The 1,075,000-nt window shown below is 38.8% G+C and overlaps 10 protein-coding genes across 20 annotated transcripts in view; 4 read left to right on the top strand and 6 right to left on the bottom strand.

Annotated features, from left to right (window-relative positions):
- The window catches only part of RSPO3 (R-spondin 3), a 64,320-nt gene extending 60,804 nt beyond the window's left edge, over positions 1-3,516 (top strand). For both annotated transcript variants that reach the window (XM_082047180.1, XM_082047181.1), the window contains one exon: positions 2,472-3,516. In XM_082047180.1, the coding sequence (XP_081903306.1) occupies positions 2,472-2,665 (194 nt within the window). In that variant the 3' untranslated portion in view covers positions 2,666-3,516. The remainder of the gene's footprint in view (positions 1-2,471) is intronic.
- Positions 3,517-27,328: 23,812 nt separating this feature from the next.
- Positions 27,329-37,866, top strand: RNF146 (ring finger protein 146). Of its 5 annotated transcripts, none has more exons than XM_082048339.1 (3): positions 27,329-27,461; positions 32,916-33,072; positions 36,097-37,866. In XM_082048339.1, exon 3 carries the CDS (start codon positions 36,098-36,100, stop codon positions 37,154-37,156), a length of 1,059 nt encoding a protein of 352 aa, XP_081904465.1. In that variant the 5' UTR covers positions 27,329-27,461; positions 32,916-33,072; position 36,097; the 3' UTR covers positions 37,157-37,866. The 5 variants fall into 5 exon arrangements, with proteins under 5 accessions (XP_081904465.1, XP_081904468.1, XP_081904467.1 ...); XM_082048341.1 differs by lacking the exon at positions 27,329-27,461 and adding an exon at positions 27,888-28,423; XM_082048340.1 differs by lacking the exon at positions 27,329-27,461 and adding an exon at positions 29,946-31,356.
- A 4,760-nt stretch (positions 37,867-42,626) lies between these two features.
- On the bottom strand, positions 42,627-81,711 carry ECHDC1 (ethylmalonyl-CoA decarboxylase 1). Its single transcript, XM_082048345.1, has 6 exons — positions 81,575-81,711; positions 74,420-74,641; positions 69,250-69,392; positions 64,440-64,492; positions 62,895-62,975; positions 42,627-43,287 (listed from the first exon to the last, which is right to left on the bottom strand). The coding sequence occupies exons 2-6, from the start codon at positions 74,637-74,639 to the stop codon at positions 42,882-42,884; spliced, it is 903 nt and encodes a 300-aa protein (XP_081904471.1). The 5' UTR covers positions 74,640-74,641; positions 81,575-81,711; the 3' UTR covers positions 42,627-42,881.
- A 52,065-nt stretch (positions 81,712-133,776) lies between these two features.
- On the bottom strand, positions 133,777-147,319 carry KIAA0408. The gene is made up of 6 exons (XM_082050083.1): positions 146,803-147,319; positions 142,562-142,760; positions 139,426-139,767; positions 138,996-139,075; positions 136,320-137,694; positions 133,777-134,405 (listed from the first exon to the last, which is right to left on the bottom strand). The coding sequence occupies exons 2-6, from the start codon at positions 142,694-142,696 to the stop codon at positions 134,232-134,234; spliced, it is 2,106 nt and encodes a 701-aa protein (XP_081906209.1). The 5' UTR covers positions 142,697-142,760; positions 146,803-147,319; the 3' UTR covers positions 133,777-134,231.
- A 6,634-nt stretch (positions 147,320-153,953) lies between these two features.
- On the bottom strand, positions 153,954-180,596 carry MTCL3 (MTCL family member 3; the record flags this gene model as incomplete). 2 transcript variants are annotated; one of them, XM_082050082.1, is made up of 6 exons in its annotated part: positions 153,954-154,174; positions 155,467-156,642; positions 157,283-157,354; positions 175,497-175,655; positions 179,085-179,309; positions 179,673-180,596. In XM_082050082.1, the coding sequence occupies 6 exons, from the start codon at positions 180,594-180,596 to the stop codon at positions 154,064-154,066; spliced, it is 2,667 nt and encodes an 888-aa protein (XP_081906208.1). In that variant the 3' UTR covers positions 153,954-154,063. The 2 variants fall into 2 exon arrangements, with proteins under 2 accessions (XP_081906208.1, XP_081906207.1); XM_082050081.1 differs by lacking the exon at positions 153,954-154,174 and having other exon boundaries at positions 154,743-156,642.
- A 26,629-nt stretch (positions 180,597-207,225) lies between these two features.
- On the top strand, positions 207,226-221,403 carry LOC309438045 (protein LEG1 homolog; the record flags this gene model as incomplete). The annotated part of the gene is made up of 6 exons (XM_082048953.1): positions 207,226-207,547; positions 211,846-211,932; positions 216,423-216,607; positions 217,781-217,914; positions 218,357-218,595; positions 221,216-221,403. The coding sequence occupies 6 exons, from the start codon at positions 207,226-207,228 to the stop codon at positions 221,401-221,403; spliced, it is 1,155 nt and encodes a 384-aa protein (XP_081905079.1).
- Positions 221,404-228,941: 7,538 nt separating this feature from the next.
- THEMIS (thymocyte selection associated) lies at positions 228,942-311,280 on the bottom strand (the record flags this gene model as incomplete). 3 transcript variants are annotated; one of them, XM_082048693.1, is made up of 7 exons in its annotated part: positions 228,942-231,090; positions 235,518-235,671; positions 245,022-245,175; positions 283,588-284,630; positions 287,591-288,049; positions 295,992-296,150; positions 311,190-311,280. In XM_082048693.1, 7 exons carry the CDS (start codon positions 311,278-311,280, stop codon positions 231,081-231,083), a joined length of 2,070 nt encoding a protein of 689 aa, XP_081904819.1. In that variant the 3' UTR covers positions 228,942-231,080. The 3 variants fall into 3 exon arrangements, with proteins under 3 accessions (XP_081904819.1, XP_081904818.1, XP_081904820.1); XM_082048692.1 differs by lacking the exon at positions 228,942-231,090 and adding an exon at positions 231,430-231,590; XM_082048694.1 differs by lacking the exons at positions 228,942-231,090; positions 295,992-296,150 and adding an exon at positions 231,430-231,590.
- Positions 311,281-328,948: 17,668 nt separating this feature from the next.
- Positions 328,949-732,890, bottom strand: PTPRK (protein tyrosine phosphatase receptor type K). Of its 2 annotated transcripts, XM_082047252.1 has the most exons (31): positions 732,574-732,890; positions 645,241-645,363; positions 598,103-598,374; positions 552,299-552,380; positions 549,849-549,964; positions 535,541-535,715; positions 497,453-497,746; positions 423,914-424,216; positions 413,731-413,840; positions 412,303-412,504; positions 409,226-409,331; positions 401,852-402,125; positions 398,991-399,027; positions 365,948-366,086; positions 359,044-359,204; positions 356,900-356,935; positions 352,773-352,957; positions 350,837-350,924; positions 349,970-350,046; positions 347,331-347,367; positions 345,529-345,626; positions 344,695-344,811; positions 343,777-343,931; positions 342,540-342,675; positions 340,306-340,455; positions 339,564-339,737; positions 336,440-336,571; positions 336,082-336,207; positions 333,977-334,140; positions 332,640-332,775; positions 328,949-330,227 (listed from the first exon to the last, which is right to left on the bottom strand). In XM_082047252.1, exons 1-31 carry the CDS (start codon positions 732,683-732,685, stop codon positions 330,174-330,176), a joined length of 4,371 nt encoding a protein of 1,456 aa, XP_081903378.1. In that variant the 5' UTR covers positions 732,686-732,890; the 3' UTR covers positions 328,949-330,173. The 2 variants fall into 2 exon arrangements, with proteins under 2 accessions (XP_081903378.1, XP_081903379.1); XM_082047253.1 differs by lacking the exon at positions 356,900-356,935.
- A 54,072-nt stretch (positions 732,891-786,962) lies between these two features.
- On the bottom strand, positions 786,963-810,593 carry LOC309438044 (vesicular inhibitory amino acid transporter-like; the record flags this gene model as incomplete). Its single annotated transcript, XM_082048952.1, has 2 exons — positions 786,963-788,114; positions 810,285-810,593. 2 exons carry the CDS (start codon positions 810,591-810,593, stop codon positions 786,963-786,965), a joined length of 1,461 nt encoding a protein of 486 aa, XP_081905078.1.
- Positions 810,594-835,985: 25,392 nt separating this feature from the next.
- Positions 835,986-1,075,000, top strand: part of LAMA2 (laminin subunit alpha 2) — a 359,087-nt gene continuing 120,072 nt past the window's right edge. For both annotated transcript variants that reach the window (XM_082048323.1, XM_082048322.1), the window contains exons 1-23: positions 835,986-836,104; positions 925,045-925,215; positions 930,535-930,647; positions 949,171-949,413; positions 972,472-972,651; positions 974,515-974,604; positions 976,824-976,941; positions 978,625-978,803; positions 980,225-980,324; positions 986,584-986,744; positions 989,857-989,997; positions 991,385-991,558; positions 1,029,472-1,029,573; positions 1,030,146-1,030,357; positions 1,036,146-1,036,257; positions 1,040,144-1,040,257; positions 1,045,409-1,045,536; positions 1,051,148-1,051,234; positions 1,057,405-1,057,616; positions 1,062,032-1,062,138; positions 1,066,308-1,066,488; positions 1,069,837-1,069,973; positions 1,072,381-1,072,617. In XM_082048323.1, coding sequence (XP_081904449.1) covers positions 836,023-836,104; positions 925,045-925,215; positions 930,535-930,647; positions 949,171-949,413; positions 972,472-972,651; positions 974,515-974,604; positions 976,824-976,941; positions 978,625-978,803; positions 980,225-980,324; positions 986,584-986,744; positions 989,857-989,997; positions 991,385-991,558; positions 1,029,472-1,029,573; positions 1,030,146-1,030,357; positions 1,036,146-1,036,257; positions 1,040,144-1,040,257; positions 1,045,409-1,045,536; positions 1,051,148-1,051,234; positions 1,057,405-1,057,616; positions 1,062,032-1,062,138; positions 1,066,308-1,066,488; positions 1,069,837-1,069,973; positions 1,072,381-1,072,617 — 3,381 coding nt within the window. In that variant the 5' untranslated portion in view covers positions 835,986-836,022. The remainder of the gene's footprint in view (positions 836,105-925,044; positions 925,216-930,534; positions 930,648-949,170; positions 949,414-972,471; positions 972,652-974,514; positions 974,605-976,823; positions 976,942-978,624; positions 978,804-980,224; positions 980,325-986,583; positions 986,745-989,856; positions 989,998-991,384; positions 991,559-1,029,471; positions 1,029,574-1,030,145; positions 1,030,358-1,036,145; positions 1,036,258-1,040,143; positions 1,040,258-1,045,408; positions 1,045,537-1,051,147; positions 1,051,235-1,057,404; positions 1,057,617-1,062,031; positions 1,062,139-1,066,307; positions 1,066,489-1,069,836; positions 1,069,974-1,072,380; positions 1,072,618-1,075,000) is intronic.

Raw genomic sequence — 1,075,000 nt, 5'->3', positions numbered from 1 at the left:
TAGAAGAGAATTAGGACTGAGTTTTAAGTACTTCCAGAGAACAGTTTTGCTTGTCCTTTATAACGATATCAGTCTGATTAAAACAGAAACAGTAAAGCCATGCCTAGATAAGTCTCTAGCTAGACAGTGTATTCTTAGTATATTCACACAGATACATATAAATGCATACATCTTGATCCGTGACTGAAAGGGAAACCATTAAATGTCATTCTAGCATACTTAAAGAATTGTGGCTAGGAAGTCACAGCTGAAGGATTTTGGCTAATCACCAAGTGAACAATGTCAAACACTGAATGTCTGGACAGTTTCCATTCAAATAACATTTCATCTTGGGCCAACTGTATTTACAAACCACTGGAAGGAAATTCTATACTGTCATTTACCCATTAGTAAGAGACAGCATTACAGCTGGGTAAGATGCAGGCTCACTTTTGCATGGAGCTCTCCCAGCTGTGGTTGCTCTTGTTGAGCCTCACATGTCCATTCTGAAGGTCTCCCCTGCTCAACTCTGTGCATCTCAGATGCCATTGCCAAATTCATAGATGGATTCTGCAGCTTTGTGGGCATATATCAGGGTAATCTCTGACTGGTTATTTAAAATTTGAGAAGTCATTTTACATTTAAAGCCTTATTGCATGTTTCAGAAACAGCAGATGAGGAAGGCAGATGTTTGCTCCTGCTTGACTTAATGTGTATCTAAAGCTTCCCTTGCTCTCTGATCCCAGACAGTGATGGTGAGGAATAGAGCAGCTGTAAAATAAGCCCATAGAGCTACAGAACAAGAAGAGGATACAGCATATCCTCTCATCCTAGTCTTACTCCTCACTTTCTGCCTTCTTTTCACCTCCTCTGAATCTCTCTCTCTTTATCTGGCCTACTCTCCTTGGATGGTTGCCTGTTCTCAGAACAAAGGCACTGTCCCTGCACCTACACGCCCACTGTGAACTACCCCCACAGAGCCCATCGAGGCACCAAAAAACTCCCAGCTCTGGTTTTGTGTCCAGAATGGGCACAATTCCCTGCATTCAGCACCCTCAACAGCAAGAGCTATTGCCAGGTTTGTGTAATTCCCCCAGAACTGGTGTAGGAAAGCCTGGATTATCCCTGCTGATATTTAAAAGCAAAAAGTGTTTTTGCTGTAACAAAGAAGGACAGATTACTTTCAGCAATATTGTTACGAGGACATCATAAAACAGAATTTGGCCAGATGTTTTTCGATACTTGTCCATACATTTCTCTGAGTGAGGAGGCATACAGGTCATTATGACATTGTACCACGGAAGTCTCAAGCAAGGCTGCTTTTGAAGACATCATTGTGATTCATCTAAGCACAGGTGAATTTCAGCTGCATAGCTCAGCAGATGAACCAGTTTCACACAGAAAAAATCTAATCTGTTTTAGGCTTGTGTGTACATACATGTCATACTGCACTGGCTTGTAAAGCAAATAGAATGAACAGAATCCTAGAATTGTTTGGGTTGGAAGGGACCTTTGAAAACCATCTAGTCCAGCTGTCCCATGCCATGGGCAGGGACATCTTTCACTAGATCAGGTTGCTCAAAGCCCCATTCAGCCTGACCTTGAACACCTCCAGTGATGAGGAATCCACAACTTCTCTGGGCAGCCTGTTTCATCGTCTCACCAAGATCAGAATAAAAAATTTCTTCCTTATGTTCAAGCATAAATGCATTATACCATATTATCCACAGGCAATACACAAAGTTTTAATGATCCTAAGGAGACAGGAAGCTTTATGGGAGAGGTCTGTAGCAGCAACAAAATCAACATCTTACCTTCAGAAGTATTTAAAGCAATAAAGCACTTGAATACCTAATTTTATAACAATGGTCCAAAGCTGGACTTGAGACTTGGAACACCACCTTTTAGTCTGTAAAGGGTCACACACCTATGCTGGAGCTGACACTTGGTGGTGGGATTCATGTTGTAATACCAAGAATTCTCTGGGATGTGGGTGTGGTGGGGTTAAGGGAGGGGAGGAGGATTTTTAAAAGACGTAGATGCTGAGCATTGGCAGTGAAGGGGAGTGACAGGACGGCTAATATCCTCTCACTATATGCTCTGGGTCCTCACTCAAGATAAATTTAGACCAGTCAATAGCTAATGCTACCTGGCTTCAGCCATAGATGTCCCCAAACCAGCTGTGTTTTAGTGGAGTACATGGAGCTGTCCCCCTGGCTGAGGGAGAGAGGCTATGAGTATGTGAGATATTTATACCAGCTCTAAAGCACTGGGACTCCCCAGGGAGTTCTCAGCTCTTTGCTTAGAGTCAGACTGATGGGAGGTGCTAGTCCAGTGGCCGAATTTAGTAGTTTGATGAAGAGCTGGAGACGTCCAAACACTAGAATTAGTGTCCAGCTTCTAATGGGAGGTGCAAATCCAGAATTGGCTTTACAGTCACAAATTGCATCAGCCTGAGTAAGTCTTCTAATGTGCCATCATTTTTATTTCAGGGAAAAAAAATAGGGAGGAGAAAAGAAAAAAGTCCAACAAAGACGAAAGCAAGGAGACAAGACAGGAAAACAAAGGGCGAGCAGCCCGAAGACAAAACCGAGAACAGAGGGAAAACAACAACAAAACGCAGCTGAAGAAAAGAAAAGCCCCAAATAAAGAACAGAACCTGGCACCCATCGACACTGCACATTAACAGCTCTCCATAATTGTTTAAGTCTTATGATGCTGCTATCTCTACCAGATCGCCCTGACAGGTGCTCCAACCGTTCAGGCCGCAAATGGACAATGCTACCAGTTATTATTAAACTTTAAACAACATTCCACATACTTCCTATATTCTCCAAGCAACCATAGTTTATTAAAGAGATTGACATGAGCCAAGAAAAAGAAATCTAAAAATGGGATCCTTTAAAACTGTTATATTATATGCTTCCATGCATCTGTAAAAGGCAATTAAGAAATTTTGTATATATTAATAATAGGGTATAAAATATAGCAATATAATAATGAATGACATTCAGATGAACAATGTTCTTTTTTCTTTGTAAAATATTTTTCAAGTTATTGTTTGAGGCAAGAGATATGTCTAAATCAAAGACACAAATTGTATCCCTTCATATATTGTACATAAATATTAACAGAAGGAGGAAAACGTTTCTGAAGAGCCAGTAGGAATCCCAGGTTTTATAACCTTTGATGGAGCAGGATGGGATTGCCATGTGGTTCCGTGGTCTGTGCAACAGAGGCAGGTGAGAAACACCAGAGAAAAGCCGGCAGGGCTTCACAAGCTGAGAGGAAAGAAGCAGAAGCATCTGCAGCTTTGAAGACTGGATCCCTGCGGCAGAAGGCGACAGAGCTGAGCTTGAATAGCGCTCTTATCTGTGGGACAACACAATGTTTTCTGGTCTAAACAGTGGTACCGTGTGTGCTGTTTTATGCTTTTTATAACTATGTGTAACTTAAGTCTACATTTCAAATCTTCTGGTGAACGACAAATCGTATTTGTAGGAGACAATGTTGAGTTAATAAAAACCAGAAAAAATAGATCATGTAACTATGTGTTTTTCACAGTGATCATGTCACCTTTTCTACTGGGGGAGAGAATAATTTCAGTTTCACAGACAGAAGAGGATACAATTTACATCTACAACGTGCATCTAGTGAAAGAGTATCCCTGTTGCTAAATTTATTGAAGCATAGAAATGACAGATTCCTTTCCAATTTTACTTAAATTCTTGTTCTAGTTCTTCTATGACACAGCAGAGATGAAAATCTCCACTGCTCGGAGGACAAACCAAACCCCTGAGTACCATTCTGGCTGTATTTATGGCCACGAGTGAAGCACAGGTTATGAAATACGCTGTCTCTGCTCAGGAAACACATTGAGGAAACAACATGCTTCACAGTATGTGTTCTGTTGCTGTGCTTTCCCCAAGGGCAGTTGCCACAGGTGTAACAACCTGCCCAGGGTGTTGCATGGACTAGAAAATGGGGCAGGCAAGACTTCCCAGCCAGTTTCCATTCTCACAGTGAGTTTCACCTTAAAAAAGATTCTTCCCAGCACTGAAGCCTGGCTCTCCAGCTGAGGAAGCCTCAACGACAGGCTTCAGTGACTTTTGGAGGAATATCATGATCATCCAGACAGTGATGTAGGATGGTTTCCTACGTTTTGCTTTGTAAGAGCTTTATCTCTTAATGACAGGCGTATAGATGCAGTAGTCTAATAAGAGGGGTGTTTGAGTGTCCCACAGCTTGCCTCCAAATTTCATGAGAATTAGCCAAAACTTTCTGTAACCAGTCCCTGATTATATGCACATCATATTTTTGCTGGTAAGGAGACCTACATGCTAAAGGCTGAATTTTGCAGAGATGAGTATTACACATGGATATCACCCATCAGATACAATTAAGTCTGAAGGGGTCAGAGGGAAAAGCAGGGTGTGCTGAATGTCTGTGAGAGGCACCTAACAGTGGGAAACTGGAGTGGGGGTGGTGATCTGTGGGCTCCCAGCTCCATCATATAACTTGTCTACACCCTTCTTCAGAGTGAGCTGGTCCCAGTTTCCCACTACTAATCCTGGCAGCAGCAGTCATCTTTCTCCAGCAGCATCTTCCCACATTCTTGACAGCAGCAACCGAGGGCAAGCAACCAAGGACGAGGTGCAGGGCACAGGACCTGTGCTCAGGGCTAAGGCTCTGGGTGATGCTGAAGGGAGACAGAGAGAAGAAGGGAGAAATCCTGCTGCTGCCAGACTCAGAGGCTGGCACCAAATATGAAGTGCAACCAGCAGTTGGGGGCTGAGGTGTTGGTACCACCACAGAAAGCAGCATTCAGTGCTTCAAACCCTCTCCTGCAGCTGCAGTCACCCATCTCTCTAAGGTGCTGGAGAGCAGATGGGGATGTTCAGCTGCTCGGGAAGAATTTAGTGCTCCATTGACTTTCTCCAGTGACAGGTTGTTGGCCAGTTGAAGTATTCATCATTGGATTCAGCAAACTAGACCACCAGCTGGACCACACGGATAACTGAACCCAGGGGAGCTTTGTTAACAATTCTTAAAACTAACCAGTAGGATTGTGTCTTTTCCCTGCCTTAATTAAATATAGGAGTTAAATAGCAAGGGGTTTTCAGATGGGAGATTGTTCTTGATAAAAGCACAGGCAAAAACTATAAAAATGAACAAGAGCATTCAGAGGAGAATTCAAAAGAGGAAAAAGCAAAACAAGGAGCTAAATCCAGAATGTCCCTGATGTCAGTTATTCTTCACTACAACACTTGGAGGAGTCAAAGGAATGCCATTTATTTGGCAAAGACAGACAGAAGGCTGGAAAAGCAGTATGAAGTAGTTCAAGAGCTACAGATTGAAGGAAAATCAAGAGGGTGAAAGGAAAATAAGATTTTAGGATACAAATGTGAGCTTTGTTATGCACTTTCACATAAACCTTTATTGCAAACTCCAGTGTGCCTCTCCCTGCCTACACAAGTGGCAGTGACAAGAGAGACGGTTTGTCTTACCAAGAGCAGGACTTGGAATACTATCACCTTTTAGCAAGGGATAAAAATGTAAAAGGAATTTGGCTTGTGGCAGTAATAATTCACAGCAATAATACCTGAGAAATCACAATACAACTTTTCCTGGAAACGAACAAGAAAGCTGCCACCATGTTTTTCCTTCCCACACAGGATAATATTTAATATTTCCTGTAGCCATGGTGAAGCACTACAAAGTCCAGTCAACTCATCTGGACAACTAAAATTGTCCTCAGTCCTGGCATTGAATGTAGACTGCCCTGATGGCAGGTGACCTACTCCATTGGGACTCCCAAGAAACTGAAGAAGGATATGGACATTTGTAGGTCAAATATAAAGTATTTAGTAATAAATGTGTAAAATTAGGAGTCAATGATCTCACAATGGGGACTCATATGACCTTATTGGAGAAGATCTTATTTCGCACTGCAAGTAGCTGTGACTAAAGTTGTGTGAAACTTCTTTCCTGACAATTGCTTCCCAGCTACAAAATACCTCAAAACCTTAAGAGTCAATTCAAGTAATTTCCAGAGGATTATGAGCAGAGTAGGATTATGAACAACTTTTCTTAAAATGGGAGCTAAATTGAATGGACGTTAATTGTCAGCCAAATTCATCTTGTGTTAAAGAACACGTCTGGACTAAATATCAGTTATAGTCAGTAAATAAACACAAATGATGTGCTATTCCTGACCATTAAGCTGCTCAGGGAATTATGACCGGTAACAAAGAGGTAGAAAAATGCAAAAAAAAGCAATTGTTATGGCCCAGGCTTCAGATCTGTCTGACAAAGCTGTAGCTTTTTCTCTCACCTGGCTTCATGTCAGTGAAGACCTGAACAAGGGAATCCAGTGTCGAGGATCAGTTTAAGCTCTAACTGCTGAACACTCAATTGAAATTGTCCCAGCAGTCTTATTCTGAGCCACCAGAGCAGAATTGTCAGGCTGATCATTGCACTAAATAAATGACAGGTTTTGCTGTACTCTGGGGCAAAATGGCTGCAGAAGGACCCATCAGCAGAAGGGGACCATCATCATCACCAGTCATTCCCAAGAGTGAAGGTCTTGTGTTATGCCCTCTACCAGCTGCCTCTGGATACTTGTGGTTGATATGCTGATGGGAAAGCAGCACACGAACATTGCTATGAATTCAGAAGTATTCCTCTGTAGCCCTCATGAGTCACTGACAATTATTTTTTTGTTTCTATGGTTTTAGGCTCTGAAACTTATTGAAGGCTTAACTTTATGGTGCAGTGTGAATGTACCATGACTCTTGCACTTAATTGCTATGCACTGCTGTTTTCAGAGGCAGCACTGGGTTTCGTTCATGTGGTTCACATGAAGTTTTAAGAATTTAAATGAAAAAATCTGCACAGCACGATAGAACAGCTGATCATGGGAGCCACTCCTCACAGCAACATTCTGCAAGTGTCAGCTGAAGCTGGGGTTTCAGGCTTGCCTAAGTCCAGCAGGGAGGGCTTCGACAGTACAGTCACATTTCCAGGCCCAAATCTGCTACTTCATTGCCTTTATTTAGCACAAAACTTACACAGTAAATATCTTGCACTCTTATGTGGCAGCTGGACTCTGCAGTTACACAGCCCTAAATAATTCTTCCATACTGCCTCTTGTTAGGAGGGAATTAGATTTTTCCTACTATTTTGTAATAAACTGGCATAATTTAAAGAGAAGTCAGCATGCTTGTTCACCATTATAATAACCCATTTGTCCCTTATATCTTCATCTCCTAACTTAGCTTTGAATCCTAGTGGATTTAGGCTTGCTATTTCAGACTCAGAATGCTAATTGCATTTGCCTTGGAGAAAGAGGAGTACCCCTTGATTGGTTTGGCACAGAAATTTCTCATTTTTCATGGGTGGACAAAATTTTTGCTGATACTGTTCTCTAGAGCATATCAGAGTACTAATAATGTCCATACCAATCCGTCATACACAAGACAGTCTTTCACTTTCTTAAAATCTACTCTCCGCACTCCTGCAGAAGGCCGGTTGGAAGTGCATCTTTCCTAAAGAACATTTGTTAAACATCATTTTGGATATAAAGCTGTCTGAGAATTATCATGTATGTGTCAGCAAGAAAACAGACTTTAAGGATCTCTGAAATTGGCCATGTGGTGCTGCTAGTTAGAATTTACTAAGTAGTGTCCAGGAGTAGTCTTAAGACATATTTCAACACCTTTTGGTTCTGTTTCCATCTCAAACTTACCTCATCCAGTCTGGGCTGTTCACGGAAAGGTGAATAACAGATACAGCACTCTCTACCTTCCTCTTAATGCGCATGAATGTCTGCACTTAAAACTGTGTATACATCTAAATTATTCTGTCCTCCTTAGCTCACATAGATGCTGTAGATGGATTTGGTTTTGAGCCATTAGTCATTCTCCTTTCTGACTGGCTTTTCTTCAGTTAGGTACACATATCTTCTGAATTTCCTGCCCTCAGCTGAACTTTTGCAGCTCTGGTCATTGCCGTCACACATAGAAGGAAAGAGTGGTCTCACATTCACCTCTGTTCTTGCTTCTTCCTCCTGTCCTCTCCACTTTCCATCTAAGACATGCTTGTAATCACGGAGGCTCAGCCTGGGGAAAGGATGGTGGGATAAGCAGCTTCTCTTGGATGAAATTGCCAGCACAACTTTTTTTCTGTAATCAGTGCTATGGAGGCAGAAGAAAATCTGCAGGTATCACAAAAAGTAGGATGCAATGGACACGGATATGGACAGGAGGGAAAAAGTTTCTTAGCTGGTCTGCCACCTTTAAAAGGGTGACGCGAATAACATTAAACTAGCAACAGCAACTGCTTTTTCTTGTATAAAGGGAATAAAGCACTAATGATCCCAGATTGAAACCAACGGGTTTCAACGTATTTAGTTCTTGATGTGCCTATAGGAGGAAACCAGAGATGAGACAGATTAATGCAAAGATGGAAACAGACAGATGGTTGGCTGCAGCTAAGCAAGAAGCTGAAAAACCTACTGTCACTATTATTTAATCTGTGCACAAAATAATCTCTATACTCATTCATAGTCTACTCCAGTGCACCTCTGGCTAAACAGCTTAACAAAGTTCTACAGATGTTTGTTAAGACATTACCCAGGGGCAGCCAGTACAGCAACCAATACCTTGCGCTAGTGAAACACGTATTTTCCCAGAGCATGAGAATAAGGAATTTTTGTGAGTTTTTGGTTTGGGTTGGGTTTTTTTTGTGACTGAAAAACAGGAGGGCAGCTCCCCTTTCTACTTCACGCTATAGAACAAAATACCGGTTCCACAAATGGTTTGATCCTCATTATATTATCAATGCACCGTATAAATATGCATCAGTCCATAAAATAGGCTTCTATGAAAAAGGAAAATGTGGATAAAACTTCTTAGGCAAATCAATATAACCTGCTCACGAGCACGTTCCTTTTTTATAAAAATGACATATTGTTTAAATCTGCTGCCAAAGTTGAACAATGGTTGAGACTTGGAAAAACATCTTACAGCAAAAGTGTAATTCAAAATTATAAAGTTATTTTTCATGGTGATGCTTTGTTCATAAAAGGAACCTCCAGTGAGTAAATGACAACAAAATTTGTCATATAGTTACCCTAATAATTCTGTTCTCTGGAAACAGGATTTATGGTTTCAGAGAGCAGGAAGGCATTAAAAATGGGTAAGTTATCTCCACATGACACTGACAGATATCAGTGTACCACTGCTAGTTATTGGAAAAGTAATGTTCAAAATAACAAATAAACCCAAGGTCATCCTTTTACTACCCCCTTCTTCCCAGTGTAAATCCCCAACTAGCTGATAGGAGAGCATCTGGTTTTGCAAGTCAGAGACTGAATAGCTGAGCAAGGAGCTGTCACTCACTCTGTTTTCTTGAACAGTAGGCAAAGTGCACAATTCTGTCAGTTTGGGTGATGATGCCTCTATGTCCGATGCTTAAGTCTTGCTGTCACGCTACTCTCTAACAGTACCTGAGATATTACTGCTCTTCCAGTGTTTTCCTTCCACTGAAGAGTGACTTTGACTGTTCCCGGAGTGTGATGAACTTCTGTTTTTTTCCAGATTCTAGTTACTTCTTTCTGAAACACATTTCAACTCCCCAGCCCCTGCCTCCTGTTCCGTAGATGGGCCGTATGTAGGATACCTAACCCAGTTCTGCTGAGAACAAGATTGTGAGATTTGAACATTCCACGTGCTGAGGGAGACTGGATTTAGGATCAAACCCCTCTAAAAGGGGGAGGAAATTATATGAGTCACCATTTTAGTTTTAAGCACCTTGAAATCTTGGGAGAGAGCATTCACACATCTTAGTCTCATAGCCATCCCTGAAATGAATCCCAAGTGCACAGTCTCACCCCTCAGACTACAGGTTTGACCCATTTCTATGTTCGCAACATGCCATGTTATTTCTGTATCATTCTCCTCACCATGGAAGCTCATCTCATTTCCTAATGGGATTTGTAATAAATGAACAGTCTTCCTGAATGTTAATTAAGTTGTTTGCATTGTTGTTAATGAATAGCGAGAGCTGAGTCACTCACTGTTCTCCATCTTGACAAATCCTCTTTGGAGCATCTTTTGGTGAGAGCTCTTCAGATCATCTTAAGTACAAGTATATATTCTACTTTACATGAGCCCTTTTACCTTGCTAGTGTTATGTGAGCTCCAGTAGTGCATCAAATGATGTAATTAGCATCTCTCATCTGTGGTTTCTTTTCACATCTTGTTCCCTATGGCCTTACATGTGCATTACTATTATTCAGTAATGCATGAGAGTGGAATTCTCATGGGAGTGGAAATAATACTCGAGAGATCAATTTCTTGTTTTGGTTTGTTTTACTTTTTCATACAAGGGAGAAATGTCAACATAAGAGAATTTCTTAAGCTCAGGCACCCCGAGACATTTTCAAAATTAATCCCAGGGGAAAGAAAAGAATGATAATTAAAAGTATTTGAAAGTCAGCTGGGAACCTTAAGCTGAGATTCTAGTACACCATTAGGGGGCCGTCTCAATATAAGAGCTTAAGAATGAAGCTTTTAGAAAGACTTAGAAGTTTTATTCAGCTGAGAAACACTTGCTCAGGGATAACTAAGAATTCTTTGCAATTTTCTCAAGGGTCCTGCAGAATCCTAGGAGCAATTTCATACATTAGGAAATGCAGGTCCACTGCACTTTAGTGAATGTCAGTGGGTGGCTAAAAAGCACAATGTCTGCATTGTACCTAAGCTGTAATTAAAGAGGTATCAACTATTTTTCAATATAGAAAGCTTTGTCTTCTGACTACAAGAATAAATAAGTCATTGCTCAGGAATGCTGGATAGTCATAATTTCAGGCCTATAAATCATACTTAGTGTGTTTTGTAACCAGCTTCTACTGAAATGTTTCTTCATAAAAAAATCACACTGGCAGCACCATGCACTTTACTATTTATTACTACAAGTGGGAGCTGCAGAAGCATCTTCTTTATCCCTCATCTGTCTCCCCGTGGGGGAGAGCGCAATAACTGCCATGTTTTGAAAAATAGTTGACAGTATATATGAGGAATTTCAGTATTAATTTGAAAAGTGGACATTCTTGGCTTGCTATAAGGCAACAGGCAATACAAAGCATCTAGATAAAGTGGCTTATTTGGAGGCTGCATTGACACCACTGTGCATATTCTTAAACAGTTTTTAACTTGATTTTTTAATACAGTGACACAGATTTGTAGTCAAGGTGTCTTTGCATTTCATTTTTTGTGTAAGCAAGAGCAGTGACTCATAATTCCATACAAAGCTGTCAGCACGAACACGTGTTCCCTTGCATGAGTGCTGCTGAAGTTGGTCTGAAGCTCACGCAGTCTCTTTGCTCAGCTGAGCACAAGAATGAGTCTCTCAGAAGGCTGAAGCCAAAGACTGAGAAGGTTCCTATGGGCTTCAGTGAAGCAGCAAGATGAAATTCAAAGGAGAGAATGGAGAGCACTGCACAAAGTCAGGAATATACGAATTCACAGAGTAATAAGAAAAAGCCCCTTAGGCAGCAGTGGTAATTCGCAGCTGAATGCAAACAGTGTCATGATATCACAAAGAAAGCAAACATCATACTGGGACACACAAGCAGGAATATAGCCTGTAATATATATGAAGCAATTCTTCTGTTCTACTCAGTACTGCTAGAAGTCTCAGCTGAAGTACAGCGTCCTCTTAAGGTACTGCAGTTAACAAAAGAGGTGGCCTAACTAGGAATAGTTCAGCCAAAAATATGGAGAATGGTCAAAGTTGCAGAAAAATGAGATCCGGGAAAATGTTCCCACACTTAACTGCATCTACAAAGAACGTAACAGGTGTACAGCAACACTGCCAAGGGTGAGAGGGATATGGCCATAAATGGGAATCAGCTGAAGGAAACAGAATTAAGGAATTCTTTATATGTATAAATTTTCCCTTTTCCAGATATAATAAGCAAGAACACTCACTGAGGGAAGGTAGCAAAAAAAAACCAACCAATCAACCAAACACAACAAAAAACCCACCAGCAGCATATGGCAAACACACTGATAAATCTAGGTAGGTAAAACTAAAATATGACCTCCATCCCATCTGTAGCCGGTTCATAATTTTAGCCTTTCTCAGGACATGCAGTGCTTGCATTCCTACCTCCCATTTAGACAAGAATAACACCCTACCTATTATCTTCTAAACAAAATTTACCCTTCTCATTTCCCAGTGACTCAAACAAACACTGAAGCCTCCAAATTCAGAAGAAAAATACAAAACCTAAACTTCATAATCTCCTTTCTTAAAGGAATAAAACATATGCTGCCATATTAGCCACCTGGCAGCTGGCTGTCCCAGCAACTGCTCAGCTTGCTGGCCAGTCTCACTCTGATTTGGAAAAAAAAAAAATCCAAGAAAATTAAATTAGTACAAAGTAGGCATTTGACAGACATCCTGGACTGCCATTCAGCAGGTATGGACTTCCAGACCTGCCTGCAAGGGTGCTGTGGGGAACATGCGGCAGAGGCAGGGCCACTGGGGGAAAAAAGGAAGGGCTGGGGCCAGAAGACACAAATCCAAAGGAAAAATGACTTCTTTATTTTTGCTGTTCACTGAGTGACTTGTTTTCTTTTCTAAACTTAAAAGTTTTAATTCATCTTCATGATTTTGGGGGGAAGAAGGGCACAGGCAAAGAACTTATGATTTCTCAAATCCTCGGTAGGACAGCACTCTTCCTGTACAGAAGATGTTCCAGTGGTACCTGTTAGCAGCCAGGACTGAAGCTTGACATCGCACCTGAAGGATGACACTTGGAAGAGCAGAGCTCCCTCTAACATTACACACGAGCCTATCCCCATGTTCAGCAACAGGGAACAATCTCTGGAGGACCCCACTAATGGCCAAAGCAGGTGAACTGTACATACCACATGTGTTGCCACCTTGTATAGCTCAGGGAAAGCTTCTCTAGCATGGACTTGTGCCCAGAAAGCTGGGCACTGCAGGTCACTCCAGCCAGCATGTGAGGGAAGAGACAAGAGAGGGAGGACACTCACATTACCGCTCCCCTGGATGCCCACCTTGATGCACAGTCCCCAGTGCTGCTTGGTGGAGGAGCTGATGGGGTACGACAATGTGGAGCCACCCCAGTAGTCCCCCTTTAGGCAAACAGGTGAGATTTTGAGAACTGTTGATTCTGCCACCTTAAGATATACATACATAAAATAAACCTAAAATTAATGAAAATGAAGGACTGTCTTCCATTTCTTGAAAGCCTCGGAGCTAGATTAGAAATCTAACTCCTTCTTTCCCTGTCACATATGGCACTTCTCAATATTGAGATCATTTCCCCTGTCACAGTTTATCCTGAAAGCAAATTTCCTACAGGGATCATCAGAAACCGAAAAGCTGTCTAACACAGTCAGAATTAAAAAGCAAATTTGGGGATGGAATCCCCAGCTGGGTGCATCAATAGCTATGTCTGCCCAAGCAAGTGTGTCATTTCATGCATATGTTGTGGTCTGGAAGTCAAATAAACCCATGCAAAGGGACAGGGAGAGACCTCTACTCCAAATACCAACATTCAGAAGAGTGGCATTTCCCTGGACCAGCAGACAGCTGGGTTCATAGCTGAGTGGCCCAGTTTGGAGCGGAGATGGGAGAGAGCGGCATTCCTACTGTGCAGCTGTCCCAGTTTAGGCCATGCAAGCTAAAGCAAGCAGGATCACACAGCCAGGAAGTAAAGGAACATCCTAAAAAATAAAATCTGTTTCAAGATCTTTTGTACACGTGGGTGGCCCCAGTGCCTGAGCAGCGTTACCTGTGCTCACTGGCAAAACACGGGTGTGCAGGGCAGAGAGCGATGTACCTGGACAACTGATCAGGGCACAAGTAAGGGGCAGTTTTTGAGGAAGGCAGTGTTTAAAGGAGACACTTGAGAGGTGCTACAGGAGGTAAAAAAGAGCCCAGTTACTGGTTTCAAGGCTGTGTTGTTCACAACTCACCACGAAAGCTTCTAAATGTTGGCAATGCACAGTGTTAATCTGAGGCAGCGGAGCTGAGGGACGGACGTGTTTATGCACTTGAGCAATCACTGAATTTCCACAGCACTCTTGAAAGTGTTGTGCTTCTCTAGCACAACAAACTTGCCTGTAATACACCCTCTGCCAAAAGACATTTCCTGACATCATAACTGAAGGATATGAATCACAGGAGAGAGCCAGTGTCCCAGATCAACACTTACCAGCTCTTTGGCTGGAGGAATTATCAAGGAAGAATGAAGCCACATGAATAACAGACAGGATAGAAAATTTTGTAACGATAATATGCCAGTAAAACATATTTTACCTGGAATTTCTTTACTGCTTGCTCTGGATCATGTTTTCTCCTCAAAGTTTCTATTTCAAAACCAAAAAAACCTTAGTCATCTTGCTTTTCTTTTGATCCTTCCCATGCAGGGTATTCCACACTCTTTGCTCATTCAGTTTCAGCCTTAAACCTGGAGATGGGATGCGAGTGAGTCATGTTAACCATGTTCTCTATTTTTTCTGACTCACTGCATTTTTGCATTTTAAAATTTGAAGTTGTTTTTGCACCATCAGCCATCTTAGATAATGTAGCAAATTCCTTACCTACAGCATTCTCACTCATTTATTTTCTGTAGAAGCTTAGGTGATACCAAAGACCTATCAAAGGACTTCTTGCTAACTTTTACTATTTGTCACTATGTCCAGATGATCTGAACAATGTATTTTTTTTAAATGCAGTGATGCATTAATAACACGCATGAAACATAAGATTTATTAAGATGTTGGCCTTAACACCTGGTGAGAATAAGGCTGTGGACAAATACATCTATACACACACACACACCTGTATATTCTCAATTGTAATTTTGAGGCCCTGCTTTGTAGTAGAAACATTGGAAGATCATCTTTGTCTTTTTTTACTCTGTTTTCCATGATTCCATTTAGACACAATGACCAAGACCAAGATTCCCAGCTGCACCCAAAGGAAAGTACAATGCGACCCTGAAGAAGGGCATGAGAAGTGATTCCAGCCCTATTTTATTATCTCAAAAAAAATCCTGTGACCACTGTTTACCAGTCAGAGGGCTCCTGTACAGTTTTCAGTTGTTTCCAGTAACTAACAGAGCCTATGTCACACCTCACAGGGTATTTGAAGCACATCCCAAGGAGTCTTTGTCTTTCCTGGCAATATCCTGCTTGGCAGGTGGGTGATGAGAGAAGCGTTACAGTGACTGAGCCGGCCCATGGGCTGATGCCTCCATAACCAACAGAGAGCCAGGCGAAGCAATCCTGATGTGGGAAAAATTTGAAGCACTTACTTATGGGTTGCTAATCGGGGATGTGAGACTCAGAGGGGCCTAACAGTATCATTTTCTTCATTGTTGTGTTGTGGACTCATAATAATAGCTTAATTGTGGTTTTAATTTTGAAAATATAGATTATTGTTTTTCCAACGCACGGGCCAGACAGATGATTTCTTTGTTGCAAGTCTGGCAGAACACAATGCTTCTTGCTTATAACAGCAACTGGATAATTTATTTGCATGCAGGAGGTAGTTTGTTCCACTGGATACCCTCTAGCCTTTACTTCTCTATTGTTCAGAAATAACACAGTGTATTACAATTACAATTATATTACAATAAGCCTTCAATCATTGGATAAACCAATTTAATCAAAGAAGAGCTCATACATAGTTGCAATTACCTGTAAAGGTATGGGTACTGACAGTTAACAATACTGTCTTTCACTGTATTGTGAGAAATGGCATGTCCTAATTTAAATATGCTCAACTATCAGCAAGACTCCCATTGTTAAAGAATATTATGGTAATTATTCTATTATGGTGCTATTCTACCTTACTTCCCACAGAGGGGCAGTAGAAAGACAAAAACTTTATCATCCCTTGTATATGCTGTACAGTTCCCTCACTGTCAACATACAGCAGAAATGTTTATGTATAGCTCACAATATACAAAAAAAGATGACAAGCGTAAGCTCATGTGATGCAATACTTCAGCATCTGCTGTCAGGGCAAAAAAGCCTTGGCAGCCTTGACCAGGGCAGCAGCTGCAATCAGCCCCGTTAGCAACAGCCTCTCTTGCCCTCACAGCTGTCCTGAAGAACTTTGGTTTCTACCAGGCATGCAATGCTCAGGTATGGGCAAGTGTAGCTGCCAGCAAGAAAGGACAGTCCCAGGAACAGGAGTTGGTGACTTACCAGGGCACAACCCGCTGGCCTCTGTGCAGGACCTGTCTGGTTCAGTGCTGAGGGAAAGGATGAAGCTCAGTCTGAGATGGAAATGCGTAATTTTCACCATCTCCATGGAGATGTCTGCACAGATGAAGTGTCTAAACTCCTGTTACTGTGAAGGGAGAACCGATGAATACAGCCAGTGTAGCCTGGAGGGTGATTCAGTTGCCCAAAGGCAGATGCCCAGGGCCATTTTACATTCCCTTTCATATCCCATCTGACTTCCAGACAGCACTCCAGAAAGGACATGGGTCTCCTCTAAGGTTTGTGTCATATCTGCAACGATGCATGGTTCTCACATACCCTCTGTAATGCCATTAGATATCACAGCAACTCTTTCCACCTTTGGTGTCTACAGTAAACTGAACTGATTCAAATACTCTTTGGACTGTACCACTCAGGAGCTCAGTGCAGCCAAACACCACATGGAATGCTAACTCCGATGCCCTGGGACAGCCTGCCTGGAGTCCAGCTACCACTGCAGAGGGATAAAGGCCCAAAGGCCCTGTGCCATACCTGTCAGCTGCCAGTGGGTGTCTCAGAAACCCTACAGCATCTCCAAAGCCACAAGACATCTGTACATGGGCATCTGAATCCTACATCTCCACAGACTTTAATGGGTGGCTAGATACGCAGTGTATCTATAGACACATACGCATAAATGCTGAAGTGTGTTTAAGACTCATATTGAATCTCATCTGGTGTCATTTAGCTTTGACCTACTTCCTTCTTACACAAAGACAGTTCTGGGCACCCAAATGACAGCATCAGCTCTTAGGCTGTCATAACCGAACTGTGTGTCTAATGAGTTTAAACCAAATTAACAATTTTAAATGAGTTTAAAAGAAAAGTCTTCACTGTCCTACCCTTCTCACTCTACTGTTGCCACAGGTGCTTCTGCAATATGAGCTTTTATATTTTCCAGAGAGATCTTGACTGTTATTGCATCTTAGCTGGGTGACCAGGTAAAGAATGTTCCCTTATGAATTCTTGCTCTATGTAAAGCTGGCTCTCTCACACTCTTACTTTAGCTACAAGAGTTTTCCATCCCATTGTTGGAGATGATAATCAAAAAGCAGCAGAAATATCCACTTTCCACACTTATCAAGCAATCCCAAACTGTCCACCACATCTGTCCAGATACCTTGAGTCTCCAATACTCCTCTGCAGAGCTGACATAGGTTTCTGCTTCTCCTGCAGATTCCTGTAATTTATCTTTCCTGACACTATTTTACAGTAAACTAGAAACTGAAGTGGGAGTAATGAGGTATAGTAAGCTAGATACTGCAAAGAATTGCTTCATCAACATAATTATTCAACATCACATCAAGCTGAACCAAAACCACTAGTGCTAATTTACCTGAACCTACACAGAATGTCTGCTTTGCTGGGCCTGAGCATCACAGAAACTTTGCCACAGAAAACAAAGCATGAAGTATCCACAGCTGTATACGTGAGGATTTATACAACTGCACATACTATAGAAAAGCAAATGAAAGTGCAGGTCCGTTCATCATCTTCTCTCAAAACAACTACACTATGTCTCCTATAAAATGTACTGCTTAATCTCTGAAATCTATAGCCTTGCAGAGTCTGTAATATGAATCAGAAGTAAGTTAACTCATCCATCCATGTCTGATTACTTCTTCTATAGCCTTACTGCTCACTCTTAAGACATTATAGTCTGATTCAACTTTGGTTTACTACATAATTGTGTTGGAGTCTTGGAATTAATCTGTGGCAGGTGTAACCCAGTGTCACTTCACTGGAACTCAAAGAATTACATGTCCTTACAACAACAATTACTTTAATCCATGCTCAGTGGAACAACATACTTGCAGCATACTGCTCAAAATGAATAATGGGGGCAGCTTTGAGCCCCCAGGCAAACAGATGTAATAAATTCAGCCCTTGTGTAAATCCAGGCATTTATACCAGGAATGGATGCAACCTAGTCATCTTGCTGTTCACATGCTCTGTAGTTTAAAGGCTACACATTATTAATTGCTGATGTGAGTAGCTGAAGCTTGCTAAACTCCACGGAATTACAGTGAGTTATGCTAGCTCTCAGTGTGTCCCTACGGCATGATTCAACACACAGCTAAGTCAGCAGTGCCAAACAGTGACACAAAATGGAGACATGCAAAATGAGACTTTTCAGAGCTCTTTTCAAAGTTAATGGAAATTGCATAGCCATTTCCTTTACCTGAATTTAAAGAAGCCCATCACAACTCCCCTGGAGAGAGGACAACAGCAGTGGAAGAAGTGATCACTGTAAGTCTGAACGAATTAAGTGAAATTGGTGAAACTAATTCTAGAGTAAGTGCTATCCAGCAAGAACAAGGGCCAGAACTGAGCCCAGAGTAACATCTTACTCAAAATCAGGAACGGTGGTGAACTGAGACTCCTCATCTGTTTCTAATAGAAAGCCTTCATGGCTTTTGTCAGCACTGCTGGAAGTCAAGAAGCAAGAGCACCTTATTTTATTGCTCTTTCCCTCAGCTTTCAATGCTCCACATCACTGGAACACTCCTAAAAATGTAGCTCATGTGAGAACAAAATGCCTAATCTATTTACTTACCCCTTCAAAAGCATACACATTCTTGCATGTTAATGACGCACTGACACATCAGAAGCTTTCTAGGATTACTCAAACGGACCTAAAACCACAAAAAAACCCCACAAAAAACATCAAAAACCCCCTCCAAGCTAACATTACAGATCGACTAAGAGACCTAATTCACACAAGAAGCCCTGGAATAGCACTCTTTATCTCACTTCAATTCCAGCAAGATCAGTAATTATGAACTGATGCACTCAAAGGCCCAGGGTTGGGAGTAGCAATCCCCAGGGCAGCCTCACCACAAACTGAACAAATGAATTTCATCCTCTCAACACAACTGAAAAAAAAAAAAGCAGTAAAGATAATCCAAGCAGATATAAACTCCAGCAAATATAATAGACAATAAATGGTAAGTAGCTGCAGTTCAGAAACAACTGCTTTCGTCAGAGGGTCCCCTGATGACATTTAGGAATACAGAGAGGATTATGGTGCCAGTAGAATACTACCACTTTGCACTCTCCATCTTCAAAGGATTGTAACTAATGAATAATCCTCACAAAGCCCCTGTGAGACAGGTAAGTATGGCAATCCATCTCACAGGTAGATAAACTGACTACTGACTTGGTAAAACTTATGACAAAGCAGAGATTAGAAATCTGTGCTTCCTGAGTTTGGAATCCCAAAGGCACAGTCACCCTTCTCTGAATTTTCCTCCTCTGCCTTCTGCTTTCTTTTGCCTGCCCTTTTCTCTGGGTCCAGAGAGAGAATTCAGCCTTGATGCAGCTAATTTTTGTCATCTTGTGAAATCCACTAAACTGATGTGAACTCCATCAGAACAATTAAGACCACTAGAGCAAAAACAATGAGCAGGAAATAGCCAAAGTTAAGGCGTTAAGCTTACAGAAGAAAAGGGTATTGCACTCTAGGCTGCAGAAAACACATCCCTTCCCTTGAGATTACAAGTAATTTATCTTCTACTGGGGTACCTCTTCCTGATAAATGGTGCCTGCTCATGCCATTTTTAAACCAGTTCGACAGAAAACTCAACCAGGATATAGATTTGTCCCTCTCTTCCCCTTGGGGAAGATCTACAAAGGCTTTAATTGCACCCATGTTTTCTAACCCTTCTGTAGGAGAAGGCACAAAACTCTTCATATGTGTCTTGGGCCAACCCAAGCAGCTTGCGAGGCAGCAGGCAGTTAAACACGCACAGATATTCACTTGGGCAGTCTGTCCTGCTGGATCTAATGAAACTACTCACAAGCGTAAATGTCAGCTTGTGTGCAAGTAAGTACTGGCTTGGGGGTTGTATGAGTAATCAGAAATCTTAACATTCGACTTTATTCTTTTTAACATTCATATGGTTATTTTGCAAGCTATGCTGAACATCCTGTTATCACTGTTTATGGATGCTATTTCCCTTCACTGAATTCGCTAATTAAAGTCTAACATATAACAGGCAGTGCAGCATTACTGTTCAATGTGTACCTCAAATCTTCAATGAACTCCTGTTAGCCCAGAGTTCATACCACTGAGAAATGCACTTTTCTGTGCTATGATGTCATACTGTCTGAGATAATTTTATAAAATAGATGTGAAAGTAATACTGTGCTATTTCTATCTGCAGCATCATCTTTGTGTTAACTGTTCCATCCTGTGTGGATCTTTGAGGTGATAGTCATTAAAACTCCAACCATAATATTGAAGATGGTCTGATTATTGGAAGCATTAATTGACATGAATTTCCTTCTAAGATTTTGTCATAACAACTCCATATTCCTTTCCTTCTCTAATGGAGAAAAGGCTGGTAAAGCCATAGGAAGAAACACCTCACAGACATTTATTTAGTCCACATTATTGGCAGTTAAAGATTCAAATAATGTTAAGAAATGTTTCTCCACAGCAGCACTACTTTAAGTGCATTACGAGTCTGATCTACTCCTGCATTCTTTGTAATATCAGCCATGATAGGTATCTCACTGGGAGATGTGAATGCACAAAGAAACAAAGATGAGACTTCAAACAGGAACATTTACCCTAGTTATTTCCTTAACATCATGTTTTTATTCCTTTCTTAAGAATCAAAGAGATGCTGTCACACTACATGGCTACCTGTCACAGCCCAGATGAAGGCTTCTTTTGGGTGGCACAGCTATTTACTCTTTTGTACCATGGCTCTATACATCTTCAGAAAACATACTCTCTTGCTGATCTTAACTACTGCAAAAATGGATCTGTTCCCTGTGCCTGGAAACTGAAACTCGCTTTTGGGGGGACTCCTGTTCTGCCGTGGAGATTGTAATGGATAGTGCTGCGTGTCTGAGACTTCTCCTCATTCACTGCTTTGGTGCGATGCTGGGGGAGCACACAGCTCGGTTCCAGTTCTCCCTCCCTCAATCCACTTTGTCCTACTCTTTCTCTCCACTACGGGGGCAGAAAGGACACACCATCCTCTGCCAAACTTTGGGGAGGAGACTGGAGGAAGCAAAGGCAGGGAGGCCTTAGGTTGTGCAGAACAGAGCCCTGCACGCAGAGTCCTACACAATGTTTCATGGTACTGTGGAAACTGATGACACTGTGAGAGCAGTCACGAAAGCTTCAGATGAAGCAGCAGCCCACCATAATGAAAGGGTCTCTCACCCAAAAATCCACAAGAGTCTAAGCATAGGAGAGACCTAGGCAATGCAAAAAGCACAAACCACCAAACTAGCTTCTGAAAACTGGGTGCTTTTTTTTTTTCTAAAATGCACTAAGAAAATTTTGGCTCCTACATGGAACGGGAGAAATAAGATGGAACTGTGGAATTGTGTCCATAAATCTTGCTCATGTGAGTAAAGCCTAGAGGACAGAGTAACTCAAGATGTTCTAATTTTGAATTGAAAACTTTCAAACTAAAATGTTGTTACTGTAATCGGAAAGTGGAAATAGCTCCATTTAAGTTGTTGAACTGTTCACGCAAATGGAACAGCACAAAATGCTCTTGCCTCTTTTATAAAATAAAACTATCTCACTTGTTAATCAAAATACTGGAGTGCTTGTTCGTTCGTGTCTTGTCTGTTAGAAGACTTTTACATCCTAAGGCTGCAGTGTTATCAGGTCCTAACAAGAGCTCAGGCAAAGCAGCTTTCTTGAATCATGTCAGCTTTTTAATGGATTCAGCAGGAAATTTTTCTCAGATGCTAAAATTCATGTTGACCTTCTTGCAATTTCAGGAAAAATATCTTAATGGAGTTCGTTTTGGTTTGTCCTTTGCTTGTTTGTCCTATTATTTTCTTTCTTTATTTATTTCCTTGTTTCCTTTTCTAATTGCTATAGGAGATGCCGTTGATTGTGCATTTGCAGTGTTAAAAAAATATTACCTGCAAAAATAATAATGTGTGTGTAAAAGTATCTGTTTGCATGGCAACTGTATGATACTTCATAGGGGCCTAAGTAAAATTAAAAGCCAAAATTTCCATTTGTTCTTTCTCTATAAGGACTTTTACGCCTTTCAAGAGCTCACCCCCGGGTAGCTCAGAGGGTCTGACACATGGAGTTTGAAGACTTTTCTAACTTTCCAATAACGCATGGGTGTTTTCATGCATTTCAATCCAGAGTTCCACTGTTTTAAACACAACCCTGAGTTAGAGGTCTAACTACTGTGCAGTCTCCCAGAAAACAGAAGCACTCATCGAGTTTTGCCACTGACTGCAACAGGACCAGGAGTTTGGTACAAAAAGCAGCAGTTTTGGTTGTCAGGAAGAGCTTTGCGTGTATTTCCTCTGTGAGCTGGGAGTATGGTCAGTGCAAGAGCTGGACGAGGAGTGACAGCAGTACCTATACTTTGTCAAAACTTTTTTTAAGAGCTAGGTTTCCCTACAGTTATCATATACCATCTAGTGATACAAAAGGAAATTGCAATTTCTAGTTCATTATTTTTTAAATGAAAGATGAAGATGGCAAGGCAACGTATTTTTGATACTTGGCTTTCCTTGCACTAAAATAAAATGTAGTCCTGAGTGCACTATCTCCTCTTTGCAGTTAAGTTTTTCCATCTATCAAGAATCTTCTGACTCCAGCTAGTTTTCAAGATTTCATTTCCATATGATTATACAAGAATTTCAGCTCTAACACAGTTAAAATAAAGTTTGCCTTATATGTACAGACCTACATTTTGTATGTAATTATAAGTTATTTTAAGTCCTACAGATGTAAAACTTGGGGCCAAACTTAAAAGAAACCCAAAATCTAACCTTGTAATTTTTGTAAACTTCATGATTTTGAAGATTTTAAATATACATATATATATATTTAACATGAGGTTAATATTCCCTTTGATGGGAAGTAAGTCAAAGAGAAAAATATCCTAGTGGTTTTGAGACTAAGGCACAATACTCACTATTGGGAAAAGAAGGTTTTATTCCTGGGAACTCTCTGCCTGGAAAATTAAAAAATTTAAACACACTGTATTGTAAGGCAGAAACTGTTTTGTAGGGTGATTTTTTTCTGCTTGTCTGCATCACCATATGGATGACTTCAATTCAACAGTAACATACACTATGATATGATTCTGACAGCTGGGATAATGGAAAAAGTCAATGTTTACTTATTGGCAAAAGAAAATTCTACCTTGCTTGCCAACTGGGACAATAAAATAAATTTGTTTTGTATGCTGTGTGGAATTTTTTACTGCCAGTAAGTGAAAGCAAAACAATTAGGATCCCTCCCTGAGAGTTCACAGACAGAATGGGTACAGATCCACTGAAAGTAACAGATTGAGAAAGTGAGAAAGTGAACTTGCCCTCGGTGCCTCTTCTCAGCATCATTCAGCTTTCTGGTTTTGAAGCAAAATGGGATTGTTCTCATGACTAACCAGCACAATCCTTCCTAAATTGTTAAATAACAGCATTTCTGGCAGAGCACGCTACATATCTAGATTATGTAAGCAAAATACAGATATTATATGAGGTACAGCAGTTGCATTTTCATACACCAATTCAAGCCTTAACTTTTTGTTCTGAATCTACAAATAGTGACCGGAAATCAGTTTAGCTCCAGCGCAGCAGGACTGTAAGTGTAGACTGCCAAGACAGACACGAACCTCAACAGTCACGAACCTCAACAGTCACCACAAAGTCAAAATGAAAAACCACTTGCAAACCCAAGACTTGGCCTTGGACTTCTGTCAATCAACTTACTTTTTGTACATCACCGGAACTGCAACTGCATTTCAAGGGAGTCAGAGCAAATGTCATTTTGTCTCGGTGATACCGTTTTGGGCACTGCTCTTATAGTTGAGAGCCAGGACAGCCAGGTGCCAGGGCCAGAGCACAGGGGAGGCAGCGTGATGTTGGCTGCAGGCTGCCAGAGCTGTCCCCGGCCAGCCCAGCTGGCTGCTGGGCCATGCTGTGCTGTTAGCTTGCTTAAAACACTTGTAGCACAAGGGACAAGCTTGTGTCATGGACTGTAAGAACTACATACACCATTTAAAAAAAAAAATAATAAATTATGTATCTTAGTCTTCAATTATGGTAAAAAACTTATCACTTTAATGAAAATGGTAAAGTAAGGTGAGGAACACATGTTCTACAACAGCTTAGAGGAAAGGAAGGCATCAAGCGATAGGCAACAGACATTCATACCACAAATGTGTCACTGAAACAAAATCAACATGTGTGTTTAATACATTTATACAATACATTTACACTTTGGAGCTCTGCCCTCAGCCCCTCCTTTGGCTGTCAGCACAGAAGAGCCAGGGGTATGCTTCCACTTGAGGGGCACATTGCTGACTTCACATGTTCTGTGTTTGGTACAGAGGGTTGTTGAAGGTGCAGGAGTGTGGAAAGTGGGGGCATCACACCAGAGACCACCCACTCCTTTACTGCAGAGTAACTTGCAGCAATTCTGAGGGTCTCCACACTGACTCCCCAAACTGCTTTGATATAAACTGACTCAAAACCAGTGCAGAAGGAAACCGGTTGTCTCCCCTTTCTCTTTAACTGTGCCAAGTGCAGCACAGATTGAGCTGCTGGTGAATATAAGACATCAGTATATCCACAAAGGTTTATATAATATCACATACGTTTGAAGAAGAAAAACATGCTTTATAAATCAAAACACCAAAATATGGATTAATATTGTCAAAGCATCAGCAAAATATTAATGGTGGGAATGCAGACATGTCATAGGGGAAGTGGCATCTTTTAAGCATTAGTCTGGTGAATCTTTACTTTCCAATCCACTGTATTAATAATTTAGTGGCAAGCACCAGACATAAATTCCAGACTGGCAACATTATAGACAACAGTAAAAACAAACAAGGAGAAAACTAGGAGAAAACAGGGCTGTGAAGAAAGCAGAGGTAGGAAAGATAATTGAGATGGTTCCTATTGGTATAAACTAATATGTGTAAAGGAAGCCATCACTGGAATAGATGGGATGTGTTCATGTCAAAACCAGAAACACAAAAAAATATGCAAAGATCCATTCTGACTGACATTTTAGAAGGTATAATCTTATTAGAACTTAAGCAGATAGATCACTTCTGGTCCCCTTATTCTAATTATTCAAGGAAATACTTTTTTGCTCCTATTTCTTTAGTCCAGTAAGGTGTAATACATTTAATTATTTGGTTAGTATGATAGCTCTGGCACTACCTGATATTCCTTTTAACTGCCATGCTTGCTCCATAACTCATGGAGTGTAAAATAAAATCTTGCATTCACTAGCGCATTTTCTCGACTTGCAGCTGCAGTGAACAGTCAGAAATCTATCCAAACACAGCCACGGCCTCCTTTTTTACCAAGTTTTCCAAGGTACTGCTTCTCTTACGAAGTCACATACACTGAGAGTAACTTTGATTGAGCTCTTTAGATTCCTTAAGACCCCAGGTCTCCTCTCCTTTTTTAGGTCAGGTTCTAACCAAAACTGACAAGAAGCTGGCCTCAATAGCTTCCACAGGATCAAGGTCGCGTTCAGAAAAGGACTAAGCCCATTGTTGCTGAACACGCACTGCCAGTAAGGGACCTTTCCTTTTCTCTATTCTTTGATTCAGTTTCACACAAACCTCTTTAAATAGCAGCACAGGTTGCCATGTAGATGCTTGTCCTTGGATGCAATCATGTCGCATTTGTCAAAACAGTGCTATAAATAATTATGGGTAGACTCTTCTAAAAAATTCAGTGGTTTAACTAAATACATTTGTTTTAGAATTTAGTATTGTTTTATTTAGATCTTTTATGTTCTCTGCTACTTGTGATTTCTGAGTGTTAAAACCTAAAAAGGAGCAGCCAACAGTACCTCTAAGATTATCAAGCCCTTAGCTGGACAGTTTGCACGCTTAGTCATGTTGAAACATTTAGTTTTCCATTGAAGTGCAATGAATAGCTGGACACAGCCCCTCATCCCCCATCTAAATGATTATCATTCCAGCTTAAATGTTGTGTGGATTATTGTTTCCTACGCCAGTTTATTCAAGAATTAATGCAGCAGACTTTTCAATTGTTTCGGACGACAGTAGGCAACACAACCCTCCTCCATGCACCCCTCTGGGACACTCTGGCCCCCTGCACTTACATGTGGGTCACGCTCAGGTCCATCTCCACCTGTGGGAGCCCACCAAAGCAGGCAGATGTCCACCAGCCACTCAAATATGGCTGGGCAGTGCACAGTAGCACAAGTCACTGGCCTAGTTAAGCTAGAACAGTGCCCAACTTTGCCCAACTACCAAGCCGTTTAAATTTCCAGGCAAACAAGCTGCAGAACGTGCTCCTGGAAAGACCAACAACCCTACACACCTCCTGCTGAACTTCCTCCCCAGCCTCAGAAGTGGGGACAGGTGCAACTGCAATCTGCCCTCACGCTGATGAACCATGACAGAGCTGTGTTAGTTCATTTTACCTCAGTGCTGTCACCAGCCTGTGTCACTGATGTTGTGACACTTCAGCAATGAACCCCAAGGCAGCACGCCTCTCTGCCTTCTGGGCAGAATGCTCCAGGAACTACACACATGGAGGCTGCCAGCACTTAGAATCTTCAAATCATTTTGGTTGGAAGAGACCCCTATAATCGAGTCCAAGCACAACCTAACTCTAGCAGTAAATCATGCCCCTAAGAACTTCGTCTAAATGCTTTTTAAACACCTCTAGGGATGGTAACTCCACCACTTCCCTGGGCAGCCTGATGCACTTCCAGACCTTTGCTCTCTGAGGAGGCTCCTATCGGGGTAGAGGCCCCGGGAATGGAAGGCCAGACCAAGCCAGGCCAGGCCAGGCGCCTCCACCTTCCGACACGCCCAGCCGTGTGGCGAGGCGCTCCCGCGCACCCCGCAGGCCGTCCAAAGTGGCCGCGACCCCCGGGCACCGCCCCATCCCCGCTGGCCGGGAAGCGGCCTAGCCACAGAACTCGCAGGCCGCGGACAACCGGCGTCACGCAGTGGCGTCACACGCGCGCGCGCGGCCATCCCCCAGCGAAGAGCTCACCCCGCCCCCTCCCGCTGCCCCTCCTCCTCCGTGGCGTCACAGTGGCGCGTTCGCCCCCGCCTCCTCCCCCCCATCCCGCGCGTGACGTCGGCGCGTCCCGCTGTCCCGGCGGCGGGGCCGGAGGAGGCGGCAGGTGACGGCGGCGGGCTGAGCCGGCCGGCCCGGCGGGTGAGTGGCTGCGTCCCTGGCGCCGCCGCGGAGGTGGGAAGGAGGAGGTCGAGGAAGGAGCGGCCGCCACCGATGGTCACTCCAACAGGGCCCCTCTTCCGCCGCGGCCGCTGCTGCCCGCGGCGGGGAGCGGGCGGGCTGGGGCTGGCGCCGCCGCCGCGCGAGTGGGCACCCTGAACAAAGGAGCGGCGCGGTGCAGGCCAGCCGCGCTCCGGGGCGGGGAGCCATGCCCGTTATTGTTTTGGGCGGCGGGGGGGGGATCACCCGCCCCGCCCGCGGCGTCACGTGACGGGTGCCGGGGCCGCCCCCGCTGCCCCGCTGGGGAGGCCGCTGCCCGCCCCGCCGCCCCGGGAGAGCCGGGCCCGGCGCCCGAGAGCTTGCCGGTACTTCCCGTAGGCCCGGTGCCCTCTGCCGGGCCCGCCTCCTGCCGCTGAGGGAGGCGGCGTCCCGCTGCCTTTGCCGGGTGACGTGCGCGCCCCGTGCCGGGTCGGGGCCCCGGTTTCCAGGTTTCGCGTCGGTCGGTAGTAAAATAGGTCAGGAGCATTAGCGGTGGCGTCGTCACGCGTGGCAGAATCCCCTGACCCAGCGAGCGCAGCGCTTTAATTCTTAGACCGATGTGCAGCGCTTTAAATAATTCTGCGTGTTGTCACTCGCCTTTCAAAATGTCATTGCTGGAGCTGGTCTGCTTTGGTTGCCGTAATGAGCTCTCTGAACCCGGAACGGGAGTCGCGCACTCAGAGGAGCGGAGTACAAAGCGTGTGGAAAGTAACCGGTGTTTCTGATGGAAGCGCTTTTGTGTCTCTGTGCTGGGTGATTTCGCCTCAAGTGTTTGGATCGCGTCCCCCTTCAGAACGGGAAAATGGGACGTGAAAATAGGTCCGGCTTTTGGTGCAATACGGGGCTGCCACCACTGAAAAATTAATACAAAGTATTAGTCAATACGAGTTTTTGATACAAAGAAGGTAATCAGAATGGTGTAATCGTTAAAAGTGTGGGGATTTAAATCTTAGTGTAACTTTTCTGTGATATGAACTAGAAATACTCTAGGTTTTGTTACTGGTTGTGTAATGTGCCAGTATACATTGAACAAATAGAAGGAGGAGTAGGGAGCAGAGCTTTAAAACATTTTGTTTTTGTCAGATTTGTAATACTAAAAATACAGTCCTGTTACTTTGTTAGCTGCTGCCTCTGGACAGTGGGCTCCTTAAAAGTAGTCCCTAAAGCATCTCTAAAAAGGCACTACCAAAAATTACAGTTTGTAATAGTATTGAAAACACAGCGAAATCTGCATATTGATGTGGTCATTTGGAGTAAATCTTATATATTGAATGTTTGTAAGAACTTGCTTTATAGTCTTGTGTGCTTAATACTGTGGTTTCTTTCCAAGTGGATCGAAGTACCAGTTGTTTAAACTGCTATAGTGCAGAATCTGTACTGAATGAAAGAAAAAGTTCTATTCTTGTTTCCTTCAAAATATACTGCATCAATTTAGAGGAGATTGAACTACCATTTATTTAGAGAGCAGTATTTTTAAAGGCTATTGAACAGTGGACTCAGGGAATTGGTGGTGAAAGTCTTTTTGTTGAAATAGATTTTTTTTTCTCTCTTCTGTACATGTTAGTCAAGTCTATATATATATATATATATGAAGAGATATTCCTGTACTTACTTTCTCTTTCTGAAGCATTGGTACCTTCAGATGAATCGGTTTCTGCTTTGTTTTCCACACAATATCATTTGAGTGAGAAATTATCATTTTGCTATGTTAAATACATTGAAATATGATATATGCTCAAAATTCGAATTAAGTGCTCCAATTGTAGCATAGAAGAACCTCATTTTGAATAAATATGTAGCTGTTTAATACCAAAATGGTTGACTGTTCTGCACTTGACTATTCTTGACTATTCGTTTCCAAATGTACATACAAGGGTTGTTTTGTATTAAAGTGTAATAGCAAAGGATAAGGAATGACAGTAAACTTGAAGCCTCATCACAATCAGCAATTCCAGAAGATAATTCTGTATTTAAGAAACAGATACGGAAAAGTAGGTAAGGACAGGAGAGAGTTAAGTTAGTGATCTGTTGCGCTATCCAGTGCTCAGGGATGGTTTAAAAAATACCTGACAGGCTCATTACATTGAGATGATACTATCTTGACAGTAGCAGACCTTCAGATAGGACAGTGATTTTTTCATATTTAAAAAGAAATGGCCACCTTCCTTTTTTCTTCCCCCAGTGTGTGGCTCATAGTGAATTGTAGGGAAGGGCAGAATTCTGGGGTTCTTTTTCCCCTACTTCCCCCTCAATAATTGAGTAATGAGTTAGGGATCTGGATGGGAAAATTGAAGTATTTAATTACAGAAGAGCATTTACTCTCTTGAAGTAATGCTGCAGCTGCTGAGTTTTCAACCTGGGCTGGGGGGGGGGGGGGGGGGGGGGGGAAGAAAATGATGAATTTGTGATGGCTATTTTAGAATAATCTGTACAGAGTTGAATAATTTGTGAGATTATCTGTCATTTGAGGTGGGACTCAAATAGTAGTCTTCAGCTGGTTTGGTTAGAAGCCGATGTTCATTTAATTTACTGATGGTTTGTGCTCATTTGTTTTCAAAAAGCTAAGCTTTTACTTACAGAGAAAATTTCTTAAGACTGTAGGCAACACTTCATTGACATTTAGGAGCTGGCTTCTTAAATATGTATGTTTCTGCGATATTTTTTTTTTTTTTAATTGTTGCTGTTTTTTCCAAAGAAATAGAAAAGTGGAAAAAAAATGTGTCTGATAGTTTACTGGGAATCCAATAGGCACAGTTGATTGAACTGACAATAAATTGTTTCATTCCATCTTAGTCTAGTAAAACCCTAACGTTTTTCTTTAAGGAGACCCTGAAGTCATTTTAGGACATGAATCTGATAGGAAGTTCACCAACTTCAAAATCCTAAAGTTGCATGGAAGAAGCAGATGTGACTTCTCCCAGCAAGCATCCTCAGAGTGTCAAGTGGACAAAGAGAGCAGTTAAATGTTGTCTGAGCCTGAGTTTAGGAGGGGATGTCGCCCACTTCAAATTCTTGTTCCTGATCAGTGGGAATGTGCTTAATCTGTTGCATCTTGAATGAAAGTTTCAAAACCAGTGTGTGGTAGGATGCGTGGATTTGGTGAGTGTGCGCACAAGGAAGGGGTACTTGCAGGTTGCTGCAGATAATGTAACTCCTCATACTACATGCTTTTGTAGTGTAGAAAATTAATTGCTAAGTATAGAACATGGCTCTTACCCACTTGACTTCAAAGGAGGAGTCATCATCCGGGAAGGGGCGTGTGTGTGTAACCACAAGTGTCTTTTATCCCATTTAGTAAAATTTTCAAGACTGGCTTTTTAAATAAATAATGATGTCATGAAATGTAGAGGTTACCTGAAGTCAGTTTGTAAACTAGTTCTTTTTAAGAGCTATACAGCAATTAGAAAGTTGCCTTACCATAACCCTATAATTATGCCCTAATTGGATTCTTCTAGGTATGATTACATACCTTGAATAAGTGTATGCATTTTTATGTCCTAAGAAATCTACCAGAACTGACCCAACCTTTTTCTCCCATTTGGTTTTATCATATGCTACCTCTAGTAGTGGATTGCAAGAGATAGTAGATAAAAGGCTGCCAGTGATACCTACAGGACTAACAGAAAGCCAGCTCCTACCATGAAGGACTGAACACCACACCCACAGCATCAAGCTTGTGGCAAGTCTCTCTTTGGTCATCACAAACACAGTATCTTGTCTGAGTGGATTAGGAGAGCCAAAATTGTAACATGATTGCAGCTCTTGGTTTCAGAGTGATGTGTGGAGAAAGAGGAACCTGCTAGAACAATGAGGGGAGAACCTTCTGCCTTTTGAAAAGGTGTGAATAAGCTTGCTAATTTTTGCATTTTTCCATAGCAGCTCTCTCTAAAAATAGCTGCACAGAATGCTCCATGGAGCTCAGCTATAAAGAAAACAACGTATTTGGGTAATGTGTCTTATACTGAAGTCATCTGAACATTTCACTTGTATGTCATTAATGATAAATGTTCAATCACTTGATGAAGGTCTAGAGCACAGAACACTATAATACTAAATACTCCATGATGTCTCAGGGACTTATCAGTCCTTGACTTTGCTTGACTCTGTACATGTCTGATCTGCACTGTATTTATTCTGAAATTATTCTTTCCTTGAGCAAATTGAGATCTGAAATGTGACATTCTCAGGTGTGCTTCAAATCATTCCTATATGTAACATTTGGCAGCAACTTCAAATTGTGGATGAAAATGCTGAAGAGTCATCTTGAAACCTACAGCCCAGAAGGAAGATATAACTCTATAGCTCATCAGTCTTTTTACAGAAGATTCCCAAATACCTTCTGTAAACAAGGGTGGCTCTTTTAGGTCAAGACCTTCCTGTTTAGGGTGTGAGAATGCGACAGTGAAATCTTGATGGTCCCCCTGCCCTCTCCGAGTTCTCAGATTCCTACTTCCTTACTGTATTTAGGTATTTGTTAGACACTTAATGGTTTCCAATGATTACTATGTATTTGTGAAATGAATTAGCTCAGATTCTGGTTGGTGATATACGCAAAATGTATTGTGACTGACATGACCTGCTAGCCTGAAGAGGGGTATATTACCTCAGAGGTGTAGAGGCTGAGTTGCATCCTTGTCCTCCTTTTCAGAGATCACATGCATTCATTCCATGAATGAACCTTGGAGCCCTTCAGTACTTCATAAAGAAATAAATAAAGATCCTAATTAATCCTTTTTTTGTTTACCTTGTTAAGTATCAAATCTAGGTCATTGAGTTTGTTTATAAGCTAGTATGAGGCCATACATATGTGGATTTATAAAAAAAAAGGTGCTGAAGGGTTCTGAAGTTGATTTATGAAATGAATGCATGTGATCTCTGAAAAAAAGGACAAGGATGCAAGGCTCTGAGCAACAGACTGCTTGAAATATGGAGAGGACCTTGGGGAAATTAGCTGTTTGCATGCACTGTTTTCTTCTCAAGCATCTGATACTGGTCCCTGTGAAGAGACAAGCCTAGGCAGTCCTTTGGAAAGATATGATATCGATAGTTTTATATAGCTTTAGCCATGCAGCCATTATGAGTTTTTAAACTCTCAGAATATAAGGACTCATGTATTAGAGGTTAAATTTGCATAAACATAATGTGCACCTAACTTTGCTCTTGTTTCTGCTTTTGTGTACATTGTCACTTTATGGAAATGAGCCATTAACTTATTAGAGTTAAAAATAATTATCTTTTGTAATACTTCAGAAAAAGATAAAAAATAAAACAGAAGCCTGCATCAGGTAAATGAAAGGATAGTATTTTATTTTCTGTAACAGGACCATGGCGTTGTATTTCGCTTGCTCATACCTCTGTACAACATTGTAATGGTGACTATTGTTTGCTTTCCATTAGTTTGCAGAGAAGCTGAAACACTGTAGTGTACCATTGAGCAGGACAAGTAAGGAATGAGCCAGCCTTGGAAAAGAGGACCTGCCATCATAGCTGGAGACATCTGAAAAGAGGACATTTTAGTCTTGTGGCATGCTTCAGTAAAAATTATTCAGAAAAAGTAAGCTGTTGTTTTGTTGATGAATTTATGTGTGTTAGCTCCTTGACAGACTGCTTAGTTGCAGTTAGAATTTTACCTGGAGTTTAAAAAATTACTCAGTTTTGAGATGGTTTTGTGGGATTTTACTTTTTCTTCCAGTAGACTCCTAGAAGGCCTGGGGTCTCTTAATTTAGTTTTTATATGTCACCTCTCCCATGCTTTGTGTATTTATGGAGGTGCTCTTCCTTTAAAAACAAAAAGTGAGACAGCATCATTTTAGTTGATATGAATCTTCAAGTGCATAATGGTCCTGCATTCTGAGCACATGCAACTGCAGTTGTGCTTATCTTTTAAGAGTTTTATGTTGCTGGGCAGTGCTTGCTTATAGATAAGGCTTTATTCCTCCAGCTGTATTCATTTTACACATAACATTTTCCTCTGAGTCACTAAAAATCACATGGGAATTTCAAGATAAGGCATTCACTCATTTCTTTTAATATCCTGCATTATTGTCTTGATCTAGTAAGTAATCAAAGAACCCTCTAATAGCTAACCTATTGAACACAGTTCAAATGTTAGCATTTGTGCTTTCAGTGAACAGGTGGGAACTTTCACTGTGCTTTTATTTTACTAACATGTTAGTTTTTTGTTTTGTTTTGTTTTCCAAAATCCATTGTATTTTTAATCCCAACAGTCTCCAAAATCTTAATTATGATACATGACTTGTAGAGAAGTCACAGGTTGTTTTAATATTTTCTGAAAAGAATAACCTTATCAAGTGTATTCAGGTAGAAGCAGCCTTTTGCAAAACTGTAGCATGGAAGTACAAATCTCTGCTGCTGTGCCTTTTTGCACAGTAGTATCTCATTATGGGAGCACTTGAAAATTCAGATCCTTTACCTCAGCCATGGTTAACGCAAATTCATCAACACATGGATTTATCTTTCAGGTCTTCTGTTGTGAGATACTGGTTGGGTTGTATTCATGGGTATTCTGAAATTTCAATAGCTTTTCTTCCCTCCTTTTTAGAAAAAGATTTTTATTATAAAACCCTAGTTTTGGTGTAAAAAATCTGTTGCAAAATATAACCTCAAAAGTGTGAGGCTCCCAGAAAAGAACTTTTTCACAACGTCGTTAGCATGGATTTCACAGATAAATGTGTACTGTACAGTAAAAAAGACAGTTACCAGGTGGTAGGTAATGCCGTGTCTGTATTTGGCATGCTGATTTAAGAACTAGTATGCAGATTTGTCTTTAATCTCAGAGAAAGAAATTCAGATATGAAACTGAAACATAGGTGAATACAGTTATGTGCTACTTCAGGAAAAATATTTGATCTGTAGAGCTTTTAAAAGAATGATTTGATAAAAAAAGGATTAAAGAGGCATTGGTCTTTCAAAAGGAAATTATAGTGATAGAAGGGAACAGACAGCATACAGAAGTACATTTTAAGTAAATAGCACTTAATACATTATTGTAGAGATAAATACTGAAGCATAAATCTTTTTTTTTTTTTTTAATCCCAGCTTGTATTCACAAGATGTTCAGAGCAGTGGAGGCTTTCACCATAACGCTAGGTATTTTCTCTTGAGGTAACATGTTTTTCTAGAACTGTGTATAACACTAGAATAGGTTGTCCAGGGAGGCTGTGGTATCTCCATCCTTGCAGGTTTCAAAAAAACTCAGCTAGACAAAGCCATGGCTGATCTGATCTAGTCCTGGTGGTAGTGCCATGTGGAACATGAGGCTGGACTACATGTCCTCAAAAGGACACTTTTGGCCCCCGTGTCTGTGATAATTTTGTATGAAGTATTCCTAGGTGCTTGTAAGACAAAGACCAGTTCACTGAAAAGCTGTGTGGCTGAATGTATCAGCCCTATGCCTCAAAGTTCCTTGTGGACTTAAGTGAAAAAAGGCACCATTTTAGGCCCCATCCCCCAAAGGCTATTCTTCTCCCTCATTTGATATCTGTTGTTTGGGTTTGATTGCTAATAAATAAGAACATAAAAGGAAAATTACCATGAAACAGACCGTGAAAGATTGCCATGGCAAAAATATAGTTGAGAAGGCATTTGCATATTTAGGCTAGAATTTTTCAGCTACTGAAATCCTACACAATGTCAAAGTGACACAGTTTTGCATTCCCTGCCTTCTTACAGGTGGTTACAAAAATCATCTTTAATGACATAAATAGGATATGGCCAGAGAAGGTAGAGGCAATGACTTCACAAACCAATCAAATCATGGTTATGTGTCTGCTGGGTTATACTGCTGCTTCTACTAGACTGCAGCTATTCCTTTTGAGGTACATTCAGCCAAATAATTTTTCAAATCTGGTTCTTTCTGCAGCCTGCTAGTTGTTCTGAGCGCAGTTTGAGGGATTGTGTCCTGTGGTACATGGGGACTAAGAATCAGAGTGGGGAACGCTTGAGCCGGGTGCTGCTGCCAGGCGTATTTTCCACTGTGGGAGCTTAGCCTGAGGTACTGTTCAGGCAATCCCTTAATCAAACAGATGATCACCAGTACTGTGCAGAGAGATTTTTTTTAAGTTCAGTGTTTGCAGCTAGATCACCTCTTGAGGAAAGAATTGTAGCTTCTTTAAATTTCCTGAGGAGGCTCTAAAGTAACTGGCTGGCTGGAGGTTCATTAATCAACACTACTTCAGAGGAAGAACAGAAGAAATTCCAAAATTTGTTTTCTATCTTGGCATGATAATGTGCTGAAAATGAAATAGCTGAACGTTGGTGATCAGCAAAAGAAATTCTCCCAGTACTCAATTTAGTCTGTCAGAATGTTAACCTGTCAGTTTATTTGAGTTAAGCTTTGTAAGTGATACCTTACCTTAATTTAAGGTAAGCAGCTCATTCTGTGGATGTTGTTGTGGACGTGTGATGTGATGTTATGGTTGGACTAGATGATCTTGAGGGTGTCTTCCAGACAAAATGATTCTATGATTCTCTTTTATGTTGAGGTCAAAGGTCATGTAAGGTGCCAGTTTAGGTTGACACAATAAACTGATTTAAATCTATCTTTGGTCTTCTGCAGGATGGCTGGCTGTGGTGAAATAGATCATTCGATCAACATGCTTCCCACAAACAGGAAGACAAATGAGTCATGTGCTAATGCAGCACCTTCTCTGACAGTCCCTGAATGTGCTATCTGTCTGCAAACATGTGTCCACCCAGTAAGTCTTCCTTGTAAGCACGTTTTCTGCTATCTGTGTGTGAAGGGAGCTTCTTGGCTTGGGAAACGATGTGCACTCTGCCGGCAGGAGATTCCAGAGGATTTTCTTGACAAGCCAACCTTATTGTCACCGGAAGAACTCAAAGCAGCAAGCAGAGGCAATGGAGAATATGCTTGGTACTATGAAGGTAGAAATGGTTGGTGGCAGTATGATGAACGTACCAGCAGGGAGCTAGAAGATGCCTTTTCCAAGGGTAAAAAGAGCACTGAAATGCTAATTGCTGGGTTTTTATACGTAGCAGATCTTGAAAATATGGTTCAGTATAGGAGAAATGAGCATGGACGCCGCAGAAAAATAAAACGGGACATAATAGACATACCAAAGAAGGGAGTGGCTGGGCTGAGGTTGGACTGTGACACTAACACTGTCAACCTGGCAAGAGAGAGCTCTGCTGATGGTGCAGACAGCACACCGGCTCCGGGGGCTGCAGCCGTGCAGCCTCTGGCATCCCTTTCTGCTAGGCCCCTGCCCTCCCTAGATGGTCAGCTGATGAGTCCTTCAACACCGTCACCTGATGCAAGCAACTCTTTAGAGAACTCTTTTGCCCACTTACAAATAAGTGGAGACACTATGGCTGAAAGGAGTCACAGGGGAGAGGGAGAAGAAGACCACGAATCATCATCTTCTGGTCGGGTGCCAGCCCCTGACACCTCTGTTGAGGAGACCGAATCAGATGCCAGCAGTGACAGCGAGGATGTGTCTGCCCACCTTCAGCAACACCCATCCTCCATCCAGCAGAGACACTTGAACGCAAACACAAGCCAGTCAGGAGCGGAGAGACCAGTGGGAGGTGGGGGGGTGGTAAACACAAGTGCAAGGTCTAGAAGGCCAGATGGACAGTGCACAGTCACTGAAGTTTAAAATTAGAGCCATGCGATTGAAACCTCGGTTCTGTATTTGTAATTTTTCTGTCCACATTGGCATCACACTCAAACCTAGTGGTATGTTTGGTGGGAGGGCGGGGTGAAGGGGAGAAAAGGATCTGGACTGTTTAACTTAAGTCTCTTAACATGTCTCAGCTGGAAGACTCTAACTGTAGGAAACTGGGTTGTCTTGTTAGTGGTTTGAAAGCTGCTTAGCAATACCCAGCTTTCTTGAAAATGTCTTGTGTTTATTTTGTAGCGTTTTCCCCTTGGAGATACTCGATCCCTTTTTGGCCAATGTATATCTACTGTACAACTTGAATTGTCTTCATTATCTGACTGTTGCATTAAGTGTCTTACTACTTTCTGCATGGATTGATGTATGAAAAGAACACTACAGCAATGTGGGAGCAGGCAAGATGTTGGATGTGAGCAGGATGCTTAATTTAATGTGAGAAAATAGATGTGAGTTTGGAGTTAAAATGTGTTTTTACTAGACAAGAGCAATCATTTACCTTTCTTCAATGGAAATGTAAAAATGCTGTTAACTTTTGTTGCAAATTCTTACCTATACACTCTTCATGGCATTTTCACTGGCTTTGCCATCTAGTCCTTGTAGTTTTGTTTTTGAGGTCTTTCTTGATCTGTCTTGTTTTTGTTACGGAATTTATAATTTAATAAAACTACATTTTATCAGTAACAATCTTGGATATGTCTCCAGTTTAATTGAACTTCACTGGAGGAACTTTAAAGAAAACTATCATAAAACAGCTTCCTTGTTTGCCAAAAAAGGAGGATGGGCTCCAAGTGATATCCTGAAGCTCTTGCATCCCTGACTGTCTCTCAAACAAAACACTGTAGCAGGCTGTCTTTCTTTCTATTGAAAAATCATGAGTTGCAGGCTTAACACTCGTCATCTTGAAGAGTTGATCAACTTGATTCACTGTTATGATAGGTAGAAGTATCACACAGCTTTATTTTAACAGCAGAAATGTTGAAATTAAAGCGCGTAAGTTATCAAACTTCACCATATAACAAAGAACAAGGGTGTTAAGGACTGTATTGCTGTTTATCTGTTCATCATAGCAAAAACAGTGGCAGCACAGAGAAGGCAGTTTTGTGCTTGAATTAGAAATGCATCTCCTAGATTGCTACAAACTGATTTCTGTGTATTAGAGAATGTTAGAAGCCAGATCCTGAAAAGCACACTTTATTTTTTCTGTCTGTGGCAGTTATTTTACATTTTTTCAAACTGAGTTGATTCTGGACTCAGTCTTTAAAATAAAGCTAATTGAACTCCAATTCTTAGTACATCTATCTCTGAATAGAGACAGTAGCTGATACCTAGGTACTATACATCTTCAGACAGAAGTTGCTGCAGGCAAACAATCATTTGAAGGGAATTAAAAGGGCTGAGTTTTGAAAATGGTAGATTTAGACTTCTAAAATCTTCTCCAGCCTGTAATGATGGCTGATGTGTCTAATCTTGGGCAAAGCTGTGCCAGCCTCCAGTTTGTTTCCTCTGCCCACAGGTGAGGAAAATGGAGAGGAGACTCAGATGGAATAAGGAAGATTTCCTTTCTCATCTAGGAGTGGATGACAGAACCTCTCCAGCAGCTTCCCTTCCAGTTCTGTCAGGAAAAAAGCCAGTAACATGGACTTCAGAAGGAAAGAGGATGGAATGTTTCTTCTATCTGATAGCTGCCAGCTGTCTTATTTCTCTGTTTTGCATTAGCACACAGTGGCTCTAATCAAAGTCTGACTTTGTGCCTCAAAAACCTTCAGTAAGTACACTTCTGCTATGTGCACACGTTTTACTACATACTGTTGAAGAAAGCAAGAAGCAAAATGCAAGAACTTGATGCCCTGTATACTTAATTTCAGGGTCTTCAGCCCAAACAGTCTACAAATAATTTTATCAGTGATTATTCTGGGGGCTTGTGACCGAAGCAGAGAGGCAGACCTCTCTTCAGCCAAACACCTGTGATGCTGCTTTTGTCTCCTGCTGGCTGACTGCAGCTCTGAAGTACTAAAATTAGTTAAAATAAGGCTGGTGAAAGCTTAATTGCCAATCATCAGAGTGGCAAATGCACTCCCCAGATCAAGCTAGAAAAGAGTAACAGGTACTTCCCAGCTTGCATTTAAAGCATTACCTTCAGTAGGCGATGTATTCTCTGTCAATTTTAGCTAAGCCACAGCCACACTGCATTATGTGGTTTTCTGTAACTCCATACATTAAGTGATTTTCAACTTGTACAGCATAGCTACAGAAATGCACAGTGGAGCAGAAGGGAAAGGAAAAAGGAAATTAAAATACTATAAAATGTACTGCATCTCTTCAATTCCAGGAGAACAGATAACCACAGATACAGAAATCCTACGCTATGGTAAAAAAAAAAAAAAAATATATCACATAGTGAACCAAGCATTCAGCAAGAACACCTTGCTTACCTAGGTTACCCATTTGGTAAGTAAATCTGCATCAGCAGCAAAGATGATAAATTATCTGTATTGCTAGAAGTGGTCTCCCCTATCCAACCTTTAAACACTTGGTGCAGAATCCACACCCCCATTAAGCACTTGGGCTGTCCCAGTACACAGAAGCAAGGGAACAAGACAAGCATTTCACAACTTAATAGGAAACCTAGTTTGCTGAGGAGGGAGTTGGCAAACTAGCCCCTAGGAAATAAAAAAAACTAGTGCTCCATTTAATTTGGAGACTGGGAGTATCAGTTTTGAGGTTTCTAATTTATTCTGTGCATTTAGTGCTTGTTTGTTTTTAGGCCATTTCTGAAGGGGAACAAAAACAGATGAAGCATGTAGTCCTTAATAACTGTAAAGAAAATATAAGTGCTTATCAGCTGCTGGTTGTTGCTTTAAGATGATAAGTATTCTATGAAATAAAGCATAAAAGTTTGAAATTGGTAGAATGGGATTCCATTTCATCTCAGTCTGGGGCTCTCATGCAGGCACTCATGGTAATTTAGTTAGGCTGCTTTTCATGTGAAGGGTTGTACTTGCCTTTAAAACAGAAAAGAAACCAGAGAATATGGTATTAGGCTGCTCACAAAATCCTTAATCAAAACAAACACCTATAATTATCTTCAGAATCTCCTGTAGACATGTTTGGTATGTTTGTAATTCCAACAGACCAGAGGACAAAGTGAGTTTGTGTAACCTTTTCTGAAAGTGTCTTACTCAGTACTAGTTAATTATTTGTCCTGTTCTTAGAAGCAAACTTTGGCCTTTGAGACAAATTGGAGAGGATGGCTAGGAAAATGCATTTGCTGGAATGAGAAGTAAGCTCATTGTCTACAGATCAAAATGGAAAGAGGTCCCCAAGAGGTGTACGTACCGAATTTCACTTGCTGGCAGCACGGGTCTAGTTCAAAACATGCAAGTAAAACAGATTCTGCTTTTCTGCTACAACTTCCTCTCTTTAAAATTTGTATCACCCGGTGTACAGAATACACTAATAAGCCTTACAGCTTGGCACTTGTAAAAAAAAACCCAAACCCACCATGATTTAAGGGTCTTGCTTGGGTTCCAAGCAATTTTCACATCCATTTTTAAAACATAATGACAGTATTAGTAAGGGCAAATTTATTCTTGTTACTAGCCAAGACATAATAAGTTGCCCTCACCACAGTTTTTCTGACTCACGACAACGTGTTTTTCTTCAAAATGTTGAGTAATTATGGACAGGAGTAAGTATGAACTCTGAAGGTTCAGTGATGTTGGCAGTCTGGAATCCCTCCTAAGTCTTGAGGAACTTCATGAAAAGCAGAACAGCTTCATGACTAAACAGTCAAGTACTGCCTGACTGTATTACAACATCCACACTTCAGAAGTCCTGGGTTTGAAGTCCTTTAGAGCAGGGGAAAGAATCCAGCTGCACCAGGGACTAACAACTGAGCTATGAGATAACAAGGGGCAAAGAGGGGAAAGCGGCACAAACTAAAACACTGCTCACTCTCCATGTTCCTATTCCTGTCTCTTCTCTAACCTGGAAGTAAAAATTGAACTTTATTTTGGGAAAAAAGAGATTTGAAATCTTCCTCCAGCAGCAGCTTCAGGTGTGAAGGCAAACAGGCAGGATCAATAGGGCCAAGGCCCCTCTGAGGTGCCAGCTCAAAACACATCCCTTTCTTCAGCATTTCTTTTGGTTGCTTCAAGCTGTACACACTCCCCATTGTGAAAGCCATATAGTAAAACATCTCCAGCAGAGTGGAGCATCTGCTTGGAAGCTGCAGAATCTTGACAGCCAATACAGGTCTAAGTCCTGTCATGGATCTGTCCCAAGATCCCCAAACATATGTACAGTTACCTCACTGTCTGAAACTCAGGAATCTTGCCATACTGTAGAAATCAGAACATGGATTTCCATCCAAGGAACTTCCTTCTAAGAGAGCTTGTTTCATGTATCTAGAGTTAGTTATGCCTGGTTAGAGTGAGAATGGATGTCAGTGGCACATAGCCCAAAGTTTCCTCCTTAACATCCTCCCCTGGAGTACTTGGGTCCTGGGCTCAGATCACACTCCCTGCTAGACTTAGAGACAAGTGCATCCTAACCAACAATACAGGAAACTATCAGTCATGGATACACATGCTTGGTTTTGCTCTCACAGATGTTTCATTTTAAGAATCATCTGCCAAAGAAGGGACTCAGTGTCAGTTTATAATTTCTAAAGGGAAGACCCTCTCCACTCACTTGCCTAACTACCTGCACAGTCACTGGTATAAAGGGGAGACAGAGTTCCAAATCTTCCAGTTAGGAGTTGAACTTGATGATCTTTGAAGGTCCCTTCCAACTCAAACTATTGTATGATTCTGGTCAGCCCAAATATGCCCTACCAGTAAAAATCCTCAGAAGAAGATGTAGACAGATCCACACACAAGTCTTCCTGGAATGCTGAAGTACTCAGACCACCCAGTCAGTCAAGAACATCCCATCTGCAGACACGATGCATCATAGCCTTCCAAGATTTCAACTAGATTCTATGTAAAGAATCAGATCAGCAGCTCTGCACATGCTCAGCAGCACAGGTTCAGGCTATGGGAATGTACAAATGCATATGTAGGTAGTTGGTTCCTCGAGCAGTCAGAAGACACCTAAATGCACTTAAAGACCTGAATTAGTGTCAGTGAACGAGGGCTATAAATAGGCTCCTCAGAGAGTTAGAGCTTCTCCTGTAAAAAAAACATCATTAAAACTGAAGTATCCTTGGATACTTTCTCAACAGTTATACAAAGAACTGACTGGAGATGAAAAAATAAAAAATGTCATCTCACCAGTTATCATCCCTTCAAAGCTGCTTAAAGACACCAGTCTCATGTTGGGGAACTCATATTTTGCAGCTTTAGATGCACCTGTTCTGCAAATAAATAAAACTCATCTTTCAAGCAATTCATTTTCATACCAGTTAGAAAAACAAAATTAACTCCAAAGGAAATAATCTTCAACCTCATTCCAAAAGAATTATAGTTCTATTCTCAGCACAGTATTTACCTTTACATACTAATTTCACTAATCTCCATTCAGTGGGTGATTAGGACAGTAAAGAATCTTCTGGGGATTTCTCTGTGGTTACACACCAAATGTGAATGACAGGAATGTTAATGCCAGTTTAAATGAACAAGTCCTTAAATGTTTCAGTTTAATGCCTGCTTTAGTGAAAGCTTTGTTTGCAAAAAGGTAAAGAACATTTCTTATGCATTGACTGTCAGTTATGTTTTGGTCTTCTAACCAATGCCTGCAAATTGGCAGGCCCACCCCATACAGTTCCGAAAATGTCCTTCTCTGTCCTTAGGGCATCTTCCAGTGGGAGCTCTCTTCCCACTGTCACCACCTTTTTCACAGCCTGAATCACGCTGGCTGGGCCCTCTGTGTACTGACTCAGCCAAACTTGGGCTTCTTCCAACGCTTTGGTTCCATCTGAAGAGGACAAGGTCTCCTCTGAGAGCCCAAGGCACAAAGCTCTTTGGGGATCCACCCTGGCAGCCCCGCTCAGCAGCTGGAGGGCGGCCCTGCTGCCGACCATGCGCACCAGCCGGGCAGCTCCTCCCCAGCCCGGCACCAGACCCATGTGCTTGTGGACAAACCGAATTTCACTCCCGGGCGCCATCAACCTGTCGGTGAAGAAAAAACACACAGAGGTCAATCTGGGCATCGACTTCTGTGTTCAGCTTGTCTGCACTCGATTTTATATCTCCTCCTCCCCTCTGTTTCCAAAGGCTGATACAACTCAACAGCATCCTGGTTACAGCCACAGCTGGAGTATCTTAGTTTTTACATTGCATACTGCCTTAAACTGCAGCTTTTTGGCCCTTCTCAAAATGAGATGCGTTGGCTGCCATAAATAAAGATGCTTAGTGCCCACACTGATACCTGTAGCCAGAAGTCAGTTCTAAAAAGTGTTCAAAAACAAAATTGCAAAGACGGAGTGCACATTACACTTAGTCACAGTGCCAATACTGCTTTGCTACTTCATGCCTGAAACAACAGGGTTTGGGGTAAAAAACAAGTAAACTAATGAACAAAACTTATTTCTCAAGTGGCTGGATCGTGGTCTTAATACTAAGATGTGCTGGAGAGGTTCTTTCAGCACCCTGGTGCTTCATTATAGCAGCTTCTTCCCCCCTTCCCTCTCCCTGCCCCACTTTAGAGGGTCCATCTGAGTGTGATTTTCTAACCGCTCAATATAGCAAGAGAAGTCAGGATGGATGCTCTGCTTATGGCTCACAACCTATAATAGCATTTCTTTCTATTTATGCTTTGCAGTAAGTAATAGAATTGCTCCCTTCCAGAAGATAGAGTCACATTCCTCTTTTCAAAGATTTCACACGTTCGCTTCTTTTCTACAGTCTGTCACCTCCCTTATTTAAGAACTCACCCTAGGGCCTATTAAGCTGTCTCCTTGGAGGAGCTCTGCTGCAGTCGATTGTACTGTCTCCACACAGTGTTCACACTGACACACATTTGGTTAGTGGAAAAAGCCACTAGAAAGATATAGAAAAGATGTGTAGAAGCAAAACAGCACTTGCTCTTTCTTAAGGTGATGTTCTGCAGTGTGGCTGCTTGCTACTGCATATAAGACAAGGGATGTAATCTATACTTGTGAAGTAGATTAGCTTTTGCTTCAACCACTAATTGGCTTTCTGAAGATAAATCATGTAATACTAAGATCTACACACAAGTCTGTTTCCTAACAATGCAGTTTTCTGTGATGAAAATACCAAGGTGAACAGCTTAAAGAGGAAAGAAAAAGAAAACATTTAAAAATGCAAGTACTTCTAGGAACTCAGTGCTCCCAAATCTGCTTAGTTATTGTTAATTGTAAGTTTGCTTGATTACTTTCTTCTTAACCAGAGCCCCATCAGCATTCATGACATGCTACAAAGCACCAGGGCTGAAGAGCTTATGCTTTATCCCAGACCCAACACAATGAACAAAGGCAACAGCTGACACGCCAGATTGCATGAAAGCCTTTTTGTAGAGATAGTGGAGGAAGGTTGTGTGACAAAAGGAAGAGAGCAGAATATTGCAGGGGAGGAAAGGCTTTTAGCTAACATCAGCATGTGCTCCCCAAACCCAGCAAATCCTAGGGAGCTCAGGTCTCTCCACAAGGAAGACTCTGCAAGTATTCCAGAACATCTTTACAGGCTCAGCTTACTTTGCAAACTGCTAACACCCAGTGTCCCACTGGGAAAGCAATAATGAAAACATTATTAAGGGTTTAATTCTAGCTGTGCTGGGCGATATGAAGTATTAAAACAGTAGCCATACACAGCTAGGCATCTGATGCTAGACAATCTGTAGGCAGTCTCCTAAAAGCCACCACAGGTCAGCAAGACAATGCTGTGTTTCTTGAACCCAAGACTGTCCTAAGCACCTGGGTTCAGGCCTTAAGGACAGTTCCAGACACCCTGAGGGCAGTGTATGGACTCAGCTGGGAAGCTGGGTCAACCCACTCGGAAGTTCACATGGGAAGTCAAATTTTATATTAGCACAGCTGATCCATGAGTATCAACAAGAAAAAAAGTTGAAAACATTTAGTGTGTGGGAAAGGCTCTGTTGCCCTGCACACTTTCCACCTCCCTCTGAGATAATGGAACCAAACACGACAAAAGGAAAACAAATGATTGACAGCTACAGCCATAGAAAGACTGTGAGGCTGCAACTTTCACGATCTCTTTGGGATTCACCTCTCCTTACAACGCTCTTTTGAACAAGCTCCGCAGAAAGAGAGATAAGTGGTGATCAGGAGAAGGTGTAAAGGTAGTCTTGGATTTCCTTCAGGCTTAAGAAAGGTATCTATGTTTTTTCAGCCCTTTCAACTATGAATACTCTCCTGAAGTCACATCATTTCTTACAGAAACCACCCATCACACTCTCCATTAGGTACAACACTCACTTCAAGTCTCCATGTTCAGGGAAGCAACTGAGACCTGAGCTCAGATCTGAAGAGGCATATACTGCTGCCAAGCCAGGCTGGGATCAGCCTCTGAACATCACCAGCTGTGGCCTCACATAAATATTTTCCTTTTTATTTTATGAAAGGAATTGACTCGGCCTTCCGAGATATGACAGATGTGATGTCCCATTAGATGAATTAGTGTAGGGAAAGTACATTAAGTATTATTAAACACAAGGAAGCAGACATAAAAAAGCTGAAAAGACAGAAGTACCATTCTATTCCTGAGCTGTTTACACCTTATTCACCTACTACTGGCCCCACCTGAGCCAGAATAGTAGATCAATACAAAGTAAACCTCGATTTGACTCAGTATGCCTGTTCTTGTCTCCCAGGTCAAGAGAATTAAAAACTGGGTCTCATGTAGCCCAGGGGAAGGTCATACCATTAAGCTCCTGGATACATGCCTTCCCTGTCCTAAAAAAAGAAGAAAATTGACATGACAATGCTGAAACAATATTAAATGTAATTAATGTAACAAAGTAGCTAAAGACCTTAACAAGCAGAGAAACATCCTTCAGAAATATGAAGGTTAGCAAAATCTTCGTAACTTAAATTGGAAGAAAGAGAGTAAGGTAATACAAGCACCAAAGCGCAGCTGAAAACACCTTTAAGGACATTATTTTTCCATGTTACAAGCACTACAACACCCCTAGGAAGAAAGCACAGCCACCATGGGCCACATCCGATTTTGGGTTAGTTATCTAAAGCAAACGAGAGCTACAGCAAATGTTCCTGCTCTACATTCTAAAGTGTTCTCAGATCTGCTAAATGTTACAAACCCCCACCTTTGATCGGAGGATTCCTTCACGCCGTGACATCTCACTGCGCCCACAAACTACTGACTGTCATGTCACATCACCAGCAACGCACACCTTGTTTGCCATTAACAAGGCAACCTAACAAATCCCATCCTTAAACAGGTACACTTGCTTCCTCAAACGCGACGCGTGCTGTGAGCTAACAGCTATGCTTGCCTTTGCTAAACTATTTCCCAGCTACTTGAAGCTAGAGCATATACAATGAAAGATCAAAATGCAAACAAAAATGTATTTTCTCAGTTTTTCATACCTGCTTTTTATAGTACTCCTGTTACTGAACTGTTTCAATATATATAATCAGTTCCTTGGGCAGAATTAAGATTATATTAAGGTTTGTGCTGGCCCTTACCTCATCATTTCCTGGACTTTGGGGTTTGAATTATATTCAACATTCTGACAAGGTAAAGGCACTAATTAAGTTTACTGGAGATGGACAAATACCATCCTCTATTTTATACATTTTAAAAGTTCCTCCTACTATGCTTCTGAAACCCATGGTGGAAAAAAAAGGATGCCTGAAATGTTAAATGTGTCATCAGCAATCTGGATTTTGTTCTCATCCCTGTTTGACTCCCAGTGTCAGGTAAGGACACAGCTCCTGATTTCCAATCTTCTCCGTGTAGCTGGCGTGAGACTGGCACACCATGGGGACAGCCACCGGCACCACCGGCCTGCAGCACCTGGTTCTCAGCTATGGCCATGCTGAGAGGGCAGCCAGAGCTGCAGGAGATGACTTTCATCTCCCCTCACAGATACTTTGGCCTCTCAAACCACTAGTCAACATAAGTAACAAGCAAAGCTTATGCCTTGCATCATAGGAAGTTCCCTCAGCAAATCTGCTAACTCCTATACATTTTAGTAAAACTATCTATGAGGCGACCGAACCAACAGAAAGTGGAAAAATACGCAAAAAGTAAAGTTTTTTTAAAAGACATCAATAATTTTAATATGCTGTAGAGCAAGAGTTATAGAAATAATAAGAAAATTTCATATACAACTAGATGATTTTTCAAAACAGAGATGCAAAACATCCAGATACATGAAACCAACAGTCACAGCCACACCTGCATCTTTGGCTGACTCATTACTCAAGAACACAGTATTGGTGACAAAGGCTTTCCACCAGCCATCCAAACCACACACGCAACTATTTTACACAAAGAGAAACATTAAAGAAAAAAGAAAAACACCATGAAAATGGTAACAGAAAGAAAGCTACCAAGGGCCAAACATTTGTTTCAACCAGCAAACAACAGAAGAACAAAGTTGATGTACAATCCAGTCATACACTTTCTCCAGCATGTATGTTTTTCTAATGCACTCATCAACATGATATCAGCTTAATTAAGTCTTGCCAAATTAAGCAGTAGCCATGCTATGCTGACATGTGGCTAAAACAGTTTTTTTAAATACATGCTGCTGGGGAGTACAAATTAAAGAATTTGTTACAGGTCAGGTATGACATTATCTGTGGATAGTGTTCACCATGCAAATGGAATGTGTTTTGCGAGGTGGGCATGAAAATTTGATGACTTTTCTGGCAAGTGACACAAGCTCAGGTGTAACTAATTTAGAATTCTGTACCTTTGCTTGACAAGTGCTATCAGGATCATCTACCACACCAGCAGCTCTCAAATCCATGCTGGACCTGAAGTGAGCAAGAAAGCCAGAGTCTGTTGTCCATTTCTTCCCTGTCCTCTTTCTGCACCTTCTCAACACTCAAAATACAGTCCCTGACCCATCACTTCACCTGCACACTGCACCTCATAGTCTCACTCCATCTTCCTTACACTTCTTCAGCATCCCAAGGGGCACAGAAGTTCCCAGTGTTGGTGGTGGGTTCTTGCAGCAAGTGACTATGACTTGGGCAGCAGATAGAGACTTATACAGGTCATCTAATCTCCCTTCTCCTTGTGCTGATGCATGTAAAACCCACCAAAAAAATAAAAATGCTGCTCTTACATAGAAAGTGCTCCTGAACACATGCAGTAGATGGGATATTTTTAGTCAGCTGGGGTGTTAGAATAAGTTAAAACAAATCAGGGTAGAGTTTGGTTGTTGAATTTGTATCATCAGAGTAAGAACTAAACTACCTGTTCCTTTATCTGTACCACAAAAGCCCTGATTTATGATTAAACAGAAGTCCTTTATTTCAGGTTGGTCCAGTGCATCACACAAATCAAGTAATATCTTCTAGGCAGCACACCACATCTCTGGCTTTGGGAAAAAAAAAAGAAAAAAGCTTTAAAATGGGCATCTGAAACACAGATGAGGTAGAAGTGGGTAGTTAAATGAAAATGCATTTCCGTAACAGAGAGAAGTCACCTTGAATCTTTCATTGGAGGCAAAAGCCTTACTATAGGCATCTAGGGTTCAGTACAACTATAGGATCTGAATAGCTGTGATCTCTTGTACTGTCCATCATGGCACACAAATGTCGAAGTCCATCTGTGCCTGAGGAGATGGAAGCTTGTGAAAGGGTCTTCAGCCAACAAAAGGGCTGAGCAGACTGATGATCGATCAGTGGCTGCAGCACGTGCTGGGAGCACCTGCCATGCCCAAAAGCACAAGTCCTGGTGGTCTCCTCTGATGCCTTCAGCCCCTTTGCTGCAAACACAGCCAGCCAGTTCCTTGGCTCAGGCAGGGGCACCAGGGGGTCTTGCCCTGGCAAGTGGCAGCCCTGCAAGCCGGACTGTTGCTCCTTGGCAATTTGCTACAAAACTCATCCCTGCCTTCTCAATAATCTTTTAACAACCAAAGTAATTTCTAAGTATAGCCTTTAAAACGTGACCTGAATATGAACCACTGCCTTGACATCTTCACAAAGACACAGAAAACCTAAAATTAAGAGTACTGACTAACGTTAAGACTGCAGTTTGTGCCTGCAGAGACTTTGCGTGGAAACCTCAATACTGACAGTTTCTTGCGTGACAACGTTGTGTTCTAATAGTGACAACTTGCATAAGTATTCAGTCTCTCAAAATATTCTTAGGACCATAAATCTTACTGGAAAGGCTAGGAGTACTTTCAGTAGTATTTAATTGCAAAGTGTACAGGGTTTTATTTTTAATTAAAAAACCCCTAGTTCTAGCCTTGTTCAATATTCCAACACACAAGCCTTCCCTGGTTATTACAGAAACTCACTTTAAAATAACAAGTGCATTAACCAGTCATTTTTGCAATAAAAAAAATGAATTTTGAAGCAGCAAGGTACTGTGGGAAGAATATTCTGCAGAAGAAATACGCAGTACTATGCTAAAATAATTTAGCTAGTCAGCAATGCTGCTGATGAGCAGTTTTCAGGCCTTACTTCAATTTTCATGACAGATGCTGTTAGAAATAGGCCCTTAAGAATAAGACAGTCTCCTCCAAAAAGCAAGTTGGGACTAATTAATCTGTCTATGCAGTGCAGTGTTTCATCAGTCTCTTTATCACTACACCATCAACTAATTACCTAGGTACTCTGTAAATGGATTATCTAGACAAAACAGCTAAAGATTTTTCTGAAATTCAGCTATCTTATTACACCCTCTATCACCCAAAAAAAACCCACCCTAATTCTCTGAAAATATTAAGAAGTGGATTCATCCTGAGAAGTGTTAGTCATAATTTCACTTATCTTTCAATCTCATTTGATTAATTGGGTATGCTTTAAAAAATCAAAAAGTCTCAATTATATATTTAATAAATAACTCCTTGCTAATTATATTAATATTTAGCAGATTCTCAAACTATAACAATGCAGTGGATAACGGCCAGCCATGACTGCCCTGTGCTTTCCCAGCACAGCTTGCTAGTATTAATTCCCCTGCTCCTCTCTCATGAAGAGCTTCTTATGTTTCTGCCCTATGCAAAGAAAGAATAAAACCATTAGTCATCACAGCAATTGCTGCTTCAGAGCTCTGGCAACACGAAGCGAGACTTCCGAAGTGAAAATACAGTAAAACCGATAAAACTAAGGATTTGTCCTACATGCTTTTAGAGAGAGTTTGTGCAGACCAGCATCATAAAAACAACCCCCAAAACCTTTGTTCTTTCTGAAAATCCTTTAGTCACAAATATTCACCTGAGAGATGCCTAAATAAAACAATTAAAGAATATAAAAACGAAGACAAAATGGTTTAAGAGAATCTGGGGGAACCAACCTTGCGCATGTCTTCGATACAATTGCATGAAGCGGCTCTGCAATCTTAAATTTCAATAGGGTAAGAGACGACTGTGCACATTAATGATCTCTCCTCTTTATGAGCTTTAATCTGTAACCTTTACTACACGAATGCAACGGAAAGAAGTAGGTCCATCTACTATCAACCCATCGGAAAGTAGCCCTCTGAAAGGCTTTCAGTGACTAAATCAAACCAAAAGAATACACCTTCTTCACTTGAGGTTTAAATAAATCAAAATTATACCAAAGAAACAAAATAAAATAAACCTACTGAGCCTCCCAAGTACAGTGTGTTCGAGGCATGCTTTAAAACTCTGTGTCAAAGGAGTAGGTTTGAGGCCAGCCTAAGAAATCTCACCAACATGAGAGCTCTCTTTTCTCACAGCTCTTTTCAAATTGCCTTAGAGATTATATGGAATTTCATTTATAGTTACTGAATTATTCTGTAACACTCTCAGTGCATCCATTTTCCCCCCACTCACAACAAAATAAGAATCAAGGTTTACATAAAGTACTCTAGGAAAAAAATACCTCAAGTCTCCCCAGCCTGTTGCCTTTACCACCTGACTTTCTGCCTTCCTGTCAGATTTTCCAATGCATTTTATGGAGCCCTAAGAATCAGGGTCAAAATCCGATCCAAAACCAGACCCTAATTACAGATGTATTTTCTTGAACAAGAGTTACTGTTCTTCTGGGCTGGCTAGGAAATCCCAGGCCACTCCTCAGAGGGGACCTAAACAATGAGAGATGCACTTTTCAAATGAAACCTTAAAATAACCATTCATAATGTGGCTCTGTCCTGCTTTTTCATATTGCCCAGAGTCAAATGAAATGCAGAACAAAGAATGATAAAGTCATATTTTCACCTAACGACACGAAACATTTGTTTGATGCTAAAATTCTGGAAATTTGAGTCCTAAATCAAAAAAGGGGAAGATGAAGTAACAAGAGAAGAGTTGGAGGCAGAGATGGAACACAGGCACATAAGAGCAGAAACTGCTAAACAGACATCAGCTGAAATTTCCTGATGAAATTTAACAAGGGAAAGTGTAAAGTCCTGCATCTGGGCAGGAACAACCCCAGGTTCCAGTATAGGTTGGGAAATTACATATTAGAGAGCAGTGTAGGGGAAAGGGACCTGGGGGTCCTGGTGGACAACAGGATGACCATGAGCCAGCACTGTGCCCTTGTGGCCAGGAAGGCCAATGGCATCCTGGGGTGTATTACAAGGGGGGTGGTTAGTAGATCGAGAGAGGTCCTCCTTCCCCTCTACTCTGCCCTGGTGAGACCCCACTGGAATATTGTGTCCAGTTCTGGGCCCCTCAGTTCAAGAAGGACAGGGAACTGCTGCAGAGGGTCCAGCGTAGGGCAACAAAGATGATTAAGGGAGTGGAGCATCTCCCTTATGAAGAAAGGCTGAGGGAGCTGGGTCTCTATAGCTTGGAGGAGACTGAGGGGTGACCTTATTAATGTTTATAAATATAAAGGGTGAGTGCCACGAGGACGGAGCCAGGCTCTTCTCGGTGGCAAACAATGATAGGACAAGGGGTAATGGGATCAAGCTGGAACACAAGAGGTTCCACTTAAATTTGAGAAAAAACTTCTTCTCAGTGAGGGTGACAGAGCACTGGAACAGGCTGCCCCGGGGGGTTGTGGAGTCTCCTTCTCTGGAGACATTCAAACCTGCCTGGACATGTTCCTGTGCGACCTCACCTAGGTGTTCCTGCTCCAGTGGGGGGATTGGACTAGATGATCTTTTGAGGTCCCTTCCAATCCCAAACATACTGTGATACTGTGTGGACAGCTCCACAATTTATTGCCCAAACCTTCAAACATTCAATGGAAGATGAGCCTCTGAAAGGAACAGGGTCAACTCCAAGAGTCTGCAAGACTACCGGTTTCAAAGGAAGCCACTCAGGAGAAGAAACACAAAACCAATATTGCTATCAGAAAAAGACCTGGTGGATAACAGGAGTTAAATTATAACAGGCAGATACAGAAATCTGCATGCCCCAAAAAAACAGCATCTCATCCATAGCAAAACCTGCACTGAGAAAAATTAAGAAAATGTCTGCGAGCAGCAAAAAGGAATATGGTAAAGCAGCAGAACACTCTCTGGTACAGCAAGACCCAGACATGATTGTTTAAGAATGACCAGAGAAGTGAAAAAAGGTTTATGTCTTAAGAACTTCCCTGATCAAAAGAGAGTAGCTAAAAGAAGGTCAAGCAAGACTGTTAATTTGAAGGAGGGATTACAAAAGGAAAGAAACACGAGGAAAGAAACTGGTGCTAAGACCCTGCAAGGGGAGCAGGGCAGCTTCAAATGAGACAAGGGAAGTAGGGCTCTCCAAAAGTCTCCTGCAGGTGATGCTGGCTGCCATCCGCACACACAGCTCCTCCAATCTCTTGCTGGACCAGAATCTCCCACAAGTCATCTAGGGATAAAGACTCACCCAGCAGACCTGGATTAGGGATTTTAAATCTAATTTTTTACCTCAGGCTTGACACTTTCTCGCCTGTGGCTTCACAGAAGCCAGAGAGAGAAAAGCATGCTATAAAAAGCTACATTTCTTCTAAAAGGGACAAATTAAGCTGAATATTGGAAGTTAAAAAATACTTTTTCTGTAACAGGAATGAAAAATTGAATTAGATGACAGATCACAGGCCCAAAAAAGCATGACTGATTAAAACTCCACAAGCAGTATTAAAGGAAGACAAGCCTTTTTTTCTCTCTTTTTTTTTTTTTTCCCCCACAGTCATTTTTCAACAAAGTGACAGGAAAGAAAATTATTTGGCCAGACTACAAAATGAATCCACCGCATTTCCCAGGCTGATACTTCTTGAGGTCCATATATGATGCCCACAGGGGTGTCCTGCAGCCCAGGGTACCACCCCAGCATGGGGGGCTGGGGGTGCTGGGAGGTGGGCAGCACTGCACAGGGGGCTGGGAGAGGGCTGGCCAGGGGGCTTGTGCAGCCCCCCCACTGCTGTCATGCAAGGCATCGTGTGGCCCCTTTGTACCCTGTGATACCAGGTAAGAGCTGTGTGAGCCACACAATGTTCCCCCGCCTCCACTCCAAGCATTCAGGTGAGCTGAGGAGACCCAGAAAACAGCAGAAAAAGTTAAAAGGCCTTTTCTAAGTGGGAAAGACATGGATTTTTTACAATTACACAGTTACCGATAAAGAGTCCCCAGTCCATGGGTGCTGCCTTGGATCTGACAACATCCCCTGTGCGCACACGGGCAAGGAGCAGCACGGCTTTACAAAGGCTTACGAATGCACACAAAGCTCATCCAACAATTTAAGAGCACACAGAATAAAAGGAACAAAACAGATATTAATAGCTACACTGGGGAGCTGTAATTCCCCTGAAGTGTGTGGTATAAACTCTGAAAATGCCATGAATCACCAGAACCATGACGTGGGACTGACGCCCCATCATTCCAAATGTATAACAGTGCCTGATTCCTTTCTCCCCACAGTTGTACGACAGCGACCCATGGAGCACCACCCCCTTTTCCTCCCCTGCCAACAGCCCACGTCTTACTAACACTTTCCTCCTCTTTTAATTCCCAGCTATTAATTCATTCATATTACCCTGGTGTCAATGGGTCCCAGTCACGGGCCCACAGCAACCTCCACTCCCACACATTTATTTCCAGTGCAGTTCTCATCTTGCCACAGGACTTGGGTCTTACCAACGAAGCAGATTTCAGCTGTTCCTTACAGCCTGCCAAAGTCTAAATACAAAAGTGAGTGAATGCCAAAATAATGCTCACATAAAAATTACTCATGCTGGGAATCTAAAACGTTACATGCGTCTTTCCTACCAAAAAAGGAACTACAGCTATTTGGATTTCATTCAAGTAAACATTTTCAACAACAGATATGTCTTTTAGACTAAAGCAAAAATTTCCATCAGAAAAGATCCAAGGATATTTTACCAGATTCTTCAATGAAAAAAGACCACTTGGAGGTAAAGATGGTCGATAATTGGAATTTTTAGTCAAAACTGAATGCCAGTACTCATCTAGAAATCAAAAAAGTACACTGGAGCTTGCTTTCAAATTGAAAATATGGTATTTTTTAAATTACGTGCACACTTTTGTGCAGCATGTGCACCAGTGTTTAAAACTCCAGTTTCCTACAGCTTTATTTTCATCATATATGTTCATCAAGACCAAATAAAACAGAACAAAATTCCCTTGGACTGAATTCCAGAGTTTCTTAAAGCAGGAGCATTTCAGTCACATTCCTTGCTCATCTCTGCTGTTGATACAGAAAGGGGAGGGGGAGCTTCCCAACACTTTGGCTTGGAGTTTGGCATCTAAGATGTCAAAGATCACCTCATTTGCCTGAACTCAGCTGACTGGAAAGCAAAAACATTTCTTGACATTGGCCCTAAGAGATGCCAGGTTTGAGGTGCTCTAATACTTTATGAGGGATTTGATATATCACATTTCTGCAATGTGCAGCATTAAAGGATTTAAAATACATGGTAACATTATGTTAACAATCCTTTGCAAGACCTTGGGTAACAAGACATACTTTGAAATTCAGCTGTTTCTGTGTGCAGTGCTACTGATGCTGCATCTGCACAACCTACACAACAATTTCTGACTAAAGCTAAGAGAGATCATACACTTATTTGAAAGCATTGGTGATGAGACGATAATAAAATGTTGCCATTTTGTCAGAATACCGGGTTAATGATCTCAAGCAAAAAATGCCGAGGGTTTCTTTGGTTGGTTGGTTGGTTTTGTTGCTGTGTTGTGGGAGATGGTGCGGGAAGACAAAGGGGAGGAAGGCCCACAATGACATACCTCAAAAAGAGGCATAAATGGGAAGGAAAATTTAACATTAAAATTCTACATTAAAACGATAACTTAGCTGCTTCACCCCTTTTTAAATATAACACACTAGTTATGTTGATGGGGAACTGAAGCCAGCTTCAGATCACTAACTAATGGTATGTTCAGACCAGCTGTACAAGAAACAGACACATTTTCAGCAAACTGTAACAGATCCTCTACAAACATGCTTAAGAGTGTGACCAATTCTCTTATCATCACAAGTATCATTTCCCCTGTATCTTTTTATTTACAATCTTTCTCTGTTTCACATAGGCAATTGTAACTATTGATTTTTCTCAGTCTCTATATTTGCCTTTTATTTATGAACACATCAGCACACAAAACAAAACTGGAGGATAATACCTAGTAACAGACCATGGATACTCTAGAAGTGCTTAAACATACAACAGTTTAGGCACAATAGGAATTTGTTTAACATAAGAATTTATAATTTGATTTATTCTTACTGTGACTATTGAGTTACAGCAGTAGCAATTCATTTCTTACTAACTACAGAATGCAGGAAGATGTAGGAAGCTGAAGTAACCGAGGTTTACAGGTTCAAACAGTCTGCAGTCTTTTTTTTTCACCCAATTTTGGATAAGCCTGGTAGGAACAGAAATACAGAGGTCCAGCCAGTAGGGCTCCAAATCTTCACCAGGATACTTGGTTGCTTTGGATTAAAGGCGGAGTGAGAAACAGGGGGTGAAGGGGAAGACTTGAAGTTGTAATTGTGAAGGCAATGTTTACAATCAAAGCCGGCTGAGATCCACACAGCAACACATACTTATACCAGGGAAACCGAGTCATTTGGGAAACATTTGGTCATTTCAATGATCAGTAACTCCAGTGTGAATGATTACCCTTCCAATATCTACAGTGTTAACTATATTGCTACCTGGATAGCTAAACAGAAGATGAGTTCTTGTTTTTGTAGCCCTTCAATAGCATGTGACAAGGCTGAAAAATGAGATAAATAACAGGGACTCTGGCAAACATTCTCTGGAAACTGATCCAATGCAGTTAGGCAGTTTAAAGCTGTGGCTTTCTAACTGCGCTCTAGAGCCAAAAGGAGAAGATTGTATTCCCATCCCCTCCTGTTCTTTGTCATTGTCTCCAAGAGGCTGAGTTCCTCCTCTGCCTTAGCTGTAGCCACTACTACATCCTTTTACAAACTACTTTATCTCACTGTAAGAACATGAAATATCCAGCCCTTCTGTTGCTTTTTCATGAAATAATTGACTCACACAAGCGTCTTCACTTGTCCTTGGCAAACCAGAGATAAGCAGTGAGCTGGGAATGGGCAGCAGGGACATTCTTCTCCCGTATCAAGGTGAGCTGCTCAGGCAGCCTGTCCTTCTCAGGAAACCACAGCTCAACATAATCCCACCTCAGAATTAGCAGACTGGAATACATAAGTGCTTCTCAGACTTCACATTAACCAACTTGCAAAGCTATCAGAATATGTATTTACAAAAAGAAAAATAATATTACTTTGGTAGGGAAGATCAGGACTGGAGTGTCAAATACCTGCAGGCAGTTTATCTAAAGTAGGGATTAGTCACTTCACAGATGCAAGTATAATGGACAATTTCAGTGCATTTATACTCCTCTGAAACTAATTCCCCTTGAACCTCAAATGCTTCCCTGCAGTGTATTGACAGCCAACTGTCCCAGCAACAATCAGCATGGGTCCAGCTCTGTCTTCCCTAAAATCTAAGTTCTCAATTTTCTAGGCTACCGCTGTTTATTATTACTCTGCAGCAACAAATCAGCTGCAGATAGGTATGTTCAACAGAAAGGATATAAGATTGCATGGTAGAAGTGGTCTAAAATGTACCCCGTTAGCTGATAACAAAAATCTCATTCACCTAGGATAAGATAGCTTGGCCTCCCAAGGAGAGAAAAAAAAAAACAACAAAAAGAAACAAAACACAAACAAAAACCACACACCAAACAAAACAAACAGCAGGATGACCATGAGCCAGCACTGTGCCCTTGTGGCCAGGAAAGCCAATGGCATCCTGGGGTGTATTAGAAGGGGGGTGGTTAGTAGGTCAAGAGAGGTTCTCCTTCCTCTCTACTCTGCCCTGGTGAGACCACATCTGGAATATTGTGTTCAGTTTCGGGCCCCTCAGGTCAAGGACAGGGAACTGTTGGAGAGAGTCCAGCGGAGGGCAACAAAGATGATTAAGGGAGTGGAGCATCTCCCTTATGAGGAAAGGCTGAGGGAGCTGGGTCTCTTCAGCTTGGAGGAGACTGAGGGGTGACCTCATTAATGTTTACAAATATATAAAGGGTGAGTGTCACGAGGATGAAGCCAGGCTCTTCTCGGTGACAACCAATGATAGGACAAGGGGTAATGGGTTTAAACTGGAACACAAGAAGTTCCACTTAAATTTGAGAAGAAACTTCTTCAGTGGAACAGAACACTGGAACAGGCTGCCCATGGAGGTTGTGGAGTCTCCTCCTCTGGAGACATTCAAAACCCGCCTGGACACATTCCCGTGTAACCTCATCTAGGTGTTCCTGCTCCGGTGGGGGGATTGGACTAGATGATCTTTTGAGGTCCCTTCCAATCACTAACATTCTGTGATTCTGTGAAACCCCAGAAAAATAAAATCCCACAAAAGCACACCAAACTCAGAATGAAGTAAATCCCTACAAAAAGACAACCTCAGAAAGAAAACTTCCACTTAAATTCACACTTTGCTGCTGTCTTTTACATTTTCAGTAAAAATCAAACAGTGGTAAATTTGAACTGAAGATTATGCAAAAAATCCTCTCCCTGGAAGGTTTTACACATATGAAATTCAAACCCAAATGAAAACTGGTAATAAGACAAAAATCTATATTGGTCCATTAATACAAGCTCTCAAGTCCATTTCTAGCAGTGCTGTCAAGTGTGCCAGGTCAAAAATAAGAACAGCCTTCTTAAAGGCAGGCAATGTGAAACTTCTAAAAATTCATCAGAAAATCGTACTAACAAACCTTCCAGGGCTCTAAAAACATGAAATGATGCATGACTGCAATGGAATTCTAAAATTGCCACTGATTTACAGGAGATTTTACATATATATACATACACGCACACACACATTTAGAGAGGAAAACTGTATATAGTTTAAAAAAAAAAAAAAGGTGACCTACAGCATATAGCAGGCACCTGAAGCTGTGAGAACCCACTCTCAGATCTGGCTATTGATTCTTCTCCTGATGATGTTCAGCAACGTTAGAGTCAGATCTAATGAAAAGTGCTTTGTCAGCCTGGACTTTGCAAGAACTCATGAATATGTGATGTGAGCCGCATCCCGTTACATTCATATCATGCTCTGCCCAGTGAAGAGGGCTACTGTGTACTGAGACACCTTCATTTCAAACAGCAGCACCTTGTGTACCTAAAATCTCCTCCTGAGAAAACGAAATCCTTACATACAGCAAAATATTTCCAAGGGAACTAGTGTGTTGTGCTCTGATGTTCTGAAATCTATTATTGAAAAAGCTTGCTGTAGAACACTAATGTCTTTACAGCTTCCCCCTCACCTCCTCTTTTTTTAAAAGAGCAACAACCGAAAAGTCAATCACAGTGAGCCTACATCTACGTAGTGGTTATGTTACCTTTTGCTCCTTTCATTTTGTATAAATTACATTTCATGCAGTGAACTCATGCTTGTAAAAGTAAATAAACACAAGTCATCACAAGAACACACACAACAAAAGCTATTTAATAACAGTGCATTTCATTGTATCTCTTATTAGGCTTTTTATGGAACATGCCTAATAACTTAAAATGTAATATTAAGCATGTCTACATATTTCAGAAAAATATAGAAAACATTCAACTAAAATGCAGCCAGGCAAATTTTATATCAATGAAGAATTACAAGTATAAACTTCTGCCCTTGTTAAAAGCTTGATTCTGCCGTTCCTACAGGGCAGAAGTCTGCTCAGAAAGCAAATATCTCTTTAGATCAATACTGCTTTTTATGAAGTAGGATACTGCTCAGCACTAACAAGAGTAATGAAACTAGCCCTTTGTGATTTAACTGTGCAACATCAACTACAGCTAAAGAAACTATAGTTGATTCATTTATTTTCTAAAAAAGAAAAGGAGAACACTGCTGCCTCTACCCATGAGCCCTCTTGGAGGTCAATGGCAAGAGAAGTGCGTAGCTTTCCATCTTTGCACACTCATCCTCTGCCTGAAGACATCACCTTTTAAACGGGATTCCCATGGCAGGGGCACACCCCTATTCTGACCACAGTAGCATTATAGAGGAAAAAGGAGGTGGGGTGGAAGAGACTATACTTTTCAAAAGCACCTGGATCCAATGGAAGTCCATTCACCACGTGATGTAGGACCAAATTTTCAAAGTTGTAAATGTGTCTAAAAGACATTGGCTCAGAAAGACTCCTCAAAGGCACCAACATGAAACAGAAAATGACAGTTCAGAATTCAAAGTTCGTTATTCTGGCTATTGCCTAGCAGGGCAGCTACTGTGCTCAAAGATTCCTGTGTTCATGACAATTGCACAAACAGATTAATCACCAAACTGTCTCTGCCCCATTTCTGTTAGCTTATTGTCCAACAACCCACTACAGTTCTGGTCCAAATTTCTTAACCAACCCTGCCAAATTAGTTCTCCTCAACTTCACGTATTGTGTAAACACAAAACACACTTCAAGTTTCTGCATACAGGGGACTCAGAACACATACTTCATTTCAATTGCTTGTAAAATGGCATAACTGAATCCAACGCCGCAGTCATTTGTGCACTTCACTGAAACGGCTGCAGCGACATGAAGAATTGCAACATACACTGACATTTGGCAGCAGAACCAATGAACCATGTTCACAGGCTCAGAGAGAATACTCAGCTGTGGCACCTCAAAAAAAGTCTGGGTTTCTTGAAACTGTAGTAGAAAGCTCAGCTGTCCAAACACATTTCACACCTGCATGGTTTTACATCACTCAGTTTTACAGAAATATAATTGGGAAAAATAATTAGAGTGTCAGAATCCTTCGCTTCTCAATTTTCATATAAGAAAAAGTCTGAAAGGATTTTAATTACCTTGCACTTGTCTGGACAATGATTTTTTTTTTTTTTTTTCTAATCACATGTTTATGATATTTGTAAGGATGTTGCTTCTTATGGAGAGTCATATTGCAACAATCCATAAAGCATGTAAGACTGAAGACGATTTGAGAAGACCTCTTCCTCCAGATCAAAATTGGAGAGATCTAAGATGCTTTCACTTCTCATCACTGCCCTTACATCATCAATAAATATGCCAGAGTTCATACAAGCACTCTGTAATCCTATATTAATTGAGTTGGCTTAAAAGAGAGTAAGACACAACACAAGAACTGCCACTGGAAGATGGTTTAAGATATTACTAATAACTTCGACCACCTCAGCTACCTTAAAATTGGATTTGTCCACACCTCTGCTTCAGTAGAGATGTGCATCATACTGCCAGAGCACATTTCAGAGAAGGTACGCAAGTCGTTTTGGTTCAAGCAAATTGCTTCAACAATATGAGTGTAGTTAACATAGTACAAACTGGCAGAGATCAAAATAAGAAAATATTTCCGGTCAGTACCAAGCACTTTGGTAGTTTATCCAGTAACTGTGAAAAACACAAGTAGATTTGAAAATTTATAATTAAAAGTGGCCACAATTCACTCATTCTGTTCTTAGAAAAAATTAATTAAAAAAAAAAAAATCCAAACAGCTTATTCAAGGAAGAAAACAAACCTCTTTGATTTCTGTTCCTAACTTCCTCTTTTGGCATCTAGTGACTCAGGACAGAACACCTGTTCCACTAATATCTACTCATAGTCCTCAAAAAAACCCCAGCTTTTGTCCTCCAGTATCAAAATTCTCAAATTCAGGAGCAATAGCAGCACAGAGTATGTTTCTCTATCTTGTTGTTGTTATTAATTAAGTCCCATTTGCTGCTCCTGAATTGCTATTATTTAGTTGCACTGGATGGGTGTGTTACAAAGTAATGGAAGATGGATCAACAGCTGTAGTTATTATGAAAATTATGGCAGTACATCAGAGGAATTGCAGCTGCTCAATTCATGCAAATAAGAGCTACTTGACAGTGACTATAATTACACAGCATGTCGAACAACATAGCTGAAGTAGAGAGTACATATTTTAGAAAGCCAAAAGATTTCTATTTCATTATGTTCACATTCCCTAAACTCCTCTTCAGGGATAACAGGATTCACTGTCAACGGACTCACAGATAGAGGAAGGTCTGTTACGTGTCCCTGGTGCATCCTCCTGTCAGCGCTGCAGCTGTCAGACACAGCACCTCTGTGCACGTTTACTTGGCATTTACAACACAGCCTGTGCTCAGAGGCCTCAGTCAGAGCTGGGGTTCCAGTTCACCGCCTGCTGTGCAGAGATGAAGAAAGCTCCCCATCTGGTTTCAAAGCCAAGGAGGATGGCTTCCCAGTGGCTCAGACAACACAGGTGCCATCTCCCCTCCCCAAAGCCTGTTCCCGATACCTGGAACACCAGTGTAATGCTCTAGTTTGCTTTGCTTAATATTACTTCTGAATATATTCTATACTGAATATATTTTGAATATCGAATAAGTACTTTCAGCATGTTCTGGACAAGCCCTTTCCCACTTCAGGCACTGAGGTCCACTTAAAGAGCACATTTCCTTCTCTTGGATAAAAACTCCACTAAAAGCTCTTCATTTTCAGAGAGGCTGTGTGCAGCGCTTGTCCTGTTACATCTGGAGGCTGTTTGCACATTAGCAACTGTTTAAATAAAGTGACATTTTATTATTTTAGTTTCTCCCAGTTCCTGTTCTGCATTCGGCCTGTTTAATTAAAGCCTTCTGGTTTTCACTAGTTGTTTCATGCTGGCAAATCCCTGCACCCGCATGGAAAAAAACAAGGACAGAACCTCATTTTCTTTCCTCTGCATCTCAAACTCATTTCAAAAACCACACAGCACAAAGTTGTGTTATAAATAATAAACACAGAACACAAAATACCAGACTAATGGAGTTTTATTTATTTATTTTTACTTGTGACAGCTGCATAAAGAGATATAAGGAGGCATACAATTTTGCAGTCCTCCTACCTCTCACTCAGGGGTGAGAACTCTAATCCATTGGGTCCATGACACAGTCAGTTGCTAATGCTCCTCACTGCTTTTGTTTTATACAGTGATCAAAACTGTATAATTGACAGTAAATAATCTTTCCTCTGTACTACCAGGAAACCCAAACCTTTTTCCTGTGATGTCTGCTGACAAAGCCTAGTTCCAAGTGCCTTTGAATTTGGGGCCCTGACTCCTGGTAGAAGTGGTACCTCAAGCTCCCCACATTTCATAGGTGCAGGCATTAAATCATCAGCCCAACATGACAGCTAATCAAATTGTCAATCTCACCTGAAATCACATGCTGTGGTAAGTTCTGCTCCTCCTCCAATCGCTTTTCCTTGGACTAGCGCAACACTGATCAAAGGCAATCTACATAAGAGAGTTTTGTAACCGAAATTCATGCTTTTAGTCTTCTAGAAATTACAAAAGGAGTCAAGCAAACCATATCTATAGTAAAGGATCGGAAGAATATAGTGTTCCAACTCATTCAAATAACTACATATCTGTGGATAAATAGCACAATACCAATTCCACTTATGCTAAAAATTATTATTCCTTAATTCATATGGAATCCCAAAATGCAACAGGAAGACAGATGTATCAAATGGAATCAAAGACCATGTACTATGTATGAAAAATACATGCTACAGATTATAGCTAAAAAGACTATCTGCAAAAAGGAGTGACAGGACAGCAACACAAGACCCTACACTGAGCTGGTAAACTACAGAAAGCAGTAGAAAGGGACACAAAGAACTGCATGGCTGGGTTTTACTTCTATTTTAACAAAAGCAACAACAGTTTCTCAGGGCCCAAGTTCACTCATCAGCTGCAGCATGCTTCATACAACACACAGCACAAGTGAACCCACTGGAAGAGGGTGACATCTTTTTCCTGTCATCTATAGGGAACCAAGTCCCCTACATCCGCACTCTGATCCATTTGAGGCACCTCCTTCAGGATCACAGTCAGCCTCAGCTCCCTCTGAGGGAGATTGATCCCATCTACAACAGATGTCCCCCTGAACCACAGCTTCAACATACTCTTATCAAGACACTTGAGGTGAGAACGTAATCTTCATACATCTTCCTCCTCTTTGCTTTGCCCCAACAATTTTGATTATATGGAGACCAATGGATTCTAATTCTGATCCTGAGGATTCCTTACAGTACTGCTAACTAAGTCTCCAATGTCCTGGGCAGTTTTACAGAATAATGTTAACTCATAACACTTTCTCATATAGATTATTTGAAAGTGAAGAATATTTATCTTAAAAGAGCTCTGAGCAGAAAAAAGACAGGCTCTACCACACAAGGACTTAATAGAAATGTGATTTCTTAAGGGAAGCTAAATCTAAAGGAAAGAGAAAAATGTTTTTCAGAAGTACCAGATGGTAGAACTGAATACATTCCACTTATGAAGTGGGAAGATTAAATAAATATATTAAATAAATGTTACCTGCGTAGGCTGCATAAGCTGGCCCTGCTTGTTTTTTAAGAGCTACCAATTTCTACAGAGTTACAGAAATCAGTTTCAAAAACTCTGAAGGCCTTGATTTCCTTAACTCTAGGTATCTCCTGGCCCTCCACATTTTAGCCTATAGGGTTTTTTTCTCTTCCGATCTCTGGAAAGGCTAATAGTTGAAAAATGTCAAGGTCTAATTTAAATCCATAAATACCTACCTGATTCACATCTACAAATACAAGGTCTGCAATTCAGAATTACATACTTAAAACTACATATTTAACTTTAAACATCTTGTTAAAGACTTAGACAAAACATATTCTGATCCTTATAATTATTTCATAAGGAAGGGTAAATAAAATATATTACCTCATAAGCCTGGTTAAGGTGTTTTGCATAAACATGCACATATTCATCCCATCCTACAAAAAATAGGAAATTAAAAAATGTTAAGTGATCCTAATGTGAAGCAATTAAACACACAAATGGAGTAGAGAGAAGTATTCATTATACTTACTCTAGCTGGGTTTTTTCTCTTTGGTTAATCTTGCCTGAACTCCAGCCTAACCCCACTATGCACCAATAGAAATTCTAGTATAAATCAGGTTTAAAAAAAAAAAAAAAAAAATCAGAACTCAATCAATTTATATGAATTTCAGTTATAACGAAGCCACTGTTGAAGTAACTGCAAAACTGAATTTCTATGATGTGAAATTTTACATCCCTTCCTCTTAATTTCCTCTTCTCACTGCCAGTTAAACACCCATAAAGTTGAGCTGTAGAAGTCTGTATAGGACCACACAGCACTGCATGCTTTTTACTGTTCCAAATTCATAAAGTTTTAGAGATGATACAATTTACCAAGTACTTTTTTTTAATTGTTTGGGCCAAAAGCATTTCAGAAAACAAACAAACCAACCAACCAACCCAAACAACAACAACAAAAACCACACACACAAAACAAACAAAAACCCCACAACCCACAGAAAGAGGATGATTCTTCTTTCCCTCCTCTATGTTTTACATCAGCTTGCAAACAATAGTGAATAAGGACCATTGTTCCATTCTCTTCAGAACAAGAACTAATGGGGTTCAAATAAAAGCAGTTGTTGCTAGGTTCAAAACAAGTATTTCTCCCTACAACATGCAGTTAAACTGTGGAACACTTCACAGCAGGGCATTGCAACTTCTAAAAGACTACACTAATTCAAGAACTAGATAAATGCATGACAGAAAAATCAACGCAAGGTTGTTTAATACAAGGTAAACACCTAAAGCTCTAGAAGTCTTAGTCACAAATTGCTGAGGACTAAGAGAATATTTGAAAGCAAAATAATTATCTATATACCTTCCCTGTCCCTATATTATTTCTCAGGCATTCAGTACCAACCAAGAATTTAACAAATGACTGGGCTAAATGACCCAGTATGACCATGTTCATTAACACACCAAACTGTCTACATCGAACTATACATGTGCCATTTAATCCAGATTTAAAAAAAAAAAAAAAAAAAAAAAAATGTTTGGACACTGTAGAAGTAAAAAACCCATCCATAACAATTTCAGCGTGTACTAAAAGAAAACCAAAAAACAAAACTAAGCAAATAAACTCCAATAAAACCAAATGGTAGGAATGAAAAGAACAAACAAACATCTCTTCATTGGCATTCACTAATTCTTAAAGCACAGTTTTACAGGGGCTGGCAAGCTAAAGAATCTGCCTTAATTAGAAGCTTCTGACTCATACCTCAGGGAAAGAAAAGATATGCAGTAAGTCTTCAGTACATCTTGGAATAGGACCTTGAAATAGTAGTAGGTCAACTTCACTTGATTTATTGTCCATTTATTCAAGTGTTCTCAAGACCTACTCTGGCCAACACCAACCAGCATTAAGGTGTTTAGGGACAGATCTCTGTCTGCCACAGCAATCGCTACACAGGAACCAGTGAATTCAGTTTCATTACATTAACAGCCTGCTTGAAAATTTCAGCACATGTTGATTTATGAAGAGGCTTTCATTTATCACTGTAGCAACCTCCTACATCTATTAAGACCAGCAGCAACATTTCCATTTCAAATTAAAGAACAATCGAATCCTCCATAATATCTGTCTTAGCACTTCTAATCAGGAGGAAAATTTCAAAACCACACAAACATACAAGGTACCAGTTCTCAGGCGTGGACTTCCAAAGTTTTCACACTACAACCATCAGGATGAAGCTGCAAAAAAGCTCTTCAGAAAAAATAATTTTTCACTTCATCACAGCAGAGTCCTGGCATTCAAACTGCCCATCTGAACTCATACCAAAATGGTAATTAAAGATTAAAGCCACAACAGACTAGCTTGATAAACGCAGTTGTGACAGAGCAGGCAAAAAGAAAGGTCTTCATATTCTCAGGTGGTAAAGAGATTACTGGTATCACATTGAAGAAATGCCTGCACAGAAAATACCTTAAAAAAAAAAAAAAAAAATCACAATTACGTGAGCCTTGGCTAGCATACCCTTCAAACCTTCCTGATAAGAAACATAAAGCTACTGTCAGAGTATTTTATCTGAATAAGAGAGGTGCTCACTGGAGTCTAGTGGAATAATCACATTTTCAGTCTTAATACTGTCCTTGGAGTAAGAAGAAAACTAACAACCAGAAAGTGAGGTAAAATACAGTGTGCACTAAATACAGAAGAAAAGGATTAATAGTTTGTGGTGGGGCTGGGGGAGGCGGGGAAGAAGAAAGTCACCTTCATGAAATAGGAAACTGTACTCCTGGCTCTTCTTGCTCCAAGAGTTGAGAGTCAACTTTCAGTACAGTCAGAATAGTATTTCCAGACCATCTCTAACTGCTCCAAAGTCCTCCCTGCATAGCTTACAGCTTGGGAACTTCTGTCCTAGGGTTTCAAAACAGGGACTGCAGCAAGTGAAAATCTTCTTCGTGCCTCCTTCCTCTCAGCTGTCCTTTCAAGAGCTTCTCCTGCTTTTGGGCTAGCCAGCTCTCCAAGCCTCACTCTAGAATGAGGTTCCTGGTCTTGGGAACCAGGCTTACAAGGACAGGAAAAAAAAAAAAAAAGAACAAAACCAACTGTTTTGGGTTTTTTATTTATTTTAGATTCCATTCTTCATTTGCTTTCTGTGGTTTGGTCACGTAATGTTAGCACTTGTCAAAGAACAGGCAAGGGGCCTAGGTTTGTTTCAGGGTTAGGAAAAACTGAACATGGGAGGAGGAGGAGGAAGAGGAGGAAGAAGAGCCACTAGAGGGCATGAAAATCCTTCACCATTCTTGGTCATTATTCTGCTTTTTCTGCACCACAGGGAAAGGCAAAGTGTATCGTAGATTTTGAAAAATATGATCTTCCCTCAATCAACTGGTTGAATAAAAGTGTTTTCTATAATTACTAAAAGCTATGGGCTAAAGTAGCCTTGCAAAAAATAAAGGAAAAACATACTGGTTCAGGCACAAAGCTATTCACTTCTTTTTGCCTTAGGGATCCCTGTGGACAAAAAACTTAACCTAATGTGCTTTTAACCTGAAACCAGACAAAACTCTATCATCTGCAGTGAGTTAGAGAGCAGGGTTCTGCAACACTAAAGAACACCAAATGCTATTCCTTATTCTATTAAAGTTTTATTTAATAAAGACTATTAAATCCCACCAAACAGATGGTTTAGGAGTTGGCTATTACAAAGAAACTCTCAGTTCAGGATAAATAGTTTGAACTCTCCCAAGAAACAGAAAGCAACCATATTATTCTTGGAGCATTTCTGGTCACTCAGACTTAAATTTCAGTACTAGCATGAAATTAGATCCTCTGCAGAGAATTTTCAACAAAGTTATAATTAATACCCACACAGTGCCTTCTGCCCAGTATCTGTTATGGACCCTAATCCTTAAAAGAGCCCACTCTGCCACTGCAGTGGCTCCAAGTAATTTGTATGGAAGCAGAATCACTGAGATTTACTGAATGCAGAACTCTGAAGCAAGGTCTTGACTACAGACAAGAAAATAATTGGCCCATGCTTAGTTTCAGCTCCTTTTCTATTGCTGCAATGCTGAAATAAGATGAAAATTTCAGATTTAAAAAAAAAAAAAATAAAATCACAGATACATCTATATTTTTAAATTACCAGTGCTAATAAATTGTCCAAATGAAAACTCACTAAAAAGCATTTATATTTATAAAGCATGGTGTCCCCATACTACAAAAAGCATACTGCTCATGGTGTTCCACAAAGGAAACAAAACCACCTGTACGTTTTGAAAACTGGACCATCCTATTTATTTGATCAGGCCAGAAATATTCAAGATATTGTGGTCTTTTATGGTAGTTAGTTTCATCAACAGAAACAAATCATCACTAAAGACAAATATCAAATTAATCAGTTCGTGAGTTGGTGTTTTTACTGGAATGTTGATTTCAATGTTTAATTTGTGTGGTTAAATCTTGAAACCTGAAGTGGCCTCAAAAAAATACCATAATGCCTGTTACCACAATTACAAAGCAGGACATAAAAGAAGCACAGGAAAGCCCCTTCCCCTGTAATTGACAAAGTCCTATTTCACACATTGCCAAGAATGACATAATAACCCACAAAAAGAATTGCAGCACATGTGAAAGTTGTAAAGACTGCGTGGCATGGGTGAAAAACTGCCAAACCCTGACCCCCGGCCCCATAGTTACACATGACTCATCTGACTGCACTACAAGATCAACGTCAAAGCTCTACAGCAAAAGAATTGCATCTGTTCTTCCATTTTACGTAGGTCCAAGCACTGTTTTGACAATATTGAAACCTTTCTGTAATAGCAGCCATGATGCTTATATTGGGTTTTCACTTCATAATATATGAGAAATCCTGCTTTTAAAGGTCAAACTACTGAAGTACCAGTTATTTGATGTGTAAATTCACCATATACTGCTCTGAGAAACTGAAATGACATTTTTAAAAGAAAAGGCTAAAAAGAAAATGTTATGTAGGAATTCAGAGTTATGAATCAATTACAATAACACTTAAGCCATGGCTTCAAGGGTCTGCCAGCATTTTTTGAACCATTAAAAGCTCTATTCTGTGACTTGCATGTAAAATTGCAGCAGGGGGACAGTGCAACACCTCTGTCTGAAAGGGATCTCAGAATATCAGAAAGCTGATTTTTCTTCAAAAAAATCACTTGTATCACTACTGACCTGAGAGTTGGACATTGCTTTAACAGCATTCAAATCAGACCCTGAGCAAAAGGTGTTTCCTGCACCATAGATGATAAGGCCTTTGCCATCCTTCCAGTTTTCCAGCTCGGTTACCCTCTCCTGCAGTTCTAGCATCATTGTGCCTGTCACAAGAAGGGAGAAGCAAAATTTTAAACAGAAATTGATTATTACCGCTATGTTTTACATTATATTTTTCAGCACCAAAACCAAGTTATTATTAAGTGATGGGCATCACCTTAAATCCCACACATAAGCACTGACATGTTTTTTCCTTAAAGATGCACTTCCTGAAATTCTGAAGCATATTCTGCAATTTGTTACACTCACCGAACAAAACCAACCAAACAAAAAAACAAACAGCAACAAAACAAACAAAAAAAAACCCCACACAAGGAGGCAAACATAAACTTCACCTGATTCACTCTTGTTCACATACATTCAGGACACACAAACTTATCCATGTATCTATCCAGATATGTCCACCTAGTCATTTTGATGTTACTGTCATTTCACCCTGACGAAAGAGCTGGCAAAGTACAGAAATCAATCATGCGCAAGCTGGGTTCAAGGTACCATCAGTCAATGTTTAAATAAAGATTTCTAAAAAAAGGCTGAAGAGCAAACTATGTTGGAGGCCAAAGACATTCAACCAAAAGAAAATAAAGATATATTTGAAAACACAAGCAAAGTGCCTTTTATCTTTTGAAAGGATGAGAATAAAAAAAGATCATTCTAAAACACCTCTGATTCCCTCCCTGGTACCTTTCTAGAAAGGCCCTCTTTACAAAGCATATCCTGGGCTCCAAATGTACGGATTGTACAGTAGTAGCTTTCTGCTTCTAGCTTAAACACAGTATTCTCATATGTTCACAGAAGTACCCTTCCTGATGCAGAACTCTACAAAGTCCTGTTTGTGGAGCTTGTCCTAGACTGAAGCATCTTCCACACCAGCTGAGCTTACCCCGCATTAACTTAAAGCTCTTTCTCTCTGAATGCCTATGACTCTCATTCAGTTATATTCCTAAGAGAAAACATTTACAGAAACTAATTTCAGAAAGCAGCCCACATACAGGCTGATGATACTCTCAGCTTTATCCTCCTTTGACAAGAATTTAGATGGATAGGCCTACCTTCTTCAGATAGAAATGTGCTTCAGATTAATACCCTCAAGGACTCTTCCTTTTCTGCCCCTACACCTGTATGCAGAGACGACATCTTGCTCTGAAATTGCCTGTTAGCAACCATCCTCAGGTAGATTCTTTTTTCCTTCCTGCCTGTTTTCCTTGCAGTTCCTTATGAAGTAAGCTTCCCAACACCAGGTCAAAATTCTCAGTCAAGCACTTCCACCTTAGGCTTTATCTCAGCCACTGAAATAGCATATTTTGATAACGTTCCTGAGGAGAGCAATAATTAAATGGAGATTACATATTATATACCAGAATGACACCGTGTTGTTTTTTCCCACTGTCAGGTCCAGACTATGATCCTCTAAGAAATCCCAGCACTCTTACCATTCCTTTCCCTTCTGTGTTTGTAATTGGGTCATGCTTTTTGTGTGTTCCACATTACATTTGCTTTCATTGAATTTCACCTTGTTCATCTTGAGCTCTTTGTAGAAGTTAAATCAAGATCACTTTGAATTCTACTCCAAATAATCTTCTTGCAAGCTCTCCTAATCTGGGGTCATTTGACAATTTCAGTAGCTCACCTTCTATTCCCTCATCCCAGCCATGAATGAAAATACTGAGCAGAACTAGGCCTAGATGAGATTTTTGTGGGTCTTCACTTGAAATGTTTTCCCAGCCTGACAACGCACCCAACAACATTTCTGCAAATGCCGCTGTTTCAAGGGGTGTGCATCAACCCCATGGATTTCATTTTTTGCATATTTGCCAAGCTTTCTTACAGTAAAAGTATTCCAGCTGGCATCTAAGATTTGCCAGAGTAAAAATACAGCACAACCACTGTTTGTGGTGCTTTTAATAGTCAAAGCAGTGAGGTACTGAAGAGTCCTTCTGCAGAATATTATGAGCCAAAAGTCTAGTTAATCAGAAAACTGAGTTTACAAAAATGAACCATATGAGCCAGTTATATGCAACAGCAGGGGACAAAAGACATTGGCCAGAGCCTGTCCTGTCCACCTGGGAGAGGATCCCTTCCATTACTGACAACATTGAACTATTATTTTACCAACAGATATAGTCCATGATGTTTGATATAATGATGAGGACCCAATACTAATGCAAATCCTCATTCTGCCAGTCTTGGTCCTTCAGTATTTGATACCAGTAGGTTCATGCTCTTCAAATAACTAACTCTACTTATAATAGTAATTTGTTTGCATATTAATTATAATCTGCAGATAAGCGCTTTAATGTCAATTCCAGAACATAAAATTATCACCATTATTATCTAATTTCTGCAGGCTGACTTCCTTCTCTTTTAAATTAAGTTCAACTTCAGTTCAGGAAGAGGTTGGACTGCTGAAATTGGTTCCACCAGGCTTAAACTGACATTATTAGCATTTGTTTCCAAAGAAACCATTTCAAACAGGTGGCTATCAGATTCCAATTAAGAAGAGAAAAAGGCATAACAACCTCCACATTGCTCATTAGCCATTTGCCAACAATTTTGTTCTGCTTTTGGTTACATGAGTTGCTCAAGCTTAGAATAAACATAATTCCTTCGAGATAAAAAGCTGCTGTGTAAAGTAAATGCCTGGCAAATAGGATTTCTCTCAACAGTTTAATGATGTTTTGCAGCTTTCTAAAGGAAGCATACATGTTTGTATAAATTCACATCTGCCACTATCCAGAAGCTCTGAGACACAGAATCAACAGAATTTATTTGAGGGGGGTTATCTACAGGCTCTGGCTGATGAAATCAACCAGGTCCTGCTGGGGCAATTTAGGGGTTGTGCACCCCATCACTTTTCATTCTTCTCCTGAAGGGTATTACTTGATACACAACAAAAAGAAAAAGATCAAGTGCTTGCTAGCTCCTCAGCAACTGCAGTTCATGGACAGTAATTTTAGAACAAAATTAAGAGTAGTATAAATTAACATGCCATACCATCCACTGCAGCAGCCAAAGGGCCAGCATGATTTTGCTCCTACTCTCCCTCCTGTAACAACAGAAGTCTCTGGCAGAGGTGCATAGTAGAAAGAAGCAGTAATCTCTTGAATTGCAATAGTAAGATTTTCCAGAGCAAATGTTTGTGCCTGTTACATTGAAAAATGGAGTACTGCTCTCTACAGGGCTCTACACACTACCATAAAACAGAACTGCCTGATCTCATGGCTCATTTGCTACATGCTAATCAGGGTCTGCAACAGACAGAACTATAAATTTACTCACGGGTTTTTGTAGCTCCTCTTTGCTACCAGAGCATTTAATTCATATACACTAATAATTTATTTTCACAGCAGTCCTATAAGGAAAGAAGAGATTATTTTACAGATGACTAACCGAGCTAGAGAGAAAATACCTGCTACTTTTGGATGCTCAACTTGAGATGTGTGATATGAGTTCAGTACATTAACATTATATAGCACAGCTACCAGTGGCTTAAATAGCAGCTGCAACTGCTCAGCATTTCAACAAATCAGTTCTGAGCTCCTTTTGCCAAGCATCTAGGAAACAGAGAACACAGTTGTTTCTATGAAAGTTTAGTTTAAGCAATTTGACTTGTATTACATCTAATCTCCACGGCAGACTAGGCTTTACCTGTCCTTTCTGCTTTTGCTGCTACATCTCATTACTCATGCCTCTTTCAGCTTCCACAACAAACAAGCTAAGAGCACACAGTCTACAAGCTGTACCTTGCACAGAACTATTTTGAGTCAAAAATAAAAAAACAATCTGTAGACAAAGAAGAAACGAGTAATTATGATTGTATAATAACACGTATGCTGACAGGGAGACATTCAGAAGGACACCCTCCACACTAACATCTTTTAGCTACAACTTCTTGAGTCAGGTAATGATTTTATACATGAGCTTTTAAAGGGAAACAAAAGAGAAACTGCAGAGACTACTAGGTGCATTACCATTAACTCTGTTGCTCTGTCAGGTTCTCTTCCTTTCAGCTAACAATCATTAGTGGAAGGAGCAAATTGATGTCCTCCATATAAACAGCTCTACGCTTTGCTAGTGGGTTGCAAACAAATTTGCTGACAGCAAAGGAACGGTGAAAACCAGGCAGGAAAATAGAACAGCAAAAAAAGGAATTAGCAAGATGACATAAATGTATTGGTTTCAAAATATTAAGAGATAAAGACATTCTTACAGTAAAGGCTTATGCACAGCTTAAGCTCAGACAGATGCAGACCCGGAACCTGTGCCACTTATGTCTGAAGAGAACAGCATAAATTGGAATATTCTAGACAGTTAAGGAGAGACAGCAAATACACCTATCTTGAGGAATGAAAGCCTCTCTCATAATAGAAGATTAATCAAACAGGACACTTGGTTTTGATAGCTAAGTATTGTCCAGTGTAAAAGCATATTAAGAAGATTCCTGATCTGCAACAGCTAAAAATACACAGCTCATTTGATCTTTCATTAACCAGTCACTGATATTTAAGATATAAGGCAAAAGAAGAAGCCAGTTTGGGTGATGAAAAGACCAGATTACAGAATCTTAAGTTACACAAAGGCTTTAGGTAAAGAACAAAGAAGTAAACTCACCCTTTCTACACTACCTACAAAACAAAGATGGCATTTTCCCAACCGCACAAAAACACCCTATACATTTCCAGAGCAGTAGAGGCAAAATAAAAGCATATACAAGGAAGAGCACAGTAACAGCATTGTGCTGACTGGAGGAAAAACAAAAAAAAAAAAAGGGGAGAGGCACATTCTCCCAGACGGTCCTTGTGTCATTGAGAATTTCTTATATTCTCATAACATCTATGGCAAAGCCACTATTCAGAGCAGTGAGCATTTGATGCACATCCGAATAAAACTTACATTTTTATTTTAACTAAGGAATGGTAAGGCACAGGTTTTCATTTTATTTAGGCAAAATGATAAAAGGGGTAACTGAAGGAGAAAAAGAAAAAAAAAACACAACACAACAAACCAAAACCAAACAAACCAACCAACCACAAACAAACAACAACCAGTAAACCCATCACCTAATTAATACCTGTAAAGGCATTCATTAGCTTCGGGTTGTTCAAAATAAGTATTCCAATGCCATTGTCGTCTTTGGAAAGGTTGATGGATCCCCCAGGAAACTGCTGAAGTTTCTTCTTTATCAGTTCTTCCTCATAACCATGAGCACCAACATACAATGATGTCCTTGTCTGTTGTAGTATCCTTTCCTTCGTAGTCTGAAGTAAGTTCTTCCACACAGAAGCTGCCATTTCTGTAAAGAAACAGGAAAAAAAAAATCAGTAAATTTCCTTCAAGATCCACCTCAGTCCTCTGACAGAGGGAAGCAGGACAGCAGAAACTACTATAAAGGTGATGCAATCACGGAAGACTACAGAAATCACAGTAGACAGCATTTGCAAAATTCTTAGTTTGAATCTACTTCCACAAAGTTAATAAAAGGAGTTTTATGAAGTTATTTTAGTAGTTAAGACAGATACGGGCATATTTTAAAATATTTTCTTCTAAAAGTTACCCTAAAGTATTTGGATGCAGAATATCAAAGAGGCAAAAGAACTGTAGTCAGATGCTTACATATTGCATTAGACCAACTTACTCTGTACTAATCTTTGGGCGCACCCTCCCACCCCCAAAAAACTAAACACACAAACAAAACCAAACTAACAAAACAAACTAACCAACCAGCAAAAAAAAAAAAAACCACAAAAAAGGCCCACACCTGTGTTGGAGGAGAAGTGCTATTAAAACCCCTGCTTTTCAGAGTCTGGATGTTTTCAGAATCTCCTGTTTTTCTGTAAACAACTACTACACCACAAGACCTTTCTAAAAGAAATACTTGAGGAACGCAGAAATTAGGAACCAAAGACCATTCCTATATTGCTGTCCATTCCCTGTTACCTAATTCCATTAACACATTTATCACACTCCATCTTAACATTAGTTAGACTTCCTAGCTGCTGGTAGCTATATATGCTTTTTCCAGTCATTCCAGTTCCACTTTAAATTAATATCACTTTGGCACTGAGCACCGGAACCTGTGCAGTGCTCCAAAGGAGGAAAAGTGTATGACAGTATTATATAGAGAGCATTGCACTTGCCTTTTATACAGCTACGCAATGTTGTTAGTTTGTTTCTATGTACCTGAAATTTTTAACATATTATATACACATGAACAAACAAAGACACATTAGAAAAGCACACACCACTAGTTTATAATGAAAGAAGTGAACAATCCTGTCAGGTGTACACTTATCTTGTCTCCAGCTGCACCGTCACTCACTGGATTGGAAAATGCTTCTGTTGCGGCAGAAAAAATCCTCATTGAAATGGAGGAGTTTGCACACCAATGACATTATGGGATATGGAGGAGTATGCATCGTGCCAATAGATTCATACCTGTCCCGCCACATCACAAATACAGCACTGTCTCACAAGTTCAACACACAGAAAGTAGTGAGGCCTACAGGAATCTATGCATTGTAAGGTCATATACACTGGAATAGGTAAAAGGATAATTCTCAACATCTGGTAAGACACTTTAGAGGGTCTCCCAAGTTCCTTACTAAATTCAAGGTTGTAATCTGTCATGATCAACTTTTCTACACTCAAGTGTAAACTAATAAAACTCATTAAAATTTAATCAAGCTAAAAATCTAACTGAATACAAGATTCATTGCTTCATTAAATAATACCGCCCAGCTGCTGCTGCTGCATCCCAACACTCTGCCTCTATGCATATTCTAATATTGTCTGCAACATTTCAGCCAGCACCTTTTAGAGCTTTTAAACTGGCTTCTCTTTGTAAAATTTTATTTAAGAGTGAAAGCAGTTTTCCAAAGCTAATTTCTTAGCTAAATGTTTCTTTTTACATTCAGGCTCTCAGAAGAGAAGCAGCCTTCCATTTTCTCTAAGAACGCAGTAGTGATTCCCTAACATACATTCATGCAATAAACTTCCCATACATCTACTAGTTTTTGCTCAATAGAGAATAAACATTAAAAACATGGATAGTGCAGGTTCTCGTTGCAAAGTACAGCTTGAACAATTAGCTCACAATTTTTAACGAATACTAAGCCTCCCCAGCCCTCGTAAGAAGAAAGACTGGATTTAATTCTCTAGGAAGCCACAACGATTGGCTTGAAAGCAAAGAAGAAAAATAAATTTTAAAAGTCTGTTCTGCTAACCTAGCTCCCTGTCAAGTTGTACTTGTTTGATCATGTTTATACTACCTAGATTTCTCCTGTCAAAAAATGTACAGAGCAAAACAGACTTAAGATATGGAAATTTTATTCCACCAAAAAAAGTCTGTCATTTTCAACTGCGTGGTTATATGCATTAACAGCTCTTTAATATTATCACTATGGTAATAAAGAACATTAGCAAGTGCGGGATTAGAAAACAAATTGGACATCATTGCCTGCTGATCATGACTCATGATTAATGACTCATGCAAGGTATTATCATTGAATTATTTTCTTTAAAACCGTCTCTTCTAGTACCGGTCAGTACCTAGTACTTTTTTAATAAAAACAAGACTATTTTAACAGCTCAGTTGGAGGAAGCTAGCCACTCAGGAAAAGCATGATATTTAAGCCCCAGCTCTCTCTAACTAAAGGGATTTCTGCTGATCTCTGACAAACAACATTCAAAATTTCAATCAGTATGGAGCACTTGCAATCTATGGCATGACAGAAAATGATTTTTTTGTACTGCAAGTGAAAGCAGTGCAAGACAGAGATGTTGCAGCAACCTGCACCATGTTGTAGTACAAGCCAAAAGACATTTATTACACTAAAATGTTCATATTTTTCTATTTAACATAATTACATCTATTTAGAGACACAGAAATGAAGTCTCTGTCTAATGTAAAAAAATCAGACATGCTCTACCCATTAACATCTGCAGCACACATAGTTTATGCATTTTTTATAGTGAAAAAAAATTCTGACAGTACAGGAATAACAAATACTGTGGGTAATTAGCATCTTCCAAATGTTTTTAGAAGTGCTACAGCTTTACATATCACTGGTGACAACTAAAAGATAAGCCCATAGTATGGACATCAGTAGCTGTTCATTCCACAGTTATTGTACCTCTCACATAGAACAACAATTTAAAACCCACTTGGCACTTAAGTGATTTTTTAACGCCCTTGCCTGTAGACTAGCCGACTGTGGGTTAATATGAACACGTATTCAATGTCACCACTTCAGTATCAAAGGAATGATACATTATGCAAGAAGAATATATGCATCTACATGCAGACACACACAACATACATATTTTTGTGTATGTCTCAGAGGCCTTCTGAAAGCCTCTGGTAACTGCCTAGTTAAAATTCAGCTCTCGTAATGTTAATTAAAAAAATAATAATAGGGATAACACCAGCACCAATACTTCCTAACCAAGCAGATTCTTTTGTAAACCAATAAACCCCAACTCTTGAACAAGCACATCAGCCATTGCCATTCACCAACACTCTGTTGCAACCCCAGTTTGTCTCTTAAAACACGCTGTATCTAACGGTGACCTCCAGCAATGTTGTCAGCTGCAATTAGTAGTGAGCACAAAGACAGCTAACCAGAGCAATGGGTAAGAGATGCAGGTAGCAACTTCTTGGACAGGTAGAACAACTGAGGCAAATCAGAGAGATGGACACTGGGAGCCCAAACAAGCATCTGAGTAGCATGCACTAACAATAAATGCCACACAACAGAGCAGCTACACAGAAATAATCAGCACATTAAAATACACGAGCAGGGAAAATTCCAGATCAAAGATAGTGCCTGAATTATTGACGCAAGTCAGAGAAAAATAAAACAGGGAGAAGAGATACAGGGATGTGTTTTCAAGGCATCAGGGAAATAAGGATGCCCTTGGACATAGGGCAGGACGTGACAGGTATGATGGGCTGATACAGACCTGCCAGTCACCTGCAGAAAAACACCAGCTGCATTTACATTTCTGGTTTCAGATTAAGACATCCTGAGATAAAGTGTAGCAGAAATAAAGGGATCCAACATACAAAATCCACCGAAGAAATCACAGGGAGAAGAAAATATTCAAATGACAAAAAAAAAAAAAAAAAAATTAGAAAGGCACTTTTGTCACACCGCCAAACGCATCAAAGGCATCTGACAGGTCAAGAAGCTCAGAAGAACCTGACTTGATGAAGACCTTCAGCAGCTGCAGTTTCAGTGACAAGCACAAAAGTGCAAACACAGGGCATGTGAACTGAAGACGATGATGAGATGATTCACAGTTCAGCCCTGCGTGTGTGTCCTTACCAGTCACTGCAGAAGGCGTTCATCTGTACTAGAGAGCAGTGTGCATGACCGTTGGATGCTTCACTGGGTTCCTACAGTGACTGACTAACGAATGGAAAGTAAGTGGTGACCCAGTACTGAGGACTAGCACAACTGACCCTACAATGTGAAGGCAGATGAAAAAGCAGAGAGTGGAAGAGAAATATAACCAAAGCATGCAAATAGTCCATCTGCAGAGGAAAAAAAAGTAGGTTGAAAATGAATGAAAATCATTAACACCAACTGACTGGAATCTAGGATAGTGGGCTGGTAGGTGACTGTGGGGGATAGAAAAAAAAAAATCCAGCATTGGACAGAGAGAAGGTATTCAGAAACAGCAAGATCAAAGAGGGCCAGCGTGGACACAAATCAAGACATGTCTCACAGTGTAGAGAAGTCACTGGACCCTGCCTTCAGACACAAGAAAAGCATAGGAAGGAGGTCTCACCTGCAGGATTCCTCCCCAGCACTGGCTCAACAGGCCACTGTTGCCAGCTGCTTGTCACCACCCCTCACTTGAAGGCTACTGAGGCCTCCACCTACCTCACCCACTTAGACATCTCACTCCCTTCCTTCAGTGATGTTAGGGTTAGGTTAACTTAAACACCTGACCCGACAGGTTCTTTCCACTCTAATAATAACCAGCTGATGCAAGCTGAGGGCAGTCACCTCTCCAGCTGACTTTCCCTCAGTTGGAAGAATGCAGCGAGCAGGTCTTAAACATGCTAAGCGGCCCACAGCAGAAAACCTGCTGACAAAATGTAATTTACAAACGCAGAAACTAAACAAACCTTGGGAAATTCTGCCTCCCTGAGACGGGAAAAGCACCTCCTCTGTGACATTTCTACCAAGTTCAACAGTAGCCACCTCAAGCTCACGCCTTTCTCCAGAGGCCGTGGCTCTCACATTTGCTGAAACCTGTTCAAAGTTTTAGTACATGGTCTGTGGCAGCCACATTGTAGACAAATCAGGTGGGATCACTAGTCCCTCCAGTTCAGTGTGACTTCTCTATACACAGGCTTTAGATGTAGCTGGTATTATAAAGGACAGGGTTTTTCAGCTTCTCATTTTCTCTTAAGAAAAGAACAAAAAGTTTGGTCCTCCTAGTTTCTAGATGTCAGCATTAGAAACAATGTTTACCTGTCCAGAAGCTGTAAACAAGAAGTGAGAAGATGTCCACATTAACTAAATAAAATGGCTTAAATTCATGCACATGTTAAATAAATTATGAAAAAAAAAAAAAAAAGGCCTTTAAACATTGCAGGTAAAAAAGTCTCTTTGGTTTCAGTTTTTTGCTGGCCTATCCTTTAAACCTCTTTTCTGCTTCTACCTCTCTTTTTTTCCGTGTTTTTTTCCATTGTTTCTAAGCAGCTCAATTCCAGGGATAGAAAGCTATGTGTTTCCCAAATTATTTGCTCTTTGTTTAGTTTTGTATTTTCTAATGGTCCCTGCAGGCTAAGGTTTAGACATGAACTGTCTCTCTGTTCCTAACCAAATATATATTCTTTTAAACACATTTTAATTACTTTGAAGACCTAGTAAAAAAAAATCACAAAGAAACAGCCCCAAGTCCAGTGAAAAATAATGGCATTCAAGGATGCAAAACAGATTACAAAATAAGTCCATTTAGGTAGTGTCCTGTGTATTTATGGAAACATTTGGTTTTGGACACACAGTGAGTACAAGATCTTGAGTTTCACAGCAGAGAATGAGAGTAGGAATCTGTTATCTTCTGCAGAAAGCACGTAGGCCCTTTATCTTTTAATGCTTTAATCTAACGTGGTTTTCTTTGCTTCTGTCAGTGAAGGAGACTGTAACAGTGACAGAAAACACTTTTTAATTTCACATAAAGCTCACTGCCCACTAGTTGTATTTTGGACACCTTTAAAATGAACAGATATGCTCCTTCACAGGAAGAGAAATGACCACAACCGATTGGTTGCTTTTTGATCACCAAATTCTAAACCACAAAAAGTGTAAGGATGAATTCATTCTAGCTGCAACTGCAAATACCAATGCTTTCCCAGTTTTGCAGTTGTGTAGTGCTCTGAATTCCACCTAGTACACTGTTCTTTACCACTGGTCTCCCTACCATCACCACCAGTAAATGCTCTTGCTCACAGCAACAGCAAAACCGCATCCTGAGCTCAGGACTGGCCACACAACGTGATTCTTGGGGGCTCCCCTATAACGGCACAGGGAACCAGCAGCAGCACCCCAGGACAGCCTGTGCCTCCTTCACTCTACACACTAAATTTTGGGACTCAAAGGCAACCTGCATGGCAGCACCCTAGAAATAAAGAGAAGACTAGAGGGTGAGAGGGGGGAAACTCCTTTCCCAGCAGAGGTTTCTTGCTGATGACCTTACACGATGCCCAGTCCCAACAAGTGCCTGCAGCACTTGGTCTGACTGAGGCAAGCATTCCTGGCACGGGCCATTTTTTATTTATTTATCTACTTTAAATCAAGAGCCAAGGGAGGGTTCCGTGCCGAGCGGGACCGAAGGGGGAAATAACCTGCTGTTCCCAAAATAAGACCCGAGGCCTCCAGGCCGAGCAAGAGCCAAGGCAGAAGCATGAAGCTCCGCTCCAGCAGCGGCGAGGCCGCCTCGCCTTTGCTCCGGGCACCCAGCGGCCCCGCGGGGACCGGGCCGCACCGCGCCTCCCACCCGCCCCCGCCAGGCCCGGGCCCGCTCCTCGGCCCGAAGCCCCGGCCCTTCCCCTTCGCCACCGCAAGCCCCAGGGCCCCGCAGCAGCCCTGGCCCCCCGCACAGGCCCTGCTCTCCCCCCGCCGCGGTCCCGGCCAGCCGCCAGGAACAGCCCCCGAGCGCCGCAGGCCCCGGGCTGGCGGTGGGAAGCGGAGGACCGCGGGCGGGCACTGACCTGGCCCCACCGCTCCCCTCCCCGTCGCCGGTCGGGCAGTGGCGGGCGGTGCCACGGGGAAAGCGGCCCCGCCGGGAACCGCCGCCGCGCCGGGTCGGGCCGATGGCGCCCGGCTGCAGGTCGGTGAAGGGCCGGGCGCAGGCCTTTGCCGCGGGGAGCAGCGGATGCCGGGAAAGCCCCGGGGCAAAGCAAAGTAAGAATATCGAGCCCCTACGAGTCCGAGGCTGACTTGGGGCCGGCAGCTTGAACAACAGTGGGGAAGCGGTGTCCTTTCCACCATGCCACACCCTCTTACAGGTGACCCCGGGCACTGAAAACTCAGTCTAAGTTTAAGCAGTGTTGCTACAGAAGATGCTGGTTAGCTCCAAGGTTGCTACGTCCAACATAAGCAGGTCATTATTATTTTTGTTTCCTGCTCCAATAGCCTGCATTGCTAGAAAGCCCCTCACCTGCACCCATACTCTGGCAGCTGGGCCGAAGTGTCAAGCCAGCTGCAGGCTACCCCGGCATCAGAAGGCAGTAATCCTCAAACTGTGATTTTGTGTACATTTACAGCTGGCATAAACTGGCACTGTTACAGCCCTGCTCTCTCTGCCCTTCCCCTGGCAGTTGGTTTCCTCCATTGCAAAAATGGGCTGCCATGCCAGGAGCCAGATCAAGGGAAATAAATGCTTGTTTCAAGGCAGATTACTTTGTGTATTCAAAGCAATATGCAAATACAAGCCAGTCCTTTTTACTAGTTTCTTGTTAATACACATACATAAGATGACTCAGTTTTAAGTATCTGTAGCATGGCTGAAAGATTTATCTGGAAATACATCTTCTCCACCTTTATTAAAGCTGTTTTTCAACCCAACTGTCAATACAGATGTCCTGAAGTTGGTCTAGTTGATTAAATATTATGATTGAACATGCAGAGGATTTCAATTAATCATACATTTGGAAAAACAAAATCTTTGCACTCTGAACAGATATTTTTGATTTTATGTGGTTAAAAGAATCCTCTGAGAATACAAAATAATCTAGTTCCAGGTGACAGCATCTTTATACAACAGAAGGGTTCATTCCCTTATTACAACACTCCCAGTATAAACAGAAATATTGCAAATCGGCAGGCTTGTCTTGGGTTCACAGAGGAGAGATTTTACTAGTAGGATTCTGTCCTGGAAAACCTGTTTTTGGAAAACCTCAGCACCAAGTTCGAAATCTGTGTAACTGAAGCAGCTCTCATCAGGTCGTGCTCCAAGGCCTTGTCCCCTTCTGAGCAGAGCAATGCTCAGACACATCTCAGCTACCTCCAAAATTCAGGAGAGTGATGCTCGTTTTCTAGGTAACATATTGCCACCTAGCAGCACTTAGTGAAAGTAGCACAAACCTGACGCTCAGTTCTATAAACAACAGTTTGCCTCACTTCTGTTTTTATTGTGCTGTATTATACACCTCTCCAGGGAGGCAGACATAGCCCAAAACCTGACAGTGTTCAAGAAGAGACTGGACAAGCCCTCAGACACATGGTGTGAACTGTGGGGTTGTCATATGCAGGGACGGGAGTTGAACTCAATGATCCTTGTGGGTCCCTTCCAACTCAGGACATTATATGATTCTATGATTCTACTGTATGATGAATAGCATAGGATATACTAAGAGTGCAGAATGAGGACTGTAGGAAATCAAACAGGTGAGGGGATCTTCTTTGAAAAGAGACACTACAGACCCCTTACGGGTTGTAACTTCCAGCAGGATGGTGACGCTGGTCCCTACATGTTCGACTGTACAATAAGAAGGAAAAAAAAAAAAAAAAAGAAAAAAGAAAAAAAAAAGTTTCTCGTTCATACAAACAGTCTCACTGATTTCAATCACACTTTCTCCTTGCATTGCTAAAGCAGTACCACCCTAGGAGAGCCAGGTCACCACCTGAATTATTTAGCATGTTCCCATTCCTCATCACTGACCCAGAAGCTGGCGATGGTGTACTGGCTAAAAGAGCAATGCCTCACTCTGGGATCCAAGACTGCCAGACTGAAATATTGAATTCCAATAGATGCAGAGCTCCCTAGTGCTATTTTTACAAACTCCTTTCAGAGCCATGGAACAAACCGATGACAGATCCGGGCTTAGATCTCAGGAATTATTGGATAATAAATTACATATGACCCCGCAGAGAAGGTCCATTGACTGCAATTTTTAGGAGGCAAATATAATCAGCTCTGTGTGGAAGTGTAATGAGCTAAAGGATGGCCTAATGCATATTCCAAATATTAGATCCACAAAAATAATGTGGATACCTGCATTCTTTTTCTAGATTTCTGAAATATTTCTAAATTTTAGATTTCTGGATCCAAAATCATGGCACACTCACTACCTAGCCATGGAGGTTTCCAAATCTCATTGGTGCCTGGCAGCTGTGATTCATGGGAAGAGGCAATTTATATCAGGCTATCTAACAAGGCTGCTACCCCAGCTGTCTCTCCTGGCCCCACTGCAGATGTCTGAAATAGCCATGAGCTGCTGCAGCTTTCTAAACACAGCCCTGCACACCAAGTTAAGTGCTGTTTGATTTCATTAGGCAGGGGCTGGCTGGGGACAGGGCAGTCACCATGCAACCTTATCAGGCACCTATATGTCAGCCTGTCCACCTCATGAGTTAAAGCCACCAGCATGCGAGACTGAGGTTATTTCCCACACAAGATTGGGTCACTGGTTACATCCGCAAAGGGCTCAGATCTTCCCAGGTAGGTCCATACCTGTCCTACCATGACATATTGATTATACATTCCCTGCCCACGTTGTTTAAGGGGCCCATCCTGTGTGCTCTGTGAGAACCAGCAGAGCTGACCCCAGTGTCCAGCTAGACATGGCTGGAAGAAGAGGCCAAGAAACACCCACCTCTGGTGGTGGGAAGGCATGGGAAGTGGCACCCAGCTGGGCTGAACACTCTCTTCAGCCCAGGCAAACCACCTCATTTTTCTGGGGAATGTGCCATGATCAGCAGGTTGGGCTGTGTTGTGTTGTGGGACAGTTGGGGAAAGAAGCCCAGGCCTCCGTGATGAAAGCTGTTTCACTTGATGTAGCATAATGAAATATTCATCAGGCCAGAGAGCAGGAGTGAGGTTCAGCATGGCCACAGCTTGGTGTTTGCTCACTCTCTCAGTGACCCAGCAAATATTGATGCATTTAAACATTAATAGCTACTTAAGTTATTGCATGCAATATGGAACAATTTGAACTGGTAGGGTAAAGCATGTTCTTGTTCAGCAAAGTCCTCTGTCTTGTTACAGCTCACCAGTGGAAGAGTGGGCTCAGTCCAGCTGCTGCCAAAAGTGTCAGCAGGCCCCTAACACATGGTCCCACCTTTCACATTACCACAGTGCTATTTAATTAGACATCAATTTTCTATCAGGAAATGAATACAGTACAAAAATATGCTGGTGTGTGGTTTACCTTCCTACACAAGATAAGATCTTATTTCACAAGATTGATCAATTTACAGTACAGCTTAAAAGAACAGCCCAGCTCTGCTTAGGGTTGGTGGTCCCACACTCCTTCTCTCTCCTTCCTGAGAACAAGTACCAAGGGTGACTGCACAGAAAGCCAGTTGAGCTCACTGAACTAGCAGAAAACTGCTTTAAGCACATTTCATTCCAGGGCTAAGAAACTGAATGAGCCTGGCTTGCTACCAGGTGAGACACAGGGACACAAAACAAGGGAAAGAAGATGGAGGAAAGCATAATAAGAAGGCCACCTTTTTTTTTTCTTGCCTTTTTTTTTTTTTAAGTGCTGTTTTAGCAACACTGAGCTATCAAATGGGCTCAGTTGTATTATTATTCCTGACTTTCCCCTTGGCAAAATTTGAGGAGAGGGTGTGGGTTAGAAATACGTGGCCTAGGACAAAGCTAAGAGATGTGTGAGCAGGTGCCCCCCTTTTGAGGGGGCAGCCAGTCGCTGGGTCAGGCTAATTATACTGGGAAACTCCACTGTAAATCCCTTTGAAGATCCATCTTTCCTCCCTCTTCCTCAGTTCTCTCTTGCCACGTTCTGTAAAAGTTTCTCTCTGTTCTGTAAAAGTTTCAGGAAAAAAAAGGCATAGTGCCTTTTTCTCCAAGAGCATTTGAATTACACAGAAGTAGGCCAGGTGATAATTGCACAGCACATTGTAGTGCTGCTTAAATGTCAGCTGTTAATTAAAAGATGCTCCTGAAAATGGGCCATTAATTAGGGCAAATGCAACCATTTTGTATAGGTTCTGACTAGCCAGTGAGTAAAAGCATTATTCCAACATTGGTATTGGAATTGTTTATTTTTATTTGTCTGAGGTGTGTTTACTATTTAAAGAAAAACAGCTGACAAAATATAACTCCCTGAGCTTATTGTACTTTCTTTTGAAGAGAGTTTAAAACAGATATTCTGGCACAGGAATATTCACATGCACACAGATTGCAGTAGGGAACATTTCAGTATTAGGTCCAGATGTCTCTAGCAGTTGTATAACCTTGGTAGGAATGCTTAAATGCTTTAGATGTTAAAAATACAGATCTGACCTGAGAAAACTGCCTGTTGTCGCGCTCCACTTGTGTCTTTCTGTTCTTAAGAAAATGGCACTATCTGCATGAATAATGTTACACAGACACCAAAATGTTTGCTACATCAGGGCCAGAAAAGTAAGGCCTGTGCTTCCTTTGAAACTTTTCTAAACCACCATGAATTATTAGGGAGAATCATGATATTGAAAAAGGATCTAAGTGTTCCAGACTAAAGATATATATGTCCAGGCCTTGCAGCTTAACCATCTTGCTTTTTGTTTCTTTGGACTGGGTTCAGCAAAGCAATTAAGCCCCTAAATAGTCCCACTGATTTCAGTGACACATAAGCACTTTGCTGAACCAGGTCTGCTCTGCCTGCCAAACCACATTCCCTCTTGCCTCATAGTGCATTAAAGATTTTGGGAGAGCACTTCCAGTTGCTATTAGTTGCTGTAACATGAAATCATGGTAGATGTTGGCACTTTTGTGCCTAGATACCTGTGCAGAACATCCATCTACGAGAAACTATGCAGAGATCTGCTTGAAGATTTCAGATTTTCACTATTGCAGCGGTTCCACAAAGCGTGGTTACATACGCTGCCACCAACACCAATAACTGCATTTGTGGCCAGATCTTTATCTATGGAGCAGCCAAATCTCCACAGCTAAAGCAAAGACAACCCCTCGATTCCGGTCTGAGCTCTTGAAATCTTGCCATGGAGGATAAGCCCCCGTTCCTGCCATGCTGGAGAGGCACCCGTTGTGAGGGATACAGTGTTTCTGGGTGAAACGGAAAATGCTCTGATGCGATGTGAAGATTGTTGATAAACAGGCAGAACTCAAATATTTTTAGGTACCTTTTTTAAGGTAGCATTAATCCCTGCTTTCACCTGCCTTTTCATCGATTTCTTCTTTTCTGGTCATCGTTGGTTTTTGCTCATACTATTTTTTCTGGTTGACATGTTACAGAGAGAGTAAATTGTGAGAACTAAATGGCAGCAGGAGCTGCAGAGCATTTATCTTTAAAAGCAGAGCTGCTGTTATTTGTCCGAAGTGGACATTATGTAAGTGTATGCCTTCCACAGCTGAATTATTTCAAAAGGTGGATAATGAGGTTCTCGGCTGGGTCGAGGCAGAGCAGCCTGCTCAAACCTATGACCTTGATTTCACCAGGGCTACTTGCACTTGACATGGGAAATCTGATCAGCTTAGAGCTTATATTGTAATACACCACATTAAATAGAAATACGAAGCATGTAAAAATACTATAATAGCAGAAGAGGTAATTAATAAAAATAGACGTCTGACTATCATCAGAAATTTCATTATATTAAATGCTTTAATAGTGTTAAAGAACTGTCAATGTCTGTGATCCTGTCTCTGAAACAGTTAATTTAAGAATAAATTAATTTATATCTACATGTTAGTATTCTTTAATATTGTAAAACACTGGGTTTGTTTTTTGTTTGTTTGTTTTTCACATAAAAATATCTTGAATATTTACTGTTTCTTAAAGCCTTTAAAGATTAACTAGGCCCGTCACTTTTCCTCTATTTAAAGCATAATCCTGTTTAGGTCTAATGTTCTAACACATCACTCTTTTTACAGTGTCAAAATTTACCACTTTTGTGGTTTAATTCAACGCTAAAACCACATGCAGAAAGATTTGGAAACAAACTAGACCTCTCAAGATTACTGTTATGTTACTGATGCTTCCTGTGCTGACCCATTTCCCCTGTCAACAGGTGACAACTGGATAAACAACATACAAAATCTCAAATAACTGTTTGGTTTTCACTAAATAATTTAAGCCTAATGTAACACTTGAATATGAATATCTGTGAATTAGCTCATAATTCTTCCCATGTTTTCACTAGCAGCGCAGTCAAACCTTATTTTGCTTAAGTTAATCTAGATAGGTACGTGTTGCCAGCTGGCCTGAAGTAGCAGGAGTGCAAAATCCCTGGACTATCAAAAGCAACCAGGGGACGGCAGGCTGGAGTCAGCCTGAGCACAAATTTATGTGATCTGTGTCCCTGAGAAAGGGCTGCTCCTGCTTGCACTGGTTGTACATTATCTGGTTGTACATTCAGACAGCTTTATTTCAGGATGCTGCTGCAGAGTCCATCTCAAAATATGACCCACCTCCCCTGACAAGAAATATCATAAAGAAATGAAAAGAACATTTTGTTGATTTTATCATCTCTATCTCCTTTCAGGTACATGTGAATACAATAGGTTTTAAAATATTAACAAAAAGCCTGACTCTTCACAGAATGTCTTTCTGTCTTTCCAGTGCTTAAACAACATGTACTTCCTAGTAATATACCAAGAAAACAATTTTACAAGTTTGTAACTGTTGAATCAAGTGAATAAATCACAGTAAGTTATTTAATGGAGACGTATTTATTTTTCTGTTCCTATAAAGTTGGTGATGAGGTATCATGTAATCATTTCCAAAGGATTTGTGTTGGTTTTCCCTCCACACAATGATGGGCACAGACCTTGCTGCCATTCCGAAGGAAGGCAGGGAAGCTATGTGAACTGGCAGCAGGGGATGTTCTGTCCATGAGGTTGAGCTGACATCTCTGCCGAGACCAAGCAAACATTCCCCACCAATGAAGACAATGGACAGTGGCAAAGGGAACCTCCTGCCTTTCCATTTATCTTCCCTTCCCCTTCTGTTGAATGATAGATGGATGGCTAGACAGACATCCTTTAGAGGGTGTTTTGTAACACTATGTATTGGTATTTTATTCATTAAATGTGATCAAACATTTGTGGCCATATATATCTTAGCAGCTTGAGACAGGCAGTCTGTCATGTGCCAGGTCACACAGCAAGGGCAAAGACCCCCATAAGTAGCATCAGCACTCCCATATATTTATTCTACTGCCACAGTGCTTGAGTCTCTTCCTCTATTGCTCTCTGGTGTATCACACCCATTTGTCGAACAGCTACAACACCACATCCTTACCAACTAGAAGAGAGGACAAAATACTGCCTGAAATGCATGTGATACAGGTCTCTGAGAGGAAGGTGGAAAAAGTGTTCTGCCAAAAATGCAGTGGTAGCTCCCTGATCCCATCTCTTGTTGGGCTCTGGTGCAGCTGACATGTGGTTCAGCTGTGGTGTCTGGCTCCTGCTGCAGCCCAGACTCTTTCAGAACCAGGAGCTGAGCCACTGCTTCTCACAAAGGTTTCTCAGAAGACATAAAGGATTTTTCCATGCTATAGTTAAAAATCTGTCTTGCTACAACTTGTAAAGGCTTTGTCAATACAAATTATTAGTGCAAATGAGCTCTTCAATACTAGAAGGTGGAAGGAGTCCTTATTGGCCTAGGAACATTTCTTTCAAGAGACACCTTTCAGGATTCTTTTTTGTCAAACATGACAAATAAAAAGCAGAAAACACTAGAAGTGATTCTCCAAAATTTTCTCTGTATTAGCTACCATGTGAGCTCATTCCTCTTCCTACCACATAACAACCTGGGACTTTTCGGGTCCCTTATATACTACCATGCTTCTACTCTGCCACATGGCTTCTGAGGTGGAATCAATACTGTTTCAAACAACATTGAAATTTCCTCTTAATTTACCAAATCATAATGTATATTTAAGGCTTTAGAGTAAGAGAAGACAACGGACCACAGCAACACCAGCATTCATTATCCCCTGCACTCCAAGCCCAAGAGACTCAGTATTGGAACTGACCTGTGAGTGAGAAAAATAAGAAGTGCTTTCCTATGGATTTGTGCCTGCCTGGTGGCTCTTCTAACTCCTTTGTAACAACCCAGTGTTCCCCATAGGGTACCCCAAGGCAAAGGCAACACACCTCAGCATGTGTGCTGCCTGGCTGCCAGTGCAGTGAAACACCACTGACAGGAAGAGGGTGTCCAAGCACCATCATCCCCATTTTACAGGTAAGGATTTTCACTGGGAGAGGTTTGGTTTGGGCTGACGTCCTTGCTGGCAGCCTCTGCAGCTGCTGTCATGCAGTCTGGTAGAGGGACAAACGCCCACAGCCTTTGGGGCTTCCTGCCTGCACTGTCTGGCACTGTGAGAGCAGGTCAGCAGCAAGGATGGACCAGGCAACCTGTAAAGAAGGAGAATCCAGATCACCTGGAGCAGAATTTTACTTTATATGGTTTTGCCCCACTTCCATCCCTTCCTTTCTTGATAACTGATTTAATAATGGCACTAGCTTTTCTTCTGGCTCCTGTAGTAAAGGAGGTTTGTCTATCTTTGCTTCCACTTTGAAGCATAAAGATGTTTTCGTAAGGCCCCGCCTGGCCAGATGGCTGCTGCTAGTCTTAGTGCTTTAGCATGTGAACACAAATTGTCAGATAACCTGATTACATCACCCTCTGAGAATACATGGATTTGAATACATTACTAGTTTACAGCATAATAACTTCAGAGTTAATCATGATGCAGCAAGAGAAGCAAGACCAGAGAATGGGGCCCATTAACATCTTTCAGTAAGCATTGGATTGAACTACAGACTTGTGGTCTTGAGGTGCTGGCCTGAAGTGACCACTAAGTATGGCTGAGGCACTCAGGACATTGCATTAGTAGAGTTTCCCCGCATTTGGTAGCAGTGCTGCTACAGTGTTTGTAGCAACCTACCTTCCTCTAGGAGCTCATTCCTAACCTAAGCCTCTTCCATCATGTTGACACAGGGGTTTGTATTTCCAGATCATCAACTGAATCGATCTTTTGGTTTGTTTGAAAAGTAGCACAGCCAAGGAAATGCAAGCTGACTTTCAGAGAAGTTCTCTGATCTAGTTCATGGTGTGACTATACAAGCAGCTCTGCCAGGCACAACAAAGGAGGGAAGTGCAGTGTAGGAACAAGATGCCAAGGTGAGAAGGAACAAGCGGGTACTTCAGCAGGCATTGCTTAAAGGTTGATGCAGCCATAACACAGGCTGCTTTAGCAGAAACTAGTAATTCTGATCACTCCTGCACCAAGTATTATCTCCTGTTACAATGAAGTATAGACACTAGCCCACATTGGCAGGTTTCCTGTCCTTTTAAAAATGAAATAAGTTTCAACAGAAAAGTAATATGTCTATTACAATAACACAACACAGCCAAGACATATATCTGAGCTGTCATAACAGCTTTTTCGACAGAATAAATATTAAATTTCCTGCTTTCTCCATTCCCCAGTATGTTAATGTCTTTTTGACATTTGGTCTGTATTGCCCAGTTCTCTGAGCTCCCTTTCCGGATCAAGTCAGTCTGATACATGGAGCCTCATGTACCTTACAGCAGTTCACATCAGGGAAACCTTTGCTTTTTCCTACGCAAGGCAATCAAATACCACCAGATACTAGCACCATTTCTGGTAAATATAGCTTTCCTCTGACACCAGACTTAGACACATAAGGCCTGTGCTAAATCCTAGGATTACACATGTATCTGTCACCTGCAAGCAGAATGAGCTCAGAGAATAAATTTATTGTTGTAACAGTATTGTCTGCCCAAGACGTTCAAGGCTCCCTGGCACACTTTCTCAAGTTTTATAGCTCATGTGATATGGGTAGTTTAAGGACTTTAGCTGCTTTTTTCTGGCTCTCCCAGAAACACAATGGCAATGTGGGAGCCTACAGCCCTGGAGTAGTGCAGTTTTCATCCCCTCATAGTAATAACATTTATTTCTTTCCAAGGGGGCTGCTTCTCTGTTCTTCCCTTATAAAGTCAAGGCAGGAAGGAACAAGGAGCAAGGTATTAATAACAATGGCAAGTTTATACAGTGAAGGCAGAAGGGAAATGTAGGACAGTAACAAAAAAGAGGAGGAGGGAAAGAAGATGGGTGAGGCGTTGTGCACATAGAGCTTACTTGGCCTCACCAAGACAGGAGACAATCAAATCTATTTGCAAAAATGGTGTTGGCTGGTCAGCACTTTTGACATGAAGCAGAAGGATCCCTTGCCATGGCAATGCTTTTTGAGCTTCGCAGCTGCAGGGCTTGAGCTGATAGGTAAACACTGTCTGTGTTGTTTAGCAACACCCAGGTGTCATCCTGTCTGGGATGGCTGTATGACAGAGGTCATAATCTGTTTACTGAGGCTTAGGAGAGAAAACCAAGATGAATTTCTCTAGCATGTAACACTTTATGGTGACCCAGCTGGGGAAGAAAGCAGGAAGCAATCTGTGTTACAGATAGCTAGATAGATAGATAGAGGTGTGTGCGTACACAAATGATATTGGCCCAGTTTGACCTCACCATGCTCTTTGAAATATTGGCATATTTTTATAATCTCGAGGTATCTACTCTGCATAGCCTTGTCTCAGCACAAAACAAGAATGACACTTTTAGCAGCAGGACCACCCTAGTCTGAGACCTCCCTTTTGAGTTAAGGATGGATGCTGAGGGCAGACACAGAATTACTGTCCTTCAGCCTCAGGTTCTGGTGCTGCACTGAGTTTCTAGAGGAAAACGTAATGAGGGGCTCCATTTAGTCCCAGGGAAAATAATAGAAACAGTGAGATTCATAGCAGTTTGCAGCATGTGTCTCAGTCTCAGACACAGCCTATGTTTGCTCCAGCACAGGGGTGGAATCGCCCCTTCCTTTCCCAACAAGAGTCACTGCAGCCATGGCAGATGGGGAGAGCTGCCAGTGCAGCTGCCCTCAGGTCCCTGAGGTCAGAAGCAGAGGCGGGAAGCTCTGCTGCTCCTGCTGCTATCGGGACAACCTGGGATCTGGGTCTGGGATAATCACAGGGTTTGCTTTAAAACAAATAGTGGAGGAGCTGCTGGTTGTCTCAGCTTTTCTTCCAAATTAAACAATGTTATTTATAATTAATAGCAGTTATATGCACTCCTGAAGTAACTGAGCGATACTTTAACAAAACTAAATGGAAATACATTTTTCCTACAATAATAAGCCAATTTATATTCCCTGTAGGGTTAGACAAATAGGGAAAACCAATGTTTGGAGCAAGACAGAGGAGTATAGGATATCGTAGCAGGCACTTTGATTATGTTATTGATACAACCCCAGGGAAGGCAACACAGCAATCAATATGCAGTTTAGTTTGGCCTGGTATTCACAAGACAGGCTCCACTTCAAGACAGAAATAAAACAAAGCCTTGCACCTGAGGCTTACCTCAGAGTGGAGACTTCAGGAGTTGCAGCTTCTTGATAGGAAAACACTTCAGCTCCTCATTTACTGCCATCTTCACCGGGCTGTGAGGAATGGCCATGCTTTCTGCCATGGAGATGCCAGAGTAACTGCAGTGAGAGGCAAACCCTCAGGTGCTGGTGAGGATGAGGAGGTGATGCCGGCAGCCCACGCATGCAGCACTCATCTGCACCAGGGAAGGCTCACAGGAGCCACGTCGAGGCTTGTGCATCACCTACGACTTGGCTCAATTTTCATATCCTCCTGCCCACACCAGGAGGAGGCACCAGCTCCTACACCAGCCTTTGTGGTAGCAGAGAAAAGGTTATAATGTGAACCAATGTGAACCAGTTAATACCGACTAAGAAACCTTTCATATTTTCAAGTGAGAAAATAGACACCCATTTTTTAAGTGCAGGGGCAGAGTGGGGAATCGACCATGGGAACAAATGCCAAAGGAACTAGTGAGGGTTTTAGCTCTTGGTGTGCATTTGACTCAAGTGTCTTCAATCAAATTCCCCAAAAACTATGCTTAATGTAAGAATAAATGGGTGAAATCCAATGCTCTGTTTTGTTCAAGCGGTCAGATGAGATGGTTCCCAGTCTATCCTGGCCTCAGAGTTTCTAAATCGGTGTCCAGCACTGAGCACCATCTTGAGTACACTGTGTTACAGAAGGCCAAATGCTCCCTGGGGGAAAAAACCCAAGCATTTAAATATATCAGTGTAGACAGGGAATGTATGTTGATATAACCTAAACTTCAGTCAGTCGTGTCCCAAACTATAAAAGGTGACAGTCTTACAAAGCTGACCTACAGCTGCGGCAGCCAGAGCAAGAACTGCCAGCTGTTTCTCTGTAATCCAATAATCCAGTATCACACCCCACAGCTGGCCTGCCTGCACTCCTGCCCTCACAGGCAGTCAGGAGAACTTACACCACCGTAATTATTAAATGGCCCAGACACACTCATTAGACAGAAGCAGATATGTGCCCATGTCGCTGTGCTATAGTCCAACACATGCTCTAGGAAACATGTTTTCAGTTGTCTTGCAGGAGATTGTTTCCTGGTCCTGTTGTGGGAAGGAACCACCTGCCTGCTGGCAGTGAGCTGCTTTTCCAAGGTGCTATATGAAGAAGGTGACTAGCCCTGATTGACGGCACAGGGAAACTGGTGCTGTATAACCTTGCTGAAGCTGGCTTTTATTAGTCATTTGCAAAATGACCATGGTTTGATGAGCTTGTTCTGCCACCCTAGGCTGAACTATCTCAGCCCAGTCTTGGCTTTTTCCTTAGTGATCCAGCTCTTTGTGGTGCCTAATTGTTTTGATCAGAAAAGGTGACTAAAGAGCCAATTTTCTAACATTTTGTGCAGAACACATATATCTGTCATTTTTAGCTGAGTTTTTCCAAGCTGCCATGTTAGAACTAGATCCCAGTCCCTCTGTGTCTACAGCTGTTATTCAGTTAATGACATGAGATTTCCACTAATGCACAGCAGCCACAAAGCACATTTCAGCTTTGTGTGTACCTGTGGTGCCACAAAACAGCTGCAGCTGAACAATGGATCTGACCACTTTGGTAATCAAATGTTTGGGAACCCGTGTGGGAACAAATAGGAGAACTGAGGAAAAAATATCCTGCAGTGGCAAATACTGATGATATTTTGAAATTGCTCATCATGCAGTTCAGTTATTGATCTGCATATCTATGGCAGGGAATACTCTGTTCTCTTCCATAAACTTACCAGGGACATTAAATAAGAGGTTACTACTATTTCAAAACTCAGAATGAAAGATAGAATGATAGTTTGCAGCAGCAGAGTGAATTTACAGAGTCTCTGGGCCAGGCTGTAGAAACTGACTGGAAAGTGCACATGGGTTTTTATTTTTCATGTCAAAAGCAGCCCTAGGCTCTGATTTTCCAAGCTGGAAAAATTGTATTGGAAGTGCGTGCCCCTTATTTGCCTGCAGTACAGAGTAAAGAAATTAAATGTGCAGATGCTATTCAGTGAAGCACAGCTCTGCATTAGTTAAAGGTGGTGCAAAAACTTGAAGGTGAGGAGTGCTTTTCTGCTGTTAAATTACTGATGTGCCTCATTTATAACACTGACAACTTCACACTGATACAAGAAGGTCTCCAAGAGAGGCTGAATGCTGATTGCAGGCAGGCCTTGAAGATGGGGCTGAAGTAAGGACCAGAGCTTCAAATGGGAATTTCTGTGATGTGACTTGAGAGTGTTCCCTTCCCTTTCCAGGAGGTCTAGTTTCCTATTCGTCACAAGCTCAGGCATGTATTGATGCAGGTATCAGGTATTATAAAATAAAGATAAATGTAGAGAAGCAGAGTTATTTGCTATGCAGATTTATTACACCAGGTCACTAGAGGAAGAGCAGTGGCAAGCAAAGTCCTCCTCTAGGTTATATTTTGATAACTTCATCAAATTAATAACATGGTATTACACCCTGAAATTCACTTGCAGTTCCTCTGAAACTTCCTCTGTGGTCTGCAATGGTACATGAAAAATGCATCCCCTGTCACTACTGCTCCGAGACAGAGGAATGAGTGATCTCCTATGAGGAACCATAACTTCACTGTATTGACAGCATATCAAATGCCTGGAATCCTTTCTGACCTCCAGAGCATCTATTTAAATGAATGGTGGGGGACCAGGGTAAAGAAGAACAGGATGCTAATCAGATACTGCCCAGAAGTGTCTCTTTGCTGCAGAGACACACTACCTTTGCTGACTCCCGTGGTCGCTGCGACAGTGGGGAGTTAAATAGTGTCACTGAAGGAGTGTGAGACCTCTGAAAACAGAACAGCCTCTCAGCAGAGCCCAACACTGTCCTATCAGGCCATGCACCCCACGGCAGCCAGTGTCACAGCCCTACCTTGACGTGCAGCACTGCTGTGCCCTGAACTCATGTCAGAAGTGACAGAAGTCATCTTCAGATGTTGCTTCAAACCTCTGCTTTCATCGTCCCTCTCCCTGCCTGCAGCTACAAATGAGATACAAGGGTTTGTGTCTGTCAGATTTGCAAAGTATTTACTGTAAACATCACAAATTGTGATTTCTGCTGGAAGTGCCACAAGGGGGAAGAATCGTGTCATTTACAGGGCAGCATTCCTTTGAAACATTTGGTTTGTTCAGTCAAATTAAGACAGAATCTGCTCTGCAAACCCTTTGCTACATGGAAGAGGGAGGGACAGAGGAGAAAGGATGGTCAAACAAAGCTCTAAGACCCAAGGAAACCTCGGTCAAACTCTTCAAACAACTCTGGTTTTGTATCCAGACTGGGAAAACTGAAGTTTTGCATGATGCCCATGTACAACCAATGCCTTCCAAAAGCAGGTGTAGTTTTGCTCTTAGGCAAAGTGCTTTTGCTTAAGTTTTTCATTCATCTGTTCTACAAAAGATTGTAAGGGTTCAGTTTAACAGATTGTCCAGCACCACAACTGACAGTATTTACTCTGTTTTTATTAATAAATCACTGAAACCAGCTCCAACAATGTTGACAGAAGCACCACATGGCAGCATGGCTAGTCAAAGTGCCTGTAGGCTCATGTAGGCTCACTTGATATGATTCTAATTTCAAAAGTTTTTTTTTTCCTCAGCACTCTTAATGATGTCTAAGAACCTTGGTGGAAAATTAAAATCCCAGCCACACATTTCAGATCTGTTTCAAGGCAGCAGCCGTTGCTTAGCCAGCAGAGATGCATGTTGTGCTAACATTGCGCTCCAGAGCACATCTGTATGAGGAAGTGGTGCTGGGTTTTTACAGACAAGAAACAGAGGCCAAAACAACCTACTGCTTCAGATTAGAGCATCAGCTTTACAACCTATGAGCTGTAACTGCTAGAAATGTATGTATTCATACACAAGCATCGTTATGCTCATGGATTGACATAATTAAGACATGCTTGCATGATGTTGTCATTGGGACGCTCTGAGATGCTGAGCAGTTCAATGAGAGAGTGTAATGAAATATGGAGTGTGAATTTATTTAAAATAATATTTGATGTTCCCATAATTTTGCCTGAGCGGCTTGACTGTGAGAAGAAAGAGACCCACTGAATTAGCTTTCTTGGGAAATGAATAAACAGTTGCAGGCCCATCAGGAAGGCAGACAAAGTTTTTTCTCCTCAGGAAGTAATGAAAGCTGAGTTCATACCGCAAAACATAACGAGGGGTGTGTGTCATAAGTTAACATCAATGAACTGCAGCTGTTCTTGTGGTCCTGGAAGGTTCATTTTCAAAAAAGAAATATTTCTTCTGCAGGAGAATTCCAGAAGAAAGACTTAATCCTCAGTGGCAGTGTTGAAAATCAAATTGGATGGGACATAGGTTTACAAGTTAGTAGAGACGCTCTCTGATGCACTCTTAAAATACAAAATTTAACATGCCAAATTAGGATTTTAGCCCAATTTCTACAATTAGAAGATCAGGAGAATGAGACTTGCCTCTTCTTTTGAACAGAGACTCAGCCTCTGTTTCAAAAATAGTCTCCGGCCTCGCCAAGGAGGACTTTCTGTTAACAGCCCAACAAGCCAAAGTTATTCAGGAGAAAAACCAACTTCTGGCACAAACCTGACTATCCTTAGGGTGTCTATTTAGTCAAACATTGACTCATCTAACCATGGAAGTATCTCACTAAACAGAACAGAGATGAGATTTTGGCTCCTCCATCTGCTTCCTCTTTATCATTCAAGAAAGTCTCATGGTTAAGTGTCTTGCCTCCACACAGGGATTAAAGATTTTTACAGGCCTCTTTGAATAGAAGGAGTTGCCTCAGTGGTAGAAGGTGCATTGAGGATCTGAATCTCCGATTCTGCTGATTATTTCATATGGACATGGCAGTAAACCCATGTGATGGTGAGGAGGGAAAATTAAATGCAAACTGTGCAGCCAGGCAATAAATCTGACAGAACCCTCTTTATTGTTGGAAAAATGTCCCACATACAGCCTGTTTGGGTGGAAAAGAAATTATTTCATAGTTTCTGGAGTTCCTCATTCCTATTTATGTCAGTGTCTCCCAGGAAAAAAGAAAATCTAGTGGGATTTTTAAGCGGGAGTTGGAGCCAGCCAGCCATCAGAAGCGATCATGTCACTTCTGAGAGCAAGCACAGCAAGAAGTAGTGTCAGAGGGAATGGCCTCTGTGTCCAGTTTGCAAGCTCTAATAATGTCACCACATGGGTGAATACAGCCAAGAAAAACACTGGAAGAAACCCACCTGCACTGCAGGCAAATAAAGATCAAATTCACAGAGCTGTTTGGTTGCTAGCGATTATTCACACATGTTTAGTAAATAACTGTCAACAGGAAAGAAGAAAAGGGAAGTTACAGTTAAATCTTCATTTCACATCCTTCTTTTAAGAAATGTAAAAACAGAATAATGTCTTAGGGAAAGTGAGAATTCTCCTGAAATTTCCTGAAATATTGCTGAAATTTCTTTCTATCCAGCACTTATTCAAAGGATCCTCAAATAAGAATTGGAACTGTGACTTCCCAGGAGCACAAGGCCCATAATTACAATGCAATGTTTCACACATTTTATCATCTCCTAATGGTGGTGAAACCAAAGGATTACATGGTCTTACCTACAGTGCTGAATTTAGGTACTGCAGTATCTATAGTAAATGGTAAGTGTAAATTAAGTGCATTGATTTGCATGGTAAAGCTATTAAAAATGCACCTTTTTTGTCAAGCTAATCCTTGCCACCAGCTGCATTAATAAGCAGTACTCACCCACAAATACATTTCTTTGTTGTCATGGATTTGGATTCAGAAATACTGCTTTGGAATGTGTTACTTTAAGTTCATTCAATTTACCTAAGCTGATGAAAAGGACATTTTTTAAACTGCAATCAGCTCTCCTTAAAAAAGCCCACACAATTTTGCAATCAACATACACACAAAATGTTGCAGAAAATAGTGTATTTTTCTTAAAAAGATTTAAGTAGAATTTTTTGAAATCTGAACATGCAATACAGCCTGAATCTTGATGACTTTCACCTGTCATGGAAAAATAAGCTAAAAAGATCAATGACCTTCTGTCATTATTTCTGATAAACCTTAGTATACTTGAAAAAATCCCAAATTTGGAAGTATTTAAACAAAGACTCAAACAATTACAGGCCATCTACCCTGATATCACATTCAACATAGTATGTGTGGGCAGTGTCGAGACCCATAGTTTATAGACAATGTTTAGAGTAAGGCAGGTCTCATTTCACCCATTGGAGAGTTTAGTTGATAAAAGTAGCTTGCACATATGTAACTTTTCATCATTTAGGATATTCTAATAAGAGATAGGACCTTAACCTCAAACTTTGTCTAATTGTGTAATGCAATCATCTTTGAAATGCACAGTGTTCCTATTTTAAAAATGAGTACTCTCCAGCACTCCAGTACAAAGAGACATGTGACCCCATATCTGAAAACTGATTGTTAGCAATGAGTCAACATTGGAAGAGGTTGTATCTGGGGAGCTTCTGCAGACCTCAGCTCCAGTCTAGCAGTAGTCACAGGTTTTGTGTAGACCGAGACGTAAATATAAAAACACTGGTGGCAAAGACAAGATGAAAGAAATAGATAAGATCAGACTAAGACTGTCAACCATAATGATCTGGTTCACTTGATAAACTGGAACTACCCTGTTTCCATGAAAATTAGACCTACCCCAAAAATAAACCCTAGCATGATTTTTCAGGATTTTTGAGGATGTTTGAAATATAAGCCCTACTCCAAAATTAAGCCCTAGTTACAGTTCATAAAAAAAGTCAATTTAAATACTGTCCAGGCAGCTATACATGTAAAAAAGTAATAAGTTTTGGAGCAAAAGTTAATATAAGACCCTGTCTTATTTTTGGGGAAACAGGGTATTCAATAAAAATGGCCTCAACACAAAGCTGCTAAATTTCATGCCAAGGAAGGAGATGCAAGCCAGGCTGTCAGACTGGAAGGCACTGTCCTAGGAACAAACAAACAAAATGACCTAAAGCATTCAATCGTGAAGAAAAAAAAACAAGGTGACATGGTTACATGATGACATTTGATGAGGAAATACAGAGGAAATACATATGGTTTAAAATATCTCTAGTTGTATAGACATGATGTTACAATAATTTTCCACACAGTGGAAAATGAAGCCAAACTAATTAATATGAGGAGTCAGACATATACCTATAACCTCCCTTTGTGTATGTGCGCATGTGTGTATGCATATATAAACCCAGTAATGCAGAACATACTGAGTGATATGACAGATTCTCCATCAATGTTGCCTTTAGTCTCTTTCCAGAAGCCTTAGCTAAACACATCACTTTTGAGTCAGAAATGAATTATTGCAGTAATACGGGAAAAGCTGGATGAAGTGTAATGGCCTGTTGTTTTACAGGAAGCCAGATTTGATGATCTAACTGTTCCTTTAAATCACTGAAGCAACAAACTAGCATCATTAGCAAAAGCATTAGCAACAATTATTCAAAAAGCCAGTCCCAAGGACAAATGTTCATCTTTCACACATATTGTCCTGAAATTATACTCTGGAAACACCATGATATGGGCTATTGTGGCCATGTGTTCAGAGATCCTTGGTTCCTCTGCACCCAGCAAGGGGTTAACTCACAGAGCTGCCATCCTCCTTTTGGCAGTGTGTTTTTTTTTATTGCGACTTATGAAGCAGCCTGCGAGGCAGCATGGACTGAGCAGGACAAGGCTCTGATCGCTACATGGCAGAAGGCTGCACACAACCTTTCACAAGAGTTTATTTCACATAGATTTTATTCATACATACAGATTCAATAAAATAAAGTGATATGTGAAAAGCAGATCCCCAATGCATTTTGTACAATCTAAACAGATTTCTTATTTAGATGGCTGAGGCGCACAGACATGGAGACATGGAGATAGATTAGAAACTATATAATCTTCAGTATGCTATTAATACTAAAAAATTCTGCTGGGACTCTTCATGCCTATTAGTTTCATGACTTGCAATAGCAACAATAACCCTCAAGAACAGAATTCTTTATTATACCTATATAAGGACTGATTTTTAACTCGCATGTTTTAGATGCAAAACAATATATCCTAAGACAGTGTGTTGAAACTTTTTTTGACTTGATGATCCTTAATTTAATTTTTTTAAGCATCTGTCCTGCCACTGAATTTAAACGCAGTGACAACAGGCTTGCCTCCCTTAGTTCCTTCTCCCAGACTTTTTAGAAATAGTCTACAAATCTTAGATAAAAACATGGCTTAAGGCAGTATGAGCATGTTGAGTGGTCAGGGCTGGGTGACTTTTATCTTCCTAATATATAATACACCACAGTGGGAGCACCCAGAAATGCTCATGCCTATTAGAATCAGGGAGCTCCCCAGAATTCAGGGGAGCTCTTGCTCCATCAACCATACCCAGTTGCAAGTAGTAAATACTGGGTGTTTCCTATTTGTTGCACTGTGAGTAGAAGGCTAGGACAAGCGGGGCACACAGAGATGATAAACCCAAAAAGGCTGAAATGTAGGTTCTAGGAAAATCCCAGGTGCAGAGAGAGACCAGAGTCTTGCTTCACGTAGGCAACACAATTGCAACTACATCTGCTGGCATCATCTAGAAATCCAGGCCATCAAGTAGTCCAATACCAGCCAGTGTCTTCAAAGATTGTTTTAGCACTGCTTTAGATTTGGCAGGGCTAGAGGGGTCTGGTTTGAAGGGCGTACCCAGCATATGATATCAGCATTATAAAGAAGACTTTAGCAGGGTGGGAAATGAATGAACGGGGAAAGCCCAGGGTCGAAGCTGGGCTTCAGAGACAGACAGTAAAACCCAACAGCCATGAGACAGACCAAATTCAGAGTGTGCTTCTGCATGCCTTCATTTTCCTGGCTGCTGGCTGCAATAGTAATGCTAGTGAGGAAACTAATCTAGCTGTTAAAGGCAGAAAGGAGCAATTTGGGTTGTGATGAAGCACAGACACGTAGTAAAACTGTCAAACTTCACTTGAGCTATTCCACCACCTTCACCAGGTCCCACCTATTTTTATATTTTACTTTGCAGAACACACAAGTTCACTATCATTTTATAAACTTCACATGTCAGGGGGCCTCTCTCCTTTGAGGTCATTTTCTTTAGACAAAGTAAATGTCAGCTGCAAGTTGTAAATATTATTATTTATAGGGAGCTGTCAAGGAGTGAGGGGAAAATGATGCAGGCAGCTCACTTCTGTCTTGTAGCTCTAAGGAAAGGTCAGCAGAGCCTTTCAAAAAGGACACGCTGTCAAAGTCAGACCATCTTCCAAAATCCACTCTGCAGAAATGGTAAAGAGAGCATGTGCTTTAAAGCTAACCAAGGTAGCACTAAAGTGTCTTTTATTTTTCTGTTGCCAAAAACCTCCATTAGTGACTACTTGTGGTGTAAGAACCCAAAGTGGCCAGATAGTGGACAGACCTCACGCTAGTAATTGTATCCAGCTGCATTTTGTTTGCTTTGAGGATTATTTTTGTTAGCCTTCTGTTTGACCTAACGTACATCTGAGCAAATTTCATTCTCTGATGAACATCCCCACATATCCCCATTTCATCCTCCCTGAGCTGCCAGCACACCCAAGTGTCTCTTCACTCCATGGCTCAAATGGGAGCAGAGGAAGGTCCTTCTACCCATGCATCATTTCTTACCAAGCTGCACAGCTCACAGCTCTCAAAGTGAGGGTAGATTTTGTGCTTGCAAACTTGGCAAAGGAATATGGGCCATATGGCTGAGAACGGTAAGATTCAAGGCAGATTATGGCACTTTGCTGTGGATAGACTGACCAAAAATATTTTAAGTGCAAAAAGGAAATCTCTTCACGGAGGTTTGGCCCAAATCCCCAAAATACTTAGGTGCCTAATTCACAAGGAAATCAACAGCAATCCAATGGCTAAATGTCCTACCTTTTACATAAAAGAAGCAGAAAGAAATTACTTTAGCTCTTCTATCAGAATTTATGATGCAATTCTGTGAGAATCTCCCCAAAGGGAACAAGATTAAAGAAGGAAAGATAAACTCCAGATGAACAGTAAGAACAAATTATTGGTATCTAGAGGTGCTCTCCCAAGAAGATCCCAGCCCAGAAATGCTCTGGAATAGTTTCAAGCATGTTGAGTTTCAGACCATTGAATCCACCTTCCAGTTTTTGGCTCCACACAGTTAAAAAAAAAAAAAAGAAAAAAAAGAAAAGCTTCACATTTCCCTTGAAGGCATCAAAAAGAGGAGAAAGACTCACTATTGCTCCTACATAATCCTTCAAGAAAACGAAAATGAGCAGGACTTTATGAACTCTGCCCACATCAATATTTACTGTTCTGGCTCCTCCTTAGCCAGATCCATGTTATTAAAAGAAATGTGATCTTTCTCCAGCAGGATGTGGGTGAAGCCATGTAGGAAAAGTGATTCCCTCCCTCCCTTCCACTCCTAGTTCTCTGATCCGAGGTCAATGCTGAGCTGGGCTGAGTGGTTGCAGAGCCTTGTCCCTCTCGGCGTGGCTACCATGTCTATTTTTACTTTATTGGTGTGCTCAGCTGTTCTTTTTCCCCTTGGCCTGCGCCATGCTGGGATCTCAGCTTCTGAGCCCTGCCTACAGAATTCACAGACAGAAAGCACTGAGACAGAGAAGCATTAAAATGAACAGTAGTTTCATGTGCACTTAAGCCTACTGTTACTGTGGGGCCAAGTCCTTTAAGAAAACATCATGGTGCAGTTAAATCAGAGACTGAGGAGGTTGTTTTCACTGCTGTTTCTGATTCTGCCGTAGGAGGTCCTCAGGAGTAGAAGCATGTGAAGAAAGACAAAAGCCCACTGCTAGACCACATTATGGATGAGATTATCCTGGTTTGAGAAATACACTGCTTGTTTACCTGTGAGGCTGTTCTTCCTTTGACACGGAGTTTTTAATTGCTAGCAGATACTGAAAGTTCACAGTGAAGACTTGCCAGAAGTTGTGCTCATGAGGGAGAGCGAAATACTGATTCTTCAGTTCCTCCAACTCTCCATCCTCAGCTGTACCCCCTCCAGCCACCCCAGCAAGATGGACACCTTCCAGCGGGAAACAGAGACCATTCACGGTAGCTTCTCAGCTCCCAGCTGGAGAGGGGGGACCATCTGCTGCTGAGGCCCAAGAAAGCTGCCTGGGGTTTGCCAAGGTTTTCTGTGAGATGCCAGACAACCATACCACACACTTATGACAATCTTCAGCTCCCCAGCTATAAAATGGGAGGACGACTATTTACCCATCTCCTACGCTGCCTCTTTTTAGGTCAGCGATGACTGGAAAGTGGCTTGGATGAAGGGTTCATTAAACTATCAGGCCTTATCCTTTCCCCTCACCATGCCTAGTTTGGCTACTTATCCCCAAAGAGTTTATTATTTCTCTGCTTTTACTTATTCTCTGGAGATTTCCATTACCCCCACCTGCCTTTTATTCCTTCATAGTCTCTTTTAATTATCTTGTGCTCTTACATTCCAATCACTTCTGGTGCCTTCACTCAAGACTGGTTTCATGATAATTAGTACCAGACCTGGGCACTACCTGTCCTAACAGGATAAATGAGATGAAACAACCACATTCCTGCCAAATTAACCGAAGCCCTTAGCAGTGGTTTCTGGCAGCCTGAAGCTTTCACACAAGCTGCGGGAGAATCAGCAGCACCTGATGTGTGAACTTAAAATGGTGATATAAAGCCAGCTGATAAAAGCTGAACTTTTCTTTCAACAAGTGGGAACTGGCAGAGTTTATTGGTGTCAAATTCGTTTCAGGAGCTGAGGAGGTTTTGATCCAGTACTATGAGCCCTAACTTTCCTAGTCTTAAAGGTCTTGTATTACCAAACTACAACCTTCTGTGTGTAAACACACCAGCTCCTCCAGCTCCTCTCCCTGTGGGGCTCCTACTTCCACCTGGAGGGCTGTGTGAGGAAAGGGCAAACTCAACTCCCCCCTCGTTGTCCCTCTGGAAAGTCTGGCATTGAGAAGCCTATTATTCCCATGCATAGAAAGCATTTTGTCTTTTCTGATGGCAGCGTAGCTCTGGGACTAATATTGTCACTCAAACATTGCAGAAGGAGAGTTCATACCCGCTGCTGTTCTGTAAGTCCTGAAAACCTATTTGTAGTTTAAAGGAAAACCAAAATTGCACAACCACACAGCTCAGATTTATTGTAAAGATGGATTTTTAGAATTAAGAATGATAGAATTTAAGAGAAAGAGCTGTTACCAAGAGAACAATTTTCATATAGATTAGCTCTGTGGGGAATTCTGTAGGTTTATGTAAGAAGTGAAATTAATCCATTCAAGATGCACATTCAACCCTTTCCCACGAATAAGATAATGCATCCAATCACAGTTTGACAATAGGAAACAATATGTCTGTTGCAAGCTGATCTGACTGGGACTGAGTTAAATTTTAAGTTATTCCCATCTGTTTCAGATATCTTGATACATTTATCACAGTGAAAATACTGAAGACCACCATTTCATGATAACCCAAGGGAACAAGTCACCGCTTTACCTGGTTCTATACACTCCCTCTCCCCATTTTCTTGTCCTGGAAAAGTCACTTTACAATTTTTATGAAAAGAAGCCAAAGCTAGCAAAAATGTGGGTTGCCTTGGTAGAGGAACTGCAGTGTGCAAGTGGGTGTGTGCTTGTACACAGCCAGTCCTGAGCAGAGAGTTTTTCATGTCCCTCTGGCTCTGCTTGTGCTCTGACAGCACTGATGGATTAAATGCAATACCAGTCTGAACAAAGGTCTTGTCTAAACCTTGTGCAGGACCATGCTTTCTACAGGCTTTCTACAGGAGAGACCCTTCTGGCAACTATTTTCTGTAGAGGGCAAACCAACATGGACAGGACTACCCTGGAGTAGGATGTTTGATGCAAAGGTGTGGTGGACACGAAAGAAAATACTGTGAGGAGAAAGGGAAAACCAGTTGGCAATAGTGAGTAAGACAAGAAAGGGTTTAAAACGAAGTGCAACAACAAATGTCCTGTTCAGCCTTTGGAGAAAGCTCTCCCAACATCAAGGATAATGAGGTATGGAAAGGGACCTCTCTGAGGCAGTTCAAGTCTGTCTGATCCTGCCTTGATATTTGGGACTCTTCCTGAAGCTGCCTCCATCCCTATTTCCTGTCACTTTATGAACTATTCTAGAAAACAAATACCTTTTCCTAGGATTAAACTAGCCTGACCAGTGAAGCTGTCCTCTGTCCAGGCCTTGCATCATACAAACAGAACTTTTCTTTTATTAAATCTCAGAGCATCTGGGAGTTTCCCAGGCTATTCTGTGTGCTAATAGTTTTCATGTCATTTGCTTATGTGCAGAAATGCCTGTAATTCCCTGGGAATTCATGCCTTAGCAGGTGGTCCTGCATCAACCAATAAGCAAAAGTCCACAGAAAGTATAGCTAATGTCCATGTCAACTATATATGGCCATATAACTAATAAAGAATTTTAAAAAAAAAAAAAGAAAGAAAGAAAGAAAAAGGAGAGGGAAACAATGGCAGCTCTATAGCACAGTCTGGCAAAACCACAAGCATGTAAACTCACAGGCAGCCCTTGCCAAAGAGAAGCTAAGCTAACCCAGTGCTTTCCCACTTTTATTGTTTTCAGAGCACCAGGCATTTCCCAGAGGAGAAAGAGACCTTTTTTCTTGTTCTTCTTGGCTTGCATTTCCTTCTGTGAACCCCTCAAGAATCAGCCCATGCACGCAGTTGACCACAGGTACTGCTATGGGAGGCAGCTTGTTCAGACTACATTTCTGAGCTGATTGGAAATGCCAGGATGCAGAAGGGGAAGAAATGGACTGGCAGTTTCCATGGCAATTCACTACCCTATTAAAAAAAATTGATATAATGACAGTAACGAGTAGCAATTTATTATCACAGAGCAGGGAAGCAGGGAGCAGGTTCACATTGTCTAAACCATACCAACATTATGTTCTTAAGATGCTGAAGTGGAAGCAGCAAAACGGAAAACTTCATTTGACCTGATTTTTAAAAGGTTGGTGCATCCAGAAACGTTCCTGCCATGAGCAGGAGATGCAAATGTCAGCTTCTCTGAAAAACAGGACTCTAACAAGCATATACATGAATGCAGTACCAGAATATGGAGTGTGGCAAGAAACAGGCTGTTTGCATGCAGGTTTATTTACAGTCTGTCTCAGTCAATACAATTCTATTTCTAACGAGATGCCAGAACCCAGACCATTTCCCAAGAGCACTTATATCAGGAAAGACCTATAAAACCAAATGAAGATCTCATGAGGCTTGTTTTAAGACATTATAACATCGACAGCTATGAAGTAAACAAAACTGTTTATACATCTGTAAGCAGAGATTTTGAAGAGTCAAATATGCTGAGAAATTTTAGTCTTAGTGCCATGGATTCTTCCTATTTTTTCTTGTTCAATGGAGTTCATCAAATGCATGCTCTGTTTTTATGTTGCTAAGTGATTCTTATTACATCTTCATGGAACAAATGCCATTTCTTCCAGCTAGGTTTCCAGAAGAGGTTGCTGCTCGAGCACATCTGATTTTTACAGAATTTTACTTTACTGTTGTCTTTAATGGAGTCACTGCCATCAGCAAATGCCTCCCCAGGCAGCGTGGCCAGCAGGCTTCTCACCACTCCTCTACTATGTTTACAAGGCTACAGCAGTTCCCTCAGTGCACACTGACATATACACCTCTTTGAACATGACATTAAAATGTAGCGCTCTCATGTCACAGGCAGTAAACAAGATATTTAAAATGCAGGAGAGTACCTAACCATTATATTTGCTAATGTTTTTTAAAGCTTTCAACACACTTTAATGCAGAAAAATTCCTTAGGAGGAGAGCTCCAGTGTGTGGTGTCAGCCTGTGCCATCTGCTGAACTCATTTGTCAGTGGCCTCTGCTCTGGGATGCTAAAACACAGTGGCTTTTGTTCGGGGTGTGTATCTCTGCAGGTGTGAGGAGAAAGGCACTGGTGCAGCTGGGGGGTGGCTTTCCATACAGTCGGTGGTAGCAGAAGGGGGAGGGTTTTTCCCCCCTGTGATCAGTTATACCTACCCTCTGTCCTCGGTGCATGTATCAGGGTAAACATTCTGCTGGTGATGGGGTGGGGGCATGGAGAGGAGGGGGTGCAGGGCACGGGGTAGGAGCACATGTGGCACCGGCTGGTGACAGTGGTAGAGTCCCCACAGCCACCTGGCTAACCCTCCTCTGCGCACCCCGGCACGGCTGCAGCCCCCTGCCGCCAGCCTCTCCCCTCCAGGCTTCAGCCAAGAGCTTCCAGGGACAGCGGCTGCAGAAATGAGCCCAGTCTCCACAGACAATGCCACATGCATCTCTTGGTTTTGTGTGTGTGTGGCCCTTCCTTCCCTGTGCCAGCAAGGGGATAAGCTATGAACTGGGTAGCCAAAACGCAGATGTTCAGGGTTGAGAAGGGTGCTAGAGATTAAAAGCAGCATGGCTGTATCAGCTGAGCAACTTGTGAAGCTCACGACAGCAAGACATCTGATGGAAAACCCACCCTCCAGTCTCAGCCTTGCTCTCACGGCACTGCTTACATGCAATTCAAGTCTCTGCTCTTAGGATTTGGCAGTACTGGAGGACGTGGAGTGTTGGCTGCTTCTGAGGCTGAATTCCCTTGGGTTTGCTCAGCTTTTGAGGTGGAAGGAGCCAAGCCACGGGAACTGGCTGGAAATCAGCCCCTCTCCGGCTGGCCTGTGCCCGGCAGGGATGCGGGGTCCCCCAGGCAGACCGAAAGGCATCACTCCCCTGCCAGAAGAGGGCCTCCTCCTCCCCCCAGATTCCCCTCCAGGATCACAGTCCATCCAGCAGCACAGCAACACCAGGCTGGCTAAAACCCCTGGTGAAACTGCACCTCAGCTCCCCACCAGCTGCTGAATGATGTGGAGCATAGGCGTATATCCTACAGCATATATGTGCGCGTCTATCCAGCAGCAGGCAGTGCTGCAAACACAGGTTGATTAATTCCTTTACAACACTATGGTGCTTTTCCATCCCAGTGACAGTTAATAAAAATACTAGAATATTAGTCTAAAATAGTTCTACTATAAGAGCATGTGGTTGTAATTACTGTCTTTATGGACAAGTCTATTATTTTTCTTTCCTTCCATCTCCTCTGTGTTATAGGAAACATGCCAGTTTTCAAGCATCTTGTTTCATTACTATTGGAAGGAAATTTCCAAAAAACAAGTTTGTGTAACACAGGCTCCTGAGCGCCTCTGAAGAGTCACCCCAAAAACTTGGGCTGGAACAAGTGTGAATGAACTGAAGTTTCTAAGAGTTGCAAGCACTGCCTTGCTGCTTCACTTTCACTCTTTATTTTTCTCCATTACATTAACCTCTTGCATGTTCTCTTTCCTTCTTTCTTCTTCTGATTCTTCTTACCTCAAGTCCAGCCTCCCTTTGCCTACTCCCTGTTAGCTTTTCTCTGTCCTGTCTCTCTTTTGCCCACAGCTTCCTCTCCAGTCCTCATGCCATCCCTGATGTTAGTCTGCTCCCTGTATCCCTCTGTCCCCCCCCAGACAGTTCCTCCCATTTCCTTGCGTCTGATTTCCCTCCTGGGGGTCCGAAATCACTCTGTCTCCTTATTTTCCCTCTTCTGCCCTCCTTTCCATGGTTTCCTGTGTCACTATCTTTTCCCCTTCCTAGCCCACTGTCCTTACCCTGTCTTCTAGCTCTCCATCCCTCTGCTTAGCCACCCTCCATCATCCCTCTCTACCTTCATTTATCGTCCCAGGGGCTTTCCATGCAGGGCTCCCACTCCCCATTGCCTCCATCCACCACCTCCAGCCCTCTCCTGTGCCTTCTTCAGTTGCTGCCAGAGCTGGGGTGTCCCTCCAGCAGTGCTCCATCTCTCTCTCCCTGTATTAGTTCATGCTCTGGTGGGGCTGGCACTGATGTGGCACAGGATTTACACAGGGTCAGAGGATGCAGACGGGCTGCTGGGGAGCTGCCCTCATGCTGAAGCAAGCGCCGGTGGCCAGAGGCGTTGGAACGCTCTGTCCATGTCCATGCCACCCCAGGGAACCGCTGCCAGAGCCAACAGGCACAAAGCAGAGCAGGCTCCAGCCCCACTGTGAGACATTTGTTGATAATTAAAACAGTCCTGCTGGATTAGGGGAAGCGGCCTCTTCCAAAAAACACATCAGATTTCAATATGAGATGGGAAGAAGTGGTCAATGTAACATGATCCATGAAATAACTTTGAACTTCGCATTTTTTTTGGCGTGATAGTAGCGGGCACGGTATTGCATCCAGCTACCAAACCAGTCCTGCCTGCATGGCTAAAACCACTCCTGCTACTACTACTAAGGGTAATCACAGAGTCCTGCCTCCACCAGAGAATTTGGGAGTGCAGTACAAATGCTAATTAATGAATTATCAGAACACCTAGGGCAGATAAATATTTTTATTATTCTTTCACAGACCAGGATTCAAGTCAGGTGTAGAATGGCAACCTAATGTTTCCAGTGCCGCTTGCCATCTTCAGTCTCGTTTGCTTTTGGTACAAGAGAGATAGTCTGGTAGGCTGGTGTGAGACTTGATAATCCAGGAAAGTGGGACACTGGGCATTCACTGGAGCATTAAAGTGCATTTTCTATAACAGTATTTTTGATTTAGAGATTTGGGGATTTTTTTTGGAAGCATGAACACTGACCAAACCTGAAAATGCAAAGTCTGTATTTAGGATATTTCTGTGTTCAAAACAGAAGCCCTTTTTAGAGAAAATCTGCTCTATTACAATGCAAGTCTTGCATCTGCCACCTTTGGTGAAACCACATTGTCACATTCTTGTCACATACCTGTCACATACATAGGCACATGTGCACACTCAGTCAGAGTACTCCTCCTGGATAAGGCACTCAACACACCCCAAAGCATTAGTTCCCAATCTTTGTAAGGCCAGAACTGATCATTAATCTATAGATTTGTCTTTCTAGAAGAGAACAGAAAAAAATGGAAGTAAATGAAAAATATTGGAAAAGTAAATGTAAATGCTTTTAAATTTCCAATATTATTTTATTTCTTGATGTAATTTATTATCAAAAACTACTGGCTCAAGGTTGCTTTGAGTTTCAGGGAAGTCCTCTAGCCACTGAATGCTCATTACTGGCAATCTCAAGTCTGTGCATGTAACGACATTTCCAGTCTGTACAGAGTGTTTCGCTGCACTGCAAAACAGCTCCCAGAAACTGGGTGACAACAGTGGGTCAAGCCAGTAGTAAATCGATGGATGTTTGGGGAGACGGAAGTGCAGAGCTGCACATGGAATTAGGGAAAGGGGCAACTGGAAACAACACGTTCCTGGTAGACAAAAACATAATGGAAAGAAACACAGTGTAGTGTAAAGAGAAAAGAATTAAACCAGGCATGAACAAATGAAAGGGAGAACCAGAACATAAAAGCTGATGAGCAGAAACAAATACACTATTAGAAATACAAGTACTAACCTCAGTGTTGCCTGGTGCAGACATGAGATATCTGCAGGACTAAGCCTTCTGCGGGCCATGAATGGGTTTGTTGTATCAGAGAGAATTGCTACTCTATGGGTGATAGGGAGAAGGGGGCTGCATAGGGCTGTTCCCCCTCCCACTACACAACGCTTGTGCAGAGAAAAGACATCAGGAAATTAACCTCTTGAAGATCTGTCTTCAAGTCCTGACAGTCTTACCTGTCCTAAAACAAGATTGTGTTCCCTTTAAAAGATATGAGAGACATGACTGCATGAGACATGACTGCAAACCAGAGATGTGGTGTCACTTCTTCTGACTCAATGGGAGCAGCCACTGGCTGCCATTAGCAAAATCTCATGAAAACAAGAGGAGCAGCTCTTGAAGGCTGCACAGCCTGTTGCAGTGCTGAAGTTTGCTGAGTCACAAGCCTGGGATGAGCATATAAACTAAAGATAAACATGTGTTGACAACGAGAACCAAAGTGAAAGCATCATGGGTCTTTCTGGGAGGCAACAGAAACTGGGCTTCATGGGCACAGAGCTCGCTGGTGTGGCAAACTGGAGGGTACTGAGCATGGAAAATGCCCACTCCTAACTGTGCTCAGGAGATCAAAGCTTTGTGCTTTTAGGTTAAATAAGTTCACACTGAAGGACACATGACTCATGTAATTGATTATTCCTCACAATGGAAATGATATCAAATATCAAATGACTGCTCCAGCTGGACAAGACGTCTCTTATTTCAACACCTCCTGTCTTCTGGCCACCAAGGGAAAGCAAGCTGGGAAAGCAAGCCAAAAAGCAAATCACTACATTTTTAAGTTGTGATTGTTTCACTCAGAACTAACTGAAAAGTGCTATTAAGATCAAAGACTAGACTTTAACCTGCAAAACACTATTAAGATCAAAGAGTAGACTTTAACTTGCCTTTCACTATTTTTGCCATTCACAAAACAGGTGAGGAAATGCACTGTTTCAGTCCAAAAGATAACTTGTCTTCTGGGACTGTCGTCCCAAAAGGTGACCCTGTTCTGGTTTACCCACAGACTGCCAGCCTTGCTGCTCTTGCCCCCATGTTTCCACCCCTTTCTGGTGGCTGTCAGAGGGTGTACAAAAAGGTGTGCCAGTACCCTGGCCTACAAGGGAAGAATTTGTCTTCCTGTGATGGGTTTGTGTGCTGAGGATTTAACATGCCAAACTGCTCAGTGTGGGGTTCAACAGATCCCACAGCCATTGCAGCAAGGGGGCAGGACACAGTTGGGAATGGGCGGGTGAAGTGAAAAAGTGAGAGAAGCCAGGTCAGCCAGCAACTGGGCTCTCAAGCAGCCTAAATTCATCTAAATACCTAGGAGGATAAAATTCTTCATGGTTAATGCTTATTTCTATTTTAATTTAAAAGGACAGGCCAAATAAACAAACAGTCTCCTTGAAACAAACCCTTGAATGCTCCTCCAAGTCTGACCTGCAGGAACCAGGCTGGGGTTTCATGTGGAATTACATAGATCTGATTTCACACTGTCATCAAAAGGGTCAAGACTGGACCTACTGCACATGTCCAAAGCCTCCCTTGCACTGTCACCAGCAGAAGTGGGGACACGCAGCAAACTGAGTCAGACTCAGTCTGACTGCACATGAGTCAGACTGAACATGAGTCTTTATTTTTCCTCTGGGTTGCTTTTCAGCTGGGCCCCTCCCCAGATTGCGGGTGCCAGGTGGGGGCACAAGTATTAACACTGGGAATATGTGGCTCGGGGTAGAGAGCCGTTGGGCAGCAGCAGCTCACACCAGGGTCTGCACAAGCAGCCCCATCTGACACCAATGGCATCATAGGGTGATGCTATATGAGCCAACTGGGGCTGTGTGTGCCAGAGCTGAGCGTGTCCGTATGTGTGCATGACCATGTCCAAGTGTAGGTCCTTTCCCATAGACATAACAGAGCTGCCTTCACAGGCGTGGAAACTGGTACACATATGATTTTTGTCCTGACTTGGCAAAACTTCCCCATCTTGCTGCCATTAGTGCATTTTTTCCTTTCAGTGGTCCAGCCCTGGAGACCACCCTGAGCTCTTCTTGGGATATGTTTGGCAACTACAAGGGTTTGCATGCCAATTGGATTGTATTTTGTATATCAGAGCCATGCCTGGAACAGCGCCTGATCTTTTGGCTTCCTTTCATGGTGACCCTCTCTTTCGTTCAACCACTGCATGCTCTGATGCCTGTCAGTCTGTCAGGTGCCAGGGAAGCAGCAGCAGGACAGAAATCCTCCAAGGATGTGTTTGCCCTTTCCACGAGTTCAGGAACTACAAGGAGGTTCATGAGGAGCAATTCATGAACAATTCAGTTTTTGTTGCACAATGTCGTCTGTGTCAAGCAGTGGGCCAGCAGGAGCTTCTGGGTTTGACAGCTTTGGCTTGTCTGAGTTAACAGCCATGCAGTCAATCCAGCTCTGGCCCATGAAAAACAATCAGAGCTCTTGTCATTCCTTGGAGATGATATATGGCCTTTGGCTGGTGGCCCTGGGAAAGTTTGTGTGTTTGTACACATCCTGCCCCTGCTGTACAGCAATTTGCTAGAAAGCACACCCTCATGCTGCTATAGGTCACCTCTTGACACAGTATAGTGCTTAAGGTCAAACTCATATTCCACAATTCATGGTCCAAAAGATAATGCCTACCTTTTCACAGACAACAGGACACTGCAAGCGTCAAACCATTCACTGCAGATGCAACAGCTCTTTCACACAGGTCTGCAGATTGCTCAGCATAGCCTCATGGACCACATGCAGTGAGGAGTGGGATCTGCATGTTCTCCTGGGACACACAGGAATCTGACATGAGATGATCCAGCCAGACATTACCCACTCCTGCAGTTCCTCCTACACTTTGTCCTGTGCATTGGGAACTATATTCATCATTTCATCTGGATATATAGTTTGCTTTTGCCTTGGAGACACTTTGTCAGCTAAAGCTCATGATGGACCATGGTCACTGAAGGTGTGGGATGAAAGCTCCTGCAGAGAGGAGGCAGGAGCACAGCTCCATGGTCCTGCTCACAGGTGCCACTGAGGCCACAGGGAACAAAGAGCACAACAAGCACGTCAGTGAGGAACGTGGCTTCATTTGGCACATTTTACACCATGCAGAAAGTGTGAAAGACCTTGAAATAGACATAAATTCTGTATTAACTTGATTGGTGCTTTTACTGCCTATTTTGCCCTAAATGACAGCTAGGCCCAAAATATCCAAGCCAATATATCATCGCAATATAATTTCATGTGTCATACCATGAAGGACAAATGAAAGATCTAGTCCTGCAAAAATATTTAGTACCTTCAGAAGACTCTCAAACAGCCCTTGGTGGCTATTTATAGCAGGTGCACATTGCTCTGTGGTGCTCTGAGGTCCAGGGTCTGCTGTAGCAGAAGGATGCACAATCTGGAGCAAGCTGTATTTGCTTATGGCTAGTAAACAGCAGAGTTTATTGTAGGTCTTCTTCCACTGCTGTTTGCTACTTACTTTTAAATACTACTCAATTTCTCTGCCAGAAAAGTAGACAATCACTACTAACAATCAGAATAAATTACACTCCTAAAGTAATTTCCACTGAAATAGAGACCCCTTCCAGGGTGAATCACTCCAGATTAGCTCTGCATAGCTGAGACAAAATAAAGACTATATTGCAGTACAGGAACTTGAAAGAATTATCATGAGTGTTTCTGGTAAAACGCTTCTTTGCTTCTTTTTCAGTTGAATGTCCCCTTTGCTAACACCTTTTCCATCCTTTGGCTCCAGCCTGGTGAACTACTTGGGGTCATGTTTAACTTCAGCAGTTAATCATGTGCTTACATGCTTTGCTCAGTTGGGATCCTGGTTATTAACTACCTGCTTCCTATCACAAAGGAGGGCTCTGTAAGCATCTAACCTCACCTCTGGGGCTCTGTGGGCTTACTCCAAACATTAGACAAGGTAGACTTATTCGAGAGCATTACAGTTGCTGTTTCCCCTGGGAACGCATCATGCTGTCATAGTGTCAGTTCCAGCCTGTGTACACTGCATTCTTGAGATGGCAACTTTCTGTGTCCTCTGCAGAAAGCAGACTCTAAATTAGAGGCCTTGTGTGACACTGGTCTATTACCACCCTGCAGTAAAAGTTCTGAAGACAGCAGTCTCAAAGCTGAACTCTTCATGGCATTGAAAGCAAGGGGTAGGAAGAGTATTTTGGCAGTACATCAGTTTCTCTCCAGTTGTGCATGCAGTTGCTCTGCATTAGCCTAAAGATACTTTCCTGCTTACGTGCCTGTATAACACGTACCTCATTCAGCTGATCACAGTTTAAAGTGAATTGGGTCTGGCTGAATACAACTCTTGCTTACCACTGCAAACCTCTTTGAGAAAGGCTCTCCTGGGACTGCAGCTTCATGGAGGGAGTGGAGAGAAAGCCGCAGAACCAGCCACAGAGCTGCTTTTGCAGGAAGAAGAGACTTACGTAGTTCCATTTGTCCTGTAAATGTTTTGGCAGTGTAAACATACATATTATGTCTTCAAAGTGTAACGTGCCCCATAAGAAGAAAGCTAACATCCCTTGCTAAATCACACCTCTTTTCCTTGGATTTCACTCTGCTTGGATAGATTCTTACAGGAATGTTGAACGCTAACTTCTCTGATTGGCTTTATTCCCCACAATTTTTGACAGGCCTGAGTTAGTGTGCTAGCAGGAATGCGTGTTTAATGCTTTGTTCATGATTGTGCAATGAGGGTGGAAAAGCTGTAATGACTGTTCCGTGATGCAGACACTATAAATAGAGTGTATGGAAAAGGATGGTGTCTAACGCATTATGTTCTAATCAATAACAACAAGCTTACTCTGATTATATTTTATTGTCTCTGATTGAGAAAAGTATTTACGTTGCAGAACTGCTGTGACTCACAGCAGTGCTTTAGTTAGGAGTCAGCTTCAATTAGGAATATTTCACACTAATGGCTATTGTTTTCTGCACTCAGGCATTGTACCATTCACTGGTCTTGCTGCAGTTAATATGGAATATGTAATCCCCTCATTGAACTCACTCCATATATGGCTGTCTTCACAAAAGTGCTCTCTAAAGTCATATGAACCAAAAGGCTCATATCCTAGCTGGATGCAAACCCCAACAAACATGAGAATTATTTGTATGGGGAAGTTTTAAGATCCTGGGGGCATATGATCCTTCAAGGTCTTTCAACCTAAGTAAACGAGAGAGAAGAAAAGTAAAAAAAGAGGGGAAGATGACAAGTCAAAGTGATTTGCCCAAAGTTGCACAGCAGGTGAGTGGCAGAGAGAGGGAAAAACTCCAAGTTTCCTAACCTCTACATTGTTAGGTCTGACTGCAGTCCTTGGGTACCGTGTTTTATTTTCACAACAGTCTGAGCTATCTTGCATTACCTTGTATCTATGGCAACCCAGCAGCTGGTACACAGAGGATTACAAGTAATATCCAGGTCTTAGGTGGCACATGGCAATTAACCAACAATTTGGTCAAGTGGCAGAGATCTCATATGTCCGTATGAGCTTGAGGAAAACCTTCACAGAACATGATCAACTTGTAGACTTCAAATACTCAGAATACGAGTAAATAAAACCCAAATACTATCTACTAACACTTAACGAGAACTGGACCTGGGAGAAGCACACGGTTTTGACTTTTAGCCATTTTCTCTCTTCAGAAATGAGGTTATGAGAAACACTGAGAAAAGTGCATGTTTTATCTTTCTTTCCTAACAGATCTAAAAGCTTGGCTAATGCTTTTTTAAAAAAAAAACCAACAACCTTCAATTATATGCTGCAATATGGTAAGTACAATGGTAATTATTATAATTTCATATATCTGTTTTCCATAGCAGCTTTTATATCTGGTTTCTCCAGAGCTCTTAACATTTTCTGACAACTGGTGAGGATGACTTGTTAGGAGGTGGAAAGCAGGGAGGCAGAACATATTTGATGTTCCAGGAGAGAATTTGCATCTACATGGAGGTTGCCTACAGAAACTAATAATATAAAGTTTCTTTTGCCTCCTGAAAGTGGCAAATTTAAAGACACTGCTCATGCTTTTCTGCTTTTTTCAACTTCCAAACAGGGAGAGAAACATGGAGAGAGAGATTGAGAGTCAGGAAGAGAAACAGGTAGCAGTCAAGACCAAAATATAAGGTAGCCTCAGAAATAAAGCAAACAGATTCATCTCTTGGACACAATCATCCTTTGGTGAGAGGAAACTCCCTAGTGTCAATGAATTACAGATGTCAGAAGCCAAGACCTGAAAATATCCATTAGTACATTATTGGCAGGCTGCATGCCAAGATAGTTTTGCCTTTGAGAAAGATGAGGTTGGCTTGCTCTTAATCTGTACCTGTTGACTGTTGAGCTCATGGACTGTGACTGTGTCCTTGGGACTTTCTAATGTCTGAAGCCTGATTTCCAGGAAAACTGTCCATTATTACGATGTACATTTTGCCAAAAGCTGTTTTTCTCCCCCTTTGTAAAGTCTTGGTAGTACTCAAATACCCAAAGCATACAAAGGTACTAAGTTAACATTTTTAATAGGGATGCCCAATGGTTATTCTGACATAAAATGTGAATTCACATTACTAAATCACTGCTTGCCCAGTGCTTTGGGGATCTAACATGTCGTATAAGCATCAGGTGTGCTAAATTATCACGGTCAATTGGTGACATTCTCCTCCTTCTTCATTGCTGGCAGCACTATCCAGGTTCACAGGCAGTACTGAGGCCCATAGGGACAGAATGACCACAGCTATGTAAATAGCATAACAGGGGTAAATATGTAAATACAATGTTAGGAGGTAGTCACACCTGGCACCTTCAATACCAGACAATAGTTAGTACCTCTGCTATGACCTGTTCATTCAGAAATTAATCATTGCTGATCTCTTGAATTTGTTGAGCCTATGAGTTCATGCAGGTTTATCTCATTTTACAGTAAAGCATCTTTTAATGTTTGTCTACACAGTTATGAGAAATGTAGGCTGTAGGATGCCTCTTGGTGTGCTAAATTATACTAGAGTATTTGGAGATGTGGTAGCCACAAATATTTCAGTTATAACATTGCTAGTGATAGTTTCCATCTAATTCTTCCTACTGTCGGAACTTTCAGCACAAGGACAAACAATTATTTTTGTCTCTCCATCTCATCCATTTAATGCTGTGTACTGATCATGCCCACAAGTTCTGATCAACGTGTGTTTGTATGTGTCTGGCACAATGCAGTCCAAATCTGCCCTGGTGCCTTTAAAAAGTACTTAACTAGATTTGTGTTTCTCACATTAATATGCATGTCTCTTAGTATTCTGATGTTCTTAATCAATCAGCCAGCATATGACTACCCTCCTGCTTTATTTTGTTTGCGCTGTTTTAAAAGGCACCTTTTTCTGAACCCTAACTTGGCAGACCACTAAATAGTCTCTGGCAATCTAAGATAACAGTTCACTTACTGAAACAAAATTATCCACTTAAACACTTCTTTAATGAAGCCAGGGATCAGAAGCACTAAACAGGATCAAGGTCTAAGCAACAGGATTCTATGTACTGCATTTGCATGCCTTAATTATAATCTTCTTAAAAGAGGGAGAGGGTTGTGTTTTACCAAACAAGAAAGCTAGAAACTTTAAATGAGACTGTGAACCCAAAATTTCCTAACAGCATGTTTCAGAGCAGGGGCTAATCTACTTTGTACCTGTGTAGGCTGAACTTGCATCACTGCTTTTATCCTGAACTTAGGCTCCTTTCAACCATTACTTGACCTGTGGCAGGTGACTCTTCTAGGAAGAGCTAAGCAGGTTATTCCAAGGCAGGATTTAGGATCAACTTCTTTCCACCTGTGGTTTTCCACTGGCAGAGGCGATGGGGCCATGGGATGCTTTGCACAGCAGGGGGATGTGCCAGGGAAGCTGCCATAGCTGAGGGCTCGCATCAGGGAGCACCATCTGGCTCTCCGTGGAGCCACATCCATGTAGCTTCCATGACAAGTGGTCTTGGCAGGGTGAACTCAGCCCCATGGTTGGTCCAGGGGCTGCTCCTGAGCAGCTGTGCAAGCCCAGCCAATGAACTTCTTACAAACAGGAATAACTTTTACATATATATTTAAAACACATCTTTCAGCTAGATTTTTCCCTATATAGTTTTACTGTTCGTCTGACCCTGAGGAACAAAGTATTTCCACTAGTCATTGGCAAAACTCCCATGGAGTGCAAGTTAAATTTGGCTGCAGGAAGAGACACGTCATTTAGTCTGTGTGATGGTTTTTAGTCTCTCATTAGCATTTGCTGCCCGTTGCTATACAAAACAAAATTACAAGTTTCTAAAAGGAAAGATTATTCTTCTGTATGTGTGTTTTCTAACCACATGAGTAACAAATAGTCATGGTAATTTCACTGCCTGCAAGTGAATGTCTGGAGCTTCTTGAAAATCATCTTTCAGAGGCACCATATGAACTTGCAGAGCTCACTAACTGGGAGCCAGGTGCTGATTCCATGACCAAGCTGTGTTGAAGTGACTCAGAGACAACCACAAAGTGGCATTCAGTGGCTTAGCATCTTTCAGGTCAGTGGGTACTCCAGCTCTATTTCCTTGTGTAGATGTGCCCCAAGGCATCTGTTATCCATGTTAGGAATTAACTTGGTGTCAGCATAGAGAACCACAAAAAACCCTCTGCCTAGTTTGCAGCAGTGGTGAAAAGAGCGGATGAATACAGAAAGAAGGGGATGGAGAACAATATGAAATATGCTATGTGTCACTTGATAATCCAGGGGGAGTTTCTTATTCAAAACACATTATTTACTCCTGCTTATTTTGAGAGGACAGAATAATACTGGAGGCAATTTCAAACCGTAGTTAGAGGCAAGGTTAGAGGCAAAATTCCCCTTAAAGGATGCTTGAAAAGTTTGAGACCATTTTCTTAGGCTGATTTTAGAAGTTTGAATAAAAAGAAACAAGACTAAAATGACATAAAATGACCCAGAGAATGTGAATCAGGAAGTTGCACTCATTCTCTGCCTCATAAGAGCAGGGGGAGGAATGAAAGAAAAGCAGGTTAAAAAATGTATATTTTCACTATGTGCACAGCTAACCTATGTTGCCATTAAAGCAGAAATGTAAGTTATGTATGCCTACAGCTTAAAGCAATTTACAGAATTGGAACAGTACAAATAAGCAGGGCCCAAATAGCAGTCTTAGTTGGTGGGGATGTAGCTATAATAGTGGATGTGAGAGGTGTGGGTTCAATTTCCTTCTCAACCCTGTAATCTCAGTTTGACCAGGGAGGGAGGAAAGACAATAGCTGGCCACATCATAATGGTTTGGAAACTCAACTCAACTCCCAGGAGAAGTCTCTGGAATTAGACAGTTCAGTGACTTTAAAAATTGAGCTTCTCTGTGCCTCTGCTCTCCAGCTACAAAGCAGGAACATTGTACTCCATCCAAAAAATATGAAAGGGTCAATCCATCCATGTGCACAGATAGATATTCTTGTGACCAAGAACAGGAGAAACTTTATCTTCAGAAAAAAATTAGCTCATGTTCCTACTTCTGGGGTTTTTTTTTTTGTTGTGTGGTTGGGCTTTGTTTTGTTTTGTTTTCTCCTTCCCCCAAAGTACACAATACTGCTGACTGCTACTAAGGTCTGTCAGGGCTTGTACTGCAGCAGCAGTCCTGCTCTTGGAGGAGGTTATTCAAGCAGTCTTGCCTGTAGCTCAGCATTCCTCTCCCCTTCTGTATTCTTTAAACTTCAGTGACTGAACCATACTTCTACTCCAGCATGGACCTTTGATAACAAAGCATCAGAAAGGGCAGCAAAAGTGACCAGGAATCAACTGTTGTCAGCAATTTGCTGATCCTTTACCTACCTTCTACATACTCGTACAGTGCGAAAACTACAAGTCCCAGCATGCAATATCACATCTTCATCAAAATGGAATATTGGTTACATAAGAATTAAGAATCTTTGTAAAAAAAATATATATTTATGACTGTGTAAGCAAACATTATGACATTTTGTATTGCTGCCCCCTGCAAAGTTTAGAAGTCAGCAGGTTCGGTGCACCAAACAGCTACTAGATTCACACCAGAGGAGAAAAAAGGGGATGAAGCACTTTTTGACTGCACTCTGCAGTATTTACTGGTATATAAGCCACACAGCAAGTATCAGAAGATGAAGGTTGGTATTATTTCTGGCCATGCTTGAATAATCAGGTCAGTCTTATTTGTTGCTGTTCCAATCTCTCCTGGAAATACTAGCTTCCTTGTTTTATTCTGGTTCATGCAGGCCCCACAACCATCTGTGATTTGGCAGCTTCTACTGAGTTAGAAAATGTCAGCAGGAGAGGGGAGGGATGATTAAAGAGAAGAGAGAGAAACTTTTCCAGCCATTGGCTTGCCCGTCTTTTCAGTGTGCTTTGTGTGAGCTCTGCTGGCAACACCTACAACTTCTTTCTTTCATTAAAACATCTGATTGTGCTAACTGTGGCTGCCCAGCACTTGATTGAAGATGTGTTTTTAACTGAGTAGAGAGCAATTAAATGTGGGAGTTGCATGGATCCAAGACCTTCATCGGGGCAGGAGAATAAAGTATTGCAGATTTGGAACCCGGTGCAGGGAATCTGTTAACTCATACTGACAGTCACAGACCAATTTGGTTTTGAATCCAGTATGCCTTGTATGGTAACTTCAGCAATATTTTAAGAATTTTATCCACTACCTTGATAATAGTGGATGATGACAGTCATCAATCTTTTGATGACAGTCTGCAAGACTGTCAGCTAGCCTTTGGGGTATCCACATTTTTCTAGAACTAGGACTAACACTCAGCAAATTTTGCCAAAGTGTAATTGGGAAGTATTTGTTAATTGAAAAAAAGTATTATCTTTGCATCTGTTCAGATTTTTCTTTCATGGTTCCTTTATTTAGTATTCTCACAAATTCAATGACAGGAAATATTAACTGAAAATTGATCTTAAAAACACAGGGCATGATCCAAGATAGAAAAGACTTCTAATGATTTCAGTGGAGTTTGGATTTGTTACCATTCCTTTGCACTGAAAGGGAGTTCTTGTTGTTTCTCTGCTATGTCTGCAGAGTGACTAACACAATCTAAACAGACCAATCAGTGGAAGAAAGTATTATTATAACTGTTACTTTGTACATGGGGAAGGAAAGCCAAGGGCTGCAGAGCTATGTAGGTGCCTCACTCGCTTCTGTAGGAATGAAGAAGCACTAGGTCCCTACTTGAGAATCTCTCCCAGTGATTTGAGCTAAGATCAGCTACGGCATGTCCTGGTAAATAAAAAAAAACATAAGCACAGATCTCCAAAGTCCCAGTCCCATGATCCATCTTGCTGCTGTTTCTGTTCTTTGGATTAAGCTCCTTCAGATGAACAAGAACAGAAAACTAATAGTAAAGGTGCGGTTGCTAGATCAGAGGTGTACATACAAGGATGAACCTCTGTAGAACATACATCCATTTCAAAAGAAACCAAACAAATAAACAAACAAAAACCTTTAGATTGTGAATGTAGATTTACAGGATTACTTACCAAATGTTACCCAGTTCGCTGGGTAGAACAAGCTTGACAGTTATCAAATTACTTGAGAAAACAACCAAATCTCTAAATAAATCTTTCCTTGCTAATCTATGAAAGTAACCAAAGGCTGTACCCAACCAGTAAGTTACCGTGAGCTGAGTCTAAAAAACAAATGGTACATTCTTCAATGAGAGATGTATATATAGCTCTGAACTACTTAATAGGTTGATATTTCATGTCAGGGGGAGGGGAGAAGAGAAAGGGCTGAGAGACCGAAGCCCCACATGGAGAAGCAGAGTGCAAAGCTCAGGAAACAGATCTGCCTTCTCGTCTTTTCAGCATTCTAACCAGAGACCTACGACTTACCCTTGGGCAGCCTTGTACCAATCGCCAGGGATTGATTTCTGCCCCCCCACTTGGCTGTTCTGCCTTTGGCTATAACAAACCAACACATTCCCAGACTCACTGCAGGGTGCATAGAGGAATACCTTATATGCTGCTTCAGCCCAGGCTAATGCATTATTGGATTTGACTGATTCTACTGGGGCAGTGGTGACAGAAAATCTGCTGTATCATGACAAGAGTGTATTAATGGCACAGTAACACAGTTGGGCTGGAGCAGCTCTCGGGGTGCAGAAATTCTGCTTAGGCTGTGGTGAGCAGTGACAGCAAGCTGAACAAGGCTGGCTCCATAGCAGGTGCCTCCTCTTACCAGCTGCTTCACTCCTTCTGCAGGAGGCACCCACCTTCCCAGGAAGAGCTACTGAAATGAATCCTGCAAGTCCCTCACCCACTCCAATGCCAAATCAGCTAGGTTTTCCATTCCCCAGCATGAGGTGAGCCGACATCAATCTGAGCATTTGGCTTGTAACATGGTGGAGGTTTCACTCTTTCCCTTGTGAAAGGGCAGTAAAAAAGTGCATGGCACATCTTATATTGCTACAGCTGCTTTTGCTCCAGTCTTCTGCTTTGTTTCCTTCATCCTGCTTCATTTTTCTTCACTTCAACAATAGGAATGTTAATGCTTGCTCCACAGGGCTACAGAAAACACAGCTATAAGATAAACATGTACCAATACAGTGTTTTAAGATTTAACATCTCATATCTAACATTGTCTCACACTGTAAGCTGCCTGTGGGGAGATGAGTGGTCTTCCTAATCCCCAAATTTATGACTTATCTGGACGACAGTCATTTCTCCTACCTCCAAACAAAGTCTAGTGATCAGAAGTTCTTGTGTGATAGCATTTAAGAATTTTGCAGATCAAGACCTGCCTGAAATGATGAAGATGTACAAATGCTCTCTCCTCTTGATCCAACTGAAAGGTGAAAGCTCTGTGTGTAGTGAAAACAAAATTCTCTGTGTCTCTGCCAAATAAATAAGGAATTAAAGAATTGCATTTCCTTATTCCTGGCCTGCTGCAACTGGCCTTTTCTGTAATACTCAATTAGTCGACAGCGAGTTGACTACAGAGAGGAGAAGTGGAAATTCAGCTTCTCCGGGTGGACATTCCTTGTAATGAAAAACTGGTTTAGTCAACAGTGACCAGTTGTGTGCACATACCGTTTCAGAAAGAGTAGAAGTTTAGTTTAGTCCAGTTTAGTACTGGAAAAGAAATGCTGTAAGAGTCACCCTTTGGCAATCCTAAACTTGCTATGGGTGGCAAGAAGACCCTTCTTTTCTCCTGCCTTTCTTGATCAGTAGGAACAGCAAGGAGTTTCAGAACAAAGATGATGACTAATGACATCGGTATCCACTCCTTGCACAAGACCTCATTTAAATTCAGCTCTGCCAGTTGTTGCTCTTTCAAGAAAGTCGATGCAAACCTAGGAATCCAGTGGTGAACATGGGGAAGTCCTTCTAATGCTGCTCTGTACAGGAGGAAGAGACCACTCCATTTCTGCCATGCATCTTTGGCAACAAGTCATCGATGCTGAAACCCAGGCAGCAAAGCTGATGTCTCCTTCCTTGTTTTAGTAGAGATGTCCCAAGTGTGGCTGGAGTTTCACATTTTTTTTTTTCCCTGTGGGTTTTTTGGTGGTTTTGTTGTCGTTCTTTTTCCTGTGGGTGTTGGGGTTCATGGCTTTTATACAGTTGGTATTACAGGCTAGAGTGGAGAACACCAGTGTGAAATATTAGCATAAAATTTTGAGCTGCATGAAGTGCCTTGAGATTCATTATAGTCTCTGCATGCTGGTAATACTTACACATGCCTGTAAAATTTGAAGTTTCTCTCTGAAGTCATTCAAAATTCAAAGTCTGTGGGAGGTACCAGAACTAGCAGATTAATTTGAGATTTGCTTCTGGATTTCAGGGTGGTTCAAGCAGCAATTAAACTAAACCAAAGGTCTGAATTTGGAGACTCAGTTCCTCTCCAACTTTTGATAAATTCTGGTCAGACACAGTTTACATTTGACCCCTGTGTGCCAAGTGAATGGACTGAATCCAATCATCCTGAATTTGGGAAATATTCAATCTTATTCAAAGTCCTTTCTCTATAGCCTGTCTTTCTCCAAATCACAGGAAAATGTAGGTAGGGAAAAATATGAATATACTCAAACTGGCCCTGTAAAGAAGCTGCAAACCTATAATGTCTGAACAGAATAGCATGAGGAGGAGTTAAGACTACTTTAGCTGAAATGAATGATAAATGACTTGAACTCCCTACCCTAAAATGTCTCAACATTTCCTTTCACTATGATTTTGGTTGGGATCCCAAGTCCAGTGTAACGCCACTGTTCGTTCCAGTTAAGCTAAGACTGACTGTAACTGTGTACAGGTGACAGAGATGGTGCCTTCAGCATTACATCAGCCTCATTCGCCAAGACATATTTAAATGTGCACCTCCTATGAAACACAATAGTCTGGACCAAAAGACATATGGGCTGATACTGAATGGCATCCTAGGATAAACAGAATAATAGAAAACTACTCATAGGAGGCTGTACAATACTTAAATCACGAGACTGCTGTTATCTTCATTTCTGAATGTTGCAAATTACTTTCATCATCCACTTTCCACTCACTACAACAGAAACAAGTTGGTTTATGTCCCAGCACCAAGCTTAAACAGACAGTTCAGTTCTAAAAACCCTGGTGGGCTGACTGCAGATCACTTCGGCTGGATATTTTTAAACAGTTTTAAATTCTCCTTGGACTTTTGTACATCTAGTTCACTTTTTGGCTAACTTCCAACAGAGAATGAGGAATTCTTCACTTTCTGTCCAAACTGCTGTGAAATTTTGCTGTAAAATGAATTAAAATTGCAGAAACCCATCCAACCAAGAGGTGGTTGAGATGGAGGCAGACTCCAGCACAGAAAAAGGCAAAAGCTTTCTCCACACTACAAAAATAAAGCAAAACCAAAAAACAACCAACCAACCAACCAAAAAAGACAACAAACAAACCAAAATACCAGAAAACTAATCAGCCCCAAACTGGCTGCTTTAGTGCTTACTGGAGAAAAACCACAAAAAGCATTTTTCTCTGGCTTCTCAGAGCTGGTCCATGAAAACATCATGTGTTTTGCAGGTCTGGAGGCCTGCAGAAGAGACACCAGAGTGAAAAGAGGCTTCCAGGCAACTATTTTTACCAGACCTATTTGTCTTCTCCTTGGGTGGTTGCATCTTCACCTCCCAATGGAAGGAGAGGGAAGGAAGAAGTAAAACTACAGAAAGGAGAAATGGAAATTCAGCTTCTCCACATGGACAATACTGCTTAATCTGAAATTGTCAGTCTCATACGCATGTACTGGGAGACCAGTAACAGTCATTTTGAAGGGCCTAAGCTAGAGGATTTTTCTGATTATCTCTATTTCCACCTTTATTTCCCCCCTCCAGCACAAAATCAGGATCAGAGCTGCAAGGTAGGCTTACAAAATAAGGAAGGAAAAGGTGACATGCATAAGCACATTTGGTTTAATTAACAAATAATATATATATGATTGCATTTACTTATATGAAAATAGGCTTTCAAAAAGTGCTGTATCCCATTAAGCTGCATTCTGGTTTTAACGTAAAGCATTTCAGTACCATTCTTTGGGAAGAGTCTGTTTACATACAGTATTAGACATAGTTTATCTGTATGTATTACTTATCTAACTGTGGTACTCCTATATGCAGTAAATGCTGTCTTACAGAAAAAACAGCTGCACAGGACACTGTGGGACTTCCTGGAAGAAAAGTTGCTAAGATGTGTCAATGTCTCATATATATATGTATAGATGTATAGATGTATATGTACATTTACAGAAGAGATGTGACAGTGTATGAGCTAGCTTGTGAACATCTTACCTCCTTTGGTAGCCATTTTCTTCTCTGAGCAGACATTCTGGGTTCAGTAAAACTCCCTGTGTAACTTCTTCCCAGCAATAGCTTTGGTAGTTTGGGTAGCTCAGCTGCCTTCAAGTGATTTTGAAAAAAGAAAATCCCAAACTCCCCAAACAATCAGAATATCTCTGTGGAAACTAGGAGTCTGCAAAGAAACAAGCAGGCCATAGGTGCACATGTAACCATTTGTGGTGCACTTCCATCAATAATTTCTTAAGCAGCGATGTAACATATATAGTACCAGAGTAGCTGATCTGCTGCTGCTATCTTGTGATACAGAAATGATAGAGAAGTAAACCAGTCTGATTTTCTGTGTCACCATGCCAGCTGTCAGTGTCATGTTTGCAGAGTTCACATAGGAGTGCAATTTTCTTTAACAAAAGTCCTTTTCTACATTGAATATGACTTGGTGATGCCAGAAATTTTTCCAACTGCAGTAAACTACTTTAGGAAAACTGGAGGGCCACTGGAAAATGATTTCACAGGGACGTCTGCCACAGGCAGTTATATGCCACCAGTTGGAGAGGCAATCAAAACCTCAACATTAATATCCCTGTGACACATTAGCAAGTTAGTATAAGTCTACACATACACTGCAACTGAATATTAAAGAACATCTGGCTTTCCTGGAGTGACTAGTCAAGGGATTTTAGCTCATCCGTTAATATCAGCCAGTACAGCTTGCCTACCTGTATTACTGCCTTAGAGACACCTGTTCAGTGACTACTCTCTTCCCCACAATTCATATTGGGATCACATCTGCCCTGTAGCAAAAGAAAACATAATCTCATGCAACAGAGCAGTATATTTGGGGTTCACACATTAGATAAACTGATTTAAAAGTGTAAGATGTATGGGCTTACCCTTACAGTGTCATTTTTCAGTGAATCTTGCCCATACACACAAACATACACCGCTAGAAAGAATCAAACCCTGGACCCTTAAACAGAAACATTGTAGACTGTGGTTACCAGAGAAAATGTGTAAAACAGCAGCCCCTGGATAGGCTCTAGGAAAAGGATAAGAATAAACACTAATTGGTATATTGCACTCAATTTTTCCCCCTGCCACTTTTCCCTCAAAAGCAGTATGGTATTTAACACTATGTGAAATGGGTCTGATCCAAATTCAGGAGACATACCCCCATAGGACAGGTTCTACTCTTTGTTCCCCACATGTCCCTAGAGAAGGCCATCCCTCTCCAAAAGAGCATAAGACTGTATTTTTTGTGCCAGTGTGGTAAAAAACATCCTGTACTGAGGATGGAAATTGCTTGTAGTCTAGTCTTGCTGCCTGGTACAATCAGTGGAGGTGAGGTAGAGTGTTGCTCTTGTACTGAAGCACAAGGTTGGTTCACATTTTTCTTCCAGGAATCTCCCGGTTTGAGCAGCCTGACGGAGTATGCCCTTGTGCAGTGCTGGGAATACAGCGTGGGTGGAAGACACATGTTGTGCATTCCACAATGTTCATGCAGTGAGCACCATCACGGACCTACTTATAAAACCACCTGCTGCCACAGAAAGGAATAACAAATGAAACTTGAGCATTCTTCAATAACCACCACACCATCAAATATGGGAAGTGGAAGGACTGGTGTTAGTCTGACATTACTAACATCAGCCCATCAGTACCTCTTGCTATTACAGGCTCACAGAGCAGTAAAATTGTACATGCTGATTGAAAAAAGACAGTACATTACTGGAAGTTTCAGGTGGTATGAAGTAGGCAGCAGAGGGATCTTCCATCAGAAGCAAAGAACTGGCCACAACATTTACTACAAGTGTTGCACCCTCCTCTTGTTCTTTTTTCTTTCTGACTTTTATTTGCAGACTTTCACTTTGATCATATTGAGGGTTTGAGTTCTCTTACCCCATAGAAATTCTGATACAATTCTTTTTAGAGTAACATAGTTAGCAAGGCACCCTTAGGTAAAAGCTCCCATAGCTGCACAGCAACTGTATCAACCGTACACATCAGAAACATGTTTCTGCTGATGCACGTACTTTGCAAAACAGAAAGGTGAGAGGGAGAGCGATAGAACCAAACCTCAAAAGCAGATTAATCATAGTTTCAAAGAACAAGAGCACAAGTTTTGTATAATGTATGCCACTAACAGTTGATGAAGAAAGTGCATTTTCAGTGATGCAAAACAATAGATCACAATCTAATATATTTGTGAATGGAAATAGTAGTATCAGCACTTTTTAGAATAGGCTGTCCAAAAAATATCTTGACTGAGGTACAAATAGAAAGTCCTATGGTATGGCATATACATATAGACCAAGGGCAATAAATCACATAAAAATACACATCCACTGGAAGCTGAGGAGCGGTGAAAAGGCCAGAAGCAACAGGGGGCTTTGATTTAGTGTGTTTAGAGCAAACGCATTCTGCCTTCCAGTTTAAAGACCATGTATGCAACCAAAGACACCATTACAGATTAGTCCAATAGAGACTATCAGCAGTATAATGGCTAGAGTTGTATATTACAGATCTCAAAGCCAAAGAAGTTATTTGCATAGCAGCACTGTGAGAACTGCATAAGTTTTGCATGCTAGGAAATTTAGTCTTGGTCCAGAAATAACAAAACTGTAAGGGAAATAGCCTGCCTGCTGGGGTGCTGTAGATCTTTGCTAAAATGCTGTTGAAGCCATTTGGATGCAAAATCCTTATTTACAGAAACATTTTTTAAAATAGACAACTGGAGAAATAAATTGGTGCTCTGAATACTCTGGAAAATTATATTACGTTGTTTGGCAATTCTTTGCTATATATAGCAGCTAACTCCCTTACACTATGTGTAGTAGTGAAAGATAATTGTGTTGCTGCTGGAGAACAAACAAACTTCATCCCTTCAGTAACATTTTAAAGATACGTAAGAAGTCAATGAAAAACACTGGAAAGAAAAAACATGTAGTGGAACTGTACTCTGAGTTTGAGGAATAATATCCAGAGGTTTTAAAGTAATTTTTTTTCCCTTTATTCCTTCTGCCTCTGGCAGAGGCTCTGAGTCAGGCTGGTTTTCCAGCCTTCAGGTGGCCCGCTCTGTTGCACTTGTAGATAAGGCCCAACTGACTCTTTTCTGTGGTTTTTAGCCTGCCACCCTCCACCCTTAAAAGGCCTCAGGGAAAGATTATGGCTCTATCTCCCAGCATGAGAGAGAATGATGTTTTCTGTCTAGTGAGTACCAGCCAGCTGATTCCTAGTGAACAATCCCATTTCAATGGGCAGCTGACTCCGTGTGTGCCAGGAGTTTGAAAACTCCCCACTGTATTTATTTCAGTATTAAAGCCCAAACATGCAATAAAGAGAGTCTTCAACTAGTTCAGAGCACAGTTAAGAAGAACCTATATCTGCATTAAGAATTTAGATAGCATGTGGAAGGATAATATTAAAAATCTATTTTAAAAACAGGCTTACAAAAATCACCACTTCCATAGGTGACACTAGGATTAATAGAAAGGTCAAGTTATACTTAGATCATTTGTGGTTCTTACATTAAGTGTGTATGTGTGAGTGAGTGCATGTATAGAGAGACTCCTGTTTCAGAGTTTCCAAGGCAACTCTATTTCCTTGTCAGAGATAACACGGGAGGAACCTCAAAGTCCAACGGAGCTCTTCCTCCTATAGCAAATAAGTGCAATAAAGGCTTTTCTATGACTCAGTAATCACAGTTCTGGCAGCTAAAAAAGCTACCACAGTGCACTGGCCCTGTTCCAGGTGCAGCTGAAGAGAATATTTAAACAGTGTTAGTGGCAACTTTCTAAAATTGGTATGTCTAACTAGCCACCTACAGACCAAAATCATCAGTGTTGATACTTTTGGGCAGCAAAACCAATGTCTGTAATTAGATGGACACAGAAAATCTTGACAAAAAGGACTTGTCCTTGACCTATTAGTTTATTTCAAAAACCTTCTGTTCATTAAACTTACATACATCAGGGAATGTTGTAGGTATTTGATCCTTTCTGTGTTATTCAACAATGTGATATCCGTCAAAGGTGATCAAAGAAACTGAAGGGAACTAAAGAAACACCTTCACTGACTAACGAAGGGAGACACTTTAATAGTTACATACTTCAAACAGAAGTGCACCACCATTTTTTCAAAGCAAAACTTCTTAACTTACCATGAAGGCAATTTGAAGAAGTTTTGTTGCAGTCAACACTGACTGAAATTAAGAACCATTTTTTTACAGTTCTCTCATATTACCCTTTCCTCAGCCTTAGGCATTTAAAGCTGCTCAGCTACTTAGGCATTTAAAAGGTCAATTTGGAAGGCATTTTGGTTTGCTAATTTCCACAGTAAGCTAGAATCTTAAGCCATTTTCCAAATCCACTATGAATCATCCCTAATTTTTCTAGTTCTAAGGAAGTTAATGGAGTGCAATCTCTAAATTGGGGCAAACAGGCTAATTTATATTACTCTTGATTTTTCAGTCAAGCACACAGATTTTTTCTCTATCCAAGCTGTATAAATTTTCTTCAGGTTTTCTGTCCTTGTATCTTTTCCAATAAGAACTTTGCAATAATGTCTCAGTAAATTTTGATGAACTGTTGATCTGTTTGAAGCCTTCATATATTGGTATGTCCAACCACTCATGTCTGGAAAGGACCAGAAGTCTAGATTGGGCAAATTACTCAGAGCTTGTTTTTGCCATGCAGGCAGCCACAATTGTGTGATAAATTTGGATTTATAGCTCCAGTGCCCACTAGCTCTGAAACTGCTATGCCTGAGCAGTTACTGGTACTACCATACAGGCTATATTGCTCAGAACATATGGCCTCCTGTTTTCTCTCTCTGCAAAACCAAAGTTGTGCAGAGGAATGAAGAATAAGGCCCTAAAGGAAGGGAAAAGGCATGGATTCTCAACATGACTGGAGTAGGACAACAGATCACTATCAAATTAAGCACAACTACTTTTCCCTATATTGCCATACATACAATTCACTAGGACAAAAGCCTACACTCTGTCCAAAATCCTTTTTACATTCACATAGGAAGATGTGCACATTAATGGATCGTGGGATGATTTTTGAAATTCCTTGGAACCCACCAGGTTTCTCCAGGAGAAGAAGAAAAGTTGCAAGACAAGGTCAGGCTGATGTTGAAGAAGTGCCTCTTTACTCCTTTTAACCTAGACATGCTGTTTAAAGGTAACATTTGTCATCATTATCGCACTACGCATCCAGCAACAGCCTAGAAAAGGGTGCAAAAATTCCAGGATGAAGGACACTGTCTTTCTGAAGGTTCAGCAAGAGTCTGGGTAGCATCCATATTTCTTTCATGCTGCGGGAAGGAACAAGCCAGACTCTGTGTACATCATTCAGATGGCCCATAATAGCAAGTCAGGTGATGGCAGAAACATACTTCCAACGCCATGTGTCTAGGATTTTGGGCACCATTGTGATCATACCTCGATGCAATTTTTCCATACTAGATGCAGCTTGTTGCTAGAGTGCAAGTAAACTTCGCAACTGACTGCCACGAGTCAGTCCGGGAGCAGTAAGTGAGCAAGTGGCTCAGGCACTCTATAGTCTAGGAGAAGAGTAAAAAAGGAGTGTGGCTGCAGCCCTGGGAACAACGGTCCTTGTTCTCCTGCCTTGGGTGAAAGTAAACAAGTCCATTGTTATCTGCCTTTGCCAAACCTCAAAGTTATAATGCTAGAAGGAAAAATAAGTTTTACAGAATTGAGTGTATACAACCCTTTTCTTCCCTTCATAAATTGTATGTTACTCTAGTTGAAACTACCGAAGTGTTTACAGTATGCTATATATATAATGGCACATTTAAGCTTTTTAAAGGGATTGGAACATTTTGGGAATGTCTCTGGTGCTGAAAAAGGCTGATGTATTACAAATTGTACAATATTTTAATTCAGAAAAAATATGTTTGGGTATTTTGACCTAACATCATAAGGGTTAGGAAACTGAACGAGGATGTCATGAAGCATGACTGATGAATCAGTCAAGCTAGTCTGCTTCAGATACATATTGTGCAAGGCATCATCGCTGCAATCAGTCACAAAAATGCAATATTTAGTTTTTGTTCATTAAATACTACACCTGTGAACCTATGTAAAAGATATATAAAATATAAATGTCATCAGGACTGTATATTTCAAACTTTTTAAAATAAACACAAAGTATATATAGGTAGGCATATAGGTTGTAATTTCAATGTCAACACTAGCACAGTTTGTCTCTTCTAAATACAGACCTGTATACTTCCTAGTCCAACACATGCACCTACAAACACATGATCATGCATACAGCTTTACGTTCTGCTGTTTGCAGAAGAGTCAGAATATACAGCACTATACATTGTTTCAACTCAAAATTGATTGGCAAATTAAGGAAGATGCCATTCAAAAGAAATTCCATGTGAGCTATTACCAAAAAAACAGAGAAAACCAGGGGTATTTAATCTCAATAAAAACACTGAAGACCTTGGTGATGATGACCTAAGATTCAAAACGCTTTGTCCGGCGGGTGGTAGGGGTCACTCGTGGGTAAGACACAACAGTGTAGAACTGGTTGCTCTACCACATACCCAACACAGTTACAATGAGACGTAGAGCTTTCACACCACCATCCAACCCAACTCTGGGTTCAGATGACTGAGGTCTCTGACCGAAAGGAGACAGAGCAGTTGTACGCCGTTCTTCTTACAGCTGGCGGTGCTGATGGTGACCTGGATGCCCATCTGGAAGGTAAGCGTCGATTCGCTGGCCGAGCAGGCCGGGAGAAACCCTTCCCACTTGAACATTTAGCTGGCACAGATATCTAGAACACAAAGGCAATTCCTTGCTTTAACAAGTGATGGCTTTTGTGAAATGCAGCAGGAATGCAGGAACACATTTGGGGTGACCTCAGAACAGGTGGTCTGAAGATATTAAAAGGAGCACAGTAATGTGCAGAATGCAGGAGAACAGCTATTTCTATGTATAGGGATTCTCCCATCAGTTGTGGTTTAAAATATATAGCGACAAGTGTCAGACACAAGGAAAGGTACAAAATGTTAATGCAAGCCAAAACTGACATTCACTTCTCATTTCTCTTCATTTTTGGAATTTTTGTGAGCTAACTCTGTTTACTGTTCCACACGTAGAACTCAGAATACCATCATACTTTACTGGAGTATGATATACATATTTTTTGTGTATTTTTTGATAGATCCTATTTCAGCAGTCACATCTTGCTATGAACTCTGTTTTTGTTAGTGCAACGTGGAGCTGTTTACACTTGGGAACTAATTCAGAATGGCCGTGTATTCATGCAGTGCCATGTCTGCATACAGAGCCTCATATACACAGGAAAACCAACAGATTTTGATTGTGGCTACAGTGGAGTAAATTGGAAATAATTAAAATAAACCAAATGCCTCATGCCCACTGTAGTTCTTTATGTCATTGTGACATGAATGCTGCTGGACCTAAAATGGTTTTCCTTTACCAGGCAGTATTCCACACTCAGTTTGTACAGATAGAAATGACAACATAAAGGCTGAGCCTATGAAGAAAATCCAGTTGGCTTAGTAAAGTTATTTTGGACTTACATCTATGTAAATTCAGTCATTATCTGGTCGTTATTTTTTTGTCTACATATTTATTGATAAAAATTCGTTTTCCTATCAAACATTCACTGGATGAAAAAGAAATCAGAAGTTTCATGGTTCTTCTTGCTACACAGTAGCAAAGATGTTTCAGCTAAGCAAGATATTGCGTCACTGCAAGGCTGTCAGAAAGACATGCAGAAGAAAATCTGCATGGTCAGATTCTCAGCTGTTTAAATCCACATAGCTCCACTGCAGTCTGCCAGTTTGTGACAGTTTAAGGCGTACCAGCTGACAGGCTGAACTGATGTAAGTTCCTCAGCTCTGAATACATTTGCCTTCTCTTTTCTGAGATGCTAAGGTGCATGTCTCTTTGCGTTCACTGACCAAGGAGCTCTTCAGGAAAACGGATTTTTTTTTTCTTTGTGGCTTTTTACAGAACCTGCAACTTATAGTATATTTTCAAAAACATCTGTTTCTCTTTTCATTAAGAAAAAATGTTGGCAAAGGTAATATTTCTAAACTTCTGCAAATAAAATTCAGCCAAATACAAATTAATTAGTTATGCCATACTCTTCTGTTTCTGTGAGCCTATGTTTGAATATATAGGACAAGCCTGAAACTGAGACATGAGTAAGAGAAGGCCACTTTATTACTGAAAACTTTATGGAGCTATAATACCCTTTTTCACAGGCACTTCCAAGGAAATCTTGAACCAAGCAGCACTCAGGACACTGAAGGATGCTTAGCTAAGCCCTCTAGGATTTCGACAAGGCCTATCCTTAAGCCTTTTGGGAAGGCTTATTAAATAGCTTGTCAACTAATGAAGGAGGGAGTGAGTTAAAACCTGATTGCAGTTTTCTCTAGTTCGATGCTTGAATAACCGCACTGCAGTTAAAATCTAGATTCACACAACCGCAGCAGAGATCTGGCACACATCTTCACTGGTCATGCTTACTAATGTGCTTCTGCCCTCCCACAACACTGTTATCTTCTAAGGAAACACTCCTGATTTATCCAGACCCTGGCCTAAAGTGTCTATTTTAATGTAATTGTTTACAATATCACATTAGCCTGCCTCTTCAGAATCTGCAGCTTGGTACAAAACGGAATGATTTTGCTCTTGCCATTCTTATGAACCTTACCTCTGGTAACTTTTGCCTCTCTTTTCCTTGCTTGAGTTGCTGCCCAATATGCCTGGCTGAATTCCTTGGAAATTCTTGCTTTCCTTGCTCAATCTGGACCATTTCTAAATACTGACTCAATGTCTCACAACCCCCATCAGCGAATTCAGAATTTGCCCATGTCCACTTATCTTTGCAGCACTTTGCATTACACGGAGAAGTCACTGTTGATTTTTCGTAGTTTTTCAAAAGCTTTTCAACAACACCATAGTTCGACCTTGAGTCAGCTGAACGCGGGCGACCGGATAAATTACTTGGTCGCCAGTCATGCTCGTGAAGCATGTGCCTATAACCACTAGTATTTGGAAGTCCATTTATTTGCTTTTGCTGCCCTGCTATTGTGACAGCTTTGCTGGAGTTGCTAGTTTCTTGTTCCTTTGCTGCACAGAATTTGGGATTTGAAACACAAGATGTATTTACGGTTTCTGTCCTGCTAATAGCAGAGTCACACAGTGGGCCACAGGGTTTGTGGTCTTCTGGTGCTGCTCGAGGCACCTGGTTATCTTGCAAAGCATTGTTACGTTTATCTGTGTGAAATACAGTCCTGTTAAACTCATCAATCTTTGCTGCTAAAGTTTCATTTCTTTGGGTCTTTTCCAAAGTATACCTAGAGTTTCCCAAAAGATCCTTGTGCAGGGTAGCAGGGGCATAAAAGTCATTACTGAAATAAGGACTGCTGTGAGACTTGGGATTTTGTTTCTGGTGCATCTTGTTGCTTTGGGCCATATTTCCATCTGAACAACTCTTTTGGGGTGACAGTGGGGAAGGTTCACTTCTACCATCTTTTCCAAGTTTGCCCACATCATATGCCCACGTGTTGTGGCAGAAACTTGATGGTACGTTGCACTCATTTTTGGTTACAGGTATTGCAGAAGTTACCATCACAGGACCTTGCACAGCCTGCCCTTCATTTGCACAGGCTGCTGCAGTTTCATTCTGGTTTATAGGTGAAGGATTCATCAGTTTCCTTCCACTCCTACAGTCCTGAGCCTTGCAATTGCTTTTGATGCCTAGATCTCTTATTGGTGCTTCAGAAAGCTGAACAACTGCAGAAAGTGAGTTTGTTAGATGACGAGAAGTGCTCCGTGGAGGAACTGGTGGAGCTTCTTTCTTTTGCCAAGGTCTGAAGTCTGATCCTCTGTCACCAATAAGAGCACCATAAGATATGTCTTTCAAAGCGTTGGTGGAGCTCATCAGATTCTTCCTATTGTTATGTTCCTCTGTTTCAAAAGCTGTTGAAGTCTGTGATTCATTGCTGGGCACATGGTTCATCTCAGGCAGAATAACTGTAGTTTGGGTTTCCTCAGATTTCCCCAGGAAAGGAAGTGACTTCATTCTGGAAATTAGAGGTATTTTAGGGATGAACAATAAGGGTATTTCCCCAGGGGACCTCAGCATGGATTCATTCTCCCCATGAGCCGGTGTTTTAATACCAGCTGCTTGAAAGGACTTGGGAGCAGTCTTGCTGCAGCTGATACACTAAACATATTTGAAACATACATGAAGAATTTTAAGAAAGCTCAGTAAAGGAAATAATATCTCTTATTCCTTTCACTTGCCACTAAAATTCTGAGGTTTTGTAGATGGTTGCTTGTTTTCTTAACTATCCTGCAGTAAGGACAGTGGGATCTTGTGAGCTCTAATGACTCCAGTGAGAAGCTACCTGACTATGAACTGAATGAAGAAAGTTTTAGGACATAGTGCATCCCTCATGCAGGTTTTCTAACATTCCACACAACAGTACAAATGTGTCTTTTGAGATCTATTCAGAAGTCACCTTTCTCAGCCTGGGTTTAGAAACTATGCATCAGCTATGGATCTGTTTGCTTTAAAGATACAAATGCTAACCCAGATGCAGCAATGAGTTAGTGACAGACTGCCAACTGGTTGCATGGGGGAGCATAATAAGTCCTTCTGTTCTTTGGGAGCATCTGAGAAGAGCTTGCCATGCTGTGGACTTCCACGGGGTCTCAGCAGGCATAACTGAGCCACAGCCTTTCTCAGTCTCTTTCATGGTGTGTACCCTGTCACACCATGGGTACAATCTTACCTTGTGAGCATTTCTGCATACGTCGATAGGAAGACTGGTGTTTGTCTCACTAAAGGAGACCACAAACATTGAATTTTTAACAGACACTGGAATATTCATTTACTGTACTTTTCAGGGTTTGGCTTATTAGTACAAATGTATGGTTGTTCTTCCTTCTCTTGTTGTCTTTGGACTGTCAGTCCCATATTTAAGGCTAGATCTGGGCTTAAAGTAAGGAATCTCACAGCCTAAGAAACCCATACAATACTGCATAGAACTGCATAAAATTGGGACCAGGGCAGACAGAAATATCAGTTCATTTTCCCAATCCTCTGTATAGCCACTAGAAGCAAGTTTGATTTTATTTAGTATAAATACTGATTTCATTTTATAGATAAACTCTCTTTTGCTAGTAAAGTGTGTCCTTGTATCCTGTTTCAGTATACTTCATTTGAGTGTTTTTATGCTGAGCACTGAAACATTAGGAGGACAGGAACTGCCCAACTCTTAGTAAATTCAACAGCAAACACTCCTTCAAAGTGAAAAAGGAGCACAGTTACATTATTCATTTTCTTCTTCTAATATAAAAAGTTAAAATATGTTTTTACCTTCTGTGGTTGGACTTCTTCCGAATTTCCTCTTGATAGCTGCATAATTCTTCACTGACTCTGGCAAGTTCTTTAAGAGCCTTTGTAAACATAAAACCAGTTCTTTAACATCAGCCTTTTCAATGGTATCTCCAGAATTATTTTGAAACTTGTGGTGACTTGCATTTAAGACTCACAGCAGAGGAAAGTAGCACAAGGGAAGATAGATACAAAAATTCCCCCAGGTTACTAATGGAGGTAAAGAGCATGCTGTTAACACATTTAAACAGTGAGAAGACACTCATCAACAGCAAACCAAGGAGGAACGAGAGACAATGTCTTTCTGGAAAACTAAGATCAGGCAGACTAGTTCTTCAGGTTAACCTGGCAGGCCATAGCCCTCAGTATTTTCCTCACCCTTGTAACTGAAACATGCTTATACTTTACTTACTACATTGAGGTCACCAATATAATTCTTGGCATTTTTTGTGGAAGTTTTGATGCTGAGGCTGTCTTCAGGTTCCTCACAGTTCTCAAAGGCCACATTATCTGTTAACAGAACATTGTTTCTGCTTTTGGCTCTGGTTTCTTTACATTCGTGCCCTGTTTTACTGAGTAAACTCTGTTTTTTCATCCTGTCATTTGCCACATGGTGTTGATAGTTCAGCTCCACTGTGTCAGTCTCTTCTGAAGTAGGGGAATGCATGGACAGCTGCAGCATCTTGCTCTGAATGGCCTTGTTATCATGGACATTCATATTGCTCTCCCTTCTAAGTTTTACCTCCTGGTAAAGCTGAAAAAAACAACAGAACCTTATATTAAATCATGCTACTGTGATGGATTTTATGGTAAAAGAACAGATTTGTCTTCTGTTTTCAATGATGTTTCACTCAGTAGCACCAAGTAGAAAGATTTTATACGTGTTGGTAGAAAAGCGTTGAGTCACACAGCATGATAGTTCACAGACCGTTATTGCCAAAGGATGAGGAAAGGGCTGTTACCAGTAACAAACTCCTTGCCATGGTTTTAATGTATGGCTTCCACCCATAGGACGGGTTTGGAAGAGATCTCGTGAGGTCAATGGCCCTGCCTGGAGCCAGAAGCTGTATTGTTCTCTTCCAAGTAATATCAATGCACTATGTGGTGGATACAGCCCTGATTTGTTGGATGGGGAATGTGACAGAACAGGAGGGAGGGAGAGTGTTCTGGCTATGTCACAGCCTGTTAACGTGTATTAACTTAAGAAAAGGAAGTTAATTCTTATCACGCGCAGCAACATGTGCACTAGAGCAGACTCTTCTACTTCTCAGGCAAGTGGAATTCTTCCCTATGACTGTAGTGATAAATCAGTACTGCAGAATGGTATTATTTCACAATGTGCTGTCACCCTCTTATCTTCTTTCATGCTATCTGCTGAGATGCGGTGGCTTCATTAGTAAAAGAAAAAGTGTTAATTCCTGTCACCTGGCACATTAAAACTAGAAAACTGTGATAAATTATAAATTAGAAAAAACAGCAACATCATAAAAACCCTCTTCTGCTTACAGTATCATTTCCAGTGCCAAGAATCCCATGGCTCTTTATAAACATTCATTCTTAACTTGTTTTTATGTAGAAAGCACAGAGCAGGCACCTCTGAACTGCCATCTGCCTGCTCCCTTGCAGTGCACAAGGCCATCACAACAGCTTTTGGAAGGATAGTGAAAAAGAATAACAACATGAAGAACATAGGGCCATTTCGTGGGCAGTGCTGTGGATTAGAAGCATTCTTACATTCAGAGATGTGACACTTGACCTCATCCTGGGCTTTCAGATTTCCCTCCCAAAGCCCAGCTGTTCATGGAACCCGAGGGCTTAACTTAGTTGTTTCCAAGAAATAAGGGCCTAATATAAACTCAGCATAGCACTAAGAAGGAAGGATACCACTTCATAGCTCAACAATATAATTTCCTAAACCACAAAATTCTTAGGGAAGGAATCCAGGAATTATGTTAGGTTTTGGTGGGCTAGAGAAAACTATCAAACAAAAATACAAGCTGATATGGTAGCACGAGTTTTATTGAGGAAATCCCTTTACACATGATGGCATTTGAAATGTATCTCCCTTTTTCTCCAGCCATGTGTCTTTTGGCAAAGAAATGTCAGTCAACTGAAATCAAGAGCAGCTTTAGACAGAGGTTAAGAGGGGGACCTTAGGATACTGGTAGCCTTGGAGTATCATCTGCAGTTTTGTCTGGTCCTGCAGTACCCAGTGATTTGCTTTATTCCCTTCCTCTCAGCCCCATTCCATTCTTTATTTCTGTCTCTGTCATGTTTTTCTAATCCATATACTACTAAACAACATAAGAAAAACATGGTCTTAGCTGCCATTGTCAGGACTACTAGTTGCCAGAATACCTTTTCATGACAAATTATCTTCATTCCAAAACAGCTCATGTAACTAACAAACTGAATTTCAACCACACACAGAGATCACATTACTAATTTTTTAAGCACTCCCACTTTGGCAGTGAAATTTGGTAAGACTGCACAGAAACATCCTAACACAAAAGACAAAATGTGGAAAAGACTATTATACCAAAGTCTGTAAGAACTGCAGGTAAAATACAAGAGAGCTGACATTATGGAATTATGCTGCAGGCTGGTTCAATGAGCAGCGTATGGCTACGATTCACTTGGCTCTGATAATTTTCCTTCTCATACTTTCATGTGAGCAATCTCTGCCATGCATTCCTGTGTTGCTCAGCCACAGGACGGTGTTGGCAGAAAGCAAGAAAAAAATACTCCATGTGTATATTAGAATGAAAAATGTGGAAACCTCAGTGGTGAAAAGCTTGCTTCTATATGTTGCCAAGGTAGATTCAATTGACGCATTACAGAGTGCCAGAGGGTTTTGTTGCAGGGACAATTTGGAGATAAAAGAAAAATTAATAATTACTTCAACTATTTCTGGAAGGAGATGCATTAGAATTGGCAGGGAGTGAGTGTTTGTTAGTACGTGTAAACACAAGGGGTGTCAGGACTTTCATACTATTATATTTACTGTAGCCGTTTTGTCTGCTAAAAGCTGTCCATAAATGGAGCAGGTTCTAGTCAGAATTATTCTGCATCATGCAGCATTTAATGTATGATGTTCTTTTTAATATTACCATTTACCCCCACTGATCTGTACCATCTAATTCTTTTTTTGCCAGGGAATTATGATACCTAGATTTTTGTTACTAAATATGCATTTTCCTAAACCACATATATGGAGTTGTTCAGCATGTACATGAAAAAAACATGTATAATATCAGCAGCATGGCTCATGTCCAGCAGAACTGGCAGCAGTATATGCAGCCAGCAATATCATTGCAAACTTCACATAAAGTGACATTTAACCTCGTGCTTCATATTCATGACTATTAAATGTACAATTGCAAATACTGCTTAACCCCGTTTTTTGCGTTCTACAATCAGCTATTAGAAACTTCCAGCGACAGACAGGAAATAGCATGTAATTCAGAAAAATATAAATTGAAGCAACCACTAGTCACTGATAAGACTCAACTGAAAATGTCAGTGTTCAGAGTTTTGTTTAAAAGTACCTCTTCTATTTTCTTCTGCATGACCTTCCATTGACATTCCCATTCTTTCCTTTCATTGTCAAATCTCTCCAGCAATTCCATCTTCTCTTTATTCCAGTTCCTCTCAGTATTTTCCAGTTGTTTATGCAGGTCCATGGTTACGGTCTATGTAACAGCAAGAAGATAGCTCTGCTTTTTTTCTTTCTTCCCTGAATGTTTCCTGGAAGTTTATCAGAATAAGTCTTACTTGTGTTTGATTCTAGCATTCAGAGGAAAAAAAAAAACAACCTAGCAAAACCCCAGAGTAATTAACTGAAATGTGTTGCGGGAGACAACATCACATAATTGCACAATATATATCTGGAGTGTGAGTATATATCTGGCATATGGATGAACTGAGTGTTATGGGACACAAACCCGAGGGCAGACAGGCCAAATCTGGAAAGGGAAGGAGGACGCACACCCAGCATCATAGAATTCAGGAATGTCTGCCACAGAGGGCTCTGTACCATGGCCACTTCACATCCTTGTCATTATTCTTCACTATAAACCTGTTTTCAATGAAATTCAAGTCTGTATAATATTGAATGGCAACGTCTGCCCTTGAGGGTGAAAGCTATTTTTATGTTTGTTCAGAAGACAACTGCAAGTGTAAAGGTATCATGTTTGCTCACACAGTCCTTTCACACATGCATGTAGCACAACAAAGACTGTCACATTCTTTTGGCAATTGAAGATTGTAAAACTGATACATGCAGAAAATTCTCATGGTTACATGAATGCTTTAGAATAAATACATGAAGGAAAACAGGAGAGGAAAGCTAATAACAGATAATAAACATGCAGAAAGCGTCATTCTACTATATAAAGTACTATAGGTCACTATAAAGAGTTAATATATTTTGGATTTACAAATCTAAATCTATACATTTTAGTTCCAGAACCAGCATAGGGAAAAGTAGGAAGTACCCTCCAATAGAAATAACTCAAATTTAGTTCAAAACCATGCTCAGAATATTTAACTAATTTGTGCTTCAGTTTCTCCTTCCCCTTCAGAAGTCCTTGGTACCTTAGTATTTGTGGATGGAAAACTATTATTTGAACCACTAAATATGTATATTTTAAGGGAAATATTTTGGATCTGCTCATCTGACTTTTGAACAAAACAGCTACAGATTTTATGGACCTGGTGTTCCTCTTGCTTTTTTGGGCTTTACAATAGAAACTCCATTACCATCAGCATGTTTATTACGCCAGCAGGGCTGAAGTAACACTCATTCATTCCATTACCACGGCTCATGTGGTATAATGGCTGGTACACACAAATTGACACTTGACTTTGTTAACTTTGGCTCTCAGAGCCAACTGTTGTGTTACTTAGGTGGACATGGAATCTAGTTCTAGTCACAAAATGCCTCTGCATTGCTTTGGTCTCCTGCCAGAAATCGAGCCTATGGGCAGGCAAATGAATTGTCAGAGAGTTAACTACGGGTAAGCCCAGATTACCTTCTTGTAATTTGTTCATTTGCCTGAGTGATGGTCAGTGAATTTCAACTCACGGGAACTGCCCATTTTATCACCCACATTTTCTTTGATAAAGTGAAAATTCGTTCTTAAGCTTCACACAAAGTCCTTCCCCATCCTGTATTTTATTAGACAAGTCTTGTTGATTCAGCTGTGGCTACTGAGTAATCACTGCTTACCAGTGTCTGCGTTATTTCAGCTGACTGGGAAGGTGATGCCAAACTTGGAGTCAGCTCCTTTCATGAACAAATAAGCAGAAGAGTTCAGTTGAACTACTGAGTAACTCAGGTTACTCAGGTCTTCACGTCACAAAGTCCTGCTACAGGATCTCTCAACTGACAGCCGCCATGGGCCTCGTCCTAGCTCAGGTGTTGCAAAACCATTTACCCCAAGCAGTTTTAGACTGAGGACTTAGAGAACAAGCTGACTATTCTTCAAACACCTCTATCAGCCTGTTTCACAACAGTGTACCATGTCACCATGTAATGTAGCATTGGAGATTACTCTTTCAAACTCTGAATCACCCCTGCCTTGAAGCTCTGAAATGGCAATCTATCCCTCAGTTACTTACAAACAGGTTTCAGACACTTCTTCTACCTGCCTAAAATCATCTGGGACAGCTTTACAAAAAAACAAAACTCCCTGAGACTATGAGCTGCTGGAAGACAGTACAACATTCTCAGCAGTGACTGAAAACAACTTACAAAAAAACACCAACCACTGCACTTAAGCTCTGTTGCAATCTAGACATCTATTGCTAATGAACTTTAAAATATTTTCAATACTTTCTCAGTTTGCTAATTCAAAAGTTACAATTTTTAGTATGGTCATTTCCTGTTGTTTTGGGGTGGGTTTTTTTTGCTATCCTCATGTCTTTACAAACTTTCAAGACATCTCTGAGGAGTAAACAAAAGTCAATTCTCTGCTCCAATACAATGCCTCAGATAAATGTCAAATAGAAACAGAAGGACACGTAAATGCAGGGTAAACTATCTACAACTTGCACAAGTGGTGAATTTGGTAGTGAAGTACTAGTAACAATGGCAATGCTTCACTCAGTACCATATTACTAGAAAGTCAATACTACATAGCTTTTTTTCTTTACACTTATTAGAATGAATATATAATATGTACTCCTTCCAAGCATGCATATAGCATTGAAAAGACCCCTGCTGGTTTCTTAGTGCTGGGAACTACTATTGCCATGTTTGCATTCCTCTTAATAATTTCCAAGTTGTTTCGCTTGGGACTCTTATGATAAAAAGAGATTAGAGACTATCAAAATGAAATCAAGTCTTGGAAGAGGTTAATTACAGAGGTTACAAATAGGCACTTGCAGCTCTAAGATCCACAAAAAGCTTGTATTGCTTCTTATGCTTCTCCGATTTCTTCTTGATGTAAATTCTGAGAAGAAAACTCATGTTTATTAATGTTAGCAGCTGGATGACTATACAGTTTTGCTGCTATTGTACAGTGGATAAATTCCTCAGAGAGTTTTGACTCCTATTTCTATGACTCCTCGTTTATTCTTTGGTGGTTGGTTTTTGGGGTGGTTTGTTTTGTTTTGTTTTGGGGTTTTTGTTTGTTTGTTTTGTTAGTTTGGTTTGGGTTGGGTTTTTTTGAGAGAGGGTGGGGTGGTTTGCTTGTTTTTTGGCAGGTTTTTTTTGGTTTGTTGTTGTTGTTTCCCCCCCCTAGCAATTAAATGCAATTTGTAGTCCTGGTAACATACTCTCTGTCTGCATAGTGCACCAAGATGTCCCCATGGGTATTGCACATGGTTTAAGCAACCCAAAGGGATGTAAAATGCCACATTATAATTTGCTGTGTGGATTGGAACAGTGTCTGTGCTCTTGCAGTATTGGCACTTTCTGCATGTCCTAGACAAGGTCAGAAGCTCATTACAGAAATCAAATTCAAGCAAATAATCAATTCTGTCTACATCAGCTGCATTTTCCCTTAACTTTTCCTTTAGCCCTCCCTCCTCTCAAGCAAAAAATGTTTATAAGCAACTATTTGGTGCTAATGTTATTATTCCCCCATGTATTACTCATGCCCTTTCTATCCACATATTATAAATGCAAAATAGTTTGCAACCAACCTCTATCAACTTCTGAAAATAATCTGCAGTGACATCAGCTGAGATGTTATTTGTCAACAGAGATTAATTAGATTGAATATGCACAACCATTCAGATATCCAAATCTTCCCTGGATTTTACAGAAAAAAAAGCTACTAAATTATATTTCCAACAGAGTGCTGTATTTTGGATGACTAACAAAATTGCAAATTTATGTATTCATTCAATTATAGAAGTGTGTCATGTGTCACAATACTGTGCACTTTATACATAAAAAGAAACTACAGTTGAGAGAGTGAAAGAGAGAGAAGAGAAAGAAAAAAGATAAATGAGAGTGTGAAAGAAGGAAAGAAAATGAAAGAAAAAAGGAGGGAAGAACAAAGGATAAAAGGAAGTAAAAGAAAGAAGAAAAGACACGAGTGCTCCCAATGCTACCTGTCATCCCTGTCCTGTTGATTTATCTGTGCTTGCTCTGAAGAGGCTGAACTAATGAATAGTCTTTCTCTAAGAATAAAGACCATATATAACGTACATAAACACCACACTACCTATAAATAACACTAGAGAGATGTTTAAATAAGTGTTTGCCACATTAGCAATTTGCTCCCTTTTAAATCTTAACTGTTCAAAACAACTGATTTAAAAGAAACTGTAACCATACCTTTCATGGAATAAGAAATCCTTTAGAAGTTTTTCAGTCCATTTCTAAACAGCAGTGAAAGCAATGAAATGCACAGCTAGCTGGGATCCAGTTCTGCGAATCTTGATCTTTAAAAGAAACAAGAACGCTAAGCAAGACACAGCCTTTCAACGGGGGCAGCATTTGCAACTCTATTTGAATAACTCCGCAACTTTTGCAAACTGAAAAACAGTTCCGTTCAGCATCATCCCAGCAGCTGGCTTCCATGTGACGTCAGTGCACGGAGGATGGTTTTAAAGTCATCTCTTCCAACCCCCAGCTCTGTAACTTTATATCTCCTCATATTTTGTGTAAACAACTCCAAGTCCAGGACATTTTTAGGTTTTATAGTGCAGTCCAGTCTTTAAAGTTTGCCAAGGCAGCCAGTGTTAATATTAAAGCTATGACAATAGGCAATTTTAGGTTTCTTTTATTAGCGTCCGTGTTGTCCAGCAAGATTCTTAGCTCCCTTCCAGATCCAGTTTTCACGTTATATTTTTCAGTATGACAATTTTGAATTTTACAACTTGATCCTCATAAAGTGCTTTGAAAAGGGAGTTTGCTTAAAGCAGCAGTTTTGTTGGTTAACAGTTATCTTAAAGAGTTAAAAACAAACCACTCCCTCCTAAAATATTTTTCTATATTCTAAATACACTATAACTTATGAAGTGCAGAATTATTGGGCACTGTGTAATCTTACTGTCTTGCATTCCAGGAATGGTGACAATGGTTTCTTTGGGATACACCTAAATATTTCTGCTACTTTATAAGGTTTCTGGATCAGATTCTCCAGTCTGTTAAGATACTTTGTGTCTCGGCAAAGTGCTTGAAGTTGGATAGAGAATCTCCCTTGCATAGGGAAACTCATCCCTGTCATAAAACTAGCAAGGAAGGTCGAAAAAACACCTCAGCCTGGATTTAAAGCACTGAGCGTGCCACAGCAAGTGCCAGTGTGGGGTGAGAGGAGAGAACACATGTGGCAAAAGTGATCCAGCAAATGAAAGTCCACAGGAGACCCTGAAGCCAGCGTAGGGAAATTGAGCTGCTCCCCCTGCTGAGCCGCAGGCAGGAGGAGCTCAGCCTGCTTCTTGAGTCCCTGCCCACCGCAGTGTCTCTCCTTTTGCATCGTGTGTCAGATAACTTTCGTTTGGTACACTGAGAGAGATCCCCAGCAGAAGCTTCACGCACCTACCACTGCCCTGCCAGCTACTTGCACTCAGATGTGTCTGTGAACAGTGAGCAAGACCACCCATAGTCAGAAAATACGCATTTCAGGGAACGTTTGTTCCCACGTGTACCTGGAGAAGGGCCACAAAGTCCTTGACTCATGCAGCATAAAACTATACAAATTCTGCTACCAGACGGGTGTCTTCGAATGCACTAAGCAGGACTGACATACATTTTTGTAGGCAGAGCAGCTGATGACAAGAGGATCAGTGAGACGAAGGACACGATATGAGGATTCACACATCCTCTGCTTAGTCAGCACTCCCCTCTTTAGAACAACAAGGCTCTATCTGTGATAAAATCCATGCACAGCATAAAGATTTTAGCCCTGGGTGCATTTTATAGTAAATATCAAAGCAGGTTTCAGGGAAAACACATTTTTTCTCCTTATATGGTCTAGCTGTAAGTCTCAGTGAATACATTATTTGGGTGCTTATTCTGCTCCCATGCAACATAAATAATGGGACTCAGGCTATTTATGAAAATTTCAGTGATCTAGAAAGTGAACAAAGATGCCCAAGTACATGACTGAATGCTCCTGAAGAAAATCCTCAGCCTCTGATCTCTAAGGACTTAAAATTTCCCTGTTCATAAAGCAGCAGTGTGACTTTATTTTAGGAGGTTATGTCCCAATCTGCCACCTGACATGGCCTGTGTGCCTGGGAACAGAACCGAGCCCACAGCTGGAGGCCAGGAACCACAGTGCTGCCTCCTGCTTGAAGCCAGCACAGCTGCACCACTGCAGATGAAAACTGACTCTGAAGATGTATTTTTTCATTCCTATCCATCATCATAGGCTACTATTTTTGTGTATTTAACATTGCTGACTCAATGCCCCTCATCTTGCTACATGAACTCTTTGAAATAGAACACAGTAAAATTAAAGAAAATAATGGACTAAATCCCAGACTCGAGATTTCAGTCAGGCAAAATCCTACATTTCTGTCACTATGAGGAATTAGAAACATGTGAGATCAAGGGGCTCATTAGGAGGCAAGTGTTGGACATCACTCATAAGTCACAGGGCCATGTTAAACTTGTCCTAAAATACGGGAAAGGCAGAGCAAAGTTGGGACAAAAAACCCACGAAGCAAGCTCTAAAAACATGAGCTCATTGCTCCTGGCACCCTTAAGTGTAGCAGTAGTGACTTTTGCTTTTGGGGAAAAAGTTATGCAACCCAGCAGAAGCAGACAAAGCAACAAACATGGCTTTCTGGCCTCTGGCACAGGCGAAATACGCAGGAAGGCTATTCTAGGTCTATTACATCTAACATGCTGCTTCCACAGGGAAAGTGTCCTTTGTTTATACCTTGTATCAGCCCTGCTTATGTTAAAAGCCAGCACCTCAACAAAAAAAGTTGCAAAGGCATTTTAAACAAGCCCTCTGCTAAATTTCTCTTCATCACAGAAGACTGAAGTCAAAGGAGCCTAAGTTTCTGCATGGGGTATAATCTGATTCCATTCTCAGAGCAGTGTGTATTCAGGTTAATAGTCTATGCTCAAGATCATTGTAGAGCCTCTCCGGTTCTGCTGTACTCACTTGGCTATGGCACATCTGTTTTGCTGTGTCCACATAAGTTTGGTAAGAAGAAGGAAGAACAGCACTGCTGCCACTGTAATCAACCTAATCACAATGTCAGATTCCTGAATTATGTTACTTTTTACCCCTCAATATTCCTGGCATATACATCTCAAGAGTGGATATATAAATCAGGAAATGGGCAGATGGAATACAAATTCTGTCTCCTCTTATTATTGTGCACTTCTGCCATAGTATATAACTTAATGGAGAAACAGAGCCAACAAAGTGTTATGTCATGTCACTTCTCCAAGGTTACATTGGAAATCGGTGGCAGATACTTTAGATGTTTACTTTAAATAGAGCCACTGTAATTTTCCCCATAGGCAACTGCATGTGTAATGGCAAAAGTTGGGTTTGAATATCACTTCCCCTGGCATTAAATCAGAGACAGAAATGTAAGCCAATGGGAATTACATCCCTGATACTGATGCCTTTAGAAGTCTCCTACTCACCTATCAAATTCTGGGGTGAATAAGGGGAAGGGCATCTAATATCCTAAAGCTCTGCTTGTTTTCGTAAACAACTCCCAAAGTTCATGTGCAGTTCATATCTTTTTATAACACATATTTAGACAGCCACGTTTTTGGCAATTTTCTATTTTCCGACTGCCAGGCATATTTCTGCACTATAGCACCTGCTCTCGTCTAGTTTTGATTCTGAAGCACTGGTGACGCGTGTCAGCAGACACTTACTCTGTCGCTAACAGGAGCTTCAGGCAAGGATATTTTTGGTTGAAAGAAATATTTCTGATCCTGAGAAGACGATCATTCTAGTGTCATGGGAATTTTTCAGTAACAGGAAAGAAAATATTTCTAGAGGTATTTCATCAGGACATTCACAGACAACTCTAAATATGAAACGAATTTAATTGAATGTAGGTGGTTGCATTAAAGAAAAAAAAATGCATCTGTTTTCTAAACAACATAAAAATTCATTGGAGTAGCTGCAAATTTACTCAAGTGTAAAAATGCCAGAATTAAATCTATAGATATAGATGCAAGTTTTCTTTCTGAAAGAACATACAATTAATTCCCTGGGAACACAGGAAACTGAAATTTAATCTTTCAGAGAAATGCAAAATTAAGGCAATCTCAGGGTTCAAATTCAATCATGATTTTTCCAGAATATTAATATTTTGCCAGAATATTCCAAAATGGGGACTGTGAATCTGCAATTGGTATAACTGAGATTTGAACTGGTGGGTAACCTGGCATATCCAGCTTGTTGCTACATGAAAGCAAAATCTTATCTTCTTCTTATTATTGCTCTTCAGAATTAGATGCTATGCAGCAGGCAGAATCTGAGTAATCAGCAGTGTTCTGCCTGGCTCTGCCCTACCCGACTCCCACGCACTCCTGCTGGAGGCTGTGGACGTGTTCAGCTGCATTTATTATACTCACTTCCCTGGGAGGTGGACTTTGCCCACCAGCCCAGTGACCGAGTGGGGAGAGTCTGCTTCCTTTCTTGGCAAGAATAATTATTGCGTTTCTCTGTGAGACCAAGTTATTTCAACTTAGCAAGACACAGAACACATTTCTTTGGCTAGATGTTATCTTCTGGCTACAGACGCATATCCATACCAATTTTATTAGCTTTCTCAGCAGCTTTTAAAATAGTGAAAAATTGAGAGCTGTGAGCTTTTCTGTGATATCTGATGTGAAACAGATAAGCAGTTCAAATCACTCCCTTCAAGCTAAATGCAGAGGGACATGAAAAACACATCTAATTTCTCATTGAGATTCCTCTGTACTGAGGTTTGCAGAGGTCCTCATGGTTCTCCTTGTTCATCACAGATTCAAAGACTGTGGGGAGTTTCTCAAAATGATTTTGTATGCTTCAGTATGCTTTGATTTCAGACTGAAGCCTGTGTAATAGCTCCCTAAATGTCCCAAAAGATCTCAGCTTTGATTTGCTTTGTTGATGCCTGACAGAATTAGGATGAGGGAAGCTCCAGCTATATGCAAGAAAAAACACTGTGAGAAATCAATGGGGAAATCAATTGCCAGTCCTGTGCAGAGGTTATCTCCACCCTTTGCCTCAAGAGGTTCATTCTCACCTTTTCTGATTTCTAAGAAAGAAGCAAATTTTTTCCAATTACTTCCAAGATGTATTCAATGTATGAATTCAGTGTATTAAACTTTCCTACTGCTTTACAGTAGTACCGTTACTGATATGCTCAGTGTAAATCAAGCCCTCTCTAAACATCTTTCTTACATGCAAGGCTGAGAAAGGTATAAACAAGTGTGGGTTGAAATCTGAAAGCCCAGAAGTTCAGATCAGATTTAAGTACTATTTTTTTTTTCTTGTATGGGATTGAGCCAGTAACATTTAAGAAAACCCAAATGATCTTTTCTTCCCCCAAGGGAAACAGTAAAACAGAAAGAAACTCAAAAAGTTTAAGCCTCAAATTATTATACTTTTAATGTCCAAATTGCAGATCTATGGGGGGAAAAAAGTAATTTCTCAAGCAGCTGTAAAATTTCTTACAACAGTTCCTGATAGAAAAGCAGCAAAACGGCTTTTTCCCCAGTGATTTGAGAATTATCTTTACAGTTACAGAAATTCACATTGAAGGTATGATATGCTTGACTATATCTTGCCAAAAGAGTTTCTAATATGTAGAACTAACTAAACTTTTAGGAACATGAGAATAAATTACAACAGTTTAGAAAATCCTCAAAATTACTTGGGGCCTGACTTTCTCTTTAGTCAGGAAAGTAGGCAGGGTTACCTATTAATCTCACATATTAATTATCATTTCCTTTAGACATATCTTGATGACTACAAAATAAATAATGACAACATCCCCTGGTAGGAATAAATACTTGTATTAAATTGAGGCTTAGTGACTTAAGTGATCAAGGTTAATACACCTGCAGAATATGCTGAGGGAAAGCTTGACAAACAAGGAGAAAACCACAGGCTTTGTTTAATACTGAATATTGTGAGTTTACTATTCTTTTCATTCTCATAAAATAAATTTTCTTGCCCCACCTCTGCTTCCCTCTGAGGGGTTTCCCTCAAAATGGTGTCTCTATTATTTCATGTAGCAGATCACAACCCTGGCATGGAGATGGACTGTTTGCCCCAAGGAATGGGTTAAGTGAAGAGAGCACTACCATTCAAAGGGAAATCTTATTACCAGCTAGAAAAACAGCTGCTTTATTTACTACCACTATTACTAGATTTTTTTATCATGGCATCTGCATTCACAAATATTTCATTAATACACGTACTTGTAAATGATCACCTTGGAGAATTCACATTTGTGGGACTCAGTAATTTCAACATGGGATGAATAAAACAGAAAACTGAGCTCCACTGGGCATTTCAGACGAGGTTTTCACAGTGCAAGACCTATTGTTTGTAGGACCTGCCTGTGTTCAGTGTGATAGAAAGATCATGAGTTGCCTGCACTCTCAGTGCAGCCTTCCATAGGCAAGACAGGAATATTCAATGCCTATTGATGCACAATCTATGGACACAAGCTTCCCTCACCTGTGGTCACTTGTTACCAATGACATGGTTTGATGGGGATCACTCAGCAAGCCAAGAGTTACCATGCTCATTCAAAACTCGTTCTGAGACCTGGAGGGAGAATCCAGAGCCCTGGCAGCTACAGACTGGAAAATGATAAACTAGGTTGTCAGGAATAGTTATTTGACATCGGACAAGGTGACTCACATGACTCTCTTCTGTTCAAGTCAGACTGCACTGTGGCCATTTTTCTAGAGCACAGAGAGAATGCAGCAGCCTACATCTCTCAGAAGACTCCTTGCCTACTCTGATACCTCCTCCTCGTGCATCCCTTTCTCAGGGGATCCTGCTCCTTGCCACATTTCCAGATATAGTGCTGAATATACCAACCAGTATGATTTTGTCCCCTCCATGGTGTCTAATCCACGTAATACAGGGCTGAAAAACATCATCATCACAATTATGCAACATATATAGAAGCTGTGATGTACAATTGCAGAATACACATCAAATGTAATTTTGCTATTTGTATGTGGCTAGAATAAAAACTAGTTTTCTGGGAGTAGGAAGAGGAAAGAAATAGACTCCTCAGAGTCATTCTGCATATTTTTGCTTTGTTTCTGATTTGGTGTAAATAAATTAATATTAAATTGCTTCCAGCCACTCAGGATATTTTTATTCAAAAATTATAAAACCAGACAAAGTGAAAAATATCATTTTCTGTTTGCTTACCTGGAACACTGTGGTGAGCGGGTTTCCTATTCAACTGGGTGACTTTTTGGTACAATTTTTTTAGTTTTTTTGGTTTTGTTTTGGTTTTGGCAAACAAGTAGTCTTCAGTGTTTTTACAGCAGTGGCTATAACAGAAACTATGTCTCTTGCACTTCTTATCTTGGAGGGTGGACAAAATAAACAAACTGAAAAGAATACTACAATGAACAGTAAATGAGGAATGGCTTACAGTACAAAAAACAGTGTAAAAAGGAAGACAAGTTTAAATATTGTTGTGTATGAAAGGGATGAAAATAATACAAGGATGAGAATAAGTAAAATGATAGGCTGGAACATCTGGGAAAGTAAATACAAAGACAAAGAGAACAGTCAATTAATGGAATAGCAAGTCCAAAGTTTAAACAAAATAAATAGTGAATCAGACTATGCTCGTGGAGGGACCAAGTGCCCATCTCCCATTGACTCCATTAGGAGTTCTGCATGGTCAAGCCACAAAATGCCAAAATTAATGATTGCTGTTATTTTTTTTTAGAGAAAATACTAATTAGTTTGCTTTAAATTTGTATAAGCCCATGCAGTGCTCTGCCTTCAAGTTAATGGGAGCTCTACAAGCTCGAAGCTATTGCTAGATCAGAAAGTGAGCATGCTAAATACCATTTCTGTTTGGTTTCATGCAATACATGTATAGTAATTGATTAACTTTAAACTCACTGCGTCTGTGACTTTCTGATACAAGGAAACAAAAGACTAATTAGTGAGCATAGGAACAAGAAATAATAGCTTTCAGCTTCACCCGGCAACTACTTTGACTGTAAACTAGCAGGATAGCACAAAGTAAATTAACATAGCAAGAGACTTACTAAAACATTAGATAATACCATGAGCAATAACAAGATTTGCCAACTATAGGATTTAATGATAAGATAAGGGTAGGTAATATTCATTTTTCATGGCAAAATATCTTGAGTCAGCAGGGCATTTGCTCCCCAAAACCTCTCTGGAACAATTCTGCATACAAATGTACTACAGAAAATATGCTAGTCACTACTGCATGTAAGCAGTGACCCATAGGCCTTCAACAAGATACAATCCATTACAGGAATTCCAATATTCACACTACCATGTGGCTCTGTGACTCTGTAGAGTAGATTTGCATGGTTTATTTTGATCTGTAGTTTGTCATATTGTCTATATTTTTGGAAATGTAATGTTTCCTCCTGTTAAATTTAATAAGATTTTCTTTTTATTTATTTAATTGGAACTCAACCACTAAGAAAACAATCATATTCATTTATGTACCAAAAAAGCATTCTGCACTGCCTTTACTGTTGATGAAGGCACCGCTCTGGCAAATGCAGTTGCAAAGCCAGAAAGGAATAAAATCTTATACCCTCTAGAGTGCATTTTTTTAAATTTCCAGGAGACTAGACTTATTCACTGTTCACAAACAGCCCCATTGGTAGAACAAGGTTTCAGATGGCCAAATGAGTATTTAAAATAATTTAAGAAATGGCAATTTTCATCCACCGTCTAGAATAAAGACTTTTCATGTGCCATACATCAAATTTGAGGATTAATTCATTTGGCAGAGCCTTGTTACCTGTAGGCTGTAATAAGTAAAAGTCTACCTGACTCACTGACAAAGGTTCATCTGCACTTCGATCATCCGAAGACTTTGGAACTTCGAGTCTGTCGATGAAAGCCTGGAGCTCTTTCCTGAAGGCCTTCATCTGCGCGTTGATCCTGTAAAGAAGCTCATGCTCGCGTATTCTGCTGCCATCGTCTTCCTCATCCATCAGTCCAAAAAGGTCCCCATTAGCTACATAAATTCTCGCCTCTGTTATGATGGTGCTCGTGTCAGAAATTAGGCGATCTATTGTCTTGCCCAGCCGCTCAGCTTCTGAGCGAATGTCCTTCATCTGCTGCCTGTCAGTGAAGCTTTTCTGCCACCCAGATGTTGTCGGATAAAAAGACCTTGTGGGTGTCAGGCATCGAATGTTGCGTACCTCCTCCGAGTCGCTTTCTCCACCGATGGGGCCTTCCCTTTTGCGGTGAGGGGGACGGGAATCATCATCGCTCTCCTTTTTTCCTGCATCACTTTCCGCATCACTGTCTCTGGGACTTCCACGGATCCCAAGATGAGAGGCCAAGTCGTAGCGTTGCATGTTGGACATTAAGACTCTGTTCTCATACTGGAGCTGCATGACTTTGCCACTCAGCTCATTGATCTGCATTCGTGCAGCTTTTAACTCCTCCTGTAACGCTTCTGTCTTGGCATTATCATGGTGTCTAGAACTCTCGTGGGCTCCAGACTTGTACTTGTATTTGTTCAGCTCAGCTGTTATGCGCTTGTTTTGTTCTTCCAAGTCAGCTAAATTTCTCCTCAGCAATTCTGTTTCATCTTCTACTAGCTGCAAATGCTGTCGTAATTCTGACAGGGATTCACTCTGCTCTCCCAGGAGTGGGTTAGTGGTCCCTGAGAAATCATCTCCTCTTAAATCATCAAGTTCTGCTTTCAGTCCTCTATTTTCCACCTCTAGTTCCACTATTTTCCTCCCAAGAATATTAGCTTCCTCCTCCACAAGTCTCAATCGAAGCTTGAGTTCAGCTTCTCTTGTGGTAGGTGGACCACCTGCTTCACCCTTTGGCAAGGGACTGTCCAAATCCCCATAAAACGATCTATATTTTTGCAGCTCATGTTCAAATCTGTCCTTCTCTTTATCAATCTTAGCCATTTTCTTCCTCATCAAGGCTGCTTCTTCTTTGACAAACTGTAGCTGGCATTTCAAGTCTTCATTGTCCTCCTTAGAATAAAGAAAAAAGAAGTATTTGAAGAAACTTGATGTAAAACAGGAGACCTCCAGTGGATGGTCTTAAATTACAAGATTAACAAGCACAGGTACATAGCTTTACATACTCAAAGATTTTCCTGCAATCATTTTTTTCACTGATCAATAAATTAAAGAGAGGGAAATAAATACTTATGTTTAAAAGAGGGGAAAGACTATTTTACGCACAACTGAAGTTTGCACAGTCCCCAGAAAATACACGGCGGGAGGGGGGGCTTGTAAAAAAATCCGTATCATTTCTAGGCTTGCAACACTATAATAGATCTTACAGGGTTCAAAAATCATGAAGTCAGCACACAAAGGGCCTATAGTGTTGTTTCCCTGATGCTCCTATTTACTTATTTTCCCTAAAATATAGAGTACATGAAAACTGGTGGGTTCTTTTGCAGGACCAGATGTTTGTTTAGATGATCTTTGACATGGTGTTGTCTGACTGCAGATCTGGGGTAAAGGCTCTCCATTTCACATGATAGAGGAAAACAAAGAGGAAAGCAAACAAGCAAGCAAAGTGCAAATCTACAAATCATGTATATCATTCCCATAGTGTCTCTGAAGCATTCACATGAGAAACCAGGCTACTGTTATTACAAAATACCTCTGTTGGTGTCTGCTGTGACTTTTTTTCTGATTTTGGTAGGTCTTTGCTCCCTCTTCTTTTCAGTGATTGCTGCAACAACAACAAAACGAGAAGCACTGAATATTTCACTAAAGATGTATATAATTCAGTCACTCTTTTAAAACATAGCAAGTCAAATGCAACTATCAATGAATTAATTTATTGTAATCCTTGATACAAAATGCAGATGGAAGAAGAGGGTTTAACCAGTCTCTTACATTTTTTAATTCAACACATATTACGACTAGTGCATAATGAATGCTAAACACATGACAAGAGAGGTAAGAAAGCAGGTATGCCAAGTGGTAACTTACGGGTAGGGAAACTGAGGCAAGCAGTGAAACCCAGATTCAGTCTTGCCCATTTTATATTAACTCTAATGAGGCCAAGGCACATTATGATGCATATAGCTAGACATGTGGCCTTACCCTTTGTGATAGGCAAGCTACATAAAACAGTGTCACTGAGATCCATCAGCTGACTTTGGTGTACATCTACAAGGAAACCTCTCTCTGTGTCCCATCCACGGGCTTCAAGCTTGCAGTGTATTGTGGTCACACCTCCGTAGCTGAACACTACAGACAAACTCCGTGCAAACTCACACATTGACCTTGTCACTAGATTGGTTCTGTTTTCAGAACATATTCAAGTAAATAAAATTTAAAACCGCTTGGACTATGAAGTCCTAGTGAGAAACAAAGCATATTAGCTTAAGAACAGCACCACACAAATGCACCACTGTGCGAGCAAACTTCTTTGGTGTCTTCTCATCTGCTATGTAGCCAAAGTGAGTGGAAAAGAAACTCCTGCTTTTAGATCAGGAGGGACTGGAATTGAAGCCTACTAGCACATCCAGCAAAAATCTCGTAATTGCTGATGGTAGAAGGTTCGTTAGTGGGCAAGTAGAAAACAACTGCAATCATCCCACTGTCAGTAGTCAGTACAGATCAGCAGGAGAGAGGAAAGTGAGTGAGAGAATATGTTCATACATAACATGCCACATGCAGCTGTTTCCAGTTTTTATGTTTCCCAGGTAAAATGAAGACCCTAAGGCAGACCAGTGATATAACCAACACCATCTCCCTCTGAGATCATTCTCTGATAGAAGAATCATTTGTGCCTCTGAGAAACACGCATTTGCCTGCACCAGCCAGGGAATCCAGCTGTATCTAAAAGCCACCCAGTTCTATATACTGGGAATTAAAACATGTTCATAATCCCCAAGGAACAGAGTACAGCAAGTAAGTATGTTGTACATAATGATCCTGTGCCCTATTTGCCTGCTGGTACCAATTGTTTTCTTTTCTCTGCAGATCGTCCCCATAAGAAACACTAAGCTCATGGACTGCTCACTCCAAAGGAAAAGTCAATGCCCTAGAAAGGACTCACATATAAATGTGAGCAACCACAAGAGATTATTTCTCATTAAGCTTTCTGCTTAAATTAACTATAGTGTTATCCAAGAATTTAGAAAAATTACCTCAGATTCAGAATCAGAACTAAAATTCACAGATGGATCCACCAAGAACCAGAATTAAAATTTTTATGCCTCTTGCAGAAACACTGAATGCTCAAAAGACAAAACAACAAAACCAAACAAAAGATCATTATCATTTTAACTGTGATACCTGGATAGATGTGAAACAAGGAATTCTAAAATAATCCAGAAAAGACACAAAAATGGTTGAATTAATTTTCCTTTAAAAATAAACCAAAAAACTTTGGGATCCAGTCTACAAACAAAATTATTCTTCTCCATGGTCACCCATCAGTTATCCTATCACAGAAATGGCATGTGCATGTGGAAGGTTTTTTCATTGTTTTTCTTTTTGAATGGGCAAATTTATAGAGCGTTAAACTTTCAGCAGTGCAGCTTCCTCATATGTATCACCACTGATTATACTACGATGTATTATCACTTTGAAAAGCCCCTTTTCAAACCACTTAGCCCTTCAAACTTCTTGCACCAGATTCTTGCCAATGCCACTCACTGATAAAATAACTAAGAGATAGTTAAACTATATTTTGCTTGATTATCTAAATGCCTTCTAGTAGCCCTGCCAAGCTCAGCATCTTTCCAGATATAATGAGGTTCTGAAATGCTGAGCTGCAACTTATTGTGTTCCCTACAACTTTTCAGAAGATAAGAGATACATACAAAAGTTTCCTATGACCAAAAAACAGCGAAACTACAGAGGACAAAAAATATTTTTATGGGTGTGACACAAGAGGAAAAATCTAGCTTTCTCCTTTTCCTCCATATCTTTTGTGGTAAAGTTCCTTCTTGTAGTCAGGATAGTACATTTTAATTACAGCAATAGTTGTCAGTATCTAATGATTAGACACTAATAATACTTCGTATTCTGCTCTACTTGAATTACAACAAACCATCCACAGAGTTTGTATTATTCACCAACAAACGATGGTATTTAGCAACACAATTTTATTGCAGAAAGCAGTGAAGAACATGAACGATTCAATTAGCAGGATGATTTGGGTAAGTGGATTAGACCCAGCTGGAAGTGACATGATCTCTTTTCTTGTGAAAAATACCATCAGACAATTTCTGATCACTAGAGATTAAGACGTCATCTGCAAAATCACAGTATACTGAATAAAGAATGCCACATATCCTGCTATAAATAATGAATTTTTGACAGCTACTTCAGAGGTACATTTCACAGTTTACTGTGGCTACTCTTTCTATGATGTCTCTCAAGTCCTGTACTAATCCACTCTTCCAATTCAACTGTCATTAAACAATATATTGCTGCTAATGAAAAGGAGTATCAAAGCAAAACAGAAAAAGGAAAAAAAACAAGGTTCAAATAAGCATATGTCAAAACCAAAACCAGCAACCCAGACTCTCAAAAGTGAATCTTCATATCATGCCTGCAACTGGACAGTACTAAACCAGTCTGCATGCTGCTTGTTTTGCTATACTAACAAGTGTTAGACAAGGCCAGTGAGTGAATCAGTCACCTTCATGTACAACATTTTTGTTCAAAAGTTTTAGTGTTTGTTCACCTTTTAATATAATTATTGTCTTGTTGATCCTTTTCCCATGTCACAGTGTACCACAAAACACACCGTAGTGCCACTAACAGCCACCTCTGCTGTTTTCTCAAACTATAGCAAAACAAAATCTGCTCCTCATATTCTAGAAGTGGTTTTGAATTTGATTTTTTTTGTGGAAGATAATTTTGGGGCTCAGATAATTTTTCTTCTATATAATTCAAAAAATCATATTAAGTTTATTCAAAGATTATGTGTAAACAAATATAAAGGTAAAAGTAACAAACATAAGACTGCTTTTGCACAATCTGATCAGTAATGCTCACCAGACAGCTTTATGGTTTTAATAACTTCAAACCAAGTTACCCATCTGCAGGAGAAAACAAGCAAAAAATGCATATAATGCTGTTTCTACAATGGGGAGTTTGCTAAACTGCTTGAGTACTAATGAAATATTTAGACAGCACTAGGGATAATAAGACCAGTAACTGGGGCATTTATCATTACTTTGTATAATCTCTGCTTACATCTGAAAGTCTAGGAGGTAAAACTGGGTTTGACCTGACTATTCCAGCATCCACTGCAGACAGCACACATGGGGCTGCATGTGTGTTCTGGCAATGCTGAGGAGTTTCCACAATCTAGATAAGACCATAGATAATGCTTGTATTATATACATATGGGACAACACACAATGGGCAATTCTGTTGCGATGTTCAGCAGCATCAATTCTCAGGTAATCTCCACTGGAGTTTATCCAATGTCTTGCTGGAGATGCTAAGCACTTCTGAAGACCAGATGGTATAATCCTTCTCTTGCCAGACCTAAACTGCAAGCCAAATGTGTGGTCCTAACACCACCTGTGATGCTCAGTTCTTCTCAGGTGTAAAAAGAACTGAAATCTACTCTGAGAATAACACAATGCAGAAATAATAGCATCACACTCCACTGAGTAGGAAAGCTGTAACATGAACTCTGGTTCTTGTTACCTGATCTTAAGCTACAGTAAATCTCTCAGCAATTAATAAAGAAGACCTAAGCAAAACATGCCAAGATTTTTCAAGGCACTTATGTTTGATTATTTCAAGCCTCATCTGGGTGTATATGATCCAAGACCTAATGCAGGCAACCACAGGAGGAATTCCTGATATATAAAGGGATTTATGGCTGCACAGGGCCCCCAAAATAGCCCTCATTCCTCCTCACAGAGCAAGATAAGGCACAGGGTGTGCACCTTTTTGAACATCTACATCTGCAACTGAACCTTCTCATCTGCACACAACTCTACTGTACACGGTTGCGGTTACCTGCCTCCGAACTCCTGTGACAGGTCTGCAGAACTTGCAAAAATCAGAGCAAACCTACCATCATCTTTACAGTTTTGAAAAGTCACTGAATATTGAACAACTTTTGGGATGCGCCAACTTGCGTCTGTTTGGCACAGAGTGACTATGACCAGGGAAATGGAAATTTGCCCTAAGACTCTCTCTGCATTTTCCCTTCAGTCAATAAGGTCAGTTAGCTCATGGAGCTGGATCAAATCAGATGCAAGACAGATTTTTTAGTTTACTGCCACTGACTCTAATTCAGTGTATCAGAATATGTAGAAAAAGCTAAATGGATGCTACCTATTTTGACAAATCAAAAATATATATTATCCTCAAAAAAAAAAAAAAAATCCTTGTGTCTAAAATATCTCCCTTATTCTGCAACTCTAAAAGTGCAATTTGCCAGCAACAAACTCAAGACACTGCCTCATTGACACAATTGCGGAGAATCATACAATCCTTTAGTCCTTCTAGCCCCTTCAAGAGCAGGAAGAGTCCTGAGTATTTCAGTATTGTGCTTGTTTGCAAGATTAAGGCAGGAAAGGAAAAGCAGAGGATAAGTGAAAAGCAAAGAAACACAGCACCCCGTCCATGAAGCCAACACTAAGCATATCCCTACTAGCTCTAGCAATGATTTCTTCATATTAAAACCGGCATATTTGAAAACACTGTTGAGGAATGATAGAAAACAAAAGAAATATTTACTACTTCACCCTAGAGAGAAAAATAATTCTTATGTAGTCTTTTGAATGTCTTCATATTGCAGAAAAGAGGACCTGCTCTCCAATATTTTTATTATTTCATTTGCATTTACTTATGAGATATTTTGGTTATCATCTTCAGATCCTTTGCCAATTAAATACAAACAATAAAAGAAGGTAAGAGATACACAACATTTGCACTTTACCTAGAGAAACCCTTTGCATTTTGAACTGAAACCACAGTGCTAGAGTAAATAATGAAAACCCTGTGGTATAACCAGGTAAAAACATCCTTTGCAAGGCATAAAATGAAGCAGCACATTTATGCTTTTACTACATTTCTGTTCTTTTTTTTCTTATTTGAAAGAAAACCTTAGCAGTAGAAGATGAAAGCTGCCTTTTCAAAGCTCTCCATATGACCTGGTCAAATAGCTGGCTAATCTCCGATACTTTACTTTCTGGGATTGCACACTCTCTCATCTAGCAGGATATCATAAAACAGTAGAGGCAACTTCTCTGAAGGGCAAGAGGTCTCCTGCCATTTGAACCTGACAGAAGATGGAAGAGCTAGATGTGCTTAGTTCCCCAGTACTACCCAACTGGGCCTCATTAAAGAGGCAGAGATCACAATCAGCTTACACTCAGCTCCTAATCCTGAAATGCAAAAGCAAATCTCAGAATGGTATGCATCCTTTGGAGGCAAAGTGCAGGAATAAGGTATTTTGCTGCAAAGTGATGCAAGTTAAACCTATTTCCTAGGTCCTCCTAAGTTGCTGTTTATTTCTCACCTCAGCTATCTGTCTTTTTCGGGGAAAATAGAGTCAGTCTTTTTGTCAGGGTGTACACAATGCCTAGAACAATGCACTGTCCCAGCCTTTATCCAGGACTCCCTGTATGACAAACAGTGTGTTAACATAGTCCAAAACACCACCACATAACAATACCAGTAATCACAGTCACAGACATGAATATGGCAATTATATATTAAATACACATGAGATTTTGCCAAATCTAAAGAGTTTTCTTTCTCACACCTATTATCGCCTTCAGAGGTTTTCAGTTGTCTTAGAAGAATATCTCAGAAAAGATTCCAAATAAATTTTCAGAAGAATGGGAAAGTGCAAGCAACCAGATTAGGTTCATTGCCTTGGTTACAAAAATGCATATATATAAATCAGTGTAGCTCCCATATACTGACAAAAAAAATGTTAGTCTGAAAATTAAAAGTAATGAGAAGGAAATGAAGAATTATTCTGCACACAATGTGCACCTCTACAATGCTTGCTGGAAATGTATACAGCAGCCAGTTTGGCAAAGTTGCAGGCTGATCACGTGTACATTTGCATTCAAGCTCGTTTCATATTAAAGAGTTGTATTAAATGTACAGACACCTCTTACAGTCCCTCCCCTGTATTCACAGGGTAGGATGGCATCAAGAAAATGTACATCTCTCTGTAGGTTTGTAGGCACACAGCAGAGAAAGGAGCTTTGCATCTCACCCTATGAGGCAGTGCACCTTGGTCGACACCTCCAGTTACAGGGATGTCTCACCAAAAAATCAGATTTTAGAGTTAGAGAAAATGCAAAAATTTAAGAATAATTCAGGCAGGAGAAATTTTGATCTGCACTTGGTCTAGAAGCCTGAGCAGTGAGAAGATTTTCTGTTAACAGAGGAAAGAAATCCATTCAGCAATCACCTCTCCATCCTGTGACTATGACAGGGTCTTCTGTTACTCATTGTCTCTTCTTTTGTCTGTGTTCACTGGGGAAGTTCTATTGTAAAGCTAGCCATTTGTAAACTGGCTGAAAAATATTTTCCATAATACAACATATGGGCAAGTTTCAAGGGTGTTTGGGAACTTAGGTTATTGAAAACAGAGGATCAGACTCTGCAGTGCTCTTAAATTATGCCAGTGTGACCCTGCCAAAAACCAAATCCAAGTTTTGGTCTAAGTTTTGTTGAGCAGCTCATCTAAAGAAGGTGCTCTGAAAAAATAAACCATGGAGGCTATGAGAAGTTTGGACTTCCCCACACCCGCCTTTCTCATACTGTCTGGTACCAATCTGCTCTACCATAAGCCTGCACCCCATACTTTTCCTGGTGTTTCTGTCATGCAAAGATGGAGATGAGGGGAGGGAGAATATTGCAGTGCTGTCTGGAGCAGAGTGTCTAGAGGCTGCACAGACTACAAAAGGCTCAGAAGACCCATGACTGGCCCCATGCCTCTTCCTTCCAAATTACCTCTTTCTCCTAAATGAAACTTGCTCAACTTCTTAAGGGAAATGCTTATTGCTAGCAAGGGGAGGGGCTGTGGCTCTTAGACTGGCTTAAAACCTTGTGGAGGTTGACTTAAGTCTCTTACTTAGGAGGTTCCCTTTGCTAAGAATGTGAAAATCTCATTCCCATATGAAGATTGACAGTTTTCAGCTCATTATAAATATTTGATCACTGGGACGCATTTTTAATTAGTTGTCATGGACAAACATCTGATTCTTCAGTATTTATTGTAAATGTCACTGAACCAGTAGATCACCTGCAGATTAATGACACAGCCATCCGAATGGGGTCACACAAGAATCAATTCTTGGTTCTACATTAATTAGCATTTTTTGCCGCTGCCTGGAAAAAATATAAAATAATATTGGATAAAGACTGTAGGTAGAGTAAAGGCTGGAGAAATGTTAAATACTGAAAAGGATGGTCATTGATACAAACCTTGGTGCAATCAAATAATATCTGTTTTAATATGACTAAATATGAAGATACATATGTAAGAAAATGGAGTGAAAGCTATGGTAAGACAATAGGAAAACAGCCTAGAGAATAGAGATCTCTTGAAAAGCCACATCTCTGAAAAAGACTGTGGAGCTATAGAGGATAATTAACTGAAATAATGTTCAAATGTAATTTTGGTACCAAAAGGCTTAATTTAGTCTTAAGGTGTACAAGGTGTTTAAAAAAGATGGACCTAATTTCAAAAGGCAGTGATTTCAAATTGAGTCAATCTTCTTGAAACACACTATAGATGTCAAAACTGAGGTTCCCTGTGCAATAGCTAGAAAGGGATGTGCCTCTCCATAGAGCCAAACCACCCTCAGACAAGTGGAATAAATCACTTCCAAGAAGTACCCATCTTTCTCCTTTGAGGGAAGCCAAATGCCTAACTGAAGTTAAATGCTTGATTTTCAGATGGCTAAATGATATTAACCCTAAGCCTGAAGATTTAAAAATAAATAAATAAATAAAAACAACAAAACAAAACAAAAAACCAAAGCAACCAACCAACCAAATAACACAAACCAACAAAACAACAACAAAAAAATCAAGGCATTGATGCTGGACTCATGAATTTAGTGTGGTAGTAAGAACATACATCTCCTGGCTAGTAATTAGCTTTGAGCAAATTCAGATGAGAAGGAAGGTGCAAAATTGTAACTATTCCTGTGACAGTTCAGGAAGAGATGTGTTAGACTGTCTCAGCTGTCAATTTGTAACACAGACCAACACCCTTTTCTGTAAAGTAGGTATCAGTTTAAATAAAATAGTTCAGAGTATTTTATGACCCATGTTATTCATCAAGCCAGACTGGTTGGTCATATTATACAATTCTGGCCTCATAATTTCTGAATGCATGAAACCTGACCAAAGTTTGGGAGCTCAGCAACAATACGCCTAGAAGCACGCCACAAGGAAAGTGAACCTCAGAGTGTACCCACGTGTATCATCAAGGCAATGTTTCAGTTCAAAACTCTTCCTAGGGTACTGTTACTGGTGCTTCCAATTAATCACTTTGTCAAAGATCTAAACTGATAGCATCTGTAAAAATTAAAATTATTCAGCCAAGTCTGTAATATAAAACACGTTTGGTAATTAGACTAGTTGGATGTCATCATCAGTCATGCTTTACAGAGCCTCTCATTACACACAACGCATACAGAAACAGATGCATGGCAAATACCTTCTAAGTGCAAGTACTCGTCTGTGACCTAAACAAAGAGTTCAGTTATTATCCTAACCTGGATTCATCGCTGAGATAGCCAAAGTTAATTAACACAATCATACAACTAGGGTCAGACAAAGCAAAATAGAATTGATATCCACAAGTCTAATTCTATGCATCTTGATTTATGCTGTTGTTAATACTAGCGGGGGGGGGGGGGGGGGGGGGGGGGGGGAAATCATATAATATGTGAAAACATCTCAGCAAAACCAAACACTTCAGAAAAGCACACCTGCATATCTAAAATGTTAATACACTGCCCTTTACTTCAAAATAAGAAAGGCAGTTCTAGAACTCCAAACTATGTAGTGTTATCAAAACCTAAGATGGCAGAGATTTGCTTTTCTGAATAGTATGAAAACTGTGGTAAGTGAAAAATAAACCTCTGGGTTGTAGTGAACAAACATCTAAATCCTGGTTAGTATTGATTGCACATGCCCCCCCAGCCATGTTGTCCCCCAGAACTGCCCATCCTGCAAGGAGCTGCCAGTCCTTGCTGCTCCCCAACATCTCCAGGCTGAACAGTCCCAGATCTCTCAGCCCCTCTTCATTTGACACGTGCTCCAGGTCCTTAATCATCTTCACAGCCCTTGTTTGCTCCAGTATGTCCATGTCTCTCTTCTGCTAAGGAGCCCAGCGCTCCAGGTGTGGTGTCACCAGAGCTGAGCAGAGGGGAAGGATCACATCCCTTGTCCTGCTGACCTCATCCAGGTCAGTAATGAAGATGTTAAACACAATTGGCCAAGTGTTGACCCCTGGGGTCTTGACAGAGACCTGAGTGTTAATAAGCTTTGGATACCCTGCTGAGCTTCATGTGGGGCTTTCACCCACAGCCCTACTCACGGTCTGGTTGTGCCCAGAGGTACACTGCTGTTGATTACTTCTTGCCAATAATTCTCAGCAGCGGGAATTCACATGGCAGCAATGGACTGGACTTGTTATTCTGGGTCTCATTTGCCATCTCATCCGGCTCCATACCAAGCCAGAGGCCCTTTGCCTAGTTTTTACACTAACAAATGAAAGGGTCAGGGACTGTTCTCAGGACTCAATGCCAACTGGCACTGCACAACTTGGTCTCCTTTCAGCTAAAGTGACAATACAGCTATACTTCCCTACAGCTTATTCCCAAGCAAGCCAGACAGCATCCAAACTGTGAATCAGGAATGAGCTCTCCCCCAGGCTAGACCCCAAATCTTACCCAAGCCCTGAGGCAGTGGTAGCTGATCCAGGCCAAAAACCATCCGAGGGATGTGCTAGCAATCTCTCGTCAGTGTGTGGACCTATTCCTTAGCTCAACCTACTTTACAAATCTAGTTTTTTACTAACAGAAGCAATTCTGTAGCAAAGAACAACTTTGAGAAGAATGCTCTAAGCAAAAAAAAGGTCACAAGTGCTGACTTAAGACCAGGATGTAGGGACTCATGTCCTTTCTCTAACACATAGATTCCATATATACGGAAGCTCAGCTCTTATTCTGTGCCTCCATTCGGGTTAGGTTGTTTTTTGTTTGGTTGGTTTTTTTTTTGTTTTGTTTGGGCTTTTTGTTTTTTAGTTGGTTTGTTGGGTTTTTGTTTGTTGCTGGTTGTGTTTTTTTCTTTGTTTGGGGTTTTTCTGTTTTCTTTTGTTGTTGTTTTGTTTGGGTTTTTTTGTTTAAGATGGTATTTTTTTTTTTCTCTTTAAAATAGATCTTACTGCAATGAGACTCTGATTTTACCTGGAGACTGTATGTAGTATCCATAACAACTCTGAAGGAGAACTTGCAAATCAAAGGCCACTGATACCCATCACAGAAAGCAAGGAAAACAAAGTAACATTTTGCCACAAGGAAGAAAATCTTATGCCCCCATCAAACCAGACTAGCAGCATTATGTTTACAGGTTTGAAAGAACTGATTAAACTTTATTTTGTGATGGCTAAATTATTTTCTGTTTCAAACATATTCCAAATACCCTCTTTTTCACTACAGTTGCCACTCTTTTATTATTACTTCTCCATTAACAAGCAATCCTCTCACTCCTTTTACATGTCATTGTAAATTTTAAGACAATTCAATGGGAATCCACAAAGCAGCACACCAGCTTCAATGACTCTCTGAAAAAACTACCCCCCAGGCATCTTTACTCACAAAACCTCTTCACAATAAGATATTTATGAAGCTTTATTCTTTTGAAATCATTCACTATTTATTACATATCTTTTTGAACTGCATTATTATTGACCATCAGGCTGTTTATTTTCAGTTTTGATAAACTCTCTTTAAGCAAATGGCTCATGTGAATTTCTGATGGCTGATACATAATTAAAATGTCATTTTATGAGGTTTAAGTGTAAACTGTTTCTCAAATACACATAATATTTTTTCCTGTTTATGACATGACATTTTTAGAGTATTACTATAAGAGATTTTGTAACTGAGATCAATTTCTTTCTGCATTATGATTGTTTTCTCATATTCAAAGAACCAAACTGAAGCAAACTCTGCTTATCCTGCTCACTGTGAAATCACAGTGTGCTCTGAGCAAAGATGCCAGAATCACACCCTCACAGATGATGAATAGCATCCCTGCTGAGTACTGTTTTTAAAGGAACAAAATATTTGGGCAGGATACCAAAGGTAACAGAATTTCACACAAGCAAGTCTGACAGAAGTAACTGGGGTTTGTGCATCTGCAGGGATGTGGCACTTAAAGAATCCCTGAGCCTTTCTTGAAGACAGAGGAATTTCTTGCTTTTTTCTTGTATAACACAGGCAGAGACTTGTTTCTCATCTCCTTTTTTAAAAAAAGCCTCCTCATTAACCTGTTGTTCTTTCCACCAGAGCATACTGAATTTTCATGAGGCAGCAAAGTGAGATTCCAGATCACAAAAGACTATCTGCTTAAGGGTACTTTTAGTAGAAGTGTTGCTGATACACTTGGTATTTGGATCCTCCAAAAGACCCAGGAAGGAACCAGGCTTGTGAGAGACTTATTAAATCCTCCCTTGCTGCCATCTGGTGCCAGGAGCAAGTAAATTACTGTACTTACTTGAAGAGTATCACTTACTACACTGATCCTGTGAAGCTGATGAGCTACATTGGCAGGCATACTAGCATCTCATCTCTCTATCTGCCTTGTCCCTGCCCCCTCCATTACCAGCTATTTGAATTGAGGCTTAAACTCTGAAGCAGAATGGAAGCCTAAGGTGCAATTAGGAAGCACTGAGGAGACAGTATGATGGAAGAGACTTAAACTTCCCCTTTCAAAGCAGTACAACCAAGTATCCATCTCCAGTGACTTGTATGCATGCAGCATGGGCAACAGACAGAAGCTAGAAAGAAAACCATGGACATTTACAGAGCTATGACTTCACTGGGATCACAGAGATATGACAGGATAGCTTACAATGTCTGTAGTGTAGCCATGGATTGATAAAAACTCTAAAGGTGAGGAAGAAGGGTTGTGTATTACAAAAAAGAGCAGTTCAACTGCATGTAGCACTGCCTTGTAACAGGTGACGGGCCAGCCGTGAGCTATAGGTAAGAGGCACAGGACAGAGAAGCATGGGTGGCATCATTTGGGGTATCTTCTACAGACCATCAGATGAATAAGAGGGAATAGATGAAGTGGTTTTTAGACAACTGGAAGTCACATGATTTATGCAATGGACTTATAACAATTTTTTTCTCAGGTGATAAACAAGTCAGCTGTGGGAATCACTTTAATGGACTCTTGCAAATAAGGAAGCACTGATCAGGTGTCCAATGGCCAATGGTAACACTGGCAGCCCTTACTGTGAACTGAAGCTTAAGGTCCTCAGAGAAGGGACTAAGACAAATAGCAGTCAATAAAGTTTTGATTCTGAAGGCATCCAAAACTGTAATGCTGCTGTTGGATATGGTTGCCTTGCCTAATGGAAATGCTGCACACCACCACTCATTGTGAGACTTGTTTCCAGTTTCTTACAACCTCACATTTTAGATGTTGCAGATATTCCACACCAATCATCTCTCTAAGTCATCAACTTGCCAAACCTTAACCTTTCAGAAATCTTCCATTCCTACTCATTACCATGTAATATTTTCTTGGAGTTTACCAGTTTAAATTGGTGAAAATTCTGTATTTACAAATTATCACATCCTCTCTAACCCCAGCCACCAACCTACACATTTTCTCCAGCTGACAGATTATGTTCCAGCCCCAGCCCAGAAGGCAAATTGTTGCTTCATGCAGGTCTAGATAAAGTTGAGGCTAGGCATTAGAACCAGAAACATTTTCTCCAGTGTTCATAGTGACATAGCTGCTGTTTCCTAGCATAGTGGGTGATCCTTCATGTCTCTGAGTCCAGATGCAAAAGTGAAGACCTGAGGCTCAAAAACAAGGAAAGGAACAGAACAAACCAAGGACATGTACACATTTATATAAGGGAGTGGAAAAATCAGGGGAAAATGATTAATTTTGCAGAAGACAGAAGCAGTAACTAAGAAATGGGGTAGAATAAGCTGGGGTAGAATAAGAGGGAAATGAACTGGAAAAGACTCGAAATCCAGGAAGGAGACTGGACACTCAAGAAGTGTTGGAAGGATGCAGGGAAGGAGAGGATGGTATGGAGAAGGACAAGACTGCAATTTAAAAGACAGAAGACTGCAAAAAAAACAAACACCAAACAAACAAACAAACACAAAACAAAAACAGGATCAAGACAAAGAGAGAATCTGGAGAATCTGAGATTTTGTGAGTTACAGGAGAAACAGAGAGAGTGGATTTTTGTTTATGAGACGTAGCAGGCAAGCTGGTATTAGTGATCAAGGAGACTGGGACAGGATCTCCCTTACCAGTTCTTTTCACAGCCTCCATTTTGTTTTGTTTTGATTGTTTGGGGTTTTTTTTTTTTTGTGTTTTGTTTTGGGTTTTCTTGTTGCTGTTGGGGTTTTTTGGGGGAGGTGTTTTGCTGTTGTGAGTTCTTTGGGTGGTTTGTGGGGGTTTGGTTGGTTGGTTGGTTTTGATTTGGTTTGGGTTTTAGGGGGGTGGTTTTAGCAGGTTTTGTTGTGAAATTTCCAGCTACCCTCCTGATTTCTGTGCAGTCTGAGCACTCAGAGGTGTATGGAGAGCTAATCTGTGCATAAACGGGGCAGGCAAAGGTTGCAAGAGTAAGCAGAAAAGTGCAATTACTTTCCTGTGGTCACACAGCAGGTTAGTATCAAAATCAGGAACAGAATTCAGATTCCTCTCCCAGCTCCAGTGCCCAGTTTCCCATTCCCTGCTGGCTTCTCCCATTTCCATGCAGTGTACAAACCAGACTGACTGACAAGACGGGCACCAGTCCAGCAGAACACAGGCCAGCATACAGAGGCACAAACTCCTCTGCCTGCAGCCTGAACTGACAGGACAAAAGACATCTCTGATTGTCACAAGCTCCATACTGGGCTAATAACTTATGCTTAGAAGAAGAAAATGGTGGCTTGACACCCTAATACAGCTGTAAGAACAGAGCTGTCTTGCATCTGCCCAGTTTGGAGCACTAAGGGAGCAATCTATTTCTATCCATAAAGACATATGTTTCTGAAAAACAGTGTGCCTCCTGCAATTACATATTTGCATTGCAGTGAAGATTTGTAAAGCCTGGGGTCCAACACACCTATCATGTTTTCCTCCTACTTCATTTGTCTCACAACATACCATCTAAAGCATGACTAACTGGGTGTTTCCTATGTCACTATAGCAAATGAATAAATTCTTAGTTCATATTATTAACATTAAAAGCTCTAAAAGAGTTATCTAGGCTTTAACAAATGTTTACCAACAAATTAATGAACACATTAAAGACTCCAGCTATTTAACAAATCTTTTACATCTGAAAAAAATACATCTAGCTACAGTTGTTTTATCTTTCTCTCAGGAAACAATTTCTCTAATTTGTTTTCAGATTCCCAAAAAGCATTACAATTAATAATAACAAATAATCAAGAGGCAATGAGCAGCAGTTGCTACAAACAAATTCCAAGAATTGACAAGGCACATTAAAAATCTTGTGTTTCCATGTGGACATATGCAGGACTAACATTAAATGAAATAGATGCAAGTTGGAGGACTGAAAGTAAGTGTAACTGATAGAAAATGTATGCTTTGCTGGAACACCCTTCCAGATCCCTGATGTTTGCAAGCTTCTGCTGCCATCAACAACAACTTCCATTTGTCATGGAATATATCTTGATTGTTTTTTTCAAAAGCTCCAAACCAAGAAAGAAAACAGCAACTATGTCCCTATATTAATGGACAAATACATTCACAAGAGTATATTGACCCAAATATTCACTGGAGAACTCTAGATTTGTCTCTGCACAAACATCTGCTAGCATTTATCTTTTATATATGTTTGTACTCAAGTCTACGGTGTTTTTTAAAACAATATAGAATCTACACGAAGAAGTGTTTGGCGTTGGTCCTGCTCTAGGGACTACCTGACACAAAATTATGCTTCTGCCTCCAACATTTTCTATTAAGTCTTTTAACCATTCTCTATCTCACACTGTTCATTATAAAAGGAGAACAAATTTCCCATGGCAGTTGTACTTACATAGTTATTAAGAAAAATTGGAAGGTTTGTGTTTTTGCAGTATATTTGATGTCATGAAAGCACAGAAATCAGACATTACATACTCTGAGGACTGTTATTATACTGCAAAATAAAAATTCTTCATTGTCTTTGGAGATTAACTGTCTCATTAATTCTAAGCTCAATAAAGTGAAAATCACAATCCAGACAAAAGGTCTTGACTTTGCATTCCTATTTATGCTGAGTAGAACTTCTTAAGCAAGAGGTTCCATTGTTTATAATGGCTGTATTGAAATGAGAAAAGGTTGTAAACTCATGAAACTGAAGGAAATAACTCACAAGCACACAGAAAATTAACATTATGACTATCTGACAATGACATTTAAGATGCATGAAACCTCCAATTGCCAGAGAAGAAGAGAAGGCATTTGTCACAGAAAAATTCTAAAGCACTTCAGAGTGCTTTGGATTGTTTTCATGGTTGTTTCATGTTAACATTTTCATAGCTTCTTCACAAATTCTAAGTTTAAAATTTGTAAGAATTAGTATTCTTCATCAGGATCCTTCCCTTGGTCCCCCAAGTCATGGCATGCTTGCAAAGTGCATAATAATTTGGCTGCACTTCAAACTTGCTTTTCTCTGACTTGCACCTCCACAACCATCCTCCAACTTGCCCCATGCTGTGATGAAAGTCCTAGCCTGAAAATCATCCTTCTCCTACTGAAAGGCACTCAGCAGCCTGTTTGAAATATGTAAATGAAAGCTTTTGCCTAACTATGACGACACATAAAATGACTGGGCATTGCACTTCTCTCCAGTTCAGTATACGGACATATTTCTGACTTTTTGTCCACTCCATCTCTACTCTGGCATAAAGTCTTACTTCATTTTTCCATCCTGGCTCAGTGACCCCATTCTGTGCCAATGGGAATCATCCATCTGTTTCCGCTTCATTAAAATAGTATCGCGTAGAGGAACCCCTAGTTTCAACAGGACACTTTCTTCTGAAGTCTCAAGTATCCTTCCATTGATACTAAGAGCAAAGACAGAAAGCTCCAAACACTTAAGCTAAAGAAAGAAGTGGAAAAAGCAGTAAGAGAGCAGCAGAACCCCTAGTTCAGCATAGTGAGCCAAAGCGAAGAATCAGGATAACGAGAAAGTGACTACTGCTGACAGAGATGAAGCAGCCTACTTACTGCATTAATTTCCTGCAGATACATAGCTCCTAAAGAGCATAAGCTATCAAATTGCCACTACAGCTCATTGTAATCTGAAGATCCACAAGAAGCAGCAAGGCAAAAGAAGCTTACTCTGGTACAACCTATCACAGAGCAGGAGGAAAGGATGCAACATGGGAAGCTACAAGAGTCTGAATGGACAAGAATAATGGAATATTTGGAGAAAAGCCAAGCTTAACAAGAAGTCATAAGGATAACTACAGAAAGATCATGCTCTCATAAAGAAGATGGTCCTAGAAACTGAGTCATATTTGATGGCAGAAACCAGAGTGAAAACAGAATAAGAAAGTATCAGGCATAGGAAAAGGAAGCTAAATAAGTCTTAGATTTCATGCTCTTTTCAAATGTGCAATTATCTGGGAAAGCAGCAGAAGGTGGAAAAAAAACACGTTTATCCTCTACTAACATATTTGAAATTCAGTTCCTGCAAAGAAAACATAAGAATATTTTTCATACTACATCACTTAAAGTGAGCATGTGCCATTCCTAAAAATACTGTAAGTTACATACAATTGAAAATTCCCTGCCTTTCTTAACAACTGAAATACATTTCTCCTGCTTCATACAGGATCAAAGTACACAATGGCATTCCTAGTAGGGAATATTACCAAAAGTGAAAATCAGTGGCATTCATTGAATTTTAAACAATGAAGTGGATAGCTGCTTCTAAAATCTGTTCTAAGAAGTCATTCTTTGTCAACAGTTTCTCTTTTTACTGTGTGCTTTGTTATCTCTGTCAGCCAGGCTATTACGGCTGTAACACAATTTTCTGCTTACTTAATGGCACAATATCTTGTATCTATATAATGATGAATGGAGTAATTCTGAAGATGAATTAGGTATAATGTAAAATTATGCTTAGAGTGAAAGGCCAGGTAGAATCTCTCACTCTCCGATACTCCCAAAAGAGCCAACAGGATGGGGAGGTGGCTCGACCCCCAGTCTCAGTTTGCCTGCTGCTCCCTAGTAGTACTTAGCAAGGGAAAAATTCTGATCTCTGTAAAACCTTGTGGGGAACATCATCTGCAAAGTTAGATTCCTCCCACTCCCTTCAGTGCTCTTCTTGTGTATCTTAATGCAAGTACAATGTCTCAAAGCCTCTGAACTCCATTACTCAGCTCCATATTTCCCTCCTTGTACAGGAAAAAACAAAGCCACAGTTTGGTTTCTGTTTTGCCTAGGGAACACTGAGTATTTTAGTTTGTTCTCAGCTTCCCAATCCTCAAGCTGTACTTCAGCACCCTTTGCAACTTTCAACTTTTGCCTGCCATATTTTGTGCCCCCCAGAATAAGTTATAGGAATAAAACCAGTTAGTTCAGCAATAAGAATTTGAGAAATTCAACTACTTTGTGTAGCAATAAATAACAACACTAACCTCTTTCATTTTTTCCAGTTCATTCTGTAGTGCTTGTTTGGCAATTTCAACTTCTATAAGCTGCTGTCTTAATTTTTCATTTTCATCTTCTGTTACAGTACGTTTTTCTTCCACATTTTCTAACTCATGGTGAAGTCTCACAGATACATCTTTTGCAACCTAAATGAAATGATATTTCAGAAGAAAGATTAAAAAAAATTACTGCTGCAGTGCTTAGTGCCTAAGCAACCATTTACATGTTAATTATGGAAGTGGTATGAAAGGAAACTTGTAGACAAGGATATCCACAGACAGAATTCTAAATGATGCAAAATTCAAGCTGATTCCTTCCAAAAATGGTATAATCTTCCCATGGCCTGCACTGAAAACCACATTAGATACTAAACCCCAACTCCTTCTTAGGTTCTGTTATGTCAACAGTGAAACAGAACCCTCATTATTCCTGTAGACAGAGCAGCATCTGTTTTCTCACAACCACTGCTAGCTTGTGTTTTTCAATGCGCTAAGTCATATGCACTTCAAATTCTTGACACGCAGAAGCATCTAAAATCAGGGCCCACCTTCTTCAGACCTACCCTACCTGTGCCTTGTAGAGGACCGCAAACAGACACATCTTTATTTCGACCCTTCTAGTTCTCTCTCCTGCATGGACAGTTAACCTAAATATCTAGTATTTACTACTATTGGTTAATTTAAAGAGTAAAGTATGAACAAATGACATTTTTACTGACCTTATGTTCACTCAAATGATGTTCAATATTTTAAATGAAAATGAACGCTAAGGTTTTTGCTTTTTGCTTTTAAAAAAAAATCCTTTTTCACAGGAATAGACTTAAAAGTCAAGATCCAATTCCTCTTCTTCATGTAAAGTAATACGAATTTTGCCATTCAAGCAACTCTCATTGGATTTTGTGAAACCACTAGAAACTATAATCATGCACCAAAAATATTTAAATGTACACTAATCACTGTTATGATGGTGATTTTGACACACAGTTTGAAAAGCCTGATTTCCTGCTTTTTTTAGAACATTGGAAAGTATAATTAATCCTTCTTAGCATTAGCTAGAGCAGCTCAGAGCAGCTCAGAGCAGCTCCTTTATGGCTTTCACTAGAACAATCTTTATGTTTATATGTCAAGGAGCTCTCTTTGACATAATAAAACTCTAGAGAAAAAACTAATAATTGTAAGCAAGCAGTCCAGAAGAATCTGATTTATCAGAAAACAGCAGCAGCTAGTGACTCAGCCTTCCCTGACAAGAAAGCCAGTGTGTGTGAATTACAGATACAACACTGCAGTGTAGCGCCAGATCATTCAATAACCTCTCCCACTGCACGCACACTCAAGACACACAATGCCCAACAGAAGGAGAGTGGAGGGGAATTTCAGTTATAACCATACTCCAGAAAGACTGCAGGATGAGCTGTGAATCACATGACAGGGCTACATCTTCATGTCTTCTCCTACACTCAGTATTGAACTGTTCATCTGATTGTCCAACAAAAGTAAATGGAAAATCTTGTGGGACATTTTTAACAGCATCCTATCAGAATCTGTCTTCGGTCCATAGATACAGTCTGAGTCAGTAAATACAACAAAATAACAAGATCATTACTGGTAGTGATCTTTTGAAATAAGATTTGGTGGAGTGTCAGTTAATGCAGAAAAATCCTACAGAGCATTCTAGATCATTTGGGAAACAGGTCTCACTTATGCAAGATGCATTTTAATAGAGCTAAATGCAAGACTGCATCTCTGAAGGATTAAGTCCCCTAATATATTACTTGTGCAAAATAGACATTATTTTGGATATAAATTCTTCAGAAAAGGACTTGGGAACACCAAGGATTTGCCCATGAGTTACAGTTATGGTCAGCCAGCATGCAGAATTCAATTAGGCAAAAATTTGGCATTAGACGTTCATCCCTACTCCAAAGCAGAACACATGAATGATCTGTGGGAACACTTTGCAAAAACACTATTTCTTTCCAAATACTCAGTTGTGTTGTTATTGGGAAAGACATGGGAGAAATCCTAACTGAAGTGAGCCCTTTGTCCAGCTTAACCTAAGGCCTTAGCAGATACCTTGTTTGCTGCAAGTGAGCACCTCACCAGAAGTGCCTTTACCATTTCTCTCCCAGATCCTGTGCATGTGTTACTTGTTAATACAAAATAACATTGAGTCAACAAATAAATCCGTTCCATAAGCTGAAATCACAATATTCACTTGGGACATGAAGGCTCACGTTCAAATTCTGTCTGCAAATGTGCGTGTCTCAACTGTTCACCTAAGCATCATTCTGAGTGTGCAAAATGTCCCTTGCTTTGATCAGCAATTCCATCTGACCCCTGACAAAGGGGTCATTTTGCTTCTGACCAGGAAGACTCTGCTTTGTCAAGAGCCACATGAACAGCTGTATGTACAGAACTGTCATGGCCACAACAGCAAATGTGGGTTTTGAATATGTACAGGAAAGGAATATCAAACAGAAATATAGAGAAATATATTGGAATTTTAAATGGCATTAGTGAGAAAAATGCTGAAACATATCTTAGACTGGTGTCTACATTTTAATAAGAATGATAACAAGCTGGAAAATTTTCAGAAAAAAATGATCCAAGTCTGCAAACCAGGCTTGGGAATAACAGACTCTCAATCCATCATACTTATCAGAAAGAAGTTTAAGAATGACCTTCTTCCTGTTCATGTATTAAATTAGTATTTTCAACTGCAGCCCACTGAATGGACATAGGTACATAGTTACTAGTTACATAGGTAACTAGTCCTAAACAGAGGTCTGTACTTCCATCAGTAATGTAGGAAGAGCTATCAAGTGAAAAAAATTCAGGAGTCCCGATTAAGTACCAGCCTTAACAAAGTTCAGTAGATGGAAGCAGAAATTAAACAACTTTCAACTAGTGCAAGAAACGTTTTTTCTTCTGTGATTGAACCAATCTAGAATGGAGATAATGGATATTTTACCAACAACAACCTTTAAACAAGGACTGAAACTTTTTCCTCAACAATGGGCTGTGGTTCATTCAGATGTTATGGATTAAATAGAGTTGATTACACATTGAAATTTGATGTGTATGGTTTCAGGTGGATGTGGAAAATCCTACCTTCACTGAATATAACAGCAGTTTTTCCACTGACACCAAAGAGTCAGGATTTCATGTTGCTGCTCTGCAATTATTCAATCTATCAGTCCTCTGAAATCTTTAGTAAAGAATACAGTAAATCCCTCAAAGTCAATGGAAAAACTCAGTGAGGTTGGTTTTATTTTGCAGTAATAGGGTATGTTTTGCATTCATCATCAAAGATCCAAAACTTCCAGGTCCTAATTTGTATTTGAGTCACTTCTCGCACATTATCATTACAAAAAATGATTGGGCTAAAGCTGAAAATAGCCTGCCTACATACTGAAGGGCTTCCATCACCAAGCTTGGCCATTGCTATCCTATGAGCTGCACTGGGCGCACAGTGTACAACAGAACGGATGGAAATGCCTGAGTCATGAGGATGGAGAGCATGCTTGTGTCTCCATCTGAGCGCTCCCTCCCCGTGACATCTGCTCACATCTGTACCTTGAGGTCTTGCTCCATGCTGCGCAAGAGCTCGCCGTCGATCTCGCCGGTCTGGGCGTAGCGGAGCCTCTTGCGCTCAGCCTTGCGCAGCCGGTACTGAAGGATCCGGCAGTTCTTGTTGGCTCGCTCCAGTTCATGGCGCATTTCTTGAAGCTGACAAGCGTCCTCTTCAAAGAAACTGTCCCTCATCTCATCCATCTCCGTCCTCAGCTCATCTATCTCATTCTTGCACCAGGGCAAGAAGGGGACAGGGACACAACAGGTGGGTTAAAAGCACAAATGTCAGAATGTATACGGGAAGGTGGTCAAAATGGAGCTCCTCCCCGCAGGAACACCACCTAAATACAACCTTGCTCATTAAAAGCACCGCAACGAAGCAGGGAAGTGCCAGCGCCCACACACATCGACAGGGCCAACAGGGCCATCTTAACTGTGCTTCCAGCGCTAGCGCCGCGGGAGACAGCAGCGGGGAAGCCGTCTGCTGGTGCGGGCGTGGGGAGGCCGCCTGCCCCGTATCGCCCGGCCCCAGCCCCCTCTTCGCCCTCAGCTTCGGTCCCCCCTGCTGCCACCGCCACCCCAGCCCCTCACCTTGAGGCTCTCGTTCTCCTCCCGCAGCTTCTCCATCTCTTCCTGCATCTCCTCCTGCAGCTGCGGGCTCAGGGCGCCTTCGGGGGCGCCGCTCCTGCCACCTCCCGCTTCGCCCTGCGGCAGCCCCTCCGCCCCGGCCGCCGCCATGGCAGAGGGCGAGGAGGCGGAGGCGGCCGGGGGAGGCTCGGCCGGGGCGGCGGCCGCGGAGGAGGAGGAGGAGGAAGCGTTGCCGCTGCTGCTGTGGTTGCTGCCCTTGGTTTGCATCTGGGCGGCCGCCGCCAGCCCCTTCCTGAGGTGGAACTGGATGAGCTCACTTTGCAGGCATCCCTCCTTCCAGTACCCCCCGCCGCCCGCCGCGCCGCGGCCCTTCCCCGCGCCCGAGGAAGATGGAGGCGCCGGGGCCGCCTCCCCCGCGCCCTTCAGCGGAGACCGCCCCGCTTTCCCCCGCCAGTGCTTGGGCGGCGGCGGCTGCGGCGCCGCCGCCCCCTCCCGCTCTCCCACGCCGCCGCCGCCTCCTGCAGGGGGCGCCTCCTCGGCGGCCCGCGGCGCGGCGGGCTCAGCGGTGCGCGGCCCCGGCTCCTCGGCGGCGGCTCTCCCGGCGGCGGCGGGCGGAGGTTCAGCACCGGCGCCGGGCTGGACAGCTCCCGCAGGGCCCGCGCCTCGCTGCGGCTTGTCGGCGGCGCGGCCGCGGGAGGCTCTGGGGGCCTGGCCCGGTGGCGGCCGCGCCGAGGCGGCCTTGGCGGCGGCGGCCTGGACGCGGGAGGCGGCGGCGGCAGCGGCGGCGGCGGCGGTGGGCGGCGGGCGCGGGGGGTTATCGCGGGCCCTGGCCGGAGAGGAGGCTCGCGGCTGCTTCCTGCCGCTGCTGCCCTCGGGATGCAGGCGAGGCTCGGCGGCGGGGGCGCCCCCTGCAGGCGGCTGGCTCATGGCGGCGGCTATCTCGGGAAGACGTCCATCACCGGCGGCGTCCTCCGCCTCCTCCTCCGCCCTGAGAACTAGGGGAGGAGAAGCGGAGAAGACGGTCGGGTGGTGACGGGGAGGACAGCCCGGTGGCGGCGGGGATGCGGGCTCGGTGGCCACGCCGACGGCCTGCGTCCCCGCCCCCTGCCGCCGCAGTGCCCCGCTTGCTCCCGGGCTCTGCCCCGCGGGCACCTGCCGGCAGAGGCTAAAGCCTGGCGTCACTCCGGAGTGGTTTTCGGGAGAGAATCCACACTGCAGGGCTGAGGCTGAGATCAGCTCCCGCTCCACCTGCGTTAAGGGACGTTTTCCCCCCTGATGCCGAGCCCTTCCCCTACGGGCTGCCAACTCACAGTTAAATGTCCATCCACACACAACCTTCCCTCTCGCTCATCTGCATTACCAAACCGAGTACCAGTCTGGGCTACTACTGCACCTGTTTGTTTCCTCAGAGGGCTCTTCCAGGTGTCTGTCACAGCCAAGTGGGGAAAGGCTGCTATACAAAGGGCTGCACACGTGGATGCAGATTTCCCTTCAGCTTTGAGAGGGACTCTTCCAGGACAAGTATAGGACTCCAAAACACAGGAATAAAGAGTCATAAAGGAAAAGGGGCCCTTCAATCATCTTCTAAACCAATATTTGTCCCAGTTTGTTTTCCAGAGGATTTGTCAGGACTTACGATGATTATGATTCAGGTTTGCTACTGGCTATACTGACATATGACTGAGGAATAACGACCCCAGCAGATTTTCAAAACAGCCTCACCCAGTACAAGATACTATGTGGTATTCACTGACCGGTGCTCAGATGGCAATTTCCCCCTATAGTGACAAAAGTAGAGTTTTCATGGTCACAAAAGATCCTTAAAAAGGGCTGTTAAAAGGCATATCATGCCTATCATTCCTTAACATATTCTGAAAATAATGGCTATGATACACAAGCTGTTTTCACATAGCCTTTATTTAACCAGCCTTAAAGGGAAAACATGGCCAAAGTAGAAATGACAGCATTCCTAACACGGCCTAAGATTTCCTCCTAGAATATGGCCTAACCATTCCCTACTAGAACAAAGAATAAAGATAGAAACCAAACTTGACAAAGTCGATGTAGACATTACACCACATTCTGACAATTGGTTTACTCCCTGGAACATACTAGATAATAAAACTGTGTTTGCTCTGCTCTCACTGGCAGGGACACTAGGTTTCCTCTCAAATGCACTGTCATTACCGCCTTGATTTTAAACAATATGCTGAAAAGTAATGCTCAAAAGAACACAATTTGGCAGAAACTTCCCAAGTATTAATTAGTAAAAAGGAAACATGGGACTAACTTGTATCACACCACCATAAAATGTTTGCTTTGCATCTCTATTAGCTGTCACAACCAGAATTCCCAAACTGCTGTTGTTCAGAGCTGTACAGGTACAAAATGTCGTTCTTGAAATCCAAACCAAAAGAAACTGCAAAAATCCAAGACTCAGCTCAGATCCTGTATCTTGCTCATTACTCTTCCTTTTACCTGAGGTTCAAAATTAAATTAAATATGATAATCGGGAGACTACACTATACCTGTATTTCTTAGGGATGTTTCCATGCAGCAAAGTCATCAGGCTCAGCTGCGATCTGCTGGGAGCACAACCCGCACCGTGCCTGCCCCCAATTCCAGGACCGGCTACCGCCTACGGTTCAGTTGGCTGATTTTTTTTTTTCTTCTAACTGGCACAGCTAAAGCCCTGTTTGAGCCCAAATCCGAAATCCTTTTCCTCACAGAACTCTGCCACACGACCTCATCTCCAGAAGCAAACCCACGTGGCGCCAGGACGTGGCGTCTCCGCAGGTTTTCCAGTCGGGAACAGCTGCCCAGGCGGAAAAACTAATAAATAAACGGCAGCAACAAAAGAGAAAGGTCCGGTGGCTCCACCCGCCAGCGTGGGGATCTCCGCTGCCTGGGGCTTCAGGCAGGGCTTCCCCCGGCCCCCTTCCCCTCGCCGGCCGCCCTCCTCTCCCTCTCCGACATCCCAATTCGCAACCGCGCCTTCAGTCTGGGGAGGGCGTTTGCCTTTTGTCCGGGTTTTAAAGGCGTTAGAGGATTTTCGCATGTCCCCCTTTCATACCTGGTGGATTTGTTGTGTCTGAATCCAGAATATCATTCCGTTTTGGAGAAAAAAAAAAAAACAGAAAGAGAGAAAGAAAAGGGCTTGAATCTAAACCAGCCGCATTACTCACCACCACTTTGTCTGCCGCGGGGCTGGCGAAATGCATGCACGGAGAGACGGGCACTCGCGCACGAGGTACCCGGCGCTGCCAGAGCCTCTCAGGAAAATGAAGCAATATTCATGAGCTGACCTCACTGGGCCTGGGAGATGGAAAGCGGGGGGGCGGGAGGGGAGGGAGGAAAGCAGCGAAGGGAAGAGAAAAGAAAAGATTAAACGGCAAGAACCCCGCCCAGGCCTGAAGGCTGAGTTGCGTCCCTTTATCTGCACATGGTAGAATAGGATTACAGAGCAAACGGGAAGAAACAGGCTGCATGCAAGGGATGCGTCCTGTTTGCCTTCCCAATCCACGCTGGCAATCGATTCTCATCAATTATTTAGTGTCTCTTTCAGGGGAACCTGCCCTGACCAGGCAGGGATGCCGGGCGCTTGCTGCACCAGCAGCGGGACGATAACAGGATTTTCCTTTGTTCGCTGGGAGGGTGGCAGGTCCCCCACCGCGTCCCATTGACTGGGACTCGCCACGGCCGGGACGGGGCGAAACAAAAGCAACCCGCTCTACTCTATTGAAAATCATCCCCTGGTGTTAGTTATTCGCGTGAACACAAGGACTAACGGGCCAACGCATATTTACTCGTACCGTGGGCAAACCGCATCTGTTTCACCTCTTTATCATGAGCTGAATTTGTCTTTGCTCTGAAACACCTTAGGCGGCTCTTAATACTTCGTACTTGAAGTCTCTCTCAATTACAAAGACAAGGAAAAAACAAAGGCTTTATTTCCCTTTCCCTGCCCTCCGAGAAGGGGGTATTTGCCTCTGATGGCTGTGCGTGGGAGTGTCCTGGACCCACCTGTGTCTGTGTGTCTGCCTGTCTGCCCACTGGTATGCCAGCATATACATATATGTATATGTCTATATACAAAATATACATATACATATATGTATATATCTATATACAAAATATATATACACAAATACACTGCACATATGTATATACATAAACAGGTGTGCATACACACATGTGAACACATATAAAATATACATATATATATCAGTGGGTTTCTATATTGTATATACATATATATGCATAGTTTTATATATTGTATGTACATATATATATGTATCTGTGAGATCCTTGTGCAGCCATTGGAGGATGGCAAGCCCAGAGGAGAGCAGCTGCCCCTTTCCAGCTGCCCCTGCCCCACACTCCTCTTCACCTCTTCTTATATGACAAACAAGATCCAACACACCTGAAACAGCATATCCTGGGATGTGAAAAGGTACTCCACCCCCCCATGCAAAGGCATGCTCTCCAGCCTGGACCCCAGGGACTGTGTGAACCAGATATATATAAATGTGATGAGTTGAGGACAATCAGAAAATAGGAAATGGAACAATTATGCTGAAAAACAAAAACACGGGGATGGCAAAAAGCTACTTTTAAAATTCATAATATTTAATGATTTGTTAGGCCTTTGAAGCTCATAAATATTGATTGCAGTCATACCAACTAAACAGAACAATTTGTTGAAAATATAAGGAATGAAAATACAAAACATTTCTGGGGCTGGAGTTAAGAAATTTTCCTATGAAAGTGGTGGATAGATTCTACTAGAACACCCATGCTCCTTGTCTCAGTGAATATACAGAGTAACAATGATGAGGTCAGCATAATGACATTATGTTTTGTCTACACAATATCATCTAGAAGGACAAGCACAGCAGTCCTTACCTTTAAGCACTAGACAGCAATTAGCGTCCTTTCTGCTCCCTCAGTGGATGAGACCCCTGGATGGACTTTCCACAGTAAAACAAAAATGGCATGTGGTGACATCTCATACCACCTACAACATGTTTTACTGTGCTTTTGGACAGATACAGATTCTTATTTTCTCATAGTAGTGTCCAAATGAAAAACAGGTCATCAGATTTTCTACATCCACATTGTCAGGCCATATGGCTGATAGTAGAGACAAATCCTATGGCAGAAAAATTTGCCCATCTCTCAATGTCATTTGGGATTGTTGACTTTATTTTCAAAATTTCTATTCTGGCTAAAACTTCAGTGCTGACACAGTTCTAAAAATTGACACGGGTGCAAAAATATTTCTACTCATATCATTTACTCTTCTGAGAGGAATAGGTATAATCTACACAAGCTAAACCACTCTTTTGCTAATAAAATCTGTATTTCCATTAGGAAATTTGCTGTGAGATCTCTGTAGGCATTTTACATCATGAGCAGGTCATGATATAATAAATACAATAATTATATCTACCCTAGAATAAGTTTCATATTAAGAGACCTATACAGGAAAGTTCATGCAGTAAAAGTTCCATTTATTATCAGAATTTGTTGTAGAGTCTCTAAAAACCTGAGGATGGAAATAATATGCAGAAAAAAATGCCTTAACTTCACATAGGAAAAAGGGGGCTCTCAGTTGACTATTACCATTCAGGAAGGAAGCACTGACATGCTGCTGAACAGTTACATAAATACACTTGCTCAAATGTCAGTGGCAAACAAAAGAATGGAAACCAAATATTAGAAATTATTTTAAAAGTAGAGAACACACCAGAAAATAAATTATTGGTCCAGTATAATTCGATGGTACAGGCAGATTTTGATTACCAAGGGACCCCCATTTAAACCAGGCATGGTGAAAGGGGGAGAGGTACAGAGAGGGGTGTCCGGTGTCTGAAGTGGCTCTGCTCACAGAGTGACTAAGCATGGCAGGAGTCTTCAGGCTGGCAATGAGGTGACTGAGCAGAAACATGACTCAGGTCTTTACAGCCTTTAGTGACAAAACTGAATGTGGGTAAAATGTTCACTGTTACAGCCTCTTTCCATACAAGCAGTGCAAAAGTGCAAATGTGAATGGAAGAGCCAAACAGCTAATGGATTACAAAAAAGAAAACAAACAACAAATGAAAACAGAAAATAAAATTGTCCTTGTGGTTATGCTATTCAACTCCTTACCAGAGAGTGCTGTGAATGTAAGGGTCTACATGGGTTTAAAAAGTGATTGAATGAGATAATGAAAAAAAAAATTAGTTTGGGACAACAAAGGCAGACCATGTAACTCTAAAAGCTCTTCACAGATTTATTTTATTTTTTTTTCTTTTTCTGGGAAATTGTCTGGGAGAGATACCAGTATGTGGTTTTGTGTTCTTTTCTGGCATCCACTATTGAACACAATCAAATACCCATCAACAAGCTAAAATATCTTTGATCTGGCTCCATATGAAAATTCTTATCCTATTAGTATCACCCTCTAGTTTTGCCTCTCTCTTTCCCACCTTCTTTTATTTTCTTCATTTATTTTTCGTTCTTCCTGCTTAGATTTCTTGTCATGCATTGGTGACTTAGGCACCCTGGTAAAGCATACCTTTGAGTTTTTCAGTCATCTTTTGCCTTCAAGTAGCTTAAAGCATTTTGACTCAAATTAGAGCTGTGAATACCTTTTTTTTTTAGTCCCCATTATAGCTTTCTCACGTAGAGACATATTTTTTTATTCAGCTTATGATTGCATTTAGTTGTACATAGTTATGCAAGAGATGAAAGGACACTAGTTTGAAAGAGAAGGAGAGGAAGAGAAGGGGGAAAAAGAATTTCTCCTCTAAGCAGAGTTTCAGTTTAAGTCATATAAGTTTATTTTCCTAAGTTAAGATGAGAATCCCTTTACATAACACCCTAAAAGCATGACCCAAGCTCGACCTCCTAGCTTTCAGTAGAGAATACCTTAATAAGAGATTTCAGAAGTGGGTTGGAGAGGATGCTTTTCCATGAGGATGCCTGGCTGGCACTCAGCTCCTGCACTTTGGCCACTTTGCTTACTCACCTCTTCTGCCCTCCTGGGAATATGCTGGGCTGTGCTGGGCAGAAAGAGTTGCTGCTGGACCATGCTGTGCTCATTCATGGTACTGGCACTGCCCCAGCTGGCACAAGCTGCAGCTTATCTCCCTGCCCAAGGAGATGTGCTGGACATGACTACTTATTCACCAGGCCAGAGCCCTTTTTCTCTATCCATGGAAAACTGAAAGTTCAAGACTTTAACTCAACCAGTTTCTAATATGTTGACTAAATGGCCCTGACATTTATTGTACCAAGCAGTAATCTGAGCATAAACAATGAATACTTTATAAGTTCTCCTTTCTTATTTACTTGGAAATGGAAAATCTTTCCAGACACACTGCATAGCAAAATTGCACAGCACCAAGCAATGATATTTCAAAAAGAAGAAAACTTTATTTTGAAGAGGAATAATACCTGGGTGAAAAAGCAAAGCTAAGAAACAACATTTTAAGTTCATGTAATTCATCAAATAAAAACATGTTAACAGCATCAAATAGTTTGTTAAAACAGGAGTATTTGGCATGTGTGTTTGACCAGATCATTGTAAAAATCATGGTGGTCCTGTTTGTTGTATGTCTCTCCTTTTTCTTCCTCCTCTTCTTTAATGGCTACGTCTCAGCCAAAGACAGCTATAGCACGACACATTGAGGCTGCACCTTCTTTTCATCTATGTACTCATAGCCACAGACCCCACCAAGGGGATGGGGTGTCCCACCAAAGGCATAGCAATACCCTCTCTGCACCCTCTCTGACAATCCACCCCAACGGGAGAAGGAGATCATGCTGCTTTTCACTGCTATGTAAAGGAAACCTCTTCAGCCTTCGTATTTGTAAAGTATCTCCTATATCCCAGTTCAGCAAGTCTGTCTGTGTGCCATACACTGTGTCAAACTTGTCTTTGTTTAACCCATGCGTTCCAACACTTGGCTGGTTTCTTTGCCTTACGGGGGGTGACAAGGCACCAAAAAATTAAAATTGTAATGAAAAGTAAAGCAATCTTTGGCTCTGTCAATGGAGAATAAAACTAGGTGAAATTAGATCTCTTGCTTATTAGAATCAATCCTTATCAAACAAAGGCTTGTTTCTGTTTTTACTGTCACACATTTCATTCAGCCTTTCTGAAGGCCACAGGAAGTTTCATACTGCTTTTTATTCCTACAGCAATCAATTGTACTTATTGTTCAGAGAGTGATAGAACTGAGCATGCCTTGAAACAGGCCAGTGCTGCTCAACCATTTCTATTAAAAAAAATACCTCTACTCCTCTCTCTCTCTCTCTCCGGGACTTGCTATATCTTCTGTTACTAGGATGATTAAAAAATAATAATAATTAAAAAAAAATTGGAACTTCAGACATTATTTACACTAAAAAAAATTTACATATATATATATATAGCTGTTTCTCTGTGTTTCCTTCAACTCTACTTTCTCGTATTCAGAGGATAGGATTATACTAAATGTGCATAAATCCTGTCATATAAGCATATATCTGCATAGTCTATATGTTGCATTAGCATCTAAAGCTCATTGGTTACTTAACAAGGCTAATGAGAGAGGAATGGTACAGAAAATTTTATAGGAAGTGTGTAGGAATGAAAATAAAAATATGGAATTTCTCTGGATTAATCAGCCTTGTACCTTGTCTCATTGTGTTTGATGTAGCATACTCATTGGCTGCTAAAGAAAACCATTATTCCTGTTTGGCCACTAGCACAGTAGCAGCACATTCAAACAGCCCTTTCCAGGGAGGGATTTCATATGTAAAAGAAAATGACTGAAGGAAACCTCAGAGCTCTTCTCTAGCACTAGATGGATGGTTAAACAAGCTACTCATGAACAGGCTCCGAGGTGGTCTGTCTGCTTCCTTCTGCAAACGAGGGTGTGCCACAGCCTTTGCATCGCACCGAGCGGTGGCCCATGGTCAGTACAAGGGTTTTGTTACTCATATTAATCCTTAAAATCCTCCTCGTGACTTGCTCAAGCAGCTGGCAGAACTCCTCACCCCATTGTGCTCCACCACAGCTTTAAGTGACGACAACAACAATGTCTGCATCTGCAGGGGTTTAGAGACTATTTCTTCTGTGCCTAAAGGGAGTTTGGGAGAAGCAGGACCATCCCAATCTCATACACTTAGTGACTAATAAGGTCACCTTTCTAGACCTTTCTAGAGCTTTTCTCCACAGTGGGTGATTTTTCTTCAATGATCCTTTACAGCCCAGCAGTTGGATATTGCATTAGCAGGCAAGCGTAAAATGAAGCTAGACAACTTTAAAGGCGCTGAAGTGCCCAATTCCCTTTGATTGGTAGGGTATTTAGACCCTTACCTTTTAAAAATGGGCTGAAGCAAGGAAATGGGTGACGAAACACTTCATTTTGTCAGCTGAGAGGCTCTGGAGTGTTTTATTTTTTAATTTATTCCTCTTTTACTATTAATTTAATTTTAATTTCATCCGTGTTAATTTGGCATGCTTGTTTTGATAGCTTATGAATATGTATAATTGTTTAGACTGGAACTGTATCTTGCTACACTGACTTCCAGGTGACATCCCATTACCATACATACACGTTTCCAGATGCAAAATTCATAGAATCATATATCACAGTATCACAGTATGTTTGGGATTGGAAGGGACCTCAAAAGATCATCTAGTCTAATCCCCCTGCTGGAGCAGGAATGCCTAGGTGAGGTCGCACAGGAACATGTCCAGGCGGGTTTTGAATGTCTCCAGAGAACGAGACTCCACAACCCCCGTGGGCAGCCTGTTCCAGTGCTCTGTCACCCTCACTGAGAAGAAGTTTCTTCTCAAATTTAAGTGGAACCTCTTGTGTTCCAGCTTGACCCCATTACCCCTTGTCCTATCATTGCCACCAAGAAGAGCCTGTCTCCATCCTCGTGGCACTCACCCTTTATATATTTATAAACATTAATATAATAATAGAATCATTTCAGTTGGAAGAGACCATCAGGATCACCAAGACCAAGCATAACCTAACCTACCTCTAGCACTAAACCATGTCCCTAAGAACCTTGTCTAAACACCTTTTAAACACCTCCAGGGATGGTGACTCTACCACTTCCCTGAGCAGCCTATTTCAATGATTCACAACCCTTTCTGTGAAGAATTTTTTCCTAATATCCAATCTAAACTTCCCCTGGCACAACTTGAGGCCATTTCCTCTTGTCCTATCACTTGCTACTTGTGAGAAGAGACCTCCATGCTACAACCTCCTTTCAGGTAGTTGCAGAGAGCGATAAGGTCTCCCCTCAGCCTCCTTTTCTCCAGGCTAAACAGCCCCAGTTCCCTCAACTGCTCCTCATCAGACTTGTGCTCCAAGCCCCTCATCAGCTTCATTGCCCCACTCTGCACTCTCTGTAGTATTTCAATGTCCTTCTTATGATGAGGGCCCCAAAACAAAACACAGGATTCAAGGTGGGGACTCACCAGTGCCAAGTACAGAGGAACAATCACTTCCTTAGTCCTGGTGGCAACGCTATTCCTGATACAAGCCAGGATGCTGTTGGCCTTTTTGGCCACCTGGGCACACTGCTGGCTCATGTTCAGCCGCTGTCAATCACAGAATCACAGAATCACAGAATGTTAGGGATTGGAAGGGACCTCGAAAGATCATCTAGTCCAATCCCCCTGCCGGAGCAGGAACACCTAGATGAGGTTACACAGGAAGGCATCCAGGCAGGTCTTGAATGTCTCCAGAGAAGGAGACTCCACAACCTCCCTGGGCAGCCTGTTCCAGTGTCCTGTTACCCTCACTGAGAAGAAGTTTCTTCTCAAATTTAAGTGGAACCTTTTGTGTTCCTGTTTGTGCCCATTACCCCTTGTCCTATAATTGGTTGTCACTGAGAAGAGCCTGGCTCCATCCTCGTGACACTCACCCTTTATATATCTGTAAACATTAATGAGGTCACCCCTCAGTCTCCTCCAAACTAAAGAGACCCGGCTCCCTCAGCCTTTCCTCATAAGGGAGATGCTCCACTCCCTTAATCATCTTTGTTGCCCTGCACTGGACTCTCTCAAGCAGTTCCCTGTCCTTCTTGAACTGAGGGGCCCAGAACTGGACACAACATTCCAGATGTGGTCTCACCAGGGCAGAGTAGAGGGGAAGGAGAACCTCTCTCGACCTACTAACCATCCCTCTTCTAATACACTCCAGGATGCCATTGGCCTTCCTGGCCACAAGGGCAATCAATACCCCCAGATCCTTTTCCCCCAGGCAGCTTTCCAACCACACTTCTCCAAGGCTGTAGCACTGCCCGGGGTTGTTATGATACAAGTGCAGGATTCAGCACTTGGCTTTGGTAAACCTCGTACAACTGGTCTCAGCCCAACGATCCCTTTATATGGCCTTCCTACCCTCCAGCAGATCAACAGTCCCACCCGATTTGGTGTCATCTGCAAATTTACTGAGGGTGCACTCAATCCCCTCATCCAGATCATTGATAAAGAGACTAAACAGAACTGGCACCAATACTGAGTCCTGGGGAACACCACTCGTGACTGGCCACCAACTGGATTTGGCTCCGTTCATCACAACTCTTTGGGCCTGGCCCCCCAGCCTGTTCTTTATCCATCACAGAGTACACCCATCCAGGCCATGAGCTGTCAACTTCTCCAAGAGAATGCTGTGGGATATGGTGTCAAAGGCTTTACTGAAGTCTAAGTACATAAAATCCACAGCCTTTCCCTCATCTAAACAGGTTTTCCAAGAGTTGGTGTTAAACAATTTTTTCCCTTTCACCAGTGGTGCCTCTTGAATTACTCTGTGCCTTACTGTCATCTTATTACTGATAACCCATCTTCTTATTTTGTCTTTAGTCTCTCTGGTAATTACTCATTATGATTTGTATTTTAGCATCAGTGGATTTCTGTACATATCTAAGTTTGTGAGCTTAATGCCATTTTCATAGATAACTCTTGGACTAGGAACTTTTGAAAATGTTGGCAAATTTATCTCTGTTTTTTATTCTCCCACACACCTGTGAGAGCTCAACATAAGTAATTTTGAAAATAAGTTTTTTCATTCCTGTGTTTTAATGGATTTTGAATATGATAAGTTGACATTTTATTTGTTAATTTACATTTGCAAAGGCTAGGGAAAAATCACTGTGCTAATGCAAGCTGAAGATTAATAAATCAATAGTGAATCAGATCCTTTGTTTACCAATTTGTTGGACTTTCTATCATGCCTGTTATGCTCTTATCTACACCCTGAATCACATCCAAGCTTCTTACATAATGCCCTAGTGCTTTTGGAGAAATTAGATGACTTCTGGCACACACCAAAATAGTAAAATCAGGATATCAGGTTTTCTGCCTGGTACATGCGCATGGAAAAAGCTCCATAGGTATACTGAGAAGTACATGTAACAGGTTTATTGTAGGGCTTTCGATTCAGGGGCTGTATATGAGAAGAGCAATTGAGAAAATTATTTGCCCAAATATCCTTCCTCGTGTACACTGATATTGCTTTATATGGTTTTGAACAACAGGCAGTGTCAATGAGCTGTGATTATCCCTACGACAGCTTCTGTGTTCCCTCCAGGCTGCCGGGGAGCAGCTCAGTGTGTAAATGAGGCCAGAATCCCTGTTTCTATGGTGACTTCACCCTCACATCACCTCATCAAGCAGCCCCTCTTCAAGCCATCATGCTGGCAGGGGGTGGGAGAGGAGATGGAGGCAAAAAAGGAGCATCTCCAAGGAGGAGCCTGGGAAGTTACAGTCAGTGCATTACCTGAGTAGCCTTTATGGTAGCCTCCAAAGATTGGAGAATGGAAGTAAGAGCAATATCATTCCTGTGGGGCCAGCTCCAGGGCGTGCTAGGCTTCTCCAGCTTCACTCCCTCCTGCACACTTTGCATCTCACAGAAGCATAGCAGAGAGAAGGTGCTGATAGCCTGATCTTATCTGGAGTCCCAGTGGAGTCGTGTTATTCAGCACAGCACATCTACTCTGGTGTAATTCTATTACATGTGAAATAACTATCAGGCTCAGGAGAGTAAGGGCAAGGCAGGTGACATTGGAGTTCAGTGACAAGGCTCTGGGTCACATTGACATAGCATAACATAAAACCTGGACAGCCAATGCTGCTGCCTACAGAAAATCAGAATGTTGCAGGAGAGATCTGAGATAACCCTTTATTGATCTGAGGTGCCAGAGACCATCATTAGTGGGTAATCTTAAGCTTAAGGTAATGGCTTTGGGTTGAAGAGGGTGCTGCTGAGTGAGTCTTGCTCTTTTCCTCTCCTCTGAGTTTGAATCTGGGGAATCTGGGGTTAATTTTGTATCTACCCCAGCAGAGTCAGCAGTGAATCCAAGCGTTTCTGTTTGGCCTAAATAATTGCTTATTAATGGAACATATATATAGGAGAGGATGCCCCACAGGATTCATTCATTACTGAGGGAGAAGGTCCAAGGAAGGCACATGAACTTATCCTGATGTAAACCCATAGTTACTCAAAAGAGCTGTGTTCCGCTCTTTCCAAACTTACCCTCTTTTCCCATACTCTGAGTTGTCCTGTAATTGCAGAAAAGGCATGTGTAGGAAGCAACAAATCCTCATGTTGCAGGGATATCCCTTAAAAGCTTCTGGGACTAAATTTTGGCTTCACAGAGATCAATAGCAAATCTCAATTTGTCCTAAAAATGGCCAGCCCCAAATGTTAGGATTTCTTGCCCATTTTACTGTCTCCTCTGAGCTGACACAGAATTATTCACGGTGATTTGAATACTGACAGACTTAGTTTAGAAGTTTTACTAAATAATCCCCTATAAAGCTAATAAATCTTTTCAAATCACTGATTATTTCTGCCATGATTAGAAAAGCACAATGTTTTGTTCATTTGAAATGCTTCATATAACCTGAGAAATTCTGTGAAACATAATAATGAATTGTACTACAAAGAGATTTTGGGAATGGACCTCACTAAAACAGCAGTTGTCTTTGCATGTAACTGATTTTTGTATTACAGAACAAGAAAAAAATAAAAATAAAACTAAATGCAACAGAACAGATGTTCCCAATTTTATAATTGAGTTTTTCTTTTGAAACTACTGTAGTTACTGGAAATGAAGGTTCTCTGTGCTCAGTTGTTGTTGCTGAAACTCACGTGCAGAGCAGAGCTGTGCACTCTGATCTCCTGTTTGATAGTGGCCAGGTACCACATCACTTTCAGTGTCACAGTATCCTAAAGTCATTACAATATTTACTGCCTTCTCTTCCTCTCCTGCCCCTCAGATCTAATCCTGGAACCAGCTATGAGACATAGATTAACTCAGGGAAGTTAAGTCACTTCTCTCAGAGACGACTGAATTCTGTTTTTTGGGAAAAAAAAAAGGGGGAAAAAGATGTGTGTGTGTGTGTGTGTATGTGTGTGTAAGAAGCATTTGTGCTAGCTTTTCATTTGTATATACTTTGCATTAATCCATAATAATTAAAATAATAAAAAAAAAATCTAATGAGTCAAAGCACAATTCTGGGTTTCTTTTCATTTACCGTATTTTTAATAGCTAAAATGCTGAAAATTCCAGTGCTGAAAGCTTCATTATCATTAAATCCCACAAAAAGACACATGTGAAAACTTTCTTTAAGCCCAGAATCTCCCTCCTTTGGCAAAAGTACATGACTTCTTCAGCAACTGCTGTGGTGAAGTTCTCTCTCCTTGTTCTCTTCTCTCTTTTGTGAGCCATTTGCAGTTTGAGCACTGAAGTATGAATCTGGTTTGATTATGTTTATTTTTATAGCCTTTCAGCCTTATTTTCTAGGCCATATGTGAGAATTTCATAACTATAATAAAGCAGTTGATTCCATTGCACATACACTGTCTGCATAATGCAGTGGAGACTTGTACAAAAAAACGTTGTTCTCCTGCTAAGATGAGAAACTGAGGAACTGTATCATTTTACGACATTCCAGCGTAAGGAATGTTCCTTTTAACACCTTTCTTGGCATACTAGAAAAATCAAATAGTTTCCCCACATGCACAAAGGAAGATGTTGATCTCTCCATAAAGCACTTGGAGACATATAGAGGAAACCGTAAGACAGGTGTTCAATGTATACTGCTGTTGAAGTAATGTGGATGAAACAGAAAACAATAGGCCCTAGTGCAGAGAAGCTTTATTTCTTATCACAGGAAGATGTAGGTGCTCATGGGGAGTAAGTACAAAAGTTCAGTTGTATATTAAAATATTGTTGATGAGGACATGAGCTTCATATACAACAGTTAGAAAAATCTTGCTGAGAATGAAAGCGTCTGGTCAGAACTTCTCTAGTTTGTAAGTAAGAGGTAACAGCTTCTCTTCCTCACACTTATCATCATATTTGTAATCATATTCACTTAACAGTGACCAGAGTTGCTCTCCAGCTCAAGCAGAACATTATAAAACCTGTGCTCTACTTCTGATAATGCTAAAATTCAAGCAAGCTAAGCTCTTACCACTGCAGATCTCTCTTTCTTCTCTTCTACAGCAGCAACAGCCTTCACAGCTGCTCTTCTGTGTCTTCTCTGAGAACATAATCTTTGCTACAGTGGTGGTTGCCTTGGACAGGATTTCTCAGTGATGGTTTACTGGGTCCACTCAGTGATTTCCCTGAAACCCACTCATTTCTGCAGAAGCCTGCTGGGTAATTTTAACCTCATTTTTTTTCTGTGCTCTACTCCGTCGTCTTGCCACAGTCTGCTCCATGCCTCTTGGGACACTGAGGAGCCAAACACCTTTGCTGGCAGCAGCATGACAATTCTGAGGCCCTGTAGGCGGGGACCACACAAATTTCCCAAAACAGGAATCAGGACTGGACTCTGCTGAGAGTCCAGCTGTGAAGGATTACTAAACCTCACCCTGTGTCTTACGTTTTTCATATGCATTCTCATGTCTTTTCTTCTTCAACATAGACAGCAAAGGAAAAGGAGCTGCAAGAAGAACAGAGTATAAATATGGATAGAAATTACATCTTAGAAGAAACAAGTAAGTTGCATACAAGTGGAATTCCTGTACCTTTTACTCCACTGTATTAATTACAGGATGTATTCAATTATATATATATATTGTCAGACACTACAAATATTTGCTACATTTTGTCTCTTTCGTGATTTTAGATCAGAATTAAGTGAGCACTGTGATTACTAGGTCTCAAATTAGTGAAATGTCACAAAACATTTCTCATTTGCAAAAGACAGGCACAAGTGTTTTCCCACATGCAAAGCAACAGAAAAAATGCAGATGTATATTACACGTCTTAATGACTAGATAGTGGAAACACTTTCTGTAATTTCACTGTAAAATATCAGTGGTGTTAATTAATGTTTTAATTAATATTAAACTGTAATTAATAATATTAATACATTGGGTAGCATTTCTAATTGATACAGCAACAGTAGACTCAAGATATCTGTTAGATGTCATCCTCATATAGGAATGGAGGACATGTGGCTGTTATTCAGCACCAACCCTCTTAGCTAAGTCAAGAAATAAGCATAGCCACGCAATTCCCCCCGGTATCTTGGTGGGCAAAACTTACTTTGTAAGGTCAGAGCAGCGATGGTAAACCAGAGCCTGCCAGAGCCAGAGGAAGAAAATCCTGCCTGGTATGGGCAAGGCAAAGCCTAGCACAGCTTTTCACTCTTCCATGTGTGTTTCCCTCAGTTGCTGGGGGAATTTAGGATCTGAATTCTTCCTGAGCCTCCTCCTGTTCAAGGCTGGGGAAGAAACAACATGGAAAGCCAGAGACACTAGAGAGATGTTGTCTCTTGCCTCTGTCACACAGGGGCAACACTGAACAGGGACAGCGGAGGCTGTCAGAAGCGGACACTCCTAGCTCTCCTTTGAGGATGAGGAGCAGGAGCAGGGGGATGGAGTAGTTCATTCCAGGAATTATGTATGACAGGCAGGGTGTAGGGATACCACTAACCTTGGCATGTTATCTAGTGTCACTTGAGAGCAAGTATTGGATAAATTATGCTGAGCAAAATGTACACAACCCAAGTACATTAGTACATTTCAACCATAAGCAAATGAGCAGATTGACTAAATATATTTATGTATAAGGAAACAGGTAATTTTATCCACTGAGATTTCTAATACTTAATCTGCAGTTTATACAACTTGGATCAGTCACATTCCTGAAAATTCAGAATTTATTGTGCATCCATGTAGTGGCTAGTTTGCCTCTGAGTTATGGCTTGTAACTAGAAAAGACCTTAAGAAAGTATGAGATGGCTTTTCACCACTGCAACACCAAACAAACAAAGAAGAAAAAAAAAAAAAAAACAAAAACACAAAAAGAAGAAAAGCAGTTAAATTGACCAGACAACTCACCTTTTGGAAGTGTTTTGCCGCTTTTGGTCAAGAACCTACATCTTGTAATCTCTACCAAAGCTTTGTCAAAAGATCTAACTAACTCTTCATGCAGATTTATAGCATAATTCAAGCCTATGTGCCCTCAGCAATTACCCTTTCAACTAGTTTGATTCAGGCCATTCACATAATGGTGACCTGCACCAGTGATGTGAAATGAGTACAGATGTATGACAGCAGAGTTATTTCCATGACTGCACATTAGCGCGTAGGCAGTTTCCCCTGGCCAGGGAGCTCTGGAAACCACATAGACTGATACCTCCCTGGGGTAAGAGTAGCTGCTAATCTGCTTCCCAGACAGTAAAATTTGGGCTTCTCCCCTTCAGTTTTTCTTCATGATGAAAAACTCATGACAGGGACTTGTCTGTATCTACAGCAATAACCATCCTGATACTCATATTCACTGGCTGGTTGAACAGTGACACGAAGATGCAAAATATGTAAAAGATATCACACATACTAAGGTCATAGAGATCAGAGCAGCTATTTCTTATACAAAAGATAAAGTCAGAATGACTCCAAAGCCTTTTTCTGAGCCATAGCCTTTTTTTGTGCACTATCAAACTACCTGGCAGTACAAGTTTCATCTGGATCAAAATCAAGCTGATTTAGCCCAAGTATGGCATTAATATTTATGCCAGTTTAAGGCATTATCCTGACTCCAGGAAAAGAACTGATACCTGATCCAGTATAAAAACTGCTGGGCAAAGTTCCTTTTTTTACCAGTTTTTGAAATAACCTTTGTTGTTAAAGGTTTTTTAAAAATCATTCTGTAGTACATTGCCACAATTTTTTAGGTCTGGCATAAGGAGCCCTCAAATTAGATATATCCGTCTGTCAACAATTGCTGACTAGGAGAGGAATGTAGTTTTTTTATTTAAGTACTACAATTTGGCTTTTATGCATATTTGCATTTTCAGTTATGTATGAAAGTAACAGAGATTTTAAAGTTATATAGCAACATCTAGTGGTCGTATACAAATTTACAGTCTCACCATCCTTATTCAGATTACTTGGCACCAGTGCTGACTCCAAAGGAAAATGTGAGGTAAAGTCCTTATTTCCAGCTGTCAGCCTGTGGACTCTAACAACAACAAAATAGAGCATTGGGTTTGAAGTTGTATTATGCCCACACTGTTAGGGTTCACAGCTGTGGAACAAGAATGTCAAATATTTTATTTCAAGTTTTTTTGCAGATGAGGTTAAGCCAGAGAATATTGGTGTGCGATTCTCATATAAGGATGGTGAAAGACCAAGATCAAAGCCTGATGTACTCACTCAGATTTGACAAAATAAACTACAATACTTTACTTTTAAATTACTTGTACAGAGGAAGAGAATCAGAATAAGAATACAAATCTTCTGGCTCCAAAGCTGAGCTTCTAAAATTAGATTAATTAGAAGAAAAACCAGCAGAAATTCAGGACAAAGTCACAGACTTCAGAAGCGTGCCTTCTGCTTGGCTGTCTACATTCACTGTTCTGGAGGATTTCTGTCTTCTGCCTCCTTCTTGAAAGCTTAAGATTTCAAGATTTAAGATTGGCTTCGCTTAACAGTGTGCTATGTTAATATGTGTAAATCAGCCCATGACAAAGTCTATGTAAAGGCAAAAAAGTTACCTCTGGTCTTTCATTGAAATGTAAGCTGTAGTGTAAGGTTTTCGTATACCTGTGTCAATGACACTCCTAGTCATCTCTGACAGGTCTCATCACTCTCCAGGGGAGCCAGCCTTTATTCCTAGGGAGAACAGCAGCTTCTTTCATCACCCAAATGGCATAAAAAACTCACATCATAGACCCCCAGCCTGTTCTGCTGAATGGGTTCCCATGGTCTGCCATTCACTGTGGGTAAGCACCATGTTGTGACTTCCTTACAAAGACCACAGAGCATGACCCAAATGATGGTGCAGGCAAGGAGAGGATGAATGCAGGTTATATTGGAAATCAAGGTGGCAACAGGACAGAGAGCTGTATGGGAAGCTGAGAGAGGCATACGTTTTTTCAACAGACTATTCTTATCTTCCTGATAAGAATAAAATATTGCAATTAAAAATAACTGGAGCTGTGTAAGGTTATGTGCCACATTCATTTGAAGAAATGGCTCTTTGGAGGAAGCCAGGAATATTTGGGAATCTGGACATTTTTTCCAGTGAAATCACAGAGTTCTCAGAGGTTCTTGTTTGGTGGTAATTCCTGAGGACTAAAATTAATTCCTTTCAAACCCACTTAAAACAAAATACCTCTTTCTCTTGCATTCTTTTGCTAACCCAAAGCCTACTTTTTTTTGTGACATGGGACAATGGACTAGAAAACACTGTTCCTCAACAGCTATCTGGTTATGCACTGCAGGGTTTTCATTATGGGCCCAACCTTGGGGGCCTTTGTGACACTTAGTCATGATTATGTTTGTTGTGTAATATCAGGAGATATCTGTCAGCTACAGGTAATATATTCCACATTAGTCTTTTTGCACTGGACACTTGTACTATGGAACTGATATTAGTGTGTACAAAATCATGTCATGTGAGAAGTCTCAGAAGTAAGGTCCTCAGCTGCATCCAGGTATTGGAGTTTGGGGTGTGATCTAAAAAGAAATAAAAGTGAAGTAAAACAAAAGCATGAAAAACAGGCAAGAGAAATATTTATCATGTTTTTCAGAAAATATATATTTTTTTAAAACGTGCTTTCTGCCATCTCTTGACTTAGTGACGTGACATCTCTCCATATATTATCATTAGATCTCATTTCAAAATCATGCTAGCAATGTTGTACAAGTATCTGTCAATACACAGTAATTTCTCTCTTTTAATATCTGTCCATGGATATGTTTGCTCCTTACATACCTTTCCTAATTCTAGAGTACCATGATTATGTTTCAGAAATAACTGATTTGATGCAGGAACTATATGTTAAATATGCATCTTAATTTAAACAAATAGATTTGGAATTTGTTTCTAGCAAGTTATTCACACTTCTCTAAACAAGACTGGAATATGTTTTTCTTGAAAATCACCCTTATTTCCTCTGTCATTGCAAATGAAACAGTAGAACCAAATTGCTGTGTTGTATACCAACACAGAATATCAATTAGAAACAAGAGTGTTATTCTGTTCCATGACAGAAGCAAGACTAGGCAATAAATGTAAGGATGATTTATACCTCCTGTCTTTTTATTTTACCACATTTCTTTCAAGCTGTCTTGTACCAAAGTTTATTTGTCCTGCTTACACAATAAAGCTAAGTATATTTCTTTGAGAATCATTTTTGTAAGCTCTCCTTCCTTTCTTGGAAGGAAGCTTCTCCCCTCCCCCTCCCTTTTATTTTTTTAGTCTAAGGAAAATGGCTGCAGCTGGAAGAAGATGGATCGCAGTGCTCTGAAAATTTTCTCTGCAGTCTCTGAGTTTCAAGAGGTGAAAATATCTCCTGATTTAAATTTCTGAATTAATTGTTTACTCCTTCCAAATGGCAAAAAAAGCTGTTTTGGTCCAAGTTTCTAATTGATACGGTCATTTTACATGCTTCATATCAGTTAACCTGGGCGCTAGCATCTGGCTACAGATTTGCAGCTTTGGATGTTTGTGCTTTTCTTTTAATGAAACTTTGCCATTATGCTGATTTTTTCTAATTAGTTTTTCCCACTTATTCTCATTTTCATCTAATTAAAATGCCATGCTAAAAATATAAGTGAAGATTCAGTTAATTTGTCTTATAACTGGGTGCATAATTAATGAAAGATTGAAAAAAAAAGCCAACTCACAATGTGATTCTCTTTCTTCTTTTTCTGCAGTTTGCTCTTTCCCGAGTGTTATACAAACAAATAGCCAAAAGATTTCCTTGAATTTACAAGCAAACTTGTAGCTGTATTTGAGTGACTATTTCTGAGACAAAATTGACATAATTACATTAAAAATTTACTGTCATCTTTCTACATCAGACAATTGCTCTCAGGAATATATCTTATCTATTTTTGTTTCACCAGATTTTAAATACATGTTTCAATGAGTGGGGTCTTTGTGTGGTCAGCCTCAAAGGAATAGATTCCATCACATTATGAAAATAAGGCTGATGTCTTCTAAAACAAGTGTTGAAGAGGTGATGATGAAGACCATATATCTGTAGATAGTAAGAACTTCAGATACCTAACTCCATGATCAGTTTGACCTTCACCTTCTGAGCTGAAGATAACAAAAAAGACGTGAAGGTTATGATACCATCTGAACTAACTCATAAGATAAATACACCTCCATAACATCATTGTGGAAATGAAAAATATGTGTTAATTCAAATTTCCCTGTTTCCGTTCTGATAGAGGTGAGTTTGTTCGTTTGTTTGTTTGTTTTATATATATACCTTAACATTGGTACTGCAAGCAAGCCTGCTCAGTAAATTTGAGTATTGCCTGTACTCCTCCTCTGGAGCACTCCGATCTGAGACCAAAGAGTACGTCTGGGACAGCATCAGGTACCCATTACACATCTTGTTTGTAGGCTCGACCTGAAATTAGTATTTTTACCTTCCTGGAAGTTCATCTTCTTTTAATGTTAGTAATTGGAACTCTGGAAATATTAGATATACACTTGGCTCTGTAGCCATTTATTGAGCCAGTTGTTCACCCAGCCAGAATAACGTAAAAATGACTGCGTCATCTGGGAAAGAAAAGTTGCATATAGTAAATATCCCACGACAGCTATGAATCTGGTATTTCCTAAAATATAAGTGTTTGGATTTGATTTGGATCATTATTTATTATCAGTTTATTGAAATTTAATTTTTGGTTCTGTGCTACTCTGTATGCCCAATTCAGTAGATAGCTTCTATTAAAAAGAAGAGGGAAGGGAAGGGAAGGGAAGGGAAGGGAAGGGAAGGGAAGGGAAGGGAAGGGAAGGGAAGGGAAGGGAAGGGAAGGGAAGGAGAAAGGAAAAGGAAGGGGAAAGGGAAGGGAAGGGAAGGGAAGGGAAGGGAAGGGAAGGGAAGGGAAGGGAAGGGAAGGGAAGGGAAGGGAAGGGAAGGGAAGGGAAGGGAAGGGAAGGGAAGGGAAGGGAAGGGGAGGGAAGGGGAAAGGAAAGGGAAGGGGAAAGGAAAGGGAAGGGGAAAGGAAAGGGAAGGGGAAGGGAAGGGGAAAGGAAGGGAAGGGAAGGGAAGGGAAGGGAAGGGAAGGGAAGGGAAGGGAAGGGAAGGGAAGGGAAGGGAAGGGAAGGGAAGGGAAGGGAAGGGAAGGGAAGGGAAGGGAAGGGAAGGGGAAGGAAGGGAAGGGAAGGGAAGGGAAGGGAAGGGAAGGGAAGGGAAGGGAAGGGAAGGGAAGGGAAGGGAAGGGAAGGGAAGGGAAGGGAAGGGAAGGGAAGGGAAGGGAAGGGAAGGGGAGGGAAGGGAAGGGGAGGGAGGGAAGGGGAGGGAAGGGAAGGGGAGGGAAGGGAAGGGAAGGGAAGGGAAGGGAAGGGAAGGGAAGGGAAGGGAAGGGAAGGGAAGGAAGGGAAGGGAAGGGAAGGGAAGGGAAGGGAAGGGAAGGGAAGGGAAGGGAAGGGAAGGGAAGGGAAGGGAAGGGAAGGGAAGGGAAGGGAAGGGAAGGGAAGGGAAGGGAAGGGAAGGGAAGGGAAGGGAAGGGAAGGGAAGGGAAGGGAAGGGAAGGGAAGGGAAGGGAAGGGAAGGGAAGGGAAGGGAAGGGAAGGAAGGGAAGAGGAGAGGAGAGGAGAGGAGAGGAGAGGAGAGGAGAGGAGAGGAGAGGAGAGGAGAGGAGAGGAGAGGAGAGGAGAGGAGAGGAGAGGAGAGGAGAGGAGAGGAGAGGAGAGGAGAGGAGAGGAGAGGAGAGGAGAGGAGAAGAGAGAAGAGAAGAGAAGAGAAGAGAAGAGAAGAGAAGAGAAGAGAAGAGAAGAGAAGAGAAGAGAAGAGAAGAGAAGAGGAAAGGAAAGGAAAGGAAAGGAAAGGAAAGGAAAGGAAAGGAAAGAAAAGAAAAGAAAAGAAAAGAAAAGAAAAGAAAAGAAAAGAAAAGAAAAGAAAAGAAAAGAAAAGAAAAGAAAAGAAAAGAAAAGAAAAGAAAAGAAAAGAAAAGAAAAGAAAAGAAAAGAAAAGAAAAGAAAGAAAAGGTGAATATTTTGTTGTGGCCATCCTTCATCAAAAGGAATTATCAGCACCTTTTAAAGCATGAATTGTCAGGACGTGTCACACAGGTTACTCCTCCTGGTGAGGCAAGGCCATCAGATAACATGGGAAGGCCTTTGCAGTGAGCAGGATTGATAGATAACACAAAAATAACGTTTTCTAAAGGAGAAATTTTAAGTCCAAGGATGTGTGGAGGAGTCAGAATATAAGGACACAGTACCTCCTGCTAGCTCCACCATATACACAATGTAACTTCTCCTTGGGTTCCTGATGCTCTTACCACAGCTTGTGTTGCTGTATTAGTGGCAAGAGTCCACTCACGTGGCTGTGTGCTTTGGCGGATGACCTTTACTCGCAACCACACCTAAGAGAAGTAAAGTAGCAATTTAAAATCCCTTTTATAGCCCTGTCATGGGGTTTTGCTGGCAGACATGGAGCCAGAGAGATCCTCTCTATCAAATACCAAAGGCCTGTGACAAAAAGAAAGTCCATTCAAAGCAATAGCTGCAGACCATAGCAACAGAGGTTGGTAACCAACCTAAGTATGTTCACTGCTACAAGCTTTTCCAGGGAAATACATGAAAAATACCTTTAGCTACAGTGTTGTCTTGCTTTTCCTGGAATGGCTTGCTGTCAAGCAGCACTCCCAATCACTGGTGGAAGTGCCGGGCATGAAAAAGGTGTGACAGATGACAGGAAGACTCAGCCAGACCAATATCCTATCTAAATGAAAATTCATTCTTTTTCCTCTTAGGACATTTGCCTTAAATGAAAGTGGGTGAACCCTTCCTTTCAGTGTTTTTTCATGTGACTGAAAGATAGTGACATCTCCAGGTTACCCGAAGGTTTTCTTACCTGCAATGCTCTCCATCGGTTCTGAATTCATTCCAGTGAGGATACCAATGCCTCTTCTTCACTGGTTTGACAGTTCCTTCCTTTCTGTCTCTCATCAGGACTAAGGAACTTTAAGTTTTGATAGCTTTGGGACCAAACATGAGCCACCATTTCTACTTATAGTCACCTCAATTAATATGATTTAGTATCGATGCTTATCAACACATCTGCAGTTATCTTGAATCGAACTCTGCAGCCCAGGTAAAAACTACAGTGTTTTCTCTTGCAACTTGATAACAATTACATACCAGACCTAAGTTTACCATCTATCAGTATCTATAAGCTTTTCCAGGTCTTGCTTATCTTTCAATGTCTGTAACAGCACAGCCGTACTGAGTAACGTGCTGAGTACTTACTAAGAGAGTGAGTGGTGAATAAAATAGTGATGCTAACATTACTAATAGTCTTCTTTAATCTTCCACTTTTCTGAAATGCTGACATCCCCAAAGGGATGTTATGACTCAAGACCCAACACTGACACCACTCAAGTCCAGTTGACATCACATGGGCAACAAGCCAACAGGACTGGATTTCAAGGTGGAAATGCCAGCACAGAGATTTCTCAAAGGAGAGCTGTTGTCTTTAAAGTCTTAAAAAAACTTTAACAACTTCTTTGCCCCCACAGACAAGCAGGAAAGTGGTGTAAGGTCTATAAAATTCATTATAATAATTTGCAGAAAGAATATTTTTATTATATGAATTTTTGAAAAATATTTTTGACTCATTAACTGTTAACTGGGTTGTTGAAGACCTTTTAAATCATAATGAGGCAAAAGCTTCAAACTCCAAAAGGTGAAGGAAATCAGCAGTCTGTCTAGTAGGTATGTTCTTGTTTTACCTTACCTAACATTTAGTATATGGCACACAGCTCTTTTTATTTTTTTTTAAACAAATACCCCAAAACCTGATATAAGGCAGGCATTATGCTATTAATTTATCTTAACACCTTCTTACAAGTGTTTTGAGAGAGAATATTTTTGCATCCAGACTAGTAATTTCTATTTGTATGCCTGCTCAGTCTGTGGTTAATCAGGTCTGCCTTTGTAGGTGTCAGAGAAGGAGGTCAGGTTTTTATGCACAATAAAGCTCCACACTAATGTGGAACCAGTCAATTTGCTACATTTAATCTGCCATGAGGATGCAAATATATGGTATCTCTGTGAAAAATTAAGGTGTTTATTCACAATTTCTTTACCTTAGGCACCTCAAGTGAAATCAGTCATGTAATACGAATGACTAGTATCTCTCACTAGGAGAATTCAAACTCTCCTACTTGACTACAGAAAGGCAGAGAGAGTTTAAACTCTCAGATCAGGCATTTCTTAGAGTGATGGTAAAAATACCCACCTCCCCCCACTACTAAATCCTTTGTGTTCCAACTAAAATTTCTGCCCTAGTATGATTATGCCTATCATACCCTTTATTTCATAGAATCAAAGGTTTCCTCCATTATCTTGTGCCCTAGCTAATGACTTTCAACATTCTTGCTTTTCATATGAGCCCCACTGCTCACTATCTCAATTAGAGCCTAACACATATATAAATATAAACAATACAGTTCTTGGCATTTATCCTCAGGATTATTTTATAGAATGGTTTCTTTTAAGGAAAAAAAAAGCATCTTTTAAAACATTTCTGAAATTGTTATATAAAAGTAGATAAAGGTTTTCTGTAATATTGATTTTATTTAATCTAAAAGCATTTTTTATGTCTTAAGCTAAACTTGTAATTTCAACTCCCTCTGCAATCAGTCAAGAGCAATACATCTCTTACAAGTGTGTTTTAAATGAGCTTCATTCTCAACATATCTGATTCTCTACTTTGGTTATCAAGGGAATCTTCATAGCCAGGTTAATGTTTAGATGTCCATGGTTATCTTAGATAAATCCCATCCGTAGAAATGTAATGAAAGAACAACTTGATTATTTGAAACCTCTGTGAAGCAGCATGGTTAGGAAAAGTGTTCTCAGATCTGTGCTAATCTCTGTTGAACAGCAAGTGCCTTTCAAAAGCCTTTGGGCTTCTTTCTCATTAATGGAGCCAAAAATAAGAAGTGACCATTGAAAAATTATTCTATTTACTATGAAGTCTCCTTAATAAATAGAGAAGATGGGAAAAAATGAATTGAAATATACATTTCTTTTAAATTCACTATCAAAAGTTTGCAGCAAATTTTGACTTGCTTCATCCAGGATTTAAAGTACTTTAAACACACAAAGCCCAACCAAAACTCAAATAATTACTTCAGAGAAAATGGGCATTTGCAATTTTTCTCATGCAAAAGAAAGACTACAGAGATAAGAACTGATATGTTTGTTTGCTGTGTGCTCTTTTGTAACCATTGCTTATCTGAGAAAAAGCAGCTGAACGTTATCAGGTCCTAGAAGTAGGTGAGGTGAAGGTAGCTGAACAGTTTCATTTTTGCTGGAGTGTAACTTAATCAGACACCAATTATATCAGTAGAGGAATATCCTTTGTATTCCCTTTAGAGTCTGCAATATCATGGAGGTTTAGTAGGAGGCAATGGGTCTTTATAATGACCATTTCCACACAAGACAAACAAATACTAAAAATACAGCTAGCCAGCTACTGCATGGCCTGCAACTGGGCAACCGCACAGCTGCAGGTCATTGTCCCAAGGCCAAACGACAAAGGTGCCAATGGCAGGACCTGCTGTATGTCACTGCTGCTCCTTGGTCAGTGCCTGGAGCCCTCCTCAGAGCACCTCAGCCCTGATCTAACCCTGCCCATGCCTGTTTTGAGGTGAGCTCTGTGGTATTGCTGTCCCTTCTTTACCTGAAGGAACTAGGCAGGGAAAGAGAATGTGACAGCTAGTAAGAAACATGGAGACAAAAATGATAACGGGACTGTATCATGAGTACTGTAGCACCTCAGCCTTTAGGAAGGTAGGAATACATCACAGGCAGTACAGATTTAGACACTTTCTGGTCAAGCTGATCACCCTTAAACATCTGGTGCTGCTCCCCAGATTCCACAGGGAGGACAGAGCTTTAATCATGGCTTGCTAATCTGGTAATGCCACTTCAAGGTTGCTGGAAAGGGGGAAGGGAGATGGAGATGCCTGCATCTGAGTCACCCTTTTTTGCCCAGCCCTCACCTTTCATTATAAAAGCTCTGTAGCCACAAACACCTGGGTCACATACCTTCACAATGCTGCCCTACTTTAGCATATGTGCTCTTCTTATAGTCACTATTACCCTGAGCCCTGCAACTGCTGCACCATGGAATGAAAAATATGCTACCGGAGAATATGTCTATCCTCCTCTGTGGGAACTTGCCCCTGAAAATCTGTCGGATTTCCCAGCAAAGGGCAACAAAATTGTCATCAATGCTTGGAACTATCAAGAACGGCTGGGAATGTATAAGAACTTGCTAAAATCTTCAGCCAAATATTTTACTGCTTTTGGATCACAAGATATTGGCAATATTCTCTGGGGATTACCGTCGCAGCATGGGTGGCAGTTTCATACAGGTATGAGTTATGTCCTTAAACTGGGTGAGCTAAGTGTTTACCAGACTCACTTTGGACCATCTTTTCCAATGCTTCTGCCTTACAAGTCAGCAGAGCTTCAGATGGTGTACATTTTGACATACTGAGCTTAGCTGACAATTTGAAAAATAAATCCTGCATGAAGGGTACACTCTTTCCTTGTTGAGCAATAGCTATTAAACTTCCTAATAGGGAAAGGGATTGCTAAACACAGGACTGGACAGAATGCAGAAGATCTGTGATTTAGATGGGCAATATTTCAGTTAGTAGAAAATCTTTGAAAAGATATTTCAAATTGCTCCAGTTTACAGAGGTAGATTTTAGGGCCTGCACTCTACAGTGCTGTTCTTAAATTGTTAACTGATAGGGTTTTTTTGGTTGTTAACGTTACAATCTTTTATTGGTGGTTTGAGCTTCACTTCTAATAAAGAAATTTGAAAGTCCAACTCTCCCTTTAAGAATTTGTTTCTGGTTTTGCCATTTTTGATCAGTTTAGAAGTAGCCTTGTTATTTTCAAAATATTATTTCTTTCAAAAATTAAAGTTTGTTTTGTTTGTTGAATGGTGGCGGTTGTGGTTTGGTTGTATCATTGTTTTGTTTTCTTGTTTGCATTTTTTTTTTCCTATTTTTAATTATGTCCAAATTTTAATGGCTCATCCCCCAAAAGCTGGGTGTTACTGGGGGCAATTTCTCCTGTTTGCTTGTTGGCCATGCCAGGGAAGCAGACACAGAAATTGGTGTGAGGTTAAGGCTGCAATACCTCATCAAGGTCTTTATCAGAGAATGTGTTCTCCCACACACTGTTTCACACATAGCAGGCAATAAAGCTGGCATTGACTTGTCTTGTTCTAGCTACTAGGAGAAGTGGGGAAAAGGGAACCATAGTCAGTGATGTTTGGAGAAACTTGTGCTTGGTGATAACCAGGCATAAGCAACTGCATCTGTCTGCCTGTTGTTTGTTTTATTGGTCACAATTTGTAGTTTGATGAGGTGGTGGTTTGGCTGAAGCTGTATGTTTGGAAGAAGACAGAGGTGCTGCAGCTGGTGATGAAAGCAGGCTGGCAGCATTTAGTCACACCTAACAGGGAACGAACTGCTAAGTCAAAATGAGAAAAAGGAAGAAAAGGAGGTAGAGTAAGAAAAATCCAAGCAGGCAACTAGCTCACAGACAAACATCAGCAAGAAGAACTTGGTTGGAGCTTAGGCAAGCTTTTTCCTCTTTCTGTTTTTTTATGTATAGGGGAAAAGAAGAGAAGATGAGGGTTAGTGCAGCAGGAGAGTTGACTCAATGTGTGTCAGAGGCAAAGATGCCTGAATGCAGAAGCTATGTTTGAGACGTGGCCTGCTGAAAATGATCCAGATATGTAGGGTGGCCTTATCTACAAAGCAAAGGTGTGCCTGTTTGCAGTGACAGCTCCCAAATACAGATGAGGGACACAGTGGACGAGAGGAAGATTCGCACCTGGTTGCTTGGACAGGTAAAGATCTACTGTCACCTGCCAAAGAGCCACAGGACTGGTCCTTAGACAAGAAGCTACATTTTTGAAACTATGTGATCAGAAGGTTGAAAAAATAGTAGAAAGACAAATATCATACGGCTGGGAAGAGCTTAACAGTAAAAAAATGTGAGAAGTTGAAGGAGAAATACGTAAGGTGGAAATAAAGATGCAATTTTGGTGTGTACATCAGTGAAGTTAGCAACTAGCTAAACTAGCTAATCCAGATAGGCAGCTGGGCTAGATTGGTGCGCAATGACTGAAGCACTTATGTATTGACATAATAAGCTTGAGCAAGCAAGAACAGGATTTGAGTTCATGGTGCAGGACATTAGATCCTTGAAAATACTACAAAAATTGTTGAATTAACAATTCTGTCTGGTCATGGAAGTTATGTTGCCAATAAAATATTTTTACAGGTGTGGGCCTGTATAAACCATAAAGAGCAAGTGAGGCTGCTACTTAATACCAGTGGTACAGAGATTTGCAATAATCTACTCGTCGACATAAAATGCGATCAACTGTTTCCCTAAATTTACAGTAGAGACAATGTTGTAGAGATGGTATGGTTGATAAGAATGGGATCGTGGAAATAGAAATTGTCTTGGGAGATGGAGCTAAACTGAGAGTGCTGCCTACTCAGACTGAAGAAACTGGATAGTCTATACCCCCACTTGGGAGAACTGGCATATAGAGGTACAAATGCAGGAGCAGGAACTTCAGGAAATATTCAGGTGTTATTGTATGTCTGAAAAGTAGGGTAGGTTATACATATATTGAAGAAGGAAAAATGGGATAAGGTCACAAAAAGATCTATTTCTCTTATATCAGCAGTAGATAAGACATTAAAATAAGTGTAGAGGAAACAATCTTTAGAGACCTGGAGCTAAACAGAAAAGGGGATAGAGCATAGCTTATGTGAATCAAAGGTAGATCATGTTAGACTAACTCGATATTTTCTGTTATGATACAACTGTTGTTTTACTGAAGTCCAGAAATGCATTTCCTCCTTTTGTAAAATCAAAGCTTTAAATGAAAGTTTTTTATGATACTTCACAGAAGAAGAATGAAAAGGGGAATTAAAAATCTGCTAAAGGCACCCCTAAAGGAGAGTTTAATGACAAGTGTTGCTAAGGGAAGTTTACAGCTAAATGGAGGATATGCTCAGAGTTATTCAATTATCATTCTTGTGAACAACTGGAGTTAGATTTTTCATTAACAACCTTGCCACAAAAAATAGCAGAAAAAGCTTGCTGATGAGGTTGCACATAGTTTCTAATGACACACAGCTGGGAGACACTGTCAATGCAGAGAGACAGATATAATAGTTTGGCTAGACCTGAAGACTGAAATAACAAGCATGTTAAGTGCAGGGAATAGAAGGGAATGGAGAACATGAACCTAGAGTTTAAACCTGGAAATGGAGTTAACTCTTCCAGCTCCAAGATATTTATACATATCCTGTAATTATCATTGATACTGCCCAGGACTCTCTATTTTCCCAAAACACTTAGACTAACAATCTGCAGTAAATCTCATGTGCAATTCTTCTGCAACATTTTGTCTTCTTTTTCTTAATTTCATTTATGCTTCCCATTCATCCTCTTTACACACCAGTGAATTACTGCTGCCTATTTCTGATGACCTGTGTCAAAGTAGAATCTTGAAAAAATAAATATTTCTGTAAATATTTAAAAATATAATTTTTCATTTAAAAAATCTGTTGAACTGCATTCCTTACCACTGAAAATTCATGCTCTTAGTGCTCTGCTAGTGAAAGATACAGCCTTGAGCAGCCAGCATGCCCCAAAGTACAAGCTCTGTCTGGTCAGCTAGAGAGGTTAGGATAATCTATGCACATGGTTCATGGTCATCTCTTCTTCTCAAGTACCAGAAAATTTGGTTTGTTTTTTAAATGTAATGAGGTTTGGTTCTAATCTGACAGAAATGACAATGTTGACATTCAGCTGACTTGTCAGAGAGTGAGTGCTCTGCATGGCACAATTTGGGAGCTTCTGGAATAGCTCCAGTCACTGGAACTGACCATGGTAATTTCATGCCCTACACTTCAAGCAGATTTCCTGACATGAGTACTTCTCACATGATGGACATATGCTTTCAGGAATTAGGCTATTTCTCCACGTCATGTTCTTAAAATAAAATATGCCTTACATGCTGTTGCGAGTAATTGTGAAATGTCTTGCATGTTTGCTACAGCATAGTTGCTTGAAATCTCTGCTAATCATATACAACAACGTTCACACGCTTAGCTTCACAGTATGGCCATGTTTGTATGCATCATTAAACTGGGAGAGATTCTGTATCACACAACCCATTTAGGTGAGACAATTACTAGCACACTTAATTTGTGCTATTCTGCTCATTAAGGAGGTCTCCTACACTAGAAGCCCTGCATCTATTGAAAATGATGCATCAGCTATGCATGTATTTATGTCTGTATGTGCATGTGTATTTATAACTCCATAAAAATATCACTGTGATGTCCTAATTTCAGACAGTTCCATAAATTCTCAGAATACATTTACAGTGAAGGCAAAATCGAACTCGAAAACACGATCAAATTACTATGTACTGTATGAAGTATCGACTGAGAAATTCAACTTCTCTAGAAACAGAAATTTATGAAACAAAACAACAGTAATTGTTCTGCTTCTCTGAGCAAAATTTTGCATGCTTTAGCCCTATACATTTTTTTCATCTCAGTGGGATTTCTTGTGTGAAAAAGATTGAGAAATATTTGGTGTATTATTTCATTTGATTCAGGCAGATTAGCAGATCCTTCCAGAGCAACTTCCTGTGGCTATGAAGATGGAGACCTCCTGTGCATATCTGTAAGAAGTTGGTGGTCCAGTAAGTATATGCTATTACACTATTCTTCTCCAAAATATGATTAATGTCCTAGAAGGCAATTTAGAATCATTCTTCCCTTAGACTTCTATATCACAAAGTAATTTCAGTGCTACATAATTGTCAATTGAAAACTTGCAGCAGCAAAACACCTAAGTGTGAGTGAGAAAGTGAAAGTTAATTGGCTTTGATAACTTAGTTGAGGAAGGAAAAAAAAATGCAAATTTGCAGCCTTAAAAAGGCTTACACTGAAAAAAAATGCATGTAACAGTGTGTGGGAAATATCATGATGGGTATCCATATTTGTAGACGTTTGTAGAAATTATAGTTTTCAATTACTCCAGAGCAGATTTGTTCAGTTTAGATGCTAATACTTCAAAATAAAACTTAGTGTGGGAATGTCAAGGAGGACTCTTTGTGTTCCTTACATCACCCTCAGTAACACAAACCTGACAGGACCTCTTCTGCCTTCACTTGCACCTCTGTAACTACACTGTGGTCAGTAGGCTACATAGAATGAAATAAAGGGAGACTTTGTGCCCATGATATCTAAAGAACCACTTTATCTTCATTACACAGACATTTATCCAGCAGTCTTTCAAGTATTCAGCTAGGACTTAGTTAATACTTTGACCTAGTGTACATGAGCTACAAGGTAATTTCTGGTCACTTTAATATTGGCTTAAGAGTTCTAGTAGCTTTAAATTCTGTTCTTTCTTTTTTCATTATTCCAGTAAGTAGCAACAAACTGAAGACAGTGACAGAAAAGTGTAAAGGTCTGAATTTCCAGTGTCAATGTCCCTGACATTTTCAATGTTTTTCTCAGTATCTCTAAAAATACACATCCAAATATTTCAGTCCTCCCAAAACCAGAAACATCCAAAATTCCTGGTTGCTTTTGACAAGTCAGGCCATTCATGTGTTGCCCTGTTGAACTGGAGGGATCAAGTTGATACATGGTGTCTCTCAGCCTGAGAGACAGAATAATTTCATTTGTAAAAATGCACATCATAGGTGTAACAGGAGAATGGGTCTATCCATTATAGCTAAGCAAATACACATCACTGAAAGCAGTGTCATCTCAACGATGGTAGCATCAAATTTGGAAATACCACGTTTAACTCAGGGGTATCCATTTATTGTTGCACAGGGCATCCCAATGAATAACAATAGAAATTGTTAATAACAATCGAAATGAATAACAATAGAAATTGGCAGCAATAGAAAAAGCACTGATACTATAATGCTCCCTGTCTCAAGTGCGAGAACAAGTGTAGCTTATTTTCCTCTGTTATTTTTACAGCCAGTGTCTAGATGGAAACAGACTCCTCAAGCAACAATGCATACCTAGATGTCCACAGAATTCATCTTACAAGACAATTTTTTCCTGAGCCCATGAAAAAAACCAAAAAAACAAAAAACCAACTGTTAAATTTTCTCACTTCATTAATAAAAAATATTTAGTTAATTTGCCTACACAGGCTGAATAATTTATCCCAACCAGTCTGAACAGAATCCCTCAAACGATGTTTTTGTTTCTATTTTTCAAAAGATGAATGATTATTAAAAAAAAAAACAAACAAAAAACTGCCCCCCCCCAAACCAAAACACCCTTTTCTCTGATCTGAGTCAAAGTCAATATTTTTAGAGACTCATTTTTTTTCTGCAACTGCAAATCAGACTCTTTTTAAAAGTTTAATTTCTATTTTTAAAGACATGGAACTAACAGTTGAGTGGAAGAAAGACAAGATCAACCATAAATTACAATCACTACTTGTATCTAAAGGCAAGAAAATTATGAAAATCTATTTTTTACTATTATTATTATTATTAAAAAAGAGGCAAAAGGCCTTGTAAGTCCTCCAGTTTAAATACTCTTTCCCTTTTGGGGAAGGGAAAACCTCAAGTTCTTTTTCCTGTATCACGTTTGCCCTCCATCACTTCTGTCCCTGGTTCCCCCAGCTTCCCTGCTGTCCTGTCGCAAGTTCCCCTTTCCACTAGACCTGCTGGCAGGTTTTGGTGAATATCTCTGCACCTTCACTGCCACACAACAGCATTGTTGTAGAGGCCTTTTGAATGAAGCTTCTGGTTGTGAGCCAGCAATTAAATGTATCTACCTTCAAGTGAACAAAGGCGTATGCATGGAGTAAATTTAAAATGTTAATTTAGAGTAAAACCAAAGCCCACTGTGATATTCACTCCAAATTCAGCTTCCTGTCTGTGTGGGTGGCCAGTGCTAGGTCCTCCATGGGAAGGCATTCCATGTAGTGTGAAGTAACAAGGATCATAGCATAGCCCTGGGCAAGCAGGCAACCTTTCTGGAATAGAAACCACCACCTTTACTTTCTTGGTGTTTGCATTCCTGTTCTTCAGTTGCTTCTAAACACTGCACGTTCGCTTGATACCAATTTTGTTGCATATAGAACGTGTATAAACTTAATCTTGGCTTACCCTAGTGCAGCAGGAACATGCAAAAAGTCTTTCAGAGTGCACACAAATGTCTCTTACTATTCAGAGGATGTGAGTGGTTTCAGCTGGCCTTCAGGGCAGCCCTGTCTGGCATGAGTAGTCATATGAAGCCAGGAATGAGCTTAAATCAGAAAGTCAGGCTTAATACACCCCTAGGTGTATGAGACACTCCCTACTTATGAACTTCAGTCTTTTTTGCCTAGAATAATATTCAATATAGTCCTCTCCTGCATTGTTTTCTGCCCTCTGAGTTACCCAAGCAGGTACAAGAAGTAATACATGCCAGCCCACTTAAAATATAGAAGTACTTTCTGATGTGAAATCCAAGTATTCACACTTCTCATGAAAATAGCGGACAAGAAGCCAGATTCAGCTTACCAATGACTTCCAGTGTGGCACTGTCTTCTCATCATTTCGAACTTTTCCTTTGCTCTGCTGACTGGCCACACTTTTCCTCCTGAATTCCCTGCCAGGTCCACATACAGGAAGTAAAACAACAGCTTCCCATAAGCAGGACTAGGATACAAGATAGGTGGTCTGGTTTGGAAGATGTTGGTCCTCACTGTTGGGACAGTGTACAAAATACCTAGGCAGTCCTGTGGCCCTGAGACCCAGCATGAGCAAATGAATTCTCAGGCCAATGGCTCAGGAGTCACCCACCCAGGAGTGAGAACAGCTGGTCTCCAGGCTCTTCTTCATTCAAAGTTATTAAATGTTATTTCTACAATGAGGACACAATTAAGAGGAGAACCACAGAATCACAGAATTGTTAGAGTTGGAAGGGACATCTGGAGATCATCTAGTCCAACCCACCTGATAAAGCAGGTTCATCTAGAACAGATCGCATAGAAATGTGTCCAGGCGGGTTTTGAATGTCTCCAGAGAAGGAGACTCCACAATGCCTCTGGGCAGCCTGTTCCAGTGCTCTGGCACCCTCAAAGTAAAGAAGTTTCTCCTCATATTCAGATGGAACCTCCTATGCTTCAGTCTGTACCTGTTGCCCCTCATCCTATCGCTGGGCACCACTGAAAGGAGTCTGGTCCCATCCTCTTGACAACCACCCTTGAGATATTTATAAACATTGATGAGATCCCCTCTCAGCTTTCTCTTCTCCAGGCTGAAGAGACCCAGTACTCTCTGTCTCTCCTCATAAGAAAGGTGCTCTAGGCCCCTAGTCATCTTTGTAGCTCTCCACTGGACTCCCTCCAGTAATTCGTTATCCTTCTTAAACTGGGGAGCCCAGAAGTGGACACAGTACTCCGGATGCAGCCTCACTGGGGCAGAGTAGAGAACTTATAATCCTCCTTTTAAATGAGGAATATAAAATAGCACTATGGGTACTCTTACTGGAGATGTGATCTGGCACAGGTGAGAACTGGACCTGGTGTTTCCTACATGCTGGGTCTGACTGCCTCAGCTTACAGATCAGATAAAAGGAAGCCATCATCCTAAAATAAATCTAAACAAACAAACCGAGGTAATTTCCAAGCTGTCTTCAGTGAGCAAAATCTTTTTAAAAGGGAAATTATTATTTTCAAGTAAAATATTAAATCACCAGTATTTGCCTTTTCCTTTCTTATATACCTACAGTGCATGGAAGGGTTGTTTGTTTTGGTTTGGTTTGTTCTGTTTTGCTTTGTTTTTAATGAAAACAATACTCATGCAGTAACCCTTAGTCTTTCTGTACTTAGTTTGTAACTAATATTTAAGAGGCTTTTCATGTCCTCTTCATGACAAACTATAAAGATCTAATTTTTTTCATTTGTTGTCCTTTCATGCAAAGTGTAGCACACTGTCAGCTCATGCAAAGATATTAAAGGAAAAATATAAATGAATATTACGAATCATATCTAAATAAGTACAGATATAATCACCATTGTGTTCCAGTATGTATGCCCAGTTGCTGAACACAGTTGTATCTGTGGCAATCTGAAACAGTTACACTTGGTATGGTTCATTTTTCTCTGTGGGAATATTTTATTTGCTTGTGGTTAACACCTCCCCCTTTTAAATTATTGTTACAGATGTAAATTACTACCTGGCTGTCATACCCTTTCTGGCAGCAGTGGAGGCTGGCCTCTTTGGGCAGCTGCAGTACGAGATAGAAATATTGCCACCAGAGGAGCAAAGAGCTGATTTCTGTTACAGTGTTGCCGACTGCCGGTCTCAGGTTCCCAACCTCATGGATGAATGGAAGGCCTACTTTGAAGTAAATAATTTCACTTTGTTTTTCTTTTCTTCGTATTTTCTAGGAAATATTACCTTTATAAACTGTTATTGCTGTTATTTGTAAGATTCAAAGAGCTTAGTTTGTTTTCAATAACAGCTTGAAATAAAAGTAACAAGCAGGAAAAATGAAAACCATAATATAAAGTGATTCAAAGATAAGAAGACCAATATTTTTGCAGGTTATGGATTATTTTATTTTCTTTAAGATAATTCTGTATTTCGCAGACTGTTCCAAGAGACTGTTTTGCTAAAAGTTATATTTGTATTCTTCCTGTACTGCTCATGTTAGCAAAGCAAAATAAGCATGCGAGGTAGAACATTACCCTTGAGAAATGGCCTTGTGTTAGTTTTATAGGGTTCATTTTTCCTTTGACCATTTAAAAAACTGAAAATGCTGATATTTTATTCAGAAGGATACCTATTAATGCAAGTAGATATTATCTTTCCTCCTCATTCAGCTGTTCCCTAATCCCAAAGTTGACAGTATTTGTTACTTCATAGGTACAATAACTATTTTTATAGACTTCTATATTCAACATTTTTGTTGGTAGTCAAATAATTGATAATGATCAGAAAATTTAAACCATAAGTCTCTCTTGGCAACTGTGAGTGAAGGTAGAGGTTTTAGGAGCAAGACTGGATTTGTTTTCTTAAGATTATTTTTCCCAAGCAGTATGTTTCAGAAGTTATTATAAAGGTTCTGCTCCCCAAATAGCCATAATGATAACCATTAAAGATAATTTTCTTATTTTCTGAAAATCTTCAGAAAATTGTGGCCAAAAAGTGTAAACAAGTTTTCAAGGAATCCAGCATGGAAGCTTCCATGGCACTCAAATACAAAAGTCCACTGAATTATTGTGACAGAATACCTAAACTATATGGATAAAACACTCGCTCTGTTGAAGTCAAAGAACAGCAGCTCCTGCTAACTTCAGTGGGGATATGTATTCACTTTATAAATCTCTATTAATAAGCTTTTTCTCCCTGTGTCAGACACTATGGTTTCTTACAAAGCAGCACATTCTAACTACTCAAAAGCAATTTCCCTTAGCTTGTAAACTTAACTGTTTTTTGACATATGTAAGTCTGAAAAATTAATTGAGTTCAAACCTCCCCTCTGTTTCTGTGCCTTTTTTCCTCCCTGTTGTTGTAGTATCTATTATCAACTGAACACAAAGCCGTGAGGCCTGCAACCTTCTCCTCCTTCCAACTGGATGATGCCCTTGGTCTCATGTGGAAGGCGCACATCACCTCCAATGCTTATGCGGTGCCCAAGTTCCAGGACAAGTATGGGGACAAGAGGGGTGGCCAAGAGGGGTCTTCCCACCTGCATGCCTCTTTGCAAAGACAGTATCCCAACAAAGTCTGCATGAGCTTTCTTACTTTAAGCGTCTCTTCTTTAGGTTCTGCTCTTCCTTCTGCTCTCTCGGAGCATTGGATGAGCAGTGAGTGACAGCTGCCCAGGCTGTGATGGGCAGGCAGGCTGTGGGCTTAACATGACATGCTGATTCCTTCCTAGGAGCCAGGGCCCAAGTCAGGAACTGTGTTTGGGCAGAGGCAGCTATGCCAGGAGAAATTAGGTATTAAGTGCTGAAGGAGGCTTTAAGTCACTGTGGCACTAAGACCACTCAGGATTTTATATGGAACAAAACACATTTGGGATAAATGACAGACTAATGTGTTCTACAGGATTTCAATTATCTGTTACATTTATTTTTATCTTTTTCAGCTTAAAATATCTCTCTGTTCCAGAAGAAAATTTCGGTATAGACTGGGCTACCGGTGTGGATTTCATTGCAGCCACATACTTCTCTACAGATTTACCAACCATGAACAGCTTCCAGGCTTTCCTGCCCCAGAGGATGCTCGTTGAAGGGGATGTCCCCCCATTCATTAGTGACTTCAGTCCACAGCAAAATAGAGTCCTGCTTTCACTGAAAGCTCTTTCCAAAGCAAATGAATTAACAGGTAGGAGCCTGACCTACAAATGTCTGTAGTCCATAGATATTCAATATCTTCTTCTCTCTTTCTATACCTTTCACCATATGAACACAGTGATTTTTGATATTATATAGTATAAACACTTCCTAGAGACTAACAATAAAATAGTACACTTAAAACTGCAACCGTAAGTAAACAATACATCAGAGAGCAAATGCAGCAATGGGATAACACTGACAATATGTGGTGAGGATTTCACATGAGACAAATGCATCATTTTTAAGACCAAACTATCTTTTTTTTTTTTTTTTTCCCTCCTTCATTTTTCACAGGAACTTTAAAAACACAATAACTAGTTTGTGTTTCACTAGTTATATCTGAAATCATTAAAGCTGTAAAATTATTAAATTAGTTGCAGTCATTACAAAAAATGGACAAATGATCATGAACGACAGTTTGTGTGTCCACAAGTGTTCCGGCTTTCAGTTTTGGTTTTGTCTCAATCTTCGGTCTAACAGAGAATATTCAGGCTGTTCCAGTAAAAAACTATCTGTCCCAGCAAAACTGTATTCTTAGGCAATGAGGGACTTTCACTAAAATAAGTTTTGCATCACCATCCAGCGGCGAGACAGAGAATTACAGTCCTCTGAGATTCCAGTTCCTTCATAGGTATTGCTGGGTTGTTCTTTGTGTTTTGCTTTGTGGTTTTTTGTTGTTGCTGTTGCTGTGTTTGTTGGTTTGTTCTGTTTTTTTTGTTGTCCTTTACAAAGGAAAGTTATTATAAATCTTTACATGAAAACACAATACAAAAATACACTGTAAAACTAATATCCAGAGCTATGGTATCTGTTTTGTGATCCTCTTTTTCTGTCCCTGCATTTCAGTGAAAATTATCCCACTAGTTGTATTTGTAGCCAAAAAAAAAGGTCTGTAATGAAGCTATTCAGTGTTACAAAAGAGCATCTTCACATCACAGAGCGCTTCCCTCACACCTTCCACATAACATTATTCCTCGAATGCTGAATAAAGGTGTTAACAGGTCTACTCTGTGCATGGTAGCCTGTGCCACAGGTCAAGGTTTCTTGATCTACCTCTTAGGGGAGAGGGGGACACAGCAAGGAAAAGCACAATCAGTGGGGCAGCAAGGAGGGAGCAGAGCAACAGGACAGCAGAGCAGATGAGGGCATCATTGGAGGAAGAGAGAAAAAGAGGCATGGATGCTGAACACAGTAGGGGGAAGGAAAGAGAGGGATGAAGAAGTTTCATGCAGGTGCAGCCATAAAGAAGTCCGTAGCTGATATCCTTTGCTTTGCAGGTGGGAGATTTCCCTGATCCTGTTTTGACAGAATGAGCTTTGCATTCAGCTGAAAGTTAAATGCCAGATAACTCAAACTGGTGACTGCTTTGCAGATCGGAAAAGGAGCTTTAAACTAAATTTGACTTGGGCCTGGATTCACAGCCTCAGTGAGGACCTCAGTTTGCTACAAAACTCAGTTGACAAAATGTGCCGTGCTGTTTTTGTAGAGTTGGAATCCTCAAACTTTTAAGCACATCCTGTGAGATGTGGAGTCCTCTTTTGGTGCTGCAAACTTCAACAGCAGATAGAGTATCTCAGCACTTCTTAGGACAGGACAGTGTCCAATCCAGGGTGAGATCTGATTCCTTGATTCAGCATTTGATTACTCTTTATTTTCCTCTGGCTGCTTCTGCCAGTCCAGCAAGGACATGTACTGAGGGAGGAGTGCTGTGCTACCTGTAAAGCTTCTCAACACATGGACAGTCAGAGCTTTACCTTTTATGCTCTGCCCCCCACTGATGTCCAAAGGCAAAACAGCAGATACCTTGTTATTTGAGACTTTTCCTGCTGTCCTCACCTTTCCTGTAGTCCTCCTGGGCAAGAGGACTCTTTGCTGCCTTTTCCTCTTAACTCCTCATCTCCCCAGTACAATAATGTACAAATTGTTCTTCAGTGCTGCCAGTTCTATACAAAAGCATGTTTTGTAGGATAATAATCTCATTTTGGTTTTCTAGTAGACTTTTTTTCACCCCCAGATTTCTTCTGTGGACCCTTCATCCACCATAAAGATCAGCACTGAGAGGAATGGGGAGCAGGCAAGGACTATTCTGCAAACTGGTGCTAATGCTGGACTGGTCAGGCACACCTCTTAGAGAGCCACTGCTTATCACCTGGGTGAAAGCACCAGGATAATTTGATTCTTTAGCTTGAGACCTTAGCTGGCAAAAAGTGCAAATTCTTGGCTGCTTTAGAGTGAAAACAGAGACATGTATGATTATAACTACCAGGCTACTGCTTCATAAGCCATGAAGCTATGTGCAATTGCAGACCAAGACCTTAACATGCATCTTCAATAATTTTGGCTTGCAACACTAACACTGGTGGCAAAAGAACAAGCCCCATTGTCTGTGAATACAAAGGATCCTGAGCTGAATGAATGGCCTGTGTCTCCCTATGCAGTTTTAGGCAACTATTGCCTCACTGGCACGCTCCAGCTTTGTCTACATTTCACTGTCCACAGGAGAGTGGTGGATGTTTGTTGCCAGATGTTCGCTTCATCCCTTGTGTGCTGCAAGCTGCGTGTGTTCCATGTTAATTTGACAATGATGTCATGTTGTGTTTCTTTCCAAGGAGGATTGCTGTTGAAGCTCTGGGAAAAGTCTATGTCTACTGAAGCAGGAAGAGAAATGGGGAGAAAACTGATTGAAGGCTTGGTTTCAGGCCAGAAGTTTGACTTGGTGGGAATATATAATTATTTGAAAGGAGCAGATTTGAAAGCATCCAGTTTCTTGAGAAAAAGCAGTTCCGGTATTCTTTGATTTAATGTTTTAGCAGGTATGTGTCTGGTAATCTGGTCTTGGTAATGCCTTACATCAGAATTTCCTGAGTAGCCATGTGTACATCTCTCTCATATTGAATCAATATTTTTGTCTTTAATTTTCCTAATTAGCTCATTTGTTTAACTCAATTCCTTACAAATAAAAGGCCTCACAGAAAATCTTACTTTATTACTTTTTTTTGACTTCAAATATAATGTATCATTATTGGAGACAAAATTAAATAAAAGCAAATTATATTCTGTTTCAGACTGCTTTTTTTCCCCTGTATACAGGGATCCCACCAGATATGTAATTACTCAGGTCCTTGATGGTCTAACAGATGATCATCAGAAACTTTTCTTTGAAGTTCTGATCCAGAACCAATGCCTCAGCTGTTTCCCAACAAAGCTGTTATTTTGCAGACCAGCTGCAATCAACTTTGAAGCTTTCAGGCTTTTCAGATTAAACAGTTGAGTACAGATTAATTCCCTCGGTATGCTGCTTTGCAACAAATGCGTGCCTCATGTGGTACTGTGGAGCCAGTCCTGAGAAGTCCTGAAGCAAATTAACTTATTCTGTAGCAGCTCTTACATGACCAACAGAGATTTCTGGTATTTGACTTCTTTTACTTACCTCAATAAAACATTGATCTATCTATTGATTTATGTGATTACAGAGTCTGTATAGCCATAGGCTGCTTTTCCATTCCCCCATGTCTAATCATTCTTGTTGCAGTGTGTCATGTGTTACATTTGATTACTGAGGAAGAGATACATTCACACTGTTTGCACTCGAAGCACCTGGCACACTCAGAACCAAGTGGTGATCCCAGTCTTCTGTGTGATAATATCTCTTGGGAATTGATTATAATAACTTGACATGAAAGGTTGTGCGGAAGTGGGACAGGGGTCCTGGAGGCAGACTGGGCCTGAAGTTTATCAGGAAAACTGCTGACTTGGATCCTTCATCCTTATGAAAACTTCCCCAAGAGAGCAGTCATGGTTGGACCTGCTTTTATGTGGTGGACGACAGAGGATGGAGATACAGCCAGTGCCTGCTGCACCTTGTCAGATGGTAGCTTGTAGTACAATGTATTTAAACATGAAACAAGCCTTAGATTCATAAGTCAAAACAAGGGAAAGCAGCTTTGCTTTGCCACCATTTTAGGTTTGTCCCACAATTTTCATTGTACCTAGCATCTCAGTTGGTCCTATACCACTCCCTCAGAAGGAGAAAAGCATGTGCCACTCTCTTCTGCTGGAGCACATGGATGTACTTTGTTGTGCTTACATACTGCATTTCACTTGTAGCCATAGTAGTGATAGTCTTTCTGACACACCTGCAACAGTAAAAGGTTTTCTGCGGACATTAAAGGTGAGATTTGGACTTTGCCCCAGCAGCAAAGTGGCTGAGAAAAGCTCTGGCAGTCTCAGTAGCAGCTGAGCAAGAGCCCTTCCAGCAGGGACCCTCCAGCAGGCTCATTCTGAGGCTGCCCTCAAGCCCTCGTTCCCTCCAAGGCCAGAGCACAGTGCTGGGAAGCAGGGAGCAGGTGTCCCCAGGCTGGCTGGAGCTGTGCCAGGAGCCCAGCAGTGGCCTGAGAGGTGATGCAGCACCTAGCAGAGCTTGCCATGTGAGGTGGCCAGTGCATGTCTCTTTGTAGTGCTGGTCCAGCTGCAGGCAGCCGGAAAAACATCAGCTCCTTGGGACTCTCCATGCCCCCTGAAATATGAGCAGGATACCAAGCAAATGAAGGAAAAGAAAATTATTTGTGTCTTTCCAGGCCAATTTGCCAGTTTGATTGGTCCTTTTTCCCCAAAGTTGCACAATATTTGCACTTCAAATTAAGAGATAATAATCAAGACGTTGAGCACTTAAACACTCTTTTGTCCTTTGATATCCCAGGACAAAGGTTTTAATTATTCATTGTCATTTTATGGATAAACTCTTAATGTACCATCATTAGCCAACAATTTTCAAAGGAAATACATTAATGAGGTCTAAGAAAATGTGGGAGTTTTTACCTTAATTACCTGGTTCACAGATCAGAGTAATTAGATTCCAACAGACTTTAGGTATAATCTAAAAGTAATTACCACAGCTGCCAGCTGTTAAAATATTAAGTTAATTGTGCTCCAGGAAAGTTTGGGGGAAAAAAGATGACCTTTTCTGTGATTAGCTTAAATTTAAGCCAACATGTGCTTTGAGAAACAAAAAGAGCAATTAATACAATAGGGAAAACAAACTTAAAAATTGCAAATGACTGTAATCGAGATATTTGTAACACATTTTCAAAAAGCAAATATCACCTTACCTTAATTTATTATAACATTAGGCAATACTTCAGTAGTTTGAAAAAGAAACATCTTTCTCAGTACAGCATCAAGCATTTATGTATTCTTTGTCCCAATCCAGCACGCCAGTCAGTCAGGCAAAGGCTATAGAATCTGGTCAGCAATTGCAATTTGGAGGTTGATGCATGTATAAAAGTTTTAACAAAACACAGGATGGTGGATTCTTACAAGTAGAGCAGATCCAGACATTTTGAAACAGGAAAGATGCATCCTGGTAAGAAAATATACGGGTATCAGAAACTAAACAGAGAGAAAAGCGTCAAGAGAAGGCAGTACGGCTATGGTAGGATGTGTCTGGAGAAGGACAGGAGAGCACTGGAGGAGGCTGCTTGCTACTTAGAGCCACTGAAAGCTGACAATGACCAAAGCAGAGCTATACCCAGCAAGGAGAACTCACAAAGCAGAAGGGATTTTCTTACTCAGCCTTAGTCTGGGGTTTTCAGTCCTGTTCTCATGCCTTTTACACATGTAATCTCTTTGCTGAGGTCTGCTTGGTATTAGGCAAGACCTGTTTCTGTTTGACAGAGGTGCTGTTAGAGAAAAGCACCAACACAGCTGGCTGCAGCTCCAGAAAGTCAGAAATTTAAACTTCTCTACATGCTTGCCAATAGTGAGCCTAATGGGACTGAAACAAACAATGTTTGGGAAGGAAGAGGGAAGGTTAGACATAGATACAGGATTAAAAATACAACTTCAGAGAATAAGAATCCACCAGGAAAGAGCCTGACCTTCCTCAGAGGTTGGGCACTAGTGCTGAACTCTGCTCCCCTCCCACAGCTCTGCAGGGCTGATGAGGAACCTTCCTCTTTGAGTCTACCCTACTCACACACAGGCTCATCCAGGCTCAATTTAGGCAGGTTAGCTCCTGATTTCTAAGAGATGCACAGTTTTCCATGCCTTTCCTACAGGAGCAGGATTTCTGAGGAATGGTCAGAAGTGAGGTCCTTTGTCCTTTTCTGCATGTTTGCAACTGGGAGCAAAGCCACTGCAAATTGGACCTGTGCTTTACCAAATATTCTCCTCAAGTGTTCATAATACATGTATGTAAGGGCTGACCCCTTCAGTAGTCACCCTTTTTATTCCATCACGGGAATGGCACCCTTCCTGTTCTCTAGGAAAAGTACATCTCTACAGAGCTGTCGGCAGGTATCAGCAGTCACTTTTTCAGCTTTTTCAGTTACTGAGATATAGAACTTCACAGGTAAAGAAATTATTAGCAAAAATGCAGAAAAACTTTTTTCTTTATTTTTTTTTTTTTTTAAACAGGAATTGGATTCTTGGGTTTCCCCCTTCCTATGATCTGTAATCTGTGCAGAATTGGTTGGGCTCTCTTCCTTTCAAGCCTTTGTTCCCTGATCATAATAAAGTGCTGTTTGATGGTGGGAAAAGCACCCTCCTCTACACCTGCCAGGTATGAAGGAAGGGCAAAGGCGTTCTTGCCCAGGACAGACTTTAACCTGGCAGCTAGATGGTTCTGCTGGAAAGTAGAAGATATAGATTCAGACCCTCCCAGAAAGAAAACAAAACTGAACCTAGTATAAATACTTTAATTGTTGGTACACAACATTTAAAAAGATCCACATTTCCTAAAAGTTAACTGTCCAGCTATGTTTCCAGATCAGGTCATGTTGCCTGACACTCCTCAGGAGGGTGTTGTGAGCTGTGAACTTCCAGCTCCTGCTATGGAAGGCAGTGAGATTCGAAGTGATAGCATCTTTTTACAACATTTCCCTCATCCTTGGTAACTCCAGGAGGAGCATGTTATCTGTTTCTGATCCTATGCTGAACCTTCATATACAGACTGCAAATAGCTGGCACCTGAAAAAGGTTTGAAATTTACTTCAGTTTAATTTTCAAAGAAAAATCCCAGCTTGATACCACCTTTCCCACTGCCATTTCATTTTTGCAGTGATGCTGGACATCAAATCACTTGCTGGGCTCTGTTCAATTTAAGTTTGAAGTGCTTACAACAGCCCATAGCCACAGAGGCATTTGGTCTCCTGACACTAGGATGTTTTTTATATTTATATTTTTAAGAATTTGAATTTGCTTGGAGATCTGAACCTAAGCTCTTTTTGGATCTGATCTTCCGTACTACAGATGAGAAAAATTGACCATGAGGCACCGTAAGAACAACTTGCATGGCATGAAGTACAGAACTGGCCCAGGCAGGGGCTGATAAGGAACTCTAGGAGAGTCCAAGGGCTGCCGATCTGTCAGACTACACCAGCTAGAAAAGCCTGTTCCAGCTGGGAAGCACAGACAGTCATTCAAAATGGGGCTCAGCAGGCAAGAAATGGAGGCAGAATCACTAAAGATTTGTTGCATTTATACCTACTTAAAATATGACCCAATTTATGTAACAAGGTTATCTAGAAAAAACTTGATAATTTTTTAATGTTTTTTAACTGATTCATGCCTAACCAAACTCCCAGGACAGAAAATACAATGAAATAAAGTCCTTAATGTCTCTCACTTCCTTCAGCAAACCATTTATAGCTGTGGAAAAGAGTGGCAAAACTATTTGTGTGTAAGTTTGTGCGAAAGGACTGCAGCAGTTATGGTGTAGTATAAACCAGTCTTGCAGACTGGAGAAAAGCTTAATTTTAGAAAGTCTGGTTCCACCTCTCATGCAGTGTTATCCTCCAAAATACTAACAGATGTGATCACTAAATATAAGAAGAACAGGCAACTGGATTAAGGCAAAAAAAGAAGATACTTTTTGCTGGCAACATCGCTGCAGCACCACGTGGGTCTGAGCCCCACTCAGACCTTTCCTCTGCACTCTGAGGTCCAGGTGGACTATGTGGTCGCTTGTGCTTTTGCAGGAACAAAAGCCTGTAACTTCCGAGGCTGCCCTAGGAAGAGACAGGCAAGCTCTGCCACTTTCCAAGGCTGACCTGAGCTGCTGGCTGCCACCAGTGCTGCACCCGGGGCCGCAGGAACAGTGTCACAGAGAGCACTGGGACAAGGCACTTGTACCTACAGGCAGTTCTTAAATCCTGGTGGGATCAGGCCCATGAGACATCATGTAGCGGTTTCCACGTGCTCCGAAATCTTAACTCACATGAGGAATTTAAAGTTACTTGAGAACATAAAAATAACTGGACTGAGCCACTCATCCCGGTCCCCTCCTCTGGTGGTGGCCAGCAGCAGAGGACTGTGGCAAGAGCATCAGCAACCAGGCAAAGGCTGGGCAATCCCTCCTGCTGCCCAGCCTGCAGGCAGCTGGCAGTCTGCACTTAGACCAGACCCACATGTTTTATCAGTCCCAGAGAAAGAGTCATAAAAGGCTACCTGAGGAAATCCAAAAACCCAAGAAAAGAGACAAGGAAGGCTCATCAAAGAGATGTATGATTGCAAAGCACAAGAACGTTCCCCGCACACAGCTGCATTAAAAAACAGGAGGGAGGAAAATTAAAAAAAAAAAAAAAAAAAAAGGCAACAACCTGCAACTAATACATGAAGCAGAAGCAAGAAAACTCTCTTCAGACTATCAGTTTTAAGGCAGTGTCAAGGAACCAAAAGTTAACATGATACAGACACATCAAAGTGAAAATATGTTAGGGGAACACATGGGCAGTCTTGAGGTAGGAAAAGTATAAATCATGTTAAATGAAGAGATAGCAAGAATAAACAGCAGCTTCTCTTTGGAAGAGTGTGGTAGATAAGCATTTGTTTGGCAGGTTGCATTTAAACAAAAGAGCTCTTGGCATTTAAAGAAGAATGCAGGGAGAAGATTCTTCTTATCTTCTCAAGCACAAAGACTGGATTTATAAAAAATGTGCATGTTTATCATTCAAACAGAAAATGCCATCTCACTAAGGGCTTATGCACACATGGAGTGCTGCAGAAACAGCTGCTGCTGAGCAGGCCTTCAGTGAGAACACACTGGAAATACTTCTTAGCATCAAAAAAGATAAGCCTTTAAGCTAACAAGTCTGTGCAAAAGCTTATGCCAATCTTTTCCCAAGCAAATATCTTATGATTTAAATACACTTGTATTCTCTTCAGGCATAGTGATCATGGTCTATGTTCAGCTGCAAATGGCTTTCCCATCTTGAGTGTGCTCTTCTTGAGCAGTAATGTGTGGGAATGATAATGAGGTCCTTCAAGGACCGCTTTGTCAAACACCTATTAACAAAACATACAAAATCATTGTGGTCATCTGTACAGCATCAGGGAATCACAATACTTATTAGTTCTTAAACATCGAACATGAACCTTTTCCTGGGATTTTTCTTCATGCCTTCTCCCTTCTCTCTGCTTTCCCCAGCAAGACTGGATGCCCTTTCCTTGCAGCGCAGCAGCACAGCCTGTCTTCCATGCCAAGAACTGAATACAAATGCCACTGTCTCTCTGCATCATGTAAATAGAGCAGTCAAGCTAGTTCTCATTTCTGTCATGAGATACAATGTTGGCTTATATGTCTGAGGAAAAGATACTGGAGACATCTCTGCAACTAATATATTTACAAGGTTCATAAAATCTGCCACCTCTACTCGAATAAAACTTATTGAACTCAATGAGGCTGAATACACAAGACAGATTGTTGCACATCATAAGAGTGGCAGAACTAAACTTCTGATGTGACAGGACCTATGCAAAGAAGAAGAAATGCTTCTTTGGAAGTATTTTAAAGGGAAGAAGTTACAAAAAGAGCTGATAAGTCTAAGTTTTTTTCACAAACTAGATCCCAAATGCTTTTATAGAAAGTGTGAAATAAGTTTAGGTTTGGTGGGAAAGCAACTGCATCCCACCCTGTTCACACCCATCCTAACACCCAGAGCAACTAATGAGTACCCTGTTTTTTCTAGGCTCTCTCATCCTCTCCTTGTAAGTCAGATGCTCCAAGTCCTCAGTCATCTTTGTGGCCCTTTGTTGGACTTGCTTCAATATGTCCACGTCCTTCCTGTACTGGGGAGCCCAGAACAGGACACAGCAGTCCAGATGTGGCCTTGCCAGTACTGAGAAAAAGGGAAAGGTCACCTCCCCTGACCTACTGGCACTGCTCTGGCAATGTAGCCCAGGAGGCTGTTGGCTTTCCTTTGCTCCCTTCTAGCTGCAGAAGTCAGGCTTCTGGTACTTTAATGAAGGAAAATTGAGTTAGTAATGTATCTTTCAGACATCCAGCAGAGGACAGCATCACATTCAGCAGAAAGAAAAAGAAAAAAAAAGTCAGTAAAATACACAACAAATTCTTTTTATTCAAATACCAGATTGCATATGCTGGCATAACAAACCAGGCCATTTTGAGTTGTTACAAAGAGAAATACAAAATTTTGTGAAAAAAGCTTAAAATATATTTTAAATACACACAAGTGATGTGTCAGCCAGTTACAAGTTTTGTACACACCCGCAATCCTCCATGTTAACTAGTGATATGCAAAACTCTGTATGCTACATATGCATGAAATCAAGGTACTCTGAGCAGTATTCTTAATATCTAATTTGTAACCAATTTGAATAGGAATGAACCTTTATCTTGAATAAATTAATGTGAGACAATATTGAGAAATTCTAAATTATTTTGCATGAATGAAAATTAATTATTCAGTAGAATTTTAATAGGCCAGTCTGAAGATACTATACTGTCTGTTTGAAAATACTTTTTCTTTAAAGTGTATTAAGGCATTTCTGTGAGCATTTGCTTTTTAACTTCCCAGTAGGACTAAAAATACAGTATGTCTAGGCTTTCTAAACATGTTTTCTTTCTCCACTCTGCTGTCTGGGATTTCTGGATATGCCACTCTGATCAAGCTGCTGCTAAGCCTCGAAACTCTTGGCACATCAACTGTGTATTTACACATTGGTTCTCAATAATTTGAGAGTCAAAGCACTGCCAGAGGGATGTGCACTTGCCCTAGATTTAACTCTTCCAGATACACAGCACTTGCTATGAAAGTGCCACCCACTTATTCTTGCATGCCATAAACGATGGATATCAGACTCACTCTGCCAGAATATGAGGATTAGATCCAGTGCCACCCAAAGATGTTAAACTCTACCTGTGCAGCTCATGTGATTGCACACAGCGATCCCAGACAGGAATACAACAGCTCTAATATCAGCACCAATTACATGCTCGCTGAGAAACCCACTGAGATGCTCATCTCTTTAAGCAGGGGCTCTCTCTGCCACTGCTCGGCACCCACAGGGCAGGGGCAGGGCACAAAGGGAGGTCCCTCCTGGGCTAAGGAGCTCTTGTATGCTTTCAGATGCCACGTAGCTATTTGGGTCTTATTTTTCACTCTCAGAACTACAAAGTAAAAGGAAATTCTTCAAAGCAAACACTTGTGTTGTTTTATAAAGGAGTAGAGATTTTGCTGCTCCTTCCATTCCCTCTCTCCAGTGGGGCAGTGTTGGCTATTCACACATGAAGCCTGGAGGCACCTGGGTCTGCCTCCTCTCCCAGATGCTTGTGTGGGAATACAAAGTACCACAAGGTGCAAGTGAAGTTCTTTAGCACTGCTTTTTCAGACCTCTTAAAGAGGGTAGCACGTGCCTCTTTCTCAGTTGGGAGGGCTGGCACAAACACTGCTCTTTCATCTCCAACTTCTGTCCTTCCTTCCTGGCTGTGCTTCCAGCAAATTACTGAACACAATAGCAAAATATGCAACTCTTGTGTGAATCCAGATAATTTAAGCTGTGCAAGGAGCTATGGAGACGACAATGGTATCTAATTTAGGCACCCACGGTTGTTCTGAGTAGCACTTCCCTCTGGGAGGAGTGGCGGTGTTTTCCAGGGTGAATTACTTGCTGTACAACAGTACTACTTGTGTGATAAAGCATTGCTCATTGTCTGACAGATTGTCAGAATCTGGCTGTTTCTAATTTTGAGCCTTAACCTGAAGCACATGAAACTGGCTTAAGAAATGGATGTTCACCTCAGACGATGCTTTATTACCCTTTCTACCCTTCCCTTTTCCCAAAACCAAAGGAAACAACCACGCAGCTGTTTCAGTAAAGGATGTTCCTTTTGTATATGCCCTACAGTGGTTCATAAAATCAACTGGATTTTCAGGTACAATAAGAATGAAGGATTGGACTTGGTATAATTATCTGAATTCATTAATAAATACGTACAGAAGAACTTTATGTCTTCAAAGGGTCATGATACATTAGCTGGTTTGACTTCTTATTTAGGACAAGTAAGCAGTTTAGCCTCTCAGGGGTTTATCATAGTTAAAATACAGCCTCATATGCTCTTCATGAGACAAGAAGGACACTTTCATGAGCTGCTTTTTCTTACAGTTGCGGACAATCTTCATGTGTGAAGGACACCGTTTCCTGTTTGTTTCCAGGTAATTTCACAATTATTTTGCTTCAGATGTCTCTGAAAACAAATGAAACAAAATGACAGGGTAAAATAGGAAACCTTAACTTTTAGATTTAAAAATTACACAGAGAGTGTAGGTGAACGAGCTCTTGAGTCAAATTAATGTCTGCGAGTTAGGGCTCATCTGTGCCATAAAATGGTTTGTCAGTGAAATTACACCAGTAATTCCAAGACTACAGCAAAAATAAAGCTAATATATGACTCTGACACAGCTATGCCAGCAACTTTGCCTAAATGTGTGGAACTCATACCAGTAAATTTTTCTTTTACTAGTATTGCTTATATAGTTTATGGAAATGTTTGACCTATACAGGGCAAAAGTGCTCATTTAGTCAGTGTAAGATGTGGCTCCAGCAAAAGTTTTCCCAGTGTTTCTCCATTGTGATTACATCCATGATGCCTGTGTTATGTTGCTGGTCTGGCAAACATGGGAAAAGAGATATCTCCTCTTGCAGAGTCTTCCAACAGGTCGTACCTGGGGGACCACAGGTGCAGGCCTAGAGGGAAGTTAATTAATAATTTAATTAATACTTAATGCTAATATGCCAGGATGCTAAAATTTCACCAGTGCATTCTATTCCCAGGTCTGCCATGCTACAAAAATGCATGTTTGAATCTGCCCTCTGTGGCGATGGCAAGACCCATGCATGGAAGAAGAACATCTAAATAATCATGGTATTCTCTTAGTCCCCACTGCCCTTAGGGTCTCTGAAACTACAACTGCTTTGGGACAGGCTGCTGGAAGTCCTGACTGTGTCAAAGCTAAGAACTGAATTGCAGCTCTCAGAGCAGCAGACTATTTGCTTCCTCTGGACTCTTCCTTCCTTCTGTAATCAGCTTTGATTGCATCCTGGAAAAAAGCTTCAGTTTGCATGTTAGGGAAAAGTGAAAATACCAGGCAAAAGAAAAATTAACTAACAATGAAACTTAGCAAAGCAGGTGATGCCCCCACATCTGCAATGGAAATTACTTAAAAGGAGAGGGACTTCTAAAAGTGCTGGGAACATATTACTCTAGTAATGGATTTGGGTTCCTCACTTCAGTATCCCTGAGCCTGCAAAGTTTGACTCAGCCTTTCACCAGAGCTAAAGGGAGCTGCAGAAGAAACAGCTAACTTAGAGTGTCATTGGTATGAAAGCTCCAGGTAAATGTTGTGGAAAAACATTACCAAAGGATTAATGAAACAGCTGTGGGGTCAGAAAGGTTGTTTTTAATTATAAATGAACTGTCTGTAGTCTCTGTTATGTAGGAACCTACATCTCAGCATGAGGTAAAAAAAAATAAAAGTTCCACCTCAGTCTGTTTCATACAATTACTTTTTTTTAAAAGTCAACACAAATAAAAAATAGAAGCACTTTGTTCAAACAAAACTGCATCAACTTTTGAATTCACGACAAGAGGAAAACACAGCTGTGTCATTTTTCCATTCCCTGTTGCACTTCTCTCTCTTTTTTACTTTTCCTTTTTTTGGCTCCTACTTAATAAGCTCTTGGGCTTAGTCAGCTGAGGCCATTCCTTTTCCAGCACTTGTGCGAAGTTCAAGTCCAGAAAGCAATGTCCTGAAACAGCTTGACACCAGTAGATGTTTTCAGCTCTCCAGGTGGCTGGACCATGTTGTTTCTGTCCTTATCCACCCATGAGGTTACAAGCAGTTGTCAGCACTGGAGACAGAAGCTGTCTTCTCTGGTTTTGTTGTTGGGTTTTTGTTGTTGTTGCTGCTACTGCCTGCCTCCATCTCATTTTTGTTTGCAGGGACATGGGATGGGACATTATAACAGCACCAGAGCTGCTCTTGTTCATTGCAATGAACTTTCTCTGTGCTCCTTTTTCTCAGACCCGAGAAAAAATGGTATTGACAACTTCTAAAAGACTGTCAGACTGAGGGCTTTCTTTTTTTTTAAAAAAAAAAAAAAAAAAAAAAAAAAAAACAAAACCAAAACAACCCTCTCCAAAACCTGCTCATGGCAGTAAAAGGAAAGAAGCTTGTGTTGTTAGAATGAAAGCCACACATTTGAAATGGTTTCAGGGTTTCTTTCTGCTTTCTCTTGAATCTTTAATGAAAGGTTAAAATATGTTAATGGTGGTTGTTGCTATAGCAAGCTCAGGCATCTGTAGTCAAGTCCCTTGCTTAATTGCTTATTGTTCTGGAGTGATGAGGTCATGTTAACACCATTGACCCTCTGGCTACGTTTATTATGTCAAAATTAACATAGCAATGACCTGAGGCAAATCTCTGTTCTTTCTTTCTCTCTCCTGCTTAGAGTGAGGACTGGTTCTTTCTAGTATCACCCTGGCATGCTTTGGCCCTGACTGTGTAAAGATTTTTTGGGGGCACTGGTGAAACACTGCAAATAATAAATACTGATTTTCTCAAAATATACCTGACTGTTGAGGTTTGACTCTGTATTTCATTAAAACTTTTTTTTTCCCCCTAATGACTCTATTTTGAAGTAATTTGGATCAATAGATTTAATTTTGATAGATCTTCTATATCAAATAATTAAAACCTGATATTAATAAGTATCATAACGGTTATTTGCAGAGGGACAATGGGTGGGAAATGGTTGACTGATGATGAGTTCTTGAAGTAGAACTAACATGATCGAATGCTAGGCATTTGGCACCAATACAAGAGACAACACATTTTGTGCATTATTTGCCTGTAAGTAAGCCTAGAACGGCTAATTTTGTTATTTTAATAGCCCCTTCAACTAGATGTGTAGCATACCTACTCAAAAGCTTCATCAGTCCTTTTACCTGACTAGAGGCTTTATAGGGCTTTTCCCCACTTTAAAGGTTAATTTTATATGCCCACATCAAATCTTTATTTGTCAAAATGCTCAAAAGTGCAAGCACTGAAGCCTCATAGAAATTTTAAGTGTTAGATAAAAGCCATAATGGAGGATTTCTGATAGTTGGGGGGAGATCAGCAGGCAGAAGGAGCTATGTGCTCCTTGGCTGGCTAATGATTTCAGAAGGTGGATACTTCTGTCATCTACAGAGGATGATAATTTATGGGATTGCTTCATAATCCAAGACAGACAGTGATATCCTTGGAAGTGGCAAAGGTCCTTTCTTTTATATTTTACTAGTGCCCTCAAAGAAGACAAACAACAAAGTGAAACCTTGCCTCTATTGGCAGGGAGTTTAAAGGGTAGGTGGATAAAAACGTAAAGAAGCTGGTGCCATAACAGCAAGTAGTATAATTAGAGAAAGATCCTCTGAGCTGATATTGCTTCTTGAAACTGTGCTTTTCCCTTAATGCCTTTAGTCAAAAGAGGGTTTCATTCTCTCTTTCTTGACTTCTTTAAGAGATAGAACAAGTCTCCATCCTCAGCAGTATGTGGACTGTGAAAATAATGCATTATGTGACATACCCTATTTTGTTTCATTTTTCAGTCTTTCCTGTAACTTTGGAGTTTCTGTGGCTGTGAGAAGGGCAAGAGATAGCCACATGGATACTGCACACTGCTCTGGATGTCATGTTTCTAAGGAGTTTGAGAACTTCAGAAAAAAATTAGAACTTATTTCACATTCAGTATGCTGCTTAACTCAAATAGAATAGAAACGTTGCATACCATTTTCAAATAAAATACATATTACATTTTGAAATAAAATATCACTTCATAATAAAACCATTTTATTTAATCTCTGAAACACAATATTTCAAGTTTTGCTGGGATATCAGGGGTTTCTCTTAACAAGAGAATCAACTCAGCCAAATCAAGTGAAGTCCATAGAAGGCTCACTCATGAGTGAAAAAAAAACTAGGACTACATAGTTTCATTCAGACCTAGAAAAAAAAAAACCTCTAAACTGTGTTTAGCTGGAAATGATGCTTGAAGCTTTTAGAAGCAAAGGCAAACTTCACTAACACTTTAAGTCTCTTCAGACTGCCAGAGCAAAACCTCAAAGATTTAGTGAAAACACAGATAATTCCTGAAAGCTTTTGAAGAGACAAACCTTAATGATGCACAACAAGGCATCCACATCTAAAAAGAAGGAAAGGACTGCATTTAGAGTACAATGATTTGTTTCAGCAAACTGGCACAAATCAGAAAAATCAGACAGACTTTCCGAGGCAAAGCCTTTCTCTGGGTTTCTGTGCGTTTTTGTTAGGATAACTGTTGTTCTAATTCAGGCTTTGCTTCCACCTGCAAACCTGGTCTTGCATGTGCACTTCTGTCACCAGAACAATCATAGGTGTCACTTTGACAAAGGTGATATCACCAAGAATGACAGGGGGTCACAGGTATCAGCTCAGAGGTGCCTTTCCCATGTTACTCACAGAACATCTGGAGCAACAGTGGCATCTCCCCAGGGAAAATCTCCCTCATTTTAAGGAGTGAAGGTCACCGGCCAGTCTGAAAAATCACTCTGCCCACACTTGTTTGCATTTGTAAATGATCACAGGTCACACTCACCTTCTTCCTTCGGAGGATGCATGCTTATTTCTAACTGTGGTGCCTTGAAATATTTGTCTTAAGTTTTCAATCGTGTTTTCATCCACATAGTCGTAGTTGTGTTCTTCCTCTTCCTTTTCTGCCTCACAGTTTCCAAGTCCCTTATTTGTTAGATCTGAGTAATTGGCAAAATTAACTGTAAGGAAATTGAAGACTCTGTCCTTGTCCCCAAAAATGTACAATTCATACAGACAACCACAAAAGCAAAATACAAAGAAGCAAAGTTCTCCTCATTTTTCTGATTTTCACAGAGGTCTTAAATGACTTGCTCAAGGTCCTGAACAATATGTGTCAGATCAAGAATGAAACCCCACTGAGTAGTTTTTGAGTGAATCTTCACTCTTAAGAATTCCTCTTTCAGTCTTTGCATAATACTTGTAACTCCAAGTCTGTGGTCAAAATAAATAATCTGTTGTCCATTCCCTATTAGTTGTTCACAGATAACTCTAAGGTTTAACAAAATGGTTCACATGATTGCTGACAGTGTAAATTAGGCAGTTAAAATTGTCTGACCATATCAGGAGCAGAGCAGCCCACCTGGTCTGTGCAGCACCTACAATTTCTTTTGTAGATTTGCTCCCATTATCTTGTGTTTCATTGCCTGAAAAGATGAGCTTCTGCAGCTAGGAAACTGCATTGTTATTTTGGGATTTCCTAGAGCCATAACCCCCAGCTACTTCTTATTCAGAAGACATTATAGCAGAGATGTAGTCATGAAAGTGGTTTGAAGTTAAACTGAAAAGTTTTGAAGTACATTTCTTCATGTCACCCTAGACCAACCTTGGCAATGATGAGGACAAACCTTCCAAAAAGCAGTGGCCTCTTCCCACTAGAGCAGAGACCCTCATGGGAGGCTTCTTTGCAGCTCTAGAGCCAGGATGGGCTCTACTCCAAATTTAGGCAGAGAACAACTTCACCTTGCAGCTTCACACCACAAGCTACAGACCCCAGGGTCTCCTCCCCTGTCTGTGTGGTTCTACTGCTCCCTTGAGGCTAGAGGTAGCTCCACAAGATACATGGGACTACTGGTCACATAGAACAGGACCTACAAGAGTCAGTCACTGAGTGCTTCATATCTCCAGAGCCACCACACCACTCGACCCAGGTGGTGGTGGGGGACACCTAGGCAGCTGTAGGACAGAAACTCCCGCACCATTTGCAGCTCACCCGCAAGGTTAATCAGGAAGTATCAAATTAAATGGAGCTGAGAGGATACTGTGTTTCTGAAGTAAACAGTTTCACCTGAAATAGCAAAACAGTGTGAAATATTGCTTTTGGTACAGCTGTTACTGTTTGGTTAATTTGCTACTATATAACCTGAAACAACCTGCAAATATGCACAAGGCCTCACAGCTTATCTGACCTCCCAACAAGGCCAAACTTGTCAAATAGATCCTTCTTTATGAGACTGAGCTGCTCAAAAAAGTATCCTCCCTCTTGTGACTACCATGCGCCCTTTCACTGAGAAAATAGCTGTATACTTTCTTGGTGGTCTCCAAACCTCACTTGTGTTCCTTGTGAGTCTCTCTATGTCTGAGGTGTCTCTCCCTGAAAAATTTGTAGGACTCATTTCTTTCTGAAGTTGTGCTCCTCTCCTTTATAGACTTTTCAGGCCAGAAATAACCATTAAGTTACTCAAGCAGCTGTCTGGCCACACCAGCACAGAATTTATCATAAATCAATTTACCTACAAGTCCTCTTGGCACTTTTTAGGAATGAGTAAATTAGTGAAGTATTTCCAGATCTAGGCATCAAAAGGGGAAAAAATAAAATACAAACAAACAACAGAAACCAAAACCTCAAACCTATGATGAGAAATTTAATGAAGATCTCACTCACACACGTGGCCACTATCTTTTTAATATGCATTTCCAGGTTTGTAGTTCATTTGCAAGTTGGCTGTGTTTGATATCAGGAAAAGTAAACTAATGAATAAAACAGGCACTGAAAGAATAACCTAATCCTTGTGATTCAGCAAGGGAAATATTGTTTGTGCACTTAGACTTGCTAATATGGATCTAAAGTACAGATTGCTAACGGATGGCATAGCTAGACTTTCTTCTTTCCCAAACACACACAAACAAAATGAAATGCTTCTAAGTGAGACAGCTCAAGGAGAAAGGAAATTAATGTCATCATGCAAGACTAAATTACAGCTGTCCTCAGTCCCAAACCTGTGTAGTATGTCTTCTGAAATGTATATATTTACACTTTAATAAAGCATTAAGCAATGAATAGGACAAGCTGAACAATCCCAAGGGGATTCTGAATGGTGAAATCGATGCAATTTGCTTCCCTGATTGAAAAAATGTCTATTAGCCTGAACACTGAATTACCAAATCAGATATGCCATCTCACCCTGCTAAGAAAACGAGGCTCATGACATCATGCTGTCTATCCATCCATATGTCAATCTCTTCAAAACTTCATAAGGTTTTTTTTTTTTTTTGCCAATTTCAGTCATATTTGAAGAGGGGGCAGAAGTCTCAATGTGGTTACAAAAGGGAGAGTTGAATTAGTTCCTCTATTGAAAGAAAAGCATGCAGAACACAGCTGTTATGCACTCCATTTGGCAGCAGGCAGGAGGATAAATCAGCATGTACATATCGGTTGGCTATTCAACACACACATAGCTCCAGACCTGCTTTTTTTCCTTTGATAGGAGTGCCATAAGGGGAGTTTTGGTTATTATCAGGGAAGGGGAAGAGAAGCAGTAGGGCACCACAGACCTGGAAACTTATTAAACCAAATTTCATTAATTCTGCTCTTCCTGGAACAATTTGTATAATTACGTTTGTCTATAGTGGAAGGGTAGTGCTCTGCAGACTAAAAATTTCCATTTATCTTACTTGCATCCTCAAGTGGGTAGGACTTTTTTTTCCCTTGGAATGTATTTGTTGATTTTTCACAAATTTCAAGGGCACAAACAGTTGTCATAACTCTTCATTCCACCCTCCTTCAAAAGGCAGGCAAAAGGATTTACCCATCCCATCAGGACCATTGCCTGAATACAACTAGTGCTAGAAACCCCAACTCATGTAAATAAAAGGCTACACACCTACATGCCTCTGGCCATGACCATAACAGTTCTATAGCTGTGGTAAATATCTCAGTTCAGGATTTATGTTGCATAAATTAACATTCAGCCACATTAATAACAGTGTTTATATCCATGCCTAACTTGAAAACAGTATTTGTGAGTTATTATGTGCAATAATATTGTGAACTAAACATGGTAGAACCACATCCTTATTTCTGAACATCACTTAAGTGAAAATGCACAGAACTGAAGGCATATGCATAAGCCAATGTAGTTTTACGAACAGTAGTATTTTGTATGCTGTGAGCCTGGTTCCAATGCTTTTCAGTGCTAATGAGAGCTAATACCTTAGGGAGTTCTACTGAAAACTGTTGAGTGACAGCAGAATCAGAGCCCATAAAACTGATGGACTCTTCCTTGAGATGGTATCTATCAACCATTCCTTTGCATGATGATGTACCATATCTTTAAAAACTATTAAGTGCCACAATCAAAATATTTCATATGCTCTGTAGGTTTTCAGATAGTGTTTATTTAATGCTTATTTCTGCCCAGAATCTACTAAGCCATTATGTGGAAAATCATAGAATGGTTTGGGTTGGAACAGACATTAGAGATCATCTAGTTCCAATCCCCCTGCCATGGGCAGGTACACCTTCCACTAGACCAGCTTGCTCAAAACCCCATCCAGCCTGGCCTTGAACATTTCCAGGGATGGGGCATCCACAACTTCTCTGAGCAGCCTGTTCCAGTGCCTCACCACCCTCTTTGTAAAGAACTTCCTCCTAATATCTAATCTAAATCTACCCTCTTTCAGTTTAAAACCATTACCCCTCATCCTATCACTACACTCCCTGGTAAAGAGTCCCTCCACATCTTTAGGTCCTCTTTAGGTACTGGAAGGCTGCTATAAGGTCTCCCTGGACCCTTCTCTCTCTAGTGTTAGGGAACAGACTGCCTTAGCTTGTTAAACTAATTGGTATACTGCTTCTTATAGCACTCAGTTAGAAACTACTTATATACAATTTGATTAGGATAAGTAAATTTGCTTAGCATAACTTCTGCAGGCTGTGAACCTTTGAACTTTCTGCTTTGTTATGTAAAAAAGGCCTCAGAGTCCTCAAGCTAGAAGATAAGGGGAGCTGCATCCCTGGAGATAAGTAAAGGAACAGAATAACGTCTAACAGAAGAATGTTTTGGCTATTGCCAAGAACATACTTTCTCCAGCTGCAGGTATAAAATATCAACTGAAGCTCAGAACTTTGATTGACAGCCTGTCTGACAAAAAATAAGAGATCCAATGAAGAACAGGGAGGCCCAGACTTGAATTTTGCATTTGGCCCAGAGTGACACACGGAGAATGAGGGCTTGGATTGTGGGGGTGTAATTGTCCAAGTTTTTGTCTGCTGAGGGTGCCTCTTCAGGAGGCAAACATCTCAAGCTGCTCTACACTGTACCTTGAGAAAAAATTATTCATTTTAGCAGAATTTCTGGAACCCATGTCTGAGCCTCTGCTGCGGGAAACCTAGGGAAAAGCAACTTCCCTAACACTAAACCCCAACTCTCTCAGCCTGTCCTCACATGGGAGGTGTTCCAGCTCCCATTCATCTTAATGCGTTTAAGTTTAACCTAATATTTAATTTCTTCAAAAATCTTACATTTCTTGAAAGAGACTTCTGCTGACATCTTTCAGCATCCTTTTATTTGTGAATTTTCTTCTTTGTCTCTTCTAGTCAATGCTGCAGGTTTTACTGAATTCTAACATTCAGTGATTTCCACTGTTGTGCCCCTCTTTCTGTAAAATAAATCCTCAGTGTATCGACAGCTCTTGGAGATGGGAAATGGTTGCCACAAGTTTTAAAGGATCACATATTTCAGGCCACATCGTACCTTCCTGCAAGTGAGTAAAGAGAAGGGTGCAGGGCACCATCATGCGCCCCCTGGACTCCCAGTTGCTTCTCTGTGCTGGGCTGGTGGAGTTGGGGAAGCACCACAAGGCGGGATAGCACTGCCAGAGGGAGGGAGAGGTGATAGATGCAAAGTCCCATTTAGTTACCTTGCACGTAACTGTGAGATGCCTCCTCCTTGCAACCACTTCTACAAGCTCTTGTCTAGAACCTCTGCATATTATTGCCATTAAAATCAGTCATATCTAATAAACGAGGGAAGTCTGTAAGGATTCAGAGTCTATGCTTTCTTTCCCCTGTTTTACAACAAGAGTTTGGTGAAGAAGAAAGCTTTTTGACATGTTTAAATATAATTTACCAGAGTGTACTCATCACCCTCTGAAGTTATGTGATCTTATTTTAAGTAATTTTCTTACCTTTTTAAAAACTTATCATAGAAGATGTGTCAGCCAAGAATAAGTTTTGTGTTCACAGCCCAAAAAGCAGGAAAAGGTGTCCAATTATTTTTTTAGAGATAGTTACAGGACCGTAGGAGCCAGAGGATCTAGTAAAAGCTTTGCTCTAATCAAAGACTGACCTAAAGTGTGGAAGCTGGAGAGAATTGTCATACATGTGTACAGTAAAGGATTCCCAAATCATACTGTTTATGCCTATGTGTCTAATTCTGAATTCTAGTGGGAAAACCCTATGATTTCACCAAAGAAAGAAGAACTTTTTCAAAATAATTCCAAATTCTGTGCTTTTCTCTTTTTTTGGGATATTATGTTTAATTTGTTTTAATATTTTGCTTAAAGCACAGTAACCAAATGTATTGCCCTAAGTGATGGGACAGCAAGGTACAGCACAAGGGCAGAAATTTCCTAAACCATATTCATTGCCAAATTTAGCAGATGTTGTATGTGCACCCTAAACTGCAATCAGAGGCCCCCTCCTTTTTTTCTTTCTCCAGCCTACTGGCCTCCTAAATAAAGTGCCTGAAGTCAGAATATATAAATATCTTCCCTAAAATGTCTTGACGTCAATAAAAAAAATAAACATAAACACTTTTTTATTGCAGACTGCAACAATTCCAGAAACCTAAGCAATGAGCAAGAAGATTAGGTAATGTTTTAGAAATGCTACTTAGAATAAATTTCAAGGTTAAAGAAAACTGATACAGCAGATTTCTGTCGAGGGTTATTATCCTGCAGATATGGCTACTATTTCTAATGCATTCAAACTCAATCAAATATAAGAAAATAATATCTTTAGTGGACAATTCAGGTTTAATTGCAGCAGAGGAAAATGGTTCAATTTCATAGAAACAAAGATAATAAATCCTATCTTTATTAACAAGAACTCTACAAGGAACAATAATAGAGAACTTAAAACTAAAAGAAAAAACATGTTTCTTTTCTTTTTGGAACTATCTGGCCTTAGTGAGAAATGGTAATTGTCTCTGTAACTGTTTCTTTTTTGAGAGCACAGATTCAACATCCTTATTAGGAATTTGAAACAGGTTGGTGTTTTGGAGGGTGACTTAACACTCACCAGTAGAAGTTTAAAGATTAGTCAGTGAATGGTGCATTTCCTCCCACTCAAAACCCACAGGAGTGTGTCTGTGTTATTAGTCTTGACATATTTTCTAATCCATTATCTTGTGAATTAGCAGAGCAGAGTACACTCGCTGGAACAGGCAAGCCTCCTGCACGCAACAGCGGACTCATGGGGATCCCTTGGCTGGCCAGGAAGAACTGCTATATCATCTGATCCAATATCCTGTATAATTCTGCAGTTATCTTTGAATTAAGCCAAATAATCTTGGACTATACTAGCACACGTCTTTCAGAAAAACCTTCAGCTTTGATTTGGGTGTGTCAGCCTACAATCCATCCCTGCTCTTTGGTCTAGGTTAAATCTGCCTAGCTCAAATTCATACTATACTCAAATGTAGATAAAGTTTATATAGGGAAATACTCCAAAGAAATTAAAGAAGTAGCAATTTCTTAGTCTTGCAAAATATACTACCACTTGATTTTCTATTTATGTACTAAACAGAGGTACTAAGAGTTTATTTGAAAACCCTCAGTAACAAAGACTATCTGATCTTCTGCGAGTAGTCTAAACTAAGACAGCATACAGGATGAAGTAAAAATTAATTAATTGCAGCTTTCATGAGGAATAAGGCAGGAAGCATACAACTGACGAGCTTTGAAATCAGAAACATGGCTAAGAACTGGACCAGCTGGGAAGAGTTAGTGCTATGGATCTTTGCAGGACAAGAGGCAAGCAAACCTTCAGCAACCCTAACACATGAAGTTCAGTAAAGGAAAACGCAAGCTCCATGCACCAGTACAGGCTGGGACTGACTGGCTGGAAAGCAGCTTTGCAGAGGAAAATGTGGGATCCTGGTAAACAAGCTGACCACGAGCCAGCAATGTGTTCTTGTGGCACAGAAATGCAACAGCCTCCTGGGCTACATTAGGCAAGGCAGTAACCAGCAGAGATCTTTAGCTCTCTTGTCAGCACTGATGAGAGCACACCTATAGTGATGGGTTGAGATCTGGGCTCCCCAATACAAAAGGAACATGGACATTCTAGAGTGGATCAAGCAAAGGGCCATGAAGATGATTAAGGGACTGCAGCAGGTAAAACAGGAGGGGAGGGTGAGAGGGCTTGGACTGTTCAGCCTGGTGAAGAGAAGGCTCGGGGAGCATCTCATCTCTGGGTATAAATACCTGATGGGAAGATATGATGAAGAAGGAGACAGACTCGGTGATACCCAGTGACAAAAGAAACACAAGCAATAATAAATACTCTCACAATAGGAAGATGGTTCCAATACAAAGAATGGAAAGTCTTGGCCACTTTCCAGTCCTGTTATTGAGCTGAAGCCTTAGTAATGGTAGCTCCCAACATATTTTCTCAGCCAAGAGATCTCAGTTCAGAATCTACTGCACAGTTCCTGTAAGAGGCACAGGAAGGGACTGTATGACTCCTTGCTGAACAAACTGATATGCTGTGTTCAGAAAAATCTTTGAAAAATCTTGACTGTAAAACCGTTATGTGACTTTAGCCTGTGGGGGAGTCTGAACTCATCAAGTAACATCTACATGAGCACTGAGTCCTGTGCTTGTGAATAAGACAGTCCTCAGCACAAACTTTAAGCCTGGCTTACTTCAGTGAGGATGCTTTGGGCATGTTTTCTTCAGGTGTGTCCCCCTCCAGCTTCCCATAGCTGCCTTGCCCCACAAGAGACAAATATGTGTGAATGATCCAGCTCACCCCTGTAGCATGGACAGCTGTTTTCAAAGTCAAACCCCAGTAATTTGCAGGTAGTTCCCTTGGCACAGAAGACTACAACATTAACACATCTTCGTATTCTATTTTTTCTGAGGTTTAAATAGACAACACTGTCTTTTGTAGCTGCCAATATGGGAGCTTCAACATTTACCCCTATAAAATCTAATCAAATCATTAAGCAGTGACAAAATGGAGCCTGCAGGGAGATTTTTCAAAGCCACAAAATAACAAATTTGGGATTATCTTTCAAAACAAACAGATACCAAAACGCCTTTCAAAAAACAGTCCTCAAATAATCGACTTCCACAGCAATAAGGACTAGTGAATATTCAACAGGTGACAGCAATTCTTCACTATAAAATTGGTTTATGTTACATTTGGAAGTTTCAACGCATGTAGTTTCCAATAGGCAATTCTTTTCAGGAGTCTCACACACTAAACGACAAGACAAGAAAGAGAAACTCCATGGCTAGTTCTTGTATTGATAACAATAATCAGTTAACAAATGCAGTTAGGATGAGTATTTGTGCTTTTGCCTTCCAAATGTTGCAGTGTTGTAATCAATGTGATATGCTCATATTTCAGATATAACCTGTGACTGACAGATTAATGAAATAAATTCAATTTTTAAAATTAACTGCAAAGCCTTTTGGATTTGCCCTTTTATAATTTAGCATCTCAACTTCAATATGATTCCTTTCTGAAAAAAGAAAAACTTGGAAGGTAAGTAGAAAAACTAACCACCTATCAAAAATGCTTGCAAAATCCAAGCAAATGATGACATTTAAAAAATAGTCAGTCAAGTAATTTGATTAATATCTTTTTTCTTCAAAATACAAAAATGTGAGTTGAAGACGTCTTCATATATTTAATGCAAATTGCTTGCTTGTCTTTAATACCTGTTGGAATCAGTGTTTTTTGTAACACATGATGTGTAAGCATCATTCTAAAGCAAAAGGAAAGCACATCTTTTCCACATGTCTGTTCCTAAAAACTACTGAATATTCATGCTGCAGTGTCTAACAGAGTTTAATACCATGCTGCTGTTGAGAGCTTCGATGAATTTGCCTTATGGCATATATGGAGGAAGAACAGAAATATTCACTTTCCATCTCTTTCGACTAAGCCACAGATTTCAAGTGAAATCACGGAAGATAATCCTGTATGTAAATTATTTTTCAGGGTTAGGGTTAAGCTTTGTTATATTAATAACTCAAACCATAAAGCTTAACTGACCTTTAATCACACTGGTTTCCACTAATGTAGCTTTCCCAGTCATGTCCTTCTTATTCTCACGATGCACCAAATCATTCTGACAACTAACTTGTAATTCCGAAACACTGGCAGCTTGATTTGAGCACAATTTCTTGGTGGTGTCTACATCGAAATTCTGAAATTACATAGAAGAGCACATTGACTTTACATGTAAATTGTTACTCCAAACTGGATGCATTCAGAGATGTGACACATGAGAGCAACATCCTTTGGGTTACTTCTGTGAATTTTAACTACAAATCTTCTGTTTGTCAAAGTAAGTCATCAATCACGTTTACCATAATTCTTGTCTTTGAGGCATGTACATCACAAAATAACATGATCAGAAGTCACTCTAGGTGAAGAAATTACCTTCAAAACTTTTCTACAGTCTTTTTTTTAGGGGGGGAGGGGAAGGAGGAAGGGGGCATATGGAGTCATGCAAACACAAGGAGATTAATATATATCCCTTTTGGTTGATACATATTTCTTTCTGATTAACTTTTTTATTGTATCATTCATTCATTTAATGATTTCTGTTACATATTATATCACAAACTCATATAAAGTCTGACATTTCAATTACATTTGTCCAGTAGCATTCATAGCATAGTTAGATGATAGGAACAGGCAGTTACGGAGTAATTAATTACAGTGTTATTACATTGCAGAAAGTAAGTTACATGGCTGCAATACTTGTACCCCTTGAAATTCAGGCTTGATACATACGTTTTCATAATTCTGGGCGTTTTCTATGTGTGTGTTTTACTCTTGTGGGGTTTTGTTTGTTTGTTTGTTTGCTTGCTTGCTTTTAATTCTGAGGTATTTATGTCATAAATACTTTCAGTCAAATAGGTATTTTTCATCTGGGTCAAAAAATATATGTTCAGTGAAGCTATACAATAGCTGCTGTGTAGGTACAGTCCAATTGCAATCATTATACCAGAGAACATATATTTTAAAGAATAATCAGCATAGATTTTCCGTTCAAAATCAAGCATCGGTTTTCCTCAGCAATAAAAAAGTCCATCTTATTCAGAGAGAGAAGGTCATGTTGGTAAAACTGACAGTAGCTACACAGTAATAGTGTTGGATATTTTCAGAATCAACCCACACTTTGCAAAAGGACAACATAAGCCTACATTTTATGACAATCTGCCCCTTTTGAAAAAAAAAAAAAAAAAAAGATATCAGCTAGAAAGTCACTGGTAATTGAAACAGAAAATTTGAGAGAAGATATTAAGAAGAACAGATGAAGATGAAGTCTGTAAAACATATGGACAACTTTCCTCAGTGGGTGGGTCCCACTCTGACATAAGTGGAAGACCCTCATTTTTCCGTTAGAAGAATCTATGTCAGTTTTCTCCGTTTTCTTAAATAAACATTGCAAGCTCAATCTGCAGGGACTGACTGAGTTGCAGTGTTCAATGCAACTCTGTGTGGTACGGGGTATACAATGCTGGCTAGTGCTCTTCTTGGTTGCAAAGGAGCCTCTGAGGTCAAGCAAAGCTTTAAGCAGTGATGTGATACACAAAAACCTCAGGAATTTGAACAAAAAGAAACACAGCTGAGAAATATTTTGCAAAGAAGACAGGAATGTCAGAAGAGGTTATCAACAGCAGAGAATTAAAATAACCCAATGGAAAAGACAGTGTTCAAACTAGGATGATGCTCAGCTGGTGTGTTGTGGAACAGCTTCACTGAGGTTACAGGACCTTTGTCTTTCACCAACAGAGCATGGCCTTTCTTTGATTTCCAGTTCTTTTCTCAGTCATCTGCACCTAAACATGTCGATATGCACCACCTGTTTGTTGCCAGTCAGGGTTGGCAATATGAACACGCACTTTGCAGGTAGTTATTGAGAAATGCCCATCTTCTCCTTGCTTAAATAACATTTTTTCAAAGCTGTCACTAAACTTATCCTATCCCCAGTATGAGTCATACCTCTTTATCACAAATGAAGGGTCTTGGGAAGGGTAGGGAAACATTCATTGTCAGATTCTTCCTGTATTCTTTTGGGATACTTAGCACACAGAAAGCTTTCACTTAAAAGTCAGATTTCAGATAACTAGGGAACCTTAATTTAAATAGTAGACATTAAAATATATATTATTCTTTAAAATAATTAATTCCCTTATTTTCTAGTCAGCTCATTATTATTTTTTTAAATAATGAATTCTCTTATTTTCTAGTCATCTCCTAATTCAACATATTAATCCTAGCAATCACTATCATGAATGAGTATGCTCAGATTTACCTATTTTGTATTGCCTTAACTAACTAAAAACATGCCTTGACATCAAAACAGAAAGATCCCCTCATTTAGAAGAGCGTGACTGAAGTTTGTGTTAATCTTATCAGTCACCAGCAAAACCACACACTGTGATACAATGGTTACCTAGGGCACCCTGCAAACAAATTCAAATATGCAGAACTCGAGTATTTAAAAATAAATAGGATTACACAAACTAGATTGTCACTTTACTATATGCTGAAACCTGATATCACTTTAACATTCTTAATAGCACTATAGATAACAATTACACTAGAGACCAACAGAGATAAGACACTTTTTTAAACTATACAAGAGTGAAGTCTTACAGTTGTCTTTCAAATTAACAGCACAGGGTTTCCATCTATGTGGAGTCATTGTTCTGCTAATTGAAAGAAGTCAGGATATCAGGCATGGTTTTCAGTACTGTTACTGCCAGAAGAAACACTAATTCAGTTACAAACTCATGATCTGAATCACAGTCATTTGTTATGTCTACTCATGAGGAAACCCTGTATCGCAGCATTTGGAAAATCCAACCAACAGCGACAGGTACGGGAACTAAAAATTTTACCCCAATGGCTAAGCATTGCCCGTTACATCTCTAGGTTCATTCATTGTCCAGAAATAACTCAGAAGACGAAACAGAAAGCTGTAAAGGTAAGGTGGCGTGAGACTGCACAGTCCCTCTGAGGAAACAGGAGGTGTTACATCAAAGAAGATACGAAAAAGTGTGAGAGCTAAGGTGAGAACTGAAGGGCTGAAGATGCATCAGTTTAGTAAGAACAGAAGTTTCAGCATCCTGCAGAAGTTGTGAGTGCGTGTAGAGTTTACCTAAGATGCAGGAACTGAAAACACTCAAATAGCAAATGGAGTTTCAGAGTGAACGGTTTGAATTAATTTCCATCGATTCCCTGAAGAACATAAAGCACTGCACTGCTGTGCACGTGTGTGTGTGAGCCACTTCCAGCCAGCAAGGCTGCCCTCCCCCTGCCCACACCAGAAACAGTGAAGTCTGAAGCGGTTCCTATTCTTACGAACGACACCACACAAATAGTAAGGCTTTGCCTACCTACAGGCCCAGTCACACAAACCATGTTCCAAAAATGCCCATTTTCCATGCAATTTAAGGGTATTCTAGCACCCCCTTCTCACAGCTCCGAGGTGCATTCTCCTCTGACTTAAAAAATTCAGGCTATTGACAGTTGTCGCCCTCTGAGTATATCTTTCATTGCTGTGTCTAATTGCTCTTTGAACTCATTTACATTTCTGATACCAACATCATGTGGCAATGAGTTCCAGAGTTTACTCCTGTATTGTGTAAAATTTCCTTCGGTTTGGTTTTCCTATTTTTAATTTATTTTTTCACTGTCCTACCACACAATTCCATGCTGCTGCTGTGATCCCTCTCTATTCATTTTCTCTCTGCATTCAGGTTTTTACTTTTTCCTGAGTCACCTCTTCTTCAGGCTGAAGAGGTTGTAGTCCATTTAATCTTTCCTCTTACAGGAGTCAAACTGTAATCCATGATGCACCAGCTCCTGAAGTTCCTACTGCTTTGCAAGATACTATCAAAAACTACTGAAGTTAGTCCATCTGCCACACATACTTCAGGCAGCAGTATTTGGTCACAACTACTCAGTAAGTCAAGAAAATAGCACAAGAGTTCTCACAGTTAAAAAAACAATTTTGGAGGGGCCCAGCAAAATTAGCGTAACCTCTGAGATAGAATAGCTGAAAGTGACACTCTTAGAGCAAGTAAGGAAAAAAAAGGCTGTTAAATCTGTTTGCAAAAAAAGAAAATAATACATGTGTTCATAACACACATTATTGTTTTGGTTGCTTTTATTTTTTTTATTTTTTTTTTTAAAGCCTCAACGGTATCTAGAACATTCAGAGTAAAGGACAAACAACATTTGTTTAAAGTAGAGAAAAATGTGGGAGTAAATATGAAACCAACAGCTGTCATAGTCTCTGAAAAGGCTGTGAGATATGTAGTGGCATAAACCAATCTGACAAAACTACGCTTTTCCAGACAGAAAGTCAAGCTGTTATATGATTACAAATGACTCCGGCGAAGAGGAGTACTCATTTGTCGGAGCAATCAGTGCTGGACATGGCACTACACCTTTAGAGTACATTTATTATGAGTCACCCATGCTAGTAGATACAGATCATAAACCTTTTACTGCAATCTTCAAAGACAGCTTGGAGTGGCACTCTTTGCTACCTTCAGAATCTCAAGCCAGAGTTCGAGATATATGTCTTTACTTTGGCATATACTGCACAGGTATACCTGTTAAATGCTTAATTGCTGCATGCACCTTTCCAACAGAAAAAAAAAAAAAGCTGTGTAAAAGTGAAAGTGTAATTAATGATTTTGCAGTCCAAACACATTTCACTGTTTCCAGACAAAAAAAAAAAAAAAAAAAAAAGGCAATATATCCACACAAGGTACAAACATAGATTCTGTAAGAAAATCATACAGCATTGTATTTATGTGGAAGAACAAATGAGGTTGAAGGAGGCTTCAGCTCTTAATATTTCAAAGCAATTATGAGAAAGGGGTAGAGCAAGATATATTGGTCTAAGTGAGACAGGGTATTCATAATTGCTGATTTATAGAGAAGACTTCATGAGTTTCAGAGCAACCTACAGAATGGCAACCTGTCTATATGTTTTTGCTCCAACCTTCATTATATCTGCATGACTTTCTGCAGGGACAGTTTGGAACTGCAGTGAATCAGAGAAGAATCACAGGTTTTGATTCCCATATTGTATCAATACAGAACCGAGGTAAGTGCTGTCACAACCAGAACCCTAGACCATCCTGAAACACAGATCTGAGTTATTTTTTGGTTTGCAAGAGCATAAGCTGGAATAACTACATTCTGGAGTAACTACAGCAGTCAGATTTAAACCAATGTCAGTCAAAATAAAATTTCACCAACTATATGACTAGATGTAGGAACGGATACTTCCACCTAAGAGATGGGAAGCACAAATTCAAATAATGGGAATATGCCCCTGGAAACTGCTGAACCTCTCAGGAAATTTGCATTATTATGGCAGACAGTTAGGACTGATTTATTCCACTTGAAAGGAAACAATTACCTTTAGATTATTACTCATTTGTATCCCAAGGTAGCCTTCTTGCTTGATCTATTGGCAAGCCAACTTATCTTTCACATCAAGGTAATTTTTACAAGGGCACAGTGTACCCATAGTTAAGGGTATTGACAAAGGTCTATGATTTTGTAGTAAAGAATTTTAACAGTCTTCCCTATTGCACTTATTCCAGTACATGATATCAAGCCTTCATTTTCCACAGTTCATTGGAGTGTAGAAAAGGAGAGGAGCTAGTTGGAAGATGCTTCAGAAAGGCCATGGGCAATAAAGAGGATCCTCATTTAGCCTCATTAACATACAGGACAGGAGCACTTTGGAGAATTATTATTTGCCTGCAGAACTCATGAAGTACTATAACTACAGATGAACTATTTTTGCCAAAGAAAGGGTCAAGGTTATATCGTTGCAAAGACAGGAACAAAATTACATTAGTTCATGAGTTCTTCTCTGCCTGAAAGGGACATGAAACATCTGATCAAATTACTTTTTTTTTAGTCAGGGTTCAAGCTCTTAGCAGGTTTCTCCTTCTGAAGGTACTTTCTGTACATGCCAACAATATCACAACTAATTTGACTTTCATTGTCTGTAGTTCGGGTTTTCCCAAGGATTTAAATGGGAAGGCTATGCAATAAAGTCATGATATATTGCAGACAGATGCCACTGTAGGCTCATTCTTAGTGTTCAAACCATGTATTTAAAAAGCAGTATTTTCCTGAAAGTAGGGGCAGAATTAGTTTATCCTTCTTCAGAGCTTGAATAAGAATATTTAAATTAAAAAAAAAAAAAAAAAAAGAAACAAACAAGCCACGCACATACACAAAGCACACACTAACATGTAAGGAACGTTTAACAAAGGAATGTTGTTTTTACAAAACTAAGGAGCTGGTGCCTGACCCCGGTGGGGAGAGGCATCAGACTATGAATCCTTAATGTAAAATAAAGTCTCTTCTAACTAATCCCAGAATGCAAACTGATACCTGTATTTACAAGTTAATCTAGGGGATAGGGTAGCCAAAGAGCCAGGAACCCATATTTTAAATAGATTGATAAGAGGAAGGGTATTGTTCAAATTAGATTAATGAAATATGTAAACTGAGGCAGGCGTCGGGCAGTCTGTAAATCCTGAAGTACCCAGCCAATGGGGAACAGGGTACGGAAATTGCTGCCAGGATTTGGGGGGGATATAAGCAGGGGCTTTTTGCCCTGTTATGTGTGCCTACCTTTAGGTAGAACACCCGGTGTTGCAGTTTCGTTATTAAAAAAATGGCTTTGCTGAGAGATCCTGCCTGAGCCTATTATATTAGCAAAATAGTTGTTTCTTACAAACACTAACACAAAAACCCAGAGCAGAAAGTCACACCCTAACTATACCCATTTCTACAAAAATAAAAGCGAATAAATAAAATATCAAACTGAACGGTCGTGGAGAAAATCACCGCCACGTGTTCCGTTCCCTGTGACTATCTGTGAGCTTTAACAAATATTCCGACGACATAACTGACGAAAAGAAAACAAACCAAAAAGGTGAGAGCAGGAGCTGGCCACAGGCAGAACGCACAGGGGCCAGGGAGGCGCCGCCGCGCCGCTAGATGGCGCCCTCCCCCGCCTCATCCCCGCCGTGCGCTGTCCGCGCTGCCTGTTAAAACCTGATAATTAAACAGGCTGAGGTTTAGTAATTTGGAGGGAGCAGTAAACAGCGGGAAAAAAGGGATCCAGACACCAGGATAACCTTTAGAGAAAGGCTGTTGTATATGCACAGTGCATGCTTATCAAGGAAATTTCACGAGGGCTTTAAAAAGGTAATTAAATACTGCCATTCTTCACCGAGAGTTCCCACAGTTCAGGTAAATTTTCTACAGCTGATGGAGACAAAATAACTTGCACTATGCTATCAATAAAAAAAAACATGCAAGAATGTACTATTGCATTCTACTAAAATTCTTTACTTGCTCCAGAAATTCAGAGCCCCAAGCTTTTTGTTCTTGATCCAATGACTTTCATGTGCTCATTCACTGCTCACAGTACTCATTCAATCATTTATTGTTGAATGAGATCTTTTTCTTTTCCAAAATCTGTCCTAGAATAGTACAGAGCATGTCTCAAGAGACTGTAAAATGAAGGTTTGCTACCAAAGGGTCTTTTATGTCAATGGGTAACTAGAGCCGTCAGCCTCTTTTCCCAGACATTTTTCTCCTGCTCTGTGTGTGTACAAGCAAAAGAGAACAGAAAATTATGTTGGGCACCCTTGAGTGACCTGGGACGAAACAATGCTGTATTAGCCAGCACTAAATCATGAGGCTTACACCTTCAGCTATTAATACTAGTGTTACAAAGCAAAAAGGATATTTTAAAAATCTTTTTAGTGATAGTTCAAATGCAAAATACAGAACTGCATAATGCCCTCCCAGATCCATCGCTGCTTCTCCTCTCCCTGCTAAGTATATAAATGTAGGAGCACTTGATCCCCATAGCTTCAGAGCAGAGAACAGTATTTTCCTCTTTACTGTAATGTATATGATGTTAACATTACATTTATTTTTTGCAGATATGTCTTTATCTTAAGGCCTGTTTTTTTCTGAGTACTTAGTCTTAAACAGCACTTTATTCAACACACTGTGCAGTGAAAGTTAAATATTGTCTTCTGCATTTTTAAATGCTGTTAAATTGAAATGTGCTATTTTCCACAGAGCTTCAAAAAGTGGGTAGGGACTGGTGAGGTTTCCCCCAGCTGTCACCTTTCCATACACCCTCTGCCTTTTCACCACCTTGCTCTGCCTGCTCACCCTGCCTCACGATTACAACCACACTCATGAGCGCTCAGCTACAGAAATTAGGCATGAGGCTCAGATGGGGCAATGAAATGCAGTTAGTAGCCACTTGTGAAAACCCTTGGTTTCCATGGCACTCATGGCATAAGAAGGCATCTGTGAAGGGAAGTGAGAAGAGGACCTCGCTGTTTGATGGAGAGACCCATGCCTTAACCCCAAGGCAGGCTTGGCTCTTCTCTGGGCTCCTCAATCCCTAAGCACTGAAGTTCTTGGAAGAAAAAAAAGTGTACATCTGAGGATATAAATTATTAAGATCTGCTTCTGTATTGCAAATACATCTCACCTCAGCAAATGGAAGTGCTTGTTTGTTCAAAGACTATGAAATGTTGCATTTTGTGAAATCACCACTTAAGCAGAAGATGCAAATTCTTCTCATTTGTCTTAATGGGACATTAACTGGAAATTTAATTACAAGGGAGAGCTAATTACCTGCAGGTTTGCCAAACTGCAGATGGAAACTACTCAACAGAATGAAATCTGAACGCTGCAGACGATGTGAACATAAGTGCAGTTTAGCATGGGGAAAATTTGAATTGAAACCAAATTAAAAGAACGAAATTTCCTGTAACTGTTGACACAGAACCTCAAACAAGGCATCTCTTGCTGCACTGTTCCCCCAGCTGTTTCCCCCTCAGTCTTCAGATCTTCTCTGCCTCTAAAAAACAAAATAACAGCCACATTGGTTCAGGGCAAAATGCGTTTCAGTCAGTACTTTTTATTCACTGTTCCCCTAGTAGACACCAAGGAAAAGCAAGGACAGAGCAAGGCGATCCACTACCTCCAAATACACTCTTGGTGTCTTACTATTTTCAGCTCAGGGAATTTCCTGGCTTTGATGTGGTTTATCTATTAGTAACCCTCAAAGGGTCTCTCTTCCAAGTATTTGTCCAGTCTCTCCTTGAACTCCTGATCCGCTTCCAGGCTTGTTCTGGTCCCCCTTGGTCTGAATGTATCCTGCACCATTTCCTCTAATTGTGGCCTTGTAGACAGTGGGGAGGGGGAAAAAGGAGAGGACAACATTTTTAAAAAGAAATTGTTTTCAAGTTCTTACTGCTGTGCTGCCCTTCCTAGCATGAGTCTGCAAGTCCAGCTGCAGAGCTCACACTGTGCTTCCTCTTACGGCATGACAGAAAACGCTGTGCATGGCAGACAGCAGCCTCAGGAAAGCAGCAGGACACCACGTTGGTAGGAAACAAATACTTCAGATTGGATTCAGATCTCAGAAACTGGGTGTAAATCTGGAGTAACTCCCTGCAGTTCAGAAGCTTTATTCTGGATTTACTCAGTCATGGTTGAATTCAGCATCAGGCTTCTTGTTTTTCAAAATCATCTGTTTTCCAGGCCATAGTGGGGAATGTAACAGCAGGAGTGAAAGGAAAAATGGGTTATTTTATTAGTAAAAGGCATTCCTATTCTAACAGGTATTTCTGCAATGTTTGGATCCCTTCAAGGATTTTGCCTTCTCACACACATACACACGTATGAATGTACACAGAGGTATGAGTACATAAATATTTCATCTTGCCCACTAGAAGCTATTCTGTTTTGTCAGAAAGGAACTATTCTGCCCCATTTTTCATTTCCCTCTTTGTTCTTGATTCTCTGACATAATTTCAAAACTCTGGCACTGAATTCACTCACGGCTGCATTAAACTGCACACAGGCAGTTAGCAAACCTGGCCAAGTCACAGGGGGGCGGGAGGGGGTTGGTTTGCTGAAAATACTGAGAAATATCCTGGGGAGGAGTTGGGTTATTTTTCATCAGAAAGGACAATCACATACTGGCAAATTGGGAAGTGCCTACCCGACTCCCCACCACCACCACCAAAAAAAGTTTCACTTCTAATTACAAGTACGTTTTAAAAGGAGACTTTTCAGTCTGTTTCTGTCTGTTGGCATTTAGAGTTTGAATTTCCTTAGTTCAGTGAGGGGAACAAAAAGCAACGGGAGGGAAGGCTTGCAAGGGCATTTGCACCACAATATCAAAATACAATGTGTAATACAATGTGTCCACTTCTGTCTCCTGCCTCTCTGCCTGAATCACCCTCCCTCTGGGGCCCTGGAGCTGGCTGGAGCTATGGGAGCTCTGAGAACTCTCTCTGGATTATCTCCATGGGAAATGGCAGGCCCTGGTCACCAGCCACTTCAGACCCAGCCTGTAGAATCAAACCCCAAGCTGCCTCAATACCAAGCTGTCAGGGTGAGAGTTAAACGTCCTTCTCTGATCGTAACTTTTCCAGTGCTTTTGTTGCATCCACTTTGTTTCTAGCTTCTCTCCAGAGAGCTGGGTTTATAGGCAAGACTTGGCACTCTTCTGAGCTCTACCTCTGTGGCATTTATGAGGCCTTTTAAGCCCATTTGAAGAGAAATAGGTGAGAAGAGAGGATCTGTAGAAATCCCAACCTGTTATTTTTTGGTTTGCACAAAAAAACCTGGAAAGTCATCCTAGTAATCAACATGAAAAACAGTGATGGTGGTATTTCTCTCATACACTAAGAAACGTCAAATAGCAGAATAAAGTTCATATTCGGTCATTTTACATTGTATTGTGGAAGTCAAGGCCTGCAACACACATGTTCATATTAATGCATAATGGTTTAGGCCTAAGGACACAGATGGTTATGCCATACCACAGGCCTCTTCCAACACAGCACCACTGTGCTTTGCTTCATATATCTTCTTCCCAGTGGTTACATGGCAATTATGTGTTTTCTTCCCTTGTGGTGACTATGATAGTATCCTTGACACTCATTACTGTTGCTCCTAAAGGAATTATTTTCGAGACAGTAGTTACTCATTTCCAATTTATTCTGTTTATTTAGTATACTGTTAAAAAGATGAGCATAAAAATGTACCTACCATCTCTACTGCAGAACTAAGGCTTAACTTACAACTAAAGTAAAATACAGGTAAACTGAAATTCTCTCAGTATTACCTGTTAAAATCATACTGGTTTTCACAGTGAAACTGGAGCTAAATCAGATGAGAAGGATTAAGCACAATCTAAATCTAAAATTGTTTCACAACTAGAAAATATGTAAAACAGTAGAAAAACTGCATATGAGAGAGAAGAAAGAGGAAGTCAGTTAGGAAAGAGAAGATATTTCTTTTACACTTTTCCCCAAAGCAATTCCAACTGGGAAATAAATCACATAGCATTTTTGTGAATGTGAACATTCTTGTGCAAACCAAACACACATACTATTTCATGTTTGGAATTGAACACTTCAGAAAGGAAGGGAAAAATGGACCTCCAGACTGTTCACCATCTCCTCCTCCTCTTCTTTCCATCCCTTTCAAATACTACATATTTGTATTGTGTAATAAGTAAACAGCACACCTAAGAAGGAAAAAACATGGAGTCTCGTCAGATACTCCAGACTCCCTTCCCCAGCTCATGGTGAAAAGCAATGTCTGTGATCGCTGCAAGGGACTGCCAACATGGGATCTCAGAGTAAACAAGGTCTCTTCAGCAGGTCTGTGAGGACGTACACCAGCATCTCAGGTGGTCTGGCTAAAGCGGTGTGGTGTGTTGTCATTTTTGGCCTCTTACTCCAAGCCATTGTGCCATTATTCTTGAAGAGGATCAGGGACCTTTGGTTTAAGCACTTAGGGGAGCCATCAGAACCAGGGTGTGGAAGCATCCATTCATGAATGTTGAGCAATGCCACCTTGGGCCTTCATGGCTATTGCTGAACCTCAGTTCAAACTCCTGCAGCAGCAGTTTGGAGGGGATCAGTAATGGCACAGTCCTTTGCAAGTAGGTAACAAACTCTTTGAGGAGTTTTGAGCTGTAGCCAGTCTTCAGCCTGGGTCACTTGATTTTTCAAGACTGCCTGGCTCAAGATAGCATGCCCACTGGTGAGACATGAGAGGGTACCCCTGACTACTGATCAGCTGAAACAAGTCAGCTCCTACAGATCACCAAGGAGGTTATGATAGACTTGAAGGTATAAGTGATTTGTCTTCATTGCTCTGATCTTTCAGATGTATCATATAGGGCAGGCAAGTACTTCCGGTTGAGACAAAAGACCATGGTGTATCACGTGGTGAATATAAGGTGTGTATTTCGTGATCTTGTTAATGTCTCACACAGCCCTTGGGTGATATCAGTCTTCAAGCTTACAAGAAGTATCAAAAGATCTTTTTCATTCTCAGTCCTAGTGCAATCTCTTGCTTGTATTCTCTGTGCATGGCATTATCAGAATCCACCTTCTCTTCTGGTGAGCTCCCCTGGTACTGATGATGAAGGCTGACAAAACTGTGTTCAAATTAAACAGATTTCAGCAAACTGGGTACCACAGCCTGTTTTACATGCGCAGTCATGCTCCTAGTCACCTAGAAGAAAATGTTTTGAGGTGATGGTTTCTTTGTAGTCCACCTACTAGTGACAATGTTTTTACCACAGCTATGGTAGATTGGATGCAAACAGTCCATTAAGTAAATATTGATGCCCTGCAAGTATAATTAGGAGAATCATGCTTTTGGAGGAGCCAATACCTGTTGCTTATTGTTGGACACAGAAATGCCTGTGATCATATCTTTTAAGGTATTTAAATATTTAGGTCATTTTTAGACTTTTGAGGCAAATTTTATTCTCAGTCAGACAGCATGCTTGACAAATAGGTCTCCTTTCACTGCTTGTCTCATTCTGATATGGGACAATTTCTGCTTTATAGCAGCTATAAAAGTGGTTGCCTTGCTTGGGTTAAAAATAGGAGCAGTGGGATTTCATTAATCTCACTGAAGGGTTTTTCTCACATCTCTTCACCAAGTGTAGTACCTCAAAAGGAGAGCATGAAATTTCAGCCATGTTAATGCACTAAACAGCTGTTGACATGGATATTTCTGCTGTGTCCATGTCTAGGCACAGGTACAGCTGTCAAATTCTGAGTTGTCAGGGAAAACACATATATCTTCAGAGGGCTTTGCCAAAATGACCACAAATATAAACAAGATAGAAGTTTCTTTGAGCAAATAAATAATTGCTTGATGGCAATGCTTCAAACCATAGATAAGAAAGCGCTTTTCAGTTTTCTCTGAGGACAAAGAGCCACATAACTCTCATGAGTTTGATCATATAGGACTGCTTTGGTTTCCTAAGTCCACTGAGTTACCTTGGGAATTTAGAGAAGGCTTTATTTCTGCAGCCTAAGATTTGATCTCATTCAGTCTTTGAACCAAGCTTAATTGTTCATTTGCTTTTCACTTCAGCAGCCAGCCTTTAAAAATACAATGCTGTGTTCTACTGAGACTTCAAGTTCAACATTCAGATGGTCAGCTGGGGTTTTTAATCTGGTGTGAATACTTTCTTCTCAGGATACGGAAACTGAGATAACCCCAAGCAAGCTCACAGGAAGTTTTAAAAGAAATTATTATAACATCAATCTTGTGCCGGTCTTGAGAGGATATATTTGTAGTCCTGTTACCTGAACAAGACAACTTTCTCACTCTTGCAAAGAAGTTCAAACAGGAAGACTAGACCTCCTCTCAGTTGTATGTGTCATATATCAGATTGTTAGTAGATCTTCCATGCATCATGCTGCAGAAGAGTTTGTAAATAGTGTCACTGGCTGGCATCCCAGGTCTACTAACTCAGCTCCTGTGCTTCAGTTTCAGGACCAAAAAGGACACCATGTCTGATTGAACTGGCAGTGCCAGCAGCAGGACTTTTTTTTTTTTTCTCAGCTGAAATGACTGCTGATGTCCAGCCTCCCCTCATTTCCTTCATCTGTTTTACAAAATGGTGGCAAGCAGGAGAGGAGGATGTTGGTCTATTGGTTAAAGTGGCAGGAGTTAATAATCATTGCTGCCTCAGGAAACTGCCCAATGCAGCCAGCCAGAAACACAGATTTTGGGGAAGAAAGACTCACCACAGCCAGCTGTGAGAAGACATTTCTCTCTCCAGAGCTGTTATCTTCTGTGTCTTTCACCAAAAAACACCGATTGTGGAAGTAAATGCTGTAGAGGGGCTCAGCATTGAGCAGATGCAAAAATGTTCTAGCAGCTGAGAAACTGGGCTGTCTCCAAGATGTGCCTTTGGCCAGATACCGTGAGCAGATCAGGACTGCTGTAGATCATGCAAATAAAGAGGCATGTGGCAGAACTGAAGTTATCTGAACTAAATCAAAATGGCAAACCTGAAATGACCCTGGCCAGGTTGCAGAAGGATGAGATGGCTGATGCTTGTTTCAAGCTGGTTGAAAAACATCTTGCTGAGAGTTTAATGAAAGCAACACAAATTTCAAAAGCACTTCGCTGGTGTTGGCTATTGTTGTATTCTTGCCCCAGTGAGAAAAAGATTAATGCAAGAAAAATATCTAATCAGCTGAAGTAAATTAGTCTATTAAAATCAGTGTGCATCCTCATGTGGGTGCAGCTATGCACTTGTGTAAGTGCTTACAGGAGCAGAGCCTTAGAGGCTTTGACCCTGCCACACGTTCATACATACTAAAGTTTACTGCGGTGAACCATCCCATTTGGCAAATGGAAAATCTCACCGTGGTATTGTACAAGCTTGAGAGCTGGCACAATCAGGACCTTGGACTCAATGTTTTCTACAGCAAAACTTATTTTTGGCACTAAGGAAATCAAAGAATGTAGTTGAATAACCTATCAGATACACAAATCCTGTATGTCTTAAACCAAAAAGTATTCAGGGAAGGAACTGTATTTTTCCAAAGAGAGGGTCAGTATCTAACGTATTATGGGTGCTATCAAAATTCAAATAATAAATGGAGAAAATAACTTCACATCATTTATTTGCTTCTTTGTGGATTTATAAGACTAACAAGAATAAAAGAAAAATGGAGAGCTTTTTATCATTAAGTCTGTAGTTTAATAGTCTTTTATATACTTAGGTGTAGAAAATTTCAAAACCAACAAAGCCATCTATGTTTTCTGGGTGCCAGACACTATTTGAAAGCTTATATACATAATGCAGATCTCAGGTTAGCCTTACCTTCCAACACTTATTTAAGCTTCTTGCGTAACTAATTAGCTCAACAGCGGGCAACTCTGCATGTGAAAATGTCTCGGGAGAAAATTCTATCATCTACCTGGAGCTTGACTAAAATCTCTCATTAATTTCACGTGGCTCATCAGCAAGCACCTGTGAGACAGGAACAGTTTGTGGATGACACAACCCCACTTGCCAGAAGAAGCCTTCCCTTCGGCACTAATTGTTCCCTAAGACACAGTCCAAAGTCAGCATTCTTGACTGAAATCGTGGAAACAAAATGCCATGAATTAAAAAGCTGTGTCATAGGCAACCTGAGGATACCCCCAATGCCACCTTCTGAGCCAGAATTCATTGGTTCAGCAACTTCTAACTCCTCCTAACCCATTTGGACATGTCTATAACCAGCATGTTAACAACAGGGGAACCTATCCCTCTGTGACAGTCACTGGCTCTCATTTTGAGGCCCCATTTTACGTTGGCACAGCAAAAAGATACCTCAATGCAAGTGTGAGATAGATCCAGGGACACGTAAGAAGCCACACTTTCAATGTATTACTCTTTGAAGCCAGTGAGTTCCACTGTGCTCTTGTTTTAGCACACCTTCACAGATGGTGATCTGTGTGGTTTCGTGACCCTGAAGTTTCATTTTGTGTTTGGCAGTTGGGTGAAATGAGACACTTCGAAAGAAGTTTGGCGAAAGATTTATGCATATCTTTGTAAGCCTCAGGAGGTCTTTGCTCAACTGCCTGGTTTCTAGTCCAAAGTAGGATTTCACTGTAATTTTCCAGCAAAATTTCTGAGAACTTTAATTTCAATCCATCACGCATATGTTTGTGATTAAAAAAAAACCCAAACACATAAGGAAAAGATCTTGTATTTTAAACCTGTTGATTTCAATATTTTTAGAAATCTACCAGTTCTGCAGATTAATTTAGTAGATGTTGCATGAACGTTTTCCAATGTCTTAGAACTCAGTATTAGTAAGACTGCAGTTACAAAGTTTCTTTTTCTTGTCAGAAAAAAAAAATGGTTTGCAGCATTCACACAGCGAGAGGAAGAAAGCAGAGACTATAAAATACTCTGCTGATAAAAGCAGTATTACTGATAGAAATTTCTAAGTTTAAATAGTCCTCATCACACTTCTCTTACAAATGTAAGAATATTCTTTATAGCAATTTCATAATGTAGCTATCTAAAACTTCTATATTAAGCCCTGGATTCAAGCAGGTATTCATTTTTTTGTGACTTTACAGGTACAATTGGTACATTGCTCCTTGCAGAATGTCAAGATAGCACACAGGAATTATCTCATTTAACTGTAGATCAATGCCATGACTGCAACTATAAAATTGTAGGCAAATTGTACAGTAACTACAAGGTTATTATCAATCACTTTTAGCTCTGCAGTGGCACAGGAGAGAGGACAGATACTGTAATAGGCTCTCTGCTGGATACATTTCATTAATATACTCTGTTTTCTTCCAGAGTCTTGCACATTTCTTGCTACTTTTGTCTTGCTACTCATAAAAGTAGGGAAATCAGCCCAGGTCCAAGTAAATGCATCGGAATCGGTGGTGTTTTTCTTCTTACAAACAAAAAGGTTTATTTAATTACTTATTACTTGTTAGAAATGTATCACATGGGCATTTAATAACGTCAACAAGTGTCTTTCTGCTTTCACTTGGTAATTTTTAGGTCAAAGCCCTAAGTGGAAGATAAAGCAAAATGAAAGGGCTGTTGTGGATTTCCAGTGTAGAGAGGTGTTATTTTACTCTACATGACAATGTTACTGAGGCATAAAATCAAGAGGCTGATCAAGCCCAATACTGTTGCTCCTCAACAACTAATCAGATTTTAACAGACAGAGGGGCAAAAATAACAGACACAGGTAACGTAATGGAGTCACATGCTCCATGGAGCCATGGAGTCCATGGCTGTTTGTTATCAATGGCTGCAAAGCCATTTAAAGATTTAAATCAGTAGTACAGGAGAGTAGACTTTACCCTTCGCCTTTTTATCTCATCTTAAATATTGCATTTTAAATTCATACTTTTAAAAATACTTAATGCATTCTTGACCAAAATCCTTAATTTCAGGTAGTCTTCTGACTTCAGCTCTCTTATGGACATGGTGGAATTTAATGTTCTGGGCCAGGGAAACAGTTGTAAGACACATTGTCACAAAAGAGTCTCTTGAGGATTTTACTCCAGAGGACAGCTGAGTACATTAGTCACTTCCTCCAGGATTTCTTCTTATCTGCCTATATTTCATCTTTCTACCATAAACAGAGGAGGAGGAGGGGCTTCCAGGAGAGTAAGGCAGCAAATGACTTCCTGCTATGTGTACAAATGTGGGCATAATCCAATAAAGAGCTGTCTGGTGATGGTCTCTAATTACTTCAGAATAATTTTGCAAAAATAATACCTAACAGTATTTCAAAAGGCTAGTGTAACACAGAACTTCTTGCTAGGCTTTGATGTAGATGTATAGGGCCACATTAAACCCTTCTGACAAATGCATCCTTCCAGGGACAACATTGATTCAATGTGAACAACAAACTGTTAACTTAAAATAATACTATGGTTGTTGTGAATGCAGTTTGTAGGCTGATGGTTCAACAAACTTTGTCTCTGGGACCTGAATTTATTCTTTTCCCCCAAAACTGCAGAGAAAAATTCCTGCCCAGAGATTTAGTTCAGGACAAAACAGGTCTGCTGGCCAAGAAATTTAGCCACTAACCTGCTAAGTGACTGCAGGCAAGTCATCTGCTGTCTGTTCCCTCTGCCATACATTCTCCATCTATTTAGAGCATGAGGATGTCTGAGGGGACTGCAGCTCACTGTGTGTTTCTGCAGGACTCAAAAACCCCAAGACCCTCCCTCCACACAGGCCTGTAGGTATTACAGTAACTGTCAATATCTGTGCAAGGGGTCTTTACCATCACACCATTTCCTAGAGGAATTTCATTTTGTCCAAATATCCCACTCTTATTTTCCAGTGATTGGTGAAGGCAAGTCCCCAGGTGTAAGAGCCCTCCAGCTGCCTAGAAACTGAAGCTACAGACAGCTGCAATAGTATTAAATATCTCCCCAGGATCCTTATAGCAAGCAGTAGTCTTTCATTTTCTTCCCTTTTTTAATTATTATTTTTTTAATCGTCATTGTACAGTCAACGCAAAACCAATGTGGAAAAAAAAGACCCCTTGCTTTTAGCTTGTTTGTCTTGGTAAAAGACACACACACACGTGCACAAATATTTGTATGCTTATAAAATGTATGTGTTCTGAATATGGAATGCTGGAAACCTACTAAATTAAGCAGAGGTCAGTAAACTTTCACTAAGTTATGGCTAAGGGTGCAAAGATGAGTTGTTTTAAATATTGTCTGCCAATAAAGAAAACAGTTTTCATCTCCATGCATACTATTAAAAGAGTCCCGTTCCCAGCAACTGACTTGTCCATTATCAAAAAGCTGTATCCTTGCAGAAGTGTGTTTATCTGAACCCTAATATATTAAAACCTCTGAGAAAATGTAAAACTGATTCCTCAAGACAAAGAGTAGCCTTTTGTGAGGCTTCACCCTATATTCTGGTCACCGCGACAATAATTACCAGCTGGCTCATGATACTATCTGAGACACTGTGGGGAATCTGACTTACAAAAGAGAAAGCAGAATGGCAATACCCTGTATTCCACTGGGCTGTAAGGCAGGTAAGCATTGATGAATATCGAGATTAAATGACAGGCACAGAATCGAATACTAGTAAGCAATAGGATCACTTCATAGCTTCCCTTACTGGCCATAATGTCTTTACAGGTCACGTAAGCTTTTTATTTCAGTTACATCAACTATAACACCAGCCTTAACCATGGTACACTTTTTTCCTGCAGATTTTTTTTTTTCAGATGGCAAGGTATTTCAGCAAGAATCATCTCTTCTTCACCATTTGCAAACAAGGCAGGCCTCTCTCATGTTTAGCAGTATTTATATACATACATGGCATACAAATGAATTTTGTCAGAAGGAAGGTTAATGTGCAAGAATGGCAGCATCAGAGCTGGACCACAACTACACAGAAGTATGCCTCAGGTACAACTAAAGCAAATAAGCCAGCATTAATACTGAGGAGAAAACTGACCACCGAAAACAGAACACAGCCTTTATGACATTATTAATATGATACCTGAAAAGTAGAAGCACATCAGCTGGCTTAATTGCTTGGTTCCTCTGAAACCAAGTGCCCCATTAATGGTTACATGTACAGTGTGCAGGTGAGACCAATGTCAAATCCATCACTGTTTAGCCAAAAGCCCTAGGGTGAAATTCTGTGCTGTGCAACAAAAAACTTATAGCTGAGAAAGAGGGAGCTTTGATGGCTTAAAACAGTCTTCTCATATCCAACTTTTAGCTGCCCCAGGAGCTATAGATGACATCGACCACTTTTATGCCCTACTACCTCATTTTTTACCAAGGTCTTTCAGAGCAGAGGGAACATTGCAATGAAGAACATGAGCTACCATCCAAGGATGTATTTATTTCAGTCGGATGTAGCAAAGAAGGCATGTTCAGCAGAGGAGAGACAGGAGATAGGAGAGAGAACAAAATTAGGGAGGTGAAGAAGAGCTGTTCAAATTAACTCATTGCTTCTGTCTTAAGTCATACAAAAAGATATAATTTCACTCAAGCGCAAGCCTTCCAAATGGCAATTTATTTTCTAGAAATAATTTAATGACACGCCACTACTTGAGTGCCTGGTACTTTACACACAAATAAAAATGGCAAGTCCCTGCACTTCAGCGTTATCATCTAAATTAGACTTTTGAGACCAAGTCCTCTGTGGGTATAAATTAGCATAGCTTGGCTGATGCTGGAGGAATTATTTATGCACTAGAAGTGGAAATAGTATGGGGAAAAGACATTTTGTGACTGTCAATGGTATGGGAAAAAGACATCTCTTGACTGTAAAACACCAACTTAGTCCTGATTGGTTTTATTTAAATTATTAATCCTCTGGGCTTCTCCAGTGACTCAACAATTTTACAACATTTGTAGATCTGGAGAATCCATATATAGATTCATAAAGCAACAGGAACAGGCCTTTCAGCTCTCACAAAGAGGAAACAGAGGGATGAGACAGGTAGAATGCAGTTCTATAACCAAGGCTCCTAGGCTGTTTATGTGAAATTCCTGCAAATGGGGCTTTAAAGGCCACAAATGCCAGAAGGGAAAATGGTCATAAAAATTAGATATGCTCACATTTAAAGCAAAAAAAATCCTTTACTATTAATTATTGTCAGAGTCAATATACCCTCTGAGCTTCCAGGTCCCTTGATGGAGAACATAAATCTTTGAAAAGAGAAGTAACAACCAGTAGAGTAGGCATGAGCACACTCATGCCACTGGCATGTACTGTTACTAGCCACAAACGGAATGTAACTCCTGCCTAAAAGGGCATCAGTCACAAAAGAGTGGTAAAAAATTAACTTTTGCTGTAATGGGATAAAGCCCTGTACAAAAAAAAAAAAAAAAAAAAAAAAAAGGGTACAAATTACAGCCAGAAAGTATCATGCCTCTGAATGGCAGAGCGGTGGGTGTGGTCTACCTGGATTTCAGTAAAGCATTTGACACAGTCTCCCACAGCATCCTCACAGCTAAACTGAGGAAGTGTGGTCTGGATGATCAGGTAGTGAGGTGGACTGCAAACTGGCTGAAGGGAAGAAGCCAGAGAGTTGTGGTCAATGGGATAGAGTGCAGTTGGAGGCCTGTATCTAGTGGAGTGCCTCAAGGGTCAGTACTGGGACCAGTATTATTCAATATATTCATCAATGATTTGGATGAGGGAATAGAGTGCACTGTCAGCAAGTCTGCTGATGACACCAAGCTGGGAGGAGTGGCTGACACACCAGAAGGCTGTGCTGCCATCCAGCGAGACCTGGACAGGCTGGAGAGTTGGGCAGGGAAAAATTTAATTAAATATAACCAGGGCAAGTGTAGAGTCTTGTATCTGGGCAGGAACAACCCCAGGTTCCAGTATAGGTTGGGGAATGACCTATTAGAGAGCAGTGTAGGGGAAAGGGACCCGGGGGTCCTGGTGGACAGCAGGATGACCATGAGCCAGCACTGTGCCCTTATGGCCAGGAAGGCCAATGGCATCCTGGGGTGCATTAGAAGGGGGGTGGTTAGTAGATCGAGAGAGGTTCTCCTTCCCCTCTACTCTGCCCTGGTGAGACCACATCTGGAATGTTGTGTCCAGTTCTGGGCCCCTCAGTTCAAGAAGGACAGGGAACTGCTTGAGAGAGTCCAGCGCAGGGCAACAAAGATGATTAAGGGAGTGGAGCATCTCCCTTATGAGGAAAGGTTGAGGGAGCCGGGTCTCTTTAGTTTGGAGAAGAGGAGACTGAGGAGTGACATCATTAATGTTTATAAATATATAAAGGATGAGTGTCACGAGGATGGAGCCAGGCTCTTCTCGGTGACAACCAGTGATAGGACAAGGGGTAATGGGTTCAAACTGGAACACAAGAGGTTCCACTTTAATTTGAGAAGAAACTTCTTCTCAGTGAGGGTGACAGAGCACTGGAACAGGTTGCCCAGGGGAGTTGTGGAGTCTCCTTCTCTGGAGACATTCAAAACCCACCTGGACACATTCCTGTGTAACCTCATCTAGGTGTTCTTGCTCCGGCAGGGGAATTGCACCAGATGATCTTTTGATGTCCCTGCCAATCCCTAACATTCTGTGATTCTGTGATTTTATGAACTCTTAAAGAAGAGAATCTGAGATGCTATCCATCAAGATTACTGGACACAATGAGGTGGCTGCATTCAACATCGCCTTGGAGCCACAACACAGGTACTTTATTGAAACCGGTTCTGATCCCTTTGCACAGAGGGACTATGACTGGGCTATTAATCTTGCAATGATACATTGATGGTCCTTCAAAGGTGATACAATATTGCTTTTTTCCTTTGCTTCTCAGGAGACATTAAGTAATGGTACTTTTACCTGCTGACATGCATCAAGACAGTTCACTTGTGAAATATTCCTTGGGAATGTTGGGAAGCCAACAGCTATGCTCCTATTTTCTTACTGCTGATTCCATTTATTTCAAAATACTGCTGATGCATTCTTTCTTCTCAAACAATATATCCAAATGGCCCCACAAAAAGCAAATTAAAAAAGCAAGAAGTATCTGATGTTAAAAATATACATTTAATTATTTAAAGAGAAAAAGATTTGTGATAGTAGGAGACTAGGTAGTGCTCTGAACAGAGGCATTAGTAAGTGCTTTGTCCTCTGGACTTCTACCGAATGTGTTTTGCTAAGAACATTTTACTGACCAGTCATGTTATGCAGACTGAATGACAGTTATGTTTTCCCAGATTGATCAATTTATTAAATGGGGGTTTTATATCCCTCCATTTATTGTAAATTGTAAAACATGGTCTAAGCGGCTGAAAAACTTTTCTTGCAGATGAATGTTGCATTTGTTATTAGACCAGGCAGAAGTGAATCAAATTCTGACATGGAAAAGTGTGCTTTTTATGAGTTTGATTTCTTTCTCCACAAAATTCTTGTTTAAAACAATAGAGATGACATCTCTCCTTAACCGAACAAGCTTTTAAATGTAATGCTCTCAGACTTGAAAAAAAAGCCTCATCCAGTGTCTCTATCTGTGAATTATGACCATTTCAGGTAAATTAATAGAAAAATCTAACCTGCTAGGCTTTAAGAGAGACTTCTCAATGTGGTGTAGTGTTTTGTAAATCCTAATTCTCTATAAATTAAGCCTGTTCACATACATCTTCCAGATGAAAGAGAAATTTTTGTGAAATAAAGATCAGAAGATAACACGAAAGAGAAATAAATTTACTTTATTGCATCTATTAATGAAAATATGGACCCTGAGATATTAGTAGCTGGAGACACATTTATTAAACGCTGAAGAAAAAAAAATCAAAACAAAATTATTCTGTGGATGATTTCTTTTATCTACCATTGAAAATTATCTAGGACACAAGTTCAATACAATGAGGTGCTTGTGTAATAAGCATGAATGAAATGGATTGATAGTATTTAAAAAGAAAAGGAATGCTAATAAATTTTGTACTTCTATTGTGCTACATTTGGCAATATAGAGTGAAGAAGGAGAAGAAGAGGGAGATGGAGAGGAAGAGAGAGAGAAGGAGAAAGACAGGGACAGGACCTATTCAGTTATACAACCCTATATGTGTGGGGCAGAATTTTACCAAATTGTTACAATTTATATACCAATAAGGAATAGAAAACCATGGCACATGGATACTCTCTTGTACCTGAAATGGAAGCAGAACAGACACATAGACATGTGTAATGTTTCAGTATATAGAAATCAAAATGTATGGAAGGACTACAAACCATACACATTTCTTCCAATGTAAATGTATTCTTCAAATGTAAACTCATGTCATTAAAGTTTTCTTTGTCACAACAAAGATACTAAAAGCCTATTGGCATTTTTTTAAATTAAAACTGTACTTTACATCTTCACCAGGAGCAAAGATGAAGGTTTCAGAAATCCCCATTGTTCACCTTGTTGTAAGAAAAGTATGGGGCATGTTATGAGGTTAGACTGTCAAACACTTTTCATCTTTTCCAACTTATTGTGTATGTGCATGTTTGTGTAGGGCAAAGGACACTCTTCAAGAATTTCAAGACTTCAAAGATTCAACCACTAAGCAAACATAACCTGTTTAAATAAGAGTTTTAAAAAAAAATGGGCCACAGCTGTCACTTGCAAGTAGCTGATGTTTCTTATGCCTTTGAAAAACGCATGCGTGTTCTCATCCGTGCTCTCATTCCTGCTGTAAACAGACCCCTATCATTCAGTCTGGGTTAATTACTACACCATGGGTGAAGTTCGGCTCCAGATCAAGGCACAAAAATGTACATAGCTACATGTACCTACCTAGATGCTCCACATGTCCTTGCTCTGACTACAATCAGGAAACCTCATCAATACAGTTAAAAAGTGATTCAGCTAACCGCAAAGTGTCTGTGTAGCTCTCTAAGTGTCACTGACAATACAGGCCATAACAGGAGCTTAGAGACATAGCACGCACATGGCCACCTAAGCAGAGATGCCTCTGCCAGGAACTGGGCTGTCCCAGACCCTCAGTCACTGCAACCTGCCAGCCCGGCTCTGAAAAAACATATGTGTCATCTTCCTCTCCAAAGACAGATCTTCCAAATTTGCACTTCTCGGAAGAAGTTTCAATTCCACTGAAGTGAATGGAGTTGTATTTCCTTAAATCAAGTCTCCACATGTCCCGGGAGGTCCATCTATCTGAGTACAGACAGCCTGAGACAGCACATGGGCATCAAAATGTGGTCACAGCTGAGCAGCTAGACAAAGAGTAGAGCAGTCACAAGAGCACTTCCTTTTCAGAAAGGAAGCCATTTGGCACTGCCTAATGAATGGTGTCAGCGAGAAAAACCAAATGCTCTCACAGGCATTTTTATACCAGAGCAGAGGTTTCTTTGTGGTTACATCTAAACGACATCACAATTTGAGAGAAACCCAAGCATGACATTTTGGTTAGGGGTGCATACAGTGTATAAGCACATAGAACACTTGTAAAGGATTTTTTAAATCAATAAATTAGTGTTGCAGGCTGTCATGTTATTACAACTGTGCTGACCTGCAATCAGAGTGAAAAGTTCTATTTACATTTGAAAATTGTAAATACAACCTATATTTGTACATTTGAAAATTTATTTACATTTGAAAAAGTTATGAAACATATGATGACAGTGCTTAGCAATATGTCTTTTGAAATAAGCTGCAGGTTCCAATTAATTTGAAAGTGTTAGCATAATATTTTACACCATTAGGTATCAAATCTCTTTTTGTAATTCCATAAGAGATGACTACCAACAAAATGTGTCTAGGTGCTCAGAAAAAAAAAAAAGTTTAATCTACAGCCCATAGACATTTTAGAACCATATATTATTGTTGCTGTTGTTACTTTTGAAAGCTGCTATGATTTATTACTCTAAACATATAACCACAAATTGAAAACATGGATTAAAGTATCTCCTACTTGACCTTTTCACAGATATCCCATGAATATAAATACTAATTTTGTACATTCAACAGCTGCTGATAAAGGCATATATCACGAAAAGTATAGTTTGAAATATTATTCTACCATATAATTTACATAGTTCCATAGCATTTTTTTAATGCTAATAGGCACTTTACAAACCATTGCAGGACTTCCACAAATTTATACTATGTGAGTGGTTGTAGAGGCATATGATGACTTTTGGTCTATGACTGGACGATCTTTACCCTTTATCAATACAATCAAAACAAATCTTGACCTCTATTTATTCATTCAGAGATGAGACATCAGTCAGCCACTCAAGCATAAAACTTTAAAAATGAATGCACAACAAGAAAAATGAAACAAGCACTTTCCACTTTTGATTGGAATGTTATTCCTGTTCACATTTTCCGCACTTTCACTCTTAGTCTTGTCCTTATTTCTTTCAAGCACTGCAATTTCAGTGAAGACTAAGTTGCCTCTTCTTGGCACAAAACACAGTAAAAGATAATGCTGAGCTGCAATGATTGAAGGCAAATAACAGAAGAAAGCTTTCTGTCTTACCACAGCTACTAAATTCTGGTATGGGTTGCAGCCTATTCTCTGTTCTGTGCCTCATCTTGTTGAGCCACTGAGAGAGAAAAGATTGCTTACTCTCTTCTCCCCAGTGTGTATATCTGCTGTAGGATCAAGCACACGAACTGTAAGCCCTTACAATCATGAAATGAATTCCATTAAATTAAACTCACAAAAGCCCTACAAGATACAGTTCATGTGTACTCTTCATTACTGCACATGAAGCTCCAAGAATGGTGTATTACTTCACAAAATACGAAATATTCCTGATTTTTGGCATGCAAACTCCATTTTTCACTAGGTTTTCAGTGAAAGCTGAGAACTAAATAATTAAAATAATTTTATGACTTATTTTTCATACCCAAAGCCTACTATATGTTAACAGCATTATTGAATGTTTAATTTATCACAAAATCATTCTCATCTTGCATCAGGATACTACTTCTATAATACTGTTTCTTAGGCAGACCTTTCTCTACATGTACATTGAGGAAGACTGGCTTTGTTGCAGTTAGGACTACTTACTTTCTGGCCACACTGCACTTGTAGGTCATGTCATGAATAAAAATCTCTTGGGACATTATAAGGAAATATTCACTGACACTGCTACAAATACTCTGATGTCTCTGATATCCCAGTATGTTGTTGACCCTAAGCTGTGTGTTTCAAAGAAGGGTCAGGGACTTCTTGAAGCTAATGTAAATTTGCTTGCCCGACAGTTAATCAATCAGGCATGTTCATGCCCAAGACGAAAGCTGCAAAAGGACTTGCCACACCCTCTACACCATCTGCAACAGCTTCCCATCAGGTACTTTACCTCTCTTTTTCTTCTGCCAGAGCAGACTGGAGAATTTTTTCCAGCTTTTGTTTTCCTCAAAATAAGTTGCATCAAAAATTACCTATTCAAGTCCCGCTATGATTTCTTGTAGGGGGTGCTTACTATTCATGTCTATAAACCATAGACTTCTTTTATAGTTCTTGAGCATTTTCTGATGTGTACATAGCCCTGATCGCATCAGATTAATGTTTGCTCTTTGTCCTAGAAGGTAGCGAAAACAATTTGATGTCTCCCTGTTTGTTGGCATTGTAATATTATACTAATGAGAAAGCAACTTTAAGTTCCCGTTTAGTGTAAGCACATTGGTTTATCTGTGAACAAGAATACTTTCTCCGAATTACCATTCAGCTGCCCTACTAAAATTCTTTCTGTATGAACTTTATTGAGTCTAAGTTAAACTTATCCTGTGGCTTCTGTGTCTTTCATGAACTGTGGCCTGCATGTAAATACACCACCTCCCTTTGCTACACCCTGGAATTGGGGCCTTTGATAAGCAATTCATAGATTTTGCCTGCAGAGTCTCTTCTAAATGGCATGTATTTGAGTTGCTTTTCCAAGTTCATTCAGTCTCAGTCTAAACATTTGTTTGTCTTCTCAGCCGCTTGTCCTGTCTCTGGCCTTGTTTATAAAGCTAGTTCTCAGTAAGGTAGAGTATGAATTTACAGCTCCTTGCCACTATCTTTCTTTGTAAACACTTCCATAGCACAAATAAATTGCCCTGGTTTGAAGCAACTTAATCCTCTCTCAATGCCACGTGAAATATCTAATATTTTCTGCATATTGAGTGACCACAAAAGAGGCCATGCAGAAAACCAAATTAACTGTGAATTCACAGCTTAGCACACTTCTTTATGTAGACAAGCCATCTATTTCAATTATTACCTTGCAACTAGGTCGTAGTGATGATATACCAGCATCCCCACAAAAAATTTTCATTTGCTGTTCCTGCTTTTGCTTTCACTGTCATGACTCTAGAGCTGGTGTCTAGCCAGTGAGAGAATCTTATTATAGCACCCTCCAAATGTGACACACAGCAAGGATTAAAGTGTTATCCAACTTGTACATGCATAAGCAGGCTCCCTGGAAACAGAATTCAGAGTGATGTTTTCATTTTCAAACCTGTATTTTCCTCCATCTGAGCAGTCAATGGAGCATCTTCCTTTCTAAGTGAGATCCAATTATAATGAGAGCTTGGATTGACAGGAAACATTATTATAACTGAATGAGCTGTCAAATCCATGATTAATAAGGTTTTTCATTTAGGTTCAACAATAGCAGCATTAGACCACTGGTATATTATTATTCAATAACTCATAATGTGCATAAGAAGGTTTATTTTCTATTTCAGAGGCTAGAGGGAGATATCTCACATTCAGATGTTCATATGGGGTAGAAACGGCTTCAATATTTCATGAGAGAATTTTATTTCTGTGTTTTCTGAAGATGTGAACTAACAAAAAGGCTTATGCAAAATCTAACCCTGCTGTTTAAGGACTTAGTTTCTGTTTTCCTCCTAGCTTCCATATTTTTCATCCACATTCTTGTTGCTCGATCCATGAGAACAGAGAGGAAACATTAGTAGTGTTGGTAGATGGGCAGAATGGAGTGTAAGTAGGAGGCAAACCAAGACCTACAGTCTGTCTCTATTCAGCAAGGTGCAAAACAGCAGATAAGCAGCAGATATTTCATGTTAACTTCTGTGCATGTAAACATTTTAAAATCATTGTGTGTGTGGTTCAAGCAGAGCAGATTTTCTTTTTACAGTGCACTACTTTTCATTTTTATGTGAGAGACAATGAGGGCAGGATAGTAATGAATTAGGATATTCACAAGGGGAAAAGAACATATTTAGAAAGAACAATCCTCTCCCTCAAGAAAAAGACTTTTTATAATAAAAATGCAATTCCCTTCACCCTGCATAAATTCTACTTTCCCGTCCCATTTCACAGTTTGATAAAAGATAACTGGATAGCCCATTTGTCTGTTTCGCTGGTTATCAATTTCAGTTTCTGAGCCCACCTCCTTAATCCACTCTTCCATCTGAATGGTGGTGATGCTCCACCACTGCAAGTAGGAAAAATGATTTGGCTGTAAAAGCAGTGTGCTAGGATTGACTTCAAAAAATGGCTTTTCAGCCCAGCATTCATTTATACATCATCAGTGACATCCCACTACTTTTTATGCAAATATGATCTATCAATAAAAAATATACATAACCCATATTGCAGCAGGGTTTTTTTTCTCATTTTTTTCCCTTACTGACACCTTGCATGCTTGCACAAACTAACCTTTAACATGTAACTTTTAGTTTAACGTTATGATCTGTCAAAGTCCCACAAACTGGGGAAATTTATGGAGGTATGCTGAGAACTATCTGAGTTTTCATCCATAACACTTCCTGTCTTGAAACTAACTTCTAGCTTCTATAAGCCACGAGGTGAAGGCAAGGCTTGAGACACTGGATATACCACAGCAGGTGCAGATGAGCACAAAGGCTTATGTCTACTATAAGACTAAACTACAAAGTGGTTAACAAGAGATCAAGCTTACAAAAGTGTTAGTGAGCCTCAAGGTTAACACTTTGCAATGTTAAATGGGACAAGTTCACACATCTCTTTTTTCTTGTTCCTTCCTCTTTCAACTATTCACACTTCAGAATCCAGCTGTCCTAGACAAGAGTCACTTGCTTTTTTGCACCTCTTCTGCAAATTAACATTCAGTTGAAAATTTTAAGCAAGGTTAAAATGCACTAGTGTCCAGGAATCTCATTGTTGTTATTATTTTTATGTTGTTACTATTGTTCCTACTGCAGTAGCCAATGCACAGAATACTGCATACAGGCAAAACTGATGCATGTCTGTATAAATATCTAAGATGGAAAAACGAAGAATTGTGTCCCGTTTCATAGACAGAAGAGACAGCTACATGAACAAGTTGCCACCAAGTAAATGAGCGTGGATTTACAGCTCATTAACTACTCCATGGCAACTGTCTGTGTGGTTATTGCTCCAGAGTAAATGTGAAGTAGGTTTGACCCTCACTGAAAGTGAGGCAATATTTCTTGCATTTACCTGAGATTTAAGCATCCATATAAAGTAACTAATGAGCTGTAAATCCACACTCTCACTTCACACCCCGCAGTTTCTTCATGTATCTTGAGGCAATAATGCTTATGTGATTTGTCTGGTGTCACTAAAGCAACATGTGACAGAAGTGGGAATGTAAACCAGACCAGCTGAGCTCCTGCAAACCCCACTCCTTGCACGGCCAGCATTTTCTTGTAGAGTTGCTGGTCAGTTTCTTGGCACATCTCTCTTCAAATGAAAGCAATTCACAAGCAAACTCAGCCACTCTTTTACTCATTAATACTGCAGAACATGCATATACCACTTATGCAAAACAGATGGATTGGGAAAATAGCTTCCAGATACAGTTTCTTCATTTCACACATAAAATATTATTTACTTTTTCAAAGAGTCTTAAATTTAAAATAAAGTGATGCTTTGGGAATAGTTTTACCCTGCTTTATTAATCAGATTTCAACTCTAGCTAATCTAGAGTTCCATTTACTGCAGAGTCTAAGCGGCCTTTAGTCACCGTGTTGTCCATGAGGGTGGTGTGTAGCATGCAAAACTACCAAAGAAGCTTCTTTCTTTTCCTTTTTTTTTTTCGTCCAGTGATTTCTATCAAGTGATACTCTACTAAGACTCTGTTACACTATTTCAGGTGGACCATTGATACAAGACACTAAGACACTGCCTACAGTCATTTCAAGCCTGGGGTCATTGCTATGATTTTTCAATGGCACCATAGGAATCACAACAGAAGGCACCCTGTGCCTCCTCAAGTCCTCTGTTATTTTCTGATTTTTTTAAAAAATGAAACAAAACAAAAACAAAACCAAAAACAAACAAACAAACAAACAAAAACAACAAAACAAAACCCCCGAAACTTGTGGGACAAAAATATGGACCACATCAGGGCATAATTCCATCTAAAATATTTACCGGTAAAATTACTTAATGTCCTAAGGTAGAACATGAACATAATGCTGTTAAATACCTTGACAAAATTCAGTATAAATTATACACCTCTATCCATTAAGAAGGGAAAATAATTTTCTTAGTACAGGTGTTAAATGCATTGTTTTTTAACCCTTAAAAGCTCCCTCACATAATAATTGTCCTTCATACAATAATTGATATATCTCACAATTAATTTATCACCATATTTTTTATTTCATGTCTATGGACTAACACACTCAAAAAGCGGAGAGGGAAAGTCCATGACTCAGACTGCCTTTACGGGTTTTAATGGATTTGATGAGTGTCTCCACAGCACTATCTGTTTCCTGACAATCACTCAATTCCTCACTGCAAGGACTCTCTGGAGAATGGGAGTTGTGCCTACAGGTCCCTTGGGATTTGACTCTGCTGTCACACTGACAGCAACTTTCTCATTTCATTTCATGGGGCAATAAATTTCAAAGCATAATCCCAGCCTTCTGGGATGTTTTCAGCTCTGGGATGCCTGGCTCTGACAGTACTGCCAAAGCTTGGATTTCGTGAAGGAAGGCATAATATAAATGATAAATATCAGTGCTTTCTTTTACATTGACTGCATGGAACACATTATTGTCTCTGATGATCATCTTCCTTTTTTATCTTTTTTAGCAGAGGTTATGTCAACACAGTTGACTACACAGCACCTGTAAAGATCTCTGGGCTCAGTTTTAATCTGTGCAATTTAGTACTTTCCCAAACAGTCCCTGGGCATGATCTGGGGGTTAGAGCACCCCAGGGCCCACTCTCAGTATGCAGTTTGCAAGCAGCCCCACAAATAAGGAGACTGAAAGGGTTATTAACAGGCACCTCAGCTACCTCAGGCCAGTTGGCCTTCAGAGTCCAGAAAAGTCCCTGAAGGTGTCTAAGCAGGGGTGGAATTCCAGCACACGGTTCTGCGGGAGCCCTGGGAGCCAACAAGCATTGCAGGAAAACGGGGACTGTGTTTCCTGCTAGAAATTCATTGTGGTGTAGATTATCTCTGGCCAGTTTAAACCAGAAAACTCTTTGGTAACTTCCAAACAGACCAAGATATAGGCCATAACAGGTAGCACTTCAATAACCATGTATTCACAAACTTAATTTTCCAGCCTTCTTGCTGTGAGGAGAAGGGTAAATGAAAGCATGCAGCCTGGAGAACAGCCTTGTGGGAAATCAGGCTGCTTGGAATCCCAGCTGACAAAAAAATTATTCAGATCACCTCATATTATATTTTTGGAGAGTTATTCTGCTGCAGTGCTTCCTAGAATTTTGGATTTATCTTTTCTAGTTTTTTGTCCTGCTTCATAATTATACATAATTATGTGATTTTGTTATGTTATGTGTTTTATTATGTTTTGTGCTTTCTGCAAAAGAGAAAAAAAATGTGCCAGCTAATTCTCGCCTTATTGACATCAATGTCTTTTGGCTAAAATAGTCTGTGCAGGATTTTCCTTCTTCTTATCAAGGCTTCCATATTTTCATGTGGTCCAATTTTTTATTTCTTCTGGGCACCCTCTTTATTTTGATATTTCTTTTCTCTTTGTTCTCCAAGTAATTAATTTGTAGCTCTAAATTAAGCAATTTGCTTTTAACCAGTTGGCATTTTCATCAGTCAGCATATCCACATGTTCATCTGTACCTTCCTTAATTTCATGTACTATATCAGCATTTCCTGTAGCAGTAATGGGTTTCTGCAATGAGACTTACACCTCAGATTGCCCTGCTAGTTTTTCAGGCAATTATCTACCGCTTGTCCTTCTGGCAGGCTCATTGCTATCTTCCCCACTGTATTTTTGGTTTTGGGAGTAACATCAATCCACAGTAAGTGCCTACTACAGACTTGATGTTTCTCTGTGGAAATTTTAAGCTGTTAGTATTTTTTAAAAGAGAAAGTGGCCTTAATGCCAGCTCTATGCTGAGAGTAGAAGGATAACTCCAGTCATTTATTAGCTGGAGCTTTAGGGTTTCCTACTCCTCTAACTCGTTTCTCTTGGTTCAGAGTCCATAGGGTACCCAGTAGTCCTGGACTCCCATCATCCAGATTAGAGTGCTTCTCCAGACAGCATTGCTTGGTTTCTTTTGCTGAAAAGTCCAGGACATGAGGTGGGGTGGTACGCATGCAAGCTTCAACCCAGCATATTATCAGAATGCAGAAAAGTGGTCATGGACCCCAGGTATGAACATAGCTACAGGGATCTCTTCAACAGAGTGCCAATACAAAGTCATTCAGCTTGGGCTGTCCAGCATACAATAGAATTGAATGGCTTGACGCTTGTCAGCACCTACAGGCTGCTCCAGTTTTGGTCCTAAAAACATAGCTGAAGATCAACGCTTTGCTGAGGTTTGGAACAGATGCTGCTAGGGAAGGCAACCAAAACCCACATGTAACTTGGGATGTCCCTGCAGCTCCTACCCAATAATGCCTGTGCCCTTGGCGTCAGCTCACTGCATGAAAGAAAAGCAATTGGGAGCAGTGCTGGGAAGAAACAAGAAAGAAGAAAATACAAACCTGTCTGAAAGTAGTAGAAAGGACTGGCTAACCAAGGTCATATAAGTTGAGCAAGGTTGAAGGGCACATGACAAACATAGTGCTGGAGGACCTGAGACATGTGGGTCTGGGGGAAATCAGGCACATGTGGCAAGGATGAAAGGTAGGAGGAAAAGGACCCTGTCACATGCTGAAGATGTGGTACTCGGAGGAGCGATAAAGTGCAGCCCAAAGGAGTGGGTGGGATGTGGGGCCTAACTTACTGGGGGAGGTTGCAATAGAGATGGGATTTTGAGAGACTTCAAGAACTTCACCACAATGACAATATGGGGTGGTCATTAAGATGTAAGGGCTATGCTTCCAGCCTTCCCGTGTTATTTATTAGGCATTTAGAAAGTGACATGGAGAAACAGCACATGGGATGTGGGGAAGGAGAGGGAGAAAGACGGTGGATGGTGAGAGTCCAGGGAGAGGGAAACCTCTTCTTTACTGGGGACAAGGGAGGAAGAGGAAGCATAGCTGCAGCCTCAGCAGCTACAATGCTGCACATGTCAGAGAGAAATCCTCTCTCTTACATTTGTATATACACATTTTTGCATCTGCTAATGAGCCATAGTTTCCTCCCTCATTTCCAGTGCCAAAAGGTTATTAATTCCTGAAGTCTTACCTATTCCTTCCTGGCTGTCCTGCATGTGTTTTCTAATTTGTATTTATTTAGAAAGGTTAGTTTCTTGCTACACAGCAGAAATGTTTGTGTTAAATCTACTCTATAAAGGCCCTAAAAACACGAAAAAATCCTTTGGAAGCAGAAAAGAAATAGTTAGAATGAAAGAAAGGAGGTGCTGCAGGAAAACTCATTTGCTGAAAAATGTAGCTTATGTCTTATCAATTTAGTTCCAGATAAGTCTTCATTTTGCTGTGAAGACAGATGCGATAAATATGTTAATGGCAGATTTCGATAGTTCAGTTTGGAGAACTGCGAAGCCAGATGGAAGTGATAATTTTTCTTTCATTTTAATTTTGAAATGAAAAGCGAGAAGGCAAGAAAGTTCCTGATATCGTAACACCATAATGACTTTTTGAAGGATAATGGACCTTAGCACAGAATTATGAGAAACTATCATGCCCTGATACTTACTATTTTATTAAATTCCAGTTTCCCCAGCTGGAATTCTCTCAGCTTTCTTACAAGAGCCAAGCAGATTACTGCCTGTGACTAACTTTTCCAGTTCCACATTCACAAAGGTATTTAGCAGCAAACCTAACTTGAAGCTGCTAAGTATTTTACTGATTCTACTGTTGCTCAGGCTAGATACATGCCTAAGCAGACCACTGAAAACTAGAAAAGTTTTGCTGTTTGAATCCCCTGGAAGGGAAAGAAACAATAGGTAGCAGGTAAAAAGCCTAAGGAAATTTTAGGAAAGAATTTTCAAGTCTCTTTTGTTCAGGATCCCAACTGAAACCTTACTCTGGAGTTATTAAGTTAAAACTTGGTTTGTTATATTCACTGTGGTAGTTCTAATTGTGGAGAGAACAGGCACATGTAGCTTGTTCTTTTCAAATTAATTTTAATTTCAAGAAGGTGAGGGCCTGACTGGTTCCTCCCACTGTAACTTCTCTCCAGGAGCAACTTGGCAAGAGAGTGAGGTGCTCCATTCTCAAATCAGTAGCATTAACTTCTAGGGTTTTATTAGGTCATTCTCATTTTCTAGCTAAGCTCACAAATAAGAAAATGAGTGCCTTAAACTCTTTAATTCAACATGGCAGTTAGACCCCCACTGAGGACTTTATTCCAATGATTCCTGGGAGGAAAATATGGATTTCTTGTAAATGACTGCTTGTATCTTATGTTCTACAGCTAGACAAAGGGTATAATCATTGTTTTGTTATCACTGTTAGTTAGGGGTGCTTGTGAGTAGAGGTGATATTGGTTATTAGGTATTTTACATCGATGTCACATAGAAGTCTGATATCTGAAGTATGAGATTAATTTCATCATTCCATACTTGTTATTTTGCTTCATTTGTTTAGTTTGCACATATTTTCTTGGGGTTTGTCTTTGTTTATTCAATTATCACATAATACAAAATTGCAAACATATGTGGTCTGGATGTTCTTTACCCAAACGAAATGATCAGATGAGAGTGAAATGGCAAGTCTGCTCTGTGCTGTGGAGGGGAGAGATCTCCAGGCTCTGGAAGTGAAAGCTGTGTCAGCAGGAGCCAAGCCAACTTAATTAGCCCTGTGAAGAGACTTGGCAGAGTGCTCAGTTAATGCAGCTATATTATGTTTGAGAATTCATCTGTTGTCTCTGGACTTTGCTGAACTGTTCAAACACCCACGTCTCTGCAGCATTGCACCTTGCACAGAAGCAGAGGCAGTTCTTGCTCTCATCTGAGGTTCCAGTCCATACTGGCTGCTAATCTCACACCATTCAATGACTAACATGACCAAAATACAGTGAAACTGTACAGTCCTGCTCCTGACCCTAGCGTTCCTTTACCAAGGTCAGGGAACAGCAGGCAGAGACAGCTGGAGCCTCTCTGCCCTCACAGCCTTGCTGTGAGCTAAGAGGCGATCAAAGCACAAGATGTAGCTAGAGGTGACCCACTCTTGCAGAGTGTCCTCAGGTATTGGCATAAAACAGCTGGATTTTAGTCCTCTGTGGACTCATGTATTTAATACTGGAGCACCAAGCCAAGCAGAGCTTCTCAGCTAGTGGGCAAGGAAGCCATTCACCACCCTCCAGCAAGCATTCAGAGGTCCCTCAATACCAGGCAGGGAGCTGCCTGCAGGAGTACCATGACAATTCATGCAGTACTAAAGCTTATTCCAGGCTGCCACCTTGTCAGGCTTAACTTCGGCTCATTGGGACGTTCGTCTGTTATTTATGCAAATAAGTCTATGCATAGTCACAAAATATGCAAAGAGGGCCATTTATCAGTTTGGCATAATCTCCAACTTTCTGAACCCTCAGACATCCCTGATACATGTAGAAGAAAATGCAGTCTGCCCCATGCTGCCACTGGCAGAGACTGTATGCTACAATCCACGTCCTCTCAGAGGATTTTTGGTACTTGAGATAGAAGAGATAATGCATTCTGTGCCACTTTAAACCTATTATGTTGCAGCTCAGGATGCTTCATCTTATGAATAAAGGATCTCTACTTGTTTCACCTTTCCAGGGAGGGAGATTTATGAATCTGCATAACTCCAAGCATCCTGACTGCAGTTTATTATTTATTTATAACAACGATGTGACAAAAAATGTCCTCTGGAACAGCCTGCTTAAATGAGTTCCTTTGTCTGGACAGCTACAGTCAAAGGTCACTCTCACATGAATGTGCAAAGGAACCTCAGCTCATCCCTCTCCTGGGTTTATTGCTCTCTCTCCTCACTTCAGGAAAATATTATCTTCTGTGTGAGTTTAATCTACAATCAACATCTACCTGTTGTCATCCACACACAGCCATCAGTAACTGCAGGAGGTCTGAGTCCTCCTAATAAGGGTATGGGTTTACCAGAAACACAACTTTAGACAATTCTTCCCCAGTTCTGGATGCCAAGCCAGTACCAGGCTTATGGCTTCCCTGTTAGATCCATGTATCTACCCTAGCCTAACAGGATGGCTTATTTAAGCTGCTAGAAGGTTCACTGTACAAACTAGCAGAAAAGAAGTTTCTGTAGTAGAAGTAAAGACAGAAGAAAATGACACAGCTTTTTGCTGTATTACACTTATCTGAGGCACTCATTTTACCTATTCACTTCTTCTACAGTCTGTTGTAACGATCTCCCAGAACCTAAGTGGAGCTGTGGACCTGTGTGTGGTCTTAGAATTGGCACTGAGGGGAGAAACATCTCCAGCAAGCAAGGAGAGGTACTCACAAAACCTCTCCTTCCAGGGCGGCTACAATGAGACTTTAATTTGATAGCAACATAAAAATAACTTTCCTCTACCCCCCCCAAATTATAGTTGCATGAGTTATAACATTGAGTTTAAAATGCTGCCCAATCACAATGCAGAGGCCTGAAAGTGTTTCCAATGTTTTTCGTTCTTCATCTGTAGGGAATTTGTATTTGCACATGAGAGCAACTGCAACCTAAGTTAAATACATCCTGGACAGTCTGTTTTGTTAAAGTCCAACAAAGTGCCTTCCTTCGACTCTTTCGATGGAAGAGAATTGTGGTAAGTTGATCCCAGCCAGCAGCTAAGCACCCACCCAGCTGCTCACTCACTCCCCCCTCACATCAAGATGATGATCTCATCATGAGAGGGAATAGTAAGACCAAAAACAAGAAAACTCATGTGCTGAGACAAAGACAGTTTAATAAGTGAAAGAAAGTGAAAACCAAAGGAACAAACAAACAATCAAACAAAAACACCACCAGTGATACAAAGGCAGTCACTCACTACCTCCCACAAGCAGACTGATGTCCAGCCAGTCTCTGAGCTACGGTTGCCTTCCCAGACTAACTACCCCTCCAGTTTTTATTGCTGAGCATGTTGTTATATGCCATGGAATATCCCTTTGGTCACTTGGGGTCAACTGTCCCATCTGTGTCCCCTCCCAAGCTCCTGCCCAACCCTAGCCTACTTGCTAGGCAGCGGGCAGCCTGGGAAAAAGAGGCGGCCTTGACACTGTGGGTGCGCTGCTCCCCAATGGCCAAAACACTGTTATATTATTGATGCTGTTTTCCAAAACACCATATCTTACAGGCTGCTGTGAAGAAAATTAACTCCATCTCATCCAGACCAAATACAAAAACTAATGAACAAATGCATTGTCTTAGGTTAGCCATGAAGAAAATTGTCCCAGAAGTTGCACTTCCTTCTTAACATCAAGCGAGATTCTAAAATGGCTGCCCTTTTTGTTTCAAATCTATTTGCTACTTGCGTAAGTGCAAAAAACACGCAGTCAAAAATATCTCCACAACCTGACTTCCTGTGAATTTAATTGTGTCATTTCCAGCTGAGCAAAATTATCTTTACATCATTAAAACATATGCTTCCCCTTAATAAAGATTTAAATACAGCCACTTCAAGTCTCTCCCTTCACTTTTGTGTTGGTGCAGTAAAGGATTATCCATGCAATATTATACAGCCAAGCTTTCTGCTGTGAAGTCAGGTGGTTTCATTGTTTTTCATGGCTCAATTAACACACACTGGAGATTTTAGCCATTGTTGTCTCTAATGCTTAATTTGCCTATCACAGGGAACTCAGAACCATCTGTGTACATGCCATAAGGATACACCAGTGAAATGGAGACTAACCAACAGAACACGATCTATGATTATAAGAGATTCAAAGATGAGGTGGGATACCTTACCTGTGGAGCCTGTAGTACATGAGACACATCTTGCTTAGGTACTGCAAAACTAGGGTTTGGTGCAAGTGTTGGCTTTTTGGGAGGCCTGGGTGGTGGATGAAGTGTTTGGGTTTCATATCGTCGCACCATATAATATTGCTCTTCGCTGATCTCTTCCACTGTTGTCTTGGTCACAGGAGGCACAATCGTCTGGATGTCTTTGCTGAGCAAATGAACCAACATGTTTAAGCGATACACAGGAATCTCCCAGCTCTCCATTGGACTGCTGGTGCTACTGACCAACAAATAAGAGTCTGTGATTTCTTCTTCTAACTGTAGACCAGGCACAGCAGCCAAGACATCTTCCTCAACAGAAAGGTCCCTCACGGACACTTTGACATTAAAAGGCAAATGAAATTCTTTGCAAATCTCAGAAAGTTGGTACTGTTTCTTGTCATGAATCACTTCCACAAAGCCACCTTCCATGTACATAGGGAGGAGTACTTTCTTATATGTATCACTTAGTATTTGTTCACAGGCTAAAACGTCTATGACTTTCTTTCTTCCCTCATAGAGTACTTCACTAGTCTGGCATTGCTGAACTAGAAACTGGTCTCCAACTGAAACAGAAAAAAGCTCTTCATGAGGGGAATCAAAAGCTTTAGTTGCTACAACATGAAGCTGTTCCTTTTCACTTCTTGCTATGTCTAAGTCATAGGCAGTTGGAAACTCCCGAGGTCTTCTCTTGAACTTTCCTTTGTAGCTTATGGGAATTAAAAAATGTCTTTTTGGGGAATCACTTCTGATCTCAGAGGCTAGGACTCTTGTTGCCTGGTACTTTTTGTAGATGATGATCTCTTTTCCCGCATACAATAAGTTATAAGGTTTTTGACCTCCTGAAGGCCCTTCCATTATCTCAGCAACCATAGGAAATTCCTTGCTTGTTCTCTCAAATACATCTTCCAAAGACAGTGGTTGAAGGAAAGAGCTAATATCATAGCAGTCTGTTATATCCTTGACCTCGACATCTAGATCTGAGAGGATATGAACGATGTCCTTTCGAACTGAAAAGGAAAAGAAACACATTGATTTTTGGTTTCGAAATGACATTGGAATGAAATGTACATGTCCTGTTCATCAGATACTAAAAGCACATTCCCTGAGGTGTGCATCTCTATATGTTAACGTGCACTATTACTAGGGTCAGTCAGGTTTTAACTGTATGTATGAGATGTATGGCTATCAGATACACAAGAGACCTCACAAACAGAGAAAAAAGAGGAGATGAGAATAAGGTGTGGAAGAGAGCAAAAGTTTAATAAAAAAGAAAGGGAAAAGAAATGTAGCTCACTATCTTTTTTCACAGCACTATCTGTTCATCTTATTAAACTCTTTTTCTTGAGTACAAGATGTGTTTCTTTTATTTCATAGTAACTTACAGTTTCTCAAAAGAAATGGGTGGGGAAACATTTTTAATTAATAAATAGAATTTGAACCCATTAACACACATTGTTGCTGTGGCCAGTATGGGAGAAATATTATATTTTGATATTTATAAGAATAATGAAAACATCTATAATTATTAGAAAATAATAGGACTTTGAAAAAAAAAAAAGAAAGCAAAAGCTTTCTATTACAAAGTCTAAATTTATTGTTAATGAATGAATAAATTTCTACTAGAATAGTCCTCTGTGGAACTCTTGCATATTTTTCTGCTGCATTTGGTTTTATTCACTATCAGAACTGAGCCATTTCATTTAACAGTCTGACAGTGAACAACTCCTCTTTTATCACAACTGAACTTGAAAAATTTTGGATTCAAAACTTCCAAGCACAAAGCTGACTATGCATTCAAGGCTTGTTTAAGAATTTGGCTCCAGATCAGTGACACCACAGATCACTGACCAGGGCAGTAAAATTTAATGAGCAAATAATATTTAATGACTCTTTTCAGTAAGACTTATTCTGTATAGAGCTGCACACAAGATAGTGTATCCTGGCTTCACACTTCCTCATAGCAGGACATACCAGTATTTCACACTCAAAATTTGGTATCAGATGTGTTTTATGACAGTGATCCAGGATCTGTTTATTCCAACTCTGCTTTTGCCACATTGACACCTTCAGGTGACAAGCATCTTAAGAACCACAAGGTAAGGTCAAAGAAGGAGGGATGACTAGAGAAAATGGAAGTTTTCTATGAGCAATTGGGGGACTTCCACACACAAAATTTGTTCTTTATTAAGAATGAGAAGTATAGGAAATTCCTGCCCACAGCTTCTGAAAATGTAATCTGCTATTCCTCTTATCAGGAATCTTTTTTCTTGAATTGTGGATAGCATTTCTCATACTTTATCTTTTGTCTATTTATAGTTCTTCTAAAAATGGTGAAAAATCATTTTTCATGGTCCACAAGAAAGTAGTTAATCATGCACCATGAAGCCTACTTTTCAAGTTTGTATTAAATAGTTATTTAGGACAAATTTAATGTTTCTTAAATGTTATGGATGCTATGAAAAAAACCTGGCCTGAAATAAAATCAACAAAGGCAACTCGCTCTGTAATGTCTGATTGGAAGACAAGTGAACACCAAACCTTCCTGAATCTTCTGAAAGCTTTTTATAAACATTAAATTCTTGTTCATTCTGCAGGTATAACTAAGTGAGTATAGGAATACATCTAGGTGAATCCAGCTTCAGGAGATGGGCTAGATTCCTGGATCTAGCTAGAGTTGTAGAAAACAAAGTATTTTATCTCATGAAGACATACTCTCCAAAGTCACGGATCAAATCACATAGCAAGCACAGCTGAATCTCTCATGATAAGCATTTAACAACTGTAGTATATTCTGCTAACAGTCTCTGCTCATTTTATTTCTTTCTCATTCATTTACTTACATCCTTCATCAGAAAAGAACTACATTGTGAAATGATTTCCTGCTTAATATCCCCATGAATTAAGTATTTTTATTAGGATTTCATTGCTATGGATCTCACTGGTTTGATCCTGGTAAATGTAACAGGCAGCAAAACCTTCCCAAAAGCCAGGCTCCTATCCTGCAAACTTTGCCAGGATGAGCGCATCAACAAGTTGGAATTGCAGCAAGTTCCCATCTACTGCCTGAATTGTGCTCAAGCAAGGTCAAACATTTTAGCTTAAGTTGTTTTTTTGCTTAGGTAGGTATCTCTATCTCAATTCAGAGAGGGTACACTCTGTATTCACACACAGGTCGTTACTGCAGCTTGGCTATTCAAGGCACCATAACTCAGGAGCATTTCACTATGTGCTTATACCCTCGCACACCTTCTAATTTTATTTCCGTGACTAATTTCACTAACGGATTTAAAGTAAGGCGTAGATATAGGCAATGGTAAGAACAGAACCCAGCAGTTTCAATGTTTTGGTGGAACAACTAGAACACTAACAGTGTGCCATGGACAAATTAGATATATATTTTTAATAAAAACTCACAACATAAATCATAGCTTTTAAATATACTCGTTTTCTAATATCTTCCTGTTTCCTCAAAATGGTTTCAGAAACTGTCCGTCAGTCTTTTCTGTTTATACTCTATTGATATTTTTTTCTGCAATAGAGTAAAATAATATGGTTTTGCTTTCTGCAGTATTCTTATTCTGAAAAATGGTAGAGTGTATTATAGCATGCCTATCTATATTCTTTCTGCATCTCCTAGCCATAACCATAAATAATAGGTGGTTTCTCCATGGCCAAAGTCTGAGACACAGAGAAAGAGAATCTGAGAACTGAAAAGAACTCCTAAGTTCCACTTTTTCACTACGGAATATGTTTTGGCTTGTAATGATTATTTAATTGTAGTGATTAATAAAATGGCAACAGAAGGAAATGTAAGGTAACTATCTGAATTAACAGCTGATAAACTAATATCAGTGGCAAATTCTTGACCAAATTGAAACCCTCATGCTTATTTTAAGCAAATTTTGTGTATTTAAGGGAACTTTACTATACCAAGATGCACAGAACGTTGACTTTGACTCCTACTTACATTTCATTACTGCCTGCACTTCATAGACAGGTGTGAGAATCAAGCTACCATCAAAATTCTCTGGAAGTGGATTAGAGGTGTCCCACATTTGTAAAGTATTGGAAAGTTTGACAATCCGGTTCCTGCACTTAGGGATTTTCCATTCTGCAATCTCTTTTAGGGTGTATATCTGGTCTTCTTCACACTCATAGAATTTTCCTTCTTGTGAAAGAGGCAAAGTAAAGGAATGAGACTGATTATTTCTGACCACACCACAGTTCACAGCCATTGTTCCATTGACTTCTTCCACTGAGTTGAAAGTGATCTGTTCACCATGTTTGATAGTCAAGTTTGCCAACTTTATATCCTCAGAGCTGTAGAAACATGGATGGCCGAATCTTGTTGGTCCAATCGAGACTTTTCTTGTAATTTCTTCAATGCTGACATATGGAGTTTTATCTGCCACAACCTTATAAAGCCCTAAGAGCAGAAAACTTGTGTTATAAAAAGGGAAATACGCAAAGCAGGCCATGCCAAATTTTAGACTATGAATGTAATAAAAATGGGGAATGAAGCACATCAAATGATTCATAGCTGATATTTGGTTGCTAGAACTGAAACTCTACAAAGACAATATCAACTATATGATACAAAGTATAGGCAGCTGGAATTGGCCCTTTCTACTCTGCATTTGATATCTGACATCCAACAGTTTTACATACAGGATAAAAATTTTTCCTTGTCACAGAAAAAAGAAGAAAAATTGTCTTAAAGGATGATTTCCTGAGAACACAGATAAGAATTAAAGCAATAAATGCAGACATGGTATAAGGGAGAGCAACACTAATGTGATCAGTGAAACGCAGGATAAGGCTCTGCCTGAACATCAGTACTGCATATTCTTCCACATGCAAATTGGGGATTCCTGGACCAAGTATGTTTGAAGACACATCACAAATGAAAAGGTAGCACCTACAGACAAGAACGAGCAAAGGAATTTGATTTTAGCATATCTGATATACAGATGGAGTAATTAAAATTTTGGGTGCTGGAGCACTGTGGCCATCACAAGGCAATTAAAGTGCTGAAGTACTGCAAGGCAGAAGCTGCATCTGAGCTTCCCTGTCCCCTAGGGACATTATTATTTCATGTTAATCATGCCCCTTGGAGCTGTCTCATTAGGAGTCTACATAGCAAGAAAAATGTGTACATTTCTATATTTGTGTGAATGTTTTCACAGAGGAAGATGAAGTGGATGGTTTAGAGGACTAAACAGCAGAGTTTAGCTGAACTGTGTGATTTGGCTGTCTTATTCCCCAGGGGAGACAGTGGGAATGCTGCCTCGCAGAGTTACATTGCAGTTTCCTGGGACAGGCATCGACTAAGGCTCTCTTCTGAGTGAATATAACTGAACACAGAGGTTATTCCTAGGCCAAGTTTGCAAGCTAGGGGACCCATACAAATTAACTGGTAGCTACAGCTACAGTGACGAAGCAGCCCTTGGAGGTGCAGTGTCCTTTCTTCTTCCTTCCCCCAAAGCCAACTAGCAGAAAACCTATGGCCCCCACTGTTCCATGCTTTTGTCTCCTCTGGACCTCCCAGAGGACACTATGTCTTTGTGGTAAAGCAATATTCCCACCTTGGCAGTTACAGAGCATGGGATGGGGATTCAAGGATTGCTGCTTGTCAACACTAGAGACTCTTTCATGGCAGCTCAACATTTCACAAGTGATTTCTGTCATGTCTACAAGGGTTTAAGTGTCCCATCCAACTGCTGCCCATTGACTAGCACGGGAACTGGGTCCACATGGGCTATGCCTCCCTTCTCATGGGAACCAGAGTGTGGGAAAATGTCAGGATGCCCCAGCAGATACCTGGGTCTCAGCAAGCTGGGATGCTGCCAGAACACAGTTCCTGTTGGATGTTGGGAAGACACTCACTTCCTCCTCTAGACCTCCTCTAATAGTGTGATTGTTTAACAAATTAGATTGGGGGATCACTTCAGTTAAAAATAGCCTCCAAATTTCCTATTTTCTCCCACACCTTTTCCCTGATTTTCATCTGCTGACCACGATCAACATAACTGAGGGGCTTGCATGAACTCAGAGGCTTCTTAAGATTGTATTCTTTAAAAAGGGTATATCTAACTATTCCCTCATACCACGACTGCCTTTTTTTTTTTTTTTTTTTTTTTTTTTTACTTTTTGGCCACAGAATTGCTGTGATTCTTGTTTCATTGTAACAAAACCCACTACTTTGACTTCATAGCTTTAGCACCCTTCTTGTTAAAGGAGCTGTTGTCAAGATTCTGTCTGTTGAGTAGCTTCTAACTGAATTTATCACCAGATCAAGTGTTTTGGTTCTAGGTATCCCATAAGACCACTTGAATCTGTGGCACCTAACAGCTGAGGACTTGTCAGCAGCCTGAACAGCAATAGCCTATTTGATCTACTCCAGAGATAGTCACTACTTATAGCTATGTAACTGCTTTCTGTGATTCTCTGCCTTCAAAATTGTCTGTATGACAGTTAGCTTTTCCCGTGTGAAATTAGGACCCTTGTGCAAATACAACCTCTACACATATGTTCTCACTGCAGCACTATGGGAAAGCCTTCAGGCCTTTTTCTGGGCTGCAAAGAAGCCACATCCATGAATGTAGCTGCACAAGTACAAAGTAAAACTTAAACATACTTTTCTTTCTCTCCGATATTTTTGATGTTTCTCACAGCTGTTTTTAACACAAGTATTACAAAGCAAGTTAACTACCCCAGTCCTAACCACTACTGGAGCTGTCAGTGCAGATCAGGACAAACTGGTTCATGAACATTTAGAAAATATCACAGTGACAAGGCACCAATGACAAATCGAATTGTGGAAAAAATAGCATCCCCCAAACAGTGTTCCAGTGTCATGCTTTGCAAGCACAAGATGGGCATTGTCTCCTGGCAGTGCTGGGAGAAAGCGAATAGGAATATTCTTCAGTAAAGAATGTATTCAAAGTACATATGATGTATCCCAAAGGCAGCAACTATGTTTACTCATCTGAGATATAGAAGCACACACATTGCCCCTAGAAAACCTCTAGAATTGCATTAAAAAGCCTTCATAAACTATGTTAAAAAACCATTCCCAGTTGAAAATATTTGGCAATGTGCAGGTATGAGAAACATTCTTCTCTATGAGTTTGACAGCAGACTCAGACTCTACTAATTTTGCTGGGACTATAGAGCCATTTGGAAGCCAACTATTTCAGCAGCAAACTGATGAGCATCCTGGCTTGAAAAGTAGGTTTCATGTGGAAGCATAATTACCAGATCTCATACAAAACTAGACAACTGATTATCCCCTCAGGCCCAGGCAGACTGATTTTTTCAGGGTTGGGAACAGAAAAAATCTTCACCTTCCATTCTGCTGGCTTTCTTAATTTTGGTAATAGAATACTTTCATAGTCAACTAAAGAGCCATGTGGCCTTGCATGCTTAGCTTCTGTATTGATGAGACCTACGAAGTAGAGGCACCTAATAGCAATGTGTTTATGCTTATGAGTATGTAAAGTTCCATATGTTTCTCTCTCTATAGAAAAGTGGTGAATATATAAAAAAGTTATTTTGGTATGATGTGTGAAAGGCACAGTGTCTCCTATGTAAGTACCATAATCTGCCATGGTATCTTCTCATAAATGCTCTCCTTGCTATGATATGTATTAAAAAAAAAATCCAAAAAACCCAAACAACATTATCTGGAACCATTTGGAACCTTATTAAAATCATTATGAATCAAATTACAAACCCAAATGTTTTCTAAAGCTAAGACAGAAAGAAAATCTCCAGAGTAGGAGACATATGGTAAGTTTGAAGTGCTGAAGCTTGGACATTTTGAGGTCAAACAAAAATATTTTTGTACTTTTTCATAAATGATAAAATGACTGAATCAAATTCACTTAGACTTTCCTAAGAGAGCTTAGTGGACTGTTGGGGGAAAACCCAGATGGAACTAGGAATCCTGGAAAAAAGTCCATCTGGTTTATTGAGAGCTGGCATTATTGCTTTTACAGATCTACTTTCTAAATGTAATCTAGTCTATAACCAAAGTGCACTGATACCAAATATTTTTGGGGAAAATTGCAGATAGAGACAACAATAACTACACATACACCATAACTACAGGAATGTATGACCATTGTCACCCTACATGGATCCTCTGCATTTAGTGGCATTTCACTAGGTAAAGTGCTTGCATAGCCATAATAAGCCTCAAACCTAATCAGCCCATCACTTTCAAGAAACGTTTTAGGCATTAAAGTACACATTGGTAGAGAGAGAGTGTCTGAGAATCTGAAAAAAACATATTTTCACTGTTGTGGGAGAGAAAACATAGCCCAAGGATCACCCATTTAGTACTGTGGGAAAGCATGTTTTGATAGAAGGATGTTTTTACCAGCTTTTTACAGAACAGTACATGCAGCTGTCTTTTACTGGTTATAGACTGATAAAGTGTACCGGCTTGTAGCTTTATAGACCCCATTTTCAGTCTTAATTAGAGTCCTGAAGGAACACAGTATCCTTTCTATTCTTTCTTTTTCTTTCTTTCTTCCCCCCCCACCCCCCCGCCAGAAAACAGAAAACCAGTAGTTAGGCTTACCTAGTAGAGAAGCAAGTAGCCTTCAAGGAAAAATTGCAGAAAGACCTTCTGCCCCAGACTAGCAGTTTCTGTTGCCCAAGGGAATGCAGAAGACTGGGAAGGGTTCAGTTCCCAAGTTCTCTGGAGCTGGCTTGATTTCTACTCCTGTTTTCCTCCACCTCGACCACCCACTCTGCTACCTCTGCTGCTCCAGCATCCTCCTCTCCCCATCTTGCCACAAAGGCCATCTTTCCTCTCTTTCCACCATCTCCTATCAAGATGAGCCTTCTAGTGCCTAATCCCTCTATCTCTATGTGTGTGCTGTGTGGCCACAGACAAGTCTCCTGTCTTGTGGCTCACCGAGGCTGAGAGTTCAAAGGGACAGTCGTGCCCAGCTACGTGTCTGTCAAACCATTTAGGAATGAGCAGCAGCAACTGTCAGGACCTCCTGAGAATGGGGACAGCCCAGCAATACTTTTGCAGAATAAGGAATGTAACAGAACAAAATGAAAACATTTGTGCTAGCACACAGTTCAGGTGTTGTGCGAATGACCTGTCTCAGTGCTAACTTGGGAAAACTGTAGTTCAAAATGCTGTTAGATATAGTCATTAAAATGTCTAGAGTAACAGCAGGCTCCTTTTCTTTTACCCTGTGTATGAGAATAGGAAGAATTGCCTGGCCCTCTGAGGCATGAAAAAGAACAAATTAGAATGAGGATAAAATGAAATAACACAGATAGTGAACTTGCGGTTGCAGCGGTTTCTCTCATGCAAAGGGCAGATTAGGCCTTTATCAAGGATCTGATTTGCCAGAGCAGAAAAAAGGAATTCTGTAGACTGCAAATACATTCAGAAAGACAAAGAGTAAGGCTTGTTTAAAGCCAATGAGCCCAGCTCTTCACTCACAGAGATGCTGCCCCCAGAGTAACCTGAATAGAAGACTTGCTTACTTATGCCAGCATGCACACAGTGAAAGGATACATGAGCCCATCACATGCAAATGAGAACTCATGACAGAGAAAATGGAAAATAACATCAAAGCAAAATATTTCTATGCATCAACACTGGCAAGAGAGCACTATACATACTATGTAAATACAGTGACAGACTCCTAGAGACCCACAGATATTTTTGCTGAAGTGAGTCAATGGCAGTATAAAAAAGATCATCTGCAATTCGGTTCTGTGCATTGTTCTGGCGACAGGATCAAGAGAGAAACGCTGTTTCATTCAGAGCTTAGCATGTGAATGTAATAAAGTTAAAAGGTCAAGAAAAAGCATAGACTAGGACATCTTGACTGTGTAAAGCAGAATCATTCTTTAGCTAAGAACTAAATTAGACAAGTGACAAATTTACATCGTAACAAAAAGCTCTTGAGTGCTTAAGAGTACATATACTGAGAGAAACAAGAGCGGTGCTCCCTGTTGGGCTAATAAGAAGTGTCATTATGCCCCTCTTCAGTGCCGCTGTTCAGTAATACCCGTCATGTGGAGGATAATAATGATAAATTTCAGCAAAATGAATTCTGAATTTATTTTTCTAGTGAAATAACCCAGTTTTCTAGAACACTGTTAGGGAGAGTTCATAAGTATGCATGCAAATTGTAGTGATTAGACTGAATTTGAAAATGTGCTCAATAGGGCAACAGCATCCAAATGCCAAGTTGTTAAATAGATCACTTGAATGCAAAAAAATCCAGATTCACCAGGTTCAAGCACTTGAAATCACAAGTCATTCTGTTCTGAAAATCAGGGGATTCAACATTAATAAATGTAGGATTACTTTTATCACTCAGTTGTATTGGATATTTTAGGACTCAAATGTTCAAACTCATCTGCCAATCAAGATTTAGAATATGACTTCCTATATGTATATATATTTTAGAGATAGAAGAAATTTTAATAACAGCAAAGAAGCTTGGATTTCAAGAAAAATACCAAATATCTTGAGAGTTCACAGTACAGCAGTACTTCAGATAGCCACAGATAATTAAAATGTCTTTGATCACTATATTTGGGCCCTATGAGTGCTTGAAAATGGCATTCCAAAAAAGTCTTTTAATAAATGGTCATATAAATGATTCTGATTCACCAAGTAAGAAAAACACAAAAGTAAATTAAGGATCTACTGAGAAAAAGAGAATTATATATAGAACTATTTCGGAAAGAAAGCTGTATTTTGGAGATGGAAAATGAAGGCACAGCAGAAGATATTTTTCTGTGGAGTTCAGATGAAATATTACATTCCCATGCACTTTTACATTTTATTTGCTTCAAGAAGTATGTTTTTTCTCCCTCTGCAGAAAAAGGACATACCAGTTTGAGCAGTGGCATAACCTAAACCATATGTTATATATCCGTGTGCACACAGTCTCACTTGCTCAGCAATACATTATAAGAACATCACTGAGGTTACTAACTCAAACGATAGAAAATACCCATACTATGTTTCCCCATGCAGTATCAGTTTCACCACGCATGTACTTGCAGTACAATACAGTGTTAATTAAATGTTTGCATTCCTTTTTTTTTTTTCCCTACAAAATTGTAGTCTCATTCTTTGTGTTAGCTAGACCAAAGTAAGTCCTGCGTGTGATCTCAGGCTCTTGAGGGCTACTGAGTCCTTGCGTGTGCTCTGTCCCAGTGTTTCCTACATGCAGGTGTTCTGTAAGTTCTCTCCCAGACATCCACAGGCTGCCTCCCACATCCCACTGGCCTCCTCATGCTGTTTTCCAACCCACTCATCTCCTCTTTGCCAGGGGCTCCCATTACCTTTGCTGCCTGCAAGACTCCCAGCATCAGAAATGCCCTGCATCTGTATTTCTGTGTGAGTGCAGGCCTCCTCTGATGCTGGAAACCACCTTCACCAGTCTTCAGTCCCTGATCTTTGCATATCAAGTTTTCATCCTTCTGCCCTTCTCCAAGGTCCAACCTTTTTCTGTCATCATTTTCAAAACTTCATTTGCCTCCTCCACTTCCCACACATGGATACTCACAGTCCAGTACTTCTCCCTCTGCACTTCAGTCACTTCCCTATGTAAAACAGCCGGGCTCTAACAGTAGAAGAATTGAGATGAGAGCAGAATTGAAAACTGAATAAATATGATGTGATGACTAGATACCTTGGTACAGTATTTGGCCAGTTCTCCCTCACAAGGCAACATGAATAGAGGCAGATATGTTTCAAATAACAAGTCAGTACCACATGCCAAATTTCAAGTCCATCCTCCAAAATATGGCTATTTTGAGATTATAGAACAAATAAAGTGGTTTTGAAGCAGAAAAACACATTCATTTTCCTCTAATTGTGTTTGCAGGCATGAGGTAGACACTTTGGCTACTGAAATTAAAATAAGTCATTAAACCAAAACCAAAATGTAATGAAGGATTCAAAATATTTTTTTTTTCCAAAATAAAAGAATAAAAGTATAGTAATAGTAAATAAATTATAGTCTGAGAATACAGCAAGGAAGATTTCAGCTCAGACAAAGTTTGGCAAAGTTGTAAGTAACTGAAAAGAACATTTTTGCAATAATTCTCACACTGAGTGACCTCAAGTATAGAAAGCATTACTACCAAACATTATGACATTAATAATTTCTATCGAGGCTTGAAAAAGAACTGTAAGAATTGAAATTTAAAAATGAGTTGGTTGTGTCTTGTGCCATCTGATAAAATTGCACCCTTGACAGTGGAGTTGTAACCTCAAACAAATATCAGTCAAGACAGTAAATCAATAAAATGAACAAAGATGATTATTCAGGGTTATAATTCCTCAAAAATGTATTCATGAAATACTATACCAGGAAAATTTAGTGGTAATTCCACTTTGGCTGAAATTCGGCTGATTTCATTATTCTCACAGATACTTGCTATGAGCTTATTAATTTTGAAGCCAATAACTTTAATGACTTCTCCTGTTGACAGGCAGCATTCATTTCCAAACATTTCATAGATGGAGCCTGAAAAAAATACAAAAGGAAAGAAAAGCATTATTCAGCTTTTTCTCACTTTGTCAAGTGTCTTTACATCTTTGTATGAAAGTAAAAATACTTAAAATACGTTATATGAAATAATACTTATCCTGATTTAACTAATCTATTTTTTTCCTTAGTGTTATGAAAAAATCTGTCTTGTGCCTTCAGTGACCTCTAGGTCAGTTTTTGTGTACACTGTGTTGAGATGCATGTAAGGAGAACAAGGTCTGTATTTCCAGGTTATTAGACCAAAGCACAACAAGGTAGAGTATAGGACCACCTGGGCCATCATGAACTGTCTCCTGAAGTCAGCACGCAATAATGATGCTCAAGCAGGAAAGGTGCCTCTGCACAGCACAGCGCACAGTATATCCCATAGGAAACAGCAGACTGCAGCAGAAGGCAAAAAAATACAGACCCTAGAAGGTGCCCAGGGAGACACCAGGGAATATCAAAGTGCAACCAGCATTTGAGCTTTCTGTAGTAACAGAAAAACTGAAGAACGTACAAGCAACTGGAAAACTGGCTAATTAACAGTGGTAATCCCTGCCCCTTGCAGAAACAAACCTACTGATTCTGATCTGGCAGGAAAAAATTCCTTTTTTGTCTGTGATGTTCAGAAGTTTGAGCACCGGAACAAGGCAATCCGACCAAGTTTTCCAGAGCTTCCTCAGCAAAACCTGGACCTGCAGCTTGCCCTGCCAAAATCACCCTCCCTTCTCCATTCTTACAATGGTCAATATCTGCTCTTTCAGAAGTGGGAGCAGTGGGGAAGAATAAAGCAAAACCAAAACAAAAGCCAAGTTATGCAGAAGAAGGAAAATTCTTCCTGGTCCCGGCAGGAGACTAGTAGAAGCTTTGAGGCATGGGTTTAATTAATTGTGTATGTTTAAAGGCAATGCAGCAAACATGCTGATGAAACCTTCTTTCAGTTCCATTTGTAGACAGAAGTATACTGAGCACAGAACACCAGAAATGTTGACTTTAGTGCTAGCATCTGTTCTTCTGATACTGTGCAGTTCCTTCCAAGAACTTATCAAGTTCTGTCCTGAAGTGACGTGGAAGTACCCTTTCTGGAATCCCACCTCAGAATTTCATTTCCCTTATGGTGAGAAACCTTATTCTTATTTCCACTCCCAATGCATTGGTGAGTGTATTCATTTGCTCAGCTACTAACGATGCTCTTCTACTTAAAATACTTTTTTTCTCATTTCCATTTCTCCCTTCCCCAAAGGGTTTGCAAGGTTAATTTTGCCCTCCTCTGGTTACATTTTTGACAGAAATCTAGAAGAAGCAAACTCTCCTTATCTCTTTTGAGAAGACAGATTTATTTATTTTTTTTTTTTTCCGTCAATGAGAGATATTTAAAGTCTGACCTCTGGTTATATAGCAGCAATCAATAATTGAGATGGCCTGTACCGAAATATTGTCATTGCCTGCAGAACTCACTTCCCACAATAAGGAACACTCTGTAGTCCACAGGTGTTCTTGTAGCTGCTGAAGAGACAAAAAAAAAGCTGCACTTTTTCCTTCATATCAGAAGCATAATTATTAGCCAACTGATTTTCCTAATGCTCACTCAAGGTCAATTCTAATCACAACCATAGCCTGGGCTAGTAAGCATTTCTTACTGAGTTTGGGACTTATTTAATAATTCTACTGCAGCACTGGCTGGTGACAAGTGTTTGGTTACCACCTTGGCCTCACTGGCAGTCACCAGGATATAAACCTGAGCAAAACTTGCTCTGGTTTTGTCCTAAACCCAAAGCTTCAGTAGACTATCACAGAACAATGAGTTTGTGTCAGGACAGGAGGATGAATGAGAGTAACGCTGAGCAGCTAAGTTTGCCCTGTTGTGAAGACGTGTCCAGGCAAAACAGTCTGTTGCTTGAGCAATGCTCTTACAATTGAGATGGACACCAGGAAATCACCAGCTGTTCCCCTGAGAAAGACAGGTTCTAATGTACATTTTTAATCCTATGTAGAAGAATCTAGGTTAAGAAAAATAATTAAAAAATCATGTGGCAGATGCTTTCAGCAGGCTAGACTTGGCAATATTGCCTGGCTTCCATTGCAGTGAATCCTACATAGGATCAAGGGGACTATTGCACTTGGGCTCTAAACTCCTTTAACAGGCTGCTGCCTTTCTGTTGCACACCAGGATGATGATTAGCTCAGAGATATTCTGGATTATAGTGCCACACAATTATCAGCCACAGTCAGGTGAAAGAACATGCAGTTTATGCATCCTTTCAACCAATCTGGTACTATGCAAAAGAACAAGAGAGCTGCTGCCCTTGAACTGGCAAAGAACAATCTGTTTTTCTTATTGTAAATATAGTGCATCATTGTTTGCTCTCCCTTTAGTCCCTGAGCAATTCAGCATTGACTAACTCAGATGTCTCCACTGGATATTGCTACAGCTCCCATCAGTAGGCTGGCTGCTGCTCTAATAAACACTTGAGGAATTATCATAGCTCTCATTGCTTTAGCTGAGCTCCATAGGATATTTTATGACAGTCAGAAAAGTGTGTGTGCAATACTTATTTCATATTAGAGTGAGAGGGAGAGAAAGATTGAGCAGCTGTGAAGAGAGTAATATTCCTTTTGTGCTGAACCACCTCACTCCTCACATCAGACATACTAGCGATCACAAGTAACCATGATATTATTAGATACAGGGAATCTCAGAGGACCCAGCATGATGAGCTCTGCATTACAGAAACATGGAAAGATGAGTGAAGAATTCCAATATTCTCACCCTCAAACAAATATTTGTGAAAACCTACTCAAAATGGGAGATCATGGCTTCTAGAGGCTTTTATCTTCAGTGCAGATTTAGATCCAGATTCTCCAGATTACCCCACTTGAAAACAGACCCTGAGAAACCATTTAACATATGAAAGTAACTACATTGACTAATTACGGGCTTTGGGCACATTTGCTTTCATCTCTGCTAGACAGCCTTTGCCAGCATGCCCCTTGGTGCAGCCAGCACCCCCCGTGCACCCACAGGCAGGCAGTGCTGCTCCATTGGAGCACAGGCACTGAGCCATGCAGCTTTGGTGGCCTTGCTGGCCACATGCCTTTTCCAAATAACATGGTAGCTGGAGTAGGGCAAACCAAGCAATAGCCCTGAGGGGAAGAATGGAGCAATCAGGAGGCTGAACCTCTCGAAAAACTGCTGACCATTGAAGATTATTTAACCACTACTTTGGTTTATACCCGCAGCAGAGCAGTGCCACCGAGAAATAAAGAGAGGAGGTCCCTGTTTCTGATCATGGTTGGCTCTGAAGAACTCACTGCTTTTATCAGGTTTGCTTTTCCATAGGCACAATAGCTTCACCACAAATTGTGCAGTGGAGAGTTTGAGAAAGTCCTGTCCTCCATCACAAAATAAATGGAGCTTGAAAAAAGTGAAAACACTTATCAGGTAGTGACAGGTCCAAGGCTGAAGATCCTGTCTGGTGATATCCACAAGAAGAGACTAAATTTGCCAAACTCTCAAAAATATGTTATTGAATGACACCAAAATTAGCCTTTGACAAAGCAAACAAAATTTGCAAAACATAAGAAATGCAAATAGCAACCTATACAAGGTAAACAGTGGTCTGGCACCACAGAGATGGCAGGGAATTCTAAAACACTACAAGAAAAGGGTAAAATACACAAGAAAAGAAAATCTGCACTCATAAGAGAGAGAAAGTACCTGAGGCAGACAAGCATATGGAGTTCAAACTGGAGTCTACAAAAAGCATTACATGGAGCTGCAGGCTCTGTTTGAAACATCAAGGGCCAAGATAATGCATTCAGAAGAAAGATGGATTATAAATGCCAGACTGCAAGCCACAAAGGAATGTGCACAGAATAGATGCACAGGACTGTCACAGCACCTTAACTCCCAGGGTCTTTCATCAGAACAAAACATAACATTGTTGTGGAAAACAAACAGATTATTCATCTAAAAGCATCAGTTCTAGGAAAAAGTGAGATGAAAATGAAAACTAAAAAAAAAAATTTATACTTTTAATTAAAATAAAAAAAAAAAAAAGGAAAATCAGACAAGCTAGTTGTCCTACCATCAAAAAATAAACCATTACATGGGTACATAATCCTGTAGCAAAGATAATGCATCATAATAATACCAAGGAAACTGAACCTATTCTTGAAAAAAAAAAATAATAAAAAAAAAAGAGTATTTTTTTGGCATTATCAACAAGGGAAAGGGTATTAAGCATCTGGGGAGGATACTTTAAGTCTTCTAGAAGATAGGAAAGTTCTTAGCAGAATAGAAGCGGAGAGTGCCCAAGTATCCCAGAACTCGTGGCCATAGGACAATACCTTTCATCCCAGAAGAGAAGATGCATAAATTGCTCATATAACCACTGAATAACGAGGGTGTGCCATCACATTTTCCATCTGATTACAGAAGTCAGAGACAAACCTTCAACATCTTATCAGTAGTAAAACATATATATTAGTGGATAGACAGATGGATATATGTGTACACAGGTATATAGACAGATATCTACCTGAATGACAGTTTTCACAGGCAACTTGTAGGACTTTAAGTACCATCTCCTTTATCAGATTCAATTGGAAGAGGCCAAAAGGCTGAAAGATTATGAGGGTAAGAGGTTGGAAGGAAGGTGGTTAGCAGACCGAGACAATGATTGCAGAAGGCTCATTTTTACTGATAGCAGGGGAAAAAAAAAAAAAAAACAACAAAAAACCACATTAAAAAATGAAACTCTGCTGCCATAGAAGAACAGGTTCATTTTGGTGGGTGCAATTGCACATACAGTATTGATTCTAATTACATATTTGTCTGCGACTAGATTGCCTTAGCCCTGATTTTAGCCTTAGCTTGGCCGTTTGCCTAGAATAGTACAATGAAGATTACATTCAGACAAGAAAAATGTTACTTGTGTGATTTGTCATCTAGGATTTTGCAGCAAATATTTGTGCTGATACAAGGGAGGGAGGGAAATTGTGTAGTTTTCAAAAGGGACAATAAGAATGTTTTTTCCTTTAAAAGCCATGATAACTAGTCTTAAAACATTTTGAAAATATCTGCTGTGTGACAATGGGACCCTGAAAGATTTTATTTTAGCTGAGTGATGCAGGCCCCCACACACAACATATTGAAAAATAAAATTAAAGTTAAAATGAGCCTTTTAGTACCTTTATTTGTTGTTGCACAACAAATGTATTTTTCCCACTCAAGCCACAAAGAAAGTGTAAGACATTGAAAACATAGATCAAGTAATCTTAAGGACTGAATCTTTTTTATTTGAGAAAGAGGTATGCAATATAATGCAAAATAACATTTTTGCAGAAACCAGAATAAAGCAGCTTATTTACAGTGATCAAACAATGCCCCTGAAGGCTGTAATTAAAGAGCTTGTTGCTTTTGAAACCACCTTTTCTGGATTGTTACTTTATTCAATAAAAACCACATTTATATCCTTTCATAAGCTCATCTCTAGTTTGACAATCCATATTAGCAACTGCTGTGATCACATCAAAGCAACCATAAGAATTAGTTAAATATCTTTTTCCTCCATCTTCCCTAAAATGCTAAGCAGCCACACAACCATCATCCCTAACAGGAGCCTTTATTTGATTTATTTCTCATTACTTGTACAAAAAGAGTCTTTTTCTATTAAAAACAACAACATAAAATATAAATACAATGAATGCCTGAGACAGAGAATGTCATTCTTCATGTCAGGCCATATGAGAGCACCACTGACAGAAATATTTTATAATACAAGGTAGAACAGGAAATATCTCAGTAATATTTCCCTTTTTCTTCTCAAGTACCTTGGAGCCCCATTGGGTGACTGCTCTTGGAGCAAATGCTTCGCTGATGCTGACACAAAGCATGGCTCAAAATCAGGTCCATGACTAAACAGCAATAATACATCATGTACATAATTCTTTTTTATCACACGGCCCTGGTCAGTTTAGCAAGGAGGCCTAGGTAAAGTAACGCAAACAAAGCAAAAGGCTTGACTAAGGTTGCACAGATTACCATTCAACAGTGCTGGAGCTCAAGCCCAGGCTGGCTGACTCCCAGTCTAACAGTCTGTCTGCTACACAGGGTGCTGCTAAGCACTTCCAAATATCCCTCATTCTTTTTTTTTTTTTTTTTAACAAAGACCAAGCCTTTCTCCTAACAAAAACAAGTGACTTTGCAGGACAGACCCTAGGCATTGACTCTCTATCCCCATGAGTTTGAATCCTTGAAGGAAAAAATTGTCCCTTTCATCTCTCAGTAGCACCCACTGAATTCATTGCAGCTGGCAGGCTGAGCAGTCTTTGAAAGAAGATCCGAAGAACCGTGAACCTGGCTGCTTTGCAGGGAGATGAAAGATCTCCTGACATGTCCTGAAACAGTAGAACTTTGTCCCAATATCCTTTTCCCAGTGCTGCTTTCTCCACCATTATGTTGTCATCAGTTGCTCATATGGGTGCTGTCTTCCCAAATCAGAGTCAACTCTGTTTCAGAGGCTGGTGAAATGGTTCTGCTTTCACATCAAGGCACCTGCCCCTGGTGCAGCCATTCAGCCAGAATTACATCCCACTTTCCCCAGTGACATAGCTCCGCTGAAATCATAGGTTTATTAAGGCTGCTACAGTCTCCCAAAGGAATATGAAGGGCATAATGTATCTATAATTAGTATCAATAAAAAAGATATCATTCTTTATGGGCATTATTTGGGAGTTAGCCAATTGTTCAGAGTTTATGCTCTTTGGCAAGAAGAGAGATCTGTTTTAAGTTGTGGGGAGGAGAGTTTTGCTTAATAACTTTAATCATATTACCCTCTGATTAAGCAGTAGAAAAAAAGCAAACAGTTTATGATAGTGAGAAGTTAGGTGTCTTTTTTTTTTTTTTCAGATACCTCCTGAGCACTGAAGAGGCTGATCAGAATGCTGGGCTTTCCCCACTGATCTCAAATAAACTAACATCTCACAGAAAAAAAACAAAGCAGCTGAAAATCATGTTCTCAGTGGCAGGAAAAGAATGTATGTGCCAGCTTCTCTCTGCAACCCCAGGCTGTGGGAGTGGCTGCAGATAGCATAAAGCACCTGTATGGCTTTTATCCACCTCTTCCTTCCACCCCCAGAAGGTGCACCCATAGAGAGGGGGTGAGCCCAGCTCCCCTGTGTCCATATGGTGTTCCAGAGACTCAGGGGCAGCATTGGTCACGAAAGTGGCATGAGTTTGTGTAGAAGGTCCTCTATCAAGTGACAGAGCAACTTACTCTGTTTTGTAACAGCTCTTCTCTCTTTTAACATGTGTCCTAAGCAACAAAAATCTCCAGGTTTGGTCAGTCTGGGACACGAATAGTCCAAGGACATCAGCTGCTGAATTGCCACAGAGGTAAACTCCCTCCAAAAGTCTCTGTGCAAAGAAAGCATCTTATCTTGATCATACCTAATTAAGCTGCAGAGGGTCTGGTTTTTGGCAGCACAAAACCACCAAAAAACAAAAGCTGTAAGATTCATCTTTTGCTATATAAAGTCAAACTTCAAATGTCAAGTGCTTTAAGCCATTTCAATCATAATGGAATTTAAAAAAAAAAAATTACTTCGGCAGCAGTTTCTGATTTATTCCTTTCCTGATAGGTTTATGGCCTTTTTTTTTTTTAATACTTTCTTCTGATTCTCATCTATCTGGAGGGCTCACACTCTACATGTGGCGGCAGAGTTTTGTGCATGCAGCACCCACTACAATGGAAAGAGCAGGTGAAACCACAGTTCCAAACGCAACATCTTTGACCTTTTGTTTGGGCTTACGCACGTAAGCTGGAATTAACTGTAGCAATGAAGAGAATGCCAAAAGCTGCTTTATAACAGCATTAGTCACTGTTTCAGCTGTTTGCAATTTATTCAGTTTTATTCATTTTCTTTGCAGCGTTAATTACTTTGACTTAAGGTATGGTTTTTGAAGTGTATGTTTAACAGCAAATATGTGCTTTGTTGGACTGGGTTTAAGAAGGCTGCTTAAATTAAGTTGCAGGATCAAGTCAGAGTGTTGAGCACTTCACAGGTAAAGCCCAGAATTGGAAACCTATTTAAGCATCTTCCCCCACTGCAATCACAGCACACTGCCTTGTGTGCCATGACCGTGTGTCCAATGGACCTAACCAGAATCCATGAACCTGGATTGATGCCATGTCTCCTCACGCATAAATCACCAGCTAATGGAAGAAAAAATACTTCACAAGAGCCCTGTAACTCAGCAATGGTCATGGGCTTATATAGCACAAGAAGTTTATCTCAGGATCTTCCCTCCCCCGTCATTTGCTTTAGTTGTACCCCTTATCTCCCTGAAGCCTGAGTTTGCGAAAATAGTCTTGGTATTTTTATAGGATGGCAGGTTCATTTGTAGGGAAAAATGGCTTGTCCTGCTACAGACCTCCTTCTCACATCTCTGGAAGCCCCAGTGTAACACCAGTCAGGGGCCCCTCTCCACTGCAGGAAACCAGCGTGTTGAGGGCAGCTTCAGCCAGCTAAGGCAGGCGGCTGACCCTTGCATCGAGACAAGCCTGGGAATTTGGGTATTTTGCCCATCTCTTGTGCCATCCACAGAGAGGCTTGGAGCTGAACCTCACAGAAAGAAAATCGCCAAAAGGAGATCCTTGAAACAGCTTTGCCCTCAATGCCAGCTACCCAGGGTCAGATTTTTCTCACTCTATCTCTGTGAGTCATCCCATTGAGGGCAGTAGCTTGAAGAAAATGAGCAATATCTGAGCCATAAAAATCAGGTTTTGTTCTCATAGTGCATTCACTGAAGGGCACTTTCCTTCTTGTTCAGAATAAAACATGTTTTTGAAGCCATCTGAGCAAGTGCAGGAGAGTGTCAGTAGTATATATTAATAGGGAAAATTTACTATTAATAACATGTTCTGACTACTGACCACAAAAGAGAACTCAAACAATCTGTTACTCCAGCTATACCTAGGACTCTTGCTCCTGACTGTTCAAGCAAGAGTAAGGGAAACAACTGTGTTCAAGAGGGAAAAGCCTTTCAGTTTTTTATGGACAGATTTGGCTTCTATCTCTGTAAAAAAAATGAGGCAAATTAGCAAGTGCAAACACCGTACTACAAATTTCTACCATTTCATGTACAATTCTCCTTTGGCATGTACTCAAACCCAGTATATGCACAGGTCATTGATCTTCCACCTCTAAGAAACACAACCCTAATTATCTTCATCAAAGCTGTTGAAAGCTGTCCATGCTTTAGCGTCCGTTTAAATTGTGTTGTTTCTTTTTATAAGAAAAAAAGTGCCTTTATTAATCCTGAAAGGGCAGCTTGCTTGTTTTATTCATATGAATTACAGACCATATATCCTAGTTTTCATTGATTCACTGGTTTTTCACACTGATAAGGGAGCAGGACTTCTTCCCTCCGGGCTGACTTTAAAACAGTAAAAAAATAATTCCATTCTACATGATTGTTTTTTAACTATTAGCATTGAGAGCAATTTCTTGCAGCTGAGACTATACATAAGGATTCTTGTTCTATTCAGTTTGCCTAGCTGCAGTTACAGGGTTAACAGGACTTTTCATAAGTGGTTAAGCCAAACCCATCGCTCCCGTGAAAGGCTCACAGAAGCCACTTTGGAAAGATGCTCTTTCCCAGTAACAGAAGTAGAAAGGCTGAAACTGCGGAGAGGGTGAGCAGGCTTGGATACACAACCAGCAAGGAGAGCCAAGAGGAACCGCGAGCCTAAGCATATTCATGTTCTTTATGATTCACCAAGGAGAGTTTTGCAATGGAGCTATGCACATGCACCAATGAAGGAGCAAATCACAAAGGGTTTTTGCTTGGCATCACCCGTCATGCAGCTGTCAGAGAGAACCAAGCAGCCACCCAGAGAGGGCATCCCCACCTGGCAATACTGAGCATCTTTATTCTTTAGATCTGGAAGGTTATTAACCAGGGCTATATATGTGACCCTATTGTTGTCTCTTCCCACCATTTCCTCCCTGTGAGACTTTCCAGACCCCCAGGAGAGGGAGCAGAGCATAGAGCACTGCATTTACAACCTGCTGCTCGCTGCACTCCCAGCCTGCGGAGATGGAGGCTGCCAGCTTACAGATCCATTCTCTTCAGAGAAAGAGAACACAGCATAAATGTTCCCAAGGAGTTACACAGGTCCATTGTAAAAAGGAGATGTCCTGGCAGTGCGATTTGCACAACACATGTGCTGCTTTTGCAGAGCAGAAATGCAGAGAAGACCTAAAAACTCTCCCTGTACTGTGGCAAGTCCCAACCCTTGGGGTCCTAATCCCATCACTGATGTGTGCGTTTAGCTTTAGGGGAATAAAAAAAAAGGCAATGTGGGATTTCTGTTTAGGCAGAGCAAAAATGGGAAGGCTGCGAGTAAAGAACATGGCTAGTGCCAAGAAACACCAACAGAATAGGTGCTTTGAGCAGTTCTACATTTATCACAATTAAAGTTTGACACTTTTTACTGTCCTGCCACTGGTTAAATTAAGCCTGCAGAATATTAAATTCAATTACCCATAAAGTAATTATATCAGTATTAAAACAGACATAATTTTTGTAACATAAAGATGAAAGCCCTTACTTGCATGCTATCTGTAAAACTCAGCCTCAGAGGTCATACGGTATTTAGCTCACTAAGCATCAATATTTACTAAAATGTTCAAAGAAAAACCGTCAATCAATCAAATCAGTTTCCAATGAAGTTTCAGTAGCTTAATTTTTTAATAACATATTTCAATGAGCTATTAAATTGTCATGTACTTCAGTCTGCACTGTAGTTCCTTTCTGATCAGTGCTGATTAGCAAGATGTCTGTATCTGGCAAGCTTGCTCTCAATTTATAATCAGCTTTACTAATCCCTTCAGAGATTCAACAGTCCAGTTTCTGTAGCAATGATATTATGACTAGCAGAGTCCAAAGCAACTGCCCCAAGAGGCATCCCAGGGGGTTGAAGAACCACCCTCTCCTTTCATCTATATTTCTGTGTTTAAACCAGGAATAACAATAATTTCTCTGCTTCTGTATGGTCCTTTGAGTGCAATGTATTGAAAGTACTTTAGAAGAACTCAGAGCTATTACTAAAACCCCATGTTGTTGAGCCTGCACAGTGTCAGACTGCCATAGGTGGTGACTGCAGGTTGGGGCTTTGGGAACATGAGAGTATGAACAAATTCCTCAAACCTTGACTCTCCTGCCTGTGGCAAAGTGGGTAAGGCTTCAACCAACCCCAAAGTCCAGGCGTAGCATGAGAAACACTGATATCACCCTAGGGAAACCTTTCCCTCTGCTTCAAGCCAGGAACAGAGAGGCGAACAGGCGTGTAACTTCAGAAAGGTGTCCAGGTCATAGTATTCACTACCAACAGCAAAAGTTCAATTGCCTGTAGCTTCGCTAGCTGAAAGTATTCTGAATGGAAACAGGGTCTATATAGTCCTGTCCATTTTCAGTTTGGAGAGCTACAGTTAAATACATTACTATTCCATTAATAGCAGCAGGAACATAACTTTTAATAGGCCAGTAGAGATACTAATGGTGGAATGGATACACACAGCATGTTTTCTACTTACTTTCCACCAGGAACTGCAGCAGGCAGGCTTGGGTCTGAAAACAGAGACCGAGATTGTACTCGGTGCTACAAGGGTACGAAGGTAAAATGAGATCTTTTAGAGCTTTTACCTTGCCCAGGGGGAAGCAAATTCCCACTCTCCCTGGAGCCTGACTTTGCAGCTTCTAATAAAAATACCTCACCACATGGAAAAAAATACTTCTATCCTTACAAAGACTTACGGCATTACACTTTCTTTATGCTTCCAGAGGTACTGAAAAACAGATCTATCAAGAACAGTAATGTTAATTTACAAGTCCTATATTTGTAAGATCATTTAAACCTAAGTGCAGTGTGTGAAAAATGTTGCTTCCAGAATAGAGTAAATGAAAGTTTCATCCCCACAGCACACAGTTCACCAGAGAAGACGAGTGAGTGAATTACACTCCATTGTCTTCTTACCACATAGATAGTCTTCTTTGGTTGGCTGCTGCAACTTTGACATGACAGCTCCAATGGATTTAGTATACCATTTACTCTATTAGCCTTTCTATTAATATGTACCTGGTTAACCTGACATTAAGAAGACTTGCACTTTTTTCTGGGGCTGTGGAGAGGGGAATAAACATAAGGTTTTTATATGTACAAATTCTTGCTATTTTAAATTCTTACACCAGAAAATTAATCATCTCTTGTGAACGACCAGTTTCAAACAATCCCATGTAATGCTTTAAAAATAAATCTTCTCTCTTACTATCTGCATGTTGTGCTGAGCATCGTTACAGTTTCCTATGAAATCCAACTCCATGAAACGGCTAATCCAAGTAGGACTCAGCTGACCAGTCTGACTTTGTAGCCAGTTGGGAGCTACTACAATCAGTGCACGAATGCTCTGATTTGGTCCCTGCAACCATAGCAATAAACCCATGTTCCCTGTAAATAGACATGCCATTACCCATAATGTGATTGCTGGTGTACTGCACGTGGGAAGAGAAATGAAAAGGGTTGTTGAGGGGGCAGCGGATCTGCCTGAGGAAGGACTGAAGAATGGTTGTCCTAATGGACACTCAAAGTGCACAAAGTGGTCCACTTGCCTGTTTAGCAATATAACAGGACTTACTTCAGACTCTCTTGGAAGCACTACTTTATCTTCAGAAAATGCAATATAAATCACAATGCAATCACAGAACAGTGTGTTCATCCCTGCTGCGAGGTACAGAGGGAAGCAAAATGTTCAGGAGAGATCCAATGTGGACAGATCGCTTGGGGAGGGAGGGAGGAAGAGAAAGGGAGAATCTGGCCAAGAAGGTGTTTTGTAGTCCTAGATCCTGCAAACCCATCAGGCACAGAGTGTGTCAAGCAGCTCTAGCTTCCTCTGAAGAAAGCAAGAAGAAAATAACTAACACAAGCCTCCTAGTGGACATTGTGATTTCTAGGTATTTGCAAGTGGTCTGGGGATGTGCCAACTGTGAGGGGAAGGATCCAAGTAGCACATCTGTATCAGCCTTGTTTCTTGTGTAAGCAAGAAACACCTGCATGTATGTTAGTGCTGCATCTAGCCTGGTGGTGGAAATATTAGTGAGCACAGCTGAGAGGAAGCCACCAGTAGCAGAGGACAGGAAGAGGTGGTGCAGCTGAAGACTAATGAAGCATCACCGCAACACAAGGGCTCTCACTTTTAGTGCAATAGTTCCTGGATCTTGGCAAAAACCAGCCCCTCCCATGGCTTTGCAGGCTCTTTTATTATAGACAGTAATCAGCTAATAGCCTTTTTCTCCCATATGCAGTGACAATGCTATGCCTCCACTGCTTTTTTTTTTTTTTCTCATGTAGAAAGGTCTACACAGTAAATGGAAGCACACACAAAAATACTTCTGTTCCAAAGACGTAGTGTTATGAGTTTTACCATCCACTAACAGCAGGATGCAGAATATAGGGACTCAGAAGCCTGCTGACAGCTGGGCTACCATAATTTTCTCGTAGCATTTTGTATATACCTATATGTATCTTACAGTACTTTGTATATACGTACATATATGTACACACATGCATATCTACATAGGCATACAACTTGTATTTGTATAACCTCTGCTTCCTAGGTGTGTGGAAAGAGGCAAATATGGTGGCTACTCAAATCTTCCCTTTTTTATTTTAAATTCTGCTCCTCACCACTTAGGTGCCAGACTCCTTATCAAGCACTTAATCCAGTTCAAGTTCTTGGGCCATTTTAAAATGTAAAGTTGAACAGCCCAATTGTCAAATCATACTTTCAAACATTTCTGGTAATTTTGGCCAAGTTTGTTTCCCAGAATGCCTTTTTATGGATCAGTAATATTCATGTGTCCTAGGCAGTCTCCAGAGCAGCCACTTTGGGCCACCAGTAGAACATGGACAATTGACTACCATCACAGCTTGAGTATGCCCTTTCCCATTTTCTTTCTGCCCCAAGAGGCTGTTTTTGTGGAGAGAAGAATCACTCACTCTGGCCACAGCACCAGGATTGCAGCTCAGACTTTCCATGGCCATAGCCGATGGTGGCCACCTCCTCTCCCCTCCTGCTATGGAGCAGCATGGGGATTTTTATATTAATGTAAAGATAGATATTGTGCATCCTGAAGCAGGTATTTGGCTGAAGCTGAGGCTTCAACTTATTTCATAAATTCCCCTCTGTTTTACCTGGTGTAACCCCAAGTTTTCCCTTGCAGTGGCAGGAGGTAACTTTCTTTTCCTAGACTAATACATGGGCCTGACATGGTGTTTTCACTGTCAATTAAGTCCATACCCTGAATGAACACAGAACTGTTCCCTCCAGTACAAGTATCTTTACTACCCTTCCACTGTGTTTTGTGCACAAGCAGAGCTCAGCAACAGAAGCACCATAAAAAGATCTACTGCAGAAAAACCCAGCAAAATATCACCCCTGTGATACTCCTGTCTGACTTATACCCATCCCTTTGTATTGTTGAGGACCTGAAGTACCCTCAAATGCAGGGCAGAACTTCAAGAAAACCTTATGGTCCCACATGGTCACTTTCCAGGTGCTCTGGTTCTTTATTTCTGAAACTGAGAGCACCTCTTCATGCCAAGCCTGGAAGAACAGAGCTAAGTTTAATCAGCTAACCCCTGTGAGATGATTGGCAGTTGCTGCATTGACAGTTCTGTGTAAGTGCAAAGCAAATTCCAGTACCTGTTCCAGGATACTACCAGGACTAACTACAGCTCCTTCCTCACTGCCTCCGAGAAGACCAGATGCACACAATACCAAAGACATCTCCAAAGTCATTGATCATTACACTGTTTTTTCAAAGGAAAAATTGCAGCTGGTGGGAAACTGCTAGGAGACAACTCTGTCAGCATCCTCCCTCTGCCTCCCCCACACCCCAGTCCCAAGGGGGGACCCAATGTCAAAGGTGGACTTGCAAAGCCCTGCCAGAAAGCACCCAATGCTCACCTTGACAATAGATGCCTGACTGGATTTGGAGGACCCTGGGAAGGGCTTTGGGGTCCAGAGAATGAATGAACTTCTCCAGGGTAGATGCCATGGTCCACAGAAAGGCAGCATGTGGGTTTGGTATGCAAAGACCAGTGAAGATCTTTCAAGGTGGCAACATTCGCAGCCTGGTTCATGCTGTGCCTGGGACAGCCATGGGGCTCTGTGGCAGAGGGGAGGAGCAGCATGGGGAGGTATTTCTGCTTCCTCCCCTCTGTGGCTGCTTCCTCCCACGGCTGCAGCTGGAGTGGGGTGAGGTGGGGGGATACTGAGCTGGTGGCCCTGTGCCAGGCTGGGGTACCAATGCCCAGTGATGGGCTGTGCCAGGATGGGACAGGTGCAGGGGGTGCTGTGAATAACGGTCTTTGGAGGGGGCAGGGGAATCTGCCACAAAACTCCATCTCATCGGTGGTGGTTGTTGACCCTGTGAAGAGAAGGTACTGAATATCAGCCCTTCCTAAAGTAGGGAAAAAAACATCATGTCTGTGTGGTTTTGCTGTTGTTGTCATGTTTTGTTTTGGTTTGTTTTCCTTGGAGCATAACAAAATAGTTTGGTTTTTTGTTATCTTCAAAACCACAACAAACTTTGAAGAAAATAACTTAAAACCATTCTGTTCTGATGCTTTTTGCTGCCTTAAATATTGTAGCCGGATTTAAGATACCAAATAGGATACACATTACTTTGTACTATAAATGGAGATTAAAACACAATGCTGTTACCAAAATGACCAAGACTTTTTAAAGTCACCAGTGACTTGTGAGGTTTTGAATTTGAGATGCTGAAACTGGGAATGAATTTTAAGAGGCTACTGCCGAATACCACATGAAAATCAGACTGCTCTCAGGCCAAATCCCTAGTGTTGATCCCAACTCTGCTTCTCTGAGCCTTATCAAGCACAGTTATTTCAGCAGCTCTCCTCTGAAGAGCAAGACCATGTAGCAAATGAGTGGCAGACTCGGATCACCAGGAAAAACTGAAGTGACTGTGATTTCATGTTCCCTTACACCACTCTCCTGTCTCCTTGAGATGTCAGCAAAAGTATGATGTTATGACAAAATGGTGAGTGAAATAACCATTTAAAAAAAATATTAGTAACTTCATTTCATCTATACGTAATAATTTACAAGACACAATGTTAATCACATATTAAAAAACTTATATTAAAATCCCAAAATGCTTGTAGTTGGTGCCCAGGCCTTTGAGGTACCAGGCTATCTACAGAGTTTGAAGAGTTTGTTAACTTGGTCATAACAAATATTGCTCCAGAGAGTGTGAAATAGGTTTGGTAAGCGGGGAGCCTGCAGGTGCAGAGCTCACTATTGGCAGCTGTTAATGCTGCAGGTGCTGCAGGCAAGATGAATAACAGGACTTTGGGTCTAGAAGTGAGAGGTATTCATAAAAGCCAAACTAGAGAACATGCACAGCCAACCACGCAACAACTATTTTAACAAAAGATCCCTCATTCTCTCCTCCCAACAACATACACTCAAAATTAAACAAATATAATTGGTCTGGGAGAGAGCTGGGGAAATCACAGACATTCAGTGGTAATCAAAATACCCATATTGTAAAAAGCTGGTTCTCACCGGGTAAAGAGCATGGAATTTTGTGAGTGGTTTCAGCTATTTCTGTGGGACATCTTTATATGTTTAAAAATTACATATGTGCAACTCGTATAAATCGAAGCCCATTTTCTTGATATACTGGTTCCCAAGGCTGTCAGGTATTGTGTCAGTGCCAGCAGTTGAGCTTTACCTGTCCACATTGTTTTGGTCTGTGGATAAAGAGCCCCTAAAGCAATTTCTACTGTTCCTGAATTCACTTGTATTTGGCTCTTCACTCTGATAAGACTGCCAGGAACAACACCACAAAAACCATGTAACATCGATTGCAAACGCACATAAAAATTAATAACTGGTTTCAAAATCACTTGAATCCAACAAAGTAAATGTACAAACAAGCATGGATGTCATGCAGGAAAAATCAGAACAAAACCTGGTTTGTGTTACTGAATCCAGCAGCCCAACAACATGGAGAAGGTGGCTGCAGCTCCATACTCCCAGGGCCAACCAGCAGCATGTGCTTCCAATAGGGACGCACACACACACACATATAGAGCACCTATGCTCATAAATACACTGCCAGATAGACAGCTCAACCTAGGCAGAATCCACCGTATTTACACAAGCACCAATGGCCTCCTCCTGCTCCTGTCTCTGGCTGATCCAGATAAAGGTCTGTTAGTTTGAAATATATATGTATATATGTAGTGTGGATCCTTCCAGGAGCTGGGCTTCGGCACAGTCCACCCAGTAACCGGCCTCTGGTCCTGCTGGCATATGGACATGTGAGAAGCCCTCAAGGCACACAGTCCCATGCCAGTGGCTGGTACAGACCCTTCTAATATACATGAGCAAATACGGACGCCTTGCCTCTGACTCCCAAGCCCTGCTGTCGCACAGACAGTTCTGTGACCCCTAGTCCCACTGCAGCTGCTGGCACTTAGATCCCCATACACACACATGCGCACGCACACACACACACACACACAGGAGAACAATCAGAAATGGAGCTGAATGAGAAGCCAGGATGGGCTGTGCTGATGCAGCACAAGGCAAGGTCAGACAAGCAGCCTGCTTGTGTGTGACCAGCCACTTTTATTCACTTAAGCCTTGTATTCTCCTAACCTTTTTCCTCCCAAAATCACCTTTATCCCTCCCTTTCCCCACCTTTGGTTACCCACTGAACATCTTATAAGTCTTGTACTTGGCTATTGCCCTGCACCCCACAGTGAGCCCCATACCTCTAAGTATAAGCCCCCTCAGTGCTCTGAGAACCTCAAGAGCCTCTCCACTCCACTCGTGTGGAGAGTGTCATCCCAGCTCATGGGGTGATCACCCTTCTGTGATGCCCTCGGGGAGGCTTTAGTCAGGGCCCCATTTTTCTGATGTGTTATTGGGGTACCCTGTTGGTGCAATGCCTCTGTGCTTCCTCAGTGGGCAGATGAGCTGTTAGTGGGCTGACGGCTTTCTTGTAATGTGCCTGGAAATGCTCTGGGCCAAACACCTCTGCGGTTCTCCCATATGCATTTGTTCCACTGTGCTTCTCTGCGTGTGCAGAGACCAGCTTTTTGATACACCGCCTAACAAAACCAGCCATTTCAGGTGCAATGAAGGAACTATATATGCACTCATCTGAAACTGAAATCCAAATCAGGACTGCTATCCACTGCTCACATGTTATCAGAGGAGTCTTCATCTCTGCTAGCACCTACACTGGTAAATGAGAACCACTGATCTGTTCTCCCAAATGCTCTGCAGGAGCTTTTCCCAGTTTGATGTGCAATGCCAGGTTCAGAGAAAAATAATTTGCCATCTCCAAACCATCTTTGATCCCAGAGTGGAAGATTATCGCACCATGATCATGGACTGCTGTAATAAGGGACCATTTTGAGTGATTATCCTGCTGGAGATTAAATCCTCAGGAGGATCTTGACTCAGAAAAATTCATTTTGTTTCATTCAAGTTTCAATATTGAAGGTTAAGACATTCTGCTGAAAAATGTGTGTATACTGTAATGAAAGCAGGCATAATCTGAGCCCATTCTTCCCACACTGAAAGAACAGACATCATAATCCTCTCCTTACCACACTTCCATTTCTAAGTTATTGAGTTCTTCACAAAGAGCCTATCAGGACCTCCATGTTACCTGTGTCCTGTGGGAGTCTGCAGGTAGCATTCAGTTTGGCAACTCCATCTCCCACCAGTGACAACAGGGTGAGGGTCTAGGAAAGCACGGAAACCTGCCAGAGCCAAAGTGGCCACAAGTCCTTGAGGAGCCACGGTGTCAGCAGCTCTGGCTGCTCTGAAAGTTGTGCACAAACAGGGACCCACGTCTGTCCATATGGAGAAGCCCCTGCACATTCCCCTGGAGGGTGGCCAGGAACCAGCTGTAGTGAAATGTGCCTGAGAAGCAGTGGTTAGCTAATTCGGATGAATGGCCAAATCAGCAAAAGACAGAATTTTGAAAATTATTTTCAAATACGTTTTTCTAAAATGCTGATGAACACTTATGTGTTTACTTACTGGTTTTCAAGAACCCAATAAAGTGTTTCAAGTTTCCAAATAAAACCAATTCCAAGCCTGTGAAGGTTTGTGATATTTTTTTTTTAAAGCTCAGACTATTCTCCAGGTAAATGCAGCCATTAGTTGAGCTGGTTGAAGGGAATCTTTAAAATGATCCTGTAACCAGGGATTGCATCTACAGGAAGACAGCTTTGTTAGCCTAACATTTACATAATTTATCCTCCAGCACCTACAATTGCTTTGAACTTCACCTGAAAATATAAAGCGCTTATTGCACAGCATATTTCAATCACCCCCTTTTTTTAAAAAAAACCCACATTCCTACTTGCACATGCAGCCTCTGCTCATACACCTTCTAGGATGAGTCAGCTGGGTAGAGGACTTTTTAATCCTGCAAAGGCACAGCAAGATCCTGCTGAAATTTAAAATAAGGACCTGTGTTAAAAAGCAAGGATGATTACCCACAGAAATGTGTTCTGTTTCATCATCAGTTGAAGCCCATAGATAAAATCTGTCCTTCTAAAGATATTATCTTGTTATGCTCCAAGTTTTTGCGTTTGTTACAAAAATGATTGGGTTGGAAATCCTAACGCCTTCACAAAGCAAGGGGTCACCCCGATGAATTGTGGTGGCTTCTGGCTTTAAAAATCTTGGACCATTTTAATGCCCTGTGACTGTATTGCGAAATTTCCTTTATGTTTTCAGGAATTACGTTTTGGGTTCTATGACATTTCCTTACAGCTCGGCAAAGAGATCTTAGGTGTGCTCTTCATATGAACTTTAAATGGCTTAGCAGGTGTGAACAAAAGTCTGTTAGTAAAAGCTCCTGAGCCCTGAGGGTTGTTTGCCAATGTTTGACTCCAGTGAACAGTCTATTGAAGAACCAGGATCCCTCAGTGCTTTTAAAAGAAACTAAGCACATGTACATACATTACATTTTGAAAAACAGTAAGCTTTTGTCTGACTGTTTTTAGGGAATGAACAATAATAACCTGTGGGTATTTTCTACATTTTATTGAGCAATTCAGTACCTCCTGGAGTCAGAAAGGTTTTTCCATTGATTTTAATAGAGCTTGGAGTAGATTCTTAATAAGGAAGACTTACGGGTTGCAGTGGGTTGTGGCTTCCCATAGAAATGCCTTGCTGATAATGACATTTTAAGTTATAGTCTTGTAAAGAATATTGACATGCCTTTTTCCAAAGTTTCTTCAACAAAGAGTAATTGCTTTGCATACAGCAGTAAACTATAGGAAATACAGGACTCTCTCCAGAACTCTCTCTCCAACTGTTAGTAAGTGTGATTAGCACCATGGTCTTAATACATACTTTTAAAGTTTTAGCACTGTGTATGAATTGGACACAAAACCCCCTGAAAGGTTCATGTGCTGAATAGGCAGGCAGCTCTACTAATGTTTTTTTTAACCACAGAGAGAAGGACATAATCTGAGATTTCTAAGCTCTGCACTACTCTGAACTCAAAATCATGAGCAAAAAATTCCTCCATTTATTGACAGGTATTAATTAATGGTACCTGTCTTTATAAATGTATTAAGATGATTGATTCTTAAGAGTTTAAAAGTATTTTGAAGATAAAGTAGAACACAAATGTTTAATACAGTAGAAGTTTCAGACCTTTCAAATACAAAGAGGAATGTGTCAAAATGGTTGTTTACACAAGATGGGCCGTACAAGTGACCTCCAACTAGTGTTACCACTTTTTATTTAACAGCACAGAACGTGAACTCAGTGTTGCCATGAGAATACTAATATCTCTGTGCATGGCATCACACCCTAAAGTCTAGCCGGCACTTGACTGATCCTCAGCATTCCAATAGCTAGGCAACTCTTAAGCATTTTTGGTCTCTGTCTTCCATACTCAGTTTGAGACCCAAAGCAGAGAAATTACAACTTATCCAGGGCTACATGGAAAATCTATGGCAAAGTCATGGATTGTGTGCAGATCTCCAAAGCTCAACCTGAACAATGTCACCACAGAACTAATTTTCTACTCTGTCTCTAAACAAAGAAGGAAAAGAAGAAGAAAAAAGGGAGAGGAAAAGGAAAAGGAAAAGGAAAAGGAAAAGGAAAAGGAAAAGGAAAAGGAAAAGGAAAAGGAAAAGGAAAAGGAAAAGGAAAAGGAAAAGGAAAAGGAAAAGGAAAAGGAAAAAGTCAAACCCAATGAACTCCGCAGATTTCATTAAATATCTGGTTTCTCTGTGTGTTATGGGTTTTGTGTGTTTGTTTTTTGTTTATGTGTTTTTGTTTGTTTGTGGGGTTTGGTTTTTTTTTGTTTTGGTTTTGGTTTTTGTTTTTTGTGTTTTTTTTGTGTGTGTGGAGGGGGCCAGAGGCCAGGGAAGAAAGGAATGACTTACGCTGTTTCCCCAAAAATAAGACAGGGTCTTACATAAATTTTTGCTCCAAAAGATGCTTACTTTTTTACATATATAGCTGCCTGAACACTATTTAAATAGAATTTTTAAATTAACTATAACTAGGGCTTATTTTTGGAGTAGGGCTTATATTTCAGGAATCCTCAAAAATCCTGAAAAATTACGCTAGGGCTTATTTTCAGGGTAGGTCCTATTTTTGGGGAAACAAGGTAGGAAAAAAAAAACATCCCACAGTTTTAGGTAGTCATACAGGTCCATTAAAGATTTACTTTGGGAGGAAAAATTACTTGAGATATCTTCAAATTACAAAAAGTGTTTTGAAATGTATTTGGCATATCTTCAATGCATTTTTGACAGCTGGAGACATGTTGGAGAAATTTTTTGAATTAATTTTAAATATCACTCTTTCCCTTTGTGATTTCTTGAGTGGGATGTGCTGTAATTTATTTTTAAAGAGGCAATGTAGGTTTCTAGATGTTGTTAAAGGAATCCAAAATAATTTTTTGCACCCTGCCACTGTTCAAAGAAAAGGACACTGAATTAATTTAAATATATTTGTGAAAGATTGATTCCCCCAATGGAATTTACACATCTACTTTCACTAATTATTCCTGAAGTTTCACCTATCAAGTGACAATTTGCTACAGAAGGGAAGCAAAACAGTTTGACTTTTCCTGACAGCAAAGAGCTTTAACAGAACTAGAACGAAAACTGGCATCTCGCACTCCTTACCTTTCTAATGTCTACATTACCAGAAGAAAGAGCACTAATAGCCCTTATTTATGCAAGCATTAGAATCCAGAGTTTAGTCTAAGCAGCTGCGAAAAGAAATCAACAAAACCTTTGTTTTAATAACAGTTACCTTGATTTTTTTGGTGATCCTCAATATTTATCTTAAGTGACAGACTTGCTGTCTGACTTTCAAATTAATGATGAAGTGATGGCACTGAATATGTTTGCCCATTTTTATTGGAACCGAAATATCAGCTGTCATTTTAAAATACATACAAAGCCAAGCATTTCTCCTTTTTTTTTTCTTAACCATTAACAAGAACCTTTCTAAAAAGATAGATACATAGAAAGATACAGTCTGTCAAGCACAAAATTTTATCAACCTGATTTTTGAAACAGCTTCAGAAAGTTGGAGAAAAAACTTAATTGCAATTACTTCCACTCTGTGTATGAGTTGAGTCTAAATGCAAATTGTTTCTGCAGCAAATTTAGGTCTTCATCAGAGAACAAGGGCTCCATATGAAATGTTGTTAACGCTTGCCGACATATCAGTTTAATTGATTCTAATGTCCTACTTTTTTTGAAGCATTGATATTACCTTGCTGCAGGGCATTTTGATTATGATTATTATTTTACCAGATGAAAGCTTAGATGCATTTGCTGCTTAAGAGATCTGCAACTCCGGCCTTGTTCCAGGTGTTCCTTGTTCTTTCTTAAGGAGCAGCAGTATAAAGACTTCAGTGATTCGTGGACATCTGTTTTGGAGGGTTTTGCGATCTTTTTTCTTTTTTTTTTTTTTTTTTGAAATGCACAGGAGACTTCAACATAGATGAAGGGATTTGAAAAAGCCTAAGCAAGCTGTGGGAAATCTAAGATCTGAAATAAAGAAAGGCTAAAGGGTCATTTTATTGGAAGAGGCAGCCAGACTCCTGGGCTGGCATCTGCCAGAGTTTCAGCCTGTAGGATAAGAGGATGCCCAGGGAGGTCTCAGTCTGTACTCACTATTCCTTATCCTCAGGGATGGTGGAATTTGAGGCAGGACCCATCTGCATTTTGTCACAGGCACAGATACAACCAGTGCTCTATTCTGTTGTTTGTGTCATATAAGGGTTTTTGACTTATCAGCCATAAAGTTACCTGGTTTCAGGAAAGGTTCCCAGTGCAAGTAAATAGAGATTTAAAAAAAAAAAATATATATATATGCAGAATCCAGTGTATTTGGCCATAAAAAAATCTGGGACCAGAGTAAGCAATATTATATTATATTATATTATATTATATTATATTATATTATATTATATTATATTATATTATATTATATTATATTATATTATATTATATTATATTATATTATATTATATTATATTATATTATATTATATTATATTATATATTTAACATTAACATATTATGTTCTAACTTGTTATAATACAACTGCTTCATATCAAGCAAAGATAAGCAGCCCTCCAGCCCTATTTATCCCTTTCAAAGAGCAGAGTGTTGTCTTTTCCACCATGCCTGGTAGCATTAACACAAACTAGGTGGTCACCAAAACCACTCTAATGTCCTCAATGGTGGTACACATCCCATCCTCTACCTCACACAAGAGAGAAACACACTGCTTTCAATAGCTGCTGGAGAACATCTTTTTCCAATCCTGCACTGCCTTCACCATCTTTGCAACAAACTGGCAAACAGGGAGATCACTACCAGCATGCAGCACCATGAGAAGCTGTGCCTTTAGAGACTCATTTGGGAAGAAGAAAAGTGCTGGAAAACAAATCTATTTCCTTATCAAATTGGTCAATAAGCCTGTCTTCCCAGCTGTGGAGGAGGAAAGAACACAGGGGGCTCTTCTCCAGGACAACCTGGAAAGACTGCAGAACCCCATTTTTTCTTGAAGAAACCACATGTAGCATGTGTTTGAACTCTTTTGGTATATATTTTAGCTCTTTCATATTAAAATACTCAAGCCAGAAACTTCACCATGTGTTTTCTTATCTATTTTATCTGCTTTTTAAAAACTAAATAAATATATCTCATTACTTCTCACGTAGAGTGGTAAGCTACTGAGCAGCAAACACTGCCTCCATTTCTTCTTGTAGGCAGCCTTGCAATATGGAACATATGTTACAATCCAGACAAAGCTCTTTCACCTTGTCCTTCTCAACAAACTTCATTTAAATGATCTAAGATTTCAAACAGTCTGTAAGGAAACATCCTAGGGCTCTCACTTTGGAGTTTAAGTCTTTCTGCCAGCCTTTCATCTTGTTTTCAGTTTGTTGCATCTAGATTTATTTGACATCCAAGAGCATTTGTGACCCTTGGGCATCTCCTTCAATGTGTTCCTAGCACATGTTCTCCTGGGTGAAGCATATAGCATGGCAGTTGGACCCTTCTCCTTCTTTCGCCTCACCATACTGTGAGAGACCCCAGGCCAGGGGGTACCGAGAGCCTGTGGGGAACTACAGCACCGCGGACCTTCTGGTGCTGAGCATGTTGTGAGATCTAACAAACAGCCGGCATGAATAGATGGATACGTTTTGAAAAATGAAAGTCTACAGCTCCCTTCACATCTCTCTGAGGAATGTATTTGTAAGTGTTCTTGCAGAATTATGTCAACAAATTAATTCAAACAGACTTCCCATGGCTAGAGGATGAAATCTGAAATCTGCAAAGCCATCACTTACCCCAAAGTCCATTTTACAAGCAACATATTTTGCTCATTTCTTTTTCTATGTCCTTCTCTCTGTTCTCCTACAAAATCCACCAACACAGTATGGCTGAAGGAACTTGCCAAGGAAGATTTAGTACATCATATAAGGGAAGGTACTTTAAAAAATGGGGAAAAAGCATTCAACACAAACACTCAAACTGCTTACAGAAGGCAGAATAAAATAAAATCAAGGCAAGCAAGGTTACAGAAAAAAACAAAAAACCAAAAAAAACCAAAAAAACCAACCAACCAAACAAAAAATCCAACAAGCCAAAGATTGATCAAAAATCTTGAAGAAAATTTGCTGATTCCTGTTTTAACACACAGCTGAGGATGCCATACAGCTTCCTAAAATTAGCAGTTAACCAGAGCTCCTTGCTCATTTGAGCTTGGCCTATGATAGGTACTCATCACAATGCTGCTCCTTGGGTTTGTCCTCTCTTCTTGCTTGGATTGTAGTGAAAACAGCAACCATCTCAAGAGATGCTTGTACCTTGGGGTGCCTTACCTCATTTTGGGCAGTTCTGGTCTTCCCAGAACATTGCATTTGTGAATTCTGTCACCAAGATGTGTGTTTTAACCCAGCACCACAGCAAACAGGCAAGATCACACCACTTCACTCCCACATGGACACCAGCGACGGTAATGTTATTGGAAACTGGATGTGGAAAAACTAATTTTCGCCACACTCCCTTTACTAGTTAATGTTAAAATTTCATTTAAAAAATCACTTCACTGTAACATTTCAGAAACTGCCACAACAGAAAGTCAGTTACGCTGTACACACTGGAGTACATATGCCCAGATATTCCTGTTTCCCTTTCCTTAGCACCCAAAACCTTCTGTTGAGTTAACCAATATCTCCCTTATATTGTCAAGTTAATCTCTTTCTTCAAATCAAACACACTAAACACATCACTAACCAAACCTCTTCCTGTGCTGTTTCACATTACTTTTAAAGCCCATAGACTTTTAAAGAACTGGAAAAGACAAACCTCCAAAGGAAGGGAGTAGGCTTTTTCACCTCCTCACCACGCCAAAGAAGCACTGGAAGGAACAGAAGAGCAGTTGCAGTTTCTTCGCGTTGTAATTAAGTTATTGTCATCTTGCTTAACACACAACAGACTTTGAATGACAAACAGCAAGAAGCTTACTTTCAGAAATGTCAGCTGATCCTGGCTCAGGTGAGATGGGAGGGAGGGATGTGAAATCTTTTCTGCTGAGAAGTAGAAATGTGTTACAGAGATAATACCATGTCCCATCCCTGCCTAATTAGCTTCAGCCTGTGATAAAATGTGGAATATAAAAGAGTAGAGGAGAGAAAGAACATCACTGAAAACAAGAATTAAAAATAGAAACAAGAAAATTGAGCAACCTAAACTACGTTTTGGAAAGGGATACATTTGTTGGATCCCAGTCATGTACAAAGACCACTGGAAGAAGAAAAACAATCAGCTAAGAGTTTAGAGTCTACCCTGAAAAACACAGTATTGAAAATATATGAGTATCTGTCTTCCTTCAATGGTTGTGTGGTCTGTGCCAAGCCCAGAACAGACACCTCACTGGGAAACTCAAGGTAATGAGCAAAATCAGAATATCATGATACTGTGATGATTCTTTGAATGACTAAACAGGTGTGTTACTTAAAGACTTCAAAGACACGGAAAATGCAGGCTTGTGTGTGCATATCATCAAAGTAATTGTCACGTTTTATTATCTTCTTTTCCAGGGCCATCTGCTAATTAAATTTTTATTTTGGCATGCTGGACTGTAAACACAGATAACAACTTGCAGGGCATGTGTTCCTCCCCCACTCAATTTTTGCAGTTTTCCCCAAACACTAAATGGCATAGGACTCTGAAGCTATTTAATTTAGCAAGCTGGCTTTTGTTTTCAAGACAGTCAGAATTCTTCTCAGTCTTCAAAAACTTCCTTTACAGTGGCTCGCCTGAGGCCATAGTCAAGCAGCTGTCTTAGAGTGCTCTCTCCAAATGTTTCCTCTCTCAACCCCCAGTCTCTAACGTTGCTTTTCTCAGTATAATTTTTCTTCTTCTAAGAAAGGAAAAACCCAACCAAACCATAACTATGTTAAAAACAAGCATCGGAAACAAGCCTGTGAAGTAGCATTTGGCTCTGGTTTAACAGTAGAGAAGGTGCTGAGGTCAATCCTGCCTCTGCTTAGATCCAAAGCCAGTGCTTTCCATGTTGCTGCCCAAATAACCAGTGAACAAGATTCCTATCTTCATGCTGGTTGCGATCAGTTCACTGACTATTTTATTCTCTTTCTCTTGCACAAGGTTTATAAATCCCGCTCTGCAACAGCAAAAGGCCTGTTCCTTGGGCCCATTGCAGTTCGCCCTTGAATGCACTACAGCATCCATCATACCTTCTAATCCACATACCAACAATTTACTTGCCTTTAAGGACAGAGGCTGCTGCAGGCTGTGACTCTGACTACTTAAAGGACTATGGTAGAAAGGGTTTGTGTTAAGCAAGGCTATTACTTGAAGTAAACAAGTGCCTGAAAGGATGGCACACTGAAGTAGAAACAAAGCCTACACTTCTTCCCTGTTTTTTAAAGAAGTTGCTAAAAGCCTTGGCCACAGACAAAACCACACAGCTATTTTCTCACAGCTGTAATTACAGCTCACTGTCACACTAGCTGAACCAGCTCAACTCACTGGAGGAGAACTATTAAAAGAACTTATACTACGCCTAGTGCTTTTATGCTCCATTTTTACCCTCATCCCTGAAGTTATCTGACCTGTGAGAACTGCTGCTCAAACACTGCTGTATTTCTTGATGCAAGGTAAGCTGGAAACCTTGATCATTTCAGAAGATAAAACTAAGCAGCAACCTATTTATACAGTTTAAACAGCATCAACTGAAGCTTCAATGATATGATTTTGTGCAACAGAAAAGGTCACAGCAGTGTCGCAGCTTCCTAAGTCTATAATTTCTGCCTAACTCAAAATGAATGCATACACCTCTTCAGCAGGCAGTTTCAAGCATTTTTTGTTCCTAATCTGTATAGTTCACAAGTTTCGTAACAACTTCATCCTGAAACTGGGGAAAAAGGCTACAGAACCAGTTTCTGTGCTGAAGATAGTTTGGACTGTGGGTCCAGACAGGCTTTCTATTTTGCCTGCTCAGGGATATAGCAAGTGGATCAGAAAGGTTAATAAAACATGAGAAATGACTCTTAAAGTCCTTCACCACAAATGAACTGGGATTTCACCAGGTATAACTTAAGTCTACACATAGAATTTGTAGCAAATCAAATTTCTGTTGAAACTTATAATAGTTTGGCTTTATGAGCTCTACAAAGAACAACTCACTCTGGTTACCTCAAGAGTAAAGATACTATAACCTCTGCTTTCACGTTTGCTATTGGAGTGCAAAAAGACAGTAACTTTCTTCAGAATTTCAGGACTTGGCAAAATACTGTGTAATTTCAGTTATTATTCTACAGAATATCAGATACACAAAAGAAAGACAAAAGTTTTCCACCATGAAATGGAAAGAGCTCACACCGGTTTGCACCTGGCAGGAAAATGCACACATATTATCACAATCTGCTGGTACTGTGGTTTGCCAGATGCCATTTTGTGCTCATTACCAAAAAGCTCCAGGGTATTCCAAGGCTTGCAGAAAGATCATGCTTTGGTTTCATGTCCAGAAGGTGAGGTTTTGTTGCTTTTTTTTTTATTTAACATAGTCTTCAGTTTTTGTTGTTGCTTAGTGACGATGTGAAAAATCCCTGAGCACATGGGGATTTCAAATTTATCTTGGTATGATTTGTGAAGTCAGGACTGTTTTCTGATCCAGATGGAAGCTAGAAGGGTTACAAAAGACCACTGTAATCAAGCTTTTGTATCTCAACAAGGCACAGAAACATCTGTTCTTTGTTGGCCAAGACACAGTTAATAAACATTATTATTAGGTAAGCACCCTATTGTGCCTTTCATCACACATGTCAATCTCTGCATAAATTAGGAGTCTAAACCCAACAGCAGGGAAAGAACTAATTTCTGAGAAGCGTGGGCCAAAATAACATTTATGCCTGTCAACCACCAATACCATTCCACATCATTCTTTTACTCAGGCTTGAAGAAAAAGCATCCAGCAAACTTAAAATAATTCAGAAATATTTCTTCTATATTGTCAGCATCTCAAATGTTGTTCAAACACAGCTTCCAGTTAAAAAAAAAAATAACAAAGACAAGGAAAATGTATGGGACTAAACCTCTGTATATTCTGGAAGTCTCATCCCCAGTATATACAATCTGTTACTAGCTGATTAGTCAACCTCAGAAGATAAAGACATAGGTGAATATGCAGAGATACCCTTGACTATCCTGGATCTGCAGAGGTTACAAGACCTTTGACAGTTTAACAAAATAAGAGCACTAGCAATAAATCACCACAAAGGTTCTTTTGTGAGATTAGGATCACTCAATTCAGTTCTCTACGTGACACAGGAAAGTACAGCAGAAAATGAGTTACTTTTCTTTTCAGTAGAGAGCAGGGCACTATAAAAGCAGCTCTTACACTTATTTCAAGATCTCAGGGTTTCTTCTGACGCAGCAGCAGAAGGAAGCTTAAAAGAGGCCCTTTATACTGTCATTTGTCAGTCCAGGTGGCCTGGCCATGCAATGATTCTGCAACATTTTTTCTCAGGCTTCCCCTTCCTTGTCCTTTAACATTTCAATTCACGTTGAAGGCCCAGTGACATAGCACTTGCCTGCCCTTGCTTCCCCAGTTTGCTTTTTTTTAGACCTTTGATTTTGGAAACTGTTCACTCATTGGAAATAGCACACTGCTGCAGTAGCATTTGCTTTTGTGTCTCTCTAAAGAATACTGTGTTTCTTAACGTACTACCTTGGGCAAGGCAAGGATGTACCATAAACTACTTAATTCTATTACATGAGTGACTTTCTGAATGAAATAAATTCCAGTAACTGCTTGCATATACTGAGAATACTAAACTTTAAGCTTCAAACTTTTGCCTGTGACCATTTTCCAGGAAGGCAATGCCTATTTCAAAGCTGTTGTTTCTTGATGGCAGCATTTACCCAGGAAGCAGGAAATGTAAATTCTAGGATCTCTTCAACCAGCTGGGGCCTGATCTCTGAGGACCCAGATAAAAGTTCAAAAGCTGGGTCTCTTCACACCTGTTTCTGCTGGAACTGCATCACTATGAACTGGGAAGACAGACTCAGAGGGCTTAAAAAAAAAAGGGGGCGGGGAGCCTCTCTCCATACAGGGTGCTGAGATTTTGTGGCTCTTGTTTCAGCAATCTTTGATCTCTGTGACATTGCTTTAAACACTTCGAAGGATTTAAGGTACTCAAGGCATGATATGGTCCTTCAGTGTTGGATCCTAAAATCCAGTTATTTGGGAAAATTCAGACAGATTGAACACATCCTTAAGTTACCTCTTCGGTTACTGTTCTACAGAAAATGAACTAAAGCCATCATCAATCAAGGCGGCACTCAGAACTCCGTCCACTAGCAGCTACAGAGACTAGGACACTGGATTCATCACTTCTCAGTTTTAGAGCAGAGTATCTTCTTGCACAGAGCAATCATGTTTTTATGGCTTTTACACTCCTTTCATTCCTTTTGTTGTGTGACTTTGGATCAGCTTCAACTTCATTCATTTCAAATTTGAACCATCTCGCACTCCGCCACAGATGAGTGCCTCTTTCGTGCCTCTTCTTTGTACTCTAACTTGATGCCCATTTGCTCTCTCCATGTTCACTGCTTGTTGGCTTCATTTCATGCTGCTGAGGAAAGCAAAGCCCATGTACCTTGACACTGTAGCCACTTGACTGAGTCTGTGCTAATATTTCAGCAAGGGCAGTAGCCAGCAGTAAGATTTTGAGTCTGGAAACCTATGGACTTCCTCAGGGCAGGAGTTGCTGACACATTGTGATAGTGGTGCTGGCAGCTTTTCTCTGCCTCAGGGAGTAAAATGCTTCCTTCTTCAAGTGCCCAAGGTCAGGAATATTTCTCTTCCTCCACTACACAGTCCCTTTATGAGCAACACCTGATCATCTGCTGGGGTAGGTTTTCATAGTCATCCCACTTCTCTTTCTTGTCTCATACAGGTGTAAGAGAAGGACACTAGAGCAGTACCTATCTGGGAAAACAGAGCTGCCACAACAAAAGCAAACTCTCTTCCTGATTTTATACTGAAAAGCTGATCCTAATATTGTCTTTAGCCTAAGAGACCCCCAACATATACCATGACTGGAGAATATTTCTGGTCAGCTTCGCACACACCATGTTCCCCGTGTATACTTTTCCCTGGCCTTGCAAGGAAGAACGTCCCATTCAATTACATTATTGCAAAAGCTCATTAGGTCACCACAGTCAGCTACAGTTACAGAAATTACGTGACTGTCAGAGTACTTGACCACAGGCAGAGTTCCCATTTGCAGAATATCCACTGGTAGCTATAAAACTTTCTAGCTGAGGGAGATGCTCCCATGGCGGACTCCCATGCAAGCACAGTGCACTGTGGTGCCAGCATACCTACTGGCATTCGTGCCAGTCATGCTTAATGTACAGGGGAATCTGGACACAAACATCTTAACAGTATTGCGAAATACTGATGGGGTTGGAGCCCACTGTCCCCAACACAGCAGCTCTCCCTGAAAATAGCTATTCATTCAGCCTAATGGTAAAGCCATGTTTTTTATTAGGAAAGAAAACAAAACCAAACCACCCAAAAAAACCCAACAACCTAAACCCTCCACCAAACAAAACCCAAAACAACCAACCAACACCAAAAAAAAAATCTCACAACCATATAAATCACTCTGGTCAGTATGGAATGTGGCTTTTGCCTTCCACAACCCTAAGAACTACTTATCTGTCAAAAAATTAATCTAGATTTCTAGACTAATTTTCTCACACCCAGCAGAAGGTTCTTCCAGAGTCCAATTCATTTAGTCCCAGACACATGTCTAACAGGCAGGATGCATCAGTTTATGGAGACGGTGTGTTGTTTCCACAAAATGTGGTGATGATACAGCTAGCTTTAGATTATACATTCAGTACTTTGCCAAAGCAAGCTGAGCGCCATGGCCTCACAGAGAAAGCTGGGAATGTTGCAGTTCTGTTGCCTGCACCTTCTAATCCCCTTTCCAATGTTGCAAAAATAAAAAAAAAAAAGAACAATTTTGAGTATTAAGAACCAAGACCCAGAGAACTTTTTTCAAAACCTGATTTGTTTACCTTGCTGTTCACAGGTATGAACTACCAATGGGTGACAAAAGAAAAAGACATTTTTTTAGATCTGGAAGAGGTGGAACTATGCAATACTGATGGAGGCACTGAAAAAAATCTGAGAAGTAGCGTTTCTGTAAATATATATCTGCCATTTATAGTGTTGCATGGATAATTCCACGTCTGAAATGAAGGAAGAAACTTAGGGCATACAGATGACATGGAGTCTTCTGAAATACTCCCTGAAACACTGGGATGAAAAATAATATCATTTCCTTTTGAGATTTTCCTTGTCTTTCAGACAAGAATGACTCCTTAACAAGGACAGTAAGTGAGAGGGTATCAAAATAGGAAATAATATAAAATAATTTTAAATAAAAGTTTAATTCACTCTTACTTTACAGAATATTTAAAAGCACCTTATCATTTTACTGTCAGTTCTAAAAAAGACCAACAAGAGACTGGAATGATTTTAGCTGGTAAAATATAGGAAACCCTGTGAACAAATGGATACAAGCTAAGTGAAAGCACAGTAATATTTTGTACACCACAACTATAATCAGAATCTGGCATTAGTTTATTCAAATTTTGCTTTCTTGGAAGCAAAGCTTACATGTTCGTAAACAGCAAAATAAACATTGCTTAATTTTACAATTTGCTAAACAAATACTTTTTTACCCTGGAGGGCATGTGCAGAGCCATCCATTTGTCTCGCAGTTCTCCTGTTGACCTGTGCTTCAATGCTTTCTTAAACAATTGGTTCCTTTACAATTTTAATGGTGCTTAAAAATTTCATCCAATGTTGTGCAAGTCATAGGCAAGGCCATTTTGATGTGCGCCCTTCCTTACATAGTTTTTTGATCAGTGCTTAGCTAATGCAACTGTGAAAAACTATACATTTTCAGGAAAATGTTTTGATTTTGGTCCTGTAGTTAAAGACCTTCTATATAAGCGAGTTGTTTACATGGATCTGAATCACAAGCATGTACACAACAAAACCACTATACCAATGTTTCTTGGTCTATGCATAAAAAGTATGTCTTCTACTTACACTAAAACATACAAAAAATAAACTACAAAAATTGTTTACACTTGATTTCAGCAAAAAAAGCTTTCTTCAAGAAAAATGATTCTTCTTTTTTCAGCCATCAAAAAAGGAATGCAAGTAAACAATAAATACATGTGCTTTCTCCATATAGACATATTTACACTTGAGTCTTTGGCTTATGTTTAAGTTTCTTTATAAAGATCTTTATGTGATCCAGCCATCATTGCACATTAAAACAAAATAAGCCAGTTTTTTTTTTTTTACTATATATAATATATATATGCAACACTTGAAACGTATAAAGAATGAATCCTACTATCAATTTGCACTGTTATTGTACTTGAACAACGTATCAAAAGGAAAAAAAAAAAAGAAAAATTAATACCATGTAGAAAATATTGATACATGCAACAGATGGTCGCTCTACTGTAACTGAGAGACGGCTGCATATACAAACACTGAAAAGTCCTAATTTGGGCAAATCTCTTCTGACTCTGGTTTTCATTACATAGTATTTACGTGGCACTAAATGTTGATACTGTATACAAGCATAGAAACAGATTGAGTTCTTTTATTATTAAGATACACAACTTCATAAGAAAAATACTTTGCATTTAAAATTTAAAATCCCTCCCACCCCCCTCTTCCCCTAAAATCTTTCTTCACAGGATCAAGAACTGTTGTCAAAACAGCTTATTGAGATTCATGTATTTGGTGAACTTTGTCACATCCATTTCGATTAAGAGGATTCCAGGTACTCCAGCGCAACATCGTAGCAGAAGCGATATTGTTCCTTTAAGGGGAAAGATGAATAAAAAGAGAAGTTGTTAAATTAAGCTTCCGAAGTCTGAGCAGCAATACCTACAAACAAGAATAGTCTTTGCTAACTACTATGCAATCTTCCCTTCAAGCCTAACATGCCTCCCCCCCAAACACTACACAAGCGTATTACCAGCTCTGATTTAAAAAATGACCCTAAGCAACCAGCTGGAAAAAAAAACTGACCCTGAAATGCAATGATTTGCTTCCCTGTTTTTTTTCAGCTTCTAAACTGGTTTATCAAACATGAGAAGTTCTCCTTCCAGTCAGAGCATTCTTGCAGTGAAAGCACCTCGACTCTGATACAACATTTGTATTTAAGTCAGCTGATACTGAGCAATTGACGAGTGCCTGCCGCTTGGAAAGCCAGGGAATGGTTCAGGAATACTGAACTCTGACATGAAGCTGTGCTGGGCCCACAGCCCATTTGTACGGTCACGTCGATGTAACGTCCGGGAGATCAGATGCATGTTTAAAAGAGGAGCTGAAGCTCAAAACTTCACCGTGGTTAGTATTTCTCCTGAACAAGGCTGCTATTCAGAGCTGATACTGGGGCAGAGGGAGGAGGATGGAGAGAGGAGAGAGCAAGGAGGAGAAAAACCACGGAAATGAATTCGATCTGTATTGTCCTTGCAATCTCAAGAAACAAATCTGCTCTTGTGATTTATTTTTGTTTGCAAAGGAAGTCAGTGTGATCCACTAGCAGGAAGTGGTGGGGATATCATAAAGGCTTTATTGCACTGCTCACTTCTGTTATCTGATCGTGTTGCTGAATGTAGGGCACATGACAGTGTCATACATTGGCTTTCCTGGTTTGTTTTCTAGCTAACAACTCAATAGCTGTTGCTGCTCAAGAGTTCTGAATAAAAACCCATACATCAGACACACGGAACTACAGAAATTCAGCAACTGCAGATTAAAGCTACAATGGAATTCAGGCCTATTTTGAAACTAAATACAACTTTACAGACCATTTATCAGAAACACACACAATCTACCTTGATCTCCCTTTACAGTGACACGAGTAATTTTCCATGTGATCTGACCTGTTTTCTTCACAGCAGTGAACTGAAATCCAGGCAGCAATTCAACATGTTGTGTCTCAGATGTCTATGGCATAGCAGACTGCGAAGTGTTTGCAGCAAACCCAGCAACACCTAGCCCAGTGTCACTGCTGCTACAGATGCTCTATCTGTTCACATTTTAACCATCTTCTTAATTTATGTAGTGGCAAGGGATGGAAGTGATGCACAATAATTAAGCAAATCATGCCACAGAAACTACTTGATACTAAGCAAACACTGACACCTGGAAAAAAGGGCATATATGGGAAGAGGCAGCTACAGCCATTTTGCTCAATATGCAAGTTCACAAGGTCAGAAGCAATTTTCACTACGCATAAACTGCAAAATGTTTTTAATTTCAATTGGCATCCCTGATTTTTATGCTGCAGGCAGCCATCTGGCTGAAAAGTGACACTGGCTGCTGGCAGTGTGAGAGTCAAATGGCAGAAACTCTCAAACACTGTCTAACCTGCTTTCACATTTACCTACAGGAAGGAAAAGAAAACACTTGGGCAAATTTTTTAATGACTTTTTACAGTGTTCAGTTTTCGTGACTGAAGTGATCACATAGAATCATTTTGGTTGGAAGAGAGTCTTGGATGAATACACACTCATAGTGTACACATAAAGACTAACCAGAACAATGACGGTTATTTTGAGTTCTGGCATTGTACAAACAAGTCTTTAGTCTTGTGGTTTTGGTAATTTAGATTTATATTTTTTATTATTTATATTAACTGTCAGACTCAACAATAATAAGGGTCTTTTCCAACCTAAATAATTCTATATATTCATTTGCAACATGCTAGATTCAAGTATTTGATTGTAGAGTTCTGAGGTATCACTTTGACTACTACAAATCTGAGTAACAGACATTACAATTACTCAATACAGCTTCCAAAGTAGCAGTTGTTACTAAGAAGCAAAATATTCACATCTCTAGCTAATCTGGACTTTACAGCTTACTCCTACCAAGAAGAAATGCCTTGCTCTGTAAAATTTCAAGACAGTTTGTATGAGCACAACCCGCTGCAACTTCTCTTCAAATAGACCAGGTTATTTTGGAAGACTAAAGTGCATTCTGTTAACTCAGGATGTTTTCTGTGAAAAGCACAGTACCACTACAAAAAGTAGCGTAAAATGCTTAGCCTGGCCCCTCATGATGCTGACTTGTGTGTATTCTCAATAAATGTCGCTTTCTTCTTGTGCCCAATAGAGGTTTGCTCTGTTTTGTGGGCCCAGGACCAAGAACACAGCTCACACAACAAGAGAGCCTCAGGCTCGCTGGCTGTTTGCTGTTACCCCCAAGGGCTGGTGCTTACCGGAGTTTCTACCATGTTGGGTTTACTGTTCCGCAAAGTCTTCACCGCGTGGAAAACATCCACCACGTTCTGCCTTTTCACCATCTCAACCACAATGCCGATGGCACAGAACATCCCGCTCCGGCCACCGCCATTTCTGTAGACAAGGAAAAGAGCTAGTTAAATGTCACTATGGCATAAGAGAACATCAAAACATATTTCTGTTCTTTCACTCTAAGTATCATGGATTTGTGAGACCCACAGGGAGACCAGGCTTTAGCAATCTCCTTGCAGCTCCAGCCAGTTTGGTCTGAGACATTTGCTGTTTCTGACCTTCCTTTTAATTACTTGTTTTGAATTTTTCTGTTACAGCCTACCACGCTGCTGAGCTATGCTATAGCATAATTTATATAGGCATTAGAAATACACTAATTTCAATGGCAAGTACAACATTTTCCACTTAGTTCTGGAAAGAGACTCACTTAAATTAACCTATGGTATAAGGATTATCTAGCTAGAGTAATGCCAAGGCATCACTGATTTGATATCTTGTTGACCTTTGGGGACACTTCTGAACTATTTTAATTTTAATTTTCACGAAATTAAGGTAGGTACTTCTTATTAAGTTTGAATTAGCCAGAAGGTTCCACAGATAATCAGGAAGGGTGGGCAGAAAGGGGCCGCAAGTTAACTGTGAACGTTTAAACATAAGCCTTTTTTTTTTAAGTAAGGAGAAATGCATAACTCAATTTCTAAGTTTTAAATCTTAAATAAGCTAGGAGGGAGATTAGTCATTCTCTGCTTACGGAGAAGAAGATGCCACCTTTTCAAAATTCTCAGACCGGCTCCCATTTAAATATCAGGGTCAGATAAGCAGTCAGCATTTACCAGCAATAGTTTTAGGGTCATGTACTGTATTACAGAACTTTTCAACTTTTCTCTGATTTCACATATCCATAGTTTTCAGTCTAAAACTCTCAAAATATAGTAGACCTTCTGGAAAAAAATGCACCACATGCTATGCAAGAAATACACAAAAAATAACTATCTGGCACTCAGCATAAAAGACTTTCTTATGGAAACTGCACAGAATAAATCGATCGATACATTTTGAACCTAAAAACATGCTATTATGTACTGTAGTATCATGTCCAAAATACTCCTTTCCATGGTACGTTGACCTGACACAGACAAATGCAAAAGCTAACCAAAGGTCAACCAGAAGCAGTGATACATTTTTTTTTCTTTCCTAATGCAAAAGAATGTAGCCATAAGAATGCTGCTTGAACTTAAAACAAGAACTGATTTATAAGCACTTATTCAAAGAGCAGCAATTTGACTTTGTCCCAGTTACTCACAGGCAATGGATGATGGTCCGGCCCTCCCCTTCCTCACATTCCTCTTGCCACTTTTCAACCTGGAGAATTAACTTCAAGAAGGACCTCTTGGAAGCTGGTACATCTCTGTGAGAAGCCCATCCCAAATACTGGAATTGCTGCACCATCAGATAGCCCTCTTGTGGCTGACAGAAACGAAAGGGCTTTAGGTCAATATGGCACCTTTACATCTTGGTTTAGAAAACCAAAATATAAAGCTAACATTAAACCTAAGTGTTTATATCACAGACAGATTCCAACATGTATCTACACTGGGTCTCCATTATTTTGTATCACTTGAGCTCAAGAAAGATGTCAAAAAAGGGAAGAAAAAAAGGGAACTACATTGAGGCAACATCACAGTTTATCAATCACTAGTATAACCTATCCTGACAACTTCTAAATGGGTAAATTCCCTAGATTCTACATGTCAAGGGATTTTATCTTTAACATCAATAACCAAATAAAACCATTGTTCAGTTCTTAGACTTATAGAAATGAAGAGACATACCTTTGTCTCCCACGCATGAACTGACCCCATAATAAACAGAAAATAATATTGGTGCACTAATATGTCTATTTTTGTTGTAGTCTTCCCTTTTTGCCAGACTATGATAATCATGAGAGCCTTGCTGTCAGTCTCTGAGCCTTCCATGTGCTAGATGCTACATGAAGAAAGCTTTGAATAGAATTAGACTGCCAAAAGAAAGGCCTCAATAACTGGTAGAATAAGTTTACTGGTAGAATTCCGTTTATTGGAGCTGAAGATGATGAAAAAGAGAAGAAATGTGGATTTTAGAAAAGGAAGAACAGAGCAGAGACATATTTAGAAGCAAGATGTAAAGGTGAAAAGGCATGGGAGACAGAGAAGTAGAGGAGTGGAAAATCAAAACATCATAAAAAAGAAGAAATGGAAAAAGCAAAAACAAGAAATGAACAAAAAAAGAGGAAGTCTCAAAATACAACAAAAAAGTACTATGGCATAATATTTGCCAGTGTGCCTACCCTTAGCTTCCTGTAGTTTCTAAACAAGGCATGAAGAGCTGAAAATGTTTTTCTGAGCTCAGAATATAAGTAAAATAAAAGTTTGGATAAAACACCAGCCACAATCAAACTGGTATCTGTGCTCTGAAAAATGAAAATGTGACCAAAATAAAAGAAAAAAATTATATTTGTATACAAAGTAATCAGTTTTCCCTGCAGATATTCCTCAGCATTAATGGAAGATAAACATATACTCCAAGTAGGAATTGGTGGCATTTAAGTTCAGTATTGCATGAAAGATATAAAGTAGCAATGGTAAATAAAATAGCGATTACTGCTTAACTGTACATATGGCACAAGCACCAGTAACTCTTGATGTGTAGGCAACCTAATTAAATGATTTACAGAGGAGAGCTAAAGAAGGGGACACTGCAAAGCAAACAGGGTTTGAGAAGATGCTGCAATAGCATGAAACACTACAGGACAGCAACATGACAAGATGGTACAAGGTGTGAAAGAGCTGACAAGAAGGCAAGACTGGCACTGCTACTGATGTTGAGAAAAAGATGATAAATGTAGGTCGAGGCACAGTGGTGCAGAAGCCTTCAGAGGCGGAGGAGCTTTCAGAGTTTTTTTCACACCTCACTTTGCAGGGTGCCACAATCTTCCTTTTCTGTTGTGGTTCTCACATCTGAGGCTGAGAAGGTGCATGGTTGCATGACCATTCTCAGCGTTCCTGTTCCTGATTCACCACAGAAAACATCTTACAGAAGCTATGAATTAAATACCTGTCACTATCTGTTTATTAGAGGGATATTTCTTTCACTGTACGCTGAGCAAACAGAATACTTCTCATACATCTTCTACTCATCAGGGAGAATGCAATGGAACAACAATCGCCTTACTGCTCTCTCTGCTTAGTGTGTAGCTACAGAAAGTACTAGACATCAGTATTAGATATCAATGCTTGACTGACTTTTTTCTGGGTAATGTCATAGAGAATGTTAGCATTTTACTATTATTCAAAAGTAAAAATCACAAGCGCCTAGCGAGCATTAAAAATGACATATTTTTCTGTTACATATTGTTACAATAATGCTTACTCTTGTTAGATTGCATATCCTGAAAATTCGGTTTATGACGTCGCAGTCCATTGAACATGACATGCATTCCACTTGGATGGGACCGTAGCGCAGTATCCCTTCCTCGGGCCAGTACTGCGGGCAGCCCTGTGCCAGAGCAAAATGGGCATAATTAAACAGTGAGTTAACAACTTGAGTGTTGTCTTATTCCACTGCAGACATCTCACCTAACCTTTACTGTGCCACATGTGTCAATTAGTAGCTGTAAAGTAGAGAACAACTGTAAAGTCACTGCACTGCTCTACATTTTGATAATGTAGCGGATTCAGAGTTATTAAAGCATGCAACGGTACAAGGAAAACTCATGCCCCAAACTAACCTGTGCTAAGTCGACTTCATTTAACATCACAAGAGAAGTACAGCCGTAGTCATACACTAATCTCCAGAAATCTTTCACAGTGTTTGGTAAAGGATGTTGTGTGACAATAAAAGCTGCAGGCTGCCTGTAGCTCTGTAAAGGCAAAAGATTTTATTAGCACTGGTAGAGGAAGTACTTAATAGATTCCACTTGAACCCTGCAACAGAAAAAACATTAATAGAACAAAGCTGTGACATCAGTAACACCAGATTTCACCAAAGCTGATGTTAAAAACACATCCTTGCCTCCAGTAAGAACAAAGAGGTCAGTCTGCTCAGGTCTGCCTTCTGCTTTGCAACAGACCAATACCTGTTTCAGTTCATATATGCATGGGGCATTGAAGACTCAGGCAACTCCATTCCAGGCACTGTGTCCAGGAGACTGAGCAGGAAGCCTTCTCCTCATGTTGCAGAGAGGGGTGCAGAGGTCTCAAAAGGTCACCCCATCCATTGCAGGTTACATGTCAGCTCTGTGACTGAACCACGGACTAAGCTCAATCCCAAATTTTGGTGCCACGGTCACCCACGGAACTGACCTTCAGGATTACTGGGGCCCATTTCCAGCAGAAACCAGAGCTAAACAACAAAATACTATTTCCTGTCATGACAGCAGATTTCATTTTCTGTCTGCTGCATTACAAACAACTGCAAACAGGGATTTCCAGCCTTGCATAGGTTAACTGAGATGCAACTAATAGCAGAGGGGCCAAGTCCCTGCAGAACATGTATTATGAGCTGCAAGCACAAGAGGAGAGATCACAAGTTTTCTACAAGCAATTTGCAACTATACATGGAAGTGTTCTGCAGTGAAGGAATACAAATATGAAATAGCAAGAAAGAACTGACAGATTAATCTGAAAAACAGAGTAAGATGGTGAATATTCTTGTAGGTGGATGGAATTGTAAGTCACCAGTTTGAATATAAAGTGCTGGGGCTACCGTATGCAATGCAGAAATCCTCATGTTTAGCACCCACGCTGGTACCAAAAGAAGTTTGGCTGTTTTTTTAAATTGAATTAAATAGAGTAAATTAACCTAGGAAAAAGACCTGGTGGGGTGGCTGAACCATTCTGGTATGGAAGCTTGCTTGTTTGAAAACTGATATGAGGGATCTTCATGTGCAATATATCAACATACCATTGAAGAGCATAGTGTAAAGTCCAGAAGGAGAAAATACAATTCTTTTCACCCTTCTACTTGCTGTAAATTGTGAAGATAACAAATTAATGCCTTTAGCATCAGTACTTGTTTGACAACAGAATAAGGAGGCTGACAATTTTATCTATGTTTGGTATCACTTTATAATGCACGAAGCATATTGAGATTAGGAGCAGTTTGTGTCCTACTTCCTAGGTCTGCCCAGGAAGCAAACAGGAAGAACCAACATCAATTCTTCACTTGTACTTTTAAGAAATAAAACATGTACTAGCTGATGGTTTCCTAGCCCTCTTCCCCATCATTTCTGGTCTTTCCTGAGATGAGAGAATGTACTGAATCTGAGATGATCAGGTTTTCAAAAAGACCAGGCAGGAGATCTGCTGTCACACTGGGAGACAGACAATTCATTGTGGGAACACAGGGAGAAGTACACTGTGGAAAGGGGAAAGTTTCCATTTCTGTTTTGCTACTGAAAGTTCCCTTTCCTTGCTCAGCAGCGGGGTCCCCCTCTCCAATTAAAGCAGTCTTAAAACAAAAAACAAAAACAAAAAAACCCAACCCAACCAAACAAAAACCAGAAGAGAAAGGGCAAGAAAAAGCTTTTCTTACCCAAAGTTTTAACCCTATATTTATAGCCTCGTTATATGCCTTCATTGTAATATATTACTTTCTTTCTGCTGCTTTTTTTCCTTTTATTACTACCATTTCTGTCCTTCCTTCCTTGCTTCTGATTGCTCACCCATTAATACATTGCTTGGTTCCTGTCCCTGCCTGCCACACACTGTTACACACTCAGAGTCCTCCTGCCACCCTGTCTGTTCAGCCTGTGTTGTCTTCCTTTCTCCCCAAATTACACTCCTCTACACAGATGTGTTGGTTGGTCCATAGCACAGCAATTTTATCCAGGTGCTTAATGTAATTTTTACTGCAATTCTAAACAATTTTGGTTGCTCCCAAAATTCTGCTCACTGTTCTAATTCATTCATTCAGCCCCAGTGACTCCCTAATATATTGGTCTCACATATGCTACTCCTCTATTTTTCTGGCACAATAGCTAATTGTGAGATTAGGGACTACATTTTGCTAGCAGTTCAAAGGTTTCCTGCACTAGCTCAGGCAGAAATCGGGGACAAATATACCATTCAGTCCCAATGATTTCTGCTGCTATTTGCCACTTCATTCCAGCATCTCTTCTTGACACTGCAGTTTCTGACAGCACTTTATTTTTGAGGAAGGGAAGATGCTCCTGAAAATCAGGCCACTTATTTAAGTATTTACTGTAAAGGTGGCTTTAGGGGCCTAACTTGGGAAATGCTACCGGCAGGCACAGGCAGGTATTTGACAGCACACGTGATGAACTGCTTTATTAATCAGATAAGCAGGTTCACCTCCGTTTTCCCCACTAATTCACCTTTTCCCCTGATCATACTTCTGTTGTTTAAAATTTAAAGAGCTGCAACTCAAAACATGAACTATAAACCCCACAACCTATCCCCAAACATGTCAAAGAAACAATTGTTTTCCTTCTTTCCCTGTCTCTCCTACCCAAATATAACTTTTTTTTTACAAAGTAGTGACAGTAGCCTCATGCTGGGGTAGGTAATATTTACTTCTTGACAAACAGCAGATTTTTGAGATCCTGCTGAGATTTGAAAGAATGGAGACAGACCTTTATATAACACTGCTGAAAAGGGGAGACTTCCAGTGGGTCCCACCAGGATGTAAAAGACTAAAGATAACAAACCTGAACAAGCAACACAAGCTGGTGGGGTTTCTTACCCATTTTACCCCCACCCTTCTTTATTAGGACTGTTTTACTGGGAAGTACAGTAAGAAAGAATTACCCTTTCTTAAACCAGCAAGCTCTATCTCTCATATTACACAGCTTTTCACGGCACACTATGCAGACAAAGAAGACAGTCTCTTACGTCCATAAGAGCAGCATTGATGTAGTTGCTGCTCTCCCCATCAATAGTAATTAAGAAAGGCAGACATCTGTCAGGTGGCAGCATATCCATGAAGCGGTTCTTGTCATGGTTCCTTGGCAAGCAGGCTATGCTGCAGTCCTCTGCTTGCAGGCGCGGGGTCACAGAATTCAGGGTCTAAGGGAGAGAGGACACTTGCTTTACCACACTGAACTAACAGACAGCGGACCTGAGACTCCTCAAGATTTAATTCAAAATATTGCAATATGGGAAAACACGAGGTATTAGCAAGAAGACAGTAGCAAATAAGAGCCCATATCTGTTTGATGAATGTGCTGGGGCTTTTCAAGAGGGGTTAAGCTGCAGGGGTAAAAGGCACTCTGTGTACCACTGAACAGGTTCTGCATGACACCATCCCCTCCGAAAGGTATAAAACAAAAGGATCCTTTGGAGCCCTAAAGAGCTCTGCCCTAGCTGTGCAAGTACAAGCCAAAACTCTGTGCTTCCCAGTCAGTGCTCTTTATGCCAGGCATATGTTTACTGCAGTTTTATTCAAAGGAGGATACTCAATATTTAAAACAACTTTGCAAAGCACATAAACATGGGTGCTTTATTTTGTAGACTAGAAGTAAGGGACCAAATGCTATAAATGTGATATGAAAACCCTTCCCTTTAAAATAAATTAAATGTATCTAGAGGCAAAAAAATTGTTGTCACATGAAGAGTTAGCAGAAACTGTGAATACCTGAAACTCATCTTTGAGATGTGAAGAGTTTGTCTGAGAGTCTATTCTAATCATATCAAAATAAGCAGCTTTGAATTCGCAGACAGGAATGGCAGTTTCTCCACAAAGACAAGCTTCTAGAATGGCATCATGAATAAAGATGTACTGCTCCTACCAAATTAGGCAAAGAAACAAAAATTATAGACATTATAGACATTAAAAACAAGTGAAGGTTCCTTCTTTTAGGATAAATAGATCTGCACACTGTAAAACTCATTCAAGTTAGTGTCCATCAATCTATTACATAATGCTTTAGTACAAACACAATCTTGTCCTAACTGGGATGCAGTTAACAAGGATGTTTTCTTCAAAACCAGTTTAAATTCAGTAAAATTTAACAGAACAGGTAGACCAAGTTATTTAACATGACGTTTTCAGTTTTCTTGTGGTGCTTGTGGGTTCCTTTTTATATATCAGTGACTTGTTTGTTTTACTCATTTTGATTTCTTAAAAGTAGCTGTCAGCCTTATAAAACTAGTAGAAAGTGTAAATTGGTGCAAGCACTAGTAGAGTGATTAGCAATTATTTGGCATGCTGCGTTCTGCTCATGCAAGCTAGTACACCAGTTGTCTGATAGCCAGCTCTAGGCTTGCAATAAACTCAAGTGTGTCCCAACAGAAACAGCATTTCTTCACCTCTTTTTTTCTTCTCACTTGCCGTAAGATAACCTGAGTCCTAGACAGCTGCATCACTATGTCAGTCAGGCCTCTTGTCAATTTTTACACAATGCCTATTATATTTACTGACCCTGAGAGTAACAGATGTAAACCATGTCTATACAGCGAAGTGTGAGAACTGTGCCAGCCTCACCTAGCTACTGTGGATATTAATGAGGTTATTAACAGCATAAACTTTTTAACATGTGCCTGTAACAAGAGCACATGTCCAGGGATGATAGTTGTATTCTGGCTCTACAGTCTGTGCAGCCTTACCCACATAGCTAGGGAGCTATTGCCATCACTGTTGTCTAGATGACCATCACAAGAACTTGCTGCAATTACAGCTTTATCTTGCTGCATAAGTATGAACCTCTAAGAGAAGATGATAAGTAAGAGGCAAAAGGGAGAAAAAGAGAAAGGAACAGGGTGTTAATTCACATGCAAGAGAAGATTAAATTAGGGTAGCTGAAGCAGTCGCACTGGAACACTCCACTCCACGCACCTGCCAAAGGTTAATGGCCCTGTCACAGGGGTAGCTGATCAGGAATGTTTATTTGTTCAATTGCCACAGGTTGCAGCATAGAATAAAAACTGCACCAAATTACATTTGATATGCCTGGCTGCCAACTGCAGAGATTTCCTTGTGGTCATGTTCAATATTACGGGTGAAATGCCTTCTCAGGTAGATGTCCATCCACATGGAGGCCAGGAGAGAGAAGTGGCAAACCACTTCAAGCAACCTGTCTTAATGTAAATCAATAATCTATGTTTCTGTGGAAACTCAGTGATCCTCCAGAATGGAAGCTGTTATGGATTCATTACCAAGGCAATGCTTTTAATGTTTTAATGGGGGTGACAGACACTGGAACAGGCTGCCCAGGGGGGTTGTAGAGTCTCCTTCTCTGGAGACATTCAAAACCCGCCTGGACATCTTTCTGTGTAACCTCATCTAGGTGTTCCTGCTCCAGCAGGGCGATTGGACTAGATGATCTTTCAGGGTCCCTTCCAAACCCTAACATTCTGTGATTCTGTAATGTGGAGTTGCTGAAGGCATGCTGGACGACAGAAGGGTAGAAAAGGAAAAATGCACGGCAATGAGGCTAATGAAGCAAATAAAAACAGAGTTGACAAGGGAGAGCAAAATGGACAAAGTTCCACAGGTAATTCAGATTACGGGTAAAGTGATCTGAGACAGTCTAAAACCAGTGGCAACCTGCTGAAATTCCAGCTTTGGATTCCTGGAATTGCTGGTACCAGAACTGAGGAGAGATGTGCCAGACAGTCCTGCCGTAGGGTCTTCCCTGAAAAATCCTTCTGTTACAAAGTTATGTGGGCACTTGTTTGTGTGAAGACTGAAAGAACTGGCAGGTTTGTTGCACCATCCTGGTTCTGGGTGCTGTTTGCATTGAGCAATGCCCCCCAATGGAGATAAACCTCTCAACAGGGCTGCTGCCTGCTCTTTTCAGAGTTAACAGTGAAATTCTGACCTGGCATGGTTCAGAAAGCATCAGGTGCTTTGAAGGTAAACTGCCATACCTCTGTCTGTACCATGTTGATGCGACGAGACCGTAAGGCTTTGACACAGTTGTAGATATCAACAACACCTTCTCTTTCTGCCATATCTAACATGATATCGATCACAATGTAACAACCTGTCCGTCCAGCACCAGCACTAAAAAGAATCAGTAAATACTGTTAGGAATAGCCCCATTGAAACACCTACAAAACTTTATGAACCCATAACTGATACCATTTTTATTAAGTCATTCAGTTCTTACATCATAACCACTATCTAATTTTTAGACTGTCTCCTTCTCTTCATCATGTCCCTCAAATCTTTTGATGTGCCCAAAGCAAACTTTTTCCATCAGATTTGATCCACTAAGTAACATGAAAAAAAAAGTTTCCGCCTTTTATCACCCAGATCAATACTTAGAGTAAAAAAGAAAAATTAGTTACATTGAAATCTGTAGGATGATTAAACTCATGCACTTCAAAATATGACAGATCTTGTTTTTATTTAATAAGACTAAGGATGACTTCTAAGTAAGACACTATAATAAGAAACTCTAGCGTTTGTTTTATTTGACAAGCTCTAAGCTGCTTCAGGCAGCGCATTTAACAGCATACACAAGAATCTCTCTTGATTCATTTTGGTTTTATATAAATTTATGGACAGTTTTTGCACAATGAATTCTTAAGATCTCTAAACCAACTTTATCTACAGAATATAATTAAACATTTTACAGTGCTGAATGAAAATTCTATTTGTCAAAGGACTGTGTCACAAAAACACAAACCTTGGAAATTTGCACAGGAAAACCAACATTCTCTATTTGTTGCCATTAACCTCACTCCATATTCCTTCACCTACTTGTTTACTTTGATTTAAATTAATAATCTGTTCAGATATTATATGCACCATCCAGCTATCAAAGCAGCTGTATCTACACTTATTCTCGAATGATGCCACAAAATTGTTGTAGACTACCTAAAATGATAGCCTGAAGTATCATATAATTTAGCTGGTGCAGCTCTTGCAGGAAAAAGAAAAATCTCTTTCTTTTCTGTTGAGGAAAAGTGTACTACAATCTGGTTATTTCCAAACATTGCTGTAGACAGCCAAATCTTACCACAGTGTGAATTAGGTGATTCAGAAAGGGAACAACAAAAACAAAACACTTCAAAATGATGGATGCTTCACAAAAGAATACTGTAAATAATCACACAGACAGTTGTGGAAAAAAAATCAATCTCTCTCTTCTGTACACACCTGCAATGGACAACAATAGGCCCTGCACTAGGAGGGTTAGATAATTTGACTCTCCGTATAAAGGAAAGGAGGCCTGTGGCATTGTAAGGAACTCCATGATCTGGCCAGCCAGTGAAATGAAACTGTTTGACTTCACGGATTTCATTGTAGCCCCTCTGTAAAAGGAGAGAAAGAAAGAAAGAAAGAAATAAAAAAAGGTTCTGAAATAAAAAAAAGTTCCAACATTCAAAGTGTTTTGTAGACTAGCTATTCTCTGACTCAAATAATGATATTGAATCTACATGCTGTTTTCATCATTTCACCAATTATTTAAAGCAAATATTGTACGAATCTTAAAGATGTCATTTTTTTCTTATTCTGACGTTCATAATTTTTACTTTAGCCATTAAATATGCTAGCTTTGCTTTATTATTTTTTTTAATAGACTTAGATGCAATTCACATCGATTTTCACAAGTTTTGCTAATTAAGACAACGGTGTGCTACATTTACAAGCAAGTATAACGATTTACCAGAGGACCACAGCTGTATCACATATATTGCATTCACAGAGTTTGTTCTTTGATTAAGTGAGATTGACTCAGCAGCATTCAGGTTAGAGTGGAGATGAATGACAGGCATGACTCATTGAGCTCAGCTCAGAAGTGTGGCTACAGAGAAGAGGTGACTGCCAGAGAGGGGAGATATCTGTCAACATTTCTGGGGAAATTAGAAATCCCACAACGAGATGCGTGTTTGGATAGTGCTGATGAAATGCATTGCTCCCATGGTGAGGTAAGGCTGCCTACACTGTGGACCTGCTAACGAGACAAGGGGGGATTTGGTATTGTACAGGAACACGAAGTCCAAGCATAGCCTCCTCCATGCTCCTTGTTACCAGGGGACAGTATTTTGCTGAGCCCCTTCAAGATGTGCTCACCCTTCCCAGAGTGAAGGTCCTGACGACGTACTCCGCAAGGGGCTCCATCTCTACACAAGTCACTTTGAAGTCCCCATAAACTTCTGTGTCATCAGGCCAGTACTTGTAACACTTGACCTAAATACAAAATGGGAATACATTTCACACCAAAGGACAATAAAAACTTGAGGATACATTACCGCATGTACTACATTACACCACATTTATTTCCAAAATGACCATGCACTCACATGGCTTGTCACGGTTAATGGTTTTTCTGTCAAGTTAAGCACTAGCTACAGAGTTTTCACTGCTTTACACAGCTGTACTTAGGTGACAAGTTCATTTCTAAATGCACATTCATGGTTTTTTTTAGTGCTGAGCTATGGAATACTTTTCCACTTCTGTTAAACTGGGATGTATTTCATATCAGTAATCAAACTGTTGCAAGTAATCCCAGATACTTGATATTACTCCCCGAGGGATATGTTACTGCTAAACTGTAAATAATTTGCTGATTTCTAGCCACTGATATAGAAGCGCATTTGCTCACTAGTCCACTCACTCTGCTCATTTGAGTGACAATATACAAATTTAGTTTGCTGAAATGTGAATTTCAGATACAGACAATTTTTCACTATTCATGAAAACAAGACAGCAATAGACTTCAGAAGTTAGTTTTGATTTTACACAATACCATAACCACAACAATGTCTGGACTTTCCCCTTTCATGTCCACTCATGATGCTTGGTTGTCCCTCACAAGACTTTTCTACATTCTGCTGATAATGTGTCTGGTCAGAAGGTTTTTCTTTAGGCTTGTAGCATTAAAAGGAAAACAAACTAAAAACTTACTCTCCCAACTTCCACTAAATTTGTGACCATCACAACACAAGCTGATTGCTCCTGCCATATCATTCTCCAGAAGTCATACACGGTCTCATGAACTGGACCTGCAAGAAAAAAACTGAAGGTAATACTCTGCAAAAAAACCCCAGCCAAAGCAAACACTAAAAATAAAATGCAGTGCTTTTCAGAGCTGATGAACACACTTACTCAGAGATGAAAGCTTTGTGAAACCACATCATCATATCATCAGGCCAGTTTGCGGACTATATTTTTATTTCTAACCAACGCTGAATATTCTCAGCTTAACTGAATTACCACTTGAAAGAAACTATTAGCAGGTGTGCCATGTAGTGAAATGCCAAAAGTTGCTTGAAAACTACAAGGACACAGCAATGTGTGACTACATCTACAGCTACATACATTTTTAGGTTTGCTTTACATTTGTTAAATATAATGTGTTGAGTGTGAGCTTCTTCAGACATTCACAGAGGAGATGCCCGCACCGGAATGAAGCCTCAGCCAGGAGGGCCAGTGGTGCAGACCCTGGGCACTTCCTGGCCAAGTGCGTAAGCACGAGTAGGTGCTGAGCCATAAACTTCCCACTGAAGTTTAAAAGTTTGTTTTAAACTAACCTAACTGCTTTTCTGTGAAGCAAAAGAGGAGCATTGTTTAAGCTTTGCCTCCTGCTCTGTTGCAGAGACAAGACGCGTTCAGTTGAGTGACAGTACCCTGTTACAGTTATCTCACAAACAGCTCCCTGACCATGCTCCAGAAGTAGTATAAATATTACTGTATATAACAGACATATGAAGACTCAGCCATATTCCTTCATATGGTAGATCAAAGGCTGCATACTAAAGCAGCAATAAATTTGTGTGTTCTTTACACACTATTACGCGCAATGATTTACATAGTAAAACAGAAATAAAATGCAAATGTGGACTTAACACAGAGAGACCTGTTTAGACAGCACTTACACAAAAATAAAAAAAATGCGTACAGAAATGTTAAGATCCTGCTTTAAAACAAGCCTTTAGTTTGTCTTTCCTGCGTGCAGCTATAATCAACTGAGGGCCCAAATAACAGGATATTTCCAGCCCACTATCTGATTATATTCACAGATCAAATAATGACACATCTAAATCTAATTATTTTTACTTTAATTCATAGCCTCTGATATTTCAGTGCAATCTATTTGTTTTTGCACATTGTGAGGAGTTCTATCAGAAATACAAATTCTGTGGAATACTTTCCACAGAAATTCATTTTTTTCCTCTAACTCCCCTGTTTATTAGCAGGGTATTATATGGTGAAGATTTCCCTCACTTTTTCCTACAAAGAGGCTTTGTCTTTCTCTGGCCTTACTTTACCCAGATTTTCTGAGATAGTGTTTAATTTATCATTACTATCGTCACTGTCTGCATCACGGATGAAATCCAAGACAGTAAAATAATACATTATAATACAGAAAGAAAAATGCCTCAAGGCAGGTTGAAACTATTGTCTGTCCACATGCCTCTTTTCTCTATTCATCTTCACAACTGGAAATCATGGTAGCAGCTTCTGACTTTATCAGACAAATTTATCACCTAAAGAGTTGCTCAATAGCTAATTAACATGACAAATTATTGCAATTTTTGCATTTGTTCACATTCCACCTGAACGTGCTATGTTAGTTTACCGTAACACAGGACGACAAATCACAATATTGGATATGCTTTGTTCTCGTTTACTTCCATTTTACCAAAACACTGCTGGACACTACAGAGAACACTTGTTCGGTTTGATTAATGCTGGCAGATTCTTACCTTGGGTTGCAATGTAGTGACTTGGTCTCTGATATCCCTAAAACAGCAATATAAGTTAGTTTGAGTACCATATTACTAACAGAGAGGGGAAAATAAAAGCATAATTCTTATCTCTAGACAACGTTTTCAGAACAAACCAATATTTAAGAGCAGCATGAAGCTCAAACCTAAAAAAATGGTTAATACGGAAAAGGTTTGAATGACAACAGATAAAATGGAAATAAGAACATCCAACTTGAACAGACATTGCAGTGCACCAGGAAGGAGTATTCTAGATGGGTCCCTTGGGCCTAAAAATTAGTCCTCTATTGACATCTCCCCAGCCAGATACAACGGGATGTTTATTTAAAATTTAGTAAAAATTGTTTTTGCTACCAGATTATCTCAATAGTTCATCTGTGTTCCCAATTTATCCAATATGAAAAGATACACACCTTTTGTCTTCTTCTAAATAGAGTTATCGTAAGGCACAAAGAGGTAGGTACCCAAGCCATAACTAAATGGGATGGAGCTGGACATTGCGGTGTGTGCACAGAATCAAGGTCCTATTGCAGTGGAATCTTCTGCAAAATATTTTGTGCTACGGCACAAAGCGTGCATCAATAATGCTGGACGTGATCCATACAAGTATATACACATACATATATAGATAGATATATAGATACATGGGTAATCCTACACAACTAAGCCTTTCCAGTTCGCTGAGTCTATGCCAGTGCTAGTGGTACTGTACAGCATTACTTGTCTGCATACAAACTACAAAGAGCTACTGCTCTTGAGGAAATCATTCAGAATATATTTTGACCAGTGCCAGCAACATTAGCTACAAAGAGGAAGGAAACTTTACTATTGCTCAGGAGAAGACAATGCAGAATTTTGCAACGTGCAAATGTTAAAGAAATAACTCCAATTTTTTTCTAGGTTGCAGCTTTATTAGGCCACATGATTTAAGTATTGCATTACAGGGAACATGAGTCCTTGGATTCCTTGTATTCACAAGATAGTAATTAAGTGAAAGATTTCAATGTACTCAAGGAGTTTATATCCTTCTCCACAACCTGTCTAGAGTGAGAGCATCTTCCTCTGGGGCTTATGAAAAAAACTTCTGAGTATCTTACTCTTGGCTTTACAAGAGACCAAGATTGCAACAAATGACTAAAAAGTTTCTCTTGGAGTCTGCAATATCAAGCCCCAGCTTCAAATTATAAAAGTGGAACCTTTGCTACACTGTTTTACACTCAGCAATGCTTTACAGAACAAGGTAAAAATGTCACTTTAAAACTGCAAAGTGCCAGTTGTAGCTTTCCTGTCTAGTTATAACGAGATTGTTTACTCCTAAATAAGAGAAGCAACTTCCTCAGCTATTACTATTACCATTACCATTATAAATTTGGGAACATTTTCTTGTTCAAGGCCCAAGGCAAAATATCATAGGCCTAACACTTCACAGAGACTGCTGTGTTAAAATACCAAATTAAAAATAAAGCAATATACCTGGAGCCAAATCTTTGTATCCTGGAAAGTCAAGAGGGTCTCAAATAATTTATCAACTAACAGGGGGCAGGAAAAATTAGTAAGGTGCAATTCTAAAGAAAAGTAACCAAAGCCACATATTTTAAGGACACTTGTACTAGCTATTCCAATATTTTCTTAATTACTTTGGAATTACTTTGAATACAACAATTTGTTTATTCCTAAAGAGTTAATTAGATTAAAGTTATGTTTTGTTAATAAAAACTTCTGGCAGAATTTGTTCAAATTTCCTGTATCAGGTACTTATAAAATTTATAATTTCATTTCTATTGCAATCGAAGTATAGATTTTCAAACTTTAGAGGTTTTCTGTAGAAGTAGGAAATTTCTACTACATTAAAATATTTACATATATATATGTGTGTGTATATACTTTGTAATATCTAGATTACCACCTTAAGATAAACGTCAGCTAAATAGTTTGTCTAAGTTATTACAAACAAACAAAAAATCCCCCCCAGATGGCCATCATCTCTCCCTTTTGCCAAACATATATTACGGCTACTTCACAGGTACATTTTCAGACAACTACAGTACGGCATACTATCCAGCCTCTCACATATAAATGGGAAGAGGAAAAGAAACGCTAGTGGCCAAAATAATCAGAAAAAAAAAAAAAAGTGAATAGCAAATTCTCTTTAACAGACAAGTTCACCCAAGTTATCTAACAATATCTAACAATACTCAGAGCTATGTTAAAAGGCAAAATCATCTTTTCAAAACAGGTACAAAATATTCACACAAAAGGAAATTTTTTAAAGGAACAGATGAGAGAAATTAGATGAGGCATGCATAGTTATCAACTGATAAAAATAGAAGAGGAAAGTAATTGATAACAATATCTATATTAAATATTTACAATAGGATGCTGTTATTCACATATAGTGGTACTTACATCCCTGTACAGCCAAATCTACAGCCCAAACCAAAGTCAGATGTGAAAGAAAGCACAACAATGTCAGTGAGTACTAGGACGTAGAACAAGGAAAGTGTACATTTTGTTCTTAATAAAAAAAAGCTTTCAATAAATTTGTAGGCATAACATGCAATAGTTTCACATAGAGAAGCTGGCAAATTGAGAGGGAGAAAGCTGTGCAATCCACTCACATCTATGTAGTTGGCATTAATGTAATCTGAAGATGGATCATCTTCAACAGGTTGCAAAATCACCCTGGAGTGGTCATCTGTAAAAACCAAGTGGTTACAGTGCCTTTTTGAAGTGTGATTTTTAAGTAAGATATTATGGTAAGTCATCTAGAAAACCAAAATCAGCTGGAATAAGCGCCTCACAACCCTTAAACAGTGTTTACACAGAGTTAAAAAGAACCATTTTGTCTGAGGTCTCCAATTACTTCAAAAACATTCATTAAACTTCATTAAGAGTAGTTGAAAGGTATTGTTATAGGTGGTTATAAAGACACAAAGAAAACAGGTTACTTGCTCAATGTTCCTTTTAACATCAGCTCCACTGATGGTAATCTAGAAAACCAAAAATCCTGATTACTGTTTCCTTACTTCCAACCCAAGCCCGCTTAAGTTCATATTGAGACATTAAAAAAATAAAGAAGTCACAAGATAAGGGTTAGCAATACATTTGGGATTTGATGAAAAGGTAACTCTACCCGTTCAGGGACTTCTCTGGTACCTTCATTCCTGTGTGTTCCATTGCATTTGTAAAATAATAGTAAATTGTGAATTTACGGAATTAACATCCAAATGAGTGCTAGCTTGTCGCTGTTACATGCTTACCACAGCTTGCACAACAGAGGTACAAATGTGAAATTCAGCCTGAGTTACAAAAGGAAGAAAGTTAAACTGTGAAGGACAAAAAAAAATGCTGGAAAAGGCAGTATCCCCTTCTCCGCTTGGGGATTTAAGCATCTACGCCACCGGAGACTTGTAAAGAGAGAGAGAGCATGGCACGAGTAACACACGACTATGGCTATCGCTCAAACCAAGCGCACCGATACTCACATGCTATAATGTTTCCATAGCGGTTCTTTGTTCTGTTTTGATCCTTCTTAGCGACATCCCAAGAAGCTGACTGCCCCTCAAAGAAACTCTATAAATAAAAACGTTCCGAAAGAAAACATTCTGACCATTAATTTATCTCCAAAAATAACAGTTTAAAAGAACTGCCCTACCACAAAGTAAGCTCAGCTTTGTTCGTCTGCTCTGGTCACCCAGGCAGTACTATTGGTACAGAAATACATCTTGAGAAGAAGGGCAGCTCTCCCCCTCTGATTGCTACAGGTCAGTGGGCAAGTCACTGAGGGGCTCCAGAGGGATTTCAAATCCTGGAATCGCTGGAAGGCTAAACTTGTTCAGACATCCTTGCTATGGAGGACCAGCAGTAAGCTGAGAAACCCCAGGGAGACCAATCACCCTTCTTACAAGACACCATAACATATAGCCTGTTTACTACAGTTTAAGTTGCTTTACTCGTATTGCTTAGTAAAATGACTTCTTTTCCTACAGAGCCATCAGGAAGCCTCCTCTGCCAATGTTCATTGTGTTTTTCCTCATATCCCTCCCCCTGGTCATTAGCAAAATTATTCTACATTTCTGAACTCTTTTTAAGAGGTTAATCTCTCAGTAGTGATAGAAGCAGCTTTTATTCCTCCTCGGCTTTTTCTTCATTGCCTGTAGGTATTTTACAGCTGTTGCAGGTCTATGCTATTCTTTCCTTCCAGATGTTCTCTTATCCTGATCTGGGTAAGTTACCTCCAGAAAGTGCACAGTAGCCATAGAAACAGAACTTTAATGCACACCCAGAAGCCCAAGCCAAGGCAAAGATGTAGTGTATGGTAACAGAAGAAGCAGCAAGCAGGAAAACACCTGATGTGGCATCAGGGACCACCCTCCCTCCCACAGCGGTTGACACTTGGGCTTATCCCTGAAGTTAGGCAGAGCATAGTGTTAGAGAATAGAAATAACGAAGCATATTTAAGTAAAAGAGAGGAAAAGAGAATAATATTCTTTTAAAAACCACACATTTATTTATTCCAGTTCTTATGTTACAGTAGAGACAGCTGCAGAAAGGAGAGAAGGTTGAAAACTGAGTCAGAAGAGATTACTTACTCAGAGAAAACTCATTTTAAACCTAGCTCTTTTGCGAGCGACCTTGGCAGTGCCATTCGAATCTTTGCTGTGTGCCCTGCCTGATATTCTAATCCCAAAGAATCACAACAGATTCAGAGATCAGAAGTAAAATGAATCTGTACTCGTCTTCTACTTCCATTGCTGGGAATTTTTTGCTTCCATTTTAACATTAAAGTTGTAAGTAGACATGCTCAGGCAGGTCTAATTAGAACTTCAAGACATTACTACTCTCAGGAAGTCTTTACTGCTTCTCAGCGGGAGTTTAGTCCCAGTATTGCCCTACTGAGATGCTACAATAAACCATGAGAGTGCTTCCAGTCAGTGCTTCTTGCAAAACCAGCCAGCTTAAATCTTTAACCTAATCAAAGAGATCTGCACTGAAGATGGCTCAGAAAGCTCACATAACTAATTACAGCATTTCAACTAAAAAGCAACAACAAATGGGTGGCAATTTCTTACAATACATTGAAAAGAGTCAGCAGAGCATGTCCTCTTATATCCTAAGGAACAGACGTAGTTTTTGTTTGTTCGTCTGGTTTTTTTTGTTTGTTTGTTTGTATTTATTGCGTTTTGTTTATTTATTTATTTATTTTTTTTCCAGGTGCTTGTAAAAGCTCAAACTACTGGATTCCATTCACTATTTCACTTTTGGGTTACATGTATAGGAATCTTATGCCTGCTTATCTTTATCTATTTTTCACTTAAACCCATAATGTTTAGTTGCATCCTTTTGCAAGGCAAAGCAAACAAAAGGTTGCCCCTTTCAAAGGGAGTTTTCCTAGCAAAAACCCACCACTGAAGATCTCACCTCATACTCCTCTTTAAATCCATAGCTGTCAGAGGTCTTCATTAGGTTAATATGCTGCAGGAGATCAGCCACCCTGATGGCTGGGTGCAGCTGCCCAGTCTGGTACGGGGATTCTGTGCCTTCACAGAGGTAACGAGGGACATCCAGGAGCCGGCTGGACTCTGCTGTCACACTGTGGTTTTCATCTGTATTCACAAGAAATCAATGCATTAGATACCTGCCGGGCAATAACACCTGCTGCTATATACATCAACATCTCTTTTCAATCTCTTCCTTCAATAACATGTCTAATTTCTGCGAACGCACAGCACTTACTCTCCAGCACATAAATACTGTGAAGTACATAAAGGAATTTAACTGCAAACACATACAAAAGTTTGCAATCCTTCATCCCGCAATAAAGATGTCTGAAGGGCATTTTATTTGAAGCTACAAAATTTTATGACATTAATGTACTTGGGAACTCCAGCTTTTATCACCCAAAGTAACTTTTTTAATGGCTAATATGTATCAACAGCAATACTACACCTTAAACAATAAATTAGAATAACTCTGTAGTGGTATCAGCACATCATTTGTCTAAAGCAAAGTAACAGTGAATTGAGACCCCCGTGAAAAAGAGAAGCAATTATGCTAAGACTTCACAACACCACCTCCATTTGGGAAGACAAATCAGCACTTCAGAATGATCATTTTAACTCAGGTCTTTTAGTCAAGCAATGAAACTGTTGAGTGTGCTGATTTCAACACAGACTTTGCTCTGTATAAACAAATAAGTCTCCTCCAATGTCCTATGCTACACCAATCCTCTTATCAAAATCAAATGTCATAGCCACATGAAGTGATCACATTTTGTCAATCCCTTCAGTGATTTTTTTTTTTTAATTAGTAGTCAACGGCTCCTATGCTTCTTTGAAATCAGTTTACCATTTTCCTTGAAAAGGATGCAGATTAGGAAGTAAAACACTCTAGGAAAAAAATGAACACCCCAAGGGTTGGATTTTCTACAATTCAACCAAAATGCAAACCCTGTTAATGCCTTCTGAAACGAGATCTCCTAGGAAGAAACTTGATTCTTTGAACTGTCACATAAGTTGCTAATTTCAGTACATTTACGCCTCACTAAACTGCCTAATAATGTGAGTGACATGCAGCAGTCACTTTTTATTGTAGTGTTATCCATATTAAATCACACACATTTCAAATCACCTCAGGATTTGCAGTTTTCCCCATTCCTCACAGTATACTTACCAGTAATAGGCACTTTAACCCATTGAAGCAGCAAAAAACAATGAGTGAACAGAACATAAGAAATTTATTTCAGGACTATATTAGAAAATGACTAAAAGAAAATGACATTAAAAGTTGTTAAAGCTTCACAATAGGTAACAATGAAAGGCATTTTAAAAATATAAGGGCCACATTATTATGCCATCAATGTAATGATAGGGCCTTGAGAAAAGCAAAATTGTCATACTAACTTAGTGCTAATGTACACAGAACGGAAAGTAGCATTAATAACCTATACATGAAGAAAAAGAAGCCTAGTACAGCTACTAAGTAATAAGAGCTTCATGTAAAATAACATTCTATAATTTAGAGCCTACAAAATTTTGCTCATTTCAAAATAAAACAGAGGAAAACTGTTTTGTGATGCTGGGCAAAGCGAAGGCTATATGGAGATGTAATAGTACAAATGATCTAGTTCCAAAAGGAACAAGCTTATGGGTAGCCAACCCCTTCTACGTGGTGTGCCCAAAAGCTTGTCTACTTCTCTGCACTATTTCAGTCCAGGCAATGAAAAATATTACCTCTTCCAACTAGCATTGCTTTGTTTATACCAGGAGACTAGTATTTCCAAAACACCATTAGCAGTAGATGCAAATGCAGACAGGAACTATTAAACTGTTCTTCAATTAATTCCTTGTTCTTGCTGCTCACAGTTGCCCATATCTGTGTCTGCCACAATGTAGTGGCAACACACTGACCTTTAAAACATGCTTATAGCATAAATGAGCTACTAGGAATGGCTTGACAAGTGTTACCAGATAGTATCTATGTAGCGTGTAAGCACCTGAAATAAAGCTAAAAGAGACAAGAAGATCTTAGAGGGATTTCAGGAAAAAACTCATTTTCTATAAGTCACTTGGTCTAATTTCAGTAAGTATTCAGAATTACTGAGTTTAACCCTTTGCTGTTTCAGGCAATGGTGCTATTTTACCATGTCTCATAAACTTAAACCTCCTGGTTAGGCTTCCTTGGGCCCAAAGTGGAAGGCTCCAGCACCTAACTGCTCTGATGGTTACAAACTTTCTCAGACACCACTGTAGTCAAGAGAATGGCATTTGCAACATTATCAAAAGGAAACAGGCAGAATACGACTTGACAGATCTCCCACATGGTGAGTATACCCAACTCGACAAAGACCAAAGACTACTCACAAATAGTGATTTGCTGTCAGTCTCAGAGGACACTTTACACGAAGATCTGCAAAGGATCCTTCTGGGTATACTTTCTATCAATATTTTTACCCACAACTTGCATAACATGACAGAAAATACATGGACAGTGACGGCAGAGGGCACTGAGTGGTAGACCACCACACACACTTAACAAGTATAGGATCTGATTTCAACGTTATGTTATTTGGAAGACAATGTAAAAATCAACAAGGCGGATTAAACCCTGAATGCAACATACTGTGTGTAAGAAAGGGAAGTCAAATACATATCTACGAAATGGAATAATGGACTGGGTAATGATAACTGGGACTTTAGCAGGTAACTCAATGCAAGTCAGCAACATGAGCGCAATAAAAAGGACAAAATGCATTTCAAGTAGCAGAAACACTAAAAGTCAACTAGAAGAGAGAACTGAGGACACATGAGCCTTTCAACAGGTAAAAGACTGTTTTAAAAGGACAAGAGTGTGTCAGTTCTCCGTATTTTCTGAGTCTCTCAGAAGGAAATGGCTCAATACACAGCAAGGAAGATTTAGTTTAGATTAGTCTAGTTAGGAAAAACTAAGAGTGAGCAGTAATAATACTAAGTAGTAACACCCAGTTAGTAGTAGGTAATACTCAGACAACTGAGCTTTGGGTCTCACATAATACTAACATGGATTCGATTTTTTTTATTTTAATTAGGAGGAGCGAGGCACTAGAACGTGCCACTGCAAGAGCAAAATTCTCTTCACTGCAAATTTTTAAAACACAATAGGCAATCAATGGCCATAAAGAGTCTATATTACATGTATAACATCCCATTTCAAAACAGAGAAGGGATTAAACTGCCTCCAGGTCTCCTTAGGCTTTACTTCTAGGAATCTAATTTTCCACTTCAGTTTATGTTCACAACCACCTCCTGATATTTGTCTTTTGTCCTAACATAACCTCAGCAACTGACTGAAACTCAATACTGCACATTGTGTTTATCACACCAAACACTCGGGTACAAATTATACTTTTATCTTTGTATTTAAAAAAAAACCCAACAACTCTAAAACATGTATTAAGTGTTAGATGTGACATAGAAATACACAGCTTGGCCGCTTCCAAGTTCTGTTTTTATTTTTTAAGTATAAAGTTGAAAAACTTAGTAGCTAATGTCAATTGAAATATGTAATTAATAAGGGCATACAGGAATATTTGTACAGAACCTATATAAAAAATTGTTATTTCTTCTTGTATATTACAGAAGATTTTCCCTTTTCTATTTTTATTTTCTTTCTTGTTACTTAGAAGATTGAGCTTTGGGTGCTAAATAATGCTAATATGGATGTAAATTTTTGTTTTATGTATCACTTAATAGAGTTCTAGTTTCACATGTCAGTTCCTAGAAACTCAGGTTGAATGGTCTGGGGAGAAAAGTTTTAGTACTTTCCATTTACCTATTTTCTCATTTACTCTTCAGGTAGCACTGACTACGATTAACTTCCTAATGAGTACATAAAATAATTTTTATTCTAAAAGCAGAGTCAGTTTTATTTTGAATTGATAACCTGAGTGTAGGACTATTTTCTGACAACAGCATAGCTATCTTTTACATAAAACAAGCTGTTTCAATGTTCAACCATGCAAGGAGATGAAACTCATGCAGGAATGGATAATGAAGGACTAGGGTCCTCACCTAACACAGCTGTCGGCACAAGTGGATCATTGGGCACTGTGGGAAAACAAAGCTCATGAAGAAACACATTACCCTCAATTTGTGTATTTTTAAGAATTAAAGCAATATACTTCAGAGTATAACCAAGTGATAACTAAACCCCATTAATTTTGTTACAACAGAACAACAGAATGAATACACAGTTCCAGAAAGCATCCTGAATAAAAGAGAAACGAAAGGTAGTGATTTTGGACTTCAGAAATGTAATGATAAAGGCAAAGAGAGTCTTACTGAAATGAAATAAAGAAGTCATTACATGCAATTTAGTTCTTGAATGGGCTCCTCCTTCACTATTGTTCTTTTGCTTCACCAGAAAGGATCACTTTCATAGAACCAACTCCTTTCTTTTTAAACCCATCCTCTCATGTAATACTCAAATATCTCATCTCAAAATAAAATGTTAGTTCTTTAAAGTCTTCCAAGCAATTTAAAAAATTATATGCATATTTACAGTCAATAGCTTTTTTCTGTACAATGTCAAAGATATTACTCTTAATGAGTACAGAAAAATCAAAGATAAACAGACACAGATGTTTGAATAAAATGCATAGAATTTTATAATCCAGTATCACAACTAGAACCATGCAGAGACAATTGTGCTGTTTTGGACAGAAATGGTGGAATCTAGAATTTGGTTTTGTTTCTATCTGGAACAAAAATTTAAAATATCAACAGCTCTGTGCCAAAAATGAGCTCCAGTTCTCAAGTATTCTGCCTAAAAGTTTGCCGTATAGCAGGAAACCCCAAAAGCCTGGAAGGTTCTTTGCCTCAACATAGATGATGGTCAGGAAAACTCAATCCTCCAGCACCCCAAAATATCACATACCTAGGATGCTGGAAAACAGTGATGCCAAACTTCTTTGCCAGCCAACAAGGACAGCTGTGTGGCTGGGGCTCAGGGGCTTTTGGCATAATGTCAGTCCATCTGGAAGGCTGCCCAAGCACCTGGCAGCCCTGGCTCACTAAGCCACATAGGTTCCTGATGGATACTTTGCCTGGGATCCACCATGACTTAGTCCAAATGGAACTGTCTTTGCAAACCCGCCTCCACAAATTTCAATGCCAATAAGAGTTCCGGCCAAATCTGAGTAGAAAACCTTGCAGGCTGTTACTAAACTGCTGTTTATAATTGGTTATGAGACACTTAAAATGTTAGCACTCTGCAGTTTGGTAAGCTTCAATAAACCAAGCAATAAACCCTCCTCTAAAATCCATTTTCCTTACAACACTCAGGAAAGAACTTAAGAGCCTTAAGGGATGTATTTTGCTCAAGCGTGTTAAGCAGTATGGGAGGCAAGCGAAGGTGGAGTGCCTTTCTCAAAAGATGGCAATTCAAGCTGCTCAGATCTGTTTAAAGCCAAACCACAAGTCCATGTCCAATGTGACAAGGTCAGGTTCCCACCAGCTCTGTGGCAGAACTGTGTCCCTTCGATTACTAACACACTAGTTTTGAGATACTCAGAGTCTGCCAGTGGAGTATTTTACTTTTGTGCAAGGCATAGTGCAGATGCTGGGAGGCAAATGTACTGGACAGCAGCAGCTAGAATCCAGACATTTAACAGTCAGAAACCCAAACTGCCAAACTTTGTCAAAACCAGACTGTTGGCAAGTCTACAAAAAAGGAATACAAATAGGGAGCTAATTTGCAGATATATTAAGAAGCTCATTCCTAAACTTCACAAACAGCAAGGAAAATTGTCAATGTTTCCTTCTGTTACAATGTCCTTACTGCCAAAAGAAAGAAATTAATTTGGACCTCATATTATTATTCACTACAGACATGGTGTTACGCAGTAATATTTAACATGTTGGTATTAAATATCCTTATGAGGGAAAACTCAATTTCAGATTTCAGTTGAGATATTCTAGAAGTATAATATTTTCCCTAGAACAAGTATCAATTCATACTGAAAGCACATGTAAATATTTAAATAATCAGCCACATACCAACAAGGATAACATCCAAACATGCCTACTCAGCCTTGGGGTTTACTATTGTTCCTAGAAAACCTGTAGCTTACAACAATGCTCCTTAAAAAGTAGGATTCTTTTCCATGTTTCTGTATTCACCTACACTCCAGAGTATCTATCGCTGTCATACTTACATCTGGGGCTGAAGTTATGAGAGTCCATAAATGTGATTGAAAGGGGATCCTCTGCATGCAGGGTACTCTGGTCAGCGTAACTCCTGTCCATCGCATTCACCATGTGCGTCATCTCCTGGCGAGTTGTCCCCATGGCATCTTTGCGCTTCTTCGCAAGTTTGCTGCCCAGCCAAAAAAAAAAGCCCAAACCATCTTAATATTTGATGAATATTGATGTCTACAGTAATCAACATCTATAATCCTGCGTGACTGAAAAGTCTGGCTGAATTTCCTGTGTACAGCTTTTTCAGGGTGAAATTGATAAAACTCTGTATGTTGCTACGAAAGAGTCATGATCATGTGTTTTCTGTACACACACAGAAGCTGTAATGGAAGTGCTAACTTCTGTACCCTGGTAATATTTTTTTTTCCTGCAGAGTAATTACACTAATATAAACAAATTAGGGAATATAATTACAATTTAACTGAAATGATAAATAAGAAGCATCTGTGCATGCAGTATTATCAACCATCTCCATTTAAATCTGTTTTGATTTTATATATGGATAATTCACTCCCCTTGCTTGCCTTGCTAGAAAGAAATAATCTAACCTAAATTATTTTGTTAGTCAAGAAACCTATGAAATAAGAAAAGAAATGTGATTATTTTATATGCATGCATATACCTTTTATTTAAAAAGTCGTTCTTCCCATTCAGTACACAAGACACAACATGATACCGTACTTTGTTCCTGACAGTGAACTTTGGTTCTTTAAAAAACAAACAACCCCCCCTCACTACTCCACCCTTTCATGCAGTTTGGGAACAACTTAAATTTTGACACTAACAGTCTTACACTCTGAACTTATCACAGTTAAACAGGAACCTGATCTGTACAACTGAACACCCCAAATTAACAGCCAAAGCCCTGAAAGTGTACTCTTCTGAAATATTTCTCAGTTCTTTCCTTTTGATGAAGAACTAGAAGTGATTTTCACTGTTTTCAGAAATCAGATGGAAGCCGACAATATATTTTAATTATCATTTAGAGCCTACTACTCTTAAAGCACGTATCTCCAGCAGTGGGAAGTATGCAGAGCAGCAAGAAGTGCACCTTGGTTCTGCAGGAACCTGTGACACACGTTATACTGTTCTGAAATCTCTCTGTCTTCATCTGAAGCTGTGACTGCAATATAACAGATAGTCAACCTGCTCATTGGGTAAATCTGACACCACATGAGAGGGACACAATCACCACAAAATAGACTGCGTTCTTGAAAATGTATGTTTTTAAAACACAGCTTAGCTTCCCAGTTTTTTCTGCATAAAATATCATCAAATACCCTGTTAACTGTTCAGGCAGTACTTATCTTACATTTCTCTGACTAAAGAACTGCTTGCTCTGCCTCTGTTCTCTGATAACGTTTAATATTCTGTGCCACACTCTAACAGTAGGCAGAAAGTCTAAATTATCCATCCATGTTACGTCCTGGGAAAGTTCACCAGAAAGGACCTACACCTCTAGGGCAGGAAGAACTTAATGGTTTTGTATATTTAAGAAAATGTTAGAGGATTGTTTATTAAGCTAATAAGTCTTGGTTCTCAACAAGGGGCCACAAAGTAGGATACAGATGGACAAAGTACTCCTGGGAATAATGAAGATACTTTCACTAATCGGACTTCTCTCCTTATTTTGTTCTGCTCTCCCTGCTACCATCCCCCCCTTTCTTTTCCCCATTTACAAACAGACTAGTTGAAAAACTGCTACTCAATAACGCTCTTGCTACAAAAATCCCAAGGGTGGTCTCTAAACCTATAATTTTTTCATCAAACCCTTGTGATGTACACAAGTGTTCTCTGTGTATCAGTTGTTCAGTGACAACTGAAAAAACAGTGACAGTTGGATATCTCCCTTAAAATGCTTTATTTTATACATTTACTCCACACATTCCTTAAGAAAAGGTGGTTTAAATGATACTCCAGTTGAACAAATGAAGACCATCAGAACTTCCAGAAGTAAAACTGCTTGAGCTTTATAACTGGTTCCCAATACTATCAAAGCTTATACAGAACTGGCATTTCTAGTTCAGACTGCTTTTTTTAAGTTTCAAAGCCTTTCAGATAGTCTCTATACACTGAAGATCTCCTTTTTCTAATGCCACCTCAGAAACGGCACAAAAAGATTATTACATCTCATCTCTCGGCTATATTAAGCCTTCTTTTGAAGAATCACTTTGTAACAAAACTTGCTAGCAATGCTAAATAAATCAACAGCTATTAAGGCTTTCAAGTTATTAGCTTATTACAGTAGCTGCTTTCTAATTCTTATGTTCTGCTTCAACTCCTAAAAAGGCCTATTGTGTTGTAGCGCTGCAACCCAAAGCTGCTGGGAAATGGGAGGACAGGTGTATTGTTCAACAGCTCCTGGCTCCCTCTGGGTTTGATTTCTTTTTCCTTTCCTTTTCTCCCTTCCTTCACTCAGCTAAAGGCACATACAATCTATGCTTCATGACAGTTAACCAAATCGTTAGGTTAAAGTACTTGAGGCTGACAGAAAGTGTAAATGATTCTCATTATCTCCTAAAGGATCCAGTTGGGTGAACCTGTGCAGGTGGGGGTTTCAGTGGGAGCTGGAGGGGAAAAGTGCTCCATCATAGGATGAAACTGTGCAGTTAATTACCTCGAGCTGAAGCAATTGTTATTTAACAAGGAAATTATAATTTGTCACAATAAACTGGAGAACAGCAGTTAGCTAAACCAGCTTAGCTTTTTTTTTTTTTTTAAATTTTTAAGTTTGTTTAAAGAAGTAAACTAATCTGCTTATAAATGTGGAAGAGTATTATCAGACACCACTGGGTCATCAAAGCACTTGAGAGCATTCTTAGATCCCCTCTGAAGTCAAGGGCTTTATGCATTTATTTAAAATTAAGAATGTAACCACTTTGCTCAATCACAGCCGAAAGTGCTGCCAGCCTTCACAATATCTCCTTTGGTCAACATGTATAGAAAAAGTTTATTTTGCTTCAATGAAGCAAAACTTTGTGCAGCCAATGTCATAAAGTAAGATCCACTTCACAAAAAATATTTCTGTTTAAAAAAAAAAATAAAACAAGAAAGAAAGGTTGGTATCACAGACGTGTTGCTCTGCCATTGGCAGGGCAGAGACCAGTTTATAAAGGTCTGGCATCTGCCTATGATCTGCGTAGGAAAAGTGGTGCACAGGATCCCTCCTGGTAACTGATATGCTAAGAAAGAACAATTTGTGATTTACAAGCACAATTCTCTAGCTAGGAAAAGAGGTTTTTTCCATAGTGTGATGTGTTGCTGTGAATCATAATGCAAATTAAATTATGATTACAATAAATTAAAATGATAGCTATGGAAAAAAAAAGCTGTAGCAAAAAGCAAAAGTCTCAATATACAGTTAGAAATACAATATCCCTTTAAAAAAAAAAAAAAACAGGGTAAGAGTAACAGGAACAATGATAAAAGCAATTTTTCAAGCCTGAGAACAAAGGAAGGTAACTACCAATAAAGCTTTAGGAAAATTGTAGACTGTTTTTCTTTTTTTAAAAAGGGATACTGCACCTTTAAAACATGTAAAATAGTAAGTCACCCATATTCTACTTACAGATAGTAGGAGTAAGAATAGTAGCTCCTCCTGGCAAGCAAATCACAGACAGTGGAAAAAGAGAAGCAATGGTGAATGAAAAGCGTGACTGTGTCACATTCAATAAAGCAGAGAAATGTGCGTTTAAAAAAAAATTGAAAAATTCATGTTTCTTTGGTTAGCATTTCAACTTGCTCATGCACAAATTAGCCTTACTTTGCCATGCAATTAAAAAAAAATACACTAGCATATAAAAATGATTTGATTTTTAGAAAGATCGCTTGAGAAAATTACATGCTGAGATTTCATTTATTGCCAAAAAATTTGAAAATTAAATGGATTGTGTATTTTCAACATGCAGTTCAGCATAATATAATGATTACCGCCTAGATGTCACGACAAATGAACAGCTGTGTACAAATCTTGTGCAGTAAATATGCTTTTTACTTTTCAGTTACAAAAAACTAAAGATTGCATTAATAAATACATTTAATCAGAAAACAAATTTCATGTCATTCATTTTAACATCTTTATTGGTACACAGATGTATACGTATATGTTTGTATGCGTACTATATGTAGCTATATGAGTACACACCTTTTAAAGAATGCATGTTTACAACAGATGTTTGTGTACTGACATATATACCACACATTTCCTGAATGCAAACATATGTTTTCTATTTTAAAATGTTACAATTGGAAATGCTGATGTAGTCATGCTAAGCATTAAATATATGGAAGGTAAACAAATGGAAGGAGATGAACGACATTTGGAAACAGTCCAACAATGAAAATAAAAATGGCATTGCTTGTTAAAGATGCAGTATCCCTTTTCTTAGTTGGTTTGATTACTCTGACAGAACTCCGTAAGAGCTGTTAAGAGCTTCATTCGGGAAAACTTCAAACCAATTTGTATAAAATGGTCAGGCGAAGCCTAAAACATCTCAAGCTCGTGAACAAAACTGTTTAGTACTCCATTTTTCAATAAAATGTAATGCTGCATTTAATCAGATTGAGATAGCGATGGCTGTGTATACGACTTGATTAACCAATGAAAATGCAGAAACCATTGTTTTATCAACTTTTCTGTATAATAAGCTGTGGTCAGTTCAGGTACCAAAAGGGATACTACATAATGGATCACCGAATATGTACACTACAGAAGATGATGCAAACGGATCGGTTTTCAGTCCCACCACAACTAAGTGTACTGTGTTTATGTGCGTGTGAATGTGTCAGGGTTTTTATAGCTGTACTTGGCTTCATTGTATTAATTGCCCTGATTCACTAGATGAACTGAATTAACTCAGGTTTACAAAGGTTTTAGCTGCTTGGTAAGAGACCTTAACTAAAGCTGGTATTAAAGAAAAAAAACCTGCCCACTTTTCCTTGGGAGGGGTTGGCATGGCACACCTATAACATACACGATAGACAACCAATTAAACTATCATGATGAATAATTGCCAAACATTAAAGATTCATTAAGCAGGTTAATTTCTCACATATTTTGAATACAAAATACTACAGAGTTTAGAAATGTTATGTGTGTTAGCATGATGATCAAGTATCATTCCTAAGAGGGCACTGCCTTTGCAGCTTCAGAGGAAGGAAGGGGGAAGGGAAATTTAAAAATACAATTTCATGGAGAAAATCAACTTTCATCAAACAATTCAACACTGAAAGTCTAAAAGGACTCTGAATGCAAGAGGTAAAAAGGACAGGAAAAACAAACACATCGAACTTTTTTTTGTTACCTGCAAAACTAGTTAATCCCATTTGGAAGTGACTGACATTCTGTAGTGGCAGACAGTCTCTCTCTCTCTCTCACACACACACATGTGCACACACAGAGTCTTCTGTTAAACATAAGGGGACCACTGCAACATGCACAGAGGAGATGAGACTCCTCAGCACATACTTTGCAATAAAGCTATAAAATAGAGATTTCTTCCTGAAAGCTGAAAACCAAATTTTTTTGTTTGTTTTTCAGAAGTTGTGTAAATAAAGAAAATTGGCTGACTGTATGTCTTTTTTGCATATGATGAGCTGGACCTTTTGCATATGTGTTAATTCTCGACCACAGAGGTAAACAACAGAGAAAAGTAAAAGCACTTTTGGGGAAAATCACATATGTAGCTAACTAACACAGAACACTATAAGCATACCTAATGTTTCTAATGCAGACGTTTCTTCTCCAAGTTATATATCTCCAGGGATAATTGTAAAGAGGCAATAAATTAAAAAAATCTAATGCAAACCAGTAATTATAACATACAGAATGATCTCAGGTACAATATTTTTTTTTTCTCTTAATCTTTAAAAATAATAGCAAGCTGTATTTCAGATGAACATTGGCAACATTTACAGATTTCTTTAAGACTGCTGCAAAAGGTGAGGGAATGCAATGCACACAGCACCAGAACACAAAGGTCTCATTCTACCCAAGGGAAACCAGCTTGTGCCCTGCAAAGGGGACCCGCCCAGGGTGGGACAACACAGAAAGGGAGGAATTGGGTTCGATGCTGTAACTATGGATTTATAGAGCCACGTTATGAACTTTTACACCAGGCTGAAAGAGTTGCAACTACTGGGAAGTCAAGACTTCAAACTGAGCAAGCAATAGGGTAGCATGATTTACTAGGGGTAGGAGCATTTAGCTGCGGAGTTAGCATTGCACTATGCCAGAAGATGGCGATATTGCTTACTGCCTAAGAAAGCACTGAAAAAAATTAAAATTCATTCAAATTAATACACTTTTAAACAATTTCATGCACTAAAGACTCACTAGATAATTTTACAGTGATGTGGTATGACTTTTAAGAAAAAAACTCCAGGTTTACAAGAGCATAAATAGAGGTATAAAATTACATTATTTTGCAAGTTGGATAACATACAGATACAAATAACTCATTAAAGCTGCATATAGAAAATCAAATTCATTAGGTGATTACAACATGAAAAGTGCAGTAAGTTACTATATTTTTCTTTGCTTATATTAAAAAAAAAAAAGGCTCCATGAATTTCTTTTACACCCGTTTTAATATTCTGTACAGTCCTTCCACTGCTATTTAAATCTACTTGGAAATAAATAAGTCTGAAAAAATATAAATATAAATATAAAGAAATCTTCTCTAATTCCATCAGAAGAATCACAGCAAAAACAAGAGAAAACACATAGATCTGATCTAAAAACTGATGTGAGCTACTGGTCCTCTAACTTTTTATTTTTTTTTAAAGACCTGTTAAAAAAATATTCATTTAGTTATTGTTTTATATGGAGGAAAGAGGGATCAGCACAGATAATTTCCTTACCTTTTTTTGACAATCAATATGACAACAAGGAGAAGTAGGATGAATACTAGAATTCCAGCACTTATTCCTGCTATTTTCACCACTCGATCTGTTTGTTTAGCCGGATCTGGAATCACCTCAGGTTCTTCTGTTGCTGCTGCTAAATGAATGAAAAAACAAGTTGCTTAAACATGTAAGTGCTAGAGACAAGAAAACCATCATTGGTGATAATTCCCAAATATGTGTGTGTTTTAATACAGTAGCCAGAATATAGATACGTTCCAAGTGTTTATATGTCTAGAAATATCATATAGACACACTATAGATTTCAATCTATATGCTGTATATTTGCAACACCAAGTATGTGACCATATAGGTGTGTATACAGTTGTGTGTATATATGTGTGTATATATATATATATATGTATATATAAAATTTCCTGTATATGAAAATGTATATGCTTCTGGACTTCCAAACAAGTCACTGTAATACAAAGCAGAAGACAGAGACAACCTATCAACTAAATCATCATTACTTCATTTAATGTTATTTTTTCAGATATTAAATATGGAATATTTAACACTGACTAGTGAGATTGTGTTGACTCACAAACAGTAAATTAAACTGTTTTCCAAGCTGCAGCCAACACCCTGAACTCTAGGCCTTCTCTCCTTCACCCAGTTTCAGTCCACCTTTGTGTATTCATTTACCTTACAGCATCTAGCCTGAGATCTGCATTCTACCGGGATTTTTTTATTCTCCAAATAAGGCCATCCATAAAGCCAAACCTAAAGTCAGCAGTAGTTTTATTTCTGTTTATAGGCCCTGAAAAAAAATATATCGCTGCTCTACACAGATGAAACCACTCTGTAACACAGCTGAGTGGGCTGAGGCCACAGGTTACAGCAGAGAGGAAAACAGAATATATATGAAAGTATGCAGCCATTCAGTCTGCACCTCTTTGCATCACAGCCTGGTGTACAAAGGATCAGGAACATGAGATTTTTCAGCCTGGCAAAAATATCAAAAAATATAAATAGCTTTCAGCTAGGGGTAAAATCCCACGAGGTGTTTATCTGTAAAATAGGAAACAGCTCTTCAGTTCTCTACTTCTTACTTTCTAAGGCTGTGCACACAGGCGCGGAGGGGTACGTGTAGTTGCTTGCTTTCTCTGTCTCTAACCCTTCTTCTCTCTCCAACCCTTCTTCCCTCACTCTCCACCCAGCATGCAGCAGATGCCACTTTACCTCTTCCCTCTCACTGCAGCTGCACGTGGAGTAATTACAAGCAGTTGGTAGCATGATGCCTATGTCGCTACACAGAAAATGTCCTTTAATGCTGAAACTAGGAGGCTTCTCAACAGACCACCAGAACAACCTGAACAAAAACTGAGGTGAAGCCACACCAGAGAAAGACTACTGCTCCCCCAAAAATCTGCTCCATGGGCCTTTCAGAAAGCCAGTGTAGTCAGTACCAGGGATAACTGGTATCTAATACTTTCTGGTTTTAACCAGGTTACCCAGACTGTTTCTATTCAGGTTCCAGGTGCAGGAACCGTTATCATTTTTTGAGGGAAGGATCATGCTGATGTTTTAAATCACACTTTCTTACTTGTTTTTGTAATGTCCATCTCAGCATTATCTGAGCCACTTACTAACGACTTACCCTCGAACAACCTTCTGAGTTAGGAATGTGCTCTCTTCTACCCATGTGAGAGCTAGGCAGACAACGAGAGATCTGGCAGTGCTTTAATCATAAAACTTAATCATCATCATAAGACTTCATCATCATAATCATGTCTCTCCCCTACAGCTTGAACTCTGTCTGTTGAGAAATACTAAATGCTTCCTCCTTTGTGTAAATACATGCCTGTGTGCACATTTGCATACATAACCAGGGTGGACTCAATACTACATATTTTGTTCACATTATGAGTGTTGTTGAGGTGTCTAGGGGCAAGAGTCGGGGTCAGCTAAGTGGTGTGTTTATGCGCAGCTGTGTATGCACAACACATACACACAAGTTAGAATGCCACAGACACATATGATGCTGTCTAACAAAGAAAACAAGGGGATGACTTTTGAGGTTAAACTGGAAGGAGAAGGTATTCAAGATTTTCAATGCCAAAAATGAATCAGCTCTCAGTCTACTATTAGCTGGGCTGGATGTGATGAACAGAAATGAACATTTGATGAGCAGTAGAGCCAAAATGCCAATCTCTAGGGTCAAAAGACCACTCCAGGCTAAAATATAAATGGCTTTACATGCCAGTGTGAAAAAACCTCCTGTTTGCTCCTTGGGGTATTGAAAAACAGCAAGATCAGGGAAGGGTAGATAGGGGAACACTCAAGAGTGGAATAGTTACTGTGTCTGGAATCACCATGAGGACAACATGAGTGCAGCTGCATAGCTCTGACCTGGCAAAGGCAAAATAACGCATGAACAAGAGATTTAGGTGTGTGGATTGAGATTTAAGGCCAGGTCTTCGAGAAATTTCAAAATATGAATCACAAGGATTGGATGTGACCTGAAGATGCATCTGAAAAGGTGAAGGCTCAAAATACATCCCAAAATACAGGCTTTGAGCCTTGATCAGGACGGTGGTATTTTCACAGAAGTATTAGTGAAAGATGAAAGAGCAGAGGGGAAAGAATGAGAGACCTGTCTCACACTTCCCTGGAGAAAGATATGACCCTTATTGCTTGATAGAGCAAGCTGCAATATAGGTGCTTCCCAGAGTCATATTTAAAATTATTGCTTGGCTACTCACAATATTATTTCATTCAGAAAAGTTACCTTAGAGAAACAGCTATACAGTTCTTAGAAAATTTGAAGGAAAGGCTACTGCAGGAGTTTACTTATTTGCCTAACTTAAGCACTGGTGTTTTATTATATATTCTGTAAGAAATGATTGAGTTTGGATCATCAGTAACTGTTCAAAATGCAGCTCTCTGTCTCAGTTTTCAGAACAGTGGAAAACCAGGAGGATATAATCTGCTTGTCCATTTATTCTGGCTTCCTTACACTAAGCGGTCTGAAGTAAGAGACTCATTCCATGAGCTTTAATGCTGCTTATGAGATAAAGCTGGTGCCCACTGGAAATGTACCACAGCATCCTAAATTAGTGGCGAAAAATTATATTGAATAGTCATAGAATAAGCAAGTGTATAACCAGTGCTTGAGACTCCTCTATTCAATCTATGATCAAAACAATACCTCTCTCCCCAGTATCAACAGAAAAATTGCTTTTGACTTAAATGAAGCCAGGATTATTATATGAATGTTTTCAGCAACAGATAATATATGCATTCTCTAGATTAAATGTTACATTTGGGGACTATATGAAAACAATTATAGATATAAATCATGCTGTAATCTATTATTCATGTGTATGTGCATTGTATGCAATGAAGTATATTATTTTGAGGAAGCCATTGAATGTAGCATTGAATCATTTAATGAAACTTATGAATTTGAAAGTATTTCACATTACTATGTTTTAATTTTGATAGTTTAAACTGTGTTGTAAAAAGCATGTGTGAGCTTACACATACACAGCCAAAGGACAAAACCAGAAACCTTGTGCCTGCATGTTAAACTTATCTGTATAAGTCAGCATCTCCTGGTTGCTGATTACACAAGGACTACAGCAGCAAGAGGAATTCTGCTTACTCTGAGAATTTGCTCTGTCTGTTCTCTGGACTACAAGACTGTCAGGACTTTTGTTTCTCTGAAGTCACTCTTCTATAGGCTGAACTGCTGGCTTGCCAAACAAAGAAACTCAACTAACCATGCTTCACTAAGGGCAAATCTCGCCTAACTAATCTAGTGGCCTTCTGTGATGGAGTGACTACATCAGTGGACAGAGGAAAACCTACTGATGTCATCTATCTTGACTACCATAAGACTTTGACAAGGTCCCCCACGATATCTTTCTTTTTAAAGGGAGAGACAGAGTAGTTAAAATTGGTATTATTTTGATAATTGGAGTTAACTCTGTATATTTCTAGACAAGGTAAAAATGATCTAAAATTATTTAAGTTATAAAAGTACGTGTTTTACTAATTCCTAATATTCCTTTCTTACATCTTGAAAGGCAGATCTTGAAACTTGCATTGTAACAGAATTATGAATATATGAAAATGGACTCCCTATTGGCTCTTAATTCCTTTGGACAGTCTTACTCTAACAGACCTTCAATTAAGTGTCAATTTTTACAATATCCTTGCATATTACTACATTTTTTTCACAATTTGACCCTCTAAGTCTAAGAAGAGATAATCCTACAGTTTTCAACTAGTGCGAAGTCATCTTGCATAAAATTTTCAAGAAGAGTTTCTTGTCTCAAACAGGGAGTTAACTACAGTTTTTGCCCCTATAAGAATAATTACCTGCACAGAACATTTATGAGCTAGACCAGGGCGAGAACACTGGATTTTGCAACTTATCCACTTACTTTTCTTCTACTCAGAAAAGTAGCAGCAATCACAGTCCCATTCACAAAGTACATAAAATAACTCGATCTATGATTCTGTCTCTGCACATTGCCAATAACAGTCACCACATAAGAAGTAATTTTCATTGTTTTCATGAATACTTAAGCACAATATTCAATCAGTTGACTTCCATGATAAATAGCATGAAGTTCAACTGTGAACAGCACTAAATTAGACTAGGATTGCTAACACTCTCAGGGACAGCAAATTCTGAACAGTTAGTGAGGTCAAGTCCATCTTATTCTCATAATTTGCTGATATACCTAATTCCTCTAAATTTTTATAGTGTTTTTAATTAAATATACATAAAAAATCTAACACTCATATGTAAAACTGAGTGTTTTCCTAATATTCATACGTAATTCTTAAAGTATATCATGGTATAAGGAGTCCAGTCACGGCATATATTGCTTTACTGTCTTCTCCTTCCTTCTGAGGTTCAGAATTTACACACAGCCTTGCAAAATTGTCAGAGAATTTATGAGACTCAGCACAAAATCTATTCACCTATACCTTCCTAAGGAGATGATGTTGGAACCAAAATAATGATATTCCACTTGCTCATCCAAACAAAATTATTCAAGCAAAAAATTCTGGTAGGATTTTGCAGGGCCGTTTGTGTGGTACAACTTAGAGAACAGCCAGCCTTCCAAAAGACAGCTTTTAAATCAGAGGTTTTGAACAGGATTTTATATGTAACCTTCTCACCATACCATTTGACTTTCTTAACATTCACAGCATTTTATGCTAGGTTTCCTTTGTGTGAGTGAGAGAAGAAACTCTGTTTTATGCATGATTAAAGCTGCTATTTTATTACACTGCATTTTCTTTGAATGTTAATTTCTGGCTGTGGCAGATCTTTGAATTCTCACAAACTGGTGTAACTGCTGCATAGCTTGATATTCAAAATAGCTCTGCTCAAGATAATCTGTTCTGTACCTTTGTTACATGGCATTCAAAAACTTTTAATTAAAAACAGGAATGACATCTGAATGAGTTCAACAAGGTAACATCAGGATAACATCAAATGAAACTGGTGTTCCAGCCAGTCAGTCTACCACCTGAGAAAAGGGCTCTTTGAGAAACCAAGCAAGATTCTCTGCTTAGTATTTTCTTTTAGACTGCGCTGCCCTGTGTTTTAACGATCTGCCTGAAAGACCATTGTATCTCCATCAGTTTTGTTTTGTTACTGCTTTGCTAGAATGATAATCATTGTGCAATTAAAGAAATTTTTAGAAGTCTGAAAGTTAATTAATAAATTCAAGTTCAGAGAGAGCGGATCTGTAACCCCTTTTAGCTCAATTATATTAAAAAAAAAAAAAAAGTCTTGGCTGATTATTTGATGAACACACTTGTATGTGCTTTTGCAGAGATGGTGGAGATGGGATGTCCAACGTGATCCAGCAAACTATGCACACAATTCACGAGGTCTTACAGATTTCCTCATGTGAGTCAGTTTGGTACACTGCTGGCCTCTCTGAGATTTTTCTTTTTCAGGTTGAAAGCTGGAGACAAGTTTGCTGGGAAAGGAATCCCCCCACAACGCTCCCTTCTCTATGGCCTCCAAAGAGCTTCTCTCTTGGAGTGCAGCTTCTGGGAGATGAAGACACGCCAGAAATTCAATAGGGTTTGGGTACATCTAAGCAGTTACTTCCAGGACTCTAAATTACAGCTTTGTAGGGTAGCATTATTAAAAAGAAAAATTGTATTTGATTATGAACTGAAAATGTGATTCCCCGAGCTGTGCTTTGAAGTGTCAGGTTCATCCCTGTCACCATGGTAACCAGGGTCCATGGCTGCCCCAAGGAAAAGAGTTTAACAGGCTCTGCTGGTGAAAAGGGGGATGCCTGGCCCCACCTGCCTCTCCTCTGCACCTGTCCAGGAAGAGGAGGGTAGTGAGGTGATGCTTAGATAAAATCTGCTGCCTCACTTTGTGCTGCGACGTACTGTGCCCGTCTCTATGCCTACTTGTGTCCCTTGCTGGGGGAGAGGGGGAGGCACCACAGATGCTACCAGCTCTGCCTAACAGAGGGGGTCCTCACTGCCCCAAAGCTTTGTGATATTAAAAGTTGAGCCCTCATACAAAAAAATTTCATACCACTGTTCTCTACATAAAAGGTCATTGCTACAGAAATGGATAGAGAGACTGTTTCACAGGCCCCTACAGCTCCATCTGAAAGAACTTTTTGATCCCTCTCAAAGGATGGCTTACACACAAAAATGAAATAAATACAGTTTCAAGCTAACCTCTAGTCAGATTTGAGATGGCATAAGATGCTGTAGAGGTACAGAAAGTCACACAGGTGGCTCTACACATAAATATGGTACCAGGTAAACAAGTGACTCCCTGCTTACACATCCTGCTTCCAGATAATTCAGAAAAATAGCTTGAGCTTATGCTATGTTTTTTAAAAGGTTGTTTTAAAAACGATGAACATGCACATTATAAAAATTTATATACATTCTTAATTAATTAAGCGAACTAGCACAGCATATCGTGCCATATGAGAATGTATACTATATACATTTTATATAAATATTTTATATAAATATATATATATTAATATATAGGACCAGTTCCTTACAGGTATCATTAAGCCCTCGCAAGTGTAGATATATAGGGCTTTGATAAGTGATATATAATTAAAAAAAGAATCAATCCCATCTTTTCTACTCTCCAGCTCTTTCAAAGCATTCCATTGACTGGTACTACTTTGGTAGGAAACTACAAAGAAAACACAATCGGGTGAACCAAGTGTCTTCTGCTACCAGGGACTGTACCAAAATTAATGAGGACTTACTCTTGCAATGTTCCACTGAGAAACAATTTAAATTCACAATGACTACTTTGAAAACAATATTGTCCATGAGTTTATAACCAATTATGAACGAGTTTACCTTAAAAGATTCAGAAGTATCACATGAAAAAAAAAATGCTGAATCCATTTGCCTCACTAACTCTCAAATCTCAGACATGTGCAGATGAACAGAGCCAAAGCAGGAACAATGCTGAGGAGACAATGTTCTAGCAACACTGGGCCCTGCTGTCTGCAGGTCACATTGAAAAAGCCTTCAATGCACTTCTACTACACCTGCTACTAAGATGCACTACTTGTGCAGGTGCTTTGTAGACACTTCATTATCTTCTGAAACACTGCAAGGATAGGATTAGGTTATAGGGAATGAAAGATGTTCAGTGCATTTTATTTTCTACAGGTTGTAAGGCTTTTGATTCCCAAGTTTCTAATGCAGGAGACAGTTGTTTATGTAGACATAACTAATCTAGCTTTAAATGAGCTGGTTCAATGACACAACTGTGTCCCCAGGACACAAAAAGCTCTGGGTGAATGCAAATGGTAACTGGGACAAGGCATGGTACACAGGGGTGTAAGCTGAAGTTACATTTTCAGCTTCTAGTTCAGTTATTTTAACTGAGACAGGACATAGGATAAAAATGTGAGCTAAGGCTTCTGCAATGGCAGATCCACAAGCAAAGAACAAACTCACAGAATCACAGAATATTAGGGATTGGAAGGGACCTCAAAAGATCATCTAGTCCAATCCCCCCGCCGGAGCAGGAACACCTAGATGAGGTTACACAGAAAGGCGTCCAGGCGGGTTTTGAATGTCTCCAGAGAAGGAGACTCCATGACCCCCTGGGCAGCCTGTTCCAGTGTTCTGGTACCCTCACTGTGAAGAAGTTTCTTCTCATATTTAAATGGAACCTCTTGTGTTCCAGTTTGCACCCTCCCAGGGTGGAGGAACGGAGCCTCTCCCTCTATTGCTGCAGCTCTGCCCAAGAGAGAGGAGATAACTCCTGGCTGCAGCACATCACTAAGTCCAGGCAGAACTGAACTTGTCTTTGGAACTGTCAACTCCAAAATGTATAGAACAAACAATGTTCCTGGGTTTGCTTAGTGGAAATATAGCTCACAGATATGTGGGTTTTTCCATCTTTGAAGTTCCCTCTTAGGTTATTATTTAAAAATTGTCACTCACAGTGCAGAGGCTAGAGCCTTGCCCAGAAAAAAATCCTACTCTGTGCCAGAACTCAGGTTTTGGAAAGCTACAGGATCTCCTAAAATACAAATTGTGGACAATACTAAGTGTTCGCTTCAAAATACCAGGTCTCATCCTGTAATAGCTGCATTTTTGAAATGTTGGAGAAATTAAGAAAATATCTAATGAAATTTTATTTTGAAATCTAGTTAATTTTCTGTGTCTTGGAAAAAATCACTTTTTAGAATGAGACTTTCTTGAGCCACTTGATGCAGTTCTTTCAACAGCCAATATGGAAGTAAAGTTCTAAAGACTCAAACCCATTTTTTTCATTGCATGAGTATGAACAGACCTCGAATTCATCTGATCATAACCATTTAATGATAACTTGCTGGATGGACTACTACCATATTACCAATATATAAAGGGTGACTGCCACGAGGACGGAGCCAGGCTCTTCTCGGTGGCAAACAATGATAGGACAAGGGGTAATGGGATCAAGCTGGAACACAAGAGGTTCCACTTAAATTTGAGAAGAAACTTCTTCTCAGTGAGGGTGACAGAGCACTGGAACAGGCTGCCCATGGGGGTTGTGGAGTCTCCTTCGCTGGAGACATTCAAAACCCGCCTGGACATGCTCCTGTGCGACCTCACCTAGGCGTTCCTGCTCCAGCAGGGGGATTGGACTAGATGATCTTTTGAGGTCCCTTCCAATCCCAAACATACTGTGATACTGTGATTTCTTAAGGTTACCGTGACTACTTCTGGACCACAACATGTGTGTTGTTAGACCTGTTGTAGTATTTTTTTCATGAGAACATATAAAGGCAGCCAGCCTTTTGGTAATGAAAACATTTATGAAGTTTGGTGTTTGTTTGGTTTGGTTTTTTGTTTGTTTGGTTTTAGTTAATGCTTGACCACATTACAAATTAATCACCTTTCAAGTCTGAGTGTTAACAAACAGTCTGCTTTCAGAAACAGGTGTTTTTAAAAATAAATTTTTACTTGATGCTAGCTACAAAATTTCAATTGTGGAAAACGCTGCATTAAGAAATTAATCTGGTTTTGACAATGACTCCTATATGGCTTGTTAGCTCAGAATTAAACCTGAAAAGAAAATTACATACAAGCAATGTTTGGTAAGAAATATACAAAATACCCCATCTTTATGTGCCTTTTCACCAGGTAACATTTAAGAAGTTTAGCAGAGAAAACACACTGTAATGATCGTTATCATTTATATATGCACACAACATGGTTTATGGGGAAAAATATTACTCTCAAACCTCTGAAGTTCAATTTTGCTATATTTATTGGAAATAACATTCTGTGCATAACTTCTGCTAATTCAAGCAACTATAAAATTGTAAGTGAGAATTTACTGGTAGTGTAGGAGTTTCAGAGTTATTGCAGACCTGTGCAATTATACTGAGGAAGCAAGGACAGCTTAACTCTCCTTTACCACAAAACTGCAAACTCTCAACCCAAACTATACTTAGACTAGTTCAAAATACAGAAATTCCTAAGATTAAAAATTATCTTAGCTCAAATGCAGTATTCACAACATTGAGGATGGAATCAAGACAAAGGCAAAGAGGAGGAAGAGAAACTGTGTTTCCTTCATCCTTTCAAAAAAACCAAACCCCCACAGATTAAAGTTTATACAGTGCTAAAACTAGTCTTTAATAGCACCCATAGGTTATTATTTGCTATTCAGAATGGCGAAAGGTAAGAAAATACACAAAACTCTCTCCAAGAAAAAAAATAGTTAATTCTTCCTTTGAAGTTAGGTCTCAGTTTTCCCAAACCCACATAGATTAAAGTTTATACAGTGCTAAAACTAATCTTTAAGAGCACCCATTGGTTATTAGTATCCCAGATTCTTACTGTCATGACTGCCAGCCCTCAGTATTTTGTTTCCTGTAAAGTTTGGTACTTTTTCAAATAAAGTGAAAGAGTAAATGTAAGTACCCCAAAACAATCAAAGATGTTTTCTTTCACATTAATTCTATTCTTCCATCTACAGAATTTTTTTGCAACTTCTTCAGCTATACCATACTCCCTGACATGATTCAGTGTCTATAGGAGTCCACTGGAAGAGCTGGGAAACATGCAGATGTGCAATACCCATGGCAGAGAACTTTCATTCTCTTTAAAATCTTCCCATCCGAAGAACATCCACTCTCAGAAAGTTACATGGGTCGAAACTGTTGAGCTTCTCCTGAACTTCTCAGCACTAACAGGTGTCCAAGCAGCTGGAGGTCTGGGAGCATGAGGGACAGGCAAATATCCTCTTCCAAACCCAGATGCACATCACAGTGGGCTGCACGTACTGTCTCAGCCATTACACTAATTACTCAGTTGCTCCCAAATCTGCTTATCCAAATAGATCTGAAAGGTTTTATGTCAGCACTTTAAGCTAGGCCACCTGATTTTGCACTGAAACATCAAAGCAGCGGTGCTTATCCACACCAGTCTACCAGCTGTGACATGAGGGCAACAGCCTTTAGCTGCCTGAAAGCTTTGACATCTTCCGCTACACCGACCATTTGTAAAACAAACATGTTACCTAAGCCTTAAACCCGTGCAAAAAGTCACGAGCCTATTTATAGGCTTGCTTAACATCTAGAAACACAGCTGTAATGGCACTGCAACAACGTGCAGCTAATGCAAAGACAACTGTATGAAAAAGAGCACATTGATGTTCACAGCAGGTTGATTGCCGTTGACTTGCAAGTTCAGATCAGGACCTGTAATGACATTAAAAGCCTTTTGCACTGTGTCATTTCCTCTCTTTCCATAGTGGCATCAGCCTATATCACTAACACTTCAAAGAAACTTTCAAGCAGGAGGAAGAGGTGGCAGTCCTGCAGACTACAGGACAAAACACTCCCATGAGAAAGAAGACTGTTAATGTGTATGGCCAGTTTCTGAGCCTTTGACTTCACTGTTACACATTTTTTTTACTTTCCTATAGAAGTCTCACTGCCTTCAAACCCTAATCAATTTCTGTCTAATCAATTTCTCTCTTCTGAAAGAAAGAAGAGACTTTTTGATATTTCCATTATTCAAGTAAATACACAAAACTGCTATGAGGGAACCAGATGTAATAAAGAGCCTCCATGACTAAAGTTAGATGAACTTTTCATACCTGGTATTACACTGGTTCATAAAAAGGGAAGATGAATCAGTTTTTAATTGCATAAAGCTTACTCTGACAGAAGACAGCCAGGCTGTAGGAAAAATAGTACTGGGTTGTGCAGTATGCAGAACTAAAAGGTATCAGTTTGCAAGTAGATTTGTGGCCCCCTTGGCTGTGTGTTTTGTGGGTAGTGAAGCATTTAGTTGTTTTATCCAGAGGATGAAATTAGCTGTTCTGTATTGGATATGCCTTGGGCTGTTGCTTTCCCAGCTAGATTCTCCAGGAAAATACAACTGTATGAAAGGCAAAAAAGAATATACCTAACAAAAGCTTAAAATCCACACAGAAGTCAAAATAAATGAAGCCAACTATAACATGCAAATATTGTATTATGATTTATGTAATGGATTGCTGGCAAAGAAGATTACTGTACTGGTCTTTATGTTTTAAATCTGGTTTTAGGGTTTTCAGTCAGTTGTGATCTGATTAAAATGTGACTGATTTGGAGGAGAAAATCACCTTAAACTGGGAAAGTGCCAAGAACTCTTGCAGATGAGGTGGCAAAAATATCTATACTGAGGCACTGAGCTTTGCCTAACAACGAGCAAAAACAGATTTGCATTTTAAAATAGGAGCAAATAGTTGAATTAAACAAGGACTGATATGAAAACAGTGCGCTCTAGTGTTCAGAGACAAAGGCTAAGAAACACCTGTAGGTACCTCATTTAAATTGACCCTTTGGCAAAATGTGGCTTACAATTTAAAACACACATAGTGTGAGCTCCCATTTACAAGTGGGTATTCCTGACCATCCACAGTGAAAACGGCCTTTCTTGTCTTCAAGGAAATGACAATGGCTTTACTCAGGGAATGACTTGATACAATTTTAATCCAGGCAATGTTATCCATCAGCTTCCTTAGGGACAGGTAGCCAAAATTTTCAGACTCGGGTAGAGGAAGTCATCCTGACATATTCAGACAGCATCAACACAGGAGAAGACTTTCAGATGGCTTGAGCACTTCTCGAGGTAGTAATATTTTAAATAATGTTTGAAAAGAAATGTACACATGGGAAAACATATTAGCTAATTAATGCAATGACAATATGTCCAAATAAGACCTCATCTTCTCTGCCTGTGGTGTAACAACATGACTAGTAAGTATGAAATGAAAACACAGTGCAATTCTGTATGATGATGTCCGCTACATACAGAATAACCCAAAAGTAAAATTAAATACAAACCAAAGGTTTGAATACCTCAACCATTCAAGAAATGGAAAGTGGAGACGAATAATGTGTTTCTGAACCAAACTTTAAACAACTTGGTACTACATTTCACTTCATAAGAAAAATATAAAAACATTTTTGACTACTAGAACACTTTAGAAGATAAATGATTATCTAACAGTTCTTTGAGCAGGACAAAATGCCGAAAAGGAAAAGCAAGAAATAAAAAGATAGTTTTGATCTAAAAATCACATATAACACTAACTTGTTTTCACCGTGCAATAAATACAAACCTTAGAATACCTACAGTATTAAAGGTCAACTGTCTTTGTTATCTCACTGATCATTTAGGGGTAAACATACCTACTGAAAAAGAGGAAGGGACCCAGTAACCTGTCAATTTTGGACATGCAGGTCAAAGTTTTACTTAGTGTGAGTGGTAAAAATAAAAATTCGATCCTGTGCTCCCAAACTTGTACCAGGACTGACACATTTCCACTCAGCTACATGTGATACTCTCCAGGGAAAAGCCCTACATTTGGGATGGTAACATGGTGCCACAGTGCAGCCTGGAGTCAGAGAGCAGCTTTGCAGAAAAAGGCAAAGTGGACAAGGAGGACAGGAGTCAGCAGTACACCACTGCAGGGATGAAGGCCCACCAAATACTGGGTTTTCGCAGTAGGACTGAAGTCAGCAAGTTGAAGGCTGTGGTCATGCCTGTCTATACAGCATGTGTGCAACTACCCAGAACACTGTGCCCAACCTGGGCTCCTCACTACAAGAACCAATACTGGATCCAGCCTAGCGGAGAGCCAGTAGGGAGTCTCAGGCCATACATGGCTGTAGAGAGTGCTGAGGGAGCTGGCTTTGTTCAGCATGGAACAATGACAGTTTTGGGGAGGGGTAAAGGAAGGAGGGAACTGATTGTGGTGCCACCTTCAGCTGACTCATGGGTGGTGAATGTAGAGAAGACATAGCAAGACTCTGCTCTGATAGATGCACAGCAAAAGGACTAGGGGCAACAGACGTGACTTGCAACAAGGGAAATCCAAAGTAGAGAGCATGAAAGAAAAAAAAAATCACAATGAGAGTGGTCAAACACTGGGACAAGTGTCTAGAGAGGAATCTCCATCCTTGGAGACATTCTTAACCCAGCTTGACGAGGCCCTGTGCAACCTGATTTAGCTTCCAAGTTAGATCCAATTAAGCTGAACCTACTCTGAACAAGGGTTGGACCAGACAACCTCCACAGGTCTCTTCCAATGGGAATTATTCCAAGGTTCCTACTTTTATACATGAAGACACCAAGTGAGACTATTCATGTCATTGCTCTAAGTAGTCACTATTGCCTTGTTTTCATAAATAAACAAATGTGTGAAGCAGAATTTTCTGAAATGCAGGGAATGCAGATTTAACTTCATATTTCTTCCAGTTTCAGTATTTTCTTTAGATTTATGTTTGAGTATTTTTTTCCTAAGACTCGCAATTTCAAAAACAACCCTCTACATTTCAATCAGAGCTGGTCCCTACACACTTTAGAAGTTGACTGTAGCTTTAAGCATCTGGCCCTGAGTATTTAAGGAAAAAAATAATGCTCTTGTTTGCTGAAAGATTCCCAGTGGCCACCGGTTGCCTATACAGATGAAGACTGCTCTTCAGATCCTGCCTCTCAACACAAAGAAGTGCAGAAAGCCAGCAGAGAAGAGCCATCAGCTGAGTTAGTCATTGCTTACCAGAAAGCATCTTGATCAGCTGAGGTTTCATTAACTGGAAAAGGGGATAGAAAGCATCTTTTCAAGCTGCTATTAACATGGCTACATACTGGGTGAAAGAACTTGCTGCCTATAGCATGTAACTGCTTTCCTCCCTGAAATGTGCTCCTCATCTGCTTGTGGACATCTCCCCAGGGGCTCCCCAGGGCTGGAGAAACCCTGCTGTAAGAAAGAGTGTGGAGACAAAAGAGGGGGGTATTTGGGGTTTAGCGGCAGAAAGACAGCTTGTGGTTAAAGGAGCTGCCCCAGGTCTGAAAGAAGAATGAAAATACAGAGACATGGCAAGGGAAATGAGAAATGAAAAGAGAGTCTGGAAAACAGATATGCAGAACAAGGAAAATATGATGAAAAAGAAATGGACTATCAGAAAAACAGCAAAAGAAAGAAAGCAAGCATAAAAAAAAAAATGAAAGTGTAATGGTTGATACAGAAAATGTTTAAAATTCTTTAGTGATAAAAAGAAATTATTTCTGATGAAATAAATGATTTTTGGTTCTAAACGTCAATTTAAATTGGACTTGAGTTGTATTCCCTTGCTACACAAATCTTAGTAATTTGTGCCAATGAAACGATCCAAATGTGGATATCTGTGAGCAAAAGAAGTGCATGCCTGCCTGCCTGCCTTCCTTCCTATCCCAGACCTGTTACAAACATTGCTTTGTGTACTCCAGCAAGGCCATCCCCTGTGCTGGTCAGCAACGGGAACTCCAGGTGTTACTACATGTGCTGCCACCACATAGAACTACCATGTAACGTCACATAAATTGTATGACTTTTTGTGAGGTGGGCAGAACAAGAACGCAAATAGTGTTACAAATCACGACTGAAATGCAGTGTCAGATCTGCACACAGTGATTTATGATCAACCTATTTATGATACAAATTACCTTGGGTCACTGCTATTAAGCCTTTAACTTTAGTTGTAGCAAATACATTCCTTTCTCTTTCTTACACTGCATTTAAAAACAAATCAAACAAATTTAAAAAGGGACTGAAAAGAGCCAAGTGGTGTTACCTCAACAGAAAAATGTCAGTCCAGATCTTGTCATTTAACCTTCCTTCCTCCCCCAGAATCAAACAAGTCCTGCCTCAAACTATTGCACTGCTTTTACCCTTGATGCTACTTACAAGATTTTTAAGCCTGTATATTTTTCCTAAGTATAAAAGAAATATTTCTCAAAGTAATCCTTACTGAACAAATGAATGAATCAAAATGAGCTTAGGTCTAACTATAAGCAAAGCAAGGACCAAATATCAGAGTCCATTTTATCTTTAAAAAATTTTTGTTATTAGCTTTGTAAACACAGAAGCGCTTTTTAAAAAGCATGAACAGGTTTTTAAATCCAAAACGTTCCAGTTTGCTTCAGCTATTCTCCACATTTCACTACTTTCTTGAGATCTGGGAAATCAAACAAGGCCATATGTATCTGATAGTGGACAGTCCTTGGAAATCAGCGGGACTACGCCAGTATGGACAAACAGAGGAGTGCTCCTACCATTCTTAATACAAACTACTAAAAGAGAAGACATATTTCAAGTCTCTTCATCTTCTGTTTCATCAAATGTACTGAATAAATACGACAATTTAAGAACTTTCAGTTTACATAAAAGCAATACCTACTGCAAAATTTTTCAACAATTTGTTAGATGTATTGGCTTTAAGCTCCTAGCAGAATCATGTACAAAAAAATCTTATTTTCATTCATTTACAGCAAAATGTATTTATGCCCACTAACCAAAAAATACTTTATTAAACATTCATAGATATTGCAGGTATTTCTTAAATCAATTTCATCACCAGAAGACTTTTTTATATAATATCAATTTTCTCTCTGTTCATTGAGAGCTTGTAAAGCCTTTTTCAAGAAACAGTAAAATACATGAAACGTTTTACTGCATAGCAATACACTAACTAAATTTCAATCTCACTCAGCTCATTGACTTAACAATGTTTACTTAGCAAACCTGAATTCAAAACAAATTTCATTGCATTGAACCATCTTACACTGATCCTGACTTTTGGCAAGGGTAAAAAGTACCATTAATATTTAAGAAACTTTAATTACAATTGCTGACTGAAGACCCAGTGACAGCAACAGCCAAATTGAAACTCTATTTTTTTGATGAAGCCAAATTTTCCTCATACTGTAGCCATAGAAGAATTAGCTTTTTATACTAGCAGGTACTCATTCATTAAAACCAAATATCCTCCTCCCACAGCATTGTCACCATGCGTCCGCTACTGCAGGTGGGCAACAAGTAGAAAAGACTCCTGGTCAGTGTTTTGCTAAGATCTTTCTCACGTATTTGGCCCATCAAATACTCTATTAATGAAAGAGTTCATCTTATATTTCATTATAGTCTTCAACATTGAATGAGGGAAGATTACGGCTGAGATTAGGGCAAGTTAGGTTCAGAGCTGGGTTATCCCTTCCTTTTCAGATAGGCGCTCCTTCTGCACATTGGTCTGTTCCAGCCACAATGAAATAAACAGGAATGGTTTGAAAATGACTTCTAAGGTTAAAATAAGTCTTTAAATCTTGGCTAATACCTTAAAAATTTCAAGAGGGATGTGGACAAAACCATAAGAGAGTAGTAAACAGAGATTTTCCAGGGAAGTTGAACTCAAGGAATTTTGAGGAAATGCAGGCATGAGGTAGAAGCTCTGGAGATTAAATTTTTTCTCCTTTGCCTTCAAGGACTCTGATCTTAAAACTCCAGTTAGTTTCAGACACCTGACAGTGAAAAATTAACAGTTCATCCTCCTGTGGCCACTTGTATTTTTTTCCAAATTTAGAGCTAATGGAGGATTTAATTAATACAAAAATTTCAGAACACCAAATTTGAATCAGGCAGACGTAGTGGAAGGAATTTTGCCTAAACCTTCCCCAGTCTTCTCATTGGAAATAGTATATGCTTATTAAACCATTTTTATTTCAACGCACAAGTTTATTTACTTTTGCTCTTCTGATTCTCTTGCCTATTCTGCTGGTGGGCAGAGGGAGTGAGCAGCTGGGTGGGTGCTTATTTGCTCATCAGGGTCAACCACCCCATCTCTCCACACCCAAAAGTATACAGAAAGGGGAAAAAAGAGCAACAATGAAAATCGTTTGATACCTTAGAACACAAACCAAGCCAAACAAAACAAGCCCCCTCCCCCCATCCCCAACTTATTCTCTTGGCCATTTATATTCAGGTTGTTTAGGTTGGTTGTCTAAAAACAAAAAGTTATTTCTTCTTCTCCAATTACCAAAACCTATTAATTACTACATTGTAATTCACAGGCCACCTCTCCTTCTAGCTGAACCTTTAAAAGTCTTTTCAGGTATTAACTTGAGACAAAGCACTCCTACTCAATAGCTGAAAAAGCTGAAACAGAAAATAAACAAGACTGCGGGTAACAAGGATCTTACACATGGGCTGTAAGTGTTTGCGGATATTGTTTTGCATAAGTCATACTTTACTCAAGTGTTTTTCCCCCCCACTTCTCACTCTGCTTTTTTTACATCAGGTAAGATAAGGTCATATGAGGTACAGTAACCTAAAAAAGCAACCTACAGTTCCTGGCACTTCCTCACACTTTTATTTTTGCTATAGCTACCCTTCCTCTTTCCTCCCTGCTCCCCACTTGATTTTCTTACACAGTATTTCAGACAGTTTAAGATTAAATGATTTGAATAACAGACTTGAAAGGTAAAGCAATCCAGTTTACCACTCCTTTTTTTTTTTTTTCTCTATAGCAACAGAGGATGAATGAAAAGGGAATAAACGACACAGTAGTCCTTTCATACCCCCTTTTTTTTTTTCCAAGAGCATTCTTTTTATTCCCCTCACTTTCAATTCAACCCATTCACAAAGGATTAGCATAACATATCTTTTTATGCTTGTAAGGGTTACAGCTGTAATCGCTTCACCTCATCACTTTACTTGGAAATCCTGTCTCTAGAGGAGTAATTCGATTACTCGTGACAACCCAACTTTTGCCTAACCAAATAGAAATTCATTATAATGCTGAGCTGGTGAATCAGTTTACTATGAGTGGATGGGAAAATAAAACCCAGCAACATGAATAGCTGGTGTGAAAGGAAGAAAGCAATTGTCACCTAACAAAAGGCTTCCAACAAAAGACCAGCAGAAATTCTTGGTCCCATGGGCAGGGTAGCCTCCAACCTAGTAATGATCTGTAGCTTTTAAAAGTCTTGGGTTTCAAATGGGCATGGAAAGCCTATAAATTGATGAGAGCATCCAATTGCTTCCCTCTGATTAGTATTTAGAAGGTACTGGGCAAGTGTAGGTAAAAATCTGAGACAGAGCTTTTACACAGGCTAAGGCATCAACATCATCTTCTGTTGGTGGAACATACCTGTATATGCACACATGCTAGTCCTTTTAATGACTTCTCTTGCTCCCTGCTTTTGAAAATCAAGAATGTACATGAAGCAATCTGAGTGCATACTGCTTCAGAGTAAAACTAGTACCATCCTTAGCAACTGACAGTGGACAAGGATAAAAGAAAAAATATGAGGACAACTGGCATCTCCAAATGACTTCCAGTTGTCCATATGCCCACAAGCATAAATCTAAGAAAAGCTCATGCTGATTGTGGCACAGAAGGACAGCACTTGGGGCAGAAGCACAGATGCCAGGATCATGCCTTCTATTTAGAAGTAGAACATTTTATTTTATTTTATAACATTTCTGTAGAGTGATTTAAGATGCCCAGATATAATGAGATAAGTTCTCAAAGGCAACATTTGTTACGCCAAAGGTTTAGTAGCATTAGGATCCAGCTGACAAATCTTTAGCTGTTAGACTGGCTTAGGTCTGTTTTCAGCTTTCGGAGCCCATAACTATGTTCTTGATTTTTATTTGTACAGATTCCTAAGGATTTCAGCATAACATATGGGTGGCATTAAGGGCATTAAGGATTTATAAATTCATACCACCATTATAAAAACATGCAAAGTCTGAAATATATTTGGGGTTAAATGCAATACATATACTACTCTTGATCAAATTAAATATTGATGTGTTCATGTCCGTGATTAAAAGAGAAAACATCCTGTTTACAGTAGCCATATGAAGAAAACATTCCAGACTTACTCATAAAGAAAGTAGTTCACTGCATTTACTTTCGTCTGATTTCTTTTTAATCTGGAATTTCTTTTTACTTAAAGCTGCTGCTCTTTTACATTCTTCTAGGCACTTAACCTTTATTGTGATATGTGTGTACTTTACAGTGACTGAAAATCAATAATAATTCTGATACCAAGTGCTTTTTGTCTTGAAAAACTTAAAATATCCCTAGGACAGCATCTTTCTTCAATACTACTCATGGGAATTTACTAATAATCACATTGTTAGATGTGAGTGCAGAAATCGAGTTCATGGAATAAAAGCCAGACTTTAAAATGAAAAGAAGTCCTCAGAGAACAGAAAAACCAGTTAGTTAGAGTTATTTTGCAAGTTACAGTTCAACATATACACAGTTGCAGTAACTAACTCACTCTACACAGGTAGAAGTATCTGTATTTGTTACCTTCACTCCATAGTTAAAAACCAGAGGAGAGCAATCCACCTACCAAAATCTCATGTTCTGTTCCTAATGAGATGTCCAGTTCCAAGAGAGAAACCTACAGCCGCACAGAGAAATGGGGCAAGATCCAGCATTTATCCCTGAATCCATAACATATCTCAAGAGATGCAGCAAATCATTCAGGTACATTAACATAATTTCTTCCTGGCACCTGTTGATTTGCCATTGATTGTTTACTAAAAATGAAGTTGCAATATTAATTTTTATATGAGTGCGCTGTTAAACAGCCATTCTGTTGGCATCAAAGTGGTTCTGATATGCTGTGCAGAGAGCACAGGCATGGCTGGGAAAGGCAACGCTGTATTTCACAATGGAAACAAGATCTTTCCCTTTAATAAAGAACTCCCACCAGAAAAGCTGAAATACTTCATATTAAACTGGACAGTAATAATAATAAAATGGAAGAGGCAGTGGAAAGGCCTCAGGACAGACATGGAAGCATGCATTCATGTTTCATATGCCCAACCCCAAACCAGAAACAAGTTCTCCAAGTTGTCTAACCAAGTTAAAGACACATTGTAGGTCTAAATATCACAAGCTAGCCATCATGCTTACGGATAAAGTATTTTTTAGTGTACATTATGACGGCATTTTCTGTCACTTTGCTGTAAAACATCTAGTTAGACATCAGGAAACACAGACCACATAATTTCAAAATAATGTTACACAAACACCAGCAGGATAGGAAAATGGCTGATAGTATCTGTTCTCATAAAAAATGAATTTAAAACACAGTAGCCAGTTTCAAAGCTGGCAAAATAAATGTGTTAAATCTGTACTTAGCTTCCAGCTTACGAATGTTTCATTTATATTTCCGTCTCAAACATTTATGCCACAGTACAAATTGGTTCTAACTGCCTTAACCGTGTTCAAACAGGGAATAGCTACATCTTGAGAAGGGAGAGGAAAACATAAAAAGACATACAATCAGCCTATCCTGCATGATTATATTTCCCCCTTTAGCCTAACAAATGTTAAGACAATATGTTGCAAATTTCTGCATTTCTTATTATGTCATGGCCAGTGATGGCCATGACAAAATTTGGCTTGATTAAACACTTCTGTATTGGGTAGGGGTCAAGGAGCCTCCATACGTGGCTGAATGGATCATGCCGTACAGCTGATGTGTTTTGCTTTCAAGAGAGGCTGAGCAGGCAGTTCAAATGTGGAAGGAGCAATATTTTAAGACATTGCATTGCTTGATAAAAAGCAAATGTCACTTGCTTTTATAGTTTAGAAAAACTAGTCAAGTGTCTTGTTCAGTATATGGACAAATCCTAATTTTCCCAGACCTCAGAACGAGTAATTATAGCAATCAGGGCTCTATTGTTCAGGCAGCATGACCCACTTCAGCAGTGACAGGGGCTACATCCCGCAGTTGGGTCCTTGACAGATTTATTATTTGGACCCAGCTATGGGAAATGTGCTACGTATCTGCCCAAATATCAGCTCATCACCGCCTCTCCGGGCTGCACACATTTGCTGGAGGCTCAGGCAGCAACAGTACCCAGGTGGCTGTTCCTCTTCTCCTCCAAGCTACAGGCTTTAGTTCATGCAACAGTCTGTCGGGTTCAGGTCCAACAGCTGGGTCAGCAGCCAGCCACTAAACCTGGAAGTCCCACATTCTCAGACTATGCTCGAAACACAACGCAGCTTTGCTGCCTCTGAGGAACACGGGCTCTGCTGAGCTTTCCTAATCACAAACACAAGATGATTCAGGAGGCCTGACACGAAAACTGAACAGACCTTCCTGCAAACGTGCTTCTGCAAGTCAACCCACTGTCCTCCAAATGCTGGAGCACTGTGTGCCTGTGATCTATCACGTTAACATCTATCCAAGCACTACAGATCTCCTTCTTCTCAAAACCAAATTGTTTTACCCAAGTTAATTGTTTGCATTCATCCAAAACAGTTCCTTGAATGAGTTACTCAAAGATGAAGTACAAAAAATTTGTACTTTCCAAAAGAATCTGGAAAAATGCTTTCAGCTGCTTCTGTTCCACAGGTATAAAATTTTACTGTCTAAATTTCACCACTGCTACTCAAGAAGGGGTGTCTAGGAAGTTGTGATTTCAGTTGCTCCATTCTCTGCATGCACAAATTGATTTCACTCAGTCTGAGAAACTCTTCAGTTGAGTTTGAATTCAATCTGTATTAGTAAAGCTATTTGATTTGGCTAAGTAACACCGTGCTTCGGAGCTGATGCCGAGTAAGCAATATCTTTTTTACACAGGCAAATAGGTTACCAGCTTTTATATTTTGACAAGCATATAATGAGATTCAGTTTTCCACCTCTCAGTCTCTAAATTGCCAGCAACTTATGTAGAATGAGGGTTTCTAAATTCTGTTCAAAAGCAAAATGAGAACTTGGTAGATTTCCAAATAGATAGTGACTGCTGCAAATAGCCACCAGCCTTTCCCATCTTAGTGTGAGGTGTGATCTAGGCTAAAACATGTAAGTAGCTGGTAACAGCAATGGCACACTCCACAGTTCAAGTTACTGATAAAAAATCCAGTCTAACCCTGATTGTTAATCATCTGATGGCTATTCATGGGGACTTGCGACACATATTCCTCAACAGACAGAATAATCCGAAAAATCAACCTTCCTATCTGATATCTGTAGCACAATTTTCTGTAAATGTGTGAGTAGAAAATGAACTCTATTATTACACAGAACATTAGTCATCTTTGATCACACTTGAGATACAGAGGACAGAGGGTCCTTCTAGATATTCCACTGAGCACATGAAGCTCCCAGTGCTCAAGTTGCATGGTCCAGTATCTTAAAAATCTTTACACCAGGGTAAGGAATGGTAACCTTTTCCATTACGTGTACAAAAAGAAGTGCTATGAAAGATGAAGACATGGATGTAAATTCCTGTATAAACATTATGGCTCAGTGATTTCAAGCAGAATGGGAACTGGCCAACACTCTCTCTGAATGTTGAAATACTATCAGATATGAAGCCCTGCATGATTAAATCATCCACAAGCAGGCCTTTGAAATGGCAAAGTCAGAAATACAGTAGCACCAGGCATGCAAAAAGGGTGATTATGACACCTGTTTTCCAGTAGTACATAAGGACTTGGTTTTATCGTCCCAGAAAGAGGCCCATTTTCACGATACTGTGAAGTGTACAGATACAATCTGTTTTGTTACCATATTCACTTATATCATACAGTTCCATTCTGATTTTATTGCCGTGTTACGATGGTGTAAGCACCTATTCTTTACCAGAGCAGAAAATCTTCAGATGTAATTTCCCACACTAAAACTGATGACACATAACTGAGGATTTGCCTTAAACTTGCCCATTAACCACCTCACTATGCTACCTCTGAGCTTTTCTCTGCATTTCAACTGCCCAGAAAAACTGGCTTTGAGCAATCTGTTGTCCAACATGAGAACTAGGTCTAGCATAACTGGATGTCCTGTATTCTTGCTTCAGTGCTGACAATGTGACAGCAATTTAGGGGTACAGCACTCAAAGTAACATCCCACAGTTTTATGGCAGGATGGGCATGAAAGCAGTGCATTGGAAATGGTCTGGATGCTCGATGTGGAGACCATAAACGCTCCAAGTTTTGTAGCCATACAAAGAGTGGCAACAGCTAATGCACAATAGATGTTTACTTTTATTTGAAGCCAGATGTCCCTCATTTCAGACATGCTGCTTTAACATCCTAAATACTATATGGGCTTTTACTACTCCCTGCATGACTGTGCTATTAACTGTGGTGTTTTGAAAAAAGTATGCTGCTGAAGTAGTATTGCTGTTCTCACAGATTTCAGTAGCGTATTGTCAGTGCAGACTACTGCCTCAGGATATTTTCCACCACAGCAAGGTTAGAGCAGGACCTCTTTTTCCTCTGTGCTAATGGCCTGGCCAAACCACTTGGCAGAGGGGCTGAAACAGTCAATAATGTGTAGTCTGCTTACATATGTGTGAATAACCAATATGCAGTCATCAGCAAAGAGCAAGTAACACAAGTCAGCATATATGGGACCTCTGATTTAATGTTCAGATTAAATATTCTGGCATCTATATGGTATTGAATGTGGTTACCCTTCCTGTTGACTCAACAAAGCAAATGTTAATCACAAGTGGCAAAGGATGCAATCCATTTCATGACCTTTTTGACAGTAAAGGGTTCTGGAAGTCCATCCTGATCAAGAACCTTTATCACCACATCACTTTGAAGCACAGAGAATATTCACAGTCCTTTCCAGACTGCTGAATTTGCACAAAAGCCTCCACTTCCAAAGTCGACAGCATTGAAAACCACACATAGGGTCATAATTCTGTCTCCTATGCCTTGAATTTACCTGGCTACAAAAACCACTTAAACAGTGCCTGTAACTGCCTCCTGTTCTGACAGACAGATGTGCAATAACCATATTATTTCTAGAAAGATCCTCAACCCTGCAAGGTTCACCTGCATACCCTTCTGGTCAGGATCTTTTGAGAAATAGTGTGGTTAGCACACAACTTCCTGTCAGAGCAGAAAGCAGTTTACGCTCCTGAACTTCAGAGCCATTGTCTCCTTACACAGCTGACAAAGCATCAATCTGTATTTGACTAATTTGGCAGCAGTGTCAATCAACCATACTGACTTGCTCTGCAACACATTTGACAGTGTTTAGGAAGTGCTACTATGCTTGGCAACGCTGCTCCTTGTTTCTGGATGACTAGCTGTAGAACTTCACTTAGCACTCTGTCAGAGATGACAGGCAAATAGTTTAACAAACCCTTGAAATGTTCATGACAATGAGGTGGAACTTCTTTTGATTTAGTTAAATTGTCTGATTAGATACAGTGATGCTGATTTTAGGGCCATAAACCGTTTCCATAAAAATCAATAAGCACATTTCTGATTTAGGTGGTGCTGAAGTTCTTCTGTATTCCTTGGGCATCATTCTTTTCTGACATAAAGTCCTGCTTCTCCTTTCTGTCCAGGTGCACAGTGAGCAGCTTTATTGCTCAAAAATATTTTGTCTTCTATTCAAAATATCTCTGTGTTATGTAGCTGTTAACACAAGGATGGATAATTGCAAAGATTATCACTTCTGTGCTAAGCTATCGCATACTGATGTAACTTTTTTTTCCTCATATTAGTAGTTCGATCAAAGCAGCTTTGACCTTGAGGTTCAATTTCTTCTAGCAGTTTTAAACATGGCGGCACTTGAAGCTGGCGAAGACTACCTTCCCCTTGCCCTTCACCACTACTCCAGCACGTACTGTCATTTCTACCCTGCTTTCAGAACTGCTTGTGCAACTGTTCCAACCTAGGAAACATTTACATTATTTTGATTATGTTAAGTTAGTTTATTTTGGCGAATCTGGGTGAGATCAGTCACTTGTAACAGGGATAGCACTGAGCTGCTGACAGGCACTTTTTCTGCCAGCTCTGTGACCACCAGCCACACATACTCTCTAAGAATTTGATCTTTCTATCTATGTCGGCTTATGTGTGATCTACTGACATCAGCTCTTCATTGTTAATGATCATATTATCAATCTGCCACATAAATGATTTTTACTTCACCAGTGTTAAGTTGTAGCGTAGGAAGGACGCTGCTACCATTTCAACATTGAATGCATCCATGGTGTCTTCTTTAATGACAGCACATCAGAACTACAGGACAGTGAAGACCAGACAGGGTTCAGCGCATACCATCACTACTGGAGTGTCATTCAAGTTTTCATTACCACTTCAAAAAACAATCTGGGACTTTCCTACAAACTTCAAAATCCAATAAGTGTGTGTACATTAAAATATCACAGTCTAATGCACCATTTCACAGAACCAGATTCAAGCACAAATGATTTTTTACCTCATTAGTTTGAACCACAGTTTCTGCACTGGCACTAACAACAGCAGTACAATACATGTATATAGGGATATTTCTAGCATCAGCAACTGGTTGCTTTATTGGGTACAGAATTCAGCTTACACATCAATGATACGAACGGCAAAACCTACTCTGGACCGTCAGTGTTGACATGCCCGCTAATGTGGAGAAAGTGTCACTCTGGCTGAAGACTACTGATTGGATGTAAACACAATTATTAATTCCTAGAAACCCCTTTCTCCTCCTTTCTTTGAAAAGGTGAAACAGCACTGTCCCTTAATGGGACTGTTCCAAATCTCAGCTGCTGCACAGCCAAGCCCAGCTCGTGTTGTTCCTGGGCCAAACGTGCATGTGAGATGCCTGTGACGGACTGTCAGAGGCAGCAATCTCTGGCTGTTCCACCTCATGTGCCCTTCAACCCCAGGCATTTTATCCAGTGGTACAGTTAATTACAGTATGAAATCAGAGTGGACAGAGTATGTTTGTGTGAACAGGGGCTTATGAGCCCAGACCTATCAGGTGATGAAGAGTTTACCTTCTCTAAACACCTGTGATTTTACAATGACACAAAGAAGGTAAAGACATAAGATAAGGCAAGTAAGAAATTATTAAAGAACAGAAACAAAGGGGAGCTAAAACAAACAAACAAAAAAACCCCCAAAACACTGCAGTATTAGCAACTAGGCTTTTAACATGGTCATTTTAATTGCATATTATAAGAGGAATCAAGGATTTTCTACTGCAGTTTTAAATGTCATGGGTTTTACAAAAACAGTAGATTTCTAGTTTACGTCTCCATATGCTTTAACAATAGATGCAAAACATTCAATGCCCACAATCTGATTCATGAAAAAATACTCATAATAGCTGAAGAGACCTAAGCAACCAGGCATCTACTAAAAGAGCATATATGCTAAGATGCTGATCCTTTACTTAGAGCAGGTGATGTATAAACATTCATTCCCTAATATTTAAATATGTACTAGAATCCTCTACCTGAATTCTTACTTTAAAAATTCTTATTCTTTAGGAAACCTTTAAGTTTCCTAAGATTTCAATCTGCTTATAGCTTCTGCAAAAAGTAATTTAATAAATATCTAGGCCAAAAGTAATCCCAAACATTTCAAAATCAAAGAAAGTTAAAATTTATTATATCTTTGGACTCAAAATTTCTTCATTCTAATGGCTGACTTTTAAAAAAATGATGAAATGTATCACTAGTGTTTCCTCTAAAAAACTTACCCATTTAAAAAAAGCTAGCTTTCAAAACCAAACTAAATTAAATAAAAGGATGTTTGCATGAATACACTTATTCACTAAGCAGTGCATTTAAAAATAAAGTTATCTAATAAAGCAATTAGATTTAATAATTGTAATTACTAGATTTACTCATCCAAAAGCAGTCAACTACTCTTTCAAAACATTTTAATAAACCCATATTACTGAACATTTGGAAAAGAGGCTGGGAACTAGAAAATACTTCTGATCATAACTATTCTCAAATACAGTTAAAATAAATGGTTCAGCTCAGGCAATGTCATAAGCATAAAAACCATTAGGTAATTCATACTTTTTTGCTGTTACTGTAAGAAGAAACCTTTATTTCTTAGAGATGTCAAGCAACAAGCAGAAAAGAGTGCTTCTCTTCAGTGCCTTATAATAAAGAATGGGAAACCCATTCTCTGAAAATTGTTGTCTCATGCATATCAATTAGGTAGCTTCACTTAATAAACGCTCTTGTTACATTAAATTCCTTTTTACTTAAATCAAATTTTGGTAATTGAATTCTATGATTCCATATATGAAAATACTCACATTATAGGTTTTTTGTCTGGGAATCTGAAGGAGTTTCTCATTTAACTGTTTCGTTTTGGTTTTTTATATCCATCAAAGGATCATTCAATTGTTTTATTTACAATCAAAGGTATCACTTATCAGAATTGGCAGATGTGGTTGCTTGGGGAGCTACTGCAATTTCACATACAAAAGAGGAAAATATGCCATGCAAATATTCTGTTTCCATCTTTGGAAAACTCAGTAAGTCAGTTAAAAATCTGCTCTTTGTGAGATAAAAGACATGATGCAAAAGACCACTGAAGTTTAAACATATTTATAGCTTTTTCCTAAGAATGAATGAAAAGAAAGATGTGACTTAGGCAACATCTGCATTCTTCTCTAAATGTATATTGCCACTTAGGTCTTCAGTGCCTATGATGACGATATAGCTAATAAGTCATTGCAGAAGCATTGATCCAGGCATAAAAACTACAGTGAGATAAGCTTAGTTTTATATACATTTAGCATCTGACATCTTCCCTCATTTGTGCATTAATCAGTAACAAACATATCTGAGCATCCTGCTACAGGAGGCAGTTCGACTTTCACAAATTTCCCTAAGAGCAGAAACATCATCAGGAGCAATTTCAAGGAAATAATTACGGTCTAGACAGATTTATGACTTCTAAAGACCTAATCCAAAGCACATTAATGTCAGTGGAAGGACTCCTATTGACATCAAAGGCCTCTGGATCAATCCCCAACTGCTGTGGGAATGAATTCAGAGCAATAATGATGGTGGACTAAATGCACACTTGCAGTTGAAATGTTACCACCCAGACCTCTTTATTTGTCAAATCAGATTAAAAAGTCATTTTCTGCTATTTCACAATTACATGCAGATGTGCATCATCTCAAATGGCATTTTCGTCCATCTGTATGAACCAAACGTGCATAGAGATAGAGAAGTTCTACACTGCCTGAACTAATAACACAAATGAAAACCACAAGGGAAAATAATTTTGGAGGTGATGAAGTTCATGTTTTAAAATGTTGAGTTAGGAACTTTGTACTTCATTTATTCCTTCTAACTACTTTGGGATAGAGCTGCCAGGCCCACCGCTTCTTTATTTCGTGCCATAGTAGATTTCTTCTAATTAAATTTTCGATGTTTTTCTCTAGTCCACTAAACAAAATAAAAGAATACACATAAATCAGTATTAGCCTCAAACTTGGCAGCCTAAAAACTGTCAGAAATGTCAGCTTCATATACTCTCTGCTTAGTAATATCTCTGCGGTCTCTTCTGTCCTTTTAAATGTCTATTTACAGGATAAATAATTTGAAGCATCACTCTGACCATGTTAATCTGATTTCGTTCCCTTACCAGTCGATAACATTTTAGACTGCAAAATGAAATGCTAACGTTGTGTGCAAGTGGCAATCCATCCCAAGTTTTACACAGTCAAACTCAACTCCAAGATGTGACTGATCAGTCACCAGCATCATGTGTTCCTCTGAAGTGCACGCTGTGGGAATTCACACCTCTTTCATTCACTCCTCTAGCAATACTTTGGTTAGGCAGGTTCAGTTATCACGTATCTATTGTGATATGAGTGTATTATGAACTGCTTGAACTCTGCTTTATCATGTTAGTTTTAGAGAGTTTGAGCACTTTCTTTAGGAAATCATGTGTAACACTTTTTTTTTGTTGTTGTTCAAATAACACACATTTTCCTAGCTCTGCACCTTTTTCTGCACTTCAGAAAATAATATTTTTTTTCTTCTTCAGGTACTATGTATGGGAAACCAGATTATTAGTGACTGGGTAATACTACTACTTAGATTCAAATAATAATGAGGTAGAGAACAGTTAACTGGTTTTGGTTTGCTTTTTAAATATTATGTTGGTTACTGGTTACTAAGAGGGAATTCAGGTTGACAGAGGAAGGCAATATTGGCTATAAGTACCCATGGAACTAAACTGATTAATAGCTCAAACACTTTCTGGACTATAATTGTAATGGAAATGGTGCTTTCGGTATGTCCCACCCACCGCTTGCATCACAAGGAGTTATTTTTAACCTGGTTTCCTCAAGAATCAAAGCTTATGTGAACAGACTGTGTACGCATCTGCAACTTTCATACCCTTTTGACACACCTAATAACTTGGGACTGTCTTGGCCATCCCAGTCCCATCTCCAGAAGGGCAAAATTTATGAAGTCATTAAATTCTTACAAGCTTTGTGGAAAAAGGTGTCCAGATAAAGGGAGAATCCTATTATTACCCTAAATCAGGGCCACCAAAGAATCACTCTAATATTCATCCTTCAGCTGCAAGTGCACAGGAACTGCTCAGCAGACTATTCTTTAATCTGGTGCTGTTCCAATATTTTCTCGCATGAAAAATTAACTCAGTGTATTTTTAATCCACCAGACACTAGTAAGCCTCTCAGCATACTCATAAAACATTTTTTCAAGACACATCAAAAGCAGCAACATACTTCAGTCATGATTTGGCACAATCTTTTAGATGAGTTCACACTTCTGTGCATTTTGTTATCAGAAGCACACAAGAATATCACACCTGGAATATACGGACTGAGAAAGTATGAGCGCTTCGATTTAAATTTGCTGACTTTCATTAGTTTGACAACAATAAGCAAGCTATTCCATCAGTTCTCCAAGGCAGAAGGCAACCCATGGGAATAATACATGCAAAACCCCTTATGCATTAAAATACATGTAAACTATGTTAACAGCGAACTGCCCAAGGTGGCGGGGGGGGGGGGGGAGGGGTGAGTGGGGGTGGAAAGCCAGGGAAATAAAACATTTAAGAAAGCTGAATTATCAAGATTATAATTTCTTCTCCAGCACCAAACCATTATGTTACTCCCATTTTTTTCCCCATTTTTACATCTTATTTGTGTGAATATATACAGTGGATAATGCCAGACCCTTTAACAAGGTAAAAACGAGAAAGTACCTTTGCAGGTAATACTGAACTTCACTACCAGGGAATTTTTGTCTTGTCCTTTACATGCATCTTTAATATCATTCCTCTCCTCCTGCCTTCCACCCCAGGTCTTTATAATTTTTAATGCCTTTTCAACATGTTGAAGGCAAAATTTATTTTGGGCAGCTGTAGGCTACTTCAAAAGTCACGGGAAACGACAGAGAACTACATGCTACTTGTATAACTGAATCCATAGTTTAGACAACTTGCTGGATTTTAAAACCGTACATTAGCTTTACTGGAGTGTGGTTAGGTAAGGTAAGACACTTATCTTTTCCCTATGAATATATTACAAACCTAACCAGACGTATCCGAGGGTCAATGATTCAAAGCAAACTTACACACTACAAAAAAAATCGTCATAACCAGATGAACATATACATAAGCAAATGTATTAAGTATACTTTTATTCAAGTACAACAAATTCTGGTATTGTTTTTACAAAGAAAACATGGGGGAAAAAAAATTCAGTACTGGCTTTTAAAAGACAATTTAGAACACCAGTATAACTCGTTTGAGAGGTATGAATGTATGTGACCTTGAAGCGATAATTCCCTGTTAAGTGCATTCCTTCAGAGCAAAAGAAAACATTTGCTCCTCATGTTGTCTCCCCCCAAATTTCACATCAATTAAAATAAAGTCAGAGAAAACATTTTGGTTTTTAGTTCCACATCCAAGGAGTACAGTACTGACATGTCAGGCAATGCAGCTACCTCACAAAAATTTGTCTTTTAGCCAGAGTGGCAAAGGCAAGAGTTACAGCAGGATGGCAAGAACTGTGCTACTCATGTTCCCTTTCCTTCAGACCACAGTCTTTGTGGGGCAGGGGATGGTTAGGGCAGAGCAAGGCATTCAAACCACCACCAGGACTGTTGCTCCTGTGAACACTGATTTGACATTAGTGGACTGAACATGGTTAAGTAAAAAATAATTTCCTCATAAGCCCAGTGAACTCCTCCTCCATTTTATTATTACTAACCTGAAAATTTCAGAGTCTTTCAAGACTCTCCCTTGAATCAAATCCTAGCAATACATGCTTGTGATACATAAATATTTGTTTATGCAAATATATTTTAATTCAAACATTTAATCTTACCAGGTAAACATAAGAAAGATAGTGCTGATGTACATTTCACAGAAGACTTAGCTCACGGTTTTAATTTCCTGTTTTTATTAGCTTACCTCACTTGACGAAAATATTAACACATCTTCAGGAATACACTTTATTTTCTGGTTTATCAAGAAAACGCTTTGTTGCTACCACCTCATTAGAGGCATCAGCTTTTAATTGGAACAAGTTTCAAACTGAAATGCGACTGAAAAAATGGTGCTGATGTGCCACCACAGCACTTTAAATGCCCACTTCTTCACATGTAAAGTTGTTTTTATGCTGAATATCACTATGCAATTAGAAAGAGACAACATAAGTAGTGCTGGGGCTCTGCGGAGTACTCTTTCAGCATTTTTAAGCTCCTTTCTTGTTTATGCTGCGGGAGTCTATCAAACAACTCCCATGTTGACACAATCAAGCATCCAAAATGAATGGCTATAAATACAGTAAATACAGTCAAAGCAAAAGATAACAATGAGCAGAACAACTAAGTCCTCATTTGAAGATGAAACAGCATTTTTGAGTGAGCAGTATGTGATTAACTTACAGTATGTGGGGTCAAAATGATTTATTCTCACAGCTATGTAGCCAGCCTTAGCCCTGGGCTGCACTTGCACAAAGACATGAGCCTTTCTCAAATCAACCCTCCCCTATGGCTTGCTAACACTCTGAGCTCTTACTCAGGAAAATTAACTATCATGTCCTTCATCTAAATTATTTTCACCCCTGCTTGGAAATAATTGTTAGCATAACAGACAGTTTAACCAAATGCGCTTTCTAGTCTCCAGTCCATCTATCTGCCGCCTGCAATGCTCCAGCAGCCTAAAAGCAGATCTTGAAAACCAGAGGCAGGGGAAAAAAAAGGAGTGCTTATTTTGTCTAAATTCTGAGTATTGCTAGAACAGTATTCTCTCATCACAATATCAAAGAATAAGAAGCAACAGCCCATTACATTATATGACAATCAAGTGGCTCGAAAGAGAGGGACAGTACTGGCTTTGGTTCAAACATTTAACAGAAATGCCACATTCCATTAAAAAAGGTACTTTGTGTGGAGGGACGAAGTTCTTACCTTTTGTAGCTATTCGAACACACTGCGTTTTGGTTTCCTGTTGAGGATGGAAAGGTAAAGATAAGTCAGATCAGGTTGCTTTTTCTCGCCTTCCCAACTCCACAAATTCATCCTAGATCTGCTGATCAGCTGGGGTAACCCAACAAGGTGGCTCAGGGCTCTGGGCTTAGCAGGGCACAAGGCTGAGTGAATTTGCCTTTACAAAAAGCTGGATGAAACCCAGATATTGGCCTGTACTTTCCATGATAACGAGTGGGAGAAAAGGTACAGGACAGCACAGATGTAGCCACATGTCAGATTATTCAAATCCTGAGCCAGCGTTCACCTGCAACAGCACCACACAGCAAAGAAGGTACTTTTTTGTTCAGCACTGTGTTCAAACTAACTTTTCTGTCCACATCCTGATGGTCTTGAGTGGAGTAACCTGAAGCATGTCAGCAGTGAGCTCCCTCATGCTTCTGAGTGTGGAATGAGCACAGAGGCAGCCCACGTATTTCTTCACATATGACACAGTTAATCTACAACCTATATAATCTGCCCAGGAAAGACAGTGATTTGACAGTGATGTGCTTCAAAAGAAGTTGCACATGCAAAGACCATCTTTCTTTATTTCACTTCCCAACCTGCCCTTTGCCTCAGAAGTTTCATCAGCAATTGAAACAAATGAACAGAGAAATGACTTGGTTATGCACAGTTTGGACAACTTGAACAGACGAGGGTCAGTCATAAATGGGTTTTCTGACCTCTTTGTACAATGTGCAGTCACTTTATAGGCAAACATACTGAAATAGCATAAGGTTGCGTGAGAGGATGCAGCTGCTGCTCTATTAGATCACTCTAAACAATATTAGCATGTAATTAGAAAATATAATAATGACAGTTTCATTCCACAAAATATACTCCCTCTGATCCTGCACCCCCCCAGCACTCCATCTCCGAATACAGCCCCTGGGATCTCTCTCCTCTTGAAGATTCCTGAGCAACAGGTAAAATATGTTGATGCTGCTTTGTAAACACAGCTTGTAAAGAATGAGCAAAGCCATGGCTTGAGGCTTATAGTAAAGACAACTTTCCAATGTAAATGAAAGCCCCACAAAGTTTATCAACATAATCGTACCTAATTAGCATTCTCCCCAGTCACTGGATTTACTTGTCCACTTCTGTTCAGAATGTCTGTGAGGATCACAGGATAACCCTCGTCCCAACCCTACAGTGTAGTTCAGAGAGTACTGTACTTCCCCTTGACTATTTTGGTGATCCCACTGGTTTACAGTAAAGCACCTGTTTAAATATTGCGCAGCTCAGAGGTTATCTTACAACCACTAGGTCTCTGTCCTGGCAGAATGCAGTGCAATCTCCGCAAGACCTCCCCCCAATCCTCCTAGGAACCATTTAAAACTCTCTCACAAACTGTAATCAAGTAAAAAATGTGTTCTTCCCTCATGTTTTACTTATCTGTCAAAATGTACAAGCCAAAATAAAGATCTATTTTTGTGTTTAATATTTTTGTTTTATTTTTCCCTCCCATTTATTTCTTTTTGGGAATGAAACAAATTTTCTTACAATTTAATCAGCTGGAAGCCAACAAAAGCAAAGGGAATATATGTAGCAGACGAGGGAAATATGAATGAGTGACTGGCAGTTACCTTTATTTTGCTTTGTTTGCTTCATACAGCTCTATAAATAAGAACTAGAGAGAAGAAACAGTCCCTCCCATCAGAAAAAGCATCCAGTTCTCAAGCAGCTCCAGTACAGTTTCACTAGCTCCTGTTTTGTCCCCACTCTGACTCGATGCATATGCAATTTTCATAACCATAGGTATAAGGTGAGATTTGCTTCAAAAGGCTCCAGCGTAAGGCCTCCTGTTAGCTAGGATTTGTTTAGTCACCACAGAGACAAATGGGAGGTTAAACATGGCTTCTGCTCCTTTCTGATGGCTCTGGTGGGTCACAGCAGCTACTGATCTGGCTATGGGGTAGATCCTTTCTGACCTGCCTGGACACTTCCTATGGAGGCAATTATGGATATAATATAGCAATTTCCTTCAGTTTTCTAAACTCTAAATAAAAAAATTAAATTTTTAAATATCTGAACCTTCTGTGCCTACCATGTTTTCCCTCCTCACTGATCATCTTCCCCTCCCCCATTTTTCATTTATGGGAGGAAAAACCATTCAAGAGCGACAGTATTGGGGCTTTGCAGAGCCATGCTTGCTCTTCCCACCTGGAACCTCCCTCCCCTTCCATACATATCCAGAGCCAGCAGAACCCCTCAGAGACAGAGTTAAAAATGAAATACCAAGGAGAAAATGAAGACTAGTGAAAGCCATACTCTTACTACTGCACAGCAGTGGAGGAAGCCTCAAGTGCACCTTGTCAGAAGGGGTTCTAGAAAACACACGGTGGGCCTGCGGTTATCATAGAATCATAGGTTACTTTTGCTCAAACATTTTTTTACTTTTCATTTGACGTTTAGTGCGAGAGCCTCAAAAAGTTTGTGACATTTTACCGGTCCCCTGAGCAGCCCGCATTCTGTTTATCCTGCAGTAACTTAATCTTCTGAGGTGTGCGAGTACTGAGAATTGGGGAAAAGGCTGTGGATGTTATTTACTGAGAAGGCAGAGTCACAGCACTGAAATGACTTCGCTGAGATGATTACTACAAGATGTATTAAACTCTCGCCTAGTAGCAGTTACAAGCGTGGTGTGAAATGTGTATGGCACATTGCCATGCTCTCACAGCACGGAAGGGATTACAGCAGCACCACTGCCAACACCTACTATGTCCAACTCCGACAGTCCTAACTGTCACCATGGGCATGTCTTTGACCCCTTCCAGGAAAAAGGGGCGTTTGGCACTTACCTTCTCAACGCTGCTCATGGCCTGGAAATAGATGTTGTAGCCTTTCCGAGGAGCCAGTGGCGGGTTCCAGAAACCCTGGTAAGTCCTGTTGTCACCCACGGTAAAGGGGGCTGGCTCCGGCAGGTTTCCCGGGGGCAGCTCAGCAGCGAAGTAATATGGTGACCCTCCGCTAAGAGCGGTCTGATAGGTGACGGGGATTTGGTAGCACTCCATGGCACCCGTTTCTCGCTTTGTTCGATGAGGGTGCAGCTCCTCAACAACGATCTGATAAGCACTAGTGAAACAGAGAAAGACCAGCATTTCTTTAAGGTCACCTGCTAGGGTCAAATGGCTAGTATCATAAAAATATGAAACCAGTTGCTTTCTGTAAACTTAAAAAGAAAACAAAGAAAATAAAAATGGGAAAGACAGTAGATGCATGGATGCAGAGAAGAAATAAAGGCTTGAAAAATAGCAAAGCTATCTAATTCAGCCACTGGAAAGAAGAAGCACCTGGGTTTTGTCAGGGAAAAAAACCAACACAAATCTATACATGACCTCATAACAATGATTTATTTATTTTCTTTCGAAGAAACACAGGAATGAATCTGACTTTAAACTACAATAGATTAAACTCTTGGCTAATCAGAAGCATATGAAGTTAGCGTTTTCCCTTGAAATTATATTAGAGAAAGCTGAGCTTCAAGGCCCAACATAATGACTGCCTCCAGGCTGTGCTTGAAGCACCAATTTGCAGTTGTCATATCATTAGAGACGGAATGTGCTGACAGGCTTCTCCAACCTCTTGACCTTGCTGTGGCTCCGATCTTGGCTCAGAGCTATGCAGATCTAAAGTACAACTGACATGCTGTAATACAAGCACAGATGGACAGAAATCTGTCCCTTCCACCAAAATACACTGCCTCATTCCTCTATAGTTGTCAATGATAAAATGTTACAAATTGCCAAAGCAGATGGCATTTGGCCTATTAAAATGCCATCCCAACCTTCCGCTACCTCTCCTGAAACCGTCCATGGCTTGGTCACTTTTCAAAATCACCTGCTCAAAATAGAACAGGTAATTATAATACTTTCTCCTTTAGGGAAACTACCTAACCGCAGGATGTTACCAACTCATTAGCAGCTTCCTCTGCTGTGCAGAAGTACAGAACTTACATACTGAGAGAAGGAAGCAATTCTTCAGTTTATAAGAAAAACAAAGAAAAAAAAATAATTTGTTGGATTTTAGGAACTATATGTAGGCATATGCATATACACACACACATATACATAATACACACAATTTCCCATTTATATGCAGATACATTTGAGGATCTTATGAAGGATTAGTAAGAAAATACGCCTAAGCATGTAGACAAGACCTGAAGCTATTCAATTAAATCGGCAGAATTGCCTGTCTTAGTTTTGCTTTAAAGCTTTCTTTCAGAAAAAGTAAAATTGAACAGAGTTCTGGAAGCGTCACTACATTGCTGCGGGACTCTGAAAGGCAAAGACAATCCTTCTCATTTCAGAACTTATGGGGTAGCATTAAATTATTTTGTCAATTTACTCGGCTACTCCTGCCCAGAAAACCCAATAAGTGTAGTGGCAGAGATAAAGTATGATACTGGAGAACTGAAGAAAGGAGAAAAGAAAAAATAAGAAATTAGTTTAATGTCTTTCCTGAGCTGAAAGAAGAAATTAGCATCCCCTTTTCCTAGCACCTAAAAAATTAAGGAGGAAAGAGTCTTCCCTTTCAAAATGACCAAGAGGAATATAAAAAGTCACCTCATTTTTGAAACTGTGTGCAAAAAGAACATAAACAAAAAAAGGGTGAGTTATTTCTAGGGATCTCTGTTTCTCATAAACTGTGAACCAAATGTGGTTATAAATCACCTTTGTGGTAAATTCTGTGCTAACACTGTCCAGTTAATGCAGCCTGCACCAGCAAATCACTTCCAGAAGAGCTCTGTGCCCCCAGAATATTTATTTATGGTTCAAAAATAATGTACTATTAATAGGAAAAAAAAAAAACAAACAAAGAAACACCACCAAAAAATCCACAAACAAACAAAAAAACCACCCCAAAACCTAAAAGCATTGCTGTTTTACAAACCTGACAGGACGTAATTTTTTTTTTAATAATATCTCAAGGGAAGAAATGGCTACTGGTGTTCATCTCCTCCCTGGCATGGCCCTGGACCCAGGCAGGGTTAACACCATCACTCCCAACTTGGGCAGCCAACCAACTGGAAAGTCCTGGGAACATGGACATCACGTCTCTGCTCCTTCCCTTCTCCAGCCTGGCTCTCATCAGCTGCCAGCGGGCTGGGACCCACACAAGCTCCGCTCCCTCAAGTACCCGGAGGGCAGGAAACTTGTCACCTGTGACACCGGGAGAAAGCCAGCAGGGGCAGCAGAAGGACCATGCAACATCAGCACCTGATGGAAGCAACCACCCTCTGGAACACTCTGGTTCATCACGCAGCTCAGAAGCTGAGATCTGCCACCGTTTCCAAATTAAATCCTTTTTCCCCAACCCGTTTTAAAGACTAAGGGGTAAATAAGGCATAATTATTTATTTTTTTTTAAGGTGCGTATCCTTTTTAAGGAGGAAGTCTCTTTGAAGACTGAAACAAACAAAAGAATTAAAGATGAAGGGCATGAGTATTTGATATTAAGTTAAATGTTAGGTTAAGTCCCTTTTAATAGCATTCTTTAAAAATATGCAGTAATTTTTGAATCTGACACAAAAGGTATGGCAAAATTTCAAGCATGAGATCACAATAAAAAGTGAATGTTCTGAAAAAATGTCAAATAATTTGCAAAAGTATGGTCTCAAATAAAATACGCTTCCAAAAACAATGCTTTTGAGGCCCCTACATCTGAAAAGCTACAAAATGTGGAAAATAAGAACTAGATATACACAGTGTAGCCATCTGCACTTACACAATTACTTTTAGTTAAAGAACGAATAGCAAATGACAGAAAGCCTTAAAAGTCTCCAACAGGGCTTTCTTTTTAATTATATTTTTTTTTCCCCTCCACAAAGTATTTTTTAAATAAAAGATGTGCCTGTCCTCTTTGGAAAGGGAATCTGGCCATATTTCTCATGGAACATTACAGGCTAACAAGACACGGAGGAATACAGTCATTTACCTCTGGGCCCTTTGTGATACCATCTGTTTAAACCCATTTACTAGACCCTATAGTGGCTCCAAAGCAGCACTGCTACTCTCTATCCACATAACAGTGTTTGGAAAGGATACCCTGCTGTAAGATGTGGAAAAAAAAGAAGCCAAAGTTAAATTTGCAACTTCAAAAGTAGAGTGTTCACTCACTGCAAATGTGGTCTGATATCAGGCTATAAGTGAAAGGTTAAAGGCTATGTACTCTGCTTTTCCTTGCATTTTTACATATTACTAATCCTAGCTCCACTTATGTTTTCTACCCGTTTTTTGTGTAATGGTAGGAATTCAATTACTGAGAGAGCCTTCTTGTGACTGAAGCTGATGGAATTCCTACATTAACAATTTTTATTCCATTTTTCCCATACAGCAAAGAAGAAACAAAAGAGAGAAATATAGAGGGAGAAGTGGAAAACCCAGATGACAATATTCCTTCTTTCTGATGACTGAAATAAATTCTGAACTATTCTCAGTAACAGGAATTTTGGAACCTGCTATGTAAGTCACTGAGATCATAAAGGCCAAACAGTTGTCTGAGACAGCCAGGTAAGCAGAGAAAGTGTTGAAAATATAGCAAGCGAAGAGCTTCTCAGCTGAGATTTTGCATGAAAAGTTTTTGGTTTTTTTAATGTCAAAACCTTTTTTTTTTTTTACTTCGGAAAACCCGCACAGTTCCTCCCTATTGACCAAGATGATTACAAACAGCCAAAGGAAGCCTCTGTCAACAGATCTTCCTTTTCACTCCTCCCTAAAAATCCAGGCTCCTAAAGAGGTAAGGCAGTGGTGAACATGTTGTTCATACTTCAGCCCAATTCTGACGAGGCTTTAACACCAGCTAGAGATTTCATTCTGTGCACCTTATGGAGACACGGCATCCTCCTCTTTGCCAGGTGCCAGACTGACTGACAGCCCAAGGTACAGCACCGGCTCTTGAAAATCCAACTGACAACTAAGTTTTGGCACCTCCCCGCCATGGTCCACTTAATTAGCCCTGCTGCAAAATGAAAACAACCTGATTCTGCATATGGAGGTACAAGAAAAACACTTTACCAATCAAATAAAGAAATTTCATTGTTAAAAAGACATCTGTGCTGATTCTGATACATGCTCTTTGTAATCCTCGTCTGCAGTCAGATTTCAAAACAAATGATTGTTTTGCTGGTGCTCAGTTAGGATCCTTCAGAAAAAACTACAGTGACAAATCACGTCTTCACATGAATCACTGAAGCACCACTGATGCAACTGACTGGGATCTCATCCATGAGATTGATGGTGAAGCGGTATGTGCTGCACAGTGAGCCTGAGCCATCCAGCCCTGTCTCCCTCTGCATTTCTAGTTTGTAATTGGGTTTAAAACTTCAGAAGGCCATAAAGAATGCTAGAATTACACGATAACACTTGACAGGGAAGATATGATTAGAGTCATGTTTAAACTGTGATGACTATGGCATGTAGTGTCTTAAAGAAATGATTGACAGCTGCACACTTGAGTTAAGGAACATCTCTTTCCTGGGGGGCTGTGCTGATGGAGAGGCTGAAATACAATAAAATCTGATGATAGTATAATTTTGTTTGTAAAAGCAAAAGAATATCAGACTACGCTTTTTTTTTCCAGTTTTCTATTTTATTTTTTTTTTAAAACATGGACCTCCTGCTATTAAACAAAATGATCTTTTGACCATCTATAGCTCCAGGGATTAAAAGACTGGGTACAAACAAACCTTTTCAAAATGTCAGCTGTATTCTTCAGTATCAGGCTAAAGAACAGCATTTGAGTCCTTTCTACTCAATCACAGCTGCAGGCACGGTGATGCATTTTTTCCCACCTATCTAGTAACACTCATTATGGCAGTAAGCCAGCTTGTAGTGGAAACACAACTGCAGTGTGGATGGTGTGAAGCTTCAGTAAAACACATTATGAAGTTCAGTGAAATGCATTGAATCAATTCAGAATTTCAGTGTGTGACATTTATCTCCCCTACTAAGAAGCTGCTGAAACACACCTGACTGCAATATGCATAACTTCGGGAAAGGGAATGGGACCATGTCTTCTGCATTCCCCTGAAGAATGCTCCTCTTTCAAAGTAAGAAATAAAATATCTGTTTTGTTTCAAAAATAAAGCCTAGGTCTCCAGTAACGGTGGAAGTCATATTTCTTTGGCCTCCTGATGTTAGAAATGTAGTGTACCCTCTTAGGTTTTAGAAATTATTTAAAGTGGAGAGGGAAGATGGGGGACAGGAAGAAAGATACAGGTTTTTTTGAGAACATACTGAAACAACAGTTAATAATACTCTATCGAACTGTCCCTACCAAACGATCTGTGAACATTCAGTGAATAGATCCCTTTTGCCACCTTCATAGGCCACAGTGACAAGCTCACACCACAGGACTGAGGATGCTGCAAGGAGAACTGAGATACTAAATGTGAGGTGGTGTGGTGCAGGTTTACTCTGCGGCGAGTTATCGCCTGCCAGTACAGTGCAGAGAAACCAGAGCTCTCCAAGATAGGTCCAAGTAACCCTCTGCCCATATCCCATCGTGCTACCAGTTCACACAATGAAACCCTCAAGGAGAGAAACCCAGGATGCAAAATAGACCCCCCGCAGGGTGAGTGCTGGGACCAAAGGCGGGAGCCCGCTGCTGTCTGCACAACCATGCCACAGACCAGCTGGTGCAGAGAAGACGAGCAGCACCATCAGCAGAGCCCAGCGGTGCCTGGCAGGGATCCTACGCAGGATCCTGGCAGGGATCCTCTGGACAAGCCCATGCATCAGCCCCCTCGGGTGACCAGAAGCAAAACTGAAAGGATTTGACATGGGTTAGATGAGAGGGAGATACCACATTTGTCAGACAGAGACAGCTTTGGCTATGGGCAGCAGCAGGACACCTGGAAGGCTTTAAAAGCCCCCACAAAGGTGTATAGTCAGTTTAAGCACCTGAATAACTTGGGGGCATTTTCAGATCACAGGTCTGGTTTCTACTGTATCAATTCAATGAAAACCCTGCTTTAGGAATCCAAGTACTGTACTGAATGTAGTCCTATACATGTCATCATTCTTCACATCCCAAAAAATCCTAGGTTTGCTCCAGGGCAATCTTTCAGTGTGGGGCTACAATTTTATTTCTGAATATAACACATCAATATCTCCTGTAAAGGGGGTGAATCTGAATTATCTTCCATGACAGAATATAAATAAATAACTTGATCATATCGTAAGGGTGACCATATGATAAGCATATAAAAATGCTTATAGGTGCGTAGCTCATCCTCACAACATCCAAATAAAACATACATTATACTTAATGGAAACAGACTTAAGAAACAGTTAATTTTCCTGGTTTTAGGGCTCCAGCATGTTACTCAACATCAGCTCAGCCACAGTGACCGACTTAATGTAACACGGAATGAAACGTGTTAGCCCATATTTCTCTAAAATGTCACAAGGGTAAGTGCATGAAAAGGTTCTGATGTTCAGTAGCTAATTAACCTCCAATTAGTCAGCCCTGTCCCTGAATGTTGCTGATACAGCCACATCAGTAAAACACAAATGGAATCAAATAATATCACAAAATTTTTGCACTAACAACTAGAAGAGCAAGATGTCGACTAATCTTTTAAAATAGAATTAAATTCTCTCTCAATAGACAGCACAAAGGGAAAGACCCCTCAAAGTTAACATAAATGAGACATTTTAATATGATTATGGGACATGCCAAATAAAATTTAATAGCTTGCTATGTGATTTCTAGTAAGAAGCACTCTGAGACGAAAAAGGTCAAATAGTTTGTATTCATCACTATTATCCTCCCATTTCCTCTGAGTTTCCAATTTTCCAATCATATATACATGCTATAGAGTAGCTGATATGAAGCACTGGGAAGGAGGTGTTACTTTCAAATCCACTTTCTGACAAACACCTTTCAACCTTGTATTTCTGAGAAACTGTGAGAAAGGAAGATGAAATTATAATAGACAGGAGGTGGTCCTGGGGACCCTAAATCAAGCAGGACAGACAGCTGGTTGATTCAGGTCATGACTATGTTTAAAAAAAAAATCTTATTAATTACAGATCTATTGGCAAGCTCAGTCTAGCTAAGAAAAACAACAGCATCATCAAATGAATATTACTGGGAAATAAACAGCTTTATGAGCCACAAGATTGCACATAATAAACTGGGGTTTGTGTTCGTGTTTTTTTTTTTTACCTGATAGGTGCACCTTTGGCTTGTGCCGGTCTCAAGAGTACAGTTATTGTCGTAGCAGTTTCATTGAGAGATGCATCGACTCCTTCATAGTCTGGTAAAGTGGGAGCTGATTAATGTTGAGTGGGAAGGAAAAGAATGAGAAACAAATCAGTGAAAAAAAAATTTTAATTTTCATGAGATTGTGGATGCTTGCAATACAGTACAAAGCTACGATCTTCATCAGCTATGTGACTCTCTTTTAATGATTTTCCAGTCAGACATAAGCTTCTACTAGAGCATAAATGGCACTTCACCAACAATTGAGAGCCTCATCTGTAACTGCTCCCCATCAAATCATTATACCTATCTAGTTAAACAAGTTTATTCAAGAAAGACAGTAAGAGAGGGAGAAGGTGACTGGCAAGAAACACTAAGACTACAAAATCCCATTTTGGCCTCGCTCTTTCTACAAACAACTTTCTTACAAACAACTATATTCACCATCTTGAAGACCCACCTCTAGCACCTCTCTTTTTCCTCCTCTAGCAATTTAGGAGCCTTTCACACTTCCTCTTAAAGATCAGGAATCATTAACCGGCTGCCCAGAGAGGTTGTGGAGTTTCCTCCTCCGGAGACATTCAAAACCCATCTGGACACCTTCCTGTGTGATCTGCTCTGGGTGAACCTGTTTTAGCAGGTGGGTTGGACTAGATGATCTCCAGAGGTCCCTTCCAACCCCAACCATTCTGTGACCACATCAATATCAACCAGGCTGCAGGAAAACTGGGCTTGGACAGACATGCATCTGTGCACTAGAACTGGACGGAGGAGTCTGTTCCCATGCCCATTTCTCCTTCTATTTCTAACAGTCAACAGCTAAGCTGTTCATGGGTCAGTTTCTGAATCAGTGTAGTTTTCAGCCCAGGATATTAAGAAAAAACAAAGTCAAAACCAGAAGCAGTTCAGGAACTGATTCACTAATGGACTGGCTGCCAGGCCATTGTGGCAGTAATATCTGCTGTGGGTTGGATGGCTGGTGTTGGGGATCACTTCAGCCATCTAACTTTAATCTTCCGCACAAGCCTGTTGCAGCCCTCGCTGCTAATACTGTTGTTGACTTCAGCTTGAGTGCAAGGACTGAAACAGGATTTTCTGTGATTCAGAAAGTAACAGATTTCAATTAATTACTAATCTTTAACAAGCTTAAAAACTACCTGCATGTTTTTTAAAAACATGGCTGTAGCTTTATAAAATTGTCAGTGATGCCTGTATGATGAGCTTTCACTAAAAAGATGTTTCCTAGAAGTATGTCAATCATTTAAGTCATAATAATTTTAAGATTATGTATCGATAGAGGAGCACCAAAAGATTAAAAGCCTTGCTTCATTAGTCCCAGATCCTAGATGAACACAAAACCAGCTCTTATTTAATGAAATATGGTTTTATAGAAACAATGCTCATTTAATGTTCACTTATAAATTACTATTTACATTATGTTCATTAGGATCATGGCAACCACTTGTAAGCTTGGTTAAAAGGAATATTTTCACTTCTTATTAAAATAAAGCTAGCATTTCCAGAAACATATGCATTGCTTCATAAAATGTATCAGTTACACAGAGTGAAACTGGACAACAGTTCAGCATAAAGCAAGGTGAAAAAAAAACAGATTGAAACTGAGATATAAAGGGTGTCACAGCCTGTCTTTAAGCTTTCCTAGTGTTAACCATGTTTTGCTAGCTAACGGTCCCATAAAATGTCTAGAGAGTGTGGTAGTCTGGATTCTGGACAAAACTCACAACATTTCTGGGTGCAAAAAGAGTGCACATCTGAAGAAGCCTGAACACACTGCAGCCCTAAATAATTCAAACTTGTTGAGGTGCTTATTTCTCAAAATACTGAAGCATCTGGGGGACAGACATCAGAGTAAGATATTACAGTTACACCCTTTTTTTTTTTTCCTTTCTCCTAAAAGGAGGAGACAAGTATTCAAGTACTACACCACCATTATCCCTGAAAATTTATGAACTAGAATTCATTGTGAAGAAACACAAGGACCTTAAAAGAACCCAACTAAAATATTAGACTTCCAAACCACCTAATTGCTACATAAACAGAACAGAATATGTTGCTTGTTTTTTGGTGGTTTGGTCACTTGTGTTTTTTTGAAGGGGCTGGAGTATCAGGAGTGCTAGTACTTATGTGCTGGGATGGAATTCAACAAATTGTTGCAATTAACGATGACTACAGCATTTCACTTCTACATAATTCAAGGAGCTCTGACTTGAATGTGCTCACATTTTTGGGAACTGGGTGAGGAAACTACGTGAGTACTTTCCTACAGAAATGGTATGTGCATTCCAATACATTATTAACCTCCCTTTACAGGACAAAATAAGTTTAATTATGGTAGATAATGAGAATAGCCTGCTTTGTGCTGTTTACATTTCTAAATGACTGACTTCTTTGATCTCCGCCAAGACCTGAAGTTGCTATGTCATAAAATCAAGTCTCTCTAGATATAGCACTGACTTCTCTTCTCACCTACACAAGCTACTATCTTATTTTTTTGAGAATAATACTGAAATTTGAGAAAATAAAAATAGTGCAGCATTCCATTTGATGTTACTTTCTTCTAGAGTTTGCAGATTAATAGAGTCAATCTTGGTGCATCACAGCAAGTGAATAAAGGCACGAAGAAGCAGACATATATGAATTTGGCAAAAGAAATTCACGCTTCCTCCCAAGCACCCCAACTCTGTTATAGCTGTGTGCTTCTAAGTGGTGTCACCTTGAGTAAGTCAATTAATTTTCTGCATCTGACTTTACTAATCTGCAAAACAAATATAGTACTTAGTGACCTATGGAGTGCTGAAAGGTTTAATTAGTTAAGGTTTATACAGCACTTTAAAATCCTTAGATTAAAGTACAAGATTACACAAAATCAAACAGTTGACAACTACAAGTGTGCAATTTCCACCTCATGCAAGGATTATCCTTGGAATTATGCTACTGTTTGTGGCAAATATGCCCCAAAACATTTTCAGTAATATAGTTTCACAATATGATAGGACTTTTGGGGGAGGGTTTGTTTTTACCTGAGATGTTGGTTGTTACATTGATTGTGGTTGCTGGTCCAAATCCTTTGACGGTGCTCGCACGTATAAAGAACTGGTAAGTAGTACCAGGATGCAAGTGTGAGAAGACGTGGTGTGTGCTGTTCCACAACTTCGACACGGTTTGCGGAGGTCCCGCAACTGGGACTGCAGGATCAAATGACCGTATACTGCTATAGCTGACCTGTGAAAACAATTATTGTTTTTAACAATTGTCACTGGTTTTGGCCCAAGGGGATTAGGTTTGCTTGGCTGGAAAGGAAACAAGAGACACAGGCTCATCTAGCTACCCAGATACATTGAGTACCATGAGGAACTGAAGCCTATTATTGTAGGCTATGCAGGTGCCTTTATCTCTCTTTGTGATTTTAGTTCATGTATGGAAAATTTCACCATTACAGTTAAGTTAGGACACCTCCACCATCTCCCCACCTCCACAAAAGCCCTTTATTTTTCACTTCCTGTAATACATTTCCCTCTCCTCGTCCAATAATCATATTTAAATGCTGTCCAAACCAAGCTAATATATTTAAAGCCATCAATGATATCTTAATGTACTCATTTTGACTGGGATGAAGCTGGTTTTTTTTCATAGCAGCTTATATGGTGCTGTGTTTTGGATTTGTGATTTTGTGATTAGAACACAAAAGCTTGCACTTCAGCCCTTCTGATTCTCTCCCATCCCACTGTGTGGGAGTAAGCAAGCAGCTGAGTGGGGCTGAGCTGCGCACCAGGGCTACCTAAAGAAATTTGTTAGCATTAAATAGAAAAACAAACAGATTTAAGGGATTTTGTTTGGTTAGTTGGTTGGTCTTCTTCCTGTAACTCAGTAGTACACAAAATTATATCCTCTGTTCCTTTAAAAAAGGAATGCTGGAGAGGATGGTATTTCTTCCTCTAATCAGCTGGTGTTGCCTGCCAACCTACTGGGGAGGTGCCCAGAAGGCTCATATGTTACCTGCTCTTTGGAATATATATGGAGGTTTTCTTGAAGGGTGATTTCTAAAGATAAGACAAAGGTAATAAACATTGCTCCAACATTAATAATCATCTTACTTTTCCTATAACCTTCTCTTCCAACAACGAAGATCTCACAGATCATGGCTGTCATGGCTCTGGAAGGATGCACAGTGATGATACAAGATTTCTAAAACTGGCACCTCCCATGAGGCCTGTAATATTGTTATACTCACATGCCAAAGCCATTTCACAGAGCCAACCAACTAACAACATATGCACCATAATTATGATTTTTTTAATATTCAATCACTACACAAAATCCAGTATTCTGTAAATTAAAACAGCAAATAATTGAATAGCTGCCTACAGAGCATAAACACCCACCATCAGGCACCATCTTGCTGTACTTTCCTAGCCCTGTCCTGTGCTTGTTTGCTGTTTAATGATTACCTCATACTGTGTAATGATGCCATTTGGATCCATAGGTTCCTTCCAGTTGAGAAAGATCTTATCTTCAAAAGGAGTTCCTTTCACCGACTTGGCAGGTATAGGGCCTGGCACTACAAACAAAATAAAACTTTTAAAAATAGGAAATTCAAGAGACAGACAAATTAAAGAGATGATAGAGCATCCTATTAAAACCAAAAGTGAGCGCAGGTCTGTTTTTATTAATATTCATTTGCACGCAAAAGGCAGCAGTAGAGAGCAAAAAAAAAGGCACTTCAAAGTGTATTTTGTCATTCGCAGTGCAGAGACAGCATGAAGTTGAAACGTTATCCCCACATATGGTTTTCAAAACTTCATGCAAAGTCAAATTGTCTCGTAGTATAGCCAGGGGAAACAGTTCAAACTAGATTATGACTTCAGGGAACATCACTGAACTCTATAATAAGCGTATCTTAGGACAAGGACTACACGGTTTTAAAATCCTTTTAAAAAGAGAAATCAAAGGCAAAGAAAAGCCTACGTAATACCCCTTCTTCCAAATCAGAGAAATGCTTACAAAATAGTTTTCAGTCACCCCTTCTTAAGATTTGTTGTTTTAAAAGAAATCCTCGTTTAAAGAGGGGCCTGGGCACAGGGCAAACACACCAGCTCAGTGTCCATGTCCTCCAGCCACTGACGCGCTGGTGCTGCGGAGGGATCAAAAGTCCTCACTTCAAATCTTTCCAGCAAGAGGCATTTGCAAAGCTTTGAAATGAACCACACTAAGATGACCCAACTTTCTTATTTTAAACTGAACCAATATCCCTGGTGTAATAACCCATCTCGAGTGTCACCTCAGGCCTCTGTGCCCGAGTGATTCACAATACCTGGTAATCCCATCAATGCCAGGCAGGAATGCTTTGTTATCACCCATTTCAGCTTACAAGATATTTTTGCCTACACATACAGTTCCTTTTCAACCACAGCAGCTCACCTAGTTTTGAATACATACATGCTGAAAGAAGGGGATGAGGATAAGAGAGTGCTTGAAGAAACCCTGAACCCAAAGAAACACCTCCCCTCTCAAAAAGCCAAAGTTACCCAAATCTGCAGTCTTTCAAGCTAAAATGTCACTCCTATTTAATATATTGGCATATATTTCTCTCCCCTTCTTAATCAGCCTGTTTTCTTCAACGCAACTTTCAGTGAGCCTCATGCATGACATTTCTCAGGTATTAATTATCGAAGCAGACAGAAGTTTTACAAAGCATAAAAATGAATTAAAACCCACTCGATCAAAGGAAGCACCAAGCACTGTGCTAACAGCAACAAGGAGTGAGTGGTTTGTGTCAACAGTAGGATTTACTTCAGTCTACACGGAACCTATAAATGATGATCTGACCATTGCCACAAACAACATAATTTGGCACATTAATAATAAATTAATGGAGTCAAAACAGCCCACAAGTAAATAGATGAGAAATTCAGAGAAACTGTTCATCCATCTGTCAAGCAAAGACTTAGGAGATGTTTAACTAAAATTGTACATTCCTGCTTTGGTTCAGGGTCCTGATACAGACTGGGCAGTGGATGAAGCCTGACAAGCTGTGACAGCCCCTGTGGTATTCAGAGACTTGCTGTAGGCGTTTTTTGTTTTGTGTTTAATTTCATGGGAATACTCTATTGTTTTTCTTCTCTATATCTCGAATGAGGTATGAATATACCCTGATGCACACAACATTTTCCCTGGAAGATACATGCCCATGTGTGCATGTATGTGTCTGTGTGTGCATGCATATCTGTGCTTGGGAGGGAACATAAGAATAGCACCAGGGTACGCACACAGAATATGAAATTGGACATTAAAGCATCTTAAAGCATGCAAGGTAAAAAGAAAACTGACGTAATTGCTCAAAAACCTGCAAAATACTTTTTGTGTGGTGCTTTTAAAGAACTGTTTTCACATACAATTGAAACTGGGTGCAGGAGTCTAAGTTCTACAGTCTCACTAAAGCCTCCTACATTTTCTGCTTAAACACCCAAATGGGAGAAGCCTCCAGGCTCATCACATCGCATGACTGTGTTTTCTTCTCCTGCAATATAAAATTCATTGCTTGTGGCAGCTGAAGCAATGTTAAACTGACTGGAACTACATGATCCCAGTTAGTTTCATGCTCCTCTTACCACTGGTGTGAGAAGGGCACAAGAACAGAAGCTAGCAGAGTGATGAGCAGTTTGCTGGGAATCCCAGTAAAAATAAGGTCAGAACATAAAAGAGAGCAACAGTGTCTAGAAAAAGAGAACAGTAATTGCCACAAACCTCGCCTACCCCTGCACATTCACCAGAAATGAAGTTTGGGAACAGCTTGAACTACTTGAGAGCTCAACTGGAATTAAAACCAAGAAACAAATAAAAGTTCCAATACCTAGAAAAAGGAACATAATTTTAGTTTGAAGGACATGTTTAGGTGGGTCTTAAGTTATTTCTTCCCTTTCATTTTTTCAGCTCAACCACAATAAAAATGTCTTTTATTTGCACAGCTTTAGCAAAGGGGCAAAGGGAAGTGTAGAAAGAGAAAAGCAGGAGTAGGAATTTCCTTGAATAACAGAGTATCTGTGAGCAGGCCCATAGATTTATTGGTCAGGTTAGTTAAAATAAAGCTTTAACTTCCGCATTTGTTTTTTTATGGTTTTGTACTCAGGTCAGTTATTAGTTACAAACAAATATTTTTTAAAAAGGCTGAAAGTATTTAAAAAAAAAAAAAAAAAGAAGAAACAAAAAAATTAACAAAAGCAAGGTAACTGTTGGTAACAGTATTTTGAAGACTCAAACTAAATCTTTCCATGTAGGCAGCCATTGCTGCCTCTTCCCTATGACTCTAAAGAATTAAGAAATACCTTAAACTTCACCTTTCCAAAGCTGTGCTCCCTTTTGTACAACATTTGGCCAGGACTCCAGTGAGAAACAGCCAGGTAAACATCACCCCCCTATGCTAATAACAGCTTTCGGAAGCCTCCTCACAAACAGTCCAAAAGGCTTTTTTCAGGCTTGTGGCTGCACCTCCAGAAGCCCCATTGCCCACAACAGCGTCTCTTTGCTGCTGTCGCAACTCCCAGTCTTCTTCCTATGTGAGCTCTCGCTCTTCCCCTCATACTTATAGTCTATACTATATCAAAACACTCAAGACTATTACAAGTGTATATTAAGGGGATGTATGTTACTTTAGATTCCCTATCAATGGCCAGGTACCTGGATAATTCATAAAGTGTAAGTAGCTGTGAGAGGAGCTGGTCTCGGACCTTTCAGCCTTCACACCCTCTCTTTAAAAAGATTCTGGTCGCATTGATTTTCTCTCCACCTGCTGACCTTGTGAAGTATGACCCCACCATCTCTCAATGACAACAACAGTAAACACTCTTCCTTTCACACTCATTATTCTATGCTAAACTTCCAACAAGCCAAGATTTATACGTATCTGAAGAAGTGAAATCTAAGGAAGTGAAATTCTTTAGGTGGGTTTAATTGTATGGGTTTCAGAAGAGATTCTGAACTTAAACAAAAAACTATCATTTTTCCTATTAAAAAGTATATAAGCATAAAACGGACATGTATATAAAAGCAACATAAAACAGATTCAAAGGAAATTTCAGCAAGGTTTTATAGCAGAAACATCACAACCTCTTCTTTCATGATTTACATGCATCTCCAGAGTCCTTTTAATGAAGCTGTATATTTGTAGGGTGAATAACTGATAATCTTTTCTTCTATATACATTTGGGATGGTGAACTATTATAAATGCTATGTACAATAAAAGTACAAACCATCAATCTGACATCAGATCAATTCATTTTAGAGCAATATATTTGCATTAAGTTATGTTGCAGTTACAAATAAATTGTGATGCACAAATAGTGTCACTTAAACCTTGTTCTACACTAATTTAACGGGAAATTTATATTACAATGCATTACTTCTGGAAGAAAAACACATTAAGCGACAGCAACCACTATAAAAATGAATTTATATTGCTTCAGTTTTCCTGCTACAAAATAACGAGAGTGCATGTAAACAGAGTATTTTTATGATTATGAAACTCCATGAAAGCTGTACCGGGTATTATTATGCTATATGGTAAAGGCTATTTGCAGATATATGCACAGTTGTAGTGGGGAAAATTCCTTTGTGGTACTCAAAAAGTAAAATGTATCAGCGACAAACTTACAGCCTTTCTCTGAAGGTAGATGCTCATTTTCAGGAGATGGTGACAGTCAATCTCTTCCACTGTTTATATGTTGCAAACAATAAAAATGGCCCATCTTCCCATTTGTTTTTTTCTGAAGGATTTAGCATTTCAACTTTTATGGTTTTTTATAACTTGAGACTAAGGCTTAAAGAGAAGCAAATTTTATATAATTAAAAGGAAAAAAAATCAGACTTGCTATTGCCAGTCCTTACCATAAGAGTATTGACACTGAAGTCAGTGACAAAAATGACTTATTTGGAAATCGCTCAAGTTGCAACGTTTACACTGAAGAAGAAAATGCTATTGAGAAGAAAACTGATTGCATATTAACAGCCTCCTTCGGCACATGTGCTTTTTAGTTAATGATCTGTCCTCCTGGAGAAGTAAGACTGGTGGGGGACAGCAGAGGACACTGGGTTGTGCTCCCTAGGATGTGGCAAACACCCCCAGCCCTGCACAGGTCTGTGTCACCCACCTGGGGCCACTGCTGGGCTGCGTGGGCGCTGACCCACTCCCGTCAGTGACAAGATCTTCCGGTATATATAAAATTACTAACACAGCAAATACGAATGCTTACAGACAAGCTCCTAGCCATGCCAACAGCAGCTAATCAGTCTCAGCAATGGTGGCACTCGCCATAGGTATTGGTGCGAATATTAAATGGGGTTAAATCCATGAGCTGTGGATTTGGTGAATTTGAGGGCTCAGGCACCTAACACAGTATACCGTTTAAACCTTTTTACACCAAATGCTGAATTCAGTACTCCTCACATCTGGGATTTGGAAATGTTTCTCCATGCCAGGGTGAAATAACCTAACATACATACCTTACAAGTGCAAATCAATACTCAGAGTGCTTTCAGCTAGTGCATGGCTTGGGAATTACAGGAACTCCTGGGACCACAGGTGTGAGCCCTCACTCCACTACAAACTACCATAATAGCCGCTAATTCTGGCCTATTTGCAGGCATCATTATGTCAAACACAGCGTTTCTACAAATAACTTCATGTGCAGTATCACTTTTTCAGCTATAAAGCTTCTAATCTAGGTATCTAAAGGAAATGAAAGTGGGAAGTTGTTTCAGCCAAGGTAAATAATTCTGTTTCAGGGTCAATTTTTCCCGAGCTATTAATATAAACCCTAGCTTGTATTTCTAGTCTCTGTCACACCTTAAAACAGCTTACTTTGTTAGTTGTGTAAGCTTAAAATAAATCTCTGCTAATAATATAAATATTTTTCTCACTTTCTCACACATCAACTTTTCTGATGTCTTTAATAAAAAGTGCTCACGTCTTTCTGCGACCACTTCTTTTCCTCTCTCAATGATACACCAATAGCAAATCTTACCAGCTATCTGAGAAAAAGAATTGGGGTTATTTTCATGAGCTGAAGGACAAGGAGGTTATCCCAGGCTTCTTTTATCGGTTATAATCAGTTTCAGTTCACTGCTGCTAAACACATAGAACTTCTTCCCTTATTTAACTGCACTGAAACTAATTTTTGCCCCTGCTCATGACACATAGGTCACTAGTCTCCCTTTTTGGTCAAGGACTGAGGTCAACACCTATAGCAGTGGCATTTATGCACAACTTCACATTTAAACTTTTATCTTTTAGTCATGGGCTTCTCTTTATTAACTGCGATCATTCGCCATTTTTTTCCCAACAGGATTAGTACACCGGATTCACTCAACATCCATACACATGTCACCTGGCTTGATAAGTTACACATTTTTCATGACAGTTTGCCATTTCAAACAATCTTTGCAGCCCTTCTTTGCAGCACTGGACATATTACCTCGCTCATCTCACTGCATTAACTTTTCTCCCAGGTGGGCTATTTTTGTTAGTTTTACAATGCTACTGATAAAATTTATATCTGTGTTTTTTCCTAAGCTCCTTGAAACATTGTTTGTTTGTTCCCTTTGATCAAAGCATATTTTGTACCTCCTCTTTCCCCTCCCTCCACCCCCCAATATTTTCTTGAGGTGCCAGAACAACTTGAAAAAGCACAAAGGAAAAACACTTCTCATATCAAATAGTGAATGGAGAAAAAAATATATATATATTCTATTTTTTTTTTAATAAAGGCAACTTATTGCCCTACTATCAAACACAGAAAAATATTAAACGTAAACTATTTCTATAAAATCCTGCCTCAAAGTTGGTGAAAAGTACTTCCTTTCCACACATTTAGAAAGTACACTAAATATTTAGATTTTTAAATTATTTGTCCTCTAAATAGAACATTTCTCCCTTTCTCTGCTGTTTCCCAGCAAGGGGAGCCTGCTGGAGTTTTCCCAGGAGCATGAGTAATAGTTGGGCAGTTGGTACCTTAACCCTGCACCACAGCTCTAGATGTCTGTCTCCGCAGGGAGCTGGATGAGCCACACTCTCTGAAAGAATTGGAGACCTTGTTTGTGTCCAACAAATGTGTCCTTTGGCTCAGACCAAAGCTTTGGTATACTTTAAGCTCCAGAATGGGTACTTTTCCTACTCCAAGTGATCTTTTTCAATTAGGTGCTTGCATGCTGCTAGCTGACATACTCCCTTACTAGTTATAAAATCACCACTGAACACTTTGAGCTTCATGATTTGCTTTCTCCATAGCTGCTCCTTCAGACCTAATGTCACTATTCCTGTTAATCCACTGCCTTTTGCATCTGTTTCCAATTAAAAATTAAGGAAGCATTTATCTGTTTTAATCCCATTCACCATCCACTGCTCTTAAATGGGTCCCTCTGAGCCTGCAGTGCCCTCACAAACAGGCAGCTCCAAGAACATGTGCACGCTGCCAATTCATGCTAAGCGACAAATTCACTGCTGGTTCTTGTACTTTGTTCGAAATGCAAAATATCACCTCTGCCAGCACGTGTGCACCCCCAGATTGTGCAAGCCTTCCTCTTTTTCCTTTGTTAAATCCTGCAAACATTGTCCATCTCCACTACAAGGCAGGCAAAGCAGTGAATCCCTGTTAGGGCACAAGTAACGCCAAGTGCCCGGGTACTCAGAAGAGCTTTCTCCCAAATCTTAGTGATGGTGTGGTCTCTCCCCAAAATGAAAGACAGTGTTTCACCCATGAAACACTGACAAATTTCCTTGTTTTCATCTTGTTTTTGCACAACTTGTTAAAGAGTGTATTGCTCAAAGGCTTAATTTTCATGCGGAATACAGCTCTTTGCAAATTACTATAATATACTTTAAAGACTAATTTCATCTATCCAAGTTAAAGAGAAATACTTAAAACAAGCAAGTATTCAGATCTAGGTCTGGTCAGAAAGGAGGCTACTTTCAAAGTGATATTCCTGGTTCTGTTTTCTTGCAGATACTGAATTACAAGGTATTGATACCTTCATTTATCAGTCACGGCTACAAAGAAGAAGGGGACAGAGACCTGGAAGCATGGGGGAGATGGGCAAGGCAACAGAAGATGAGGGCAAAACGGTAAAGATGAAGAGGCAAGAAAATGTGAGATAGAAACCTTTAATTCCAACAGTCTACAAAGCTTTTACTTGATTAGCAGATCCTTGTAAGAAAGAACAGTATTGGAAAGAATACTGCACTACAGAAAAGCTAACAAGAAGTTAATTATCTGTTGTTGTCATCTGGAGTTTTCAAAGTTTCTGTTTATGAAAAGTACACAACATAAGTGCAGTTTCAGATAGTCATGTAATCAGTGGCTATTTCTAATTAATGTTATTTACAAAAGTGTAGGAAAATACTGTTGATCCCTCTATTTTCCCTCTCATAAATGAATCACTGATAATGGCCCCTCTATGTAATTAACATGACACTCCTTCTACAAAACCTGCAAAAATCATCATGACGAGACTACTTCTGATTGCAATTCTGTTGCTCTCAACTTCTTAGTCTGAGTCTTCTTAGTCTACTTTAGGCTGCAAACTGTGTTTTAAAACCATTTCAGACAGGTACTTGGCCACTTGGACATGGGACTAACCTAGCATCACACACATAGGCAGCCAACTACAGAACTCAGTTTCCTATTGCCCTGAGAGCTCAAGGAGAGGCACAGGTGTGACAACACCACCTTTCCACCTTTGATCCTCTGAGATGGCTGCAAGCCCTCCGTATTGCACATCGCCTGCATGCTCTGCATTTTGAAATACATGACAAAACAGATATAGAATTTCAAGTCAATCAGTAACGCGCAATTAAAAATCTGCATTTCCTTTCGAAGAGTACCACTCTTCGAACCTAATAAGAGGCAATTTTCAGGTCACAAGCATTATTACCACCAGTCATCTGAATGTAGGTACCATTTAAAATGTATTAAACCCTTCTTGAAAGCAACACCTGCTTGAAATAGTTTACCTTAGCAACTTTTGTTCACTGGGTGAGGTTTCTACACTATGGTATCTCTGACAACAAAGCTGAGTCTAAACAAGTTCACCAACAGCACAGTGGTGTCCTAGCTTGAGACCAAAACCTGCCTTTTGTGCATAATTTTCCAAGAATAGTCCACAACAAATCCAGATGACAAAACATATGCGCTTGACTCTTCTCTTGACAAGCAGTGCTATAGTAACCAGCCACCGTCTCTGCACAACTAACTAGATAAAGGCTCTCAGAAACCATAACCTTTCTTGAAAATTCAGTTAAAAAGAAAAATAAATCCATTTTCCATGGACCTGACAATATTACAGCTACTTTTTTATTTTTTTTAACCTAAAGGAAAATAACAACCACAAACATCTAGAATGTAAACACAGATACAGAAATAATCCATCATGGATTCTATTTATAATCAACTTTTTTAGAAAGTAATGCTAAAATTTGAATTGCATGAAATATTCTAATTCTGTACTTGTCAATAAATCTTCATGTGATGTATATATGTCTCTACAGTTCTCTACAGCTCCTCATATTTTACCTACTTAATAAGTGCTCTCTCTTTTCTATTGCAACAGTAAACATATTTCTCTTCTGTTTCTTGTAAAATTGAAAATACATGGCAAAAAAGGGCTACCAGATTCTAACCTTGATTGCTATCCATATATAAAGCTGTACTCTCCCCCATTTTAGAGGCAAACACACCACCTTTTTCAGTTTTATGTATCTACACTCTTATACTAGTCCAAGTATTCCTTTTCTGGTACTGATGGCAGTTTCTATTTTCATTTTGTTGTTGTCAATATTTTAATGAAATCTAAATATAAGAAAAGGAAAGTAAAATTGTTCTTTAGTACCACAATTATACATTAGTAGGGAAAAATATCTATTTTCATTTTAATCTCTTTCATACCAAGATTCACAACCTAACTACCATAGATTATCATTAAAATCTACATCCATTTTTTATTTCTTCCCAGCTAAGGTAAGTTCAACTGTCTTGTCAATGAAACTTCATTGAGATCATTTTAGAGGAATCATATAATAGTATATCTTCAGTTGGAAGGCACCCATAAGGATCGTTGAGTCCAACTCCCAAGTTGTCAAAATAATACTTTAATCTGATGGGTGGCTTTCAAACAGTTAACAGATACTGTACACTGTAACTTGCAACATAAATTATTGCTCAAATATACTTGCTGAAGAGGTTTTAAATCTTGAATAGGGTCCTTAAGCACCAAACCAAAATTTAAACATAAATGTCCAGAATTAAATTAATTTTCAAACACTTCACCTAATACTGTGAAGAAGTCTTCACCTATCAGCACCACGTCTCTCATCACCTGCATTAGCACATTTTCAGAACGACTGGGAATCCACCCTCCTTTTTCTTGTGAGAGAGAGATTGAGTTTGACTTGCACTACATGGACCGTTTGGGTTATATATGCAGGATGACAGTTATAATACTGTTAAAGCTACTGGTTTAGGACAAATTAATACATTAATATAACTTCCATCCTTCGGGACACATATTGTAACACACAAAGTCATTTCCTTCCACCTGTCTAGACTGGACTTGGATGTAATTTCCATAACAGCATTTCCACATACCGTCTTCGTCTGTTTGGATAATGGTCTCCTCACTCTCCTTCCTCCCTTCTGGGTTGGTTAAGATCATTTTGAGGCTGACATTCGTGTAGGGAGGCAGGTGATCCACAACATGTTGGGGTGCTTTGGGGTCCATGTCCAAGCAGTCTGCCTTGCTCTCGTTGTGTCCGCAGAAGTAGTGGTAGCATATAGTGACATTGAAAGTGTGGCAACGAGTGATGTTGTAACCCAGAGATTCCCAATCCACAGCAATGTGTCTGGCCTGTATCTCAGCAATCTTCAACGTTTTTGGTGTTCTCATAGGTTCTAGAAAACAGAATATAATGAAGAAAAACATTGTTAACATCCTTCCTCCTTGAACTGAACTGTACCTGGTAGATGATGCCTCCAGGAATATGAAAGCAAAGGAGATACCCAACAAATACAGACTTAGTACTAGAAGTATCATCCTCTGTACAAGTACTCTGAAGGGAAAAAAAAACCTGCCAGTCTCTGTTTTTTTATTTCATTCTTCTCCGGCCTCTCTTTGCAGGTTTCGATCAGTGAGTATCACTTAGCAACAGTGAGAAAAAGAATTGTTAATTAACAGTGCAGTGATTCAAAGCCATCGAGAATGCAGGCAGCAGATGCAAGAAGAGTAACCAAAAGGCCACCCAGCTGCCACCACTGGTTTCCCTTCTTGATTTCCCACTTACCTTTTTTTACCTGTGTAAATTACAGAGAATCAACATTCACTACACTACAATTTATCATGCCACTAAGCAATGCTGTAATACTAATCATACTAATTACCTTACTAAGCTAGCAGTTACAAAATGATGCAGATATGAATGAATGTTTATTATTTTAGTAATTTTATTCATTCAAGCAAAACCCCTCAGAAATATTACCAAAACCGCTTTTGGATATTCCCATTGTATCCCGCTTCTTTTGGATCCCTAAAACTTTGCCTGGACATTGCTCTGAGCTGGTAATCTCTGACCTGCTACCCAAGCTCAGCTGCTCTCCACATATGCATTTCCATCAGCAGAGTATGTGATGCTCCCTAACCTGTCAGCAATCTTTCATTGTCTCTCCAATGCATTCAATCCTCATGCAAGACTAACTTTTATCGTTGAACTTAATTAAAATGATTACACAATGAAAATCATGACCATGACTATATATACTAGAGTTTCACTGGAAATACACCAAGGGGATCTTTATACCCTGACAATACATCCTTCTTCACCAAATTAAAAAAAGCCTGCTGGAGATACAGCTTCTCTGGAGTCCTTGTAGTGTAAGGTCAAAACAGTTGAGATTTTTCAAGGAAGTGAAATGTATATATATATATTTTTTCTCTTTTAGGGCATAGAAGTTCTTTGTAACTTGCATTTATGAAACAAGAGTAACTCCCAGCCAAAGACACAGATGGTATATTGAAAGAAGGAAATCTGAATCAGTGTAATCTATTCAGCATGCAGTTTGCCAGACAAACTGCAAACATTTAGTTTCAAACATCAAAACAACCAAATTCTAAATATAACATAAAGGTATTCCTAGTAACATGATGAGTGTTAAGGATTAAAATTTGTGCATAGTTGTTTCCATGACCTATCTTTCCCTTTCTGGATTTTGAACAAGCATGTTCCTTTTGCCCTTAAGTACTGATTTATCATATATATATGGCAAAAAGTACAAATGAAAAAGTACACTTCCTGGGCAGTAGCTTTCTGAACATATTCTATACTGTGACAATAAGAATCCGAAATTGAAATAAAGCATTGAAAATGTCCTTGAGAGATAAGAGACTTGAAGAGAAGGAGGAAAAAAAGGTTTTTTATAGAGTAAACAACAGCTGGTGCTTTAGCAAGTACAGACAGATGTGAGGCAGTCATTAAAACAACAACAAAAAAATAGTAGCAACACAGTAGATGTACTGAAGGAGCTGGTAAGTCTTCTAAGAATCAGTATTTCCTTGGCTACTGCAAGCACTTAGAAAAAACCCGAACACACTCAGGTGTCACAGAGGAAGAGAACTGCTAAAAGAGGAAACAAAATATATATTATCAGCCTTTTTCCTCATATGAATGGCAGTGAAAAACCTAGTTATGCATACTCTGATTTAGAGTTTGAGGCCTAAAAGAGCAAACATATCCTTCACCAAGGAAGTTTTGTATCATAGGCTTATTTTTCCTTCTGAAATGGAATGATTCTTCACATTTAATTAATTTCCTCTTTATTCCACTAATCCAGGTTGTGCCTTCAACACCACCCACACCAGAGACACAATTCAAAACTGAATTTAAATATTATTGGAGCTTTTAAAATAAACACAACATAATACTTCTTGTCTGGCCATGAAGGTTGAAACTGTTAATGCCTGAAACCAACTAATCAGTAGCAGAAAATGCACTCCATTTTCATATCAGTTCTTTCATGACGACTTAAACTGCATTCACACTATGTTGCATGGCACTTTCAAAAGAGAATAAAAAAATAGAAGCTTTGTTAAAAGCTTTTTTTAATCTTAAAGAAAAATTATTTTACAATTCTACACAAATTTTACAAATGTGTCACTGTATCAGAGGAGACACTGAAAAGCATCCTTTATTCACCTGTCAAAAAGGAAAGAATGAAAGACAGAGTGTGATCTCGCTTCCTCACAACTATTCCCTTCTTTGGCAGAAATTAAACAACTTCTGCAATATTGAGATGGTAATTAAAGTCTGCAGAGTCTCTCAACAGCTTTGGTAAAGTCTGCCAACTGTCCCACTGCTCCTAGAACGATGCTTTAAAAACACAATTTTACTCTCGCTTCTGGGCAACATTCATCTCAGGGATCTCTAGAGGTAAAGACCAATTGTTTCAAACTACCACACCACAAAGGCTCCATCTGCAACACCTCAGTAGAAAGCGATCTTTGAATAATTATTTTTCTCAGATAAAACACTATTGAATTTTTCAGTAGGCTTCCCAAAAATCTCAGCATCTCATTAAGAATAACTTTGTTCTTGATGAGGGCAAGAGAAGTGTTCATCTGCTGTTTTTCCCTTTCTCCATCACACTTCAGGGTTTGCATTTTACTGAAACATTTCCTTAATCCTGCTGGGATCTAATTTCAATTTACGTATTCTCTTCTGATCTCTGGATATTTTTTCCGTTCTACTAATCCCAGTAAATCAATTTACATCTTGTCTTCTCAGCTGTTCTTTTCTCACTTTTCCTCTTCCAGTCACATCTAGAGCTTCTATCGTCACATCTAGAACTTCTATCTAAAATACATGGACATTCAAGCCCAAAGCGTCTCACTTCATTGTTGAATTACTCATATCAAATCAGTGCCCTATGTCAAAGAGGAAAGAAATACAACTATCCTAAAATCCCCGCTCATTTTTTATCCTATCAGCTGGAGTTTCAGTAATTATGACAGGAAGCACTTAATATTTTCCAAACAATCTACCAATTACCCCTGTGAGACAGGTAAGTGGTGTTAATCCTCTTCTGCAAGGAGAGACACAAAAAGGTTAACAGCTCGTTCAAAGCTACAAGGTGATTTACTGCCAGGGCCAAAAGAAAACTGATTGGTACCCAGCTCCCAAGCCACTGACGCTCTGTATCAGCTAGCAGCAGCAATTGAGAGAGCTCATTTACACTTTATTTGCCTGTGCATCCACCAAAATGCTAACTCTTTAAAAAGAACAAAAATGAGAAGCCGAGTTTTTTGCAGATTTTCTTAGGACAAGTTTGAAAAAGCGTAATAGTGCCCAGACACTAAGCGAGTATCTGAGCATAAGGACATGTTATTTGAAAAACAATAGTTTGGTTTATTCATTCTGAAAGATTTCTTGATTGAGAGCTTGGAACTTGAGTGAAACAGCATATTTTTTGCATTAAATCTTGCATTTAAAATTAAAATTTTTGGGAGAGGGTATTCATAATTTATTTTTTCAAGACTTTTTCTCCAGCAGAGAATACATTTAACCCTGGAGACAGCTCCTTGTGGTGACAGCAGAAAGTGCCTAGGGCATCTGCTACTGCAGGAAATTCAATATCCTGTGACTGTATCAAGCTCTTAAATGTAAACATCCTGACTGGCAGAGTCATGTCTTCCGAAAGAAACAGGAAATAGGCAAAAAGGCATATGGGCAATGTGGTGGTGGTGGTGGCAGGGCTGACCTTTCTTTCCTCCTGAGTCCTCTGCTGAGGGCACGTTCCCTTCTGCCAGACCCTTCCTGTCCCCAGGCTACTGCCAGGACCTCCACTGCATTCCCACCTCTGTCGACACACAGCTTCTACCCCTGTCTTCTGTTCTCAGTGCCTGGCAATGCCCAACTCTGTTTTCTTCCTCGTCATCACCCTCCCTTTATCTCTTGGCAAATGAACACTACCAAGCTGACTCGGATCCATCCTCTGATCTGACTGCTTTTACTCTCACTGAACCAATTAAAATCAGAGGCACTGAGAGAATATCAAAAGACCAGAAAAACCCAGAATAATAAGAGACCTCTACACTTACACAGATTACTAAATCCTCATTCTTTATCCTGAAACTGCATTAAGTAAAAGAATTACATGCATGTGGCACTTGCAACAATTTATATGGATCAAGAAGATTTAACCTAACTTTATGGGATAAAGAACAGGTTTAGTAATTCTCCAAAGGTTAATAATTCAGGGATAGATGGCAAAAGAGACTGAACCTGTTGACCCTATACCACCTCTCAACTGCAGGATGATTTAATAAGACGCTCCAGATAACTGATAAAAATGAAATTCATTTTTTTTAGTGCTTGATAAGCAACACATGATACGACAAGTCAATATCAAAGCCTCTTCATAGAGATTATCTTCACAGAGATGGCAATGAAAACAAAAGCCTTCACAGTTGCAGAAGCAGAAAGGTGAGAGCATGCATTTCTTTGGAACTTATTTTTAATGATAATACATATAACCCTGCTGTCAATCAGAGAAAAAGAAATGTCCCAAAGTTGTGAAAAAAATCTCATAAAAGGAGACTAGTAAAGCATGGCAAGTCCTTTGTTTTTCCTGCCTTTCCTCAGAAATCCTAAATGTTGATTGAAAGACACAGTTTCATTTCCATTTATCTAGCAGGGGAGGGTGAGTTACATTATCTGACCAGCAGACAGAACACATATTTGTTTGCATGAAATGGAAAACAATCAGAAAAATTTTAAAGCACAAACATTTCAGATGAAGATGGTGCTTCTCAAGCACCACCACATACTGTCTATATACTGCTTGTGTATACAATTCTTTAATTGGAGTTGGCTTTCAGATCTTTCCTCCCCTTGAACTCTTTCTGGTATGGCATTACGCTGAGGACCTGACTACAAATTTCTGCTTTAACCACACTGACTGAAATTCCTAAGAAGTTTAAGAGTGACCCAGGTCAGCTTCACTGGTGACACAGGAGGTGAAAACTAACTGGACTTCGAGGGTGAGATAATGCATACATTTGCATAAGGTTTGAGGGAACTGTGGGGAGATGTGGGGCTTATATTAAATAAAAACTCTGACGAAGAAAAGCAAATGTATGACAATTATTAAAGAAGCAGAGTACATTTGGCTTAAGAGAGCAATCCTGTAATTAAAGCCACAGTGTTTCTGACAGAGACTTCTTTAATTATCTTGCCCTAAAACAAAAATGTCATAGAAAAAACCATGTCCTCGTTTTTATTCTAATATTCTCAGTCTGAACAGCCACTGGAATTCCCCAGACTTTTCTTTACGAGAACATGAGTCTCTCTCTGTCCTGTGGCTTCTCCTGACCTTTCCAGGATAGGTCTCTCCTTGGCATGTGGGAAATAAAAGAGGATTATTCTAAGATGTCACTCTGGCTCCTGCTGCTTCCTCGGTTCATGCAAGGTCCTACAAAAACAAAATGTTCCCAGATTTCAAAAGAAATATGTTACAGTCCTGAGGCTGTAAAGAATTCCCCTCAAAAGACCCCTGATAAGAGCATGGAAGAATGGCATGAGTGAAAGCCATTTGAGGAAGCACAATTCAAACCAGAATAGCTGTCAAATGTGCAGTAAGAAAACCACAAACAAAGGTTCCTCGCTTGCTCGGTTCAGTTGCAATACTCTCAATTATCACTTTTGTTATTAGTGAGCAATGAATCATGTAGAAAGATTTTACATAGATACTATGCTCCCTTGCATCATAAATTTGGTTCAGATTGCTGTATATAAAAGTGCATCACTCGTTGAAAAGGACTGGACGAGATTTATACATTTCAACAGACAATGAAACTCTGAGCAGGAAAACACATCGACTGTGATCTGCATTTTTGTGGGTGAACTGCTGACCATCAAAGAAGCATCCCATAATTAAGTTATGAACAAAGCTACCAAAAATCCCTAGGTGAGGTGAGCTGTCCTAGAATACCCACGATGAAACCTCTGTTTTCCAAGGTTTATTAATCTACAAGTCCAGAAGAATTTACTTCAGCCTAATTCCCAGTAACTGCATTTAACAATCTGATGATAATACAGGAAGACCCAATTTATTCAGACATCCCAAGAATGCCATGTATTTCAGCCTGATTTCCTTGAATCAGTCTGTATTTCATGACAGAACAATTCTTGTAAATCCTACTCAAGTTTCCTGCCTGTAACTCTGGCATATTTTTGGCCAATTCCAAGTAGAGTGAAAGGCCAGCTTGGAGATAAAGGCAAAAATCAATTAACAGCGCTGGCCTCAATCCTTTAACAACTACTTAATGATAGTTCATGAACTGCTTTTCTTCAGTCAGAGACTCTTTCCTACCTACTTATGTGTATTCCAAGCCAAGCCCACACAACATCATGTTGCTAATTGGATCAATATAGGCTTTTCATAAGTGAATTAAATACGTTATTTTTCCAGATATTCTGGTGTTGGAGTATCTGTAATCCTTCATACTTAGAACATACAAAACCCAGGACTCCTGCCATGCATGTAAATACAGGTTGGTGAGTCTGAGGTAACAATTTTATTTTTTTTTTTTTTTCAAATCTTGTTCCATGTCATAAGCATAGAAGCCTGACTAGGCAACCAAATTTGAAAACTCAAGCCTTCGATCTTTTAAAACTTGAAAGCATTAAGAAATAGTGACTATTAAAGAAAGAGAATTCAAGTGAAGTTCAAAAGTCATGCAGTTTGATGTAATTTCAGCTCAGACAGAAAAGGACAAATTAACGGGTGGGTAGGCCGTGATAAAAATCAAAGGGGTTACCGAGCATCTCCCTTCTCAGATGTATAACACACAGAGGATACAAAACAAATACAGATGTAAACACAAAAAGAACCCACTTTGTGTACATTAATATGTCCATCTATTTGCTGTGTGAAATATGAGCCCAGAATAAATGAAACAATGGCATTTATACTGTACTAGCACTATGGATTTATGTTGTTGCAAATGAAGGTTATAATGTGATTGCATGAAAATCCATGAGCTTTTTCTCTTTTAATTTCATCTAGCAACTGACTTATTAAGCAAGCTTACAAATTTCTTATTGACCACAAACCTCAGGGAGCTGAAGAAAATATCTGAATTATTACATAGATAATCAGCGGTAGTACACTAGTTTCAGTAGCAATGAGGGGATATTCAATATATTTTATGACATAACTTTTGGATGTAAAATATAGCTGTCCCTGTTTCAGCAGTATAGTAAAGAGATGAAATATAATTGTACTACTGACGATTATTTGCCCATTCCTTCTTGATAGTATGTTTATTCTATTGCCTCCATGCATGATTAATAGTTTGTGCATCTTTAGCACATAATCAATAGCTGTGAAGTCTTGTATTAGCTTTAGAGATTAGACATCCCTTGCTAATAAAGTCCATTGATTTCTCCAGTTTAGCTTAGCTGCAGAAATCCACTTTTTTTTTCTCTCTTTTTTTTTTTCTTTTTTTTTTCCCTCTGACTTTAAATTAAAAGCAGATGTATAGTCAAGGAGGAAAAAGGAAAAGCTGGCATGATCTCTTTAAGCTCATTCCTCCAGATGAACAAAACCTATGTGGTGTTGTAAAACATGAATCAGCATGTCAACAAGCATCAGACGGCAAGAGTAAACACAGGGAAACTCTGACATTACAAAATACCTCAGAAACCTGTCCAGGACTGCAATGGTGAAGATTAATTGTGTAAAGTCAAATACAAAATTAACAGTGATGGGGAAAAAAATGACGCTTTGACTTAAACATTATTCTCATGGACATATTAAATCAGAATGGAAAACTCATCATTAAAACAACAATGATATTACAAAGACTATATTAAAAAATATATAATATGCATTTACACACACTCGTATACACTTTTTACCCACTTTAATAGTGAACCTAAATATTTGACACTATGAAAAAAGAATTTACAAACATTTATTTGAATATAAACCACCAGTTTGCTTAGATTATACATTTTTCATTTCTCTCCAATGCACATTCATAAGCATATTTTTATGATTTTGTTTACAAACAATATATTTAGGAACTTAGGATGCTATGAGCATTATGCATAATGCCTGAGTAGTGTGAATAAGCAAAACCAGAGTTTTCTATAGATATTGTTAAAGCCTTAGTTCCTTTCTCCTGTATATAAAAAGTTCAGTGGTTAAAGCTAGGAAGCATAAATGTCACTATATGAAATAAGGTGACTAAATGTGGAACACAGTCTATAATAAATAAATAATAAGCACAGAAAGGAGTGAACAAAATTAGGGTCACATTCATGTCTGATAACTAAGAATTGAAACCTGCAAGCAGTAATTACGATAGCCACTTAAAACTTTTATTAATACATATATATGTGCATGTGTATCTACATACAGATACCACACGTGCATTTCCCCACACACAGACAAAACATCCATCAAAATGCACGTTCTCTCTCCACACACCTACTGAAACTTTCTCCACTCAATTTGCTCCCATTCCCACTTTGTCCCTTCTGGTTCCTGTAGCCCCTGGTTGAAACCACCCACCCTCGAGCCCCCTCCCTGCCGCCAGCAAAGCCTCCAATCTCCACCAGTGGCACAGCCCACAAACCTGTCCCTCCAGCGCTATGTTTGTACGGTAAAACCGAGTAATAACCGTATATTGCACCTTGCTCCATCTCTGTCTATTTCACAAAATATATATATTATATATCATACTATATACATATATATATCACTATGTGATATCTGTCATAGAAAGTATGTGATAAACCTTAGCTGAAACACGAATTCATTAAGTGGCTTAAAACCAGTTATGACCCTGTATCATACAACATAGCTGCTGTATGTCTCTTGTCCTGTCAGTGGAACAATCCTGTGATGTTTTTGTTTGTTTGTTTGTTTTTGTGTGGTTTTTTGTTTGTTTGGGGTTTTGTATGGTTTTTTTTGTGTATTTTTATTCTTTTGTTTGTTTGTTTTTAATTTTCCTTTTTTCTTTTTTTCTTCTCCAAATGACTAAACCTGTAGCTTCTACCACACAGAAAAAATTTCCTTAAGCACCTGGAAATTTATTTAGTAAAATGGCTTACTCTTCTTCACTGGTTCATACAAAGTTAAGAACGTAGGTTGAAAATAGTAGCAAGCTTGTTTTCTTCATAAATGCAGCCAAAATAACACAGGTGGGCAAAGAATTCCTCTGACATTAGAATCTTGGAGAAAATCATTAACTATTTTCAAAGGTACTTAGAACTCTAAAAATGCTGGTATGGTGCCAACAGGCAAATTCTTTTTTAAGTTGGATACCTGATTAACATTAATTTCTACCACCTTTGAATTTCAATGAAATTTTGTTACTTAAGTCACTCAGACACCTGTGAAAACCTAACTAAATATGACTAAAACACCTTCTCATTCTCTTGGTCAATGACCAGTGCAAGTAACTGGCAAAATGTCACACTTGTCCCAGTATAAAGAGTCCTTTTTCTTTATGCCTCCAGCACACCTTAGCCTGGTATTTCTTTACAGATATTTCATTAAACAAAAAACCTTCTGTGCATTTTAAGCAAGCCAATTTCAATTCAGCTGTCCCTTCATGTAACTATGAGAAAAAAATGTATTCTTGAGTAAACAGGCAAAGCACCGTTTATGATTTGCAAATGGAAGAGTCATGAAGCTGTCATTGGAAAATTCAGTCCAAAGTTGTTAACTTCTGGAGAGGAGGTTTTTGTTTGTTTTTCTTTGTGAAAAGTTCTTTAAAATACTTGTTTTCAGAAAGGAACAGGATTATAAGGAATATATGTTTTTTGACTTGCTCAACTTGCTCTGTCTGGGCAGAATTCACAACATGGTACCAATTCTCTGGGCTACCACCATCTGGCTACAAATGTTGTCAAGGCCAGTTTGGGAACTGGGACCTGCTCCTGCAAACTTTTTGCTCCTGGAGCTGCCTTTACTCAAAAGGAGCGGGGCTCTAAAGAAGGGAGCTCATAAGCATCTCTCCTCTACCATGAAACAGTCTTTGCCACAAGGAGTGCAAAAACAACAGAAAACCTTTGCTTGCAAACAGAGACACTGGCAACCTGGAAAAGTGCTTTCTAAAATAGGCTGTGAAATCTAAATAACTTATTTCCATTTAACATTTAGCTGCATAAAATACTCCAAAGAAATTGCCCTGCTGCTTTACTTTCCGCCAGCTAGTATTTTGCAAAGCTACGGTTTCCTATCTAAGCAGAAACTTGGGAAACATAAAATAATTCACTCAACAGTAAAATAAGGTAATTTATTTTAGAAACAATTTTCTCTTTGCAAACTTCCTTTGAACACTTCTGGTTTATTCCATGATCTCAAGATACAAAAAAATGCTCCTGAAAATCATCCTTGAGTATTTTCAGTCACCAGTAAAGCTGGACGAGTGATAACAGAAAACAGTGGCAAACCCAGCAGCTCACTGGAAGCAGACAAAGAAACACAATTTTAGATGCTGTTGATAATAACTAATACTCCTTTTAAAATAAAGTATTTTCATAAAAAGTGGTTAATTAATGAGTGATTGTTCTTGCCTTATGCAGAACAGATGGTGTTGTTAAATGCAAACCCAACAAACTTACTTTTCATTCACATGTAAAGGCTTAGCTCTTCATTTGCAGGAGGAGGCATGGCTCTTTATTATGCGTTTTCTTATTCTAGATACCCATCTAGAGATCTGTCTAGTTCAGGCTGTCAATCATACTCAACGATTTTACCACGTTCTGACTTTCAAAAAGATACTGTACTAGCACAGTTGTCTTGGCTTCATTGTTTCTGCAAAGCAACTGCCAATGTGCTACTCCAACCAGCGCTACTGCAACACTCGCCCAAGAGAGTGTCAATCACGCCTGCTGAGTAAGTGGAGCATTAAATTATTTTTTTATTCCTATGTTGTACATGCTGAATCACTGTCAGCATACAACAGAATACAAAAAGGAAAGGCAACCAATTAGTCAAGTCAAGGCCATGCAGGCGAAAGCAGTACTCATTTGGAAGTGCAGGCTAATTGTTGGACACTGGTATTATGTCACTTAAACCAGATTTATTGCTGAGTGTAATAAATGCTTAGGAGGAACAACAATCCCTTCCCCCCAAACTTATTACTGAAAGGCTTTAAATTCTCCTGAATGCCTGTTAGGCAATTTTAGAGCTCTCTTCTATTTTTTTTTCTTAATACCTTATCTAACTGTTATCTAACTGTTTAACCTTTTGGAGACTGGCATAATGAGCACACATGTAATACCGTCCCCTCTTGTTACCACAATCAACCCACTAGCTCATAACCTTGCTCGACAACCATGATAATTTGCAGGATTAAGAAACTGCTGTAAAATGTCTCAAAAAATAAAATTCCTCAGAGCTGGTTTGAAGACCTTTTATAACTGATAATGAAATTATCTTTTTTACTTACATTCAAAATAAACCTGATTCTTGACAACTTTTGCATTCACTTTTGTTGTTACTCTATTCATGCTCATGTCAGCTAGTGATGCCAGCCTTCATCTTCTACTTGCCATCTTCTCCTTCTCCCTTTCTCCTTAAAGGGAACCTTAAAGTTATGGCAGCTCTTGCCTTCCCAAGTTCACCTGCTACTTTAATATTTAGGCAAAATTATATCATTATTATTAATTTGAGATGTAACACAGATGTGTGTTAATAGGAAAAAGACAAACAAACAAAAACCAACGAACCAAACCCAAATACATGTTTGCCTCTTCCAGCATTCCTTCACTTACTGCTTTTGACTTGGATATCTGGAAAAGTGATTGAATCACAGCATTGTACAGAATGGTTCAACTTGGAAGGGACTTCTGGAGGTCACATAACCCAACCTTCTACTCGAAGCAATTATTTCAGGTTGTTCAGGAACTTGCCCAGCCTATTTCTGGATAACTCCAAGGAGGGAGATTCTACATCGTCTCAGGACAGCAGGCATGGAAGATATATAGGAGATACAAATGTGACTTCGAGGCTTGAGCTGATTTCTAACTATATGGTATTTGGAACAAGACAGAAGAGCAGTGTTCCACTATTCCCTAAAACAGCCTCAGAATTTTTTTAATTGTGCTTCACAGCATCTGGCACTGACCTCTGTTAGATGGCAAGACTGCAAGAACTTAAATTTCAAATTACTTCACCTTGCTTGACATACTACTATGCACAGTTCACAGAATATTAGAAGTATTGCTTCCTAGTTAAAAAAACCCAGAACAAAACAAAAAGCAACTTAATTGCAGTATTTAAATTGAATGCACAAACACTGAACAAAAAAAATTCAGCTCTCTTCTCCACAAACCACCGTAATGCTAGAGAGCAGAACTGATCAACTCACTGTACTCTAGTCTCCGTATCTTCCACCACTATTTAGAGATATTTGGCAAGGGGTGGCTGTCTAAAAAAAATGGGTTGTGGTTGTCCTGTTTAATAACCTTTAGGTTATTATACATATCTACTTGAAAGTTGTTGCTCGGTAGGGCTTTTTGTTTGTTTTGTTTTTGTTTGGAGGTATTGGGTTGGTTTTGATACTGGATATTTTAATAAAACGCAAGAGCAGAACTCATTCATCACAAGTGTGCAGCAAGGCAACTAAGTATTTTGCCTTTGCTTCTTAATGAAATGAAAAGAAAGATGGGAAAGGCCAACAGTTTAAATCTGAACATACAGGGCACGGAAGACACTGTTTTGACATCTAGACAAAATAATGCATATCACATTCTTGTAAGAAACTGGCTCATATCCTTACATTTTTGTGATCTGTACTAACATTGTCATCACCAGTCTTATTAATGCTTTCAGACTCTAGTCTAACTACTCTAGTACCTGGGTAATGCAGTGCTCTTTTCAGCATTACAACAAAATGAGTAATCTCTTAACTCATTTTGGGTGAAAGCTTTATAGAGCAATTGAAGATTTTCACAGCTAAGCATTTAAATCAAACCAGTTAGTGAGAGGGTGAACTCGCTTATTTAATAATGATGTCTATCATCAGATAGTTCTGCCAGGGCTGCAGGACTGGCTTACCTAAGTGACACACGGTCTGCAGGAAAGGCAGCACATACTCTGAAAAGTGTGCACACAGGTTGTATTTCAAGCATAACTCCTGAATAGTTTCAAGAGAAGAAGTCACTAGAGCTGTAGACATTTCTAAGCAAAGAATGTAATCCATGTTCTACTTGCAGTTTGGCTCCTGAGGAATATGTCCCTCAAGAAAGACGTCCAGTAGGCATTCATTCCAAAGGGACAACATGCTTGTCTTCTTATGGACACAAATGCTACTACCTAATTAAAGTTGGGCATCTGGGCATACAAAATTATGTTTCCTTCATCTGCTGAGGAGTCCAGTGGGTTTTTTTTAGCTACGCTACATTTAAATTGTGTGGATTTTTTTTGTTTTGTTTTATTCTGTTTTCAAGACACAAAAATCCTCAAGGAAATTTATTTTAAATGTTTGGTTTCTTTAGTTTTGCTGGCTCTGAACTCTCATTCTTTACTAGCTATCTTGATTAGGCCACAGCTGAGTAGCGTGCTAGGAAACAGCTATCCATCTTTGAAATGATCCAAAATACTCTGAGTTGGTTTTAATTACTTTTATCATGATTATTAGATGCCACATCAATTCAAATTTACCTAAATATAAAATATTGGAAGAGGAAGTTACCCATAGACTTGTAAGAAATTAATTTAAATTAAATAGCCCACAAATGAAACAGCTTTGTCTGTAACAGAGCTGGTTGGAAAATGTTTTATGCAGCCTGCTGTTTACACAGCAATTTAAAAGTCCAATTATAAAAATCAGCATTTGAGAAGGGCAACGCAATAAAGCCAAAAGATACTGGATTATATTGACAACAAAATGATAATGACTTCTTGCAAAGGTAAGTGAAGTTGTAAGATTTGTGTTACCCTCATCTCCATTTGAGTATGAAAATCCAACAACTTTCATTTCCTTAACATTCCTTGAAAAAAGACAAGAAGATGAGAAATCATTTTAATGATACTGTTATGAGGTAAAAACAAATGACAGAGCTGTAGCTACAATTACAATTATGATTATGCTTTGGTACCGCACAGCTGATAATATCCTAGTGTTATGGGGCTTGTGCTAGTGCTTGAGTTCAATTTCCTTCAGATAATGTATTTGGATTCCATAATATGCCTCTTTGGTGAAACCAATAACTAAATCCAGTTGTAAATCCTCAGGGAGTTATAATTTATGGCAATTGTCTGTTCCCACCACTTTTCTCAGTAATTTGTTGCAATGATTAATAGCCTCACTGTTAAAGATAAATAAGTGTGCCTTACTTATAATTTGAACGAGCCTGACCTCAGCATGCAGCCAGTTGAGGTTCTTACATTTTTCCTCCTCTAGAGGAAAGAGGCCTTTTGTATCTGCTGTTATTTTGCCCTATATTCATATTGTATATTCACCTCCCACCTTCTCTCTGAGAGACTTATATGATTGAGATCTTTAAGTCACCTAGACTAAATCTTAAGCCACGATTCTGTTTGTGGCACCTTTTTCCATTCCTCCCAGATCTTCATCAGTGTGTTGAAAGTACAGACACCATATCTGCATGCAGTATATCAATATTGGTCACACCCACAAAATCACATCTTTCCTCCCAGCTATGACCCTATTTTCTGTCATCACACTTACAAAAAGAACTATTGCTGACTGCTGACCTATGTCTCCCCAAATTCTTTTTGGGTTTCTGTACTACTTCTTCCAAATACATGTATTTGTTTACATTTGCGTGTAGATAGTAAGCCATATTATCTATACTAACTGTACTTTAAACTATTGGAGGAGAGAAAAAACCAAAAATCAAATCTCAAGTTTAAATACCAAAGCAAGTACAAAATTCTGACAAGTGTAACGTCATAAACTTATATAGTGAGCTATCTCACCTTTGCAGACTCTCATTTGACAGCTCCAAATGCAATTTTGATTGCAATTTGCAATCAAAAGATGGAAAAGATTAAAGGTAAACACAACAAGCTAAAGTGAAGGGCAGCAAAGCATCTGCAAACATCTTTACTAATTTACTTTGCTCATCTCCCAAAATGAAGACTATATATAAACACATTTGTCTGAACTAAAATATGACAATTATGTCATATTATCAAGTGCAGAGAAAAATAAAACAAAACCATAAAAGAATGCCAGTGCAGGGCAAAAGGGGCTTACATCATCTCCTTATATAAACAATACACACAAAAAAAGAAGTCATGCTTGACTGAAAAAAACAGTCAAATTTTTTTTCTTAAAGACTAGTGTCTCACTGAAAGTCACTGAAGTTTTGCCAAGGACACCTGAATTAGAGTCACCTCTCTGAAATCTAATCCTCTTGCCCACTTAAAAGGCCCCTGCAGCGTCTGGTCAGGAAAACACGCCACTGGGATCGTGCTGGCAGTTTTGCTTGTTTTTCTTCAGTGTTTTCAAAACCAAATAACTCAAATATCTGAACAAATATCTACACAACCAAAATAAAAGCAGATGGGTTCAGCTAATCTTCTCCTTTTGCCACTCTATATCAGATTTTTTTCCCTTCCAAAATCCTGTCCTCTGGCATTATCAACATAACAGTGTTTAAAAGACAAAAATGCATCAGTCTTTTAAGTGTGACTGCTGTGGGTTTATACGAAAGGGGATTCCTAGTTGCTTGTTTTTCCACCACCCTTCTGAGACAGTCCTGTCTAGGCATGGACTTACTTAAGTGTACGAATGAGCCCCATGTCTTGACAGACCTAAGCTGAGCCTGAAAGCATAGCATGTACCCCATTAAGAACAAGCCAAATTTGTTCATAAACTAGCTCTACAGAAAAATTTAAGCACTAATTACTTAATACGAGGCAAGCATTTATACGACATCTGGATAAAAACTAGAAGGTCTTAATTCAGCAAACCATTTTACCAGAGTCTCTGTCCACCACAAATCAAGAATTGCTCAGGGTCTTTCTGGATGTTGCTGATAGCTTGCTGGGATCTCCAGCAGACTCCACACACCTGCTGTCTATTCTCTTTCTTCTTAAACACTCCTCTCCAACCTGGCCTGCCTGGCTCCCTTAGTCCTTGTACTCCAAAATGCTCCATCTTAAAGGCTCAGGTGTGTTGGATTCTCCTACCACAGCTGAAAAAATATTTCCCTGCTATTGATTTGATCTAACAATGTCGCCAGCAACTTCAAATACAGATACAGTAATCACAGATACTTGTGTCCTACACCAAGACAAAAATCTACAGTATTTTGCATTTTATTACTCACAAACAAGAGATACAATACAGAACTGAGACACTCACTGAGAACACTAAAATTTCACAAAATGTACTTATAGTCTTCACAACAGAAAACCATGTTAAAAATCAGGATTAATACACTTCAGACTCTCCACTGTCTCTGCACCAGTGCCAGGACGTCTTCTACCTTCTCTTTGTTTCCAGGTCTTCAGCCTGAATGGGACATCTCTGAAGTGCTCAGGTCTTATATGTACAAAACTAGATGGGATGCAACACCACCCAAAATCACAACTGGGACAACAGTCCCCCATTCTCCTCTGCCCACCTCTCTTCCACATCAAAACAAGACGTGATAACAGAGAGGAAACATCTCAGGTCCAGACAGCTTAATTAGGACTCTGCTGTGTGAAGTAGTGGACTACCTCCTCATCCATTTTCCTTTAGTCTTCCAACTGAATACTATAGATCAATAAACAAGCTGTTAAATTGCCTTTTTTACCATGTTTGATAATAAGTGAATAAATTAAAAAAAAAAAAAAAAGACATGGGATGCTGAATTAACTAAGCCTTAAATAAATCAGAACTCCAGCAACGGAAATTTCACAGTCTGAACTGAATTAACATGGTCAAAAAATTCCCCAAATTTTCCCCCTCTTCTACTCTTCTACTTTACGCTAGGAGCAGAAGTCTGGGTAAAACAAGACAAAATCTCTAATAACAGCACACTGCAAACTTTCCAGACACCTCAAGGAAATTCCTGCGAGTTATGGTTACAGCTAATTCATAACCCAGCATACAAGTACTTAAAATTATTCTTTGTACTTTATTCCCCCTGCAACTTTTGAACTTCAGTTTTTGATATACTGATGAAGAACTAAACTTTAAAAAACAGCTTTTGTAATTCATCTGTAGATAATCAGTATATTGAACACTTATAATCATCTTTATTAATTATCACATTTCAGAATCAACTTCTTGCCATAGGAAGGTAAGGTATCTGTATCTTTCAGTTGTTTAACAGACATGGCTCATGTCACAGTTATCAAATGTCCTCGAAAACCTCCTCCAACACACTTTGGAATTTGTCACTGGCAATATCAACCCCCAATTTTGTGTACAAATAGTGCACAATTTAGCTTCCTTCACAGGTGTGCTACACACAGTAAATCAAGTAAATTGGGAAAACATCAGAATTATTTCTTTCCTACTTCCCCACTTCCCCACCACTGCACAGTACAATATAATACTTTGTAAAAAGAATGTTTTGATGAGAAAAATCTAAAGATTTTTCATAAATGCAAGCAGGTTAAAAGTTTTGTAATGGCTACAACATGCAACAGAGACACAGCAATCCTTATGAAACAATAGTTATAGAAAATTCATTAGTACTCTGTAACAGTGTCAGAATCAACAAATCACCATTAAAGCCCTGATAGTGTATTTCTAAAACTAGTTATGTTTTGCTAGCCAATTCTGTCTCTGAATATCATCCCAATAAACTCAAACAAGTAAAAGGTTGAATGCTATTTTCTATTGCAAGGAATCTCTACCTAAACTATTTTTTTTAAACTAATTACTGGAATTATAAAATAAGTAAAACTACAATCCATAAGACAAATATTCCAGTTCAGGATACACAGTACTCAAAATTAGTAGAGTGCTTCCTAACCCTGAAAGTGGGTTCAGCAGACTGACTCAATGCTAGAACAGTAGGAAACAATTGTAACCTAGTACTGAATTACACTGCAGCCCAAGTTGCTTAAACCAAGCTTTAATTGGTTAGTTCTTCTATGTAACCACTGCATAAGGAGCTAGCCACCCTCAACAGTTTATTACCATGATTGATAATAAGTGAATAAATTAAAAAAAAAAAAGAAGTTTAGTTTGATAGTATCTTCCCAGAAAATGGAAAAAAAAAAAAGAGAGAAAAGTTGTATATATTTTTATTTCCTTCTGGAACTTGGAATGTAAATAGCATATCTCATTTTAAACAAATGTCTCCAGTTTTCCCTTTTATTTCATACTGCCCTATGCTTTCAGGCTTTGCAGTATGTAACACACAACTTTTTCCCTTCCCTCAAGCATACAGGATCAAAAGTCTGTAGTATTATTTTATTTCTGCATGTGTGACACTTCTGTAAGAAAATAGCAAATATCAACAATCCTGTTTGTCTCTAATGCACAACTGCTAAGTCAAGAAGTATTTGTCAAAACTGTTTCAAGTTCATCTAATTCTGTATGCTCAGGACAGCCTTTCAGTTTGGAAGTATGTCACTTTATAAAACCACTTCAGTATAGAATGTCTTTTTGCTGAAATGGTACATTTCCACTCTCTTTGGTCAGAATAAAAATTAAAAAAAAAAAAAAAGAATAAGGTTATAGAAGAAAGAAATTAAGATGTAGTCAGCTCACACATGTGGAGATTTCAAAACTGTAAAAAGTACATAATCAGAAATGCAGGAGATGAAACCTGCTGTGACAATAGAGGGATTCAAAATTATTAAAAAGGAAGAGCAACAAACCCAAAAAATGGGGAAAAAAAAAACCAAACGCCTCTTACATTCCTTTCACATAGCATTTGTTTTGCATTTGATATTTACTTCCCAGCTACCCCACATGAACTATTATTAAATAAAATCCTTCACATTTGATATGCCATGAAGCTGCTACAATTATTCTCCGATAATCTTGACAGCTACTGTTGACCTTTTGTCATTTGCTGGGATTTTGCATAACAAGAATAATGCATGTGACATTTTTACTACAGGAAAACTTATGAAAGAGGTAAACATTTTAATGATTAGGAAGGTTTTTTTAAGCTCACAGTCTTGAGATTCAAGCACCCATCAAGATGAACAAGGCTACAGCTGTGTAACCCACACCATGCCCATTGCAGGCCGCAGAGCCCATGGCTTGAGTACTGCACACCATCCAGGCCCTCACACTCCTTATTTATACACCACAAATGTATGTAACCTGTGCTGTAGCATTCAGCTGGAAGTGCTTACAAACATTAAAGTTTCCCACTCTGTTTCAATTTGTATCAGGGAGAAGTTCCTAGACTCGTTTCCTTCCCGCCTTAATGCCATTTCTGCTCTCTTTCTCTCCCCTATAATGCACCTTCTCACACCTTGAAGAAAAGCACTGCTGTGTCCCCAAACACAGGTGAAAACCATGACCAGCGTCAACACAAGAAAAAACACTGTGTGTAAATATATGCTTTTCAATGCAGGCATATGAAGCGTGAACTTGTAAGCTAGTGTTTAAACCTCCTGAATTATTTAATAAATAGAAACATTTGATGCCAAACAAAAATTAAAAACCAGGCTACAAATCTAACTGCCTGAATCAAAATCATTCAATGCCGAAATAATAATTCATAATAATATAATACTTAATAAATCAAATAAGAAATAAATCTTAGGTTTTTATAGTTCTAGATACCAGACATCAAGAAAGGTGAAAATGAAGGATCAACCTTTGCTTTTGATTGTATACCTTAATCCCTCCATGTGTAGAAATGGTAAAATTTTATTAACTTCCTACTTGTCTACCAATGAAAAGTAATCCATTTTCTGTGGATTCTTCTAGTTGTTCTGGTTTAATGCAAATGTTAAATGTAAGGCATAAAACAAAGACTCTTAAAAAAATACAATTTATTGCTTCTAACAGTGTTCTGTATATGCAACTTATAATCTTTGGCAAACTTTATCATATAAAGCTTATAGTGAATTAACACCCTTTTGTTCCACTAAAAAAACAAAAACAAAACCCAAAAAAGGACCAACCAAACAACAACAACAAAACAAACAAAAAAACCCCTACAAAATGAGCATAAACTCACAACCTACTTATGCATTTTTGGTCTTCTGGCCATGAGTCATCACAATCTGTCCTAGAATCCAATCCAAATTACATGCAATTTACTCTTCTACATATGAAAAAAAAAAAAAAAAAAGTAATTTTGAAAAAATGAAATGAGTTCTTCCTACCAGCTGCCTCTTCCTCCCTGAATGCCTGACTATTTGGACTTTGCATCTCTCAAACATCAAAGTGAATTTTAAACTCATTGTAATGTTTGGTGGCTTTTTCCATAAATCAGATTATACAACACCTGCTCATTTCTTTCCCTCCACTTTCTTAGACTTAATATCAGACTGAGAAGCTGCATTTAGCTTTCCAATATCACATACAAAAGAAGAGCTGTTAACCTCCTTGTAAGTTTACAACCACAAGTCACTTTGCAGAGTACCTCTAGTGTTTAGAGACACCTCATTCACGATAAAGGGCAGTTAACACCTGTAAAGTAATTATATCTACCAAATGTTGTTGGCCTGAAATATGAATATATAATTGTTCCTGCCATCTGTTAATTATACTAGTTGAATTACTTATTTAATCATATACATTTACTTGACATCTACAAACTTTTTAATAGCTTTCACAAATGCTATCCTGGCACTCAGGCAGAACTAAGTCTCCGTTTATGTGTCCCAAAAGGAAATGGCATGGTTATATACAAGGCCAGATTGTGCAGCAGCTCGAGAAGATGAGAAGGCAATCAGCAGTAGCCATCTCCTAGCCTGTCCGTGCCGGCCAACAGCTGCCAGGACCAACGGGGGGTTACCAGTAAAGGTGGGGGCATCGTTTGTCAGCAACAAGAATGGCTGGAGTGAAGATCCAGGGAAGAAGGGAGGAAGCTGGTGGGTTGGGATGTGGGAGGAGTAACAGGGCAACCTGGCTTACTAAGAAAGCAATTGCAGAACTGCAGTCAAAATTGAATGTCAGTGTTCTCCAAGGTTAAGAGGTGATACAGCATGCATTGCCCTTGCTGTAGTGGTGGAGGCAGCCTTTAGATGTGATCTCTGATGAGAAAACCTCTCTTACGCCTCAAAGTTAGTCCTCTTAGAGGTTAACGAATTGACACATGCATCTGCCTGGCGAAACAAGCTCCATTCCGCTGGTACTAAAAGCATCAGCACGGTGGGAGAAAGGAAAAGGAGACCATGACCCGCCTCCCTCTGCTACCAGTCTAGGAAGGAGAGAAGACAAGAACTAGAGGTAAGTCGAGGTTCCCCTCATTAACACAGCTCATGCCTCCAGCCTTGGCTAGTAGCTGAAACAGAAGTGAAACAACAACCACACCAGATTTTCAGACACTTTATATGGCTTCCTACTTGTCACTACCAAACTGTGTCCAGCTACAATGAGTCCAGGAAAAGTAAAATAATGAAAATAAAACAACTTGCTGGAACATGTAGCACGATTTTCCTGGAAATTCCTTTAATATCAGGGACAGGAGAAAATGGTGCTATGCATGCATATTTTGGAGATCAGAAACTTAAATTACTCTGAAACTTGATGCAAATTTCAATGTCTCTAAGATTACTTTGCTGAGTTTCTGATGCAAATACAGAGCCATTACAATGCAAACCAAACCATTGCTGCTAACACAGCACTGCAAGAAAAGGTGTCCCCATATATTTAAAAAAAAAAATAAATTCAAGGCAGGTTCTTACCATACACATAATTAGACAATTATTTTAAAATGTAATATCTGAATGCATATGGACATATCCTCATTTCTTTCTATCTTTGAGAAAAAAACCCTGAACTTTAATTAAGGGAAATGTAACTTCTTTTAAAAGTCCTTTGTATCAGTGTATCATTAAAACTAACAGTAGGTGAGAACTATGCATAAAGATTCATGCAAGCTATCATCTCACAAAAATCAATTTATAACCTGGTACAATAAAGTGAGCCCCATCTTATCTCTCCATCTTCACAGCTGGTTATATTCCACACTGCTCAAAACTGCTGACCTTTCCTAAAGCTGCCTAAAAATTTCCTCTGCTGCTTGAACATTAATCCAGAACTCACAGTGGAACTCTGCTGGTGATCAAGTTCAAATAGCTGGAACGATGTTTCCAGCCTGGTGTGGTGGTGGTGGGGTAGCAGCTGTACAGGTGCAGGGAATATAACCTGGTTGGCCCCAGAAGCCTGGGAAACACCAGGACAGCTACAGCTCATGGTCATCTCTATTCTACAAGACAGCAGCTCTGCCTATCAGGCAAATACTAATATTTTTGATGCAACAAATGCAAATACAGCTTGCAGAAAAAAAGCAGCACCGTTATGCTGAACACAAGTTGAGATGCTCTTGTAACATAAAAGTAGTTTTTTCTAACAATTCAATTCCAAATCTAAAGAAATGAATTCAGAGAAATCTACTTATCTGAATTTGCAGCTACTTTGCATATTCCCTGGTTGATGAATAATACCTATTGAATCCTCTAGATAGAAGCTGCAGTGAGTCATTTTATTGTCCGTTATACCCAGAAATGGGCTACAAAAACCAGAAACTTGTTTAGATCAGGACAAGAGTGGGTTTTTTGCTTGGAAAGGCCTCCCCACTACTCCTGGGAAGCAGCTGCAAATACACCATTGCACCTTCCAGGCTGAAAGGCAAACATGGGGCAGGAGCCAATGGTCAGCTGAAACACACATCTCCCTTCTTCCAGGAGGGTGAAAGGGACTGTGAAAGGCAGGATGGACTTGGTCTTTGAAACAAGTCAACAAAAAACTACCAGTGGTCACATCAGAGTATTATGGGGTCTGGGGTCTCCCTGGGGACCATGAGCAGTGGGTAACTCCCAAGGGACATTGGGGCAGGGCCTCGCAGCTTGGGCCTCTAAGTAAGCAGTTGCTATCTTTCTGCGCACACCACTGAGATCCCAGATACCTTCAAACACCTCTGTAGATAAGCAAATGATGTCTCCATAGAAATTAGGATAAAATCAAGTACACTCTATTTGACTCAATTACAATTAAATCAAATGTTACAATTAATAAAGAGGTCAGCAAGTAAATTTAAATATGTTAAAGGGATGTCTAGGTATACAAAAAGCCCTGGACCGTAATTGTGTCTTCCACTTGTTCAGAGGTTCCTTATGTAAAGAAAATTTGCTAAAACATCAAACTTCTTCTAAAGAAATGAAAATAAATTGAAGTCACATGCTGTGACTTTTTCAGCAAGGCTTTAAAAAATTAAGAGGATTTAATAGGGTATCACAGATATATCACAAAGAGCTATGGGCTCAAGATCCAACATCCTAGCTATGCCTTTATTGATCTTACCATTCATTTTTATACTAGTTTTCCCATTTTCTCAAGCAACTGTCACTTTAAAAGGATGCAAATGGTATTTGGTGAGGACAAGCATTGCTGGGCACTCTGCCAAGGACTATGAATGCTCAGAGGCAGCTGAAAAAGAGAAAAAGCAACAGTCTGAACTTCGATTCAAAACGGAGAAAAAAGAAAACCAGCCTGAAACTAGAGATTCAGGGAAGACATTGGCAAAAATCAGTGTGGCACAGACAGAGCCAAAGGATCCATTTACATACATTTACAGTACACACAACTAGCTCAAATGAAAGCAGATAAATTTTCATTACCAATCACCGTAGGAATTTTTTGTATTGTTAAAGACAATAAAAACCGAAATTAATTCAGCAAAAGTTATCAGGCATAGAATTGAACTACATTCTCTGCTTAGACATCTTGGTAATTAATAGCTGAATTTGATACTAAACTGCTTGTTTCCTATTATTTCCTTCCATATGCCAAAGCAGACAATTATGCATTATTTTCACATTTGCATGTCACACAGGCACATAACTAACCATATCAACAGTGTATTAAACACACTAGAGCAGAATTAGTAGTATTCTACATTGAGAACACATCATTCCTCAGGACATGCCTCCCTTGCCCTTTGCATGGGCTGAGTTGTGCCCCATACATGAGCGGGTGTTTCAGCCCCCTCTCACCTGCCCTAGTGAGCTGTGCACAGTCCAAGGGCTGTTCTGCAGACAGAGCCACTCATTCTGAGCACGAGCCTGTTTGCCCTAAAGTTTACTTGCCTTTTTTTTTCAGCTGTACCACTGGGTCTCATAAATTATATCATTTTCACCCATAAAGCTACCTCCTTATAACACTGTCCATCAAAAACACAACAGTGCTACTATTCTTACATATTTTGCAGGGTAAAGTTCCCATTGACTGCAGTTGTAGCTGAGAAAAATGAGCAGTTCTGTAGGTCACTGCCCAGAATACCAGTGCAGGGGCCCAGACTGAATTCTATCAATGGCCACTTGTGAAGTATTTGGTTTAATAAGACCTACCTAGAATCACTCCGAAATTTCCAGAGAATCTATGTTTTTGAGAGCAGAGCTCAATTTCTTTCCTTAAAAAGGGATTCTTTCTCTTTCTGAAGTCTTTTCCTTGTTTGCCAATGAGCCTCAACTTTCTACAAATCAAGTAAGCGTCTTACTGCCAAGAGACCCCTTTATTAAATAACTGATTCTTTACGAGACACCCCAGAGCACAATCATCCTCTTCACTGAATGAGCTAAAGATTACTGCTAATGAGACAACCGCACATTATCTCAGCACATACCCTGAAGAGGAACAAATAAAAGATTGCACTGGCAATCAAAAGCTAGCATTTCCTAACTAACGAAGGCTTGACTTCGACACCTGTGTACAATATCTTTTCCTTCACAGAAAAATTTATGCTGTTATACTGATATCCACCAAAATCATTACTAGCTTTTGAGCTTTTCAAGTTCCCAACAGAGATACCTGAAGCTTCGAGACAATGGGGCAACATGGAGGGATTGACAACCTAGTGTAGCTACGTGGAGGATCACTTTGACAGGACGATATCCTTTGTTGTCAGTTTTGTAGTTTTATGCTGGCATTTAAAAAAACATGTCACACAGTGATCCTGGACTATATTTCATTCTCACTTCTCAGCTTCCTCTAAATCTGATCCTTTCTTACCTATCCTCTAGACTGTCCATGACCCACATCCTATTTTCCCCTGCCTTCACTCCTCTTGCTAGTATTACTTCTCCCACATAGACTCTTTTGTTTTGACTCCAGGCTTCTCATCACGGTGCTCACTTTCCAGTCTGCCCTGCTCACAGAATCATGCAAGAGCTCAGTTCAGAAGGCACCTCTGGAGATTGCCTAGACCAACCCCTCTGGCTAAAGTGAGGTAAACTGGAGCAGGCCACTCAGGGCACCATCCAGTCAGGTGTTGAATATCGCCACAGATGGAGACTCCAGAGCCTTTCTGGGCAATGCCCCTCACAGTAAATAAGTTTATTCTTATGTATTTCCTGTATCACAGTTTGTGCCTGCTGCCTCTGGCACTTTCAGTGCATACCACTGACAAGAGCCTGGCTCCATCTTTACTCCCCCCATCAGGTATTTATACACATGGATAAGACCCCCCTGAACCTCCTCTTCTCCAGACTAGATAGTGCCAGGTCTCTCAGTCTCTCTCCTTATGGCAGATACCCCAGTCTTCATGGTCCTATTCATCTACCAGCTTGCTCTTTCTAGTCCCATGTTTGCTGTCTGCCGCAGCTCTCTAACCCTTTTTCCCTCCTACAAGATCCTACTCCCCTTGGCTCTTGCCCAGCTCTTTCCAGACCCTACCCTTGGCTCCTCTGCGTTGCTGCTTTCCAGATCCCATCCCACCTATGCTCTGTTGAACTGACCTTCAGTCTCCATTCTTTCCGTCATACAGACTTTCTGCCAAGTTTTTTTCCCATTTTGCAGGTTCACCTCTTTTTCTTCTTTCCACTCCCTTCTCATGATGCCAGGAAACTACCAGACTATGAAGAGCACAGGGGGACACTCATCTGTCCCAGTCTGTTCCAGTATCTAGATGGAAACTGTTTTTAACAGTCCAGAAAGACAGCAATAAAGATCTGCTCAGCCTCTTACAGTACTCGTCAGCAATGTGCTAATGTAGACAGAAGCTACGGGGAATCAGACTTTGAGTTCTTAACAAGTCTCTACTGGGATGTGATATTTCAAAGGCTTGCAAGTCCAATGGGATTCTCGCAGGAACAGAAAAAGCCACTCCTTGCCACAAATGCCTTACTTGAAAGCTTAGGGACATCATAGTGGTTTTGTATTTTTGATGCAGACAAAACATACATCCCTTAGTTTCCACTTTCAGAAATCTCCAAAATCTCTTGGCCGATTTTCTTTTTCCCATGCAAAATACAAGTATGATTAAAACTCTAAACACCTGGCATTGAAAAATTCAACCCAATGTTATACGCCACTGAGAACAAGGAAAGCAATAAACATTTCTGTAAGTAACGGGAATTAGCAGCCATCTTGGTAAACACAGCCAAAGCCACAGAATAATTCCAGCACACTTTTAGTGTTAGTCTTATTAAAGAAGCTGCTTCCATTTACAAAATTGACTTTCATCAAGTTCAGTCAAGATCTATAGACTTCCTAAGCACGGATACTACCAAATATAATCCTAAATTAAATTTCATGATCTTTAGTAAAAGCCAGGAATGCTAGGAAAAGACTGTATATTTAAGACCTCTTACATCTCTTTTGCCCACACCTATCTTCTCAATAGTCTTTATATTTTCTGACATAAGGTAAGTTAGTGGAGTATAGTGATCATGTTCATGCTCTGAAAGAAGAAAAAAAACCACCATTGAAGCATTTCTTCATAACTTTTTATGCGTAAGGGTTTACTGAGTGTCATCAGATAACTGCACATCCAGACAATTTTCTTGCCAATCCTGAATATACAGCTCAACTGAAAGAAATTATAAAAATTCAGTACTTCTTTTTCAACACAGTGTAGTTTTTACCCTAAGTTTACATGAGCTTCTTGAGTATATTTAGGAGGACAGGAACTTTTTTTCTCTGTTTTTCATCACCGCCAAGTATCCATTTCTAATTAACTTGCATCACAGCCCAGAAAGTTGCTTTTTGTGGGTATAATTTTATCAGTGGAAAGATACTTTCCAATATCACCATTAAAAAGGTGCAGAATGGATTATCCCACGAGTTACCTTCTTAATTTAGTGTCAGAATAAACTGAAAGAAGCAAGGGACAGGAAGAAATTTAGAAGTGTGAGAATATACACCTAAGAAATAATAAGGTGTTTATTAATATTTGCTCTCTTATATAATCTTACAGATTCATAAATCAGTGTTATTCATGGGACTGCAGGTGGGAGCAGTATTTAAGAACAGATGTTGCACTAACTTTCACTTTCCAGCTTCCCTCAAACTTGCATAAAGAAATCCATTTATACTTCTCACTAAAATGGACCTCAGTAGAATCTTACTCACTCAAGTTACACTTTGGGGGATTCAGTGCTAAAATTCATGAAACAGCAGGGGTAATGCATCATAAAATATGCTGTTCACACTGGACAAATATAGCACAGCTTTAAATTCCTAAGAAAGTTTGTAGAATATTTTGGAAGAGGCAGAAAATCTTGCAATAATGGGAACTTTCATGTCAGTCATCCACCGTTACATCTTTGCACAGAGGTAAGGACAGATTGCTATTCTGCATGGATAAATTAGGAAATATAGTGATGACTAAGACCGCCTCCTCTCTGGAGAAAGTCCATGCTACTTGAAAATAGAACCCTACAATGGACATGCTATGCAAAAGATCAAGTAATCACGGCAGCCTTTGTATAATTAAAAGCAGTTCTAATTCTGGCATTCTTTCAAGCACTAGAAAACAAGCAAGTTTCTGTAATTATGGCAGTTTTCCAAATTTGAGATATGCCTGGCAGGAATAACTCCTTGCCTTCGTAACTGAAGTGAACTACTACTGGTAGTTATTTGAAAGGAAACCTGACCTAATGGAGATCAATATGAAACTTTGGCAGATTAGGTATGCAGTGTGTTCTGTCTGCATACAGGACGGAGAGTCATTTAGATGCATGTAATCAATTAATTAGGCATCACTGTTGAAATTCACAGGCTGTCTCCTGAAAGGATCTCTCAACACTGGTCTCTGTAATAAATAACAGCACTCTATCCCATTGAAGCTATAGTTAAAGAGCTTCCAGTTACTGGGCGATAAAAGGAAAAAAGGAAAGGAAGGAAAGGAAGGAGAAGAAGGAGAAGAAGGAGAAGAAGGAGAAGAAGGAGAAGAAGGAGAAGAAGGAGAAGAAGGAGAAGAAGGAGAAGAAGGAGAAGAAGGAGAAGAAGGAGAAGAAGGAGAAGAAGGAGAAGAAGGAGAAGAAGGAGAAGGAAAAGGAACTCGATAGGAAACACAATTTTATGTTAAAAACCCTATATAGTGTACACATAAGCGGTACCTATGCAAGTGACTGAGTTTTGTAAATAAGAGACAATTTCCTTCCTCTTCTCCTACAAACAAAGTATAGTTAAACATTGAAACACAAATAACATATCTTTACCACTTATTATGTCAAATTAGTGGTAATGATGAGATGCTTCACAACAGGATTCAGAAGTTGTAAGTGCTATTACTAGCTGCTCTTTTTTACTCTGATCTTTTCCCCAAAGCAGACAATCAACCATACATAGTTCACACAGAAAATATTCAAATAAATTACTCATTTACAAATATGCATCCTTTCTTTAAAGATAAAAGTAGGGCTTTTCTTCATTCAAAATGATAAAGCACTTCTGTAGCTATAATTTACTATGGTAATTTTAAACAATGTAAAAACAAAACAAAAAAAGAACAACAACAAAAACCCCACAAAATAAATTGTACACAAAGGACAATAGTACAGATGTTTAAAATACTACAGTCCTAAATTTTATTTTTCAAATGTATCTTTCCCCATAGAACTTGCAAAACTGAGGAAAAATAAATCATGACTGCATGATTTTGTAAAGGGTAAGGAAGGACAGAATGGAATGCTGGCTAATATTTAAGTTCACCCACCAATTAAGCTCTATACATATGGTTTTCCTGAAATTCAATATTTGACACCAGAATGATCTAAGTTTTATCATGGATTTATTTTCAGAGTCATTCCATGACTAATGAAGAAGAAATAGGTATATAACCAGATGCAGAGTCAACACGACAAGAGTGCATAGACAAATAACTGTAGAAATCTTTGCTCATATTTACAGTGCAAGTATAATAAGTCTAGGTTTGACAGATATGTACAAATAATACCTGTAATTTTTTTGACCAGAGCAGACTTTCTACTTTATTCCCTTAGCATTCTTCAGAAAAAGGCAGGTTTCTTTAAAAGGGCCATTTAATTTTTCACCTTGGAGTCCCACAAATCAGCCAACGAACTACCTTATTGCTAAAATAACAAAGAGTTAAGAAACAGTGATATTAAACAAAGGTCCATAAGGAAGAAGTTGATAATAAGATTTGACCCCCTCCCTTGGCCTGCTGTTTAAGAGGCAAGCATAGCATGTGACATTTGAAGTGCCTGTGGAGCTTTCCCTGCTGACAGAAAACATCAATAAACTACATAGCTCTGCAACATTTTCAGCAAGAAATGCTGCCTTCAAAGGTCTTGTTACAAAATGATACAAATACAGTTCTTTCTAATGAATATGTGACCTACAGAAAAAAGTTTCCTTTATTAACTTTCTTCCTACTTTCTACTCACCAGGCAGGAAAAACTCTTTCAATATAAAACCAACTTACCGCAAGTCCAACTACAAAATCTAGCTAACTGCTAGGCTTCTAAAAAAGAAGCTAATACTATATAGTCCAACAGATTTCCATAGCTGTTCACACCAGCACCTCCACCACAGCAGAGCTACCAAGAGACTGAGTCCCTTTTATTCAAATGTTCCTCAGGAAAAATGTGTCATCTCTTCAGGGGATAAGCATGAGAACATTGGTAGAACCAGAAATCAGACTCATCCTTCCCTTCACCTTCAAAGAATATGCACGGTGTTGTAGACATGCTTGCACAGCAGACAGCAGGGTAGACGACCTGTGATCGGGATTCTCAAATGCCATGGTTGAGCAAGTGATACGGATCTGCTTGCAACTGTCCTCTAGCATTGGCTAAATCCAACTTAGTTTTACTGATTTAAAGTTAATGCTCTCAAAAGGTTTGTATTAAAAAAAAAGGCTGATCACAATCTCGTATTAAGGCCACCAGTATTTCAGATTCCCTTTCAGTCTAGAAGAAAAACCCTGAGACATCTTACTTGCAGCCTGTGTCACATCAAATTGACTTTACCAACAGCTGTGGAGTTATTTGTTCTTCAAGTTCTACAGATCTGCTGTGAGAAGATGCAAGTCACACAGCTCATAAATTAAGGGCACAAATTAAGTGACTGACACTGGAAGTGATCAAGAACACACACATCTTCTTCCTACTAATGTATGGCAAGGAAAGCAACAAGTAGCCAGAAGCCAAAAGGAAAGTAGGAGGGCAAGGAAAGTATCAGCGAAAGCAGACCATGACTGTGGACAGCTAGGAAGCTCACAATGCTGCCTACTTGATTTATTTAAACTTTGGAGAGTGTTTCCTTTTAAAACCCTGCGTCAATGCGGAGTGCAGAGCTGTAAGCACATCCTATAACCTCACTGCTTTTCTTTCAGGCATGCTACAGTTCTGTCTAATCAGGCTAAACAATTCACTCTAATGAAACTTAAATGTATTCCTGACAGTTGAACATGTTTTGCATTATATAGCTAGGAAAATTACATCTCTCTCCCATATAGAAATTAACTTCAGTAACCCCGTGAACAATAATTACAATCAACTAACACGAAAACACAACATGACAAAATGCACCCTGCAATTTGTCTTTTCAACAAAATTAAGCTATACAGAAGGGAAGGTATTCCACCACTTAACTCAGTACCGGTGCACCAACAGGCTAAGGAAGTTCCTTCACTTACTGCAGATTCCTTTAAATCATTAGCAACTTCAGGTGAAACAGATGCCATACACATAGACTCTTTTAGGCACTTTTTGACCAGAGAAATCAAAATAAGGAACGAAAGCAATTTTTCTACTTCAGCATCATCCTCTTTTACATTATTTAAAATATCTGTAGTAAGAAAGGCATCCTCTAGTCCATGGGAGGAGCAATATTTGGCAAATACTTCTTTTAACAGTGAAAAAGTGGTGAGAGACTGGAACAGGCTGCCCACAGCAGCTGTGGATGCCTCATCACTGGAAGTGTCAAGGCCAGGCTGGATGGGGCTTTGAGCAATCTAACGTAGTGAAAGATGTCCCCAACTTTGGTGGGGGGATTGCACTACATAGTCTTTAAAACTCCTTTTCAACCAAAACCAACCTGTGCTTTTGTATTCACAGAAATGGATGACCCAAATAGATGGCATTATTTGACTGACACTCACTCAATGAGGATCAGTGTTAAAGCAAAGCACATGCTGAAGATAATGCTGAAGGATAGCAAAAAGCGTTTTGTAGCACACTTATCCCTCCCTTGCTTAGTACACACTGACTGGAGTGGGAAACCCCTTCATGAGCACTAGGAAGTCCATCAGAGTAGAAAATGGAGCACCGGTGTTCCAATTCCTCAAGGGTACAAACCAAAGTTCTGGACAACTAGCTAGCAAGCTAGACACCCTTGGAAAACAAAGAAAAAAGCCACCCCCAAAACAAACACCAAAGGATACCAGCAAGACCTCAATACCAAGCACCAGCTTTCTATTACTGTCTTTGTAGCCTTAAACTTGTGGAGTGAAAGATCAGGATAAACTAGTAGCATTTTCTTAGGGAAAAAACCCCATATATATATACATATATAAACCAACACAACTCCTTAATAAGGACAGTGTAACATGGACATTACTGTTAGAGCAAAAAACAGATGTCTTAATGAGTTCAATTAAGTCATATACTTTACATACAATTAAGTTAAGCAGATAAAATCATCATATTAAGGAATTGTATGTACTGGTTTGATTAATTATTGCTTTCTTGGAACAGCTGATTTATCAGGAAAGGCACTTCTCTGTTATATGCTGTAAAATGCTAGAATATATACAATCCATAAGATGTTTTAACAATGATTAGCTTAAATGTATTTCAGTAGAATGATAAGTTAAAAAAAATGCAATGCATTCATGTATTGAATTTGACTTGATTTTAAAATCAGACTTTATCGGAGAATCAGAACAGTTTGAATTGCAAAAGGTGTTAAAGATCATCTAGTTCCAACACCTTGCCATGGGCAGGGATGCCTTCCACTAGACCAGGTTGCTCAAAGCCCTGCCCAGCCTTGGGTGTGCCTTGTAAAGAAGGCAGAGGAACTTGGGCTATCAATAAGAAATTCCAATGATGATCAGCAACTTCTTAAATACCTACCTGACTTGGAAGCCAAGCATGAGTTAATATTTAGCTTACAAGACAATGAAGAGAATGTTTTACACGAACATTATTTGTACACTTGGGCCTGGACTTGATTCTGTCTACCAGTAAAAGTACCCATTACTCTTGTTCTTCCTGATGTCTTTATCCTACTCAACACTTCTCATAAGGGGAAAGAGGTGGGGGAGTGTACAAAAAATGATAAAAGTAGGTGCTGATCAGAATGAAATCATAAAGCTCTCAGCCAAAATCAACAACAACCTGCAAGCTTGATATCCTACAGTTATCACACCAACAGGGGCGTGCAACAGTAGTTCTGTGCAGAAGCTCAAGAAGCAGCACAAACTCATTCATTTTCAGTTTTAAAATTCAAATTGAGCTGCCTGCAGAGAAGCTGATAAGCTCTCTAGTAGAGTATAAAGTGTACACAGACCTTAAGATCTAGCACAGGTGGATTATGTGTAATGAAGTAAAAGGAATAAATACCATCTAGGGTGAACAAATTCATCACAACTCTTACCCATGCAAGCAAAACAAACCACAAAGTGCAGCCAGAGTTATGAATATAAATATCTCAAAGAGTATATAAATATTACGTTTACAAGACTGTGCCTTAGAATTCTGAGTAATATAGAGTTCTGCAGTACACATTATGTCTTTAGGAGAACATAAAGCAGAAAGTAAGGAGTTTTCTTCAATTGTTGGTATAACGAAGAGTGACCAGAAGCAGGAAGGCAAACTGAGGAGCATAAATTTCCTAATTCTCCATATTTTTTTAAGGAAAACAAACAAACAAACAAACACATAACAACAAACCAACCAAAAACCAACCAACCAAAAAACAACTCCAGCCATATGTGGGAAAGAGGTGGTCACCCTGCCTTTGCTATGAAGGGTCTGTTAGCCAATCAGGCATAACACTGAGGACTCGTACAACTTCTGCCCAGCGTTTATCTTTAGACTTGTCACCAAGATAAATCAGTGACTTTTATTTATTTCAAAGTGGTTGGATTTCTTCAGAATTAGTGTTTACATTCACATCACACACATGATTTAGTTGAAAAAATGAAATAGAATGTGTTTGGTTTTTTGGATGTGTTTTTCTATGTGTTTGTTGATTGTGTTGTTGTTGTTGTTTGTTTTCAATTACAGCTAATAGGCTAGCCCACAGCAGTCAACAACGAAAGAACATCAATATTCATTCCATACAGTTGCCAGGTTGCAACATGATAACCTGACAATGTCCTAAACTTCTTTGTGCCATGAAAATATGACAGTTGAACCAAAGCTTAGATCTGAAAAAGACCCAGCATTCCAGGCACATGTATCTTACTGCATACATATGAAATTTTTTTAAGCTGGCCAAAGAGCTTCTTCAGCATTTCTATTTCTGTGTATTTATTTTCAATAATGGATTATAGTTTAACAAGAGGAAAATATGTAAAGTCCATGGCAAAAACTGCAAAAATTCTGGGGGAATTCTGATTTATGTAATGTCAAGAACATATTACAGGTTGTAACAAGCACTATCAAAGCCAAACCCAAGAGTGCCTCACATGACAATTTTCAAGATGAAAATAGTAGTTTTAATGGTGATTTTCTAACTTTAAATCAACAAATATCACAATAAACACCATTTTTGTGCATTTGTTGTAGCATGGCAAGAAGACTAAATAGTAACACATCCAAGTTTTTCTAATATTAAAACAATGTTTTCATTATGCCCTATTTATTGCTGTTGTCTTTCTTCCAATCAACAATGGAGTGAAATATACTACAGCAAACCACTAACACACCAAAGTATAATGGAATCAAGAAATGAACACTCATACCCACCTTAATCATCTCATCCTGCCCCTCTCCCAACAGCAGCTTGTCCTCTCCCATCCTTTAAGGAGCACCAGCCCATCTTCACCACCAACACATCAACCACAGCTGCCCCTCTAACCCAGCACTACAATGCTTGACAGGGCCCAGAAGGCATAAAACAGGAGAGGAAAGGGCATCTGAGGCTTATCCCAAACACTGAAGCTGCTGTTGACAGTGGAAGGGAATGAAGAAAGCTGCTGGGGATACAGGAGCCTGCCCTGACGGCTCCGCTTTGGTTGCACAAGGCCCATATTGGTGTTTGTCAGTCTGCACCTCTTCTCCTGGGACAAATCCTCCAAACTACCAAAAGACTCCACCCCACTCTGGCCTGCTTGAATAAATGCTTATTTATTGCAAATCATGTACACATTCGAGGCTGTCACACACTATCATTCAGGTAACACCTTTGTCTCTGACAGGGCCACAGCTGTGAAGGAGGTAATAGTGTTATCAAAGTTCCTGGGCATTTCCTCCCATTGGCTTTGGTCCAGTTCCACTTCTAGACATATAATGCTCCATATTCCTTATCTAAAACCTTTCCTGACCACAATGCCTCAAAAAAAAAAAAAAAAAAAAAAAAAGGATTGCCATTAAGCTAAGCCAACAATGCCCCATGTTTCCTTTTATTTTCACCTCTACCTCTGTTAGTCCCTTGCTTTAATCTTAGCTTCTAAATTATTTACAGCAAAAACTGGCTTTTTCCCTCCCCCCTCACACTTGTACAGGGTACAGCGGAGAGAAGCCTTATGCTGCTTCAGAGGAAAACTGATCATTTTCTGCAACACAGAGAAGTAATTTTTATATCTCTTAACACTGGAAACAAATGAGTTAAAAAGAAAAAACATGTATAATTAGTTAGAATAAACATTAGTGAATGTTGTTCACTGTGATAATTCCCCGCATATTAGCAAATACTCTTAAACCATTTCAAAACCAGGAATACCATATCATTTTTTTTTTTCCTGAAATGTAAGTGGACCAGAGTACAAATTAGCATTGGCTGTAATTCTGTTCCATTAAATTTGTTATTTTGGGCTCAGTACATATGGGTAAATTCTGAGAAAACCCATGCTTTTTAGTGCTGCTTTTGCAGATGTATACTGGGGTGATGACAAGTTGTAGAATTAATACCTTAATATTCTTTCTCGAGCAGTGAAACTGGTTTCATATTTTGTTTGCAAAACCCACATGCAATGTGCAATTGCTTCAAACATGACATTTTTCAATAAAAATGAACAGCCTAAAAAACATCCAGAGGGGCAAAAGGGAAACATTCTCCATTTTGTTATAATTAGCAAATAATTTACTTTAGCTCAGTACAACTGTTATCTTTTGAGATATAGCTTCTATGTTCCTTCGATCTAAGCTGAATTTTAACTCTTGCATACAAATGAGCAAACACACCAGAAGTTCACTCAAAGAGCAGATTTGGCTTTCAGATTCTCAGCTCTGAAGCAATGCTGTTTTAGCATATATTCACAATCTCCATTCCTCTCATCAATTACCCTTTTACCCCTTCAAATTAGACATAGTTTAGAGGAAAACTATTGGCAACACTTGAAAATACCTGTTCTAACATTAAAGTCATTAAGAACAGCTGATTTTAAAATTCAGAATGGCCAAACTGCAAATAGATTATTAAAAAAAAAAAAGAGCAATAAACACCAAAATAGTTCTTGGGTTGGTAAACAAAATGTTTGTGAGTTTAGAACTGTGGACGGAAGATTAAGATAATGAAATTTGTTTCAGGGACTCAAGTTATCTTATTAGTTTTTGCATGCAGCATTCATAACAGCTCATTTTTATTTGAAAGCTCAGATTATATCCATGCCACAGCAAAACATGTGATGCTGCTTGGCTACCCCCTATTTTTCTGCTGGCAGCACAGGTAGCTCTGTAGGACCAGAGGTGAGGCCGCACTGAGCTCAGCACAGGCAGGGCCACGCTGAGCTTGCCAGGTACCCACGTAGGTTTTTCAGCTTTTGCAGAGCACTTTGCTCCTTTAGCAGTACTCCTACCAGGTGGCTAGTTTAAAACCTGCCTAGGTTTACACAAGTTTGAACAAGATTACATATGTCTGCCAGGCTGACAGAACCTGAATAGGAAGTTGGAGAGAAATCCCCGAGGGGATGGCAATCACACTTAACTATGTATATTACTGAATCATACTTAAATAAAACATTCATTTTAACATGTTATAGTCTCATTTAATATGAAGGTTAAGAACTTCTCTCTACTTAGCAGTCAATACTTCTAAGTACTCCAAAACTTTCAGGCTTCATTAAGTTACCCTGAAACACGCTGTTTGTAGGGGCATATACCGTCTTGATGCCCTGGATCTAGCCTTATCATTTTTCTTCCCTCCCAGTGAGTTGGGTGTCCTAATATACTTTTTTTTTTAATGGGATTATGGCTTAACTAACAGCCCTAGTCATGGTGAATACAGCTCTGTAGTTCAATCAGCAAGTGCATCCATCCCCTTTCGCAAAGCAAATTACTTGCAGGTGCCTGTGTCCTACAGAGGGGCATCAGGGCCATGATGAAAACCTGGCAGCATTTCTCCCTGATTTCCTGATTTTGAGAACAGAGAACCGTCATGCCCCCAGAGCATGACAGCTCTGGATCCCACCATCCTATGTGGGGTACGGATATCTAAAATACTACTCAAAGACATAAGCTCCACTCGGCACCCGTTGCCTGCATATGCACTGTGGTACAAGAAAGCTCATTCTATCCAAAATGGCCTCAGACTCTCTTTCTGCTTTTCCTTGAGAATCCAAGTCAGAAGATATCACTAAATTAACTTAAAATCTAAACTCAAGAACTAGGTGATGCAAAACTAGGGTTGCCACCAGCCCTGGTTGTGATGCTGAGGCAAGACATAGGTTTTTCAGGGACTAACAAAATCTGTGTTGGCTAACAGCAAGAGACTGTGGGAGGTTGGGCCAAAGTTGGGCTGGATGGTGGCCTGAGCTGCCATGCAGAACTAGCTGAGGCTAGCCATGCACAGCCACATAGAAAACTGTTACTTACAATGTATGACAGAAAAAGAAAGAATGCTAGACACCATGAAGCAATTTAGTGGCTCCTCAAATATTATAAACTTAACAAAATAGAAGGATAAAGGCTGCAGTGGAAAGGGTGTATTTTGCAAGGGATAATAAGGGGGGCAGGAAAGAGAGGCTACCCTGCCTCAGATCATTTTGTAGTTGTAATAATCATCACAAAAACCATCAACACTTCTGAACGTAGATTACGCTTGATTCCTCCCTGTGGACCTGTTTGGAACTATACAGTCCAAAGCATGACCATAAACCATATTCCAAAATAACAAAAAGTGCAGGAAGGAAAATGGGCTCAAATTACAGATCTCTGACTAAGAGAGAGAAAATTCTCAGTAGTCAATGGACAAAATAGGTTAAATAGCCTAAATATTCATTAAGTTCCATATTTCTTTCCCTATTTTAATTCTTTTTGCTCTTTAAGCAGATGCATCTGGACACTCAATGTAAAACATAATGTTAAAATCCTTCATATAATGTCTTTTTTCTGTGCCCAGTGTTATTTAAATTTACCCAAATACCATACTCAGTAACAACTTGTATATATTAAAAAGGTTGTTTAGGTTTCATGTCTGGAAAACTACAATTCTATCCTTTATAGATCACCCAGCCTCTGTAACACAAAATTTCATTCTGTTTTCAAACTCTACTGCACCAGAAACTACCAAGTCTGCTGAACCTTAAGAATGATCTACAGGACTGTTAAACTAAAACATGTAATCCAAGCCAGGCATGACTCCAGTGCAGGAAGCATAGCCTTCCCTTGGGTCCCATTTCCTCCTCTCTTGCCACAGCAGAAGCAGCTTGCTCATTCTCCTGACTCTCAGTTCACACACTCGTTAGCCTTATTAACCAGCTGGATCTGATAAGAGGGTTTCAAAACCACAAAAAAGCCAAGGGCACTCTGCAGCGGTGAGACACATTTCACCATGTCCCTGGCAGCAGCCCCACAGCACAGCTTTTCCCAGTATCCAGCGGAAAGGACAAGGGGTGCCATGCAATGGATACTGGGCAGACTGGAGGGGAGTTTCCCTTCAACCCCACACTCTGTAGAGCCCCCACAAAATCTGACATTGATGCTTCATTTTTACCTGGGCTACTTCAATCAATTTAGGAATAAAAGTTGAAAAGACATTTTAAAGCAACAATGAGCTATGCAATTTGTGGCAGGGGGCAAAGAAGAAATGCTCTAGATGTTCACTGCTAACAAGGTAGATATAATGTAATTTTATTTGTCATCTTTTATACTTTCATAACTGTGTTTTATCTCTTCGAGGGTTGAAGGAAAATACTGAAATACCACAAAAATAAAATGAAATGAATACCATTAAAATCTTGGCAATTCCAGAGAAGACCATCCATCTCCTCCTTTTACTATGCAAACCTCTGTAGAGACGCTCTGTTCTCTGGTAGCAGCAGCAGAGCAGAAAAAGCAAAGGAAAAATCCCATGGGCTTCTCCTGACCCCCTGGGGCAGGCTGTGCGTGCTCTCTCCTGTCTCTCAAATAGTGCCCACAGTCTTCTAAAAGTAGTGACTGTTGGGATATTTTAAGAAATTAATGTTACAAAATACAGATCTCATGGAAGATGGTCCTAATTAGTCACCGTTTTAGGTTATTTCAGTCACTGTTTCATGTGTGAAGTAAAACTAACTGTGATAAAACTTGTAATTTTGGCATGTTAGGATGGCCAAGGACCAGAACAAAGTCAGTGCGGCAACATGAAAAACAGATTAGGAACTACTAGATAGTGTTAGTATCTACCTGTTCTTCCTTTGTTTTGTTAAGTGTGTTTTGCTTTGTTAACCACGTTTTCTTCTTTATCCATGTTGCCATTCAGTCAACCCTGCCAGGATCCTAAACAAAGGTTTTACCTTTCAGAATCCATTTCCTGGTCCATAAAATATTCCCCTCAACACAACTAGCAACATCTTTGGTCTCTTTGGTCTTAACCTTGCATACAAACACAGTTCAGCTGAATTGCTGTTATTCTGCTGGGACTACTCAAATGAATAGTTACAGACGTTTTTATTTGCAAGGCTGGGATGTAACGATAATGCCCCTTGAATTTTTAGAATGATTAGAGGCAATGGTAGAGAAATTCTGAAAAACGTGAAAAAATATTTCAAAAGCAGTTCAGACACTTGGGGCTTCGGAGTCACTGAGGTGTTTTTTCAGCTGTCCTACAGCTTTTGTATTAGATTCTCTACCTTTGTTTTATATGACAAAGACCACATCAAAGTTGCCTGTGCCGTGAAAAACAGGATCAGTTAGTGAAGGCTGAGATATTCAATAACAAACAACACAAAAGAGATGTCATATCCCTGTAGTGTGTGCCACAGTCAAACAGGGGTTTTGGAATGACTTTTTTGCAATATTCTTCTGAAGGTTGTCAAAAACACAGCCCACTCAAGCTGACTGTTCATTATTGAGAAACATGAAGTAAAATAGCCAGTGGAATGGAACCGCTAGCCTAGTTATGCTTCTCTAACATAGGCAAATAGTCAAACCACCCTGTTGGTAGCCTTAGAAGTAGCCTACAAGGGCCAAATAAATGACTAAGAAGCTGCTAAATCCTATTCAAAATCCTGCTAAAGGTATTATGACACTTGACACATTTTGGAGGGTTTATTTTTTTTTCATTTTTTTGGTTTGTTTGTTTATTTGTTTGTTTTTTGTATTTTGTTTGTTTTGTTTTGTTTGTTTCTGTTTTGTTCTGTGGGGTTTTTTGTTTGCTTGGGTGTTCAGTTTGGGTTTGCATGCGTGTATGAGTGTCGTTTTTTTGTGTGGTTTTGGTTAGGTTGGTTTTGTTTATTTTGTTTGTTGTTTTTTCAAAGTCTCCTTAAAAGATTCAGCATAGAAGGGGTTACACATTTTGGTGCCTCTAAGACTCCGACTGCTCAGCTAGAAGGGGAGCAAGAAGCAAGGAATTACAGGGCAATCACCCTTAATAAAGTTACAGATGGAAAGATAACAGAAGCATGTTAGAAATGAACAGTTATAGAAAGATTTGTAATTAAATTTGTTCAAGGATTTTAAGGGTTTGAATAGCTGACAACCTGACAAGAGAGTATCTACCATTAGAACCAGATTTTTAAAAATAAAATAATTTTTACAAGGGCAAACTGAAAAGACGTAAGCAGCCCATACTCACTTTCCAACAAAAAAACAAAGATTTAATAAGGATGAAGAATGCATCATAATTTTGAAAGACCCTTCCTTTCCTAGATCAGGTTGCATTGTATTATAAATCACCCAACAGGATATAATTAAGCAATAACACACGTCAGGCATTAGTTTCTAAGCAGTCAGAAAACACTACAGATTTCATTAAAAAACAAAACAACCCACAGTTGACTTGTTACTGTTATCACAGTTCATACAGCTTTCCTACCACTACACTTAGCACATACAATATATATTCACTCTGCTGTGGAATTGGATAAAATTATGTCCAATCATATCCTACAAATCCTTAGTTACTTCTTTTGCATAAATCAAGGCCAGTTCTGAAGACAATCCAAAAGGTAGAACCTTCTTTGTTGAGATCCCTTTAATCCTTATATTGTTATGGGTGATAAACGTAAACCTTAGCATCCGCTAAACATGTAGTGACACATTTTTATGGTTGAAAAGCCCTTTGTCCCATCCTGTAATCATTTTGTGATTCTCCTAACAACAGACAGTCAGCCAACTGCATTGCACACAGGAAAAAAATACCACAGTGTTTTCTCCATGGGTCCAACTGAAAGAATGAAAAGAATGAAATAAGAAATTCTCTTTTTAAAATATCCTTGATGCTATGCCTTGGAGTTTCATTTGTTAGAAGTGAGCAGCAATTGTTCATTGTAATTCAACCAATTTATGTTCTACTGCAAAGTTATTACTCTGTATGCCACAATTTAGATTTAAGCTTCCATGGCCCTTGCACGTTCCTGAAGAAAAGTAACTTCTAAGGAGATCAAGCAGCAGCAATATTGCAAGAACAACAGTTTGAACATGTGCTCTTAAATAAGGTCACACTTCTCTCGGGATAAGGGACCTTTGAACAAAACAACAAAAAATACAGTTTCGTATACTACGGAATACAGTTTCAGTGGACATTTCGGTCAATTATCACTGTGCAAGGACCTACTAATAGTTTGTTCTTTAGCTCAACTCTGAAGTCTTCACTTAGCTGAGAAAGGTACCATGGGTCACCCAGCTATGTAATGAGCACTGCTTCTGCAATACTAAGTAGCTTTTTAAAAAAATTACTTGTGCTATGTAAAACAACTTGTAAAACCTAGGTGTGAAAACAGCAAGTAAACACCTAGAAGCATTGTCTCCATTTTCTTCCTTCAGCTTCCCCCCTGCCCACCACCAGCAGCAAGGCTGCTTTACTTCCCGAAGGATTTTGTAGTAGTAACCAAGATTCTGTAACTCAGATTGTTCCTAAAACAGAAAACAAATTTAGAATATTGAACAACTCCCACTTTTCATTCATGTGTATTTCTAAAGTCCCATGATTTTGTGAAATTCTGTTCTTGTTCCATCCCTCCACATTTGGAGTAAAAAACTACATGGGCCTCCAACCTGATACAAGTCTACAGAGATCTTGACTGCACATGTGGCTACCCACCACAGCTCCTGCATTTCAGAAATCACCCCGAGAGGTGCTGATATAACTGTGTTTATAGAACCATTTTGGTTGGAAGAGACACTCAAGATCATCAAACCCAACCATTAACCTAATGCTGTCACTAAACCATGTCCCTAAAAACCTCATCTACACATGTTGTGTTGCAAACCCAGTAAAGGAACTCATCTGGCTTTCAAAAACCCATAGGCAAAGGACTTCACTCCTATACCTTAAATAGTATTGACACCAGGCTGCCTTCTGCATATTTGTCCTTCAATTAACTTTTGCTCAGATGTGTATGATTACTGAACACAGGGATAAATTTTATGCTTTCCAATTTATGAGCTTCCAAGATACGATTTTTGAAGCCAGCATATGCACAGGACATTAAAATCCCTCAGCAATCCAGCACGGTTATCTACACCACCTGGGAGACCCTCACTTTCATCTCTCTCTCCAAAAGCAGCAACATGTAGAGGTTAGATTTCACCACAGTTCAGACAAGAACATCAAAGTATTCTTTGGTCTATTGCTCCTGAAGTAGGTGATGGACTCCTTAAAATACACCAGCCATCACAACCAGAAGAACAACCTGTAGCTGAAAAACTGATTCTTTATTTGCTCACTAGAAAGACCTGTCTATTGACTTACAGCTCTCCACCGACTTTGTGTATTCTGAAGCAGAAATACGGGGCTTCAATTTGGTCTCAGGACAGAGCATACAGCTACAAAAATTAAGAAAGGGCTTCAGTTCTCATGGGCAGAAATTTTCAGAAATATCACAAGGGTCTGAAGGTGACATGAGTTTTACCTCCTGCCTGGCTGTCCTATTCCTACTGCTTCAGCCTTCACCCTCTTAACACCCCACAACAGTATTTACCTACATTTGCAGTCTGGCTTCCAGGCTTAAAAAAATGCTTCACAACCACCATTTAATGGGATTAATGGCTTGTAATTATAAAAGATTTCTCAAAAAAATTTCATAGTAGCATGCTTCATGAACTAAATAGTCAAGAATTACTGTGGCACACAATTATGCTACACCCAGCATAACTAATATTGCACATTATGGGCTGAAAAGTCTCTACAAATGAACAATACTTTTATAATGTTGCCAACCAAGATGGTATTTAAATCACTGGTTGGCCCCTAAATTCTGATCCTGATAAATATTTCCTCCTGAAAAACACAATGCCACCAAAATTTTGCAGACTCATCAGCAAATGCTTGGATCACTATATCAGAGAATAATAATTTAAGATGCAACTGCAATATAGGGCGAAGGAAATTATTTTCTTCTGCTGATTTCTTCATTTTGCACCAATATACAGCGTTTATTGATTGGTTTGAAGCTTGGCCTCCTTTGGCAGGGGCACAATTCTAATAAACCACAGTGATGAATGCCAAAAAATAGACTGCGTTGACAACTTAAAAATATTAATTCTTTAGCCATGCTATAACTAGTCCTGGTATAGGCTAAGAAACATAATTCAGTTTCATAAAACTGCATCTGTATGCCAACAAACCCACCGAATAGGTGGTCTCCCCCGTCTCCCTCACAGGAGGGCTGAGGCCTGGCAGACCTCAAAAGCGAGGCAGTTCCACTTGGACGAGTGTGCATGGCCCTGAGCAGCTGACCTGCCTTTGATCCCGGCTTATGCACAGGCCACGTTGCTCTTTTCCTCCTCCCTGCTGAAAACCAGAGATTTCTGGAGCAACTATCAAGGGAGGGGATACTTAAAAGACCATTCAAATAATATCCCCATCTAAGGAATCTGTTGCAAACAGATAAGCTAAAAACTTCAGAAAGATCAGTTAAGGGAACAGCATATGCGTATTTTAAAATTATAAAGCCACTTTAAAAAAATCATGACTGTGAGCCAGGAACTCACCACAAGTTTTTCTTTGCTCAGCTCAGTATCAGCAGCCTGCCAAATAACACGACACATACCAAGTACACTGAGCTACTTATTAATAAACCTCTCAGTTCCACAAGGGAACATCAGAACCAAAAAAAGTAAAAGGCCCCCCCCAAAAATGTGAGTTACAGTAACTGCTGCTTTGCAAACAACATAGGGTGCCTGCTAGCTATAAAGCAGTTTTAATAGTGGAATTCTCGTCTTAACTAATGTAAAAACGGCAGCTCATTGCTGCTATATCAAATACGTTGTTGATATGTGCATGAAACACAGAGTGTGCCTAATGTTCATGGCAGGTATAGGAAAAGAAAGTGGATTCTATGTCTGGCTGATGCATGCATTTTGGAACAAGCAAAATTAATTTCCTTCCTTTTTCTTTTTATTTATTTTTTTTTAACTTTTTTTTTTGTTATTTTCAAATGCAAATAATGTAGCCACTAACCTTAAAGTGCCCTTTATTCTCCCCCAAAAAAGTAAAAGTTTTCACACATATATCTTTTGATGAAAAGCAATCAAACTGATGAAGACTCTTTTTTAAAAGAGACGACATTCTGCGATTCTGTGAAAGGCAGAGGAGAACTCCAGATACCCCCGTCCGGCCAGGCACGGCTGCAGTTCCCAAAGTACACATTGCAGATTGCAATCTTTGGATGAAAGATAACTTCCACTTGCCAAGTTCTATTATAAATCTGTGTGTTTTTATGTTCAAAAGTTGCCCTAAGCTCAATTTCTGCTATGTTTAGCCTTTATGTATCTTCACTGAATAAGGAAAGAGGCAGGAAATATATACTTGAGATTATGAAACAAAAGCAGCAGATTTCTAGACTGTACTGTCTCTGACCTTGGAAGCTCCCCACATATTTCTTACTCCTCAGGGCAGTCATATAGGGTAGAGCCCTGAAACACAATACATTCAATTTTCGAAAGGAGGAGCACCAGCATAATCAAAATAGCACTTTTCCATGGCTTAATAATGATGGTTTACAGAAGGGTTATGTTCCGGTTCTCCTCAGATTTAGAACTAAAAATACATCTGAGAGAACCTCAGTATTCTGTATGGCATCCCTGCCTTCCTACACAAGGAAAAGAAGATTACTCACTGTCACAAAATTCTATTTCAAATACTGGTTGTGCCTCCACCCATGAGTCATTCACATGAACTTTTCAGGACAGAACGTAGTTTTCCATTATCTCTCTTTATTTACACAAAGCATCTCTAGTGGGCAAAGCAAATTAGGTTCTCTTTTCCTATGCCCCTTTATTCACAGCAATTCCCTGGCTGGATAGCAAGAGAGATACACAATGACAAAGAGAACATGGAGGGAAAGAGACCTCATGAACAGCACAAGACAAGCACTGCCTAGGAATGAAGCTGCTTCCTGAACAAAGTCTGCTTGGGAATCCTATAGATTTCTTCCACACACTACTAATAACCCAATGAAGGTACCTGTGCAGTATTTATTTATCTCTTTAGAAGCTAATTCCACCATGCACCTCATGAGGCCATCACCCTGAAAGCAGCTTCCCAGAACCTACAGATTACCTCAGAAACTCCTAACTGTGGACATAGCACAAGGAAATAATTGGCAACTATTTGAGGGAAATCGCAGCAGCTACCTGTTTCCAAATTTATTCTCTGTACTGTTTAGCTCCTGACTTCACTTTCCAGCATTTTTATCTAACACTTGAGATTAAGAGCAAACTTTTTTTGGGTTAGATTATCCAAAGAATCACCAAAACTCATGCAGGGAGGAGACAGGGGACAGGGAAGAGGCTACAGACAGCTCTGCACAGGGGTGCTGCTCATTCCCTAATGCAAAGCAAACTAACCTTTGGACTTTGCTACTGTGCTCTGCTTCTGGGTTTGATTTGCTAGCCCGTGTATGAGGCAGCACCTATGCATATGTGGTCTTGTTTCCCTCTTCTGTATTGCTCTCTATGTTTGCAGTGCTCTTGGCAGTATGTCACAGCCCATTAGTGCTCCAAAGATAGGTGGGACAGATGTTCCAGAATGGCTTCACAACCACAGTTCTAGTCTACACTACATTTACAGGTAACATTTTGTGTAATCCACTGTCCTTGCTGTTTCTGGGGACTGCATTTAGGACCCTACTTGCCTCTCCTTCTAAAGAATATATTCACTCTGGGTTTTCTCTAGCACTCATTATCAGAGCTTTATTCTCCAAAAGTTTTGGTCTGCTCACAGTATCATATTTTATTCAACACATCTGCTGCTTAATCTGGGGTTAATTGCAAGTCTCCTAATAATTTACCTGGATAAACTGGTCATGGTCTGTAGTTTCTAATCAAAGCACTTTTCCACTTTGACATCTCCCTCCACCCTGCTTCCCTGCCCCCCCAAAATCCCCAAAGAGTAAACAGCCAAGTACAGCCAAATTCTCTATGCTTTTACCATTTTCCTGAGCTCTCTTTTGGAGATGCAGCATGTCTCATGAGGGTACTGTGTACTTCACATTTCTGAAATGCACTTTTTCTCCATCTTCTTTATGGCTCTTTTCTACTGTTTGCAATTCCTTACTGCAGTTAAAGAACAAAATGCTTGAAACCTCTGTTAGTTGTTTCCATTTCTGTTAGCTTTCACCTGGGCTGGACTTCTAAGATCTGGATTCTTCTACTCTTAATGCTGACTTTGTTCATTCATGATTTACCATTCAATTCAGAAACTGCTTGGAATCAATGAATTTGGGAGAAATAGGCATCACTTGATGCTGAAGTTTAAACTGAAACCCTGCCTGACATAAGATGGCATATAACATAAGTAGTTCTAGCTAGCTATCTTAAAAGCCAAACATCATTACAAATCATTAATATTTTTGCTGACTCAAATGCTGACTACCACTCAAATGCACCAGCAAAGTAGTTAATCATGTATTAAAAGTCACAAATGAATGCACAATTAATGCTGAAATTCCACTATCAGCTCACGTTAAAAAAATAATTAGAAATATTTAGAATCAGCATTACATATAGCACTAAAAATCACATGTGGAATTTAAATGCAGTGAAGTTGTTAAGAATGCAAAAAAGTCACCCTAATAACATGCTTCCAACAATCTCTTTCCCTCTCTTCTTCATCAAACATGTTTTAATTTTTTTCACATTTTCTCCCTTCTAAATCAGTCAACAAATGCAGAAAGCAAGAATTTTTTGAAAACTCTTAATTTCCATGGCAATACATTGAGAGATCAAACACAAGATTTTCAATTTCCAGCTAAATTCATACAGTAGAAGAGACCAGGGTAGTAATAATTAAAAAAGCCAAACAAACTCAACCAAACAAAAAGCCTCAGATAAATAATAACAACAATAATAATAATAATAATCCACAAGGGACCTTATTCAGATCCAGCATTTTAGAATCACATGATGAAAAGCAAAGACTATGATCATCTAATCAACTTGTGATTTTCCTTTTCTGTGTGCTTGAGCAGTAGGCCTTATGATAAAAGCATTCTTTCGAAGGCTGACAATTAGTGTAAGACTTTAGAAATCCCCAGTTTGTACCCAAATGCAAGCAAAAAATGTTTTTCCCAGTTCTCACTCACCCTCCTTTTCCATGTACGCGTCCTAGATAATTATGTGTTTTATTATTATAGCACAAAGCAATTTAAAACACTACTATATTTTCATTTTTATTTAAAATGATATAGTATCTTCATTGCTCACTGAGATGCGTCCTAATTATGTAGCTTAGTACCAGCCATTAAAAAAGTCGTTCCATTACTTACCGAATGACATGGGACACATGCATTGCTTATTAAATATTGTTTCTAACCTCTTTCCTTTTTGTTTGTTTTTGTGTTCACTGTTATATTGTTCTTAGCATTTGGTGAAGCATGAAAAAACACAGGGTCACAAGCCGAGCACTGCAATTGACATTAATGCCTGTCTTCCCATTTAATAAGCAGATTTTCCCAAAATTTCATGACTTCACATAAAAAATAATTTTACAAGTAACACACTACGAAGAACTCAAGAAGGGCCTTTAGAACTTCTCAAGAAGTGGTCTATAACGTGGTACATACTGTTTAAAAATATTGATTTTTTTTTTCCAATATGATACAGTAACAATTTTTGAAGAAAACAATTGACGGGGCAAAAGTAGATTTGAGATTTATGACAAGAAATTCCTTTCTCATGACTACCATTTTGAAAATGGGCTTTCACTGTTCTTGGTTCACACAACTCTTTTTATTAGCAGCTGTTAAAATACTTGCACTTAAAAATATGGCTTCTCTCTAGCAAGCAGCAGTCCTTCACAACAATTTCAAGTCCTAAGTCTTAAAATAAAATGATTCAACCAAAAGGACTATAAATCATAATCATTGCCCAGATGGTCTCAAGATGTCTGTAGAGAAAAGCAGCAAATGTTAAGACCAAATTTCCTTGTGGTCAGAGTCCCTTATCTCACTTGCCAGGCTATCCACACTGGAGTAGTAAAACATCCTCAGGGGTATGTTAGATGAAGCTACCAATTAATTGCCAGTCATAAAGTGACACTAGAGCTACATGGAAGCACCAACTTTATACTACCAGTTAAACAGTGCTTTGGTGGTCAGAGACCACTGATGGAACATCTTCACTGAGTTAGCCTGCATACAATCTCTACAACTGCAATAAGGTTTATAAATGACGCGCTCTGAGGAAAACGAGCTGGTTGGCTAATGTGAAATGCCTGGGCTCATCCCTCTGGATGCACCTTCCCTGCAGGGTACAAGACCTCTGGTGCTGAAAAAATGTTTAGAATCCCCAAAATTCCCCCTCCTGATGCACCAGGGTGTTCCTTTTCCCACCACAAGCCTCAAAATCCAGGTTCACGCAGGTACAAGCATCCCCTGAAGCACATGGCAACAGCAGAAGCAACCACAGCATGATTCTGCAGGCAAGCTCTAGAGTTCAGTGCCAAATTGCAACTTCTCAGCCACAAAAGAGGCGCTGGAAAGGGACCGACTGACTGGGAGAGGTGTTCTGCACCAGTACGGTTTCCCTGGCAGAATAAACCTTGCAGGCTCATGGCAAAATTACCCAGGCACAAGGGAAATGCTGAATTGGGTGTGTGGAGGAAGCCAGCAAATTTGTGAATCATTTATTTGGTATTTTTGCAAAACATGATAGGTGATTTCCCTGTTTCCTTTCAGAAGGAAAGCATTTCTTCACATAAATATCTTCTCTGGATATACATAGGGCTTTTATAGCAAGTGGCAAGTAAAATCTCCAGTCAGAAACACCAAAAAGCTTAGTCCTGAATCAAGGAAAAAGGCTTCCCCCCAGGAGAAATGTGCTTAATTCTCCTCCCCTGTGTTTTCTGGTCCTCTGAAAATTACCAGTGGCAGTGAACTACTCCCTGGCTGTGAAACATAGGGAAAGGAAACAAGGTACTGAGATGTAAAATGAAACATTTCTCTGTATGACCCCAAGGAACACTCACATACGAGCTGTGAGGTATTTTCAGTTCAAAAGCAACAAAACAAAAAACAACAAAAAAAACAAACCAAACCAAAACAAAAACCAACCAACCAACAAAAAAAAGGGGGGGGAGATGGAGGAGGGGAATAAAAAAAAAGAAGGAAAAGTCAAGTTTCATAAAACTAAAGTTAAACTTTTCTCTGGATGTCTCACAATATAATTGTTGCCAGTTAGTTTTTATGCTTTTAAAAATTTTGCTTAGCTCAATTTCAAAACAAAACATTGTTTCAAAATCAAAGAAGTTGAGCCATTTCATTTTGAAACCACTGAAATGAAATATTTAGGCTCCCAATATTTTTCCTCAGCTGAAACTACTGGATGAATTTCATCAAAACAAGAAAATAGCTTTGATCAATACACCACTGTGTCTTTCAGTTAATACACTATTTGCATAAACAATTTCATCAAGCATTACTATGAATACAGTCGAGACACAAAAGTAAGTCAATCTGCCTACTGGGTAATTTGCTGTGGGATGCAAACTACGCTGTTGCCTAAATTCAAGGACAAGAGATGGAGTAGCCAAAGAGTAAATGACATTCCCACTGGTCCCCTTCTGCCTCCCCCCACCCGCTGATGCGGCACTGCCACCAGTTTCTGCTTTAGCTGCCTGAAACAACAGGATGGAGAGTTTTTATGTGAAGATTATTTAGGATGTATCTGCTTTTCCTTCCCAGAGAAGGACAAAGCCAGAGCCATCACATATGGTTGAAAGGTCCTGCTACTGAAGACTTCCCAGTCCAGCCATGAGGCAAGGGTAAGGAGGGGACCAAGGCTAGGAGAGGACCACCAGGCTAGGAAGGGTTGAAAAATCACAAAGGGTGCAACTCCCTGGAATCAGTAATCCAACCTAAAACTGCATCGCCATTCTGGCCCTGTGGGCAGTTTCACATTCCTTCCCTCGGGCCAAGCATTAACCCCAAGCAACCAGGTGGATCCAGCTGAAACCCAGCAAGGTTGCACGGCCGCTCTTCAGCTGCGTTGCCTGAGATGGGTTTCTGCGGGCAGGCACACCTGAATGGAAACAAATGCTGACACTGAACAACTTGACCATCTGCCTGTTTTGGATGGAGAGCAACTTTGCTTGAAAGCACCAAAATGAGCTCTCGTTCCCTGCAGACAAATAAGCCAAGCCCACGCACCCACACCAGCACCGTCGATCGAGCAGCACAGTGCTCGGGTGCCCAAGTCCTGGAAACAAAGCGAAGGCGTTTTGAAGCAATTGGTTTCTGGCACGAAATTTCTGCAGAATAACAAATGGTGGTGGGTTTCATAATTAACAGTTTCGGGGGCCTTCTAGAATATGAATCAGAAGGAAACAAAATTTGAATAATGCATTAGTGAGAGTTCATGTTCTAGTAGCCCTATGTGGATTGTCAGTGTGCATTCCAGCAGCTCGTTATGATTTATCTTCATCAGCCATGGGCTGAAATTACCAGACTCCAATTACTTTGCTTCCCATGTTCAAGAGAAAAAAAAATAAAAATAATGTCAGGCTTACCACAGGAGATGGTATAAAATGCCCGAGGTAAAGAAAGTAATCTACTGTTCTCTGACATTTGCTGCCTGAAAGTCATTCACATTAACAACCATTCAAACTTGTTTAGTGCAAACCAATTGCTTCTATTTTCCTCTTGTCAGTAACATTAGCTTCAATTCAAATCTAACTCTTCGAAAATTTCAAAATGTAAAATGAAATTCAGTGAGGCTTGACAGGGACATGTAAGGGTCTTGACAGAACATACTGCTACTGAATTTATGTTCCTTAATCTGTTAATTTTGAAATTTCTAATTTCCAGGGAAAAAATCTGATGATCTGCACTTCCTTCACTATCTCAGGGAAGGTAAGAGATCTATGCTGATATTTACCAGACTCAGATTTTAATACTGCTCTTAACACAACAAGGGCTACAGAGGCAGAAAAGTGGATGCACTCAATTTAAACTAACAAATTAAGTTATTATTTATGAGCACAACTTGAAGTTTAGTTACACAGCAAAATACATTTAATATCTTAATATCCCATCACCATGAATGCTTAGACTTGTATAACAGGCTATTAACTTCTAAACACTTTGGGCTTATACGGTTAATGTCTACAGTGAGAAGGGGAAGTGGGTTAGATGGTTAAACAACAGTAGCTGTCACAGACTGCTCAAAGAGACACCAAGAAGACTGGCTCTCATCAATACTCTTTCTTCATACAACACCCACTAGATAAAAGGCCTTTATAGTTTCTGTTACAGATAAATTAAAAACCAAAAACACCACAACAAAATAAAACCCAAAACCAAACAAAAACCAAAACACACATACACACAAACCAAACCAAACCCCAAAAAACCCACAAAAAACCCAAAAACCACCCCCCCAAAACACCCACTCAGCCTCACTTTTTTGGTATAATGTATTTAAGAATAAAACATCCAGTAAGTTGTATTATTAAAGTGAATATGCTCCAAAAGGTGACTTTTCATATGGGTTGGGGAGGGGGGAATTGCAAGAAAAGAAGAGGGAAAGCAATTTTTATTTTCTTTTGTATTTATGAAATCAGACAGGAAAGAAAATACACACAAGACTGTGCTAGCTGTGATAAATTCAACCACATTTCAAGCAAATTAGTAGTGTTATAGTCCTTTGTGGCACAGCATAATTTAGCCCAAGAAAAAGCCAAATTATCTCCTACATGCTACAGAAATGAAAGTAGTAAAGCTCAGTATTACACAGTTAATTGTTTCTAAGCACTGTACATTCACTATTGGAAAAAAAAAAAATTATAGACAAAAATTAACTTTGAACAGTTTGGGGGGCAACAGTTGGTTTACATGCTAAATCAGATGGGTTGCTATGAGCCTGATGTCTACAGCTTAAGCATCAGGTCTTGTTACACAATCATTGCATTTCACTACCAAGCCAAATAATTTTCTGTTTTTTTGCAGAGCACATCAAGGCACCAGCTCCCTTGGGAAGGCTCCACTGTCACTTTAAACAGGGGGTTGGCATCACCATAACACATCAAAAATCCAACAAAGTAGTTAATGGTTGTGAAATAATTTGATGTACTGCCTTAAAGTAACATTAATATCACTGTTTTTACTGGTGGATTCAAGCATGAGGCTGGAAACCAGAAACTTGAGTTATAATTCCAGTTTTAGTGTTTGTGCCTGTTGGCCCGAATCACTCTCTCCAGGCAGTTTCACCACAGGTAATTTTAAAATATTCACATTTTGTGATCTAGGCAGAATATACTTTCACAGACATACGTCCAAAGAAAGAAGAGAGAGATAATCAAATCCTTGGTACTGCCCCAAAAGTATTAGCACTCCAGCAGTTAGTTAATTAATGTCTGTCAGCCAGCAATTCTCTCCCTCAAAATCTCCACCACTACAATGAGCAGATCTCATTTTCTTCAGTGAAAAAGTCAAGCAGCTCCAATTAAATTGCCAACAAGGGGGACTCAAGTTAATGGGCACGGCTGGCTTTGTGTGGCAGTCGGCAAAGAGGCCTTGTGTGATCTTTTCCGCTTTCCCTGTCAAAGGGGAGGCTGGGGAAGGCAAGGAGGTACCAGCCACAAGAGATGCAAGAAGAACAATAACGCCTCAAGGCATCTATATGTAAAGCAAAGTTTGCAGTCAAAACACAACAACAAAATCAGGTAAAATTACTAGAAGCAAGTAATGTAAAACCTTGTTTGTTTTTAAGGAAAGAACTCACCAGTAGTTGGAAAAATATTCTGAGATAAAAATGTGTACAGGAACGCAATGGGATTTTCCTAAGTTTTAAGACACAATTCTAATTATGTCCATACAACTGATGTACCTCCACACTTCTGAAAAATCACACGAGGAGGGCCCTGGACTACTTTTGTTTTCTTGCTCTTCTGAGTTAGGCTGTCTCAAGCACTCACGTGGCAAATCCCACATTACTTCTTGCATTACAGAACTTGGGGAGCATTTTATGTGGCATAGATCATGTGCTGCCATAAAGCTTTGCAAGCACTCTATCTCTTTGGAACTGGAAAGGGAGAAAATGAAAAGAAAATATTTTTGTTTAAAAAGTTCAAAATATTAGAGTATTTAAATTCTCAGACAACAGATACATTGGTACAATGATATCATACATTACTTCATTGCTGATTTTCCACTCTTTCTAGGCATCAAATATTTTTATTACTTGTTATTTGGTATTGGTAATAATTTGGAAGTTGATTATTTTGACTGATTTATTTTTATGAAACTTGATTTTTTTTTCCCTAATTTTTGACAAAAGGCAGTATTACTCAAAGGTATTATTTAATTTTAGATATTTTAACTTTTCAGAAGAATAAGCAAACTTTGCCTTTGAAAAGTTAGATTTCTTACACAGGAAATGACTGTGCTCATTTATTACCTTTATTACATTTGCAGTAATTCAATCTGTTCTCTTTCAATCACTCTGCATTGTTAGTTTCTTGAGATGACTGAACTTTATTGTTACCCTAAACCCTTGCTCCAGTTCTTATTTTCTGTGAAAATTGCACTTCAGCAATAGGAACTTTAGGGAAAACAAACAAGTTATCTTTAAGATTTTCTTTCAATTGCCTGAACTGAGCTATTTAGAAAGGCAACAAATGGCTTTTTGGAACTTATCAACTTGACACAAGATCTTACAATTATAAGTAGCAGAGCCAATGGTTTTTCAGAACCATACTGAACTAAATAAAGGTCTTCCCTGCATATATATGGAAACAATACAGAAGTAAAAGTCACTTTTATAGAGTAACTTCTTCCTAATAGGAAACATAGGATAATACCTCTCAAGAATAGTCCCGGACGTGCAGTCTCATTTTGAGCAGGTATGTAATTTCCTCAGCATTTCCTGACCAAAAGCTGGCATGCTGAAAGTTGAACTGCCGAACATTTTTGAATACTAATAATAAATCTTAAGCATCACCTGAACATTCTACCCAAGGAATGCAATATTCTCCAAATACCAAGTTTTCTAGTGAGTCTAAATATAATGAGATAGTATTTCCAAATAATATTTCAAAACAAATCTGTCATATCTGATGGCACAGTTACGCACTGAGGTCTTTCCAACTAGCTAGAGCCTTGGTTACACCAGGAGTTCTGTGCCCATTGCAGAGCATAAAGTGTCTGACAGGCAGTTTCATTCTACTGATGTTTAAAGCAAAGGATAAAAACCATGTCACTGAAAGCTCAGGAAGTTGTGCCCTGGGAAGCCCCTTCTCTTTATTTTCAACAAGTGCTGAACACATCAGGCATAACTTAAGATACTCTGACTGAATAACAGACTTCAATAGTCAGTCACTGTCAGTCATTTTATTTTTAATATGGCCATATTTCCTTGTTACTTTTGCATCAGAAGGTTATTAACAATAAAGAGTTAGCCTCCCATCTTCTTACAATAAACTGTCTCTTCTGCCTTGTCAGTAGAGGACAAAAACCACATAAAACCATGAAAAACTCAACCATAAAATTATATGTATTGCTAAGGCAGTTTGGGACAGATGTTACAGGGAAGAGTGAATGTAAGGGGAATAAAAGCAGAGGTAGGGCAGAGCTACAGCTTTCCTTCGAATCACAGTAGTCCACATCCATAGATGAATTTCAATTTCCAGGTTGAGTATCGGATATGTAACTGGAAATTGAAATCCTTATACAACAGAAAGGTGGAAAGTGAATACCCAAGGGTCAGACAGTTGATGAGAAAAATGTGAAGTGGTAAAGCACATCCGATTCATTGCCATCAGCACTAGGGAAAAGTGGTGAAAAGGAAGAAAATTAAGTAGAACAGCTTTGCATCCTCTGTTTGTTTTATATTTTCAAAAGAAAAACACAAAACCACAAGCTCCCCCGAAAAACAACCAACCCACCCATCACAAAACACCTTAACTTTTATCTTCCTGAAAAAAGGGACAAAGGACTGGGAGTTTGGAATAAGACCTTCCCAAAGACAAAATTCTATAACTCACTTCTAAAACAGGAAGCTAAATTTATGAAGTGAATAAATTTATTTTTAAAAGAAAAAGGAAAGGAATATGATGAAAAAGGAAAGCAAATATGAAAACAAACAATGTTGCGTAGAGGAGAACGCTGTGTGGTAACATAAATGCTTGAGTATAGGGTGAAACAGAGTGCAGACGATTTTATTTTATGTCCCTTTGCTTTGGATCCGATGAAGCTGAGCAATGTTTCAGATGTGGGACATTCTTAATATTGTAATTAAAATTATAACAAGAAGGAAACAAAATCTATACAGAATTACTTGTACTTAATAACAAAATATATAAAGCCAAATTACTTTAGTGTGTATTACATTAACATACTTGGTAGAAAACATTTTTAAATTAAATGTGCTTTTCATCTTAAACACTAACTGCAAGAGTGCAAAAAAATACAGCCTTATGGGCTGTCATAAGAAACAGCTTGAAGTTAGCACTTTACTTAATTATACAAAAATGTAATATGAAATCGATTTCTTGTGTGCTGTATTAGTGCCTTGCTTATTACAAAATACTTTTGTATTGCCTTTGTCAACATAAATTAGACTTGCACAATTTTTTCTAAGAAAACTGTTAAATTAAATTTAAAGTAATGCAAAAATGTTATCGTGCTTATGTGCTTTGCAAGTGTAATACTAAAGTGATGAAGCAAACTTCTAAATGCCATTAAATCATTGCATTTCCTTTCTATTTTATAATGAAACTTTGAAAATCAAAATAGTTCTTACAAGATGTCTTCAATAATCTGCACCAAGAGGAACTGAGATATCAATTTGAAATAATAATAAAAAATAAAGCAAATTTGCATCTGGTCTATAAAAACTTTAAAACTTACAGCAACTCCTTATTCATTTAGAATCAAACAGCAGAGAGAATGCTACCAGCAATTAAATTTTCAGCACGGCTTGCATTATCATTTCAAGGTCAGGTTTCACTGGCCATGCCTCAGTGGGAGCTTGTTTTCGAGGAGATCACTAAACACTGCTCACAAGGGAAACATCATTAAATATGTACTTGGAAAACTGAAATTACTTGCAATAACAACAACTGAAAAAGTCTGCCAGCCTGCCTCAACCCATTTACCCTCCAGATAGAAGCAGGTGTCCTTCAGCGAGCATTCACCAGCTACCAGATATACCACCCATGGAATACACAAGTCTACCCTTAATGAAGTTTGACCTTCTGACCACAGATCCAAACACTGGTGCGGTCCTGACGATGCCTGATGGGAACACCTAAAAGGCAAATTATGCACCAAGGGGGCTGGAGTGGGGAGAAAGGGCAGACACTGCTGGCCCCGGCAGAGATCAGCAGCAGTCTTCACACATGGGATTACTACAACATGTCTATAATGCGCAAGGAAAAATCTGACCTCTTCGATATCAGCAACTGGGATACCCAGACATTTATGCCACAGGCTTAATTTTCCACCTCTAGCAATTCTTTAAGGTTTTCTCCAAAATCCTCTCAATACACTCCAAAAATATCTTTAAAAAATAATCAGTAGGTTCCTTCCATCCCTATCTTTAACTGGAAAAACATATCTCAAATTCTACTTCTTGGATGCTTATATATATTTTTTGTCTAACTTCCAAACTACATTTATTTATAATCTACATGACAATTTATTTTTGTTTTATTTTTACCCCTAATGTAATTCTCTGACACTACTATTAAGATGAAGTAGCTCTTTCTCCCACCACAACCCACCCTTATGATGCAGGGGTTTCTAAACAGTAAGGCGAATTCAGGTTGGTACAGGCATTCAGGCAGCTCGTGTAATTTATGTACCCCACTCCCATGACTGACTTAGACCAACACATGACGAGGATGCTGAGACAACAATTTGGAAAAAATGCACTGAAAATAAGTGGCTGCATCTTTGCAAACAATACCGGGCAAGAACATACAGTTTTGTCTGGTTTTTCAAATTCATAAAATACTGCAGGTATGGATTTTTTTTTCCTTCTTATCTATTGTAATACACTGGGGAGAGAAAAATCGTTCTTCTCTTCTGCCTAGTTATTAAAGATATTATAACAACGTACAGAAAAATGTTTCAGTAAGCTGAAACCAATTTTATTTATATTTTTTTACAAAGCTATCAGAATATTTTTCTTGAAATGGAGATATATTTCAAGACATCTATGAGTTTGTGTGCATATACATGGTTTTAAATCTCAAAACAAAGGTTTCTCTATTTCTTTCCTATCTTTTTGCAGAAAACATTTCCAGCAATACCAATGAATGGTGATGGACACTCGCAAGCAATTGCTGGAAGCAATCAGGGACGGCAAGATTTCAATTCAATACTGATGTCCAAACAAAGCTAGATCTTTTCCCATCCTTCACCACTCTGGAGAATATTGGTCTGCCTTCTTTTATTTTTATTCTTTTTTTTTTTTTTTTTTTTTAAGCAGCCAGCTAAGCAAGAATGACTGATTTTGAAACATGTATTTCATCATGACTCCTTCAGGAACTGTTCATGTTGGTTCTTAGCTCCATGACTGGAATAATTTCCATACAAAAGGCAGACAAGAAGACATCCTACCTATCATTGCCACATGCTGTTTCCTGACCCCAGCCTTCAAGGATCAGCTGCCCCTTGTCTTCTCCTGATACTCAGTTACAGCACTCGATGCCAGATTTTCAAAGGAAGAAGAGCAGCAAGGACTTGCAAGGGGCACGTAGGTTCTTGCGTCCTGCAGTGCCTTGGTCTCTTCCCCAGCTTTCCAATACATCAGATCTTAGCTGCCAAATCTGGGTCTCACCATCTTAATGTCCTCTAGTCCCTTCAGCCCATATGAGTGTCTGCCCTGTGTATCTTCCTCTGAAGGACCAGGAACCACTTCCTCACATTAGTGGCCTCATAGAGGAAGAAAGAGTACATCACCTTGTCAAACAACATGAGCTGAACTACGTGGCCTAGAAGCAGCAGGGAAAGGGGAGCTTCAGTAGTGACGTGATGGTAAAGCCTATCAGCTAGTTCAATCCTAAGACAGCTGTGAGCATTTCAAGACCTCTGTCACTCTCCCCCTCTTTTTATTTTTAAATAGGAAATGCTGTCCTTTCATATAAGGACTTAAGCTGATGCTGACAGTGTAGATGATGGGGAAGAAGGGTTTTGGTAAGCAAACGCTGGCCTCACCACTTCGGAGATTTGCTCTGTCAGTGTGAACAGAAGGATCCTTCAGATAAAGCAAAGGGCCGGAGGGCCAGCAGCTACAGAGGATGCAGCCTGTTAACTCTTAGCACACACACAGCAGCCATCACCAATACAAATCCAGAGGTTACTGACTGCTATGAGGAAATTGATTTTAAAGATGCTCCAAGAATACCACCAAAACGGCAACAAAAAAAAAAAAGCAGGGATCAACCAGGTAGACACCAACTACGCAAGTCCAAAAGATATAAAGTCACAGGGAAACAGACTTGGTTGTGTCTGTCTTTATAGCCAAGATCAACCCAAACCATTCTATGACTCTATGAGTCTATTGAAATAGGAAGGGGCAGGGGGGTGGGGGAAGCGCTGATGACAAAAAAAATCTGTAGCCTTCTCACTGTTGGAAGGCTACTTCTTCTAACGCAATTTAGCTTACAAAATAAAGGTGAAGCTTGCTACACAGAAACCTGCTACACATGCTTTAACTTTGCTAATAAACGTCATTCACAGAGTAATGCTCTAAAATATGCAGACTCAAGCAATTTAAGTTTTTGCATGTTTTATGCATTTTAAGGCAAATAATTCTCTTTTAAATGTCAAAATGCATTTTTTATTGATTTTCTTTTTCTCCAACTGCCAGCAGAAACTTTCAAGTGAAAGAATTTGAAGGATTTTCTTGTCTGTTGTTGGCTTTCATAGCAAATTGTGTTCACAAAAGCTATATTACAGCAGGAGAGCAAAACTAAGTATTCAAAGTTAAAAAATGACACCTTTGACATATCAGCAACAAACTTAATTCAATTTTCTTATGCATATGCATTATGATATTATGTTTAAACACACAATGTTCCTTAAGGCAACATGGAAAAATCCATACATGAAAACAATGTCAACCAGTGCTGTTGGCACAGGCTGAAACAAACAAACAAACAAACAAACAAACAAACAAACAAACAAACAAATGTGTATGTATTTTTCCTCTATACAGCTTTCAAATAATCAAACTAGATCACAAAAGGCATATCAGAGAAGAGACGTTACTGACAGCTGTAGGAAAAAGCACCCAGTCCACTGGCCACTCATCAGAGAACAGCCTGGAAGGTTTGCCTGGCCTGTAAGCTACTGAGGTTTGTCGTAACACTATCTCCCCAACTCACCATTTGTTTCAGCACATGCTAGGGTAGTTTATCTATCAGTTTTCTGTGCAGATGAAGTCATATGACAGAAAAAGAGTCCTCAATTTGCTCCATAAATGAAAAAAAAAACCAAACAACCAGTTATCCTAACTCTCTAACAAATGGATCCTGTAATTGCAGCTAAGAAAAACTTACACTACTGCTTTAAAATGAAAACAACAGAAACACAGGCATACTAAATAGATACAAGGTTATTAGAAAACTGATTCTCATTATACATAAGATATTGTTTTGTTTTTAAATTTTCTTGTATCTCATTCAGGTCAAGTATTTTGAATTTTCAAATCCTTCAAATATGAGAACAGTGGGTTATTTCACCACACCACAGGTTAAGAAAAAGCAGCAAGTTCCAGGACGGCACTAAATATTACTGGAGGAATTTTTTGTTTCGTTTCGCCTTTTTTATAGCGCACAGAAGAACAACTCCTCATTTTTATGGATGATAATTTAATTTCTCCTTACATATACAGAAATATAGCAGTTCCAACAGTAGTATTTATTACTTCAGAATTAAAGCAAGTTTACTGTAATGAAATGTATTTCATCAATATGCAGAATTATCGTAATGACAGTGAATACTGCCATTGAAAAGGAGGATATCACTGATACACAAGATGTGGAGCCTCTCTATCAGCTATTGCAAAAATAGGTTCCCACTGAGAATTCAGAAAAAAATGCATGAAATGCTGACATAAAACCCAGCACACACACACACGCATTGCTGGGAAGGCAGTAGAAAAAGAATGATTCCTTCTCTCCACGCTATTGTGGGAATTAGTAACACAGCTAACAGGCTACTCAGTTCAGATAGGAGAATGGACTCCGAAAGAGCAGCCAGCTTTAAGAAGGGCTTGCAGTTTCACGATTTTCCTAACCCACAATAATTTATAGGCTACCAAAAACAAAGCCCCTCTCTTCTAGCATATTCAAGGCACCTCTGCAGTCAGCTTCAAAGGAAACTGGGTAAGTATTTCCCCATTTCAGTCAGTATACAAAGCCCATTCACTATATATTCACTATATATTAGCTGAGCTCCAGCAGAGAAAGAACTTGACAAGTCAGAAGCCGAAGCAATATGTGTCAAAGAGATTGAATTCCGCTTTCATATTAGTACAGAAGACGACGGTGCATGATTATTGCTTGGAGCATGTGGTTGTTTAGGGGATAATGCTAGCACCTTAACACTGAGGAGTAATGGAAATTGTCTGTCTTGTTCTCATTCTTTCTGAGACAGTCACTTGTGATATGTCTTGTTACACTGCCAGGTCATTTCTCTCTTCAGGCTCCTTAAATATCACCTGTCCAAGTTGACAATACATCTCTCAAATGATGACATTATGCTTTGTCCCTTGCTAAATAGCTAGACACTCACTTTACCAAGGATGAAAAGTTACACTTTACTTGCAGAAATTAAAACATTACAGGTCGGCCACTATGTTAGAGCTCTGCTTCCCAATGCTGCCCCATCTGCAAGGACACTCAGCCCCCACAGCCTCAAGGCATCTTACTCTGCAGCAGCCCAGGCTCATGTCCCCCTTTATGTTGTTCTTCCTTATAGCTAAATTCAGAGAGATGGACTCATTTATTAAAATTTTCAAACAGACAAAAGAAAGCATATAAAATAACTTCTACCTACTTTTAAATGCCATGACATCCACTGAGAGGAACTCTATTGCAGAAGTTGCACTGCTTTGAGTACCCCATTTTCTCTCACTAGCAATTATTCTGTGCAGAAAACCACAGACCCTGCTCCAACAAAAAGACCTTCAGCACCAGAGATAAGGGAGTTTCTTAATGAGCTGTGAGTGCTATGTGATACTTTAGCCCCCTTAAAAGCCTCCCACAGTAAGGCATAGGATGAAACACAGAAAGAAGGATGGGAAGAGTAATAGTAGGATATTTAAAACCAGATTTTTGCAATGCGGGGTTAAAATATATATATATATATATATATATAGAGTAAAGGTTACAAGCTCTTTTTTTCGTAGTTGTTGTTCTTTCCTATTGCTGTGTATTTGTTTCCTGGCCCAAGTTACTATATAGACAGGGAGACAGAAGGATGCTCATCACACCTGAGAGCCTTACAGAATTACCCAATACAGGATGGCTGCTCTTCAGAGGCTGAGAAAATACACACATGAGCACATGTGTGTCCACTGAGAGAATATGTCAAGTGTCAAAGAGATTAGTTTTAGGAGAAAAAAGTGCACAATGGAAGCATCTGACATTTTCTAATTTAAGTCTGTCCACAAGGCAGACTTTCCCAGTGTGCTGAAAGGAGAGCACGGCTTCCACAGAACCTGCTCCCCGCGGGTCACAGCAGCACAGCTGAAGCCTCACCCCTTGGAACCCACAGCACATTCATTTTCAAGAGATCTTTAAATCACCTGGAGTCATCACAGAAATCATTGTACAGGTTCAGAGTTGCCACCTTAAACTTGCAAATCCTTTCTTAAGCACGGAGACAAGTAAGCTGATTTGCAAAGGCAACACTGAAGAGTGGTAGCACTTTCGTTTCCACTGTGGGAACCAAATTAACACAGGGAAAAAAAAACTAAGTTTGTGAACTGACTTTATTTAAAGCACGTGGCAACTAGTAAATTCAGGACTAAATAATTCACAGTAAGACATAAAGATCACATTTATATACTTTTATTGCTTTCTATACAATGTAACTGCTGTCTATGTTTTTTTCTCATTGTATAGACTATGGGTATACACTCTGACTATGCCCATCAGTAAAGTGACAATGAAAAATGCCTACAATCTTGTCTTTCAAATATGCATTCACCCCCTTTTCCAATTACCACTAAGTAGGATAAGTTGTATCTACTGAACTTTTTACTTGCTTCTTTTCTGTATAATTTCTCATACTATATTAATCATCATATGATCTGCAAACCTTCTGCAAGCACATTACCCAACATGAATGACTTCTACAACATATTGTTCCTTCTCCCATGCATTGTTTAGACAAAAGCATCTGTATTTTTGCTTCTTACTTTAAAATTGTGTTTCACAGTTGAAGGGGAGGAATATCTGGGGTTGGAGGGGTGGTAGGCTAGTGGTCAAAAAGAAAAAAAAATAAAAGAATGAAAAACCTGAGCAACAGAAAACTTGGTAAAGGTAACCTAAGAAGTCTTAGAGGTGAAGTGGCACACACACACAAAGGAACATGTTCAACTAGCATGATCCCCAATTATGGTCATTCAGAGAGTAAGACACAAGTGAAAATGCAGCCAAAAAAAATTAAGTTCAGGAATACATTGATCTCCACTGATTTCTATACAGTATGATTTCTGCATTCTTCCCACACTCTCCACCCCATCCCTTACTTTATCAAGTGAACACCAAGAATAGACTGCATGGACAGACACAAAGAGACACTGGTCATGCTAGGAACTGAATGCAGAGCAGTTGTTTATTTTCAAGGGAAATCCCTGACACAATAAAAACAAATTTGTAACAAAATTTGTCACTGAATGAACAAAAAATCACTCTCTAACGTATGATCTTCATTGTACTAAATTCTAGTTACAAACTATTTATCTGTGGAAAGCGTTCAGACAGATAAAACCAAGATCTCATTGCAATCAGTACAATAAAAGTAAGAGAAGTGTTTGTTCTGAATAAATCACAAGGTAAATGAAAATGAGAAAAATTGCTGGGGAAACATGCATATTAATCCTGATTTCCTAATGGTATCAAGACACAAAGTTAAATGATTTATTAAAGGTGACAGAAGAGCCACAAACACAAAGCAAGTTCTTGAATGGTAGTTCAGCGCTATCTTTTAAGGTCTTTACTTCAAGGAAATATGGCGCAATAGAACTAGTTTACTTCTTTCTATTAATAATCATCTAAGCTGCTACACGTTGTAAACTGTAAATGCTGTAACATCGTTTTCCCAGTGGGTGCCCGTGTTCTGAAATTTCAGCCTAGTAGAGTTCATTTTGCAGAGCAAAGAAGGTACTTTGTTGAATATATTTTCCCTAGTCCCTCACAAAACTCCATAAAATAAAGGTAATAAACTGCAAAATGTGTGCTTATGGTACTGTTAGTATCTGAAATGTTTTAATTACCTGAATGATAATTAAGCATGTTGCCATTTCCAAGAGTAATGAAATAGCTTTCAGCAATTAATAATGACCTGGAAAACAAATTGCATAAATGAAATATTTTAAAAAGTAATAAGAAATGAAAAATACTAATGTACACATGAAATGGTATGCTGTTTATGCAGTGAGGTTAGAGATGTGAAACAAGGAAAATAAATTTCAACTACATGAGAAATTATTGCCTAAAATCACATCTAAAAACGCTATTAATTCTGGTCATGTCATGTATCCTTAACAACAAGATTTTGTTTCCAGGTTCTAAGTTTCTGCCAGAATTCTCTTTTTTTGGTTTCTTAATCCTCCTGACAGTAACCTCTTGTACAACACCATACCTTTAATTCTATAGAACAGGATGCTACACAGATTTGGGGAAGGGTTGGGGAGATGGGAATAAAAGGCTGGGTTCAGAAGGAAAGTAATTTGGCAAGCTATTTCAAATATTCACCTTCACAAAATTTAAGACATTCTCCAATACTAAGCAAAAGGTGAGAAACTTTGCTGTGGTTTCTACAGCTGAGCAGTACAGTGCCCCAGTGACAGCCCTAGTGGCCAGTGATCCCCACGGCTGTCACCCCACACCTAGGGCCCCAGCCCCTCCTTTTCCCACACTGTACGTAAGGACTACTCCAGTTTTATTATCCTGCAGCTGGTCTACCTGAAACATAAACCAGCAGCACTCAATTCAAACCACTGCAAATTAATAAGCAAATTCTTTTTTTGGAGTGGGTTTTTTCTAACATTTTCATAATCTTCTACAATTTGCCAGCTTTATCACAGTTAAATTTTCTTTATAAAGTACATGGGAGTATTCCTGACAGGACCCAAATAGAAATACTTATTCAATTAATCCATAAAAATGGGTTTAGAGATATCAGCCAGTTCTTCTCCATTTGAATTGGTTTTATTCTGGTTTCTTAATAAAAATGTTTTATATCAAATTAAATGCATTAGAGAAGAACAATATCGCCTTTATTAACCAAATCTGTAATCTAATTTTTAAAAAATCAAGTTATTCTGACAAGATCAGTATTCCATAAAGCTGTTGACTGTCTCTAATTATATTACTTTCTTAATTCTTCATTAATCAACCCTTGTATTGGCTGTTCCATTATTCTGTTTAGAATTAAAGTCAAGATGACAAGCTTTTAATTAATTGGGTGATCTTGATCCTTCATGTCAGTATTTTTAATGTTTGTTTCCTGGTCATCTGGAACTTTCCAGGACTGCTCCAGATTTTTATTTCTCTTAAAACAGTAAACAAAACCAGGTGAAATTAAGAGTCCTGACAAGTCATTTTAGGATTCTGGACCTAGTGACCACCTGAGGTGCAACTTGCATCAGCTGCTGCTTTATATGCTTCTCAATCTACTGTTATAATAGAAGCTATTTCATTATCATACCATACAAAAGCATCACCTGATCCATTCCCCTCTCAGCACCAGCAGGAGGATTTATTCAGAAATAAAATGAAGAAAGTGAAATTCACTCAGTATTGCCTCACGCAGTCTAGATTCAAATTAGTAGGAAAGAATTATGCTACCCACTTTTAAAATGAAAAAAAGTTTAAAAAAATTAAAAAGTAAATGAGAATCAAATGGAAAACAAAGATTTATCTAGCAGAATAAAGACCAAAGAATCAACGTTGATAAGAACCAGGGCTTTAGCGAAGCCTGTCCTAACCTTGAAGGATGTTATCCTCAACTTCATGCAGATCTCACACTAGCATGAATGACATGATGTCTCTCTGCAATGGCTTTGGGGGAGAAAGACACATGAAGGAGAGTGAAAGGAATAACAGATGCATCTGGGAAGCCTCATCAACATCCCTCCCCTTGCAGCACACACTGCTGACACTGCTTCTATAGAATCATATGATTGCAGAATCATTCCATTTTGAAGAGACCCTTCAAGATCATCGAGTCCAACCATAACCTAACTCAAGCACTAAACCACACCCCTAATTAATTTCCTCCTGCATCATTCCACATCATCACTCCTGCTACTCACAGCCCTCCCTACCTACTCCACGCTACTCCCTTGATAGCACCAAAATAACAGTGAAAAATTAGTGTGCTCCCAAAACCGTGCATTTAAGTGCTGCAATGACCAGAGCAACATTCAAAACCTTATTAAAATTTTCCCTGCTGAATTTTTAATAGAGTGATAAACAAAAGTACAATAAAAGCCAGTCCTATAAAAGTTTGTTGTATTTAGGTACTTACCAATTTTCAAACACTGTAAAAATAATACTGCACTCCTAAACAGTTGAGAGCCCTTAATTATGAAAGCAAACTAAAGTGTCAAGCACACTAATAAATCATACTAAAAATGATTTATTTCAGTTGAAATTAAAAATAGAAGTCACAGTTCAAAAAAGAGCTCCAGTCTTCTCAACGGGTAAGATTATCTCAACCTGCAACCATGTTCTTCAGAAGTGAACACAGATCAAAAATCCCTGAATACCTGTTCTCACACTCTGGAGAAGCTATAATCAGTCTTTGAGTTATCTGGCCCAGGTGCACCCACATAATTTTCAAGTGCTGCAATATGAATTATTGCTCATATCCATTCTTTCACAGCTGGAATAGGTGCCATGGATTAATGTAGTGCAATACATTTTCTTGCCACAGACAGTGCTCCTCTTGGAAGTGTGATCTATTGACTAGTTACACGCACTTTGGATAAATCATGATGGTCTCAGCACTATGGCATGCTCCACTCTGGGAAAAGCTGCTGAACAAGCCAAGATGAGACAGGAGATGGAGGAATCACTCGGAAGACAAGGGAGCTTCGGGTGGAGTTGGCAGCTGCTCCTTTTCCTCCCTCAGCCTCCATCACACAGCTCAAGTGGTCTCCCTGACCTAGTGTCCTTCACCAAAAAGAGAGACACTAACTCCAACTGAAGGACTTCTCTCAACTCGGTGGACTTTGCCCTGACTGGTCAGCATGTTAGGTACCAATGACAATAACCATGTCTTGCAGTAGGTAACACATCTCAACCTGCTCACTGGTAGAGACTTCAGAAAGAAGACAGAGGAAGAGGTCACTGCACACAACAGAGGCTTTGAAAACTGGGTGGCCACACTAGAGAAACCTACCTAACTCAGTCTGCTACTCTAACCTCAAGTGAAGAGCATCAGTGTGATTAAATAGCCACAGTGAGATTTACTTCTGGGTATGACCCTATACAATAAAGAACCAGCCATGAACAAAGCTTATCCCAAAAGTGAAGTATGGGAGAATTCAGGAAACCCACGTCTCATTGGATAACATGGCACTCGCAGTGACGCAGGAAGAAAGTTTCCAGTTAGTGCAGATGGAGCTTGCAGCTGCAAATACCAAAAAAAAAATGATACTGTGTAAGGCTGAATATAGCAAACAAAAAAAGTTGAAAACTAATTTAGGGGAGGTCAGTGTCTGAACTTGCAGTTTATTGCCAATTCAACCGAGTCATCATCGTTGTGCTCCTTTGAAAAAGAGGAAACCATGCTTAATTTACAGAATCTGACAAGAACTTGGCTCGGCAGTCTGCCTGGTCTCCTGCTAGGTAACTCAGCTGCACTACAGTCCTTTCTTATGGATATAAGCATCATTAGGATTCTATATGTGGTACGAACATCTGAACAGTGGCAAGCAGCACAATAAGCAGAGTACGGTCGTATGTCCAAATCAGACAATGGTCCAAATCAGATAGCTCTTCTACAGGATGCTCTCTCAGTAACAATTCTGGTATTCAATCCTAAAATGAACTTAGTCCAGACTTTCTCTATTGTTTAAATACCTTTTTGTTCATATCATAGCCAACTGGTAAACCTATATGGAACAAGAGACTGGTGCATTTGGTATCTGCTAGCGAGATCTTAAATGTTTCCAATTACTACCTGGCCAAAAGCCCAGAAACAGTCATGAGTGCCAAACACATTTGTAAAAAACAACAGCAACTTATAAATATTGCTGTAATGTGGGCTCTTCTGCAATGATAAATGTAAAATAATTTTTAAAAGTATCACATTCATTTAGTTTCAAGTGGTTCATCTTTAGCTTATTCTAATAAAGTGTTCAACTTTGAAACAACAAAAACATAAGTAAAAGAAACATGTTATTTCAGTGCTCAAAACATATTTAAGCTCCTCTTTAAGCTATATTGTAAGTCTCTAATGACACCTAGTTAGAGGGGGAAATGGTAAAGATTCTGTTAAAAACACTGAGATAACTGCTTTGCTGTGAAGGTAAATATTTTCCCTGTCCACTTAGAAAAAAATATGAAAATTTTCACATTTTTATTAGCTTTCCAAGATTTAAATAATAATTTAAGATGCACTACTGCAAGAGACACAGATGAAGAGCACAGTTTATCCATTCAGTGCTGTATTTTCCAGAACCCTCCTGTGATGTTGACTGTACCCAATTTTGCAAGCTCACTGCCTCACATACCAACATCCTAAACCCTCTTGTGCAATACACAGCAAAGTCTATAAATCATGTTCCCCACCTGGAACCCTTCACCTCCACTCTGCAAGCATAAAAGGCAAACACCACTAAGCAAAGTAGCACTGCATACATTGTACTCCATCGACACAAGCAGATTCTATATTGCACTGACCCTTTCACTAGGTTTATTTTCAAAATTAGATACAATTTTTATAAAGCCAGAACAACATTTTCGTTTTCCAGATGGCCATGCAACATCACTTTCTCGATGGTAATATCACTGGGGTCCTTCTGTTTAAAATCCCAAGAAAAAGAACAGAAGCCTTAAGGTTGCTTTTTATTGTTTTCTGATGTTTCCCCAATTTTTGCCTTTTTGTTTTGTTTTGTTTTTTTAATAGACAGGAGTTCAGCAGTAACCCGTACTCTATGCACATTGTTTTTAAAATTACTAAATGTGCAAATCATAAACAAAGATTCTGTGCTTGAAAAAGGCAGGAAGAGAACAGCCCAGCTCCCAAACCTTCGACTGCAGGTGACCATACCCCAGCGCCGCAGTGCTGAGCCAGCGTCCCCACTGTTCTGCCTCGAGGCAGTGACTCTTGCCGATAGCTCGGGCTCCGTGACAGATAACGATTTCGAACAATAGAATAATAATATTATCGATACATATTAGTCCATTCTCATCTCTGAGAAAGCTATAAGACTTCCCTTCCCCCTTGCTCATTTTATTATAGAAACCAAATAATATAGGCAACAGTTTACTAATAAGAAGTCGTTTGGAAAAAAAAGAAAAAACAAGAACACCCAGGACTTTTCTCCAATTGCTCTACAATTCTTCATGTTTTACTAAAATCACACCCTTGCACTGAATTTCAGTAAAGTAGGAATGAGCAATTCCACTGTGTACATATATTAAACTCTGGACAGGCTGAACTATTGACCTCCTTTGCCACTAAAATATCAGTTAATCATAAAACTGAGCTGTGAGCTATTACTCAGAAGCAGCAGCCAATGTAAGAGAATAACTTCTAACTTAGAGTCGATAAAGCAGGCTAAGTGGACAATTTTAGATTACCACATATTTTCTACATCCCCCCCAAAGGAAAGGCAATCGCAACTCAGAGGATACACTCAAAAGGACAACACACCCCAAAGCCCTAGAAAACAGCCTTAAGGATTACTTTTGATTAAGGTGCTACCCCCTGACTCTGTTTTTTAAAATGCTTGAGAAGTGAAAAATTTGAGCAATGACATTGGGGAAGAGGTGAAGTCGCACTGAAATAAAGCCCAGGTGCCCCACAAGGATTGATGGGGAGGAAGGAGCTTCCAGCATCAGCAGCTTGAAATGATTTGTGCCCAACCACATGCAGCCAGGAACACAACACCGTGCTTGGCACCAGCTCCAGTGGTGCTTAAAGCATGGAAATACAAAACATCCACCCGGCTGTTAAGGAGAGTGTCGGAAAAGAATGTTTTGCTTCTCATGTTTTAGTCCTAATTCAGTCACTTAAAACCACTCAGTGGTTTCACATATTTGACTGCTCAGCACTATCTTTAATTGCAGACTGATAAAACAACATGTGAGTTTTCTAGCAAAATGCCACCACTCAGCGCAGATGACCTGGGAAATGCTGGGTAGACAAACAGGCTGGCGGAGGACTTTTGACTAGCAGAAGAATTATCTCTTAATTAGAAAACAATTTTGCTTAGCATTTGTGGAAACATTTATGAAAAGAGTCACCAGACACTAGGTTTGCTATGACGAAGACAGAAAAGTCTCTAAAAACCTAATAATAAAAGTGCATGTCTCATAATGAGATAAATACAATCATCACCCAAATCGTTCAAAAGTAGGATACATCTCCAGCAAAGCACAAGCCAACCGATCAATAGCATGTTATTAAGAAATGTCATGAAATTATAAATACTGAATGAATTATGGAAAAAAACATTTTCAATCTTCATTTGAAAACAATGTTAATATTTGCTTAGATATTAAATAAACAGAAAGCAGAATACTAACCTAATCTTATTGATGTGTCAGTGTGTTTGCTATCATTGCTACCTGGAATATAAACACTAAAAACTCATCAGATCAACGTTCGCTAACGTGTGCTTTTTAGTGAGTATAGAAAGCAGTCAAACTTCATGCTGAAAATTCATTTATTTCCCGCCACTCCATTTGATGCTGAGCAGATAATCAATTATAATTTGTTTCAGAATCTGAACTAATATGTACAAAACTTGTGGAAAGACAAAACTGACAAAGAACATGGAAAGAAAAGAGAGTATCTGTCTGAAAAATAAGTGATCTTGTCAGAAACAAGAATTAGGAATAATTGAAGAATTGCCAGAAAGAAGATATTGCTGCAGAGATGTCATGTAATATAGCACACTAAATCACCTGCCAGTCACACGAACAACACCAGCAGCAGCAAAGTCTGCAGGGTGAGCTGTTCCATTATTAGCTCTACCTTTCCTTATAAATCTCCTCTTCAGAAGAGACTAATTTTTATGTTTATAGTTTGCTTTTTATGAGTAAAATATTTTTTAAAATATTCCTATTGACTCGAGTTTGCAGTTATCTTACAGAAGCCTTGGGAGAACACTGTGCAAAAGGAAGGTCTGTCTTCATTTTCCAGACGGGTGAAGAGGAGGCTGGGTGACCTGCCGCTCGACACGGTGCCATCCCTGACACATCCTTGATGCTGGGCACAATCCGTCAGTCCCCACAAACCCTTCCTGATTCTCCTTTTTCTAACTGAAACTGGTTAATAGTAACATTTATTAACCTTCACTTTCATGGTATAAGAAAAGCCAGCCTTTCTGTAATGTAAACAACTCAAAATTTTATTAATATTAAAATAATAGTCACGGAAGTTCTTTTTTTTTTTTCAAGTATCTTTTTATCTGCTTCATTTTATAGTGGATTAAATTAAGCTGAAAATTTGTCTCAAGTCAGACTAGATTTTAGTGCCTTATATGTGAGTGTTAAGTTAAAAACAAATTAAAAATAAAATCACACTCAAAATAACATTGTTTCCCCTAACTGGCTTTTAAAAATATGTCACATAAATAATGACTTCCTTTCTTTTCCTTTCCCATTAAAAAGCTTTAGTCTGTCACAGACTGTGTAAATGAAATTATATTTTTTCAAGCGCTGAGAAAAGGAACCCAAACATTTGGGATTTGTTAGTCTCAGTTCAGTCTCTTTAAAATAGAAGCTGTTTTCCAATTCCTACTTTTTTAGAACAATGTCTAAACCAATTCAGTACAATAAATCAATGCTTTAATCTTACTTAGATCTCAACAACTGTCATGTTAACCGAGATAGACACATATATTTTTACTTCACAGGAAGGACAGACTAAATTATAAATAAGATCACAAATTCTAAAAAATGCCTTCAGTTTAGTCTTGCTCCAGCTGTGTGTCTCAGCTTCTGACAGTATTATGCCCTATTTCAAAAAAGACTGACTGATTTTCTGAGATTCATACCTAATGACCTAGACCATTTGAAGTTCTGGCTTGTGATCCAGACATTGACTCTCTTCCTTAAGTACACAAAACGGGTGATTATCCACTCTTAGATGAGAACTTGAATAGCTGTCCCACTGAGGTCTGTCACCAACTTGTGAAAAACATTTCATTTATATTCCCATATATATTTATACATATATGTGACAAATAGAAATTTGCAGCTGCAGCTGTTCTTCCTTACTATTTTAGTGCAGCTTTGAATAGAAGGTTATCAGCACTCTACTAAATCTAATACAGTGCAAACTTTAAAATACTGTAAATCAGGCCCTAAAAATCATGATATTAGGAAAAAAAAAACCCACAATTTAATTTCCACTTATTTGCTCCCCCTCTGATGTTCAAATCTATAATTTTTCTCCTCTGCAACTATAAGATGTAGGCATTATCTTTCTTCTTATGAAAGCTGAGATTAAAATAACTTTAAGGAGCTTTAGAAGGAACAGGATATAACACAAGTTGGCAGTACTTAATCTTCTTGGTGCTGGCCACAGAGGGGCACTAAAAAAAACAGCAGCAGACTCCAAGATTCAGTAGCACATGGTTTTGGTGGTGGTAGGTCAAAAATGGAGAAAAGAAAACACTCCATCCATGCATATTTGCTATTGTATTTTAGGAGAGAGAGATTCTGGCAGGCCACGCACTTCTGCTTGGAAAAAGAAAAATTACCTAAAAATATACTACATTTTTGGAGAATTCTGTTGCTTAAACAGATTGTTTTTCCATGCAAGTACCTTTATGTGCAAGTTTACCTAAAGTGCAAGTGGAAATACAAAGGTGAAAAAAACAGGTGGTTTGTCCTTTCTAGAAATAACGTCTCCTTCCTTGCATTAGGAGAAGAGGCTTTCCTAGCTTTCTAACATCCCACCTCCTAAGCTACCGCCCAGCTACTGCTACAGCAACCTAAAGCAGGGGTGTCACACTCATTTTGACTGGAGACCATATCAGCCTCGCGGTTGCCTTCAAAGGGCCAGATGTAATTTTAGGACTGTATAATGTAGGAGCAGTTACAACTATACAGTCCTAAAATTACATTCAGCCCTTTGAAGGCAACCGTGAGGCTGATGTGGCTCTCAGTGAAAATGAGTTTGACACCCCTGACCTAGAGAGGGACTGGGCAGAGCAGGAGACACAGCAAATCCACAGCAAACTTGTGGATCCTGGGGGTGCCAAGGGAAACCTTAAATTCTGCTACAAGTTAATTAGAGCCAACAAGCCCACCAATCAATTCAATAATTAAATACATTGTTTTGCTTGGTTGTATTACAAAGCAGCACTCACCTGCACATTTGGTCCTGGTGATGAGCGGTGGTCCTGGCTGCCCAGTCCCACCTTCACCCGGTCTGGTGAGCAGGACCCGAATCTCGTACTCGGTGTCAGGGTCCAAGTGCCAGAGCTTGTAAGTTGGTGCGTTGACGGCATGGGTTTCAGTCCAGGTCCCAGATGTCATTCGGTACTCCACTTCTTTCAGGATAATGGGTCCGTCCCCAATGATCGAGTTGGCATTCAGCTGAATGAGCAAGTATGTGGGCCCAACGCCCAGCAGCTGCGGGGGTGCTATCGGCCGAGGAGGCTCTGTAGAGGAGATAAAAAAAAAAAAAAAAAGTCAGAGATAAAACAAAAGCTGGCAAAGCCATTAAGAAGAGGGCTCTTTCCACAGAAAGGTGTTAGGTTTGGTCACCAAAGATTTCAAAGCTAAAATGCAAAATTACATCAATGAAGAAGAGTTGAGGAGAATGTCAGCTGATGGAAGAGAGTGGCACACCACTGGCATCTGCCCTATGCTATTTTTTCAATTTAAAAATCTCAGCTAGGGACCACAAAATCCTATCTGATTTATATATTGCTGCTACTTAACTTTTTTTTTCTGAAAAGAATCTCAGTTTGTGCCCATTTATATAATTTACTATGGCAATAGCTTGAGATTCTCAGAAACATAACTGATATTCTTTGTTGACAGAAGCCACATACATACTTTCCTTAAAGAAATTGTTCCAATAGTTCATTTACTATCCCTCCACAAATATTCTTAAAAATGAGTATCACTGTGGTTCATTTGAAACCTACCAGATGCAGTTAGGGTAAAAGATATTAATACCTCTAGCAGGCATTCAGAACACCCTGCACCGAGCAAAACTGCCAGAAGAACGACAGAATAAAGATGTACAGCAACAATGTACAACACCATTTTATTCTTCAGTGACTTACTACTGATTTAGAAACTCAAACAGTTAGATGTATGTTGCCTTTTGTCTTCCTCTGTTGCCATCAGCTTCTGCCTAAATATTTCACCACAGTTACAAAGTGAAAAGGTAACAATAGACCAAACAGGGAGGTGGGGTCCCCCTTACCCTGAGAAATGTTTACATACAGAAGAAGCAGCACGTTGCCTTGGTGTGATTTATTTAAAGAAACACATCGCAAGCAACATACACTTTTCTAATAAAATGAATCCACTGATAAACACTGAAGGTTCATTTTCATTCCAGATGGCTCATATTTCAGCTAATTTGTTTCAGTTAATTAGGCAACAATGCTAAATCTGAAGCACGCAGGGGTTTCGCACAGCAGCGATGCAGAACTAACAATGCTGCAACTCTGAGCAGGTAGAGGGATATCATGGTCAGCACATTAAAAATAACATTTAACCCTAGACCATAAGATTTCCCTAGAGGAGAGCGCTTCTCATCAGTGCTCCCCCAACCCCTCTGAACAAGAGAAGTTAACACGTAGAACCATTTCACATACTCTTCCTCCCAGGAACAACCCCACCAGTGTCACTGACACAGCCCGTGGGCAGTGGTGACAGAGGGGCTCACTGAGGGCCTCCAGACCTGACATCCCACTCTCCCTGCATGGCGAAGTTCAGCTAACGGCTCCCTGGTTCTCTACAGCCAGCAGTAAAATTTCCCCTCCTGATGCCAGAGCTGGCTCCCAACAGTGTATTTATCAGCTTTGTAAGCAACCAAGTTTCCCACGTTTTGCTACAAAAGGCTTTCATGCAGACTTTTTCTAAATTAGCTGTCTCTCAAGCCGCTTGGTTTGGCAACCAGGGAATTTGTGAATGTACAGTAGTGGCTGCAAGCAGAGCTCATTTGCTTCTCCTGAAGGGAAAAGGTGAGCACTCCAAGGTGTTCCCATTCGTGCTTTGGGATATACCAAACTTTAGAAAGTATCTCAATTAATTATTAAAATGTTTTACCAAGAAATGTGCACATGAACCATTTTAGATCCCTGCCTGCATCAAAGCTCAGATATGGAGGCAGGCTTAACATCAGCAGTTTATTTGCTGTGGAACTAACACATTAAATGTCAAACTAATGAATTCTAAGGTCAGTGCGTATTACAGCAGAAAACATAATCGCTGATGAGCATGATACACTACCAAGTCCGAGTTATAAACCTCTAAAACATAAGGCTAAGCTTAGAAGTATACACTTCGATTAAGAGCATGATTATCACAAATAAAACCTCACATTAACGAGACTAATATACCGTCACGTATTAAATTTTTATGTTAAGAGGTAAAGAGTATTCTTATATTAGCATTTTGTTTTTAAGCTCTTGAGGACAAGGAGACTTATTTATAAAGTCTCTCCCTGTTCCAATAAATTATGCATGAATTTTAATCAGTTAGCAAATGAACAAGTAATTGTTCTGCAGCATTATTAATATTCTTCATAATACAATACACTATCAGAACCAGAGGTGAGGTGCAATCAGAAATCCCAAAAGTACACTAAGTATCAACTGAAGCATGCAATCCCAATATACCAGGATAAAATTTTCTGATGTTACCCAATTAATTTTCTATTAATTATTCTCATTCATTATTCTATAACCAGTTCCATCAAATATTCCCCAATTATAATTTCAAATCACAAAATTTCCTTTCATTTATACAGCAAACCAAAACTGTTACAGCTTAAAAATTGCCATTGAGAACTAAAAGACAGAACAAAGCCATCATTAATATTTTGGTTGCCATTCCCGTAGCAAATACCAGACTTCTAATACTCCTCTTTCAGTGGGTTTTTAAACAGAATTCACATCCTTCAAGGAAGTGATATTGCTCAATTTTCACTAGCAATCTGGGTCCACCCAGTAGTAAAGAGCACTGTTTTGCAGTGTCCTGAGAAGTAAGTAGATCAAAAATTATAAACTTCCTATAGAAGTTATTGGGAAAAACTGAATGAAAAAATAGAGAACGAGGGAGAAGAGAGGGAGAAGAGAGGGAGAAGAGAGGGAGAAGAGAGGGAGAAGAGAGGGAGAAGAGAGGGAGAAGAGAGGGAGAAGAGAGGGAGAAGAGAGGGAGAAGAGAGGGAGAAGAGAGGGAGAAGAGAGGGAGAAGAGAGGGAGAAGAGAGGGAAAAGAGAGGGAAAAGAGAGGGAAAAGAGAGGGAAAAGAGAGGGAAAAGAGAGGGAAAAGAGAGGGAAAAGAGAGGGAAAAGAGAGGGAAAAGAGAGGGAAAAGAGAGGGAAAAGAGAGGGAAAAGAGAGGGAAAAGAGAGGGAAAAAAAAGGCAGGAGGAAAGGGGAAAAAAAGGAAAAAAAGGAAAAAAAGAAAAAAAAAAGGAAAAAGAAAAAGAAGATGAATGAGAGGGAGCTCCAAAGCAAACATCACCATTTCAGAGGTTTGCTCTGATTTATAAACAGTACAAAAACTCCGGCTCAGCCAAGCCAAGCAGCAGCTGTGTAGCGCAGAGCCCGGATCCAGGGCAGCGCTGCAGGCAGCAGTGGTCATCCTGACCCTGAGGGCAGCCGGGCGCTGGCTGCCCAGCCCGGGCACCTGCCCACAGGTGGTGGCTAGGCTAATGCATTTTGTGGCTCTCAATCACCCACACCCGCAGACAGGTCAGGCAGCACAGTGACCTCCTTACATCTCCCGCTGCCCTGGTCACTGCAACCAACCCAGGGAACCATGCCCTGCATTTCTGCCAAAAAACAACCCTCCCCACCCCCCGGCCCCCAATTATTATGAGCAGATGTGGCTGAGGCACGCTGTATTCCTAGCATTTTCATTGAGCACAATTCCCTTTTTCACAGCCATGCACGCTCTGTGAATAGACATAAAAGTTCTAAACAACATTTTAAGAAAAAGTATTTCAACCCATGGATGGTTTATTAACTTGTCAGTAGAATCACAATTTCAGTAGGTATTTAAGATACTCGCACTAAGCAGTTGGAACCAAAGACCCTGCATAGCGAGTTTCGTTTCTTCCTTTGCTAAGCACAAAATTTAGAATTCCCTTTCCAGTGTAAGAAGCTTAATTACTGACTCATTTTCTGACTATATTTTTTAGCCACTGCTTAAATGTGTTAAATCTGATGAAATCCCTTCCAGTATGCATGGCTAGTAACATCTCTGAAGCACTATATAAAAAAGAGCACTTGTACATCTGCAAGACGTTAAAGAAATGAAAGTATTTTCATGCATAGCATTTTCCAGTATTTGGTCAGTTCTGGTTTTGACATAAAATGCCCACAGCTAAGTTAATCAAAAATTAAGACTGACATTTCATCAGTACAAAGTTCCCATTCTGCTGAGCTACTAGCAGTACATTATGCTCACATCAGTATGTATATGACATTATTTATTAAATGCACTGTGATATTTAGGCACCAATGACTAGAATAAGCATGCAGCATCAACCTCAGCTATAAGTTGTCCTACAGTTAAGCAGTTGTGTCATATTCTTGATGTTAAATATTGTATGCAAATAACTACATATTCTTAACCCCCCCCCCCACAAAACTCCAAAAGAACAAAACTAAACAAACAAAAAACAAAACAAAACCAAAAACCACAAAACAAAACAAAAACAACAACAAGAAAACAAAGCAGAAAAATGTCGTTAGTCCTATTAGTACAGTAAATAGTATGCATAAAACTTCCTACATTCCCAAGTAACATACACAAACTATGTTGCTTAACCAGCCTGGGTGACAATAGCCCCACTACGTTGCCCCCCAAGACTAAACACCTCCTAAATTTAAAATAATGGAAGGGAATTTCGTTAGTATCTTGGTGGTAATCATACACTGTTAATGATCTGTTCAAGGCAGAAAAAAAAAAAAAAAACAAAAACCTAAATGAGAATCCTACAAGTTGTTCCATTTTGGAGGAAAAACTGATGCTGGATGCATGTCTGATAAAATCTTATGACATGAGGTCATGTTTTGCTGAGGATAATGTGTACCAGTCACAGCAGACTTGCTCACAGCAGAAGGATTTGGGGAGGAGATATCATCACCACACAGTCTCGACATGGAAGATAGGTGCTTGCCTTCATGCCTACCGCTCTCCATCCCACCTCTGCTTTGTCCGGAGCCTTCACACATTAATACTCTGTACTAATGGCTTGCAAGCTCCCTCTGCTCACGGACACAGCGTGCCTTCCTCTGGTGACAGCATGTTCAGTCTTCTCTGTTAAACACCTTACACGAAGCTAAACAGTCAGCATGCTGATGGGTATCAACAGTTTAATCAAATTAATACAAGGGTAATCATATAAAGCTTAATTTTTTACAAGTATAACAAAGCATTTGATTACTTAAAAAGAAGTCCAGCATCAGCATCAGCCCTCCAGAAATTAAAATTGGTGTGTTTTAACTATGCCAGAAACTGTCAAGAAAGCAGGCTAATCAAAAGAATTCAGGTTTCCTTTAAAATGTTTCATATTCATAGAAACAAACAAATAAATCCACATAAGTACAGCTAACACTGGATGTTCCAGGAAGTACAGAGGAGATGCCTCAACAAATGATTCAACTTCATCGTGTTCACAGAATCACAGAATGTCCTGAGTTGGAAGGGATTCACAAGGATCACCGAGTGCACCTCCTGTCCCCACGTATGACAACCCCACAGTTCACACCATGTGTCTGAGGGTGTTGTCCAGTGTCTTCTTGAACACTGTCAGGCTTGGGGCCGTGACACCTCCCTGGGGAGCCTGTTCCAGTGCTCCACCAGCCCCTGGGTGAAGAACCTTTTCCTAATGTCCAGCCTAAACCTCCCCAGCGCATCTTCCTGCCATTCCCTTGGGTTCTGTCATTGGTCGCTAAAGAGAAGAGTTTGGTGTCTACCCCTTCCTTCTCCCCTTGTGAGGAAGCTCTAGACAGTGATGAGGTCTCCTCTCAGTCTCCTCTCCTCCAGGCTGAACAAACCAAGTGAACTCAAGACCAACTCAGGTCCCACCAAGATGAACCTGATTTCTTCTTCTAGGGATGTTTCCTGCAAAGCTGTTTATGTATGTCTGCATGTTTCTTGTAAGTACTCCAGGTTATTAGTTGAGGTTCCGTGCCTGACCCACACTGGCTATGTATAGTCAGAGCACAATCCTCACCATACGAAGTCCCTTGAGACCAGGGACCCTGGGGGGTGCAGTCTGAGGCACCCAAGGCATCTACACCAAGTGAAAAATTCCAGCTTGCCAGGAGCTGGCCCCGTGCAGAAGAAGCCTGCTGGTGGCCCTGCAATGGGCTCCAGATTGCACATGGAGATGTTGTGGCAAAGCTGTGTCAGAAGACCCACGGCAGGGAGCCAGCAGAGCACAGGGAAGCAGGCTGCCGGTGCCACGCAACAGCTATGCTGCTCCAGTGCTCTTCCTGTACTGGAAAATTACACATGGCTTTAGCGATTCACATGCTTTTAAAAAACATTGGAAAACTGTAGAACCATGGACATTTGTTTAAAAGTTGGAGAAAATGTATGGGATTTAGCAGAAAGAATTGTGGCACTCAAGTACTAGCAGGAAACAAAATTCTCGGTCTCATAAGCTGGTTAGTCCAACGGAAAAAAAATCAATAAGAAGAAGTGACTAAAAGCTTAAATTCAAATACTGTATTAAGCCACAAATTCAACAGTGAGAATAGTAACAGAAAAACAATAACTGGTAATACTGTAGGAAATTCTACATTGTCTGTCTGTCTGTCTTCAGGCAAGGCTGGATGTTGTCTTATAAATTATATGTTAGGGCAAAAAATAGAAGAAGATAACAGTATGTAAAGCTCTGAAAAAGTACAACTGAAAAAAAATTATGTGGTTGTGAAGATGGTCACAAAATGAGCTATGAAAAGTTTGAGGATAAAAACAAACCATGGAGACTTGCAGCACAAATACTGGCTTCCTTTTATTTTTAGGAACATCATTCCACACGTGGCATATCTTTAACATTAACTAGAAATATTTTCATTCACCTTCCAAAATGGTTAGAAAGTACTGCTCTGCTAGGGAAAAAAAAAAAAGTAGAATTTAAGACAAAAGGGTTTATTTTGGCTTGTGCCTGCCTGGAAGGACACCTGGCTGTCTTCTATGCTGACAGCAGCCTGACAAGACCTGTCGCCCTCAGTGCCAACAAAAGCTATATTAACACTAACAGGGGGCTTTGCCAAGTAAGGGGAGAAACACTATAGAAAGCAGCACTTGCCTGATAAATTCCTCTACTCATTTAAAAAAGCAGGTTAATGCAGGGGATTGAGGGATCCCAAGCTGAAAGCACAGGTCTGACTAACAGCACAGGCATGATCATCGGAGTCACAGAAAGCCTCTGCAGTTTACTTTTAAATTTCCAACAACATCTCAAGTTTTAACTTTCTCTGCATGACAGACAACACTCAGAGCTCAATCTGTCACCCTGCACATGTCATCTCTAGTGAGCAGTTAGGTCCTTAATGGTTTTGTTGTATAACATATGGAAGACAAATAAAAACCGCAACAGCTTATGCATCAAAGAGACTGCCCAACAATGAGGACACTTCATTAATGGGAGTTGAGTACTCTACTGGGGTTCTGTAAAGAAAGAAAGGAGAAAAAAAAAAAGCAAAGAAGCAGTCCTGTAACTCTTAAAACTTATCATTAAGAACACACCTCTAGATACACACTGCTTCTGAGACCTAACCACTAGCCAAGGCTTCACAAAAGAAGATCAAGACAATTTTAAATGAACAATTCAAAGATGCAGACACACAGGGATCCTTAAGTAGAGAGATGCTGTTGTAATGGGCTTAGCTTATGGGATTCTTTCTTTCATACCATAGAGTGCTACCTGATTTTCTCACCTGGGCAGCCTCTCTTATTCTTGTGGCAAAGGATGGGAGTAAGTGAAAGCTTATTTTCAGTCAGACATACTATGCATCAGCTACAGAGATAACTCCTGCCCAAAAGACATGAAGCATCTGAAAAGCAGCAGAATAAGGACGCAGGTGCACACGTAAGTCTTCAACTGCTGTAGGGTTGCCCACAGAAAAGGGAGAGGCAGTTGCCACAACAGCCTTTTCTGTTTCCCACTCAGCTCCCAACCTTTCTTTTTTCCCAAGGGTTACACTTTTGTCTACCACCTTCCTACCTCCTCAGTCAGGTAGATCGTACTGGCTACACACCATCAGCTGGGCATGAGCCACCACCCAACTCAAGCCTTGTCTTGCGTCTTACCATGAAAGACACCAAGACACGGTGGTGGTGAAAAAAAGGCTTCAGCAGGAGGAACTCAACTGCAAGCAGCTCACGTTGTGCAGGCCGCAGGAGGGCACATGTGCCAAACCAGCTGTAACGCTCAAAATAACACATAGAGACCTCAGAGGAGTTTTAGAATCACCTCCTCTACTCCAAGACCAAACACTGTTTATAGATCCACACAATAAAAAATGCACCAGCTGAACGCCCTTCGGAGTTCTCATGAGCCCTGGCCATTCTTCAGGTTTAATTAATATTTCCCCCAAGCCATTGCTTGGCTTCTCTATTTGTTCATAAACTCATTTACTGGTTTTGCAATAAGTTTTTTTGTTTATTTGTTTTCCCCAGTGGTCAAAAACTTCTCTGTGCTCATCACGTTTAACTCACTTCAACAGCTGCTTTATTTTTCTACATTTTTATACTTTTTTGTTAGAAAAAAAGTTTCTATTGCTCCCACCTCTGTTTTCTGCAGATAACTTGGAGGAACCGTTTATTGTGGGTTCCTGCTGCTCATGCAAAAGTATGCTGAGGAAAAGGCAGCAAAAACCTTGTCAGCAAATAACTGACTTTAACATATTACACCATGTAATAATTAAACGTAGAAAATAATGAAGAAATCGGTAGGGTTTTGCAGTTAAGTGTTGTAAACAGCCACAAGCCTCCCTTCATGTTTTTTTTAGAAAACAATCAAAAGTTACTTCTGGCTTAGCTGCTGTCCTGTGACCGTAAGTGATGGTGGCTACATGGAGAAACTTGAACAGCTTGTGATCTAGTTTTGTCCCACAAAGCTTTTCCTCCAACTCTCTTTTCTTTTTTTCTTTTTAATGATGCCAATGCAGACTTAATTCCTGTGACTCCAGAAACATTCCATCTGTGACTTTAAAATACAATTTATCACAACTGTTCAGTATCCAGCACTAGTTGCTAGTGCTGAGGTTGAGATCCAATACCTACAAAATGTTACTTTTTAATTAAGAGAGTTAGTTGTCTGGAACAAAAGAACTCATTCTAAGCAATAGCTTAGTGACCAGGTCGTATCTAGCGATTTATCCAACTCACTTCACAAAGTCTGCAAAAGCATTTTCATTGTTTTATTACTTGAAATGGAAAAACTGAAACAATCTATTTTAAACAAATATTCAAAATAAATATCTATTACACAGTGAGATTCAGGTTATTACCAAGTGAATAAGCTACTGGAGAAAAGCCAGCAACCAACAGAAATGGCACATTGAACAGCGAGCTCACGACACCGGCTTAGGTAGGATACTGACATATTTCACTATAATATCATCTCTAATTTTGGGTCTGCAAATGGGGACACTATGTCACAAGCTCACTTCAAACTACTGATTTCTCTTTGAGTACCTGCCTAATATATCAAGTTTGTGTGGTAAGTACAACACAGTCTGCAAGCTCATGCAGCTAAAATATATTTAAAGTGACGTGGCAGTTACTGACCATCTGAAGTGCTGAAATAAGAATTATTTCAACAGTGAAAACTGCTAACTTCTGCATAGTGATTTTATAACCTATGCATCACCGTGGCATTTTATTCACCTTGATTTGAAACACCACTGCATTCATTTTATTATCTTCCTTTAAGTAAAAGAAACAGGGTGCAGCTTTAGCATTGTCAGCAGAAATCGTAAACAAGTTTAAGCTCATGCCCAGATTACATGTTAAAAAAAAAAGTCTTCATAAAAATTGGAGTATGTCATCCCTCTACATAATTTATGGAAAGAACACACACCTATTTATTGAATGATAGTAGGCCATGCTACTTTGGGAATCAATTAGAAGAGTATGACATATTTTGTCTAAAAGACTGCATTGTGTTGGAGACATTTATGCAGTACACTCCTACAGGAAAAATGAATACATGTAAGAAAAAGAAGCGCCTGTAATGAAAAGACATTCAAATCTTGAAAAAATAGATCAGTATAAATAAGTCAGCTATAGAAATGTCTCAGGCAAGGACTTGATCACAATGACTTCATTATCCATATATATCAGTAATTCCCTTGAGATCTCAACAGTGATATTATTGTTGGAAAGAAATATTTTATCTGCTTCATTGTCAGGAATGAGCAGGTTAAGAATAAAATTGAATGCATTCTTCAAAAATTGTTACTTTACAAGAAAGAATTACTCTCAACACTATGAAGCTTTGCAATAGGATATTTGACGCTTCATGCCACATGCATGTCCACATGCTATCAATGATGAGATGGAAAGGTAGGTGCCGAACTCTTCTCTTTAGTGATCAGTGACAGAACCCAAGGGAGTGGCAGGAAGATGTGCCAGGGGAGGTTTAGGTTGGACATTAAGAAAAGGTTCTTCACCCAGAGGGCGGTGGAGCACTGGAACAGGCTCCCCAGGGAGGTGTCACGGCCTGACAGTGTTCAAGAAAAGACTGGACAATGCCTTCAGACACATGGCGTGAACTGTGGGGCTGTCATATGCAGGAACAGGAGTTGGACTCAATGATCCTTGTGGGTCCCTTCCAACTCAGGACAGTCTATGAATAACACTAGAGATAGGTAGAGGGTGCCTGTAGAAGGACAAAATATTATTTTAGAGACTCCAGGATTTTCTTTTACATAGTTATGTAATGAGAACATAATTTTCTTTTTTTCCTGCTTCTCAAGTCCCTGGGTAGTTTGTTTTGGTCTTTTTGTTTGTTTGTGTTTGTTTGCTTGCTTGTTTTAATTTCAAGTTTGAACTGGCCTAATAAACTGATATTGCAAAGTTTTTTTTGTCTGTTGATACTATAATCACCCTCACATTCGGGAAGGGAAGGGAGGCAGCTCAACGTGCCATATTATTGAGGCACTTACTAATGCACAGGGGACAGAGGCGAACTTAAGACCTTCCCTTTCAGATTGGCAGGGGATTCAGGAATGCCTGTAGAAGAGGATAAATAATGTGTCACTTCTCCAAAGTTCTACCTCAGGTATCCCATTTCATTGAAATTAAAAGCTTTCTGTCAGCACTTCGATACTATCATCAAAGGAAGAATGGATACAATATAGTATAAGGGTTACACATTAATGCCTATCCAGAGACTTTGTGTGTGCTCAGACTATTCATATCTATGGGGAAAAATGACAGAATCCATCACTTCTGAGCAAATTTATTTTTGAGGGACTGTTGCCTTGCTCAAATCCCTTTATTTCTATTCATAACCTTTTCCAAGACACATTTAGATGTTCCCACCAGCAATATCTTCACATTTCTTATTACAGCATGCCCAAATATTTCTTGCCAAAAATGCCAGAAGGCAGCCCACTGGAATGACAGAGTAGGGGGCTAATTTTAGGAGGCACTGAGACACTTCCCTTGATCTATGCAGTGAACCAACAGAAATGAGAATGGAAACCCACTTGGTTAATTTTTACACCACAGTTCTATATCATGGATGTAAATTACACATCATCTAATGCCTACCTGAAAGGGTGACCCTGCTCCTCCATTTCCCGCCTTCAGCGTCACTTGCAGTACCACTCATCTACTCTACATCAAGGTAGTTAGGTTTAAAACTGATCTTGGAGGCAATGTACATGGAGTTTTCCTGCTTTCCTGGGTCCCTGAAGCAGCTCCCACTGGGTTCAGAAAAGAGTCAGTGTCAGCACAGAAGATGATGCACAAGTCCAGGTGTTTGAGATAAAGGAAAATGGAGGGCAAGGACTGAGACTGCCTCTTAAGCAGGTGCTGGCCATTACATCTGCTGAGCTTTACTATGAAAGGCACCTTCAGAAAAGGACAGGAGGAATAAGAGTAGCCAAAAGGAACTAATACCTTTGACACAGCACCTCAACAGCTGGTAAGAAATATCTATGAAATTGAAGGGAATAGGTAACAAAGCAGCTGCACACCTTCTCATTGCCAAATGGATTTTGACTATGATGAAAAGCCTGGAAGAGCTTTCCAGAAAAACAGAACAAAAATCCTAACCACTTTTTCCACATGCTAATAAGAAACACATTATGATATATGTTTCTTTAAAGAAATAAGCAGAATATAAAGATTTATAAAGAATTTTGATAATGCAGTGTTGTGAAGTAGAAATGGAAGAGTGAAGTTCCTGATTAAATTCTTACACAGTCAATGGAGAGGACTTACATCATGAGAACAGCTTCATACCCGAGAGGCCAAGTTGGTTTAAGGATTTTTTTTTTTAGCTGGTGCATCAAAGATGGGGAATTACAGAATATCAGAAGGGATCTCTGGAGATCATCTAGTCCAACTCACCTGCTAAAGCAGGTTCACCTAGAGTAGATCACACAGGAGCGTGTCCAGGTGGGTCTTGAATGTCTCCAGAGAAGAAGACTCCACAACTCCTCCGGGCAGCCTGTTCCAGTGTTCTGGCACCCTCAAAGTAAAGTTTTTCCTCACATTCAGGTGGAACCTCCTCTGCTACAGTCTGTGCCTGTTGCCCCTATCCTACTGTTGGGCACCACTGAAAGGAGTCTGGTCCTATCCTCTTGACATCCACCCTTGAGATATTCATAAACATTGATGAGATCCCCTCTCAGACTTCTCTTCTCCAGCTGAACAGACCCAGCTCTCTCAGTCTCTCTTCATAGGAAAAGTGCTCTAGGCCCCTTATCATCTTTGTAGCCCACCACTGGACTTCCTCCAGTGATTTTTTCGTCCTTCTTAAACTGGAGAGCCCAGGACTGGACGCTGTACTCCAGATGCAGCCTCGCCAGGGCAGAGTGGAAGGATAACCTCCCTCAACCTGCTGGCCACACTCTTCTTAATGCACCCCAGGATACCATTGGACTTCTGGGCCATAAGGGCACATTGCTGATTCATGGTCAACCTGTTGTCAACCAGAACTCCCAAGCCCTTCTCTGCAGTGCTGCTTTCCAGCAGGTCTGCCCCCAGCCTGTACTGGTGCCTGGGGTTATTCCTCCCCAGGTGCACAAACTTGCCCTTGTTAAACTTCATCAGGTTCTTCTCTGCCCAGTCCTCCAGCCTGTCCAGGTCTTGCTAAATGGCAGCACAGTCTTCTCGTGTGTCAGCCCTTCCTCCCAGTTTGGTATCATCAGCAAACGCTGAGGATGCACTCAGTCTCTTCATCTAGGTCATTGATGAACACGTTGAACACGACTGGACCTAACACTGACCCATGGAGAACCCCACCAACTAAAGGCCTCCAACCAGACTCTGCACCATTGATCACAACCCTCTGTGCAATGCCATCCAGCCAGTTCCTGACCCATCTCACCGTGCATTCATCCAGCCCTCACTTCTTGAGCTTGCCTCTGACGATGTTGTGAGAGACGGTGGCAAAAGCCTTGCTGAAGTCAAGGTAGACAACATCCACAGCTCTTCCCTCATCTACTTCACCAGTCCTACCATCACAGAAGGCTATCAGGTTGGTCAAACATGATTTCCCTTTGGTGAACCCATGCTGACTACTCCTGATAACCTTCTTTCCCTCCACATCCTTGGAGATGACATACATAATGAGCTGTTCCATCACCCAGGGATGGAGGTGAGCCTCACTGGCCTGTAGTCTCCTGGGTTGTCCTTCTTGCCCTTTTTGAAGACTGGAGTGACACTGGCTTTCCTCCAGTCCTCAGGTACCTCTCCTTTTCTCCAAAAGCTTTCAAAGATGATGGAGAGTGACTTTGCAATAACATCTGCCAACTCTCTCAGCACCCATGGGTGTATCCTATGGGGGCACATGGATTTGTGGATATCCAGTTTGTCTAAACAATCTCTAACCTATTCTTCCTCAACCAAAGGAAAGTCTTCCTTTTGCCCGACTTTCTCTTCTATCTCTAGGGTCTGGGATACCCAAGGGCCAGTTTTAGCCATAAAGACAGAAGTGAATAAGGCATTCAGTAACTCTGCCTTCTCTGTATCATCCGTCACCAGAGCATCCTCCTCATCCAGAAGCGGACCTACATTTTCCCTGACATTCCTTTTGCTGCTGAAAATTGGGAATGAGAATATGTGCCTTTGACAAAGAAGGCAGCACATTAGATTAACAGAAAACAGGGTAGCTTTTTGACCTAAAAAGTATTTAGACTGAGTTTAATTGGATATTTTAATAATCTACTTTTCAGGTGGGGCTGTTCTGTTAGAGAGTTTGAAAACGTGTATATTGTCAAGTATGATATTGTTACTATGAAGAGGGTGTCTTTGTAATTAAATTGACACCCAGTGCATTGAATCTCAAATACACTACAGGACATAAAAACACAGACAGTTTAAAAATGAGTATGTACATTAGATGATTTGGATTATAAGAATATGTTCCGAGCAGTAGTTTCTACAAGCTTTTGATGAGTTGATAGTATCCTATTATATTTGTTTTGTTGCAACAAAGATTCGAAATATAAATATGACAAAAAACTACCAGTCATTTATTCTGGAATAGCAGCTCCCTGAGTACAGTAACAGAGTCTAAATTTTGCATCTTATTTCTACTGACACAAACATTTGCTTCTCTGTAGTGATATTTATGTGATTAGTGTGACTGCTTACACTGGGAAAAATCTGACTAGAAAGTCACTGGTCATCCTTCTGGTCTCTCAAGAAATAGACCCATTCAATCGTAACCTACCTCGACAATCAATAAAAGCCAGCTCAAATGTCTGTACATCTATAGCACAACTGATCCACAGTGCTCAATCCTCACTCACTAGCAAATAAGAGTTAACTGTACCTTAAGGTATGGACTGCATATCCTATCTATACCACTCATCTGAGAGGCAGGAGCTCTTGCACTGAACAATGGGACAACATGATGGTGGAGTACTGGGGAAGCTTTGCTATGAAATCCAGTCTGCACTTCTACTAGGTGGGAGGATGGAGCAGCATCATTGTTAAATACTGGGCTGAGCACCTCAAGATTAACAGCTGAGAAGGATAGGGATCTTCATGTTGGAAATGTGATGATCTAGGGTTGACAGAGCTCTACAAAAATCACACACCAGAGAGGTGCTAGGATTCAATTAATCTTCACCTTTTCCCATACAGCAAATATAGGACACCAAGTGAAGCTAGCAGAAGGCAAGTTCAGAAATTAAGAGGAAAGGAATGGGTCTTCATGCCGAAAAAGGCAGCAGTCTCGTTACCAAATGGTCCTGTGGACAAACAAAGGTTACCCGTTATGAATCAGGTAACCACCAGGCTCAGCACCATTGCTGAAAGGAATCAGATGCTGAGAGGGTATCAGGGAAAATGTCATATATGCTCATGAAGGTCGTTCTCCTCCCAAGAAGTCTTCCTCTGGCCACTGCCTGAGAAAGAATCCTGACTTAGTTGGACCTCTGGTTTGAACAGTTGTGATTGTCCCTTGTTGTACTCCTGTATTACGTTAGTCTCTATTTACCTTCGGGGAATTTTGATACTGAATGGCTAAAATGAAGACAGGGATCTGAAATGAGGCAAGATAAATGAAATTTTTTCTATACTGCCCTTATTCAGGCAACTGAGTTGATTCCCACCTCATCACAGCTTTAATATCAGAAATAGAATATGCTCCAATAATAGTAAAATTAAAAGAATTTTTTTTTCTACCTTATTTTAACCACTCTGTTATTTTAATCATTTTTATGAGCAAACCTGAGAACGTACAGCTTCTTATTCTACTACTGTATGTTTTAATTCTTGAATAAGATGCTAATTGACATCTCTGTAGCTGAGCTAGCACATTGAAAGTTCAGTAACTAGCCTTGTGTATTCACATGAGAAAGGTAAACAACATCAACAATACTACAGAAACAATGAGGCAGAAATTGGAGGGTACAGCTTTCCTCTCCAAATACAAGAGCCACTGCTAATAATATTGTTTATAATAATATACAGCATTATGGAGATTGCTACCTTCAAAGATTACACAAGTAAATTATGTTATTTACTAAATTCAGATTGCCTGTGCATACAGGCTGTGTTTGCCAGTTCTGCATTTTGAACCAAGCTGCTAAGAGCATATTACAATAGTACTTGGAGACAAAAATAAATCATGTATCATCATATTACCAGTTAAACAAATAGGAATGGTACCTTAAAGAAGCCCTTACATTTGACAGAGGTATTGGTAACAAAAGCATATAACCATGGGGAAAAAATGTTGTGTAATTTTATCAGCAAGCTCTGTTGGCTCCAGTACACAAAGCTAGTAGCGCTTTTTCATGAATTTTAAATACTGCTTTTCATGAAGGCAAGGAAAGTCATGACTCTTCCTGCCAGACCGCAAAGTCCTGCCTCAAACTTTTTATGTGTGTGTGTTCTTTGAAGGATTTTTTATTTGTTTGCTTGTTTTTAAATAACTACAAGCACTAGGAAACCTCTCTCATGGGACTCGCTATCTTTCTGATAAATGTGGTTTCAGGAAAAAAATGCACTTCTGTCAACTCAGAGGAATGGTGAAGTTGCCCCATTGAACCCTGTTTAGGTTTCTACCTCTGGATCCAAATAATTACCTTGGCTGCTTTTAAGAAAGCCTCTGCCTCTTATTCACCCTCATCCCCATCCTGTAATGAGAAAGGCAAGCTGGGTTTACAGAAACATTCAGAATAGGTGCACATAACTTTCTTCTAAGCATAACAAGCCACAACACAGCATTTTAATATTTCAAAATAAACCCCTAAATCTTCCCCTTTTTACTTAAAATAGCTTTTCCTTCCAAAATTTACTTCACTTTTAGTTTAAGAAGTTAAACAGTTTGGCCACTGAACTGAGAAGTCAGCAATCAGCTCGATGTGTATCTTTAGGCTCTCCACACTGGCACAGCCTCTTCTCCCGACTTCTGAGGCACCTTCTCAGGGTACAAATCCTTCTGCTGAATAGCCACATCCAGTCGGTGAAAATTCAGGGGCTAGGTGACCCTGAGCACAAAGCCAATTCTGTCTTTTTCTCCATTCCTCAAATAATCCCTTTCTCGGGGCCACACAAGTGCAGGAAACCTACTTTACAGTTAATTTTGGTTACAGCCAAGAATATAGAGGTACCACAATCAATCCCACACACACATATTTTGTACCTTCTTAAGTGCAGCGGCTTAGAAATTGAAAACTCCACATAAAAATGTCTTCCCTCTCGTTGGGAATGAAACGGGCTAGATTGGCTGAGATTGGGCTTGTATTTTTTTGTGGGGGAGGAGAGAGTGGGGGTGTGTGTGGAAAAAAAGTTCAATAAAAGTTGAGAGCGTTAAGATTAGAAAATTGAATAATTCATCCAAATTCAGCAAATGTGTGCAATAAAAACATTTACTTTAGCATTTCCAAAATGACACGTTTTGACTTTTCAGTCTAGTTGCATGTGGGGCACTAGATAATAAGGCGTGGCATTTGGAGTGTGATTCAAGACTGTGTCTGTAGAGAAAGTGGGTTATTCAATCTCTCAGCATAAGGATGTTCCACATCCATTCCTCTTGTCTGACTGAACTGGAACAAGGTTTTGAGCAGAGACTTCCCATTTCCCAGGACAGCACCCTAACCTACAGGTTCAGGGATTCCCAGAGACCATCCCTCCTTTTGAACCATTTCCTGCAACACGTTCATTAAATCAGAAGTTTGCTTAGAAAGGCAGGAAGAAAACATGGGGTTTAGTTCTGGCTCCAATTAGTGCAGCAATATTTTTACCTGCAGCAGCAGACTTCTGTGACTAGATGCATCTAGCTTATCTTTTTTCTGAAGATGCTAAAGAATTAAGAAATAAAATGACAAAGAAAGTCAAAGCTGATAAATACAAATCAGGGCATGTGAGGTGGGGGAATCCCTTTTGGACTCTAAATCAGTATAATCAGACAGGAACAATATATCTGTGGGGAACTTCACCGCTGTATCACCTCAATTCAGACAAAAAGCCAGATAAGATATCAGTGATTATTAGGAACAGAACACAAAAGTAAGCATCATATCTTGTGCTACTGTGTAAACTCACAAGTTCTCTTGTCTAAAACAAAAGATATAGATCTGGTCTTCCTGTCTCCTGCTAGATGGGCTAGAAGACACAGAAAAGGCCAAAGAGAAGTTATCAAAGACCTAGAACAACTTCTGTATTTGGAGATACCAAATAAGTCTGGATTACTCAACGTGAACGATGATTGAAGGAATACATGCTAGGTATTTAAGAAATGGCAAGTGGCATGAGAAATATTAATATGGAATGACTTCTGCTGTTTCAAGCAGTCCAAACTATGGTGCATATTATTTTTTGTAAAAGAGTAGCCAGCAGCTTCAGAAGCAAGTACTTTCTTCTCTAACTTGAGTTAACTGTAGGAATTCATTGCTGCAGGATGATGGGCAAAAACATAAGTTCAAAAATGATTTGACAAATTCATAGAAGGTTCATCAAGTATACTACACACAAATACACTGATATAGTCTCTGGCTTGATAAATCTTAAGTTATAGATTGCTAGATGCTACAGTGACGAAGGGAGTGTATTACTGTGTGCCTCTCCCATTCTTACATTTTCTCCTAAGCTCATATACTAAACTAAGTAGATTTTTGGCCAGTAGCAGTGTTTTCTTAAGTTGCTATCACATTCTCCAGAGGAAAACAAAACAGCAGTGATCAAGTTACTGACTGAATGTTGGACAAAGAGATACACACAGGCTTCAATCCATGTTAGGTGAGTGCCCTCTACATGAAACTATAAATGGTCCAAACTCACCTCTTCTTTCAGAGTGTGAATAGTGCTTGGCTGTATGGCCACGTTTCCTCCCCATTATATTATAAATGATCAAGTTTCTATTTTCTCTCATGGCTGAATGGAAAGCTATTCATTTTAAAACAAAAGCTACTTTACAAGGCTAAAACAGTATAAGCTAACCAACTGGGGGGAAAAAAAAAAAAGAGATTAATTTTCTGATGATTTACATCCCTGAATGGGTAATATAACCCAGATGTAGTAAGAAGAGTGTAATTATGTTGTACCTGCACTAAGTCATCCCACGTACATAATACCTGATGAAAAACTTTCTCCCATCCTATCATCCCTTTAATGCATGGGGAGAAATAAACAGTGAAGGTAAAAAAATAAAATAAAATAAAATAAAATCATCAAGTAAAAAAGCTTGTTTGAACTCCTTTAACTCTTCCTCTCACTGCAAGCCAATCCGTGAGTATTACTGGGGCTTACAATTGTTAAGCACCTTAAAAGAAGATAAAATTACCACTTGTCTACACAGCCTCTCCTGCCAAGGCAAAATGTTTTGCCCTGCTGTCTGTCTTTGTTTCACAGTCAGTATAAACAGTTCCCCCACTGGTAAGTATTCTAACCCTGTGGTGTTTATACTTTCCTCAGCCTGAATTATTTATCATTTCTTTCTCTACAACACATAAAAGAAAAAATGGGTAATGGAATGGGGCCAGTAACGTTTCTGAAGCTCAAAGTACCCTTCAAAAACACTAAAGCAACCTAGATATTTTCCCTTTGATATGCTGTCTAATTTTTCCCAAGTTATTTAATAAAGTGTTTCTATTCATGTCCTATGTCATTTACACCACATATTAACTGACTGTAGAAATAACCAAAATTCTACCTGCAATTCTACCTAAGTGTCTCTAGCAGTACTTTCCTCGCCCAGGTTCATAATCTCTTGCTCTGCAGTATGCTAACTTTTGCCTTTGTATTGCCTTTTCTCTGAATTATGGACACCTTCACAGTACTCTCTGGTTGCCTCCCTCATTTTAAATGTCTTTTTGAGCAATTTGAATTACTTCTAATATCACAACGAGTCACTTTTTCTCCAGCAGAAGAATATTCTTAATTTAGACCAAACAAATAATTTCACCTAAGTGCTTTTTTACCTTTTTTAAAATTTATTTTTTAAGGATTTATCGTGGATGAAAATCTCAAATACACTTTATAACAGTGATGTGATGTGCGCATAGCTGTCTATCTTATTACTCACTGACTGTTATTACTGGTACAGCAACTACACAGATGTGCTTGCTTTTCCACACTTTAATTATACCTATACAAATCATACTAGTGTACTTCATTAGGATATTGTGGGAAAAGACACTCTAAGTGTTATTATACTTATGTATTTAAATGTCCCAATTGGAATTCTGAACTGGAATTGGACATTAAGTTTCAGAGACACGTTCTACTTACTTTCCTCAACCTTTCTTTTGCTTTTCCTTTTTTTTTTTCTTTTTTTGGTAAATTCTCTCCTCTTCCATACCAAGTCTGGCTGGTCTTTTTCTTAACAATGCAAAGATAGGGTTTACTGCAGGTTTTTGTATTCAGGGCTATTACATTAAGGCCCATCATTCTGGTACCTGGTTATCTCCCCTAATATGACAAGATAACATAGGCTTGAGGGAACATATTAGTATCTCCTGTCAGCCTCTTCTGTTGTATCACCTCCTCTCAGGGCATGTTCATATGAGGAAGCTGCTACAGAAAGAAAAAAAAAAAAACGGTGTTTATCTCAGGAAAAATTCCACACCATATTTCCCTATAGGCACAAAAATTTTTGCAGTGTAGTGTAATCCACTTGCAAAGCAGATTGAGGATGCGGTTTCACATTACATCTAAGCCAACCTAAAATGGCCATATTGTCATGGGGAGTGAACTACTACCTCTTCCTTGGTCTTTCCCTCTTTTCCACACCAGTGGTTCTACTGTTAGAAAACAATCCTGACATAAAAATACCCACTTCTTTCTACAGTGTCTGGTTTTTGTTACTTTAGCTCCCCAGTCAACTCACTGCAGAGAGGGACAAGTACGATTCTGGTGGAACAGAAGCAGAAATAGCACGTTGCTGGGAGTAGAAGAGGAAAAAATAAAAGCAGGACCATGCCTTTTGGTGTATCACCTGTAACATCAGACATGGATGCACACATACAGCCTTCGCCCATACCGATATATATATATTTCAGGAAGGTTCCAACAAATCAATGAGCAAGTAAATAATCAGTGTATGAACTTGTTCACGAGGCACGGAATCAGTCAAAAACAGAACATGCAAAAAATTCCTTCGCGGATTAGGAAGCTTCATTAATTATGGCAGTATGAAGATGCATCATTCAGAAATCAAGCTGAAACCAGACCGAATGGTGACTGACAGGCTTCAGCTCTTTACGAGTGCAAGTCCCTCTGGAAGGCCTCCTCTGTACCCCAACGCTGTGAGTCAAAACAGGATTCTTGCCACAAGAGGACTGCTTCAATGATTCCCTTTCAATAGCTTAAAGTTCCAGACTCCTGTGAAATTTTTAATCCCCCGCAGGAATCCTGTGAACTCTGCTAAGCAGGTGATAAATCCCGGCAAATGTCAATACGGAAACCTCAGGTGCCAAAGCCCTGAAAGTCAGCAGAGCTGGAAGTGCAGGAAGTGCAAGGACACTGAACTGACACCCACAGGAAACAGCCTGCAGGCACCTGCTCCATTAATTTCTGTTAATTGCCTGAGTGGTCAGCTTGGTTTCATTTGCTTACACTTGGCATCTGCTTAGTCAGTTGGCCAGAAGGCTCTCTCCTTGCTGAAATGTAGTTCATCTTAATTATCAGAAGTCTTAATGGTGCAAATGTCTTGGGGGACAGTCTCTTTAATAAGGTAACGGTTCACACGTACCACATACTGTTTGGCACACACTTCCCCCCAACTCTGTTTTAATGTAAGCAATAGCATCTGTACAAAATGTTCAGCTTCAAAGTAAGAACAGCTTCCTCCTTTCATTATGTGTTTTTAACAAATTGTTCATTCCAGCCTGGAAGCACTAGCATACCTTTAAATTCCTATTTTGGAGGAGTTTTTTGTTTTACATAAATGGCAACAAATTTTGGTCAAAACAAAACAAGAATTAAACCACACTTATCCATCTGCAACTCCAGAAAGTTGCTTGGTAAACTTCTTGAAACAGACATTTGTCTTTGCCTAAATAATAAGCCAACCTGTGCTCTCTCAATCCTTTAACCTTTCATATTGTTCAAAGAATAGGCAAAAGGTACTCCTGGAACAACTGGAAGCAAAACAGAAGGATCACTTTGTTTCTAATTGTGGAAATGTCACTGATAACATGGCTAATTTGGAGGGAAAATAAGTGTCACTGGGGTAGAACTCTTTCTGTTGCAAAGTCCACATACTTAGAGGTATTGGAGGTGATCCCAGGAAAAATAAAACTCTTTAAATATTTCTTTAGGCAGTCATGTTGAATAAAAAAAATGCAAGAGGAAGGTCAAACAGATTCCTGAAACAGCTGAAGTTAAAGAACTTAAGCAGTAAAAAGAGAAAAAGAAAAGGTGGGGGCAGGTTCTCACATAAAACAGAGACGAATCTCAGGAAAGACGAGAAGTCTGTAAGGTTAAACTCAAATCTGCAACATGTCTGCAGCCAGCCAGAAAGTTGGCATAGTCCAATCTTTTTCTTGAGGTGTCCAATTGTATTGCCTTTACAAAGCCTTTTGGAAAAAGAGTTACCCTTTCTAGTAAAATAGTCTTTTTAATCACCTTTCAATCACCTCATTGTCATTTATTCCTGCTTTCAACCTGACAGCATTTTCTCTGTTCCACTGATCAAAAAAAGCAACCAGCAGGTAGGGCCAAAAAGATGGCAGAGTTAAATCTCATTGCAGACAGTTCAGAGGGTCTACCCGTGCAAAACTGAAAAAATATATAGAGAAGGTAGTGTCAAAAGTGAGGATTGCAGCATGCCAGACTTGTGAGACCTGGCAGAGAAAGGTATCAACAACAACCTGTGAGTACGTGCCACATCACCTTGTTAACTTGCTGGAGGACAGACAACGCAAGATGTCAAGAGGCATCTGAAAACTGATGACATGAGTCTGTCCCCCGCAGAACCCAAGATGAGAGGCACATACTCTTAATTCTGCATTAACGTGATGCCAACCAAAAATGGGTAACAACAAAGCTGATTCAGTTGTACTTTCTTGGGTGGGAGCATAGGCCAAAGAGTGTGGTTTGAGAGGATGACAAGCAGGACTTGGCGGGCACCAATATGCTGACAGAGTTATCACAGGAGTGAGGTTTGAGTCCCCTGCTTCAAAGAACAGGCTAGAGCTGCTCCTGGAACAATAGGAAGTATCTTTGCAGAAACAGTGACAACAAGTTTGCAGCAAGGTTGTTTGTTTGTTTGTTTTTTTCCCCATGATTATCTACTTTACCAGCCTCTTGGATCATATCCCATGTTTCACCTAAGTAAAAGCAAAATGGAGAAAAACATTACAGACAAGGTCTCTGGCTTATCCACTATCAAAATGCTGAGCTCCATTGATTTAATCCAAGTTGCTTCAACTTGCTCAAGAGGTGAGCAGGAGTTGTTGCTTCAGTCATCATTACACTCAGAAAAATTGTGCTGGCTTCTCTCAATTTTTTGTCTTCAGACACTGCAGAGATCAGAATAGGTTGGTTTGAGGGCATGGGAGGGTGATCTGCAGAGATGCTGCTTTTCTTCTCCCTGTCCTCTGAACTCATGACTTTCCCCTTGCCCTTGGGCAGGGGCAGACTAGACTAGAAAGGGGCAAAAAGTCACAGAAATACTAGAGGACGTTTCTGGCTGGACTTCAAGAGGAAAACTCTATACTGTAAGATGACCCAAGCCTCCACCTATAGCAGCCTGAGATCTCTTCTCCTCTTAAATCCATTAAGGTGACCAAGTGCTATGTGGTGCACATCCAAAGGAAGAACTGTGCTACAACCCCACAAATTAAAAACAAAAGAAAACACCCTACAACTGTATTGTGGAAGTACCTGTCTGCCAACATCAAGCAGTGCTTCATACACTGCCAGACAGCTGTTCCTTTCTATCCCCAATAAAGAGAAGGGGAAAATATTCCCATGGCTTGTGATGCAACCCATAGACCACAAGCCTGATCACACAGAGTGTGTCTTGTTTTCTCTAGGACATGCAAGTCATCCAGTCCAAGAGAAGTGGAAAGTCAAAGAATAAATCATTAGTCAAGACATTTCCAACTGCTGTCAAGACATTTCAAAGTCAGAGTGAAGTTCAAAGCAAGCATTAAAAATCATGAGATTACACTCTCAATTTTAAAGCCAAAGAAAAGCATTTGGTTTACTTCTATCTCCCTTCAAAAGCAGTAGCCTTTACATCTCCAGTTGTTAAAAAACACAACTTATGTTACCAAAAGGATGCCAATGTAAGAATAAAACTGAGATTTTTTCACATAAACTGAGAACTGCAACTTCATGTTAAAAAAAACAGGTTTAATCCTTGTTAGATAGTGAAGTATGTGAAACAATTAATATAACATGCTAATTTTTATTTTCTCAGTAAATGAGTAAGCTGGTCTACAGACAGCTTTACAGAAAACATGTATAGCATTAACACTTGGTAGTATTTTTCCTTGTGTCCACAAAGAGGTAGAGTTCCATATGGTTCATGGGATCTATCACAAAACATATACAAGGAGCAAAAAGCTAATGCAAATTGAGAAAAATTTGAATAAAACATTCCTCTAGGTTATAGAAATTATAAGATGCTTGGCAATTTCAAAGTTTAAATTCAGTTGAGTTATAATCCATTCATTTGGAGAAAAATCAAAACAAAAACTAATTTGAACAAATAATTTTTACTATTATTTATTTATTTATTCAAACTAACTACTTGACATAAAGTTAGGACAATGATTCTTAATAATACTAGAACTCCTCATCAGATGTTAATTGTACTCTATAAGCTTTGAACCAATACCATGCAATGTCTAGGCCTTTCAGATCACATCGGTTAAGAACGTATTTTGTACTTAAATCTTCCTTTCTTGAAGGATAAAGGTAACACATGTACGTTGACTGTTGAGATAAATTTTTCCCTATCATCCCTACTAATAATTTTTATTAGAGTGTAAAGTTTCTAATATAAGTCACTTCTATGCAATTTTTGATTCCTAAGAAAGTACTCTCAATTTATCTAACGCTGTTCGCTGAGGTTTGTATCTGTGTAGTCCACAGGATCAGTGCAAAAATTCTCTTTCATTTACTAGTAAAGCATTCAGAAAGTGAAAAATTGCACTTATTACCATGTATAGACATCAACTGGGATGGTGAACTCAGTTCACTACAAGGTACACTGCAACTTTTAAGCTAAGAAAAAGGGACACATACTAACTACAATAAAAGTAATAGATGAGGTCCTGGACACAATGCAGTCAAAAAAAAAAAAAAAAAGATAAAGAAGAAAGAAATGTTTAGGGAAGAGCTGAAAATTTGAACTTCAGTCCCAACACAACAGTGGTGGGGCATGAACTCTGGCATCAGCAACATGCACATACCTGGGAAACAGAGGAGAGAAACACATTCATTTTCCTTATAACACTCCTTAAATCTTCTCAAAGACATGCTTGTTTGCAGTTCCATATCAGTCTCAATGACAAGCTCTCTAGCAAACTAGCACATCCAAATTCAACACTGCATCTCAGCAGAAAGAAATCTTCCTTTCTGCACATAGCTAAGATTCCCTCTTCTTCAGGAGAGGCAGATATGTTTCTCACCATTTTCTATATAGTTCTGCAAATATACTATCTTCCAGCAGTTAACACTGCAGGATAAACCTGCAATATGAATTGTTAAACAGACAAATATTTAAAACTCTTTAGGAAAGAAAAAACTTCTGTCCAAACTACTCTGAGTAAACTTTTTGTAATCTCTTTAAAATTATCCTCAAATAATTCCCCAACCAAGATGATTAAAGGTCACTAGTACATTGCAAAGCATATTTTTATGAGATAAATTCCATTATAATTGCAACAACTATTCCAGCTACAATTTAGACATAGAATCCAATTATCCATTTCATTTTCATTTACACCTCATGGGCTAGATCATTTATCATGTTGCATGATAATGATCAGAAGGCACATGGAAAGTGATTTCTGGAGGTAACAAATTACCTACCATATTAGCATAGCTTTCAAGATCCTGTCAACAAGTACTATGCATAAATATGAGGTAATTAAATTTACAATGTGCAGGAGCGTTTGATATGCTACTTGCTTTTCTAGCAGCTGCCAAAAAATCTGGGTTACTAAATTCAACATACCAGTTTAGTTGCTTAAGTACAGTAATTTAGCTCTTCATAACACATCAGGAATCATTATGCCACTGGAACACCAACAGGTAGACAGCATGCAGTGGGCTCAAGATCTGGAGATGAATCTCTCATCATCTGGTATTTATTGCTTCTTGCCACCGACCCATCCATCATTTCTCTGAGACAGCTTGGAACGATAGTGCCAGACCCTCACATTACTGCTCCTTGAACTCTGTCTCATCTATCTTTTGCATCATTCCCCATTTGCAGCTAAGTATCATCTCCCTGCTGCAAAACTAAGTGTGAACCTGTAATGCCTTTAACCTGCAGTGCCGTTCTAAGAGTAATTGATTTCTTTTTATTGCAGACACGGTGCTCAGTAAGACCATGTACGGCTCCTGAAGCCGAGAGATGGTCAGGACAGTACTACAATGCAAGCGTCTTTTGCCTTTAGGAATATGATCCATTTCCAAGGATATATTGCTATATTTCCATAGCTAGCTATTTTGTAATGCATGTGTATTAATCAATATATAAAATTGGTATAGGAATATATATGCAATTTGTGTTCCTGCAGTTCATCTACAATTTAATAGCAAGATTCGCTCAAATGCAGCTGAAAATTAATGTCAGGGGTGTCTTCACTTTGTATTTTTGTTAGGTGATTCAGTATTAGAACACTATTGGATTTTTAAATGCATACTAAAGCACACAGGTGCACCTGCATTCAAAAAAGAACCTCGATTAAGTCTACATTGATCATGGCAAGACTTCACTAGCATGATGACTTGTGTACCATAAACCACCCAAGACTAAGTATTTTAATTCAGCTTCATCTGAATGCTGTTATAAAAGTTTAATAAATCAAAATGATCAAAATGCCCCCAGTGGCAGGTTGGGATTCAGTTTCCAATTCAAATTCCCTTTAATATATGGCTTCTCTGACATCCTGCATTTTCTGCCATCTATGTTGAATTCCAAATGCTCTCCTTTTCATCATTACCATACATCTACTCATCAGCACACATTTTAACAACCCTGCACAATACACAGAGATGTCAAATCTAGGGGGGTTTTTCCTCTCCCCTAAACTAGAAAATGATGGCAGGTAAGGGAACTTTGTCTACCCTTAAGTAAATATTTTCTTACCCTCCTGGCTAACATCAATGACATTTAAACACCGACAGACCATCCTGAGCCACAGTATTCAAATGAAACATTTGATTTAAATAAATGTAGAGACAGACCAGATACTGCAAGGGAAATTATCTGAGTGCAATACAAGCACTGATGTGGTGGGGCAGTCTGGAGACATCTCTAATTAAGATGAGAAAAATCATGTTACTGCAAATGATCTTCATGTCATAGCACTTGGATAAAAAGCAGATATAAGAATCAAAGAAACCCCTTGATTTCCTCCCTGAAGTGATACCTGCCAAGACCCTTTTCCTCACCTTTTTCTTTCCTATACACTGCCTCCCATCAAGTCTAAAGGTAAACAGAGATTCCACTATTCAGAGTGATTACATTTTAATTTCCCAAATGCTTTATTTGCTGTTTGAATACACCTATGCACTTTCCCAGTACGGAGACACCTGAGAAAATAGAGAGGTATAGCACAACGCCTGTACGGTGAGACCACGCTCACACAATCAATCATTAACGCCACATCTGTGGTATCATCATTTTGAAGCAGGCTAAGTGAAGTCACCTCATATCTTGATTTTGCTGGATTAGACAGAGCAGGTGATACCCAGCTTATGCTGCCTGTAAGGGAGCTGATAATACCTGGTTTGCCACAGAGGCAGAAGACCCCAGGCGAACATTACCTAAAGCCGGCACTAAGCCTGCTGGCACAGAGCTAACTCCTCTGCAACTGTGAGCTGCCTGGCCAAGTTCATCCCAGGCCACTACTTCCTGTTATAGGCTTCAACTCATTTTGATTGACCCTACAGCTGTATTTATTTTACTGCCAAATCACAGTCTCCACAAGACCTGACAAGACCAAACAGCAGCCCATTGCCTGGCGAGCAGGGAGGGCTCTTTTCCCGCCCTCCTCCCTGCTCCGGGTTCCTGGCTCTCAGGCCAGCTCTGGTGGAGCTGATTGCACCCTTCAAGTAAGGCAGAGGGGCCTGAGCCAGGCTGAGAGGGAGCAGCTGGATGTCCATTTTGTTTGCTGAACCAGCTTACAGAAGCAACACAGACCTAGAGCCAAGAGAAGGAGGAGGGGGATTGTGCGTGGCTAGGGGCATGGGAGAGGAGCAAGGAGAGGAGCAAAGCTTCCCTCCTGCCAACAGTTGCCCTTTCACCATCACTTTACCTGAACATTAAATACAGTGAATCCTTAAAGCCCTGCCCAGGCCCAGCCCTCCTAGCTCTGCACTGATCCCCCTTGAAACAGCACAGGCATTTGTCCACATGTCGAGACGGATTGCAAACCTAACTTCAAAAGTTTTTTTTCTGAGTTAATCTTGGTGGGGAAAAAAACAATCAAATAAGCAAACAAACAAAAAACAACAACCACCCCACAAACAAAACTCTATAAACAAAAAGGATTTCTCTAATATTGTGCTAGCACGTGGTGTAGGACAACAGGGAAGACCTGCAGAGCAAAGGTGTTGAGGACCAAGCAACCCCTCTATATGCATTTTAGGTAGCTTTGCCTAGGATGAACTTCAGACATTACTGAGTGCCTACTGGCAGCTGGAAAGCGGTATGTGCCTACCTTTTGGTTTATTTCCCTCAGAAAGAAGGGTAGTTCTCTTGTTCTGGTAGGAATTGAGGGCCAGGAAATGGTGACAATCTGGAGATTTGCTTTGAAAGCACGTTCCTGTCTGAACGCTTATCTACATGGTCAAAAATAACTGTCAGAAAACCAGTCAGACCTGCTTCATTCCTGGACATGAAATACTGTCACACCCAACGGCACACAAAATAGTGTCACACCTAATGATCAGAAAAGATACAAGAAAAACTATTTGTAGTTCTAAAAGTAATCAGATGGCTAGAAATGTATCAGCTTCAGATACATAAAAGCAATGCTCAGAAAGGAAGAAAAATAGCCATGAAAATATTGATCTGGCCTATCATCAGCATCCCCAGCTTTCCTCCTCCTGTTTTGTTTTTTTTTTTCCTTTGTCCTGCTGGTTTCCACCCAAAGCCTGTGGAAAGAGAGTTCCCAGCATGGTTTCTACTGAGGAGGGGAGGAGAGAGACGATAAGAGGGCTTCAACAGCGTTTGCTGTCCCATGTGCTCCCATACAAGTGGGCTGAAGCCTTGCAGGAAACACAACAGGAACTGCTGGCTGCTTGGACTCATGAACCAAACTGCTACTCAGCACCAGCAGCCACCACAGATACACCAAGCAATGAAAACCATAAATAGACAATGTCCCTGGCACCAAATCAGTTAACTGTGAATCTGTTTCGGATCTGGCATGGTTATTTTTTAATTGATTATTAAGTTAACTGCAATCCTTATATAAAGATATTTAGCAATTATGCAAAGCTCTACAGAGGTTATAAATCTATGCTTTGACACAAGAGGTTATACGTTATCCATTCCCACCTGTGAGTGGTAACAGGATTAAGTTTGATTAGTTAGGAGAGAATCTAATAAAAATAAAGACTGAAAGAAAGCACCTCATATGAGCTCAGTCATCTTACATGGTCCCTTCTTTGGTGTAGCCATTAATTTTGCTTTTGTTAGTATCTGGCAAACTCTTTTGACATGCTCTGTGGCTTCACTTGTATAGCAAACAGCATACTTTCAAGAAGAAACAAATTAAGACGAGCAGTATTCTCTCTCTAGCTCTGTACTTTGCACCCCTGCTCTACACATACATATTTTCTCCTTGAATGAGAAACTAAGGCATAACGCTAACGTCCAAGGTGAGAGGGTATTGCCCCGTACTTAAAAGATGCCTGAACCACAGATGCCGGGAATGTAAAATCCTATGCCAACAAGCGATACTTCTACATCTGCTCTTCTCTTACACTCTGCCCCAAATAGCCCAGCCACAGGCAGGAACATGGGGCTACAGTGCTTTGGTTTTCGCTCTGATCCAGATCAGCCACTGTATTCAAGGAATACAGTAAGACGACGTGTATTAGCACTGAAAAGGCTAGCTTTTGCCTAGTGAGAATATTAATTTAGACTATATCAAGCAGTACAAAACTCATGTCTTGTGAGATAAAAGCAAAATGTGTGCTTTACCTTACGTGTTTCAGATCTTCCTGTAGAACAAATCATAGAACTACAATAAAGCAACAGTTCACATTAAAAAGACTTGAAGAGGATTATGAGGAGATAGAAACAATCTCCAGTCAAACTAAGCCAACACTGCAATGAAGCAATCGGCTAAAGAGAGTCCATCACACCAAACAGGAGACTAATCTTTGTCAAGAATACAAGGTATTACTTGAAGTGATAGTACCACATAAACTTTAAAAAAAAAAAAAAACAACATATACACATGAAAAGACTTCTAAATGAAAACATTTTGCTCCTCCCTTGGAAAAAACAAACAATCAAAGTGATTGCTACAAAGCATTGTAGCATTTCCTATTTAACATGCCCTTTAATGATTTGGATGATGGGGCAGAGAATACCCTCAGCAAGTTTGCTGATGACACCAAAATGGGAGGAGTGGCTGATAATGATGGAGCGTCATGCTGCCACCCAGAGGGACCTAAACAGGCTGGAGAAATAGGTTGAGCAAGGTTCAGCAAGAATAAGTGCTAAGTCCTGCACCTGAGTAGGAACAACCCCAAGAACCACCATACACTGGTGGCCACACAGCTGGAAAGCGGCTTGGCAGAAAAAGACCTGGGGGTCCTGGTGGACACCAAGTCGAACAAGAGTCAGAAATGTGCCCCCGTGGAAAAGCAAGCAGAAAGAAAAAAAAAGGCCACCAAAGTATTAGCAGTTTGAGGCAGGTGATCCTTCCACCCAGCACTGGTAAGGCCACACCTGAAGTGCTGGGTCCAGCACTGAGCTCCTCAGTACAAGAGAGACATGGACATATTGGAGAGAGTCCAGTGAAAGCACATCCAAAGATGATAAAAGGACTGGAGCACCTCTCCTATGAAGAAAGTCTGAGAGACCTGGGACTGGTCAGCCTGGAGAAGAGAAGGCTCACAGGGGTATCACCAACACATATAAACACCTGAGAGTGTGAAGAAGACAGAGCCAGGCTCTTTTCAGTGGCACTCAGTGCCAAGATCAGAGGCAATGAGCACAAGCTGAAACGCAGAGGCTCCCTATGAACACCAGGAAATGCTTTTTCACTGTAACCAAGCACTGGCACAGGCTGCCCAAGGAGCTTGGAGTCTCCATCCTTGGAGATATTCAGAAGCCATCTGGACACAGTCCTGGGCAACTGGCCCTAGGTGGTTCTGCTTGAGCAGGGGAGTTTGACCAGATGACCTCTGGAGGTTCCTTCCAACCTCAACCACTTTCTGAATCTCTCATTCCAAATATATCCCTGAGCAGCCAAGACTGCTCAATACAGAACACTGGAATTGAGCCTATTCTAAACATTCTGCATTTCGGTTCACTCCTGCAAATCTGATTCTCCTGGGCTTCTTTTAAAAATTCGGTCAAATCTCCTTTCTTCTACTTCTCCAGGAAACGCAACTTTCCTGTGTTTTCTGAAGAAAATGAGTGATGCACCTACTAATTACAGAAACAGAGACAAATGTTGCCTTAGCAAAGGAGATGAGCAGAGTCACTCGCACAGAGAGCTGTCTAAGAAGGAAGCAAGGCTGCTACTCCTTCTGGTATGGTACACCTATTAAGATCTCAAGACTCCTATCTGGTTCAATTTATTAATTATGAACATATAGACTTAATGATGTATTTTCCTATATTCTTGTTTCATTCTTCTTACGTAAAGGAGGCAGGATTTGACTTTACGGAGACAGGCCCTCTTTACCTGCTGTAAGAAACAGGATTGAAAATAGGAAGATTCTTTTGTTAAGCCTGCTTAAAGAGGATAAGATCTTAATAAGGTAGAGAAATTAAAACCAGAGGATGCCACAAAAATATCAAGTTAATTGGATGTTGGACTCTCTGAAGGATGCTCACACCTAAATATACACCTGAAATATAACTTGTGTTTTATTAGCAAGGTTTAGAAAAACTTCACAAAATCACTGCATTATTTTTTCAACTACTGCAAAGTCATTAAGACATTATCATCTGCTTTTCCTATAGAAATACAACCATGAGAGAATTAGGTTTCAACTAAAGGGAAAACTTGGAGTATAAAGTAGTCTGGAAGGTGTGCTGAGGGTCCAAAAGAGTAACAGTATTCATATCTGTACTCCAGGAACGCACCTTATGAAGGAAGCATAGCAACCACACGGGTCTACAGACTCACAACTAAAATGTTTGCATACTCCTATAGAAGTCTGGCAATGGTTCAAAGGGGCACTTAGCCAACATAACGATGGAAAGCCCACAGATTTCAATAACTTGGTCTGTGGAATCTCTCTTCCCTGTTTTTCCTCTGCTCTGAAGTTCAGTGAATTCAGAGAAACACAAACCCAAAGACCCAGCTCAAGACTCTTCAAAGACAGAGTTCGAAGCCCTGTTACATATCAACAGTGTCTCCTGGAGACTGAATTTCTGAACAAATTACAAAGTTTCACTAATAACCTGATTTGTCTGGCATTTATGATGGTGGGTGATAGGACTAAAGGTGCAAAAAGTAAAATCTACCAGTTCGTCAGACAGAGAACTTAATGCTGAAGGACAGAGATACGGGTCATTTTGCAAAATTGGTACAAAAAAGAGTTAGCCGATTTGCAAGCAGAGAGTCTGTATTCAGACTACCTGATGCATTTACTTCTCTCTGCCACCTAGTGCTCTCCTTGGCATATTTTTAAGTCTGCTATTATACTGAACAAATAAACCAGGTAGCAAAATTGAGGACACATATCTGGAGCAAGTCCAGAGATTTCACTTTTTTTCCCAGACAAAACAAGTACCAGTGAAATTTGGAAAGTAAATTTCGGTCCACAATTTTCTGAAATGAAAATACCTTGGAGTTTTCTTGTAAGAGAAAAAATAAGGTTCCTGTTAGAAGTACTTGCCAGGGGCATACTCCACCTTCACAGTCTTCTGGCATCACCAGGGACCAGTCAAATTGCTGGTTTCCCTATATAAAATCCCTAAAGGGATTTCAGACAAAAAAAATCAGAAATATCTCTGTCAGACTGACTTACATAGTAAGAACTGTTCCTGATGGGAAACTAAGTCCAGTAAGAGAAACAAAGAAGAACAAAACTTGAAGCCAGTGACTTAGAAGAGAGACCACTTGCCATGTCAAAACAAACACAGGAAACAAAATAGCCTCTTTCATATTAAAAAACTCATACAAACAGGTTCATTTACCAGAACATATGATTTCTGGAAGAATAGCCAGAAGACAGTAGAGGAAAACACAGAAGAAAACTGACTTCCTTTCCTTTCCTTTCCTTTCCTTTCCTTTCCTTTCCTTTCCTTTCCTTTCCTTTCCTTTCCTTTCCTTTCCTTTCCTTTCCTTTCCTTTCCTTTCCTTTCCTTTCCTTTCCTTTCCTTTCCTTTCCTTTCCTTTCCTTTCCTTTCCTTTCCTTTCCTTTCCTTTCCTTTCCTTTCCTTTCCTTTCCTTTCCTTTCCTTTCCTTTCCCCTTCCCAACTTGCATTTACCAGGGACATGAAGACAATTCCATATTGGAACCATAAATCAAGGTGTAAGCCTCCCCTTGCTTTGACCCCACCATAGGAGAGCTGTTTGGCTTAGATGAAGAAATGTTAAAAAGAAAGACTACATTCACCCAATAAAAACATAAAAAAATGTTATAATTTATGACTCAAATAAAACTTAGAAGCTTATCAGTAGAACCAGACATATGGTAGAGATATTCACAGATTATTAACAAACATTGCAATTGATACCTACATTTTGAGGGTTTTTTCCTTTATTTTTCTTCACCATCTTTAACACTAACCTACATTTTCTTCCAATTCATCTATGTAAGATCCTCTACATAAAATAAAATGCACCACACTTCCTGCTGATTTCGCAGTACTTAATAGCATAATATTAAGTGTTGTACAATTAGCCTGCTAACAAAGTGTAGTTATGTTAAAGGAAAACAAACTAGAGAAAGCACACAAACATACAGTGTAATTCATTACCAGACCATTTGAGACAGTGGTTTGCTGCCTTTTTTTTTTGACAATCAGAGCAACAAACTGCTGTTTCAGGAGAATTAAAAAAAAAAATAAATAAAATAAATAAAGACTTATTACTCACATGGAACTTTCAGGTACATTGTAGCCAAAGAAAATGGTGATTTTATTCATGGTCCCCTGCAGGACTGCCCGAGTGTAAGACATTCCACACAGGGACAAACTAAAATTGGATTATTCTACAAAGTTTTGCTAACAAACCACATAAGAATGCAACATCAGCTTTATCTCCTCCTGACAGCCTCTTTTAACATACCACGTCAACCAGGAAGTTGTTCACAACTGCTGTGATGAAAACTACCTCGTTTCTTGATGCACAAGATCACTTTTCTGATAAATATTGCCAACTTCAGACAAATATTCCAGCAGGTTTTTAAGAGCTCTGAACAATGGCACAGTACAAGAACTGATTACAATTCCATGTTAAGCAGCAAAGTAAGCAGAAAGCCTGTGAGAGCATAATATTCGCAAAACCAAGTAAGAAACAAGTAAAAACAAAGAAACTGTCAGTGTTGTCGTCTTCTCTCTTGTATATCACAGTGACTGTTCCTTCCAGCGTCTCCCTCAAGTTCCAGTGCAGACAACCCTGAAGACTTCAAGAAATTACCTTCCCAGAAATGGCCAATTTACTGGCCACCAAGGGAAAATATCAAGAGATGATTAATCAGATAGACCTATTCAGGAGGGTAAGTTAACTAACAGTAATGACAGCAGCAAGCTTCCTGTAAAGGAAGGGGAACGGGAGAACCCCTATCCAAGAATGACAGCAATGCCATAGAAACCACGTAAAAAAATCAATACAGCGCAGCCACTGAGCTGGGAGCTGATGATCAGCTCTAAGCAAAGGTGAGACATTAAATCATTGACTGGAACTACTTGTGGTAAAAAGTCATAATTGAATTACAAATCCTATCCTAGTCTAGTTTTTCTTTAAAAAATTAATCAGAGTAATTTAGTTATCCCTTTCAGAGTCTTTAAATGTATACCATTGCTCCCAGGTAACTACATTGGTAATAAAGTTTAGAACTCCACTGAAAGTAATTCTTCTGTTAAAGCTCAACATGGAATAATGATGTTCCAATGTGATGTGCATTATATAACTCAAAATTTTCATTACCAAGACTAACTTTGGGACTGTGCATCAGAAAGTATTAAGAGGCCTCTACACCTATATTATAGTACCACATGTCTGTACAGACGTGGAAAATGTAAGGATCTCGGCCATGTACCTAAACACTCAAGTTCTGAGTTACTGTGCAACAAAACTCCTGGTCCTCATCCCTCGCTCTCTAATAACAAAGGCTGTCAATAAAGTTTGGCTTCTACAAACTAAACACCTTATCATTACTCAAAATGATCTGGAAGCAATACGAAAGTCATGACAAAGTAAATTGTGTTTCATCTTTTTTTTCCCCTTCTCTGGCTGTGAGAACACACAGATCAATACTCTTCAGCATGAGAATTCTGCAGCGAAATTTTCATTTGTTACAAACAGCAACAAAAAGGCCCCAAGCATGCCCTGTCACTTCCAGTTTAGAAGGAAACGCACTAATAAACTCTTCCCCCTGGGTCATCTTTGACAATGGGCAATACTATGCCAGCTCTTATTAAAGGCAATTCGTATCAGTGGCCCAAAAATTTCCTTTAAAATTATCATCTTTTGTATCCATGTAGCAAGATGTCAGCTTTAAAGTGCCACTGAGATATAGGACCTGTCATTATGGTTAATTTTCAGTACAGTTTTAACACCAGGGTAGCTGATCCCTAAGGATATGCTTTTTTGGCTAACAAGATTTATTTAGTGGTTATCCAGACAAACAAGAAAATATATTACTGTATATTGCTTTTCAAATATAACAGCAAGCAATAAATCCTACTATAAAACATAAATCCTTGTTCTCCAGCATGATGTCAAATAGATGAAGATGTTTTCAGAAGAATAATATTTTTCTTTTATGTTTACTTAAAAACAAAAATATATAAATATATAGGTATACATATATATATATATATATATTTTTTTTTTTTAAATAAAATAATTAAAATTCTTGGTCTTCCAATCCAAAAAGCACATAAAAAGTAAAATTAACCTTAAAATATATATAGCTGTTGGATATATAGCTAGATACATAGCCAGATATCAAGTTTACATTTCAAGCCATAAAGATAGTATTCTCTATCAAATGAGCTACGCTTCTCGGCAGGATAATATGCTGAATTTAAAAAGAGAGTACTATGAAGTTTGATATTGCTACCTGATTTATTGAAAGAGATAATATTTTAAATATCAATTTATTGTTCTATAATACTAGGAAAAATAGAAAACTTCATTTATTGGATGAATACATCGATTTGTCCTGCTTTTTTAACAACAAAACAAAAAGTCTGCTTTCATGCTCTAACAGGACTAATTTCATTTTATTATGATGAAGACTGTCTTGCACTTTGCTAGACAAAAGGTACATCCAACAGAATGAAAAAAAAAAGCTGTTAACATATTGTCTAAATCCTTGTATGGTCAGCAAAGCCCATTTTTATTGATGTTATATGGAAGGCATAAAACCTAGTTGACCTCAAATCAACTGGTCTCCCAGAGAAAAGACCTCTGCCAGCAAATGCTAGATACCAAATACCTCAGAGCATTTCCTACATTGCTTTCATTTCTACAGCCCAAGGACTAACTTGCTCTCCCAGTCCCGGTTCTGGATGTCAATCGACCAAACAGCCCATCACTGGACCAAGGAGTCAAGAGAGAGCCCATGGTGCATCCAAATCCTGCACTTACCTGGCCAAAACAGCCTCCACACTGGGTAGCAGCACCACAGAGAGATTTTGTACACCACTTCTTTTTCCTGGTTAAAAACCACCAAGCCCCATCACAACTAAGAGTGAAATGGGCAGTTTTGCAGGTGACAAAATTAGGCAAGGAAAGGCTTAATAACTTATCCCAGGCCAAACAACAAGTGACTTTTGGAAGTGAAAACTGAATTCCTATATTCAACCATATCCTTTACCAGTCAAGATTACATGCTTACAGAATACAAATTGCATAAATTTAAAAAATCACCAACCCGACATTGCCACACACAAGCTCTGTTTGCACCCCAGCAGGCTTCTCAATGAATTGCAGCAACAACAAAAAAAGTATTTCAAGTGGAAAAAGTAAGCTTTCCTTTTCCTTCCTCCTACTTCAGAGGTCAGAAATCATCACAGAACATCTCCATAATGCTTTCAGTCCTTGGGTAGGTGAAAGTTTACAACTATTTTTATATACTTGTCTCCCAGGTAACGGAACAATGTATTATTTGCTGTACTACCGTCTGCTCAAGTCAGCAGATTTTAAAAGCAAATGTTAACTAAGTACAGTGGAACCTCTCTTACCTATAATAGTGTTTAAGAAAAGTTAAACAGTTTTCACTTCAAGCTGAGCAAATAACATCCACAGAAAAGCATATAGGCATGTTACACACATTGCAGGATCAAGGTTTTTACACAGATGCATTCTATGGAAAGCAATTGTAAGAAGTTTTGCAAACCAGTCTTTCATTTTATGACAATTTCAGAGGCTTCACAGGGCTATCTTTGTATGAGCATTTCAGATGAAGGCATTTGTAGGCTAAATAAAAGGTATAAGCAGAAAGCACTGGTATTAAGAGCATTTAATTGGATAAAATGAAAGCAATAAAAACTTTACCTCGAACAATAAGTTGAGCAAAATTCGACACTCCAGAACCTCTCTCTGACTGAGTTACACAGCGGTATAAATCCTGGTCGGTTTTTGTCACCTCTTGCAACTTAAAGGTAGCAGCAAATCTTCTGTGATTGATATTTTTAGTCTGAGCAACTGGAATATCTTCCCCGTTTCTTCTCTGAAAATAAGAGTAACCAAGGCAGAGTTACCTCATAAGAATACAAAAGACATTTATCACGTTCATCCTAAAAGAATACATAAAAAAAAAAAAAAAATGCATTCAGTCTGTGCTGCATTTCCATGGTAGAAGAGCTGAGTGTGGAGGTGCCATCAGGAGACAAGCAGTACTCAGAAGCATTTCAGATTCAAGTTGGGGAGTGAAAAACACCATCAAGCTTTTGTAGTGCCACAAAATATGATCACAACATATTTAACAGCCAGTGCTTTCATAGCTGGAACCATCCTAGGAGAGCCCAGCAGTAGCATCTGTACTCCTAAGACAATTCGTTCAACTTAAAATTATAACAGATACACTGGGTCTACTGTAAGAAATATCTAAACAAACCTGGCATTGAGGGATTTCATAGGTTTTTCAACAGCTCTTTTTCAGTAACTAGCCAGTGTTTTCTTTTTAATGATACCTTTTATCTGTACAAGTTCAATACCTTCTAAAACCATACCTTTATTATACTAAGCACCACCTATCTACTTAAAGCTAGCTGAAATAAAAAGGTGAGGGAAGGAAGGTGCTAAAAGAGGAATGATGCGTATCTCATTTAAAGGGACAAACTTAAAGCGTTCTGAAAAAAATCATAGCTACCACAAATCACTGAATGATTGAATTTGTTTGGAGCTGTGGGTCAGTAAGGTAGAAACAGTTTGAGCCCTTTAGTGACCCTTTTTCCCTATTCCCACTCACATTAAATGCTCAATTTTTATTTTAATAAAAAACAGACCCTCCACCAAAAGTTAGCATTAAAAAAAATCCCAGAAACATGCACCAACAGAGGATGTCAGTGCTCTCTCCCATGGATCAACTGTATGCTTTTTCCCAACCAGGATACAGTTTCTGAGCGCTCAGCTATGCTCAGTCCCCAGAAAGGCATCATCATCTTCTTGTAACTGCGTCACCTGCTCTGTTCAATACACAGCAAAACGTGACCTTCATGGACATTTTTAGCTCTAATCAACCCCTGGATTGAGAAACTTCATTGAGGTCTTAAACTCTGAGCTTTCTGTCTAACACAAGCGCTACTGCTGAGCCACGGAATTTAATAACATGAAAGCCTGTGGAAAAGTACAAAGGGGAGCAAAAGGAGATGAATTAATGCTGTATGTGTATATTAGCCAGCCTCCTGTCACAGGCAGGAGTACTTCATAATACTCAAACACTTCATTTGACATCTACCCTTCCTGGTCTTAGCGTGGGTTTGTCATTCTCTAAACAGTTTTGTGGTAGATTAGCCAGTGGTTCGGCATTGCTTCAAACTCACTGAAACAAGAATTCACTTTAACCATTCATATGTTTAAACAGATGAATTAATTCTCTGCCGTCTTTCTTGCTGCAGTCAAATCACCCATCCCATGCTTTGCTGCCAGCTTTGGGTGAAACCGTTCATTTATACCAACCTGGCAGATTTCAGTCCCTGGTGTTCCACTACAAAGACCACACCATCACCTTTATCAACAGCAGGTTTATTGGTATGACTCTTTCTCATTTCACGGAAACACCACTCGAGTTTCAAGCTGTTCCAAGCCACCCTCTTTGCCATTACACCAGAAACTGCCACCCAGGGTGAAGCTCAGCCTGCAGGGCTGGGCCAGAAAGTACAGAGAGATGCAAAGAGTCAAATCAGATCTCCAAATGGATGGCACGTAAGACATTTCCAAAAGGTACTCGCATGGCTTCTCTCTAGAACAGTCCCCATCCCCATAAGCACTAAAAGCCTGCTCATCACACTGCCTGCTATCTGACAGGGTGTTCACAGGGCAAAAGCAATGGACATTGGGCACTTGGAAAACTGGATCCACCACAGCACAGCTGGGTCACCCTGCACCAGGCACTGGCTCCCCACTCAGCTCGGGGAATATCTGCCTCCTATTGAGAAGAATTAAGGAAGTTTGCTGATGCCTGTAAAGACTGCTATAAATGAAAGGCTTTATTGAACTTCAGAGTCAATGTAATTATTACATTCCAATATCACACAAATGAGAGGTGATGTTAAAGGCTTTATTTTGGTGCTGCTTAAGCTACAGTAAAATTGTTTGTGGGAAGTGCACCTCCCCCTCTGGTTAGCTGGCTTCTCCTGATACTAAAAGCTAAATCCAAAAGCAGGATTTTCAAGCTACTTTTCCCCTCTCCTCAGTTTCAACCAAAGGCTGGAACTCTCTGGGATGATAACTTAATAAAACTTGAATACGGTGCCTTGAAGTCAGCAAAATAAATAAACTTCATAGTGCTTTCTTCCTCCCAGAGCTCATGCTCTCATTGCCACACCACAGCCAGCAAAGAGAAATCAAACTCCCATTAAACATAAACTTGCCACATAATTGTTAAAATGACCAAGAAGCATAAAATAAACAGAAGGCATATTGTTAAAAGCTATATGATAGCAGGCTTGACAAATAACCCAGTCATTCTTTCTCTGCTATGAAGGGGAAAAAAAATATTAGAGAGTTTTCTATAATAAAATGGACTCCCTTCAATACATGCAGTGCTTTAAATTTGAATGCCAGGCACTCAGTCTGCAGCAGAGCAGTCCATCCAAGCTTGCTGTGTAAAATAATCTACCCTCCGAAGCTCAGAACTTGCTTACTTAAGCTCATCTGAACACTTCATGTTGAGAAATGAAGTGAATTGGGCTCCTACTTAAAATGAAATATTAATGTACATTTCAGAGCAATTAATCAAAATGAAATAGAATAAGCTTTACACTTCTACTCCAACAACAAAACCTAGGATTTTCTTTTCTATTTACATGAGTGATTTCCTACTACTTTATCTTACAAGGCTTAGAGCAGTTGCTCAAATTTCTCCGTATTACATTTGTTTCTTGGGAATCCAACTTCACAATTTCGTCTTCAAAGTCTATATTCATGTACAGCTTATCCATTAAAATATTTTCCCATCATTAAAAAGACGAACAGTTCAAACAGAAGAGAGTTCTCACTGAAAAATGAATGTTAAAGAAAATACCCTGCATTTATTTCAGTGCATTTATCCCTTACAGTGGTAAGCCATTAGCCAGTCAGAGTTCAGATGTACTGCTACAATCTCTTAATTAAATTCTTCTTTTTAATGTCAGAGCATTACCACTGATTTTAAAGGAGAGGAAAGAAAGGCAGCAGTGCTCTCTGCTTATTAGAGGGTCCCTGGTACATACTGTTTCAATTTATGTCCTGCTCACACTGAACAGAGCTTGAAAATGCTGCTCAATTAGGTTTTAAAAATTCAATTTAAAATTAATGTGGAGTTATACTAATAGGTAATGGCTGTACCCTCTGCAATCCCTGGTTCCTCCAGTCCCTTGCTGTCTGATTTGATAACCCTGAATTGCTCATTTAGGAGAGGTCACCACCAGGCAGTTCTCTTTTTGTGAAAATAACTCTGGGCTTCACAAAGAACTACGCTTTATAAACAATTGATTAAAGGAAAGGTAAGCATGTGGAAAAACCTCCTTATTTCTGGCATTTAAAATTACAACATTAAATAAGCCTCTATGACTTCAAGGTTATTTTTAATTTGATAGGAACATGATTTTTTTTTTCCAGACAATTAAATAAGATCATCTATATTTTAAACAAAGTCAACAGTAAAGTCTATGCAGCTTTAAAAAGCAATCATAGGCATATTAACAATTAGCCTCACATTCTTTTTGTGTCTCATGAAAGAAATCAAGCATTTAATAAACATGAAATGAAATGTTAGTGGATCTTCTAGAACCTAAATGGAACCAGAAGCATGTAAACCTCAACATCTTATTTAGTTGGCAGAATTTAGGTGCATTTCTAATTTTCTAATAAAAAATTAAAACTTATTTCATTTCTCTCTCAGCTTTTTAGGTGGAAAAGTGGTAAGTTTTGCTTTTTTATTTGAAGAGCAATAAGATACCACAACTTTCTGTGGTGATGTTCCCTCTAAATTTTCCTGATCTCCTTTTTTTTCTTTTCCATACCACTGATTTTTATCAGCCTGGACAGCTCAACCTTACACATCCTCATCCCTTTCTTAGCGTAAACACCTTAAAATAAGTCTGCTTCACTGCTGATAATTACAGTCAACTCTGGTTGCCTTCTCAGGCTCTCGGCTGGACACTGGGATGCCTCCAGAGATCAAAAGACATCAACACTTCAGCTGCAGTGACACACGCGTTACTCTGGCAGCAGCGCCCACTTCGGCTGCCCTCACTCGCTCCCCCCTCACCTCTGCTCACACAAAATACTGACCTGAAATTAAAAAAAAAACAAAAAAAAGAAACAACACACCTTCCTGGAAAACATCCTCCCTCGGTCATATATTCTCATCAACAAAGGGGTTATTAATAGCTCATGGTCAGATTCACCATGCGGCTGCAGGGAGCAGAGGGGAGGGAGGGATCAGTGCGGGGAGCACGGTGCAAACCCAGAGTTTGTCTGAGCAACTCGGACCCCGAAGGTGCAATCAAAGCGTCAGCCGACAGCAGCAGGGCTGGGAGGATGCCCCCAGCAGACTGGGAAATTACACTTCTGCTGCCCCAAGGACCAGGGAATTTGTATATAACATGCTCCAAATTTTTTGAGGTTTTACTCATTGTGTAAAGGGAGAAACGTCATTTTTTGCAAAAGGGAAAAGGGTTGAATATGGAGAGTTTGAATGCCAGCAATAATGCGTGACCTCTGCCAAAGATGTTTTCAAAAAAATAAAACAACATGAGGGTAATACACAACACAAATAACCATACTTTTCAATTTTATTTACATATAGCTTTCTGGCACTCTTTGGCACATACAGCATATGCTTTTACAGCATGTAGGACACAACTTACAGAGAAAAAACTATTTTTTCTATTTTTTTTTTCCCCACAAATGTCTCAATATATACTTGGGATTTTAAAACTTATTAAACATTCTAGGAACACAATAAAGCAAGACAAGAAATTATAAATAAATGATAAAGAAATTTTTTCCCTGTCCACAAAAGAGCAAATGACAGAAGAAGTGTAATTTCTTTTCTAGTCAATTTTATTTCCAAATACATGATTTAAGCCTAGGAAATATTTTTTTTAAGCAAAACAAGAATTGCAACTGTAGCTTAAATAATGTGCCCAGATAGTCTTATTTTCTTAGTATACAGGAAGGTGAATTTCTTTTGTTTGTTTGATTTTTAAGAGAAAGCATGGAGTTAAACATTTTTTTAATAGAAAATTAACACAAACTACTTTAACTTGCTAGTCTCCCTACATCCACGGCAAACTAGACTAACATCCTACTTTCCAATGAGCTAGACATTCATTTATTAGCAGGAAAAGAAACACAGCTTTTCCCGTGCAAACATATACTGAAGATCTTGAATAAATGTGACAAGCCAAGTTTTATCCTGCATACTGCACTGCAGTACAGAAAAAAACCATGATTACGTTAAATGTCTTGGTTACATGCACTGCTGTTACTCAAACTTGTCCACTTTGAAGTAGCTCAATTTCTCTCACGCTGCACTGAACCTCCTACTGAAGAAAGCAAACATTCTCATGAAATAATCTAATTGAGAGCCATCTGGCCCTTCAGAGGTGGAAATCCTAATTTATTTTATTATAATAAAATCCACCAGAGGCAAAATAGCAAAATTCATACTACAGTGTCCCTGGCCATTCCAATACACAAATAAAAATGATGCTTGCTTTTTCTGGACATTTTAACGGCTCTTATTTTCAACCTAATCTAACACATGCCATAAAAATCTATATTAAAAAAAAAAATAAAGATTCTTCTCTCTAGATAGCTATAGTTCTTGAATGTAGTGCTGAATTAAAAAAAAAAAAATATATAATTCACAGAAATACAAATTCTGGACACAGTGATTAAACATCTATATCACCTTGAGCAGTGCATGCTGAACTACAGTATTAATCCTGCAGCTCAAAACAAAAAAAACTGATTAGTTAGGAGAAAATCATGAAGGAAAAAATTTGCAAAAACAAAACCCTTACGACTAACACCAGATAAGACAGTTCCTCAAACACTTCTCAGCAGATGATTTTACCTTTTTTAAAAGCAGCCAAGTATACCAGCTGCTCTTATTCTGTAATTCATTAAATCCTGCAGCTACTTGAGAAAACCGGGGCTGAGGTATCAGGTTACACACTGCACATCACACCCCTGAGGAGACAACCCCAACACACACCTTAACTGACAAGACCTACAGGACTCAACAGGCAAGGAATTTATAACAGTATATGTCTTTATAAACATCGTCTCAACTTCAGGTGTCTGATTTATATGGGTTTCAGCCACTGGCTGGCTGAGGAAATACTGCTGAGGCTGAATGGAATGACCCAACTCCCACCACAGCTGGTCTAGCTGTGAGCTACAAAAAGGCAGAAGGACAAGGCGGTGGCCGGTGTCAGAGGGGGTCAGCGAGGGGGTCAGCGAGGGGGTCAGCGAGCTGCCCACGGCACCTGGCAGTGGGGTGCGGCGCCCCCACTGCCTGATGTTCCAGCCACCGTGAGAGGAGCAGCGTCCCTGGGGAACACCTACAGGGATGACAACCCCAAAGGCTGCTGTATAAACTAAATGACTGGTAGCTACGCAGGCTGGGGGACTTAGTTAACTGGGACAGAATTAAATTAGAACCAGGAGGATTACAGCATTTCATGTTGCTGAAACCTAAGATGACTGGGCATCTAGGGAGAACTGCCATATTTATCCAAGAAGGTGATAAATTGGGGAGGGAGAGAGGGAGAATGGTTCATTCAGGGTTAAATGACATAGATAGCAGCAAAGGTGAATACAAAGTGAAAAGACGGGGGAAAAAAATCCTTTGTGAAACAAACAAGTTAGAAGGAGAATATCAAATATGAAGTTATTAATACTGTATTTTTCATTGGTGAATACTCTTTATAACCATGTCTGAGTCAGCACTGTTTGATACAGAATAAACTACAAGTCAAGACATTTAAAAGTAGCTTGATATATCCCTTCATGACAGCTTCTCACACACCTTTGAAAAAAGCATTTGGAAAACCAGAATGTCTCTCACAGAACATAAATATAATGAGGTAAAAGTGCAGGAAAAATAGACAAGCCACTGCAAAATATGAGCCCTGTCCTCTTTGCTTCCCTATTCTGTTGATCACTTTAAAAAATATCTTATCTATATGTAAAAGCAACTAATTATTAGAAAAATGAGGGAAGTGAAGTTTCTGTGCAAGCTTTAAGTGCTTGGCCACTGCCAGTAATCACGTTACAGGTAAGAAGATGTAGACTTGAGTGGCATTTTACTGTCTGAGAAAAAAAGGTTTTGTATCAACAGACAGTAACGTTTACCATTACAAATTAGCACCTGTTTTGGACTGATGATACTGATGATCCAAAATTTCTGCCATCTCCCTGGAGGCTCTTCAGAGGTTCACCCACCCAGGAAGGAGAGCAAACCCAGAGGGATCGGTCCCCTCTTCTCCCACAGCACTTCACACAACATCATGGCTTCGACTCCTTCTTAGCCCAAGCAGGCCTGACTGACCTCAGTTCAAAAGCAAAGAGTATCAAACTCAAAAGTTAACTAGCAGCAAAAAGGGGACCAAAAATTGCTGTCACAGTTCCCCAGCTGCGACCCTTTGGGTACTAATGAAGTATCTCCTCTGAGTTTCCTTTAGGCCCCATGCAAGAAAAAGCAAAGCAACACACATTCTGTAACATTCAGAGTGTGCTCACTTCCCCTTAACTTTCAAGGGTCATAGAATTTGTGCAAGTGAACAAAAGCGATTCTTCAAATGGTTTGAAAATGGTGAATAGTCACGGGTGCACTGTAACAGTCGAAGTTTCATCATCAAACTAACGAAACAGTACCTTAAACAGTTAATTAACTGTATGAAAATGCAATGGGATATCAAAATGCAAAGTTATATTAGAAAACTGTGGAAAAATCAAAGTAGTAAACCCACGCAAACTACATGAAACAAAGTTAAATTGCTTATGACCCTCCTATCATAGATACACTTTTTTTGAGACTGTGAGCAAGCATCCCAGCACCTAAATAGTTTAACCCTGAAGTCCCACAACCTGTTTTCAAACCCTCCTGTTGAATACTGATCCATGCCTTCACCTTCTGGATATAGTGGGAAGAGAGGAATTACATGGCACAACCACCTTTCTTTAAGAGAAAATAATGTCCTTTCAAAACACAAAACATAATGTCAATGTTGTGTCCCTCAACCTCTGCTAGAGGCACAAGTTCTCACATACATTCTGCAGTCTAAATCCCTGACATACTGTATCGGTCCTGCACAATGATGTGCCCAAATGCATCATTACAGAATACCATCTGCATGTGTCCAGTCCAAAGACTTGTTAGAGAGCATGCATATGCAGCATCTAGCAAGAAAACCAAATGTTAAATATCAAATCACATTCTGGGGCAATAACCACCAAAATCCAAAATGCTGCTAAACAGGGCATTAGGGTTATGGCAGTTTCCTTAAGCAAGGGAGTGGGATACAGCCGGTTGTTTGAGCATGAACAGACAACCATGCAGATGCTCGTTCATCCTCCGGTAACAGTTGGTACCGCTGGGAGGTCAGCCCCACTCCATTGTTTTTACAGCAATTTGCATTTTATTTTCCACAATGCTTTTTAATTTCACTTTTTCAATTATTACTCTCAGGCAATTGCTTTAATTATCAGTTATTCCACAAGGAATGACATTTTCCTCTGGCGGAGACAGGGGCTGCATCAGAGCACATTAGCGCTGAGGAGCCTCTCCACAGGCGAGAGCGGGGCTGCCGTGCCAGCCTTGGCAGCCCAAGCGGAGCGTTGTGTTAGCCAGCACCCACGGCTATTGCCGACAGATCGGCCCCCTCGCCACCGCGCTCCAATGGCAATCTGCACAGGATTACCAGGCACATATTAAACTTTTAAACACAGGCAGTACCTCCTTTGTATTTCAGATTCGCCAAAGCAAATGGTATCACCATGGACCGTGGCAAAACACATCCGACCGCAAAGCCAGAACAAGCCGCTTTCCCTAATCCAATGCTATGTTAATGCAAAGCTCAGCAATGATGGATGGACTCATTAGTACTGCAGTTATCTCCATGTGAACCAGGTGCCAAGACATATGGTTTAACAGATGTTCTAGCAAAAAGCTCTATTCTCTGCACTGTGTGAGTGTCCAGTTAAACCGGACATCGATAAGACACTGAAAATCGTATTGGGCTTCTGGGAGCCACAATTGTTCCCAGCTTGGGAAGCTGTTAAACACAGCCCGATTATGCAAAAAACCCTATTGCCCTGATATCCCAATTAGATCCACAGAACAAATACTGGGTAATACATACACTGCTCTTCCGAGTCTTTGTGTACCCAAATGTTACTTACTCTGTTCAGCCAATTCTGTTTATCCACTGTCTTAGTAAAGAAACGAAGCTCAAAGCCGTGGAAGCTTCCTCCACACAAAAATATCCAAATCAAATGGGCAAACAGCCCCCCCCACCAGTCCCACCCCATGCAGCCTCTGCATCTTCATGTTTAGAATGCCGCATATGCACTATTCTTTTGAATATTTAGTACTTAACACATACCCACCCCAAGCACAGGATTAACATGTAGAAGTGACTCTTGTTTACAAGGTTGTTTATTGACATAACTCCACTGGAATGCATGGCATTTCACAGGGGTGGTAGAAAAAGAATAAAGAGGTGGCCCTATATATACACTAATGTAGCAAATCAATGTGAACAAAGCAACAAGGTGCATCAAACGTTAATAAATGAAAGAATCCTTAATTGTCGTTTCAAAGAAAGACAATTCATAGGCTTTAGAAAAAAGAAAATCAGCTGAAGTGAGCAACAACTGATCAGTTATGATGTCTACACATGCCATGCATAATCTGTTAAGATTATACACACACACACACTTATGAACACTTTCTCCATGAAATAATTTTTTCTGCTAAATTCTGAAGCTTATAAAACAGAGCATACCAAAGCATAACAGGTAGAAAAGCCAGGTTACTGCCTCTGGGTCTGGGGACTCCTATCACACAACCCAACTCCTTCATTTTGTACAGTGGCATCAAACTACTGCTGTTGGTGTGTGACATTATGGTGAAAATTTTAAGAGGAGGGGGAAAAATGCTGAGGGGAAAAAAACAAAACAAAACAAAACAACAACCCACAGCATTATATTCAGAAGGGAATGGTAAGCAAAAAGGACAATACACACCAAGACTGAATGTATTTCAGAAACAACATCAATGCTCACTTCAAACAAAACATTAGGACTGAAATGCTTTCAGAATTTGCTGTTTGGCAAAGAGAATCCTTCAGCTCACAACTGTAACAGATTCAACGGTAGATTAGGTTGAGAAGGTGAAGAATAAAAATATTTGAGAGCTGCATTTCTGTTCCACTCCCACATCTACTATTGACACTCACAAAAGGTGTGTTTCGGATCATCTTGTTCAGCCAGTTAAATCTCTTTATCTGTGCAAATATTTGCTTCATATTAACGCAGCTGCAACTTTTGAAGACTTTTGTTATCTTTACTGCTTATCTTACAGTGCCAGATCTCTGACTGTCCCAGACCTTGGTCCAGTGGGGCTACAAAATACAGAGGTGGGAGGGAAGGGGTATGAAAGGGGACAAAGGACCAGATACAATCTAAACACAATCAAACAGGCACAGAATCTGCAGCCATGAAAGTCAGGAGTTCAGTTTAATGTTAATTCTTATTTATCTGAAATGTTTACAGATGTACATTTATAGAAAATGGAGTTGATTAAAAGACTGTCATTACAGCCATAAACACAGAGTGTACTGAAATGTTGCTGTGCCTCTTTATATCGATTTTTATTTTCAGACACACAACAGTATGGCCACTTAATTATATACATGCTGCGAAAACATAAACATGGAAACGTAAGCACACATAGATTATCTAATATATAACCAGGGCTTTTTTCAAAACAACAACCAAAAAAAGTTTACATAGGACACTATATGAGACACGCTACCAAGATTCACTTCTAGTTCGGTTCAGGTTCGGTTCTTTCCCTCTTCCCCGCATCTACCCAAACATCCCCATATTTTTCCACTTGCTCGAACTATTTATATAGGTAATTGAGACATGAATGAAGCTAAAAAAGGAAACAAAATAAAATAAATAAATTTTAAAACAAAAAAACAAACAGTCCTCCCCACCCGCAACAATAACAAAAATCCAATTTCTGCCAAAATCTTTTTCAGCCAGATCACTTTTCTGAACTGACGTACTGGTGAGCTCCAAAAGCCCCAGTGTCAGCACAGAGGGATGAGGAGGATGAGGCTGAGACTGCAGCAGCTGGGACGGAGCCTGGCAGGAGAGGCTGGGGGACTGCGCCCAGGGACAGCACAGCTCCCAACACAGAGCAGGGCGGCTGCTGGTTGTATTTGCTCCTGTTGCTGAATTTGCTTTAGCCCCAGAGCACTGACAGAGTTTGTAATGAAATCTGTGCCTGCACATCTCTATTACTTCAATGCAAGCAAATCAGATCTGAGAGCATTTCAGATATAAAAAAGCGTCCCAGACTGCACCTTGGGTCTTTCCTTATCAAAGAATGTATTTTAATAGCAAATTGTTTGATGCTTTTTTCCCACCCCCCCAAGGAAATATCTTTTCTCTTTCAATAAGGATATAACCAAAAGCTATTTTCTCTAACACAGTGTACTTGGAAAGAGTCTTCTTCCCCAACTCCCCTCATTTTCATTGTTCATTTTTGCACTTCTTTGTTTTTTTTTGTTCCAATAGCCTTTCTTGTTATGAGAAAAATACATACTTGGAATGTTTCAGCTCAGGGCTCTCAAAAACAATAACTTAGGCATTTGATTTGATCTTCTGATTCTTTCTTTCTGGGTATTGGGGCTTTACGAATCTACAGTTTGGTCAAATGTTAAAGTGAACCTTTTCCAAGTCACACTCCAGAGCCTCATGAAGCCCATACATATCCACCCCAGGTTTTAAGGAAAATGAGTTAATGCTGCACACAACAGCAGTAACTTGCCATGTTATCTAAGGAAGGATATTCAGAGAAGGAAAGTTGCTGATTGATGGTCATGTTGGGCAAGTAGGATGGAGGGGCAGAATGATGAGGAAGAAAAAAATGGGTCACCTTTAAATTGGTGAACATTTGGCACTGTTTAAGGGGAAACAAAAACAAGAACAGATGTTCAAGAACATAATTTCAGCAGCAAGTTACCTTCAAGAGTATCAAAGCATTTCCTCAAAGGTACCTTACCTTTTGCACTGTGAGAAATTAACACATTTGTAATCCAACAAACAACAAAAAACCCCACAAACTAACAAAAAACAAACAGAAAAAACCAAGCGAACAAACAAAAAAAACACACTCCCACCAACAACCACCCAAGAAGTATATGGAGGGAAAATGTATGTTTTCCTGTGGTGTTCTTGCTGCTAAGTGGGTTTCTCAGGAGACTGAAGGTTAGCAAGGATAATCTGTCAGAGCTATGTGACTCCAAGGAATGAGCGATAGGGAAGATTTCCAGCTGACTGTCTCTTTTGGGCCTCTCTGACCCAGGATCTACTGACCGTGATGCTTCATGGCTTTGCTGGTATGTGCCTATTGTTATAGCTCTGCCTTTGACAGAGCAACACCCAGCTTAATTTCATTTTGTGTGCTTTGTATGCTCTGTTTGGCAAGTCTCTGAAATCCAGCTCCTCTTCCTCAATGAATGCATTATATGCTTGCTCAATTTAAACAAGTTCCTACTTGAAGACATGGAGCACAAATCATTCCTGCTGCTATGATACATTTTCACTAAATGCAATGCAGTTAACTGCTAGATTTGTGTTCCTTTTTTAATGTTGCCGTGTATTTGTCCAATGATACATTTTGCATATCAGGTATATTCTAATCTCATTCTATCTATTAAAAAACATCTCTTCAAAATTTTAAATTCATCACATGCCTATATGCAAGTATTACTCAGGGTTTGTCAGCTCCACTCTCTATTAAAAGAAAAATCAAACAGATTGAAGTAACCAATTATAGTTCATTTCCAAGTACAATGCTTGCGAAAAATAGATATTTTGAAGTTCTAACTATCGTTAATTTCAAAGTACGTTTCCCAAAAAGTATATACTTTACAGTTCTGAAACTGTACAGAAATACGCATTTAAAAAAAAAAATTAAAGAGCATATTTAGAAATTATTCTAAAGGAGTGCTGATGCTTAAGGTTTATGAATAAACTAAAACATACACATAAAGGCACACAAACAACTAAATTGATTTTTTAAATCCTTTTTAAGTGGCAAAATTTAATTTTTTAAGGAGCAACTGTGAAACTGTTGTCCTTTTACTTTACTGGTGGTCTTAACTGTAAGTCACCCCCATCCCCACACCACAAAAAATGGTTGTTTTGGGGAATGGTGGTGTTCATTTCTTCTTTTTTCTTGGTTTTTTTTTTTTTGTTTTGTTTTGTTTGTTTTGTTTGTTTTGTTTTTTTTTTTTGGTGAGAAGGGTTATTTTCTGGTTTTTAGTAATCTCTTAGATTCTAACATAAATACTACTCACTATTATTACACAGATAAAAGTTGAAGTCCCTCCTATTATGGAGACAGAGAAAAAGGACACGCACCAGTCATTTTATGTTTTCCCATTAAATACGCTGCTGAGTAAAACTGTTATGCACACAGAAGTACAGCCACAACCCTCCAGCCACCTGCTTGGACAAAGAATTAGTTGTAATTTATGTGATAAAATAATCCTCAAAATTTGTGATAGTTGTGTTACATCTGTGTTTTACTAGATCGCAAATGCCAATTATCTATATTTTATGATAATAAATTTTGATACAGAGGAACTGATTTACAAGGAGAGAAGGTTCACAATGCCTTCAAGACCGGTACTCTACTGTACACACCAGTTGTTCTAATTTTTAATCCAAGCTTTTTGACATTACAAAATTGATTCCAAGTTTCTCCATTTAACAGAGATAAAATTGTATTTAAACTAAATATTTTACATGCGGAAGAAAAAGAGGGTTAGGAATTTGAATATTTCACCTCCAGAAAGCAGCTTGTCCTCTAGCCAAACAGACTTGCATGAGTTGGCCTTACCTGGAGCCATAACTTGTTATTCACTGCATCTCTCCCCGTAGCAATGCATTGAAATGTAGCATTCTGCCCTGCATTGACCTCTACATCCCCCAGCCTCAAGAAATGTGGAGATTTATCTGCAGAGGGGGAAAAAAAAAATTACAAATAACGCTTATCGCTGAAAAAGGTGCCAGCAACATTGTCTCCCTGAAGATGCATATTATAACAACCTTTGGCTAATAAAAAACAGAAACAGAAGAGAGAAAATGATTTGTTTCATCCCTGTTCAAGAAGAAAGAGTGCTTTCAGTCCCTTCTCTTCTCCCCTGGTGATTCTAGTAACTTTATGTTATACATGAGTTATAATAAAGTCTTTTAAAAATCAAAGCCAAGAGAAGGAGATCAAATGCCAAAATGTCGGCAGCACTTCACAGAAATTATCCCAAAGACTTTCAATTGTATGAAATCCATCATACTGAGAAAAACTCAATTAGCAGGATACCGCTTAGGCACAAATAGAAAGATACTATTCAGATTATTTGCAATGTAACTTGGAGCTCCATTGTTTTAGTAAATGAAATCATTTGCATCATTTAAGATAGTATTTCAGGACTGACAAATCTATTTCCTATGCTGACAAAGCCCCTAGGAAAGCTCAGTGGCACAACCATCTGAAGGATTTGAGGATTTGTTAGATGTAAGAAAGGAGACAGATGCATTTGAGGAATGGGTACATTACACAGCTCTTGCCAACCCCCTTCTCAAAAACTACTAAGAGAAACAGTAGCTGAACTGTTATTTCCTTGTGCTTACTAAAAAAAAAACCAAAAAAAAACGAAAAGAACAAAAAAAAAAAAAGGAAAAAAACAGCAAATTGGAACATACAGGGTTTAAACATCAATTACAGAAATGAGCTTATCTGAATACTGTATCATACTGATAATCTGACATCATGGCTGTACCCAAGCACCTTTTGTTTTGGCACTTAAAAAAAACCCCACAGACTTCTGATAGCTGGGCTGGCTAAAGTATAAAGAGGAAATTCACTCAAAAACTCTATAAGCTTGGTAGCCCCTGACAGCTACAGTCCTAACAGGTTGGGGCAGAAGAAAACAAAATGTGATGTTGCCATTGCAACCTTACTATCTGGCATCATTTTGCAAATTTGGGGGAGGGGGTTGTTATATCTTGATCATTTCAGAAAGCAATTAAATTATTAGCCATGAGGTAGAATATAATGAAATTACATTTTAGAGAGGGGGTGTCTTGGGGGAAGATCAGAAGATTTGAACAGAACGCACAGTAATAATTTCTTTCTTGCAACTTGATATTTGTAGAATATTAGTATTAGCATGACTTCAGCTTGCATGTGTGTTATTCTTCCCCAGGATAAAGCAGGGAAAGGCAAACATAAATGCCTGAAGTCTGTCCACAAAAACAACATACAACAATCTTTCAACAGATCAACTGCCAGAAGCCTTTTTTTTTTTGCTTTTTAAACCTGATGTGTCCACTTAAAAAAAAAAAAAAAGGAAAAAAAATTAAAAAGAACAAGGGCATGAAATCTGAATAAACATCCTACGTGCATCTGAAAACTCAGTTTTCTTTAATTAGTGAGCATATCCATTAACATTAAAAGCCATTTTAACTATGTATACCAGCTTTGGTATAAATTCAACAAGGCCAAGTACAAGGTCCTGCACATGGGGCAGGACAATCCCAAGCACAAATACAGGCTGGGTGGAGAATGGATTGAGAGCAGCCCCAAGGTGAAGGACTCAGAGGTGTTGGTTGATGAGAAACACAACATGACCTGCCAATGTCTGCTCACAGCATAGTCAACCATATCCTGGGCTGCATCAAAAGGAGCGTGACCAGCAAATCGAGGGTGATTCTCCCCCTCTGCTCTGCTCTTGTGAGACCCCACACGGAACATTGCATTCAGCTCTGGGGCCCCCAACATAAGAAGCACAAGGGTAATGGCTTTAAACTGAAAGAAGGTAGATTTAGATTAGCTATTAGGAGGAAATTCTTCATTATGAGGGTGCTGAGGCCCTGGAACAGGGCCTAGAGAAGCTGTGGATGCCCCATCCCTGGAAGTGTTCATGGCCAATTTGCTCAGGGCTTTGAGCAACCTCATCTAGTGGAAAGTGTCCCTGCCCATGGCAAAGGGAGTGGAACTAAATGATCTTTAAGGTCTCTTCCAACCCAAACTATTCTATGATTCTATGACTAAAAAGACAATGAAGAATTTCTGCTTTTATACTCCTGTATAATTTACTTTTGGCAGACAAAGATTTTACCCAGGTAAATCACTATTGCAACACTACATTTCCCCTGAAAGCTAAAAATAACCACTACTGAAAGAACAAAGAACATCAGTGATCAAGTGATGAAAACTCAGCAGTCTACAGCAATATCAAATATGTCCTGAAAAGACAGAGAAAAATGCAGCTCTTAATCATTACTTACCACAAGGGTAACTCAGAACCTGGATGTCATCAATGGCAATGTAGCCACTTCTCCCATCTGAGACTTCAGCTTCAAATATCACCTGTCAAAATGAAAGAAAAAATGTTTACAACACTCATTTCTACAGAATTCCCACGGTGGCAAGTGTGTAGATATAAGACACATTGCCTTTTTCATTTAGTTGAAGTTCCTACAAGGTTTGACGACTGAATATTTATTATTTAACGTACTGCAGTTCCATACCATTCATATACATGACTTGCTTTGGATTTTCTGCTTATGGCACAGCAGAAAAGCTTGTTTATTACCTCAATTAATGGCATACAGCTTTCACTCTGCTATATGTATAAACATGATCCAGTTCTGAAAAAATGCCATTACTTCCAGGCAGGTTCAACATCACAGCGCACAACTGATCAACCCATTTTAACAAAATTTATATGCTTGTCAGGGGTCAGAGTACAGTCCACATTCTCCTGTAACCTTCTGCAGTGTAATTGCACAGGAAAACACACAGCAGCACAGAAATAGCGTAGCACTCCCCAGTGGTGATGAAAAGAACAGCTGTAGCATGAGATTTATATAGTAGCTATTAACTTCATTTTTGCAAGGCAATGGGGAAATTGCTGCATATGAAGGAAAAATCTTCTCATCCAACTTGTTCTACCCCAAACAGGTAGTCACAAAGAATTGCTCTTGAACTGCCCCAGAGCACAGAACTGTCCTACAGAGGTAGCAAAACAACCTTCAAGTGACCAGAACAAATTTATTGTCAAGAGTCACGCTTCCTCATACAGACAATTTAAAAAAAAAAAAAAAAAAAAAAAAGTAGAATATGGTGAAAGCAAAAGGAAAATAATTAGAAGGAAAAAAATGAAGCATGAACGCCTAAAGTAAAAGGAAGATATGAAAGAGGAAAGCACAACAGGAAAGATTGATCCAAGGGATATGACATAAACTTGTAGCTGTCATTGCCCAAAGTATCAGTTGAGGTCTTCTGTACCAGACAGGCTTTGACCAAGTCAACTCCTCTATATATTGTCTTTTCGAATAGTTTACATCTCTCATTCTTGGGGACAATGTAAGGGAGCAGCAAAGGCAACAGATGAAGAACCCAGTGTACCCTGCAGATATGCAGGAGAAAGCTGTACCCAGCCAGTGCCTTTCTCAGCTGCTTTCAGTGGGGGATCCACATGGCCCCTTGCTTGGAAGCACTGTCTTCAGTCACAAGGGAGTCCTGCGAGCAAGCAGCTCCCATCTACCTCCGGAGCTCATTTTGGACCTCTCATTCACAAAAACTACCCTCTTCAGCCAGACACCTGGCTCTGAATGCTGCATCAAAAACACTTCTATGTACTTACACTCCACTCCCTACATTTCCTTGCCCTTACCTTCCACCCAGAGATGAAGTGCAATTTATCTTCCCACCACAGGAGGCAGGGACACCAGGTGGCCTGTTGATACTCAGAACTAATTTCGCAGCCTCACAGGGGTATAAATAAGGAAAACTTCCAAAGAAAGCTGGATATGGGCATGTTCATGCTGTGGTTCACAGGGTCCCACCAACTTGTGCTTTGACTGTAGAAAGAGGAAGCCTGTGGGTCACATATACTTTGACAGCACCACGCCACAATTCCTCTTCCAACTTCTCCAGAAGTTCTTGCTGAGGTTCTGGCTGCACTTCTTTCCATTCTCTGTTTTTTTTTTCTCCCCTCCTTTTAACTCTATTTGCATCCCTGTGCAATTAAGTTGCAGAAACCACTTCATTCTCTGCCTTCTCCTCCTGCTTTGGCCAACAACAGCTGGATAGAAAGGAATTTAGCATCTAGGACTTCAACTTTCACTCCCTTGTCCGATGATCTCTCTGACCAGAGCACTATTTGAGAGTGTCTACCAGCTCCTCAGACATCTTCAGAGAGCTGGCATTTGTTCCCAGTAAAGACCATCAACATGAATATGATCAATTTTATAATTATTTGGATTAATCCTCTTTTTTAATAGTTGTATGGCATGGAAGACAAACAACTCAGTAAGAAATATATTTAAAGCCCTTCTGGCAGACCCATTTCTTTAGCACACAATACAGTTCAATCACATACACAAACTCTGAAAGCACTTTGTTTCTCAAAGCCCAGTTAAGAAATTTGAGCATCAGTGTTAAGAACTGGACTAAATTTACACCTCACACATTTGGAAGTAACTTAGATCCAGTTCCCAGGGAAGCCTGGTCTCATGTGTGTCCTTCCCCTGTATTTTGATACCATCCTACAGCAGGGGCACAGGGGGGAAAGTTACCTCTCTTGGGACAGAGCTGGGAATGAATTCACTTGTTTTTTTCTATCTCTTCCAGATTAATTTAATTAATCCCATCCCCCAAGACTAGGAAGTTACCAAAAGAAAAGAAGTTCCTGGAAAGAGCAAAAAGAGTATGATTAAGACATGGAGATCTCTAAGAAGGAAGAAAAAAAGAGAAAAAAAAAAAGAAAGTGATAAATACGGAAATGCAAGAAGCCTACAAAATATTATAGGGAGTAATGAGGTTAGTAAAGGAAAAATAAAATTATTAAAAAGACAGTGGTATTACAGAGCCAAGATTTCAGATACAGTGATAAATTATTTTTTATTTACATTCAGAATTGGTATAAATACAGCTATGAAACATTCATAGACACTATGTAGCAAAAGGTTTAGCTCAGTTAAAAAATTTGTATCAGGCTTTAATTTGATAACATCTGTTCATATTTAACAAGAGAAATGGAAAAAGAGAATTGCATATCTAGGTGTAAATAGCAATTTGAAATGCTGACAAGTCAGACCAGAACCTGAGATAGCTCTTTTCCTCAAATACCCACACACTACTTGAAAAAAACACCCAGACTGCTGAGCTATTTTATTCACCAGAGAAGGTTTATCCTAATAAGATACCAGTGCTTTGAGGGTGAATCCTGCAGTTAAGTCTGAACTTCTGTTCGGTTTCGAGTCCTAGAAAGAATGTTTTAAACACTTCATGTTAACTGAAAAATAATTCAGATCATCACTCTAGCCAGAAAACATCAGTTGCCCATGCAACTAGAAATGTCCTTCTGCTTATTACAATTTAATTGCATGCTCATGTAGTGCACTTCTAAGAGATGCTCACGTCCTTTAATGGAGAGGAGAGACTGCTTTCAGGGGATGAACCAGGCTTGCACAGAGCAGGGCTGTGGAGGCAGCTTACTCTGTCTCATTTGTACCAGCATCACCACAATGAATGAGAATGGGAAATGTTTAATAGCTCAGGTAGTTCAAATGCTACTCAAGGGAATTAGATTTCATCCCTGAATTTTCTACATAGTTCCAAGGTGCTACTCAAACAGTTACTTACTTCTCCAAGTAAATGGCATGTCCTTGTTTATTAAGTGCCTGCATTCAGATGCAAATTAAGATACAGTGTCGGAACTCCCTGAACTGGACGTGCTCCTATGTATTTAGCCATTTCTAATGCATCTCATGTCCATATATTGGTCCATTTTCCCTCTAAAATTATGCAAGCTTTTAGTGAACACACTATCATTTTGGAAAATCCATGGGTTTACTACTGATAGCGTTAAGAGCAATTTCCATGGGTCTGTTTTTTATCTGGCTTACTTTAATGACCCAAATCAGTGACAAATTGATCCTAATAATCCTGCTATATTATTCACAACTTTGTAGACCTCTATTATGTGTGCCCAAGTAATTTTGTCCCAGATTATTCAGTGAACCTTGTAGAGAGACCATTCTCTTTGATTATCCTTCTCATAGCTCTAACCGTACTATATCCTTTGAAGATAATGAGAGCAGAGATGGCACACAGTAATCAAAATGTGGGTGAGTCATAATTTATACAACAGCATAATATCATTATCTAATTCATACTGAACTTGCTTAACCATTCTCAACTCTTCATTTGCTTTTTTTGACCACTGGGCTCTAAGATGACATTTTTATGAGCCCCACGGTCTTGCTGCAGAGTGTCAATGGCAAGCTCCAAATAAATTGTTCTGTGTGTAAAATTAGGATTTTATGCAGTGTGCATTATTTTATATCTCTATCTACACTAAAATGTGCCTGTCACTTTATTGCCCAGTCATTCACAGCTGGTGTTACTGTGATGGTCCTTCTACAGGTCCTCACAATCACATACTGTCCTCGCTGTTCCAAAGCAGCTTTCACCAGCACACTTTCATCTTCTCACTGTTCTCTGGCTCTCACCCTGGTCCTTTATGAACATGGTGAAGGCACAAATCTCTACAGGATGTCCTTTATGACTTCTGGGCATATTGACAATTTATTCTTACCTTCCCTTTTTCCTCTTAAACAATTATCTATTTATGGAATTATCTTCTCATAGAATGGCAGCTTAGCTTCACAACAAGCTTTTGTAGAGGGACCACGTCAAAAGCCTGTTGGAAACCTAACTAAGCCTGTATCAAACAGATCACCATTATCTATATGCCTGCTGACCCCTGTAAAGGGTTCCAAGGTTGAAAATTAAGCATACAACATGCACCATACAGCATAAAAGGAAAAAAAAATATTCATGTTTTTGAGGGCGAATCCTGCAGTTAAGTCTGAACTTCTGTTCGGTTTCCAATCCTAGAAATAATGTCTTAAACGCTTCATGTTAGCTTAAAAATAATTCAGATTATCACTCTAGCCAGAAAACATTAGTTGCCCATGCAACTACAAATGTCCTTCCACTTATTACAATTTAATTTTCAGGTGGTTTTTTTTTTTTGTGTCAGACTCTGCAAAATAGCATACACATGCTTTATTTTCACATCCCAGCTTTAAAATGTAGAATATGACAGTCTTCAACTGATACTATTACAGAAATAAATGTTTGTGAACAACTTAAATACTCAACAGTATGTGAACGCAAGAGAAAAAGTAGTAATTATTACAGCAGAGACCCCCAAAGGGATTTAGCTGCTGAAGCCTAATGTTTAAGAAATATTCAATTTGCACTCCTACGCAGCCTTAACATTGCATTCTGGAATCACCATGAAGACTAAACCTGCACTTGCAGGAATATACCAAATATGCATTTTGAGGAATGGCCTCAATGAATTTTTAACTCTTATCAGGATTGAAAAATTTCAGTATCATTTGAGATACTGCTCAAAATTAGCATTCCCAAATTATACCTAGTTAATCAAGTACAAAAGGTAGCCTGGAAAGAGGGAGAACAACTCTGTAGCCTGTCCTTAGAAAATATTTCTCACTAGGTTTTGTAAAAGCACTTTTCTTGTAAACTATAAAGCACCGTCACCAAACAGAGTATTCCAGTACAGCTTGAGTCCTTCCTCGTCCTTTCTTGGCTTGAGTAGTTCTGACTAGTCTCGGTACTGAAGAAGGCAAGAATCTCCTATAGTTTTAGTAGTGGTCCTGTCAGACCATCATATATGTGATGCAAACATCCATACATCAATTAGATAAAACCGAGTATAAAAGGCTTTGTTATGACAGAAATACTAGAGAGAGCTGAAAAGGAAGTGAGATGGAAACAGGTCAGGGCGGGTGGGGGCGGGAAGTTAGATCTTGTCATTTCCACCAAGTATTCAACTTGCAACACATTTTTCTTCAGCTATAGGAGGACTTTTATTGGCTTAATTATCAGAAGAGAAACTTGTAAATAGATCAACTACAATACTTGGTGGAAAAGTATATTAGAGAGCTGTAAGTAAACAGAACGTATCATGTTCGTGGTACATTGCAGTTAAAAAAACACAATTGAGAACTGCTGATCCTCAACTGGAAATTTTGTGCTCATTCCTCACCGTTCCAATACGCATAATCCCAATGGTGTGCATCTTAATCTATTTTTGGCACCTTCCACATAATTTCTATTCAACTTGTGAATAAAACAAATGAAGAAGCAATGACATAGAATGAAAAGAAGCACTCAAGTTATACTAATTAACCTCATCAGATATTAGTTATATTAACCTCTCCAGATATAAAGCCCTAAAGTCTTTCATAAGAGCATAAAAAGTGAACATTTTTAATTATTTATTTTTTCTACTTCATGCACGTCTCCTTCATTGAATAATTTTAATTTTTGTAAAAGCACAGTAGGGTGACTGCACATACACTTGAACTTAATACTTATACGGGAATTGATTATGATTAAAGAACACATAGGAGCAAGTTTGTTTTGTAGTAAAGTAACTTTCTGCAGATGAAAACTCATGAACAGCAAGACCATTATAAGATAAAACACTAACTAATCCTATTCACTGACAAGCTTCTAATTCTATCCAATGTTTTTGCAACGGTAAAGGAATTTTAAAATACTACAGCAAAATTTTAATTACCAAGAAAATAAAAATTAATATAAACATGAAAATAGTACCATGTAACAAAAGAAATACTCATTGAAAGCTAGCTGAAAGGGACAGCTAAACAAAATCTTGCCTAACATTTAAAATTTTTGTTGACATAATAAAAAGCATTTCCCTTGTGAAAGTTATAGATAATTTTGCTGAACTAATTTAGAAATCATGAAAACATAATTACTTCCATTTGAATGCTTAAGTAATGCTGCGAGGCAGCCTTTGCTGCTGACAGGGCCCAGGAGAATTTCCAGCACAGCAAATCAAACACTTGGGTGAAAACTTTGGGATCTCAATCCTGCGAAGTCAGCTAACACCCTATCACTTCTTTTTTTTCCTCAATAACACACCTCCTGAGATTGAAAGGACTTAAGGCTATCTTCTCGCTAGCACCCTTACCAGCAGAGCTGGTCAGCAAGTGCTCACAGATTCTGAGACCATCACAGAGCCACCCACAGGAAACCTTGACATACAAACCTCCTCTCAGCCCCAAACTTGTATTTAAGGTCCACTCAACACGGGGAAGCCTGTACTCCCAAGATTCATCTCTGATCAGACTCTCTGGTGAGGAATCACTCAAAAAACATGCCTACCAAGGGTCCCAATGGGCAATCCTTCAGAGAATTTATTAGTTTTAAATGAACTCACTCCACTTCTCAATCCTAGGAGAAAAAACACGCACAACAACAACCAACTCTAAAATTGTCTCTGTACATGTAAGCAAAAACTGCAGATGAGCTTCAGGTGAGCTAAACAATTCAAACATGAGGAGAGTTCGTAACAGAATTTTACCTCCAGAAACACCGTATGTGCTGCAGGAAAACAGATTAAGCTTAATAAAGCTTTGAAGGATCTGTATGATACTGCTATCCGATGCAGGGGAAGCTAGAGGCTAGACTCAAGTGACCCTGAAGACCTTCATGTTAGTCAGGAACACCAGTTAAAACCTCACAACCTTCCACTTATCTGTGCTTACTTCTCTTAAGTTGCTTATGACAAGTATTTCTAGGCTCATGCTTTGAGAATGTCTGGATGAAGCACCACACACAGAAGAGTTACAGCCACTCTGGCTCTGGAGCAGTAGTAGTTTATCAGCTGGGAACACTTACAGTCTTACAAAAACCCACCCTGCTCTTGACTGACTGAAGAAGTTGAAGAAAAAAAATCCTCACACAGTCTGTAAACACAAGATCTTCAATAAACCAAAACATTTGTTTAAGGGTGAAAGTTCTTAAATGAGATTTAAAAATAATAACCTAAAATAATAACACTGCATGTGAAGGCTTTTAACCACAGGAAACAAAAACCCTGATGGCATCGTAAATCATGACATTTAAAGGCTAAAACTGGGATAGCAGCAGTAAGAGACAAGTTAAGTATCAATATGAAATACTTAATACTTCACTTATTTTTGTGATAGACCAAAACTTTAAGAAAATACTTTCCAGCAGGACATAAGCAGTCCTTTTGAATGCAAGTAGCTACTGGAAAACGCAGCAGTACAAGCCTGGCATGATGACGCTGTACTTTTTTAAACCTAGAGCAGAGGTTAGTCCTTTCAGTGACCCTCAGGAATTCCGTACCATGCTCCATCTCAAACCAGAGATATTTCCAGCCAAATTCCCAATACATTTGAACAGACTCAGTAATCATAACCATTGGCCCTTGAAGTAATATCTGTGTGAGTACTATACAGATAAATAAAATTCTCAGTTTCCCAACCACGGGATCTTTTCCATATTAAATTAAAAAAAAAGCCACTTCACAGAATTAGTCTATGAAGAACCGGAGGAAAAAAAAAAAAGCCAAGCAGACAGACTGACAGCTGACAAAATTCATTGGTTCATGTTGCATCCTATATATTGCTTTCTAGGACAACTTTTTCCAGTCCATGTCAGAAAAAAAATTATATAAAATTGCTTATTTTCAGAAAAGCAACCAAAACAATTTGAAGCACCTATACAGAGTTAAATGCATATCCACACGTTTGCTGCCTCCAAAGATGCTGTTCCAAACCACTTTTAAATTCCAGCAATCACCAGCCAAGGTGCTAGCAGGTATCTTGCTTCCCTTCCTCTCCCTTTTCTTTTCTGTAATACAACTCAAATGAGCTATAACTGAAGCTATCGCCTGCTGGCCACTTCCTTCAAAAGTTATCACACTCAGAGGAATTCAGTGGCCAAAGACATCCAGTTGTCCTAAATTGCAACGGTTGCAACGTCAGGAAGGAAGCAAACACCAAACAAAGGCAAAACTGCATAATACCTACTGCTCTGCGTCACCATGAAAAGAATGTGGAATAACACCATTGCATCTTAACTCAGGAAAAAATTGGTGCAAAATACATTCTAACACAAGTGGAGGACAGTTTAATAGACAGAGATCAATGGTGTCCTGGTTTTGGCCGGGATAGAGTTAATTGTCTTCCTAGTGGCTAGTATAGTGCTGTGTTTTGGATTTAGAGGTAAATATTTAATAAATACAGATCCAATAACGTCAAGGAAAGAAAATTAATAAAAAAGAAATAGCAACTCAAAACAATGGACAGGTTATATCAAACACTACTGTGAAGACATTCATTGCATCCACATCTGCCTACTCTAATACTGAAACTGGCACTGTTTATGTAGGAAGACTCTCTGACATATTCTCTCCAAAATGTACTTCAAGATGCAACAGCAAAAGTTCCATCCCCAAATTCTGTATAAAGTCTTATTTTATCATCTGTATTTTTGCACTAATCACAACACATTGGTGCTGGACAAACACAGAAGATGACAACCATCTGTGCAAACAGCTTATGTCTAAAGACACAGAAGGTATGACATCAAAACATTTCCCTGCTCTCAGTCTTGTACAATATCCACTAAGCTGAACTGAATCTGGCAGAGTTGAATCTAGCGAGCGATGTCAAGGGCAACAAGGACTTTTGGAAGCAGCAAAAGGAAGACTAGAGACAATGTGAGCCTGAATGGCACAAAGACCCTGGTGACACAGGACATGGAAAAGACTGAGATATTGATTGCCCTCATCACCCCAGTCTACGCTAGTAAGACTAACCTTTAGAAATCAAAGGACCCAGAGGCAAAGAGGAAAGTCTGGAGGAAAGTCTGAGGAACACCATATGCTGGGGGTCACCCAGCTGGAAAGCAGCTCAGCAGAGAAGGATCCAGGGTTCTGGTCGACACCAGGTTGAACATGAGCCAACAATATGCCCTTGGGGCAAAGAGAGCCAACGGTATCCTGGGCTGCATTATACAAAGTGTTGCCAGTATGTCAAGGGAGGTGATCCTTGCCCTCTACTCAGCACTGCTGAGGCCACACCTGGAATACTGTGTCCAGATCCAGGCTCCTCAGTACAAGAGAGATGAATGTTCTAGAGGGTGTCCAACTAAGGGCCACAAAGATGATGAAGGGACTGGAGTATCTCTCCTAGAGGAGAGGTTGAGAGAGCTGGGACTGGTCAGCTTGGAGAAAAGAAAACTGAAGGGGAAGCCCATCAACGTGTATAAACACCTGAAGGGAGGGTGAAAAGAGGACAGAGCCAGGCTCTTTTCAGTGGTGCCCACTGACAAGCCCAGAGGCACCGAGTGAAACACAGGAGCTTCCCTCTGGACATGAGGAACCACTTTTTCACTCTGAGGGTGACTAAGCACTGGAACAAGTTGCCCAGGGAGGCTGTGGAGTCTTCATACTTGGAGATATCCAGAGGCCATCTGGATGTGGTCCTCAGCAACTGACTCCAGGTGGCCCTGCTAGGGCAGGATGGTTGGACCAGATGGTGCACAGAGAAGGCAGCACATGCAAATTCTCTAGAAGCACATTACAGCAAAGAAATCCAATACAAAAATCACTTTTGTCACAGTAAAACAACAGAATGCAAGCTAAATTCTGTTAACTATGCCTACATTAACTCATTGCTCCATAATAGTTTTGGAGTTTGGAGTTTGACTTTAGCATAAGTAGTATAATTCCCACATAGAACAAACCCAAAGCCACACCTAGTAATGGGTTCAACTACCTTTTTCTGTTCCTACTGCAACTGAAAGAAATTAATTGCTTATGTTTGGCAAAGTGAGAGTCAAGCCTATCTAATTTCCAACAACCTTGTGCTTCTGTCTGCATAAACTAATATCGCTTTTAAAAAAATCAGAATACATCTCCATAGATACATGTTATCAACAGTGTTTTTCTCTTTAAATTTGTGCAGAGTAAAAAAAAGAAAAAAAAAAAGCCCACAAACAGAAAAATAGAATCACTAACTGAATCTTTCAAAGTATATTAACAGGCAACCTCGTCTGGTTGGGAAGAGTTTTGGGACCAAATTTTGGCAATTTTGCCTTCAGTGAGGCTACAAAGACAAAGACCTTGAAAAGGCCTCTAGATATACGAGATATTCCAGACTTCCAGATACTCAGATTCTATTTCAACAAATCTCTCTGAAAATTATCTTCCTACTTCTGAAAATATTAAACCAGTAATGTTGAAACCATTTAAACTGTCGCTATTACTTGGCTATGTGTAATATCACATGCCTTGCTTAATGAAACCAGACAAGTCTGATTAATTTCCTAATTTCTTATTTAAAGCAGAAACTTGCATTTGAGATTGTGACAGTGAAATATTTCTTTCTCAATGTACTTTCATATCAGAAATGGGTAGTAAAGATGATGAAGAACCAAAAGTAATGGCTGTGGAATCTGCCTGTGAAATCAATAAGATAAACATCAGTCAGGAATGATACAGATCTGGTCTACCCCACCACTGGCCAAGGCCAATATGTTAAATTAACTCAGAAGAGATTTTCCAGATATATTTTTCTGGGATATTTTTAGAGCTTTCAGGCATTATATCATTAATAATAATTAAATACAGAATCTTTGTAGTTTCTTCCATTTATTTGAAGCAGAAAGCTATAGCTATTCACCTTGTATTCTCAGTTTGCAGGGCAGAGTATGAAAGAGCTACATGCTATTAAGGTGCTGAACACATGAAACTGGATCAGAGCAGAGAAGACAAGTTACTGACAAGTCAAGTCAAGCACATCACAGGAAGATAAAAATCAACAAGACAGAGACTTGCGGGCAAAGAAGCTCCTCTGTCCCCCTTAAAACCCTCACCTTGAATATATCTACTAAAATCTTATTAGTCTTCTTCCCCTTCTACCTTCCCTCTATTGATCAATCTGCAAAGACATCTGTTTCATCGACTGGCTTTTGAGCAAGTCAAACAAAGAAATGATGAATCTTAAATTAAAGAGAAAAGGGTCTCTCCATTCTGAAACAAATTTGTTTTCATTTTTAAAGTTTTGAAGATTAATACTGAGCCGATAGTCTTTGTTTCTTATCTTGGTCTACCACATAAGTTATTTCAGCAATTTTGGCTACCAAAATGAGTAATGCTTATGGTCTCCGGTACTGCCCATAAATTTATCAGTTTTCTCCACAGAAAGAAGAAGGCAAAAATATTTCCAGAATTAATATTGTCTCTTAAAAGACAGAACTAACCAAGAACCATTCATACTTAAATCCTTCAAACTTTTTAGGATAAAGCAGCAACTTATTTTTGTTGTTTTAATTTGTTTGGAAAAAAAAAAGCTATGCAGCACCAAGTAATTACTATTCTTGAAACAGCTTAGGTTTCATAACTAGCAGAACAAACCTTCTACTACAGTTTATTTTAATTTGGGACATATATTTTTAACGCTCCTGTAAAATAATTTTCTAGTAGATGGATTAATAAACGGTAGAAAAATGATTGCATAGATGAATACTAACCTTTCACCTCATAAAATTACAATTTTTATCTACAATAAGCAGATAAGAGAGAAGGATGTCCTTACTAGTAACCTTCTGATGATAAACTTCAGTCTCAAAACAAACACATTTTACAATCTGTGCTCTCAAGGTTCACCGTTCATCATTGTAAGCCATTGTAACTTATTAAAGAATGTGCCACTTTCATGTAGAAAGTAAAAACCTAAATTTAAGCTGCTCCTCTTTACAACATGGGTATGGGGGCACAGTCCCACCAGTGGATCCAGTTATATCTGTATCATAGTGTGCTGCATTATGTTCAACATGGAGCTTTTCACTTCCATGATATTTTATAAAAGATGACAAAGGCGATTCTTAAGTGGGAGTAAATTAGGGATTGTGATTGAAATGGTGATTCCCTCCTCACCAGACTCTGGCTTCTGCAGTCACAGGCAATTACCATCACATTCAGTTCACAAAGGTCTGCAGATCAGCTGTTACACTCACCACAGGCCACAAGAAATTCCCAACATTAAAACACAACTTCAACAACCGCAGACAAATACCAGACAAAAGCCAGGAGCACATTGCTCCACTGCAGTAGATACTGAAGGCAGCATCAGTGCCTCTGCAATAAATTCTCTACTGTTTCCTACCGAAAAATCCACGTAAATTTAAATTAGCAAAAAGATCACAACAGAATGCACATTCACTTTATGCTCACATTAAATACATATGCAAAAATATTTATTTTCACAGTTCTAAGGAAGAGCAAAAATACACCAAATTCACCTACAGGCATTCATCTGCTTATATAACTTCTTCTGAACATCACACCTCACAAAACTTTATTTTAAAGTCACAAGTCTAAACTGTTAGGAAAACTACAACAAAATATATATACAGAACATTTGCATACTAGAAGAGAACAAGGCGTCTGATTATAGTATCGAAAACTATTTCTGCATTTAGTAGTTGTTACATAGATGTATGCCCCTATGTGCTTACATATATTGAAGCTGGACATGGTATTGATCAAACACAATGAACAGGGTGTTGTGTCCTAGCAAACATTAACTATTTTCATCCAAAGAATGCTGATAAACCATCAGACTGTTGGATGCCACTTTCAGGCAGCGACATTTTCAGATATTCTCCAATATATTCAGCAACACGGCATGTGGAGCAAGTAATCTGGATTGCATAGAAGTCTTTTGTGAAGAGGTGTCAAAATCAAGCTTTTGCTACTTGCTCAACTGATCCACATGGAAGCATCAGATCCCTCTCTCCTCTCCCTCGGTTGCAGCAGACCCAGCTCTTTCCCACCGAACTGCAGGCTCTCCTCCCAAGCTTCCTGGCAGTTTTAGATTAATGGCTATTGACTACATGCTTTTATACCTGTACCTGACCTGCAGCACTGAGCCAGTTCTTCCACTACACAAAAGAAACACTCATTTAACTCAAAGGTATATTGCATAATATTCTACAAAAATAAACATGGAGATCCTAAAATAACTTTCAATGCATGCTTTATATTCATCTACCCTTTAATCGTGCCTCAGTATTTTTTTTTTCAGACTTCCCAACAGCCTTCCTGGGAAGTAAAAATAAGAGAATTTCAGGGAAAAATTAATGTTCAACTTTTACCTTATGCAATCAAATAAATGGGACAAAGAGACCAGGAACACAAGCATCAAGGCATCACAAGGCAACAATGACACCAAACTAAGATGCAGTTAGCACTAATCCCAAACTCCAACTGATTACTCCGTCACATCTGGTGTGATGGGCATCACCATCACATCTAGTGATGGCCATTAATGTCATGAAAATGGGTATCAGCAAACAGACAGGAAAAAAATTCAGACACAGTGTCCCCAGATCACACTACAGGCAGAGTCCAAGGTTTTACTTCGCTTCCAAAACATCCGTTAATACAACAGGCAGTACCTAAAGAATTGCAGGAAGACAAGAGCCACAGATTTTACCAGTTATTTGTACTGTTTGTGTTCTTCAGATTCTTTTCTAATAATCTGGCTCCAATTAGTTTGGAAATTGGAGCACTGTACTTCTTTTTACTACTGCTTCTCTAACACTTTCTCAACTGCTAGTATTTTTCTAAGGTATTCTGCCCATTTCCATTTCACCCCAGATGTAAATTGAACTCTCCCCCCATCCACTCCCCTTACACTGTATTTAAAAAGGCAAATTCTACTCTCACTTGATATGAGACCATGAAGATAAAAGTTAACATAGCTCGGGGGAAAAACAAAGAAACAAACAAACAAACAAGATTTCCCTGTGATTCTGAGTACTTCAGCCATGCATTTCAGACTCTCCTTGCATTTGCAGACCTGGTAGGCCAACCTCCTTAACCAAACCTCAGCCCCAGGTTTTGAGCCTTTCCAGTTACATCTCCCAGTTCTTCGGATTCCAGAGCTTCTAAGCAGATCTTATCTCCCTGAGGTGTTTATACAGCACCAACAATTCTATTTTCTCAGCAGACTGTGTCAGCCCCTTTCGCACAATCACCATCCTGTCACAAGCCAGGGTTTCAGATGTGCCAGTTGCAGAAGGCTGACAAAAAGCTTCCATTATTGGAAACCAGATACCAGAACACACACACATACGAAATGTGCTGACTCCTGCACTGCACTTTTTTCCTCAACTATCCTGACCTGAAATGCCAACCATTAAATGTTATATTTAATCACTCAGTCAGGTAAGTTATATTTTGGTTAAGGACACATGACAAGTAATATAATGACTAACCAAATACTTATAAAATATTAAATCAGAAGCACTGGGGAGATTTAAGAAAACCGGTGTGATTAGATCTACTGTCTCATGGAGGTGCAATGCTCCAGAGAGCTTCAGTCAGTCATGTGTCAGCTAAAGCAGCAAGACTTTATTACTTCTGAAAAGCAATCTGGAACTGTAAACCCGAACAGTAGATTTAGCTCATTGCCCAGGTTTACTTTAGACCTCAACCTCTGACATTTGAGCACAGAAGCTCAACCCAGATTTAATTCTTTTCAAACAAACACCACACAAAACCTAGCCTTTTAAATTTATTTCATAACATTTGCTAAAGTTACTTTTGTTCACTTTGCTTAGAGTACCATAAATATGATTCAATAACTTTTATGGCCAGCTCCTTTGCAGGTGATAAAGAAAACACATTTCATTAACTAAGACTAACATCCCCAAATACTACAAAATATTCAAAGATCACCTTTATTTTATCAGCATCTGCTGACAGCTATAACCCAGTGATATTCCAGAGGATGTCTTCTCCTCTATAATTTGAATGGGAAACAACCAGTGTACCTTGGCAAAGCTGACTTTCATTTCAATCATGGCAAACGATAGGACAGGGCTATTCAAAGCATTTCTATTCCCCTCCCTTACAGTGATTACTGTTTAATAATGGCAGCCATGACAAATTGAGTAATAGTCCTTTTGTCCTTTGGCACATCCAGCTATCCTTGGCTTAAGTTTAGTCAATCCTGTGCACAAAAACAAAGTCAAACATCACGGTCCTGACAAAAGTAAGTGATGAATAAGGACAATACAAACCAAAAGAAGAAAAAACTGTGTGATCCATCTCTGTGCTATAAACAGGTCTTTGGATGTGAAAAAATTCAAGGTATTTGCAGAACAATAAATTCAGTGGATGCCAGAATACTTAGGCAACTCAAGCGTCATCCATCTTGTGCCTGAAAGGTACGTAGAGCAGAGAAAGGTACTAACAGTCATGACTTCTTTTCCTCCTTCCTCTTTATCTTTCACTCTACCTTACTGTAAGCTTTTGAATGCCTCAAATCTTAAATCCAGGATGCACTTAAGAGAAAAAATGCTTTCATTGTAAGCTCAGCAATTTATTAGGTACGTGTCCTCGTATTAACATACACACGCAGACGTGTGCACACAGGTTTTTCCCCCTTAATGTCTTATTTCCCCTCCCTCTGGCAACACAGAAGGTTTCAAGACACTAATAGAGCTTCAAGAAAGATTTCTGTGATCGTTCTAAAGACTTCATCTACACACTATATGAAGGCCCAGAGGAGAAAAGAAAGTATACTGTTCTCACCACAATTTACTTTCTGAATATAAGCAAACATTAACAGGTAGTATGCAATATTCAAGTAAAATTTATTTATAGTGAGACATTTTTAAAATGACTGATTTAAACCACTAAAATGCTTTATATCTTGTATCCAAATAAAACTTTTGATGAGCACCAACCAGAAGGTAAGACTCAAGTAAACAGTTAATGCCAAAAAGTCATTAAGAAGTTCCAGGGCTTTAAAGCACACTTCTACAAACTGCATAACCCAGATATTTAGCAGTATCTCACTATGCCTCAAATACCATCCTGCTGCTATTATGAGTTAAAGAAATACCAAAATATATAAGCTGGACATATGTTAAAAGGCTATTTTTGATTCTTATGAAAGAAACTAACTAAACACATACTTATCAAGTACCAAAACCAGACAACTGGTGATGCAGAATAGTACTTAGCTGTAAAGAAAATACATAAGAAATACAAAACGGGTTGCTTTGCAATTACCAAACATTTTAATTTAAAAGGGGGAAAACCTAGAAGTACCATCAAAGGAAATGCTCCTGACACAGACAGTGTGCTTATTTACACACAGCTTTTCTTCAGCAGACCACTGGACCTCTGCGTCATTAAGTTACTACTTAAATATTTTACTTAATCAGTTACTACTTTTATCAGTTTACAGAGCTCTAACATAAACCATTACACTAACTAAAATGCAAAAACTAGCTCATTCATTCTGAAGACCCCCTTTGAGGTGCTTCCTCCAGTGCATCCTCACACATATGCTCTTAAACATCCATACATCAAAAATTGTATATGTTTACCAAGCAGTCTCAGTTGTTCAATTTTTACTTCTTTTCAAACCCTTCTTTACTTAGTGAACAGACAAGGGTATAATCAAAGGATAAAACAGAAACAAAAAATAAAAATCAGGGTTTGGGTTTTTGGGACTTTGTGAGCTTTTTTGGTTTATTGGTTTCATGGTTTCCTGTTTGTTTTGTTTGTTTGTTTTCCAGAACTTCTTTTACTCGGGGGAAAAAAAATTATATATATATATATTATATATATATATATAATGAATAGATTGGATAAAAATTGTCATTGCAGCATCAGTTCTTAAAATTGATGCAATGTGAAATAGTTAGCACAATAGTTAGCTGAAATCAAGTTTCTTAGTGTACCTGGTCCGAGGAAAGTGAAAATAAAGAAGAAATGAAATAGTACACTTATAGAGATTTTAACGTGATCTCTAAAAACTAACCAATGAAGAGTGTATTCCAGCAGTTACACGTGAGTAAGTCTATTACTCATCCGCCAGGTAAGAGCAGTTAGACAAGCACATAATATGCTTTACCTAACATGTAAAAAATGAGAAAAATGTCATTTTAATACCACTGTGTATAACAAGGATTATCACCACAGATCGATATAAATCATTTTATACCTAAACTACATGCAAGTAATAACTATAATACTAATAGACAGATTCACAATGTTCTTTTAGAATTTGGACAAGATCTAACACATTCAAAAATGAATATTTCTTACACTGAACTGGCACAGTCCTTAATCTGTTGCCTCCCAGGCCATTAATGAATACTTTTGGCAATAAAATGAGTTCAAGTCACTTGACAATTAGTTATCACTAGTAAACCAAAGGGTAGCTGGCATCCCTTTTCACAGGTTCGTGGCCAAACCAGTTGTAGTAATTCACTTCACGAAAAAGACATTCCATTAGGAAAAAAAAAAAAAAAAGAAGAAAAAGAAAAAGCAACTATTATATTCAATATAATGTCTTCATATATAAGTATGCTCAGTTCAAATCCTGTCAAAATACACACAGAGACGCAGAATCATAGAATCAAATAATCATTTTAGTTGGAAAAGACCTTTAAGATCAAGTCCAACCATTAACCTGGCACTGCCAGGTCCTTGCACTAAGCCATGTCCCTAAGTTCCACATCTACACACCTTTTATACACCTCTAGGGATGGCAACTCAACCACTTTCCTGGGCAGTCTATTCCAATGCCTTACAACCCATTCCATGAAGAAATATTTCCTCAGATCATTGATCCAGCTAGTCCAGACCCCTCTGTATAGCTTTCCTACTCTCCAGCAGATCAGCAATCCCACCCAACTTGGTGTCATCTGCAAACTTACTAAGGGTGCACTCAATCCCCTTGTCCAGATCACGAAGATATTAAAGAGAACTGGCCCCATACTTAGCCCTGGGGAACACCACTCATGACCAGCTGCCAACTGGATTTGACTCCATTCACCACAGCTCTTAGGGCCCACCTATCCAGCCAGCTATTTAACCAGCCCATGCAGACAGTTTCTCCAGATGAATGGTGTGTGAAACACTGTCAAAGACTTACTGAAGTCTAGGCAGACAAGCGTACAAGATTCCCTCCCAAAAACATTTTTCTCCCCTGCTCTCCCCCAATTTTCCCTGATCAACTCCTCTCTCCCTCTCTTTCTTTCCCTTTCTGCAAAGGAGAAAGTATCTTTTGCTTTTGTCTGAAAAAATCTTCAACAATAGTAATTTGATTTCACTTCATTCGCGAAAAGCCATGAGACTTCTATCCACGGCTACTTATATATTTTTCAAACAAATAAGTGAAAGCTTCTCACATAGAGAATCTCTTCATTGTAAGACAGCCCAGTAAAAATAAAGTCAGAAACTTAGTGTTACACAGCTGGCAGCAAAAGTCTGGAATAGAAACTTAAATTACTTAAAGCCAAAATAAATCAATATTCTTAAGTCCCATGCTTATTTGAAAATACCTGTTTTCACGTCGCTTTAATTCACTGAGGCTAGAGCCTATGTATGAAAGCTAAGCATCTTTGCTGAAAATGAGCAGGAAATCCTGCTTCTTAACTACTATTTCGTATTTTCTCCTTGGGCTGTGAGGAAGTCTTGTAACTCATCATTCGTGGTTGTCTTTGCCAGCAAAGCACATGCTTTGTCTGGTCTAACCAGTAAGACCAATTCACCATAAAATCACTTTTCAATGACACATGTTGCTAAATACTCCACTGAAATAAAAAGTCTTCAGCGTTTACTAGGCAAATTTCTAAATGACTGAGAGGCCAATTCAATAAGTGACTTCAGCAAATCCAGCAGTTACACACACACCCAAGAACAAAGCCCTTAATCCACTTCTAAAAGACAAAATAAAACTTATGCAAAACAAAAAGCCACATGGACACAGTATGTCTGAACAGCAGGCAGACATTTCTTGACGATCTCGCTGTGCTGTTAACAAAAGCATCTTGCTAAGCATAACAAACTTGCACAACTACAGAAAATTCTCAGAGAATTTGAAGCTATTTTTTCCCTTCTCCTACACCACCTGTTGTGCATCACCTGTTGACATGACACGAGGATGACCACATTCTCCACTTCTTTCTCAGTGTTACACAGTCACTTATTCAAAACCTCCATTTACAGTCAAATCATATGACCCTTTGCCTTTGTCCTGAATATATTTGCAACCATCACTGGTTTGTTATCTAGTCCTACTTCCCTGAACTACATATCTCTGCACACACAGGACACTTTCTACTTGTTCTCATTTTGCATTTATTTTCCATGCTCACGTTCACCAAATGTGATAGCGCTTCTCATGACAAGTCTGGACTCCAGCTTTCTCAGCTGGATAGGGATCAGCTTTCCAGGCTAAGGCTTGAAGATGAAGATTGTACACTGGTACACTGCTGCTGATAGGTAGGGTAGGACTTGCTTGGTGAGCAGGTTTGCTGCTCTGTCCACAGGCATGGAGAACATATGTGATTTACTTTGAAGCATGAGATTCATTGTTTTCTGGACCATGAACCCCTCCTTGCTCCTTTACTCATCCCAACTCACTCTAGATCTGAATTACAAGTTATACAAAGACTGTTTCATCTCCTCAACTATTCCACCTGCAAGCCAGGGGAATAAAAACAAACAAACAAACAAACAAGCACATTTAACACACTTATTAAAGAAACTTATTATCTCATGTATAGATATTAATTGTTAGAAATGTACTTAAGCCCTGTTATGACAAATGAGCAGTTCTTAAAAAAATATTTCAGTCTGTGTTTCAAAAATATCATGACATTACAGGCAAGGAAATACACTTTCTTAGCCTAATTCTAGCACCTTTTGCCAACTCAAGATAAATGTATTGAACTTAGCTGTGACACTAACTTCATACTGATTTTTTTAAAACTCTCTTACATTCAGGTTAAAAAAAAATGAAAGAGGGATAAAGAGAAAATGGTCAGACGGTGTTGCTATAGCAGCAAAGAATCCAAGAAGTGCCAAATTTCTCCTATTTAAAATGAAAACCAAGTTGCCAGAGTTATTCGGTTAGGGACTACAAGGACTAAAATTATATAGTCTGAGAAAGTTTACAGAGCTTCACAATAATCAGTACAAAAGCATTTTTTAAAAAAAATAGCTATAAAAGATGAAAAATGGAGAGCAATCACAGTGATGTAAAGCCTCTCAAAAGTAGAGCCCAAGTAAAAATCTTGAACGAAATTCACGCTTGATGCACCAAATCACCTATGTTAACAGAAGCACATAATTATTCTTGGAAATCAAGAGTATTTTTACCATAAAATAATTCACAAGGCCTCTACCTAAGAGAGCAATTATTTTATCTAGTAACATTTATCTATAAGTAATATAGTTCTTACAGTGCTATAAATATACATATGCATATTAATGACCGCATTATCAGTTAAGTGACTGAAGTCTTTTCAGTTGTTGGTTTTGCTCTTGGTTTTAAATCTCAGAATCATATACTTTAAAGAATAGTTCACAATCTGCCTGGAGGACCAGGTACCCAGAATTATTCCTCCTTATCTCAGAAGGTCCATTGCACACTTCAGAATATACTGCAAGCAAACAAATTTGTGTTTATTTTACTGCATCCTTTTGTTTGTTTCAGTCTTTACTTCATAATATAAGGCTGCTCACATTTCTGTAATGCTTCTTTTGATTCACTGTCATTTATGTTACATATTTTCACTTTGTAAATAAGCTGCTTGCTGCTATAACAACATGCCTGCTACGAATCAATAAAATACAAATCTATTTTAGACAAATCAAAGCACTATCACATGTCAATGACTGCGAAGAGCACTGCCTAGCATTTCTGTTTTCAGCCCACCCATGAAGATCACACACAGCAGAGTTAGGCTCTGCAGCCTCATACAGTGCTCAATTCAAACGTATTTGTTGTAAACTACTACCTTTTAGGAGACAGCTAGAGCTTTACACCTCATTTTCTATTTTTTACATTTCATATATAGGGATTTTTTTTTGGCTTCGTTATGTTCCTCATGCCTGTCTTTTTTCCAATCCATCATGCAAGCAAGGAACTAATTTGCCGCTTCTTCCTCGAAAGTTGCCTTGAAATCTCTTCCTTCTCCTGCAGGTAAGAGCACCTGGTTTTGTCCAAGTGTTAGGAGCTGGCTCTTGCTTTTAGAAGACTAGCTGTGCTTGTGAAATGTGTCCCAGAGTGACGTACTGCAACCGTACGGTCAAGATAGTGTGCTAAGTGCAGACTGGGAAATTAATAAAGTTCAAAATACAAATTTTGGCGTGAATGTAACACAAGTCTTGAACTAAATCATTCTAATGCTAACAAAGTTCCATAAAGAAATAAGTGGGATTATTTCTGCTTGTAATCATTCAACAAAGATTTGTTCCACTGCTTCCAACTATAACACCCTGTATGAGCCTCCTCTTTCCAGGTCATCCAGATCTGAGCAGCCAAAATTTTCTGCAGCAAATAGCTGCCATTGGGTGACTCCAGTAGCAGTGCATGAGGCTCCATAAATGAAATGCTGGGACAATATAAAGAATTATCATTCCACCCACAAACTCTCTGCATGAAGGTGGGTAAGAGTAAAAACATGCCCTTCTAAAAGATTCCAAATCTAAATCATAGTTGCTTTTGAATATCCAAGACCTTAATTAAGAACGTTCTATAAGAACACAGTACTTCCAGGATCACCATTTCATATGTCACTGCCTCCTTCTCCTTCCCCCCTTCAAAAAAACCTCAGGTAGATAAAGGTGATGTAAGTAGACTTGTTTCTATAGATTAATAGAATAATATTGGTTGGAAGGGACATAAGAAGATCATCTAATCCAACCATCTGCTCAAAACAAGACAACATCAAAGTTAAGGCCATGAGCAAACTGATTATGCAATCAAGTTTTGGAAGACATTCCACTGCCTTATCAGGCTACTCATGCCAGTGCTTAACTACTCATTTTTCCTTACATTCAGTTGGAATTTTTCCAGTTGAAACTTGTAGCTGCTGCCTATTATCATTTCACCATGCACCCCTCAGAAAAATAGAGTTCCATCTGTTCTTCAACAACCTTTAGGCAACAGATGCAAGGTCAACACTAGGAACCTTATATAGTTACATCTTTTTAGGTTGCAGCTTGCTTTTCCACGTATTTTGGAAAGTATGCGATGTATCTGTATGCTTACCCACATATACATATAGTTTGTGAAAGCAAATCACAGAAAGAAGGGGAGAGGGTCAGAATCCAATTCTGCTCACAAAAAAAGGAAGACTGTCATCCAGAGATTTCTGATTATTAGGAGGAGAGATCCCAAGTTCTATTAATATTTTTAATGATGTTTGCCTTTTTAAGCAGCAGTTCAGAGGTTTCCACCTTCTAGCTAATGAGGCCTATGTTTCTTTAGGCAGAAAATGCAGTCAACAAGATAAAAGTGAGTAATGATGATAGTCATACGTTTTGTTCCTTCTCTGTACAGTTATTTATGTGACACTAAATGATGGGAACCACTATTTTATTGCTCTCTCTTTCAGGGTCAAAGATGGTTAAAAACACAAGACAAAATACTATACTCCACAAGAAAACATCATCCTCAATGTACTAAAGAAAAAAGGAAGAAAGGATTGTGGTGGATGCACTCGACCCACCCCCACAGCCAAACTGCAGCAGTTTGGTCCAGGCTCCAGAGGAGGTAAAGGCCTGAGCTGCAGCCAGGCCAAGAACTCCTTCCAGGAGACCCACAAGGAAGCAGAATGGCACATTGAACACCGATGGCTTGTGAGCGCAGGGAGTCTCATGCAGACTTTTCCTACTGTATGCAATTTGACTACGAGTCAACCACTTCATTCTATAAATACAACAGCCTGGATGAGCCCACTCTGAGCTCTCCCTGCTAAATAAGTGAGCTGTATGGCAATGGTTTTACTAATCAGAGGTCAGTGGGTGAGCCCAAATTCAAGTTCAATATTGATCATTTAACTTAAGTAGATGCACACCAATTGTAATGGATTATTTAGAGAGATAAGGTTGTATGTTTTTTTAATATACTCTTTGATTCATGTTATTTGGTAGACTAGATTTTCTAAAATTTTAAGCTCATATTTACCAAAAGCAACTGCAGACTACACTAAATGCCTGCAAGATAAAGTCTAGCTTGCATTTTGCTGGGTAAATTGGAACTGGGAAAAACAACGACCCAAGGCTAACACAGAGGCATTTTGAAGCTGAACAGGTTGAGTGTAGACAACTTTGTCTTTCTTCTGCATGGCTTAAAACAAAAGAAAAAAAAGTACACTGAACTATTCTCATTTATATCACTTTAATACCTATGGCATTAGTCTCTCTTGCCTTTGTCAGAAGTTTCAAAAGTAGAAGCTCCAAAATTTTTGTATTTTGACCCAAAATATCATTTTCTTTGTCAAAATGTGAGCTCCAAAATGTAACATAATTCCAATATTGCTCTTCACACTTTGATGAATATTACATGTATTCATAAACCTAGAAGTCAATCAACTATTGTTAAAGTTATCAAATATAAAATAGACAAAAAAAAAACGACCTTGAATGAAATTTTCTACTACTACACCAAAAAAGTATTTATAGGAGAGTTTACCTGAGGTACCACAAACAGTAAGAAAATGCTCTTTTCTCCACTTGTTATGAAATATACATTTTATGAAACCAGATGTTCATCATATTTCCTGCTCTTTAAAGATCTTTTCCTATCCTGAAAGTTTCAGTTGTTTTTCTTCATTCAGTTGCCATTTTTAATTAAAACAAAACAAAACACAAACAAACAAACAAACACAAAAACCACCAGAGTTTACATCAATGTATGGCAGGCACCATTTCTGAATAGTTGAAAACTAATGCTGTTAGGACTACTCCTTAGTGCTTTCTGCTTCACTCTTTATGCATTATTCCTCTCTTAGCAATTCCTAATGTTCTATTTTTCTTTATGATTACCTTTTGGGCAATGATATTTCAGAGAACTATCCACAATGACTACAATATCTCTCTCCTCCTGGCAACACTTTCTTTGTCATCATCCATGATTATAATGAGATAAAAAATATTAGTTGGAATTCCCGCTCACACCCATCATTTATTCTGTAATATTTTTATTATCCAATTTTTCTGGCTCACGCTTGTCCTGAAAGATATTATTTTGCATCTCTTCATAGGCAATTTTATTTTTGACTATCAAAAATAATTTGAATGATCTGAAAATGCCTACATCTTGCTTAACTAACCACTTGCTCATTCATTTGTGAAGATGCTAAACTGCATGGCTTCCAGAACTGATTTTTTCAAAACTCCAGTGTCAGCTTTTCACCCACTTCCCAGCCTAAAACCACAATTTTTTACTCCTACCCATAATTTCCTGCTTTATAGGCAACTGACCTGCAGGTTGTCTTCTTCCCCTATTTCACAGGCAAATTTAAGTCTTGGCAAAGAACCTTTAGTCAAAACATTTCATTTCAAATCTCAAAAAACATCAACTGAAAAATCCTTACACGTTCCCTCACACAAACCTTTTTTAGGAACTCAAGAACCTCCGAGGAATAACTTATATCTATTAAGCTGATGAAGACTTTGGTATACTCCATTTTTGTACGCTTAATTCATGTCTTAGCTATTTGTACTGGTTTTGGCGAGGATGGAGTTTTCTCCATAGCAGCTCATATGGTGCTGCATTTTGGGTTTGTTACCACACCAGCATTGATAACATGGGGATGTTTCAGCTATTGCTGAGCAGTGCTTACACAGCATCAAGGCTTCCTCTATTATCATGTGGCCTCCCAACAAGGAGGCTGGGGTGGGCAAGAGGTTCAGAGGTGACACAACCAGGACAGCTGACCCAACTGATCAAAGGAATATCCCATGTCATAAGACCTTGTGCTCAGCAATAAAAGCTGGGGGACAAAGGGGGAAAAGGGAAAAAAAGAAGGAAGAACACAAGTGGTTTTCTTTTTATATCCGTCTTTAATGTTTTGGGCCTGGGGGTTACTGTCTTATAGGCTCACTCCCCTTTTTTATTAGTCTCATTAGGACATGACTTGCACTGTTTAAAATATGTTCTCTTCCTTCTAATACTCACCTTCACTCGGGTCTTAAAACCACAACAGCTTTTGGTTTTAGTGGTGTTGGGATATTCTTGGTCCTCTTAAATTTATTTTTCCTGACCTCTCTCTTATACAGGAGTGTTGTTCCACGTTACCTGTAATTGTTTTAGCCTTTCAGCTACTTCTTTCAATGTATTTTTTTTTTGTTTTGCTGTAGAAAGCTCCCGTGAGATTGCTGAGCTGGAATGCAATAGGACTACTTCTATGGAAGAGCTATAGAAATATTCATTATTTGAATTTTCCTCTGCTAAACAGAGGTTTCTCTTTGGTAGGTTTCCTAACTAGTCACCTCAATGAATAAATATTCATAGAAATGAAACTTCACTCTCCACATTGCGCCATGGCATTTACCCCATTAGCCTGTATTATTGGCTCAGTGTATCCCATTAACAGTAACCATCCTAGCCAGGTCAGGGAGGGAAGATAGATATAACTATATCTATATCTATATCTATTTCTATATCTAGATCTAGATCTAAAGAAAAAAAAAATCACAATTTGAAGGCTTTTATGAGGCTGACTCAATTTTTAAGAGCCTGATGCTGGCCTGTGAATGAACTGGTGCAGAACTGGTGCACCCAGTTACACTCGTTTGGTGAGTTATTTGCTTATGAGCAGAAAATTTTTCTGATATCTCCATAGGAGAGGCAAAATATTACTGGAATATTATTAAAAAGTTTAGTTTTTTCCTCTTATACTTATTAAAACTTTATTAAAGGAAATAAAAAGTAGAAATGAACCTGTAGATTCAGCAGAAGATTCTGCGCTTGTCAGAAGACTCAGAGGAAAAAAGACACTCATGTAAAGTCACACTAATTAAAAAAAAAATCCCCAATTAAGTATACTTTGCCTTCATTTTAACAAAACCCTTAGCAACCAAATATTGTAAGACTTGGTTGCTATGACAAAGATTATTATAATTAATAGGGTTGGAAGTGAAATAAAAACTGTTGTGCATTGGAGAAGGTATCATAACAGGCCACAATAATAAAAGGTCATTAGATACTGTAGATAATAATAATTGACTTCTCTGAAAGGTCCCAAGAGAAGCTGCTTTTCACTTGTTTTACTCTTTAACCTTCCTTGAATCACAAGTGAAGCTTAAACTAAAACTATGGACTTGACGTCTTATCTGCCACAAGCAGGAAAAAACAGGTTTCCAGTGCAAAACTCTTGTCTTGCGATTCTTCAAGCATTCTTCAAAGAACAGGAATCCGATTTCCCCATATTTAACAAATTGGCTTTAGCATTGGGAGCTGTCTCTCTTTATGTTCTAACATGAAAATCATACTTAAAGCTATCTTTTGAAAACTTACAGAGAAGCTGTTAATTACAGCTTATTCCATATCAGCTTTCCCATCTTCCTTACACGGTGTTACTTCCAAATGCTTTTAAATGTTTTCAGGCTTCAAAAAATAATCTAAATAATCAAATAATTAAACAACAATTTTTACATAGTTGTTGTTACTATTAGAGTAGTTACTATGGAATAATAGTAACTGTGAACGATAATCTGAGTGTCAAAGCCGTAAGAAAGTGCAAAGTGAAGACTATGTTTAGAAAAAATGATATGACATAAAGCAAAAATAATTTTTCCAGACCAATACAGGCTTGATTGCAATTTGACAATTTTTTTTTCAGAGTAACCAGTCAAACTGCATTGGGAAGCCCATTTAAACAGTGAGTAAGTTTCTTAAAGTGAGCGCTCTAAGATAAGCAATGACTGACAGTGGTTAAAGGGATCTCTGTGACACTGCACACATAAAGGTGACTTTGAAGTTAACACAGAATGCTCGGTTTTTAGTATATTAAACCATGAAATAGCATTTAGTTTTCTTGCAAAACCCCAAGAACAGGTCCAAAACCACTGTAAAGTACTAGAGAATACAGATGTTATTCAGAGGGCAGTTTTCTGATCCTTCATATATTTGGATTTTAGCAAGTGTCTGTCTTGCAACAATTTGTAATTTCCAGCTTTTGATCATGTTAGGAAACACTTCCGATTCGCAGATAGGTAAAAGTAAATATTTTAAATGAGCTAATAAATTATAGCACACAAACTTCAAAGACAAGGAAAGATGACTTCCCTGAAATTTGGACAGCTTTGGCAACCTTTTAACAAGCAGCTGACCCTATTTGCACTTTCCCATCAGCAAAGGCAGGTTTCACTCTTCTCTTGCTGCTCCTGCCTGTTCAGTCCACGTCCCACCTGCTGCCAGCATCAAAGCTCATCAGATCCTCCCAGCAGCCAAGGCCACTTTGCGCTACTGACTTTTATTACAGGGTTAGGTTTTTTTGCCAGGCAAACAAGTTAAACCAGCTGGTTGGTACAACAAATCCCGAAGTGTGCAGAGCAAGAGCAGGGGCCCCGCACAGCCACAAATAGGGACAGATCCTCCTGGGACTCCAGGGCTGGCAAAAACGCCCTCATGTCTCCTCCAGCTCTGCCTCCTTGCAACACGGGTCTACGCATGAAGGAAACAGCTATGTTAAATAAATTAGAATTGTAACAAATTCACCTTTTCAGAACAGTAACGAAATTGGAATCACAGACAATGGATTTTCATACTTTCCTGGGATCGGGTAGTATTTCCCCTACTGAACAACAGAAGCCATTCGGGGCCAAGGAGATTCTGGCTGACCCACACTGGGGATGGTGGGGAGGGTAACACATCCATAAACTCATGTGAAAGGGCAGGCAGGCTTGACTGCCTTATTTTACAACCATGCCCCAAGGGTGGCCCTGCTCCTTCAGTAAGTGAAATTATGTTATTGTCTCTAGATCAAACTGCAGTTCCTGGAGTTTTCAAACACCAGTCTTCCAACAGTTCTAATCTGTCTGTACTGCTCTCCTGCAGATCCTACCCACAAGGTTTCCTGTTCTTTGGATAAGCAAAGTGGGTGAATGAAATCTTCCAGAAGATGTGCTGTAATTCAGGCAAGAAGCTGAGCAGAGAAATTGCTGAATGTTTCCTATGATTTTTATCCAGTACCGTATACTAAACCCACCATTAACCCTAACTTCAAATGAAAAAAAGAGTTTTCATGGGGAGTGAATAATAAGGCAATATAAAACTGAAACACTTTAGAAAAAGCAAACAAATGGCCAGTGAAATAGAGAAATAAAAGCTACATGGAAGCCACAGGGTTCTCAAAACTCACCTCTGACAGCTAACCCTATGCAACTTGCTTAAGAGTAACTGCAGCTCACAACTGACCTAGCAAGATGACAACGAACATCAGAAGTATCTGTCCTTTCCAATTACTGTCACCCTCAATCCCTCTCAATTGTTTCTTATTAAAAATGAAGCACTTACACTTCCAAATGCCCAATGGCTTTAGATACATTGGAAAAAAAATGCCTACATAGTTCTTCTCTAGAACAAATTTTTCTTTTTAGCAGTAAGCAAGATTTCCAAAATTGTAGAGGGTTTCGTTCATTTGCTGCAACATACATAAAAATGGCCCTTTGTGCTGAGTAACTAACAAGGAGGTGTATATCTCAATATGCTTCAAGGAAGAAAGGTTTTCCCCCATCTTCTTACAAAAATAATTAGTGGTTCAGGATTCTGTTGCTCCCTCAAGATCGTTTAAACATCACTACTCTGTACAGTAAGTTTTTTAAGATCTTTATAACATCAGCAGAATTAAGTACTTTTCCATTCAAATGCACAAAAAAAAAAATCATCACTTCAAAGCCTGATCGACATTCTGTCTTGCAAATATCTATGTTCTGCTCTAAATAGATGACAAGGAGTTGCTACGATGTTTTTCTCAGAACTGTTATTTAACATTTTCCAACTCTGCAAAGGCATAAGAACATTAAAACTCTTTTGTTGGAAGCAGAGCGTTTGAAAGCTCATTGGCAGAGCAGTTACATCCACTTTTGAAGAACACATGACAATTCTCTCTCTGGTTTCCCCAAATAGAGGAGGAAAGAATGCAGAGAGAAGCAGCAGCACACACAATATGGTTTTACTTCCATCTGCCATCTGTTAACAGCTTCAGCTACTTGGATAAATATGTATTCATACTCATCAGAAAAGATTACAGTCTTGTCTACATGCAGTTACTCAGTACAGCTGTTCACAAACAAGTCCAAGGTGAGGGCATTCTTACAGAAGCAGTAGTTAAGAGTGCACAGAAATATGATACTTTGAAATAAGAATACCCAAATAAAGAACCATGCAACAGCGGGTGCTTAGGAATAACTAAATATAAACCAATCCACACCATTCATCACAACAGGGTCTACTTATGTGCTCAACACTATCTCCACAATGCAGAATCTGCCAGCACAGCCTTGTCCTTCAGCAACTGGAAGGAGAAGAAGAAATTACATGTCTAACAAGTGTAGCTACATAGCCAGATATGCATAGCTATAACAGAACCTTTTCCCTCTTGTGTTTCATATTAACTTAGGAAGTTGGATTAAATGAATTGAAAAATCACACCTCTACCAAAATGTTCTTTTATCTCGAGAAAAGTAATTACTTTTTCACTATAGTTCAGCTGCCTGAACAGACAAACTGTAAAACCTTCGCAGCTCCGATGAGCTCAGTTTAGCACCACTGTCATCTCAGATCCTCCCTGCCTTGGCCTCTTGAATAAGTGAAAATAATCTGAACTAAGATGACATGATAGTACACTACCTCTAACTACACACTGGGAGTAATGATCGTTCCTTTCTGGTGGAAGCGATTTTAAGATGAAAGATGGCAATTGCAGCCTTGTGAGAATTTTTCAGTTTTCTCCTGAAATTGCTGTTCAGCAAGAGCAACAACAAAATCCACAACGCACAGGGCACTGCTGGGGTGGGCTCATCCTGAGTAGAAGCAAGTCAATACTGCCCTAACTCGAAAAGTCAGCTTGTCCAGAAAGCAGCCCAGAAAAGCCAGGTCTGGACTGAAAGGCTCACTATTTTTAACATGTGTATGCTTTAAAAAGCACATAAGAATACCGGACTATGTAGTGGTTTCAAGCACATAGCTACTAAGTGTGAATTAAGTTAGTTCCCAATGTTCATAACTGGGGAATTACAGTAGTAGATTCATACAAATATAATACAACTTGTTTTAAAAAAATCTTGTATTAGAAATAACCACCGAAGATATCACGAAAATCTGAACCTCAGAGCTGTTATCTGACATTTCATATGGCAGTATGAGCTTCATTCCACCGTTTCCACTTCCACACAGCAGCTGAACATAAAAAATATACTCATATTTTTTATCAAGTAAAGTATCTCATAATTTCTCATTCTTTACTGTATGAAAATGCACACTAAGTTAACACCATGTCTATCAAAAATCTTCAGCATGCAAGTTGCCTTACTATTATGAATAATCCCTTTATTCTCCAGCTGTGCATTGCATTCACTACATCTGTATTTGAGTCCTTTGATGGACTAAGATGGGCATAGCATGGACCATGTCCCTGTCTCCAGTGTGATGTTAAGCAAACTTGGATCTGCTGACTGTGTTACAAATTTACACGAGAGAGGCTGAACACAGCACAGCAGACTTTGACGACTTCTTGAACTTGCAGTTCCACTGTGTGACTGTAGCTGTCTGTCAGCAGTCACACTGTACTGCATTCTGGCTGTGTTTTATTCCTGACTTGGGCTTATACACACAGAAGTTGCCAGGTTTGTGTTCACCAGGAAGATGCTGACAGGCCATTTTTAACATGCCCCATGCAAATCAGCTTTAACTTCATAGTGTGCTGCTCACTTAACAGACCTCATCCTCTTTTCTGTGTAATGCTGACAACACTGAGCTGCTGCAGTGATACAAGTAGACACCAAATCTGTGTTAGCAAACACTCTTAGCAGGCTGATTTCAGTGATGGCTACATGCCTGCAAGACAGTACAAAGATTAATGGGGCACAAAACACCTAAATCAGCTATCAAGGACGAGTTCTTAAAAACTGTTTGCATTTCACTTCAGGAAATGCATGTCCTGGGATGCTGCAACTAACCAGAAGAGACAGACCAATTCATGTTCCAACTGAGTTATTGTTACTTGTTTTCAGGACCCCAGTTTTCCTTGGCCTGCGCCAGGCATAGCATATTGGCTCGATAACAATCATCCTGGGAAAAGGTAGCTTACAACCAGCACAAAACCAACAGCTCGTTTACAAGAAAGGAAACAAGTCTGCAGGAACAAATTATTCCTTTGAGTAAAATAGCAAAGATTCACTTGTAAAATTAAAATACTGAACATTGTAATGCAGCTGATGAATCTGCAAATTAGGTAGATGATGACAAGGAAGACAAGGCAAAAGAAAGTTGCCAGAAGTATGAATCTTCCTTAATTTGGTAGAAGAGGTGTCTTGTGATGGCTACGAAGCTACCACCAAGCACGATGGAAAAAAAGACATAACACAGCAAGTCATAATGGGGGTGGAGGGCAAGAAGGATATTTTTTACTTGAATTGGCTTGGGAAAGAAAACTCAAAAGATAAACTAAACCACCCTCTTTAAAGTTGCCTTTAATTACTGCTACCTGCCATGGCAATAAAAGTAAATAGGAAATACTATTCCCACTGTCATGTGGGAACCAGCATTCAACAGTAGCCACTTGTAAGTCTCCCTAATTCTAAGAAAATCAAAGCTTAAGTACATTAGCTAGCAAAAGAAACAATAAGTGAAAACACATTAAAGCCCACTAACAACCACATCTGGATTTACTAATAAAAACCACAGATCCTAGCTTGATTTTAAATAGGGTTTGTGAAAATTCTCCCTGGAGAACGTCAGAAGAATATAAATCCTTCCCTTAAAACTTTTATATCAGAACAGCATCTAGACTACAGACTCATTCAGCACCCTTTCTTCATTATTTATTTGAAAATATTGTACACACAAAAAAATTCTATAAAACTTCCCTGAATACTTTCTGTAGGCAATCTGTATCAGTTTTGTAACTGAATTTTATTCCTATTCTCTACACAGTCAACTTGATTTTGTAAATTATTAGAGCAGAGACAAAACAGCTCCTACAGCTCTAAATTGTAAACTTTAATTAAATATCATCACTGTGGAACTAAAGGAGGAAGCACCTGTAAAAATCTCAACATTAAATAACATAGGTAAAAATTACTTATCAACTTGAATCACAATATTTATATGAAACTAAAGAATTTAGAAAAGCAATTAAGATCTGCTATAAGGTTCCTTTGTACACCATGATATTTTACTACATTTAAAATTACAGTAATTGTACTAATAAAAGTGAAGCAGTCAAATGAAGCCACATTTTAACTTAAACACAAACTGTGACATTTTATTCAAGAAACTAATCTGATTTTAAACTATATGAGTGAAACCAATGGAAAATCAGAAGTCCAGCTTCTATGCTTCAAAACCTTTCTTCGATCATTTTTCAGATGTTCAGCTTTAGCTTCATCTAACACTTTTGGAGAAGTGCTAGGAAAAAAAATCATTTCACCTTAGGGCTTTTACACAGAAAAGTTCCATTTGCAGCTCTACACCTCCCCTACATGATCTTTGGAGGCATGAAGTATCTGATCATCATCTCACTCTGGAATAAATTGACTCTAACAAACAATACTCAAATTATTAAACTTCCCACTTTGTAAGGTCTGAGATTGACCTGGTTTTCATTTTTATGAAAAATGTACCTTTTTTTTGTTATGATTAATAAAGGAATTCATTAACGACAAATTCTTTTTTTGACAAACAAATGCACTAAACCTGTTGACTATGCTTAAGGAAGCCTATATATTTGACATATATTTTCTGAAAGCAAAAATCTAATCATCAACATTTTTTGCCAAAAACAAATTTTCCCCAAATACTTGTGCATTCACTTGTTGTCACCATGAGTGCTCCTTATGAAACTTAACTAGCCATTAAATCACGTCTCCAGAAAGATTTGTTGCCTGTTACTGATGTCGCAGCTCTAGGAAGTTGCAGCTGAAGTGACAGCTTTCCATTGTCCTCCCTGCCTTCGCCTGCTGGTGCTGATGCTCCATTTGGAGCCTTCCCTGCGATTAGTCCCTTCCACATCTGCCCGCAGATTTCCCAGAAAAATGCCTTACAGCATTCTGTATTTGCCTCACATGCAAATACTTTATTTTTGGTGTGTGCTTTGGTCAGGCTTTGTTTTGGGAGGGTTGCTTTTTTGTTTGTTTGTTGTTTTTCTCCACTCACATAGCAAGAACCTGCTCAAGGAGGAAGCCAAAGAGCACTGAGGGGAAGACACAGCATTTGAAAAATGATACTATTAACTTATTTGTCATGCACTGTGCTTTGCCCCCATCCTGTATTTTTTCCTCAAAATTATTAGAGAAAAGACTGTTGTGAAAGCACAAGGATTTAGAATGCTTTAGCCAAATATTGCCTGTTAAAAGAAGCTACCAAGGTGCTTTACACAGAGTTTGCATTGCAGGTGTTCTGTAGCAGGGAAACTGCTCTGCAATCTCAGGCATATGCAGCACTTGAAGAACCAGTTTTAACGCTACAGAAGACTTATTGTAGCAAAATTACTATGGATTTAAAAATGGACAAGCTAGTTTTCCCAATTTAATTAACAATCTAATTAAACTGAAGAAGAAAGTGACTTACCATTGTTATGACTTTACTTTTGAGGAAAATTATAACCCTCTATGTGGTAATTAAGAATACCTGTACCTGGATTACAGTGACATTTTCAGATTCACAGAAAAAGAAACTAAGCTTATTACCTATACTACTGATCCTGCCACTCCTTTTTGAGATTAACATACATATGCTCAAAATTAAGAACTAACTTTAGAAGCAGAAACATGAAGATGTGTATTTCAGGAGACTTCCTCATTACAGATCAAGGTCCTAAGACATGCACATTTTTCAGTACTATCTTGCCACACTCTTGACAAGGGCCATGTGTGTGTATGTTTCTGGAAAATGAAAGCTCTACTTTTAAAATAATTTAAAACTTCCTAATTTGGGTGGGCAGTTGTTCTATCAAATATATTGAACCTAACACTGATGGTTCTATAAAGCTCCAGCTAAAGAAAGCATATGTGTCTAGTTTAACTGTTTTGTTGTGACAAAATACTCACAACACATTTTTCTGCTTCAACGTGCTATGCAATATTTATCTAACATATGTAAACAAGTAATACATTAAAATGCATGCCATGTTCTGTTTCACTAGGATTTCTGAATCAAGACAAATGTAAAACTAAAAGCACTCACACATAGCTTTTTGAAAAATATTGATTTTACTACATGTTATACTTTAGACAAATTAGTAATAAATCGACACTGGAGCAATGTAATTCAGACTGGATTCAATGCTACCAAGATAAATACATCTGATGTTCCCATTCATTGTTTTACTACATTTGGTGTTAAAATCTCATAATTATGTCCAAGACCAAAGATGCTGCTTTACTTTAGGATTCATTTTTATGCTTACAGAAAACAAAAGGAAACAAAAGAGATCTGTGATCCCTATGATAAGTTGCACAAAAAGACGACCGGTTTCCTGTCAAGATCTGTGAGAGAAAAATATTCTTTTGTAACCTGCAAATAGGACTGCAATACATTGCAAGCTGCTTGATACTTTAACCTTACAAACAAGCAAACACATTACCATTCTGACCACTTACAGTTTTCAGTACATTACAAAATAGTTTAACAATTCAGTTCATATAGGAAGGAAAACTTGTCCCATGACGTAGGCCCACTCTTCTCTCATCAAAAGCAGTAGAAAACCAAACAACATTGTTACCCCACTTTTAAGATTTCCATTTAAATCCACTGGAAACATGGTAACAGGGACTTGTCCTCCCCTTGGCTTAGCATTATTGAAAAGGGGAAGTGGGTTTGTTTGGTTGGTGGCATTATCATTCCTTGTTATTAATTATTGTTTTATTTATTTATTTATAAGAAACATGATGTTCTCTGGGTTTGTGTCTACTTCACAAGTACAAGCACAGCATAAAGGGCAGCACATATTCACTCTGCCGAAGGAGAAGACCAAACATCACCCTGAAAGCCTGCGAAGACACAGCAGGGAAGAGGACCTGTGCCGGACCGACACCGACCTCCCCTCGACCCTGGTCCAAGGGCAGCAGATGGGAAGCCTGGAGAAGAGATGGTGGCAGGGGGAGAACCAGTGTCACAGTCTCTTGCCCGCAGCCACGGGTGCAGCAGGAGAAGGGAGTAAGGGACACTGCGCTGCTGCCCTCCTTGCCCTTCTGAAGGCCCGTCTGAGACCAGGACAGCACCTCACTGCTCCAGGCGCTGAAGTACAGTTCATCAAGGTTCAACAAGGCAATTCAAGCACATCAGTAGCTGACATGGATTCTACAAAACCTCTGAGTGAAACAGTCAGCAACACAGACATACAACGGTGCACGTATATTTGATACAAAAGGTAACATGACGCAAAAAGAAAAAAGGGAGCAAAAGACAGACTTAGGCAGGTTGCAATTGTTTCCCAATTAATCCACTTCAACAATTTTTATACCAATGCTTTATACCTTCTGGCAGTTGCACATAAAGACATTTAAAGAAAACAGTGAAGGAGCTCCACAACTAAGAAAAAGAGAGCTCTAAAAGAGGAAAACAGTATGTCTGCAAACTGACAATGCAACAGTTCCTGGCTCTGAGGTGAGAGCACTCTCTGCCTGCCTGTACCATCGCTTGGCATCCCCCAGGGCAATCACTGGTTTGCAAACTTCCCAGTACTACCTTAGAGCCAGAAAATTATTCTACATCAGATGATGTTTCAGAATATCCAGAACAGGGGTATAATTTACTTCACTTTGGCAGGAGGTAGCAAAGGGAGTGGGGTTGTCTTTAAAATATTTTGTAATATCTTTTGGGCAAAGGGAAAAATTCAACAACACTGGTTTGTTTGTTTGCTTGTTTATTTGTTTAAATACAGGGACCTTGCATAGTTGATCAGAATGTGATCCTAGCGCCAAGTATGCTGCTTCCTCCATCGTCGATTTTAGAATGTTTTTTTCCTTCAGAGCAACCATCTCAGTTGGTTTTTCAATGTCACCTCAAACAAAGTCTAAATGAAAGAAAATAAGTACATACAGGGTAGTGACAATTATAAAGTTATGAAGCATTTATTTCCCTGCGAGGAGGTCATATCACTAGTCAACATGGGATTCCTATTACATACTACTCTGGGATGAAGTAAACCCTTTGACTTCAAGCCTCAGGCTTGTTCATCATTTAGTGTTAGACAAAGAGAAAATTTTCAGGGAAAAAAAAAAACCAAAACATTATAATAATAAACACATTATAGGACGTTGTGCACAGACCCCAAAAAAAGTCTTCTAGAGCATTTCATCTTGCCCTAAATAATAAAAGGCAGGAAAGGACAAAAAGAAAATTAAGTGGCTGCATATTTTCCAGTATTATTTTTTACCAACATAGACACTGGGGGAGGAAGGGGGTGGAGGAAGGGCTGAGAGTGCCAGGCAAAATCCAGACGTCTAGCAGCACAATGCTTCACAGCAAAAATTACCTAACAATGCATCTTATCAGTGATGAACTGATGAGTTCAGACTGTTAAGTCAAAGTCCCTGACTCTTCAAGACCAACAAATTTGTAAGCTGATTGGTTTCCAATTTTTGAATTGCAGAGATTTTAGTGAACTTTCTGATAATGATTCCATACTGCACCACATTTTATTTTATTTACTTTCACTCAGGGGTAGCCTGGAAACCCCTAGCAGAGCACAATTCATTACTCAGTCTTTTCAGAGCCTGTATAATGAAATAAAGTATTATCAATTTCTGCATTCCTTTCACCATCTACTTCAAGAATATATCATTGATTTCTGCCACAACCCTCTTTCATTCATTTCACTTTTCATGTGAACAAAAACATATTTTAAAAAGAGCTGAGTCCAAAAGTATACTATTGCCAATTCTTTGATAGCACGCTATTCACATTTTTTCTTAGAAATGGATGGCATCTTGCAGAAGCTAATAAAAATATGACAAAATCTAAGCTTCTTATATAACACGTAATTATACTTTCCAACTACAGACAAAAATACCAAAAAAAGAAAAATCTTGACAAAAGGAACTATCCAGAATTTCTTAATTTACACACCATGATTTAAGTCAATCCTGTATTTCTGAAAAACCGAATCAGGCACTCTGAGGTTGCTGATTAGCAATAGTGTGTTTTCCACTCCATTGCCTGACAGTGCCTGCTGTATGGCAGAGAGAAGAATGCTCCAGGCTTTTCATAATCTGGGTAATCAAGGTTAATATAAAATTTGCATACCACCTTGCTGATGAATGGAATGTTTCCTGCAAGAGCACTGAGGTTAAAGTCATATATATTTCATCAGAAATAAAGCGCTGGCTAAAAATACTACATATTTATCTAAAAAGTAAGTCTTCATGAGTTTACAGTCAGTCAGTTTTCCACTCAAGACTTTTAGGTAATTAAACATAATTTATAACATGGACTCATACAGCCCATTAACCTCCAAATCTCTCATTGCCTTTGGAAATGGCAAGTATCCACTAAATTTTTGTCACCTTGCCCTGAAGATATCCACCATCTTGCAGGGATGAGTAAAAAAAGTCAAAATGCTCATCAGCTTCATTGACATTGTGTTATTCAATAGAAAGAGAATTTAACATCTTGTAGGTATAGCCATACAGTTCCTTAAAATATTCCAGTGCTTCAAGTATTACATCTCTACCCTAGTTATAAGATCAGTTCACACATTTAGAAAACAAAACCCAGAACACAGTAGAACAAAAGAAAGCTACTCACAGACTGTAACATGTCAGAAAGCAAAGCAGTGGAAAAGACAGTGTTGATAAATTTAAACAAAGGAAAATAGTAAACTTAGAAAAGTGTGTTATTTTCTGAAGAGCTACATAACTGCTAAAATTTCCTTTCTAGATATACAAACACTTTAGCTTCAAAATTCTGCAAATGCAGAGCCACAAAGATGATTAAGGGAGTGGAGCATCTCCCTTATGAGGAAAGGCTGAGGGAGCTGGGGCTCTTTAGCGTGGAGGAGACTGAGGGGTGACCTCATTAATGTTTATAAATATGTAAAGGGTGAGTGCCACGAGGATGGAGCCAGGCTCTTCTCGGTGACAACCAATGGTAGGACAAGGGGCAATGGGTACAAACTGGAACACAGAAGGTTCCACTTAAATATGAGAAGGAACTTCTTCACAGTGAGGGTAACAGAACACTGGAACAGGCTGCTCAGGGGGGTTGTGGAGTCTCCTTCTCTGGAGACATTCAAAACCCGCCTGGACACATTCCTGTGTAACCTCATCTAGGTGTTCCTGCTCCGGCAGGGGGATTGGACTAGATGATCTTTCGAGGTCCCTTCCAAACCCTGACATTCTGTGATTCTGTGAAAGACAGAGAAACATAAGTGATTGTTCAGACTCCACAGTTCGTTAGCCTGTAAAAATCAAGGCATCCAAAATAATTTCCTCTATACCCTTGCTGGAGTGGAGTTTTTGGTGTTTTGTGGAGACCGAGCCATCTTGCAATGGAGAAGTACAGCTTGGGTAACTGACTTGGACGAGGTTGACAGATTTTACTTGATTTACAATAATCTCAGCTATTTCTAATGCCACAGACCCGAACAGTCAAAATCAGTGTTGTCATTACTAAGAAAAAAGAAAGGGCTTCCATAAAATCTCCATTACATACGGTGGGACTGAAAATGTGGAAGCTGGCATCTCAGTCATGATGGGGCTTGTTCAGGCAAGGCTCACTTTCACTCTGTGAACTACAACTTTCCAGTTTGAAGACTAGAGTGAGACAGTATTTGTAAAAGTCCTTTGAAAGCTGTTAAGTGCTTTGTGATCTACAGAACTAAATTATTAAAATGTTGCTGGTAATCATTCTGCTGGAACTTATTCTTTCTTTGTCCTCACCAAACTGATAAACATCTTGGAAGAAATGTGTCACAGAAATGTGACAGATATGCTTGCACACTCTCATGTTTATCCTAACAGTTAAAAAAATATGGTGCTTTGTTTGTACTAACAAATCTTGGAGAAGCAACAAGAAAGTTCATTATAATAATGCATTTATCTGAGTAATTCTTAAAGAAATAATGCAGAAATAAAAAAAGTCTTTTGATTAAATGTTGTTTAGTAAATCATAGTGTGGAGAACACTTAGTGCTTTACAAAGCATTTCTGAGAATAAAGCAACATCATCCCCATTGGGAAATATTTCCAAAGGGGTCCAATTTTCAGTCATTAGTGATAGTGGTAAGCGGTGAGACACTTAAAAGTGCTTTTAACTGATGAAAACTATGGAGGAAAGAAAGAAGAGGAAAGAAAGAAACAGATGTATAAGCCGTTTCATTATGTATTAATGAACTAGGAAAAAAATAGTTTATGGACATCACCTTAAATTCTTAAAAGCCACGAGGTATTCTAAAACTAGTTCTTGCACAAAGGGAGTGCTAAAGAATGATCCACCTATATGAGGTGCAATGAGTTATACTACCTAATGAACACGAGCTGTTGCAAGTTTAAAAAAAAAAAAATAGAAAGCTGTCTCTGTTTAATAAATATTAACATAGTTTTCTTTAAGTATGAAGCTAGTCAACCTTTTACTAACCAGTTTTTATATCTCTGCTAGAATAAAGTCTAGCTAGTCATGAAAACAATAGCTCTAATTCATGCTTTATTTCTGAGAATCCTTAGATACCAGAAGAATTTAAAGGCGTAATCAGCAAGTTCCAATTTTTAAAAGTCTGAAAATATCTGTTGCCTGGAGTTAGATTGAAAGGAGATGTCAAGGGGAAAAGAGCCAAGAGAAATGGACATAGGGCTGGTAGTGGCAGATGAAGTTAGTTTTCATTTCAACAGCCAGATGAAAAAACAGACTGGTTGAGGTAACCACAGAATATAAAAATTACATTTAGTCTGCCTAGGAATATGGAAAAAACTTAAGCACACATGCACTTAGAGGAAGAAGGAAAAAAAAAAAAACAGCCTTTGCCCTTTACATGAAACTTAACCATGGCCTAGCAGTTCAGGCCAAAGGTCTACTTACTCTAACATCTTTTCTTTAACAGGGGCCATAAGGAAAGGTAAGAACTTGGCAAGAACACACATCACTTCTCTGTGTTCCCCAAAACATTATTTGCTCCTTTCAGTTTGTCTAATTACTGATTTCTAATTTCTGTTTCCTTTTAAGAACTAATTCTAACTTATTTAAAGAACTTTTCCAGTGCCTCCTTAAGCCTACATACTCCTCTGGCATCCACAACACCTATTTCTGACAGACACTTTGATGGGTCTACAGCCCATTGTGTGACCCACCTCCATTTGCTTCTTTCCAGTCTGGTTCCCCCATCAGCCCAAAAAGGCCTCAAATTCTTGAAATGGAAGAGGATTCCCCTTCATATTGGTGACGGTCTTGCAGAATTCTGTCATATTTTCCCATTATATTCCCCTGAATTGTGTCTGTTCCCAGGCCAGACAAACCCATTTTATTTGAGCATTGCCTCTCAGGCATGGCTACAGACTGCTCCTCTGGCACTGAACTCTTGCTCACGTTGAGATTTCCACAAGACATCTTTCACTGTCTCACTACTCCACATCCAAGACTACACAGCAAGTTTTAACATTAGCTGGTTGGCTGCTTATCAGTTTCTTAAAGTTTTCAAACACAACACTTTCTATATTTTATATAGAGAGAATATATATACATTATATTCCTATCTGTTTAGGCAATAAACTTATACTAGTTCCAAAAGTTATTAATCCAGTATGTCTTTGATATTATTTTAAGTAATTTTCTGTAGTCCAATATATTCTTTTAAAAATATCAGTCCCTTGGAAATGCTTTCTGTTGGATTTTCTTGATGCTACATAGTGTATCAAAGCTGGAGACTGTAACAATCAAGTACATCTGTCTTACAAATAGGAAGTGGGATTTTGAGAGGGCGGGTTTCTTCCTAAATCGGCCTATAACTCAGTTCCACACAGTGTGCACAGGTTTTATGTACTTCTGTACTTTCCATTAGCATTTCACTTGTTGCTTTCCTTTCTTAACTGTATCAATTAACTAAATCAAATCCAATCCAATCCTCTGATTTCCCAAACTTTTCTGCATGCAGCTTGCTTACAGTCTCACATGTCTGCAAGTTTAGATTAGTGATCTGATATCCAAAAAGGCAACAAATTCTCATATTTCACAAGAAGTCTGCTTCCTAACTTATCTGGCATGTGGCCTAACTGTACATAACATTAGTGAATCCTCCATCTTCTTGTTATCAGTCTATTACAGTTTCAAGACCTTTTAAGATAATAAATGAAAATAACTTTCCAAGATCTCTGAGCGGTTTATACTTTTATAAATCCTGTAATTCAACAATTTTAAAATAAATAACAGATTTGTTATCCAAATCAAAATGGTCTGGCTTTCTAGAGTTTTCCTGTGCTTTTTTTAATGGTCACACATTGTAAGTCTTCCCGAACAATAAAGGAATTTGTGCTTGGTACAGCTGAGTATTTTAACTTTGCTAGCTATACTTCCAAGTGTAACCATAACCCCAATAAAGCTGCTATGACAGCCGGCCTCTTTGTTAAACTACAGAGCACCATTACCGTAAAATAAAGTTTTAAAGAACCAAAAAGAAACCAAATAATTCATTATTTACAAGTTTGAGATTTACAGTTCCAAGTCAAGAGTTTCTTCACCAGTTTGTAATCAAAAAACAAAAACAGAGAGATGTAATATAGAATCTAAGATCAGAAAGCCCATGGTTCACATTGCAAAGCGAATCTCACATATGATCAAGCAAATATTGTAACCCTGTGGGAATATCAAAAGAATTTGGTGAGGGAACACAAAAAATAGGAAACAAGGGACTTTCTGGGAGATGGTGTTTGAAAACAAAGAAAACCCCAAAACCCGAATTCAAAAAGGATTACATAAGTAGCAAGAGAGAGAAGTGGAAAATGACTGTGACAGAAGCAGAAGAGACAGCCCTGAGCAGTTGGATAATTCCTGCTACACAAAGGAGAGAACTTGGGGAAATGAACCAAAGCATTAGACAAAACAAAACATCCAGACTGGAATAAACATCACAACTAAAATAAATTAATGACTTAAAGTAGCAACCAACACAGACAACAGAGACACAAAACTCCCAGACAGTCAAAGTTTAAACAATAAAAATCCCCAAATATTTTTTCCTTTGAAGCAAACTTGAGGCAGGTCAAAGGTGCTGTATTTCCAACAGCGTGATAAAAAAAGATTCCAGAACTAACAAGGATCAAAATCAAATCATATCCTTGATCCTAAGGGATTCTGTAATCAAACCCTTTTCCTCGACAGTTCATCCACATGTTAAACCAGCGGAACAGAAAGTGCAGATGCCTTGCTAGCAGGAGAGAGAAGACAGATTGTATCATTACTGCTAAAACTCCCCAAGCACAAAATATGACAACTGAAGAGTTACAGAGCCCATGCTTGGAGAAACCCGCAAGAATGGTCCTAACATGGAATTAACATTAGAATTTCATGTCATATACACTATCGACACTGGAAGCTTAAATAATTTAAAAAAAACAAACAAACAAAAAAAACAACAACAAAAACATGGGCTAACAGGAGTACAGAAAGGCACTATTTTAGTTCTTAAAGTTCTTGAACCACAAACAGGCTGAAAGCTGGAGTATATTCTGGGGGAATCATGACCATGAGTTTGTGCTGTTCCTGAACTCTTCCACAAGCTTCCACTGTGATCTGCTCTCAGAGACAGAATAAGAAGCTAAACAAAAATTCAGCTTGAGTCAGTAAAGCTACTGTTATAAAGTGCACCGTCTCTTGTCAGAAAATAAATAAATAAAAATATTTTTTAAAATAAATCACTCACCAGATTATGGTTAAAGAAAGGCAGGTAAATGGATTAACAATAATAACTATTATAAGCCTACAAGTAAAAGAAAACTATTAATCCATCCAAAAATGCATAAACTGTATCTCTACTGTTTACCAGAGTGACAGGCATAACAGTGCTAGTTTAGAACAGGAAGCAATAAAGCTTCAACCAACACAGCAGAGCACAGAAATGCTGTTCAGGAGCTAATTAGCCAAGGTGTGGCACTCTATTAGTACTACTAACACAGCCATTCTGATAACTTCCAAGTCACCATACGAGATTTCCTTATAGTGTAACCTGTGTTGATAATTTTTTTTCTTTCTCCACTTAAAGGTGAAAAAAACAGTAAGGAAGTTAACTTGATTAATAAAGTACATGCAAACAGTTGAGCTCCACAGTGATCTTTAGCAGTGACCTTGCTTGTAAAGGCAGGGATCCAGTTCCTGGTTTAGTAAAGAACTGGTTCCATCATGCTATAAAAACTGGTGTGTAATTCCCTTCAGTTATAGCTAAACTCATGGACCAACAGGTCGATCAAAGTGCCAAAATCACAAGCTAGAGCTCTACAGCAAAAAAACTCCTCTGAGAAAAATGAGAAAAGACACGCATGCCAAAGAACAACTCAACTCAAAACTAACACTAATAAAAAAAAGGAATAATGAAGAGCAATGTTGACTTTGAGACCTCAAAGGACCACTTAAAACCACAAACACACCAACCCTGTTTGTGCAAACAAGCAGGCATGCATAGACAGCACGCAGGTTTTCACTCCTGTTCATAATTGTGCCAGTCATATGCAAATCACGGCAGGTCACATTAGCAGTTCTCCAGTCCTACTCCAGACTTGTTTTTAATTTAAAAATAAACAGTGTTATACATGATTTCAATATTTTGCTGGATGACTGAGCAAGGGAAAGAATGAATTTAAGTGCAGTCTATAGAGAGATAATGTGAAAGCTGTAACATAAGTGAAAAATGGCCATGTTGCTAAGATAAGGCCCCAACCACCAATCTCATTGTCAAGCCTGGCCATCTGTCAGCAGAAACCTGATTTACTGCATATAATACTGCTATACTTGATTACTACTACAGTGCTATAAAAAGCTCCTGGTTTTTTTTAAGCATTCCAAAAGCTACTTTCTAGCAACATAAAAGGGTTAATAAAACACCTCCTCAGAAGCTGAGATTCATGAAACCAGGTTTCAGAACTTTAAATCAAATTTCACCCAGTTTCAATGTCACTGATAGATGAAATTCCTTTATAAATAAAAATATTAAAAAACAGGGAGATAAAAACTGAAGAAAAACATTAAATTATAGTAAATTACACCAGTTTCAACCTATAAGAAAGGCTGCTTGCAGCAATTCTTGGTTTTTATGGAGATTATTGTGACAGTGGGCAATTGCAAAGAACTTCTTTTAAAAGGTACTTTGAGAAACATTCCTACAATACCACTATTCAAGAAAACCTCATTAATAAAGAGGTCACCTTGCATCATATGATAACTAATCTGGCCATCCAAACTATCTGCAAGAGTGTTAACGACAACGGTCTGTAAGCACTGCATACAACAATGACATAATATCTCATGGTGTAACAACTCAGATGAGTACATCTAATCCAACTTTTCCCCCTCCTACACACCAGGACAACAATGCCTGTGTATGAGATTCATCCTTCACATCAGATACCCACTGAGCAAAACAGCTGCAGGTACTTTCTCAGGTTAATCAAACAAATCAAATAACAGCATCTAGTAATAACAAGATGATTTTTCTCTCTAAAAAACAGCCCTGCGCTGCAGGTGGTTTTGTCCCATAGAGAGCGAAGGGAGAAAAATGCGTCCTAAGCAGCTGCTCATTAGGTGAGCACCATCCTGCCTGCACAGCAAATGAAGCAAATGTTGTGGAAAAAAACACAGTTTACGGTCATGTAATTAGACATGGTAACACAGGCACATCCAAAAGAGGTGGGAAGACAGGTACAAATTACAGTTGCACAGGCAATTTATTTCTGGGAATTTATTATTTTTGATGTTCCTGGGCTTCAACCTTACAATTTCTTTTAACGAGGCTTGTTTCCAGCTTATTTTTTTCCTATTATACAATAACAGATAACTTCGAACAATCACCTCCTATGAAAAAATACTCAATTCCAAATAATTATTTCTTCTGAACAGATCACTTTATTTAAGGACACCAGAAAAATACTCTATCAGAACAGACCTAAACAAAAGTAAATTGTATAGGACCTCACTGTAATTGTGATAAAGAGGTGAGAATTTATTGCAAGCTTACCTGATACTCATTGGGCCAGAAAGTGCTCACAGCCAACTCCGCTCGAAGCCAGTCTTTGCCAGTGGAACCAGTGACGTTCCAGATGGGATTAGCCAGCGGCCCCTTGTTCACCCTAACCAGGATGTTCAAAGTGCCTGGGTTTGCTCCGTTCTTGCTGTACAGAAGGTAGCTGAAATCGATGCAGTGAGTATCATTTTCTTTCATCGTTGGAAGCTGGAGTCGAGTCCTTTCTCCAGGGTCATGATCTGAAGAAATCACTATCATGTATGATCCTAAAGAAGCAGGGAGTGGGAGGAAAAAAAACACACAATAGTAAGGAAAAGATAAAGGCAAATAAACTGATTGTTTACTGTGAAAAGGATGGAATGCATAGATGTCATATCCCAAAATGTCAACATTTCAAGCAGCAAGAAATCCAGCAAGATATAAAATGCCTAGGAATACCACTGAAGCAGTATCTACAGAAGGCAACACACATCTCTGAGGACCTATCTAGATGTTTCCACCTACAAACTTTTCTCCCTCCTCTTTCAGGATCAGATAATAAGAAACAGGATCACAGACAGACTGAAAAAAAATAATGAGAGGAGCAAAGGCTCATTATTCTGAGGTCACCGAGGTCAAAGTTATCTCAACTTGCTCCGCAGATTTCCTGAAAATTAAAAATATGGAAGAATAAGGTACACGTCCCTCAGTGTAGCTTTATCACACTTTCCTCTATCCTTAAAGAGAGACAAACTCGAACTTTAGATACATTAGCAATAGAAATAGCTCACTTAGGACACCAAGACACATTTGTCCTGAAAAGCTGGGTTTGCTGCTCCATTTGCCAATGGACTTGAGGGGGATAGGAGAAGTTTCTATAGCTGGAAGGGAGCTCATCTTGTAAATTTATTTTATACTACAGAGAAGACAGGCCAAGCTGAGCCTGCCCAGCTACAAAGGCAGAAAGAGGAAATTAGATGCTTGAACAGTTTACAGAGGAGAAAATGCTGAAAGAGTTTGTCAAGGTAGTCTGCAGAATGGACAGTAAAGACAAGGCTACCATGTGTCGCAGTCCTAGAAGAGCTCTACTTCTTCAACAGCAACAACTTCATACCAGGTTTTACCTAGTGAATGAAGAAATCCACAGAACAAAGCTTCTAAGACATAGTCTCCCAGGCAAAACTTTACAACCAAGTGAGAAAACCCAACTCTATATACAGTCTGAATCCTTGCCGCAGGAAAATTTCCTAAGCTGAAGTACCCTCCTGCTTAATGATTCCAGAACCTTCGTGCTGACAAATTTTCCTTCTGCCTTCAGTCCTAAAGAGCACCATAATAAAGAGCTCTTCCTCCTGAAGAAGGTTCAGATGAAGTCCATCAAATATACAATGAAAGAAGCTTTTATTAAAGTACAGTGCTGGAATCTTAATTTTTAATAGTAATGTTTAAAAAACTGGTGTAAAGAAAACTCTAACATAACATTAGCACCTAGTTAATACTTCGCATTATATGCAGAATCCATTATTGAAAGGAGCAGAATATAAAAACTGACTTTGCAGGATTTTTGAAATGCTGTTTCTTTCAGTTTATCTCAAGATAAAACCCTTGTGAGGAAATGAAAAATCACAAACGAGTTATAAAAAACAAACTAGAAGTATTTCAAGATCTTGCTCCTATACTGAACTAATCTACTACAGTCCTTGGAAACTCCAACATACATTTTTCTGTATAGCAATACATTTTATGGTATTCTACTTTTTCAAACTCATTTTTCATCATTTAAAAATACTTAGCAGTAAATTTGCATATATATCTATCTACATGTGTTAGTCCTACAGTATTTCATTAAACGCTCCAGACAGTATTCATAAACCATTTGTCACAAAGCCAAAGCATCTGTTCAGCATCTCGCAACCTACTTCCCCTCACCCCTCCCTTTTTTAAAACTTAAGAGGCTTTATCCCATGAATGTACACAACCTCACTCCTTCCTCAGTCATCTACCTACTCCAAGAAAATCAGAAGCCAATACCAAAATAAACTATACATCAAACTTCTGTCTTTGAAAAACTCAGAAAATCTTTTCTGATGCCCTTTATAAGAAAGTAATTCTCTATTGTTTAATAAATACTATGTACTAAAACAAGACTGGAAGGGGTTGGGTAGGGGTTTTTTTCCCATTTATATAACCTTGTAATATCTTGGGTCAAAACTTAAAAACCTTATGCAAAACTTCAGCCCTAGATATTCTCTACAGTTTGGTTGGTTGGTTGTTTTTTGTTGTTTTTTAAAGAGGCATATCCTTTAACACTGAAAAACATATTTTATAGCACGATGTATGCAGCACAGATTGCTGTGCAATCCATTAAAACAAATGAGGCCACAATAACATGAATAATAGAAATTATAGAATGAATAGTGTTTGAAACAAAAGATTTATCATTAGATGACCAGATAAATTTGAGGTAGCATAGAGCTGATAAGAGCAAGCTATAAAGTTTTCAAATTTGAAAGGTATTGGCAAATACTACACACTACTTTTATAAAGTAATACCAATGGAAGAGGATCACTAGTGAGGATAGATCCCTATGAAAATATGTGCTGACAGAACCAGCAGCAAATGCCCCTTCATATACCAAATCAAATGTATGTATTTCATAAATGTTATTAGACGTGAAGCAAAAGGATTAAATAAAAACAAGCAGCAGAAGATTTTCCTTTAATTTTAAATAATCACTTAGAAACAGTGAATGGGAATTGTGCCGATATGAGACAGTAATTTATAATGCTATCCAAAGAGATGTCAAAATATATGTGAGTTTTAAAAACAAGACTTTCAAAGGTAACATAAACTCCAGCATACACTTATATCTAAGTGTAAAGAGATCCCAGGTGGTCAGGCAAACATCTGACCTGTTCTCTCGTACAGCTACTGCAACACTCAGCTGACCATGTAAACGGGCAGACAGCATTTAGATTTATGTACAAACACCAAAATACAGGCATAACTGCATACAAAAAAAAAAAAAAACAAACAACACACACACAAGAAACATCTGTAATACTGTATTATTACCAAATCAAAAGTTTTCAATTAATAGACGTATTTGATAAAGGGATGACAAAACAGCCACAGGGCCACTTTACAGATATATCCAACTCCTTTGATTATTATTAGTGGCAATATCAGCACAGTACAAAAGCAAGAGGTGGTAAGCAAACCTCAGCAGACCACTTCAAGCAACAGGGAACAATGACCCACATATTTAACATAAAAGCAGAGATACAGCAAGAGGACAGGTGATCACAAGCTAGATGGTTAGACATTTTTTTGACTTGGCAGAAATGCAAAGTACAAGTGAGGGAAATGCTCACAAGTTTATTAATTCCTAAGATTAACTATCTATTTGATATTTCCAATGAGAATTTAGAGCAACTGTTAGAGCCAACTATTCACAACAGTGCTCCAGGCTGGAGCAGGGGAAAAGAATTGCCCAAAGAATTGATCTCCCTGTCAGTGTCTCAACCCACAAGCTCTTTCATCTTATTTTCTTTCCCTGTGCTGTTGAAGAAGGGAGTGAAAGAACAACTGGGTGGGGGTCTGGCTAAGGCCAACCCACCACAGTTTCCAAAAAGCTGATTAGTAGCAGTTGGGTAGTTTTACTTAACTGCAGTTAGATACTGCATATACTAGCTGGTTTATTAAATCCTAGTGGAGCCAGGTTCTGTGACGTTTGCCATTGTTATTGGCCTAGCAGAGCTAGCACAAGCAGATGTAAATAAATCAAACAAACAAACCAACCTACACAAAAAAAAAAACCACCTTCCCTTGCAGACAAGAAAGGAAAAAAAAAAAGGGCAACTGACCTCTGCTCCATTACGACTAAGATTTTACAATAAGGAAGTTGCAAGAGAGTTGCATCATTAAAAAGAAAAACTATAGTTTAAAAAAAAAAAAAAAAAAAAAAAAACAAACCACAAACAGCCCTGTATTTTGGGAAATGAGGAAAGAAACAACATGAAATAGTAAAAGTTCATTTTTTTTCTTCTTACAAGACAGAAAGTATAATTTCATCTTTGAATGATACTGTAAGAAATTAGAGGTTAAATGTATCCCAAATCATCTTCTACACCTGGACCAAGATCCACCACTCTTAACTATTCCTTTCACTCTGCCCAAGTACAAAGCCTTCGATTACTCTGGCAGTAGGGCTCTTACAAAATGCATCACAATAGTAACATTTTTCTTGCAACATTTAGTTTGACAGAGATGTGGCTTCACCCTCCTTTCAGATATTCCCTGAAGAGTCTTTCCCATCCTTTCTACTTTACAATCTTCAGATCTCTTAAGGAGCGTTCTCTTTCTCCCAACCACACTTAATTTATATTTCTCCAAATTAAACTCTACTCTTCCATTTTTGCTTTTCTTCTCTGAAGTCCCTTTCTGTTTATTTGCCAGTTAATAGCTCCTAATATTATTCCTGATGTGAAAAGTCAATCCAGTTCTCTCCTACACAGAATAGAAACATCAGAGTATGAAAGAGCTAAATAACACTGTCTCTTAATCCTTTACCCAGATCATGCCAAGAATTTAGAATCTGACTTTCAGGAAGGCTTTGATGCCTATTCAGCAGTTATTCATAAACTCATTACAAGGCATCCAAAAACATACTGAATAAGAGATGTTAGATTTTTCCTTAGCCATATCATTGAGTAGATCTCTATGTTCCTCACAGCTTTCACTATGTTTTGTTTATTTTGATAAACACTCAACTTGATGTCCTAGCTCAGTAGCAAGGACAGGTCATTTAAGAATAAATTAATTCCTTAATTAATTACCTGTGAAAAGCCTTAGGTCTTATCCCCTACTGAAAATCAAGCTTTCTTATAATCTAGCAGTTAATTGCAAATAAGAAATCATGCTAAGATAATAATAAAAAAAAAATAAATAAAATAAAATAAAAATTCTTAACTAAAATGTGCCTGCTGTAACATACCAATGTGGCAGATAAGTTTCCCGATCACATTATTTTCTCTCACTTCCTTGCTCCCTGAAAAACAGGCTTCTATTTCAAGTGTGAAACTTGTAATTTTCAGCAGGCTGGTTTTCTGCTCCTGCAAATCCTCTTTCCTTCAAACACATACTAACCATCAAACCATCTCCATTTCGAGGGCACACTGTGGTACCTTCTCTGCTTGCTACTGTGCTCCTCCAGTTACTAAGACACAATTATGTCACCTTTAAGTGAAAAAAATAAACTTAAAAAAAAAAAGGCAGAAATTCTGAATTTCATATGCAAATAGATTTATGTGTACAGAAGTGGATTTAATTTTGCAGGTTGCCAATAGGGAAAAAAAAAAAAAACAAACCACTGATACACTTCCTATTGTAGTGGGGAATAAAGTGAACATTCATAGAAACAGATTGCGGGTAAAAAGAAGTCTTCCCCATAAAGTTAAAAGAAGGGATTGTCTTTGCTTGATGGCAATGTCAATGACACGACATGGAGAGTCAAGGTACTTAAACATATTATGCTAAAGCTCAGCACTATATGACCTTTTTATTTCATTTTCTAAAGACTACTATATAACATTATAGTCTCCGATTAGGTTTCAGGTTTTTATGAGAGACAGTGGGCAATGAACTGACATCAAAATGCAGAAACAGGCTTGCAACTGGAAGAAGACTCCAGACAGGAGTAGTTCAGAAACTTCAGAATTAATTCACAGACAACTTGCATTTCCCATGCACTAGCCTTTATGTTTATTTTGTTCTTCAGAGCAATATCCCTATGATCATTTCACATAGGGCCTTTTACATTTATTTCTGTAATTTGCAAGAAGGGAAAAAGTAAAGGCTAATGATTAAACCTCAAAAACTATCATATTAAATTTTCCTTCTTGCAGGAAGGATATTCTTTTCAAAAGAAGAAAAAAGAAAATAAATCAATGAATAAATTAAATACACTCTGAGTAAACGTCCATCTGCTTGGGTTTAAAAAACCTCAAATAATTATAATCTCCCCTTTCTCCTTCCGCTACCCAACACACAGCTATTATCTACCACCCTAGGACAAAAGGAGCAAAAACAATATTAAAGAAATTCAGAAGAAAAACTAGAGACAATAAGGAGAAAAACTAGAGACAATAATAAGCTTTCTTATTTTTAATGCCCTTCCCCACCAGCTCAGTTTCATGTCTTAAGGAGCGTATCTAGAAATAAATGTAAAGACACTATAATCCCATTTAAAATACATTACCTGATACGCACACAAAATGTGCAATATCACAATATCCTGATTGGCCCTGTTGGTCAGTTACTTTCATTAAAATAAAAAAAAAATCCAAAACCAATGTTATTGCTGTACACAACACAAGAGTTTTCCAAATTTTCTTTAAATGGTTATGATTCTTTCTACACTCTTCACTTGCTTGTAGTATTAACTCTACACAAGACCCAGACTGTTGAAGGCGTGATTTCATTTCTTTACAGATTTTCAAAAATGAATGGGTTGAAAATCAAGACCACCAATTTCAACTTCACTGCATAGCTCACTGCCAATGCACCACAACTTAAGTTCACATCAAGACCAGACTCTGAATTTACTACAAAGATTGAAAGTAACAACAACAAAAACACACAACACAAAGACAGGGGAAATTTTACTGGAGAATGCAATCCATTTTTTTTTTTTCTTCTACTTCCCATAGAGAATGACTATTGTTAAATAACCAACCCAAAACAGGTCATTAAACCACATGATGTAAATAAAGGCAGAGGACTCACTCATTCAAACAGAAACTCAGCCTAATGGATGGCAGTAGCTCATCAGTTTTGCACAGACACTGCAATTTCATATGACAAGAAAAGGTCTCCTGCCCTCCAGCCTGTACTCGATCGTGCCAAAAGCATGGCTCTACAGCAAGTTACTGAAACTGGGATTGCCCCATTTTCCACACCCATAGAAGTAAAGCAACAAGAGTGGGACAGCTTGACAAGGCAGCACAGTGAGACTGAGCCAGGCACGGTAAATCAAAGCAGCACCAGGTCAGACACAGAATTAGTGTAATGGGTGCCATAACACTTTACCAGCATTCACACCTATGATACTACTATCACTCATGAATTGTCTGTTCCATGACAACAAGAAAATGTTTGCTAATTAAACGGAGAAAGAAAATTAACAACAGCAACAAAAAATTCAGAGGTATACCAGTATTTGGAGCAAATTTTATGAAGAAGTTGACTGAAAATCATTCCTCAGGCTATACGCAGCTACAGAAGTTCTGTTCCCCTTATCAACATACTACATATGAATAAACATGAAAAATACACACTGTTGAAGTGTTTGAATTCTTAAGTTTTCTCATACATAACACCAGCTTCCTGTGGATTTGTTTGTACTGATGCAGAGAAAGAAAACATGATGAGATACCAGTTTCTGAGGTATGATAATTGAAGTCTTTTCATTCTGTTTTTTCTTGTGATGGATCTTTAGCAAATACGTAGGCTTTAAGCACTCCAAAGTCTGAGACAGAAAAATGTCAGCAACTCAAATTTGTAAGGGAAGCTTGCAGTGCCTGTACAAAAGAGCATTTATCTTATGATGTGCTCCTTTGAGCAGTCTCTTCCAACAAAGCATTCAGAAAATAACATTTGATACAGTGCATCAGGCAAGCTTATGAAAGGACAGTGCTACTGAACAGTAAGCTGCATCTAAGTAACGCAAAGGCACACGGAATAGCTTCATATTTATTTGGGAATTAAGCGAGGCACTCAGTCACAAATTTGTAACATCAGCATCCATGAATGGATGGCTAAGATGAAAGTAAGAACAGCTCCAAGTTGTCTGAAATTCTGTTGTTAAGCCATAAATACCGCACAGGTGATGGCATGGTGACTGTAGAATGCTTCTCAGTCACCCAGGGGCTGATCTGACTGTTGAGGCAGCAGCACACATTTGTCAGCTACCTGTCTGGATAAAAATGTATTTTTTAAGCAAAACTTCCAAGAAACATCCAAATCAAGAATAACATTGACTCAGTATGAAGTTATCCAATTGGGATACCAAATAACTGAGTATCATTTGTGTGCACACAGCCTAAAGCCAGTAAGATGTTCCACAGCAGCAGCTGACGCTGCCAAACCCCAAGGCATCCTGCACCTCCTGAGGAAAATTCAGTTCTGTGAAGACACAGACACCTGTAAAAAGTTGCAACAACCTCATTTGCAACAATTATATGAAATATAGGTGCAGAAAAGAGTTGAAAATCCATTTTGCTTCCCCATTGCTGTAAACTGCTCTGATACTGCTCAGCTGGGTGAGCAGTAATGCACAAACAGACCTCCTCTTGCACCTTAGCTTTGTTCCACCCGTTTTTGTGGCAGACATTCCAGGATGAAAGACCACTGTTGGCCACTCTGCATCCACCTGTAGGACAATAATGACACTGTATCATCATCACTACTAAACATAAACTGAAAACCCAAACAGAGGCTCAAGCCAAGGGGCATTCAGATTTTTCAAATGCTGATTAAAGAGACACACTTTTCTTTACTGAGAAGGTTACAAGCAGGCAGAGATCAAATTATCCACTTCCTCTGTAAGGTATTATTTATTTGGAAAGAAATTAAAGCAAAAAAATAACATTATTAAAAGTTTCTAAGGCAGATATCTTAAAGAAGGTGAGCACTGACCATAGTTCTTTGGTTCTCTGTGCATCTGCTGTGGAGCACAAAAACAAGTTCATGGAGAATTCTCAAATGACAGCTGAGGCCACCTGAAAGCTCGCTGCTGCTGAAACACACAGGGCTTTTCCTCTCAGCACACAGATACACCGATCTTCTCCTCCTCCATCTCTGCTCATCAGACCCTTGCATGAGTCAAACCAACACCTAAATCCAGAAAAAAAACCAACCCATGTCTCCTGTCCCCCTCTTGAGAGGCGAGGGGACAGCAAAGTTGAGTTTCTTCCCAGATTGAGGGAAATGAACTGACTCCTGGGACAGGTCAATAAGCACCAAAGCCAGGCCAAGATACAGGAGAAAGCTGAAGCTGTAAACACAGGTTGATCCCTCCACCCCAGAACAAACAAACAAACAAATTAAAGGTATGTAGTTTGGAGTAGCTGCAATTCTTTAAAGAAAGCTCAAAAATAGCCTTAGGATTATTTTCTCTCCATTGCCAACTAAAAAAAAATATTCCTGCAAACTCTTTAGGTTTTTTCCTCCCCTAAGTACTAAGTGGCATTTAGATTTCAGCTGAACAAGAAAATATAATTTTTGAAGCAGCATTCATATTCAGAGTGTCTTTAACACACTAATCATTCTTCTAAAAGCAACAGTATTTTAAATTGCCTCAAGAAGATACTTATTCCTATCAGCTTAAGACACTGAAATTGAAAACATAAATTAAACTGGCCATTCCCTGGATGACTGTGTGACAACAGAAAAGAATTAACAATCTACTGAGAATACCACTCCCAAGGATCACCAAGAGTTAAATAAAGGCTCAAAAGCTATAATCATAACCATATGCAACAGCAGATTACTACTGTTATTACAGACCTTTCAGAAGAGGAAATTATATGCCCTGTATTTCTTGAAAGTAGCCTTGGAATCTATTTAAAGCATGGGAGGTTTTTAAAATAGTTTCATTAGATTTGTGTGTAACTAGAAGAATATTCATTCCTTTATTTTGGATCACTTTTTCTTGGCACCAAATAATATTTTTTCCTGCTATGAAAACAATTTTCCTTAGAAAGTTGCTTTACTCAACAGCTACCCAAAGAAGAATCTTTTACCTTTACATATCTTTCCTTTTCAGGTGTAGGACCTGCACACTTCGGGAGTTATACATCCTTTTGATTAAATGCATGACCTAGATTAAGAACAAACTACTGATAAGAGTTTTCAAAAACACTGCAGAACAATATTTAAATTGTGGAAATAATACATACATATACATTCAGAAGATAGATCTAATCACAAATTACTGCCTCTTCTTCAGAATATCATCCCCTGAAGTATGTACCGACTGTGTAGTTATTCACACTCCAGTTGAGAATAACTAGGAGTCATATCTTTATCAATACAACCGCAGGATTATTTGGAGAACTTAAGTACTTGCTTAAGGGGGGGGGGGGGGGGGGGGGAAGCTTGAAAACTTGACATTTACTATTTCCAAGGAAGAGTCTTCTTCAGACCATCAGCTACACACACTTATGCATATTTGTAGAATAAAAATCTTAAGCCATTCAACAAGTGTAGTCCATTAACAGTGAATGCCTTCTTCATGGAAAGCGTTGTCAGGCATTGGAACAGGCTGCCCAAGAAAGCGCTTGAGTCCCCATTCCTGGAGGTGTTTAAAAGACGGGTAGATGTGGCACTTAAGAACATGGTTTAGAGGTGGACTTGGCAGTGTTAGGTTTATGTTTGAACTCAGTGATCTTAAAGGTCTTTTCCAACCTAAAGGATTCTATGAATCTCTGAATGCCCTGTAAAGTTTGAATTTTATAAGATGGAAAGGAAATGGCTAATAAAAAGGAACATCTACAGACAACTACTTCTGGAATTTCTTTAGATTTTTCCAGTTACTGACTGTGATGGTGACTGATGATGTGAGGGCAAGTGCAAGCCCTACAACGCATCTCTGTGATAGCCACAATACATAACTCAACACCACCTAAAGGGAACGGTCAAAATCCACAGATTCTACATATCCAAAAAAATGCTTTGAGGAATCCTATCCAAGAATGTGAGAATGGCTAATCTATCATATTAAATGCCATAGAAACAATATTAAAAAAAATCTCTAAATATCTGTTGTGCATCCAAATGAATTCATACAGGCAATAAAAACAACAAAAATACAGAGACAAAACACCCCTCCCAACACAACTGAAACATTTGTCTTGATACTCTAGAGAGGCTCAGAAAATACATTAAAAAATAAAGTTCAGAAATTAGAATTCCTCTCTCTCCTAGATGCTGGAGCTCAGAGTTAAAACAGACACATGGGTTTTATGGTGTGTGACAACTCTCGTCATGCTTCACCTCTTGCTAACAGCCCTCCGCTCCACAGACATCAACTACTTCTCTCCCAAATACTTAAACGGATTAGCATTAATACATTACATCCAGAGTAATGGTTATAACCTGTACTTAGTTTGTTTGCTGCATCTCCATCAGGCATGATGGAGGCTAGGATGCCTGAGAGGTCATCAGATTTTCCATCTGAATTAGTTGTTTTAAAATAAATGAATAGAGAAATAAATAAATAAATAAGCTCTCTCTATAAGCCCTTGCCTCTCAAATTATATTAGCAGCTCAATTGGTTTTACACTCTAGTACACACCATCTTTCTTCTACAGGGAAATACTTTTGAGATGGATGGAAACAACCCTATCTATTATAAAAATCACTCATGCTAACATGCTAGCATTTTTTGATAGTGTTTTGAAATAAATAATTGGGCTCCGTGCTCAGTAATGGGAAGAACAGCAAAGAAAAAAAAAACTGCATATAAATTAGGACCGCTATTTTAGAAAAAACTTGAAGTTCACAGCTATTAATTGGGTTTGGTCATTTTTACTGTTGTTTGGGGATTTTTGTTTTGTTCTCAGAAAACATCTCTAGTTTACGAAGATCAGCATCTTTCCTCTTGACACCACACTTTCTAATTAATTAAAATTTTAAACAGCTTTTTCTTTCCAAATACCAAGTTTATACATGCTAATGCTATTTAAATCCTCCTTTGTTTTGAATACTGAAGTTCACAATGCTAACACTAAGCATACTCATTCAAGACCATAAAACATACTGCTACCTGCATGAGGTTATGAGCTAATGCTTGACATCAACTAATGTGATTAACCTAAAGTTCTATAAACTACAAAACTGAGAAATCTACCAGAAGATGTACCATGATGGCCAAGATCCTAGTCTCAAGTCTCTGACAACCTGTGAACTTTTAACACTAATCTTGATTAGTCAAACACAGTTCTTAATTATTAAGACTAGGAATTGAACCTGTGTTCCATATGTAATTTCATGCGAATTTCTTCTGCAATCGAGTTGTTTCACTTACTTTGATTTCTGCAATGACACAGTACAGATACCAGAGTACTAAGTCATCCAAGGAGCTATTTCATTTTCTTTCATTTTTTGAACTGCAATTATACTTTTAAATAAAGTTTTGCACTTGTACTTCGTAAGGGAATGTATAATTTATCCTGAATTAAGATGATATAGCAATGAACAGAGTATCATTTCAGTCTCTAAAACTTTTCCTTCAAAATTTGAATTTGACAAATCCACAAAGGAAATCTGAAATTGTTAACAATTATGTACCCTAATACCACCTTCAAATATTGTGAGTGTTGAATTAGGATACTCAGAGTCAAATGTCAAGAAGCATCTCAGAAAATGAAGAGAAATTAATTGTGCAGCATTGTCTTCCAACAAAAAACTTTTTTTAAAAAAACATCTTTTTTATGAGGGGAGTATCAAACAAACATAGAAAGCAAGCAAACCTCCTAATCATGAAAAAGAAGTTTCAAAAAAAAAAAAAAGTTTTTAAAAAAGGAAAAAATATTTATTTCCTCTTATGCTTACCTATTAATCCTCCTAAGACTGATAAAGCACTAACCAGAATCTTCCCTATACAAAAGGGAAACCCACAACAAACAGGGAAATACAAAGAAATTTAAACTCTTTCACACAGAGACATAGAACCATATAATCATTTTGGTTGGAAGAGACCCTTAAGATCATTGAGTCCAACCACTAATCTGACTCTGGTACTAAACCATATCCCTAAGAACCTCATCTCCTTGTCTTTAAACACCTTTGGGGATGCCCACTTCCCTGGGCAGCCTGTTCAGATGCTTGACAAGCCTCTTCATGAGGCATTTTTTTCTAATATCCAAACTAAACTTTCCCTGGTGCAACTTGAGGTCATTTTCTCTTGTCCTATTGCTTGCCTCCAAGCTACAACCTCCTTTCAGATAGTTGCAGACAGCAATAAGGTCTCTCCTCAGCCTCCTTTTCTCCAGGCTAAACAGCCCCAGTTCCCTCAGCTGCTCCTCAACAGACTTGTGCTCCAGGACCCTCACCAGCTTTGTCACCCTCCTCAGCACTCTCTCCAGCACCTCAATGTCTTTCTTCTAGTGAGGGGCCCAAAACTGAACACAGTATTCAAGGTGGGGTCCCACCAGCACCAAGTACAGGAGGACGATCACTGCCCCAGCGCTGCTGGCCACACTAGCCTTGATACAAGCCAGGATGCTGTTGGTGCACACTGCTGGCTCACGTTCAACCAACTGTCAATCAACACCCTTAGATCCCTTTCTGCCAGGCAGCTTTCTAGCCACTCTTCCCCAAGCCTGTAGTGCTGCCTGGGGTTATTGTGACCCAAGTGCAGGACCTGTCACCTGGTCTCATACAACTTGCCTCAGCCCAACGATCCAGCTAGTCCAGATCCCTCTGTATGGCTTTCCTACCCTCCAGCAGATCAACACTCCCACCCAACTTGGTGTCGTCTGCAAACTTGCTGAGGGTATATTTGATCCCCTCGCCCAGATCATTGACAAAGATATTAAACAGAACTGGCCCCAATACTGGGCCCTGGGGAACACCACACGTGACTGCAGACGGAGAAAGATGAGGTGCAGAAAGATTCCAGTGACTATAAATGCCAAAAGTCACTCTGACTTTACACATCTGCAATAACAATTTCCCCCATTCCCTTCTCCAATGTTTTCATTATTGTATTAAATAAAAATAAATCAATCAATAACCCCAGCAATTTAAGGAACAATAGGATCAAATGGTGTAGAGCTTGGGCTGATGTAACTGCTTTGAACAAAAAGCCAAACAATGACCAAAAAAAAAAAAAGGACACAAAACCCACCTTTAATACCTTCAAAAGCTAAAAATTTTTTTGCTAATCTATACAGCTAATAAAAACCATAATTTATTTCATTTCTTTCAATGTCAGGTACTAATTACCATTTTAGTTGTAAAAGTACTAAGAATCTTATTGGAATAAAAATAATACATTGAGAGATGGAAGATACATTTGGAAAGCAAGTACTTTTTCTTCTGTAATATAACCAAGCATTTCTGTAACGTGCAACGTAGCAAGGACGAGGCAGGGCTTGCAGCAACCACATGGCTCAGTTGTTAAACAAAACAGGAATTAAGGCAGTGCAGGTGGTTATGGGAATAGTCAATGATGTCTAATTTTAATGAAACAATTTGAGTAACGTGCGATAAAATCAGCATATAAAACGATGCACATTCCCAGAATTATCAGGAGAAATGCCTCTCTCCTGCAAGGCTCAGTAGTTCTACACAAAAGGTACCTTCAGAGATTGCAGGTATACAGGGATATGGGAGGGTGAAGCCAACAGAAGAAAATGAAAGCATGTATCAAATGCACACAACGTCTACACCTATGTCATATCAGACACCCGTAGTCTTTCTAAAACAATTCCTCCAAACACTGTCCTTAATTTTACATTTTTGCCAGAACTTATTCAGTTGGGTCTCATAGCAACTAATCGATTGTCATAATTTATTTTTGTAATTTATATTCAGAGAATATATTACTTTTGACAAATTAGCATTTGTTTTAGAATGCTAAAGCTTTCATATTACATGTTACCCAATGAATCAATAGTTTGCATGAAAAAATGAATGATAATGTTATCTAAACCATGCTACTCAAGTTCAAAATCACAAACAGGCATAACTTTGGGGAAGGAAAGCTATGAAGAGACCGTAATTTTTAATATCTGCCACAACTTCCACTTTTATTCAAAGGTCAGCAAGCACATTTGCTACTCTGAGTGATCAGTGCCTTACTGTCTTTATAAGGTACAATTACTTGGACAGCTATTTATCATCTCTAACAATTAAAAAAATTGCTTCCATCTTCAAAGAAGCAAAGGTTATATGAAGTTTCACCTCCAGTCAAATCCTTAAAAATTTGATTACTTACTCAAGACTGATAGGGGCATCACACTGGTATGATAAGAGGATTCTATACTGATAAATCATAGCACTATTGAAAGTGTCGTGCTGCCAGAGAGATTCACTTAAAGCGGCACACTGGAAAATTTCCATTTGATGTAATAGTGAGTCATATAACAAGGCTCTTACTCTTACCCTTTCATTTCAAAGTGAACACACACCAACCTGCGGTACCCAAAATAATGAAAAGCGCTGGAGTAATCCTACATCACCTCCAAACACCTAATTGTCCCATCAAATCCAACAGAAACCATCCTCACCTTTCATGAATCATTTTGGGTGCTGTATAATTAAGCCGAGGAAGGAACAAGACAATAACATAAATACCTACACACAATCACACAGGCAGACACTTCAATATTGCTCTGAATTATTTCTGCAAGTTAGCCAATTTAATAGACAAATTTAATACTATGCAGTTCTCTGTTAGGTTTACTAATTTCTACTTGGGACCACTCATCACTATGAGATGAGTAGGCAAAAAGTTGTTCTTCACATTTAAGCAGTATTCTGCTAGCTATTTCACACTCCTATAGCAAGGACCTCATTGCTCAGAACAAAATAAATGCAAGGGGGGAAAATATATGGGTTGTTTTTTTTTTTAAAAAAAAGCAAACTCAGTAGAAGCTAGCATATAAATATGGCTTTAATCACCCTGAAACCCTTAATAATAAAAATCACATGAAACATGCTGGTGGAAAAAAAAAAAGTTACACAAAACCAGATGGAACAGCAGAGATAAAAATTAATATAAAAATGTGAAAGGAAAGCATCACTAGACAAAAACCCCCACACTCCGTTAAAAGGGCAACCATCAGGTTGCAGAGACATTAACAAAAGAGTTCTACAGGACCAGCCCTATAATGCATCATCATACAAAAAAGCAGTAATATTCTGTGAAACTGCTTGTGATACAGCACTGGGAGATATCTGAAAATAATGGAGAACAAGAGCATTACAAACAAAGGAGGGGTATCAAAAGAGTAACCAGTGAAATACAGTGGTAAAACATGAAACATCAGGAATTAAAGACTTCAGATGTAAGACACTGACGGATGCAAAGACAGAGAAGCAGGAGGAGAGAAGTTAAGGAGAGCTATAGTTCAAATAGCACGGAACAACTTCACCAAGTCCAGCTATATGGTGTGGGCGATCCTAAGGTTCTCTTAAAATAGAGCTACAACTAAATGATTTTGCACATTAAACCTGGGGAGTATAATCTTCCCAAAACAACATACTCTCAGGACATTATTTCAAGAGTTCCAGGATACATTTTTCTTATACACAGATCTTGCTCGTGTTTAGAAAGCAAAACCTTCCACTTTCAGGTTACCAATTCAAGAACAGGATTGCTGTTGAAGCAAATATCTGGTAATATCATTCTCCAGTGGATAGCATCAATTTAGTGACTTTGATACACTTAAGGCCAATATGTGCCTCACAGAAAACACTCTCTATTACTTTAATTTCAGTAGAGATGTCATTAAGTAAATAAGCAATAAAAACAAAGTACTTGAGGGTTTTTTTTCCACATAAGTAGGCACATAAGCAACACATACACTATACTGGGAACAACTCCTCCAGTCATTGTGTGTGGATAGTTAGAAAATTAAGGCTCCAGACTACAAAAAACTTCCAAGTATATAATGAGCAGTGAAAATAGCCTTAAAAATGCCCAAACAAGCCCCACTTGGGGCTTCCTCAGTCTTCCTTGAGGAAGGACTGAATGGAGAAGAACGCATTCGTTGAGATCAACATGGGTCTTCTGAAGCTCTCTGTACCTGAGTCCTTGTGGAAAGGCTGTGGAAGCAACTATTAAAGGGCTGCCGAGCTTGCTTTGCAGCATCTCATTTGGAGATAAACATGACACTTGGAGATTTTCTTTTTTGTTGTTTTTCTTCTCACTAAACTTTTTCTAGTTCTCTTACAAATCTATGATCTTGCCCAGATACAGATAAGCAAAGCCTATAACATTCCTGCAGATTTATTTCAGAGGCACACAAGCAAGTGAAAAATTTTATTACTTACTTCACTTGTAGCTCCATTTTAGAGAAAAAAAAGAAAATCCTGTCTTCTGTATTAATTGATGTTGTTATTTACTTCTGTAAAGGGCTTAGGTATAAACAATATGTAAAGGGAACATATGGATATCTTTCAGAGAACTAGGGGAGGTATTAAGTGTTTAAAATTGTTGAAGTAAAATTGCAAGGATTCCCAGTTTGCCTCACCAGTGCCTTATGTCTCTTATTAAGATCTGATAATCATACCAAATAAAACTGTGAATCCAAAATATCCAAAATGTAGAGAGGGCAGAAAAAAGAAAACAATGTCTAGTAAGTATAAGAGGTTAGAGCTGAGGACACAGAACAGGAGTTAATCAGAGGGTTGAAGAAAAATTGTCACTTCATTCAGGAATAATTCTAAGTCAATTCTGAGTACTAAAGGTTTTAATGATGACTCTGAGGCTTCAGAAAGACTGTTCACTCTTTTAAGTGCCATGGGAAAATAACATCACAAAAAAAAAAGACTGACATTTGATGCAGTTGTGAAATATTACATGAATGTTATGAAGCAAACTGGCATATTACTTTACAATGTCTATTTTCCTTTAAAGTATACCATTTCAAATTCTTGATTTCAGATACTATAATAAACCAAATTCTGAGGAACAGCTTTTGTTTTCTGGGTTGGGAAGGGGTAGTGTGTGAGGGGGAAGAAGAAGGCTGGTTTTTGCAAGTACTTCAAATAAAATTTGCTGCATACCCAACCCACATTCACAAGAAATCCCTATATACAGCTTTGAATGGAGGATAGGGGTGATAAAAACATTTTTCATTCCTTCAACGTCAACCAATCATACTGAAACACTATCAACCCTTTAAAATACATTATCATTCACCTTCTACCAAGAAAACAAATCTCAGCAACTGTGAGACCAGCACTAATAGTCTGAGAACTGCAGCTGGAGAAAACGATAGCACGGCCGAGCAATCACCACCATGGCCTCGGTTAATTTTATTTCTTGCCAGACCTTTGACTATTAATGTGACCTTTCCAACTTATTTCTAGATTTCTCTTTTGTGAGACAGAGATAAAATCTCTCCCACCACTGATGAAGCATCAGTTTTATTTTCCATATTCTTTCTGCTCTCCAGCATGTATATTGTGCTGCCATTTTTGCCACACATGCTGATGAAGTGATTCAGCCTCCCGTGGCTCCTTTCTGGTTCATATGAATTGCACCAGGTCTCTTACAAAACTATTTTGTCCATGCACCCTGCTTCCTTACTACAGCCTGCTCAATACACAGTGCTTTTCTTGTGAAGGCAAATGCAACATGGCATGGGCCTGGGCCCTAAGTATCAACCTTAAATCAAATTATTAATATCTCTGAAATACGCATTTCACAGGAAACCAGACAAATATTAGCCCATATCCACCCCAGCCATATAACGCATAAAATACTACTCACATGAAACTTTAAGCTGTTTTGCCAAACCTGGACTCCCTGCTGAAATTCAACTCCTCTGAAAAATATCTAAAAATCTGGACTCTCAAGAATATTCAAGAATTTGCACCCACCCTGGAAAGTGGGGGCAGAATGACACCAAAAAGGATCAGCAACAATGCACTGAAAAAAACTTCAACATGCCTTTCATGACACTTCCCACTGATCTAGTCTATAAAAACTTTGAATCTAACAGAAGAACTGATTACAGATTAATTTTAATACTAGATAAAGTGTTTTTGCAAAAATAGCAAAACCAGGAACCTGTGAAATTATCACTTGTAAGAAAAAAAAAAAGAATCTTGTTTAGCATGAACACCCTCCAGACTACTACAAATGACAAGGATAACACTCATGTTTTTCAAGTACTTACCGGATGCAAAAAAGGTATGAGAATGCAAAAAGCTATGCACTTTTTTTAATTTACTTTTTTTTTTTAAACAATTTAGTACTTTCCCATCAACTGGTCAATATGTCTTAATACAAAATGATACAAATCCTTCCAAACACACACGCACCTAACAGCACACTAACAGCAGTGAGGTGCCTGAGGTTGTATGTTACTGAGCAGACTTACTAGAGAATCATGTCCATTGAGTCACCATTCAGCTTGTTAGTTCTACACTTCAAGTGGTTGCTAATAGTTTCCCACATTTCAACCAGGCATCCTCTCTCGTCCATGCAACTCTCAGCTTAAACATGTTTATTCAGAGAATGAATGATATGAGAATCTGAGAGGATATGGCTATTTCTGTACATAAAACCTTGTTCCTTAACTGGAAGAAACTATAATCTAAATTTAAGGAGAAACAAACACATGGACTAAAACAAAGAGATAAAACACTCTTTTGGAAGAGAACATAACTTTCAAGGGAGAGACACTACTTTTTGTTTGTTTATTTTCTCTAGTGCAAAAGAATAGGTATTATATACACAAAAGACTCTAATGACTCTAAAGGGAAATGCCCAAGATATATAAATGAGCCAACTCCACGGTGCACGGCTTCTAGCTACCAGACTCCTCTCCCTTAACAGAGCTCTGCTGCTACCAATACCGAGAGGAGAGATGCAGCTCTGTGGAATTCCTAATTTCAGGGTTTGTCTATTGCTGCCTAAATTTGCAACCAGACGGAGAAGATAATCATGAGGAGAAAAACAGCATCCAGAGGTTCCCCTCTCCCCATAAACTCTTTATGAGACTAACAAATCAAATCTTCTGTGTAGTAGAAAGGGCTGCAAAAACACAGTTGTCCATTTGCAGCTGGACAGCTTCTCAACACTTTTGTTTGTCATCTATTATACCATATTTTTTGTTTGAATCGAAGTTCACACCTTAAATGAATGAAAAAAGAAAGCTAAACGTTGCTTTCCTGATTTCCAGTGCAGAAAAAGGAAGGAAAGGCAAAAAGAGAATGCTTTTAAATGCACTTGAAAAATTAATTATGTTTTGTTTCAATTACATCCTGTTACCATAAAAATATACTTTTAATCAGTTCTAGACAGAAAACAGTACTCGACTATATAAAGATGCTAATCAGTGATTCATTCTTTCTGATTACTCAACAAGATTTCTACTAATTTGAAGACACCACAGAACTAAGTAACTTACCATTCAGTAAATAAATGACAGGTTGTTTCAGAAAATAAATGACAGGTTGTTTCAGAAAATAAATGCAGCCTCACAGTTCCCTTCTGAGCTTCTCATACTTCAAGAATCCCTAATCCAAGATGCTGAAGGTGTTATGCCAATTACTGATCACTAAACCCAAAAAGGCCCCACACCTTTCAGAAGGTGTATCTGAACGACGACAGTCCTCTGAAGAGCAGAATCTGACCCAGTTCCCTTTGCTAAGCTGTAACAGACAAACCCCTTCAGCAACGCCCGGGACTACAAGCCAGTTCCTAGCACAGCCCTTCCAGGTGTCGCTAAGCCATGCAACATGAAACTGAGACTGTTCAGATCCTGTCATTAGCCACCCCAGAAACGGTCATAATTTTACAATGACTTACCTCCCTACTGTTTGGAAAACAGCAGAACTTGCAGGAAGCTACACAGAGAGGCAACTTCACAAGCCACTTTAAAGCTATTTTTATTAATAATACTCTTTGATCCTTTTGTGGGCCATTCCACACCAGGTCCATCTTCTGGTAAAACTGGAAGTTGAATACAAATCTATCATGCCAATGTCTCTGCTTCCCAAAGGTAGTTTAGAACCAGCCACTTTCTCTCCAAGTCATGCCAGGATAGAGCTTGAGAAAGCAGGAGGCAAGAGCTTCTGAAATAATCTCTTACATTCTTCCATGACACATTAAAAAAACACAATTGTGACACTGGCTGTTCTGGATGTTTAAGGCACTGACTGTTCAGGATGTTTAAGGAACAGCACAAGAAAAGGACTGATCTCTTCCCATGTTTATTCTTCCCGCAAGCAGGCCAGGAACTTCAGGAGCCACACTTCATAACCGAACTCTTGCGCTGAGAGTCCTACCCATTAATTCATCCAGCACTCATTTTAATCCAGCTAGACTTTCATCTGTCAAAAAAATTAACTAAATGCAGACATACGTATCATACTTCATTACGATGTACTGTTTGTTTACCTTGTCTCACCCTACTACTGTTATTTTAAGAAAAACTATTCTGTATTAATATAAGTTGGTTTTGTTTCATGGTTTCATGCAATGTCTAACACACGTGCACTCTCATTTCTCTTGTCCTAGCTGCTCTACACTACTTGGTGTTTTTCAAAATCCATTGCCTTCAAGTAAAGGCAGGAACAGAGTCATGACTCTTTATACCTTTTTCACTCTTTATTCTGCTTCTTTATTTTTTCACATTTTATATCCTTTCAGATAATACTTCATCCAGTCCTGATCATGTGAAGAGATGAAAGCACCATTGATTAATACAACCATTTTGGCCAAGAAAATTCCATCAATCCCAGCCCACCACCTTAACCACAGAATACATCTCCTGTGTGCTTACAATAACACAGCAAACTAGAGAAAACAAACGCTGTACAGGGTTTACAAACTACTGCAAAGCTAAACTTCTCTCAAAGGGCAGTATTTTGTCAGATTTGTAACAGCAATACACATGCTAATGTAAGTCTGCAAATGTAATTCTACTAAAACTGAGTTGGACTGGAAGACCATGCCACCTGCGCAAACATCGACCATGGACATATTGACTTGCATAGAAGAGCTACCCAAAATTGTGCAGGACAAGGGAGTGCCAGCAATTGTCAGAGGTTTTTTTCTCCCATCTAGCAAAAGAAGTTCTAATAGGACCAGTCTCTCTCCATTGCATCTACCCTGCCTTGGGCAAGGTCCACAGGCAGCACAAGTCTGTAATTCTCTTGTAGCCTACAAATGCTTTCCATTTTCCCAGCCAAAAACTTCCAAAGTAACACAATATTTGACTGTTTGCCAGGCACTTTTTACAGTGAACAAAAACTTATTCCACAATTTGGATAACTAAATTAGTGCATTATGCTACACACACTTTAATACTTTGTTTGATATCATCCATCCACTCAATGAGAATCGTCTGCAACTCTCTAGAATAAGCTACAGGTTTATTCATTCTAAATAACTTTATTGCACATGGCAACTTTTTAGTCCCAGAAACCACCCCATTTCACAAAACATTTCTGACATGGAACAGCAAAGGCCACAGGGCATACTTTGGAAATCCTACTGATAACTTTTCCCCCAGTGAAGACTGGCTATTTTTCCTACTTCCAACTCCAGCCCTTTTCAAAGGCAAGCACCAGATTTATCACCTTGCCATGTCACCAATGATCAGGACACAGGCTGACACTTCCAGAGCTTCACACTGGAGTTTCTTTCCAATGTCTGGAATCTTATTCAGTGCTGCCAGTGATTCCTTGCAATGGACAGTATCCACTATATATACAGTTCAAATAACACCTTCAGCTTCCCCTGTAATAAGCTGATCTGGAATGTTCTTTTTAATCCTTCAATATTTGTTCTCTCCAGCACCCTCCTCCAAGCTCTTAGCTTCTAATGTCTCACAAAAATTGAGGTTTCAATTAAATTCTAAGCTTTTAGCAAGTTCCTCCTAAAAGATCTGCCTTGGACAGGTATATTGCAACATTCAATGTTCTAGGGTTTGTACTCTTTCCTGTTTTCCTCATTGGTACATAATTTACACTTCAAACCTATTTGATTAAAAAAAAATAAGACCTTGAGCATTACCAGTTACCTCATTCTTCAATTATGGCTAACAAAGCTTGAACTCAGAACTCAAGCCCTCTGACAGGCTGTCAGCTTTCTTTCCACCTTAATTCTCTACTTTTCAAATTATCAGAAAACTTGATGTCATCATTTTATACACATATACATGTATCAAACAGCACATCTATCCATAGCAATTCTCTTCATCTTATTGTAAATACACTCTTATTAGAAAGATGGCAGAGTAAATAGTTCTCACTACATTATACTGAGTAATCCTTATGAATCTGGACTCAGGAGTATCAGCAATTGCTTGTCCTTGCCATGGCAGGAATCCAACAGTTCTGTGACATCAGTAATGACCTACACAAATCGCAGAATAACATAATCCATTCTTCTTCAACACTACAAGAACTTTAGACAAGACTCAATTTAAGGTCCACTGATTTTCCACACAACTTGCACAACTCAGTCATTGCACACATGTGAAAAACTGAAGGGTTAAAGAGCTGAAGACACACCACCATGGACCAATCTGAGCTGAAAGAAGAACTATTTACACCTACATTGCTTGTTCCTTAGTCAAGAAAAACTTGTCAGCCAGAGAGCAAGGCAGTGCTCCAAGTGTCACAAAAACACTTAAGCTGGCTTGACAATTTCACAATTTTTGAAATGGGCAGAATGACACTTTTCCTTAAATATCCAGTGTCTCACCACAGCTCCTCCTGGAAGAAATTTAGAGGGCTACACCCAAGCATGTCTTTGGAGCCATTTACTTTCCTTGGGTGGTCCTCAACACCTTCACACTCTTCTCAAATAATGAAGTACCATCTTGTCATGAGTCCACTTCATTTAAAAAAGGCAAGTGCTGGATTACAGCAACTACCTTCCCTTATTTGTATCACCCCTCTTGGACAGATGATGCAGGAAGTTCTCTATATTACATCGGGAAATTAAAAAAAAAAAAAAAGTTGAATTCTGCTTTCCTCAAATAAAAAATAAAGCCTAAAATGAGAACAGCCTCAAGGCATACTACACATATCTCACATTACAACCACTCCAAGGTGGCTTCTAAATAGTAAATGCATATGTCACTACTTTATTATGATTTGGCCCAACTTAGTGATCTTCATACCAAATCCTAAAATAGCGTTATGGCACAGTAAGTTCTTAAGAGAAAAGAAAAAGTGGATTCTTGCTATGAAAAAAACTTGTTCTAACAATTTTTCTTCACTCTTGGAAGAACTGCAACTCTATTATATTTAATTTCTTGTATCATCTATTACATAGACTATCTGAAAAACGTGGCTTCAAAAGATGGAAGGATCAAAACAGATTTATTCTCTTTTTTGGGGGCAATTTGGGCAAATAAATACACTATACACTCTGGTTACTATTCTTGTATGTTTTCAAAGGTTTTCCTACAAATTGACCTAAGAGAGTAAACAGCATTATTAGCTTGATTTTTAAAAGTTAGAAAAATTAATTATTTAAGTCTAAGCTAACAAATAGTACTAGGATTTATACTGGAAAAAATAAATTGCTTTGGTATCAAAATCACAATTAGTTTTCCTGTATTTTGTTTTTTAGATCTATTCCATTACGTTTTATTTTGTTGTTCGCTGTAGTTGTACATAAATGAAAATATAAGGACTTTCTATAAACATTTACAGAGTATTTAAAAAACCGAATATTTTAGAAAATATTTCAAGATCTTTTAAAAAATATTGAAGAAAAACACATAACAAAAACGCAATCTATTTAGGATTTGAGCATTGTTATTATGTAATTATGGGTCTAAAATGTTAGTTGCCATAACAACTTGGAACAGTTCTACATCTATTATAAATCTTTTGCTCTCTCTTCATATGTATGCTTATTTTTAACCCTGACTTCCTCCTGATGCACTTTTTGCTAGGCAACCTCATTAGCTAAACCCCTACTGTGTCAGATTGACAGATACAATTGCAGGCATTCCCACAGCCAAACAAACATATTATCTTCACACAAGCTGCCAGATATGCCATATATCTTATAAATGTGGGGTTACGCCTCCTTTAATTATGTTCTCTTCTCTTGGATAGCAAAAAAATCTCCAGTTTCTCCATCCCTTTATACAGTGGTTGAAGACTTGAAATTACTATATCATGTCAGTTAATGGCACAATGCATTGCAATTTATGCATACACTTAATACAATATGGCAAGTCACAAACCTCAAACTTTAAAAACACTAAAATAAAATTATACCTACCTTCTGCAATTTTACAAACTTGTACTATCTCAGAGTAGATTAAATCTTCAAAAATGATTTATTTTACAGCTATATTTAAATTAAAAAACTTAGACAAAGACTGAAGAAAATTTGAACAAATCTACTCTTCCTTCATCTCTCTCTCTCATAAATCTCCAATATTGACATGCATGCTACTTATTTGTAGAATTTTCATTATAATGAAAAGCTGTAACAGTAATAAAACCGTCTGTGTTGCCCCAGGAAACTGTCTATAAATTAACACTGTCAACATGATGAATCCATCAGAAAAATAATGCTAAAGTTGTGATTATTGAAAAAAAAAAAAAGTGGCATAACATGAAGATGTTTTGCTTGAGTTACACTTACTGTGAGTAACAGTGTCTGTATTAGATGGGAAAAGTAACGTAGGAATCATAATAGCTGTGTAACACTTCAGAAGAGAATGGGTTTTCCAATGATCTTCCAGGTTTTTTTCGCAATATAGGTCTAGACAAAAATCAAACCTACTTCCATATATACAGACCACAACAATAACAGAGCTGGACAATACCTTCAGAGCGGGTAAGATCCATTGTCTTTCTGTTCAGGAGCAGCGAATCTTATTTTACAAGCATTGCATGGTTACAAAAAATAAGAAAACCAAATTCAAAGATTTCACAGAATAAGAGAGGCTGAGGTTGGAAGGGACCTCTGGAGGTCATCTGGTCCAACCATTCTGCTCTAGCAGAACCACCTACAGCCAGTTGCCCAGGACCATTTGTCCACATGGCTTCTGAGTATCTCCAAGGATGGAGACTCCACAACTTCCCCGGGCAACCTGTGCCAGTGCTTGGTCACCCTCACAGTGAAAAAGTGTTTCTTGATGTTCACATAAAGCCTCCCACATTTCAGTTTGTGCACGTTGCCTCTGGTCCTGGCACTGGGCACCACTGAAAAGAGCCTGGCTCTGTCCTCTTTACACTCTCCCTGTAAATAACATACATAGATCAGATTCCCCACTTTCCTAGTTCACTGATTCACAAGACATTTAGCCAGATTTACAGAAAAGTAACACAGTGCTAGTGTTAGGCCTGGAGCCCATCAGATGAAAGCCAGCCCTAAAAATGACTAAAAAATGAAGCATCATGTAAGAACTCCATATTTAAGCAGGCCATCAAGAGAAAACCCTTGGGTAGAAGAATGCTTTTAAAGGCAAAAATATCTGCTTTCAGTAAAAACATGTAATTATTTTCATTGGTGATCTACCCTTCTATTTCATTCAGAAGTAGAAGATTGGCTGTGATCTTATGAAGTTCAAAGCACCAGGAGATTTGGCCACTGTCACCCCAATTTTATCAGAACAAAATCTGAGCCAGAAAATCATTCAGTGTCTCAGTTCTTCCTCAATATATTAGAGCCACAAATTCAAAATCAAACACATTTGACCTATTTTTTGCCATATACTATGGCAACATTAACTCTCTTTATGCTCTGGCTTCTAAAGCAACAGGAGCAATTCTTTACCATTATATATTAAGTCAGTCTTCCGCAAAAAAAAAAAAAGCAAACAAATCATCCTGCAAACTCTGGGTCATTTTACATACTCCTTATTTAAATCGTGTTCCAACATTCCCACCTACTCATGGCGAGTCTGGTCTTCAGGACTTCTTTTCAGTAGAAATAATTTGGTGAATAGCTTCTTGATTTATATTTCAAAGGTCAATTAACAATTCTGTAAATGGTTGGCATCTCATCAAATTGAGAAAAGATTAAAACTCGAGTCATTAATTTCTTTTTGATACACAGTGCAAATATGCACGAAAAAATGCTTGGTTGTTCTTTTGCCTCAGGCTTCCTTAGTGCATCACTTAGTTTCATTTAGCACACAGGAAGGTACTTGGGGGAGGGAAAGACATGAAGGGAATAGTAGAATCCTTAAGATCTTTTGCACATGTATTAATGTAAGCAAACAAACCAAATGTAAAGCACTAAAGTCACGTTGCTGCAGCTCTGAATGTCCTTTTATTGTATGACCTTGTGCCTATATATGGAAGAGTAAGTTAAAGCGTTCCAGGAGCGTGGAAGAGGGAGGGGAAAAGGTCAGAGCAAGAAGGGGAAGGGATGACTAGGAAATGACAAAGTACAAAATAAACATTTTTCATCATTTAGGTGATGAAATAGAAATAGAGATAGTTACCATTTTAATTAACATGGAAGGTCAAAGACAAACATCATTATATGTAATTTTTCTTCCTATTATAAATTTCAATCAAGTACAGAGGCACCAGATAGGCATGCAAATTGCCGTAGATTTTTAAACATATTAAAATTAACTTGCTTATTTAATGTAAAAAATATTCACTATCCTATCAACTCCAAAATGGGAAGAACTGGTATACATATTTCAAGTTCAGATCTTTGATCAAAGTTTGCTTTTTCAAGATCTATAGCATTTTAGATCTCACAGAAAACTAATATGCTGATGACATTACAGAACAAAGACTTTGTTGTGGTAAATGATTAATTAAAAGCAACTTTTGGTTAATGTTTACCATAAAACATCCCCTAATATTCTTGGAAATTATCTGAGACCAGACTGGTATAGAAGCTGAGTTTAATAATGGAACTTACCAAAGTGTAGTGGTCCACATTAAAAAACACTTTCATTTTAGGTTAGATCATGCCTTTGTTTTGCTTCTCAAACTTTATTTTGAAATATAAACTTCTAAACAAATTATAAAATATTTAACAAGCATGCCAAATAATTTAAACATTCATTTCATCAGCTTCAGATCTTATGATCTTGTCAATAAAATCCTTGGCTACTACTTCCAGTTTTATATTATCTCTGAATTTTCTTGTTCTACAGAACTGTCCAATCTCACTTAGAGTTTAAAGAGGAACAAATAACCAGAAGTGTTTTCAGTCCCACATTTATAGTGTATACTTGGAGGACGGGGTGCAGACACATAACAGATCTTATTTTCAGCTGATACTTTGTCTTCTGTTCCTTTAAGTCACTTTTGTTCATTGTAACTCCCACATACCCCCAAAAGATTTCTAACAACTCATGCTGAGTCTCAAAGTAAAGGAAGACAGATCATGGAGACGTAATAACCCCACACCTCCACCACAGCTTTTATACCGCTAACCTAGGGGTAGTTGTTTTCATATTTGTTCATTATCAAGAAGACTAACACAGTGACCAAAAAAGCAAAATTACATTCTAAAGGCCACATGACGTCTTCTGCAAATATGTCACAGTATCCTAAGCAGTTATCTATAGGAATGTGGGTAGGTAAATTAGGAAAATCCTTCAGAAAATTGTAATTTCTTCAAAGATTTGCATGACTATTTTGAAAGTATCGTAGATTTTAGTTCCACAGGATTCTGGCTTGCATCATTTTATTTTTTTTCCCTTCAAGAAACAAAGGGTTTTCTTCATTATTTTTGCAAGTAATTCATTTTTTTTTCTATTTTACCTAACTTTTTAAGTAAAAAATTCAATGGAGCACATTTGAATAAAATATAAAATGATGTAACCTACTCCATACTTGAAGAACGTAAGATTTGTAACAACCATGCTTCGTTTATCTGTTAAATTCACTACCTATTCATTATGGCAACCAAGCATCCCATTACACTCCTATCCAGTTCAGTAAAACACTGCTGAATAAAGGTGAATGTTAAACACTTTCCTATTCCCATTTGCATTCTTAGCTATGAAATTTTGTTCCATGTACAGATTAAAATTTTATTTTTAAAAAAGTAAAACTTCAACTTTATCTTTCCAAATGTTGCTATAATGTCATTAGATCCTGCATGAGTGATATCAGTTTACTTGGGAAAAAAACTCATAAATGCTATCATAATTAGGATTTCAGCTAAGGATCAAAGAGATACAGCAGATGGGATGCAACAGACAAACATTTAAATGCAAATATCTTTCTTAACAGGAAACTTGTTAAGAAGAGCTATCAAAGCACATGGAAGGTAAGTGTTCATCTATTTAAGTCAGATATATTTAAAAGTTTCTCCCAGCAGGAAAGTCAAATAAAATCTCCAAGCAATCCAGTAACATTCAGCACATGACTCAAAGAAGAGCAGCAAAGATTTTTTCCAGTTGCCTTTTCAGAAGTCGATAGGAAGCACATAGTGAAGTTCTGTATGAGTGCTGCTTCCCTCTTCTTAATGCTATTGCTATTTGTTGCTCACATTAGGCAGTCAACAATGAATGCTGTATTTCAACATGTTGCTTTCTCCCACAAAGTTACTATTTTGGATTTATTAATGAAAAAATTATAACCCTCACTAGTCCCTGTGATTTTCATGTGCTTTCTTGTAACCTATTAGCTGACACTCGTAAGTCTACCTGAGGGATGAGGTCACATCCCCAACTTAACAAAGGTCTGCTCACCAAAACAGACACCTGTCACAGTTGTAAGGATGGCAAAGAAAATGCTCCTTTTGCCCCCATATCTTAAAAAGTTTCAAACTGCAAAATATTACCGCCTCTAAAACAGACTCTCTATTACACATTAAGCTCCCGAACCAAGAAGTTAGCAGTACTGCAGCTTTGTACAGTTTAATAAGCAGTTTCATATTATGTTTCTTTAATAAAACCTCACACCAAAGCATACTTTAAATATACAGATATTATACAAATAATATATAACAGTATACAAATCTTGCAGGTCCCTTGAGGAGGCATGCATGTGTCTCTCCAGCATTGTTTCACCCTCCCATATCTGGGGATCACACCCATAATGGAGAGCTATGCTGGTCACACTGGACCAAAGAGAATGAGAGGATGAAGCGCTATACGGTTTCAAGCTATATTTCAGGAGTGACCACAGATGTAGCATTTGGTCCCGATTCCACTCCCAGGACCTGCCTGCTGGTGCACGTGACTGCACAAGTGGGGCCATCCCTTAAGATCTCAAGCCTGAATAAGGCTTGGAGCAAAGGGAACCTGTCTCAGTGAAGTGGGGGAGGAACATAGTGGGGACAGTGAGTTTTAGGAGATGGAAGGACAGGTTGGCAGAGAGGAGGAGTACAGGCCTGGTGTAGGGTGATCCTAGCCTAGGGAGATGGTGATGAACTCTTGGCTATACCACCATTTCCCAACTTGCAAATGTGAAAGTTTTGGACATCCCCAATACAGACTAAAACACTGCCACAGTCTGAATAGATAGATAGATAGATACAAATATAGATATATATTAAAAAAAAAAAAAACAAAACAAAACAACAAACCTTTCCACCAAGCAGCTTTTTGGAAATTGAATAAACTAAATCCTCCCCAAGACAGACAGGGACAGGCCTACCTGCCCTCAGGGCTTTGCATTTCAGCTCATTACTCACTTTTGCACCTTCATGGCACACATCCATGCAATCACTTCTCCAGACCGAACAGATAGTTGTTTTCAGATTGAACATGTGGAGACTAATAAATATGTAAACAAGCTACAAAAACAAGATCTGAAGTGGGCCTATTAGAATAACTGAAAACTAAAAAGTGACAAAACAAGCAACAAAAAAAAACTAAAGTAACGAAAATTATTTTAATGTTAACTTCCCTCACTGGAGAAAGAAATGTTTAAAATAGAGCTGGGGATCTTTTATATCACTTCTGCTTACAATCACTACATATTACAATGTCTTTGTTGGCTGGATTCAATAGCTGTCACCAATTAAACCTTTTCCTCATACAGCCATTTTCTGGCCATCGTCCAAAGAGCTGAAATTTCTTTCAGACTGACTGAAGAGACCATCATTCTTCAGTCCCACCAAGAGGCACTTTGTGAATCCTTAACCTTACTCGCTGCTCTGTTCTCTGCTCTTTCCCATTTGTCAGCACACAGTTTTGAAATGGGCAACATCGCAAGGGTAAATGCTCTCTGCAGACACAATTGCATCTTCCCACCAACAATTTATACTCAAATATACTTACACCTGTACATGGCTGTAAAACTGCCTGTGACCCCCCAGGTCTTTTGAGTCCTTGCTTTTCAAGATGCAGTCCCACAAATACATTTAATCATAAATGGCTGGCTGAACACAGATACCAAAATAAAGAATTCTCTGTGAATAAGACACTACCTTAAAAAAATAAAAAATCTACCTACGCTACCATCTTTAAGCCTTATTCATCTCATTATACTGCTCTGCTAACAATATCAACTGCATCCAAAGCAGACCATTTTAAATGGCACCAGAAGTTTTGCTTCATTTCTAGTCTTCAAAAAAATACTAGCTTATATAGAGACAACATCATATCAACAAGCTCACAACTGGATTTAAAAAACAACAGCACAAAAATTTGGAATAATCTATTTAAAGATTATCTTAAAAACATATTAAAAAAATCTAACTCACCTTAAAAAAATTTTATCAATGGATTAGAAAAGTCTTGAACCAAGGGTACTGCAGATTTAACATGTATTTATTTTTCAGCAGTTGCCATATGATAGCCCAATTACCAGTGGGAGAAGAAAGTTACGTTATTACCTGAGTAAGGAGTACTGTACCCTGCCTATTCCTGAGCAGAACTCTGAACTCACTGAGATCTGTACTACTGCTGCCTAATACTGATTTGTGGCAGGCAGAACTCACATAATTTTCTTTCTGTTTTCTTCAACTCTCTAGTTTATTTTTCCTATTTAATTTTCATTGTCTTAATTTTCTAATCATTGATGTTCATTCTTAATCAGCATCCTCATATACCTGCTTTTGTGTAGTCACAGAGTGGTTAAGGCTGGCAGGTACCTTTGCAGGTCATTCTAGTCCAACCCACTGCTCAAATCAGGCTTAACTACAGCTAACTTATAAGGTCTAACACATCCAAGGATGAAAGTGCCACACCCTCTCTGGGCACCTGCTCCAGCATTCGACCACTCTGATGGTAAAAATATTTCTCAATATCTAACTGGAATTTCCCATATTCTAACTCGTGTCCACTGCCCCTCATCCTATCAACTGTGAGAAAAGACTATGGCTCCACCTTTTCTCTATCTTTTCATCAGGCAGTTAGAGACAACAAAGAAGGTCTCCTCTGAGCCTTTTCTTCTCCAGGTTGAAGAGGCCCAGCTCCCTCAGCATCTCCTGGATGCCCTGTGCTCCAGTCCCTGAGCAGCTGGGTAGGCCTTTGCTGGACTCATTCCAGTATGTCTATGACTCTCATGTACTGCAGAGCCAAGAAGCAGACACAGCACTCCAGATGCATCTCAACAGTGCTAAGCAGAGGGGAAAAATCACCTGCTGCCTACTGCAGCCTAAGAGGCTGTTAGCCACCTTTTTTGCAAAGATGCATTGCTGGCTCATGGTCCACCAGGACCTCCAGGTTCTGCAAAGCTGCCTTCCAGCTGGCCAGCCCCAACATGTGCTGATGCATGAGGTTGCTGATCCTTTCCAGGTCTGGGACTTTGCACCTCCCTTTGTTAAATTTCATTATGTTCCCCTCAGTCCTTTTCTGAAACCTGTTCATGATCCTCAAGCATAGCCCTGTACTCCAGCATATTGAAGACACTAAACTGACCAACAAAAGGACTTTGCACCCCTGATCACAACTTTGAGTCTGAAAGTCCAGTGAATTTTCCACTCATCATTTACTTGCAGAGCCTCTGTCTCACCAGTTCAGTAATAAATAAACTATGAGAGACTATGTCAAAGGCCTAGGTAAAGCCAAGGTATACAACTTGCTTTGCCCTTCCCTTGCACTTTTCAAACCCATAATGGCTGTTCCCACCAGCCCCTTTCTTGTTTGGAAACGACTTCTATGATGATCTGATCCATCACCTTCCCAGGGGAAGGCTGCAAACCAGCCTGTTGTTGCCTGTGTGCTTTTTCTCCTCCATCTCAAGGATGTGTGTGATACTGCCTTTTTACAGTCCTGAGAATCCTCCCCCAGGCACCATGACCTTTTGAATTTAGCAATGACAGCTTCACAATGACATCAGCCAGCTCTTGGATGCATCCCAACTGGTCCCACAAACTTGTGCATATACAAGTGATTAAGTGATCCCTCTGTCCTCCTCTCGTGCAGGTGCAGCCTCACTCCCACAGACCCTGCCAGTTTTGGAGATAAGCCTTATTTGTGAAAACTGAGGCAAAGAAGTCATCAACCACACCCACTTTTCCCTTGTCACTAGGTCTCTAATCTCACTGAGCAATGAGCCCACACTCTCCTTAGTTTCCCTCTTGCTGCCAATGCACTTATGGAGAAACCCTTTCCTGTTGTCCTTCACTTGCCTTGCTAGCTTCAAACTCCAGATGAGCTTTGGCTTTCCTAGCTCCATCACTACATAAGCAAGTGATGTGTCCATGTCCTCCCAAGTAGCCTGCCCCTGCTTCTGTCTCCATGCACTTTGTTTTTGTGCTCAGGCTCAGTCCAGATCACCCATGTTCATCCAAGATGGCTTTCTGCCATGCTTGCTCAATTCTCTGCACAAGGCAACAGTCTGTCCCTGTGCTCCGAGAGGCTGTCCTTGACTAAACCAGCTCTCCTGGGCCCCTTTGCCCTTCAGGGTACCTCCTGATGGGATCCTGCCAAGCAAGTCCCCGAACAGGTCAAAATCTGCTCTTCAAAAGTCCAAGGCTGTAATTCTGCTGTTCAACTTTGTGACTTCTCTCAGGATCCTGAACTCAAGTCTCATGGTCATTTCAGCACGGGCTGCTCTCAGCCGTACTCCAACAGTTCTTCCTTGTCTGTGAAGATAGCACCTCTCCAAGTCTGCAACTGCGAGGCTGCAAAGGGGGCTTCAGTTTATGTCCTGTTCTTGACAGTCTGCAGCAGACACTCACTGTAATACCACCTGTGCTGATTTATCCTCTGCTCCTTACCCATAAGCTTTCTACTGTTTTGCAGCTTTGCCTCTTTCACTCTATTTAATCAAAATCTTAATATAAATTCTACATGAATATTACATGAATATAATTTGATATAAATATAAATTATATATGTAAATTAAATTGTGTATGAGTAACATTAATTTTATACAAATGTAAGTAAATTTACATGGTAATTTTAAGGAGTTCTTTTCCTTTTCATACTAGATAAGCTGATCAGGCTGCAAAATTTATTTATTCTAGAGGAAATCATCTGATTTTTTTTGTCTAAAATGTCCCTTGTACACTTTGGCCTATTATTGCTTTAAGCTATGGTACACCATTGAGTAGGCTGCATCTGCTTGATACCTCAGTTCTCTTTGTGCAGCCAGCTGCTCTTAGGTAAGCATCTCTTTTCCATTGATGATAACCTCATGTTTCTTATGCACTTGATGAAGTCCAGTGGAGAATGTTTTACAACAATGTACCACCAACAGACTCAAAAGGTCTGGACTATATACCTGACTAAAACCACTAGAGAAGCTATTTACATGGTTCTCCACATTTGGAGAGGGCACTTACACGCATATGCATACATCCATTGTCTGACTAATGAGATGAACAGACTCATCTCTTTTGTTTCACAGAAGACTCAACACAAGGTTATTGGAAAGACCATGCAATGAAAAATTTGAGGCTCACAAGGTGGAAATCACATTATTTTTATCACAGAACTCAAAACACAAGCTGCCATTTACTGCTTACAGGTGGCATGACTTAGCAATTCCCTGCCTGCCTCTCCTTCCGTTTTTATGCCTCTTCTCATTCCAGCTCCTTCATTCCCTTGTGTTGCTGGCTCTGATGCTTGTCAGACCTTTCCACAAGTCAACTCAACTCACTAAGCCAGTTGAATCCTGAAAAGCAACAACATTTTCTCTGGGATAATGAGTTACATCAGCTCTCAGTAACCTCTGATGAGTAAAGCTAGCTAGCAAAGCTTGCTGAAGCATAAAGGCAGAGGAAGGATTAAGAGGAGCAAAATAATCCTTTTCCTGCAACAGTAAAGTATTAGGCTGGCTCACTGTGACCTGTAAAGCTGCAGCCTAACTGGAAACTTAATACCTACCTGCAACTGCAGTCTAATTAGAACGTAGAGCTGTTACTGCCAGTCAGAACGAAAAGTGCTAAGAGCCCACCTGCAAAAGCTGGAGCCAAAGCAACCTGCTCCCAAGTCACCGTGACCAACAGGCACAAAGAGCATGGGAAGAAATTGGTACTGCCTGCACAAGGGACACTCGTGACTGGTACTGCAGATGACACTCAGCTGCACGTTTCCTCTATTTCTTTTAAGAAACCCCAAGTTTGGAGATCAAAAAGTGATCCATAAGCACACTGGGAAGGTAAAGGCTGGGACAGCACACATCAGATACACCACAGAGGAAAAGTCAGCAGTTTCTTCTGTTTGAATACCACACGCTTGCTGATCCCTCAATTCATGGGAACTAGTTAAGAGAAACCAAGAGCACCACAGAAATGTTTAGTTCATACTGTTTGTTGACTTTCTCTCAAAATAGTACACTATGCCTGATTCATGTTGATACGGGGCTAGGTTTTCTTCCTCAAGGGAGTTAAAAATGGTTTGATTTAAAATACAGTAAATAGCTGTTATATCCTGACAGCTGCTCTTTAGAAAGACAAAAGAAGAGGAAGTTTTTATTTGTTTTTGTTGTGGTTTTTGTGGGGTTTTGTTTGTGGGGTTTTTTGTGGTTTTTTGTTTGTTTTGGTTTTTTGTGTGTGTCTGTCCCCCCACTCCCCACCGTTGTTTGGTTTTGTTTGTTTCAGCGCTTTTTTAACTGTAAAACACTGAAGCATTGACAAAGTATTCATGAATCCCTCGGTAATCACTGTTTTGGTGCACACGTGATGCCACAATGTTTTAGGCACATGAACACAAGCACGTCTTCCCAGTGCTGTGCAATACACGTGTCGCTGAACCAGTAACAGCCGCGCCAGTGCAGTACACAACCAAGCCAACCCAGTAACAGGCAGCAGAGCCAGACTACCTCTTCCCTCTCCTCCCTCAGGAACATAAGGTTAGCTGGAGTATCTCTGGATAGTCCAGCATTGTACCTTGTAAGTGTACCTATAAGTTCTGCACTTTTATCCATTTTTTTCCAGAAGCTGTGATTTTATACTGTAGAATAGACTGAGAGCTTTGAAAGCTATTTCTTCTGAAAACAAACAAAAAAAGCTAAATGTATCTTCCCTTCATGAAATAAAAAGCAAGACCAAAAGTGCACCAAAAAAAAAAAAAAAGGAAAAACAGAAACAAATCCCACCCTTGTACTTTTATTAGTCCAGAATATTGCTTAATTATACCTTCCCAGATCAAGTAGGGTCCTGACACCAGGCAGGTTTTTTTCAAATCTGGTAGGACAGGTTTAAAACATGAAGTGAAAAAGTAGATTGGCATTTTCATACCTATCTGGTAGGATATTTGTCTTCTGTATACTTTTAAAGTCATGCACAGACTCTGCTACAAGCAACTGTATTTTGAGACCTACCAGGAACCTCTCCTCTTTCTGATTATACTTAAAGAACTTAACCTGGGCAGTGCATCCCTGTGTCTATCCTGCCATTGTGGGTGGCACATGGAGTGAACCTGAACCCCTGAACTAACTGCTGACAACTAGCTTTGTCCACGTAGGCCAGGTTCATCATCCTCTGGAGCAGAGAGGCTCATATCTGGCTCACACCAACACCTCATAATACCTGGGCTCAGCTCTGCTCTGGAGACCTGCTGACAACCACTGTCTACATGACATCTATTGGAAATAATAAAAGGGATATTCTGCACCCACCTGAGAGATTTATGTATAGCATAACACCTCAGGCATAATGCATACATCATAAGCTGCAGAATGTGAGGGGACACTTTGGGACACAAGTACAGCTCAATAGCATTAGAAGATTGCCCTGTTTGGGGAGCAGTAAACTTGAAGCAACATGGCCACTACCTAAATGCCCAGAGAAAGCTTTCAGTACCTAGACCCAGGTTTCTTCTCAGAAGAAACTCAAAGACTTTCTCCAGCAACAAGCCCTGAAGAATCCAGCATGTGGGCCAAGTCAATAATGAAAGGGCCTCAAATGCTTGCAAGGAATGGGGAGTAAACCAAACTGACACTGTGAGTGTATGAACTGGAAGGGGAGGACGGGAAGAGGTATATATCCCTTCCCAAACCACACACAGGCTGCCCCATAAAACACCCGTCATCTCTGTTTGGACAAATGAAAGTGTTGGCCCTGCCTCCAACAGGTACTCCCACTCATACACCCTCAGGAAAGGAGGAGTCTGAAGTTTCAAATGCCTCCGGGAAAGCTCAGCTTCCCACCAACTGTTATAAAACTCAGGCATCATCCTCACCAGAGGGCCACTTTTGATAGTTAGGCCACCTGAGCCTGCGATGTGGCCGACACCTCTGGTGAATAGCTTCTTGTTCTGGTGGGAGGATTGGACTAGATGATCTTTCGAGGTCCCTTCCAATCCCTAACATTCTGTGATTCCTGAAGGAGATAAGAGTCCTTTGAGAGGGAGGGCACAGGGGGGTAGGGTGGGAGTTACTTTTACTTTTTTTTTTTTTCCTTCAAAATAGACACTACAGAAAATGCAAATTGAAAGTTAAAAATGAATGCATGATCTAATTCAAGTTTTCTTGCTTGCTAATTTTAACTATAGTTTAAATTGGATTAAAATCCACCCACCTTTGGACAGAAGCAACACATTTTGGAATGAAAAAATGCGCTGCCTTTTTTTTTTTTTCCTCCTAGCAGCTCAAGTTCTTCATGGATTTAATTTCTGAATAATATTCTATAATCTGTACTAAAACATATTTAAAAGAGGTTACACTTTCAAGTTCCAGAGGAGATGGGAAGAAAGGAAGATAGCTTTGGATGACACCGCTATCTGTGGCAGCAGCATTACCTATGCTAATGGTTAAGCAAGATTCAGAAGAAAAAACTCACAAACATCACATATGAGGCAAAGCAACACAATGGAATCTGTTCCCGTACATTACATAAACCCACTCCTTCTCTAATATATCCACCTAAGCAATTGCCTCTTCACAGCCTATACACTTGCAAATGAGGTTTGTGTGACCCCCAGTATGAAGAATTTGCCTTTTCAATGTATCTCTATATAGAAAGGTGGGAAAGGAAACAAAATAATGCCCACGAGGGCTGGGGGTTGGAGGGGAAGGCAGATGAACAAGCTTTATTGATGATAATTAGCTTGATAACAGCAACTTGAACAAGTATCTGTACAAGTCATGATAGAAACGCCTGAATTAAATATCTTATTCTTTCTTCAGAAAACAGTTTATTGGTTCAATACAACCTAAGAAAAACGTTTTGAGTCTTAGTTGATTCAAAATCGGTTCTGTAAAATAATATAATTTTATTATTACTACAGCTTTAGTCCCTATTAAACACAAGTGACTGTTGCATCAGCACAGACTTGCAGCAAAAGCACAACAAGGGAACATAAATTACACACTGAGAAGCAAAAGGGAAATCAATATTTAAGCAGACAGGAAAATTTCAGGCACTATACATGAAAAATGTGGAGGAAAGCACCACATTGCTTTGTTTTGTTGCTATTATGTGGCTTCCTGAATTTCACCTCATCTTACTTAAAAGTTTTTTGTTTGTTTTTACAGGCATTGCTTCTTCTGTTGGTGGAGTTGTCACTGCTCAGGTTATAGACACATAGGTAATTCATATATTAGTTTGCAGTATTAAAAGTGGGATTGTGAACGCACTTACTCTGCCATGAATTCAAAGTAGCTCACTGCTTCACTTCCACTTCTAAGAGGCTTCGTCTTTGATGTGACAAAAGTGAGAAGTGAGCATGGGAAGAGGACAGCCTCTCTCAGATCATGAAGTACACAGCTACAAAGGGTTACTATAGCACCTTGACTGCAGAAATACATGGTATTTCTAAGTCGTACTTCAGAAATAATAATCTGCATTAGCAACCACTGTACATTACTCATTCTCTCATAAGACTATTTTCCATCTTAAAACCATTTTTTCATACACCATGACATTTTGCTTTCACTCCCTCCTGCAAACAGCTCCCAGGCCCTGTTTTTATTTTCCCTCTTTCAAGTAGTAAAATTATTTTACTTCCCCCCCCCCCCCCCCCGCTACTTCTAACCTGGCTTCTTCTACATCTCCTACAGGAGAGCATGTAGTTATATTGTTTGTTGCTTGAATCTGGCATTGATTGGACTGCTAAAATTGCACACAGGTGAGTGGGAGTGGAAAGCTGAGCAATAAGGTTTCCAGTCAGGTCAACCTACAGAAATGTCAAAGCTAAAGAATAGGAGCAGCCAGAAACCCGCAGAAGGAAGAGAAGGGAGGAGGCCACCTACTCTTACAGGAAATTGAAGCAGCCATGTAAATGTAAAATAAGTTCACATACAGTAGTTGTCTGCTTCTCATGTTTTCTGTGAAAGGGTCCAGCCAAAAGGTGCCAAATAGAGGGTACAAAATGACCAGATGTGCTGACTTCATGCCATGTTGTGTGGGCAGGAGCGAGTGAGCTGTGCCCTTGCTCTGAGACAAACGAGGCCACGTGAGAAGCAGCAGCCATGTTACCTCAGGTCTGGCCCTCCACTACACTCCAAGACAGACAGAAAATTTGAAGGCAAGGTAAACTACTGTTATCACCAGGGAGGGCAAAAAAAGAAAGAAAAAAAAAAAGAGCGTATTATAGATATAGATTTATACAAGCAGGCTGAGATACAAAGTGATGGTAACACAATGGCACAACAGGCAGACAGAGTACTCAAAAGCAGGGCTGGCTTGCTCCTCTCCATGCAGGGAAGTGGTGAGAAATCAAACACACACTGTTCCTCAGCTGTGCTTCAGGTTTCCAGTCTTGCACGCTTTCAACACTAAATGCCTCAAAATCTGGAACACCTTCCAAGCTACCAAGGTGCTATTCTGCAACTCTGAAAGCCTAGCACAGTACCATTCTGCTTTTTGTTCACCCTTTGCAAATCTACCAAAATAGCAGCTTCAGGTAATGTCTCATACTGACATTCACAGTTCCACGAGCAGCAGCTGACCTCATATAAGCAATGAAACACTTCCACTTACAGCCCAGGCTCCTGACCAACAGGGGTGAAAGTTGATCAGAACTGGTCATTTCTCTCACCCTGACAATGCTGCAGTGATACACGATACCATCGGAACTTCTCGTGATACAGATTATCCGAAGCTAGAAAGCTGCATCATGCAGTAGAAGGCTGCATCACAAGCAAGAACACTTTCGTGAATGTTGTGATGGTGCCAGTGTTGCAAAGGCAAATTTGCCCAAGATTAACCTAGTACTTCAGAACTCTATTGCAAACAGATTTTTCACTTTGCTTTAATTTATTACTCCAGATTCAGAGAAAATAAACTAATATGTTTCAAAATCTGAAACAAAGAGAGGACAGTTTCTCAGAGGAAGCATTTTATATAGCTTTTACTTAAGTTTGGCTGTGCTATATTCAAAGTAACAATCTGACAGATTTTCTAAAATTTAATAGACACCAGTAAAATACACTCATTTGACTCATACAAGACAATAAAAAAAAGTAAGCGATTCAAGAGCTTTTTGGAAATCCATACTGCATGAAAGAGGTATGGCTGAACAAAACAGTATTACAACTTTAAAGGAAAAAAAGAAGGTACAACCAATCAAGTATCACTCTACATAAACACATAGAGCAGCTGGCCTTAAAGGTGAAGTATATTTTGTGCAAATACAGCAAGTAATCTTCTTTTAAGTGTTCTTTTACTACCCGAAGGAAACAAAATAAATGTGTCAATGAAAAAAAAAAAATCAACACATAGATGTTACTCATATGTGAAAGCCATTCCTATTACTACAAAAACCTTACTTTTCCTAATACTGCACCTAAATTTCCTGATTAAAAAATGGCTTATCTAAGTGTACAAAAGCACTGCTACCCTGTGCATTACCTATAAAACCTTCACTGCACCCCTGCTCTCTTCACTTTATACCAAGTGAAGAGTGCTTGAGAAGAACAGGGAACCCTTGGAATTAGTCAATAGATTGATTAATGCACTGCAGTGAGCAAGCCAAATAGGATCAGGATGTTTACAGGTGTTTTTTAGGTAGGCATTAATTGCACTGCACTAATGACATAGGCTTCTTTCTGTTAAGGATGCTCCTAACAAATAATACAAACAAGAAACCAACTGCAAGGCTTACTGAACACTAAAAGCAGTAAAATATTTTTTTTCTCATCGAGGAGGGACTTCAAATAAATTCAGCTCTGTATGTTATGTTAAACAGGAAAGCAGTATCAGTCAGCTTTTGGGGCCAAGAAGTACATTAAGACTGAAGTATGTAAGGAAGAAAAAAAAATTCAGTCACTTTAAATAAAACATAGGTATCCCATCACATGAAGACATGTTAAAGGAGGAGAGACAACCAGAATTTCTTAGCAGCCCCAAACACAGATCCAAGCTTTTACAATTTATTTCATAATGTAATGACCCAGATAAGCTTTCAATGATCAAACCTCAAAACCACTACCTTTCTGAATTGCATTTGCCACTCAATGGACTAGTCAATAAATTCCCTTGCGCACAGTTTCTCTGATCTATTACCTTTATACAGGCGATGTGAGATACACAGCAGCAAAACCTTGAAAAGTCAGCACTCAACTGCTCAGTGGACTGGTAAACTTTATTAGTCTGTCTATTATAATAAAATAAAAAAGACCCAGAAAGCGTTCTTTGAACTTCTCACTTCTGTAGTGCAAAACAGCATCGTGTGTGGGTCAGTGTCTCCATGAAAGAGCTCAGTGACCCGGGACATGGCAAGAGTTCTCCTGCTGCTCACCAAGCTCTTGTCTCTCCACCGCCTCAAGAACCACCCAGCTCTCACCAGACACTGCTTCCAGGTTAACTTTTGTCTAACTGTACTCATACACATCCACATGATTTAAATTTATTCATAGGTTGATGGATTCATTTCTATGGAAGAAAAATTCAGTTTTAAGTGAAGTAAAAGGCCCAAAGTCACATCTACATGACCTCTACGTTACAGCTTTCCTTCCTGAGCCACATTCATACAAAATCTATAATAAAACACAAATGTCATGACCTTCTGGCTCCCCTCTCTCATTTATACACTTCATAAACACTCTTGTTGGTCCTGGGCTGAAATTCATTTTGGGTCATGCAAGGTGACACAAAAGCTATTTCCGCTCTGTACAATGCAGAACTTAAACAGCGCACAACTGACCTTCCAGATCACAGCAAATACTCAACATTATTTGTACAGGAAAATTAAAGTTGTATGCAAAACTAAGGCTGTAATTTTCATATTTCTTTCAGGCACCCCAGAGGTTAATACAACCCCTGTATCCACCCACGCCACCAGTTCCCTTGGTCTTCATGAGCTGCACCAGTGTAATTTACAGCTCCACAATGAACTGTGTTAACAAACTGACCCATGCTGCATACTTTTTCATTTTCCCCAGGGTTATTATTTTCAATCCACACCAGTTCCTAATGACATGCACATCAGAGCAACTGGGAGGAGGCAGCAATATGAGGATGCCTCTGGGAATGAGAAGCCAGAGACATTCTGCCTAAAGAACATAAAAAATAGATTTCCATATAGCATGGCCTAAATCCACTTGTCGCCACACCTCCTCCCAACTCCATTGCCTTTCACCATGTACATTCTCCATTTTGAAATAACTGTGCAGTCTTCCACCAGGGACCCCAAAACATCAGCCTAAAACAGAGTATGTAATGTTGTACTTTTCAGGAATTGTTTTGCTTCTTTTCCTTTTTTTGTGAATTTAGTTCTGTTCTTTAAAATGGGGCAACATGTAAGGTCATATGTAATATCTGCAAAATAAATTAATTTCTGCAATACTCTTCACCATAAAAAATAAAGTTTACCTTTGCAAGAAAAACTCTAATACTAAGCAACATCTTTAGAGATTTAACCTGTTCTCCTTTAGCCATGCTAAATCGCAAGCGCACCTAAGGACTTTCCCCACTACTCTTAATTTATTTTCCTCAGATTTCTAGAAAACCAATTAAAAAAAAATAGCACACATCTAATACAAGCGTATTATCCATTTGAGAGATTGGAAACATGATGTCCATCTCAGCACGTCACTATCGTGCACAACAACACAGACATTCTTCAAATTGCATTTGTATCCAGGAGGGTAATAGCCCTTACATTAAAAAAGCTCTTCATTAAGTGGCTCCCCGTCACACAGCCCATTACAGGCTCTCATGCCCTGACCCTGCACAGCCTCAGAATAATGCTGCTTTTAACACTCAAACCAAACAGGGTAAATGAACTATGTTCTCTATCTAAGGCTAAAAACATCAGTAAACGTATTATTAATACAGATAAAAATCACTCCTTTGCATTTCCCCAGTGATATAAGAAAGTGCTATTACTTACTCTGTGTTCTGTAAAATGAAGTCTTCCACAATGAATAGTCCCCTAAAATAACTGGAAAAAATCCACAGCCAAAATTGGACTTAATTTTAATAGCATTCTCTAATTTCTGTCATATATATTAGAACATAAAAATCATACACCTGAAAACATAATGCATGTTCTAAAGGGTTTGCTTCAGCATACAGAAGATGTCTTTCTTCAGAAGTACAAAGATCATCAGGTAAAGACTTCATTTTTGTCACCATGTCCACAAAACCATAACACTTGTTTACCAACCTGGCCTCACACAAAATGCAGATCCACAGCTTAGGAACCATTTCTACAACTCAACAGTCTTGGGCCATTCAAACGAGAACCATGTCAGGAGTAGGGTGCATATTTTATTTGAAAGGTATTAAAAAAACTGAATGGATCGGAGAAGTTGATTAGGAATCTTGCTCTCTTCCTGTACAAGAGGCCAACATGTATCAAATAGAAGTCATGTGCAAGTTCAAAACAAGTAAGAAAAGCAGCTCCTGCCCATGATTTGTAAGAAAAGCTGGCACTCTGTTATGGGACATCACAGATACTAGAAGGCTTCAAAAGGAGCTTACACAAAGTATAACAAAGCTGACAGAGCAAAAATATTAATTGAGAATATCATTAATAAAGACCATTTCTAATTGAAGAAATTCCATAATACCAAAGAGCTCGAAAACAGGAGAGCATTCAGGGCATGATCACACTCACTTATCCTATCGCTGCATTCTTCCCCAGGCAACTGCTAATTCCTTCTCTCAAAATCAGCAGACCTTTAGCTTCATCTAGCACAGTCACTTTTAGATTATGCTCTTAGAAACTTAATGTTCAACATCAGGTGTTTTCCAAGGTTTTAATAAATAATCCAAAGGTTTTATCATGTAAGCTGCAGTTCAAGCGATTTACAAGTTGGTATTTAAAGCTGTACACAAGCACCTGCTCTAAGTGTTCATTTTATTTTGAATTAATCATTATGTACTCCATTTATTTTTCCCTTAACAGAAGATAAGTGGCTTTTGCCTCTGCTCATAATTTGAGAAATGCAATGTAGGTCAGTATAAAAAAAAAAAAATAATATCTGAAGTTACATTAATTACTCAGAGGTAATTACACTTGCCTTACCAATAGTGTTTACTATTGCTAGAACTGCAAAATGTTTTCTACTAGGACAAGTTTTCACATTTTCATATAACTCCAAAGGATGTGCCATTAGGTGTGAAACTTTCCATGATTTTTCCTTTTCCAAAGCACAACACTGAGTTAAACCCTTCAAAATTAAAACATGAACTCAGTTGTCAATCTTATTTTTTACATCTTGTTGTTGTTGTTAGTAAGACTTTTTGAAGCTACTGAAGACTAAAATTTGGCATTCGAAAATTGAGTATAATCCTTTATGACTACAATGGTTCTGGGTGAATAGGTTAGAGCCCCAAAAGCCACACACTCAGCATAAGGGTATTATCTTTTTAACATACTGGTAGAACAGCGCTCCTCCTGAGACAAAGCTGTACCTGAATCCATATTTCCCTTACTAAGGCCAGTGCCAGGACATGGTATTGAATTCCAGAGAGATGGAAGAGACAAGGGCTCCAAACACTACAAAGGGTGTCTGTGGAGAGGACATCACCACACGCATTAAGTAGCTTTGCGCCTAGACCCAGAGAAGAAGAGCTGGAGAAGCCAGCCCTTATTCTAGCTCTTCAGTTTCTGCAATGCTCAGCTTTCCTGGGTACCCCTTCTCTCCTCTCATTCTTTCACTGAGTAGGAAAAAGTGGTCTGACTCTGGTCCCTAGGAGATCCCTGGATGCCACAGGTTAGAAAACCCAGCATTTTCAAAGTAAAAACAGCAGTAGTTTAATTTTACCCATATCTTCATTACCACATCTTATTCTGCTTGGATGGCTTTTTCCTGAGCAGTGAACTGCCTTCTAACCTACAGTTTCAACAGTAATCAGGCAGGGTCAGCAACGTTAAAACACTGCACGGCAGATGATTGCACACAGCTATTTCCCTCCTGCTTTGCCTGAACCTCTTGCTGCTCCACTTCCTGCAGACTCACCAGAGGAATTCAACGCTCGTCTTAGAACTGTGTTACATTCCTAGATGTAATTTAAAATCGTGCTATTTCAAACACAAAAAAGATTAAGTATTTAGACACAGCACAGATCTTCAGAAAATGAAGACAGTCAGCTTCTTAAGGGCAGATGATAAGATGAGACTGTTCACTTTTAGTCTGTATCTCAATTACCAAACATAAAACAGTGATCCAAGAAGTCTAGAATTCTAACCAGAGGAATTTAAAGAAAAAAAAAAATAATAACCAGAGCTGCTTCTGTATCTCTGAAACATTCCTTTATTCTGCTAGATTTTATTAAGCAGTCACAGCTTCACATACAGATGTGAAAAAAACCTCCCTCCAGAAGAGTCCATGTCCTACACCCAGAGGAAAAGGGTCTGTAGCAGAACTGAACAGAAATGTAGTGCTAAAGTCAGAGAGCACTGTGTCATTTAACTCTGCAAACTGCCTAAGGATGACAGGTATGTTATTTGGGAAAAACAAGAAGAAACTATCTTGTCATTTAGATTAGTTCAAAATACAATTTCTCAAATTGCTGTTCTTCCTATACAAGGTGTGCCTAAGGTCTGAGAATAAAAGATTTTTTGCAAAATGGTGCTTCCATCACAATTAAAACACCTCCAACCATTTTAACAAACTATGTAGACTCTGAAAACAAACTGAAAAGGAACTAATTTTTGCCTTCCTAGGGGAGATATTGTTTTTATTTTGTTAATATAAGATCACCACGAATGCCGAGGCTTCAGGGCTTAAATTTACTCTTCCATAGGCAACTTGAAGCTCCGAGCAGTCCATTAAATAAAGTGTGGATCTTTGTTAATTAACCTATTTTGTAAGATACGCGGCATGGTAACAGCTGCTCAGATCCGTGACTCCAAAGCAGGGGTAGTCCAGCTAGTTAGCAGTTAAGAAGTAAAATTGCATACACTAACCACCATTAATAATGCATAGCAATATGTAAAAAGCAGGGGATGGAATGGCGCAGAGGTTACATTACTTCTGTGTAGCAACACTTCCCATTCCTTCTCCACATGTACCTCGCTTCACAAAACCTTTCAGATACAAATAAAATAGCCATGACCTTTTTTCCTCCTCTGCATGATTAATTACTTAATGTACTATTAATTGGAAAATGTAGCTGAATTTCAAATGCTTTCATTTTCTCAGCATATCATGCTGTCTGGGAAGCGCCGATTAAGCTGTTCATCAAAGGTGAGCAGGCAAGGTCATGTAGGCTGTACCTCTTCAGTTATTCATTACCTGTCCTAAATAGTAATTAACAACAGCAATATTTCCATAAATCAAAGCTTTTCTGATTACCTTCAGATGATGAGCAGTTGGGGGGAGAGAAGGAATCCATGGATGGGTTTATGCATATATCCTTTTTTTCACCATTAGATCTAATGCATACCTGAATAATTCAATCGATACAGTAGCTGTCATGTAAGATGCAGAATTTCACTGCAAGTGAACAGGAATTTCACACAGCATAAAGAAGAGGTTACAGCTTCCTTCCTCCCTTCCCTATGTCCCCCAACTTTAAAGTGGGATCTGATCTAACAAGGTTTCTTAGTTACCAAAATCGTTATATTTATTATTTTTGTTTCTTCTTTTTACCTCCATTATCTAGGTTAAAGTGAAGACCACAAGGTATGGCCTTGAGGTCACATTCAGTGAGGCTCTGCGTTTCTTAACAGAGAAACTTATCCCTTCAGTTATCTGTGCGGTTTCTCACCTTGAGGCATCTCAGGCGGCAAATAATGAGGCTCCTGAGCGCTGACATGTACCCAGTCGAAGTCATCGTACAAATCTTGGTGGTAGTCACAGGGTCCAGGACCATCATCGAACGTACATCCCCCTAGGGAAGAAACTTGGTATTAGTTTATTCTAAAGCAGAGCTCTTCCAAGAGTCAAGCATACATGTTCCTCCCAGGCACGCCACAACGACGGAGCCCACACAGCCTGTGGCACAGTTCACAGGCTTGCTTATGCGAAGCTAAAGCCCACAAGCAGCTCCTCAGTGTTCTGCTCTCTTTTTTAAAAAGTCTCTGCCTCACACAACCAATTTCCCCCAAGAGCACCTTCTGTCAGAGCAGGAGATCACTGTCTGAGTCGCTCAGCCCAAGTGAAACTTGGCCCAGAGTCTGCATGACAAAAAGCAACATGCTATTTAAACCAAGGAAGAAACAGAAAATAATGGACTAGGCTCAAAAACTAAAAGTGTAAATCAACAACTCCAATGCACTGAAAGCCTGAGTAGTCCAAATACTGACAACGAGGATAAATACTGTGTCCAAAACCAAAACAGTCAGACAAAATGATTAAAATTTACTCAGAAATTAAGTAATTGCTGAGGAATGAATTGGATAATCTTGCTTTATTACATCAATCTAGCATAGCAAAAGACAAATTAAAGGCTCTTTTTCAGGGTCACACAAACAGCAGATATGACAATCTTACAACAAAAGTTGTGACAAGAAGTGACAGGGAGATAGAAGGGAAGAATACAAAAGTGGGGGGGGGGAGGAGGGGAACCTGTGTGACACAGTAATTTCTGCCCTGTCTCATTCAGTAAGTTTTTTATTACATTCTTCACTCAAGTCAACTAAGTAGGCTGGGAAAAAGAGAGAAGAAAATGTGATGATGATCACGCATCTCACACAGGAGATCAAGGTTTGAGAAGGAAGAAACAAAGGCAGCAAAAGAGCCTGGTGAAAGAAAAACTAGAACATAGACACAAGAAAATACAGATGTCACACATAAAACTCTGCAGCATCTGTTATCTCAATTCATAGCACAGTCCTTGAGTTTGCTCCTCCTGCTCGAAAATAAAAGCCAAGACCAGGAGAGAGGGAAAGAGAAAGCACAGTGCATTCATCCTTATTTAAGCCTTTTTTTTTTTTGATCCAGAAAAGCAGCTACAGGAGAACTTAAGAATTAGATTATAAACAACTCTCGGAAATCAGGGCAGATATTTCTTGCATCCTCTTCTCCCTGTCCTCACTGGTCGGTGCATATCAATCTAATTAACAACTGTCATTACAACAGAAATTCCTCTTGTTAAGACGACACCTCTACAACAACAGCAGCATTTGTACTGACTTCATTGTCTGACGTTTTTAATACAAAATACGGGACAAGTACTGCAAATCCCAAGAACTAACAAAAACCCCTTATTATGGTAAATTCTAGTGTCACCACAAGATGAGTCACAGCCACTACATCAAGAGCAAACACCCTCCCATGCCTGCCTGGCTCTCACCAGCCCACAGGACACCCTGGAAGAGGAGAATGGGCTGGAGGTGGGAAACTGAAGATTGAGGACCGTGAAGAACTACAGCTTGTGCTCATTTCTGCCCTCTGTACAAGACGTACACAGCCTGGAACTAGGACAGGCCAGAGAATAAGGAGGAATGAGCATATATGTTACCAAAGTGAGGATAAAAATATTTTTTTACCTACCAAAAATGGAGTCTAAAAATGTCACATAACATGAAGAGAGTTTGTAAAAACAGTGTTTATATATGTGGAAGAGGAAGTTCCTTTTACTAAATTTCATTAGCAAATCTAGATTGTGTCCCAGACTGAGATTATGTTTCATCTTCCCATGGTTCTGCATATGTGTTTATCATTTTGAATAAATGCATAAAACCAAGTTTTAGCTAATTCTGCTTCACCAAAACACATCGCCAGATAACTCATTCCCAGGCACCCCCAGAATCTCTCATTTAGCAGTGTTGTGGCTAGCAAGGACACCACCAGGAGAGAAAGAAAACTAACTCTACACTGTAGCAAATTTCTACAAAATCCTTGTACCATAAACTTCATATTCAGCTCCATGACAGCAAAACCCTCTCACATGTTACCCTGTGACAACATAAGCACAGCATTCACAACAACAACAAAAAGACCCAACATTTCATGCTCTAAGTTGGTTACTACGTCAGCATCCCTGTCAAAGACTGCAAGGAACAAGAGAAATATTTGTGCGTCAAGTAAATATTTATGCCATTAAAAGTCCCAACACTGATGTCCTATTACCACGGAGAGACTTTTCTAATTAACATTTATCATGACAACACCAGAAAGGCTTAGAACATAAATCTTGGGGTTTGATTTAACTTACAATACACCATGATCACTCTACAGCAAAAATGTACATTTCCTTGGATATTTAATTGATAAATGAATAGCAGTTTCCCTTAAAGGGGAGTTGTCATTGTCTGCTGTCCCAGCACCAAGATGACATATGGCTTTGAAACCCATGCCTGCAGGGCACCCATTACCTTTTTTAATGGTTTAAGTGCCCTCAGTATATAAATTTAAACTACCAATGAATCTTGTAGACTCATTTGGAAGATGAATATCCTTAATTGCTCATCTTTGTGCCCACTATTAATTTTAGTTATCAGGGTTCTGATTAGCATTAACAATGGGCCTGTTAATCCACAGTGAGCAATTCAAACCTCATGTGCAACTCATCACGGCTGCATCCATGGAACAAGCAAGCATCCATTTATCTCACGCACACGAACGAAGTTTATCAGGACAGATACTACAAAATCCACCCTCTAACAACTGCTTAAACCAATGGCTTCCTCTCGTCACCTCCTCTTTACCAACATGTCATGACATTGCAAGGCAAGTAAAGTAAAAGTCAATACTGTAGCAATTTATCCAGTGTAACACAATGAGACAGACTAAGCATTTTAAACCCCCTGTAGACTACTATGACCTAAAACGAGCAAATTTGGATCTCCCCCTGTCTAACAGTCAATTGCCTGCATGTTATTTCAGTAACTGTGGGTACTAAGAAACAAACCCAGTGCAACACGATGTGTGGAAAACATAAAAAGAGATGATAGGTGAATGAAACCTGCACTGATATATTTTGTTCCCAGTCGTTTGTTCAAAACTATATACACTTTAAATCAATCTTTAGCCACTCAAACATAAAACCACACCTGACAGAAGTACACTGTAGGTCAGGACTTCTCAGCACCCAAACTCAGCTACTGGGCCACTCTCCACATTAGTGTAACAGCAGCACTGTTCAGGGAAGAAAGTGGATCAGCCTGATGAATGTTTAGTACCTTCCAGGGAGGTTCAGCAGTTCAACACAAATGCAGGTTCATATTTCTTGCCCAATATTTTGACAACAGTGTGCTAATATCCTACAAATGAGAAGTAAGAAATCTCCAACTCAATCATTTGTAACTTCCCCAAAACTCATTAAGAAGTTACTTCACTACCAACCACTGTTCCATTAAGTATCACCACCACATTCCTTTAGCTACAGCTGACGTATAACCTGCAATTTAACTACCCTGCTACTGGAATTTGTGCATACCTACCAACACACACACCAAGCCACAAACAGTGATTTGGGCACCTCAGCTCAATATCCCTTCTGGAAGCACACAGCAATTACATTTGAATGCTCCTGGACCTTGCAGTACCTAAATCCAGGTTTACCTTAGATTTCTAATGCCATGCTTCAGAAAGAGGTGGCAGCAGTAGCAGCAATCAAAGCATTACACCAGACTAGCCTGACATCGACAGCCTGGTGTGGGCTTGGGGACTGGCACACAAGGCAGGCAGCATCTCCCCCCTTCTAATGATGCAACCATGAGGACACGGCCCAGAGGGCCTGGACGGGGATAAGCAGCTTGCTCTGCTGTGGAGCAGCACCAAAAAGAGCCAGGACATGCAACACCTGCAGTGGTGGCAGCGGCCATCCAGTAAGCCTCAGCAGTTTAACAAAAAGAAAAATCGCGTAGTCCATCAGAAACAAACACCTTATTGGAATCGTAAGCTAGGAAGACAGAAGGAATTTTGTGAAACTGCTAACTGTATTTTGGCTCAATCCAATTTGTTCAGTTGCTGAGGAAGTACTTGGGAAACTTTTACATTCCACAGAATTCAAGCAAATCAACAATTCACTGTTTCCATTATTTTTTCCCATAAGCTTCACGATGTTATTAACTTCAGCTTAAACACAACTAGAACTCTCACACATTCCTCTTCAACATCTTTCTAAAAGATATGTGATATATCAGCCTAGCCTCAAAATTTCTTGACTACATGTCCATTTTCATTGATAAAAGATAAAGAACCTGAAATTTTCATTATAAAAAGAAAGATATTAATACACCACATTGTATTCTCAGAAATTAAAGCTCCACTAAACAGCAAGGTCTTTAAGATTAACCTAATTTAACCTAAATTTAATCTTAATTTTAATCTTAAAATCCCAAATACTAACTAAGTTTAATAAAGATCATATAGTCACGGTTTAAACAGCCCCTATTAAAAAAAAAGCTATTTAAAGACAAATTACATTTTTTAAAATGTTACCATATTTCCTTAGCAGCAACACTCAGTACTGCCAGTGGTCTAGGATTTTGATTTATCCTATATCATTTCATACGAACACAGAAAAAAAAGAGCTGAATGGATTTTTCCCCACCAGGTTAAAATATAAATAATCTCAAGACTAAGAAAAGTATGTGCAACTCCCAGTGATAAACCATGTCCACTACAACTTTACAGTGGCCTCCCAGATCATCAGCTCAGGACAGAAAGGAAACTTAATCAGATTTTAAACTGATGATCTTTATTTAACAATTTCAGCATTCTCACTACACTTCCTACAGGGCATGTCACTTTCACTACTTAAAATAGAAAATGTAGGTTGCACACCAATACTACATGAAAGTTAAGATATCCATAACATTTATGAATGGCATTATAGGGATGCTATACTGGAGATCTACTGACTCCTAGATAAAAGAAACTACTCCTACGTATCACCTAAAAATTCTGTATGTCATTTTTCATATTTAATTAGACCATCACAACTCCAGTGTCCTTTAAAGTACACTCAGAAAAGCAATAGTAAAAAAAACAATACAAAGCATTCAGAAAACTACTCAATTGCAATATATTAAGTACCTATTGATAAAACCAACTGATGAAGAATAACACATTCATTGGCCATGCTTTATATGATCTTTACAAAAAAAGACAACCTTTAGCATTAGGGGTAGGAGAAGGGAACAGCTGGTATTCACTTTTCTAAATCCAACAAAGAATGTATTTCTTTGTCTTATGTCACACTTTCTACAGAATTAAAAGAAAAAAATAGTAAACAAATTATACGCAACAACAGGAACAAGGCACTTATATTTTTACATCTCCTGTAACAACAATATCCACTAGAACTTCCAAGTACATTCTCACCAAAATCTGGCACTAAGTTTCAGAAACCAGTAAGGGAACGCAATGAAAGAAAACTCTATCTTCTGGCTTTGGACCAGGGGAAAGAGAAAGGAAACTAGAGTACCTCATTAAGTTTCCAAAACAAACTGATTTTAGAAGTGTTCTTCATTTCTGTAACTTATCAGCATTGCAAAGGATTTTTTTTCAGCCATAGATTGGCATGTACAGAAGGACAGTCAAAGAACACAACTTCACGGTTCATTTCTGAGATCTGTTCTTGCATCTGCCTACTTCTGATGTTATGCAAAATACAGTAGTAACATCTTAAATTTCACACTCCGCAATTTTAAGGAGATCATCATAAGCCCAGAAATTCAGCCACCAATACAGGAGAAAAAAAATTCTAGCAGAAGAGAAAAGTTGAACTACAGGCACACAACAAACTTTCATCACAACTTTTCCCTTCCACAAGATTCAGTTACCAATGGTTATTTGGGGCTCATGTGTACTATGGTGTTACACCAGGAATGAAATACTCTCTTCTCATCCAGCTCAAATGACTAGCTGGAATAATCTGCTCCTTTTATTCAACAACATGCTTTTATTTTTCTTCACCTCCTGCTGTAAAAGCATAATGACTAGCTCTAAATCTATCAAAGTAGATAGCTCCATGGTAAGAACCTAGTACAAAATTATGTTTATCTGGGATGTCAGGTCAAAGTCCTGTGAAAACTTAAGTTTTCTTCTCACATTGGTGAATTCAAAGCTTAAAGTGTATAAAGGTGCTATAGCAGGTCTCCTGTCAGTCATATATCCAGGAACAGGTTCTGCTTTTAAAATCACCCACCTACCACAGTAACTTCCCTATTTCTATCATAGCATGCCTCAAAGCACAGGATGTTTTCATCTTCTAAAGGCACTACATTATTTCTATGTCCTGATTTCAGCTGGGATAGAGTTAATGTTCCTCCTAGTAGCTGATATAGTGCTGTGTTTTGGGTGTAGTATAAGAATAATGTTGATAACACACTGATGTTTTAGTTGTTGCTAAGTACTCAAGGACTTTTCAGTTTCTCCTACCACCCTGCCAGCAAGGAGGCGGGGAGTGCACAAGAAGCTGGGAGAGGACACAGCTGTGACAGCTGACCCCAGCTGACAAAAGGGACATTCCACAACATATGATGTTAAGCTTAGTACATAAACTAGGGGGAAAAATTAACTAGAGGGTGCTGCTCAGGAACTGGTTGGGCATCAGGCAGCAGGTGGTAAGCAATTACAATGTTTGCTTGGTTTTTATATATTCTATTTATTATTGGCTTTTTATTATTATTCTCCCATTCTGTCCCATTAAACTGTCGTTATATTAACCCATAACTTTTACCTTTTTAATCCCTCACTTCTCTTTCACTGGGGGGAAAATGAGTGGATGGCTGTGTGGAGTTAAACTGCCTGCCAGGTTAAACCCCAACACTCTGTAACGAGCATTTTAAAACACATTAATTGTAGGGCATTCAGACACCTATTAAGAATATACTATGAATTGCTGTTAATGCAGTTTGAGAATAAATTCTAATAACTTATGTTAAAATGCTTATGTTCAGTATTGCCTATTGAAATGTAACTCTGAAATAACCTTAATTAACCCATAGCATCTAAAAAGGCAGAAGGTCAGAGGCACTATTTAATTAAAAAAAAAAAAAAAAAAAAAAAAAAGAAAAACCATGAAAACAGCAGCACTTAAAGTGACAGATTCTCCTTCGCTAAAGGAAGAGAGACATACTAAATTCTAAGAATATTTCTCTTCCTTGCAGTGGTATCTTGTTTTGTAGTACCAGAATTCATTACACAAAACGTGACTGATTACAGTTAAGAACAATAAAAGCCAAGTAAACCAAATTACTTACAAATGCCTTTTAAAATTTTTCTAACCTTGTTCCCACTATCAGTATGTTTTAAACATCCTCTTAGCTTATTAACTTGAACACGGAACTCCAAGTCCCATCCAAAAGCACCAGTGGAGTGTGAACACCAACAGCTCAAGTCTGATATATGCATAATTTCTTTCATTTTGTATCTGTCTTCCATATTCCTTATTAATCAAATAGAGTAGCTTATTTTATAAAGGAAAGATGGGAACTTGAAAAATATTAAGTACAAGTTACCAAGAATGCAGGAAGCCTCATGTGGACATCCTTTCCTGTAGTCTTCAGGGAAAGATCTCACTATTAATTCCAGCATTTATCCTAAACCAAAATTCTGAGAGAGCACAAAGATTCACAATTAGATGTGGTTTACCTGGCTGTGCCATGTATTAGATTTATTCTATTAAATTATTTTCCTTCTCTCTATACCAGGCCTGGAAAATGGTTATTCATCTCCCATTTCAAAAAGCTTCATATTGACAGGCATCAGGAAAGCTTTCCATGCTTTACCAGCAGTGAACAGGAAGGAAAAAGGAAAGAGATGAAGGGGGGAAAAGATTACTCTCTATTACACTATCTGTCCTTCAGTTTCCAAACTAAGCAAAAACTAATCTAAACAAAAGTGTCTTTAAATTTCCCCCTGTTCTCCAGGGAAAGGGACGTTTTCTGTTCTTTACTGGAGAGGTGACAACAGGTAGCTGTGAAGAGTCACGGTTGCTTACTGTCTTTTTCATGATTTCTTCACCCTTCCTTGGCATGGGCAAGACAACAGAGAGCAAACAGCCCCACAGATCACTTCATATCACTAAAGCTACCAAAACAATTTCCATTTCAACTCACAAGATATTTCTGAAACCTGGAAGAGTTCCATGAACTTATGAACAGTTCTTCATTAATACCCAAGTGTCAACATCCACAAAACACCAAATCCATTTCATATTTCAGCTTATAGGCTGCAATCTTCAGTATTCCTGTAGTGCACTGAGCAGACCCCTGACTAACTGCACTGGTGACAGGGAGTTTTACCATTTGAAAACAAATAACTGGGGGTGAGGGGTAGAATCATGTACTTGAGATTCATAAATATTTCCATGACTATACCAATAGTAACTAAAACACCAGCCAGCAAATTCCATGAATTCAAGGACAAAATTGAGAGCTTCAAAATGAATTTAATCACTTTATTTATGGATATATGGTCTTACAACACTTCTGAAAAGGCTTCTGAAAATAACACCTTTTTCCAAGACACGGTTGGTGCTTATATATAGAAAATCTTATGTAGATCTCAGAGTCTCTGGCATTTCTCCTAAATGTTCTCACAATATGCTGTTAAAAGTTAATGGATAAGAATGCGATTAAACTCAGTAGGAGTGCTGAATGAAGACAGCACTGCATCCATTACCTTAAATCACAAAATTTTGTATAGATTCAGAGTGCTAGGTTATTTTGTAACCTGCTTTCCAAGGTAAAAAGAGGAAAAAGAGCTGTAACAAGAACTTGGAAAGAAAAAAAGTTTACAGCTAAACTTTTCTCTCTACTAATCAGATCAGCAATTCAACCATAAAAGCAGGCCTAACAACTACACTAGCCACCCTATTACAACTTTGACAGTTTAACCATAAAACAAGGTAACAACAGAAAAGTTTGTTCTGAAGCCCATCTCTTTTGATATCAGGGATCAAAATTTTGTTGATGAAAGAGTTTCCAGCTGAACAGTAGGAGCAAACATTCGATATAAAATAAAATAAAATAAAATAAAATAAAATAAAATAAAATAAAATAAAATAAAATAAAATAAAATAAAATAAAATAAAATAAAATAAAATAAAATAAAATAAAATAAAATAAAATAAAATAAAAGTAGTCTCATTTGAGGGCAACAAACAATCACAAGTCAGCACAGCATCAGTGAAGACGCCAGACAAATAAATGAGGAAATGAGGGAAGAGTGCTTAAGTCATTCAGACTAAATTATAAAAGGAGCTCAAGGAGTGGGGGCACAAAGAACTCAAAAGGAATAAGGCCAACGTGAAAGCTGAGGAGTTCCTAGGGGAAGAGGAACATAAGACTGTGCATAAAATTTTAAATGATCATGCAAAAAGGAAGAACAAATCAAACACAAGAAAATGGAAAAAGCTGATGTTGAAAATGACAGAAGCGGTTACAAAAGGTCATTTCTGAAGCCACAGAAGGATATAAGTCCAAGCAGGTGGAGAGATGATTGAAGAGTTCAGTCATGGTATCAATCCAGAGCCACAGGAGGACAAGAACCTCTCAGAAGAGATCTTTCAAGAAAAGACATCAAGGTGCATGAAGAATTAAACTAGTAGTGAATCGCACAACTCTGGCACATGAATGAGTGAGGTTATGTGCAATACTGAGATCAAAAATACATCACACACACAAGCACAGCTAAACTAAAATACAAGTCCTTTTGTAGCAGACGTGCAGTTCCTGCTCTAGTTTCCCACTTTATAGTAAGAAAATAGTCATAAGAGTTTTAATATCTGGCATATCTTTTCATACAGTCTAGCAATATTCTCATTAAAGGAAGGCTAGAAAGAAGAACAGTGTAAATGTGTTTTGAAAACACAGTGAAGGTTGCCATAGCCAAAGGAAACAGCCATGCTCCCCTATTTAGAGAAAGACCTGCTGAGATATAGAGCAACAAATAACAGATTTCAGATGTACTGACCCACAATCTACAGAATCAGAGAACAGTTGAGTTTGGAAGGGACCTCTGGAGACCATTTGGTCCAACTTCTCTGGGTCAAGCAAGGCCACCCACAGACAGTTGCCCAGAACCACGTCCAGACAGTTTTTGAATATCGCCAAGGATGGAGACCCCACAACATCCCTGGGCAACCTGTGCCAGCACTAAGTCACCCACACAGTAAAAGAATGTGCTTCCTGATGTTCGGAGGGACTGTCCCTGTGTGGAAGAGAGTATCAAAAGCCCTACTGATGTCTACACAGACGATATTTGCTGCTGTCCTTCATGTGCCTGGAAATGGTTTCAAGGATGAGCTGTTCCATCACCTTCCTAGGATCAAGGTTAGACTGACCAGCCTGTTCTTCCCTGGGTTCTCCTTGCCCAATTTCCTATTAAAATACTGAGTCATGTTAAACTTTTCTTAGTAATACTTCATATTTTTCTCTGGGATCAAAACAAAGCTCTGCACGTCATTACAAGTTTTAACATCTTTTATGCAACCACACAGATACATATAACATTGCCCTCTTATACGATGCTTAAACATGGACTATGATGTATCAGAGAAAAGCTGAGATAAACCACAGAACTATACAAAAACTTCCATATTAAACAAGCTGAGAGCAGAAAACACACAGAAGTAGAGATTTATCTTTCTTTCTGATATGTCTTTTACCTTTCTTCTTTAGCCTTGCAAATCTAAGTCTTTCATTAAAGGTGCCCTACAGAATCAAATGAACATCAAATGGATGATTCATTTCACATGCTACTGTTTGTATTAATTACTTCATTCTTCAGCAAAGTAAGATTTATCAAAATATTTCATAGACTATCAGGAAAATATTTTAGGCAGATTTCACTAGGAAAGAGTCATCTGAGAGCAAAACTATTTAACACACTAGGAGCACACACATACAGAAAAAGATGCTAACAACTCAATTCCTTTACCTCTTATGTGTAAATCACTGCTTACTGTTGAACTGATTTAATATATAAATTGTGCATGTAAGCATATAAGGTGCCTCTTCTCTCATCACAGTTAGTCCTCAAGAAGACCTCTGATGAACAAACACCACAAGTCATCACATCATTTTAGACTAAGCTTACTGATATGCCATCAAACTTAGCTTTATTTGTGCAATGAAAAATACCCTCTCCAGACAAATTGCAGTAGGCATGTTAAAGCTCTAGTAATAAAACACTGTTTTAGGTTAGAAATATTTACAAGCAGAATTGTATTTCTACTACAATTTAACAAAGAAAATGTTATTTTGTGACTCCCCAGGGAATTGAACTCAAGGATTTGAAACTTGTATTTTTATCTGCAAATCTGCACTTAGTTTCAATAGAAGTAACTACTACAAGAATACTCAGCTGTATTATGCTATTTTTCCAGCTCATTCAAGTTGTATTTAATCCCTCCACTTCTTAAATGGAGAAATACTCTCACTGGGGTGGCTTTGTGAAATCATGTAATAGATAAGCCTCAAGGTTAGGCGAATTCTACTTTAGACTGTGCAATTAATCTGTAGTATTTTTGAGCCAATCATCTGTCCATGTCCTGAAGGCACACTGCCCAAAGCACAGTAAGGAAAATAGAGAAACAGGATTCCTACAGTCTTACAGTTTCAGCACACAAGTGAAAATGTATCCCTTCATGTTATACATTGCACAGAAGTCAAGTACAAGAAAAACTGTGGCTAAAAACTGTCCTGGTGAGCACTGACAGACTACCAGTAATAGTCTCTGAGCAGATATTTACCACTCAGTCTGAAGATTTAAGGCTGAATTGGGTATTTTGATGCAAACATCAGCTTGATGCTAAATAGTAGTTAAAAGGGAATTCAAAAGTTAAAAGAAATTTAGAAAAGAATACTGAAAATTTCTTTGCAACATTATAAGCCACATCGAGACATTATGTGTGGTTCTGGTTTTCTATCTCCCAAGGGTTATTGCAGAAATTAAAAAGGCTTAGAGAACATCCAATAACGATGACTACAGTATGCCTGAAGTATTAGACACAACTTAAAAGACTAGGAGTTTTCAACCAGCGATGACACAAGAAATAGGACAGATTATCCTTAGTGACAAAGAGGAGAACAGAGATCAACTGCTTGTTTGTGTGAAAACATTACAGGGCTTTAAATGAAGCTATGGAGTGCCAGGATCAAATCAAACACCCCAGTGTTAAACTGCGAGACTCCTTGCCACAAGACACTATGGCTGCTACAGAGATTTGGGGGGAAGGATGGACAGAATCACTGATATCATGTGAGAAACCCTAACTATGCAGAAGGCACCTCTGGGTCAGATAACCACTTGTCACTAAGGCAGTATTTTGTGAAAGCATACCTACAGACCTCCCAGTGACTAGAAGAGAGCATAAAATCAGGGCGTTTGGAGAAAAGACACTGAGCTTCATCAGCATTTTTGATCAGCACATGCTATTGAGTAAGAGGAAAACGTATGAAATGCACAACAAAATAAAGCCATAATTGACTAATTGATTTTATTATGAGGTTTAACTATCTCAGAGGCCAAAAATGGGACAGTAAGAATTAAGGAGGCAGTGGGGTATTATGTTGAAAGGAAGGGAACAAGATAGAAAGAGCAATAGGAGGACTGCAACACATATATGAGTCTCTGGGAGGAAACAGCTATACGTTGCTCTCAGAATGAGTTAACAATGCAGATGCACTCCTGACATGATAAAATAAAGTTAAGAGATACACACAGTACTTTTCTCAGCAATTGTTAGCCACATATGTATAACTGCAATCAAACTCGACTCTGGAAAAGATGTTGCATTTTATGATTTACTCTCCAGAGTACTAAAGTATGTTCTGTACTCTCTGTGCCTAGTAAAAAAAGTCTCACACACAGCTCTTATACTAGCTTCTCTTTCTTTTTTCAAGCTAGACACGGCATTTACACATTCAACTAGAACTTGTGCAAATATTACATGCCTATGTTTTCTCAATATCTTTCCAGTCATTCTTTGCTAGTGCTATTCACAAAAATGTGTACATGACGAAGTATTCACTTTTCGGTACGCCATTACCTGAAACAGGGGAGTTCGCTAGTAAAAGGAAAGAGAAGTGGTAAGGTGGTAGCAGGATAAGATTCTAAAAAGTATCATTTAAATTAAAATTCATAGTATATATTTGAAGAGTTTGATTTTGGGGGGAGGTGGTGGTGATGGTAGTTGTTTGGTTTTTGCGTTTGTTTTTGGGTTTTTTTTGTTTTTTGTTTTTTTTTTTTTTTTTGTTGGGGGGTGATGGTTTGGTTGTTGTGTTTTTTGTTGTTGTTGTTTTTAAAGCCAAGAGAATAAATGTGAATTGTTTCAGTAGGCAATGTGTGCCCTGATGCTTGCATTACTCATCAGTATGTGTGTGTGTGCATATATATATATATATATATATATATAAACTTCCAGAAAAGAATCCTTCTCTGACAGTTTCTTATTTTTTCTGTACTATAACTTGAAGAAAGGTAAAAAATGGCTCTGCACCACTAGGTTATAATTTTAAAGTTAAAATAGAGAACATAAATGAAAGCAATACGGTCAGAAGAAAAAGACTAACACCCAAGAAAAGCCAAAAAATGTTTACAACAATTTAAAAATCAATATTTAATAACCAACGCATAATCTGTATGCAATGAATAAAGCAGCAAGCATAGAATTTTGCTGATTTTAAACTGAAACAGTACCAGAGGAATGTAAATAATTTGTAATAACATAACAGCCTCAAGGTTTGATCCAAAGCTTTCCCTCCCCTGTCCACCAGACAATAGTAGGAGACAATGGAAAAACAGAAATATTTTGTTCATACCATCCATATCAGTAGGTCAATGACAATTTCATAAGGAACAAGAAGTGACTGGTACAGACAATTGAGAATTGCTGGTTTAAGTTCAAGTACAAATCCATGTCACCAACCAGCATTGTGAGGTTCTGTTCTCTCTTAAGCCCTGTAATTGTAAATATTAACATACACTTCAAAGGGACAAAGATGGATTCCAGGTCTTCTCATCTGCATCTCATCTCTGGGTATCCTCATCTACAAATGCATTTGCAAACATTTTCTCTGTAGGGTTGACTCCATCAGACCACTGATCTAAGTGGCTTCCTTCTGCCTGAACTGAACCTCAGCCTGTCTTTCTGACAACATCTGGCTATCATGAACAGCTCAAACGGTTACAACAACCCTCATACTCTTTCACTCTAGTCTTGAGCTCGGGTCAGTACCTCTTTTCTCAAGTATTACAGACACCATCATCCATCATTCACATCTGCATTCCTCTTCCTGTGTCCTTCACTCCAGCTATGCCTGATTTTTGAAGGGTAACTAAAAAGCTTCTGCAAGACACACTTTATCTGTAATGCTTCCAGCTTTCACCTCCCCTTATCCTAATCACTTCAGCATCTCCTTTCCACTCTTGAGAAACACATCTTCTCCCACTCTCATCTATTCACGGTACTGCTGAAAAGACTCTTTACAGCCCATTGCTTGGCTGCCTTCCACTTTCACTTCCTCTCTCTCAGTTTTCACAGAACAAACTTATTTTTGTAACCATTCACTGTTTATGCCCACTTATGGAAAGCCAGCCAATTCAACTCAACAGAACTCACGGCAGCAAGTGGCAGAAACCCATTCCTTTGGTGTTGTTGGATTTGCTTTCACTGGTTAAAACAACACAGAGGGTTAAGGGGGAGGGGGACTGAGAGGTCAAACAAGCCCCAGAAAAAGGAGATGACACCAATCCATTGCTAGAATAAGGAGTAAGGCAGATGTGTAGAGGGCAGCAAGAGAGCGTGAAGTGTCAAGCATGGGCAAGCAAAAGGGTTGGTTGGCTAGGTTTTCTGCCTTCAGCTGTCCATAGGTCTCCAATGCAAAAATCACATACCATCCCACTCATCTAAGTGGCCAACAACATCTTCTTAAAGTCAGAATGGCCCACCTGGCAAAGGCACAAGTGTCATAGGTAGCTAACAAACTGCAACTGTTCTTGAGAAAGAAAATTTAAGTATAGCTGCCCTGATACCATCACTGGAGCATGAAGAAGTGCTGTTATAGCACACCTCAAAACACACAGAGCCAAATCGAGACGCATTATTCAGCATTCTTGCACTGCTTGCATCTCCTACCAGCTTCGGAGAACTGGAACTAAAAAAGATCAACTTTGCCAGCACATGTTTTTCACTAGCCAAAGAAAAGAGAGAGACATTGTCAGCACCTTCCTGTACAGGATGACTCCTTGTAATGTTTACACACATTTAATGGCCACGTCTCAAATTTCAGGGAAGGTACAATTCAACAGTGATCAGTCTTGGATGGCAAGAAGGGTCTTCTGGCTAGCAGAGACTGTGACATTCATGCACCATTACACTTTTGTCTTGCTCTTCATACATCCCAGTTGCATAGAGAACACTTCTGATATCTTCCGGTTCAAATTTGCTTCACCTAGAGTTAACTTGGCAGACACAGCATTACATATGCAAACTCTGAGACACAGCCTCCATTTTACAACAGTTTTAGAACCTATTCACATACCACAGCAGTTGTTTTAAATTAATCTACAAGTGTACTGCAATCCAGGAATAGATGTATGCTGTGGTACAGTGTTCATGGGTGGATAGGGGAAAGATGAGCCATATCAAGACCATTCTGATCCCTTTAGCTCAACTCCTTCCTTGTCCATAGTCCTCTCACAAAGGTGAGCAATCAGCTTCTGGTGACAGAAACAATTGTCTTCAAATCAGGAGAAAAATCAGTTATATTCTGTAGAACTAAACCACCACTCAGAATTTGCTGCAAGTACTCTAATAATCCACCTCATGGTCTAGCCAAGAAGACAGAGCTAATTTTTAGTACTGGTTTTGTTCTGAAGGTCTCAATTTGACACCCCATTTCACAAACTTAGAGCAGAAAACACTGATGACTAATGCCATGCTGTTCTATTTAGAAAGCATACTAAGACAGTCTACTAACAAAACTATCCAGAATAACCCCTAAGTGATCCATTTCTACTGTGCAATGCCTTTGTAACCAGCCACCGTTTTCAGTGTCTACAAGAAAAGCTCAACTGGACTGATCATAAGAGTCAGTCTGAGTACTAGTGCTCTGCGTTTTCAAAGCTCTCATCAGTGTTACCCTTCAATCCGTACAGTACAATTATCTATGCTGATGACATCTGCCCGAGTACGTAATCTCAATCCTTTTCTAATCCCAAGGGAACCAGGAATTGCAAACTGGCAATTACAGGAGACTCTTAATGCAGTTGGCATATTTTCCATCTCTAGTAATGCTTTTGCGACTCAGTAGCAGAGCATTTCCAAAAAAGAGCTCTACCAAAACAATCCACATCTGCTCTCTCTCAGCATCACTCTCAGTAGGTCTCTGACTTACCACTGCCATCTGATAAAATTGGATGCAACACCCTCCTCTCAAACCCAAAAATCATGATAATAGTCTACACGGCAGCAATATTGGATCTACCCAGGGATCACTCATACTCTCTGGACATCTGCTCTTGAGTGCTGCTACTCCACAGCCTGAATATCACGTATCACTCTGGGCCCACCTACCTTACATGTAGTTAGCTGTCACGCAGCTCCGCACTACTATGAGTGTCATTTCAGACTACAGATGGCATCTCTACCCAGCTGTCACTGCTGAGTCATACTGCTCTGCCATTTGCTCACTTTCAATATGCATTTGCTAAAATAGTCGCAAAGATTGAAAGCTCATCTGACTTATTGTACCCAGATCTGTTTTGGTATCAAACCTCAATTTTTTTCTTACTGCCAGCTTTGTCACATTGCTGTTTGTCAGAGGCAACTCACTGCCAGGGGATAAGAGGGCTCAGCAACCAGGTTTTTCTCTGCCTCGCTACTTCAGGATGCTCCCAAATCACCTGTGTGATGGCCAGAGAGGTCCTTGGTGCAGGGAGTCAGTGTGGGACCCAGCTGGATTCCAGCTGAGCGGAGGGGCCAGCACATCTGCATGCAGATATGGTGAGTGGCAGCCTCCCAGAGGACAGGCTTCAACCCAGAGTGGTCATGGGCTAATGCAAGAAATTTCATTTCCAAAACTGCTGCAGCTTGGTTTCTGTACACACATCAACAACAATAGTAATGAAATTTGAAACTTTATTACCAGAAATATTTTGCTACCTCCATCCTAATCCATCTACTTCAACTAACACAATACCACTACACTGAATCCATAACTAGAGAAGCAGAAATTCCTTTCCATGGGTTAAGGTGAGGTAATTCCCCCCACCTCATCCCATCATCTTTATATTTGTACCTTGTACAAAGGAAATTTAAAAGAATACACTAACTCTACACCACCAAAACCAATCATACACTTTAGAAATATTGAAAGACAATTAGAAACAGTTAACATGGCAGGAGACAAGAGGAAGAACCAACATTTTTCCTCAGGTGAAATAGTTCTTAATATCAATGTTACCCTGATGAGTGTTCAAAATGTTGTGTTTTCTTGCCCTCGGTAACAAGTGGACATCTTTATCCTTTGATACGGTAATTTATTTCTTTGCTGCATTTAGCTCTAACAAAGCAGAAATTCACAACTCCATTTTCAGAAAGTAAGCATAGGAGGATCTAATTCAAGTTGGTTTTAAATCATACAGCCAGAAAACAATTAAGATTATGTTTATTTAACCAACATGTTGAGTTCACCTTTAAACCTCCTGCTACCAATTCATATGCTAGAGTAATTGCTTCAGTTTCATCTTTCTTTCCTCTGAAGAGGAAATTCACATTTGTAGCTGTAGACCTCGAAGAGCAGAAGGAAGATGTACTTATATTTTTTATTATTTTAGAGTCTCAAAACAGTGTTCAATTTGTACTGTTTCCAGAAAAAAAGCTCAGACCTCAAGTTTCTAATTTTTCTATACAACCAGCAAGATGCAGTTTTAAAAGTATAAATTGACCTGAAATTTTAAGTACTTTTAAATATTAGCTACAACAAGATGAATATCAGAAATCAAACAAGAAGACAAAAATCTATTAAAGAACCTGTCATTTAGGAACTGCAAATGACATTATTGTCATCAAAGCTCACACAGTAAGCAGTGACAAGTCAATTATTCCAGCTGGCCAATGACTATATAAGCCCCCTAAAGTTGCCACCTCACTGATATCCAAAAACTCATCAGTGAATTATCATGCAGTGGTCACGGTCTGAGGTAACCACAAGAATACCTCTGGATTAGACCTTTTAACCACCTGTCATTTCACAATATTATTTCATCATGAAAATTAAATGCTCTTACATTTCTACAAGATAAAAACAGTGGTGCTCTAATCTGTGAGCGACTAGCTGACAAAAATAGAGTCATCATACTTTCAGACTAATGTACTATTTGGCCTATAGGAGACACTGAACATTGCTGCTGATGTAAAGAATTCAAGCAGGAGCAAGTGTCAGTTCAAGAAGAATAAGAAGCCGAGGAGCAGCACCAGAGTGACATGATTCTGCCCTAGGACAGAACCCTGCTGCAGAGTTCTCTTGTCTGCTATGCCTGAAATATGTAAAAGCAATGTGAAATAAGCTTTAACTGCTACTCAGAATTAAATACAGTAGGAATACATAAGTGTAGATTGATGCTAAATTTAAAAGAACTTTTTAGCATGGATGTTATGCATACAGGGGCTATTTACACACATGTTAATGCTTCTAATGCAGCAACCTCTTCAACTCAGGCTCTTAAAAACAGCAGGGAATGGGTAAGAACTGAGGTGCTCCCATATCAGCAGTATCTTCCTTTCAATTAATAGGATGAAAGGAAAAAAAGGAAAATTAAGAATATGTATTGAAATGTGAAAGAGAAGTACAAAGGTGAATAAGCACTCGATGTTATACTATTTATTTTTTTTCCAAGCAGAAAAGAGACTTAATATTTTTATATAAGCCATCAACACAAATCAACATAAAATGAATACTTGTAAAAAATCAATAAAGAATATTTCTAGTTAGAATCACTGTTGCTAATTACTTCATGACAAATTATCACGATAAAATGTCAAACTTCCAATTTAGTAAACAAGTAATAAGTCATTCAGTGCCTAAAGATACCAATTACAGAAGTAACAAACAGCTTTAGTAAAGTTTAGGTCAACGCATTTATACAAAGTCGTCTTCAAGTACTGTCCAACAGAAAAAATACTCTATATATCCTCCTAATATAAACAGGGCATCAAATAGCTGTACAATTTCTGCATTTCTTTTGTTAATCAAATATATTAAAACTAATAGCAATATTCAAAAATACATTCATAACCAATATACTCAAAATATAATACACACAGAGACACTGGCAGTGAGACATATCTTGTAGCCCTGAGAAATTCTACTGCTCAACACTTCACCCCCCTTACTCTGTTACAGGAGGCTCGTGATCAGAGAGGAGCAGCTACGGCTTTGGTGCGATACAGCATTACTCTCTTATTTGCGCTTTACTGTAAAAGGCTTGGAAATTTTCACCTACCCGATTTGAATTACTCTATGCCAATTCTTTCTACTCCATTTTATTTGCCTGAAAAGCAAGTACAGTAAAAAATTGAACACTTCTGGTCTTTATTAAGCACTACTTGTACCACAGTTGTCTGCCTTCAATAATACAGCACTGTGCTTAAAAATCAAAGTTATTCTTACAGGTTCATTTGTTCTCAAAATCTCTCTTGAGAGATTGGTAGGCAGTACATGCTTTCTGAGGAAGCTATAAGATAGGGTGGATTAACAATTCCTAAACAATCAGAGTTTTGTCTCAGAGTTCACCACTGAGACCACAATATTATACCTTGAAGTTCACTGCCTTCAACTACTGCAACAGCTCCTGCTGGGCCACAGCTGTTGCTAATTAGTTCTTCTGGAGTGTCAGAACATTAAATTCTCAGTGACAATGGTCACTGCTTTCGGTTATGCATTGGTCATTTATTATAGCGTCACAATTTGCTATCTCAGAAAAAGAGCAGCAGATGGTCAGCTTTAAATTTGTAGGAAAAAAGGACCACTTTTTTAATTTCTATTTTTATAGCACTATACAAAATTTATTTATATATTCTAGATGCTTAACATGCTTGGATATTGTATCACAAGCACAAAACCTTCCTGGAAGAAACTGAGAACGTGAAGCTTCCACTCCATACAGGAGCACCAATATAATCACTTATTTCACCACTCTTCTGGCTAAAGTCAAAGCAACTGACTGGCCATTAAAGGATTCAAACGCAACTTACCTCACACTTAGCACTTCCTTTTTGCTTATTAAGCAGACAGAGGGAAGCACAAATTTGAAAGGAAAGTGAGTATCGAGGACCAAGCATTACTTTCTATCGAAGTTCCACAATATGTGGGCTGACAGGGGACCAAAGAGCTTTCATAGCACTCACATCCTTCTTAAAGACTTCCCCCATTTTATTTTTTCTTCCAAATGTAGCACTTCTTGTTGTCTTTCATCTTATTTGTCTATATCTAAGAACTGTAATTTCCCTTCTATAATTTGTTTTTTAAATAGCAGCAAAAAACACAAAATAGAGAATACCTGGGGTTTATTCTGTCCTACAAGTAAAAAGTGAGCACTCAGAACAGCAATTTCGCATCCAAGAGACTATTAGCAGCTGGCATTAGTTTTTGATTAAAAGGTTAGTATAGAGTCAGCCTAGAAGTGAAGATACATTGACCGACTGCTAAAAGACAGCAATAAGCAAGAGTTCTCATGTATGATAAACAAATAAGATGTTATTGATACAATGTTTTTAAAACTTCTTATAAGAGTGTTTACTGATATTTATCTCTCCAGATGAGATTTTTGTGATTTGCCCTGTGATGAAAAGCATATTCAATCCCTTGGCAACTCCAGTACTTTTCCAAATGTAAAGCTTAAAAACTTTAGAGTTTTAAGTAAAGTGGGTTTTTTTGTGTTGTCCGGGGAAGGGGAGGAGGTGTTCTAAAAATTTGCCAGAAAAAAAAAAAAAAATACAATTCTCAATTAAAAACTAAAAGCAGCAAGAATAAAAGTGTCCAGTACAAGAATTGTACCTATGACTTGTTACATTTTCTCTTTTACACTTTTTAACGAATTACACGGTCTGAACGGCTTAGCCATTTTGGTTTCTGAGGCTAGACCAGGCTAGAGGAGTAAAGAACACCAATCGAAATTATGTCCATTATTAATTAAAATCCACATGCAGATAAAGGTTTGTCACCATTACCTGAAAACCACCTACTGTCACACCAATGTGCAAATAACACTGATTTCTGAAATCTATAATTTTTCTTTGAAGAAACAAAGCCAAGACCAGTAGGAACAGTGAAATCTTTCTCTAACAAGCACAAACACAAAAGATTCCCTTTTCTGACACGAAAAGTTGCCTTCCCATCATCAACTAAGTGTTGCAGTTATTGCATCCTATGTAACACATGCAAAATGAATCCCTGCTTCTCCAAAAGGAGGTGAGATCCTCATTAACTATTAACTAAACTATACTTATTAGAGGGACAAAACTGCTGCTGTCACTGCACACATGCCCACAGTGCTAACGCCTCCCTGCAGGCTCTCCTTCAGCTTCTGCCATTTGGTGCAGACACAAAATGTGAAAGTGGGGACGTACCAGGCTCCCTGAACAGTCAGCATGTCCACACAGGGCAGACAGGGACCCGCTCTGCCCCTACTCTGCAGCAGCTGCGAGTCTGCCCCGCCAGCTCTCCGAGCCACTGGAAAGCTTGGTTAACTGTGTTGGCATGGTGGCCAGCCTCAACTAAAAAGCCCTGCTTGGAAAGAAATCATGTTAACCTGGTCTGGGCATTGCACTGGGCCAGCTCAGCTCCTGGGTGAGAGCTGATGCAATGCTCCTCTGGCTCCGAGCACCCTCCACTGTGTCTGCTGCAAAACACCCGACAGGCATTACTCAGTGTTAGTCATCTGTGTGGAAAAGCCTGCAGTGGAGACCTGTCCTCACTTCTGAAAAAGTGGCTGTAGCAGCTTATACTAGAAATTAAAGCAGGAAAAAAAATATTCAGTAAGGATGCAATGCATTAAACACTCCTATCAAAATAAGACATCATTTTAAGTGCTTAAGATGAAACAGTAAAACCAGTAAGCAATAATTTTATACCAGAACCCAGCCAAAAATGTTTCCATGGGTTTTGCTTTTCATAGAGAAGGAATTGAGAAAAAGCCTCAAACACAAGTCATGATGCTTCCTTGCCATGAGGACTTTAATGTTAAGTATCTTTCCCCATCAGCAGCAGACCCAAGCTCAATACATGTACAAAGTCATAAAACATTCTGACGTAGTTTGCCACTTTAGAAAAAAAATTAGTCTCCCCAGAGCACAGGGCAACATAACAAAGAAAAATGGCCAGATTTACATTAGCAATAATCACAGTGGAGAGAAGTGAACCCTGACCTCCCAACACAGTGCTGTGTTATCAGTTAAATACCAGATTTATGAACAAATCCTTTGTCAGAACAGTTTTGCAGGCCTGACCTAAATTTATATGCAATTCAAAGCAATTCAAACTAAATTTAGTAGCAGATAAATGCATCAAATAGACATCTTCTACATTTGTTACCCGAATTATCACTCTCAAATTTGTGCTCACACCTACAAATCAATTTGGCCTTTAAGAAGGCAAGCTGAACAACAACATACTGTACTGAAAGAAGAAGACACAAATGCAAAGTGATTTAAAATCCAGAGCTGTATATGAACAGCTTTAAGTAGAACAAGCAATTCCACTGTGAAGAGCAGTAAGCAGTGTATTAACACTGCAGTCTGGGGGCATTTTCCTGAACTTTTTCAACAGAAACAGGTCAGACAAACCAGTGCTATTTGAACAGAGCATGATCTATGCTACTGCTCCAACCAGTTTTAAAACTGGTTAGAAACTTCCCAATGTATACAGCCCCAAAGGCAAAATAATCCATCTTAAGTGCCCTGGGAAGAAATTAAACAATGATATTCAAGCTGCTGTTTTTACTGGCATCAGTCAGAGATTCCCAAAACATGGCATGAAAATAAAGAGACAAAAGATTCTAATGACCAATAACAACAAAAAGTTATAAAATTGTAAAAAACATAACAGTCACCATATAGCAGATTGAGCATAGGGAAATTAAACTGTACTTGAGCACCTTAAAAGGTATTTCCATTTTTAAAAGTAAATGTAACTTCTATGCCTCAAAATAAGCATTTATTCTTGGGAGAGAGGGAGGGGGGGCATGCAGGGCAGGATATGACTGACAGCTCTTTACACAGAAGAATTCAATTAAAAGACTAATAATGCCCTGTTGACAACAGAAAAATTTGAAGCGTGTAATTTTTGGACTTCACCATGGTTTGAAAAATATGCATTTCCATGCTTCTAATACTTAAGTAACACGTCTAGAACTGCAGCACCTAATAAACAGTTATTAAAGAGGAGCCCGCACGGCTGACAGACTCTTGTCCAACGTACCATTACTTCACATCTCCCAGCAGATTGTTTCAAAGCAAAGACCACTTTTACAGCAGCTAATCAAATTTCAGAAAACCAAAGTATTTTGATAGCCGTGACATCACTTGAAGGACATGGGGAAGAAGAAGCGGGGGTGGAGGGGAAGTAGAAAAGATTTTTAATTTATTAAACTTTTGCTCTATGTCAAAACAGTCTTCAAATATTTAATTAGGACATTAGGCCCTAATCAAGGTCCACCACATCTTTGTCTTCATAGTTATGTGACTAAACCTTTCCAAATATAACTACGTTTTCTTCCAATAGGTTGTTCTGACCTTCCTGAATGAAGAAGCCTTCCTTGCCATTTCGACCTCTGAGTAAATCAGACTTATTTCATGTAAGTGAAGGAATTGGAGGAGAAACACTAAGATTAAGCCATGAAAAAGATTATAAAAGGTAGCCTACAGAGGCTGAATAACATTCTGAAACAATAATCACCTTAGCACATCAAGTCTCTACATCACACCTGTGCACACTTTAGGTTTTTAACATCTGGCATATTGCTGTTGGTATGTGAGATTACCTTATCCCACACAAGCTACTTCCAAAAGCAGCTGGAGATCAGAGTTAAATGATCATACAACACCATTGCCTATAACACAAGTGTTACATTTGAGGAACATTCTTTGCAGCAGAAGTCATCAGCCATGCAAAGAGGCTCACAAATGGAAATACCTGCCTGGAATCGCAACAGATTTGCATTACAGCTCTGCCAAACGCTACTTCATCCTGGCATCGTTCTCTGTATTCACATTAAAAGTTCATCTCCTTCCACAAACTTCTTCTTGAATAAACCTGCTTACTTTACATATACACAAATGTTTTTCAACTTTGTATCCATGTTTCACATTATGTGAATGTCATTTTTCACTTACATTAAGCCCAAAAGTTTGACTTGTTAGGTATTTTCTCCAACAGATTGTCAAATGACTAAGCAGCTTTTACAACAGCTCCAACTCCTTAGTGCAGGTCTGCTTGTTTCATAGAAACGAACTCTTGATTTTGGAACAACGGGAATCAGTGAACCAATAAGTGATTATTTACTGCAACACTGACATTTTTCTTTCACCCTTATTTGGGGTGTGCAGCTATATGCATCATCTTTTTAGTCTATAACATCATATGCATTTACTTTTCTTCCACCTAGCCTATCAAAGCCATGGAATGTGGTTATCACATTCATTTAAGGATACAGAGATGTAACTTCTTAGTGATATTAAGAGGTACCAGTTACTGTTTCCAGCACTACTGGTAGATACTACTGTTCTAAAAGGAAAACTTTGGAGCATGCAAAACCACCAAAACATCTACCTTAATGTCTTCCTTAAAAAAAAGCCAGGGTTTGCTGATAGATATGTCTAGTCTACCTATGGCTGGGCCATGGCAGGTATAGTCATCTTAAAGAACAGACTCAACAAAGCATACAGATGATCCTAAGTCTGGAAACACTTCATTTTATAAGACCAAAACAGTCTTTGAAGCCTGCTTGTGAAACACTAGCATGCTTATTTTCAAAGGTTTGCCTAAAAAGTGAAACATAAAAACATAACTTTAGTAACAAAAAAATATTGTATTATAAAGGTCATTTTCTCCTTCCTAGTAGCTGGGGACCACAGGGGTTCAAGGAGACAGGTTGCCTGGAGGGATAAAAACGCACTCCTATCTACCATTAACATTTTTGCAAAGCCTGCACTCTTATCAGTATCCCTCGATATTGGCTGCCTCCAAGGCCTCAAAATAATTGCCTGGAAGCTATGTTGAAAGAGTCATGTTGTGTCAGCTCTGTGATAAACTGGCCAAAGGGAGAAAGAAGGTTATGCACACAAGGCACAGCCCGGGTTGCGGCCTGTGACTCATTAAGAAGCTATTCAGCACAATCTAGAGCAACTCACATGAGAGGGGAAGCAAATGGACAGCTCTTGAAAGCCAGGATTGCTCTGCCTTACAGCACTGTTGTCCATCCAGCCTTGCATAACAGTTGGCAATCTTCTCTCAAGTCTATTTCATCTAGAATTGTTAGGGGTTTTTTGGTAACTCTTAGCAACATTTCATAACATCCTTAGCAATGACCAAAGAAAAAAAGCAAGCAACACAGGAAGCAAGCGTTCAGCAACTTAATGCACAACCCCTATACAAAACTCACACCTCTTCAGCTACCTGTGTGGCCACAGGCTCAGCACTGAGGACCCCGGTGAACACAAGGCTTTACCAGTGTTTTCACCAGCAAGTTTATTACATTCACAGTGTTTTATCACTGAACAATTTCAACTTAAAATAGATTTTTTTTTTTTTCTTTGATCCAGTTCAGCACTCTGGGATGTTCCAGCCACACACCTGACCCAGCAGACCAAAAAGCTGCATTGGCTCCTTGCAGGCAGTGCACACACACCCACGGCCCACTGCCCAAACCTTGGGATGTGCCAGGAGCGCTTGGAAAAGACAACAGCTTTGGTACGTATGCAGAGTCAAAAGTGGCACAGGTTGCTTAAGTAACACATCATTTTTTGTTGTTATTTCTCTATACAGGCCACACTACTACAGCTTATACTGGATTTCAAGTTCTTCAATGAGTTTCCACTTTCCTGGTTCCAATTCCTGGAAGATGAGAGTTTTCAGCCTGGTCTCCGGAATATATCCTAAGGATTTATGAGCCAAACAGCACTCAAAACAATAGCCCTTGATCATGTCTTATTGCTACTGCTTTTATCACGCATCTTTTGACCAGTTTCTATAAAATAGCTTAAGAAACTATTCTGCAGATTGAATCTTGATATGAACGCAATGCATTATTGCTAAGTTGCATATCTGATTTGAGTTTAGAGTAAGGATTTTACATTAATGCAGCATAAGAACAATTAAGGCCAGAGCCTTACACTTATATAGACATATGAGTCCCTTTGCATGTATCTAATTGACAGACAGATATTTATATACATATATTCACATTTTTCCAACTCACGCTTTACTCTTAATAATAGAATTTAAAGAGGTATGGTGCAGGACCAAACAAGGCTCTACTCATTCAACAAAATCACCATCTCCAATTGGCATCAAAAAGAACAGTTAATAGTAACAGCTTAACAATAATATTGAATTCATTGACAAAATGTTTACAATATGTATCTCTATATATCATTGAGGTGTGACTAAAATTCAGAATAGAGATTCCCAGGATATCTCTATTCCAAACAGCTGAGGCAGATCAGTGAAAAAGAAGAGAGTTCAAGACCCAACACACATATTCAATCACTGATTGACTAGTGCATTTGCAAGGCACTCATTTTAGTAATTAGGGTGGGAAGTCCATTAATACACTATCCATTAAATAACGATCTGTAAGCCTAGTGGCTAATTGGGGGCAGAAAAAAAAATAAAAGATTTATTGTGGAAGACATTCAAATGAGCATCAATAGGAAAAATACTGAACATTTTACATAGCGAAGGTATATTTTTATCACATACAGTTTAATATATAATCATTTTGGATTACTTTTCTCTCTCAAACACATGCCTACTGAAAAAAAACCACATTTCAAACCCAAGAGTTGTGCTAACACCAGATAAAACTATTTTGCAAAGCCCAAAGTTGTCTCTAAATATTTAGGACAAGTTTTATAAAACACTGTAAGATCTCAAGATTCCTTTGTGGCTATTTTAAATTGTCAGCCAGCATTTCAGACACCAAAAAAAAAGTGCTCAAAAGCACTCTGTACAGATGTTCACTATTCATTACACATCTTTATGTCTTTATGCATGCTCTATTATAGATGAGAATTGGCACAAACAAACTGAGTAAAGACAAAGCCAATAAACATTAACGCTGTTTCCCACACTACGGTGATTATACATCAATACTCCTGTACTGACGTGACTCAGAACTTAAAGGACAGTGTGGATTTGCAGTGCTGCCCAGCTGCATCCAGCACTGCTCCCTTCCACCCCTGCCCCTGCGGCCCTGGGGTACCACGGACACAGGCTGAGGCTAAGGGGCACTTGTTGTCCACCTCATTGGAAAAAGCAGCAAAGCAAAGCTCAGCCACCACACATGTGGCCACAGAAGTTATGTTTCTCACACTGGGGCAGAAACTAAATAAAAGGGGAGGAAAAGAGGGAAAAAAAAAAAAAAAAGGCAGGAAACCATAACCACAAAGGTTCCTTAGGGTCCACTTGCAGACCCCCCCACATTACCTCTGGCACACACCTTCAAACTAATTCCTGCTGCCTCCTCACCCAGCAGGGCTGACAGCACCTCAGCAGCATATCTCCTATTGGCACCATGGAATCCTCTAACTCAAAAGACACCGTTGTGACCGTGCACCACCACTTCATGTGCTTGTGTAAACCTAATAACAGTAACTCCACCTGAAAGCCAACTGACCACATCATCGGTGGTTGAATAATCAACATTCAGCATCTAAACTTTACTCTGGAGAGTAATACAGAAAAACAAAGGTGCATTTAAGCCAGCCTATTGCTTCTAAGTAAATTAACTGTCATCAGGTATAAGCTCCTTCAAAGTCTACCTCATATCCCCTTAAAAGCATGAAAACTTCCCAGCAATTTCTGTCCATAACCAGGTTCTCACAGATTAGGCTGTCTCTTTGCAGCAGACTAGTAAAGAGAGCCCTGACAAAGGACTCCATACAGTACAAATCTAACTAAGAAATCATTTTTTTAAAAAAAGAAAAATAATTAAGGGGTAGAATGTATTACTGGGGGGGAAAAAAGACTTTATAACAATCACTGCCTTGCGTACAGAAGGAGGTTCCATGATTCTCAACTAAATGAAAGAACCTTTAACTAGGAAGGGAAAGAAAACCGAGTCCCATGACAGTCCCCTGCTGCTAAAAGCAAAGGGGAGCTAGAAACACACCCAGAAAAACATCATCCTTAATTCACTAGTAAAGGATACAAGAGCAATTCATCTTTGACATGACAGACTACCTTTTCCAGTTAAACAGCCAAGTCCACATGATTGTGAAATGAATAGTCCTATCTTTAAGACTTAGGATGAAATTAAGATATATGTTATTAACTCCAAATCAGACTTGGCCAGCTCTATGTATCTGCTTTTGATATCTCAGTGAGTAGATCATGGAACAGCAATCAAAGTGAGCTAGTTAAAATCTATCGCACTCACATTAAGTATAAAAGTAGTCGACAGATTTCTCAAGGGCCTATAAAAAGCCTTTCCTAAGGTGAAATATGAATTAAGGGATCATATCATCGTGTACATTTCTTCGTCTTTCATTTGTATAGGATTAACATTCAGTAAACACATACATACTAAAACCCAAGAAAAAATTCTTTTGAGTCAGAAGGGTCAAGTCATGCAAGAGCCGTGTCCCTCCCAATCCAAACAAGGGAAAGACTCCTTGAAGTGTTTTTTTCTTAATATATATATAAAAAAATAATTATTCATTATAAATCACAAGCATAATTAAGTATTTAATATACAACATAATGTTTGGTTTTGTAAATGACACAAAGAGAAGTATTAGAAGCTGCTACTCCAACAACAGTGTAGGAATAGACAAGAGGAAATTTGAGAAAGTAGCACAGGACAGAAAACGTGATACAAGTCTGGAGGCAATGGGAGGAAATGCAGGGAAAGAATACAAAGTACTAAGAAGACTACCTTTGTCACAAGGGACACAGTAAAGCCGTGAACTGCCAGTGGGGACAAAGGGAGAGCGGAATGGGGAGACGACACAACACAAGAGGCTGTCTGCATAAAATCAGGATTGTTATTAGTCAAAGTCGGCTTTAAAATGCTCAATGACCAAAAAAATCTTCCATATTAATATGGATATTATAACTCCCAAGTTAAGCCCAAGTAAGGCTTATTTTTTAATAGGAAAAAAAAGAAACAACAATAGCAGTATTAATTTATACCTGTACCAGTATAATTCATACCAACAGGGTACGCACAAACTTTGGCATTTTTTGAGATTACTAGTCACTCAAAATTACTTGAAAATCTCACCACATCTTCAAGTCTATTAGAAAATACTGCATGCATACAGTATATACCACAGAGGCAGCACAGATATTTTTCACTGTTCTAGCAAGCTCAAATATTAAGCTAGCAGGCAGCAGAATTATTTTCCAGACTGATTTTTAATATATTTGAACATGCACTTTTTAATCCAAAAATCAACTAAAAAGAATATGAACTGGCAAAGTGCAATAGGCAAATGTTCTTGAGAGAACATTCAGTATGAGAATGTATTTTTTTTCTACACTAAGAAATTGAAATAACATATTTCTTCATTAAGAGAATCAACTTCATTCTGAAAGTGCCCTCTGCTTGTCTTTACACAGTAAGTGATTAAACTTAAGGGAGGATGTAGCCCTGAAACAAAGACAAACAGTACTTGAAATCTAAGCCTTTTGGCTCTTAAGAAAACTGTTTTTCTGTGTGATGAGCCACACCCTCCCCCAGAGCAGGTATTCAACTCCAATGCTTTCCAGTACATAAACATAATCTAAAGAAGCATTTTGCTTCATGTTTCCTTCCCAAGAAGCCTGAAGCTCTACTGAGGGCAGGCACCAATATGCATTGGCCAATTGCAATTTCCAAGAGACCACTGTGGTGGGACACCCTGGTCTACACTGAGGCTGCAGGTGCTGGAGCTGCACCAACACAAACATGTGCAGGAATGCTGGCACAGTTTCATCATCTCACCAGTGACCAGACCAGACTTGATCTGAGAAGGGGAATCCACATGAATACCTGACTACTCAGAAAAAAAAAAAAAAACACCAAAAAACCAAACTCCAAACCACAAGGCTTCCACAGCCTCTTCTGCTGCTTTCTGCTGCTGCAGTATTAATTTGCAACCCATACTTCCCAAAGGCCCTCTAAATCCCTCTATGACCGGAAGGTGTCTGTGGGTGCATCACGTTTCCCCCCCAGGCAACTTCTCCTCAGCCATTCCCTCCAGCATCCATCACGTCTACCCTCTCCTTCAAAAAGAATTGCCCCTCCGCACAAAGTGACAGAGAAAGCAAAACATGCGGAGGTCTGAATTTTATCCAAGTTAATGAACACACATAGAATACTTTACACAGCTACATTGAGAAGAAATGCTTGTAACCAAGGAATGTTGCACTATGCCAGTCACGTCCAAGCTGTCAAACTCAAGCATCAAGGAGGCTTTAATACAGACAACAAACAGCAGAAGGCTGGCATGGCTGGGATAGAAAATAAACTGGTAGCTCGACTATTTAAATGCAGTGAAGTTTCCATTTAAGCTAAATTACAAGGTTTGAAATTAGCCACATTTCCTGACCCTGGAGCTACTCTTTTCCTTCTGTCCATCCACTTTAATACCTGGCTCAGCTTGTAAATAACTAAATGCGAACTAAGAATAAGGAGTCCAGTAAGATCTCTAAGAGAGGCCTCGTTGTACTTAACAAACAAGAATCTATTCTACATTTAGATGATGACAGAATCACACAAAACTGGACAGAGATTTTCCAAATGACCTCAAATAACTAGGTTTAGAAATCCCATCTTCCATAGTTGCTCTTACATAAAGTTTTGTTTCACATATAGTTATTCTAGAAGAAGAAGTCTATGCATGTAAATGCTTTCTGAACAGAGTTCTGTAAAAGCTGTCCTAGGCCAGACAGAATGAAACAAACTACAAGAAGTGCATCAACACAACTGGCAGCAGGAAAGCAGGGGTTTCACAACCGTCATCTTCACTGAACTCTCATCTCTCACTCAGCTTGTTCACCCTATTAAAAGGCCGCTCTATGTAGAAAATGCTACACTATATTGTGAATGAAGGGGCTGACCACACAGTCACTTTTAATTATATTATGCTAATCCAAAATTTGTGAGGGCACACAGTCCTAAGCATGGCTCCACTCTACTCCCAAAATCTGTGTACTGTATTGCAAACTGTCACCTGACCTAAATGAGTCCTTCTCTATACCCTACATATTGCTACTCCATAAGCATCCACCATGCTGATCCTTTCTTTAGGCTTTGTATTTAAAAAAAATATATAATGAAGAGAAAGCATAAGACAAAATGGGGGGGGGGGGGGGAGGGAGGGGAGAAGAAACTTAACGCCATCTTCATATTTTATACAATTCACCTTCTGATGGAAGCATGTGTAAAGGTTTCATTCCTGGTTTGGAGAGAACCATGTGATTTTAAAATATTCCAGAGAAACACAGAGTTTGACCAAATGCCAACCACTGGAAAAAATCATACCCAACTGCACACTCTATACCGCTTGCCACCTTCACATCAAGGTTCCCAAGCATTAGATAAAAGCAGTAAGACACTATGATTTTTAATCATCTCCAGGAATATAATCTAATTTCCAAAATCGTACCATTTACCTATATTATTTTCTTGTCTTAATTCAAGGATTCCAGCTCATATATGCTACTTGTCTAGCAACATGTATGTTATACATATAGTGGATATGCTTGCCTAGCTTTCAATAACCAAAGATAAAAGGCCTGATTTGACTAAAGGCTGTTTAACCACAGTCCTTCCTCACCTCCACGCACACAATCCTGCTCAGTCATCATCCTGCTTCTAAGTAACATCCCCTCTCTACAGCTTCACTAGTCTAAAAGGAGATTATCCAGCTCCTGCCACTCACCATGGGAAAGACGAAGCTCTTGCTACAAACCATTTCCCCTCAATTGCTGTCAAGAAATCAACTTCCTGGGCCTCTTCTATTTCTTTTTACTTCTCTAAAAATAAGCAAAAATGTTGACTTGCAAATATCCCAGGAAACTGTGGTGACCAGACAGCCCAAATGACTGTTTCTTAGAACAGACTATTTCAGTTGTAAAGGACCAACAATGATGACCTACTCCAACTGCCTGACCAATTCAGGGCTGGCCAAAAGTTAAAGCATGGAATATTGCATGTTATTAGGGCTATTGTCCAAAGGCCTCTTGACAGGCTTGGGGGATCAGCCACCTCTCTAGGAAGCCTGTTCCAGGGTTTGTCCACTCTCAGTAGAGAAAAGTTTCCTGATGTCCAGCCTAAACCTCACCTGGTGCAGCTTCAAACCATTCCCACATGTTCTATCACTGGATCCCGGGGAAAAGGGATCAGCACCTCCCTCTCCACGTTCCCTCCTCAGGAAGGTGTAGAGAGCCGTGAAGTCACCCCTCGGCCTCCTTCTTTACAAATTAGACAAGCCCAGAGGCCTCAGCCGCTCCTCACAGGACATGCCTTCCAGCCCCTTGACCAGCTTTGCCCTCTTCTGGACACATTCAAGGACCTTCACATTCTTCTTAAATTGTGGGGCCCAAGACTGCACACAGTACTCCGGGTGAGGCTGCACCAACACTAAACACAGTGGGATACTCACCTCTTTTGACTGGTTGGTGATGCTGTGTTTGATGCACCCCAGAACATGGGTTGTCCTTTGGGCTGCCAAGGCACACCTGCTGACTCACACTGAACTGCTGCCACCAGCGCCCCCAAATCCCTTTTTGCAGGGCTGCTCTCCTGCCGCTCCTCTCCCAATCTCTACTAGTGCCCAGTGTTACTCCATCCCAGGTACAGAATGCAGCATTTGGACTTCCTAAATTTCACTCCGCTAATCACTGCCCAATGCTCCAATCTATCTAGATTCCTCTGCAAGGTTTCTTGTCCCTCAAGAGAGTGAACAGCACCAGCACCCCTTCCCTCAGGGAAGCAAAACCAGTGTTAAGAACGAAAAGCACTGTGATGAGGCACTCAAGAAACTACCATGTCACAAGCATGCGGTTCCTTTTTCCATCATTAACTCAAATTTAAACAAGGCTGAAGTGGGTGAGTGTTGGGCAACTCACTGACACTGCTGCCAATGAAGTCCATCACTATACAGAATCAGTAAAACACAAATACTGCTTCCTTACATACATACACATATGGGTTTAAGAGAAAGCAATAAGCCAATTTTAGCTAGAAAGTTTTAGTGACTGACTTCCCCTGGTTCTAAACAACATTCTGAAATTCTCTCAGAAAATACCTAGAAATAAACTTTTAGCATGTTTGCTATTAATTCAGTCTAAATTGTTGAGAAATGTTGTCTAAAAGGACTTTTTTGGGAAGAAAAGCCGTGAAGAATTAGGAACAATTTTGTTTCCATGCTCCCCACAGAGAGGCAGAGGGGGTGGAAGAATCACCAGGAGGGTAGTCTCACCTCTTATTTTAACAACCACTAATATAACACAAGGCTGCACTGACGTGCTTAGACAATTTTAGGCTCTTCAAAACAGAAGGAATCTTTTGTTTAAGAGACTTTTGAATGGAGATGTACAGATAATTAAAAATTTTCTTCTTTGTTGAGCTGAATTTAAATACCAGCTTGCACTGCTGTATCTCTTTCCACCTTCCTCACTGTCTCTCTTCTCTGTTCATAAAAGAAACCAACAGATGGAAAAGAAGTTTTAAAAATAGTTTATCTACATACTCTAAAAAAGAGTGAAAGCATTTGGTTTTGCAAGATAGAAGACGATATAAAAAGAATATGAGAAATGCAAACAGCATTCAAAATGTGAACATGTGCAATGTTGTGCTTCTAAGCCACTCTTACAGAAATCTGCCTCCAGCCAAAAATAGCAGGAGCATCACTGTAAACTAGAGCCATTCAAACCAAGATTACTATACTCTACCCACTCATCAAGCTGCTCCGACCCAAGATATTAGGAAATGGAATGCATAATTCCAAACACAGATCTTAAATAAATTAGATCCATACAGATGCTTCTACAGGTTTAAAGTGGCCTTAGCTCAAGCATTAAACACTTGTGTAAATTAAGTTCAAGAAAATCTTTTAGTACCAAATGAGTACATGCAAGGTTTAAGTACTTCATTGTTTTTTCACTCTGAAGCTAATGCACATAAATCAAGTTATAAACTTCCCTTTGTCAAGCCCAGAGAACGCTTTAAAATTTCCATAAATAGGTATATCTACTTCCAAAACACTATGAAACCATGATTAAAGCTTGTAAGGAAATTCTGACATCCTGCCAGTGACCAAGGATGACTGGAAGCACCATGCACTATCTGTAAAGACAACGGGGGAAGGGGGGGGGGGGGGGGGGGGGGGGGGGAGGGGAAGAGAGGAAGAGGGGGAAAAATGCTTGCTTTTAGGTGTTAGAAAGGTAGGTGATACTTTATCCAAGTGCTTGCGAGGCCAAATTGTGCTTTCATAGTTTCTTTTAGTAAAGTCAATGCTGTATACCTGGCACACTCAAATTATTTCTTCTCCCTCCCAGCCCAAACTTCCTTTTAGCCTTTTTCACATTCACTCTTAACATTGTGATCACTGTAAACCTCATTGCTTTTCTTTTTCCTGCCTATTCATCCTTTTCATTCTCTATTCCAGACACCCTTGCCTATGAATCATCCTCTTTTTAGCTCTGTCTCAAAAAATCTTGTTGCTCCAGTTGCCCATGTTTCTGGGGTCTGGTCAAAATATAACAACCTTACTCCCTTCCCTCAAGACACTCAAAAGTACATGCACAATCTCACAGTTGCTTTTAATTTGTGTATCAACACTTTCAAACCTAACTAGAATGAGGGATTGGGATATACAGGTGTCCTGTGGCACAATTATTCACTCCAACCCACTCCCTCATCAGTGCTATTCAACATGTCATCCACAGAGCAATGGGGGATGAAGGAAGAGTTCAACGGTCTCACGAAAAGCTCCCTCCCTACTGCTTTCAGTGCATGCAGAGACAAAAACCCACATTATTATCGCCATCATTTGAATTGAAACGTTTATAAACTATGAATAATAATGAAATTTTTTATCCCACAGCTGGTCCACCACATATTTTTTAAATAGGCCAGATGTTTCACTGAAAGGCTATGTTACATTTGTATGGCAAAAAAAATAAAAGTGCCAATGGCAAGGATGAAAGCTTGGCATCAATATGCCTGATCTGGTCTTCCATTTTTCTGAGGGTGATGGATGGAAGGAATATTCTATTTAGAAAACATTAATCAGTTTTTAAAAAATTAAAATAAAAAATCCCTGACATTTTAAAATAAATCACGGTTTAAAACACGTGTTATTCAAACGGCTCCGGCCATTTGGATCTTGGAGATTGTTAGACTTCTATCCAAGATCACAGCCAGCTGCCATTTTCCATAATTTTGCACAAACTCTTACCTTTTCCCAGTCTCTTGGGAAATGGTGACAGTGCATTGCTGCAGGTCCCCAGACATGAGAACAGCAAGTAGTAGTGACAACCCGGTCGACACAAGAATTACTGTGTTGTTTTAGATAAAAGTTAAATGGAGTAGTCCTAGATTAACACAACACCATCCCTATTATCCTCTTGAAATACAATAATCCCAAAAGTTTACAAGCACAATATATTGAATGAATCAAAGCTGATACTCAAAATTCCTAAAATAATTTGTCAGGGGAGAACAGAAAGCAGAGTGTTCATCCTGTTTGACACATAATCATGGTAAAGCTTCACTGTTTTTCCTTAGAGATATGCCTTTAAGAGTAAAAGAAAAGACAAGGTCTATACCACAAAAGATCAGCATTCACTTGAACTCTCAACTATAGTTTAAAGATATGAGATTCATTATCAACCAATCTTAAGTCCCTTAAAAGCTCCTTAAGCAATCTGCCCTACAGTTATGTTCCAGTCTGTTGGGGAATTTCTGCCGAGGTAGGTAACCTTTGTGCCTTTCTAGAGAGAGGACATTTGTAAATTAAAACCTGCTCAATGTTTTCTGCTGTCCCTATGCTGATGTAAGAATGCTGTATAACACAGGTAGAAACACATCCACACCTGCCAGCTGCAGCAGATAACCTCTGACTTTCTGGGGCCACTCTGGCCTCCAAACAGCCTCACTAACTTGGGCAAAGCTGCACAGGGACGCTATAATTTTTGTGAACTGAGCCAAGCATTATATGACAGATATTTATCATACTTATATTTGCCTGCAGAGGAAGCGATTCAAATATTTAACTAGAAAGTTGTTATTGTGACTGTAATTTTATTGCCATGTTAAAGGGAGTTGGGGGGGGAAGACTCAGTAAGTAGTGAAATTAAGCAAAGGTAAATATATCAAAACAGTAATTAAATGGAAACATTTGTTCCAAAACAGCTTGTACTAGAGCAAGCATTAGCTACTAAAAAGGAAATACGGTGTCTTCAACTCTGGCTTAATATAGGGTTTCAATGAGTGTTTCCAGTGTACTGCTATTGCAGCCAGTCATCTTCTTCCTGAAAATAATCTCTTTAAATATAAAAGTACACCAAATAAGAGTGATTCTGGAATTACCCTTCAGCATTTTTAAACTTGTGTTACATTGTATTATTTGCCAAGTGACTTATTTGTCTTGTGAAAAAGACAGCCAGGGTATTTGTTCTGCAAAAACTGACAGCTGGTTTCACATTTGTGCCCTGCAAAGGGCATGACAAAGAACTGAACAGATCAAATACAGGACAGTGCCTCAACCTGGAAAGTCTACCTGAATTTTTTTCAGTCTGTCAACACAGACATCTGTTTTTTGTTTTTTTTGTTTTTTTAATTCAGCAAAAGACAACAATGTTAAAATCAAGCAATGTTTGAGACATGTATTTTATCAATAAATGATTAGCCAAGATTAATTCTGATCTCTCCAGTCTATGTATTTCACCTCTCAATGAGCTCATTAACTCAGACAAAACAACTTCTATAACCCTATTAAGTCTTGTTCAATAAGGAGTGGTGGAGGAACACCACAACTCTAATAGAAAAGAGTGTTGTACAGTTACTGCAGAGGACCTACTACAGTCCACAAAATATTTGACTTCTTATCTCACTGCAGACAAGAAATCAGATCCCAAACTATGTCCCATGGCCTGGAAGTTAAAAACATATTTTTAAAAAAGGATAGATGTATCTGATATGGAACCAAACCAAAACACAATCAAGTAAACATTACAGTTACTTGAAAACATAACATCAACTGTCATACAATTTTAGTTTTCTAGGAAAAAAAAAAGTCGTCTTATTCCCCCCTAAAACATGACTACCATAAATTCTTCAAACTAGTTGTGTTATATACCAAAATGCAACTTTTTTTTTTGCCTTCCTATTGTTTCCTGTCTGTCCTATTCCACCAAGATTCAGCTTGGGCCAGTTGTCCCTCTGTTCGTGAAAAGTGATGCAGGCTTATCTAGGGAGCATTAAGATCTAAGGAAAGGCAATTTCTAGTGAATTAAAGAATTTGTTCAGTTCCAGAGAAATGTAACAGAGACTACAGGATTTGTTAGGAAGACACTAATATACAAACACTGACTCCTCAGGCAAATTAATAGTGAATTAGGTGATTATTTAGGATCAAAACAGAAATAGAGAACACAACTATACAAACAAGCTCCTTTTGTTACAATATATCCATTATCTATCCATAAGCCCCTAGTCCATGTACATTCAAGCAAAAAATGTAATTCTACTGAGTATTTTCCTGTAGGTTTAAGTATCGAAGAATTCCAAATCAAAACTACTTGGTTTTCCAATTGTTTTGCGGTTTGTTTTCATTTGGGTTTTTTTGGGGGGTGTGTTGGTGCTGGGGTTTTTGGTTTTGTTCTAATCTAGAAGGGATTCAAGGCCAAACTCTTCAATTAAAGCATATTTTTATTCATAAAAATCTTCATTTGAAATGGAATTACACACATTAAGGCAGTAGAACATAACATTCAGGCGAGGTTCTTAGGGACATGGTTTAGTGCTAGAGTTAGGTTCGGTGATGGTTGGACTCGATGATCCTGAGGGTCTTTTCCAACTGAAATGATTCTATGAAATTCAGCAGCTGAAGCAGGGGCACAATATTTTTTTAACCTACTATATATCCAGTAAAAAAAAAAATGTTCTCTGAATTTGTCCTGTAGTCTGAGAACTGCAGGTTCAGCAATAAGAACGGAGCGTTTGCAATGCTGAGATCAAGCCACAGGACGCATTCCCTCCCTGAAACTCACTGAAATGTGTGTTATGGTAATACCTGCTGGGAGAAGCCCTTCTAGAACATCAGGACTAGCAAGAAGACATTCACACACCTCTACTTTTCATCCTTCTCAATGCCAGCAAAGGATGTAAGAAATTTCAATCTTCCTGTAGACTTTTTACAAATAACAGTGAAAATAATCACAGTTTCTCCAGTTTCTATTCTCTCAAAAAAAAAAGCCAGAAATAAGAAACATCCTCCCTCCTCTGTTTTTTATTTATATATAATTGGTTTCCTATATATATAGTATGTACATGTAGCATGTATGTATATTACCAAGAGATATGTATTTTTAGACACACACTTTTTTCAAACTGCAAGAGGAGCTGACTTGGAATGATATTTAACCTGAATCCAACTTTCTCGCTCTTTCATTAAAACTAAGTACGTAAATGTCAGCTACAGCGTAAAAGCCTTTTCCAAAAGTAGGAATTAAGTGAACTTCCAAAAATTTCCATAACATTTTATTACATTATATACAATTCCTTGAAAACAAGTGGCATTTCCAGGAAGAAAAACTGCATTCTACCTTTTTCCCCCTCCTCGTTCCATTTAATCTTTAGTCCTTCCTGAAGCAGTGATGGAATCAGTATAGAAAAGCAGCAAATTTTAGAATCTTCTTCCATTGTATAAACTCTTGCCTTAATAGTGTTCATTTACAGTTAAATATTGATTAGGATAAAAGTCATATTTACATTCCTTTCTTATTTTTATTCCGTCCTCTTTTGAGTGCTTCCATGCAAGGAAACATGAAGGTGCACTCTTTGGAGAAGGGAGTTTATAAATCACGTAGTGTACTATCTTCTCATGTCATTTAGACTACAAGCCGAGGGGAAAATGAATAAAAAAAATAAATAAATAATATCCAGTGGACATTCCTGAAGCACTATTTTAAGCTTTAACACAGATCACCACCAAAACACAGCTCTCCCCACCCACTTCCTCTCCCAGGAAAGAGGATGCAAAAAGGAGACTTGTGAAATAGAGCTTAAATTTAGATTGGAGGGTTGTTTGGGTTTGTTGTTTCTCTGGTGAAAAAGAAAAAAAATCCAACATAATGAGAGACTTTATATACTTTCAAGCGGATAAAGGAGGGCACAGATTCCTCTGAGTAAACAGGAGAAACTAAATCCTCTGAAGACAGACAGGAGCTACCACTGCACAACAGAAAGCAGCCTCTGTCAGCAAAGGCAAATAAAACCCATGTACCAAACAAAAAACAAACAAACAAATCTGCAAAGCAGTCGCTTTTGCCACATTTTCTATTTACCGATACTATGTATTTTATAAAATATATATCTAAGAAGTCATTTTTAATCAAACCATCAAAAAAATCACAATTACTAACTTGTTGATAGACCAGATGCTACAGATTTACAGTCAAAACATGAACAGTTGAGCTTGACAAACAAGCATACCAGTTTAAGTATCTTTTCACAAGGAAACAAAAGTGATTCAAAAGACTTAGAAACAAACAAAACCTGAATCTTGATCAAGTTATACATGTGTTTTCTCCCAATATAGCCCTTTTTTCCTCTCGGCCTGTTGCTATTCCTTCATTTTTCCACTGTTTTCTTTTAGATGAAGTTTTCTTTTTCAAACAGTGTAAATCAAATTTAATCTCATTTATTGCTTGTAACTTTTATTTGTAATTGCTCCTATCCTTTTTAAAATATCCCAATCAAAATAAGGGGGAGGAGAAACAGAGATGAAAAGTGAATGAGTTCAAAACCCAGAACATGTGGGGTCTGTTCAAGAACAGACCTCCTACGGACCCTTGTCATCCTTCCACTGCCTCCCTACTCATGTGGTGGAAGGAAACGAAGCTAAGGGAGTTTTCTTTCCCCATTGCTCCTAAGCAATGCTATGGCCATTAGCCAAGAAAAGGGAATGCCTATTTACGATTCCTTCATTCTTCCAGATGAGCTTGGTAAAATAATTCAACGAAATATTTTTCCCTTACGGGCTCAATAAACAAAAATATAAAGGAAAATGGAGTGCAATTGGAAAGGAATTATAATACCCATACACTTCGTACATTTGTATAAACACATTGTAAGCCCTGCCAATTTAAGAGACTCTTCTTCCACCACCCACAACTACTTCCTTTTATCTTATCAGGAAAATAGCTCTTCACCGCTGTAGGCTAATTACACCATCTGTTTAGCCCCAGTACAGTAACACTAAGACATGGCACATTAATTCCTTAACTTTCCCACATGGAACTGCCTTGTGCTACCCTCGTACATGCAAAGACACGGGCTGGGCAGAAGGAAGCGGTGGAGGGGGGATGTTTAAGAACAAAAAAAAAAAAGGAAAAAAAAAAAAAAATCAGCCTCATGTTATTTGTATTCCCTCTTCCTCCACCACAGCTCTACTGCCAGGCTTCACAGGGATTTAAGCAATCTGACAATTTCTCTCTACCTCACCTCAGTACAATAGTGCCAGTTGTCAGGATCAGCAATGAAAAGCATCAATCACGGGAGCGCACACAAAGGAGGGGGCAGAGTCTATGCAAGTTTGCGCTGCTTGCCACATCAAGTGAGCTGCCCCCTTCTCCACACTGGTCAGAGATCGCTGAATCTCAAGTTAAAGCCTTCCTTGGGAAATGGAAGATACACAGCCTTGCATTAAAAAGCAGGACTTCTTCAGCTTTTGGAAAACAGGACACTCCTCTGCACCCCGTCCACCTCTCCAAAGCGACAACATCCTGGCCCATGCACCAGGACCAGACATAGCACCCAAACTGCCAGCTGTCCCCCAGGTGGGGATGCCACCCAGTGCCATGCATGCTGGGATGCTGGGAGAGCCTTCACAAGATCCCCGAAACCCTGTTCTTTTTCTTCCTTCCCTTTACCCCTCCTCCTCCTCCTCCTCCCCCCCAGATCCTTTAAATAAGCCAGAACATTTAAGAACATCGTCACTTTGAATTCCTTATTTAAGTTAGTCTTAACTAAAAATAAAACAGTATCTTTGGGGCATGAACCACTGCAGGCTCAGGCAGACAGCACAGGAGTTCCTCCAAGCTCCACACTATCTTGTGTGGTGTCAGCAGCCCGAGTTCAAGAGTTTGCACCTTTCCACTGGAGACCATCACTCCCCGCTCTCTCCCAGATCCACCAGGCAATAAGATTATTTAACCTCTCTCTACCTCTCTGATAAAATTGCAGAGGAAACCATTAACCTGGCTGATTTGGAGAAGTGGATTGAAGACTGAACGCCTGAAGAGTGGAGGCAGAAGACCCGAGAGGGCAGCCGTCTCTGCACAGCAGCAGTTACACGCAGCTACTGCAGCCACCTCTTCTGCCAGCAAAGCTTCAGCAAAAAGGGGACACTTGTCTGCACCCTTGCAAATTGTATGAATTTTCTTCTACAGCTCCAAAAGTTAGAAAGCTTGTACCTAGCTTTGAACACATCTGAGATTCTTGCAGGATTCTATGTATTTCCCTCCCCTCTCCCCCCTTAAAAGCATTCCTACATTTGTAATGTGGTGATACAAAACCCCTGTTAAAAAGACAGGTTCCAGTTCAGAAATCATTTTCATTAGAATAGAATACTTGCTACTGATAATTATTAAGATTACACCAAAGGTGAAATGAAAAATTCTTCGACATTTAACATCACATTGCATTGCTCAGCCAGATAGTTTTATTAATGGTTATTTATAGGTTCCCGTTCTGCTCTACCTCACAGGCTTTGGGTTTGGTTTGTTTGTTTGTTTTTTTAATAAGCCACAGTGGAGGTGGGAAAGGGGAGAGTCAGAAATAAGCGAATACTTCAACTTCAACTTCTCATACTTCAACTGCTCAAGAGGATATTTATATTCATCTATAGAACAGCAAGGGCACAGGTCACAGGGAACAAACAGAGACACAGAGGAGGGCAGAAAAGTAACGGTGAATTGAGCCCGATTACGGTCAATATCTCTGTCCTCAGGTCCCATCAAAAGTGAACCCCAGGAGGTATGAATGGCGTAGGGAAAAAATAAAACTATTATTAACATATGCTTTCTTTGCTAAAATATTACGCTTCCATCTTTGCTTATCATTCAAATTTAGAAACAAAATACACAGCTATTCTTAAGGTTGCATACAGAAATTAGAAACGTTTTTATCCTTAATTTCTCCAGACCTTTTTTAGTGACAAAACTATTCAAAAGGGAAGGAAAAAAAAAAAAAAAAAAAAGCAGTAAGTTACTTCAATTAGGTAATTTCAAGTAGAGAAATGGTAAACATTTGGCCAAAGCCACCCAAATTTCATACAGTGTTTTACACAAACCTTGCCTATACAGAACAAACCTTACTACAGCCACAGCTCAGTGAAACTACCCGAGGAGGGGGCTGGCTGGGGTTCAAGGGCTCCTAGGCAGGAAGGTCAGGGATACACTGTGCAAGACACACTTCATGTAGCACTGTACTTGTTTCTATTCTCTGAGGCACTTTCCTATCACGGAGATAAAAATGTAGAGCCAAGCATTCAGTGCTGTGACAGCCGTATCTGCCTGTCCAGCTCATGGAAAAGTACCAAACATCAGCACCAGCATGCAGAGAGGAGGATCTCAGATGACGACTGCTGTCATTTAACATGTTCCCTTCCCGCTCACAGACAAAAGCAAGGCCAGGCTAAGTCACTAGGTAACTTTATTAACCAGGTAATCCATTAACTCAAATTGTAGGACAAAAAGTACATAATCTGTATTTATCATTTCTGAAGAGGTGTTCAGTAGACTCTTTTCAAAGTCACATTGACACCCTAACCCTGAAAATTTTGCCAGACAATCCCCAACTTAAAGACAATAAAGGTTGCAAAAAAACAAGTGCCTTCCATAATATAAAGAAGTTCTACTAACCAGCCTATCATCTTCTCTTATTTCAATTTGTAACATGTATCTTTATGCTTAACATGTGAATGTAAACAAAATACTTATATTTTACTAGTAAAATAACAGTTGTATTTGCTTAAGAGGCAGGTCCCTGCAACAAAGTGTCTTTCCCATACGTGCCACCTATTTGCTCACAGAAACAGCCCCCACACAACTCTTGTACCCCAATATATACTTTGTATAAACCAGGTATACCAATACAGGTAACCCTAACAAACAAAAAAAGGTCTCCACCTTTCTCCTCCAAGAAACATTGTGTTGTCGCATAAACTGTAGCTCGTTAAAGCACAAACAAAACTAACTTCAGTTTTACATGAAAAAAGGAATTTACGGCTTGATGAGAAACAAATACCCAAACCCCACTGCAAACTTGCAACCTAATTAAACGCCTTCTGTTACACATAGCGTGAAAACTACCACCACTGCTTTTTATGCCTATAAAACCACTCTTCCTTCTAACTGTTATTTACCTCCTGTTGACCAAGTGTAGAAAAATGCTGGCATGCACTCTCCAAGCTTTCCATAAGCTACTACAGACAGTATAGTTCTGTGCATTGCTACTCTTGTGCTAGCTTCCAAGAAACATATCTATATCCTCAAACAGAAAGGTTTTGTTTCTGTGTGACACACCCCTTTGACGTTAAAAAAAGCATTGTCAGTAACTTCATTGCCTTGTTATGTCAAGTGTAATACATACCATTGAAGGTTAACATCATAGACCATTTCTCTCATCCCAAAAGCTCACTAGAGAAGTCAAACTCCAGAAAGATGACTCCCTGGAAAGCTTTGGCAGTCATACAGTCAGATTAAATAAGTACACATGGAATGCTAAGCACCTCTTTAGTATGTCATTATCTCCTCAGCACATAGCACCACTGTATCAGATACAACACTTAACTTTGTGCTTTTTAATTTTGAAAGCAGGTATCCACTAACATTTGAAATTATTTAAAATAGAACTCAAAATTCTTAAAACAGAAAAAATATTTCAACTGCACTGTAATATTTCACCTGAACACTGTAAAGTACCAAAGTCTCCCAATGAACCAGAAAATGAAAAATAAGCGAATATACTCAGCTGTCAAAGCAGTACAAGTCTTGATGCTTTTTCAAGATCCTGCACATAAAGTAAAATTCTGACTGCTTCAAAGGCAAATTCTCACTCAAGATCTGTCTACTGTAACATCACCAAGTCTTTCAGGAAGACACCTTTCACAATAATTAACTGTAGGGTTCAAGGCAAAACACAGGAGAGCACTTCCCAAATTTCATGGGTCCTTAGCAGAACTAAAACATCTATTATACAAATGCATATCTAATTACATTTTCATATCTGGGAAACAACAGTCAGCTTAGCTACTAGCCAGTAGTTTTGTTAAAGAGTCAACTAAGACAAGGCAGGAGACGCTGACTTAACATAGGCACCATTAAATCAATTGGGGACCACTAGAGAAGGGGAGAACAACATTGGTAACAAATGACAATGAAAAAAAAACATATTTACTGTTGTTCTCCAAGGTTTGGTTAAGGTTCTATGTAGAAAAAAAAGTTCTCTAAACTTTTCCTACTGGCAGCAGTACCCTAACTCTTAAGTATTAAAAGAGCTTCCGAGGAAAACAAACCTGACCTTCTTTTACAACAGTCAAATGCACACACCCCAACAAAACAGACTGGTATCCCCATGAGGGTAAATCTAATCTAGTAACACTTTCTGGCTTGGAAAGGCCCCTAAAAAAGGTTGCCTCTGTTCTGAAAATTTAAACTGTCAGTAGAGAGGGGTTGGAAACCCAAACCAAACAAAAAAATCACGACAGCTAAGCACAGCATAGACTCTTCCAAGAAGCAGTCAAAATCATTTTCCAGTAATCTGGTGGAAAAAATAACAAGAGTGTGACAAAAACATGTGAATTTGCACTCTGAAAGCAAATCCTCACACGAAAAACTGTCCAGGTACAAGGCTGCTTTAAATTACCTTCTGAGTAATCTGAATTTATGTCACAGACGTAGCTACACCAAGACTAACACCGAAATTTTCATATGCATTACAGGTTGCTCATGAGAGTGGTTTTTTTTTTTCCATTTAAAGCCACACACCATCCCTTTTCCTGTCACTACTCCACTATATCTTCATACCTCACATTTTCTTGCATATGAGGAACCAGATCTCCTGTAGAGTCAGTTTATCCAAGCACACTGCTCAGACAAAGGAGAGACTACAGGCATCTAGAAACAACATATGTTAATGATCACTTGAATGTGTGTTTTACAAACCAATCTTGTATTCTAAAATACACACCATGTCTGAATATTTTGGGTACAAGGGAATAACCATAAGTCTTTCTACAGACATCATTTTATAATCCTACATCTATAATTATTACATAAATTCACATTGTTTTTCTCTCCCTATTTTTAACACATACCAAGGAAAATACATTATCCAGGTTAGTTTCTGTCTTACAGACCTCCTTCCTAAACCATTTCCTTGGCAGACCACAAATGCAATGCCATTTAGTATTTGATTATAAAAGTGTCCAACTGTTTTTAAATCTGTATTTACAAATAACCTCCATTCCACAGCAGAAAGAGTTGGGGATCCTGCTAGTAACCCTATGCAGAACCAGGCACAGTGAGTACAGTCCAAGGCCCTTCTCTCATCTCTTGCTGCTGCTCAGTAGCTCCTCTTCAACTTCATGCTACATTACAAGGAAGAAAACAGTCCCCAACTTTTCTGTTTCTGCTTCCTTGCCTATCTATTAAATCCTGTTTCAACATAACTTAAGCACTGGGTTCTTCCCATATGTACCACAGCATACACTAAGTCACTGGCATGTTGCTACAGTCATTGGCATGCTTGAAGTTCATGCCCTACCTTAACCTGTGACAACTTGTTCAAAAGCCTAAACCTTTAGCTATGCAGGGAAGTTGGAAACAAAGGGCTGCTAAGAAAGAGGGATGAAAAAAAAGAATAATTTTCTTTTTAGCTGAATGAAGTTGTTGTGATCCACAAGACGATTTACCAAAAATATGCAGAATGCAGTGCGTGGCAGATGCTGCCCTTTCCCACCCCTTCAGACCAGAAAAGAGAGGTAGAAAGCCTTTACACCTTTTTTATTCAAGCCTACCTAGTGAGAAACACACTATTGACTTGCATTTCCCTGATGCCTAAATACTGAAAGCAAACCCAATCAGGGTAATCAGAATTCTCCAAAATAGAAATGACCCTATACCTTTAGACAGACTGGACACAATGTAGCACACTTGTCCTCAGTAATTGCTACATGAACAGCCAAACATCAAATGAAGCAAAGGTACAAACACCTCATCCTACATTAACCCTTTTTTGAATGTAAACATTCGGAATTTCCGAGTTGGCATTTTCCTCTTCCAAAAACAACATCACACTGAAGAACACTGTATCTAGTACTACCTTTGCAGTTTACGAGGTCAAATCACCTGCAATGACTTTTTTTTTTTTTGGCCAAAGTACTACTTCAGCTGTGACAGCCAGAAAACTTTAAATTTTGAAAAACTGTGCTTCTAAGAGCCTAAATTTACCCACAAAGTCTCAAACTGACATTTTGGCCCAATAAGATCTGCATATTTAATCACCTCAATTTAAAAAAAAAAAAAAAAAAAAAAAAGATGATGCTCCTAGAAGTTGTTTTTAAATATTTAGAACTAGTCTCTGATCTCAGTGATTTTGGCTCATTGGTGGTATCCCATGATAGCAGTGCAGCTCCTAAACACAAGACATTACTTTTTAATAGCTCCATTAAGCATGCTTCAAGATACAAAACAATTTTGCAAGGCCTGGGGGAATGAAAAAAGAAAATGAAACTATGCTGTGTGAGTCAATTATGCTATCTGTGAGTCAACACTCGCTCCTCTTCACTCTCTAAATACCTACACAGAAGACTGTTCCATAACTGCATTCTGCCTTGGACTTTTTGACAGCACATGATCATTGTTTCCTCCTCCTAGACTCAAAAGGAGAAAAACTAGAGGAATACTACCAGTTTTTAATAGTTCATGGTAGGTGGTATATGAAAAACCTAATGTAGATTGGAACAATACTGATTTAATCTACAGAAGAAGTTTATTATAAGGTTGGACATCACATTACCCACTAGCATTTAAATGGTTTTGTTTATGCAAGCAGCATTTTTAATTATAATTTTATATTCCCAGTCTCGAGAGTGACAGTGAGATTCATTCATTTATTCCTTAAAAATTAAAACAACATGGGAATGCTGAGAAGAAAGCTCCATGTGTGATCATATTAATACAGCTTCTGGGAAAAGACTACTTACAAAACCAAGAGGATGATTCAGCCTCTCTTTGTGTATTTGTTCTTACATTCTTTTGCAACTGAACATAAATTTGGATTAACCATTCCAGTATTACGCATTATCTCATTTTCCATGTCGTGTGTTAATGACTCTTGGACTACTGGACCAGGGCCACATAAGCAGTTGTGATCTCAAAATGAAAAACCCAATATTCTAATACCCCATCATAGAAATAAAGTTTTCATGAAAACTTACTCTAAGCAAATTTCACAGAAATTCTCAGTAGTTTTGTCTACTTGCTTTTGTTTATTGAAAATAAGTCTCAAATTTATATAAAGTAGATTTTTATATCCTGGTCTTACATCCAAGATTACTGAAAAAATAGTTTCTGAATAATCTGACAACATCCGAAGCAAGAGAACAAGCATCTTCTAATTCATCTGTACTTGTTGGGAGAATTAAATGTCCCAAACCTCTTGCAACAGTTACTACAAAGAAACTGTAAAGTACAGGTAAGAACAAGTAGCCTCATTAACAATTAGTCGAGTTCACTTAGCAATCCCACAAGAGTAAATAATTAGCTGTCAAGCTAAGCATCACATACCGCTTCTCCTTTGAAACTATGTGGCAAAAGTGAAATAACTGCAGTCTACCCAAACAGGAGGTTCTGCCTCCAAAAGGTGTTTTCCCAGTCTATTTGTGTTATTTTAATATGTAGCGTTTCTCAACTTCCCTGAAGACACCAAACTGAAATGCAATGAGATAAATTTCAAAAATACTTTGTGTGTTTGCAGACCATAAATAAAGGCATTAAAATCCCTACATCTACCACTTCTGATTCCCAGTTTGCAATACAGACTCAACCTGAGCATGAAATGTCCTAATGGAAATAACACAGGTTACACTTAACAATGACTACAGATCTGAATAATTAAATTGTCCATTTTATCAGAAAAGTGCCAGCATCATCTTCTTTAGTTTCTGACTGGAATCACAGCTTAAATACTTCTTTATCCGAGATGTGATGAAAACATACCGGTATTTACAACTATCCTATACACTCTTACAACTTGGCATTTAAACCACTGGAAACAGCATCTCTCCCTCCAGGAGGTCTGCAACCAACCTGTCAAGCGTATCCTATTTCAACAAATCTTTCTAACAAAGCAAATACAAAACTCTCAACTAGGTGATTTGCTAGCATTTCTTCTAATTTGAATAAAAAGAAAACAAAACTAACAAGCATTCAAGCCTGTTGAGATCTATACTAAAGCTGTATTTCTCTGTACAAGACCTACAATTTAGTTCTGGTGAAGCCAATAAGCATCAACAGGTCCTGTCCATGAAAAGGTGGCCTTGTCCTCAGATACTCATCCTTCCACTGGCATCAGGGAACTATACAGATGAGCAGAAGTCCGAACTCTCGCCTTCTGGCAGAAATACACAGTATGTGCAAACAACAAGTTTTTGTTACACAGTAAGAACAAAAGACATCCTCTGGAGTCCTTCTCCACCAGTACCAACATGTCCTCAGTAAATTTCCTACTCCCATAAAACTTCCTGTGTTGGATCTGTTGTTACAAAGAGGAAATATCTGCTTACAAACAACATAAATCTTCCCTTTTGTAGCTCTGCAAGTTCTGTCATGCTCTTCATTAAGGGAAAAACACAAGTCCCATACAGGCAAGTATAGAACAGAAAAATCATCTGGAAGATAGTCACCAGGACTAGACTGGGAAGAAACAGTGAGGAAGGCAGCCTGACTCTAACATACCTATCTCTATGTAGTCTACACCTAAATTGTGGATTGTCCATCCTTTCTTCATCACTGACCCTTGCCTGACTGCTAATAAATCCTTAAACCTCATTTTCTAATCTATACCACCAGAACAATAACAACAAAGCCAAACAAAAGAAAAAATTGCAAGTGTCATCCATGACAGATTTTCATTTTTTTTTTTTAAAAAAAAAGGGCAAACTTTTTTTAATCTATATTTCAGAGGTTTAGCCCAAGAGCAGCCAGGTAAAACTAGAAGATTTGAGAGCTGGAAGGTGGAACTAACAGAGATCGTATTCACCCAGCTGTGATAAGCAACAGTCAGACTAGTCTCCTGACTCTTTTTTAATCCACCACAAGAATACGGGGACTTCAGCCTAGCTGAGGATCCCACTAGAAGCAAATATTAATTCCTTCCAACAAATATTACATCTGTGTGGCAGGGCACAACACTTCCTAATGCAAAAGAACTTTGAACCTTTCCCCAGAAGACTACCTTTAGTCATGACTATTTTACAAATGTAATCAGACAACTCCCTTGCTCATATAAGCCCAATAGCAAAAGGCTTAAGTGCACCAGTGACAGAACGTGTGAAGTTTCCTAACTCTTGCTAAACAATCAGCTCAAAGTAGAGATACTCTATTAAAGATTCCATTAATTTTAAAAGTGCATTTTTAAAGCATCCATAGGAAGGACAAGCCCATTAATGGAATATTGAAAGACTATTTTTCAAGTTACTAAGCATTTAGCTTGAGCAGAGAAAGGAAATCTGATTCACTAACCAACAAGCTAACAAAAGACTAAGAAATACAAAGAGAAAACTCAGTATTCAAGAGAACAATCAACAACATTTTTCAGTTTATGCTTTCTCCATTTTATAATAGGCACATAAACCACAGACATGGTACATTCAAATACATTTTTTAACCTATATCTAATCTGTTGTAGTTAGAGGGACATAAATAAATCTACCCACTCAGGGAATCACCATGGGTATTTGAATTCTATTGGAAAATATTCTGTTAATTTTAAAGGGCTCAGCTCAGTTATACAATGTTGGAGGAAGAAATATGGTTCTAGGATTAATTAAAATGTTCTAAGCACTGTCTCTAAAAATAGAGGAAAGTTAAACATGGCTAGAAGCACATTGCATAAAACAAATATATCGCTAGAGCAGCACTATGAATAAATGGTAGGAAATGCTTTACTCTCTCTCTGTTACCACCTTCAGTCAGTGGGACTGGCCATGTACAGTGCAAGAGAAGCAAGAGAAAAGAGACACAGTCTGGCAAGAGAAAAAGAGAAAAGATAAATCAGCGAGCTAACTGCTATGGTAGCCCTTAGATATTAATAGAATAGACATCAGGATAGTTTAACAGTTAGTTTTTCTTCAGCTATTCCTTGATTAACATAATTTAAAAAAATTCCGAGTGACCAATTAAAAACCTCAACCTAGTTTGAAGATGACTTGCATACATAACTTGAATCTGAAAATCTATTTCTTTCCAGGTGTCTTGCCCCTTTCACCTTCACTTCTTTTGCGGGTGAAAAATGTCCATTGCTTCATCACAGGCAGAATGTTTTCTACAAATCTCCATACAATGATTAATTTTACATATTAAAATAACGGCTAGGAGACCAATTTGGGAGTGAGGTGAGTGAGGGGGAGGGGGAGTTTAATCATGATAGAAAAAAAAAAAAGGTCTTTTTTTCTAAATGGAGGTACCAAGGAAACATCATTTTCCTAGCTTACTATCTATCTGTCTGAGGATGGCAAAGATGTACTGTCGAGGCATTTCAATTTATACAGGGCTTTAGTTTGAATTTTTCTGGTTTGTTTTAAAGATTAAAAGAAAAACTCTTTCAGAGATGCAATTCAAATCAACAACTTAAAGCTAAGCTTCAATCCATAGGTAACGAATTGCTGAAGTCTGTTCCCAAGTATTTAAACAAATATGTTTGACTGATACATTCAGAGAAGAAAAGGACATGACAAATTAAAAGAACTAGTATTCGAATACAGAAGACAAATGTATTTCTCAAGACAAGATTTTGGAAGGTTTCATGAACTTTTCAGTGAGTCTTTCAATATCACTCTAAAAATTCGTATCTAGAGGTATATCAGAATTCAGGTCTTCAATATCGCATCTAATAAAAAATTATTCAGAGGAAGTGACTGAATAAGGTAACAGTAAGTTTGTTGGTTTTCCATTTGCTTGGTTTTTACTGTAATCAAATGATGACTCCAAATATATAAACCTATTTTTTTTTTTATTTTACTGATCATCCCTCTCCCCTCTTTTTCTTTTCCCCTGAAAGTACATCATGACAGAACAGTTACATTTGTGATTTAATCACCTGTTTCACCTCTCAAGTAACACAACAAGCAATCTTTGTATATCAGGTTGCAGTACACAAACAATAAGCTGATCACATGAGAGCCCTTAACATTAGCACACCGTCATAATCAAAAGTAGTATTTGGTCAACCAATTTTTCTACCCATTATTCTCATTTCACTTGTGTTTTAAAAGATGGTTAAATAATTGGAAGAGTCTCCTATCAAGTACAAAAGTAACTGATATCTGCACTATCTAATAAAAGCTTTTCAAGTGCAGGGTATATACTGGAGCATGCCTCTGTATTTCCATATACTCAAGACTGACAAAAGCAACCATCTCCTGTAATTCACAAGCAAATATCTGCTACTCTACAGCATGTTAATACTGCATTGTGCAGCATATGACATTCTTATTTACTGAAAACCATCACTCCTGATTTCCATTAATTTGTAGACAGGAAGGTGTCTACTAAGCATTACATTGTTAACTACACAATTCCTGGTCCAATTTAAAAAATTTTAGGCTTACCATGATTTAAAAATTAAGTAGATCACTTGCCCTCTTCAAAGAGAGTAGTAACACTAACACAGATCTTTGGTCTTTCCATGGTGTGAGGCACAACTGATCACAGAAAAGATATACCCTTTTCAGCTATCACATTTATTTACATTACATTGCCCCATTTATCAGGTGACAAAAACAAACACTGCTAACAATCCTTAAAGATTGTCTTTGGAACACATACAGACAGTCTCTCTGAGATTAAGTCTTAAAAAACTTTACCTCGTTTCCTATTACAATCAGCTGGTTTATATAGCAGATCAAAGTACAAATAACAGGATGTCAACTTTATGTTGCTTGGCTACTAAGCACCATTTTTTTTTCTTATTTTCACAGTGACTACAGAGGAATTTCAAGAATTCATTCTTACACTGAGTCATGCAATCAGCCACCACTGAAACGGGCCGGGCAATCCAGTCTGTTCACATGTTCTGCTACATGCAACAGCATTTGGAAGAAATTCTTCTAAATGGGCTGTGGTAACCTTGATCTCAAGGCAACTACCGTTTCCCTCCTAATTCCATTAATTTCTTCTCCTTTAAAGAGAACCAACTAGATGAGACACTCCATGGATGCAGACACACTCGCAATCACAGAACACAAAACAACCAACAACAGAATAGAGTAATTCACCTGACTGCATTGTCAACTTAAATGTATAGTGTTTGGCATACATTGGTCAAATAAAATAGTAGGTAACCCAAAGATTAAACCAACTTTAGGTAGCCAAGGCTTAAACCATATAGAGTCACCCTAGTGGCAATAATTTTATAGATATGTTGAAAATATCTTCTCAAAAATAGTGAACTATTTTTTTCCACTAAAAGAGTAGTTGAAGTGACAGATACACAAACACCCTTGCACCAAACATACTAAGGGTAACTCTCTTAGGACCACACTGCACCATCCTGCTCTGCGCCTTTCTCATCAGAAGTGCCAATATGTTGCTCCTCTGGTTGCTACTACCAGACACCATTGTAAATTGCTGCTTCTCATTTTTTTCACATAGCTGAATCCCTACAGGTAAAAAGATCTGTAATCACATTTCACTTATAAATGTAACTCTGAACTATGACTCCTTTGGGGTTGACAAGGCCATGTCCCTGGCTGTAGACACCACAGGAAAACAACGCTCTACAACCACTGTAAACTTCATTTTCTAGGAGATAGGACACAGGTCTACAGGACCTCCACAACCAACTCCAGGTATAACTTTACCCCATTTAATTTCTGGTCTAATTAAAAACTATGTAACATATTTTCAGCAGCATTGAAGACTGCACTGATACACCAGCACAAACACAGCAAATGCCGCAGTGAAATCTTTTCACATTCCCCTCCTCGAAGTCATTCACTTTGCTGCTAGGCTTTGAATCACATAGATTTGTGAATCCACTGACTTCATACTTTCTCCAGGTCTATGTGAAACAAAACTTTCCCATATTCAGTTGTACGACTGAGACTCATGTCACTAATAACAAGACACTTCGGCAACTCAGTTCACAGGATGCAAAAAGACATGCATACTAAAACCTTTAAAAATAATTTTAAAACCCTCTGTGTTATTCAGCTCATGCCAAAAAATGAAGCCACTGAATACACAAAAATAACCCGAGTTCTTGCTTTAATCCTCCCCCCATACTATCAAAGCACTTCTGAGGGTAACCCAAATCAGAATAAACAAAACCCTGCTAAATATTTTGCTTCTTGAACTTTATGGAATATGTCTTCAGGGCAAAGCCACTGAAGTCCACAACCAATATACATCAGTCTCCAGACCCCATGGTATCTGAATATGGTAAGTACTGCTAAACTTGACCATCTTTGGTTTAACACTTTCTCCACTATGTGACCACAGAAGACTGTTAATAACATGTTAAAGAACAACCCTCTCAGCTTAAAGGATAGTGCAGCACTACTCTTCATTACACAGTTCAACCTCTTAATTTGTCTTTGAAAGCATGCTGCATGAGCAGCTGCTCTTTCTGGTAACTATCTCCTTTGATTAACTGCAATGAAAGCCTCTATCAACAGGATATCTTCTTATCTCATCTTCTGACAAACTTTGAAAATCTTTTTACAGTGGACTCTACCCTCAAGGTCTGAGTTTAAGCTGCACCCTCCTCGTTAACTACATTGTAATTGCTCTCAGCCAAAACCTGTTTTTCTCCTAGCACCAGAGCTCCACTAGACAATGCTGACAAGGCATCTGTGGCAAGCTCACTCCAGCAGCATAATGTTTTAGAGGTATTATTGCACAGACCTGATTAGTTCAGAACACTGCACGAGAGTGTGTGGAGTCTACTGACAGGCACATCAGAGGTCACAAAAACGGCCCTTCAAAGTCCAAGCTTGCCCTTATTAGCATGCAGCTCTGTGTCTCAATAGCACACATCTGTTCTATTTATACTCTAGGACCTCTTGCATGTGCTGGATGAAATCCACTCCTGATGTAATCCTTGAAAATGCCAGTCACAACTAGAATCAAGAAAAAAGGAAGTTTCACTAATCGCTCATTTCAATTAGAGCAGCCAGCATTGAAAACAACTAATGTTTATGGTATATTTTTTCTCCCCAACTTCCACACCAGGAGTTTTCAGAAATTTTCCAGTCATGACTCAAGTACATGCTCTTCCTTTTTGTTAGCAGCCACTGATAATAGCCCTCAGCTTAAAACTTATTTTACTGGTAAAACTTCTCTACAAGTAGTTTTGCCTTCATGGTCTTTGCTTCTACTCTTATAAGTTTCATCTGGCCTAGGAGCACCCAGGAGACCATCTCTGACCAACAGAATTATTTCCAGTGGCTTTAATGCATGTCTCCTGTTTTTAACATTTTCAATAGATTTCTTAAAAGGAATTACAATCATAGTATTCAGGTTTTTTCTTTTTTTTTTTTTTTAAACTGATTTTAATTTCCGCACTTGCAATTCTGCATACCTCCATGTAAAGAAAGCTTGTTATCTGCTTTATCAACATGTTATGAATGTCCCTTATCAATTGCCAAATTAAATTCCAATTTAAATTAAACTACCATCTCTCACAATATACTTCAAAGCATTGCCACTAGGCATTTGTCCCTCCTAGTTAAGTTCTCAGCGAGTCCCATGATACATGCCAACAACTACAAGGTTTCCTTTTCCTGTTGTCTCATAACTTATCATTACTCCTCGTACAGTTTTTAAAAGAACAGTAACTACTTCAAAGTAGTTGATGGTCCTTGTGAAATCATCAGCAACATTCATAATTAGAAGCTGCTGAGAAAGAAGTTTGCAAATTATCTTTTTTTTTAAAAAAAAAAAGCAACAAACAAACAAAAACACCACACACACAACCTTTCAGATAATTTCCAACTTTTTAAAACAAGTTCAATGGGGGGAGGTGGGAATCATTCCCCCCCAAAAACACTGGGGATTTTTTTGTCCAAATAGTGACTGCAGCTCAAGACAACCATGCAATATTCCTAATACCTCCCTAAGCTTTTTATTCCTTTTGACAAAGCAGATTCTGCATGAGCAAGTCTGCTGAAAATATATCCTAGAGATAAGCAAGTTCATGAAGAGGCCTGTCAGCCTTGCTGTACCATACAAAGTACAAGAGTAAGTTTTCAGGATGATAACTCACTCTTTCCTACAGTGTGGAAAACAAACTATCAAAAGAATAGTCAAGAAAATAAACTATATCGTTTAACTTTTACAATGCCTAACACACTTCAACTTCTGTTCCAGGGGTGTCAAACTCATTTTCACCAGGGGCCAGATCACAGCTTCACGGTTGCCTTCAAAGGGCAGAATGTGATTTTAGGACTTTATAAACGTAGGAGTAGTTCTATTCCTTCCTAACTCAGGTCTTCCTTGTAATACAGGAGGCAGGTAGCAATGCAAATGCAGTAGCACTTGTGCTATATAATTGTTCTAAAATGGTTGCAAGTTTACTAAGTAGAATATAAAATTATTTATCACAATGCAACATAGGAAAATTGCACAAGATTGCATAAAACATTTGTGCACAGAACTATGGAAATGTTATTTCAAAAAAATTAAATACCAAAACCAAACCTAAATACCTTCCCTCTTGTAAGGAAGTTTCTTGCTGTATTTAGCATGTCAGAAAACACGCAAATTCAGCTGCAGCAGAGCATTCCACAGCTGCTGGTACAAAGGACACGCAGCAAGTGTTAAGCATTAAACCAACACAAACAGCAAATCGATTTTCTAGAACAGCCTTTTAGAGCATTTCAGAATTTCAAAATGGAGGGAAAGAGGCAGGAAAGGGGAACCACAGAAAAGGAACTGCTTTGCTCATTTGTAGATAAGTGATTCAACACTAGGTACAGATGATAGAGAGAACAGAAGATACTACAATTATTAAATAATAATGAGTTGTGCTAATTACGACTTTGAATAGGAAACTATTTCCCAAGTCCCGGGAGTCAAACAGACATACTGCTCAAAATATACAACTAACACTTCTATGCAAGTCAGCACTGAAGTTACTGTTCATGCATACTGTTTCTTGAAGTAATTGTAAATAATCAAATCATACCATTTGATGTGCAAAACTTTTTAAAAATTAGTGTGTGTGATCCCAATATCTAAGAATTAAGATAATTAGAAGTAGCTGGACAGGCAGAGGCAATGCCCTCACATTTCACCCACCAAAGGCGAAGGAGGTCAGCTCCAGCCTCCCCCCATGCTTGGAGGTGCAAGTACACACCTAAGACATGGGTCCTTGCAAAGATTGCAGGTGTCTTGCCACATGGACAACAGGAGTCCTGGGCCAAGAATGTCTCTTTCCTCGTAACCCATCCCCAGGCCATCAGCAGAATTTGAAAAATTCTAATTTAACAGCAGGACACTGTGATGCTCTCTTTCTACCAGGCACATTTTGACAGGGAGCCCTCGCCACCAGCCAGACACACCTTCCATTTACTGACAGAGGGATGTCAATCTCAGCTGGTAAAACTGTATGCAGGATCGCCCTTGCCAAGTGGGCTTGGGAAACACAGGGCACAAAAACTATTACTCATAGAGCACAAATTAGTTGCAGAGGCTCGTAAATCGGTCAAATAAAATTTACGTTTTCATGACAACACGGAGATAGGCGTGGGAGGTGAGGACGTATTTCACTGCTACATTTCCACATTAAAATTCCCAACTGTTTCAGCTACACCAGCTTCTCAATAAAGCTAATAGGCTTTCTTTAATTTTCAACATTTTTTCCAGCTTCACACCTCAAACTCATGAATTTCTATAAACCTCTGGGAAAAAAGATGATGGCTGGTAAAATGAAATCTAAGATATTCCAATTTTGCAGGTGACTGATAAGGGATTCAGGAGAGAAAAGTTCACACAACCTTCAATAAATCAGTCACTGCCTAGACCATACCCTAGCTTTAAAGAATGTGCTTATTAAAATTTAGATGCACACATTGCTAATGTATTACTTTCTCCCTAGTTTTGGCTAGTAAAATCTAAAAAAAAAAAAAAAAACAACAACAACAACAAACTTTCATTTATACGCCATTTTAAATAGCAGTTCTCAGGAACAGACGTAACTAAACGCACACCCACTGTAAGCGCACGATCTGTGCAAACGTTCCCGCCGGGTCCCGCGTTCCGTCCGTGTTCTCTACCGCCACCTGCCGGCCGCGGCCGCGACCGCGGAGCCCGGGACGGCGCGGGGAGCGTCCCAATGGGGGTGGCGGAGCGGGGAGAGGGAGGGAAATTAATGGTGGTCTTGAAAGAAACTCACTAACGAGGAGAATACAAAACAAACGACCAAAAAAAAAGGCCAAAAAAAAATTTGTTTGAACGTGATTTTTTTAAGCTTCTTTTGCTTCACCTACAAAGGGGGCAAAAGGCTTAATCATGACAGAAAGGACAACAATTGTGCTAAGGCTGCACAGAGCCTAAGGGGCTCAAGTCTGACAAGCTCAGGACAACCGGTTCCCAACAACACATGAAGAAGACAAAGCATAGGACCATTAATGTTTATAAATAAGTAAAGGGTGAGTGTCACGAGGATAGAGCCAGGCTCTTGTTGGTGGCAACCAATGACAGGACAAGGGGCAATGGATACAAACTAGAACACAGGAGGTTCCACTTAAATATGAGAAGAAACTTCTTCACAGTGAGGGTACCAGAACACTGGAACAGGCTGCCCAGGGAGGTTGTGGAGTCTCCTCTGGAGACATTCAAAATCCACCTGGACACATTCCTGTGTAACCTCATCTAGGTGTTCCTGTGCTGGTGAGGGGATTGGACTTAGATGATCTTTAGAGGTCCCTTCCAATCCGTAACGTTCTGTGATTCTGTGAGTCTCCCCCAAACTGTATTAGTTTTTAGTGAAATGGGAAATGATAAAGCAGCTTCATCTGTGTCAGAAAAACCCACCAAGTACCTACAAAATTCTTGCTCCATGGCAAGGCTAAGAGCCCAAGCTTGGCAAGATGAGGAGAGCTTGCCTGGACATCTACCAATCTGCTGACTTCTCTTGTCACCTGCCTTCTGAAGGCCCCAAAAGGCCCTTGCAAATGGGGCCTTCATTGAGTTGCACCACCACAAGATGCACAATAGTCATACAGAAACAACATCTGTGGTGCCCATCAACTTCACGGCTATGTGAGCTCAACTGGCAGAAACTTTAAGCCTCGCTATAGGAGGCAACATCTCCCCCATCCACCATGCGGATAGGTCCCAGATGGTTGGAAAAAGGCAACCCTGAAATACCATAAATCCCTTCAGACCCACACTCAAGTGATTAGAGAATAAAAAGGTAGTTTTGTCCAAGGTGGGGAGAACCAAAGCATTTACCTCAAGTCTTTTAAGGCTTCTTCAATGCTTTTTAATCATTTTGCTTCCTTGCACTTGGTCACTGATTATTGACAAAAGCGATCTGCTTCTGCAAACAAGCTGGACAGCTTTAAAGCTAATTACTGCATATATGAAGCTTAAAATTCCAAGAGCAATGAAAGCTCAAGAGTCAGAAGTTTAATACATGAAATTGCATGAACTATGTACAGAAATCAAGAGCATTACTTTCAGATACATTTTTTGTGGCTGTACCTAATTGTATTTAAAACTACCACCCAAGATTTTATGTCAACAGAAAGAAGATAGAATTCACATGTGCAACACCTGTGAAATCACACTATTTAAACATCTGACAAAACATATTTATTTTGTGGTTACATTCCAAGTTAATGTTGCATTTATAATTAGTTCACATATAACTACACAGAAGAGCTTTTTTTCCTTAAAAAAATTAACTGCTACTCTCAAAAAAATAAAAAATCCCTTTTGGAATTTATAAACATGACTTAGGAACATCTGAAATTGTCTGATGTTTTCTACTATCTCCAACATAGACTGCATATAGAAACAGATCTTATAACAGCATTGCATGTAAAATAAAATGTGACCAACTTTGTTTGTTAGAACAATTTACACGCACTTGCGTGACACCACACTATGAACAACTCAACCCTACATTCCTGTCCAAACAAATCTAATCTCTTCCTTACAACAAGGCTGCAGAGCCTTCAAGTTGATTTTACCCAAGAGTATTTCTGGGCTATCTATGGAATGCTTGCGGGGGGGTGAGGGACCAGGAGGGAGCTGAAGAAACACCAGTATGTATTATAATAAGTGAATACGGATGGAAGTTAAACCTTACTTTGGGTGTTGACCAAAAAAAAAAAAAAAAAGAAAAACCCACATGGTACCATGCCTTATAAATCACTGCTTGGCTAACACTGACCTTCACTAAAATTTTTAACAGAGTTAATGCTGTACTGTAGATTCAATCTCTATGAAAAATGGCACTTTCGCCTCCTCTACTAACTTTTGTTATTCCATCCACACATGATTGAACATTGGATCATAAATTATGGGCTCATTACCTGCTCTAGGTCCAGCTTTCTTATTTCCCATAAAAAATGTTAGTTACAATGGGCAGGTAGAGGTTTTCTACCAAGCTTTGACTGGGAAAAAAAAAAAAAAAAACCTTTTAAAATCTGAAAATAAAATCAAATTTAATCTCTTAACTCAGATGCAGATTATACCTTTCTTCCTGCTCACGCTCTTCTACCTCCTTTATTTGAGCTTCCAATGCACACCATGCCGTGTGTCTCAGATCATAAACTTTCTTTTTTGTGTAGGAAAGAACTGTTCACGTTTACAGTTCTACAGAAACAGCCAACAGCATGCATACAAAGTCCCTCACAAATTGCTTTGTTAAAAGTTTAAACAAGTTACAAGTTTAAATCTGTGCCAAAACTTAGTAGTAACGTAGTTTAGGTTTGTCCTGGCTGTCATCACTGCTCATAGTAGACTAGACTATAAAATCTCCTCAGACTTTCTACTACTGCTCAGAAGTTATGAAACTCGGCAACTTGAAAACTTTCCTCCATTATTTTCAAGAACAGAAGTCAAATGGATGACACAAAAATCAAGAAGAGCATAAAGAGCATGTTCTCAACAGGTTTCTTCCCCAGACAACATGCAGCAGTCAGTGAGGAGGATTTCTCCTTCATTGTTCTCACTCAGATGTTTTCCCCCTGCAGACCCAAAAAAGAGAATGACCCTCCCTGTGATGAAGCACATTACCAGCCCATTAATCAGCGTTACTTATTTTAAAGTGACTACTTTCCAGAAAAGCCATTCCTCTAAATTCCAAAGTTTGTTTGTAACCACGGCTTGTAAACACCTGTGATGTCATGTTTTCTATTGCCTCCAACACAGACACTTCACGTTTGTAACATGTGAGATCACAAAATGCATTTGTGTAATGTAAACTGTGATCAACTTTATTTCTTTTCTTTTGTGACCGGGATTTTTCTACTCATTTGCAGACAGTCTCTGAGAGGAGGTATTAAATCTCACATACCTTATTTGAGAACAGGGAGGTTATATAATGGAATTTCATCACTTTCATAAAGCATTCCGCTGTTATATTGATGGCCACAGGAACATTACAAATAATTTAAGTAAATCCTACTGGTCTTGTCCTCTTTCCATGACTTGAACAAAGGGATCTACATAGATTTAATGACCAACAAAAATTAATTAAACGGGAAGGGTAAGAAAAATTCAGGCATCTAGCCTGAGATCTCCCAGAAGCACTAAAGTAATACCTTAATTAGTAGCAGACAATATTGTAAAACTTGACTCATACAAAACCTAGAACAAACTTTCACCTTTCAACAAGATCCAGGATGAAGACAGTCTAAAATTTTACCTCTAGAAGTAATTTTGTAGAAAAGTATTAGTTAAAAATGTCACATTTAACATGGTTGTTGCTCTATCTACTCAGACACTGACCTAGCTTTCTTCACAGCCCCTTTGAAACCATTGCCAAAGCTAACCAAATCTGTTGAGAGAGATCCCATTTTTTAGGAGTCTGACAGGTAGAACAGTTAATGTTCTATTAACACGAAGTTAACTAACTTCGAGTTAAGATTAAGTGTCTATTATAAGGACTAAACAGCAACCAAGTGTTGTGTCTTTAGATAATTATGGGCAAAACCATATATAACATTACCTGAATATACTACAGCCCATGTGGAACAGAGTCTCACAAACTCAACTAACACCTATCAGACACGTCACAGTGCTCCCTGCCCCTATCAAGACAGCCAAAATCCAGACTGTACTGACAAGCATAGTAACCTCTCTAAACTTCATTTATCTCTTCCCAAAGAACCTTTTTATTTTCCACAACTGCAAACTGCAATCAACCATGAGAAGAAGTCAACACCAGATTCTAGTTTGCCCGCACAATGCAGAATGATAATATGAAATCTACCTACTGTTTATTCTATAATAGATATAGCCAACACCACTTAAACAAAAAGTCAAAAAAGTTTCAAATCTCTGTCTTCAACTCCACTTTCCCTATTAGCAATGAGATCACTGGGAAGTTTCTGTACAAGGATTCTTCTCTCAATGTCCTTGAGGCACAAAATCTGCTTCTGAGCTTAGGAATAAGCACATAAAATGCCAAAAATTAGGTGACTAAGTCAGGAAAAAGAAATATTTTTAAAAATGTTTTCTAGGAGCAGCCTGTCAAAATCAGATACTTCTGTATTTACATCCCCACGGTCAGCACTGAATATGACACAAGTTATTTCCTGACTAATTTTCTACAAAGTAAACTTTAAAGGCCACAGTGGCCATTAGCAAATGGCTTTTTTATTTAAAAAATAAATTAAAAAAAAACAACAACAGAAAACCCCACGGCACTAGTAAATGCAAATGGGGTAGCATGTTAATGGGTAATACCACTATTGGTAACACAAAGAGGCTATATAAGGCATTCCCTAACCACATATTCCTGTTAATAGGACTATCAAGATTAGTTTAATTAGCATCACTTGTCCGCTTCAAACCCCATCAAGAAAAACAACATCACAGAAAAAAAAATCCTACAGTTAGAGACGGTCATACTTTTTGGACTGTGCAGGTAATAAGGTCTGGTGTTTTAACCACATAACACTATCCCTCGTTGATCACTCCAAGAAAAATACAGATCTCTTCAAAGCGTTACAGTTACAACTTGGTATAAATGGTACACGGAAGCCATAAAATTAATATGTGATAAGAAGCAGCAGACAACGTTGTCAGGACCAACAATTCAGAAAACAGAGCTTTGAAAGCACAATAAAAAAATAAATCTGCCGCCAATAAACATTGATCATTTGCATCTTTAATGCCATCTAATAATACTACACATGTAATTGCAGTAGAAGGATATAATTGGGATTATTTATCTGGAACAGGTAGTATTTTCAGTCTTTATGAACTACAATGTCAAACTACAGATCTGCTTTTACAAAACTACTTTCTCGTTTCCAATTCCTGAACAGAAATCATGAAAGAAACCTTCAGTTGGGACTACTGCCATCCAAAGGGATCTTAAAGTTACCTTGAGTAAAAAAAATGAAATTATTTCACTTCAGCTACTTCACTAGTCTGCTCTTTGCAAGTATTCCAGCATGAAATTAGTAACATCAGTACCAGACTGCATCTCTATTTGACTAACACTAAAAGAGGGCTACTTAGGCAAAAAAAATAAAAAGCAAAACGAAAAATGCATCCAACACACTGGCATACCAACTATAGTGTGCTCAATGTTTATAAAAAGGTTTCCACATGCTATCCAAGAAAAGTTACAAACAACCTGCCTACTAAATAATTCATGATGGCGAAAACATACATTTTAAGCTGAGTCCAGAAAGAGACACAGATTTGATTACCGATTCTGACCTTTTACCACTTAAAAATCACAGGAGAAAAATACCATCACAACTACAAGCATGCAAAACCCTTCGCAGTAACATTACAGCCATTTTGAACAGTTGAAAACAGGTATTAATAAAGTGCCAAAGAGGACACAGGAGACATAACACAGGAGCTGGGGGATGTTTTCACAGCAGAGGGTTACAGGGGGTAACTGGCATATGAGTTGGTCAAGCCAGCAAAAGGCTCAGTATGGGAGAGGACAATTTATTGGAGTGCACCTAGGACTACTGTCAATGAGTGTAGTGCAGTGTTTTAGAATGAAATAAATGGCTTCCTTTCCCCAGAAGCCAATGGAGGATTTTGGAGGATTTTCAACATCTTAGCTGTAGCTGTAACTGTTGGGAGCCCAGGGCCAACGGGTGGGCACTTCTCCCTTCCTAACCAACAGCAGGCAGTCAACCCAGGCTAAAGCAACACACAGAGCCTTAACTCTGAAGCCTTAAAAAGAGACCCAGCCATGTTTGCCGGGGAAAAAAAAAATTAAAGGGTTGTCAGTAAACAGGAAGGAAAGATGAAGGAAAACACTAGAGGCATGATTTGACAGTCATCACTCCTATGTAGTGGCCACACCAACTTTGGCTTCCACCCTTTGTGCCAGTGCTTGAGCCCACCTGAGCTGCAAGGCCAGGGATCTGGAGCTCAGCCCTGCACTCCCAGGATAACCGCTGGCCCCACGGCACGGCACCGCTCCTGGCCCTCCCTTCCACCCGCGTGGCACCTCGGGGGAGAGTTTCCTGCTGGATTATCTGGCTGGACTGGCAAACCAGGAACAGGCAGGTTCATGCCAAGGAACAGAGTAGAGATGCACCAGGGAAGTCCTATTTCAATTTAGGTCAGCTGGCAAGGAACTGACTCCTAACCTCACCTCACCAAAAACCAGGAAAAGACAGACTGCTTGCCACATTAACCCAAATGTGTTGTTAACATTAAGTTATTTAGACAACAGGCAAAATCTACTCAAGCATGAGGATAAGTAAAAAAATATTCTTACTTCCACATTCCATTCATAGAAATGAAGTAGTCTTGGAGACACAATTACCATAACCACCTGCTTTCCAGAGCACTAAACCTATATGTAAAGTTTAGCCCAAACTCTGTCCCATGACAGCCTAAAGCTACCATGAGTAATACCGCCTTCCACAGTTCATAAGTCAGAGGCTTCAGCCAGTCAATTCCTACCTTTTTCCAAAGTCTTTGCAGGGAAGTTGGTTACCATCCTCAGAGCAGGTTGGACCAGAAGGTCACAGAAACACTGCAGGAGACAGGGAAAAGCACAAATCCTTGGGTCCCAGGGCAGCCCTGTGCTGGAGTTCCTGTTTCAGAGGAAATCCCAGACCTCCCCAAGCACCTGACTCCAGATGCTGGAAAACTTCAGCTGGGCTGTAAGTGACCCTCCCACCAGTCCCCAAAAGTACTATAAAACCAGCTCTAAATTATTCATTAGGACTCCACATGATCGAGTCTAATTTGCAGTTGATTATCCCAGAAACATAGCCCCTGAATAAAATTATTTCAACTTGCCAGCAAGAAAAGCAACTCTTTCAGTTTACTCATACTTTCTTCTCCTGGTGTCCTTTTTGTTTGCATTAGCAAACACAATTGGAATGAGTGTTCAAGAATTAGAAAATAAAGTGTGTGTGGTTACTTTTTTACTAATAATCAAATATGCAGAAAATAAAATTATATGAGGATACATACATGCACTTTACTGATGACTTTTTAAATGGTCCTTGTCTCACATAAAAGGAAAAGATCATTATTAATTCACAAAATTGTTACAGAAAGAAGCAGGAATAGCTTCAGTGGTAACAGGTATAACAATCTTGTAGCATTGCTTTGGCAATGCCTGAAATATTTCTCATTTAATGAAACAAACAGGGAAATTAAATATAAATCTTCCTGAATATAAGCAGATTTTTATTTTTTTTTTTTTAGTTTTTCATTTAACAGTGCCAAATGCTGTATAAAATTGCCTCTCTGTATATTAGAAGCTTGCATCAACCTAGCCTGAAAACAAAATATTCACACTTCTCATTTTTACCCCTCTTTGTTCAAGCTAGAAGTATGTAATATCCATAACACATACGGCTCCGCAGTGAACTGTGACTTCAATGTACTTACTTGACAATGAAGAAAGCCTCAAGGCCCGTATTTGTAAGAATAAAGCAGATCATACTAATCTGGCTCTAGGAATTTAAAGACTGGTATCATATTGCAAGTAGCTACCCACTTGAACATAATTTCTCCTCAGGTTTTTCTTTCTACTTGAACTGCCAGCAGTGTTAATCAACTCATTCAAGAAGCACATATTACCACCACAGAATCCAAGGGAAGCTCTGGATCCCACACTGAACATTCTCCAATACACAAAACCACAGAGAACTTAGATTTAACTGCTTTTGACATCCTTCTAAACAAACCAGTTTCCACTAGTGACTTGGAAGCCTACACTCTATATTCAAAATTATCCTACAACACAGTCTTGAAAGCTTGAGAATTTTCCTTTCATTAAAAATAGTAAGCTAAAAATGGGATAGATTTTCTTGGGAATTAGAAATTTTCACTGAAAACCACAAAGTTTATGGTAATTGCTTTGGTAGTCCTGAAGTATTTCTGAACAGGGTTCACTTACCTTTTCTAAGCACAGTCAATTTAAAAAGAATAAGCAAGAATACCCTGTACAGCTGAAGCATTTCCCAGAAATCCCAGTGAACTGTAAAAGCTTCAAGTATGTTCAAAAAGATGTAACATTGCCTGTATTAAAGATGGGATTCAAAGCTGTATACAAACACAAAAACTGTCTTGATTTGTGTGTGCGGGGGCGGGCGTTAATCCCTCTCTTATAGTACTATGTCGTGTATCTGATCAGAATTTGACCTCTGCCTAACTTCTTTTAAATCAGTGAGGGAAGAGGAAGAAAGGAAAAAAAATCAGGCAGCCACCTTACTAAACACAATCTCCTTGCTTTGGTGCTTCCATTGTTTGTTGGTTTCTCAGTTTAAGTTTTCACTCATATTGTTGTTTTCCTATTTAAAAAGCATTTCAGTTATCATTATTCCTGGATTTTTGAAAGGCAAGTAGTCATCAGGGGTGTTATACTGTACAAGAGAAAAAAAGAAAAAACTGAATACAGTTGGGTCAATTGTACTGTCACTTCAGTGGGAGATGTGACCAGCAACCACTGGGAGGGTTTTTTTTCCAAATCTAAAACAGCTGAAGCTCCTTTTTCAAGGCAGAAATCTGAAAGAAAGCATTTTGTGACTATCTGCATCTTTGCCTTCAGAGTATATTTTTATGACAACAGGTTGCTAGCCCTGTGCAGCTTACCAGAGTGTGTATGAGATTCCGCAAATGAGGAACAGAGCACCGAGAGTGACAAAGCAAGGCAGCACATCATACGTATGGGGGGCTCAAAGGTGGGAGCAAAACTCCGTAGTCAGGGAAGTCTCAAGATTATCCTGATGCAACCCTGAACTGACTACAATTTAAATGAAAGACAATTCCTTCAAATATGATAAATAAGATACTAATTGCAGTCTTAACAACATTAAGAGTGATCTTTAAGTGTACTGTTTCATGGCAGAGGGCACCTTGTCCATAGAAATTGCTGAAGAATTCTGTGCCAGCTAAGCCATAAAGAATTCTTAATCTTCCAGTTAAACATCAAGCAGTACAATAACCAGTCAAAAATCACTTACTCAGATATTAAAACTTCACACAGAATCTACAATAAGTTGTCTGTACGCTACAAAATTTTGTTCTGATCTTGTCTGAAAAACTGAAGCTTTCGTTGCTGTAGGAACAGCTCACCATTTCGGTAAATGGGCAGGATTTCAGGATCATGGAACAGTTCAAAGCTGAATGCTTCTGCTAAAAAAAATGCTGTGTGAAGCAATTAGCAGTCTTAGCTACGATATCATTTAGAAAAGGGTAATGAGCTTCTATCTGAACTGGTGAATTAAGTCACTAGGCAGCTGGAGCAAGATGAAGTAATACTCTGCATAAAGTTAACACAAAGAAAGGAGGTTTTTTGAACAAAATATTTCAAGTTAAAAAAAAAAGGACAAACTTTACACTTCTGAACAGAAACTGCTTCTGTTTCAAATTCAAACTTCACAAAAAAAAAAGTCACTCAGTTTATCACAAATTAAAATAAACACAAACTACTTTTCCCAAATACCAAACATTCTGAATACATTAGCTCAAAAAGTTCACAATAGGAAGAAAGCTTGTTTCCCAAACATTAGTATGCATCACATCAAATGCATCATACATGAAAGGTGGGTTGTGTTTGGTTTTGACGGTTTGGGAGAGGGACATATTTTACTTGTACACAGCAGCTTGTTTCTTGGTTTTTAACCATGAGAAGGTTGCCTATAATAACTTCAGAGCACAGAGTTTCAAGGGGACTTAAACTAATCCCTTTCAGAATCTGCCGACACAGCACGCTCGCAGCTCCAGCTCCCGCTGGATTTGGTTAAAGCGGCTGAAGGAGTTAACTCCCCCCTTCACCGAGCAAATGCCCACAGAAACTGCAAGTGGGACCTGGGGAGGTCTCAGCCCAGCACATCACCTGTGACCATCACCAAAGAGGACTGGACACACTTCTCTCTCCGGGATATACATTTCAGTTTCAAGCTCTGTTGAGGTTTACTGGAACAGAGAGTCGAGGATAACAACTCTTTACATTGCCCCAAAACAGATCAACAGACTCCTCATGGACATGAGCTCTCTGTATGGTTTCTCAGGCTAAAACCAACCAAGTCTCAATGAAAGCACTGCACGAACACACAATGCGCTCTTACTGATCATACCTTAATGCCATGCCTTTAATTGACTGTTGTTTTGTTAGGGACACTCCTTTATACACATTTCCTTATTGATATCCTGAAAAGCAGCCTTCTCCTGAAAGCTACTCAGTCTACACAGCTCAACACAAATAAGCAAAGATGTATCAACTGAGTCAACTCTTTTTCAGAAGAAACACAGTCAGAGAACATTAAAAATGCACCTCCCTGATATACCAAGGAAGAAGTCTGAATGGGGCCTGCAGAGACTTCCCAGAGTAGGATGATACAGGGGCTCAACATTAAAACAAGTGTTTTTAGGTTTATGTGCAGCAGAGCAAGGATGGGCTGGATCATAAACACTCTTTGGCGAAGATTAAAAGCAAGCATACATGCTCAAGGATGGCACATTGGAACAATGACAATTAGACTGAATTAACTCTAAAGTCATTTATTTCACTTTGAAAAACTTGTGTAGCCTCTTTTTCCAGAATTAGTCTACTTTAATCCAATTTACCCTAATCCATTCCTAAGGTGAATTATACTAAACTGAATTTTAATACATCATTTTAATACTGAATGAAAGCAATCCACAAAGGAGTTAACATGATTTAACTTTTTTTTCCATTTTTACATTCATTTTTAATTTGAATGTGACCTTATTGACACATACAGACAAATCACCTTCAGCCATGCTTTGAAAAAAGGCCATCCCAAATAGAGAAGTTGGGCCTGACAACATGGAGCAAGGGAGCTACAGGCACTGCTGTGCCAGGCAGAAAACTTTATGTCACATGCTCTCCCTGTTGGAAAGGCAACTTCTCACCTGGCCACCTCCTTAAAAAGCCAAGGGTTAAACAGGCATGAGGGGTTTCACCTCAACAAGTGTTGCTCAATACAACTGTGAGACACCTTTTTTGTGGAACAGTAGAAATCATATGGAAGAACTTGCAGACATCCTCTTCCTAGCAGAGCTATGCTTACTAAAGAACAGAAGCAAGCAGTTCAACTCCAAGCCTTAGCTGTCTTCATGACTGACTTGCAGTGTAACTTAAGTATTTGAGTGAGTCTGCATTAAGGATCAGAAATCTTGCTCAATTTGTAGCTTTAGAGAAGCGGGGAGGGGGGGAGAAGAGAAGAAAAAGAACTGCACGTATTTCTGCAAACCCATTCCTCATCTGCAATGAAAACTTCTGAAAGTTTTTTGATACTGGGCTAGGTGGGAATGCATCACTAAAAAAAAATAAAACAATAAAAATAATAAAAAAAAAAGTCTAGCCTCACAAACTGCAAATTGTGGCCATTACCCATTGCTGTGTTGTTTGCTGCAATCAAAAAGAAATCAGCTCTATCATCTTCCTAACTGCCCGCCTGGTTCTTACAAGCTCCTGTTAAAGATTATCCCCTTATCCCATCTTGAGACCAAACAAGTCCAGCTCTCTTCAGGTGTCCCTTGTAGGTCACACCATCTAAGCCTTAACCATCTCAGCTTCTGAGCCTCATCAGCTTCTCAACACATTCCAGTTTCCTCACATCCTTCTAGAGATGGGAAGAGTGCAAGAGCCCGAAAAAATAAAAAACCAAACCAAAACAACAACCAAAAAAACAAAACAAAACAACACACACAAAAATAAACAAAAACACAAACCACACCAACCAAAACAGGTATCAATCCCAGATTCCTTTTCAGCAGGGTCACCACTCAGCCACTATCCAGCCCTCACCCAGGTATGAGTATTTCTACTGCCAAGACTGGCCCATGCACTGATGTTCTTCGTCCAGATGCCCTTCCTGACTCCACTAAAAATTAAATGATCAGCCCCAAACTATTCTGGCTTGCAGTAACATACCATGTGCCATGACTACCACGGTAGAATAAAGAGATGCCACAAGTTTGTAAATTGTGGCATTTCAACAACAGATAGTCCCTATTAGAAACAGTTAGGAGCACTGGTCATCCTCCATTAAAAAACTGGCACTGAAAACTAAAAAACCAGCAGTAAGTGGTACAATCAGTACTGTTACTACAACATGAATTAGTTATGCTCTCCTGAGTGCCTACTAAAATGCACACCTTTGAGAGCTGACATCCACAAGATTTCTAGCAAAAGCAAAGTTTTGCAGTTAAAAATTGGGGGGGGGAGGGGGGAGAGGTTAGCAGACGATTTGTCTTCAGATTTCCCCAGTGTGCAATCAAATATATCTCATCTTTGAGATCACTAATTTCATCTACTAATACTTCCCTGACTTCTTCAGTGAAAAAATACACTAGAAGAACTTAAGCAAAAAAGGGGCAACTAACCTTTAGAGTTGGGAATTTTTTAAAAGCTCCTTTCAACTCATCTCTATTTCTAACCTGATTCATCCAAATATGAACCATAATACTAATATTTTGAGTAAGAGCTGGCTCAAAAGTCCTTTTCTGCAGGCATTTAAGGAAAAGTGTCACAGGAACACATTGATCCTAATAAATTAGAATAAAGTTTAAGGAAAACTAAGCATAAGCACATGCCTTTACTTCTTTACAAAAGATTGTGTTTTAACATTGAAGTGTTAAATACAAAAATATATCACACAGTTCACTAACAGATAAACATAGACTATGGAAAGTTTGAACCTCCCTCTTCCGAAAGGGAGATCTAACTTCTGAAACTATGCTTTCAGGAGCTGTTGAAATAACAGAGGTAGAATGACAGAGGTTTGATATGTCAATAATGACATTGATCCTCCATTGCTTAAACAGAAACCCGATCTGCTTATTACTTACACTGTGTAAGAAAGAGGATTAAATATGAGAAGAGTGAACTTGCCACAATTTGCATTGCAACATTAATAAAATGTTCAACAGTAGTTGTGTTGCTAAATCTGCTAAAGTAAAATGTTCAAATGGCCTTGGAAGAATCCATCTGACAACAGAGCATTAGTCTCTGAAAGAAAGTCAAGACTATTTACTATGCAAGCGCTATAAGATCATCCCCTTGGTATGGAGAACGCGTGTTTATCCTCTTTCCAAAACAGATTTTCGTTATTCTGTGTGATATTAATCTCCATGGGGGTGGACACCTCTGTGAAGGTGCAATGGTTCATCTCCCGGTTCTGGTCAATTCTTGTTTTAATCTCATTTCCAGATCAGAGTGTTCACACATAGTGCGATATTAATCTCTATAGGGGCAGACATCTCTGCTGGCCTTAGTGCCCAGCTCCTCCTCTTCTGGTCAATTCCTATTTTCATTCTAATTTCCTGTGATTTATATTCCTCTTTCAAGTTTAATATATTCTGCTTCATTCTTCTCAACAAGTCTCCTCTCTCCCTCCCCTGCCTCTTTTCAGAGATTTTCACAGGTAAACAACTGGTTTGGTCCACTCCACCAACAATTTCCCTCAAAATCATGGCAGGTGTTATGGTGTTATCGCCAGGTGGAGGTGTTACGGGTATAATTCTTAATAGATGCTGTTGCCATCAATACCACTTGCAAACATACTGATAAGGTGTGCCTTATTAAGGACTAGTTTTCTCAGTGGGGTTTAATTTTGTGCAGCCTTGCTTCATACAAACTGTCAATTGCCTGTTTCAGGATGGGATAACCCCACAACTAGCTAATAAACTAGGATATAAGTTAAAACATAAGAAACTAAAGTATAATGCCTTATCATAGATTTTCTGATTGACAGTAAAGTCTCTGAGCATGCAGTCCTCCTGCAAAATGAGAGATGTTGTACAGACAGACCTCACAGGAACATTATGAGGCTGAAGTATTTCAGGTCTCTCAAATATTAATCTCACAAGGGGCAACAAAATCTCAGAGATCTTCAGCCTTCGTGATAACTGGCCTCAAAACACTCTGAGACTGTATTTTTGCTCTTCCCACTGAATACAGAACATTGCACGAATATGGTATTTAATTTGTCTACGTAAACAAGCATTCAATTTTACCTGCAAGGTTTGCATCTCAGCCTTGAAATCACAATCAACTTTTCATCACCAAATCATCATTCCTCATCTTTTATTTGCTTACCAATTGAAAAACATACTAGCCAAATGGTTAAATCCAAAACACATACAGATGTATGTTTCTAAAAAGGGCATGAAACATTATTTTCAAAATATTGCTACTGTTTCTCTTCAATTTTTTGTCCCATTGATTTTCGTATACTGGCGGTGAGCCATTCTAATGTCCTACCTAATTGTTTTTAAATTAGCTATACCTGTATTAGGAATATGGTTCAAAACAGCATGAAAAAGTGCATGCCCTGACTGCCTCCATTTATTAAGCATTAGTTCTTGTCTCAGCACAGGTCTCACACACACGAACTACACCAGCACATTCAGAGAAGCACAAACCAAAAGCTTCACATCTGAAGCGCTCCAGCTCTTCACAGAGAAGCTCAGTTTGGAGTTAGTACACCAGGTACTGTGAGATCCCTAGGAATACACCACAGCAGAGGCATTTGGCACACAGGAAAAGACCATCTAATCCAAGGCCACCTTGCCTGGCTACACCACATGCAATGGTTCCAAGAGCCCCACTTTTTGTAACACTGAATTTCAGTCACCAGTATCTATCGCACCAAATGGTTCATCAGTGTAGATACAGCCACGGTCTTCCTAAGACACAGCAAAGCAGAATTGCCCTGATAGTTACTCATGTACAGATAAAACTGCCAAGATCTTCCTAACTTCGACGCAGCAGCTCATAAAAGTTCAATAGCAAAAAGGCAGCACAGCTAAGTGTGCAGACAACCCTACACAAACATAACCTTATTTCACCTTTGGAAAAAAAAATTTAAAACATTTCTCTTCACAGCCATTCAAGTTACAAGCTTAAATTAAAAAAGGAAGCCTTCCTACTTATCCAGGTGAGTGGATTTTCCAAGTCTTCCACTCGAAACTTTTTGGAAAGCAAACTGAATTACATTTCAGAACATTTATCCAAGCTTTGGCGTAATTTTACTGTGCATTTGCACTTTCATATGTGGTCCTTATGGCTGTCTGTCTTCTAGGCTACTATCTTCTGTAATCCATTAGCCAGTTTTCAAACACTGGTTACAGTCCCCCATTAAGAGTATCTTCTCTTCCCATGCACTTCATCTCCTGCTATTACAACATTTCATCATGCCAGAATCTGTAAACAGTGTCTGAGAACAAACTACTCTCTCAGGTAAACTGATCAATCATATATGAAAGAAACCAAAAATACTCCAGGGAACCTGGAAGTGTTTATATATTTTACCATGTATAAACACATTCCTCAAACAGCCACTGGGTCCATTTATGAGCTATACATCAATTACCGAGCATTTACATAGAAGATACAATCATTGGTAGTTTATCTCACACACTGCTAAAGGCAAATTCTGTTAATTATAACTTATTTAGATGGAAATTTTCAATATGTGCAACTCTGATGTTCTTAACGTTGTAACACTTTGTCTACTTTTTCCCCTTCCCACAAGATGAGAGTAATTCTGAGGTCTGATCCCCCACCTTTTTTTTTTTTTTTTCAATCAGGTTCTGAACCTCAAAAGTATAAGAAAATAGCAATTTTTCTAGACCTAAACATAGCCAAAGTAGTCTTTTACACAGGAAGGCTCCATTTTCTTTAAATACTGAGGCCACGTACTGCCTTCTCTTGTTTAATTCTTACACAAAGAAATGTAAATTTAATCGGATGCTTGATTACTATAGTTGGGATACAGTAAACAAGCAGGTGAGAGAGAATGTGGAAGAAGGGTAGGAAGGATGGTGTCACAAACAAGACAGTCATTTTGGATGCAGAATTTCTCAAAAAAGGATTAGGAAGTAAACAGAAACCAGTTTTACCAGGATTCCTCTTTGACAAGGCCTTTTTAATATACTAAACTGGAAGATAAAGATACAGTGATCTGAGAGTTTAACAAACCCCACACCAACCAAAAAAAGGCTGAGCAGAAGCAAGAAAGAAACTGGAGAATTACCAGGAAAGTTACCAAAACCCCCTGACTTGCAACTAGGAGCCTGGAAGGTGAGGTCTTAAGCAAGGAGGTATTCAGCCCACAGGCGAGTATACTGGTTTGTGTACTGTTTAATCTGTCCTGTTTAATCTGGCAATGCAGAAAACATACAGCATGAGTGGAATGGTTTGGAATTTTACTTATTACTACCCACACACCTGCAATTGTCAGTATAACAAGATGATGATAAACCACGAGTTACTCCTAAAGTGCCAAAAGCTGACGAGGAGTAACAAACACAGGCTTAACATCTTTTGATTCTTGGTCCACATTTTACTCTCAGAGAGAGTAAAGCCAACCTCCTCATTGATGACACCATACTGAAGAAACCCAGCAACTTCAAGACTTTCACAATGGATTTGCAGACCCTTCTGCTACTTTTTAATATTTCACTTTCTTCTTCAAACCTTCTGTTTAATTTGCATAGCCACAAGGCTGCCACCATCTCAGGATTCAGTCCTCAACCACAAGATAATAACTGATGCAATGTGGAAGAACACAAAAGAGGATTTGGAGTATTTCTGGTTTAAGGGATCTTTTTCTTACAAAGTTGTGATCCCAGGACCTCAATTTTCTCTCTAAACAAAGAGCAGTTGCTTTTCCTTACTAAACTATCTATTAGGTAATGAACATCAGTACTGCAGTGTACCTCAAAAGTATATCAAATTGTTATTGTATTTGGGAGATAAATAAACATTTACCAACTTCATTCACTTATTCCTGCGTCATCTAGGGTCTGCCTACCATATCAACCTATTAAATTTGAGCATCTTGTTTGGCATTTGCTTCAGTTCCTGGCTGCCTAACTTTTTTTAGGTTTAGGCTCACAATGCAAGCACTTTACATCCAGGTGCAGGGGTTTTGTTTGTTTGCTTGTTTTTTAATCATGCATTCACTTCCATTAAACAGAATTTTTTTTTCTAATTATCTTAACTTCAACATCATAGAATAAGACTGACCCTTAAGTAACTTAAGGTTGCTTTCAGGTGACAAGTGAAGAATACGTGTTTTAAGACATGGATGGTCAAAATTCTTTCCCTGAAACACAAACTATCTAATACATGTTTTCATTCCCATTTTCATGCTTAAGCAAACAGAGAGATGTTTATAGTTAGCATCTGGATACCATCACTATGCAAAGCCATCAAACAGATTATTTCAGTATTCCTAGGGTCTGCAAATGTCATTATTAATCACAAATGCTACTCTTTCAGGTTCGCAGCCTCATTATGTAGGCCATAAAGCTCAGACCAAAGATTTTCAAATACATGGTTTCTGTCAAATTGAAAGTAATGTACAGTCATCCCTCTTCTGAATGCTCATAAAGAACATCTGTGCAGTCTCTCTAAACAAGAGCATAATCTTGCCCTTCCCAAATGCTGCTTGCTTAACACAACTCCCTGTTCAACAGTGGACAGAAACACCAATAAATCACCAGACAAATTGCACATTCAGAATATAAACTCAAAGAAATACAGAAGAGTGAGCCAGAGGGAACAACCACCACCCCCAAAAAAGCTGTTTAGTGTATCTGCTTCAACGTGCTTAAAACAAGCTATAAACTGCGCCTGGTAGTTAACTGCTGCTGAGTAGACACAGGACAGAAACCAGTGAGAAACTTGCTCATCCTTGGAAAGGACTGCAGACCTGGTAGCACTTCATGCCTTAAACGTGACTCAGGGGGAGCTGTCAACCTACCCTGTAGTATTCAACCAAATCAGCATAAAGAGATTTCAAAGGAAAGGAAAAAAAAAGTACTGAAAATAACACACCACCTAAGAATGCAACACCTTCCCACTTACGCAGGATGAATCAAAGCATTAAACTTACTTTATCAAAGAAAAATGTAAGCTAAACAGCCTGGCTTGGCTATTAACAACATCCAAGCTCAGTAACTACTAATAGCATTGTTTTCAAAAAATTAAAGTTTAATATTAAAAAACAAAAAGTGACAACTTCACTGCCAGGTTTCAGCCATCACAGCCAGGAAAAAAAAAAAAAAAAAATCATCTTTACATTCTATGAAATGACACCCATCTATTTAGTCTGCATTAACCACAGAAATTATACTCCCGTTTCATTACCAAGCTTCGTTTCAACTGATCCAGAAATCCAAATCATTACACACTAAAGGTTTTGCTTTCACCTGGAAACAAACTGTCCTTATTTTACACTTACATTTGCACATAGATTACAGCTTTATGTATGTACACAGCAAGGAGATGAAGGGTTTTCTTGGGGGTGAGGATTGTTGGTAGTTTAACATACTATCTGAAATAAAAGGTAGCAAGGAAAAGGAAAGCCAGCCCCACAGAGGTTTACAAATGTGAGGAACTTACTATAAATAGACCTTTTGCACTAAACAAGACCACACACACGAAGCATTCATATGCTGTGGAATTAGTGTGCAATTTCTAGTATTTTCACAAGTTGGGTCAGGATGGATTGCTAGTAAAAACGTAGTGCAAAAAGAATATTTCTTTGGCTTTTCTGAATGGAATAAGGAAAAGACTGAAGAGGACATTTTATTACATTTCTGTTGTGAAAAAGAGGAAAAGCCTCTTTCACTGGAAATTTTCTAGCCTGAAAAACTGAACATTGAATGCACCAAACAACACTGTCACGTGAACAAACAGATACACTTAAGTAGTTACGTGAAGGGGCATACAAAAATTTCTTGAAGTCTGATGACATTTATACTCCTTAACCGTTTTTGAGTAAGGCATCTCATATACCTTGTCTCCCTTCAATTATGGCATGAAACCCCACAACATTGTCATAAAACTCTTCTAACAAAAAATAAGGAAAACCAAGGAGATTAAAAAAAAAAAAGGAGGTGGGGAGGACAAGAATAGTGCAAATCTGACAACCCACTTCTTTTTTCAGGGATGGGGGAAGGAATTATGAGAAGGCTGAGTGGTTCTGAGTTTGGTTTGGCTTTTTTTTTTTTACTTATTTAATATTATTTTTAAGCCAAGACCATTTATCTCCTCTGTGCAACATATGACGAAAAGCATGGAAAAATTAATACACCAAAGTTTTGGTGTATTGTCTACTTAAAACTTATGTAGTATTCAGATTTCAGCATACTGGTGCGAGAGATACCTGAAGAAATGTCTTCTACAAATATAAAAAAGCATTTTTTCAAAGGAATCAGTTGTTGAGCAAAATATAAAACTCCCTTTGCTATTTCGGATTGCTAAGTTTTAAGAAATTGTCCCTTTTAAAACATTGAAGTACCATGACAGCAGTCAGCAATGAGAACTTATCTCTGCTCTTTGAAGTCATGAACTTGCTCAGTTTTTCTTCAGTGCTCTTTTCACATTTTCAAAGGGGCAAACAGGACAACAGTAGAAGAACCAAGACAACTCATACTCCCCATTTTGATCTTACTCCAGTGTAATACCACACAGAAATTATACAATGAAGTGATAAAATATCAAACCAGACCATTTTTTCTTATTAATAGCTACAGGGCAAGTCTCCAGCACATTTTAAAAGTTTAATTTTTCACTGTAGTGAAGAAGACAAAAGTGGCCTAAAATTTTAGAACTTCAATACACTTTTTTCTCTATTACTTAAGTCCTTAAATAATTCAAAAAGCAAAATGTATCCTAAATCACACTATAGGATTCACAAATAAACACGGCCAGTGTTTGGAAACAAACAAACAAAAACTCATAGTAGTTCAAGAAGTCAGCAATCCAGTCAAAATTTTCATTCTGAGCTGGTTTTAATTCATTTGAACTACAGCCATGATTGTTCTTCATAACATATTTCTCTTCTGGTTAATATTCATCAGTCATTTTTACTGTTACAGAACAAGTGTTTACACACAAAAGAAAACATACAACTCCACCTCAGAATAAATTGAGTAACCAGTGTGTAATAATTAGATTGAACATACCATAATTTAATTGCAGCAGAAGCTGGTTTGAAGTATACAACTGTGTCTCGTAAGTCAGCAGAATTAAGTTCATGACATGGTAGTTGAGAAATGGTTTCTTTTGCTACTCAATTAATAAATATAATCACATGTTTTTTGTAAGTGGTAGCAGAAGTAAATTAGTTTCTTCTGGCAAACTGAAGGGTCCAATCTTTCATACACTGGCTAACAAAAATAACCTTATCTTACCCATAGTACTAAGCAAATAATTTCAACTTTTCACATCACCAATCCTCAAGAAATCAAGTCTCTCGAATCTTTTACTGAGGCATATACTCAGTGCATTACTGTAAATATCAGCTAAGTTCACATACATACAATCCTCTTAAAAAGAACAAATGCCTGACAGGCCCATGCATAGCACCTCCTAGCTTCAAACAAGTTTTTACATGTTAAAGTTAATTCATGCTTACGGAAAAGACTTCCCCCCCCCCCCCCCCCCCCCGGACTATTAGGCCAGAGAATCTCTTTTAGATCTGATCCACAGTCAAAATGTTTTTTTTGTTTATTTGTACATCTACCATTGGATAATTTGGGAAGAACAACCTACACAAACCTAGCAGCAAATAAAGCTATGCCAGCAAATAAGCCTAATGCACTACCAAGTTTTAAACCTACAGAGACATAAGTTTACCATTATGGCTTATTCTGCTTGAGAAAGTGATTGAAAGATATTAATATAAGGTTGCCCCATTGCTGTGATGTTCACTGTGATTTTTGGGAGCCCCCCCCTCTCCTTCTTTTTGGCAGTGGCAAGCATTTTCCCTCCTGTATATGGAGCCTCAGCCATTGTTAACCAGAGACTAGTGTATCATTTATGTGTCATGCTATTACTCCATAGCATATTTTGCTGCCATACGCTATGTTCTTAAGCCAGAATACATACTACATATTACAGATGTTTCAATAAATTCATTGACTTAAACTCCTGAACATCCACCCAGTGCTTTAAGGACACATTCCCCCTCATGACACTGAATTCAGCAACCTCCATTCTACAACCATTTTATCTATCAACAACAGAAATTATCTTGATTAACAACTTCACAGAACTACTCATCTGCAGTCCTTCAAATAAAACATATCGCAGTGCTGTGCCATTAGCTCATTGTTTTCATACTAGGTAATGTATTAGATCCTGCTGAATATTTTTAGACTGTTTAAAATAAAACAGTGCAAAGGCTGTCAAGGCCAAGATTTGACCATGACTGCAGTCACAAAAAAGACTGGGTTAGATCAACAAATAAATGGCTCCTAACTGAAATACATGTACAGATTTGTTAACAGAAACTCCAACTTTTATGGAAATTAAAGTTCAGTAGCAAAAAGCAAACCTAAAAACTTCTGCTGTTCCAAGTTCACTGGTCAATACTTAACTTTTTCCTTTCAATGGACAAACGTGGCTTATTACAGATAAATGTATCAGATACTAAGTAAACTTAAAGAAGCTCTTTAAGTGTGTAAGTATTCTTTATAATCAATAATTTTAAGTTAATTTCAACAGTTTTAATGGTTATCAGGCAGCTCAACATTCAGAAGAAAAAAATATTTAAAATAGTTTCACACGCCACCAACATCTGCTTTTCAAGTCTGAGGGTGAGTGTGCATGTACATACCAAAAACCCTAAAACAAACATATTCTTTTGTCATATTCAATGTTTAGGGGGATGGGGTGGCGTGTGGCTTTTTTTCCTTGTTTGTTACTTTGTTTAAATACAGCATTGAGTTGACATAAACACTAATAACTTATTGTTTAGGAAAAGATTTCAGTATGTTTCTGTTAGATTCTAATATTTATAAATATTTATAAAACGTCTAGAAAAATGCAAACAACTTTCAGCTATATAGCTTCCTGGTAAAAGTAGACTGTGACTTTAAACTACATGGTAAGCATGTGCTATAGGTGACTTCAAACTGGGTAGTTCACATGGTTTTAAATTATATAGTTTAAAATCACTTGCAGTCAAGGCTTATCAGGAAGCAGCACAAGGTAATGGCCTTTCTGACCTACAAAGTCAGGTGCAGCAGGACCTTATGCTCGGCCAGATGCTACAAAATGGTCAGGGATGCCACTTACCATTCTCCTCAACTGGCTCACCATGCCCTTTAGAAGCCATGGCTATTTTTCCTACCCACATCCACAGGGCTCATGGGCAATCCTATCTGAACACCCCACTGGAGAGGGAAGGACAGATCACATGGGGAAAAAGGTGAAACCGGTTCCTGCTGCACCCCAAAATGGGTGTCACAACATCCTCTAATTTTAGCCTGGTATCTAGGTGTCACCTCCTCCAAGCCCTCTGCTGCTTGCCATCACAGCTGTTCTCTACTAAGTCCCATTAATAGGCTACTTCTTGTTTATACATTTATATAATAAATGCCTTAGCTATCTGTTATAATGAAAGAACACAGTTAAGCCCAGCTTGCTCAAAGATGCATGTCAGGCAGAGAGACGCCAGCACCGTGTCATCGCTCTGTGTGCAATCAGCCAGAACACAGCCTCAACCGCCTTCACCCAGCCTGACCCCTCCAGCTTCAGAGGGAGCACCGGGCTCCTCTTCCCAGCCCTCTCCCAGCCCTCCTGCCTCCTCTGGGCACTCCTCAGGTGAAGGAAGAGCTGCACAGCGAGCGGAGTGTGGAACCAACATGACTCAAAACAGCACAGGTTCACCTTGCATGAGCTGTGCTGTAATTACAGCTTATTATCAAACCAGGCCATCCCACCACCAGCCCTCAGCATCCTATTACACCAAATTTATGTGGTCATATATCTTCAAATCAGCTACACTCACTGATCAAAAGGAAACTAATCCCAAGCCCCATCTTCCCTCCAAGAAGATTCACATAAAGCTAAACAAGCTCACCCAAAGGCGACACGGTGGCCAGATCTTGCACAGAAAAACACCCAAGAGCCATTCAAGTGATGGAAAAGCCACTCTCCGTGGCAGCAGTAACTTAAATTAACTTAATGGCATCAACAGATTGTAACTGACGCTCCAAATCTGAGTGCACACTTCTGGGAGCAGCACTACAAAGGCGTTTTTCCATGACAATAATAAACTATGACAGATAGGATCCCATCAGCACATGAAAACATGAGGTGTGTCCTGACTGACTAAGTTATCAGGACTAAAGTAATAGTTTTGGAAGCTTCCTACTGCACGTTCAACAGGATCTGTGTTCCAAAAGCTAGAGCATGCATTTCACCAAAATAGATGCTAATGTAAAGCAAAGCTGACATTTAGTGACTTATCCAGCTCCTGAGAGGTAAGATGACCTAAAAGTCTTCCAGTTAAAGAGGTCATACACAGACACCATAGACTCCAGAGGAAGAAGCAACTATAGCAATGTTGCACACCACTGCATGTTAATCCAGATATTAGCAACCTTTACATGTAAGAGGATGAACTCTTTTTAACTCACTTGTGTCAACAGCATTTTAGAAAGAGGAAACAAACTGCAGTGGTAAGCATTAAACAGGTTAATTCTCCCAGACATGCAGCACAAGGTCATGGGTCCTTCAAGAGCCTCGCTTAAAAGTACCACAACCCAATTAAAATAAAGGACTGCTTAAAGACTCTCCCCTTCCACAGAGTCCTGCTGCCCACTGACACAGCCACCCCACAGACAATCATTTAATCACAAGATCTCAGCTCTTCAGTAATGAAATAGTTCTATAAAAGTGCCAGCTCACAACTAGAAGCAGGACAAATGGTCAAAACAGCAAAGCGAGTTTCAGGAATGATCACACTATGGATAGGAAACAGAACAGAAATCATTATTATTATAAACACTGTATAAATCTATCAGGTAGCTGTCACTTGGATACCTCAAGCAAGGTAGTAGAACTGGAAAAGAAAGAGATGACTGATAAAGGATGAAAAAAAGATACCAAATGGCACCTTCCTAGCAAATGGCTACAAATGGACTTTCCCAACTAGAAAACGAATAGTTGAAGACAGGGTGGAAAAATTCTTCATGGCATGAAGAAGGTAAACTGGGAGCAATCATTAACCATCTCTTAATACAAGACCTAGAAGATACTACATACAACTAGCAATTTAAAACAAACAAACAAACAAACCCTTAAAGACCATAGATTTTTTTTTTCCACATAACATATAGATTCCTTGTCACAAAGTCAGGCAAATGCTAAAAGCTATACAGGCTGAAGATGTTACTAGGCACAATCACAGTTACCAGAATCCACTTAATGACATTAACTATCAGCATATTGTCTCTGTGGACAGTGCTCAGAGGAAGTCACTCACCTTGCTAAAAATCACTCTCCCCTGAGTGCCCACCATCAGAATCTGGATACTGGGCTAGGTGGACCTCTGCCCTGATCCTGCGCAGATTTCTTAACCCTGCTCCCTTTTTTAAAAAATTTTTATTTTTGATTATCTTATGTAGATCTTAAGTAAGGGCAAGACATCCACCTGGTTTAAGATGCACTTTACATTGCTAGAAAACTGATCAAGCAGTGCCATGATTTCTCAGACAAAAGGGACTAAACAAGACTTCTGGGATCACTGTGTTCTTGGTGCTTTCAATCCCATTTAAACATATTAATTTCCACTTTGAAGACTCATATACATTTCATAATTGTAATATTGTATCTGCAAATACAGATAGAAAAGTGACCTCTGAATCAACAGTGCCATGGAGCAGACTTCAATGTGTAAAGGAAAGTAAAACATCTGGAAAGGAGGGGGTGAAAGCAATAAAGTAACTTCACTTTTAATTCCACTTATCTTCCATATAATTTGTCAATACATTTTAACAGCTTGGTGGAAAAAAAAGCTACTGAGCAGTCTCTTACACATACACGCCTACCTGCACAAGTGTATATCACATGCAAATTGTAGCACATTCAAGGATAAAATATGACTGAAGCAACTTTTGCTGTTCTGAGTTTAATTACTTAAAAGTATTTTAAAACATTTTCAAAAGGCCCTTAAGTTTTTCTACTACAGGATTACAAATTCAGAAAAAAAAGATATGCTTATTACAATTATCATATATTTCTCTGTAAGTACATGTAATTACAAAATCCTTATAAAACAAATATCTTTATAATATCCCATTTTTGAGCTAGATTCTTTCTCAAAGACAGACTATACCTATTTTATCGGGGGGAGAAGATTATTCCAGAAGTATTTACTCTTGCCTGCTCATTCATGACACCATATCTACTCGGAATAAGAAAGTCTGAGGAATAAAAACTCTATTAAAGGACATGAACTTGCAAAACATATAGTCCTCCTTTTTATGCTCAACTATCCCTACAGTCTGAAATACCACACTTAAATAACTTCAGGTAAACTGACACATTTCTAGAATTTCTATCCTCTTATCTTTCATTTAGTATCAAAAAACCACACACTTGCACAGACTGCATCAGAGGCAGCGCAATGGATATTTCCATCAGCTAGCTGACAAGTTAGCAGTGTTCTTAAAAAAAAATTGATGTATTTCTTCTTTTTTTTCCCAAAAATTTGAAAACATGCAAATTACTAAAAATTATATTCAAAAAATATAAGTTCAAAGTGATCAAGTTGTGGAAACAAGCTGAACTTGTTCTTTATCAAACTGTAGGAGTTGCAGATGAAAGGAGGTGCTATATAAGGAATAGCCAGACTTTAACGGAGAATGTGCTGCCAAAACATTTTGGCCTAGATTCTGACAGACACACACTCAAGTTGAAGGGTCATGGAAAGCAGCAGTGTAAAGAAACAATCTACAGAGACCAGAAAACATTACACTGTGGATTATAGCTGAGTTGGGAGGGCAGAGAGAAGATGCTCGGGGTTTTTTGTTTGTTTGTTTTGAGATCTGTGGGGAAATACAAAAGATACAGTGTTTCAACTGCATGAAAAGGGGGTGGAGATTTACAAACACCATTTTTAAGACAGCAAGCAATTACAAAATGTACCTTGTTCCTTCTCCTAACTTGCTGTTATTCTTCCTCTTCCCTTCTCATTTGCTTTCATGGAACATGTTACGAGGAAGAACAGATAACAACCATCACACAAATGCTCCTGAAGGCCAACTTGCAAGAAATTCATACACTGTAATTTGATTAGATTCTTAATAAACACATCAAATTTTTCGAGAAGAACTCTGGACCTGGTCAACATTCACACTCGGGAGTAGTACAAAGCATCATAAAACAAAAACAAAAATCAAATTACAATAAGAGAGAGATTTGTGAAAGGTCTAAATTGAATTAATAGCTTCAGTAATGGCAAGGAAAAATTAATAGTTTTAAATTCTTACAATTCAGACAGTAAGAATACTAATAAAAAGGAAGCTGAAAAATAGTTAGACTCAGCTGAACAAGGAAAAGTTCAGGCTGTTACATTAAGGCAAGGGGGGGGAAGATGCTTGTAAAACAGTACTTCTGTTAAACAGAGGAGATGACTATGAAGCAAACAGATGCTCCTGTGTGCACCAAACACAGAAACATCTCATTGCAGGCTACAGGGAGGCCCTCACTGGAATTGATACATGAACCCTAAACCTTTGTGTCCTGCACCCACTAACACCAGGATGGAAATGTCTCATCAACAGAGACACAAAAACAAACACCACACACACACACGTCAGGGACTGGTTTAGAATACGGAACAAAACCAAAGCTTGTGGTAATTATTAAATTCACAGCCTTCAAACAAAGATTAACTGAAAGCAAGTGTTCAGTAAGGCATAGCTTTACATGTGGATATTGAATGGATTTATAAGAGTCAGAGCACCATAACCTTAACTGAATACACTGAAAGCACCAGCTACTAACAAATCTACTTCTCCAAACCTTCAAGAAAGTCTGAGCAACTCTGGAATTAATAAATCTCTGATCAGTGCAACACATCAGTATTTTTGATGCTTGGTAATGGAAACCAAAGTCTCCAGCAGCTGACATGCTATTTAAAAAAAAAAATAAATAAATAAAAACACCCACACCTCATGTTTCCTAGATACAATTGTGCAACTTCTTGACAAGCTTCACCTACTCTGGTCAGAAGGATGTTGAACATTCTTCTCTGCTTACCCAACACATACCCCACAGTATCAACCTGGCTTCTTGTACTTACAGTTCTAAAAAGGGCTACATGCCACATTTTCCGCATAAAATACCACAGACCATATAAGTTATCAGAACTTCCTACTCTTACGCCAGTGAACAAGCTCATAAAAACATCTTTACGTAAGAGCTACCTTTGGCATTAACATTAGCCTGATGAGTTACAGCAAACGCAAAATCACCGGTCTGATTTCAGTATGGTTTTTGAATTAAAAGATGTTATGCTTGGGCATATTCTCTTTCAACTATTCCTACAACATACGAGCTGCATATATGGTACACTTGGTAAAAGGCTTGTACGTGCTTACGTAATCTTACAATTCTGATACGCAGACATTAAATTATCCACACCAAAGGCAGCCACATAGGAGGGATGTAATCTGTTCAGCCCAGCACCATTTCTCTAACTGCTTCAGCACATTTCTTAATTGATGACACATCTCAAATATCTCAATTAAAAATTAATTTATAGGAGAACAAGAGGGGAAAAAAAAAAAAAAAAGCCTCCTAACTACATATCAGTCCTTATGAAAACCATACTTCCAAGTCTCATGGGTGCAGTTACTTTCATTAATGGCAGTTTTCAAATCAGTATTCTATGATAAAGGCTTCGAACGCTTGTCCAACAGATGCACCTGATGCAATTGCAAGTACTATTAAAACAAAAAAAAAGAAAAAAAAAAAAAAAAAGAAAGAAAGAAGAGCCTGAAGTCTACTTCAGTTAGTCCTTCACATAATACTTCAGCCCGCAAACAATAAAAACATGCACACGCTACAGCTTCACTCTAAGCAAACGAAGGACGCTTCATTAAACTCCAGCAGAGGAGGGTTTCGGGGTCCGGCACACGAACCCCCCCCGCCCGCATCGTCGCGGCGCCCAGGCTGTGCTGCGCCCTCCCCGCCCGGAGCGAGTGAGTGAGCGACCGCCCGCCCAGCCCCAGCCCCAGCCCCGCCGCGGGCTCTGCCCCAGGCTCCCCCGGGGCCAACAACTCACCGCCGCACCGGCCGCAGCTCCCACCGCCCGACCCCGGGGGCTTTTATTCTGCAAAACCCCGTGGCAGGGGGAGGAAGGGGCGAGAAATTCTTGGTTTTCAAACAGAACAGACATCGGCCCCATATACTACCTTCCCTCCCCTTTCTCACCCACCACTCTTTTTCTTTTTAATGAGAGTGGGGTAAAGAAGAAGGGGAGATACCGGTAGCCGGCGGCAGCCCGGGCCGTGCCTACTCACCCCATGCCTCGGAGCAAGGGGTGCTCTGCGGGAAAGCGACCGGGGCGCCCCGCGGGCTGCACCCCCCGCGCCGAGCAGGGAAACGCCGGAAAAAGTTTGAGCGGGGAAAGGGGCGGCAGTGTCTCCGGTCCCGTCACCAGCACCGACGCCACCTGGGAGGCTGGCGGGGAGAGGAGAAGGAGTGCAGGAAGGGGAGTTTGCGAGGCGCTTGAAGCCCGTGCCCTGCCCGTTCCAGCGAGCCCCGCGCCGGTCGCCCTCCCCGCCGCACCGCGCCTCACAGACGGGCGAGACTGGGTGGGAGTGATGGGGGTGCAGCCTTTGCAGCCCCACCGCCACCCCTCGGGAGTGGGAGCTGGGACCCAGCGCGGTGCTACCCGCAATCCCTAGCGACCCTCTCCCCTTCCTTTCCCTTCCCCGGAGGGCACCCCGGGCGCGGCGCAACCCGGCCGCACCGCCTGCCCTCACCTGGGCGCCGAGCGACAACTCACCTGCGGAGAGCTGGGCCCGGGCCGCCCCGAGCAGGGCGGGCGAGCAGCCGGCCAACAGGGCGAGCGCCGCCAGCAGCGGCAGCGAGGCGGCGGCGCCAGCCCCCCTGCCCATGCCGACTTGCGGAGAAGTTTCCCAAAGAGGCCGGGGCTGCCCCGGCCCGCGGCGGCGGGCGGAGCTCGCCTCGCCCGCCCCTCACGCCCCGGCGCCTGGCCAGGAGACCCCCGCGCCGAGGGGCGCCCGCTGGCCCCGGGGCGGCCCGCTGGGGCAGCCGTCTGCGGCGCGACGGACGCAGCAGCGGCGGCAGCACCGGCTCCCCTCGTACTCCGGAGTTACTTTGCTGCTGGGCGAGCGGGGATGGAGGGAGGAGCCGAGCGCGCACGTCCAACCCCCGCTCCCCGGCACTTGGCAGGGGGAATGTGGGACTCCGGCCCGCAGCCCGGCGCGGGCGGAGCGGCGCCCGGCAGCGCCTCCTGCTGCAGGCGCCGGGGCCAGCACCGCCTGGGCTGGGAACGGCTCGGTACAGCTTTTCCCGGCACGGCTCGGCTCGGCTTTTCTCCTCTCCCTCCGGCACGGCACAGCCTGGCTCAGCGCGGCCCGGCTCTTCTCGGCTCAGCTCGGCTCGGCACAGCGCTGCCCGGGAGCCGCTACCGCCGGCTCACCGAGACCCCCGCTCGCAACTCCTCGGCCGGAGGGAACCTGCCGCCTCTGGAGGAGAAGGAGGAGGCGAAGAGGAGCGAAAGGGCTGAGCTGGCGGGGTGGGGAGGTCGAGGCAGGGAGCACGGCCGGGGGGCGGTGGATCCCGGGCGCTGTTTGCAGGGGGAAAGTCCAGCCGCCCCGGGTTGGATTTGCTGGTTGTACCTGCTTTTAGAAACGCGTTATAGATCGGGTGGCGAGTGTTGCGTTACTATCGTGCATCAAGCAGCCTGGCTGTATCTTCGAGCCAAGGTTTGTGGCTTTTTTCTTTGCCCCCTTCTCTTTGGCAACACTTGCCTGGCACGTATGCCAGTGAAGTCTCATCGATCGGGATTGAAATTGTAATAAACGGTATTGCCATTAGTGCTATTATTTCTGCATGTGTTAAATAACCGACCTTTCAGACAGGTCTGTGTGCAGCTGTATGACTCCGACACCCGCGGGCTGTGAAGCAGGATCTTCTCGACAGATCCAGACTCCAGGTATGTGTATAATAAAGGCCTCATTCTCTGTTTCAGAAAGCACTGGAGATCCGTGTGCTTCCAGAGCGTCGGACCCTAAAATGCACTTAAAATAACGGATAAAGGCACCAGTGTTGGAATTTCTCTTTAAATAAGCATAATTTCCTCCGGATTTTTAACCCATTTTTATTAGGTTTTTGCATGGCAACTTGTAATTAGAGATGTTGTATAATGATTACAACAGAACCTGAAACCGCTGGAAACTCACAGGTTTTATTGCAAACTCGAAATTCAGTCCGGGTTCACCAAAGGTTTGCTGTGATTCAAAATCCTTTCTAGCCAATGTGTGGCAATTGATAGGTTTGTCTCTAAACCCCCACAAAACCTCGTGTTTTCACAACAAAAAAACGGTGAAACACACAGCTTGCTTTGTTATACAAACGAACAGGTACTTCACACCCCCCCCAAAAAAAACCAAACCCATCACTAAAAAAGCTGTACACCTGGAAACACCTGTACTTCATTTGGGTGGAGTGGCTAAAAACCGACTTGCATACTTATTGTGAACTATAAAATTCACCGGAGAGTATGAGAGGTATGGGCAAGATGCGCATGTAACCCCACTTTTTCTCCAGGTATGCATCTGTCAAACCATTATGTGTAGTTCACTCTGTCCTTCTACTGTACTTGGCATCCTGACAAACACTTAAAGTTACACATGAGATTTGGGATCATTTTTATATTATGTGACATAAACGGGTTTATTTTTGTTCCATCTTTTGCATTTTTAGACATCTAAATGTTTTACAGTCTTTCACATTTTCAATTAAGAGCAAAGCATATTTATGTTACCTCTTGAACATCTTTTAAAAACTGTCTGAGGTAACAACTTGCATGCTAAATGTAAGCCAAATATAACAGCCAAAAGATGGAGAGATCCCACAGTAATGTCTTTCTTTCCAACCTGAAGAATGTTTGTATTTATCCCAAGTGTTGTCTTTATCTTGATTATTACAACCTCTAAATAAAACGTTAAATAAATTTCTGTCAAATTGAAAAAAACTTGGTTCTGAAACTGCTAGATGCCTCTACCCTCTTTGCATTCCCTGTTAAACCCTGTTAAAACTTTCCCATTATACTTTTGAGTGTTGCTAAGCCCATCATAATATATTTTTTAACGTAGGCTATCATTTAGTTGTGTTCATAGTGACTGACAGATGTCTAGCATAATATATCATATCACAGTAAAAATCTTGAATTAGCAATATTCCAATGCTATAAGATAGAATTCATATCTAACATGGTATTTTACCATGGTATTTGAAGTGTGTAAACTACATGTTACAGTAAAATACATATTTTTAACCAGCAAAAATATTTCCATCTTCTCTTTTGTTGTTGTTGTTGTTGGTTTTTGTTGGTTGTTTTTTTTCTTTTTCAGGAACTTCTAAGAATCCTCCTAGAGCATGAAGTGATTTCAAGAGATTTAAATGAATTTTTTCTGGCCAAAAGATCAGATAGTCAGGAATTCTCATTATCTTGCTGCTCCCACCCGACTTTCCACCCCTCTGCTCTTTTGCTTCCTTTGTGAAAATCTGCTGGCTTATTTTACAAGCCTTAGCAAGATCCAAGGCCTTGAAGATCTGACTCTTCAAGGTTGGAGATCCTAGAGAAAATTGAAAATTGTATCGACTCGAGTTTTCTTTGTGTTATCCAATAATGCCCACAGCAGGGTCTTTATTGTATTATGACTTCTGAAAAAAATCTCAGTAAAATGTACTGCAAATTTCAATTAAATGTATTATTTTACTGCCTGGAACTCATGGAGGCTTTTTAAGAGAATTCTAATTTCACAGAGAACCAGTAGCCAATGCTCTTGTTGTAACAAACCGTGGACACATGGACTGGAAAGGAGACAATGCTGAGGATCTTACTTTTGAACCTTACCTTTGAACATTCTCCCCTGATACAGTTGTTTTTTGGATGCCAACATGGGGCAGGTAGAGGGTCTGAAAAGGATGGGAGTTCACTACTGCATATCATGTGTGCACAGGTGGACTAGGAAAATAGCTTCCAAATAGGAGCACCCCACGTAAACCCAGCTACTTGTGGTAGCTGGTGGGAACAGAGCATGCAACAGGGGAATTGCCCTCTGACTGTCAGTCCCCAGGGGCACCTCTGCAGCTCTTACTCATGTTCTCCAGCTCCCCTGCCATCAGAGCTAGTGACACGTTTGTGCCATTACAGAGAGCTGTGTGGCATTTCCCATTCTGAGACTCCTGTTCTTGCTTGAACACCAACCATTCTCAACAATGTCCATGTTTCAGCCTAGAATTTTCCATTCTTTACACACAGACAGGATTGAGATATTACTTCCATTTGCCTGTCATTTTTGCAGTTCTGATAAAATAGCCTGTGATTTCAAAAAGAGAACACATTCCCTATTATAACACATTCCCTATTATTGCCCAAATCCTGTCTTATTTTTCCTTTGAACAGACATAATAGTTGACAAACAAAATATAGCATGGGAATAGCCTTCAAGGAGTGAGACGTGGCCTTGTTCTCAAATAAGCTGTTTTACTAAATTCAGTCCTTTCAAAATTACATTCCTTGTGTCAGGGTCTAACCCAGAAAGAAACTGGTCTCTGAGTTTGTCTAAACATCAAAAAAACTGTTCTGTAAAAGTCTCTATTTTTATAGAGTCTTGTTCTGTAAGACACTACTTGCCTAAAGCAAGGGACATTGAGAGCTGGACTTTGGGAGGCAGCTAGTAGCTGAAGCACAGTATACCTATTGGTGATTATGAATGCATTAAACTCCTCAGAACCGTTTAAACAAATTCTTGCAACACATTTTCTGTATATATGGACTTAAGCAAATACATCTTTCCACACTACCTAGAAGCCTTTTACTAGTTGTTTTCTATCCCCATGCCATTCATCACAGCTTCATGCTCATTAGAAACATAGGAGGAAACATAATTTTGTGCTATTGGGGAAGACACCAACAAAACTTAAGAAGTTTCTCAGGACTTGCAAAGGTACACTACATTTCTGTACTGATTAGCAAATTATTTTTAGATTATTGTACCTGTACCTGCTGCTTGCAATGGTTTGAAGGCATGTAGAGCTTTAAAGTCCACAACACTAAAGCTGAGCTTGAACTCAGTTGAAGGTGTTCTTTCAGGTTTTGGAACAGCTCCGAAAAGGCACTCAATGTGCCCTTCAAATCTTCATAAGAAATTGGGAGAAAAACGGACAGATGGCCTTAGGGCATGTGTTGCCACTGAAGTACAGCAGACAAAGAGATCCAACAGTAGAGAATGGTTAAGTTGGATGAAGTCTTGTAGGTGTTAATCTCATGCAGTGAAAACTAGAAGCTGATAGAAAAATGAATGTATAAGGATAACACATAGATGGGCCATGTAGAGAGACCATTTTAGCGGCAGTTTTTTGGGCTAAATAGTTGGTTGTGATCAGCAGAATAAATCACACAGTATTGCTTCTGTTCTTTTATTAGGTGAACCTGCATATATTTGTGGCTTAATTGGGTAAACATGCACATTTAAAATTCAGTGTGTAGAATGTTTGTAAGAAGTCAATGGATGAAAGAAACGAACTGAAAGTAAAATCAATGTGATCCAAAATTACGTCGCACTTTTCATCCAGCTTTTACCCAGTCTTAGCATGTTGTGATTGGCACAAGCAACACGGCAATATTTCGTACATAAAAAGAAGTGCAGAGCTGGGTAATTTCCTCTTGAGAACTTTTAAAGAGCATAAAGTTTGTGAATGCTGTCAAGCGATAGGCCTGAAAACACTTAAATATCTCTTTCCTAGGCTTTTTTTTAAACAACGTTTAAGTGATTCAGAGGTCGCAGAGGAGACATCTCATACAAAACAGACATCAGAAATGCATTTGTAAATATCAGACCCTGGCCCCATTACTGCCAAAAAATTCGGCAACTTCATTTGAATGGTGTGATTCATCTAGGGAGGGTAATGACATGTAAGTTGTCTGTAGCCTCAAGACCTTTCACAGTACTGTTGCATCCACTTGTGCTACATCCAGTGATCAGTTTATTAAGGGGCCTTGGAGGCAAATTAATTATTTAGAAGTACAATAAATTGATAATTCAGTATTCCTTCCCTTAATGGAAGTAGCATTCTTGAGATTACCATTAGATCCTCAATACTAGATATTGCTGAACTCTTATCTGAAAGAAGACCTATTTGAGAAAACCTTGAAGTGAAATAAGTAATGCTTATAAATCAAAAATTACTTTTAAGTAACGCAGAGCTCTGTAGTGTTTAGCAGGTCTGCTGGGATTGGTAGCGACTTTATTTGGCTTATCCAGGCAAAAATATCCAATACAGATTACTGCAAAACCTGTTACTGAAATTGAAGAAAGCTAGGCTTGGCTTGGAGGAGAGCAATTACTCTCTGTAATAATTGTTGGTGTTGCAGTCGTGTATTCAAAAATTTTATGACATCCAAATTCTTACATGTTTCAACCTCTTCTTGTTAATTGGAAATTGATACATATAAGGGTAGCTGAGGAGTCTGTCTGAATATAAAATGATCTAAAGAAAACAACCCTGAGCATAAACAAACACAAGTAAGTGACAATATAAAAAACATTACCTATTCTTCTGGCATATTTATCCATTAAAAAGGAATATATTCAGGTTCTTACTGTTAACCAGGAGATGGCTATGATTTGAATAAGAAAGAAGCTCAAGAAGCCCAGTATATGATTCAACCTTACCTTCACAAATTTTAATGATAGCCAGGAATGAAAATTGGAATCTGCAATCAATCAGTCGTACTCAAGGGAACAAGAATATGATTAAAGACATTTCAAGTCCAGCACTATACTCGCATTTATTTTTGCAACCTCATTGGCTACTGACTGAAAGCAAACCTAGGGCTCAGGTATGTGCATTTCATACCCGTGTCTACACTGCTGATCAGTGACAGCCCACAGGGAAAGGAAAGGCCACATCTGGCAGAGGTTTTCCAGCATTACCTGCAGGGCAGGGAAAGATGCTGAACAAAATATAGCCGTCTTCTTCAGCCTACCATGTAAATGTGTCAGCTGGAGTAGGGATTTATGACCTCTCAAAGAATGGAGGAATAGATATTGAATTATTTCTTCATCTCATATAGAACCGAGGAATTGTTAATGCGCTGAAGATACTTTTGCAGAAAAAATTGCTAAAAATTCATGGATGCCATCTTATCTGTAGTTTTAGGCAGATTTCATCCCCCAGGGAAATTAATCAAGTCACATTAATACATACTCAGCAGATTTGGAAGTCATAACTGATCTGGTATAGTGACTACTCGTCTCATTCCACAAAAGCTTTCTCTGTTAGAACAGTCTTTCATAAGACGATACTAAACTTCTCTTCCAAAGTAGAAAGTCTCATCAAATAAATCTTACAAACTCATAAAGACCTTGTCTCTGGAGTCCAACAGCGATTTTCTGGTTGTTCTTAGAATATTGCTGCTTCAGTTCTGTGTACTTTAACTCCAAGACTTCAGTGTGACATTCAGATATCTACCATAAAGTCCTAAGTTTCCACTTTTATGTTCCTTCATTTCAGAGCTGAAGTATTCTCTTCATTTCCCCAGTTTCTAAGATAAGCCACTAAAATGGAAAAGGCTACCTACTCCAAGAATAGATGTGTATATATCTTATCCAAAGTAGGTTAACTTCTACCTGAAGAGTTTATTGGCAGTTGAACTACCATACTTTGTTTTTGCTGGATGGCAATGACTCACTCTGAGTTACTGTATGTCAGGACATTGGAGCCATGTGTAAAGTTATTCTGTTCTTCTATTTTTTCCTTTCCTTTAGTTCTAAATGTAAAACTTGCATTTCTTATACCCACTCATGTAATACCTGGAATATTTCTTCTTTCTCTATAAGAGAGAGAAAGTGGAAGAAAACAGTATTGTGAAAGACAGTGCTACCTGAGACAGGATACCGCAATATATTTAATAATACTTTTATTAGAGTCTGGAGGGTGTTGAAAAGTAAAAGCTTTGTAGAGCAGAATTATTGGGGTTTACCTGGAAATTTGTTATATAATTTGTTCCTTCCTGAAAAGAAGGTTCACATAGCCTTTTATGCGAGAAAAATGTTTTACCTGGCCTGACGGTTCATTCTAGTTTTAAAAATATATCTCCATTGGATTCCGAAATTCTTTTCACTTTAATGCATGTTCAAGGAAGATGTCTTTACGTTTTATGTAGAATAGTCTGGCAGCTTTTATAAGAAACTTGGCTGCTTTTTTCTGTTTATACTGAGGTCATTCTTTATTATCATAGCTATCGCTTACTCAGCTGAACTGTATTACTGTCCATTTTATCTCAACAATGACAGACTAGGAAACAGAAATCAGTTCAAGAATACTTACAGCAAATGCAATGCCAACCTTTACCAGCTGTGAAAAATATATTGTGCTGCATTACCATCTTTTTATGTCCTGTAAATATTATAAGCCCTTCACACAGACCTTGTTTTACCTGATTTCCAGATGCCGCTTGCCTCAAACAAATCACAGTCCTCGGATTCTCAGCATTATTTGTTTGCAGGTTGAAATGTATTTATGGATTTTCCTTTAGCCTAGAAGAAGGTAGTTTCTCCAGGTTCAACAACTGGATCAGTATATCTTATTGTTGTGCTCTGCGTTATCCCAGCCTGTTCCTGAACTGCCATCTCTTCTGGGCAGGGGCATTTGGGATACAGACAGGAAATCTACATCCTTATTGTACTGACAGCAGTAGTAGTGTTGATACAGTTTGCAAAGTGGTGTTCCTGTCTAAAAGACTGGCCATTTTTCATCTTGAGCTTGTGTTTGGGTAGCTTATTATCTTCCTAAGTCAAAACTGCCCCAGGAGACCTGAGTCAATCTGTAGGATCTCAGCCTGGTTTTCTCCACATTCCAGTAAATTCCTCTATCTTCTTGGATGCCCATCCTCTGGAGAAGAATGGCAGAGTTCTCTGCTAGGCTCAGACACCTTAAGGAGGTGTTTAAGAATGAATCTGACCCAAAAAGTGTATCACAGTAACTTCTAGTGGATCTGATCTTGAGACTTTCTAAGTAAGCAACATTTGGATCTCCAGAAAATTCCCAAAGACTTTATAGGTCCTATTCACAATAATTTGGAAGGTTTGTCTAGTTTTTGACATCTAAATAAGAGGCAGTGGCTAGTTGTTTATTCTTCTCACAGTGCCCACCTGAGTGCCAGCACTCAATGACTGCCGACCACATGGCACCACTATAATGACAGAACTAGTGATAGCACCATGAAAACAACAATATCATTAAATCATTTTCCCAGAGAAGATTATAGACATAGACAACAATGAAGCAAAGGAAGAAAACAGTAAATATAAATTATGCTAGTCTTGGAGAAAATCACTAGTTTATTCAGCAGGAAGAAAAAGACAACAATTATCAGAAACCCTGCAGCTCCTACAGATGAAGGGTTAAGATTCTCCTGAACTTCACCTAACCACAGGTTTTATTTGGACAAAATATAAATTCAAAGTCAACTTGTCCTTGCACAGCTGCAATGCCCTTTCCTGATTTCCTTTCCCACTGGAGTAATTAGCTACGGTAGCAGTTCGAAAGTGGTTGCCTGGCATTTATGATTAGAATTGTTAATTCCAAATTGCTAAATATTTCATTTAATAAAGAGTATAGTTTGCTTAAAATCTCACTTCTGTCTACATTCTAACATTAGAGGTTACGGGTAACATCTACAAATTTTTGTACTTGAGAGATTAGAGATTATATGTTCCCCCTATTTTTCAGTGTGCTCACATGATACATTTTATAGAACTTCAGGTTGGTTTATTTGGTTGGTTTCTTTATATAATCAATGAGAGCCCTGTCCAGCAACACCGGCTCTCCACATGGTACTGTGAATAGTCCAACTGAAATCAGGGCCTCATTCATCATGCCTGATTGATAACGGTTTGCTAGATTGGGCTGGATCTCATAACTTCCCCCACCCACATGCCCTCTTTCTGTGCATGTTTTCAAACCACTTAGAAGAGGAAAAAAAGTACATTTAAACACCCAAATTGACAAACTAATAAAAATAGAAAGTACTCATAAAAACTGACGAGATTTCAAGCTTTAGCTTTTAAGGCCACTAGGAGTAATCATTTGTTGCCTTTCTGTGTAACTTGGTAACAGTGTCATCCAACAGTATCCTCTGTTAAGTGACCACACTTGTGCTCAACTAAATCAAAGGTCTGAACAGGCTTTCAGTCTTTATTTTTGCCTCATAAGGGGTTTCAGTGACTAATCAGCTTTATTTGAAAATGTGTCAGGCTTTAAGTTCCAAAAATTGTTCTTGATGATATCTCTCTAAATTAGCCTTTTCTTTTGCCTACACTAATTATTGTTTTATCTATATACTATGGATCTCAGAGGGGGTTGTCAGTAATGAAATGATTAAAAATACATTGTTAGCAAGCACTTAAGTTAAAATTATTTTTACTGTAATTTTAAAATAATCAACTGTCAGAGGTTTGAGTCATGCCTGATTTTCAATGAAATCTGCATTTCTAACACCTGGATAACCTAGGTTATTCTATTGGCTTATGCTAATAAAGAGTACTCCAACAAGTCTTTGGGATCACAAAGTGGAAACCTGCCTATCCAGTCATAAATTATAAGCAGTCTCATTAATTTATTTCAGGTTAGCACATGAAGGGTTTTTTATAACCACTGTTGCTATAAGGCAGGTAGAGTGCCTAGCAGCATTCATGGATTCCAGAGAGGTTTGTGATCTTCTCATCCTGCTGTGTTCAAAGTTTTAAGGATTGTCTTGAAGCAAATGTTTGATAGATAGCATACAGTGCTCTTCCATCCGGCACTGTGAGTCATAGCATTGTGTATTGTACCAGTTTATTCAACTTCCACAGACCAGCATATCCCACACTGAGACCTAAGTATTTCTTTTTTCTTTCTCTAAGGACAAACTTTCTGATTCTACTTTAAATTCTTTATCCACAGCTTGTGAGGTGGAATAGAGTTCCAAATGTGGAGATGGTGACTTGACTCTGCTTTTCTTTTTTGTGTGTGGAGAAATAAGCCTTGATTAATGACGAGTTTCTGTTCACAGTGTTCTTTCTTTCAAAAGGCAAAACCTGCTCCCTGTGTGTGTGGAAGATGACAGATTGACAGCCCAGGGAGACTGAAAGCCCTCTGTTTATCCCCAGTACAGGGACAACACAACTAGTAAAAATGCAACTTTCTGTGAGCAACCCTGCCAATGTATTTCAGCTCTGGTCTATATGACCAGGGAAACATTCAGGATACTAGCGGTTATTTTAGTTATCTAGGCTATGTGGTCCTTTGTCTTTGCCAAAGCTGCACACCACTGTGATGACAGTTTCTGTGATCTGGATGTTTGAGAACATCAGCTTTCACTGAGCAGTCATCACATGGTTGTGACTTTCATTTAAGATTGATCTGGTTTGAACTGTGTTTCACAGATAAATGCCTTAGTGCCTTGTTTCCAATCACCTGAGCCTTTCAGCTGCTCTGAGTGCCCCTTGTTTGAAAGGGAAAGAAAGAGAAATTAGATTTTGAGTTTGTTGGTTTGGGGAAAGGGATCTTAGCTGATGATACATGGAGCTGATCACATTCATTTCAGTGCTTTGGTGCCTCTTTGAAACTGATGGGGATACACCATGAGCTTTTTTTGTGACTTTTATGGCCCAGCTGTAAAATTCAGTGAGTTCAGAGGGAATAGCTGGTGGAGTGACCTGGGCATGTGACAGTGAATAACACAGTGAACAAGTGGTTATTTGCACGTTGATTATTGCAAGAGATTTTCACAGATATGGGTTAGGAGGCTTATAGATCACGAAATGCTCTAGTATTGTTTTGGGAAGTGGTACATTGGAGATGTAAACAAGGAGATATCGTTAATGGTTTATTTCTTAGCACATTCCTGTTTCAAGAAAGCCAAAATTAGGCCAGCATTCTGCAGTGGAGATATGAAAAGGAACCCATTGGCTGGGCATAAAGCTGTCTTGGGACAGCAGGCATTGGTGAAGAAGAGGAGATCGAGGCAGGAATACTTGTGTGATCAAAGAGAAACAGAAAGCAGGAAAAAAAACATGCAGAGGAAAGGTGACCAGAAAAACTCTTCAGGATTTTTTTTCATGTCCCATGCCTGGTGTTCAGTCACACTGCAGTACTCAGAAAATGGGTTTGAGATTATGTGACTGTGGTGAACTTTGGTAAGGGATCTGTCCAAGTGAAATAAACTTTAAACAAACAAACAAACAAAAACAAAACAAAAAAACCAAAACAAATAAATAAATAAAAAAAACACCACCCAACTTTATTTTAGTTTATTTCTCCTGAAAATAAGGTTCTGTAGAGTCCTGGTGGAAGGAATTCAGCAGTTGCAGAAATTACTGAGGGGATGTTTGGTCTTTGTGAACATGCAGTGAAGTGCTACCTTGCAATACTATGGTGGCAGTATATGATTAATATTGCAATTAATAGCTCATGTTTCTCCCTTGTGCACCCAGATACTGAACTGTCTGAAACCTGATTCAAGAGATCTTGCTGCGGCTGCAGTGTTCTTGCTACAACTCTGCTTTCATAACACTGTAACTAATATTTCAATGCTATTCTAGTCTCCAAGTCGCCAAATCTTATTTAATCTTTTTTTTTTTTATTATTTTTTTTTTCTGTTTTCTACAAATAACATTTGCTGCAAGGATGTGGATATTCTCTCCGTTTTTATGAAGGTCTACTTAATGCTGAGCTGTTGTTTCTGTATTTCCACACTGAATTATAGAGCATGACAGCAATTCCTTCAGTTCTCCAAGACAAAGAGGAAACTCATACCATGAAAGATCACAGTATCACAGTATCACAGTATGTTTGGGATTGGAAGGGACCTCAAAAGATCATCTAGTCCAATCCCCCTGCTGGAGCAGGAACACCTAGGTGAGGTCGCACAGGAACATGTCCAGGCGGGTTTTGAATGTCTCCAGAGAAGGAGACTCCACCACTTCCCTGGGCAGCCTGTTCCAGTGCTCTGTCACCCTTACTGAGAAGAAGTTTCTTCTCAAATTTAAGTGGAACCTCTTGTGTTCCAGCTTGATCCCATTACCCCTTGTCCTATCATTGTTTGCCACCGAGAAGAGCCTGGCTCCATCCCCATGGCACTCACCCTTTATATATTTATAAACATTAATAAGGTCACCCCTCTGTCTCCTCCAAACTAAAGAGACCCAGCTCCCTCAGCCTTTCTTCATAAGGGAGGTGCTCCACTCCCTTAATCATCTTGGTTGCCCTACGCTGGACCCTCTCCAGCAGTTCCCTGTCCTTCTTGAACCGAGGGGCCCAGAACTGGACACAATATTCCAGATGTGGTCTCACCAGGGCGGAGTAGAGGGGAAGGAGAACCTCTCTCGATCTACTAACCACCCCCCTTCTAATACACCCCAGGATGCCATTGGCCTTCCTGGCCACAAGGGCACAGTGCTGGCTCATGGTCATCCTGTTGTCCACCAGGACCCCCAGGTCCCTTTCCCCTACACTGCTCTCTAATACGTAATTTCCCAACCTATACTGGAACCTGGGGTTGTTCCTGCCCAGGTGCAGGACTCTACACTTTCCCTTGTTAAATTTCATTAGGTTATTCCCCGCCCAACTCTCCAGCTTGTCCAGGTCCTGCTGGATGGCAGCACAGCCTTCTGGCGTGTCAGCCACTCCTCCCAGCTTGGTGTCATCAGCAAACTTGCTGATAGTACACTCTATTCCCTCGTCCAAATCGTTAATGAATATATTGAATAATATTGGCCCCAGCACTGACCCCTGAGGCATTCCACTAGATACTGGGCTCCAACTAGACTCCGCACCATTGACTACCACTCTCTGGCTTCTCTCCCTAAGCCAGTTTGCAACCCACCTCACTACTCTATTGTCTAGACCACACCTCCTCAACTTAGCTGTGAGGATGCTGTAGGAGACTGTGTCAAAGATTGAAAGAGTTTGGGCTGTTGAAGGTCCTTCACAAAATCTTTTCATTCAGCTCTAGAATTTCTGCAAGCCCAAACTTTTTACATATATGCCCAATGGAAAATTTTGATGCTGCTTTCATGTGCTGTAGGATTTTGAGAACATCAAGGAGATTTCTGGGAGCACATTTAGTTACTCACAAAAAGTGTAAATTCAGAATAGCGGAGGGATTTTGGTAAGTTTGCTGTGGGTTTAACTCATCAGATTCAGAGTTTTTTAATGACTCCCTGAGAAATATGCAAGATACAGGCTGTGAATTTGCTCTCCTACCAAAAGGGTTTCTCTGTTTGCAATTTCATGTGCCATCATGTGATAACAAGACTGTTATTTGGAAAAACTGTTGATTTTCATTCTTATAATTACAGTGCTTACTTAGTTGTCTGTTGAAATATTTTTTGGTCCCCAAGGCCATTTTTATATAAAGCCAAATTCAGTAACAAGTATTTTTATGTCTTACTTGAATTGCTATTAACATATGAAGTTTTTGCTACTTGTGAACTTATCTATCAGTTCAGTTAAAATTTGAAACATAAATTTAGTTCAACTAGCATCATTTGAAGTGTATATACTTCATTTTTGCATTCATTTTGTCAGCTATACACCCCCCATACCATATGGTATGATGCTCTCAAAGAAGCTAAATCTTTTCTGCACAGTAATTGTTTTCATTTCTATTGAAAGAGAAAGGCACAAATAATAGGTTCAGTGACGGCATGCATTCTTTGGCATGTCACTAAATCCTTGATGTCTATTAAAACCCCACCTAAACGTGCAATTCCCTTGACAGAGCATGTTGGAAGGCCTTTCTCCATCTGCTGTTTTTGCTGATCAGACGCCAAATGTCTTTACAGATACTCTCATACAAAAGAAAGGAAATGCAATTACAGGCATCATGCTCTTAAAAGTGCCATTTGAGAAAAAAAAAAAAAAAGTTGAAGTGATTTTATATATACTAGATCACCTCAGAGAATGATTACAAATGATGTTCATTTGCAATAGGGAGGATTGATAACTGATTTTTTTATATTGGTGTACATAAAAGATGATGTTTGAAATGTCCATCATTCTCTGCTATTTCAGCTGTCCTCTTGCCCTTAAACTTACAGTTTAGCACAGAATAAGAAAGTAGCTTTTAGCAAGTTTAAATAAATCTAGTATAACTAAATGAATCTGACTATTTTAATGAGAAGATCAGTGCTTTAAATGCTGTGTAAATGTTAAAACTTAAAATAATCCTAAATATTTGCCTCAACCACATCTAGAACAGCTTTGTACAGTGGCATTGTATTGTTAGATATATGCATGCAGATGTGCTTTCAAAACAACAGCAAATTGTTACAAAAGGCACACTGCTTGTTTTGCTCATTTGTAATGTACTGGTACGGAATTAAAGCATTTGCTTAGAGACTGAAATGATAATTATATCTTTGTTTTTTTTTGTGAACATGTCTAAACCAAAATGTCCAGAGCCAACCAGCTGACATCTTTTGACATTTTTGTTGACTATTTTTTTACACAGAAATAAACATGACAAACAGGATTCAAGCCATTTTAGATAGGAATTTCTTTCATATTCACAACTGTTCACTTGAACTGAAGTACGATCTTAAAGGCATCAAGTTGCTGAAAGAGTGTCTATGAAAATAAAACTGTCTTTGTGAACCATAGGTGATACATTTTCTGTGTTCTCAAATATAGGTGTAAATTGAAAGAGAGTAAAACTAGCAAGAGCAAACAGGAAAAGAATTAAAACACTATGTCTTTGTTGTTTCATTTCCTTTACTACAGAGTGCAATCAATACTTTACAACAGGGTTAATATGGTCTCTTCAAACATGCTATTATTCTTTCAAAATAGCACAATATTAGTTATGCTGTCTGCAGTCTTTCCAATGTGACAGGATTGTGTGGGCGTTCAGATTGTAAGTAATTTTCTTGGTGCCCTCTGTTGGAGTATTTTCCATGAGTGCTAACAATAGCAGCTAGCACTACACAGCTGCATGAAATTGGAGTGGTGGATGTTCTAATTCTAATTAGTATAATTAACACAAACAAAAAAAAAGTCTCACAGTGAAACACTTACTGTTTCTGCTTAGTAGTTATTGAATATCCAGATTCCACATCTGCCAGTCCTTTACTATTCAAGTAAAGTTGTGGTGGTTGATTTATTATTTTTTTCCAGCTTCAGTGACATTCAGGTGCACTGAAAGGCATTTTAAAGCATAGCCTGGAGACTGATCCAGTAACTAGTTTGTTTATATTCCTTCTTGTACCTTACTTTTGGAAAGCATCTCTTTTGTAAGTAAATATAAGTGTTGGCCCAGTTTGGTGTAGCACTGCCTCCTGCTTTTGGTTTCAGATGAATTTTGCATTCACAAGGCAAAAATAGAGATTGCTTCATTTACAAGAGAATCAAGATTGAGCGAGTTTCAAAATAATCCATGTGAACAGGCAATTCCACTCAAACTCCTCAATCAAATGGTCAATGGGCAGCCTTCAAGAAGGGAGGAAGAACACTATCAAACTTATTATTTGAGGATATTTGGATACCCTAGTGACTCCAGAATTGTGTTGAATCTCATGGTTCTGGGGATTACCATCCTAGGTGTATTTGCCTGTCAACATTCTCATCTTGGGCAAAAAAATAGGGGCTTTTTAGTTTGCTCAGGTCTTGGTGTTCAAACCACCCCACACAACACTGTCTCTGCTTATAATCCAGGGTGGGAGTATCCTGGCAGAACAGTTTTTCATTTGTCTTTGATCATACATATCACGTTAGTAAGTGGGCAGAAATGTGATGTACTTGTTTACAGTGAGAAGTACCTTACCTACAAGTAGCTGCATTTTTGTAGCAAAGTGCTACTCAGCACTACATACCTTGCTATGCAAAGGAATATTCAGTAGAATTCAGCACTACTGAATAAAACTGTTACCTATAGCGCTCATCCCAAAGGACAAAATATGGCAGAAATCATAATCTGAGAAGGGATTATTTAACATGGAAAGATGTGTTGGCTGGTGCTTATGAAAATGGAAGAATTGAAGAAAATGTTATCTTTTGCAATTAGGTCAGCGTTGGGCAATCCGTATTGCTTTACCTGCTGAAGTCAGAAGTGGTCATATCTGCTCAAAGTGATAATTTTTCTATCCCTTTCCTTGTCAAGATTGAGTCAATCAACATGTGACAGACCACCCATGTGTAAAAAGATACGTGTCTGGTGGGACCTGATATGAAACCTGCAGATGGGCTTATTAGCTTTGAAAAGCAAGTGATTTTTCATTAATACTTCCTGTAGAGTATAAGGCCCTGCTGCCTTTAAGATGAGCTGTAATTAGACCATTACTTGAGGTCTCAGATACTGCAGCTGATAACTGTAGAAGTTACAGTCTTTTTCTAAATTGCCCTTTCATCTTTCAGTCTGGCTTTATGTCTGGATATAGCACTGAATGAATCACTCATGTTAATGAATAGTCAACACATTAGCTGCATGAGTTGTTTATAATTTCTTCTCTCTACATCGGCCTCACCTCAAATATCCATTAGTAATAATGAACTGTTTTACAGAAGCACCCACATACAGTTAGTGACTGTGAAAATATGTATAAAAATGCAAACCCACAAAGCATAAAAACTAAAGAAAGATAGAATTAATGACCAGTCTGAAGCTCTGTAACAGCAGCTAATCCTCAATACAGGAATTCTGTTTCTGCAACTTACCTTTTCCTTAGATGTTTCTCATTCTTTGTATGTGATCCAAAGAACATGTATTTCTTAAACTATTTTTAAATGGAACAGGTATAACATTTGTAGTGGCCTTTTTATGTAAGAGGATATGACTTTGTCACATACATAATTACTAGGATTGATATGTCACAAAAGTACATAGCTCAATTTTAACATTTTGAAATATTCATTTGGGGTCCAGTAGTTCATCTGTGCTTCTTTTTGAGTGTTTCTTACAAGATCACTTAGCCTGAAGTAATTAGCAAGAATCAGCTGATCTGAACTAGAATAAGTAGTCCTTGGTATGGATTTCATGAAAAAATGAGATATTCCCCAAGAACTACAGAGAAAAGAGACAGTTAGATATACAGAAAGAAAGAGTTAAATATACAGAAGAGTGACAAGTGCACAGGCATCAGTGAATTAATAAGTATATGCTCTCGTGCACATTTTCTTACTAGGAACTGTAAGGAGCTTGGGAGTGAGAGATTGATGTGCTTGCAAGAGTCTTCTGAAGGATGTAAATAGATGGAATGCCATAAAAAAATGAGAGCTGGAAGAAAAGAAAAAAACTTGCTTAGCAGGTTTTTCAGAGGGTTGGAAGAATATGACAAGGCAATGAACAGCAACACTTTGGAAGTCTGAGGGCAGAGCAACAGCTTGAGTGATGGGCTTTTGGCTTTTTTTCTGCTGTGGAGCTGGACATCCAGTAAGGACTCAGAGCCTGTGAGCAAAGAAGAGAGGAGCAAGTTAACTCTCAAAGGGAGGCTGAAGAATTTCATCTGGGATAAACAGGAAGGCAAAAGATTTAAGAGACCTGCTATGACAGAGTACTATAGGAGTGGAACAAGACATAGGGACAGTGCAACTGTAAATGCAATGCAAATAGCTTAGATGTACACTGTGCTGGTCTGGGAGCACTGGATGGAGAATTGCTCTTCCAAAGCACTACAGAAAAAGTTTGTTAAGACGATGGTTTGGTTTGGTTTGGTTTGGTTTGGTTTGGTTTGGTTTGGTTTGGTTAATCAAGGGAAATGCAAGCTAAATTCTGACTGATTAGTCCTGTCAGAAACCTGGCTTCATATGTCAAGTGTTTGTGCTGCCTTAACAGACAGAAACATCCTTACTGCATAGGCTTTTCTGTTTGCTTTCTCTCCAACTGGTGATAACCTTGGTCTAGAGGAGGTGATAAAAGTATTAGTTGAGCTGTTAAAATGCATCTGATTACACTGCACTTACACCTACAGTTAGCCTGATAGAGGTCATGCAGTTAAAAACATTTAAAAGACAAACAGAAAATATTCTCATGGTTTGGGGGGTTTTATTCTCTCTAAGTGGCTACTTGCACAGACCTCTATCAAGACATAGCTAACTGGAGCAGAAAGATATCACCAGTCCTCACTACCTGCTTCCAAATACTAAGAGAAGATGATAACTGCACGTTCTCTACTCCAGTGTGGTACAACATCATTCAGGTAAGTGCAGATCACCATCCCTGACAGTCACCTGAAGCAGACCAAGTTTGCAGGGAAGCAGGTGAGGCATGTCCTCTTGATCCATGCCACCAACTCCGCAGAATGGCAGGAGGGGTCTTAAAATACTTCAGGCATTTGAAAGTTAATGTATAGCTTACATGGTAGTTGCAGCAGTGTCATACTTTCTGGTTTGTTCCTCTTTCAGTCTTACAATAGCCAGTCGTAAATAACTTTAGTCAGTAGCAGTGAAGATAGAAAAATGAAATTGTAGCTAGTATACCATATGTTGATTTGCAGCTAGGATGTAAACCCTGCCTTCAATAACATCTGTGTGGAACAACTCTGCTATCCAGCTGCTATCACAGTTTTCTCCTTGGAAAATGAAAATATGTTTCTAAATCTGAGTTCATTTGAGGTACACACTCCAGAGGGACCAGTTCTAGTATTATGTTTTCTGAGAACTTATGCAATCGTCAGTAAGACTTCAGATGTACCAGTAAAGCTTGTTATATAGAATGTCACAGTAGTAAATATTTGGTATGTGCTTTCTGTGAAACAAACCTGATTTTTGACCCCTTAGGTTTAGACACAATAGAGGTATGCCCCTGACATTGCTGTCTTCGCTGAATGTTAACATTATTGCATAAAACTGGTCAGTGAATTATGTGGTTTAATGGAAGGGAGAAACGCTCCCATAAATAAATGAACAGACAAAGATTTTGAAGTCATGAACTCTCCAGAACTGAGGTTTTTATGCTAAGAATTACTGTATTATAGGGAGTAGTTTTAGAAGTATCATAAAACTATGTGTCACGGTTCTGCAGCTGAGCTGGTCATAGCATTTCATTTTTTTTTTTTTTTCTGTTGAAATGTGTTGTTTCACAAATGTGTAATTTCAACACGTTTTGGGAGTGTCTTTCCCATCATCAGATGGTCATTAACACAAGCACCCATCATGGAGGAGCTTTAAGGTCAGTTCTCTTTTCTGATGATTCAGAGCAGAGGTTTTCACACATCTGAATTTCACATGTTCGGGAAGTCAGAGATTTCTGCATAATCCACACGTTAAACTTGTAGGAGAAATGTCCCTTGTCCCATGTTAATATCATGGTAAATGGACTCATACCTGCTTTCTGAGTTAAAATGTGCTTAGTAAGTCCAAATATCATACCATTCACATGAAATTGTTCAGAAAGTGTTTTTAACCCATAGGACTAGAATAATATTTTTAGGATGCAGTCATTAAATTAAACTAATTTAATAAACTATAAGGATTAGGAAAGTCAGGACTGTATATGAATTTCCTCTTTCCAAAACACTGGAAAAGGTGCAGTAATAGAGCTATTGACTCCTTGTCCTCTGTCAGAAACAAATATATGCAGTTCTGCTTACTGACTGTGATCCTTATTGCAGGTATTTACACCATGCATCTTTCCATATCTTTCTTTGCATGCTGTTTTTTAGGATCACTTAAAAAAAACAAAAACAAAACCAAAAACTCAACCTGAAACCCAAAGAGTTATTTGTTTTTAAGCTTAAGTCACCTCATGCCAGTTACCCTTGGGAAGGATGGTGAAAGACTCAGGGGCTCAGGTGATCTTCTCTTCGCTCCTTCCATCTTTGAGTGACGATGTGGGATGGAATAGGAAAATTCAGTCTCTAAATGGTTGGCTCCAAGACTGGTGCTACAGGCAGGGCTTTGGATTTTTTGATAATGATTGGTTTTATAAGACACCAGTCCGGACAGTGTCACGCGGGAAAGGTTTATCTTGCAGGGGCAAAAGGATGCTGGGGCAGGAATTAGCTGGGCTCATTTGGAAAGCTTTAAACTAGGCTCGAAGGGGGATGGGGTTGTAGCTGGGCTTGTTCCAGTGGGGCAGCGTTCTAAAACTGATGAGGACCAGGTGGCCTCCTATGCCCCTAGGGAGAAGTGGGTGTGCTCTGCTCGCTCCCTGAAATGCCTGTATACCAATGCGCGCAGCATGGGGAATAAGCAGGAGGAGTTAGAATCCTATGTTCGGTTGCGAGATTATGATCTGGTGGCAATTACAGAAACATGATGGGACAGTTCACATGACTGGAATGTGGTCATGGATGGCTATGCCCTTTTCAGAAAAGACAGGCCAGCCAGGCGTGGTGGTGGAGTTGCTCTCTATGTGAGAGAGCAACTACAATGTACTAAATTCTGCCCAGGAGCGGATGATGAGCAAGTTGAGAGTGTATGGGTCAGGATCAAGGGGCAGGCTGGCAGGGCTGACACTGTTGTGGGCGTCTGTTACAGGCCACCAGATCAGGCTGAAGAAGTTGATGAGGCCTTCTATGGGCAGCTGAGAGTGGCCTCACAGTCACAGGCCATGGTTGTTGTGGGTGATTTTAACTTCCCTGATGTTTGCTGGAAGGATCATTCAGCCAGCCAGCCACAGTCCAGGACGTTCCTCCAGTGCATTGATGATAACTTCCTCATGCAGATGGCGGAGGAGCCGACTAGGAGAGGTGCACTGCTGGATCTCATCCTCACTAACAAGGAGGGTCTGGTCGAAGCAGTAAAGGTTGAGGGCTGCCTGGGTTGCAGTGACCACAAGATGGTGGAGTTCAGCATCTTGTGTGGCAGGAACAGAATAGCAAGTAGAATTGCAACCCTGGACTTTAGCAGGGCTAACTTTGGCCTTTTCAAGCAATTGCTGGGTGAAATCCCATGGGCAAGACTGCTTGAAGGAAAAGGGGCCCAAGATAGCTGGATTGCATTCAGAGATTGCTTCTTCCACGCTCAGGATCAGAGCATCCCCACACGTAGGAAGTCAAGGAAGGGAGCCAGGAGGCCTGCGTGGTTGAATAGGGATCTGTTGGGCATGCTCAAGCAGAAGAGGAGAGTTTACAGGTCATGGAAGCAGGGGCTGGCCACTTGGGAAGTATATAAGGCTGCTGTTAGAGGATGTAGGAAGGCAGCTACGATAGCCAAGGCCTCCTTAGAATTACAGCTGGCGAGAGGGGTCAAGGATAGCAAAAAGAACTTTTTCAAATACATAGCAGATAAAACTAATACCAGAGGCAATGTAGGCCCACTGATGAATGGGGTGGGTGCCCTGGTGGCAGAAGATACAGAGAAGGCAGAATTACCGAATGTCTTCTTTGTCTCTGTCTACTCTGCCGGAGGCTGTCCTGGGGAGCCCTGTACCCCTGAGACCCCGGATGAAGCCAGGTCAATGGAGGAGTTTGCTTTAGTCAGTGAGGACTGGGTTAGGGAGCAATTAAATAGTCTGGACATCCATAAATCCATGGGTCCAGATGGGATGCATCCGCGGGTGCTGAGGGAGCTGGCTGAAGTCATTGCTGGACCGCTCTCCATCATCTTTGCCAAGTCTTGGGAAACAGGAGAGGTGCCTGAGGACTGGAGGAAAGCAAATGTCACTCCAGTCTTCAAAAAGGGCAAGAAGGAGGACCCGGGTAATTATAGACCAGTCAGCCTCACCTCTGTCCCTGGGAAAGTAATGGAACAGTTTGTCCTTGGTGCCATCTCAAGGCATATCAAGGATAAGAGGGTTATTAGGGGCAGTCAGCATGGCTTTACCAAGGGTAAGTCATGCTTGACCAACCTCATAGCCTTTTATGAGAATGTAACAAGGTGGATAGATGATGGCAGAGCGGTGGATGTGGTCTACCTTGACTTCAGTAAAGCCTTTGACACAGTCTCCCACAGCATCCTCACAGCTAAGTTGAGGAGGTGTGGTCTAGACAATAGAGTAGTGAGGTGGGTTGCAAACTGGCTTAAGGAGAGAAGCCAGAGAGTGGTAGTCAACGGTGCGGAGTCTAGTTGGAGGCCAGTATCTAGTGGAGTGCCTCAGGGGTCAGTACTGGGGCCAGTATTATTCAATATATTCATTAACGATTTAGACGAAGGAATAGAGTGTACTATCAGCAAGTTTGCTGATGACACTAAGCTGGGAGGAGTGGCTGACACGCCAGAAGGCTGTGCTGCCATCCAGCGAGACCTGGACAAGCTGGAGAGTTGGGCGGGGAATAACTTAATGAAATTTAACAAGGGAAAGTGTAGAGTCCTGCATCTGGGCAGGAACAACCCCAGGTTCCAGTATAAGTTGGGAAATTACATATTAGAGAGCAGTGTAGGGGAAAGGGACCCGGGGGTCCTGGTGGACAACAGGATGACCATGAGCCAGCACTGTGCCCTTGTGGCCAGGAAGGCCAATGGCATCCTGGGGTGTATTAGAAGGGGGGTGGTTAGTAGATCGAGAGAGGTTCTCCTTCCCCTCTACTCCGCCCTGGTGAGACCACATCTGGAATATTGTGTCCAGTTCTGGGCCCCTCAGTTCAAGAAGGACAGGGAACTGCTGGAGAGGGTCCAGGGTAGGACAACAAAGATGATTAAGAGAGTGGAGCACCTCCCTTATGAAGAAAGGCTGAGGGAGCTGGGTCTCTTTAGTTTGGAGGAGACTGAGGGGTGACCTCATTAATGTTTATAAATATATAAAGGGTGAGTGCCATGGGGATGGAGCCAGGCTCTTCTCGGTGGCAAACAATGATAGGACAAGGGGTAATGGGATCAAGCTGGAACACAAGAGGTTCCACTTAAATTTGAGAAAAAACTTCTTCTCAGTAAGGGTGACAGAACACTGGAACAGGCTGCCCAGGGAGGTTGTGGAGTCTCCTTCTCTGGAGACATTCAAAACCCGCCTGGATATGTTCCTGTGCGACCTCACCTAGGTGTTCCTGCTCCAGCAGGGGGATTGGACTAGATGATCTTTTGAGGTCCCTTCCAATCCCAAACATACTGTGATACTGTGAAATATCTGTTTGTTTTAAATGGATCTATGCAAGGGATATTATTTATTTAGTAACTTAAGGTCAAACAAAACTGTACTAGTGTGGTTTATGGGATGCATTGTAGTATTACAGCATCTCAGAGCCTTGTTGTGAGTGAGACCCATGTGGTGTTTCACGCTGCATCCTCGATGCGGGAGAAATAACTCACCTTCGAAGATGAGGTGGTCTAGGACAAAGGACACCAAACATGTACAAACAGGTCTGGAGGTAAAGGGAAATGATGTCTCAGTGACAGAATACCAGTTGCCCAGCTGGTTTTGAGGATACCTTAATATAAAAGAAATATTGGAACTGATTATGTACTTCGAATTCTGGCTTTCACATTCTCTGGAGAGCAAAAATAGCTTGGAAGCAGATTTATCTGTGCCTACAAGTTATTGATTGTGTTTGAATTCCTTTGAAGACTAGAAGTATTTACAAAATACTTCTTCCCTTCTTAATGTGAAAGAGACCTCTTTCCTTATGCTGCTATTGTTTATTTTGTACTTCCAGACACTTTATCTCTCGATTTGAATGGAATTCCTAAAGATTTTTTTTCCATATAGAAATACCATCAGATCACCACGGGTCTGCAAATTGTGAAGAAAAGCAGGATGGTATATCAGTTTATCACTGCTCCTGCTGGTATTTGTGATGAGATGCCAATGACAGGTCGGGTAAGGTCTGTGGTGCCCTTGCTGCCCCTTTCTGGCATTGCTGAAGCTATAAGGGAAGCCCCTGGGATGTCTGTGTGCTGCACAAGAACGTGCCATCCCAACCCCCCTGCAGGCTCAGCACACCCCCTCAGTGAATACACACAGATGGCCCCAAGCTCAGTTAGTGTAAATCAGTGCTGCCCACCCGGCAGACTGTATGTACTTGCTGTAAATAGATACTGTGTGTTATATATCTGTGTCAGTGTAAACCCACATTCCCGCAATATTGGGCCTGAGAACTTAAATCCACGAAACTCATGCAAGTAAAATTAAAGCTGTAGTCAGTTGCTCCCCTTGACATACAAAAAATGGTACTTCATTACATGTTTATTTTTAGTGCATGTACAATGCAACATGAGGGACTAAATGTTGCCATGGGAACCGTAACTTTGAATTCCTGACTTTTTATGCATTCATTTTTTTTCCTAATATGTTTTATTAAAAAAAAAAAAAAAAAGTACAGAAAGATCATGGACAAAAAATATTGGACAAAACTCCAGTCAGTGGTACACTACTATGGTTAACATCAGGGGGAGAATAACAAACCTAAAATAATGTCAGTATTAACAGTAAACACAATTATGATTGGCCAAACTTGATGAGTTTGAATACAGCTAAATGGATCTGGCAACATGATCCCATACTGCTGCATATATATGTCTCAGATTTTATATGTCTGTCCCAAACTTCATTGAACTAGCACCTGAGCACAATCATTTTTTCTGCCAGTCTGTTGCACTGGAAAAACAAAGAGCTGTCAAAAGGAACAGAAAAAAATGGATCTATACTCCTACATTGAGATTCAGCCCTAGCTGCTGAACGTGGTAAAAGGTTATTTTTTTATATATGTTGATTTTTTTTAAATTATTTTTCTCTCTCTCAAAACATATTTTTCCCAAGGCGTTCTATTCTGTCTGTCTTTATTGCACAGTCAACAATGTAGCCAGTAAAGAAAGAAAATGTTATGACCACTATACTATTTTGTAACTCCAGAAAGATAAAGACACAGCAGTAGATATGTTAATAGACACTTTTAAACTTATTGTTGCTCATTAAGGAGGAGATTATTCTTGCATTTGCACATTCAGACTTCCTGGAAAATGGAGATTTCACTGCTACCCTGTGGACTCCAGGGAAAAAGTACCTGAGACTTATAACTTGTCTCTAATCTCTCCAAAGGAAGGGGCGGATACTGGTGGAGAAAGTTCATTGCTGTGCATTTGACTTCCAGCCAGCCACAATCCCTGCCTGACATAACTCCACCTGTGTGAATTTTACACCTTGTACAGTTAACAACAACATGAATAAAGTCTTGACATGCTGTCTCCGAAGATGTTATTCACAAATACTGGACAAATACGCAGTGGCCTTGCTGTAACTATAACGCTTGGGCTGGTTTCTAAGAGTTTCTGAAACAGAGAGAATAACTGTTTACAGTGAGTAAACTGCTTTACAAACCACTAGGAGCATACTAGTTGATCCCTATATAGTGCGTGGGTATAATCGACAGGTCACAGAATACTAGTGCTTTATTACCTCTGTGCTTTATTGCGTGGCACTGTCAATGAAGAACATCCCACATGAAAACAAACACAACCTTTAATATAAAAGGATACCAAAGTTAGATATGCATAAAAGTTACTAGCAAATATGGATGTTCTGTTTACAAAGCTCAGAGATGCATTATAACATCTTTCTGGATAACAACTTATTAGTATCAAAATACTATCTGGGAGAATATGCAGACATTGCATGTGTGTACCAGATGAAGAGTTTAGGTCACTCGCAACAGCTCCTGGGGCCTGAGTTTCTTTAGTGGCATCACAAATCTATTTTGGCAAGTATATTGCAGGCTGAGTACACAAATAATATACAAATAATATCCAGAACTGTGCTTATCTGTTCACATGCTTTCTCTATGAACAGATTTCTCTGTGAATGAAAAGGACTGTGCTGGTTTTATCTGGCACAATGCTGAAGTAGTCTACTGTAATCTTTCAAGATACCCATGAACCATGACCATGTTTACTGTCTAAGACCCTTTCTTCTCCGTGAAGGCTGTGCAGCAGTATCTAACCACAGCTAGCCATGTGGTCATGTTGTTTCTCTTTGAAGAACATCCATCTTAAGAGTGTACTTAAACAAGCCTGGGCAAGACTTTAAATTCCCTCTTCCAAGCAACCACTTGTAACTGATCTGTTCAGTTATTGTTGCCTTTCTCTTGGACGGCATAACATTTAAGGTTTTGTTGTAAGCTACCTTTACTGAGAAACAGAACAAGAATAATTTACAGGTATTTTTTAATAAGTCTGTTGATAGATCTGTCTTTGGGAAAATGGTAAGGGTTCCAGTCTCCCAGTTCAGTATGTGCTTTTTATGGTTTTATTAACTTTACTGCAGCATATCCAAGGAACCAAGAATTACTAATCATCATGGGTGTTCTCCATGTTCCCACTCCAGGAGTGGGAAATCTGTGTGACAGGACTGCTGCTGGAGGGCATGTTCTTCTCAGACTGCTGTCCTGAATGCTGGTCTGCTACTCTACTGGTGGTGCCACTAGTTTCCTTTATCCCTGCACACATCAAAATAATATGAAGAAATCACATGGCCCTTTCTAAAACCTGATTACAAGCACCTGACCACTCAGACTAGTTTCTGTTGATTTAAAAAAAAGGCTATATATTAGAGATTATTAGAGAGCTCAGAGAATTTTAAAGGGATACAACTGTTTTTCTATACACTGTGATCCTTTTCGTTTGCATTCATAACCCGAGGTTCCTCCTCTGCTACACTGTGGAGCCTCAGAGAAAGTCGAACAAAATGCTTCTTTGTGCTCTCTCCTTTCAGCCCTGGCTCTGCCCTCCATTCCAGGCTCGTGTTTGTACACCAAAGCACACACATCATTCATAGGGGCAGAAGCCAATCTGCATGAGCCGGGTCCCTTGCGGATGTGGAGCCAGAGGGCATGATCAAGCATGCAGTTGCTGTTGACTGATGGCTCCTTCACACAATGTGAATCTGAAGTAATTCTTTGCACTTAGATAGTTTAGCTTATTATTAAAAGAAATTTCTTGGATTTTATTTGGGAAGTGTGCCAGCTGGTGGGGGTGTGCATAAAAGTTTTTCCGTCTGAGAGCATTGAGATGCATAATATTAGTGTGATCATGATGTCGTCTTAGTAGTAAGACAACTTGTCCTTTTTTGTCAGTGAATTGCGAAGATCTGTCAAGGCCCAGTTTAATCTACTCCCTGTAATAGGATTTGTCTGTAGCTTGAGGAAACAGAAGCTTGTAATGCATAGGCTTATTAAGAGTGGGATGTAAGCTATTTGAAAGTCTTTAATAAAATATAATATCAGTATATTCAATGAATACGGAAAGAGGTATCTAAATATTTCCTGTTACAACCTTCAGATATCTTGGGAGAGGAGAATTATACCAATTAAAACAAGTGGAAAAAAGCAATAGCTCTCTGAATTCTAGCCTTCCTCAAAGTTAAATATTGATGTAAGCTGGAGTTCAATTCAAGAATCTCATTGCCCTTGCTGTAACAATTGAACTAAATCCCTGTCCCATTCCAAGACAAGGTTAATGTATTTAGGGAACCTTGCAAACAGCCGCTTTTGTTGCTTTCATGTGCACCCATGCATAGCCGTTTTGCAAACAAGGCAGTTTTAAACAAGGAAAGATACAGCTGCCAGGAGGTGCAACGTATTCTGCCTTCTGAATTGCCTCCCTTCCTAAGTAACAAGCTTTGAGAGAGTTAAAAGTATTTACGGTCCCAAACCCCACTCACCTCCTCTCTCTTGACAGAAAACACAAAAATCGAAAGCTTTAATTGCCTCCTTTTAGAGGTAGTTTCAGTGTCTGGAGCAAGCAATCAAAACAAAGTGATTGAATTTTTTTTGTGGGTAGAGCCATTAGGTACATTAAGGTACACTACAGTAGGAAACAGACTGCTTTAAGGTAACATTTCTGATCCTCCTCCGTAAACACAGTTATATCCATCACATATACAGTCATATCCCTGTTGCTGGTCATTCCTGGAACTAGAACTAAGACTGGCATCTTGTAGTGAATCAACATCCTTGCAGCCCCTATAGTATATCCAATTCACTGTTTACCTTGCTGATTAACATGACCTTGTCTGTGTTTTATGTCGACAGGTTAAATACCTAGATTATCAGTCACTGCCAAAATGTCCCTAAATCTATTGAACTGAAATCCCAAATAAGCAACTTGGGACACTTCTACTCACTTGTGACACTCTACAGGTACTCCCTGATTGTGGTCCTCCACAAGTACCGCAGGGGAAAAAGTATGTTTTAAAACCAAACGTCCTGGTTACTGTTTTCCTCTGAATACAAAGTCTAGATTCAGATCTCTGAACGCCTGACTCACAGGCTGTGCTGACATGTCCAATACAAGTAGTTCTCAGTCTGCAGAAAGAGAGAAGGTGGAGGGAAGGGGCAAATTTCACTTTCTGTTTGTTGGTGTTTGGGCTGTTTTGTGAGTGTTTTTTGCTACCTGCAGTGTTTTGCAGGAACAGCAAAAGTAAAGGAATAAGCATGGAAAAGTTTGGGTTTATTTTTAAATTGCAGGAGAACTATTTGGGGATAGTCACTATGAAATAAAAATTCTCTTTGGACAATGATAAAATAATAAGATGAAACAAAAGGGGATTTTTTTTTCCCTAAGGAATTATCCTTAGTTTAATAACAAAGATTTTGTTATTAATTAACCTGAGTTAATCTGGAAAACAAGGAAGTTGAGCTCCCTCTGTGAAGTTATTTGCTAAAGGAAATAGGCCTGGAAATTATCTCAGATAGACAAAAGGGAGAAGAAGTAAGGATAATTTTCTCATTAATTATATGTGAGACAAAAATCATACAGTGAAAGAAAGCATCAGAAAGAAATTTAGGCCAGTCATGACTCAAATATATTCCATCGAGGCTTTCTCCAGGTCAGGAGAAGTATAACATGCCTTCAAGGAGTTCAGAGCTCTCAGAAGGGTTTGTCAGCTGGCTTGTGGAGAGGTAGCACATGGTTATTCTTGTGGCCTCACCCATCCTATCAGGAAGCTTATTCACGTTGGGAACTGTTGCAGCAGTGGGACTGCTCTTGAGGCTTAAATTAGATCTTACCAAAGAGCAGCACATCTCTATCTGTACTCCTTCCCTGAAGTGTCTCAGGTTACTCCTCCGAATCCTTCCTTTCAAAGCAGATATTACCTCTTTTTTATTAGAGAATGTGGAACATAAAACATCTTTTTTATTGCTACTCTGTTTTGTGTCCCAAAGGTTTTGCTTCTGATGAGTGACATGATGTCCAAAACATTTCATAACTTCCTGAAGAAATTTGAAGTCTGTAATTTTCAGCGACTTCTAACACAGCAGAGAATTGAACAGATTGAGAGCCCCGGTCACTGTGGGACTTGGAGAGCACAGCGCTGAGCAGTGCTTGGGGGGCTTTAGCCATGAAGGCTACAGCAGCAGCTCTGAGATGCCTCGGCTCTCTGTAGCATCACAAAACTTACCTGGAAGGAAATCTCAAAGAGAGAAATAGGATTTATTCTTTTCTCCTTTCATAATGATGAACATTTTTCCCAACTGTAAATCCTTCTCAATGGTAGGGACTGAACAGCCAAGCCCTTCCCTTTCTTAGTCAGAGAAAGCAGAGATGTGCCGTTTCACTCTTCACTGCTTACAACAGCTGATAGCACAGTGACTAGAGCAGCCACTGGGGTCAGCACGCAGGGTACAAATCAGTCCTCTGCCTGAGCTGAAGCAGGAATTTGAAGGTCATTTCAATTTCACAGATAAATGTGCTAACCACAGGCTACAGGGCAAACCAAGGCACATCTGCAAGCCTTCCGTACCTCGAGGTTTGCCACATGAATGCTGTGTTGAGAGTGCTGTAGTTCATGTTCTCTGGCCCAACACATTTCCACAACTGTGCACAGGAGAAAATCTTCAAAGCTGAGAGCAGGAGAGGCCAACTTTAGAAACTTCTATAGCCTAGTCAAAAATGTGCTTAGTGACAAATTAAGAGACCAACAGTCAAGCAAGTATGAAGGTTTTCTGTGCACCTTAAGTATGTTGACTTACTGGGTGTAAGGGAAGGAGTTACTAATGGGAAATAGCTTCTCCCATTACTGCCAGGGGTGTGGTATATACTCCGGTATTGCCAAGTGCGGTTGTAGCTGCCAGTTCCCCGTGCAGGTCAAGATTGTACCCAGGCCTGTGCCTGCCTTCCAGGTAAATCCTCTAATGGTGCTAATGATGTAATGAGAGGGATCACTCCCATCTCTTCTGTGTCTTTTGCTTCCATTAGATGCAATTCCAGAAAACCAACCTGCTAAGGCTTTGGAAAAACCACAATTAGGGGCAGGGAACAGCTAACTTTCAAATTCTACTGAGTTTTGTGGAAAACTAAGAGTTCTGTCAAAAACTTTAAGTGGATAGTATGAGACAGTTTTAGTGATCTTAATGCTTAAAAGTTGAACTAAGTGGCATTCCTGGGCATCCTTTGTTAAACTAAGGTGGCGCTCTGAGTTTTAACCATTAGATTACAAGAGAGGTGAGGGTCTAAAATGTGGACATAAAATAAAAAGCAGTGTTTTTTCAAAAGGAAAACATCCCTAATTAATTAATTTCCCACTCAAAACCTGGAGTGTATCTCACTTCAAAACCACTCAAATAGTTGAAAAAATATAAACAGTGAGTTACATTGTTATGTGGAAAAACAAGGCCTCACAAGAAAAGGCATGAGCAAGGTGGAAATGAACTGCAAGTGAAGCTCTTCCTGGTTATAAATTAATTTAATAAGGCACACGAGAAAGCCTGCTTCTAATATTATGATGGAAAGTCACCGCTAAGCTTACTGTGTCTTACTAGAGCTTGAGGCTGCTAAAAGTTTTTGGGACTTTTGGGCTGAATCTTGTACTGTATAATCTCAACAGTAGGATCACAACGTGGTTCAGAGTTTAATCCTTTTTCAAACAAAAGTTATAAGCAATGAGCTTGTGAATTCTTGATTCCTAACTTCAGAAGTTTAAACCTTCTGTTGACTTCACCTTTCCAAAGATTTCAGGACTAAATAAGAGTCTGTGTTTCATGCAGCTGCAAGGGAAGCCATGCTCCACACTTATTTTTAAATCTTATTTGCAACAGTAGATAAAACAGCAAATCTTTATGCACATGTACACTCATGATAGGCACTCTCTTAGTGAGATATCACTGATCATGCTTCAGATGTAGTGGTAACAATTCTAATAATATTGAACAAAACTTAGCAAAATTAACCCACAGGAAAAAAAAATTCCTACATTGCAATCTATTATATCTATTAGTCTGTTAACTAATCTATCAAAGGAAGAAGCACTCGCACCATTTGAAACTACACTGGTCATTTTTCTTCCCTTATAGGATCAATATATATATAAATAGCTAGGTTACAGTTAGAAAATGGGTTTTAGATAACAGAGCTGAAGCTTGAAAGTTGGGTTGTTGATACAGCAAGTGCCAAGATTCCTTTAACCCACAGATACACTAAAAATTGCACAGATCTGCAGAAAACAGAAAGAGGTAAGAAAATCTTTATAAAAGTGAAATTTCTCTCTACTATTGGATGCCTTTGGCAACAGAGCTTCACTTTGTGAGTGGTGCTTGTGGCTGGATAAGGAGCTATTTCCTGCAGGATTTCTTCTTGAAAGCCTGAACTTTCCCTGTGGGAAATTTTTGTACAGGCAGTAAATGCTTTGCAGGCCATTGTACATCAGCTTGCCAAATTCTTCTCTCTTCCTAACTGAGATAAAAAGCTATCTGGAGTATTTTGAGAAAAGCAGTTGCAGCCCTTTTTCTCCCTCTACAGTGAATGTTAGGAATTTTTCACCTTTATTTTGATCTTCCCAAGCTCCTGCAGTTAAGAGGTAGATTGTGTCCAGAGCAAGAAAACTGTGTATTGTTTAGTAGACTGCACTGGCCAACTGTTACCTTCCTAAGTTCTAGAAAAAAAATCTCTTAGAGTTTAAACTCAGCACAATAACCTGCACCATTGTTGGAAGAATGAGAATAATAGCAGTGGACAACAGCAAAGTCTGCCTCCTCTCAGTGGTTACAATCTCTATTGCATCTTGTACACACCACGATAAAGAAAGAGAGACCACATCAGTGGTGTGTGGTGTCAGGGAGAGGTTGCCACAGCAAGCCTGGTGTTGCTCAAACAGAGACAGTGTTGAAGCTCTAGTGCTAGATGTCTGGTGTGTTCTAGAAGAACTTATAAAATGAAAAGAAAAAAAAAGGCAGTTGTCTCAGAATCCGAGTGCACGGACTACCCCTTCTGAGATGGACTGCAGGTTCACAGGTGGCCTACTTTACAGCTATCCTCACCTTGATCCTGTAGAATTCAAAGAATGATGACAAAATTACATGATATGATGTGATGGTCCATTATCTTTTCAGTAAAAGTGTGTACACAACAGGCACTCTCAAGTGAAGCCGACTGTCTGAACCTTGAAATGAGGGGGTAAGGAGAGGGAAAAAGAACATGGGAATACATGTTCTTCAGAGAAAAAAGTGATCTTTATAAAAATAAAACAGGAATGATGGATGCATTGAGCAGACTGACGACACTTATTTGCACTTGGCCATAGATAAACTTTAAATGCCTATAAATTTAATCTTTCAATCTAATTCCATACATTAAATGTATATACCTAGTTGTGAAAACTGCATATTCAGATACAAAGATCGGTCTCTGCAATTCTAATAGATCAGACCTGGAACCTCTTATACCACCTCTGAAAATGGGCTGTGGCTGCAGACAAGTGAGAGTTGAGCTAAGAAGCCCGTGACAGCTCTGGCAGCAGCAGCAGAGTCCATGGCCCATGATCCAGGCTCAGCATCACGTACCAGGGCAGCAGCCTCCTCACCAGGCAGCCTCCCGTCTGAGCTGGCCTTCCAGCCCTGTGTGTGTCAAGCACCAGCCAGAGATAAACAGCTGTGCATAAAAACCCAAATGTCTGTTGCAAGTGCAGATATTTCCAAACGTAGTGCAGAAAATTCCCATTGTTTTGCATTAATTAAAGCCCTTGCTTAACAAGCATTTGTTTGCAATTCTGTACATTTCTTTGCTTCTCAGTAGTGCAAAATAATAAGAAATAAGTGTGTACACTTTTGACAGGTTTTGTCTTAGGAAGTCAGAACACTTCTCAAATATTAATTAATCTAACACCCCATTTATTTCTCAGAAGCCTTTAAATGTTCTCAGGTCATAAATGGTGCTGTACTGTCAGCGCATCTTGTGATGGTGATCTTGGTCAGTACACCTCGAATTAATCATTCTGTTCCAAACAGGCCATGACACATAATTTGTTTTAATATATATGTTGGACAAAGATGACATAAATTATTAATTATTTTGGGTGGCTTTAGACCTCCTACGTGCAAGAAGCTTCCTCATAGATTGTGGCTGGTTTTATTTTTTTTAAAATGAAATTGCATTAAAGAAATTGAGAGTACAAATTATTTTTTATAACATAAGAAACCTTGTATTTTAACATATAAGGAAGAAGTTCTGTGAGTTTTTAAGAGCTATTGGAGAATTAAGCATATCAGACTTTTTCCCAGATTAGTCTCAAAGCAGTCAGGTTAACAGCCTAATCCAATAGTCACTGCTTTTGATTATATCCTTTTATACTGGCTTCAACCAGATCAGGATGGGATCTGATGCAGTATATCCTCTTTTCAGCAAACCAGTTGTTAACGTATACTTAAACTGCTGCTTAAGAGAGGCTCTGAAGAGAGGTTGCCTTGCAACTATGCTTAAGGTTCAATATGTGGGTGAACATTAGTACTTTAAAGAATTTAAAACATTTTGACAGGAATTCAGAAATTAGAAGGATTCAGACAAGTAATTAATCATATTTGAGAAATGTCTCTCTCATGTAGCAAGCATAGGGTAATAAAAAATAAAATACTGGATCTTTTTTAGAAACGTGGTACCCAGGATAGTGAAATTATGTGTGATGAATGAAAAATAATCTTTAATCTAGATCTTAAAACAGGCCTTTCAGTCTCCTGTTACATGCAGGTATCTGGATAAAGGATGGAGATACCACTGGAAGGTGAATAATGAGAAATGAGAAAACTCAAGCTGAAAATCTTGTTTCAGAAAAATTCGTAGATTAACCCCAGCCAGCAACTAAGCACCATGTAGCTGCTTGCTTGCTCTCCCCCACTGTGGGATGGTGGACAGAATCAGACAACTAAAAGTGAGAAAACTCATGAGTTGATATAAATACAGTTTAAAGGGTTAAGCAAAAGCCACACATGCAAGCAAAGAAAAACAAGGGATTCATTCACTACTGCCCATTGGCAGTCAGGTGTTCAGGCATCTCCAGGAAGCTGGGCTCCATCATGTATACCGGTTACTTGGGAAGACAAATGCCATCACTCTGAACTTCCCCCTTTTTACTCCTTCTTCCTCCAAAATATATACTGAGCATGACTTCGTATGGTATGGAACATCACTTCGGTCAGTTTGGGTCAGCTATCCTGACTGTGCCCCCTCCCTGCTTCTTGTCCAGCTGGCATGGAGTGAGAAACTGAAAAGTCCTTGACTGCTTAACAACAAAATATCAGTGTGTTATCAACATTATTCTCATTTTAAATCCAAAACACAGCACTATACCAGCTACTAGGAAGAAAATTAACTCTATCCCAGCCAAAACCAGGATACTCTTAAACCTGGAAATAGTGTGAAGTCCTGTACTTCTGCTCTGGAGTACCCAAGCTCTGCGCCATGCAGAGTGAGACAGGCTCTAGGACAGAGGATGTCTTGAGGTACCCCATTGCATAGGTATGCTCTGGCGGACTGGGAGTCCCTCACAAAATGCAGAATCACTGATTCAGAAAGCAGAAAATTCCCCCAAGCTCCCTCCTGCAGTTGCATGCCTTACCTCTTGACAGCAGAGCAATGTGTCTGCAGCCCCATTGGGACAGTGTGCTCCTCCATGTAGCGCCCTGTTTCCATCATCTCATCAGTGCCAGGAATGCACAACTGTCCTAGCTGCACCATCCAGGCTCTCTACCCTGGTCAGAGCACTTCCTTGAGTGGTCTGAAACTTTCAACTGAGGAGGTGTTGAACTGAATGCGCCCATTCCCTGAGAGAATGAGTTATGAAAAAAAACTACAGGTGTGTGCTTCTTCTTGTAGAGGTTTTGAGGCTGTGAATCCTGGTTAGATCCCGAACATTAGAGAGGTGGGTGTTTCAGATACTCCTTAGGACTCCGAGGTTTTTGGTGAATAGGCACTTCCATGTTCAGTGCATGACATTTCTTGATAATCATTTGTGGTGTATAATGATCCTGTGTAGACTACAGGGAGTGCAGTTCTAGATACATGTGTGTTACTTGCAGATGCCTAAATCTTTTCTTACATCTAAGTGCCTGAAGTAACCTTAATGACAAGTCAAATTCAACTTCATATCACAAAAACTGAAGAGAAAAAGATCAACAAAACTAACTGCTAGAATAGCTAGAAGAAAAAGTAGGAAACTACCTATTGGAGAGTTGGGGAGTATAAAGATAATTCTTTGCTGAAGGAACTGAAACCATTTTATAAAAGTGCTCTGTTGTGTCTTTGAAACTCCATTTCACATAGAGATGGGAATCTTGATCTTCAGCTGGTATAAACTGTCAGGGATACATTGAAGCCAATTTCCTCCAACTTCTGATCTGGCCTAGAGATATCTACTGCTATCCGTATTGGTATCATTTAGTATCATCTCTACTGGCATCAGGATGCAATGTACATGTCTGCATATAGCTTTGTATCTGACAAAGACACAGAACCGTGCTAACATAGAAGAGAAGAATAACTAGTATGGAATAAAGTGGATACTGATGGCTGAATAATTCTGTATACATGATAATGCACTGGTTACACTTTAGTTTCTGGTTTTATTTATTTAAGAGGTGTTTTCTTCAAACTGGCTGATAGTTATATTAGCTTAATTTATAGGCTTTTTCCAATATAATACAAGAGCATATTCTCTCTTACTGAAGGCAGATGTTGTAGTAACATACCTAACGTACAGCTACTGTTTCTTGCAGAGAGGATAAAATACATGATGTGGTCATGGCAATGATGGTTGAGTGTGATTATTGTGCCATTTATAGCAACAAAAAATGCTATACTTTTCCTCCTTTAGAAATAATAATATTGCAGCCAGTCAGAATGCAAAGTTTAATGTGGTCAAGTGACAGAGGTTTATTTTGCAACAATCTGTCAACAGTCTTATAGAGCCTCACAGCTCTCAAAGAGGTTTTATGTGGTGTCTTGCTCTTGTGGAAAGCACACACGTGTGTGTGTGTGTGTGTGTGTGTGTGTGTGTGTGTGTGTGTGTGTGTGTGTCCACATGCACATGTGCCTGTTCTCCTAAGGGAGTTTTACGAGTGTTCTACATGTGGCTGTAAGTCCAATTATACCAGCCTGCAGGAACGCAGGTCTGGAGATGCGGAGTGTGATGATACTGGCTGCATGACTATTGCCTGAGGTGAGAGATTCCAGTAATTTTCCCTGCTGTTATGGGAAACGTCATACGGAATTCCAGTTTTGACAGGTTTTTCTGTAATTGGTTTTTGGCTATCAGATGCACCTTTTGCGGGAACAAGACACTACCCCTCAGGCTGGGATCTGCCAGCCTGCAGCAGCACTGCTGCCTCTGTGCTAGCGCTACACATGGGCCCTGTGTGGGGAACTGACCTGGTTTAAAAATAATCTCACCCCATCAAAGGTCTATTTTTTTTCATAGAATGGTTTTGGTTGGAAGGGACTTTCAAAGGTCATCTAATCCAATGCCCCTGCAATGAGCATGGACATCTTCAACTAGATCAAGGTTGCTCAGAGCCCCGTCCAGCCTGGCCTTGAATATTTCAAGGGATGGGGCACCTACCACCTCTCTGGGCAACCTGTGCCACTGTTTTACCGCTCTCATTGTAAAAAGTTTCTTCCTCATGTCCAACCTGAATCTCGCCTCTTCTGGTTTAAAACCATTACCCTTGTGCTGTCATAACATGCCCTTTAAAAAGTTGGATCCAGCACAGATTCCTGTGCTGGATCAATGAATGGCTACAGGAATACTGGTGCCAGCATGGTGGTGACGCAGTTGATGCAGCCTTGCCCACTGCCCAGCTTTAGTGCAGGTGTGTGTGCTTTCAGCACCACTGCTCTGATTCAGATTTGCGTTCAATTGAGTAGACTTAAATGACTACATAAACCACAAGACAAAGGATAATTTAACCTTTTCTTGTGATCATAAGCTGCAAAATATGCCATTGCCGCTGGAATGCTGGAGCTGCTGTAGCACTGCCTTCATGCCCAGGCAAAGTCTTGACATGCTAAATGCAAAGGTAAAGTTGGTACTGACTTAACAGTCAATTTACCTCTTATGTACACCGCACCATATTGTCACCATTCAGCATGTAAAGCATGTTCTGGCATGCATTTTAAAAAATCACTGTATCACCACTGCATTAGGAGTCATGCAGATTGAAATAATATTTGAAAGACCTGTAAGCAGACAAACTCTAAAAGTTGAAATTAGTTTGCCCTGAATAGACCTGGCCTGAAGAGGGGTAGAAATCTGAGCTGTACCAGTCAACTGTAGTTCGGCTTTAGCTCCACTCATACTTGCAGTCATGCTCATTCTGGCGTTAAGCAACCACTGTTCCTGCACCTGCGATACAAGGTCAAGATGTGTATAGGTAGTTCTTTAGTGTGATCCAACTCTTTTTAGAAGGAAGATTAAAGCTAGGAAAGGATTTTCACTAAACACATGGTGTTGAAAGGTTGATTCTTAAAATCACCTCTTCCTCTGAAAAATTCTGACATCAGAATACGATTAACTGTGCTATTCCTGTTGTATCTTATTTCAGAAAGTCCACAGTAGTGCTGTGGAAGAGGGAGTGTATTATTTTACATAGCATGCAGATTTAATTTCAAGATGTATGCTGACAGCCTATGTTACTCCTTCTGTCATAATAAAACAAAGTAATTAAGTTTGGCAAATCTCAAATACTCTGTTTACTTGATCTTTAGAGCTGCTGAAAATAGTTTTACATTCAGAAATCCACCTTCTTTACTTGTGCTGAGATAGTAGGGAGATACTGACCTTCCAGCTCTGTCCTAGTCTACCAATGGCTACACAGTGGACATTTTATCTGTTTGTTAATATAATGTCAGGAGTTAGATCTGTATTTGTTTAGTGCCAACAGTGTGTTCAGTACTGTCAAGTACATAATTGTTTCTACTTCAGACATTTAAAATGCTTTATATACTCTAGTGTCTACAAACTAACTCAAAGTAACTCTATGGTTTTTGATGAAAGACTTCTCCAGATTTTCTGCAGCAATAACCATAATTTCAGAATGGGATTTCAAAATCTTTGTGAACAAGTGATTTTTCTTCTTCTTTTCTTTTTTTTTCCTTATCCTACGATGAAACCCGGTGTTGGATTTCCTTTTTCTAATTGTGAAATTAAATTATTACAAAGGAAAGGAAATAAGCTGAAATTCAGGATCTACTGAATAGCAAAAACTTTCCTACGGAAATTGAGCTGAGAACTTGAATGATAAACCTTTAAGTTCATCTCATAAGAAGTTCACTTAGCAAAGGATCTTTGTCACTGTGATACTAAGGATTTAAATAAAGTAGTGTGCTAGAAAAAAATAACCCTGAAGCAGTGAACAAGTAAGTGTCCTCCTTACCACCTTTGAGATAGTGGGGAGGTTGTCCAGCACAGCTGTGAGGCAGCCCCAGGCAGATTTCCTTGGCTCCTGAGACAAAGGTTGTGGTCCTCAAGACTGAAAAGGTTGATAGCATCTGCCATCCTTTCTGGTCTGTTTCCACTTTCCATTAGTGATCCCTATCTCAGTGCTTCACCTCCTCAAGTTCTGCCTTTCCCGGGACAGAGCTGGGAGGCCAGAAGGGCAGGGGCAGTGAAGAGCTCAGTTCCTCAGGATGCAGACAAGACAGGGGTAGATCCATTTCAGACCTGACTTCTGAGTTGGCCTTGCTTTGAGCAGGAGATTGGACAAGATGACCTCTACAGGCCACTTCTAACCCTAGGTTGTTTATGACTCTGTGTTTTTATGAAAAAAAAATACTTTGCAGTGTGAATCATCTGAGAAGCATAAGCAATTTTTTATTGTAGCATCTATTTATAGTTATTGGATATTCTTAACATTTAAAAGAAACTTCAGAGCATTTCTAGCACTCAGTTTTTGAACCCTGAGATAATGGCAAATATTTACCTTTTTGACCTCATCTCTGAAAATCTTGTTGTTGTATCGATATATGGAGATCAGCTCCTGATGGCTGAATATAATGGAGTATGTGTGTCCTTAAGCAAGATGACAGTTGTCCTAAGTCACCCTTGTAATTTTAGAACAATTTTTTCTGTTATGCCATTAGCAGAATATGTGTGACCAGTAAAGTTATATTGAAGTATTGCAATTTATGAATTATTAGTTACAAACAACTACCAAGACTAACATTGAAGAGGTTGTTCCCCTACACCAGAGATATAGTAAGCACCTAGTAACAAGTGTACAATAATAAATAAAGAAATGAAAATGTTTGCAAAGTAACAGTGTATTCAACAAGTCAAGCCAGTCCAGAAACAAAAATAATTGTTTCAGTTTGTTCTTTGAATTGTAGTTTAATAATAGAGACAAAAATGGCTGAGCAGGAGAAGCAACCTATCAGTCAAATTTTGATACCTTTACTTTGAAAAAACATTTTATTTCCTAAATTGTTCTATTATTTGTTAGAACAGGAGAGTATCGCAGTAAGGTCATGCAGCCTTGAGGTTGTAAGTGGAGACCTGATGCAAGGTTAGCTTTAGTATCACATTTTTTTGGATAACTCGGAAACAAACACTGACTGCTCTCAACAGAAACACTGATGAGAGCAGGATGTTAAGTTTTATGGCGTATCCTGTTTTTTAGTCAGCTCAGTACTACTTTTAAAAACTTGCAGAGTCGTCTGCAGGCTTTGTGTGAATAGAAAATAGTCACAGACAGCTATTATTTTGCTTGCTGAAAATTAGTATCAAGCACTTGTACAATACAGTCTAGACAGGAAATTGCCTTGTCCTTCAGCAGAAAATTGATTGGGTAATTCATTACATCAGTCATCTAAGACACTCCATCCTTTGAAAATTCGTTTTCTGTGGCTCTGATAAAGGTAAGAAAGATCCATAGGTCTTCTCTTTTAAGTAGGTGAGTCATCTTAGGGTGGACATTTCACACATGTTTTCTTAGGACAGCAATTCTTCTCTGTGTCTAAACCAATTGAAGAAAAACATTAAACTTACCTGATGCTTATCTGTAGGGTGCTCAGGATACAGGACAGAATTAGCTTCCTATAAAGAACTTTTGGTACTTCTGTTCCTCTTCAGCTCACAATCAATGGCTTTTGTTCGTGTCTGAAATGTTTGCACTTCCCCAAGAGAATGCTCTCAGCAGAACCTGAATCTCCCCAAGGTATTTTCTTTTCATTGCTATCTGTAGGAAACAATTCTTTTGCAGATATAATAGGCCCAGGCAGGATCTCTTGGCAAAGCATATTTTAATAACGATTTTGCAAGACCGGGTGTTCTACCTAAAGGTAGGCACACCAAATAGGGCAAAAAGCCCCTGCTTATATCTCCCCAAAATCCCGGGCGCAATTTCCCTCCCCTGTTCCCCATTGGTTGGGTACTTCAGAGTTTACAGACTATCCCGACGCACACAATACCCTTCCCCTTATCAATCTATTTAAGATATGGATTCCTGGTACTTTGGCTACACTTCCCCTAAATTAATTTATCAATACAGGTATTGGTATGTATACAGGTGTCAGTACATATTCCAGGAAGAGACTGTGTATTACATTAAGGATTCATAGTCCGATGTCTCTCAGTCCTTTCCCCCTGCTAGGGTCAGGCGCCAGGTCCTCAGTTACGTAAAAACAACAGTTCTTCATTAAATGTTCCTTACACTATCCATTGATTTTCATTTAAGTGTGTAGCTCACAGCATATACTTTAACTCCGTAAATCAGAAAAAAATCTGTTTTACCCCATGCATTATTCTTCTGGTACATTAGTGCTTGCGTGTTAATCACAATTGCTTGACTTTTAGCATCTGCAGTCAGCTGGTGACATAGGTGAACCTAAAAATGTGCCACATGGATTGCAGCCAACAGAAAAAGCCAGAGAGCAAAGAAATGCAGCAATTTATACCAAATTATGACCAAGAAAAATTCAGAGGGCAGTAAAACGTGAACAGAACAATAACTGAGCTGAATGTGAGTATATGATATGGCAAAAATGAAAGAAATTAATAAATCCTTATTTTAAAAGTAATCAGGAATGAAAGACTATAAAAGAAACAATTAAAAAAAGAAATATTTTTTTAACAGTGATTCAGAAAATAGTTTTGTCATTTTTTCCCCCTAAGTATGTGGTTATAGCATTTGGATTTGGAGAGAAAGCAATTCTTAAAAATGCTGAAAAAGTTAAGTATCCTTCAAAAAACTGAAGCCATATCCAAATAAGCAAAAGAGAATGTGAAAAGTGGCAAATTAAGCCTAATGACACAAATCACGGACCAACAGTAAATCTTTTAGGGACTATTTGCTAAACGCTTAGAAACTAAGAGCAAACTCTTCCTCAAAGCCATTGGGAGCGGGGAGCCTCCCTCGGAGTCGTTAAGGCCAATTGACATATCAGTGAGAAGTAACAGCAGAGAAAACAAAGGGATTATTGCATTTCTTCTCATCTGGAAGATCTAAGAGATTCCCGCTGCAGAAATCGTCTTTAGGATCAGAAGATCTGTTTTAAACTGAAATGTCTGTGGAGGAGGTTATCGAATAAATTTACAAAATGCGCAGTAGCAAACTGCCAAGACCATGTGGTATTAACGCAGGAGATCTAATGGAAATTGAGGATGAAATAGCTGAACTACTATCTTGCTTGAAAATGCCTTTGTACTCAAGATATGAAAGGTGGAGATTGTGACAATAACTTTTTACAAGCATCTCAATTAGAGATTCTGGGATTACAGATAAGTTATTTTGATTCCTGGGAAGTAACACACAACGTGGAAAAAATAATCCCAGTTTACATGCAGGGTGATAAATCCTGTACTAGCTGCTACCACATAATTCTGTGAAAATGTCGTCTTCATGTTCAGTAAAAGTCAAAGAAGCAACTACAAAATAAGACAGAATTTTTAGGTATTACACTTGCTCTTCAGCATATGAGCCCCTTTACAAAACACATGGCAAAAGCAATTTTTTTTCTTTGTTTGTTTGGATAGACATATTACCTCTATTTCCAAGCATATTTGATATGTCCTTGGGCCAGCACAGCAAGAACAATACTACCAATAAAAGAGCAGGAAATTATTACTGCAGGAATAGAGAACAAAACAGCATGTCACGCTGTGTCCACTTTTACATATTGTGTTATGTTTCCCTCTCATCTCTCAAACACAGAGGGCCAGGGCAGAAGTAGAAAAGGTTCAAGGAAGCAAAATAACAGTGATGAAAGAGATGAAACGGCTTCCATAAGAGGAACAACTAAAGTGTTTGGAGCTGTTCTGCCAGTAAGAGACAACTTAATTTTGTACAGCTATTGTGGCCTGGAGAAGGTGAAAAAACTACAAAAACTAGTGAGAGCTCAAATGATATTTTTTAGGGGTAAGTTAAAAATGAACAAAATTAGTTATACTGTAGAACTCTTTCCCACAGGATATTTTGATATTAAAATTCTACAGATGTTCAGAAAGCTAATCAATGGAAGAAAAATCCACCAGATACCATGCACGAAATGGTAATACCTCTCATTCATGGATTTGCTGAACCAGTAATTGCTCGAGACTGAAAAAGTCCTGTGGGGAAGTATTGGTGTATTCTGGCTTTGTTTTCACACTGTTACCAAGATATCTGTTATTGGTCACTATCAAAGAGGTTGTTACAATTCTGGATGGACTTTTGATCTTATACACTAAACTATACTTATAGTCCCTCGTTTGTATATAGGAATACCCCAATCGATGTTACAAGAGATGCCAAGGTTAATATCTGAAGTTCCTTGTGCCCTGGTGTGTGGGCAGTCTCAGCCAGAATCTAGTTTCCATTTTTCTCAGGCTTAAATGTAGCGACATTTTAGGTATGAAGGGAATGGCTTCTACTAATATTTGGCCTTTCAAGAATGCAAAATACTTAATCAGATCTTGAGTAAATGAAAAAAAAATGTGTTGATTTGAAATAATATATTATTATTTTTTATAAATTGCACATAACATGTTGCCTCTGAGGAAGTGTGCGAAATTCCGTGTAGCCGTCTTGAACAGAAGATAGATTAAAAACAAAATATTCTGAAATGTCCATATAGAAATTCTGTGCTCAGGAATCATGAAAGCGAGGGTAACAAATAAAAAAAAAGTAAACAATTTTAAAGCTTTCCTTTTGTTGGATTTGTTTTCAACATACAACGAAATTAGATCTCCTTTAAGGCTTAGTACCTGCAGACATTACACAGTTACGAATTCCATCAGAAAAAGGGATTTATCAGTGCAACTCTGCTGTCAAATTAGAGCAGAAATTTTAAATTAGAAAGAGGTCCTCATGTGTCTTAAGTGTGGCTATTTTCCACACAGAGTTTCTGATGAAGGTAGTAGGAATATAATACTCCTTCACAGTTAGTTTGCTGATGAGTATTTGACTTTCATAACAACTCTTGATTTTTAAGGGTGGAAATAAATGCAAACTATTACCTTCAGCTTGTTGCCTGAGACCTTACAAGAATTAATTGCAGCTTTTTGGTATCTAGAATCAACATTCAAACCAAGAAACAAAACCATCTAGACTGACTGGAAACTTTGATAACAACTCCCAGTTGCTGTGAATCGAATGACTATGGTCTGATCTCATTTTTTCTCTTGAAGACAGTCCATACAAAAAAAAAAAAAAGGTTGCATGGACCAGTAGGTAGGAACATACACATGCAGTTTAGAAATACACCATTATAGGAAGAATGAACAGGATAGCTGGGCAGATTTCAGACAAGATTTCTTTTTCCAGCCTTGGACAAATGACTTTCTTAGCTGTTCCTCTTTTTCTCTTATTTTTTTGCCATCCTTATGCCAGCAGATGTATGTTGCCGGCAATGTAACTCCTTCTCTTCACCTCAGAAATTCCTGATAACTATCAGAATGCACTGGCTCTAAATTAATGCAATAATCAATATCAGTCTGACTGGACCTCACTGATCCAAAGAGATTTTACCTAGCCATGAGACACTGATAAGTTACAACTTTGTAGCCCACTGTAATATCAAAATTGGAAAGTTTTGAATCTTTCGTTGTGGTTTGGGCACAACTGGTGGCAATACCACAACCTGGTGTGGTAACAGGGAGAAAAAATTCGTTCCTGTTTGCTGGGCTCCAAATTTTCTGAGTCTCAAAGGTGAGAAGCAAATAGTCTTTGTTTCTGAGACTGTGTTGGCTCCTTCCAGGTTGAGAGATTTTCTGGATTCCATCAACTGTCTGAAGAGTCTCCTCAAACAAATTTATTTTTTCTCTCTAATCACAGCCCCCATTCAGCAGGCTTATGAAGAGAAGGCAAACAATAGCAACATCAGCTCCCTTTTGCTGGGAAAAAAAGCACCTCTGTGAAGCAAGGGGTGAAGCTAGCAAAGAGAAATTCAGTTTACATTTTTTTTTTTTTCTGACAACTAACGTCTGTGTAATCTAAGAGGTCTTAATTTCACAGTGAAGTTAGTTTGACTCAATTGATAACAACTGGCTTTTCAAGTTGCTTTTAAAATATGAGAAATTCTGTGAAAGGTGCACAGCTCTGGCAACAAGCTAGTAGGGAACAGCCTGCTGCAGCCCAAAGTATACGAGCCCTCACTTGCCAATCTAACAGTCATTCCCTGTTGGTATGATTGGATTATTTCATTGGATTATTTCCCAGATGGGCATTAATGTGTTTGTAGGGCACATTCAGTTAAAGGGTCAATGTTTATTAAAGCTGCAGATATTGCATTTGCTCCGAGCATGTAATTAAAACAGCAGATTGGTCTCTGTTTTGCCTTTCATACAGTAGACGGTATCATAAAACACCTCTGGATGATTTTGCCACCTGTTTTTGTCAAGAGCTTTGAAGTAGAACATATTATAGGCTTCTTATATGAAATGAAACTGTATTTTTGCATAAAGTTAAGGTTTTCAAAGATTATGATTCCCATTGTAGGCAGGAAAATTCTATATTCCCTCAAAGACTTCTCCCTTGGTTTATGAATTTGTTGTACCTTTCTCCCTCCAGAGCCCCCTGGTTCTGCTATTTAATTTTGGGGGAAATCTTCAGTGAAATAAACATGACTTAAGTCTATAATTTGTAAACAGATGACACTGTACAGAGCCATTCTTGGATAAAAACAAGATTCATATTGTGATTCTATCATATTTTTAATGTGACCAATGTTAGTAATACTAATTGTCTCACAATTGTCCCCCCCTAAAATATCAATGCTTTCTGGTTTTGGGAAGATAAAAAATTACCTTTTTCTTACCCATGCTGTCTTATTCAATTCCATTCTGCACTTTATATTATATATATATATAGTTTCAGTTCAATGGTGAATGAAATTATGGTTCTTATATATTATATATGAGGTATTAGAAATTAGCCATTGAGATCAAGCAATCTTTTATCAGGAGTTTTAATAGCATTAAGCAGTAAAATACAGTAGCCCCAGGCATTAAAAATGCTACATTAATTGCTCCAATACACCACTTCTATTATACAAAGTCTGTACTCAAAGGCATAATTTTCCTTATTCTATTTTAAGAAGAAAGTCTTAGAGTCACATCGTTCAGCTAAGAAGAAATCTTCAGACCTGAAGAAAGAAGGCTGAAAGACTTCTTGGTTTTCAAAGTAACCTTTTGACCATATGTCATTAAGAGGCTAGATCTCTTCCTAAGAGCCTCTTCCAATTGTACTGGCTTAGTGCTCCTCCAGAAGCTTATCGTGTCCAATCACCCTAAAAGAATTCTAATCAGGCCTTAGGCTAAAATGTTGCCTTTACGAAAAGCTGGACAGTAAATAAGATGTTGCATTTCCTTCACTTAATGGCCTTGTCAAATAACCACATTTCCAACTTCTAGAGTTAAAATAGATGAAGTGTTGTTGTAAATCAAGTTCAGTTTTTTGTTCCCAGGTAAGTAGACAAGTTAGGCCTGAAAGTAACTCTTAGATTGTAGCCTTGACTCATATTAAAGGTTTGGATCTGCAAGATGAGCCTGGATGGGGAATGTTCAGGGATGATACTTTGCATTAGATATTTGTTTAAGAAGCGTCCTTCAGAGCTGCTCATATTGTCCATCCTAGGAATATCGGACTGCTCCAGGCCTTCTGATCCAGCCCTTCCTTCTCTGAGCTGTGCAGCCATAACAGCTCCCAAAACTCTTGTAATTTAACTCCTCTCATCCTGTTTGGTGCTGCTCCAGGGCTCTGAAAATAGCTGTGCTGTACTACTGACTCAGTTGATGCATTAGACACTGGCCTGGAACCTGTATGGCCATGGTATAGCAAAATGGATAATTAGACTTGCTTTTTTTTTTTTTTTTTTTCATTTGGGTGACTAACAGTTTGAGAGCATAAGCAGGCATGATGTTTAACTGATTTGAATAAGCATTTCACACCTTGATCTTCTCACATGTTTCATGGACACAGCCAGTGTGTCAAGTGGCTGTATCAAGCTCAGTTTGAGTTTACCTCAAGAAAACATATTTTATTTGGTAGTAACTTATCTTGTTTTGCATGACTTCTGTTCCTAAAGGACGATGGCTGGGCCCAAAATAGCAAAGTGTGTGACTGATATGATTAGAAAAATGATGGGAGCATTCACTTCTATTTTTAATTAAAATGACCACCTGTGGCAACCAGCCTATTAGTTTATTTACCCTCTTTCAGATTGTCATGTAAAAGCAGCACATTGAACCAGCACCATTGGACTAGGAAAGAACGCTCTCTCTTAAGTTTCTTTTGCTTTGGCTGCTGCACCAGGTTAAGATCAGCCTGTGGAGGTTTGAGGAAATTTTGGTTTTTTTTGTTTCATTTTCCTGGAACCAGCTGAAAACACAGGAGTGAGTTGCTTGTGATGTGCAAGTCAGAGGAGCAGGGACTCAGCAGCACAAGCACAGAGCATGAGGATATCCAAGAAGAACAAACACCTCATTGGGCCTTAACTGTGATGGAAAGGAACAAGTGGAGACAGTGGAATTTGTTGCAGCCCAGTAAGTGACTGATTTGCAGGACTGAGGGTGTGACTAAAGGAAGGGGTCTGCCCTATAATGACATCTGGGGCAGAGGACAAGTTTGTTTATAAATCTTCTGTTTCTGAACTAGTTCACTATGTTGGTTTACGTTCCTGTGCTCCAATAAGATGGCTTTTGGAAATCCGTTCTCCAAGGGTTCTGGGAACACTCACCAAAAATTAGACCCACTTTTGATTTGGGTTAATTTAGGTTGACCCACCTTTAAAATTTGACCCAGTTCAGGTTCCCATCATACCACTCTTAATAAAACTTTCTCCTGAAGTGTAATTAGCAAGTCTGTATGAATACGATTAGTGTTGTCTAATAAAACTGATAATACCTGCTCTGTGTTCCCATCTGATGCCTCAGCTGGCAAGACATTCCTCTCTGTAGCCATCACTCCTAGGATTAGTTACCAGCTGATTAAATCTCAGGAAAGCCTTTATATCCTATGGATTGGGTGCTAGCCATGCTCCCCGCAAGCAGGTGTGGAAGCAGATATTTTCTACTGATGGAGGGTTATGCCTTTGCCACTGTGCAGATTGTGGTGAGTAGTAGCACCAGAGATGCAAGCCACAGATGGCAACAAGGGGATGCAGATGTCTGCATGGGGCTTAGTATCCCTGAAGCAGCTGCACTGGGAATTTGGTAGATGTAGCATGGCTTATGTGTGCTGAGTGCTCTCCTTTAATCCTTCTGCCTTCACCTTATCTTTGCTCATTACATTATTATTACAAGTTATGAGCGCTGCTAACAACATGGCAACTGTTGACGTAGCTCCTATGTCCTGTGCTCTCTGAGTTCCTGGCATAAGGTAGACCACACTCTGCATTCATCAGTAATTATTACTTTTCTTGTCTTTGTGTGTGTGTGTTTTGTTTGTTTTTGTTTTTTGCTTTGTTTTCCAGTTTGAGTCGGAACAATTCCATGGGTGTCAAGGGCTTTGTGTAGGAAGGGTAAATAGCATTTTAAATGGTAGCCTGTGACACAACAATGTGATGCAGGGCTTAAGTATTGAACTCATCCCCTTTTGAATCTAGCTAGAAGACATGGGTGAAAGACAATCTTGATCGAATACTGAAATTTCAGCTATTATTTAAACTATGTTCAATTTTGTGTATTAATAATTAATAAAATTAATATTATCCTTATAGTTTTCAATTTCATTTCTGCTGCACTCTTAGTGTTTCTTTTTCTCTTCCCCTGCTTTGTTTCTCCCATCACTTTCAAATTTGTTCCTCAAGATCCTTATGCCATCCTCTTTCCGTTTGCATTTATTAATTTGATTAGTTATTAATAAACCTTTATCTCTTATCATTCTTTTTGTCATAATTAGTACTTTAGCATTAGCACAGACAGCATATAGTAAAACTTGTGTTGATGTTGGAGCAAATCTTTTTCCCTGAAACATCCATACAGAATTTGGGTTGGTACTCATGTTACATCCAAAGGCAACCTGATCTCCTGCTGGTGTATTACGCAGTCTCTGGAGGGAACTGGATCTTGCTCCTGCACGGTCCTGATTTTGGGGGAACTGACAGGCTAATTAGGTCCATATTATTGTGTGAAGGAGCTCACAGGGATACTTTATATCCTGGTAGAAATTGCCATTTTACCTGCTGTGTCACCTGAGGAGCAGCACAATACAGTACAGTGCCAGCTCAGTGTTATCTTTTCCCAACTCCTTCCTGACCAGAGTTTGCTAACAGGCACAGAAGTGGATCTAAACCATTTCCAGACTGGGAATTCTGCAGGGCTATTAGCTTTGGTTCTGGACTGAGGTGCAAAAGACTCTCTGTGGTGGTCATTGTAAGAGGATTTTTCCCTGTTTAAGATCAGGCGCTGGCTTTGAGTCTGCAAGGCAATAACTGCTGAGGAGCAGTGCATATCTCTGAATCAATGCCGCAGGACAGATCAGGAAGAGGAATAGTTAAGGACACACAGAGAAATACAATTTGCTTATAATATGATTTATTTAGCATTTTTTTCAAATTCCTTTGAGAAACAGAAAACACTAAACATTGAGATAACTTCAGAGAAATGAGAATGACTTTAAATGTTTTGAATTCATGAGAGGTTTGAGGAAGCAAAAGAAATGAAAACTGTTCACACAGAATATATTGACTTGCATCGCCTAGAGAAGCTTGTACAAAATTGTAGAAAATATTTACAGGCGATGTTATTCTTACATCAGACAATTTCCTCTGCTTTGAATTGCCCTTCTCTCCTTCTGAGCATTTTCTTTTCTGTGATCTTTTCCTTTTTACTTGTTCTCAGCTTCTCACGTTTTGCCAGTTCCCAGTTTTCCTCTTCCAGTCCCTCACCACTTTTTCTCCTCCCTTCCCCTTTTGCCTTTTTTTTAATTGCATGTGCTCTGTCTTTAATTTCTCTCCTATGTGTGTTTTTCCTTTGGTATCACTTGCTGTTTCCCTCTATATATAAATATTTAGCTACTTCATTTCCCTGCATGTCTTTATATTTCTTTCTTAAAAGACAAAAAAATTAAAAGGGAAAGGCAGCTTTCAGTTAAATATTTATGCTGTGTAATGGGCTGCTTGCTGTGTTATATACCTTCATGTCATGCTGGCACAAACAGGCAGAAGAGATAAAATGAAGGCTGAAGGAGCAAAGAAAAGAAGTGTTGGCTGTCACAATCACCATGAAGGCATGGTATAGTGGAGAGTATTAACACAGGGTTTCTTTGGGATTCTGGTTTGGTCAATCTATGCTCTGAGTATCAGCTTTGCAACTGAGGATTTTGGGATTCCCTTCTGCAAAGAAGCAGTGTGAAGAGAAACATATTAGAAGTTTGAGGGGACACCACATTAAAAAGGTAATGACATCGTGGAAGAATGAAAACCAGTTAACTTGAAAAGTGACAACAGCCTGACAAATACTTAAGCAGTGGACAAAAATACTTAAGCGGTTTTCAAAATGTGTATTTTCAAATTCATTGCCAGCTACTACAGAACACAATAAATTTTCCAACATTTTATTTCCCATACAAGCTCTTCGGACAACTAAATCTCGGTATATTATCAAAATATCTTTTTTGAGATACATTTCCTTTTTGCCTCAGTTTTGGAAGATAAATATTTTCTAAGACCAATTTATTATCCAGATAATTAATAATAATGCAGAAGAACTGGGTAAATGTTTTTGAGAAACCAGCTGGCAGTTTTTAAAATGTCGTAGTTCAGAAAAGAAATACTGAAAATTGAAACTTGATTTAATGAAGCACTCACAGACATCTTATTTGTTCTGTCTTGGTACAACCTCATTTTCAGAGTAACAAGTTAACGCAAAGTGAATTTTGTTCAGAATTCACTTCACAAAATAAAAATGAAGTGAATATTAAAGCATGAAGAGTTAATGAAATAGTGTTAGCCTCAAAATTTCTTTCAATAGCTCTTCTGACATCTCTAACATCTCAGTAGCATTAACAGGGAACACATTTATCTCACTGCTGAAAAAGAGATAAAAGATGAGATAATGTGGAAAAGAACTTCGAGTTATGAAGTGATGATCAAGCTTTGTTGTAAAAGTAAATTAAGCATTGCTAATGGACTATAGACGTTTGAGCCTTGGTCCACTGAAGTCAATGATTATAGTCTCACAGAGTCAGTGGGAGCAAGGTTTTTACTCTAACTTCAGGTTTAAGCTTTTGAAAGCCTTCATAAATAAGCACTTGCAGTTCCTCAGTTTACCTGCAAGAAGTACCTTAGTGGAGCCTATATTTTAATTTTTGAGTAATCTGATTGATTCAAATCTACATACCTACTGTCAGAACTAGGAATTCAGGGTTTGGTGTTGGCACTGCAATCTCAATAAAATGGGAAAAGCATTTTAGGCAATGCCTGTGATACTCTTGTTGAAAGGAAACAGGGTTTTTACTCATACTTTTGCTGGCATGACAAGTGAAGCAAGACTGTTTGAAAATGTTTTATTTCGGCAGATAATTTGTTCCTTAGCATTTTCTTCATGTTCACTACTGTTGGTTGTTTGCTTTCAGAATTAATTTTGATAAAGCACCATCATATTACAACGAATAATCCAGGAGTGGCCAAAATAATGGATTAATATTTAGTCAGTCTTTTACTTTTCTAGCTTCAGTGATTCTAATGATTAGTAGAATAAATTTAGTGACAAAAATTTCCGATAGTCATTACACAGATAAATACAGTGCCTCCTGGTTCATAATTGAGACTAATAACACCTTTCTAGATTCTCTGAACAAATTCTATAGATGGTGGTTTAATATCTAATATAGACAGTTGCAAATATTTTATGTACATTATTAATAGAATTTTGCCATTGGAAAGTATTAAGAAATAAGTCTGTATCTAAAACTACGCAACTGTGTGTTTTAGGAAATGAAATCCAGTGAGTCAGCCTTATATAATGAATATTTATTTTTGTCTTTGTCATATACTGAGCACCACATTCAGGCTTGAACTGCAATGTGTGGAGGCATATTTCTGCCTTTCTGAGGTGGAAAGTTCATTTATCTTGACCCCAGATGATGGTTTCTCATGAAGATGTCTGGCCCAGGCTTTAAAGGGAAGTTCATACAGCTTTTGTGTCCCACAACAATGGCACACTTCAAAATTGCTGAGTGCTGGTCAAAAAATGGGAATCTTGAACTATGTTTTCTCTCTTATTGTAGTGGTCGCTCCTAAGTGACTTTCTCAAGCCCTGTGCTTGGATGACTTTCCTTTCACTTCTGCACATTTACAGTTGTATTTACTTGCTAATCATAGTCCTTCCTGTTCTCTGATGTTAACTGAGATTATGTAAATGATTAAATAAGTGCAATAATAGTACATGTCTTATAAAACATGAATCACCTCCCCTTGTAGGAAAGAGCTTGCATAAGTGAGAATGATTGTGGGTGGAATGACCGTCTTTGACTTGAAAGGAGTAGGTATTGTCTTCCCGGAAAAGCTGAGAGAATAGAGTCCAATTAAATCAAGTTTTGAATCACACTGATGAGACAGGGAACTGCTAAAACAGCCATACAAATGAAGTACTTATCCCATTTCCAAGCTTTCCTCAACAGCAAATGCACTGAGGCAATTCCAAGAATTTCTGAACAGTTAGAAACAAAACACATTAAATGAAAGTAGGAGATAGGAAAAAATGGTGCATTATTTGTGGAGAGTTTTCAAGTAAAGCAGCTCAAACTATCTTTACAAAACTCTTTCTGCAACCTCCCTCTGTCCTCAGAGATTTATACAGGATAAACAGAACAAATACTGTTCCTGCATGTTTGTTTATCTGTGAAACTTCTCCACAAAAAAAGTAATAATACCCTTTCATTGACAACATTCAAGTAATAATATCCTTCTGACTGTGTCATAGGGGTAATAACTAGCTTTCAAGCACTTCAATGAATAATGTATTTTTGACATTGTACATAAAACTAAAAAGACTCCTTAAAAATACACACCTCCTATTTCTTTCAGCATAAATCTCAATATCAAGAAATTAAACTGTTGTGGATTTGAGTGCGGAATTTGACCCATTGTACCACAGAAGTAGTAGAAGTTCTAAGAGATGAGTTATTTCCTCAGTTTTCTTAATAATTCTGTAATTATACAATTAATTGGTTTTAACAGACTTTTCATCACTATTCCATACAACAAGCGTATATTAGGAGACAAAAAAAGGAACAGGGTGACATACAAGCCTTACCTGGACTGCCCTTTAAAGTACATGTTATTTCTCATTCAGCAATGTAGCCTTGAGAGGTCACTGTTGCTCATGCAGGATAGAAGCATCAATGCTAATATACTATGTAGAAAAATAGTTTAGGTAAGTAGTTACCACTAGGCTTTTTACTGTATAAGCCAGTCTTATGTTGACATGCAAAGACTTTTTCATATGACGCAGTGGAAGGTTGTGTGAAATTGTTCATAACAAACATGTAAACCTTCTTCTTTCAAATAATTACTTTAATTACCTAAGATAACATGGCTTTACTACAATAAAATGATATGTATTCATCAGAGTACTCCAATTAGATTGCTTCTTGTCATAATGTTTTATCTCTAATGTGAAATACATTGCAATGTTGATCTTTTTATTAAGCCAATATCTTTTACAGCTAAAGATCTAGCAAGTCATACAGGAAGTTACTGTGTGTCTTTTTATTGAATTTGATTTACTTCATTGAGCTTTTAATACCATCAGATAAAATACAAGGATCAAAGAAAGTTCCTGCCTAAGAGGGAGAGTGAACTGTATATTAACTTTTTCATGCCACCAGTAAGACTCCTCATAACCCAACCAATAGAATAACTGCATTGCAGAGACATGAATCTTAGGAATTAGACTTGCAGAAAAACAGCAGTCATCAGCTATAGCTGCTTTCAGAACAAATTCCCTTTTCCATGGCTGTGAGCTGTTAGAATGTCCGTTTTACTCTGACTATATTCCCATTTGAACTCATGATAAAAGCAGGCTTTCAAAGCTGTTGTAAACTAAGTTCTCTTTTTGCCTACCCATTTAAAAAACAAGTAGTAGAACTTGTCTTACATCAAAACTGAAATTCACTGATTTATTTGGTTCACATGTTGAGTTACGTTCTGTCAATAATGTGAAATTGTATTTCATCCATTTGCAATGATAGTTCTCCCAAACTCTATCATATCCTGTAAGCTTGATTTGATAGCTTTGAGACTGAACAGTATCTAATCCTGTGAGAAATTCTGGTTAAATTAGTGGAATAAGTTGCAGTAACCATTTAAGGATGTGCATGTCATGTATGGACAAAACCATACAGGATTAGTATAAAATTCTTTTCATACTGAACCATCTCCAATGCCTTCTTTCTTCTTAACATTTTAAATAGGAGCGATTTTGTCCTTTGGGGCTAAAAACGTTATTTTCTAATTTGTTTAGAGCCACATAATTTTACAGTTAAAGCCCTGATCCCGCCAACATTTAAGCATATGCTTAATTTTACCTAGTGACAAAACCTCTTATATACTGACTAACACGGTAAAAGTATTTATAAGTTTTGGGCCTTATTTGTCTTCCAGGGAATCTTTTTATACTCTTCCAAATACTTCAAGCAGCCCTTTTATTGAGCAAACTATGCCTGCAAGGCTACAAAGGAAACCCAAAATAAAAACAAAGATATCTGCACATTTCTCTAAGAAAGACAGTTTTTTCCATTTAAGTTTTAAATGGAAGAGAGAAGGAAGAAGAAAAGTCATAGCAGCACCTGTTACACTGCCTGTTAAACCCATCAACAAGGCAAAATGTGGTATGAACATGGCCATCAACAGAGTTAACAAGAGAAATGAGCCTCTTACACCCAGAGCAAATAGTGGAGATCTATAATTGGAACAGTTGCCCCTAGAAATACAAGCATACACAATTTCTGTGGCTGCAAAAAAGGGCAAAGGGTAAGAAAGGAGAGCTTTGGTTAAGAGACACAAATTCACTAGGGTTTGAAGAAATGATGGTAGGTTGTCAGTGATAACTTCCTTTGTCTCTTCACCCCAGGTCAAGAATGCAGTCAGTGCAAAGGTTGTTTTTGAGACACAAGCAAAAAAGTGAGTCCAATCCAGCATACATCTAAATTCCTCTGGCCTTTTCATGTTACCTTCAAGTGTGGGAAGAAATATTTGCGAAGTGTAACTGAAAATGATCACACCTACAGACACCAAGAAGTCCTCAAACTCAATGGAGAGTCTGAATTTTGACCAGGACCACTGATGGATTTGCGTGACACAGTAAGTCATCACTACAAGGATGATAATGAAATGGACCAAGGAGCAAAGCTGGCTGAGTTTGGAAACAATTTTCAGAGTCTTGATGAATACACAAGGCAGAAGTGTAGCAAATGCAATTACAGACCAAGTTTTCTCAGTCACTGGTATGTATGGAAAACTATGTGACAGCAAGTTCCCACTAACAACCACATACAAAACACACGTCATGATCAGTTCCATCACTTGGGTCACATTGACAACTACACCACCTAGTCTGGGAGACAGTTTTTTGCAGCAGGCATTTGCAATATCTTCATACGTGTCTCTCACTCTTATGAGCTGCCCATCTTCATTTTCTTCATACAAGCAAGCGATTAGAATTTTGCCTGTGTAACAGCATAATGCTGCAGACAAGATAATAAGAAACAGGCCACTGTATCCACTGTGGAGAAGAGCATACGGCAATCCTAGGACAAATATTCCCTGAAGAAGAAAAAGAGAAAGAAAAGAGCACAAAATCCCTGAAGCAAAATGTTTACTAGAAGGTACACTCCCACACCTGCCCTCCACCAAGCATTGCTTTCACCTAACTGCATGGTGGAAGTACTGCTACATTCAACAAAGCAACAATCATGGGAAATGTGTTTATTTATGATAAATGAAATTATCAGCAAAAATGACTGCTCCTTACACACCTGTAATCATAAGCTAGGCAAAAGAGAGTGTGAGTGCATGATAGAGTCAGGTTCCTAGTTAATATTTAACGCTGATGTGATTAGGAGCACATTTTAGAAGGTTCACAGGCAGGTATTCAGTCTACATGCATATTAATGAAACAGGTTCAATATCAGTAAAATTAAGCAACGGTAGCATCATCTGTACAAGTTTAATCCAAACTAAAAATAGCACTGTAGATACATCCAGTAATGACAATTCTCTCCAGTCTAAAAATTGCTAACAGACCTCTGAAAAGAAAATGGTATTAGGGTGACATTGGAGTATGCTTGTGTTTTCTCTGCACCTTCTGTATGCCTCATGCAGCCTTTGCTCTTGTCAAGTTCACTGCTGAAGTGATTCTTCTCACAGATGAGAATCTAGACTGTGCAAAATTATTCAGGTGTTTAAGAATACATGTAAAACATATAGGGATACTTTAAACAGTTTCTGGAAGGAACAAAATTAGATTTGTTTTATCCAGGTTTATTTTTTTTATTTTTTTTTTTTTTAAGTGGCATTTTAGTTTCACAGAACACTGTGTGTATTTCTTTATCTTTTTCCCGCTCTTTTTTTTCTCTATTTAAGGACAAATGACACTTTAACGTGGTTTAATTTCCCTAAGCACAAAATAAAAAAAAAAAAACCTTGAAAAATAGTTATTCATTAAAAAATCCAGTTTAGGAAAGATGCTTCTGTGGCATTTATTTTTTTTATGTTACAGAGCTGGAATTAAGCAAGGCACATTAGTCAGACTGGTTAGGAGTTCTTGATGACTGAAGAAAGGCAGGGAGGAAACAAAATACAGTTAACTGGTTCCACAGAAATTTTGGTTTCAATATTTCTCATAGCACCGACAACATGATGAAATACAAGAAGGGCTCTGAAGAGACACAATTTTTCAAACTCTAAGTAATCATCAGTGTATAAAAGCTATTCTTTTTTTTTCCAGTCACAAACTTCCAGCCAGACTGTGGCATGAGAGAAGAAATATTAAGTTATTGAATTAGAGCAGTATTTTTTCTCCAAGTCAGTGATAAAAATGGAGTGCCCATCGTACAAATGAGCAGCATTGCCTGTTTCACCAGGCTTCACTCTAGATGCAGACATTCACAACTTTCAGCTGAATTAGAGCTGCGAGAATCATATTCAATACATGCCTTAGTACATCTCTCTTAAAAAAGTTTATGCTTTTATGTACTGAAACAGAATTACCTCACTTATTATTACTGATATAAGAAGTTATTGACTAGCTACCTTTTCTGTTTTTTTTTCAATGACTTCATTTACATAAAAGGTTTTATATAAGTCACAGGTGTCATTTCATTTAGGACCTGGGACATTCAACTACGTAGCTTGTGGTACCCCAAATCTCCCCACTCCAATGGGTTAGGTCCATTTTAATACAGGTCTCATGACTTGCAGTGTAATAAGCATTTCTTTTCTACATCAACTTTATGGAAGTTTCCAAAATTCTACCGTTTCTGCCATCTAACAATCTCCTTTCATAAAAAGACTAGATATCTGGCATATATAGACTGCAAGTAGTACACATGTAACAGTAGTTTTGACATCATGCCATTTTCAATCGTGGCTTTCACTGACTGGCAAGTTAGGTAGTTGTCTAAAGAACAAAGTTTGTTTTCTTTCCTATGAAAACAATCCTTGGAGAATATTTATGTAAGAGGTTGGGTTTAAAAGCATCACATATAAATCAAGTCTATCAGAAAATCAGGAAGATGCAAGCCACAGAGCCATCTTTCATATTAACATAAGAACAATGGTATTTTCTCAGTTCCTTGCAGTTTGCAGCAAGCTTATCTCATTTGTTCCATACCCTCAGCATTACTATTTTACCCCTCAATCTGCATTTGGGAGTTCAAACAGTATCTGCTGACCCAAAGGGTCACTATATAATTAAACCGCAGGTGTGTGTCAGCACAGGCCTTACCCACACAATGGCTTCTCTCCTGCTGAATTTAGTCAATCAATGTTTATATGAGTAGCCTCAACCTAAACCAAAGCATGTCTTTTGGAGATGTTATCACATTAGACAGCCAATTACAGTCCTCCCCACAGGTGTCTGCCTTTCCATGCTTAATTGTTAGTTTAATGAGAGCATAACATAATTCTAACCTCTAACATCTCCTTGTTGTTATTTAAACCAAATAATTTTATTTGATGCCTAACATAGACCACAAGATGACAGAGGTGGGGTCTTTTGGGTTGATTGTTTTTTCATCTTCTGAATTTAGACTTTCTTAAACAAATGCAATTTTGCACTATATGTATTCTTTCTTAAAATTATGTATCAGTGATTGCCAATTTCAAATCACATACAGTGAGTTTAGATTTTCTAAATTGAACATTTCTACAGAAACTTTAAGTTTTCCTTTCAGCTGAAGTCTTTGATCTCTTTTTCCCAGAGTCTGAAAACTTCAGCTTTCAGTTAATAATAGAAAGCAAACATTGTGGACATAACTGGTTTTGCAGCTTTGTGGATACAGAGTGTAGTTAGTAGAGAGAAATGGGAGAACTCTGAACATGCCGATACAGTAAGTGTGGTGAAATGATGGTGCTTTTCCTGCCTTGCCAGAAATGTTTTTTCCATTTAAAAAAAAAAAAAAAGAAAAAAAAAAAAAAAAGGTTTCATGTATCACTGCAGTGTCAAATTTATTTGAAATAGACAAAAATGTTAGTGATGGCCACAAGAACTAAAGGAATAAAAGACCCTTTGTTAGACTTCAAACCCCATTTTGGATTTGATGTTCTGTTCTTATGTTTCAAAAAGCAATACTTTCTATTAAGACCATTTCCTAAACGTCACCGAGTTTAAATAGTTTCAAAGAAAATAATGTCTTTAATAAGCACTTATTTTGCTACCAGTGTAATATAACAATACAGGCATTTAGCTGTGTTCTCTGGTTTAAAGCTACTCAGCAACCTCAGAACATTGCTTAAATTGCCCACCTATCTGTGGGCAGTTCCTCCTCCATAAAGAAATCATTTCATGGTTGTTGCTGAAGGTGTCTTTTTTGCACCTCTCATGAGGAGTGACAGTGCAGAGTATATAGACAGCTCATGTCAAGATTTCACTGATTCTGTTCTACTGGAATAGGGACACAGATAATTCCTACACCATTTGTCAATGCATATTTGGTTCAGTCTGGCCCCAGCACTTGTTCTTATTGAGTCTTCTGATCCTGTGTTCTCATGTCCAAATGATGGCACAGCCAGCCATAGCTGTGAGGCATCAATTAAAAATGAGCAGCAAAATGAACTGTTTCTTAAATTGCCTCCTAGCTCTTAGTTGTAGCGTTCTGTCCGGGAAGTGTTCCTGTCTGAATGGTTTTATTTCCAGCTGTTCTAGTGCAAAGTCAAATATGTTACCTCTAAATATGCTGTATTAAGGTGACCTGTTTACAAAATAGAATAGCACCGGGAAAAAGTGATCACACAGTTGGATACAGGGGAGATGGAGCTTTTGAACCAGTTCTCTGTCAGGGCTCAGCTTGGGTGGTTGTGTTATTTGCCATCACTCCATCCATCCTGCACAGGGAGGGACACCACGTTTGCCTAGCAGGCTGCACCTTCCTTTGTCTCCCAAGACGTTTGCAAGACTTGGATATTTTTACCCTAGACTGAGGATGGAAGTGGAGCATTTGTGTCAATGAGTGAATACATGTGCCTGTGTGGAGGTCCTTTGTCAAACATCCAGAGTAGACTCAGCGGCCGGCATCTGGGCCTAGAAGGAAGAAAGGACTGAGGGCTGAACTGGTGATCAGCCTTTGAAGAAATGGCAAGAAAAAACGTGGAAAGAGCATGTAAGGAAAGGTCAGTCTCAGCGAGAAGCTACTTATTAGCCTTGTCAGAATACCCCCAAGTGGAAGCAACCAGGTATGACAGCTACCACCAGAAATTACCCATCCACCTGCAATGCAAAACAAGCAGATCAGGATTTCCTAATTACATCTGCATACTAAAACATTTTTTTTTGCATTTGTTGAGGGTGGGACTGCAATGTTTCCCACACCAGCAAGGCTGGCTGCTTCTTTAAAAATACTAGATATATGGATTAATGTAGAATGCAAAAAGTGTGTCTTCCCCTATTACACCACTGGTTTGACACTACTTCTCAGCGCAAGCACCTCCCCAAGGAATAAAATATGTTTAGGAAAACACATAAATAAGCACAGTCAAGCACTCTGAGAAAATAACAAAATTCCATAATGTTCAGTTTTAAGACTTTCTAGTCCCAGGTAAAATGCTTCATTTCATAGGCTGTTTTAACCTGAAATGAGACACTTCCTAAAACAAATCAAATTGCAATGTAATTAAAAAGTAAAGAAGATTGAAGCATGGTCAGAGCTGAGACATGCCAAAAGACAATGAAACAAAATGGAATAAAAGGCAATGAAAAAAAAATAGAGAGAAAAAATTATTTAACCTTAAGAGTGAATCAGACAGAAAAATAAGTTAAGACATTGAGAAGAAGTTAGCTGAAAATTATTCTGTTAGTACAGCATTCCCATATGCAGAAGACATGCTGATATGCCAGACTGCTGAATTTGCTTTGATTGCCTTTCACACCATCTGTAGGTACTCCACTGGAACAGTTCATTTAGACCTAACTATTTTCCCAACTACGTATTTGATTCTCTGCATGAACATGGGTTAGACATAGAAACTATACAGGAAAGCTTCCTTCATGGATGTTCTTGGAAGAGTAGGGAGATAAATTCAAGGACCCTGCTTTCAGCACACTTTCACAAAATATCTAACTATGTTGTTTAGCATTTGTTGACATTTAAAATAAATAATTTTCCTGAAACAACACACGCCTGTGTTGCTGTGGTAGTTATAGGAAGATACATGTTTATTAGCATTAAATTAAAACATATAGCAAATCCCCACATCTCATGCCATGATAACATGCTTTCTGAGCTCCATGGTCTTTTTCCTGTCTTAGCCACCAACGTGATCAATGGGGATTTTGTATCTTCTTCTAGATCACTGTCGACTACATTGAATAATACAATTATTCTACTAGATGCTACTAGATAACCTTGTAATCCTACTAGAAACTCATTCCTTTGACAATAGATCCACATTGGCAGTTACTTTTTTGGATCTGTCACTTAGGCAGTTGTTAATCCATTTAAGATGTATTCTATTGTTGCACTAATTTTTAAATCAGAATGTTGTGTATTAATGTGTCAAAATTCTTTTAAAAAATCTAAATATATTATTTATCTTTCACTGCCTATATTACAATCTCATCAAAGAATTTTATCAAGTGTGTTTAATAAGGACTGTAAGGACTCTTTCTCCAAAACCATAAAGATTGACACTAATTATATTCCCAGCTTTTTATTCTGTATCAATTAAAAGCTGTATTTAAAATTACATTCTTTTTCTCAGAATTGCTGCCAGGTTTCACTAGTCAGGATTTAACTGGCTTTTAAAATATTAGAATGATATCCAGAGTCTTCTGAAAATTCCACATGTAATAATGATTGAATAGTAGTATTATCAGGCCAGATGTATCTTTTGTTACATCTCCCAAATGTAAATTTGCTGGACATGCTGCTTTCAAAATATTCACAAGAAATATTTTAACATTTGTTTTAAATAGTAACTGTAGTTATCTAATAGTTAATTGTGCAAGTCTCAGCTTGGAAAATATAAGCACCTCAATTTATAACTCACAGCTATCTTAAGACAGGTCATTAGCCGAGCTGAGATGAACTTCCTTTCAGAGATGCCTGTTTCTCTGGCTGGGCAAGAGAATATGTCCACAATGGAGTGTAGATACAGTTTAGACATGGAGAGTTAGGTATGTCTGATGCAGAATAGCATCACACCCATCCTGAAAACTTACAAAATGGCCCACTGTTCTCCTGGGCTATAAGCACATGCTCCTGACTCTCTACAGAGACTGCTTATGAACAGTGGCATCTTTTTTTCAGAGTTAAGAACAATTTTAGAACCTCCCTTTAGTCTAATGTAGGAAATCAATGTAGCAAAATTCACGGAGAGATCTCAGAAAAGAGGAAGGCCGTCTTGCATTAGCGAATCTCTAAGTTAATTTTACCTCCTCTCACATCCACATACTCAACAGCACTGGGCTGTGTGGCCCACGGACTTGGCCTGGATCACTTGCCTGCACCAAGCAGGACAAGGGATGTTGTCAGCCAAGTGCTCACTGTGTCTCTGGGGTTCGTCTTGACTAGTGATGACAAACAGATTTTGGATTTACCTGCTATACTCTTTGGAATGGATGCAGGTTTGGATCTTTTGCCTCATTATTTTGTCCCATCCCTCATAAGTATTAGACAAAGTCCCCAAATTTCACAGTAGTGTCACTTTCCGTTTTGTAGATACTGTCCTCTGCTTCATTCCCTTCATACTTCTCTATAGGACAGTTTTCATACCTCTCCATTTGAATGAGATCACATATATGGTGCTCCCTTTTTACTTTGCTCTGCTGTTTCTCCTGGTGCTTTTAGACAAACATACACAGTTACGTATAGAGACACATTTCTATTCATAACTAATTTATACCACTACCAGTATTTCTGTTTCAAATTTTTGCAACGTGCCTCTCCTTTCTTTCCCTAAATCCTAAAAATTGTTTTCTTACTGTCCTAATCCCTGGAAGATGCATTTTGTCCTAGTGTCTTTGAGTTTCTATATCTCTTTGGTACACTTCACAATTTATATTTTACAATAGTTACTCTGACCCTCCATTTCTCCTTTTTGCTATATTTTTATTTTTTAATTTTAATTGATACATTCACTTCACACCAGAGGTAGGAGGGGTTTTAGCACATAGGCATACTATTTCTTAATTTAGAGATGTGGCTTCTGGACAGCTTATAAATTCTTGTTAAATAACTTTCAAATTGCTTTCAGAATTTGCTGTCTGTATTTAGTCTTCCTAATCAATTATCCCTCATAATTTTCTCCAGATTTGTAAAATACACTGTTTTGAAGCACCAAGTATATATGTGCTGTGCTTCATTTTCCCATAATTAATGTAGTTAGATCCACTGATCTGTTCATCTTTATTCATCGTAATGATGTTCAAAATAGAATTACCTTATGCTAGGTTCAATACCTTTTGTGTTAGATAATTATAATCTATCATTTTTAGAAACTTTAATGATATTTTACTACAGACTGCGTACGACATCCAGCATAGGTCTTTAAAACTGAAGTCACTGAAAACAATATGATTTTTCTTTCCAGACAATAGCTCTAAGATGGATAAGCATCTCTCTAACACAGAGTGCTACACTCACTTCTTTTACCTACACTTTTTTTGTAAACACGTTTTATGTAATTATTTTTAAATTCCATTTGCATAAATCATTCCATCATGTATTTACAATATCAGTTATATCCTATTTCTTCTCAGCAACAAGAATTTCTGGTTCCCTAGCCAGGTACCCAGACTCCTGGCACTGCTCCACAGACACCAGGAAAAGAATTAATCTACTTTCTCACTCATTTCACAGTTTGTTCACAGCTCAGATGAGTTTGAACTGAAAAATACTACGAGCCGTTCTATGGAAAGCTTCAAATATTGTCCATGGCCTGTATGACCTTAGCAGCAGATCCATCTCCTTTCATGTCAGTGAAAAATCTTCCTTTAACTTCAGGGATGGTTAAATTAGACCCAAGCAATCTTGTTTTTCCTGATTTTTCTTATTCTTTCTCTCTGCCAATGCCAGCCTGTTTTAGCTGCAGGGAAGAAAGTGGATAAGGTATTTATTCTGTGATTAATGCCTGCAATCACCTTATATACTGAGAGAAACTTTAGAAGTCTTGTTCTGTCAATCCTTCAGGCCCCATAAGCAGATAAAAGGGCAGATAGACTGCTCAGGAGATGCTGTATAAAATAAGCAAGTAAGGAAGTCGCGTGGTCTGCACTGTAAAATGTATATGTCCATTTGACTGACAGAAGCCACTGGTTCTGTTCTCCTTTGAGTGACCATATTAGGCTTATGAATCTCCTACTGATTAGGAAAGGGAATAGAAGAAAGAAATATCTCAAGAAAAAAGAAATTGCTGCTATTGAATGTGACAGCTGATCCCATTGGCTTTGCTATTGGTTTAAATAGTTGTTCTAAAAGTGAAATAATATGCTCGATGCTTAATTCTGCATGGTTTGATAGAAAATGTTAGTTTTGCATAAATTCAGAGCTGTCTGCAAGAATGCACTGAATCACACAAAGTAAATCTCCCAAGCAAATTACCTTTTAAGAAAATATATTATTTTGCTTTATCCCAAAGGAGAAAGTAGGCATTGGTAAAAGAATGAGGGCTTTTATTATGTGTTATGTAGCATAGAGGAAAAAGAGATGAAAAAAGTAAGGCAATCAAAACTAAACCAAATGTTATTTTGAAATTGAGTAGTGGCGAGCAACATGGACTCACTGGCTGCTTACCAATTTCCTGTATTATAGCTCGTCATGGATTCTCAGTTTTTCAACTGAAGGGAGACAAGTATGCAAAACATTCAGTATGGTAACATATAAGTGAGTTTCCATGAAAATATGGTCAAAAGAGCTTGAGGGGAGACATAGAGGGGACTTTGGGAGACTGGAAGCAAAGGAAAGAAGTGGGGGGACAAAAGCTTTATTTGAGTGTGAACTGACTTAACAAAAGGAGGAGTCAAAGAGCATAGAAAGTTCAAACTCAGGCTCGGAGAAAGCACTTGCCTCGTTAGGAGTTTTTCATGAATGTTTCCTCTATGGGACAAGTCATAGTTCTTGTTGCTTTTAATAAGTAAGGCTGAAGAGGAAATGGAAAGAAAATAACCCATAGCATAAAGAACTTTGCACTGGAACAAACCTTGTGCATCTCTGAGAGGTGGAAAGGAAGCCAGGTTACATCTGCTGGAAACCGAGTTGTATTTTCTGAAAGCTGGCATGGGATTTATCAGGATTGCATGCAGAATAAAGGGTTACTGAATCCTCCCCTGGTTAATATTAGCCTGTTCTTTCCTCAGCACAGACCCAACCACCAAATTTAGGTGGACTGTTACTTAAGCTATAATGACTCCCACAGATCAGCATATAAAAGGGGAAATTTTCTTACAGCACTGTCTGGAGAGAATATATTTAATAGTCTGGATGAAAGGTGTAAATAGTGGTACACTATTAGTTTTATTCTCTAGGAATCAGTAAACTAATATGGAGTATCATAGTATATTTTTCTGGAATACTTGAGAAGAGAGGCTGTCTTACGATTAGGCTGGATATAGACAACAAATCTTTTCCACTGCTAAATTCAGTTAAACTTCAGTGGCACCCCTGGAGGCTTCTATCTTTAGGACAAAAGAAGCAGCAACTGATTTTACTGCTGATATTTCCTCATGGACAGTGTTTAGGTTTTGGCTAGGACAGAGTTCATTTTCTTCTTAGTAGCTGGTACAATGCTGTGGTTTGGATTTAGTATGTGAATAATGTTGATAACACGCTGATGTTCCAGTTGTTGCTGAGCAGTCAAGGACTTTTCAGCTTCCCATGCTCTGCCAGTGAGGAGATGGAGGAGAAGCTAGGAGAGGACAGAGCTGCAACAGCTGACCCAAACTGGCCAAAGGGGTATTCCATACCATGGGACATCAGGCTCAGCAAATAAAACTGGAGGAAGAAGGAGGAAGCAGGGGGTCTTTGGAGGGATGGCATTCGCCTTCCCAAGTAACTGTTACACATGATGTAGGCCTGGCTTTCCAGGAGGTGGCCTGCCCATGGGAAGTAGTGAATAATTCCTTATTTTGCTTTGCTTGTGTGCATGGCTTTTGCTTTACCTATTAAACTGTCTCTATTTCAACCCATGAGTTTTCTCACTTTTACTCTGTTGATTCTCTCCCCCATCCCACAGTGGATGGATTGAGTGAGTGGCTGCATGGCGGTTAGCTGCTGGCTGGGTTTAAACCACGACAACAGATACAGATGAAGTTGAGGTTGCAAATTGATTGGCATAGTGGAGGTGTCTCTCTCCTATAATGACATAAAAGACCACATCATAATAAAAATTCAACAGAGTAGAAAAATTCCCCTAATTTCAAGTAGATTAGACAAACATTCCCAAAGGTGTATAATTAATAATGAAGATTAAAACTTCGGATCAGGAAAGATATGTGACTAAGTTTTCTGCCATGTTCTGAGTACTCAGCATAAAAGCAAAGTTATTTAAGCTCTCCTTTTAAAAGAAAAAAATAAATTTTGAATATAGTTATGCATTGTGAAACTGGGCATATGGCATATAAAATGAATGCTGAAGATGTCTTTTCAAGGTCTCTAGATGTAAAATACTTTAAGTATTAATACTTGGAGAGGTATTTGTCATGCTGTTTGTACAGACTGTGACACAGTGGTTCTTGACCTCTGCTGACCTCTGAACAAAAATACTGCCATTTTAAAGTAAACCATATTCCTTTTCTGTGTGTTGTGGGCTTTGTTTTGTTTTTGTTGGTTTTGTTTTTGTTCCCCCCCCCTCTTTTTATAAAAACAAACAAACAAACAACTTCTGAGTTTGCAGCCGAACTGGAAAGACTTGGAGACAGGATGCTGCCTGGAAACAACCGCTGAGGATCTCTGGATGGACAAACAGGGGACCTCAATTATTCTTGATCTTCTACAACGATTCCAGGTTTATTTTTATCTTTAGATACCAACACTGTCTGTATGGATAGAGATAAAAATACTTATTTTATTATTAAAAACAAAGTTAGTTAGGTAATTGCTGTAAGAGTTTGTATATTTTTGAAAAGAGTTTAATTCCTTTTACTTAACCTGAGCCATTCTGAGAGTGCAGGGAAAATTTGTCAGATCTATTGGATGTCTCCTTTGTTCACACTTCAGTGTTAAAAGCTATAATGATTTCATACTTGAGAAATTTATTTTAAGACTGCATTTCTTTTCTGTTCCTTTTACCTTAATAACCTTCTCACTTTCAAGTTTTTAGGCAAAATCCCGATTTGGTCACAAGGTGAAATGAATGGATTTTAGGTGAAAACTCAGTGACTATCACTAAAGTTACTAAAGTGACTACCTTTTTACTCTCTTTGGTACTCAAGGAAATGATCACTTCTTAGTGTCTATGAATTGGATTAATCTCACCCAATCTAAAGCAGACATTTGATGAATGACTACACATAGCAGCAGAAAAGACATAAATGACAAATCTATCTTGCTTTGATGCATACTTATTAGGAATGGGATTCCTAACTTTACCTATCCAAATACAACAAAAAGTAAAGCTAATCTGCCAGCTCTGGAAAGGACGGGTAGAAATAAGGATCACCGCAGGATTATTCATTCCAACAGTGTAGGGCACTTATTTTAGGATTTGTGAATCTCCATTAGAGATGCCTATCTCTCTATGTTGTCTACAGAGTGAGATTATTTCCCTTATGAAGGCCATGTGAGGTGCCCAGGAAGTGCAAAGGAAGAGCAGGAAGCTGGATAATTTAGGAACATGACTGCACCAGGGGAGACAGTGATGAGGGGAAAGGTGTCATCAGGTAAACCAGAGAACACTAGAACATAAAATTGTGAACCATATGAAGTAGTAACAAAGGGTAAGAGAATATGATGGGCAAGAGGCTGTGAGGAAAAATGACTGGATATGAAAAATATCTAACTATAGGCATGAGAGAGGAATAAGTAGAAGGCTAGAGGGAAAGTATGAATTATGCATCTGATTATCCTTTCTGATTAGGAAAAGAAACCTTCAGGGGTGGAATGGCAGCTCCTCACAATTTAGGATATGGAAAAGAGTCTCTGAAATCCCATCCAGGCAGCAGAGGGAAGCCTACAATTTTGTGCAGGTATTTTATTTTAACTTTAGATGACAACAATAAAAAGTACAAAAGGAAGAGCTCAGAGCAGCTGGCTTTCCAGCATAAGTGAAGAAAGTCAGCAGGCAAGCAAAAGCAAGAAGAGCAGGAGTGGAGGACTCATTTTAAACTCCAGATCCCAATTAAATCTCAGAAGATTTTTCAGTCCCTTCAGGGAAGGTGGCTGGGGAGATGTCATTTGGAGTTGCAGAAATCATGCAGACAATGAGACAAGAGAATGGCTTTAAAATGTGGTGAGATAGAATAGACCTCTGCGCCAACTTCGAAATATGATAAAAACAGTAAAATTAGGAAATTTACAGTCATTATGAAAGGAAAAATAAGATAACTTCTTATACACATAAATAACTTTCTTATGGAAGAAAAATATTGTATCTTATGTCATATAATTCTTATACCCATATTTACATTTCTTCAGGCTCCAGTAGAACTCTTCGTAATTTCTGATATACCCAAATTCACTTTGAAAATATCAAAGCAGAATGGGCTTTAAAACTGGAAAGAAACCCCTCTGCTTATCAGGGAGGAACTAGCCTGAATCAAACATGTTTCTAGAGGGGAAAAATTAGCAATTAATGGAAATACTCAGGTAGAGTAAAGGCAAAAAAAAGCAGGAGCTACCATTGCTACTGATAACATAAACCAACCAAAATGTTTCCTCTAGAGACCTACAAAACATAATCTGCTGGTGCTGTTATTTGTGTCAATTCAAGAAATGGACTGAGAGAAATTGAAATGGATAGCAGGGTATTTGTGTATGAGTTGAAGTGAATGTTTCCTCACTTTGACTCATATGTTTACATTTTTGAGAACTAAATATTAAATTTGTTTGTTTTTTTTTTTTGTTGGTATTGTTTTGTTTTGTTTTGTTTTTTTGTTAGCTATTTAGTGAACACAGTATTGTACATATGGCAAAACTAGTGCCACTGGCCAAGAATATAGAATGCATTGCCTTCCAAGAAACATGGTGTGTGTGGGGAGAAGAGTGAGAATAGATGCAAATAGAAGTCGATTTCTTTTATTTAGCTTTAGGGGCAAAACGTTTTATACAGCTTACTGTGCTAAAACTAGGTTACAATGCATAATCTTCAGTACTGTGTGTAATCAGTGTTTAGGGCTTTTTATTTTCTCAAATAGCTCCATTTGCTCATTCAGACAGAGCTTGTGCCATTTCAGTGAATCTCTTGCTGTCAGAAATTATACACATTGAAGTAAACTCTAGATTAACCATGTATGGATTTTACTGTTGCAAAGTCTGCTACAGAACTAGTATTTCTGATTCTATCAGTACATTATAATAATTCAGATGTCCTTTACTTTCAGCATTCAGTTCTCATACACACCTGCAGACACTGAGCTTGTCAACCTTTATTCCATGATGGGCAAACTCTTTATAAAAATATGAGCTCCCTTCTGAAAATTTGCTAATGGCAGTGAAAAAAGTTTACAAAAAAAACAGGAAAGGAATGCTATCTGACAAAATATTTTACTTTCTGTTCCCCATCACTATGTTTTTTCTGTCTTGGGAGGAAAGTTATCTTGGGAGGATTTATATATCTAAATACGATTCATTAAAGCAAATTTGCTGAGGTTACACACCTCATAAGTTTAAGAATAAGGACAGAAAGAACATTTTTAAGAAGAATATTTTCCATCAGTTGTAGCTGGTCAGTGGCATGTGCTATAGAGGCACAAGTGTGCAAATTATCTCAGCCATAGAAGGCTAGTAAATAATTTTAATAGGCAATTTGGGCTTTGTTTTGAAAGGTAACTGTCAAACATAATATCACAACAATAAAGCAAGCAGATAGATAGATAAACTCAAAGTTGTCTAATAACAGTGTTTTAAAATACCATGTGACCTGCCATGAATTTAAAAAAGGATAAATTATACCATCTGTTTTCATTGAGCTTGTTAAAAATGCTCTCAGGGACTGACGAGACCAAAAAGCAAGGTGGATTAATTTGATTTTAATGTAGCAGGAAAGTACATTGGCTATTCCCTTCACCTGAGGGAGCCAGAGAACAAGGGTTCTGCAACAAGTCATGGTGCATTGGGTTCTCCCATGGAATAAAGTGATCGTTGCTTTTGGGCAGCTGACAATTACTTGATCCTGTTTGGTAACATATACAATTCCAAAGGGTATAATTTTCATAATGCTACTATCCATTTATCTTTGATATCATGGTTCTGTTGTTTTCTTTCTTGGCCATCTGGATTTTTAAGATGGAATGCCCATTTTAATGGGTGAATATTCTAAAAGTACTCATCACATTTATCTGGTGATTTGTCTTGTGTTCAGGCCCTACAATGGGTCTCAATAGTGGGGAAAATACATTCTATAGAGAAAAAAATAATGACAGGAAACTGAATCAAATGTCAAGCTGATTTATCACAAGCCACATTTAAGCAATCATTATTTTGTAAAGAGTTTCTGTGAAACAGAAAACATTTTGAGACTTACTTTCAAAACTGTTTTCAGTATTGGAGCACCTGGAAGTCCTTGACTGGAATCCCATTGTGCAGGGTACTGCACAAACAAAGTACAAAAACATGGTTTCTTTTCCCAATAATTTGAAATCTAGGGGTAAGATAACTGGAGACAAATACAGGCAGACAGGGGAGTCAAGGAAAACATAAGTCAATACTGGAAACTGTGAGTCAAGAGAGTAAATAGTGGTTTCAGTGTAGCTAATAATGGTGAAACTTTCAGCAAAAGGCCATTTCTAAGAGGATCAGAGGAGTGTAAATAAATATCTTCATATAAGTTCATAGGAATGCTTTTTTAAATCTTTAACAAATTGACAATGGTAATTGTAACTGGAAAAGCAGAGACCAGTCAATAGATGCAGAAAGATAAACGGTAGACCATTAAAGATGAGTGGCTTACATTTGATTTGGTGATTGAAGAGGTGCTTGCAAGAGCTGGTGGACACATGGGGTATGGAACTGCATCAGCTTTCCAGGTGGGTGTACATGGGGTGAGCTTGGCAAGCTCAGGGAAGAGTGTGCTACTGTGATGCAGATGGGGAATTATTAGTGCTCAGATAAGAGTTTTAGCCCTGTGAATCAGTAAATCAGACTATGTATTAGTGAGGTTTTACAGTAAAAATAAGCAGAAGCTGGACATAGTCTGAATGTGAGGATTTAGAAAGAGGCTTGATTGAAAGATGATGCCAGATGATAGGCCTGTGTGGCAGCAAGGACAAAGACATTCACAGGCAGTGAAGAAAGGCTGCTGTGGACAGATTCTGGACAGAAGACAAGGAGTTCTGTTTAGCTGCTTCTAGCTACTGCTGAACAGTCAGACTGATATTTCATGTGGGCCACACAGGGATCTAAATAAGATGTGAGTTTGAACCAGTCCAGGAAAACACACTCTGCTGTCATCCCACACTCCCACAGGTGGTTTCAGGATGTGGTGGCCATCAACAGTGTCTGTAGCAGCCCCGAGAGCCTAGGTCTGTTGCAGGTAATAACCTAAGGTAGGAAAGCACAGGGCAGACATTCAGAAGAGATCACCAGCACTTCTTTTGTGTGCCTGGTTATGCACAGCAGTGTAGAGCAGAGGAAGCTGGTCATGACCCTGTGTATTAATTTATGTAATACTTTTCCCATTCAGGACAGCATGTATCTCACTAAGCTGTACACACTTCCATTAGGCCCCTCAGTATCTAATACAATGTATACATGGTATACAAATGGTGAGGTTTTGGTAGTGGGGGGCTGCAGAGTGGCCTCTGTGAGGAGAGGCCAGGGTTGCCCCGTGCCAGACACTATCAGCTTCAGCCAGGTCCAACAGACCCACTGCAGAGTGTGGCTGAACCCTTTAGAAAACATGGAGGTGCCTCAGGGAAAGCATGGGCAAAGAAGGGCCAAAATCACCACAGAAAGTAGGAAGGTGACTGTAGCAGTGAAGAACTAAAGTTGACCATGGGAAAGGGGGGAGAAAGGGTGTTACTTTCATGTATGCCTTTTTTCCCCCTCCAATCCCAGGTACAGTAATCAAATATATATCTATTAATCAGCAGTAAAGTTAATTTTCCCCAAGTCTAACCTGCCACACCACTGTATGCTTACCCGCGGGTTCCTTTGTTCTATCACATGCACAAAATTTCAACTAATACCAGCTTCACGCAGGAGGACTATAGCCTTACACCTATAAAATAACTGTTCTAAAAGATTAATAGTAGTAGATTTTCCAGATGAAAAGACTTTCTAACTGACAAGACAAGTGAACGATCAACAAGAAGTCTCCACTTACAATAAACAGGTGCTTGCAAATTCCACAAGATTCTCCTGACGAGACTGTGACAAACTGGATGGCAAACCCAGGATAAGTATACTATGCATTGCAGTGACTTTGCTACTAAGAATAACCTGCAAGATAATATGGTGGCTTTGAAATTTAGATGCTGAAATATACAGATTTCAAAAGTACTAGCCGAGAAGAGATACAGCTAAAGTTGTTGGAAAAAATACGTAATTGACATTGCTAAAACTTGAGTGTCAAATAAATACTTTTGTGAAATGTAAGGTTATAATTTGAGGTTCTGAACAGAATTGTTCAGATTTCTTTAACCACAGTAGTGCTTCTGGCTGCTGTTATCAAAAGGATGTAATATTAGACAGCTATGTGTGTAAAGCTCAGGTAAAAATCAGTTAAAGATATAAAATAAATATATTGGTTAAGAATAGATATTTAAAAATATATCTGTCTTACACCCCGTGTAATCAAGATATTCATATTTAAGGCTGAAGTTGCATGTAAAATTCCATGTTTGTGTAGAATATTATACTTTAGAATGTCTCCCTCTCATCTCACATAATTACAAGATATCTCGTATGATAATTATTTTAAAACATACTAGTATAATAAATTATAGACCATTGTATATCAGTTAGAGGCAAACTATTGAGGCTTAGTTATTTATGAAGGAGAGAGAGAGTGAGACATCTCCTGTAATTCTCCTGTAACTCATCTGTTAAGAGAGGCAATTTTGGGCCCATGGTTCAGGCAAGAATAATCTAAGGACTGCTTTAACTTCTAAAGATTTTTAATATGTCATTTTAACACCTAGAAGACTGCAAGAATTGCAATACTTTTAGCTGTTACTTGTGTAAATCTTGTACTTGTTTTTGGGGTGCTTCAAGAGCTAGTATGGTGCCTTCTGAACTGATTGTCCATATGCTGGGGTCTGTCTGCATGTCCAGGGAATTATTTGTGGAGTAGTTATTTTATATCACAAATCCTGCTTGCTGGCAAATCTGACACAGAGTGGCTATGGAAAACTGATTTGCCACTCCTAATATTTTCATAATAGTTACAGTAGAATATGCTGATGTAAATCCATTCAGTGCTGCCTCCATCTGTTCATTTCCCAGGTGATTTGACAAACACAAAATGCAGAACCTACAAGACAGCGACTTAAATCCCATGAGAACAATCCAAATATTTCTTCCTGGAATAAGAAACAATTTTAGATGAGCCAACTCTCTATGTTTAGGAGTTCTGGCTTCATAACATTTTTAGTGTTTGCAGCTGACCAAGGGAAAAGTAGACTGATATAGTGCATTCTCCAATGAGATTTATGGGAATGGCAGTTAGTTAACTCAAAATCATCCCACTGCACAGTGCTTACCTGTCAAATAAAGAGATTTCTGTGAAGTAGATATAATTTTACTGTTGTTGTGATAAAAAGTAGAGTTCAGAATAGAGAGAATACATATGCTGTATGCAGCCTTCTCTGTGCTATATGAATATGTGCACAAAATTATAGAAATCTACTGCAGTGTCTGAGCTGAAATAAAAGGTTATATGAAGTAGTGACATATGTCCAGAATCTATTTTTCCCTCAAGAGAAAATCCAAAGAGAAAACCAGGGCACAAAAATCACTTAAAGACTCTTCTTACCTAAAATACATCTTTTATCTCTTGCATTGCATAATGATGACATTCTATCATAGGAAAAAGAGATCTGCATTTAGATGTCTCTCACCAGGCTCTAGGCCTTTTTTGGATCTCCAGTTGTGGCCATATGGGTTTGTGGTTGCAAACCTATTAAAAATAAATTTGGCCAGTATTACCAGAGCATTTCAGCTAAAATACTAACTCCATTTGGAAACTTGAATTACTTGCTGGTCCTAGGTTAGATATCGGCATTGGGCATGTACCTTTAATTCTTGGTATCACCTCTTGCTATGAGATGCAGAAGTCTGTTTCCCTCAGACATCTGTAATTCAGCTCAGAGTATGACTTCAGGTCCAATGTATAATTCAAGGAAGTTACAGCTCTGGGCACCAGAAAGAAGTGACCCTTGTTCTCAAGTCTGGAAAATAAATACTGAAGATCAAGTACTGCAGTTAAGACCTAAGTGGTTATTTAGTTATGTGATTAAATTATTTAAGGTTGAGGGTGAGAAGATTTGTATTGTACATCTAGTGACCTGATGGCTTTCTAAGCATGCTGGCATGTACATATTTATATTTAGAAAATTTTTAAATATTATGTCAATAAAGCTTAATGGATGGGGTGTCTAGACACCTTAAAAAGATGTTTGCTTTTGTATCTTTAGGGGCACATCTGCTAATTCTGTTTCTCAGTGTCACTGTATTTTCCACTTAAGTCTTTGGGATTTTTTGGTCTTCAGTGAGCACTCTAAAGATTCAGTCTGTATTAGGGAGATGAAGGTGGGTAACTCAGAGGAAACATAATAGAAAATGAAGCATTAATTATGAGATATTCTCAAGTGAATCTTTTCAAGTTACATAAATAAAAAGGAACTATATTGGAGCCCAATAAGGAAATGTATATATAATGGCACAGCATGAAGGCAATACAGATGGACACTTTAATTTTTAAAAATGGTGATTGTTGAAGTGTTGAGTCTTTTCTAAACTAATGTACAATATACAGAATATAAATGTAATGCTCACATTTATGATCATCACTGTAATAATAATTACCATTGACAACATTTAAAATAATTATTAATAATATTAATGGCACGATGGTTTTTCCTAGAAGCACTCACAGTAGAGTGTTATTCTACTGTGTTATTCTGATCATGGAACAAGAAAACTGCCTCTGCCACAGGTCTTTCCGATCTTCGTACAACCTAGTCTCCTTAACAAGAGACAGGAGACAAAAGATGGTTACATTAGGTATCAAATGCATTGAATCAAACAGCACATTTAATATGTTTTGATACATCTTGTTTTATGCAATATCCAGGAAAGAATTGTGCACTTATATTACACTATTTTAAAGATTGTATAGACATCATAATACTGAAAGCACTTTGGAGCTGCCTGGTAAAGTGGCTGACTTTTTTGCACTGTTAAACTTGTTTGCAAACCTGACACTGAAGTGGAGATAGACTTACATGCTCTAAATTACAGTTTTACTGAGATTAACATTGTCTCAGCTCATTGCAAGAGTGTTGAACTTGATGACTTTGAATGTCCCTTCTAACCCAAACTATTCCATGATTATTTCACTTCTTGTCATTATTTCACTTCTTCCCTTTCTATCTATCTCTTGTTTTTTCTCCATTCTTCGTTGTCTTATGCCCCTTCATGATACTAAAGAGTGAGTGCCTTTTTCTTTTAGTTTGGCTTTCTCTTGCTTGGAGAAGCATTCTCCACACTGTTTTCAACAATTCTCCTACATGTGGCTGGCAAATACTTTATTGTCCTTTGGTTCTGCTGTGAAATGCTGTGCCATCAGAATTTAACTACCTTCTTCCTTGTGACTGTTGCTTTGTTTATCTATCCAGCACTACTGTACAAGTCAGTACAATTTTTTTGGACCTTTTACTGCCATATGCAAACAAATGTAACTTGCATCATTCTGCCAGATGATGCTGTTCATTTTCCTTTTTGAATTAACTCAGCTTTATGGTTTCTGTCCTTACCTAGATTAACTGGATACAGGTTTTCATTTGCCTGTGCTGTGCTGGAATACAAAGCACGTTTCCCTGGAAACTTCGAATGTCTGAAGCAATCATTTACACATACAATATCATCACCAAAAGTGCACATCTTTTCAGTTGAAGTTAAAAACAAAATAAAAATCGCTACCTGTTTGTTTGAAAATATTTACATTAAAACACTGCAAGAAAACCCTTGTTTTTCATTTCAGACACCAAAGATTTAATTATAATAAATCTGCATTGTGAAATAACTTCACTTTCAGACTAATTGTATTCACCAGAATAACTGTTTAGAACACTTCAGAATTCTGTTGAAATGTTTACCTCTAATTGCCATGCAAAACACTTCCGCCCTTTCCTCTGGGTAGGGCAAAAACAACTGTCATCCTAGCATAGATTGTCTGCACCAGTCAAAAATGTTTGGATTGTTTTAATCATTCTGTTTGCAAGTCTGACTTTCTTTTCAAAGCTATTCATAGAAATTTCTTCAAACCATTATTTTTAACTGACAGATGCATGTTCAATATTCCCTCTTCTCCTCTCCTGCCTATGCCCTTTCCTTTCTCTACTTTCTACCCTTGTTACTAAATCAGATGGCAAGGTATATAGGAAAACAAGAAAAATACACAAATGTGTACATAGATTCACGTATGTGCTCACATATGCGGTTTCACCAGGTGTCATTAGGACACTTCGGTTGTACCATTAACGAAACTATAGCTTTGCCATCCTCAGCCTGCCTTAGGAGGAAAGCTCAGTACAGCTGTAGCCAGCTGCTCTTTTAATGCTGATTTCTAAAGTATCTGACCAAAAGAAATACAACAACAGTATGCAACACGCAGCATGCGTGTTAGTTTTGACTAAGACCATAGTTACTGATCTGATTGGATAATTTAGCTTAAATTTGTCCTGTTTTTAAATAGGCAACTGTATGTTTGATAGTGTTTTTACTATGTATTATCGGTCTAATTATAACTGGAAGCTATAATATTAATAATTAATAGCAATGTGTACATAACAACCTTCAGGAATTTTTAGGCACTTCAGTATATTTACAGAGGCATTATTACTTTTGTTTTTCAGAAAGAAAAACAATGGGTGAGAGAGATCATGACTTGCCAAAAGGTCATAAAGCAAATATTGACAGAATTGACTTCCAGAATGAAATCTTGGCTTTGGTGAAATCAAAGGCAAAACTCACAGAGACAACAATGGGCTCTCATCCCAGACTGCTGTCCTGACTAGATGTTGCTGAGGGAGACTGAAGGTAAAATGTGTTACTAGAATGTAGTTGGGGTATTTTAGGACTTCACACTTCTATTCACAGCTGAACACTTTCTGAGTATGATATGCTACTGTGCCCTGGATGTTATTGCCTTGGCTCTCAAGTGGTGGTGCTCATGTTTGAAAACACAGCAGGGTTAGAAACATGTCCATTTTCTCCTCCTTTGCAAAACTGAGGGTTGAACTGGATACATAAACAAATGTTCATCAGTGAAACAGAAAGTTAGCGGTAATGATAAAATTATGTAAGGAAATGGATCAGGAAAAGTGAGAAAAATAATCTGAAACATTGAGTGTTAAATTTAAGGATTCAGAAAGAAACTCAAATTCCACACAATGCTGGGACCAAATACTTTCAGTCTTTTCAACCTGACTATTTTCTTTAACATTGACAAGTATTATTACAATTCTTGTGCTTAATGCTCCAATTTATATCTAGTCTAGCTCATACGTCAGCAAATTCATGTCTGACGTCAGTCTGATTCTTACTATCATCTTTTTATTAGATGTTTACCTCACATTTCTATCAAGCATCTCTGTCATGGAATTCAAATATAGTTATTAAAGATAATGCCTGCACTTCAAAAACTGGTGCAATCACCACCTTTTCACTTTCACCTAGCTTATATATTTTTTTAAACTTCAGTTAACATATCTTTCTTCCCTTTGGAACTTATGTTTTTCAGAGTGCTAGTCTTGTGCAGAAAGTGACATATATTAGTAATAAATTCATAGAAACATTTTAGAATATTGCAAAATGATGGTGCAGTTAAGTAAAATAAAACAGGATAAGTGATGACCAGTTTTTTCAAATGATGATTATAATGAATGGGGGAGGAAAAGGTTACCTGAATGGCATTTGTCACATTCCATCCTGCTTCCCAGCTGGTGATCCGTTTGACCTGGGCACGTGGCAGGGGAGCTGGGGACTTGTGTTCTGGATCCTGGTGGCAAACATCAAGCTCAAAGTTCAAGGGTCCATCTGTTTCCTCTCCCTCCTCAATGTGAGTTCTATTCAGTTCATCTCTTCTAGCAAAATTCAGATGCTCTTCATCAGTGTCCAGGCAACTGTCCCATCTCACAATTCCCAAAAGGAGAGATCGTGTTTCCCTAAAGCAGTTGAAAAGAGATGAAAAAGTCTGTTTCAGGTAAGCCATACTGAACATTAAAGTAAAATATTTCCTTACATGTCTTTATTTTTTTTCAGCAGTTGTACATTGTTAATCCTTTTGTTAGGTTAGCCGTGATATTGTATCTATGATTAATGAAGTATGTTGTCTTCAGTTCATTTATTTGTGCCCGTTTCAAGTGCCAGCAAAATAAATATCTCCAAGGTCTTCAACATACTGCCTAGAGTAGTCTGCAGTGAGATTTAATAGTCTGCAAGCTGCAATTTACAATTCAAATCCTTTTTTCTCTTACCTGTGGTATCTACATAGATCAGTCATTCATGAAGGATCTACAGGTGGCTGCAAGAATCTCTTCCTGGAAATTATGCATGTTTCTAATACAAATAAATAGTTCTGCCAAAGGGAAAAAAATGCTTCATTAAAAAGTAGAGTTGATGGACTGACTGCTAAGTAAATGCATGTAAACAAGTTCACTTTTCCAGATGTGAGAATTTTCTGCTGTGTTTTAGTGTCTACAGAGGTCAGTAGAACTTTAAAAATGTTCTTTAAAAAGCTCAAAGCTGCAAGAAAAAAAGAAGTAGCTTCTTCACAACTGTATCTAATTCACAGTTGCTGGCAACAATTAGGGGAATGACATAGAGCTGTTTACTATAAATGGTGACACATTATGATTATTCATACTGCAAAATCCTAAAAATAATTTTTACAAAAAGTATCCTCTTTTTTTTCCTCGCATAGCCCATGGAATTAGTGAAAGAAAGGTAAAGAGAGTTGGGTCGCATAATTGTAGCATTATTTATTCCCATTTTCCTTTTTTGCTTCCCACTTCTGCCCTACACTCCACTTCCCTTTGTTTCTTTATTCAGTGTACTGAGTTTTAACAGCTATATTTCTACAGTGACAACTGAGTAACAGGTACAACACTGCTGATCATGCTGAAAAAAGAAGTGTTTGCTTATAAAGCGAATTTGACCACAGTCCTTGTTTGTACTAACAAGTCCTTCCTGATAGCTGAAATTTCAGGAATTCTCAAAACAAATTTAGAAGTTTATATTTCTGAACTGCAATTCTGAACTGATGATTTCTGTGCCAAATATATATGCACTGTAGTCTCACCAGTAACTCTCAGGTCATGCCCATTCCCAAAATGAAACATACTTCATGCAAGCCTTGTTTTCTGTTTTTCTTATGTGCTCAGGATTAAATAAACATGGAGACAACATTCACTGTTCCGTCTTTTATGATCAGACATTGACGTTTCTCTTGTTTTCATCACATAACTAGTATTCTGAAGCTCTCCACAGTTTATTCATCTGTCCTAAAAAATATTTCAGAAATAAAACCATCGCAGAATTATGTTCCTCTGTCTACCTTGTTCAAGCGTCATCACTCACACCTGTGTGTCTATGGGTTTATCACTGACTGCTCCAGAGTGGTTTTTTTACATGTTGTGAAATCTGCTATTGTTGACTTGAGCTGAACAACAAGTGTCTCTTGCTTGTCAAAATAGCAGTTTATTGGTATGTCTGAAGACCAAAGGGAATGTCACTAGCCATCTCACAAACAAATAATGATGTTCTGGGGTGATCTGGAAGGTGCTTGAAAATACAACTGTAGTTTTTACAGCAAATTTTGACCTCAGTACAGGCCTTCTCTCATTAAAGCCATTCCAACAGAAAGCTTCAGGCAGATTTCTGAGGGAAACTGCTCCATGATATGTGTATATATTGCTCACATTAAGTAAACCTGGTAATAGTATATATAGAGTGAACACAGCAACACAAAAATTACAAGTTTGATTTTCCTAATATATACAGAATGGTCTGAGATGCACAAGCGGAACCATGGGAAGTGGTAAAAATCAGTGTATATTTCTAGTCTATTCTTAAGCTTTACTTCCATAGATGTTTACATTTCTGGATAGAAACATTTTGTTATAATTGATTTTATCTAACAGGACACACAATTAGCATTTTAAAGACCATTTTTTGTTAATTAAAGACAGGTAAGAAGCATTTTAACATCCTGAGCAACTGAATTACAACAAACGCAAAATTCGTTATTGTTCATTTATAAATGATGTATCAGATAATAAGTGGCATTGTCTGTCTACGTTTGTAGATTTGTTGTCTAAAGGAATTTATTGAGACAGTAATCAGTGCTGCTTCATGTTGGTTTTTTTTGGTTTTGTTTTCTTTGTTTTGTTTTTTTGTTTGTTTGTTTGCTTGGTTTGTTTGTGTGTGTGTGCGTTGGTTGGTTGGTTGGTTGGTTGGTTGGTTGGTTGGTTTTCCTTGCAAATTAGCATTTCAAGCAGCTGCCTTAATCAAAGGAAGCTTGAGCAAGTTTAGGAACAGAGAGATACCTCTGGATACAGAACCATTTAATTTGGCTGTGCATGCTTAGGGAGGAATTGTCCAGTTTTTTCCAAGGACTTCTGACAGCAGTGGAAAGAATCCCATTTTCTGATCTCTTATCTGCAGAACACATCCCATCTGGAAGTCAGAAAAACTAAATAAGAGTTAAAAATGTTCTTTCACAGAACAAAAAAGAACTTCAAAGATAATGTAAAATCTATTTTAAAAATAACTTCTGGTTTGTTTAAATATACCACTTCCCTACTGACTACCAAATACAAATGCAAGTAAGTTTATAGGTTTCCAGAAGTACCTGAATTTTAATAGAATATTTATGTTAGACCTCCCAAGCTCAGTATACTCTTGGGGCTATTTGTTTCATTATTCATCATTATTAATCTCTGATATACAGCATAGCACAGATTATCATAGTACAATATTTATTATTATTTATAATACTGCATAGAGATCCTACCAGCCACTTTTGGATTAAGTGTCTCAAAATCAAATAGTAGGAGACAGCTTCTTTATGAAAGGTTTACAGTTTAATAAGAGTAGACAGACAGAGACTTGGCAGTCTGGGAGTCTATCCATCTTCTTTGTCTACTGGGCATGGATTTTTCATTCTATATATTACCTGAAACTTTGATTTTTGCAGTCAGTAGGACAAATTATTTTCTTAGTTACATCACTGTATACCTACTGGCTGTTCCACAAACATAAATAATGAGCAAAGGAAGATATATGAAATCTGGTTTTATTATTGCGTTAAAAACTGCTGTCTAGATGACTGCAGCAAATGTCATATTTATTGTGCTATTTCCAGGTCGCCAGAAATAAGGAGTAAAGACAAAAAATGAGAACTGGACTCAGTCAAAGGGTAGTCCAGTTCTTCACTTTTCCCACACAGTACCTCTACAGATGTCCTTTGTCCACACAAGCCAATATTCTAAGTTTAATTAAACATTATGTCTAGTCTTAGGAAAAACTTCTTGATTTATGGTAGGCCTGTAAGTATGGTTATCTTTGTCCTCATCACCTATTTGCTTATTTCTATTTCAGTACCTAAACCGAGATTAAAATTCTCTCCTTGTAAAGCAGCAGACTGTCACTGTGACTCATAAGCTTGACAGGGCTGAATTTCAGGAACAGGAAAAGTGGGTGGATGGGCTTGGAAAAGACATCTTTCTTGGTCAGTAGGATCTTATAGTGCAGCTGCTTATGCCTGAGAGAATTAGGTCTTCAGAGCTGCCACTTGCTTTGGCCATTTTCTTCAAAACCTGTTTGACTTCAGTTATGCACTTCAAGGACAGTGTTTCAGAACATCAATGAAAAGCAGATCAACAAAACAGTTTCTCAACCTCGTACGATTTTATCTTATGTAGCAGTGTATTTACAGATCTTTTTATAAAACCGTCAATCTTATATCTTCCTTATAATCTTACTTTTGCTGTGGGACACGGGTTTAGTTCAAGTACTGGGGTAGCAGCATGTTGTGGCTGCTTAGCGTACACTTTCACAAGGGAGAAGATCTCTCCCCACAAAAAAGGTATCTTAAGTAGTCGTCGTTCTTAGTCATGTGGCTAGCTGGGGCAAATAAAGCACTTCCAGCTATGTAAGACGTTTTCTCTAAAATAAATGTCTGCTTGGAAGATATGCACTGCTCTTCCCATAATGGAATCTGTTTACAACTAAAGGGCTTTTGCAATCTTTCCCATGACAATGCACTAAGCCTATGTGTAAATTGGGTCCAAGAGCATAAAAATTTGAGAGTTAGGCAAAGATAGAGCTGTGGTGTGTTCCTGCAGAACCCTGAAGCTGTATGGAAAGACCAGGAATGCAGGTGCACTTCTGAGTGCCCATGTTGCACAGTTTAGGTAAACCCTGGCTATCCCACTCTCTGGCACAAGCTCAGAGGGCTCTTATTGGTAAAGAAGCTCTTTTTTTATATTAGTCTAGCTTTAAGTACTGCCTGAATGACTTTGAACTAAAACAGAGATGACAGTGCAAAATGGAAAAACAGTGTTCAGTTTGACAGAAATAGCCAGAAAAAATACCACAGACTATCCATCTACCCTTTGCCTTATGTAGGTTAATGGTGACTGAGATGAGTAATTTTTTGTAGTGAAATAAGGATTTCAGTTTTGGCCTGTGGATCCCTGATACAAACATTTGCAACATTTTTTCACAGTTGTAACTGATGCTTCTTATGAATGCTCAGGTTTCTTATCAAAATTCATCTTTAGGTGTTTCTGCAAATTATATAAATTTGGAAAACAGACACAGAGAAGGTATAGCACATGATGAAAGGCAATATTAGTAGTTGATTTTATGTTTGTGGAAAGGTTTCTTCATGCTCACTTTTATTTATTTTTATGCTTTTGTAAGGTTTTCTGTATTTGTTGCTTGTTCTATGCATTTTTCTCTTACAATTTTTTAAATAGTAATTCAAAATAATGTTCATACCAGCAAATATATATAAGTATAGGGTAGTAAGTGTGTGGCACTTTAGAAGTGCATGAAAGATAAGGTCCCTTCACTAAGATAAATTCTAATCCAGGCAGAAGAGAATTAATGTGATACAAATTTAAAGCAAAAAGGAAAGAATGGAGTGGTTAACACTGAACAAATCAGTACTAGAAGGTTTCTTAAAACAACTTAATCATCGACCAGAGTTTTTAGAGTACAGATCTTGTCAGAGAAGGAGCTATTCAAAGCCTAAGGGACATGAAAGGAATTTGGCCAATGGTGGAGGAGTAAAGAAAACAGTAGGAAAGAGGACTGTAAGAAACATACATCTGCATGGTGTAAATATGAGAAAATAAAAACAGGCATGGAGACAGAAGGGAAACTGGAAAGATCAAGTGTTAAAGGGAAGGATATCATAAAGAACTTTGTTAATTATTTACATAGAATATTGCCTAAGACGTGGCACCATAATCTCCACATGTAACCAGAAATGTGAATCCTTTTCTGGGTTTCTAAAAGTTACTATATGCTAAGATTGTTTCTGTTTTTTGTAATTGAGTGAAACAGAACCAATTCTGGTAACTTTCACAGTTAAGGCTATTCTGCTGGAAAAAGAAATGTGGCTTATGAGGATCAGAAAGAACACCAAGGAAAGAGACAGAAAGACACGTCATGAGGAGTGGCTATTTAAACACAGCCCAGAGTTGACCCTCAAGGAATATATGGTCTCCAAATCGAGCTCACAAGAGATGCAAAAGCCAGAAGCAGGCATTGACTTTAACACAGGTCATTTGTACACATGCCTTATGATGTAGTCCTGAACTGTCTGATCTATTTTTTTCCCATTGGCTAATTCATTGAAGAGAAATCACCACTATCTAGGAAAGAATTAGCGTTACAGAGCTAAGATGACTGAGGATCTCAAGAAGAGACAAGGTTGTCTTGTACCTCATGGAGAAATGTGTTTTCTCTGACTGCAACAGGAAGTTACAGTTTGGTGAGTTGAACATGGGTTTTCACATGGGTTAATACAAATGGGAATCCTCCAAGCAGCAGAGAAATTTTCTGAGCTACCCATTATACAGTAGAATAAAACAGGTGCTTTAGAGAATGGGTTGACTCAGCCTCAGGCTGGTGCTGAAGTAGGTGAGATACCATAGGTCAGTACCATAAAATCAACCGTTTCCGCCCTCTGTATATAAGGAAAATCTGGGATCACAAGCTTAGAGTTATATACCTGCCTCTACTGTATTCATGTGAAGGCAGGCAAGGTGAATCCCATACATTTTCTGAATGCTCATTTCAATTTGTGAATAACGGCTGCTGCAATGTAGCTCATCTTGGTGCTCTCACCAGATACTGATTAAATTTGGCATTCAAATCCATCAACATTTTTGGCATTTTTGCTGATAATCTGTGCTTTTGTTCAGACATGTAAATATGTGTAAATTAAAATAATTAACCTTATTGCTAAATGTCATAGTAGAAAAAGATTCACTCCTTTTTTAAAAAGAAACAAGGTCAAGATTTTAAACCTAATTTACTTGGAAGTACTTTGCTCTCATTGATTTAGAAAGTTAGATGCTTGGATTTCTTAAATTATAGCACATAGGAACTTCATGATTCTGTGTTTAAGGTGTAGTTTTGATGTTGTGCGCTCTGTTTTAGATGAGTTTCCACAGTGAGAATGACGATTAAAGTGAGTTTCTGAATAACTGCCTCTTATGTGGAGACCATCCCTTGAGCACAGGATGACGGTGAAAATATGTGATTATGTGGTAAATGACTATTGTAATGATGCATAAAGGACCTAAATTAATTACACTAGCAAATCATAAATAGCATTTACAGCTCTTCAGCATTGCCTGAAAAGGTTTACTTTTTAAACGGTTCTTGAGAGACACCATTCTGTGGAGGTGCACTCATTTCATAGAACTAGAAAAGGGTCTCAGGTTGTGGAGAATATGCCAAGTGTCTGTCATACAGCAGAAACTCTACAGTGATTCAATGGCTCAGTTCTTTCACTGGACTGATTAAGTAACAGAGATTTAATCTTAAACTTTAGTCATAATGGTAGAAGGCACATTAACTCAGTTTTGTTCTTGTTCTGCTGAATTTAAATGACAGTTTAACAAAAATAAATGTGTATTTATATTCTAATGTTAGGTGGTGTGGTAAAAGAACGCTCGAGAGCTGCTCCCCAGTCAGACCTAGCCTTCCTGATCTTGGAAATCTCATGTGCTGCTTAAACAAGTAGAGGTCTCTGGCTCCTTCTTCTCTTCTGCAGTTGGATAATTTGAGAATTTGTCTCTGCAGGATTTCTGTGAAAATCCTGTGAATCTTTCTCACATTCTCTGACACTGCACAGTCTGCTCACCTTCTCCTGTTGGCAACACAGGTCCTCAGCCAGAGCACCCCCCCTGCAGGCAAGGACACCACCTTCTCCTGCCCCAGCTCAGGGAGAGGTACCAGTCCCATCCTGTAGCCCAAGACCTGGGTGGCCACATCTGTCCTTCAGAACCCTGAGTCAAGGCCTCTGCTCTACCACTCATTGCTCCAGCTGATGCTGGGGACCATGCCTTGTGGCACATGCCCAGGTTTATCAAGCAGACCCATGCTGTTCTAAGCAGCCTTCCAGCTTCCTTCCATGCACTCTTCTGCATGAACTATGATGTCTATTAGCTACTACTTGCTGCACTGTAGGCATGGCAGTTTTGTAGATCTTTTGCTAGCACTAGTTCAGTGGGTGTTTGACACTTCATAATCAGGATTCAGTTGCAGACAAAAGGTCTAAGGACTTTTTGAGCAGGAAAGACTAGCAGACATTTTTACAAACCGAGTTTGCTAGAAGCAAAATCCTCTAGTACCTACACTTTTCCAGCAGCAGCAGGTACCCCAAAATTCTTGGATGAATTCCAGGAAATCCTGCAATCATCCCAAGCAATAATAGAAGGCCAGAAACTGCTGTGGTAAGTGTTGTGTCTGTTAGCTGCCTCTGTTGCACCCCAGTAATGGAAGTGAAGTTTAAATAAATTAATATTACCTGTATAGCCCTATAATGACCATTTTTTGAGTAAGAGTCTTCTGTTTTATACTTTACTGGATTATATAGTATAAGGCATCCAGATAGGTAAACAACTTTATCTGTCAAAAAATTTATTTAAGCTTATTATCAAAAAGGGGTTTTCCATCTGCTACATGAGCAGAATGCCTGAACATTCTGTTTTTCTTAACACTGTTACAGAAGTTGTGCAGAAGAAAATGTTGAGAAACTTCTCTCTCACATTAAACAACTAAGATGGTTTCTCTTAAGCAGAGAATTATTAATTGTTTTCAGAGCTATTTCAGAAGACTGATTCATGCATAAAAATGCATTTAGTCAAGGATTTCAAGTTTCAGCAATTCTGCTTAAAAAAGCTTTATAATTTTCTTCTTGAAGAAAGATCTCTAATTACATTGGAGAAATAGAGTGGGATTTACGCATATATTGTAATTATGTAGTAGTAAAACTGAAAAGCTCTTCGTTAAAATCATGTGGAGAAAAATCAGACACATGCCAGCACTTCATTACTGAGAACTTAAGAGGAATTGTGTGGTGGCTGATTATCAGCATTGCATAAATAGAAGGGCACCCTACATATTGCATATGTTGACACAGTCTTTTAGATTAAAAAATAGGCTAATTTTGAGAAAACAGTAGAGGATACAAATTAACTCAGTTAATTTAACCAAAGCAATTCTACACAGTGTTATTAGCATCTTGCTACCTGTTTAGTAGAGCAAGCATAATAATAAACATGTTCTTTCTAAGTTAAATCTGTATAGACACATCTATGCACAGATATATAAGGAGCATATAAAATCAAAGATCAAGGATTGTTCAACCACAACCTAATTAGATCTACATGGTCATCAAATAGTGCAGTTAGCTTATATAATAATTCATAAGAATTACATGCTTACAGCATAGGCAGAATATATGACATGCTTTCTGTTTAAACATAAGACTTTAATGATGAAGGGTTTTCTCATGTTGTAAACAAGAACAGCTGGTGCACAGGCTGTGTTACAACACACTGTAATAACAATACAATAGACTTATTGTTACTTCTAAGATTGTGAATAAAGAAGTTATTCATATTTTAAACACAGAATTACCAAGCACTTCTTGCCAAATTGCAGACCCCCATGAACAATTCTCTTTGAGTCACAAGCACATGACTTTTCACTTCTTGGGGTCAGCCCATAAGGTGATAAAATAATTAAGACTCATGAGGGTGTGGGGTATGTACAACATCCACATGCCGACTCCAAATTCATAGAAAGGAACTGAATAAACTCTGATTCTGAACAGGGATGGGAGGATAGCAGTCAAAGTTAGAAAAGAGAAAGGAGATAACAGTGTGTCTCTACAGTGAGTCCCTCCACTGAAAATCACATTTGGCCAACAATTGCAGCTCTTTCTTTGTTATCAAGATCCTTTATATTATACATCTACCCATAAAAAACAATATTGCTGTGTATTCTAAGTGAACCAGCTCATTAAATGTAAAGAGAGTTGACATAGTGGATTGATTATGGGGAAGATTTCTTATGACTGTGTGTGTAAAATACCTAGCTCATTATTTGCTAGGTAAAAATAACATCTTAAATTATGCATAGCACACATATCATTGCATGATTAAATATCATAAATAATTTCCTAATATTTGCAATATCTTATTTCTACCTCTATAAGTAAATATTTTCAGTAAGAGGTATTACTGAACTTTTTTAGGGTAACTTCAAAGTAGGACACATATGAATGAGAGACTTCCAATATCTTCAGTTCTAGTCTTCTCTTATTATAGACAAATTTATCGTGTAATCTGTTTCTTAAATAGATCAAATTCAATTTAAAACTTCTAAGGTTTCTTGCCTAAATTATTCCTATGAGAAGAATCACAGAATTGCAGAATGGTTGAGGTTGGAAGTGACTTCTGGAGGTCATCTGGGCCAACTCTCCTTGGTTCTTGGTTTACAGATCAATAATTTCAGCAGCTATATAGATGATACATGACCAACAATAGATATACTTCATTTATGTTATCTAGATTACAACTCTTTAATGTAATATATTCATATCTGTCTATATTGTAAATACTAGTATTTCAACAACAAACAAGAGAGACCCTTTTTGTTTGCTTTTAAAGACACTGATTACCTTTAAAACAGCATTTGCTTTAGAGCAAGGAACTGATGGCTTCATGAAAAATCACAGCCAGAACCTTTTAGCTTCTTCCTTGTGTAGAAAGAAAAAAATGTAAAGATGAAACATATATTCTAGCAAGAACTCCAACTGTGAATGCCATAGTTATAGCAGGATTGAATTTGTTTTGTATGTCTCCCATAAACAAAGTGTTTTCTGACAGAGACAGGCAAAGTTAAAGAAGCACTGAATAGTAAGAAAGATAAGGGAAGGGAAGGGAAGGGAAGGGAAGGGAAGGGAAGGGAAGGGAAGGGAAGGGAAGGGAAGGGAAGGGAAGGGAAGGGAAGGGAAGGGAAGGGAAGGGAAGGGAAGGGAAGGGAAGGGAAGGGAAGGGAAGGGAAAAGAATTAAGGACTGAGGAACAAGTGTTGCTCCATGAAACTGCTGAATCTTATAATCATCACTTTTCCCAACCAGAGATTGTTAGCTGCAAACAAGAGGAAAAAGGATTGAAAAGCAATATTGAGCTTCACATAATGTTCCATGTAAAGCAGAGTAATAGGAAAAAATTGCCTACTGATATAGTCAGGGCATATGGCTGTTTTGTCTGACAGATATTCTCAATTTCTCAGATATTTAATAAGAAGAGACTTGTAATTATTAATTTGTAACAAAAAGAAGGTTTCCTTGGTATATGCAGAAAACCCACAAGGAAAAATTGTTGAAGTAAATTGCCATTGATTTAACGTAATACAGCCACAGCATAGTGTAGGTGTCCCTATTATATATATAATGTATTTTCACAGTAAGTTATTGAAAGAAGTAAGTCACAAATGCTGAAAATACAATGTGAATATCCCAACTTTCTACTCCTAGACAGAAACCGGGAAAATATTTACTTTTACTAAAAATGGTTGTGTTGATATAGGTTGTACAATGGCTGTTTGCTCCAGAGTAAAATTTGGCCTTCTGAGGTGGATTTGTAAAGCAAACATTTTTCCCCTCTCTAACAATTTCTGTGTTCTGCTCTCACTATTCACCTCTCAGCAAGTCGTGTTCACCTCTAATTCTCATTATGAACAAACCTGGCTAAAGGTCTTTTTCTGAAGAGGGCTAGGGGTCAGAAATGTGTCCAGAGATATTTATAACTTTGCACAAAGTTGTGTATATTGTACTTTGACACAAAGGTAAAATTCATTGTATTTTGACACAGAGGTAAAGTTCAGTTGCTCATTTCCTTAAATCTAGCAGTTCCGTAGTAGCACTTAAACATATTTTAAATTCTATCACTGCAAGCAAAAGGGCTACAAACTTTTATTATAAAGTAAGGCTGAATATTCCTGCTTCTAAAGCAAGGCAGTGCTGGATCATAGTAACCAAATCCTAGAACAATTTATTTAATTCCACATGGAAACAATATAGAAGTTAGTGACAAATTAATATTCTTATATTAACAGGTTCTGATTACTCATTCTTGTCCCACTGAGATTTTCTTATTTCACAAAATAAGATGGTTTTCTTTTTTCCTGAAGAAATGAGTATGAGCTGGCTCTATGCAGGCTGATGTAGGGCTACTTTTCTATCCCAGAGAAGAAACACCTCACTGCTGGTTATTGCCTAAAATACCAGGCCATAAGCATGGTCTAGGCTATTAGACACCTAACATTGTCCTGCATAGAGATGAATCACCTGTTTAGACATGGGAGATGTTTCTGATGTTTTTCATAGGCCTCAATGGAGCCATCTTCTGCCTTGGAAACCTGTATTTCTTCAACCCTTCCCTTTCTCTGACAAGCCCATGAGAAGGAGATCTTCCTTCCCTCCACTCCTCACGTGCTTATTTCTTGGCACATTGTGCAAGAATGTCAGGCCATGCCATAAAATGCTCAAAAGAAAATATAGAGAAGCAAGGAGCTAGTTCCTCAGGTCATTCTATGCTTTCAGTTACCAGAAGTAATTCACTACCAAAGCCAGGCTGCCATTTGACAGCCAGAAATCTCTCCAGCATTGATGCTCTGCCAATATCCATTAATGACAAATGCCACCAGCCTGAAACTGGGTTTTCAAGTAGGTAAATGTTTCCATTCCATCAGTGGGCCTCCAAGAGAGAGTGACGCACCACTGCTGCATCTTGGGTGGCTGTCCCTTCCTCCAAATTGTGTGATTAGACAGAAATGGAAAATAACTTGTTCTTCTCAAGAGACAAGTTTTAGAAAAGGAAGGGATTCTAACACTAGCAACTGGTCTGCTCATGTAGAGAGGTGTTATAAAATGAAACAGAATACTTGTAGAGAGAAAGGGGACATAAGCCTGTTCTTCATGCACTGATGCCTTAAAGCCTATCTCTCTGTTTGTCCCTTCTCCTTGTGGACCCTATAACAGGAGACAAGTCTTTCATGGCTTTCTAGTGAGTGATGGAAACCTCTATGCACTCCAGCAGTTTTTAGCCTAGAAGTAGAGACCTCAGATAAAATGATAAAAGAATAAAAGGTGGGGTAATATGTCCAGACTCTAGGCTCCAGGTTCAGGAAAGCAGCAGGAGAGCAAGGGAAGACTGGGAAATGTGTGGGTAGCACCCTGCAAACAGCTTTCGGCACTTGCAGCGTGTGTGGGCAGCCACCCACTATGCCTTATGTTAGACACTGAATAGAATGACGTTTTTCATTCAACTCTCACGGGACCTGGGCTTCTCTAAAAAGACTGGGCATGTACAACAGCAGGATGCTACATACAGATGTGAGAGGGACTTTGGACTTGGTGCTGTGAAACTTATTTTACAAGGGACAGTAAAGCAGAAAGTTATCATTTGGGATACAAGTGTTCTTTCCTTACTGTAGCCAGCTCAGTCAATCTGCTGCCTGTTATAAGGAGAAGAAAGAAAGAAATCTAGTGTCTTCAGGAAGAGAAAGGGATAAAGGATAGGGGCAGGGATATGGAAAAGATGGAAAGAGGAGGACTCCAGAGTAAGTTAGGGCAAGTGGAATCATTGTAAGTACAGATGAGGTTATGGATAATATTTTCCTCATGGAACCAGATTCACAAGGCTATTAATACAGTACTAGGTGGGCAAAGGTCTGGGAAATACTCATTCTTACTGGAACTATGTGATTGAGAAAGATTCTTCATTCGCTTTCTGTAGGTTGTGAAGGGCACATGTCATCAAGTCAATATCACTTACAGCCCTGGTGGACCTTAACACTTTAAACATTCAGCAATGGCAAATAAGTATCAATGCTGGCAATGAAGGTAGGAACTATCATGCAATGCATATCAATATAGCAGGGTGTCTGTTTGGCATCGCAAAAATCCTGGGGTGTATAAAGATGGATGATGTGTCTGATGCTGATGGGATGTTACTGAGAGATCCTAAAGTATAGTAAGCAGCTGCCTCTTGTTTCAGTTACTGACACTAGTCATGGATTCTTTTCCATGGATGTTGGAAGGAATGTGTATCTGCCTAAAACCGAGAACAGCTGGGCATGTTTCCCCATTGGAACATGATAATGTTGTCTTAAATTTCAAATGGGGGACCAGAAATAACCAGACCTAGTGTTAAGTCCTGGAAGAGGGACTTGAATATGTTGAAATTAGTCAATTATCCCAGAATTTGGAAGTTGAAATGGTATTATCAGTAAACATTAATGATTGAGCTCCTCTCAACCAGGACTGTGAAGTCACATCAGGTATGATATTCAGAGATGCCCCAGAAATTTAAAGTATGGATATGAATGAAGTTGTGAGTCCCCAGAAATATTATTGTTAGGACAGCCATTGGAACAGATCCAGGAGAACACTGTAAATGTAGATATGAATGTCTCTGTTGCAGCTGTTCAAGTGCCACAACCTAGTTGTAAAATATATCAACCTTCCATTAAGAACTATCAGGAAGCACCAACAGTAGGCTGTGCCACAATGGAAGGTGAGCTAGGAGCTCCCAGAGACAGAAACTGAGGCGAAATGCATTCAAAAAATGAGGGAACTCAAATTGTTTGAAAACACAGATGACGTTAAAAGAAGAAGAATGCCTGGTAGCAGAAAAGATGAAACAGTTTTTGCTTAGGCCAGGACTGCAACACATTTCCTAAATAAATCACTATAGCTCAAATGATATATTGAAAATTATATAATTCCATGCTTAAAATGTTAACTAGAATTAAGAAAAGAGCACTTTAAAGTTTGGAACTACTAGGCTGGAACAAGAATGATCACTTATTAAGCATATTAATTTTTCTTCATGACCAATGAATCTTGAAAACCACAATGGTTTGTCAAAATAATTGAATTCCATTTGCTTTTCAGATATAAATGCTTACACATCTTCCCAAAGTAATCCTTGCTTGCTACTCAGAAGCCTAAACTTCCATATGTGTACTTTCTAAAACACTTTTTTTTTATTTTTTCTTCTATGAGGTAAGACAAAAAAGAAATTGTTTTGCTCATACTGATTATAACCTTCAGCATTGTTCACACTGATCCTACTAAGAGAATCAGTTTTTCAGAATCATGTTCACATATAACACAGGCATAAAACAAAGCCAAATTTCCTTTATTTTTGACAGATCTAATTTCATTCTGATTTGTTTTTATCTGTTTTATCAATGATACAGACTACTGGATCCCATGATTATAAAATGAAAAAGGCCTGATGATTTCAGGTGACATACCAGCATTAGTCTTATTTTGTAATTCTATTATATCTGTGGGTAGACACTTACATATATTTTTCTTAGATCTCTTATTTCCTTTATTGATAGTAACAGTTGGAATTAATAAAAAAGGTTTTTTTTGCTATCCTTTGCAAAACCTCTGTGACTTCTACTGTGACACTTGATTACAGATCAAGAGCCTTTATTCTGTAGTGTAACAGCCCTAAACACAAAGCCTCCCAAATATCTCAATGTCAAACCACACTAAAGAAAACCCTGAAACTAGTTAATTGTACTGACACACAGTTAGTCTGCACTTACCCCACAGACAAAGGCAATACCTTTTCTCAGTCCTTGTCACGGCTCTGAGTGCAGCCTGCCACACACCTTCCTTGACAGTGGGCTAGCTGTGCTCAAGGCTACCTCTGACATGATGCAGGCATGTCACCTTGGGTCAGATGCTGGTGATGGTGCTGTGTGAGCTGGGAGAAGCTCTCCTGGCTACTGTACATGGGAGAAAGAAGTTAAGTTGAATGTCTCCCCAGTAAACTTCTGATCCTACTTAATTTTTTTGTTTAAGCATGGGTGAGAACAAAGTTTTTCAACAGGAACATTTGCCTGCTTGAAGGATGTTTTTTCTTCATCCTTCAAATCCAATCCCAGTCCTCAAATTCTAACCCAAAGACATTTTGATTTACAAAAAGTCTCAACTTTGTATTGACAATTATAAGCACCTAACATTCACAATCAAATTCAAAATTAGTAAGAACCCAATGTATTTTTTAACATGTGTCGTTTATTTTACTTTTTTAAAAAAGTTGTTATTATTCTTTTAGATCAAGTACTTAGATGCAGTTTTCCTCTGCAATCAATGTACCTGCAAATTAACATTTTGTTATAAGGTAAAGCTGATATCCACAGGAAATCACTTACCTACAGGAAGTGGACCTTCTAAGAAAAAAAATATTTTGCGACTTCCAACAATGCTTAGGCTGCCTGAACAGCTCTTGCTAAGGGCTAAAGCTGCACTAGATGAGCAGAGCACTGGCTATTGACAGTATTTGGCAAATGCATACAATATATTCTGCAATAAATTAGTGTGGCCATAAATACATATATTTAAAAATCCTTCAAAGATCTTAGCTGTTGAAAATCTGCTTTGCCAAAATTCAGTGTGTTTTTCTGTTTTTCCCCACTTCTGGCTTATCCCTCTTTGTTCATAATGTCTAAAAGGTAACGCTTTTCTCTCATTAATGTTATATTTTGTATTGGCTTCAGTCATCATGCTGGAAAACACTCTCTATACTGAGTAATGTAAATGGTTTTGTTTCTACGTTGCTTACGATTGATATCCTTTGGGCTGAAGATCCACATCCATTCCAGCAGGACATAAGGGCAGGAGGGCACTGCGATTCAAGGTCTGCCTCACTGTCTTCTGCACCTCAACAATATGGACCTTCCATCCATGGAATGCGGTTGTGGCCTACTCCTAATCCCTAATTTGGGGATACACATCTTTCTGGGACATCCTTAGAGAACTGTGGTGGGCTGAGCCTACCCAAGTCACTTTCCTAATGTTTGCAGAATTTGAACTCTTGTGCATGCTACCCTATCAGTGTAAAGGAGCAGCATGAAAGGGGTTGCTCCACAAGGAGAGGCAAACCTGAAAATGAAGACAACATCAAGGGACAGCAGCTTTACTGGCAAGAACCAAGTACCTGAACAAGGAAAGTAGATCAGATCTTGTGACTGTAGCCATGATTGGATGTAGTCCCATGATTACCAAACAAGACTGTAGTGCCAAGACAGGTCTGGGACCAGGCCAGAGAGCCAAGTCTGCAGGTCAGGATTGGAATGAGGGAGGTATGTGCAGCCGTACCTGCAGCATGACTCAGACACAGAGCCAGGATGACAGCCTGAGCTTAAGCCCTGCTCCCAGGAGAAGTGGTGGAAGGCTGCCCAAAAAGGCTTCTCATAGCTTTCCTCAAGGCCTTCACCAAATGAGCTGGCCCCAGGCAGCCACATCTTCAGGATGGGGGAGAATGCATGCTAGTAGTTCCCAAATGTCCTGGTAATTAACTGATTTAGTCCATTTTGGAGCTTGAACGCATTTTATGTTAACCCAGAGATTACGAAGCTGAACTGATTTGGCAGTGTTGTTGCATTCTGTATGTATCAATCTTATTAAGTTTATAGTAGAAGAAAATAAAAATATGGAGCTGGGAGACAGTTGCTTGTACTAATTTATCAGGTTCCTAAAGTCTGGAATTACAGGTAATTTTCAAACAACTTCAATTTTTTTCCAATTCCACTCAGGTAAATTTTGCACCAAAGATGTTACTAAAACTTTTAATAGTATGGATAGTGTTTATGAGAGATAAATATCATTAATTTACATACATTAAAAGATGTGACTCATTAAAAAGTAGTATTTAACATGCAGCAAGTGGGGGTATACACATCAGCAGAAAATTAAAACCATATATAGCAACTGTTAGAAGCATATTGATATGTACACATTTAATATTGTTACTTTAGTGTTATATTTTATGTTATTAAAGCATAATGCATGGTTTTAATATTAATTTCACACACATGTTAAGATTTTATTAAGTCCAATATTCCAAACGCAGCAAACAGTTTATGTCAAATACTTCATTATCCATTTGTAAAAACAAGACTCTTCTACATGCAGTAATTGGATAAGAAGATGTAAAATACAAGTTAGAAAACTGGTTATAAAGGGAATGGTTTGCAATACATTAACTATAATTTGTTGAGGAAAAGTGTTTTCTCTACCTCTTTCAATTTATGAGAGTCTCCCTATTTTCTTACAAGATTGTTCACTATTTATAAAGGAAAGAAACATATTCTTTGAACAACCACAAGCATGCCATACAAATGACATAAAAATCACAGACAGGAATGTTGGCTGGATTAGATGTTCAGAGGTCCATTAGTTCATCCTCCTGCCTGATGCAGCTCTTTTGCCAACGTTATATCAGGTCAGCCATGGCTCTGTCTGACTTTTGTTAGTCCTTGAGTTTCTCCAACTCTCTCTAAACTGAAGCTCTACCACCTGTTGTGTCAGACATTTCAACTAGTCTCGTGCCATCTGCAAATCTGTTTTGATGAATGAATTAAGCACTACGTGCCCCAGTTACAACCCTTTGGTTATTCTGCTACCAGATGCCATTTGGATGTCAAGCCATTGATTACGACATTTTGAGCCTGGTAGTCCAGCCAATTCTCAGCCTGTCTAACAGCTAATTCATCTAGAACATATGCCTTCAGGTTGCCAGTGAGAATGCTGTAGAAGGTGAAGAAAAAAATCTTACTAAAGGAAAGTATATTATATCAAAAAAATGTCAATAAATGATAGCAAGTAGAAGTAAAAAGTACCTGCACTAGCCCAGTGCATATAATCATATTTTATTGGGTTGCTCTGGTATGTGCCAAGCCATTCCTTACTATGTTTAACCATAAACCGATACTGCCTAGAAGTGAAACAAATGCATGACAAATGAACTCTCCACAAGCCAGCTGCATATGGTGAAGAAAGCAAATAACGCTATCTCAACATCTTTGGGATAATAACCTGAAAAGACAACAAAACCCACGTCTGATATAAAACATATAGAACTCCATTGTCTAGATGAAGCTCACAATGCATTTCTTCTATTTTTTTTTTCTCATTTCTTTCATGAAGAAGCAGATTTTGGAACAAGCTCTAGAAGCCTACAACCTTGGACTGAGGAGAGAAAACAGAATGAAGAGCCTTCTGCTCTTCTGAACATCCAGTCACCAGACTCATATAAAATAAACCTGGGAATGTATCTTGTTTATCTTAGTCAAGCTGTCAAGCCAAAGCTTGATGAGAGATGATCTGCAAGACATTCAGTTTCTTGCCTATAAAGATAGAACAAGATCAACTGTTTCATTAACAGAATTACTTTATGTGTGTCTGTTTCTTCCTGTGTTTTATTTGTTCTATGCAGAAAGGGTATTATTTTGGATGTCTAGAAAGGGTAGAATATACTTTTGTGCCCTGTGCACAGTTCTGCAGGATAAACAGATGGGCAGGTGTACCAATAATGAAAGCATTTAGAGTTCATGCCATAGACTAATTTTATTTGACTAAAATAATCAACCAGCCAACAGTGAAGGAGTGCACCTATCAATAGAGATTGGGTAATTGGATATTTATTTAAATTAAAGATGCTTGTTTGATCTGGACATTTTAAATTTTATTTTAAAAATATTATAATATTGTAAAATAAATAATTTACTGATGACAGCAAGTTGCAATTTTTCTTTGAAGAGGTACATATACAATAGAAACATCCCTTAATTTTACATTTTAAGATTGTTGAAAAGGAAAGTATTCTATCAGTATAGAAACTGACCATTTGACAGATGGTTTTGTACATGTACACAAAGGCATTTGCTAAAGAGTACATGATATGCTATTCTTTTAAAGAGGGCACAGCATTCAAAATTCTTCCTTTTGTGTATTTCCAGTTTGTAGATTTTCACATTTTACTCTCGAAATAGGGACTAAAACTCAAGTGAATCAAAAAAATCTACTCTGCAACTACTTCTAAAATCCCAGTTTTAAGGCTGTGGACAAGATCGCTAGGCTTCTTTATTGAATGGAAAATTATGCTACAGTTTAAAGGAATCAGTTCACTTTTGGTTCTGTACACAAATATGTAATTTGACAAAACATGTGATCTTCACTACTCTTTTACAATAGTCTCCAGGTTTTTCTAATGAACAAAGTATTTGACTTTGCATCAAATTATGTAAGAATACACTTAGTATCTCTCACTTTGCAGAGCAGCTGCATGGAAGAACTCTTTAAAGATCTCTTGCTTGGTGCTTTATGTTTGGGAGTAAATCAGCTGAGAAAAACTCAATAGTAGTTTAGAGGATTCAAGAGCCCCTTCCTTCTTTCCTTCCTGCCTTCCTGCCTTCCTGCCTTCCTCCCTGCCTTCCTCCCTGCCTTCCTCCCTGCCTTCCTTCCTCCCTCTTGTCATCAGCTTCAATTACACTATGATACAGAGTTCTAAAAGCCTTTATACAGAAAAATGCCAAAGATTTTTCCTTAGCATATGAAACCACAGTACAGGCAGCTCACCGAGGTGTAATCATGTGTGTAACTTTAACTGTGTAACTGATTTCACTGATTCTAACACTTCATGCTCATTTCCGTTGTCTCCATGAATACTCAGGTGATGAAAGACATCCCTCTAAATGCTTAGCTCAACTAACGCCCCTTTTGATTCCTTGAAGTCAGTGGGAGGAGTCCAGGCTATGTTGCCTTTTGGATAGTCTGTACAGTTGTCTTCCTTAGAGCCATGATTCTTTCTAGTTAATGAATTCTGCTTATGTATAATGTAGCACTATTCATAACACATTTTTCTTTCAGAAATGAAGTCATTGAGAGGCTCAGAGAGGAAAAAGAAACTTTGTTTATAAATGTATCAGGGAGTGAAGAAAACATAATAAAACTTAAGCAGATGAGCTAAAAATTTAGGTTTAACCAGATAAAATAATATGGCCTTCAAATCTATGGGAGATCATCAGGAATATCTCACATTTTAACTGACAATGACCTAATGTCTCCAATGTACTTGTAAGTACATGTCTTTTACTATCTTTGTGAAGCAATATTTTCTGCACATTTTGATTTTTTTTCTCCAATTTTGCTGGTCTTACTATTTCTGGAAAACAAATTCAAAAGCAAACCAAAGGGTTTATCAAACAATTTATTGAAAATAAAATATTTCCATTATAAAGGAAGGAAATTTAATTGCGTGGTGAGCAAGGCATTTTTTTAAGGATATAAATTGGTAACAATCTAGTGAGCTGATCCTTTCTCTGAAATTAGTGCAACAACCTGCTTTCACTAGTCTTTGGGTGTGACGTCATTGCAAAGACAAATATCACCTAAGCAACTCTATAATGCTAAAAAGCCTATAGCTGAAATGTGTAGAAGGCAACAGATGGGACAGTATCTAGAAATTTTATTTGTCAGATATCATCCATCTGTTTCTCTCCCTGTCTGCATGTTTTGCAGTAACATACATTTTTAGGAAGGCAAGTTAATATAATTCTACAGAATTGGTTTAATCTTATGGCTTATTATTATTTAATTTTTATTTTTTACAATTCATTAACAGCTGGCAGGGAAACATAAAACCCACACTGATGATTCAGCCAAACAATCCTCATCTCCATTCCGTGAGCGGCAAAGTTATACTTCAGGACAAAATTAGTAGATGTTAACTCTTCTTATTAATTGGTTCTAACAATTTTGGCAGTTTCTCATATGCAACAGACCTGCTAAACAAACGAATGATGGAGACTATTTTTAAATGCATTCTCAAACTGAAAGGATTAGGTGTCATTTCAGAATAAGTTCTAGCTTTTTTTTTGTAATGAGTAGCTATTAAAATCAGTAAGTCTTTTCTGGCAGCTATCTGATTCCCTGAAAATAGAGCCACGAAATGCTTTGCAAAAGGTACATTATTTATAGAGAGTATATAAAGGCTTTGGCTGTAAAAATTAATTATTGGCGGAACAACTCTATTTGCTTTCTGCTTCATACTCTTAGCTAAACATAAAGCTAACTTAATATCACTGCCATTACTCTCCAAATTGTTTGTTTCTCACACGACCAAAGTTAAAACAAGAGTCACTTAAAATAGCAACATAGTCAGAAAGGATAATGGCTTAAAAGGAAGTTATTAGAAGCCAAGACAGGAAATGAGTGATGCTTACAAATGGTACACAGAATCCAATATCAGGCAAGACCACAACTCCTACCTATTCTTTATGCATAAGTACCAGTAGCAAGGTATTAACAGATGAGCACTTAGCTTACCGAGAGTTAATAAAAAATAATGCCAGTATGTGGTTTGGGTGCATGAGATTCATAGTCTGACTAGTTCCAGGGTGGTGAGCAAGGCAAAACAGAGGGTTTGAAACCAAATGAGCTCCATTCTGAAATGAGCTCCAATCCTGATGTCATTCGTGGTTCATCAAACTGTGACAGCTCTGCTCTTGACTCTGTCCTCTTCAGGATGCAGTAACTGCTATTGTTGCCTTCTCTTCACAGCTGCTCCTGTCAAATTATTGTATATACTCTCTTTCTACTACCTAGGCCCAGGTCTATCCTATCTCTCCCTATTCTTTCAATTATTTTTCTTTTGTTTGCTTCTTTAATTTCACAAGAATACTTCCTGAGTTGATGTTATTTGCATCTGTTAACATATCAGCCTTTAAACTGACTCAGTGACCCCAGCAACAGAGGGTCTCACAAGAGTGACTTTCTATCAGTGATAGATTCTTCCTTTTATTTTGTCTCCTTTGTCTACTTTGATCTTGAATTCTGTTTCTTGCTTTGATATTGATTCCTAGTCACATATCTCATTTCTTTATCCCTTGTTTTTCTTTATCTTGTCATTTGCCAGCCCCTTCCCTAGTACCTCCTGTAGATGAACACAATGCTGGCACAAGGATAACTCTGGTTCCTTCTGACTTGGGTCCTAATCATGAACTATCTTTCACCTTGCCCCTAAAATGGGTTAATACTTTGACTGTTATGATTCCTACATTTCAACTCATCCTAAGTGCTGTATCTGATTATTCTTTCTATCTTTTAAACCTCTATTTGCTTTATCCTTTGATTACAGTCATCTTAAGAAAATAGGACAGGGTTGCACAGATCATCAAATCCACTCCTCCTGCCTTTTGCAGGCAAGTTTGTCATGGAATTACTTTCGTATATCTTTCAAGCTCTACTTTTAAATCAATTAAATTTTCTTCCTTTTCTCTCCTAACAGAAGGCTGTTTCCACACCTAATAATTACAAACCTTCTTACAGTTTTCTGGCCCATACTGGTTTGTATTTTGCTTATGTTCTTTTCCTTATGTGACAATTCCATCCATTGACATCTCTGATATGCTTAGAACTATCTCACCTCTTATTTTCCTAGGTTAAACATATCAAACCCTTCTAACCTATGTGTCTCAGACAAGCTCTCTGTTCTCCAGAGACTTCTGATATGTTTAAGTCCAAATTAATCCTTCTTGAACATGAGTGATCATAATTCCCTATGTCATCCTAAGTGGGATGCAACAGTACAACAGTATTAATTTTCATATCTTCACTGGAAATATTTTATCTGACCTTAGGCCTTACGTATCCTAGGCACTACTCACTCATTTCATACCTGCATCACTCATCTTTTGTTGATCTTAGTAACTCATGAGTCATGGAGATATTTTGCAGATGTCTAAAAGGAGGAAAACATCCTGGGATAGGCACTGAAAAAGTACTAGCTTTTGGTTTTGAGACTAACAGCAAATTGAGAAGCTGTAAAGGCAAGAAAGGGTGGTACACAGAAAAAACCAGCACTGACAAAAGTGAATTTGATTCATCTTTGGAAATAAATAAAAAGGTCATTAAGATAGTTTTAAACATAAAGTCAAAACTATAACCCATTTCAGCCTTGGTAAGTGATGAATCTGTATCTGAGCCTACTACCTAAGATCTGACAAGACCTTCTTTACGTAAAGCAGCAGAGAATCCTGCCTTCATGTCTCCCTCTCAGTTTCTATGATCTGCTTTTGGAGTAGTACCTCAAACTCATCTGTAGTGCCTGGGGCTCCCGGAGCCCTGGAAAGGATTTCTCCAGCTGGGGGAGTATGCAACTCAGGCTAGTATGGCTTTTACACAGCAGCTGCCACTATGTTCAGCCTAATACAACCAATAAACGTGTTTTAAGAATCAAACCACTGTAGATGTAGTCAAATCCCTACCTATAAAACTGGCACCACCTTCTCTAAGTTACAAATCTATACTTGGTGTGAAGTGGTTTTACTCTGTTGTACTTAACTATTCACTAGCTTATTCCTCTTGTATACATGCACAGTTCCTTGCAGTTAAAATTTTTGCATGAAGGGAATTGCAGAAAGAGAAGCATCCGGAAGAAATTAGTGACTGTGCTGCTTGTGTGGAAACACTTTAGGGACTAAACAGAGACAATGAAAAAAACTGTGGATAGTGGCATAAACCCCATCTCCCTCTCTGTGCCTCACTGCTCACTGATTATGTATATTTCCAGAACAAAGCAAATAGCTGACAATATGAAAACGATCAAGATGAACTTTGAACTTGGGTTTCCCAGTAAGAAGTGCAGAAGGCCACTACATCATTGCTTGGCAAGAGGACTGCAGTATTTTCCATTGACTTATGAGTGACAAATGGCTGAGCCATATAAGAGCATTATTGTTGCTGCTCTGTACTGAGGGAGCAGTTTCTAGAAGACTGTGAAAGCAATGGGTGTCTGGAAACAAGAATCGCAGCAGCAGAATCCAGGTCATTCAGGGTGAAACCTCAAGAGTGAGCAGACACTGAGAAGAGAAAGAACGAGTCTTCTTGGTACGGGATGACCATGAGAGAAACAAGCAGGCTGTGTTGCTATATGTAACAGGCTATTATACGCAAAATGCCGCATTCCTTGAATTTGGGTTTGGAGTAACAGACAAATTTACCAACAGAAAAGGCTGTGGTTTGAAAGCTGAAAGAGATAATGTAAAAAAACTTAGGCTAACGTGTACTAATCCCCAGCCTCACCCAATGTTGGCTTCAGCATGTAAAGCTGTATTTGTGTGCATACATACTGAAGTACTTATGCTGGGAAATGCATGTTACTGCTTAAACTCTGTGAGAAATACAAAGAACATGCAGTTTGAAGCACTGTGAGATCTGTGAAGATGCAGGGGTGACCATGCAAGCCAAACATGGGCTGCCCACACAATCTTACTTTTGTGCATTTGTACAGATACACTGTAAGTTCAGCCCAGCTCTCTAACAATCTATTATGTACTTTTTCTGTAAAAGTATATGCCGGTTTGAAGCCTCGTTGTTCACTTTCTTCCATTATCAAAATCAGTTTATATTGACTTTTTTCAAGTTTGGGTTTTTTTTTTCTTTGGGAAAGCTACACAATAGATTTTAATCAGCATCATATTTTAATGCAACATTAATTTTTCCTTTATGCAGTGATATGGATTTTTTCCTGTAATATGTGGCTAGCGCTGGCATACTACTCCCAGACACAGCAGGAAAAAATGTATTTGACTTATCTGCAATTCTAGTTTTCTGAATGCCTAACCAGAAAGCTTTTTTTTTTTTTTTTTTTTTCCCAGCACAGGTATTTTTGTCTCTCACATAACTTGATAAACGTTTTATTTTTAAATCGCTAGACAACTTCCAGGACGGCTCCGCCTGGCTCTCCGCTCCTCAGGCCGCCTGCCCTCCTGCCAGCCCAGCACCTCAACGGGAGCGGCCGTTACGGCGCGTGCCGCGGCCGATAGGAGGGCACGTGCCCGCCCTCCTCGCGTGGCGCCTCGTGCGCCGAGAGACGCCGAGGGACGGGCGTTTGCTGTCCCGGCGCCACCCGGCCGCTCCCGCAGCGCGGGCCTCGGCGGCCTCCCCGTGAGCGCCCGGCCGCGGCAAGCGCCGCAGGGAGCCTGTGGTAGCCTGCACCCCTTCCTCTGGCCGTAGCTCCCGGCTTTGCTCTCCCTGGGAGACCACCGGCACTTCCCGTTCTCTCGCCTCGCCTGCCCTCAGAGACGCGGCCCGGCGCGGCGGGGCGGAGAGCGGCGGGGCGGGGGTGTGTCCTGCTCCCTGCCTGGGGTACAGGGTCTCCTCTGTCGGCCGGCAGCGACTCAGTTGCTCGGCTGGCCCGGGGCGGGGTGAGCTCGCAGCTCGGCTGCCCAGGCGCCATGGCACGGGCAAGTTTGCCGCTACTCCTGCTCCTGGCGGCGCTGGGCAGCCGAGGCCAGCCACCGCCGGCGCTGCAAAGAGGTACAGGGGAGCGGGGAGCCCATGCCTCATTCGCTCCGGCCGGGACCAGGGAGGACGTAGAGCGGAAGGCGACCTTGCCAGCGGCTCGGGAGTCCTTGCGGTGACGGGAGGGTCGGGGGGACAGGGACCGAGCGTGACAAGTAACCCCCAGCTTGTAGGGGGGACTGGGCGGGGTAGCGCTGCGAGGGCAGCACGGCTGGTACCTCTCCGGGACACGGAGGGCGGCTGCGGCGCCGGGAACGCAGCCCCCGGTCGGAGCCGCGGGCTCCCTCTCCGCCGAGCGGCGGCCGCCGCCGCTGCCCCGCCCCGGGGCAGGGCTGCCCGGCTTCGCGGGAGCTGCTGCAGAGCTCCCCGCGGGTCTGCGCCCACCCGGGTCTGCTCTGTCTCCCGTTAACTCTCTCACACACGCTTTTATTAAGGAGCAGAGTCACGGTTCAGGGACCGAAGACGGAGAGGCAAACCATACTTACTGTTGCTACAGTTGAGGGACAGCTGAACGGCATGTCCTGGTCCCCGAAGCGTCGCATAGTCTGTACAGTCTTATCTGTCGGCAGCCCTCTCCCCGTGTTGTGCCCATCTCTTGGCATCTCTGTGACCAGGGGAAGCTTGGTAGCCTGTATTGAAACAAATGCGGGCTGCTCGGGCTGCTTTTACTTAAGCTGACGATTTGATCCGCTTAGCCAGTAACAAAACTTTTCTCGGTGTTGAAAACTAACCACGACTGGATTGGGAACAGAATCAATTGAATTCTGCACGGGTAGTCAATTTCTTACACATACAATCATCTTCCTTTAGAGTGTTTAGATGTGTTGACACTAAGGGGTTTTTTATTTGTTTGCTTTTTCAATTAGTGTTATGTGGAAAGATCAAGAAGGGTGATGATGGGAGAAATAAACTTTGTTGAATTTATCAGCTCACATAGGAAAGTCTTAAAACCATTCTTCAGCTCACAGTATTCCTTCTGGTGCCCGCGTTTGCTGCTCTTTACCTTTTTTGCTTTATTAAAAAGAATTCAGTAAGGAAATACCATGGACGCGTTAAAATAAAACTAACTAAAGCCACTGGAATAACAGCAAGTTTCTCTTTGACCTTGATGTCACACTATAGGCTGAACACGGGATAAGGAATTTTTAAGGTTTAGGGTTCACTTTGGAAAACATGATGCACTCTCATTTTGTGAAAAAAGTATCTCAAGCAGTTGACTCCTTAATACTAGTTTTACTGTGTGAAGATAACTGAGAGTTGATCAAGTATCTGTGTAAATAAAAAAACTCATCCTAAATTAGACTATGTTTAGATAGTGACTTATTGGTAAACATTGAAGTCTGAGATTTTATAAGTAGAACATTTAAGATACAGTACATCATGCATTTTCCACTAGCTTTTTTTTTTTTTTTCACCTGCAAGCTGATTCATTTTTCAGCTAGAAAAATACTGATTTCGCATTTCTTTTAATATTCTCTCTGTGCCACTCACATGCACACAGAGAAGCTTTTGGAGAATGTCCTTTTCTTTATGCGCTATCTTCTTTTTGATAACCTCTACAGTGATCATTATTTTCCTTTTAAATGAGAAGTGGGTGTCTTAGGTGTTCATTTACTGCACTGTTGGTGTTATGTTATAGCTGCATTCTGGTAATTCCGTGAGGTGCAGTAGAACTTTTAATTAAATGCTAATAATGTGATGATGGGACCTTCTCAACCTGACAACTGAATTAAAGTGCTGGTCTGCCAAATTTTTAGGCCATTTGCTGTCTTCTAGATTTCTTTCTAAGATCTGTTACAGCTGCTAGGAGGTGCTAGCACTATGTAGATGTCACTATGTTGCCCAGGCAAAGAGGTAACAAACTCCTCTTTAATGCAAAACGTTTGAAAAGTCTGATTTCACTGAAGTCCCGAGGGGATTTTAACATGTTACGAGACTCGTGGTTTATGCCTTTAAACTCAGAACTTTTGTTTTTCCATTTAATATGTATTTAGTAATAACCGTTACACTGGGTGGTAAATATTGCTCTCTAATTGTTAGCACCAGTCAGATGTCTGCAAAGAAAATTATGTAACAAAGCTGCAATGCTTTGAAAAACAGTATTTGAGACATCACAATGAATTCCCATGTTGCTTTTTTTTTTTAGAACAGAACAGTTCAAGAACATTTTGCACCTCAAAGGCAAGAACAGTCTGTAATTATTTTCTTTTACTTTTTTTTTTTTTTTTTTTTTTTTTTTTAAGTTGGTTGAAGATCTACTGTGTTCAGAAACCTGGAGTTAATATTAAGTTTTGTGTGTGTTTTTTTGTGTGTTTTCTTTTTATTTTTTTTTTGGTTGCATGTTATTTGTTCTTCTGTTGTTTGAACACTAAGTAGTCATATTGAATTTCTCATAAAATGGAAGAATCAGAACAAGAAAGGCTTGTGTATTGTGTAACACTGTTTTTTAAAGGTATGCGTAATATGCGGTTAAGGCAAGCTTACTGAGGTGCTATGTAATGTTCCTTTTGAATCTTAAGCCTTGATTCATCCTCTTTCCTGTGGGATGTGAGAGAAACAAAATAGTAGTAGTTTAGAAATGAATAAGAAACTTGCTTTTGACCTTGAAGAATCCATCCTTTTCTTAAAAGGTCTAAGTAATCTATCATGAGAGGGAACTGAAGCTGTGTATCTGTGAAAGGTGTGAATAGTAGGGGCAGGAACATCTACTGCACCGTAACTCGATCTGTGGTGTCAGCTGCTGACATCCGTGGAGATAACTCATGGAGTACAGGTGTTTCTCAGTATCTCACAAATCGGAAGTGTAAGTTGACTCCAAGAGCTGACATATATAGGATGTTTATAAAGTCAAAGTGAAATTTCACACTTGAAAGAGAAATGGGGGGTGAACGTTAGCCTAGCATTAGCAGAATATGACTGATGCCAGTCTGTTAAGCAATGAATGGTGACAGGTTGGTCAATATTTTTAAATCTGTCTGTAGGTGTAAGTTTTTAACATGAGTTTTTTGAGTTCATTTCAAAACTGTTCTCTCTGTTATGAAATTAGGAGTTGCAAAATTCCTTCCCACATATGTACAGGTGTGCATATTGTACACTGTACTCTGAAAAGTCAAGAGAGATAATGCGGCATCATTTTAATATTTCACATATTAAAGATTGTTGTGTGGACTTAGATTCTCTGTTTCTGGAGACAAACAGATGCTTATTTAATGTAATCTGGTAAAGCAGAAGTCAAGTCTCCTATTTATTTATAGGGACCTCTTTGGAGTAAGGTCAGTTTTCAAAAATGATCAACCTCCCTTTTCGCCCAGCTGTAATCTTGATATAGAAATCATTTCCATCATAGTTGATGGCATTTAACCATGCAAAACATTCTGCTGACTTTATTTGGAGAGTGGTACATGTAAATGGTTTAGTTGGTATTGGAAAGAATAATGTTGGTAAATTTGCATTCGACTTTCCTGAGCGAACAAGGCTTAGGTGATTCTGTTTATCAACTTGTTCTCACCTAAATAAATTTTGAAGCTGTTTTCCAATATCAACCAAATTTGAAAGCAATGTAGAAATCTTTAAGATAATCACTGAAAATCAATGACTATTTGTAAGAAAGAGCCCCAAAGTACTTTCTCTTCTGTGAGAGGAGAGGTAGAATTTAGTTGTTATCTAATCCATTCGGTCTGGTTGGTCAGTGTACGTGGGGCTCTGCCTTCAAAAATGTGAAGGAGAATATGCCAGTTCTGGAGGGTAGGGGGTCTTACAATGTGTAAAATTCTCTGTTTTTTTTTTTTTTTTTTTTTTTTTTAAAGGAGTTCTTTAATCCAGTTTCAGGATTTTATAGCAGATAACAAACCTTATTTGCTGAAGGTATACTGCAGTATAGCGCATTCTACGTATACCCTTTTTACATTCATTTTAAATGCTACTCAGTAGTTTTGCAGGTAGACTTTTGGTGATCTGGAAATTATGACTTTTGTTTCTTTTTTGTTATTTTTTTTTACATGTATGTGTACAAGACAGATATTGATCAGTTCTAGAAACTCTCTAAGGAGTATTTACTGCTGCCTGATTAACAAGGATTAACCAACCCCAAAATTTTGGGAGATGCTGCTCTCAGAAATATGTTGTGATGGCTTGTAACTTCTTACTTTAAAGTTGTTGTCCATATTATTTTCTTATAATTTAGTAACTGGTTGAGGAAGTGAAAGCTGTTTCAGGTTTAGAATGTGAGAAAGGAAAACATAGTAATTAAAGGGCAACCTAAGGTATTAGAAATAGGTAAAATTGCCCAGACTGACTGGAGACATGAATCTGTGTGTGTTTTTTGTGTACATGCTTTAACTTGAAATAACCACAGCCAAAATGAATGAGGTAGCTCTTGTACAAGAATGTGTGAATTTCTCCAAGCAATAAATAAAAACATAAGATGCACTTTAAAATCCTTATTATTATTTTTTCCTCCTACAAGTTTTTTTACAGTAGTCTTTCTTATTAGGCTTGAAATACTAAAGTCAGAACAGTGATTCTTTAACCTGTTCCAAAATCTGCTTTAAAATAATACAGCAAACAATAATTTTTAATTCATTCAGACTGGAGGAAGGAATCCACCCACACATGTTCTAATTTCTTATCCAGCTACTTGGCCTGACAGTTGTTGGAGATCATAGTAGTTTGGAATAAGAGACAGCATGAATTCCTGGTGCAGGGTTGTGGGTTTTTTTTCCCTTCTTTTCTTTTTTTTCCCCCCGAAGTCCAGACTCCTTATATTTGTAGGTCAGGAGTGGTAACAGGACACAAATACATGCAAACATGAAACAGTGTGTATACCTGATCATCTCCTTTTCTTTCTCAAGTGTTTTACATAATAAGCCTTTAATTAATGGATATTTTTCTTCCTAAATAGGAGTTCTGTCTAAAATATCTGAGAGCTTGTATGTTACATGCTGACAACACAGGCCACACCAACAATAGTACAGACCAAATTTTGCTTACAGGTATGAAAGACAGACAAAAATGTTATGTTTGCTAAACTTCATGTTGACTCCATTCATGTCTTTGAAACAGGAAATGGCATTTCTTGATGTTTACCAATAAAGCTAGTTCATGAGCTGGCTCTTGCTGATCACTACCTTTTTTTCTTTTTCTTTTTTTCCCTTAGGATTTATTTTGATTAGAAAAATTATAATATTTACATAAAAAGTAACTTCAATTTGTATGACTTTTGTTCTGAGAAATAACCACGATCTCTTGGGATTCTTGCAACACTCAAACCAAATAGCTGTTACTACCCTAAATTTTTTCAGCAGTTCAGTCTCCATTAGTTACACCTTAGCATCACAAGGATTTTCCTAGGCTCTGCTCCCTGCCAGATTCCTCTAGCAGACATTATCTTTGAATCAGACCTTGTAATAACATTAGACTGTAAAGCAGCTGTAGCAGTATTATGCCAGGGAACTCTTGTGAAACTTTAGGAAGAATAATGAACATTCTTGCAGAGTGGATTATCCAAATACCATTCCAATGCCTTGTTCTGTCCCAACTGACATGTGTATCTACTACTGTCATAATTCATGGATTTAAGATGTAATAAAAAGGAAAATTACCAAGAAGTGAACAAAACAGGATTAAAAAAAATAATTATACCTATATCAGGGGTTTTTTTAGTAGCAAATGACTGTATCTTGACTTTCTTCACCTACCCAAGTAGTGTGGGCAGTCTTTGAAGTCAGAAAGAATCAGAGAACTCTTCATCACAAAAATTTGGAAAATGGCTCTAAACATACTGTGTATTTCCCGCTGCTGTGGGAAAAATAAGCAAAGGTGGGGGTTGGCCATCAGGAATTTAGAGGTCCAAGAAAAAGATATCAGAGGCACTGTTCTTTTGCACACTTCCAGTGAGAGGTGATTTAGGATTTAATTTGGTTTTCTACACCACCTTGTCAGATGAACCCTGAGAGTTTTAGATGCCACTTTCACTTGGGCTAATTTTGTTTTTTGATATCAGATGCTGAACATGGCAGTGTATTCCTCTATTTATGCTAGCTGTTCAACAGCCTGTATTCCTGTTTGACAGAAATACCTGGATAATCTCTGTTACAGGGAAATGCATTCTATATAAACTTTTGTGGAGCGTATCCTGCACTGAAAATGTAGAACTACTGCTATACATTTGTTGGTAAATAACTTTTTGGCTGGGAGAAGATATGAATAAATAGCATTATTTGTACATATTACTATGTTTCTGAATATGTGTGATAAAATACTATGTTGCAGTGATATATTTTTTTGTGCGTTCTCTAAATCTGTCTGCAGTGGTAGGGAATATGAGTAGTCTGAATTCCTCTGACAGCCAGAGAGCTCTATGAAACTAGAAGAAATCCATGCCTTTTAAAGAGTGCAGAGTAACATAAATAAAACATACAGGGCTTTTGAATTTGATGTGTGAAACCATGAGGAATAGAACTGGTGTGTTGGTGCAAGTCCCAGAGCTGGTGATTTGAGTGTGACTCAGTTGCACATCTGACTTAGTTGTGTGAATTATGTGTGCATTTTTTGTAGTGGTAACAAAAATAGGATTGCAGAGCATCAAAAGTACACTTCATGCATTTAGCCTTGAGCCATTATTGACAATACTGAATTTGTTAATATTACCTGAAAAAATAAATTCTTGGTACCATTTCATTCCTGTGGATATTTTTTTGTCACCTTTTACAACAATTGTGGAAAAATGCCAGTTGTGAATATAAGAATTCCCATACACAGTACATGGCATAAAAGAGGACATTTCTTATTTGCTTTGGTTTTGGTATAATTGGGGAATGTTTTCTATTAATTATTCATTTTCAAAGAAGAATGAGCCCTCACACAAGAAGGCTTTCTTTACCATGGGAAAAAAAAAACCCACACATTTAATTGAAAAATAAATTTGTAGTATGCATGCTGAATTCTTTTAAGCACAGTGTCTTCCTACAGCCGGGCACAGCCTTCTGAATTAGTTCTGCTGTATTAAGGTTGTGTGTTGTGTGGGTTTAGGGTCTGTGTAAGTGTGCTTCTCCCTCCTAGTTGCTTTTGGTATACTTACATAGTAAATATTGCAAATATATTCTAAATTCAGAGTAGGTGGGAAACTTTTACATGCATACCCTATAATAACTGATTATGCATGCAACTTCACTTTCCTCCCCCAGCTGCATCTTTGACATGGAGGATAAGGCAGTCATTTGCCAACAAAATTAATAGTTAAATGCGTGTATCATCTTTACAGTTTGTTAACTACAGGGGAAAAAACACTGAGCCTGCTTACCATATTGGTAGGTGTTATTTAAAAGTGACTTTGAAGCTCATAGTTTAATTGGTGAGAGACCTTTTGTGGCATAGAAAAGTGATGGGAAAAACAATAGTAATAGTAAATAACAGTAATAACAATAATCATAATCATCAAGAGCTTGAGTCAGTTGTTGGGGAAATTAGACACTGTCCCAGAAAAATAAAGTGGAACTCAAGTTGTTACACTTAGTCATTTGTCTATTCATTGCTGTCTGCAAGAATGAAAATAAAAATAGTTATATATTCTGCAAGATGACTGCTAATAGACAAAGCTTTTTTGCTTCAGTATTAACCATTGCTGATATTAAGCCTTCTCTTTGTATTCCAGGCTCTTTAGGATTAAAATAGAAGGGCCATATAAACAGAAGATGATATGATGCTGGCTCATGTGTATAAAGTAGTTCAAAAGAAAATTGTGGTGATAAGCAAACTAATGAAAGACAGACAGAAATTTTTGATTGTGTTTAGCATTACAGAAGATACAGACAACTAATGTCCTCAGGGTTTTTATCTAAACAGCAGATACAGGAGGATAGAAATACTGGTTTATTAAGTTATTCAGCTTTGGGTGTAGGATTTATTGTTGGCATGAAAATGCTTGTGGAGTCAGCTTGGATATAGGTTTGTTAAGGCAGATGAGTGGTATCAGCTCAGTAGCTCTAGAGGAGATAGGTATTTGAATTTGAGATTTATGGAAGGATGTAAAGAACTTGGTGTGAAAGCGCTGATAGAGTAATGACATTATATAACTGATTGTTGAACAGGTTGTATGAACAGCCTCATTAGAGGGGAAATGGAAGCTGGCAAATACGATGCTAATATTTAAAAAGGTCTCACACAGTGACCTTGTAACTATAGTTTTAGAGATGAACGCATTTGTGACATGGTAAAGAATAGAATTAGTACACGCATGAATATGTTGTGCTGGAAAGAGCGAAGTGGGTTTTGTATATTATATGGATCAGCCTTCAACGAATTTATATTAGACATATTAATAAGGGCTATTATAATAGACTTGGGGTTTTAGAAGAGCATTCGACAACATGCCTGAGTACCTTAATCTATGATATCATAGAAAAAAAAGAAAGAACTCAATTTCTGGAAGAATTCACAAAGGTTTTGACAGGTTATAATGCCTAGTTGGGATGGAATTAATCTTAAATTGAATTGATAGATGTGAACATCAGTTACATCTGAAGCTATTCAGTAATTTGTTATAATACTAGCAGTGATCTGCAGAACCTCTGTCCTTCAATTAGCATGAGAAAATGCAACATTCAGTTCAATAGGGGTGCAGTTAATTTCTTATGCCTCAGTTATTAAAGAAGTGGCAAGTGTTCTGCCTTATTTGTGAGCTGCTATGAGCCCTCAGGAATTCCAGTTCTGCAGATGATGATTTATAGGCCAACACTTTTCATGTGAATCTCTTCATCTGTATGGAAGATGGGATAATTTGTAGGCAGTGTGCTTCAAAAATGGTGAAATCTGTTGTAGTTTGAATATAGATACTTCTTTTAATCTTCTACCTCAGTTCTGTGCTTTTATGAAACAAAACAGTTGCACATTTATAATGAAATAAATTCTCATTGTCTCACTTTTCCTTTATTTTAGTTGTAAATATTTTCATAGGAAGACATGTGCCTGGAAACATGAAGATTCACAATGCAGAAAATACAGAAAATACAGGCAGATTGGATAAGTTAGGAAAAGTAAGGCATAAACAGTTTTGATATGATTTCTTGCCTTATCTTGTTGATAAATGCAAAGTGAAAACCACCTCTACTATAACATGCATAATGTGAACTTTAACCACTACCTCTCTTCTGTTATTACCAGCCTTTATTTATGGCAATTTGCACTTGCAGTCCAGAAAGCCAAGCATATTGTGGGCTGCATCAAAAGTGTGACCAGCAGATCAAGGAGAGTGATTCTCCCCTTCTGCTCTGGTCCTGTGAGACCCCACCTGGAGCACTGTGTCCAGCTCTGGGGCCCCCAGCATAAGAAGCACAAGGCTAATGGCTTTAAATTGAAAGAGGGTAGATTTAGATTAGATATGAGGAAGGAGTTCTTCACCATGAGGGTGGTGAGGCACTGGAATAAGTTACCCAGAGAAGCTGTGGATGCCACATCCCTGGAAGAGTTCAAGGCCAAGTTGGATGGGGCTTTGAGCAATCTGGTCTAGTGTAAAGTATCCCTGCCCATGGCAGGGGGGTTGGAACTAGGTGATCTTTAAGGTCCCTTCCAACCCAAACTATTCTATGATTCTATGTTTATATGTTGCTGTTATGACAACAGAGAGTTTTCTTCCCAGTAACTGTCGAATGGGCTGTCAGTTTTGTGCAAAAGGAGCTGAGTGGCTGAGCAGTGTGTGCCTAAGATTACTTGATGGACGCCTAGTGTGACTAGAGCAGCATTTCTACTGCTCAGGTGCATGACTTTGAACATGGTTTGTGAAGGGCACTGTTTTAGACTCTTCTTGTGCCATAGAATAGGGTTGTTTCTAGGAATAAGAAGGAATTTTGACTGCATGGTATGAAAATAAGTATTTCAAATTAATTGAAAATCCATAGATGAATTTATCCCTTGATGAATTAATCCATTAATTGATCTAAGTACCTCTACAATATAACATTTAGTTTCAAAGTGAGGCAACATTATTAAGACAATGTAGAACGAGATGAAATTACTCTGCTCGATCTGTTTCATAAACTTGAGTAATTATTAAATTTCATGTTAAAAAGCCATTATATTCTGTAGAGCAGACCTTTAGATCACTTTTGAAATTAGTTTAAAAATGTAGCATCTGTCTACAGTATGACAGTTCCTGTACAATTATTTTCTAGAAGTGAAACAGAACTTATATATTCCCTGGTAAACCAAATCCACAGAGAGTCCAAGGAAGTAATTTGTTCTCATTCACTACCCAATTTTCGTATATGACTGTTATTTGAAATATCTTGAGTAAAATACCTAATATTGTGTGGTGTGCACTTATTTTAGTGTGAAAGTTAGGTTTGTTTGAAGTTCTGGTGAAATTCTTATTGACTTCCTCGTGGCAAAAAATTATTTTTCAGTCCTTATAAAGGGAGCATACAACCCAGAATGTAACATTTTGTTCTGTCTTAATGTTCTGCTGAACATATGTGTGTAAGCAGTTTATTTCTACAATGACTGGAAGAACAAGAGGAGCCAGAGGGTCCCAGAGCTGTCAGAATGAATAGATAAACTGAAGCATTAGCTATAGTTGAAAATCAGGGAGTTGCTACAGAGAGCTATTAAGATGCATCTAGTATTGTTTCGTGTTTAAATGAGGCTTTGTTTCTATCTTTGTATCAGCTTCGTTGACTTTCTAGCTACACCAAACAGTGAACAAGAACAATTAGCTTTTAAGATAAACTAATTGTTGAAATAGCATGCAAGGGGAAGTTCTTTAAAATGATGCATACAGATTCATAGTAATCTGTTCTGTTAGGAATGAAACCTTTCTGTGTCCCCACTGAGATGTTTTCACTGTATCAGCTGGGCTGAAGAAACAGCTGTTATAAATCTGTGAGGATCAAAATATTGATTGGCATGTCATCAGATGCTACTTTTAGAATCCCACTCTTCTGTTTTATGAACATTAATCACTCCTACGCAAGCACTTAGGAGTTTATGTATGTTTTATGAAAAACTTGATCAGTGGTAATTTCAACTAGGTATGTGTACAAATAATTCTTGTAATTTTTACCAGTGCAAAGAAACTTCAGCAAAGCATTCAGCCTTTTTTGGATAGAATGTCTTAAGAAGTAAGCTTAAGCTTTTAGAGGCTTATTCTAAAATAATTTAGATTATTTTTTATTAACAAAGCTTATTGTAGCTGGCATCTTATTTTAGATTTTATGGTAGGTTTTATGTTTAAAAGTGTATTTAGGCTTATTTGACCTAAAGAGATTTTTAAGGTATTGTGATTGTCACCCTTAGTTTCCACTAAGATACGTAATTAACATGAAAGTATTTGTTTTAAGTAATTTACCTTTTCTTTTTTTTCTTAAATTAGCAAACACACACACATGCCCGCACACACATGCACACACAATGTTTTCTTCCTGTATATCTTTGTAGCTTTGCTCTAAAACAAAGCCTGAAATTTTAACGTGTTTTAACTCCAGTTATTGTTAGTGGATGTTATATCCTACTAAAATCTTCCAAATTCTTAACTCAATTTTTGTCCCCAGTGTACTGTATCATACAATGGAGGACTTTGGTTTCATCACAATATATGTCGCTTTACCTAAGATGCAACATATATGATGTTTAGAATTACTGCATATTACTAAGCTGCATTAAAATTCCAGCTGAATTGCTTCTCTAGGACTTCCAGATTTTGGGAACAGTTTTCAGTGAATTTGTGTTTTTAATATTAGACTATGGATATAGGCCTGAGATACAGACCATGTAGTTTAAAGCAGACAGATTGGCCGCTAGACATGGCCTAGCTGTGGCAATATAGACTGATTTATTGTAAGGAGAAACAAATAAGGAGATTGTAGCTATTCTGATGTACTTGGCTTTTTAAAACAGTATTTTAAAGAACATTCTAGACTAGAGAAGGTCATATTTCCCACCGTTGTAAGAAGCCTTTTGTGTTCCAGTATTATTATTATTCTTCCATCCCCTTTCGCTATGGAACATCTCTGCATAACTTCATTAAATGGAAATTACTTGTATCTATCTAGAATAGATGTGTACTCGGAAGGTGAGTTAAGCTGTTCTTTCCACATTCATAAATGAAGCATCTATACTGCTATTTAGGTAAGTGCCTTGTGCTTTTATATAGTGGGTGTGTAATGGAATACTAAATTAATTTTATTGTTCTTCTAACATTATTAAATCTAGTAGGTTCATGATTTCTACCCTCAGAAGAACTTATCCTTGAATCTGACAGTTTTCTTGGTACAAGGCCTGAAAGAAAAAGATGAGATACACCTTGATTAGTTTGTTCATGGTTCAGTCTTCAGCTTGATAAAAAAAAGGCTCAAGGGGATTATTTCAGTGTGTCCAGAAACAGAAGTAGTGTTTGTGGATAGTCTGTTGTTGCATTCAATTATATGAAATGTGTGATGTGGGACTATTTGTTTTCTTTAAAATCTGTAATTGATCTTCTTGAATCATACTGACCCAAACAGAGAGAGGCTGGGGTCAGGTTTCCTTCCCAGGTATGAGTATTCCAGCACAATATTAAAGGAAACTCTTCTGGCTAATAGTTTTTAAATAGTGCATGCCATTATGTGCAGATATGTATATTTCAAATATATCCTGTTATTGCAGTCATTGTGAATATGAATGATGAACTCCCCACATGTATCAGTTGACTAGAAAAATAGCAACATGACAAGTATGTGTTTTTAAATGTGATATTTGTGTTAAGGCAATCCACAGTGGTGTGGAGAGGATGGTGAAGCTTCCTCTATAAAGTGCTGTGTAAATAGAGATACTGTCCTTTGCTTAAGACTGCTACACTTTAAATGTTCTTATTCTACAAATGCTTACATGGCCAGTATGGGACTTTTGAAAAATATCCAGTTATTGTTATTAGTGGAATGCTTTGTGTTTGCAGGGTCAGACCCTGGAAGGACAAGTAATGCATGAAGGATGTAGAAGTTTAGTGGCTTTCTAAATCAGGTCACAGTATATTTTTTTGCCTTTACTAATAAGCTCTTGCGACCTTGATATTTGAACAACATAAACAGGAAGTTATAAATTTAAATAAAGATTAAAAAATAATATCCTAGATTTGCATCTGTATTTTATTACCAGTCTTAAGATACTACCCAGAGCAACAGCATGCAGCATGAGAAATCTGATAATGTGAATCTTTCAACCTTATGCACTCTAATCTGAGTGTGGTTTCCTGTAGTATTGCTGATATGCCAGATAAAACAAGCTTGGATCCAAAATCAACCTCTGTTATAAATGGATGCTCTCTGTTATCCCTGCTTTTCCTGTAATCTGTGATTAACTGTTCCCTATCACAAAGGGAAAAACATTATTGTGTTCAGTTTTGTGTGTAGACTCACTTCCAAATGATAAACGATTGTAATTCACACGACTGTTTAGTTCAAGTGTAGTTAAGTATTATTTTATGCTACATTTAAGTATAGAAATACTATTATTCAAAGCAACATCTTCAGGATAACTGTTTTCACGTTTCTTCAGAGGCAGTGAAACTTTTCATCATGGTGATGAAATTACTGTGATTTGGCTTCCTCAAAGTAAGCATTTTTTTTCATTTAGTTGAAGTGGTGTACGACAGATTGCATTGTCTGTAGAATTAAACTCTTAGAACAAAATTTCATATGAACAAATAAAATTATTTATTTTGCTGTTTCTGAGTGCAGAATAGAATTTGTGAATAAAAATACCAAGATCTGGTCCCTTACCTTCCTTTTTTTCTGCCTGTGCAGACTTCCATCAGAAGTTTAGATGTGAATTCCAAAATCAACATTTCATTATTTCACTGAGAGAGCTTTTGTGTCTTTCTCCTCTAAAATATGTAGAGTTACTCATTAGCCTAGTCTCACTTAAGGATTTTCATATTTTTAAAGAATCAAGAAAGTTTTGAGAGGAGTGCTGCTGTCTCTTACGCTAGAGATGTCCTAATGTTATATTGTTTTTCTAAAAACTCAATAAGGCAATTCAGAAGCATAACCAAAAAAAAAAAGCTACCAAAGCTACCACAGAAACCCAAGCCACTGAGACATAAAGTGCTGGGGAAAGTATATATACCATTTAACATTAGGCATGTAGCTTGATTAGGCAGATATTCTTTCTATCAGTCATTAATATAGTTATTTTGTTTTGTGCAGCACTTCACAGTACAAGTTGAGGAGCTCTGATTTGTCTTCTGAAGGAGATTTGCTCTTAACTAAAGAGAGAGATAACTCCCCCAATTTAAGCACTTTACTTTCTTGTCTGATATCCTGATACTGTTAGAAAAAAGGGCAGGTGATGAGCAAAGAACTAATATAAGTGAATAGTGGATTATATAATTAGTAATGGAGACAAATCCTGTAGAGGTAGAAAGGCAAAGAAAAAATAACACTGAGAAGAATATTGGTGAAGTAAACAGTATACCTCTCATGTTAAAAGACTAAGCTAGTCTATGTGGCTGAAAAATCTTGCTTACTTATGTTCTCTGGACAGGAGAACAGATGAAGTAAAGTAGAAATAACCTACTCCCTCTCTCTCCTTCTCAACTGCTTTTGGATTTGGGTCAGTGTCCTTGGAAATGGAAAACAGGGATTTAGATCCTTTTGGACAAATATGAATAAATTCTCTGTATGGAAGCTATTCAGTTTGTTTTAGCAATGAATTGCTGAAACCCTATTAGCTGTGGAAGAGTGACAATATTCACAAATTATGTACCACTTGGTGAAGGTGACAATAACTGAAGTCTTAGAAAGTGAGGAATACTAATAGTGAAGCTAAGACTGAAGTTGAAATAACCAGAACTAAAACAAGCTAGAAGCTGAGACCTACTTTTTTAAACTTAAATCTTGTTGTTTTTTTTTTTTAACTCTGTTATTTTTGAGTACTACAGAATGGTCATATTTTTTTTACACCTTGCTGCAAGTACTGGAGGCAAACAAAAGTTTATATGACATACAAGGAGATAGAACTAAAGTTTTCAGTGGTAAATCTGGTAATAGAAAGAAACTGACAATGTTTTCTGTAGCCACTTTATTACATAGCTATATTCACTGAGAGTTAGAGACATGGTTTTAATTTGCTTTATAGCTTAGCTTTTCTGTGAAGAAATTGCATCAGTAAAATACTACTTGCAGTTGTAGTTATGGTTCAGTGATATTGGTCAAAGATTTCTATTATGAAAGGAGGGGGAAGCATATTTCTAGCTCTCATTTTGAAATGCATGTAGGTTGAATTCAGGAAATAAGTATGATTGTGACTTTTTTGTAAACCCAAGGGGAGAAAAGAGCAGGAAACACTTATTCTTTTTATAGTGGAACAGTGTTAAAAGGATAGTTTTCATCCTGTAATAATTTAATTTCATCTGATCTAGATAATACAGACAATTCAGCATGCACATAAATTGAGGCCTGTAAAATGTTCTATATACTATAGGGATACAGTGTCGGGGAAGAGAGGTTGAAAACATGGCAGCTGCGGTATACTGAGAACTACATGCCTAGGAACTTGGGATGGCAGAAATACCCTTCAAATGTTGCTGTAGGAAGTTGATTGATTCATTTTTTTCTCAGCTACTTTAATTTCTATCTTTCTGAAAATAAACTAGCCCAAGAAGTCAGAATAATATCTGGAACTTGGTTTCTGTATTTATAAGGCAAAGATAGTACCTAATGCCAAACAATGATGTCTTAAAGTTAATTGAGATTTTCTGTATTATTACTAGACCATCCTTAATGCATCCAGATTTGCAAGAACTGGCATATAGACCAAATATGCTAGAACATACATAACTGGTAGACAACTTTCCATGGCTATTCCCTTTTTTTTTTTTCCTCCTCCTGTCCCAGTGGAATCCCATAATATTTTTGGGTGGCATGGAGGGCATTTAAGATCTAGTAGGTTCCTTGTAAAGACTGTGATTTTTAACAAGGGGTGGGTTGCTACATGTGTCATGAAGCTTTCTGGGGAAAAGTGGGAAAGTCTTCAGTTCTTTTCTCAAATCTCCAAGGCCACAGGATGTGATTGGAATTTTTGGAAACCTGATTTTTTGTTATAAAATGGAAATACTTTGTACAGAAAGAAAGGAAAAAAGAAGATTGCATTTGTGTAGCATGACAAACTCTCAGCCTTGTTGTGAAAGGAGCAGCTGGGATCTCCATTACCTTCAGAGAATAGGTGTGGCTCATGCTTAGTACTTCACTGGATTTGTGTAATTCTATTTGAAAGGAACTTGGCTATCTTGCCACTGAACTTCAACAAACAAAATCTAATGTAGCTGTTTTCCTTTGAGATTTGCTTGTACTTTCTATCTAGAGCTGAGCCAACAGATGATTCCTTGCCTCAATAGTATCGCACATGACAAACAACTGTTATTGGGAAGTCTGCTTATCCTTTTGAGTACACGAATTGCAATTATGCGTGGGCTGGAGGTTAATGCTGAGATCACGACCACTGTGGAGAGTTCTTTTGGTACCTGTGGCCAGTGGGCTAGCACAATTTAATGCCTTTTCAGCATGCTTAAATTTTAGCATGTAGAGATTTGAGAAAGGGCTTGAGAACTGTGAGAGGCAGGGTTAGTGGAGCATACAACTCTCTGCAACATGTGGAACATATATAAAGTTACCTGATGATTGAAGGATTCAATGAACATTTTTAAGTAATGTCTTTTAGGTCAGATGAAATCCAGATACCTGTTTTTTAAAGCCTTTTATTAGAATTTAATCCTTTTTAATTTGATGAAAGGGACACAATAAAGTTTTCTTTTTCTAAAAAAAAAAAAAAATGTAGGTCCTAGTGGATGTAATGAGCAATTGTGGACACTTGATATACTGTTTGCACTCCACAGAGTCTGGATACTGTTTCAAGATATTGGAGGCCTACTGAGTCTCTTTTCTTGAATGAAGGAAGCCTTAGCTTACACGTAAGTTCAGTTAGGCTCAAAGTTTTGAAGCAAGTATGGTTTTCTTTTGCAGAGAAGAAAGATTCAGGCTTAGACGCAACAATATTGATCTTAGAGTCTTCCAAGCACTACTCCACTAATGCTGTTTTGGTTTTTGGCTTGAAAGAAATAACAGGTGAAGACAGTCTGTGTGTTGTGCTCTTATTGGAAGTAAAAAATTCAAGAGGATTTTATCCTCAATCATTTGTCTTGTGTTTTAATTTCTAAAAAGCTATGTAGATGTTGGCCTTTCAACTTATTTTCTTATACTAAAACATGAAAAAACAAATGCTTGCATCTTTTTATACTAGTGTAATTTTTTGTCTCTTTTCTTCCCTTGTGTTCTTCTTCCCTCCTCTACTATTTGAAATTAACTTGAAAAATATGTGGCACATAAATCATATATCACATATTCAAAGATGAGTTATCGGAGACCCTAAATCTTACTTTAAGCACAGAATGTTCACTAGGCCAGATATTTCATTCCTTGAAAATGGGACAGTGTGAAACAGGGATACAGTAGAAGGAACTAGGATGTGACGCTGACTTCTCTGCAGTTTAGCTAGTGAATTAGGGAAGATTTCTCCAGATGATGCTATTAATATAAGGCAGATCCTTGTAACTATGGGCCTTATTTCAGGCTTTCCATTCTGATCAACTCTGTCAGATACAGGCCACAGCATTTTGTCAATAAACTATCATACAAGTTTAAGAGATTTTTTGAATGGTGATCAACAGTGAATGAGGAGGAGAAAGTAAGTTATGCAGCTCTCAATAATTTTTTCATGAAGCTTCCACTTGTGAACATCTTTTGGTCTCTTGACTGAGACAGTTTTGGTCACGTGTGTTACCAAGCTCCTCAGAGGTAAAAATTGACCATATACTTGGAGATAAGTACTCTTCTCCTTCTGCAAGATCAGGAGCATTCCTACTTCTGTTTACAAGGACAAAGCACCCTTTTCTTGCCTTCTCTTTTTCTTTCTCTCCCTGTTACTTCCCCCCTGCCCCCCCTTCTCTTTTCCTTTCTCTTTCTTTCTCTCTCTTTTTCTCTTCCTGTTTCCTCCTTCCTCTTCTCTTCCCTCTTTCGTGTGTGTCTTGCACTGAACCTTGCCAGCCAAGGGCAGATCCTTAATTATGTAACTTCTAAATAAAATAATGATTGGTCAGTGCTTAATAGAACTATACAATTTTATTGCTCAGTCTTAAGTAAAATAAAACCTAAACAAATATAGCTAACAGAAATATTTGATCTTCTACTCTAACACCTCAAATTCCTAATGTATAATTGGTCCTGTGCAGATGAGACAGAGATCTTGCTTTAAGGTATCATCCCAGAGTTTCCAGCTTTAAATCTTAGAAGTAATTTAGAAGTTTGATAAGTCTATATTGCTAATCCTGGAACTTTTGGAAACTTGAATTATGATCCAGCTCATTCCACATCCATTTAAATGAATGTCCTTCGTAGTCTGGAAGCTTCCCATATCCAAAGCCGAAGCAGTTTGGTCTAAGTTCATCTTTGATATTGTAGTATATCAGTCTCATACTTAAGCATGAGCAATATAAGGCATATAGGAAGGGATGAGATAATTTTTTAGACCAGCTAGTTTACTTAGGGGAAAATGAATGAGCTTTCTGGATGCTCAAATCTTTGTTTAGCTATTAAAAATGGTATCTTAATAATACTTTTATCTGATCAAAAGACACAGGAAAAATGAGTTTAAGTTTCTGCATCTTGTAACAGTAGAAATGGTTTGAAACCTCAGTAAATACTTATGAAGTGACATTAGTGATCTGGTAATAGCAACCTTCCTCTGGTACAGAACTCTGTTCAGGAAAACATGAGAAATTGCTTGCAGGTTGGGGAGATGAGGCTTATAGGGATAGCAAGACCTGTAAAAAGATGAATGGGTGTAGTTTGAGGGAACATGAAGAACACAGAAATCTTCTTAAAGGCTTGTGAATAATGACACAGGTCTATTATGGACAGAAGTTATGTTTAATGCATGCTGTAGATCTGTCTAGGCATTTAAGTTGTGAGTATGTGTAATTATTTTCCCTCTGGGTGCTATTGCTATATGTGCTATCTGGGATGGCCCATATATTTTGTCTGTGTCTAAGGTACTCTAAAAAGCTCTTTTTTAAATGTAAGAAACTCAACTCCATATTCCTGATGGGATTAAAAAAGCGAGATAACTGTTTCTCTGTGGCTTCAGCAAAGACCTATATATTCATAAAGTGAAAAATGTTCAGGCTTTGAAGCTCACATAGTAATCTAGGTTAAGATGGCTAGACATTGTCAGGGAGAATATTCTGCTACCAGTGATATTACATAAACTGCCTTTTTGGAAGAATGGAATGACTGCAATTACCGTCAATAAAGTATTGAACATTATAGCTAAACTACACTGAAGTTAAGCTGTATTTGACAAAATCAACAAGTCAGTAGAGTACAGATAACTCCTTCTCTTCTATATATGAGTAGTCGTAAGTGCAGGCATGCTGTGAAAGTACAGATCAAGTGTATTTCTCTGCAGGTAAACTCAGTGGTACTCCTATATGAAAGATACCCAGGCTATAGTTCTGATATATGGCAGCTCTGGCTTAAACTAGGCATGTTCATTTGTAATACAACGCATACACAAGGAGTCTTCCTGACAGTGGATTTAGTGTTCAATATATTGTGCTAAAAGTTGTAGTGTTTTGTGCAAACACATTATTTTTACATCAATGTGTATATACACATAAACATATATTTACACTATATATAGTCTATACTACTGGAATAAAATATAGCTATTAAGCACTGTATTCAAGCAATAGTGGGGATGTTTTATATATTACACAAACTAAATTAAAGTAGAAAATTTATTACTTGAAGCTTAATCTATTTAGTGAATGTCAAGTAGTCAGAGGCGTATGGATAGTGTGTATTAATAGTGGCGTTAGAATATTCTAAGGACTGAAAATTGCTTGTCAGTCTTATATAGAGTGTGGAGGTGTAGAGAAAAAAAGCACTAGGAGTTAAGAGGCTGAAATCCAACACCTTTGATTTTGTGGTCATCTTATGATAAAGTACATTGAGACTACCTTGCTCAGTCGATACCTAGGACCTTGGTAAGTAGCCCAAAGCAGGTATGCTTAAAATATTCTACATTTTTCAGTTCTATTTATGGTGCAGTTTGGAATGCTGGGTTGCTGGGACCTTTCAGACCGCTGTCAAGATGCCATTTTGCTGCTCTGCAGTATCAAAGCTGTAATTTGTCTACCTAAATCCCATTTAAGCATCACACAATCACTTAGTAAAATTAAGTTGGAGAAGCTTTTATATCAGCATGTGGGTCTTCCTTAGTAGGCTAAGAACATTTTTATCTTGGCAAGAAAATGAAATGTGACCTGCTAAATATTGTGTGCTTGTTGGAAAGAAAATGAAGTCGGCAAAAGGGACCTATCATTCAGTCATGAGAGAAACAGAAACACAAATGCTGTGTGACTTGTGTCACTGTTAGCTCTTTACCAAATAAATGGACAAATAAGAACAATTGTGTTTAAAATTTTGTGAACTCCTAGAGAAGGGGGACTTGATTTATTTTAGTGCCTGAGACAGAAGATGATGATAGGCACAGACAGGTGAAAAGCAGTTTTCTGAGAAGTAGGGATGGGACGAATGGAAGGACTAAAGCAATCTTTGCATGGCTTGATTCACAATCATATACATTCCCTTTCTGCCAGCCTACTATGTTTCGTAAGTGCAGAAGGTGATTACAATTTGCTTTGAAGATACTTTGAACAGCACATAGTTTTCACAGATAGATCTGTCCTTAGCTTTTCTGCTCAGTTTTTAAAATATGCATATATTTTAATCTTTACTTTGAAAAGTTTTAATCAAAAGGGTTGTAATTTTAAGATTTGTGACTTGAGCCTGTGTTTTCTTAAAATCCTATTGCCTTGCAGTACATACTATGCTATGATATACTTTGTGTTTATGTGTGCAGTTCACTACTACTGAAATTCTTGAAGCTACAGTGTGTATGTTCAGTGCTACATTGTGCCTTTGGAGTAAGGGTAATAATCAGGAGTTTTCAGTTATTCTGAAATACAATTCAAATGAAGAGGTACATGCATATTTTGAGGTCCTGGTCAATTTAGCAGGGCCCGTAGTCCATGTTACTGTCTATCTACCGTGTGATCTATAATTTCACGTCCTTTATATTAAAATATGACCTATATAGTTTCTTAATTTCAGCTGTTATGAGCAATATAAGTTTTCCACATATTTCTACAAGAATGTCATGGTGTGACTTCTTTTTAATTAATTTTTAAATGCAGTAGTATATTTGCTGTTGGAAGGAAAAGGTTTCTAACAGCCTTTCAGTGTTACACAAGGTAGGTTGGACAGTTGTCTTTCTGTTAACTGCCATTGCCGAGTTTGTTACGTGTCTTGTAGATAATGTAGGATGTTTAAATGTCCAAGTGGAAGGACTGAAACTTCACAGCAAACAAGCCAAATGTTTTCCTAAAGGATTAGTCTCTGTGGTCCACTTTTCTTACCACCTGACTTTACTTTGGCTCAACACAACACTACCATATACATGCTGGAGGACTTATCTATTATTCATTTGAAGTCCCAATTTTGATTCTATGTTCACCAACATAGAAGCTGCTGTGCATTATGGAATGTATGTGTAGAACTGTGCCATAACTGTGTAGATGAGATTTTATGAACTGTGGTTCTGCTTATCTGATGAAACGTAAAGGCACAAATGAAGCATTGCAGGCATCATATCATATTGTAATATCTGTAAGTGCACATCTTCTCAATCACATGCCACCTGACTAAAACATTTAATTTACTGTTTGGAAGCATTTCAAATGATTTGGAATTTGCATATCATAGTCAGTGGCCTTGCTGTGAAAGTCTTATATTTTTAAGTGTCCTGAAATACTAATTGATTTGCTTTGTGCAATTATTGAGTTATCTACTGATGTTTAAAAATGTTACATAGAGAAAATCAGTATATAGGTGATGAAATATTTAAGGAAAGAGATGGAAGATTAAAAAAAGTAGAAAATAAAATAATTCTAATTTTTCATGGTGAATTGCTGCATACATTGCATCCTTGAAAAAGCTGGCTAGCAACTATAATTTTAACCTTTGTAGTTTACTCAAACTGCCACACTGTGCTCAATATCTTTTTTTTTAAAAAGTATATTTATGAAACTAGAGCACACTTGTACTTAGTGTATTTTTACCAGGGCCTGTTATGACAGGACAAAGGCTAAGGGTTTTAAATGAAATGGGGGGAGATTCAGGCTAGACATGAGGAAGAAATTTTTTACAATGAGAGTGGCATAATACTGGCACAGGTTGCCCAGAGAGGTGGTAGGTGCCCCATTCCTGGAGACATTCAAGGCCAGGCTGGATGGGGCTCTGAGCAACCAGATCTAGTTGAAGATGTCCCTCCTCATTGCAGAGGGGTTGGACTAGATGACCTTTGAAGATCTCTCCCAACCCAAACTATTCTATGATTCTGTGAATCTAAGTATATTCACCAAATACATTAAGCATTTTAGTATTATTGAGAGTAAGACTGGATTAGGTTTGGTGCAATCCAAATAGTCTGTCCCACCACTGAACTGAAGGTTGACTTTGCTCTACAAGAAAAGATACAGGGGAAAGATGTGATGGTGAAAGAGTGAGTCCTGAATTAACAGGAAAAGACACAGTGCTGCCAAATGCAGGAATTCACTATCTTTTTCACATGTACATACTGACTTTCCATCCAGGTCTACAGGGCATCAAGATTCCTTGGTGGTTTGGAGAGGTACAGTAATAGGCAGTGGTCTACTTCTCCGTTTGTATGTCTTTACTTTTCTTCTGGCAGATGGCAACTGCAGCTTTTTCTTCCAAACAGCAGGTGTTATAGGAGAGCTCTGACAGTGTCTACTTTTTATGAAATAGGTCTCTCATTTCTGATGTGAAGACTGAGCGTCTACCTCTTTTCAGTCTGAGGTGTTACTGTCTTGTCTCCAAAGAGGATGTTCTGTGCATCAGCATACAGACAAAGCTGTTGGGAGTTAAATTACCCCTCTCCTGTTAAACCCAGTTAGTTAAAGACTGACTGTTAACTGTTAACTGACTGTTAAAGCCATTCAGTTAAAGAGTATACAAGAGTTTTGGGGAAAACTGGGCTATGTTGTCTAGTGGTAAGACAACTCATATCTCATACCTATGCCTTGCTTTCTGTGCTTTTTTAGTACAGTTATATACTTTATTTACTGGTTCTGTATTGAAAAATACAGAGATGCTCACTTAAATGAGAACAAGACCTCATGACTCCTTTTGGACTACTGTCACGGAGGCACCTCGAGGTTAGTTTAAGGGACAACAGGGTCCAAAACAACTTTTATTAAACCGGTGAGAAACAGGGTTTCAGCACTCCAAAAGTGACTTGAATACAGGTTTGGATATCAGTTGAGGAAAATTATTAAGGGGCAGCAACTAATAAAACAGGAGGTCCACAATGTCCATACACATGGCTTCACCAAAAACAATGCCGGAGCCGCCCCTGAGTCCGGGAAGAGTACACGCTTGCCTGAACACAGTGTGGGATTATTTTAAAGGGATACACATACTCGTATTGAGTACGGAAAGTGTACACTCACAATCCTGCGAGGGTAAATACACGTGCAAATGTGCATGGAATATTACACGTGCTTATGTAGAAGCACGGGAGGAAAATACACCCGCGATTCTGCCAGGATTCATTTTACACATGCTCGTATTGAGCACGGAAAGTACGCGTGCAAATGTGCACGGAAAGTTACATGTGCTTATTTGGAAGCATGGGAGGAAAATACACTCACGATTCTGCAAGGATTAATTTTACCTACACGTGTGGCGGCAAGGCAAGCAGAGTCTTCATCCTGGGGGGAGGGGCTCTCGGCGGCAGAATCTTGCTCATGCTCCAAGAGATCCGTGACAAAGGGCGGAGTCTTGACGAGAATCCTGTTTTCTAGCCTGATCAGATCTAAATGTAGGCATTCCAGAAGCTTCTCTGCACCCCCACACTGGCTGTGGGTTGCCCATGAAGCTTCCAAACATCCCCCACACTGGCCACGGGTGCCCAGCAGCTCCCTGGCGCCTCTGCACTCACTTCTCCTAACGGTCCTGGCCAGGGTGCTCTGAGACCAATCAAAAGAAGCTGTTAGCCTCAAGTAGCAGAGAGAGAGGGAGATGTGTCTACTCCTTCCATATCGAAGGAGGGAGTGGGAGAGAGGGGCATTTGCATTCTGCCACAACTACCTTTACCTTCACTGTAGCATCCCATAGCACTCCATGTGCATTTGCAGAGAGTCAGGCTGCAGAATTCACCCAGGTTATCGTGTTGTGCCAGAGAAGCAGAACATTCTCCAAGAAGAAAGATAGTTTTGGTTTTCCATTGTCTGTGTCTTCAGACTTGGATTTTGGAATATAAAAGGTGGTCACCATAACCGTACCAAAATTTTTGAGTGCAAGTTGCTGCTGTTATGCTGGTCCTGTGCATGTGGCAAACTCACAGCTCAGCCTTCAAAGAGGTCTCTCATTTAGTCACAAGGATGCCTACTTGTGAATCCTGAACAGACCATGAACGGATTCAGTTTCTGCTGTATAACACAATGTATATTTATTGTATTTCAAAAGACAGAAACTTAAATTTTAGATCATAAAGTAACTAATTTCTGTGAAAGAAATCAAGAGTAGTAGCAATTACAAAAATGCTGACAAAGTGTTTGCAAAGCCGATGAAGCATACAAAGCTAGTTGTTCAAGTACTGCAAGTAGATTGGAAAGTTTTGTGTACTACAGTATGTCTTCAATCTTTACTGAAGATTATTATAATTTACAATATTGTTGGTCTGCTACTGAAAAACAGGAATAAATTTCTAAGCAGAGGAAAATGGATAAATAAACAGTGTCTTATTATCAGATTCCATCCAGTCATTTGGATGAGATTAAAAAAGTATTATTTAAGAATCAATGTACTGGAGAAAGTAGAACCGATATTGATTGAATTCTATCCAAGTATATTGAGGAAGATCATGCTGACAAAAATACCTCAAATTTGTCCAAATTTAACTGTAATAATTTGTGTTCCTTGCCAATTCTGTTAACATATTTTTAATGCAACATTTTAGTGTGATCCATAGTGATGTAAACATTAAGAGTTCTAATGTGTCTTTCAAAGGTCCTGGTCACCCTACTATGAAGATGTGTATAGTTCCTATGAAGGATTTTTCCATTTTTATCCTTGGATCTTTGCCAGTACATATGATCTTTGTCTGTCGTTCAATATATTTTATGTATACTGAAAAATCTGTCTTATAAGGCTCTGCGTATCTAAATACCACTACCTTTTTTCTTTTTTTTTTCTTTATAAGTGACTAGGAGGGATATTGTTATTTTCAGCTACCTAATAAGAAGGTATAAGAAGATGCAGACAGAGTTTTCTTGGTGGTTTGGAGAGGTACAGTAATAGGCAGTGGACACAAGATACAAGAAGGGAAATTCTTTTTAGATATTTGGAAAACTTTGTTGAAATATAGGTGGACTGAAACAAATCATCAGATAAAAGACACACTGATGTTTTCATTCTATGGCTGAATGAACAAGCAAACAATACAGTTATGAATGTAGAATTTCTTCCAATGTTTGGTAAGGAACTTTGTTAAAATATACTGTGATGTTCAAGTTCGGAGCTGTGAGAGCAAAGTACTGAAATGAACATATTCTGAATACTTTCTGAGTTTAATATATTTTTATTTGGCTCCCAATTCCTAATGAAAACTTAAATTTTGGAATATAATAGGAGTAATACAAATATTGATGAACCTAATTCAGTCTGTTCAGTGTATCAGCATTCTTTTCTGATTAAATGAAGAGAGCAAAAATATCTCTATGTCAGTATTTTGGTTTAAGTTTCAACCTTACTTCATCCTAAGTGTATTATTAGCATGACTGAAAATTTCTTAAGCCTTTCCATTGTCCAGTTTCAGTTCAGGAAGGTGAAAGGCATAAAAAACCAAAATACATTGGGAGAAGAGGCACCAAACACCTTGTCACTGTGCACTTACCTGTGGGATGACAGTAAATACAGGGCATGGACATTGAAGAAATAAGACTCTCTTACTTGTGTTGTTTTTGTATTGTTCCTTAAAAATTTTGCTTGGAATAAGTTCTGCAGCAAAAATGCTCTAGGGTAACTAGATAAACACTACGGTGTTCTTCTATTGGTAGGACTATGATATGTCTTTTAGAAGCTAAATTGATTAAGAAGATATATAAAATTATCTGTGGATATGGAAAAATTTCCCAGAAGAGAAAGAATCATGGGAGGGGGGGGGTGGGGAAAGAAAAAAAGTAAATCGCAACTCAAGCACTTTTTGTGAAACCATCCTAAAATTTGCAGATAATTTGTACAAGTATTTGGAGACTGAGAATACTCTGGGTTATAATACTAATAAAAGGAGTATTGAAGGGAGACAGAAATTTTATATTGAAGGATTTCAACACTTCTTCAACTATTGAACATTAACATTGAATTAGGAGTAGAGGAGAGTTATTCCTTATTGCTTCATTATGGAGTTTTCCTGTGTCTTTCTGGAACACCTAGTTGGCATTATACCAAACCTTCTCTATCATGTGAAATATGAGTTTCATGCAATAAAGCACCTCCTGCATCCCGAAAACCATATTAAGATGAGGTCAGGTAGCAGTGAGAAGAAAACAGCTACAGCAAACTGTTGAAATAACTTCTAAGCTTTGCCTCATACACACCTGTTGTATAAATAACATTTCTTCTGGTAGAATAGTCTAAAGTCTCTCACAATGCTTGAGACATGATGGAAGACCACAAATCCCCACCCACATAGTTTACTTTGATCGTATAATTTTCTTAAAAAATAGCAGCATTTGATCTGTTCTGAAAAGGCTTGGCTCCTGTGATTTATGTGCTATTTGTTGTCAGCAAACCTTGAAGACAGGAAAGTTCATTTGATGTTTAGTAGGATGCTAAAAATATTACAATGGCTAGAATGTTAAATGAATGCTAAATGTTTAAAAAAAGAAAAAAGTTGTTTCATTTTTTTGTGTGTCTTTTTCTTTTTTTTTTCCTTCCCTTTTTTCCTGTGACAATGTTACTTCTCTTAAAAAACTTAAAATAGCCCTTATGGAAGGTTTTGGTCTGCTGAGCTGGAAACCAAAACTCTCTCTAATTATCTAAAGAACACAAGTTGGAAGAACATGCTCTATTATGTTCCCCTGTCAGCATGACCTAATCATCATCTGACTGTTGGGTTCAAGACATGAATTTGTATTTTCACTCATATTTAGCCTCTTTGACTTACTGAATGTTGTAGGACCTTATGCCATCCTTTGCCTTGTACAATGTCAGATGATTTGAAACTCTTTTTAGTACATGGCTCCGCAGGCCAGATCTCAAATGATGATGATCTTCAGTCAATACTATTCTCATCTGGTTTGTCTTAGAGATGAAGGATTTCTTACTCTTTATCTAAAGCATCTCAAGTGTATTTTAAAAGCATTATGAAATTACCACTGTAAGTTGTGAGCTGTGAGAGTATGAGGTGTAAAAACACCATGAAAAATGGACAGTACCGATTGAACAAACTAGACTAAATGTCTGAAGGAGTTCCTGGCAGTCAGAAAAAACGTCTTAAAGAAGACAAGTAGGAAGAAAGGAGGGGGTGAATGGAGAAAATAAATTAAACCTGAAAAATTGAGGAAAAATTGGTTGAAATTTGAATAAAATAGAATAAATTAATTCCATATGTAATAAATAAATTCTATAACTTTTTTTTAGGAACACAAACCAACAGCACATATGTAAAGGTTAATAGGGAAACTCTTTGTAATTATTTATAAATCTAGAAAAATAGAGGGATGAATGTACTATTCGATCAAGAAAACATAAAAACGCTTTCCCTAGACAGCAAATTCATGTATAGAGTGGTACTCTGGTACAGAAACTAATTTATTGCACCTGGAAGTTGGGTACCCAGCTTGCATTTAATGCCAACCACCTGCCTTTAAGGAAGATACCTGCCATATCTTATTGAATTTCATTTTGAATAATGTGAATGATTAATTTTGAATAATTAATGATTCCTCAGAATCAATAAACGTGTAGTTACTTAGGCATTAAGTGGCATAAAATATCTTTTTGTAATAGACCAATACAGTGGATTTTCACTATGTACATACCATACCAGTTACTTATTATCTATTTTTCATAATCGGTTGGAACAAACAGGCCAATATAGAGAGAATTACATTCTCACAAAACTTGTAGTCTTGTCAGGATGCAAAGATTCTGGGGGATCTCAAGCTATCCTGTCACTTTGCACACTCTGTGGAAAGCTTCATACATTTTATAACCAATATTTTTTTTTCTTTTTTTTTTTCTTTTTTTTTTTTTTTTTTTCCCCATTACAGAAACGGTCATATGCTTACACAGACTTGTATCAGGGACAAATGTATTTTGTTACATGGTAGTGTGGGTTTCATTCCAGACAGTTGCACTGACCCATACCAAGAAGGGGTGGGGAGTAACAGAGAAGTGTTGTTACTTTTTGCACTGCCGGTTTTTCACTTCTGCTAGGGTATTTTTTCTACTCGGTTGTCAATTTGAGCAAAATCCAGGTGTTTCAGAATTATTTAGGTATTGTCAATTGAGAAGCTACATTTAAGTGAAGATTCTGACACTCAGCAATTCAGCAGTGTGCACTTGGAAGAGCCTTTACACCTGCTTTGAGAATAATCCAGAATCTAAGCTTTTGTCATCTATTTTCCCTGCTCACCATCTATCCAACATCTATCCAGTTTATCTGAAGTTCAGGAAATGTAATCACATTTCTGTAAATATAGCCCGTAAGGAAAACAGAACTTCAATTTGTAGATGAAAGATATAATGTGGAGTAGTGGGCTGCATCATATTAACATAATTTTATTTAGCTGCCTCATCATTTTCTGGTGGCACTGTCCTATGAGTGGGAAATCGTAAGTCTGTATTAGAAGACTGTCATGACATTGAGCTCAAGAAGGTTCCTTTACTAAAGAAAAATTGCAGTGTTCTGACTGTTCTGCAACAAAAACATAAAAAAGTGAAGGGTTTCAGGAAGGGCTATTAGAGTTTGTAGGGAGTTTGATGGGACTTCTAGAGGAAAAGGGAGTTGGAACCTTGTTTGGAACTTGGAACTGGAAGGCAGAGGAAGGAAACCATGTGACAGTCTGTGGGGCAGTCTTATCAAGGGAAGCTTTTGTATTTCTTTTGTGTTTGAACTCGGGGAGGCTTTTTCTGAGGTTCACATTCTATTCTTAAACTGGATGTTATTTTAATTACTATTGTGTGCTTCATGCAGATGAACAGAGCTTTTAAAATAAAAACAAGAAGAAATACCATAGCTGAGGAATGAGATAGTCCAGGTGCCATGTATCAGTATTTGAATTCTCTTATTGCAGAGAAACTGTACTTGACAGCCTTCTTAAAGATGTATTTTGCATTTGGATGGCTTTCTTGTAATTGCATCTGACTGGGTTAGTGAATTAGGCTCACGATGTATGCAGTAATGATCTGTAACAGAACTGCATTTCTCTGGCAACTACAATAAAACTGGGTCTTGTGCAGTATGAGTCCATGTCACTGTCAGGTTTCAAAGCTGTGTTGATTTAAATTAATTTTGGCAGAGTAAAGAAAACTCCTTTCTTTTCTTTTTAAATTCAGGTAATAATTTTTCACTAGGTCTTGCTTCCAATCATGGTCACATTGATCACTTCAGATCTTTATTCCATATGAAAATATGGACACATAAAATCACCACTACTAACAAGCAACAACAAAAAGTATTTTCCAAATATGACATTCTTTTTAATCCTGTGGGAGCTTCTAAAAAAGATATTTTAAATTTGTTGCCAGTTTTAAACCACTGATAAATTTGTTCATGAGAAAGCTAGAATTAATACAGGTGTCCAGGTATGGTGGTTTTATTTATTTATTTATTTATTTATTATTATTATTTTTCTTTTTAAGGTGTCTGAGGCAGAGCTTCATTGCATGTTTTAAACAACTCCTCCTGGTTGGGAGCTGCTGTAATATTGCGGTGACTGAGTTTGGAGAGGCAGGGCAGAGGCCAAGGTCTGCTGTAGCCACAGTGAAGATGGTAGCAATGGTGATAACGCCCGAAGGATGGATAAATGTGTATATAAAAAAATATGCATGTGCGCAGACACACATGGGCATACACATACAATTTAACTCGCAGTTCTAGGGTTCTTTCTCAATTGCTGTTTAGACATTAGGAACTGTGCTTCTGCATTCACACAGGAGAACTCAAAAGCCTAAATGAGAATGTTTGCAGTAACTTGCCAGTCATTTGAGGCAATGCTGTACTAAAGATTGCATGTAATGTGCTATCTAGTACATTTATTCCAGCATTAGCTATGCCAGGCAGGGGAGGATGTTTTTCCTGTTTATAAAATGGATGCAGTGAGTTCTCCTCATGGCATCATTAGCTTGAAGTACAATGTTAATATTGCTCCTAACCAATTCCCATTTACCCACAAAAATCTGTGGTTTGAATTAAGAGGTACTTTAAGCTTGAGCAAGTCAGCTGCTTGCAAGTTATCAGTTTAAGTTCCAGTTCTGCTTACTCTGTCTAATAATGCAGTGAAAATACATCTACAAGCCTGAATAAGCACACAAGCATTGATTGCTAATGAAATCAGTTTATTTATAAATTGGAAGCCTCTTGTTCAAGCTTGGCCTAGCTACTAGTTTTGGACCTTAGGGCTTTAAATTACTCAAATAGGGATAAACATGGCTGGTAATTTACAGTATCTAGTGTTTTGGGGTGCCTTCAGGATCCTGTTAAAGGATACATAATTAAATTAGATCTCTAAATACAATAATCAGTTTATGGGGTACTTTTTGCATCAAAGGAGGAGATACACAGCAGCTAGTGTAGGGGAATGCTGAAGCAAGGTAGGATTTCAGTTACCTCCTTTCCAGAGTTTCCTATTGACTAAGCCATACCTTTGGATACAGCTGGTTCATGCTTTTGTAGTACATCCCACAGCAGCTCCTTCTACACTTCCTCTGGGGGAGAAGGGATTCTAGACCCTCATATCCTGATGAGGTTTGACATATTCCACCCTTTTTTGATTTCTTACCAATGTAGGGTAAGGCATGAGAAGGCAAATTTCCCATCCCTCTTAATTCTTGATAGAGGAAGGCTCACAGGGGATAGCAAATCTCCAGATCCCTTCATGCTTTTCATATCTTTGGGAAGTGCTTTTATGCCAGGGTACTGCTATCTTGTAGTCATTTTATATGCTTTGAGTGACACTGTTGCTTTAGTTTTCTCAGCTTATCTAGGAGCCATGGGGCCTTAGGCAAAAAAAGATACCATGATTCTTTGCTCCTCTGACTTGCAAGAGCTTCTGGTAGAAACGCAGGTATGACATATTTTTAGATGACTATTTCATTGATGAAAAATATAAATGAAGCAGATAAAGATGGCTCTTGTTGAGCCTGTTACAATAAGGGTTTTTTGGACCTTGTATGGGCTTTCACATGTTAGGGATCTGGAGTTCGGTTTCCTGCTTTATTTTTATTTCATTAAATTGTGGGCTAGTAGTTTGAACTGGTTTTCATATGTGTGCCAGTTTTTTCCCCCAAAGATTGACTGCTATAAGTGCCACTACCATATACCCATTAATATTTTGTTAAAGTTTTAATTTTTAAAAGCACTCCTATTAAACACATTCATCTAGATTTCTTACTACATCTGTGTTAGCTATACTCAATTTCAGAGTGACTTTTGTCTTAAGAAAATTACTTTTGTAGTGCAGACTTCTTGTATTTACCCCAATTTAAATTCTTGATGGGAACTCAGATTGTATGCACTTCTTTTCAGTTATAGTTGCATAGAAGTGCAGAAACCCTAGGAAAGAAATGGAAGTCTCTTAAAACTTCAGGGGCCTATATTATTCAATATATTCATCAATGATTTGGATGAGGGAATAGAGTGCACTATCAGCGAGTTTGCTGATGACACCAAGCTGGGAGGAGTGGCTGACACGCCAGAAGGCTGTGCTGCCATCCAGCGAGACCTGGACAGGCTGGAGAGTTGGGTGGGGAAAAATTTAATGAAATATAACAAGGGAAAGTGTAGAGTCTTGCATCTGGGCAGGAACAAGCCCATGTTCCAGTATAAGTTGGGGAATGACCTATTAGAGAGCAGTGTAGGGGAAAGGGACCTGGGGGTCCTGGTGGACAGCAGGATGACCATGAGCCAGCACTGTGCCCTTGTGGCCAGGAAGGCCAATGGCATCCTGGGGTGTATTAGAAGGGGGGTGGTTAGTAGATCGAGAGAGGTCCTCCTTCCCCTCTACTCTGCCCTGGTGAGACCACATCTGGAATATTGTGTCCAGTTCTGGGCCCCTCAGTTCAAGAAGGACAGGGAACTGCTGGAGAGAGTCCAGCATAGGGCAACGAAGATGATTAAGGGAGTGGAACATCTCCCTTATGAGGAAAGGCTGAGGGAGCTGGGTCTCTTTAGCTCGGAGAAGAGGAGACTGAGGGGCGACCTCATTAATGATTACAGATATATAAAGGGTGAGTGTCACGAGGATGGAGCCAGGCTTTTGTCGGTGACAATGATAGGACAAGGGGTAATGCGTACAAACTGGAACACAAGAGGTTCCACTTAAATTTGAGAAGAAGCTTCTTCTCAGTGAGGGTGACAGAGCACTGGAACAGGCTGCCCAGGGAGGTTGTGGAGTCTCCTACTCTGGAGGCATACAAAACCCGCCTGGACACATTCCTGTGTAACCTCATCTAGGTGTTCCTGCTCCGGCAGGGGGATTGGATTCAAGGTCCCTTCCAATCCCTAACATTCTGTGATTCTGTGCGATTCTGTGATTCAGTGACTCAAAAGTTTATAAGGTTTCTTATCCATGCAAATTTTCCTTATGTTTTCCATCTCTTTTTAAGGCAGTATATTTACAAAATTACTTTGAGTGGGCTGTTATGTTAAACTGTACCATTTCTTCAGCCTTATTGCCTAATTTTGTATTGCATTTGCTTCTTTGTAGGGATAATTTATGCACAAAGTGTTGTTGTTACCACTTCATCTGAGTTTAAAAACTTGTCTCACTCACCAGTATAGAAATGTATTCTAATTACTCAAGAACACAGAAACTGTGTTAAAGAAGCAGCATATTTGAAGCAATGGCATATTGACAATAATAAGCATAGAAGACATCAAAGGCTTAATCTGGAAAGAAAACCTGTACTTTGGAGTGATGCTCATTGTCACTGTGAAGAATGGCTGTCATTTTCACTGTTAGAAAATAATGGCATTGATGAACATTAAAATAATATCAGTGCTTAATGTAATATACAGTTAAGTAATGTGAAGACGTGAAAATTAGTTTGTGATTGTGCATACTTAAATTACACTTCAGTGTTCTTGTGTATTGCGTATTTTGGGGAAAAAATTGCAAATGATGTGCTAATTCTTTCTGTCTGGGAGAAGAAAGCAGCTTTGGGGTTTTATAGATGCATATTGCTTCTGTGTAAATCTAGCAGGAGTCAACAGGGCTGAACTTGGTAGAAATATTTTGCTCAATCCAGTTCAACAAGAAAGCAAAAGAAGAAAATCTTAAAACTAAACATGGTATATGAGAAAACATCTCAACAAATAAAATGTTGATATATCTTACCAGATTGCACAGGTACATGATGTTTTCTTAAATATTTTAATTTTTTGCAATTAAGTTGCTGATGGTTTATTTAAACCTTTATTTTGCATTGCATAAATTGCATTGCATGTGAAGCTTTTGTAGAAGTCAAGCACATCAAATGCCAAACTCTTAAATATTGAGGAAGGTTTAAAATTTTTCTTCATGAGGGTAATTTTTATTCTCACCACCCTGACATCTCAGTAACTGCTGTCAGTCAGTGCGTTGGCCTTTAAGCCAAGGGTCATGAATTCTCAGATAGGCAGAGTAGCTTGGAGCTGTACAACTATTTAGGTGTCAGTAGAATTTGGCCTCAACAGTAATGTGTCATGTGTATCCCAGGTATGGTCTGGGATTGTAAGCTGTTCTCTGATTCAAACAATGTAGAAAGGTGAAGAACATTCCCCCATGTTTATCTTTCTTGGGGATTTACGGCTGTTATTGGTCCTACCATCTATATTTTCACACTGCTGCCTGTAAAAAGCAGTAATTAAGCCAAAGCACTGGAAGTACTGCTTCATTCCTTCCTTGCAGCACAGCACGATGTGCAGCTTTGCACAGAATCTGAAGAGCTACACATTTGATTAAAATATATGAGGCAGTCTGGTACTTGTGTCCGAAGATGCAGTAGGTGACCCTAATGACTTTTTTCTACATGAATCAAACTGTTCTAATATTAAACCTCCTTATGAATGTAATCTAGGACTGTGAAAGTAGACATAGGAACAGATGTCAGCTTTCAAATCTTAAGGTAATCAGGTGAGATTTACCTACAGTGTGCACCGGCTAATCCTAGCAAATGGTGTTTGGGTAAAGTGGTGCTATGTCCTGAAAACCAAAGTATAGACATCACTGAGATCACTAGACTTTCAGAGGGAGGGATGCAAGCATTTCCAGACTATTTTGCATAAAGAAGCATCATGAACTGTATATATCCTCTAAATGTGGGGAAGATCACTGCTTCTGTAGCTGCTCACTCTGAAATGTGATCTTTTCATGGGCTAAAGAGAAACCCCACATCGAGAACAAATTGTAAGTGGGTGGGCAGCATTTTAAGATTTTTTTTTTTCTTTTTCTATTTTTTTTTTTTCTTTTTACTGATTTCAGTTTTAGGGTAGAAATCTACTTACTCTGAATTGCCATCATCAGTGTTACACTATTATGGCTGATATTCAGAAATCCCATTTTTCTGGTAATCTTTCGAGTAGCAGAGTAAGGTAATCACCACAAAGTGGTCGGGGATGCTTTCTATGGCTAATTGACTCCAAGTATTAGCTCCATTCAGAAAGAGCTGCATGCTTTACAATTAATTTACACAGGTTGTATCACAGGACACTTCAGAGCATGGCACTGGGTTTTGGTTATTTTTGCTTCTGTTTTAAAAGATATAGCAAAGTTTCCACCTGATATATAAAGTAATGGGGAAGATGAAGAGACTGAGCTAAGTAGTGTGAGGGAAAACATTTAGTTAATGAGACTTCAGAATATTGGTTTCTGTCTTATTGTTATCCCTTCTCAAATTCCCCTTTCTAAAACCAGTGTTGCCTACTTCTTGCATTCCCCTATTATATGTTCGGGGTTTGTTTTTTTGTTTTCTGGATTCAGAATCCAGTTAAAACAAAACCCCAAATCCATATTTTCATGAAGTCATCTGTGATTGCTTTCAAACTAGTGGTGCCAGAGTCCTGTCCTCTTTCTCTTAGTAAATCTTTGAAAAAAACTTTGCCTTTTCTGATTTGTCTAGTGCTGCTTTACAGATATATACTACCCAATGAACATTTCTAATAGAAAAAAAAATCCACTAACAGTTTCACAAGCGTGAAATAAATCATTCTGATGCGTTCAGATTTTACCCTTGTGAAATTATATGGGAGAAAAATATTAATAAAACCTATGCAATATGAATGGCTGTTATTTGAATGAAAACCTCATTAGATATTTGAAAAAGCATGGTTCTCCAAGTGGAAAAGACCAGTTTAATGTTTTTAAAAAGACTGGTAAAGATAAATGAAAATGGCAATATAAACTAAAGAATACATAATAAATAAAATGAAAAAAAGATAATGAGTATGAATTAACACTTGTGAGTAGATACCTGAAAGATAAATAAATCTGCAGAGAAAAAAGAATCTTTTGGTATTGTGGATAAAGGTGGTAAGAATTATGTGAGAAAGAAAAACATCCACAAAACCACTGGGATGGTGTAGATCTTTTATTATTTAAGGATTGGAATTGATGAAATAGTCTTAAGAACACTGCAATACTAGAAAAACTTGTAAGTCTTAAAAGGGCAGAAGCTGTACTAGCATTTGAAAAATGAAAGTAAGAAGTTTCAGATAGTGGTAAGCAGATCCGCATTACTCTATTCCAAAGTAACATCCTGGAGAGGACTGATAATGGAAGGCAGTCAAAGATGCATGATACCTCCGGGATTAGTTAATTAACGAGAAGTCCCATGCTGGAAAATAGTTTCATGAAACAACTATAGCAAAATATTTGTTAGCTTATGGATTTTTACAAGGTTTACATATTTAGTTCTCTAAATTATTTAGCTTACTTGGATCAATTTGATCTCATTAAAATTAGTATTCTGCAAAGACCAGTGTATCACAGGTTTAATATAATCAGGTAATGGGTTTATAACCAGGTCCAGAAGATCTTTTCTTGTCCTGAGGCTGTTTATCATAAATATAAGACATCTGCAAGGAAACCCAGATTTGTTGCTAGTAAATATTATAGATGTCATAAAGATTGGTTAAGCAACTATTAAAATAAACAAAATCAGCTGGAGTTTTACAGCACAGTCTAAATTGACAAGTATTATAACATAACCTCACTTGAATAGGGTATATGTTTATGAACAGATGGTATAAATCATATGTACAAACATACTATTAATATGCATTCGGAGAACTGATTTCAGGAGAAGTTGTCACACAGCAAAGAATTTAAGTGCTGTATGTAGCCAACTGTCCATAATGTAGATTGGTGGCTACAAGAGTAACAATGATTCTGCAGTACTTGAGAGAAAAATCAAATGAGCAATAGGCAGTTGTTGCTGCACTGGCATTAGCACTTTTTATTTTGGGAAAAAATATTGTCTTAATTCTAGTGATGACATGTTTAAAAGGTTTTTGACTAAGGTTGTGAGATTAATTGATAATTTGCCTTTTTTTTGTATGAAGTAATTTTTTTTCCACAGTAAAAAAAATCACCCTTGGGAGTAAACAAATTAAAAATGTCAAGGTAAATAAAAATTAGTTCAGCAGGACGAATACAATTTTATATATATATATATATATATATATATATATATATATATATATAAAAGGTTTGTCCCATATCTCACAAAATCTGTCCTAATTTTGAAATATTTTGAGGCAATCCAAAAGACTAGTTATGACCGTAGGTCTTTCTTGGAAAAACTATCACCTCAGCAGGGTAGTGTGATACAGGCATCTCTTTATGAAAATGTATAACCTAGGTGCTGCATGTGACCAGACTAGATGAAGATAGGTTCTTTGTGTCTTAAAGTCTAGGACTCTTTGCATTAGCCCATCATGTCTACATTAGTTCTGAGGAGAGAAGCAAGAGATTATTCTGAGAGATTTTTTTTTTTTTTCCTTCTTTAATCTTCTTAAGTGTTTTTTTACTCTGTATTAGATATGTTCTTGATTTACTAACCTCAAGGCCCATTCAGATTTTTTGGTGAAAACATTTTAAAGAAGATCTTTGGATAATTTGTATCATCAGAACAGAATTTGTAAAGACTTTTCAACACTACGAAGTTTTCGCAATATTCTTAAGGGCAACCAGTACTGAATAAATGTCAAGCCAGAAAAAAATCAGCCAGACTGTTTTTGTTTATGAAATTCTGATATGAATTTAGGATTTGTTTTTCTAAGTCAAGCATGTATGAATTTGGAAATGCTATCTGTAGAAAAACCTTAGAGCTTTTGAAAAAGTCTCTGATGTTTTTGTGTTGTGTTGTTTTTTTTTTTTTCTTTTCAAGTAATCTGTCAAAATAATTTAAAATGAGTTGCATTTGCTTCCCAATGAATTTGTACAACACAGAATTCCAGTAAGAGACATGTTTATGATTGGTGAATAATAGGGGCAAAGGAAGATGAATTAAGCTAGTGTCTCTGTTGTAGAGATCTATTATGAGTATGCTTTTATAGTATTTGACCTGCTGCTTGTCCTGCTGCAAAATAATCCTGTTGTGCCAAAATAAGCTCTTGTAAGCAGGAGCCTAAGTTGAATTGACTCAAACTTAGAGCTTTTACACAAATACTGCTTAATTGTATTGCAGCTGAAAGTTGGTGAATCTGTCATTCAGCTGTTGTTTAGCAATTTACTATGAATTATTTATTATTCTGACATCTCTGTTCTTCTTCTGATATACAGGAATATTTCTGGTGAAATACAAATGTATTTATGCAAATAGAAACTTGAGTTAGATTAACTCAGTGGGATACAATTCTATAACAATACCATTTTGTGGTTGGTTTATTTTTTTTTTCTTCCTATAAGACAGAATTTAATAGAATTTTCTTCCTGAATTCCTGTGTTTATCTTGAGTAAGGCAGAAATATAGTTACAAGAAGGATATTTGCGGTCTTCTGTGAAAGGCATGACGCAGTAAACTAGGCATGGAGAGATTTTTGTGATCTTTCTATGTTCCTCTTAAGTATTTTTTCCTAACTCTAGAGAAACTGTTGTAATTTTCAGTCTGGCTTCTTCATTTATCCCAATTAATTTTTTGGACAAGTTATACAAGTTTAACTGAGGCATATGCTGCTTATTTAAAATACTTGCAAAACTACCTATGGCTCTGGGGTAAGAGTACTCATTTAGTGTGAGGATGAATGGCACTACTTTGTCTCCCAAATATACTCTGGAAAACTGCCCATTCTTTTGGTTAAGATGTGAGGGAATGGCTTAAAGCTGTATCAGAAGAAGTTCAGATTGGGTATGAGGAAAGAGTTCTTCACTGAGAGGGTGGTTGAGCACTGGAACAAGCTCCCTAGGGAACTGGTTGTGGTCCCAAGCCTGCTAAGTGTTCAGGAAGTGTTTGGACAATGCTCTTAGCTATGTAATGTAACTTTTAGGTAGCCCATTGTGGAGTCAGGAGTTGGACTTGAGGATCCTTGCGGGTTCCTTCCAACTCAGGATATTCTGTGATTTGGTTACGTGTCAGAGTACTTTTAACCTTTTAATTGGACTCTTCCCAACATATTTTCCTTTCAGTTATTTCCTGTGATTATACAGGTCTCGCACTGCAACTATACACAGCCTCTCTCCCACCTTTATTCTCACACCTCCTACTTAATTGATGCAAAAATGTATTGTTTAACTAGTTTTTGATTGATTGCATTATTTGACTGTTGGTTGTTTCTTATCTAAAAGGTAGAAGATAAGTGTCATTCACATCATTACTATTTAGAGTTGCTCCTCTGCCTGGTTCAGACTTCTTCAGGTTTTTTTTTTTTTGTAAGCCAGAATTTTACCATATTTCATAAAACGGAACTAAAGTAACAATAATAATGTATGCATCTGGTAATGTTATATAAGTCATTTCTTCCCCAGTGATTGCTGAAATCCAAATGCAATGTATAAATAACATTGAGAAAAAAATTGGGTATTTATATGTGCATGAAGTTGCTCTTGTTAGTTGCAGTGTGAAATCCAGGAAAAACAAAATTGCAGAGCACCATGTTGAAAATAACTACTGGTTCTGTCAGACTGGGCTTAGAGTGGAAAAATAAGGATCTTCCAAAAATCTATTACATGAGAAGAATGGGGAGGAAGAGGCTCTGATTTAAGTTTGATTGCACAGTAGGAAGAATGTAGGGCAGATAATTTGCACAAAATGACCTGACACCCTTACACGAAGTTTTCACATTCGTGTCACTGTGACTCCTGCTGAAGTGAAGCCAAATGTGCACCACTTACAATTATGTTGTTAAAGTGGGAGATCTGCTAATTATATTTTGGGAGTCTGGAGAAATCCTAAATTGAATGAGGAAAAACTGTCTCCTTGGCTTATTGTCTGAACTTTTAAAAAGTAATCTTATGTTAGAATTGTTCCATTAAAGTATCTTCTTTCAAATGTATTTTAGAGAGGGTCTAGACAGTGAGATGCGCAGAATATATGAGTACATCCAGCTTCTCTGTAGTAAGTCTCAAAATGTTATATATGTTTTGAATTTTGCACAATTCATATGAATTATGAAATTATTGTCTTTAGATGAGATAGTTAAGGTCTGCAAGAGAAGTTAAATTACTTGGTCAGTTTCAAAGATCATACTTCATCATTTGTTCAAGGCCATGCAATGAACCACTGAAGATTAAATGCTAAAACTGCTTAATCTTGAGTATTTGTTGCTCACTCTATCAATTGGATAGGCTTTTCAAGGAGATGCTGATAGAATTATTTTAATCTGCTGGTTGAACATACGAAATAAATCAAATGATGATGACAAAATAGTATCTTCTCAAAGCATTGGTAAAGGAGCCACTTCATGTCACTTCCACAGTTCAGTAGCCTCAAAGTACTTGCCTGTTTAATCCATGTATGGTTTCAATATGGCTGAGATGTCTGAAAATTATTGACAGGCATTGGCTTAAAGACAAGAATAAAAATAACAGTTAAATGGTCATATTTTGAGTGATGAAACATTCATTGAAATGCTATCACTATGAGGCACTGGAAAGTTCATTGTTAGGATGTTGAATATGCTGAGTTACAGAACAGACAGACCACAATCCACTGGGGTGGTTTAAGTTCAACATCTCATTAGCTTACCTCAGGTAAAAGACAGGTGTTTATAATTTTCAGATACCTGTCAGGAAAAGGAAAGAAAAAACAACAAAACATATTCTTTAGTTTAGCTTTGTGTGTGTGTGCTCTGGGGATCTGAGATCGTGACTAGCTGGATTCAGAGTGCCTTAGTTCACAGCTATTTTAAATATTTTTTTTTGTTTAGTCCAGAATTTGTGGGTAACTGAGTTAATAGATGAATTAATTGTGTGCAGATTAATATTTGCCTGTAATGTAAATATATCCCCCTCGAAAATCACTTCCCTTCTAAAGGGTAATATGCCAAATCCAAGTTTTTACTAGAATTGCAAAATTCTATGTGATGCCTGATTACAGTAAGTAAGCAAAACTAAGTATAAATATGAATCTTTAGGACACCTGCATCAGCCTAATCTGGTAAAGGCTTATTATGAGTTCCTTTTAAGTATTTTAGTTGAATGTTCATGTACAATATGGCACATGGCAGTTGTCTAAGCACTGTGTAATTTTTGCTTTAGTTTATCTATTTTTGCCAGTATAGCTTTCTTCTATCAGCCCCGCACATCCCCCTCTGCCCCCAAAGTACAGAATGTGTAACACTGCAAACTGCAGCATTCAGAAGCTTGAAACTTAAGAATGATGATCTTCAGAAAAAGGTTATGTGTTAACCTCTTTCATCTGTTTGCAATACAATCTTTAGTTTCTTGGTCACATCCTGTTTGGTTTTTATTTCAGGGTGTTACGAAAGTGTAAGATTTTTCCAGTCTTTTTTTAATACTCAGATGTGGTCTTTTGTCTTACTGCTTTCCATTTGTGCCCTGTCATTAACACAAAATGACTGATTTCCTTCTTAATGTTTGTGTGTTCTTTTGTAAATATTTTTATTATTGTATTTAATAATTAAATAGTTCTAAAGCATTAAGTAATTAAAGCAAGTGAGAATCCCCTATGAAGTCAAGCAGAGAAAGGTATTGCCTCCATTTCATAGCCAGTAAATGGAGTTTCAAAGAGATTATAAGCAAAATTTTCCCATTAACTCTTACTGCCACATGAGACATTTGGAGCCCTGTCTTTTCTCCAAATAAACAAAACCAAAGCTGAAATCTGCAAAAAGCTTTGCTGCTAAACCATAACCACTCTCTTTTCTGCTTGTTAAAATATGCACAAATAAGGAAAAGTACATGAGAATACAGTGATGTACAGTTAACTTTTCAATAGGGCATCAAAGGCTAATCCATTATAGCAGGTCTGCTCTGAATTGGCAGCTTGTTAGAGCTGTCCTTTGGGAAAGTTATCATTAACACCAACAAAATGGTTTATCTTTACCAAACTTGTTTTCAGAGAGCTGTTCTGACTTGCCAAAATTTGGGCAAATATTTTAATCCAAAGCATAAAAAACTTAGTCTCATTTGGTTTGCTTAAGATTTTAGTTTTAATTACTTCAAAATTTTCTTAAGTGATACAGTAAGAAAGTTTGTGAAATACTGTCACTTAGTTGGCTTCTTATTGGTGTGTGCTTACTTTTGTTCTTTTATAGATTTTTTTTTTGTTCTTTTATAAACTTTCTCGAATCATTATCCTGACTGAATGGGTGATGTAAAAAAGCTGTTGTAAAATTCCCTTCTTTTTGTTGTACCCTTGCAGACATCTGAAGATCCCCTTTAGTTTGAACAGAATATCTCGAGTTCTTCTCCTCAGCGTTACCTGGACTTCTAATAATTTCTCTTGCCCTCTGAAATCTAGATACTTTAAAAAGTGCAGTGTCAAAACTAAACTATTGCTCGTGTCTCATCTTGGACAATCTTTTACAATCTTTCACAATCTTTCAAGTTTTTACTGCTGTTTCTAACCTCCAGCTACTGATAAAAGTTTTGACATGGATTGTTGAAACCTAAAAACTGGACATACTATACCTCTGATTAGATGCCATGGAATTATTCTCACCCCTTTTGTCACTACATCACATGGGGACTCATGATCTGAGGCCCATTGTAGCTCCAATATTTCTACAGAACTGCTGCTCAGTAATTGCTTCCATTCTTGTGTTTGTGAAGCTGATTTCCTGGTGTAAGTTTTGAAATTTGCTGGATATCAAGCTCTGCTTTTCAGACTTCTCTGGCTGCTAGAGGACTTTTAATCCTGTTTTCCAGACTGTGCCACTGTAATAAGCATACCCTTTGTTCTATTTGTATAATTAATGAACATATTAAATAGTATTGAATGTGGAACGGAATTTGCGGAATATTGCTTTATGTGTTCTGTTTCCATGATGAATACTGATAATCAGTCTGCAAGTTTCATACTTAAAAAAATTTCAGTTGGTAATTTGACCTAGCTTTTGCTTTCTGGGTATAAGGAATATATGCAAGTGATTGATTGGTGCTTCACTTAATTTCTTACTTTTCCTTTGCACTGAGGTAATTGACAGGCTTGGCATAAAAAAACATTTTTTAAATATTTTGTAATAGTGTTATACTTTGGCTGTGGCTCTCTGTAGGATATACTCATGGGATAGATGCCACACAGCTCTCTCCCTGCCATTTGAAAAACTTCCCTTTGAATGGGTTACATCTCTGAAGAACCTTTGTATTAGCTTCACTCTATCCTTAAAGAGAATTAAGTCTTAGAGCTAGCTGTTCCTTCCTATTCAACCTCCCTAAATGTATTGTATAGCGAGGAGAGTGTTCTCACTGTTTGGTTATCTATTGAGATGGAAACAAGACTGGAACAAGAGCACCACAAGCCCACATTGTTCATAGTCTATGTTTAAAGGATTTATATAAGAAAATATGACTATTTTATAAGAAAAGAAGTAAGTAAAAATGAGTAGTGGAGTTCTTTCTCTATTAGAAATAAAAATCTCAAATCTTTGAGGGGACAAGACTGTGATTATTGTTCTGTCCTTGCTCGCATCACAACAGAATAAAACCTAATTCTGGTCAGAGATTTTGCATATTATAGTAAATTCACAGTTTTACTGATTCTGCTTCGGTGGTTTATGTTCTTTGCTATAGAAGCAGAATAGTTTACTTGGCAAAATGCATGGGGAATGGAAAACTGGGAACAGGACAGTAGGAAAACATACTTTTTTTTTCCTTTTCAGAATGATGAGTAGCTTATCTTACAAGATGTGTAATAATCACCTTTTTCATTGTTGGTTGTCTTATTTCTTTCTGGTTTAGCTTTGAGGAATGGTAATAGAGCTGTTGAAAACACTAAGTTAGGCTTAATTTAAAAATCAATAAAACCAGATAAGACCCTTGCCACTATGCCAACTGAATATTTACTTAGAGGAAACAATCAACATTTTCAAAAAACGAGCAGTTGATCCAGTCAGTCTATTACAGAAGTTAGCCACATATAAAGTAATTTGAGTCTGTTTTGTGCCATCATGATTTTTCTCTGTGATTACTTTTCTGCATTTAGGAAGAAATACATACAAACAGCTTCTAAATTTAATACACCTTCCTTTTCCCTCATGGCTTGTATAATGACCTTTTACTAGAAGACAGTCAATTACTGTCCCAAGGGCACAAAGGATAAAAACATCTAAGTTTGTTCAGTGTAAGAAAAGTTAGAGAATGCATACCAAAATGGAAAGAGAACACTTCCCAAAAAGCTTTAGGGGTATTTGACTGTTGAGATATTACAGAGATTATTTATAATCTTGGGTATGAGAAACTGAGAACCTCAGAGCCTGATGAAAGACAAGAAGATTCTTTTCCTGAGAAAAATGTAATGCTCATGAAGATGAATCATGACTGAAAAAAGAATGCTGTTCTAACCTCCTTATATTTTGATAGCCTCTACTAGGTTCAGCAGGGGTTCATCCAGTTAACATGGAGATTGTTTGAAAAAGTAAATATTTGCAAAAAAGATTCTATCCTATTGATAATTTATTATGTTCTTACCTACCAAGCATAAAAGAAAATGTTCTTTCCAAATGAAATTTGTGATCCCTAATTTGTGATTCTTATGCCAGGTGATGTTGTCAGCATACGTTCTTTGATTGGGTAATTAGCAGTTTTCTTTTTATTTATTTGCTGAATTTGGAAGTCTGTTGTCCCAACATTATAAAAATGAAACAAAACAAAACAAAACAAAACAAAAAAAAACAAACAAAAAGCCAAATAAAAAAACCCAAAACAAAAAACAAGCAACAATCCACAAACCAAAAGAAATAAAAATGCTAGGGCAAGAAGCTTCTATTCAAATTAATATAGCTGTACTAGAGTTCAAGTGATCCTCATGTCAGATGAGTATGCCAAAGAATTAGATTCAATATAAAAGTAAGACTTGGCATTTCTTTAATTAGTCCTAAATAATAACAGCTGTTTTATTGGACCAGAATAGTTGAGAGTGCTTTTTTTTTTTCTTAATAGTATTTTTAGTACTTAGTTTGTATTTATCCAAGTGAACAAAACACTAAATATATGTTTAACAGCAGATATGAAAGACCAGTGGTCACAATCCAATCCTATTACCACATTGCTTTCTTTGTCTGTACTTATAAATGACCCTCAAATCTGATGCTTTTATTCAGAGATGCAGTTTGAGGCCTTGTATGAAATGGTGAGGGAACTGCTCAGGAACTGTTCTTTCTCTGTCATACTGACTGCTGCATTGCATGCTGCCTGCACCTACCTTGCTACTGGAGGAACTGACCAATTTTTTCCATTTTGCAAGTGCAATGGATCAGATTTTATAAAATGACTTAGATATGTTGGTAGCCTGCTTATATCTCATACACATGACACTTTTTAATCCTTAAATCTTTGGTTTTCTTCGTGCTTTAAAAGCCCTCAGTCTTGATACTATAAACAGGTCACACAGCTAATATCCAGAAACTGGACATTCTTGCTTTATACTTCAGTCTCATCTCAGTGTGCATTTTCAGGAGCTGTTTCAAGCCAAAATGTGATGGTGACTGCCAGTTTATTTTACACAGAGAACCTTACACAGAGGCTTTTCTGGAATGAAAGCCTCCTGCTGGTCTTCATGAGCGTATAAAGATATTACTCATTGGGCTTTGAGGAAAGGAAAAACTATAATCATAGCTCAGTAGGATATGATGATAAAGACTTTTTGTTTGTATTTTACTTGTTTGAGGCATAGCATAAAATGCTGAAAAAGTCTTTGCAACATGGACTGGAAGACAGGCTTTTCATCTCCCAAATACGTGTCACAGTTCCTTTAGAAAGAAAGTGATTCCCTGAGCCATTTACAAAAGTGATGTTTTAAGTACGGTTTTAGGAGACATCTGGAGACTTGAGATTCCAAGTGCACAAGGGCATTCTGTGGTTGTACCAGTGAAAGCCTGTTCTGTCCTTTTTTTCCCTGTAAATTCCCAGAGATGTGGATGCTCACCTATTTTGTTTCTGTTTTGCCTAGTTACATGTTATTTGAAGATTTCCCAGATACTGATCCAATCACTGCAGTAAGTGATTTAGGTCACATTTCATCACTGTATCCAAGTGTAAACTTTACTTTAAACATAGGCCTAATTCTGTTGCCATTGGTGGAACTTAAACAAGAATCAATAGTTTTGGTCCTTGTAAATGCTTCCTGTACACTGCTGATAAACTACAGAAGTAAAACGCTAGCTGTGGAAGTGCAGTGAGCCAGCTATAACTATGTTGGTATCAGTTGTGCTGCATCAGGAATTCATTTGGTTTGGAGTCTCATTGGCAACCACAGGCATTTTTTTTTTTTTCTTCTTAATACTGTTTGTAGAAGATAGTTAAATGAGTCTGACGGAAGACAGTACTGAAATATCTTCAAGCTGTACCTGAGCCAGTGTCTGGCCATGTTCCTTCCTGTGCGTAGGCTTCTTCCTCTCATTCAGCTCCAGAAACAGAAATAACACTTAAAAAAGAAATTCTGATTTTTGATTTCAGGTGACCAGATGAATGCTGACAAATGCTGATCCTATGAATACTCTCCACTGGTAGCTTCTTTTGTTTGGTAAATTTGATTTAGGATCCTGTCATGCAGTGTTGCTTGAGTTAATAATTTTTAATTGCTTATTAAAAAAAACCCCAAACAAACAAAAACAAAACCCAAAAAAGACATTGAAGGGTAAACCTGACACTCGGTAGTAGAAATTTCTGCCTCTAAGTCCCATAAAACTGTCACACCAGATTTATTTTTTCCACTTGCTTTGTCTCAAGAGAAAATTGTACAGTGACCCATTGCACACAACCATGTTTCTATAAGCAACAAACCAGGCTTATACTATGATATTCTGGTTTTACACTAGGTATAAGCACATACATTCATATAATGTGTTTTCCTATGATTTCCTTCTATAGTCTCAAATTTAAAGCTGACAGTTGCCTATCTTTTTAAAACCATGTCCAGTATCAGTTGACTTATTATCTTTTTCTTATCATTTTGTGATTCTCATAATACATTGTATTACTTGAAATAAGATCTTATGTATACAGCAAACACTTCACGTAATTACAGGTCCATTTTTAGACATACTTGGTTAAGTTACTCTGTTTATGTGCAGCACTGGTGTATAGGCTACACATACTTTATATAGCTTTTAGTAGTTTATTTTGGTCTAGTTTATTTCCAAAATGTTTCTTAATGCTTATCTAAGGTTACAGGAGTGATAAAAGGTCTGTAGTGTGAATTAGATCTACAGCCATTATGCCTGATGCCTGTAACCAGAAGCAATAGCTACCAAATTTCTGCCATAGAACTTCAGTCTCAGAAAATTTCGGGTAGAAAAGCTAGGCCTGAGACTCAATCATAGATTTCTACATGCTTCTTTTGGGTTCATGGCTGCATAAATAAATAAAAATGTGCCATTAATTATGTATTAATATTTCCTGATTTACACTTCTAAAAATATAAGGCAGTACTGTTACCCAGATAAATTTTCCTTTCATTTGTGACAGAAAGCTTACAGAGAAGAAATATCAGAAATGCCTGACAGCATCCCCTCAGCCTTTGCAGAATTAGCCTTTTGTCTTTGCCAGTTTCTACATTTTCTGTTTTCTTAGACACTGATTGATTCTGATGCTTCTAATAGTTATTTAGAATCTGAGTCCATCATCTCCATTTATTTGTTGGCAAATTCCAGTGACAAGAAGTTAGTGTTTCATTTACTTTTCAGCTGTGAGTTTCAGCCAAAGCCCACTGAGAAACACAGGGATGTTTTCATTAGCTGTTATGGGCTTGGTATAGTTCTGTGTTGTTGAAACAACTAAATGGCTGTTTAATGTAGAGATAACCAGCCAGCTCAGCTATTGGCAGCAGTGTTTCTGGATTATGAGGTAACTCAGTACAACTGCACTACTACTGATAACTGAGGCAGTTTAAGCAGGGCTAGCTCTAATAGTGCTCTGGCCTTGTGTCGTGCAGGCATACTATAAATTACCTTACACTTTGTTTTTATTTTCCTTGATTCAAATTAAAGAAAAGAGATGCGATTCCGTTACTACATAGGAAATCATAAGTTAAGGCCATGAGCCCTACTAATATATGCAAAGTGTTTTGTGTCTTTGAGCATGTAAATTATACGAAGGGCAAGCTATTCATCCTCACAATTTCTTTTGGCCTTGGAGTATTTATAGAGGCCCCCTGTGGAGCTGCACTATGAAGTATCCCCCAGCTGGGGAACAGCTTCTGAAAGGTTCTCTGAGGCGTATGTATACGCACCGAAAACTCGTTAATAGTCATATACAGTCCTACAAGCAAGATAATTCCTGTGGTCTTTCTTCCTCTGAATAAATCTTTATGTTTATTTCTTTAATTGTGGCATCTCCTTCTTTGGAGCATTTTTTGTTAATGCTCAAGGTTGGCTTCAAAAGGGACTTAATGACTTAGAGGTCACTATTTCAATGGCTAACAAAACTCTTGGCTCAAAATAGACATCCAGGGTCAATCCTGTACTTGGTACTCAGCTGTTTCCAAGCCCTGCAGTACAGAATCTAAAACCACCTGAATGTGTGGAGAACAGAGCCATAAGAAACGTGGAAGACTGCAATTTTAGATTCTGTGGCAGGGGAAAAGCTTGTGCACAGAGCAAGTAGGATAAAAATGCAGAATTATTATGTAAAGTTGTAAACATTGTTTCTTGTCTCTCTATATATGTGTATAGATTGCTGAAAGATGCAAGGACTGAAAACATGCAGAAAGGCAGATATAGATTAAAGCTGAGATGATGAAATGGAAGACAAGGAAGAGGGATTTGGAACAAGCAGGCAGGCTGAACAGAGCAGGGAGAGTCCAAAGGTCTGTACTGGTCCCATTCTGCTTCCATAGGGCAGAATCTCTTGCTGGTTCTCTGAATGATGGTGCTGGGAAGGTACAACATCATGTTTGTTCCAGGGTCTTTGAACAGGACAGTTCTATAGTCTGAGCTGCTTTGAATGATCATTTTTACTCAATATGCAGCATTTCACTTAGTGACCAATTAATGATGAGTATTTATTCTTCTGACTCTGTTCCATATCCATTGCAATGGTTTTTAATCATAGCCAGAGATTCACAGTTTAAGACATAAAACTGTGAAAGCTTTCATTGGTGTTTTATGAGCTATAGATTTTTCAGCTACCTGAGGCCCTGATTAAGATTTTCTGTCCCCAAATTCAGGGTTTATCTGTGTTTGCATTTGAGTTCTGGTCAAGATTGTGTTAAGTGCATGTCTTGATCCTACCCACTTGCTGATTTTATGTGTGTGTATTCCAGACTGGATTATTTTCAGGTTGTTCTAAAATAAAAGGCGTGGTCTGGTGTGCAGTTCATAGGATCTGACTCGAGTTGTTCTAAAATAAGTTTAAAGTACCACTCCCCCAAAATGCCTACAGCATGGATACCAGGTCCTCTGCACTGATGTTTTCACTCTTCAGGTCTTCATCTGTACTCCATTGTGCTACTTGCTAGTGCAGCTACAGCCAGTCAGCTTGTTGTTGAGATGGCTACGTAGATGCTTCTGTATCAGCAGCCGTTGCCACATCATAGCTGACATTTCGACACAGAAAACAGAGCAAATCCTGATAAAAACAAATGAAAATCTGAGTTAAAGTTTTAGTAGTGCTATTAAATCGAGCCTATGGACTTGAGTGGCTCATTTAAACTACAGCAGTTTAAAAACTGCTGTTTGGAATGTGAAGCATTGTACAAGTGAAATTATTAGCGTAGTTTTGTGGGTTAAACTTCACCTAATCAGATTCATATAAAGAACTACAGGAATATCAAAAGACTGGAAGAGTCCAGTTTCTCCTTCCTGCTATCACAGATATCCAACTTTATGAGACATAGTCAACAAAGTGAGCAGAAGCTAAATGCTTAAAAAAAAAAAAAAAAGAAAAGAAAAATTCATCATGTTATTTAGCAGGAAAACAGTATTTTTCAGGAAGAACACTATGTTCATTAATATTAATGGACCTGGAGCATGTACTAATAATTTGCTTGAGTTATCTTAAATACCATCTGCTCCCATCACTTTTCTGATATTTTTCACCATCTGAGGAGGCTCTTGCAAGACCGTTTTCTGTCAGTTTCAAGTAGTAACTTAGAATTTTTTGTGCTCCTCCTTTTTGACTTTGGATCTTGTTAAATCATTTAAAATGTGGCACTGCTAAAATGAGTTGCTTCTTTTTCTTCTGTAGAGGTCAAACTAGGGATGATTCTGAAGTTTTTCTTTAAAGGATAAGAGATTGTACTCCTCAAATAAGTACTGCAAATGTAAGGTTCTGAATATGATCCTACTACAGGGGCCTGAGTTGTGTGGGGTTTATGTTTAGGGAGTATCTGGTTTGTTGGTTTAATTTTTTGTAACACTCTCTTGGGGAGAGCTCTGTTCTGCACCTGTCGCTGCTGATGCATTTAGGAAGGGCAGGACTTGCAGAAAATTTACAATGTATCACTTTGTAGCAGTCCAGCTCTCAAAAAAACACAGGAAAATAAGTGAAACTGGCAGCAGTAATTCCTTGAAAGCTTGGTTAGGATTGACTACCCCAGCAGCAGGGTGGGGAGACTAAAAGTTAGAGATTCATCTAGAAGGGGTTCCTAGTGTTCACCTTCCACCTAGAGGTTTTATCATCTTGAAAAACTCTCCTGTGTCCAAAACATAGAGACATGATATGACACAGCAGACATCATGTCTACTGCCATGTATGAGTTCTACAATGCAATAAGATAAAAATAGCTGTGCCATACTAATGTTAAATTTACATTGAATTGAAACTGTTGCATTCTTCTGACTTTCCAAGCTGAATTAATGTTCTCACAATTTTGGCCAACAGTGTATACTCACGAGCACCTTTTCATGCATTGCAAGTGCAGTTGGTGTGCAGGCAAGCGAGATCCTTTTGCTTCTTGCACAGCTGTACCACAAAAAGAAAGCTTCGAGGTGTTCTGGAGGATCCTCCTGAAGGATCTTAATATATGGTCAAATGAAATAACAAGACTTACAGATTATCAGGGGGAATGAGTCCTAAACCTAAAATGAAGAAGATCCCTCTAAAATCCAAGGTCCCACGAGAGGTGAACTTTTTCAAAGAACACATTAACTCTGTTCTTGTAAGAGGCAGTTTCATTAGAAGGCTGTGTTCCAGCTAGCTTGACAGACAGCTTCTGCGCTCTCTAGAGGGTGGCAAAATACATAAGAGGTATTATGTTTTGCTCTTTTACTAGTGACTAGTTACTACATGAATAGCCACGCATTCTGTTCTGTTGCAGCCATGGGGAAAATAGTGACACGAGATAAAAACATTTTTATATTTCTTTAGTTGTTATTGTTAATCTCGTGTAATGATGTCCAGGGCTGTGCAATATGTGAGAAACTACCCTTATGCTGCCATTCTGTCTCACTGCAGAATAATCAATATTATATCGCAGGATTCAGAGCCTGCCTGCAGCAAAACTGGTTAGAAGTGAGAGGCTCTAATAAAGCTTCAGCCCTAGGTAGGATTTAAGCTACAAACCCATATGTTTAGGAGCAATTCTCTCTGCCAATGGAGTAGTCAAATTATTCCTGCTCTGCATGCTTCAAAATGAGGAATGCTGATTTGAGTGTTTGCACTTTCTCTCCTCCTCCTTATGTGCTGGTGTTTCTTGTGTTTCTTCTCAGGGCTCAAATTTTCTCTGAGCTGTAGATTTTAGCAAGAAGTCTTTTTCTTCAACTTTTTAATTACCTTCTGTGCTTCTGGCTTTTGACTCTCTGTGTGTTGTTTCTACAGCCTTTCCATTTCCTGGTACAAACCTTAGAATACCAACAAGAAACAAAAATAACAAAAATTAAAAGCAACCTAGCTCTCCTTCCAGGTAATACTTTGTAATTTTCTTGAACAAAGTGTGAGTGTTATGAACTCTAGTAATTATTACCAGTCTACTTGCACATATTAAAATTCATAAAACAATTATTTGAAGCAACTGCAGCTTATATTACTTTACTTTCCATGTTCCTTTTTTTTTTTTTTTTTTTAATATCTACATACTATCATACTCCATTTTCTGGGAGGAGGTAACAGAGAACAGTAACAGAGTAGTTCATTTAATAGTCTCTATCATAATGAATTAGTTTGGAAAAAATGAGGGAAATAATTTCAAATATTTTAGTCACAGAAAATGTTTGTCTAGAAACTGTTGCAGCTGATGTTGTCTTATAACCCTCATACTGAGCTGAATGCTTCTGTGGTTTCCTTCTGAAGCCTGCAGACTGAAGGAGCATTGTTACACTGGAACACCTGTATTTTGGATGAGATTCTCCAACCAAATGTTTCTTGACTTTGCTTTCCTGATGGGACCTTATCTCATGGGACAGGAGGTTGTATTAGATGAAACATAGGAAGCATATGTTTGAGCTCTTCAGTGTATCTGGTAAAGGCATTACACATGTAGTGAAAAAAATAAGCTTCTTTATACACTGTGCCAAAAATGAGAGAAATAATCAGATTTCACGTAAACAGTGTTACAGCCATCTGCAGTATCACTCTCTGGTTATTGCACATGAGCTTTGTTTTAGACAGTCTCTTTACTCTTCCTGTTCTAGAAAAAACATTTTCCTTGCATCCCTAATGATCCCTAGGGATGTTCAACCAAATTTCCATACACCTGCAAGATCACAACTTTTCTGTTTTGCAGGCTGTGGGGCATGTTGTTTCTAGGGCCCCAAGGATGCAAATGTGAAAGAGGAGTTCAGTCTTAAGCTATTTGGGAGGACTTTATTTATTTATTAATTAACATGAATGCAGTATTAATGAAAGATTTTAAACGGACAGCTCTAGAAATTGATTGCAGCTAACTAGGTCTGATTTTAAGACTGTCACTGATTTAAAGGAGCTTTGGGATTAGGTTTTATGACACCCATTCAGGTCATCCACTCTGCTGATCTCACTTAGTGCCTTTTGGTTGCAGTGGTTATTTAAAAAAAATACTTCTGGATTTTTTTTTGGTGCATTTTTCTCATGTTTTCCTAATAGATTGGGCAATACTATAAGAGTTAAAATTCCATGGATGAGAATTGAAATTCTGTGGTGAAAAGGGGAAATAAATTTCAAAGTATAGAAGAATGGGTGAGATAACAAAATTCCTGTGTCAACAGGAATGAAAATGATAGGGAATTGCTGCGACTGAAATAACCACCAGGCTGCTGCTTGCCAGACTGCGTCTTGCAGGCATCTTGAACAGGTACTGGGCTAGTGACTGGTTTTGTCCACTGACTCTAAAGAGAACTGGGATCTGAAAACTGTGGCTGGAATCATATGTTACTTCTTTGAATTTAAAAAATGTGGTATATTTTTTTATTAAGTTACTGTCAGTAAGCAATGTTAATAAATCCTTGTGTCAATAAAATAGTTTAATCTAAGGTCAAGGCAGAAATGATTAGGAAAATGTGGCTCTGAACTTGAGAAACTGTGTCCCCATCTGTCATGTGTTCAATTTTGCTCTCCCTTTTCCTGTATGTTGAGCAGTCTGCAAGAACAGCATTGAGTTCATAAATGAAAATGAAGACTAAGGTCTGCTTCATTTGTTGTTTTCTTTTTAATTTGTTGGCTTTATTTGCACTTTCATGTTCTCTTGAACAGCTGACGTTTTATTTCCATCATGTTTAACAGTGGAAAAGCTGAATGTGTGTGTTGTTGAGACACACTGTGTTCATTTTCCTAGTGAGACGCTATGGGACTGTGACACCAGGAGTGAAATACATATTGTAGCTGGCTGTGGCCTGGATTCTGTGGAAGGCACATTTTGTCCTGAAAGCAGAAAAAAACAGAAAGTGTGGGTGGGGCTGAAACAGTTGTCTTCTCATTTGGGGTTCTTAGTGCCTATTTGTAATCAAAGAAGAAAATCCTGCTTTATTTCTGTGTTTGAATGTTCTCCTACCCCAGCATGAAATCTTAAGTTGGTTTTCATGTATTTTCTAAGAAGAAAATAATTTCATTAGTTTTCTGTACTATTCACATTCTAATTTAGAACATTTGGTACTGGTGCACGTAGTGCATTTTTCAGTTTGATTAGGAGCACAGTAAACTGTTGCAGGGGAGCTAGAAACTGCATGGTCCTAGAGATTACTGTGTCACTCTTGTGTAATATTTTGTCTTTGCCATGTTCTTAATTTCTCCTATTTCCAGGAAACATCTGTATTTCAATAGCAAGTTTTTAAATAACTGTCCTCTAGCAAGATTTAATGGAAACCACTTATTTTAGCTTCTCGATTCCAACTGAAAAAAAATTTCTCTTGTTAAATTCAAAGCACTTGTTTGAATCTTTGTTGGTTTTGTAGGTTCCATATACTACTGAATAATATAGAGAATTTTCTTTTATGATGTTTGTTTAGTTAAATATTAGATTAGTACAGTTCTGTTCTTACTTCCATATTAAAACTTCTCTTCCTATTTAACAGATCAGTGCTAGAGTAATACAAAGAACCTTTGAATATTGAAGGTCATATTGAATTCAGTGAATAATGCTGTGACATAACTCTAGCTTCTATAATTACTAGAGGTAAGAATCACTTTTGATACTCATGGCTGCTCACTGAATAAATTATTGAACACTCATTTGAACTATGACCCTATAACAGGCCTTATATTTAATATGGAAAGAGGCTGAATCATTAGAAGCAGTCTAGAAGAGAAATAGAAATTGTTTCCTTGAACTTTAGTCTCACAGAGTACAAAATCCTCAAAAAGGGGAAGGTGAACTTATTTGAGTTTAATTGGAAATGTACGTCTGATGCTTCCAAGATTATAATTTTCTCCTCTAGAAAGAAAATGAAGAGCTAAGCCTCCAAATTAGGAATTCACATGTTAAAATAAAATGAACAAAATCCCCTTCAACTCCATTAGAAGACAACTGTGGTTTAAAAGGATAGGAACATCCATTTTTCAGTTTAATTTTTCATGTCCATGGTGCAGAAAAATATACAAAATGGAGATTCTGGTTGCTCTGAGTTGGTTTTGACAGCAGTATTTCTACCATTCTTCCAGGGGCAAAGTACAGTTGCATAAATCAGCTTCATAGGGGAAGAATGCTACATGCTCTGCTGTATGCTACATATCTGTAAACATACACATGAATCTGTAATTTCGTCATCTAGTGACATCCTTTCCGCATTTCCCTGTTGTCTACAGGATTTTCCTCTTTTTCTTGTGGAGCTTAGGTCCAAATAATGGTGCTTTTGATATTAAATCACTGAAGAATCATTTTCAGCAACACTCTCTACTTTCTTATTTGTTCAGTGGAAAGGATTGCTTCATGGACCGAACACAGTTTCATTCCTTGTAACCGTTTTCATTTTACACTGTTTGTCCAAAGGGAAACCATTCTGACATGAGAGCCTTCCTCCAGCACTTGGGAAGCAAGCATTATGTAGTTAAAGCAGCAATTTTGTGAGGAATGACCTGAACAGGTTTTTTTATTTGATGCCCATTAAAATGAAACAGACTGTGAGGTGGGGGCAAAATGTTTTAACCTCAAGCTATTGGATTCCATTTTCAAAGTACACCTTAGTTTAATCTCAAGAACCAGTCACTCACTGCAGACAGCCATGTTTCAGATGAGTTTTCTGTTGTGTTTGAGTTTTCTGCAGGGATAGCTGGAGGTGCCCATGTTACTGTTAGAGAGGATAAATTGCTTTCCTGAACTTTGGGAATCCTTTTAGTACATTTTGAAGCACTACAGGATTTAAAATGTAAAAGTACTAATATTTCACTGTTGTTGAGGAACTGTCTCACTTGCTCGTCTGTGTAGCATATTCTACAAATTAATTACTTGGCAGGTCTGAAATACCTGTTTTTATTAGGCATTCAAAGACAGAATAACACATTTTATTCTTTTGAAGTAAATCACAGAGCACTACCCTGTAAGTATCTTACTGCTCATTCTTCCCTCACCACCCTCATTTGTTCATAACCTATTTCATCCCTTTTTGATTTATGTCTGTTACATGTGTATGGCCATGAATAGAAAATGTATCCCTATGAATGAAAATAGGTCAGTTGCTTGTGCAGATTCTGAAAAAAAAATACAAATTGATACCTTTTTAGATTCTCATCTGAAGAACTCAGATGTAAAATACAGATTGACCAAAACTGACAGAATTGCTACCAGATGGAATGCCTAGAGTGGCTCTGCAGCTTATGTAGTTTCATGGCCAGAACCAAATCCTTTCTCACGAGAGTTATCTTTTGAAGATATCTGGGGTAGTGAACAGATAATGCTCATTTTTTTTGCATTTAAGTACATTTAAACATACTGATTATTCTTATTTATTGGTGTTCTGAGCCTATGTGGATGTTGCTTCCCTTACTGTTTCAAAACATTTTGCTTTTGATTAATGAAACTAAAATAACTTCCCAATACTTTCTCTGTATGGTATTAGTAAGTGAATTTCTAGTTGTTGCTATGTCACTTGTGAAGTATTATTCTGGTGTAACTCTGATATCAAGCAACAGTAAAATCTAAAAACTTCATGAAAAATTAAGTTAGAAATTCATACTGTAGGAGCTCAGCTGAAAAACATTGTTATGTGCTCCCAGGCATAGAAATAGATAGTCTTGCAGTCTTAAGAATGCATTGGATAGAAGCAGTGGCAGAATCTTTTTTTTTTGGGGTGTAATCAAACAGCTTAAAGTAATTAACCTCTGTGTTCAAGGCTTTAAGTGCTGTATCATTTGCATGTGCAGAGGTTGCAGTTCTTGAGCAATAGAGTTCAGAAGTGTGTTGCTTTGATCTGTCATAGATGCCGGTAATGATCAAGATTTTGGATAATATTAAGTAGCATTTTGAGATACTGTTTTTTGGAAGAAGCCGTCCTCTGAAGAGACAGCTGGAGTTAGGAAAGTGAAATTCATCTTTAGCTCAGGAGTCTTTTCAGTGTTAGATATCTGTCCGATGTAATTCCCAAGGTAATTCCTAAGAGAGACACATGCACTGTGTTATCTGTAACTGATTTTTAGAGCAGTAATCTGGCAAGATAAAGTTAAGTGATATTCAGAGTAAATTTTCAAAATGCTGTTCAGCTGCATATCTGGAAACATGTAAAAATACTTTGAAAACAGCCTCTCACAGCATAGAACGGAGTTCTGTGTTTTAAAAATCTCTTGGAATGATAAAGGGAGGCTGAGGGACTAGAAGAGCGTAATTTCTAATATGGTTTAGGCTTAGGCAACTGATGCCTTTGTTTTTTGTACTTCTGTAGGGTGGTTGGGTAATATTTCCCCTGTAGGTTATAGTCTACCTGACACACTGAATGTCTCTAAAGATTCCGGAGTGTTTTATAATCTGAGATGAAGGGGAACTGTATGTTTGGTAAATGGATCCTGCATTTTTTTTTTTTTTAAGTTGTGTTAATACAGAAGGCTGGATTCACCTTGCGAATTGACACCTGGGATGAGGTATGTTAGTGTTTGTAAATGCACTATGTAAACTTGCTGTAACCATTGACCCTTCAAAGAATCCCTGCTCCCCTCAGGAGACACACTGGTCTTTGCAGGAGCCAGATTACTAAGCTTCTGTTGTGACATTTCTACACCAGTCATTTGGTTTGGAGAAACTCTGCTGTTTAGAAGGTAGTTCCCTGATGTCTCCACTTACTTCGTGTTTTGTTCTCAAAGCAGTTTTCTTTCTAAACTTGAAGCTCTTCCCTAAATCTTTTCCAGACCCAGTAAGATCTTAATCAATGACTGGATGACACAAGTACAAGGTTCTGTAGCACATATGTCTAACGTGTATGGGCTAACAGAAAGCTCCTAAATCGCTGAGGGCTTCTGCGGTATGCTGAAACAGACATATGTGACTAAGTGCCATGCATACCTTAGAGACTAGCAACCCTCAACTTTCTGCAACTCCTGCTTATTCTTCATTCTTCAAACTTTCTGGCTGGAAAATCCTTTTTATTCTTGGGAATCCTATCATAACTTCTGTTGTCATGCTGAACTTTGATCCCATTATTTCTTTTTTGGTTTTGATTACTTTGATTTCAGCCTCTTAAAATTAGTTGAAGTGTAAACCAATGCCTCAAGGATGTGACAGTACTGATAAATCTCTGCCATTTCTCTAGTTGCAGAATAATCAGAATGCTTCCAAACTTTTGAATGCTGCTGTGTAAGAAAGGACTATCAAACAATGCTGCATGTAATTCGAAGTGATGAAGAGAACTACCTGTGGAGTATCACAGAGCAAACATATACCAAGTAGAAAGAGTATTATGGATCTTTGGATAGGAACACATCTTTGAACTCTTTGCTTATTTGAAATAACACATAGTGGGTATTGTGTGAAAATATGGAGGTTTCTGGAGCTTTATGGTGCTGCTCTGTGGTTTCTAGCCTTAGCTCTCACAGGAAACCACTGCGTGAGCATATTCTAAGACATGATTTTGGCCCACTGTTCATCCTGGCGGGCCTGACCCTTTGCACCAGCATTCCTTGATTCCAACTAGGTAAGCATACTGCTTCTCTGAATATGTCTTTTAATTAGGAATGGTGTTGATGAAATTAGGGCATTCAGCTGCCAACTGTGGAGAAGTTAACATATAATCCTGGTCTAGCTACAGGATCTATTTTTTTTCCTATGGTACTGTGAGCTGTGGAGTGTATCTTCCCCATAGTCAGTAGCTACATCAAAACCTGTTTGCTCTGTCAAAGTGATGGAATGAGTCACGCTTAAGGCACACATGACAATGCAGCCCTTCTAGACTTTATAATGACCCGTTATGGACCCTTTTGCCTTCTTGAACGGAACGGTTTCTCACGTTGTGATGTGGAAATGGCACTGCATACAAGAACTTTTGTCACTACCCTGCAAAACAACAAGAATGAAACATACAGATTCAGGTTCTTTTCATCTAACTGCAGGGTGATTACTGGCAGAGTTGTCAGCTAGTCTTGATAATTCCCTCCTCACAGATCAGGAACCTATGGAGAACAAAGACCTAGATGACTCTGACATTCACTGGCAGTGTGAGCTCTCCAGCTTTTGGAGAGGTGGGTTGGGCAGCAGTCAGCCTGCTATTGCTCAAAAGTAGAAGAAACAGGAGCAGGAAGCAGGTTTGTGCATGAGTGGCTTTATAAAGATAATGGTGACAATAGGGATGCACTGAGATAGGCAATAATATGTTAGTACTGTCTGCGTAAGGCAGGAGAGCAGTGTAGCTCCTACATGGGCCTGCAGTTGAGTAACAGATGTTAAATTGGAAAGATCCAGTTGGACACATCCTCTAGATGTGGATGCCTTTCATTTTAACATCCTGTGGGAATATTTTGGTAGAGAAGAATCTGTATGTTTTGGGATACACTGATGTGAAGAAGCTTAGAAGGTTGGCAGTTGACAGTGTATCCTGCTGCTTCTTTGAAAGTGAGAAGTCAAGCTCCCTATTGGTACCAGTCTGAGGAAAGGGCCTGATGGAAATGCTACAGACTGGTAATAGAGCTTTGGAGATGACATAATTGAAGAGAAGGGTTCATCATTTCCAGCTGCTTAGCTGAACTTTGAGGCCATGAGAACAAGTATGCTTTTATTTAAAATAATCCAACATTTCCTAAAATACAGAGATTCCTCTTCCTCTCAGCAGGGCAGCACCAGGCCCCTGATTTACTCCCAGAATTATTTAAGGAAATATTCTTTAACATACTCTGTATGTTATGAAATACAAACAACTAAGAAAAAATCTTGGCATCTGTGAAGTCAGTGGGAAATTGCTTTCAAAATAGTCAAATTTCATCAGGGTTGCACCCCTAAGTTAAGCAGTGAGGTGAGTTTCTCAATTTACAATAGTTTTTTTTTAGTGGGTTTATCTGATTTTAATAGGTGAGAAGTCGCAGCGGTTGTAAAAGGTGTTCTCCATCATCCAGAATTGTATTTCTATTAGCATCAATAATGGCAAGTGCAATTGCTGCCATTCCCTCCCTATTGCTTTTGAAACAATTTCCCCCCCTACTTTCTTCCATGCTTGTATATTGACTGAAATTCCCATGGTGCTGCCAGATATGTTTGGAAATTGAGTCAAAACTTCACAACTGTCTCATGATTGTCTTTTTTTTAATTTAAAGATTTTGATTATTTTAATTTGCCACCCCCCCCCCCCCTTTTTTTTTTTTTTTAATTCTTGGGTGCATACTATTCATTCTTCTTTACAAACATAAGAAATATATTTAAACTTCTCCCTGAAAATGAGATACTTGACCACCTTTAAAAATTAAATTTTTAGACACATCTCCCAAATGCTGCAAGCCTCTAAACACAATCTTGAGAGTTTAACAACTTTATCTGTGGATTTGATGCAAATATTTTTCTTCACAGAAATTCTGGCATTTTTTCTTCAGTAAAAATCTTCCAGAAAAATCATAGCAAAAAGATTCTAAATTAACATAGACATTTAGTTGAAATATTAAAAAAGATAACATGTAGCTAGGCTATTAGGCTTATCTTGACAACCTTGGTGTTTGTCAGTACAAAAGAATTTTCTTGCAGTCTTAATGAAAGAGGACTTACCTCAGTTCAAAACAAAAACAAAGCAAATAACCACCTTGCTCCTCTCAGCATCCCAACAATTCATAATTCTTTAGAGATCTTAAAGTTTCATCTGCGGCTTCTTCTTGATCTTAAAAGCTGTATGCTTACCATATGTTGAAAAAGCATCATTGCCCAGAAATGTAATAGTGCTGAAGACTGAATATATGCATAATATATGTAACTTTGATTGTATTTTAAATTGAAAACAGTGACAACAACTATTAGAAACAAATAAAAATATTGTAACAGAAATATCAATGGTATATTTATTGACTCAGGACTGTCCAAGAGAAGCTACCAAATGTGTTTGTAATTTAGGAGGTACTATGTGAAATACTTAACAATATAAAATAATATCAATATTATATTAGGGTAATTATATTAGGGTAATTGTGCCATTGTAATGACTGTTCTCCACCTCCCATCCCCCCCCCCCTCTTTTTGTTGTATGAAGTATAAATATATATGAAAGATTTTAAAAAAATAGAAATCAGTTGAAGCATTTGTACAATTACCTGCCTGTTTTGTAGAAACTGTGTGAAAAGCCACTCCATCACTGATAACTTAGTATCTTCTTGTAATAACTGTCTTCTCAATGGTGCAGGCTACTTTTGCCAATAAATGTATTGTATACTTGTTTATATAGATACCTACTTTTCTTTCAGATCTATGAAAGTATCTCATCAGACCACGTCTTTTGCTAAGACGTGGAAGATATTCTGTGGTGTGTGAAAGTTCTTTGCCTCTGTTAAAGAATGCAGGAACCAGAGCCCAGGAGAAGGGATGCATCTTGCTAGTGGTCATCATCTTGATTATTGTTAAGGCCTTCAAAGTGTGGAAATGAGCTTTCACATGGGCTATGCACAATCCTGCAAGTGGAACTGAGTCTATTAGATACTGCATTACAAAACCATTTTGCATTCCCAAAACGAAATGTTGTTGCTTTTTCTGCTGTAAGATGTGCTGTTAAAATAAAATTAAAGTGGACAAAAGCCAAGCAATCAGAGAGAAACCAATACCCTTCTTGAATTTCTTTTTTAGAAAAGTATTGCATAGTATAAGAGTGTAGAATTCACAAGAGAGTGTAAAACCCCAAATTCCCAATATTTAATAAAATTAGTCTTCAGAAGAAGGTTACCGTAGTGGGAAAAATATATTTTGTCTAAGATCTATTTGTAGTTTGAATATGTAAATTGAGGAGTTATGATAAAGTTAAATACTTCTGAAATTTTGGGTGTGTTCTAGTACTGCAAAATATGTCTGACACATTTTCTTGTTCTATCTTAGCACTTTATAAAAGAGCAGTGCTGCCAATGAAGTGTAGTTTGTTCATTCATTGAATAACTTTCTTAATTCACTTAATTACTGTGCTGAACTATTACCCCTTAATAATGAAAGCATGCCCCCAAACTTGTGGAATGTTGCCACTTATTTAAAAGAACAAAGTTCAAATTTTAATTGCTTATAGAAATTTACATTTTATAGTGTGGTCAAAGTTGTGTGGCTTACTACAGCATGCAAAAATCACGTCATCTTGAGCTCAAATATACACTAGAGAATTTAATAGAATGCAGATAAATATAGGCTGATAAAAGGCGAGCTAAAATATGTCTAAGTAATTTCTCCTTGGTTAAAAAGTTTATGTTTCTTCTTTTACTGTTTAACGTACAAAGACCTATGAAATCAGCAGGTCATTACTAACAAGACAGAGTTCTGAAAGGTGTATAGGAAACCTGTTTTTTTTTTTTTTTTTTTTTTTTTTTTTTTTTTTTCTGAAAATGAGATACTACCTTAGCATTACAAGTTAGAAATTTTATGACATTTGCGTTGAGGGGTTCATAAATAGCAGAGAGTATGTTGATACTGGAAATTCTGACAGCTATCAAAAATGAATGATACAACTCACAGAGTAGACTATAGTCTTTCTAGGGCATGTGTGTATCTGCAATGGAAGAAATTGGCATTTGGAAAGAGCACTATGCTCTCCAGGCTTTTTCCTGAGAATTTGACAGGCACAAAACCACACATGCTTTGGTACAGCTAGCTGTGGAAATAGTTGTGGAATCAGAGAAAATAGTTCTGCTCACCATTAGTATCTGTTGTTTACTTCCCATCTGCTGCAATAAAAGCACAAAGTAAAGGACAGGACATGGGAATTTTCTCTTTCCTCTAAAGTAAGAAGTAGGAAGACTCGTAGCATCTGTGATGTGCTTTGAGTATATAACATATAACTGCATAAAGAGAAAAAGTTCTAAATGTCTGTTATGGAGTTTTATGTAACATGGTCGGTTTACATATACAAACCTGTGTGGTTTAGTCTCTGAAAGCAGTCATCTACGAAGCTATTGCTTCAGCAGTATCCATACCAGTTCTTTCTTTGACATGAGCAGGTAAGATTGGCAGTGAAATTGGCTGTGATAATTGGTTGATTTTTTTTTTTTTTTTTTGTCGTCTAGAGGATAGGATGATGGAATTTAACTGTAATGCATTACAGTATGTGGGTTTCATTTACCTCTTAGCAGACAGTGACAACATTGTCAGGTCTCATGGAAAATTCTGAAGCTACTTAAATTTTCTAGAAACTTTTGTCAGGAATCCACACTTTTATAAAAAAGAAAATAAAAAGGTATAAGTGTCAAGCCAGAATATGCAAGATGGTTGAGGACTGAAATTAAATTTGAATATCACAGAATCACAGAATGTTAGGGATTGGAAGGGGCCTTGAAAGATCATCTAGTCCAATCCCCCTGCCAGAACAGGAACACTCTAGATGAGGTTACACAGGAAGGTGTCCAGGCAGGTTTTGAATGTCTCTAGAGTAGGAGACTCCACAACCCCCCTGGGCAGCCTGTTCCAGTGTTCTGTCACCCTTACTGAGAAGAAGTTTCTTCTCATATTTAAGTGGAACCTCCTGTGTTCCAGTTTGTACTCATTGTCCCTTATACTATCATTGGTTGTCACCGAGAAGAGCCTGGCTCCATCCTTGTGACACTCACCCTTTACATATTTATAAACATTAATGAGGTCACCCCTCAGTCTCCTCCAAGCTAAAGAGACCCAGCTCCCTCAGCCTTTCCTCATAAGGGAGGTGCTCCACTCCCTTAATCATCTTTGCTGCCCTACGCTGGACTCTCTCCAGCAGTTCCCTGTCCGTGAACTGAGGGACCCAGAACTGCACACAATATTCCAGATGTGGTCTCACCAGGGCAGAGTAGAGGGGAAAATAACCTCTCTTGACCTACTAACTATCCCCCTTCTAACCCACCCCAGGATTCCATTGGCCTTCTTGACCACAAGGGCAGAGTGCTGGCTCATGGTCATCCTGCTGTCCGCCAGGACCCCCAGGTCCCTTTCCCCTACACTGCTCTCTAATAGGTCATTCCCCAACTTATACTGGAACCTGGGCTTGTTCCTGTCCAGATGCAGAACTCTACACTTTCCCTTGTTATATTTCATTAAATTTTTCCCCACCCAATTCCCCCGCCTGTCCAGGTCTCACTGGATGGCAGCACAGCCTTCTGGATTGTCAGCCAGTCCTCCCAGTTTGGTGTCATCAGCAAACAATGATTGCCTACTTAGTTTTCTTATTTCTTGCACTGTGAAAGGAGCATCTTTGTCACTTGAATTATTTTTGTTTGTCTTCCTGGCAAATCATCTGCTATGGAGGAGTAGTTATGGTCTGCTGCTGCTGTGATCAGAAGTAAGTGGAGATGCTTAGCCACCAGTACACTTACATTATCAATGTTATTTTGGCTATTTATTACAAATTATTTTGAAGATAGAAGACAAACTAATTTTGATTGTCTTCAAAGCTCCTACAGAAGTGATTCCATGTACTCTTGGTTTATTAGTTGAACATGTTTCATATAATCTAACCATTACTGCGTATCCCTGTATTACTGTGCTAGAGCTGTCTTTTTAGATTGTTTGTATATTTTGTACCATATGCTTTTATCAGGTGCTAGACTTCTTCTCTCCTGAAAGATTAGAAATTCCACAGATCTGGTTGCCATTCCAATCTTTGGGAGGCATAAGAAGGAGAATCTAGGACATTTCAGGCTTACCTTGATTCCTGGGAAGGTGATGGATACACCCTTTCCCATCCTGGAAGCCATTTCCAAACACATAGAGGATAAAAAGTGATTGGGAGTGGTCAGCATGGATTTGTGAAGGAGAAATCATGCTTAACTAACCTGATAGCTTCCTACAATCAGAGGACTGGCTCAGTGGATGAGAGGAGAGCAGCTGATATTGTTTGTCTTGGCTTCAGCAAGGCTTTTTTCAATGTCTCCCCTAACATCCTCTTTTTCAAACCAGTGAAATACAGACTGTTTAAGCGGACAGAGAGGTGGACTGAAAACAGGTTTAACTGTTGAGCTCAAGGGGCAGCTGTAGGCAGATTGCTAGTGAAGGATTGTTACTGGAGCCATTACTGTTTAACCTCTTCATTAATGACCTGGATAATGGGGCAGAGTGCACGCTCAGCAAGTTTGCAGACAATACAAAACTGGGCAGAGGAGATGATAAAACAGATGGTTGTGCAGCCATTCGGAGGGAGAGGCTGACCTTGACAGGCTGGAGAAATGGGCTGGCAAGAACCTCATGAAGTTCAACAGAGGGAGTCCTGGTAGACAGCAAGTTGCAAATCTGCCAGAAAAGTGACCCTGTGACAAAGGTCAAACAGCATCCTGGGCTGTGTTAGTAAGAGCATGGCCAGCAAGTCAAAAGAAGTGAGCCTTCTCTTCTGCTCAGCAGTGGTGAGTGGCACACCTGGAATACTCTGTCCATTTCTGGGATCCCCAGTACAAGAGAGACACAGACATATTGGGGCAAATCCAGAGAATATAACTAATGGCTTGAAACGTCTGAGGTACAATGAGAGGCAGAGAAAGCTGAGATTGTTTAGCCTTGAGAAGGGAAAGTTCAGGGAGCATTTTGTCAAAGTATACAAAATACCTTATGGGAGGGAGTAAGGAAGACAAAGTCAGGCCCTTCTCGGTCATACCTAGTAAAAGGACAAGAAGCCGTGTACACAAACGGCAATACAGGAAATCCATGTAAACATAATCCATCTCATTTTTACTGAGATGGTGATCAAACACTGGAACAGGTTGCCCAGAGAACTTGTGGATTCTTGACTGGACATGGCCCTAAGAAACCTGTTGTTGAGCCTGCTCTGTGTAGGGGGAATGGATGAGACAATCTTGAGAGGTCCCTTCTGACCTTAAGGATTCAGTCATTCTGTGGTTGATTTATCTTCAATAAAGCCTTTGCCTCTCCAAATCTTGAGCAAATATTTCTGAAGCAAATATGCAGTTTCTTATTTTTTATAGCTAGAGAAATTCCTAGTAATTAGTTGTTTCACAACAATTCTCAAAGTCTTGCTCAAAAATTACTTACTTTGAGCTACTTTATTGTCATCCTATTTTTTCCATACATCATCTTTCTTCCCAGCCATCAAACTAACTAATCCCTATAGTAAATATTCCATTAGTTCTGGATAAGTGTATCCTGTTTATTATTTTGTAGTTGATGGATTTTGACCATAGTACATCTTGCATCCCAAGTGACAAAATTGTTTCCTACATGCAAGTTTTCATTGAGAGGAATATTGTATATGTAATTTCATAGGTATGAAAGAGATTCCATTCTGGTGTGATATGCCAGTCTGTATGTAGAAGTGGTACTTTACCTTGCAACTTCAGGTACCCTGCCCACCTAGTCTCAGAATTTTTTCAAAGTGAATCACACTTAGGTAGTCTTTTGGAAATTCTTGGACTTCTGGAAGTAATTTAATATTTAAAATAGATATTCAACCAACATTGGATGTAGACTGCTTGGGTGTGTTGCAGTTTCATTGACTCTGATTTTATTAGCATTAGCCATACACTTGTACTTTAACACTGTGGGGCTGGTCAATGTAATTGCTGTTAAATGCCAGAAGGAGGGAATTCTCCTATGTGTATTTTGGTAGTATTTTTCTCATTTAACTGTGGCAAGAATTAGGCATCTCCATAGTACAATATGGTCTGCTTGTATTAGCTACTTAGGAGGCTATCTCTTGAGGACCATAATTTAATTCTGCCTACTGACAGAGGTTAACCAGAAAATACTTAATGTTTGTACAGATAAAGCTACCTTTTTGTCTTCTTCCTTGCAAATTTAGTTTTGAAAACTTGATTTATGCATAAAATGGATGAAAATTTGAAAACTATGTCATCTTAGATCACTCTTCATTTGGAGAGAGGATATTTTAACTAGGTTGACTTGGACACAGATCACTTGAAAAATTAATATCCATGGTAATTATGCTAGAGCTGAGAAATCTAAAAATATTGATATACTTTGCTATTTGAGTGTTTGGGAAGGTCACTTCTGTGTTACTTTGTCAGTTGCACAACTGGTTTCGTGTGTTGGAAAGTATCCATAGCTTGCATAATCTGTGGGGTATATGTAAAATTATACTAATGGACAATTAGTATTTGGGACTGTTGGAATATTGAAACAATTGTAAGGTACACATATATTTGATTATGTGGTTCTTAGCTCAGGAATCTAAAAAGAATCTTCTGCACATGAGAAAATGAGCAGAAACATTTCAAAACTACATTATTTAATTGAAGAAAGAACACACTGTTGACTTTGTCTTAGAAAAAAAAGAGATTAACAGGTGAAGTTCCCTCAGAGGTGCAGATGGTTCGGATCAGGCAAAAGATCAAGTTCTTGCGGTTGAGTGGCTAGGTCTGCTGATGCATCCACCACGGAAATGGAGAGCGAGATAAGGTAGATTCTATCAGTAGGAGAGGTTGGTTTCTAATCTCCTTGGACTATGCCTTTCATAAAAATAATACTAAAGCTTTAAGGAAAAATAACTGCAAATTTGTGTGGGTTATTTGTTTAGATATACGTATTTATAGTGCTGTCTTGACTGACCAGTTTCTGGGTCCCCACAGAGTGCAAGCCTGGCAAGCTGAACAATAAAGTCTAATTGCTAACAAGGTTGAAGGCCTTTGAGAGAATGCCTAGCCGGGAAGAGTGATGATGTAACAAGGCCGCGTAACATTCCTTCATGACTCTGACCACATAATGTATTGCAAATTAGCATTACAAATTTTGGTCATTCCATGAAAATCTTCAGGATTTTAGAAAAAGTTTTCTATTAATCGTAATATTTTATTGCCAGTAATATAACAATTGCTATTTTAATGTGTTTTATTTGCAAGATCAAAGCCCCAGTTAAATAAATGAAGAGTTGCATACTTCTGATTTCAAATTCAGGAAAATATGTAACTTTAAGACAACAGATTTTTTCTGTCTTGTTACCACATTAGAATAACTAGAACAATTTTGAAGTGAAATTCAGAGAAGATAAGTTTAACTACATCAGTCTTGCATTATTAGATATTTCATATTTTGAATAATGTTTTTGTTAGACACGGAATCATTACTTACGTGGACTTTCATTTCTCAGTGTCTGTCAATGCAGTTCAAGGAAAGCCTTGAAACACAAAGCATTAACTTAGGAAAAATTTATTTTGATGGTAGGTTAAAGGTCATTTATAGCTGGCATCAGATTGTAAGTGAACATGCTCTAGAAGTTAATGAAACTCAATACACCATTCTCAAGAATACTCATAAAGTTTACAAAAAGCCCCACATCTCATGACTCAAGATAAAATTGTACTGGGTTTTCTTTTTTATTAACTTTGTTTGGTAGAAAAGTGATATTTTGTACCAGTGTAAGTTCAGAAGTGCCTGTTTTGTTTTCCATGAGACCACATCTGTTCTTGCCCATTTTACTTCCTTCTTGAATAGCTATTGTTCTGCCACATAACTGTTTTCTTATTAGCCAAGTCTACAAATCCTAAGGCATAAAAAGTCTCTTCCTTAAGAATAACTTTAACTAACTACATTAATCATTTTGATGACAAGCTACTCACTAAATCTCTGGTACTTATTTAAAGGTCTTCACCCTTGCCACTTGCCTGTGGGAATGTTTGAAAAGACCTCAGATGTGGAAAATAATGTTTGAATTTTTTAAATTTCAGTTGCTTTCCATTCCCACGCCTCTTTTGTATGTCTCCAAAGCAATTTTATCTTTTTACTCCAATGACTTAACCAGCTTTTATATGATTAGTCTTTATCTTATAGCTATTCTACATGTAAATGAGCAAAAGTTCTTTTGTTCTGTGTCCGGTTCACCATTCAGTCACTTAAAGCATTTTGCTTTACTGCCTTTGAGCAGGCAAAAAGTCTTGCTAGTAATCAAGATAACGTTCTTCAGCTTTCAAACCTCCAGTTTTAACTGAATTCCTGTTTATGTGGTTGTATATTATCAAGATTACCAGAGAACTGGAGAAAGCTGGAGGTATTCGGGTAGAAGGGCTACAGACAGTTTGTAGGGAGTACACTGTTTGGAACCAGCAACTCAAACTGAAGTGTCTTAATTTTAAGGCTGGTCTCTTCTTTCTCAGTGTTTGTTGGTTTTGGTTGGCTGGTTTGTTGGTTTGTTTGTTTGTTTTTTAATGCTTCATAGATTAAATTCTGAGGGACATAGTCACAGCAAGGAAGAAGGAAAAGTGCAAGCTTATACTACTTAGGTGGTTGTGTCTGCCATCCACCTGAGGTAAATGACATGCCACTCCTGCTGCCAGAAGTGTGAAGTGTTCATCTGTGAACTAAGGCTTCTGGCGTGGATGAGCTTCTGAAAAGAGTGTGTGTAAGCACAGAGGAACGTGCCAGTGCTGGATCTGCGGGTGGGCAGTTGAACTGTTGTCCTGGCAGAACTCTGCCTGAGGACAAATTGAATACAGAAGTTTTTCAGTTTTGGGGCTTAAACTGTCTAGAGATCTGGTGGTTGTATTTTTGACAAAAACTTGGTCAACACTGGGTCTGTGACTACGTGTATTCACAACTATAGAAAAAAATAAATAGAGGGGGGAAATGTGTGACTCCACAGCTGACCTGACTTGGCCTGTAACAGTGTGCAGTTACAAAAAGGGGAAAACATACCCTTTCCTCTGGCTGTCTCACAAGAGTTTGTCCCCATCCCTTTTGTGTGGTTGTTATAGATTATGTGGTCATAGGGTGAGTGAGGTTTCTGTCCTTACCAGATACTCATTCTTTCCTCAGGTGCATGTGTAATTCCAACTTACTGTGCAGCCAAACAATTTCCGCAGTTGACAAAAATATGGTAAAAATGTGTGGATGTGGGCAGAAGGGGAATCTGGTGTTTTCAGTGGCAAGACATGCTCAAGATTGATTTAAGGCAGCTGTGAAACTGTGCTAACTTGAGTAGAAACATGAAGCACGCAAAATAAAAGATCACTAAGAAAGGTGGCTTCCACTTTACTTTTCCTCACTTAAGTAAAATGTAACTGATCTTGACATAAAGCCGAACATTTTGTTCATGATGGAAATAGCTGTATAATGAGGGAGAATCTTGGAAACCATGGAATAAAACAGTAATCCTAAAATAAAATCTTGCCAGGCAAGGAAATACTTGGTTTGAAACAAGACATTTTGAAAAATCACTTCAGACTTAGTCAGTAAGTAATTCCTGAAGCTGAATCTTCAACCATTCTGAGAAGAAACAGAAGAAACAGAAGAGTTTGCCCTCTTATTCTGTGTCCTTGCTGATGACAGCAGAAGAACATCTGCTTAGGACATATACTGGTGATTTCTGGGAAAATAAAAAAAAAAATGAGGAGGAGGATTGTAATTCCAAATGTATGATCCGAATGAAAGAGGTATGAATTGACAGTTCCTTGTGCAATCAAACATTTATTTAATGTCATATTTATAAAAAAATATGCCATTAAAGTATGCCATAAGCTCAAAAATTGTAGGTGAATCTTTAAGGTTTGTTTGGTTTGTTTTTAAATCTAAAGCCTTTTGAATACTTCCTCTTTGTATTCTTTATTTTTATGTTTTCTCTCCCAGGTGTTAGTTATAAGTAATAGTGAGAAAGGACCACTGGAATCCAAGCATAGTTAGTATATTAGAATGGAATACTACTAGATTATTACAGTTTTAACTGTGACTTTGTCTAGCCAAGTCTTGAAAACAGCCTGGGACAGAGATGTCACAGCCTCTCTAGAAACCTATACCAGTGCTATACTACTCGGCAAGAGCAGATTTTTTTGTTCTCCAGTTTGATCATCTCATGCTGAAATCCATGACTGTTGTCACTTTCTCTCTTCTTGCAACTTTGTGTATTCAGAACTCCTTGTTTAACTTAGACTTTTGTATTCCTGATGTTTTCTGCTTTCTTTTTCTTTTGGCAAGGAAGGATCCAACTCTTCCACCTTTAATGCAAATGTCTGACTTTCTCATAATTCACATTGTAAGGAGTGCATGTTTGATCCAAATAAATACCACAGATTTTACTAAACTGTGATCTTAGGCTGTGTTTGGGTCTGGAGTGTTTACCGGATATACTGGTCTGTACTATTATTAAGAACCCTGTTTCCAAATTAATAGTATAATTTATAATGATATATATTTTAATATATCTATATTAGCTATGGTCTACATAACTATAAATTAACTATGTAAGTCTTAATTCTGTTTTTATATAACTAATCTGTAATACAAATAATATATTGTTTTCCATAAATGTATACAACATAGTATTCTAGTTATGTATTGATGAAGCTTTTGGAATTCCCACTTAGCTTGTCTGAGGTTCATTTTGAGGGGTTGTTTCTGAAACCATTTACATTGCAGTGGTTTTTCAGTGCCTTTCTGTAACTCATTATCCAAGATCACTCTTATGTATCGTCCCCTCTTTGGCATTGCTTTGGATTTTATTTCCATTCTTTTATGTGTCCACATACATGAAATAAAGCAGCATCAGAGAATGTCTTTAAGTAGAAGGTGGTGGGATTTACCACTTTGCTGGAAAAAAAAAATCTAATTAGGAGGAAGAAATTACTTCTTTAGTCAGATAACATCCCAGTATTTTTTTTTATCTCAGCTGCATAAGTACTTATGTCAGAAAAATATACAGAGCCATATAATAAGAGTATAAAGAAAGACTGAGAAGTCAACAGAGCAATGATGACTTTAGCCAAGGCCATTACAGGTTGACTATTTATGCCCTTGGTGTGTGTACTGCAGAAGCAGAGAAAACTTCTGCAAGAAGTAAACTGTACCGAGAATGAGGATGGTAGTTAGACTAGGCAGTTCTGATCAAATTAAATGAATATATGTGTCTGACTCCATCTGACTTCTGGTAGCTGGCACCAGAGGATTTTTGATACCAAGATGCAAAGAATTCAGTTCCAGCCTTAGAGTTCTCCCAGTTTAAGCAAGATCCAGTTAAGACATAGCGCCTAAATTTTGACCCATTCTTTGAACTTAAACATACCCTTCATGAGACTGCATCAAAAAGAAAAATCTTCAAAATGCATTGTTTTCTCCATATTTCTGTTTTAGCTGAATAGTGTTTCAATTGTGTGTTCTTCAGGTTCCAGGAGCAACTGTATGGCCATATATACATGATATGAATTCCATGTGGTACTCCTGATTGAAGGGACTTGTACAAAGGTGTTTACATATTTTAAAGTAGCTTCTAACAGAGATCATTGTTTCTCTGTCATGTAAGAGAAGTTTATGAATGGACACCAGCACCTGCACATTCTTAGCGGATTTAGATAAGAATATAGAATTCAATAAAATTCTGGTATGCGGTATAGCTACTTAACTGTGATGAGAAAACTTGGAGTCATCAACATTGTGTTCTGTTGGTGTATCAGTACTTTGCTTCTGTTATCCAATACTTGGAATTACTAAGTTTATTTGATTGACTGTTACAAGTGCCCAAACCTTTCCCCAGCACACACAGAGCATAAGTTATAGCAAAATATATTGTGGAACTATGTACATAGATTTAACTTGGTTCTGTGCTGGGTGATGAAAAGTTACATTATGTCTCTGATCCTTAAAGAAAAGAGGTATGAAAGATTGCATGGAAGAGCCTGCTATTGGTTTTCTTGCTGCCTTAACTTGGCACAGTTTTACTGAAATTTTCTAGTCATTTTTTTTGCACTCAGCACCATGATATCTAAGTGTCTATTAAACATTAGCTGCTGATTTGGGAATTTCCCCACAAGGGGAATTCAAGGGAATTGTAAAATACCTTATAAAGGAATCTATACATTTCAAAGTTCTTTTACAAAGGGAATTTGAATCAGTATTATATTTTTCCAGTGATAATGCCGGGGACATAGAGATCAGATGCTTAAAAAGAAAATGAAGGACCTTGTCAGATTTCCATCATTAGATTTGAAAGAATTCTTCATGAGAAGTGTCTTGGGGTGGTCCACCCTCATTTACTTATATGTGTGTATGTGTGCTTGTTTCCCCCTAAACAAATATGTAGTGTGTTTCCAGAATAAAAGGCACCCTTTGACCTTCCTATATCTTGTCTGTCAAGAAAAAGAAAGATACTTTTTTTTGTTCATTTATTAGAAGTACTAAGAGATACTTTCAATATTGCCACATCACCAAAAGCGTACATATGTAAATATATTTTATTTCTTTTTCACGTCCAGACTTTTTCTTCCAACATAATTTCCATATTTTGTTTTATAAAGCAGGGCAGGTATTATTTGCATCTTACAGGTGTGGAAAAAAGAGGTTTAATGTGGGTCTTGCAATAAACCAGTGACAGGCTTGGAAGCAGAGCTTAGATCTATTTTGTCTTCCAGTCATCAATGTGATTGATTCATATGTGTATACTTTGTGGAAGAGGAATTTTTTAAAGCTATTTATATTTCTTTTAATTTAAATGCCCAAAAAGAGACAGAAACTGAGAGAAACAAATCCCATTCTTTGTAGACCGCCACATGAAAGAAATGAATGTGTTTTATTTTGCTTTGGTTTTGTTTACAAGTACAATGGAAAAAACAAAAACCAACTGGTATGTTCTTAAAACAGACTTATATTAAAAATGGAAATGAAAAAACAGTAAAATGTAAATTGGGTAAGAAAAATGTACATAAAGTTTTTGCTGTTATATTGCCAGCACCTTGTGTTATCTATACAATGTAAATGTGAGATCCTCCAATGAAAACCAGTGAATCTTTTTAACTGGCATACACATCCCTCAGGTTCCCTACCCTGAAAGCCTCTTTGTCCAGGTATTGGCAATTTGAAGGTTTATCTTACAGATTTTTGATTCATATGTATATTGTTTATATCTCTTAGTAATTGTATATTCACATTTTTATAAATTGTTCCACTTATAAAAATCTGTTTTCCTGTATGAAAGGACCTTGGTAAATGGATATTTTATTTTACACTTTTATGACTGCTTTATTTCAGTGTCTTGTCTATGGGAAGGCCTTTTGGTTATTTGGATGTATCGGTTTTTAGAACCAAGAAGACTGAGAGCATAGTTGTGTGTAGCATTAAAAAAAAAAAAAAAAAGAAAAGAAAAAAGTGAAATTGCCATGTTGAAAAGAATTCCCATATTGGTATGTAGTCTGGTAAAAACGAATAAAGAGCTTAGAGAAATGGTTCTTAAGACCTAGATGGCAGAGGAAATTGTTCTTAAACCAGCTTGTTCCAGTCTTACCTCCCATTCTATTGCAGAACGATTGTATCACAAGAAGCTGTCCTTGGCTGCTGGAAGCCCAGTGGGGATGGCAGCTGTGGGCAGGGAGGAAGAGGCCGCCTGTGCCCAGGGCCTGAGCCTCCCAGGCACAGAATAGCATGTGGGCACAGAGAGGGACAGATCAGAATCCATGTGTTAAGATTTTTCAAAACACTGCTAGGAACTTGTTGTACTGTTGCCAGCTGCTTCAGTAACAGTCTTTTAGATGTTACTTTATCTGTAATCTCATCAATTTAACAGTCGTCTAAAATCAGAACCTTTAAGATGAATTGTGAGGGAATGCAGTGTACACGGTATCATAAATGTGTGTGTATAATAGGAGAACTTTGATGCCCTTCCTTGTGTACTCCAAGGAGAATGTAGATAGAAGTAATATGAGAAAACTTACTGTGCCTTTGTCTTATAAGCAAAAAATCTTTTATCTGAGAATAGGTGTCCTAAATGGCAAACAATTGTGTCTTTTTTTTTTTTTTTAGTTTTGGTTTTAAACACGTGCTTTTCAATTTTCTTCGATTGCAGATTTTGTCACCTAGGTGTTACTACACGTTTGAATCAGGTGTAGTCAGCTCAGGAGACTGGGAGATGTCAAAGTTAGAGACATGAACAGCATGTACCTGTAACCTCCATGACAGCAGTTTTTGCATGAACCTGTCCATATTGAACATGCAATTTTAACGAATATCTAGCACTCCCCCACATCTAAGAAGGCAGAATCAGTGCTAGCATAACAGCATGTGATCACCTTATGCTCAGACAAGTGAACTTCTGTTTGTAGAGCATTGGTGCTTGAATGCAAAACTGGCTATAGGAAACAGGAGAGGAATGAGAAGGAGATTAATGCTAAACATTTAAGTGTTCTAAGTAAAAGCTCATAGAAGTGCCTGAGGAATTGGAGCCATGTTTTTAGCATTGTCTTTTTAAATACCAAGTCTCCCTGACATAAGAGGTTTGGGTTTTTGCAGGACTTTCTTGGGAGTGTTGTCACTCTGCTGGAGTTACACTATTTATGCTGCTGATTACTCTGTTCGGTTTCTTACAGATGAAAGCATAAGAACTCAAGTCTAGTCTGTATTTAGAGATTATAATCCCGTATGGCACGGTAAAAGATTGCTTGCTCTCTCCCTCCTGCTTGCTTGGGATCAACTGTGTGATAATAGTAGAACCCAATTAAAATAGGGGAGAAGGGTTAAAACACAAATAGACTAAAAGAACAGAAAGAAGAAAACTCTAAAATGATGAAATATTAATAAATTACATGTTTTAGTCAAGCCTTGGAGCAAGATAGATCAAGTATAAGCACCCTACAGAAATCAACCGAAAATGAAATTCTGCACATGACAGCAAGGGTACTTTTCTTTGATCTCAGCTGTATTGACAGTACAATTGAATTTAAGAAAGGATAAAGCCCAGCAATATCATTTTACAGAGAGATACTACTACCACAGAAAACCTGTCTACCAGCCCATGTGCACTATATCACTGAAATATTGACTGTATGACAGGTGGCTATGTAGGTGAGTAGAAATCTGTGAGGAATATTTGTGAGCAGTTCAAATTTGAGTTGAGTAGTTGGCTGAAGATGACCCAAGGGGTTCTTTTATAATATGAATAATTAATTGAAGTGTGTATTTCTGTTATCTTTCCAATAACTGGATATCTTCTGTTTCTAATGAAAGAAAATTTCCTGTTACAGGATATTAAACTGATCTCTACTGTCTTATGAATTTAATAACTGTCTGGCATATGATCTTTAATTATTTTCAACAAATGGGTAAAAATTAATAAATAAGGAGACTTTTAGGCAGGGCTGTAAGATTTATAGTGTAGATAATACGGTGCTGCTTCCTACTGTGATACAAAGTCTCTGTGATTCCTGCTGCTATGCTGATAGCTGCCCGAGAACTGTAATAATTTTCAAGTGGCTTTCCCTTGGTCCTACTCTAGGAACAGCTGAATGCACTGCAAATATGCCAAATTAACTGTTGATATACATGGAGCAGAAAAACTGTTATATTCTATGCTAATTAATGCTGAGTGCAATTTGGAGTTGTCTGCAACCCTAAAGTAATCATAGTTATATGAAAAACACACTAGGCAGTGTTTGAAGTTTACAGACAAAGTTAAGACATAGGCTACTGTCACTACATTAGAATAGCTACTTTATAGTCAACTTTTAACAGGGAAACATATTTAAGTGTAGATTAAATTAAGTATGTACTTACACTTTTTATTCTCCCCTTTAACATCTTAACATTTTAACGCTCCCACCTCCTAGTAGTCATATCATTGTGAAAAAGGTCTCATATTGAAAAGATTCTCAAATGTGAATCTTTCAGAGGGAATTAATTTGTATATTCTTTGCAGAATCTTCCTTCAACTCCTTTGTGTAACACCTCAAAGAAAGCAAAGACTAATTAATAATTAAGTTTATAAGGCTCAAATACAGTATTTGTATTATTAGGCTATCCTAGAAGAAAGAACTGATTGCTAACTGTTTTAGGAATTTCAGCCTAGGGATTTTTGATAGCAATGTCAAAAAAGTTCTCTTAGATTCAGAATTGGGCATGGGAATTTAAGGAGAGGATACACTATATTCGTGCATAATAAAAACTGAGATGTGTTTGTAGATACAACTCTGCACCTTACTTTCTAACTGATGGTTTTGAGGAAACTAGTTTGAGAAATAACTACAAAATGAAGGATGTCTCTTTCTCTAGTACAGTATACAAAAAAAGGTTTTAAAATATAAACTTCCAAGTGGAGACATGTGGCTGCAGGCTTTTTATTCATTGCTGATGGCAATGGCCACTGCACTGGAAGCCTTTTCCAGAGGAAATTACCTGGAAGAAAATTTTCAGTCTATCGCACTGTCCCTGTAGAAATTGTACTACGTCTACCTTGGAATTCTGTTGGTTTTGACTTTGGAGTGATGGCTTCTGTCATCCTTCATAGAAGGAGACTTTATTTAGCCCCTGCGTGTAATAAGAAGATTACAGTCTTTGTATTCTTAGTAACCAGAGCTTATTATGTGTTCCCACCCAAATTTATTGTGTAAAACTTTCCCCTCATGTCTCCTCACTTTGGAAACAGTCTTTGGCTTGTTTCTTAGGGGGTTTCTGTTACCCAAATTTTTGCCTCTTATTGCTAAATGTGCTTATTGCTCTTCTGTTTCCAACCCCTGAGATCCCTTGATGCTCTGCTGCTTCCACTTCACCTATTGCCTTTGTACCCCAGGCTCTGATGCGAGGGACACCATGCATCTTCAGGTGTTACTCTCAAAGGCACTCATGTTGTCTTGTGCTCTCCTCACCTTCTTGCCTCCCTGCGTCAGGTGGTGTGGGTTTCAAAAGCAGAAAGGCCACCAAGGCTGTTGTTTTCTTTATTGCCCTTTCCTCTGCATTTAGGGTTCACCAAACCTCTAAATGTGAGACATCTACTGGGTGTTCTTTTATCCCTTTTCCTTATAAAAGGATCTATTTCTCTTTTCTTCCTGTGGAAACTTCCTGGTTTTCCCCTTTCTCTCTTGACAAAGGCTGTGTCTATTCCTTTCTTCTTATTACCCTTAAAAAGAACCCCTCCTGCCCCACCACCTGTCCGATCTTGTTTATTAAAATCCCCCAAATCTGCATAAAAGGAGTGCTGCATTTCATTGCTGCCTATCTGCAAATTTGTTTCCTGCCTATATTAGGTCTCAGTACCTGTTCTAAATTCCTTCCTCCTTCCAATTTTTCACTGATCAAGAAATCATTCTCTTCAGTTCGATGCCTCTTAGTAGCTAGACTCCATGGAATGGATAATCAAGTGTATTACTGTTACCTGGAAAGGATAAATAGGTGCCTTTATCAGCCAGCTCTGTTAGGTGTGGATTTATACAGTTACAGGCAGTTAAACCTGTCACTCTTCTAAGCCATCTAGCTCTGATTTTCTGTGCTTCTCCTTCCCTTCCTCTTTCCCAGGCCAGTAAATGATTCAGAGAACACAAAAGTTTTAGAATTAGTTTTAAATATTACAGCAAATTATCATAATACAGGTATGCCTGTAAATGTTATCAACTTGGTAAGTCTACAAAGACCTTACATTTGAAATATATTTTTATATGGTTAGCAACCAGCTATGTCTTGTCAATGCTGTTGCTAAATGTCTCGTTGCATGATGTGGAACTTTGCGCTTCAGAGGACACTTCATGTAGAGTTAAAAAGTATAGAAGTTAAGGTCTCCACGAACTGAGCAGTCTGTCACCTAGAACGGCTGAAACCAGCTTCTGTTAATCAGAAAAAGCTGCACAAAAAGCTGTTGCTATACATAGTGTGAGGGACCTGAACACTTCTTAGCATTTTCCTGACTTTCAGAACAGAGGCCAGCCAAAGGAAAACCCAAGAGATGCATATTTGCTTCAGATAACTAAAAACAAACTGTTTATTCTCCAGCTGAAAGTCCATTGCTAAAACCTTCAATCACTCAAATAAATATCATACTAGTGACAGTAGTACCACTGAAGCTCGTTAAAATCCAATTGAAAGACCTGAAGGATTCTTTTCCTTGATGTGTCATCCCATACAATTTTAAAGCAACATGCAGGGATTCATCTGTATGCAGAACTGACTGATTTTAATGGAATGTAAAGATGTGACGTCTGTGACAGCTGAGTCCACTTTTATAAAGAAGAAAAGAAGGGTTTCCACACATACAGATAGGCACAGCATTACCAGGGAAGTATTAAGAGCTGCTGATATAATTTAATTTTCATGAATGATAAAGTAAATATGTGTAGGGATGTTAAATCTGTCTTATATTCTAAGCCAGATGTCTTTGGCAAGAAACAAGCAGAAACTGTATACCAGGTTGCATATTTGTCTCTAATTCTAAACCATGGTACATTGTCACTGGTTTGCTGACAGCCATCTGCTCAGACCTCATTTGATCTTCCCATTCAGTCACAGTTCAAGTAAAGGAACAAAATATATGTAAGGGAGGGAAATTATTGGGCTGTTTTTCTCATGGAGAAAATAAAAAATATTAAATATTATTTAAATATTCTTTCTCACAAGATACATATTAAAATATACTGAAATCATGCACATATTATTTTCATGAAACAGGAAGAATTTTAGACACTTATACAACTGTGACTACAGATGCACTGTCTGTTGTATTTGTATATCTGTATATCTTACATATATAATTTATAAACATGCTAAATTTATAAATACACTGTTACAGTACTTATAAATATATGTATTTAGTAACCTTTTTGTAGTGAAGTCTATGGTGAACAAATGTATGTAACATGCAACAACTATTTCAATGCCTTAGAACAAAAGGGTACAGTAAAATTGACACAGAATGTTCAAAATATTATTTAATGGTCTTACATATAACTGAAGAGTTTTTTGACTCAATGCAGAGGAAATGCCAATCTGTGTTACTACAGAAATGTTCAATTTAAATTTGCAGTTTATTAAGCATTTATTTTGTAGTATCTCTCAGTTAATCAGCTAATTTGTGCCTCAGAATACTGACTGTATGGAAATGAAGTACAGATAACATATTCTATTCTATGGAAAGCTGGGAGACTTTGTGTTGTGAAAATTACATTTTGCATTCTGCCTTCAATATGATAATCAGTGAAGGCCTTGACCTTGCTAATTGTGCTTTACATGCATTGAAATTGAACAAATCAAAGATGAAAGGCCTTACCATATTAACCAAGGAGAGCAAGTTGATTCTCATTTTAGTAGGGTATTATGTAGCTTGGATTTAAGTAACACATGCATGTAAAATGGTAAACATAAACGGTACATGCAGCTAAAAGGTTGGTCTTAAAACCAACATGGATTTATGGAGGGGAAATGGTGCTTTGCCTACCTGACAGCCTTGTACGATGACGTGGCTGGCTTGATAGATGAGGGGAGAAGAGTGAATGTTATTTATCTTAGTTTTATTAAGGGTTTTGATGCTATGTCCATGTATCTTCATAGAAAAGCTGATGAAATATGGGTTAGATAGTCGCAAGGTGGATAAGTGTGATAATCAGCATGGCACATTGAAAATTGAATGGATAGGCCCAGACAGTTGTGATCAGTGACACAAAGTCCTTGTGGAGACAGGTCACTTGTGATGTATCCCAGGGGTCAGTATTGGGTCAAATACTGTATAACTGTATATTCTGTAATGACCTGGATGATGGGGCAGAGTGCACCCTCAGGGCAATACAAAATTGAACAGAGTGGCTGACACACCAGAAGACTGTGCTGCTATCTAGAGGGACCTTGGCAGGCTGGAGAAGTGGACTAAACAAGAACCTCATGAAGTTCACGAGAGGCAAGTGCAAAGTCCCACACTAACTTCTGGGGAGGAACATCCCCATGCAGCAGTACAGACTAGGATCAAGTGGCTAGAAAGCAGCTTTGCAGAGAAGGACCTGGGTATCATTTTCTCCCCTCCTTCAGTGGAAAGGATCTGGGATAGATGAATCATACAGGTGTCTCTCTCTCTCCTCTGCCCTCTTCTAGCGAATGGAGGAAGTGCATGAGTGGGTGTAAACAAACTTACATCTTCTGATGTATAGAGATGCTGGTATTCAGATGAGGGAACTGATCAAAAATGGATGTTTTTAGCTATATCATTGTAAGCTGAGGTGTGCTATCCAAGAACAGAATATACACAATTTGGAAGAATTTCTCTTTGCAGTAGATCAGTGCTGTCTCTCAAACTTCCTTTTACTTTTCCTTGTTAGGCCTGCTTGGCCTACCAGGACCATACTACTGCATCGCAAAGGTTTTAATGAAGGTCATGTGGCTAATAAATACAAGGAAATAAGAGTGCTGCTTGCTTCTTCATGCATAGTGCATTCCTTCTACAGGTACGGTATTTGTACAACTAGGATTTTGCACTTCAAAATTTGTGCCAGAATACAGACATATATTTGAAAATCAGTGTGTGCCTGAAGCAAATTGAGCATATTAATACCTTTGAAAATGAGATGCCCATTAAATTTTGTGCTTTAGATTTTTGGTTCAGTGGGAGTTCTGCCATGGGCATCAGGGAGACAGGATTTCATCTTCACCTGTATTTTTTCTGTTCTGCTGTGAAAAACAACCTTCTGTGACAGTGCTAGGAAAAAGAAAATTAATTACAAAGCTGGAAGAATGCTTACATAATACAATAGTGGGGTAAGCCAATAGAAATTTTTTCACTCAATCTCCCAATCTGTAAAACTGATTGGGTTTCACTATTAAAATCAGCAAAGTCCCTACAGATTTTCAATGCTGTAAACTGTGGAGAGGCAAGGTAATATTACTAGATATCAATATATGGTTTTTCAGATGCCTGTTATTTTGTAAGGATTATAGTTAGCTTTACTATCAGACTGCTTCAGGTTAGGGTTTTATACTGTGTCTTTTGTGCTGAAGTTAAATATGCAGGAGAATGCATGTAATGCTACTCAGTACGAAGAAAGAAAATTACCTGAAAGTAAAAGCGAGCCTTATCTACTACCAAACATCGAAAACTACATTTCCACTTTCTTCAGAAGGAAAAGAAGGATGACTACCTAACAGTACAATGGTCTAGGGCAACTGACATAAATGGGGACTGAAATATTTGTTTTCTGGTTTTGTTTTCCTCTGGACAAATGGGCTCAGTGTCAATTTTTTTCAGACTGCAAGCTCTGTTGTGTCTGGACAGCTATTTCTTCAAATTGGGCTTATTTTCCAGTTGTATAAAACTCTTCATCTACATTGTGGGTAGAGTGCATTAAGTTATTCCCTGTGGTGCACAGCTGGAAGCTATTCTGCGCTGCAACATTTTGTTTTGTTTTGTCCCAGTTTTTTCTCCCCACTGTGTTCCCACAGCCTTGCAGGGCTCCGTGCTGCAGCAGACAAGTCTTGCTTTTTCCAGTGACACTTCTGAGAACATCTGAAATTGACATATTCTCTTTTGTCTTTTTAGTACAAATTCAGCGGCAAACAGCTCTGCTTGACTGCACGAACATTTCAAAGTACTCTATAGACGAGGAAGATTGGCTTGAAAAGTTAGACATATTTAGGCAGGCTGTTTTATTTGCTTCTTTGAAGAGACTAGGGATATTTTGAGAAGATTGAAGGAAATATACAGTGCCAAATATTGGTCTGTTTAGAAGAGAGAAGAAGAATATGCAGGTCTTAACAGAGCTGTCTTTTTTGGGAGGAAAACATTTTCTCTGTTCTAATGCTTTAATAAGACACAAAGAAATCCCAGAGTTGGTAAACCAAAGTTTGTCTTCTATCTTGGAAGTATTTAAAAGGTACTATTAAATAAGAAAAATGATTTTTTTTTTAAAGTTAACACTTTGATTATGTGTGCATGGCCTGTGATTATTTATATTAATTTTACCCTCAGTAAAATAGGGCACCAATCTTATCACTCTGTAATTACGATCTAGACATTGAATAATACTGAATGCAAAATTGTGTGTGCCAACCATTATCTGTCAGGAAGAAAGGTTACAGACCTTTCTTTCAGCATCTAATTGCAGTGGTCTTTCTTCTTCTAATTTTCATCTCTCTCAGTCTCCCACACTCAGGTAGCCAGTTCCTTCCTTCATCTCCACACGAAGATCTCTGCTGCTGTCTTCCATCTCCTGTCACTAATTGGTGTTTCCTTTGTTCTCGCTCAAGGTGCTGCTGCTTCCTCCGTGCAGTAGCAGAAGCCTAACACAGGTTATAATCTTGATCTTGGTTCTTCCCCTGTGATTCCTGCCTCCATTGTAATGCTGGAGTGTCATTCTATTGAAATGTATCCCACCAGTTGCTCTGTAGATGTAGGAACCTGATGTGATTGAAACAGTATTTGCAACTCTCCATGGGTTATGTGAAAGGAAGAAAAACATAGCTGTCAGGACTGGTAAATGGCAGGAAGACAATGTACAATGTACAAGCTAATGATTTTGTTTACATTCGTATCCATTTTCAGTACCCCTCCTTTTCTGTAGCTGCTCCTTGACATATTTCAAAAGTGAGTTACCCCAGTGACTGTCCCCACTTCATAATGAACCTGTAATCACTATTCGGCAGCTGGAGATAATATATTTGATTTCCCACTAGAATCCCTCCATACTCTCTCAGCTCGGGAAATCAGCTAGATCTTGCAGAGTGCTCTGAAGGTCAATCAAATTGCACTATTTGGGAGGAAAGAGTGAGAATGAATTCAACAGCTGACAGGCTTTATGAAAATGTCTTGTACCTGCTACTTGTGTAGCTCATGTGCTTCTGCTGATCTCAACCATTGCAATGAAGCATGTGGAAAATCTGTCAGTTTGGCAGAGAAGTAGGTAACAGGGCATGACAAAATAGGGCAGGGTGCCAGGCATCAGATTGGTGGGTTTTATTCCACTGGTACTCATTGAGCTTTTATGAGTTGGAGGTTGGTGAGGAAACGTGAAAAGTACCTGTGAAGATGGGCTGTTATTTTCCTTTATGCAATGAGATTAGGAAAACATAAGGAAATCGGGTATTACTGCTGTGCAGAAAACCGTAAAGAAATCACCAGTCTCAGAGAATGTTCTGAGCATCTGTAGAATAAATAGCCATTAATAAGACCTTTGTGGGTGCAAGGTAATAATGAAAGGCAGTATAGAAGTCAATGGCTGGTGGTAAAAAATAATACTGGAAAAAATGTTATGATTTCATTAGCAACACCACACAAAATTAAGTTTACAATTTCTATTCCATTTTGGGTGGACATTCATGTAGGATTATATGTGCTACCACACATGTATGGTATGTATGTATTAGAAGCAATAGTGAGGGAAAATGTGAAAGAGAATGGTAACAGTGATGCCTCCCCGGATAAAACCCTGCAACAGCCCGTGATTTAGGGATATTCTGAACTGACACTTGAACACCAAGCCCTTCATGTTTAACAGCACCAGGTGAACCCATGTTGCATGTATTAATCTCATTGGTTTTTATTCCATATTTGATTTTGGAATTAAAATAAAGTAGAATTTATTAATGTTTTCTAGACTTTAATTTCTATCGTACTGAAAAACATTTCCATTTATAAACAGACAAAAAAATTCCAATCAATGAAAACAAATTTGCATGGTAAGTTGACTCAGCACCCCCAATTTGTGGTAGAAGAGTAACTAAACCTAGCATGTTTACTTCCAAATGTTCACTTGCTAAACTCATTTATGTTTTTAAATACAGCTATGTCATTTTATACATCTCCCATTCAGTTATTTTCTCAGCATAAAACAGACAGCCTATGAATGTCCACCTTCAGAAGCTGATCCACAACTGTGGTCTTGTCACACGTTGCTTTATCTGTTTAAGTTTTACCATATCCTTTTGGAGATGAGAAATAAGGAATATCATATAGTATTTGAGTTTTCATTACAGATAAATATATTTGATAATTTTGTTTCTGTTCCTCAAACTAATATTTTCATTGAAATATCCATAATAAATCTTTCAGGGGTGATAATAGCCAGTGTAGAGCCTATCATATTTTCCCCCTGTGTATTAATTTCCAGTCCTCAATTTCATCTGCCATTTTATTGCCTAGACACATGGTACTGTGAAATTTTTCTACCACTCTTTGTGGTCCTTCCTTATTTTTATTATCCTGATTAATTTCCATAATCAATAAACTGTAATCTTACTTTTTATCCTCTTTTCTAAGTTACTTATGTAACTGTTGAACAAAAGGATTCAGCAAAGATTGCTGTGTTTTTCCAGTGTCATTCACCATTTTCCTTTTTTTGTTGTTGCTATTATCTCATGAGAGGTCCCTCCTATGTCATCATAGCCTAGTTCCTTTAGTGGCCTTTGCAGAATTGTGTCAAAATCTGTTTGTTAATGTAAGTATAAAGTCAGTGAATCACTCATACCTATATGCTTGCCAATGCTCACAAAGAACTCTAACATTGATAAAGGATGGCTCATGAGACCTCTGATCTCAAGAATCGTCTATTATTGTCTTTAAGATAGATATTCAGTTCTGCTTTGATACAGGAATCATTTAAAAAACTAGTAATGTAGTCAGCACTTTGGTAACACACCCCACTTCACTAGAATAGTGGCACTGTAGAACTTGAGTACATTGGAGTTTGTAGGCAAAAACCAGCTATTCCTCCCGATTTGCTGCTTTTGATTTTTACATTTTTTTTTTTTCTAAAACTGGTTCTGTTGACAATATGTGCTAAGCTTATCATCACTAATTCTGTAGAGAGTTGAGCAGCTTTCTTGATTACCCTTGCGTGGTACACCACTTGAAAGAATTTGATTAGTTTCTGTGTTATTTTCCTTTTCATAGTTTAATCACCTGTCAACACTAAACAGTCTATCAGGCTTCCATGCTCTAAAAACTCCATGGAATATGTTCCATGCTTAAAGACTTAAGTGGAAAGCAGAAAGATGACCATGCCCATTTCATAGGTGAGAACCTGAGACTGTATTTTTCTCTTCATGCCACAGAAATCTGTTGAAAAACAGAAATTGAACTCAAGCTGCTGAAACCACTGCCTAATTAGAAGCCAGTCTTTTCTACCTGTTTCCTCTGTGCAATTCTAAAATTTTGGTATTTTTAACAGGTAGAAATGAATGCTAATTCATTTTTGCCAGTGACACAAAGGAGGGAAAAGATTGATATATCTGGCAGTTGAAGGGAGTAGAATTTCTCTGCTTGCACTTGAGCTACACAAAATAAGGATAATGTGTTTCTGACTCAGAGGCATTTTACCCAGTCTTCACACTGGAGCAAATGATTTCTAAAGGTATATGGCAATAAAGAAAGAAGAGCTGTCTGTAATTATAGCAGATAATGTTTTTGGAAGTATTTCATAGCAGGATGCCCATAGAATTCAAGGTGGGATTGATAACTAAATAAACTTTATAGTTTTATGAGAGATTGAATTTTAAGATACACAAAACTAGTACATCAATTTAAAATATTTCTTCTGCATGATTATCTTCATGAAAAGATAAGGCAAAATTCTCTAAAAAAATGAACTGTAGTGTCTTGAGCTCTCTTGCCTTTTTTCCTGGGGAATTTATGGTTGGATAGATGGGAATCTTAGAAAGGGTAAACAATATATACTAGCATCACAAACATTCACATTTTTATTTCATATTCAGAAAGCCTGACTAAAGCATTCAAGACAATGCTTTCATCTTCTTTATTGCTAGAATCTCCTGCCTATGTTGTGAAAGTATTATATATACTAATTGCTAGAAAGCAATATGAATAGTACTGCTTCCTCCATTCCATCAGGCTTCAACATCAAATGGTCTTTAAAAACAAAGCCTTATTTTGGGCTACACAAAGCAGCATCATAGGATCATAGAATATCTCCAATTGGAAGGGACCCATAAGGATCATCAAGTCCAGTTCCCTGCTCCTCACAAAGAAAAAAAAAAAAAAAAGGTAAAAAAAAGTTCAATATGTACTCGTTAATTGTAATTTTTAACTTGTTAAAATTTCAGGGCTGGAGAATGAATTAATATGAAACACTAAGGACTGGGTGCAGTGTGGGAGCACTTTGTGCTTCTCTTGCTCTCTTCCTGACGAATCTGTGCCCATGGGCCCGCAGGGAATGTGATGTGTTGTACTTCTCTCTGACACTCTGGATCTTGATGTGATCTTTTCAGTGAAACGCCCAGTACTGGTTTCGGTGCCTGTGTTTGTACTGGTTATGGGCAAGGTTTTGTGGCAGTTTTACCCTAAGCTGCACTGTACATAAAAGAAGTTACCTGAGAGTGAATGTTAGGGATTGGAAGGGACCTCGAAAGATCACCTAGTCCAAAGCCCCTGCCAGAGCAGGAACACTTAGATATGGTTACACAGCATTCTAATTCATTAGTTCCTTAAGTACTCTTCGTTTACTTAATGCTTCTTCCATTTAAAACTTGATTTAAAATTTAGAACAATGGTGCGATTTGTGTATAGACGTATGTAATATTTTTATAACCGTGCTACTCTGGAGGCTCTTTCCTGCTCTTTTTCAGCTGTTCCACTGGCTTTTGAAGGATTTATTCTCCTGATGCCATCTACTGCAATTCCTTGCATATAGGATCATTCTATCCTTTTTATGAGGTTCACTTTTGAGGGAATAAAATACTTAACTCCAAACCAAATGCCAGATTCTGTGTTAAGACTAAATGATAACTAACTTTTACACTATTAACTTTGTAAAGACTAAGAAGAGAATAATGAGGCTGTAAGTCAACATAGGAAGTTCCACAGCTATTAATTCTTCTACTCTGTTAATGCTTACATAGATTCTTACCAGGTACCGCCATTGTAGAAGGCAGTAAATATCACTGAATACATTGAATAAAAATACAAGAGCAACTGTATAGATTTTAAAACAGGATGAAAATTAGCTGTAATCGATACAGAAGCAGCAAGCTACACAATCAATAAAATCTCAACTATTGATTGACTGTACAAATTGGATAGATTAGTAACTAATGGGTTGCCATGCTCAAGCACCATGTTTAACGTGATTTTAAAGTAAGCATGAGAGTCCCTAACTCACAATGTCAGAGGGCAGCTGTACCATGACCACCCAAGCATGGTAATTAAATAGCAAGCAGGTTAATTGAAAGACAAGCAAGAGACTGGAGTTGAAGGACTGAAAGGAATCAGTTGAATAGTGTTGTCCAACTGTGGAGAAGGAAAAGGAAAGTCGTTACAAATGGTGCTTTATCAGCGTACAATAGTTGCAGATTCAGTTTTGATTAAAGCCTTATTTTAAGGTTATAATAACGCAATAGGGTTAGAAGCTGACTGAATTACAGTAGGGTGAGTTTGGGGCCAGTGGGAATTGTCATCAAATAAATCTGAAGCTGATTCCAATCCATATCTCAGATTTTTTTTGTTGTTTTAGTTTCACTTGCAGCCATGACAAATTACAGTTTTGAGGATGCAAAACTGATTGATTTAATGTGGGGGACTAATGTATACATTCAACATATCATATCACTTTGTCTCCATGGCTCAATTTTACTGTGTCTCGAAGGTTTTGATCAGTATTTAGTGGGAAGGAGAGTAACCCAGCTAAATGATTTTTCTTCATATGGTTTGTAATCTTTATAGCTTACTGCTACATAGAACTCAGTTCAGCAGAGCACTCAAACATGTGCTTAAGTGCTGTGCTGAATGAGAACTAGAATATATCACTCAGCGTGTGCACATGAAAAGGCTAACAACAGTACTGCCATAAGAGATATAATTTTGTATATATTATCTTCTCAAGGAAAGGGAAGCTACACATTGCAGATGATGTTCATGTTCCTTCATGAATTACTCAGCTCCTCTGATGACAAGGGTGACTATGAGGTCATAAGCAGAAAAGTAATATAGTGTAATACAAGTGATGCGGTCTGTGAAAGAAAAGCTTTCCCATGGAGATATAAGCAGAAAAGAAGAATAATTAAGAGTTTTCATATGTAATTTTCATACAATATTTCAGTGTCCAATGGGGAAGGAACATAAGATTTGATTATGAAAAAGAGAAATGCTTTTTATGTTTCTCCTTTGGTGTTCTGCTGTTCAAGATATAGCTGGAGCATAACAATTACAATTTTAGAAGGGAACGAGGAGGAAACTGTCAGCATATTTGCTTTATTCTGATGTCTAAATTCTAGGTTCAAACCCAGAGTTGCTGGTGCTTTTCTGTGCTTCATTGCTTCCATAGTTGTTAGAAACTTAGCCTTTGTTTCAATGCTGTAACAGGTGTTATGTTCATTTATGATTGTCCTGATAAATTCACCTTGCTTTTTGTTGCTTTTGTTTATGATTTTTTTTTTTTTTTTTCCCAGGTTTATTTCCTGCAGTGCTGAACCTGGCTACTAATGCTCTCATCACAACCAATGCTACCTGTGGAGAAAAGGGTCGGGAAATGTACTGCAAACTTGTTGAACATGTGCCTGGACAGCCTGCAAGGAACCCTCAGTGCCGTATTTGTGATCAAAGGAGCAGGGTTCCACATCGTACGTTTGCCACTTTCAATTTGTTCCTTTAAAAAGATTTTTTTCCAAATGTTGTAGATACTCAACAAACAAAACTGTAGATCACTGGCCCAATTACTATGAAATGTCTCTCTCTTCTTAAATGAGGTTACCTATCTCTTCCATTGATATTTCAAGATCTGTATCTGTTTTGTGTACTCCTCAAACTGAATTTTCTAACTCAGATTAAAGTGGAGCACCTAAATTCAGCTTTAGGAAAATTAATTATGTACAGCTGTTGTTGTATTCCCTTGATATATACTGACCATGAATGAAAAACAGATGACTTTTACCTGTATATTTACATGTAGAATGTGAACATTTTGGACAATCTAAGTGTATTGGGTTTGCATGGCAAGGTTTTCGTTGTGGAAGAGCTACAGGGGTGGCTTCTGTGAGGAGCTGCTAGAAGCTTCTCTCATGTCCGATAGAGTCAGTGACAAAGACAGACCTACTGCTGGCCAAGGCCGAGCCCATCAGCGACAGTGGTAGCATCATCAGTGATACCTCTGGGATAACATAGTTAGGAAGCTGGGGGGAAATTGTGCACCACCACCAGCAGCCAGAAGAAAGGAGTGAGAATATGTAAGAGAAACAACTCTGCAGACTCCAAGGTCAGTAAAGAAGGAGGGCAGGAGGTGCTGCAGGTGTCAGAGCAGAGATTCCCCTGCAGCCCACGGTGACACTGGCTGTCCCTCTGCAGTCCATGGAGGTCCATGGTGGAGCAGAGATCCACCTGCAGCCCAAGGAGGACCCCACACTGGAGCAGGTGGATGCCCAAAGATGGGTGGGATGCTGTGGAGAGCCCATGCTGGAGCAGGTTCCTGGCAGGAAATGTGGCCCCATGGAGAGAGGAGCCCAGTCTGGAGCAGGTTTGCTGGCAGGACTTGTGACTCTGTGGGTGATGCATGCTGGAGCAGTCTGTTCCTGGAGGACTGCACCCTGTGGAAGGAACCCACGCTGGAGCTGTTTGTGAAGAACTGCAGCCCGTGGGAAAGACTCACATTAGAGAAGTTCATGGAGAACTGTCTCTTGTGGGAGGGACCCCACGCTGGAGCAGGGGAAGAGTGTGAGGAGTCCTCTCTCTGAGGAGCAAGGAGCAGCAGAGACAATGTGTGATGACCTGACGACAAACCCCATTCCCTGTCCCCCTGCGCTGCTTGCAGATAGAGGTAGAGAATCAGGGAGTGAAGTTGAACCCAGGAAGAAAGAAGGGGTAGGAGGAAGGTGTTAAAAGGTTTGGTTTTTATTTCTTGCCACCCTACTCTGATTTTGATTGGCAATAAATTCAGCTAATTACCCCAAATCTAGTCTGGTTTGCCTGTAATAGTAATTGGTGAATAATCTCTCTCTGTCCTTATCCCAACCCATGAGACTTTTGTTATATTTTCTCTCCTCTATCCAGCTGAGGAGGGGAGCAATAGAGTGGCTTTGGTGGGCTCCTGGCATCCAGCCAAGGTTAACCCACCACGAGATGCAACATCTGAAATTTCAGTTGAGGGCCAACTCCAGTTTTATTTTATTGTATTCTGGGATATTTTTCTTCTTTGTTTGATGTTAATTCAGTTTAACTGAGCCAGCATAAGTAGTATAAGATAATGGAGCACTGCTTAGTTTAATTGTTTATTTTTTCATATTAAAATTGACCTTTGCTAACACTGCTTTCTTAAAGACTTCCTGGAAGCAAAATCAGTTTTTGAGTATAAATTTGTTATCATTTGTTTCCAGAGATTCATATTTCTATACAGTTGGGAAGATTAAAACTAAGAAAATTTCTTAGTCAAGTCATACAAGTTTAATTCCATGTGAACTTGCAGTGAAAAACACGAATAGCGTTAATGTTGTTAAATTTTTGTGAGTATATTGGCACTGTAGATGGTAAAGGGTGTTGATACACTTAAGACAGCTTTTAATGCAATACATAAAATTTTGGAAGAAGCAGAGCCACAGAGGCATGGAGGGAATTGCTCTTTTTTTCCAGTTGTTTCCCTCTAAAATCTAGCTCAGATATATTCACACCTCATGACACAGCACATTTAAGCATATGCTTAAAGCCACAGAAAAAAAAAAAAAAAAAGACATTTGATCTATCTGCTGGTTCCAGATGAGCTGTCTATGTAGTTTTTCAGACAGAAACTTGTTTAGCTTCTCTTTAGAAATTTTCTTCCAGGGCCACCCTTCATAGAGTGATCACTCACTCCAAAGTCTTTTTCTAATAGCTAATCTGCATTTTCCTTGCAGAAATTCATGTTACATTTTCCCTAACTTCAGTCAATATAGGGAATGGATTATGCCCTTTTTATTTACAGAAGTATTTTACTTATTGAGGGTTGATGGTATTTCTCTATCTAGTTTCTACACTCAACTATCTCTTTTCCTTCATTCTCCTCATAGGTTGTATTTTCTAGAACTCTAACTGTGCAAATTGCAATTCTCTGAATTCTCTCTAGACGTTTTCATCTTTATTAAAATTCACTTGCGCTTCTACCAGCACTGCATAGAGATGCAGGTTTGCTTCAGAATGAGCAGAATATATTCCTGTTTACATGTTTTTACTTAGATATTTCCCCTTTTTAATGGTGTGACACCACTGAGAGATATATAGCTAGCTGTCCATTATAATCCCCAGATACTTTCCTGCTAAATGGTTACACAGCCATTTGCTCCTTACCTTGTGTTTGTGAAGCTAATTGTAATTGCCCCAGTAACAAACTACTTCATTTGTCTGAACAGAGTTGTAACCTATTTTTTTCCCAGTATAGGTTTTCAAGTTTCTATATCTTCTTTAATTGTAGTAAATGCTGCCTTCTAAAGAAAGGTCATACGATTTTGTAGCAATATGTTATATTATAGTAGTGTGTCTCACTCAGAGAAGATCGCAGGGGTTTTTGGAACCATTCCAACTGGCAGAAACACTGCACAATAGATTCTTTCCCTTCTTTATAGATGGGTGTTTAGAGATGCATGCACATCATACGAGTTTATTTTCTATATCAAGTTTGTTTAATTCAAAAAACAAACCTAAACCAGAACTGGATTGCTTTGTTCCTGTGTCCTGCCTATGCTATCAGATAGTGTACTCTAATGTATGTATATATACACAGACACACATATGTGTGTATCTATATATACATATAAACCCCATCTGAATGATTTATATTTGTGTTTCCCCTCACTCCTACTCTCTTAAAAACTTGAATCTGCCCAGCTTCATAATGTCTGGTCTTTTGTTGCCAACCACATCTCATTTTAAGGTTTTTAAATGTTCATTTGGCAGAAGGAAGTGACTTATTTAAACAGAGATGGCTCATTAATAGAAGAACCATGTAATGTAACCAGACTTTAAATGATCCCCCTGGAATGTGCAAGTCTGGAGTGCCTCCCCTTAATTACTGTAGTAGGAAATGAACACAAATTCCCTGGTTAATCACATGTGAGCCCAAATTACAGAGCACAGTTTGATGGGCTCACTCTGTAAGTTCTCCTCCTTGCCATCCATCAGGGAGATTAGTCCTTGAACTGCGTTTGCTATCCAGTCCTTTTTACAAATATTGTATTTTCCCTTACCTCTTAAATAGGCAAAACATACCAGCAATTAATCGGTGTTTTCAAATGAATTATGATTTAACTTTCATAATGGTGATTACAGTTAATTGTTGGTTCATCTCTCAACTCTCCTTCTCATGATTTACCTTTATATCAATTTCACCCGAAGAGACTTACATCAAATATTCCAATTAGACAGCTTCTGTCAGAGTCACTGAGGAGCTCTGAGTTTGTTTTATAGGTGATTTTTGCTGGCACTCATTGAAAGCCAAGGTTTGTGAAAATGATCGGAGCTGGGGGAACTGACAACATGTAAAGCACGGGTGTGTTTTGCTTTTCTCTTCAGTATAAAGATAAAGCTAATAATAACATCCCTTGCAGCACCAGTATTCTATCTTGCAAATGTTGGTGCCTACTAGTGCCACTGAATAATTTGTTATTTAAATGAAATTTTTGGCATTTTCAATTTTGAGGATTTATGCCTTCCCTCACACCCACAAAGCACTTTAATTGTATCTTTAAATATGTTCAGACATTCCGGATTTCCTTAATGAGCTAGGACTCCTGTCCTCCACAGGTGGCTGATGTAGCAAAAAAACAGAGCCACAAAGACTATCAATCTGGCTGGTTGGTTTAAGTAATAATTAAAATAACAAGTAAATGAATCAGTTCATGAATTAATGATTTGTAATTCTAGGACTAGCTACTAGTGAAGCATATTCCAGTTTCATATCAAGAAAACCCGTCAATTTAGAAGGGCATCCTTAATGAGAGGGGTAGGATTTCTCTTATGTTCTTGCAGACAGAATCACATGGAAGAAATTGAATTTCCTTTGGGTTATTTTTCCCATAATGTACAACCTGTAGGACATTAGGGACTTAAAATATACATCCTTGTACCTTTTAAAATTGAGGTTACCTTATTATCTATTTTGTATAGGAGAGACACACTCACTGACCACAAAAAGTAACTGGAAATGTTGAGTGTGGTTTTTCTCAGTCTAAATAACATTAAAATACTGTGTAAGCAAACTTTAATAATTTAGAAAATCTCAAATTCTAGGAAGAATTCAACTCTGTAAATAAATTATTTTCTCTGTTATTTGGGATTCATTTGGGACACTGCAGCAGAGTAAATATGGACATGAAAAGTAACCTCTCATGGAATTTGATGTGGATTATAACCAAGCAAACCTTCTTTATATGCCTATATGTGAGCCAGACAATTTTCCAGTTGAAAATTATATTCTGTAGTGATTTCTGAATAATTTCCTCTTTAATGATTTCTGAATTATTTCCATGTGTGCTTAAACTGTCTTAGAAATGCAAGTACCAGTGTAACTTTAATCTCTGCTTTCCTTGCAAACCATATGTCTGGTTCCTGATTTGTTGTTTCTATTGGAACATTTAAAGACATTACAGTACTTGAAACTTCAGAAGACTGCAGGAAATGTTCACTTGATCTAGAAGCCTACGTTGCTGTAGTATCAGGAGACCGTCCAAGTGCATTCAGGTGTTCGGAATCACCTTCTTGTGATCCTAACCAAAACCAAACAACTAATATTAAATGAGTATTACAGTAATAATAAGCATGACTGTGCCCCAAGAGTAAAAGAAAAATTAATTCCTTGTTCTTTATTTTGAAGTACTGCCTCACTAGTTCTGTAATTGTATTAAAATCTAGATTTTTAAAATCTAAAATAATTTAAATTGCCGAATAATTTTGAAATATATTTATTTTTGCTATTCTAACAGAACGACATCCAATAACAAATGCAATTGATGGCAAGAACACTTGGTGGCAAAGCCCTAGTATCCAGAACGGAATTGAGTATCATTATGTGACCATTACTTTGGACCTCCAACAGGTAGATTTCTGTTTGTCTGTGACTGCAAAGTCTGTCTTTCTTGCATAACAGATCACCTGGATTATTTTTGCTTTGCTCTATGTTGCTTTCATATTATGAAGACACACTCAGCTTCTCCTATAACTTTCTGTTGCTTGTATGGACAATTCTGATCAACTCATTCATTGTAACATAATGTACCAAATTAAAAATAATTATTTCATATATATTTTTATGAAATCATGTTTACAATTATATTAACATAACATTTTCAGTATTTTTTCACAATAACTTCTGGTTTGGCTCCTTAAAGACAATTAAAAGGTCATTTTGGGGAAAAATCAATATGGATAAAAGTTTATGTTCAGAATACTGTTCTTTCTTGTTTCAGTAATATGGTACGATGCACCTAAATACAGAAAAAATCTTTAAAATACTTAAGATACCTTAAAAATAGTTCAGCTGTGCTAGGGATACATGCACATCTGATGAGTTATTTTGAGGGGCAGCCTGGGTAAATGGGGAATTTGGCTAACGAGGTCCTTAAATAAATAGCCTCTTGTTAGTGCATTTCTCTTTTAATCAGTAGAGCTAAACCTTCTTGTGGAAGTTTGAATGTAAGCTCCTGTGCATTAAAAAGTTCAGGGATTTTTTAAATGTCTTTAAAATTTTCGGAGTTATTAAATGGTTTGCCTTTACAACAAGGGATTGTGCCTCTTGTTGGCTACAATCTGTTAACATGTGAGTAGCTCTCAGGTATTAAAACTAAATTACCATCCTCGTTTTTCATCACCCTGGTGATTTTACTTTCTGTGGTTGTTTAGGTCAGGTCTGCTAAACTAGGGAGTTACAACTTCTGTTGTTTTTTTTTTTTTTTTCCTGCCATATGAGTATCTAGATTGTCATAGGAAACAAGCAAATTTGGGCAATTCCGAAAGTTTTGGGTTTTCTAATATACTAAAAGTTAGCAACTAGAGGGTCAATGACTATATTGAAGAAAGAGTATGGGTTATTTTAAAGTATTTAAAAGGCTTCTTTGTGTGCCAGTTTGCAGTGGTCTGACAATACTGCACTGTGTGTTGTGTGGGTTTGGGTTTTCTTGTTGTTGCTTTTTTAAAATGAGACAAGGCTCAAGTATAAGCCTTTTTCTTTCCCATATTCATTTGCTTGTTGTTCAAAGAAAGCTGGGTGGTCCTTTTGCAGTACTAAAGCTGGTACCTTCTCTCAAGCCCATTCAGTTGTATTGGCTGGAATAGGAGCACTGTTGAGGTTTCCATGGATGCCGGAGAGGTGGGATAAGACCCGGTGTCACTAATGCTGCCTGGCATGCTCTTTATGGCCTGAGTAACCCATGTACTTAGGAATGCACACCGTTTACTCACCATCTTACATGAACAGGAAAACAGCTTTGTTCCCCTAAATTTAGTAAAAGGTCTGTTGCAATTTGCATGGCTTTTAGACTGCTCAGTAAGAAATAAGAGTTGTTTTGATTTTGAGGAGTATTGGGAGTTTTTGTTTGGTTATTTGGGCATTTTGTAGACACAGCATTGTAGGCTTTATTACAGTAGTCACTAAAATACAAAACTTCTCTTCCAGCTAGTGTCAGATGTGGTAGTCACTATGAATGACAAATGTCACCAGATATCTTTGAGATCTCATTTAAAAGAAATGCTATTATTTACCTTTGGCTTATAGGAGATTCAGTAATTGCTGCATTTGTGTTGATGGATTCTTGCTTTAAGTATAAAAATGCTTAACTTCTTTTTGTGAGATAGAAATAACAAATGACAAATCTGTAAATAATGGATTGAAAATTGCAGGAATGCATTAGTTTTTATGTTACTGGTAATTATGATAGAATACAGAATGCTTTTATGAATCCTAATTTCATGAAAAAAAATCAGGAAAATAATTACAATTTCTCCATTTATATGATGCCTTCTGGGACAGTTACATTTTTTTTAAAATTTATTTTTTGTGCAGCATAGCCATAATGGTGTATACTAGTTAGCAATAACTAATAAATTGCAAAAGTAAAAAATATTTAACTTCAGAAGGAGACAAAATATGATCAGTCAGGTTAGGAAAAATCCAATTTTAAAAATATTTTCTCCCAACACTTGAGATTTACTATAATGCTTATAAAGAGCTTTTATCAAAAATGGAAACTAGGTTTCTAATTCATTGAAATACATTTGAAATTTGTAACCCATCTATTATAAAAATATTACTTGTAATCTGGATCTATGACTTGAAATCTGGTTCTGAGCATCTTTGCTAATTTGCTCTTAACCCTTCACTTTTCTAGGCTTTTTAGCCATTTTTACAATCACCATCTTATCTATTTCACCAGAATATTATAGAACATCATTCACAGCTGTACACGTGAAATTATTTTTTACAGTGCTTTTCGTGCAGTGAGGGCATAGGAGGTAAAAAGTATGAATGTAGATCTATTAGGGAGTTGCTCACATGAATTTAAATGGAGGTTAAAATGAGAGGTTGAGCTGCTGAAAGCGGAACTGCAGATCTGAGTTTGGCAAGTGGGTTCATCGGTGCGCTAGGTGGTTGTGTCTACGAATCACTCACAAATTCCCAAGAGAAGCTGTCTGCTCTTGTGCATTTCTTACTGCTGCTGCTTGTGTAGGGTCTGTGGGTTTCGCTTTAATGGTGGTGGGCAGTTCAAGTGCAACAGAAGTAATTCAGGGCCAGGGAGTGCAATGTTTAGCAGGACAGAAAATAAGCCTTCTCTTCAAGAGGTGCTGAGAAGGGAACTGGCAAAACAGAAAGGCTTAGACTTTCAGGGAGAACATATTCCTTATACTCATGCTATCCCAAATCCTCAGTTGGTTTAATTTCACAGTGATGTGGAAGATTAGTACAGTATCTTTAAAGAGAATTGGCAAATACACAGGAAAAACAGTTGGCAGCTGGAGTTGGTCAGCCCATCTATTCCTGATTTCTGCACACATCAGGACACTTTTATTAACAAATTCCCTGCTGTTGTGGGGAACAAGACTTTGACAATACCCTTGATATTGTGAAGATGCTTGTTCCGGGAGCATATTTATGTGGGTTTTGATTTTTTTACTATACACTTCATATTTTTTTAAATGGTGCTGGAATATTTTATGTGACTTATAGATATGTGGAACTCGGGTGGATCCAGGGTTAATGTTTTGGAAGAAAATTCTGGACTTAATAAGTAGACCTTAATTGCCTGAGGTTGTGAAGGATCAGTTCAGTTTCCAGGTAATCCTTTTCAGGCATACATTTCTGATGAAAAAAAAAAAGGTAGTTGACATTCCTTAGAGCCTCCTAAGATCTCATAAGGTGCACCTCATAATTGATTTCTCTTTAAAGCAATTGCAGTTCATCGGGTTCAAGTTCCTTAAGCCCTGATAGTGTCCAGCTCTTTCACCTTGTCTTTTCATCCTGTCCCCTGCTCTCCTCTCTAGGAAGGGAAGATGGAGTCTAAAAATTGTGTTCTGGCTCCATGTAGAAATCATTGCAGTCTCATTCCTCCTGAAGTGTATTTCAGTACATTTTAGAATCTAAGTTTTCAGACTCATGGACTTCACTCTTTGAGTGGCACATGTTATATTTTAGGAAATGGCATTTCTGAAACTACATAGAGAAGTGAATAACTGGAAGTAGGAGAAGAATGCTTGACTTGATCAGAAAAAATTTGAAAAGCATTTATGAAAAGTAGACAACATTATTTTGCTAATATTAAATTCATTATTTTATAGCTCTGTATGGTCCAAATTAATTTTAATGGAGGATTCTGATCTGCTTTTGAAAGATTTCTTTGTTATCTGGTGCACTTTAATACCCATGAGCAGAAATACACACAAACGCATGTGTGCGTGGTTACAAACATATATCATGTATCCTTAACAAGAATAATGCTAGGAAGAGGAAAGGAATCACAAAACTGAATGATTGCTTTTGCTTTCTCTACACAAGACTGTACAACGAAGTGACTCTGTGGCAAAAGACAGACATGAGAGAACTAGGAAACTGTGACAAGATGAATAGAGAGATTCAGGCTGGGACAGGAAAATAACAGGATAGGACTCAGACTGGTGTTGTAAAAGCTCAGTGTGGTAGTCTATTGTATGAGCTTAAAGGGAGGAAAGAAATCCTCCTGCCAGTGAAGGGAAACAGAACCTGTACGTGCACCAAACTGAAGAAAAAATCATTAGGGAGGAAGGGTCCTATGGAAAGTACATCTTCACTCTTTGCTATTATAGGTAGGACAGCTACAAGCATCAGAAATAGCATATAATACATTTCTGAAAGTAATACTTCACAGCTGAGTTACAGGTAGCACATGCACAGTGTGGACTGTGATTCATTATTTCTTTATGGAGCTTTATAATTATCGATTTATTTTAATGAGTTTATTTTAAAGCTTGAATTTTGGGTTGCATACAATACACAATGCATTTATACATCTGCTGCTATGCTGAGGACTACTATACATAATGTGAAACATCACCTACAATTTGAACATTTGAATAAACTTGGAAACCAACTGAGGAAAAAACTGAATATTGCTATTTCAATTTTTCCTACATTAACAAAGAGTGTGTCACAGTAGCAGAGATTGGGGATGGCCTTAGGAGAGGACTTGTGTTTATTTGGTGCTGAGGACCCAGCTCACTTGTCAGGAAATTGACTTCAGACAAGCTCTATTCTGGACCATGGGCTGAATGTCCATTAGCAGCTAGAATGAATCAGGTATGTCTAAACACGTTCTCCTGGCTTAGTTCTTATCTGAAAGGAATCCAGTTTGTGAGATCCATGATATATTAATGGTGTGAACCAAAGCAGGTTAAACTGGGACAGCTGGGAGATTCACCTCAAAAGCATGGTTCTTATCTGAGCTAAAAAGCTGATGTGGATGTGCCCTTGTAACCTCTGTGTCTGAAGAGAGTCCAGATTTTATGTTAAGTCTATCAGATGCTACACCAGAATGATGGTAGTCTCCCATGTCTTAGTGCAGTATTCCTGACCTTTGTGGGAGGACAAAGGAGGTATAATAAGAGGATAAACATCCTGTGAAGACCCCTTGCTTGTGGCACCTTGCTTGTAATTTGCTCCTTAACTTTGCCAGTGTGACAGTGCTGTGTTGATAGCTGTTGGAAGGAAACATTATTTTCAGCTGTCAGTTCCCTTGACGCACAACATTAACCAGATCCCTTGGGGGATTGCTATTCTCTTTCAGAGAGTTACACAGCAGCAGAATTCACGTGTCTGTTAGCCAAGGATGACTTGAGGCAAGCGTGAGAAGTACTGTCTTGCAGAACCCTGTTGAAGATGTTGCCCAGGTGTGCAGCCAGACTGAGACACAATACTTGTTCCTGATATGTTTAATTTAAAGAATGGCTGGTTTTAATTAAAGGTTATAAGAGCAATTAAATTCCTATTTCCATCGCCACTCCTCTGCCTGTTTTTTAGTCTTCTTCCTTCTGGTGTTTGACTGAGGAGGTTACAAGAAGATTGCTATAGGAATGTTTGGCTTGTAATACCTGTGTAGTCTCATAAGTAAAGCTGTCCTTTCTGACTAGCCATTTCTTCGTGTTTCTAGTAAATGAGATGTTGTTTCACTGTCCCTTCTAAAGCTAGTCTGAAAACATACAATCTAGGAACTGTGTCATATTGCAAATGAAGTGGCAGAGACCATGAATTTACTCAGTCTGCATCCCTGTTCAATTTATTTTCTTCTTAAAGAAGAAAGAAATAGGTTTTTGAATCTTGGCAATTTAGAAGTTGTTATGTGATTTTTGGATTCTGGAACCCTCTCCCTGTTGTCTGGTTTCAAAAAACTAGTGGAACCTGTTGTGTGGGTCTTTCTCATTACAGCTAAACCCTACAATTAGATCTAGTTAAACTAATCCTTTAGGGATTGACTGAAGTCACTCGTACAGACACAGTGAAATGTAAGGTAAATTGAACAATGTATTTCACAGCAACACTGCTTCTTTTAATATAGATTTATAGTTTTTTATTTTATCTCATAATAGTTCACCATACAGTAGATAAGGAATCAGAATATATAGCCATGTTAAAATAGGTTTCATAAATTATCTGCACAGTGGTATAGGAACTAAGTATATCATTAGCAGATGTTTGCTGTATGTTTTCTCTGTTCTGGAATATCAGATACATTTTCCAGTGGAAAAAAAAAGAAGTATAGCCAACTTTCTATTGAATAACTTCTGATATAAAATATCAGAATGGCTAAAGGAATAAACAGAAGATTAATGACACTGTTTAGCCTTGGGATATGAGAACCAGATTAGTAAAATTAAGTGCCAGTTGGTCTTCATATGTTAAAGTTGTATCTATGTCCAAATGTTTTGCTTAGATTTTCATTTAATATTTTCTTTTTCTCTTTTACTAATAATTATGTGCTTCAGCTGTCTGAGACACATTCAAAACAGTTTCTGTAAAGGTAAATCTTAAAGCTTCTCTTTATCCTCAAACCAGAAAGTAATTTAACAGAAATGAAAATTAATCCAAACTGAGGCTTTTCACCAACAAATGCCAGTCTGTTTTGTCCATCTTCAAAAATATTTGTCCAAAGAGAGAAATGCGAACAGAAGCAAAGTCTGTTCAGGCTGTAATGCTGCAGTCCCGTGATCGCTGTTCCCTGCTTTTGCATCCCCCTTCCCAAACTGGCTGAAGGGAGACATTCCAGTCTCCCCTGTTCTGGCACCGGCACTTGTGGTGTCGTGTATTGAACCAGATCAGTACCTTGATACTGAAAACTGAGCCTTCTCTTGTTTTTAGGGGGTTAGGTTGCTGCCAGATCAATTTTCTAATTTGGCTTGCTGCATGGGGTTTTAATGCCAGTGTGGAGGAGGGGGCAGGAACATATTTCTGGGGGTGGTGGGGAAAACAGGTCCGCCTCTCTGCAGAGCAGCTGGTGCTCTGCGTTGGCTTCAACTCATTGTAAAACTTCCAAGTATAAAATACTGATCTATGAGCTGCAGTCCATGCCTGCAACATAGAGCTGTCATCCTGACTATTTGTTTTTACTGTTTCTTGCACATGAATCATTCTGTTTTGAAGTAATGTAAACATTTGAGAATTCAAACTATTAATTATCTCTCTCTCAAAAAAAAATAATCCTAAGTCCAGTTTTCTGTCTCAGTTATAACTAAGTGGTAATGAACTGTTAAAGTGACAGCTCAAAACAGATGCAAGTAAAACCATGAAAATGAGACTGTGGAACTAATATATATTAAAAAAAAAAAAGAAAAAAGAGATCTGTTTTATTAAAGTGCTCAGCCAATTTTTACACATGTATAATAGTTAGGTGTTAGTTATAATATTGTTTAGTGGTTTTGTGTTTTTTTTTTTTAATTTCATTTTTGTTACCTTCATAGACTTGAATTTGAACATTTTAGTAATTCCCTTCATTTCTTTAGTTTCACAATTGACTGATATCTATAGGATGAAACAAAGCATGCTTTACCCTTCTGATATTATTTTTAACCAAAGCAAAACTGTTGGATATTAGTTAGTTTACAATGAAATGATTGGAAAAAAAAGACAAAGAGGAAAACCAGAAACAAGAACCACACAAATAAACCAGTGAGGATTTCTAGCAAACATACCTAGGAAACATAACTATTAGCAATTGTGAAAGCAAGCAGACCTATAGTAAATATTTTGACATCACAGTGAATATTTTTAAGAACTACCTACTTTATACACTATTAGCAAGTATACTTTGTTATGCAGCTTTCCACCTGGCTTTCTCTTTGTGAGAAGGAGAGAATATGCTTGAATGGAATGAATGTCACACTGGTGACAGATGTCATCCAGCACTCAGTTCTTGTCTCAGAATAGTTTTCCACATTGATGTCACTCAGACAAAAGCCTAAAGAAAAATTAATGACCTTTTTCCTTAGCTAAGGCTCAAGAGTGCACATCTATACCAGCTGTAACTCCAGTCGAGTCTGCTGCATTAAGCTTTCAGAGGTTCTCACAAACAAGTGTTAATGAAGTTACTCAAGGTGACTTTCCTGCAGCATTAAAAAAGAAAGTTTTTCATGAGTAGTGCAATAATCCATGGGGGGAGTACTCTTCAATGTATTCTGAAATGCTAAGAAGCCATTATCATCCTGAATGACCAGTTGTAATACCCAACATATAAAGTGCTGCTAGCTAGGCTGAGTAGTTGTATTAACAATAAATCTTCACAGGCTTATTTTGCCCAGGTGTTTTTATGCTCCCCACTAAATCAGACCATAACTTTATTGCTTCATGATTAGTCAGAAAGATTTCTAAGTAAGCAAATCCTTTCAGCTTCAACTCATAATATATGCTGATAAAGATTTTTAAAAGTTTTGAGAATTTATAGTTTTAAATTCTGAGGTTACTTGCCTTACGTTTTCCCTGGTTGACTACAATAAATATACATACTACTTTTTCTTTTCTAATTTTGGCTTTAACCAAGAGAACTATTCACCTTTCCATCCTTCAGGTAAATAGTTTCAGGATATAGTTCCTAAATACTCCATTATAACCTTTGAATCTGGAGTGATGTGTTCTGACGTGAATATCGGGTTTTCTTCTCATTTTGTACTATTGGCAGTTCTGGTTATAAAGAAAGTTACAGAGCCTGTGAAAATGGTGGTGTGACAAATAATGGGGTCATAGGAGTTTCAGTCTTGAACAGATTTTGCAGTCCTTACTGAACAAATATGTTGTCATTGAATAGTTTATGATGAATAAAAAGCTAACTTGAAAAAATGAGTTTTGCAGCTGACAGTGGTGGTCATGAAATGGTGCTTCTGTCGAAACGTGAGGTCTATGCTGCAAGATGGGCAACAAGATTCTGTAGTACACATGAAAACTGTGGTAACAGAAGGACAGCTGGATATGTGTGCAGAGATAGGTTATTAATTGACTAGTTTGTTTTTTTGTAGAGTTTTGTGTGTGAATTAAGATCTTGGGAAGTAAGAGCAACTTCTAATATCAAGAAAGTACCTTGTCATTTAAATGTCATGTAGTGCTTTGCAGCGGTACACTTGTATTTATATGATGGTTTGATGAGATGTGCTTAAGGTAGTTTTTAATTGCCTTTTGCAAGCTAGCAGGATGTAGAAGCATCCAGATACATGTATATGGCACAGCGTAAAATGCTGTTACTCTTAATAATGTGCAGAATATGTCAGAGTTTGATCAAGACCACTGAACCTGTATTCCCAAGAGTTCTTTCTCATGTGTGCAATGGTCTTGATTTGTTGGTGGATCTAACACTGCCCTAGGAAAAAGTACTAATGGTAATAAAGTAAATGTTTAAATAGGCCTTGGGGCTGCATAAGATTGTCCCTTGTTCTGAACAATGAAGAATGAATATGTGTATATATTCATTTCATCAAATCTATTGGTGGCAAAATTATTCTCTCTCTTCCTCTGTGCTCCATGAAGTCCATGTGCAGTGGGTCACATACTCTGTGGAAGTATTTTGGGACTTGCTTACCAGTGACGTAGTTTAGTCAGTAAAAACAGTCATTAATGTAGCTCTTTTTGTTTGATTTGGACTAATGTGGACTAAGTGACTGAAGAAACTTAAAGAAGGGTGTTTAGTGGATCTCTCCAGCTGCAAAATATGGAAAAACAGAGACTTGATCTGTTATTACACAGAACATACAACTTCATAGTGAAGATAAACCTTTTGCATGGTTATGAGTCTTGATTTGTTATGTCTTCTAATTATTCATAAGGAAATTCTAATTGTAAAAAGGGGATGTGAGATAGAATCATAGAATTACTCATCTCATAATTCACTTTTTATATTCCATATATACCCTGCTATGCTATACAGCAACATATCCATATCTAAATCAGTTCTCAGGATAATTTTAAAAAGTATTGAGAACTAGAAGTTAAAATGAAAACTGAATATGTATGCACTTTTTTTTTTTTTTTAATCTGGAACTTGGATTTAGAATCTCATTTCTTTTACATTTTATTTTTTAGTTGTCTGTTTTTTGAAATTTCCAAAGTTTAGTTGACATGAGACAGCATAGAAACACTTCCAGAATATGTTTTTAAGCTGTTTTAACCACTACCTTGTTTAGCTAAAAAAATGAAGCATGGTATATATGAAAAGAAAGTGAAGAAAAGAAAGAAGCAAACAAATAGACTGAAAATGTTTTGGAATGAAAGTCTCTATTTTTTTAAAATTTGAAGCCTTAAGTTACTACTTTATTCAGGTTTTCATTATTCAAGTTGCTTGTATTGCACAATATTTCCAGATTGAGATGGAGACAACATTGTGTCATGTTCAGGGAATGAGTATAAATTAGTATATGCCTATTTCACATTCAGATCAATGATCTTAACCTCAAACAGCTTACAATTAAAATCAAATCAAAATCCCAGGTCCTTAAGATGATGTCTCTTATCGTACATTATATATGGTGAATAACATCTCTTTTTCCAGAGAACCCAAAGGAAAAGCTTGTGAAGGTTTCAGCAGGGAAATGTTAAAGGTTTAAATGTTGCTAATGCAGAAGATGCTCTATGCTAACAGTACAACGGTTTTAGATTTTTATTTGTATCCCTCTCTACAAGATGGGCAACAGATAGATTTTTTTTTTTTTTTTTTTTGGCCTCACTAAGAAACTAGTATTTATTTATATACATTTTAGCATTCTGCAGAAAAGCCAGAAACCATAACATTGAAAAATATCATTAATTTGAGATTGGTACAATTAGTGCAGCATGAACTTGCTCTTTGTTGTACAAAAAGGAAATCTGTATAACTTCAATGAGATATATCCCAGGGCCCTGTGGGAATTGGGTGATGTAGTTGCTAAGCCACTCTTCATCATATTTGAAAAGTCAAGGCAGTCATTGAGGTTCCCAGCAACTTGAGAAAACAGAATATCACACCAATAATAATAATAATAATAATAATAATAATAATAATAATAATAATAATAATAATAATAATAAAAGACCCTGGGAGCTACCGAACAGTCAGCCTCTAGTGCAAGATGTCCCTGCCTGAGGCAGAAGAGTTGGACTACATCTTCAAAGGTCCCTTAGAACCCAAACCATTCTACGATTCTCTAAGAAAAGTAAGCGTTCTCTAGGAAAAACAGATTCTGATATGCTATTACTGTATCTGACTAAATAGATTAATCTATGTAAAATTAATATTTTCATCATGGAAGTAGAATGTAATGACTTGAAATGAGAAATTAAGAAGCAGGTGAGAAGTTTTAGAATAGTTTTAAGATGCTTTGGTTGTAAGATTTATGCACTGTAGAACTTCAAATGGAGCCTAAAAAATGGCTGTGATTATTATATTCTTCTCGGTGTTTTAGCACCAAAATAGAAGAACCACCTTTTCTGTTCTTTCCTGTTGTCTAGGTTTGAAGAAGAAATGTTTGAATATTGGCATTTCCATCAATTTTCCTTTCCTCACCATACTCTCTCCATGGAAAGAAGTGATTAGCCTTAGGAAATAAAGAGAAAAGAAATTGCTTTCTGCTATTATTTGAAAGCACTGTGAAAAGAAATTACTAACTTTAGCCCTCAATTCTGGTGTACACTAGGCCAATGATGAGCAGCAAAAATGGTCAGCGGAAGGCAGCTATTCTTTTTGAGGCCTTCACAAACAACTGTGTAATGGAGAAAACCAACAGAGAAAATTACAAAGAACAAAGCTGACATTGCCAGAAGCTTACAGGTAGTGGCTCCCTCCATTTGGCTTAATGTATCTTAGATATTCAACATCTGGACAACTTGAAAGCTTTAGAGTTTGACATTTTATAAAGTGCACTGTTTAAATAGATTTTGCTTTTATTTATTTTTTAAAATGACACAAGTTATAATCATATTTTATTTAAAACATGAGCAAAAGTTGAGAGGCATTAATAAAGGACCTATTTTTCTCAAGAAGAAAATGTTCTTAAAGGAACCTGAGCCTCTCTAGCACTTACATACAGGGGAGGGAGAAAGCTGAGATTGTTCTACAGTGAGGTATTTTTAAGTCGTCTTTTTTTTAATGCATGTTCTGCAGGTATTAACTGAATGGGACTGAGTGTTGTACATGGGTGAATTTTTGTCTAATTACAAAATATGGAAGATTTCTAACTGAAACTTGGCTTGATTTGGAGATACCTTAGAGCTGTTCAAGGTTTGTTATGGTAAAATGTTTCTCAATTTTTACCACGAGGTGCTGTAGAACTCTTATTTTGCATAGCATTCATAGCTACAGCTTTTCTGGGGCAGATGATGCCCTGCTAGCTAGTAACCAGAACTGTTTGCAACACTGTGGAAAAAATACTATGTTGGAATCAAGTGTGTGCATCTTTCAGCCCAAATTCCCCATCTGGTAGCAGTGTTTCAGTTGGAAGCAGCTCAGATGAACAGGAGAGACATTGTCATTAGAAGGCAAACTGCAGCATGGCGGGGAGCTGTTCAGCTCTCTAAACAGATATTAGCTGAATCCTGTTAAGCATATTTTTTATTATTATTATTATTATTTTTTCCCCCCATGCCAACATTTTCAATTACAGAATTTCTAACTGTGAGCCAAGTGTTTGGAAGCATGGCCACTGTCTCTCAGGACAGTGATAGAAAAATCTACATGTTAGGTGGTTGTTTGAGGAATCTGGAGGTCCACTTCATTTCTAAATTAGGATTTTTCGCTTTCTGAGTTGGTTGTGAGACTAAAATGAGGAGGTTAGTTGTTCTTAAATAGCCAACTGTTTGAAAATTCTTGCATAAAACCTGTCTATTTTCTTTCATAAATAATAGATGCAAACAGTGATCCCTAACAGCATATATGAACTGAAAGATGATGGACCACATAGAATTTTAAGATATTGATGTCCGTCTCTGAGAACACCAGGAGCTGTTTCACAAACTCACAAGCCCTCTGCTTTAGCTCACTACCAGAAGGAGTTGGATTTTGTATGTTTCATATCTAAAACTTATAGAAGAAGCTATTCCAAAATGAAAAATAGTGCAGATGTGATATTTAATTTGAGATGCAGGATGTCCTGAATATGTAACAATCATTTTTATATGAGTGTGAAGACAGAAGTTAATGATCAAGAAATACTGTTTTGCGTTGAGAATTTGCTTAGATCTGTGATTCCTGATTGTTGGTCATCCCAGGCACTAGAACATGATGAATCTGGTAGCCTGATGGATGGAGGCTGCTGTGGCTCTGTCTTCATGTTCAGACTGTCACAAGGCAGAGCTCATATTCTGAAAGAGGGAAACATACACACGGCTGTACAGAGCAACATAAATAGACCCCAGTGCCCTATTGGCACCCAAGTGAACACTCAGCACTCACCCAGACACTGCACAGGCTGCCTCACCCTGTTTTTCCTCTCCAGCTAATTAAGATTGAAGTCTGCTAGGAGTGTGTGTCTATCTAGGGGTGCATACATGATATGTAACACTAGAGTAGCTGGCCTTAGATAATTTAATCACTAGCTGGCCCCAGATCTCGTTGGTGTCCCCTGTTGCTGACACCCAAACAGAGCAGCCTTGGAGATTGGCAGCCCTACTCTAATTGCTGGTACTGAGACCTCTTCTACCTGCTGGCTTTTTGAGCTTGAAGTTAACTCTTGTTCACACATACCCACTCAAAACAGGGAGCACACCTTCATGGAAGATACTCAGAAACAGGATTTAATGAGAAAATAGGACAGGCTTCAGTGATCGAGGTCAGGACAAAGATGCTGACTATTTAGTCAACTGGTTCCTTTTACCTCCTTTTTCCTCTGTCTTACACCTGTTCCTCCCTGATTCACCATGACCCTGCCCCCCTTCCCCACTTTTATTCTCTCCCCTAAATGTTCGATACTAAGTCTCATCCATTTACACAATCCCCTTAACACATCTTGTAATAAGTTTTACACAGTCCAAAAATGTTCTTTCCCCTGCTTCTGCTAATGAGTTGTAGCCCCCTGTTGGCATTCTGAGAGCGCTTGCTCAGCTGGGACATCCAAATAGATTTTGCGCACTGGGACAAGGGGTGTCTGCAGTGCTTTGCTGATCCTAACAGCGCTTTCAAATGTCTGGTTAACTGAATCTATGGGATATTTAAAGCCCCAAGTTTTAACAAGATTTATTATGCCAGCCTGTAAGGAAAGAAACCCTTGCTGAAATTCTGCACTCTTCTCGATAGAAGAATGCCATGTTTACTTGAGCAATGAACTGGAATAATAATCAACAACATAATATAATTACAATAAATAAGTAGATACACAGTTTACACCAGATTGCTGATGGAAGCCTCCATTAGAGCTATTACATTCTTCTGTTGAGAAAATGAAATGGAAATAATACTATAGAATTGTGTGGTACTGTATTTTTTCTCTGATGATATTCTGACTTACATGAACTGTTTCTAACTGAAGGTTTTATTTTTTAAATGGAAGCACAGGTGGGAGTCAGGCACAATGAGATTTCCTGCTTCACTAGCAAACCCTGTGCAGATTAATGATTCACTTCAGCTCTATCTGAATAATATTAGTGTAGCAAATTATCCTGTATAGTAGGATGCACTTTTCTATGTTTTATGAGGCATTCATAAGAAGATACAATGCTATACCTTAAGGAACTGCACCTCACAATATGTGCTTCACAGATCTCACTGCTGAGACAATTACCAGTGAAAATGAGACCCAAGACTCATTGTGTTTCTCATCTTGAGGATTATCTTGTCTGTAATTTAGGAAAGGCTTAAAGGACTATTTAGACTACTACTCTCCCACTACCATAATTGCGCTATGAGCAGAGCAAGTAGAAAAAAGCACGAGCTGCATTGTGGCAGCTGTGTTCATGGACTATTACATGCTACTAGGCAGCTTGGTATTGCTCCATTTTCACATTTGTATCAGCAAACTTTGGTCTTCAGGTTAAATTCTATTGGACTTGTACAAAACCAGATGTGCTTTAAGATTGCATAATTATTACATCAATTGACAATTGTCAGCTTATTGATGCTATTTGAAAAGTAAGCCAGCATGCTGCATCAACTACTCTGTGGGAATAGAAGTTCAGTGTTACAATTTACTTGGAAACTTGGCTCCAGAAAGCTGACTAGATTTACTTTTTTTTTTTAATGATTGTGGAAACACACACAGCAAAACTCAGTGATACATTAGACTTTATTGGTGTTAGTATTCTCATGCCACTAAGCTCTATCTGGTTGTAATACCATAACCAGAACACCATTTGCTCTGCAACTCCACAGTAAAGGAAGGGTTACTCTTGTACCTGGAGAATCAGTGGGAAAGTCAATGTTGCTTCCATGCCATTACTTAGAGAATCATCACACAGCTGCCATTATTTTTAGTCTGTTTTTTCTCCACTAGTTGTTATTGTCAGTTTGTTTAGAAAGCACATCAAAGCATGGAATACACCTGTTTTCTTGTCTGTGTCATAAGACTGTGATGAGCTGGTAGTGACTAATGGAGCTCTCTAAGGTGGGACAACAGTCTTCCTGATTTGTGCTAAATCTCTGCAAGTCTAGCTGTCCACCAAAGAAAAGGTGTTTCTAAGAAACATGGATTAGCATCCTGTACTTTCTTCAGCCTAGCCTTAGTCAGAAAGATCAGGAATAACAACCAGGCCATGTTTTTGATGCATGTGCTTGCTTATCTTCTCTTGACTGCAATGAGCATTAGCAGCCTACCAACATGTAAACATTATTGTGTTTCATTCCAGCTCTATTTGTCTATCCAGGAAATAATTTTGTTTTATGCAAATCAGTCCTTCAGTTCCACTTGTGAATAGAAACTTGGAAAAGAAAAGAAAATGATTCTCATGTCACTGCATTGCAAATAGCTCAGTGTTGCAGAAGCCACTGCAGGAATTCTCAGAAGCTAGGACAGTGCTGGTCATCTGGATCAGGCTGATTAATCAAAGACAACTAATTAAAAATTAAAATTAAATTAATTAAAAACAACCCTTAATGTGTACTCTCTTAGTTACATTAAGCTTTTTTCATGTCAGGTTTGATTAAGAGAGATAATATTCACCCCATTATGACCTAGAGTACTACTGGTTTTTGGGTTTGTGGGTTTTTTTTAGAAAATTTTGTTGCAGTTTCATTTACAAAGAGTGCTAAAAATAATCAAAGCCAAAGGTACATAATAAACAGCAGTCAAACGGTATGGTATCCAGAGGTAAGAAATGAGACTTCAAGCCAATCTTCAGCAGAATGTGCAGGAAATGCTATTGAAATAGGGCTCTAATTTGAAAAGTATCTGCACAAGGTTTCGCTCTCCCACATAGCCTAGTGTTTCAAAGCAAGCAAACGAAAAAAGACTTCCTGTTGATTACACCTCTTGGCCCCACAGAGCTGATGTATCCAAGATGTTTGCAGAGCTAAATGTTTTTTTTGGCTAAAGATATTATTTAACATTGACTCTTCTGTGAAGTGTTTTTTTTTTATTTTAGGATTTCCACAAAGGAAACTATAAATGCACACATAAGATTATGAATTTGTTGTCAGCTATGTCCTAAACCAGAGATTTTCCATGGTAGAAGCCCTAGCAATGTATTTAACCGTAGTTGTTATCCAACTAACATATGAGGAATAGTCTTATCATGAGAACTTGAGATAAAACACCCATTTAAAATTAAAAGAAAAATATTTAGAAGTACCCTATAATGAAATACTTATTTCAAACAGCTGGAGCTCAAAGAGTGTAAGTGGCTTAACTAGATCATGCTAGTGTAAAAAACAATTTACATTATAATACATTGAATTCTTTACTCATGCAAAGGACAATGATAAACTAGTTCCTTAAAATATACCTTTTGCTCATTACCTTCCTTAGTGAATAATAAAGAATTAAACACTCCAGCTATTTTGTTTCATTTCAAAGAGCTTACTTAACTGGGGCACACACACACACTGTTTAGAGAGGTATATTAATGTTGTGTTTCTCTCTGTTTATTGTAAACTGTATTGATGACTATGATTCAGTGTAGTTATATTTATTTGTGGCTACAGTGGAATCTCTCTATAAATGAGTTCAAGAGAGGAAAGAACATTTGTGAAACAGGACAAGTGATTGTGTGATTCCTGTTGAAGCAATAGAATGAATTACAATTTTCTTCTTGTCTCTGGAGATCTTCTTTTATCTTATTGAAGAAAAATATTGATAACTTGAGATAATCCTCCATGAATGCACAGTTATTCACATGTTTTTCAGGTCAAAATAAATACAGCATCACCCACTTATTATTCTCACTGAAATACTTTGGTTATTAGCAATTTGACTTCCTGACTGAAGCTATTGTGGATCTTACCACATTCTTGGCATCTACACTGAAGGCAGGAATGATAATTGGAGATCAACGTTTTCATCGTCTATCATCAAATGTACTGTAATATTTGCAGTGCTCTGCTACTTAACATAGTTTTTAATTTATTATAATACTGGTGGTTATTAGAAAAACAATTCAAGTCTTCCTACTATGTCTTTCATTGATTACTGCAGGACCTCCATCCACCTGCATTATTGATTGTCTAAATATGCAGAACAGATTTTGTGTGGACTAAGTCTGAATCATGCAGCTTCTTTACAATGACTTTCAGATATAGAAATCATTAAGTATTAAATCAACACTGTTTTCTCCATGATTCCTTCTGGCATCCTTGTGTGCAGACTCACAGCACTATATCTTAAAAACACTAATTTGCTGTATGTTCTGCTTTTCAAAGGGAAATAGGTGTTTCCTTGCCCTAGCTTCAGTTTTACCTCTGTAGCATCTAGATGTTACTAGGTTAAAAAAAAAAAAAAAGGCATCACTAACATATGTCATTCTGCAATCGCAAATGTATTGTTTGTGTCTTGCATTCCAGCAAGCCTGTAAACAGAAAGAAACCTTGATAAATCACTTGAAAAGGCAGGTGAAGTGGACCATAATGAGCATTGATTACATGCTTACATTCTGTTTATAGGGATATTTGCTGTGTCTCTGTCCTATAAAGCTTATTTATGGCCACAGTGCTGAGTGATGTGATTTAAACAAGAATGTTTTATAGAATGATCTCAGCATGACATGATTACATTTCAATTGCTTAAATCTATGTTTTTTCTTAACAGCAATAAAGTTGTAACAGTTTGGCAACTCTTAAACATTGCAGAAAGTATACATCTATAAATACACATATAGAAACAAAACCACTTCTACAAATTGAAAATACTTGAAAACAAACTTTGCAAACATTTGGCTGAAACTGCAGCTTAGCAATTACCTACTAAGTTATATGGAATTTAGAGTGCTTTTAAATTCTATTTTCAAAGTCTCTTCTGCCCTAATGCAACTAATCTTTTTTTCAGAAGTGCTAATGCAGAATTTATTTCTGTAAAGACCTTCGGTGGACTCCAAGGCCATATTGCATTTTTAGGGAAAAAAAATCAAACATTATCGTATGTACTGTTCCTAGTTCACTAACTATTAAGAAATTGAAATGAATTTATAATTATATATTTACAATTATTTTAACAACTTGGTTATTTTTCAGATTTTCCAGATTGCATATGTTATTGTGAAAGCAGCTAACTCACCTCGACCTGGGAATTGGATATTAGAGCGCTCACTGGATGGCGTAGACTATCAGCCATGGCAGTATTATGCTATCACAGACAGTGAGTGCCTGACACGCTACAACATTCATCCCCGTCCTGGAACTCCATCCTATATAAAAGATGATGAAGTTATATGCACTTCTTATTATTCCAAGATCCATCCTCTGGAAAATGGAGAGGTAAGATCGGATGTTATTCCAAGTACTGTAAATTGGCAGAAAAAAAAGAGTTTGTTTAATTGGCAAATATCTGACTTGAGTAGACAGAGTGTTTTGCTATGCCTGAAAAATGGAGAGGTAATCTATTTGTGTTTTTAAAAAACTGATCTTACATGGTCCTATGTAGATGCATATGAGGTATGCTCTAATAAGCATATTCTACAACGTAAACCAAAAGGTAAAAGAGTTATTGGGTAGAACAAGGCACTAGTACTTTTAGGTAACTTTAGGTGCTTGAAATGTGTTTCCATGTCACTTGTGAGAAAAAGTGAGAATATTGGGAAAAATCATGGACTCAGTGAAGCCATTTAAAGACTTTTCTTTGGGTCTTATTTTCACTCCCTGTCTACAAGCTAGGATGTTAAATGGTAATGATTTACTCAGAGTTTAATCTGTTGTCTATTTAAGAGCCTGTTGCTGATCCTCTGCCCCTGCCTATACCTATTCATTCTTGTCCTGTCAGAGATCTCTGCTATTTCATGGGGAGTCTGGGCACATGAATCATGGACAAGTCATTCGTTTAAACTGAGGGCATAGAAAAGATGTGGTGGAGGTGAGAATGAGTAACTGTGGTTGAAAGAACAAGGCAAATGTAACAAATGTAGCCAAAAAGACAGTATTTTCAGACACTTAAAATGAAGAGAGGGAAGGCCCTGTGTACCAAATTCTGACAACTGTATATATTTTTCACACATTATTTTCTAACACTTGCTTTGCACATAACTTGGTAATTAAAGAAAATAACATGACTTGAATGTGCACTAGATCTGAAGTATTTATTTATTTATTTACAGATTCTTTGATGCCTAACGATGTTCTCTGAAATTTTAGCCTCAATATTTATCCTTCTGTTAATTTTTTCTTTTATACTTTTTAATGGCTTATCTCCATATAAAGAGGTATAAACTTATTGTCTTTTGTTCCTCTATATGCAAAGCAACATTCACATACAAAATTGTTAATGCAATTATTTTTGAATACTGAATCTATATCCAGTATATATGTATAGTTTAAGTTCACAGGCAACTCCCCATGCAGCTGCAAAAATAGAAAAATAGAGCTTTCAAGGAAAATATCCTGCTGATACACTTTAAAAAGATGTGAGATTGGATCTAAAGGAGTCTCACATGAGTTATCAGATATGAAATCAGTTGCATATCCAAGAAAAATCATAGCAAACACCTTGTGTTTGTACCTGTATCATTTGAATGGGTATTTGTTCTTGTAAAATCTAGCAGGAGCAGATAAAGTGATATTAAAAGAAATAGTGCATACATATGTGCTATGTTTTCAAAATGTTTTAGCTGGGTGCTTTTTGAGTGGTGAACAGAACACAAGTTAGCGGTTTATCACTTACAAAGGCATTTTTTACAGTTTCTTTGGGAGAACATGCCTGCACTGAAAATATAATGCCAAAGTAATTATTGCAATAATTAATTTAATTTACTTTGTTCAATTTCTCTGATTATCTAGTTCTATTGCAGACACTATTTTTTCCGGTGGTTTGCTGTCCTCTTGGTTAAACTATTGCCTCCTTGTGTTCTTCACTGGCTGAATTAGACAGCAAAGGGTTTTTATTTAGCATGTCTACATATATCTGTGACTGAAATATTTGCTTAAGTCTTGCTGAATTGAGTGGAACTTAATTTAGATCCTAAGTGAGCAAATAATAATTTTTAACTTGGCCTGATGTGCTGTAATTGGAGCTCTGTCCTGAACCTAGTAAATGACCAACATCTGATAGTTTCTTTAAATGGGAATAAGATGTTGAAGAGAGAAATGCACCTGGTTGATTCTACTTGGAAAAGGGGAATTCTTAGATACACGCATGTGTTATGAAAGGCACATGGTTTAGGCCATCCTAACTTAATCTTATGTCACACAGGTAGTTATTAGTCTCAGATATGGCCCCAGTAGAGAGAGAACAATTTGAAATGAAAAGCCTAAAGCTTAACTTATATAGTAACTTGAACAGTATCATTTGATATGAGTTAATCAGCTTATATTTTTAACAGTATTTTCATAAGTAAAACATTAGTTCCATCTGTCTGAGTACTATAGACTGCATTTTAAAATACATAGCATTAACACAGAATTATCCCAGGTTAATTCTTTTTCATGTTCCATCAAAAATATAACATGAAAAATAATAGAATTCATACCAAAATCAGATTTACTTACAATTCTGTAGGTGATATTTGCCTGGCTCCTGGCCTTGCAGTGGAACTACATCTGCACATCATTTATTTTTGCTCCAGGTTAGGACTTTTCTTCTACATATCAGGTATCACAGAATTTTGTGGGACTCACAGAGTTATCAAATGTAAATTAAGTAACTTTCCTTTGCTTCAAAACCCATGAGCAATTTAGGCACACTATTCTGGCTTACACTCAGGTTCAGAAGGAGCAGAACTTGATGAGCTGGTTCCAAAGCCAAATCTGCATCTGCAGTGCAGTGTCTTTGTCTTAAGTTAAAACTTGTCATCTTAGAAAAAGCAGAATATATTATTTTCATGTACACTTTCAACAAATGTTTTCGTCAGTGACTTGGTTGGTTAGAGTATTTCCAGAAATGTTAATCTAAGCAAAATATTTTTGGCATTTAATAGTGTTTTGGCATATATATATAGAGAGAGTAATATAAATACTATTTGCACCAGTAATATTATCTTAGCCAATCACAGAATTAAAATCACCATCAACTACAACAACAACAAAACAATAATAAACAGACAAGCAAAAAACCCTGTGCAATTTATCTTCAGATTGGTGTAAATAGCACAATTTTAAGTTCGCTCAGTGAAATGTGAATAATCAATCTGTAGACTAACCGTTATTTGCATAAAATAATTTTATTGAATATTTTCATTAATTAATGGAACATTGCATAGTGACAGATTCTGAATGAAAAAAAAAAACCACAAAAAGATAAATTCTCTGATGAGGAAATTTCTCTCAGAAGTGTGGACTTGAATGCAGAAAGATTGTTAGCATTCCAGTTTCTATACCATCTAAAATCAGTGATGCCTGGAAAAATCATAGGAAGACCAGAGTGTCTCTATCACATTGGCAAAGGTGGACTTTTAGCATTTATGTTTCTGATACACCATCAATAAATGTAAATGCTAAAGTTTCCCAAAATATTGTTTCCAAATGAAAAAGCAAATTCCACTGTCTCAGTGTCCCCAAGACAAAAAAAGAACTGAAACAGATCGGTTATATTAAAGAGCTACTCATTAACTTTTACCGAACTGATGTTTCTTGCTTTAATGGTAACTTTTTGGGGCACTAGCTGAAAAAGAGTAATTTATATAAGGAGGAGGCTGCTATTTTTGGGTAAGTAAGAATGCCCATTTTGTGACATTTTCATATTCACTTAAACACCGGATAAGAATGGTATTTCTTTTTTTCTTTATTTCCTCGCATGATCGTTAGGTTGAGAATTAAAATTAGTGGTTACCATAGTGATTTTTGCTTCACTTCCCTGACACAGGAACCTCTGATGTTTACATCTAGTTTGTTCCTTTCTTATTGAAATCTTCCTTCTTCTGCTAGACTACAATTTGTGTGAGGGCTTCTTTACCTTGATGACTAGGTGGTTGTAAGGCTCTGGACATTAACTTTCAATGTCAATGTTTTGGGTTTTTTTTCTGTAACAGTGTATGGATATTTCTTTTAGTCAACACTTCTTCGAACCATCATGCGTAGTATTTGTATTTTGATACATGGTAATCCTTCTTCTTGCTTGCAAATCTTTCAAAGTTGGACCCTCTGAAGACTACAGGTGCTCGGGTTGATCACTGTAACATGTTAGGACAATGTATCTCTTTTCATAGAAAATGACACATTTTACCTGACCTGTAGCTTGACAGTAAATCAAGCAGAAGGTTACACTTAGAAAAAGTATTCTTCAGACACACATAGACTTACGAGTATTTTGTATAGGCTAAAAGAAAATATTTAAGTCAAAAAATAATTGTTTTGTTGTTTTTTTAATATAATGTAATTCTCTGTGCAAGCAGTGATTGAAAGTCAAATCCAGTGAAGACAGTGGGAGGAAGGTTTAATTAGTCTGCTAGGAAAGCACTTGCTTTCCATAAGAAGTCAAGAAGAAAAAAACTCATATTCTGGGAAGGTATTAAATTAAATTTCCATATGTGTTCCCTATTTCTTCTGAAAGCATACGTTGCTCATGTAATATTTGCGCAGGTCTTTACGAGAGTTTAGGATTTTGCAGAGTGAAACCTTAACCTTGTTCTGTCTAAGAATTCAGCCTAGAGAAAGGTCATGTCTTATCACCATCTTAGCAAATTTTCTTAGGAGGAATTTCAGATATTGCTTCCTGAGCAGGAGAGAATACTAGGCAGATGTTCTGACGGGTGCAGCCTCACCTTCAGTACTGTGTGCAGTCCTGGGCCCCACAATTTAAGAAGGATGTGAAGGTCCTTGAATGTCTCCAGGTGAGGGCAAAGCTGGTGATGGGGCTGGAAGGGATGTCCTGCAAGGAACAGCTGAGGACTCTGGGTTTGTCTAGTTTGGAGAGAAGGTTGTTGAGGGGTGACCACATGGCTCTCTACAGCTTCCCGAAAAGGGGACACGGAGAGAGATGTGCTGAGCTCTTTTCCCTAGGTTCCACTGATAGGACATTTAGGAAAGGTTCAAAGCTGTGCCAGAGGAGATTTAGGCTGGACATTAGGATGCATTTCTTTACCAAGACGGTGGTGAAACTCTGGAACGGGCTTCCTAGAGAGGTGGTTGGTGCCCCAAGCCCATCAGTGATTAGGAAGCATTTGGACAAGCCCTTAACAACGTTTTAACTTTTGGTTAGCCCTGAAGTGGTCAGGCAGTTAGATATTAACACTGATACATCATGCTTATGAAGCGTTTCTGAGATGACTAACTGTTGATCAGTAAACTGCATGGTATTCTTTCCATGTTCACAAAGGTGAATTAGAGACTGAAAGATTTTGGTAAGAGCAGTCTGTGTGAACAACAGAGTGTAAGGTTCACTGGGTCCTGATGCTAGCCTTCAACAAGAAACTTCTTCCTGCCTGCTGTATGGCCGTAGCCAGTACTAAGGCTGAAGCAGAGGTCTGACAGAGAAGGGAGTTATGATGGGAATTAGTAACCTGTCTCCTTCCTTTTCTGCAAATGAGTTTTCCTGTCACTGTTATTACAGTGGTGAGAACAATACTGCAATGAAGATGATGCTTCACTGCTGCTTCTTCAAATGCTTAACCTCATACTTCTCCTATGATGGTAGCAACGTAAGTGCGAGGTCAAAAATGTAAAATACCATTTCTGCAGTAATGATGACTAGTCTGTATGAGCGCATTCATTAGTCTTTGTTTTCTTCAGTCAAGTGGAAGTTCGAAGTGTGTACTAAACATGTAAAGAAGAAAAATACACAGAAACAAGTTCCTTGATAGTTTTATTGCCATACTTGCCATGCTGCTTGAATGGGAGCACTCTGCCCCTTTTTAAATGTGTCTCTCTGCTCTGTCTCAGCTCTCTTTGAACTTCCCCCACCTCTCGGTGATTTGCTGTTCTCTCAGCAAGACTCAGACCAGTGATGCCAGGAATCTTGAACTCTGCTACTTCCCAATGTTTTCCTGCTAGCTTTCTCCTCTTTATACCATAGTGCTTGTCCCGTTCACTGTAGTCTCATTGGTTCACAGAGAAGGGAAGAAAAACAGTCTTACAAATGGACTCTTAAGTCTACTTTCCCCACAGCCGGATTTAATCCCTTGTCACTAGGATTTCACTAGACTGTCAATACTAAGAGGACAGAAAGTCAGAATTTGTAGAAGTACTCAAAATTGAAATGTATTCAGTTGCCAGCTGAAAATTTTGGGATGACTTTTTCCTAATAATAAATGACACAGGTGCTAAAGTGTTTCTAAAAAAATACATAAGAGTTTGTGGATTGCAGTATTGATACTGTCTTTATAATTCCTGTTTCTAATTTGATCCTCTCAGCATCTAACCTGCATTCAGCATCTTGAATTTACTAGAGTCAGAACTGTCCATTCCGCTTGAATAACAGTCATAAGTTTCTTTTCAATAGCACAAGATGTAGAAAAAGCATCTATACAGTGAAAAGTAATGCCAGTAATATCTCTCTCCATGCCCTCAGCTGCAATCACCCTAGGCATTTCTCATGAGTATGCTAAATTTCCATATTTTTTATGTGCATCTCTGTGCATTTCCTTGGAGTATTTGTGGTTATGGGGATATACTGTTTTGTGCCAGTATTTTGTTGATATATTGTCATTGCAAAAAAATGGATGATACAAAAAACTAGGTAACAATCTATTCTTAATGGATGAAACTCTTCAGAAATCTAAGCTGGTTCTACTTTCAGCATCACAGTTTAGACCAAGATATTAGACAAAGACTAATGAATGCAGCCTGAGTTAGAAATTCCAAAATAGGATTCTGTGAACAAACGTTTTTTAGCTTGACATCTGAACAGGCTGAATAAAAATAACTTTAAATTATTCTTTTTTTTTTTTTTTAACAGTGAAAGGGATATTTTTGTTTTGACCAATATGAGTTGTTCCATGTGATGCAAAAAGAAAACATTTTATTTTATAATTTTAGTTTTTTAAAAAAATTGCAGACGATGAAAACAAATTTCACAAAGCTGTGAATGGAGGGCATGTGACAGTCTTTTGCCTAGAAAGCAAAAGAAAGCTTCAGCTGGCAGAGATTTTATCAGATGCAGTCCTTGCATCCAAGAATATGTCCTGATTCCCAGGTTTTTAGTATACTTTGAGTCAGACTATCTAGCCAGGTGGCGTAGCTTCATTTTGTAAAAAACAATGAATCAGGTTTTCTTTGGGCTGAAATCCAAGTGTCTTATCACCCTAGGATCATTCTTCATGTTTTTCTGTCTCACATGCACAGTTAGTATTTTGTAGTGATTCGTAATGTCGACAGCCAACAGGATCCTTAGAAAAATGGTGCCTATTATGAAAGATCTTTCCACTGAAGCCAATAACCTTTGGATCAGGTCTTTTGGGAGGACTGTTTATGTCATTTAAATCAATGTTACATCACTTGAGGGGTCAAACAGTCACTGGTTAACATTCTGGACTGCGTCGTTCTTTGTTCTCCCTGTTGGTCTTGGTTTATATTTTGCTTACTTCCCCTCTCACCCCCACCTTCTGGCTACAGCAGCTTCAGGAAACCTTTTGATCAAGCCATGGTTTTGGATATCATCTTTTTTTTTGTATGATTTGCCTCAGTGAAATGACTGTGGTAACTTCTACTTGTGAGTCTCCTTTGTTGAGTGTTTTGAAAGCATAACTTAGCCTAAAAAGTTACTTGTGTCTCCTAAGAAGGAACAGAGTATGGATTTTCTTCAGAAATTCTGGCACATAAGCTTTTAGCTGGTCGAAGATTTCCAGTTAGAAAAACCACAAAAGAAACAGTTAAAAAAAAAAAAAAAAAAAAAAAAAAAAAAGAGAGAAAACAAAACAGATTTGAGGTTTGAACAAAGATCCATTTTTTTTCTTTCTGGTTTTTGTATTTTTTTTTATTTGACTTAGAAAAACTAAACTTGAGTAGCTAATCTGAGGGGAAAAAAACAGACATTTAACAAGTAACTGCCAAATAAATGGATACATTTTACGTATTCCTTGTACACAGTACTATATCTCCTCACTAACATAAAAATTAACATTTCCTGATTTCCTAATAGACATGATAGATATGTAAAAGGATAAAACAAAGTGAGCATTTGACATACATTCTCAATATCACAGGAGAATTTTGAAAACATTTAGAATGTGATTTGAGGCAATGTTAAATGATTTTATTATGCATGATGGGAATAGTCTTCACAATAATTTATTCAAATCTTGTACAACTACTCTTTCAAGTCAGCAATTTTATAATTGCATTGTAGCAATATTCACTGGTAATTTTTGCCTGAGAAAAGAAAAGCAAGACTTATGGCAATATTTGTAAGTTGATAGTTCATATTGAAGTTGAGTTTCTGATATTTAATATTATATAAAAAAGAGCCAATACAAAATGTATAATGTTCTTCTAAATTATGCACCAAAGAGGAAACAACTGTGGAAAACTACGTATAAGTCATATAGCAGTTTCTCACTATTTTAAAAACAAGAGGAGGGATATTTACTGGTACATCTGTGTGGGCCAAGTTGGAATGGAAGTTTCTTTTGTGCAGTTAGTCAGACAGTCCACTCTTCTGTCTTGGCATGCCTTCTGTCCCTGAGCAGAAACTCATGTCGTAATTTTGACCATTTCTGGAAAAAAAAAGAACACCTATTTTATAATCTGAATCATGAGACATAATCATAAGTACTGAAGTTGAAATACACAAAGTGTGTACTATACAGAGCAGTCTTTCTGTTCAAAAAGTCAAATTGTTTAGATGATCTTTTTTGTTTAGCATCCATCATTTATTGATCACAATGCTTACTGAAAAGAGGGGTGTTGCACATCGTTATATAGATCTATTGTGTTTTTTCCAAATCATAAAAGGAGGACTCATGCCAGTAAGTGTAGTTTTTAATTCAACATACTGTTTTTAGTGTTGTGGAGGGAAATGGTCTTGGTATTGTAATGACTAAACCTGTCTTCTTGTTGTATCTGGTAGCTGATTTTTGGACAGCAGAAGATTACATTTTGGCAGGGAAACAAGAACACTGGGTACTTGGTGACTTGGTGAGATTTTTCTCTTCTGCTTGATTAGGGGAACTGAAGATCTGCAGCAAGTGGTGGTTTTGGGATGGGGGAACTGATACTTGAAGACCTTACCCACACAACAGAAATACTTAATAGGAAATTTTGCTTAAATGAAATACTAGTTGTAAGCATTTTCCACTAGGAAGTAAAACCATGAGCATTTATTTACCTTAGCTATATATTGCATTTTTTGTAGGGTTATTGTTCTGAGATAAGAATATTATAACACAACTTGCCAAGATCTTTTGGTCTTTTTCTATTTTGAGTGGTTGTTAACAGTCATGGATAATTAATGGAAGAAAGAATAGCTTAATTCTTGTTTTTAATGAATGTGGTGGCCAAAGGCAGAGAAGGGCTTACAGGCATGGTAAGGATGATAAGCATCTGAGAGATGGCAGAGAAGAGAGAGGAAGAAGCAGTAAAGGTTTTAAGATAATTTAAAACTAGGGGCTGGGAGAAATCTAGACAGTGCTTAGTTCAAGAGTAATTCTTTAATGTTTAAATAATAAAATTCTGTATTGTTAAAGAATGAATAAGTTTTTTTTTAAAGGTAGAATTTGTTAAAATCCAAATGGGCCACATGAAGTAATTTTGATCAATGCAATCTTACTGAAGCAGGGATGTATGAATAGGTCAGCCTGAGGCCAGCCACAGGTATGCTTTCATGGCAGTGCAAAGGAATTCCATGTGAAAGAAAATAAAAACTAAACAGCGTAGTTTACCTGGAGTTTTCAGTTTAAATTGTAAATGTCACAGAACATCAATAGAATGAAAGTTAGTCAATGAGACACTGTAATATCAATGTACAAGTTCTTTGGTTGAGGTCTAAACTCTACAATGAATAAATGAAGAAAGCATAGAGCCAAGTGGACAAATTGTATCAGCAAACAACACTTTGTCTGAGAAAACTGGTATTTCATGCCCGAGTAGGAAAAAGTTAGCACTGCAGTGCTACTTAAGCAAGGTGGTAAAACTAACTAAGGAGGCTGTGAAGGCAAAAACAAAGACAAAAATACACACCATAGTGAAAAAGTAATCTATGGTTAGGTTCCCATAGGCTGGCTGACTGTCATGATGGAGCGTAGAGGCTGGTTTTTGAGCACCCTTAAATATTCTTCCAAGAAGTAGTCAAATTTTGAAAACTCGGAATAAGGGAAGCAACTCAAAACATTGTGAGAACGCAAGACAGGCTAGTTCAAAATACTGTTATTTAAAGACTGTTCTGTAAAGTGTCAATAACATTCTCACTATTTGATGTGCTCCTTAGAAAATTTGGAAAGACAGTCAAAAAGCTGAAGTGACCTCTAAAGGCGTAAATATATTTGTATATGTTTCCTTAAATATGTAGGGGTTTATGCCTGCCACTTATAAAAAAAGAATAAATCTTAGAGTATCCAAAAAGGCAGCAGGATAAAATACCTGAGTATATATATGTTAGAAACCAAAAGACATCATATAAAAACATCTTCTCCCAGCAAACAAAGCAGGAATTTTGCAAATAAACATAAAATCACACCAAGGCAAAAGAAAGAGCAAGAACCAAAATAATATCCCCTTCTGTAACAAGATAATCACTGTGCTGAAGACCTAGAACAACAACATGAGAAGTTTTTTCAAGCTATCAGAATAAAAAAACTAATAGATAATTGAGATATAACAGAAGTGCTAAGGACAGTAAGTCCATAGCATGTAAATTCTGTGGCTTGAGCTCCATATGGAGAGACATACAGGAGGAGCCACAGTAGAGCTTTTCTTTGTTTTAAAAGAAGTTGGTGGAACATCTGAAGGAAGAATAGTTTTAAAAGAACAGTTTAAAAGCCCTGGCAAACTTGCTTCCCAGCTTTTATTGCTGAGCATGATGTCATATGCTATGGAACATCCCTGTGCTCAGCTGGGGTCAGTTCTCGCAGCTGTGCCCTCTCCTAACCCCTTATGCACCCCCAGCCTGCTCACTGGTGGGGCGGTGTGAGAAGCAGAAAAGGCCTTCATGCTGTGCAAGTGCTGCTCAGCAATAGCTGGAACATCCGTGTATCATCAACACTGTTTTCATCACAGATGCAAAACATAGCTCCATGCAAGACACCATGAAGAAAATTAACTCTATCCCAGCCAAAACCAGTGCTTTAGTTTACTATACCTGTCATATTATTTAATATCATACATCATTAGTGAAATCTGAAAAAAAAAAAAAACAAATAATTGAGAGTTCAACACAAACTTTCCAAGTTTAGTTTTTGTAGCCAAAGTAAGCACTACTATTTTTGTAACTTAACAACAATTAATGTTAGGAGCAAAAACCAAAATTGTTTTCATGCACATAATTCTTTAATCTCCTATGTTTTACACAAGATTTATTATAGCATTCATGGCCTGGGGTGTTCATTCTGTGCTACTTAGAAACTGACTTTTTTCCTGACTTTTCTTATATTAGCCCCTGTAAAATATCTCCAACTCTCAAAAGATCAGGTTGAGAGTTGGATCAAAGTTTCTTGCATTCTACAGCCAAGTGTCCTATTTACTCTTTCTTTTCGAAGCATTGTAAATGATTTTCAAGGCACTGAATGCTTCCCATTCAAAGGGATCCGATCTGGTTTTCAATAGCATTCATCAGCGCATGTTCCAAATGATATGACACAGGTTTTGCTAGAACTTAGACTCCAGCACCGCACAATAATTGTCATGGGCTTTTCCACATATGGGTCTGCAATGCAAAAAAAACCCCAAACAACCAAAACTAAAAATTTTTGTTGAAATTTCAACAGTTCAAAACTCTTCAGAGCTGTACTTCAAAACAAGAATACTGCAGTAATGTAAAGCATATTACTGCAGTTTATTTTAATGATAACATTCAGGAGCAGATGTACTTGTTTACTCTTTGAACAGCTTAAATCCTGACATTCTCCCTCTTTTACATCAGCAGTTGTGCTTGGCAGCCCTTTGCAACTGCTTACAGCTGGACAAGTTCCTGTGGATTATCTTTCTACTGGTCACCATTCTGTTCTGGCAGTAATTTCTCTCTATTTCCACAGTGCACTCATAGCACATCTCATTCATGAAACAATGTAGTAGAAAGTGCCATCAGTTTTTAGCACAATCATATAATGAATAAGGGAAATTGTAATATCTTGGTAGGAAAGGGTGTGTGGGTGATGTGTGTTTTTTTTTTTTTTTTTTTTGTTTCGGTTTTTAATATTGTTTAGTTTGGCATGGTCAGAAGCACTTTTAGTTAAACCTGGGGATCAGACTGCTTTTTATTAAAATCTGCAGGAACATGTAACTTTCCTGTTTGAGTCTTTTGTTTGTAGTTACTTGTCCCGCTTAAGATGACATGCCATCTAGCTTCAGTGCTTTTTAAAAAATGTAATTTAAGTTGTTATATTGTGCTTTTTGAGTACTTGTGAAGACTGGGTTTGACAGAACACTATATTTCATTCTTTAAGCAGATAGGCAGTAGCATTTAACTTGGTAATGCCAGTGTGTTTCACCTCTGCATGACCAGAACCCAGACTAACATAATTTTCAGAATTGCTATGCACCTAGAGGTGCAGTTGGCATCAGCCACTGAGTTCATGCGGCTTCTCTTCTCATTCTATTCTGCTTGCTTAAGGGCCAATACCTTAGGCAGGAGCTGCATGACACTGACAAAACGTAACCCAGAATGACAGCGGTTGTACATGTTTTCAGGCATCAGAGGCGAGACCACTGTTGTGTACGGTGAAATTTAAAACAGCTACCATTTGATGATTTAAAATCATAAGTCACCTGCGTTATTATGTGTTAGAATGTATAGCACATTGCCAATCTACCTCCTTGTAGATAACTTTTAAAAATACTGGTTAAGTGTTTCATCTTTGAAAACATTCCTGTATGAGTCAAGCTTTTAACTTTTCTCCAGCTATCTTGTTAGTTATCACTAAGCACAAAATACCTTTTCATTGTATTAAGAGATGGCATTTCACTTGCCAGTACACTTTGAAGAGCCAGTAGAACACAAATGATCATAGTTGTGTTCAAGTACAGTATTCCAGGCCTTGTATCTTGTCTGAATTTGTTATGGACTGCAGAATGCATGACTGTTGCTGAAACTACATCGTGGTGTAGTGTTTCCACTTAGTTAAGACAGTAACAAAAAGAAAATAAAAGCTTGGAATGACAAATATACTGTCAAGGTAATTAAATTCCTTATTCTGTGGTTTATTAATAACTATTTCTCTGATAATACAGTCTGTTTAAGAGTATGCAAGATGATGTCTTCGACAGATTGTTTCTTGTCTAAAAATAACAAGCGTGAGAATTACAGGAACCATAGAAAAACAGTGGCTGGAATAAGCAATTTAAGTTTCAAGTGAAATTGGAAAGAAGAAAATGACAAAAGTAAGTTAATCAGAACTGAAGAGATGAAGCCTTATTTAGCTTAAGCTGTAAGGTTTAGTTGTCAATGACACAATAGTATTTGCTAAACAGTTCGTTAAGCTGATATTTGCCTGTATTCTTAGGGGGAATGAGTTAGTTGAGATAGAGTTTGACATGCATAGCCCTTGACATTTTAATGCAAGTTTAAGCACTACATTTCAAGCAGCTCTTGTACTCATTAGCAAGGCACAGAAGGGAGTTGTGCTTTCACTTACTAAGCCATTAATTTATTAAGATAGTGAGATATTTATTAGAAATACAGCAAACTTGCCAAATACACTATTTCTTATATAAAATTATCATAAATATATTTTTATGATGAAAAATTGGATGCTGACTTTTGACATATGCTTGCATCTACTATTCTGGTTTTGAAACCAATTCTGATGATAGGTTAAGGCTTGCAATAAGATTTGTTCTTTAGGGATTAAATATAAGGTGCCAGGAGATTAATTAATCAACAGTAACTTTAGTTCTACTGTAAATGAGCTATTTGCAAGAGATAATTAAAGCTATGGAATCACCTGTGGAAAAACTAATGTCCAGTATTGTCTGTCTTCAGGTTGATGTGCTTGCATAACTTGAGAATGTAAATCATGGAGTACCTTTCTCATTAATTCTTTTTAAGACTGACACATCTGTCTTCTCCACTGCTGATTATCAAGCCTTTTTGTGAAGGACAGACACTTTTCTCTCCTTTATGCTGCTGTCAGAGGTTAGATTTTAGTAAGAAATTGACCTTTCCTGACAATATTTTAGTTCAGATCACCGTTAGGCTTGCAGCCCACAATTTTGATGATGTCCAAATTAAGCTACTGAGTACTTGAACAAAGTGAGTTCTTCACCACTACTAGCCAAAGTTTATTGTAGAGTGATGGTGTTCCTGCTCCATCCTTGTGACAAATTGCACTAAGTAACCTTCATTTTTTATGAAAGAATTAAGTCTTCTGCTTTATCTTACATTCAGTATATAGTGAAAAGCATACTGGTTAGCAATGCTGTTTTCTTGAAAGGAAAGTGAACATAAAAACTCCATGCCACATAGCCAAACAGCTGGAGTTTTTTTTATATCCTACAAACAGCTTGAGATTGACTGCACTTGAATTGCTTGGCAAGGTAACTAACTCCAAATACCAAAGCTCTGAGTAGAAAAATACACCACTTCGATTCATACATGGATATTTTAAAATTGAATGAGAACACTGTGCATACTTAAAATTCTTTAAAACATTATTAAAGTGTGTTAATTTTAAGTAACTTAGCAGTTGATCATATACTTTAATGCAAAGCAGCAGCATTTTTACTGTCGCATTAAGTAAAGCAACAGAGCCAGCTAACATGCTGCACATTTGCACAAAATTTCACATAGAAATGTGCACAGCAGGATGGTGGTGAGACAGTCTGGGCACAGTTCACAGCACCCACTGGAACAACTACCCCAGTACAGCAGGGTCCTCAACTCAGGCCAAGTTCCCAAGGGAGGAAACAGCTTTTCACATCTGAGGCTGCACGAACTGTCTGGGATGTCTTGCTGAGTCAGAAAGAGATGGCATCCTTGCCTGCAGAATGTTTGCGCTGGTTGGCGATTTGCATTACCAAGTAAAAGAACTGCAGGTGGATGGCAGCAGACTGTGCCACATCAGAGGTGACAGGAAAGAGATTAACTGCTTTTTGTTTGGGACTCTGCAGCATGAAGCCACAACTGCACCAAAATAAAGGCAGGCAGAGTCTGTGCCTGTGGGTTCAGAAATAGAAACGCCCATAATGGTGAAGGCTTCAACCTGATGACTTCCAACACCAGGAGGAAGGTTCCTTCTCTGCCTGGAGGTGTCTGGTAGCAGAGAATAGCCTGGGAGCTCTGTTCAATGTGACAGGTGAGCCAGCTGTGCCTGAATCACCCAAGAAGGACCAAGAAGCAGCAGCAAGTGACAGCAGTGGTGTACACCAAGGTGAACATACACCAGCAGTGTGTCCTTGCCAACAGTATCCTCGGCTGCATTAGTTGGACTGTCACCAGCAGGTTGAGGAGGTGATCATTCCCCATCTGCTCAGCAGTAGTCAGAGCACACCTGGTGAGCTGTGTCCAGTTCTGGGCTATTCGGTACTGGAGAGATGTGAACATTTTGAAGCAAGTCAAATAAATAGCTAGGAAGATGATGAAGGACTTGAAGCATCTGTCCTACAAGTAGAGGCTGAGAGGGCTGGGATTGCTTAGCCTTGAGAAGTCTCAGTTTATCGAAGTGTACAGATATGTGGTGGGCTGCAGAGTGATACTTTTCTCTCTTCTGATGACCCATTAAAGTACAGTCTAAATAAGTCCATGTTCATCAGTATATGAGATTTGTCTAATGCCAAAAATGACAGAAAGTTTCTGAGGCTACATCTGTCACTTCTTAGTGGCTGAAACTCAAGGAAATGTGTTGTGAACTTCTGATCATATGTCTGGATGGCCTGACAGTCATCTGGCTGAAGCACATTGCAAGTCCTCTCAGGTGTCTTTGTTACACAAGCTAGGATTGAATGCATCCAAGTATTGCCCCAGTACCTGCAAAAGTATCCATAGCCTGCAGCTGAGGCAGGTTTATAACTCTGCTAATGAATACCTGCTCTTAAAGTGTGTTTGAAAGACATGACACAATAGGCATGTCAGAAACAAGCAGTTGTTTAGGAATGACTGAGGGGCTTGTGGAAGAGAGGCACTATGGACTAACATGAAATAAGAAAGTCAGCAGAAATGAAACGGTGTATGAGATCTCTAGGAAGTAAAATTCAGCACCTAAATTGGGACAGCATAGGTCTAATGTTATATTGGCAATTGCCCAAACAGAGGTGTGGAAGTGAGTGGGTCTTGCCAAAGGAAGGCTTAGAATATAATATCAGCCTTCTGTAACCCTTTGGCAGCCTGTTTAGGTGTCAGAATAGAATGTAATGCAAAAGACTGTTTCTTAAATGCTTGAATGTTCTTGGTGCAGTTAATAAAGGAACCCATGATTTAGTCTGAAACAGAGCACAGATCCTGGTTAGGAGTGTTAACTGTTGAATAATTGTTATTGTAAAAAATAACAAGAAAATGCTCAAAATGCAACATTGCAGGCAATAAAATCTGCCAAAATACAATTTAAAAATATAAAAGATGGTCAAACAGCTAAAATAATTTCAGACAGCCTCAAGTTCATTTAACGATTGCGTTACACACACATGCATGCTACATTTAAGAATGGTTCAAAAAATCCTACAACATAAACTAAGGAAAGATAATAGTTATTAAAAGTAAACTGGCATCATTTATGAATGGAAATAATGTCTTTTCCTCCAGACGAGGAGGTAAGAAAATTAGCTCCAGCAAATGAAATGTTAAACCACAGTGAAGACGTGGAAAAGATTCTGAGTGACTGAGTATGAAGTTGAAATAAACCTTTTTTTCCAACACATCAGATTCAAGAAGTCTGCCAGCAAATTGGTGGGCTGAGAGATGATCAAAGAGCATTCAAGAAAGATAAGGTCATTGCTGAAAAACTAAATTAATGATTTGAATCATCTCTTTCTATAGAAGCTGTCAGGAGGATTTCTGCACTGGAAACATTATTTACAGGAGAGGAGTGGGAGAAGCAGTCACAAACTAGGTTGTTAACTGAAGAGGCACAGAAATAATTGATAAATTGGATAGTGAAAAGGAACTCAAGGCTGAAATAGGTGAATTACAAGTTATTATTTAACCCCTCGCTTACAAATATTCTCAGTAACTGGGGAATGTGGAGTGTCAAATTAAATACCAGGAATCCAAGGAAACTACTACAGATTTGGAAGCCTGATACCTGTGCCAAGCTAATTAGTATTAAAGAAATTTAATGAAAAATAGAGCTGGTGGAAAGATACAGTTACACAGAATCACAGAATGTTAGGGGTTGGAAGGAACCTTGAAAGATCATCTAGTCCTTTGTTCCCATTTTAGAACAAAGGAGTATTAAGTGAATTTAGTAGGAGGTAGGTTTAAAACAAGCAGGAGAAGGATCTTTTTCCCTACAACATGTAAATGAAGTGAGTAAATCCTTATTATGTGGCAGATGTAGATTTTAAAAGGTGACCTGGATTTAAGGTGAGACTGAGTAAGTTCATGGAAATGCTTTGAGGCTTACTAAAGTTGTGGAAACTTTCTACAGCTCAGGAAGTCCCTGAGGAAGTATTAGGTATGCTTGTCTTCAACTTATTGTTAGCATGTTGTTTTGACTACTGTATGAGGCAGGCTACCATGCTAGATAGGTTTCTTGGTTCTGACATGGTCCAGACATTCTCATGGACTGAGATACTATGTGAAAATAAATGTTGCTAAAAGCAAAGTAATACATATAAGAAAAAAATAATTATACATGAATGCTGGGCTAGTGTTGAATTAAATTATCTTCAGAGTAGAGAACTTGTAGCATCCTCAACAGTTCTTTGAAAAAACATCATACTGAAGTTCAAAAATGAAAATATGTTGACTACTAAATGTTTTCTGAAATTAAAAACTTGAACACTTGTCACTGAAATGATTTATGATCTGAATTCCAGGTTTAAAAGGAGACAACAAACAAACAAACACAACAGCAAAATAAACAAACCCACAACCTCACCAAACTAAGTTATTTTTCTTGTTTTTTTAGAAGAAACAGATTTCCTTCCATTGGGACAAATGTCTGTAGTGATGAAAAGCTCAATGGTGGAAAAAATGAGTTGACTAATTATAGGGAAAAGGGCAATTGGTAGACATTAAACTCTTATGATTCAGATCTACTCTGTAGCTCAGGAAGCATTTAGACTGTTCATTCAGAGAAAGTGATGATATTGTATCAGAGGCATCTCTCTCTAAATGCCCTGTTTTTTATATTCCTTCCTAATGATTTTTTACTGGCCTCTGCTGGAGACAGGACATATTAATTATGTAGATCTTTGGTGTTACAAAGTGGCTTTTCTGTTTTTCCATTTAACTAGAGTGTGCATTTTTTACATAACTGATAGAACTTTTGGTTCCAAACCAAATCCAGATGATATATAATTTGGTAATTAAACTAACTTGAATATATACTATTGGGTAGTTTAGCATGTCCATTAATTATTTGGATGATGGCATAGAGTGTACCCTCAGCAAGTTTGCTGATGACACCAAGCTGGGATGAGTGGCTGGTAATGCCAAAGGGTCATGCTGCCATCCAGAGGGATCCTGACAGGCTGGAGAAATGGGCTGACAGGAACCTCAGCAAGTTCAACAAGGGGAAGTGCAAAGTCCTGCACCTGGGGAAGAACAACCTCATGTGCCAGCATATGCTGCTGGCCACCTATCCAGAAAGCAGCTTTGCAGAAAACAACCTGGGTTTCCTGGTGGATACCAAGTTGAATATGAGCCAGCAATGTGCTATTGTGGCAAAGAAGCTCAATGGTATCCTGGGCTGCATTAGGCGAAGTATTGGCAACAGGTCAGGGGAGGTTTCCTTCCCCTCTGCTCAGCGCTGGTGAGACCACATCTGCAGTACTGTGTCCAGTACTACCCATGTGCTACCCAGCACAAGAGAGACACAGGCATACTGGAGAGAGCTGAAAGAAGGGTCAGCAATGGACTAGAGCATCTCTCTTATGAGGAAATGCTGAGAGAGCTGGGACTGGTCAGCCTGCAGAAGAGAAGGCTCAAGGGGCATCTCATCGATGTGTATAAATACCCATAGGTAAGGTGTAGAGAGCACAGAGCCAGGCTCTTTTCACTTGTGCCCAGTGGCAGTACCAGAGGCAATGGGCACAGACTGAAACACAGGAGGTTCTACCTGGACATCAGGAAGCACTGGCACAGGTTTCCAGGAGAGGTTGTGTAGTCTCCATCACTGGAGATATTCAAAAGCCATCTGGCCACGGTACTGGGCAACTGGCTCTATGTGGCCCTGCTTGAGCAAGGGGGTTGGATCTGATGACCTCTGGAGGTCCCTTCCAAGCTCAACTATTCTGTGATTCTGTGATATAATCTGTTTGAACATACATTTGCTAATGTAGCTATGGGAAAAGATCATCATAGCCTTTTGCTGGAATAGTTCTGACTATTGAACTGATTGACAAATCAGATACCATTCAAAATCGCTTTACAAAATGAGAGTTTGGCTTTCATTGTGGTAGCATTTAGATGTTTGTAAGGGAATGCTGGTCTCCTCCAAAGATCCTATTTGTTGGAATATAATCTTGAAAAATTTGTTAAGGAAAAATTTTTTAGTGTTGGAATGTACATCACTTTCATTTAGAATCCAAAATGATGATTACCTCAATCTTGGAATTGGTAAATAAAAGTTCTCCATAAAACCTGAGCAAAATTTGGGATTATTCCCTCGTGGGGACTTGGATTATCCACATTGTAGCAGCTCAATGGGTGGATTAAAGTATTAATATTTTCCTGGTAGACTCAGCTTTGGATCTTAACTCTGCTGTAGAACTCCCATGTGTCTCATACTGCAGTACAACACAGCTAGTACAGGATTTGATGCCTTAGCATATATATGAAGTCCTATGATAATCTTGGGTGACATAACAGTAGACAAATGTTGAGAACTACATTCATTGGAAAAATTTTCAGATTTGATTCAAAAAGTTTGGAGGGTGAGGCTATGTTAGTGTCTTGTCTCAAAATGTGGTGTTGTGTGAAGAATGTCTTACAAATAGGTGCAAGATTCTGGAGGGAGATGAGAAAACATGCTTTTGAAAAACACAGTGATGTCTCATTGCAAGAGTCATATTGAAAATATTATAAATCTGATTTCTATTCAGACTTCTTTAAAAGAAGTTATTTAAAATTCTGACTGTTTATCCCTGATTAATGACAGATGTTCCCAAAGTACTCCCAGCTTCTTCCATATTCTTTTCTCAAGGATTAGGAACAATTTAGTTGGACACTCTTCAAGTTGATTCTAAGTGTTTCTAGGGAGAAATTAATGATTTAAACACAGATGTTGAGAGGAGGAAAAATAATTTAGAGTAATTAATTTTGCCTCTGTAAATTTTTCCCTTCAGATTCATTTTGATAAAACTACCCAGTTTTAATTTCCTAATCTCAGTGTCATTTTGGTGTGCATGTTTGAACATGTGCCACATTTCACAAAGGACATAGCTGCATTTCAGGAATCATGAGAAATTATTTATTTTTGTTTTAGAATGAAATTGTGAAACATTTAAACACAAGCATAAAAGACAATATAAGTGGAAGTCCTCATGTCTACTAGTTTAACCTTGCAAATAGATGGACTGCTGGTAGATAGATCCATGAAACTTCTGAAAAAGATGCTCTGTTCTGAAAAGGATGCTTCTTGTTTCATTTTGTTAATTTATGTTTTAATTTTGTAAAACTATCACTCTGAGATGGTGGGGTTTTTTACCCGTCAGTGTCTTAAGACTAAGTTTGTTCTTTTTTAAACAACGTAAATCAAAAGATATGACTGTTTGTCAGCTGTGTGATTTGGTGTCAAGCTGTGTCTGTGATTCATACTCTGAACTCTCTGTGGGCACTTGCTTGTTCTGATACATGGGGTTTGCCTGCATCTTTCTTCCCCTACCCCTGAAAGCTTGAATTTTTTTTGACTGCCATGTTGTGTGTAGCCATGGTGCTGTTGCTGTTCTGGGTTAGCTAGGGGATGTTTTCTGAACTATTTTAGGTATATTTCTTCTTTATCTCTGGAATATCAAAGTTCAGTCTTTACTATTCTACTGTAACCCATCTATGTTTGATGCCTGTAAGAAAGAAGTCTCTTGGATCCTGTTCAAAGGAGTGAGGTGACAATGTGAAAAAACACTCAAAAGAAATTATTTCCTTGCTCACAGGTAAATATTCAAAGAAGTCTTTAGGCATGTGTTCTCACTAAAATCTTGCTTCTTTTGGAAAGATCTATCAATTTCCACCGGACCTATTGCCACCATCCTCAGGCTTCTTTTGAAGTTCACTCCCCACACATGGTCTCCTCTCTTTTCAATGGGGACTTGAGCAGTTTGTTCTCTCTGGTCATGTGTTTTTGTCCTGCTTATAGCCAGCCGTTTCTCATTCAGGAGCTCCTCCTTGCTTCCTCTGGGGTTTTTAGTATAATCTTTCCATTGTACCTTGCCTTTTTCATAGCATTTTATTCTGTTCATTTCCAGCCAACTGTCTCCTTTAATTTAATTACTTGTAGTCAGGAGCAAAATTGAGTCAGAGCTCAGAGAGTGTTGTTATGATCTCAGGAGGAAGCAGCAATATCAGCTCTTCCTGGAGATAAAATGGCAGAAGCGTAGAGCTGCTGATTCATACTTAGATGAGACAGGACTGACAGTTGCTCTGGCAGAGAGGCTCCCAGTGATTTTGTGTACCTGTGGACAGAGTGGAGCATGATGCTGGATGTGATAAGCTTTAGGGTTTCCCTCTTGGTAGCGAAAATAAGTAAGTTAATAGTGTCACATGGCCAGTGCAAGACAGCAGTTGTTCATTAAGCCTTTTATTCGGTACCTGAAAAACTCCAGGAAAGGAAGAGCTGCTGTTTTGCTGGGAGCAGTAGGTTTGCTGTGTTTCTCCTTGGCGTGAGTCAGCCACTGCTAAGTGTGTGCCAGCTGGCATTCTGAGGGCAGATGTTTGCCTAAAACAGTGATAATATGATCACATTCAATGATAGGAAACAGCTGTGTGGCCTCTCAGAGCACTGAGCTAAGGTGCACAACATGTTCATTGCAAAGAAGAAATAATTATTTTATTCATTCTAATGTTCTGCACATTTGGCTCAGCATCTGAACATTCTTTTGGTGTACCAGCCTGTAATAAAAATGCCCCAATTAAAATTTAACACTTCAGAATGCAGGAAAATTAATGGTTTCTTTCCTCCCTCCCCCTAGGTGCTCATTAACAATATTTTGCTATACCTGACATTCTTCTTCTTGTAGGCCTTTTCCAAGAACAATTCTGTAGCAGCCCATCTGTTTTATTTTGTTGATTCACAGCTAATGTATGCCATGATCAGCTAAAAAGGCAGGAGGGGTAGAAGATTGCCTAATTTTGTTGCCTTGCCCTTGATACTGCAATTGGGGTCAGAGAAGTCTCTTTGTGAAAGAGCCACAAACACACTTACCTAAAAGATTTCTAGAGTTTAGGATAGGCAGGCAGAGAAGTGCAGGCAATCTTCAGAGAAACCACAGTGTAAGCAGAGATTGGTAGTGTCTTTGGAAAAACAAATGCTGAACAGTGTTCTTGGAGGTGATAAAAATGTTCCTTAGGGACAAGGTGAAAACAGTTGCCAGGAAATTGCTTCAACTTGCTGAGAACAAGATTCAAAGAAAATGATATATTGTATAAAGAGACAGTGGGAATGGGGAGATGCCTATGAATGCTTATTTTTTTCTCATGTAGCCATTGTAGCTTTGAGTATTTCAAAAGTTATCTTATCCTGGCTTTAGAAAAACCTCTAGTTCAAAAATCTTTTGATGATGACCACGCTAGAATGTGCAAACTGACCCCTGTTGAATTCTGAGTCCCATTCCAAGTATCCATTCCTTTAACTCAGAAGTTTTGCACCCTTTGGTGGTTTGATCACTTGAAAATACTTGTTTTAGATTAGAGGAGGAAAAATGAGTTGCCTGAGGCGTGAACACTGTTGTAGGGCCTAGGTACGTGTACACAGTTTGTGCTACAGTCTTTCTGTAGTTGATGACTTTCCTTTGCTCAAAATGTTTTTACTGTAAAGCCTCTCCATAACTGGGGTCTCTGGGTACATGGAATGGGGGAAATCTGCTTCCTAAATAAAGGACGTATTTTACATTTATAAAGCCATTCACACAATGTTTTTAATGATATTTGTTGGGATAATCACGGCAGCATTGCTGTCATCTTATTGCTGATTGTTTTAATAATTCTCTCTTCAGATTCACACTTCTCTAATCAATGGGCGGCCTAGTGCTGATGATCCTTCACGTGTATTACTAGAATTCACATCTGCTCGCTTTATTCGCCTGAGATTTCAGAGGATTCGGACACTAAATGCTGATTTAATGATGTTCGCACACAAAGATCCAAATGAAATTGATCCCATTGTTACAAGGAGGGTAAGTTCTGGCAAGACAGTAGCAATGCATGTATGTTCTCCTACAATATGTTCTCTTACACTTCTAAATGCTGTACCTGCCTTTATTTGTAATAAGAAATTTTGGGAGACGATGAATATATGTTGCTATCTGTCAAAATCTGTGTGTTTGAGATTTCTCTCTTCACAGTATTTTGTTATATTCTCTATAACAGAAATAACAATTTTATCTTTTCTGCTTACTGGGGTTAGTATCATACATAACATGCTTATTAATGTAAGTACACAGCTCCTTTAGCTGCAAACATTTGGCTGCAGGTAATTGGCAAGTGGTTACTCTTAGATAGTGTCCTCTTACCTCTTCTCCTGCTCAATGCTTTGCTACCTCTTACAGTATTTGAATGCTTACTTTGAGTAGAATTCCTGCTAGTGGTACTATAAATAGCAGTAGGACCTGAACACAACACTTTAAGCATTATTCTATCATTGTTAACAGTAGAAATTTTACATTGTGCTTTATCTTAAAAGAATAGATGCAGCAAAGTACAGGTGGATAACTGCAAAGAAAATTTGCTTCCTCTGTTCCCCATTTCTGGTTTCCATTTCTTCCTCTAAATACACGGAGGGCGGGCTATTCCTGAAAGTCTGGAATGTTCCATTCTGATTTGTATTACAAACCCAGAAACCCGTCCAGTTGAGTGCAATTTTTGCAGCCTCACTAATCATGGAAACTGCGTGTTTACATAACAGTGCACATTTAATAATCTGATTCTAAGTGAACAGAAACACAAAAATTGAATTCACACTTTAAAAATCACTGTATACTCATGAAACCTAATGCAGGATGATCCACAGATTTCTCAAACCAAAATAGAGCAATAACTTCTGTATGGCATCTCTCCATGAGGCTGTTCTCAAAGGAACAACTAGCAAGTAAAACTTGCCATGCTTGTCTGGCTTTTCCTATAGAAGACATTAGACAAACCACTATTCCACAAAACAGGAAGCAAAGGTTGGCCACAAATGGTACATTTTCTGTGTGGTAGAAGGTAAGTTGTGTGAGTTCCCATTTTGTTTGATGTATTTATTAATGATCTGAAAAAGAGGTTGAACACAGAAACAGCAATATTTGCAGATAATGTATGTTGGTTTTGACTAGCCAATTGTTAGGATGTTACAGGACCCTCACCAAAACAGATGGAAATGGACAAGATTACATGTGAGATTCACTTTTCACATATATCATAATATATGAGCGTAAATATCTTTCCACCTTCTTTCTGGTTAGGGCTATTAGTCCCCACCAAAGGAAAAATAGAAGTGGTCAAATGGTCAAATTGGCAGAGCAACAGGTCAAAAGTTATTTAAATCTCAGTAATGAAGACTATTCCATAGTCATTCTAGAGGCCAGTAGTAAAAAGCAGTTCTTCCCTCAGTCCAGTGAATGCCCAATTAAGACTCAGATAAGGTGAACAAAGGTGTTTCCTTCTAAGGTTTTGTTCTAGCCTGTCTCTTCTCCCCATCATCACGCCTTTTCCTTTTCATGTTTTCCGATGGGAATAAATTCTATGGCGTTTGACTTTTCATTACCCAGTGTGCATATAGCCTTTTCCTATTCTTGTGTTTGGTGTATGCTGTGTATAAATGGATGTTGCTCTTGTGATTTCAGACAAATGGAACTGTACCACTTTATGCCCTTTTCTTTCACTAAGCCTGAATCTGCTGAATGAGGTACAGCTTGGATTACACTGTCAGCTATATTTGTAATAGATCAAAAAAGGAATAAAACAGGACCTGACAGTTTTGTCATCAGAAATGAATTCTGAAGTTTGGGACCTGCATTTTACAATCCACTTAGCAATTCAATTTCTGTTTTGTCTTACAGTATTACTATTCTATAAAAGATATCTCTGTTGGAGGCATGTGTATATGTTCAGGCCATGCAAAGGCTTGTCCACTGGATCCAGTGACCAATGTATGTATTTTTCTTTCTTTTTTTTTTTTTTTTTTTTATTGTGCTTTATTCATAAGGCAGAACATGAGAAAAAAAAAATCATCTTGGTTTTCTTCAGAGTTCTCTGAATTTATATCTGTTCTTCACCTGGAAGAACAGTCAGAAGCAGTGCCAGGATGAAACAGTGCTAGCAACCAGAATAATAAACATTCAGACAATGTCAGCTGAGGGTTTCTCTGAAAGAATAAATTTCAGGTCATTCATTCCATATTGAAAGCTTCCTAGGAACAACAGGAATTTGGGTTATGTTATGCAGCTGTAGAGATGAGAACTAACAGTCAGTCTTCCTTTCCTTGTTGATATTAATCAAGGTGTTTCCTAAATGACTGTCAAGTGTTTAATTGATACTTACAAACAAATATTGGCTCCGGAATGGTGCATTTACTATGCAGGAAATATTAATTGAGTGATCAGTCAAGCTAGTCTAGAAAATCATAATCTGCTTAAAATTTCTTCCAACTCATAGCTTTCTTTTTTTTTTTTTTTTTTTTTTGCCATTAATAAACACATAATTAATACAGTTGAAAGAGGAATATAATTTTTTACTGGTGGTCCAAATCTATGCACACATTATCACTAATACAGAATTTCCAAGCTACTAGTGTTATTAATGTGCCACAGTGTGGGACCTCTTAATCTACTGTTCACTTAAGTAGGAGCTTTGTAGGGTTTAACAGAAAATCTTTTTTGTATATGACATTAAACCATTGTGTAGGAATTGATTAAAAAAACCCAAAACAAACTGGAGCAAGTCTTTCAGAGTTCTGAGCAGTTTCCATGGAGCCTTGTAAAAATCTTACAGACTCCTTGGTTTAATCCTTCCAAGGCTTTTCTGTGATGATGTGTATAGCAAGTGTCGAACTATTGGTTTAAATGGCCTCAGTTAGCAAAGTGCAGCATTGTCTCGGTCCATCTGTTAGGATTAGACCTAAGAAAATAAGTGCTGTTACTATGATCAATTAATACTTCAGATAGTTTGGCTACTATACAAAATAAATGCATTTTGACAAGCGTGGTATCTTGTTTTGCGGGATGACAAATATGCATTTGTTGTCTGACTAGTATAAAAAATATCTTAAGTGAAACAACTCAAGCTGTAAGAGATTTGGAGTATTTGGTTTAGCTCTCCAGGGATACTCTTTAGTCTGAGCCCTACCAAATTAGGTGGGCTTTGGCTTATAAACATCATGACTGTAGTTGTTAGCAGAATGAATTTTCCCCCTAGCATTGCAAGGAATAAACTTAATTGAATTTATTGTCTTGTTTTTCTGAAGCATTCCTTAACCTTAACCTTAAAGATTTATACTTTGACCTATGAGCCATTGAATTTCTCCAGGTTAGCCTGCTGCTTTGACCTTGAGTGGCTTACAAGGACCACAGAGAATCCCCTCCACTGGATAACTATTGGGAAGGCAATTTTTGCTCATCATTGTTCCAAACTACAGTTTCCTTTATCTTTTCAAATCTGCGTCTGTGGCTCAGGGAGTTTGGGTGTTCCCTACAACAATATTTTCATGATGGGACTAAGCTGGGACTAAGGTGATCTGAGGAAATGAAAAGTGACTGAAAAGCTTGTCCTGTTCTCATCTTTTATTAGTTTAAAAACTCCTGCTATCCCTCACATAGAATTAGTCATGCAGTTAGAAGTTTACATGGTGAGCTGACTCATCTAGTAAAAAAACAATGCTAAATTAAAAGAAAAGCCAATTTTTATCAGTTCTGCCAAAAGCACTTATTTCACTGTGCAGCTGCAGGATTGCTGCATCTAAGGGGAGGGTGGAGAATGAACAGTTGTCCTGTAATGTGAAGCTGTATCTGAGGACTACCAGCACTTTGGCTTATTTGCTGTATCGAGGAATTTTCATTCTCCCATTCCTCTTTTCTTCACGCAGCTGGAATTAGGTTCTCCTGTGTTCTTAGATTCTCTGGCCACTTATCTTCTTTTGCCTCAAGGCGGTTTTCTTAAAACAGAGCTATAGACGTTAAACACACTCTTTTGTCTCTCACTTGGTGAATGTAATGTACATAAATAAATAAAAATGAATAAACAGAGGAACTACAGATTATAGCAATCCTTAATATTAATGTTTTCATAAATTGAACTGCAATGCAGATTATGTACACGGACAGATTCTTCAAATCATCACATTGTATAAATATTTGTTTCTCTTTTAAATTAGAAATCTGTCTGTCAGTGTGAACACAACACATGTGGAGAGACATGTGATCGGTGCTGTCCTGGTTTCAATCAAAAGCCTTGGCATGCTGGCACTTTCCTGGTTAAGCATGAATGTGAACGTAAGTTGAATGTGGTACAGAAGAGAAAATTTATTGGAACTGGTGGTGAAAACTGAAATTTAGTCCTACGTAATTTTGCAATTAATTTCATTTCTAACCGCATTCATTTATGAATCAGTTGTTGTGCACTTATACAAACTGACTCAAAAGAGAAAGTTACATGTACAATCATGGTTTTATTGAACTCAGAGTATTTTATGTAACGTGCTGATACTGGTGAAATACTGTACAAAAAATTCATTTTGACTTGTTTAATTTTATAATTATGTTTGTGGTTTTGTTTTTTTTTTTAATACCAGGATTGTATCCTGATAAATAAAAAAATATTTTTTACATATTTTTAATTATATTAAGCTTTAATTGAAATATTTTTGTATAAATGGCACTTTTATATGTTATAATGTTCAGCCTTGCTGAAACAAAATACTTTACATGATCAAAATGCAATTTGAGTTTCTGATTTTTTATGGAAAAAAACAATGTATCTAGTTTTCCAATATGAAATGAAAACATACCTTGAAATATCACCTTCCCACAGGGTAAGAATTTAATTTTCAGATTTACTGTTGTAAGGATAGTTATAACTGAACTTTCACATCTTACTTTCAAAGGTCACATACCGCTTGTATTTCTGAACGTAATAGAATCTAGTGCTTCACTAAGTATAAGTGTTTATTCAGTTATAGGATATCAGCTATAGTTTTACCGTGAGTGGTTCAAAATAACTTAAAAGAAACAGATATCCCCATATAGAAAGTAGTAATACTTTATTTGTGTCCTGTAAAGTTTGGCCACAGACATCTTTTTTTCAGGAGCGACTGTGTCTGCACTGGGAATGCATTGTGGAATGAAATGAGGGTACATTGATTTTCTTGTTTAATTTTTGAGAGACACTTCTTGTACAATGTTCAGCCCTTGGTGAATTGTACTTTCTTGGTGGAAACAGTTCCCTGGGATCTGGTTCAGATGTGAGGAGAATGACTCCCTGAAATGTTGACAAGCTTTGAATTTCTCTTTCTGTGGAAACGAATGTTTTAATACCACAGGGGGAGAGAGAGCGAGCTACCTCATTTTCACAACAACAGATTATTAGATTAGCCCTCCTGTATGTGGACCTGAAGCCTAAGAGTTCAAATCTGAACTTCTAAAGAAGTATTAAGACTGGGAATCCCTATGTTCTGACCCAGTTCTTACGTGTGTAAGTGCAAATCAAATGTTTTTAGGATGTCTTTCGGCTTTCATGGAAAATATTTTAATTTACTCATACCATTCTGCTGCTTTTCTTGTAATTCCTTATTTATTTTAAAGGAGCTTACTCTTTCATGAACTGTACGTGTATGCAACCATCACAAGGTTTCTGAACAATTGATTTAAACAGAAAAAAAACCCACTAAAACAAAACAGGAAGAACATAATAACATAATTAGACTATATCTGTCAACTTCCATACTCCCCCATGCAAAATATTGAGAAAAAGATACAATATACAGAATTCCAGGCTGTGCTTCTGATGGGGCCAGGCTGATTTTTACAGCTAGTCGTAAACTGATGCTTGGGTGTGCTATTGGTTAGAATGTACACAGCACCAATGATAAAATGTTGAATGAGTGTTTTTAATAGTTCAGTAACAGTGTGGCACCTCCATCTGGAAAGTGTTCACTGACGCAGTTCCTTCTCTTTTAGCCTGCAACTGCCATGGGAAGACTGAGGAGTGTTACTACGATCAGGACGTTGCAGATAGAAACCAGAGTTTGAACGTCCGCGGGGAATACATCGGCGGTGGCGTGTGTGTGAATTGTACGAGCCACACCAGTGGCATAAACTGCGAGACCTGCATCGATGGTTACTTCAGACCTAAAGGGGTAAACGCGGGTTCTGTTGTCACCTCACTGTAAAGCCACTGTCGAAACCATGACTTGGAGATTTAAGTTATTAAAAAAGAGATGACACACTTTGGACTGCCATTTCATGAAGGTTAACTTCTAATTCAGTTGGTGTAGCAGTTGCTTTTCACAGCTGGAAATCTGTAAAGTTAATGCTCACAGAAATATGAAATGAATTGTGTTGACATGGAGGACTGCACTTGAGGTCAGGGCCTCCAGCTAGTATTTCAATTTAATTTAATTTAAAGGAGGATGTGGTCTTGTAAACAGAACTTTTGCCTTGGTAGTGAATTTCAAGATTTATTGTCAAAGATCAAAGAAATATTGCTATATTTGATATTGGAGAAAGAGAGTCTGCAATTTGTGTTTTTAAAATATAATGTAGAATTAATAACTACTGAAATACTATAGTGTCTCATGAATGCCTTTCATTTTCGGTGCTGTAGGAATTGTTGGGTTTTTTTTGCATTTCATCATATAAGGCTATATTTTCATCTAAGTTGAAGCTGTCAGATGATGAATCTTACATAAGGTTGTATTGCCAATGTGGGCTGTGCCTGTGCTTTAGACAGCCGCACTATTAGTGTGTGCTTAAATTCCTGATATTTTGTCTGTATAGTTTTAATTGGGTAAATCATGGCCTTTAGTCTGATTGGTTTTCAAACCTCAAACACAGAAAACATCAGCAAATAACAATTACGTTCTCCCTGATATACAGGTTTTAGCCTTAGAGCTTGAGAAAAGGAGTACTGATCTCTTCAACAGCAGAGCACTTGATTTTTTCCTCTGAATCAGATTATCATTCAAGTAATAGGGATTTTGTATATATGTGTGTTTATATCATATTGATAATATGTGTTTACACCTGGTCCATGGAGAATTTCTGCTTCGTATTCCCCCATGTGATATTAGGCTAAGGTTTAAGTTTGGCTGAGGTAGCCTTTTCAAGAACAAAAGGAAATTGTTCCATTGTCTAATGTTCACTTTTCTTCACTTACCCATTTTGTTCACTTCCGGACTGACGAACTTTAGTTAGATTTTTGAATCATGTTGACCAGAATAACTGAACTATTTGTAAATATTACTTTAGGTACTGAATTATTAACATCTATTTAATTACATTTATTGATTTTAATTATACAAGGGTCTGTTAGTATCTTTACACCTGTTTTTTAGTTGAAAACATATTTGCATCATCTAAATCACTTATATATTTCTAAATAAAAATCCAAAATGTAAGTTCAATGTTTAGACTGCGTGAGCAGTTTAGCAACCATCTCACTCTTGTTGAAGTGCAAGCTATCTACACGGAAGTCATTCTCTCCTGCTCTTTGTTTAAGATGTAAAGTTCCCAATTATGAAAGGTAAGATTTTTTCTTGTAATCTCTTTGTTATAATAGGTATTACCAGATAGCCCAGATCCATGCCAGCCATGTTCCTGTGATCCAAGTGGGTCTTTACATGATACCTGTGTCAAAGATGAGAAACATGCAGAAGGAGGTAAGATTCCTAAAATATAGTGATGTTAAAGGTCAAGTTCAGCAATGGTCAAAGAAAAGCTGAAACACATCTGTGATAACTCTTTTTTTTTTTTTTTTTTTTTACATTTACTTGTGCAAACAATAAACCACCTGCATTCTTATTCTACTTTTCTTTGGAAACCCAGATTCGTTGTTCCTAAATTTGCTGAGGCTTCTTTCAGATTCATGGCTTGCAAACTTGGGTATATTTGAAAGAGTATTCCCCATAGAATATATTGGAGAATTTTGGTTTTAAAGAGCATCTTTCTTTTACAATAGAGATTAAAACTAGTACAACCATAATGTTTTAATTTCTTTTCCTCTCTAAAAATAATTCCATTTGAAACCTAGAAAAACATCAGTTTGATAGGTGCATATTTATGTGTCATCTATATTGTTCATGTAGGATTGCAAACGGCTTACCATAGCCCTATAAAGTTATCTTCAAACAGAGAAGCTTCCTACACTGCTTTCTTGTGCTTTGAAAGAATGGATTGCCAGATTTTTCTGGTTCTTTTGTTGACAAATTTCTGAAAATACTGTAGGAAGATAACAAAATTCAAGGTCAGTTCTTAACAGATGTTTTAATTGGGCTAATTAAAATTGATTGACAAAATACGTTGCAACAAACTTTTTTGAAATACAGATCAATGGAACATAAAAGCAGCATAGCCGAGATGCAAATACAGGGCCCAGAGGTGTAAAGTCTACTGTAACAGCCATGTACTGATTCATCGGTTCAATAAAATCATACTGATATTGTCAAAGTTGTAGTTATGGTGAGTTGACCTTGGCCATCTGCAACTGCCCACCCAGCTGCTTTCTCACTGCCCTTCTCTGCAGGACATGATAGAAAATAAGTTGAAACAGCTCACAAGTCGAGGTAAAGACTAGGAGGTTGCTTACCCATTACTCTCATAAGCAAACCAGACTTGACTTGTGGAAAATTAATTTAATTTATTTCCAATCTAAATAGATTCAGATAGCGACAAACAAAGTAAAAAAATATAAATAAATAAATAAATAAGAATTCTGTTATTTATTTTATTTACCTATTTTAAGATGATAAGAAGAAAAATAAGTCAGCTCTACACTTAACTGGTCTTTGTAGCCATTCTGCCTACAAAGGTCCTGTTCTTTGCTCCTTGTTCTTTCTGTTTATTTGCTTTTCTTTACTTCTTGTTGTACTATGAGGTTCAACACAATGGGAAAACTTCTTGCACACCATGTTTGACTCCAGTGTTTGGACCAGTGGGCCAGATTTGTGATATTAACATTCAGCGGAAAAGACACAATAATGCTAGTTGAAGGAAAGAGCTTTTTCCTCAAAAGAAAAAGTTAAAATATTTTTATGGTAATGGAAAAGGTTAGAATCAAGAGCATGTCTGGATATAGTTTTTAGCATAAAACTATCCTGAAAGCAGATCAGATTTTACCTTTTTCTTTTCTCAAATTTATATTCAATACCTAGATAAAATTATTTTTATTGCTCACCCTGGGCAGCAGTTGGGTTTGAAGCACCGGGGAGCCTTCATAAAGGAAAGGCTGGAAAGCATGATCTGTCTGAAGGAATCTATTCGCCTGTGAACCAGAATGAATAAACACTGGGTAGACTGAAATACATCTCAGAGTTAGCTGGTTGATTGTTTAGGGATAAATTGTTTGTTTGTTGTAAGATGGGGATATGCTTCTTAAATGTGTGGTAGGCAAATGAGTGAGGAAGATTAAAAACATTAGAGTAAAATGGGAATATGATAATAAGGAAGGTCACTGGGGATATGAAGTCACCCTGAAAAGTTCTCGAGGAACATTAAACTGGAGGCTGTACATTCTCTGTGTGCTTGAATACTGTAGGTAAGCAATAATTAACATGGAAAATTGTAGCAAATACCGTAATAACTGGTACACTGATGACATTCAGTAAGTGGATTTAAATGACTGCATCCTGTAGACGTCTTCAGGTTTCAGTAGATAAGAGAATGGCAGGAAGAAGTCAATTTTTAATTGACCAGGCATTGTTTCAGGGGAAAAATAAGTACTTTTTCATATTAAGGATGTATAATTTCTATTTTGGTCAGCCTAGTATTAATTTGTCCTTACATGTTTCACATGGTATTCTGAAATGAAATATTATTATTCTAGCTTGTATAGTATATTTTGGTTTTAAATCTTCAGAAATGTTTTTCAAATATTCCTTCATAGCAACATAATATGATATGTTTACAAGCAATATAGAAAAGATAGAGCCAGAAACTTATAATAAATCATAGTATGTTTGCAAACTGTAGTATTGATCAAATAAACTGATGAAAATGTCTCTAGGTTTAGTAACTGAAGCAATAATTTTAAAACTGAACCTGTCCACCCCTGTCCAATCCATTCTAATAATAGGCAAAATTGACCATTGCTGATATTGTGACACTTGCAATTGTCCACACAGAAGCAAATGTGGAACTTATACATTCAGAATTCCAGTAATTAGACTTTCTCAGTGAATCAGCACTCTTGTGTCAAGCTGTAGTGGCTAGATTTTATCAAATAGTCATTTTACTTGGCTTTTAAGCACCTGCAAAAGCTGTGAGGTTTGGAAACTGGCAGAGTTTTGTGACTTGGTCCTTGCTGCATACCATCATGTGATGAAGTTTTTTCCCTATTGCCTCCTTATATACAATATAATCCTGATGACAAATGTTTATTTTTGATGAAAAACTTTCTCAGACATTGTAGGATAAATAAGGTCCAGACGTCTCCATCTATATTCAGGCTTCAGAATTCTTTGCTCAGCAAGCAGTCCCACTGACTTCATGAGATCATTTTTGAAGTCATGCACTGTTGAACAGGAGGCTGGTCCTGGGATTGCAGATGTTTTCAAGGGCCTGGTGTGTCCTTTTGTATACATTTATTTCTGTGCAATTTTGAAAGACTGATAGACTGGGAGAAAACTGACTGATAAAATTCATATTTCAAAATGACTCATCCTCTAGGATGAACTTTCAAAGCCTCTCTACACTCAAAGATAGGATAGAAAAAGATAATATTCAGGTAGAAAACAGGGAATAACAGCTTCAGCAAACAAAGCCCTATTTAAACAAGGCCTAGGAAGTAACAGACCAAAAGCAAAAGAAGATGCTGAAATGTTATTTAATTGCAGCAACAGCAAAAGACAAAACTGAAACATCTGCCCTAATTTGAAATGTAATTAGACTGTTGACATAATATGCACTGTAGAAGCCTGGTCAAAGACAACCAGTGGGGCGCTGACAGGAATGTACATACTGTGTGATACAATGAGAGCCTAGATCTTACAAGTTCTGAAAATGAAAGGAGGCATTGAGCCCAATAAAATACACGAGCTAGCCATATCAACAACCGTAAGAACTGGAAAAATATGTGACAGTTATTGTCCTCTACACCTTCCTCTCTGTTGTGGAGTGTGAGTTCTATCAAGAGAAACTTTCAAATAAGATTCACTCACTTCTAAAGAGCCAGACTTACATGTGTCTTTTCCTCCTGAGCCTTGATATACAGCAGGGTATTTTCATCTAGAAGGGAGAGAAGTGTCTCTTGTAAGACAAGATTGTCCAGCTAGGATGCATTGACTCAGATTGCGTAAGAGCCTGAGGACTGCTGTGCTGTGGAGCATTGCCAGTGGCTAGTGGAGAGGAGGGTAATTCAGAAATTTGAGAATCGTCTCAGCCACAGGCATCAAAACCCATGAAGCACATTGTTTCATGTGTAGTGAGTAACACAGAAATTTCATGGATTGAAATTCTGTAGATAATTAAGACAAATCAAGAAGGTGACAGTCAATATGATGTGCTACAGGAGATCAAAGAGGATGCAAGGTTAGAGAAGACAGATTGAATTTTATCACTGTGTGGATTAAGAGATAATATCATTAAAAACTCCTGTAGGTGGATGCTTCTTCAAGCAGCTAGTTAGAGAAACCATAAAATGAGAAGCACCTCTGTTTTTATGCATGAGGAACTGGTTTAAAACTCTCCTTTTGAAGGGTCATATTCAAAATTCTTGTAGGAATGAGAAGACCTCCTTAAAAAACAGCTTAGTCCAAACATGGAAACCTTTAAAAAGAAAATCCAAATGAACAATCCAAGATTGCTAATGGCAAGCATAGGGTTTATAAACTGCGTATTAGATATTCAGAGAAGATACATTCCTCTAGTTCAAAATGATTCAAGCAACGTGATTAAGCTAGAAAAAAAATCTATTTGAACAATAAAAAAGTTCCCTGAAAAAGCAGAAGTTGTATCTAATTGAGGATAATAGAAAAGGACATAAATTGTGACAGATTCTGGGAAGTTGTACTCTTAGTAACACATACACATATTTTAAGGAACAATTTGCTAAATGCTTAAATGTTGCTAAGAAGTACTTCAGATAATTCAGAATCTAAAAGTCTGCTAGACATTCAAATTCAGCAGGAGTTAAATATGATTAAGGTGTAATGACGTTATAACCAGAGATCTCAAGAAAGAAAAGGACACAGCTGAAAAGCTAGATTAATTCTTTGTATCAGTGAATAGAAGAACTCAGGGAATTTCCCACTTGGGAGTCTTTGTTCATGGGGACAAGTCAGAAAAACTGTCTCAGACAGAAGTGGCAGATTTAGAGCAATCTGATAAATGAAGAATAAAAATTCATGGTGCATATAGGGTATTTATCCTTGGCTTCTGGATTTAGTTAAAATGGCATTGCTTGAAGCATTAGATGTAGTTTATAATACTTTTAAAAACTTAAATTAATATTCAATAAATAGAAACTGTTTATCCAATTTGTAATAGAAAGGCAAAGTGTTCCGGGAAACTAAAATCAGAAGATCTGGTTTCTGAAACAAGTAAATCAGTAGAATTACAATAAATGATTTATACCACTTCTGTACTATGGCAAAAATGGGCAAAGCTCAATGTCAGAGGACAGTGCGTCTTATGAATCTGTTTGAAGGATTAAATGAACATGTGAACAAAGGCTCATTTGATTAATATTGTATTTCAGTTTTCAAAAAATTTCGACAAGATCCTTCACCAAAGACCATGAAAGAAAATGTAGCAGAAGAAGGAGGAAAGGTTCTTTCATGGATTTGCACTTAAGAATAAATAGACTTAAAAGAATAATGGACCATTTTCACAGTGATGATCAGTATGAACTGTTGAAAATATTAATATTTAACCTGGAAAAGGGATGACTAGGCAGGTGGCAAAGTGAGCAAGTACAAAATCTTTTAGTATAGAAAAATGAAAGAACTGTAAAATGTTCAAAAAGATCTCAAGATAGTCAGTGGCTAGGTAGTAAAATAACATGAATTTCTGTAGCAATTAAAGGAAAAGTAGAACACAGAGAAAAGTAGTTCTACTTTTACACTGATTACAGTGATTTCTGAATTAGGCACTACCAGCTGTGAAACAGCTCTTCGAATTACCTTGGACTGTGCCCTGGATGTATCAGTTCAGTGCTGGCTCAGCAGTAGTCAAAAAGGCCAACAGAGCCTTAGGAAATATTACGATGTTTAAAAAACCAAAGTGAAAAGAAAACATCAAACCATTTGCAGGCCCACACTATGCACTCCCTTCTCCTTAAATAATTTATTAGAATGGGAAACAATGCAGAGGACAACAGAGATTTTCAGCCATACAAAGCAGTTTCTGTCTAAAGAGATACTAAATAGGCTTAGGAGTTTTTGGTGTATGAAACAAAAGTGTCATGTGGGATGTGATAGTGGTATATTGAAATCACAGATGACATGTAGAAAGTGATTAGGGAACAGTTCCTTGCTTTCTTCTGTGATATGAGAATTAGCAGGTTTAACACACATCAGTGTTTTCTTCCATGCTACACATGGCTAAATGTGGCTCTATGGATTCTCAGAGTGGCATATTCATATTCAGTGGCGATTAGGAGAATTAATGGAAGCTAAGTTTTTCAGGGACTATTAGATACAAGGAAGCAGGGGTAAGTTTCAGTTTAGAAGATCTCTAATGTGCAGATTTCTGGAAGCTCAGAAGCTCAGAATCCAAATCACTATCTACTTACTCTATTCTTTCATTCTTTATTCTAGCCTCTCTCAGACAGGATGTTAAGTTAAATAGACGTATGGTGTGACCCACAGTAAATGCCCTTACATTACACCTACCAAAGGTGTTGCTTCAAGCACTCTAACACATATAGCTGATAAGAGTAATGATAAATCAAATATGTTGTATGTTTTCTCCCTCTTCCCGTAGATATGTTGCCTGGTTTCTGTCACTGCAAGACTGGCTATGCAGGAGAGAGCTGCAATAGATGTGCCTTGGGTTATACAGGATATCCTGAGTGCCTGCCCTGCAACTGCTCCCTGGAAGGCAGTGTGAATGTTGACCCTTGTGTAGGTCCCTGCACCTGCAAGGTATGGATGTCAAATTCTTCTTATCCATAGGAAAATACTAAAAATATTGAAAGATTGCAGTTAGTTGTCTTCTATCATACAACAGCATTCCACTGTCCTATCTAGCTGTGCTAGTATCTATGTTATTCACTGCTTATAGAACATTTGTTCTGGGTCCTGTAAAGTCTCAGATTGTCTTGTGCCATCTCAGTATTCACTGCAATTAACATAGGTATATAGGAGCCTGCTGCCATTCATACAAATATTTAGAAATCTGTAACGAAAGGATACTTAAGAAACCTGTGAATCATTTGTTTCAAACTTATATCCTCATCTACTCAGAAACGATATGTTTAAAGTATTATGGGCTCTAAAACTAACCTGTAATATCATGTCAAAAGAGAAAACTAGGTGAACTGTTGATGCATTAAAGCAAAAAAAAAGCTTGCCTTTTAGGAGTTGTCATTAGTGATATGAGCCTCTTTTCTTGATAAGTTCCAAACTGTGAGCATTCTTTGCTGCCATTCTTAGTCTAGGATGACTTTCTTAATTTCTAGGAAGAAAATGTAAAAATTATTTTCTCTGTGTGCTTTCATGTACCTCCAGCAAATTATATATTGATATAATATTGAAATAAAAAAACTTCTAAAAACACATGCATCCACGCCTTATAAAATACTTAGCTACCAGAAGTGCTTTAGAAATGGTGGTGCTCTCTAAGTCACTGTTTAGTAAGTGACTACAAATAGGCCCAAAGGAAAATTTACTGTGTCGTACTTGTGCGAGTTTCCTTCCAGCATTTGATTAACAGAATTAGACCCAAATGTGAATTTAAAGCTATTTACGTTATGTCCTTATATACAAGAATGTAGAAAAAATACTTCAATACTTCAACTCATGCTGCATACACACATAAAGCTCTGTTGTGGCAGCCAAATAGCACTGAAATCTACTCAGAGAATTAACCTTGTCCTTACTTTATGTAATAGACACATGCTCTCTGTCAGAAATCTATCCATAACACAGTTCTAATTCCTTAAGATATCAAGTCTAGGAGATCAGAAAAGGGGTGCTTTTGCTATATTCTGAGTTGAAAGGGAGCTTTGATGATGTCATATGCCAAATAGAAGATAACCATGCTGAATGAGTATTATTCTTATGACATTATTTGTGTAATGCCAGACTGATCTGTTAGTACAATAAAACCAGAATGAACGAGTATGGAATAAAGATAATTGTTCCTGTCCTAGAGAGTCCACAATATATACACTTTCTCTTGCTGTTCATTCTTTGTCTCCTTTCTGCTCCTCTAATTCATTTTTAAGTGCTTGTGGGAGACAAATGACACTCTTTGAAGATAGCTGAAATACAGATACATACACATTTATTTTCACTAGTAATCTTCAAATTCAAATCAAAGCAGATTATGGTCAAAGGGACACTGAAATAATCAGATTAGTTATACTCCATATGAAGAATAAAGTGGGATGTCTGGACAAGTTAATAGCAGATCTTAATTAAAAATGCTTCCCTTCTTTTAATCACATCTTTCAGTTACATATGATGAGCTCTACATTTACTAAAGACAGTTTTCTTGCAAAGTAAATTGACTGCTGAAAACCAATTCTAACTGTAAGCAGCAAAATGTGATGAGCATTAGATGGTTATCTTTACCACATTAGCCAGAGTAAACTGATGTACAAAAAGGTGAGGGACAGGTAGAAATGCCTGTTTTATCACTAATTATCTCAGAGAACTTTCTGAAGGTTCAGAAATAAATGAGGCTGTAGAAACATCGCTTCATTGTCTGAGGGATAGGTTAGATCTCCTTTCTGACTTTGGGTTTTATAAATCTATTATCCACTGAATTCGCTGCCTACTCAATAGAATTACACAGGTTTACTCACTGCTGACATGCTTGTGACTGTAGAGTAAGACAACTTTTCATTTAAACACATACTTTGCCCCTCCACCCCCCTTTTTTTTCTTTTTTTCTTTATTATTTTGCATTTCACACTCTGTACACACTAAGCACATCAGCAAGGTTTGAAACTTTTGGGACCAGGGTTCCTAATTCTAGTTATCAAAATTGTGCGTGAGAGCATTTGGGTGCCTGTGAGTTCTCAAAGGTTACCCACATCTTTTATCATATGAGGCTTGAGTAGCTGGGTGAACTTACTTCAGAGCTGTGTATTTCAAGCAATCACAGACTACACAGCATGAGCAGGCTTTTTATATTGTTTTCATTCTCTGCTGATGTGTAGCCAACAATTTGATTCTGTGTGCTTACCATAGAGGACTGTGTCCAGGATTAAAGAGACTGTACATAATGCTTTTGAAAGGGAAAGAATTTTCTGGGATATCTTGGGAAAAATATTGAATTACTAAGGCAGCAACATAGCGTGAACCTTTCACAACATACTCCTTGTAGAAAAGCTGGCTTTGTCTTTGCCTATAGGACAAATTGATTTATTGTGTAAGATAGCAGGACTTAAAGTACAACATAAGCTTTCTCTGAAAGCTGTAATTACCAAATGCTAAGTTTAGAATTCTTCATGCATGTTTAGTGCCTTGCTTTCTGCAGGGGAGGAGTTTGCAGACCTGACTGCATGGCTGGCAAACACATGTAGTTATGGAAAGAAGCAACGGATTTAGCCTGAATTCAGCTGTTAAAGATAGACCTCTGAAAAGCTGATATGCTGAATGATAGGTAGAACTGATGCAATGTACCTGTAGTTTGCATCATTGGGCATGCACAGATCTTATCAGCCAAACCTACAGACTACAGTTGTCGAGGCTGTAATGTTGTGTCCCATACTTCTTTCCCTAAAGAAAGACTCTCCTAAGTGTAAAGGAGATAAATTAGATTATTTAATGAAATCAGGCAAGTCCATTCATGTAGAAGAAAAATTAAAAATCTTATAATGTCCAAATTCTATATTCCATAATTTATGTGCAGCCATGGTAACTTTTATTGTGTACAAGATTTGCTACTAATATTCACAAATAAAAATAGTCTTTCCTATAAGTGTCTCTGTAGTCCTTCATTTATACTCTCCTGCAGAGTACAAAACTTGTGAACTCAAGTTCTAATCTGTGACAACTGAAGTAGTGTTCTAATGTGCATTTCCAGGAACATGTTGAAGGAGAAAACTGTGATCGTTGCAAACCAGGTTTCTTCAATCTGCAGCAAAAAAATCCCAAAGGCTGTGAGGAATGTTTCTGCTCTGGCAAAACAAACGTCTGCACACACTCTCACCTTACCTACAGCATTGTAAGAAAAATCATACTTTATCAGTCTATGTCATTGTGTTTGTGTTTCTGTGTGTTGTCACTGTCCATTGTCACCATGTTCTTTTTTGGCCTATGTATTTTTCATTTATCCAGAAGAAAATGCTTATAAGCTTTGTTTCTTTTCATTGTGTGAAAGTTCTGAAAAAGTGCAGTTAGCAGTGAAAAGTGCAGAAGAAGTTAAAACAGTCAAAAATGAAGCCCTATGCATAAACACAGTCCTGGAAATGTGCATACATAATGAGTCTGAGCTAAAATGCAGGATATCCATATAGCAACCTCTTTTCCAGGTCATTATTAAATTTCTAGACCTGAGAAAATTAAGAATTTTGAAACATTAAATGTACAACACACAGTTATGTAAGAAAATGGGATGCCTTACAGAGGGCATTTTGAGTGAATTTCTTCTGCATATGTCATTCCAAGGAAAGGATATGAAAGAGAGATTAACCTACAGATCTTATTTGTGCTGTAGAAAAATGTGTCTTTAGACTGCAAATATACTCTAGACTTGAAGCGAGTTCTCAAAACTCTGACACTGATTCCAGTCTAATGGATGTATACTACATATACATGTCTGTGGATCGAGTTTAGGAAATGTGTTCCAGGCCTACTAGCTCCTGGTTTTGGCTGTATTGGTATACCGGAATTCTACGAGTAAAATCATATATGCCTAGTGTGCTCATTTACATGCCAGCATCTGGAAAAATTTCCATCCCATGGCTGAGCTAATGTCTTGTTCTGCTTGTGTCCAGGCTCCAGAAGCTACCATTGTATGAAAAATGTACTCTTCTCTGATGATTCATTTCTAGTTATGGGTTTTCTGAAATTCAAGTTCTGGTGCTTTCTAGCTTTACTTTGGCTTTCTAAAAAAATGTATATTTGAACTTGTATGTTGTAAAGCTTTAGAACTACAAATTATTATAAATTATGCTGTCTACAACAATCAAAAAATCTATATCAATTTGTCAGCTCATCTTCTGTACCCTCTGGGACTGATATTATTTATTGGAAACTTGTATCATATTTGGAGATATTCTTATGCATATGTTTGTACAACAGAATTTCCTCCTCACTCTGGCCGGTAAGAAGCAGAGACAGCAAATACTTGTAGTTGCTTCAAACTTCTCAGAATTTATAGCTTCCAGTCACATACAATAAGAGAAATTTTTGCTGTTATTACTTTGTGGTGTCCTTTGTTCCTAAAGTGCAATGAATCATATAAACCTAGTCAGTTTTTTAAAAATGGAAGAATAAGAGGCTGTGAATATTGAAAGGTTGATGTTCTGACTCTTATTGTAGTATTTTGTTTTTCTTTGTCTCTCTTTTCTCTCTTTTTTTTTTTTTTTTTTTTTTTTCTGTCATTATAGATAGAAGATATGAATGGCTGGTATCTGACTGGCTTACCAGGTCTCATCAGAGTTGTCCCCAAGCAAAAGCAATTTGATGGGCATCAGCAGCTTAGCATCAGCAACGTGGCTGCACGAAAAGTACTACCACAGACTTATTATTGGAGTGCACCCAGTTCTTATTTGGGCAACAAAGTAAGTGCAGATGGTACTTGCCTAAATGCTAATTTGTTTTATTGACAAAAGCAGTAAGAGTTTGAAGCAGGGTGGAACTGAGGGAAGATTAAGTTGGATAGCTGTTTGACTAGCACAACCACAAGCAGAAGGGAGTCAGGCATGTGGAGTATCCTTGTGATGTGAAAAGTTAAGTAGAGAAAATTAACTGAGTATCTTTGACCTTGAGACCTCTTGAGGCTTCTGCTCTCAGGTATTAGAGAAGTCTATATAGTTTGCAGAGTTGTTTTCTGAATGAATTAGCTGGTGTATGGTTCAGCTTGTCCTGTTCTCTTCCCACCTTCTCAGCTTTGAAAACCAGTTCCCTTGTCTGCTTTTCAGAGGTGCAAGTTGTGTATCAGATGTTGTGGGGGTGTGTTACAAAATTTTAATATTTGGCAAGAAACTTGTATGTGGGGAGCTCTCTGCCCCAGAACTCAGAAAATGTTGTTGTGAGCTCTGTGCCTGTTCTAACGTATATATTTATCCAAGTCTGTGTGTGTCTATGCGTGCATGTACACACATATTCATGCCCTGCAGGTTAATACCAAATATTTGCGTTCTCAAATCTTGGATGCTTCAGCGGTCTGACTGTCAGGCTTCTCACCACTAGACTTCCTGCTATCATACAGGATATTTTAATGAATGTCACATTATTTTCCAGAGAGGAGAACTGAGGACAGAATGAGTCTTAAATGTAAAGAAATATAAACAGCTTTCCATTTACTGTAATCTTGATTATGCTAAAACTTATCAGAAATTCTAACACTAATACACTTAAGCACGTTTTCCTCTAGTCTCTTCAGGCTAGTCAACCTCTTATTTATTTGTTTTCTTCCTGCTGGCTGAAAATCAACATGACAGAAGGTAAGTGAGCATGTGTAAGCTAAATAGCATCATTCCAAAGAATTTGGCATCCTGTTCATGGCTATAAATTGTTAAAGAAAATCAGACTTACTTAGGTGGCAAAGGGAGGGTTTCTTCTATAGACTTCCATGTCTGGTGAACTTACCCTGAGATACAAACTGATACTTTTCCAAACAGAATTTCATCCTACTTCTATTCAGTGAACAAAATAATGGTGAGAATGTGCACAAATTATTTGAATGTGGAAGATATTTTTTCAGTGTAATTTGGAGGTCCTTTGTGGTTACTGTCAGATATCTCTGTATGAATGGAGCAATTTGCCTTAATAGCTGAACCATATAAATTTTTGATACTACAATAATACTGAAAGCACTCACAAATTACCACAGTACATCTTAACTGTCATGTTGCATCATGTAAATTATAGTCATAATGACATGCTTAGACCATATGATTTGTGCTATGGAAAGGGAAATGGAAATAGAATATTGAGAGTCCTTGTTTGTAGACTCAATAAAACATTTCTCTAAATAGCTGAAACTGGATAACGCCAAACTAGATAAAAACATCCTTTCTTGAGAGCAATTGCTAGCTGTGTTACAGTTGAATAATTGGCATCTCAGAGCAGGCAAGCGTCTTTAAGAATTTTTGTCTTAGGAAATGTAGAGAGCAATTTAGGAAATCTTGTATCACGATGTACACTTCTATTACAATTTATAAACCTTGTGTGACAAAAAACTGCCTTTCCTTTATATTGTTAAAATTATTGCTCTTAAATACTATTCCCCAAAATAAAACTGAGTAACAAAAGGTAGTAACCATCCTACATTTCCTAGTTTTCAAATATAGCTCAAAAACCTTCTTTAAAATAATTATTTTAATATGAAGTTGGCATGTAGTGCATATGCCTCCACAATGTTGATTGCCATATGTGTTCTATCTGCTTGTTTTGCATCCATCTCCAAATGCTTCTTTTGGATGAAAAAAAGAGTTATAAATAGGATGGTCCTGAGTGTGCAGCCTTCAGCTTTTTCTTTTTTATCTAAATCTAGGTGACACTAGACTGTATGATACTGGTCTTTGACTGTCTAAGGAGACATTATAAATAACAGGAGGCTATACAGGATTCTTGTTTATGTCAACGCAGGACAAGAACATGAGCAAATTAGTTTAACATCACCATATCCTTTTATTCTTCGATATATATATGCTGCTACTAGAACTGAAACTTTGTTGTACAAACACAGATAATTTTTTAAATACATGGTATGGAGCATATCTAAATAAACATGTGACATCGCCCCCACCATGACACACACACTTGATGGGCAGCTGAGGCTGCCTGAGATTCCATGAGGAAATATCTTTGTTTAGAGAAAGCCTCTCTGCCTTATTTTCTCTGTGCTACTGCAAATTTTATGTTCCATTCTCTGCTAAGGGCCAGGTTTAATCATAAAGGTGGAGATTTACCCTGCCTCTTTCAGGTATTTAGGGCACTGCCCTTGGTCAGCAGTCACAGGTGAGTTCAACTTGTAGGTGGAGGCCATCCTAGAATCCAAGTCTCTGAACATCATCTCAAAACCCAGCAGTCATACAGAAGTTAGATGATGCATCCTCTAACTCCTTTGTCTGGGTTTTCAGCAGGTATTAATGCCACCGTTGCTTATACTGCAAACAACGTGATAGGAGCCCTTGAACACTTCTGCTCTAAAATACTATTTGCTAACTGGCAGATTTTAGTCAGATTGAGAAGTCTCTTGTATTGAGTGCTGTTTTACAGGAATCTGTATCTGACTTCTAGTGAAAGGCAACTGCTGAAAGTTTTGTGTAGAGTCTGTGTGTACAGAATAGGAAAGGTACTTGTTTGACTTAACTCTGTCACCTCATTTATTTTGCCCGTTTTTTATAATTAGCTGTGTAACCTATTTGCTGACTTACAGAAGTCAATGTTTCTTTGAGTCCAGAGATGAAGATACTGTAATAACCCTGTAGCCAATACACACAAAATCTATCAACCTTTAAAAGTACTCTACTGTGGAAAGTTAAAGATTGGGATGGAGTGAGCGATTTGAGACATATTGTCTACCCCAGACTGCCCAGAATACCTCATAGGATTAAATATTGAATTATAAAATAATCATAAGTTAGGTCCTTGTGGCTTTTATTTTTCTCTTATTCCATTTGTTTTCATTTCTTAGGTAATTCTGATGCAAAAGACAGAATAATGCAAAGCAAATTGCAGTCTACAGGTCCCGGGGGAAAGGGAGTTGAAACCCAAAACATAAAGTGTCAATAACACAATAATCAACTGGAACAGAAGTGACAGGATCAATTGCCCTAAATTATTAATACCTCTAAACCCAGAAAGCTTCATCTAATATCGTCATGGTTTCAGATATCAAGATTTTCTTGATCATGAGAGATGATAGAGTTAGATAGATCCACAACTCTTTTTCTTGCTTTTACTGCCTGCCTCAAAAAGGAGAATAATCTAACTGAACATGTTTTGGTATAAACGGATGAGATGCAAAATAAATTGTTGTTGTAAGCTACTTTTTTCTACCATCAGTTTTTTTGTTTGGTTATGTTTGTTTGTTTGTTTGTTTGTTTTCCAATTCATTGGCTTCAAGAAAAGCAGTGAGTGACCTACACTTCATAATTCCAACAGTGTCTTAAATTTAGTCAGTAGACTGATTTTTTTTGAGTCTGTGTCTGTGTTGCTTTTATTGTCAGGGAAGTGAAGTGGTGAAACTTAGGTGGGCTGGTGTGATCTTCCTTTGTGTGCCTTTATAAGATATTTCTTTCGTTCAGCTCTTATATGAACAGTTTAGCCCCTCATGTAGGAGGTTTTGTTCCTAGTGCAGATTAGTTGTTCAAGTCTGAGCAGGCCACCATTTAGTAACATAATGGCAGTGCTTGAGGTATCTGCAAACTGCGTGAAGGATTTTTCCGCAGTGGTGGCAGGTCCAGTACTTCATGCTAAATTTGCCTTTTTATACCCTCTGCAGAGAAATTACTTTCAGCCTCAGATTTGAATGTGTAACAAAGAACATCTCCAAGCTAGCAAAAGTAAAGTGGGGCTGGAGTAGGGAATGTGTTCCTCAGATTTAAGGCATAACATTTCAAAAACAAGTGTGCATGGACATTTATTGATTCTTAATGTCTTATATGTTTGAGTGGGATCAAAAAGGTAACTGTATGCACATTATCTGTATTTGTAAAAGAAACAGTAATAGGCATCAGCAGCACAGTGTATGCAAGAAATCTCCATTCAGTGCAACGTCTTGAAGTTATTCACAGTTGCTGCAGATCCTCAGATTTTTTTTAAGTGGTGTCAACAGCCAATACATGGCAGAAAATGATTCATTTGAACCTAAAGAAAAATATTTTTGTAAAGACAGCTACTTCAGTATCTTTTGGTTTTCATATTTGAATGCATTCTTCCAATAAAAAGCTGGCTTAGTTTATTGATATGTTTTTGGTTTTTAACAAGTAAACGCTAAACTAATATAAAACATTTTATTTTACATCACAATCTAAATTTTCTTGACCAAAATTAAGTCCCCATGGTAATCAGACTCAGTCAACAGTATGAAGATATCTTCAACTTATGCTAAGTTGCTGTTTATTTTGTTAACAGTTACTTCACTGTAGCTTCTAAAATTGGAGTAATAGGCAAATTCAGATACTGAAAGGATGAGACAAACATAACAGAAACATGAGTGAAGAGCGGAACATTTTAAAGATCTGAACCACAGCTGACTGATGCTTCCTTTAAATTCGCTTAGTTTGTATTACATGATCCGGTTTAGATTCTTTATCTTTGCTGAAATATTCTCTCAGCATGGCACCATGAAATGAGACAGGGACAGGTCTCTGCATTTTTTCGCAGCTGTGGCTAGCCAAATTTTACTAGATCTCCAATACAAACTGAAACAATATCAGGACTGTCCTATTAGGGGGTTCAGCTACCCATGATTGTAAAGAACTACCAAGACATAAGTAAATTTTGCACACTGTGCCTCATTATTGCTTGTAATGATGTTTGGATAGCCTATTGGGGCAGTTCAAGTACAGCCATTATTGTGATTGCAAGGAAAACTAAGGATGCCCAGTAGACTGTTACGGCCTCTTTGTGCCTTAGAAATGAGTTGAAACAAGGCCCAGAATCTGGCTATCTTAGTCCACTGACTGCAGTATTTCATATATCTCATGATACATTTAATTTCTTTGTGCTAAAATCATCTTATACTACTGTATGAGAAAAGAGGAGATTTATTGTTGGTGAAATTATTTCATAAATCTCAGGTGTCCTTTACATTACCTGCTAACCCAGGTCTGCCTTGAAGGCAAGGGTTTTAATCAATAGTGGCAGTTGAAAAATGGAGAAACAAGCGGGAAATGAAGTAGTTTGAGAAAAGAAGGGATGTAAATGCTAGAGAGAGAATACTGAGTAGTGTTAGGAAATAATGAAGAAAGTAAATTGGGGAATATGTTTACCAGACTGGAAACTCTTACTATTCTTATGTCACATCCCAAATACTAAAATACTGAAGGATCCAACAAAGCAGAAGCAAAAGAAGAAAAGTCTTTGACTTAGAAAAAACTGATATATCTGATAACTTGTACTGATTGCTAATCAATATGCAAAGAAGCATGGTGATGGTGATTCTAAGCTAGAGATAGCAAAATTGAACAGTGGTTACTTGAGACTGGAAAGGATACACACAAAGCATTATTACTAACTGGAGCATGGAAGAAATGAGAGTGGTTTATCAATAGCCGAAAATGGTACAAATTAATTTGAGATATCATTAGCAAAAGAAAACTCAAACTGACACTCAAAGTGTATATAAAGAGCTGGTGAGAATCAACTAGTTCCATAACTAATTATAGTAAAAATTATATGAGTAATTTTGTAAATTCTATATATTCTTGACTTTTTCATAGATGGTTGGTGAGTGGTAGGGCCATTATGCTTGGAGTGCTTTACAAACTCTAATTTTCAGAAGGTGATATCCATACTTAGTAGATTTCCAGTCAGTCATCCAAAAAGTAAGTATCGGAATGATCACTTTCATGTATTTCAGTTTAACAAGAAGAAGACAAAGGCAGGCCATCTTACTCTTCAGATAGTCTGATATGAACATAGTATTTTAACATCTCTACTGGGTCTGTCTGGGCTGGAGTTCACTTCATGCTGTGCTTTGCATTTGTTGCTAAAACAGTGTTGGTAATGCACGAGTCTTTCAGCTCTTGCAGAAGAGAGCTTGCACAGCATCACTTTCTCTCCAGCCTTCCCACCGATCCAAGTCTTTGCAACTTCCTTCTATTTTTTCCCCATTCCATGTGGGAGAGGAGTGAGAGGTAGGTGGGTGTTTGGCTGCTGCCCAGGGTCAACTCACCGTGACACCACTGAAAGTGGTGGAAGAAATACAACCTTAAAGCCTTTGACAATGAAGCGGTTGCAAAAGAAATTTTCAGTATGGCTGCCATATACTGACAAAGAATTGAACAATGAAATGGGAACCAGAACTGACAAGAAAGTAGCACACTAGGGATCAGAGGCTTGAATTATTAGTTTAGTTTTAACTTGTCCTTTCATAGAGTCATTATTCTAAACAGTTCAATATTGTGAGTGACTCATGCTTTGATCTAATATCTGAACAGAGTATGAAGCATCACAGAATCAGAGAATGTTAGGAATTGGAAGGGACCTCGAAAGATCATCTAGTCCAATCCCTTTGCCAGAGCAGGAACACCTAGATGAGGTTACACAGGAATGTGTCCAGGCAGGTTTTGAATGTCTCCAGAGTAGGAGACTCCACAACCTCCCTGGGCAGCCTGTTCCAGTGTTCTGTCACCCTCACTGTGAAGAAGTTTCCTCTCATATTTAAGTGGAACCTCCTGTGTTCCAGTTTGTACCCATTGCCCCTTGTTCTATCATCGGTTGTCACCGAGAAGAGCCTCCTTTAAATACTGTAGGTCCTGTATCTCATGTACTCTATACCCTCAATTCACCTACCCTATCATCACCTGATTGCTAAATATTTCTGAATGGACCCATATTGCTTCATTAAATCTCTAGAAGGCAAAACGGCCTCCATTGCTTTACATTCCTATTAAGCTTACGTACTGTAAGCTGACCTTTAGCAGGAGAGAATGATCATGGCAAAGATTTTATTTTCCAGAAAGATTCTAGCTAACTACAACAAATTTCTTTAGAAAGCAAACCTCAGTGGAAATTTTCAATGTTCAGTAAGTTTCTGGAAGTAAGGGTTACCCTAACTACAGAATGACTTGCCTTTGTCTTCCTGGACCCAAGAGACAAAAGGGTTAAGACCAGATATTTGGCATATTGAAGGGATAATCATGTGCCAGAACCCCAGTCTGAACTGTGATGAATTATTAAACAAGTGGTTTGATGGGTGATTGAGTATTACCTGCAAAGCAGTGCTTGTCTCCTTGAGGCACATCCAGAGCTAACTGAATTGAGCCAATTAGACTGACTGTCTCTTCAATGAGTTGTGACCTATCAATGGTAATAGCTTATTATGATGATAAATGAACCCATCTCTCAAACTGAAGCCTGAGTACACACTTCAGCAGTTTCCCTGAATCACAGGGCCATTACCTATCAACTTCAGATTGACAGGAGTGACAGCAATGAGAGCAGATAGCATGCATGGGTAGACACAGATGATTGTTTTACCCAAGTGAATATATTTGCACTTATTTTTGGTGAGGTTGTTTTGTGGTTTTTGGGGGCTTTTTAATCGGTCTGCCTGAACATTCCATATTTTGCTAGAAGTACCTAACATTTCTTACAGTAAGTGCAGTACCATCTCCTGAGATGGCTGGATGAATTTCTGGTTGGTATCTACATGCCTTTTCAGTCTCAGAGGCACTCTGTATTATGATACAGGAGAATCCTGTTTTCTAATTGAAAAGTTTGTTTTATTTGTTTGGCCCTGTTAGCCCTATCAATTTATTTTCCAGAGGTAATTTCCTCAGAAAAATGAGCAAGACAGAGGAACTGTAACATTACCAATATTTTTCTTTATTTTATTACAAGCTTTTGAAACCTTTAAGTATAAAATGTCATTAAATATTTAGAACAGTTCTGGACCAGTTCCTTGGCTGGTTTAACCTTTTTGGGAACAGGAATTTTTTTTTCACAATGAAGGCAGTTGTTTTAACAAATTTCTGTGTCAGTTTTCTTCTGGGCTTTTTTGGTAGTGCCCTGCCCTGCCCTTCCGTGCCCCTCACAATTAAAGATTTCTAGTGTATTTTATTAATTAAAAATAACAGTGTCAGAGATACATACCTTCAATTTATTGTCCTTGAAATAAGATTTTGATTGTGACTCGATTTTTAAAATGAAATTGTGTAAGATAAATGGCTTTTATATATTCCTAAACCATATTACCAGTTATCCATAAGGTAGCCATAGTCTGCTCTGAAAATGTGGCCTGGAGGGAGTTCTCTGTTGAATGACAGGCTTTGAGTTCACGCAACTACCCAGTCAGCACAGCAACCCTGTCTCCATACATCCCTCTCTTGCATGGTGTCATTCCAGCAGGGTTCCTGCAGCATCTCCTGGTGAGCTGTGCCTCACTGCAGTGCATCCTTTACTCTGTACAGTGAATCAAATTTAAACAGTTCCAAGTTTACTTCACTGTGGGTAGCACGTTTGCAGCAATATTAATGGATATAAATACAGTGAATAGTAATCCATAGTTTCCCATTAATATTGTATCTTCCATGCTCCAGAAAACATAGCACAGTATTATATTTACTTTGAAGTTTTTGTGAAGCTCAGATGATCAAAGTATGTGATATTATAGAGGAATGATTTCTTCTTGCATACTTTAAATTAAAGGAAACAATATAGAGCTATACATACATCTAGTCATGTTAAATGTTTTACAAGTTAAAAAAGATAGAAAAGTAAAAAAAAAAAAAAAAAGAAAAGTAAAATGAAAAAGAAGACTAATTGATCAGTATATATCGTCATTAGCTATGGAAACAAGATTTTTAGCTATGGAAACAAGATTTCCTAACTTAATAAACCTAGGCAGTCTAAACTAATAAAACTGGTGGACTGAAACTGCATTGTTTAACTTACAAAGTAGATTCGTAACAACAGATGCCTTTAAAGCTAATCAAATAAACAGGCATGTTGTTTAGTCAGCTGTGTCTTGTTACTTAAACGTGTGAGGTAATTCTGTTTAGTCTGCTGTGATTAAATGTCCTATTGAGAAAGAACATTCTACAGTTTTGTTGCTGAGATTCATTTTCTGTGATGTGCAGTCCAGTAAATCATTCCTCTCTTTCATAGATGATGTATTAGTTCCGTTTAGGTAGGTGTGCAAAAATCCAGTTTTGTCACTGTCCTGTGTCTTTTGTTTTATGTCAAATATATGATAGATGTACCTATAACTTGAATACAAAGAGCTTTACACATGTCTCATTGAAAAAAAAAAAAAAAATGAATGTATGATCCAAAGGATGAAAGAGAGTAAAACTAGCCACATCAAAATAAAAAGCTTAGAAACTTAAATGTAGGTATGATCATGGCAACCTTTCTTAAGCAAACTTCAAGCTTTTATGTTAAAGGTTTCTGAAAATTCTTCCTTAAAATACTGGTTTATCTTTTTCCACCAAACATTTTCAAATTTTCTATGATAAAAATTGCAGCAAGATACTTAGTTTCAGATTTTGGCCAGTGATATTGCCAGGTCAAACCTTCTGACCCTGCCTGGCATTAATGGAGGTTTTCTGAGCTACTGCAGTATGCCTTTGCAGATTTGTCACTTTTTCCTTCTTTTGTTAATGAAAAGAAGCTAGCAGTAGTAGGAAACTTTAAAAATTTTGGTAACAATTACAGCAACTCAAAAAAACACCCATAAATATGATCAAGTAGATGACCTTATCAGTAAACCACCAGGCTCATTACCATGCTTTTGCAGAGCTCCATGAAACAAAACATCCCTCTGCCTGCAATATTCAAGGTGATAAATAGTAGCTGAAAGAGTTGGGAGAGTCAAAAGACCTCTCAAAATCTTAGAGCATGTCCTGACCTGTCCCCAAACTGAGACTGAATTCTGAATTAAATAGAAATTCATACACTGTTTAGTGGGGGTCTCATCAAACTGTGGAACTTGTGTGAGAATGTGTGACAAAACACAGTTGTCAGTACAATTTACAAGTTTCAAGTCTGTTTTTCTGAAAGTTACAGACAAGAGTAAGATAAAATAAGAAAAATGCTTCCAAATTTTCAATGCAAATTTTTGTGAAAAAAACAATCTGAAGTTTACATGTTTTCTTTAACATAATGAGAACAGCAGCCTTCCCCTTAAGTTATATTTGATTATAAACATTTTTACTGACTGTAGCGTACTTTCAATCTACTGTCTATATACTTGGATCATAGCTATTGAAAGTACTACCCTGTTTCCCTGAAACTAAGACCTACCCTGAAAATAGACCCTAGCATGATGTTGCAGAATTTTTGAAGATGCTCAGAATATAAGCCCTACTCCAAAAACAAGCCCTAGTTACAGTTCATTAAAAAAGTCAATTTAAATAGTGTCCAGGCAGCTATACTTGTAAAAAAGTAAGCATCTTTTGGAGCAAAAATTGCATAAGACTCTTATTTTTGGGAAAACAGGGTACTCTAGGCAAATAGGAAACACTTAGCCTTAGCTACTTTTCCTGTAAATCATTATTTAACTTCTTTGTCTACTTTCTTTCCAATACTGTGCAGTGTTTTCTCTATTCACTTTTAAGAAATAAGATAATTCTGGGCTATCAGCTGTGGATGCATTGTACATAGTATTAACTTTACTCTGATCACATTGTGTTTTCCAAAAAGTAAGTGCTTGTGCTTCCCTCTCTCAAGATTTTTACCTAATAACTCTTTCAGGCTGTCTTTCAGTATTTTGAGTATCTAAATAGTGCAGCTTCCTTTTAGAAAATATTTGTTCCATAGATCTTTGAAATGCATTAGCACAAGCAAGTCTTATTTTTTTCATGGATGCAGCTAGAGTAAAAACTTATATTAAACCTATAAAAAAGTATTTTCCTGTTTTCTTCCAAAGTGCCCTGGTGTTTTTAAAACAGGAAAACATATTTAAATTGTTTAGTAAGTTTCCTGTATGTATTTTGCATGTTTTATTTTTTATGTCCACTTAAGATGGACATTTTTATGGCCATTTCTGCCTGAAAGATACGCAGAATGTGTAGCTATGATTTGCTCTGTAGCAAAGCCAAAGATTATATTTTTCAAATACAGCAGCTTGGGCAGCTTGAATATATCCAGGGCTTTTTGAGTTGAAGATGACAAATTATTTACTTAGTAACACTATGAAATTTTTCTTATGTTTAGGGAGAGGACATTAGTCTAAACAGATTTTGATCTGACCTACTGAAGTCCTTCTGACATTTTTCAGAGCACAAATTTGGTTTCATATTCAAATGCCAAAGTCTTTAGAGAGCTGAAAAGCCACCTATTGGATTCTCTATTTAGGTACTTGAGACTGTTCTGTGATACTTGGAGGTGTAGAGGAGAAGAACCACAGCAGGAATCAGTGTAAAGTGACTGTAGTCAACCATGCCTTTGAAAATGATGTTCTGGAGTTTCTTGCCTGTTAGAAGTCTGCTGTTATCTAGTGTGGGAAGGTCCGCTTTTCATAAATACTACTGCATGCATGCTACTGCTGCAGCATTCCATAAAGCACAGAAAACAGTGGTTATTTGCTGAAATGTATTCACTTTGCCTGAAGAATATGGTGAATTTAAGCTTCTATCACAAAGCAGGATTTATTTTGCAGGTAGTGACTACCACTTTAAAATAAGTGGATGTTAATTAATGTTTGAATACAGCACATATTATATTGGATAATGTGGATCCACATTATTAATGAAAAGATTCATCATAGTGAGTATATTACTGTCTATGCTGAATTATGATGGAATTCTTACAGAAGGATAAATGACACCCATTGTAAAACCTAATGGATATCATTATGGTCAGTGTTAAAACAATGAATACCAAATGAATGAGTAATAGGAGCAACACTAAAATTAGATTTTATTCATTAGCTGTGTTGGTAAAAATGTGTAATCATTATCACAGATTTATGTGCACATCTTAGGTGACTGTACATGTGCTTTAAACAGCCTGGGACCACCAGGAAAATTTGAACATTGCAGCAAAGGGTCCTTAACCATCGCGATAGAAATACACACATATGTTTTATCTAAAATATGGAAAGTTCAAAGAAAATACTCTGAATATTGCCCAAAAGGCCTTAAATATTTTCTTCTTTTCTTTTGTATACAAAGCAGCATAATAGAAATCCCACCAATATTACAAGAGAAATTAGGCAAACATTTAATAGTTGGTGTGCTTTATTATCCTGCATGAAGTGAACAAAAGCATGAATAGACAGTGACTTGAGCTGCCCTTTTAAGTACCTTTGCCTGGGACAGTGTTCAGCATCCCAGTCAGAGCAAAGATAAAAGCACTTCCTAAGGTAGCTCCAACTGTGAGTACCCGCTATGTTCAGTGAGCTTCTCAAGCTTCCCAAGGATCTTAGAGTTGTCCGTAAGGCTTATTTGTCATTGTAAGCTCTATGAGGGTTTCTAATAGGTTCTCTGTGTTGATTAATTAATTGGCTTATTTATTTATTTATTCTGTGTTAGTTTTTGTGCCAGTTCTCCACAGGGAAATTCAGATTGCTACAAGCTTCACAGAAAATTATGTTGTTAACAGCTGGTCTAAAAATACCATGTGATCCCACTGAGTTCTTATTTTTAGGGAGGAGAAAAAGAAAAAGTGGAGTTCATGAGGGTATTGTGTCTAGAGAGAGTGTGGATGCATGCTTTCATGTGACCTAATTCTCATCAGGACAGCTAGGAAGAAAATGAAGTATAATTTTGCTGGAGAAGTATGAGCCATTTTTATGGGGGATTTTTTGTATGTTAGAATAACTAAGGCAAAAATTCTCCCATTTGGTCTCAATCTAAATTGTATACACTAACATGTATCAACTTTTCTATTATACCTTCGATCTGGATCTATATTACCTGTTCTGTTCTGTGGATCTGTCGCGGGCATTGTATGGTGGCTCTGATGAACTTTCACCTTCAATACAGAGAGAAACAGGAACACAGTGTGTAATAAAGCAGTAAACTGCAAACAAGATTCACACTGCAGATCTGACAAGAGGAATTTGTCCTGAGAGGGAGATCATAGATTTAGGTTTAGAACTACTCTTGCCAAGTAGTTTTATGTGGATCTCTGGGGAAAACAAAGAGAGGTAGTAATATATTACCTAATGAGCATGTTGCTATTATTTTGATCATAAGGCACTGAAAGGTTTATACTTCCAGTTCTTGACATACAATCATAAACCTTTAGTATCTTTGTGAGGAAAAGACAAAGTCCGAGAATATAACAATATCTAAAAGGTATCAGAGGAAGGTCCATCCGGCCCAGTAGCCTGTTTAATCACAGTGGTCAACAGCAAATGCCAAGATAAGAGTGTAAGCAGCAGGCAAGGGTATAGTGATCCTTCATCATGCACTTTCCTGACTTCAACCAACCTGTAGCCTGGGTGCCTCTGAACTCTTGGAGGTGTCTTTGTAATTCATGGTCTTTACTCATCCTAACTGCACATTAAAAGCTTTATCACATGAAGATCTAGCAAAAAATGAAGGTCTTATTCGGGACAGCAAGTCTGGGTCTGCATCCAGCCCACTCTGTCCTTCCTTCTGGCATTGGTAGCTGATTTTGAATTGTCCCTGAAAAATGGTTTGTATGGGAAAATTCATGTTTTCTGTCTAGCATCAGTTGTACTGTTAAATGTTATTTATTTTTTTAAGCAAAAACATAGTGGTTTTGTAATAGGTCTTAGGGCTGCTTTACTCGATCTATTTATGCTGGCAAGTCAGATAAGTAGTCTGGTGGCAAACTTGCCTGTACTTTGTAAAGAAATGCAGTTATTTGCCATAGCATCAAAGCACAAACTATTATATTTGCTTCTCATCCGTCTGTTTATGCTGTAAATCGCTGTCTATTACATTTGACACTGCTCAGAAAGAAGGAAAATATTTTGAGATTATATTGTAGGAGAATCCTTTTAAATGTCTCTTTTTTCAAGAATGTGTTATTTCTGTCTTCTCGTTACAGTCTTCTGATAATTAGTTAAAACAGCTACGTTAGCAGTGATCAGAATCTGTATGTCCTTAATGTTAACACATTCTATGATTTTTTTTCTCCCATGAAAGCTTTAAGGGTTGTTAAACCTCTATGATTCAGGTTAGTATCAAAATAAATGAAGGAACAGCATATTGTTATTATGCTTCTAATTTATGTGATTGTATCACAGCCTACAATTTTGCACTGTAGTACATGAAAAGCAATGAGCCTTGGAAAGTGATCTGAGCTAGTACTAAAAAAGCTAAATAAGGCTGAAGAAGAGGAAGTAATAAATCAGATAAGTAGAATCATAGAAGGATACAGAAAAGAAGAATTAAGCACAACTTCTTTTCAAGACATATTCTGTCTTTTCTTGAGTGGGCCCATGCAAGAGAAATAGTGGTCAAAAAACCTCTTTCCCAGCTTATGTTGTCTCACTTCCCTTGCAGAAATGGGGTGAATACTGTATTCTCCAAAACCTGCTTTTTGCTGACCAGGAACTTGAGTTTCATGGGACAGTTAATTGTATAAAACTGTATGTCATCATGCCCTCGTCCTTTTTACTTATCAGCTCCTCAGCTATGGTGATGCTCTCTATATACCTTCAAGGATGCATCAGTTCATGATATTTTGCACAATATCAACGTGGGTTATGAGGCAGAGAAGATACACTTCATTTCCTCATGGCTATTCTTAAAAATCTTTCTGGGGGCCATAAGAATGTGTGTGTCCTCACAGTGGAGTTGAGATTCTTGTTCTTAACTGTATACTAGTTCAGTAGCTACTCTGCTTTGGTATTGTCTTCCCTATTCTTGTAGAAACCACAAGTTGCAGATGACCAGTTTTCAGTCAATGAACATAGTTCCACTGAGGCTACTGTTGCTGTTTCTTGTATAGCAGGATCCAGGCTAAAGCACATAAGTGTCTAACCGTTAATGTAATGTTGAAATGTTGTTAGTCATCCCTTGTTTTGCATGTGTGTTAAGTGATTGATTAAGCCCTTTAGATTTTAAATACCATGAACTTTTAAAACAAAACCCTTCATAGTAGAAATTACTGCTATAGGACTATGACTGAATTTAAAGTCCCTACAAAAATGTGCAAAGGATTTGTGGAGTTTAAGCACTTTGTATTACGACTTTGGGAAGCAAGTAAGCAAATAATTGTGAAAAAATACATGACATGGGCACCACAGCAGGTTAATCACTTCTGTGTTCCTCCTTCTTCCCAAAAGTGACCTGAATTAGGAGATTAGAGCTGTGAAAACAATCTGACCTGAGAGATTCTTGTGCTGTAGGGACTGAGGATTAGGTACAGCTCCAACAGTCAATTCACTTAATAACTTCTCACGTCTGAAGTTACATTATCCACTTTTCTATCTTTTATAGAATCCAGCTTAGGTACATCAATATCCTGAGGAAGTGTGGCTTTCTATTTTAGGATGACATTTTCCTACTTGGCAGGATATTATCTTCATACAACATGTGTACAATATGGTACTAATTTATGTCTGTATGTTAGTCTGGGAAAGGTTGCCTTGCACAGTGTATTAGGACTTGCAACTATTTAGACACTTTTAAATACTCTTAAAGTATAATCTACTTTCCCATTTTACTATAAAATGATACTGTACTGAGGAGGTCGGTAGGAAGGAAGGAACAAGTCTGGAGTTGTAACTGTACTGAAATAAGCCTAATAATTTAATAATTATTTTCATCATTAACTTCTCATTCTGATAGGCTGAAACTGGGGTAATAAAATGGTGCTTGGGCTAAAACGCATCACACAAATTTCTGTATTCAACCATGAGGTGGCACTTGAATGGAATGGGTTTTAATACCTAGATGAAAAAATGGAAACAAAAGTTTGCAAAGTAGTTTTTGGGCTACACTGTCAGAAGTATTATTCACATGGGTACTTTGAGGACACATCTGTTGGGACCTGTTCTCTAGTTTTGAGTCTGCTGGTATGGGCATACTATTGAAACATTATACTATTGAATTAGTAGCAACTATTTAAAGAAGTAACAGTATAGTGTAGCTAATAAAATTATTACATTACTTCACACTACTTAAATCCCTCATCCTCCAAAAGAGAATTGTCTCATCCAAACTATAATTTGAGAATGGCTCCTGGCCCGTACTGCCTCCCAGACTATTCTCAGAAGAATTCAGGAGAGAATCCTAGAGACTCCTTTTGTTCTTATTTTCTCTTCCCTGTGTGCTAATATTTTTACCTTCTTCAGAATTAAGCAGAACTACATATATCTAGTTGACTGCAGAAAAAATTCTAACCACATTAATTGTTTGGCAAGATGAAAATCACTAGAGAAAACAGTTTTTAGCAGTTTAAACAGTAGTGATTTGCTGGCTCACCATGCAGTTTATCAAGTGAACTTCCTAAATGGGAAATGCAGAAACCTTGCCAAATAATTAGTTCTATTCTGGTGTGTTAAGTTCACGAGCCAGTCTTGATGGCTCCCTATGTAACCAGAGGAGAGACATGAATTTCTCTGAAAGGCAATTCATAGCACTAATTTACACTTTACATGCATCTAGGGATACCTTCCCCTTCTCCACTGACAGTGGAGGGAGACTAGGAATATCATCTCTAAAATTAAACAAGGCATCTAACATTAATGTGGACTGTTGTCCTGGCAGTTCCTACTTTAAACTGAAAGTATTCTGTTTTGAAAAATATTCAAAAATGCTAACAAAAAGTAGATAAAAGGGAAAAAAACCCTGTCCCATTCATGTGAAGTACCTTAATGTGTAATTTCTATTGAAAATTTCTGTCACAGTCTGCACTGGACACTTATAAAGTAAGCTTAAATATAGACAGTCTCATTGTGCCACTGGTATGAGATTTGTGATAGAAACCTCTACAGACAAATCAGATATCCAGTGTAATAACACCCAGATCTCCCAATCAGGTGAGACATTTCACAAAAATAATCACTTGTCATTTTTTTTTTAATTTACACATGAAACTAAGATACAGCATCCTGTGTGTAACATGGCTATGAGGAAAGTATAATTTGTAAATAACAGTTTACATTGCAGAAATGTTTATATGTACATTGCTGAATTGTTTATATGTGGTAGATTATAAAACATCAGCTTTCTAAACTATAATCTTTAAAGCAAAACAGAAAATGTGTATACATTGCTAGAATCATCTCATGATTGCAAAGGTCATTTCTTAATCTATTCATGGCTGCATATTGTCCAAATGGCAAATATAATTAATGCTTGTAGGAAAAAGTACTATTAATAAATATTTATGTATTTTAGCTTTCTGTGCCAGATGAAGCATCTGGAAACCAGTCAATAGCACGTGACCAGTCAGCAACAGCACATAAGCATTCAGTTGTTTGTAGCTCCTCAGTGGTCCAAAGTGGTATTTATTAAATAATTGCCCTAGCTATACTGCTATCAGTTGGGTGATGTAAATGTTCTGAACTAACTTCAAATAATCTAGGTTAGGTGTTAATAACTGAATTCCCAGCCTCTGTAGTCTAGACTGCTTCCAGTTCTCAAGTTAAATCAAGAACCTCTGTGTGCAATTATACATTAATTTTTGTACAATTTTGCACCAACTTGATGTCATGCATCAATTAAACAAACAAACAACAAACAAAACAAACTGACTGAAGTTATTTATATAATAGACAAAAGCAAAACAAAAAGTTAGTGTGTCTTAATACGGAGATAATTAAAAAGGTAAAGTAAGTTGAGAACTAGTTTTAATTGCATGAGACAGGTGAGAAGAACCCTGAGTAAAAACAAGGTCATCTTGTGAGTGCGTAGATTTCCAGGAAAACATAGTTACTTAACTTCTGTGGGAATTAAACTGTGCTGAAACCTGCATAAATATTTGTGCCACCCAAGAGAGTATGAATGTAACAGCAGTTCGTGTCCTGATGGATAGTCAGTGCTTTCATACCCTGGTTTGAACTTCAGCAGAAACTCTACGATGTCCTGGGGGCCTGTCCTTACTGAGCAGAAACTGCTGTTTTCTAAGAAAACAGCAAATAATACTGCACTGTGGGGACACCTGTGGTTTATGGTAAGTAGCCAAACAAACAGTTGTAGGCCCACTTAAATTATCTAGTTCAAATATATGTTCCACACTTTGATGTTCTCACAGTCTTTTCTTCCCTGCAGCAGCTACACTTTTAATCTGAAAGAGGCTAGTCATAATTTGTACTGCAAATAATTCATGTGCACTTGAATTAGGTGACATTAATTTTAAGGGTAGGAAGATATAACCATGAAAGAAACCAGGGATTCCAGCAATATGGGAATTATCCTCAAGTGTGTCTGAGTGATTAATCCATCTTTCACTGGGCCATGAAATAAAAAATTTGGGGCAAAGGGTAGTGGGAATTTGCTTGGATCCATTTCTGTTAAAACTTTTGTTTTTCACAGCTAAAATGAGAAACTAAAGGATTTCATTACAAGTCAAAGGTTTCATTTGACCTAGAGCAGATTTTTTTTTTTAATTTCAGGCATTTATTAAATTAAGAGAATTAAACAGCACAGCTGCAGAAGACTGGTAAATTCCATTTTGTCAGTTTAGACTCTGAAATATTTTTCAGATGAAACTATTAGGCAAGCTTTCTCAGATTTTCTGAATGGTTTCAGGACAAACAAAACAGCATTTTAATAATGAAGTTGCTTCACTATTAAAATGTGATAAAACTCCTCAGATTGACTTAACTCTTATTCGAAATAGTTTCATGGTATCAGTGTTACATTGTTTATGTATTTCTCTCCTTCCTCCTTCTGAGGAATAACAGACAATTTGGGATTTTTTAAAAAACCTCTTAATTAAATGCACATCTCAATTAAAAAAAATGTTCATCTGAAGTTTTGTTTCCATTTAGAGGTTGGACTGGATGATTTTCAGAGGTCCCTTCCAACCTCAAGCATTTTATGATTCTGTTATTCTATGGTTAGCAATAGACCCACAAGAAGTTAAGTACTAGTAATTGCTTTAAAATTAGAATTATAGAAATTAGAAGTTTTTACAGCTTACTGTGTATCACATAACAGAGATACAGTTGACTATTTGGAAATCACTATATTGTGAACTATTGCATTCTGCTGTTTTTTTTAATCTCAGACATTCCTGTTACTCTCTGGTGAAGTACAGTACCATGATATATTCCAGAGATTAAGAATCATATTAGAAATGCTAAATGCCAGTAAGTCTCATCAGTGCTTGAGTTCACGGTAGTAAAATGGCAGTAGAGAGGTCCACAGGGACTAAAATGCAATGATAAACGGTATGTGTTGCATCTTGCTTATGTTCCTTGGCTAGATCTAGTTTTTCTTTGGAGAGACGGGTGGGTGACACACTAGAAGTTCAAAGTTCTTTTAATTGCAATACCTTAAACTTACTGTTAGTTTTAATTGATTCAGTCAGTAGTTAAATAAACTGAGGCGGATCTAGCTGGTTAGATGTAAAGCAATGTGTTAATATGACAAAACTGTTTTAACTGCAAGTTACAGTCTTTGCAGAGCCTGAGTCTGATCGTGCCACATTGAATTTTACACTCAAAGCAAAATCTTATGTCGAAAACTGTTGAAAAAATTACGCCACATAGAATTTACCATTTGCTGTTCGCCACATTTAAAGATCAGCCCTCCAGCAATTTACTCCCTATTGGTTCACATACCATTCTTTCTTTTGTCTAATGTAAGATGTTTAAATGTTTTGATTGGAACTTTACATACCTACTTTCTGTTCTACATTCAGAAATTAATGAATGGAAAATATTTAATACACAATTCTTAACAGACGTAAGTGGACACAGCACAGCACACCTCTTTTGTGAAAATTAGTGGAAAAAAGCCATTTTTTCAGGTGTTAAGTCATAATAATTCTTGCTAGCTGGCCTTGGACACTCATTCACTCCCCAGAGATTGTTTGCATTATCTTTAGCTCTTCAGAAGTGAGATATTAACACCCTACTTGGCGCTTGGTGCTACAGGAAAAGACAGATCCCCTGTTTGCAAAAAATTTCAGAAATCAATTAAGTTCATGGAGCTACAGCAGTTTCTATCAGCAGGAGATCAGTTCTGAAACATCTATGAGAAAGTAAGAGCAGCTGTAATTAGTCAGAGGAAAGGTCAGTCTAGCCTAGGAAGTGGTTTCCAACAGTGACCAATACTGCATGTGTATGAAATAAGCAAGCAAGCACACATCAATGCTGTCTTGCACACCAACCCAGTATACAGCAATTTGCACACATTTCCTGAGCTAGAGAATAGCTGTGTTACAGTGTGTGGTAAGAGAAGGAAATGCTGAATTGATCAGAAAATGCACAGCATTAGATAAAACAATTATTTACTTACATTCTCAAACCATAATTAGTAATTCATGCAAGAGATTATGAAAAAAATAACAAATGGGCCACTACAACTAGAGGAAGGGTGGGAAGAGACAGATGAAGAAACAGAATTCATATATTAATAAAAGAGATCGTGGCAATGGAGGACTGACAGTGTTGCATCTAATCTCTGTACATTCTAATTTCAAACAACCGTAGATGTAAGAAATTTTGCTGTCAATAGTGGGGATGTGAATTTGTCCTATGACCAAAAGAAATGCAGAGAGTCTGGAACACTCTGAGTCAAAAATGTGACTTGCAACCTGTAGACAAATGCTATGAAAAAAAACAAAACAAAACAAAACAAACAAAATGAATCAACCACTCCCTGATTGTCTGTGTTTAACTTGATACATGAGTTTTACTTAAATATAGATTAGCATTTGTAAAAGAGTTTATGGTGTGTTCTTGCTGTTTCTGGAGACTTGTATAACTTTGTGTAGGTCACAGTACTCATCTATCATATTTTAAACAGTGCTAAGTTAAGCTCGACATTTTTAATCATTTTTTTCTCCTAATGCTATTGCAAAGTAATATCTCCTTTATCCACATTTTATCTTCCAGCTATAAAGTTAATTGTTGCTTCAGACTACACCATTTGCATTAAATCTAAGGCAGCATGAAACCCTGCTAAATATTAAAAAGTTTGAGACTGAAGCAGAAAATTTATATTGTTAGTCAAAACTTGTTTTATTAGGACCTACCAGCCTGGCTTACATTAGAATATATATATATTTATATATATCTATATCTATATATATATACACACGTTGCCAACAGAAACAAGAAAGGAAGGAACACATTCAATTAAAGGAAATTTATGTAGGTATATAAATCATATTAATCTCACTCAGAAGACCTTGTGTTTATATATTATATGTGAACTACATGCAAGGAGGTTGATTCTTTGTGAGGTATATAACTATTTGTTATATTTGTTACATCAAGAATTCAAAATATATTGAAGGGAAGTTAAAATGTGGTACCCTGGCTAAAATGTAAAATGAATGTGAGGTTTTCCAACCTATCTGTTGAAATTCAGGATAACTTTTTGAATACCTATTTAAACAGAGTGAGTAATAATGAATAATAAAAATTCCTAGATTTTATTACATTCAGATTCATATGTTCATATTTAGTTTTAAACATCTTGGACCATGTGATGAAATTTTGTACTGAGACTTTACTGTTTGAGATTGCAAAATCAGTAATTCTTAAACCGGTTGCTTATAATACCAAAATTCAGAATAATTTCATCATGCACAGAGATACTGTTGTTCTCCATTCTCCAAGGATATAAAAGAGGAAACACGAATCAATCAGTTGCTGGAAACTGAACTTATGTTGAGAGAAATAGATAGGTAGTTTAAACTGATTTTCTAATGCTTTTTATAAATAATACTTCATTATTTGAATATTATAGCTGTTACACTTTAAATGTTTATCCTGACATCCGAGTAGGGAGTGCTTTCTTATTTAGAAAATCAATGTATGAGAATCTTTACTGGCATCAAGTGAGATATTTTCTGAGAGATTCTGAAGCACCTGATTTTAGGGTCTGTGTTTTTTCTTCATGGAGAGTGTGTCAAACACAGATCGGCTCACTGTATGCATACAAACATACACACATACTTGTTGTTTCCTTCTCTCAAGGTGAGACTGTTGCTATGCCAAAAGTTTTTATTTTCTACATCTAACCTTTTCTCTCTACAAAAAACACAATTGCATGTTGACATGTTGTTGTGTGTGTTGGACTCTACTGTCAACTGGACAGAACTCAAAGGAGAGCAGGACTTAAAGAAAAACAGGAAGAACTGGTTTTATTTAATGACAAATATACATAAATAAAGTTAATAACGACTGATGCAGATGTCTTAAAGTATCTAAAGGGCAGCAGCTGTGTAGAGTGAACAATTTTTTTTCTCCATGTTCACGTTGAAAAGTACAAAAAAGTGTGAGCTGAAATAATGGCAATAAAGGTAAAAGTTATACATTAGGCAAACTTTTCAGCAATAAAAGTTAAAAAATCAAATACATGGGGGAAGTTATCGTGGCTTCAACATTGATGTGCTTGAGATTATTCCCACTGGTACATGCTCCTCTAGTATTAACGTGTTCCGTAGAAACTTGTTTGTCTTTCAACATCACACCTATTTTATTTTTTTGTTTTACCAAATCTGCACTAGTTTTAGTATCAATTTCACACCAGCGATGAACTACAGGATCCTTACTACTTTCAAAATACTATTATGAGAGAAAATGAGTACACCATATATGTTGAGCTAAGCATTTATTGTTAGTCCAGTTAGTGTTTTAACAGCCCGAAGGTCTAAATTATCTAATTAATATAGAAAAGCATCATTAATCATACAGTTTAAATTGTTGTGTGAGAAAGCTTTCTGAGCAGGAACAACCCCAGGTTCCAATATAAGTTGGGGAATGACCTGTTCGAGAGTGGTGTAGGAGTAAGGGACCTGGGGGTCCTGGCGGACAGCAGGATGACCATGAGCCAGCACTGTGCCCTTGTGGCCAGGAAGGCCAATGGCATCCTGGGGTGTATTAGAAGGGGGGGTGGTTAGTAAGTCAAGAGAGGTTCTCCTTCCCCTCTACTCTGCCCTGGTGAGACCACATCTGGAACATTGTTTCCAGTTCTGGGCCCCTCAGTTCAAGAAGGACAGGGAACTGCTGGAGAGAGTCCAGCACAGAGCCACAAAGATGATTAAGGGAGTGGAGCATCTCCCTTATGAGGAAAGGCTGGAGGAGCTGGGTCTCTTTAGCTTGGAAAAGAGGAGACTGAGCTGTGACATCATTAATGTTTACAAATATATAAGGGGTGAGTGTCACGAGGATGGAGCCAGGCTCTTCTCAGTGACAACCAATGGTAGGACAAGGGGTAATGGGATCAAACTGGAACACATCATGCTGGACCAGTTGTTGAAGAACTGCAGCCCATGGGAAGGACTCATGTTGGAGAAGTTCATGAAGGACTGTACTCCATTGGAGGTACCCCATACTGGCGCAGGGAAATAGCTTGAGGAGGAAGGAGCAGCAGAGACAAGGTGCTATGGGTCGACCACAGTCCCCATTCGTTGTCCTCCTCTGCCACTTGTGGGGAGCAGATAGAAGAGTCAGGAGTGAAGTTGAGGATTGGAAGAAGGGGAGGATGGGGGGAAGGTGGTTATAATTTTGTCAATTGGCAACAAATATTCCTCAAATCAAGTCTGGTTTCCCCATGATGGTAATTGGTGAGTGTTGACCCTGTCCTTATCTCAAGCCATGAACTTTTTCATCTTACTCTCTTCCCCTGTCCTGCTGAGGAGGGGAAGTGGCTTGGTGGGCCCCTGACAGCCAGCCAATTTCAACCCACAACAAAATCTCATAAACTTAAAAAATACCTTCAGTCTCAAAATTTCAATTGGTAGCTTTAACAGCACCAAGCTTTCATGATCAAGCATCATATCCAGACTAATTTTTGTGGAATTACTTGGTCTTTCCTTATTAACACCTCAGTTGATCATCTTTAGCTAAGCTCTTGTATCTGAATATCACTAAATAAGCTATGGAAAAAGTGTTCTTACTTTTAGGTGGAGACAAGAAAAGAGCTGCAGTCCATCACTTAACTATTGGGTTTTGGTTAGTAGTCTGTTGAAACTTCAGCATCTACCTCCTTGAGGATCTTTGTGTAGATTTATTTTTCTTTTAATTGTGTCAATGGCATTTTCTGAATCCTAATAATTTTTCCATCCATGTGAATCTGAATTTGAGTCAGGGAGCTGTCTGAAAGATGATGTAAGTATCTTTCCTTCTTTCATAGTCAGAAAGAGTGAAGTTTGATATATATCTTTTCAAGAAGGCACTGTCCAAGAAGGAATCTGCCAATCATTGAAGGTGAGAAGTATTCACACCTATAATAGCAACCAGCTATAACATACCCAATGCCCTTGTACTGTAAGGCAAGGAATTTCTTTTAAAAAGTCTCCGTAAAATCAAAGTGTTGGCATTCATAGAGAAAGCAAGTTGAAGGAATCACTTTTAGCTAGTAAGGTCAGTATATCTTCTGGAAAGATGCTAAAGATACCGTGTTGAGTTAGATGATTAATGTGGATGTGCAGAAGATAACTTTTCAGTAGAAATAATTTTTTTGCATTTTTTTTTTTTTTCCACTGCAGTGTGTGGATACTTACTCTAGATCCATCCTGTGCATTATGTTCATATTGAATATAATTTTAGATAACTAGAATTTGTGTATTTATTCTCCTTTAACCTTGTGAGGGTTGCATTACTTTCGCTGTGTCTCTTATATTTTCAGAGCACTAAAATAAGGTGCGTGTAGGACAATACTATCACAGAGTTCTCATGCTCAATTTGTTGTGGAGTATATTCTGTAGCCAAAGCTAAAGGAATTTCTGACATTTTGTAAGGTGAATTTGTGAAGAGAATAGGAGGTTTTCTTTGAAATATGTAACTTTCAAATCCACATGGCACTTTCTGCAGAAAAATTTGCAAAATATCCACATGATTAAGTGAAAGAAGTCAACAGGCCTGAGAACATTTAATCTCAGTAGAACTTTTCCCTACCTGTGTGAATTCAAATTCATGTTATATTAATCACAATGTCTATGTTAACATACCTCATGGAACTACAATGTTTTTTGATGATGGATCCTTCAAATGGGACTCAGTATAAAACTTTCATAGAGCTTATGCCAGTGCAAGACTGATGTTGATTCTTTCAGCACATTTGAACATTGTGACGTATTCTTGCCCTTTTTCTGGACAGTTATTAATGCATCCAGAGCAAATTTTCTCCATAATTTTGCCTTTAAAGCAGAGGTAACTAATGAGTATTTCAGTTCTTTCTTTTTTTTTTTTTTTTTTTTTTTTTTCCTCTAATAGAAGATACAGTATATACACTGAAATTGGTAGAAAATATATTGTTTCAAGTCTGTAAATGTAAGGCACTTCACAAATGGTGAGAAAAAATGTAAGCCTGTATTGTTTTGCTGTTAAATAATGTAATTTTTCTAATCAGGATAATTTATGGAGACCAGCTATTTACTACATTCTTCCATTAAGGAAATAAAAAAAATAATTTTAAAGGTAACAACACGAATGCAGAAACCACAAAGTTCATAGAACTAGATTATCCTCACAATGACTAAAGGATTTTTTATTTTTTTGTCAGCTCCCATTAAGGTCAATTGAAGTTGAAAGAATAAATTCTCTTATGGAGGTCTTATAAAGCTGTGCCATTTCTCCTTTTTCACACTTGGCCATCAATTCACTTGTCTTCTGTCTTTCTTTTTCCTCTCCAATCTCATTAGCTTGATTGCTCACCCGCCCTCCAGCCTTCTAAGAAGAAATATAGTTTTTTTCATAGAAAATCATATCTAAGAAAGATAAAGACTTTGAACTTTTAGAGAAAAATAAATTTCACCTGCAAAGATTTTCAGAAAGGACTTATTCTTTAAGATTATTTTGAAACAAGCTTTTTTCTTACTTTTTGAACAGCAGCACAGTTTTATAGTTTTCAAAGATAAGTGCATATCAAGTTTTATTTCCACTGTGTGTGCATATGCATATAAATGGGGGTGTGTGTGTGTCTATGCATGTGCAGTGTTCATATATATGAGTGCATTGCCTCGAGTAAGAATCATCTGTGAATTACCATGATAGTGATAACAAGTGCATAATTGCTTTCTTGTGTACAATGAACAATGGAATGACAGATTTTATGGACACTCATTTCTTTTTTTTTAATTCTGTCTTGAAGCATATTTATTAATTAAGTGCTGTCTATACAGTTCTGAAAAATCTTTGTTCCTAGAGTAAAACAGTATTAAAATTCGGGTTTTGTATAATACATACATATACATAGTTATTATTGACTAGCATGTGTTTCAACTGACATAAAGTTTATTTCTCTAAAACAAAACATAAGTGTTTTTCAAAATTAAAATTCAGGTGTTGTATAATACATACACATAGTTATTATTAACTAGTATGTATTTCAACTGACATAAAGTTTATTTCTCTAAAACAAAACATAAGTGTTTTTCAAAATGATGTTAGTTTGTCACGAATAATGTCAGTGGAAGAAAGGCTGCAAAACTAACAAGCCAGGAAAGTGGCCATGAATTTAATCATGAGAAAGCATTGGCTCCAGAGGTGAAGTAATTCAAAACATGGTTCATACTGCCTGAAAGTAGAGGAAAAATCAGAGGAGTTCTGATTCATTGCTTTGTTTTTTCCTGCCCTGAAAAATGAAATAAAAATGCAAGGAGTTGTTTTGGGGTTTGGTTAGTTTTGTTATGTTTGTTTGTTGTTTTTCTTTCTTTTTTTTTTTTTGCTTTGTTTTTGTTTTTAAGTTTAGTGTCAGTGAATTATAGTATACAGATACATGTTTATACAAATATATATTTTTGTTTAATACTCAAATGCTTATTCTTACTGCTTTTATTTTGATATGTGATCCATAGAGGTCTCCATGATATGCAGTAAAATACTAAAGAATGTATTATTGTTGTGATTATTATATCAAATAAGTCACCTCTGAAGAGAGAGATTTGGGCTTTGCATATCCTTGTGGGTTTTTTTAGAAAAGAAGGATTTTTCTTCAAAATATTGCTGTATTTACATGCTATATCATTAAAAATCTCCCACTTCAAAAGTTAAAAACACTGACAGTTATTAAAAACAGTATATCCTTTCTGTCAGAATAATTTTACACAACAGATGCTGCAGTTACACAACTCTTTCATGCTAAAAACATTATTATATGTTTTGGTTTCCTAAAGGATCCCAAAGTGCTAGTTATGTCATACTTTGCTTTGAATTACTTGTGCAGCCATCATTATGGCACAATATTGTCCACAGTAATGTTGCAAAACAGTTAAGCAGAAGGAGGTAGGAAAATCACTTTTGGCTGGCTAGAAGTTGAAGTGTTTTTTCATTTTCTGTTGTGGCAAAGTTTAGAAATAACATTCCTGAGCTATTTTACTTGGTACTTTACAGGCATGGAAACACAAGAAAGCCTAAGATCAAGAATGCTTACAGTCTCACTTGGTGAACTGTACTAACAAAGAAATTGAATTTAACTATTTATTGTTGTTACTTACTCTGTTTAAGCTTTTTCAGTAGCAAGTCAACACTTTGGGAAGTATACGTGGATTTTGATTTTAAGATCATCACACAATGTGATGTCCTCAACAATATTGGATGCAAATATTGATTAACCTAAATGCAATAGCAGGGCTGAGGGAAATATTTTTACTAAGAACAGGTTTTAATTTAGACTTGAATAGTTGCTCTTGTTTCATAGTCCTGCATTTTTGTTTTTAATAATCCTTGCATGCTGGGATTTTGTTGCCATAGAAATATGAGCTTTTTTAGTTTTGCAAAATTATGCAAAATCTTTTTCTTGCTAAAATATTCATGCAGGAGTACAGACAGAGATGAGAGGATAAGGGTCGTTTCTTGTATCTTAATGGAACACTGACATAAATATTCTAGTTAGTATTTCATTCTAATATTACAGGAGGGCATTTGTTGATATATCTGCTGTAATTATGATTTGTCCCCTTGGAACCAAAGACCATGGTACTGGGAGATGAACATTTAATCAGTAAAATTAATAATTACTTTCAGTTATGAGGTTGTTGACAGCTACAAGATCAGCAGAAAACTGTTGTTATTTAGAAACATTTGATGAGGATATGTTATTTAGAAACATGTCTCAGAGTTGATGCTCAAGTAGTAGAGTTTGATTTCAATATCACTAGTAGTCTGAACTGTCTTCACAGTTTAAGTAGTATTTTTATCCAAACCTACACCCTTCAGCCACTCTGACACTGCTAAATTGATGCTTATAAAGATCAGGGCAGCTGTTGCAAAAAAACTAGTCAGCAGCTGGTGAGTTTGTTTTGGCTGTATTTTTTCCCCTCTGCAGTTTAACTGTATTAAGTTAGGGAAAAGTGTCTGCAATTTTGATGACAGGTTAATTTTTTTGAGTAACCCTCTATGACAGGTGTCTGACATATTATGCTATGGTGTCACAGCTTCTGGCATATTTTTCCCAGACTGGCACACTTCCAAAGACTGAGATATACTTGCCACCACAGCAATAGGCATGGGCAGTAACTGTACATTAATTACAGTTACCATATCACTACTGGAAGAATATATACCCAACTTTGTGTTTTTGAATGCTTGATTTAGTTACAGCAGTTTGGAGAACAGTGGTTGGGAAGGCACAGTCATGGAAGGACTTTGATAATAAGGCAAAGGAGGAACAAGAAAGTGAGTAGCCATACTAAGGTTACGTGCTGTGATTTCTGTGGTTAAGTAACTATAGCAAAGTAATCATATATTCTAAATTTTGTTAAGGCTTATCATTAGCGAAGTGGATTTTAGACTTCAGGAATGACTGGTCAGACAGTTGTGTTTCTCTTTTCTAGTGAGAGGAATTACAGCTGGGAATAATGGTAGAGATTTGAGAATTTGTAGAGTAAATGTCTACATTCATAAGGACATTTCAGGAAACTGCATATAATCTTATTGTGCAATTTTTTTTAACCAGTCACTGATTCCATTAATTTTTTCAGTGCTAATTTCAGAAGTAGCTGCTACTCAACATAAGTAGAAGTGGCAGCACAGGGCTCACGGGAGAGCTATGTCCTTTATTTCCCATCTTCCTTAGGAACTGAGATTTATTCCATTTTTCCTTTTAGAGTTACATGATATCATTTAATGTTTCGATATTATGTACTAAACACAATTAATTGTTGCATTTTATTTAGACATCTAGTTTTTCTTTGCTTCCAAATACTGCATCTAGTGCATCCAAAGAAGAAGAGAACCAGGGTTATGAAATGGTAATCTTAATGCAGTATCTCAGTAGCAGTGGGTATATCAGTGAGTTCATGCTATAATTTAGAAAATCCATATACAAGAAGATTCTTATTGAATTCTTTAATATTTTCCTATTAAATGTTTCTTATTATAGCAGATACATTTAATTAAAGTAATTGTGTGAGATTTTAACTGGTCTCCATCACATGTGACAAACTATTTTAAATAGGAAGGGCTTAGAAATTAAGTATCAGTTTGTCACACTCAGGATGGCAAGAGTTATCAAGCACTTTACAAAAATGATACCTTGTATCTTCTGGAGCAAGAAGGGAAAGGCAGCTGTACCAAAACTGAAAAAGCTTTAATTTGTCCAATTAAACTTGATTTACTGGTATACTAGCAAAACGGAGGGATGCTTGAAAAGGATGATTAAGGAGATACTTACTAGAATATAATGCCTTCCCCTTTTGATGTTCTTTCTTCCTTCATGTTTCCATTGTGTTTGAATTTGAACACAGGATATTTCTTTGATGGGCACCAGTGTTTTCTTTCTACTGCCTAGTGATCAGATCACAGAATGTTAGGGATTGGAAGGGACCTCAAAAGATCATCTAGTCCAATCCCTCTGCCAGAGCAGGAACACCCAGATGAGGCTACAGAGAAAGGTGTCCAGGCAGGTTTTGAATGTCTCCAGAGAAGGAGACTCCACAACCTCCCTGGGCAGCCTGTTCCAGTGTTCTGTCACCCTCACCGTGAAGAAGTTTCTTCTCAAATTTAAGTGGAACCTCTTGTGTTCCAGTTTGATCCCATTACCCCTTGTCCTACCATTGGTTGTCACTGAGAAGAGCCTGGCTCCATCCTCGTGACACTCACCCCTTATATATTTGTAAACATTAATAAGGTCACACCTCAGTCTCCTCTTTTCCAAGCTAAAGAGACCCAGCTCCCTCAGCCTTTCCTCATAATGGAGATGTTCCACTCCCTTAAGTATTTTTGTTGCCCTGCGCTGGACTCTCTCCAGCAGTTACCTGTCCTTCTTGAGCTGATACAGTGTACAGACATTGCTGTAGCTGAGACTAATACATGTTCTGGAAGAGATCCCAGTTACTCGAATATTGTTATAAAATATATGAGAGAGACATGCTAAAGGTACATATGAAGTACAATTTGGTGGAGTTTTGGTTGCTTCTTATCAGTTGTGCTTGCTTTATGGATAGGTGTTATTTGTCTTTTAATCAGAGAAGACTTTTCCTTAGGGAAGATAATTAAAGCCACAGATTTAATGGTTCTTTTCATTGCTAGGAAACTGTGAAATATTCAGATTTATTGTGAATGTGTTGTTCTGTTACCCAGTGTATGAAGAAAGAAGATCTTACAGAATGAGTTTTTAAGGCTTTTTTTTTTTTGAGTATTCTACAAAGGTTGTTCGAGGTATAGCAAATAAATGTTCTTTCTTTGATATACTTTGTATCTTGCTCTTTGATTTCTTAGCATGTATCTTAGACATGGGGGAGCATTCTGTGATTAGATAAGTGCCTACGTTGATTAAAGCTCCTTTATCTTTGGCTTAACTCTGCCCTTACATAGGATCAGCAGAGGAAATACAGAAAATTAAAGAGGTTGTATCGTAACATTCTTGATAATATTCCAGAAAAGAATGACTTGGAAATCTTCTTACAGTGTGACTTGGTTATCAGAGTGGTCTGTTTCAAGTCCTGTTTCCCCTTTGAGTGCTTCAGTGTTGTAGAAAAACACACAGAAAACAGCTGAACCAAGCAACATATTAACCAGGCTACTTTATATAAGTTTATTCTGTCCTTTTTCAGTGAACTTCTCTGGAGCAGTATTCTGAATAAATGAATTTAGGTAGAATGTAGCATCAATTTATACAATTTGTATAGAAGAATTCTGAGTGTTCTTAAGAAGGGAAGCTGTAGGACTCTGAACTAGCTCAGACAGAGTTGAGTAAACTCTAAGTGGTAGGTAGTTGGAGGAACAAGTCCATTCTTTCAGGGGAAAAAATCAACTTCCCTATGAAGAGAACTGGCATTTTTTTAAAGCTCACCAGAACTATACTGTCATTCAAATGGAACATGATTATTCTGCTTCCTGCTTTATCTGAAATATTACTATAATGCCTCAGAAGAGCTTTTATATCCTATCTAAATTCAGGTCTGTTTAAGAGAGGAGAATCTATTTAATCTCTAATTGGATCGTGTGCAAAAGTAAAACATGCAATCTTTACTGAGAGCTATTACTAAATGAATAAAAGTCCAATGTTTTCTTGGTGATGGTTCTATCAGAATTCTTTCCTAGTCTTTACGTTCCCTCATTCTACAACCAGCATGAAGCCTGGACCAGAAAAACTCAATTAAATATTGCTAATTTACAGCCAGTACTTTTTTGTAAAGAAACAACAATCCAGATGAGAGCTGGATTAACAATGCAATATTTACTTAAATGTAAGTAAATTAAGTTAGGAAAAGCAGCTCTTTATCTATTCCCTTCTGCATTGAGTTGGCTGGCTAGAAGAACTGGAATACACTTAGGCATTGGGTAAGGTGGTACATTGCCTGTTTAGCACCTTGTCAAATCATATCACAGCTGTATAGGTGCCAATGAATTATGGACTAAATTGATCACCACCAAGAAATTGGAAGCAATTTTATTTTTTTAAAGGGTTTCCTTCACATAGTCAGTGCTGATGTTCTGGTGGCAGATATCTCTATATTTGCTGAAATCTGTGTCATAAAATAAATGAGTACCTAGAGAGTTTGTGAAGGTGAAAGAGTCCAAATAAACGTCAACATTTTATTGCAGTTCTATTTCATGGAGTCTCAAGAAGGCTAGCAGGGAATGTTAAACTGTATACAGTATGATTTCATTACCTTCAAGTACTGTATCTAGTGGTAGATATTGCCACCAGGAATATGACAGAGCCAATGGAAAACTGAATGACCATCTGTGTCATTTCTCATAATCATGACAGCAAGCAAAAGAACGTTCACAGGCATATCAGGAAACAAATGGGGGGTTTGTTTGTTTTGGGGATGTCTTTTGGAATAAGAGAACATTTTTATCTCTTAGAACTTTGAGTTACAATCAGCATCTTGCTGCGAGACACTTCCTTGGTTTTGTATGTGGACGTATGAATACTAGCTTTCTCCACTGAAATATTCTGCTAATTCATGGTTTTAAGTTTTTTTTTTTCCTTTTTTTTTCTTTTTTTTCTTTTTTTTTTTTTTTTTTTTACCATCTTTTTTTCACTTGGTGTAGTTCTAACTCTATGTCTATGTAAACAATAATTAATAGCAAGCAGGGTTCATGTTTCCAAAAGCATTTCACCTTTTCATAGCTGTACTGCAGCTGCATTGGTCTAATAAAAATATAAACTCTCTCTGCGATGCTTATCTTTCTAATACAATGTGTCAGTGTCTGTATTTCTGCTAGAACCACTAACAGTGAAGATGGAAAAGATTGTCCAACTTCTTGAAATTTGTTGATGCCTTTTATTTCACTCATTTATAAAGTCTGGTGGTTTATGAGTATTGGTTTAAATATACTTCATTGAAATAATACATTTTTGCTTTTGAAAGTGTCATATTCTTTCGGGTTAGGCATGAGATCAAAGCCTCTCTGAGCTCCATTCTGATATAGATTTTACTACTAAACATGTGAACAAGGTGCATAGGTTTCATTTCAATAATACACTTGCGTGTGATTATTTATTTGTGAAATGTATTTTATGCCTTCCAAGTTATTTTTTTAATATAAATACAAACTGAAGTGACTTGAAAGTCATTAATTGGTGGGGAAATCATAGACTGAACACTTTCTAGATCCCTTATTTCAGTTGTCTACATGTAGCCACATAGCATCATATCAGATGCCCCAGTATATTCCATTTGGCTTCCACTCAAGAGAGTCGTGGTCATCTAATTCACAAACAGGCAACTATATTTAGATGCACTAATCACAAGCTGAGTCTCTTCCTAGCTGACAGAAGAGCATTTTACTGATTAATGAGAAGGGCTTGTAAACAGCACCCTGTTTAGTGTTGGTAGCTCCTGATCTTCTGAAGCTACATTTGGCAGATGTTGTTTCGAAGAAATGAGACGACCTCTATTGTAGTGGAGTAAGTGCTCAAACTTTATAGGCAGCTACAAGAGGCACTGGAGAAGGAAAGTGTGAATCACCAAATGATTCAAGAATAAGATGGGTTATAAAAGCTGTATAAGAAAGAGGAACCCTCCAATGACATTAGCAGGAGAGATCCTGACAGCTTGCCTCAGAAAAGCACTGACAGCAGACTGACCAAGTGGAGGAAGAGAGAAACTTCCAGAATTTGATTTCCATATAAAGAAAATCAAGCTCTCCTCATCTATGGCTTTGCGAATATTTGTAGCAATGCTATTTGTTTTCAATGCTGTAAATATTTGTGCTTTAGTATCACTTGTCTTGATTTAAAAATTATTTTAGTACGACAGGCATAACATTAAGGCGTGCATTACGTAAGGTAGTACTGAGCACTTCCTCCTACCCTCTGTTTTTCTTCCTGTTGAGAATGGGCATTAGTTCACAGGAAAGAACCCATCTCTCCTGCTTCAGAGGATTTTGGCTGACCCAGAATGCAACTGCTAGGATGTCGCAATCAGTCCTGTCTGCTCTCTGGTTGTATCCTTCAAAAACATGTAACATAATAGTAGGAGTACAGTTAACCAATCAAAAAAATTATCTGCCAGAAACTTGGTGGATTAGAATTAGATAGGTGTGATTTCTCTCTCCTATCCTTGTAATTCTTGGGGAGCCTGTGACTTTTCTTGAACATGTAGATTCTGCTTCCTGAGCTGAGAAGAAATATTTGATGTATCAATCTAAAAACAGGGGGGAGAGATAAAGGAAGTTCTGTGGAACTTCCTTGACATTTTTAGTCAGCTATTCTTGTCTCAACAATACATGCCTTTGTCACCAGCAAGGCAAACTTTTATGCTCTGTTCTCTTTCGTGTTGATATGGCCTCGGATGACAGTCCTTGAGGTAGAACTCTGAATCATTGGGTGATACAGAGAACAGTCTCAAAATGAAGGGATGTCACTGGTGCCCAACTTCTGCATCACCCTTATATTCAAAGTTCAGTGAAAAGTATTTTTTGCGCTAGAGGAGACATAATTGTTCATAAAGCACAGGGACTGACCTCTGAATTATTTTGCCTGTGAGTGAGCTTGTACTTAAAATATACAGAGAAAGGAAATAATATTTATAAGCAATGGCAGACGAAAGTAGTACTTTCTATTTTATTTGATTTTTTTCTAATCTACTTTGATATTATACAGCACAGAGGATAAATATATATATTCTGAACTACAAGGTACTCTCTCCAACAAGTGCCATTTGGGGACCTTGACTTCACTGTGCGATTCCGTTTGTGATATGCATATCTTGCCAGCGGCAGCTGCAAAACTCAGACTGCTGTGGCTAGTAGAGACCTCAGGAGACTTCTTAGTCGTATTCCAACTCTTAGGCATCATACCTAGAGTATCTCTGACATGTTTGAACTGCTGTTAAACATTTAATGAAGGAATTCAATAGCATTTTCAAGTTGCTTGATATGTTTTTGACCATCCTTACAGTCAGAAAGCTTTCTGTATGCTCAAGGTGAATCTTCTTGCTTACCCTGCAGTTGCCACAGGAAAATAAAAATTACCATTTCATTTTTCCAGTCTTTTGTGTTTTGGTAAACTATTTTCCTATTCCCTCTTAGCATTCTCTTTTCTGGACTAGTCAAACCCACCCTTTTCCTCTAGTGTTTTGTGATGGTTATATATAGAAGTCCCTAATCCATTCTGCTTCCTTTCTCTAAACTATTATCTGTTTGTCTGCTCCTTTCCAACAGATTTTTGGTCTAAGTCTGCATTGTTGATTTGTTTTCTGTCTGCATTTATTCTGAATCATATCCCTTCCTTTCACCTTGTTGTTTGTTTTTTGTTTTTTGTTTTTTTTTTCTGTTAGCCTATCCATTCCCTGTGTTGGATTTTCATTTAATAAGGTAAAGGTTATACAACTGGAAAAAAAGTAAAACCTGTTTTGTGGTGCATAATTATTATAGGTTGCCTGAAACCATACAGTCTTTGCATTATTTTCACTTTCTTGAATCATTGTAGTCTGAACTTGAAACAGAAATTATAAAATTCTGCAAAAGTTACTCTTTTTAAATGTTCGTCTAAAGCTGAAAGCATTTCTGTGTATGTCTTGCAGCATTTTGGATCTATAAATTTTCCACATTTCTTTTACACTTATAAACCAGTGTTTAGCCTTGACTGCAGGCAAAACAAAAATGCTGTAAAAGTATGTCTATGGAAAAGAAGTATTTTCATGTTGCTACACTCAAGGCTGAATGTAGTTGCATTGGTCCTAACAGATTTGTATACTATGTATACATCCAGTGCTGATGTGTGCCAATGACACTAAACTAGCAGGAGCTGTGGACTCCCTCAAAGACAGGGAGGCTTTACAGAGACATCTGGATAGACTAAAGAGCTGGGCAATCACCAGCCATATAAAATTTAACAAGTGCAAGTGCCAGACTCTGCACCTGAGACAGGGTAATCCTGCTTGTACATACAAATTGGGAACAAGAGGCTGGAGAGCAGCACCATGGAAAGAGATCTGGGGGGTTTGGGTTAATGGCAATTTGAACATGAGCCAGCAGTGCCCTGACAGCCAAAAGGGCCAACCGTGTCCTGGGGTGCATCAAGCACAGCATTGCCAGCTGGGCAAGAGGGGTGATTGTCCCGCTCTGCTCTGCAGTGGTGTGGCCCCACCTGGAGCACTGTGTGCAGTTCTGGGCATCTCAATATAAGAAGGACATGAAATTAGTAGTGTGTCCAGAGGAGGGTGACAAAGATGGTGAAGGTTCTTGAGGGCAAGACTTGCGAGTGGCTGAGGTCACTTGATTTGTTCGTCTTGGATAAGAGAAGGCTGAGGGGTGACCTCATCATAGTCTACAGCTTCCTCAAGGAGGGCAGTGGAGGGAGAGGTGCTGATCTCCTCTCTCTGGTGACCAGCAATGGGACACGAGGCAATTGAATGAAGCTGCATCAGAGGAAGTTTAGACTGGACATTAGGAAAAGATTCTTCACTGAGAGGGTGATTGGTCACTGGAACAGGCTCCCTAGGGAAGTGGTCCCAGCACCAAGTTCAAGGAGCATTTGGACAATGCTCTTAGTCCTATGGTTTAGTTTTAAATAGTCCTATGGGGAGCAGGGAATTGGACTCCATGATCTTTATGGTTCCATTCTGACTTGAGATATTCTGTGATTCTATAATCTTATGATTCTATGATCCAAGCTTTGGATTATGAATTGGAGTGAATTTTCTGGCTTTAACTTAGCAATTAGCTGTACAATCTCAGATGCAGTTTATGGATTTTTATACCTTTGTGGATAATTCAAAATCAGTTGATGTCCGTGACCTAAAAGTGGGACTTTTTTTCTTCCCTTAAATTAGATGCATTAAAAAATAATGGAGTTGATTACTTTCACTGCTTTCTGTTACTGTGTGGAAAACCATCTAGTGTGATAAACAAGAGGTGGCACATTATGTCCTTGGGAATAACGAGATTATTCTCTTTGTAGAAGAATCATGAGTTTGCTCTGTGGTCAGCAGTATGCACTGGAAGGGCAGAAGGATCCCTGTGATTTTAGTAGTACCGAAGAAGAGGCTGCCAATGCACTGAAGTATGAGGCAGATGCGTTTAAAACCCAAAATACAGCTCTTGCAACCTCTGATTTACTTATGCTACTTCCAAACAATTAAAAATAAAAGCACTGTTTTTGTACTGAACTCTGTCATTCAAGTCTTCCTCTTTTGATTTGCATTCTAAAAGTGATCTACTTACTCCATTTTTTCATGGAAAAGCTAGTGTCACTGCTGTGGTTTTGGGCACTATAAGAGCATAGAAAAAAATATATTGGCATGGCACAAGAGCCTGGTTATTGACTGCTGACATTGAAGACTGAGTCAAACTAAGAGAAAGAGCTGGACTGGAGCATTCTTTTAAAGTAAATTTATTTGACACCGTAAGAGACAATTCCTACTTTATTTTAGGTTACAGTTCATTCTAAGAAAAAACATCACTGGGCTTTTTTCTTTTCTGGTAGTTTGCCCCATCAACAAAACTGAAATTATTGAATCCTCCAAAGGTTGCTAAAGCTGCTGATGTATAAGCCCAACCTAAATGAGGACCATATAACTAAAATACACTGAAAATGTGGTGTCAGTATCAAGCGAAAATGTGCATAAATTTCAGGTCTGGTTCTGATTACTTTGTTAGTCCATGTGTTTAAGGAATTTATAGCCTTTGATAGATATAGAAGAAAAATGTCTTAAGCGTGATTTCTAGATGGTTGAGCAAGAAGAGAATGGTTCATAGACCTGTAATCCCCAGGTATCTGCAAACAGCTTTGCAACATTAGAAGTTTGTTTCTGGGAAGTACTGACTCCCAAGAAAACTGATCCGAAATGGTTAAGACCTGTTTCATTTAGTTGCATTTTTCTTGTCTTTTTTTCTCACCAGGTAGCAGCTGCTGGAGGACATCTGAAATTTACAGTCTCCTATGATTTCACAGAGGAAGAAGAGACAGTTCAATTGATAGTTCAATCTGATGTCATCATAGAGGTAAAGTGATTGTATTTTCAGCCACCAAAAAAAAAATAAAAAAAATTGCCTACTTCTTCAGATGTTCAGCATGAAACCTGGTGGTTGAGGACACAAAACAGCAGGGTGCATGCACTTTCAGCTAATTTGTACTATCAGAAAATGGACACACTTTAGAGAACTAAAATCTTCAGTATCTCAAGGAGCCTCTGGCAATTTTGCAGTAGCTTACAAAACTATATTGTTTCTGTTCATCGGGAAGAATGAAGGAAAAAAATACTTGGTTGTTTGAGGTAATGCTTTCACATTCTTTCAGTAGACCTGTTCTTGTGCAGCGCAGCATTGTATGAATCTGCTTTTGCATATGCAAAACCATGACACTAGGTTTTAGCTGAATAACCTAAACTTTCTTTAGGACTGACTTTCAACTTTTTTGGGCAAGCCAATTTCAGGATGAATGTGAATGTTATTCCTGATATTTTTATTCTCATAAAGTATATTATTTAATAAATCCCATACCCCAACTGTCTGCAGATGGAACTTTTTTAGACTTTTTTCATATTTAAATGTCTCTCTCTCATGGCTCTATCTAGGGAGGTGACTTGAGAATCAGCACTCCAAAAGAGGGGATTCACCTGCAGCCTTCTGAAGAGCACACTGAAGAAATTGTGCTGAAACCAGAATCATTCTCTGTGCATGGCACTGATCTTCCAGTCAGCAGGAGGGAGTTCATGACTGTTCTTGCAAATGTGAAGAGGATCCTCATAAGAGCCACATACAGCAATGGGATGAATGCCATCTACAGGTAAATGTGGGAAACATGTATTTGCTACAGGCATCTTCTCAAAATACTTGTTTTCTCACTTCAGAGAACTAAGCTGGTGTAGTTTAAAACACACTAAGTTATTATTGTGAAATCCATAGCATTCATTTACACTTTCAAACAGTCGTTAGCATTTTTTTTTTTCATTTTGGGTAGGGAGGAGGAGAAGAAGCAACAGAAAGAAGCAGCCTTGTAAGAAGATGAAAACACATGGACTGCTAAGGCATGAATGGCAGTTCTATAAATATGCTTGTTTTATGAACACTGTAATTCCCATGTATATGGTAAATCATGGAGTGCAGTAATGACATGTTGAAGTAAGAGATGATATATTGCTTAAATATTGTTTTCCCCATTTAGTGAGCATACAGGGGCACATTAACAGTGGACAAGAGAATAATATCTTAAGTCTCTAAGCTAGAAAAGTGGCTTGAGGGGAGTTTTCTATATTTTTAGTCAGTTCCACGCATAGAACTTGCTAATCCCAAAGCCTTTCCCTTGATTTATGTCAGGTTGCTGCCTGGACTGCTTAAAACCACTGATTTCACGTGAACTCTTCTGAGTCTTCTGATAAAATGAAAGACATGTTATATGAGATGACACAGTTGTTCTATCTCAGTGGCTGCTGTATGGTTGAACCTGTTAGGCTCATCTTGCATTTAAAATTTTCGTAAGTGCATGGGCAATACTCCAGGTGGGCTAGAAGAGAGCCTCTCTCCTGATACTGTATGATACTGTCTATACATTGATAGTTAAGTGGCATAAATAACATGTTTTAAATGTGCAATAGAATTGATTGCATAGTAGTTTTCTACTGACAAGGCATGAAACCTAAATGTTCTCTAAGCTACACATCACTTGATTCAGCAGCATAAGCCAATTTGGAATGAAGGGAGCTAATAGCACATTAGTGATTATTTGCTGAGAGCATAGATACAGTTTTTGCTACTGTGAAATTTCATCAGCAATCCATAATTTGAATACTTAGGCAATTAAAATACTTCCTAAATTGAAAGGCTGGTTGTGTCAACAGCATAGAGTTTTCTGATTTGAGCTTTTGCAGTGTACATCTTTTCCCTGCAAAAAAGAATTCGTGTTTCTTCAATTTTCCTCTTTCAGTGAGAGTTATGTATTACCTCTCTGTAAATAAGTTTGTGAATCATAATGAGCTTGAGCCAAACTGTTTCCCAATTTGCTCATTTGGTCATCAGCCTTGCTTCTTCTTGCATCCAGTTTGAGAACCTTTCATGGCACATCACCTTCTCACTCTGGTGTTAGAGGAGAGTCAAACCACCAGGCCAGAGTTCACCTCTTATGCAATATGAGCAAACCATGAGAAGCTGAGACTTGTGGGAGCTCAGTGAGTGTTGTTCCTCCACTCTGTTCTCATTCAAATAAAACCAAACCAAACCAAATTAGGCAGAATTTTCCAAACTGAAGGAGCAATTTTGGGGCTGAGTAATAGCGGCTTTTATATGCTAAGCTCTTTTAAAGGAGATATATATGATTGACATTGTTTGGGCCAAAGGTCTTACTAAGTATTATGGTAAGTGCAAACTTCAGCTGTCAGTGGTTTACATATATTTGTGTACTGATGTTTGCATTAGAATGAGAAGCCGAGATTTCCTACAAAAGCCACTTTGGCTAGGCAGTTAAGCTCTGTGGAGAAAGTGCATTGCTGGACATGTACTGGCTCCTGTATGGTGGAACAGATCAGATCCCCTCTGGGTGGTGACAGCACAGAGCTCAGGTCAACACACACATGTAGAACTGGCACAGTCTATATTTCGTGCCTTGTAAGCAAGAAGTGGCAGACCTGTCAGTGGCATGTTTGGAAGACCATGCCTCACTACCTGCATCCCAGATTACTGCTTTAGCCATTTGGCCACGTGTGGTACCTCACTGTTTTGTAGCCTTCTTCATATTCAGCCTTTGGAACATTTTTGTCGTGTGTTATAGATAGCTTCCTGAAAACGTGCCTTGGAAAGATTCTTCAAGAGCTCTGGGACAAACATATAATTTATGCTTTGCAGGGTAGTAGCCACCCTCTTCTAGATGTGATGGCATTACAGGTGAGAAGTTTAGTCCCTTAAAGACAGGGGAAAGGGCTGAAGTAATTTGGAAGAGTACTTTTTTTTTTCCTAGAAATGGTTTTATATTACTGGTACATCTCTAGTTGTCCCTATGATGTCTTTTACCATGGAAGAATGCAATGGTTACTGTGATTACCATCAGCATGTCCAGAAGTCTCTGGAAATAGTTTTGCTCTAAAGTAAATACATTTTATTGAGTGCTGTCAGGGTGATTTTGATTTAACAAGAGGAATCGTAGTTTCACCCATCAGGGTAGGATTTACTGGATGCAGTTAAGTCTTCTCAGAAGAGTGCATGCTCGCAGCCACATGATGTGTTCTAGCAACAACGTCTACGGTCATCCAGCCCAGTTTATGATCAGTTGTTGTAGGCATATTGCTGATTTCCATGGTACGCCCCAGTTCTAATTTTTTTATATTCTCTTTGGCTTTCACTCATGCTAAAACAGACTAGGTGCAAAGCTGTGCTCATACCTTATAAGATCATGAAAAGCAACTCTTTTTTTTTCTGTATTCTGCCTCTTTAATACTGCAGGGTAAGTGTCCAGACCCAATGAAGAAGGTATTCTTTGGCATATCTTGGGCTGATTAAGGACTACTGTTGATGAGCTGCAAAGGAAGATATTTTTGCCAAATAAATAGTGTAGAGCTAAGCCTTAGTCAATAAGTAGATACAAACTGAGAGTTTTTTATTTTCTTTTAAACAGGTATGTATGGTGGACAGATGGATACTCCTCTGAGAAAGTAAAGAGGGTCTGGCAGAGAGACAGAAATATTACAGGGTTATTAGATCCTTCATGAATGGCAATTTCTGCCTCAAAGCATTAGCAGAATTATGCAACATGCTAATTAAAGATTGCTATATTAAGCAACCTGTCCATTTAAATACTGGAAGTTTTCAAAATGGATAATAACACCCCATGTGTTATTATGTGTAAGGATTTACCAGGGTGCTACTATAATCTGTGCTTGAGAAGAGGCCAGAATGGAGGTTTTGTAAGATTAAGAAACTTTCTTGCAGTCTTGTAAAAAGTGACTTAAAATTCAGTGGAGTTGTCTACAGTTGGCAAGAACTTTAACATAAAGATTATATTTTTCACCCTTGTTTGGTTTAACCTACTAGAAACATAAGCTAATCAGTAGGACTTTCAAGTAGTTACTTAACAGTATTAGTGCAGTAAAGTTGAGTTTCACTCAAGCATGTTTTTGAGAACATTTTTTTGGTCATTTTAAGTTTAGAATGTTGTTATTGCTCTATGCCATCATTAGAAAGCTACCTCAAATGAGCAGGCTTTCATTTAGATTATCAGGCAGGATACAGAAATGCAGCAATCAATTTGAAAGCGATTACAGGTTTTGGATTTAAATCGAGATCCTGCCCTAACTTGACAGACCTTCCAAACTGTTGCAGCTAAATCCATTTGTGGTAGAAGCAACAGACCAGGAAAAGATGGGTCTCTTTTATAATTTTGTATAATCTAATATCACTAGCTTGTGATTCAAACAAAGTTTGGTAGCACTGTTTCTTCAGTTTTAATATTCAAACTGACCACAGATGGTAAATATTGTAGACTGGAAATTCAGGCACTGGAAATTGTAGTGCTAAAGACAACAGATTGCATGCCACCACATATAGAACCAGTGCTAGATGCAAGGAGAAATAGGAAAGGAGAGGCCAAGGGTTTTCCATATGCAGAATTGGCTTCAGGACAAATGAGCCATGATTGGGTCAGTTCTTCATGTGCCTTATGTAGCTGATATGATTCAGATGCCTGGCATAGCAGACAGTAAGCTATGCTGATACTGCCTGAAACATCCCCTTCCTTTTTATTCTTGTTTGTTTTTAGAAGTCAACACTTGCCTGTTGACAGTAACAGTCAGCTTAAATATTTGGTCTCGATGTTGAATCTTAAATTGTTCATGCATCTCCAGGATCCAGTGCCCCATTACTGCCAGCATTATGTATTTTAATGAATGCAGAATGGCATCGAGGAATCAAAATTGTAACATCAAAATGGGAGAAAAAAAAAATCACTGCAGCTTTCTTCACTGAGTAACTGTTAATGCCAAAAACTGTTAAACACATTAAAATCCCATTTAGCAAATAGCAGAATCTAATGAACATTGGAACAATTCAGTGAATACAAATGTGGGATAATACTGGGTGGATTGTTTCTGTGTGTAAGTGCCTCTCTTTGTTCTGAGATCTGTGCTGAGAGCGAGCTAGCTGTAGTTCAAGGGATGAATAGAACTTTTACTAGTAATTTTTTTCTTCATTTACGGATTTTTTCTCCTCATATTGTTAGAGTTTTTACTGTTAAAGTCATCACTATTTGCTCTTTAATATCCTAGAGGCTGGTTATGTTATTGTAAGGAAAACTCAAAAGGATGATTGCAAAATAAGCATGGAGCAATTGAGTGAAGGGAAAATATTGAAAAGTTAGAGAGATCTTACTGAACATCTGGATTGGAACATACACCCATCTCTTAAAACAGTTTCAAGAACCTTCTACAGAGGTTCTGGTATCACCAAATTAGATTCAAGCTTCTAACTGCATAATCTGCAATGGTAGTGCCTCCGTGGTCCAGTCATATCCCCAGTGATGGTATAATTTCTGTTTTTCTGAAGCTCCCATCCTAATTTCAGAAATCTTTTTTTTTTTCTGCTTACCTTTTATGTCTGTGTCATTGAGAGTAGTCATAAAATTGAGTGGGGAAAATATCCTGTCTTAATGTTTCCTCTAACTGCTGCAATAACAAAAAAAATATTTTTCTTGGATGTTTTCTTATCCAAGGTCATCCAGATAATTTTCAGGAGTTTTTGGCAGCCAAAAGGCAAATGCCTTAGTATGAAGGAAAGAAAAGGTTTGGTTTCAATTTTACAAAGAAAAATTATTTTTTCAACAAAATGGATGCTGTTGAGGTACACTACCTCTGTTTTGCGTATTACCTGTAAGATTATCAAAAATGCTTCTGTTGTCTCTCTCATCGTAATTCCATCATACTTAAATAAAAATAATGTTCAGTGTTTGGCTATATAATGGCTGTTTAGCCAATGTCTAGCATTTATTTTTCAAGGGTGATTGTGCATAGAGCAGAAAATTCTCCAAATCTGTTTCCTCTGTCATTGGGGAAACGAAGGTATATGGTAGAAGATTTCTTTTTGCTTTCATGTACGTACTTTTTCTTTTATGTACATAATACTTAGATCCTCCTGGACAGAGCTGAAATATCTTTCAGAGGTCGAATCTCCAGAATAAAAATACCCTATAACCAAAACTTAGTAATGTAATGTTTTAGAAAGCTGGTTTATAAATTTTGAAGACACTGCTTAGTGTCAATTTTGCTTTATATACAGCTGCAATGTAACTTGGTACTTGTGGCTTGCAGCCCAGGAATAGCCTTCCATGTACTGATACAGTGCTGTGAGACTGCTTTAATCCACTTTCATTGATGTGTATCTGACCATTGTCTGCCTCACATGATGGACAAAAGTAGTAACAAGCCTACAGATGTGTAGTTTAGGAAGAAATAGATTAATATGAAAACCTCCTTATCTTTAAACAGGAAAACTTAAACAAGCCACAAAATGTCTCTATATACTGTTTGTTGCATCCAGCTGCTCATATGCTTCTGTCTAATTTGCTATTTTAACTGTTTCATTTCTGTTACATCCAGACTAAGAAGCTGTAGCATTGAAGCTGCTGATCACACTTCAACTGGGAGAAAGGTGGCGTCTGCAGTGGAATTATGTGACTGTCCCCCGGGGTATGATGGTACCTCGTGTGAGGTGAGTATCATGATGCAGTCTAGATCAGTTGTGATAACTGTGACAGTTGTAAGCAACCAGGGGCCCCATGTTGGTAGGAAATAGTAAAAGAGCTGTCCATTCCTGTTAGGAATTCAGGATAGCATGTCTATTTACCTTTATTTCTAGGTGGTGGTTCATTATATTGGATGATAATTGAAATCTGAAGTTGTACACCTCTGTGGTGATTTCTAAGTTATGAAAAGACATTTCTCTTAATGAAAAGAAAATGAAAGCAGTATTTGTACTCTTCAGCCAACTGATAATACAAATTCGTGAAACTATCATAATAAGAAAGGAAATGGCAGTTATCTGACCAGTGCACAACAAAGCCGGATCATATTATCTGAGTTAATGTGGTTGAGTTTCTTCTTTTATTTTCTCGGGGCTTTGCTACTTGCCTTGGAGTCTTTGACGATCATGTGTGTGTGCTTGTGAGGATTGTTTCACTTTAGTTTAGTCCCGTTACAGGTAATAACATAGACACATGCTCAGAAAATACCCATTTTCCTAACAAATCCATTAGTTCACACAGAATGTGTTCATACAAGTATATATATGATTAACTAGCTCATGTGGTTATAGCTTAGGGTAAATAGAAGCCAAAAAAAATTCTTCAAAAGCTTTGCCTTTAAGGAAACGTTTCAAACACCAAGATGCTCTGCTTCATAAAACTACAAACAGCATGCCATTTACACAGATACTCTAGGCATTTGCTTGTCAGCTCTCTTTTTCTTTAAAATCTTCCATGCTTATATGTGATATTTAGGGCTTAGAGTCTAGTTTCATGCCAAATGTGGTTGCTTGTTACTGGGGCTAGATAAACTCATGTAGAAAGAAGGCCCGAAGGAATTAACGGATATTCCTATCACTTCCAAAATGGTATAGACGAAAAAAAAAAATGTAGAAGAATATTTCCTACCTTGGCTAAGAAATAATTTTGAAGTCTGACTGTTGTCTGTCTGCTCAGTTATTTGAAGAAAAAAGCTGGATGAAGTGTCATTGTGCTTCACACTTTTTTTTTTTCTTTTTTTTTTTTTAATGGTCTATTTTTCCTCTCAATTCAGATTTAGGTGTGATTTCCCAGAAAGCAGTTGGAAAGGCCCTGGTTGCAGATGTTTCAGTATCTACTTTTGTTGCAGAAGCTGAAGGACTTGGGTAGAATTCCTGCCTTGGTATTGCTGAAATTCTCTATCCAACGTTGTGTCCTTCAATACTAAACCTTCTCTCCTATTCAAAAGAGTCCCTGATTTTTGATATATACAATGATCATATTCCACAATAGAAAGTACATACATGGATAGCTGCAAATTTTAAGTTTCTGTGCACAATAGTGGGCATGGACGCTGGCTGGCTGAGTAGTAATCACAGACCTATTGAACTGTATTGTAGGCCTTGCCTGTATGTTGATTTTCCTCCCAAGACTGAAGGCCCAGAAGAGATTAAAGACTTCTGCATGATCACACTTTTCCTGTGTCCTCTCACTGAATTTCAGAGCATTTTGGACTGCTCAGCAATGCTGGCCTACCTTACAATAACAATGATAGGGTTAAAAGATTTAGTTTCCATACCTTTATTCACTGAATTCATTTCTCACGAGTCTTTTGTAGCCGAGGTTCAGCATATAATATGCATTGAACAGTTGTGTTTGATAGAAAAAAACTGAAAATATTTTGGTGTTCTGAGTAGATGACAAGAAAAAACAAAACAAAACGAAACAACCCGGAGTTTTAGAATTCCAGGCAAACTCGCTGTCGAGAAAGTATGGAAAGATCAATCAAAAGTGTGGATTTTTTCAGAATACCATATTTGTTTTTTTCTAAACATTTTTGACCATATCCAACACTTCGCTTCTTCCAGTTTCAACCTAGCAGAGTTTCATTTTAATTGATTTTTGTGGAGGTTTTCAGTTTAATTTTCTCTTCTTAGTTTAATTTAACATGTGTGTTTGTTTCCCGCATAATGATGTTGTGGCACCTGGCATAGATGCTGCAGCACTAAACCCAGCCATTATTTCCTTCTTCTCTCGCTGTGAGTGTTTTGCCGTGATCAATCAGAAGACAACCAATCCCATTTAAAATATGTTGTCTCTTGTGAGATGTTTCCATTACACAAATTTGGAATTAATTCTCTACAGGATTCTAGTCAAAGAAAATTGTTATATTTTTGCCAGTATATCTGAGAAGTGAACTGAGAATTACATGAGCATAGGTAAAGCAGATAAAATTTTAGATTTCAAATACAAACCCAAGTAATTTGTGATAGTTACTTTACTCTGCTCATGCGAATCCTCTGCCTTTTTATTTGTCAACATCTTCACATCTAATTGCTCTTCTCCACCAGATTTATTCTCTTTGTCTTATACTTCCACTGGGGAAGAAGTTGTATTTGAGTTGCATCACTATGATGCTCAGGAACTTTCCGGACTTTTGAATGTTACATCATGTCTTTTGTTAAGATCTCAATCTGTAATCTGCTATTTTCGCTCTGTTCTAAGACTTGCTGTTCTAAGCCTTGCTGTTGATATTCCATGTCTAAGCCCTTAGAATTAGTGACTTTTGGAGACATACCATGTGCAATATCATGTATATCTGTGCATGAGATCATTCTTCTCAGAATCACTAAAAGAGGGAAGACATTTATAGATTTATACAGAAATAGCTTTGGCAGTTGCATCTCATACCACAGAGAAAAAATAAGGCAACTTCTTTAAACTTGTTTTTCTTTTTTTGATTTTATAACTCTGAATTTTAATTTTTAGTATTTGTGGATTTTGTTAGAAATGCTTAGCCAAGAATGAAAAGAAGGAAAAATAAAGATAATATCTCAGGTTTTGGAATGTTTTTGTAAAATAATACTCTCAATTAATCTTCAAATTACTTTCACGTTTTGCAGGAGTAAGACAAAAAGGGACATCATCTTTATTTTTACGAAGGACAATCTTCTTGTTACTATTATGGAGAGTGTATGTGAAGAGGATAGAGTTTTCTTTATTAAATGATACTTTTATTATTCTATCACTATAAAACTTTGTATTAGCAAGCTGCTTTTGAAGGTCAACACTCTGTCATGCACTTTTTAGTATTATGTAAAATCCTTGGATCACATGAGCAGTCTTATTGAGGAAAGATAGTTTGCAAAACCTATAAAGCCATTTGTGAGATGTATAGTAAGGAAGACTGCTGCTTGACATCTTATTATGAAGAAATAGAATAGCTGAAATTTGCTGATGAATCACAGTTGTACGATGTCACCTTTGCTAAGAAAAAAACTGGCCATGTATTTGATATTGATCTGAATTTAACATTTAAAAAAATTAAAGATCAGAGCACTTTCTTAAAGGGAAATGACTATACTCTAGAAGCACAATTTCTAAATAAAATAATAGCTTTATTTTCAGACTTTGCTTTATTTCAGTGTTGCCTTTCATTAGACTCCAAACAAGAAAGACTAAATGATATTTTAATTGTTCTTTGCAGGTGAACTTCTCAGGAAAGGTTTTTGTTGTTTTGGGGGTCTCTTCCCTCCTTCTCTCTCCTTCAGTGTTTTGCCTTCTGGCTGTTTATCAACCTGTACCTCTTGCTTTCATGTTGTCATATTTCAGTTCTTCATTTCTCTGCTTTATTTTCCCATTTCAGAAGAATGATCAAGTTCAGGCTTCCTCTAATCTCACACCTGCCAATAAGGCTAAGCTCAGTGCAAAGCCATAGCACCAGGAAGAAGAACTTTATAGAGAAATGTTGGTATTTATATTAATTTGACAAGTATGGGTTTTGTGTGTGCCAGTATCAAATTCAACAGACTTTTAAAACTCCCATTCCTTTCTCTGTTCAGTAGAGTCTAAGCTTATATCTAATTTATCTTGCAGTCTTGCTGGCCTCGACACAGGCGTGTGAACGGCACAATTTTTGGTGGAGTCTGTGCACCATGTACATGCTTTGGTCATGCAGAATCGTGTGATGATATCACAGGAGAATGCCTGGTAAGTGTCACTGCAGGAAACTTGATGGACATGCCAACATCAATTCAGTATATCTATGCAATTGAATTAATGACCTCTGAGACCTCAAATACTCAAGGGAAAAAAAGCCAGCATTTAACAGAAGGGATCTTTTTGCTGAACTGTGCTGAAGTTAAGTATCCCTTCATAGCAAGATATGGTAGCTTCTCCAGTTAAACAAAATACATTTTTATTCACATAGGATTTATGTTTTGAAATAGAATCGATAGTATAAAGTATGGTATGTGGAAAGCAGCAAATATATCAATAGTCTTCTATGCAAGATTTATCTCCCTCTCCCATCTGTCTCCTGCAGTGTATTCAATTTATAGTATGTAGCAGGTAAATTTGTAACTTCTTTTCTGGTATGACAAGATGTTAACGGTTTCCTTCATGTAAAATCCTACTAAACCTTGAAGAAATACTTAATAAATTGTACTTAAAAATTCATAAAAGCATATGATTTTGGCTAAATCAACTTTTTTTCTTCTTCTTCTTTTTTTTTTTTTTTTTTTTTTTTTTTTTCTTATAGGCTATGGAGATTTTATGTACTTACCTACTAACTCAGTAATTAAATATATTATCCATAGCAAGCCTACCAGCACACCACTATTCCAGCTTGTTCAGTAGCCTTTTGGTATGGGTGAATTATGCTGAATAGTCTGTTCTGATTAACTCAAGGGCATTTTTAGTTTTATATTGTCTGACATGGCATGAAGCTTGAAACAACATTTCTCATTTCATTAGTCTTGCAGAAACACAATTTGAGTCAGTGCCAGTTTAGTGTGATATCATACTCTCATTTCCCTGCAGAATTTCAGGCAGACTCTGTATTGAGCATGTTTCTGAATGTTCCCTTTTATTTCCTTAAGAAGAAGCTGCTGGGAAAAATAAAAAATGAAAATTCAGGCATTTTTCAATGTAATTTGGCACTTAGAATTATCACTGGTCTTCCTGTTTCGGCCATACAAAATGTTTAATTGCACTGAAGTGCAAAGCAAGATATCCTTAATATGTGGATCAGTGAATTTTCAAACAGCTTTTTCATGAATAGAAGCTTAAAATGATTCTCAATTTAATTATGTTGTAAGCCTTAAAGAAGTACCTAGGATGACAAATATGTATGACATAACAGCCATGTTTTGAATCCTTCATTTATATGCAATGAAAATACTTATCTCTAGGGTAATAGGAAATAGGGTTTGTGTTTCTCGACAAAGATTAAATTTATTGCATTAATGACCATAACTTCCAGCTGTGATGCCTATAACATCGATGTGGGATAAGATCAATTAACAGAAAAGAAAGAGAGAATCCTGTTTAAGGTATATCATAATTACTGACTGTTTTGCTTGGGGATGTGTAGCCCAGTGCGAGTTCTGAGGTTGCCTGCTTCTCTGTCTTCAAATTTTAGCCCTTGCACAAGTTCCTTCTTTATTGTTTTTCTGTAGCACCAGCTGGATGTGAGAGAAGGCTGTGTAGTTGCACACTATCTGGCTTTTGCACTCTTCAGCTGATGTCGGCTATTGTTTGAGACAGTAGAGCTCCCCCTTCTGATGTTTCAAGGGTTCTGGTGTAAAGGTAACAGCACTGGCAAGGAAGCGGAAAATACCCAGTTGAAAATACACTTTAATCTATATGCGTTATCAAGCCTTCTGTATTTTATGTGTTCTGTCTGAGCTTATACTAGATCATGCTATAAAGAAGAGGCGCACAGGGAGCTTAAAATCAGTTCTGGATTTTCTTGCAGCTTACTTTGAAAACACTGTAAGTGAAGTTAGATTGGTTAGTATCCATGCAGGCTATTAAATGCTGCTATTCAATTTGGATCATAAGCCTTTTGAAGTGAAAGAGAGAGAAGTCTGAATGCTGAAAAAGAGAAATGTTTCACATCAAAGGCATTCTTTCTATTGAGGTTTACACAGCCTTTTGGCCTCCTCATTATTATTCATGGTGTTTTTTCAGTAATACAACAGACAATTTAGGCACCTAATTTACTGATATGATACTTCTTTCTGCTCTTCCTTAGCTTTGAAATGTAGTTGAAAAGCAGCTGAAATATGTTTTTGACTCATGATAAAAGCTCAAATCATCTGCTTCGACACAGGCCTGTATAAAAAGCTCATTTTAATGCATATCTTGCAGTAACCTGCAAAGCCCTTTGATGCCCACAGCAACCATACGGAAAGCTGCATGATACATCGTTCTCATTACCATTGTGATATACATAACTGCTTTGGTACATAAGGCAAGTTCTAACATTCAGAAATATTATTTTGTAGTGTTACACACACACATTTGCAGTAGCTTTAAGAAGCTGGTTAAACCTAAACCTTGTGAAAAGCAAACACGTTTCAAGGTGTTTCATTCATCACAGGATGCTACATTCCCGTTAGTAAGCTCAGAGAAAACAGGTCTTTCTCCCCTAAGTTATTGCTAAGTGGGCAGTCCTCAGTGGCATCCATTTTGTATTTTATTCATTTGTGTGTAAACAGCATATATATAACATATAGATCGAGGCCACTGTCAGAGCTATTGGGCATGTGCTTTAGACAGTGTTCATCACAGGAGCAACAAAATGTCTTCAGCTTTCTTCTTATACACAGTAACGAAATGTTAGATCCCAAGCTAAATACAATATAGGCTAGACCATGGTTGAAAATTCTGTAAAGCCGCTGCAACATCCTGACTACAGCTGTAACACCAGGAAAGGGAATTGTCCGTGTATATTCATATTCATGCTTCCAAAGATGTAATACCATTGCCTGGTCTAGATGGCCAGGGAATATACTAAAATAGGCACCCAGGCTTACCACTTTGCTTTCTTTAACTAGTTGGAGCCAGCAGCTTCCCTGGTTGTCCCTGTGACAGATATCCCATCAAGGGCAGCAGTGTGCCAAAGGCACTATCTTGGGCTCAGTCATGCTCCCTGATTAAAGTTTTATTTTCATCACTAGCCTTCTATTCAGACTCTTTCTTTCCATATGCATGTACACTCAGCTGCCTATGCAGCTGAGCAGGAGCTGTTTTCGGTGTGAATTTTAGAGTTCCCTGGTACTGGACATAAAAGCGTTCATTCAGCAGGGAGAGCTGGCTTGGTAGGAAACAGAGGTAAAAGCACTCCAGGACATCAGCAATAAAGTCTTTGGGCAACAAGGTCTGAGTTATACATAAAATCTGGGACAAAAATAAATTCCACAGTCTTGCTTACTCAGAGGTTGTCTAACTGAAATTTAATGGTGTTTGAAGTTAAAGAGGTCTAGAAAATTGATGCATCCAAAATAGTTTGAGATCCAGTACTTGGAATTTGAAAGCCTAAAGATTTGGGCATAAAATCATTTGTGACTACAAGGTCTATGGATCTGTGGAACAAAGCACTGATTTTACCAAAACCACTAGATGAATGTGTTGGAAGAAACTTTATTTCCAAGGGAATAAAAAGAAAGCATGTACAAAGCAGGTTATGGACAGTTAATTGATCGTGATCTTTTTTTATATGCAGTCTTGTGACACACAAAAAAATAATTAAATGTTCCTACAAACAAGAAAAGAGGAATTCAGAAGCTTAAGCATGTTTTAAGGAAATAGTATAATTAGATATTGCTCAAACTAGATGATGCTCAAAACTATTGCTGTACATTTGGCAGGTTTCAAACTGAGATTTAATTGGTGGATATCAAGAAAACACAAATTTTTCATGAGTATTGATAGTTTCTTTAGAAGGGCTAATAACTTATCTACTTCAGTACTTAAAGTGATCTATAAATATGGAAAATTAGAATAAAATGTAATGCATCACTGAAGAGAACAACCAAATTATGTCACGTCGACATACTACATAACTCTTGTTCTTTGTCCTGCAAATTCCAGACTTGCTCAGGGAGAAAAGTATAGGACCACACAAGATCATTATTTCTCAGTTAAGCTCTTACATATATGCAGTGCAACACATGCTCAGATTTTGGTACTATATGTGTGGGGTAGTTTTATTTTTTGTTTTTAAGTTTATTGATTGATGATGAGGAAGTAAGCAGATACAGAGATCTGGATTGAGGAGAATTAGACACAGTGTGGGAATGACTGACGTTAGAGTTTCAGAAAATAATTCATCAAAGAGAAGAAGGTCAGCTCTTTGTAACATGAATTGTTTTCCTACAAAATGGAAGGTTTCAGGTTTTTTACTTAAAAAAACCAGAAACTGCAAATACCACTCTGTCAGAGATGTGTAGCTTTAAAATAGTGTGTTAGCTACTTTCACTTTAATAACATCCTTGACATATAAGCTGTTCATATTCTTCAAAAACATTAAGATATGTCTGAGGCTATTTAAAGCTAAACTTAACACAAAAGAAGAATCCATTATTTTTCAGAAAAAGTACAAATAATTTGACATGATGCCTTGAAAAAGTTGAATTGCAAAGGATTTTTCTTTTGAAACACTTAAATTATTTTTGTCACATCTTCTTTTAAAAGCATATCTTAATGCTCCCAGCTACTTTTTCAGTATGGCTAGTAGCTTCTTTTTGAATGACAGCACTTGAACTAACAATCAAATGAGCTTAAATGACCTAATGAAGTAGAATTTAACCCAGCTGACGGTTATAAAGCTATAACTTTGACTAAGAGTCTCAATAGTTGGTATTACCTCACAATCTGTAAATATGTAAAAAATAGAATATTGTGACTAATGCTTTCGTTTGAAAGGTATGCTGATTGTTTACACAAACAGTAAGGATGCACCCTTTAAAAGAGCAAACAGCATTTCTGGAGATGGACGCTTTTGACTCCAGTGCACTCATGACTGAAATGGGTGCTTTTTTAGCTGCCCAGATGTGTGGTACTGGCTATGCAGACCACAATGCAAAAAAACCTTTTTACAAATCATTGTAATCCTGCAAAGCTGTGAAGAAGAAATCAGTGTTCCCTATAATAGTGCTATTTTCATCCTTTATTGAGGATACATATGAAGCACTGATTATGACAGCTGTTTCTCAGCCAGCAGCAGAAAAACAGAATCTGTCTTGCAGAACTCTTACAATTGTCTTGAGAGGATGGGCTAGGTGAATCTCCTTCAAGAACTTTTCATATATAATTTCTCTAATTGTGAATTTGTACTTTTCATCTTCTGTTTAGGACTGCCAACACAACACAGGTGGTTCGTATTGTGATAGGTGTCTTCCCGGCTTCTATGGTGATCCTACTAAAGGGACAGCTGAAGACTGTCAGTTGTGTGCTTGCCCTCTCAATATACCTTCTAACAAGTAAGATGTGTACTTATTGCATATTAAGACTTTTTCACTTAGTAAGTTGCGTAACTTTTTCGTTTATACTTTTCCATGTACACTCAGGATTTTTTTGCATTTTAATCACATAATACATTCCGCAATCTAAACTTTTATTCTCTTTACAGTTGTTCAGAGTGCTTAGCTTCACAGGGAGGCAAAGATCAAGACAAATACTGGGTGAGAACAGGCTAGAAAGAACAACACAGAATTTGGATGACTGCTCTTTGAATCAATAACTACCATTTGTTTTTCTGTTCTCCTTAAGAGTAGTTGTTTCTAGTTTTAAAGCTGAATTTCCATATTTAACATGTGGAGTCTTTTAATAATTGAATTTAAAATCATTTAATGTTGATCAGATAAAATAGTGATTTCTTTTTGCTTTTAATTTTCCTTTTCTTCCAGTCAGCCTTCGGTGATAATGTTGATTTGTTTGGAGTCCAAATGTGAGTGAAAATATTTTGTCAGTGTATCTCAGAATAATCACTATGAATTTTTTTATTAGTTAAAAATAATAGTGAAAAGTTAATTAAAACTCTGATCTAAGAAGAAATGCTTCCTTCATTACAAAAGCTTGCCTGTGCTACTTACTACCTACAATTTAATAGACCAAGTAGCTTGAACATTTTTCATTGGCTTTGTCCCAGTCAGTACCTGGAAAATATCAATATCAAAATGATTTGATATTATGTAGTTGAAGAAAACTGTTTTGAATCTTGTCTGGTTATCTTTTCTTGTGCATATATATAAAAGAAAAAAAAAAGGAAATCACATGTATCTGTTTGAATTAGTGCGTTTGGTTTATGCTATGCAGTCTGCCTTCAGAGAAAAGGAGGCCTGGTGCAAGTAGTTCATGTCCAGACCACACAGAATAGCTGCTGTGGTACAACACATACAATAATTGTTCAAGAAGATTTGGAGCTGTTGGGTATGTGTATGACATGTTTGCAGTGCTAACTAATGACTGCCCTAATTCCAGCCACAAGTTGGATGTGCCTCCCTTCTGACAAGAAATCACTGGTAATCCACAGAAGCATTTCAGAAGGATCCCATCCCAAACTTCTCACACAGCTTAAAAGTTTTAAGTGGCTCTAGGAGCTGATAAATCCCCTGGAGATTTTGTTGTTGTTGTTGTTGGGTTTGTTGGTTGTTTTTTTTTTCTCCTTTCAGCCCTGCATCTTCTATTTCACCCCATTTTTCCCAAAACAGAAGTCAGATTTTGTCAATGAAGTGCTCTTTACTATTTAAGAGTATAAAGAGTACTTCTTAGGGTTTGCAGGGCAAAACACGTGGCTACCACCCATACAAAGAGGGAGCTCTGCCAGATGCAAGTAAAGAAGAGGACGTAATCCAAATGGCAGTGTGACAACGTAAGGCACGGATGAAACAGATTTGGTCTTAAGTAGTTGAGGCTGACGCTGTTGCCTACAGTGGCATTGTGTCCTGTTAAATTTGCACAGATCGGGGCAGGAATAATCTAAGTACTTATTAGCAGAAATTCCAGGGGATTGTAGAATGGGAACCTGCCTTCCTTCTTATCACAGCTCTTCAGTTGGTTTTAATAGATATACATGGGTTTATTATGTCTGCTGCACAGGTATGGTTTTGCTGATGTCCTCATTGCTTTCACATATTTAGTATTTCCTTGCATAGTTAATTAATTCTCTTTCTCTTGTTTGACAACACTGTACTGACAAAGCAGGAAAACAGTGTCACATTTATATCTTGTGCAGGTGTGCAACATACCAAGTCAAATAGATTGACTTTAGGTTTTTATTGGCAAAATGCCTGGAGACCTTTATTACATATTCATCCGAGTTCTGGCTGCTTTATTTTCCTTTTTTGAAATTGAACAGGAGAGTCTCCTTTTTAATATTTAGTTGTCTTGAAAAATATAGGTACAAAACACAGAATATAAATGTTCCTGAACTGTGAAACTGAGGGAATTCTGAACCCTACCAAGTTTAGCCCAGCATTAGAATTGTGCAATAGCTTCTTAGTTTTAAAATGGACAAAAGCAAAACTGTGAACAACATCTTTGAGATTTGCAGAACTCATTGTAAGGTTCAAGATCTCATGACTTTAGGATTCTAGACCAATTATTAAGTTTGTTTATGAGGAAATAAAGAGGTTGTTAAAGATCTAGTGTGTTATTTGAAGGTTGTTAAAAGTCTCGTTTTTCTTTCTACTTAGTTGGCAGTGAGTTTGGTATGCTAGGCATAATATATTTAAACAATCCAGATTCACTCACACATCTTTCACATGAAAAATAAAGACATTTCTATCAAACTCATGTCACCGTACAGATGTAGTATATGTCATGTTATTTCTGAATAATCTAACAATTGACTAATTTAAATACAAATAAATAGTTCTAGCATTTAATTCCTAACATGGCATGACAGGGCATCTATAGGTCTCTAAGCTTAATACTAAGTTCCTGGTTCACAGCTAATATAGTCCATGTAATGAACCTCTGAGATATATTTCTATTAAGAAATCAGTTTTGTCTTTTATGGAGTGTTTTATTTCCTTATGGTGCTCATAATGGTTCCCATCACTGTTTTCACAGCACTTGAATCTTTTTCTTTGCAATGCCACATAAGGTGGAGGAGAACTGTTCTATCCATTTTAGGAATGTGGTGGTGATGGTGTTGTTCTATAGTTAAATTAAGCTGATTTGACTGCTGCTCATTCCCTCTCCCGTTTCCTAATGGCAGCAGTTTCCATATGCAATCACAGAAGCTAATCATAAAACTGCCTTCTGAAGCACTACAGTGATAAGTGACTTGCCACATGTCAGAAAAGAATGCTTGGCTAAATCAGGAAACTAAAATTGTCTAAGCTTGTTTTGTAGATCCTGGGTTATATTTGTACTTATACAATGCAAATGAGATCAATACCTGTATTATAAATGGCATTTGTAATGCATTCTTGACTTCTTGTTTATTCTCCTTAGTACATTGCAAACTATTCTAACATTCTTAGTCTTTAAGGAGTTTCAAATAAACTGGAGTTTGGTTGTTGTTTTTTTTTTTTTTTCTCATAGAAATTATTAGACATACTGCTATCTAATTCCTTCTACCAAATGTAGATGTCTGGTATAATTATTGCTTTTCTTTTGAAGTGGAGATAAGTTTTATATGGGTAATGAAGTTCCTGACAGGAATGCTTTATCACTGGAAATGGGAGATAAAAGATATCTCACTCGGCCTGGGAAGGTCACAAGTAAACTCATAGCATGTGAACTGGGAATTTGGGTTTGTATCAGGATTTTAATATTTTCTTGGAGAATCACAAACCTATTTACAATATATGTTTTCTATAATGTACTTGTAAGCCTTTAAGAAGCCCTGTCTCCCAACATAGACCTATCACATACGTGCCCATACTGTGTATTCATACTTGTCCCATGTCCTGGCTGGTATTTGTGTTAATTATGTAAAAACTGAAAAGAGTGATGATGAATCAAGAAGGACTACGATTTTTGAAGCTTGTTTTGACAGATCAATATACACTGTCTATTAGTATTTATCACTAATGAGTCATAAGATTCTAAATAATCAGGAAGATATACTGGTCTTTTCCCACGCTAACATCATGTATTTTCTTTATAGTATGCAGATGGGAATTTCTTAATATATTAATGTTTAGCGTTGAGATGTGGACTGACTACTAAGTCCAAGAAAGGATCAAAGGCTGCTAGGTCTGAGCATAACCCTTAAAACATGGAAGTTCTGCTATTCATTATTATTGCTTAGTGCTGATAAGTACTTAATTATTATTATTATCTCTAAAATTTATGCAGCTGGATTCAGAGCTCTTGATGGAACTGTGGTACAGTCAATCTTGTGCAAAGCAATAATGAGCTGTGATAGCATCTCCACGAAGTTTCCCATGTAGCTCTTAGAAAGAGTGAGTTTGGGCCTGACAAGCAGGATCTTATTTTAAATAAATCAGGTGCTGCTGATTAGATTCAATGATAATGTGTGCCTCTGATAAAAAATTGCTTTCATTCCTATTTAAAAATAAAATGGACAATTATTGTTTTTTCAACTGGGTCCTCATGCATTTGTGAATCTATTCTTAACTGAATGACATTGCAAAATAACACAAACATAATCCTTATGGGAGAGAGGAAAATCCCAGTACCTGTCTCTGTTTACTGGACCTCACCTTCCCACGTTTTTCTTACTGATCTCTTATGTCTATGGGATAACTTGCCCTACGACAGACAAGGGCAAGACAAGGTATTTATTAATTAAAATAATCTATAAGAGAAACGGAATAAAGAGTAACTAAGGTCAGATCATAGGGATGACTACTGAGAAGTATGTCCAGTCACCAGCAGTTAGTCACATTACATGATCCTAATTAAGCTTTTCTGTCTTCCCTGTACCTATTATTTTCCAGAAACTTTCATCGTATATCCTGCTTTAATTTATCTGAGGTCAGATTATGTCTCTCTGTTATTATCGTAGTATAAATTTTTACTTTGAATATACCTTCCTTCTGATGTCTTTGTGAAAGAAATATATTCCTTCTCAACTTCTATTTTCCTAGGTTAGAAAAGCTAAGTTTCGTGTCTTCTTTCCAGAAAGATGCTTTGTTTTCCTGTTGTGATGAGTCATCCCACTATGCACCTGCTCCCATTATTTCTTTTTTTTTTTTTTTCTTTTTCTATTTTTCTATTTGGTTTACCAGAACTGATTACCATTATTTAGATGAGGCTGTATAAAAGTACTCTTATGTCTCTGTCTCTAGTTATCATTCCCAAATGACAGAAGAACAGGTTGCCTCTTCTGCTGTTTAGTGTCTTTTAGAGTGTCAGGAGATTTCCTCACAAAATGTGTTCAGGAAGGAAGATTATGGAAAGCAAAATGCTAAACAGTGGGGAAGCACAGTTCAGAGTTAAACACGGGCATCGAGAGGTGGAGCTTGCAAATGCCAACAGTATCCTTATTTATTTATTTAAAAAACCCCGACAACTTAAAATAAGTAGAGCATAGCTTTCTACTCTGCAAGCTATTCTTAAACAGTGTGCCTGTCTGGCCCGTAGCTTAAGGTCATTGGCACGCGATTTACTCAAATGCACTCTCTGGGAAGCTTCCCCAAATATTTCCCTTTTTGCCCCTCCCCTTTCTTGTTCACTGGATTCCTTTCACAGCCAATTATACACAAAGTTAACTGAGCTTTCAAATCAGTTGTTCTTCAGAAAGATTTATATAGGGGCCACATTATGGCATAGATTGTTTTGCCAGGCCTTCGGGGGCACAAACAAACAGCTGTACATTCCTGCCTTTTTAATGGTATCCAGACCACTCGGTGGCAGGCTCAGGTCCCGTAATAACAGGCTATTGGGATGCTGCCATCCGTTACTCTATATTCAGTGTCGCAGAAATAGCAGAGTCATTCCAAATTCAATTTGCTGGAGTCAAACTTAAGCCTCATGTCCTAGAACAGAATCACTTTTCCTAGGCACGGTTTTGCAGATTAATGATCTCTGAAGTGGGAAGAGAGTTATGCTGCTAACCATCTTTTCTTTGTGTTTCTTCCTTGTCCCTCTTCTAACCCAATATCAACAACACAGCTTTAGCCCGACATGCCATTTTGACCGAAGTCGTGGATTAATATGCGATGAATGCCCAGCTGGGTACGTGGGACCACGCTGTGAAAGGTAAGCAAGCACCATGCTTTTAACCACATGAGATCCGAAACAGAAGTGCTGATCACCTGGAACTGTTCTACCTTTTTATTAACTTCCCCTTCTCATCCCCATTCCTGTGTTCTGAGACTCACTGAAGAAATTCCTGTGCATCTTCCTCTCATATTGTGTCCATGCATTTGTATATTTCTAGTGCTTGTTTTATTACTTTATGGTAAAGTGCAAAGCTTCCAAGAAGCATTTGCTGAGAAGTAAGTGTCTTTTTACAAAAATGATATTTCTAGCTTTTCTGTAATTTTTCTGAGGTTTTTATAATTATTTTGTCTCTTTTGTCGTTTGCATGTTTAGGACACAGTTAATCAAATACACAATAAATTACTAATGCCTCTTTGAGGGAAATTAATATGCAGTAAAAATACAGCTCTTCTAATAAGTTATTTGTTGATTCTAGCTACTTTTAAAAAGAATATTTTACATTCTTGTTGTTTTGAGTTTCCTATTGCAGTCTTTATTTAGCAAGTCGAAAAAGCTAGGTTTTAACAACAAAAAAGAAAATATTTTTTTTGTCAAACACATAGAAAAGCTCAATATATATTTCTTACACTTACTACTACCTATACAAAAAAAAACAAATTAAAAAAATATGTCTAGTCTGTCTTTGCTTATTACAGGTCTGAGTGACATGTTAGTACTGAGAGAGAAAGGTCTCTCCCCTTCTTATACCCTGTTATCTGAAAGGATCAAATGGAGAATTTAAATGAAACAGGAGGCTAGTGTGAGTCCTGGCGCTAAGCTCCAAAGAACCCCCTTCCACAGGAGGTGAGACCACAGACAAGGGATATCATCCCGGTGTCTACACACCTTCCGTCCCTTGGGATTTCACATGGGAGGAGCAGCTTTCAAGAGCAGCTACTGTGCCAGGGGATCTCTGCTAGTTGTTTGGAGGTCATGAAGAATCAGCATTGGCTTTGGCTCCATGATCCCAGTCCCCTGTGACCCTGCAAATGACACATTTTTAAGAGGGGCTGGGAGACCCAGATCACTGTCTAACACCTGACTAGACAGTTATGGAGCATGGAAACATGGCACATCTCTTTCTTGTAGGCTTTTGCCATTTGGCACTTCCCTGAGCTGTTTGCAGCATTCTCCAATGTAAACCCTAAAAAAAAAGTAAGGCCTCTGAATGGAGAATTACAATATTCAGGCTGGGATGAGGAAAAGTAGGAATGAACCAAGAGGAAGGCCCAACCATGATAGCAGGAACCTGACCACATGCTGCAAAGCACCCTCTAGTCTTTTCTTTACAATTTACATTTACAACTACTTCCTTTTAAATCCCCTGTTGTGTTCTCTCTGTCCTAAAGTGAAAGTACAGGCTGTCACCTGTTTCCTCCCATCATCACTGAGTCTCCTCCTGCTGCGTGCTATTTCTGCCTGTCTTTTCCTGTCTGTCTTGGAAGTCATCACCTTCTTTCAGCTAGTGGGCTGCAAAGTTAATGACGATGGGAATAAATCACATCAAGAGCACTTTGGTGGCAGTTTGTCAATGCAGGGTCATTGACAGCTTCCATTAGCAACAAGTGCTATTTCTGAGTGGAGCACAGGCTGTAGATGCAGTAGGACAGATTCTGAATAAGTGGCAGACTTGGATTTTAACCTGATTTCTGAAGGAAACAAGGCTAGTGTCATCTTTTTGTGCATGCCTGTCTGTCTGTCTGCCCGCAAAGACATTTGAACTTGTAGGTCAATTTCAACCAAATTTGACAGAAGGGTAGGAGCTCTCAGTGATTGTTGCTGAAGGTTTTGTGAAAAGAAGTGGCTGAATAGAGGTTACTAGATCAGGACATGTCATAGCTAAGGGGGAGAACACTGTGTGAACTCACACCTGATTAAACAGCAGAGAATACATGAGAGAGAGAATGAAAGAGACAGATTATTAAATGTTCTGCCTGTAAGAAAACTTTCACAGGGCAAGGAAAAAGCGCTGCTGTAGCCTGAGGGGTTACTCCCTGCTGAATAGTAACATCCTGCAGCAAATAATCAGCCCTTAGCCTTGTAACCATGAGATATAAATCCATTGGAAATTAGGCCCTTAAATCCAATGCTGATAGAACTATTTGCTTTTAATTGTAACAAGTTGCTTGGAAATGCCTGCAGTTGTCAATAATGATGAACAGGAGAAAGCCTGTCACCTTTTGCTATTAATAGTGATTGTATAATTGCTAAAAGAATTTATGTGAAATTCTCTTTCATTCTAGCAACAGTAAAGTGGCAAGTGATCTGAACCACATGATTCTTTAACTGAACAGTCCTAAATTATCATGAAGTGAGCATACTCAGTCCTGTACTTATTTGGACTCCAAAATAATCCCCTACCTGCTAGGGAAATAAGATCTTTTATTTACTTATATGTATATGTATATTTTACACCCGAGTTGTCAAATGTTAAAAAAAAAATTGCTACTTCTCTCACTTGAACTCTTCAGGAAAATTTTGCCAAAAATTTCTCAATGTTCCGAGGAGTCCAGCTCATAACACCATCAAAATAATTCCAGATATAAACTCTGTTGGAATTACCACATATCTATAATTGAAGAGAAAACCTAGCTTCCCCGTTTAATTATTTTCCCCAGCAAATTAGACTTACGTTCCTCCTTTGCTCACTGCTCCCTTTCTCAAGCAAGGGTTTATGAGAATGTCACAAAGCTGTCCTTTGAGCCCTGCAAATTTACATTATGATGCTTTGCATTTTCCAGCTACGCAGTCTTGATACAGACAAGAGGACACAGTTTTAGGGAAAGGAAGGAAAATGTGTGAGAGTCTAGCTTCTCCTGTAGCACTGCTTCATTTATGAATATGGTTCCCATGACCTTTTCCTCCTAGGAAGGCAGATGAGAGGTCAGTGTAACTTAAGTGAGAGGAGAAGGGTGAGCTGGGTTGTGTCCTTCCTGCCCCAGTTCTTCAGGTATAGCACAGATGTCACCAGCCACAGTCACTTGTGAGTCCCTTGGCTTCAACCTGCTGCTCCTTCTAGCTAATATAATTCTTCCTCTGGTGCCAGAAGTGCAAATCTGTATTGCAGTGCTGATGGGAAAAGGGTCAAATGTTCAGGAGATTTGATACAACAAATGTGTTACGCAAGATTGTTTACAGCTTGCAAAGTAGGCACTCTGACATTAGAAAATGCAAGATTTATGGTTGGTCATACAAGAATAACATCTGTGTTGTGCACCTGACTTAAGATTTTTAAACTCTGTGTTCACAGGCTTTTTCTCCACAGAGCTTTTACCCAATTTTGTACACAGGTTGAATGCACATAAGCTCCAAAGCAACTGTAAAAATAGTGTTGCCAGGCTTTAAATTGTTTGGATTTACAGCCTAAATTAACTCTGTCTTGAAGTTTTGGTTGGTTTGTTGTTTGTTTGTTTTTTTCCCAGTAAATAGAAAGAAAAGTATAAAATAAACCTGTGTTTGTGTGCATGGATGTGTATGTACACAGCACCATACAAGCTTCTATGAAGAAAATTAACTCCATCCTAGCCAGATCCAGTACACATACATACACATATATTTATGTAGTAGTCCTGTATTTGGCATCAGTTATGCCAAATAAAAACAAATGATGTTAGTCTCAGACACATCTGCATTTGAGAGTAAAGGTGGGCATAGAGGAGGAAAGAAAAATATGAAAACAGCCTTTCTTCTCTGCTTTTATTCCTGGTTTTGTTTATTTTTTTCATCCCAGAGGTGTTCTGTTGTACTTACTGGTCATTTATTTAGATATGTGCTTTGTGTTATACATAAATGTAATTTTCCATGCCACATACATTATTTTTTTTTTAATATGAACCTTGCCAAACAGGTAATACTTTGAATCTGAGAAGTGTAGCTGAAGTAGAAATGTCCTTAAGGGAATGAAGATGGAATTAGTGAATTAATCTTCCCCTGCAAGAAGTGTGAGAAAAAGTGGAGGAATTTACACATAGGTCTATGCACGCAGTTTTGTTTTAAGCTTAACTGGTTTACCCCTACTTTCACGATCATCTTGAATCTGGATTTCAGGATATGTATTTATATAAGTAAAACATGGCTATGTGATGGTAGTGGGTTTTGCTAATTTTAATTAGCAAAGTCTAAACTGATGGGAATACAAAGAGTTATCAAGGTCTCCTGTTATTAATAGAAGGAAATTATTAGCAGAGCATTTCTCAGAAATCCCTAGAGTATTTTTCCTCTGCGAAGTGCTTGGTAAGTTTCTGTGAATGCTATCAGATACAGAACTAACCCCTAAGTGAAAGAGGAAAATGAATACACATTAACTGAAATCAGATAGGTTAGTAGTACCAAAAGATACAGATTTATGACAAATGTGTCAGTAGTAAGTGAGAAAGAACTCAGCAAAGCATGGATGAACTTCATGCATCATCCATTTCAGGTAAAAGAAGATAAGTGCATAAATTATGCAGTCATTCTTTGGCTTTGATAAAACATGGCTATTAACTGTAACATGTATTAAGACATTCCTGGCCTTTGTCACTGAGATACCATCGCTGAAAAAAAGCCAACTTGTTTTGACAAAAATAAGCTAAAAATCAGTCTTTTGTGATTGCTGAGATATCCTCCATACAAGGAAAAAATATCTATTTCTTTGCAGATAATACAGACACAATATGTGTCTGCATTCGTGACAGGTTCTGTAAATAAAATGCCTGAATTATTCTAATGATGAGACTTTAATGCATTGTTGCTATGAGGAGATAATTGTAAGAAATGGCTATGCCAAAGAAGTAATGCACAGTGGGCTAGGTTGTGAAAATTTTGCTCATATTCTTGACTGCTTAGATGTACCCAAACCACTGGATTATGTATACATATATATTCATCTACAGTCTGCATTGTGGGTATTGTTAGAGAATGGAAAAAATCCTATTTTGTGTGATATCTGACTACAAAAAAACTGTTCAATTAGATCCAACTATGATTTCCTACTTAGTCATCTTTGCTAATGTTCTTGAATAATACTTAATAAGCGTTTAGATGGATTTGTTTAGGATGCAGTTCGGAACTTCATGAGATATTCTGCATGCAAGGAAAAGGGGGAGCTTGATGAGAATAAAGGGACAAGAGTGAAGGCATAGTGGAGCTCTGCATTTCCCATATCAGGATGGTATGCAAAAATCTTTGTTTGACCAGGCCATCCAATACTATTACAACACAGAGAGGATATCTCTGTACTTTACAACTGCATTCAAACCAACCTTAAAATAGTAGGAAACATTAATTTATATGGTTTGTTTTATATACTTTCTGTTTTCTTCACACTAATTGGAGTTCATCTGAGATGCACATTAATAACTTACTGAGCTTGAACTGGGCAATTTTTCTTCTTTCCCTATCTACAAGCAGCTCTTATTGTGAAGTGGGAGCAAATGTAATAGAAAGGGAAAGCAGACCAGAATATAAATAGGAAATAGGCTGTGAAGCAAGTAGAAATTTGCTTTAAATATACCCTCATACTAGGTCAGATTCACTAACCTATTTTACATGGTACTCACAGGAAATTGCTGGTGGGCAAGGTGGAAAAGAAGGTGATATTTTTAAGCATCTCTGTTAAAATCTGAAAGGTATAGTAAATACCAACATAGTTCCTGTGATAATGAACCATCTTTTGTTACCTGCCTATACAGAGGGATTAGCAATCCATTAATTAAACAAATCTGATTGTGCAGGTAAACAAATTTATGTCTGTAATACTTTCTAAACCTGTTTTTCTAAACTAAATGAATTTTTAAGGTAGAAGGAAAAAATCATCAAGCTTGATGGTGAATGAATACAGAACATCTAGGCATGATGTACTGAAATACAAAGCCTATCTAACATGGACCTGAATTCCTCTAGTGTGCCAACAGACAGATTCTTATTATGCTTTGTCTCGTCTTCAGTGCCAGTGACAAGATTTTTCTCCCACTGAAATCTAATTACTAGCAGAACTGGCAGGATTTCAGCTGGTACTGTATCTACAGTGCTGTTAAAAAGGAGAAGGAGGGAGAGAGGGAAAAGACGCTTAAGAAATACTTGAAAGAAGATCAAATCGTTTTTGGTGATTAGTGAGGCAACAAAATGAAATATTTCTAATAAGAGGATTGTTTAAGAGTCCTAACTGGTGATGTCTTTTACCTTAGGTGTGCAGAAGGCTATTTTGGACAACCTCTAATACCAGGCGGATCGTGCCAGCCATGCCCGTGTAATGACAACCTTGACTTCTCCATTCCTGGCAGCTGTGACAGCTTGTCTGGTGCTTGCCTGATATGCAAGCCAGGTACAACAGGCCAATATTGTGAGAGGTGTGCTGATGGATATTTTGGTGATGCACTTGATGCAAGGAACTGTCAACGTAAGTCATGAACTTTTACTGCTGCTGACAGTATTGATCTATCCTATAACTCTGTTCCTGAGAGGGAGCCTGTGCCTCTGTATGTGTGAGCAGGAGAATGATACAGTGTACTTACACCGCTAGTTATAATAGTTTTACTTGCATATGCATCTGGAAAGGGAGGCTTCAAAGTAAATAGAAAGAAGACCCTATTAAAAAACTTCCTGCTGTACCTGAAACAGTAATGAAGTAGACATGGAAAAAACCTGGGAGAGTGGAGCATTGCATGGATGCAAAAGGTTATACTAAATGTGAGATCTACAAAAATAAATGCAAATAAATGAAAATGATTCACTTAAAAAAATCTATAAAGCATCCAGGGAAATCCCACTAACTATTAAGACTGGTGCTGAAAGTGGTGTTTCCAAGCGTGACAGTCCTTGTGACCTCCGTCCCACCTACATGACTGCAGTAAGTGCTGGAAGCTGCTGCCTTTTACAGGGCCAGATTTTCCTGCTTCCTGAAAAGCAGAGTCTAAAATCTCCTGACAATTTTTTTAAGGTGCTACCGCTCCTCAGCTAGTGGTGGCATGTTGTTTAAGTGTGGGCCCCAGTTCATGCTTCCCCATAGCGACTGCAAAAAAATATGGAGGGCAGATGGAAGATTTGGTAGGAACAGGAGCTTTTGCTTCTGGAGGAGGCAGTGGTGCTCTCTGAGCTGCTACTTGGGAAATTCAGAATGCAGCTATTAGGCAGAACAAAGGCTTTTAACTTAAAAACATCTTTCACATACCCTTCCACCCCATTCTGAGGAATGGAATACAGCAGGTTTACAATCTTTCCTGCAAGAGCAGAGCACTTTATTTCACCATCACAAGGATTTAATCCTTTTTGATTCATTGGAATAAACTCAAAGCAACTCCGTTGAGTACAAAGGTGTTATATTAGGATAAAAATATGCAAGTAAAAGAGCTGGGCCATTGTCTTCTCTACTTTGTGTGAACACAGGGACCACTTCTGCAGTATGTGTTGCAAGCGTGAAAGTCTGAGCCACTGGCATCCAATTCCAGGATTTGCTCTCTGAATGGCTTGCAGTTTGACAGTGATAGTACTAAGTTCTGTTGGACCACCTAAGACTGCATGGGAGCCAGCGAGATGCAGAACATCATCAGGTTTCTCAGCTAAGACTAGTAAATGTAGATAGACATGAAGACATATACCTGTGTTAATTCTTCCCATACCTACTTTATACAATGCTGGATAAAAGTTGGACAAGCACATACATTCTTTGCACGAGTTAACAAACAGTTCATGATGAAAGATGTCATATAAGTTACAGTGTTAAGTGTGTAATGTGATTTAAAAAGAATCATAGCTTCCAGTAGCTTGTCAACATTCCTGAGGCACTGAGAGGACTGTTGCTTTGAATGTTTCTACAGTAGTAGCAGCTGCATGGGAAAGAGATGTAATATGAGGAGAGTTCAGAAAACATACAATTAAAAAAATATTAAAAATAAATATATGTTTAATGTAGAATTACAAGTTTGCTTTTGTTGTTAGTATCACTGACAAGGAGAGCCCCCTAATGTATTCATAGCCTTGTGCTCACAGTTACCTTGTATTCATCTACTCTCTGTGTTTCATGTGGGTTTTCTTTTTTGCATATGATTTTTTTATTTCCTTTGCAGACTTCCATGAAGTTTGCCCTGCAGCTACAATATCAGAGGGACTGTGCCTTTACTTTGTTGTTTTCAATTTCATTCCTTATTAAAAAGCCAAATCCAAGGGTATTGCAAAGCATGAATTTTGCTTTCAAATTATCATTGGAAATGTTTCTTGCTCTTTTTCAGTACAGTGCAGTTGTCATGTGCATTAACTGTTTCAAATGACAGTACAACTTTATATCACTATAGCATCTCTGAATTTCTTGGTGTATCTGTATAAAATAATAAATCTAAGAACACTGAGTAAATGTCCTAAGCTTATTTGATTTGACTCTAGTAGGTTGTTTTTTGGTGTGAAACAGCACAATGTACTGAAGCAAATACCTGGAGATTGTGCTGATGGTAATAGAGCAAAGTGACATGAGATGATTTAAAGCAAATATTCAGGTCTGCCTATGCGCCAGTGCATAGGTACTACTCTTGGAGGTGAATAAGTGTGTAGGTCGGTTATAAATACACACATATAAATATTTATACAAATCAAGGAGAATGAGAAGGTCTTGACTAGTGTCATTTGGGGAAAAAGTAAGGCAAACTTCTCTGACAGTAGTATTGTATTATAGCAACCATTTTGAGGTAGCTAACTTTCCCGGTAGAGGTAAATGAATGAGAAGGCTTCAGGTGAGATAACTGCAATTTCTCACATTGAGTAGCAGTTTAGTAGATGAATAGCCCTGACTGTATGTTTCTTCTTTATGTATGTACTGCTGGAGCCAAGAAAAGCAATCAAAGTCTTGACTTCCAAATTCTGCCATACCACTGTACTACACTCAGTCATCTGAGGCTGAGTTAAGAATACATGGTATGCTGTTTGCGGTAATACATAATATAAACAAGACACACTCATCTGTAAATTTTCTTTTTTTGATTCTTGTGGTGTCATATCCCTGATAAGCAAAATTATTCAAATAAGACAAGCTTTATTTTTTGAGGTCGTTATAAAAACGGTGGTGAAACACTGCTAATTTTCTTGGAGAGTTGTGGTTTTGTGAGTCTGGGCTTATGTATCATCTTTCATTGCTGACCTTTTTAACTAGAAAGATACTGAAAATGTATATATGTAATACTCATCTTTGTGTACATTTTGGAGTGTCAGCAGTTTTAAAATATAAATAGAGTGGTAGGAGGGCTGTGTACAGGATGAAAGGTAAATTATGGATTCAGTCAGTGTTGAAAAATGAGAGTAAAAGAAAAGTGATGTTAATTACAGCAGAAGTGTTTTTAAATGTTTACATTTTTAAAATAAATAGCAAACCAGAAAGAGATCAAAACCTGTGAAGGTGTTACCAGACTGATAAGAGAGCCCAAAGTATTTTTGCTAATTGTTCCTGAATATAAGACATCTTTGCAAACATTTGAGAAACAAGGCCCTGAAAATACTGGCAAGTGATAAAGTCACATTTGAAAGAAGCAACTTCTGCAGAATACCTCGAAAGCAGGGAGAAGAACAGAAAATAATCCTTTCCATTTACAGTACAGCACATTCAATAAAGTAATGAGGAAGATCTTGCTGTAATACTCTATATATAGAAAAAAATATAACCGCTTTGTCTCAAATGGCACCTTGTGACATGCAAGTATGTGACCACCATGTGTTCACTGTCTGGACTCCTTAAGTGTTTCTTAAAATGAAGCTGTCATGTTGAGAAAAAGACCAACACATGTGGTCAGGGCACTACGGGAAGACAAAATGTGGTTTGGGGCACTGGTTTACAGAGTACGTTGATAATCAACATAAAGATGTGGTTTCATTCCCCTCTAAGAAAAGTGATGTGCAGGAACCAGCTCACACTGATGAAACTGATGACTGCCTGGTCATAATCCCTGTGACACCCCATCACATCCTTCTTCTCTACTGTGGGCTCCAAAGGGATTATTTTTATAATCTCTGCATGCCAAAAGAATTGTGGACACGAAAAACATAAAGGGTGATAGAAAGCTTCTCAAAAATTTCTCTTCTTCTAAAATGTGAGAATTTAGAAGACAAAAGCATTGTTATTTTCCTCAAGACACAGCATTTCCTTTTCATTGCCATTTTAAATCCTGAAGAGAGCATTCTGATGAATTAGGTTGCTCAGTTGTGTTACGCTTCTTCTGGGAACTGTGGTGCTGTTGCTGAGGCAAAGATCCCAGAAAGTCACAGAAGGAGATAATCCTTTGTCTCTTTTTCATCCATACCTCTGGGTGCTGCCTGCATGGAGGAGCTCTTGAGGGGCTGAGGAGGTTACTGTCCTCATATCGAGGTCCATGAAGGTGACCTTCTGGGTCCTCAGCCTGCCAACACCTCCTCCCTACCACATCATCGTGGACTGGGCTCCAGGGCAGCAGGACCAGCAGGCGAAGCAATAGTACTCCCACTGCCATAGCTAAATCCCATGCACACCCTCTATAAAGGTCTGTAACCTTTTATTTTTTTAAAAAATCTCAGTGCCGCACTGCCTCCTCTGATTTTTGGGGCACTTACTTGGTAATGTGCCTTAAACATCCCGTTTTGATCCGAAAGGAGCTTATAAGACAATCTGATTATGAACTTGAGGAAAAAATTTCTCACTGCAATAATTTGGAGCACAATTCCACATTAATATGGGTAGGTTCATGTCTGCTGTCGGCATATAGGAGTGACACCTTCCTGCTTTACTCAGGCCTTGCTAGATTTCTCAGGGTGGCAAAGCTTCTAGAAACACATTAACAGCTCCTTCTTCTTCCTCTGCAGCTTGTCACTGTCACATCAACGGCTCCTTCTCAGAGATCTGTGACTCTCGAACAGGCCAGTGCGAGTGCAAAGCCAACGTGATTGGGCGCCGGTGTGATGTCTGCAAGGTGAGTGACAAGAAACAATGTTTCCTTTCAGGTTTCTTCCCTGTTTGTCATAACTGAATATCCTTTGGTTTTGGGTAGTTTTCCTTTTTTGCTCATTTTTCACTTAAAGAACATATATGGGTTGTTCTCATGTACAGAAAGGTAAAATGTTTCTAAAAAATGTTTTCTAAAGGTTTTTCTAGAAGAAAACACAGAATGTTGCATTTGCATGCAATGAATATATTTGAAACCTCACTGTACATATATTTTTATATGTAGTATATAGACTTTATACCATGAGTGTTTGATATAAATAAATTAAGCTAAAAACGTTGAAGCTCTGGGAAATCATCTCTCTATGAAGGAAGTTGCTAGATGTCAGATAGCATCTGATTTTTCAAAAAAAAAGCAGAATGCTAGTTTACTCCTGCTGTGGATGTTCTGCTTTTATGTTTTTTCTTAGGCATTCTTCATGTATTGACCAAATAATGCATTACTTTTTGGTGAAAGTGTCTTTTGCCTTGACATTGTTTTGCTTTCTTATAAATCACTGCAAAAAACAGCGTTTCATGAACTTTTACAGAGTTTTCTTTAGGCTGCTAAGAAACATGTTATAGCTGGCTGCCCATTTCTCTAGCTCAGGGTGAGGACTCATGGTTTAGGCCTGTGTCCTCAGAACACTTCCACGTGTGTGTAATTCAAAGCACATAAATAATTCTGCAGAAATCACAAGGATCGTTTTCACCCTGTGTAAACTGCATAACTTCTGACGAGGTTTGCTCACTATGTATTTTCAACAGTATTTAAAGAGTCTGTTCAAAGAAAAATTGTTGACATCGATGGAATTTGCACAGATTACATGCAGAAAATACGTCAAGCTCAGTGATACAATATTGACCATTGGCTGGGATTAATCTTTGCTTACTACTGCACTCTTTTATTTGTTGTAGTTTCTTTATCTTCACTTTCTAACAGTGTCTACCTTTCATTCTTAAAGCCCAGCTACTTCTGGGCCCCAGAAAAGCTGTTTTGTATACCCTGTGGCTGCAGTGCTGTAGGATCCGTGTCACTGCGATGTGACATGTCAGGAAGATGCATCTGCAAATCAGGATTCATGGGCAGACGCTGTGAAATCAGCAGACAGATGCCTAAATTGAAAGAAAATGCACGAAGCAGCAGTCAGCAGATCCGAGTCCCCCCTCGGAGGTGGGGCGTCAGCAGTGCCAGTGGGTGCCCACGGGGTGCTTACCGGCCTGCTACTCCGGTAATCAAACTGTGTGCGTTGCATGGGCTGAAATCTCACATTTGCTTGCATTTGGAGCTCTCGCAGATATTTTTTGTAGTATGCTACAGTATACAGAATTATCAAGAAATTCATAGGCTCAGAAGACAGGCAGCCTTTTGAGATACTTCCCCACTCCTAGGGCTTCTCATTGTGCAAATGACAACATAGGCCAGAAGTCAAATACTGGAATAAGTCCAAAACCAGCACCATCAGCAGCAGCATGTACGAAATGTATGGGTGATTTTCAGGGACTTCAGCAGAAGAATACTTCCTTTTCTACCAATTAAAGAACCAAAAGCTTAAGGAGTTTGCGAGAAGGATCAGCCCCAGAGGCAAAGTGTTAAGATCTGATCTTGAAATATCAAACATAACTGGTCTTAAAAAGTTCTCATTAGTGAATATGACCAGTTATCTGAGCCATTTTTAACCAGGTCAAGTGCCCATTATTTGAATGTAATGCCCAAAATGACAGAAGTGTTCATTGTTTACAACAGACCAACAAAGCAACTTATTTCCTGAAATAAAGTAATTATGATGTAACTGCTTCTAACAAAGCAGTGTTTTAGAAATGCTGGGTTTTTTGCCTGTAACTCAAAACCTTCACTCTGTCACACCCAGTCTGAAAAATACCTAGCACTGTTTATCCTCCTCAGCCGGACTCGGGGACCCATGCCGTATTTACTTGTACGGATCCACTTAGAGAACACGAGTTTTTACACATTTAACATCTATTACCTAACTGTGTTGCCCAAACAAACACTTGACCTACACTGATGCAGGGACAGAATATAATAACATATCCAGAAAATTAATTGTATTTCCTCATTGTTATCCAGGATCTTATCTCTCATTCAGTAAATGTGATTCTTAGAATTTCTGTGTATAAACAAGCTTTGCTGAGGGCTTGAGGGTTCATCTTGGGAGTTTGCATGACTAATCAAAATGTCTTTGACTGTGCAGAGCTCATCATAGAATATGACCCAGCATGCCAGTGATCTTTTCTTCCTTCACGCAGTGTGGAGTTCTAGCGTATCAGACTTTTTCTGGCTTTCACTCTTATAAACAGAATTTATTAGATCCTATCAAACTTTCTGTTGAAAACTAAGTTGCATGCTGTGCATTGGTCACTTCACTGCATTAATCTGAATGTCTGCCATGAGATTTTTGCTTATTCACATTTCTGTGTGTTTCTTCCTGTGAAAAATAAATCTTTAGAGATAGACTGTATAGTTAATTGAATCTTGGAGTTTCATTTTAATTGGGTATTTCTTTCTCTCTGATACACTGTGTTCTGTCATGCAGAAGTATGTAATTGGCAAAACATTTCAATATAGAATTTGGAAATGAAAGTGAGTGTAATTCTTTATTATATGGGCAATGAAGCATTTTCTTAGGTTCATAGGATTCTTCAAGCCAAATTCTGACCATAGGCGTGGTCCTGTATTCTGATACCTATCAGCAGATTCTCAATATTTACGTCAGAGATCAGATTTCAGGACTTCTACCTGGAAACCTGCTAAAGTCTCTGGGGATTCACCTACACAAGAAGTTAGGGGTTCCACTGTGGAACAGATCCATATGAAATGTGAGTCAGTGCAGCTCCATTGACTTGAAAAATCTGTACTTATGTATACTAGCTAAAAATCTGTCACCACATACCTGGTTCACACAGCAGTAGATTGTAAAAGTAAATATTTTCCACTTTTTTCCATTTATATTCATTAGCAGTGATCTTTTTAATATCTCATTTTTAGCATTTTGCTTTCCTAGGGAAGTCTCTGATTTATTTTTTTTTCTTTTTTTTTACTATCAAATATTGTAAGATCAATTTCAAGTGAAGTTCACAATATGATTTAGATTTCAATATCCTCTAAAAATCAGCACACCTGGGGAAAAAGGTAGAAAAGTACTCCCATTTTAAGTCACTCTAGCTCAAGACTGAGTTCAGAATTTGAGCATCAAGTATGGTTTGCTCCTAGGGGCCTCTTTTACCTGGTGCAGTGAAACCCATGAGGTCTGTTGGTTAAAAGCTTCATGCAGAGCTCCATATTACAGTATACAAATGACCATGTGTCTTTGCTTCTTTACAAGTGTACTTTCCACACTTCACTAATGGAGTTAAGGAGGAAATTTATTACTATAGTTGATAACATCTATTCTGGTTCTGTAGGAGCTTTACAGTACTCAATGCAAAAAAGAAAGCAAAGAATGAAAGAGAAACAGACTCATCGATTACTTCTAGCTTAGTCTTAGACCTAACTGGAAGACAAAGTTTTTATCTTAAAAATAGATAATTCCCATTATTTGCTTTTAATGTAAACAAGTACATTATATCTATGTTCTTCCAGAGTTATTCTTAAGTATCATTCAAAAGAAATGCCCTTGAGTTACAGAACACTGTATACAGACATTGCCCCTGGTAGATAAAACCTAGTTGTTCAGAAACCTTCCAGTTTAATCAGTCTCCATTCTTAGCCAAGAATTTGCATTCCCTCTCTTAGCAACAAACTCTGCCTGACATAATCTTACAACCCAGACACAGATATATATATATATATATAGATATAGATATAGATATATAGATATATAGATATATATGATGCTGACATACATTCCATTTCTTATGGGAATTGTCTATGGAAACATAACCTCATAGGGAATACGTTACATTGCAGAACATTCATTATAGCATCAGGTAACATTGTGAAATCTTGATTCTTTTCATCTGTGTAGTGTATGTACTGCACTTGTCCCAGTGTTTTACCACTATAATTCAATTGGTTACAAGTAGTATTTCAGCGATGAAGAAGAAAGAACCACCTTGATCTCCCTACACTCCCACCTTTTCCGCTTTTCTCCTGGTAATTATTCCATGTACTAACTACACTTCTTCTGTCTTTGGCAGCCTGAAACATTTGGCTTACAGTCTTCAAGAGGATGTGTTCCCTGCAACTGCAACTCTTTTGGTTCAAAGTCCTTTGACTGTGATGGAGATGGACAGTGTTATTGCCAGCCTGGAGTGACGGGAAAAAAGTGTGACCATTGTGCTCATGGATTTTACAACTTTGAAGAAGGAGGCTGTACTCGTATGTAAATTCTTTGTAGCTGATTGCAGATATATGTATTTGTTTATTTTTTAATTCATTACTAAGATTCTAGTTTGGCTGGTTTTGGATTGCCTGACAGGTAGGTGTTTTCATAGACAGCCTTGTAAATCAGTCAATTGCAAGGATGATGATTGGCAAGAACTAAAGAGCCAAGCAATTCCTGCAATTTTGGGGTCAGTTTATGGCTAGTCTATCATGTTTAGAAGGAACAGAAATGTCCTTTTCTCCAGGTACTTTATACCAAAAATTTCCTATGAAGTTCCTGTAATTTAGTTATGGTAAGAGCATCTTAAGTCTAAGGTGCTTGCTGAATCACATCAGCTTGAAGGGATGTGAATGGGAAAAAAAAAAAAAAAAGGTCCCTTAAGTCCCTTTGCTTCTAGTTTTATCCCAGACCTTTTCACTGTTCTTACATGGCTGATCCTTTTTTATTAAATTTCTATACAGTAATATTTAGGATCTTTCTTACTTGTACACTTTTTGTATACAACAAGATCTTCAGATAAAATTCTCTACTGTGTCCCCTGTGTAAACACATGAAAAATATATATTTTCTGATGCTGAAACTCTAGCATCAGACATAAATAAATCCAGCCATTTCTTTACATTTACATTTGTCCTTTTGGGCATTAGGTCAAACATGGAAATGAATGCTTCCTGTCCTTAAAGCAGTACAGACTGCTACATCGAAAAGAATCTAATCAACAGGTCTCTTCACAGGGAAATATCCATCTTTGCTAATAGAACCATATTTGTAAAGTCTCATAGACTCACTTAGGTGTGATCATGGAAAACGTAGGTAATTGTCTAGTGTGGCTGGCAGCTGTGACACCAGAATGGCGATGGCTCCGCAGCATTCTTTGCTGATAGCAGAGTGCTATAAAGCCAAGGGTATTGCTGCTGTTATTCTCCAGGCAGGAGCAGCAACCACCATGTCCATTATCCCATTCCTTCTCCTTTCCCATCTGGAATGGCAGCAGCAGCAAGCCTAGCACTCTGCCTTTTTTTACCCCCTTTTTTTAATGGAAGGAGCATCTAGACCTCAAGACCTTCATCTGTGCAGCAAAATTCAATCTCACCTGTAGTGTTGATAAACCTTGAGCCAGGCTGGGTTACTGATCTTATTTGAAAACATGACACTATTGCTTCTCATGGGAAGGAAGGGCTAAGAATATGTTTATCATCTTGAAAAATTTGAACACATTGGTACCTTGGAAAAGGGAAAGATTGGTTCCCAGGCTTACTGATGAGAGAGCCTGAAATAAAGTTCACGTGATAACTGCAATTCTAGAGCTATTAGCACAAATATGGAGGTAAAAAATATAAAATATCTTAATGATTAGTTTCTTATCCTGACATTTCACAGTTTAAAAGCACATCACTATCGTGAAATACTGCAAAATGTAGTTAACTTCATACAATTGGGGAAGGAAAGAGAGATGGCAATTAACAAGATTTCACATTTAAATTTTAACTGCTCTTGGCAAACATGAAATGATAAAGTTTAAAGAACAGTGGTGAAATGGGAAAGTAGTGTAAATCCAAACATTTTAAATAGAAATGTATCTGCTTATGGTCGTCAAATATTTTAAAACACTGAAACAGCAAAGGTGTTCAGAAAATTCAGATGTTTAGAAGTTCCAAAGTTAATACAACAGATGGAGAGGAATTCTGTTTTCAAAATGCTTGGTTTTTGTGCACTTATTTTTAGCAGGCTTTTTATGTATTCCTTCAAATGACAAAAAAAGGAATTAAATTATGAATCACAGAAAAAATCAGAAATTTAATAAAAGTATATCAAATTGTGCTAGGAAGAAAGTGCACAAAAATGAATTCCATAGTGACAGTTAAGCATCGAATAAAATATTGGACTTCTTTTATCTAGCATTTATCCAAAGAGAATATAATTTGATTTTTTTTCTTGGGCAATAAAAAAAACATAAAGCCTAAAAAAACACCCCTAAAGCATCATCAGTTGGTGTTGACATTCTAGGAGCAAAGATACAAGATATTTCTATTTAATTATTGCTTGCAACAGATGTGTTGTATTTTTTCCATATTCTTTTTAATAATGATAAAAGTAAAAATGTAAAAACCATTCCTGTATCACTTTCTCCCCCTCCATGCCTTTTGAACCAATTTTGTGTAGAAACTGGAACCCAATAGAACCGCTATCACATCCAAAAGCCTCAGTCTCCCAATGAGAGGTGTGTGCTGAAACATATTCATGCCAGTGTGTCAAAAAATTTTACGTAGCACGCAAAACATCATGTTCCTGGCATGATGGAGGCAAAACGTGCTGTCTTTTTTGCATCAGTTACCTTATTTTGAAAGCACTGATGGGGAAAAATAAAGGTCACTTCTTATTTGAACTGTAGATTTGAGTTCTATCTTTGCACATCTCTTATTTCCTAGTTTTATTCTGAATTGAAGTATTTCATACAGTTGGTTTTACATGAACATAAATACAGCCCTCAGCAATGAACATTATGTTCCACTGCCTTCTAAACACCCCAAGGAATAGATAGAGTCAGTTTGCTTATGATGCTTTTGCTATGACCTCAGGGGTAGGAAAATAACCATGCACCAGTTCTGCTCCTCCAGCAATCAGGTATCTCGTGCTCTGTAACTACTTACCACTTACATACTTTGAATCTGCATTTGCGACCAATGAGTTGTTCACTTAATTATGCTTTAAGAGCAAAGATCACTTTTGGAACCACTTCCAAAACCAAAGTGGTTTTAATTGAATAAAATCTGCAAAGAATCCCAGTTTTCTGTGAAGAGACACATTGTTGATGTCTTCCCAAGGCAGAGTACATGTAAAGGGAGTTGAATGGGAAAAAGAAACCAAAACACCCTTTTTGCCCTTTAAGAAAAGTCTGTTTACAGCAGCAGAAATTTCCGGAGGTTGTCTCAGATTTGCGGCAGAGGTTAAATATACGGCAGGTCCCTGTGTAGTGGGCTCAGAGGCAGCTGGGTGGCTTCTTACATGAGACAGTGTGGGCCTAGAAAGGATACAGCCATGTCGTGGGAGTGAACCTTCTCAGAGGTCTCTGCCCTTCTGCAGTCGGTGCCTTTATTTTTCCCATTCTGTTCTCATTGCAGTTACTGCAGCCTCAGTTAACTTGTGTTGCATTGCTTCTGGTCTTGGTTTCTCTGGGTTTACTGTCCCTTTCCTCCCCACTATGTCTGCAGATAACTGAGAGTTCACTGTACAGTACAGTCTTTGGTGGAATGATCCTAACCCTCTTGGGCTCTGCTGTCCAGGTGTCACAGAAAGGGGTAACTTTTCCTCTGCTTTATTTTTTTCTTTCTCCCATGAAGCCTGTGAGTGTTCACAATTTGGTGATAATTGCGATCCCATCAGTGGCCGCTGTATCTGCCCTCCCAATACTGTTGGAGAGATGTGTGACAAGTGTGCACCAAATTACTGGGGCCATGACATTGTCACTGGCTGCAAGGTAAGTGGATCTCTATTTTCCCTCTTTGTGTTACCTCTATTCCATGGGGAAAATACAGTAATTTGGAGCTGGAACACAGTTTTAGATTTGTAAATCATGGTTTCTCTCTGCATTGCAAGTTTTGGAGTCAGACTATGGTGTAATTGTTGGCAATCTGTTACTGAGTGCTGCAGATCCTCTGTCTCAGATACACAGCCTGTAACACCAAACACCCTGTTTATCCTGCTATCATGCTGAGTCAGTGTCCTGCTTGAGTCTTGTTTCTTTTATTATAGTTGTGTTTAACATGACTGAGATTAACACAGTACTGTACAATGTATATAGATGGTGTCTTTGCAGAACAAGTTTACTTGGACCCTAATTGTGATACCGCTGGGAATTTGTATTTGAGGCATACTTGTGCATAAAACATGTTGAAAGGAGAAGAAAAGAAACAACCACCTTAGCTGTAAAATGCATTTTCTTAGTGTATTCTAAAGGGGAAATAACCCTTTTCATTAGCCTTTAAATCCTTCTTATTCCCGAGTTTGACACAGTTAAATTCTGAAGGGGAGGGAAGGAGGGAGAAGAAATAGGAAAACGATAGTTTGTCAAAGAGGCTGTGACATTGTTATATCCTGCTCTTGAGTTAAGGGGAGAAGTATTTGATTAAGGTTGAAAGCTGGTGACAGTGAGTACTGTGCAAAGTTCAAATGCCTTCTTCTCTCTGCCATTCTCATTGATGGCGAGGGATTTATAGTACTGCTGCAATTACTCCAAAAAACTGTCTTAGCTGAACGTGGTCATACACCATCAATGCTCGCTCTTAAAAGGCTGTTTGTTGTGTAGTTCAGGCTGCAAACTAATTATCAAGAATGATTTTTTTTTTTGTATGTATGGAAAACTCCTCTTGTGCAACCTCTGCTGTGATACAGACTCTTGGCTTCTGAAAACATCCTAATGAGGCTGAAGACCTCTGTTTGAGTTCTAGAGTATATTCTCTGATTGTCTTTTATATGAGTGCATTAGTATGGCAGCTTCATGGCACCATCTAAATTAATAATGATCTATCAGCCCACATCTCTTTCAGTATGTTTCAGCTAATTTCTGCAAAGTGAGATGTGAATCTCCTGCTCACACTCTTTGTGGAAGATTTCCAGGGCTGTCGTAACTTAGGGGGACAGAGAACATTGCATAAAACTGCTTACTTGCAAAACAAACATAACATGTGATTGTAATTTAGGTTTTGATATTGCACACCAAGCTATTCCAGTGTGTGGCAAACAATTTGCTTTCCAAGCTTTATGTCCTTGTAGAATAAGGTTCTATCTGTCAGAAGGTTTATATCTTAGATTATGTAGTAGTCTCACAGTCTAACATTTAACCAGTGGTTAAATAGTTTCTCTGGTATTCAGTAAAGATTGAATTTGAATGTTTCCTGTATATAATCACCTTCTTTAGAAATGGCCTTTTCAGATCAGAAGAAGGGAGATGTAAGTATTCAGGTAGTAACGAGTTTTGCTTGGAAACTGAATCCACATTTTCCTGCTCTCTTTTACAGCTTTTCGTCCTTAGTTTTAGCCAGTCTGTCCATGACAGTTACTGTGGTAACCTGTACTACTGGCACTAAAGTTTGCTTCTGCAAGCTGAACTTCTCCCTGTGAGATTCTGGTCACGCAAATGGTCACAGCAAATGTCCTGTGCTAACTTTGCAGTACAGTCACAGTAATAGCACTGAGGGATTCTTCTGTTCTTAGGAAGCCTGCAGCTTTCCCTGCTACTTCTGTATTCAATATCTAGACCCCCTGGCAAACCACCTATTTTCTATCCTTACCTGCCTGCGCAAGGTCTTGTTCTGTGAGCACATTTACTTCCCAGTATACCACGTGACTAAATCTCTGTCCCTACTGTGTAAATTACTGTCATCTGAGAATCCTGTTTGTACAAAGAAGATATTTACCTTTCTGATGGATGAGTAATGAACATTGAACTAGATTCTACTGGGACTACTGAGAAATTCCAGTTTTAGCAAAGTGGTGTGAACATGCCCTGAAGAGGATTTACATAGAAAGCACTTTTTAGAGAGCACTTGTAGTTTTTAAGTTAGTTTTGTCCACAAAATATGTTAGTATCTTGACCCTTTTGGCTTTATTTGGTTTCACTATCTAACTTATCGCTGATAAGTAATATATGTTCCCAAAAAAAACACTGTTGTAAATGTATTTAGTGTAATTGCTTGACTCTTGTAGAATAAAGAAAAATGTCTAGCCTTATAATTCAGATATGCTACCTTCAGACAGTGAAAGTTCACTGCTGTACTTGATTTACAGATACTTGAAAGAGGTGAGTTGTTTTTTTGTTGGCCATTCGTTTGTTTGTTTTTCAGAAGCACAATAGCATTTTTTTTCCTGTTTCTCTCCTTTTTTAGCCCTGTGACTGCAGCCTCATTGGAGCCCTGAGTTCTCAATGTGACTTAAATACAGGCTGTTGCTTCTGCCGCCCTGAATTCTCTGGAGATAAATGCACTGAGTGCAGGTTGGGTTACTGGAATTACCCACAATGTGTTGCTTGTCAGTGCTTCCTGGCAGGGACTGATCCACAGAGCTGTGAAACAGAGTTGGGGAGATGCTCATGCGTTGATCATACTGGCCAATGCAGCTGCAAGGTAGGACAATGAAGGTTGCAAGCTGATCTCAGAGCTGCTGAGAAGTTTATTCTGAAATTCACTGACATTTGTACTTGCCTGTTCCAACAATATATGCAAACAAATCTAGTTGGTTTTCATAGTGTATTTGTTAACTGCTGTGGGAGGAGTCTAACATAAAGCCTTAAGTGATTATCAGTTGCTTTTTCACACACTAACAAGTGCCAGGATACCATCCTCTTAAGCTCTCTTCTTTGCATTTCTTCCTGTTCTTACAGAACTGTTGCTAGTTTAAGACCATTCAATACAATTCTTGTTCAGATATCTGGCAAACTAAAAGTAAACACATAAGTAAGAATAGTATGCCACAGTGCTAGGTTTGTAGTTTTGTTTTGTTTGTTTGTTTGTTTTTTATAGTATATTGACTTAGAGGGAGTCAATATTGATCATTTTATGAGTAGAATTCACCAGTTTTCTGAGTAGACTGCATCCAATTCAGTATCAGTAAAGCAAAGACTTTTGGCATCATCGCCCACAGCATTTTTATTTGGAATTGTTCTTCGAAGACCAGCAAACCAGTGGGTTTAAATATTGGCTGCATTGCTGAGCTTAAAGGGCAACAATTGGTGGTTTGACATGCAGTTGGTAGCCAGCAAGCAGAGTACCCCAGAGCCAATGCCTTCTTCAGTGACACAGATGACAGAATTCACCATCAGCAGATTCAAGAATGTTGCTGATTTGGAGGAGACAGACGTGCTGAACAGTAAAACTTCAATCTAGAGGGTCACTGAAAAGCTTGATGATTGGGAAAAATAGAAAGGTCACAAACTGGAGTGGAATAACCTCAAGAATCAGTGCAGTTTGAGAGGAAAAATCCTGAGTGATAATTCTGCAGAGAAGCACATACAGGCTTTGGGGAATGGCAAGCTGAATATAAGCCAAATGTACTCTTATTGTGAATAAGGCAAACCGCATACTAACCTGGATCATGCTGGCCAATGAAGCTGCCAGCAGAGGAATCTATATCCCCCTCTATTCAGTGCTGGTAAGACTGCACTTGGTATGGCGTCCAGTTTTAGGATGTGATTCAAGACTGTTGAGAAACTGGAAATGATCTAGAAAAAGGCTGCAAAGAGACTTAGAGCAGATGATCTGTAAGGATATAATGAAAGAGCTGGAGTCTTTTAGTCTACAAAGAGGAGGGGCTAGGAGAAAATGCAGTTGTAGCCTACAGCCACTTCAAAGAGTAGCTGAGGGAGTCAAGCCCTTTCTGATAGTAGCAAAAGATGTGACAAAGCTGCAAATGGCAGGTTGGGAATTTTGAGTTGGACACTAGGAAAAAAAAATCACTAGGAACAGATCATCCAGAAATGTTATGAAATACCCATTCTCAGATGTTTTCAAGAACTGACTAGAAAGATGCATAGGTAACCTGATCTAGTGTTTGTGATAGTCCTGCTTCAAGGAGGAGGTTTTTAAAAATGACCCCTAGAGATTCTTTCTGTGATTTTGATTCATTCATTTTCAGGGACTGTAATGACACAAAGTAAAATAGAAGGATGAATTCAAATCATTGAATTCCCAGGTAATTATTTTGTTAAATGGGCACCAGCCCCTTCATTCTGAGTTTAAAGGATAGATTCAATGGAAAAACTGTAGAACAAATTAGTTTGGAACGGACCTATGGAGGTCATCTAGTTCAGTGCCTTGTTTGAAGGAGTGCTAAGGCAGTATCTCCAAGAATGGGAGTTTCACAATCTCTTTATGCAGACAGCTTGACGATCCTCCTGTTTTTCTGGTGTATTTGAACAGAAAACATCATGTTCTATTTCACAAATACTGATTCAGTTGATGGTGAGATTGTAAGAAAACTTGAGTGAGTTGGTCACATGGACCACCTGAGTAAAACTTATCCTAATGATCACCATTTTTTGTCCTATATCATCCTCTGAAATGGAAAAATCGAAGTATCTCAGTTCTTTCAGCTTCTCCAAGCCCTCTAACCAACTCCGTGCCCCTTTTCTTGACTAGGTTCAGTACATCAGTGTCTTTCTTGTAGCTCTTGTAAGCACAAAGTAGAAAGAATGGAGATTTATGCATTTTTAAATAGAGATGTTTCTTTTTTTATTCTTTTATGGCTAATATAGTTGCTTCTATGTTTCTGTGAGTGCAAATTAACAGTATATACTTAGCTGATGATTAATGATAAGAAACTGCAACTGATGTTAAACAAATTTACAATTTATGACAAAAAATGGACAAATAATACTGAATTAAGTCAGCAGATTTCTTTTTCCAGAATTTAAATCTAAGTTTGAAATTAAATCTTGGGCTGTGTCACCGTTTACTGCAGGGCAACAATAAACCATGGCAGATTCTCTCTGTTAACCCCCTCCCAGCCACC

The sequence above is a fragment of the Streptopelia decaocto genome (genome assembly GCF_964273445.1).
Source record: "Streptopelia decaocto genome assembly, chromosome: 3".
NCBI lineage: Eukaryota > Metazoa > Chordata > Aves > Columbiformes > Columbidae > Streptopelia > Streptopelia decaocto.
The sequence above is the reverse complement of the archived record's forward strand: the minus strand, read 5'-3'. Positions and strand labels throughout refer to the sequence as shown.

Bases quoted from the DNA above. Each gene is read 5' to 3' on its own strand.
- RNF146 (XM_082048339.1), top strand. From the start codon at position 36,098: ATGGCTGGCTGTGGTGAAATAGATCATTCGATCAACATGCTTCCCACA.
- ECHDC1 (XM_082048345.1), bottom strand. From the start codon at position 74,639: ATGGCAGCTTCTGTGTGGAAGAACTTACTTCAGACTACGAAGGAAAGG. The intron at 64,493-69,249 runs GTCAGTAGTGAT...TATTTTTTGTAG, and splicing joins AAGCAATGTCCAACTCTCAG to GATGGGATGAATATGTGCAT. The intron at 62,976-64,439 runs GTAATATATTTT...TCTCTTATGTAG, and splicing joins ACCTTAACCAGGCTTATGAG to ATTGCCTTTGATCAGTGTTG.
- KIAA0408 (XM_082050083.1), bottom strand. From the start codon at position 142,696: ATGGACCTGCATAAACAACTGGAAAATACTGAGAGGAACTGGAATAAA. The intron at 137,695-138,995 runs GTAAAAACATAT...TCTAATTTCCAG, and splicing joins AAGAAGTCCAACCACAGAAG to AATGAAGTCACTTCCTTTCC. The intron at 134,406-136,319 runs GTAAGGTTCATA...TTTGTGTTCTAG, and splicing joins AGAGGCAAAAGTTACCAGAG to ATATCTGTGCCAGCTAAATG.
- PTPRK (XM_082047252.1), bottom strand. From the start codon at position 732,685: ATGGGCAGGGGGGCTGGCGCCGCCGCCTCGCTGCCGCTGCTGGCGGCG. The intron at 409,332-412,302 runs GTAAAAACAAAC...AACATTAATCAG, and splicing joins TGTAACAACCAACATCTCAG to CTCCCACTTTACCAGACTAT. The intron at 345,627-347,330 runs GTAAGAATCTGC...TTTTTCTTGCAG, and splicing joins TCACTACATTGCAACCCAAG to GTCCAGTTCATGAGACCGTG.